Genomic DNA, 1,079,203 nt, shown 5'->3' with positions numbered 1-1,079,203 from the left:
AGATAATTGGGTTTCCAAGCAAGAATAGTTGCAGCAAAATGTTTAATTATTTTATGCGATTTCGTTAATTTTATTAAGTTTAGTTGAAAATGGTTTCGTTACTTTATTAAAATGAAGAAAAAGAGGTGGGCTAAAATCAACTATTTTCGATCTACTGAAGTCATTACATGTAAACCGTTTCGATGGGAAACTTCAATTTGAAAAACAAATACTATTGCGTTATAAACTTCAATTTGTTTTCCAATCACTTATCCCCCCTTTTGTTTATAAATACTCACATTTTTTACAATATAGCTAGCCCATGTTCTCGATGATAATGTAGCTTCTTCTCGATGATAATGTCCATAAACTTTCATCCCTCTTGTTCACCACCTTGAAAATTAAATTTACAAGAATCCTGTGCTCACTTTCAATGGCAAAGTAATCCACATCTTAATTTTAACGGTTTTATTTAATTAAATATTAAAAGAAAATAAACAATCATATGTATCAGCGGAAAGTATCAAAAAATTGCTCCGTAAATACTCTTTTCACGAATTTTCCGAAAATTTATCATCGATGTAATTTGGAAAAACATTCCAAGCAAGAAGTTCAGTTCCTTTTTGCTCTAAGACCAACCGTTTTCGATATATAGCCAATTTTCACATGTCACTTTTTCAAAACTAATTTCACCAAAAAAGCTCCGCGATCTTAGCACCTCATGTGCGGAATTTCGATTGACCAATTATACCATCTGAAAGGTCAGAAATTGGTCGTAAAAGGTCAGTTGGTCTCATTAATTGGTCAGCATCAGAAAATTTTTTATTAAAGATTGAAAAAACTCCACCTATGCGCGATCGGGAAGCATTCGCTGATTGGTCAGCTAATATAAATAATTGGCCAGTTTAATTTTTTTTATATTCAAAAAATAATATAATTTCGAAAAAATTTTCAATTTTTTCAACATTTGTACTAGGAGAACATAAGTGGGAATTAGTAGTTCCTGATAAGGACAAAGGTGAGTAAGTGTTTTCACCCCGAAAGTCTAAAATTTTATTTTGGCAGAAAGTTATTGGTCTGCCCACTAGAGGTCACACTCACCAAACACGGGTGTGCAGACCACTAACTTTCTGACTTACGAGGTGACAACAATTACCTTGCTATCAGGTACTACTTATTCCGTCCGTCCTTGATGTTCTCCTAGTAGAAATGTGAAAAAAATTGAAGTTTTTGAACGAAAAAAAACTAATTTTTTCATCATTTACTAGGCAAACATGCTGTGGTGGAAATTTGAAAAAAAATGAAAATAAAAATCAGATTTTGCTTAAAAGATTTAATGAACTTTTTTTTAATATATGTCCTCACCTAGTTTCGAACCAAGGGACTATTTATTCGAAGTCAGATACGCTAACCATTATACCATTAGGGCTCTGTTATTCGTATTAATAAATAATTATATTCATATTTTCGACTTTCTTAAATTATAACAAAAAGTAAAACTCATTTTCGGAAAATTTTGAGTAGTATTATTACAAAAAAAAATGGCAAACGAAGTTTGAAATACTTACCTATCGTGAAGTTCGAAATACTTACCTATTTTTAACTGAAATAATATTGTATAGCTACAGAGAGATGGGGAAAAATAAAATAAAAACAGGGTTTGAGTTTTCAACTTTATTTAAATGAAATCAAAATACATAAAAACTATTTACGAATTACTTGCACATAATTCCATATAATTAATTTCATCTTAAAAAAATTTTTTTGCATCAACTTTTTTTTTACAAACCAAATACCACACAAAAATAAAATGAAAATCCAAAAAGAATATTACGTATTTACAATCCAACTTCTTTATCTCACCTATATTTTATAAGAATTTGTTTGTACCTTTACAAAAAAAAAATTAATTAGTTAGACCAATTTCTGACCTTTCAGATGGTATAATAATTGGTCAATCGAAATTCCGCACATGAGGTGCTAAGATCGCGGAGCTCACCAAAAATTATGAAAAATTTTAACATTTGTATTAGGAGAATATAAGTTACAAGGGAAATAGTAGTACCTGATAGGGAAATGGCAAGTAAGTGTTTTCACCCTAAAAACCTTTTTCTTTTTTCTAGTATTTAATTATTATAAAACTTTTAACTATTTGTTCGTTTCGTTCCATTTACATAGCGAATTGTGCAAATAAAAAAGAAAGGATTGGAAAAATCAATGTGATAATTTGTAGTAAAGAAAACATAACATAGTAAAGCATGAATTTTAAAAATTTAAAAAATTTAAAAAGTGAAAAAGGATTACAAAAACAAAATACATATAAATGCCATCTATGGTAAACTTGTTGACTAACATTTATTTCGATGGTGGTGCCATCTATGGCAAACTTGTTGAACTAACACTTATTTCGATGATAGTGCCATCTATGATAAACTTGTTGAACTGCCATTTATTTCGATGATAGTGCCATCTATGGCAAACTTGTTGAACTAACACTTATTTCGATGGTGGTGCCATCTATGGTAAACTTGTTGAACTAGCATTAATTCGATGGTGGTGCCATCTATGGTAAACTTGTTGAACTAGGATTAATTTCGGTGGTGGTGCCACCTATGGTAAACTTGTTGAACTAGCATTAATTTCGATGGTGTGCCCTCTGCCGCTAATCAATGAAACTAACATTTACCTCGATTTATGGTTAAAAATTTTAAAAGCTTCAATTCAAAACAACGTTCATTGTTAACTAGGTATAGTATTTTTTTAAATTTATTCAAAAGATGGTTCCATTAGTTAATTTCTCAAAATTTTAAGTTGGTTTTTTTTCTGTTGCGCCTCAACAACCTTAATATTAAACTTAGTGAAAAATTGTTTGATGATAAATTACAGTATTACTTTATTCCCTACAACTTTCAAAAATTTATATCTTCAGGATATTAGTCGAAAAATTATAAACAGTAGAAAATTAACGATCCGTAATCTTTAATTTTCCGGCTATTTGAAAAGTGTCAAAGGACTTTTTATAGATTTTGTCATGAATTTACATTTTCTCTTGTGACGGCTTAAAGAGTCTTGAATGAATAATAATTTATATATGAATAATAATTGCAGCCGACATTCAAATCTGTTTCTTTTAAGAAATATCAAATAAGATAAATAGTTCATAAAAGCTGTGGGACGGCCCAGCATCCACACTACATGCAATGTTATAATAATTGTAGATATAGATTTACTAAATGATCTAACAACTCAATAATTCGTTGTTGCCTAGATTTAGCAACAAGTGACAAAATTACTATATTTATGCAATTTAATAATAACTAAATTAAATATGATCACTTTAATTTGAATGTTCTCTTATTTTATTTATTTATATTATTATTATGACTTCATTATTGACATGGCTACAGTTGAATTCTGAATTTATCATAGCATACAAAATGTATGATCCAAAAAATGGAATTTTTTTGCTTTATGACGACATCCAAAAAATTTAATTTTGCCCTATCACATCCAAATTTTATCCAATTTTGATAAACCAAGTTTTTAATCCTACGAAACTTGGGTCATAATTTTCAAATTTGTGATCAAAATTAACCTAGCACTATTGGGTTTCAAGAATGTGTAGTCCTGGTCCCGGAATTAAGCACATAAGTGATAGCTAGTGAGAAATTGACATCACAGCTTAAAAGAATGACTCAAAATTAGTGGGTTTTAAAAAAAATTTCAATAAGATCGGATTAAATTTGCCTGTGTTATCAAAAAAATAGAATTTTTTAACTTTATGACGTCATCAGAATCCAAAAAATTTAATTTTGCACTATCACATCCAAATTTTATTCAATTTTGATAAACCAAGTATGTAATCCTACTAAATTTGGGTCATACTTTTCAAATTTGTGATCAAAATGAACTTAGCTCTAATAGGTTTCAAGAATGTGGAGTTCTGGTCCCGACATTAAGCACATTAATGATAGCCAGCGAAAAATTGACATCACAGCTTAAAAGAATGACCCAAAATTAGTGGGTTTCAATAAGATCGTATCAAATTTGCCTGTATTATCTAAAAAAGGGTAATATAATTTCAAGGTCACACTTATATGATAACTAAATAGATTTTTTAACACCTGAAATTTTTAATTGAAACCCCTTGCTAAATAGTTGTCGAGCTAGGAAATAAATAGCAAACAGCTGGCACATTATGGCATCTAACCTTGGTGCCTAAAACATAGGTCACTACTTACAGTCTACTTAATTATAAAGTTGAAATTGAAACTCGAATGTAAAAAAATATTATATAATTATTATTTTGCAAAGAATAACCTGCACTTGTTCATGAAACTGATTTCTGAGATAATTATACAATAAAATTATGTTTATTAAAAAATTATAGAAATAATAAATTCTTAAGAATTTTATAATTAATTATTCATTTCCTTGTGGCAATAATCGGAAATTTATCAAATCTATGGTATTTGCAATGAAAAATGTAATGAAAAACAAGTTTATTCTGATAAATGACAATGATTAACTTTTATAATGAAAATTATTGACTTTGATTTTTATATTTTTTGAACCAATTAATTTTATTAAATTATTGTATCAATAATTCAATTTCTTTGTAATTGAAACACAATGAAACTACCAAAACCATTAACGAATGTATCTTAAACCACCGGCTTTTTTATAAGAATCATTAGATAACAACAGTAAGATACAGTTAGTATAAAAACCATAAGAAAAATGCATTACGTTTGTTTTTGGAAATCCCCGACAATTGCGATGTATTCCTTGTAAACCGATTTTTGGAAACTTAGCGATTAAATGTTCTCAATCAAGTCGATTCGACAGTTTAAGGGCTACGATGTCACTGATGGTCAATATCAAAGTGATGGTTAAGGACATCAGGTGAGATGAAAAGGATGCTTAGAGAGCTATCATTTTTTGGGACAAATTTTTGGAAATATTTTAATTGAAATTGAAATATTTGAGTTGATTTTGTTCTCTTGAATTATTGTTTTGAATTACCTAATTATTTTACCATTTCACTTTTCGAAATGAATTGAGCCAGATTGTGGAATTTTTTCTAGCATTTTCTAGAGCTAAATGAATATTTTGATTTTTAAACGATTACAGTTAAGGGTTAAATATATTTTCAAATTGATAGTCAACTAAGATAGATAAATCTGTATGGAACATTGAAATAATTAAAACGGTTGGTTTCATTGTCGCGTTGTGTACTTTATATAAAATATTATGATTGCCGTTTATTAGTGCGAATCAGGAAACAACGCCTATTTGTGCACATTCTTTAGTGGATATAGCATTACGTCATGACTTAACATAAGTCTATTGGGTAATTCATCTCCTCAAACATAAAACTAATTTTTATTTATTTATTTTTTTAATTAAAAGAATTGCTTCCGTAAAAGTTTATAATATTTGAGAGCAAAAATCCTTTACAAGGTCCCGCATTTGGCCATTTTAGTTCCCGATTAGGGCTATACAAAGAAAACTAATGGCTACAAGTCTGTGGTGTATTTTATGCGTTTGATAACAAACTGTTAGAAAATAGTTCTTAGAAGTTACAGTGTTGATTTTTCGCTAAATATTTATCCGTGATTTTTCTAAATTTGCTAGTGAATTTCAAAACCGTTACTTAGAAGTTTGAGACACCTAGGGCCTAAAGCCAATTGCATGACTTTTAACTAAAACACCTTAGTGTCGAAGCCAATCGAAAAATTTTTTGGACTTCATATTCGTAATCAACGACCTTCAAAACTTCCCGGAATGATTTTGAATGCATTTTATAGGAATGTAGCAACTTCTGAGTATCAAGGCTCTCCAGAGTTAAAATTTGGTCTATTTTTTGTCTTAAAATTTCTTCATAAAATTGTTCAGATTCTGCAGTTAAATAAATAAAATATGGTATAGGAACTAAAATTGAAATGAATGTTTTGTTTAGATACAAACAATTATTTATACCTATGTTATAAATAAATGATGAAGTAATTTGAGTCGACAAACAGAAAGAATTGAAAGTAATTTAAGAAGAGTAGCTTACCAGCAGCAATACTGCTTGCGATATACATGATCAATTACCTACCAAAGACAGGTGAGTAAGAGTTAGTTTTATTATATCAAGTAAATATTTATGTTTTATTGTAACTCTTAAATAGGCACAGTCACAATAAAACAATAACAACCATAAATCTCAAATATATCTAATCAAACAGACCAAGATGGCCTGCTCGAGTTCATAGTAATATCATATACGGAAATATATTTATTTCCGAAAGTTTTGTTTAATGTTTTTCGATGATAGAAAAACTTCGATATAAGGATGAAAGTTTAACCTGGCAACATCAAAAATTCGTATCCACTCCTTCAGCTAAAAGTGAATTTCTTATTTTTAAAAATTTTCCCATGAAATACTTCCTTGAAGTTGGCAAGACCATTTTAGCATACTAGAGTCTTAAACGAACGTAGTCCTTATCTCGAGATATTCCACTTTGGAACTGAAGTTAGCTCATGCCTTACGTTTTTGAATCTTTTTGAACAATTTCTCAGCCAATCAAATCGCTAAATAACATTATTAGCAACCCAATCACTGAAGAAGGATCGATCTTAAGAGGAACGTTTTTTATAATAATCGAAATAATTACAGAAAACCGTGAAGTCAGGATTACAAGCCAGGAGTGCAAATGCCATTCATTTCTTCAAATTCCTCAGAAAATATGTCTACTACAGATATGTAACAGAGCCGTAAGAATATTGGCCAAGATCCGTGGGTAGGTATGGATACGTATACGGGTATTCGGCACATCACTACTATCTGAATAGGATATTAAAATATTAGACTCTCCGCTTTATTAGATTGATATTTATTTGCGTGTTTCATGTAAGTAATAAAGATGTAATCGATACTTAATCAATACATTTATAACAAAAAGGTAAAATATATATTATATTCTGACTTTTTTCCTTGAAATCTTTAATAACCGTTAATTAATTTATCTGTTTGATTCTTTTGTATACTTATTGTCTTCAAGGTAAAGTTTTTCACATTAGATCTTCTATATTTTCGATTTTTACCCCAAGTTTCAAAGAAATTTACTTCGAAAGTAAACAAGTGAAGGGAAAAAGTGGGGTTTGGGGGTGTATTTCAAATTTTCGGGAGCTTGCGACGTATATCTTTAAATTTTTCGAAGTTTTGCTAATTTGATTTATTGATATTAAAGTAGATTATAGCCCTTATCATATTCTGTTATAACCTACAGGGTGCCCAGGAATAACAAACGTCCTTGTTATACCAGGTAGAAAAAATCTTCTAAGATAAGTTCTCTTACATGGGAGGGGAGGGGTAGTAAGAAACTGCATGAGTCAGGCACGAGAGCTTCAAAGTCACGCTGCCGTGCAAGTATGTATAAGTGTGAAAGTGTGTGAATGTGTAGGAAGAGGCGGTTGTAAGTGCATCGGATCAAAGAGTGCAAGTGGACTTTTCGTCTTAGATTTTATTTTCTACCTTATGCAACAAAAGCGGTTACGCCTGGGCATCCTGTATAAGACTTTGAATAATCAATCTTACTTACAACTTCAGAAATGAAAAGCATCAAAATTGGCTTAGGCGTGAAAACGTTACAAGCCGACAGGAAGGCAAACAGACAAACATAGTTACTTTCACATTTATAATATTATTTATAGGATGATATTATTAATTCATTATCATCAAAATTTGCAAGGATATCATGTTTTTTTATATTGCAGATAAAAAATATGGTACAAAACATTATGTACGGCTTCAAGCAATTTAAGTAGACTTCTTTTCAGTTTGTTTATTCTGGCTAACAAACATAAAATTATGCCTAAATATTGACAGATGATATCAAAAAAACGATAGATACAATTTCATATCAACAAAAAAATTCAAATATTGTTCAAGGTTTTTAGAGAATAAATAATTAAGACACTATTTGATTGTAATTTAATATCGCTTTGAAAATTCTTGTCAATCATTTTTGACAAACGATTATTTTATAATTAGCGTTATTTTGATTTTTTTTTTGTTCTGAACAATATTAGTTTCACAATTTGATTTTTAAGGTACAATCATCAATTTTGGTGATGCAATGATAAAAATAAATCATTTATTTAAACATAAATTTCGTTTAAATAAATCGAAAATTTTCTGTTAATATATTTTTAACATAAAATCGATTCATCTGTTTAGGCACTACGATGCCACAGACAGATAGACAGACTGGCAGAAAGACACAAACACTCAAAATTAACCTAGCACTAATTGGCTCCAAGAATGTGCAGTCCTGGTCGCAGAATTAAGCACATAAGTGATAGTTAGCGAAAAATTGACACCACAGCTGAAAAGAGTGAGTCAAAATTAGTGGGTTTTAAAAAAAATTCCAATAAGATCGGATCAAATTTGCCTTTGTTATCAAAAATTCGAATTTTTCAACTTTATGACGTCATCAGAATCCAAAAAATTGGATTTTGCTCTATCACATCCAAATTTTATCCAATTTTCATAAACCAAGTATGTAATCCTACTAAATTTGGGTCATACTTTTCAAATTTGTGGTCAGAATGAACCTTGTTCTAATAGGTTTCAAGAATATTGATTCCTGGTACCGGAATTAGGCACATAAGTGATAGCTGGCGAAAAATTGACATCACAGGTGTAAAGAATGATCTAAAATTAGTGGGTTTCAACAAAAAAGGGTCATACTTTTCAAATTTGTGACCAAAAGTAACATTTGTATAAATCATACTTTTTGTTTTGCGCCTCTATTTCTTATGCGCCGGTAGCGAGTGCCTCCATTGCCACGCCGTAGGTCCTGTCTATAGGTAGAATTTTCAAAATTACAAAAAAAAGGAACGGCTAATTTTAATCAGACATTAAAATCTTATTTTCTTTCATAAATCCAAATTTGTTTGTAAAATCTATAACGGGAGTTTTTGTGCAATTTTAATTGCAATATATACAAAGCGGTTAATTTATCAGCTGCAGTGTTAAGAATAAGATCTTAACATTTTAGTAGACTGAATTAATTAGGTACTGAATTAATACATTTTGATGAAATATTTTTGTACCAAATTTCAAATGGTATGTAATAATTATTTTTTAATTTGGAAAAACAACACACATTTTTGTAAATGTAATTTCCAAATAAAGTAACTTGGTGCTCATAAAAATTTGCATTTAAAATAATATATATAATTTCATAATATACATAAATTTATTTTCAAAATGCAAAAAAAAAAAGAAATTATATCATTTCTATAAATATTTAACGACAAATATATAGCCTACAATTTGAAAATGTTCTAAAATATGTTTTTCCGTTTAATTTATAGATATATAAATAATAGAATATTTAGCTACTCAAAACAGTATGTACTACAGTGAGCATACTGAGTATATTAAGTAATATGATGTTGAGTCATTTATTTATATTTAAAAGAAAACCATTTGTTTTATTTCTATTGTTTGTTTAGTATCTTAGAGCAACAGTAAAAGTCAATGTCAATTGACTTGTCACTTATCGTAATAAAACTGATTTCATTTTCATGACCCTGAAGGTTAAAGTTAAAAATAATACTATTCGATTTAGGAAGACCAAATATGTAGGAAATTTGGCCTTATTCTATATTCAAACAAGTGTAAATAAATAATTGACTGAAATAATTGTTGAAATACCCCGTATAGACAATGTTGAATATTAGTGCTTAGAAAATAAAATAGGAAAATTGAACCTATTTGTCCTAGTTTTAAGTATTTTCTAGAAAACTTTTGTTGTTATTTTTTCTAAAAACTTTATAAGACTCACTTGTTGTAGCTACAAAATTTCATCTCACTATCTTTTGTAGTTTTTAAGAAAATGGACACCAAGTTTTGACCTGATTTGTTTCTTTTAGCTTAATTAGAATTTAGAAAAGTTTTCTTTTTCCGAAAGTTGCTATTATTATAACTAGATATGAGTACAGTTATGTAGTTATGAAATTTTCAGTAATAAATATTTATAACAAAATTAATGTTATATTTTTTTAAATAATTAAAAATTTAAAGATAAAATTGAGAAAAAATATGTTAAAATTAATTATATTTAATCAACAATTATAATTTTTGTTTAAAAAATTTGTTTTTGATAAATATACGTCTGTGTTTGAATAGGGTTAGTAAATATTAAAAACAGTTGGCTCTTTTATTATTTTTCTTAAATCGTTAAAATATAAAAAAAAAAAACTTATTTTAAAAATGTGTTCCTAAAACTAATGGAAATTAAATAAATTGAGGGGGGAAATACAAAATATATTTAGTTAGAATTTGATTTTTTGTAATATTAATCATTTTTTAAATACCTTGAGGCCAATGTTACACTTTATATTGACTTATTTATTCATGATCTTAATTTCGTATTTTTTTTATGTAAAATTTTAGATTTTAAATGTTTTATAGTTCACTGAACTTATTTAAATAAATTTATATCAAATATTAGAACTGAAAAAAGTTTTTTCATAAATCTACTTATTCCAATTTTTATATTTCACGAGAAAAATAAATAGCCCAAAGAAAAATCGACATCAAAAATTCTGTAAATTAATGTTTCTCTAATTCGTCATTGTTTTATTATCTCTCGAATAATTTTATGATTTTTTTTTATTCGTAAAAGAAAACTGATGAGCACATAGCATAATTTCCTTTTAATCTAACGAAATAGCCAAATGAAACATTGAAATTTGAAAATTACAATCTGATTTATCATGAAAACTTAAAACATTTTTCTTTTTTTTTGGAAATAAATAAATAAAATTCGTACTATATATTTTAAATTTTGTTTTATTTTTAAATTTTGTACCTTATTTTTTTTCTTTCAGAACAAAATTATGAATTAATTAATTTTTAAGTCAAGGTAAGTATTAAAATAATTATAAGAGTATGTATAAGCCAGGTAGCAGTGTGGGTATAGTACTTGCCTAAGAAACCAAGGTATGAGGTTCGTATCCTGGTCTGGTTAACATTTTGCCTTTTAAATTAAATGAATTTTTCCTGATGTTAAAAATTTTCCACTCTTTTTATACTTTAGATTATCTATATAACCCGCCCTCTTGCTATAAATCACGTCAGTTATACATATGTCATAAATCAATATTCTGTCAGGGGGTGGGAATTTAAATAATCATAAATATATTTCACTCTTTAAAATTATGTTCTCCTCTTACAATATATTAAGAATATGAACAAAAATGCCTTGGTTATGCTAAAATATGAAACTTTTTAATAGGAGAACATGTCTTTAGCTTTTCTAACTCATATTCTCCTATTACAAAATATTAAAAAAATACTTATTTTCCTTGCTTTTTTGTTGTACATGCTAAAATTTATTCTTGTTAAATGAAATTTTATAAGATTTTGTAATAGGAGAACATGTCATATTACAAAAAAAAAAAAAACTTAAGTAAACCCCACTTTCCTACTTATGTCATAAATCACTCTTCTGTCAGGGGGTGGGAATTAAAATAACATAAAATATACCACCCTCTCTTACTTATTTGTCGCTTTTGGCTCTCATAACAATTATCTAAAAAAAAGACATTAGCTCTGCATAATAACTTATTTAATTAAAAATTAATCGGGATAATGCTAGATACGAACCGAAGTACTTTGTAGGCGGAGGCGACTAGGCTAGCCACTACTCCACCTTTGTTATAACATAGTCATCAATAATGTAATATACATACCTTTTGTAAAAAAGTAAAACTTAAAAAAAATTTTCAGTCATGAGCATATTTTTTTTATATCGTATTTGTAACACAATTCAAGGAAATTTTAAAATGCCTTTAGAAACAGCCTTTACCTTTAATGAATGGAAAATAAAATTCCAATAAATTTTACTCATAAAGGTGCATCAATTGTTTCTATTTGATGACTTTGGACTTTTTTTTTTGTTGGTAATTTTCCAAACATTTTCCAAACCTACCAAATTTTTCAAATGATTTCTCAAAATTTTTATAATTATTTTCAGCATGAATGAACTTTGTCATAGTTGAGTTTTTAAATTAATGGAAAAGTACTAACCGTTTTAATATAACATTTATGTCCACTGGCCGATGGTCTGATATCATTCCATTTATTTATAAAGTCACGGCAAATACAAACAGTATAGATAGGTAAATTTTAAGTGATCTTAATCCAAAAAATTCAAGAAAAAATATATTAACTAGCAAAACCTCCAAAAATAATCTCGGTACTATCTGTGGGTAGTAATTCGGGATGACATTTTTAACGTTCCAGATGAGTGTCATTATTCGAACGTTGGAACGTTGGTAAGGTTTAATTGTAGTTTATTGCGCATCCGATGGTATAAAGGGAGTTAAAATTGAGCTTTATTTAAAAAAAATTTTCGTGTGATTTAGGATGTTCCCAAAAATTCACGTTTTGTTAAGCAGAAATAGTACCTATTTTTTTTATAAGTGATTTTCTCTACATTTTTGCTCTAAATTTTACTATTAATTTTCGTCTAATTTTCTCAAGTTCTAACAGAATCCCATCCTCAAAATTTAAAACGTAAGTCTCAAATATTTGCATACACTTATTTTTTGGCAACATCCTTAAAACACTTTTTACAAATTAAACTTATTCAACAGACTAAAATTTTAGAAATGGAAAAAATTAGTACTATTTTTTTGAATAGCGGGCCATAAAAAAGGTGTTAAATTATAAAATGTGCTTGAAAAACTTTTGTAAAATAATTCGCAGCATTTTTTGCAACAGGTTTCATCTCTTCTTTTAAAAGTACCTAATATTATTATTGATTCATAAACAAATTACTACAACATTAAATTCTTGTAATAATAAAAAAAAGAGATTGTATCTTCTATGAAATTTGAATGATTTCATTGGATAATTTTTTTTTTATAATTAAGCACTTTTTATGACTGTGATGTATGAATGAATTAAACCATAACACCCTCTCTGTATAGTATTATTTTATAGTAATAGAATAGACATATAGACATAGTTTCTACCATGACCATGGATGGCATGACGCGGGAAATCCCTAATTAATGTACCTTAGAATTTACTCACCTGCAGTTTGTAGAATAATGTAGGTAATTATTTACATTGTAGAGCTATTGCGTTGCGTTTGTATTTTTTTGCGTCAACACAATAGAATATGAAATTTTATTAAGTTTTGTGTTATAAATTATATGTTTTAATATCATAATAAATAAAATTATTTATACAGAGAGTATTTTAACATTTGAAGGCGTTTTTAAAGCGTTCGCTACCTTAATATTAAGTGAACGAACCATTATCTTAAGAAATGGAAATCCGTTAATTATTCATACAATTTTTTATTTTTCGGCTCAATTATTTAAAAGAAACAAACGAAAAGTACCATAGGACTTCCGGTAGGAACTATGCTCCTTTCGTTACAATTATAAATTATGTATTGTTGAATAATAAGCACAATGAGTGAATGGTAATAAAATTGTATTTAATAAGTTTTGTTTAAGTTTTCGTGTATCAAGTAATGAAAATAGACATTTTCTTATTAATTATTATTATAAAAATACAAAGAAATCAATTTTATGATCATGTTTTGACAATTTTGTATTAAAACACCATCTATGAGCATAATTTTGGACATTTAGAGACACTTTTTGCTTAAACTCATTTCATTTAAGTTTTTTATTATTCTTTATTTCATTTGAATTCTCTCATATAAGTTCTTTCCACCCAATTTTCTCTCGTTATTTTACAGACTGCCATTACAATCAATATGGCTGGTATAAATGTTTACCTAGAAAAAATCAGGTATTTTTTTTTATCAACTAACAAAATTAATTATTGGTTAGCTGTTTGCAATAAATATTTTGAATACTCAAAACATGCAATTTTGTACATAAAAAAATTTGGATAAATTTTAGTTTAAAGAAATATTATAAAAAGAAATATATTAAAGAAATATTTCTGGGCAAGGTTGGATTTTGGTTAAATTGCCTCCTTGTCCTAGGTGCGTTCGAAATAAAGGTGAACAGTTTTTGTAGACCACCCAAACTAATTCATTGAAAATAATTAAAAAGTGTAAAAAAAACGGATTTCTACTTGTTTGATTATTTACAGAAGTGTATCTGCATGATGAATCCGTCATCGCGTTACACCGCTATCACTGAAGAGATTACCTTCTATTTCACTACCTACAATTTTATTAACACCTGAATTATTTTGTGTGCAACAAGTACCTGTCAAAAACACCATAACTAGTTCGTAACCATACACCAGATATGTTTTAATGATTCGTTCACGTGAGTCAAATGTGTACAGAAAGTATCGTTTCCGTGTTATCTTTCAAAAAAGATATCTAAAAAGGCTCGCTTTTCATGCAAGTTACTTTTTTTTAAGTAAAATAAAAGGGTATCGTGTGAACTCACAGCTAGACTTTACCAGCCCATTTTCTCAAAATTTACTTAACAATAAAAGTAGAAATTTCATACTTATATAGAATCAGGTGGCCTAACCACGAACTTATAGTATAAACAATTGAGTTCTGATTTTGGGATTAAGTTTTGGATAGTGGAAAAATCAAATCCGCGGATTCCGTAATAAAAATTAATCAATAAATACTTTGGTATTTATTGTATTTTATTCGTTGGGAATTGCCCATTATGGTGGGCTCTAGACATCAGTTACGAGTATGCCAAGACTTTTTTTAACCTTCGTTAATCTACTGTCTGTCCCTTTTATTAGCACCTTCATCAAAAAACCTTTTTTACAATGTATTTTCGGGAACCAATGGCGCTGCGCGGGGCCTGTAGCATTTGCTACCCTTGTTGTATGGCTATTCCCCCACTGGTTTTGATAGAGAAGCAGGAGAAAGTTTATCACGTGACATGGCATACATTAAAGGGTTTTCATTATGAGAAATAAAAATTTATATTATCCAAAATCTACAGCTTGGAAAATTTTGAAGAAATCAAAAAGAAAAAGGTACGGCTGGTGGTGATGAGTTATTGACACTTCTTGGTCGGTTATTTTAAGTTATTTCTACTGAGGAGCTATGTGAAATTGAGTATCACTCTTTGTTTCCAACTCTACCAACTATTAGTTAGGTCTGCCAACTTTTATGTAAGTATCTTCGTAAAATCTACTACCTGGCAAGAAAAATCTACCAATTATGCCTTATATTCCTTATGCCTTAATGCCTCATGCCAATTTTATAATTATGCCTCATTATATTATGATTTTTTGTTTTTTATCGTCCTTTCTATTCCCTTCCATTAATTTAACACTTACCGAAGAACAATTCTAAGTTGTATAATCAATATTTTAGGTGAAGGGTCCAGTTTTGGTATAGGACGAACAAATGGACAAAAGGACACAGGACAAAGATTAGATCTACCAACTTTTAAGTAAGATTTGCTGAAAACTATCAGCTTTTTATATCATATCTACCACCTAGACAGAATTTGGGTTCATTAAGTGTGGATTCTATCACAGTAAGTGTGGATTCATTCGTAATAGTGAATCACATTTTGATTCACCATTGATCAAGGTCACTTTTCCTAGATGTTTTCTTAATTTCGTTTTTTCTTATATACAGGCCCGCCACACTGCTGTTTTTTAATATTAGCTTGTGAATAGACTGAAATTAAAAAACCAAAATAAATAAAGTAAAAACAACGAAATAAACAGTATGTCACTGTTGACCTGCTCTTACTTTCAAGGTTATCGTTTCCAGGAAATGTGTAGAGAACTGTGAACAGTATAGTTAATGTAGTTTTGCACAGAGAATTTTTAGTTGTAAAACATGATTCTGTTTGCTTGATTAATGAAAAGTTACAATAAAAAATTATTTTTATTTTGTTGTGTTTGTAGGTTTATTTATTGTATGTAATAGGCCTACGTATGTTTTTGTTTTACTTTCCTGTTTACACGCGTTTTTTGAAAAAATTATCTTCTGTCCGGATATTTTCAAAAATGAATTATTAATAATAATTTTTATTTATAAATTCTTTGTAATTTTATGGTGTGTTGGTATTAATTTTCTAAATCCTGTTAAATTTACAGGTTTTAGTATTTACTGAATTTGTTTGGTTTCCTGTAAAAATAATTTTGCTTTCATAGTTCAATAAAGAATGCCAGTAAGATCTCACGATGCTTAATAAGAAATATTCCTTTAATTATTTACGCTAAAATGAGCTTTTGACTAAGTAAGCAGTCATATCAGTCAGTCTTTCGCTAAGTTTGTCTAAGGGAAGTTTTTCATTGATAACGCTTTTTATCTACGAAATTAGCTACAATCCATGTCAGTTGTAATACAGATGGTTTAGTCAATTATTGGAATATTATATTTTGTTCTTAGCAAACTTTGAACCGCGAAAAAAGAATTCTCTCCTAACCCCCGCTCATATAAGGTTCTTCCGCTTAGTCTGCAACCCTACAACATCGAATTTCAGAACAGAAAACATGTAGACATTCTCAAAGCCCCCAAAAGAGTGTTCTAGGGATTATACAACAGTTTAAAACTTCACCCCAACCCTGACTTTTGATACAGTGATCTCGACTAAATAAAATTTTAATTTTCATATACTTATAGATATAAATTACATAAGAATTGTCGGTATATCCGTATCCAGTTTTTTTATCAATTCATATGCAAATTGCGGTTTTTGTTTTATTATAATCCCAAATTCATGAACTGTAATAAAATTATACTTTTAAATTCAAATTAGGTACTTATTTTTAGACTTTTATACTCCAGTGGCAGTGTCATAAATATAAATGTAGACACTTTAATTACTTAGGTAGGTTTACAGAAAATTTTAAAGTGTAAGCTGTTTCACTCACATTTATACTAAAAATTAGAGCCACAATCCATATACCGCCCTTATTTAGATATTTTTATTGTGGGCCCAGAAGGGACTTCATTTAAAATTTTTTATGTCTTTAAGTCTAGCAATTGAATCTACACGCCCTTGTCAGTGCCATTGTCAAGTATTAAAATCTACCTGTTTACTGGACTAAAATTAATACAAGTTGTTACTGTTTGTTGTAATTTATAATTCAAACCACGTTAAATTCTTAAATTTTATAAACCAGACCTAGACGGTATAAGTATTTACACTTTTATAATGAGTGAACAACCAGAATTCACACTGCGTCGTTTTCTGTCGAAATTATTTCTGTATGTATGCATCTTTAACTGTCATACCATATAGGCATATATGAACAAAAATTTTGTTTAATAGATTATTTCGTTTTTAATATTAGGTACATAATGAAATTGTTCTTATTACGACCATATAGATTTCGACCATATAGGTTTCGGCATCAGAAGTAAGCAATTAATGTATCCTAAACGGATGTTTAGGAAATTGAGCGTCATTAAAGCTTTTCGTTTCTTAAAACACGAATTTGTGGGAGCTTCATTTGTGTGTATAAGAAATTTTACTTTGTAGACACTGAGGTTGCCACCCCTGCAATGAAATATATAGATGAACTTTTAGCTACGGGTATGAATTTAGAGAAACATGATAATTTGTTAATAAAAACTGATATAAAAATCACATAACGCCTATATACAAACGGTAATCAGTATATAGAGGTTTTGTAGTTCTTAAAACCAATTTTTTTAATGATTCTGTTCATCGAATTACATAGTGATTAGAATAAATTACAACTTTAATATATATAATAAAGTTGGTATGTGTTAAGAATCCTTAATTAATGAGGATTGTAAATACTTTTATTATTTTGTAGGTAGGTAATAAATCATTACCAATTTAATAAAATACTATTAATACTCACATAGGAAATCAGAAATAATACATAAATTTTAATATAATATTTGAATTTATATTAGGTTTTTGGTAGTACATACTATATTATAATAAATAATTAAAATAATTTTATTATTAGTGTATGACTACAAGTTTTTTTATTTGATCTCAAAAATTTTCGAGCTTGCGTTCATCATCAAGAGATTCAATCTAATTTATACAAAATTTATTTATAATAAATGTAACAAAATAAATATCATGGTTTTATAAAATTTTTTGACGTTAGTGTGATTATCTATCTGAATCTGAAATGAAAATTTAAAGTAAATTATTTGAAATTTAGACTCAAAATAGGAGTTCTTACAACTTCATTACCAAATGTTTCTTCATTACCAAATTTATATTCAAAAATTTCCTAAATATAAAACAAAAATAATGAAAGAAATGATACTTTATCCATAACTGACAGACAATTTCGTTGCGTACTTATTTTGAAAATTTACTTAAACAAAGAAATAAAAATTCTTAGGCAATCAATATATTATCTTCAAAATGATTCATTTGCTCTAGAAAAAATACTATAATTTTTGTTGTTTATGAAAATATTTCTTCATCGAAAAATTTTCAACATATTGATCTAATTCATATAAAAACAAGTGAAAACAAACAATTGACTGAGTAAATTGTTGAAATACCATGTATACACATATACCTATACATGTCACACATACATAACTGATAGTCCCATATTAATACATACTTTAAAACTTGCATCTAATGTGTGCCCTCATGACCTATGTTGCTCATTTACGAACTCGATCTCACTTTTTACGCTCTGAGTGCGCTGTAATTTCAGCTTGATATCTCTTTTCGTTTTTGAGTTATCGTCCTTACGGACAGACGGGCGGACAGATAACCGGAAATGGACTAATGAGATGATTCTATGAATAATTATACCCAAATTTTTTTCGTAGCATCAATATTTTTAAGCGTTACAAACTTGGGACTAAACTTAATATACTATGTATATTTCATATATACATGGTATACAAATTTTAGATTAAAATGAAAAGCAAAAAATCCCACATTTGATTACAATCCAAAACATGATGACTGTTTGTGTACTTGCGTGGTATGACAAATGATTGCCTGGTATTCAAATTTGAGTTCATTAATAAAAACTAAATTACCCGACCCAAACATATTAAAACATAATTTAGCATATTATATTTATCATTTAATACCTTGCTATAGTATTAGTAGTTATATGTAAACACTATTAAATATTATACATCTGTTTTTCAAACACTTGTTACTTGAAACTTGCGTACTAGAATCAATTGTAATATAACTTGTTTACTTCAAAACAAATTGAAAGCAAGTTAAACTTACTGACTGCGACTTCATCACAACAAACAGTTAACAATCGTTGCGCTATCATCTCAACTCAATTCAATATCAACCGTTGCGTTGAGCAAAGCTTTTCGTTTATACGATTTGATTTGTCTTTTTGTATTCAAATAGTGCTGTATTTTCTTTTAAATTGTGCTTTTTAAAATTTATTCAGTGGTTTTAAGTGTGATTTTTGTGTGATTTTTTCACGATAATTATTTATTTGGTAAGTTTTTTTTTAATTTTTTACGGATTTTCGATTTGTATGAAATCTGAAAATTAATTTATGTTCGAATTTTAAGAATTTTTAATTTGTGTTTATGATTTGAAACAATTCTTTGAGTAAATTAAAGTTTCAAGAAACTTAAAATTTAACAATTTCATGTTTTATGAAACCGATTTCTTCTCCTTTGATGTACATCGCACATTATTTGTAGAAAATTGATAGGTAAATAAAATTTCTGCAATTAAAATTCAAAATTTACGTTCAATTTTTTTTTTTTTAATCTGGAAATATTAAATAAATGGTAATTATTTTCTACTTTTTAGTTCAGCTAGCTAAATCAAAAGCGTGTTTTTTAGTTTTTTAAATTATTATTTATTAATATTATGGAATATTATCTGCGCTCCCACCAGAATTATAAGAATTATTTATATTATAAAATCGTTAATCCTGATGATTCTGACAAAGATAATTGAACAAACTTATTAAATTATTGTATTTTTATTGGTCCATGATAAGTGTACGAAGCTTTCAATTCAATCCGAGGTTTTGCAGTGGGTAAAAATCCCGTTCAAAGATTCCGTTAGATAGATACATACAAGCTAATAAAAGCTTGTCACAAAAGATACCTACGTTTAAATTCCAAAGAATTTATTACAAAATTTATTTTGAGAAAGGCAAAAAAGCTTAATTATTTAATTAAAGAGAGAATTGAAAAAAATACACTCGAACCAGGACTCGAACCCGGACTTCGTGGATTCATGTCAAGCGCTCTACCAATTAGGCTTAATTATTTAATTTTAAAGCTTTTTTCGTAAGGCAAACTCGTCCTGAAAATGTGATAAATAGGTATAAATTTTAAACAATTTTCTGTCATATACATGCTAGAAAAATGGGATTTTCACCAATCGACTCGAAATTAAGTTAAATTAAGAGAAAAGTTCAAAAAATTGCATTTTCCACAACGCCACTTCACGGAAAATGCAAATTTAATTAGTTAATTTAAGTTAATTTAACTTTATTTCGAATCGATTGGTAAAAATTCGATCTTTATAACATGTATGAAACAGAAAAAATCTTAAAAATCAAACACTTTAAATGTAATTAGGCCAAAAATTGCGGGATGTTGTTTAGTAAGCTTTACGCTATACCTAAAAAGTTTATACATATTAAAAATCTGATTTTCTTTAATAGACTTTTTGTGGGATGAAAATCGTTTAGAGAAAAATATCTAATTAACATTTTTTTTTGTTAATTTGTACCCCAATCATATAATAAAATATTTTCCGAAACGATTCGTTCAATAATATTTATTTAAAAAAAAAAAATAGTTTAAACAACCGGGTCTCCCCGGGTCTCCCACCGGGTCTCCCACCGGCAACCTACACTTTTATGTTCAGAAACATGTTTTAAACGTGATTCTGCAAAAATTTTCTTTTTTTTAAATAAAAACTTAATGACCTATTAAGTTTAAAAAAATGAGTAATTTTTCAAAATTGTAACCTTGATTTTAATAACGCAAGTAAAATTTAATTTATTAAATTTTTAAAATGTCAATTATAGTAATCATAAATTACCATTTTATAAGCCAAAAAAAAATTATTTAACATACATTTATCGCATATTTATGATATATGTAATCCTAGTGTTAATAAACTAATCTGCCAAGAAAAAAAGATTTATTTAAACTACTGCTTCCGTAAAATTTTTTATTCACACAGTAAATCATAACTGTGAATATTAATCCAAATACTGATAAAATTTAAAAATATTTTAAATAACGTAATTACAGTAAAATAATATTTTTTCTCTGAATTTCTAAATTTAAATAAAATTTTTTTCGTTTTTGAAAATTTGGCAAAAATTATGAAAATGAAAATTTCTTAACGCTGTGAATTTTAAATAATTATAAAAATTTTAAATTGAATTATGTGCGTAGTATATAGAATAGCGCCAATTTATTTGTTTTGTTTTCGTAGTATGAAACAAACTGGGGAAATAGTTTTTGGCGCGAAAAACAATTTATATTCGCTTTTGTAAAATGATTCATATCCTAATTTAGCCTACATGTTTTGCATAATTTTCAATTAAACAAATATTTTTAAGAAAAAATTTTATGAAAAATTAAAGGAGTTTTAAATAGTTGAATAATTTTCCAAAAAAAATTGTTCTGCCTTTCTGAATGTCGTTCCACAATTTTTAATATTATTTTAATAAATTTGGACTCTTTACCTAACGGGAAATCACGGATAGATTGACACGACGCAGTTTTACGATTGTTAGGTGAAATTAATTTAGAACCCTGTCAAAGATATTTTTTGATCTAAATAATATCTGTAACAATTTATAAAATGTACATTTTATATTTTATATTTTCATTCGGCCTATTTTTCATTTTACGTGATTGTAAACCTGTAGTATTGTAAAAAAAATTTTGGTTTACTGCACGGTACATACACATAAACCAAATACATGCTTTGTAGTCAAATAATGTGTAATTTTTAGCATTACAATACCACGCAACTACAAAAATATAAAATATATAGTGTGAAAGTGCTGCTTATAAATTTGATAATATATATATCGCTCTTCAATCATCAATATTCTAACTAAAGTCCCCTCTGTTCATCAAATGATGGATCTTCGATGAACTCATAATTAAATTAAAATTTTGTTTTTATATCATCAAAAACCTTATATTTTTATGGAATTATTACAAAATACAAGATTGTCTAAATTTTTTAGATAATTTTTCACAATCTCTAGATTTTTTGATATAGAAATATCCAATTGAAAACGTTAACCTATATGATTCATCATTTTTTCAGCCAACTTTGAACGATTAAGTAAAAATTAAAAACCCGGTGACCTAGGAATTTTTAGTGATTTTTGGAAAGTTTGTTCAAACGAATTTCCTACCCAAATTAGAAAGCTATAAGCTATTCTACAATAATAAAAATTTGGAATTAAAAAAAGAAGGTTTAAACGCACTAGTTACCAAGCATAATCACAATTTTGACTTGATTTCCTGAATTCCCCTGATGTCATACGTAGATAATTTTATTTCCTCTATAAAATCCTTTCATTTTCAAACAAAAGCTATAGCCACTGCTTCGTAATTATTGTAATAATTAATTTATTATTCATTCAAAATGTAAATATTATTTTTTTTAATTTTATTTTACAACTTTAATAAAACCATTTATGTTGTTGTAAGTTGTGACTGATAAGATAAATAAACATTTTATATTTAAAAAATTAATTTATTTGTAATGAAACATAGAGTTCAATCAAACCAAAGTGGCACCGAGCAAGAGAGAGTGTATGATGTATATGTATGTGCACTCGTATCTGTACTCTCTCTCTTGTTCAGTGCCACTTAGTTTTGATAGAACTCTACTCGTATTACTATATGTAAAATTAATTATAACAATATTTATTTATATTAATGATGATTGTTAAAACCATTTGTTAACAATTACACAGATTAATTATTACGAAAAATTATTATTTTTATACTTTTATTTTGTGACGAAATTATTTATCAACTTTAGACACTAATCACTTCTCATTTATTGAGCGTAAAAACTTATATGAGGAACTAAAAACCTGTATATGTACAAAAAATAATGACTTTTTTTGGCAAATTTTCTATACATTTTATCTAAAAATTTTTGAAAATAAAATACAGCCCATGTTACTCGTTGAGCCATGTTAATGTACCTGGCTTTCTCCAGGTGAAATAATTTTTAAAATCGGTTAAGTCTGTTTCAACCACGTTCTTGGAAAACTAATATTCATTTGTTAACAGCATGGCAAATATTTTCCTATAAAGAAAATTATAACAAGACTTAATTTTCCCTAAAATACATTTAAAGTGATGAAATTACTGGCATTTGTGTGTTTTTGCTTCTAAACAAATTTTCTCTAAATTTTTAGGCATCAATATTTCAAAAACTATGGTATTTTCGATAATTGTATTCATGATTTTCGTCTAATTTTCCAAATTCTTATAACATATTCCAACTTTTACGTTTGAAACGTAAGTTTACGATATTTTCACTCTTTTTTTTGGGAACGTCTTGAAGAATATACAATACAAACAAACATTCAAACATATAACAAATCAAAAAATCTTTTCTCTTTATAATATTAGTTTAGTTTATTGATTGATGTACTATAATATTAATCATTAATATTGATTTTTTTTACATTAATCAGGTTGATGTTATACCAACACCTATTTCAGATAATAAAATCATTGACCTTCTGCCCTAAATGTATAAATATAATCACGTTTATTATTTTGAATATAGTCCAATTACTTATAACTGAAACGAATCGAATAATTCACACTGATAGTGCCAAAATCAAAATCAAAGATTTTTAAGTATAATAAATATATGTCATGAAATAAAAGGGGTTATAAGTTTGACCCGAGTATGTGTTATGCCTAGGTTTGTTTATATCGTTCACAAACGGATTGACGTTAAAAGGACCCCGCATAATCAGATAGGAAAATGGCTTTCTGTAAAACTTTTTCAAACCGCTCCCAAAATGTTCTTCGTTCTGAAGATAAATTGTTCGTTCTGATTTATTTAATAAAGAAGGACTTTCTTATATAGATTATCCAGAAAGATGAGTTGAATATTCAACGATCTTGAAACCCAAAATCAAATTAAACCTTCTAGTAAGATGTCTCTCCAAGTATAACAATTTCTTATCTATGCTTTTAATCGGATCTCTTTTATCAAAAATTTGTTGTTGAAGAAATATTCAACTCTATAGGGAAATTAAAACTGAGCAGCCTGTATACAAGGGCTTTAAATCGATCTTTTATTTGGTACTGGACCTGAAAATTTATTAGTGAATAAAATAAATGAACGGACCAATATTTTGGGAGTACATACTTAAACTATGAGAACCTCTATGACTTTATAGGATGGACCTGTTATGTAATTTAATAATTTATTGATTAGCTTTTATTTAAAATTTTAAAAATAAATATAAACAAATAAATTAAAAACTTGATTAACTAGTTACATTTATAAATAATATGTCTACAACTTATTTTGCATCCTTTTAAAGTATTAAAATTTTTAAATAATTAATTAATGAATAAAAATAATTATAATTACATATTATTATTGTTGTTTGTATTTATTGATTTTGTTAAATATAAATAATAATAATTTTATTATTAATAATTGATTTAAAAATAAATAAATAGATTATTAATTCTATTATTTTTATAAGAAAAACTAGGTTTGCATATAGTTTATGATCTCAAATATTTATACAATATCGGAAATTTTATTAGAAGACTAATTTGTATAAGATTGTTTAATGTTTAATTAAATTTCTAAGAATATCCAAGCTTCCTCGAATGGGAATTTTATGGAAATGACATCCAAGTTGTTTTGTATTTTGTTAAATATTATACCATTTATATGAAATATATCAAGGTATACTAAGTTTAGTCCCTAACGCTTAAAAATATTGATGCCACGAACAAAATTTTGGTAGAGGTGTTCATAAAATCACCTAATTACCATTTCCGGTTGTCTGTCTGTCTGTACTCTGTCCGTTTGTCATCACGATAACTCAGGTATCAAGTTGAAATATTTACAGCTAAGGACATAAAAAGTGAGGTCGAGTTCGTAAATGAGCAACATAGGTTTAATTGGGTCTTGGGTTCGAAGGGCCCATCTTGTAAACCGTTAGAGATAGAACAAAAGTTTAAATGTAAAAAATGTTTCTTATAAAAAAAAATAAACAACTTTTGTTTGAAAGATTTTTTGTAAACATCACTGTTTACCCATGAATTCGCAACTAGATGCAAATGTTATAGTATGTATTATATGGGAATATCAGTTACGAATGTGTAGCTATCTAAAAGTGGATATCTTTCTTTACTTAAGCGTCGTCAAAAAACAAACGATTGCGTCATTAACACTGTCTATACATGGTATTTCAATAATTACCTCAGTCAATTGTTTGTTTTCACTTATTTCTTAAGAATTTAAACTTGAAACGCACGTACGAAACATGTGTGAATGCGGTGGTCTTTTTATAATAATATTTAATATAAATGTATCATTTAATACTTTTATTAAGGTCATAATAATATTTACAGTTGAATAATTTCCAATATTGTATAGATTGAGGTAATACAAAAACAGCGCCCACTTTACTATTTTACCCATGTTGTACATTTGTATCTACGACGACTATGAGTTAAGAAAAAAAATGATTTTCAAGTTTTCTATTTATATATAACAAGTGAAAACAAACAATTGACTGAGTTAATTGTTGAAATACCATGCATAGTCAGTGTTGATTTCTTTATCACATTACACATACAAACATGTGACACATACATAACTGATAATCAAGTATAGTACATATTATAAAATTTCCGCCTAATTGGCGCCCTCACGGGGAAACAGTGATGTTTACGAAAAAATGATTCAAACAAAAGTTGTTTAATTTTTGATAAGGAACATTTTTTACATTTAAACTTTTGTTCTATCTCTAACGGTTTACATGATGGGTCCTACGGACCCAAGACCCAGTTGACCTGTGATGCTCATTTACGAACTTGGCCTCACTTTTTACGTCCTGAGTACGCTGTAAAAATTTCAGCTCGATATCTTTTTTCGTTTTTGAGTTATCGTGTCCACAGACGGACGGACGGACGGACTAATTAGGTGATTTTAATTAGGAAATGGACTAATTAGGTGATTTTATGAACACCTATGACAAAATTTTTTTCCTAGCATCATTATTTTTAAGCGTTACAAACTTGGGACTAAACTTAATATACTATGTATATTTCATATATACATGGTATAAAAACCAAGCCTATTATTTACTATAAACGGTTTCTAACTCAACTCAACTATCATACAAAAACAAAACCAATATGTCTAAGAATGGCCTTCAATCACAGATCTATAGTTTTATAAGACGATCGCGCGACGTACAGTCTAGATAATAATAAAAACAATCATTGGTTATTATTTTATTAGTTCACTTTCTAGCAATAAATCATCTCAATTTCATAAACAAAAACAAGTACGAAATTTTCTCACCATAAACGATAAGCGAAACGAATAGACCTTTTCACTTTAAAATATTTTAAATTACGATAATTATTGTTTTTTTTTCTCAAAAGGTTATTCTTGTAAAAAAATATAAGAAAAATCTAGCGGATTTTGATTATGAATTCGATAACATTTTTCCAATGGCTAATTTTCTTTATAAAAGGTTTCTTGTGTTGTAATAAATTCAAAAAAGAAGTTCCGGTTCAGGAACGATTCGCGTGGCCTTCTGCACGCGGTTTTATCTCTTCATTGCTTTCTTTGGTGACGTTTTCTTGAATATCTCTGCTTTGATTGATCAGATTGAGACGAATAAAAAAAATAATTGTTTCCTAAGAATTTCTGCATCGACCTTGCTTTCAATTAAAAAAACTTAAATCCGATAATTTGCCTGACTTGTAAGAGCTATTGAAATTTTTCAGAAAAATTCGTTTTTCTCAAAATTGGAGTTTTGCATCAGGCTAAAATTTATCACCCATTTTTACGACCGTAAGTTACATGTTTTTCCAGTTTCCACAAAATTCCTTCATTTTTCGAAAATTTATCAGAAAGGGTTGAATATATGATAGGTTACATAGTTTTGATAGCTAGCAGTGATTTCGACAACAGGTGAAGAAATCCTAGGTAAAAGAATTACTTGCGATCGGTCAAACATTTCATTATAACTTACTCAAACTATCAGCGCTAAATATAATGTTTTTAAATTCTAATGTAACAAATGTTTATAACTCGAATTAAAATAATTATTATTTTAATTGTTCCGGTCCTAATTTGACTTTTGAAGCCCTCCTTACGCTTAATTTGTTTCCAGATAATAAAACCTCTTATTTTTAACAAGCTAATAGCTATTAATAATTATTTTTTTTCCTTATCTAAATAAAAATACTGACTAATTATAATTTACCGATAACATTCTTTAAAAAAAATAGAACATATATTGAGTACATTTTTTTTTAATGTAGCAATTAATTTATTATATTTATTATTACATAGTTTTAAAATTATAGATAAAAAAAATTTTGTATAACCTTTAATAATTAAAAAATTGACCTTTATTACTTAATTAATGAGCCCTCGTGTTGTTCGCCTCTGCATCTTAGGTACCTAATTTAAAAATTAAATAATATTTTTTATAAATTATCTTCTATTTTTATGAAATAAGAATAATTTTTTTTTGTGTATAAAACCTTGGCAATGATAGTCAAATTTAAATAGCTTTCGCCTTCAAATTCAAAAAATAAATATATAAATAAATTTTAAACTGTGCAGAATAGAAAGTGGGACATAATTTTAAATTCGAAATGAAAATCCATTTTTAAGTTTTTTTTAATACAAAATAAAACTTGACCTTTATTGCTTAATTAATGTGCCCTCGTGTTTTTCGCCTCTACGTCTTTGGTACCAAATTTAAAAATTAAAAAATATTTTTATAAATTATCTTCTGTTTTTATGAAATAAAAATAATTTTTTTTTGTGTATAAAACCTTGGCAATGATAGTCAAATTTAAATAGCTTTCGCCTTTAAATACAAAAAATAAATATAAATAAATTTTAAACTGTGCAGAACAGAAAGTGGGACATAAGTAAGTGTTTATAAACGTGTTGACATGAAATTGAACTGTCTTTAAATGATCAACTAAAATATCCACTGAAATCGAAATGAATCGTTTACCAAAGTGCGCTTAAATAGAGTGATCTACTCAGGTTTATTTAATTTAAAATGTCGTAACTTACCATCTGGAAGAATTAGCCATGAAAACATTTTACGATTAAAATTTTTAGTTTAAAACCTTGATCAACATCTTGGAAAAAACGAGCAATCAAATGGTTTTATTAAATATTTATTAATCATTACAATTGTTCAATAAAATTGGTACGTTGATTGAAAAGAATATAAATCAATCAAAAAAACTATATTTTATATAAAATAAATTTGCTAGTTTTTCCCGCAATAAAATTCAAATATGGTTTTTTTAAATAATTACATTAAGGTAGTACGAGTGCCAACGCAATTTTAGACTGATGATGAATTTTGATATAACTTAATGAATCTAGATGTTAAATAAGAATAAAATTTCTTCATATCTGCCTTGATTTTCGAAATATTGAAAGCTAAATAATTAAAATTTCCAGATATCGAAAAATTTCGTCATAATTCACCATCAAAATTGAAGATATATATTTTTTTAAAATTTGTGTCCCCGCTACCGTGCTCATACATCCTTAATTAACTGCACACAACGGGTGTTTTTTAGTTTTCAATAATTTATTAAGGCCTTAACTTTAATTTGAATAGTTGTTTTTTAATTTCCACCGACTAGTTTTGGAGGAATCTATGCAAACATATCATTCATCTACTTTTTTACTATAGACCAATGTTAAATATGCATACTTTTGAAGTCATTTATTTATTTAAATACTAGGAGAACCCCCTTTAAAATTTTCAGAATTGATTTTGAAAAATCAAGCCTTTTATCTAAAATTGCCCTGGCGCTCGTACATCCTTAATTATATAAAATTGAGTGTAATAAATATAATTTACAAAGAACTCTAAATGTGAGAACATTCATCCAAAGATTTTTTTAAAGAAACAAATTGGTTTGTTCTTTTAATAATATTGAAAAGAAACAGCAACAAAAAAATGATTTTTGACACGCACTGGATACGTTTTTTGGTAGTTGGTTGGATGGAAAAAAAAAAGTAATTTAAAAAACCTAACTGTTTTTATTTGTATACGTATTTTATATATATATTTTTTTTAAATTAAATTTCTTAGAAATAAATTTGAAATAATTCAGCTAAAACATTTAATAGTTCATACGTTGGTACTCTTCACATTACATACCTATGATGTTTTTATTTGATTTAAATGAGAATTTTTGAATATTTAGGTAAATTAAGGTTCAATATACAAAAAAACCGGCATCACGTTAAAATACCTATTACTAAAATATTGAAACTACTTAAAATCTAATCAAACATAGCATGGTACGGCCATTACATATGTAATCTCAAAATATCAAAAGACAAAATATGGGTTTGAGTATGGGTATGGAGGTTAGCGGGTCATGCTCGAGTATCGGGCCTCGAAGCAATGGTTCAGAGCACCTAGCCAAATAGACCCTTTTACTCTATCCCCGCTACGCTTTTCAGTGGCTATTATAACCAACTGATGTACTGAAACCTAGGATTTGCCTAGCGCTGAGTTTCCTAATTTCTTCTGGTTCGACTATGGCTGGACCAAAGCATTTCCTTCGCTGCTGTATGAGCGCCGGGCAGTAACAGAGAAAGTGGATCGATGTTTCTTCTGAATTTTCTCCGCATCTGTCACACGCGGGAGATTATCTTTTTCCAATCTGATTGTTCAGGTTATCATGCCCTGTGAGTAACTCTACGATGGAACTTGTTCAGGTTATCATGACCTGTGATTAACTCTACGATGACTCTAATAAGGCAAAATATACGATACAAAAAATTATTGATCCAGTGAAGGTCCGGACCTCTATGATCGAATTCAAAAACTACCAAAGACAAAGAGGCAATCCCACCCAAACACAAAAGTCAGAGCATGTTTTATAATTTGTGAATGTGAAATAATTTTAAAAAAACTTGTTAAAATAGTTAGAATTTTTTTATTATAAGCAGTTCATTTTCTTGCCAAAACGTTCAATTCATAATAAAAATGTAAATGGGCATATGTTTTAATAAAAAATAACGCATTAAAATGATAATATGACATATAGTTTTGTAACGGGCGTTATTTGGCAACTATATTCCTAACATAGCCCATCAAAACTTTTTTTTTCAGTTCTAGAATCACTTAAATATGACAAGTTGATAAAATCTGTGTTGCCAAAAAATGAGTAATTATTTAAGCGATTTAAAAAAAAGTTTTATTTAAGGAATCTACGGCGTTTTGAAGTTCAGTGGGCCTTACGAGGTTCCGGGACTATATATATAATGACAGAAATATTTAATGCCAAAATATCCATAAATTGAAAAAAAATATACGCGTGTAAGATATGTCATGTAAACATAAATAAGTCGAGTTGAATGTATCATCATCGTAAAATATAATTTTGGTAATTAATTTCAGTTGGCACAAAAACCTAGTCACCCCCGATAACTCTCTCTAGCACCTGCTCCTAAAATAACTATTATAAATATTTATTTGAATAATCAGGGGTGATTAGGTTTTTGTGCCAACTGAAATCTATCACTGGAATTATTTCTTATAATGATAAATTTAACTCGACTTATTTATGATCACATTAGATATTTTACACGCGCAAATTTTTGTCAATTAATGGATATTTTGGCATTAAACACTTCTGTCATTATATATTTTTGTATCGTATATTTTGACTTTTCATAATTTGATATTACATATTCAATGTCATTGCCATTTTGACTTACCTATCTACATGTATGCTATATTTGATTAAGTATTTAGTAGTTGAAAATTTTAGTAAGTTTCTGAACAAGAATCAATTGACAAAATGCAATTCTCGATTTTTGCACACTCAACTCCATCTAGCGCCTGCTCTATACGGATTGACCATGTATAATTGTGACAATATAACTCTAATAGAGTTGGGTCTGATAGCGTTAAATTTTCCATTACGTCCACTTTGTGACACATGAGTAAGCCATGCTTGTAATGGAGTTACCACGGGTTTTCGAGTTTTCGAGATAGATCCAGTATTTTATTAAAAAATGTTCAGAACCTTTTATTCTATTCAATAATTGATTCAAAACACTTAACTCGCTTCAAAGATAATATTTTGTGTATTAAAATAATATAATTATTTAGAGCTCCATAACAGCAATGAGATAGTAGCAATACCCTTCAATATACTAAAACGCTGATCCGAAGCAATGTAGGAATTTCTATAAACACATTGTATTTTTTATGATTGTATATACGATTTTTCAGTTAAGGTTTACTTTTAGTTTCAAGTTTTTCCAGATTCATTTTTCAGTCACTTAAGAAACCCGAAGAACTAGGCCAAATCTGATGTCTCCCATCATGCGGGGAAAATTTTACCTAGCGGTATATTGCTAACAAATTTAGTTTATATTTCAAATCTTCCTCTCTATAAAGATTTATCTATCCATATTCAGTTATAAAAAATACAACCTGAACAAGTTTGTACACATAGAATATTTTTTTTTATTAAATAATTATAGCAAGTAGGCCTTAATTTATGTAGGCGTGTATAAACTGTATATTTGTATATATTTACAAAGTGAATGTACTTAAAATTATACGAAAAAGCCTACATTATTATTTGATTATAAGCGGAAAGGAAAGAAGGGTTAATTAAAAAAATTGTATGGCATATAGATGAAAATCAAAATTTTATTATCTATATTTAACGCCCACGTTAAGTCATACGTCAATAAAATTATTAAGATTGATGGTAAAATATGTCAATCGGAAGTTATTCACTATTTTAATGCCACAGCCGCGTTCAGAATTTTCGTCTTCTGGTTCGAAAAACGTCTTCTGGTTGGCATAAAATATAAAAGAATGAAAATTTACGAATACTTTTAGTAGAATAAAATTTAAAAATTTAGTTGAAATTCCACCCGAACAAATATAGTTACATACATACATATTGCAAGTTGGAAAAGTAGGATAAATTTTCCCCAAGGAAGTCGAAGCATTTGTTGAACAAGTCATACATATTGAATAGTTTTTCTACCTGTAATAATTATTTATTTATAAAATTGGATAGTATATATTTTTTATCACAAAGATATGATACAGCTTCACAAAATTTATGGTTTCCATTTCTTATAAATTTTTAATGTTTTTAGAAATCAATATTGAGAAAATAGAAAATGGTACCTCATGCTTAGTTATTTCGCTCTTCGATGCCATATTTACATACATTAACGGCACAAATCACAAACTTTTTATAGTATATTTAGTTTTTTTTCCATACCAAAAGATTTTATAACGTTCCTAAAATAATCACATTTTCTTAGGATGTATCTGTTAAATCTTGTACATGCATTATGCATTCTCATTAACCTGTTATTAAGCTGTACGAGAGAACCCAAGCTCACATAAATAAAATTTTCATTTTTTAAGCTTTTAATTAATTTTACCTGCAAAGCTTGAGACGCTTGATATTGTAAATAGACCGCATCCATCTTTTACACATATTCATGTATGAGTGATAAGAAATATTTTTTTTTACTTTTTAATACAATAAAAACTTGTTCCAAAAAAAGTAATTTTTATAAAAAATTTTTTTTTAGGTCTTTAACGGTTTTGGCTTGTATTCACTCGACTCCATTTACGTTGGTATGTAAAAGGAGGTATAAAAATTAATTTTACAAGCAATGATATTAACTACGCGTCTATATGTGAAATATATTTTATCTGGTATCACACACAACGATGATAACATTGTAATAATTATTATTAACATTAACAATTTAACAAATGTTTTTAAGTAAAATGCTAAAATTATATACCGGTACCCTTATTATTGTTTAAAACGAAACTGGCATAATAAATATTGTTTAAAAAAGTATTTTTGCAAAACTAAATTTACAGTAAAATTCATTTATTAAATCATCTACAAGTATAACTTGTTTTGTAGTTAAACAACCAAAAAATAACTAAAACAAAAGTTGCAGCGCATGATAGGGGACATCATATTCTACCATCAAATTGGACCTAGTTTTCCATTGTTGTTTTAATAGTCAATTTAGATCCTAAAAAGTAAGAGATAGCATAACAATTTAAATTAGAAAGTTGATCCCTGATTCCTGATAGTGGACATACGTCTACGTCCATGGCTTTGACCTGAAATTCAAGTTTCAAAGTCATTTGACCTTGATCTTGAAATTAACTTAAAAATTTACCTGGACTTAAAAGTTAATAAAACAGGCGAATGACCTTTATTGTCCGTGATAACTTTTGTTTAAAAAATTTTTTCTAAAGCTAAGGTGTTTTCTTTCAAATAATTACAATAATGACATATTTTTAAGTCGCATATCCCTCTGAAAGCTAACGATTTTCAAAAAGATGTTTTGATACTGTTCTCTAAATTTTATTGTAACAAATAGATGTTGAAGACAGCGTTATGAGGACAAGATGGTATGTTGTACCATGATTCATACATCTTGTACCATGGTTCACACGTTTTTTATCGATAGTATAATATTTAACCAAAAATTCATAATGTCGAAGAATGACATTGGTGATATTTGAATGCAACGTTTAATAAAATACATTTTCATTCTAGGTAACTACATCTTTCCCTACATCCATACTAATATTATAAATGCGAAAGTAACTCTGTCTGTCTGTCTGTTACTCTTTCACGCCTAAACGGCTGAACGGATTTTGATGAAATTTGGTATGGTCATAGGCTATAAATAATCACGCCATCGTTCTTAGGGGGTAGGCAGTAGGCAGATAACTAAATTGAGTTAGTGATTTTAAGGTAATAGATGGTTACCTAAAAACGAATATAAGATCAAAATGATCACGTCATCGTACTTAGGGGGTAGGAAGTAGGCAGAAAACTGAACTGAGTTAATTAAGGCGGAACAAAGTTCGCCGGGTCAGCTAGTATTATATATTTTATCAATGTTATCAATTAATAATAGGTAAAACCTACGAAGCTAATATATTATCACCTCTAAGTATTCGCTCCGAGCGTGAATTTCGTTTCCATGACAACGATACACTACTTTAATTATAGAATTAATGGATGCATATATAATTGTGTGGATTGCATTGAAAACTTACATTTAAAATTTAATATTCTTGTTTCACAAATTTAAATAAATAATTACGATAATTAACATTTGAAAAATAATATTTGTACAATTTGATTTCTTATTTTCACAATTTTTAATGCATTAAGTTTAATTAATTAGTGTTTTTCAATCATTTTAATTTGACAGTTTCTATATCATTAACATGTAAAGAATTGCAAATTAGTCATAACAGCCCACTTTATCTCCAAAATTTTTCACTTAAAGCGCTGGCATCGATTTTATTATCCCTACCATGACTACGCACACAACGAATAATAAGAAATATTTAATAAAGCACACCTGACCATATTAACTATATTATATTATACTATAAAGCTTAAATTAGTACAAACAAAGATATATGATAATGTTGTCAGAGTTAGTTGTAAAGGTAAGCCATACCTTTGAATTATGGTCATATTATTTTCTTATTAAAGAAATACCAAAATTCTAAGTGTATGTTCTCAGCTTGAGAAAAATTGAGGAGCTGATAAATGAAATTATCAGCGGAAAGGTGGTAAAACACAAATATGATATCACAATGGGCACTATAGTCTAAGTGTTTCTCTCGAGGACAGCCAAATATAACCTAGCCTGAGTGCATAGCTTCAAAGATCGGACGAAAACGATTTTTATACATATCGCAAATTGATTAAACAGAGAACAAAAATGTAAAAAAAAATTCAAAAGATTGAAAAAGTTATTGAAGCTTGGCCGTTTGGATTCTTGTTTGTCCATTTTGACCCACAGCTAAGAAATAAAGAACTTAAAATTATTCAGATAAATACTATTAAAAATTTACCTCGCGGTTTGACCTAGATAACTGTCCCCTGTAAATAATTCAACGAAAATGTTGATGGTGTTCGTTATTTTATAGGGTGTGGCATTTAAAAAAGCTCTTAATTAAATTAAAAGCAACAAACATCTAATTTTATATATTAAATTAAATAATAATAATAATAATATATTATATCTATCAGGCAATGAAATGTGTGTAAAATTTATTAACATTTACTTACATTACCATTATTAAGTATCTATTATTGAAATAACATTACATTACTTACTATTATTAAAACCATTTGGATTATTATAGTTCGCGAGACAGCACCCTTTTTGTTAAATGATTAATACATACTTGAAAACTTTGTGAGTGGCTTCCTTTTGGCGAGTCTATAAAACTTTCTACATAAGACTTTTTTCGAATGTATTGCATTTTCAACATGTATGTAGTAATTATAGTATATATCCATGGTAATACCATTTCCAAAATATAAGCAATTAATATCATACAGTATGTCAACAAGTCTGTCAAGCCACTTACTATGACGTTACGTCCGTTTTAAAATTCGAATTTCCGTTTTAGAAATTTGAATATCTCTCACTGAATTTGTACTTTTATAATTTAAGGATGTATGAGCATGGTAGTGGGGGCACAAATTTAAAAATAGATATTTTCAATTTTGATGATAAATTTATATTATTACTTGACGATATAAGACGAAAAGTAAGAATAACATTTTTCGATATCTGGCTTAATTTTCAAAATATCGAAAATTGAGAATTTTGTTTAATTATTTAGCTTTCGATATTTCGAAAACCAAGACACATATCGAAAAATTTTATTCTTATTTTTCGTCTACATTCATGAAGTTATAACAAAATTCATCATCAAAGTTGAAAGTAAGATAAAAATAATTTCAACCCTTAATCTACCCTGCTCTTACATCCCTTATATGGACGGTGACACTTAGTTTTTTTCTTTTCTAATTCATTGCTAATATGTTTACTTTCTATTAAAAAATTTTTTTTAAATTTGTTTTTATTCATTCCAAATGAAAATTATCAAAAACTTCCAAAATATGTCGTTTTTTGAGATTCCTCCAGACTTTTTTCTTAAAAATTTGCACGGATACCTAAGCTGAAATTTTAACCACATATTCTTTGAGTAAAAGACTACCTACAAACAAATTTTGAGCCTTTAAATCAAACATTGTTGTCATGCTCATACATCCTTAAGTAATTAAAAAGATGGTTTAGTTGAAATGTCCAGATTCCCTATTGTTACTTTATTAACTTAATTAAGTATGTGATATCAATAAAAGAGTGTTTAAAACACTCTTCGGACCTTTATTGTTTGGGTCCATTGAAAAGAACCACTTTGTAAAGTTGTATATTTATTTAATAATACATACATTATTTACATTTAGGTATACTATCCTATAAAATTCATATATTCGTTAGTTAAATAGGTGATGATAATGTCCTTGGTAAATTAGACATTATATTTTAGTATGAAATAATAGACACTATAGCAGCAGCTATTAACACAAAATTAATATGTTATGTAAAAGGTCAGTCACGTGATACAATTTATTGAAAAATCATTTTCACTTGAAAGGAAATGAACAAGAAAACAATCAATGTACATAGAATCTCACCTTTATAATATATCAAGAAGATATATACACTGTGTAACAAAAGTAACAGGAATGAACCAGGAACTTTTCAGGAAGGAAGAGGTTCAAGAACAGAGTCTTGTGGAACTCCTATGGTATATCAACTCTAGCATAACTTTACCTATATTAGTTTTTATTAAAACCATAAAATTAGTATACTCGACTCATATGATATATATCAGTGGTTTTGCGACACATCATATTCCAACACGATCAAAATAACGAAAAATGTTTAATATCAAGTTTAAAATAATTTTTCTCAATTTGTTCAGTAATTTCCAAAAATAAATAACTCGCTAAATAAAAAGTCTTGTACGCCATCAGCAACAAACGTATTTTATATTTAAAAGAACGGTAAATTACACGTGATATTGTATACATATTGTTTAAAAGTACAATGTAAGATTTCTAAGAAACGTTTCAATACAAGATAGATCACTTTTAATTATTATTTTTAAAAAATCAAGCACATTAAACTACCTATCTACTCATACGTATTAAGAAGAGTAACTGCGTTACGCTAATGTTTTTTATACGTACAAAGCATTTATAAATAATTGAAGGAGAAATTGTTTCATGAAGAATTTTGTGATAAAAGAAAAATAAAGGAAATATTTTATTAAAACTATCATTTTATGCTATAAACTTAAAATACAATAATATCGATGAGGCAGGGTAGATATCGCTCTTATCTACCCTTATTTTTAGCTTTACAATATCACGCAACTACAAAAATATATAATATATTGTGTGAAAGTGCTGCTTATAAATTTGATAATATACATTTCGCTCTTCAATCATCAATACTCTAACTATAGTCGTCTCTGTTCATCAAATGATGGATCTTCGATGAACTCATACTTAAATTAAAATTTCGTTTTTATATCATCGGCAACCTTATATTTTTATGGTATTATTATTAACAACAAGATTGTCTAAATATTTTAGATAGTTTTTTATCACACTCTCTACATTTTTTGATATAGAAATATCCAATTGAATACGAAAACCTATATGATTCATCATTTTTTCAGCCAACTTTGAACTATAAAATAATAATAAAAAGCCCGATGATCTAGGAATTTTTGGTGACTTTTGGAAACTTTGTTAATCAAATAATGTATTTATAAAGTTTTATGGAAATCCCTAGTATTTTTCAATCCATTGCATATCTTCATAAGCTCTAGTTTCAAACGTTTAATTTATTTTCGATAAACTTCTCATATCTTACAGATTATTATGACTTGATACCTTCAATATTTTACAAACTACTTATAATTATCTTATAAATTTGTAATGATAAAAAAGAAATATTTTCTTATTACTTCTAACTACTACACAATATTATTATGATTGATATATCCGTACAACCAATCAGAGATCAGATCTTCACATGTCCAATCCAAAGATCTATTTAAAAAAAAAATTTATTTCTAACATCAGTCAGTCAGTCATGAGTCAAGTCACCAGTCAGATGAGGATTTGATGTCAAAGTCAATGACCTAGGTAATGTTACTATTATGTGATGTTTTGTTATGATGCCAAAATATATGTACACAATTAAATTCATAGATGAATTACTTTTAAGTAAAGTAAATTAGTTGTTAGGTTTATTATGCCAGAAGGTAAATTTAGTTTTCACAAACAAACAACTTATTAAAAAAAAACACCCATTAAAATAAAATGATGATCTGATTATCTTGTTCATAATTGGTTGTTTTTTTATTCGTTCGGTAATGTGTAAAGGATTTTTGATCCAAAATGCGTTACTTTAGGCTACTGTAACTACAAAATCACGCCTTTAAGCAGTTTTTATGCAGACGTATTATGTTTTTGACAAAAGACAATAAAAAGCAAAACAGCAAGAAACATTAATTGAGGGGAAAATAAGACTTTAATGACGGAGATCTGCTGATCACGAGTTTTTTGTAGGTCAGACGAAATTTTTTTTTTAAATTTAATTATTATTGACTGTGTAAAATTTGTATAAATAAAAGAATTTTTTTCAGAAAAAGAATTCGTTACGACTTCCACACTTTTATATTTATTGCAATCATAAATTAAAATAAATTGTATTTTATGCATTACCATTAAACACTTTATATCAGGCATGGGCGAGTTATTTTAAGTCGAAGTCAACGTTGTTATAACTTTATTGTGTGCCATAAACTTTATTGTGTGTCTTTTTATCACAGTCCGCATTGCTCATAGAGGAGGAGGCGAGACGGGTATACGACTCTTCTACCTATCTCAATTTCTCTAATAGTAATGAGATAGGTAGAAAAAAAAATGTTGTCTCTCTGTCTTACTCGTATTTTTGGTTCGTACTGGTTAGGTTATCGCTGTCTTACTCGTTATTAAGTTACAGAAGTCTGAGGGACTTCTCTGAGTCACATTTGCCCATGCCTGCATGCTTTATATTTCACTTTTTATTAGAATAAAAAATAATTAGCATAAAAAAATAAAATAAATTTTTAATATTTATATTTATTTATACAGGATGTACGCTTCAAATTCAACCTATTGTCGAATATAACTTAAATAAACTACTTTAATGTACATTATTTTACACATCCAGGCTTTAAAATATTAAATTGTTATCAACATTAAACTCACTAAACTGTAACAGTGTTTTTGTTCTGTTTTTTTTTATGTAGATTTTATTTTATTTTATGAAATTGTAGCAGAGAAAATATTATTTGTTGTGACCTCATTGATGATAAAATAATTGTTAACGGGTCTATCATAAATATGAAGCGACCTCTGAGCCACTCATACTTAACTAGTAAAAGTAAAAGTGAAAAATTATTTTTTACTTTTTAGTACAATAAAAGCTTCTTCCTTAAAAAGTGTTAAAAATAAGTTATAATTATATTCCTATAAAGAAAATTATGACAAATGGCACTCGTTTTCATTTAAAGTGAGACATTTGTGTTAATTTCTTCTATAAGTGATTTTCTCTAAATCTTTAGGCATCAATATTTCAAAAATTACGGTATATATCGAAAAATTTTACTCTTCATTTTCGTCTAATTTTCCCTGAAGTTCTGACAGAACTTTACCCTCAAATTTGATATGTAAGTCTCAAATATTTTCTTTTCTTTCTTTTGGGTAGTTTTTTCGAATTACAATCAATATTTACTTATCACTTTATTATAATTTATAATGCGACATGTTTCGGATATTACTGCCATATTCAACTGCCATCATTAATCATTACTGTCATCACTCTTAAATTTCAAAAAGACTACTTCGGGTTAATTTAAACAGGAATATAGTGAATGTCAAATAATTTCATAAATGATATTTTATGTATTTCCGGTTGACTTATATATACAATATGGAATAATGAATTTCAAACGTGATTTTATACCAAATAAATGGCTTTAGAAATGTGTAGGTATTATCAAAAAACAAGATCAAATATATGCTTTATATTATACCTATTATTATTACTAAATTTTACATGATCGTGTAACCGACAAAAAAAAACTAGGTATAATTTCAATGTCGGTCGGACGCGTCTATGTAGAGAATTTTTAAAATAATGATTCTTTATGGTCACACTTACATCACACAAAAATTACTAGTTACTGGTTTTTATTTTTATTTTTTCATATTTGTATTGTTTTTTAAATTACGTAATATTTTTGATAGAAAAAAAAAACTTTTAACAAAAAACAAAACCGATTTCAAAAAAGAACATATTCCAAAACAAATTAATATGGACTAAAAAGTAAAAAAATAATTCCGTATTCTTCTAAATAAGAAAGTAATCCAAGTAATGTAGTTACAATTATTGCTATTTTTGGAGTCGGTGTCATCCAAGGAAACAACTGTGACAGAACAGTTTGCTACATTAACTTGGCTGACACCGACTCCAAAAATAGCAATAATTAACAAGTTTTTCCTTAAAAAAAAACACTTTTTTCTTCATATTTTATCCAAAATGATTTGCATCCCTTACAGTTGCCTAGCACAAAAAGTAACAAAAGTATAGAAATGTGAGTAAGATAAATTAACAATGAAAAAGGCCATTTTTAAAGTAAACGAATTTCACAATCGTTAAAAGAAGGCGAGACGCATTATCGAAAACAATTATTAGTCTTTAGCATTATACACGGATTCGCAGCTTTCAAAGCTTTTTTATTGGAATCGTCCCAAACTTTTACTTCATTAATACATTTTTTGTTTTTTTTTTAAGTCGATTCAGTTTTTTTCTAAATATTTTTATGTTTATATTTTGAATGCCAGTAGTAACCCGAAATAGTTTTTGGTGAGTGCTGTAAGTGAGTGTAAGTGCAAAGGAATGTAATATATGTAATAGAGAAAGATCTTTTTTGGGAATTGATTTATTAATTATAAGGAAAGATTGTAGATCACGGTTGACGAAATAATAATAATATTTTTCAATGGGAACCACAAATATTAAATTATATGGCATAAGCTAGTCAAGTGAAACTTTAATAGTTCATTAAATGAGATTAGGTATTTTTACTCAAGCCAGCCGAGCAATTTTTTAAAAGTGTTACATTTACAGGGTGAATCATTTTAATCTATTATGGCTAATAGCTCATTTTGTACGTAAACAATCATGTTTTGACATTAGATTGGACCAAATTCTCCGGGGTGCTTTATTATTAATCAATTTAGATCCTAAAAGGTAAGAGATTGAATAACACTTTGCCTTGCCCTTCATGCCCAAACACATGAAGAAATCCATCAGAGATGCCGATTTTACAATTACAGTATTGATCAAAAACTACTACAAATACATTTTCCTATAACTAAAGTATTTGATATCAAAATTACATATTGGAAGAAATAAGTTGAATAAAGTTTTATAATTTATAAACTTGAACTTGTAATAATAAATTTAAAAAAAAGTTCAATATTCTTTTAAAAATAAGAGGATTTCCTGTATTGAATTTTTTAAAGATTATTTTCTGTAAAAATCAAATAAAAAAAAACGATATATTACATTACACAACAACTACAGTTGCTGCTATATGCTACCTACAGATACAATTCAGAATGTGCAATTGCAATCCAATGCAATGTAATGCAATAAATTCATTATACATTTTAGTTGTAAACAGAAAACAATTAACGTAACTAAATCAAGTTATACACATTAAATTATGTTCTTTAAATACAGAACGTATCTAAATAAACATATGTTATGTATTAGAATAATAACAAGTTAACAATCCTATGGATGTGATTTTAATAGAGGAAAAGTCAAAAGTCAGAAAGATATTAATAGGCTTTTGTCCTAAATTTCAAAAATTGGTTTAATACGTCTGGTTTACACCAAAAAGTATTATTTAAAACTACCTCTTCACCTCTTGATCGGGCCACGTGATTTACGGATCCTCCCTAACTACACATACACAAACATATCAGTGGTTAAATATTTAATATTTTGTTCTTTTTGTTTTAGGTAAGTTTAAATTTATCTAAGAGTACATTATTGATAAGGAAATATGAAAACCTGTATTTATTTAAGCCCGTTTAGCTCAATTTATAGAGTAAATACCCATAAAAATAGAATTTTAATGTTGATAAATAGATTGTAAAAAAATTTATGGCGGGACCAATTAAAACAAAATTATATGGCCCTCACCAACATGAATTGGAAATTTATAGAATTAAGAAGTAAATTCAAAGCTTTCTACCTTAGATTCGTATTACGAAAATTGACAGTCACTAATTGCGACAAAGACTATTCTGTCTTTTAAATTGCACCACAAAATACACGTCTACTAAATTTTATTGAAATCGGCGTGGTTTCGGATCTTAGTGTAAACGAACTTGGTGACACAGGATTTTTATATAATAAGATTTCGGCTCATATTTCTTTACTGGTGCATTTGAGGACTTATATTCCTATATCAATATTCTAATAAATGAAATCAAGCCTCTGTTACTTAACGATGAGCTGCGGTCAACCTCGCAGTGCCAACTTTTGTAGCTCTATAATTTAGAAGGTTTTTTTTTTTAAATCTTTTTTTACTCAGTTATAATTCAGTTTCAAGTGAATGTGGATACCTTGTATATTTTATTTTACGTTTAGTTCTATGAATTCTTTTGATTACGTATATTTTTTATATTTATTACATAACATTTTTATATAATGGCACACTTTGTATTTGATATGAAAAATAAAACTTGATTTAAAAATAAATAAATAAATAAATATTGTAGTTATTTTATGTAACTTGTTTTTACCATATTAAGCAGTTAATCATCATATATGTAATAAGTAAGATGCTTATTATTATTATTATATATCTATCTACGATCGCCACTGTTGTTTGATGATGGTTTATTATTATTATACCATCATCATCAGCATCAATGGTTCAACCAGAACTAGCTAGTTCTACGTAAGTTCTGTTATGGAGCGTGGTAAAGAAAATCAATGATTTCTAGTGTTATCAATTCCAAAATTCTTTAAAACCGGAGTCACCGAATGAACTGTGACTTTATTATTTACCATCGAAATAGTTTGTGATACGGTATAAGTTAAACTCATTTTTCCTAGACCTTTGCAACATTATATGCTTATTAGATTTTTCTTCCTTAAACAAAAGATATGAACTCCAGCCAAAAGTAATTCGGACCTTGAAGACCTTCCCACATACTTTGTAATGTTTTACTGTTCTTCTTTTTTTGCAATATTTCGCTAGCAGCAAATTTACATACAATTTTAGGTATCAATCAAAACAATACCATATTCTAATATAACTTATTATTTTTATTTCCGTGTGTAGAATTGAAGACTTTTGTCTACTTTACGTATATGATAAACAGTTTAATGGCTAATTTGCATGACACTTCAGTCCAAACATTTACTGTTATTACAAGTGAGTTTTATTTGTGGCTTCGCTGTGAAACACAAGGGACTACAGGTACATAATATTAATATATATTTTTTACACGTCAATAGACTTATTAGAACTATTGGTATACAGGAAGTTCTTTAATTTTTATATTCGAAAAGCACAGTATAAATAGAAAGATTATATAGAGACAAAATGTAGAAGGCATGCAGGGGTCTTTAGACCGGCCGCCATAGCCGTTAAATCCGCTGCTAACTGCACTTCTGTCACTATTGCGCTGTCTTCCAGGAAACTTTTTTCAATGAAGAAATCTGTAGTTCATCGCTTTTAAAACTGTTTTTAGGTTATCTGATTTTTGCGACTATCGTTTCTGTATATATCTTAATGTTGCCGAAGCTATTTTTGAACCTCTCAGAAGTCAATTCGATGAGCCATAAAATTCGTGCTGAATATTTTTACGTAGAAAACGGTAAACTCGACAACTAGATGAAAAGCTGAATTGCTGTACAGTTACCAGTGTCCCAACTGTTGAATATAAGTAAAATATAGGAGCACAAGCATAGATCTTTGAACGAACACTTCTTGACAGTCATAACTTGAAAACACAATCATTTTTGAATTTTTATATACTATAAGGGAAATATATATTAAGCTTACTTAAAACGTACCCACGATTACTTAAAACGTACCCAAGTCCTTTAAAAAAGTGAGTTCCTAACGAGCAATATAGGTTTATTGGGCCTTGGGTTCGTAGGACCTATTTCCTAAACTAGAAGAAATAGAACAAAAGTTTAAATATCTTTGTTTTCCCGCGAGAGTCCAAATTAGAGCAAAGCATGAAGGTAGCTTCAAATAGTAAGTTAGTTGGTTTTAATTTTTATTGTAAATTCATCCGATATTATTGAGGGAGTCAAAAGGGCTAATTTTTAAGTGGCGAAATTTAGCGAATATACTTAGATATTTTTAAATTAGTTATTTTGACTTTTTATATTTTTGATTCAATATTTTTCACAATTTGACGTGGCACGTTAGTATCTTAGATTATAACTGTTTCTCAGTATGCACGGTTGGGTAGCAAAAATAAATTTTTGTATTCCATTCCTGTCTACAGACTATTTGTAATTAAAATATTATAATAATTATATAATTAGTCTGGTCATTTTTTTTTTTGACAAAACAATTCAATAACTGTAAATAAAAATATCTTTATTATTTGATTTTCATTCAGCATCCTGTTTTAAAAAATACAGTGATTTGTATATATAAAAAAAAAAATTATATATGCAATTCACGACAAAAAAACAGAATGATATCAGCATTAGGAATCACATTTATAAACTTATAAAGGTATCCAACATGGATTAATAAAATGTACGAATAACAATAACATTCATAAAATTTACATAAATTAATTGATTGTAATATTTGACATACATAATAATACAAATGAAAACAAACAATTGACTGAGTTAATTGTTCAAATACCATGTATAGACAGTGCTGGATGACGTAATCATTTGTTTTTTTCACGTTACGTAAGTAAAGAAAGATATCCACTGTAAGATAGCCACATATTCACAACTGATATTCCCATATAATACATACTATAAAATATGCACCTTATTTGTGCCCTCGTGGGTAAACAGTGATGTTTACAAAAAAATGTTTCAAACAAAAGTTGTTAATTTTTTTATAAGGAACATTTTTTATATTTAAACTTTTGTTCTATCTTTAACGGTTTACAACACTTTTACTGTCCTAAATACGCTAGAAAAATTTCAGCTTGATTTCCTTTTTAAGATATCGTGTACACAGACTTATTTTAGAAAGACTTTATATTAGAAATGTACTCAGTAGATATTTAAATAACGAACCACCACTAAAAAAAACCAAATTTTCTTGAGAAGTACAACATTTCTATATAATTTTTTTAAAACTATTACCGACAATTAAAACAAAAAAAATTCTTCTTATCTTATCAGGATATAAACACAGGATATGTTATAGCAAAAAAAACATATAGATAAGTATCAAGAAATAAAAAATTTCCCGAATTTATGATTGAAGAAATATTTATAAAGGTTATCCTTCACCAAATTCCATTTGGATAATGATATTTGTATTGATTTTTGTATAAAAGATTGACATTTATGATTTATTTTTATAAATATGGTTTGTATTCAATTAGTTGATAATCAAGATTTATTTGATAAATAAATGATAAATAGATTTGCAAAATTTAATTTATTAGTTTATTTTTAATATCATCAAAGTACTGGGTAATACTTATATAGAGTGATTGTTAACCCGTTAGCACTCCCGTCAACTTTTCGATAATCTTTAGTCCTTAAAACACTCCTTCTTAAATCATTATCAAAGTGATGGTCAAGGACATCAGATGAGATGAAAAGGATACTTAGAGAGCTATCATTTTTTGGAACAAAGTTTTGGAAATATTTTAATTGAAATTGAAATATTTGAGTTGAGTTTGTTCATTTGAATTATTGTTTTAAATTACCTAATTATTTTACAATTTCATTTTTCGAAATGAATTGAACCAGATTTATTTGACCATTCATTTCCATAGTAATTATTCATATGTGTCTTGCCCTTTTCCAAACTGAATCGATTTTGAAGATCATCGCCAATTTTTTAGTTGTTTTCGAGAACGGAACTCTAAGCTGCCATAGCTAAGAAGACTCTCTATTAAATTAATTTTCAAATGAAACCAAAAAAATTAAAATCGGTTCATCCGTTTAGGCGCTACAATGCCACAGACAGACACACACACATAGCGATCAAACTTATAACACCCCTTTTTTTAATTCGTTGGTTAAAAATACGCTTAACCTATTTTAGGACTCATTTTAATTGTTTTATCAAAATAGTAATTTAAATTTAAATTAGGAAATCTCAAAATTAAATTTTTCAATAACTTATTTATATTTAAAAATAGCACAAAAATATATCAATGATATTTCTAAACCAAATATTTATTATATAATATAGTATAGATGAGAAAGTAAACAAAGAAAAACATGTGATATATTTATTAGCTATTGTGGTTGGTATAAAAGAAAAGTTTTGTCAATAATAAACGTAAACAAATAACATTATAACTATAAAGTAAGGAAAAATGTAAATTCATAATATTTCAGAAAAACATTATTATATTATTAGCTGCAGAGGTATAGTGAATGAAAAAATTAATTTGTAAAAAATCAAAATAGATTTAACCTACCATTGAAACTTGTACACGATGATATTATTAGCCTATACCTTTTAAAAACCTTTTTTTTATATTTTGTATTGTGTCACTCTAAGTTCATATTTCTTTAGTAAATAGTATAAAGTTTATTTTATACAAATATATTATGTAACAACTCTATAATCAATCGATCACCTAACTATTTCGAACAAATTTTCTACCTTTTTCATGTATCGAGAAACACACATACTTTTATACCCTGTATATTTGAAATATATATCAAGGTATACTTATTTTAGTCCCAAGTTTGTAAAGCTTAAAAATATTGATGCTAAAAACAAAATTTTGGTACAGATGTTCATAAAATAATCTAATTAGTTCATTTTTGTTTGTTCGTTTGGAAGCACGCTAACTCAAAAACGAAAAGAGATATCCAGCTGAAATTTTTATAACGTGCTCAAGATGTAAAAAGTGAGTAGGACCTATCTTATAAACCGTTAGAGACAGAACAAAAGTTTAAATGTAAAAAATGTTTCTTATGAAAAAATAAACAACTTTTGTTTGAAACATTTTTTCGTGCTCACTGTTTACTAGTAAATGAGACAATTAAGGCTTTGGTGGCCATTTTCTCTTAAACTAAAAAACATAGGCAGTTGAAAATTTTCAGGTAGCTTCAACTAGCGGTTTTGTGAAAGATTCTCGAAAAACAAATAGAAATTGTACAAAATATTTTCGGAAATCAAAACAAGTACTGAAGGCCACCATATTTGTTTATTAAAAATAATGCGATCACTGACATTCACCACTTTCTTTCAGTCGACTGTTTGTTTTCACTTTTTTGTATAACTTTACGGAAAATAGAGTGAAAATTTTAAAAGTTAAAAGGGTAAATTCTGATAACAAATTTTTCAATCAACAATGCTCTCTTTTGATTTTAAAGTGAATGCAAACAGACGGTTGTAAGGAAGAGACTCATTCCAATTGTTCCAAATCACAATTGATCCAATAACATCTTACCTACATGGCTTCTCGTATCAACGATTGCGACATTGTTTTTTTTAAACATGTAACACTTCTCTTAAGAGCTACGATAAAAAGCCATATCTTCAGCAAAAGACATGACAAAATGACAAACTACGTAACATTTTTGTACTCAACACAACCTGTACATAAATCTGAACCATATACTAAAATTATCAATATATTTTATTGTTGTCACGCATATTCTTATTTAACCCAAACACAAACGTTTTCAGGTATATTTGTGTGTGCATATTTTATTTTGATAGTGAAAAGCTAAATGATTTGTGCAAAGACCATCCCGTTCACCACTCCTTCATACAGTTATAGCTCCTTATAAGGCCTTTTTATTCCCATAGATGGAATACTAATATATTTAGCATGTATAATATCTATAAAAATATATTCATAATATTATTGATCTATTATTTTATTATATTCCTTTTTTTTTATAAATTAAATACATAATACATAATATTTATGTTGTGATGATCATTTATTTTAATTTACATAAAAATTTATTCATTCTTTTGTTTTCCTTTTTATATGTCAGTGTAAAACAAATGAATATTAAAACAAAAACAGTATGAAAACAAATGAGCATCTTAATTTTTATTTTTTAAATAGTTTTTTAATTATTTTTTTTGTTTTATTTTTTATACGCTAATTAAACTCCAGTTACAAAAATCTACTCATTGTATTTGTATAATTGAACCAAAAATGTATATCTGGCTGGGAAAATAAGGGAAAATCGAGATACTTCCGTTGACTTGTGTCTAGTACGAATCTAGACAGTAACGTAGTGACATATGTGGGTTCCTTATTTTATCGAAATATTCCTTTTCGCCATTTGAAACTTAAAGCGAATATTTTGTGAGTTTTAAAATATATCTTTCCTCAGGAAATAAGGTCTTTATCAACCCTAAAAGCTATCTTTATCAAAAATGAAAAATAAACCGGATTTTCTCATTCTAGACAAAACTAGTATAAATTTTAGTAAATTCCGAAGCGAAATCGTTCTGTTTGTAAAGGTTTATTTTCCGTCAGATAGGATTGCCAATTCCAAAATTCTTCAAAAACGATGTCTTCGGTTTAAAAACAAATTTTAGTCCCAAGATTTAATAATTTTCTATTTTCTATGATTTATTATTATAAAATTTTCACATCGAAAGATCTCCTATTAGATTCGGAAAAATTCGTCATTCAGCATGATTTTACCATATAACTGGGATCAAAGTTAACAAAAAAAATTCTTTGATATTTTTCTCTAAACTCTTCTAAAATTTGAAAAGACCACGATTTTTACGATTTTCAGCCCTCAAAATGCCTGAAAAAATTAGATTTTTAATATGTATAAAATTTTTTATTTGTAGTGTAAAGCTTACTCAACATCATCCCGCAACCAGTTATATTTGTTGCTCAAATCAAGAGAATGCATACCTTTGACCGGAAATCGTAGACAGGCTTCGAAAATCGTAGACTTTTTTAAGTTATTACAGGTAGCGAGTAAATAAATAATAATTATAAAACCGTTTAATTAACAACAAATTAATATTAACTTAACATTTTAATTATACATATTTCTCATTTTTTATTTTTATATTAAAATTTAAACAAAAGTTTTATAATATAATAAATTTAAACTGCAAAAAACAATGAATTGTATAAATTTTTTATTTAAATTAGCATAATTATTTAAATATAATTAATTCATTTGTATTTAATAAAAGTATTTAAAACAGTAAAATTATCATTTGTTAAATATTTTATTTGCAATATAAAAAAAAAAAAACTCAAGTGCAGCAGAGCCCTCCCAGCGGCAGTAAAAGGTTATATTTCTCCCCCCCTCATTTTCTAATGGAATGCGATTTTGATCTTTTCATGCTTTTAAACATATGAAATATTTAAATTAAAAGGCTGTAATAAAACCGGGGGCTCGACATTAACAAAAAGTATAACCTAGTAATATGAATAAATACTTCGATTTTCAACCTTCTTTCGGGTACTCAAAACGTAAATAAAATCGTTTATAAATCGTTCGCCTAGCCAAATTTGGAGGGGCTATAGATTACAGAATCCCATTCAGTGATTCGCACCACCTTCAAATTATCCAAAACCTGATAAAACTATCTGGGACGAGACCTTCCTATTCTTGTGGTATCGTATACTTTGGCATGCAGTACTTTCTTTGGTATCCTTCCTTCTTCCATTTTCTGTACATGCCCGAACCAACTTGGCAAGAAGGAGTTTTGGCAGGAAGGAAATCGTCTCGTGTAAAAGTAATTTACCTTAATAGCAATAAAACAATCTTCTAAAACAATATATTCGTGATATATTTTTTTTGTCAAGTGTTCCGGTATTCTGCTCACAAAAAGAAGTAATTTAAAAAAGAATAATTATAATAATTTTAAATAAAAAAAAATATCTTATGCTCAAAATTATTCAAGTCAAGGTCAAACTTGATTATTTCAAAGACATACATATTGACGACATTTATTATTTCTGTTTACAAATAACATCAAACGAAGCGATAATAAATTATTAAAATATTTGTCTAATAATATTTATTCTAAACAAATTCAGACGCCATATAGTGATACTCTATTACCATTGGTATTTTTCGTGTTAAAATTTTTTTTTAATATGGCCTAAATATAAATTAATATAAATTATATAATAATTAATTTGTTTGTCTTGCAATTATATGCAAAAAAATTGGGAATCAAGGTTTTTTCATAAATTCTTAAATATAAGTACAAATATAATTTTTATACATTTTAAATAGAAATTTATTGCATGTGTGGTAATTTTAAACATAATTAACACAACTAATTAAAAAGATGCATTTATAGATAATGAAATTGAGAAATTCTAAATCAAAATTATTAAAATAAAATTTTTTTTCACAATTTGTAAATTGGGCACAAATTAATTTGTTATTGTAGAAATCAGAAAAGCTATATATAAACTAGAAATGGATCCAAGGCTTAAAATAGGAATCAAATTCGATTTAAAAATTCGATTTTTTTGATGACAGAAGCAAATTTGATCCGATCTTATTGGAACAGCAAACAGCTGTGATGTTTGTTTTTCGCTAGCTATCACTAATGTGCTTAATTCCGGGACTAGGACTCCACATTTTTGAAATCTATTAGAGCTAGGTTAATTATGATGACAAATTTGGAAAGTATGACCCAAATTTAGTAGAATTACATACTTGGTTCATCAAAATTGGATAAAATTTGGATGTGATAGAGCATAATTAAATTTTTTGGATTCTGGTGACGTCATTAAATTAATAAATTCCATTTTATTGATAACATAGGCAAATTTGATCCGATCTTATTGGAATTTTTTTTGACACCCACTAATTTTGGGCCATTCTTTTCAACTGTGATGTAAATTTTTCGCTAGCTATCACTTATGTGCTTAATTCCGGGACCAGGACTGCAAATTCTTGAAATTTATTAGAGCTAGGTTAATTTTGATCACAAATTTGAAAAATATGGTCAAAATTTAGTAGGATTACATACTTGGTTTATCAAAATTGGATAAAATTTGGATGTAATAGAACAAAATTAAATTTTTTGAATTCTGATGGCGTAATTAAGTTCATATTCGCAAAGAATGTACCTACTGTAAAAAATCGAAATTTTATTTTTTTTTCAAACAGATACAGATATTTATTTCCATTTACATGAAAAAAAAACTCAATCAAAATGAATTCCAAACAAGTTGCTGCAGAGCATTTATTAATTATTAATATGTTTTGATACAAAAGCATGCAGTTATACCGGGATACAATAAATATTATTAATTGTGTTTGTTTACTGATAAAATAAATAAAAAATTGATTTATTCATTAAAAATATTGCAAAGAAAAACATTCCATCGCTATAAACAAACAGATACAAATAGTCACCGCTGAGCTGAGACTTGGCAAATCAAGTTTTTTTTATAACGGTACTACAAATGATAATGTATCGTGTAATAAATAATTGGTAAATGAAGTAATTTGCATTTATGAATTAAAGTTTGATATTTTATACAAGATGTACTGGGTTAACTAGGTACACATTACAGTTGGGTTGCCCAGGAAATAAAATTTTTTATCATTTAATAATATTAGCACAAGCAATAGGGAATTCAAATTTCTAAAACGGAAATTCAATCAAATTTTAAAACGGACGTAACGTCATAGTATGTGGCTTGTCAGCTTGTTGACATACTGTATGGTATTATTTACTTATATTTTGTATGGTATTACCATGGATATATACTATAATTACTACATACGTGGGTAATACCACTGTAGTAAACAGTACATTGAACTTTCACCAAATGACAGTTGACATATTAATACGTCATCAACAGAGAGCTTAATTACAGCATTTTGCGAGAGCTTAATTACAGCAACGGTGTAAACAATGAATTAAAAATATAAAAAAAAATACATTAATATTCCCTATTGTCTGACCAGTCTTTGATTACTTTTTCAGTGCAGCTTAGCGCCTGAAGCAAAAATCAAACAGATGATAAATTAAAAGAATTTTAATTTTAAAATAATTGATTAATTAAAATTTAAGCACAATTGAACTGAAACTTGCTGTATATTTGTAGTACATAGTTTATTTAAAAATAGAATAGCTTTAGAACATCCTTCTGACTAATAATAATAAATGATTGATAATCATATGGGTAATGTATTCAGTTAGTCGAGGTGCTCGTGGAGTTACCGTGGCCGCTTCAGTTCGCTGAACAATCACAACTTTTTCGATTAATTAAACGGAAAAAATGGTACACCTTAAGTTTTAAAATTCTTCTAAAACTTAAGGTGTCTAAGGCATTCTAGGTAAGATTGAAGAAGCTGTCCTGGGGTGGGACACACTTAGACATAGGATCTGTTGTGATACCGAAAAAGAATTGGCCTATCCCCGGCCACTACTCCATAAACAATCTGGGGCTGCTTGGGAACAGCAAGAGTGCTTTGACTTCAAGCTGGCCCAAGTGAGTCCACCTTCTGGCCGTGGCCAGAGCTGGGCAGTGACAGAGAAGATTAAACATAGTTTCTTCCTCCTCCTTATTCAGCGTGCGTGTGGAAACTCTAATTTAGGAGGAAAATATGCGGAGCAAAAAACCTGAGTGAATCCAGCGACCTCAATATGACACAGGTGCCAGGACTAAATTGTATGTTTGTAATTTGGTATGAATTTGATTGATATATTATTATTTATTTAGGTACTATTTTTAATTCAAGTGAAATTATTTTCAATTATTGAATTTAATAAATGATATTTTATTTGCACAAACATTTTAAATTTGACATAAACCATTCAACTACTTATTACAAATGTCTACATAATCTACCTCTAGTCCAAGGAAATTAGACATTTAGTTCGATAAACGCTGAAACAAGCAATGAAAAGCTGTAGGTTTTTAAGTTTTTAAAAGGATATCATGTATCTTAGTTCTATAGTTTGTTTTTCTATGGGTTCATGATTTATCCCCCATTTTAAACCTTATCCTGCTGGCTAATGACGAAAAATAGGCACACGTCGGATCGCACCGATTTGATTATTGAGGTATCATTTTATTCAATATGTAATTTGCATATCATATCTGTAATAAAATTGCCTATACACAATAAAAAGAAAAGAAAGCTACAGTTGAGGTCGCCATGACGAATATCATTTTTCCTAAATTTTTAAAGAATTAAATGCCATCACAAAAACGCATTTTTTGTCAAAACAATTTGGTGTGTACTGCGGAATTCCATACGGGTCGACTTTGAATTTTGATGTTTGTATCTATCTTAAATATCGAATATAAAAATGAAATTATGTAAAGAAAATTATTTCAAATATTGTGAACAAGATGCCAGTTAAACTCTCAACATATAGCACAACAACAACGATTTCCGATTTTTCGTTCGTCTATCTGTCTGTCTGTCTGTGGACACGATAACTCAAAAACGAAAAGAGATATACAATTGAAATTTATATAGCGTACTCAAGACGTAAAAAGAGATGTCGAGTTCAATTGGGTCTTGGATCCGTTAGACTAAAAATAAACAACTTTTGTTTGAAATATTTTTTCGTAAACATCACTGTTTACCCGTAAGGTCGCAAATAAGATTATTTTATGGTAATAGAACATTTTATGGTAGTTATGTGTTATATGACACCACAGTCGTGTTATATATACACGACTGTGGCTATCTAAGAGTGACTATCTTTCTTTAGTTACATGACTTAAAAAAAAAAAAGATTGCGTAATCAACACTGTCCATAGATGGTATTTCAACAATTAACTCAGTCAATCGTTTGTTTTCACTTACTTATCAGTAAATTGTATTTATTTTCAAAAAAAAAATTACTTTTTACAAACATCAAAAGATGTATATGCAAATAAATCTAAAAATAAATTTAAGTTATTATTTATTTTTACAATAATTAATTTTGATATATTAAGTTTTTTATACCATGTATATATGAAGTATACATAGTATATTAAGTTTAGCCCCAAGTTTGTAACGCTTAAAAATAATGATGCTAGGAAAAAAATTTTGTCATAGGTGTTCATAAAATCACCTAATTAGTCCATTTCCGGTTGTCCGTCCGTCCGTCCGTCTGTGGACACGATAACTCAAAAACGAAAAAAATATCGAGCTGAAATTTTTACAGAGTACTCAGGACGTAAAAAGTGAGCTCAAGTTCGTAAATGAGCATCATAGGTCATTGGGTCTTGGGTCCGTAGGACCCATCTTGTAAACCGTTAGAGATAGAACAAAAGTTTAAATGTAAAAAATGTTCCTTATCAAAAATTAAACAACTTTTGTCTGAAACATTTTTTCGTAAACATCACTGTTTACCCGTGAGTGCGCCAATTAGGCGGAAATTTTATAATATGTACTATACTTGATTATCAGTTATGTATGTGTCACATGTATGTATGTGTAATGTGATAAAGTAATCAACACTGACTATGCATGGTATTTCAACAATTAACTCAGTCAATTGTTTGTTTTCACTTGTTTATGTATTAATTTTGATTTGAATATAATTAATATTTAAAACATTTTTTTTAATATTTACTTACTCATAAACCAACACTCAACATCCTACGTACGCTTTGCTTTACTTTGTGTTATTTGTTAATTTATAATAATAGTTATTTAGAGTAGGTAATGATTTTCTAACATAAAAAAAAACCATTTTTGTTATCGCGATTATCTTTACACCATGCCACCATATGATGCGGTCATAAAAACGAAATTCTATTTTTAAAAATGTGCTGTATACGTTCAAAAGACTGTTTAAAAATAATTACATCATCTTTAATAAATCATTAATGGTTTTTTTTATTATATAATTTTATATCTAATGTGTGGTTTGATCATTATGATTTTTTAAATATTTTTTTATTTAATGAAATTTAATAGGTATCGCGATTTTTTTTATCTGAATAAAAGGTCGGTCATTATTAAAACTACTACAAATTTTTTCAGGGACATATCTATATGGTATTCAAAAAGTTTAAATCATAAAAACAAGCTTCGTTACGGAAACGTTTGATTATAACTTTTTTCATTTACAAAATAAGTTTAGGAGCCACTCATTAATTACGTAAGCATAATTTTGACAATTATTGACCACCCCCCTCCCCCTACGTAAGCCAACATAAGATTTTGGATGTAATAGAGTAAAATTAAATTTTTTGAAAATTAAATTAAATATAACACAGGCAAATTTGATCCGATCTACTTGGAATTTTTTTGAAACCCACTATTTTTGCTTCACTCTTTTCAGCTCTGATGCCAACTTTTCGCTAGTTATCACTTATGTGCTGAATTCCGAGACCAGGATTCCACATTCTGTAAACCTATCAGAGCTAGGTTAATTTTGATCACAAATTTGAAAAGTATGATCCAAATTTAGTAGGATTACATACTTGGTTTATCAAAATTGAATAAAATTCGAATGTGATAGAGCAAAATTAAATTTTTTGGATTTTGATGACGTCATAAAGTTAATAAATTCGATTTTTTTGATAACACAGGCAAATTGATTAGATCTAATTGGAATTTTTTTTTGACACCCACTAATTTTGGGTCATTCTTTTCAGCTGGGATGTCAATTTTTCGTTAGCTATCACTTTTGTGCTTAATTCCGGGACCAGGACTCCACATTCTTGAAACCTATTAAAGTAAGGTTAATTTTGATCACAAATTTAAAAAATATGACCCAAATTTAGTAGGATTACATACTTGGATTATCAAAATTGCCAATATGGTACTTTTTGATTCCTTATAATGAACAGCGATTATGGTCACTGCTGTCTTTGTAAATTATACCCTATGTGTTATTGTGATGTTTTATTTGTATTATTGTTGTAGAGTTTCATTCAAATTCATTCAGTAGTTTTTGCGTGAAACCATAACAAATCATCAAAATCATTTTCGCATTTTGTAATATATATAGCTATATTTTTTATCTCAATTATAAAAATAATGATTAATAAATAATATAATGAATATATTATATATTTAAACTTTGTATTACATGCAAATTAGTTTTACAAACACACTAAACCATGCATCCATGCATACCTTCATACATATAATCATTGTCAGTCTGTATTATATATTATTGGTATATTAATTATTATTTATGATCAATATTCTAATATTTAAAATCAATAATACAATATTATAACAAATATCTACAATAGAATACATATAATCAATCATTCTAACTGAATACAAGATGGATCCTCTAGAAATCCAAGCTAAATTTATTAAAAATCAGTCTAGCACTGAAATTTATTACAAAAATATTTTTTCTTCCCTCCGGGCGACGAAAAATTTCAACTTTCGTTTCTCTGTGCTAATCAAAGTTGCCGCTTTCCGCCTCCTTCGAACAGAAAAATAGTATACACGCCAAGGGAGCAACGTAAGAATGTCCCAGATCACATGTTTGTCATCGTCGACTTTGCCTTGGACTACAATGAATATGAGATCTGAGTCATGCCTTTTGCTCTCTAGATAAGGCTGCCACCTCCAAGTTCCGAGAGTTCGGGAGATAAACCAGAAAGTCAGGAGGAAACCTGTTGGAAATAAAAATCATTTATTCTAAATAGTCAAAAATTTATAGATGTACTTTTTTAGATTTTAAGACTTGACTCTGAGTTGCCATACCACCCTGTACATATCTTAAGCAAAAAATAAAATAAAATAAGCTAATGTTAGAAGCAAACATTATTATATAATTTTTTTTCTTTTTGTTACAGTGCAATTTTTTTTTCGAAAATATCCATTTTTACGTATCAGTAAGTAGCAGCCGAACAGTAAAATGGCGGGAAAATTAAAAGAAAGTTTGGGAATTAGTGAAGTTACATCTAAGAATAATAATTTATGGCGTGCCTTGGTTGCTGAATTCTTAGGCAATGTCATATTAAATTTCTTTGGTTGTGCGTCTGTTGTAAATATTGCTGCGAATACAGAAGATTCTTCACCAAATATTGTGTTAATTGCTTTAACATTTGGTTTAGCAATTTTCGCTATTGTTCATGTAAGTAGTTATTATATTATTTTATTTTTGACATACATATTTAGAGGGTATTTCTCGAACTTACTTGTATGCTTACGTGGCTAGCGCTTGAGGGACTATGCTCTCCACGCTAATTTTACGAACTGTAATTATGACGCTATGCCCATAAAATTCCCGAGACAATTGCCTTAAATTCAAAAGTTAAGTTGCTTTTCGAGTGAATTCTTTTCATTAACTAATAACTTTATATTTTATCCGTGTGAACAATGCGTTTAACAAACGTTCATAATTTAATTTTACCTTGCGTGATCTTTAATTAAATACCAACTAGAATTAAATTAAAACTCTCACGTGTTGTGACTTTTTGAATCCATGAAATTAGTTTTACAAGAAACAGCTTTAGAATGTTAACGATATAAAAAATAAACTATAGTTTAATTAATAAAGCAGTGAATTCCTCTAAAAACAAATATAAAACCCACGGAAATGGCACATTAAATGTAAATGGCTACATAATTTCTAATTATTAATCACTTACACCAATTAATTTTATAAAAAGAAAAATTAGTAAAAAAATTACAAATTCCATAAAAATTAGGAACAATAATTATTATTAACAATAGTTTATGACTTTTATGTTGTGAGATATATTTATTTAAACATTTTATTCATAATTAAGTAATTGACACGTTATGACTCCAGTTTGTTTTAAATACTTTCTTAATTATTTATTTCTGCTAATGTATGTCTTTTTTTTTTTGCAGACAATTGGACATGTGAGTGGCGGACATGTAAATCCAGCTGTAACAGTTGGCATGTTAGTAACAGGAAATATTAAAGTTGCAAAAGGAATTCTTTATATTATTGTACAATGCTTAGGAGCTTTAGCTGGTTCTGGACTATTAAAAGTAATTATCAATTTTTATTTATTTTATGTGTTTAGTAAGGGTCAGTCTCTTAGCTCTCTGCAAACCGAGAAAATGATTGGAAAAAACGCAAAAATTACCATTTTCAAAGATGAAAAACGAAGTTAAAAAATGGAACTTTCGAGATTTGCTTAGTTGAGACTCTTGTTCTATTCTTCGAGGGATAAGATTTATCAAATTTTCAAAAAGCCATTTTCTAAAACGATGGTGCGGAGTTCCAAGACAATCAGAACGCGTTTTGTTAACTCATTGAAAATAAGAAACTTTCAAAGCCTCAATCACTCATCTATTGGAGCTAAATGACCAAATATTTTATCATAGAATTGGAGAAATATGCAAAATAACTTGTATTTTATTAATTGCAGGCAATAACACCAGAGCAATATCAATTGAAACTCGGTAAAACGGGTCTTGGATTAGATGTTTCACCAGTACAAGGTATGGGAATGGAATTTTTCCTTGGTTTCATTTTAGTATTGGTTGTTTTTGGTGTATGTGATAAAAATCGCCCAGAAGCTAAATTCGCTGGCCCATTAGCAATTGGTTTAACTGTTACTTTGGGACATTTAGCTGCTGTTGATTATACTGGCTCTAGCATGAATCCAGCCCGTTCATTTGGATCAGCTGTTATCGTTGGTGAATTTGAAGATCATTGGGTAAGTTGAATGGTATAATACATATCTAGGGAGCAAAAGTTCATTGGCGTCCGAGACGAAGTCGAGATGCAAACATGCGATCTGAGATATTCTGTGCTTGCTCCCGTGGTTTGTATACTATTTTTCTGGTCAACGGAGCGAGAAGTTTTAAATAGAGAAATTTTATTACTAACTTTTTTTTCAGGTTTACTGGGTAGGTCCCTGTTTAGGAGGTATTGCTGCTGCACTCATCTACACCTACATTTTCTCTGCACCATCATCGAACATCGTAATCACCACAACAACAGTGGAACGGTACCAATCAGTACAAGCTGATGAGAAGGAGGTAAATAAAATAGTTTATTATTTCCCTTTATTTTATTTGATGCAGCAAGGAGATCTAGCAGAAAGTCTAAAACTAAAAGTTGCACAAAATGCTGATGACGAGCAATAATGAAACTCCATATAGTAAAGTTCGTTTACAATGACATCAAGCACAAAATGATATTTGAAATCAAACAACAATAAATACAGACCAGAGGTTTAAAACCACATTTTAATCAAATAAAATGATCAAAGTAACCGATATTACATTTCCTGGAAAAGATTCAATTTCTATTCAAAAAAGCATTTTTTTTTTCTAAAAGTTTTGAATAAAAAGTTCAAAAATATTTATTTTTTGGGTATTTTTAGTGCGATTTTGATAGGCTTTGTACAAGTCTACTTCGAAATATCAAAAAGAAACCTTCTTGTTTTTACCATTCAGCCATGTACAAGAAATCAAAGACAACATTTTTGTTGTTATAATATAAATTAAATACAAAAATGTATTTGCACTTAAAGTATACTTTTTGGTCTCAGTCGAGGCCCAGAATTAAAAAACCGGTTTTACGTGAGTCTGATTTATAACTGCGTCGAAAATCTAATCTGGACAATTCATAAAACTATAAATACAAGGCCATTATGTCATAATAAACGAATTTTCACTATAAGCGAATTCCTACTGTATAATTTATAAATTATTATGAATAATAAACTATACTAATATACATGTAACAACCAAATTCTATAATGCGACATTCTTTATCGATCATACAGTTTGGCAATCATCTCGTTAGCCATTTATATGAAGTAAATGAAGTAATATATGAAGTAAAAAGAGTTTTTATGAGCGTTCTTATGTATAAAACAAAGAGGGAATGTATTGCGTGTATTACTTGTATTCACTTGAAATTGTACACATACGATAGAGCGCGCATTACTTCATATATTTTAAATGGCTAACGAGATGGTTTCCAACTGGTATATATTTTATATCCTAATCTCTGTTGGAATTTTATGTAAATGTCTCAGGCGGATTGCCGAATCAGTTGTTTTACAGAACCGTTAATTGTTTTACAAAACAATTCCGTTTGAGTAACGTCTGGATTCGCAAATTGCGCTAGTTTAACAAAACTATACTACTACCCAAGTTTAAACGTAATGCAAAATGGCTTACCTGTAGTCACAATAAGATTTTGGTGTATGACGACCATGATGAGATAAAAAAAGGGTTAACAATTAATGTTAGTAACAAATCTATTGAACTATATATAATCCATGTTTATAAGCAACAAATATATTGAACTCGAAATTTAATCAACAGCTTATGACAATAGAAAACATAATTTTTTAGGATACAAAATAATTTTTAAAAATTATAATAAAATAAAAATAAAACTGATTGCTTGAACTATGGCTTTTTTAAGTTCTCGCACTGACTTTCCAAAAAGTCTGATAACTTTTTATTAAAATTTTCTTTGAATTCACTGCTTTCGTTTAAGTCACTGTTTTCATTTTTACTCATATTACTCGTATTTACTCATATTACTCATTAATTTTGACTAAATTTTTATCTGACATTTCATTTTATGTTGTTATTCATAACCTTTAATTTAACCTAATATAGATTTAAATGCGTTACATAACCTCCAATCGTTGACTCGCTGCATGGATAAATGCAGCACGTTTATGTAATTTTGCGTGTTAAAGTTCAGTTATTATGAAAAACCGTTTTAAGTCTTTCAGCTGTTTTGAATAATGGAACTGTTCGTTATAAAACTTATGGTTATGTAAAACAGTTGATTCGGCAATCTATCCGCGACATATATACATTAAGAATTCTGGTTGTTACGTCATAAGACTATACCAATGAAATTCCAAATATTAAATAAGTTTATTAGAGGGGCCAAAGATATGAAACTTTTCTTTTAAAATGTAGTATTAGTGCCATAAAATCTATTATATAATTTAGTCGTTAATTTTAAATTTAATTAAATGCAACTTACTATAACGCATGCAGCCTAAAAAAATTTGGAATTCATCAACGGACCTAAATGTAAGTTCAAATAAGCAAGTCTAACGATTTATTTTCGCAGAAAAAAATACGTCCACAAAACTAATACAATTTACACTATGAAATAAAAAAAATTTTCCAAACAAAATTCTTAGCTCAAAAAACTTACTTTCAATTACAGCGGTTAAAATATATTGATGAGCCATGAAAAGTTTTTCCATCAACTATAATATCTAATTGGCTGAGAGGTTGTAAAATTGTAAGTGATTTCAAAACGATTTGAGGGTTTGATAATAATTTACTGATTGGATTAATAACAATATGGCTTTTTTTTTATCCTGTAACCTAAAAAATTGGCTCTTAACACAAAATTTTTAAAATCAATTAAATCCACCTCTCGGTTTTTTCAAGCATGTTATTTTAAGTTTCATCAATATAATCCTATAAAATCGCATGAATGTCATCAATTTCAAATCAATCCGTCGATGTTTTCGAACTAAATAATACGAAAATTTGTGTTCGATCAAATCTTACTATGTTAAAAACCGCATCCTCAATAATTGTGTTAACTGAAAAATGTTTTAATTGAAATTATCCTGAAAAATTGCATGCTACATTGCTAAATATCCAAAAATGTTTTATATGGAATCAACATCTGTAGTTAGGTCTTTCTTTTTTAACACTCGTAACGATCTTGAATCTAAGTTGAAATCTGAAATCGTGAGCCATTTTAAAGTGCTAAATGGAGATGTTAGGTAAATCTTTTAAATTGAATATTTACTCAATTTACCAAGTCTTTAAGAATGTTAAAAGCATATTATTTTCTCAGTTTCTCTAGGACCAAACGAAGTGTAAGCCCATACAAATTATAAGCTGTTTTATTTATGTTACTTAATAGAGAATATTCATGGTTTTTTTTCCTTCAATAAAAGCTACATTCATTGAGGATTTCTTTGTATATCTTTCTAGATGACACCTAATCTGTCATCTATCTATCCTTGTCTATTGCGACTGACATTTCTTTTATCAACTAACTTCATGGTAATAAAAAATTGTAACTAACTTCAATATGTAGTTTTTGCGTCATCCTATGCGCGCGCATCATAAAAATTCACTGTCAGCATTCACAATGTCAACGCGTCTAAAGGAGTATAACTTCAAAATGAAAATTTTACCATATTTAGGTGCCACTTTTACTGTAAAAGTTACGAGAGTTGAATTGAAAAGACTTGACACTAAGTAGATTCTTGGATCATATATGTTTTTTGTTTTTTATTTCCCCTACAGTGTACAAAAATTATCATGATTGACATCAAGGACGTAAAAATCAATTATTAAAAATATTAATTTTCCTAATTTTCTGTTACAGCTTAAACGACTGGACGGAAGTGGCAGCAAAAACGACGTAAATTTGCCTTAAACGCATAACTAAACGATAATTTCGCCATTGCTTAACAAAAAAAAACTTTTCATTTTCTCACGTACAAAATTCAACAAAAAAAATCATTTTTAATTAAATGGCCGCCATTTGCAATATAAAAGTTATTGATTTTTTTATGAAAATCGTTTTAATAAAATATTCATTTTATAAATATATATATATTTATATTTAAAGCTTAATATTTTTTTTAATTTATAAGTAATTAATATATTGATTTTATTAGAATAATATTATATAATTAACTATTTTATATGAGATCACTTTTACGAAGTATAAACGACCTCTAGTCATTTCAATCAAAGTATAGCCAAAGCCAAGTCTATTATTAAATAATTAATCCATTCATTTTTCTTTGAATTAAAATCGGTTTAAGAAATAAATGAGTAAAAATTTGCTTTGTAAAACTCCTAAAAACCTATTGTACCTTTGGGTATGCGCAAGTATTTAATTGGCGATCAAAAATCGACTATCATTTATCGAACGGGAAACAGAGGCAGGAAGAGAGTACTTGTCCTGCAGGAGTAAAAAAGTATCTTTTTTTTTTAATAAAATTGGCTGTTCTAGATATTTTTAACCTTTGATTTAAATGACTTTAGAGAAGATCACGATATATTATTGTATCGTAAGTTTGGTTGGCTGTAATTGTACGAGCCATTTTTCGATTCTTTATTAAAATATTCATGACCTAATCGAATGTTTCTGTGGTGCTATTTTCTAAAAAAAAAGACTTAAACTCTTTTTATATATCACAGGAAAATAATAAATACATAATCAGTTTTAAGTCCCCTTTTTAATATATCCTGCTTGCCTGTTCATGAAAAACGGGAAGTTGAAGTAACACACGTAATATATCGTGGCAATCAACAAGTATCGTATGAAATTGAGTAAAATCCTAAAAGTATCTCATGTAATTTAGTATTTAAAAGCGTGTACTGCCGTCTATATATTTTTAAATCAACAAAGTTTAATAAGAGATTTTAAAGAAACATAAAAAAAAAACGAAATCAAATAAATTTTATTATTATAGACTTTTATTTATAATTTTATAAATGTATTATTAATTAATTATTGATGTATGCAATTACAATTAAAATATTATTAATAAATCATTATATTTGTAAAAAAAAAAATTGTCCCAATTTCTATTAAATATCCTTATCGTTTTCCCATAAGACCAATGTTAAATATGCCTACTTTTGGAGCCATTTATTTATTTAAATGATCGACAAACTCCCAAACATCAAAAATAATCGAATAGACCATGGTGTAAATATCGTATGCATAATTATAAGTAAACAACAACAATAAGTAATAAGGTAAATGAACTTAGCAAAGCATTAGATATGAATATAAATCCAAAGAAAACCTTAGGAATGGTTATATTAAAACCAAAGATGACAACACAGCCCTGATATCAAACGACGGAAGATTCAATAACGAAATAAAGAGACGAATTTCAATAGCCAAAGTTAGGTGCCCTGATATCAAACGACGGAAGATTCAATAACGAAATAAAGAGACGAATTTCAATAGCCAAAGTTAGGTGCCCTGATATTAAACGACGGAAGATTCAATAACGAAATAAAGAGACGAATTTAAATAGCCAAAGTAAGGTGCCCTGATATCAAACGACGGAAGATTCAATAACGAAATAAAGAGACGAATTTCAATAGCCAAAGTTAGGTGCCCTGATATCAAACGACGGAAGATTCAATAACGAAATAAAAAGACGAATTTCAATAGCCAAAGTTAGGTGCCCTGATATCAAACGACGGAAGATTCAATAACGAAATAAAGAGACGAATTTCAATAGGCAAAGTTAGGTGCCGTGATATCAAACGACAGAAGATTCAATAACGAAATAAAGAGACGAATTTCAATAGCCAAAGTTAGGTGCCTTGATATCAAACGACGGAAGATTCAATAACGAAATAAAGAGACGAATTTCAATAGCCAAAGTTAGGTGCCTTGATATCAAACGACGGAAGATTCAATAACGAAATAAAGAGACGAATTTCAATAGCCAAAGTTAATTTCAACAAGCTCAAGAAAATTCTATGCAATAAAAACATTAAAATCCAAACAAAACAGTTAGTGTTGAAAACATGTGTGTGATCAACTTTGGCATACGGTTGTGAAAGCTGGACTATTAACAAAAACTTAAAAAAATCTACTGAATCAAAAGTTTGGTGTTGGAGAAGAATTTTTAAAATAAAATGGAATGATTATGTGACAAATGAAAAGGTTCTTCGCAGGCAATTATCATTCGTAGGTCACATAATCAGAAAGAATGGTTTCGAGATGATATGTTTGACGGGAAAGTTTGAAGGAAAAAAAGCAAAGGGAAGAAAACGTTTAAGTAAAACATAAATATGGAACTACAACATTTCATTTCATGTCTAAATCTTTTGTTTGTTTGTTGTTTTTTTTTTGTAAAGTTTACCACCAAAAAGTTACATTTTAACCTAGTAGAGGCTTGCTTCGCTCGCCTGATTACAAATATCACATGGAAATTACTTTTCTCCATTATGAATACGTCTATGTTTAGCTAAATTACTTTGCTGATTGAATGTTTTATTACAAATATCACATAAAAATGGTTTTTCCCCACTATGAATCCGCTTATGTGTAACTAAATTATGTCGATAAGTAAATCGTTTATTACACACATCACATAAATATTGTTTTTCTCCACTATGAATCCGTTTATGCTTCACTAACGGACTCTGTTGAGTAAATGATTTATTACAAATGTCACATGAAAATGGTTTTTCACCACTATGGATACGTTTATGTTGAACTAAATGATGTTGATACGTAAATGATTTATTACAAAAATCACATGAAAATGATTTTTCTCCACTATGGATCAATTTATGTTTATTTAAATTACCTTGATGGCCAAATGTTTTCTTACAAATATCACATGAAAATTGTTTTTCACCACCATGTATTAGTTTATGTTTCACTAAAGAACTTTGTTGAGTAAATGTTTTAATACAAATATCACATGAAAATGGTTTTTCTCCGCTATGAATCCGTTTATGCTGAACTAGATGACTTTTCTGTATAAACCGTTTATTACAAATATCACATGAATATGATTTTTCTCCGCTATGAATCCGTTTGTGTTTCTTTAAATTCCTTTGATGGCTAAATGTTTTATTACAAATATCACACGAAAATGATTTTACTTCTAAAACAGTTTCATCTAATATTTCATCTTTAATAATTAGTTCGACTGTTTGTAATTCTTTTTCTAGTTTAATATTTTCGTAATTAATTGTACACAATTGTTGATCATTTTCATGAACAGATGATTCATGTTTTACACTTTCTAAACTATCAAATTCATTGCTGTCTTCTTCTGGTATTTCATTTTTAATGAGTACATGTTCTATTGTAACAACGTCATCTAATGTTTCATTTTCAACTTTAATATTTTCTTCTTTGATAAGCAAATGAAGATTTTCATCAACAAATGAACTATTTGCCATTTTTTTGAAATATTTATTATTGTCACTAAAACTTATATATTATCCAAGGTTCAAGAATCAATTCTATTTTTAATAATAGAATACGAGTTTTACGTTAGCCACAGCAAAACTCTTTTAAATTCACAGACGTCAGAAATAATGAGCGTTCTCGTCATAGATATTGTAATAGTGTTCCCGTTCATCTTGTGGCTGCCAACAAAATATACCAACTGTGATTTAATCAAATGTTATTAAATTAAAATTTAATATAATTTTATTTTATTTTAAATTTAATATTAATTAAATATATCCGTTTTCTGTAAGTGTAGTGTCCCATTTTTGACCGCAAGGGCTAAAAACTTCAGAACCCAACCAACTCCTTTATAGTCGACAAATCCAACCCAACCAACTCGTAATTACAACAATTCAGAGTTATCAAAAACTAAAATAAGAAATGTTCAAGACAACAAAAATGAAATAAACAAAAAAATCTAATAGAGTTACGTTAAATCCAATAGAGTTATGATAGTAAATTTTTTTTCTAAATCGAGACTGCTACTGGATTCGAACTAAGTAATCACCAAAATAACAATTACTTTTCCACACCTCTACTGACTGAGCTAGCTATACTTCAAAACTTAGCTGTAATATTACATAAATAATGCTAAAAAACATATAGTAGTAGGTTTTCAGACGTCAGCCACAAGATAATACTGTCGTGAGAAGATCTATCAGAAATATACTTAAGATAAAATAGTTTTTTTTTTAAAATGAGTGAAATGGTCTTTTAAACTATAAGGGTGATTCCATATGGAACTGACACTACATTTGACCCAAAATACGTTTTATATTGCGTCATATTATGAATGCTATTATATTAGTGGTTGTAGTTTAATTAAGTATAGATTTATGGTTGATTCTACAATTATTCCTCTGTAGTAAAAAATGTGCTCATAGAACTTGTCTCTTATGATATATGATTTATTTAACAAAATGCAAATGTGACTGACACTACATGCAAAAGAAAGTCGCTTTCGGGAATATTTTTAAACTTTGAATATCTTCCTTTATGCAGTATTTCTTATTTTAAAAATAATCTGGGGCCAAATTACATAGAACATAATTTGTTTGGAAATTTGGAAAATGGTAAAATAAAGAGCCTAAGTATATTAGAGTCAAATTTATTAGGAATATAAATCGTGGCTGACACTACAGAACAAAACGTGACTGACACTACCGCCACTTTGGTTTGAATAATAGTTGTATTTTGAGTTCTTTTTTTTTAAACTTTAGAAATTAATAATACAGGACACAAGATAGGAACTTCAAAATTATTTTAAAGGTATAAAAATGTACTAAAATGCTATTTTGAGTACAATTAATAAGAATTAAACTCACTAACAAAATTTAAAATAATTGAACTTTTAACTTTATAAACACAAAAAACGAAATTTTAACTTAAGCTTAACATTTACGAGGAAAAAATATTTCAAACATGGTATACTTCTAAACTTTTTCATGGAATCGCCCATAAGCGTAATTACGATTGGCTAATTTATATTGACATAACTACATGGTAGTCGAAATTTAATTGAAAATATTTTAAATATTCAAATCAAAATTCTACATCGATTGTTTTTTTAATATTTGTATTTTCTTTAATTCTTCCGTTAATTTGTTAATTTTTTCACGATGTGCATCTTTCACATTCTGTGATGCTTTTAAAATGTATCCTTCCTGTGTCGTGACCATAAGTAATTTTTCTAGTTCCTTCTTCAATTTGATTTCTTTCTTCGACGTTAAATCATTTGTCTCCTCTTTATTTGTTGTAAATGAATATATTGTACAATTTGATCCAACTGTATCCGATATAATCCTTATATTATTATCAATATGTGATTGATTATTATTGATTGAGGAAATTGAATCAACAATTTCACATTTTAAACCAACTAATGTTTCAATTATATTTAAATATTGTTTGTATAATGGATTCAATGTTTCGATGTAAACTAAATATTTTTCTTGATTTTGTTTCTTGTTCATAGAAGTTTCTGGTGGCGTTGGTGTTGTCATAATTTCAATGTTAATACTTTTCATTCGACGTATTGCAATTACCAATTCCATTAGGGTATTCACATCTTTCTCTAATTCGATATTACGCCATTGTTTGTATTGTTTAAAAACTGGAAAGTTAGCGTCATTAATGTTGGTAACTAGTGGTGATGTAGCATCTAATAATATTTGAGGGTATAAATGTTCGCTCATATACGGCATGAATGGTGCTAGGCAGCGTAACCCAACCTCAAGGCATGTAGACAGTGTAACGCAATGGCCATAAGCTATAAGAATTTTATCATTATTTTCTTTTTCTTCTTCGATATTCAATGATTCTTTTGCAATTTCTTGTTCTTTGAGTATCTTTAAACCAGGCTTTGTACACTCCAGATATATATCACAAAATTCTGTATAAAAGAAAGTCTTTAAAGCGCCGGTGGCAACATGAAGTTCAGCATCTTCTAGAGCTTTATTGACGATTTCAACCAGATATGTTAGTCGGCTCATAATCCATCGATCCATTAACGATATACTTTGACTACCATAAACGGTGCTGGTATATTTATCGTATATTTCTATTATTGGTTCAGAGTTATAATCAGCTGCTACTCTTGTTCTTGTTTGTTTCGTGAGAATTTTTTCTACAAGTGGTGATGGTATATTCTTATAATATTGTTGTATACAATCTATTGCATTTCGCGTATATTTTGTTGCTTGCCAAATTTTATTACAAAATAATCTATTTGTATTGCATTCGGCTACATTAAAATTGATGAAATGACTTTTAATATTATGTGAACATAATGTGAATCGCAATGCATCAGCTCCACCCGCTGGTATACCATTTGGAAACATTTTCGCTTGTCCATCCGTTGCCTTTTTAAATTCAGCTTCAGATAAAAGACCAGATTGATAATTCTTTCTAACTTGACCATTTAACTCCTTTAAAGAAATGCCATGAATAATATCATCTGGTGAAATAACATTCCCTAAGCTTTTAGACATCTTACGACCATCTGCATCACAAATAATACCATGCAGTAATATCTTAGTAAAAGGCAACTGTCCAGTTAACTCTGTACCCAACATCACCATACGTGCTACCCAAAAAAATAAAATGTCATGTCCCGTTTCAATCATACTTAACGGATAATATTCTTTCAAATCACTCGTCTGTTTTGGCCATCCAAATACGGAAAATGGCATTAAACCTGATGAAAACCATGTATCCAAGACGTCTTCGTCTTGAACAATTCGAATATTATTAGTTCCTAATATTTTAACAGCTTTCATCATAGCTGAATTCTCATTTTTTGCTGCAATCCATACTGATTTGTCTTCAGTTGAATCAATTTCGCTACAGTGAAATGCAGGAATACGATGCCCCCACCATAATTGTCGTGATATATTCCAATCTCTAATATTTGTTAACCAATCAAACCAATTGCGTTCAAATACTTTCGGTTCAATTATCAATTTTCCAGTTTGAACAGCTTCTATTGCGTTTTGCGCCATATTCTTACAATCGACAAACCATTGCGGTTTTAATAAATATTCAATTACATCATTGGATCGGCTACATATTGGTAATATCATTTTATGATCTTCTTGACCCCGTGCCAATGACATTTCATGTAAATTATCAATGATTATTTTACGTGCATCAAATCGTTTGACACCATTTAACAATGTACTCTCGTTAACATTTTTAATTAAGCCTTTTTCATCAATTATTTCTAATGAAGGTAAAGAATGTCGTTTAGCTACTTCATAATCGATACGATCATGACCAGGTGTGATTTTAACAGCTCCTGTTCCAAAACCACGATCAACAAAGTTATCGAATATTATTGGAATTGGTTCTTTACGAAATGGATGCCAAACATATTTCCCCCTCAAATGTGAATATCGATCATCGTCAGGATGTACAGCTACTGCCACATCACCAATCATTGTTTCTGGTCTTGTTGTACTAACAACTAACTCCTCATCAGAATTATGAATTTTATATGCAAATTTATGCAGAACACCGAATTGAATATGTTTTTTGTAACCAGGAACATAAATATTAGTTGGTCCTACTATATCAAGTTGATCGAGTTCTATGTCTGAAATAGCTGATTGTAAGGTGCACGACCAATTCACTAACGATTTCGAACGATATATTAAACCTTTATTAAATAATTGTATGAACGCTTCAGTTACAGCATCGGTTTGATGCGGATCCATTGTAAATACCATTCGATCCCAATTTAATGATGCACCTAATTGTCTTAATTGATGTTCAATCGTGGTTGCCTTCTTGTGTGTCCATTTCCATACCTTTTCAACAAATTTCCCACGACCTATATCGTGTCGTGATTGTTTTGTTTCATTTAATAACTTCTTTTCGACAATCACTTGGGTCGCAATACCAGCATGATCTAATCCTGGTATCCATAGTGTAGAATGATTCCGCATTCGATGCCATCTAACAATCGAATCTTCTATTGCTATAGTTAAAGCATGCCCTAAATGTAATGTTCCTGTTACATTTGGTGGTGGAAGAATAATACTAAATTTTTCTTTTGAGTTCGATTTCGGTGTGAAATAATTATTTTTCTCCCAATTTTTATATTTATTTTTTTCAACATCTTTTGGAACATATGCAGTTGCAAGTTTGTCTTGACATGATGGAGTGTTCTTCTTCCATGTAAATGTTGAATAAGTACGTTTTAATTTGTTAAAAATTTGATGTTTGCGTGTCACTTGAAGTAAATGAACTTTAATTAAAATTTTCATTTTTGAATTATTATATTTAATTAAAACGAATTACAAAACGGTATAAAACGAACATTTTTATTCACGTTTCATCACATGGTTTATAATCATAACGATATACGATAGATTTAGGTGTACTTTAATTTATAAATTCTTAAACCTGCAGCTCTTAGAATCTTAGCAGAGACAAATCTAAAACTGGAAAAAAGTTCGCTATAAAGCTATTAAAAAGTAATAAAGAAAAAGTAATTCTTTCTCAAAACGTCATACTTAAACGCAGGCTTTAACAAAATAGTGTGGCAAAAAAAAGGTAAAAATTACTCGTTAGAGGACTGTCTATTTTGATCCCAAATTAATAATATATGGACTTATTTGTTGTGGTATTAAGGTAGCAATATATCCGTTGGGTGTGTAGTGATGGTAGGTAGAAACGATATTACATAAAAATATTTTTTTACCATAGTTCAATTAAGGTATTAAGTTTAGTCCCAAGTTTGTAACGTTAAAAAATATTGATGCTACGAACAATTATTTAGTATAAGAGTTCATGAAAACGCCTAATTAGTACATTTTCGGTTGTCCGCCCGTCTGTCTCTCAACAGGATAGCTCAGAAACGAAGAAATATATCCAGTTGAAATTTTTATAGCGTGTTCAGAAATTAAAAAGTGAGGCCGAATTCGTAAATGAGCAACATAGGTCAATTGGGTCTTGTAAATCGTTAGAGATAGTTTAAAAGTAAAAAATGTTCCTTAAAAAATGAACAGCTTTTGTTTGAGACATTTTTTCGCAAGACATCACTGTTTACCCGTGAGGGCTCAAATTGTATAGTCTGTATTATATGGGAAGTGAAGAACGTGCTTGTGGTACTACAAGACAGATATGGTCTGAGTACAATCGTAGGTGTTCCGAAGTTCTCATATCACTTCCAAGGGCCTCTGTTCGCAAAGTTGTTACGACTATCACAGGACACTGGCTGGGCATGAGGAGATGGACTTACTTGAGCCAGCCTCTCTTTGACGACCTCTCCGACCTAAAGTCAGTAGACGTCAAAGCCCTCCTTCCGTTCTTAAACAGCTTCAAATGGTTCATGGAGTAGTGGCCGGGGATGGACCAACTCATTTACGCGGTATCACAACGGACCCTATGGTTTAAGTGTGTCCCACCCCAGAACAATCACTCTAACCTAACCACACACACATAACTGATATTATGGGAATATCAGTTATGTGTGTGTGGCTTTCTTTACTTACATGAAGAACAAACGATTGCTTTATTAACACGGTCTTTCCATGGAATTTAGGCAAATAGGGAAAACAAAGATAAAGAATAGTTATTAATTTTATTACCATACATGTATTCATATATTTTTATAAACGTTTTTACAAATTATATTAATGTGAATTGCAATTAAAAATCAAAATATTGACCATAACATTTATTAAATAATAATCATAATTAAATCATTTATTTAAAAAAAATTGTATTGTAATAATTATAAACATTGTAAATATTTTAATAATATTTATTATAAGGGATCAAATCTGGCACATATAAGGCATCAAAATAAATCAAAGGATTTAAATAACATTTAATAATTCAATACAGGCCATGTACAAGATGTGAAAAAATGACTTCCCCAAATTTTTATTCGTGATAAATCAAAATGAAAGTTATAGTTTACACCAAAACAACGGAGTTATAGGCTTTAACATTTTGCGCATCATTTTGTACTAGTGGTAAATCCATTGGGTTATCGAAAACACGTTATTTCGAACAAAAATAGCACTAGCACGCTCCAATTGATCATCTACTCACTATCTCCTCTTAATAACATCATTGCCAGTCTAGTTTTATCTTTCCGATATATTTTTATGTTTTTGGTCAACGGTGGGCAACCTTCAGTCTGCGAAAAGTTTGTATCCGGTTCGTTAGATGTTTATTAAGTAATTATGTAACTCTTTGTATCTTTTATTTGAAAGAGTTAAGAAAAAGTATTGATTGAGTCATTTTTGTATACTCATCCGAGTAGTTCCGAGTATCATTCTCCAATTTTAGACATTTTTCACATTTTAAAATTTAGAGTAGTAATTTCGAACACCCTGTACAGTATAAACTAACGAATATTAATAAATTGTGCTTTTTTCGAACCGTCTATTCGAGAAACGAACATTTTTATTCGAATTGAGAGCGTAGCTCTTGTGAGTTGTAACTTTCATAATTTAATTCAAAAATACTCTTGGAATCAATACTCCGCCAATTTTTGTACACAACTCTTTACTGATCAGAAGGCATTAACGCTACGTTTAATGACTTATATAAACAAAATAAAATTACAAATTTTGTAAAATTACTTTACATTTATCTGGGATGTATCTTCCGGTACATCTGCCGTTGTCTTCTCACCAGTTTCTTCTGATACTGCCTGTAGTTGTTCCTCTTTTATTTTGACTGGGGTAGTAGTACTAACTTTTTTCGTACCATAAGTACGAACTGATTTTTTTATTTCGTTACTTTCTATTGACGGAGTAGATTTCTTTGGTGTCGTTTCATTCTCGTCTTTCTTATTTGCAGTGATATTTTTCTTAATTTTCGGTAATGGCGTAGATGCTGCTATCGGTGACTTTAATTTTGTGCCATCGATTGCCGATTTCTTTATCGGTTGTTTTAATAACATAGCTCCACCTTTCATCTTAATTTTACCCTGTCGAGCCATTTCTTCAACTTCGGCTTTTGACATCAAAACTTTTTGAACTTTCACAATTTTCTCACCAATTTTCATCTCCATAATTTCACCTTTTGTCCATTTTTCTTGAGGTAAATCAATACTTACCGAAGGAGTTGGAGCTGCAGTTGGTTGAGGTGTTTCAGTTGGTTTGACTATGGTTGCACTAGCAGTTTGTTTCTTTTGGCCTTTGCTGGCATAAGTTTTCGTACCATCAGGTTTTATTATTGGTTTAATCGTGTCTTCAACTTTTTTAGGTACTTTCTTCTGTTGAGTATTTTCATCTTCTTCATATAAATCATCGTTTTCCGCGTTGCTATCATGTTCGGATTCCGAGCCAAGTTCATCTTTGATAAATTGAGCATAGTCTTTGATTTTTGTAGGTCGTGAAGAACGTCGCACTGAATTATCTTGCTCAGATGTATTCATTTTAGCTTCATCTGCTTCAGATTTACCATCTTGCGTATTATCTTCTTCATCATTGATCGAATTTTCTGGATCAGTAAAAATGTTTATGGAATCATTATTCGCATTAGTCGCTTCAAATAGCTCAAATTCTTCTTCTTCCTTATCTAAATTACCAACACATTGATTTTGTTCGTGATCTTCTAGATGTTTAGCGGTAATAAAAAGGTAATTACATTTTTCACACGGATAAATGTTACCGTACATATGGGATTTTACATGTTCCCGAACTAATTTTAAATCGTCGAATTGTTTAAAACAAAATATACATTTAAGGGAAACCATTGAATGAATTGTGGAGTGTCCAATAAGACCATCTTTTCGTTTATATTGCATCGTGCATTCACTGCATTTGTAATTATACTGGGGTTTACTAGATGTTTGCTGTGGATTTGCGTAATGTCCCCGTAAATGTCTCGTTAAATGATGGCTTAATAAAAATGTACGGTGACAATATTTACATGGATAAGGACGTATACCCGCGTGTGTGGTAACATGCCGAGCTAATTTTGCTGGTGTATCAAAACTTTCTGTACAATAATTACATTTGTGTGGTTTATCCGTGCGATGTGTTTCTTGATGTCGTTCTAAACCTTGTTTGAATGCGAAACTTTTATCACATTTGTCACAACTGTAGGGTCTCGCCTTTTTATGGATTTGTTCATGACGTTCAAGCTCTTCTAATGCTAAAAATGTTCGGTCACATGTTGTACATAAATATTTGGGGATTTCAACATGAATTTTTTCATGACGATGTAACAATGTTGGACGAGCGAATGTTTTCAAGCATGCCACACATTGGTATGGCTTTTCTCCGGTATGCACAGCTGTATGTTTAGCCAAATCGTATTTCGAAAAGAATAGTTTATTACAACGACGGCAACTAAATTTTCGTTCACGTCCATGATTCCGCATATGAATTTCTAATAGCTGTTGTAATGGAAATGATCGATCACATTTTGTGCAGGCATATACGCTTAAATTTGGAGTGATATTTGTAACTTCTCCTCTGGAATCCACCGATTCTTCCACGGTACCTTCAAATTCATAATTTTCGTTTTCTTCATCTTGCAAGTCTTCCAATTCTTCAACGTCTTCCATTTTCGTAGCATTTTCATTACTGTAATCTTCCTGATAAATTTCCCCTTCTTCCATTTGAATTTCTTCTTGAATTGATTTTTCTCGTTGAGTTGCTTGATGTCTTTCAACATTTTCAGATTTTTGTGTTGTTGAAGAATTTGGTTTGGCTCGTTTTGCTGGGGGACCTTGAGGTTTTGGCGATTCTTCTGTTAATTTCAATGGATCTTCGGGTTCTTCTTCATCAAGCTAAATTTAGTTAATAAAGTTAATCTATTAAAAAAATTATAGTATATACATATAATAAAAAATAGTTTTCTATCGAATAAAAATAATTCTTCTAGAATTCTTAATTAATAGTCATGAAAAGGATTCTTCGAACACCTCTTAATGTACAAATAAATTCTCCTAGAGCACATTTTCTAACAAAAAATTGTTTCTCTTGAATAATATACAGTGTGTCCCCGGATAGAGATAACTATACTTCATGTAGGAATATATAAAATTAGTTTTTCTTAAATGAGAGACATCTATTATCAGAATAAGAGATACCAGAATGTGTTTATAAAATAAACGTTAGTAAAATGGTACAACATCCTAAATTAGAGAAATTACATTTTTAGGTTTATTTCAGTTTTCAGAAAGTATTTTGAAGCATTGAGAACCAATTCCTGAGCAATAAATTAACTTTTAAAAGTAGATTTATGCAGTAAATCAGAAAAAAGCGACATCTGTCGTTAAATGTAAAAAAAAATTGACTTTTCACTTTTCTTTTTTGGATCAAAAGTCGGTATTAATATAAAAATAGAAATTTGGGGCTAAATAGATTTAAACAAAAAAAAAAAGACTTTTACCTCTAGAACTTCCTTGATAGTTAGATTTGGTTTCTTAAAATTTCCAGTAGCAAGGAAGAGTTTTAAAGCATCATCAGATTGTTTGCAGTGAGTCTTGAATTTATACGATCTACTAGTTTGTAATCGGCATATTTTGCATATTAATTGAGGCATACCATCACTTTGAAATACCTAAAAAAAATTGAAAAATATATTTTGGGTGTTCAAGAGTTTACAAGTTCATTAAATAGGTGGCATAGTAAGTTGAAACGAAAAGCACAAAAATGTCATCGCCATTAAAATATCAATTTTCATATTGAAATATCCTTATTAAAGCTTTGAATAATATCCTAAATTACAATTAAGAATTGTTATGAATAAAAAAAATGTATTGAAAATTTTTAATTAATATTGATATCATGAGTACAAACCTCAATTGATACACACGCCATTATTTGAAGCGGTAATGGAATTAAATTTTTGGAACGAACATCTTTCTCATAAATACTCGTTAATGGTTCCTGATCTGTCAAGCAAAAACGACATATTCGCATGGATTTTAAAATTACTTTACGATCCACTTGTGACATTTTCGTTAAATCATGAAAATTTTCTTTCGGAAATGTTACACAAATTTGCGTCAAAGACGCCAACAACAAGCACACACAAGTACACAATAATGGTGGTCAGCTAAGATTTGGGTTCAACTGAACTCATTTAAGTAGCTGAAAGTGGTGAACAAATGAACTAATGTAAGCCGTCATTGCATAGAAGTTCACTCGTTTGTGTATAGATGGCATTATCATTTTCCCTTAAAATATTTAAAATTATACTTTAAAAGTTTTAACAAATGTTATATTTGATATATGAAAAACTAAAATGTTTATTGAAAACATTGCTAGAAAAAATGAAAATGAATTTTTTTAATTTTAATGAAGTTTCTCTTACAAAATTAGTAACTAAAAATTATTTAGTTCAAGTTGAATTTACACTTACTCTAAGTCGAGTACACGTATTCTTATTTTATCATATAGAGGGAGCCAATTTCTTTAAATAATATTTTTAATTATATAAGAATGCATAAATAAAACACCAAAATAAAGACTACGTTTTTATCAAAATACTGGCGCTTTAATCACAGATTATAAATTATTACATAAATAGATAGGCAACTCTACTGTACATAAAATGTTGTCCAAAAAGCCCCCTGGAGTAAGGCACTTACAGTGAACTAAATTTCGATTTTTGCCCCAATTTCCTAGATCAGTTTTTTGTATTTTATAAATACGTATTTCGACTACCAAGTAGTTATCATCAGTAAGAATTAGCTAGTCATTGTTACTCTTATTATGAATGTTACTCTTTGCTAATTTTGTGTGCAGTCCGCCACCAAATTAGCAAAGAGTTCCTTAAGTGTGTACAAAATTTCATGCCTGTTGATCCGGCAGTGGTTTCAGCAATGCGTTGATCGATCAGTTTCTTCTTTTATATATATATAGGATTTATAATTTTCTTTATACTTAGAAAATGGACATGCGGATCGCCAAAACGGACGGACATAACGCAGACGTAACTTTATAATAATGGATAATATGAATGGAAGAGAAAACTTTTTTGAGGTTGATAAGTTACCGTTTATTATTTTAAATATTATTTACATATACGTAACTTCCAATGTAAATTGTTTGTGTCCAATTCTTACAAAAAACTCAATTAGTCAAAAGGTGTTTTAGAAATAAATGCAAGACATTCATACAAATTTTTTGTTTTAAATAAAACTAATTTACAATTAAAAAAATGCTCTAACTACAATTCCCTTAGCAATTTATTTACGAAAACAATAGCCAAGGACGGCACTTGAAACATAACGAGATCAATCGCCATTTTATCATGCACCGCCATGGATAAAAAAATCACTCATACAATTACAAATAAATAAAAAAAACTCCTAAAATATTTATAATTCCGTGTGAACAGTATGTGATAATTCAGGCTCAGGTGCATGTAAAAATAATCCTTCAGCTGCTTTCCAATAAACAGATCCTCGTAAACTGGACACTCCAGCAATCTCAATTTGTCCACTAATAGGTCGGCCAAATGCTCGTCCTGTCGCACACAAATATTTATCAGTCTCAACATGTTTTAACATGACACTCTCATCTCGTAGCCATTTATCACCAGAACAAACTAGTTCCCAGTGGTCTCCAGAATCACCTTCTCCGTCACCGCTACCGTAACAAGATATTTCTTGACCCCCCGATAAAGGCGACTCAAATCGATGTGAATGTAAATTTTTATGTGTAGCTAAATGTTCTAAGCGGATAATTGAACCGCATTTAATTGGTTCACCACGATTACATAATTTACCAGTGCCTGCTTTTACTAACCAATGACTGTTTACATCCTCTGTCAATTCAGTACCTGTTACCGATTGTTGACCACTACCAGTCCCATATTTTACATCGTGTGAATGTAAACGTACTTGCAGATCGGAATTCATTAATTTTAGAACAGTGCCGCATGTTACATATCGTTGTTTTGCAGCTGTAAAATATAATTAACATTTAATTTGAGGTTAGGAAAAACGTATAAAAATATCAATCAAATAAAAATCGTCGTTATTAAACATATTATTCGAATCTATGATATATTATTCAAGATTAGTGTTTAGTTCTTCCCAGAACGATTTTTTTCTAATTAATACCGCCCCCCGACGAAAATTTATCGTATAGTACCCTAAAAGGTCATAAACGATACATTATACTTAGGTTTCAAATAATGTTTTTTTAACCATATTATCGAATAAAAGATTCTGTAAAAATTTATTGGAATATTATAACGCAAGAATAAAAATTTAAAAAGGAATCGTGGACCAATCGCGTGTCATCTAGTGTTCATTATAATGTGAATTTAAAAAGAATAACTTGAAATTACTAACTTACCATTAACATTTGTGCTCCAGCAATTGATATTTAAGAAAAAAATTAATAAGACGCTATTTCTTAACAAACTATTATTTATATTAATCATTTTTAATTTATAAAATTAATTTTTTACTTAGATTAAACTAATGTATACGTCTAATCATCAAAATTTGTTTCGCTACGCTATCTAGCTTTTAAATTTGAATTACCAATTTGACAGCTTGAAAGTAAGTGCTGTCAACTAGTATCAAATTATATAAGTATTCTTTAATTTAAAAAAAAAAAATTATTAGTTTTTCATAAAAATTTAGAAAAATGAATATTAATGAAGGTAATAAGATTACTATTTTATATTATCCGTTTATTTGAATCAAAAACTTTGTGATCATTTCTTTACAAAAAACTACAAAAACTTTGTGAAAGATAAGAGAAAGCCATATAAAATCATTTTCTATTTTAATTGATGGTTAAAATATGTTAAGTAGTTTAATTAATTAACTATACATCAGGTAAAACTGGAATACAGGAATTTTATACTGGAATATAATGATATAACAGAACTTGTAAATAACATCGGGGATGTAGCTCAGTGGTAGAGCGTTCGCTTTGCATGTGAAAGGCCCGGGGTTCGATCCCCCGCATCTCCAAATTTTTTTCATATTTTTTTTTATAAAGCAGATATTATTGTTTCAATATTAACATTACCAACAATTGGTTTAAATAGCATTTCATTTAAGTGAACTCGATTGCTTTGTAAAAATAATACGGATATTAGTAATAGTAAACTGTTTAATCTTGTTTTTGAGTATATAAATTTTTGATTGTAATTTAATAAAGTTGTATCTTGAATAGTTTGAAAGTGTTTATCTTCAGTTGGAGTTTCTGCCAATTCTGAAATTAAAAAATATTATTAGTGTAATATTGTTTAATCGTTATTTGATAAACTTATAGAATTTACTTTGTTTCATAATGTGACTAATTCAGCAATAAATCACGAAATAACGGACGAATACCTTCTTGAATAGGGAAAATACTGAACTTTTCTAAACGCCGTAAATGCTTCAAAACAAAGGTTTAAGCGCGGTTACGGAGTCTTTCTTTTGGGTGACACAATACATCTCTGGACTTCGAATGAGAATCGGCCATAGATATAGCGACATAGAGAATGATCAAAAGTCATGGCCATAAAGATTCAAAAACATTTTTTTTTTATATTTCGGTCAAATTTTATCGTATTTGAATGAATTTTTCCTTTCTTATCAGATGCTTACGATGTCACACAGAGAACACACCTTCCAAGTTGCGGATCTCTATGATCAGCGGTTTTGGCTGCTGTGCGTTGATCCGTCAGTTCGTCACTCAGCCAGTCATTCAGGACAAAGCATTTTATGTGTATAATATAGATAGATTGATTGATTTATATACGAACTTTAACAAAACCTTTTAAAAAACGATTTCTGCATGCTATCTCATAGGAACCGTGAATTTTTCCGGGATAAAAATTAGCCTATGTCATTTTCTGACCCCTAAACTACCACGACCTATGCAAAAAATCATGCCGAATTTTTGTTCTATGAAAAATTAAAACAAATTATCACACGTGAACCATTTATTTTACTCGGATATAGCCTATGTGCTATTCAAAACTATAATCTATCTCTGTGCCAAATTTCATCCAGACCCGTTAAGCCGTTCTGGCGTGATTGAGTAACAAACATTCATCCAACCATTCATCCAAACTTTCACGATTATAATCAGATTTTAAATAAAATATGTAAATATCTTACCTCTACGACACAGAATCAATGTTTCCAATAATAAAATTTCAGTAGTGTTTAAATGTAATTTTTGACATATTTCAATCGATTTCCTGATATGTTGATATTGAATATCATGCACTATTACAGCGGAGTACAATATTTCAGAAACGTTTAATGGCCAATATGCTGCATGTAATATAAACAATGCTGGCCAAACATTAGCTAAAATTATATCTTGACGTGTTTTACAAACTCCGTTGAATAGGTGATTTTGTCTGGCCTGTTTAATCGTAATTAATAAAATTTGTGCAGCCAATTCATATTGAATTCCATCTGAAATGCCATGAATGTTTGAAATAAGTTTAAACTATCTTAAAGGAATGTAAAAAAATTTGGAGATGCGGGGGATCGAACCCCGGGCCTTTCACATGCAAAGCGAACGCTCTACCACTGAGCTACATCCCCTTGATATTTCAATTGGTGAAGCTTATTGTTGATCGTTCATCTAAGCAATGTTTGAAATAATTTTAAAATATCTTAAAAGAATGTAAAAATATTTGGAGATGCGGGGGATCGAACCCCGGGCCTTTCACATGCAAAGCGAACGCTCTACCACTGAGCTACATCCCCTTGTTATATCAATTGGTGAAGCTTATTGTTGATCACTCATTTAACGAACGTTTAAAATAATTTAAAAATATCTTAGAAGAAAGTAAAAAGTATTTGGAGATGCGGGGGATCGAACCCCGGGCCTTTCACATGCAAAGCGAACGCTCTACCACTGAGCTACATCCCCTTGATATTAGTCATCACTTCAATGTAATTCCTGATCACTTATATTACGAATTTTTGAAATTTGTTTTGATTTTTCTTTTGCCCGAACTCATTGCTGATTTTACTCGAACTCAATGATGACGAAAAAGATTTGGAAATTGAAATTTTAAATGAATTAGATATAATAAAACTACTAAAACTTACCATTTAAATGTAACTGTTCCGTGGAGTTAGATCCAAGTATATTACTTATTTGACTAAAGTTTGGATTATAAATATCACTGTGATTATAAGTAGCGTTGGAAATTAACGATGTAGTTTTTGTTTTTCTTGGACCTCGTTCTTGTTGAACAGCTTAAACAATTTTTTTTTGAGTTTAATATTAAATGTCCTATTAAATTTTGTAGTTATTTTTGAATACCTGCTGCATTCATTCGTACTTGAAAACATCGTTTTAAACGACAATATGGACACCAATTTCGACGTGCTTTATCAATTATACAATTTCCTTTACCAGCTACGAAATACAGAAAACATGGCTTAATTCTCTTTAGGTATACATTTAAAATTTCGAGAATGTAAAGCTATAAAATGTATTGAAGTGTTGCGACAACCCTCCTAGTTTCTACATGCTAACCAAGGAACTTGGCCTTGGAAATTTAACGAAAAAAATATTGCTTCTTGCTTGGATAAGGGGGGGGGAGTGTAAAATTCATTGAATCTAATTATTTTACCTATACATGTATAAATAATATTTTTTCGAACACTCCGTTTGAAAAAACACGAACAACCATCACAACAATAAATTCCATAATGTTTCCCAAATGATTTATCACCACATACACGACACGGAACTGGAACAGGCAAAGTTCGACCTGCAGATATTCACATTTAAAAATATATTTTTAGAAATATTTTCAATTCATTTCTTACCCATTTATATACAGTTTTGAAAAGAAAATTAATCTAAATTGAAAGATAACGAATAATGAAATGACGATAATCTTAGAAAATTCACAGCTTTTATATGAAAATCATAATCAACGTATTTTCATTTTCTTTCTTTAAAATATTTTGTAATATCATTGTTATTTCAACGCTCGTTAACTTGTAACTGTGAATTATCAAGTTGTTATAGTTAGGGTGCCTCGGATTTTTAACATGTTTTGCAATCAACATTAGTTAAAACTCGCCTAATGTAAATTTTATTTGATTTTGTTGAAAATTTAAAGAAAAACGAGAAAGTTTAAGGATTTATTATTATAGGGGTAGTTGTTGTCGCTTGAACATATTCCTGTAATTTCAACACTTACTTACCTTTGATATTCGATTTTAAGGGATCTCTCTAGTTTTTTTAAAGAAAAAATCATCGCTTTATAGCCTCCACCTCTCTTGATCTCACTTATCCCCCTTCCATAACACTTGAAGGGATTGTTTTACGCAGCTAAAAGACATGCACAGTTTTCAAATTTTTAAATTGTAAAATAGTCATAATTCATTGAGTATTAAAGAAAAGGTAGCCATGAATTGTTTGACATTTACTGTTTTAAATTTTTACAGAAATCTCTAATTTCTGGTTCAAAATGATGATCATTCTGCTCCATCTGTGATCATTATTTTGAACCATAAATTAAAGATTTCTGTAAAAATTTAAAATAGTAAATGCCAGATTAAATTTAATGTTTTTTAAATAATATCTATATCTTCATAATTTATAGCTCATGTGTTATTCTGATGTATGAGCTATATTGCTGTACAATTTCATTAAAAAACATTCGCTAGTTTTTGCGTGAAAGCGTAACAAACAAACAAACAAACATCCTTACTTTCACATTTATAATATATAGGGATAGGGATAGGGATAATATTCAGTTAACAACATTGTAAATTGGTAATTAAAAAGAATTGAAAAAAATACTCAAAAATAGTAGGTGAAAAAAATAGTAGGTTTTAAAGTTTTGTCAACCCTAATAATTTGAAGGGTGGAAAACTTATTGTTTGTACAGTATAAGTACATAGGTATAGCGTATTATTATTTTTTGAAGTGGTCAACGTTTGATCAACGTCGTGTCGTGTTGATCATGTTATGTTTATGATAATAAGTGGTTAGTTTGTATTGTGAACTGATTGACATGGCTGTGTGACCTGTCAACTTTTCACATAACCATTGAAATATAAACATATCATTCTGTTTTTTTACTGTTCTGCCATCAATAAAATCAATTTATTATTTATAGGTAAACGTTTCGTTAAAGGTAACAAAGATTTTGATTTAATAGAGGAGTTTAGTTTTGAACTACAATAGATCGACTGCAAATCGAATCCACCGATGTCCCGCAAACCCTCCATCCTGGTTATATGACCAGTCCAAAACCACTTTAGTTATTTAATTGTAACATTGACATCAGTAACGTTTGATTTTTCTCTGATCTTGGAGCCTTTAATTTTATGAATCTTTTTAATTTTTAATAAACTCCGTTCCATTACTCTCTGACAGGACCTCAATTTTTGATGGTGTTCCCGACTTAATGCTTAAGTCCAACTTTCCGATAACTTTGAACTGACTTATTTTTTCTCTTAAATGCATATTTTTCAAGTAAATTGCAAAAAATTGTGGAAAATCGTCTTGTTTTTTGTGAGTATGAAAATTCTATATTTTATTATATTCTATAGGTACTAAAATTAGCATTGCGGTACCCGAATCTTTCCCCTTGACTTGATGGGAATAATTATTTACTACATGTATAGCCACCGTAAGAGTAAAATTTAACACTTGAATGTCCTTCAAATAAGCTAACAACAGATTATTTACAAGAGTTTAGGGTGAAAATTATAAATTATAATATGGAAAAACTGAATGTAGTTTTTACCAAAATTAATTTCCATGCTATTTAATATTTAACGACTATTTTCTATTAGGTACGTACAATTAAGTTACTCTTGGAAAAATGTAAATATTAGTTTTGTATTCGTTGTGTGTGTAGTCATGGTAGGGACAATAAAATCGATGCCAGCGCTTCCAGTGAAAAATTTTGGCGATAAAGGAGGCTGTTATGACTAATTTGCAATAGGCCTTTTCATCATGTCATAAGCGCAAGTGCAGAGTTTATTTTTTCGTACTGACAGCAATAAGTAGGACTAAGATAGAAGGTATTTGTTATTCATTTTATCACATTGGTTATAAATCATTTAGTACGAAACAAATGTGAATCATGATTTGAAAATGAAAAGCCCTATTCTTTACATGTTAATCTTATAGAAACTGTCAAACTAAAATTATTGAAAAACACTAATTAATTAAACTTAATGGATTCAAAATTGTGAAAATAAGAAATCAAATTTCACAAATATTATTTTCAAATATAAATTATCATAATTATTTATTTAAATTTGTGAGACAATAATATTAAATTTTCAATGTAAGTGATAAATGTAATCCATACAATTATATATGCATCCATACAATTCTATAATTAAAGTAGTGTATCGTTACCATGGAAACGCCTTCAATAAAACTCACACATGGTGCGAATAGCGGTCAGCTAAGTCTGTAAACTCTAACCTTACCTTATTTGTTGGCCTAAGTTGCTGAGTAATCATTAATCAAATACAAGATGATTTTTAAAGGTTTACATCTTTGAGTTGGTATAATAAATTGAATAAGGAAATGACTTAGAGAGAGGGAATTAAATAAATGATTGCAATAATTTTACATTGAAAGTGATTTATTTATTTAAAAATTTGATAAATTGTGATTGTTTTTTTAATAATTATAATAAGATAATTAATTAATAATTAATATTTACAAAAAAAAAAAAAGATCTAAAAAACAGTACATAATAATATTGAAAAAATCAATATATTTTACAATTTTTATTTTAAAGAAAAAATTTGTTTTTCTAATACATGAATTACATTTACAATGATTACTAAAACTAAAATTATTTACAAAAAATGTAGTGTTGAGTATAAAGCCACCGCGTACATCATTTGTACGCTACAAGTTCGTTATTTATAAATTAAAATTCAACCAAAAATGTGTCGTTAGTCATATACCTAACGCGATCAGTTTAATCTTCTCTCTACTGAGGATTACGACTTAACGAGGTACGAGTTATCGAGGTTCCACTGTAATTATATATACAGAGGAATTACTTTAACAGAGTCCAAAATTAGAAAAATTTTGAACGGTAAGCGATACAGAAAATCATTAATAAAAAAAAGAAGATATGAATTAATCAATTTTAAGCCGGTGTTTCATTTAACAAATCCGATTTTCTTGATAGCGCTCCTGCTTGGTTTGTTTTTTGGGCAACGTTAGGACTATGACTGCCAAAATTTTCATTTTGTTGCAAATTATAAAAAAAAAAATGTTTGCTGGCTTTAATTAAAGGTGGAGTAGTTATTTACATGTTTCTTTTTTGTGGGCAATGATTTTACAACGCATGATAATTTATTCTATTTGAAATATATTGTTTAAAATTGTTTATTGTAAAATTGTTTACATGAATAGTACGTAATATAATATTTTAATGGAGATTCGTTTGATCCAATTCAAAGGAGGGAACAAAAGCCATTTAGCTTTTTAAAGAAAGATCCGGGGTTCGATCCCCCGTATTTTCATTTTGTTATATTTACGAAACAAAAGTGCCTTATATTATGTACAATTTAAATTTTGAGAAAGCCAATCAATTCAGTTTTGATCAAGCTGGCTGCGTGAATTTTGTGACTATTTTATGGCTAATTTTTTGATTGATTGTGGCAGATTTTCTTGTTCATTTGTATATTTTGGGCTTTTAGTGACGGAACCGATATTTATATTGCACTTCGATAAAATTGATAAATTTGTTTCTTATGTTCAATTTTGTTCATTTATGTTGAGAAAGAGGGTTCGTTTTTTGTTCAAATTAGGACGACGCCATTAACTTTGCAGCAGCTGTTACATGATGTTGATGATGATAGGCCATTTCAGGGGTCGTAGTTGCACCACCTGCATTTGAACCTGAAACAAAAAGGATCCTTTTAAACGTTTATAAACCAACAGTCTTTTTTTATTTTAATTTGTAGTATTTTTTTTGGCTTCATTAATTTTTGATTTGGCTTTCCAAAATAAATCGTACCCAGAAGGTCTAAGTCGATATGCACCGGGTGCTAAGTCATTTTAGCAAATCATTTTTCTTGTTAAATATGGACAACTTTTGTAATTTTACAGTACCCAACAGAGACGTTCAATGGTCCTAACTTTTTTTTAAAGCTGTATGTCGTTTAAAACTACCCCTATGGAATTTAACGTGCAAAACTACTTTTAATCGCATTGCGTTAGAAATACCTTAAAAACAAGACAATATAATTTAGAAAAAATGGCAAAAAATTTTACCCGTAAATCCAGCAAATACTTGCTGATGATGGTACATCGAATGAGTATACGGTTGTCCTTGTAAACAATTATATTGGGCTGCAGCCGATGATGTTGCTACCGCACTTGGTGAATGATGATGGTGATGGTGATGATGCCCGTGGTGCGCATGTCCGTGTGGCGTTGTGTCATGTGGATGATAAATTGATGGTTCAGTTTTAATATGTGACGTTGTTAAGGGATTTGGTGATAAGAGCGATGTGTGTCCTAAATATGGACGATCTGTATTCACTTTTGATAGCATGGCTAATGTTAACGGTGATTCAGATGACGCATGATGTGACGACGAGGAATTTGGTGTGTTATTGTTATCATTGTGGGATGACGAATGATGCTTTGAATCTGAAATATAAAACAAATGTATTTCAGTAAGATGTGTAGTTGGAATGTATGAGATTTTAACGCTAAGATGTCAGCGCCACGAGTTCCAGCTATGGGGATTTCTCACTTATCCAGGTCCCACTTAATCAAGTTTTACTGTATAAACTTTGCAGTTTGTACTTAAGTCGCGATTTACATTTTTGAAGAATTGCTCATTATAAATAAAAGAAAAAGTGACCCAAATAAAAATAAAAATTTAAATTTTTGTTGTTGAACAATATTGTAAACAACATTTCCGTTGAATATTATATATCTATGTGAGCTAACACCAGTAATTTTTTTTTCTATCGCTAGATAGAATTCTATCTTAGCATTAAAATCTTATAACAGAGAGTCACATACCATTTACAGGCGTTGACGAAGCATCATCTCGATCAGTTCCAACGCTCCCTGTACCATTCGATTGCTGTTGCGTTGAATTACCGCCACTTCCACCGCTCGATGATTTTTTTGGTTTACGTTTACGTGTTTGTATACCATCTTTTCGCATTGCTAATGGTCGATTTACACCATGTAATTTAAAATATAATCCACAGGCATTACAAACAGGTTCACCATCATTATTTCGACGCCATAATGTTGTTGTTCGAGTGCCGCAATTTGTACAGCATAGTCCTAAACGTCTAGTAGCTGTCTAGAACAAAACAATTTTTCTTTGGTTAGAACTATGGGGAAAATCAAAAAGTTTATGAGTTCGATTCAAATCAAATTTCATTATTATTAATCTAATTAGGTATATTACGATCTAAGCTAGAGATTGGCATGGTTTCTATGGGTATTAAGAGAATCTTTCTAGACATTGGCATGGTTTCTTTGGGTATTAAGAGAATGTTTCGGATCAGTGTTGTTTTCATTTTTAAACGTGTTCTTTGGTGAATTTTTTTAACTGGGTCGATTTTGATGATTCTTGAAAGTGTCATTGAAGACATGGCGGTAATAAAAATTCACTATGGCGACCACCAGACGCTATATTGGGAAAAAGAAAAAAAAAGGTAGGTGGAGAACTATATTAATGGGGATATCATTGAATAGCTATTAAATAGACAAATCGATTGATGTAAGATTCTTTTAAATCGATCCCTAGAGCTCCACAAAGGACCTCTTACTTACATACATAGGCTAAAAGTAAAAGTCGACAAATTATACCTAGAGGTCAAACGCGTGAACAAACTTCTCAGAGAACTTGCTCGTATTTATTGTAAAAAAATCTGCATTTATTTTTAATTATTATACTGTAGTTTCGGAACTTAGCGGTAACTTGAAGTTATCAATTCGGTGACTCGCTGATCATGCCTTGGGTTACCAATTTCTGATCATTTTGTTATCTTTATGTAATTTCGAATAGAAATTTTTTTAAAGAGATTTTAAGATTAATGATAGGTAATGTTAAAAATTTACACCAACCAGTCTTTTAGATGGTTTAATCAATGGCCGATTCATACCATTCATTTTATGATATAGACCACATGCATTACATAAATAATGGCCAGTTCCATCACGACGCCATAATGGTGTGGATATTGCACCACAATTAACACATTCACGACCTTCACCAAATTGAAATTCCATTGCACTATCTGTAAAAAAACAAAAACAAAATATTAATTTTTAAGTTAACGACATCTTTTTCAATTCTTTATAAATCTGTTTTGTTTTGTTTTAGTTTTTTTTTAGATAGTGAACAACATTATAAAAAAATGCGTAAAATTTTGATAACAATAATAGTAAAAAAGAAAAAAAAAGGAAGAAATGGAATTTTTTACTAAAACGATAAGAAATTGTTAAGTTGTTTTTACGATAAGAAATTAATTGAAAAAAAAAAAATTGTTCCCCAGAGTTGTTGTTCGAAAATATGAGACTGTTAACCTTTTCGCTCAATTTTTCACAGGTATTATGGAGATTCCTACAAAGTTAATGTATTACCACCGGCAGTCATTGTCTGGCATTAAGGATGTTCCCAAAAAAAAAATGAGTGTATAAAAATATCTGAGACTAATGTTTCTCATTTTGAGGGTGGATTCTGGTAATCTTGGGGAAAATAGACAAAAATTAAAGTAAAATTTTGAATATATGGAATTTTATGGAAAAACTAGGGCCGCTTGTTATAATTTTCTTCATAGGAAAACATTTGTCATGCTTTTAATTAACGAATATTAGTTTTCCAAATTAATCTTAAGAAAATTAGCTTTGTTACATAATAAAACATACCTTTAAAAACACTCAATATGGGATTTGATTTAATTTAACACCGTAAGGGATATTAAAAAATTTACCTGCTTATAAAAGGCATTAATGAGAATCCAAATACACGTTTAGGATGATCCGGAGAAAACATGTTTTTTTGAGAGCGTCCTTAAGTAATATTTTATCATTTATTTTGCACTTATCATTATCATTGCTTAAGGTAGTCAATCCGCTAACTTAGTATTAAGCTAGCTGACCTGCCCGATTTTTAAGAAAAGGATGAAGGAGATAATTTCAGTATTTCCCAATATAGACAAGATCTGTGTGTACGCCAAAATCCAAGATGCAACGCTTTTTTATTTTTTATTTTTACAATAATTTATTTAAATAATTTGATTGTACTAATGGTTATCCATCTTTTAATAAATAATATCTGGCTTTAATATTTCGATTGAAGTTTGACTTATTATCTCATTATTCATCTTAAGTGCATCAAAACAGTATTATTTAAAAGCTAAAAGTAGTTTTTACTCATTTATTTAACTAATATTTTATAAATTGAACATTTTTAAATATATTATTCAGACTAATTGATGGAGATCTGTTTCAATGAAATTATGTATCATGAAAGAAGTATATTTTAAGGTAACATTCACCTCTAGACACTCTAAAATTAAGTGATTTTAACACGTTAGCCCTCGCGTCATCCGTTCGATAGTCTTTAAACTCGTGAAGTGAGATTTGTAAATTTATATTTAAAAAGGTATAACGACATCTATGAATATTGAACGAGACTATTATCAAAGTTATGATCCAATACATGTCACCTATGAATACTAAGAAAAAATGTATATGATAATGAAAATGTTTACGTACCGTAAGGTGAATTTCTTTGAAATCCACTGGCATCATACGCTGCACGACCCCAAGATGACATCATCATTGCATTTTGTGCATAAAATTGACTGGTTAACGCTGATGGTGAGGCTCCTGCACCACCGGTTGCAGTAGTTAATGCATGATGTCCAGCCGCTGTTGGTACATACGCATCTGGTGTTGCCCATGCTGCAGCCGCTGTTTGTGGTGTCGTACCACTAAAATGATGGGCGTGTGGATGTTGTGGATGATGTCCGGAATATTGTGATAGGGTGGCACGTGTTGATGGTACATAGACGGGAGTTTGTTGTTGATGATGATGTTGATATGAGTTTGTCGTACTTCCAGCCATATCGTAATTATTTGCGGTGCCATTTGTATGGAACATTGTATGGATGACTTTATCGGCGCATACGAATGTTTGTTACCGTAACGAACCTGTAACAAGATTTTTTTTTTGGATTATTTAAAATTTCGATTTTGCTTACTAAATTAATTTGTAGGAGTACAATAAGAGATAAAAGAACTAACAGCAGGGCCATAACGAGGGTGCAAAGCACCGGGGGCAAGTATTAAGGTTATGCCTCCTATATATCGGGATCGACTCTAATGATTTTGATGAAAATTCGTATACTGATAGTATTTAACATGAGAGTAAAGGCAAAATGGGGGAGAGTTGCCATAATCGTGTCATTTTACCTTAAAGAGTCTGTACATTTAATTGATAAACATTTTAAATTTATTCAAATAGTAGAGTATCAAATTATAGTATTGATTTCTCTCTTCGTTTCCAATTTTGATAAACCAAGTATGTAATCCTACTAATTTTGCTCTATCACATCCAAATTTTATACAATTTTGATAAACCAAGTATGTAATCCTACTAATTTTGGGTCATACTTTTCAAATTTGTGATCAAAATTAACCTGGCTCTAATAGGTTTCAAGAATGTAGAGTCCTGGTCCCGGAATTATGCATATAAGTGATAGCTAGCAAAAAATTGACATCACAGCTGAAAAGCATGACCCAAAATTAGTGGGTTTCAAAAAAAATTCCAATAAGATCGGATCAAATTTGCCTGTGTTATCAAAAAAACGAATTTTTTAACTTGATGACGTCATCAGAATCCAAAAAATTTAATTTTGCTCTATCACATTCAAATTTTATCCAATTTTGATAAACTAAGTATGCAATCCTACTAAATTTGGGTCATACTTTTCATATTTGTGATCAAAATTAACATGGCCCTAACAGGTTTCAAGAATGTGGAGTCCTGGTTCCGGAATTATGCATATAAGTGATAGCTAGCAAAAAATTGACATCACAGCTGAAAAGCATGACCCAAAATTAGTGGGTTTCAAAAAAAATTCCAATAAGATCGGATCAAATTTGCCTGTGTTATCAAAAAAATCGAATTTTTTAACTTGATGACGTCATCAGAATCCAAAAAATTTAATTTTGCTCTATCACATTCAAATTTTATCCAATTTTGATAAACCAAGTATGCAATCCTACTAAATTTGCCTCATAATTTTCAAATTTGTGATCAAAATTAACCTAGCTCTAATAGATTTCCAGAATAAGGAGTCCTGGTCCCGGAATGAAGCACATTAGTGATAGCTAGCGAAAAATTAACATCGCAGCTGAAATGCTTGACCCAAAATTAATGAGTTTCAAAAAAAATTCCAATAAGATCGGATCAAATTTGCTTGTGTTATCAAAAAAATTGAATTTTTAACTTAATGACGTCATCAGAATTAAGCACTATTAAGTCGATTTATCGAGTTACAAGCATATATGAACTTAAAAAAGGACACCCTGTATAAATAATTAACATAGAAATAATAATACCGCACACGATATAGATAATGTTAAAATATCTTGCAATTAACAATTATTTCAATAAAATTGTTATTTTAAGTAGTTTATTATATTATTTATATTTGTGAATCTAATTATTTACGTTGTTACATTGATAACAATAAAAAATTACTAACCATGTTAACTAAAATGTTTAGTTAAAGGTTTTTTTTTAATGATAACTTTTTTTACCACAATCAATTTACCTTCAGATAAATGTGCGGGTTATATACAGAGGTGTATGGACTTAACAATTGTGATGTATCTACGATGTTAGCTTTTCAATTATGAATTATCATTTGAACTTTTGATAGACATTAAGAAAAAATTTAGACATTCAGAAAAAATCTACCTGCTTGCGAAGATTAGATAAAAAAATGAAATGTTGGAGACAGTAATTTACTTAGAATTTCTGCATCAACCTAATCTGGATTTTTTCGAGTTTTTACCTGTTTGTTTTGTAATTTTTCAGCTCATAATTAAGTTTTGAAAGAAAATCGTTCGTACTATTCGATTTCCCTGAACTATACAAGCTGTTAAAATTTTTCAGAAAAATTCGTTTTTCCCAAAATTGACGTTATAAACCTATAGTGCTAATATTTGTCACCCTTTTCTATGATCATAAGTTACATCTTTTTTAAGGATTTCATATTGTTTTTTCAGAACTCAATTCCATCATTTTTCGGAAAGTTATCAGGAAATTGTGAAGCCGACGAGCTTGCCAGAAATGGCACAATGCTGCCGGGCACAATCATCAATAAATACCCGGGAGTTCCATTTGCGAACTGCAAGTTACTCCTGAAAGAGCATATCCTGAAAAAGGCCAAGATGGAGGGAAGAACGTACTTGTGGTATTACAAGACAGATATGGTCTGAGTACAATCGCAGGCGTTCCGAGGCTCTCATATCACTTCCATTTATAAAGATAAAGTGAATTGGCGTTTTGAATTCGCAAAATTTGTTTGGACGAGATATAATGTATTATTTAAAATAATTATACATATAATATTTTAAAAAGAAATAACTTTTATGAAAAATAAAATTAAATTTTGATAATAATTTACAAAAAAAATTATGATAATGATAATGGTAAGCGGGCGGACCTGGATATTTTTGTGATTATAATATTATTTATCATCACAGTTAAAAGTTTTAAAAATAAAATAATAATTTTATCAACATGACTTCTAAACATAATTATTACTATATTTTTGTATTGTAAAACTATAGTAATATAGTACGGGGCCTCCATTTGTTTTAAATATATATTAACTTACATGTACATATTGTTTTTATTTCTGTTATCGCTTATATACGGGACACAACTGATAAGGATATAATAGTGATAACAATTAAATGCATGTGTTTTATAAAAATACATGATAAAACCATTTAACGATAATATATAAAATTTAGAAAAAAAAAATACTACTTATTTATTTACTTATTTATTTTTAGTTTTAGAATAAAATAATTAAAGATAAATAAATAAATTTAATTGAAATTACATTAAGTAATTAATTAATTAGTGATCTCAATTAAATAATAATTAATGATGTACTTTATACAAGGAATTCTAAAACTATTGGATAAGTTATTTTTATTGAGCATTGATTTGAGAGAAAATTTCATTAATTAATTAAAACCTTGATGCTGTTTATTAAAAATAAATTTGTTTTGTGGCTTTTGTTTTGAAATGTCTTTTCTAACTTCTAATTCAAATGTAAAAAAATTCATGACGTAATATCTGGAAAAATGAATCATCATTTCATTAAGAGTAAGTAATCTCCGAAAATTGCAAAAAAGCCAAAAAAGAAAGACCTTCTTTTCAAGCATCAATAAATCACACGTTATAATAGAGTTGTGGAAATTCCAATAAAATATAACAACATTTTATCGATCAAAAAAAATAATTTACATCTAATAATAATTTGTAAAAACAGTCATGACACTCAAGATATACTCGCAATGTTTTACAAGAGCTTTCGAAATATTTCGTTACATTAAAACGCAAGAGCTTTAACCTTTTTTCTCTAGATTTTAAGGCAGAAAATATTTTTTTTTTATTGAAGTTAATCTTGCGCGTTCTTTATTTTTCGATGTATTGTATGGCTAAATTACTGAGTCTACTTTGTTTCATTGAGCTACACAAAAAGTTATTGATGAACTTTAATTTAGAGAAAATCCGTTCAGCTTTCACGGTAGTGACAGAGATACCAGGGAATATCAGAAGTGCTGAGTACACATCCGGATAACTGGACGACAATAACGAATTCTGAATGATCAAAAAGGCATACACAATTCATAAAAAAAATTGATAAGTCTGTAAAAGATAACTTTAAAATTAGTTCTAATTAAATTTTACTGCTAAAACGTAATAAATTTTTGAAACGGTTTGCGGTCGTATAATTCCTAATAATATGTAATTTGTAAAGAATTATAATTATTAGAATTTCATTTAACAAGAGTGATTTATTCTAAAGAAAGGATTCAACAAATTGTTATAATAGTTCAGTAATTCGTATAATACCTACTTAGTTGTTGATATACGTTTTTTTTCATGTCCACACGAGATCATCCTTATTTCTTTATCAAATTCCATGATGAACCCATCATTTTAAAGCTTATCGTTTTGACTAATTAGGAAAATTAGACTCATTGTCTAATGTGAAAAAATAGGTTAGATAATTAATGTTAAGATATACTTTTGTTCATTATGTAATTTTTATATCTTTTCTGTAATAAAATTGCCTATAAATTAATTAAAAGTAAATTACTATTGATATTTATTGAATCCCGCACTGTAGAATTCTCCCCGAATCGAGCTAGCTACTTAGCTAAAAAAATCTATATAAGCTGCTTGGAGTTTATAGTGTGAAATATTCATTGCTGCATTTCAGTAAGTAATACTGAAATTATTTATTACAAGTGAAAACAAACAATTGACTGAGTTAATTGTAGAAATACCATGCATAGTCAGTGTTGATTTCTTTATCACATTACACATACAAACATGTGACACATACATAACTGATAATCAAGTATAGTACATATTATAAAATTTCCGCCTAATTGGCGTCCTCACGGGTAAACAGTGAAGTTTACGAAAAAATGTTTCAAACAAAAGTTGTTTAATTTTTGATAAGGAAGATTTTTTATATTTAAACTTTTGTTCTATCTCTAACGGTTTACAAGATGGATCCTACGGACCCAAGACCCAATTGACCTATGATGCTCATTTACGAACTTGACCTCACTTTTTACGTCCTGAGTACGCTGTAAAAATTTCATCTCGATATCTTCTTTCGTTTTTGAGTTATCGTGTCCACAGACGGACGGACAACCGGAAATGGACTAATTAGGTGATTTCATGAACACCTATGACAAAATTTTTTTCGTAGCATTATTATTTTTAAGCGTTACAAACTTGGGACTAAACTTAATATATTATGTATATTTCATATATACATGGTATAACAAGCGTCGTGATCGGGTCATACAGAGTATTAGATCAAGTAGGTAATTGAAGTAAATATAATTTAATGTAATATAATATAAAAATCGTAGGACATCAACCTTAAATATATAGTTCGAGGTATGATATAGATTGGTAACATCTCTTTTCCATTAAATATATTTCAAAAAGACACATCACATGCTATATGTATTATATTATTTTATACACTATATCACATTAAAACCTGTTGTTAGATCTGAACCAGTGTATTAATGTGGCTGCCATGGCGCGGTTTTTTTATACTTTATTATGTTTATTACAATCGATCCTAGCTATATTTATTATAAAGCTGCAATTTATACTTTCAAGGTAAACTTAACAAAAATAATGTATTGATTATTATCTTATATATATATATTATATTATTTTTGCTAGCCTGTTTTTTCCCGAGTACGCGAGGTCTTCCTTATACCTATAATAATCAAATTCCATAATTTATCGTGCTAGCTAATGATAAAAAATAGATTTGCGGTCCAAAAACGAAAACAGGGGCTAGAGAAATAATATTAAGATTTAATTTTGTTCATTATGTAATTTGTAGATCATATCTGTAGTAAAATTGCCTATAAGTAAAAAGATAGTAAATTACTATTGATATCTTTTTACTGCAAACTTATTATTTATTTAAAAAATGATAATCTTGGTTATAATCCTTTTTTAATAGTGATAAATTGACATCGTCTCTTTATAAGATAAAAAAAGTTAATTCAATATGATGATTTATTTCAAAGCGATTATGGTTTGAGTATTCCAATTAATAAAACTGAATCTCAATGTTTAGCTCATAAAAGAATATTTCATATTAACAACATTCCAAATTTAATAGCTAATAATAAATGCTTATATATTAGCAATCCAAAGATTTTTTTAATTATATTTAATATATCCATAATTATGGCATTACATGTAGTAAACATTATGATCTTTTAAAATTTTATTTATAACAAATTATTAACATTTTTTCAATTTTAGTTCTCAATTTTATAGTTTTTTTATGATATCTAAAGTAAATTTTTAATGTTTAGTATCGTTTAAAATAGCAGTAAGGTCCTGGTGTTTTTTAAACAATATTATTACCATATTTTTGGATTAAAAAATATGAATATTCCAAAATACATAGTTCTATTAATGGCAATAATGCAGAATTAAGTTTATAGGTTTCTCGACATTTCAAATTGCGTTAAAATAACTGGAAATAAGTAAGGATCATTTTAATGTTTACAAAGGAGATCATTTTGCCCATAACGACATATTTGAATATCGTCATAAAAACTGACCTTAAAATTTATTATATGTCTATCAAAATGTGTTATAATATAATTGAAAGTCAACAAAAGCCATGAGAAAAACAACCAGCCGGTGAAAACTCACACAAAAAGAGAAATACGTTGAAATTTGTTTAACCGTAGATCATAAGCAGTAAAATTAATATTTTTGCTACGAAACACAAAATAGATTATACGATAAATGTACTAGATGGCTTTAGTGGTTCACTTAAGACAACGAGGATCCTTTTACCCTGAAGGACTATTATAGAGCATTTTCCCGTACTATAGCTACAGTTTTCAATTGTGGGTCCTGAAGGGGGTATATTTTAACAAAATGCATAATACATCCCACAGAAATGCTCATCTTGATTTGAATAATATTTTTCAATGAATTTTTTATGAGGTATTGACTTCTCAACAGCTAATAAAATTAGACATTTTACTAATTGTTTTCCGTTGTATTTTTATTTTGAAAATATATCAAGGAAAACAATAAAATAACATCAAATAGAAAAAGATACATATAATACTTTAAATATGTTATCAATCATTTATCGCAAAAATATTCAAACATTTATGATATCAGTTATAGTTACTTGTTATGTTTATATTTATGTGTAATGTATGGTTGGTGTACAGTTAGTCATCATTTTTATCACTAACAAATTACTAACCAACAGATAGATAATAATTAACTAAATATTATCAACAGTCAAATAACGCAACATAAAATACAAGACTAATGATAAGTCGTCATGCGTGAATTTTCACCAGCATTCCGTATAAAAATATCAATGAAATAAACGGTCAACACAATAATTTTATTTTGAAATATTGAATGAAAATTTAAGATTTGAAGGTGCTAACTCCAGGTAGAAAAAGCTGAAGCTATCAATTTAACAAATGTGCAATGAAGTCGATTTCATTGGGATCGTTGTTATTTATATTTGATGAAAATCTGTATAATATATAAATTAATAACTTTTTTTTATAGAAATTAATAACTTTTTTTTATAGTAGATCTTCATATTGGTGGAAGCGCAAGGCAATATATTCAATATATTGTATTTTCAACCTATCCTAATTTTCTTCCAGCCAGTGCACAATTTACTTCTCCCAAACGAAACGACCTCCTAAACAAAGTTTAAAAAAATTTATTTGGTTAAATATCTACTCGAAGCGATGCGGAGGCTAGTTCGAACGTGCTAAATCCATAGTTATCTATAAATATATAGGAGACTTTCTATAGATATAGATAGTCACTCATCACGATATCTCTGGAACTATAAGACCTAGAGACTTGAAATTTGGCAGGAATATTCCTTTTGCCAAGTAGAGGTCAGTTAAGAACGGATTTTACGAAATTCCACCCACAAGAAGGGGTTGCGGGGGTGTTCATGAATAAAAAATTCATATTTTTCAATTATGGCTTTTAATAGTTCAAAACTTGGTCAGAATGTTTTAAATTACATTTAGAAATTTTTTTAACCTTCGGAGGGTAGAAAGGTGTAGCGAGAAAGTGGGAAGGAAATGTTATCAAAACTGTTATCCAACGCAAGGAAATGTGGAGGGAGGGGCGCAAGTGGGGATGTTGCCCAGCAAAGCGGGTAGTTCCCAGCTAGTACAATATATGACTACAACACATTGTTTGAATATCGAGATTTTAAAATATAAAAGTAATCAATTTATGAAATTAAATATTTATTAAAAAAGAAAACAATAATAGAGCATAGCTTTAAAAAAAATATTTTTTAACTTTTTTTTTTCGCGGAACAATAAAAAAACAAGCAGTCGAACACGGAATCTCCCCTTTTTTGAAATTTATTAAAAATAAATGTATTGCAATTAGAAAATGTATGGTAATTGTCTGTGTGTGATTATGTTACGGTTACATAACTTTATACCCTGTTTTATATGATATATGAAATATATATCAAGGTATACTAATTTTAGTCTCAAATTTGTATAGATTAGAAATAATGATGCTATTAACAAAATTTTGATTATTGGTATTCATAAAATTACCTAATTAGTTCATTTCCATTTGTCCGTTCGTGAGCCTATCTGTGAACACGATAACAAGAAAAACGAAAATAAATCAGCTCGTGGTTTTGTAAAAGTTTTTCTAAAAATGAAAATTATATAACATACCTTCGAAAATTTACGAAAACCAAAACAAATGGCGACAGCAAGGCCGCTATAAGTACTGACATTTAACACTTTCTATACATACAGGGTATTTCAACAATTAATACAGTTAATTGTTTGTTTTCACTTGTTGTTTATTTATGTTAAAAGCATACTTACGTGTAACTTGTAAGTACATTGACATCTTATCACTTTTTTTTATAATTACATTTGATCATAATATAAGTAAATTAATTGATACTAACAACACACGTTCGTTATTATTGTACCTATCTTCGGTACTAATTAGCTTTCATTATTTTTAAATATTAGTCCAGGCAAATTAAGAATTTGGTTCCTTAAATTATGAAATGGGCAGTTTGTGTACGTAGAGTTAGGTAGCAGACCGTGGGACAGAAAGTGTACTTTGTAAAATGATTATTACATACTTGAAACTTTGTGAATGGCTTCATTTTGGTGAGTCTAACACCAAACTTCTCTCAACGATTTTTTTCGAAAAGGCTATGTTCTCAAATAAGCACGATAAGTCAGATTTAAGCAATCGGTCTGAAAAAAAACGCTGCAGATAATTTGTCGGACACTATGATCACTTGATAACATTAATAATTATTAAACAAGAAATATTTTGTTCGACACAAAAATACTGCTCCAATGAGCTTGTCTACCATCTCGAACATGCGTACTCTAATATTTTTGCCTTTCAATATATACAGAGTTCATTTTTGTTGAATTGTTTAATAATTAATTATTAATGTTATCAAGTTATTGTGTCCGACAATTATATTCAGATTTAATTTTGTTCATTGCGTAATTTGTTTATCATATCTGCAATAAAATTGCCTACTGTTGATATTTATCACTATTTTTAAGCCACGGGTACTGCACTGCGGAATTCCGTACAAATAAATCTAGTGTATTTGCTTTTCTAATTTAAGTTGGTTTCTGGTTTTAGAAATACGCGTAATATTGAAAATGAATCTTATTATTTAAGGTAGAAGAATTATTTTCATGATTCTCATCAGTCTGTAATATTGAAATGTAAAAAGAATTCGAAGAAACATTTGTTACATTCAAAGCATGTAGTTGTATGAAGCAATGTGATGTAATATTGTATGTCGTCATAATGAGAGGGTGAGTTATTACACTGCAGACTTAGACAACGGTGTCGAATAGATGATAAATTATTATTTATTTATTTTTAGAGTTAAATGCCCATATTTTTATTATAACTTACACACTAATACAACTGTAAAACATTCTTTCAAAACAAACTTAATTATTATTCATTAATAAGCATGCATACCTTTATAATGTACAGTATGTTCCAGGGAAGTTCTTCGACACCCATTAAAGAAAACTGTTCGTATCAAAGTTATCTTGACTTTAAAGGTTAATTAAAGGTATACTCCTTTTCGTCAGTGGTTAGTAATAGAAGAAAGCACGAATTGAATGAAATAATTTGTTTATAATTGAAAATGTCTTGGACTTTTTTAACTCTAATTTAGAACCAAAAAATAAATTGTTTTAGTGGATTTTTACAAAAAAAATAACGAAATATTTGTGTTTTTACAAGAAACAATTTTCTAGTTTAAAGTTTTCTATTTCTAATCTGTAACGAAAATACTCATTTTATTGGTCTATAGTTAAAATTTTAACTAATGCATTCATCTTTAATACAATTTTAAATATATTTTTAGACTCCTAAACTTCAATAAAACGGAACACGATAATCTTGGAGTAGATTTCAATCGTTTGGTGTTATTATTCAGATCTCTAGAATGAATTCAATAAAATTTTTTCTTGCGTTTCGAGATCTTTAAAATAAAATGCGAAATTTTTTTCTTTTTGTAGTTTTTCTCTAATGTATAGTTTCTCAGTTACACTGCGTGAATTCTTTTCATTATTTTACTATCCCACCAAAAACATAAATGTCGTAGTTGTCTGAATGCTAATCAACTCCAACCCAAAATGTAGGTCAACCTAAAAAAATTGTGAAATAACGTAGAAAGAAAATTGTTTATTCAGTAAGTTTTCCGTAAGGAAGCAATTAAGTATTACGTTAGCAAATTTTCGATGAATTTGGACCTTTTCCTCCTTTCCTCAAATGATTAGACGTAAGAATTTTGCTAAAACTTTTATCAAACATCAAAATTTAAAAAAAATTCAAACTATTTTTAAGGTTTAAGTAAGCAGCTTCGTAATAAAGGTCAAATTTCTTTGACTAAAGTACGAAAATGATTGGTATAAATTTCTTGTGTAAGTTTCTCCTTAGTACGTATTTATTTAATATTTAAGTTTTCGGAGTAATAGTAAAAACGACCCAAAAATCGAATACTAATAGTTCGTACAAACGAATTTACTTCATTGAAATTAATTTTAACCCAAAAATTCTTATCTCATGTACTCATTTTTTAACAGTTATTCAAGAATGATTCTAATTCATGCATCATTTAATTTTAAAGGGGTTAATAAATAATGCGGCTTACTTTATGTAGGTCTGCTACAAAAACAAAAATAAAACAGAAGTCACTTGTTAAAAAACAAATGTTTGAGGTATGTGAGTATGATTTTTTTTTACATAACAAGTACCACAAAACTGTAACTCAATGATTAGAGTTTTAGAAATGTGAGAGCGGCATCAACACGGCACGTGTTTGAAAATAAATATGTAAAATATATCCAAAAACTACTTTATTTTCTTTAAGGTATCTCTCATATTCAAACTAAATATCTCATCTTTTATAAAACCCAAATAGTTCTTATCTTATCTTTTTTTTTTTTGTATTTTTTTTTTAAAACATAAGACCGTATTTAATTTAAGTATATATAGTTTTATATTTAAGGCGGTTTGTTATTAATATTGATAGGTAAGGTATATTGCGGTTAAATTTACTGTTTATAAACCGCAGAAATAATTTAATTTATAGTATTTAATTTTCTATGAAATAGTTGAGATATCTAGTTTGTGCAAGCTGTCAGTTTCAAAAACGTTGGAAAATTACCCTTCCATGGGATAGAACCAAAATTATGAAGAAACAAAATTGACTTAGAGAGACACCCGTTACATTTTTGTATAGTAATTGTTTGAGTCTGTCAAATTTCTCCTTTTCTTTAGGGACCATGATTTTTGGTCCCCCTTGGTCTTCCTAAAAAAGCGATAACTTGCAAGCGAAGCGAATCTCAGAGGGTAAAAACCGAAGTCAGATGGTAGAATTTCTTGACTTATCCTTTAGTTCTCTATTTAGTGAACTTTAATCTGAAAACTTTAGTTTGCCATATTGTAAAGGCTAGGCTTTCAAGTTCTCTTTAAGTGTGTCAGAATTTGTATTGTTAATGCCATACATATTAAGAGGACAGCGAGCTGCAAATACGAAGGTGTCTTTAATCCCTTCTTCCTTATTTAATCTTTAGACATGCTTGTAGAGAAATTGCGGGAAATCCATATCAGAATTAACAACTGGGCCAATAGGAATTCAAGCGATCATTCATAGGTAGCACATTAAGTTTCGGCTCACTTTTTGCCGCCAGATATTGGCCTCAACGCCTTTGGTCAAGCCTTAGACAAGCATTAAATTGCCAAGCCTTGGTCAAAGTTATTAAATCAATTCTTGGTTTACCAGCATTTGCCCAAAGATTTTCAAACCAAAGCTTGCTTGATTTCTTAGCCTCGATCTTAGGCTTCACCAAACACTGCTAGTCAAATACTTGATTAGCTGGTCTCGGTCAAAGTATGGGCAAAATCTGGCAAACCAACGTTTAGTAAACCAGTGCTGGTACAACCACAATGACAATTTTAGCAATGGAAGATCCTATTAAAGAAAGCGTGTTCTTTTGGCAGCCCCTCTTGGATGCTATGGAAAGGATTCATACGATAATCAAGACGACAAAGGAGAATATTTTGCGGTCGTATCCTAATAATTATATAAATGTGAAAGTTTGTATGTTTGGATATTTGTTACTCAATCATGCAAGTTCGACTATGTATTGGACAATCCAATGGATCAGATTTGGATCAAATTTGGCACCCATATAATTTATTAATTGGATTCAAAAAAGGAATGAACTTGAAATTTGGTATTTTATGGTATGTTTATAGAGTAATAATTGTTTAGCAAAGTTAACGGACAATGAGTAATATCTAGCGTATATGAGATAAAATGATGCAGGTAATGTGAGTAATTCAAATTTAAATAGACTCTCATAAAATGTAATTAATGAATAAACAGTAGCATTGGCTAATAATATAATCTTTTAATGTTTTGCCGATACGTAATTGATTTTTATACATATACAATACCTACACACATACTATATACCGGGTGTGAATTCATTGTTCCTAGCCTTATTCTGTTCCTAGACTTTAATTAAAATAGAAATTTCATTCTGGAGCTGCAGCTAATCAAAACACATTTGTTGCAATAAACAACTGATATCGACTATGGTCCCAAAATGATCCCAAGATGCTTCTTTCAAATAGGAATCTTTCATTTTTGCACAGGAATTGCATGAACAACCGTATATAGTTTTCTTTCCAAAAAGAAATTCTGGAGCAATTTTTTGCCAAGTACCTGATTGATATTTGGGTAAGATATAAGCAACTTTTGATATGTAGCCTCTACGGTATAGTTGAAAGTTATGACGTCACAACGTGCTATATTGCTTTCTTTTCTATTTGTACATTTCAATCCTTCATATTTTCGTAGTTTTTGATGTTATCCAAAAATTGATGCCACTCGATAAAGATCGTCGATTGGGGCAATAAAAAAATTTCAGAACACAGGTCAATAAAAAGAAATTTATAATAAAAAATGTGTGAATTCTGGTAAAAATGTTTTTTTTTGTAGTGACCCCTACAAAAAAATTGGTAGGGCTCCATTTGAAATAAGCAAGTTCGGGTTATTTTTGGGAAAATTATAATCGATATTCAGTTGTTTCTTTATTAAAACAAATGCGTTTTTATTAATTTCAGCTTCAATATGAAAATGAAAGATTGAAAAACTCTTTTAATTATTAACATGGACAATGAATAAAAAACACCCGGTATAGTTACATTAGTTACCAACCTATTATAACCATTTACATAAATATACATATTTAAAATGTTTGAGTGTTTCTGGTTTTTATCAACATCATTTTTTTTTACGTCGCACAAAGAGGCAGGTGAATTTTTTTTTTCTTTTAAAATGAATTAATTGGTAAATTGTTTTTATTGATTAAGTTATTAAGACTTTTTTTTTAGGGTCGGAATATTAGGAAAGTCGGAAAGTTAGATCTTTTTTTTTTTAATTATGGGCGTTATCTGATATTTAGTTTTAAATTTGAAGGGCCATACGTCTTCATTTTGTTTTTGTGGTTAGTTTTTTTTAATACATATGCGTTTAATATATGTGCTATGAAAAATTTAAAGTACTATAATGAGGTCGCAAAATTCCTTAAGAAAATTGAGGCTTAAATTGTGCTTTGATTGCAGAGTTTTTTGATTTTCACATGGTTTTTGACAATTATTTTGCCTGTTGACTATGTTAAAAAAAGTTTAACATATTTAGTTTTGATCCTTTTGACATGTTGCAAACAGTTTTCTCATGTCCATAACCTAATCTAATTTCCAAAAAAACGAGCCAAAATAAGAAAATATTCAGTTTTCTTTATTGTCAAGGTTACCTTAATCATTCTCGAAAAGGCACACAAAAATAATCATGAAAATTTAGCTTCATATTGAAAAATCTTAGATGTTAGAATTATACAGCATTACTTAGAAATGCTCTGACAAACTTGGGGGATATACTCAGGCCACTGAATCTAATTGCGATACGGTCAATGGAATGAAGGGATCTGATATATAATTATAAGTCAGCGTTCGTTATTTACAGCGTATTTAAAAATATTGGGAACAGTCGAACAACTCAAAAAAAGTCCTTTGTTTTGAATTTAAAAAAAAACATATTTTCAATATTAAAAAAAAATTTATCTAATGAAATCAAACTACTTCCCTGGGCTGGGGAAGGTAAGTAAGATCTTAAATGAAAACCTTCATTTTTGTTACGGATTCAGATTTTCCATGTTAATACAAGATTTAAAATTTTTACTCGAAAAGTAGAAAAGTAGTATAGAAAAGTAAGATTTGACCATTTCCATGGTTTTCCCATACTTCTTCGATTGTATCCATGCCATGCATATTTTTGCGGTAGCTTAAAATCTAAACTAAACTTTTATTGTTTGCTTCATGAGTGTTGGTGGAAGCGCAAGTCAAACTATCGCACTAATATCGAGTACTTGCATTAATTTTTTCCCCACAAATTCATATATTAATGAAATAAATTTGAATAAATAAAACGGCTTATGATTGGTTGTGACGTCTTGATATCCGTTGAGGCTAGGAGCTTATCAGAATCACATGCTGTTTCCATGTAAAATTATGATGTTATAATATAGTGAAAGCAAGCCGAGAGACAAATCATTTATCATCCTGAATGTTATTTTATCAAACCATTTCTTGATGTCAATGACGTTTGAATTAACAGTTTAGAAAAATCATTTTAAATGTAATATTACATGAAAAATTAAAGTTTTCTAAGAAATTTTTGATAAACTTCGAAAAAAATAAAATTAAAAAACAGGCAATTTCTCTATTCTATAGGTTGCTTAAACACATATTTCCAATCAATATTCGTGCTGTGAGTATATTGAACCCTTCAAATATAAAATCAATTCATATCGTTGCTACCTGACTATGAATTAAAATGATTACACCGTGTGTGATGCGAGCGAGCGGTATGGTGCGGTACATGAGTACATGTACGCTGCATGGATTGGGTGATAGTGTATGGCCAGTCCAAGAGTTGATATCATCTTCATAAAGGCGGAGTTTTATTATAATCAATCCCCCTCTAATTTCACTGTTGTGCTTGTATATATAAATATAAAATGTTTTTCATCCATTTATCTACGCTGCGCTGCTTTATATTATACATATATAATATAATATAAATGATAATTTAATCGTGGTCCATGATGACGTCATACATGATTTCAATATGGCTGCCAACTTTCATATGTAATGTACTATGTATGTATTATATTTATTATTTATATATGAAAAGAAAAACACGTTGAAAAATTAACGATTTTCTAGTAAAAATAATTAATTCGTTGTTTGCGTAGTCATGGTAGGGACAATAAAATCGATGCCAGCGCTTCCAGTGAAAAATTTTGGCGATAAAGGAGGCTGTTATGACTAATTTGCAATTCTTTACATGTTAATGTTATAGAAAATATGTCAAATTAAAATTATTGAAAAACACTAATTAATTAAACTTAATGTATTAAAAAATGTGAAAATAAGAAATCAAATTGCACAAATATTATTTTTCAAATGTAAATTATCATAATTATTTATTTAAATTTATGAGACAATAATATTAATTTTCAATGTAAGTCATAAATGCAATCCATACACTTATATGCATCCATACAATTCTATAATTAAAGTAGTGTATCGTTACCATGGAAACGCCACCCATAAAACTCATGCACTGTGCGAATAACTATGTGTTGCGATTAAAGTGAATAAGAGATTGGGATTGGGAATAATTACATTGTTTTCGTGCCCAAGATTTCCATTTTAAGAAAATGATCTTGGATGTTTATGGCTCTGTCATCTTCTTAGGAATAGTATACAAGTGAAGTGAACAGTATGTCCATGGTGGTCCATTGATGATTGGTTTTTTATGAAAATGGTGGAAGCGATGGGAAATCAAGAAATATTAGTTTTTTACAAAAATACTTTGAATTACTACAAGTTTTCATACAAAAAAAGGATTTTAATGGTTAAGAGTCGGGTATACAATGACATTGTTTTTTTGTACATTAAACATACAATATAATTATATATGTATATAAGATTAAAGTAATGATTTATCTGAAAATTGTATTTAGTTAAATATGATTATATATTTATTTATTTATTTATTTTTAATTTGTTGTTAGAGATACGTAAATGACTTTTACTTTTTTGTATGCGAATAAATCCGAATATAAACGATTATATTATTAAGTATTAAGGTATATATTTATAATAGTTTTATTATTTGAATATTAATTAGTAGTTACATTTATCTAAAACATGTGAGTAAATTAGCAATTAACGAGATAATAAGAGTATTTTAGATAATTATTTTTTTTTTACAAATGTCTTAAATCATTTTTCATATATTATTATTACTTATTTGTGCTGTTTTTGACAATTGTAGTTTTTTAAATATAATTATTTAAATAATTACTACAAAATTTTTGAAACTATAATGTACCACCATTATTTTTTTAAATTGTATTTTGACTTGAGGTGATATTGGTAAATATGCTTTGGACTTGAGGTGATATTGGTAAATATGCATATCATTTTCTCCTAAGAGTGCTATTTACTCCGTTCTCTACATCAAATCAGGACGATGTTTTGATCAAGGACCATTGACGATTGATACAGTATGTTATTATACCATGTATGTATGAAATATACATAGTATATTAAGTTTAGTCCCAAGTTTGTAACGCTTAAAAATAATGATGCTAGGAAAAAAATTTTGTCATTGGAATAGGTAAATCGATCCGAAATATCGTTTTTTTTTTGAAAATTACTCGGCCAATCGCAAAATAAACTCTATTTTTGAATTTTTTGGGTCAAAATTACCTTATAAACTGAGTTTCATCAAATTCCGAAACAATTAATTTGTTACGATTTTTTCGAATTTTTCTAAGGGGTACCACTTGAAAAAATTGCAAAAAATCGATACAAATTTACCGTCTCTAATTTCGATAAAACTCTGTTTATAAGGTAATTTTGACCCAAAAAATACAAAAATCGGTTTCATTTAACGATTGGGCGAATAATTCTCGAGATAATACCGGAAATCGATCCGAAATATCGTTTTTTTCGAAAATTACTCGGCCAATCGCCAAATAAACTCGATATTTGAATTTCTTGGGTCAAAATTACCTTATAAACTGAGTTTCATCAAATTCCAAAACAAATAATTTTTTACGATTTTTTCGAATTTTTCTAAGGGGTACCCCTTGAAAAAATTGCAAAAAATCGATACAAATTTACTGTCTCTAATTTCGATAAAACTCTGTTTATAAGGTAATTTTGACCCAAAAAATACAAAAATCGGTTTCATTTAACGATTGGGCGAATAATTCTCGAGATAATACCGGAAATTGATCCGAAATATCGTTTTTTTTCGAAAATTACTCGGCCAATCGCCAAATAAACTCGATTTTTGAATTTCTTGGGTCAAAATTACCTTATAAACTGAGTTTCATCAAATTCCGAAACAAATAATTTTTTACAACTTTTTCGAATTTTTCAAAGGGGTACGTACCCCTTGAAAAAATTGCGAAAAATCGATACAAATTTATCGTCTCCAATTTCGATAAAACTCTGTATATAATGAATTTCCAATTCATCAATCAAAATTTGCGAATTCCTTAATCATAAAAACACATCTATTATAATTTTCGATAGCATAATTTACGATCTTATTTATATGTCAACTTTACCTATACTTTACAAAAACAATATATCAACAGAGAATTGCATAAAAGTATATTTTTTGAGGGTTTGTATTCCAAGTAGATGAATTCAACATATGTTTTCAGAAGGGCGTAATGACATTTGGACCCAATGTTGTCTAATTAATAAATATTCAACAATAATATATCAACATATGTAATTGTTACATAGTTTAAATTTCACGACAATATATTTATTACCTATAATACATTTGTACCCTTGTTTTAATTTCGATTCCCCTTCTATTTTGGGTAAAATTAAGTTAAAATTTTGTATATATCTTATTTACAGTGTAAGGATAATTAACTATAACCGATAATGAGCTTGTTTGATGATTGACAATAAATTGCTTTTGTTTATATAACAGATTTAAGAAGAAAATTTAGCTTTATACTATTTTGGCTATATGCGGTTACATTATAGACCATGATTTTCTATTAAGTGGATTAACAGAGATAAGTTTTTGGTAATAAAGAAAATGAAATTATGTTAAAAAAAATTGGTTTTAACATTTTAGTTTTGAACACTTGACATTTACCGCCCTCAAAGTGTCACAAACAATCAATATTGTTTTACACTGATCTTAAAAAGTTCTATACTTAAAAAATATCGTTGGTATTTTTTTAACTATTAATTAACCGAATTAGATTAAATATTTTTCTCATGAAAATCCATGAAATACATGGTTGAAACGCAAATAAATTTTATATTACATTACATCTTACTATTCAAATGTATTTATTTGCGCTCCCACCATATTTATATAGAATTCTGAATAGGTATTTGAATAGTATTGAAGTATTATTTATTATTATTCAACTAGCGGTGAACTACTCGCTTCACTTGGCTACTTCAATTTTAAATACCAAGATTATTGTGTTATAAGCTTCATTTCATATGCAATTTTTTTTGAAACCCACTAATTTTGGGTCATGTCGGTTTTTCGCTAGCTATCATTTATGTGCTGGATTCCGGGTCCAGGAGTCCACATTCTTAAAACCTATTAGAGTCAGGTTAATTTTGATCACAAATTTGAAAAGTATGACCCAAATTTAGTAGAATTACATACTTGCTTTATCAAAATGAGATAAAATTTGGCTGTGATAGAGCAAAGTTAAATTTTTTGGATTCTGATGACGTCATAAAGATAAAAAATTCGATTTTTTTGACAACACAGGCAAATTTGATCCGATCTTATTGGAATTTTTTTTGTAACCCACTAATTTTGGGTCATTCTTTTCAGCCGTAATGTCTAGTTTTTGCTAGCTATCACTAATGAGCTTAATTCCGAGACCAGGACTCCACATTCTTGAAACCTATTGAAGCTAGATTAATTTTGATCACAAATTTGAAAAGTATGACCCAAATTTAGTAGAATTACATACCTGCTTTATTAAAATTGGATAAAATTTGGATGTAATAGAGCAAAATTAAATTGTTGGATTCTGATGACGTCATAAAGATAAAAATTCGATTTTTTTGATAATACAGGCAAATTAGATGCGATCTTATTGTAATTTTTTTTGCAATCCAATAATTTTATCACTTATATGCACTTATTTACGAGTTTCTCATGATTTCATAAAAACTATTTGACCTATTGATTTAAATCTTTGTTCAACTTGTTGAAAATAACACAAATCATTCCCCAAATGTCCAAAATCTGTCCATGTATCCTTACAGAAACTAATCAATAATCATGAAACACTCAGTTAAAATATCATGTATTCTGATTAAAGTACCTAAGTGTTTGAATATTTTTTAAGTACTATATCAGAAGAATAACTGTATGTATAGTATTCCATATAAACTCTAAAGGGTCTCTTTCTAAACCGACAAACATCTTCAAACAGTTCTCATATTACACAGTTCAAAAAAAAACCATCAACATTTTTTTGTTAACAAATTGACTGGCATAACATAGCTTTTTATTTTTTAATTTTTTTTATTTTTTTATCATATAATAATTATAATTGCTTTGAATGTTCCATGTTCGATACTTTCGTTAATCTCAAAGCTGTTTTAGAACGTGTTTATAGGACTCCAAGGAACCATTCAAACATCTTAACTTCGGGTCGAGTTAGCATCCCAAATTTTTTTGAAATGCTCATTTTGGCTTAAAATTATTATCTAGGAGGTATTTTTGGTCGCCGATTAACAATCTGATGTCAGATTAACGGATTTTGCACCGTTGTATTCCGAAAATCGTGCCATTTTTGCCAGGAATTTCATTTTTTGGCACAATTAAGTATTTATCATCGGTTGCGGTTGTATTCAGAAAATCACACCATTCTTGGTCAAGAAAACCTTTTTTTGGTATAAAAACGGCAAGATAAGTGATTTTCGGAAGACATCATAGAATCCGTGTAATCGGAAATCGGATTCGTAATAACAGCGGCCAAAATTACCTCCTATGCTTTGTCTTCCTCACAAAAATAAGAAATCCCAGATTATTTCTTGATATTCTAATGAAAAAATTAGCTGACTGAACTCTTTAAAAAACTACTGTGATGATCATTCATGTACCTGTTATCGAATCGAAGATTCATTAGAAAAGAATTAGAGCTTTCTAAATTATATTAAATATTTATTTACCATAACTTTAATTTAAAAATCGTTAATTTAATCGTTAACGGGTTTTCCAGCTTCTTTTCAAATAATAATTTTGAATGTGTAATGTTGTTTAAACACAAACAATAAATTTTACATATTCGTGAAACATCTAAATGTATTATAATATATTTATTTAATTGGATGATTGCCAGCCAACAACGTCTAAATCTAAATCATATGAACTACAACAAAAAAAGTAAAAAAAAGTTATTTTAATTGAATAAAATTAATTATTTATTTTGATATATATTTATTGTAAAAATGTTTGTTTGAACTATAAATTTTATTTTGACTCTTTATTTGAACCGCATCAAGTGTGGTCAAATTACAGAAAGAAAGAAAACTTATGTGTTAATTATTTACAAATTTATTATCTTTATACTTTTTGTACAATGTTCCTATAATTTTCCTATGCATCAAGATTTAAGAATTTTGACTGAAATGGTAGCCATACGTGACAGGCTTCGAGATAGGGACTGTGCTCCTTCACCCCGGTAGACCGATTTTGATGAAATTTTGTGTGTATGTTCAAGTGGATCCGATGATGGTGAAGATTTACCACTACAAATGTTTTTGAGGATACCGCACCAAAAAAATTAAATTTCATTAAATGGTGGGAGCGCATATAAATCATATATCATATACATTATTATTACAACATACCATGAAATATGTATTTTTAATAGTATTGGGGTAGTACTTATTATTATTCAGGTATTGAGGTATTTATTAGAGCTATATGCGAGTGCATCGAGTTAAGCTGTCGAAGGCTCCAGCCAGGCTGAAGGACAAACCAAAGACCGAAGGTCAGGCCATGGAAGAAAAGGGCAAAGGTCAGGATGGTACGGGGTTTAGCAGGATGGCTTAGTCGAGATGGATTTAACGGAATAGGTTTAGCGAGCAGATTAAGCATAGTATAGGTATTAATGAATTGGTGTTACGTTTCCACAGGATACGTCTCTCAGGTCCGCTAGTATCGATATAATTTCGCTAGTATTGATATAATTAACAAGAATGGTAATGGCAATGCTAAATCAAGCCTGTTATAGTCCATTGAAAAATAGCACTAATTCTATTTTACAATGTTGCGCCGTACCGCGTTCTTCATCTTGCTGGCTTGCTGGCTTAAATAAATAAACCAAGGCATTTTTTATCGAAGATAGCTTTACTTACTAGTTGGCTTGCTTATTGTGTTGTCTTGAAATATTGGCCTAGCGTAGACAGAGATTGCGATGCACGATGTTTTAGTGCCTTTTTGCTTGCTGGTCACTAAGATTTACTGTCTTACTGGCTTGCTGGCTTAAAATTTTCACCTCGTGAGCATAGGAAATTAGTTGAAGGGGAGCTATTACACATAGCTTTATAACATAATAATAATAAAATAACAAAATAAATCATTTAGTTACTGAACCATAGATAGGGAGGTATAATTATATTAAAACTATTCCAACCATAAAAATTATCATAGTTAGTATTTAGGCTTCTTTAAATTTTATGATTTTAATTATTATTGTTGTTATAAACATTTTTTGTTTTTTGTTTAATTTAAATTTAATTTAATTTTATTTAAAGGGAATTAAAATAGTTTTACAAAGTAAAGCATCAACCTTTTTTCTTTCTTACATTATCAAATCTTTATGTATAGTACATATCTATAATATTTTAAAATGGTAACTTATTTTTGCTTTGTGCGTACAACAACGGAAATTGAAATTTTTTAATTTTCTAACCAGCTTGATACTCGCCCTCTTCACTGGGCTAAAAAGTAAAAATCACCGTTTTATAGCCTTCACTTCTCTTGTTCTCACTTATCCTCTTTCTATAATACTTGAAGAGATTGTTTTACACAACTAAAAGATATGCACAGTTTTAAATTATTTAAATTGTAAAGTAGTCATAATTCATTGGGTATATCAAAAAGGTGGCCATGAATTGTTTAAAAGTCCAAAAATAAGGACCAAAGTTTGTTTATTGGGCATTTTTGTATTTTTATGTATATGCTCTTATTGTATCTGTTTGAGTTTTTATTCTTTTAAGTTGTATAAAATGGCATTATAACTAACTGTAGGTCAAAAGCGATAAGCCTTTTCTCTAAGACCTCTACTCGATGCTGGGGCAGAGACTGTAGGTAATAAAATTTCAATGTCCTGATTCTGCACTGTATAAAGACGTATTTATTTTGTATACTATATAAAGATGTAATCATTTTCAGTGTAGGTAACCTAATCGTATTTACTCTTATAAATAGCGTATACTACTCGTTGCCAATTTGGTTCCGACCGGCACCATCATTTCATTTATTATCTTTGATAATACTTTTATAGTGTCCAGAAAATACTTTTATAGTTTCTCTATTGGAATTCACATGTGAAGTCACGAGCATCAGCTAGTATTATATGATCATATAATTTTATAATTATTATTAGTGTTAATCACTACCGGTTTTCGAATTATATAAAATTCTTTTTAAATGCAACACAGTTTATTGTTTTATATGTTAATTATTATAATTTAATTATTATTACAATATTCTTTTAAGAAATGAACAGAAGCGACTGTGACTGGCGTCTAAATTAATTCACGGTCATCGAATAAACTAAAACGTCAATTTCTTTCTGTGAAACTTTTTCAAACCACCAACAAAATTTTCTTCGGATCGTTCTGATCAAAAGCTAACACGGCCAGAAAATTTTTAACGGGTAGTTTTCGAGCTACGGGAGGTATCACTAAAATGTGTATGTGTAAAACTACCCGTTAAAAAAGTTTATAGCCGTGAGAGGCACAAAGAAAATTTTGTTGGCGGTTTGAAAAAGTTTCACAGCCATCATATAGGTACTATAAATATAATATATCTGTGTCTTTGATCATCCGTATCTCGAAAACTACTCGTTAAAAATTTTTGTCGCGGTTGGAGATTTTAATTAAAACGATCTGAAGAATATTTTGGAGGTGGTTCGCCGTGAGAGCCACAAATTATCAGAATGATCCCAAGAACATTTTAGGGTAGGCTAGAAAAACTTTCAGAGAAAGCCATTTTCCTCTCTAATGTTGCTGGGTCCTTTAATAAATGTTCACGTATGGTCGGAGAAATCATTCGGATAGTGAAATGACTTTGTTTTCAATGAAAAAAAGGCCCAACAATCCATTTAAGCTCAAGGAAACTTTCTTCTTCTGTCTTTTTTTTAACAGTTGAACCCTTAAATGGTCGCAGATAAAATAATTTGATCCATCTACTTACTTATTTTTTAACGAATTGTGGGAAAATGTCACAATTGCTTGGTTTTCATTGCACAAAGGGTGATAAAAAATTGAATTATTGATATATTTAATGGAAAATTTATTAAGTTAATATCATTTTTATTAGTTGCTAACATGAAATTCCTCCCTAATTGAGAATGTGTTTTATTGGTTAATAGCATTTTATATAATTTCATTGCATTCTTTGTTTAAGTCTCCTTTTTATATTTACGATTTCCAGTTCTCATTTTGAAAAATATTTTAATTTGTGTAATAAAATTTTTTATATTATAATATTATATTGTTATTAATTTAATGGTATTGTATGTAATAGTCTGGTCAAGGAACAAAGCTTTAAATAATATAACAGCAAATATTATTATTTAATGCAATGTTAATTTATACTTGGTCGGTTATAGCACGCATCACGATAGCACAGCGTATCGAATGGTTAAGTCACGTCGAGACAATGGAAGTTTTAGATATTACCTAGAAAATTTTTGCACGGCACGCCAGATTGTGAAAACGGGAAGACTCCTGTAACTATGGTGTAAGGTTATTGAAAAAGAAGTCCAAGGTCCACTCCGGGTTTTAATTGGATTGCTATTTGAAGTTCCAAATTTGATCTTGAAATTATAAATTACTTAAGAACAGTTACTCTTCTCGGGGTAGTTAAGAGCTCAGACCTTCTTAGACGGTATTTCATTAAATTATTACTTTATTCGCGAATTTCTTCTTCAAGGCCAATAGGCTATTAGATTTGTATTTAAGTAAATCATAATTTGTGATTCGTTATATATAAACATCAAGACTACTGGTAAGAAATGTATGACGTTTACTTCAATGCTGGTATGGTATAGAGTCAGATACTATAGTATCTACGTTAGCATAAGTAATATTACTGTGATATCTCCAACCAGTATGGGCCTGACAACCATATTGCATTGACTCGCCCGCCACTATTGCTAATGTGGACTATTCCCTTATTGGTCAAATCAGTATGGCGTTCACACTGATATTGAGATAGTGATATTCACAAGAAATATTTTATTGTGTACCTTTTTTGTTAAATAATCAATACATACTTGAAACTTCGTGAATGGCATCCTTTTGGTGAGTTTACCAAACTTTCTCACCACGATTGTTTTTGAAAGTGGTAAGTTTTAAAATGAATACGCTAACGTCACATTTAAGATACCGATCTGAAAAAACGCAACAGGGAATTCGTCGACACTGAAGACATCAGTTAAAGATCCACTTAAATAGCCAAAAAAAATTTCGTTTATCTAACAAAATTTAATGTTTCTAGTTGTGATAAATTTATCCAATGTATTTAATTATATCTGTACAAAAAAAACCCAATGTGTATCCTTATTATTAAAAAATTTCCACACGTGATTCCGTTTCCGATGAACAAATTACAAACTACACCCACGCAAACTCATATAAAATGTGTGAAGAATTAATAAAAATATTTCAATTAGTAATGATTTATGATGTTTCATTAAAAATGTAAAAACAACTAAAAAAATAAATTTACAATTTCCATAAACCATAAATTATTATGAAATTATGTTTGTACAAATATTTATGTGTCCGAAATCAATAATAAATTTTGAGAAAACATTACAAAAAAAACAAGTTTCTATTCTAAAATCAATTTAAATTTTGTGAAACACAAATAGAAAATAAAAAATTCTTGGAATTTTTGTCCATCCAAGGAAAAATCTTTGTAATTTGAGAAAAATTTTAAAACTTAAATATTAAACTGTTTTCAACAGAGGATGTTTTTTAGAAAAATGGCAGTTATAGTAGGTACAACATAGGATAGCTCAAGACCAGCACATTAGAAGAGCATTTGTAGGTAATGTAACAAAAACCTATTTCAAAATTTCAACTTTAGTTCTGTCGATAGCCCCGTAACAATTCAAGGGCTTAAGGAGGCTTTACCCCCTTACGCGTTTGCAGGGTCCACATATCATAGATACGAAATTAATTTTTTTTTTAAATAATTGCACTTTGCGATTTTTTAATGCATTAAATCATGCAAGAACCGTGTTTAAGTGTAAAGAATCAAGAAGCTTTTGCTCAAATGCCAAGAACGATAAATTATTTAACTTATAACTCGACATGCTTGTACGTTGAAGTCGCATGAGTCGTGTCAAGATCAAAAAGGATGATTCGTATACTGTTATTCCGGATGGAATAACAGAATTTAAAAGAAACCGTAAAATTTACAACATTTTCTTTGCCCCTATACGCAAAACATAATTGCTACGGCACTGTCCGACGAGCTCCCAAGCGAAACAACTTGGAACTATGACAGGTTAAGCTAAATCGACTTATTTTGAGCTGTATTATATTTGATAGATAATTATAATATTACTGATTACATTAATTGTTTTTACTTATTGAATTAAGTAATTAACATTATTTTTTTTTTTCAACTATGTTAATTACACTTTGTTTTTAAAGTACTTTATTCTTTATAGTATTAAAATAATAGTAATTATAATAAAAATTAATTTTGTTCAAAAATAAAGAAAAATAATTATTTTGTTTTATACTTTTACATCTTAATATTGGAATTTTTATTATATTGATTAGATGTTTTAAAGTTTATTTCTGAGATTTTAATTAATATAAATTTGATCTAACCACAATAAATACTTGCTATAATTTTAATGGCTAACGAATTCTTAATGTAAATAGAAGAAACTTCATCGACATTGTCGAGTTGATCTGTTTGACCTGTATTATCTTTTAATTTAATAAAATAATTTTTGTTTCTTGGATAACTAATAATTAATGTTTGATTTTACATGCGTAAAATATTTCAAATTTTCGGAAAAATCGTTAGTAAATCTCACCTGACTTGATGGGACTAAAATGTATGTATACTCAGTTTCACAAAAAATACACGGATTACATATAGTACTAAATGTAATCTGTGCATTTTTTTGTGACACTGAGATATCAATTTATTGATTTTAATAAAATAAATTCCCACCTACTGACTATGTATATCTAAATGCACCTAGAAATCAAAACAAGATACAATAATTGCTTCTATAAACAAATAATAATTGTTTAAATAAATGAAGTAGGTAACAATAAAACCATTACATATTTCTAAATTTTAACAGTTATTATGGTTACTAATAGAATTATATTAATAATAATATCAATAACAATCAATTTTTATTGAATATATAAATAAAAATTAAATTTAAAATTGTTAATTATATATTTGAAATAAAAATAACTTATACAAGAGAAAACATATAGTGTTAATAAATAACAAAGAAATCAATTTTTAAGAGGTATAATTTGGCAAATATCATCACAATAACGTTTTTATACCATGTAAATATGAATTATATCAATATATAAAGTTTAGTTACAAAATTTTGGTACAAATTTTTTCGATTCCGATAAAACTCTATCTATAGAGGTAATTTTGACCCATAAAATACAAAAATCGGGTATATGTATCGTTTGAATGCATAGTTTCTGAGAAAATTGCTCTTTGTGTCCAATTTTGGGTTATATCTCAAAAACTAAGCATCCAATCAATAAATAAACCCTATTTTTGGATTTTTTGGGTCCAAATTATCTTATAAAATGAATTTTGTCAATATCGAAGGCAAAAAAAAAATTTTCGATTTTTTGCAATTTTCTTAAGCGGTACCCCTTAGAAAAAAATCGAAAAAATCGGGAAAAAGTTTTTGTTACCGATTTCGATAAAATTCTGTATATAAGGTAATTTTAACCCAAAAAATACAAAAATCGGGTTTATGTATCGATTTTATGCATAGTTTCTGAGAAAATCGCTCTTTGTGTCCAATTTTGGGTTATATCTCAAAACTTAAGCATCCAATCAATAAATAAACCCTATTTTTGGATTTCTTGGGTCAAAATTATCTAATGAAATGAATTTTGTCGATATCGAAGGCAAAAAAAATTTTTCGATTTTTTTAAATTTTCTTAACCCTTATTTACTTAACCCTTTGGAAAAATCGGGATAAACTTTTGTTTCCAATTGCAATAAAACTCTGTATAAAAGGTAATATTGACATAAAATTACAAAAATGGGGTTTATGTATCGATTAGATGCATTTCATTTCATTTAGAGCTTCATGTATCACTTCCAAAAAACTTCAAATTTCTAACCACTAAAAATTTGTCAATTAACCAACCATAGACTTATTATTAAAAATTACTAATTAAAATTAATGCTTATTTGCTACATATTTTTGCAAAATCTTTGGATGTGTTCTTTGCCTTTGCTTTAATTCAAATATTTTTGGGTGTTTTCCTCGTTTGGAAATTCATTGAATTTACGAATCAAAATAATCTCTTATACCTCTTGAACATTCGATCAATGGACATATTTTAATGTTATATGTTCTTGTACATTTGGTGGATGGACAGTGGGCACACTATTTTTTTGTGGTTAATATATTTTTTTAAGTGCATATAAATCTTGTGATGGCTCTCTATTAGCGCCACATACGACAACAACAAGACATTAGGCAGACGACCGACTTGACTGACTGGTCAATAGTAGTCAATGGACTGACTGACTGGCCTGTGTGGCGCCCTCAACATACAAAAACACAGAAACCCTTTTTCGTTCAATAATAATAATATTAATTTCATTGTACGCTCAATATCGTTATAATATAAAGTAGTTTTTTTTTTTGTGTGTTTGATGTCAGCGTAACGTCATAATTTTTATTCTTAAAACTTTAGTGAAGGGTTTTCACTTGATTCCATTTTTATACCATGTATATATGAAATATACATAGTATATATATTAAGTTTAGTCCCAAGTTTGTAACGCTTAAAAATAATGATGCTAGGAAAAAAATTTTGTCATAGGTGTTCATAAAATCACCTAATTAGTCCATTTCCGGTTGTCCGTCCGTCCGTCCGTCTGTGGACACGATAAGTCAAAAACGAAAAAAGATATCGAGCTGAAATTTTTACAGCGTACTCAGGACGTAAAAAGTGAGGTCGAGTTCGTAAATGAGCATCATAGGTCAATTGGGTCTTGGGTTTTTTATAACCCATCTTGTAAACCGTTAGAGATAGAACAAAAGTTTAAATGTAAAAAATGTTCCTTATCAAAAATTAAACAACTTTGTTTATTTTTTCGTAAACATCACTGTTTACCCGTGGGGGCGCCAATTAGGCGGAAATTTTATAATATAAAATACTATACTTGATTATCAGTTATGTATGTGTCACATGTTTGTATGTGTAATGTGATAAAGAAATCAACACTGACTATGCATGGTATTTCAACAATTAACTCAGTCAATTGTTTGTTTTCGCTTGTTATTGTTAAAACTTTAGTGAAGGGTTTTCACTTGAAAAAATTTTTAAAACAGTAAAACTGGATTTTAACTACTATTTTGAAAAAATTAAAACTAAACTGCTGGAAATTTTTGTTTGCATGTCCCAAGCCAAGTTAAAGGGTTATAAAATTTGGCCAACAGATAAACATCTCTAACAAAATTTTGTTTGATGCTAGTTTTTTCAAAAAAGTAGTAAAATTTTTATTTTTATTGCCGAAGACTTTAAGCTTGATTTAGGAGGTGATATTTATTCTGATAATTGATGTAACAGCATTATCCGTAAATCTATTAAGTTTTAAACTGCAACTCTACAGGTAACGATATCGATAGTGGTCGTTAAATAGTTACAGAATAAGGCTAATGAAAAGTCAATTCAGTTGTTTGTGAAGGTTGAAGTAGTATATTTCACATCTAAGGAGCAAAAGTCAAGGATGTTTCATTGTCGCCCGAGGCAAATATGCCAATGAAAATGTTTTTTTTTTTAACTTTAAAAAAGTATCAAATTGGGGAAAAGCTATAAAGTTGCTTCCTAAAGGCGGTTTTTAAAATAACACAAAGATTTCTCTGAATGGAGAACGAATTACTCATTATTTGTTAAGACAGCCTTTTAATAATGATACCCAACAGTCAAATATTCCATCATAAGAAAGTCCGTAAAAATCCCATCATAAGTAAGTTTATTTAAAAGTCCGTAAAATGTCTGGCAAGGAGCTAAACCTCGAAGACCAGATGAGCCAGTAAACAAAATATTTATAAACTGCATTAACTTTTGCAATGCGTTTGCAGAAAAATTGGTCTCCGGTTTTCTTCAATGTGCAAGAATAAACTGGGTAATTCTGTTTGAATAGCTTTAGAATACCACCTTTAGAATATCGAAGAAGCATCTCTGAAAATAATACGTGGAATGCGTATTATTTTTTTAGCCAGAAATTTCAACACCTGTTCGAAGTTTCTATCGCAAGTTAAAAAATTTCCGAAAGACGGTTAGACTAAACAAAATGTAACATTTAACCACTACGAAACTTTTTTAAATCAAAAATTTTTGGTGACCGCAACGTAAAATTTCAAATCTATTAGGTGAAAGGTGTGTACAAAACCGCATATACTTTTTATTAATTCAAGAGGTAGGAATGCCGGTAAAAATGATTTACCATAAAATTACCATAGAAAATAGATAGCGATACGTGTATTTGTAAGAATTGAAAGGGAATTCCACGATTTTCATGAATAATTAAGTACATTATTAAAGTAAAAAAATCAGCATTCGAAATAGAAAAAAGTCTAACAAGTTTAGTTACTTTGATGAGAAAATGAATCTATCGCGTTCTATGAATATTAACGATATATATGATGTTATATTAGCGCTAAAGCAAGAAATAAAGGAGTAAAGGACAGTTTGGAGACACTTCCATTAGCGGTATGGTTGTTATATTTTATTTTATAACCAACCAAAGGTATAATGCAGGCCGTTAACTTGATTAGTAACAAGAATACTGAATAGCATCTGTATGTTATATCTGAATGTTTTATTTGTGTTACATGCTACATGGCGCCAATGTCATATCCCAATTGTTCTAATTAATTTGTGTCCTTTTTATATTCAATTACAATTCTATATATGAAAGCTTTTTTATTCTTAAAAGAAAGGCTAGAAATAATATAATTAAATTCCCACGCGACTAATTAAGTCTAATAGTTTAGATTTCCCAGTTACAAGCTTTCTCATTCGTTCTAACAAGAGTCATATTATTCACAAAAGTAGATTTTTCCAACAAATCACCAATGTTGTTAGCCCTTGGGAATTGTAAGATGCTCTTGAATAAGAAAATCTTTCAAGAAAGCCAATCTTAAATGGAGAGACGAATCGCACTTGTGGTACTGCAAGAAGTACAATCGTAGGTGTTCCGAAGATCTTTTCCCACTTTAAAGATTTTCTATAAGCAAAATCGTTGCATCTATTACATGACACTGGCCCGACGATTTGTAATTTTACAAAAATACAGGGTGATTTTAACGATGAAATACTTAATACACACGAGAATCATATTTACTGTGATTACTTTTTGAGTTTATTATTATACTAGTCTACAACTGTTTTGTTTCTATCTATTTGTGTATTTGCTCGAGCATCACATAAAAACTATTGAACTGATTGTGATAAAATTGAATTATTTTCACAGCTCTTAGGTTTTACTAAATAACTAGTTTATATTTTATCTCGCTACATTGGCGAGTCGAAGATATAATCGTGAAAAATCTAAAATTTTCTGACAATTCATACTTATTATTAACCATATTATACAGTAGAATCTCAATGATCGGGTCTCAATAAAAATAGGATTACTGGATTTGTTCGGATTATTGGGATTACAATAATAGTTAAAATAAACGTAAAATCTTATGATATGTATGCATTAAGTTAGGAACGTCAGATTTGGCTTCTGTAACAGAGCTTTTATGAAATATTGGTAAAACTAAAATATCAGCTCATATTTGCGCATCAATCGCCAGGTGATCAAAGAGTTAACGCAGCACAAATCAGCATCTGGATCAAGGGGTCCTCTGTGCTCTCTTTGAGAACAATCTGTCACTCGAAGGCGAGCAGTGTTCGAGTGAGAGATGCTAATCAGATGAAGCTATAAGATTCAGTCAAGTCCAGACGCCACAAAGAAAGCCCACAGCTTCTTCGTTGGGATCTCTCCCAGATTTGGATCCATTAATGGATGCAAGGATTCGAACCCGAATATTCTGAATATGACGCACTGTTGTGCATATAGACCCTACAAGTGGGATCATCAGAGATCCCCATGTTATAAAGGCGATAGTTGAATCGACAGTGTCCCACCAAGAGTCCCACAACCTTCCCAATTGTGCTCTAGTAGTGGATGAAAAAACAATAAGCTTGCTACAGATATCGTAGAAAGTTTCTCGTTATTTTCCGTTATATTTTCCAAAATTCGTAATGCACAATCAAAAAAGAGTCAGTATAAAATCACTATAGATGGTTACTTTAAGTTTTTTTATTATTTTATTGAGATATCACAGAATCATTGAAATAAAATTGTATGTTTTTTTTTTGTTTTGTGAATCAATAATTTTAAAGTTTGTTGTCGGGACAGAAGGCCAGACCAGACCACATAAAACAGGGATAGAGAGACTGCTACAAAAAAGAGTTAAGAACTCAATTTGATTTCAATGTTTTTTTTTTATTTATTTAATATTCCATCTTTGTTTATTATGTTGATGATCGACTTATCTAATGGACAGCGTATGGCTTGTTTGTGACACTACTAATTGTGAAGCCTTGTTCGAATCTATATAAAAGATATGCCGCACATCCAACACACATCAACAAAATAACAAGTTTTATACTTACTTAACTTAAGTAAGAACTCTTAAGAATGGGATACTCATTTAAATTCACTCTTAAAACTGTTTTAAATATACCATTAGATACCAGTAAAAGTGAGTTCGAACAAATATAACAATTTCAAGGAGTTTTCAATAGGAGATAAGACTGATGCCGAATTGGCCATATTACCCATAAAAATGTAAAACTATACTTGCTACCATGGAAAAATTTGAAAGTGAAATTAAAATTGATTAAAAAACGAAGAAGTTATAAGATTGCATTCAAAGCAAACATTGCATTCAAAGGTTGCCTATCACGTTTTAGCAAAACAAAGTCTTATATGTAACCTCTATGGCGATAATCACGTAGGTATGACTTCGCTAGTGGATGGCTTCCTCTTTGCTCAGTTAGGAATTTAAAATGTTTATATCTTGCATACTAGTAAAGATTTTTAAAAACCAACTTCACTTTTCTATTCATGAAGTGAGAATTCTTCATCTGAAGTGATAAACAAATCTTTTTTTTTATCTCCAATTTCGATAAAACTCAGTTTATAAGGTAATTTTGACCCAAAAAGTACAAAAAACGGGTGCATTTGATGACTGGTCGAATAGTTTTTGAGATACGGGAAAAAATCTTTCCAAATTTTGCGATATCTCAGAAACTCTGCATTCAATCATTAAATTAACCTGATTTTTGAACTTTTTGGATCAAAATAACCCCATCCACCGAGTTTCATCAAATTCTAAAATAAAATATTTTTCTAGACCCAGTGGTTTCAGTTGTGCGTTGATCGATCAGTCAGCTTCCTTTTTTATATACATATATAAGATTTTAACATAAAATAAAGTATAATATTACTCGAACATACCATAAAGAATATGTATAATAGCTTTCAGTAAGTGAAGTGAGTATTTTCTATCAAGTAAATTCCATTTACCTTTCTATAAGATATAAATTCTTGTTGGTATGATTTAAATAATAATCCGATGATCTATCTATAATTAGTTTTTATTGATTCATGATCGATCATTTTATAATATTATTGTAAATCATTATCTGATTTATTTTATTTACAAACCATATTTAGCTACTGTATAAGTTTTTTAAAATTAATTTTTTAAAATTATTATTTTTAATAACTGACAAATATTAATTAATAATTTAGTATTGAAATATGTTGATTTGATCATTTTTATGTATTTTGATTTTTAATTGGCTTCTGTATGACAGACGCCTCTATATTAACACGTAACTAATACATACCTTTATCATCCCTTCTGGTTATTTAATACAAGAGATAATTATTCTGTCAGATGCACGTAGAAACTTGAATCTACGCTTTTCAGTCCATGGTATCTTCATTTCAATTGAATATCTCCTATTTTTTTAAATGGTTGTATCAGAAAAAATGATAAATATTCCAGGGATTCATAGAGTATGACAAAACAAGAATTTTGGTATGATAAACAAGTGTCCAGAAAAAGCCAACTTCGAAGATACAGACCTCAAATTCACAAAAGCTATTGGCTTTTTCATTTGAAACATTTTTTGTAATTAATCTCTCACTCGAAGACTTCTCGCCTTCGAGTTTTGCTTTATCTCTAATCGTTTGTTAAAGATAACAAATTTTTTCTCTAAATCTTACATTTTTTAAGTTATGGCAAATTATTGGAGATAAAGCAAAACTTAAGCTTACAATTTTTTTCGTGATAGGACATCAATAATTAAAAATATTGATGAATGTTACTTTGCTATTACGCTGTATCTTTCTTATACACATTGCTTAATGTACACATATGTACATACTCTCTCACCCTCGTAGGCTGCAGTATGCGAAAGTGTGAATCAAACGCCAGAGAAAATACCATCAAAGAGATGCCAGCAGCATGGTGCCGTTATTAACTTTATTTCGAATTAAAAAGTGTGTAAGCAGTTTTAACTTCCGTTGGACATAAACTTTTAATTACGAATATTTAACACCCAAGAGCAACGCACGAAATTTCACTGGACTAACAATTATTTCTTCCGTTCTAAATTTCATATAAATAATACAATAAAAATTATTTGATATGGATCGATTACGCTTGATAAAATTGGACTTTTGATAAAATTTGACATAACAATGTAAAACGAAGCAAATAAATAGTATTTTTTTATGACATTTCAGAGGAAAAGACACTTTTTTGTTTTTCGTTCCCAAGAGTACAATTAACTATGAAAATAAAATTTTATATTTATTAAAAAAGATAACAACAATAATTATTAATATAACAAGCTTATTCACACGTTAGCTGAATTTAATATTTAATGTTTAAGTATTTCACGTGACAAGCTTAGTTAAAAAGTAAAATGAACCTATTCGCACCGTGTGTGAGTTTTATTGGTGTCGTTTTCATGGTAACGATACACTACTTTAATTATAGAATTATATGGATGCATATATAATTGAATGGATTACATTGAAAATTTAATATTATTGTCTCACAAATTTAAATCAATAATTATGATAATTGACATTTGAAAAATAATATTTGTGCAATTTGATTTCTTATTTTCACAATTTTTTATGCATTAAGTTTCATTAATTATTGTTTTTTAATAATTTTAATTTGACATTCACCATAACATGTAAAGAATTGGAAATTAGTCATAACAGCCTCGTTTAACGCCAAAATTTTTCACTGGAAGCGCTGACATCGATTTTATTGTCGCTACCACTTTATATATCTGGTACCTACAGTAAAAAAAAAACCATCCAGCGATATTCGAATATCAATGCGCGTTAAGTGAAGGCATGTTAATGCCTTCCACTGCATCGAATCAATAATTTCTAATATAAAATGAGCAATATCAAACACACATTTATCTATGTTAGCGCCACAATATTTCAAGTTTATTATCCATTAGGCTCAGTAATTGAAATAAAACAAGTGAAAACAAACAATTGACTGAGTTAATTGTTGAAATACCATGCATAGTCAGTGTTGATTTCTTTATCACATTACACATACAAACATGTGACACATACATAACTGATAATCAAGTATATTATAAAATTTCCGCTTAATTGGCGCCCTCACGGGTAAACAAAAGTTGTTTCATTTTTGATAAGGAACATTTTTTACATTTAAACTTTTGTTCTATCTCTAACGGTTTACAAGATGGGTCCTACGGACCCAAGACCCGATTGACCTATGATGCTCATTTACGAACTAGACCTCATTTTTTACGTCTTGAATTTCAGCTCGATATCTTTTTTCGTTTTTGAGTTATCGTGTCCACAGACGGACGGACGGACGGACGGGCGGAAATGGACTAATTAGGTGATTTTATGAACACCTATGACAAAATTTTTTTCGCTAGCATCATTATTTTTAAGCGTTACAAACTTGGGACTAAACTTAATATACTATGTATATTTCATATATACATGGTATAAAAAAACATTTTATCCAAAAATATTAACATGAATATCAAATAAAAATTTTGTAAAACATACGCTAAAACATTGATAAAAACAAACATTACAAACATGATTAACAAATGTTATAATTTTTATTTAAAAAAAATATAAATTCATAATTTATGTTGGTAAAATATTATAGAAATGTCAAAACAAAAACACAAAAGAAAAACAATATGGCTGACGAACAATTTATAATATTAAAATGTGAATTAAAACGAAGAATAATGGCTGCTCAAATATAAAATTTGTGATATAATCGACGGTATATATAAAGTAATAGTGTAGTAGAGTTCTATCAAAACTAAGTGACACTGAACAAGAGAGAGTATAGATACGAGTGCACATACATATACATCATACACTCTCTCTTGCTCGGTGCCACTTTGGTTTAATTGAACTCTACCAAGTATATGGTCATTTATAAAAAGGGGATGTTTATATTATTATAAGGATACAATGGTACTTCCCCTTGTGTGTTTTCAAAAGTAAATTATTATTATTAGCAAATATCGTGTTAGATCATAGTTATGATATTTTATAGCGCATTATATATTTTTTTATATAATCACGCACATAATACGGCCATCAGGCTATAATATACAATTTTGATATATATGTTATATAACATTATTATAGTTACTTATACAGGGTGGTAACTGTTAAAAGACAAAACTTAAATGACACAAACTTATTTATGAGAGTAAGGTTTTGAACGAAATTTTTTTCTTATTACTTAAACATGCATGGTAGTCAGTGGCGTAGCTAGACGGACAAGATCCCTGGTGCATAAAACAACGATAATCATCTATGATATATATTTATTGTGTTCAAGTCTTTGTAATTGAACTCCTCTTTAACCGATGGACCGATTTTGATTAAATTTTATGTGTATGTCCAAGTAAATGCGAGGATGGGTTAGATTCCATTTGGTTAACTACAACAGTTTTTGAAGATTCCGCACCAAAAAAATTAAAATTTCATTAAATGGTAGGAGCGCATAGAAATCATATATTACATTATATTACAACATATATTACATTATTTAATTTATAAATATACTACAAATAATGAATGAATGAATATGCTAAGGTTATCATGGATACTTCAAAAAGAGAAATTAATTAGGATTAATTAAGAGGATCCAATTAACATAGTTAAAAAAAGTTTTCCCGAAGGCCTGATACTGAAAATTTAGCAGTATTAGTTGATCAAGTTGTACTCAAGTGCAAATAACTTTTTTAAATTTTTAAATTAATTACAAATTATTAAAATACTGTTTAGAAATAAGTAAAAATATATTTTTAATGGATTAGGTTTCGAAAGCGACGTTTTTTTTAATGGCACTCAAGCAGCGCTTTCGCTGGTGCACCAGGCATGTTGAATTTAGATTGAATTTTTAGTGTTTAGTTTTGAATGGTAGCGAGCTTGAGACGATCATGCAAGCTCAGTGAGCTTTTGTGGCGTGCTTTTAGTTATTTTTGATTTACATGAACAATGTTAGACATATTCGGCTCGTTATACGATAAAAGCTTGTATTTCACAATTTTCCTTAATATGTATAATCGAACACACTGTACCGCATGTAAACTTTGTAGGGACTACTTAAAACAATGTATGGATGAACTAATAACATATATTTAATTAGATAAATATTTAGTTTAATTTAGTTTATTTAATATCATTTGTTTTTAATTGTATTGTTTGATAATAACAATTGTATTAAAGTATATTAATACGTTTCTTTATACTGCATACAAGAATATCATGGTTAAAAAACGAATTTAATAAGGTGTGGTCATGATTAATAACCAAAAATAAATAAATAGCTTTAACTTAACGAACCTTATTTTTAAAATGTTTTATTTGAGAATATAAATTGTCTATTTTGGTATTAATAGTTTGATCATGCTTGTGTTAATTACACAATTCAATGCGATTTGAGCATTGAGTGGCTCATGAAATTGATGGATTTTTTGTTCGTGTAAATAAAGCCAAAATACGATTAAGATATAAGCATTCCAAAAATACAATCAGAGAGATAAAATGAATATTAATGAAGACAAATTGTGTTTAATGAGCAGAAGTATATTCTGCTCTTTAATCCAATTCTTTATATGCAGAAAGTTTATAGACCTCTATGAAAATATTATAAATAACTTCTATGAAAATTGTTGGATTTGAGATGGAACATATGGTAGAAATTGTCTCTATCTCATAACGGATATATGTTTTCGACTACCGTCGACATTTCGATAGGGAAGTCTTTAATATAAAAATGAATTGCATGAAAGTTGCTTACATAAATATATATATAAATTTTAACGATGGTCATTTTTGACATCTGGTAGGTAGGATCGATGAACATTTGAAGAAATTTTCCTAAAATTTCACCATCAGTACAAAATCAATAACTCCATTTCCTTCAGCAATTTGCTAATTTTTTGAACAATTATTACGCCTTAAAATTAAATGATAATGACCTCTGAAATGAAAGCCAATAAAATGCACCCATAGAGATTTATTTTAACTGATGACTGTATAATCAATTTCATATAAAAAGATTTATTAAAATCTGATACACAAAAACAGAAGCAACTTGTTTTTTGATTATAAAATAATTTTGATTAAAATGAATTGTTCCATTTACAAAAAGTGTCACTCTAATATAAGTTGATCTCAGACAAGCAAAGTTTAGATTTATATTAATAATTATAATATTCTAATAAAATTGATTATGACAGTAATCTGCTACTGTTGTGGAAGTTGTGTTTTAATTTTTTTTTTTATTTCTTGTTGATTGTTGATAGGTATAATATTGATGATAAAAAGTAACAAGTTTATTTAATCAACTTTTTTATAAATGTGTGAACTATAATTATAGTTTACGGTGGGAAAATCGTTTTAAAAGTTCCATTATTTCAAATACTTATAAACACATGCATCATACAACATTTGAAATCTAATCTGAACCAATAAAAGTGTGGTATTTTTATCTTTGCAATTCTTTTACTGTCTTATTTTACACGGTTTATCTATTATTAACAGACATTTAGCTGGTTTATCACTTCCAACAAATTAATTTTATATTAAGTAAGCAAAAACTAATGAAAAAACTGTTAGAGACTTGTCTATTTCTAATACAATACAATATTCTTACAACCACAAAACTCTTTTCGACAAAACTATTTCAAAATCTGCAGAATGAAGCTTTGAGTGTCAAAGTGCATCACTAAATATTATAAAACAAAGTCGCTTTTTCTGTCCCTATGTCCCTATGCCCCTATGTCCCTTTGTACGCTTAAATCTTTGAAACTACGCAACGGATTTTGATGCGGTTTTTCCGAAAACCGTCCAAGAGGAAGGTTTTTATGTATAATACATCCATATTATAGTAGAGTAAGGGGTTGAAATAGGGGTTGAAAGAGATATGCTTCAAAAACTAAAAAAGTTGTGCATCGATTAAGCTCAAATATTGACACGATATACAACCAGCTTCAAAGATCTATTGTTTTTATCTACTTTCAACCTTCGGAGGGTAGAAAGGTGTAGCGAGAAAGTGGGAAGGAATTATCGAATATTTACAAATATACCTAAGTGGGGTATCAAATAAAAGAGCATGACGTGTACATTACAAAACTGTTATCCCATGCAAGGAAATGTGGAGGGAGGGGTGCAAGTGAGGATGTTGCCCAGCAAAGCGGGTAGTTCACAGCTAGTATATACATATGAATCTATACGTTTATGTGCCTGTAAACTCTCTAGCGATCGCTATTTAAGTCCGATTTGAATAAAATTTAGTATCAAGAAGGGTTTTGGTATTTGAAGGGTCTTGGTATCAAGAAGTAAATTAAAGAATATTTGACACATGTCCAGGACGCGTGAGCCAATATCACATCAATTCGTTTGGGACTAATGATTACGGAACGATTGAAGTACTTATAGATTAATTTGTTGGTAATTATAGTAAAATAATTGGATTTATTTGATCTTCGAGTTGTATGTGCGAAAATTAAATAAATATTTTCTGACTATCCTAACTATAAGACGACCCTACCAAAGAGAAAAATTTATTTTTCAATAAAAACTTATACTTTAAAGTACTTTTAAATATTACTAAAACAGATTTGAAAATATGGTTGGTAGAAAACATTCTTGTTCAATTTTGTAGAATACTTGTAAGGGTAAGAAAAGAAAATTAACAAATTTTTGTTCAACTTTATTGATCAATATACCAAATATGATGTCAAAAATCTAGACTACATAAAGTTGAAAGACTACATAAAGTATTTTTTTTCAGAGCTACCATAATTTATTGACCCTATTTTTAATTGAATAAAAATAATACTGTTTAGAGTTTAATTCAAAATAACAACTCAATTAGTCAGATGTCACCAAACAAGTTTAGATTTTTATATTTAGGTACCTGGATATTAAAAAAAAATATTTATTTTGAAATTATATAATCACGTGAACAAGATTGCTACTAACACACGAATTAGATATATCTAATGAAGCGTAAGAAATTAAAAACATGTAATTTGGAGTAATTACCTAAAATTTGTAGTAGGTACTTTTCTCAATGTTGAAAAATGACGTTTTAATGATTTTTATATCCTGATATATGAAATATATAAAGGTATACTTATCTTAGCCTAGAGTTTGTAATGCTTAGAAATATAAATCGCCTAATTAGTACAATTCCGTCCGTCAGTCCGTCCATCTGTCTGTTCATCCGTCCTCACGAGAACTCAAAACCGAAAAGAGGGCGTCAAAAGTGTCTTTGAGCTCGTAAATGAGCAATAAAGGTCAATTTTGGATCTTGGGTGCGTAGGGTACATCGTACATCGTACATCGTACATCGTACATCGTTAGAGATAAAACAAAAGTGCAAGGGCGTAATGTAGGATGAAACTTGGGTCCATTTTCTCCAAAACTTTATAAGATACCGAGTTGAAGATTTGCAGATTGCTTTAACTAATCGTTTTGTGAAAGTTCAAAAAAGTTTTCAGTTCAAAGTTTACGGGAGATTTAGTAAACGAAGAAGACCTATGGAAACTCATTATGCAGATCACGATTTGCATTTGGCCGGTAAATTTAGTATTTTTTTTAAATGCATGAAATAAAAGCCATTAGCAATTTAAATAAATTTACAACTAATCCATTAAAATATTTTATAATCGGCTGCCAACTGTGTCTTGAATTCACCGAAGCAAAACAGATTATAACACATAAGGGTATAAAATTTAACACTTAAAGGATTTTTTCCGCATTTTTAAATTTTAAAGATTAAAACAAAAAAAATAAAATTTTCACTTTTTTCTTAAAAATTAATTGTATTCCAATACAATCATTGTCTTGAAAAAGAATTGGTATAAGATACTGGTCGCACATACCGACTAGTCAAAAATTGTTTACCGTTTTAATGTGACTGTTTACCTTGAAAGTATTAACAAAAATTCAAATATTTTTTGTTAGTTTTAAACAATTTATGAATATTTTCCATTTAAATAAATTAATTTTAAGTAAATTGAAAAATAATAAATTTTATTTTGAAATAACAGTAAAAGAGTTCGGAGACCTTAAAATAACAATTTGTTATACCATGTATATATGAAATATACATAGTATATTAAGTTTAGTCCCAAGTTTGTAACGCTTAAAAATAATGATGCTAGGAAAAAAGGACTCAGGACGTAAAAAGTGAGGTCAAGTTCGTAAATGAGCATCATAGGTCAATTGGGTCTTGGGTCCGTAGGACCCATCTTGTAAACCGTTAGAGATAGAAGAAAAGTTTAAATATAAAAAAGGTTCCTTATCAAAAATTAAACAACTTTTGTTTGAAACATTTTTTCGTAAACGTCACTGTTTACCCGTGAGGGCGCCAATTAGGCGGAAATTTTATAATATGTACTATATACTTGATTAACAGTTATGTATGTGTCACATGTTTGTATGTGTAATGTGATAAAGAAATCAACACTGACTATGCATGGTATTTCAACAATTAACTCAGTCAATTGTTTGTTTTCACTTGTTATTCTAATAAATTTAGTAAAAGATCTTAAAACGGTCAAATGCAGTTTAAAATACATAATTATTATTGTAATTTTTTTTGCTATTTAACTATTTTTATGGCTTTTGAAGGGGCTTGGACCAGAAAGGGGAAGTATGGGCTGCCAGCAGCCAAAAACAAAATTTTCAAATTCATAATGGCTCGGAAAGAATGCATAATAACCACTAAGTAAATAAACATATTTTAAGATAGCAAAGGAAAGTTAAAATTTTCAATTGGAACAACCTTGATAGCGTACATACCTAGACAACTTCCTCCATATATATTATAGGTAGTGGTCGCCAAAAAAACTGGATAATCCACATAGTTGACATACTTTATATAGAAAAAAATTACTAAATCAATATCATCAATTATGTATACGTGATGTGTGTACGTAAATGTGTGTACGTGTGTTACTGGCATTTTTAAGCCATATCAAGTATATCAAAATATACGACGCCCTGGCCAAGATTTCGTACAGTTCACTCACAAAAATTTCAATAGTAAATGTCCGTTTGTTTACGCATCACAGTGTCAGATTTAGACTCTAAGCTACTGAACCAATTTTGATAAAATTTTTACAGCTTCAAATAAAATTATTTTCTTAATTCAAGCTTTCATTTTTGTTACTGAACCAATTTTGATAACATTTTAACAACTTCAAATCAAATTAGACGTCAGTATACATTTTACATTAAAAAATTATGTTTAAGTTCTTTTCTTAATTCAAGCTTTCGTTTTTTTCGCGAAAGCGTTAATAATACCATCGATTTCCAGATATTTCGGAAAGCAAGCCCATAAATATTTCCTGTCCCATTTGGGCACGCAACCAAGATGATAAGATGTAACCCGTGAAGTGTAGAAAACGATCTCTCTGCGGTAGATACGCTGGCCAGAAGAATTACGCTACAAATCTTGGCCGCACGCTACCGTCTCTGGTACGGCGGAATTATTTTCACATTCTATTTTCCATTTCACCATCTAGAGTCGTTATTCTTTTATAATAGTAGAATCAATATCATTAATGATTCGCCGGTACATCTGGATCACTTTTTCCACTGCCTAGATATCGATATTTAAGTACTTGACATCAACATTTGGTTCATTGATAACTCAATCTTATATAGGGGTATGTAAATTGATTTTCAAAAGTACTCTTCTACTGATTTTGCTGGGATTTTTTTACGATTTTTGGAATCTACATGCTTTTGAAACGAATTTTTAAACAAACAAAAAAAGTTTCCCCCAAAAATTATCAGATGGGAGTTTCAATTTTATTAAATCGTAAATCTATTTAGGTGAAAGGCATGCCATATCATGCCCATATGGGTGGATCCGCCACTGATGAAGCGTTTTCTCTTCCAGGGTCCATTTTTTACACATTGAGAGTTCAGCAATTAATACTGTTTCTACACATCTTACATTACACTCAAAGCATAAAAAGGCGAAAGATAATTCCGAAATGAAAACAAACATTACATGTTTGTGGGCGAACCAGTCTTTATTATACTTTATAGTAAACGTAACAATCTAACCAAGACGGCGTTTTTTTTTACTTCAATAAACGTATAAGAATGTATGTCTAGTGTTGTACTTACTTTAAATGTCGTAAATTATTATAATGCATACTTTACAACGATATTGATAAATAAACAGAAAAATAAAACAAAATTATTGTTTTAACAATAATAAAAAAATATGAAAATAAATTATTTTTATTATGTGAGTAAATTGAAATGTTATTTTATTGTTTGAAAATACAGAAAAATATTTAATAAATAATAATTTTATAAATATATTATATAGTACGTTCACTTCTTGTCAATAATTCAATGGACTTATTCAGCCGAAATCTGCTGTTAACTAAATTGAGTTCGTCTTTTGCGACCTAGGCATGCACTCGACAATAATTCTTTAGCCTAAGAGAAACCTTAAGTATTTACACCCGCGGAGGCTGCGAGCCAATTGTAATTACACTAAATTTACATTTTTCAGTTTGTTTCTATAGAAATTTACGTTTAATTAGATAAACCATTTATCATTCTGCATGTTATTTTATCATTTCTACGTGCGATGGCGTTGTTAAAACGATGTGGTGACGTCACTGGAGTTTAAATTTATAGTTTAGAAAAACCATTTTCATTTGTAAATTTTTTTAGTAATTTTTCTTAAGTAAAAATTTGAAATTTTTTTTTGTGGAAATATTTGCTATTTTGAAAAGGTTTCATCACCAAGTTGAAGCTTGAAAATATCTCCCACATTCCTTACCGCTCTTAACATATTTATTTATATTTCGAAAAACCCTAGTATTGAATTTTCGAGACAAATGATTTTTGGAAATATCGCAAAAGACAGCTTGAAACTAGTTCCGAATTCCTGTTTAGTTTGTTTTGATTATCAGCATTGGCTACGTTTACGGCTAGCCAACGCTGCAAGAAATGTTTTCCCTTTTTCTCCCGCTTATCTTTTGAGTTTTAAAACAGTTCAAAATCACTATCTGACAGCTCGAAATTATGGTATATATCACTTTTCCATTTTCCGGCACCGACTAGCTTAGTTTGCTGACCTGTCTCTAGTTTAGCTGGAACTTAATTTTTAGAAAATTAAATAATTTCATACATCCCATGAAAATGTGACAAAATACTACATCCATATAGAGAAGTGCTTCTAAAACATCTAAAACTTTTTTAAATATGTCTAAAAAACACATACCTACTTCAATTAAAACCATAGTTTCACAGGAATGATTTCTATTCTGACATCTGCATAGTTCTTACAAACTTCTGTATTCATGCTAATATTATAAATGCGAAAGTAACTCTGTCTGTCTGTCTGTCTGTTACTCTTTCACGCCTAAACGGCTGAACGGATTTTGATGAAATTTGGTATGGTGATAGATGATAACCTAGAAATGGTCATAGGATAATCACGCCATCGTTCTTAGGGGGTAGGCAGTAGGCAGATAACTAAATTGAGTTAGTGATTTTTAGTCGTTTTTGTTGGGACTTTTGCTCTTTCACGTCTAAACGGCTGAACAGATTTTGATGAAATTTAGTAAGGTAATAGATGGTTACCTAAAAACGGATATAAGATCAAAATGATCACGTCATCGTACTTAGGGAGTAGCAAGTAGGCAGAAAACTGAATTGAGTTAGTGATTTTTTATGGTTTTTGCTGGGAGTTTTGCTCTATCATGCCTAAACGGCTGAACGGATTTTGATGAAATTTAGTTAGGTGATAGATAGTAACCTAGGGGAGGAGTGAAAGTGTTAATGTTGCCCAGCAAAGCGGGTAGTTCACAGCTAGTGTATTATAATAAAGGCGTCATTCTTGATATGGGAATTTATGATTATAATATTATTATGATCCGGTTCTGTAGGTGAAGTTAAATATTCAAATAAATTAATAATAAATATTTATTTATTTATATTTATTATTATTATTATTAATTATGTTTAAAGAATTATTAGTTACCCATTTAAAATTATTACTTAACATGCATGTCTAATTGTTTTATTAACAAGCTACTTTATTTTGTAATTATTTATTTATTTATTTGTTTGTTCATAAAAATTATTATTTTATATGTTAATAGATATAAGAATAATTATTATTTTTGCAGTTTCGTAAATAAGTTATTCGATTAATAAATACATCAGTGTTAATGAAACAATTATTTTATTAAGTTTCTTTTTTTAATCCCCGAGCAAAAAAAAAAGTCAAATGAAATATTTCCAAAAATTTGGTCCCAAAAAATGATAGCTCTCTAAGTATCCTTTTCATCTCATCTGATGTCCTTGACCATCAGTTTGATATTGTTTTAAGAAGGAGTGTTATAAGTTTAAAGTGTTTATCTGTGCGTGTGTGTGTTTTTCCGTGGCATCGTAGCCCTTAAACGGTCGAACGGACTCGATTGAGAACTTTTTATAGCAAAGTCTCCAAAAATCGGTTTACAAGGAATAAATCGCATTTGTTGGGGGTTTTATAAAGTTTGTAAATTTCACTTTTTCTCTTTTTTTACTTAGAGTGTATGCGAAATAATAGTATTGGAACTCTATAGGATAGGATAAGAATAGGCTTTTAATTATCTATGTCCATCGAGTCAAAAGTTTTGAGTCAAAGGTTTTGTCCATCGAGATGGGTAATTGAGAGATGGATTATACATTTTTATCCAGATTATAATAAATTCTTTGTCTTTTGAATAAAAAGAAAACTTGTCTGGTTGATTTTTCAACGGGCTAAATCTATAAGTAGACAAACAAATTGGTGTAAGTACTATTAATTCATCGTTTATTCATATAAAGCTAATAAATGAAACCGCAACCAAAAATTTTTCTTTAATAAATTTTAAAGTATACTAATTAAAGCTCAAAAACAAATTGTCATATGGAATGTCCATAATGTAGATATATCGTTATATAACATGTCAAAATAATGGATTCTTTTAAAAATATCTTAACATTTGATCAGATAACATACATAATATATATTATGTATATATATAAAAATACACACCCTCTTTACTCTCCATCTGTTGTTCTTAGGTACTGTGTCTTAGTGTCTAGTTAGAGGTGAGATGTATACTTCATGCTATGCTCATGACGGCACGCGCTTAACATTCATCTCATATAGATGCATACAGTTTAAAAAAAAATGTTGCATCTTCATCTGTGTCATCTGAAAATGTATCAGATTACACTTTCAAATATTATTCAAACGTAGACACACATACACACAAACACACACATACACACACACCTGATCTGAATTTGTAGATAAGAAATCTTTTTTTACAACCTTTAAAATTATTGCCTGGCAATCATTAAAACTATGCTGCTGTTTCTAAATGCATGTTATGTGTGATATCGTCACAATATGTGTCATCAAAATACATCTATACAGTATACATTGATGACATCATATCGAAATGCCCTCACACGGAATATACATCTAGAAACACAAGCTAAAAATTATAATGTGCAGTGAAGTAATATTATCACCACTACAGATTTCGTATGGAGGGTCCGAAAAAATTAAGTTTTCACCGGGCTCCAGACAGTAACAAACCTTTTGACCTCTCTCCCTCCTCACAAAATGCGACCTAGTTTATGGATAGCATATAGTTCATTGATTTTTACCCACTGAAATTGAGCAACATATCCAAAAAAAATTCGATTCCGACAGAGTTTCTTGCAGAACTTATTTTGAAAAATAAAAATTCGAGGATTTCAGGGAATGTTGATACGTCGCAGAAATTAAAATGAATGAAACCTCGCAGTTATAGAAAGTGTCAGTTGACCATTTTATATCTGCACAGATTAATGATACCTAAAAAACTTGTGATAACATATCGGGAAAAGAGTAGATGAAACCGAAAACACGCTCGAAAAAGCCTCAAGAATAAGAAACATAGCGTTTCAAAGACAAAAAAAAGGACTTTTTTTGAAAGAAAGTAAACTGACATTTCAAGAGTTAGTATCATATTCAATTTCAGGGGTTTGTATAATCCCTACTAATTAATCGAATTTCCAATTTTTATGACATGATAGAAGAAAATGGATATTACTTTTGAATTCAGCTCCCTAATAAACAACTCGTACAGCTGAAAGAAATTTTTTTGCAGACCTGTGTTTAACATTTCCATTTAAATTAAAGGTGGTCCCATTGGCAAACCACCAAACTGATGTACACTATCTCAACTATAATAATTTCATCAAAACTAAAACCGATAAGAAGCAATTTGATACTCGATCTCACCATTATCATATAGGTAGCCCAAAATTTAAAAAAAAAAAAAAACTAAAACAAAAGAACATCTTAAGTAAATATTGTGTCACCAACACATAGATTGTTATCTTATAACTATACCATGTGTGTTTGTACCATCTAGGCATATAGATATCTGTAGTATGACAGAATACATCCGTTTAGTAATGCATCTAAGCGAGAGGTATTATATACATGTGTTGTAAGACTACAGATACGATACGACAGATCCTCTGTTGTATGCATGCAGAGAGTGGGAGTTTTGTTACATACATACTAAAAAACTCCTACTTTCCAAGCGTCTTCCAACTAATGTTCAATACATGTATATAATACCTCTCGCTTAGATGCATAACTAAACGGATGTATTCTGTCATACTACAGATATGTATATGCCTAGATGGTTCAAACACACATGGTATAGTGATACACTTTTATTAGTATCAATTTATCCGTTAAATTTCAGGTAAGAGAAAAATACGTATCGTTTTAGTCACTAATATATTTTTTTTTTTTTCATTGTAATTTATTGACTTAATGTACCTTTTCAACTAATTTGTTTGTTAGACCTATTAAATTATTCTGTCAAATGTGGCGCCTTCATTTATTGGTGTTGATGATACTTCCGGTACCTACCACTATAGTTTTTTTACAAATTTTTATTTATATTTAAGGGTTCATTTAACTATGACAACAATGATGTAGTCTTAAATATTTTTATTAAGTCTGGTCAAAGTGAAATATTTTAATGACATTTTTTTTTTTTCACTTTGTGTGAGGTTTATTGTTATGCTATTTTTTGGAGAGGAGAAAAGAGGTATAAATAATTTGGGTGAAAGTTTTTTGCAATTGGCAGGAAGTGTGCCTTATCTCTTGTTATTTGAAGATATCTTCTTTATTGTTTAATTAATTCAGTCAGTAGTTTTACACCAGTAGATTACTGATGATGACAACGCGGTAATCGAATTACGTATTTTTATAATAGAAAATTGATCTAGAAAATTGGGGAAAAGTAGCTATTTAAGGATGTACGAGCGCCATGGCAATTTTGGATAATAGGCTTGATTTTTTTTTATATGAAGTTGGACTTAAGCTTAAGCAACTCTGAAAATTTTAGAGGGGGGTTGCCCGATTATTTAAATATATAAATAAATTTAAAAATAGGCATATTTAACATTAGTATTATGGGGAAACGACAGATGGATGATATGTTTTCATAGATTTCTCCAAAACTAGTCGGTGGAAATTAAAAGTAAACTATTTAAATTGAAGTAAAATTATTAATTATTGAAAACAAAAAAAAAACCCGTTGTGCTCGACTAATAAAGGATGTATGACCACCATAGTAGGGACACTTTAAAGAAATACATATTTTCAATTTTTATAACGAATTTTTAAGACGAAAAGTCAGAATACAATTTTTCGATATTTGAAGTAATTTTAACATGTCAAAAATCTTTTATATTTAAACTTTTTTACTATTTATAACGGTTTTACAAGATGGGTTCTACAGATCCAAGATTCAATTGATCTATGTTGCCCATTTACGAACTCAAACTAACTTTTTACGTCCTAATTTCAGCTCGATATCTCTTTTCGTTTTTGAATTTTCGATATAACGGACAGTCGGAAATGGACTAATGAGGTAATTTTTTTGAACATGTTACCAAAATTTTGTTCGGATTGTCAATATTTTTAAGCGTTACAAACTTGGGACTAAAATTGGTATACCTTGGTATATATTTCATATTTATAGGGTCTATAACAACAAATTAATCGTTTGTATCTTTCGAAAATCAATGGACTTAATCTTAAAAAAAGAATAACAAAAAACAGTCCATTTAAAAGTATGTTATATATTTTTTTTTTTTTTTGAAAGAAATGACTACAGTTAAGGTCATTTACAATAAAAACTAACATAAAACCTAGCGCCAGTAAGCCCATTCAGAGTCAAATTATTATACTTACCTTTTGTACCTATATATGTATAAGAACAGTATATTAGTATCAGTATCTAGCTAGGTATTTAAGACTTGAATGAAATCGTTGCTGGTTTGGGTTCCAGTCGAAGTACCATTAAAATAACTTACTATATCACTTTGAGTGCCTTTCTTTGTCATTATTAAAAGTAAACAACAACAAAAAACTATATCAACTTTTTATATTTATTTATTTTTAATACCTTGTATGTCGCGTCATCAACATTCAACTTTAAAGATGTGTCTTTTAACAGAGATACTTTAGAATAAAACGAAACTTATTTGGATGGACGTTAATTTTATCCATACAGGACTGTAACTAGGGTTTTCACATTTCTGGAGTTTTTTCATCCCAGGGTATCGGGAATATTTAGCAAAATACCATAATTTCTTTATTTTATGTTTATGAGTTACACATTTATATAAAATTAACAAAAAATTTGCTCTGTTAAAAAATAATTCACAAAAGTTGACTGATTCTCGTCTTGTTAGAATATACTTAAACTCTTTACATTATTAACTAGCTGACCCGGAAGACATTGTCCTGTCTTAACTCTGAATATCTTGAATTCGAATTGGTATAATCAAACAATTGATTGAATTAATTGTTGAAATACCATGTAAAGGCAGTTTTTAGGGGTTAAATTTAACCCTTCAATGTCCTTCAAGTAAACCAACAATAATTATTGCTTGGCATTCAATACTTATTGCTTGGCATTCAATAAGAGTATAAATGAAAATAAAAATTAAAATTATGCCAATAAATCGAATAAATTTTATTAAAAAAAAAAAAAATTTAAATATATAAATTAAACGTAATAAAATTATAAAATAATAATAAATGAATTAAATATTTAATGAATGTGGGAATTTATGTAATAAATAGATATAAGCATGTACTATAACTATATAATGAATTCAAATAAATATATTAATGAGTAGATAATGGCTAATTAAATTTAGAATAATTGAATAAAAATATATAATATAATATTCAAAAATATTAAAATTAGATAAAATAATTCAATAATTTTTAGATAATAACTTGATATCTTATTATTGATATCGTATTAGAAAAAAACCGACATCAATATTGAATCTCTATGATATGATATTAATATATATCAAGAGAAGAGAGTATTAATTTCTCTAGAGATGGGAATAATGAAGCTGTAAAGATACTTTGATTGCAAACATATAAAAATCATTTATACCTAGTGTTATGATTTCTTGCTTTGGAAGAGTGAAAGAATAGTAGGTAATTTTTTAGCTCTTCCACGTTGACTTGCTTTGCTAGTTCTAAACAGATGCAATGATGATTTATCTTAGAAAGACTGATTTTTCAGCTATGGTTTATGACAGTGCGGTCGTTTTAGAGGCTTTCTGGAAATGTTTACAACCCATCACCATCTTCTTGGAAGCAAAAACTAGAAGAACAACCTTGCTTACTATCGATTGCTTTATCATTTCGCTTATAAGTACGCGTTTTCTTTTGGTAGGATTTCGGTTTGTAAAAGCGCTTTAAGCGTTCTTTAGCCTGTATGACTATTGGATGTCGAACGCTTCTGAATATTGCTTGCTGCAGTTCCCGATAAAGTAATTGAACTGTATTTCTGCCAGTGAGCAAGAATGCTCACTATTTTTATATAGGGAGCCAATAAATCTATAATTTATATTACTTTAAGAACCTTTCATTGTTAGTTTGTCTCCAAAGGCCTGAGTGACAGAGCCACCGAGGCTTTTAGGAAGATATATCTCCAAAACAAGTAGTGTATTTTCAAATTCGAGATCGCTGGCAATTCTGGCTAGATTCGGTGAAAATAAAGAAAACTGAGACCATGAAAATAATCATAAACACTTTTAAAATATTTCAAATAATTTTACAGAAAAGAAAATATTCCTTATAGCTATTGTTGCGTTGTAATAAATTCGGCATTTAGTTAAAACAATGATTACAAAATTATGATGACTATAAAAACAAATATTTGTTAAAATAATAAATTCCAAACAATTTTACAGTACCAATTCGATTTCTAGACAAAGGTACATGTATATACTAGAACTAGTCATAATATAAAAACCACAAGACAAACAAACATACAAAACGAAAATGACCACAAGCGAAATTCTAAAATACATAAATACAATACTAATAAAAATGTTTTATTTTAAAATAAAATAATTAATTAAAAAACACTGTAAATCATTTACACAAGAGTTTAATATTATATCCATGTAGGGTTAGTCTAATCAAGAGTTAAGATTTTTAGTTTGAAAATTGATTAAAGATAAAATTAGTTTACGTTCTGGGAAATAGAGATCGATGAGTACTCTTTAAACCACCCCTTTTAATTCTAGATAGATTATCAAACTAAACCATCAATTAAATCTATTAAAATATAAGTAAATAATTTGCCATCTGCCGTTGAATCAATTTTCAATATTTTATGATCCTTGTGCACCTTATCGTTATGATTTGTTTGTAAAGCCAAAAAATTTTTAACAAAAAGAATGACATCAATGAATTTTGAGAAGACTCAATTGTATTTTTCGTCAAAATTTCATGTTTTTTCATTTGAAAAAATTAGTTGTGAAAGTGAGTTATCAGAAGATAAAGATAATAGAGATAATTTAAATTAAGTACAAGGAAATTGTGTGTTATGTCATAATAAATATCCTGATCAAACCAAATTTAGGTGTTGTACACATATTTTGAGTTGACTTCTAAATCCATAGTCAACCCAAGTTTTAAAGTGATATTGAAATTAATTAATATAATAAAATGAAATTTTTTTAAAGAATAAAACAAATATTTGACTTCTAAAATAAATACCTTAAATTTTCAGAAAAATATCTTCAATGTACGAAGATATTTATAATGTAAGAAGGTACGAAAGGATCATAGTCTCTACAGAAATGTCCCACGAACAAGTGGGACATTTTTTTTTCAAGTTGTGTGAAAATTTCAAATTTGAGTGCGGAAACTAATTTCCAACTGATTACAATGGTTTATTATTATATTTTTAACAATTAATAATAAATAAATTAAAACTGAACAACAACTTTTAAAAAAGTATTAAAAAAGACCTTAAACTCTGTTGTATGAATAGACAGTCAGATAATGACACACAAAGTTGTTATACAGGTGTCAAATAAAGAAAAAATAAAAATAAAATTGTTTTTAGGCCTAATTAGTATTTTGTTTTTGTCTTATAGTTTTAGAGATGCTTAAGATGCGCATCTTGATAAAGATCTACATTTAATTTAAGTATTAATTTGTGTTGGTTTTTTTAAACACTTTTTTAAATCGATAAATATTAAATTTATTCTGGATACTTATTGGTATATATAGAAAATTTACATTGATAAATATGGGCCAAGCTTTATTAAGCACAATCAATGGGATGATATTTGCAATGAAATTGGAAATGATATAATTTCTCCTGTTAATATTTCATTTCCATAATATCATAAATTTTGTCATCAAAGTTGTTAATCCAAAATTTATGCTTCATTTTACACGTACACCTGCAGGTTACGCAGTATTTAAAAAAAATAATTATGTTATTCTACAGGTGTTTATTATATTCAAATATTTTTATTTAGCAAAACAATTATATTTTAAATGCAAATTTAAAGACATATTTCCTACAAATTTATGAACCAAGTCGTGATAGCTTTGGTCTTTGGGGAACTCCACTAACTTACTGGCTAAATAAATTATTATATTCAGAGATTAATTCAAGTAAAATATGTTATTCTTTTTTGTAATTTTGATTATTATAGAAATTTTTGAATCAAGATGAGGGAACAAAAATTTTGTATCTTAAATGAATAGTGTCTGTTAGCCCGTTCAAATGAGCATGATATCGTCATATTTATGCTATTATGTCTGTCTGAAAATCGCATTTGTCGGACACTATGATTAATAATTATGAAACATTTCAGCAAAAGTGTTATATGTATGTATTAAAAAACTAAAGTAATGTTCGAGGTGGTAGGCAAGCTCATCAGTGCAGTATTACTGTTATCAAGTGGTTTTTGGATCCGACAAACTAGAGAGAAAGTCGCCAAGAGGAAGTCACTCTTGAAATTTCAAGTATGTATTAATTTGTAAACTGTAGTAAATTTTATTTTTTATTCTGTTGATTATTAAAATTTAAACTCTACTAATAATTTTCTTCGAGTCCCATCAGGTTAACGCCTTGCTACTTTCAAACTCTGTTCCAATGAGGCTCAATATTTTGCGAAAACCGATGGCTTAAATACAAATACAGACTTAAAGCAAATGGATGTTAACAAACCATAGTAATTTACAACAAGATTGTAAAATGTATGACTAGCCTATACTCTTTTAATGATCTAGTCGTTCCATAGACCACTCGAAACAAAAATAATAAATTCTAATTATTAATAATTAACAATTTGAATTAATCAGTAATAAATTGTTTAATTAAGTACTCATCCGTAAATGGTCGTGCGGCCAATGTTCGAACTCAAGTTGTTGGTGGTCGTAATTAACCGTACAAATCCATTATAATAAAAAAAAGAAGAATTTTTTTTATAAGAATTTAATTTTTGTATAATTTGTTTTGAAAATATAACCACAAATTCAAATGCAGGAAGTTATTAGAAAGTAATTAAAATATTTAATCAATTTGTATTTTAATTTTATAAATACCTATGAAGATGTGATTTGATTATCTCAATCAATAATAATTATTTACAATCAAAAAGTAAACAAACCACTAAAATTTAATTGCTTCGAAACGGAATTGAAGCATTTGGTTTGTGACCTTATTTTAACGAACCTACTTAAGTAGAAAATACCAAGCCTGACGATAAAATCGACGTTGGGTCAATATTGGATAACAAAGTTGAGAGTGCCTAGAAGTTCTTTAATTAATTAAGTATGCAAAGAATGACAGTCCGTTGAAATTGATACTCGTTCAGTTATTCAAATGTATGACAGTTTAATTCTAATAATTTCTGCAGAAAAGGAAATTTTAAGAAAAGTGACCAGCAAGCGTAGGAAATCATAATAGTTAAGGAATTTGAAATACAAAAAGGATATGGAAGAGGAAGCTAACAGCAGATGAATCGGGGAAAGTTATTACTTTTTCATTCAGGGAAACATTCTAGTTTTCATTCAGAGTGACAATATGTCTAGTTTTTATAGACATGCTTGAGTTTGAACTCCAACAGCGGAAAGAAGTGATCAAATTGAACACCGAAGAAGCTTAAAATAGAGCAAGTATGTTAGTAACGAAATATTCTGTCCGAAATATTCACCAAAATTTTTATTTAACAAGGCTAGCTCGGGCCGGAGAACTGCTCGAACAACTATAGTGATTTTTCAGGTTCTAAGAAATAAAGAACTTTAAAACTATAGAACTAAAAAATAAGGTACAGTACAGCTAATTGTCGAAAAAAATCAACAGACTTTTTTTCAAACAGTGGTTGAAATTTCATGAAATTATTGTTTTTTAAATCATGTATGACAAACTAAAACGCTTATCGAACGCTAATAAATAAACCAAATTAATTTAAAATTTTATCTGAAATATGAATTTCACCTGCTTTTAATTATATATTGTGTTAGATAAAATAAATACTTTTAATTTTTCAATGATATATTAAAATAATAAAATAATAATAAATATAAAAATTGTAAATATTATTATTAAAATTTTAAAATATGTTATATAATATATTAATCTGAATACCTATTCCTTTATATATATATATATTTATTTATTTATTTAATGAAGTAAATTAAAATAGCTAACTATTTATTTAACTATTTCATTTATCAATAATTTTATTATATAATTATTATTTATTATATTTATTTACCTATCTATTATTTAAACTATAATTTAACATTAATTGTATTAAAAAAAAAGCAAAAAACAATCATGGGGACTGTCGACGGAAGTGAGAACTTAAAACTTAAGAATAACTGGCCTTTGACGTGATCTGCGGCTTTTGGCATGGCCTTCAGCCTTTAGCCTGGCTGGAGCCCTCCAGCCTAATAAATATCTATTCACAATACCTGAATAATTATAAATAACAACTCAGTAGTATTCAAATTGCTGGTCATTATTCTAGATAAATATGGTGGAAGCGCAAATAAATACATTTGTATAGTAAGATGTAATGTAAAATATAATTTATATGCGTTTCCACCATTTATTTCTTGGGTTTTAATATTTTCAATTACAAAAACGCGATCACTCCAGTTTCATGATTTTGTTCACTTAAAAAGTGCTCAACGCGCCAAAAGAAGTTTTCTATAAAGTCTTCGACATTGAACCTTTTTTCTTTTTAAAAATAGCTTCGAATATCCGATTGCCATGACAGCACTTCGAATTTTAAGATTATATTGAATTCTTAGATTTATTGAGTAAACTTAGAAATCTACTAGAGTTTACTCGAGTATGTTTGGAGAGGGAATTTTTTACTCATAAAATAAGCCCAACAAAACGAAGGATCACAAAGTTACAAGTCTAAACATAGTGTATTTTTGTACATTTTTATTTTTGCGAGGTATATATAATATAATAAATTATTTCTGTAACCTGTTTTTCTTTCACATCGCGTGATCTTTCTTATTCCTGAATCAATTTCCTTGATTTATCCCTCATTTTACCCCTGATTTACTAATCAAGTTTACCAAGCCGATGAAAAATAGAATCACTGTCTAAAAATGTACCGCTTAGGAAAAAACAAGCTAAAGAATAATATTAAGATTTAATTTGGTTCAGTATGTAATTTGTATATCATATCTGTAATAAAATTGCCTATACTGATATTATGTATATTATTTCTCTACTTACATATTGCAGGTTAAAAAAAAGATTTGAATCAATAACTTCAGTAACATAGTTATTAATTCTAACCAAGCACAATTTTTGTGATATTTAAACAAAGTAAAATTTTGCTCATCAAAAAATATTTTCGCATATTTTCCAGTTTCGCAGGTTTAATTATGTATAGAAAATGTTAAAGGTTTTGAAACACCCGGAATATCTTTTTCAAAAAAAGGATCAAAAACTACACGGTTTTTGGTGACTCGGAAAGGACTATGGTGCATATATTCAAAGTATAATGTATTCAAAGAATTAAAACACATTTGGCAAAATTTTTAGCAACGTCCACCTCATTTTGACCACAGTATAACTGATACACTATCAGAATATTTACAAATTTGTTACAATTTGGTTTTGGAGGTTATTATTTTTAAATAAATTTATCAAAATATAACCACATATTTCCTATGTGGCAAATGTGTGGCTAAACACATAATTATCTCTTAAAAATATCCATATCAGTAACTAATTAAATTACTTATATAATTTGCATAAATTTTTAATCTCAAATTACTTAAAATAATAAAAACAGGAAAATTGTGATTAAAATTTGCGTTGAAAATATCAGAACTGATAACAGTATTTTCATCCAAACAAAAGTAACAGATTTAAATTTCATATATAAATGAGTTCTTCTCTTAATCAGGAACTTAGGGCTTCCAATATACGGTGTCAGAAAACAATTTTCAATTGTTAACCCAGCAGATTTAAGTTATTACAAAAATATTTAGATAAAGTCTGGTGTGTTTGTGCATTTAATTAATCAATTGAATTGAGAATTCAGTGACTTTTTGGATGATAAGCTTTTTAAGGTCTTACGCGCGCCAAGCCAAGCTTAGACTGGTCGAAATTATTTGTTTCTTATTTTCAACTATGATGATGACTTTTGTTATAACTTCATAAATGTAGACGCAAAATCAAAATAAAATTTTTCAATACTTGCCTTGATTTTCGAAATATCGAAAGCTAAAAAATTAAACAAAATTTTTCAGCATCACGGTCTACGGAATGCTAAGACCATTAAAAAAGTAAAAATTTTTAAAAAGAGTATTGATTTTTCATTTTAACACTACTACTGTAAATTACCACGGTTTCTTAATATAAATTTATCTATTTATTCTTTGTCTACTGAAACTTACTTTAAGCATGATATTTTTTGTCGCATAACACAATGAATTTTCCAATAAATTACTCTTTTAAAGAGAAAGAAAAGTACCCAAAGATTTCAAAAACAAGAGTCCATTGAAAATTTTGATCAAAATATTAAGAAATATGTTTTTAGAAAATGTTAAATATATTGCGGTAAAATTAACCTGGTTATAGAAAAATTCCAGAAAAACTTTCTTTGCCATAGGTTTTTATAAAAATTACTTACTTAGAGAAATAGAACCCAAAATGTGGTCAATGGCCAAATTAATGCTGAATCTACTGAAATATTTGGATTTCGACACTTTTTCGGTGATTATTTGTCATTTCTAAAATCTCAAAATTATCCAACATTTTCTGATTTTCAAGATCTTTTAGGTCGATTGCTACAAGAATTCCTGACATAATTAAAATAATAATAATTCCTTACCTTTACAAAAAACACAATCAACGGCAATTGAATCCAAAATAAAAATAAAATAAAGCACTTTTTTCGTGAAAAAAAAAAGTTTCACACAAATTAAAAATCCTGAACTAAAAATATTTTCACATTAATTATTTTCCAAATTCACTGAATTGTTTATTTATTACAGGATAATTAAAAAATGCACAAAATTATTAAAATAATCACAAACTTTTAATAATTAGTACAATTAAAACTGTATGTAATGTATTTAAAAATAATCGACGGTAGTAATAAAAAAAGTAACATGCGCACAACTGTAGCTGTAGCGTCGGAACAGCGTCGGTCGGTCGCTTATTCAAATAAAAAAAACCTCCAAAACAAAACAAATGAATGTTTATTTAACAGTTGAACCCGTTGCACTAACTACGAGGATTATTATTTACTTAGGCTAGGTGTGCAGTGGCCAGACTTAGGCGGTGTTGTTTATTCATTTAAAGTTTTGGAGGCGTTACATTTTCATATCACACACACACACACACATAAATAAACTTAACTACTTAAAATCCCCCACTATCTGTTTTCATTTTTAATTTATTACCATCGTATTTAAGTATATTATATTTACTATACGTTCTCAGTTGTTCAGTACATTACTTTTTACCAAAACTAGTTATCCCGGACTTGCTTGCAGTTCTTACTATATCCCCACCAGAGTCGTTTAACGATGTATTGTTATAATTAATTTGGCGTTAATTAGAAAGGTTTTGGAAAAATGTATTTTTGGTCAAATTTATTTTGTAATCAAAACATGTATTTTCTTTTATCTCATGAAATTCAGTATCTTAAGTTTCCAAGTGATTGTTTTTTGTCATACTTGGTAAAAAGTTTTAATTTTTAATAGTATAAAACAGACCATAGGACATAAAAGGATGCTTTAAAAAATGATTAATACACACTTGAAACATCCTGAGTGATTTCCCTTTGACGAGTCTACCAAACTCTCTGCGGCTTTTTTCGAAAGCTATATTTAAGCTATCGACGCGGCAGAGAATTTGTCGGATACTATGACCACTTGATGGCATTATTAATTATTAAACTAAATAATATTTTACTCAACAAAAATACTGCACCGATGATTTAAAATTCGATGTATATATTTTAAAAACGTTCTTAAGGTAGTTCCTCCGCGACAGTCCAGTCAAAAAGTTTTGGACTAATACTATCATTCAGTGCATTAACTGTGCTATGACTATTATACATATACCATATATTATTTTCACAAGACTGTAGTTACACACTAATTTATCTCCTATACGTATACAGACACACACTATGATATATACGTTTACCATTAGTTTCTATATCCTCTCCACTAAAAATCATCGCTAAAACGAGTTATTTATTTAAGTTTTTTATCGAAACTATATGGTAAATAATTTTTATTTTTTTTTATATATTTTCTAAATATAGTATTCTACATTATATTAGTTTTTCATAGAGATGGTGAACGTCATTCATTGATAAATAAATATAATATTTGTAAATTTGTGTATTTTTATACGCTTCTCCCATGTACACGTACAAATTGCGTCACTTTTAATTACTAATATCTCATGTATGGCATGGTAAATCATCTTCTAATTTTAACAGCATGTGTATTATGAATTAAATATTTTATATTCTGAGTTTTGAGAAATTCTTGAAATATCACTTTCGTGTAGGTACTACCTTAAGGGTAACCTTTCTATCTAGAATACTGCGTTTCTATGTCAGTTTGTTGCAAAACTACATTTCGTTATGTGTTTTTTCAATTTTTGTGTCCTTTTAGTCACTTAGTGACGAGGTTTATACCACAAATTGAAATGATTGGTTAGGAATATTTTCCGAAAGCGTCTATAGTGGAATGCATTTTTTAACTATACGAAACAATGCATCCAAGCTTTCGAAATAGATTGTTCAATTTCCTTGCAATTATTTTCTCTGAAAGCTGAAATCTAAGTTTAATTTAAGTTTAATCGTTTTTTTTTTTCATGTGCAAACATTTGATAAACAAGCCGCGATTGAAGCCACTATTTTCTTTACTAATAAAGGAAATAGTGGCTTCAATCGTGACGTAAAAGGAAGCAAGATTATGCCACTGTTTTCAATATTAGTAAACTTTTTTTCAAAGAGGAATTATCGAATTTTTCACTGTGGGATTACGGTATACGTAACCATATTGGTGATTATTTATTCTGAACTTTACATCAACCATTTTTTTATAGTGGTGGAAGCGCATGTAAGCCCTGTTAACATATCTGTTTATAACGAAATTAGGAGTAACCTGCGCCTACACCAGAAATACTAATATCGCTTAAGATATATTCATGAGACTGATATGTATATTGTAAAATAATAAAAATTAAGAAAATATAAAAGTTTAAATGATTTTGAATGATTTAAGAAAGAATAAATCAATTTTAAGTTTAAAATGTGACAAAAAGCAAGGTATAACAATGGAATAAATGAATAATATAAATCGATATTTCTCAAAAATAAAATCATGATTACTTGAAACTTGTACCAGCTAATAAGTATTTAAACTTTTAACAGAATTTCAAAAAATATTTCACTATTTTCAACTACTTTAAAATTATTTAAAATTTACATACTGTTTCCCTATGAACGCAAATAGCAAAACAGGTTGATGGATGAATGTCCTTAATATAAAGTTTTGACTTTGTGAACGAATCACTGAAAAAGGCTAAAGGAAATCAAAATAAAGATGAGATTTTTTTCTTTGTATGAATTCACATATCAATTAAATATAGGATTACGGGATTTAAAGGAAATTTAAGTTTTTTAGACCTAATTAGTGTTTGCTTGTGTTTATGAGTTATTCATAATGAAAGGGATGTAGATAAGGAATGACAAATCTAGATGCCTCTTTCCACCAAACTTCGACATCTGTCTTGTAAGGGAGGCGAAATGTTTCCTTCAAAGTTCTTCGCAGTCAGGTGGACGCCATTAATTTCAAAGAGATAAATTGTGTGACGAAAAATCCACCTTGGAATTATTTCATTTTTGGAGATTTTTATCTTCGCCCGAATTGAGGCGGGTAATTATGACTAATATTAAAAGGTTCACTAAATGATCTCGCATGCATTTTTCCCATCTATACAAGTTTTATAACTGTTTTAAAAAAAATATATATTTCATAATAATTTGAAAGTTACATACAGTTTTCAAAAACTTTTCAAAAGAGACACAAAAAGGTTCGAAGAAAAAATTTGCACTTGTGTCATAATAATTTTAATAATGTATGTAGTATATATTTATTCATAGTCTTTTGTACTCTTGTAAAATTTTTACGTCTTTTTAATTAGCTTATATTTAATTAAACATCAGCTTTTAAAAAAGTTTTCTTGGCAAAATTCAATATTATTCATGATAAAGAGTTGAAACATACTTCTTCTCCAAATAGGTGTTAATGCCTTAACCTGACCATGAAACGTAAAGAATTGAAATAATATACAAAATATTGATAACTAGCAACCCGCCCGGCTTTGCACGGGTGCAATGCTGATACTAAATACACTACAGAAAAACTATGAACGTTGTATATAAAAACATAGCGGCCCGCTCTGGCTTCGCACGGGTATAAAATATATAGCTTATGTGATTAAAATCCAGTAGTTTTGATTTATTTATTACTGCCCGTGGCCCGCATGCGTTAAATTTAAAGTAAAACAATCCCCCTTTCCCTATACCATGAAGATTTCCTGCTATCTTTGGAATATCTAAATTCATACACTACATTTTTATTTATTTACTTTTTACATTTTTAACTATTAACCTCAAAAATAGCAGTACTTCTCCACTATTAATGGATGTTATTATACATATAAACCTTCCTCTTGAATCACTCTATCTATTAAAAAAAACCGCATCAAAATCCGTTACGTAGTTTCAAAGATTTAAGCATACAAAGGGACATAGGGACATAGGGACAGAGAAAGCGACTTTGTTTTATACCATGTAGTGATTATTTTTTATTCAACAATCCAATTCTGATGGTTGAGGTTTACCATTTGAAAAGAAGTTTTCTTGGTAGAGTGATAGATATATGGTAGAGTAAATGGTGCAATTATACTTTTGTATAAAAAATTACACTTATACCCTACTCATAAGTACATTATAGATTTCATTATAAGGTAACATACTGTAGGTATCTATCTCACCTGAAAGATTTATCTTAAAAATAAATCTCTGAAATACCTGCCCATTTTTCCATGATATGTAATTTAATTGGTGTTTTATATTTCATATTAAAACACAGAGGCACGCCTTACATATATACCATGTACAAAAGCTATACTTAGTATAAGATCGTTATTTAACATTACAAAAAGACGTTTTGTGTTGTGTCAGCCAACATTTTAAAAATCGTCGTTAAAATATCGTTGAAAATATAATACACTTTTTATACTTAAGTCATACCTGTTTTTCATTCTTATCGTCTTATTTATTCTGATTCGTTTAGGTTTATTGCACTTAAAAATGCATTCAATTCTATTTATAGCACGGTTACTTATCGTTCTATAACAATGTCATTCAAATAGTAAACGCACACAAAAAAGCTCTGGGAAAATATTTTATAGAGGAACAAAGCTCACACGCAGAAGACATGAAAGAAAACATATAATCGGTCAGCTCCTGACAGAGAAACATAATAAATTGTTTGCCAATGGTAGAAGACATGTATACAAGTACAGGCAACAGAAAAGTGAAAAAATTACATTCATAACGAACTTCTGGTGCGACCGTTGATGTTCACACAAATAACTTTCCCCTGATATCTGAAAGCTTATTTAAAACTAATCGTTTTTGTCTACCGTGCTTGCTTAAAAATTTGATCAACACGAGACTATTTTCTTTATTAGTAAACTTATCTTCGAAAGGTAGATAAAATGAATCAAGATTAAAGCCACTATTGTCAACATTAGTAAACTTATTTCCAAAAGACAGAAGAGGAATTAAACAATTTTCGATTTACTGTGGGCTTACGGTATATAAACAACCATTGATGATTATTTATATTTTTTTTAAATATCGGTGGAAGCGCATGTTAACCCAGTTTAGATATCCATTTATACCAAAATTAAGTACTTATCTGCGCCTACACCAGAATTAATAATATCCCTATATTAGAATATATAAATTGCAGAATAATATTTTAGACCTTCATAATAATTGAATCAAATAGAAATTAGTTTCATTTAATTCTGAAAACATTTCGGTTGAATTATTTCAAATATCGGTTCGAAAAACACTATCTTTGTGTTATCTTTGATATTTCATAACATTTCATAATTGTAAATAAAGCATTTGTTAGTGTCTCTTGATACTTTCAAGAAGTTAGGATAAAACATTTATATTTAATTACTCTACAGTTTTATTTTAGACCAATTTACAGATATAAATACTGTTAAAAATCTAACTACATTCTAGATGAAGACTTAGAACAACACTTGGTGTACAAGATCATGAACAATACTAAATCTTTTAAACAAATAGACTAACGAGAAAAAATTTCACATTTGCAGCGAATCGCATCTGGATTTTTAAGAGTAACTTACATCACCTAAGTACCCAACCTAACCCATATAAAGTACACGAAATTTTGAAACAATTGTACGTTTGATTTTTTAATTAAATAGTATAATACCTAGCCCGGGACGAAAATTAAGACCGGAACCCAAACAAATCGTGTAAATAAAACAAACTTGCTTCATTTTCTCAGAAAGTTCCATTCTTTCTCTCAGATTTAGCTGAATTGCCAGCTAAGGAATTGTACTAAAAATATATTATGTATATAATGTACAGAATATAAATGTATATGCTTATACAGTGATTTTGATATTAATTGAATTATCAAGTTAGTTGCGAAGGAGCGATAAATTTGTTAAACTTAAATTCAAAATGTCTTCGACCACTATGTTTGTTGTTGGAAGAAAACTATAGCACAAAAAATACTTTATGATGTTGCGACTAAATGGAAAACTTGGTTTATTAAGCTTATTTTAAATGAGGTTGATTAGTTGGCGAGAGCACCCCAAATATCGGATGTATTTCTTATATCGAAAGATCAAATGTTTGAGTGATCATCATCTCATATATTTCAATAACCATCAATGACATCTATTTTGTAATAAACGTACTTAAAGCTAAACGCCAGTAATGCCACAGCATCAAAAAAATTACGGAACCTCAAAATACGTTTAAATTAGCTCTCCGTGTGAAAAATTTTTTATTATGGAAAAAGGTTTGTTTTTGGAGAGATAAGCTAAAAAAATTATTTTGATGTGATTTTTATTAAGTTGTAGCTATGTTTCTGTTCGAAAATAACTAAAAATTTAAAGTAAATTGCCATGTGATTGTTGTTTTTGTCAACACTTGGGATATCCTAATACCGGATACCTACAAAGCCTAATACTGGAGAACCGTAATACATAATCCCAGTAATTTTGAGTCATCATTTTCAAATATTTTGTTAAATTTAACGTATCTTTAATACATTTCGAAAATCTAGTAGCGTGGTTTCCATATTTGGTATAAGGGCTAATATAAACGATCAATAACCTCCTTTATCAATATATCTTTATCTTTTTTTTTTACCTTTACCTTTTTATATACCTTTTATCAATATTCCTCAAGTTTTAAGCTTTGAAATCATTACAAAATTAAGAACTGAACGCATAAAACTGAAAAACTTTTTTTGGTAAAAACACTGAACTTGATAGTTAATTTCTCCTAAACCGTACAGCGAATCGATATGAATTTGTCACAAAAGACGTATAGAAGGATGATTAATTGATAAATAAAATTTCAAATTTCTGGTATCATTTTCAATTTTACGGTATCGAAATACCTTAAAGAAAATATTTGAAATATTATAATCATCCTCTTATACGTCTTTTGTGAAAAATTCATATCGATTCTCTGTACTTTGTACGGATTATGAGAAATGTGTACTTTTTTTTGGTAAAAAACTGACTTTGATAGTTAATTTCTCATAAACCGTTCATAAAATCAATATGAATTTTTCTCAAAAGGCATATGAAAAAAGAATGATTAATTGATAAAAAAAAGTTCAAATTTTTTGAACCATTTCATTTTTGTTGGTATCGAAATACCTTAAGTTTACCACCATTTCTAAAAACGATAATCTTGAATTTGTTATAGGTAGTTCATAATTTAATCATTATCTGATAAACTTTCTCTTCCTTGGTTTTTCCTGTCCACCTGAGATTCCGTACTCCTTCATCGAAACCCATGATTTACCGACCTTAGAAAGAAACCGAATAAAAAAATAATATTAAGACGACTTAAATAATATGAAAAATGCAATATTCGATTCTAAGAAAAATGTGTTATATTTTCAATCTCTGAGGGAATTCGCTTAGCTAACGCATCTCCTACGCTACGAATATGTTATTTCAGTAATTTATTTAGAAAATAGGACACTGACCGAAATATAAATACTCAATCCAATTATACTTACCACATTAAAATAAAAACTTCCCCACTTCAAAATCAAAATATCTAGTTCTTCTATCTCATTTAAAATGTAATTTAAATGATTAATTATCCAAAAATAGATATTTTTAACTAATTCGTAGAAATTAGATTTTAAAAAGTTGTTTTTAAACTTTAAATAATAACTTAACTCTTTCAAAGTCTTCTGACTTTGAATCAAAAATTATAATCAATAAAGAAATGAAATTTGTCGATTAGTTAATTTAACGTACACCCATAATATTATAATATAAAAAAATAAAGATAACGATTGTATATCAATACAAGTTAATAAAAGATAGAAAACTAATAGTATTCATATAACAAGTGAAAACAAACAATTAGCTGAGTTAATTATTGAAAAACCATGTATAGACAGTGTTGATTACTCTGTCACATTACACATACATACATGTCACACACATATAACTGATATACCTATATAATACATACTATACAATTTGCACATAATTTACGCTCTCACGGGTAAATAGTGATGTTTACGAAAAAATGTTTGAAACAAAAGTTGTTAATTTTTTTATAAAAAACATTTTTTATATTTAAACTATTGTTCTATCTCTAACGGTTTACTAGATGGGTCCTACGGACTCAAGACTTAATTGACCTATGTTGCTCATTTACGAACTCGACCTCACTTTTTACGTCCATAGCAGGCTATAAAAATGTCTTTTCGTTTTTGAGTAATCGTGATGTCAGACGGACAGACAACAGGAAATAAACTAATTAGGTGATTTTATACCTATTGGCACCGTGTGTGAGTTTTATTGGAGGCGTTTCCTTGGTAACGATACACTACTTTAATTATAGAATTGTATGGATGCATATAAGTAAGTCTATGGATTGCATTTATGACAATGAAAATTTAATAATATTGTCTCACAAATTTAAATAAATAATTATGATAATTAACATTTGAAAAATAATATTTGTACAATTTGATTTCTTATTTTCACAATTTTTAATGCATTAAGTTTAATTAATTAGTGTTTTTAAATAATTTTAATTTGACATTTCTATAACATTAACATGTAAAGAATTGAAAATTAGTCATAACAGCCTCCTTTATCGCCAAAATTGTTCATTTGAAGCGCTGGCATCGATTTTATTGTCCCTACCATGACTACGCACACAACGAATACCAAAATTTAGTTCATAGCGTCCATATTTTTAAGGATTACAAACTTGGGACTAAACGTAGTATACCTTCATATATTTCATATACATGGTATAACAAGTGAACACACATACTATGTGATATATAAAGCGCTGTGACTGTAGTAATACTGTAGTCCATGGCGCCGTGTTTGTGTTGTAGATGTGGATGGCGCCATTGTGATTAGCCACTACAAGACGGTGCACTTAATTCAACATATGTATTAAAATATAAGTGTGTAAGTGTGTGTAAGAGTATATTATAAAAATTTTAACCCTTATAAATTCTGTGCATTTCAAATTTGATAAGAATTCATCTAATTGTTTTTACCTCTGAGTACACAGTGTACGAAAATGAATTACTTACATATGGTCCAAGAGGTTCACTGCAAAATTTCCAGGGTATCTGTTATATTGATGAAAACCATCAGGAAATAATGGTTTTTATGTTAGTAAAGAATGTGTGGGGTGATTGCCTGGATCCTGCTAAACCCCAAGAGACGGACAAGAAAATTTTTATCCTAAAATTCAGGAACTTACTTAATTACTGTGGAAATAAAGTATTTGACCAAGGAATTGACACCTTGTCAGTAGATTTATATGGGAGCCGGAAATGTTTGTCGGAGTGTACTTAACAAAGTCATATACATGCAAACTTTTGCTTTTTTTATTTACCCCCAACAAGGGTGAGAGAGAAGTACCCTACTTCTGGACACCACAGTCTCTTTACATTTGAAGAAACTCATGTATTTTATATTATGAACAATTCCCAACATTTTTTTTTCTGGACATTTTTTACCTAGCTTCATCGTTTTCGAGATAAGCATTTGAAAAAATAAAATGCGGATTTTCAACGAAAATTCGATATTGAGGAAAATAAAGATTATTTTGTGGTTCTAGTCAAAATATTTAATTTGAAAGTAATTAGATATTTTAGAAGAAAAACTAAAATTTTCAAATTATTTTCCAAAAAATCTGTTCAAAATCAAATACACATCAAATACAAATGAGTAATGTTCAGGAAGGCGCATAGATCAAAATCCCCAAATCCGCATCTAACTTGGTGCCTCTAGAAAGCTTTGCTTTTGCTATTTGGCAAAGAAGTTAATTATTAGAATCCATAAACAAACATTTTTTCAGCATATTTCAGAATTTATTCTGTAAATATTCAGAAAAATGGGCAAGAAAAGTTCACCCGGAGGTTTTATCAATTTCTGATCACGACTCCGAAGTCAGAATTCAGATATGCTACCGTCTCCTGGGATAATTCTTCCCCTGCTGCACAACAGTGCACCCTGTTGGTCCAAACATGTAAATATTCAAAAAAAAAGACCAAAAACGTTAATTTGATGGTTTCTGGGGTCTTAGATCATAATTTCTATATACTTTCCCCCGCCTGGGATAGATTATCATCTGCTGATCCAAAACAGCAGAGGATAATTAAATATTCAATAAAATGTACCAAATAAGTATACTCAGGAGTTCTTAGGCCAAGTTAGATGTGGATTTTAATCTATGCACCTTCCTGAAAATTATAAAAATATTGATCTGATAGATCGAGGTACAAAAAATTAGTTTTGAAATGTTAAAACAATGAAAATTGACAAAATTATAAACTAAAACTGAATTTCAATTTTAATTAATATTTAAAATAATTTTAATATTTACAAAAGAGTTTTACAATTTTTAAATGTAATATTTTTAAGTACGTATAAGTATATTTTTAAGTTTATTCTTAAAATTAAATTTAAAAAAAAATGTCAATAGATAAAATTTTAATTTACTGAAAGTTTCACAAAATAATATAGTTTTTCTTTGGTTTTTTAATTTGATCGTGGAGGTAAATCTCGTTCAGAATTTATTGCTGCGGTTGATGTAATTACGCTACTAGATGACATCATTTCCGTTGGGGGTCGACTTGTTACCGGCTCTAATGGTGGAACACTAAAAAAAAAACAATTTAATATAAAAAGTCAACCAGATGAAAAATTTATAGTGATTTCTCAAAAACCAATTCCACTTTTCTGCCCGTGCAGTGAGATTCTTCACCTGAAGTTTCATCTCTAACATTTGCCAGAAATTTTCGATTTAAAAATGCTCCATGGCTATCAGCTTTTAAAATTTTTTTGATACACTCTTGGACTTAATTTCAATCTTATTAATATAATAATATACCCTTATATATTCTATTCAACTAAAAGAAATGTTTTAATTAATTTCGATAACATACTTTGAAATGTGTCGATTTAGCATTGCACTAGTTGGTAACATAAGTTGTGGCTGACCAGAAGATGATAAATATTGTTCTGTATTAATTATTTGATGTGTTCCTGAATTTCCAGTTAAATCATCAGACTGTAGATGTGTTGGATACATTGGTGGTAAAACTGAAAATTTTAAAAATATAACATTAAAGTATCATTTAGAATAAGACATGGTCTAAGAGACGGTAATAATAAGTTATTAAGATAAGCTCGATCTTCAAGCGTCTGATAATCAAACCAGATATTTTTTATGAAATTTGATTTATAAAGACGCTTATTATAGTTTTTCTATCCAAAAGTTTTAATGGGTATTTTCAATTAAATTAATTTCAATTAATTAATAATACTATACCATTATTTTCGTTATTAAATTATCTTTCTTCTGATACAAAGTTTTTCTTAAGAAAATAAGATACAAAATGGGAATAGAGTGATTTGTAGAATGAATAGTAGTTTATTTTTATATCATGTATATATGTAAAATATATGAAGGTATATTAAATTTAGTATCAAGTTTATAAAAAGTTATAAGCTTAAAAGCAGTGATGTTATACGAAAAAAATTTGGGTATTCGTCTGTCTGTCCGTCTGTCTAAGTCAAAAACGATATCAAGCTGAAATTTATAGCGTGCTCAGGATGTAAAAAGCGAGGTTGAGTTCGTAAATGAGCAACATAGGGCAAGCTCTTGGTTCCGTTGGACCCATCTTGTAAACCATTAGAGATACAACAAAATTTTAAGTGTAAAAACTCTTTCTTATAGAAAAATAAACAAATTTTATTTCAAACTATTTTTTTTAAACGTCAGTGTTTACTCATGAGAGTGCAAAGTAAGGCAAAGCTTTTCTGTCCATTTTCTCCTAAACTATAAAAGATAGATTGTTGAAAATTTTCAGGTGGCTTCAATTAGTGGTCTTGTGAAACATTCTCAAAAAAATAAAAAAAATTCTAGAAATACTTTCGAAAATTTTTGACATTCATTTCAACTTTCTATACAGGGTATTTCAACAATTAATATTAGTTTATTAAATTAGTATTACTTGTTAATATTAGAAATAGATATTTTAAAATCAAATAAATAAGAATAAAGTTTTATGGTATTGATCGTTAAAGTTAAATAAATCATAAATGTATTTATAAAAAATGATGATTGATGTTATTTGAACGGATATAACTCTAAGCATATTATTACTTAGTTACAGATAGATACTTTTAGTACTACATATACCTATTATTATTTATTTATTTAAGGTGTGGTTTAATATTAAATAAAGTGTACCTTTTTATTTAGGTGATTGAATTCATACAGCCATCATTTATAATGCAAATAAATAAACACCTTGTATACATATATTATTATACTAGCTTTTTCTCGTGGCTTCGCTCGCGATAATGATTCACTTAGTGATAAGTTACGGTGAAAATTTGACCATAAGTTTTATGAAATTTCATCTGTCTAGTACAAGGATGGCATACCTTTATGTATGATCGTGTAATTTTTTTCCTAAAGAAATTTTTAATGAGACTATTGCCAAATAGCTTTGACTCTGTGATTATGGGGAAAATAGTAATAATACTATCCACTCAAAACTCTTTATTTACTATCAAAAATAACATTTTAAATAAAAAATACTTTTTTATAGAAAGGACTAGCATTTATTGTACTAAAAATTTATATGAGTCGTCACTCATGGATGACTATTTTTAAGAGCTAGAGGCACGCAACTAAAAATGTGTGTTATGTATGAGTAACACATAAAAATAATTTTTTACTTTTTAGTACAATAAAAGCTTGTCCTTTAAAAAAGTATTTTATTTAAATTTTTAATTTAAAACTAAAAATAGATATGTATATCAAATATGGTGGAAGCGATGTGCAAATCATGTTTACCATAAAAATGTATTGGCATTCAAACTAAAAGGGTATACAAAATTTTGCAATGTTTCAGTTTAATGTTCCAGTGTTGGTAATTCAAATTAAAGTGACATTAGTATGACCTCTGTTGTTGCATATTAGATGGCAAATAACTTATAAAAGAGCTGAACTGGTATGGAGTCATCTGAAAGGGTTAATAATTCGATCACTTGAGCTCGTTCGTAATATAATACTTCATAGTAAACTTTATGATCGGAGGCGTGCCCAAAATATTGTATCCCGTGCCATTACTTTACAAACCGAACTCTTAGGTAGTCTTGTGGATGCTTGTTCCTTTTTCGGAAGGTTTCAAAGTATATCTTCAAAAGTTGTTTTGTTATTTTGACCATTATTCTAACGTGAAAAAGTTTTAGGGTTTTTTTTCCTATTTTTGGGGAGTTATGATTTATATATTAAAATATATTATAGCCTATGTCCCATTCTAAAGCTAAAATACTGTAGATAACTTTCAAGTTTTATTTCCGCGATAAAAAGTACCCTATCTCCTTTTTTTCAATGTCCCATCAATCTCTAAACATGAAATCATCAAAATGGGTTCAGTGGTTTAGACGTGAGAACCAAACAAACAAACAGACTAACAGAGTTACTTTTACATTTATAATATTAGTTAGGATTAAATAGAGTACCTCAGTATTAAGTGTGTCTACGTGACTAAAAGTACTATGTTTAAAGTACAAGTGCTTTTTTTTATTAATGCTTAATAATAATTATATTATTGTTTGTTTTGTTCAATTTATAAAAAATGTTATAATTTACTTGTTAAAAAATAAATAAATTGTTTAGTTATTAGTCAAGCCTTTTACCTAGAAATTTCAGAGAAATTTACAATTACAGGGTGCCTCGAAAAAGTACAGATAAACGAGAATCAACATGTCTACATTGAATTTAGAAATTTAAGTATAAGGTATTTCGAGAATGAAAGCACAGATAGAGAATAATATTACCTGTGAGATTCTGAATTTTTGGTCGTACAAAAGCATGAAAAAAGTTTTTAAAAGGACTGTTTTTAGAAAAAAAGCACCACGTTGTTTTGTTTCGGAACTTTGGAAACTAATAGTAAGCTCTACTAAAAAAAATCAGTGAAAAAATTTCGTTAAATTCTATCGAAAAGTGGGTTTTACCATATTTTTAGCATTGAAAATGCAAATACCATGCTGGAAATACCTTAAATGAGAAGGGTTGTTTTAGATTTCTAAATTATTTTTCTTAGTTGCAGCCCATTTTTAGTTCAATAGAGTAAAAAAACAGGACAAAAAAAATTATGTTCAAAAGAAATCACCTTGTTTAAGGCTTTTATAAACTATAAAAAGCCATTATCTATTAATTACTTAAAAGTCATTTGCCCCTTCTCATTTATTGACAATATATCAAAGAAAAATATCTCATCTGAATGAATATTTTCCCAAATAAATCGTTCCTTAAAAAATTTCATTTTTGATATATTGGTTATCCTATCAATACCTTGAGAAAACCTAAAAAAATCTCAAGGTGATATGTCGCTTAAAAATTTAGTATAATCCTTAAAAGAATTGAGTTTAAAAAAAATCCATCTTTATCGATTATAAGTCGCGACATCAAACAATGGAAAAATTAAAATCAATATTTTTATTAGAATTTTGAATACCTATTATGTCAATAAAACACCTTGCGATCTAAATTTGAATAATCATTTTTTATTATTTCTTATCAATTTATTTTTTTTTCAATTATGATTATGATTAATAAATAGTAATATTAACAAGTGTCTTAACACTAATACTTTGGCCTCAACAAAAAAATATTTGATTATAGATATTTTGCGTATTTCAAAATTTTATTGATAATATAAAAATTTTGATCTTATAGTATAAAAGCTGGTCAACGTCAAGGAAAAGTTGATTTCATAAAGGATGAATTTTAGATATTTCTGCGATTTTTGTGTTGCAACTAATGAGCATTCCCGATAAAAGCTATTTGAGAAATTCTTGATTGTAAAATAAATTTAAGAAAATTTTTAATAAATTATGGTCCCATAAAAGTTTAAATTATTTTGAATGATTTTAGAAAAGAAAATATAATGTTATCGAATTAATTTCGTTGAATTTTAAGTTTAAAAAGTGGAAGAAAGCAAAGTTTAACATGGGACATTTATTTTTTATTAAAACTGAATGTATCTTACCAGGATTATGTCTAATTAAATTACCAGATGGTCCAGCTAACACTTGCATGCTTCCTAAGCTATTTGGATTCTTTGGCTTACGTTTCCTTGTTTGAATACCTTCTTTTTTCATACTTAATGGACGGTTAACCTAAAACACCACAAATCAGTATTAATTATAATATTTAGTAAAATTAGCAACAAATTGGAAAACAAGATATTTAAAATTTGAAATAAATAAGATATATCTAATGTATTCGGTCTCAGGCGCTAATCTAGAGTTTAGTTTGGGGGGGGGGGGCAGAGACACTGAAGTCTGTGCTACATTTGAAGTGCTAGAACCGTTGACTTTTTTTTTAAGTCTTCGTGAATCTACCTGTGGCTCTTCGTCGAATGGGAGCCTTTGACCAGAAATTTAAATACATCCTTAACTTCTCCTAATTTACCCCATTTTTGGCATTACAATGCATGTCGGGCTCAGCAACTAAAGTATAATTGTTGGTTATAATTTTTTTATTTAACAACCCAATATTGTTCCTAAAAGAATGAATATAACAGATACTTATCAATTTTTAGCTTACATGCAATCAAAAATTACCTATACGGTTCCATTGAATCGATCTAACATAGGCAAACGACCTAGCTAAGATGGAAAAGTATCTGCTGAAAAGGTTTGCTTAAATTCGAAACAAATTGTGCGGAAAAAAAACAGAAAATTTTATATTCATGCATCTCGTTTGAAAACTTTATTATCTCCCTTCTGAAACAGAAGAGTACGAAATCGTCCAATACAAAAAAAGTACTGAAGGAAGCGAAATTTTCTTTATTTGATTGTATACCATATTAAGAACATTCCCAAAAAAATGAGTATATGAAAATATTTGAGACTTAGAATACAAATTTTGAGAGTGGATTCTGTTAAGTTCGGAAAGTTAGAGGAAAATTAAGAGTACAGTTTTTCGTTTTATACCATAGCTTTTGAAATATTGATTCCTAAAGATTTAGAGAAATTCACTTTTAGAAGAAATAATACACAAATGCTATTCATTTCATCACTTTAAATATAATTTATGGAAAAACGAGTGCCGCTTGTAATAATTTTCTTTATAGGCAAATATTTTCATGCTCTTAACTTATGAATATTAGTTTTCCAAATTAATTTAAAGAAAATTAACCTTGTTATATAATAAAGCATACCTTTAAAAACACTTCAATATAGGTTTTATATGTTAAAAACGCAAAATTTAACAGCTCAAATTGAAAAATTTAACTCCTTAAGGTGTATTAAAAAATTAACCTGCTTATAAAAGGCATTAATGAAAATGTATATATATGATTTAAAGATAATTCAGGAAAACGCGATGTGTTGGTAACGTTTTTAAGAACACTTTTTCTCGTAGGTGGTAGATTTTATTTTAAAATGTTAAACATTTAAATAGGTGATTGACTTTTTGAATTTATAATATACCTAAAACTAGTGGTCTATCAGTTTTGAACACAAAAATAAAGTGTAATTATAAAATTTTTTTGTAAATATGTATTTTGATCATTTTTAAATTTATCGAAATTACATAATAGATTGTAATTAAAATTATTTTGTTAAATAAAAAGTCAGCTATCTTTATTATTAAAATGATGATTAGATGTATGCATGTGATGGGTCATAAAATTAAAATTTCATGGTTTTTATAATCAAATCGTAACAAATAAAATAATAAATATTATAAGTGATATCTTAACGCAATGAAAGATTAAAAAAAATATCTATATCAGTACAGATACAGAGATACAATATATAAACTAAAAATATCATTTAGCTATCAGCTATCTATACGTATGTAAAGGGAATTCCCTGATATGAAATCTTTTAGGTTATCTGACAGGTTATATTTATTAAATTAATTATCATAATCATTACAATTTTATTTTTTAATTATTATTATTTATATCTTTTGTTTGCTAATTAAATATTATTTTGTTCCTTCCGATCATTTTCAAAATTAATACAATTTTCTTATCTCTCGAATTAAATTTTATTTCATTTTCACTAAAGTAAATTTAAGTGTTTTTTTCTGTTTCATCAGCAAATAAAAAAGTAACGCTTATGCGATGACTTTTGTGTCTGTCTATACTTGTCTGGTACATTCTGTTAACTCCTAATCTATAAGATCAAAAAAGATATACGAAGGGTATTACTCGAGCCAAGGCGAAACAAGATTAGATCAGTGTTTGTCTTGGTATCGAACTGAAAATTTAAGTCTCAAATTGATTTTGAAAATCGGTCAATACATTATATCGTCTTATATTGTCTTGTCTTGGACTTGGCTCACTTTGAATTTTTCAAGAATGAAATCGAAATAGTATACAAAATTATGTTTTTTAATATTTGAATTGAACAGCTTTTCTATTCGCACCGTGTGTGAGTTTTATTGGAGGCGTTTCCGTGGTAACGATACACTACTTGAATTATAGAATTGTATGGATGCATATATAATTGTATGGATTGCATTTATGACTTACAGTGAAAATTTAATATTATTGTCTCACAAATTTAAATAAATAATTATGATAATTTATATTTGAAAAATAATATTTGTGCATATTGATTTCTTATTTTCACAATTTTTAATGCATTAAGTTTAATTAATTAGTGTTTTTCAATAATTTTACTATGACATTTTTTATAACATGAACATGTAAAGAATTGCAAATAAGTCATAACAGCCTCTTTTAACGCCAAAATTTTTCACTGGAAGCGCTGGCATCGATTTTATTGTCCCTACCATGACTACGCACACAACGAATATATATGATTTATAGAGTCTTGTACATATTATTTTATGAGAAAAAAAGTTACATTTTAAATAAAAAAAAATTCAATAAAATTCAAAATAAATATACTTTTTTCAATATTTGTATTTACGTCTGTGTAATTGTAGGTAAGTCTCATTCTAAATAATATCGAATAAATGTAAGAAATGAAGAAACAAACTTTAAGTAAGTATGTAAATATATCTGAATAAAATATTTAAGTAAATATAATTCTTGTATTTTTATTTATTTTTGTTAATATTTTAGTATTGTAAAGTGATTTTTAGTTAAAGAATGTTTTTATAAAGTCTTATCAAATCAATATATTAAACATATAATTTATTATTTATGATTGCATAAACCTATACAGGTAAAGTATACCAATATAGGTATAATAATAGTACATATTATATTTATCGTTTAACTACTTCAAATATCAATATAATAATTTGATAAAATCAATATTTATTATTTAATTGACATATCAATTTTATTTTCCGCTTATTTTTTATATTTATGTTTCCAAGTCAATTTTTATTACAAATTCGTAGATCATGCGATTTTTTATAATTTTAAGGTTTTGCAATCATTTACTGCAATACCTTTTCAGTTGATTTTGAAGGTACAGAAATTGTCACTATTTATTTTAACGAGCTTTCGAGCGAATTATATATCCTTTAAATGAAAATAACGCTTAGAAGTATTGATATTAATGCTACAAACGCAATTTTGGTCCATCTGTCTGTCATCTCGATAACTTAAAAATAGCAAGTAAAAACAAACAATTGACTGAGTTACATGTTGAAATACCATGCATAGTCAGTGTTGATTTCTTTACCACATTACACATACAAAAATGTGACACATACATAACTGATAATCAAGTATAGTACATATTATAAAATTTCCGCCTAATTGGCGCCCTCACGGGTAAACAGTGATGTTTACGAAAAAATGTTTCAAACAAAAGTTGTCTAATTTTTGATAAGAAACATTTTTTACATGTAAACTTTTGTTCTATCTCTAACGGTTTACAAGATGGGCCCTACGGACCCAAGACCCAATTGACCTATGATGCTCATTTACGAACTTGACCTCACTTTTTACGTCCTGAGTACGCTGTAAAAATTTCATCTTGATATCTTTTTTTGTTTTGAGTTATCCTGCCCACAGACGGACGGACGGACGGACAACCGGAAATGGACTAATTAGGTGATTTTATGAACACCTATGACAAATTTTTTTTTCCTAGCATCATTATTTTTAAGCGTTACAAACTTGGGACTAAACTTAATATACTATGTATATTTCATATATACATGGTATAAATATTAAATGCAATAAATGGTGGAAACGCAGATAAATCAAACATTATATTAACTTTACGATATACTTATGTACTTATTTGCGCTTCCACCATATTTCTCTAAAATTGTGAATCTAGGTATTTGAATAATATTGAGGTATTATTTAACATTTTTGTGAATAGATTATTATTTATGTCGGAGGCGAAGGGGTTGCCTTGCAGGTGGGTTTAACGGACTCGGCGGGTGAATTAGGTATAGTATAGATTTAATGAATTGGAGCTGCAGGTTATTTAAGATTAATAATCGCTGATCAATAGTAATAATTAAATAAATTGTAGGTAAACGAAGTTCATTGGGTCATCTAGCAGAGTATATAAAATTAAATGTGCGTTTTTTATGGCATAGAATATACATAATACCAAGATACATGCAAAACATAAACTTATTTCAAAATGATTACTCATATTTATAATCTATAAGATAAGATAACACTTACTATAACAGTTTAAGTATAAAGCCATCGTATTTCTTTGAAATCATTTATATAATAAAATTTGTTGCTTGCATGCAGCTTTAGGTGGCACCCGATAAGTATTTCTACAACGAAACTGACTATAACCTGATGGACATGCTCTTACTATTTTAAGCGTTAAAATACCGTTAAAGCATTAAAATACCGTTGCAAACAAAAATTGATTTTTTGAGACGAAAAATTAGAATCTGCTTAAAAAAAATAAGTAGTTCTTAAGTAAAAATAAGTAGCTACAAAAAAATAAGTAACAGTTAAAAAGCAAATTGGACCATCATTTGAGCTAAATGATCTAAACAATCCCGAAAACCGGGAACACTTTTTGCGCTCCCCCCGAAAATAAGAAGGACCGTAAATTATGGTTTTTTTATATTCCAATCCGTTAAATTGGCTGGAACTTTTAAAAAATCACTTTGTATGTAGTATTTATTATACTAGATGTGTTAGTTAAGTCTTATGAATTTAGCTGCGTAACTTAAGAGTGTTAACTTAAGAGGAAAACTTTTATGGTCACCAGAAGCGAATCGGATAATATACAATAAATGTTTCACAACGATATTTTTTGTCAATTATAAAATTTTTGAATGAAATTGGTTTTTTTTAGGTAACCGATCCTCCGACTGTTAACTTATTTGTGTACTCATTTATAACATTTAGTTTACAACCATAGATCATGTAATTATGCAATATGAATGTTCACTTATTATATTTTTATTATATTAAAATATTTTTCACCTTTTTATTTTATTTTTAATTTGTTTAAATAAATATTTAATAAAGTAAATTATTATATATATGCGATGACTTAAATAATATAAGTACAACTGGTCAAGTGCGAGTTTAACTCGCATGGAAAGGGTTCCGCCATGAATCATCTCATAGGTCTTGTGAATCTAAACTAAATAAGTTTGTGTTGGTAAAAAAGTATGTATCCTACTAGGCTACACTCCAATTGAATAGAAAATTTTTTTGTATGATGTGTCTTTTTGAATTCTGTCTTTGGTATTTTGATATTCGAAAATTTAATTTATTTTTTGAATATTTGTTACATATTTGTATTTTTTAATATAGTTGTACGACAAATTTTCCGTTTCTCGTAGTTTTAAGGACTAAGGATTTAATTTGTCATGTTTGAGTAAGACCCCATATTATATATTATTCCCAAAATTTTAACTAAGTAATTTCGAAATGTGACAGGGAGATGTATGTCTTTAATTAGGTATGTCACACCATATACTTGGGATAAGTTTTTTTTAACTTATACTATACATCCGTGACTGGGTAATCAAACTCCACATATCCCTTTATTAATAAATATTACAGTTTTAGTAATAAATATTTTTCAATTTTACTAATAAATAATCTATTTTCTTACAGTAATAAAACTAAACTTTGCTCGAAAGGTACTTTCATATTTCTAAAAGTTGTAAATGTAAAGAATTTTACGATATGAAAAATCAATAAGTGGTACAAATTAAATGAAGGTACAATATAACCAACTCTAGTCTATATTAATTGTAAGAATCAAAATAATTACTTACACCATGTAATTTGAAGTATAATCCGCATGCATTACAAACTGGTTCACCGCCATTATTTCGACGCCATAAAGTTGTATTTGTTGTGTTACAATTCGCACATGAAACGCCCGTTCTTCGATTGCCTTGCTGAAAAATTCACAAAAATACTTAGAAACGTAGCGAAATGAATTTACCAAAATGAATTTTTTTTTTTTTTTGTGAAATATAAATAAATAAAATAATCTATGGTCCAAGCTCCCGTATCAGTAAAAATTACAGTATGATTAAAATGATATATGCTTGAAATTTCGAAGATTAAATAAAAAAATTAACCCACGCCACGCGACGAGTTAAAAATATTACTTCTATGAAAATGTACAGATTTTTTTAAATAAACGTTTGAATTTCAGCAAAATAAATATTTCTACCCTCAATTATTATCGAAATCGGTGTAGAATTGTATTATTTTATCTTTTCCAAAACCCAAAGTAGGGATACTGATTCGAATTCCATTTTTTTAAAAACTAGTCGTTCTCTTTTTTATTTTTTGATGTGCTTTTTTTCATTTATATTTGGACGTAATTTTTAAAACTGAAATTGCAACACTTCCCTTTTAAATTTTGTGATGTGAACAGTGATCGAAAATGTACTAAGCCTCCGTTGTTTTGTTCAACAACTTTAAGTTATTTCAAAAAGGTGAATAATAAGTGAATGTAAAAGCTTATTACATTATCATAATTTAAGAAAAAACTAATATTCAAAATAATTTTTGATTCTTGAATACAGACAGCGATATTAATGTGGATTAGCATTTGTTTTTTGGAACAGATTTGTTCATAAAAATTTTTAGTAGTTTCTGATAATTTTAAGTAAATAATTACGCATTTGAATGACATGACGTAATAATTACTAATCTATTTTTTCATGTCAATTGTAACACACCTTTTTTAAAGGACCTTACATGGGAATTCCATTTAATTTCGTTCCATTTTTCTAGAATTATTTCGGTACTATTGACTTTTAATCATTGGTTTTGTAACAACGTATGTTTGTCATTATGTCGAACTCCACCCACGTCGCTTGACGTATTTTATGACTAATTTGCATTTTCATTAAAAACAATGTCAATAATAAAAATAAATAAAACTAAATATTTGGTTTCGTTAAAAAATAAACTGTAACACTTACCGCTGGTGGTTTTTTATTTGTTCGAACTGGTGGTCGATTCACACCATTAATTTTATTATATAGACCACATGCATTACATAAGTAATGACCAGTACCATCACGTCGCCATAATGGTGTAATACTGGCACCACAATTGACACATTCTTTTACCACAATATCACCTAACGCACCTGAATAAGTTGCCAAAAAATAAATAGTTAAACATACGTTTGAAATTAATTGATATTATTAGGGCTCAAAGATTTACGATGCTGTTCAAAAATTCACTTGATCAAATTTTTTTTTTCAAAAGTAACTTCAAAGTCTTGAAGGGGAAAAATTATTATTTCTTTATCAATTTCCATGACCCCCCCCCATTTTAAAGCTTATCGTGCTGACTTATGATGGAAACTAGACGTTTTAAAATGTAAGCTTTAGGAAAAATACTAGAGAAAAAATTTTAAGTTTTAGACTCACGATCTAAAAATGTGTCACTTAGGAAAAATCAGGATAAATAATACGAAGATTTAATTTTGTCCATTATGTGATTTGTATATAATATCTGTAATAAAATTGCCTATAAATAAAAAGAAAGTAAATAACTATTGCTATATTGTATTACTTATAAATTATTTCTTTAGCTTGTGCTTAGCCACGGCTACCGAACTGCGAAATTCGGTAATGTAGTAAATTAATTTGACAATTATCGCTCAATCAACGCACCCCCCCCTCCAAGACAGTAATCAAGACAATAAACTAGCAGACTAATCTTAAAGGCAACTTAAAAATAAAGGAAAAAAATTATTTCTTACTTGTTTCAAAATGTGAGTCATCCGGTGCCCACGCAATTGATCCGCCATTGGGATTCACTGAATATGTCGAATAGCTTAATGCTACCGAACCATCACTTTGTATTCCAATTGGCGTACTGGAACTATTTGGATATGAATATTCCAACGAAGTAGGCGAACCATTCGACCAATACTGTGCTTCAGCAGTAATTTTCGCATTAGCTGCACTCGTTGGCACATATTGATACGATCCATTATTTTGATTATATAGCGTCAATGTTTGTTGAGTAGGTGATCCTGGATTTTGAGTTTCAAATAAGGGACCCCCTTGTCCATGGTAATTATTTGAACTGTACATGGATTTTGGTACCACTGAAGAGGTTAATGTGGGATCACTTTTGTATAGCACTGAATTCGGTGGACTATTATCGTCATTATTTCGGGGGAAAAGGATGTGAGCTGTATAGGATGCAGGTAAAGTTTGGTATTGACTACCACCAGGACTTTCACTGTACACATGGTTATAAACCGTTGTTTGAGGTGTTTGCGATTGTTGTTGATTTGCCATAGATGAAACTGAATCTAAATTTGTGTATACCGTTGATTTTGTATCTACTTCCGTTTCATATTTAATACTTGCAACATTTTCGTAATGATTTAATCCCTCCGAAGATGTGGGTACGTTTGGAGTACTTGTCACAACAATATGTTGTGAATACTCTACTGATGGTGTAGAGGAATGTTGTTGATGATAATCTTGAGGTTCACCATTGTTTGGTGGTGTATTTCGCGATGTGTAACGATTACTGGGAACAATTCTAGCGATATGTGATTGTTGTTGGATGTATCGCTCGGATGTTGAGTCATTTGGTTCAGTGAAACGTATTATCTGTCCATTTGGAGTTGATACACGTAAGGGATCGTTATTATTCGATGGCTGATATTCGTGTTGTTCGTTGACTATTTCCACATTGGCTACGGATATGAGTGTAGACGATTCTTGGTATCTGTAAGAGGTTCAAAATATCTCATATTTCTAGAAAATTTCTAATAGACAACACCGGTATATTACATGGTCGCTGATAAAAGTGTATTTGGGAATTCTTATGCGCCCTTATTTTGCTTGATCTAATTACTTATGCCTCCTCTACGAAAGCACCCGTAAATAAAACACCTCTTTTTCACGGGATTCCAGATATAAATTATTGAAAACTTCAAATTACTCGTTTGGAACAAAACTAAAAAAGGTAAAATTGGTTTGTCCATTAGGGTACCTATATTGGGGTAAGCTCATTTTCCAGTAACAGTATAAAATCTCTGTAAATCTTCGTAAACACGCCCCACAAAAGTATTTTATTCTAGTTAAATAAGATAATCTAGAAGGCTGTATTAAATTCGTACCCGACGCGAGGTGAAGGAAAGAAAAATTTTTTGGAATAATAAATTTCAATATAATTTACCGATTTGAATCAACGTTTTGTAAATATCTTGCATGTTCTTGTTCTTTCGCTGACTGTTGTTCGTCATAGGTAACAATATGCCTCGCTTCTCGATGATGCGATGAGGGTGCAGGTGTACTATATCTAGTGGGTTGTCCAATTTCTTTGTTATTGTTATTATTGTTCGATTCTTGATCATTTGTATTTTCTTCACAATTTGATTTTGGTGAACTACTTTGACTGTGGCCTGGATACTCTGTTTCTTGGATATGTCCTGTAGTAGTTATCGTTCGTATATGACGATTTGTTTGTGTGATAACTGATTGTGATGTTGGCGACGTCGTTGTACCCCGTTGTTTCATTAAATCTAAGGTGTGGTTATTTTCATCATTTGTACTTAAGTTTTCTGTTGTTTCATTTTTTATTTCTAGTTTTTCTGTAATTTTTTCTGATGAATTTTCACTTTCCATTGTCATTACCAATTATATTTTCTAGAAAAAAATAAATAAAAACATATTTGTATTTTTCAAAAGATGGCAAAATATTTTCGATTTAACAATTTTATTTATTTTCGAATTATGAATTTTTCATATTTTTTCAAGCTACCTACAGTTTTTAAAATAAATTTTTTCCAAGTTCTGAAGAAAATTGTGAGAATTTCTCTCAACACGAAAGGTAAAAGCAAAAAAATATTAACTTCGACAATTTTCGAGCCTGCTCGTGTACTTTTCTTCTTTTAATATAAATCACACTCAGTAAATTACAAAATTTGTGATAGAAATATGATTATATTAAGTAAATTAAATTAAATTATTTAGATTATTTCTTTGCTCCAATATTTTCAGTCCCAAACATCATTCAATAATCACTTAATCAAACTATTTTTAATTAGCTTATGATTTGAAAAGTTAAAGAATATTTAAGTTGCGGAATATTTGATACATGCGCAGAACGCGTGTGCAAATTTCTCATGAAGCAACTAAAGATTACCGAACAGTTAACGCCAGTACTGATGAGTTAATATTTTACGAGGGTGCGCTTTAATGGATTAACACACAGTACAGTACGTATTTTTATTTGAACGAATAGAATCAAGCGAAAAAGTTCATATAGATGCCGGAAAACGAAACCAGGTCCTCTAGATACCCAGTCTAACAACAAATTCCATCACTCCGGTTCTATGTTATTGACTCAAATTATATACAAGCTCTTCGTGTCTTTATTCCATTTCTATGTTTGTGAATTTAGCACAGACAATTACTGATCGAGATATTAAATCTACTTCGATACAATTTTTTATTTTTAAAAGTTGAATATTCAAAATAAGCGATTTACTTTGAAACCAATCAAGCAAAAATTTCAATACTTGATAATCAAGGACCTATCTAATTGAAAAAGAAATTTCAAAATTTCATATGCTCATTCCAAATTCATTGGTTGGGCAAATTATATTTGTATTTGATATCCAATCTTCATGAAGGACTGCATCAACATAAATTTTAGACTAATAAATCACTTACTCTAAAATTGTTTATGTAAATATTAATAATTCTATGCAGATATCCGTTAATAGTTTGAATTCCAAAAGACATTTCGTCTCTTAAAGAAAGTATTCTAACCGTCTTATTGAAGTAAAAAAAAATGGAAGGAAGTGTTTTGTTTGAGAGTAAATATTTTTTTTTTAAATTTCAATACTAAATAATCGTGTTTAAAAATATTCTGTTGTTTTAGTTAGGTTTGACGGTCAGGCCGGCACACGACTATTTGTCATTAAGTCAATATTAAAATATAAAATTACTTATAGGTGCCTATAATACCTATAAAAGTTATTATATGTATAGATATATATTTTTATCAATTCTAACAGATGGAAAATTTATTATAAAAAAAAATATTTGAAATTATTAAAAATCTAGTTTACAAACATCTGTCATCTGTCAATTAGCTAGCAATTCCAAAACTAAATGTTTTTATTCAAAAAATTTTTTAAAATTGTATACATAAAAATATTTAATCAACACGGAAGCTGTATGATAAAAAACTCTTGATACCCGTCCAATTAACTGGGCATAAAAGTAAAAAACCACCGCTTTATAGCCTCCATTCTTGATCTTACTTATTCTCCTTCCATAATACTCGAAGGATTTGGTTTACAAAGCTAAAAAGTATTTGCACAATTTTTAATTTTTTAAAGTGTAAAATAGTCATAATTCATTGAGTATATCAGAAAAGAAGGCCATGAATCAAATCTTTGATTTATGGTTTAAAATGATTATCATAGAGGTTGCAGTAAAATATCAGAATAAATTTTCTTTATTAATTATAGCTCATGTGTTATTCTGATGTATGAGCTATATTGCTGTACAGTTTCATTCAAATCTATTTTCTAGTTTTTGCGTGAAAGCGTAACAAACAAACAAACATCCTTACTTTCACATTTATAATATATAGGGATATTCTTCTCCACAGGTATATGTATCTACTCAATGATACTTTATTCCTCAAACCGACAAACCAACAAGATCCCGCCATGTTGCTTTTTTTTTGTTTAATAAAAATAAACTATACAAATATATCTAATTAATCTCCGCCATTAATTAACATATCATGTTCGAAATAATTTTCGTTGAAAGTGTTAAATCGAGTCCTACTAACTACACTTTTTTCATGTTTCCATATCGTAAGGCTTAATATTACGGGGCACAAATTTTTGAGCAGAAAAGTTATTAGAAACATTTAATTCTTCTTTGAAAGAGCAATAAATGGTACCAATTAAAATTGAACTACAAATGGCATAGGTTATATGGTTATATGCCACAGACAGAAAGACAAAATTATAAAGGTTCAGTTTTACTACCTTTGATGACGGGATCCTAAAAAAGGCTGGTACTAATTTAGTATTTGTAGTAATCTGATTGGATCGGTTTGTTCGATCCGAATAGATTGTTTATTAACAAACAGAAACATTTGCGCCACTAACTCATGCGTTACTAATGATATTTGACACCTAAGAAACACATTTCTTGAGGTTTTAGCAAAATGTGAGCGTTTTCTTTCATTTTATGTTCTTAGCTTATTTTTGCAGCATCTTTTACTGTACTGCATGGAGATAATTCTAATAACTGTACGAACAGAAAGCTACCGCAGCAGCTGTGGTTACTTCGATGTCGGCTATAGTAATGAGATACTTGTGAAGTTAGATGATATTGTGGTTACTTCGTGGTACGAAGTGTTTCACTTTCGCCTAACTTTGGTGAGTAGGTATACTCGGTGAAGAAACTCTGCGAATATGCAGGGTCGTTTGTTTCAAATCGTATGGTACCTATGAGGTAATTTTTTTTTTGAATTATTGTAGGTGTACTTCAAATAAAAAAGACAACACAGGATATAAATAATAAGTACATACGAACCGGACGGATATGTTGAATAAAAAAATGACGCGTTTGACACTGACTTAAAAAACCAACATGTTAATTTTAGTATATTGGAATTGTAGCGGATTTTATTTATTGATGTTAAAAGAATGTCACACCCATTATTTCATTCATAAACTTCTTCGTATCTTTATTCAAAATTTTCTATTCATTTATAGTTCTAACACTTAATTTTAACTGTATCTTAAAAATAAGACATATATTAGATTCACCATAAAGGAAAAATAAAGATAAATTAGCACGGCTTTTATTTTCCTTCGAATCTGGTCGCTATATTATCAAATACCGATATTTTGCACTCTAAAATTGAATATTACCTATGCAAACTTTTTGTATCAAAGTTTCATTTTTTCTTAATAAATTCTTGCGACCAAGATAAATAATTTTTATTTCGTGATTATTAGATTTTGCAATTAATTCTTCCTCAATGATGTTTACTACGGAATATGGAACAAAAACAGCTAAACGTGCAGATTTAGTGAAATCTGTGCTTTCATCAAGACATAGCGATATAAAAGGAACGGAGTTAAAGTCAATTTTTTGTTGATCTGTTACATTTCCTGACAGTTTCAAGATTCTTGCTTTTATTATATTTTTAGAAAGAGGAGTATCTTTGATGCGCTGAAGTTGAAGCTGATGTTCAGTTGGATCTATCAAAATATTTTAGCATCAGATCCTGGATCTCAATTTGATAGATTTACGGGATCTGAGTCTCATATAATACATACCCCGAGTCTCAATTTGACGAGATCCTGACAATTTTTAAATAAAATTTGTTTTAAAACCTCGATGAGATCAGACTTTCAACAAAAATTAAGTAGAAATCTAAGTCTTCGTGTATGTAATTTACATATCAAAACGGTAAAATAGCTGAAATATGTTCCCACAATTCTGTAAACTCGACTAAATACGAGGTGCCGAGGTAAAGATAAGTGGTATTCCCTGCTCTTTCGTCGGTATAGTTGATGCAACAGATATACATGGTCACTCAGCATATTGGATATTGAATGTTCCCTTTTTTTTACATAAAACATTATCCTGATATATAACCCCAGGAAAAAACTCTTCAAGGAAAGGATATCTTATTATTTTTGAGAAAATAAGATGATAATATATCTCCCAGGCAAGAAAAAACTTCATTAGTTTAGTTTCATTTATGTTCTTAATGCTGTGGTAAAAGAATCACATTACATTTTTGAGTAGATGATCTTCGTGGGACACGACAGAAAATAATTTTACATCTTAATTGTCGTTAAGGACTAACTAAAAATAGGAAAAAATAACAATGATATGCTAGACCGAGGAAAACCGCGGGTTTTTTGATAAATACATACTTGAAACTTCGTGAGTATAATGGCTCCCTTTTGACGAGTCTACCAATTGACGTGTCTATTAACCTTTACTCTACTCTTTTTTCGAAAAGGTGAATTTTGAGTTATCGTTCTGAAAAAACGCAGTAGAAAATTGGTCGGAAACTATGACCACTTGATAACATTAATAATTATTAAATTTGTCCGACAAAAATACTGCACCTAAGAGCTTGTATATCACCTCGAGTATTTTTGCTTTTCAATACATACATAGTTCACTTTTGCTGAATTGTTTAGTAATTATGAATGTTATCAAGTGGTCATAGTGTCCGACAAATTCCCTGCTGCGCGCTTTTACAAAAATGAGCCTCTTGGAAAAAAAATCGAAGAGGAAAATTTGATAGACTCGTCAAATCGAAGCCACTCACGAAAAAATCGTGGTGTGCCACGGACTATGCAAATAAATTAGATGGTAATACATTTTCCATGAGATTTTAGATGAACCGTCGAATATTCCTTCGTTTTTACTGACTATCTGACCATTGAAATTCAAATCGAATCGAATCGGCCTTGTATACAATGATGATACATTTTCATAAAAAGGACGCGACGCTTCTTTAACATATCACAACTTAAATATACAAAATATAATAATATTTAACATACCTGATAAAAAATCATAAACACCGTCTGATAAAGTTATAGTTTCAAACAAAAAAAATATATATATTTATTATTAAAATCAACACATAACACACATTTAGAGGGTAATAAAGATTAATAAATTTATCTGTTTCAAAAAAAAAAAGTAATCAGGAATCAACAACAAAACATTTTATTAATTCCCTTCATCACATAAACACTAAATTTTTAGATTAGGAAAAAAACCAGTCACCTCACAAACTCTAATCGTACGCGAGATATGCGAAAACTCTCAAAGTGTATAATCAGTGCAACAGATAGTTTAGGAACAAAACTCTGAAGTGATTAATGTGGTTGATAACTTGATGAGCGCGATAGAACAGAATGAGACTGGGTGGTGAATTGTGTGACTTGTGAGGTGATAATAATAGGATTGTGATGAGTGCCCGGATCGCGCTTTGACTAAAGTATGTAACTTTATTGTGGTAAGTGATATATTGTATTCATATTCAAACTCATATAGATGCGTTATCAGTTTGTAGGTATGAAGTATGTGTTTTTTTTGTGTGTGTGTTATTATTAAAGGTGTCAAATCTGTGTCTACAACGTTTTATAAAAATGATATAGGTAGTACCTATACCTTACCTATAATAATTTTATTTGATTGGTTGAAAATCATCAATATTGTACAATGGTTTTGATACTATCTGTGATTGGTTTGCCTTCAAGCTATTTATTATGATATTTATTTATTTATTGAAAATTATGATTATTGGAGTAACTACTAACTTTAATTCATTACTTAACTAATTTTTCCCGTAACTTCTCTCAAACAAAAGTTTAATTTCGATCGATAAGTTTTAGTTTTTATATATCGATAAGTTTTAATTTTAGAAAAAAGATTATCAACAAAACTTCTATGTAGGCTTCGATATTCTTTGTAGACGATATTTTCTACCAATCTATTAGTTGATGAAAAAACTTGGTCATTTTTGAAATTTCAAAATTGATGAAATTCATATGACTAACATCTCGACAAACCTGGAAAATACCTCGTTTTCTTCCTTGAAGGGAACACGTGTTTCTATACACTGAGATGGAAGTTAAAAAATGATATCTAGAGAATTTCAGGTTTTTCATTCCATCACCCCCATCCACCCCAACTTTTTGGTGGATAGCTCTATTCATTTCTGTAATATCACTCATCATCACTTAACAAAAATACTATAGTACAGTAGAATCTCGATAAGTTAAAGTCCAAGGGAAACACAAAATATTTTAAGTTATAGAGGTTTTAAGTTATCAAGTGTCTATGTTAGGTAAAGGTTAATATAGAGGTATGTACATGTTTCTATGTACCCTAGTTAATATAGAGGTATGTACATGTTTCTATATAGTTACTGAGGGCCTATACAGAGATTATTTATTTAAGTTATAGAGGTTGCGTATTTTAAGTTATAGAGGTTTTGGGCTCTGATGGGAAGGGAACATAGTATTTTTTGAAGTAACAGAGGTTTTTATGTTACCGAGGTTTAAGTTATCGAGATTCTACTGTATATGCCTTTACCATACCAGTATTGTAGTATTGTAGTAAACGAAATGCATTTCTTACCTTGAAATTATCATCTAACGGGCTTAGATAAACTAATTTTTGGCTCCATTAAAGATACCCTTTAATGAATAGTTTGTTTACGGTTATTACCCTTAAATTAATGCCTGAATTTGCATATATTCATATGATGAATTAACATTGATAAACGAAACTCAGTTTTTTGGCTATTTTAAGGACTGTAAGTCCCAAACGAATTGATCTAAAGGTTTCCGCTAATTCTACTTTTGAACTGGATTACAATATCGTCCTTTATCTAAAGTTCAATTTTAACCAAAAGCGATTTCCAGTGTTAATTATTCTTTGATTGAGAGTAAAATAATGGCTTGATAAAAGGTATTAATTATTATTTAGAAATTATTAAAAAAATTGAATTAATTAATTAAAAGCATTCAACGATACAATGATTTGAATTTCATACATTCTTAGAAATTTGTTTCTAGATATTTTCAGCTTTTAAAGCCATTCTTACTAACACATTTGCAAATTTAAAAATGTATACTTAAAATTTTAACAACGTGAGTCACTAATAAACATGTTTAAACAATTATTATTGATTAATTATGATTAATAAGGTTTCTTATTTTACCTTGTTTTAATCAGTCATTGAGATTACTTTATCAATAATTTTAAGTACCGTCAAATTCTGATAAATAAATCAATTTACGTTCATTGTAAATGATAAGATGGAAAATTTTCTTAAAAAATTGATTTATTTTTATATTTTGACTAAATACTAAGCAGAGTTATAAGTAGGTTTAAATTTTGTTTTAGAAATTTTTTCATTATTCTAGTATTATAAAAATTATTATATATTATACCAAATTTTTAGATTTTCTCAAAACCCACCCCAAAAAGTCTGTTGTCTTCTTAATTTGAATTATCTTTTTCGTTTGCATTTTTTTGTTTATAGATATTCGAAAGATACGGAATGGGGAAACAAAGAGAGTATTGGAGTCGCCTAAGGCTTTACCCACCTTTTGGAATGATATGTATTGCTTATATTATGATTTTTTTTATCATTTCTATATTTCGATTCTTATTTTTCTTCATGCACTGTTTAGGGTTTATAGATTTTACAAGGCTTAAAAACGACGCGAAGACCACAAGGTACTTCTCAAGTTTCCAAATTCAAACTGCCCTTTTTCGCTTCTTTTTTTTTGAGTTTGAGAAGAGAACTACAAATCTTTCAAAAGAACTTTAACAAATATATTTAGTAATATTTTTCATAGCAGTGACAACACTATTAAAATTTTCTTTAAATTGTATACACCTATCCTTATACTTTTGATCTAGGAAGTGCTTTAAAATGTTTCCTTAATCCTACTTTGAGAAGGATACAACCATTGTATCCCTCTATAATATAAATATATTTCTTAGATTATCAAGGCCGGATTATCTATAAAGCTAGAAAGGCTATGACCTTAGACCCTTGAAAATTTTCGGCCCTCGATTATGATCATGAATTTTGACGTGGATTTAAGAATTTATTTGAACTTAGTGGTGACTAATTGTTCAGGTGAAAGATCGTTTTCATTATTAAAAAGAGTGAAAAGTGTCTTGTACGATCTAATTTATCACAAGATAATCTTACTGCTTTATCGGTACTTGCTATAAACAGTGAACTAGCTGAAAAATTTAAATCGAAGAGATAATTCACGATTTGACTAGTATTAAGAGCAGAAAAAACTATTTAATTATTATTGTTAAATTATTTAGTTAGTCTAAGGTCTACTAATGTTTAATTCACTCTTGTAGATTAAGTTTTTTTTCAAAGAGTTAGAAAATAGTTGAACTTTGGTACACTTTGGTCCAGAAAGCAAGAAAAGCGCCTCTCTAATGAGAACGAGTTTGATTGTGAATGATAATAAATTAATTAATATTTTATTATTTTAATAAGGATCGAATTAAACAGTTGAAGCCAAATATTTTGTTCCCTTTACTTACAATCAACACCTGGAAGCATAAATTCATTTCAAAATTTTGATAACTTTGTTCCTCATAAAATAAACATATTATTTTTGTGTCATATTACCTAGGGTTTTTCTGTGAATCGGCGGTAGGGGCCCGAACTTATTCATCCTTATGGCCCGGATTTTCTATTGGTGGTTCTGATTCAATGAGTCTTTTAGTAAGTTTCCTTAAAAACACAAATAAATAACAGATACTTTGTATTCAGTCAGATACGTAACAAAATATATCTAATTTCTTGACATGATATGAATATAATCTAAAGACTATATACAACACACATTTTTATACTAAACTGTATGTATTTAAGGTCGTATACGTATCAAAGTATACATACCTACTACCTACTAAATAAAATCTAAATACTGATGAGATATTAGGGCCCAAATATCATTTACACAAAATGATAATACGGATAAGAAAAAATGATAAAATTGATAATACATTTATATTACCTACTATACATATAAAATAAAAAAAAATATATATATAATGAAAATAAGATAAAATTATTTTATCAAAAAATTTTTCTAGACCAGGTATATCTACCATAATATAATGAATATCACATTTTTGAACTGCCGTAGTTCGTGGCCACATTCGTTACCGTTTCAATTTCATCCAATAATTTAATATTTTGTCAAGTCAAAACCGAAAAACTAACATCAAAGTAACTACAAATTCTATTCATATATAGTTCCGAAAAGTGTGTTAAAAAGAAATTAAAAAACTTTAGAGCTTTATGCTTTGTGATGTTTTTTTAGGCTTGTGATTATGTGTTGTGTTAATTATAAAGTTTATTACAAAAAATTGATAGATTATTTGAATCGAACTGAAGGATTTAAGTGATTAATCATCAAAATAATATACATGGATTTGAAAATTTTCCATTTAAAATTAAAACAATAATGATTTTGTTTTTGTCTAATGTAGATCGCATGTGATTATAACGTAACAAAATGGCTGAAATAAAGTTTATTTTAATAAAAAGAAAAAAAGTTTTTTTATAATTGTAATAATAAATAATACTACATATAAAGTTAGGCTGAATGTCGCCATAATTTGTTTAATTTAATTTATAAAAATATACGTTTTTATTGAAATTTATAACACTTACGTAAAAAAATATATACATATATAAATTTGTATGTATTTTATTATTTATATATTACCTACACCAGTGGCGTACAAAAAATCTAAACTTTTCTAGAAAGGTTTTGTTACCTTGTGGAAGTTAGGCCAGAGAAGTGTGCGATTTTGAAAACGCTGTAACATCAAATTCCATGAATTTTCCCAAATTGTCTTTTTACCACTTTAAACTACATAAAAAGGTAACAAGTACTGAAGGAAATAAGCTTTGTGTTTTAATAAAAAAAGTATTGTAATTTTAATTCAATTTGTTATCTAATACAGGGTGGCTCATTTCAATCTATAATAGATAAGAGCTCGTTATATAGTTAACCAATCAAAAAATAACTTAGCCAAAAGTTGCGGAGTTTGATGGGGGACATCAGATTGGTTCTATTTCTTCGGGTTTCTTTAATAGCCAATTTAAAATTGTTAGTTTTGTCGTGTTCGCACCAGGCGGAAAAGCCAAAAATATCTTTACCAAAAAGCACTTCAATAAACAGAATATACACAAAAGAAACACTCTTTTGCAACGCATGTGCGAGTACAGCTACTTTTTTTTTATAAATATTGAACTTCAGTGGAATCTGGTTAAATGAGACATGAAGGGACCCGCAAATGTGTCTCACTTTATTACCCAGTGTCTGAGATATCCAGGTATAAATAAATATATGTCTCATTTACAGAGGGTTCCATTAATAGAGGTCAGAATACAGGTTATTTCAGTTACAGAGGTGCGATTAATAAATAAAATAACGTATTATCAATATCATTGCTGCTATAAAAACTATGAATACCGAACCTTCTCGCGAAATCTTGTGTCTTTTCTTTAATCATCGGTCCATTTACCGGAACGTTTTTGTTGCGAAGGTTCTTAACCCATGTTAGCAAACACTGTTCAAGTTCAGGATATTCTGATAAACGTACAGGTTTTAGTTTTCCTTCTACTTCAGAAAATTGTGATTAAATTTTATATTTATCCTGAATTAATCTACAAAAAGTAGATTTTGACACATTAAATTAGACACAGACTTCATCGCGTGTAATCTCACTTTCAAAAACGGATATCAATTGAACATTTGTATGCTAATAAAGCAAAACTAAAACTTGAGGCTCAAAATTAGTTAAGTGTGGAATATACGGGAAGAATAAGTAAGTGAACAAACAAACAAAACGATGTTATTTCAGTTATAGAGGTTTAAGTTATTAAAATTCACTCGCTGTCTCAGTTATAGAGGTAACTATGACAGATATAGAGGTTTACATCGTCCCACTAATCGAGTTAATTCACTGCCAAAGCGTTGGGACCCCAGCATGAGTTTTAGTTATGGAGGTTTCTCACTTATCCAGGTCCCACTTATCCAAGATCCACTCAATATGATTTTTATCATCTAAACTAACTGAGTAGAACTCCATAGTAATATAACAACAAATCCCCGTAATGGTTCCAAAACCTCCCCCGTAAAAATAATGATATTTTTTTTTTAAATATTTTAAATTTTTAAATAATTAAAAATGGTCTGTTTTTTAATTTGTTCAACATTACCTTAGATTGTTCTTGGTTTCAGTATCAAAGTACATTTTAAATGTAGCTATACATATAATTAAAGTATAAAGAATAAAATTATTAGTTTACATTATGTTGTAAAATGTGCTCATATAATACTTTTTTTTATAAATTAATTTATTGCTCTTGTATATTTTACCATATTTTTTATTTTTTATATACAATATAGGTAGGTTTTTATTTGTTTGTATTGCGTGGCAACTTCTAATAATATACATATTTTAATTCACTTTAATTTTAGCTATGCAATAATAGGGATTAAGACATAATATAGCGTTGAAACTGGTTAAGGAGTTTCGAGACCTAACTGCAGCATTTTATAACATTATGTCAATTAATGATTGCTTAATAATACATCTTCTGGCTAAGTGGCCGAACGAGTAAAAACGTCATTATCTTTATATGTTTGACAACTTAGACTGGGAGGTTGTCGGTTCGAATCCAGGCAGTGGCAGTCTGATCAATTATAATTAATGGGCGGTAAATTGATCACACTGTCTGTCATCGCTTGGATAAGAACGAAGTAACCGACTCCACCCGACTATCATAAATATATAGTATATATTCGATGTATTTTAAATAAATAAAGATAAACAAAAATAATGATGTGGGTGGTATCTAATATAGGTGTATGTATCTTCGGAACGGAGGTTAAGCCCCATGAATATAATACGTCTTCCCTTAAAATTTTAAAACAATTCTCTGAATACTTTTTTAGGGTCCTGTATGATTCGCACATAAGCAAAATATATTTTCTGCTTTAAGTTCAATAAAAGCTTGGTTTAAAAAGATAATTTTTTAGAGATAAGTATTTTTTTATATTTCAGCTCAATCGGAAGCCAGAAACTGGATCAAAATTTGATTACACTTAAGTAAGATTTGATGACAAACAAAGGAACAGGTGAAATTAAATTAAAACTTGTAAAATAAGTCTTTTTCATGTTAGTATATGGAGGAATGATAATAAATGTTTTAAACCAATTAGCGCATTTAGAAACGTTACCACTTGCATGAATAATTTTTTTTCCTTTTTATACCATGTATATATGAAATATACATAGTATATTAAGTTTAGTCCAAAGTTTGTAACGCTTAAAAATAATGAAGCTAGGAAAAAAATTTTGTCATAGGTGTTCATAAAATCACCTAATTAGTCCATTTCCGGTTGTCCGTCCGTCCGTCCGTCCGTCTGTGGACACGATAACTCAAAAACGAAAAAAGATATCGAGCTGAAATTTTTACAGCGTACTCAGGACGTAAAAAGTGAGGTCAAGTTCGTAAATGAGCATCATAGGTCAATTGGGTCTTGTAATTCCGTTATCTTGTAAGCCGTTAGAGATAGAACAAAAGTTTAAATGTAAAAAATGTTCCTTATCAAAAATTAAACAACTTTTGTTTGAAACATTTTTTCGTAAACATTGTTTACTCGTGAGGGCGCCAATTAGGCGGAAATTTTATAATATGTACTATACTTGATTATCAGTTATGTATGTGTCACATGTTTGTATGTGTAATGTGATAAAGAAATCAACACTGACTATGCATGGTATTTCAACAATTAACTCAGTCAATTGTTTGTTTTCACTTGTTATATTCTTCATTTTATCCTCATGATAGCCATTTAAACCTTTTTATTTTCATCATTTTATAATTTGTCTATTAACATTAATTACTTTGAAAGTGTCGAAATTAATGACGTTGGTGTATTTCATCGGTATAAGTGATTTTCTCTAAACCTTTAGGCATCAATATTTCAAAAACTGTTTGAAAAAAATTGATGCTACAAATTATCTCAAAACTTGTGTGAGTTTAGAAAAAGCTCCTGGAACAATAAATGTCCAAATGAATTGTTAGGTTTCTTTAAAAATTTTGCTTTGATCGACAACGTTTCTGAATATATTTTCCACGTATTTCAATTTATATAATTATTAATTTTCAATAAAAGTTGCATTTTAAACTTAAATTTATAAAAAGCTAAATGTTTTATTGACTTTTCTGGTGTGAAGTAGTTTTATCTAGACAACAATATTTTATTTTTTTTATATTAAACAAACAATAAAAAGTTCGATATTAAAACAAATACAAACAAAAGTGGATATTTTGATATAACAATATATAAATCGATATTTTTGATAACAAATAATAATTGATAAAACAAGGTGTGCTTGCTATTATATTAACTTTATTAAATAGGTGCCTAATACTAATTAGTGTCGTGTGCAATATTAGTATATTACCAAGATGAGTACAATAGTACATTCATCTTGGATTTTCAACTCTTACTTTCTGCAAAAATGGTAAAATTTTGGTGCCATATAGTTAGGGTTTCTGTTTGAAAATTTTCGCCTCGAAAAATCTCGAGAAATTTACCTTTAGTCGAGACGGAAAAAATCGTGATGAGAGAAACTCTCACAATTTCTGAAGCACTTGAAAAAAGGAAACTTCAAAAGATATGTTAAAAAATCATAATTCGAAAAAAGATAAAAATCTATGAAGATAGAAACCCCTGAACATATTTAATAGAGAGCCGTAACGATTTATAAATTGTAATCCAGGGTCAGTCAATGAATCTTCATAAAAACTGTCCGACTGCATTGTTTAAAGCTTTCAAAAATTTGTGCGATTTTGGGTCTTATCCGATGATCAATTTTGAACATTTCATTAATTGTGAAGATTTCCTGATTAGCAGAAAATTTAACAATATTTTTTTATTTGATTATCACGTGTAAGTTTCATGTACCTATCTTATAATCAGATAAGCAACAAAACAATCGTAGACTTTACCTTGATATGAAATCCTAAAAGCAACAACATGTTTATGTCTAATTATAAAATTAATTATGTTAGTAAAACAAAGTTTAAAATTACAAAATTCAGTTACTACATTAAAGTATACTATATTAATCGTTCAGTTTACAACTAGCATAACGCGTATCGAATCTTCATTTCAACACATCTCTATATCTATAACACATCTTTCTTAAATACATTACTTAACGCATGTATTCTGTCATGCTCGTGGTAAGCCTATGCCTAGATGTAAACTGAACACTAGGTATACATTTTTATAATTTGAAAAATTAAACCTCTCACAAGTGACACGTTGTGTTTAAATACTATATATACTTGGTAATTATGGTATAACATCATGGTTAGGCTGAAGATACTTGGGACTTCTCGTACATGGCTCATGTATTATAATTAACCATGGTGTCAACTTTGTCTAACCTTTTTGATCTAATATATTCTTTTCTCTGTTAAAGGATATTTGAAGGAAGATGTTTGAGTATAATATATTATAGACGTGAAAGATATAATAACAATTAAAATCGTTTTTTTTTTCGGACAAGACTGATCCAAATGAGGTTTTTAAATACTATGTCTTGTGGAATATATCAAGGTATACTAAGTTTAGTCCCAAGTTTGTAACATTTAAAAATTTTGATGTTACGAACCAAATTCTTATATAAGTCTGTTGTTTATTAGGGTGTAAGCACTGCTTTTTAGGAGGTTTTAATCAGTTTGACCATGTCAAACAGTACTGATATTTTTTATTTTCACAAGGTTAAAAGACGGGGAATATGGAAAATTAAAATGAGGGAACTGAATGTCTGCAGGAACTGAATCACATTCACTGTATGCATATGACAGTAAAGTACACATAGTTTTGTTATCAGTTAATATGGTCACACATCATCAACACAAAAAAAAAGTTTGTACGATGCTATACGTTACGATGTTTAGAAAAAATGATAAGAGAGTAAATAAATCCCTCACCTGGATATGATGACATCAGTAACCAACCATAGGTTATCGTTGTTATAATATTTAATATCTAGTTTTTATGTGAAAAAATAACGTTTTCTAGGGATCATCTTTTAATCGTATATACAGAATGTTCGATTTACATTTAGGCATATAAATATCACGAGTATGACAGAGTACATGCGTTAAGCTCATATACATTCTCATTAATGCCATTTATAGCTAAATTTTTTAATACGCCTGCAATCTATTACAATACGGTGTTACGATACCGAAAAGAGCAATCATTATTTAACAAAAATCATAATTTTTGCTATTTTATCCTGTAAATTTATTAAAAGAACAAAAATATTCCTAGCAAATTCATGGCTGTGTTATTTGCCATTAAAAATCTTTTCAATTGTTTTATATCTGACCCAAGGCAAAAATTAGATAATAAATAATTTTAAAAAAAACATATTTATTTAAAAAAAGTATATATTTCATTTAATATCATAAACATTATAATAATTAAACATAATAATTAATATTTTTACTATTTACAAAAAAAAAGAATTATTAATATAAGACAATAAAAAACCTACTCTAATAACAAAAGATAAATTTGAATTACTGAATAAAGGTTACAAGTTGAAAGAAAAAATTTTATATTTTCGATTTTACTCAATTTATTTGGTCAACTACGGGAATTTGCTCATAATTAAGCATAATTAAGCTACGAGTGTAATAAGTTGCTCAATTACCCACCAGAGTATAAAAATATGTCACATGATGCTCATATATTCTGTTTGTGCACTACTATTCAGTAGGAAATTGGACCAAAAAATTATCTGTCACACACAAATGGTAATTTGTTCGTGACAAGGTAATTTTTGAGGCTTGCATGGGCACACTTCAGCCATTTATTGCACTAAACATTATAAGAATACTTATCCCGCAAGCAAAATAAACGATTATTTTATTTACAAACCATTTTAAAAAAACATCATCGAAATTCTTTACAAAATTGTACAGAAATTAAAAATTATCTAATTTTAAAGTTTTTATAAGGCACTTATACAAAAAGCACTTTTGTTAGGAGAAGAAATGGCCAAATTTTCGGTCACAATTTCTAAAACTATGAACTCTGTTAGTTTTAAATGAATCAATCAAAAATCCCACGGGCATAGTAAATGATATCTGGAGTCTATGGCGATCACTGTTAAGTTTTTCGACCTTTACGAGGACAAATATTAAGTTTGGCTACTTTGCGAGGGTGGCTATTAACTATTAAGTTTGTAAACCTCAGTCGGTAGAGGCGCTGAAACTGGTATACTACGATTTTACCTTAGCTGTTTGTGTATGAGCTGCTTCTCCTCTACGGGCTGGTAATTTAAACTTAAGTATGCGTATCAAACTTCAAACAAAGACAGTAAGACGCACCTAGTTTATCTCTGGCTTAATATTTGCCTGAAGAAAAAAAAAGCGTTGGACCGATCTTTAAAAATACATTTATTTTAGAAGAAGTCGTATGATCATCGAGAACAATCTAATAAGTAAATTAAATATACTATTCCTTCATATGAATGAATGTATTTTCATAAGTAAACATATATATCCTAAATACACATTGTAAAGAGAAGTTTGAAATTTCGCTACTGCCGCTTGCACAATAGGGGTGAGATTTTCTCTCATTACTAGTTATATTCGATCAGCTTATATTTCAAACACCGCATTTTCAAAAACTTTGTACCTATGCAAATTTTTGATGAATTCAAATACCACTACAAGTCATAGTTTTAGAATGTAGAGTCAAAGCCAGTGGAAACATGATTGTTTATTTGTATCACAATTTTCTTATTGTACCTTAAGAGTTTTTGATAGAATAATAACGAAAGATTTAAAGAGAGAAAGAAAATAATCGATTTATAAATTTTGTACAAAGAATAAAAACTTTTATTTCAACTAAAAAAAATGATTTAAAGAATGCACACAATAATTTATTTAAATTACAATAATTTTTTTGTATTATGCAATAAAAATATTTAATTAATAATATAAATTCATACGTAATTTTCTTAGCTACAAAGTAAAATAATTAATTATTTTTTTTATTAAATTTATTTTTTCTTTACAAAATAGAAAACATTTATATCACAAATTTGAAGTTACTGTGTGTTTGTGCTTTTTTTTATGGAATTATAATAATATTTTATACTAAAATTAAAATATTTTTTACTCACGTAAGGTATTTTTTGAGGTAGGTATACCTAACGAGATTATATAATATAACTTAAACGATATAAGAAAACTTCAGCTACGTATTCGAGTAAAAAAAAATACGTCTTTTTTTTACCTCTCTTGTTTTAAAAAAAATAAAATGACATGGCTGCCTTTTTCATAATTTGTCTGTTTTCTTTTTGTTTTATTGAAAGACCAGAAGTTACTCTCATCCCTTAAAATTAAATAAATGTTTGTTCACAAATTTCAAAAGTAAATTAAAAGAGATTTTTTTATTAAATTTGTATATACAAGAGAAAATTTTATGCTTTTAAAAAACTATTATATGTACATAAAAATTTATACTTTAATGTTGTGGGATAATGGTGTGGAAATTTGAATTATTTAATTTAGTAATTAATTCGCGTATAACTGGGTACATAACCTGTTGTGTAAGCCTTGATCTCTCATATTGAATTAAATTAAAAATAAAATAATTTATTTTACAGTGAATATTTTTTTAAATTCAAATTTCTACACCATTTTCTAACATGAAGAATAGGAATGTATTCAAAAATAATGAATATATTCAAAAATATCAGACTTGAAGCAAACTTTTTCAAAACTTATGATAATTCAAAAGAAAAATCAAAAAGAATCAGATCAATTTCGTTCTATTATTAGGAAAATTACTCGTAACGTTAAGAAGTCAATATGACAGTCATAAGCAGGCATTGGAAAAACAATTTATTTTACGTCTACTGAAACCCGGTTAAGACACCGGTTGTTGCATGGCAAAATGACTTTCCTATTAGGCTCGCGTTTAAAAAATTGGGTTTTTTTTTGTTTTCAATATATTATTAAGGTTTAAAATGTCACCGACTAGTTTTGGAGAAATCTATGAAAACATATCATCCTTCTACCGTTTTGCCATAAAACCAATGATGCAACTTTTTAAGTCATTTATTTATTTGATTACTCGGGCAACCCCCTCCCCTTAATAAATAAAACTAAAACCTGTTAATATCATATGAAGTTAAGTTCTGATTTAAAAGTCATCATTTCCTAACGATTTGTTCCTTTTTTTAAATTGCACTCATTTGATAGACCCCTATTATATCAGGCGAGTTATTTTAAGTCGAAGTCACCATTGTTATAGCTTTATTGTGTGTCATAAACTTTATTGTGTGTCTCTTTATCTAAGTCCTTATTGCTCATAGAGGAGGAAGTGAGACGAGTATACGACTCTTCTACCTATCTCAGTTTCTCTAATAGTAATGAGATAGGTAGAAAAAAAGTGTTGTCTCTCTGTCTTACTCGTATTTTTGGTTGTCACTGTCTTACTCGTATTTGAGTCACAGAAGTCTGACGCACTTCTCTAAGTCACGTTTGCCCATGCTTGCCCTATGTGCATTCGGCTATTAAAAATATTATCAAAATTGAATACTTTTTGAGCGTTTCTTTTAATTTTTGAATACATTCGAGTTAACTTAGCTTAAAATTACAATAATAATCATAACATAATATATATTTAAAAATAATATTTTTTTAAAAATTATTACAATAATATCAAAATATAATATTTATTTTATAAATATAAGCACAAAATTTTAAAGAAGAAGAAAAAAATGGTGCAAACGTTTGAAATTAAAGAGCATGATAAAATTAAATTATTGGTAACTTATTAATTACATTTTTTTTGGAAAAAAATAATTATTATAAAATTAATTAGAGAAAAAAACCTTTTGTAAGGATATTAATATTCTTTTAACAACTTACATAATTTTTCATTCACTCGACCTTACATAGATACGTCATTTTGTTTTTTAAATAAATTTTTAGAGATTCATTTTCCTCTCAAACTATACAATAGCCACAAATGAATATTTAACGGAAGTATTTTCACTTTTCGTGTCAGTTTTGTGGGAATTTGTTCAAAAACAATCATTGGTCTTAATTAAATACCAGGTAAGATCAACAAAATCAATACACAAAACGATCGAATGTCCTTGAAAAAATTTATTGAGTATTTATCTTTAATTATCATTAAAATTATAAGATTTAGAGCATAAGGTCATAAAATCGTCGACATTTTAGATCTTTTTGTGCATTGAGAAAATCACAAAATAAAACTCACTAATAAAACTATAATTTGATCAAATTCTCAAAGAGGAATTGAAGATAACATTATTCTGAGGGTGAAATTTGAAATATTTCGAAAACGGTTTGATTTTTTGTAATGACATTAGAATTTTACGTTTAAAAAAAAAATTTTGACCAATGATTATTTTTGAGCAATAGTATTAATGAATGCAGAAAACGTTCAAAAGTTCTGAAACATAAAAGTTGAATGAAATCTTTTGCTTCATTTTTGAACTAACCGAAACTCTGTTTTCAGATTTTGAGGATTCTCTTTATTTATAACGAGGACTTATTTGTCTTGCTGAGTTTTTTTTCTGAGTAATTATTAAAAATTTTAGGAGATAACTGATTCCCAATCCTATGAGTAAAATGGAAAATTAAAAATGAAAAGTCTTAAAATTTCGTCCTATGACAAAAGTTTTCCAAACAGAAGTTCTTTAAAATTACGACTGAAATACCGAACAAGTAACTTAATAAGTCGGCTAACATCGTTTTATGCCATTTTACTTTGCAAAAATTATGAATAACAAAAATAGTTTATAATTTACATACTTTTTACTTCTAGAATAGAAAGCTCCGTCATTCGCCACTTTGCCAGTTACTTTCGAACCTCCAAAGATAAAAAATTTAAAGTCAATATAAGTTAGGTTAGATAAGGCTAGAGTGATTGTCTTCTTGAATCATTTGGAGCTGTTTAAGAACAGCAAAAGTGTCTTCACGTCAAAGGACTTAAGGTTAGAGAATTATCAAGGAAAAAGTGGCTAAAGTGAGTCTATCTCCTCACAGAAACAAAGTAGATGAGACATCTTCTCTCGCTCATACCCACTGTGACATCTACTGCAAGTGATACACTGTCAAGCTCAGGCGTTCAGCGTGCCAGCGGCCTAGTCAGTGTCCTGTAGTAGCCGTCACAATTTTAGAGGCCCTTTGAAGATCATATGTATCTTCTAGTACCACAATTGCGATCCTTCCTCCATCTAAGACTGGAATTCTTTTAGGATATCCTCATTCATGAGCTGCTTGCATTTCACAAACAGAACTGCCGGATGGCCATTGATGCTCCAGTCAGGCAATTTATGCTATTTCTAGCAAATCCGGCGGCTTCACAATTCCTCGAGGCCCCCAAATTTCGGATTAGTATTTTTTTTATTGCACTAAAATGAAGCTAATACAAAAGGTTTCATTCAACTCGAGAGATCTAAAATGTTAATTTTTTCTATTATTAAAGATTGAATCTATCTGTTTTATGTTGACAAAGATACTACTGTAGGTCGATCTTGTAAATTTAAAGGTGGTGATTGTGTCTCATCCCGTTTAATAATCACTTTATTACTTGAATTCACAATATTATTATTGTTCATGGTTGTATGTGCACTCACAATATGTGATTCTTGTAAGTGATATGGTGACTCTTGATGTATGTGACTATCATTGTCACCTGGTGAATGTGAACCCACACTCTGATGATGATGCTGATGTAGACTGTTCACTGGTGATGGTGAACGATCATCTTGTTCAATCTTTGGTGATTGTAATGGTAGAGCCGATTGATGTAATTGTTGATAATCATATGCTGTTTGCTGTTGTACTCCATCGTAAACAGATAGACCACCTTCTGGGGTGCTATGCATTGATGGTAGATTCATTTGATGGGCTGGGGATGATCCGCTAGGTGAACTTTGTGTTTGATGTGCAGAATATTGCGGTGATTGATTCTGTTGGTATGTTGTTAAACGTTCATTGTACACTTGATGATGTTGATGTAAATTTAAGGATTGATGTAAATTTGATTGGTAGATGTTAGACATGTTTCCATATGGGGTTGTTGATGTTGGTGACGTTGTCGTTAACATATTGTTAGAGTGATGCATTTGATACGAATCTGTAAACAAACAATTATAATTCAAATGTTTGCAACAAATAAAACGTCCAACCGGGGAAATGAACTCTCAATCTCTGGCTTTCTAAACCAGCAATATAACCGATTGAGATAAAAGGGTGTCCCTTCCTGTTCGTTTACTATTTTCCATACGTTATCACAGGACCATAGCCAGGAGTATACTAGGACTGGCTTAGATTACCCTGAAAAGTCAGCAGCCTGTCCTAGCCGATAGCTAGATATTGCTAACTATTTTGGTATTTAGAGTAAATAATTAAAAAAATAATTTGTTCGACTGTGATGTCAGTTTTTCGCTAGCTATCACTTATTTGCTTAATTTCGGGACCAGTAGACCACATTCTTGAAACCTATAAGAGCTAAGGTAATTTTGATCTAAAATTTGAAAAGTATGGCCCAAATTTAGTAGGATTACATACTCGGTTTATCAAAATTGGATAAAATTTGAATGTGATAGAGCAAAATTAATTTTTTTGGATTCTGATGACGTCATAAAGTTCAAAAATTTGATTTTTTTGATAACACAGGCAAATTTGATCCTATCTTATTGGAATTTTTTTTGAAACCCACTAATTTTGGGTCATTCTTTTCATTTGTGATGTCAGTTTTTCGCTAGCTAGTACTTATTTGCTTAATTCCGGGACCGCGACATCACATTCTTGAAACCTATTAGAGATAGGTTAATTTTGATCTCAAATTTGAAAAGTATGGCCCAAATTTAGTAGGATTACATACTTGGTTTATCAAAATTGGATAAAATTTGGATGTGATAGAGCAAAATTAATTTTTTTGGATTCTGATGACGTCATAAAGTTCAAAAATTTGATTTTTTTGATAACACAGGCAAATTTGATCCAACCTTATTGGAATTTTTTTGAAACCCACTAATTTTGGGTCATTCTTTTCAGCTGTGATGTCAGTTTTTCGCTAGCTAGTACTTATTTGCTTAATTCCGGGACCGCGACATCACAATCTTGAAACCTATTAGAGCGAGGTTAATTTTGATCTCAAATTTGAAAAGTATGGCCCAAATTTAGTAGGATTACATACTTGGTTTATCGAAATTGTAAAAAATTTGTATGTGATAGAGCAAAATTAATTTTTTTGGATTCTGATGACGTCATAAAGTTCAAAAATTTGATTTTTTTGATAACACCGGCAAATTTGATCCGATCTTACTGGAATTTTTTTTGAAATCCACTAATTTTGGGTCATTCTTTTCAGCTGTGATGTCAGTTTTTCGCTAGCTATCACTTGTTTGCTTAATTCCGTGACCGCGACATCACAATCTTGAAACCTATTAGAGCTAGGTTAATTTTGATCTCAAATTTGAAAAGTATGGCCCAAATTTAGTAGGATTACATACTTGGTTTATCGAAATTGTATAAAATTTGTATGTGATAGAGCAAAATTAATTTTTTTGGATTCTAATGACGTCATAAAGTTCAAAAATTTGATTTTTTGATAACACCAGCAAATTTGATCCGATCTTACTGGAATTTTATTTGAAATCCACTAATGTTGGGTCATTCTTTTCGGCTTTGATGTCAGTTTTTTGCTAGCTATCACTTATTTGCTTAATTCCGGGACCATGACACCACATATTTTAAACCGTTTAGAGCTAGGTTAATTTTGATCACAAATTTGAAAAGTATGGACCAAATTTAGTAAGATTACATACTTTGTTTATCAAAATTGGATAAAATTTGGATGTGACAGAGCAACTGTCAATGTGGTACTTTTTGATACATTTTAATGTTCAGCGAATATATTAATAATAACTACAAAGATTTATTCTGCCCTGATTAGATAGCCGACATGTTGCCAAATTATTTCAAGCTTTAATTAAAAGTCCTTAATAATTTTGAAGAAATAGATATACATATCATGTTTATTTTAAATTAAATGTAATTTTGAAAATAAAATATTTCATGATAACAAAAATGATAAAAAATTTCAAAGGATATGCAATGTTTACAACAACTACGTATTAAATAATGCATAGAAATATATATTTACCTATAGTATATTTACTAGTAGGAATTGGATCTTCTTTTTTAATTTTTTTACTTGTTGGACCTTCTGATTTTGTACTGCCTTTTGGTTTTCGCTTTCGGGTCTAAAAATTTAAAATAACAGAAAATTTAATAATAATATATCATGAAGTTTTTTTAATTTAAAATTTTGGTATAAAATTTTTACCTGTATGGTATCTTTTCTCATTGCTGGTGGACGATTAATACCATGTAATTTGTAATATAATCCACAAGCGTTACAGACGGATTCACCATTAGAATTACGACGCCATAATGAAGTATCTTTTGTTTGACAGTTGGTACATAATAATCCTTGTCGTCGAGATGCTGACTGTTGGTAGCACAAAAAACAAATTAGTTTCATAATTCTATAAATATTTTTAAAAGAAATTTCATGATTAAAATTTCGAGCGAGAGATCTGTGTTTGAAATTAAATTGGCACTTGAATATTTAGTGCCCCTTTACTATCGAATATAGTCATATAGAAGATAAAAATTATAAATAGAAAGCTTCTTTGCATTTATTAGATTTAAGGATAACTCTCGATTTTAATTTGGCCAGTTTCTGTATTAGAGAAAACAAGTGAAAACATTTTAATTGACTAAGTTTTGTTGAAGTACTTTTTTTTTTTAAATAAATTAGAACAGTTAAAAAACCAATACAATTATGGCGATCTTTTGGCCACCATTTGTTCTGGTTTTCGAAAATTTTCGAAAGGACTTTATAGGATTTTCACAAGATTACTAGTTAAAGCTATACCAGCAATGGACAAGTTTGTCCATTTGTCTTCACGTGTAAACAGTGATGTATACGACAAAATGTTTCAAACAAAAGTTGTTTATTTTTTTTATAAGGAAAATTTTTGACATATAAACTTTTGTTCTATCTTGTGTCGACGGACGGACAAACGGAAATGGACTAATTAGGTGATTTTATGTACACCTCTACCAAAATTCTGTTAGTATCATCAATATTTCTAAGCGTTACAAACTTGGGACTAAAATTGGTATATCTTGACATGTATTTCATATATGCAGGGTATAAAAATGGTAAGAAGATAAATTACAGTAAATTTTATTATCTAAGACTTTGCTAATTATAAAAATTTCAATTTAACCATTGTTTATCGAAAAATTTAAAAACGATAGGTAATTAACTCTGAGTCTTTTTTTTTTATGGTTCATTATATCAAAAAATGCAAGGGAACTCTCATATTATAATTAAAATTCTCGAAATTGTTTCACTTTTAAGCAACAAGAAATAGGCCAGTCAATGATTTATTTAAAATTCATGGAAGTTTCAAAAAAAATAGAATTTAATTCCGATAGATTTAATATAATATTTAATGAACGGATCATTTAAACAAAATAAAGGAAACATGTTTTTATTAAACTTGAAAGAACTCTACTAAGTGTCTAACTCTAATTCCTTGAATAGTTATTTTAAACTATATTTATCATGCAAAAATTATATAATATTATTTTACTATCTACGACTAAAAAACAGCTTTTAGGGAAAACCTTGAATATTAGTCAAGTTAAATAAAGAAAACTTCGAAAAAAGCGCCCATTATTGTTTAAAATCATATATTATGATGATAAGATTCCGTACCAATATTGTGCTTTGACCATAACCAGATTTGAAATGCTGAAACACATTTTTATTAATAAAAAAATTCAAACAAAAAATAAAAATAATAATAATAATAAATAAAAATTCAAAAAAAAATAGAAAAATAATCTGGATAGTCAAAATAAAACAAAAATTAGTACGAAAACTCACCACTTACATATAATTTTAAGATTATTGTACCTATAAAATAGACTTTGGGTATAGTGGAGGCCGCTTCAATTTTCCAAAACAAAACAATTTTAAACTACTTGTGTGTTAGCTAATTTCGCTCGCTCTCCAGTTTAAAAAAAGCATTTATGACAAAAGTTAGTATGAAAAAAAATGGTATAAAAATTTAGTTTTAATGCCAAAAAACTACTTTTAAAGAGAAAAAAGCAAAACAAAAAAAGAATGGTGCGATTAAAAAAAAAACAAAATGGAAAATTTATGTGAAAAATATAGAATTAAAATTAAAATAAAATAGACACAAATGGAATTATTGACAAAAACCTACCAATCTCCGACTTGTTTTTTCTTCTGGAGTGTGTAATGAGGAAGTTGGTCGCGGGACCCCATTATACCCATAGCTAAAGCCTTTGTAGAAATTGTCAGTACTTGATGGTCCCGAATCCGATGCAACTGAAACGCAAATTAGCTAATGTAAACATCATAGACTGACTAACGCAAAAATAAATTTTGTTTAAAAAAAAAATTAGGAATAAATTATCCGCTTGTTTGCTCGCTCCATATTTTGTGTATTCTGGCCATCAAATAAGGATTTCTACAATGTTTTTTGGTTTCAGTGTTATCGATAAATAAGTTCTACCAACATGCAAATATTAATAACGCGTTTGTTTTATATTATTTTTAAATTAATAAACAAGAAAATATTAAATAATTTGACTACAGTTGAACAGCGTACCAAACGCCTAGGCTGCTTCACCAATGGTCTATTCATTCCATTCATCTTGTGATATAGACCACACGCATTACATAAATAATGGCCAGTTCCATCACGACGCCATAATGGTGTGGATATTGCACCACAATTTACACATTCACGACCTTCTGTATAAAATTCGGCGCTATCAACTATATTTAGAAAAGTTTACAAATAAATACCAAAATAAAGCTATTTGTTTAAAAAAAAAAAAGTATAAATTATATACTAAGTTATCTCGAAATTAAAATATTTGTTGAGAAAAGCTTTTTACATCATCATTATTTATAATCATATTTATAAAAATATTTCCAAAAATTAATTTACTTAAAACAAGTGATAAGAATTGTGTTTTAATTAACAAAAATAATTTAATTTCCGTTTTCATATCTACTTTAAAATTAATATTTCTAAGAATTAGATGAGATTCATTTTTTGTTTGTTCTAATTTATTTGCAATTCTAATTTAATTTCGAAATAAGTCAGTTTTTTCAGAATCGTGTACAACATCTTTCAAAATAAAACACTATTTTCAAATTCTCTTTAATTAAGATTACTAGACAAGATATTTGTGAATATGTAGTTTACGCTGTATGTATCATATTAAAAACATCAATTATAATCTAAAAACCATGATGTAAATAAATATCGTATACATGATTAAAAGTAAACAAAAACAAATAGTAATAATACTATTTATATATTTGTATGCTCGCAAAGCCTTTCATATGGCCTGACGTAGTACCTTCAATGTACATCTGATTGATGTTTACTGTCACGTGATATGTATAATTTTAAAAGATTAATTTTAAAAAAATAATAATAATCCTTATATTTTATAAAACATTAAATTTTGTGTTTTGTAATCTAAATATCATGATTAATCATTAGAAATTTTTATCCAATCGATTTATTCTTAGTGGACAAAAGTTTTGGACTTTTCTCGACAAATGTGACACACTGTACATTATCTAATTTGCATTATTTCTCATATGTAAATTAGAATGTTAAATAACATTAGAAAATTAATAATAATAACTCATATATGTATTTTTTTTTTTTTTTTGTAAATAGGGGTCAGCATACTTTCAATTAAAATCGTATATAAAATATACATTTAAGCGTACTTTCAGTATAGTACACAGGTGTTATCAGAGTCAATACTTTACGTATTTACTGCTGTACAAATACCCACCAAAAAAAAAATAGACACCATATAAATATTCACATAATGTTACTCATTATTAATGTGTGCATAAGTTTATGAAATTAATTATTATAATAGTACAGCAGCTAGCCCAGAAAATGGTCTTCGCATGCTATTTTGACAGTCACCATTAAAAAGTCGTGTAGGGCAATATTGTCAGCCTCATGATCACTTTTTAACATTTTGGTACTAAAAAAGCCTCAGCAATTTTAATATAAGCTTTTGCTTGTTTTCATTTTTAACCGATTGCAAATTTTTTGGCTGACAAAAAAACAATTGCATATTATTCCTCGTGAAAAAGTTAGTCCAGTGTTTGCCGACCAAAATGTATGCTACAGCGAAGAGTGACCACCGCTCACATTTGCATGAAGTACGCATGATATTTTACATCACTTAGTGGTTGGTATATAGCATGACAAGATCCTTTTGAACGTTAAGCTGCTGTACTATAATAAATGTATTGTACAATACCTGTATAATTTATTTTTACATACATTGGTAAATGTACCATCTAATTGACAAATTAAATATGGAGTATTGAGAGGACCACAAACATGTTGTATAATTATTAGATATATTAACAATTACCAGCCTTTGAGGACTTATTAGGCTAAGGATTTATTACCCTGACTAGTGGCTCGTACAGAGTCACTCAAGTCAGTCAGTTGTAAAACTTTCACCAAATTCAATGTTGTAGTGTACGCTCGCGGAAAAACTTAGTTTCATTATACTTATACTATTAAGTATCCGAGCCAACACAACAAAAAGAAAAATTTGAAAAATAAAAACACAAATTTTCTGATCCCAACCTTAGCAATAACCTAAATGTTTAATGTTTTGAGGAGGGAGACACTCAATATCTTATTTTTAACTCAATGGTTTTGTCAGCGATGAATACTGACTGAATACCATATGAAAATGTTATCATTAAAATATAATTGCCTATATACTAGTATATACTAGTACTATACTTGCTGTTTAAAACAAAACAAAACAAAATGTAGCTGGGGCAATGTCAATTATTTTCACGCAACACTGATTAAACAATTTAAAAAAAAAACACACCATGCTATAGGTATTAGGTTATTGGATGGGTAAAAAACATAATAAACTAGGCATAAGGAACATGGATCATATTCATATAATGTGAAAAAAAATAATTTTCGTTCCTAGATAGTTAAAAGAATAATCGCGAAGGGTGTACCATTATCTTAGAACAAATAATTAAACCGCATAAGAAGAAAATTTCTACTAAATGACACACATATTTACACCAATTTCAACCGCCATTAAAGTGCCATCTATAGTTTCTAGGAATTGCGAATATTGAGTTAGAAAATAATTTACATTTTTTCTAAACACATTTTACCTGCATTTGAAACTATAGCAACTTGTAAAAATTGTGAAAAATATTTATGCAAAATGAATACAAATTAGAATGACATTAAAATGACAGATAAATCTTAATATCGAAATTTTCCAATTAAAAAAAGTTTCCAAATGTTTCAAATAATGATAATAATAAATAAGAATGTTTAAATCAGTTCACGAATTATGTAGCGTTGTATCACATTTAATTTATTGTCATGACGACAGGACATACTTATTAAAAATAGGATCACAATCAACAAATTATGAGTTACCATCTATAAAGAGTCCATCCACATCATCATGGTATTCAAATTCAAATAAAGATTTACAAGATATCTTTGGAACGAAATGTGTAATACCAAAAAAACATACATTACGGATTTATAAAACATGGATACCGGATCGAAACGATTTAAATGAATATTTTACATTATTTCATGTAGTTTATGGTATACGGTTAGTAATAGAATAATTAGAAACTTTATCTGTACCTACCACTTATATCTGAGGTGTTCTAGTTCTACAGCCATAACTATTAGACTGTCAGATACTGGTCGAAAGAAATAAACGTTTCTTTACAGTCTTCAAAACGTATGGAAGCTTAATGGTATTCCGAAAAAATCACTTAGTATACTTTGCTTTCGACGAAAAGGTAGGGCGCTTGAAATGAATGCAAGAAGTCCGGGTTCGAGTCCTAGTTTCAGTGTATTTTTTTTCAATTCTCTTTAATTAAGAAAAAGTTAAGCTTTACTCCTTCCAGAGGTACAAATAAAGCTACAAAATTTCTAGAAACAATTTTTGCGATGTAAAATAAAAAATTTTTATATACTTGTATGTATTAGGTGTCAAGCTGACTTAAAACGAAACCATAAGAATAATAATTCGTCCAATAAATATCGAAATACATTAAAATGGTTATCAGCAGAGGATATTGTACGAATCTACCAACAAAAGGATTTAATTAGCCCGGAAATTATTGATTTAATATTGATATTCCAAGAAGCAATGGAAGCGAACAGAGGAAGTCTGCGTAATGGAGCATTACCGTGCAAAGCACTTTTACAATTAAATGATTCTGTCAAAACTTTACCAAATGAATTTTGTGTGAACGGGAATTTAGTTGAAATCACTGAGAACGAAGTGATAATTTTACGAAGTGGTAACAACTATTCAAACGCTCAATTACAAATAATCGAAGCTGCACAATTTAAATTAAATTTCCAATACTTATTATATAGAGAATTTCTTTTATATTGTTTTCCATATTATTTCATGAGTATTAACACATTTGTAAAATTTATTTCCGAATTAGGTTGGCCACGAGAAGAGATTCCATTTCTATTTTATGCAGCCGATGTACATGATCGATTTGGACTCTCATTTCGTGAATTTATGGTAGTACTAGCGGCAATTGATCCGCATACAAATCATGGTGGGGCTCCAGCTGAGATTCGATGTCGTTTTATGTTTCGTTACTACGATCGTGATCATGATGGTAAATTAAATTATGCTGAATTTAAAACATGCGTACAACATGTTCGCAAATCTCGAAAAGAAAGCACAGAATTGTTAGCAGTTAGTGTTGAGGCAGATAATTCGTTGAAAGATATGGGTTTGAGTAGTAGTCGATGTGAAATTATACTTAGTGAGTTCCTACAAGCTGTTGGTTCGTTAAAATTTCGAGGAACATCGTTGTTATTTCGATCAACAGTGAGTGTTGTAACATTAATATTTGACATTCAGGAGCGAGAACGATTAGCTGAACAGAAATCGGTACGATTAAAAAAATCTAGTAACGATAAAAGTTTTACGTATTTATCATCTGCTAGTCAAAATTCGAGTGGAAGTCGATTGAGACAATTATCTAGTGACGATGATTATGATGTTGCCGTACACACTATTCGCTTACAAAAGAGTGGAACGTTAATTAATATCGACGATATTTTTGCATTAGACGATGCAGTTAGTCATCCAAACTTACTCCAGGCGCAAATCAATCCAGCTAAACGAATATTATCCCTTGATACATTTAACGAGAAATCATTACCAAATGAAGTATTAAAAGGTTTACGATATCTCGTACAACTGAACAAGGTAACAAGTAATATGCCAAAATTTAATCAATCAAGACCCCCACATTGGGGACAATTGGATTCATCAATGTATTGTCGAAGTTTCATTCAATTATGTAGTCTGGTTAAAAATCAATTACAAAATGAAAAACGTTTAATCGAAATCAATTCACCGGTGTTTGTCTTAGGTGATATCCACGGTAATCTATCAGATTTATTATATTTTGAGAAGGTTTTATGGCATTTTGGACCAAGTTTATCACCAGTAAAAATGCTTTTTCTTGGCGATTACGTTGATCGTGGTATTTATAGTTCTGAGGTAATATCTTACTTATTTGCGTATAAAATACAGTGCCCTCATAAATTATTTTTATTGCGTGGAAATCATGAAATACGTAGTATCCAAAAATTATTTACATTCGAATCGGAATGTTGTAGAAAATACGGGGATAGTTTGGGTCGAGAATTATGGGAGGCAGTAAATAGTGCGTTTGATGCAATGCCAGTGGCTGCGGTTATTGATTCAAAAATATTTTGTTGTCATGGTGGTATTCCACCACCATGGTTGTGTCCTGTGGCTACGGCTATTAATTCTATACCAACATCTATAAGTGAACCAGACCAACAATGTCCTTTAGCTTGGGAGTTAATGTGGAATGATCCAGTTCGTGAAGATCTATTAACTGAAACTGCAATGATTGAGCTAATTGCAAATGAAGGCTTTGGAAATAATACTCGACGTGGTACGGCACATGTGTTTAGTGTGGAAGCGTTGGAACGCTTTTTAACAATAAATGGATATTCGCATGTGATACGGGCACATGAAGTAGCACAAACTGGTTTTAATGTTCAACAAAATGGTAAATTATTAACTGTTTTCTCTTCGTCAAATTATTGCGGTGGTGTGAATGAAGCCGCATGTGTCGTTGTGGATCAAAATAAATTACGAATGTTGCGATTACAACCAGATTAGTAAATCGCTGAAATTTTTGTATCAAAAATTTTTTTTTTTATATTTATTTTTTATTTTTGAAAAATAAAATTTGTTATGTTTTGTTTTTAACTTTTGATCCCTCTTGTATGAGTTTTATTTCAGGGAATTACCATAGTAACGATATACTACTTTATTCATACAATTGTATGGATGGACATATAAGTCTATGGATTTGAAATACAGGTTGGGTCATTTTAATTAATTTAATAGCAGCCCCCGAAAGCGGACAATGGTCGACAAAATTTGTAAGTAAAAAACTTTTGTAAAATTCAGAAAATTTAGGTAAAAATTATTTATTGATTTCAAGGACAGTTATCGAAGTTATTTTTGATAATTATCGATTTATCTTGTCGTTTTAATCCCATGTTTATCCTTGTTTTTGTCACTTTTAAAACCTCAAATTCAACGAAATTATTTCGATAACAGAACATTTTTTCTTTCTTAAATCATTCCAAAATCATTTAAACTATTTTATAATCATAATTTTTTATATTTTTCTACTAATATCGTTGACGCATGAACGTCCTTAAACCAAAATAAATGTAGCTAAGTAATTAAAAATAAAAATAAAATAATTTTTTTATTTTCTTATCACTATAATTTATATTTTTACTCATAATTATTTAATTGTGATGTGTATGTATTTATGTATGTGATTATTGGGGTAATTTTAAAAATAAACAAATGTTTTTTTTTTACACTACATGACGTATTAAACTAACTTAACTGTACAATGGAAACACAGGAAATATGCAAGAAACCGATAACAGGGTTTGTGTTTTATTTTGTTACATATTTAGCATTTTACATTACTGACAATTTACTTCCAGTTAAAATAAACAATATATTACATACAAACCGGACGGACAAATAATCGCCTCCACATATAAATATTTCTATTTTAATTTTCAAACGAAGGAAAATTAATTGAAACTAATAAAATTTGAAATATTTTTTATTTTCATTTTTCATAAAATAAAATAAAATCGAAAAATTTTTGTTATCTCCAATTTCGATAAAACTCAGTTTATAAGGTAATTTTGACCCAAAAATTACAAAAATCGTGTGTATTTGTTGACTGGTCGAATAGTTTTTGAGATACGGACTAAAATCGATCGAAATGGTGCGATATCTCAGAAATTATGCATCCAATCATTAAATTAACCCGATTTTTATAATTTTTGGATCAAAATTGCCCCATCCACTGAGTTTCATCAATTTCCAAAACAAAAATTTTTTTTCCGATTTTCTCGATTTTTTCAAAGGGGTACCCCTTAAAAAAATTGCAAAAAATCGAAAAATTTTTGCTATCTCCAAATCCGATAAAACTCAGTTTATAAGGTAATTTTGACCCAAAAATTAGAAAAATCGAATGCATTTGTTGGCTGGTCGAATAGTTTTTGACATACGGACTAAAATCGATCCAAATATTGCGATATCTCAGAAACTATGCATCCAATCATTAAACTAACCCGATTATTATACTAATCCGATTTGATTTCTTATCAAACTCTGTAATTATAAAATCAGTGTTCAAAAATTCTATAACTTCGGTAAGACAATTCAATGTTGTGTTTACTACAGGTGTAATACCCACGTATATGTAGTAATTATAGTATATATCCATGGTAATACCATACAAAATATAAATAATTAATAATATACAGTATATTAACAAGTCTGACACTGAATTTCTAGTTTTATTAATTAATTTTAAGTAATTAAAAAGATATTAATTACTAAAATAATGGTTTAGTTTTCAAATTTCCAGCCAATAAAGCTACGGACTAAAACTATTTGAATCAAATTTAAATTTCATGAATATTCCATATTATCGCCCATTCCTTCTTATTTGCGACATATTCACCGTTAAGTAATATGGCTGGTATACCCGAGCATAATAAGATTTCAAGAATAACCAGCAACTAAGTCCATACTAAGAATTAAAAGAGGATGTTTGTGAATTTAAAATTGAAATTGTTTTTATAATATGACAATTAAAATAAATAATTAATTATTATTGTTCTCTGGTAATTATTATTTTGTATTTTGTATTTGTATAGACTTTTGAACTTTAATGCTATGCATTTTTATTTTTATTTGTTCGTTTTACTGTGTATAGTCGTAGTCGTACTTGAAGGTCTGTCTGTTTATTGCACACATAAATTATGATTTGTAATAATTTGTTTATTTAATTAAACAAAATAAATAATAATATAAAATGAACTGTTTCATTTATATTAAATGTGGGTAGCAGCAGTAGCAGGTATTATAATAGCTACTAAGGTGGATGTTTTATTAATATTATTTATTATACAAGCGATTTTATTATACCACTAGCAATTTCCCATCCGATTCGCTAGGAAATTTCAACTTTAAAAACAAAGAATACCACGATTATATCTTTTAATTGTATTCCCCTAAATCATTCTATCTATTTTAAAAATACTTATCAAAATCCGTTTCGTAGTTTTAAAGATCTAAGCATAAATAGGGACAGACAGTTTAGTGACTTTGTTTTATACTATGTAGTGAAGAGTTTATATTGGCTGTCCACGAAGGACACACTTAGGCTATAGAGCCCATTGTGATACCATATATGTGTTTTACCACCTTTCCGCTGATAATTTCATTTATCAGCTCCTCAATTTCAGAGGCTGAGTGCATCTCCTTCATGCATATACAATGCACTACACCAGCCCATCACAACTATTTATTAAATTAATTTTGTTGCGACGGCGGGAATCGAACCCGCTACCCTAAGCATACCGCGGACGGTAGTGAAGAGAAGGATGATACTCTACAAATTTGGTTTTTGCGCTCTTCACTGGTCTGGTATTCGATTCCCGGTGATTGAAAATCACCGACGAAATACCTTATAACAATTGTTAAAATTTATTTAGTCTTTGTTTTAAATAAAAATGACAATAACAAATCAAATCAAATGAGTATTGTTTTAAACAAATAAATTAGTAGGTAGGTATGTAAGTATGAAATCATTTGCTTTTACGTTGCTTCACATCTTAGTATTTTTATTTAATTATTTATTCATCATTTATTAGGATATTCTTAGAATTATTTATTTATACAGGATGGTTAAAAATAATGCGAACAATATAAAAATGGCAAATAGATAGAGAAGTTGGAATTAGAAAATGAATTTAAAAAAAATTTAACTTTCATAACTTTGGATGAAATTTCTCTGTAAATATTAAACTAAATATATAATTTAATGCACGCCTATGGTTTTCAATTTTTTTACAACAAAGTTTTGAGAACAAACAAAAAGAAGTCGTGTTCGTAAATGAGCAACTTAGATCAATTGGGTCTTGCATTCGTAGGACACATCTTGTAAACCGTTAGTTTAACAAAAATTTACGCGAAAAAAATGTTCCTTATAAAAAAATTAACAACTTTTGTTTGAAGCATTTTTTCATAAACATAACGGTTTACCCTTGAATGCGCAAATTCTATACAAATATGTATTATATAGGAATTACAGTTCTGTGTGGATTCTTAGCCACATGACGTAAAGAAACAAACGATTCCGTAATCAACACTGTCTATACATGGTATTTCAACAAATAATTCAGTCAATTGTTTGTTATCACTTGTCTAAAAGTAAATTAAGATTTTTGAAATCAACAAGAAATTTAAAACAAATGAAAAACGATTTTACAAGAGGCGCCAAAATTTAAATATATTAAATACTTTGACTGCTCTTTAATGTGATTGATCACGCAATTTATTTGTTCAAATTTCCAATAATATTTGTTGTGCGTAGATTTTAAATAGAATAATTGATTAATGATTGAGAATAAGAATGATATATTATATATCTGTGTCAATAATAATACTTTAATGGTTCTGATGTCAATTTTTAAGAAATAATTCCATGTCATTTTATTGAAACCCGAGAAAAATTAATTGCAAGCCTATCTTTGCGCCTCTCTTAAAATACCCAAATGTGTAAATCAATATTACAAAATTAATTATTATTTATTTATAAAAAATTTAGTATAAATATGATGGGAGCGCAAGTAAATGTATATTATACTCAGATAAGGAAATCTTTATTCCTGAGAATCCTGATTTGGATAATCAAATAAACTTATTAAATCGCTGTATTGTCTTCGGTACTTAATAAGAATCTAAAAATCGAGCTCAACCACCGTTTCAAGGGAGTCAAAATCATGTTCAAAGTTACCGTTACATACAAACTAACATACGTATGCAACTAATAACAGCGTGTTAAAATAGGATAAATTGTAGCAAGAACTTTTCTAGAAAAATAAAATTTTACAGGTACAATGGTACATCTTAGGCGTTTAAGTAAATAGTAGTTTTTGGAGATTGAATAGGGAATTTGGAATAGGGAATTAATCTCTTTTATAAAAACATTTAGATACAAAACCCTTATAGAATTTGAAATGAAAAATGAATTTTAAAAGCAAAATATACCGTGAGGAATGAACCAACCAGATGTTCTGAGTCACTGGCAGTGAGTGGCCGTGCAATGTATACTTCACTTTTCAAATCAAGGAAAACATGAATATCAAACCAAAATATACAAAACAGATACCAAAACAAAACCAGAACATAACGTTTCATTTACTCACTTGGGTGTCGTAAATAACGTTTTAAAGTTTCTATATTCTCTTTTTTTGATTCACAGACCGCTGTACTGTCAGTGTTATAGCGCCTTTTACAAATATACAACGTTGTTCGTATATACTTGCTATTGTGTTTTTATATTATCATTTAGGTATGTTTTCGGAAAATTTTTCGTTTAAGGGTGTAAAATAAGAGACCAAAATTTTTATTGGAAAAACATGATTCTTGGAATAAGACACTTTGAAATTTGTGTTTGAAAATGAAATTATGCTTTTTACAAAGAAACTCAACAGTTGAGAAGCGATTTTCTCTAAGAAATCCCATCAAGCACATGTCTTATACACGGTAAGAAATGAATGACGTTTACTACAGTGCTGGTATGGTATAGAGACGGATACTATAGTATTTATGTTCGCATCAGTAATATAACAATATTGAATAGGGCTATTCACCAGAAATATTGTGAGTATTGTCAGCCAGTAAGGGCCTGATCCCCATACTGCATTGTCTCGTCCGCCATAACTATTGCTAATTTAACTATTCCCTCAGTGGTCAAACCAGTATGCCGTTCACACCGATACTGACATAGTGATATCCACAAAAATTAATATTAATTAATTAATAATAATTTTGAGTTAGATTACATAACAGTTTGCATTTTTAATAGCTTTGTACTGCAATAAACATATTACCAAAGAAATTTGAATTCATGCTTCCACTTATGTATACAAATTTATGACTACAAATAAATTGTTTTACAAAAAAATTAATTTATAATACACCAAAAACCATTATTTCTGAATAAAAGAACGTCTTTCTATTCTCTTTCCAAAAGAAATTTAAAACGATTGAATGAATGCACTTAAAGCCAAATATTTTACATATAGTAGGGGTATTATTATAAATAAAATTTCCAAATTCTCGAAAAAGTCAAATATTTTCTTATAAAGAAAATTACACTCGTTTTTCTTTAAAATACATTTAAAGTGATTAAATGAGTGGCATTTTTGTGTTATTTCTTCTATAAGTGATTCTCTCGAAATCTTTAGCCATTAATATTTCAAAAACTAGGTATATATCGCAAAATTGTACAACCAATTTTCCAAAGTTCTAACAGAATCCACTCTCAAATTATAAAACCTGAGTCTCAAATATTTGCATACACTCATATTTTTTTTGGGAACGTTCTTAAACCAAACATACTGTATACAATATACATAGGGTACACAACAGTATACCAATAACTTTTTAAAACCATCTATAAGTGTCTCCATAAATTACTTAATTTTTTTTTGAAATATATAAATTTGTAAAACATAATTCAAATTTTTAGGGATTAAAAAACATATCACCGTGTTCATCAACTCCATAAATGTATCATATTACTAGGTCTATAACACACACAAAAAAATAAGATTTTTAAGCGCCAATATCACATGCTTATATATGGCACACTTAAAAGGCGTAACTAAAACCCATCAAAAACAAAAAAAAAAAATATTTTTATATTTGTTTTTTTTTTCAGCTATCCTGGATTTGAATATTATTGATAAAATGATAAATATCAAAATAAAAATATTATTGAAAAAGAATTTGAACTTCCTTTCCTGCAAGTAAAATCTATGTTTCAAATAGATAAAGTAAGTATCGTTATTGTTAAATATTGTTTATTTATAAATGATATTCTATGAAGTTTTATCTATATTTCCTTATTTATTATAAAAATAAATAAATAAATAAATAAGTACATAGTTATGATCATGTGTGTCTTATCTATGATTGTATTGTAACCACCAAAATATTGATAATCTTACAAAAATAGTAAATAAAATATGACTAGAAATTCTGGCTACCTTATAATGTGGTTAACACTTCAATTTATTGTGATAAGGATCAATGTCATTGAATACATTGTCCTTTGTTTAGAAACCAGTAAACATACGGAAGGAAAAGTCGATTCAGTTTTGCCAACTTTCAATTTTCAAGCCCACTAAACAGACGAAAGAAAACCTCTAAAAACCATTAGCAGTGGATATTTTTCGACAGATTAAATAGAGATATTAAATTATTTGCACACTAAAGGAACTGTAAAACCATCAGTTTTAGTGGTAAAACAACTGAGTTTGTTATGTACTGGCACAAATAGTTTTCCAATACAATGAGCAACTAATTATTTTGATATTGGGAATTTTAAATATTTTGCCCTCTTGGTTAAAATTTGTTTTTTCTACAAAAAACTGAAATAATCGACTTTTTACGATTTAAGACTTGCAAAGAAGTTTTTATTGAGAAAATATTTTTCATTAGGCAAGATCAAATCAAGATTTATAAATTATTAGAATTAATTATCGAATCATTTACGACTTTTTTTACCCTTTTTTTTCGCCTAATTGGCGCCCTCACGTGTAAACAGTGATGTTTACGAAGAAATGTTTCAAGCAAAAGTTGTTTATTTTTTGATAAGGAACATTTTTTACATTTAAATTTTTGTTCTATCTCTAACGGTTTACAAGATGGATCCTACGGACCCAAGACCCAATTGACCTATGATGCTCATTAACGAACTCGATCTCACTTTTTACGTTCTGAGTACGCTGGAAAAATTTCAGCTCGATATCTTTTTTTGTTTTTGAGTTATCGCGTCCACAGACGGCCGGACGGATGGACGGACAACCGGAAATGGACTAATTAGGTGATTCTATGAACACCTATAGCAAAATTTTGTGCGTGGCATCAATATTTTTAAGCGTTAAAAACTTGGGACTAAACTTAGTATACCTTGCATATTACATATATGCATGGTATAAAATTTCTTAACTTAAAAGAATTGAAAAAAAACATATACACCAGGAATCGAACCCGGGTCAATTGGATTCATGCCAAGCGCCCAAAAAAACCAACTGCTCCATTTATGCAATTTTTCATCTCTAGACATAATGTGCAATTTTCGAATGTACGCTCTTAAATAAGTTACGTTATTTTTAAATAAAATATAATTTTTGTTAAAAAAATTTGCTCTAAAATTCTTGTGAGTGAATAAAAATAAAATATTGAATGTGGTGACCACCACAAAAATAATATCAGAATCAGACTAGACTTTTTAAATTGAAGACTAGACAAACAAAAACTAAAAAAAAAAATAAGAAAACATCAAAAATGTTGATCAGAGCAGACAACACAAAACAATTAACAAACATTAAAATTCTATTACTATTACTATATTAAATATATTTTTTAAGTTACTTTTTAAGTCAATTTAACTTAAAAAGTAAAAAAAAAAAAGAAAATATACTTATTTAGTATAAAGTGCCTATTTAAGAACAAGATACAAGAACTGATTAACAAAACACAGGTTAAATACAACACATTTATAACATGCATATTTTTAAAATTAGTGTTTTTGGAAAGTTTCTTTTTTATTTTGGGGCTAAAATATTTTTATTCTAGGCTTCAATTTTTTGAGATTTTTTTTTTGTGTGTATGAAAACGAACAAATCCAGTATTTTGTATTATTTTTTTGAATTTTAGCTTTAGAATCTTGCAAAATGACGAGAAATTTCGTTTGGACGAGAAAAGATTGCACAAAATTTTTTTTTTATTTAATTCTATTCATCAAACACCATAAATATCGAAACCTTTCGACTTGTTTCTATTTCTCAGAGATGGAAAGCCAAAATTGTAGTAGTACAATACATATAAAATATTATAAACTATTGAATAACAAGTTTAACCTTCAAAAAATTGTTTAAAAATTATCAACAGTTTTGATCTGTTACTTTCATAGTTTAATATTTATATTTAACACGATACCCGCCCGCCTCTCTGGGCTTAAAAGTAAAACACCACCGTTTTATAGCCTCCACCTATCTTGATCTCACTTATCCCCCTTCCATAACACTTGAAGGGATTGTTTTACGTAGCTAAAAGATATGCAAAGTTTTTAATTTTTTAAATTGTAAAATAGTCATAATTGATTGAGTATATCAGAAAAGGTGGCCATGATTTCTTTGACATTTACTGTTTTAAATTTGATTATTTTGCTCCATCTGTGATCATTATTTTGAACCATAAATTAAAGATTTCAGTAAAAAATTAAAATAGTAAATGCCAGATTAAATTTAATGTTTTTAAATAATATCTATATATTCATAATTTATAGCTCATGTGTCATTCTGATGTATGAGCTGTTTTTCTGTACAGTTTCATTGAAAAGCATTCGCTAGTTTTGGTGTGAAAGCGTAACAAACAAACATCCTTACTTTCACATTTATAATATATAGGGATAAGGATAGGGATTATATTCAACTTGGTACAGTTTGGGTTGAGACCCCTAATGTTGTCTAAAATTTAATTTTGAAATTTTCTTGAAAAATAATCCTTGGTATACCTCAGAAAAAACTGTCCCGCAATTAATAAATAAATTCTATGAAATTGTTCAAACAAAAATTATAAATTTTAATTTAGATTCTTAACATAAATTTTCAAATAAATTATTAGCAATGGTTATAAAAAAAAATAAAAATACATGCATATTTTGAAAAAAATCATGTTTATGTCCAGAACATATTAAAAACAATAATTTATAAAAATAGAAATGATATTTTTAATTTTTTTTTTATGTGTGCGAACTGACATAATACATATCATATGTAATCAATACGCCCATTTCAAACATATATTATTTGTTACATATTAGAGACCTTTTTTTCACTTTTACAAATGTGTGATTTGTGAATTATTTAAAAAAACTACACACTAAAACTTAAACATTAAATAGGTAACCGTAGTCCTCTTAAAAGGATTTTGGAGTTTTTAACGTTTCAAAGCACATAGATTTAGAGAATGCAAATAAAATTGAGTAGTAGTTCTGAATTATTGGTTTATTGATCTAATTTCACCCGAATTTAAATGAGATTTGTAACGAGAAACGCTTATTTCCACGCTTTTGGATCAAGTTTTTTTTAAGAATAAAGCGTTTTTATAATCAAATAGGATTGTATGGAGTTTTAAGAAGCTTTTATCATACGTATGTTAATATGCAACAGAAACTTTGAATATGATTTTGAGCCCCTTCAAAATATCGGATTAACTCGAAATTTGCATACTTATCTGGACTGATATCAATACAACAATTTAATAAGTTTACTTGATTATCTTGACCAGGATTTCTAGGAATAACGATTTCCTTATCTGAAAATATATGTATTTATTTGCGCTCCCACCATATTTATACTGAATTTTCGATAAATAAATATAATAGTCTAATAATCCAATGGTTTTAGAAAACTAAAAAAGACGCTTTTGTAACTAGCTGAATTAAAATGTCGAAAATTATTCTTTAAATTCAAAAAATCATTTTATCGTAAAAAAGTGTGGGGTGCTTTTTAAGATATTTTATAATAAATTTATTTTTACCAATATCTGTCTATAAAATATTTAAAATAATTGAAAAAAAGTTCTTTTAGAGTTACAAAAACGTGTTTTTTTAGACTATTTTTTTAAAAAGTTTTTGGTAAAAAGCTATAGAAACCTCGAAAATTTTGGAAAAGAAAAAATTTTGAGTAGAAATTTGAAAGTAAAATAATATTTTTCCAAAACAAAGAATAGCAAATTAATTTTTATCAATTTCCACAATCATACAAAAACAAAAATCAAGAATTTATCGAATTCAAATATAATCTATGATTTATTTATTTTATAGATTTTGTTAAAAACTAAATAGGGGCGTTACATATTCTATCTCCTGGGAAATAAGTAATTTTAATATGTGTAATATTGATCCGTATATTATTAATGCTGTCAAAATATGAATGTTTTATTTTTAAAAATTGTTGTTTTTATGTGACCATAAATTAAATATTTCATATAATATATTTATATGTTTATTTGTTAATTTATTAAGAATATTATTAATGACTTTTTTATATAACTATTAACACATCGTTAATTTTATTTTATTATTATGCTTTTGTAAAGCATTCAAAGATTTTAAATTTCACGGGAAGGCTCATAAACTGGCAAGGTGATTACATCCCAAGAGACACATTTCCTTACTTTCGCCCTTGAAAGGGTCGAGTGTGATAGTGTCTTCCAGCTAAGAGATGTTTTCCAGATGAGATGTCTAGAGTTTTAAATAAGTAAACACAAATCGACGAAAAATAAAAAAGGACGTTTTGATTTGTCGAATATTAGAAAACAATAGGAGAAGGTGTCCTATAGTTATCCCCCTAAGATAAAAATTAATTTATAGTCGAAATACTTTTGGTGTCTCTATTCAAATGTTGCAATATTGGCATGCCAATTTCTTTTAATTTGTTCAAATTTTTTGAGCTATTCAATATTTCTCAAAAAGGATCGTTTTACTGACCTCGTAAGAATAGCTAAGTAAAATGATCTCATTGAATTTTTTACCAAACAGTTCTCAGAAAATATTAATTTTTTTTTTTTACATTCGATCAACGCTTAGTATGAAAATGAAACAAAAATCACTGGTAAAATCATATAAATCAACATATTCAAGACCCGTCTCATGATGGAGGATCATTTTACCTATTATAATTTACACACAAAATAGGGATCATTTTAACGTATATAAAGGGGATCATTTTACCCGTATAATTGAATAAAGTCATAAAAACTGGCCTAATCATTTATTATATGCCTATCAAAATGTGTTTATAATAGTATTAAGAGTCAACGGAAGCCAAGAGTTAAAAAACCAGCCTTACTTGGCCAGACGCACAAAATTTTGTGAACAAAAAACAGCTGCTATTGCATGATGGTTGATATTTTTGACATGATGGTGCTAGTATCTTAATTGAAAAATCCAATATAAAAATTTCCCTAGAATAAGCGAAATATTTCAAGAAGATATAAGTCTTGAGAGTGGAAAAAGGGTTGAGATAAGAGTTTGATTATCTAAGGAGGAATGATAATTTTGGCGTTATAAAATTGTTTTACCAATTAAAAGTATTAGGTTTAGATTTGTTATTGGCCAAATAAGATATACCGAACTAATTTTGTATTCACTCATAAACTTATGATTTTGTCAACACTGCAGCGAAATGGTGTAAAACAATACAATAAAAACAGGTCTAAATTTTGATGTGATCAAATCAGAAAGGATCAGACCTCACAGAAATCATCGTAAAACCCTTAAATATTTTTCAAAAACATATTCATTCACTTAAAACACTTTGATAAATCATATATTAGTCTTAACCATATGTGTTGTATGGATATGTAACTACTACAGTCCATCTCACCCAACATCCAGAATTATGACTAAAACCGTACTCTATCAAGTGATGTTACATTTTTGTATATACGCACAATGGATTCCGTGTGTGGCATGAGTCAAAAACTAGAGTAACACTATCGGCATTTCATGTCTGGTTTACTAATGGTGTCTACTGCCTTTCAACTAAATGAGTTTTATATACTGATAATAATTAACAAAAATATTGTTAGCTTAGAAGTAAGCGAACTAGTTAGCAGTTTTTAGTTTATAAGAAAAGGTATGTTTTATTTAATATTTATTGTGTAAGTATAATGACTTAGGTCATGGCTGGCTGAGATGCTCTTATCAATAAATAGAAATAATAATAAAAGTAGACATTTTGACTAATTTTCCCTAGTTTACCCGAAAAATTCTTGTTGTTAACAAAAAAGTTATATGCATAAATACATGCGCTCTGATTGGTGTTTGAGGTCACATGGTTATCGATATCAATTATAGTTAAATCGATTATATTTCATTTCGAATAAGACTTATTAAACACTTTCAGTTTTGTAATGATGTAAAAGAGGCTCACAATCAAGGAATCAATCATTTTAGTCGTAAGCTTCGACCGATTTTTCGGGCTAGTAGAACTTTTTTTGATTCATTTTTGATTTGATTCATTTATGAAAACACAACTCAGAAATTTCTTAAAAAATTGTTGCTGATAATGTTTTTGATAGAATCAATATTTATACTCTAAATTACTAAAGTTAAAAATAATTACGAAAGAAAAAACTGATATTCTATTTCACAATATTTCATTTTCTTGAAAATGAAAATTAACTTTGCAGTGCTCACGATTAAACATAAATATTGTTTTTTTTTAATAAAAAACCATGTACAGTCATGTAAATTGTTTAATTAACATTCAAAATTATTAATATGAAAAGAACGTGAGTGTACATTCAACATTTGAAAAACACATTTATAATAATATACAATGCAAATTATATACAAAGTGTCTAAAAAAAGTAAAGAAAAGTAAAAGAAAAAATATCAGTATAGAAAATCCGTGAAAAATATTAACACGTTTGGCAACCGATAAAACTACTGTTTCCTTGTGAAGGTCTGTTCATACCATATGAAAAGGTATGTTAATATAGGTAACTACACCGATCTGAAATACCCAATCAAATTTGGTATCGAAAGAAAGATAATTTTATTACGAAAATAATGGCATCCAATGACAATGAATAATGGCTGATTATCAGATGGTTGACGGTCGACCTTATAGCGTCTCTTAGACGAATTATACAAATATGCAGAACATAAAAATATTTATATGAGTTATTTTTGTATGATTTTATGCTCCACTGGCAACATTTTTATGGGCCACTCTGTATATTTATAACAATGTATATAGTAAGTGTTAAACGTGCCTTTTATTACAGATAATTATTTTATCATCCATGAAAAAATATGTGATCAAATACCTTAAACAAATCAGCAACGCTAATTCTATTATTTTTAATACTATTTCATTTTAAAACTGTACTTAAAGATTTTCACTAGCATTGAAAAAATTATGGCTAAGTTTAATATCGATTTGAGGAATCTAATTAGTTATTACTTTTATCAACTTTATTGTAAGTAATTTAAGCCTTGGTAGTCGAATCAATAGATGGAATATTTGGATTTAAAGTCAAAGTCATTCCAACTGTTTATTCAAATGAAACAGTTTAAACCGAGTTGCGGTCTAGGCGTCGGTTCGGTTAGAATTCCTCTTTTAAAGTTTGCTGTGATTGTCTATCGTCTTATCTATGCATATTTATGAAAAATTATAATTTTCTTTTTAATTAGAGGTAGTTAACAAATATTAATTAAATTTTGTTATCATTCGTTTACTGCATGCATGTCCTTAAAATGACACCACTTAAAACATTCTAAGTTTTATTACCTTGTGCGCTTTCAACGATAAAAGAATTGTCTTGGTCAGTTTTTATTGTTTGTATCATTTCATCGGAATGATTGCTGGATATGTTTGACCAAATCCGTTCAGTCGTATAATAACTTATTCAAATCATTTTGCTTAAAACTAAGACTGCATTTAATAAGATGATGTATTATGGGTAAAGTTTAGGCTAGGCACTATAGATTCTAAGACGTGTTGTGTTACCACTTTGTAAATTGACGATAATAATAAATAATTTTGAGTTAAAAAAAAGTTCAAAAATAATTTACCAGGCAGCCACTTGCCAAGTTTTCAGCGTATAGTGGCCTGCTTAGTTCTGATTCCCATCAGCGTATATTCGAAAACCGTTTTGCTGGACTCTCTTTGTCTTGGTATCAAGACAAAATCGATAATCGACATCGACTTTTCGAGCCGCGTGAAAGAGAACACTCAAGAATTAAATTGTTTCTGATATGAATTATTTGAATAAACCAAATAGCAGATATAACAAAGTAAAATAATTATTACTGAAAAATGTCAACATGCATTTTACGTCAATAAAAATGATTCAAATAACTTTCTTGTAAATAAACAATTATAATTTCCTATTTAATTAATGATAGTTAGCAAATAATTAAATGTTTTTATCGTATGTTCATAATAAGCGGTGAAAAAAAATTGTCTTGGTCAGTAATTTTAAAAAAGTTTTTTAAAGAAGCACAATTTCATCAATCTTTGGTAATATTTTTAAATTAAATTTGGCACATCAAAATCGCTCCAATCGTTTAGGAGGAGTTCAATGACAAACATACGTAGAGAAGGATTATATATATAAAAGCAAAATGCCTTTTTCTATCATCATCAATGGCGACCAGCCCTGGATCAATAGAGGAACAAACCGGATAACTTCCTCTGGCAATCACAAAATAATGTGTTTGAAAAAGAAAGATTAAGATCGTGGGACCCTCGTTAGGAAAGAAGTTCCTTATGAAGCTGTTCCTTAAGAAACAAATATAATCGTTAAATCTATACATATAGGTAATCTGTTCAATCTGGAGTGTCGAGTAGGCAGGGTTCCAAGACGCACAAAATTATAGTACCTACACGAATTTTGAAATTTTTGTAATATTTACATTCCATACCTTTGAAGTGATGAAATGAATGGAACTTGTGTGTCATGTCTTCTATGAGTGATTTTTTCTAAATCATAAGGCGTCAATTTTTTAAAAACTATGGTATATATTGTAAAAAGTTACTATTAATTTTCGTCTAATTTTTCCAAATTCTAGCCTAACTAATCGACTCTCAAAATTTGAAACGTAAGTCGCAAATATTTTCACACTTATTTTTTTGGGAACGTTCTTAAACTCTATTGTATGCTTATTAAAAAAATATCTAAAACCTTTTGTAATAAGGATAATTTGATGTTGTACAACGACCTTTATAAAATTAAAACAATAAATTGATAGCAGATTTTAGATTTTAAAAGATTTTTTCTATCAGCCGACTATTAAGTCTTTAATCTAATAAATCTTTTAGAATCTAAATCAGCCTTTAAAAAATTATAAAATAATTACTTACTTGCACTTAAAGCTGTAGTTGCATTTAAAGATGACGTATTTGATCGACCAATGGTAAGACATGCCCTATTCCCATCCAATATTTGATTGTCATATTCTTCAGCTGTTACCCATGTACGTCGCGTTGAACCCACTATATTGCTACTATTTGCACTTGCATCTGTTAATTGTGGTGTAATTGCACAACTATACTCATTTGTTGGATATATGTGATTTGTATAACGTGATGTAGCAAATATATTAGTCGAGCCACGGCGATGTGTACGTGAAAATGATGGTAATGTGGTTGTTGATGTTTTCACAACTGTCGAATAGTCATCACCATTACCACTTGATGAGGTATTATTTAAAGGTAAAGTGCTTTGTGAAAGGAACTCTGTGAAAAAAATGAAAATTCATTCATTAACTGGAACCTTTAATGAACTTTCTCAAGCTGTACGGACTTCCGCAGTGTGATATCCGAGGTTAAAAACAGGTTAGACCCTGATATAATATCAATAGTAATATTTTTATTTATAGGCAACTTTATTACAGATATAACATACAAATTACATAGTCTGCTTTTTTTCTAATCGGTACATTGTGAGGCTGTGAATCTATTTTATGTCAGTACCTAGCACGATAAGCTTGGAACCGAGGGATAAATCATGGAATTTGATAAAATAATAAGGAAGATATTGCATGGAACTAAAGAAATAGTATGAGGTGTGATGCATTAAAGATGAAGACATCCTCATATTTTTGTTATTTACAGGAGCATCAATTTGAAATTGTGCACAGTCATACAGAGTGGAAATATTAAAACCGAAATCAGTATTCTGAGCAACCTTTTCGTATAATTATTATCGATAACTCTAACCATCTCTAACGCTAGGAAAAATATTAAGAATTGGCTCTACTTGTCAATTTGTAGTAGGCTGATTTTAAAGTTCAGATTTCGGTAAAGTATCTTTAAAAAAAGTGCCCTATCACCTTGTGTGACTGTGCAAGAAGACACGCCGAACAAGGTTAGAAGAAACACCACAAGTATCACCTCCACATTATCCCAACATTGCCGTAATCAGTTCCTCGCCGAATCGGTGTACAAATATCTAAAATATTAGCAAGCTTACAAATTTTTTTAAAGTCATTTGGAGGGCGAATTGACTATGAAGCCAAAAGGATTTTTCTAAACAAATTATCAAACCATAGTAATTATTTGGATAATAAAAGTAATTTTCTATGCGTTGTTCTATTTACAAAGACAACATTGTCTCAATTTGTTTTAAACAAAAGAATTAAATGTTTTTTCTATAGAATTTTTTTTTTAATATTTTTAAAATCAGCAAAAATTGATGAAAAATAATAATTAAATGAAAATTTATTTGTGATTCATTATATTTTTATTTTTTTGTTTAATACAAATTTTTTAATTTATGAATCATTAAACCAATATTTTTTTTGTAACCAAGTAAGTCTATTGATTACAAATAAAAAGTAATACTTCAAAAAATTTAAAGTGAATAATGATCAAAAAATTAGGATTATTAAAATTGTTTTGTTTGTTTTTGTACTTACGTGGTGTTGTCCATATATGCGAATTATTTTGGGATCCTAATTCAGGCGTTGGTGATCCTGTATAGTATCCAGTCATGTTGTTGTAATTACTACTGGATTGAGAATACAAAGGACTGCAAAATAAAACAAAGAAAACAAATTAAAAATTTAATAAATGGTACCTACTGATATATTTTTTATTTGCTAGTAATAGCTTAAGAGATAACTGTATAAAAAGCACATTATTTCATTCCAGTTCAAGTTTTTAAACGGAGCAAAAATTCTAAACTAGCCAACTTTCTGGTAGTAAGGTTTCCTAGGATAGCGACCGTAATTTGGAGATGAAGGTGCGATCTATATAAGTATGTTACTTTGTAAAATAGAATTAATATACTAGAGTTATTTTACCGTGGCCAAATTTGAGATCTTCAAAGCATGTTTTCGAGCCTAATAGTACAATTTTATTGATTCGAGTTTATATTTTTGCAAAATATAAGTTATTTTAAAGCAGAAATAAAATACTGAACTACTTAGAATAAACTGTGTAGTTTAAAAGTTTTGTACTTTGTTTTTTTCAAAGTTGGTCCCGGAAAAATGATTCAAGTGTAGGTGCAAAATATAGGTTTTCTGATAAGATGTCATGTACAATACTAAACACGGTGTTTTTAAAAGGTCGAATGTTTCTAAAAGTTTTATCTTTTGTAATCTTTTATTTTCTTTGCAGGAACTATGCAGGAAAGTATATTTTGCGCTCCTCTCGTTAGAACCTCAACAGAAAAGTAAATGCGTCTTAAAATATTCAAATTAGACGTAGATGGAAGGCACAGCGAAGTAGTACTAATAAAGTTTTCACCAAAATAGACTTTTTCTTTAGGAACTTTGAATTATTTTCAAAGTTATATTATATCTAATTCTTAAGTACTGTATAGATTATGCTATCTTTTCAAGACATGCCATAATGACCATATTCGTACAATTTAGTGCTAAGCAGAGTCAATAAATTTTAAAGTAGGGTAGCTATTGGATGTTTTCGTTTTTTTAACCATTATCGAGATAAAGTTTGGTTAGTTAAAGTATTTATTTTTCCAAATTTCTCAAATCATATTAGAGCAAATTTGAAATAGTTTTACTTAATTGTATTGAAACTAACCATTTAGAGAATATATAAGACCATTTATTCTCTAAAAAATTCTATTTGCCTTGATTTTCGAAATATCGAAAGCTGAATATTTAAAGAAAATTTCCAATTTTCCAAATTTTGGAAAATACGCCAGAAATGGAAAAATTTTATTTTTACTTTTCGTCTTATATCATCAAGTCATCCCATCTAATAATTGAAATTTACTTTTTTTTTTTAAATCTGTAGCTTTTCCTGAGAGTTACTATCCTGTTTCTACATCCTTATTATATAATAATTTTTAAACATTTCTTATAATCAAATTTTGCAATTCTCGATAAATTATGTTAATCAAAATCAGGAAAAAAGATCTACAAACTGTGTATTTTAAAGAGAATTTTAAACTAACTTTAAAAAACAATCCCCCCGAAAAAAAAGAAAATAAAAAAATTAAATCCAAATAAAAAGCTTTAACCTTTTTTCCATGTTGAATAATAATCACAAAACTATAATCACACAAAAAAAAATTCGATAAAAAATATTCACATAATCACTTCAAAAAATTATAAATAAATAAATAAATAATAACAAAAAAATTTTTTCAAACACAAACAAAAGCAATTTAAAAATGTATATAAATGAAAGAACGAACAAATAATGTTCGCTCCAAAAAGAAGTTAATAGTCCATCGCGCTATAATTATCACACTAATGAATGAACTAATTGTTTTTTGAAATACATACACCTAATAATTTTATTATTCATTCAAGAGCTGTTTGTAAAAACTGTCTCTTAATAAAAGTCTTAAAGCCAGTGCTTATATTATTAAATCACAATCACTTAACTTTTAAGTTGATGACTTAACGCATTGACCAACAGTAACGAATTAAAAGTCCACCCAACTGTTTTATTGTTTTAAATATCATGAAATGATTTAAAGTAATAATTTAATTTTAAATAAAAAAAAAACTAAAACACTTGTTAGAGGTGTTTAGGTACGTCCTTGAAGATGGCCGTAGTTGTTGTACAAGCCACGTGATTTACAATTAGGATCGTGCTTAAATAATGCAACAATATTCTTATTGTTTATATATTATTATTTTTTTAAATTTATACAAATGTATTAATTTTTATGAAATTTAAAAGTGTACAATGTACTTTCTTTCAACAAATTTTAGTATACGTAGTAGTGTAGTTACACACACCCAGATGCTTGTATTTTATTGTTTTTAAACAGGAAATTTTTCAAAAACAAGTTGGAAAAACTTTTTTGATGTCAATAAACGGTAGAATCACAAGTTTATTGAACTTGTTTATGTTTTCAATTGAGCAATAACTTTTGTATATAATTTTCAAAAATTTATTTTCTTCTACTCTTGCAGGTTTTCAATCGGGTATTCCTTTGAAATGCAAGCTTCTTTGTTAATCGGCTCTTTTGCTTAAAAATGAGTGAAAACAAACAATTAACTGAGTTAATTGTTGAAATATCCTGTACAGAAAATTTTGAATGTCCCCATGTATATGAAATGTACATAGTATATTAAGTTTAGTCCCAAGTTTGTAATTTTTGGTATAGGTGTTCATAAAATCACCTAATTAGTCCATTTTCGGTTGTCCGTCAGTCCGTCCATCCGTCTGTGAAAACAATAATTCAAAAACGAAAAAAGATATCAAGCTGATGAAAGTTGTTTATTTTTTTTAACGGAGCTAAGACCAAATTGTTCTATGTTCCTCATTTACGAACTCATACTCACTGTTTACATTCTGAGCACACTATAAAAATTTCATTCCGATATATCTCTATTTTCGTTTTCGAGTTATCGTGAGTTTTTAAAAAATGGCAGAGCTCTTTTTAAGAAATTGGTAATACATAAAATACCCCAAAGTTGGTCATTGTTTGACCCGGAAAGTATCCTCGAAAAGTAAAACAAGACACATTTTTAATTAATTAAATAAATTAACCTAAATATTTGTATTCAAGTTCCTACAGGGGATATATTTTACCAAAATGGATAAAACAGCTTACAGAAATGCTCATCTTAATTGATATTATCCTGTATACCTACTGTTGTTTCTTGAATTTCGATTTTTGAGATACAAAAGGCTCAAAATTTGTGTGTAGGTAGTCTGTTACTCAAAGAATATGTGGTTAAAATTTCAGCTTAGGTAACCGTGCAAATTTTTAAGAAAAAAGTCATTAAAAATCGATATAAAATACATTGGCTCTTATGAAGGAATCTCAAAAAACGACATATTTTGGAAGTTTTTGATAATTTTCATTTGGAATGAATGAAAACAAATTAAAAAAAAACTTTTTAATACAAAGTAAACATATTAGCAATGAATTAGAAAAGAAAAAAACTAAGTGTCACCGTCCATATAAGGGATGTAAGAGCAGGGTAGATTAAGGGTTGAAATTATTTTTATCTTATTTTCAACTTTGATGATGAATTTTGTTATAACTTCATGAATGTAGACGAAAAATAAGAATAAAATTTTTCGATATGTGTCTTGGTTTTCGAAATATCGAAAGCTAAATAATTAAACAAGATTTTCAATTTTCGATATTTTGAAAATTAAGCCAGATATCGAAAAATTTTATTCTTACTTTTCGTCTTATATCGTCGAGTAATAATATAAATTTATCATCAAAATTGAAAATATCTATTTTTAAATTTGTGCCCCCACTACCATGCTCATACATCCTTAATATACTATCAGAAAATTAAGTCTAAAATTAATTATAAAATTGTATTTTTGAATGATTTAGCTAGACATCAATTGACTGGTTAATAAAATTGAAAATATCTAAAATTATAATATATTCTATTCATTTATTTAAATATTCCATTGTAAACACAGACAAACAGATACACGCTGATGCATGAGGGGATGCGTGTGTGTGTGTGCGTATTAAGACGTTACGCACGCATCGCATAGTACCTACGTACAATCCAGCATCATTCATAAAAATAATTAAATTATTATGTCTTTTTAACATAAAACAAATCTAATCAATTTGAATTATATTCTTATTCAAATGTTTATAAACATTTTTAAAATATTGTTTTATGAATTTATTTATACACCATAGATGTTTATATCCAGGTTAGATCGCTTAAAATCCTTTTCAGTAATAGAATGTATCATTACATTATTTATTACATTATTATTGACTTATGGTCAAACTATTAACTTCCCAGAGGAAGTTAATGTATTGGGGCCGATTTTGAAAATCTCCAATTTTACATATTTCCGCGATTTTAAGGCCGCAATATCCGAATCAAACCCCTTCAATGTGATGTCTATATGTGCGTATGTTCGTATATTAATTCGGATTATTTCGCCTTGATTATCTCGCGAACCAGTTATGACATTACCATATGACTGGGGTTATTCGACGCGTCATCGCGTATTTCAGAACTGAAAGAGCTTTCAGTAGAATTAGTTAAGCCGCGTTTTAATGGTAATAAAAAAACTGGAAAAAAACTGAATAAACAGAATCTGAATAGTGGATAAAACGCATCATTTATCTATGGAGATAATGATCGTTCCAGAATAAGCTGTAGAATTATGCGAGATCGATTATTTTAAAAATAAAAATAGCCGAGACTTGTCGAATCTCTAACGATCGAGTTCGAGATCGAGATCTTTAACAAAATAGTAAAGCAATCTAGTTTTATTTAATAGATCGATGGTACCATACGTATAAACTCTGAGTAATTAATAAATTATGAATAATCAGATTTTTTTATCAATTTATTATTACCTAACATAATGAAAATTTATTTTAATAATTTTTTAAATAAAAGTATTTTATTATTTATTTTATTAAAATTTATAATTTTTAAATAAAACAGAGGAATCATACATTCTTTAAATTGGTTATTTATGATTTGTTTAAAAAAAAATATTAAAAATTATTATTATTATTATTATAAAAATTATATTTTATATATGGGGATGCTTTATTTATAAAGTTATATTGTTTATATTAGGTAATTTTTATTCCTTTGATTCTGATTTTTCATTTATAATTATGTTAATTTCAGATCTTTTTATACCATGCATATATGAAATATACATAGTATATTAAGTTTAGTCCCAAGTTTGTAACGCTTAAAAATAATGGTGCTAGGAAAAAAATTTTGTCATAGATGTTCATAAAATCACCTAATTAGTCCATTTCCGATTGTCCGTCCGTCCGTCCGTCCGTCTGTGGACACGATAACTCAAAAACGAAAAAAGATATCAAGCTGAAATTTTTACAGCGTACTCAGAACGTAAAAAGTGAGGTCAAGTTCGTAAATGAGCTTCATAGGTCAATTGGGTCTTGAGTCCGTAGGACCCATCTTGTAAACCGTTAGAGATAGAACAAAAGTATAAATGCAAAAAATGTTTCTTATCAAAAATTAAACAACTTTTGTTTGAAACAATTTTTCGTAAACATCACTGTTTACCCGTGAGGGCGCCAATTAGGCGGAAATTTTATAATATGTACTATACTTTATTATCAGTTATGTATGTGTCACATGTTTGTATGTGTTATGTGATAAAGAAATCAACACTGGCTATGCATGGTATTTCAACAATTAACTCAGTCAATTGTTTGTTTTCACTTGTTCATATTAGGTACCGCTTGGAGGAAAGAAAAAACATGAATTTTTCAATTTTCCACCCAATATATTCAATTATTTTTCGTCTCCCAAATCTATTTGTTTACTCAATAGATGGCAGAAGTGCTTCATATCAACATGTTCTTGAATTATTTATTATATGAATGAATTAATAAACGATGCTGATTAAGATATTTTAGTTATTAATAATGCAAGTCATGCATTTCTATGTCTAATTATGAATGATTGTGTTGAATATTCAAAACAATGCATCTTAAATCTAGTTCAATCTCATTTAGTTTTATTTAGTAGCTGAGCTCAACAGATTCATATTTCGTTTAGTTTTAGTTATAAAGTTATATCTAGTATTCGATTATTATACCATGTGTATGAAATATATACAAGGTATATTAAGTTTAGTCCCAAGTTTGTAACTCTTAAAAATATTGATGCTACCAACAAAATTTTGATACAGGTGTTCATAAAATCACCTAATTAGTCTGTTTTCGGTTGTCTGTCCGTCTGTCTATCAATACGATAACTCAAAACCGAAACAAGTTGAAATTAGAGTGCTTAGGATGTAAAAAGTAAGATTGAGTTCGTAAATGTTAAACTTAGCTGTATAACTATGCTACTACATAGTTATACTATAACTACGTCGTCTAATCCTAAGTCTTGGAAATAAAACAGGAGCAAACGCCGTGAGACTTAACACGGATTGGATTGAAATTATTCTAACGCGGCTTAGATTAAGTTGTCCACGCACTCGGGTCCGACATACCAAACACAATATCTTGCCCACAAAAAAAACATTACCACGTGTGTTAATTTATGTTGATACAAATCATAATATGATTTAGTCTGGTAATGATGGAATGTTTTGTCTAATAAGTGTATTCAATTAAAATAAAAATTTAATTTTCTTTATAGTCTGAAAAATGAATTTATTTAAATGAATATTCTACTGCTGCAATCCAATTTTTATATAGAAAATACATAAGTCGAAAGAAAAATATTTTCAAAACGCGAAGGTTACGTTAGGTTAGGTTGTATTGGCTGTCCACGAAGGATACACTTATAGCCCATTGTGATACCATATATGTGTTTTGCACACCTTTTCGCTGATAATTTCATTTATCAACTCCTCAATTTCAGAAGCTGAGTGCACCTACTTCACGCATATACCATGCACTACACCAGCCCATCACAACTATTTATTAAATTAATTTTGTTGCGACGGCGGGAACTGAACCCGCTACCCTAAGCATACCGCGGACGGAATTGGAAATGGACTACTTGTGATTTTATGAACACCTATACCAAAATTTGCTTAACTTGGAACAAAGTACCTATACTTTGGTATATAGTACATATATACAGGGTATTATAATTAAAGGAAAAAAAGTGCAATTGAAAAGCAAATATTTCAATGGAAAATTGAAATAAATAAATATAAGATATTATATATAATAAATGATAAATCCCACGACAGGCAGTTATTAAGAAAAATAAGTAGCTAATAGAATTTAATGATATTAATAATATAAACATTCATTTCACTTATCAACTAAAGAAATAATTTTTGCTAATTTAACAGCAGTCACTGAGTCTAAGTCAGCCAACTTATACAGCATAATAATCAAATAATAAATATGTAATTAGTTTTATTATAGTTTTATCTACTAATTTCATTCATAAAAAGATTTAAATATAAGTTTGAATGAAATATTAACAATATTTAGTAATTATAATTATAGATATTAAAACATAATAAATTTACCTTTTATCTAATAAATATAAATTTAATATGGCAAATTCGACATTAGGCAACTACCGTATTGGGCTTCAGGGGGGAAATCATCTAAATTTCTAGTATATTGTAGTTTTCATCACTTTAAACAAAAGTCTTCATGGCAACGAAGATTCATTTTCAATAGTTTTTTTTCCATAGAGCACCGAAGTCCTCTAAGTCTATCAGAAGCTACAATACTTTTATATTTTTATCGCATGTTTATAACATGTCTTGTATCTGACTTCAAATTGTAGACAAACTCTATTTAGTGTTTTTAATAAAATCCCACAACATTTTCATGGAATCATATATTTCTTTTAATTTTCTAAATATTTGTCAAAAGCGTTTAAGTATGAAACAAGTGAAACTTACAAAATTTAAAAAACCCCCGACAAATTTTCGATTACGGAAGCCTAAACTTGCAGTTGAAACATATCTAAATAAATTATTATTTTACTTTATCGCTATGATAAGCATAATATTAAAATTAAAATTATTGATTTGTCCAATCAATCAATAATATTAATTTATAATATTAATAATATTAATATTTAATAATAAATGAAATCAAATTTAAATACAAAACGCATCGATTTTAATCTAAACAATAACATTAACATTTATAAATGTAGATATCTAATCTAATTTATTATTTCATATTTCAATATTATCATTGTTTATTTATCGTGGGTGTGAATATGTATAAATAATATCCTTGTTTTGTCCTTAAGGTGTTAACCACTCGTTTTTCTAGAAAACTTGCAATTTTTCAAGTTCTGTGGTATAAAAAGTATCATTTTTCGTATTATATAGACCTTAATTTTGACTTTCTTTCTACTTGAAGTAGATTAAACACGAATCAAGCGATAAATCAAGTATGCGTATCCATACCCGCGGATCTTGATTCAAATGATCCTTTCCCGTTTCCACGGATCTACAATTTTTTTCCGATTCGACACAAAACTAGTATACTTACCATAGCTTTAAGTAAGTACATATAAGTACTAGGTGACTAGGTTGAACGAACCATTTATAATTAAAAATAACACGTATGCAAATTTATTATTTTTATAATAAAAAAATAAATTAATTTAAATTTTAAAAAAACATAAACACGTGTATCATCTATTTTATTATTATTATTATCATTCTAATTGTCATTAATCGTGTGTTTCATTTAATTTTTATTAAATTATTAAACATTAAACATGTATATGTCACCGAGTTTTTGTAAGAATCGTTTAAGTTTATAATAAATCTAATCAGATTGTAAGCTGTCGATAGATTGTGGACAAACTGAACTGAAATGATTTAAGGACATATGCAAGGATTAAATAATGCTAGGGATTGCAATAAAACTTTATATAAATACATTTTTTGATTAACAAAGTTTCCAAAAATGACAAAAAATTCTTAGGTCATCGAGCTTTTTATTATTATTTTATTGTTCAAAGTTGGCTGAAAAAATGATGAATCATATAAGTTATTCTTTTCAATTGGATATTTCTATATCAAAAAATCTAGAAAATGTTGTAAAAAACTATCTAAAATATTTAGACATTCTTGTAGTTTATAATAATTACATAAAAATATAAGGTTGTCGATGATATAAAAACAACATTTTAATTTAATTATGAGTTCATCGAAGATCCATCATTTGATGAACAGAGACGACTGTAGTTAGAGTATTGATGATTAAAGAGCGATATCTATATTATCAAATTTATAAGTATCACTTGCCCACAATATATTATACCTACATTTTTGTAGTTGCGTGGTTTGTAAAGCTAAAAATAACACATTGTTTGACTACAAAGAATGTATTTGTACCGTGCAATAAACCAAATCTTTTTTACAATACTGTAAGGAAACAAACACCTTAAGATTAGTTAGATTATGAATTAGCAATGGCCAGCTGCCAGTTTATATGATAACGATTTTATATCGCGATGTGTACACTAAGAAGGGATTTTGGAAGTTTGTCCCCTAAGAGGTTAAAATGAAAGTTGAAAATTTTCATTAAATTTGATCAGTTTTGAAGTTGATAAACATTGTTAGTTTATAATCTAATGAAAACATCGTTAGGTTGTTAATCTTATTGAGCGTTCACAATTTATAACCATTTTAATATAAACTTACGATTCTTACAATTAAACGGTGACAAATACATTTAAATCGTACGTACTTTCAACTTTAAAAAAAAATCAAATCACGTGAAAGAATACGTAATAAGAATGAGTAAGCCTTGCTGTAATTAGCATGAACGAATTTAAAACAAAAAGTGACTATATTGAAGTGTTTTTAAAGCTAAGCTTTATTATGTAACAAAGCTGATTAATTTCTTAAACTAATATTCATTAGTTAAAAGCATGACAAATATTTTCCTACAAAGAAAATTATTATAACAAGAGGTACTCGTCTTTCTATAAAATACATTTCAAGTGATAACATGAATGACATTTGTGTTAAGGAAATAAGTATTTCTTTATTATAAGTGATTTTCTCTAAATCATTAGGTATTAATCTTTTAAAAACTATGAGATATATCGAAAAATATTACTTTTAATTTTCGTCGAAATTCTAACAGAATTCAAGCTCAAAATTTGAAACGTAAGTCTCAAATATTTTCATATACTCAATTTTTTGGGAGCGTCCTTAAGCCAACCTAATAAACATTTACATATTTTTTAGCGTCTAGAATACTTTATAGAAAATAAAAATATATTTTGTTTGTTTATTTGTAGAACTAACAATTATTTTTAAAAACAGTTACAATGTTTCAAGAAATAAAACACCTGAAGAATTTACTTTAAAATGTTCTTTTTTTTTAAATGCTCGTATATAAATTATACCTAACCAACAGAAACATAGAAAACTAGTGCTAATTGAAGCAGAAATAAATATAGTACACAATTAAAGTTAAAGTTTATATTGATGTACTTAAAACGCGTGTCCAAAACATAGCACATACTTTAAGTTAAACACGCGTGTTTTGTGTCATTATTTATACATATTAAAACAAGAAGCTATAAGTTAAGGTCGTTCATTCGTCAACGACATAAATAGTGAAAAAAAAAATATAAAACGAAAGTGATGCTTATAAATTTGATAATATAGATATCGCTCTTCAATCATCAATACTCTAACTATAATCGCCTCTGTTCATCAAATGATGGATCTTCGATGAACTCATAATTAAATTAAAATTTTGTTTTTATATCATCAACAACCTTATATTTTTATGGTATTATTATAATCTACAAGATTGTCTAAATATTTTAGATAGTTTTTTTATCACACTCTCTAGATTTTTTGATATAGAAATATCCAATTGAAAAGGATAACCTATATGATTCATTATTTTTTCAGCCAACTTTGAACGATAAAATAATGAACCACATGGGAAGAAATAGGCTAGATAAATAATATTATGATTTAATTTTGTTCAATATGTAATTTGTATATCATATCTGTACTAAAATTGCCTATAAATAAAAAAAAGTAAATTACGATTGATATTTATCACTAATATATTATTTTTTATAGCCTAAACAATATTATTGGTGGCGCATGAACGTCCTTAAGTATAAGAAGTTAAGCGTGTAGATATGTGCTGAGCATAAACACTTGTATATATTTTCGTACTTATTGTACGTTTGTATAAAACCACGTGTAATGAAAAATTATTGATGCATCATAAATATTCACAAATTGTATGAAAAAGAATTTTTAAGGTATGTTTAAGAACAAAACACCTGGATTACGCTGTGTTTGTATGTGTATAATATACAGTATGTACCCGTTAAAACTAAGCGATTCTTTCAAGAGAAATATCTCGTAAGGTATCTATCTGAGATATAGGAAAATTTTCTAAGAAAAAATTGCTGATGATTTTGACATTTTTAATCCCCGAACTAAAACAGAGGAGTGTTATAAGTTTGACTGCTATGTGTGTGTGTCTGTGTGTTTCTCTGTCTGTGGCATCGTAGCGCCTAAACGGATGAACCGATTTTAACTTTTTCGCTTTCATTTGAAAGGTAATTTAACAGAGAGTGTTCTTAGTTTCATGTGCGATCTTAGAGTTTTGTACCCGAAAAAACTAAAAAAATTGGCGATGATCTTCAAAATTAATTTAGTTTGGACAAAGTATGACATATAATTTAATCATAAAAATAATTACTATGGAAATGAATGGTCAAATAAACCTGGCTCAATTCATTTCGAAAAGTGAAATGGTAAACTAATTAGATAATTCAAAACAGTAATTCAGAAGAACAAAGTCAACTCAAATATTTCAATTTTAATTAAAATATTTCCAAAAATTGGTCCCAAAAAATGATAGCTCTCTAAGCATCCCTTTTCATCTCATCTGATGGCCTTGACCATCACTTTGATATTGATTTAAGAAGGAGTGTTATAATTTTAAAGTGTTTATCAACACGCGAATGCTGGCGTGTTAAAATTATTTTCAAAACCGATGGGATAAATTTTTCGTAGTATTAATTTTTTTTAATTTTAACTTATAAGAGTTAAATATTCGAAAGTTCATATAAACATATTTAACCAATGACTCATTTTTACTTAAGCAAGCAATAAATTTAAAACAATAAAAACCATGAATGAAGCAAAAAAAAAAGAAAGAAATTTTTAAACAACAAAAAACATTATACTTCCGGACCATTTGACGTTGATGCCCACTTAAGCACACTCTAAATGACAAAGAAAAGAACCCCATTCATCACCTTTACAAAAGGATTTACGCACATTAACATTACATACCTTTGTATACCTACTCAATTCAGACAGGTAAGCCACACTAAAAAAAATATAATGTCTATGTTATGCAGGTACCAATACCTCTTAATTTAAGAGGCGCGTGCTAAAACGACTATTCTTGTTTGTATTTACACGCACAAGAACACAATATTAGACATACTTTTTTCATTTCCGTTGCTATTAACTAAAACATTCTTTTTTTTTTGTTTTTTACAAACCAATTATGGTAATTAACTGCATTACTGCTAAATAACTTAACAAAAAAAAAATACGTACTATTAATCTTTGCACTTAAGAAGTATGTGACTTGAACAAATTCTACTTAATATTAAAAAAATAACTTTCTTTGATTTCAGCTATTTAGAGTTATTATCATAACTGTTACTTCAATTATTTGATTGAATTTTGTAGTTATTTATTGAAAAAATTGCGTAAGTAACGCGTGCTAATTGCTTGGAAAGTTAACTCGTTAACAACTGTCTGTCGTACTCGTGTCATGTCGTCTGTTGATAATGCTTAGAATTATTTTATTAGTCTTTAGAATTCAATTTTTTTTTATTGGAAATAATAATTAAAAATTTTGAGCAATCGCACATTATCTGAGTAAAAAACCATGATAAGACTGTCGAGAACGGGTTAATGAATAGTGATAACGAATTGTCAACGAGTCTTTACATTTTAAGGTCTACCTTATTCAAAACATGATCCCAAATGGAGTCAAATTCAAAATGATCTTGGTAGTTGTTCGTAAACTGCAAAAAGTATCTGTTTGAAATGTAGATTATAGTCCGGGAGATGCAAAAGGAAAAATTTTCTGTCGTATTGCATCAAAGTGCGAAGCCCCAATCAGAGGACATATATAAACTCCCAAAATTGAAATAATTCCAAGATAGATAGTTATTGATCATCACCTTTACTACTTTGTTCCAAATTTCGTTCACCTACTTTCATTTAGAGATTCATTTCTTTTAGAAGCCCCTCGAGTTTTTCCCTAAAAATTATGTAGGTTATTGGACGAAATTTGGTCCAAGGCAACTGATTGATCTTTCTCCCATTATCTTCTCCCTATCTGATAATGTTTCAGGATGCAACTATCTCTACCTAGAATAATTTCAAGTTTCGGTTTATTTCAATCTATCTTTCCCCGTGATTGGGGATACGAGATCGACTCTTGGAGCTCTATGGCAGACAGGGCGATATCAATATTGTATTCATGACGAATGGCATTAAATATTCACGCATCTATTCATCTCCCAAAGATTTTCCCCAGGAATTTATTGTAATGAGTTCTGAATAAATTTAGCTACTGACACTGATTTCCTTTGTAAATGAACTATCGATATTTAGCGAAATGTAAGTCTATTGTAGATAATTTTCAATTATACTTTTTAAATAAAATTTCTTAATATACATTTTGATTTCGAGTATCGGGGTATTTAACGTATTAACGATGTGTCTATTGTTTAGGAGAATACAAAAAAAACTTGGTCAGTTGGACATTTGTTCCATCAAAATGAATACCCAAAAAAATTATTTTGTTTTTGTTTCCTTGTTGAAAGTTTGCACTTATTAAAAAAAAGGTCAAAAAAGGTCTCCAATTAACATAGGTGTTTAAAACAATTATCAACATTCAGACCTTTATATTTGAGAAGGTACTCAAATCTAACATATTCTTTATAAAACATTCAAATTAAATATTTACTTTTGTTAACGATGTAATTTGACAACCATTTATTATGAACTTTTAAAAGGTGATTTTTTTTATATAGGTATATGTTTTTATAAAATAAGGCTTTTTTCTGTAGTTGTTTGCGTAAATATTTAGCAAAAACATCTTATGTGTGTACAATGTACATAATAATAAGGCCTTTTTTTAAGGATGTTTATCAATGAATAAAGTAAATAGTTAAACATTATTATTATGGAATAGTATATACCTAAACTTGGTCACATGTTGAAGATTACTTTTCGAAGATTACTCAAAAAATTGTTATACACTTGGCCGGCGTATTTCAGGAAAAACTTTTTCAAACGATAAACTTTACAAAAATTTATAACTGTTTCCGATTGGTTTTCGGAATATCTCATAAATCGAAGAAAACTAATGCCATATGTATTAGAATTAAAGATCTATAAAAATTTTTGACAATTATCTAGGTATAAAAGGTAAAATAATGCAGCATAGTCCGTTTGAAGTTCCTTTATAACGTACAGCCATTTTAAGAAAGTCTTTAATTGACATAGTAATAATGCACTAGCTCTCTGATATTCTAACGAAATGCGAAATAGATATTTAATGGTGGAGGCGCAAGGAAGACTCATATATATATACTTGATTTGTTTTATCAAGACCAACTCTTTGAGCTTTAAAGTGTCTTTTCGAGCTTAATAGTTGAATTTAATTAAATCGAATTTATATTCTTGCTAAATATAAGTAATTTTTAATCAGAATTAAGAGATCGAACTACTAAAATGAAACTGTTTGCTTTAAACATGTACTTTGTTTTTTTAAATGTTGATCTCGATTAAACAACTCAAGTATAGTTGACTTGAGTGTGAGTTAAATTAAAAATATTCTTTTAAAAACTGAGAAAACTGCGTTTTATTTGGACTAAAAAGTACAAAATTATTTTCATTTTTATGTAAAATTGAATGTTAAAATGTGTGGTTATAATGTATATGATATCAATGGTGATATTTTAAGAAGTTTCCATGCTTTTATTTCGAAAATGGAATGAAAAATCAAAATACCCCGTTAACACATATATCGAATCTTTTTTAAGAGGAAATGAAAAGCATTTTGTATATTTAAACTTTTGTTCTATCTCTAACGGTTTACAAGATGATGAGACCCAATTGAGCCATGTTGCTCATTTACGAACTCAACTTTACTCATTACGTTCTGAGCACTCTATAAAAATTTTAGCATGATATTTCTTTTGGTTTTTGAGTTATCGTGATTAAATGGACTAATTAGGTGATTTTATGAACACCTATACCAAAATTTTGTTTGTTGCATCAATATTTTTAAGCGTTACAAACTTGGGACTAAACTTAGTATACCTTGATATATATTACATATATACATGGTATAATTATAAGCAAGTTCTTCATAAAAATAGAATACGTTTGCAAACTAAAGGTAAAGAACTTTTGAAGGTGGCGTTTATAATAATTTTTTTTTGTATGGTTTGCATTTATTAATTTGATGAGTTTTGCACATATTTCTTTCTTCTGCTTATAATAATTTTTTTGTATCGTATCCCATTATAATTATATATATATATATGCATATTCAATAAGATCACAGACGATGCATTGTCTCGTGGGAAATAATAACACTGATATTTAATTTGTGTAATGCATATCTTTTGTGTCGCTTTCTTTCCCATCAATTTCAAAAAAAAAAAAAAAAACATTTCCTTTGCTGAAAATGAAATGTATTCGAACCGTGCCTGAGTTTTATTTTAGGTGTTTCCATGATAATGACACACTACTTTATTAATATGGATTAAGAGCCAGGTCAAAAAGAAATTCGCTGAATTAATAAAGCTGATAATTTGAGGATTGGTTATAGTCGTTATGTACTCACCATACTGCGGTGAGTCAAGCGAACGATAGAACAGGGATCAGATATATGCTATCGAAAAGGTTTTTTACGTGGTAAAAGTTTTACGTGGTACTAAAATGAATTTAATAAAGCTGAAAATTGTTATATAGATTGTATATTGCATATAAATAACGGTTATGATAGTCAGTCAGTTAGGTGTTAGAACAGAACTGGTCAGTCAGCCTTTATTTATGAACAATAAATACATCAGATCCATTTTTAATTTCCATTGTATTTAAATGAATTTATTAAAGCTGAAAATTGTTATACAGCTTGTATATTGCATATAGATAACAGTTATGATAATCAGTCAGTTAAACGTTAGAACAGGGCTAATAAGTCAGCCCTTATTTATGAACAATAAATAAATAGGATTCACTTATGATTTCCGTGGTATTTAAATGAATTTATTAAAGCTGAAAATTGTTATAAAGCTTGTATATTGCTATAATTTTGTTTTAAAATTTATAGATAATTAGTTTTGCAAATCGATACAACCAACATACGTTACAAATATAGAACTAATAACAAAGAAGAAATGTTTTTTATAACTGTATATCCACTTACGCCCCACTCTGTATAGAGGATATAAAGACTATATAACTAAGCCTATATTCAGGTATTATATTTCAAAATAAACAATTACTTCTTTAAAAAATTTTTGCTGTTGAATATAAAAAAAATAAATAGTTATATGAAGGTATTTAAAGAATGTTTTAATTATAAAAATGCATTTAGAAAATTTAGATGTAAAAGTAAGTCATTATTACTATTTTATTTTGTGTTCTATGAATTGTATTTATGAAGGCGCAGAAAATTATAGAAAATATTGCAAGCTAATATCATATTATGTTTTTGTGTAACAGCAAGAGCCTACGTGCGTATAATATGATGGCGACACAATTATTATAAATAAAATGAAATTAAATATCACATTGTATGTCAAGTTAGCAAACAATTTTTCCCGATCATAATAAGTCGTTAATTAAGAAGGTTAACCGGGGTACCAAAGTTTTCTACTTTTTCGTTAACAAAAAAAAAGTAATTGAATTGAACATGAATAATATTTTTTATGATAGTTGATAAATTCGTCGCTATCACTGGTAGACAATAACAAGTGAAATTTATAAAATTTAAAAAACCTCAGACAAATTTTTCAAGTACGGAACCCTAAGCTCACATTTGAAATATATCTGAGAACACTATCCATTAAATTGCCTTTTCCTTAAAGCTTTTGGAAACTGAGCAGATTTGGACGATCTTCGCCAATATTTAGTTTTTTCCGGTACAAAACCCTAAAGTCGCACTTGAAACATAGCTAAGGACACTCTCCATTAAATTATCTTTCAAACAAAATCAAAAAATCAAAATCGGTGCATCCGTTTAGGCACTACGATGCCACAGTCAGACAGACAGACATACAGACACACATACATAGCGGTCAAACTTATAATACCTCTTTTTTTAGTTCGGGGGCTAAAATTTACGGTTCATGTGAAATATTTTTGCTGGCTACAGAAGATAAGCGTATTCGCGCGTCCTTCATTGTATCGTAATAAATTTTTATGGTAGATAAATGATACTGCTAGAATAAAAACGAATCGGAGCAAAAACGGTGTAAGGAAACATACGCCTTTAATTCATCCGACATTTGAAGACCACAGTGCAAAAATTGCAAAAATTATAATTAGAAAAGTTGTATAAAAACAGAATCTAGTAAAATTTATTATCTTGGCGATAATTTATTGACTTTTAAAAACTTTTTCAAAAAATTGAAAATATTTGAGACTTACTTATCAAATTTGGAGAAGTATTTTGTTAGAACTTGGGCAATTTAGACTAAAATTAAGCGTATTTTTCGATATATACCATAGTTTTTGAAATATTGATACCCAACTAAACACACAAATGCCATTCATTTCATCACTTTGAATGTTTTTTATGGAAAAACGAGAGCCGCTTGTTATAATTTTTTTTATAAGAAAAAATTTGTCATGCTTTTAACTAATAAATATTAGATTTACAAATTAATCTTAAGAAAATTAACCTTGTTACAACGATAATTAAATAAGCCCTATCTCTCTTAATGTCACGTCGAATGAAAAAACTATAATGGTACTTTTTTCTTAAATTCTATTTTAAAACCGAACAAAACAAAAAAAACTGTATTTATTATAAACATTTGTACAATTTTGCCGGGTTCTATACAATTTCCGAAAAAAAAATTATCAAAAATTAGTAGAATGTTAGAAAATGTACACATACCTGAGATTAAAAATTGTCTCAAATCAATAAAACAGATTCACTTAAATTAAAACAAATCGTGTAATTATTTATTGACGCGAAATATTTTAAAACTAATAAAAAAAAAATTGAAGACAAAAATATCAAAAAACCGATACCACGATGAACTTTCATCAACTATTGGTAAGAACAAGTTCAAATAATTTTTTTTGTTAAAATTAAATCAATATGTGATTGATCAATGTATATTTGTTGATGATGAATCGCACCAAGTGATCGAGTACTCTTGAGATGATTTTTTGCGTTAAGCAACAAAACTGTGTAAACAGTTTACACACATCTGGACAGTCCAGTCGCAGTTCGTATAAAACTATAAAATGACAAATACTTGGGATGATTTTGATTTGATGAACTTTTTTTTTAAATATTTTTTGTTTAGTCGATATCAATTACATAAAAATAAAGATAGAGTTGTTTTACTGATTACAGATAACTATTTCATTTATATGGGGTGTTCCGTGTAACTAAGCGCATGGACAGTACAGATGGATGAAATTCCAAGAAAAAAGTTTACTTTGAAATTTTGGAGGCGATGTATCATTAAGAAGGTAAGGATTCGTTAATTATCATTTTAAATTCTGAGAGTTTGTTAATCTATTGCTTTTTATTTATTTTTAGCAATTTTTATTTCGAAAATTATTAAGCAGGCTTTAATCTTAAAAAAATCAGCAATGGTATATATGGTATATGTATTACACTATTAATATCCCAATTAATGCAACATATACCTAGGTTATCCTTTTCAATTGGATATTTCTATATCAAAAAATCTAGAGATTGTGATAAAAAACTATTTAAAATATTTAGACAATCTTGTAGTTTATAATAATACCATAAAAATATAAGGTTGTCGATGATATAAAAACAAAATTTTAATTTAATCATGAGTTCATCGAAGATCCATCAATTTATGAACAGAGACGACTATAGTTAGAGTATTGATGATTGAAGAGAGATATCTATATTATCAAAGTTATAAGCAGCACTGCCACACAATATATTATATATTTTTTTAGTTGCGTGTTATTGTAAAGTTAAAAATAACGTAAATATATGTATGTACCGTGCAATAAACCAAATCTTTTTTACAATACTGTAGGCTTACAATCTATATGTTTTCTCAATTGAAACTTGATACGAAGAATATTTTAATGGATCACCCTGTATTAAGTATATAATGGGTATTGAAATATATAAGTATATAAAATGCGAACCAATAAAAATACGCATAATAATATAATTAAAGATAATCTAAAAATGACCTGTTAAAAAAATATTTTTTAATTCTTCATGTTACCTCAATGTTGGTACTATACTTTATAAACTCCTCAAATACTCTTACTCCATTAGGGCCATAGCGTATGATCTTTTAATAATCTTTTTATTGTATCGATTATACCCAGATACATTATTGGCCGACCAAACTCTATACCAGGGGCCAATCAAACTCAAAATTATATCCTTGGATATTAATTTCATGTCATTTCATCCTTACAAATTGATTTCCGGGATTTCCAAGAGTAGTGTTTCGCTCATCAAAAAAATTCATTATAAAATACGCTTGAGTTCAAAGAGACTCAAGCGTCAAGTTTCATACAAAACCTCCAAATGGTATATATGGAAGTGGAAATGATTTAAAAGTTTTGAATAATCTATAATATTAAATTAATTAATTTATTATCATCTTTGATTATAATTCACAATAAATAATCGTTCAAAATTAAAACGATTATAATAAAAATGAACGTTTAACGCTACAATCAGGGTTTCTGGAAAGTCTCGTAGGTCCAGGAATGTTCTCTTCTCCTAGCTCACAACCCTTTACGTTTTGTTAGTGAATTATTTTATTCCGTAAAAGTTTAACTCGTGGAATCAATAATATTTCGAAGTTACAAAAAACTATCGAATCAATCAGACAGCGCTTAAAACGAAAAAGATGGTGTAATTCGTAAAAGTATCCTTTGCGATCGGTTCTTTTCTGTAAGGTAACTATGTACGATCTGCCTTATCGATATCATATAGCACAGCAGTGCGTTAACGAAGGATTATATTATATATCAATGAAGGCAAAAGTCCAGCAATTGAAACAAAATTCGCAACTCTGTATTTCTGTGTGGCATGTAAATTAAATTTTTTAAAAAATATTTGATAAGTTTTATTAAATTTACTTTACGAACTATTGTCATAGATTTATTAATAGACCAATAATTTTGCAACGTGTTGTAATTTAGGATGTTGTATTTCCGTCATACAATATTGAGTTCATCCTACAGTTTGTGGTTTTTGTGGCTACCAAACCACACAATTTTACACACGCACGTAACAAATCTGAATTATGGTTGAACTCTGAAAAATATTTTTAATTTATTATTGACTCGCCTAATCGCTAAGTACAAATGTAATCATTAAAATGATCCGATCGCAACGGGAAAAAATCTTCTCTTGATACCCAAAAATAATCAAATGAAAACAGGTGTCTTTTGAAATATTTGTTCGTATATCATTGTTTTTCCCGAAGGGAGACTAAGCCTTTTTTAACCGGCTTCAAAAAAGGAAGATCGATCTCAAATAGGTAGTTTGTTTATGTTTTACTTCAAAATTCCTGTTTTGTTGAAAAAGGAATATCTTCAAGAGAATCCCATATGAGTTTTATTGGCATTGGATCTTAAATTTCGAAGATGTAACCGAAAAACTCCTGAAAATATATTTTTATTAATAGGTGTTTTCTACATGGTACTTTGACTTTTATTTATAGAAGGTACTTGGGACTTATATTGAACACTATCTATACAGGGTATTTCACCAATTTACTCAATCAATTGTTAATTTTCACATATGTAGTTGGAAAAATAAAACAAAAAAACTTTTTAACATTAATAATAATAATTGATAGTGAAATCATAAACAAATTTTCAATATAAACAAATTATCAATTTTGAATTAATAAATTGTAAATTGCATATATTTTAAAGTCTATACAACCACACAGAAGAAGGGTCAATAAAGTCATTATATATTTATATTATTTTGAAAAAAATTATTGTAAACAATCCAAATACTTATTATGTACACTATGTACAGTATGTAACAGAAATGTACACGTCAATCTTACAGAAATGTTTTAATAAGAACTTATATTGCCTTTTAATCGGATCCGAAAGTCTGATATAATTAAATGATTTTATATAAAATTTGATGTTAAAAAGCGTGGGATGTTGGATATGTGAACCTGGTAGACTGACTATCAAAATGCATATACTACACCTCATTTTATAACAGTTTTTTAACATTTAATTTATACTTAAGGATGTTGGAGCAAAGTAGAAAGTTTTAATAAAGTCATCGAATTAAAAAAATATTATATGCCTACTTTTGAAGTCATTTATTTATTTATAAAAAATCGGACAACCCCTCCCCCTAAAATATGCGGAATTGATTTAAATTTATACTAGAAAATCAAGCCATTTATCCAAAATTACCCTGACGTTCGTACATCCTTAATAGTGAACGCAAAATATTTTCAATGTTAGGGTCACATTGACAACTTCTATTTTTTATTTTTGAAAGTGACTATTTTTTGAAAATAAATTCGATTTTTTTTTTTTTAAATATAATTTTAAATCCATTATTTTTTTTATCAAAATTAATTATTTTTTTCTGAATAATAAAATTTATTATTTATAGTATTTCAAATTTATGGATGATAAAAAAATGCACATAAGAGAGATAATATAATTAAAATGCTCTCTCTAATCGTGGCCAATCGGCTGCAGATTTTTTTTTTTTTTGTAATTTCAAAGTTTGTTGTAATTTTATTTTTAAAATGATAAAAATTATTATTGTTTGAAATTTGACCATTGCAGACTATAGGTCAGTTATTTTAATTTATATTTTTAATTTAATGATTTTTTTTAAAAAATATTTTTCACTTCAGATATATGTATAAATTAATATCGAATAATTTTGAGGAAGTTTTTATGAAAAATATCTGAATGTTTCGAAAATTATTTAGCTATCAAATATTCTTTTTTGACGTATTCCAATCAAAAACTCGATTGTAGACTGAGAGATGACTCTTAAAATTTTGGGGAAACTTTATCATGTAAGGTGAATAAACTATATCAGAAGTTATTCCAAGTTCATTTGCAAAATAATGTTTTTTTCCAATATTTATCTGTCTTGAAAAATGATGTATTTTTCTATAAATAAAGTTTTTTTATCAGAAGCATTTCACCAGACTTTTCTACCGAATTCAAAGAAATTCTATGTTTGACACGAACTATTTATGTCACTACGTCGGCACAAACTATATCTCGCAATCGAATTTTAATCAAATTTTTTAGAAGCTTACAATAAATTCCTGCGCCTAAGATAGCCCAATTTCGCGCTCATGTGCGGTTAGTGCCATAGATAAAACTGAAAGTTCATATTATAGGCATGGAGTCGCCACCTTTGCATGATTTATTTCCTCAAATGCGCAAACTTTTTATAGACAAATCACTTTAGCATAAAAATGGGATCAACCTCGGGAAAATGAGAGATAATAAGCTAAATTTTCGTATATATCTTCATTTTGTGCGTTCCAAAAGTTTTTTTTCGGTTTTTTGCGATTATCTCGGTTTCCATTGCTCCAGCCATTTTCGAGATAGGAGACGATGAGGCAGACCTATACAATTTCTAAGAGACATCTAGGTATGCTAGAGAAATACGCTTTCCTTTTTTGATGCGGAATTGCAAAAAACGTTCGGGAAAATCGAAAAACATAAATTTTTTCATTTAAACCTATAGTATTGTAAAAAAGTTTTGGTTTATTACACGGTACATACATATAAACCAAATACATGTTTTACAGTTAAGTAATGAATTATTTTTGGCTTTACAATACCACGCAACTACAAAAATATATAATATATTGTGTGCAAGTGCTGCTTATAAATTTCATAATATAAATATCGCTCTTCAATCATCAATACTCTAACTATAGTCGTTTCTGTTCATCAAATGATGGATCTTCGATGAACTCATAATTAAATTAAAATTTTGTTTTTATATCATCGACAACTTTATATTTTTATGGTATTATTATAAACTACAAGATTATCTAAATATTTTAGATAGTTTTTTTATCACAGTCTCTAGATTTAATAAGAAATATCCAATTGAAAACTATAATCTATATGACTCATCATTTTTTCAGCCAAGTTTGAACGATAAAATAATAATAAAAAGCTCGATGACTTAGGAATTTTTTGGTGATTTTTGGAAACTTTGTTAATCAAAAAATCTATTTAGAAAGTTTTATTGAAATCCCTAGTATTATTCAATCCTTGCATATCTCCTAAAATTGACATCTATTTTTATTGACGCAATAAAAATTGTACCAAAGTGTACATGCCATGTATTTTGTATTGATTATTTGAATATTAATTTTTTTGATTAACAAAGCATTTAAAATTAATCAGTTTTTATTTTTTCAAGTTCAGCAAAAATAAGTACACTTGCAGTAGCTCAATAATTATATTCATAACATTTTGTATTGTCTAAGGTTAGTTCATAATTATAATTATAATTTTATATCAAAAATACAAACAATATTTATTGTTTTAACATTAAAAAAACTTGTTAATTATCTTTAAATTCAAGATACGTTGGTTTTTTTATTTAACATATAAGTAAAGTATTAATTAATTAATTAATTAAAATGTATGAATATCTGAATTGAATTAATATTCCAAATTTATCTTTTAACATGATTACTGCGCATAATTATATTTGAAACTAGCTGCCCCGACAGACTTTCTTCTGTCTCTCATGGTTTACAAGGTGGGTGGGTCCTACGGACTCAATACCCAATTAACCTATATTGCTCATTTACGAACTAGACCTCAATTTTATGTCGCTATAAAAGCTCGCTATAAAAATTTCAGTTTGATATCTTTTTTCGTTTTTGAGTTATTGTGTTGTCAGACGGACAGATAGTTGGACAGACAGACGAAAGGCCAACCGGATGTGGATTTTATGAACATCTATACCAAAATTTTGCTCGTAGAATCAATATTTTTAAGAGTTAAAAACTTGGAACTATACTTAGTATACCTTGATATATTTCATATATACATGGTATAATCTATAATACAAAAATTAATCGCTGAATGTGTTGCCCTGTATTTCCATAACGAATGCAGCAGCTTTTCAAGGATTTTTTAATTTGCCCTTCAATTTTGCACAAATTAATTAAAATATATTAAAAAAATTTTCCAAACATATTTCAAAAGCAATTTCATTATATTGTTATAAAAAATAAATTGTTATTTATTTCAAAGTAATAAATAAAATTGGAAAAATTATAAGAATTTGACCGTGAATTTAATAAAAATAAAATTTATAAACTTAAGGTCGTTAACAAGATATTAATTTGAAAGTTTAGAGAGTCACAATTTCATCAATAAAGAGAAGAAAAAAAATTATCATATTTAATTTATGACCTGTTGGACGGATTGACCTTTTTGATTGATCTCATCATCTTCAAAATTTATTGAAATATTTTATTTTGCAAGAATTTTTTTAATCACTTTTTTTTGTCAGATATTTTGACTAATATTTTGATCTTTTAATTTTTTTTTTTTTAACATAAACATGCGATTTTATATTTTAAGAGATGAATTTATGATTTATAACGATCAGTTTTTTACCCGCTTAGTAACAAACACACATATTTTTTTTTTATGCAACATTTTGGAAAAAACATTTTTAAAATTCTATTAAAGATTTTTTTTGTTTGAAATTTAAATAAGCTAACAAATTTTTTAATATCATTTATATATCCAAAAACTTTTCGTAGATTCGTAAATAATACAATAAGAAAAAAAATTCTAAGAAAAAGTATTTTTGCATTTTTTTAGTTGGAACAGAGCATAACTTAAAAATATCGGAAAAGTCTGAAAAACGGTTTTTCGCAAAAAAAAGATAAAGGAGAAAGTTGTGTTGAATGAAAAAACCTATTGAATGGTAACCCGACAAAATTGGGAAACCTTGAAAATCGTCGTTTTTTTTTATTAGAATTATTTGTAATTTACACAAACAAAATGTTACTGTCGAATAGAAAATCAGTATTTTTGAAAAATTTTAAATCTAATTTGCATTTTGGTCAAGGTTTTTCAAATTTTGGCAAATGATAGTTTAAGTCATTCTAAATCAAAGCTCCCCTGATCACAGGTCATGAAAATGTCAGGATTTCATGTTAGAGCTAAATTTAAGTTGGAAAATGTACTTATTTGTATAATATATGCCTATGTGTGTATAGGCAAATACATATACAGATATGTATGACTACATGCATACGTGTGTTTTTTAATGTAAGGTTGTTGTTTTTTAATTCTTGTTTTTTTGAAGAATATGTTACGAAATTCAAAGAAGAAGCCGTGTTAAATGTTCAGTGAATCAATAATATGAATTTTTAAGATCAATATTTGCAGCTACTTATGATTACATGATTTTTGGCAATTAAATTACAATAATTTTTTTTTTTATATGTATAAATGAATACATTTTCCAATTTTAATTTAGCGATAACTTGAAATCCTGTCATTTTCATGACTTTTAACCATGGAAACTTTTATTCAGAATGACTTAAACTATCATTCCCCAAAATTTGAAAAAATTTGACCGGAATGCAGATTACATATAAGTGCGAGGTAGGTATAGGAGTTTAAATAGGCCATTGCCTAGGATTGGCATGTCCTAAAGAAACGTTTTGGGCATTCAATTCTTTGTAAAGGATTCTATTATCATGTGGACAAAGTAGAAATGTTTTTGATCATTTTATAACCTCAAGTAAAACGAAAAAAAATCATTCAGAATCATTCTTTCTCAGAATTTTTCTATATGACCAAATTTTTTGCTTCTTGATACATGGATGGATAATGGAGTACCTATATTAGTGAGTTCATAATTTCATGAATGCAAAATAACACAAGCAAAATGACTTGAACAAACAAATTTAACGCAAGTTCTCATGAAATTCTAAAATTTCCGGGAAAAAAAATGTTCACTGAATAATTTAACAATTTTATTTCGTAAATGCTTGGTTCCCATTACAATTTAAAGAAGAAATTATTAAGAAAACATAAAATTTCAAAGCAATATCAATCAATCAAAAATTATCCGCACAAAAATATTTTTTCTCATCAACAAAAATACAAGTTTTTGTGATAAAATGTCATTATTCTCAATATTTTAGATAATTTAAAATAAATCAAATAAAAATTAGCTAGGTCTCAGTGTCGTAAAACTTAACACACCTAAGTAAGGTATACAGGGTGTTTTTTAATTAGATATTTTTTTTACTCGAAAAATAGTTTTATCGAGAAAAATGCTTCAAGTCAAAAATGTGGGGTTCATTGGCGCACATTATATTCGATATGGGCTTTTTGGTTCAATGAAAGCTCACTCTGCTTCATAACAAATAAGGGGTAGAAAAAACTCTTCAACTAGAAAGTTATTCCTTTTTTAAATTTTAAGATAGAATTTAATTAATTAATTTTAAGACAGAAACTGACGTACCCAAAATGCTAATTTTATACACAAAATTACCTCTTATTTTTTTTTCCAAAAATTGCATTAAAAAATTTAAAAAGCGTAAAATTTTTTTGATAGAAATTAAATTTGACTAAATTATCTAGTTTGCCTTTTAATAAAGAATAACTTTCTAATTTAAAATATTTTTCTTCTATTTCTTATCAATATTGAAGCAACATGAGCCTTAATATTGACCCAGAAAGACGAGGTCGAATTCAATGTCTGCGTAAAATGTGCGCCCATAAACTCAACTTTTAGTTTCAAAAAGTTAAAAAAAAATAACACCCCGTATATGTAATAAATATAATCAATATCGATATTATTTGATAAAAAACAAATAAAATAAATCAATGATAACACGTCAAAATTACGTCAAAAATCAATAATAACAATCAATTCATTTGGTAAGATACCAAATATTGAAATGTGAAAACACACACCAAAACATTTCGAGTGATAAGATAAGAAATACAAATACAATAATGATAACACAAAAACACTAACCTGGTTACATTCGTTGGTGAATGAATTGATACCGGTCCAGCACCATTATCCAGCTGATAATTGACCGCGCCGCCAGCATTTTGATGTTCATGCTGCTGTAACGTTTGTAAATCGTACATATCTCTGGCTTCGACAACAGGAACCACTTGTACACCACCGCCACCACCACTAGGTTGTAAAGTCTCCAAATGTGTTAAATCACCTAAACCAGGTGAGGTTGATGCACGTCTCTGATGGATTACAGCACCGCCACCAGACGATGTTGAACCCGCTGATGGTGAATGTGCCACAACACTACCACCTTCTAATGTTAAATATTGTGGGGTCGTTACAACCCCCGTTTGCCCCGATTGTTCGTGGTGTTCTTGTTGATGATAACTATTGTAACCGCTACTGTCGTGCTCATGTAAACTATATTCATGTTTTAAATGATATTGTGGTGGTGAATATCCTTCATGATAATCACCAGCACTATGTAGATGATGTGCGGTAATCCCCCCACTACCACCACCACCACCACCATTCGGCGATGATGACGGATTTTGTTGTGTTGTGGTTGTTAAAAAGTAATATTCATTTGCTGTATGCAAATTAGTATTCCGACTATCGGGCCGCATTACAGTATAGATATTTGTACGATGTAAATTCTCAATATTGTCTTCAACTGAAACACTTGGACAACTTAATACACTGCCAACGACATCAACATACGAGATGTGGTGTTGCTGTTGCTGTTGTTGTTGTTGTTGTTGAGGTGATACAGATACAGATGACGAGGATTGTTGTTGTTGCTGTAAATGTTGTTGGTGCTGGTGCTGCCCACTTAAAGGCGTTCCCATAGGCGGTTCATCAACGATCCCACTTGTTTTTGTTAGACTACCAATGATGTTACTGTTGTTACTAGCTGTTGATGTGTTACTACTTGTAGCTGCTGGTGGTGGGGATTCTTGTTGTTGATCTGTTACCACCACTGTAGCTGTTGTTGTTGTTGTTTGGTCTGTAACATCAGATGTGTTATTATTGTCTGCTGAGTTATTGTGTTGTTGTTGATGATGTTGATGATTTGATGATGAATAACGATGATAATCATCTGTCTCTGTTACTATTGTTGTTGCTCTTGTTGTTGTTAATGATGCTATTGTACCATCCCCTTGTATTACAGCTACCACTACCGATGATCCTTCTGGTATATCATCACTTTGTTCCACTTCTGTAACATAGAAATTGTTATTGTTGATTAATTTGTAACAATTTCATTATATTTAATTTATAAGTAGATTGTGACTATTAGTGGGGGGAACCTGGATGTACCTTTGATCGATATTAACTTTTTTCATCGATATTTTTAAATATAGCTTGCTTATGCTTATTCTAAACGGTTTTTCAAATTAAATAAACTATTTTCATCTTCAAATACTGATCTCCATTCGTCATATTTAACTGTTTAAAAACACAGCAGCGAGTGGTCAAAGTTACAATATCATGTTACACCTTTGATCGGCGAGTAATTTACCTTTGCTCACTTGAATCTAATGATTATAAAATTAAAGAAAATGCATTAAAAAAATTAAAAATTATTCATTCAACATTTTCTTGGTAACCTGTGCCTCAAATATTCGAATACTAGAAATTATTGAGCTTATCTCCAATGCGAATGTTAACTTTCTAATAAAGCGTTTGCAAATTCGGAACACCTCTGGTTTCTTATTGAATATAAGAAATTATTGGTCATTAATTAAAATAGTGTTGGCGCAGTTAAAAGTAAAATTATTAAGAGAAATGCATTGGATATGGCATATCTGCGCTTCCACCATTTAAATTTTCAGAATGAAATTAAATTTTTGCCTGTTTGTCTTTAAATTAATCCTCTTTGACCCTGTAAGTTGAATACGATCAGCATGTCAGGCTCATATTCAAAGGGAGGGGGGGGCGTCAAACTTTAGTTCATCATGTTAAGTCATAAAAACAAAAAAAGATACTCTTTTTTCGAGTAAGAGAACGTTTTTTAAATGAAAGTGTAATATTGAGCCAAATTTTCAATATTGTGCGAGGTACAGAAAAAAAAATGTTTCCAAAATTCTGTGCGTAGCGGCCTCAACACCACGATGTATATTGAGCGAGACTAACCGGCTTAACCAATCTTCAAACATTATCGATCAAAGGTAAGTTTGGGTCAACGCAAAGTTGAAAAGACCGTTCATTCATCAATTTTTAGAACTGCAGGCAAAAAAATTGTTAACTGGGCAAACTAGAAATAGAACTGCAAAATTTGTGGAGAACTGCATAAATTACTTCATTATAGGTTGGTTTATTGTGTTTTCGCTTTTAAATTTTACGTTACCAAAAAAGAGCCCGTATTTGAATGGCATTGAAGCGTGAATTATTTCTGTCGAATACATGAATTAAAATAGATTAAGCCCACATAAAAGTGTTAGAATGTAAGTGAACACATTTTTTTAAGTACTTGTATATGTTAAAACTCACTTTTTACTAAATTCACACGTGCGACTAAACTAATTATTTTGAAGTACCGACTCAATAATTTCCTAGTGAACAAATACTCTTTGATGTCAACTTTGAACGATAAAATAATAATAAAAAGCCCGATGACCTAGGCATTTTTTGTGGTTTTTGGAAACTTTGTTAATCAAAAAATGTATTTATAAAGTTTTATTGAACTCCTTAGTATTATTCAATCCTTGCATATCTCCTTAAGTATGGAAAATGAACGGAGAGCCGGAAATAGACGAATTAAGTGATTTTATGAACACCTATATCAAAATTTTGTTCGTATCATCAATACTTTTAAGCGTTACAAACTTATATATAGGGTATAAAAAATTTTTCCTTTCTTCTAAAATTTTATGTAGAAATTCGAAGTAGGTACGATTTTTTACGATAAAATGATTTTTTTTGGAACTTATAGACATTATTTTGTATTTTTTAGTTCATCTAGTTAAAAAAGTATGTATTTTTTTGTTTTTTTAAATTATTATTGTAGTAAGTAATAAATACAGCTGGCCAAACTGGGAACCACCATGGCTCCCACTCAAGAAAAGCATGCGAGGATGCCATACCAAGAAGGTCTTAACAGATTAGGAGATAATATGAAAAAACCAACAATTAAAGGCATTTACCAGCTACGAGGGAGGGCGAATCGCCAAAAGCCTGTTGGGTGAAGGAAACTCGCTCGGTAACAGACTCGAGGAGATCTTGAAACTAAACAGAGCTGATATTAGAGTCATCGTAGAGTTACTCACAGGTGATGATAACCTGAACAAGTTCCAACATCAGATTGGAAAAAGACAATCTCCCGCGTGTGACAGATGCGGAGAATATTCAGAAGAAAAATCGATCCACTTTCTCTGTCACTGCCCGGCGTTCATACAGCAGCGAAGGAAATGGTTTGGTCCGGCCATAGTCGAACCAGAAAAAATTAGGAAACTCAGCGCTAGGCAAATCCTGGGTTTCAGTACATCAGTTGGTTATAATAGCCACTGAAAAGTGTATCGGAGATAGAGTACAAGGGTCTATTTGACTACCATACCATACCAAGTAATAAATACAAAATATTAAAATATTTTTAGTGATAATAGCACCACTATTTTTGATCTAATTAACAGAGTAGAAAAGAAGTACAAAATATTAAAATATTTTTAATATTAATAATAATAATAATAAGTCGCGTATGTAATAACAATAGTAACAGTAACAATAACGTATATATCGTATAACGTATATTATTTAACCACCGTTAAGTATATACAATATAATACGTATATACCACTGACTGATAACATAAAAACATTGTTGTTATTATATTTACTGATAAGAAAAACTTAACTATATTTATTATTATATAAATATTATTGATAACGGTCATATATTATTTTTACCTATTACTTTTAATATTGTTTTAGATAAATATGTATAAGGTAAGATGTAGTACCTTGAACGAAAAATTTATCTTGAATCATTCTATGAACTTAACAGCATTTATATTAAAATAAATTTACCAAGTAGTCATCATCAGTAAGAATTAGCTAGTCGTGATTACTCTTATTATGAATGTTACTCTTTGCTAATTTGGTGGAGGACGTGCAGCCCCCCCGAAAAATGCGATTTATTCCTTGTAAACCGATTTTTGGAAACTTTGCTATAAAATGTTCTCAATCGAGTAGGTTCAACCGTTTAGGGGCTACGATGCCACTGAGAAACATAAAAACGCACAGATAAACACTTTAAACTGTTAACACTCCTTCTTAAATCAATTTCAAAGTGATGGTCAAGGATATCAGATGAGATGAAAAGGATACTTAGAGAGCTATCATTTTTTGGGATAAATTTTTGGAAATATTTTAATTCTAGGTATTACACCCTCTCTTATAGTTTAACATACATTTTACATAATAATTTTTGTACTTATTTGTGTATGTATGTTTATAATTTTACTTAACACATAAAATATTATATAATTATTTAATTAGCATGTGTACCAATTAAAACATACGCATTAACTCATTTGTATACCATAAACGAAACATCTTCAAGCGTTATTTTTAATGATTGTGAATCAAAAACTAAATCGATCTCAATTACAAAATCCTAAAAAGGAAGATAATCAGTCATGGGGACTGTCATTCCGTGACGATCACGCTATTTTATCGCCTTTTTACCATTCCAAATTTCCAACGCATCTGAAGAAATTTTCACTTTAAAATCCCCTAACAGATGACCCCACAGTATTAGATAGGAAAATGGCTTTCTGTGAAACTTTTTCTAACCCACCGTTTCTATATCGGGGACCTTTTAAAAAATTAACCCAACGTACATAACAAATTGTAGGCAAATAATAGCGATTCTAATAAAAGGCTCTAAGTGTAAGGGTAAGCTCTTCTGTAAAATAAACCGTTTTTAAGTGTGATGTATTAGTAATCAAATTAAATTTTCATTGAGGTCCCAAATGAATGAATAGATAAGTAGGTATGTGACAAGTAGATATAAATTGCATAATAAGAGTGGGAATTAGGTACTTATATTTATACATATAAAATAGATAAAATTTTAATAGAATTGAACTTTTCGTAGCATATTATTAAATATTATCATAGATTTACTTACATACCTATGTACTGATACTGATATAAACTGATAAAAAAAACAATCTGCTCATAACATTGAAAAAAAATAACCCACAACAACTGACTGATAAAATAAATAATAAAATATTTATTATACCATGTATATACATGTAGTATATAGCAAGGTATCCTAAGTTTTATTCCAAGTTTGTAACGCTTAAAAATATTGATACTATGAAGAAATAAAGAAAATTTTGGTATAGGTGTTCATAAATCACCTAATTAGTCCATTTACGGTTGTCTGTCTGGCCGTTTGTCATCACGATTACTCAAAAACGAAAAGAGATATCAAGCTGAAATTTTTATAGCGTGCTTAGGACGTAAAAAGTTAGGTCGAGTTCGTAAATGAGCAAATAGGTCAATTGGGTTTTGGGTCCGTAGGACGCATCTTGTAAATCGTAAATCGGCTTTTTACAAAGAATAATTTTTTTTCTTAAATCTTATAATACAAAAGTTTTACATATGTAAGCAAATGATCTAGACTCCCTTTATAAGTTAAAGGAGTCGACTGGTTACTACACCTTTCCTAATTATTTAACTATGTTGTCTTAATTAGTTTATTAATAACATAAAACAATTTATTATTATATGTAAACTATTCATATTGGTATTCATTTCCGCGTATTTTATTTTATATTCATTTATATTAGATTCTATGATTTAATGTTTTTTGTAATTATAGTACAAGAGACGGTATAATGTAAAAGTGAAATTTACAAAATTTAAAAAACCCCCGGCAAATGCGATTTTTTCCTTGTAAACCGATTTTTGGAAACTAAGCTATAAAATATTCTCAATCAAGTCGGTTCCATCTTTAAGGGGCTATGATGTCAATGAGAAACACACAGACGCACAGAAAAACATTTTAAACTCATAACACTTCTTCTTAAGCCAATATCAAAGTGTTGATCAAGGACATCAGATGAAATGAAAAGGATACTTAGAGAGCTATCATTTAATAAATTTTAAGCCCAGGTGAATTTTCAAGATCATTTGCAGGTCCAAGTCAAATGGCCTTGAAAATGGCCTCTATTGCTGTTGTTGACAACTTTTGGCTAAATCATGACATATGCTTAAGTCCAACCTCTCATTCCGAGGATGACCCCATTTGGCTGAGGATGATCCAAGTGGCTGTATCAACAAAATTATATTATGATGCCTGCTATAATTTTCGTATGGATATCAACTCTGCCCTTGCTACGTGGCTTATCGGCCACTGATGACTTAAAAACTGGTGAGTTTAGTCACCAGTTTTTAACCAAATGGCAAAGCTTAACATACTCACTTTTAGCTTTATTGTAGCCTTATATTAACTATCGCAAATGTGATTGTGTAAACACTGTAAAATTAAACAAAAAGGGGATGTCTTCGGATTAATATAAGGTGAAAGTATGGTTCAAACTTCAAAATAACAAAATTAAACTAATTAAACAATAATTATTGTTCGTATAACTACAGTTTATATGGGTGCAGGTCCATTCATCCTTAAACATAGAGTTTAGAAAAACAAAGTAATTAAACATTGGACTTTGAAAAAAACAAAGTAATAAATGTAAAATATTAAATGTATGTCCTTTTAAAGGATCCTTATTATAAAATATTGATGATTCATATGTTATTGACAAATAACAAATAATAAACACATTGAAGAAGGGGTCTCTTGGGTCTTTTCACAAATAATGTCTTTAATTTCAAAAATGTTTAAATCCATATATTGTAAAAAAATAATAATTTTATTTTTTTCTAAATTTATTTACAAAAACAACAAGGGATTAAATCTTTATAATCCCTTTACTTAATGTAAGGTTCGAAGAGGATTGTCATCTTATAACATTATATTGAAATTAAATTATGCATTTTTATTTATTTGAAATTTTATTTCATACTTATTTTATATTAAAAACAAGCAATTGACTGAGTTAATTATTAAAATATTCTGTATAGGAAATGTTGAATGTCAGTCATGCTTGTATTATGTAAATTCGAAAAGTTTAAACAACCAACACAATTATAATTAGCCCCTAAAATGTATGAAATGAATAAATTTTGATAATCAATTTTTTGTTTTTGGATTGGTTTTTAAAAATAATAATTTTATCTATAATCAATCAAAACTTACATTATAGCAAAAATATTTGTAATCCCCACAAAATTTAATCAAAAATGCTGAAGTATTATATACACAAAACATAAATAATACTTTAAATTGAACAATATTAATAATTTTATTATATTAATCATTTTATTAAATTAAAACTGATACCAAATTAAATAATTATTCATTAATAAAATGATTATAGATATTAAAATGATATGCATATGATTACGAAACACTTTCAAATCAAATTTTAATCGTCAATAATTGATTTTAAAACGTTCGTAAGTACCGCTTATTGTGTATCTATGCCTAAATGAAAATACCAACCAATATAAAGCTATGGGTACACGAATATCATCAGCTATCCATCTATATACTACGGTGGGCCACTTTACTCTATCCATTTAAATATATCCCCAGGAAAGCTCTCGATAAAATATTTTTATTTTTAAAGTCAATGTGGATAGACTAAAATGGAAAACTCGGGGCGCAGGTAGCATATACAGTCAAACCTGGATAAGCGAAAGTTCAAGGGAGCGCAATCTCATTCTCGCTTATAGAAGTTTCTCACTAGCCCGAGTTTCTCGCTAATGCAGGTACATGGGTAGCGTTTCTCTCTTATAGAGATACGCACCAATAATAAGTCACAGCAAGTACGAATGTAGTAAATTGTAGCTATGGTTCCTCCTAAATAATATAAATAAATAAAGCTCGACTGTCCCTTATAGAGGTATAGATAAGTAGCAGTCTCACTTACGAAGGTTCATGAAGGAAAAACGACTTTCTCTTACAGAGGTTTCTGTTTCTCGCTAATAGAGGTTTTGGGAGCTTAAAGTGACGGGTCGTAGCTATTATTCTCACTTATAGAGTTTTCTCACTTATCCAGTTCTCACTTACCCAGGTTTGACTGTATTGCAAACGCGGAGCAACCACCTTAAGACTGGGCCGGCCTTAATTTCCAAGATCAATTCTCGACTATTTCTAAGAAGGAAAGGGAATATTTTTGAAGATTTCATTGCTTTAATAAAAGCTGATTCATGTGGCAAACATAAGGGAAAAATTACTTTTCGAATAACTTTAGAGACAACAGCCATCAGGACTCTTTCTAGCAAAACAGAATTTAGCATGGATTTATTACGGCAAACATAGTATATGACGTCGAAATTTTTGTCATTTACTTTACGGTATTGGCCCGATTCATTCCCTATGGGAACCTAATTTTAATTTTGTGTATTCGAACCTATAAATATTAATAATTAATTAATAATTATTCTAATTATAATAGTTTGCACAAATTAGTTAAATGATACATATTATGAATTAAATAGTAATAATATACAGCTAATACATATATTTTATATATGCATATTTTTATGAATTAATAATAATAATTAATATGTAATATAAATGTATGCAATATTTTGTATATAGGATGTCTTTTTTAAGTTGACATAATCCTGAAACTCGATAAATAAATTTAATCGTGGAAAATTCTTCAAACGAAAAATGTAAGTTTCAAAATCACGCATCTTTTACCGACATCGAATTCGATCTAAGGTTTAAGGTTCAATGAAAACCTAACTCATAACTGACAAACATTAGATGGACGTTTTAAATTAGACAGTTTTTCTTTATAAATACTCAAGAAAAATTTTCTTGAAACAATTTTCTCTAAACCCATAAGTTTAGACAGTAATTGATAACAAAAATCTAGCTTTTCGTGTGCGCCTATACACTCCACATTTTTGATAGAAACATTTTATCGATAAAACTGAAAATTTGGTTATGGACAGTTGAGAGATTTCAAATAAGATATATTGTACCTGTGGCCAGAGAAATATTAAATAATTGTTATTTATCAACAGTATATTACTTAATTTTTATTTACAGGCAATTTTATTACAGATATGATATACAAATTACATACTGAACAAAATTAAATCTTAATATTATTTCTCTAACCTTTTTTTTTTTTACTACACAGTACATTTTTAGACCGTGAGTATATTTTTCGTACGATTAGCCAGCTTTACGCTTTAAAATGAAGGGTAAATCATGGAAATTGATAAAAGAATATGAAAGATCAGTGTCAGTCAATTTTCATGCTAGAAGGTCGAATAAAAAATGAAAGAGTGTAGAATTACATCAGCTATAACTTCAAAATTTAACTTTTTTCAGTTAACGTATAACTTTTAAATTGTTGGAAGAAAACTGTTTCATTAATTTTCCCTTTTCCCAAAAACTAGGTTAAGTGTTCATTGAGTTTCTAAATCTGTTCTCTTTGATAGGTCAGAGTTAAGTAATTTCTCTACTGCTTGAGCTATTATTTATATATGTATTAATTATTGGTATATGAATTACTATTATCATTGAAGTTATTAAAATATTAATTACTGATTCATTACAAATATATGTTTAATAAATAACATTAAATAATAATGTGGTATAATGTTATTTATTTAATATTAATTATATAGGTTGGAATTTTAATAAAGGTTCTATTTAATTTTAAATAATCAGTGATTCATTTAGAGATACTTTTAAAAAAAATAAAAATAAATCAATAAATAATAGTTAAAAAAATAAAAAAACACGCTTTTGTAACTAAGGGTGCTTTATTTCAATTATTGTAAATATTTTATTGAAAGATATTGGTAAAATTAAAATCATTATAAAACACCTCACGAATTTTTACGATAAAATGATTTTTTTCTTAATCACTCTATATATTTTTAACTTATAGAAATTATTTTCAACTTTTAAGTTCAGCAAATTACAAAAGGGGTTTTTTTAAACTATTATTTATTAATATATTATGGAATGTTATATGCGCTTCCACCAGAATTATACCAAAAAACGATGACTTTCTTATATATTATTTCTGTAGTCTGCTTTTTCCATGGAACGTGATATTTTCCGTAGTGCTTTTTCAAACTCCATGATTTACCACTCATTTTAAAGTTTGTCATGCTGGCTAATGATAAAAAACTGGGATGAAACAGAATTATGATGATGAAACGAAATTTTAATATTTTGATTACATTTTGGGTCAAGCCACAGTACTAGCAATTCAATGTGTTTAAAAGCGGGTCGTGGAGACTAAGAGGTTGGAGTAGGTCGGATAACATTTTTGAAATTAGAAATTTTAAACCTTTTAAACTAAAATAAATGCGCTTAAGAAGTCAGATAATAAACCAATCATCAAGTAATTAAAAAAGTCTTCCTACATCAACTTTTTTTTTCTAAATGTTAGAATTCTTAAAAAATTAATTCAATAAATCAAACTTTTTTTTTTTCAAATAAATTATTTCTCTCATAAATTCTCTCATTAATTACACTTTACTGTATTTCTCATATAAATAAAGTATACTAATATGACAGTTAGTAATTTATACCCCTAAAAAGGGTATTGAAAATATATTTCAAATTTGTTTTGACCTAAACTTTCAAACTTAAAGTTAGCAGGTCAAATTTACAATTCCTTATCAATACTAAAAAATGAACTACAATTTCTGTTGTATTATTATTTAAGAAAAATATAATTTCTTTCGTTTCATATCAACCCAATAGTACTTTTTTTTTTTGTTTAATGACATGAAATAAATTATGAATTATAATTTGTAAAAATTAATAATCATATTACGAAATTTTATACTTACAATAAGCTAGTATAACACGGATATTGCGGCCTTGACACCGCAAATATGTAAGACTGGAAATTTTCAAAATCAGCCCCATTACATTAACTTCCTCTGGAAAGTTAATAAGATCGGTAATTGAGCCTGACTCTAATAAATATTAGAAAACTTATAACTGTGATTTGTAGTTTAACTAATCCAAAAAAAAAAATGGGCCGTGAATTAAAACAAAATTCTTAAACAGTTTTGTTGTAAATTACTATGGTTTCTATACATTCATCTCTTTATTCAGCGCGTTCTCAAAATCAATTAAAGCCTATTATCGTAGTTCTATTTTAATGTACGGTTGTCGCATGGAGAATTGGTTTTCTCAAGATAAGTCACGCGTTGTGAGGTGTAAAAAGTACTTTAAAAACAAGAAAATTTATGAAAATTTGCTATTTTTGCATAGCTTAGCGTAACTTGGCTTCTTATTGTAAACCCGCGTTTTTCTAAGCATGATTTTCTTAGCATACAAATGGAAATTTTTCGAATAAGAAATTAATGAAACTGTGTTATAATTTAGATGGAATTGTATCATTTTGAATGTTTACAAAGGATATGTTTAATATTTACTGAACATTATACATATATGCTTAATATAAAACAAAGTAAGTTTCTTGAATCTGAATCAACTTAGTTCGTAAATAATCGTTACAGATACGCATGCCATGGTTTTAATCGATTACAGTATATAATATTACTATATTGTCAAATATTATATTTATTGAACAGTAATAAATTCCGTTTAAAATTTAAATAACCACCGTAGCAATATTATTTTTTTATAAATTAATTCATTGTAAAACGGTACTCGTATCCTATAATCGATTTCACTTATTCTATCAGATGTATATTCCGGGTAATATTTTCTTGCCTACACTTTTACTCTCGTGATGAAAGAAATTCTTTTCTGAAGGATTTAAAAAGATTTTTTTTTTTAAACTGTAGATAGGTTAAAAAAATCTGTTAAAGTTAAAGTTAGGAAAAGTTTCAACCACACATACCATTTGAAAAATAAAATTAATTTATGTTTTAAATCAAGCGTGAGTAAAATGCCCATAACGTGAGTTCTGACGAGTTAATCAAGTCAAAAATTGCTTGAAAGAAGTGCATTTATAATAAATGCTTCCTACAAAATGTTTGTCATTTGGATGAGAAACTATAATCTCGATAGATAGCAGAAACTAGTACATTTTCTCCTCTCTCGCCTGCTGTTCGAACGCGATAGTTATGGTACACCTACATAGAATTGATTAAAATATACCTCCAATAAATTTTGAGAAAAAGGCGGCAAAATGCTGTTTACTTCCTGTTTATGAAATAACTTAATTAATTGCCGTGAAAAAACAAAAATTAGCCACTCAGACATGATAAAAATTTACAAAAGACCCATCTTTTCAAAACCACAACGACCTTTATCATATATTCCATTGTACTTAGAAAATTTTAACTAATTTCCTTTTTAAAAAAAGAATAATCCTATCATAAATTATTAAAACAAAAAAAAATAAAACACGCTTTTGTCTAAATATTGCACATCCGTTTCCTTTGCTCATCAAGTCCTCATCCTGTTGTATATACAGTACCCGAGTTAGTAGTATACTATGTGATATAGTTTTAACTAGCTACTAATTTTCTAAGAAACAATATATATATTTTTTAAAGAACATGACCAAATATAAAAAAAAGTCAACTGACAAAAAAATACCTAGCCCGAAAAATTTATACTATTTATTTCATCCTACGTCATATTTGAAAAGAAAAAAACGTCATCACCTATGTCCACATTGTAAATATAAAATATTATTTTTTTATACAATTCTGAAATTTTATGTTGGAATATTATTGTTCAACAATTTTAGAAGGAATTTACACTACCCTATTATCAATTTTTATAATCGTATACAATATTAGCATGAGAGAGCAGACAAGCTGGCCAAACTGGGAACCGCCATGGCTCCCACTCAAGAAAAGCTTGCATGGATGCCATACCAAGAAGGTCTGAGATAATCTGAAAAACCAACAATTAAAGACATGGACCAGCTACGAGAGAGTGCGAATCGCCAAAAGCCTGTTGGGTGAAGGAAACTCGCTTGGTAACAGAGCCGAGGAGATCTTGAAACTAAACAGAGCTGATATTAGAGTCATCGTAGAGTTACTCACAGGGCATGATAACCTGAACAAGTTCCAACATCAGATTGGAAAAAGACAATCTCCCACATGTGACAGATGCGGAGAAAATTCAGAAGAAACATCGATCCACTTTCTCTGTTACTACCTGGCGCTCATACAGCAGCGAAGGAAATGGTTTGGTCCGGCCATAGTCGAACCAGAAGAAATTAGGAAACTCATCGCTAGGCAAATCCTGGGTTTCAGTACATCAGTTGGTTATAATAGCCACTGAAAAGCGTAGCAGGGATAGAGTACAAGGGTCTATTTGACTAGGTGCTCTGAACCATTGCTTCGAGGCCCGATGCTTGAGCATGGCCCGCTAACCTCCATACCCATACCCAACATTAAGACAAGAAAAAATTTCCAGTTTTGACTTATATTTCATATCCGACTGAAGTTGTTGACCAATAATAATATAAAAACTTGAAAAGGTATTGTACCTCCATGTACAGAGTGTCTATTTAGGTTCAGTACTTTTGATCTTGAATTTTTTTTTGCACACATGATTTTGCAGTGGTCTTTTCTTACATCCAAATTAAAGTTATTCCGGGGAACAAATTTCACTTGGATTTTTTAAGCAGATCGACTTTTTTATTGTTTTTTCTGGGCTAATAGATATTTGGTGAGAGTTAACGTATACTTAATGTGACTCGTACATAGATGTTGTATGGCGTTCACCATTCTTTTTTTTTGTTGTAAACTTTTATACTATTTATATGAATATTTTTCAAACAATATAACATTATAAAATAAAAAAAGTAAACATAAAGAATACAGTCTTATATAATATTCATATTATATTAACCATATAACCATTACCAATAAAACTAAATAAATATTGATATTATAAATAATATTATAACTTTTTTTATTGTATATCGTTTGTAATATACTAACGCAACGTATAAATACCACGTAAATAAATATTTAAAAAAAATTATTATTATGTTTATTTATTACAATTTATTATCAAGAATATCAAGATTATTCTTTCTTTTTTTTTTTAGTTTTTGCTCTTAATCATTTATGTAAAAAAATAGCGTTCTTATTTCCAGAAAGAATTTTTTAAATTATATCGAATTAAATGTAACACCTTAAATGAAATAGATGGAGTTACAGTAATTCTGTGTCTAAGAGAACATCAATCAAATACGAAAATTTATATTTACCATAAAAACGATTGGATTCTGTGAATTCTTTTTTTAAATTTTGTTCATTTCAAATTGATTACTTAATAATTTGTTTGTTTTCTTTTTCTATGAAATTTTCACGACTACATCTATTTGATGAGTTCAAATTATGGTAGTGCAATAAAGACACTACAAACAAATAGTGCTTTTGAAACAATTGACTTAAACCTAAGCAATAATAATTTTTTTTTAAAGTATAACAATTTTTATGAGTATTATAGCCTGTAATTTAATATTTAATTTTTTTTTTTCAAACAAATAGCTTAGTTTATAAACTTAACTTAGGTATATGTAAGTATACAATGATCTATTACACTTGATTAATTTAATTTTACTGCTAATAATAATTGCAACATTTTTAACCCATAAATGAAACTTAATATAATAATAATAATAATGGGGCTTAACCTCCGTTTCTCTGACATATACGCCTCTAACAGATGCCACCCACACCATTATTTGTTAATCTTTATTTATTTACAAACATATTTACAATTACAATTTGATGTGGGTGGATTCGGTTACTTCGTTCTTATCCAAGCAACGACAATGTGATCAATTCTACCGCCTTCATTAATCATAATTGTTCACACTGCCGCTGCCTGGATTCGAACCCGGAACCTATGTCTAAATGGACAAACAGTCAAAAACAAACCCCTTAGACCGCTCGGCCATTTAGGCTCTAACTAATATGTGTTGATTGTATAATAGGAAATAATCCTAATGTCGAATTGGCCATATTATCCGTAAAAATGTAAAACTTGATTTGATATCATGCCATTTGAAAGTGAAATTAAAATCAATTGGAAAACGAAGAAGTTATAAGCAATCAAAGATTGATTTCAAAGGTTTTCCATCTCCTTTTAGCAAAACAAATTTGTTTATGTAATCTCTATGGCGATATACCCACGTATGACGTCACTAGTGGACTTCTTCTTTGTGTCAGGAATTTTTAAACGTTCATATTTTGCATACTAGTAAAGATGTTTAAAAACCAACTTCACTTTTCTACACGTGTAGAGAGAATTCTTCACCTGAAGTGATAAAAAAATTTAGTCCGATTCCCTATTAACCCCATTACAGTGAACCAATGGGGTTCCCATCTGGCAACCCTGAGAGTATGTTGTATTCATTAGCTACTGTATAATATCCGTCATAAATAACTGTACATATTATTTTATTTGTTCTTATTACAAATATACTTACTGAGTTACGTATAAATCGATCAATAAATGTAACGATCGATCAATTGAGAGCATTGACATTCATTTTATTATTACCTACTCTTATTATTATTATTATTGATCGTAATAATATAATATACCCATAACATAACCTATCCACTACATAAACTCTTGTAACCTAAAGTCACTAGCCTTCTGTATACAAGTAGCTGAATACGAGTAGCATTGTTTTCTCTAAAACTATGGAACATAGGCAGTTGAGAATTTGCAGGTAGTCCCAACTAGTGAAGTACTCTTCAAAAAAATCTACAAAATACTTTCGAAATTTTCGGAAAACCAAATGGTGGAAAAAAGGTTGTTTTTTAAGTTTTTTGTTTTTCAAGTACAGACATTCAGGACTGTCTATACAGGATATTTCGAAAATTAATCATCATCTTACAGATACAGCCCAATTTTTTATTTTCAGATGGATTACAATATATTTCTTTGTAGATTTTAAAAGTATTTGAGCTTCCGTAAGCAACAACAAGAAATTCCTTCTTTGAAAACATGTTCTTTTTTCGAAAGTACCTCACTTTAATGCCAAGAGCCTTATGATCCGGACTCATGTAATTCATTTTTGGTTAAAATTATTTTCATCAAAAGTATAATTCGTACCATTTCGTAAAAGATATCTAAACAATTTACTATGTTAGTTGTTTATAATATTATGTTAAGTTATTTATAACTTTAAATATGTAGTTTCAAGGGTACACAGTGGTATATTTTTATAGTGACAAAAAATATATAATGAATATTTTCTTATCTTATCAGTATGACACTGGTTATATGTATTTCCCAATTATATGAATTCTAGTCCGAGATGGGACTGCCTTTAAATAACTTGATTATTGTTTTGAGAACTAGTATTACTATTTCGCGCCGAAAATTGCCATTTTGTCCTTTTTTTCAAACACATATCTAACGAGACTTGGGTTTTTAAGACGAATATAAGGCTACTTTAACTGTCGATATCTATCTGTTTGAAAGATACGAAGTAATAAAGATAGAGATTTACAAACAGATATACATACATACATGCATACTACGCGCGAAAAACATAACCACTCCTTGACAGTCGGGTATAATGACAATTAATTTTTTTCGGTACCTAATGTTTAATACCTACTTTTTTTTGGTTTAAGGTAGTCGAAAGATAATTTGGAAAAAATTATTGGATTTCAGCGTTTTCAAAATAGCTTACCACGCACTATGGATATAAATATGGTAGAAGAGTTGCGAAGCAACAGTAAGTTTGTTTTGCAGCCACCATCGGATCGAACTATCATAGAGACAGAAGGCTAAAAACTAAGTAATTAAAAACTGGTAAAAAATACCTTACACCTTTGTGAAATATTCTGTAAGAAAAACGTCTTTCGCATCTGTCAGGTGTCACTTTCTTAAATAATGCATACCTACCTATTCGTTGCAGAACTTTTAGAGTGGACTCCCTAACTACGTTCAGAAAGTCCAATTTAAAAACATAATGGCATTATAGTTGTGCTAAATAAAATTTGTTTGTGTTATTTGTATATTCGTAAAAATCTACTCGATAAAAAAGCTTCGTGAATTCATTACAAATTTCAAATTTCTTAGTGCAAATCTCAATAAACATTTCTATTTAGAGAAATAAGGAATTCCCCCACAAATATATTATTTATATTTAAACGGAAATATAATCAGAAGATAAGAAAGAGTAACTTAAAAAATATGAGTACGGGGGGTTTGCAGAAAAATGAGTATAGAATTGCTTACTTAAAATTACATCTACCACTTTATATTTGTTTCAAATCAATTTTATGCCATGAAAGTTATAGGCCGGATCATATTGAGATCTGTCCCCCACTGCCTTAAAGCACTATTGTATTATTGCTATTCTACTAATTGAAGACGTAGCTCTTTGAAGAGTATCTGGGTCGTCTCCTTTGGATGAATCTGTGGCCATAGTAAACCAAAGATGAGCAAATTAAAAATCTTATAACCATAACCATAACGAGACGACTTAAATGCTTTTTAGAGAGCTATACGGCTTCAATTACTAGAAAAGCAGTAATGTGAAGCAGCGGGGTGGTATTTCGAACTAAAACTTAAAACAAAGTGAAAGCAGTACAAAAATTTTTAATTTAATAAACTATCAAACAACTTTATTGAACAATATCTTTATATGAATTGTTAAATTTATTAGTGCATATTATTTCTTAACTATTGGGTATTGGACAAAAGTATATATAAGGCACTTTCGACTTCGAAAATTGTCGAAAAACAACTATCAATCGAATCAAGTCGACGCTCTGTATATGTAAAATAATCGTTGATGAATCAGACTCCATCCAGTCCAGTATAGCAGTTATGATAATTATTTAATAAAATAATATATTAATTATAATATTATAATATAATAATAATTTTCATTCTGCTTATCAACTATTATAATAATGTATGTTATAATAGCACAGGCAATAGAGATAAATATTTACTTGAAAAAAATGAAAATTTGGTCAAATTTAGTTTATAGGTGGTTAAATAATGATCTTTTGCTACTTTTTACTACTTTTTACAACAAGAACATGTCATTTTAACAGTTGGTTGTATTAAACCCAAATTTATAACAGTTTTAAGCAGTAACAGAGATTCGATTGCTTTTTCGAGTTATCCGGAAAAAAATCTGGATAAAAAATTATTGTTTCGCACATATCACAGCTTATTACATGTTTACATAAAAAAGCACACATTGTAAAAAACCGTATCTCAGCCAATTTTGATGCATGGAAGTCGAATAAAAAATGGAAATATACAGAATTACTTCATCTACAACTTTTATATGAATATTTTTAATCGACTTCAAACAAAAAAGAAGGAGGTTATCAATTCGACTGTATTTTTTTTACCTTAGAACTTTCGGCTGGGTGAACCGATTTTGATAATTCTTTAACTATATGAAAGCCCGAGCTTGCCGTGTACTCCCAATTTATTTTGGTCCAGTTATGACAACGGAATCCATGAGAAAACCATAAAAGTAGCACGCAATTTTAACCTAAATGTGAATATTTGTCTTTATTGCCTCTACTAACACAAATATGTAACAATTTTATTTTGATTCGTCATAGAATCAAGTATTTTAATTTATTGAATGGTAACTAAACTAAATATTTTACTTAACTTTATGTTTCCTTGTTTTAGTGAGTAAAAATCTATAAGACCTGTGTAAAGCTCCGCGATCTTAGCACCTCATGTGCGGAATTTCGATTGACCAATTATACCATCTGAAAGGTCAGAAATTGGTCATAAAAGGTCAGTTGGTCTCATTAATTGGTCAGCATCAGAAAATTTTTTATTAAAGATTAAAGTTTTTCAAGGTCAATTAATAAGTTTAGCACCTCATTCGCAGAAAAAATAAAAAACTCCACCTATGCGCGATCGGGAAGCATTCGCTGATAATTGGTCAGCTAATATAAATAATTGGTCAGTTTAATTTAATATTAAAAAAAATTAAAAAAGTTGTCTCTGTCGTAACGCGCATGCTTTGAGCCGGATGGTTTTATCAGGGCAGTGAGTACTTACGCACAGCTCTTCACTATAAACCAGACAGAGTAGGGGAAATATTTTTTTTATAATTTTTTTTTTTGATATGTAGTACATATCAAAAAAAAAAATGGATAAAATTTTTACTTTTAAAAAAATGAATTTTTCCTTTTATTTAAATTTTTCACTCTTTTTATACCATGTATATATGAAATATACATAGTATATTAAGTTTAGTCCCAAGTTTGTAACGCTTAAAAATAATGATGTTAGTATAAAAATTTTGTCATAGGTGTTCATAAAATCACCTAATTAGTCCATTTCCGGTTGTCCGTCCGTCCATCCGTCCGTCTGTGGACACGATAACTCAAAAACGAAAAAAGATATCGAGCTGAAATTTTTACAGCGTACTCAGGACGTAAAAAGTGAGGTCAAGTTCGTAAATGAGCATCATAGGTGAATTGGGTTTTGGGTCCGTAGGACCCATCTTGTAAACCGTTAGAGATAGAACAAAAGTTTAAATGTAAAATTTTTTTTCATAAACATCACTGTTTACTCGTGAGGGCGCCAATTAGGCGGAAATTTTATAATAGGTACTATACTTGATTATCAGTTATGTATGTGTCACATGTTTGTATGTGTAATGTGATAAATAAATCAACACTGACTATGCATGGTATTTCAACAATTAACTCAGTCAATTGTTTGTTTTCACTTGTATTATATATATTTGTACATATGTCACCTATAAAAAATTTGAATGAATAATAATAATGGTTATTTTATATAGTAAAAAATCAATTTTCGGGATAACGTTTTCAAATTAATATAAATAAATAAATATCGTTATATATTTTAAATTTTGTTTTATTTTATTCTATCCCATTTTTCCTTTCAGAACAAAATTATTAATTAACTAATTAATTTTTTTTTAGTAAAGGTACAAACAAATTCTTATAAAATATAGGTGAGATAAAGAAGTTGGATTGTAAATACGTAATATTCTTTTTGGATTTTCATTTTATTTTTGTGTGGTATTTGGTTTGTAAAAAAAAAGTTGATGCAAAAAAATTTTTTTAAGATGAAATTAATTATATGGAATTATGTGCAAGTAATTCGTAAATAGTTTTTATGTATTTTGATTTTATTTAAATGAAGTTGAAAACTCAAACCCTGTTTTTATTTTATTTTTCCCCATCTCTCTGTAGCTATACAATATTATTTCAGTTAAAAATAGGTGAGTATTTCGAACTTCACGATAGGTAAGTATTTCAAACTTCGTTTGCCATTTTTTTTTGTAATAATACTACTCAAAATTTTCCGAAAATGAGTTTTACTTTTTTTTATAATTTAAGAAAGTCGAAAATATGAATATAATTATTTATTAATACGAATAACAGAGCCCTAATGGTATAATGGTTAGCGTATCTGACTTCGAATAAATAGTCACTTGGTTCGAAACTAGGTGAGGACATATATTAAAAAAAAGTTCATTAAATCTTTTAAGCAAAATCTGTTTTTATTTTCATTTTTTTTCAAATTTCCACTACAGCATGTTTGCCTAGTAAATGATGAAAAAATTAGTTTTTTTTCGTTCAAAAACTTCAATTTTTTTCACATTTCTACTAGGAGAACATCAAGGACGGGCGGAATAAGTAGTACCTGATAGCAAGGTAATTGTTGTCACCTCGTAAGTCAGAAAGTTAGTGGTCTGCACACCCGTGTTTGGTGAGTGTGACCTCTAGTGGGCAGACCAATAACTTTCTGCCAAAATAAAATTTTAGACTTTCGGAGTGAAAACACTTACTCACCTTTCTCCTTATCAGGAACTACTAATTCCCACTTATGTTCTCCTAGTACAAATGTTGAAAAAATTGAAAATTTTTTCGAAATTATATTATTTTTTGAATATAAAATTAAACTGACCAATTATTTATATTAGCTGACCAATTAATTATCAGCGAATGCTTCCCGATCGCGCATAGGTGGAGTTTTTTCAATCTTTAATAAAAAATTTTCTGATGCTGACCAATTAATGAGACCAACTGACCTTTTATGACCAATTTCTGACCTTTCAGATGGTATAATTGGTCAATCGAAATTCCGCACATGAGGTGCTAAGATCGCGGAGCTCCTGTGTAATTTTATGCATTTCCTATACATAAATGATCTCATTCAAGAACCATCTTAATGATATAATCAAACCAATACCAATAATATTTAGAAAAAAGGTTTGATAAAATAAAACAACAATAATAATTAATATTGTCGATTAATATGATTAATTTTTATTATTTTATTGTTTAAAATTAATAAATGTAAATATTTTGAATTTCAAATAAATAATAATAAAACACTACATATATCTTGATTTGTTAATTTAAGTAGGTATACTTGTATGAATATAAAATATTAATTTTCTATAAAAATTATGTTTTATGATGGTGGAAGAGCAGGGAAACTTAAAATAGATAAGTTGCATTGATTTCTTTTTGCCACAAATTCATATATAAATGAAAGAATAATTCATCAAGTAATTTTTTTTAAATTAATAATTCCATTTTTTTTTATCAATTATTAATAAAAAAAAATAGTTATATTTTTGAATAAATAAAACGGTAGTGATGTTTTAACCTCCGTTGAGACTGTGAGCCAATCGGTTTCTATGGAAATATGCGTTATAATATAGTGAAAGCTGAGAGACAAACCTTTTATCATTCAAAAGATATGTTGAAAACTTCCATTTCTATTTTTGGACCAAAAACCACGATTTTTTTACGGTGAGTTAATATCCTTTTTCTTACGAAATACCCCTCTTTATAATTCAAAGACTAGATCTTATACCGAAAAACTGAAAGCATCAAAATTTCACAGAGCAATCTCATCACTACATAGTATAAAACAAAGTCGCTTTTTCTGTCCCTATGTCCCTATGTCCCTTTGTACGCTTAAATCTTTGAAACTACGCAACGGATTTTGATGCGGTTAATAGATAGAGTGATTCAAGAGGAAGGTTTTTATGTATAATACATCCATATTATAGTAGATTAAGGGGTTGAAATAGGGGTTGAAAGGGATATGCTTCAAAAACTAAAAAAGTTGTGCATCGATTAAGCTCAAATATTGACACGATATACAACCAGCTTCAAAGATCTATTGTTTTTATCTACTTTTAACCTTCGGAGGGTAGAAAGGTGTAGCGAGAAAGTGGGAAGGAATTATCGAATATTTACAAATATACCTAAGTGGGGTATCAAATAAAAGAGCATGACGTGTACATTACAAAACTGTTATCCCACGCAAGGAAATGTGGGCGGAGGGGTGCAAGTGGGGATGTTGCCCAGCAAAGCGGGTAATTCACAGCTAGTTTATAATATTTCATGCCAAAAGACATGCTAGTGTGTGGTGTACAGTTTGAAGGAGCTATCATAAATTGTTATATATTACACTTTGTGCCTTCTTTTTTGCGTTATCGTGCTTACGGGCAGACAGACGGACTGACAACCGCAAATAGACTAATTTTGTTGATTTTATGAACACCTATACCAAAATTTTGTTGGTACCATAAATATTTTTAAGCGTTGCAAACTTGGGATTAAACTAAATATACTATGATATATTTCATATATACATGGTTATAATAAAATAAAGTATTTAGTCTTACAAAAAGCAAATTAAAAAATAAATAAATAATCATTTAACTAAAACAATTAAGTACTATAATATTTAACTATATAACTCTTTACTTAATAAAGAATTTATTATGACTGTTAATTGTAAAGAATGACTCTTTATCAGAAGCGAACAACTTTGATAATCAGGCTATAATATGAATTTGCTATCGCTTTTAATAATAATAATAATAATAATATATAAATTCAAATGCAAGGCCCCTCCTTTTTCGTGATAATGTAATCTCTAAATTGTTAATAATATTTTTAACAAGTTCAGTGTTAAATATTATATTTTAAAACCAAGGTGTAAAACCAATTTGTCTCATTTTTAATTAATCATTTTCAATTATTAACTTTATTTTTATTTGTGGCACTTTTAATTCAAAAATATGAAAAAAAATTCCAGTTCGTGTTTAAAGTGTGTACTATAATAGTTTCATTTGAAATTTACGTAAACTGATTGTGCGTGGAAACAAAATTTACTTTACAAGAAAGTAGGTAAATAAAAATATTAATTATTTTTTATTTATTCTATTGCGTTTATTTATGTTATGATGAACTTTGCCATTTTAAATAAAAATATTTAATTTTGAAATATTGAAAAATATATAAAAAGATTTTTATCAAATAAATTTTTTTCTTTAAATATGAACATTGCCATCTATTGAAATATATGTGAACTGTGGTTATTTCTAAAATGGTTTGTTTATCGACTTAATTTCTTATCAGTAAAATTATAAGCAAGAAATAATTTATTTTTCCTTATAATTTAATTGAATCGATTTCGTTTTGAAGAAATAACAGAACGTGTTAGCAGAGAAATATTTATTGAATTGCTGATTAAGGATGTATGAGCATGACAACAATGTTTGATTTAAAGGCTCAAAATTTGTTTGTAGGTAGTCTTTTACTCAAAGAATATGTGGTTAAAATATCAGCTTAGGTATCCGTGCAAATTTTTAAGAAAAAAGTCATTAAAAATCGATATAAAATACATTGGCTCTTATGGAGAAATCTCAAAAAACGACATATTTTGGAAGTTTTTGATAATTTTCATTTGGAATGAATGAAAACAAATTTAAAAAAAACTTTTTAATAGAAAGTAAACATATTAGCAATGAATTAGAAAAGAAAAAAACTAAGTGTCACCGTCCATATAAGGGATGTAAGAGCAGGGTAGATTAAGGGTTGAAATTATTTTTGTCTTATTTTCAACTTTGATGATGAATTTTGTTATAACTTCATGAATGTAGACCAAAAATAAGAATAAAATTTTTCGATATGTGTCTTGGTTTTCGAAATATCGAAAGCTAAATAATTAAACAAAATTTTCAATTTTCAATATTTTGAAAATTAAGCCAGATATCGAAAAATTTTATTCTTACTTTTCGTCTTATATCGTCAAGTAATAATATAAATTTATCATCAAAATTGAAAATATCTATTTTTAAATTTGTGCCCCCACTATCATGCTCATACATCCTTAAGTAAGATTTAATGCTCAACTAATGATTATATCTCTACCAACGGAGGTGGGTGGCTAGCTTTTACTGACACTCTCAATAGCTTTTACCAAAGAGCGTGTATATATAACAAAGAGGCTTAAAAGCATAGGATAAGTAAAATATAGGAATTTCCAATAATGCAATTTTGAAAGAGTAGCATTCTAAATTAAATATATCAGGGTCCAAATATTAAAAAAACGCTTGAAAATTTTGTATATTAAAATTTATGAATTATGTGCAGCAGGTACCTACACTGCATTTTTATAAAATAAGGCGTTATATTTATATGTAGTTTTGGCCTTGGATATTTAATAATTGTTTAACTTTATACATTCACAATAAAAATAATACTTTTATGACCAATTTTCAATAAAATAATAGTAATAATAAGTAAATCGGTCGATTCATTTTTATATTTCTAACAAATTTTTGATAAACATTTTATTTTAAAAATATGCCAAGCCGATTTCAAACCATAAGCAGTAAAATGTTATTATGTCTCTAGCCTGTTTTAGCTACGAATTTCGCACGAGTCGAGCTAGTAATTTATATTATAATTAACATTTATGTATGTATTTGATGTATTTTACTTTTTTGTATGTATTTTGTAATTAATATTAGAATAATAACCTTGATCCATAAATTGGATATTTTAATGGAACAATTATTATTTTCTAAAGTAATATAAGTATTCAATAAATTATACACGGTAAGAAATTTTGTGTGAACACCATACTGATTTGACATCGAGGGAATAGTACCATTGGCAATAGTTAAGGCGGATGAGCCAATGCAGTATGGGCGTCAAGCTCATACTGGTTGACGATACGCACAATACATATAGACACTCATAATACAATGATAGTGTCCTCTATAGCATACCAACATTGTAGTAAATGCTATGCATTTCTTACCGTGTAGTACCAAAGAGAGAGTGTAGAACCAGCCTATAGTTCTTTACTGGATTGCATTTTTATTGTGGATGTACTTTATAAAAATGCAGGTAGGCTAAATAATGGTTGTCAGAGAATTTTTTTAAAAATAGCTATTTGTCTATTTACCATTACATTTTATTTTATAAATCTTACTTAAGGTATTTCGATATCAATTTATACTTCATATCATTAAAAATGCACAAGTTAAATTATTCTTAGTGTTATTACTATAACATTACATGTGATTCACGTCTCCTAGAATAATGTGTAGGCTTAAATGGACGCCATCTTACTGGAAGTTATTCTCAAGGACATTAAGTTAATTTTCGTGATTTTTTTTTAATGTAATTTCTACTTTAATTAAAATACAATTATTATTATGATTTTCTTTTTTACATGTTTTACAATAATTATATTGAACATAAGCGGCAGATATTGGATAACTGTACTAATATTATTAATGTTAGATAATATTAATAATAATTAAAATGTGTAATATTAAACCATTCATATATATGTAAAACTAAAAATGTAATGTAACCCATTTACAAAATACAAGGTTACATTAAAATAAAATCCAAAACAAATATACAAATATAAATTTTTACATTCTCGATATTTGATGGAAAGTCTTCCAGTTAATCTAATGAAATAAGCTTTGGCTTGCCAGTCCTTGATCAAGCCATGCTCAAGGCTAATAAACTATGGCTGAATTTGCCAGTTCTTGCTCAAAAATCAGGACATGTTTTGACATGATCATTAATCTGAGCCTGCGCTTGCCCAAGCCTTGTCTTAAGTGAATCAATCAAGTTTTTTGTTATTTCATCTTCAACGTTTTTTTGCAGTTATGGTAGCAGAGAGAATAACCGTAAAAGTGAAGAACGCCGAAAGTCGAAAGTGATATGAAGAGTAGACCAATCTTTTTTACCCAGCTTGTACAAATGCGCTCTCCTCCTAGAGGCTTGAATTCCCAAATCAATACACTTTTTACATTGAAAGATTGAAATACGATCGAACTAATTATGCATTGAAGAGAATTTTGGATAATTTTTCAAAATATTTTCACAAATTAATGTCTCTATAAAAGTAACATTTCTAGGTAGTAACATGATTTATGTTTCTAAATAATTTTAATGTAATAAAAAACTAATAAATACTTATTAATAATTAGTTTTCAATTAACAAATAATTATAATATAAAATTCTTATTTACTTTATACAAATAAAAGAATTAAAATTTCTTGAATGACTCAAAATATAATTAAACTATGGACATAATAATTATTTTGAAAAACAATGATTAATTTGAACCATGGCAGTCAGTCATCAGTTGCTTTAATAAATAATATGTCTATTTCATTATTTATATTATAAAAATAAATAATAAATTTTTTTGTTTTCTGTAAATATTCATCAATATTTTTATAAATCTTTTGTTTTCTTATGAATCATCTATAGCCATATAGTTCAAGACATATTTTTAATTTTATAGAAAAAGCATTTGTTTATTTGTGTATTATTATTTGTGCTCGATTTGCCTGTAATTTTTTAATTTTTATACTCTTTACCAATCGGTCTAGATCGGTCAACCAAAATTCTTTTTTCAATTTCAATACATTATTATGTTAATTAACTTTTAGGAAGTGTATAACTATTTGTTTAAAATATCTGTGTTTGAGAGGTCAAACTAGAGGGGTATACGTAAATCGATGATAACAAAGTCTGCCTAAGCATCGCAATTTCAAACATTTCAAATCGCTGACATTTGGTTTTCATATTCGTTGGATTAAATAAAGAAAATTCTCAATTTTCTGATTTGATTTGGTGATATAGGAACTATTTTGAGTTGTGAGAGCTGAAAAGGTTAGACAGAATAATAAATCAAAAAAAATATCCTTATTTTTATACCATGTATATACGTAATATACAAGGTATACTAAGTTTAGTCCCAAGCTTGTAACGCTTAAAAAAATTGATGCAACGAACAAAATTTTGGTATAGGCGTTCATAAAATCAATTAATTAGTCCATTTTCGGTTGTCCGTCCGTCCGTTCGTCTATCAACTCGATAACTCAAAGAAGAAAAAATGATTTCTAGAAAAATGATATCAATAAACTTCCAATACATCCTCCCCAAATTAAGCTAGACGGTTAAAAATTGATAAATAGGTTAAATAAGTGGCAAGGATTCTCTTAAATAAGTAGCAAGGACTACCTTTCTTTTCTTAATCCCATTTCATTAAAAAACATCTTTTAATAAGAAATAAATGATGAAGTGAAAATATGACTTTAGCTATGGGACTCTAATGCTCACGAAATTTTTTTTTTATATATACCTGCATTATGTATATAAGTTATTATTTGTTCTATATTACGTGCTCAAAACAATAACATTAAACAGGTATAATGTTTGATGTTGTTGTTTTGAGCATAATACCTGTTTAAGGATGTATGAGCATGACAACAATGTTTGATTTAAAGGCTCAAAATTTGTTTATAGGTAGACTTTTACTCAAAGAATATGTGGTTAAAATTTCAGCTTAGGTATCGATGCAAATTTTTAAGAAAAAAGTCATTGAAAATCGATATAAAATACATTGGCTCTTATGGAGGAATCTCAAAAAACGACATATTTTGGAAGTTTTTGATAATTTTCATTTGGAATGAATGAAAACAAATTTAAAAAAAACTTTTTAATAGAAAGTAAACATATTAGCAATGACATAGAAAAGAAAAAAACTAAGTGTCTCCGTCCATATAAGGGATGTAAGAGCAGGGTAGATTTAGGGTTGAAATTATTTTCATCTTATTTTCAACTTTGATGATGAATTTTGTTATAACTTCATGAATGTAGACGAAAAATAAGAATAAAATTTTTCGATATGTGCCTTGGTTTTCGAAATATCGAAAGCTGAATAATTAAACAAAATTTTCAATTTTCGATATTTTGAAAATTGCGCCAGATATTGAAAAACTGTATTCTTACTTTTCGTCTTATATCGTCAAGTTATAATATAATTTATCATCAAAATTGAAAATATATATTTTTTAAATTTGTACCCCCACTACCGTGCTCATACATCCTTAAGGTATTATGTAAACTATGAAATACACAATTTCGGTTTTCGGACAAAATAAGTATGTATGACAATATTTTCCATTCTCCCAAATAGCCTATCGCTCACCGAAAAATAGTATTGACCACCCAACAATGAATAAATAAGCAGGTGTCACATTAAAATTGCAAATACATATTTATAAAAATCTCATATTTCATAAATACATAAAAGATATACAAATTGTTGAAGGCATTATTTAAAGTACTCATAGCTTTAATTTAACGTTTTTTACAACTATACTTAAGCTATTTATTATAGTTACATATCTGATATTGTTTTTTAACCCGTCAGCACTCACATTATGAGCATTTTCATCCCTTCACCCACAACCCACTCCCATCCATTCCAACTTTGCAAATACAAATTATTACCAAACTTATCTTTATCAATCTTTAAAAAGGCATACAAAAACAATCATGATAGTTTCGCTTTTTTATGAGCTCACGCGTCTATTTGGTAATAGATATATCTGTAACGATTTTCTGAATGATAAATAACAATTTTGATTATCACATTCTGATTCAAATTATTTTAAGAAGGTAATGGATTCTGCTAATGACGTCAATTAAATTTTGTGTTTAGTCAAATTATTTTATTAACTTGGCCTTTGTGTAAAGCACTGATAAGAAATTTAATATATACATTGTATATATTATAATATTTTCACCAAAAACATAGACTTATGCACTGTATTGAAGGTCAACAGGAGGAATGGGGTCAGCTATGTATTGTTATTATGACACTCAGAGTACAATTTATACACCCAAAAAATATATGGGTACACTGTTTTCATGCCTGACAGAAATAAAAAAAATTTCCTAAGCGATTATTAATTCTTTTGGACGAATAAACGCCAGTGTATACATTTTTTTTGGACACTCCGTATATATGAATATCTTTTTCGAATGAGCTGAAATTCAGTATGAGAAGTTGTCTACTAGGCGGATCGATTCACAAAGGGAAACCGACTTTTTTATGTCTTTTAGATTCAGTACAACCTCGACAAATTGCGCTAAAGGTTTGAAAATCGGGCTGGAGTTTTTATTACTGTCAAAGAGGTGCTTTTTGGGTTGAAATGTTATTTTTCGCAATTTTTACTGCTTTAAAAAAAAGAGGTATGTAGCTAGTTTTGAGCTCTTCTTGCCGCTCTTTTTTGTAGATATTGCTTTTTCAATAAAAAGTATCTCTTAGTATGAATGATGTAATGAGGGGGAAATATATCTTTAGTGATGCAGCTCTGCTGCTCACATGGTTTTTTTCTTCTTTCAAATAAATCATTTTCTTTAATATTTTTGTTTTCCTACAAAATTTCCAACAGTAATTTGAAATACTTTTATAAACATTTCTTAAATATTGGCCTATTTGACCTGCCTGAGCAGCTTCTACAATTCTTCTTTAACTTCGACTTAATTTCTTACTTTTAAAACACTTTATCATCACTTACTCTTAATCCCGACTAGAAATTGTAGTGAGACACGCCAAAGCATCAATTTGGGACAAATTTATCTTGCTTGACATTATTAGTTATAGGTAGAGTATAGGGTTGCTCATGGATAGAACTCATTTGTCATAACTGCGTCGGAATGGGCCTTATTATATCGTATTTTCCCTTAAATTCGAACTTGACTTGGAAGGATATGAGTGCAGAGGTGGTGGTAAGTTGATCCTGGGCACTAATTTGAATTAATTATGCTTATTAAGGATATTAGAATACAAATAACATCAAATTTTAAAGTCGATTGACCCCCTTAAAACTCGGAATAAACTTGATTTAAATTCGTATAATTAACTCGAAGGGTTTTGGATTTTTAGTTTGGCTTCATAATAAAAAGTAAAATAAAAAAAAGTTAACGGAAAAAAGTGACGGTAATGTTTGCTTTTAAAATGCAAATTGTCTAGCAAAGCGGGCGGATAACTGCTAGTAATTTCCATACAAAAAATATTAACGATTAAAAGATCTTATAAAGTTTGATCAAAGAAATATGAAATTTTTAAATATATTCTTCGAATAAAAATAATATTCAAATAACTTTTATGGTAGTTAAAAGGTTATCGATAATAAGTGACCTGTAACGTTTGTCTGTTATTACTGTATTTATATACAGTTCAAATAGTTTAACATGGATACAAATACGTTTAACATTGTATGTTGATCCTTCTTTCACATCCAAAAGAAACATGGAAACGACGTAACATTTGATACATAAATAGTTAGAACTCTAGAAAACGTGAGAGATTAAATTTTGTGTCGATACTTCAGATAAAGTCTTTATATTTAAATAAATTCGATTTTAACATCAGCAATAGAAGAAGCGTTGGGAATAAACTATGTATTTTACAATCATAATATTTCTTTTAATTTCATGGCGCCTACACCATTATACATCTATGCTCAAGGAACTTTTTAAATGTTAAATCTCATAAATTCTTCCTGATAAAACTAAATCATGATTGACTCGAAAAAAAAATATTGTTCAAATTTTCAAAATTTCAAAAAATGTAAAACTTATTCAGTAAGATTAAAAAAAGGTAGTCCAATACATACAGGCAAGTAGTTACATTTTAATGAGCAACTCCGTATTATTCTCTCGAGTTCTTCAATGCAATGCATAATTTTGCACGAATTCAGACTTCAGACACTTTGTATCGAACCCAAGTTTTTGGTCTCGTTTGATAATAAATTTGATAAATTTGATGAATTGAATTGAATGAATTGAATCTATTAAATACCTGAGTCCGGAATAGGAACCACAGTTTGAAAAAATAAACTGAATTTTAATTTCTGAAATATTAAACAAGTTTTGAAGGTACTTTCTCAAACAAAGCTGTATCCCTGGTTCTATTATAGGATATCACAGAAAACGCATTAGACAATCAAGCTTTTTCTAAAACATTACCTTCTTTAAAATATCCGAATAGTACCTACCATATAGTTCTTAGATACATATTTCAAATATAATATTTTAATATTGTCTGATGATGAATCTTAATGATATAGAAAACAAATTATATTCTTATCAATGTTCTCTTACTTCTATTCTGTTTAAATATTTAGAATTAAAAAGAAGATTATGAAATTATAAATATTATTTATAAATTAAACAAATCTTTATATTCAAATCATTTTATCTTATTTAATGATCTTTCAAATATATTTGAATTAATTCAACAACACAAAGAAAAAATTTTATTTGAATTATTTTTGTATACTTAAAAATATTTTGGAAACGTCAAAAATATATGAAAATGGTTTTCACGCCTTAATATGCAGGGTTGGTTATTCACGTTATTCGACATGAAAGATTAAGGATAAACTGTTCGATTTTAAGAAACTTTTGTTTCTGGGATAGAATGAGGCTAATTGCCTGTACATTTTAAATTATATAGAAGGTTTTCATTATATACAGGATGTCCAGAAAACAAAAAACGTATTTTTTTCATTGAATCACACCGTATAGTATTTTATTTTCAGATTCTACGATCAAAATACACCTCCGAGAGTTTCATTAAGGTTTACCTTACTTTAATTTCACGGTTTTCGATCTATTCTGTACTTTCTGTACTAAAAAATGACAAATTCTCCATATGGAAAAGTTGGAAAATTGGATAAGTGGTCTGCTAACTTAATATAAATTGTTTAGAAGTATAAATACGTTTACGTTATATATTTAATAGCTGCAGTAATGCAAACGTTTACAAAACATTTTATAATTTATATAAATAGCTGTTATTTTTTACGACTTGTTTGCATAAATTTATTGTTGTAGGTGGTTTAGTTATTATAGCAAAGACCACTGACCACTATCGAGTTAGTGACTATATGTATACAAACCATTATACCATTTTAGACAAGACCAAAACTTCATCATTCTTATAACATTTTCCCATTAGGTTTTTCTATTGTATCACATTCAGTTATGACCGACCGGTGACTTATGTTAACTTGACAATATATAAGATGAAAAGTGAGAATAAAATTTTCCGAAATCTGGAGTAATTTTCAAAATATCGAAAATGGGAAATTTATGTTAAATTATTTAGCTGTCGATATTTCGAAAATCAAAACAGATATCGAAAAATTTTGTTCTTATTTTTCGTCAATATTAAGTTATAACAAAATTAACCATAAAAGTTAAAAATAAGATACAAATAGTTTAAATCACAAGTCTAAACATGCCTTGCCTAAAAATAAAAAAAATTTTTACTGAAAATTACAATTAATCTTTAGGAAAAACTTAAAGATAAAATCGTAATTTTTATTAATTTCCATGAGAACTAATGTTAATTTATTTTTCTGTAGCTTCTAATCTTGCCATCTTTCTAACGAACTTTTGAACTTTAAGACAAGGATAAAGTATTTCACGTAAATACACAAAAATAAAAATTTTGTCGTAATAATGTGAAGTTTTCGTCTCGTCTAATTACCATTTTATAAGCTCATATTCAAATACTCGACTATAATTTTTTATTATTTCTTCATTTATAGTTGCAAAGTGTAAAACTAATTCTAATGTAAGTTCTTATACGTGAGTGTATTTTGTATTTACAATCGTTTCAAGAATATTACCCAACTTTCTTGATGAATATTCGGTCTGCCATTAAGTGTGTATAAATATGTCATACAAGACTAGCCGTTTTTGCTGGGTGTCGAATGAAATAATTCTTTATTCAATCGAGTAATTGAACAAAATTTTTTTTTAATCCGAAAATGAAATCATACGTAAGTTTTATAACAAAACTGATGCTATTTTTAATTTTTTTTCATAATCATTTGAATGTTACAAACAGTTTTTAAAACTTTTTCAAAACCTAAACGAAAAACAGAAGTTTTTAAAAATTAAGCTTGTCATAGATTAACCCTCCCCCCCCCCCCAAAAAATCTCATAACTAAGGAGGTTTTTTCAAAGGACTTCTAAAAGGCCGATGAATATCTAATGAAGACAATAATCAAATAAGAAAGCATATCAATAAAAATTGCAAAAATAATTTTATTCAATCCTTGAAAGAATAGAATATTTCGTTGCCCAACAGGTTTGATATTTTTTTATTCAAACTTTGATGATGAATTTTATTATAACTTGGTGAGTTTTGAAATACCGATTATAACTTTTGAAATACCGAAAACTGAATAATTAAATCGAAATTTTCCATCGTCGGTATATCGTCAGAAACTATGCTAGATATCGAAAAATTATATTCTTTCTTTTCGTATACTTTCGTGATGTGATATCACAATTAATCATCAAAATGATTTACTTTTTATTCACATATCTTATTATTGTATTAATTTTAGGTTTATTGTATTAAAAAAAAAAATTTCGTAGGAACAAATTCTAACGACGGTCTAAACAATAGACTCTCGAAACTTAATAAACAGATTTATACTCAATCCTGGTCCTGGATCTGTACAATTTAATTGGAACTCAACTGTTCTTTTTTTGCACATATACATTTAATAACATTTCTAAGGTTAGTAACCAAGTTAAATACTAGAAGCGCAAATAATTGTAACATATTATGATTTATATTTGTATAGTGTTTTTGAAGTTTTATTTTATTTTTTATTTCTAATATGCAAGCAGTAGCAGTATAATATAAAACTATAACAAATATAATAACGTAGGCTTTTTAAATCCATTCCAACAGTTCATACGTAATATCCGGGATCGATAAGAAACTATTATACATACACAATCAAATGAATTATGAAAAATATAATAAAAAATATATTTTACTACTGGTCGCTTGTTTTTTATAAACTTACCTACTACCAAGCAGTTCAATTTTATTAAACTTTAGTTTAGATTGACCTCTCAAAGTCGTTTTATCTTTCATTCAGTACAATAGTTACTTCAGAGTCATAATATTTCTAAACATTCAAATTGGATCAGAGGGTCTTGTCATAATTGATTCGAGGATAATTGTTTTGAACACAGTCTTAAGAAATTAAGCAAGATATGATTTCAATTGTATTTAAATTTCAATTATATTTTTTTGAAGGAATAAAGGAAAGCAAAATTATCGAAAAGCTTAACAAAGCTTCGAAAATCAAATAAATAAAGTTTTGTTTGACCAACATACGTTAAGTTACAACATTTACACAGAATTTTATATACAAAGTATACTCGTTTGATGATTATAACTGTTTATAACAATGGTAGGATAAACTTTCTAATTTAAAGTGTTATTCTATCTCTTACCATTTAGGAGCTAAATTGGCTATTCAAGAAGCCTAAAGTTCTAGGTCTAATCTGATGTCTCCTATTAAATTCTGTAATTTTTTTTACTTATTATTGTTGTTTACATTTAATCATGCACACGATATTTACATCATGGTCTATTCGACTATATTTTGATGTAATATATTACATACAGGCGTAAACTAAATATTGACAAATATCTTGTCTAGTAATCTTAATTAAAGAGAATTGAAAAAAATACACTCGAACCATGACTCGAACCCGGACTTCTTGGATTCATGTCAAGGGTCCTACCAATTAGGCTATTCGAGTTCTAAATTCATTGAATTTTTTCAACTCAATGAATTTTTTTTTTAAATTTGTTTATCCACTTTTTTATTATTATTACTTATTGTTGTTGTTTACATTTTTTTTTCAATTCTCTTTAATTATGCAAAATGAGAATTTTAAGTGTATTCATTAAAGTGACTCACCCTGTATATACATATAAGCATACATACAAAACTTAAAGCCTGTAAGTTAAATAAAAGCTTGTAATAAAATGTTCCAGCCTATATAGTTATGGTTATATATATATGTGTACGTATAAGTTACCTATAACTAATTATAATTGTTATTAAATTAATAATTTTTATTATATTATTGACTTAGATGTAATGTAATGAACTACTTGTTGAGTTCAACCACTGACTACTGTACTTACTGTATAGAGTTCAAAACTCCTTCAGGTACTTAACTTTACATTACTTTACTTCTTATTATTCTTCCAACATAAATAAAACAATAAATAATATTCTTACCTTCTAGTTTGTTTGCATGTGTACTATATAAAAATATTTATAATATTTTTTTTACTACTATTATTACTTACCTATAATATAAAATGAAAATATATAAAAGCAATAACTCAACAAAAATCTTATAGATATTATATATTGATATAATTATGAAGACGCTTCAAATTATAGATAAATTGTTAACGATATATCAATTATTAATTGAAAGTAGGTGTATAAGGTATTTTCAGCCTAACATTTACACTTCTTATGCTAAAACTACGGTAAAATTATTTTTAAAGAAATTTAACTTTTCAAATCTTAAAAATATTTAGACCAAAAAAATCATGAATATTTCACTTCAATATGGATTCACAGTCTAAATTTGATCTCGCATTGGCTACAAAAACGGTGCATCTGCCTGCGCGAACACCAATAATAGATAATATTTCTGCAAACCACCTCACCTTAAACACGTAAGACTGAATATGTAAGCAAATTAACCAGCCAGAGTCAAGAATGCATCCTACTGTGAAGAGTGAACTCTTCTTAAATGCTGGACCGATTTTGATTACATTTTGTGTTCGATCCAATACAAAATATTTTTGAGAGTTCCGCATCATAAAATTAAAACCATTAAATAAATGGTGGAAACGCAGATAAATGATGCATTATATCACATTCTACTATGTACTATCTATTTATTTGCGCTCCCACCATATTTATCTAGAAATGTGTACAAGTATTAGGATAGTATTGAGATATTATTTATTATTATTATTCAGGTATTATGAATAGGTATTAGGGCTATATACGAGCGTAGCGCTAAGAGGAAGGTTTCTATGTATAAATACATGCATAATATAGTAAGAGAAACACTGATAGTTTAGAGATTATACGAAATTGAGATCAAAAGGAGAGTAAGTGACGGCATTTGAAATGAAGGTAATAACACAATAATCTGTTTTTAAAATTGAAGTTGTCCAGGAAAGCGGGTAGTTCACAGCTAGTTTTAGCATAAGATTTCGTGCAGGCTAAGCTTCTTTTATTATACCACGTATATATGAAATATACATAGCATATTAAGTTTAGTCCCAAGTTTGTAACGCTTAAAAATAATGATGCTAGGAAAAAAATTTTGTCATAGGTGTTCATAAAATCACCTAATTAGTCCATTTCCGGTTGTCCGTCCGTCCGTCTGTGGACACGATAACTCAAAAACGAAAAAAGGTATCGAGCTGAAATTTTTACAGCGTACTCAGGACGTAAAAAGTGAGGTCAAGTTCGTAAATGAGCATCATGATCAATTGGGTCTTGGGTCCGTAGGACCCATCTTGTAAACCGTTAGAGATAGAACAAAAGTTTAAATGTAAAAAATGTTCCTTATCAAAAATTAAACAACTTTTGTTTGAAACATTTTTTCGTAAACATCACTGTTTACCCGTGAGGGCGCCAATTAGGCGGAAATTTTATAATATGTACTATACTTGATTATCAGTTATGTATGTGTCACATATTTGTATGTGTTATGTGATAAAGAAATCAACACTCACTATGCATGGTATTTCAACAATTAACTCAGCCAATTGTTTGCTTTCACTTGTCTTTTATATGTCTTTGAACCCGATAACCTAAAAGTATATTCAAAAGAAAAACAAAAAAAAACGATACCATACGAGCACAATATTTGGTGGCATTAAGCCGGAAAGATTTTTAATACGAGTATGCCATCTGGACTTGCTCTAATTCGGCCGTATTCGAATAATATTTACATAACTCCTAACAATATGGTATTGTATTTAGTAAAAATAAAAAATTATTATTTTATCTACGATATGCATCAAGAAATAAATATTGAGGCTAATGAATAAAAGCCTGAATGCATCATAAAAATTTTTCAAAATAACTTCAACTTAAGCATGTTACAAGTACTATACGTTGTGTTTTATTGTTCTCTATTGGTTAATTTATTCTTTCTCCATCTTCAAGTATGCTAAAATTTATGAAATAATTGATAAATGTTTTTCGATTTGAATAACTTGCCTCTTACATTGCTTATACTTAGTTATATGAAACGAAGTTGCCACGAAAATCATTAAAATATGCATATAATTGTTTGTACAATAAACTTATAACGTAGGCGATATTTTTATGTTAAATCAAGATGGGAGCGAGATCTATTGTTCTGTTTTCAAAAACTGTATTTTATTTTGTTATAATTTATAATTATGATACATAAATTTTATTACGTTTTAAAAAATATTAAGAGAAATAATATCCTTTAAAACACTATAATAAAAGACTTTTTTTTTAAATAAAAAAATTATTATAAATTTTATTTAATTTAAAAATTGAAAATTTATATGAATTTTTACTTTCGACCTTCTAAAACCTGGTTCAACAGTCACTTTATATACGCCTAAGAAATCATCCACAAGAAAATTTTGAACAAAAGATTTTTTTCAAAACAAATCTATATATCTATATAAATATTATCAAAGATAATAAAATAAATAAGATCAAGGATATTTCGAAATACTTATCGATTTTTGCCCCAATTTTCTCGATCAATTTTTGTATTATATAAATAAGTATTTCGACTATAAATTAGTCATCATCAGGATGAATTAGCTAATCGTAATTATCTTATTGTGTATGTTACTCGTTCCTAATTTGGTTGCGGGTTGTATAATCAAATCTATATCTGAGAAAAAAATAGATATTCCATTTAAAAAAATTGAATTTTGATTGAAATTTCCCCTTCCGATACGAGCAGAGGCTAGATATTTATGCGCAATCGATAGAGTATACGAAATTCCATATAAGGTGAACCCGGTTTGTGAAAAAAAAGGTCTTTAAAAACCTTTTTAAGCGGTGGAACGTTTTAAATTACCCTGTCTGTAAAATTTATTAATATTAGATATTAAAAAAAGTATTTTTTTTTTGTTTCAGATATTCTATCGAGTCAAGTCCTACACCAGCATCAAGAATGAAGATTTGACATAAATGACATTAAAAATATTATAATTATTAAATACATATATGAACCGATTATTTGACCCCAAACTGTATTATAACTGTCAACTTGTAACAAAATAACAAAAATATTATACAAATTATCATATTTACAATAATTTATGTACACTACAATTCAAAAATAATGTTCTAATACTGTACACATACACACCATTATTTGAGTGAGTTAAGTTTATAATATGGTGAAGTTGATAGTTGGTGACGATTTTTGTTTTCTCTATGCTCGACTGGTAAATTCGGTGTTTTCGAAATATGTGGCTGCTTAAAGTAGTTAAATTGAAAATTTTTTTGTCTATTGTCCTAAGCGGGTGTTATCGAGTACCAAATAAACCAATAGCTGTCTTTTCTTTAGTATTAGTTTTAACAAGTTTTTTTTTTTTTGTACAAGATTTAGAAAGTCAGAAAAATAATTTTCAATGAAACTCCTTCCAGTAGCCCAAATAAGAAGATGTCGAAAAAGTTGATTTTCCCCGGCCTAATGTCGAGAAAACAAAAGTCTTTGTTGTCCTATGACCGACTATCAACGTATCAATCATCAAAAAGCTCTAGTAATTTTATATACAGTGTGTCGCATTTAAGATAAAGACGACCATCATATTTTTTGTTTTTTTATAGGAATCTGAATTTAAATTAATAAATTGCTGATTTTTCTTAGAAAAATTCTGTTGCAACTGGAGCTAAGCCTAATCGAATTTTATCGAATATAACTGTACCTATTTGTACACAAATTTAATATAATATTTTAAATATTAATAAAAATGAGTAAAAAAATTATTTTATTTTATGATTTACCAGTATTATGGCTGACTGGTTAACAAGCTAACTGGTTGACTGGCTAGTATGGCTGCTATAATTGAATGTTTTGTAAATGCAAACATCTCTATATTCATGTTAATATTTATAAAAATAGGATGTATTTTTCAAAACTGATAAGAAAATCATATAATTTTTTTAAAATAAATACATTACATACAAATAATACTAAAACCAGTTGAGTGGATATGGCTTTTAGCGGACCACACCAATAGCTTCCGCATAAATCTTCTTAATGGCTGTTCATCAATAAGCGATTTTTAGTGTCATTCTTATTATTTATTACACTCCTATGCCAAACTTTTAGCCGTAAGTTGATTAGTGGGTCTAGACAAAGCTTTTGTCAGTTTGGGTGTCAGCCCCATACTGACTCATGATATCTCCAATACTTCTGGCGAATTGTACTATTTAACACTGTAATGTTACTTGAGTTGAGACTAATAAAATGACGAGCAGTGTGACAACAAACATAGAGTTTAAACCTATACTGAATAGAATCGTAGTTCAATAATGCGTATTGAAAAACGCGCCAAAAATAATAGCTAGAAAAACAAGTAGCACTGTCGAGTTGAACTTGCTATTTACTAATTTAAATGGCGCCAAAGTAAATAACACCACAGTTTTGGATTCTACGGCAATATTATACAGAGTAGAGTATTATCAGATACTTTTTGAGTATCTGTCCCTTTATCATACTAGCACTGTAATAAACGTCATGCATTTCTTACCGTAAATCTATGAAAATTGAAAAAAAATTTTGTTTCAGACTTTTTTCGGGATGATTTATTTATCGGGGTGAAAACAATGAGTTCTTATCATGACATATTAGTAATTACATGTATATAGAACAAACATTATAGTTGAGTTGTCAACATTTCAAATAGCAACAACAGAAACTCTAACAAGCAAAAAGTAATATTCTAATCTAAAACAACCCTCAACAAATTATATTATTTGATTTTGATAAGAAATTATTTGTAAGTTATTTTTAAAGAATAAATCAAATTTTATAATTCTTAAATGATCTTTTTTTTTTTGTTATCTGACCAATTTCTTTTCCAATTTCGATGTTTGTAAATGATAATAATTTAAGTTTTTTTTTTTTTTCAGTAATTATTAAGCTACTGATTTTTAAGATGACAAGCAAAATTGTTAGATAAAAATTAGTTTATGAGATTTTTTTTATGAATAAAAAAATAATACTTTATTTATTATCAGTCAATAAATTAATGTAAAATATGAAGAAATAAGTAGCTAGTATTTTTTTATTTTTAGATAAGATGTTTAACGTAGGTATATATTTTTTTGTCATTCTAAGTCAGTATTTTCGAGTAGTGCCTAAAATAATTTGGGTAAATTTCCTTGAAAAACTATATTGAACTTTGGCCGTGCAAACGAAATTAGGACAATGTGGTGAGATCTTAAGCATGATTTTGAAAATTTTATGTAGAATTTAACCCATTTTTGCATACAAAGAGGCATGCGTGTTTCCAAGTCTGTGTTTCTTTTTCTAGCCAATATCTTACTTTTGCATTTTATAAGCGTTGGTAATAAAAATATTAAAACTTATTTTAAAACTACAATAGAGTCTCAGTTATCAGAAGACTCAGCAGTCTTACTCCAACACGTACCCAGTAATCCGCACATTATCATCCGTTTTGTCGGAGTTAGATAGAACTTTAAACTTAAAGAACTTTTTCTATGATATATCATGAAAATTTTTTATTTGAAAGTAAATTGTAAAAAAAACTCACAGGTTCAACGCATTGGATTTGTTTGTGGTTTTGCGGTTAAATTTCAAAAATAGAATTTAAATATTCAACAAATTGAGACAAAGAAAAACTTCCTAACATTCATCTACTGATTATTTAAACTGAAACTGATGAACCTTGAAAAAAACCTGGTAGTTTTTTATTTCGTAAATTATTTCCAAATCAAGTTTGAATTTAAAAAATAATTTCAAAATTTATTGCAATAAGCCAAATATATGCTTTGTAGTCAAGTAATGAGTTAATTTTGGCTTCACAAATTAATTCAGGTACAATATAGATATCGCTCTTCAATCATCAATACTATAACCGTCTCTGTTCATCAAATAATATATCTTCGATGAATTCATAATTAATTTAAAATTTTGTTTTTATATCATCGACAACCTTATATTTTTATGGTATTTTATAAACTACAAGATTATCTAAATATTTTAGATAGTTTTTTATCACACTCTCTAGATTTTTTGATATAGAAATATCCAATTGAAAAGGATAACCAATATGATTAATCATTTTTTCAACCAACTTTGAACGATAAAATAATAATAAAAAGCCCGATGACCTAGGAATTTTTTGTGATTTTTAATCAAAAAATGTATTTATAAAGTTTTATTGAAATCCCTAGTATTATCCAATCCTTGCAAATCTCTTCAACTACATAAATGCAAACTCATAATCAGTTTTCAGTTCAGTTTTTCTGCATGTCCTTGGTATTTCGACAATTGACAATAATTTGGTATGTAAGTACCTACTTGAATTAAATTTTAATATAATTTCTTTTCTGATAACACAATAATAATTTCTTTATTATCTTTTGGTCAAATATTTTTAATAATAATAAAAATCACAAGTGCAATGAACTATTATCTGAAATAACACAGGTGTCTGATTATTTTATCAGCGAAATGTTACCTAACACTAGTAGTAAAACTATTTCACGTCAGTTCATTTGCTTGCCAGTGGCTGATGCTATCAATTTTTTTTTTCTTTTAATGAAGGATATCAAGATTCATCTGATATCACATGTTTTTTGTGATAACAGTAATCTTATCAAAAACAATAATAAGTAGTAAAAAAATATATAAATACTTTTAATTCATTTACTACAATACTAGACCGGCGGCTACTTACAGGATATGGATGTATGTTCAACCACGTATATTCACGATTTTTGCTATCCCTTTCCATAGTTTTTTTACGTTTTTGGACTAAAGAACTTCAGCTGACAATGCCAGTACAATAAATGAAGCTAAAACGATAAGTCTAGTACGATAAATGAAACTAATTTCAGAAAATTATCCTAAAAAAAGTCTATATGGCTTAAAGCAGGACTTTTTAATAATAACTTTCATAAAATAACTTTGAAAAGATTTTAAAAATGCCAAAATGCTAAAGTTATACGAAATTTAAAAAATCTGAATTCAAGATTCCTAAAAATGGCTAATAGTATAATGAAAAAATTGATTAAAATTAATTTAATTAAAAATAGCCATAAACACTTTTCGATAGTTATAAAGTTATAATAGGAGTAGATAAATCAATTAAATTTCATAAAAACTATGTCTCATCTGAGTGGGTGAAGACTCTTAGACCGTCTCTTAGACTATGAGATGTTTTGCATCTAGTTTTTTTTTTTAATTTAAGAGATTATTTTACTTGAAACCATTTATAAATTAAAATTAATTAAATTTATAAGAACCCAAAATCGCAATTTTCAATATCAAACATTTTTACAAAGATTCAAAATTTTATATTTAGGAATCAATCGACTTAACTTTTGATGTTTTATATAATAAATAATAAACGATTGAATATAATTAAACAAACCCAATTATAAGTTTTGAAACACCAAATTTCTTTAGCAAACCAATATATTTTAAAACACAAAAATTTTCTCAATAAAAATAATATTTTTTCTGATGAAAAAAACATATTTTTTTAAATTATTTTCACGCTTTTAAAAATATAATGGAAAAATCAAGCATAATCAACTTTTCAAAATAGAATGTACCTACTCTTAGTAACATAACTCTATATAGAGGCTCCATAAAGGAAATTTTTCATACACAAATTTTTCTTTTCAAAGTCCTTACAAATTTTTTAGAGGACACCAAACAAAAATTATTTATTTAAAGAAAAAATTATCAATTATTAAACATGACCTCAGAATTTGAACTTTTTGAATTTTTTTTTTTTTAAATCACTGTTGTTATACACACTTTAATTCAAAACAAAATGGCTGATGATGATCACAAAAAATAAAATAAAACATAATTAATATTTTTGAAGCTTTCACTGAAACTTAAATTATGAAATCACTACAAATAAGGTATAACATATAGCTCTCTCTGATGGGTAGATATTAAATCAATTGTTGTGAATTAGAAAAATTAAACTGGAGGATTGAGATATATTTAAAATAATTTTTATTAAATAAGTTAGGTCTGGACTTCTCTCTGCGTAGTCTGTACGATCGTAAGGTGTAGGTACAATTACTAATTTATCAGAAGCAAATAAACGCGCTACGGTTATCATAAAAAATATAAAGATAGATTAGATTATAACAAGAAATTTATTATCAAATATATAATAAGTTTAGTTTGAAAAAATTCAGAACAAAATGGTTGATTGTTATAGAAAAAAACTTACCAAATGCACTAGTTGTGCTTTGATAATCAACTTTATCGTCCATTATAATTATAGTTGCAGCTGGTTTAGCTGTATCAGTTAGTTATATGCTATATATGCTCACTTATACACTTATCGCAATACGCTATCACTGAATTTCTCTTATCACTAAAAATAATACAACAAACTCAACGTGTATATGAAATAATAAAAACTCACACTTCACAAACTGAACTTTTATTAAAAATAGTGTTTGTTTGAGAGTCGTATTTGTGGTGTGCGTAAATGTAACAACACTCTCTACAACTTGGAGCTCAACTTAACTTTAAGACGTATATACATAATAAGCTTAAGCATAATAATATTACTTATATTAGCTTTTAACTACAGAAGTTATAACTCTAAGCTATTATATTGTTGTTAAGAAGAAAACATGATTTATATTTTAAAAAAAATAGTTTTATTTGAGTATAAAATGAAAAATATAGGAAACTTTGTGATGTGTTTTTAAAAATTAAAATTGATGATCAATGTTGAGCAAACAGTTTGCCGTTTGTTCTGGTTTTAGTAATACCAAGTTTGCCGGTTTAAATGTCATATTAAGTATTTGATTCGTCCATTGCATTTGGAAGTAGGAGGGACTAACTAACAACATATTGCTCAGAGAGTTTAATAAATAGACTTAACTTACTGCATTGCAATGTATTATACATATACATATATACGTTCAATAATCCATTTTTCATGAATATTATAAACTTACTAAAGGTCCGATTCATATGCAATATACATCATTTACCATATTTAACACGCTTTTTTATTAGCTGCATATGTCTGTTAGTATGTTAGTATGAAACAGAAACTTGGAACATGTCGACCCCCTTCAAAACGTCGAATCAACTCGAAATTTGGCATACTTATCAAAGACCGATGACAATACAATCAATTAATAAGTTTATTTGATTATCCTGATCAGGATTTTTGCAGGAATAACGATTTCCATATCTTAAAATATATACATTTATTTGCGCTACCACCATATTTATACTGAATTTTCGATAAATAAATATGATAGTCTAAATAAATAATAGTTTTAAAAAACTAAACAACACGCTTTTGTAAAAAGCGTGGGGTGCTTTATAAGATATTTTATAATGAGTTTACTTTTGCCAATATATCTGTCTATAAAATATCTACAATAATTGAAATTTAGCACGCATGATTTTTTTAAAGTTATTTTCTACGTTTTAGTTCAACTACTTACAAAATTTATTGTAAAACAATCTCAAAGGAAATACTAAAATCAAATATATTTTTGATCGTACTTAAAATCAAATGTTCTGTAAAAATCCATATCGGATGAATCTTAGCAGATATGATCCATATCTGATGAATCTTAGCAGAGATACATCAGTTGGCATTACGAAAAAGTTTGAAAAATCAGAAAATGTAACCACTCCAAATATTTCTAATATATTATATTATGTCGAGTTTCAAAAATAACGGGGCAATCTAAGAACTTTGCAAAGAAATATTTCTTGGAAAATGTTTCAAAAAAAAGTTTCAAGGGCTTAAAAATTCGATTTCGTGAGAATATAATTGTCACCAGAGGCGTAGCTCGCCTTGGAGGGGCATTGTATCAAAATTAGTTATGGGGCCTAAATGATGGGTAAAGATTTCCCACAAAAGAAACCAAAATGCATTAAATTAAAATAAATATTTATTGATTATTACTTCCCCTAGAAATTAAATATACACTTTTCTAGCCTTTTTTCGGCAAAATTAATTTATTAAATCATCTATAGCTGTAAACTTCAGTTTTTAAAAAATTTCTGCCCCTATAGACAATTGTGACAAGTCTGATAGCATTTTTCCAATTTTTGCTTACATACGTTAAACGCCTCTGTAGCCCGGGGGCCCCGTATCATTGATACGGCTTATGCTGCGGTAGCTACGCCCCTGAGTGTGACCTTGAAATGACCATGAACGTTCAACTTAAAAATTTCAAATGGAATCCTTCATTTTTTATCGACCATTCGTACAAAAAAGCATATTTTATCCGAAACACGAACAGTAAATGGTCTATTATACATATTTTGTTAACTTTTCGTCACTTCCACCAAACTAAACATTGACAAAATTAAATAGGATTGTGTACAAATCGATACAGGATATATAATCCGATCTTTATTGATTACGGAAAGACATGAGAATGTAATATTTTTTTTGAGGGGATTTGTGGGGTAATATAATATGTGTATGTATAATTCTTTTGAGTCAAGAGGACAATATTTATTGTATGTTTTATACATGGTATGTATGTACAGGGGATTGAGAGGTGTTGAGGGGATCTATAATAGGCTTTGTATAACACCATCACTGATAAGAAATGACCGCCACGGATAAGAAATAAGTACAGTAGCTATATAATAATGTATGTATAAGTGTACATGTATTTATTTGTATATGTAATATATGTTTTGGAAAAGTGGGGAATGCTTTTTAAATTATACAGTTTTAAAATACCGTCATTATTTTTATTTTATTTGGAATTACTCTTAAAATATTCGTTTCATGTTTTTTCCTCGGAAGGATTTGAACTCGCAAAAGTTTTTTTCCACGAACCCAAATTTAGAAGGATAACATACTTGGTTTATCGAAATTGGACAAAATTTGGATGTGATAGAGCAAAATAAAATTTTTTGGATTCTGACATAATAAAGTAAAAAAATTCTATTTTTTGGATAACACAGGCAAATTTGATCCGATCTTAATGGAATTTTTTTTGAAACCCACTAATTTTGGGCTTAATTCCGGGACCAGGACTCCACATTCTTAAAACCTATTAGAGCTAGGTTAATTTTGATCACAAATTTGAAAAGTATGACCCAAAATTAGTAGAATTACATACTTGGTTTATCAAAATTGGATAAAATTTGAATGTGATAGAGCAAAATTAAATTTTTTAGATTCTGATGACGTCATAAAGTTAAAAAATTCGATTTTTTTGATACCACAGGCAAATTTGATCCGATCTCAATGGAATTTTTTTTGAAACCCACTAATTTTGGGTCATTACTTTCTGCTGTAATGTCTATTTTTCGCTAGCTATCACTTATGTGCTTAATTCCGGGACCAGGACTCCACATTCTTAAAACCTATTAGAGCTAGGTTAATTTTGATCCCAAATTTGAAAAGTATGACCCAAAATTAGTAGAATTACATACTTGGTTTATCAAAATTGGACAAAATTTGGATGTGATAGAGCAAAATTAAATTTTTTGGATTCTGATGACGTCATAAAGTTAAAAAATTCGATTTTTTTGATACCACAGGCAAATTTGGTCCGATTTTATTGAAATTTTTTTTTTATCCCACTAGTTTTGGGTCATTCTTTTCAACTGCGATGTCAGTTTTTCGGTAGCTATCACTTATATGCATAAACATTTAGAAAAAAAACACTTATAGAAGAAATAACACAAAAATACCATTCATTTCATCACCTTAAATATATTTTATGGAAAAACAAGTACCTCGTGCTTGTCATAATTTTCTTTACAGGGAAATATTTGTCATGCTTTTAACTAATGAATATTAGTTTTCCAAATTAATCTTAAGAAAGTTAGCCTTGTTACATAATAAAGCTTACCTTCTAAAGCAACTCTTCAATATAGGATATATATGTTAAAAACTTCAATTTTTAACAGTCAAATCTAACAATTTAAAGGTGATCAACACGATTTAAAGGTGATCCTAAGAAAACGTTAACGCCCTTAATAGAAAAGGTATAAACATATACTTAGAAATTAGACTATACCTACTGTGCTAACTGAACTGTAACTGTGAGTTTAACATTATAGTAAATAAAACAAACATATGTGAATGATAATTTTGATAAGCGTTTCATTTATTTAAGTCACCTTATCAATAATATAATTAAATGATTTACACATAAAGTTAATAAAACTATTATTATCTTTCAAAGTCAATGACTAAATCATAAAATTTAATCAAATACACCACATTATTACGTACTTATTACGTATAAGTGTATGATAAATGTCATATAACACGGTGTTACAAGTGATACGAGAAATGGTGTAGGTCTGGTCGAAAACAACAGGAAATTTCTTACAAGTGGAGTTATTGCCCAATAACTGTTTTTTGCCAACATTTTTTTGCGTAATGGAATCTAGATAATTCACGCAATGGTATCTAGAATCGGGAGTACTTATGAGTGATCCAGCCTACATAATTAGGTCTTTGGTAGACCTAATAGAGAGGGTTTTATATATTGAAATTCTCAAAATTTACATAGTGGGTTCTAAAGTGGATAATTTTATGATCAGATTCGAATTCAGCAACCCTAAAAGGCCCCAGATTGACATTTTTATCTTCATTTATTATTTTTAATACGTTTCGGGAATTCTGGGGTATTAAAGTCGAATTTTCGAAAAAGGCAGAGAAGAGTCAAACACTAATTAAAAGACCTATTTCTAGTCGTAATTACGAACAAAATGAGATGTTAAACATTAAAATCGGTACATTATCAAAAAAATTTGTTAATCGACCCTGATTTTTTGTTGTGTAACAAAAGCTAACAATTTATTTCTCTAGTTATAACATAGTATTTGACGCCCCCTAAATTGAAATATTATATTTTAACGCCTATTATAAACAACATTAATTTAAATGTTTTATAAAAACTTTAAATTCATCGGATTAATGCTATCACCATAAACATATGAAAGCACTTCTACACAGTGCAAAAAATATCAAAAAGTTGCTCTCTAAATGCTCTTCCAGATTCCACATTTGCTCCAATTATTCAATCAAATATTAGAGAGTATAGGGTAGAGAAGAAGCTGGAATATAATTTTAAGTGACATCTGGAGTCTGTGGCGATCAACTGTTAAGTTTGTCGGGCTTTGCGGGTATGACTATTAGTTTGAATACTTTTCGGGGGCGCCTATTATCTATTAAGTTTAAAAGCCCTACTCGGTAGAGGCACTGAAACTCGTATACTTCGATTTTACATAAGGTCATATGGGCTGCCTCCTCTATCATATCCTCTTTGATTTTAACTAGTTACCGACAAAAATTTCTGGTAACTTCTTTAATTCACTCATAGATGGCGAGACTAGAGTTAGCGATTTACTCATGAATATTATACATAGAAAACGTGAGGGATATGAGCTCCGTATACTTAGCAGATAAAATTGTTATTTTTCACTCAAACTATTTCCATTCATTTGGGAATCGTTTGGGAGGATTTGGGAATATAATTTTAGAATTTGGGAATTATTAGTTTTCCTGTAATTAATGATTCTTTTTTCAGCGTATAGTTAGCAGGTAGGAAATTAAATCCACTTAATTTTTATGTTAATCGAAAGGAAATCATTTGGGAATTACGATAAACACGGTTTCAGAGTTTGGGAATGTATAATTAATTAATTACACCTATTTTTTAGTTGATGGATAGGTTATGTTAATTAACCGTACACCTGAACCATTAATTGTTATATAGCAGTATGGCGCCAATATTCAAATATTACTGAATAATTTATTTTATAATTTATGTAAATGTTAAGTTTTATTTTGCCTTAAAACTGTTCTTATTCAATTGGAAATCGTTTGGGAAGATTTAGGAATATATTTTTATTATTTAGGACTGATTAGTTTTCATTTAATTAATTAGTTCTTCAAAGCGTATACTTAGAAGGTAAAAAATTAAATTTTCACCATTTTTACGTTATTTGATAATAATTTACATGGAGACTAATCTAATTAATTTGGGAATCACATTAAACACGGTTTCATCATTTGGGACACTAAAATTATTTAATTAATTACATTTATTTTTAGTAAATTTTTTGTGGTTATATTAATGGCGGCAATATTCAAATGTTACATCATTGACAATAATGTTGTAACTAATGGTTCAGATAATTTATCACAAATTTATTAATTATTTTATAAGATACAATTTATTTCAAATTATTTTTATTTTGTTTCATTTATGAATCTATTTCAGAATTTTTTGTGAAGGCGATATAATTTCGCCTGTGTGTGAAATTTTTCATTTTTTCTAAATCAATATAAATAAATAAAAATCGTTATAAATTTTAAATTTTGTTTTTATTTTTTAAATTTTCTATCCTATTTTTTATTTCAGAACAAAATTATCAATTAATAAATAATTTAGTAAAGGTAAGTATTAAGATAATTATATGATTATACAAAAGCCAGCTAGCTGTGTGGGTATAGCACTTGTCTGTGAAACCAGGGTACCATGGTAAGTATCCTGGTGTAGACAATAATTTTACTTTTAAATAATTGAATTTTTCCTGTTGTTTAAATTTTCCACTCTTTTTATAATTAAACCCGCCCTCTTGTCATAAATCATGTCAATTATACATATGTCATAAATCACTATTCTTTCAGAGGGTAGGAACTTAAATAATCATATATATTCTTTAAAATCATAAATCATTTTTGAATAGGAAAACATGTAATAAGGTTTATCTCACTCATATTCTCCTATTACAATATATTAAAATTGTAGTACTAAAATTAAAAAATAGCTTGGTTACGCTAAAATTTATACTTTTTAATAGGATAACTTCAATTTTTTTCTCATTTCTACTAGGAGAACATCATGAACGGACGGAATAAGTAGTACCTGATAGCAAGGTAATTGTTGTCACCTCGTAAGTCAGAAAGTTAGTGGTCTACATACCCGTGTTTGGTGAGTGTGACCTTTAGTGGGCAGACCAATAACTTTCTGCCAAAATAAAATTTTAGACTTTCGGGGTGAAAACACTTACTAACCTTTCTCCTTATCAGGAACTACAAATTCCCACTTATGTTCTCCTAGTATAAATGTTGAAAAAATTGAAGATTTTGTAATATTAGAACATGTTATTTCACAAAAACAAAAAAATTAATTATGTTAGTAAAATTGATTTCTCCGACATTATAATTAAAAATTAATCGGGACAATGCTAAATTCGAACCGATGGACTCTGTATCCCAATGCGAGTGATCTAACCACTAGTCCAACTTTGACATGTTAAATATATAAATAATGTAATATACTTACCTTTTACTCACCTATTTTAAGTAAACTTGTTTTCTTAAACTTAGTTTTTATTTTCTTTTACTAACCTTTTTTATTAAACTTATCCATTCCGTATTTCTTTTTACTTATCTTTTTCCAATAAACTTACCTATAAATGAATACTTGTAGTAACATTTTGTTAAATCTTAGGTTCTGTTTGATATTTTGAAATCGATGTAAAGGATAAAAAGGTAGGTATAATATTGAATAATATTATAGAAAAATTGATAAAAACGATATTTTATTTGATATATATGTACAAATTTCACCTGAAATAAATATGAATGAATAATAATGGTTATTTTATACAGTTTAAAATTAATTTTTGGGATAACGTTTTCATTTTTTCTAAATTAATATAAATAAATAAAAATCGTTATAAATTTTAAATTTTGTGTTTATTTTTTAAATTTTCTTTCCTATTTTTTTTTTCAGAACAAAATTATCAATTAATAAATAATTTAGTAAAAGTAAGTATTAAGATAATTATATGATTATCCACCATCCAAATTAATAATTACTTCAACAAGTTTGCCATAGATGGCACCACAGTCGAAACAAATAGTTAGTTCAACCAGTTTACAATAGAGGACACCACAGTCGAAATTAATAGTTAGTTCAACCAGTTTACAATAGATGGCAATGCCATCGAAATTAATAGTTAGTTCAACAAGTTTGTCATAGTCGAAATTAATAATTAGTTCAACAATTTTGTCATAGATGGCACCACCATCGAAATTAATCATTAGTTCAACAAGTTTAACAAAGGTGGCATTTGGATGTCTTTCTTTTGTTTTGTTTTTTGTGTTAGTCAAGGTTGCTTTTAACAACTAGCGACCGCAGATTATACATTATTATATTTTGTTTTTGTTATCCAATTTGCACTGCAATATATAATTAAAATTCATACTTATTCAAAATACATCTTAATGCCCTCTATGGTAAACTTGTTGAACTAACTATTAATTTCGACTGTGGTGTCATCTATGGGAAACTTGTTGAACTAACTATTTGTTTCGACGGTGGTGTCATCTATTTTAAACTGGTTGAACTAACTATTTATTTCGACTGTGGTGGCATCTATTGCCATCTATTTTAAACTGGTTGAACTAACTATTTATTTCGACTGTGGTGCCATCTTTGGTAAACTTGTTAAACTAACGTTAATTTCGATGGCATTGCCTTCTATTTTAAACTGGTTGAACTAACTATTTATTTCAACTTTGGTGCCATCTATGGCAAACTTCTTGAACTAACTTTTTAATTTTAATTTCGATGGTAGTGCCATCTATGGTAATTTTGGTGAACTTTTTCGATGGTGGTGCTACCTATGAATAACCTGTTGAACTAACGTTAATTTAAAATATTATAAATGAATATTAATTTATTCATTTATAATATTTGAAATTTAATTTATTATTAACAAAATAAATATATTCATTTTATTTGGTTTTCTTTTTTTTTTTCTTTTTTTTTTTTTTGCAATAAAACCAACCTGATAGGGTCATCTATGGGAAACTTGTTGAACTAACTATTTGTTTCGACGGTGGTGTCATCTATTTTAAACTGGTTGAACTAACTATTTATTTCGACTGTGGTGGCATCTATGGTAAACTTGTTGAACTAACGTTAATTTCGATGGCATTGCCATCTATTTTAAACTGGTTGAACTAACTATTTATTTCGACTGTGGTGCCATCTTTGGTAAACTTGTTAAACTAACGTTAATTTCGATGGCATTGCCTTCTATTTTAAACTGGTTGAACTAACTATTTATTTCAACTGTGGTGCCATCTATGGCAAACTTCTTGAACTAACTATTAATTTCGATGGTAGTGCCATCTATGGTAATTTTGGTGAACTTTTTCGATGGTGGTGCTACCTATGAATAACCTGTTGAACTAACGTTAATTTCAAATATTATAAATGAATATTAATTTATTCATTTATAATATTTGAAATTTAATTTATTATTAACAAAATAAATATATTCATTTTATTTGGTTTTCTTTTTTTTTTTTTTGCAATAAAACCAACCTGATAGGGAAATGATAAGTAAGTGTTTTCACCCTAAAAACGTAAATGTAAATCTTTTGCTGTAAATCTAAGTGTACTCACCTATCATGATGTTCTCCTAATACAAATATTAGAAAATTGAAATAATTTTGGCCAATAAACACAATAAAAAGAAAACTTTTAACAAAAAGAAAACCGACTTCAAAAGAAAAACTTTTCCAAAACAAATTAATATGCACTAAAAAGTAAAAAAATAACGATAATATAATGCAGTTAAAATCATTGTTATTTTTGGAGTCGGTGTCAGCCAGGGAAACAACTCTGACAGAACAGTGTGCTACATTAACTTGACTGACAGAGACTTCAAAAATAACAATAATTTAATTTTAATCAATTCTTTAACAGATCGGTGTAGTTACCTGTAACAACCTCCCCCTTTCTCCTAAAACTGCTTTCTTGTGAGAAACCACAAAATGTTTCAGAATACTTTAGGACACAGTCACTATCTGAGTTCACATAATAATGTACAAGAAGATTGGAGGAACATCATATAAAGGTTTTGAGCGGATCAATGATATTGACGAAGATCCAAAGTGAATATTCAAACAATTAGGTAACTTATATCATTTTCAAAAACTTAAACGTTCTACGTTATTTATACCATTCATGAACAACGCTTAAAAGATGTAACCTCATGATGGCACTTGATGTAGGGTTCCACCTAGTTAAAAAAAAAATAGAGTTATATTTATTTACTGTTCTAGTAATAAAGTTCAAAATATGTATTTTTGTGAAAAATAAAACAACATAAAAAATGGTTTTATTTGTATTTTATTTAGATTTTTTTTTATTTGTTTTGTTTTTGAATTATTTGTTTGAGAGATGTATATGAATAATGAAATAATTATGATATGTGTGTTAATAACACTGAAATAACTACTTCAAATGCATTTTATCTACATTAATAAGCAGCATTTTTTAAGACTTACAAAACGTACACGTATTAAGTGGTACGCGCGTACGCTACAATTCAATCAATATCTTTAATTAATACAATCAATTAATCAAAACAGTAACATAATCAATAAATCATTTTATTTTTCAATAATACCACACACTGGCACTGGCTATTGAAAAACTAACAAAGAAAAAAAAATGTTTTGCTGCTGTTTTTTTTTTTTTTTTTTATTATCTTTGCTCATTTGCAATACTGCGATCATTCAAAAACGAGTTGAGAGAGAGTAAAAGTAATTATACAAAAAGGTAATTGTATTTTTTAATTTGGTTTTTTTCGGATGTAGAAAAATAATAGATTGTAAATATTGTTTTTTTTATATAAATGACATTTATTTGTACATTAATAATCTATCATTTTTCTATGAAATTCATTTGTTTTTTAACCATTCAGAACGGTTGCGTAAAAAGATCCCTCACGCTTATTTTAAAACTTTTTTTTTTCAAAACGGAATGACCACTTGAAAATTTTTTCCCTTCGCAAAATTTCATGCTCCACCGGATAATTAGTCAAATTTTCTTTTAACTCAAAATATAAAGCAAAAAGAATTAATTATTAACAACTGTGAGAGTTTTTCTCATCACTTCAGTAAAATCGGTAAATAAAAACCGCAATTCGGATGGTTTCATTATACTTCAGCTATCTCCGTAGAAACACTAGAATATACTATTATTTCATATGAATTAACGTATTTTCACACGTAAACGTATGTATGAAATTTGCTTTTGGTGCTTGCGCAATAGCGTGAGAGTTTCTATCGACACAAGAGTAATGATTGTGGTACGAAACACATCCAGTCTGAAGGGTTAATATTCACAATTATTTAAATAAAAAATAAAGACTTTCTAAGAATTTCTTTTGTTTTAAAATAATTATTACTTATTGCAATATTATGGCAAAATAAAAACTATTATAAATAAATAGGTATATATTTTTTTTTAAACAATAACTTGTTATAACTAATCAATGTGATTTAAAATTATTGTTGTAAATGGGGTTAAGTAACAATCGAAGAAAGAATGACTCCCAAAAAAAAAATTTTAATTGGTAGTTTTTGAAATTCAAATATCGACAGTTACAAAAATATTGTTTCTAAAAGCACTGTTACAGTTCAAATTTCATTATGGTTTAAGATGTCACATTAGAAAAATATTTCCTCTTCTGGTAATTGACGAAAATAGCATTAAATTGATTACAATATAATCAATTATTTTATAGAACATATAACAGGCGGCGCTGTTGATTACTGCTACGGTTACCTGCAGCCAGATGTAAGCAGGTAAGTAAGACTGAAAATAACCGTAGCAGTCCATTATGTAATTTTCGGGAATTTCAATTTATAACAGCAATATTTTGATTTTATTAATGCCCACAATGGGTGATCCATGGTACAAGAAAAGGAGGTACCCAACACGGCAGCCGAATATAGCTTGGATCATCCCTCTCCAAATTGACAGCTCTTTCTTCAATAAACAGCGTTGTTTGTCTATTATGTTGTTCTAAAATTTTGAATTTATTCCAAAACAAAATTAACATCCCAAAATTAATTTAAATCACATTGTGTTCGAGGAGATTATGTTATTGAAATAATAGAATAAGTAATGATATTTTTTTTTTTTTTCGTTTGTAAGCATACTTTAAAAACAAAATGTACACAGGTATGATCATTTGAACTTGAAAAAGTAAAATTTGGATTTTAAATCTGGTTGGATCTTTAAAATTAATTCCAAAGAACGGTTCTTTGCTCAGAGATAAAATTATAGATTAAGAATATTTTCATATGATTAATAAGTCGTACATGTTCATTCATTAGATCAATTTTTACAAAAGGAAAAAATAACATTGAACTAATAAAGCAAAGAGTTCCAAAAAAAAATACTGTCATCAATCAATTCAATTCATTGTTCTTGCTAGTATGGTGTTGTCGTAATTTTGGCAAATGTTTATCAGTATAATGCAATCATAATTATGCAAAAAAGAGGATTTTATTGCACGTTCAAATATTAAAATTTTTCAATTAAACGCCCAAAAATATTTTTTTCACAAATTTAATCAAATTTGTTTTAAATAGATGGGTTTCGACGAAAACAAGTGGTTGTAGGTGCTCTGATAATGGACCTGAATCTGACCTGAAAGTTTTATATGTATCTCTATGGTGATATCGGATAATGACCTATCACTAACCTATATCTTCGTCTTTGTTTAATTAAGAATATTAAACGTTCATATTTTACGTACTTCTAAAGATTTTCAAATATCCAACTTCACTTTTCTGCCCGTAAAGCCAACATTCTTCACTTGAAGTGATAAAAAAAATTTATCAAACATGCCTTAGTACCAAAATGAAAAGTGTTCTGAGTACTGAGCCTGTGCATTACAACACAACACCATACATACCGCTACACAATGTCTTTAATTGTATAAATGAAATAAAATGAAAAATAATTGACAAAAAATAAAATAAAATGAATCAATAATGAATAAAACTAACAAATAACGCACAAATAGTTAATACAATAATAATTAATATATTACAAAACTAATTTGGTATAACGATAAGGCCTCGTTGGCTACAAATTATTTACTTTTTTTACTTTAGTTGTGTTTATGTTTACTTCGTTTACCAAGTAAATCGACCAAATATATTTTTGATGCATGTGTTTTTACATAGTTTTTGGATTCTCTTTTGTTATTTATAAAAAAACGTTTTTGAGCACCATTTTCTCATTCTGTTTTGTATTTTGTTGTTTTTTATCAAATCATGTTTATTCTAAAAGAAGTGAAAATAGTAATTTTCATAAAATATTATATCAATTCTAAAGGTATTTTTGAAATTTGATTTTTTAAAAATTATACAAAATTTGTACGGAGAATGAAATAAAGTTTATGATTGTAGAGTAAACTTAAGATGATTTTTCCTGTGAATGAATAATAATAGACCTTTTTCACATTTTTTTAATTTTTTTTTAAATGAAAGTAAATGTCTTGATAAATGGGCACATTTTTTTTAAATTTTTTTTTAAATGAAAGTAAATGTCTTGATAAATGGGCTAATTTTTTTCTCCAATTTTTTTGGAGCCATATGACCGAGAAAACAGACAATGAAAATGCCTCATTGTATATAGAGATAAAAAAAGGTATTACGCTAACGGAATTGTTGTTATGAATTATTACAATGTACGACTTTTTCTGGACGTTCAATATAAACACATCCTTCCTTTTCAAGATATTATTTTGTGCCAGAAATATTCTGATAGGGAACCTCTCTATCGTGTTGTAAAAAATTCAGGTAGAAAAATCATCTTAATATAGAATCTACTATAAAATGAATAGAGAAAAAAAAATAAAATAAAATTTAATAAACTTTCATAATAACTATGTCATAATTCACACCTGTCTTTATCAATATGTGTTATCTTAAAAACATAAATTCGAACGGTCGATATTTTGTTTTTCCTCTTTTTCACACTTAAAAATTAATTCAAATATTTTTAAATAACCGATTATAATTTTTTTAACGTACAATAAATTTTACATTATATTACATGTTTTTGAAAACCTCTGGCTATTTTATACACATTTTCAAATAAAAATAATAAAAGAAAAAACATTATTAAAACTTGATGGTGTGTAAGAGGTAAGGTACCAAAAATTTGAATAACTCATTATTAACTTCTAATTAGACTTCAGTTGAGAAGGGTGATGCGACTCTTCACAGGAAACTGTCGATTGAACTACCACCTTTATAAAATGGGGATCTCTGATGATTCCATTTGTAGGAGGCCGATAAAAAACTTCCATAGATGTTAATTGCACCTATAAGGCGCCAGGTTTAGAATATTTGGGTCCGAAACCTTGGATGCATCAATCCTGGGAGCAATTCCAGCGGAGAAACTGTGGGCTTTCTGCGTGACGGTTGGATTCAATCAAATCTTATAGTCCTTATAATCCTTCTTGTGACAGGTTGTTCTCAAGAAGGGCACAGGAGTGTAAGTTGGTTTTTTATGAAAATTTCTATTTTACTGATAGGTATCTCTGTAAATATGTCGCAAAAAGGATAAGAAGACTTATGGTAGTAAATTTTACTTTCTACAATTTAGCTTATTATGCAAATTTTAACTTTACTGATAGAGACATACTAATATCAATAGGAATTTTGAAAAAACATTATTAATCAAACTTCAAATTAACAACTGCTTGGTTCCCTCCTCAAAACACACCATCAGTTAAGAAAAAAAAGAAATATTCACGAATTAATTAATATAATTAACGAGGGGGTGGGGCGGGGAATTATAATTAACAATATTTGTTAAAATAATAATATAATAATAATTATTTTGCTTTTTTATAAATCCGAGAATAATAAATCTTTTTTATATAAACGAAATTAATAATAATTAATAATATATAAAATAAAAAATAACTATCAAAATTAAAATATTGTGTTTTTTAATTTGTTTAAAAATAAAATCATTCATTTTGTTAGCTAATGGATAATATCAAGTGTAAATCTCATCTGTTTGGAGCGAATTCACTTGAGAAATTTTGATGAAATATTAATAGTTTAATAGAAAAACTTAGAATTGAAAAAACATATATATTTTTGTATAAAAGATGCAAATAATTTTGAGCACATCCTAAAAGTGTATGAGATGTTTTAAAATTGAAAAAAATTAAAATTAATTCTAAATTTTTCGAAATTATTTGAATTTAATAAAATTGTACTTAGAAAAAATTTACATACAAATATTTTTTTGTTTTTTTTGTTTATATATAATACTTTGTAAACAGAACGAATGATTTTCAAATAAAATTAATGTCTTGATGAAATTCTTAATTCAAAAGGGGCACTACTTTACACAACATTCATTTGCGTATAAAATCGTTCATCGTCTCGGTATTTTTTTTTTTTTAATTGATAAATAACGGATTAAAATGTCTTATAAGCTTTCGTCACTCCCTCTGATTTCGCTAAAAACGATAAAATTAATAAAAACTTTTTTATCTAAAAAGTTTTTTAACAAAAATTTGTTCTAAGAAGATATGTGCGCTATTATGTCCCCAAAGAAAATAGTCTGGTCTTAAAATAGTCTTAATCTGGTATGCCATGTAATTATTTTGCCATACTTTACGGTTACGGTGACATTTTATTGTTTATGTTTGTGTTTTTTATTATTTAAGTTGTAATTTTAAGATTAAAATAAAGTTTAAAATGAAGGTAAAAAGTAAAAAATTGAACCGATTTTATCGAAATGTAATAATATTGTTCGAAAATAAACCAGACCTCCTATTTAGAATTGATTCAAATTAAATCTATAGAGTAAAAATGAGACTGAAGTTATAAGACATTTAAAACCATTAAACGTTTTCTAAAACGAAAAGTGATTTTATTATTATTTTTGTATTTTTTTGTTTTTACTAGCTACGTGTGATTTTTAAATATAAATAATAATTAGTATATACAAAAATGAATAAATCATTTATATGCCATAATGGCACTGTTTTTGTTTTTGTTTTTAATTATTTTTAATAGTCTTATCTAAAAAATTGAATGTACACTTTGTTTGTGATCAATTAATTATAATTAAATGTTTTACATAAACTGTCTTTGTCCATTTTGAGTCTCCTTATTTTCAAATTATATAATGAAGTTTCTCGTTCATTTTTTATTTATTTATATGATGTAAAATTTACCAATTTTACAATTCAAAATTTACCAGATACATAAATTGTTGTAATGAGGTCCAAAGCATTGCAAGTCTACGAACAATTTCTAAAAAATGGAAACCAAACCGATCTTTTTTAAAATGTTTCGAAAATATCCAATTTTGGTGCTCCGATCTTTATTTACCAATAAAACATTTCCTCCAACTCACTACATATATGTTTACATAACTCGATAATAATGATTACATTAGAGAATTACGTTCAGGATAAGTATCTTCAAGAGAATTATCTTCAGGACTGTGTACCCTCTTTGATTCCTTTAAAATCATCCCTGATTCAAGTTTTCTTTTATTAATCAAGGTAATTTTTCAGTTAATTTTAATAATTTTGTAAAAACAATTGATAAATATTACATCATACAAATAATCTTAAATGCATGCGCAGAATCCTCATCTATTTGATTTTGTGTAAAATAAAAAATAAAAAATGATACAATTATTTAAAAAAATGTACACTCACATGTTTTGTTGAATGATGAGAAACACATTTTTATATTTAATTATAAAAAAATATAAGAACAAAAAAAAAAAGAGAATTTTTTTTTATATAGGCACCTATGGTTCGCTGGTGTTATCCTGATGAACGTTTTTTCTCTCCATTTTCTTCTTTCTTCAAGCGTTTTATGTTTTATTATTTCATTTTTGAAATTTTTTTTCTATATTAATATTGAGTACATTTCTTACAAAAAAAAAAATTTAGGTATGTGCGTTTTTAAAAATTTGGTTACGAATAATAAAGATCAAAATTTTTTCGGTTTGCATGCATTTGGTTTTATTATAATTTTGACACAAACTTTTAACAAAATAATAAAGGCACTATTTAAAATATAAGATTACATAATTTTTTTTTATTAATTTACGCTCTTATCTAAGATGAGGGAAAAAGCTGGTATGAATTTTTTGTCCAATCGATACTTTTTGATTTTGGTGAAAATTATAACGAAATAATTTATGAATAATTCAATATATGATCATTTTTCACAGAAATAATTAGAAATTTGCCACACATAAACTTTATAAAAATTCATGCAACAATTAATTGGCATTAAATAATTAAAACAATCAATGTTTAGTGGTTCCTTATATTATTTTAGCTAGATAAGGGATTTTAACGCCAAGATGTCAACGCCACATATTTGTTAGACTCAGATGATTATTTCATTGAATGGAAAGAGAAAAGATATTCTATATTATTTCTCTAGCCTAGTCTTTCCTTTCCGCGATAGATCTACCTTATTCCTTTATCAAATTCCATGATTTATTCCTCATTTTAAAGCTTATCATGCTGGCTATTAAAAAAAACAGGCTAGAGAAATACTATAAAGATTTAATTTTGTTTATTTATGTGATTTGTATATCATATCTGTAATAAAATTGCTTATAAATAAAAAGAAAGTAAATTACTCACTTAGATACTATTTATATATTATCAATTTTTAGCCACGGGGACCGCACTGTAAACAACGTTCTTATTTCTAACGTTAGATAGAGTCTTTCTTAGCATTAAAGTCCCATATCACTTCTGAATTTCAAGCGTAGGATAATTCAAACATCTTCACAAGAATATTTCATATTTTTTTCTAAAATATCTACTGTAGACATGAATAATTATCCAGCTAAATTCTACCAACGAATTCCACTCGTGTGGCAATTCTGAACATATCTCCAATCATTAATTTTCAAAAACAATAATTTTGTATTTATTTTAAGAGATACTGTTTAATATAATATGGCCAGCCATTTTTTATACATACAACATATATAAAATTGTCTATATGAAATTCTCGATTCACTCAATTGGCCATAAAAAAAAAAAACAAATGTATGGAATTAATTTTCAATCACTTTTTATAAGCATGCAACAATTAAAAAAGAAATACATAAAAAAATGAAAGAATATATTCTTTTCTTTAAAATTATAAATTAAAATATCGAGAAAAACAGAAAACATTCACAATTAAATGTTAAGTCAAGCGTACACAATGCAACATGAATCCAAAATCTTATTGGTGATATCGATTTTATGCAGATTTGTGTGCGCTGGCCTTAAGGTACAAAAACATTTTTTATCGATAACAAAAACGAAAAGTTTCATTCGAAAAAAAAACTTCGATTGTTCGTTCACTATATAGTCGTGTTATCAAATGGGGACAGAAAATTTTATATTGACGCTAACATATTTGCTTTCATTTTAAATTACACACAATTTTAGGGATTTATATTTTACAATTTGAAGGTAATTCATGGAGCATCTCGATTGATTTTTTTTTAATTTAGAAAGTCAAAAGTACCGGGTCAAAGGGAGACGACCTTGTACAAATAATTAATAGGGTATTACGAAATGCTGCATAAATTAAGACTAAGTATTTCATGTTAGGTACAATTTAAAATGAAAGCTGATTTTGGACATTGATGATTTTTGTTTTATTAAAAATATCGCTTCAAAATTCGAAGTAATATCGAGTTGAAGACCGAACTTGATTCATGCACGCAATGATACTTCTAAGAAATAAATAACAATCGAAAATAATTCAACTTATGAAATTAAGGTACACATTTTAAAGTCAATCTACCAAGAAATTTGTTGGAGGTTGCACATACGACAACCGCTTTATTCGTAGAAATCAGGGGGATGAAACTCAGATGGACAGTGGGCCTCTTAAATGACAGGACCTAAATTAAATACTAATTGTCTAAAATGAGATGAATGTAATAAAAAAGTGGCATTTTAAAATTTCAAAATTATTTATTTTAAGCAAATAAAGTTATCGAGTTTACCTATCACGTCAGTGAAGAAATTGTATATTTATGCTATAATGTTGGCATTCAATAAGTACTTCTGGCCAAAAGAGACCAACCCCATTGAGTTTCAATCCCCTGGTAGAAATGGTTAAAGGAATAATGAACAATGATTGAAAAAGACAATTTTAAAAATAAACACGAGCTTTTAAAAACAAATTTAGTAACGTTTGAATATCCAAAATTAACACATATACAGTGAAACTTCTCACGGATTTTCAACCATAGCCTTGTGGTATGTGGGTTCTATCTCTTACACTGTATTCAAATTTCTCCGTAATAAAAGAAACATGAAGAAATATAAATCCAACGAAATCTATAAATAAATTTTTTGTATTACTAAAAAAAAAGACAAAGACATTTCTTCAAAAAATTTTTATGGAGGTCTAAGAAATCGAATCACCACGACACATTATTTAACAACAAACTTAAAAATATTATATATAAAAATTCATTAACATTTTTGTTTTTTCAAGATTAAAATCAAAATAAAAATCTCGTTTAAAAATCGAAACGAAAAAAGGAGATCAGTTTCTTTTTTTTTTTTTTAGATCGAATTAATAAAAAATTTCTTTGAATACAATAAATTTTCTACTGACAACAATTTTATGATAATATGCGCATCTGATATAGCTGGACAAATCAGTTCAATAAACTTTTCTCTTCGAGAACTTCTTATCAGCATGCATACAAAGTTAATCATTGGCAATAGTTTTCAAGTAATAATTGACGACCGCTAGCTCGCTCAATCGTATTTTGTTTTTTTGTTTTTTGTACAGGTACTTATTTGTTTTGGAATACTTTTAAAATTAAGTGTTTTAAGCTCAAGTTTTAATAAGGTTATTTATTAAATGAAAACGGTTGAGGCATTCTAAAATAACTTTTCCGTTTAATAAATAACCGTTTCGTTCGAACAAAGACACAAAGTAAGTGGAATTATCAGACATTTGTGCGTATTTTTAATATAAAAATTTTCTTCAAATTTAAATGTGTTATGAATTTTACTTCTTTCACCTCTTATCAGTTATGAAGCAGAGTGCATTTTTCATTGACCCTGAAAGTCGAGGTTGAATTTAATGCCTGCATAAATACTTTCTTGTATCGTTTTTACATATTCTGTGGCAAAACACGCCCAATAGACTAATTTTCGCCAGGTTACCAAGTTTTGTCTCTCATACTAAATCCTTAAGATCTCTTATCACTTGACCAAATTCAGCCACAAATTTCTCAAAAACACTTTTTACTCAAATATCAAGTTTGAGGAAAGTGAACACGTTTTTATAAGATTCGAAGCCAATCTAGGATCATAGGATGGCCATGCTGCGATACATAGACGATGTTCGGCTAGGATCTACTAAACTAACTACATCCAGGGACGGGAAAGCCAAATGACAGCAGAGAAGCCTGAAAACTATTTTAAGTAAAACCAAGGATCTACCTGTCTAGCAGGTTTTCGAAAAATATTGTATTTATGTTTAGTTGGTTTTTAAGTCCTTTTCAGAGGATGTTCTTCTTTCTCAGATAGTCACCAGTTAACCAACATCACCCAAGATATTAAATGATTGCCAATCGTTTTAATATTTGCATCGACAAACATTATTAATATAATAATGTCCAATAAGAATGAACTCGCATTGGAATCGAAGATTTCTTTCAGTGGAATGGATTTAATTCAGTTTTCAGTACACTCAGTATAAATTATTAAATTTGATGACTGAAATACATAACACTTTTAAATTTGATACATTCAGTAATTGAATTGAATACATAATAATTATAGTAATTAAACTTACTCAAAACTTTTTTTTTTGTACATTTTTGATCAGTCAGCATTATTTTATGAATATTTTCGTATTGCATATGAAGCGGAAAAAGAAATTGATTTAAGTCATTGACATATTTATTTATTTTACCTGTTCGTGTGAGCAATAATTTTTTTTTATTGTGTATGTGTATGTGGGGGAATTGAATTATTTTTTTTGAATTTTCCTTGAAGGAAATGCACTCAATATAAGTATATATAAAAAAATATATATATATTTTATGTAAATGATGACAGCACACTTAGCATGCTGTGTGCTGTAATTTCAATAGTTTTACGTATCAAACGATAGATCGAATAAATCATGTAATCCTTCACCATTCTCTAAACTGAAGTTGTAGTCGTTTTCTGATAATGGTGGTTCTAATGCAAGGAATGGATCTAAATCACAACTACTGTAACCTGAAACACAAAGAAAAACACAAATTAATTGTAAAGTTTTACTATTTACTTAAGACTAAGATTTTTTAAAATTAAATTTCATTTCCTTTCCTAAAACTTTTCATTTCACGATTGACATAATAATACGGGGAGGCTAATGGAAAATCCATGAAAGATGGCTGCGTCGGGGTTTTAATGAGGTCTATTTTCAGTTTTGTAAAACATGATCCCCTACATCCAGAGTGGGAAGAAGATGTTTAGAAGCTTCTACAACACCTAACCAAGGGTAATAATATTTGCCCTACTATTATATTCGATCCCTTTTCCCCTGTTAATCTTCTCTTAAAACAATATCGCGGCCGAATCAACTGTAAGTCTATTTTTCCTTAATGTTAAGGCGTTGAAATTGATTTTTATGTTTTATTGAATGCGAGGTAATATTAAATTATTAAGCAAATGGTGTTACACTAGTGCGGCAACTGACTTATCACAAATACAATTATTACAAACAGGAGAACATTAATGATAAGTTTAAATTTTTTTAAGTCCAGAAATAAATTAATATTATTAAGTCACAAATGTGACTCGTTTGTCACAGTACAAGTTTATTTCGAAAAAGAATTGAAAAAAAAAAAAAAAAAAAAAGAATTATTTTATATTCAACAACTCAATGGTAATTGTAAAGTATATACAAATTTTATAACTTACAACTATTAAAAAATAAATATTAGACAATGGTAAATAAAGCGTAGCAGGTTAGATGAGAGCCACAATGAGCTGAATCCCATGGTGCTACAAAATAAAATGTGGCACGCACAGGATCCAACGCACTGGAGTATCCCAAAGCATAAAAAGCTCATTATATTATTAAGTGTTATTTCTTATGTATTTTGGATTTTAGAGATCATAGATATATATATAACATATAGATATAGAATTGATATAGACCATGAATTGAAATTGGTCTGAATTTGAAGTTGAATTTGTGATATATTTAAAATATATACTAGCGACACCAAATGGCTGACCAGGACATATAACACATGGGTTGAATGTTTTAATTAGTTCCTAGTCACCTACACTGAGGCGCTGTTTTACGCCATATAGATCCTATATCTATATGTTATATATCTATGTTAGAGTTTATAAAAGCATTTCTAGGATATCTAAGAATATTAATACAAAGTGGTTACATATTCTAGTGTCTATTTTGTTTTGTCGACGAATAAATCGGTCTTAGAAGAAGAATATTTTAACAAGATACAAGGTAGTAAATTTTGAATCGGAGAATTAATCAAAAATATCTGACTTTATTCCACTTTTTTGTATCAAAATTCAAGAATCGTTGATGAATTAAATTTTGTATCACTTTGTATTAATATTTCAAAATTTATTATAATAATTAATAAGAATTTAATTAATTATTATTAATTCAATGTATATTTTTTTCACAAAAAAAATTATACACTAAAATAGAGTTAGAGCAAAGGAAGAGTAGCGGAAAGGTTGTTTTACTACCCTTAAATCAAGGGAAAAATGCTTTGCGATGAATTTAGGGAATGCAATCAAATGAGGGATATTTGGAAAAAAAGTGAACTCCATTTGAAAGTACAACTCCAAAAAACGGTACGTGATGTTAAAACTGAACTAAATATATGTAGCATAGCGCTTTTAACATTCTGATCGTGGGCTGTGTATACTATTTATGATAATCCTTTAGCCGCCAGTACAGCCTTCCCGGTGTTATTTAACTCTGAGAACTTTCGTAACTTGCTAGAGTGTATCTATGCTAATGAGCCATAAACATACAAATCGTATTTTCGGCTAGGAATTTAAAAAAATTCTAAAATAAAAACATGAAATAAAAAGCCTTTAAAAAGTATTAGAATCGTTATAGGTACGAAGTAAAATGTTGGAACTGATTATAAAAATAATAAAAATTTTATAAACAAAATTGAGATCAGTAAACCAAAAAAATTAAACAATATATAGGTATATGTCAGCTATCGATATCGAAGTAGGTTATCACTGATAAAAAATAAAACGCATACGTTAACAATTTTGTATTTGAAAGTAATGAACCTAATTTTAAATTGTAAACGTAACCAAGTAAGTGTACATTTGCATTTGAAGATTATTAAAAGCAAGAAAATATAATACATAAACCAGGGAATACTTTTATTCCTGAGAAGCAGGGCTGGGTTAATCATTATGGGCTCTAAGCGTACACAGAAGCAATTGAAAATATTTCATAGAGAGAATATTTCATTGAAAAATTTGGATCCTCGATGACAATAGGCATTACAGTTCAATCTCACAAATCCGACACGAACTTCAATGGACCAATACATCCAATAATCCGACAAACAAATTTTGCTAGATATTCCGTCAGAAGAGCTTTAAAAACTTTTACTGAAATCTCGAAACAAAAAAGTAAAAATGCCCTACACCTTTTCACCACAGTTTTTCAAAATCATTAATATTCGTGACTCCAAATTACTGAGCTGACCTCTACTGATATAAATATGAAATGTTGAGTAGGATGTAAATATTTTTTTTGAACATATAATTCAATGACATAAAAAGGAAATTTATACTAATTGATTTACGAACTAGACCTGTCAATGATCAAACCTAGAGTGGAGAGGGTAGCAGGAAAAAAAAAAGCGAAAGTCTGGACTGGTTGGTCGTTGCGTACTTTATACTGTGCATCAGGCTGTCTTTCGTTTTTGATTTTTTGTCTTTTGCTTTCAATCAATTGAACCATTTAAATTGTTTTCAATCGCTTAGCCTGATGCTTAGTACACAATACGCAACGTACGATGACTAGACACCGCTAGATAGGCGCCTTAAATTCAGCTACGGGCGCTTATACCTCAACATAGGAGATTTCATGTCCTTAATATATATGTTCTTGGTTAATACACTCTTTAACCACCATTTAAGTGCCACCTACAGTTTCTTGGAGTCGCGAATACATTTTGAAAATAATTACAACTTTGGCATTCTTTTAGTGTTCGTTAAGATGCAGAAGAACATGGATATTATGAAGCATGAATATTAAATATAAATTTTTCACTTACCCCCAATCTTATATTACAGACGAAACGTGTGAATGTTTTCGCTAGAACTCTGCCTGTGATGTGATACTGAAAACTACACAATCACAAGACAAAGTCCCAGAGATACCACCAACAAAATTAAAATATCCCAGGAGAATATTTCATTTTACAAAAGCAAATAAAATAAAAAGCTGTTTATGCATACAATAGTTATTTAAGAAAATGAAAGTTAAATTTAATTTTTTTCTAATTAATTACAAACCGTTCTCAAAGTTTTCATTTTATGTTAGGCTTAAACATCTAAGCAAATAATTTTGTCTCTAGTGGAGTGTAATTCCTCTTGCCGTTACTTTACACGAAAACTACCCTTATTATAGCACGGAGTTCAATTACTAAAGATAACTCACAGCTAGTTTTTTACCTTCATTGACTAAGCGTTAACGAATGGCTAATTTAATCTTAAAATAAGTCCAAAATATGAGAAAGTATCCAAATTTAATAACAGGTCTACGAACAAACGTATTTTTAGTGAGTCATTTCAGAAAAGCTGAAAATTTCGTAGTTGTTGAAACCATTACGTCTTCATTCGTATGTCTCTTCCGCGTTCTAAAAGCGGGGAGCTCTGTGCTCAATAGAATGCGAAAGATGTAAAATTGAAACAGGCGCTACATCTTTGGCACTCTATTGAGGCCAAAGCACTATATTGACTTACGATTGAGCGATGTTGGCTAGCACCTTTGAAATTTCCAGCCTTTCTGAATTGACTCACTTTTTATATTAAAATTGTGCAATCCAAATTATATGTTTGGATTCTTAGTTTTAGAGTTTTATCTACAGATTTCATTTAGCATCCCGAAAAACGTAAATAATTTTTTCGAGATTATTATTTGTCTCCATTAATAAATACAATGACGTAATGCATTCGTGTTTGTAAGCGCTTCCGGATACTGTTCAAGTAAAACATTTTCCGATAGATAATAAAAACAAGAATGGAGTACTTACTTGAACAATGTTGGTCCTCTCCTTTAAGAGAAAAACTTCCTATTGATTGGAATACATCATCAGATTCGGATAACAATGCATTTCTTATTCTACGATGTGCTTCTTCCCGTCGCCCTCCATGCAATGGTTCACCTTTCACCAACGATATATCATTTAATAAACTAGGTCCATCATTAAATGGTGACAAATCAACTTTATCTAAACTAATCTCTGGTAATGGTGTCAATTCAATGTCGTCTGTAATGTGAGATGACATTTGTGACACACAACTACTTGTACTCGCTGTATAATCATCTTGTATTGATGATAACAAAGATTTTGTAATTATTGTACTACTGGTGGATTCATCTGCTTCATATTTAATTGTTGGCTGTTGATGTTTTAAACGTGACGATGACGATGAATGATGCTGTGACGTACTTTGATCTGACAAAAACGGTGAAGTTGTGAATGTCGATTCGAACGGTACAGAATGTTTTAAAAGTCCTGGTTCTGTTTTTATATTTTGTTGTATTGTATTACTAATTGCGTTCGCATGACTGATGGGCGTTGCAAATATATTTGACTGTGGTGTACAATTTTTAAATATTAAATTACGACGCACACGACTTGGCGTTAATATTGGACGTAATGGATTAAGAACGGAATTATTTTCTGGACCCGACAATAATTGTGGATCACATATTGGTATATGACTTGGTATTTGTTTACTGCTATGATGATCATTATTGTTATTGGAACATAAAAATACTTCAATTTCACCATTTTCTGAACGTAAAGTTATTTGATACTTATTTTTATTTGTTGGTTGAGGTACCTAGAACAAAATAAACATAGTCTCAATCAAATTTCATCCAATTTTAGAACTCTATTCCTATTTTTCGACAAAAAAATTATATATAATTAAAAATTATTGCATTCGAATCAAGGGGAATAAATTTTAACCACTTCTTAAAAAATTTGGAATTTTGCGTTTTCAATCATTTCGAAAATGCAGGTTCTTTCCAAAACTAAAGAAGACACATTATTATGAATAGGCTTTTTGAATTAGGCCAATGAGGAGTAAAAGTGATTCGTGTTTTTTTGGTAAATTTGTAAATTTTTACAGATGACCGTGGGCGTTGAATAACGGAGCAAGAAAGGGCAATTCATTCTAGGAAAACTCCCTCTCTTTCAATTTATTTTAAAAATAAAGTGGAGCTTTGGAATATTTGAATAATAAAGGATAGAGAAAATTTGATAAATTATTATTGCAATAAATAAACAGTATCATTTATAAAAAATACATTTTTATAAACAAGTAACAGAGGCAAATTAAATCATTTTGTAAACAATGACAAACCTTTATTAATCGACTTCAAAAACTGTAATTCATTATTCGATTTATGCAAATATTATGAATAACCTGACTAATGGCGACTTTGAAGATTTTGCTTTTGAATTAAAATACCTAGACGATAAATATCTGATGGCGGGAAAGGACCCCGCAATATTAGGTAGGAAAATAGCTTTCTGTGTAACATTTTCTAATTTCAGTAAACTGTAGATTTCTAACATGTCTGAAAAATTTTCGGTTTCTGCCAAAACTGAGATAAATTCCGAAGATTCACTTTCGATAGAAATTTCTGTTTCGGACTGATGCTATTTATTATCATCAAGTAAAATTTGTTTACTCTAACTAATTGAATTTGAAGAGAAGAGAAAATGGTTTTGAGTATTTTGGATTTTATGTCATTTCGATGCCCTACCATTTCTTTTTCATTGGTTTAATTTAAGCTTTTAGTAAAAAGTTTTTCTTCGATGCATAAAAAAATACTAATATTACGAAATTAATATGAACTAGATAAATAATATATGAATGTTTACATAAGATTAACTATAAATATAAAATTAATATTATTATACATTTTTGGTTATTAAAAGTATTATATTATGGTTGTCGTTGTCGTTGTCGACTTCAGGCATGCATTGCAATTTGATAAGATTATTTAACTTAAAACAGTTAATAACGAATATAAACAAAGATTACTTTTATATGTAATATAACACTTACGTAACCTAACATTGATTTTATTGAAAAAAATTTTATCAATTCACAGATACTTTAATAGAAAAATTCGTGAGCAGCAGAGCTCTCTCATTAAGTCACATCATATTTTCACCTCATTGTAGTGTAGTGTAGAAAGCTTCGAAAATAGCGAAAATGCTTGACATTTTGACATCAAAAACGGGAAAAGAGAACTGGGAAGTTGGAACCCACAAAAGAGTCTTGAAAACAGAAAAACCAGTATAACTCAGGAAAAAACTCCGAGCCGGTAAATTTTTATGAATGGGAATGCCCTGAATAAAATCATATTCATCCGAATTTATGCCCATACGGTTGGACAGAAGTTTCCTGCTTTTGTTTTTCCTGCTTTTTTCGACGTTCCTTCTAAATATCTTGAAGTGCCCTTTAACCCTCTAAGCGAACTCTATTTTGCAGATTATAAAATGGATTAATAAACCACCCTCGCCATTTCCCGTTGACCTTTGATACCGTGCATAAGTTTACATTTTTAGAGAAATATAGGATTAAATAATTATTATATCCATATCCTATTAGTATGCAACTTACACTTAAATTTTATGTATGCCTAAAAGGCTATAATTGGTCAACACGAAAATGGTTACTCCAGGACAAATAAGTACAATTATTATTTGACATTTAAAGGATTGGTGCGTGAACCAAAACATGTAAGATTGTAACATATTTTCTATTTATATTTTGAGTTTAACAAAATAATTATATGACTCAAATTAATCAAATAGTATATTTTTTGTTGACGATAACAACATAAATAGTTGAAATCAAATTAAAATTATACAGATATCATGTACATACATACAAAACTCAAAATGTAGCAGCTGCGTAAGCTTAGCAAACTTCCTTCAGCAAAATGCAAAACTACATTTTTCATTATAATAGAATGTTTTTGATTCTGCTGCATGTTTTTTTTGTCCTTAAAACATATTTATGCAACTAGTACGTAAAAATGACAGAAGCGCTAGTTGTGTAACAAAACGAAAGCAAAATTCCTAAGGCTAAAAATTAATTTAAAAAATTTCCTCGTTCTTCAAATTTCTTATTTCCTCGTTAGTTTTTCTTCGAATACCTTGGGCCATAGATATTTAATTTTAATTAGATCGGCCAAAAATTACTATCAAAAAGCAAACAGAAATGTTTCTAAAATTTCTCTATAGATACAAAGCCAATAGCTACATACTGTAATAGAAAGTTTGCTAAAAATAATTTTTACATAATACTCACATAACCTCTGTATGTTAAAACCTCGAATAATAGAACTCACGCTATCACACAACAACGAACAAAGGTAAGTATCAAACAGGTAAATAACATGGCAAAATATTCATATTCATGACGAACTCTTTTATTATAACATGATATATTAGGGAAAAGTTTTATTTTTTAATTACCCCTCGAAACTCCCGCGGAGTAACATAATTTTGTGATTATCGCTACATGTCCGTGATATTGGATTACAAATTCTACATATGTACCAAGTATCAACTTTTTTCCTCAAGTAGACTCGGAGAAAATAGGCTGTGACAGACAGACAGCACAAGATTAATTCGTAAGTTCCTTATAATTAGATTATAGAACCCTATAGACACTTTTATAACTTGAAAGAACTTTCTAAGTGCTTTCTAAGAGTAAGCTTTTATTTCGATATAAAAAACACCTTATATACTTTCTTTAAACTTTCACGATAAAATTCGAATCATTTGGAATAAGCCATTTTTATTATTTTGTGTTACAGCAGCAATAGTAATAGATACTCAAGACGGAATTTTGGCTGTCTAACTATTGCGGTTAATGAGATACAGTCCTTTGACAGGCAGTGGAGTATTAGTAATAGGATGCCTAAGTACGGAACCCTAAAAACAACTCATGAGCAGCAGAAAGGACATTGAAAATTTTATTAAAAAGTTATTTACCCTGAGATGGTAAAAAAAGCAGTACGAACTACCCGCCCACTTCGAAAAGAAATTTATGGAAAAATTCTATGTTTTAAGACATAGGATTACATTACTGTAAAGATTACATGTGGACATCGTCTTCAGGTAAAATTGGTGGAGGTACGTCTTCGAAAGTTAGGTTGTGATTATTGGAGCATTATGGTCTTGTACCATAGATCACATTTTAATAATAAAATATAAATACATATAGTTTCATCAAAAGCTGTTTAATATTTAAATTTTCAGAAAAATGCATGGCGTGTCGGAGTAATATTGCTTTAAAAAACATACAAAAGCAAATTGTGATCTAAGAAGAGGCACTCTCTTTAGTTTCTGATTAAGCCAGCGCGGGGGCTGTAGGAAATTCTATCAAGGGGTGTGTTTTTGTTCTTTTGTATGTTTTTTTTCTTCATAAATCTATCTGGGGACCTTTTAGTCAAAAATTTGCCTACTTCGTTACCTCCACTTTTGAGTCTTCGTAAATCTACCTTCGCTAAATTTATATCCAAATCATAGAAGATGCAATCTTTTTTTACAATTATCAGTGAACAATCCGCGGGGTCTGTACCTGTCTCTTTTATATTTCATAATTTGATTCAAAAGGTTTCAGATAAATTCACCGATGCTCCTTATGTAACATGATTAATTACCATTTGAATTAAACGATTGATAATTGATAAATGGATTGACGATATGGCATAATAAAAAAGTATATCGTTTATATTTGAATATGATTATTTATGCACATGAAATAAATATATTAATTCATAAGTCATTTTAAAATTTGCAACAAGCAACCAAATAAAAAGTACTACATATTATTATATGTATTTGTGACCTTTTTCCCTTACTTAAACAATATACAATTCTACAAAAGAATGTTCCGTTTCCCTTCTGAGTGATACAAGGTAAATAAGTCAGTCCAAACTGTATGAAATAATAAAGGTGAATTTTTTGACCTGAAGTTAATTTATATGATACCATTATTTGGTAACGTAACGAAAAGATTTATCGGTATAACAAATACTGCAGTTTTTGAAAATATACAGTTTCTATTTAAGGCTCAGTATCTTAGTAGTAGAAAAAGATAGTGTTATTTAGTGTATTCTAATATTATCCTTTTCTACTTACAACCAAATTGTACCTTATAATATTTTTTTATTTTTGTTATGTTGATGCAAATATTTTTAAAATGATATAACTTAACTTGTGGTTCTAAATTAAGACGATTAATCAAATCAAATATTTTAAATATATATCCTTTTATGGTTCAAATTATCTTATTATATTTTCAAGCAGTTAACAGTTATTTTTCTTTGCTTAAGATTACATGTCGTGAAAATTTGAATCAAAAATTACGTTTTTATCTACAGTGTGTCGCATTTAAGATAAAGACACCCTCACACTTTCGTCATTTATAGGAATATCGATTTGAAAAGTTTCACAGTAATATAGGGGAGTGGGTTAAGATTGTTAACAGAAACCTGAACCTTAAACTTAGCCGAGTACAAATTGACAAATAGGGCAAATACTTAAAATTGTGCCTAGCGCCCGAGATGGTTAGAGCAATCGAAAAAAATTCATCTCAAAACCGAGGATATTTTTGGTGAAATTACCCACTTGGGGGTGGTTTTTGCTTGAAGAATTTTTCGTATTATGGAAGCTAAGCATCGTTAAATGAACAAAACTGCTTCTAGCTAATATGTGTAGAAGTAAAGGCGGTATTATTGGCAGTTCTGTTTAGTAAGAATACGTTTTAAAAGGTTTCACATAAAAATTCACGGTCTTTTAAACTATTATTTATCCAATGTTTTTTTGTTACATCTTAAACTAGACTAAGTTGTTTTTATATCACCATAAACCATTCTAATTTGAAATTTGATACTGTTCTTCAAGGAATATTTGATTGCGTTCATTAAATATTTTTGCATATAGACGTACGTACGTACGATCGTATATGGTATGCACTAGTGATGGGGCGAATGTTATACTTCGTACATTTGGGAGAGCAAAAGTTTATTATCTCCAATATTCCCGAACGCGCATTACCCGAATTGCGTAAGGTTAATACCGGGATAGTTCCTAACGGAGTCAGTCATAGCTGCATACCTCCCCCTTCCTTTCAATTTTTCCCTATACCCTTTTATGACATGTTCTGTACAATGTTTGTATTGTTTAAAAATTTGCTGAGATAATCCACTTTTAACGATAAGCATCGACAGTTTTACGACATATCTCAGTCAATTTTGATACTAGAAAGTTGAATAAAAACGAAAATGTACAAAATTACATCATCTTTTGTGTGAAAATTTTTAATTAATAAAACATTAAACTATTTTACTCAACAATTTCTTTACTTTATTGGTTAAATTTAAGAGGACACTCTTACGCTATGACCACTGAGTTTGGGACACACTGTAAATTTGTATATAATTTCTTTTGTTTGTCAAAGCATTCGCACTGTTTCTTGAAAAAATATGCGAATATTCGTCACACCACTAGTATGCACCTATATTTACTTATACTTCATAAATACAATGTCAATGGCTTCATTTAGCTTCATATCAATCCATTTTACTTAAAAATTTCTCATAATTAGTATGTTTTAGTTACTACCATAATATCCCCACTCATTATACCATGTATATATGAAATACACCAAGGTATTTTTAGTTTAGTCCCAAGTTTGTAACGCTTGAAAATATTGATGCTACGAAAAAAATTTGGTATAGGTGTTCATAGAATCATCTAATTAGCCCATTTTCGGTTGTCTGTCTGTCGTCTGTCCTTCTGTCATCACAATTACTCAAAAACGAAAAGAGATATCAAGCTGAAATTTTATAGCGTGCTTAGGGCGTTTAAAGTGAGGTCGAGTTCGTAAATGAGCAACATAGGTCAATGGGGTCTTGGGTCCGTAGGATCCATCTTATAAACCGTTAAACTTTTAAAGTTAAACTTTTGTTTGAAACATTTTTTCGTAAACGTCAGTTTACCCGTGAGAGCGCAAATTATGCGCAAATTGCATAGTATGTATTGTATAGGAATATCAGTTATATATATGTGACATGTATGTATGTGTAATGTGACAGAGTAATCAACACTGTCTGGTATCATCAGAGTAATCAGAGAGAGAGTAATCAACGACAGAGATCAGAGACAGAGTAATCAACACTGTCTGTAATCATGGTATTTCAACAATTAACTCAATCGATTGTTTGTTTTCACTTGTTTTCTTTTCAGTTTACATTTAACTTGTGTCGGGTTTTTTTGAAAAATAAACCCAATTACCAAAATTCAACTTTTCTGCTCATCTTTAAATTCCACCCTATAAGTAATAGGTATTAACTGTCTGTAAGCAAAATACTTTTTCAATACGCACACAGACACAAATAATAACATAAGCAATTGATATTTAAGGTCAACTAATTGAAAAAAAAAAAAAACGAAACGAAACGAAGACATAAATTAAATATTGCATGTCAATATTATAAAAAAAAAATACCCTTAACAATACACACAGTGTTATGTAAGAAGTACAAAAAAATAACGTTCGAATTGACACAATAGAATTAATACTTATACAACATAACACACAGATGCTTTACAAAAAAAAATAACACAAACGACCCAATACGACGACTACGACCCACCAATGTAACGTTTTAATAAACATACCTAGTATTAGTGTTATAACGAACAAATAATAATAATACCCCTCTGCTTCGTCAGCTACTCATTTCTTGCTAAACGTAAACGTCTTTAGACTTACGAGAGGTAGCTGGTAGAGAAACGTAAATACTATGTCGTTAATGAGATACGGAAATAAACAGCTGGCGAAAAAAAAACTTACAAACAACTAAGGGTTAATAATCTATTGTTATAAAATTGTGCGATGGTAATAACGTTGGAATTTATGATCTAGAAACGTATTTTGTTGTTGTATTCATAATAGATAGTTAACCATATATTTCTTTTCAAATAAGTTTTTGGTGGAATTTATCCCGGAACAGAATTGAATTTGTTATAATTTTGATAATAATATGTAAATATGGACTTTTGTTATTTTATGTTTATGCTACAAATGTCGTTGGATTCAAATGGTTCAGTTTTGATGTTGAGTACAATATTATCAATTGTCTAGGAGATGGATTCTTGGGATAGATTTGAATTTATAGATAGGAAAATTATTTATTGGATTGTTTAATAAAACGATTTAATTACCTGCCTCTCATAAAAGTATTCTACTTTGATAGCGTAGAATCTTTTTTGGATCATTGATTTCAATCACCCTTAATGTAGTTCGGTCGTCACATAACTAGTCAAGTTAGCAGCCAATTTATATTCATTGAATTTAAATCTAAGTTATGAATAAAAATAATATTTGTATCACGTAAATGTTTTTTAATTCTTTAAAAATGTCGTAAAAGATAAAATTTTTACGTCAATTTGACTAGTTTTTGACGTTTAAAAGTCAAAAACCTATAGAGATAATAGCATAGAGGTGTAAAGACAAAAGAAACGCAATAAGAGAATTCTTGACCTGCAGAGAACGAGGCATGACTGATAGGTGTTTATGCGTTAATATTTTTGTATATATTAGTCTTATCTCTACCTCTATCTTATCGAAGACACACGCTTATCTGAACTGGTCTCTCTCACACACGTCTATCTGAACTGGCCTCTCTACTGCGTTTAGGCGGTGATTTTTGCGGCTCCATTGTTTTACCTTATGATAAATTCCAACTGCCTTATGGTTGACAGGTTGACAGTTGATAATAAGATTTTAGTTTCCTCTATTAGTCTGTTGGAAGACGCTATATTAAAAATGATTGTATTGCCTTCTGACTGAGTGTTGTCGAGTTCTAAATGAATCCAAATTAATCATACGGTCAGATAAAGTATTAAAAGATGCTGGAAGGAGTTTTGTTTGATTGCCTGATTATATCGACAATCATTTGTTACTCAATACCCAGTTAAGAGTAAGGTAAGTGTAGAAGAATCAAAAGACTTTCACTAACTATCAACCTATCAACTATCAATGAAAATTTTTATATAAAAATACATCTCAGCTGCTTTGACCTGCTCAGGCGCCAGGTCAAAGGCATCTTCGCCCCACCTTTAGTGATGTGTAACTAAGTATCAATAGTATCCTGTACGCGCAGCTATCATTGATGCCAAAGACCAAAGTTGGGTCTGAGACACCAAAATACATTTTAAATAAGTTTTATATTAACAACATATCTTGTAAAAATTATGAATCATAATTATTACAGAGTAAAAGCATCCACAGATGTATTTTAAAGATTCCAGGAAAATTATTGTAAAAATAATCCATTAATCACAACTACCCAGGAAATGTGGAATTATTTAAAAACATATTGCGATCAACTGATCAGAGATCAAGGGTCTTTCCTTAAGTTGTATTGAATACGACCAAATGTAAAAGGACACCTTAAAACAACATTTTGAAGATTTCCAGGTAAATTAAAATGAGCATGTTTTCAAGACTCAAAACTGTAACCTTTATTCTGGTATAGCACTCCCTTTTCTATCAAACAAGACTTGACAATTTGTATATATCCTATGTATAGAAATTAGTTGCGCTCCGCGGCGTTAAAAAGTCGATTTCACAAACTTTTACAAAGTCAAAACCCTTAATAAAAGACGGTTCCTGTATGCTATCCCATGGGAATCGTGCATTTTTTCTGGGAGAAAAATTAGCCTGTTATTTTCTGACACCTAATCTACTACTACCTATGCAAAAAATTATGACGATCCTTTGCCCTATGAAAAAATAAAACAAATCTATTCCACGGAAACCATAGATTTTACCGGGAAGTAGCCTATGTGCTATTCCAGACTATAATCTATCTCTATTAATTATAGTCCATAATATACTAGCTTGATACCCGCCCGCTTCACTGAGCTTAAAAGTAAAAACCACCACTTTATAGCCTCCACTTATTCTTGATCTCACTTATCCCCCTTCTAGGGGATAAGTGAGTATGTCAGAAAAGATTACCATAAATTGTTTTACATTTACTGAGCTATATTGTAGTATAGTTTCATTCAAATCCATTCGGTAGTTTTTGAGTGAAAGCACAACAAACAAACATCCTTACTGTCACATTTTTAATATATAGGGATGCCAGATATACATCAAGGTATACTAATTTTACTCCGAAAACCAAAATGATAAAAAATTAAATAACTTTTGTTTGAAACATTTTCTTGTAAACATCACTGTTTACCCAAGAGGGCGCAAATTAGGCTGCCATAATTGTGTTGGTTTTTTAAACTTTCCTAATTTATTAAAAATAATGCAAGCACTGACTGGAGGTCATTTGCTTTTCAGCTACTTATGATTGTGTCAACTTAAAATCCGTAAACATCCAAAGCTCGCATTCTTTTCTAACCCTCGACACAAAAAGAGGGTTAATATTTTAACATTCATTTCAAAATAATAAAATAAATATTATTTAATTTCGTAAAATCTTTCAAGTTATTTTCCAAATATCAAAATATGGATCTTATACCTAAAGAAATTATTGGCAAATGGATAATTCCGCATTAAGGCCAGATAAAGCATTTTGAAAACAGAATACAATTGTATTGACGGACAACTTTCTCTTTAGATCTTTAGTGCAACAAAATTAAACATTTTTTTTTTTTTTTAGATAAGTGAGTCGTTAACCTCAACAGCCATTTAACGGTTAATTAAATGATGTAAAGACCCCACTAGGTGATGACGTAATCTAATTTTGTTACTGTCACCAATTTGTACTATTTCTAAACAAATTGTAACCTTTAACGTACATCTTTTTAAAAAAACAAAACATTTTAGCTTTTTAAATATCTTTAAAAAACAAAATTGCAGAATCAATTACAAAGAATTTTCAAAAAAGAGTAAAAAAATTCTTAATTACTGGGCAATTATGAGTGTGCTCATAATGGCGTAAAAAGACACACATTAAAAAGAAACATTTAAAAAAAAAATCATACTTTAAAAATAAATTTAAAATCGACCATTGAAAAATATAATAAAACACATAAAATTGTTAACAGATGGCAGTGACCTTCCTACATGAGTTAATAAATTATGAAATATATGATGGTTCTTTAAACTTATAAATAAATAAAAATAAAAGAATGTTTACCTCTAGTTTTGCTTCTGGTGGTGCTTTAATTGCCATAACAGTGCGTCCCTGGAACCCGGGGATACACCTGAGATCCTGATACGTAATATATGCAAGTTTACGATCTTCACTTAATTGCCGAAGACCCACCTCACAGTCCGATATCAATGATTTAAGCGTATTTTCTTTTTCATCTAGATCAGCAATCTCTTGCTGTAATTGCTGGGCACTTGGTCCGTCATGTCGCATCTGGCCACACTTCCATTGGATATTATTTTTCGATTTCTTTTCTAATATTCCAATGCCTTCTAATACATTCGTTATGTCATAAATTCTACGTTTTTGTACCTCTAATTGCACTGATGCCCTATTCAAATCAACTACACCATTTTGAGATTGTTGTAAAAGTAAAACAAATTTTTTAGTTAATAAACCTAACGATGTATCGTAACGAGTCCGTTCCTGAGGTCTTTTTATCATCACCTTCGTTTTCTTTTGTTTTGGGGGTGGTGTTTTAAATTCATCTCTGATATCTGATTCTAGGTTAAGCCTCCGTTTAACTGCCTCCGTAGGCTTCGATGGTAACATTGGTATGTCCCGCATAATCTGATGTTGAGGTGTTGTACCATAATCTTGCTCTGTTGTAATATACATTGGACTCGATGTTGTTAATATTGTACCCGAATTTGGTGTATTTAATGGCAATTTTGTGACAGACATGTCTGGAGTCGATGCTAAGGTTAGGTGTCGTATCTGACGAGGACTTGACACTGCCTCAGAATTGTTTGTGCCTAAATAGGCAGCTCGTCTTACGCCACGCGGCATTTTGTTTTGAAATTTATTTTTTAAGTATTAATCAAAAAAATTAAAAATTCTAACATGTGAACTTATGTTATTTAAATACAAAATGAAGGTTAAAAATTTCGATTGAACAACACGATCGAATCTTTTTAATCGAAATTTGAATAAAAATTAAAATTTATTCAATATCTAAAATAGCTAACTCATTATTTTGCAAAATCTAACAAAACATGGGGATTTGCAAGAAATCTTCATAACTTCCTGTAAAGAAAAACCATTTTCAACATCAATAAACGTCAAATACAAATAAATTTTTTAAGAAAAACATAAAATTTCATTAAAACAATTGAAAGAAAAACAATTGAAAACTATCACATGAAAAATTATTTGAGAAAATTACAATGAAAATTGTTTGTAAATTATAATTAAAAAATTTCATATGTTTAATTGTAATGTTATTAAAATATTAAATTGTAATTGAATTATTAAATAATTTTAATAAATAAATAATTAAAACCACCAGCAAAGAATATTAAAATTAAGGAGTAACGCTAGTCAGAAAAATAATGCCAACTGCATTGACCACGTAATCTTCGAAATGAAAATTAGGCAAAATATGTAGAATAAAATAAATAAAACTTACATTGATAAAATTTCATCAAATATAAACATTTATATATTTGAAATATGATTACACTAAAATCACAATTACTTTCACAAAAATGCTACATAACTAAAAAGGATGCAAAGAAAATGTCTGACCAAGCAATAGCTAGCTTTTGTCTTACGGGGGCAACTTGCAATTTAATGTATTAATGAATGAATGGATTATTATAAAAACCACTAAATTCAAATCAATAATATACAATTAAATAAATGTAGCCCGTAAAATGGGCTTTAATCTAATACACATATCATTATAAAAATATTTCACACATATTTCTATCACTAAAAAGCCTTTAATATTGAGTTAACGGTTGAGAACTGTTTTGTATGTCTCCTGTAAAACATCTGCCATCTGCGGCCGGCAGCTTGGCGCGAATCACTAACGCATGCGTATTATAAAAACAACCCCCTAGAAACCCTACAATTATTTTTATTTATACAATATTTTCATTAATTTTCCGATAAACATCACTTATTAATTTTATTATTTCGAATGGTCATAACCAATTTATTATATTTGCACTTGTAATTTATTAATCATCTGTTTTTTGAATAACCTAACCTGTTTGACACAAATTAAAGAGTGAGACAGACAATATGTAAACAAACGTGTTTTGCAGCTGATTTTCCATACGCGACAGCTTTTTAATAACCATGGACTTTATACTCACATCCATTAAAGGTCATTTTCGTAACTCATATACTTTTTATTTTGATTCATGAAAATTCATTCTTTACTTAATGATATTATAGGAAAAATAAAAAAAAACATTCAGTAATTTGTCAATTTTTATTCAATAAAATATGTAAACATAATAATTATTATTTTATTTAATATTTGATAAAAATGTAATTTAATACTTACTTGAGAGATAGCAGTCCTATTTTGAGCCATTATTATACTGAAAAAAAATATACTATCGATTCAAGAATAAATCGATACTTTTTTTTATTATTATAAACAATAATGATTACCCTAATATCTAGAATTGAAATTATGTTTAGCCTAAGAATATGGTCTATATAAACATTTTAAGAATATACCTATGCAAATTTAAAGATGGAAGTAAAATGACCCTAAAGTATAAATTCTAATTTAATAAAATGACAAACACGCGTCATTTTATTGTTGGATTTGCGTCGTTCAATAATATTTGTTGTAAATACCTAGTTTCATTTTTCATCAAAATTTTTAAGGCCGAAACATTGGAAGTATGAGACAGTGGAATATATAATTTGAAATGCGCGGAGTGAATTTATGTATTCTTAGGTTTTTAAGTCACCAAAACGAAATTTCTAAATTACGGTCCAGAAATACGATTGAATTTTGTAACTTATTTTTAAATATTCGACTGAGTCGAAAAGTTACTATAAGTCGTTTATTATATTTTTAAAAACCTATCCAAGAATATACCAAAAATGATGTGCTTGTTCAAATGAAAGGCAATTATAAAAACCTTCGGCTGCTTATGTTAAAATATTTGAATTTAGGAATGGAAATTTGTTTCGAACATACCATTATGTGCGGCATTAAAAGTAAATTAAAGTCTTCAGATAACTCTTCTCTTCGGGCGAATATTTTATCAGATATAAGTTACAAATTTAATTCTGGATTTCAAATTCCCGTGGAATTGAAAAATCAGATTGGTTTATAAATTTGATTGGTAACGTGGGATCTAATATTGCTCTTGTTTTTATCCTGAAATACCATTTCTTGGGACTAGACATTTTGAAAAGAGGAAAAACACATTTTTTCTAAAATTAATACGGTTCATACGACGTCCTAAAATTCTTTTTCTCCCGAATTTCTTTCTAAATTCCCTACCGGAATTAACAAAACATCTAATGAAGAGATTTTATATCCACATAAATATCAAAATATTTGATATTTAAATTTCACGGCGCTCCCACCATTATATAAAGATAATGGATGATTTTCTTAAAAAAATTTCATTGTTTTAAATAATGAATTGTTTCCATTTTTATAAGAACTTATTGTAGAGCCTTTTACGTTTTTTAAATCGATTTTCTATAATTGTTTTCCTTCCGAAAAAGTAAACTTATGCGCTTATCGTATTTGGAAAAGATTATCAGGAGAAAAATTGGTTTTTAAGGCTTTGTGCACCTATACATCTCCTCCAAATTGAGACGATTCAAAATTTGTATTAAGTTAAACGCTAGAGAAGTGTCTTTTTTAAATGTCAAGTCCCCAGCATCTTCCCTTCTTTTAGCTTAGATATTTTATTATGTAGCGATTATTTAGGCTTTGTATTTCGATTGTTCTAATGATAAAGAGCACCTAATGAGTGGAAAATGTTAGCTTAGTATTGGAGCTCTCCTGCAAACGAATTTTTATTTATTTTTTATCTATAACTTGAAAAATTAAAATTTACTTGCAATTTTATTTATTTCGATATGTCAATATGTCAATGTTTATCGCGTTGCAGTCGTTTGAAAATTGTTTTCAATTTTCTATTCATTTTCGAGTATGAATTTCAGACTAATATGCTGGATGAAAGAATTCATAGAACTACCGCATCTATTTCCCGTACAATTCGAATTAAGTTTGGAAAGTAACTTATTTTGATTATAAAATAGTATAATTACATATCTAGGGAACAAAAGTAAAGAATGTCTTAGATCTCATGTTCATTGACCGAGGCGAAGCCGAGGGTGACAAACATAAAATTTGAGACATTCTTTACTTGCTTCCGTGGTATGTATAGTATTTTACACACTACTCGGTGGAGGAGGAATGCGTCAACTTCTTTTAGCACAGCGGGACGATAGTTGACATTTTCCGCCCAAAGGAAAGAAAAATGTTTTCTCATGGGAGCAAGTAAAGAATGTCTCAGATCTCATGTTTGTCACCCGTTTGTCATACGTTGTTCATTCGACAATGAACATGAGATCTGAAACATTTCTTACTTTTGCTCACTAGATGTGTAATATACTATTGTGCTATTTCTCATGAAATTGATGGAATGAATAAATTAGACAACTGTAAAAATATCGTCTTTCGATATTAATAAACTTTTCTATCGCTCATTTTTACAATTTTGACACAGACGCTTGACGCCGGACATAACTCGATTATTTTCAACTAGATGGAACCCTAAATTTGACGCTAAAAGCCAGCGTCGAGCGTCATCATAACGTTACATCTTTACTGTCATTGTTTTTGTAGTAGGATTATCGTATCGTATCGTATGAAACAACACAGTAACATAATAATTTTATTATTACAGAAATGTTTTATTATGTATAATATGTATTAAGTTACAAACATTATGTTTATATTGTAATACATTATCATTATTTTATATTAATTAATATGCTCATTATATTAATTAATATGAACCACAAATTTTATTTTTATTTATTATATCAATCATAATATTCATTTGTACAGCTATCATTAATAATTCATATTTTTTATTTTTTTTACTCATAATTTATACAACTTACGGGTGTTTTTATTAATCAATCTAAATTTAATATATTTATAAGTTTTTTTTTTTAATCAAGAGTTAAATTCATCTTCTATTTTTATTTTTTGAACTAAATCATTTTCTTTTGTTTTATAAGAGTTCTTTTACTACAAATTTGATTGTTGCAATATTGTTTTTTATATAATTTTTTTATTTAAAACATTTGTACAAAAAATGTTTTAATTCTTACAAGAAACGTAAAAAATTTCAAATTAGTTTTATGAAAAAATCTTTTTTGATTGTTTTCTTTATCTCCTATTTTTTATAAAAAATTTTGTCCTAGAAAAAACTGTGATTGAGCGTGTAGAAGGATTTTATTTTTTGAATTTAATTTTTTGAATTTTTTTCATATTCTAAAGTATGGAAATATTAAACATGCTTTAATATAAAACTTTTAGAAAATCATTCTTTTTCGTTTATAGAAATAAACTTTCATTTACAGATTTAAAACCAAATAAAATTTGGTATCAATTCAAATCCCGCTGGAAGTCTCTTCTCATGTAAGGTTTATGGACTGTCCCAAATATCGTTAAAAGAGTAATAAAAAATAAGATTTTGAAGCTATTTGATCCGAGATATATTAACACGATAAAGCTTCATTAATTATCGTTTATAATTTTGAGAATTTCTCGATTAATTAAATTAAACTGTTTACAATGTGAAAAGTTGTAGAAAACAAAATTTACCTTTCGAACATTTTTCTTACAAATTTAATTTTGACATAATTATTTATGTCTTTGGTTGCAAAACACGAAGTTTAATTTTTTTTTTTCGAAAAAATAAAAATTTTGTGTTTTAATACTATTATCAGGATAAGAGGTATTTTGGAGCAAAGAAATAAGAACCAATCAGCAAACCTTCAATTGCAACGTTTCGCTATTTGATTTATAAGTTCTTCAGGCTCTAAATTAAATACCGAAACATTGCAAATATTGGTTTTCTGATTGGAGCTTATTTCTTTAATCTAGAATACCTCTTATACTGATATAATCGAGAACTTATCAAAATGACAAACGATAATTAACGAAGCTTCATTTCATTGAGGGTACAAGAGGTCCAAAAACTGTAAAAGAATCTTTTTCTAAAAATTTCATTTCTCTGCATGACTATGCTCTTGTAATGCGATAGCTTTGAGCCACCCTATTAATAAACTATGAACTTGAACTATTAGACACAAAATTTTTTAAATAACATTGAAAATCCAAAATTTTAAATTCCAAAAACAATAATCACAAATGATTTTTGAACAAGGGAAAAAGAGTGGTGTCTCTGTGTGAGTGTTAATAAATACTTATTTGAATTATTTTTAAGTGCAAGTGTTTTATGTGCTAAAAAATGGATAATTCGAAATATTTGGTGATATTTATATTTTGTATAAAGTTTTTTTTTTTTTTCGTTATTTAAAAATGTGTAGTAGAGTAGTTAGTTTAAAGTTAAGATAATCATCGAGGGAAACATGCCAGCCAGCAATCTAATCAACTATCATCCAATAAATGGATTGTTATTGTTGTATGGAAAAGTGGCGGCCACAATTTTACTAAAAAAGTGCTAATCACAAAAATTCTAAATTCCAATGTTTTTTTTTTTTTTTTTGGTTTTATTTACTTGTAAGAGGGTGGTTCATGGTTCATGGTTGAGTGTAAAGTATTAGTTAACAATTTACAAATACAGATGTTTCATCATTGCGTCTGATTTCTATTTAAAAACCCCGACTATAAAATCTAACTATATTTATAATAATTGGATAAGACTCAATAATAATAATTGTTTCAACAATCTACCGAAGAGGGGAGTTGAAGCACAACTATCACTAAAATGTCTTATATTGCCAATTTTATTTTATTTTTGAGTAAAACGGTTACCGGTCAAAATCTCGGAAACGAAACAAATGTGACCGAATGATTTCTATTGAAAACTATTTCGAAAGTAACGGATTTTTTTGTACACAAATGAATATTTAAATATATTTATATATGTCGATTAATTAAATGAAATTATATTAAATACATACATTATTATAGTCAAAGATCTGGCTGTCAAAAAGAAAATGAAGAATTGTTTGTAATTTTTAATACATTTTATTCATTACGGATTTACGATATGGATGGATTTGGAGAACGTATGATCGTTTTTTAATTTCAAGACATAAGGGATCTCAATTTGATTTTCTGTGGCAAGTCAGTCATCTTTTGGTGGCCAAGGATTCAAAAATTGTAGTTATAAGCCTGCTGTGAATCGATGTCGCAAAAATAGATGTGCTTGTTTTAAAAACAAAGTTCTTTGCCAATCCAAATGCCATGGAAGTTATTAAATTGCGTTAAAAAATAATATATAGAAATATTTTTCAATCTAATCCGATAGAAATTTCTCTTCTTCAGACAACCAGTTCTTAGTCTATTATATACAAACCGTTTTGAAAAGTATCAAAACATTCTGTATATATTCTTAAAACAAAAATGATTGCAAAAGCTACTCTAAATAAACGCTAAAATACTAATCTCCCTTTAATATGCAAATCAATTCTTATGTTTTAAATAATAGCATATTAAAATTCGAAATAGCAAAAACTGTGCAACGAAAAAAAAACTTAAATAAGTGAACTTTAAAAATAATTAAAAAAATAATCACAAATTCAGCTGTTTAAATAGCTTTTTAATTCAGTATGAAAAAACGATTGGCAAATAATAAATGATAAGTCGACGCAAAATAAAAATAAAACGAGGCTTGATCCTTAACGTGATTAACCTAATAATGCTCTTAAATAGCGCGTAAACGAGCGAAATATTATTTAAAAAAAATACTTGGAGAAAACTTAACTTAGAGAGCAAAAAAAACCAAACAATTGATGTCTGTGATTTGCGCGGTGGCGGTGAAGTGGTAGGTGGTGGTGTACGTGGTGTGTTTTAAAATGTTTTATGTGTGTTTTATTCGTTTGTTTTTTTTTTCTTTATGTAAAAAAGGTCCCCCTCCCAGCTAATCTAAAAGCTACTATACAAGTAACAGTATAACACAACGTCACAAACAACGAAGTGCGGCCTATCTATTTTCATATATGTATATATTTATATATATAGGGTGAGATAATAAATACACGACGACAAACGTTATGTGTTTGACGATCATCTACAAAATTTGATCTAGATATTTCTGCCAGAGCAACAATCATTATTAATTATTTTCTGTTATTTTTTTAACCATTTTTTTCTACTAATAAAAGTAGGTTTTAAAATTCATGCTTATACTTTTTTTTTATCAGCCTGCTTGTTTTTTATCTACTTTTAAATTCCTGCGTTAAATTCTTTGAAATACTATAAACCGAATTTTTTTTTTGCCCCGAATGGAAATTAAAATATAATCAAATTTATTTTTGAAATGATTAAAAATTTGAATTTAAGCATCTTGAGTGTATTTCTAAAGTGAATCTCAAAAATTCAATTTGTTCTTCAATAAATTGTTTTCAATATATTAATCATTATGTAATCTGTGCCATTCATTATGACAAACAGAACATCAAATTAAATGAAAATTTTTTTTCATTTTGCATTTTTTTCTAATGTTATTAAATTGTTGTCATTTTGTCACATGATAAATAAAGAATTCTTCTCTTCTTACACTGTTTTCCGTGCGAAAAGTACCTAATTATTCTTTGTTTGTGCCGAAATCACTTGTCGCAAGCAAATACGAGGTAGGAAACTTGTCACACGAATTCGTGTTCAAAGAGAGAACTAATCCTTCATTCATAAAAAAATTAAAGTGTCTTACTAGTGAAGATTTGTACATTATACCCACTCGAGCGGTAAAAGAATATCCTTTGTTCGTATTTCTAACTCCGCTCTCGTGTGTAATTGGCAATTCAATACTCTTTGCACAAAATCGTCAACATAGTACTTTCGAGCATTATTTTTAATCTAAAGTGAGTCCCAATTTTGTTGAGACCTGTCAATAATATGTAAATTATGACGAATTACAACAAAATTAATGGATGGACAGCACTCTTTAATTTTGTACGGTAAAGGTTCGTAAATTCAGAATAAAACCATACAAAACCTTTTTTGTATTTTTAGTATTAAATTTTGGCTTCCAATAAAAATGAGGGAATTTGATGTTATTTGAGGTTTTTGAGTTAAAATGCATTTGGTTGAAATTTTTTCTACAGAAAAGAGAACTTTTTTCAAAATAAATGGCGCATATGGATATAGTGAGACAAATCAAGACAGATATAGTAGACGCGTGTAAATTCTTCGTCTCTCTTATGCGTTTCTCTTATACACATATTTCTATCTCTTTCTAACTTCCTCACTAGGGTGTCAAAATTCACTTATTGCGTTTCCTATGTCTATACAGCTCTATGGTTTTTATTCTCTACAATCAACTTTCAACATTGTCATAGAAGAAAAAGCTTTATTCTCATATGTTCTGACATTTGTTATATTAGTCCAAAAAAAACCAGGAATTGCAAATTTAAAAATCAATCAACTTGGTTGAAATCGCTTTGTCTCATTCTGACAGAGGTCCGATTTTATCTCCTGTATTATGTAATTTTTAGCTCAAACATTTTGAAAACAATTCCTTTCTATAATCGATGTTTCTTTCGACTAAAATAAAAGTTTTATATTTGAACATCAAATTGAATTTTAAGATTCTCATGTTTCAAAAATTGACCGTATTGAAGGAAAAAAACAAAAATACCACGTTTATAGTTTATATAATTTTTTCCAGCAAAAGAAAAAAACCTTTATTGATAAAAAAAAAAATTCAGGCATAATATTTCAAAAAAAGAATTGAACATTGTAATTATTTTTGCTCTACAAATTAATATCAATTTGTTGTATAAAATACAAAGTCAAGTCTACAAATATATTCAGAGAAGTATACACTTTATTTAAATTTGTTTTTTTTTATTAAATATATACGATATATTTATTAAATGAAAAAAATCATTAATTAAACAATAATTGTTATAAATTACAAAAAAAAGAATTTGTTTTTTTTGACCCTCGGAACTAAAGTAAAGTGTTTGTTACATCTTTTTTTTATTTTAATAATTAAATATTTATATAATATGAATTCACAATATTTAAATTAATTGAAATTTTAAATTTATTACATAATATTTTGTCATCTTTTTAAATCTTTTTTTTTTTGTTCAAATTTACATATGTACTTGGGTTTTTATTCATTTTTACATTTGATTTTTTTAATTTTTTAAATATAAACACAAACCAAAATCGTCGTTGGCGTTTGGCGGAATTTTACACTTTACACGAGGAAATTACATTATAAATAATAATATTATAAAAAAAAAATATGGCGTTTAATTTTCATTTTTTTTCAATTTTAATCATAGAATTTTATAGGATTGCGTTTTTCCCGAAAGTGGACCGGAATTTCTCAAAAAAAAAAAACACCCAGTACATTAATTTAGTTGAGTGTAAGAAATAAAATGTTAATTGCAGGTATACTTGCATGTATTTTTAACTTCTTCTTTAAGGTCAAGCTTAGTTTTAATGAATCATTTCAGAGAGGCTGAAAACTTCATAGGTGTTAGCCAGCCAGCATCGTGTACTCAATCGTAAGCCTCCTCCGCGTTCTCAAAGCGGAGGGTGTTTACCTCCAATCGTGTGTTTTCTACTAACAACGAACTATTTTCCTGAATAGAAAGCGCTTTGACTAACTAAAACTACGCTTGACCGCAAACAAATTAGATTGAGAGCCGAAGTAGGCGAAAAATATTATTTATTAAAAGAACTTTCAGGATAAATGGTACTTATTGATTACTAGAGCTTACTATAATTGCTCTAGCATAAGAGTGAAAAGTAGATCCCTTTATAGAAAGTGTTCAATACCGATATGAAAAAAAATTTGCTTATTTTTCTAAGCTTTTGATTCAAATTGTTACTGATTCAACTTTACTGAGTTACTACATAAAAATTCAAACTTATTTCATTCGTATTACGCTAGTTCCAACTTTTACAAGGAAGACCATCTACGCCGAGAATTTAAAAATTCAATTCGAATTGTGAAACAGTCACCGGATTAGCTACAAAAACATTTCTCAGAAGACTATCTACAATTGGCTAATTTATACTGATAATACGAAAAAAATTGATCAAGGCATTGGGGCGAATATGCAATTTAAAAAATCAAGATATTAAAGAAGTCCTATTTAGTTAAAATCGTACATTGGATCGAAACATCGAAAAGAAATTATCTTCTTGAATTCTATCCTCTGTACCACCTTGTTATTCGATTCAGCTCTACTCAGTTGTTAATGAAGTTTTATTACATCTACAATCTACGAGTAAATTCGTATGTTATATATTTAAAAAAAAAAAAAAAAAAAAATGAAATTAATAGACGCCATATTAAAATAGAAATACTTATTAAAAATTGGGATTCCACTACTAAAAACAAATGATTACTTTTAATTTACATCAGTCGTGTGAGGCCTGTAATTATTAAACGTTCACACTAACAACTACAGGACACTACAAAACAACCAGTATTCGAAGCTTTTTTTTTTAAAGTGGCAGCTAATTTATTCTTTTTTATAAATATTATTGGCTAAATGAAAAAAATAACAATTTAGCGCGAAAGAGATCATTTTTTTTATTTAAATGTAAAATATTAAAGTGAATTTTAATGTTTTATTAAAATTTTTCCTTAATATTTCTTTTGAAAAATAAACTGGCACACTAGCTGCGCATGCGTTTTATACTTCATGAATACAAGTCGCGATTTTTTTTTAATATTTTAAATATGAAAATTATAAATTAAATGTACAAAAAAAATTGTTTTTTCTTATGTTAGCAGATCTTTAGAAAATACTTAGCGCAAAAAAATTAAAATGATTAGCCTAAAAAAAAATTGATGTAATATACAAACGAATTAAAATTATTCCAAATATACATGAAAAAATTAATACTTGTTCAGTTCTATATGAATAAAAGACAAAATGAATGATGTTCGATATATTTATATACTTTGTTTGTGAGAACACCCTATAGTTTTAGTTTAGTTTACTTATAATTACATTTCTAATATTGACTATTCTCAAAAAATGTCTGAACAAGTATTTCCAACTGTGTTCTTTTATTTTTTATATATATTTTTTTTTCCACTAAAAAATTAAAAGATATAATTTTTTATTTTTATTTTTATTTTTTTGATGAATTAAAAATTCTGTACAAGTTTACAAGATAATTTTTTTTTACAATTTGCAAATTACAGTGCACATTTTTTTTTTATTATAAAAAATTATTTTTTCAAGTTTTTTCTTAATTACGTCGGGTGGTTAAATTAATTCAAATGTGTGAGATTTTTAAGATCTAATTATTTTATCTAATTAAACAATTTAATTATTAAGAATTCATCCAAAAAGTGCAGAGTAGTACAGCAATAAGCTTAGCAAATTTAAATTTTTTTATCAAAATTAACCAATACATTTGTTTTTCTCCGCCATAAAAAAAAATTCACGGAATGTAAAAAAAAAGTAAACTGTCAAATTTTATAAAATTGTAATAAATTTTGATGCGGGAAAAATGAAAATGTACTGGAATTTATTGAATATACAAAAAAAAGCTTAATTTACTTTAAAATCCTAAAAAAAAGTTTTACATTCTAAAAAAAATATTTTGAATTTTTGTGTGGGCTTTTTGAAAGGGTTGTTGTATGTGCTTTTATTTCTATAACAATTTGAAAGTTACGTTTACAACGCGCAAACGTAACTTTGTACATTTTTATATATTTGTCTTACTTGTACATGAAAAAACTTAAATGAGCTTACAAAAAACTTAAATAAATTGCAAGTATGAATAAAAAAAAATTAATAAAATGAATAAGTGTTGTGTAGTTTGTTTTAAAAAATTTTATATAAAACACAAAACACGTGATTTTTTTACACACCCGCTAGTATTTTTGTTAGGACATGAGAATCCTTACAGTATTTTTATAAGGCAAACGGTGTAATACACGAAGTTTGTTGCCTTTTACAAAAAATTGAAACGATGGTTTAAGTAGATTTATGAAAAACGACGACACATGCGTTTTTATGAAAAACATTTAAATATTCGTGTTTGTTTTTTAAATTTTTAAAATTACCTGAGGGCGGTATCACATGAATTATATTATACTGCTAGCAGTTTATATTTTTTTTTTAAATGGGGATGACAATATTTTCTAACACAGTTTTGTACAAAATTTGTCTCAACTTCAATCAAAGTGGGCACTCCCACCAATTAATAAAAAAAAAAAGAAAAAAACAAAATAAATGAAAAATAAAGCTTTTTACAGTTTTCATATATGAATATACACACGTTGTTTTCTTTTTTTAAACAAACAAAGAATTTTTATAAATTATGTACGAATTTACACAAAAAATCTTAGCAACTAGGGGTAATTTTTAAAAAATGAAATGTTTTCAAATAAAAAAATAGAGTTTTTCAAAATGTACAGGTTTAAAAAAACATATGCGCTCAAGTTTTTAACATAATTTTGTACAAAAAAAATTTAACAAAACGAGCTTTAGATTTTTAATTTTACAACGTACGGAATGTTTTTACTTTTTCTAAATAAAGTGTGATAATACTTGAACCATTTTGTTTATTAGAATTAGTAGATTTAATAATGATGTCCGTCACAGAAACATATTTAAGGTATTTGAATAATATTTGGATATTTTAAACATGGAAATATATTCAATTTTAGTATATTACAATTTGATCCAAAAAGCTACTGATCCAGTTAATATTGAATCGAGTTTCACTTGGTATTAATTTATCTGTATTTTGAATGCTACTCAAATTGAATTGTATTTTCTTGTTTAATAATCACGATAAAAATTAGCAGAATTTTACGGTGCAAATTTATAAAATAATCGCAATCACTTGTTTTTCATCGCACTCAATTGTGCTTACAATGGACATTTTGCAGTCAGAAAACAATCAAATTAACAATTCTTCGTTTATTGTAACGATTTTACAATTTGTGGTTATTTTAATACGTCCCTCAGTTGAAATTTCTGCATACTTTATCATTATTGGTTATTTCATTGTCTTATATTTCAATTTGTTACCTAACAAGAGAACGTAATCGAAAAATCAAACAACTTCTACATCAAATGAATCTCGTAGGATTGTGTATGTATAATTTGGACCTAGACTCGAATACGGAGGGAGCCACTTTTAAATCCATAATTCTAGATTTGTTAAGTACTACCCCCTACTCATTTTAGTGTTAAAACGAAATAGACGGCAGTAAATAAATATTATAAACAAAATGAAAAAAAATGAGTGTTGTTTTTAATTTGTATATGTCACAGCCAATTAGCTTAATTAACCATTTAATTAACAAGTTAGCTTTCTTACTAAATAGCGCCGTTCAACTAGCGGTCTGAATGATATTAAATTTAGTTCAAGCCGCTAGTCTAACGGCTCCGTTTGGTAACAAGGCTGTGTTGTTAACTGAACGGCTAATTAAGCAAATTGACGGTGACATTTATATGTGTGTGTACGATTATACAATGATTTAGAAGGATTCGTTACTTTTTTTTTTTGAGAAACGTAAAATTAACTACTAACAACACATTACTCACATGATTTGAGAGAAAAATTACAAAAAATTGTTTACAGATTACAAATATTTTTGATCGGTGTGTGAGATTTGATAATTTTTTTTGTAAATTTTAAAATTTTTTTTCAATTGTCTTGTTGTGGTGATACATTTAAACACGCTGAATATAATTACATTTATTTTACATGAAATACAGAATATATATTTTGAATATATTTGTTTTTTTTTTTTTCTTTTTTATAAAGTATTTATATTATTTATATAAACGATTGATTATTAATGTTACATATTATTTTATTAATTATGTTTATTATATAGTTATAGTGCACAATAAAGGCCCTAAAATTAAATTTAATAATATACAAAGAGATAAATTGTTTACAACCACACTAGTAATAGTAAATAATAACTAAACTTTAGGTAACAATTCTCTACCATTTGTAATTCGAGAAATATATTCAAATTTATTTATCAACAAAAAAATCTAACTAACCCACAAAATTATGTAAAAAAAAAACTAGTTTAAGAACTTTCCTTGTTACCGGCTGTACTTTTTCTATCTACACGAAGAAAAACATCTACTTCTGGATTTTAGAAATAATAGTTTTTTATTTTAATATCTCCAGTATGAGGAGTATAATATTTAGATGTTTAATTTTTAAATACTAGCTGCAAATTCTAAAACGAAGCTAATTGCATAACGATAAGAATTATTTATTATTTCCAATTTTTTCCTCTAACGTGGGGAAAAAAATCGAACATAAGCAGGAAAACATCTAGAAGTTAACGATTTTTATTTGTATGTTCCTGGACTTGTGTATCAATTTATTTAGATTATATGGAGGGTATAATATAAGGAGTACAACCTCTATATAACAAAAATGACCTCCAAATAGTCTTAAATTATGGTTCCAGAGAACCATACATACATTTACATACATATAAATACAGTTCAGTTCAGATCATACACTCCGCTACATTAGCGTCATTCTAGCCACTTTAATGATATTTTGTGGACACTTTTTGAGTCAAATAGCCATGTGAGATTGTACTCTTTGTACTCTACCGTCCATATGTAACGAAATTCAATATAAAAACATTAGAGTGGAGTTAGTTTGCCCATGGGCGCCCATGAATGTTTTTCATTATATTTTCTTAAAATCCTGAATAATTATATTAAATGCATTTTTCTCAGATTTAAACTAATCATCTGACTTGGCAGATATTTGCCTTGTTAGACGTCTTTTTATCAAATTTTATTTAAATTCCGCACGTTTTCATAAACATCTGTTTTAAAATAGGAGAAGGAACTTCAAAGAGTTAATAATTTTTCTATCTTACCAAAATTTTGAATAAAACGATTAAAAATTTTCTTAGATGTTTAGATTAGATGTATCATTAATGAGATGATAAATCATCGTTATTTATAGTGCTTTTGAGAATTATATTCCTTTAAAATTAGTAAAATTTGTGATAAACAAAAATGTAAAGAATAAAATTTACTACAACTTATTATCTTTTTCGAGAACATTAAAAATTTATTTCAAAACATTGAACATAATTTCTGTCGATATCAATTGTAGAAAAATTCCCCCGATATCAATTGTAGGTACTTGAATAAACGATGGGTTATTTCCGTAATTTTATGCATGTCGAATCGAAATTTAGAAAAGAACGCAGTTCTTACGAGACATATTTTATATAATTAAAATAATTTATATTTGCTTCTCTCAAATTTGAATAAAATTTCTTGAAAAGATGTGTACGAACTTACGGTACATTGAAAGGAAAAACTTTAAAAAAATAAATAAATAAAAATACTAAACTGAATGAAACAAACCTAACTTGAATACATGACTAAAAACTACAAAGTGAGAATTGTTACGAATGTAAATATTAAATTAAAACTAAAATCACTAAATTTAATTAATAGGAAACGAAATGAAAAAAAGTATGTATAACTACAAAAAAAATAATGAAATGAGTCTGCGTAAATTGAATTGAACAGCAGAACATGTTTTGTTTGCAATACTTGGATGGTATTATACACTTACTTAAGTCAAATATTTAAAAACAACTAGGATAAGTTTTTATTTACTTAATTGTCTTATCTCTTATCTTGCGCATGCTTAATACCTGTACCCTAACCCTATTCATTTAAGAATCAGTAATCAGTAATCAGTCCTATGTTTATGTATAACTTATCCCATGCATATATGTTTTTTTTTTTTGATTTTAAGTGATCAAAATTCACGCTAACTAATTTTAAAAGCGGAATTTTTATTATTAAAAATTGGAATCAAGAACCCAATAAATGCGGTTCGAAATTTATGTTTTTATTTTTATTTTTTGGAATGAATCCGTAGTTCATCCATCGTTTGGAAAAACATATTTTCGCTTTAATAAATTATTGTATGAAATGTTAAAAAATGTTATTTTACATGTAGTATTTATTATATTACAAACATTTGTGAAACTCGAAACGTTTCACAAACAACTTTTCTTAAAATTTTTTTTTTGGATTATGTTTTTTTTTTCTTAGTGAATTGAAAAAGTTTTCCAAACGGTAATATAGCTAATAGTCGGCGATTTGAATCGAAATTGATTTTGTTGATGGTATGTTTCGTAGATTGTTGATGTTAGTTGTGTGAGAATTTTAAATTACTCCATTACTTGGTGGACCGATTGGTCCTAGATCATTACCAATAGCGCCCATTGCACTTGCGGTTTTCATAAAGAATTTTTCAAGTTTGGCAATTATATGCTTACCATACGTGTATTTACGTAATGAATTCAAATGTGGGCGTATTTTATGCATTAAAATTTTTCGTTGGGTCGGCTCCGAGACGTCAATCATTTTTTGGACCACATAGTTGGCATACTGATCTTTCATCATTACGTGCAAAAAGCTATTAAAAAAATTGAAATTTATTAATATAACTGATATATTTTTAAACTTCGAGTCTTTTCACACGATAAGTCATAGATTCCTATAAAGTTTTCCAATTTTGCGGGGGGAGAATTTACAGGCTTTAAAAAAGTTTTTAAAAAAACAGATCCATGGAGTAACTTTAGCGTGTCAGATATTGAAACTTCCACGTATCTCAGGGCGGCAAATATTCAGGGTCGGCAAAATTCTGAGAGTGATATATGATTTTTCGATGATAATTTCGTGTGAAAGACTCTGATTCTATTTCAATAAAAAAAGATAAAGTTTGAAAACTTACTTGTCGTTAAATCCACAAACTTCATCAATAAGTAAAGCACGTTCTGCACGAGTTGCATGAGTTACACATTTTTCAACGACATTACTTGCAAATTTATGCTGTGAGAGTTGCAATACTTTTCCACGAACACCAGCAATCAGTTGTGCTTTATCTTCAGGTTTTCCATGCTCTGAAAATATAATAAACATTAAATTTATTTATTTAGGAAGTGATTATTCGTGGTACTTTTAATTTATAAAAACTTACCCAAAACATGTTGTATCACATAATTTCCAAATTGGTCTTGAATCAATTGATCGGTATGCGCATGTAATTCGGCCAACAAGGGTGCAGTCTGTTCTGGTGTGCAGTGTTCTAGAACGCGTTGTATAACTCGACAACCATAAGGATGCGTACTCAACGCAAATACTTGACCGCTGAATGATTTGATGATAAATTGTAATGCTGCTGGTTCAACGCATTCGATACATTTTTGAACAACATGGTTACCATTTTGATCTTTCACACATTTTAAAACATGTCCATCTAACTCTCTTACAATTTCTTGTTGATGTTCTGGTGGGATTGATTCTAGTGCTTTTTGAATGACACGGCAACCGTACATTTGTAAAGCTAACGGCAATACATTCCCTTTCACTTTCTGTGCCAAAGTTGTCTTTTGTTCGGGTGTTCCAAATTCAAAGAATTTTTGAATGACATAATTACCAAACACATCTGTCATTAAACTGTATGCGGCAGACAATATTTCATTGAACACCAATTGTTTTTCAGCTACGGTAGCACGCTCTAACTTTTGTTGAATAAATCTTGAACCGTGTTGATCTTGTGAAAACTCAACAATATGATTAGCCAAATCACGTAATTGCAAATTTGGGAAACGATTATTTCGAAAATCTTCGAGTAAACGTGATCGTCCAGCTGGTTTATCCAAATTTGTAGAATTCACTGCAGTTAAATTGGGTCGTGTTGAATTTAATTTGAACAATGAATTTGTTGAACCGAACATTGTATTGGTTGATAAACCAGCAGCTACAGAATTTGCACGATATTTAGCTTCGGCTCCTGGTGCTGCAGATATAACACGTGAATTCATCAAACCTCCCAATTGCAAAGGAGCAGTTGGTGGAGGTGTTAAACTGTTTGTTAATGGACTTGGGCTACTGCCTAGACCATAACTTGCTGGCCATTTGTGACGATATTCAAGTGATGGAGAAAATGCTGATGTATTACGATCGAATGAATCTCGACGTCCTGTTGTTGATCCAGTACTTAATCCCAAACCTATACAAAAATATTTATTAAAATCTTTATCCAGAGATTTACCAACCTTACTAAATCTAACTTATGAAAATTATAAATAAAGCTGGCTAAAAATAGTAGAATTGTAACATACCAGTTAATTGTGTAGCCGGAGTTGGAGATCCAAGAGTGCCAGAAAGTGATGTAGATGCAAATGGTCCAGGCGGTGCTGAACCTTGAGGTGGACCCGGAGCAGTCGCTTGTGGCGGCGCATGAAGAGTAGGGAATAGGGTAGCAGAAGTTTGTGTTACCCCTAAATAGCCCAAAAGGAAATAGGCGCGTAAAGCAAGCAAAGAGCGAGTGTTAGTTACAAACCACCAATTTTTTTTTACAAAATAAATTTTATATACAAATATACATACAATTTTTAGGGTTCCGTAACTGAAGAGGGCAAGTAAATTTGAAATCTATTAGAAAATTCTGTGATTCTTTTACCTGCCATTTGGATAATTATTTTTAAAAAAGTTTGGCAATAAAGAGAGTTAAGGTTTTTCATCGATTTTTATATAGGCCATTTATATTAGGGGTAGCCTCGAAAAAGTTGGAAAATCGTTAAAAAAATTATCAATTCCAAAAATTTTACGAATAAATAAAAGATAGCCGAAACACGAATATGGGAAAAAAGATTTTCGAAAATTCGACATTGAAGGTACGATCAAAACCTTAAATTTTTTATTACCATACACTTTCGTCAAACGATAGTCCAAAACGCAGGTTAAAAGAGTCATAAAACTGTTGCTTCATTTTGTGTTCACGATGTCTATGTCCGTCAAGTCAGTCTGTAAGAGGTTTATTTACAAAACTGGAATTTTTTCTTGAATGCTTGCAAATTGATTTAATTCCAATTTGTTATATACATAAAAAAGTAAATAACATATGTACAATAGATTTACCAAGGTGATTTTTAATGAAAACCCTTGATTATCATTCTTTAAGTATATATATTTGCATAAAATAAATATGTTTAAAATTAATGAAAACAAAGAATACATACCTCCTAGGGTGCCTCCATTTACTGCCGAAGTATTTACGTTGGACCCATAAAGTGATTGTGTAGGTGCTGAATAGAGACTCGCTGTAGCGGGTGCCTGTCTAGATGCTTGTTGTTGTACTAATACAGGCGCTGGACTCACTAAACGCATTGGTGCACCATTTCGCATGGTTGCCGTACCCTGGGCCATTAATAGTTGACCATTTTGATCGTAGTATGGTACAATATATCCGGATTGTATGGCAGTCGATGCTGCAGCTGCGGCAGCCGCTGCTGATTCCTGTGCTGAGGATGGGGAAAGTGGTCGTCTTGGTGCTCCATTTCCACTTTGAGGTATGATGTTTGCCGGGTATACTCCCCATGGAGCTACTCCGTAATACTGTGGTACCTGAAAAACGCAAATTATTCAATAAGTTCTGAATGTAAACATATTCAATGGCCCAACTAAAAAGGGTAGTAATTACAATATACTAAACGCAAATTATTTATTTTCCTGCGAAATATATGAGTTCCAGCATATTGAGTATGTGTAAGGTCTTTTCTGACTATCGAATCATTAAAAAAATATTGGCGTTTTAAAAACGTATTTGTTATTAAAAATTACTTACTCCAGGTGTAATAAGCGCTGGAACATAAGGAGTCGCTGCTGCAGTGGCTGCATCCGCACTATGTTGTGCTGGATTCAAAACATAAGGTGGTTGCGCAAATGCGGCTGCTGGTGGTGGCGCAGCTGCTTGCTGTGCTGCAGCCGCTGCTAAGTATTGTTGTTGCTGTAATAATTGCAACTGCGCAGCTGTCGGTTGCGATAATGTCTGCGCTTGTGCATTTTGCTGCTGAGATCGAAATAGTTGCTGTAACAAAAAAAATAAACCATAGTTAGAAATATTTAAAAATATAAATAATTCTAATTGACAAGTTGTCAATCATTTAAACAAGCATTGAAAAATATGTAGATTAAAGAACAGATTGTCTATTGGGATGACATTTATCAATTAACTTCATGGAGTTAAAAAAATGTAGCTAACTTCAACATGTAGTTTTCTAGTCATCCTGTGCGCGCGCATCATAAAACTATTCGCTTCTTAAGAAAAGTAGCTTAGCATTTTGATTATTAATTACTAAAGTTCCATGGAAATGTGAATTCAGCGTGATTATTAATTACTAAAGTTCCATGGAAATGTGAATTCAGCGATAAAATTATTTACCTAAATATTTTTTGGATACATTGTATTTATTGGCACTAGTTATTTGTTATACATAAAAAAGTAATTAATTTACATTTTTTAAACGTAATATTGGCATCACATATTTGAAAATGAGTTATCTATCACATTGATATAAATTTTTGTTATTGGATTCATTTTTTATTGGAGTTTGAAATATATATGGGTCAACGTTTGTATTATGACTGAGGTTTGAGACAGTGAGGCTGATGTATATCAAAATAATAGTAACAGATAATAAATATTTCGCTGGTAAGTTGTAATATGCCAAGTTAGTTTTTTTTGTACGATTGTTATTTTAGTAATAATATTGGCCTTATTGTTGATAATGATAATATTGTAAAAGTTAACCGTTATTTTTTAACAAAAGAATATATATTTCTATATAAATTGCATTTATAATAAACATGCATGTCTAATGTCTGTGTATGCAGTTTACTACAGTTTACAGTTTATGCTGAATAAAGTGGAGCAAACTAGATACAATTTTAAATAATTATTATATTTATTATGAAGAACTAAGTTAACACAAATATTTTTAATAAATAATAATAAGCGCGGGTTGCTTTTGTACTGTACCGGCTGTATCATTCAGACTAGTCATTTAGTACAGCCAAAGATGTAATAGATATCCAAAAAAGATTAAAGTTGCTAAGAATATTTTTTTATACCTATATATCGATTTTTATACCATGTATATATGTAATATATATCAAGGTATACTAAGTTTAGTTCCAAGTTTATAACGCTTAAAAATATTGATGCTACGAACAAAATTTGGGTATAGGTGTCCTTAAAATCAAATAAAGAGTCCATTTCCGGTTGTCTGCCTGTCCGACTGTCAGCAAGATAACTCAAAAACGAAAAGAGATATCAAGCTGAAATTTTTATACTGTGCTTAGGGCGTAAAAGTGAGGCTAAGTTCGTAAAGGAGCAACATAGGTTAATTGGATCTTGTAAACCGTTAGAGATAAAATAAAAGTTTAAATGTAGAGAATATGCCTTATTAAAAATAAACAACTTTTGTTTGAATTATTTCTTCATAACAGTCACAATTTCCCCTTAACGCGTAAATTAGGACAAAACTTTTTTGATAGGGAACAAATTTTATCATGAAAACTTGACTTAATTTTATTTTCATACTTGCAATTTATTGTTATCGAATGCATTCATGTTTGTTTTTCTTTAAAATTTCCACCTTATGAGGACAAAAAACATTTAATACTACTCAATTTTATTTTGCGAATTAGTACAATCATCCTAAATTTTTAAATCGCATTTTCGCCAATTTTTAAATCGGATGGTCAAAGAAAAGATTAAATTTGAAAAGACCTTCTTGTTTTAAAGGGGTTTGTTTGTTTTTTGCAATAACTGATACACTTTTGATTTTAAAATTCAATATCAAACTTTTTTGTAATCGAGCAAATATGATTCAATATACAGATAATGCATTTTCGGAAAATGTGTTATAAACCATGGTTAACTCATTAAGTTTACAATAATAAAAACGTGTTTCGAATAAACATTTATTATTCCAAATTTATATATAACATGTACCAATTGTGTATTCAGTAATTAGACATTAAGTGTAAATAATTAAGTACAATAAAAATTTGAAATGCGTTTTTATTGTACCTCATGAAAAATTACACACTCTGTAAGAAAAAAATATGCGTATATATTTATATAAAATGCGTTCGTTGTTCTACTTTAATGCTTTCCCATAAATGGAATTAAAAAAATGAGTACTGAATATTAAATTTGTCATTAAATCTTTATTTGTAAAAGTAGCCTCGCACGATGCGAACTAATGTACGCTATTTGTAACGATTTTATTAAAAACAAGTGAAAACAAATGAGAAGAATTTAAAAAAGGTAGCCTTCGAAAATTTTAAGTATTTTCTAGGGTTGTTTTTCGTTTTTCGCAAATGTTTCACAAGACCATTAGTTGAAGCTACCTGCAGAATTTTCAACTCCCTATGTTTTATATTTTGGAGAAATCGGACATCAAAATTTTAACCTAAGTGTTTCAAACAAAAGTTGTTTATTTTTTTTATTAGGAACATTTTTTACATTTAAACTTTTGTTCTATCTCGACTTAAAAGATCGGACCTACGGACTCAAAACTCAATTTACATAAGTGCTCATTAACGAATTCAAACTCACTTTTTACGTCCTGAGCACGCTATAAAAATTTCAGCTTGATATCCCTTTTTATTTTTGAATGATCGTGGTCACGCACGGACAAATTATGAACACCTATAACCAAAATTTTGTTCGTGTTGTCAATATATTTAAGCGTTAAAAACTTGGTACTAAAATTATTATACCTTGATATATATTTAACTAGCTGGGAACTACCCGCTTTGCTGGGCAACATCCCCACTTGCACCCCTCCCTCCACATTTCCTTGCGTTGGATAACAGTTTTGTAATGTACACGCCATGCTCTTTTATTTGATACCCCACTTAGGTATATTTGTAAATATTCGATATTTCCTTCCCACTTTCTCGCTACACCTTTCTACCCTCCGAAGGTTAAAAAAATTTCTAAATGTAATTTAAAACATTCTGAGCAAGTTTTGAACTATTAAAAGCCATAATTGAAAAATATGAATTTTTTATTCATGAACACCCCCGCAACCCCCCTTGTGGGTGGAATTTCGTAAAATCCGTTCTTAGCTGACCTCTACTTGGCAAAAGGAATATTCCTGCCAAATTTCAATTCTCTAGGTCTTATAGTTTCAGAGATATCGTGATGAGTGACTATCTATCTATATCTATAGAAAGTCTCCTATATATATAAGATATATACAGAGTATAAAAATTACACTAACAAAAATTTTAAGCATCAAAATTAGACAACAGCTTTTTAATTATAAATCGATAGAAATGACACTTCTGACTTCTTAGTAATCAACGCGCTCTGGGAATTATAAAATTAACAACAGGTGTTTGATTAACAAGAATGATTTATATATTTGCCACTTTGAGATCAAGTTGAGATCATTTTTGGAATGTCTTTAACTCTTCCTTGGCCAACTCTATGAAAAAGAAGAGTTTAAAACTTCCTAGTTTAAAACTAGGAAGGAATAATGTATGCTCCTGTCCAGGAGTAGACAATTAAAAACAAATTAACGTTTCCCGTTTTTAATAAAAAAATTATTTTTCAGGGATGATAAGCTACAGCTAATAAATTTGCATAATGACATTTTAATTATATTATATTTACGTCGAATGAAAATGACCATTTTTATTTAATGATAATAAGTGTTGTCTGATAATGTCATATTGAAAATCAATCTAATAAATTTTCCTGGTGATTGCACTTAACGTAATCAAATCGAACACATTGTGTCTTCTTTTATTTATTACTGTTATATAATATAAAGTAAAAAGACACAGACACTACTCGATAGTAAATAAATGTCTTAGATGTTTGGAGAATGTCTGTTCTGTTAAATGTTTCGTTTATCTTTGGAGATGGTTCTCATGTAAGTACATATTCTTTTCAACAAGTCTCCACCACTATCCAACGGTCAACGCTATATATCTATGTGTATATATATGTATTTGTGAATTCACCGTTCAGTGTAACGGTATTTGACCCAGAATCTTTTAACGAACCGGTCCCATAGTGTATATTATATTTGATTTTTTTTTTTGCTATTTTGTTCAAAGACGTAATATGTATTATGAAATATAATTTTATTGTGTTATTTCCTGAATGGATACGTAAACAGTTATTGTCTTTTAATTTGATATTTCTTTGTTCTAGAATTTGTTCTTATTGGTGATGTAACTTCTTTTGAAAAGCTACGCTTTTTGTAGATTCCACTTAAGATTTTTCTATTTAGTGGAGCTTTATAAAGCATGTCAAAAACAGTAACAAATGATAATACATATATCTGTATAGATATAATTCTTATCATAATAAATAATTCTAGTAAATAAATATAGTACTGTTTAAGTGTCCTGTATTCCTGTAAGTGCATCTTGCTGGTTACGGTTGTGCTCGAAAAACCGGACAAAAGCTCTTTAACTCCCCGGTACAAAACATAATTGGCACACAATTTTACCATAACAACTTATTGTGAAGTTTTTACAAAATATTTATTACAGAAGTTTAAGCAATTTTAAAATGAGAGGTATAAGGTCGAACATCACCGATCTGATAACCAGATGAGACATATATTTTATGTAATTTTATTGATTTATAAAAACTTCTATCATAGCTTTTCTATCGAAAAGTGTTCATGGCTATTTTTAATTCAATTAATTTTAATTTTTTCCCATGAACGGTTTTTTTCAGGCAAGTCTCCCATTATTTTTGTAATTAAATTATCTTTCTTCTGATACCTGTTTCGACTAGTTATCAGATCGTTTTAGACTGTTAACCAATCGGAATTAGTATCAGAAGAACGAATACATTAAATTAGCCAAAAGTTAGATGTTTTTGAAATGGTTTACTATTAACCTTTATAAAATATACAAGATTTGTTTTTTGAAGTAAAGTTAAGTTCAAAACTGGTTCTAATTTGCATACTAAAGCTGTTAAAAACAATTAAACAACCAATAAAAATAAATGAACAAAGGAATATTTTAACATATTATCTTTCATGTAATGATAATTTTAATAACATTGTTTTTAGTTTTAAAAAAAATATATAAAATGAACATGAAAAATTAAAATTAATATCTATATAGGTAAGGTAAAATTCAACACCTACTATTTAAAAAATAATTGATGTAGGCACTAGGTACCCTTTTTTAAATAAATAAAAAAGTATGGAACTGTAATTACTATTGCAAAAAAGTACATTCATTTCTATGGGTGTATATTAAAAATAAAAGTTTTTTACAGTTCATTATACAGAAAAGTTTTTTTTATTTCAAAATTGTATTTGAATATATCGCAAGGGAGGAGTTTTTTTTGTTAATATAGTCATTTACAAATAAAAATAATCTAAGGAAAACGCTTCAAAGAACTGAGTACACTACATGTATTGAAAACTTTTCATTTTTCCAAAATTATTGTAATTAAAGAGTTTTAGTGGTACAAACTAATAGAGAAAACACATGGAATTCAGTGATTGATGATGATTTTTACAAAAACATTTAATGTACAGGGTGTTAAAAACATTTAGTCCTAGGACTAACGGACGCCCTTGTTGTATCAGGTAGAAAATAAAATTTTAAGATGAAAGTTCTCCTTCCATTTTTTGATCCGATGCACTTACATCCATCCCTTTCTACACATTCTTCCACTTGTTCTTACACTCGCTCGCAGTTTCTTAATATTTCCTCTCTCCCCCACTGTTTTGCCGCTATAGCGCTTCTGATTGGCTGCCTATTTTCATTAATAGCTAATTATCCTTGCATCGAATCAAAAAATGGAAGGCTTTTCGCTTTAGAATTTTATTTTCTACCTGTTGTAACAAGGGCGCCCGTTACTTCTAGGACACACTGTATAGTAAGGATAAATTAATCTATAAGTTTTTATTTAATTACTAGGTATTTTTGAAAACAGCGTTGAGAAACCTTGTGAAATTCTATGGCTACTATGACGTAGACAATCTCACAAGTAAAAATAGTATTTTTGAAATATTTTAAAAACTAATTGAGAGCTAAATACAGTTAGTGATCATTTTTTAAACCTAAACTTTGACATAAAACAAATCATGCGTCTTCCTTAGTACGATTGCTTTCTTTTTTTGAGGTTTTTAAACTGTTCATTTTAGTTGAAAAATACTGTAGTTGGATGGTATGCCTGGCCTGGACAGTAAACCTAACTATGAATGTAATTAACATTAATTTTTAGTATCTGTATATGAGAATGATAATGGGAAATTTTTACTTGTTTTCATATTTTTTAAAACCACACTAATCTTTATAGTCATATGTGGTTCCCGTAATTTTTGATTATAATTGGCAATGTGTTCCTACATTTAATTGGAAATAGAAGGTTCTTTATTAGCAATTTTGCCAGGAAATAAGAAGTTTTATATATTTGAAACTTTATGAATATTATAAATTTTGTAATTCGAGTAATTTGACCATCATTTCCATCCATTTCATTGCTGTAATGCGCGGCGTTGCCCGTGTAACTTTCTACTTAAATTATTATATCACTACATAGTATAAAACAAAGTCGGTTTTTTTTAATAGATAGAGTGATTCAAGAGGAAGGTTTTTATGTATAATACATCCATATTATAGTAGAGTAAGGGGTTGAAATAGGGGTTGAAAGGATATGCCTCAAAAAGTAAAAAAGTTGTGCATCGATTAAGCTCAAATATTGACACGATATACAACCAGCTTCAAAGATATATTGTTTTTATCTAATTTTAACCTTCGGAGGGTAGAAAGGTGTAGCGAGAAAGTGGGAAGGAATTATCGAATATTTACAAATATACCTAAGTGGGGTATCAAATAAAAGAGCATGACGTGTACATTACAAAACTGTTATACCACGCAAGGAAATGTGGAGGGAGGGGTGCAAGTGGGGATGTTGCCCAGCAAAGCGGGTAGTTCACAGCTAGTTTATTTGTATTATGTACTTGTTTGAATATTGAAAATGTCTACAGAGACGTGAAATTTTCTAATAGAAGTTCAATCTAATATATCTGGACTTAAACTTTGAGAAATTGTTAACGTAAGTTTCAAGACACCTTGAGCTTGATCTGAAAAATTTAGTATCTAAAAGAAGAGTGCCTAGATTTTGCAGAAACAATTTTAATAAATAACAATTTTGAGTAAAACTTTTCAGTCCGTTTTTGCCTCAACGGTACCGGTTTTCGGAAAAATGTTTAAAACAAAAAATGTTACTTTCTTAATCAATAACAACTTTCTAATTTAAAGTGTTCATCTATCGATTACCAGTTATGGAGTACAGTGAGCTTTTCCACAACATTTTTCGTTTGAAGCATTTTTATCGATAAAATTTATTTTTCGAATTTCAAGCGTATGTCAACTTAAAAAAGCACCCTGTATATTATTATAAGCGTAACGAATGAACTCAAAACAAGCTAGAATACGTTTGTATGTGTGTATGTTATCAGTGTTCGTCGTTAATAAACTAAACACGACAACAACATATCAATGTATTTTTGATTTGAATATATGAAATTTATTTATGAATAACTATCATATTTGCTTGGTTCATAATCATATTCATATATAGTAAAGCGTACCCTCGCCCTTCACTCATATGTCATCACACTTGGTGTACTGTACGTCTGTCTATCTGTCTGTCTATCCATCTGTGTTCTGCTTCAATCTATGATATATTATGCCATTCATGATGTGTACTGAATTATCACATCAAAATGATATTTCATCCAACTTAATTATATTTTATCATATACCACCTTTTTACAGGATGATATATTAGCTGTGTCCATCTACTTGGTAGGGATTCAAGCCTGATACACATTGAAACAGCTTTTCTAAGGAAAAAACGAGGGATCAAAGGTCTTGTGGAATCATTCAGAGCGATTTTTGAAACTATGTTCCTTATCGCACGTAAAATCAAAAAAAGTGTAACAAAAAACAGACACCAAAAAACGACCATTTTCAGAGTATTAACAAAAATGAATAGTATAAAAAAATATTTGGACAATTTTTATAAAAAAAAAAAATTACTTATTAATTAAAACCTAAAATGAGATCAAACATAAAATACGTTGTGTTTAAAAAAAAACATAGTGCGAAAAAAAAAAATTACTTTGTTAAGTTCATGAATTCCGCATACTAAAAAATATACTAATTATATAATACGGTACGCGTTTCTATTATAAACAGAAATACCTGTACGGCAAGCAATTCATTATACAACACAACACAACAAAACATACATATTATTAGCCACAAACATATACATATGCTAACTAAGCTAGTCAACATATCATACATGCTGAATGTTGCTTATACTTATACCGGGCGTTCATTTAATTTTAAAGGTACCTTTTAAGAATTCATTTACAAAACTAAAATTAAGTATCTTTTCGATCAAGAGAACAATTAGTAATATACGTTTTTATACCATGTATATATGAAATATACATAGTATATTAAGTTTAGTCCCAAGTTTGTAAGGCTTAAAAATATTGATGCTACGCTAAAAATTTTGGTATTGGTGTTCATAGTCATATCTAATTAGTCTATTTTCGCTTGTCCGTCCGTCCGTCTGTGAACGCGAGAACTCAAAAAAAAGATATCAAGCTGAAATTTTTACAGCGTACTCAGGGCGTAAAAAATAAGGCCGAGTTCGTAAAAATAAACAACTTTTGTTTGAAACCTCCTAAAATTTTCACGATTGATTTAGTCCAACTACATATACAAAAAAATTAAGCCTTTTTCCAACATTGCCCTGGCGCTAAGATCATAGCTTTGTAAACACATGGGATAAGCCTTTTTTCCAAAATTTTATAAGTAATTTAAAATCCCATTTCTCTCCACTATCTCAAAATATTATTTAAGAGTACTTTTACAGATTTCGAAGTTCAATTTTTTTAATTTAAGACTTGGTTATTGTTTTACTTCTCAGAAAAAAAACCTACCTCATTTTGTAAGTACTTTTTACAATACTTTAATATTGGTTGACAAATATTAGGATAATTTCTAGGATAAATTCGGAAAATAATTGGATCGATCTTGAATATATTTGAAACGTTGTGTACTTTAAGGTATACATATTACATACACAACACATACATTTAACCGATGTAAGGTATAGGAATAGTAAGTATACTAAGTATTATAATACTATGTTGTTGTACATATTGTACAGAATTGTATAGTATAGTAATACTGTGGGTTGTTGAACTTATTTACCGTGTATGAAACGGCCACTCGGTCAAATTATTCAAATTGTTACGTTGCACGTAATAAGTAATGTGTACTTAAATTTGAAATGAAATATATAATACAATGTTGCTACTTCTTTACAATCAAACAACGTGCTATTTCTTTTATTCTTTTCTATTTATCGATTCTCTAGAATAAGGTGTACCTACTGCTTAACTATAGTTATTTATCCGTTTGTTCAATTAATAATTCAATTTTATGATTATATACTCAACTATCAACCAAGGCAAATTAATATTATGCCTTTTTCACAAGAATACTTTTTTACAGAAATTCATTGCGCCTTTGCTGTTGTAAAATTATTCAAACTTTTGTTTCGATAAATGCGATTGGAATTTATATTTGTGCTATGTATGCATAGTGTATGGAGGGGGCAATGAATTCGTCGCACATTGTCTGTCTTCTGCAATTTTCAATAAATCATTTCTTTTATTTAAAATATATGATAACTCTTCAATTGTTTACATGTAATTTGTATACTAAATGTAAAATAAGAATCCAAGGTAAAATATTTATCGTAAAGTTCCTACTTGCATCATGATACAAAAGAATTCGTGATAAATCCGTGCCAATTCGTGCGGTAGATAAATAACTTTGCGTGTGCTAAAATGAATTCCTTAAGGGAAATCAATCACTTGGCTTTGTTTTGTATCAAGGTGTGACTTGCAAGCAATCAAGTTTGTTTTTTAATTAAGCGTAGAATATTATGCAAAAAAAATAGTCTGATTAGAACAAACGATATTTACATAAAATAAATTGATAGTACGTGAATTGGCTACGGGGAATGCGTGTAATTGTTAGTTAAAGCATAAAGATATTATAATAATTAATAAATATGTTATATATTTTTTTTATATAATAATTAGATATATAATTATTATTCATGATTTAATAAATAATTTTAATTAAATAATATGCATAAAATAAAAAGAGTGAATATCATAATTAGTTTTAAATACATACTAGAACTTAAAACAGAATTACACAAAATTTACATTATAAATTTGATTGAATTGGATTATTAATTATTAATTATTAATGAAGTAATTATGATAATGATTATTCATAATTATATAATTTGTGCAACGTTTGCACAGTAGAACTTCAAAACGTGCTGAAATCTTTTTTTACAAACCAAGAAAGTCTTGATTTATTTATACGTAAATATTTTTATAATAAAAAAGGAGCAAACAGTACTTAGATACAAAAATCGTGGGGTGCCCCAGTACCCTTTTAAAGCATTAACGTAGGTATATTAAGATTAAAGCTGTATGCTTTTTGTTAATTTTCAGCGAATTTTTTCAATATGAATATTGATGATAATTTGGATTAGAAAAGCCAAAAGTTAAGTTAATCTTGAAATTTTTGTTAAATATTTTCCCAGGAATGAAACGAAGTTTGCAAAGAATGAAAATCCGTCAAGCTTATATATTGTTTCTTTCGTTTGCTTCTCTGTAACTTCGCGAGATCCTTTTTCTTTTGTCAATTTCCATGATTTACTCCTCATTTTAAAATTTATCGTGCTAGCTAATGACGAAAAATAGGTCTAAAAATTTACCGCTTAGGAAAAAACCAGGCTAGAGAAATATTACTAAGATTTGATTTTGTTCAGTATACAATTTGCATATCATATCTGTAATAAAATTGCCTATAAATAAAAAGAAAGTAAATGACTGTTGATATTTATCACTTATATATTACTTCTCTAGCCTATTTTTCGCCACGGGTGCCTCGGAATTCCAACCGGGTCGAGTTAGTTTTTATAAAAAAATTTATTTAAGATATTCAAAAGTTAACTAACATATGTTAGTGATTATATCTAACGGCTTTAAAATAGCGTTCAAGAGAAAGGGGCGTCATTAGTTATTTTTTGGATGATTAACTTCAAAATTAACCACAAAATGATTTCTAATTCGATTCTTGTTTATTAAAAAATAAATGATGACTTTCTATAACCATTAATAAAATTTAAAAAAGTTTAAATTGATCATTTTCATTACATTACATAGATGTTAGATGTTGTTTGCAAAGAGAGCACATTAGTAATATTAAATAGTGACAATTTAATTATACTTAATATAATGGATCATAATAAGCACCTTTCATAGATCATTAAACCTAATGGTATTGGATACTGGTACAAGAACCGTCTATTCAATTTGTTTAATGTGTTAAGAAGAGCCTTCTATCAACGAACTAACACCGGAACTAGTTTAATTTAACTTTGCATGTTCAACTTGACACTGAATTCAAATTACTTATGACTTAATAATACTTGTATATAATATTATAAATATCATAATCATAATAAACTTGCTTTGGACTTTTTTATCAGGTCAATACTCCACATTTTAATAATTGCTACCATAATTATTTAAAAAAAAATATAATTTAGAATGTTTAGATTTTATGATTTGTTATAATTTTATTTTAATAATAAAAACAGATGTTACTTTAAAATTGAATGTTAATTACGTTATCTGACTTGCAAAAATTTATTTGCGAATTTATCATCCATGCTTCAGATATCATTAAACTTATTGAGTCATCTACACTAATTTTCTTTTTTTTTGTGTCCATTTTTCAAATGTGTTATTATAAATATTATAAGATTAACAGAGCATCGTTATTAATTATGGAAAACAAAATGCCTGAAAATCCTAACTTTAAAATGATTTATGTTAATAATAGAATACGCATTTACACATATAAAAAACGAAGGCATTGACATCTTAAGGGATATACAAGGATTGAATAATACTAGGGATTTCAATAAAACTTTATAAATACATTTTTTGATGAACCAAGTTTCTAAATTCTTAGGTCATCGGGCTTTTTATTATTATTTTATCCTTCAAATTTGGCTGAAAAAATGATGAATCATATATAGGTTATCCTTTTCAATTGGATATTTCTATATCAATAAATCTAGAGAGTGTGATAAAAAACTATCTAAAATATTTAGACAATCTTGTAGTTTATAATAATACCATAAAAATATAAGGTTGTCGATGATATAACAACAAAATTTTAATTTAATTATGAGTTCATGGAAGATCCATCATTTGATGAACAGAGACGACTATAGTTAGAGTATTGATGATTGAAGAGAGATATCTATATTATCAAATTTATAAGCATCACTTGCACACAATTTATTATATATTTTTGTAGTTGCGAGGTATTGTAAAGCAAAAAATAACTTATTACTTGACTACAAAGCATGTATTTGGATTATATGTATGTACCGTGCAATAAACCAAAACTGTTTTACAATACTGTAGGTTTACAATCACCTTAAATTTATCATAAAGTTTTAAGAGGACATTTTTTACTTCTGAGGGATAAATGCAGTATCAACCATAAAACTAAAGCCGTTAACATAATACTATTCATAATATAACGCAAAATAAAAACGCACTTTAAGTCAAATATAGATAGCGTCAGTCACATATGCAAACCACGAACCACGGAATCACCCAGTACATTTATTTGCAAATGTGTCAGTGGATAAAAAAAGTAAAAATTAAAGAACGTAATAGGAAAAAGGACTATAAATGAATTTTATCTAAAGACCAATAAATCATTTAATTTTCGTTTTTGAATATTACCCTAAACAGTTGCATTGCATTACATACATGAAAGTTAAAATAGAATTTGTTATATTTTTATTTTGTGTAACAAAAAACAAACCAACGATAGTCCCCGTCCAACCAAGCTTGTTTATGGTAGAATGCTATGAATATAAAACATATAAATTGTAAAATAGTACCAACAACAAAATAAAAAAACAACAAAATAACTAAAAACCATTCTTTACGGTTCGCTAAATCATGAAACACCTAGTCACGAACTGATTTCATACTACTATAATAGTTCTATGTTCTACGACTACATAGCTATAGTTGTACATCTACATGCCTAGGTAAGTGTATACTTTATTTATACTACATTCTTCATACCTATACATACTACGATCTTAACTTATCGAAGATGCTCGCTCTGTTATTTTATATAAAAAACAAATGAAAACAAACAATTGACTGAGTTAATTGTTGAAATACCATGTATAGACAGTGTTGATTGCTCTATTTATAACTGATATCCCCATATAACATTTACTAAACAATTTACGCTTAATTTGCGCCCTCACGGGTAAACAGTGATGCTTACGAAAAAATGTTTCAAACAAAAGTTGGTAATTTTTTTATAAAGAATATTTTTTACATTTAAACTTTTGTTCTATCTCTAACGGTTTACAAGATGGGTCCTACGAACTCAAGACCCAATTGACCTATGTTGCTCATTTACGAAATCGACCTCACTTTTTACGTCCCGAATACGCTGTAGAATTTCAGCTTGATATCTTTTTTCGTTGTTGAGTTATCGTGTTGACAAACAGACGTACAGACAACCGAAAATGGACTAATTATGTGATTTTATAAATACCTATACCAAAATTTTGTTCATAGCATCAATATTTTTAAGCGTTACAAACTTGGGACTAAACTTAGTATACCTTGTATATTACATATATACATGGTATAAAAACTGTCAAGACATGAAGAAAATCAACTTTATTGCAAAAAATCTACTGAGAAAAACAATGAAAACTAATTGCTTAAATGGTAACTAATACTGTCTGGATGGTATTTCTAAGCCATCTACTCAAGGGAATATCAAAAACAATTATTATGGTTTTTGAAAATTGTCATAGTAAATGTAAAATATTCGTTCCCGAGGGATAAATAAACAGCCGTATACACGGCTCTATTGGGAATTACAAAATGTAACTCGTTACTTAAAGAATATTCTACATTCGAATATCATAAATTTTCGGTTATTAAAAATGTATGATGGAAAAAAAATACATTTTGTATGGAAAGTATTCGAAATGTTTCTTTTATCAAAAATTTATTGTGTTATCTTGATCAAAAATTTTTATCAATATGGAAAAAAAAACATGAATTAAGGAATATATGATTTTCTTGGAAAATTTGATTTTTCCCAAAGATATTATTGTATCTGGGTAGCTTTTCCGGATAAAACTGGATTACTCTAAAGAAGGGTGATTGTCACATATGTACAGATAAGACGGTATACACTTCCTTGAATAAGGTATCAGTGACAAGGTCGGATTTACTTAAGGGCTTGTTGGGATGTAACCCATGGTCCTGTGCTTATAAAAGGGCTCCAACCTCCATTGAAAATAATAAATATTGATAGACATCTATTTGACAAAATGGCAATTAGTTGAATAATAAGGCAGGTACAACTTTTAATTATCACAATGTATTCTTTGAGATGGTCGATCACAGGACTTGAACCTAAAGATTCGTGTGGAATTTGGCTACGGATTCTTGAATGTTATATGTTATTGTTAGTACTCATTCTGGTTGATATTAAAATCATAAAACATAAAAAGCTAGTGCACAGTGCTTACTAATGTAAGCAGAGCAATAAGCATCAAACCATACGCCAAGTTGTACACTACATTACACATCAAATATTACAATAATTTTTATACGCTGACTGGCTGCGCTCTAACTAAACAAGCTCTATGTCTACGTACTACATAGTTATATTACGTAGCACACGTTATGTAGCTAAAAGATACACTCACTTGTTCGTCTTACTATCAAAAGATTGTCATAATACCTTCTTTTACGATGATACTACTTCACAATCAATCTCAGCTCAACTCACTATAGTCCAGTCATTTTGCTGAACTACTTCTCACAATTTTAGCACAGAAATATTTTTTATTTGATTTTAGGAAAGACCTATTACAATAAACAAAAGGGGGGGGCAAGTTTGTTAGAGATCACGATCTTTTTTTTTTAAATGAGTTCTCTACTACTAGTTTGCTCGAACCTTTATTTTGATGGTACAAATGTTTTCACAAAAATCACATATAGAGAGGTTTCAGCAACCTTAGATATTCAAGGGCAAAGGTCACAGTTTTTTGAGAATATCTTCTTTCTTTTCCTTCAATTGTATTTACATTTATTATAAAAGTTGTATAGGATAAAATTCTATTTTCAAATTTGGTTTGAAACCTTTTTTATACGTTGAACGGTTTGTGAAATAGAGAACGCAGAAGTTGAGCGGTCAGCTATAAATATCTTCGTGAATTCCAGTCTATTATTTTAGTGTCGTTTTCGGTTTGGAAACCTTTCTTATTGGAGACGGTACTGGCTTTAAATAATTGCTGTAGCAGTTATTATAAACTAGTTATTATAATCAAGTATTCTAATGCTCGTAGTATATGCAATCTTTCACTGAAAAGTACTCCGAAAATATCGTTTCGTTCTTTGCTCTATTTAAAAAACAGTTTAACATATAAAAAAGGTCTCCTCTATTCTCTCTCTCTCTCTCAAAGAATTTTATCCTCTATAGGTTTTAAATACATTTGAAGCCAAAGAAAACGAGATATTATCGAAAAACCGATTTTTGCAACCCTTGACCTTGGATATTTAAGGACGCTGACACGTGAACATTTGTACTATCAAAATAAAAGTTTGTACAAATATTCTGCTTATTCCGTAAGATTCCGAGGTTAACTCCTTTTTTTGACTACGATGAGTGGATTATGTCTAATATCTAATATCTACGTATTATCTCTTTTTATTATTTTAATAACTGATATAAATCTATTCTTTTTATGAATAATTTCGCATAAAAAAATTTAATGCTCATAACTTTTATTTCTTTTTAATTAAAAAATTATAAAGAACGAACGAGAATCAAAGCAACGTAACTAACGATTGTAGCCAAGCATTGCATTATATTACTTACATTACAAGTAGGAGTATAAGTAATAATAATAATAATATCGTTAACATCATCTTTAAAGCGCAATACAAATCGTGAATGTCTATTTTTTTTATTATTTAATCTTTATTACGTATTAAAAATATGAATTGCATAATAGTTTTTATAAGAATACATTTCTTTATAATAATAATCAAATCGTCTACAAAAATTGATCAAGCGGGAATTTGATTAATGTGTTCAAGGCTCGATAGTTGATACTTAGATAGATCTTTTAAGCGATTGTAAATTTAAAAATATTTTATGGAACAAGCTTTTATTGAACTTAGAGAAAATAAAAAAGTTTTCCTCCGAGTTTTATATAACTATAAGTAAAAGCACTCAACATTGAATGCGCCTTTGTTATGCAATTATCATCTTATTAATAGTTCAGAAGCTAGCGTACATTTTCTGGAATTATTTTTTATAGCTAAAAATTTGTCTAGGCGAAGTTATAAGGTAGTCCAACATCACTGAACTTAAGATATTTCCAACGATATGAGACTAAAAGTAATTTTGAACGAAATTGTGCAAAGAGGTAGTTTTTAACGACATAAACTTGTAGAAGCATTGACCGTCTTAGAAATCCAAATTATTTATAAAACATTGAATCCAGAAGTGAATTATGCAAATGGCAACTTTGTTTCATCATCACCGTCATCGCGTGTGTTTGTAATTGAACTCCCCCTAAACGAATGGACTGATTTTGATGAAATTGTCTGTGTGTCTTCAAGTGGATGCAAGGAGAGTTTAAATTCACAATTCGGTCCATTACAAAATGTTTTTGAGGGTTCCGAATCAAAAAATTTAAACCCATGAAATAAATGGTGGAAACGCATATAAATTATATTTTACATGACATCTTGCTATTCAAATGTATTTATTTGCGCTCCCACCATATTTATCTAGATTTGTGAACATTTGAATAGTATTGAGATAATATCGATAATTATTTCAAATAAAAAATATTTCAGGCTTTTAAGAAAAGAAGTAAATAATTTGTTAAAATCGGAATTACTTTTAAGGTATTTGTTTCCTTTTTCTTAAAGACTTTTAAAGTAAATCAAAGAGAGTAATTTTTACACTTGTAAGATTTTTACCATTCAACTGAAATTTTGATATTTGAGAATTGAATCAGTAACTGTATTACTAGAATTTACAGAATTTTTATTGAGAAAAATGTAGTTTTACGCATTTGTATAGACATCATACTTTTGTTGTTATATAAAATAATTTTAAATGGTTACAAACTTGATGAGAAACAGATGGCCATTATTGGAAAAATAAAAGTAGTTTTTAAATCGTCAACCAAACTTAGTGTGATAGCTCTATATAAAACTAGTTAAGTTTTTTAAAACAGGAAATCTTAAATGTGTAGGTTTTACTACTCTTTAAATATTCTATCATAACATGGCACAACGACCATAGACAGAAACTATTATTATGGAGTTTCTTCTTTATGGTTCTCTAAAATGTTACCCTTACCGAGTTCCATACAAACTACTTAAAGTATAATCTCGAAAAATATTGTATGTATTAAGAGAATTAAATATGAACTTTATTCCATTTAAACATTTACTTTTTAATACTACAACAAAAAGGGAATTACTGATAAAGGCTACTTAGAAAATGATATGCAACTAACTTTAGTATGAAAATCAAGTAAATTTATCATAATTTTCCGATTCAATACATCAATCTGATTAGATTTGACCTATATTTAACTTTATTATATTCTAATTGCATAATAATTTGCCCTAATAGATTTATATCAAATTTGCTTATACATCAAAAGAATCAATTTCAATTTTTGTGGGAAAAATAAATTATTTTTATTGCAATAATAAAAATTGATTACAACCTTCAATAAAAAAAAAAAATAAAAAATACAAACAAAAACAAAACATTCTTTCAAATTAGGTCACAAAAATTATTTTTTATCTGAAATCAAGTTTTTTGTTTCTCTTCTCTGATGATCAATCAATTGATTACAAACTAAACTAATGTAAAGCATTCAGCATGTATTGAATGTATAATAAATATTACGTAATAATTTATATATTTGTTATTTAATTTGGTTGGGTTCTTCACCTCACCGGCAGTCAGCAAGCAAGCACCTCGTGACACATTGCATTGGGGCATTCATAAAACATAAAACATCACATTTAAAAACAACTGTACATTTTTTATGTTATTCACTTCCTGCTAGGAAGTTACGGTTTTTAATCCGAAAAACAAAATCAAAAATTTTATATCTTAATGTTTTTATTTTAAATAATGAATTAACCCGCCAGCACTCGTGTTATGATCATTTTCCTCACGCTAAATTTAAAACATAAATAACATATTATAATTTTATTTATTTTCGTGAATTTTTCAGTTTTTCAACCTATTTACAGTTTTTAACCTATTTAAAGTTTCGTAGCACTCCAAGGTGATCACGTCACATTTTTTTCCGATTCACTCTCCTGTATTTCTGAGTGATGCCCGTAAAGAAGTTTCACTTCAAATACAATAAAATAAATACAATAATTCGATTTATCAGAAAGTTATTGACCTGGCACAAGAAAGTCATCTTTATTATAATTTGTTTTATGTTGTATTTGGTTTGTATGGTTTGAGTTGAGTCTGATGAGAGTTGTTAATTAAAGTATTGATGTCCCGTTAACTCTTGATGGCCAAAGGCGACTATAAACTTTATTCCGTTGCCGTTCACAACAAGTTTCAATTTAAAATTCACCGTTGTGTTTTTCTGTTGAATTGTCGTTGTTTATTCAAATTTATTTATATTTTTTTCTCTCACTCTAGTAATCTAATTTTTACTGTGATTTTTTGCCTTTAATGGTATGAGTTTTGATTATATAATCAGTTATGTAACTGTAAGAAACTTTTTTTTTTATATTTATGTATAATAAAAAGAATTTTACGCATAATAAAATTAGTTAATATGACGTGAGATGGATTTTAATCAGGCCCATAAAATTTTATTTAGATTTCTTTTTTGTACCATCTCCTTGCAGAACAGTGGAAAATTTCTATTTAATATAATAATTCGGTGTTGGTTGCAGAGATTTCTTTCTTTGTTTAAACTGTTTAAAGGATAGTTTTCTTAAATGGTTTTTGCTTTAGAAATAATAACTGTTAAATTTGAACCGAAGGATATCAGTTTTATTATCAAATAGTAGGAAATAAAATTGGGATATAATCGTGACTAGACGACCGATCTATGGAAATCGAGTTTTTGCTATTGTAAAGATTGTTTTAGGAAGCCTGTAATGAATTGAAAACTGATTTTGTTCGCAATATCAATCCATTTTTTCAATTGTTTATTTTTTCATTTGTCAATAGTTTTAACTTTTTATTATATGCAACAATAACAAAAATAAAATGTCGAAAAATATGAAACTGAAATATGTCATATTCATAAATTCGATCCTTGAAACACGGTTAAATCCTCAATTTTCGACGATAACGAAATCTTATCTTTATTATTCGTTCAAAATGCAGGCAAAACGAATTATAGAATTTCATAGTCTACTGTTTTCAAGGATTTTCTAAGGAAAAAATGTATAAATTTTTAAAGCAATTTTTTTTTGCTTTTTAAATTGAAAACTAAATTAAATTGAATCAGTATAAAATAGAAGAAAATTTTAAATGAAAATTACTTATTCATAATATAATTAATACAGAGGGTTCTGTTTGAACAGTGAAAACTAATGAATGAAGAAAATATATAAAATAATATATAAGTAATTCATAATTGAAAATTCTAATAAAATTATAATCAAATCAAAATTGATTAACTACGATTTTCACAATTATTTTATGAAGAAAATTTATTAAATTAATAAAATTAGTATATGGAACATAACTAAATACTTTTTACTCAAATAACTGATTTAGATACCTTTTTCAACGATAAAATATTTCTATTCGTTGTGTACAACCGAATTCAGCGACATTAGCGGAAACATTTATGACTTCTACTAGAGTGATACCCACAGGCTTCGCTGGGCTTAAAAGTAAAGATTGATCAAGATTTCTCTCGCTTAATCCCTTTCTATAACACTCAAAATAATGGTAAGGATTGTTTTACACAGGTAAAATATATGTATGGTTTTCTACTCTTTTAAATGCATAATAATCGTAATTATTCATTGAGTATATCAGAATAGATGGCCGTGGAATATTTTATATTGACTATTTTTACAGAAATCTGTAATTTATGGTAATGCCAAATTAAATTAAATTTTAATTTTTTTTGAAATCAAATTAAAAAGAAACGGTATACAAGTGGTAAGTATTAACGCGAGGAGCGTTAAAAGCGGTTCTGTACTTAGCGAATAATAATTTTTAATTCTTAGTTCTTAAATAAAGTGAAAAACATTGAAATTGATTGATGTTCAACAGTTTTGAATTAAAACAGTTTCGTATTTTATTACTTTCCCCATCAAATGTCACCCTTAAACAACTTGCTTCAGGTTGTTTATCGCGTGTTGAAAAAAAAGTTTATTTACAAAAAAACTACCCTAATAAAATTCATTAAATTTAATTAACTTTGAAGTTTTTTTAATTTTAAATTATAAAAAAAAAAAGTAAGGGACATTTTTTTTATATACTGACAAATAAATGTATTCAACACAAATTTAGTCTTTTAATTAATAATTAAAGAAAGTTTCTTTTTTTTATTTCTATCTAAAAGGAGAGGTAGATTTTTTTTTATATACAGAAAACAAAAATAAGACAATAAAATACACAACTATGTATACCATTTTCTTAAAATGGCTTAAATGAGACAGCAACAATAAATGTTTATTTTCGTTCTTAAGGTGGTTCGTTTCTCGAGTATTTATATTTCGAGACAGTTTTTATTTGGAGGGATCAATGTCACATAGATTTGAATCAATTTGGTATCGACAATCAATATCTCGTTATTATTCCTACACTACAAATTAAAAACCGAGATCCGAGGTTTCTTCAATCCAATTTTTGATGTATTTTTAACCCCCGAATGAAAAAAAAGGGTGTTATAAGTTTGACCGCTATGTGCGTATCTGTCTATCTGTCTGTGGCATCATAGCGCCTAAACGGATAAACCGGTTTCGTAATTTAACGGAGAGTGTTCTTAGTTATGTTTCAAGTGCGAGTTTAGGATTCCGTACACGTAAAATTTGTCGGGGGTTTTTAAATTTCTTAAATTTCACTTATATTATATTTCGCATTCAGTTTTGATTAATTAATTTTGTAATACTTTAATTAATTTTGTAATACTATCTTCAATCATAAGATAAGTTTTTTTATTATTCCATAACTAGGTAGTTACTATTTTTTGACATCAGCATACAGAGTATCGGGGTTTAAAATACTGTAGGCAGTAAATTTTACAAAAAACATAAAATCTCAAAAGCGAATAAGAATAAAATGTTATTTCTAAACTAAATAACAGATACCGATTGTAAAATAACTGCAAAATTCAAATATTTAGGTCAAACACATAATTTTTTTTAAATAATGTGAAAACTTTATACATTTAAGAATGTTTTTTGTAATACGCATAAACCATACCCAACCACCTTAACTCGAATGTTTACTTTCAATAGACGTAGAAGTGTAACAGTAGTAGTGGGAGTGGGAGTGAGAATAGACACCAACATTTTCTTTAGTTTATTATTAGGGTTATAAAATGAATAAAAAAAAAGCAAAATGGAACAAACAAAATGTAATATTCTAGTATTATTTTTGCGTGTACATTCGAGATATAAGTCTGTTGCCGACTTGTTTTCTATAAAAAGAAAAGCCTTTAATATTTTGTTTCGACGAAATTTATTTCGCTTTATTTATTTATATATTTCAATAGGCTTATAATACAAGAGAAATGAAGCTTTTTTTTGTTCGTTTCTTGTGAATTTATGTTAGGAGGTAAGAAGTCAGTTGTACACTTAATAAAAATTTATTCATTCGTTTTCTATGTACTGGTGTGTGTGTGTCTTTGACATAAGAAGGTTTCCAATTTCCGTTTAGCTGATTATCATAATTCACATAAAAGAAAACTCCTTCACATAATTTTCCTTTCGTAAAGCAAAACAATTTTTTGTATCGTTCTTAATGTTTTCATGATAAAAAACAATAGATAAATTTGTAAGATATTTTATTTGATTTAAGAGTATTTTTAACAAAAAGTCGAAATGGAATTTAATAAATTTTTCACAAGAAAATTGATATACAATATTTATTCAATTTTTTTTATCATTTATCAGACTTATTTTTTTTAATTCTTCAAATTTTCTTTAATCTTATATAGTTTTTTTGTTATTTTTTCGTTATCAAGGTAAAAAAAACTTGCTGATTAACCAGCTTAACGTCGATTAGTAAAATATTGTAAATCAAAGATCGCAAAGGCGTCAGTTACGTTATCTAGAAAAAAAACTGTCCGATTTTTCATAATAGTGTTTATTGATGTGTTTTCTGAGCTGGGTTAGGTTAGGTTATTAAGGCTGTCCACAAAGGACACACTTTTTTTATCACAATGGGCTATAGAGCCCATTGTGATACCATATATGTGTTTTACCACCTTTTCGCTGAAATGTCATTTATCAGCTCCTCAATTTCAGAGGCTGGGTGCACCTCCTTCATGCATATACCATGCACTACACCAGCCCATCACAACTATTAATTAAATTAATTTTGTTGCGACGGCGGGAATCGAACCCGCTACCCTATGCATACCGCGGACGGAATTGGTTACGCCCTAACCAACTGAATTAATGTTTTGTAGTGAACTTTTGTATGTATTGTCAGTCACATTTGCATTTTTTTAAATAAATCATATATCAAAAAATTTATGAGCACAGTTTTTTTACTACAGAGGGATGAATGTGGAACCAAATGTCAAATATAGTGTCAAAAACACATGGAATCACCCATATTGAGGCAAGAAAACAGCCTAAACATTTTAGGTCAAAACAAACGAAAATACTTTTGTGCAATTATTAAACGATGTACCATTAATTAAGTAGAAACAATAAATAATAAACGAAACAACCTAAGAAGCTAAAGTGCATAGTTATAAAAAATGTGCTACATTATTTATTTAACATGTAAAATTTAAAAGAAACACATGTTTGTTTAGTTTGAAATGTTTAAGATTGGACTTGGACGGACACCTACAGATAATAAATTACAACATTTAATAATTAATTGTTATAATTATTTAAATCTAAAACACAATAAAACAAATATTTTTTAATTAATATTATTATTTGTTATTTATTTTTGAAAAAAAATAATATAAATATGTTATTAGTATTTCTACATAACCTATTTTTGTAAAGTCCTTGAAAATTTTTTTATGTAGGTGTTTAGTCCAAGAGCGATTAGTCAAAGAAAATAGAGCTTATAATTTTCAGGATATAAGTATCCAGTTTTCATTACGATTATTATTATTTCCGAACTTTTTTTTTAAACAAAATTTGACTTTTTGAGTATATTTTAATCCAAGGGAATAAAAAACACTTTAAGAAAGTTGTTATACTGAAAGAGAAGCTTTTTTACAAAAGTTGTATGACTTAAAGAAACATTACAAAATTGGTCTTTATTAAAAGTGAATCATTAACCCCCGAGCTTAAAGATAGGGGTGTTATAAATTTGACCGCTATGTGTGTGTGTCTGTTTGCCTGTTTGTGGCATCGTGGCGCCTAAACGGATGAATCGATTATTTATTTGGTTTCGTTTGAAAGCTAATTAACGGAGGGTGTTCTTAGCTATGTTTCGAGTGCGAGTTTAGGGTTTCGAATCCGAAAAATTTATCGGGGATTTTTTAAATTTTGTAAATTTCACTTGTTATAGAATGCAAAGAAAACAGTAGATAGAATTTTCTATTCAATCTCTGTCAAATTTAATATATTTAAAAAAGATAAATGTACCCTTATCTCCATCGCCTTCAAACATGTGTAGATTTTTAAACTGTTCCGAAGATTAAGACCAAAATTTATGTCTCTTTAAATAATGCTTCGCTATATGTTATTTGCTCATTTCTCTAAATTAGTTCATTTGAAACCAGTACTATAATATGAAAAAGCACAGCCAATAGATCCTGGACTATAAATGTTTTATAATAGCTAATCAAGATTGGCTCTTAAATCATTCAAAATTTTCTTAATTTATTATTAGAATTTTACAGTCGCGTGGTTTGTAAACATTTTCTTACAAACAAACTGCATTTTAAATTTAGACATTCGTGTATTTGGGTACCTTTACACTTTTTTTAAATATAAATTTGAACGTGTTGAATAGATTACGCTCATGTATGAATATATAGGTATGAAATACGCTACGCTCCTGATGTTTTCTTAACAATTCTTTTAATCTTTCGCTTGAATATATTTTATGTATATTAGCAAACATCAAAACCAAACAAACAATTATCATGTTTAGTTTTTGGCTACAGTCCCAAAGCCAATCATAAAACATTTAAAATGTACTAAATTAATGAATCATCAAAATACTAAATCAATTTTGATATAATCTGTGCAATTAATGTGTGCATGCTAATTTGTTATTTGAAACTATTTTAAGCTTCAACATTTAATAATTTTATTCAAATACTTGAAATGTTCATGTATTGAGAGTTATGCAAGAAATTATTTGAAAATCAAGAGTATAGTTGCTGAAAATTATGTTACACATATAAACACAGAAGTCTAGCAAAAAGGTTGAATGGATTTTTTATACCTTACATCAGGCATGGGCGGGTTATTTTAAGTCGAAGTCATCATATTTATAACTTTATTGTGTGTCTCTTTATCCAAGTCCGCATTGCTCATAGAGGAGTAAGCGAGACAGGTATACGACTGGTCTACCTATCTCAGTTTCTCTTATAGTAATGAGATAGGTAAAAAAAAATGTTGCCTCTCTGTGTATTTTTGGTTGTCACTGTCTTACTCGTATTTTAGATACAGAAGTATGCGTATCCTCTCTAAGCCAAGTTTGCCCATGCCTGCCCGACATACATGATGCTTTTTTAACTTGACATACTTGAAAAATAAATTTAATTGGGGAACATGTTTCAAACGAAAAATGTTAATTTCAAAGGCACACATCTTATTCTGTTTCCTTCTATACAACACCTTTAGAATAGTCAAAGTTACAATTTTTTTTTTTTAATTTGGAGAAAATTATAATCCGACCAAAATGCGTGTTAGTTATAAATTGATTCAATTTATGCTTATTTAAAGGTTCCACGGTCGAAACCCCCAAACATGGGAATATTTTGAAAATGATTACTTATAGTTTTCATAAAAAAAGCCAGTATAAAACATTTAAATTATCTGTTACCTTACATATTTTTCATATACTTATATTAAAGACGACAGGAAGTATTAAATTTTCCTTGGAAACTTACCTAAAACAAAAAAGAAAAATATTATTAAAAAAAACTTATATCGTTAAAAGTTTACAAAAATTTTAATTATGTCAAATTGATGTTTTTTTCTTAAGTATGCTTTTGATAATGATAATAGCAAGTGTTGTCAATCATTTGTTTTGATTTTAAAATGTCTCCTGAATCACACGTGCCTACTTCAACACCTACAGGCTACCTGTTCAATCAATGATTATGTAAAGAAAGTTTCGTTTATTATTATCGTAGTTATTAAACTTTTACTTAAAAATTTCTTTTATAATCTTTGTTTTTTAAATGAAATCTTTGCTCTAATAATTTTTATCAACAAAAATTAAAAATGGAAAGTCGTGTAAGTAATAAAGTATATCAAATAAAATTAACACTTTTTTTTTTATTATATTGTTCACGTTAAATTTACTGAAAAAAAGGTCCCACCAATCAAACATAAGACATTTCATTTCATTTTATATTATTTAATAAATTTACGTCACTTTAGAAAAAAAAGTTATTTAGTGTAGGTGCTGGCAGAGATTAGATTTACATAGATTATATTAAAATTTGTACTTGTAATCTGTTAGTTTTTACATATAGTAATAATGGCGTTAAACTTCTGTTTTTCGGACGGAGGCCACCCATATCATTCTTTAATCTTTATTTTAAACATCATCCAATATTCAATTAAATTTTTATGATGTAGGTGGAATCGGTTACTTTATTCTTATTGAAGCGACAGTGAAATCAAGTTTAACACCCCATTAATTATAATTGCTCACACTGTACTACCGCTGCCTGGATTCGAACCCGCGGTTCGTTTTTTTCGTCGGTTAGTTTTTATGACAAGAGTTTCCATAATTTCAAAAAGTTACTAGATACTTAATAGTCATTATCTTATACACCTGCAAATTTGTGCATCGAACGGATGAATGTTTTTGCAATCGCAAAAAAAGCTTTGGGGAATGAACTAAACAACCGGTCGCGTTTGATACCATAAAAATCAATTTTATGTAAAAAAATATTGAAAAATATATCGAAGAAATTCTTTTAGGGTCTACAGAACGTCTGTTAGCGCCTAGAGTAATATGATACTTAAAAAAGTTATTAACTTTTTTATGATACAATAATTTCTAATCAACTACTGGTAATAATATTGATTAAGCTGTTTGTATTGTATTTAAATTATAATAATTAGTTTTTTTTAAATATTAAGAAATTTTTGTTAATTATTAATTTACTTTTTCCTAATTTATAATTTATAAAATATTATGAAGAAATGTTTGAAAACAATATATGTATGATTACTGTTAATTTATTATGAAGGTTGTATTCATTTGTAAAATTAATTAAAAGAAATCAAAACATTTTCTGAATACACAGTTTTTTATTAAAGTAGTGGATATCTCAAATATTTATGTTTTGAAATTGTTTTACGTAATTTAAAAAAGTATTGCTTATAGTTTTAAAGTTATTTAGTGTTTGTTTCATTTCTTTCAACTCACCTTATTTGTTTAATTAATTCATAGAATTACTGAACTTCACCCTGATTAAACTACCACTGGAAATGTGTCTTATTATAAATTTATATAATTTTATAAAAATACTAGAGTGATACCCACCCACTTCGCTGGGTTTAAAAGTAAAGATTGATGAAGATTACTCTCGCTTATCCCCTTTCAATAACAATCGAAATAATGGTAAGGATTGTTTTACACAGGTAAAATATATGTATGGTTTTCTATTTTTTTTAAATGTATAATAGTCGTAATCATTCATTGAGTATATCAGAAAAGATGACCGTGAAATATTTTATATTGACTATTTTTACAGAAATCTGTAATTTATGGTTATGTCAAATGACTACTTTTACAGAAATCTTTATGGTAATGTCAAATTAAATTAATATTTCAATTTTTTTATTTTTTTTTTTTGATGTATCATTATAAATTATATCTCATGTGTTATATTGCTGTGCAGTTTTATTAAAAACCATTCACTAGTTTTAGCGTGAAAGCGTAACAAACAAACAAACAAACAAACATGCTTACTTTCGCATTTATACTATATACAAATAGAGATAGAGCTAATGACAAAAGCCTTCTTCGTATGTGTGAGCATGTTACTTGATGATAATGTAGCTTTATATTGGCGAAAGAAATTTTAAACTCGGTTCAGAAGTTTTTAAGTTTATGTATTGCAAACAAACAAACAAAAATCAAATTTACTCTTTATAATATTATAATAGAATCAAATAAATAAACGTTTAATGAGAAAGAAAACTTCCCTGAAAATAGAAATTAATTTACAAATCCTACGAAAATACATAATTATTGAGAGAGAGGTGTGCCATGTTGAAAGAATTTAGAAGTAGGTAGCAGAAAGTTAATGATGAAGATGTGATGTTTATGATGATAGCATTCGAATTTATTCATTAATCATTTTTACATATTCGTAATAAAATGATTGACAGATTGAGGATTGAATTTACATAGAATAATAAAATTTTGACAACGATATTCTCATAATTCAATATTATGCTAAATTTTTACTATCATTTTTAATATTTTTATGATACAGTAGTACAATGTTTCAATTAATCATAGTAAAAGTGTTTACGCAATTCTTTGTTTTTTTTTTTATTAATAATTTCATAAAAATTACGAATATTATCAGAACAGCATTTAAATTGATATCTTCACAAAACATGTCATTGTTTCGTATCTAAAATTAAATAATTTTAGAATTCAAACAAATTGTTTAATCAAATGACACGAAATCACTCTGGCTAATTTTTTCTTATCAAATAAATTAATAAGAATTTAAAAAAAAATTGTTAATGTTTAAATTCATAAATTTTAAAAAACTTTGCCTACTGCTATAAATACTTAGTTATAACTAATTACTTAAAATTAACCTTAGTTTAATGGAAATAAGAACGCGATGTTTTTGTTTCAAATGAATTACTTTAAAAATCATATTAATAATAATCAACGTTTTAAATATCATTGAGTGTTTTGGAAAAGTGTAAATCCGAAACAAAGCAATGGAATAACTAACACCCTATCACCCTAAAGTCTATAAAATCTTAATTTATGCGTTGCCCCTCCCCCCCCCACACACACAAATAATTAAGCCTAAAGGTAATACATAAACCGTTTAAAGTAAACATGTAATTATTACAACAAAACCTTGTTACATTTATATTTCGGAAATAATTAAAGGTAATCTACAAAAATATGAATTCATATATAATTTCGGTGAATATCCGACATTTCACTGTCCTCTGGATAAAAACAAAATTGTGTTAGATTTATTCATAATTTTTTTTGCAACTCAGTGCACCGTAATTGTTTTTAGGAAAATCATTTTTCATTTAAAGGACAAAAACTATGTAAAATAACGTAATTGTTTTTCTGACGACGCCTATATTTGTAGTGTTGATATTTCAACGGGTTTGCGTCTCGTAATTATGTAAAATTAATATTTATGTAAACCTATTTGTTGAGTGAATTACTGTTGGATGGTTGCATGCACATAATTCTTAGAATTAAAACAAATAAAACGATGTTTTTAGAAGAAGAATTAGAAAAAAAGTTATATTTTTAAAAGTACACTTCCGTTTATCTCAATTAAAAATCGTTTTAAACAAGTGTGCTGTGTTATGTTGGGTTAATGCTGTTATATTTATTACGTAAGTTGGTATAATATTTTTAAGGAAAGTCCCATTATATTGTGAAATAACACAATGGAATGGAATGGTTATTTAATTCCAAATACAGAAATGATTTGTTTTTTATGTTTAAATAATACAAAGTAATAATTATTTGAATCTAAATATTATTATTTGAAGAAAAAAAACTATGTAATAACGGTGCCATTGTAGTTATTAAATAAATCTATTGGAGCAATAATAATTATTAACAACTTATTGGAAATTTAGTTTTTAAAATATATTTATATATTGATTTTCTACTTTCATCATTTCCAGTAGTTATGCTATGATTTCTAAAATTACTGCCGGATCAAATTTGCCTGCGTTCTAAAAAAAAATCGAATTTTTTAACTTTATGACGTCATCAGAATCCAAAAAATTTAATTTTGCTCTATCACATCTAAATTTTATCCAATTTTGATAAACCAAGTGTGTAATCCTACTTAATTTGGGTCGTATTTTTCAAATTTGTGATCAAAATTAACCTAGCTCTAATAGGTTTCTAGAATGTGGAGTCTTGGTACCGGAATTAAGCACAATAGTCATAGTTAGGGAAAAACTGACATCATCATTGAAAAGAATGACCCAAAAATGGTGGGTTTCAAAAAAAATTCCAATAAGATCGGATCAAATTTGACTGTGTTATTAAAAAAATGAATTTTTCAACTTTATGACGTCATCAGAATCCAAAAAATTTAATTTTGCTCTATCACATCTAAATTTTATCCAACTTTGATAAACCAAGTGTGTAATCCTGCTTAATTTGGGTCGTACTTTTCAAATTTGTGGTCAAAATTGAGCTAGCTCTAATAGGTTTCCAGAATGTAGAGCCCTGGTATCGGAGTTAAGCACAACAGAGATAGTTAGCGAAAAACTGACATCACAGTTGAAAAGAATGACCCAAAATTAGTGGGTTTCAAAAAAAATTCCAATAAGATCGGATAAAATTTGACTGTTTTATCAAAAAAATGAATTTTTCAACTTTATGACGTCATCAGAATCCAAAAAATTTAATTTTGCTCTATCACATCCAAATTTTATCCAATTTTGATAAACCAAGTATGTAATCCTACTTAATTTGGGTCGTACTTTTCAAATTTGTGATCAAAATTAACCTAGCTCTAATAGGTTTCCAGAATGTAGAGCCCTGGTATCGGAGTTAAGCACAACAGAGATAGTTAGCGAAAAACTGACATAATAGTTGAAAAGAATGACCCAAAATTAGTGGGTTTCAAAAAAAATTCCAATAAGATCGGATCAAATTTGCTTGTGTTATAAAAAAAATCGAATTTTTCAACTTTATGACGTCATCAGAATCCAAAAAAATTTGATATTGCTCTATCACATCCAAATTTAATCCAACTTTAATAAACCAAGTGTGTAATCCTACTTAATTTGGGTCGTTCTTTTCAAATTTGTGATCAAAATTAAGCTAGCTCATATAGGTTTCAAGAATGCGGAGCCATGATAGGGTAAAAAGGACATCGCAGCTGAAAAGAATGACCCAAAATTAGTGGATTAGTGGATTAATAAAATACTTTTTTATTTATAAATCATTGAACCTTTTAGCTCTAACGTGTCTCGCGTATTATTAACAGGAGTTACATATGATGAATTGCCAGTTATCATATTTTAAATAAAAATAAACAAATACAACAATTCTCACGGTATAATTAGTTTAAAACTTTTTATAAATAGTATGGAATTTAAAACGTTATAAAAGACTATCAACTAATCAATAAAAGAATCAATTACTTTTTAGAAGTGAAGTGATTATTGTATTAATCAATAAGTTTACTTGCTATTCATTTTCTTACAAACAAGAATAAAAAAAAACATTATTTGACTTTAAACCGTAATAAAATCATAAGAGAGGTAACTATAACTGTAATAGTATAACTAAAAGGTTCAAAAAAATGTACCGTAAACTATCAAAAATCATTACCGTTATATTCACACAGGTGTACGATTCAAAAATAAAAATATTAAAATTAATTATTTCGTGTGTAAATTTATTAGTCATGAACAGATTATTTTTATACCATGTACATATGAAATATACATAGTATATTAAGTTTAGTACCAAGTTTGTAACGCTTAAAAATAATGATGCTAGGAAAAAAATTTTGTCATAGGTGTTCATAAAATCACCTAATTAGTCCATTTCCAGTTGTCCGTCCGTCTGTGGACACGATAACTCAAAAACGAAAAAAGATATCGGGCTGAAATTTTTACAGCGGACTCAGGACGTAAAAAGTGAGGTCAAATTCGTAAATGAGCATTATAGGTCAATTGGGTCTTGGGTCCGTAGTACCCATCTTGTAAACCGTTAGAGATAGAACAAAAGTTTAAATGTAAAAAATGTTCCTTATCAAAAATTAAACAACTTTTGTTTTAAACATTTTTTCGTAAACATCATTGTTTACCCGTGAGGGCGCCAACTAGGCGGAAATTTTATAATATGTACTGTACTTGATTATCAGTTATGTATGTGTCACATGTTTGTATGTGTTATGTGATAAAGAAATCAACACTGACTATGCATGGTATTTCAACAATGAACTCAGTCAATTGTTTGTTTTCACTTGTTTTAAATAGTTTTTATCTCTTCTTTCAAATAATACAAAAAACAAACTATAAAGTACCGTATTACAAAAATTATTATTTAAATTTTGTTGTTTATTCTAATTTAGTGTATTAAAAGTATAACTGTATCGAATCGAATCATCTGAATGCTTCTGAATTTTTAAATTTAATTGACAGATTCAATAAACATCTTTTACACAATTTTATTCACTAATTATTTAGTCAATTGATTTTGTAATTTTATATGAACCGTTAAGATTTTGATGACTTTTTAAATCACTCCGAAAATTAGTCATTGAAATGATGACTGATCATTTTACAACTACGCCTGCTTTAAAAATGTTCACGGCTTATTTTCAGGAAAAAGTAATGTTTTTTGTGCATACTTGAATATTATAAACAACATAAAGCTGTAAAATTTCAGTTTCAATTTAAGTTCGTGTCTTTGCTATAGAAAATAAATTTGCAAATACAAATAAAAAACATTGAAATATCTTTAAAGTAGTTTTGAAGTTCCTTACTTGTGCCCTGTAATAATAATTTCGAAAGTCTTTTAATTAACTATTTTGCACTCCAAAGTGACGGAGGTGTCAGTCACGAATTACTTTTCTAACAAATTTAATTATTAAATACAGCAGAACCTCGATAACTTAAACCTCGGTAACATAAAAACCTCTGTTACTTCAAAAAATACTATGTTCCCTTCCCATCAGAGCCCAAAACCTCTATAACTTAAAATACGCAACCTCTATAACTTAAATAAATAATCTCTGTATAGGCCCTCAGTAACTACATAGAAACATGTACATACCTCTATATTAACTAGGGTACATAGAAACATGTACATACCTCTATATTAGCCTTTACCTAACATAGACCCTTGATAACTTAAAACCTCTATAACTTAAAATATTTTGTGTTTCCCTTGGACTTTAACTTATCGAGGTTCTACTGTACTAAGATTGTTTATTTTATCATTTTCTAATTCTAATAATTTGTTTTATGTAATTTGACCCCAGATACAATTTAAAATCATAAATATTGCAGAGAGGAAGATATTCGAAGTTTAAAAACACTCTCGAACGCGATTTTTGCATGTAGTGTCAGTCACATTAGTATTAGTTTCAATAAATCATATTTCATAAAGATTTAAGAGCATATTTTTACTACAGAGGGATAAATGTAGAATCAACCATAAAAACTGTACTTCGGCCTTTATCTTGATGAAGAATTGTCCTTGAAAAGACGATTGCAATGACAATGTACTATTTTTTTAAAGAACTAAATTGTAATAAAATAATTTTCATGGTAATTAAGGTTAAGTATCGCATTTGTTGTAAAATATTTTTTGGGCGATCTCGATGTAAGTGGGTGTACAAAATTAATTAAACTGTAAAAAAAAACATGAACAGAAGCAGCCACAAGTAACTTAAGGTTGTTAAATAAACATGTCAGATAAAATTTTCAAGGTAATTAAATAACCAAGTGACTTCAGAATACACACACACACACGCGCCACGAAACTAAACTAAACTAAGCAACGAACCATAGATGATTTAAATAAAAACAAAAGAAAAACTGATCCATTTATCTAAAAGTTGAAAACCGGAATAATTAGCATATAGTCTAAATTTCCATATAGGATTTGTGTTCATTTGAATATGATTAGTATGAGTTCCTGAGCTACCAACATACAAAAAATAAATATGTATATCCTTTCTTATGTAAACAACAAGAAATGTTTGTTTTATCTTTAAAAAAATTATTTTGTAAATTTCATAAGTTCATTTATTTATTCTCTTTACTAGAAATCGATCAAAATCGAATTATTGCTTTTGCTCCGTCGGTATGTAATATACTCTTAATTCCTTATATCTTTTATGTTTGTCAATCGATTTGAATCATTTTTTTTATGTTGATCAATTGTTTATCAAGCTTTGCTTTTGCTCCCTCGGTATGTAATATACTATTAATTGCTTATATCTTTTATGTTTATCAATCGATATGAATTTTCATTTAAGATTTTGTCATCTATTCTAGCGCATTTTCAAATTTTAACGTAATATTGAAATTGACATCAAAACAAAGGTCTTCATTTTATGACCAATTATTTACAATTCTTCTACTATGGTTGTTTCTGTTACAACCACAACATTCTACTATAGTTATCGTATTCTTTTAACATGGTTTGTAGTGTGTATTTAATTACTTGTTTTACAACTTTTGTAAATGTCTTAATCGCAGAGCAACTACCTTAAATTTTAAAACCAAAGTAATGGTAAGTTAAAACAGACCTTTTTTTGAATAATACATATGCAAAAATAATAAATATGTAATATTTTGTGGTGTGTAGGCTTTTTAGTGACACAATTATATAAATAAATAATCTATTATAATAATTATATAGGTGGTTATTATTTCAAGGTTATTTATTAGTTCTTAATCATATTTAATGTTTTACTTAAATCATGTTTAATGTTTTACCAGTAATCAACCACTAAGTACACTTTAAAAACATTTTACGTTCATTTACCTACATACAATCCAAGGTATATAAGTTTTATGGTTTATATTTTATGTAGAGATTTACATTTTACTGAGATGAACAGCGAAGGGTCAACTGTGATAACAAGTGTTAATCGTGTACTTAATTATCACACGTAATTAGTACATCTTCAGTTTTAAAGCATATTTATAAAATATAAGGGTAATGTTTTATTTAACGCAATTCATTTTCAAGAACTAAAAATTAGCATCTATGGATAACTTTGAATTCATGTCGGTGTAATAGAATTGCAACTGTTAGCAGCAGTTAGAGAAAAATAGTAATTACATTAATTAAATTAATGACAACCTCCCTCATCTCAAAGTTGGCCGTTTCATATTGAAATAAAGTAAAAATACTATCAAACAATTTCCTAATAATTTGGATAAAGTACAGCTAAATATTTGTATTTACAATAGAATGAGATTGAATTTAAAATATAAATTCATTGATACAAAATTACTGAAGTTAAATAAACAAAATCATTACTTTTATGAAAGAAATTGATTTTAGTTTAAAGTCAAGAATAAAATTGTACTTAGTTGGAATATATAATCGTGTAAATAAAGCGAATCGTCGAATTAAAAGAACATTTCGTAGAACCAATTAAAAAAAAGATTGTTTAAAACTATGTTGTATTTCAATACAACAATATTTGAAATGTGTTAGTATATTATACTTTCATACAAACAACTCATGCGGTTGTGTCAACTTTATCACATTCGTGGTACCATTTGTCATATTTGCTCTCGCGACGAGGTTGACACAACCTCATATCGGTTGATATTAAGGCGCGTTTACAACTAAACCGATCTGCAAAGTGTTCACCTGTAAAAAACGCTTTCAACTTCTAATATTTGGACGTAGCCTAATCGTATCGCAGCTTAAAGTTAAACTATTGCTCCTTCTACATAAACATACCCTTTTTTTAAATAATCAATACACCGTCCACTATAATTCAAGAAAAATGAATAAGTTTTCAATCAATAATTTCTTCAAGCAGTGTTGGTAAAGGTAAATAATATAATTAAGCTGTCGACAAAAGTCTCGATTTCAATATAACAAGAGGGCGTTTTATGTAACATTTACCAACTGACATACAAAAACTAGTTAGAAATAATAATAAAAAAAAAACTAAACTCCTCAAGTGAATACATTAAAATACTCATTAGATAGGTATTGTAATAACTCTTCACAATTGTTAAGCTATTTTGCAATACAAACTGTTGTCTTGTTTTATCATAACATAATAATAAGATGTTTGTGTGAGTGTATTTTATATTTAATATTATTCACACATAATAATCGTGGGCACCATATTCAGGTGTGGCTGGCAGTGGCTTGGTTATAGCTTATACTAACTAGATACTCAATAATAGATCATGAGCCCATAATCCAACGAAACTGCTATCAATCTTATTGCAAGTCTTTTGGAGGACTGATAGTTAAGTTTGATTATAAACAGAAATTCGTTTTTAAATGTGGCTGTAAATACATTTTATGGAAATCAAGTTTTTCGAATTTGAATGATTTTTTTGAACATTGAACTCAACTTACCTTTTTACAGTTGCGAAGTCATGTCATTTATAAAGCTGATTGGTAGAAATCGTCACGTAACAGTGTGAGGTATGCTGTGACTGTGTGTGTGTGTGTATGTGTGTGTGTGTGTGTGATACAAGAGCCACAATTAAAAAGTATTTTCCTATATTATCAAAATTACTATTTTTTATCGATCCCTTTAATAGATATATAAGAATCATAAAAATTACACTTCATTATAGGCTCACGGTCTAAAATGGTTAGAAACTGTCAATGCAATGTATATTTTCAAAACATGATTATGTATTTTATTTACTTTACGATAAAATATAATAAATATTACTTATTTATTAAAAGGTTTTCTATAAATATATTTATGTCACTTCCGTTTCCATCAATTTATAATATTATTGATTTTTAACGTGTGTTTGTTTGTTAAAAGAATTGAAGGGAGGGGGATAAGAAGTAATACATCAAACTAACCAAAATTTTATTTAAAATTCATAAATAATATGTGTGTGTTTTATTTGAAAAGCATCCAAAAAATGTATAAATTTTCGAGTGCATTTGCATTTGAAAATAGATCGTTGTTGAAGTGTCAAAATTTTCCATGTCAAGTTGTAATGTATTATTCAAATTGAATATTGGCCAATAAAATTAAGGTGATTACAATAATTTTTTGATAGGATTTAATTGAAAATTTATGAGAATTGTGTTGATAATTGCATCAAGTACTTAACAATGTATCAAGAAAAACATTTTCATTTGTAGTACAATCAAATTGTAAGATTATAAATTAATAAATTGGATGTGTATCAATACTTAAATCGAGAAAATGAGTATTTGCCTGCTTAAGATTTATCTTGCATCTTGAAGGAAGTAATTGCTACGATTTTAAGAACATATCTTTTTGAAACTAGTACATTTTATTCAGTGTAACGTATTATAACGTAATTTGTTATTCGTTGGGTGCGTAGTCATGGTAGAGACAATCGAACCAACGCAAGCTCTCTCAGTGGATATCTTTGGCTTTAAACGGGGCTGTTATGACTAATTTTTAATTGTTTACACCTAGGTAAATGGTATAGTAAATGTCAAATTAAAATTATCGAAAAATAAAAATAAATTAAAACTTGTGCATTAGAAAATAGTATTCATTTTCAATGTAAACCATATATACAAATATGCCCATCCATACAATTAAATTAATAAAGTCGTGTGCCGTTACTATGGTAAGTCCTTAAAATAAAAATCATGCACGGAGCAAACAAACAATCATGCTACCACTTTTAGTTTAATCGGTTTAAAAGTTCTAAGGAAACTCTTATCAGGAGGCTTATCAGGGTACTCCAAATAAGGAGCAATACTTGGCCTAAATGCGTCAATCAAGAATGTGTTAAAATTATTTAAAAGTGTAATTAAAAAAAATATTTCATTAAAAAAATACGTGGTGATAATTGAATAAAATTTGACAAATTCAAACCATAAAAAAAATAATAAAGTGACGAAAAATCAAGTGAGACGATTTAAAAACGAAAATAAGACATAAAAAACAATAAAACACTCTAATTAAAAAAATTAAAATTGAAAAAAATTTCGCATATATTTTTTTGGTGTTGGTAAAGAATAAAAAAACTGGGTTGTGTTGTCGTTGTAACAACGCTTTAAGCTTTTCAATAATAGTAATCATAATATTAACAGAACGAACAGCTTTGACAAAGAAGGATGAACAACGAACGCTTGAATGAGAAACAAACGTTTTCACATAATAAAAAACTTAAATGAATGAATAATACACAAGACATAATACAATGAAAACGTAACACAGAAGCTTTCGACAAGAGAGCTTATGATATTCAATAACAATATTTTGTACTACTTATAGCAAAGAAAATCTTTGTTAGGTATATTTTTCACCAATGTTATTTTAAGTTACCGTAGATTAAACTGAGAACCCAACTTTTAAGTTTTAAGTGTAACTTTTAATATCAGCTTTTTATACGGAGAGGAATTTATTGAAATAATATTGAATTGTTGTGTTCTGATGTTGCATCTTGGATGCAAAGAGTATTTTATCCCACTCTTGAGACAAACCTTTCTCAAATTCCGATCTACAGGTCTCATCTTCGTCACCTTATCTCTGCCATGCAGAAGGCTGTTATAATAGGCAACCTTCATACATTGAGATCGCATCAGACTACTGTCTTCAAGTAAAAGCTCTTGAAGTTTCTTTTTTTCTTTTCTTTCTTAATAGGTTCCACATCGCTGCGGTGCGGGGACGGAACATGCTCGACCAGGACACTAGGAAGACTTACGTATCCCCGACTCGGAAAACAGACGGACCAACGGACGTCGCGTGGACTGACGAACGTACAGACTACACGGCCACAAGTCAGTGAACTTTCTTCAAAAGAAGTAGCTGCCTTGTGAAGATTTATGTTTCCCAAGGAGATGAGTGGCTCTGAGGTGCAAATCCTGTATCCTCGACCCCTCCCCCCCCCTTTGCAAACATGATAGTAATTATTATAATACGATAAATAATTGCAACGATAAAGACATCCTTCTATTTTTAAATGCTCTGTCATTGGATAGATTTATTAATTTTTTTTATTAAACGATTGGGATAATTATCTCGGAATTAGGCCTCAGATCGAAATTTGATAAAGATCTTTTTCGTTCGTAAAGAGCTTGAAAATTACGTAACCTTGTAGATTGTGATATATTCACATACTTTGTACATATATTTTCATTTATTAATAAATAAAATATTACCTACCCAAAATAAAAACAAAAAAATGCAAGTGATATAGAAAACATCTTGAAATTAATTGAATTTTTCGGTTTGCTTTTATATAGGAGTAAGTTTATGATATTTTTATATTCCTTGGAGATAAAAATAAGATAATGGAAAATTATTAGCATTCAGTTTGTTGGAAAAAAATATATACCTCGACTGTAGTTAGATGTTATGTTTTTCTTTTAGTCAGGGTGGAAGGATTGAAGACTATGTTTTATGTACACAAATCTTATTTATTGTGACATTAAATGTCAATAAATTTTCCACAAGTCTATTCTTTTCGTTAACAATAAATTTATTAGGATTCAATTGGAAAGTAAAAAATAATTTATCCTTTATAGAATCCTACAAAAAAATAATCGGGATTAGATAAAAAGAATGAGATAGATTCTTTTTTAATAGAGTATGTAATATTAGTATGTTAAATTTCGTCTAAAATTTGTAACGCTTAGAAATATAAATGGTAGAAACAAAATTTTGGTAAAAGTGGTAAGTGCTGAAAATAGGTATTTGCGCTGAAATTTGTCTAGCTAGGTCTCAAAATGAGCTTTAGATTCGTAAACCAGTAAAACTAGTCTATTAAGGAATGGGTCTAAAAATCCATCTTTTAAATTGTAAATAATGTACGAAAATTTCAGCTCAAGATTAGTCTCATGACAGTGCAGATACAATTTCTTGATGAAAACAGAATATCATCTAATTAATTCAATTAATAATAATTGCAATTATTGAATAGCAAATGAAATATCATAATTATTATAGTCCGCAGGACAACACCCTTTTTGTTAAATGATGAATACATACTTGAATCTTCGTGAGTGATCTCCTTTGGACGAGTATACCAAACTTTCTCTCTACGATTTTTTTCTAAAGTGCTGCGTTTTGGAATGAGCATGATAACATCATATTTAAGCCATCGGTCTAAAAAGAAACAGCAGGGAATTTGTCGGACACTATGACCATTTGATAACATTAATATTTATTAAACAATTCAGCGAAATTGAATTATGTATGTATTGAAAAACAGAAATGCCTAAGATTGCAAGTCGTAGAAAATAATTTAACAAAAAGGATGCTGTCCCGCGAACTATTATTTTTGAGATTTCGTTAATAAGTAATGCCATATAAATTCATTAGGTAGAGATACAGCTTCAATGGCGCGTTAATTGCTATATATATAACATTAAATTCAAGAAGAATATCCAATTTAAAGTATTTCATATCTCTCTAATACTCCAAAGATCCCTTATTATCTTCACAATACTGCAATATTACATTATGTATGATTTATTACGTAGAAAGGTATGTTTTTATTTAGAACAAAAAGTCACTTTGTTATCTTAAATAACATATATTACCCCTCTGTGTTTATTTTATAAGGTGAAAATTACTATTTAACACAATATTAATGGCTTTTTAAATTTGTGCAGCTGGCTCCATACACTAAGGGTCAGTCCCTTAGGATGGGAAGAATAAAGCTCCATACAGTAAGAAAAAAAAGTAGGCAAGAACGCATAAGATATTACAATGAGAGTGACTATCATAATGAATTTTATACACACTGGCCGACATAATTTTTTTCAGAGAAATATGAATCTAAATAGGTTTCGAAAGGTTTTAATTGGATGAATCCGAATTTGGTCTTAAAATTACTCGAAAAATTTACGTCATCAGAAAAACCATTTTGAATTTTTCCAATATTCTTGCTATTCTAAGGTCTAATAAAGAAAAGCTTTCAATTTTCATATGGGAAAAAATCAAATTTTGTCGATCACGGAAAAGCTCTGAGTTCTAAACTACTGAGCTCTGACCTCAAATCTTTCAATTATCTAAAAATAATTCCTGGATTAAATAATTGCTAGTTGAGCCATTTCAAAGAGTGTTTTCGAAATTTATTTAATGACAAACCCGAAGCCATTTAATACGATAATATGAATTAAACTCCTTATTGCTTGGGGTAAAACAGACCAGTGGAATATTTGATTAGGATTATTAATATCATAATACCATAGCAAATCCTTTTCTTAAATGTTCCCTGTTCCAGCGCCAAGACAAGTTTAGACTTGTGGCTGAAATTATTTTCAACTTTGATCATTAATTTGTTATAACTAAATGAATGTAAAAATTTTCGATATCGCCCTGGTTTTCGAAATATTGAAAGCTAAATAATTAACCAAAATTTTCAATTTTCGATATTTTGAAAATTACTCCAGATATCGAAAAATTTTATTCTTACTTTTCTTCTTATATATGAAAACATATCATCAATGTTAAATACGCCTACTTTTGAAATCATTTATTTATTTAAATAATCGGACAACCCCCGACCCCGCCCCCTAAAATTTTTAGAATTGATTTAGACTTAGTTCAATTTAATATAAAAAAAAATCATGTCTTTTATCCAAAATTGACCTGGCGCTCGTATATCCTTAACTGTAAACTGTTTGCAATAAAAGCAAAACAATTGACTGAGTTAATTGTTGAAATACCATGTATAGACAGTGTTGATTACTCTATCACATTACACATACATACATCAGTTATCAGTTATTTATGTTACACATAAATAACTGATATCCCCATATAATACATACTTACTTTGCAATTTACGCCTAATTTGCGCCCTCACGGGTGATCTTTAAGACAAAATGTTTCAAACAAAAGTTGGTTATTTTTTTCTAAGGAATATTTTTACATTTAAACTTTTGTTCTATCTCAAACAGTTTACAAGATGGATCCTACGGATCTAAGACCCAATTGACCTATGTTACTCATTTACGAACTTGACCTCACTTTTTACGTTCTCAGCACGCTATAAAAATTTCAGCTTGATATCTCTTTGTTTTTGAGTAAACGTGATGACAGACGGTTAGACGACAGACAGACAATCGGAAATAGGCTAATTAGGTGATTCAATGAACACCTATAACAAAATTTTGATTGTAGCATCAATATTTTTAATAGTTACAAACTTGGGACTAAACTTAATATATCTTGCATATTACATATATGCATGGTATAAAAATAGTGAACTAATTTTTCAACGAGTCACAACTAATATGATATTAGTATAGTTTGCTTTGTGTAATATGCATTCATCCACGCTCGTACAATCATGCAGCCGTACACATACAGTAACAATATTCTAATGTAAATATTTATTGTAATTTGTATGCTAAATAGCTTTGCACATATTTTGTAATTGTTATTAAAATTATTATTATGAAATGCTAATGAATAACGTTTCTATTCCGTGTTCAGTTCGGATAAATAACAACAACAACAACAACAACATCAACACATTATATTCGTTCGATAAAATTATGTAAAGTATGTTATGCTATCTATGGTTTTTACGAGTTGTTATTTGAATCTGATCTGATACATCATACACACCAAGTAAGATTTTATAAATCCTTACACGCGATCACTTCAATCTAAATGTTCCGCTATTCACTATAAATTTCCTTTCAATAAAATAATTATGTACTAATATTTCCGATTAATAATAACAGAGAAAATTTTAAATTTATTTTAAACTAGCAGCCAAACCCGGCGTTGCTCGGGTTAAAATACATCTCATGAATAATATTTAAGGGTCCATTTTTTAATGTAAATATTATAGATTCAATCTTAGATATTGAAAGACTTATTCGACGTCAAAATCGCTTGAATTTTGTTTCATTACTGTTCACTCTTAATTTCAATTAAACTTCTCTCGACTGTAAACACGATCAGACTGACGAAAAGGCACTGAATTTTGGTTTATATATCGTCGAATTTCGAAATTTCTAGTACCAGAACACTCTAGAATTTTTAGTAAGTAAGAAACATTAAAAACAAATTAATTCAATTTATATGCTTTCTATTTATTCTCGTTTTCTTTTTAGATCCGAACTCTGTGGATTCTCAAGAAAGACTGACTCAAGTCGCCGAGAGAGCCTCCTTTTATATCCTGAGGTTATTCTAGAGGCTTCTGGTTAAAAGAATGTACGAGAAAAGGGATTTATTCTATTCTATAAGCTTCTATTATCCTTTTTCTTTAAATTTAAATTCAGATCCAAAATTATAACGTCCAATAAAAACCGATTGCAATATTTTCTTCCGTAAAAATGTGATAAAAACTTTCTTTTAAATGCAGAGTAAATCATAAGTCACGTTGAACCCCTGGAGAATGAATGTAACTCAAAATAGGTAAAGTTCTCAGAAATTTTACGATTATATGTAATATCAAGCTAGCTTCGTTTTTAGTTTTAATAATTATTTGATTAATACAAGGGAAAACGCAGTCTATGTAATAAGCCAAGTTAAAGAAAACAAATTGTACTATAATTTATCATTGAAATCTTTTTACCTCACAGTTGGACATTTACAAATTGAATTGATTCAAAAGATTTCTAGTTTTGAATTTTAAAGCTTTGAATGGAAATGCCTCTCCTAGTAAAGAACCAAGATAAAGAAACGAAGTCGAAAATATTTTCCGGTTCATAACACATCAAAGATTTATTTTGAATAATAATAAAAATTCACCAGGGATTCGGCGTCTCAATCATATATTTGTATACGTTTGATATTAATCGAAGAAAGTACATTTTCTTTAATACATCAGTATATATATTTTCATTTGATAACTCTATCCAAATAAAAGCTTTCTACGTAAGCTAAGGTGGGTTCAACTATTCTTTCTACCTGAGTGTAATTAAAATGTATGTTTACCCCTAGAAACAAAAAATATATTATATCGTTTAGTATGAAAACTCGGTTAAAACAAAAATGAAAAAAAAAAACTAGTTATTCATTAAATGTTTTAAATAATATTTTATGCTTGAAGGTAGGGGAGGAGATAAGGTTCCACCAACATGCTACACAAAAAACATTTTTCAAGTAAACAAGTATATATAATTTTCCCAATTCCCATTCCACAAATCCTTTTCAAACCGAGACTCACACAATAGCGTCTCGAACGTATAAAACTTGGGTTCTTCATATAATTCCTCTCTACAGTATGTATCAAACGATATACAGAATCCTTGTTATGTCTATTACTTTATCTCCTGGAAAGAGTTGACATTATCCCACCGAACAAGAATTTGGGTAATCAATTGAATTTTAATACACTTTTTGATCCAACATTGCAAAGCAAAGAGAGATTGTATCTTGTCTTGTACAAATTTTAAACGTTCCTTGATTGGCGTGAAACTTAATAACTATTTTAAGAGTCTCTTAAATATTTATTGGTGGGAAAAAATTTATAAAGAAAAGCGGTTTTCCAGATAAGAATGGTTAAAGTTCCAATCGAACATCAAGCATTGTGATTATACTCTTTACTGCATCGATTTGTTTGAATATGTTATAAGTATTTCTATTTGCTCTCGGTATTTGCATTTTGTGAAAATCCTGCTAATTTTCCAATCAGGTACAGTGTAATAAGATTAAGATAAATTTCCCAGGGCAGACAAAAATATCCTCCCATGAAAATGGTGTAAGCTGAGTACTCCTCAAACGAAAGACAATTTTGCAACTTTTCTTTCACCACTTTTATGGTATGATATTTTTACTTGCCCTGGAATTATAGAAATTTTTCTTATTCCACTGTGCCTCCTGGGTGTCAAAAATGAAAACTGGGAAAATTAACAAGATTTTCGAAAAATGTTACTATGTTGATATTTATAGATGCGTTTCTGGTTTTATGAAATCTTTATTTTGTATAAAATGCTCTGTCTATCCCGAGTCTCGATACCATTTTTGTAAAAGTTGACTAATGTAAAATAATATTGACTTACCGTTAGCTTTAGTACATTCTGTAACTATATTCGAGAAGAAGAAATGTTGAATATGTGTATTATATACAGTTTATACGTAGATGTGAAAGATTAAATGAAACGTAACGCACAAAATCGATAAAAGTGTCTAGACGTCTAATTATTAACAAGAAATATTATTATTATTATTATGATTGTGGCAAGTGTAATTCCAAATGTCAATTTACAAAACTACACACAAACACAACTCAAATAAACACACCATGAAGTGATTTCATTGTGTACATATTTATTAATGAAACAGGTGGGTAAGAGTTCGACCATAATATGAAATATATTATGTTGGGGGGTAAGTTTTACATAATCCGATTACCAACTGGTATAGAATTTTTTTTAATACTCCAGACAGGTTAATTGGTGTTAAATTATTGAAGGGTATGTTTTCAAGTTCTTTTTTGTTGATTTTTAAGGATTAAAATTTTTATGATCAGGTTTCACTGAAGCAAAAAATTTGATTAAATAAAAAAAAATATATATTTTCAATTAAAATGTTATGTTTAAGTCTCTCACCTCTACTTCTATTATTGGCAAATTATGAACAAGTTAAAAATTTTAATCTAAAGTTTTTCTTATTTTCTTAAGAAAGTTTTCAAATATTTACCTATGCTATATTTTACGAATATGGTAACATGTTTTTTCAGATATTTTTCTAAGAAATTGTATAATGATGGAAAAAAAACATGCTCAAATATTTGGTACAAATTTTGTATTTTTAAATTAAGATATTTGCCTTTGAGCTGAAAAACTGAATTGCTTTTCTCTAACCATCATATTTTGATACACATTACGCGCGTGCCCTTTTTATTACGCCGCGAATTTTCCGAATTCTCTCCCTAATAAGATAAATTAATTATATTATAAGTTGCTCATGTTGAGGGGGATGCAGGGCTTGTTTGGGTCATAAGACTAATCACAAAAAATTTTAAACTTTATAGTTTTCTAATTTTTAGCTATTAATGTTTGGAAAAGAAATTTTTGAACCCTAAACTCGCACTTAAAACATATCTATGAATACTTTATATTAAATTACGTTTTTCCTTAGAGCCTTCTCTAAACTGAACCGATTTTGAGGATAATCGCCCATTTTTTAGGTTTGAATGGTTGAATTCTATAATATTTCAGTCTATATAATTCAATTTGTACGTTTATAATTAACTAAAAATCGTTCATAAATTACCAAAATAACACTTTAGAATAGGTGTGGCAGAATTGGTCACGCCCTAATTTTTTCGCATCTTTCTATTTGTTGAAATGAAAATATTGAATGACCGTTTTTCATTGAAGACTACAGTTTCATCCTCATATGTTAAGTGGTATAATGTGTTGAGATAGAAAAAGCTATTAAAAGTATCATGCATGAGGGACTTTGACTTGTATATATAAACTACACAAACATTCTACAATTTTTCAGAAAATAAATTTTAATTAAAAATAATAAAAACTTTTGACAAAATACGAAATTCAATGATGAAAAACTTTAATAAATATTTAAAATAAATATTTATTAAAATAATATTTCACACCTTGACGAATCGAAAACTATTTTATTTCAAAACATATTTTCTTTGTAGAATAATTAAATGAAAATAAATAATAAAATTTTCAAAACTCGTGCTGTGTGTTTGATGAAAAGTAAATATGTGACGGTGGTCGATTGTAGAGGTATGTAAAGCTGACCTATAGAGGCCAACATACAATTCATTTAATTGATGAAATTTATGTAAATTAGTAATTATGAAAAGTAATTAAATAGCTCAAATATAAAACATTTCTATGTATTTATTCTATTACCATTTTAGAGGATAAAGTGTTACAGATAGACATAGTCGATAATATAAGTAGGAGAGTAAATTCAATCGATTTGATTGTTATTTAGTTAGTAAATATTTGTTTTGGCTTTCTATAAACTTGTGATTCAGTTTATTTTCACAAGCAGTTTGAATAATTTTTCTTTTTAGATATTTTTTGGATAGATTTTCAATCCATTAGGTGATTTTATTTACTATTTTTTCTTTGTTTGTGTATTATCTTTATTTTTTTCTAACACTCAAGTGTACAGAATGATTTTTAGAATTACACTCACTCGAGGTAGTCGAAATTTTTACAAAATACATTGAATGGCGAAAATGATTTGTTATTTTATAAAATAATCACATTTCACAAGATTATGATTAAGAAACAGATATTGAACGAGATATAAGATTAAGAACTATGAACCGTGTTATAGGGTTGCGTTCGAAAGAGTTTTTATTGCTTCAATCGACGTTTGTTATCGAGCCAAAACATCGTGTCAAACACAAACAATGGGAGAAAAATTGCTCATGGTGACGTCATAACTTGCGACCGCCATAGATATTACAAATAAAAAATAGTTTCATATGAACAAATGTTGAAAACTGAAAAAGTATTTCAAAGAAAAATTTTATACAAAATAGAAAATTTTCTTAGAAGATTATTATTTTTTATTTATGGAATTTTTTTTCCACTTAATGATGTTCGAAAAATATTTTATGTTCGACGAGTAGCAAATATTGTTTTAATCATCTATGTCAAGAGAAAATTACTTTTCTAATTAATCTCAGAAAGATCTATCTATCATCTATATTTATAGAAACGTATAAATATTTTTTCCAAGAGGAAAAATAACATGTTCGGAGCGGCTAAATGTATTAATTTTCTTACGAAGATAGAGTGAAAGAAAATTGAAGTATTTTTATAATAATATATTCTGAATTCTATGTAGAAAAAAAATTAATGATAACGTTATATGTCACTTATATTAATTAGAAATTTCTAGGATGCGTACAGTGAATATAAATTAAAATATTTCCAACATTTATTAAATAGATTTTTTTAATTATATATTTTATAGAGGTTATTCGATTTAAAAGAGTTAGAAATTTTCATGATGTTTTCGAAAACTCACTTTTTAATGCAGATTAATAAATATTTCAATAAAAATAAAGTTTCAAAACTAAAACCCGACTAGTACAAAAACCATGCTGAAAAATTAAGTCATTGCAGTTGGGGGACCGCCGTTCTGGTGAACACTTTATGATTTAAGACGTTCTCCGACTGCAATGAGGATTTTATTTCTTATTCCATACTTTTTAGAGTGGGATTTTCTGGTAGTCGGATTTTAGTTTTAATTTTTCTTTTTATTAAATTATTTTGGGGTTATATATCAATATGAAGTGGAGAACTGTACTGAACGAATTCTATTCGAAAGAGTATAACTTTGTTTGCATTCAATCTTTTTTTCAGTAGTTTGCGGACAAGAAAATTGTCGAAATATTTCAACGAATATACAAGAACTTATCAAAATAGTAAATCCAACTTTCTAAAAAAACTTGTAAACCAAATGAAGTCAACTTGTAGTAGACGAACAGAAAATTTATAAAATATGAACACAAGACATTGAAAATTTCCACAAAAAATTATGTTCAATCAGATAAAATGAAAAAACAAAAAACACTAAAGAATAAATAATGAAAACGATGCCATGGTAAAAGAAAATCAGTGAAAAACAGTTATAAACAATATTTATATGACAATTCATCCTATAATATTTGTTGTGTTTGTGAAAAACATTTCAGTTTCATATATGAAAATTCTGTATCAGAAAATATATAAAATAATTTATTATTTTATATATAAAGAATATTTATAAATTGAAAATAAATAAGACCGAAGAATACACAGGCTGTGACTGAGTCATCATATCGTACAAAATTTTCAAAACATACATATTATATTGAAAATGTAATATTTTATAATCAAGATAGATGACTCTTCACTCTTTTTTCTTTCTACCTTTATTTCTTTACAATTTCTAGTCATTTTATATCCATTTTTCTAATACCGAGTGTAAAATTTAAAGCATTTGTTTATGAGTAAGTACAGTAGTACATATTGGGCGCTGTGAGGCATACGCTTTCATGTGTACACTCAATAAAACTCCTGGTTCTCAAGACGCACGTTTGAAAGTACCCAACTAGTTCTTATTTCTAGACACGAATGCAGGGGAGTATCGAGATACTTTGTTAAAAACATAAATGTCAAACACGATCTGTGTTAAGCATGCGTCTGTAATCCGACATATATTACTCATAAAACTGTAAAATTAAAATTGATTAAAAACGATTAATTGATTAAGAAGTTATAATCAATTAAAAATTGCATTCAATGGTTGCCTATCTCAGTAAAACAATGTATCTAGTATCTTTCTTTTTATTTAATTAGGGATTTTAAACATTCACATCTTGCATACTAGTAAAGATTTTTAAAACTGGCATTTCTATTCATAAGGTGGGAATTCCTCATCTGAGGTGATAAAAAAGATTTAGTCCGATCCCCTATTGAGGTAATTAATTTTGGAAGAGGAAGTATTTAAAATGGAATACGTTTGTTTTTTAACGGCCTTCTTAAAAATATATTTTTAACAATAAGTATAAACATTTCCTTTCAGTTATTTCTAAATAATATTGCCCAAAATTATATCATTTCCGAATGCAATGTTTTTTTTGGCAAATAATAAGCTGTTTATAGATAAAAAGTATCGTTATTTTATTAACATCCTGTATATTTAATTCCTGTGCTTTTTTCACAAGTCTTGCGTCTATTTCTATATGGTCGTAAAGGAACAACGATGTTATATATTTATTTATAGAGATGTGAATCGTTCTAGTTATGAGTTCCGTTTACCGTTTCACAACTTACTAGTTCAGAATACAGTTCCATACATACCATCCATGAAATGATATGCGATAAGCATCTTCATCTATGACGTTAACGTGAACGTGTTAGTGTCAGTTAAGTTTTTACCTCTATGTAAGTAGTAATATAGAAGAACATAATGCCAATCCAAAAATTCCATTATGAGTTTTCAACAGATGGTTCCATTTTCAAATAAATTGCACCCAAATGAAAATCATTTAAAATTTGCATAATAGTATACATACTAAGCCTGTCAGTACAACCGTTCGGTAATCATTAATCCCGTGATGCACATGCGTCAAAGTTTTTGCGCGTTAAATACTCTTTAATTTACTGAGTACGAATTTAAATAAGTGAATAATTTTAGAACAAAAATCAAAATAATCATAATCATATTCACTAATTATACTGTAAATATTAATTGAATTAATTCTTTGCATATTAAAAATGACAATTTTGTATAGAAAATAATTAAAGGTTTGTACCAGTAAGAATGCTTTCAATAAAAATTATAATATAATAAATCATACAAAAAGTTACGCACAACAACGTTATCTGAATGACATTACACTTTTATGACAAGTAAATTTCAACGACTTACGTAAAGAGTCGAATATCCGTAAACTAACGAAAGTAAACGACCAGGACCGAAAACTTCAGAAAGTAATATATGCTTATACGTTTACTCTTCTTTTTGCAAAACTGCAGATAAGATAAAAAATCTGAACAATTCATAATTCGAAAATAGATAAAATTATATGAACGAAAATATGTTGACGGGTTAAAAACGATTCTAACAATAACGGTCTTAATTTGCAATTTTTCTTATTTTTTCTAGAAATTCTATTTTTTGTGTCGGAGTTTGAGTTGAACCAATTTAGTTTTTAACTTTTTTTTTTAATTCGAAATATTTTTTGGTAAGTGGATTGTATTGTAGTTATATTTACTTGGAGGTTGTGCGGAGTTCGCAGCAAATTTTTTAGCATGTAGTTGAATCGTGATCGTTATTATATGATCGCATTCAAAACATTTTATTGTTGTCTTAACTGTTGTGTGAATGATAGCAGAACTATTTAATGGTGTATTATTTTATTTATATTGTGTGGTATGCTATATTCTATTTTGTAGCGGTAGGTGCTGTGTCACTGTATGTGACTGTGTGAGTATACCACTATATTATAAACCTAATAAAAGACGATGCTACCCTATCACCCCCATCGTTCACATAACCCCTTCGAAAGCTTTCTTACATATTTACAAATAATTCACATTTCGAATTCTTTATCGAATACGCGTTAGTCATTTTGTTTTCTGTCATAGAAATATGACAGTCATGGCTATCCATTTCTTCGAAATAATATGTTTAAGGATATAAGAATAAGGAATGTTTAAGGATTCATCTAAAACAGAAATCTGTAAATTTAAAGTTTTTCTAACTTGTAAAATACAGATCTGTAAATCTGAAATACAAGAAGATTCTCTTTATGCTATTTCTGTCAAAATAAACGTATTGAAAGTTTTTTAAGTAAACCTTCGTTCAATTAAATGTTTTTAACCCCCGAACTAAAAAAAAATGGGTGTTATAAGTTTGACCGCTATGTGTGTGTGTCTGTCTGTCTGTGACAGCGTAGCGCCTAAACGGTTGAACCGATTTTGATTTTTTTGGTTTTGTTTGAAAGGTAATTTAATGGAGAGTGTTATATTTTATGGTTTTTATAAACTATTATTTATTAAATGTACTACTAACGCGGTTTCAGACTACTTCTTTAGAGATGTTTTCGATTTGTGCAGTCATAGCGGAATAATAAAATTTATTCAAATAATCTTTTTTAAACGTACATCATGATAAAATTTATTTTTATAAACAAAAGAATATAATAATTGATTTATCAAGAATTGAATTATTTAAATTTATTTGTAATTTTATATAGCTTTGTCTAGGTTTTGAATATTATTGATTAGCTAAACATAATTAAATAAAATATTTTTATATAAAAATAACATGTATATTGTTAAATTTATGTAAAATATCTTATCTGTATTATTAAAAATTACACTGTATTAATGAAATAATTAATTTAATTTGCTGATTTTGAATAAATATGTTTTAGTATCTATTTTAATTATTATTCATATCAGCTAGATATTAGGTATATATTAACTTACTTAAGTATTTGTGTCTAATAAATGGATTTCAATACAAATTTAATTAAAATATTTTGTTATTATGTTCTGTTTTTAATATTCAAATGCTTTATTATTATATTTATCCTACCTCCCTTTCTAATGAATTGCCAGTTAAAATCATATTCAGAACGGCTTTCCAGATTATTTCATTCAAAAGCGATAGTTTACATTACTATTACAGCCTATTAAATGAATAACTATGACATCTTGTCAGACTTACGAATTACTAATTTTTAATTATGCAAAATGAAAATTAAACAAATAAAGACAAATTTACTTAGGATGTCTCCACAAGAATGCAAGTTTTGATTCTTTAAAATCAATTTTACCATTCGAAATGAAATTAATCCGAAAAATCTTGGAACCAACCGGTTGCAAAATAGTTTGCCAATCTGTAACGTGAATGAGTATTTTCTAGTCTGTGCCGGATCAAGAGTAGAGCAAGTGGAGCGGGCGCTCCAGGCCCCAGGTTGTAAGGGGCGCCAAAATGAAAAATCCGAAAAACAATTTCGCATTTTAAGATTTTAAGTGTTGATTATTGAAATACAAGTTAATGTTTCTCTCTCTATCTTGATTTGGAGGTAGAGCCGGTGTTGTATGTAGTATACAGAATTCATATATGGAGAGATTTAAAACCTCAACGAATTAGAAGAACGATAAAAAGACAATAGGCTAAAACTCTTAGGATAATGTTGCTTTGCGGTTTTTCGAATCTGATTTACCATTAATGAGATAGAAGTGCTTCGTTATCTTTAATAGTTATCTTTAATAGATAAGAAAAATATAATATGAATTAAATTAAGGCTTGCAACAATAATTATTGCTACAATGCTTGCAGAATTAAACTGCACTAATACAACTACTATTAGGGGGCTGTGTTTTCTTTCTTTCTACGATATTCCGTTCCCTCTTACTCCGATCGAAATACCTTAATGCATCCCCCCCCCCCTTTGTAAATACATAATTAGTTTGAAAGCGACTTAGTATGAAAAACATATCGATCACTTTTTCAAGGTTTAATTAGAAAAATATGATTCGAAAATTTAAAAATTCGAATAATTATATTCATTAAAATTGTCGAATGACAAATGACTACATGTATATTTTTACAAGCCTTTTAAAATAATTAAAAAAAGGTATTATCTATATCATATCAAAAACTAAGTCAATTAATTTATGAATAATTTGACAAGGAGTATATTAAGGATAATAGTATCTATATACATTTATATTATTTAGGGACCAAGCCTCTATTTTTCCATTTATAATGATAATGTTATTAGTAATTATTAATTTTATTAGTGGGGTGTGTCTTCTGCATGTCACACGCAAAGGGTGTGAAATCACATAAGGGGTGCAGTAATAAAAAGTATATCCTCATGTCCCATCTTCAAACCACCGTAGTTCAGTTCATTAGATAATATAAAACAATAATCAACATGAAACAGCTATTTAGTAAATAAATTTTAGTATATATACAGGGTGATCTAAGTCATAACAACAAGATTTGCTGACAGCTGGCAGTTTAGGGTTTATTCAAAAATGATAAAGTTTTTTTATAAACTTTCAACCCTTATTTTACCCCCTTGAAGAATGAATTTTTCGAAAATAGTTAATTTCTTAGGGGATGAATTTCCAAAAATTCTTTCTTAGTGTTTTTTACGTCATTTAAGGAACGTTTGTGTAAAATTTAGTGATTGTAGACTCAGCGGTTTTAGCTGTGCGTTGACCGATCAGGCAGTCAATTTCTTCTTTTATATATATTAAAAAACTGTGTTTACTATCAAAATTCTTCCTGCGTTAATTTTTGGATACCTTTTAAAGTGTAAGTGTTGCCAGAGATTCTTGTTTCGAAACGGGGTAATGTCACATCTCATATCTCTACTGCTCATTTTCAACTCATACTGTCAACTGTTCACAAAAATATCATTTTTCCTAAAAAGTTTTCATAACCTGTATCTAGAAAAGGACATCTTTCCAAATATAAATGTATTGAAAAATTGTCATTGTTTAAAAGCTATCTACATTTTTTTTTTAAATTTTGACCACCTTGTAGATAATATAAGACAGCAGAACGAACAGTAGCTTTAATAACAAAAATATAGTGAATTTCAGGTGTGTTTATGTGATAACATTGAAAGGATACACAACATTATGTAAAAGGAAATTCTCCTTAAAAACCTTTTAGTATGATTACCTTTTATATGGATATATATTTACTTTTTTTGTGTTTATGTTATGTGTACACTGTACATTCAGACTGAACCTGTCTACGATAATGAATACAAACAAATAATAATTATCGTTAAAATGTATCAGTAACTTTAATATTAATATACACGGTGTTCTGTTATTGACTGCAGATCGGTGGCCTACAGAATAAGCTCATAAAGACGATGGAAAAAGTTATTTACCAATTTTGGATCTGAGGCCTAATTTGGGCGCTACGGGTATGACAAAAATTGATAAATTTGTTCATTGAGTGAATATCATTCGGTAACCAGCAGCCAATGATAATCAGTAGATATTAGTATCTACCATTTAATAATATTCAACTTAAGAAGGGATATATATCAACTGATTTCATTCGATTATATTATTTTGAAAAACATAAAAAAAAATCAGTTGATATCCCTTCTTAAGTTGAATATTATTAAATGATAGATACTAATATCTACTGATTCTCATTGGCTGCTAGTTATCGAATGATATTCACTGAATGAACAAATTTATCAATTTTTGTCATACCTGTAGCGCTCAAATTAGGGCTCATATCCAAAATTGGTAAATAACTTTTTCCATCGTCTTTATGAGCTTATTCTGTACGCCCACGATCTGCAGTCAATAACAGAACACCGTGTATATACATGGGATCGAACTGGACTATACGTTGATGATAAGTTATCAATCTGCACGTCTGTCAATCACTATACATATTTGAACATGTTTAATTATTTTAACGTATATTTAAACGTATTTGCATTTATTTTACTGTGAAAATATACTCAACAGGAAAATTTTTAATTATTGATTTATGGACGATATTAAAGAATGTACAAGCGCCAGGGCAATTTTGGATAAAAGGCTTGATTTTTTTTTATATGTAGTTGGACTAAGTCTAAATCAATTCTGGAAATTAAGTGAGGATTGCCCGGTTATTTAAATAAATAAATGATCTAATTTTATATTTAATCAGAGGTTGCATCATTTATAAACATTTGAAAACCAAAACATTTGAATATAATTTGTTACCTTACTTATTTCAGAAACTTATTCAAGTTGACAAAACTGTATTAAATGAGGTCTTCATGAAAACTTACCTAAAACAAAATAGAAAAACATTATTAAAAAAATGAAATCATCGTTAAAACACACAATTTTCATCAAATAAGAAAAGTTTATTTTGTTTCACGAACATTGTTTACAGAAGAAAGTATAATAGAAAACTTTAAATTATAATATATTTGCTTTACCTATATTGAACGGTAAATTTGTTTATTATATAAAAAATCATTTTTTTCCAATAATAGCTTTTTATCTATATAAAATAAGAACGGAAGCTGACTGATTGATCAACGTACAGTTGAAACCGCTGGGTCTAGAAGCCTGAAATTTTGGACACACGTTTTTTAAATAACCTAAGTGGGCACAAAGAAAGGATTTTTGGAAATTCGATTTTTGTACTTTTTGGGTCAAAATTCCCTTATATACTGAGTTTTATCAAAATTGGAGATAAAAAAATTTTTCGATTTTTTGCAATTTTTTTAAGGGGTACGTTCCCTTTTGAAAAAATCGAGAAAAACGCAAAAAAAAAAATTGTTTTGGAATTTGATGAAACTCTGTGGATGGGGTAATTTTGACCCAAAAAGTATAAAAATCAGGTAAATTTAACGATTGGATGCAGAGTTTCTGAGATATCGCAATATTTGCATCGATTTTAGTCCGTATCTCAAAAATTATTCGGCCAATCAACAAATGAACCCGATTTTTGAACTTTTTGGGTCAGAATTACCTTATATACTGAGTTTTATCGACATTAGGGATATCAAAATTTTTTCGATTTTTTGAAATATTTTTAAGGGGTACCCCTTTGAAAAAATCGAGAAAAATGGAAAAAAAATTTTGTTTTAGAATTTGATGAAACTTGGTGGATGGGGTAATTTTAATCCAAAAATTATAAAAATCAGGTTAATTCTATGATTGGACCTATAGAAACTTCATTTTCAAAAAAAGTTCTCCACCGATATTTAAAATCCATAAAATTGTGAACAAAAAAGAGGATAAGTGAGGGCTATAACGTGATAGTCTTTTTTTTAAAAAAGAGAATTTACCCAGCAAAGCGAGCGGGTTCTCTGCTAGTTATCTGCTAGTTATTATATATATTTATATTTTTTATCTTTTAAGCAACAAGTTCATATATTAAGTTTAAAAAAAAAAAGTTTTTATGAAACATCTCACGTATTCGTGTAAGAATAATAATCATCACAATACACAATGTTCAATTATAATGAAAGAGGGTTAAGTTGGGTTTGGTTACATTACGTAATACTTCGTTTTTTTTATATTCTATACAAAAAAAACCTGCTGCCTTTTTCTTTTAGCATAATAATTCTACTTTTTTTGCACATATTTCTTCTTTTAAATATTTTAATACGGTTTAATTTTGCCAAGTGTTAAGAATTCAATACTTCCATGTTTCAGATAAGTTGTATTATCTTTGAACTGGCTCAAAAGTTTGTATATTTTCATATCTTTGAGCTCCGATTTTAACAAGTTTGATATTTATTTCTGAACTAGCTTGATATCCGCCCGCTTCACTGGGCTACAAAAGTAAAACTCCACCTCTCTTGATCTCACTTATTCCTTTTCCATAACACTCGAAGGGATTGTTTTACACAACTAAAATATTTTCAATTTTTTTAAGTGTAAAATAGTCATAATTCATTGAGTATATCAGAAAAGAAGGCCATGAATTGTTTGACAATTTACTATTATAAATTTTTACAGAAATATTTAATTTACAGGTACATATTTCTAAGAAAAAAATCATACCAATAATACCAATAAAAGATTAAAATAATGCCTTGAGTAAAATGTAAAAAATAATTCATAATATCATAAATTGTTGAAATCAAAGTGGAACCATCTTTGTGAAGGAACATTTCAAATAATTCATATTTTCATCCTTTGGGCATAATAGAAAACTTTTTCGTTTTTTCATACTTGTATACAATAAAGTACTCTCGAAATATTTTATTTGACTTTTAAAATAATTTTAATTTCATTTTTTATGTTCAAACAAATACTTATAACTTATTATTAATTTATTAATTATTTTTATTCATTAATTCTTTTGAAAAAAGTTCTTTTAGAAATGTGTAATTGTGAAAATTCTTTATTAAAAAATTTGTTTACTATTAAGAAAAAATTATTTTCACTAAATTATTTATGTTATTTAACCCAAAAATTAGTTATCAATTCTGAACTTAGTGATTGTTAACAAAATAAGGAGGGTGACTCGCCAGTAATAGAAAAAAATATATTAGTAGATAATGATCCGAATTTTTAGTATGTTATAGTTCACGAAATATATTATTGTATAAAACAAAAATTTGGGTATCTTACCGTTCAATTAAGAGAGTTTTTATTAATTAAAAATACACTAAATAACATAACCATCCTCATAACAGGTTATGTTATTTAGTTTTTTTTTAATTAATAAAAACTCTCTTTATTGAACGGTAAGATACCCAAATTTTTGTTTTATACAATAATATATTTCGTGAACTATAACATACTAAAAATTCGGATCCTTATCTACTAATATTTTTTCTATTATTGCAGAGGGACCTTCCTTAAATACAATCGAAAATTTGAAAAAACTTAAAAAAATATAAAGAGTTTAAAGAGTTAAGAAGCGTTTTTTTTTATTCTTTCGACATTTTAATGTGACGTTGCAAGACCTATCAAATTTAAATTCCTGACTGGGAGTATTACAAGTGTATGTTAATTTTTAAAATAAGTGAAGAAAAGTTATGCTAATTTTTTGATATTTTATATAGTTTTAATAAAATTATATCATACTTAATTTTTACAACAGATTCGAAGGTGTTAGATAAAAATATGTTATTTCTTTTATTTGTTTCGAATATAAATTTTATTACAACAGGTCAAAACATATTATAGCTTGCATTAAATAAAAATACCTAGAATAGTTGAGTTGCATGTACATATGCCAGCCAGTAACAAAACGAATACCAGCTACATAAAAAAATATATATAAATATAAAAATAACAAATATAAAATATTTGAATTAAATTGTAATTACCTTTTTACGTGTATTTTAATAATTAACTGTAAATTATTTTAACTGTACATTTAATTTTAACTTACGTTGCGTTGCAATGCAATGCGTTCTTTTATTTTTATGTATATTATTTATTAGCTAGCAAGTTAAAAAACAATTAAAGGCGTAACAAAAATATTTATTATTAACTTTTTATACCATATATAATGTATCAAGGTATACTAATTTTAGTCCCAAGTTTGAAACGCTTAGAAATGTTGATGATACGAACAAAACTTTTGAATGTAGAATAAACTTCCGTTTAACGTGGAACTGGTTCTCAAGGAACGATATCCTTCGCAAGTATTATAATTTCTAATTTTAAATCCTAATAAAGTTCATAATATATAATTTAAATATTTAATTAACTTTATAAATGAATCATATGAAAGCTGAATCTCAAAAAATCTTTCTGACTTTTTTTTGTGAAATAAAATATAAAGAAGCAACATCGTGCTATTATAGTATCTTGTACATGTGTATATAATCCGTCTTTAAAATGCAATAAAAAGTTTCAAATCAGCTTTTCTCTTCAGATAAATATGTCACGAAGAATTTTATTGGAAACCAATTTCTTTTTAACCGACTTCAAACGAAAAAGGAGGTTCTCAATTCGACTGTATTTTTTTTTAATGTTTGTTACCTCAGAACTTTCGATTGGGTGAACCGATTTTGATGATTCTTTATTTATTTAAAAGCTGGTGCTTCTCGTGTGGTTCTATTTCATTTTGGTCCAGTTCTGACAAAGGCATCAATTCAAATCAAAACCATAAAGGCATCCATGAGAAAACCATAAACCATTTTTGTTACTTTTTAGTGCATATTAATTTGTTTTGGAAAAGTTTTTCTTCTTTTTTATATTCTGAATGTTTTTTAACTACTAATTGTTTCCAATTTCAATTATAATACAAATTAAACTTTTATGTTAGAAAAAAAAAGTTTTCAAAGGTTTTTTCTTTTAGTTTTGGATAAATTACATCAAATATCCGTTCGCATTCAATTCAAATCATTCACTAATCAACAACCTATTTATCTATCCCATTACAAAAAGATAAAAAAAAACATGTTAACTACAACACGTATATCAACGGAGTATAATTACATCATTCATACAGATGTAATAAAGTGACGTCAAGTTATTCGCCACCAAAACGTACGTATAGCGTAGCTATTGTCGATATGAACAAGTTCATTCTTGTCGAATTGATTCGATATAATAATACCTTATATAATATAATATACCGATATGTATGTAGAAATGTAGGTATAGAAATGGATATTTCTATGGTATAGGTACGCGAACATTCTATTCTATATAGTTGTTAGAAGAGCGGTCGGTGAACGAGACTGCAAATATATCAATAACATAAAATACATTTTCATAGTTTTATTTTATACAGGGGTATTCAATTGATCAACTTTATATTTTGAAAACTGAAGTGCCTTTGTGGCTGTTAAAGATGAAAAACATTTAAGAAAAATAAGCCTAAAAGAACACACAATTTACACAAAGAAAATTCTGCAGAATTCCGTTAAACCCTCAAATGATAACTTGTATTTAAATTTCAAATATTTCACATAGATATGCCTCCATGAGTAATTTGTAGTTTTAGACTAAATAATTTTCTTTACGAATACACAAATTTCGAACAGACTTTTTGTAAAATTAAAAAAAAATCTATTGCAAACAAGTGAAGATAATAATAACTAACTCAGTTAATTGTTTAAATACTCCATTTAAGCTTTGATATCAATGTTTATCTATTAAGGAAGTTCCCTCACCCGTAATAGAAAAAAATAAATTAGTAGAAAATGATCCAAATTTTTAGTATGTTGTAGTTAACGATACATATTATTAAATAAAAAAAAATTTGGGTATCTTATCGATTAATTAAGAGAGTAATTAATTAATTAAAAATACACTAAATAATATAGCATGATATGAGGATGATTATGTTATTTAGTGTATTTTTAATTAATAAAAACTCTCTTAATTGATCGATAAGATACCCAAATTTTTTTTTTGATTTAATAATATGTATCGTTAACTACAACATACCTAAAATTTGGATCATTTTCTACTAATTTATTTTTTTCTAATACTGGTGAGGGACCCTCCTTAAAATTATTTAATTGCACAAAGCCCCTTCGGATTGATCTGTCTTTTTCAATATTGACTTAAAATGGTCATTTGAAAACTCTGTGTGAATTTCAGCTTTTATACTTTAACGTGAGAGAGCTCGGGTACTGCGCCCCTGATTACCTGCTACCTACCGAAGGAACCGTTAGTCAAGGTTTGTAGCACCCAAAGATTGGTCCCTACACCAGTGAGAATAAGCAAAAAAAATTTCAGCTTTTATACTTTAACGTATGTCTGGCAGGCGCTGGCTCTTACTCTATAACAAGATATTTGATTTTTGCTCTTTTTATGAAGTAAGTAATGAAGTTATAATATGCATATATTTATCTCAATTCTGTTCCACTTTATACAAAAGAGGATATTTTAATAAACTAGGAAAAAGAGGATATTTTAATAAACTAGGAAATTATCTACGTCATATATATAGAATAAATATCCTGTATATATAAATAAATATAATATAATATAATATGAAGTATGTTCGAAATACGAGAAGCGTAAACTGCTAAACGACATTTTATAATGATGAAATATTTGAGTAATGTCGCCTCGCATTAACAAGGGTTTTCATATATACGCTATACAGCAACAGTGCAATGCGCGGCGTACCGTTCGCATCGCATATCCATATCGAACGAATGAATGGTGTAAATACCCTCAATCCTCCCTCGATCGTATTCTATCCTAGTCCTAATAATATGAAGCTTCAGTTCATAGTATATTCATCTTCTTTCTAAATGTCATCTATTATTTTATTTCTATGTAAAATAGCTTGGAAAATGACAATCGATTTCTCTTCAAGAGCCTAATACCACTAAATTGGTAGTTATCTTTGTGAAAAATTTATTCATTATGCATTATCAAAATAATTTTCTTTCATTCTTTCAACATGGAATTTTATTGAAATTGGCTACATTCACAATGGACCAAGCATAAAATGCATTGTTTTCTAACTTTAGTTAAATTGTTTTGAAAAGGTGATTTTTTTATATTTTCATGAGAGATTTTTATGAAAAAAAAATTATGCTCTAGACCCCTGATAGTAATACAATAATTATGTTAATCTATCTTTTAAACTTGTATAATAAAAATAATATGTATAAAGATATATGAATTATATCAACAGTATAATAAGTCCAAAGTTTGTAACGCTTAGAAATATTGATGGTACTAACACCATTTTGGTATAGATGTTCAAAAAATATAATTAGTCCATCCATTTCCGCCTGTCTGTCACCATGATAATTTAAAATCGAACTGGAATCGTTTATTGCATGTTCAGGAAGTATAAAGTGATTTTGAATTAAACGGAATCATATTTTAAGCTGTTTTTGTCTTTTTCTAATTAAAGCAAAACTTTTCATTGTTTCCAAAACTATACAAGATTTGTAAAACTGTAAACAGTAAGCCACAGTGATTCTTCGAAAATTTTCGAAAACAAACTAGCGACCAAGAGACATGATACTCATTTCTGTCGGATACTCAATGATTGTGATACTGACACACAGTTGATACTCAACACCGGCGTCAGGGTATTTCAACACTTGACTCAATTAATTGTTTACTATCACTCATTTGATTTTTTCTTTCTTTTTGTTATCTGTCTACATACCTTTTCGTTACAAAGGCTTTATTTAAATTCAAGATTCTTGTCGATGAGATAGAAAAGTAGTAGAAATACGTACAACGGACTCCCATCACTTCCACGAATTCCATATTTCACACTTTTACGCATTCGCGAATCTGTAAGTTCTTTTTAAGGTGATAAGATTCATCAAAATATACATACACTCAAGTGTTTTAAAGAAAATCACCATAAAATGACAAACTATTTTGTTTTCCGTGACAAAAAATAATTTTCTAAAATTTTATAATTGACTCCTTTACATAATATATCACTTCTGTTGTAGAGCCATTGTTCAGTTGCATTTGCATTGTTAATACCATAGTTCGTAACATTATTACTATTGCCTTGTTGCCTTTGATTGAATATCTTTTGAAATGTGGGTCATTTCAGTTGTATAAATATGGTTATTGTGGTCAATTTGAAACGCAATAATATTACCAAGTAACTACAAACTACATACTAAATGTTAAGTACTTCAACTCACCTCTATACTATCATACAAAGCAAATACACTTTTAAAGTAAATAATGAATTCTTGTAAAAAAAAAATTACACATTAATAGAATTTGTTTTTATATTTTATAAAAGAAATGAGTGCAATTTCAAAATTTTATACACACGTACAAAATAAAAATAAATATATGATTTATTAATGCACACAGATGCCAGTTTTTTTAGGTGGATCTAATTGGGTTGTTAATTTGAGAAAATTTAATTTTTTTTTTCAATTATATTAAAATTTTTAGAAAGCTAAAATTTAACGAGTTGTTTTGAATAAATATGTGTTATTGAAAATAACTCATTTTTAGCTTAAAATTTGAATAATTATCTCAAATAAACTAAACGTCCAGCCAGTGCTGAAAGTGTTAAATCAGCAGAATGTTTACGATATTATAGATGGGCAGAATCGGAGGATACTCGCAAAAAAATCGAAAGAATTTTCAATATTCGCTAATTTGTCACATTAAACAACAGGGTGTAAACCGAATTATACCGTGTATCTTTCATTTCACACAGTTGTGATAAAAAAAGGAGCTAGGACTTTCGCGTTCAAAGCGGCGTTTTACGTTGACGCATACAAGAAATTTTGTTTTTTCGAGATTAATGTTTAATAACTGATATCATTGAGGAAATTGTAGATAAAAAACAATTCGAATAATACTCTGATACCCAAATCTTACCTATAGTTAACCAATTTTAACCATTTTTAAGTTCATGATAAATTTTGGATTTACGTCAAAAAATAAATTTGGATATATTATATTTTTTATTTTCCGAGCGAAATATCTATTTTGGATAAATTTATCAAAAGGTCAACTTTGTAGAAAACTGGGAAAAACTTTTTATTGTGGATCATCGTTATCTGTATTTTCAAAAATTCAAGGGATTTGTTGATTTATTAGCTCTTACACGCCAAAACGACACTTCATTTTAAAATCCGCTTTGAATGCGTTGGACTACCGCCGCAGTTATAGACGGATAGAAACGGAAAGGCTATAAACATGCCTTTAAAATAACTTCTTTTCCTTGACTATATGGAATGTATTTTAAAAATAATATAATTTTTACATTTTAATGAATTAAAAACATTATTTTGGATTAGGTAATGACAAAAACTATTAAAAATACTTGATAGACAAGTTTTTTTCAATTTAAATTCTAGACTTCATTTGTTTTGAAAAAAAAAATTACATTTTTAAATAAAAAGTAAAAAAACTAGTCTAAATTTAGAATGGAAATTAAAAAATTCATAAATTTTGGTAATTTGATACAACTTCTGTGTGAAAAAAAGTGGGTAGTTAGGAAAACAAAAAAATGCTTCAAAATAAAATTGTTGCAGGAAGAATTTTTTTAATTTTTATAGTAAATAGTAGGCCAAGTAATTAAAAAATTCAATATTTGGCGAGTTTGAAATCAATGGCCAAAGACTCGAGGTACTAATTTTAACATTTTTGTCTAAAAAAGTCCATCAGGATTTCTAAAAGAAATCAGCTATATACTAAAATATTTTATATGCATGGAAAGTATGAATGACTTATTCCCGGTAATAATTAAACAAGATACACTTAAATAAACTTTAAAAATTTTCTTCAAGAGTAACATTTTCTTTATAATGTTGTTTAAAATATCATAAAAGAAAAACTAGTTTTAATGATATATATAAAAGAGTGGAAATGTATTAATTAAAATTTATACTCCTATTTAATAAAAAGCTTGTAAATTGAATATGACGCCTTGAAAATAATAATGAAAATAAAATTAACAACTAAAAAGCTTTAACTGCAAAATGCAGAGGGTTAGCGTTAGATATGTTTCGTGTTTGGTGCTCTGATGTAGGCTGTTGTCAACATCAACACACACACACATCTACACACGTAGTGAAAACCACAGCTATTCAACCAACCAGGTGCCAGGTGGGTTAGAAGCCTTTTCTCACATAATTTTATGAATATAATTTAATTTAACAACACTTCAATTTTTTAAAATTACTTTTAACTACCTTTTTTTACCTATATATGTAGACCTCAATTACGTACTAGAAATTAGTGGAGCGTTTCAAATATTTAGAGCTGATGTTGATTTTTAAATTGAGGCAATTTGAAACTAAAGTAAATAGATTTAAATATTTTGTGCTTAATAGATTTTGTCAGATCACTAGGGCTTTACATGAGATCAATATTTGGCCCGATTTTCAGTATCCTCCCGATCTTGTCTCGTATGAAACCAGATCAAAAATTCGGATACAAAAGTAAGTGAGACTAGGCTGAAACTATATCAACCGAGACGAAATATCCCTACATTTTAGCCCCTCCAAATAACCATAAAAAACCATTCATTAGTTTTGCATGAAGTAACTCTTTGTGGATTTATTTATTTTTAATATTTGTTTGTTACGTAAGGCAAAAACCAAAACAAAGAAAGCTTTAAAATTAGATATAAAGCGTTTTGAATTGCTAGGGCAGAATAGAAATTGTTACTTGAGTGGTTTACACCACATTAATGTTCCTATAAATAAAATTTTAAGTGTTAACATAATGTTAAAGATATTAATTTGCTGCTTCTGAGTAATTTACCCCTTTAATTGTTACATAATTTTCTTTGATGAATATTATAATTGAAGTGATGTTAAAATACTATTTATTGGATGTTACATAATTGTTATTAAATTTAAAATCAACATGTTCATAGTCCTCAAGACAGCGTGTATTTTATGGAATTATTTTATTATAGTTAAAATTTTATCGAGTTGAAGATATTAGATAGACCATCCATCAAAACTGGGTAATGCTCACAGCTCCCATAAGGCTAGCTGTTGCACTTGAAGTTATGAACTTGGCAAGAAAAAGGAAATACAAAGCAATTTTAAGGACAATACCAAGCTTTTAGTTTTGAAATGTACGCTGGCTCTATTACTATGAGCCCTCTTCCATATGTTTAAGAGGATAAAACTCTCATAATATTATGGTAACGAGAGAGGGGATAAATGATGATGTTTTCTAATTAAACTAAAGTTGAAGTAATAGTGAAATTGTTTATAATTTAATTAAGTAACGTTTATGTGTGTAAAATCTTTAATAGTTATATATTTATATGAAGTTCAAGTTCTTTTCGTTTTTCATCAAGTGTATACATAAAAAAATACAAAATTGACATTTCGCTAAGTCCAAATATGTCTAGAATTTCCTTAAGAAACATTATAGAGGACCATACAAAAAAGTTAAACTTTTCTGAAAATTAGTGAAGTTTTTGAAGAGAACAAAGTACTCAAATAGCTACTAGGCGTAAAGTTCTTACTTTTCAAGATATTTTACATAAAAGTTGAAAGTTTCATCATATGTTTTTTGAAATTTCGCACTTTTCACCTATAGATTTCCCAATTGGACATGAAATTCAAACAGGAGTGCTTTTCTTTAAAAATTTGGTGGAATTTTTTCTACATGTCAAAGTAAATTCGATCTTTAAAGGCAAATCAAAGAAGGTTTTAAAACAAATGATTTTTTTTTAAACTAGAGAAACAAAGATATGAAATTTAATGATTCAATGAACAAGTAAAACAAACAGCAATTGAATAAATTCCAGAACGTCTACAAAATTATGATTGACTTCAAAGAAAACTACATAAATGTCGCATAAAGATAAATCAAAATTGATCATAATGATAAATTTCAAAGAAATGATTATTATAGAAGAATTATTACTGAATGCAGATGCGCACAAGTTCATATCACTAACTATCTAAGTACAGTATGTACAGAATTACAGACACAGACAGACGGACATCAAGCAAATGATACTGATTACTGGTACAAGAAGAAGAACAACCAACAACGACAACAGTGTTTGTGTGTGGTTATTTAACTATTGCTAGCGTTGCGGTTAATGACACCAACTACAAGGGACACATCCGGTTGGTTATTTTATTATTAACCAGAGCATAATCACTCATAAGAAAAAATATACATATTTTTCTTTTAAACAAATCTTTTATTTATTTCATTTATTCAAATGTACTATTTCTTTACTACAATTATAATAATTGCACCCCCCCTCCCCAAAACAATTGGGCTATAGTTCACGGCGTTCTGAAAAAATTACTTTTTATACCATGTATATATGAAATATACATAGTATATTAAGTTTAGTCCCAAGTTTGTAACGCTTAAAAATAATGATGCTAGGAAAAAAATTTTGTCATAGGTGTTCATAAAATCACCTAATTAGTCCATTTCCGGTTGTCCGTCCGTCCGTCTGTGGACGCGATAACTCAAAAACGAAAAAAGATATCGAGCTGAAATTCTTACAGCGTACTCAGAACGTAAAAAGTGAGGTCAAGTTCGTAAATGAGCATCATAGGTCAATTAGGTCTTGGGTCCGTAGGACCCATCTTGTAAACCGTTAGAGATAGAAGAAAAGTTAAAATGTAAAAAATGTTTCTTATCAAAAATTAAACAACTTTTGTTTGAAACATTTTTTCCTGTTCCTGAAAATGAATTCTGTCCTTAGGACATCTAGTTTAAAAAAATATTAATTGTTAAGTCCATAAATAAAACAAATATTTCATCAGATTTAGATACTAATAAAAAAGACATCAATCTGTGATTATTTAAACTTTTTAACTAATCAATTAAAAATTGATGAATTGAATATAAAAAGAAGACGATTGATATGGTTGATACATAAGCACAAGGACATTAAAATAAGGATGCTTTTAATTTAAAATATCAAACCAATACTGTTATTTATTTTATTGTTAATAAAATCATCATCTATTTGTATTTTATTTTATTTTATAATAAAATTACTTCTAGATGTTATGCTATGGAAATAAAGACATCAACTTACAGAGATCACAAAAGATGTGTCAAATGAATATGTGGGATTCTAAATTGTGAGAGAAGAAGAACTTAAAGCAAGCTGACACTGACTACATAATAACTGTAAGAAGGGTAAAGGCAGAAGATATGATGGAATGAATGCAAAGATCTGTTTTATGTATCTCATATTCGTTATCGAATAAAATAGATGAATGTATAACATATGTTTCTAATCAAACTTCATGAAGATGAGATCACAATATATATAATACTGCGTACATGAAATATTCAAAATTCATACCGAGTGGTTACAATTCAAGTAAAAAATCACATCATTTGAAATATTTTTTCATAATTTCGTACACTGAAAAAAAAAGCCTTAATATCAACCGATATGAGGTTATCTCAACCTCATCGCGAGATCAAATATGGCAAATGGGGCCACGAATGTGATACAAATAACGTACGGGGTTGAGTGGTGAAGTTGACACAAGCGCGTGAGTTGTTTGTATGAAAGTATATTACTGTCTAACAAATTTCAAAAATTGTTGTTTTGAAATGTAACATAGTCTTAAACAATCTTTTTTTGATTGGATCTACCTACTTATTGTCATGTGATTGTCACAGCCACATGAGCATAAGTATGCTATTTATTATAAAAATTATCAATAAGTTTATTTCAAACTGTCAGTAAATTAGTAGCAACCATTTTCATGTCGTGGACTCAATTCCACAATGGCTAGACACAACAGGTATGTGTTCGTTATAACCAAATCCTATATTTAAAGCAAACTTAGAGATATGTTCTCTCCAAATGAGTTTTAGACAAGATGATTTTCCATCGTTGTAAACTTTTTGTGGTTCGATTTATTTCATGTGTTCAACAAATTCAACTTGAAAGTTTCATACCATCATACAGTTAAGTTATTTAAAAGCAGATGACTGATTTAAAATAAAATATTATTAATATGTTGATAAATAAATAATTTGTAGATTAATATTAATATGTGAACTGGTCTGGTATGGTATAATGTATCTTATATTTATTATAAAATTCACACACTTATTTAAAAATAAAATTAACACTTGAATATGTCAATTATTTTATAAACATTAACATCACATGTGTGTGTTAGTGTTGTGTGTATAGTTTACAGTACGCAATTAAATTTATTTTATATTATTTATTTATTTATATATAATACTAATCTATAGTTCAAAATTTAATCATTCAATTTTATTTATTAATTATTATAAATAATTTTAATTATTTGTTTATTCATTTCAAATACAATCAAATTATTTCTTTTAATTTATACATGCAATTTAATTTTGAGTTTATTGAAAATGCGTTTTTATATTAAATTTGAAATATAAATAATTTGATATTTATAATATTTAGTTTTCATTTAAAACTGTTTTTTTTACATTTTTAACTCTTTAGTGATATTAGGAAAAACAAAGAATGAGGTTATAATTCAGTGAATATTATGAATTCGATGAATCTTAATTAATATAATACGAAAAGTATCTCTTTCAAAGCTCTGGAATATATACAAAAATTATTAAAAAATGTCCGGGTTCCAAAACCTCGCCCGCACAAAAGACTGATTTTTATAATTTTTCCTTTCAACAGTAGGAATCCAGTTTCTTGGCCTTGGAAGAAAACAAAGTCGCTACCCGCTGTCTGTCCCTATGTCTCTATGTATGCTTAAATCTTTAAAACTACGCAACGGATTTTTATTCTGTATTGAACGAATAGAGTGAGTGATTCAAGAGGAAGATTTTTATATATGCATAATATAGAAATACTGATAATTTTAGACGTTAATCTCGACGAAATTGTGAACAAAAAGAGGGTAAGTGACGGCATATGAATTGAAGATTCTTTGTATTTAAAATTGAAGTTGCCCACCAGAGCGGGTAATTCTCAGCTAGTTAATAATATAATTGTATGACTGGACATATAAGCCGTGTTTGGTTTGTATTTATGCTTTACATTGAAAATTCAATACTATTTTCTAACAAATATAAATAATAATTTCCATTTAAAAATTTTATTTATGCGATTTATGCGTCTCTTATTTTCACAATTTCTAATGCAACAAGTATATTTAATACATTTACTATACCATTTACATGAAAACCATTGAAAATTATTTATTCTAGCCCATTTTAACGCCAAAGTTATAAACTAGGAGCGGTGGCATCCGTTTAATTGCCATCTACCATGACTACGCACCCAACAACTACAGTAAAAATTGGCATCATTCAATTTATTGAATATATTTAAGTTTTCATAGTTTTTCTGACTCATCCGTATTATCTCCATTAGCACCAGTTCAGTAGTTCAATACAAAATATAAATATTTTCTGGCAAATAAACGGAACTACAGAATTACAATAATAATAATTATGAATCATATTTGCACATATGAAAAATGGGACTTCAGTTTGTATTCGTTCATATAGGTAATCGGTACGTATGTGAAAATGTGATTGTGTGATTTATTTGTGAAAATAGAAAATACCAAGTTTATATTTATAAAATAAAATATACACAAGTCATTTTTTATATTTACGTACCAAACGAAATGAATTATAAATATTTAAAAATACACCTGATTTGACCTCATTCCTTCATAACTCAATTCTAACGACAACACACGGACACACCGACCCGACACACGGTCGACATCACCACATTAACATTAGTACAAATAACAAATCATAATATAATGATGTATAATGTACGGTGTTTTTTTTTACACAAAACACGTAAAACTTACAAAAAGAATAAAAATTTTAAATGGCAAAGTTCATCACAAAATTATTTTTATAACTAATAGAAAAATCTTATAAATTTAAAAACAAATAAAAACAAACAATTGCCTGAATTAATTGTTGAAATACCATCCCATATAGAAAGTGTTGAATGCTAGTGCTTGCATAATTTTTAATTAGAAAAGTTTAAAAAACCAACACAATTATGTTTTGAATTAGAAAATTCAATTTGTTTTGTGTAAAACTGTTGATGTTACCTACAAATTTTCAACCTCTTATATTTTATAGTTTTGTAGGAATTTGACACCAAAGCTTTGTCCTTATTTGCGCTCTCCCGGAAAAACAATGATATTTACGAAAAAATGTTTCAAAGAAAAGTTGTTAATTTTTTTTATATGGGACTTTGTTTTCTCTCTTACGGTTTCCAAGATGGGTCCGACAAATCCAAGACTTAAATAACCTATTTACGAATTAAAACTCACTTTTTACGTCCTGAACACGCTATAAAAATTTCAGCTCCATATCTTTTTTCGTTCTTATGAACACCTATCCCAAAATTTTCCTCGTTTCGTCATTATTTCTAAGCTTTGAAAACTTGGTTAATATTGAAAACTCTGAATAAACAACGAGTTCTACAGGAAAATACCAAAATAAGTCGTGAAAATAAATCATTTACTTATAGAACACTGGGTATACGAATAATATATATTTTATCAAAGAAAGCTTTTAACATTTTTGAAACATTTCTAAATATTTCATTTCCTGTTATTTTTATTAGAAAATTAATGACGATTACTCTTTCTAAAAATGATACCAATCTTTATAAAAAATTTTACAAAGAAAACTAACAATTTTATGAGATATGATTGCTAAAAATAAAAAACACATCATATAACCAAAAAATATTTATAGTACTGATATGAAAATTGGAAAACTTAAGGAGATCCTCAAAAAATCACGTTTTCTTATAGGATCATCTTTAAATCGTGTATAATAACTTCTACATTGAAGTGTTTTTAAAGGTATGCTTTGTTATGTACAAAAGCTAATTTTCTTAAAATGTGGAAAACTAAAATTCATTAGTTAAAAGCATCGCAAATATTTTCCTATCAAGAAAATTATAAGTGATGAAATAAATGGCATTTGTGTGTTATTTATTAGTGATTTTCTCTAAATTTTTTGTCATCTTGATATTTCAAAAAATATGGCATTATTTATTCTTAATTTTCGTTTAATTTTCTTAAGTTCTAGCAAAATCCACCCTCAAAATTTGAAACATATGTCTTAAATATTTCCATACACTCATTTTTTGTGGGAACGTCCCTCAGTTAAAATACTCGTCCGGTCAGTACTGTTAATAAGGAATTACGTAGTAAAACAATTTGAAAACGATCCCTATCAAACATTTAGAAAAAACCAATCCAGATGTCATTGAATATAAAACTGTGATGGCCCTGTCTCTTCATTACATTAATAACTTAAAAACTTGTTTTAGAAATCCGTATCAAAAACGCACAAAACAAAACAGAATTTATAATAAAACAAACCAATGGAACCCTTCATCAAATCAACCAGGCCGCGCTTCAGTATTTGTTTAAAAATACTAATGAGTTCAAATATCTATGAGAAGGTTGGAGTTACCTTGAATTTCAAAAAAAGCATTATTTTTATATGTCAAAAAAAAAGTTTTATTATGTTTATGTTTCGAAATAAAGTAAATTTTTCTCCCTACACGCCTCCTCAGTTCATATGTAATGTTTTTTTTTTTTTTAACATAGAATATATCTATTTTCGTGTTAATACTACTGAGAAAATCAATACATTGTGAGTAGTAAACTTCGAAGCAATATATTTCAAAGGTTCGTAATAATATGGAGAACTACATAAACAACGGGGGGAAAGTCAATTTAAATACGTATTTGTCGATATATATAAAAAAAAAACCATTTGAATTGCTTTTTATTTTATTTTTCTAGAATCGAATTTTACTATCAGCAAAGTAGATACAAAATATATTCAAAAAATCATAAAATTACTAAAAATACTTTTTTCGATAAGTCATTCTTTTTTTTTTTTGAATATCTTAAACCTGTTAGATTTGTATTGTTTTGACATTTTAAAGTGAATCTGGTATAAGAACTTGTAGGTAATTGTATGAAGATGGCGTCGCACATCGAAACAATTGTATACCTCATATTTGGCAATGAACAAAAATTTGTTTTAGTCATATTCGTGTTCAAATTCAATTTAATAAAATTTCCACAAAATTGGGAACTTGTTTTATAACTTCATATGAAAAATTCTCACTTCTCGGACAGAAAATTGAAATGTGTTTTAGAAAATTTTTGGAAGTATGCAAAATATGAACGTTTAAATAACTAAAGAAATCGGAAGATATAGAATAGTGACGTCATTGCAAGAAGGTTTCGCCGAAGAGATCTCTATATATTAATGTGGAAGTAAAGATGTTTGTTTGTTTGTTTGTCTGTTATTTGTTTGTTATTAACTACAGCTCATACATCAGAATAACACATGAGCTATAAATTAAAAAGATACAGACACTAACAAAAATTTTTACCACTCTAAATTTTTACAGGAATCTTTAATTTATGGTTAAGATGGAGCAGAGTTATGATCGTCATTTTGAACCATAAATTAAAGATTTCTGTAAAAATTTAAAATAGTAAATGTCACAATTCATGGATACCTTTTCTGATATACTCAATGAATTATTTCTACTTTAAAATTTAAAAGATTGAAAACTGTGCATATCTTTTAGTTGCGTAAAACAATCCCTTCAAGTGTTATGGAACGTTGATAAGTGAGATCAACAAGGGCGGAGGCTATAAAGCGATGGTTTTTACTTTTAAGCACAGTGAAGCGGGTGGGTATCAAGCTAGTTACATATAAAACTCTGTTTTGCAAGAAAGAGACGCACAACAATCTGTGAATGCTTATAACTTCTTGGTTTTTTATTCAATTTAAATGACTTTCAAATTTTGCAATACAGAAAAAAGTTTTAGTTAATCTAAGCATAATAAAACTTCACAAGAAATACTAGAAGTGTATTAATTAATCAACTAAACTAAATAAAAGCTCGCTGAAATAACTGGAAATAAACATACACTCCTTTCTTTAGGCCACGTGATAAGATTCAAGTACTTTCGTGATGTATAACCTTTGCAAAGATTTCAATAATAAAAACAAAACTATAAAATCAGTAGTTGATCAACGACTTCTTCAATGATTATTTAGGAAAAATTCCAGACTTAAGACAAAGAAGTTAAAAAAAAAAGTAGTATCATAGATAAAAAACACATGTTATTGAAAATGTATAATAATAATTAATAATAAAATCGGTTAATAGGTAACTGAAGTGTAAATATCTTGATGACTGATGATTTAAATAAATTCCAATACATATGTAATAATTAATGAAAAAGTAGTTTGGCAGGGTCTCTGATGCTAACTGCTCGTCATCTTTAGCTTATAGTGTTATTTAACCTTCAAATTTTTTTTTTACTTTTAAATATGATATTTATTTTAAAAATGTTTATGGAGGTCTAGCTATAATAATAGTTTAAGTTGGTTATTAAAATTTTTTTACATTTGATGTTTTTTAAATAAAATCCTTATCGCAAGAAAAAATTATTATTAGAAATTTTTTGAATACGTGGTTATTGGTATGATAAAATATTTTTGGTTAATTTATGAATGAATATTTTAAATTTTTTTAAATTTTTCTATTAGATTACAACAAAATTATCAAGAGTAAACTAGCTGACCCGACGAACTTCGTACCGCCTAATAGTCGATTTTTTTCGGGATACCGGGTCAGCTAGTAGCTTTTAGATTTAGTAATTTTATATAAGCACAGCAAAGACACGTTTACATTTCAATTGACATTTTCGATTTTTTCTTAACCATAGTTCATCTGAGATTTTAAGGACGTCGATAATAGTTCTACAGACGTTGGAATTCAAAAAAGAACAATTAATACAGAACCGATTGAAAAATAATTTTGCCAATCTTGTATAAAAATTTTAATGAGAAGGAATATTTCGATAATATTTTTAATTAATCGACATAAAATATTTTTATTCGATAATATTTATCGAAGTGTATGTTAATTACACATTTTATGAAATGTGTGTGAAAATTTATGTAAAAAAAATATATTTATGATAATATTAAGCTGTTTTGTTAATGATTTCAGCATTTTTTATGTGTGCAATAGAAATAGTACGAATGTTTACTAGAACTGGAAAAAGGCTTGACTTATTGCTGCCAGTTATTTGTTGGTTAAACAGGTATATAATAAAAAAAGGTAGTGAATAAACATTACAACATATTGCTGGAAAAACTTTTAATAAATGTATGTAAGCTTTTATTCATCAAAAATTAACCTACTTTAATTGGAAAACAACAACTGATCTTGTCATTTTGTATATATAATATTTAAATTTAAAAGTGGGACACCCCTTCAGAACTCTTTTCGAATTCCAAAAAGCCAATTAATTTTTTAAGTTCATTAGTTACAAGAATTTAAATGGTAGTAAAGTTAATTGATTAGATTTATTGTTTTTAAATGATCAATATGCTTATTTCAAACTCTTTGTTTACTAACAACAATCTTCATGAAGTTGGCTCAATCACAAATGAACTAAACATGGTAGATATGCGATCATACCAACCAAATACTCTATTTTTGAAAATGTAATAGTTGAGGTTGATTCAATAATTGTAATTTGAGTGTACATTTATATAGGTATGTTTTTAATAGTTAGCATCATAAAATATATGAATGAAGTACAGCCAGAGCTATATGAAGGTAAGGTTTATATTGTAATAATAATATAGCTCACATTAAAAATAAAACTAGAGATAATTATGAAAATCTAGGTTAATAATGTTATTCTATGAATTCACTCTAATCCTTCTAAGTATCTTTTCATGTTTATTACTCATGTGTGTTGTGTACGTATATAAAACTATATCTATATATCATTATGTTACTGCAAAATCAAATCAAAGAGACGTGAAAATTTATATATCTAAAAACATACCTATATACGCTACAGTCTACACCTACCTATCTAAATCTACCTACCACCATAATATTCAAGACACAAGCAATATATCTATCAGCAGACTGGATTAGATGAAACCTATTACATCTTTTATTGACTTCTATATGCACCTCCAACCGATATTTGTCTCACAAAACGGTTCCGTAAAACAAATAAGATGAAAAACGTTAAGCGGGTTTTCAAACGTGAACTTTAACATTATGAGGAATTATAAAACAAGATAAGATACTAATATCATACTTAACTTGTTCTTATATGAAATGACATTACTGTAAACTTACAGTATTGTAAAAAAGTTTTGGTTTATTGCACGGTATATACATATAAACCAAATATATGCTTTGTAATCAAATAATGTGTTATTTTTAGCTTTACAATATACAAAAATATATAATACATTGTGTGCAAGTGATGCTTATAAATTTGATAACATAGATATCGCTCTTCAATCATCAATACTCTAACTATAGTCGTTTCTGTTCATTAAATGATGGATTTTCGATGAACTCATTAAAATTTTGTTGTTATATTATCGGCAACCTTATGTTTTTATGGTATTATTATAAACTACAAGATTTTCTTAATATTTTAGATAGTTTTTTTTATCAAACTCTCTAATTTTTTTGATATAGAAATATCCAATTGAAAAGGATAACCTATTGTTGAAATATTTAGATTTTGTGAAAGTTTTTTGAATAATTGGTAATATTTACTTACAAAACGAAGCAGAATTTATCATCGGTACATTATTAAAATTTTTGAATGATTTCGAACTTACCTAAAACAAAAAAAATGAAATCAATTAATATTAAAAATTAATACATATTCAATAGTTGTAGAACAGAATTAACCAGCACTAAAGGTTTACCAGAACAATTTTATCAACTTCAGGCTCAAATCATTACTCTTACTATTAAGTTGCCAATGAAGATAATAGAATCAGAACTATTACAGACAAAAACTAAGAATTTCGTAGTTATAACGGAAGTAGAAAAATAAAATTTTATCACAAATTAGTAAAATCTATGTTTGCTATTTTTTTCAATATCAGCTAAAACCCTATTAAACGGTATCAAGATAATAAAAAAATTTATTACATAATATCAAATAATAATTCGTATATTTATCGATATCGAACAAATCCTTTCATTATTAGTAAAACTTATTTTTATCTATGTAACAACACACACAAACCCTCAATATCATAAAAAATTGAACTACTTAAAAACAAAAAGTTTCTATTAATAAATAAAACCTTTTAAATAAGTAGATAAGTATTTTTAAGCATGCAAAAGGAAAATAACCATGCATACAAAAATCAAATAATGGAGAAAACTTTTTACAGAACAAAACTTTATTATTAAATGAAGATAATTAGTTCAATAATAAAAAAGTAAAAAGTATGGTTTCATTAGGTTTATTAGCTATTAGCTACTGTAATTAGTAATCAATACAGGAGGTACTAACGAATGTAAGCTTGTTAAGCTTTTTAAAACTCTTCCATTACAATAACTGTGTACTTTCGAACAAAACGGAGTAAGGTTATAAGGTTATTTAAATGTTAAAAGGTTAAGTATTTCACATAATTAAATTTTTTTTTTAAATATTTAATTTTATGATATGTAGTGTTTATTGTATATAAGAGAAAGCAGGTATATGTAATAAATCAAGACCAACCTATGTCCGTGATCTAAAAATTTTCATATCAAACTATAATTAAGTTAAATTTTCATGAAAACTTTGATAAATATCACAATGTTATGAGGGAAACATGCATAAAATAAATTTTATGAAACTTTGAAGACTAGATGACTATAAACATCAGATGAAAAATTTACTCTCCTTTAAGGTGAATCCTCTTTAAGGTAATTCAGGTGTAAATTAATTTTTCATGGTAAAAATGAAATAAAGTTTTTTGTAAATGAAAAGCACTGTGATATGGACGAAGAAAATTAAATTGTAAGAAAGTTCGAAATTTTTATGATACATCGAAAAATCGAAAATCATAACATAAAATCTTTGATTTCCGATTGTCAACTGTATTTCACTTCAAAAACACATTAAAATTGAAAATTTATTTTACAGGATTTTCCATAGTTAGTATTTTTCTATTAGCGTACTAATTTTGATAGGTTTTGAAGAAACTTTTTCAATAAAAATGTAAAATAATTTATGATTTTTCAATTTCCTAACCAAATATACGTCCTCTTAACCCACATTTTATGTATAAAGGAAAACTCGATGCAAGAGAAATGCGATTAATAAATGTTTGGCAAGAAAACCTTATTTACTGTTTGGTTGTGTGCAAAAGTTGCATTTATCCGTGGTTTTAAATCATAAATTTTTCATTCGTTCACAACAAAAAGTAACAAATTTAGTTTAAAAAGTCTGTGAAAAACAATTTTCATTTAAAATTCAAGTTAAATATAAATATAAAATAAAATACAATTTAGTGGATTGTGTTTATGTTGTATATTCAAAAAGAGGAAATGCTGATGGCATTTATCGATTATCCGTTATTGGTGTATTTATTTGTTATCGAAACTAACTATCGCTTCAAATATATACAATATTGTCAAACAGGTTCATATAGTGAGTGAATCTGCACGTACGTAACACGTATTGATATCGATTGTAAATTTCTTCTTGACTTCCAACTCGTAGTAGAAATTTTTAGTTTAACCTAAACCAAAGGATTTAGACCGAGCGCAAATTAAAATGAAGGTCAGTTTCAAAATTGGAGAAACAGCACCGATTTTAATGAAATTTTTTGTAACGTGTTTATAGGACCTCAAGGAACATTCAACCAACTTAAATTAGTCATAAGGGAGCCTAGCGTACCAGCGGGGGGCATATGTAGTCCAAAGTTTTTTGAAATGCTTAGCTGATAATTGTCATTTAGTTGGTATTTTTGGTCGCTAAATACGAATCCGATGTCAAATTACACGAATTCTGTCACGTATTCGAAAAACCGTGACATTTGGACCCGAAATTCTTCTCTTTGGCACAACATTAAGTTTTTATCGTCCAAACTGTTATCTAGGAGGTATTTTTTGTCGCTGATTACGAATCTGATATCAGATTAACGGGTTATGTCACGTATTACATCCCATTTTTGGCCAGGAATATCACTTTTTTGGCACCAAAACGGCAAATTTAGTATTTATTGACTAAACTTTGGCCGCTGATTACGAATGCGATGTTCTATTACACTGTTTTCGGGGAAAAAATTACAATTAATGCCCGTACAATGAATGCTAAGCATAGAGAGCATGCGAAGATGAAATGTGACTGTTTACGAACAAATTCCACAATAAATGGAAAAAAATTTAATGGCAGAACTTCAAGCATTCAATTTCCCTTTATTAGTTGTTAGATTTGAGCTAGAGTTCTTGGTCCGACTTTGAAGAAATCTTTGATTTTCCTACAAACTTCCCATTTTCCGAGATAATTCACGAAGGCGTCACGAAACGTTACGAATGAAACAGTAAAAAGAAAGTTACATTATTTGTAAATGTGTGTCATGACTAGGCATGAATACATTTGATAGACTTACAACTATTGACGACAAATAGTTCACACCATCTCTCAACCTCTTCTCATATTTATTCGTGGTATGTTTCTTGTAGGTACTATATGATTATACTGTTGAATGTCACGTAAAGAACAAGTAACTATCCTCCACCTCATCCCCTAGAATTTATTCCTCTCTAGCCCGCTCCTGCACCTAGTTGTCTTACCACACCACAGCCAAGTATAATGTTTGTGCAAACATCCGTTAAATGTGAAAGATACGATGAACAGAATAGAATTGGTAAGACATACTACTATTATATAGAATAGAAGACAAGACGTTTGTTTTATGCTTCTTACATTATTATTGTCATTATTGTTATTACTTAGTGAACATTTATCGTGAAGCGAAATCATTAATTATTATTAACGTGTACTTAACGTGTAACAAACAACACTTAACGTGAATGTTATAAGGCTTTACTTTAATTTATTTTATTACTACATTCATTCATTTTATATCATTATCGATTGATTGTTTTATTCACTAAATCCACTATTTATTTAAAAAACGTTAAGGTAAAAGGTTTTAAATTTCGACTGCGCGCCGCCACCAAATTAGCAAAGAGTAACATTCATAATAAGAGTAATCACTAGCTAATTCTTACTGATGATGACTACTTGGTAGTCGAAAATACGTATTTTAAAAATACAAAAAACTGATCTAGAAAATTGGGGCAAAAATCGAAATTTATTTCTTCGATAATATTTATAGTAAAAGGATTTGTTTAAGATAAACACTGGCTGGGAATTAGTCACAGTTTCGCAGTATTAGTCTTAGTCTTGCAAATTTTATCCCTATCTATATGCTCAAAACCAAGATCCAATTCTGCAAGACTTTATAATTTTAAGTTCCATGTTTGTCAGTTATGAAACGGAGTGAGTTTTTAGATGAACCCAAAAACTTGCATAGAATTAAATACTTGTAAGAAATATGTGCCTTAGAAAGTAGCATTTTTTGTTGGAAAAATTTTCTTCGATTTAACTTATTCTTCGAGTATCACGTATAGGTTAAGTTCAAAAAACACTCTGTATATGTAGGTATGTGATTATTTTTGTTATGATTATTAAAAGTAAGACTCCAAAAATTCTGAAATAATACAATAAGACTCAATCGAAACTTGACCAACTCGATTGACCAAAACCAAGACTGAGATTATTTTTACAAGGCCCATACTCCAACTCTGCAACACCAAGACTTCGTTCTGAAGGATTAAAACTAATAACGTAAGATGAATAGCGAGATACAATTATATCCAGACCAACTATCTATGGCCTTGATCTCATTCATCCCTATATAATCAAGTCCAGTTTACACCCCCCGTTACATTTTTACATTTCATATTTTTTATTCAAATTAATAGAGGTAGCTCAGTATTTTGGGTTCGGGAATATAGATATCCATAAAAATTTAAAAACTTCTACCTATCTCGATAATTCCTTCAAGTCCTTTTTTTCTTTCTCCCATGGTACTATAATTTACAATGGAGAGAAATTTCGTTGAAAATGTTAAATAATATAAATACTCATTTCTCAAGTAAATTTACAAGACCTTTCAAAATTGTTGGTAAAGATATAAATTTTATAAATTATATTAGAGAATGGAATTTTATCTAAATATGCAAGAAAATATTTTAATATTATAAAATATTTAATTTATCTGTAAATTTATTATCAAATTATTATTCGATTTAAAATGTGAATAATTATGATTATTATTATGTTGGTAAACCTATTTCAAGACAGAATGTCACAAATAGACAAGTCGATGATATTCCAATAGAAAATGACAGAAGCGTGAATTAATTTTGAAGTTAAGTGCTTCTTTTGTCAATCTCTTAAATACTCCAACAATAAGTATAAACATTTTATTTTTTTACTTACTCATGTAGTTGTGACAATCACATCACTATTTTGTTATAATATTTATAAGTGGTAGAACCAATCAAAAAAATATTGTTTAAAGCAATGTTCAAAACATTTCATGCATTTCAAAACAACAATATTTGAAATTTTTTAGACAGTATATTACTTTCATATAAACAATTCATGCGTTTGTGTCGACTTCATCACTCAACCCCGTACGGTATCACATTCGTGGCACCATTCCACCGTATTTGATCTCGCGATTAGGTTAAGACAACCTCATATCTGTTGGTATTGAGATTTTTTTTTCAGTGTATAAATGAAAAAGGTACCGGTGTAGTACTATTTTAAATGGCATTGATTAAAAAACATTGAGCAGCATGTTGGTACACTCTGTAGGTTATAATTATATATATTTTGGTAAAACCACTTGTATAAACTGATTGTGGTTTGTTATCCATTATCAAAACATTAATAATTTACGCAAATGCGTGTATGTATGTATAACAGATTCAAATTTATAATTGAATTTTGAGGTAAAAACTAAATTTGAAAATGAATTAATTTATTCGATTAATAATTTCATAAAAAATATTAAAAAAAAATTAGCTAAATTTTAACAAAGCATAACAACTAACACAGATTTATATTTTAATTTTCTCTATTTAAATTTAAACCTATTCAATTCAATGAATTCACACAACAGTTGTTTATTTTAAAAAAGAATTATTTTTTTTCCTAGACTTTAAAAAGTGAGTGATAATTTTAATTATAATGTGAAATTTAAAGCGTGGGGTGCTCTCTACATTTACAATGTCGTACAATGAATATCACAAAAATGACGTTAAAAAGATGTCTGCTAAAAAACAAATTATTTTTTTGTTCATAAAAAATTAAATAACCTTAAAGAATAAATAGATAAGGGTATTTTACTGATTTTTAACAACAAAATCATTTAAAACTTATTTATTAAATGTTCAATAAAAATGCAATTTTAAAATAACATAATCGTGATCATGACATGTAGTTTATTTGAATGTAAAATATGATAAAAAATTGGTTTTTTATATGAAACAACAAAAGATTAACCTTCAAAAATTTAAGTTCGGTTAAATCAGATTCTTTTATATCAGTGTGTTTTAAAATGTTTAATTGTAGACTCAGCTGATATTTTCATTGAATGAAAAGGCTAAAGGTAGCTACTTCATTATACACTTGAACGTACTGTGCCACATTTGTTTCCCTAGTCTTTTATAGTTACAATAATTTTCCTTTCTACTTTTTTCCTACTTACGTATTTAGATACGGAATCCTAAACTAAAACTTAGGTAAATCTTTGAAATTCTTGTCAGAATTTTATTTTATAAATTTTTTTTAAAATAAAATCATTAAATCAATTCCAATAGCCTTGCATTAGGAAAGCAAACTTCTGATTACCAAAAACATTTGTTTTCAATAAAAAAACAAAATGGACATCAGCAAAAAAAATTCTGGATAGAGCCCAAAATGACAAATATTTTTTTGTTTGTTCTAATATTTTTTCTACGTTGACAATCTAATTAAGTATGGTATGTCACGTGGCACATGTAATCAAGTTTGATGTTTCCAACATTTATAAAAATTTTGGCAAGTAGGAAAAATATCTAATTACAAATAAACAACATTAAAACATGCTTCTTAAATGCAAGAGGCGGTGGTATCTCATCTCCTTGTATAATTGTGAACGCTGATGATTGACTGACATCTGAATATTTGATGCTTAGAAACGAAAAGTACTATTTATTTTAAATTCCTTCTAAATATAATATTTTATAATTTATTACATGTCGCTAATTTCGCAACGTTTAGTTTTTTAGAAATTTTTTTTTATTCATGTACTTTTTAAATTGGCATTTGCAAATTATTATTATATATGAAATATACATAGTATAGTAAGTTTAGTCCCAAGTTTGTAACGCTTAAAAATAATGATCCCAGGAAAAAAATTTTGTCATAGGTGTTCATAAAATCACCTAATTAGTCCATTTCCGGTTGTCTGCCCGTCCGTCCGTCCGTCTGTGGACACGATAACTCAAAAACGAAAAAAGATATCGAGCTGAAAAATCAAACTAGCTTTGTTTCATTCTTAGATAACGTCTTTTTATCTGTGTTTTCAGGAAAAACTGAAACATAAACGGCAAAAGAAGACTTTTCCAGACGTCTATTGGCGAGTATATACTTTGTACATAGTTTCTTTCGTATGTATTGTATAGTGTGCGTTCCGTGAGGCTATGTCAGTTTTGGTTGATCGAAGCTGGTGTGATATACGTATATTCTAGTTAACGAAATAAAGTACATTACCGGGACATTCAATTTGGTTTTTGTGGCGTGGAGACATTTTAAACGGTTTTTATATAAGTGATAAAATTTGTGTGATATTTTTAACTAAAAAAAAATCGGATGACTGAGGTAATGATTATTATAAACAGTAAAACCTATTCTTATTTATAAATTTCGCAAAAGTTACGTAGATCATCATTCAGAGATTGAAAAAAATAAAACAATTTTTTTCATTAGCTAACATAATTGGAAGAACATGATAGGGAAGTAGTAAAAGCCATTAGCGTTGATAGTGTTGAAGAAATAAGAAATAATGATGAATAACTAGACTTGAGTAGTAAGTAATAAGTAGTAAGGTAGTAACTACACTAGAACTAGTATTAGTATACTTATAGATGGATGGAGTTCATTACTAAACTATCAAGTAAGTAATAGAAACTTGTTCAAGTAATATAGTTTTTTATTTTTTATGTTATGAAGTGAACTAGTTATTTAAAATAACCACATATCCATGATACATATAATACTCAAACTATAGAGTACACCTTTATTTAATATATACCTATCGTACTACAAGCATAAAGTACTGCCAACATTGAAATTGAAATATTGATTTGATTGAATCAAGCAGATATAGTAAAAAAGTAACTAATAATCCACTCATCTTAGGAATCCTACCTCGGAATCTAATCAGAATAACCTCTAATATTTGTACAAACCTTTATTTTGATAATACAAATGTTGTCTCAGTCAATCGGTTCATGGTTCAAAATTTGTAAAGAATTTCATCCTCTACAGCTTTTATATCACTACATAGTATAAAACAGAGTCGCTTTTTCTGTCCCTATGTCCATTTGTACGCTTAAATCTTTGAAACTACGCAACGGATTTTGATGCGGTTTTTTTAAATAGATAGAGTGATTCAAGAGGAAGGTTTTTATGTATAATACATCCATATTATAGTAGAGTAAGGGGTTGAAAGGGATATGCTTCAAAAACTAAAAAAGTTGTGCATCGATTAAGCTCAAATATTGACACGATATACAACCAGCATCAAAGATTTATTGTTTTTATCTACTTTTAACCTTCGGAGGGTAGAAAGGTGTAGCGAGAAAGTGGGAAGGAATTATCGAATATTTACAAATATACCTAAGTGGGGTACCAAATAAAAGAGCATGACGTGTACATTACAAAACTGTTATCCCACGCAAGGAAATGTGGAGGGAGGGGTGCAAGCGGTTGTTGCCCAGCAAAGCGGTTAGTTCACAGCTAGTTAAATATAAATATAAAGGCTATGGAAGCCTAATATTTTCAAAAAACTGATTTTTACGACCATTGACTTTGAATATCTAAGGACGCTCACAGTCACAGTCACACGTGATAACATTACTTTTGAGATAACATCTGTACTATTAAAATAAAGGTTTGTATAAGCATTCAGCTTATTTCGTTAGATTCCGAAATAAAATTCTAAGATGATTGGACTATAAGCTGTTCCTACTAACTATTATGTATTAAAGTTTATAGTATTTGAAGGAATATAAACTAGCAGCAGGCAATTTCTCAAACTAATAAATATTATTCACGCTAAATAGTTGTTGTTAGTTCAATACCAATACTGTACATGTAATTTCAAGTTGCATTCAAATCAATTTCAATATAAAATCAAAGATAATTACAATTGAATAACTAGAAAATCTTTTTCTAGGTTAATTCTACTTTTCGATATAGATAGTTCATCGTTTCAATCAAATATTTCATTCTTATAAAAATGTAAAATATAAAGTCGAATTTTACGTTAAATCGAAGCCTGTAGAAATCTTTTCTCAGTATTTTGAGTTCAAACAGTCATTTAACAAACTAACGAAGTTTTAAACATTCAAAAGTACTCGCACGATTAGACAGAAAAATGGCTTTTTGTGAAATGGTTATTTTATTATTTCATATTGCAACGAATATTAAACACTAGCTTTATACCCGCCCGCTTCACTGGACTTAAAAGCAAAAATCACCACTTCATATTCTCCATGATCGTACTTATCCCCCTTCCATAACACTCGAAAGTATTGCTTTACACAACTAAAATATATGCATAGTTTTCAATTATTTTAAGTGTGAAATAGTCATAAATTCATTGACTATATCAGATAAGATGGACATTAATTTTTTGACATTTACTATTTTAAATTTGTACAGAACTCTGTAATTCATGGTTTAAAATTATGATCATAAATGGAGCATAATTTTCATGAATTTTGCACGCATATTAAAATTTTTCAAAAACAATACTACTTATTATTTAAATAAATTAACTGATAACAAAAATTTGAATATTCATGTTGAAATAATTAAGTCAAAGATTCGTTTTAGAAAAGAAAAAATTAAATGATAAGAATTCAAAAATAATATGGAAACGAATGACATTTTATATAAAGAAAAATGCAAATATAATAACAGAGGGAGAAAGGCGTTGATGTTAATTAAAATCATTATAAAAATTAAACAAAGAAATTCAATCAGTAATGGTTTCTTTCAAAATGAAAAGAGGGTTTTTTTAAAACATCAAATATTTGCATTGACAATTAAAATTAAATGAGGGTGATTAATTAAAAATCGTGCGTTGAAATAAAATTAATAACCATATTTTTTTGTTAAATCTTCAACAACAAACATTGGTAATTAAAGTAGCTACTTTAATTATCAATGAGATGTCATCCAGACGTCTCCAAGTCTGGATCAATGAAATAAAACCTTTTGTATTGGCTTCATTTTTGGTCGAATATAATCATCAAAGTCGTCGTAATTTAATAGGGACCCAAGCAGTTTCCCGCGAATCAATCGTCAACCTGCTATAATCTGGTGACCTCTCTTATCTTTTAACTTGTTTCTCAAAATTTTAGGATAATATGGAAATCGGGACTCTTAACGGGAAAGAGGTGCTTGCAAGGATTTCAATTTAAAGCCATTCTTTTCATAACTAAACGAAATGAAAATAGGTATATACCACCATTGTTATAACTTTATTGTGTGTCATAAACTTTATTGTGTCAACTTTATTAAAGTCTGCATTGCTCATAGAGGAGGAAGCGAGACGGGTATACAATTCTTCCAGCTATCTCAGTTTCTCTAATAGTAAAAAAGTAGGCAAGTCCGAGGGAGTCCCGTTTACCCATGCCTGATATAAACTTTTAAAGAACTTGTGGCCTTAGGCTACATTCATTTCCATTACTTTTCAAAAATGACACCATGTCAAACTTTGATCTTAAATATCGAAGTGATAGAAATACGTTAATACCTCCAGTTAACGCGATTCTTTAAATTCTGTATCCTATAGGAATATTTTAGAAAAGAGGGCTTTGTGTTATATAATTTCATGTCAAGCTCAAACAGAATTTCAAGTCAACCACGTTTTATTTTGAAGGGATTTTGTTCATTTTAACACGCCACTCCTTTGTAACATTAAAATATTCTGATCGATTCTAGAAAAAAATTTATGAAAAATTGTGCAACATTTATTTTCTGAACACGGGTTTTTTAAATGTAAAGACTGTCATTACAAAGTGGCGTATAAAAGCAGGAATGATTTAACAAACGATATCGATCAATATTCGTGAATATTCGATGGTAATAGCACAAGGTTTATTACCATTATAGTTTATAGAAAGCGATGGGGAGAAGCTTTTCTGTATATTTTATTTATTTTATTTAGCATACACAAAATACATGGTTGATTGATTGAAAATTTCATCTTGTTTATTTAAAATTGTTCGAAGAGAGTTTGAGAGCTTTATACGTACTTCTTTCTATGTTGTGTAACAATAACGTTTTACGTTAAATAAAAACTCACATTTAAAAAATATATGTATATATTATAAATGCGAAAGTAAGCATGTTTGTTTGTTACGCTAAAATTAGCTAATGGCTTTTAATGAAACTGTACAGCAATATAGCTCATATATCAGAATAACACATTAAATATAATTTATAAACATATATTAATAAAAAATAAATAAAAAATTTAAAAATTAATTTAGTTTGACATTACCATAAATTACAGATTTCTGTAAAAAAAGTCAATATAAAATATTTCAAGGCCATTTTCTCTGATATACTCTATGAATAATTACTATTATACATTTAAAAAAATAGAAAACCATACATATATTTTATCTGCGTAAAACAATCCTTACCATTATTTCGAGTGTTATAGAAATGGGATAAGCGAGAGCAATCTTTATCACAGCGAAGCAGGTGGGTATCACTTTAGTATAAAATAAATTGTATTTACTTTTTTTACTGTAAATAATTTTTTATGTCTCTTAAAACATAATTTTTATAAAAAACAATACTCTTTGTGTGAATTTTTGAGTGGATAGAAAATATTTTGGAAGTAGATACTTAGGAACACTTCATATGGTGTGTTTGTGTTAATTCTTTGGGCATTACTTTTGAACAAAGGGATCGTTTTGTTTTTGTTGTATGTTCCTTATCATTTTTATTTTTTTATTTATCACGAGGGATGTTTTTATTTTACACTAGAGGCTGTCTGTTTCTATTTATTTTGTAATAAAAAATCTTCACACTTTTTTTTCATGGAACTGATAAAATTCATAAATTTTGTTTTATATTCTTTTAAATATCTTCAGTAACAATCATAGTTTTATTGAGAATTACTTACTTCACTTTTCTAAGAGAGTAATTTTTGTAATAAAGTGTCATTTTTAATTGAATTTTTTGATTTATAATGACAAAGATATTGTCTTAGTTAAATTCTTAAATTATTGTTCCAGCAATGTATTTATGTACAACAAAATTAAATAAAAACTCAAGATCATAAAGAAAAAAGGTCTTGCATCTTTGAAATTTGCTACAGATTTTTATGATTTTGTAAAAAACTTCGTATCAAAATAGCAACCTCTCAGGAGGGAGGGGTCTAGCTTCCAAATTGACCGAAATATACCAATTTTAAAATGGTACCTTTTTGTCATTCATTGAAATGAAAAAGGGCACATCTTGTAAACCGTTAGAGGCAGAGCATAAGTTATAAAAGTGATTCCTTATAAATAAACAAACAACTTTTGTTGGTAACATTTTTTCACAAACTTCAATGTTTACCCTTGCAAACTAGGAAAAAGTTTTGGTGTTCATTTTCTCAAAAAAGATGAAAAAAGGCAGTTGAAAATTTGAAAGACTTTTGGATTAGCACATTTTTATTTATTTTGAAAGGTGGGTAGTAACGAAAAAAGTTGGAATTTTTTTTATTGAACAGAATGAGCTCACTCTCGTCCAAATTCGTTCTTCCAGTTCAATGACAAAAAACTATAATATCCAATATACTAGCTTAATATGTGATAAGCTAAAATTTACGGGTGTATATTATAACGACAGTACCTAACGACAAATCAAAAATAACATTAAAATAAGTGTCTCATTATTTGTTCTGTGAATTTTAATAACAAATATTTAAAAAATACTACTGGCATAAGTTGCATGTGCTGCATATGTGAATATTTACATATAAATTACTTATTTAAAACTTTTTAATTTCCAATTTTTTTTCAGAGAATGAAATTTGTTTTCCTTCACCCAGAACATTATTAAAACTATACGAACATAGCCCTTTTTTTATTTATCCAATTTTCAACATTATTAAACACAAATCCTTCGTAACAATAAAATAAATTGATTTTATTTAACAGTTAATACCAAATAAATAGCTTTCTTTATATTTTAAACAATTTATTAACAATGCGCGATGATATTTATGAAGATGGAATTATTCTATTTTCTAAATGGTATGAAATGCGGAAATTTATTATTTATTAAAAAACATAAAAACACAAATTAAATAATATTTGTGATAAAATTGATAAAATCTATTTTTTAATTGGTTTAGCCTTTCAAAAGCATTCTTTACAAAGTATGTTGCGTAATAGCATTTTTTTCACAGTAAAGATGACACAGACAAGTCAAATTATCATAATTAGACAAAGAATGATGTGGATTGATGAACAATATATAATTCATTTTTTTCAGAATGAAATGAATCAGAAATTAATTATTATTCTTAAAATAATTTCTATTACAGTAAAATATTTCGTGTTTTAAAAATCTAAAATTTCTTTTTCGTAGTTCAATAATGCGTATTGATGAACGAGTATGGGACTCAAGGCCATCATACTGTCGAGTTAATGTAAGTGGCGCCAAAGTTTTTATACCATACAGTCGTGTAAATAACGCCATAGTTAAGAATCTTACAGCAATATTATATAGAAGAATATTATCAGATATTTTTTAAGTACCTGTCCCTATATCATACCAGCATGGTAATAAACGCCATGCATTTCTAAAATGCCAAATTTTTTACCCAATTTGAATATCTATACCTGATAGAAGGTAGTTTTCCACTAGTGACCTAAATTTTTGTTGCCCAATGTATCAACAATTTGATACAGTGAGAATGGTATGAAATGGCAGAATGAAACAAGTGAAAACAAACAATTGACTGAGTTAATTGTTGAAATACCATGCACAGTCAGTGTTGATGCGCAATCGTTTGTTTTTTTGACGTCACGTAAATAACAAAAGATATTCACTTTTAAATAGACACACACACATCTGATATTCCTATATTAATACATACTATAAAATTTGCACATAATTAACGCCCTCGTGAGTAAACAGTGATGTTTACAAAAAAATGTTTCAAACAAAATTTTTTTATTTTTTTATAAGGAACATTTTTTACATTTAAACTTTTGTTCTATCTCTAACGGTTTACAAGATGGGCCCTACGGACCCAAGACCCAATTGACCTATGATGCTCATTTACGAACTTGACCTCACTTTTTACGTCCTGAGTACGCTGTAAAAATTTCAGCTCGATATCTTTTTTCGTTTTTGAGTTATCGTGTCCACAGACGGACGGACGGACGGACAACCGGAAATGGATTAATTAGGTGATTTTATGAACACTTATACCAAAATTTTTTTCGTAGCATCAATATTTTTAAGCGTTACAAACTTGGGACGAAACTTAATATACTATGTATATTTCATATATACATGGTATAATATCTTGGGCTTTGCTTATAATATTATATGTATTAAAATTGATAGCACGTAGTAATAAAATGAATTATTCAAAGGGTCTATGAAAAGGGTTGTGCTTTAATTTTATGTATACATAAAACAATTTGGTCGCATGATAAAACTCTCCTAGGGCAATATGAGTATATTAAACCTGTCGAATATTCAATCAAAAACATATACACACATTTGACTGTAATGACTCCTTGTATATGTAGTCTAGTTAGTTCTAGTACCCAAGAATTATTTATTATAATTGGTAAAACATGTAAATATAATATAACAAAGGTGAAAAATGAATGTAAATAAACTGTTGGTAAGAAGTGAGTGTGTAGTAAGTGTAGCACCTTTATTTAACATCACGTAAGTAATAAAAATATTTCATAAATTAAAAACAATATGAATCATACTTTTAAATTTTTCAAATAAATCATGTAATATATACACTGGCCGGTCAACAAAATGTGACAACAAGAAATAATAAATTACGATGATTATTGTTTTACTTATATAATATACAAATATGTAACACGGTTTAAAACAATTTACAAATTATCTTTAAAAAGAAGTATATAAAAAAATTTAAACAAATTAGTAACATTTACAAAAATTGTAATGGTGGTAAAAATATTTTTTGAATTTTAAGTGTATTACACAAGTAATTAACGAGTTGTAATTTTATAAATAGACACGGTAAAATCCGTCATCGAGGATTAATAGTTTTCTCATGGAAAATTTTTGCAAGATCCCGTTTAAAAACTACTCCTGAAGGTAAAAGTTGCCGGTGGGTAACCCGGTAGGATTATTGTATAACTAAGTTTTTTTTCAGCAAATAAATAATAGTACCTGAATGACCGAGTTCGTAATTTTTTTCGTTGGAGCTGTTTCGCTAGAGAGAATAAAATTTCCGAGATAAAACGACGTTTTCTAAAAACGAAACCTAGGTAGATCCATTTTTCGCCTGAAAAACCCCCTACATACTTAATTTCGGGAAAATCGTTGTAGCCGTTTCCGTTATAAAAGGGCGTTTTCTAAAAATAAAACCTGGCTAGATATTTTTCGCCCCCGAAACACCCTTCATTTCATGAAAATCGACCAATCAATTCGAAATAAAGTCAAATAAACAGAAAAGTTCGAAAAAACTTCATTCTTCAAACCACGCAACTCTCCATATTCGAAAAGCGGTTTTTCCGATTTTTGTGACCAATTTTTGATCTTAATCTACAATTTTTGATCTACAGTTTCGTCAATAAAAGTATGTACAATTCTTCAACCTGTAATTTTTTACTGATACAACATATCGTCATTTTTTATGTAGATATTTTGTTTACTGTACCGTTGATGAAAATAATTGGATCGTTAAAATTTAGTGTGCATGGTCTTGAAAAACTATATCAACAGTAACCAATTATTTATTTACATTTTTATTCAATCCATTTTATTGTTCGAACGAACAATTCATGTTAATCTTTTAATTTAATTTCTATTCTCATCTAAACCTAGCATCCAATTTTAAATATTAATGCAATTATTAAGAGATTAGAGCGATTAAATTTTATGTATCTATTAATTAGATCGGGGTATGAGCGAACAGGAAAAAATAGTTCTAACAGGTGTTTCTTATTAGAAAATAGAAATAACAAATTCCACACAAGATATCAGCCAATAAAATTATAATTAATTTTATTTAAGTCTATTTTAACGTTTCATAAAATACTTATGACAACATTTATAGTTCAAATACTACATTGTAATTACAAATTGAAAATACTTAAGGACGTTCATGCGTCAACGATATTAGTAGAGAAATTAAAAACAATATGATAAAGCGATAGTTTAAATGATTTTCTATGATTTAAAACAGGAAAAATATCCTGTTAACGAATTAATTTCATTAAATTTTAAGTTTAAAAAGTGACTAAAAGTAAGCTTTAACATGAGACTAAATGGAAAATATAAATCGATATTTTTCAAAAATTATATCGATAACCATACTTGAAACTTTTACCAGTTAATAATTATTTAAACTTTTAATAGAATTTCAAAAAAATTTTCTATTTTCTATTAATTTAAAATTCTTTAAAATTTACATACTGTTTCCCTATAAACGCACATAGCAAAACAGGTTGACGCATGAACGTCCTTAAATTCAATTTATGAATGTTTCAAATCAAATGATCGAGTAAGTTTGCAAGACATAATTGTAAATTAGATCCAAAAATCCATATGCACTCAGTGTTCCTCAACTTTCTACTAAACTAAAGAGTAAATTATCTGATATTTCAACAAACACTCTGTACATGATAAACTTATTTATAAAAATGTAATTTCATAAATGCGAAATTAAATTGAGCAAAGAGAAAATTTAAAAAAAAATATTGCTGTGAAAAATTATAATTGAAAAACATGGTATATTATTTTTTCCACTATTTACATAAAATAATTAAATAATTAAATTCACATAAAAAGCAAATAATTATTACACTTTTTCAATTAACGCATCGAGTAATAACTACTATTCATAAACAGTTTTTTTTCTCCATTATATCGAAATTATAATGTTTAGAAAGTATGAAAACTGATTGTTTGTTGTGTACGTTATACAAAAAAATTATTTTAACATAAATAAACATTTAAAAATATTATGTTTTTATACCATGTACATAAAATATACCAAGGTATACTAAGATTAGTTCCAAGTTTGAAACGCTTAAAAATATTGATACTATGAACAAAATTTTGGTATAGGTGTTCATAAAATCATCACCACGATTACTCAAAAACGAAAAAAGATATCAAACTGAAATTGAAAGATATCATGTCGAGTTTGTAAATGAGCAACATAGGTCAATTGGGTCTTGACCAATGGGTAGTCAATGAGCCATAGGACTCATCTTGTAAACCAAAACCCTTGTAAAAAGTTTAAATAAAAAAAATGTTCCTTATAAAAAAATAAACAACTATTGTTTGAAACAATTTTTCGTAAACATCACTGTTTAACCGTGAGAGCGCAAATTATTGCGTAAATTGTATATTATGTATTATATGGGAATATCAGTTATATATGTGTAACATGTAATGTATGTGTTATGTGACAGAGTAATCAACACTGTATATACATGGTATTTCAACAATTAACTCAGTCAATTTTTTGTTTTCACTTGTTTTTTTTTCTTTGAGTAATTAATGTCTGTAGAATACGATAATTTTTAATAAAACTTTCTCTAAATTGTATCATAATATTTTTGTTTAATATTGAACTTGATTTAATTTAAATAGAGTTTTAATTGAAATAATTATTTGGAATTAAAAAGTCTACTGAATAACATCAAGTTGACACAAAATTAATTCAAATGTAATTAGTCATTTCAATGATTTGGAAAGGAAAAATCATGGCTTTGATTTAAATAGATTTCATCTTACAGTTGAAATTACATTCAAATGTATTTATTAATATATGTTTAATGCTAATGCGTATGAACTGAAATGATATTTTAGTTGCCAAATATTTAGCGTGAACACAAAATGGAATTAAAACATATGATGTCTTGCATTCATCCATTTTAAACTTCATTTTATCTTAACATTTTTTTTTACAGTCATTAGGTAATTTAATTCGAAAATAATTTTTGTATAATCTGCACAGTCAACCCACGGTTACTATCCAAAATATTATCCAATCAATTATTCATTTCAACGAACGCTGAAGTTCGATTCTATATAAATATTATAACAAAATACTTATGTGACTGTGACAATCACATGATTTATTAGGTTTATTTTAAAAAAAAATCGAATTCTTCGAGTCGAATTTGAACTAGCGACCTTATCGTGTGACGTAATTAATGGATGATCCCATACTTCCTAATACGAGAAGAGAGCTTGATTAAGGCCACTCTTAATGATATGTTTTGTAAAATTAATATTCACAGGCTGTCTTGATTCATTTCTACATTGAACACCATGTATATATGTATTATAATGAAAAACCTATAAAAACAGATGAAAAACAATTTTCTTATTACGTAATATAAATACTAAAATAGTAAAAATATTTTAAATTACAATTCGTAGATGTTTTCTCATAAAACGAATATACAGACAAATTATTAAGATAAACGATAAAAAACAAATAAATTTTTCCCCGATATTTTTTTTTTTTTTAATAATATCAAATATCATTGTCTACAGATATCTCAATTTTCTACGACACAGGCAAAAAATCTCATTTCATGGTAATTTGAACTGTGACATTATTTGTGCGTTAAAATATGTGCCTGTACCAGATTGTACAGACATAAATGAATTAATTTAAATTAAAAAAAACATTGATTTAAGCACGTTTCGATTCTACTGGATAAACAACAAAAATTAAAATTATTAACTAGTTTTTGATGTAGAAGACTAACAGAAATGTTTATTTAATTTACTAAAAATGTAAATAAATATGTTTAGAAATAATAAATAATCAAGTAAAATTAATATAATCTATTTGTATTTAATATTACGTAAGAAAACAAGTTACTTGTATTTATAATCAATATACGAATAGTTTAATATGAATGTAAATGTTATAATAAATTCAACTGTTACCGTAAGAGAATCGTAATTCTGTACATTTATGATTATTCATTTATGCATGAACCTTAACAGGATTTTAAAATTTATGCTGTTCGACAGTCATAGGTATAAGTTAATAAATACAAGTGAAAACAATAAATTGACTGAGCTAATTGTTGAAATGCCATGTATAGAATGTGTTGATTACATTGTCACATTACACATACGTACATGCCACACATATATAACTGATAGCCATTACATACTATACAATTTGCGCTCTCACGGGTTTTACATTTATACTTTTGTTCTATTTCTAATGGTTTACAAGATGGGTCCTACAGACCCAAGACCTAATTCTAATTGACCTATGTTGCTCATTTACGAACCTGACCACACTTTTTACGTCCTCAGCACGCTATAAAAATTTATATATCAGATTGATATCTCTTTTCGTATTTGAGTAATCGTGATGACAGACGGACAGACAGACAACCGAAAATGGACTAATTAGGTGATTCTATGAACACCTATACAAAAATTATTTTCGTAACATCAATATTTTTAAGCGTTACAAATTTGGGACTAAACTTAATATACTATGTTTATTTCATATATACATGGTATAAAAATATATGAGGAATTAATCTGAATATGGATAGAAATATAAATAATTATTCTATAGCATAAAATTAAAAAATCTCTTGCCGAAGGAATTATTGCTCGCCACAAACAATTTTCTTTTTATTCCAAGAATTTTGTTTTTCTTTCTTTTGAATTCTTCTTTTAAGAAAAATATATTTGTTTCAAAGAAAAATTTCTTGCCTCAATAGATCATTTTTTCTTTGTGTAAGACACGAATTACAATACTTTTTTTATTTTGAATAAGGAATAGAAATTAAGACCTTAAAATGTTTATTTATCGAAAAATTTTCGTCGTCAAGTTATAACATAATTAACTATCAAAATTGAACATATTTTTATTTATTGGTTTAACTGAAATTACTTGATCATACGCGCTCGATACTCTTAATAAATTAATTTTATAATTTACTATTTGCTTAATTTATGGCATCGGTATCAATAAATCGTGTTTTTAGAGTAAATATAAAATGTATGAAAAGTTACCTTGTAAAAAAAAATTAATAAAATAAATCAAAAATTTACGTTAGTAGGTAGGTGTTAAAAATTCCATAAAATTGATGGAGAGTGAGGAGAGTTACATCAGGAGGATACATAAACATTAAAAAAGAAAAACATGAAAATAAGTTAATAGTAACACACCTCAAAGTCATTAAAAGTTGAAATCGAAACATAAAAAAACTATTTAAAAACAATCACATTAATCAGTTTAAAAATATCTATTTTTTACCCAAGTCAATAAAAATTTATACGATGATTACTTTTCCTTCAAATTTTATGTGTCTAGATATGACGAATTGAATTGCGTTACTTGTCTATATTGTACAGAGAGTTCTCAAAACATTGAGAATTGAATTTCTTAATTTTTTTTCAAATAAGTTTGATACAGAAAAATATTTTCTAAAGGTTTATTAATGATTTAAAACATTTTTTTCCTCTTTTTTTTTCGAAATCGGATTTCTAAAACAAAAATGTTTACATAAACATAGAGTACTTCATACATTTTATCCTCCTTTTCAAAACCTTAAGAGTTAGTTAAATTTTAAAAAATTCTTTGTTAGTGCTAACCTACAGTGTCAAAATAATCAGTTTCCAATTTTTTTTAAATGTTAGAAGTATGTCTGATAGCCTTGGTAGAACAGATGTCCATAAGTTGCATCTCTTTCATCCTGTTCTATGCAATGTTAAAAATAGCTCATGTGTTATTCTGATGTATGAGATATATTATTGTCAAGTTTCATTCAAATCCATTCGGGAGTTTTTGCGTGAAAGCGTAACAAACAAACAAACAAACATCCTTACTTTCACGTTTATATATATGAAAAGGAATTTCTCAGTTTTTGAGGTTATTAAGCAAACAAATTTAAATTATTACAAATAGTCCAATAATCTTAGGGTTCCATCTCGAAATCTATACTATCCTCGCGTGTCGGTGTCCGTAGATATTCGAGGTCAAAGGTAGTAAAAATCAGTAATTTGATATTTCAATATTTCGCTTTGCCTTCAATTGTATTTACATTTATTATAAAAGTTGTAGATTATTTGATGCGCTCTTTCTAAGCATGTAGTTCAAATGTTGAGTTATTAATAGTTGATCCTTGTATAAATATATACACGATATTAAGAATTATTAAGTAAATACTGTTAATATTTAATTAAATTTAAGGGTTCTTATTTCATCCACCCATCAACATCAACTCTTATCATTATCCACACCAAATTCATATCTATATGATACGATACGAGTATTGTACGTTGTTTGAATAACACCTAATGGGCTGAGTAGGACTCCGGTAGAGAATTAACCAAACGTAGCCATCACTGTTACATTATATTATTAAATGTAACACAATTTCATTACTAACAAGTGAAAACAAACAATTGACTGAGTTAATTGTTGAAATACCATGTATAGACAGTGCTGATTACTCTATCACATAACACAATACACCTATTCGTTGTGTGCGAAGTCATGGTAGGGACAATATCGATGCCAGAGCTTCCAGTGAAATTTGTCGATAAAGGAGGCTGTTATGACTATTTGTAATTCTTTACATGTTAATGTTAAACACTAATTAATGTTTTAAAAATTGTGAAAATAAGAAATCAAATTACACAAATATTATTTTTCAAACGTAAATTATCATTTAAATTTATTTAAATTTATGGGACAATAATATTAAACTTTCAATGTAGGTCATAAATGCAATCCATACAATTATATGTGCATCCATACAATTCTATAATTAAAGTAGTGTATCGTTATCATGGAAACGCCTCCAATAAAACTCACGCACGGAACGAATACATGTAATTTGCATCTCATGTTTCAAACAAAAGTTGTTTATTTTTTGATAAGAAACATTTTTTACATTTAAACTTTTGTTCTATCTCTAACGGATTACAAGTTGGGTCCACTTAATCTATGTTGCTGCTCATTTACGAACTCGACCTCACTTTTTAAATCCAGAGTGCGCTGTAAAAATTTCAGCTTGATATCTTTTTCGTTTTTGGGTTATCGTGTTCACAAACGGACGGACGGACTAATTAGATGATTCTATGAACACCTCTATACCAAAATTGTTCTCGTAGCATCAATATTTTCAAGCGTTACAAACTTGGGACTAAACTTAATATACTATGTATATTTCATGTATACATGGTATAAAAATCTTATTTAAAATTTAAGGGTATATTGTTTACGTTCTTAAGAATATTATGTTATACAACCTTGTTTAATTATTAAATTAAATTTTCTTCATGTTGTATCCTAATGTTATCAACGTTGGACAATGTAAGCTTAATCTAATATTTTTGAAGAAAACTTTTCTCTATCAATATTGAGTTAAAATTCGTGTAAAGTTAAAATTGTGAAGATTTTGTTATTCAGTTTCTAACATAATTTTCATGGAAAGTATGTCTTATGTAAGTTCTAAAATTTTAAATGAATGTTTATAGCAAGATTGAATTGCCAGGAGAGAAAACGTAAGAAAATTAGATCAGTCACTCTCGTGAGAAGAAAACAAAAAAATTAAAAAAGCCTGGCAAAAATTAGTACAGCCAATTTATATAATTTAATAGACCATTAAGGAACGGGACCGATCTTCGGTATTTTTTGAGTTAAAAATAAACAAATTTTAAAACCAATTTTCATGAAAATCGTTGTAGCCGTTTCTGAGATAGTAGGTTCGGATTTTTAAGGAAAACGAAATATTTTTAGCTGAAATTAGACCAGCGCATAGAGATAATACCATAGAGCTGCAAATTCGCCGCCAAACGATTTGATTGCAGTAGAGAGAGTAGAGTTGCAGTTCATGTACCTCTTATATTTCAGAAAATAAAAATTATAACGAAACAAGTTTCTACATTTTCAAAAATAATTATCGATTTATACCAATTAGATTCTCCTAAACACTTGAAAATGATTCATAATACGGAAACGGTTACTATTGAGTTAATTTTCAAACCATTATCGTACTTTGTAAACAATCATAAATTAAAAATAAACTTTTACCTTAGGTACCGATTAAAACTTGGAATTTTCATAAATTTCTTACAGGAAATGGAAAACTTACCTAAAACAAAAAGAAAAAAAATATTAAATTAACACAAAAATCATATCAAACCTTTTATTACGATATAAAATAATTTTAACTCATATCCTAAATAAAATTATGATGCCATTAAATTATCATAATATAGATAGTACACTAAACAAGCTACCTTTTATCCCCTCTCCCTTGCCACCTCTTGACTACAATATCCCCTTAAAATTGAAAACATTTATGTAACATATTTGAATGTTTATGTAAACTTCAAATTTTGACATATACTTCAAATGTTTAGGTATAAAATAATTTTAAAACAATACACACTACATAACATTTCCTTTTGTGCCCTTTAAAATTATCATTCCCTTATTTGTGTCATATGTTTACGATACCGAATACCGATACAACTAAATACGAACAACGTAAGGATAACGATGTTCCACGAATTTACTTACTCATAGAACCTATTTTAATATTACCTACCAAATATACACAAAACCATAATTAAATTAGACACAAAGGATATATATTTTCCAAGTGGGGTAGATTATTTTGGTACAAGTTAGGCGAGAATATAGTAACACAACAAACCTTTTACAAAACCTCATCACAAAATATACTTGTACGTCTTATGTTGAGTACAATAATATTGACGTAGCTTCAAGGATCTTTATAATTTCCAAATGAAATGTGAAAATTTATTGTGTATGAAATAAGCACGAAGGTGTTACTAATTATTTGACCTTCAAGATATTGTTGAAAGTTTTAGTTTGTCAATTACTTACTAAAACTATTAACCAATAAAAGTATTTTAAAGTTTTGTAACAAGGCTAGTTAAAAGCAGGACAAATATTTTTCTATTAGGAAAATTATAACAAGCGGCACTCGTTTTTCCAGAAAATACATTTAAAGTGATGAAATGAATGGAAATTTGTGTGTTATTTCTTCTATAAGTGATTTTCTCTAAATATTTAGGCATCAATATTTGAAGAACTGTGGTATATATCGAAAAATTTTACTGATAATTTTCGTCTAATTTTCCCAAGTTCTAACAGAATCAACAGTCAAAATTTGAAACGTAAATCTCAAATATTTTCATACACTCATTTTTTTGGGAACATCCTTAAAGTCACCTTGAATTTGACCTTAATTTTTAAATGGACTTGTCTTTCAAGGCCATTAATAAGACAGATTCCAATTTATAGTGATTATAAATTTTTGACGAGTTTCTAACGAACTTAAATTAGAATTAAATTCGATCCGATCCGATCGTAAAGTGTTTCCCCACAAGAAAAACAACTTTTATTAGGAGCTTCGTTTCCAAAACGCTTCATTGAAGAAAAAATAAGCTGATTCAATTCTGATATTTAGCATCTTACATAAATATTGAGAAAAAACTGCAATTAAATTTCCTGATAATTTCCAGCCGAATTATTATTTTTTAATTTTTGAAGGTTTTTGGGTACGTAGCAACTTGGTTGTACTTTAAGCATGTACAAATTCTATTTTGATTTAATTCAATGACTTTTAAAGTTTTTCTTCAATTTGTAAAATATAACTATTTTTATGCATCTAAATTAATAGTACATATTCTGTTCGGCATGTAATAATGTATGCAATTTTTATCGTAAAAGCTATAATCTCTAATAACTTAGTTTTGGTAATAATTTTATTGCATAATTTAAAATAATGAGAAGACCCAACGAAAAAAATGTCTTTCTCCAATCACAATCTTTCATACATAATTCTATTATCGCAAGGGATATTTTTCCAACACATAACGTGTAGAAAACTTAACACAAGACGGAAAAAACGCATTTCTTTATGGATTCACTGTAAATGCCCTCGTTATTTTATGAAAGTTATAAATTGAAATACCTCTGTTAGTATTTTTTTTATGTACACATAGTTCTCTTATAAATTGGACATAAAATTTATAACTTCGAAATTTAATAAGTAGAATAATATCACTAGAGAGCAATGAGTTACTTTGCACACAGAATACATAACTTTTCATATAGGGGCGATCTGTGTTATATGTCTTAAAAAATAAATAGACGGTACACATTTTATCGACCACCATATATGGTGTCATGTCGAAAATTCGATGTTGAAATCCGTAAAAAATTCATCAAATATAATCTTATAAAACCTGATGTTTTTGTTCACTTCATTCACACGTAACGAAATGAACATTGGAAATATGTCACTCAAAATTTAGAAGAAAACACAGAGGTGTATTAAGTATGATTAATGGATTGTATGTTAAATAAATGACAGTTTTTGTGTTGTTATTTCAAAATTGGTAAATAAAAAAGGTATTATCATAAAAGCTAAAAACCAGCGGCGTACATTTTCGAAATATTTATGGAAATGAACCATAATGCAAAAGGTATACCAACAATTATCAACTTTGTTTACAATGACATTTGGCTTTCAAAACTACTATTAGCATTGTTTATAATTATTTACAAGAATACCATTATTTGAAGACAATCACATATGGTTTAAAAAATTCTGGTTTTGTGCCAACATTGTAGTACTTGTAGCTTTCAATGTTTAAATTTCAATTATTTTAAATTTTATTGGTGACTTTTTGATTCTTATTAATTGTAAAACATCATTTTAGTACATTTTAATATCTTTGAAATGGTTTTGAAGATAGTTTAAAATAAAAACATTTTAAAACGCGACTTGCTTTTGACGACAACCGTTTTAATAAGGAAAATCAAACCAACAAATTTTTCAAATTTTCATAATCTAACCTTAGAGAAAAAATATATCTTTTTCCCTGAACGAGATAATTCCTTGTCATTTCCAGAATATCAAAATTCTCTAACACAAGCAAGTTTTCGAGCATTTTTAGCATCCGTATATTTCAACATTTATGGTAGAATTTCTTCAATTCTGAAATAATAAACTCCTGAAATTTAAATATTTCACTTAAAATAGCAGTAGTATTAGTCATGATAAGATGAGGATAAGTAATCAAGGTAAGGTTTTGACCTAAAAAAACACTCGCTTGAACTATAAATGAAACGCAATAATTTTATTTAAATAAAATTTAAAATTCAAAAGAAAGTAAGCATTCGTATACATAAAAAACATCTTTTGACGAATAAATAAAAAAAACGCTTCTTTAAAAGCACTTTATTTTTGAACAATTTACCTTAAATATGCTTCACATTTTTATTAAAATGAATATTTTTTACACCAATGAGACACACATTTGTCACAGGTGTGTTTTTCACTGTCACATGTACATTGTACACACATTCCCTTCTCTGTTAAATTCTGCATGAAAGTAATATCAAATTCAGTGAAATGATTATAAAAAAACACATTTTAGAAAAATAGACATTTTTATGTGTTTTTTTTAGAAGTTAGCGTAAAAAACGTTTACTGAATCACTGACTTTTGTAAAAGTAATTTGTTTATTTAGTTCAATAAATATTTAGAGCATAGATATATTAATATTAAATTAACTTGTAATAAAAACAATTTTATTTCAATTCAATTGTTATTTAAATTCTGGAAGTTTTTGGTACAGAAGTTAGGTATTACTTTTTTATTCATTTTATTTTATGGTGCACAGTGGAATGTTATACCAAATTTCCGGACAAAATATAATGAACGGATTTTAATGCTCAAAATTGATTCAAAAGACTATGTAGATGCAAAAGTACTTTTTACTTGGCAATAATAAAAAATCATCATATTCGTCTTCAAACCCAATTATTTGGCGGTGGGGGGCAAGGAGCTTGACGTAGCTCAAGAGACCTGTTTATGATGGAATGGTTATACTCTCATACTTCTGTATCTAAAATACGAGTATGACAGTGACAACCTAACCAATCATAGTCAAAAATACGAGTAAGACAGAGAGACAACATTTTTTTTCTCCCTATCTCATTACTATAAGAGAAACTGAGATAGGTAAAAGAGTCGTATATCCGTCTCGCTTCCACCTCTATGAGCAATGCTGACTTGGATAAAGAGACACACAATAAAGTTATAAGAATGGTGATTTCGACTCAAAATAACTCGCTCATGCCTGAATTATAAGTATACCAAAAAGCAACTTTCAATTTCGAGTTTTTTGATTTTTGTCCGGAAATTTGGTATCAACACTCCGCTGTGCGGTGTTGATTCAAACGAATAACAAATTTTAAATTAAAATCTATGTTTGATTAATTTTTAATATCTAAATTAAAATTAAATGTAATTATTTAAACATAACAATGAAACAGCTGTAGCGTTCGTATGACATAATTAAAACAGACATAATTGTATCCTCTGCGTATACTGTATGCCCCAAGCTAAACGCGTTAGAATATCGAAATGATTAAAACTATAAAGAATAAAAATTCTATGCCCAAAAACTAGAAAAGTTCCTCATAGTTTTTGGTTCCTGATAATTAAAATTTAATAATTTATAAATTGAAATTATTAACGTGTTTACAAAAAATAATTACAAATAATTAAAAAAGCAACCACAAAGTATTTTCAAACGGTCACCCATCCTACAACTAAAAGTGCTCAATGCCGCTTAACTTCAGTGATCGGTTGATCACTGAACTCAATAATCTTTATTCATAACAATAGCAATACATAATTATATTTGGGATGATAACCGTTGTTTCCAATGTGGTGGAGCGTGACGCAAGACGATAACGCAAATTTCATTGTTCACCCAAAAAAAGTACTTCACGCGTCTAAAACAGTTTTGACTTCAGAAATTCATAAATCGAGGTTATATTTAGGGATGGGTTTTTTGAAAAAAATAATGAGTTTACACTACTGTATAATAAATTTTATTAATTAACAAATAGATCTGTTTCCTTGGCTTATTAAAAATGTAAAATTATTTATAAATATGCTTAAAAAACAATGTCAAACAACATAATAAATTTGTTAAACTATTTGTCTCATCTGCATGTTTTTTTTTTAATACAAAATCAACAAAATCCACCCAAAAATTTACATATTCTTCTAAATTAAAAAATGACCATGAAAACGGTAGACATAACTTTACATAAATTACTGATGGTCCAATATTCGTGTTCGAATTAAAGAAAAAAATTTTTTTTAATTATTCGGCTGATAAATTTTTTTAACGCAATATTCAAGCAAATAACTCAAAAATTGGCTAACATATAAACTAAATTTTCTAAAGTTTACATATACGTTGTGTGCGTAGTCATGGTAGGGACAATAAAATCGACGCCAGCGCTTCTATTGAAAAATTTTCACGTTAAAGAAGGCTGTTATGACTAATTTGCAATTCTTTACATGTTAGTGTTATAGAAAATGTCAAATTAAATAAATAAACTTAATGCATTAAAAATTGTGAAAATAAGAAATCAAATTGCACTAATATTATTTTTCAAATGTAAATTATCATAATTATTTATTTAAATTTGTGAGACAATAATATTAAATTTTCAATGTAAGTGATAAATGCAACCCATACAATTATATATGCATTCATACAATTCTATAATTAAAGTAGTGTATCGTTACCATGGAAACGCCTTCAATAAAACTCACACACGGTGCGAATAGCTACTATACCTATTTATGTACCTAAGTAATTGAGTGTTCAGGATCTTAGAGAGAAGAAACTCTGGAATTGAAAGTATTTGAAATAATATTCAAAGTATGTATGTTCTGTGAGAGTCCTTTTTATAATGAAGGTGTCGCATTTGGTACGTATTATATTATAACAGCACCTCGTTCAAAACAATGAACAATGAACAAAATGAACTTGTTTTAAATCTGCTTACGCGATCTTTGTTTTATTTTATTATTTCATTTTCAAGAACAACACGTAAATTGAAAAGTTTACCATATGTCATAACCATAATTACTTTATTTAGTTGTCTTGTAGGTAATGTCTTAATAATAAACATTAAACATTTTTATATTTTCTTTTTCATAAATATAAATTTAAAAAAATTTCAAATTTCAGTTTTTGTCGATTTCATCAAAGGGGTAAAAAATTGTAAAAAATCGAAAAATTATTTTTGATTCCAATTTCGATAAAACTTAGTATATAAGGTAAATTTGACCCAAAAAGTACAAAAATCGGGTGCATTTGTTGACTGGTCGAATAGTTTTCGAGATACGAACGAAAATCGATCCAAATATTGCGATATCTCAGAAACTCTGCATCCAATCATAAAATTAACCCGATTTTTATACTTTTTGGATCAAAATTACTCTATAAACCGAGTTTCATCAAATTACGGCACAAAATTTTTTTTGTCGTTTTTCTCGATTTTTTCAAAGGGGTACCCCTTAAAAAAATTGCAAAAAATCGAAAAAATTTTTTTATCTCCTATTTCGATAAAACTCAGTATATAAGGTAATTTTGACCCAAAAATTACAAAAATCGGGTGTATATGTTGACTGGTCGAATAGTTTTCGAGATACGAACGAAAATCGATCCAAATATTGCGATATCTCAGAAACTCTGCATCCAATCATAAAATTAACCCGATTTTTATACTTTTTGGATCAAAATTACTCTATAAACCGAGTTTCATCAAATTACGGCACAAAATTTTTTTTGTCGTTTTTCTCGATTTTTTCAAAGGGGTACCCCTTAAAAAAATTGCAAAAAATCGAAAAAATTTTTTTATCTCCTATTTCGATAAAACTCAGTATATAAGGTAATTTTGACCCAAAAATTACAAAAATCGGGTGTATATGTTGACTGGTCGAATAGTTTTCGAGATAAGGACGAAAATCGATCCAAATATTGCGATATCTCAGAAACTTTGCATCCAATCATTAAATTAACCCGATTTTTATACTTTTTGGATCAAAATTACCCCATAAACCGAGTTTCTCAAATTCCGGCACAAAATTTTTTTTGTCGTTTTTCTCGATTTTTTCAAAGGGGTACCCCTTAAAAAAATTGCAAAAAATCGAAAAATTTTTTTTATCTCCTATTTCGATAAAAATCAGTATATAAGGTAATTTTGACCCAAAAATTACAAAAATCGGGTGCATATGTTGACTGGTCGAATAGTTTTTGAGATACGAACGAAAATCGATCCAAATATTGCGATATCTCAGAAACTCTGAACCCCGTCAAATACCTATTAACCTCGAAATCTCGATACCCTCCGATTAAATTCATTTTAGAAACGCCTATGGAAGCAAAAGCGTTAAAAACATATTATATGACATGTATATAAAATGAACTTGTTTTTCATTATCCACTCATAAATATTTTTAATAAAACAAGACTTTTCATCAAACAATATTCATTACACAATATAAATCTTCTGGGAAATCAATATTGGAAAAAATTTAATTTTTTGAAATATACAACCCACAAACATTTTTCATCAAATATCATTTACGAATAAATTAAAATGAAATACCATGGTATAGACAGTGTTGATTACTCACATTACACATACATACATGTCATACATACATAACTGATATTGCCATATAATACATACTATACAATTTACGCCTAATTTGCGCCCCCACGGGTAAACAGTGATGATTACGAAAAAATGTTCAAAACAAAAGTTGGTTATTTTTTTATAAGGAATCTTTTTTACTTTTAAACTTTTGTTCTATCACTAACGGTTTACAAGATAGATCCTACGGACTCAAGACTCAATTGGCCTAGGTTGTTCATTTACGAACACGACCTCACTTTTAACGTCCTAAGCACGCTTTAAAAATTACAGCTTGATATATTTTTTCGTTGAGTTATCGTGATGAAAGACGGACAGAAGACGAGAGACAGACGACAGACAGGCAGACAGACAACCGGCAATCGACTAATTAGGTGATTTTATGAAAATCTATACCAAAATTTTGTTCATAGTATCAATATTTTAAAGCGTTACAAACTTGGAACTAAACTTAGTATACCTTGGTTTATTTCATATACATGGTATAAAAATCATATTGAAACGAATACAGCTGAACACAACCTTTTATTAAAAAAGAAACCTTTAGAATATGAAAATGTCATTTTTTATAATAAAAAAAGATTCAAAACATTCAATATAAAAAATCCTTTTGGTTTTATCTACCATAACCCTTCGAATAATGAGGTGTAAAGAGGAATGAGGTGATATTTGTTAGTATACCTCCATCCAAAAATGTGTTTCTTATAAACCTCTCTCGTCCCTAATATAGTAGGTTAGTTACCTTCTACCTACCCGTTACTACCGTGGTACACAAAACAAAAGTGTAATTTGTTATATAAGAAATATCAGTAGAGGGATTTAATATAAATGTCATATAGTGACCTTATCTATTTTTCATATATTTAATGTTTATATAAAACAAGTGAGCTTACTTGTTAAGGGTTGAAATATTGTATGTACAGGTGATTCAATAAAAATGTATCACCTAATTATTGAAGAACACTATCCGCCCGCATTTACTACAACATCTGATTTTAGAAAACACTATAATGCATTTCTACTTGTATAAATATTATCAAAGATAATAAATGAGATCATTAGGATATTCCTTGATCAACTTTTGTTATATAAAAAAGTATTTCGACTACGAAGTAGTCATCATCAGTATGAAATTGCTAATCGTAATTACTCTTATTACTTTGTTACTTATCGGTAATTTTGGTTGTGCAGTCCGGCTCCAAATTAGCAACGACACGATTTAAACTGAAAAAATATCGATTTATGTTAGCCATTTTAGAGTCCCCTGTGTAACCTAGCATTTTGTCACTTTAGAAACTAAAATTTAAAGATATTCGTTTGGAAACAGTTTAATTTTTCTTCTAAAATGATTTGAAATTGTTTAAACTATTGTTTTTGATGACTTTTGATATATTTAAAACAACGCTAACTTCACTAGAATCTGCTTAATATCACAGCTTTAAATAAAGTAGTAATTTTTAAAGTTATGTATACTCTCAACTATCCAAACAAACCCCTAGCCATTGTTTAATTTACAGTAAAGACGTTATAAGGGCCAGCCAGTGTCCAGGATGGTAAAATTTCCGAGAACAACAAAATTTGGAATATGATTAAAAAATTCTTGGATTCACACTAAGAACACTATAGGGTCCAGAGCCCAGGATGGCGAAATTTCCGAGGGAGTAAAAAATGCTTTAGAAATTTCAGAGACTTAAGAACACAAGAGAATTGTTTCCAGAAAAAAAGGAAGTTGAGGAATCACGAGATGGAGAATAGTGAGTGAATATACGTTTAACCTCAACAGGTTGGATTCTAAAATACAAAAAAGATAAAATTCAAGAGAAGTGAAAGATCTGAACACTTAAGGAATGCTTATTTCTCAGACCCCCAGACTTCATTGAATAACGAATTCGTACACAGATTTTTTAAACGGGGAAAAAAACGTTTGTTAAATCTCCCGTTATCAATAAATCTAATTATATTTGCGAGGTTGATTGATTTAGGACATTTATACGATTTTTGAAAAAAAGTGGTACGAATTTTCTTTGAACACATTGTAGTTCTTTGTTTGAAGTTGAAGCGTTCTCTAGTTAGAACGAAATACTATGTTGATAAGCATCATTAAACAAATGAGGCACTATATACGTTGGTACTCCTTTAGTACTCTGTCATGTGATATTTACCTTAATGCAGCACCATAATACTATACCATAATTCTCATCCATCCCCTTCCCTAAAACTACAATTAAATGTTAGGGTGTAAGATAATAATCGTATATGGTGTGTATTAACCTTTAAGACTATAAAAAAATAACGCTTAAATGAATGTCATCATTATACTTTTATAGTTAGCAATAAAAAAATTTGTGTTTGTATCTACCCTTATTAAAATATGTTCAACTGGCTATTTAATAACTGTTTAATCATCCTTTTTAGGTGGAAAAGAACCTTTTAGATAAGATATCTAGATTATTAAATAATATTAATTGAATAAATAATGTTAATTATCCACTTTACAACTTTAAAAAAGTATTCAAACCTTTTATAATCAGCAATATAAAATCGTATTTTTATGTGTGATATAGAAAAATTTCCGTAGTTCAATTTTAGTATTTTTTAATCCTTGCAAGGATATTATATATTCTGGATATATTCCTTTTTCCACTTTTTCCCTACATCCTTTTTTTAATATACAGTGAAATGAATATACAGGGAACGCGTTTTAGTTTTCCTTATTCTTCAGAACATTGTGATTGAATTTTATCTTTATTCGGAATTATTCCACAAAGTGTAGATTTTGGCACATTAAATTCGACACAAACTTCATCGCGTGTCTTCCCACTTTCATAAACGGATATTAACTTCAGTTTTTCACGTACTGATAACGATTTGAACTTTTTTCAAATAAACACTCGTATGATAGGAAATGAAAATATGCTTCGGTAGCTACAATACCAAGGTATTTTTAAGAGGTCAAATCGTTATTTTGTAGTGACCATTCACTTTTTTCACCTCTTCAGAGAGTAGAAATTAAATTGAATACTCAAAACTGGGAAATTTGAAAGTTTAGTGAGCGGTTTGATATTTTGATTTGAATTCCACAAACTATTTTATGGTTCATATAATTAGTTGAATTTTTTAGAATATTTACTTCCTAGAAGTATTTAAAAACCATAATAACATCTTAATGACGTTATAAATATAAAATATGTCTAATTCTATGATTACAATTGACATACAAAATAATGTGTTTTTTCTGAATAAATAAATAAATATTTTTTTACTTACTTTGTACATGAATAGTAAAGTAAGTCTTAGTACTATAATTATTTGATAAATGATTATTATTTAAATATATTAACAATAAATAAATAATTTAAATAGTTGAAAATGTTTTAAAGAGTTAATAAATAATAATTAATAATATCTTACATAATGACACATTTAACATTTTCATAATGTGTTGAATAAAAAATATAAATAATATTTATCATTTTTTTTATTTTATTCAGAAGAACTTCATAAAAAGGTTAAAATGTTTCATCGAAGTTTGTTTAACAATTTCAAATAATTTGAACAAAAGTATAAATTAAAACCAAAAAGAAAAAAAAAACGAAATTTGAACTGTGTGTCAGCTTCAATTGTTCCAAATTGAGTTTATTTTCCAAATAGTAGTAGCAACTAGTGCCATAAACTCATAGTTTTTGAATTGAACTGCAAAAACTGAAAAAAGTCATTACGCCGACAGCACAATTTTTTTTTTGTTTTTATACTCACCGAAGGAATCCGAATAAGATATCAAAAATGAAGCTTTACTTCGCGTGATTTTAGCTGTTTTTTGTAAGATTTTACTGGCGTATTTGGTTCGTTTTACAAATTAAGTATTTTATGATTGCTAACATCAAATTTTACTATAGTTTTTAACCTTGTAGAAACAGGCAATATTTTCTTATGGTAACCCCTAGACTTCAATGACCATATCTCCAAAATTACAGGTTTCTATGTTGACTGACTGTTTTGCCCGTACATTGTTAGTCATTCACGGAACATTTCTATATGTAAAAATAGTCATATGTTCTATTTTGTACAACAGTTATTTATTCTATGCATGTATGTTTATTAAATGAATGCGGTAATATAGACCATCTGACCGCAAGTTTAAAATTAGTCACATAATTGATTTTAAATTATAAATAACTCTTCACATAACAATTGTTTTGATCCGATTGCCAATAAATTTGATAAATGTCCAGGCTATATCAAATGCTCTATACACAAAGCACTGTTGTATTATAAGGTGTTTTTATATATTTTTTTTGTAATTATTAAATAATTATAATGATTACTATACAATTAATTACCTCATTTCATTTCAATTACTAATATAAAGTATATTTAGAAAGCTTTTTTATTTTGGGTTTGCCAACTAACAATTTTTTGGGTGATATCATCTTAACAGTTAGTTAATTAATTTTATTAGTTTTATTGATTAAATAATTATTCAAAATCAATTATAAAAGTATGTTTATACTTAGTTATTAAGAATTAGAATCATTTGTGATTAAATTTTTCTTAAGTACATAAATTAATATTATTTTTTCTGATTAACAATTAATTTCATTGTTCGATACTTCTCAGGATGGATAACCTTTTTGGAGGTGAATGTGACCTACCTCCTTTCCGTTTGTAGAATGGTAATAAATAATAAAATTGAAAGTCTTCGAATCGAGAAAATGAATGCATAAAATGTAAAATTTTCGAGATACTTGTGAAAAGATCAATCAATCCATCCTTAGGATGAAAAATTAAGAAAAACTATTAATTATTAGTAAAATTGACTAATTTTGTGATGTTAAAAGTATCAAGTAGGCTTAAATACTTAAAATAAAAAAAAAAACAGCTATATTTTATTAGGCAGTGCATATATTTTCTTGTAAGGTTCAAACAGACCTTGCAGTCAATTATCAATAATCACACTTTATAAGAAAACACTTATAAATAAACAGTTAAAAATTTTTTTTTTTTTAAATTATCTGAATAAATTGCATTCACGATATTTTTATTATTCATTATTCAATAACAGTAAAATACGCGATTCTTATTCATCAATTATTATTACTACGTACCCACAGAAGCAATACAAAAAAAAAATCTCTATTTAATTGTTGGGTATTTATTATTAAAACAATAATCTTGTACTCAAAATGAAAAGACTTATTGTTTGTCAATGACTTCACTTAAAAAGTATCATTTTATTATTTATTTATGTATAATTTTTTTCAAATCAATTTTCACTTTTGAGTTTCTATTTTAACATCCATATACACAATCGATGTTAACTAATTGAATACTGAACCAAAACACATCTTTCCAAATGATTTTTAGTAATATTACAAAGCTTACACAATTTAAATGAAACTCCTTTAAGGAAATATGCAAGGATTAAATTTCAATAAAACTTTATAAATACATTTTTTATTAACAAAGTTTCGATTTAATCTATTTCAATGTAGAGGTGATTTGAGAGTTTCCGGTCAAATTTTTTTTATTATTGTAATCTGAATATGGTATAAGTTATGTGGGTGTAAGTTTCTTTTATTTAAACACAACGTCTAATAAGGCATTAAAATGACGTTTTTATTACACTTTTTTTTCGACTTATTTAATTTTGCTTTGTCATTGTGGAAATGAAAGAATTTCTTATGTAGACTAGTAAAATTGAAATTTCATAATTCAATTTTAGATAGTTCCTGCTTAGAACATAGTGATTTTTGATAATCCAATTGCTTGTGTAAGAACTGGCGTAGAAATCTGAATTTTAAAAACATGAAATTGTAACAAAACTGAACTGAACACTGATTTAAACAAACAAAAAATCCACTAAGAAAGAAGCTTTCAAGTTATCTTAAAAAAATATTTTCGTGTCTGGTTTTTTTATTGCTTATCCTTCTGATGAAAACTACTTTCACGACACAGTAAAAAGTATGACGATGACCCAAGGTGATAAATATAAGACAATGTTTTGCTTGAAGAGAAAAGCTAATAAAGCAATGATAGCATGCTGTTACAATAGATGATAATACATTAAGAAGAGGTTGTACCTATATTATGTTAATTATTATTAGATTTCTAAAGAAATACTTAAGTATTCTTAAGGTAGTTCACTCGTTATCGTCAACATGTTGCTATAGTCATTCACTATATTTGTGACAACATTGTACAAAACTAAACCAATGTATCACGTTTTTTAAAATTAAATACAGAATACTTTCATCAACCATTTCACGAGATAACTGCCTTAAGTTCAATAAAAACTTAATCCGAACAGGTAATTTCCGTTTAGTGTTTATAAAACTATCAATTAATAATCATGATGTGTTTCATATATTTAAATATCTATTGTAATTACACACAATTGCTACCTTGATTTTAAAGCAATGTCAATGGTTATTATTAGTTGCACTTAGATCATTTTATAAATAAAATTACATATCATTTGCAAATAAAAAAAATTTTATTTTTGATATTTAGTTATGCCAGATGGCAGAATGAAAGAACTGAAAACTTGAATGACAAATATAACAAAAACTTCAATTTAAAAAAAAAATCATTTCTTATAGAATGAATTTGTCTGTTTTCCTTTCTGTAACATTATTGGATTTTAGACATTAGCCAATATAATGCAGACGTGAAAAATTTCTTTATCACTATTAAAGGATCTGATCCAAGCGTGGTTAACTAAATTAATATAGTTCCAGGTTAACAACAAAGTAAAAAACTGTATACGACTTTTCAAAAAGAACATTAGGTTATGTTAGGTTAGTGTGTCCTGGGGTTCGACACACTCAGACCATAGAGCCCGTTGTGATACCGAAAAGGGGTTGGCTCATCCCCGGCCACTACTCCATGAACCATTTGGAGAAGAACATTACATATCTGGAATATTTTAAATACACGATTTTATAGTCAAAAAGTAACTTTTTTCATAACATTTAAAATAAAATATATATTTAGATACAAATATAAAAAAAGAAATGTCACTTGATGAACGGTAGAGAAGTTCAATGATTTTTAATAAAAAAATGACGTCATCATTTCCTGTAAAAGATAATTTAAATAAAAAGCGAAACAATAAAAGTTGTTGCACCTACAACAAATTATAATTTTAAGGTAATTAAAATACTGAGATTTAAAATACAAATTGGAATGGAGCAATTAAAATGAATTTAAAAAATATTTTTCTACCTAAATTTACGCGAAACGAGAAAATTATTCTCAAAAAAGTAACTATTTTGGTAGACAGTCCCAAATGATTCATGAAGTAGTGGTCGGAGAGGGACTAAACTTTAAGAATAGTAAATGTCAAACAATTCATAGCCACCTTTTCTGATATACTCAATGAATTGTGAGTATTTTACAATTTAAAAATTGAAAACTATTCATATCTTTTAGCTGCGTAAAACAATCCCTTCGAGTTTATGGAAGGGAGATAAGTGAGATCGAGAGAGATGAAGGCTATAAAGCGGTGGTTTTTACTTTTTAAGTCCAGTGAAGCGGGCGGGTATCAAGCTAATCTTACAATAAATTTGAGTTGATAATTATTTGATAATAAATATTTATAATTATGGAAGTAATAACTAATGATTTACGATTTTTGAATGCAATGAAAACAGGTTAAATACTAACACAATATATTCTGAATGTTATTTATCAAATAAATCAAGTTTTTGATGTTTCAACAAATTAATTTACAACCAAAATACACTGTCATCACAAATCACAAATTTGAACAACTCCAAAATAAACATTGGTGTTTGGTATGTCTATTACCATCCACAAAATATGTTCAATAAATATTTTGTAATTTTATTTTGACATATTTGAAATTTTCATTATTTAACAAAAAAAACATTTTATACTTTGAAAAATATTATTATAGGTAATATCAGAAAAAAAAGGTTATTTGACGCCAAAATATTCATATTATATTGTCTATTCCATGTTTTGTTTCAAAAACCTATTGACACACTAAAAATTATTTTAATTATGAATATTTCATCACTTTTTTTGAAAACTAAGCATTTTTGTTTTAACAATAATATTTTTTTGCAAAGTAAAAAATGTGTTTTACAAAATGTCCAAGACTGCTGGATTTTCAATTAGTCGCTTTATTTTTCGGAACAATTAAAATTATGGTTCGAGAAATGCATAGGGAAAGCGTTGAGAGATAGATGCGTCGTGATTTTAACCCGTTAGCACTGTCTTTCTCACGCGTTCTGCACATGCGTGAAATAGTTCGCGGGTTAAATATTCTTTAACATAGTAAATAATAATCTTTGCATAATTTTATATAAATTTATTTTTAAATGCTTTTTTAAAAAAGTTTGATTATTGAATGATGTTTGAGAGTAAAAATGCCAGAGCAAGCTTAAAAACAGTCAAATATAGGTACATTTCCGCTAGCCGTTTTCCAACTAGCTATCTATTTTAAATAGATAAATAAATAGCGATGGAACCATTTTCCACTTTACTCCAAAAGCCCAACTGCCTTCAATCTGAAAGAAGACATACGCCTCCCAAGTTTTCTAAAAATCCTGTTAGACTAAATTTTATTTGATGAGGCGAGTCTATCCATGCCGCACAAGGTCGCATAATTCAAAGAATAACGGTTTCTTTGATTTATGTTATTGCAGTAATGATACCCTTGAATTAGTTTATTTCTACCCAGCGTAAATGTATTTTCGGATATTTACGAATAATATTATTTTTCGAATAAACAATGAATATAGGTATATCTTTAAATCACAATAGGATTGTTTACCTTGCTTTTTAATAAATCCTAATTAATATTCATAATCATGCTTCCAATTAATTGAATTAAAAATAAAATATTCAAGAACGCCATTAAAAAATACTCGTAAAAACGCTATAAATTAGATAATGATTAACAAATGAGTTTTGTAATTATTACACAAACTAAATAATGATAAAAATTCATGTTCCCTTATCAATAAACTTGTATTTGAAAATAAAAATGTACCTTAAGTAAATTGTCGTTATCACTAACTCAGATTATATTTTTTACTGCAATCGATTCATTCGGTCGGTCGGTAAGAGTGCAAACACACGTGATTTAATTTTCTATTTTCCGTTTTAAAAAATATATCTAGAACTTGATTTAATTTATTTTTTATATTCAATTTATATTAAATATATCAGTCGTATGGGGATGGATAAAATGAAATTGGTATTTCCTTGTACGCAATCTACACTCACCACTTACTTTATTCATTTCAATTTCATAATAATTTATTTATATATATAGGATGAATTTTTTTATTAAAATTTTTTATAGCTAAAATTTCCTTTCAAATTGTTTTGAAAAATAAATTATGGTTTTAAAAAAAACACGCTGAACTAAAAAGTAGAAAATAATTTCTATAAGTTCAAAATAATATATAGAAACAGCTTTTGGTGCTTATCGTAAATATTTTATTGACAGATATTGGTAAAAATTGTCAATAATAAAACATCTTTAAAAACATTTTTACGAAAAAAGCGTGGGATGTTTACAAAAAAATGTTTCAAACAAAAGTTGTTTATTTTTTTATAAGGAACATTTAAATTTTTGTTATATCACTAAGGTTTACTAGATGGATCCCATAATTGACTTATGTTGCTCATTTTCTAACTTAGTCTCACTTTTAACGTCTGGTTGATATCTCTTTTTATTTTTGAGTTATCGTGTCACGGATGGACGGGCATTCAAACGGACAACCAGAAATGGATTTTATGAACACCTATATCAAAATTTTGCTCGTAGCATCAATATTTTTAAGCGTTACAAACTTAATGTTAAAAACCGAGGGGTGTTTAAAATACGTAGAGAACACGTCATGGTAAACAATTATTTTCTACATTTTAGTCTACTTATTAATAAAGCGTGTTTTCTTAATTTTTTTAAAACTGTGAATTTTTTTTAATAAAAGTAAATTTTTCATTTTATTTGAATAAATTTATTTTTTAGTACTCACTTGGATTTTATCAATAATTCATCGTATATCTTATTCTTTAAGTGAATTCAGATAAAATGAATAAAAAATTTGCATTGATACGATAAAAAAAAAACTTTTTCATACTACGATTAAAAAAGTTTTTTAATTTAATAAGCAGTTGTTTAAATAATCAATATTTGTTAACTGATATCAATTTTGAAATGCATTTAAGAGATTATGATAAAAAAGTAAGGTTACCAAACCCTTTTTAGTATATGATTGAAAATAAAATGATTTATTCTTCAAGAAAGTCAGGCATTAGCGTTATCACTCAAGTTTTGTATTTTAAAACATTAAGGATGTATGAGCGTGTATGTGTAATTGAAAATTTTCTTTAATTATCCAGCTTTCGATATTTCGAAAATCAAGGCAGATATCGAAAAATTTTATTCTTATTTTTCGTCTACATCCATGAAGTTATAATAAAATTTCAACCCTAAAATCTACCCTGCTCGTACATCCTTTGTACGAATCGAGGCACTTGGATTTTCCTTTCCTATGTAATTGCTAATATGTTTCAAGTTCATTCGTTTCAAGTGAAAATTATTTAAAAAAATTCAAAATATGTCGTTTTTTGAGTTATCCCCATAAGTTGTATAAAAGTAATAAAAATTTAAATATCACATTCTTTACTTTTGCTCCCTAGGGCCTAGATGTAATATTCTATTTTTTAAAGTCAACTTTCTGAAATATAACCATAACTAGAAATAAAAAGAGTACGATATATTAAAAAATAAACACTTACAAGTTGTGCTTTTAAGTCTTTGGCGCATATTGGTCCCAACCATTGATGTACATTTATGTAACGTTTTGGTATAATTTTAAGTCGTGTTGCAGTTTGTGAATACGATGATGTATCCAATGTATCCAAAAGTCCAACACCAGTTGCTAACGGTGACATGTCAACACTATCTAATACCACCATTTTATATTTAGATGTATATTTCTCAAATTAAATAATTTAAGTTCACTTTAAATATTATACTTTGTTTTATAATTTAATAAAATAAATAATTTTTATTAATATTCTTTGGTTTAGATTTTTTTTTTATTATACTTTGTACTATAAATTTATTTTGTTTTAAATATATAATAATTTTTGTTTAATAAATAAATATATGAATTTGTTTCATTTTTTAAATATATTAATATTATTTTTATTATTATTATAGATAAAGTCTATCATTTTTAAAAGGTATATAATAAATTAATAAATTCGTCAATAACATTCGTCAATAAAAGGCACTAAAACAAAAATAGAAAAGAAAAAACGAATAAATTTTTGGTTATAAATATTTCAATTAATAAAATTTTTCTTTTAATACCAAAATTTTTTGAAAAATTAAATTAAATTTACTAAATTGAAAATAGCAACTAAAAACGACTTGTTCTTTTTAACTTTTTAACTGATAACAAATTTTTGGATTTTAAGACATTTGGATTTTAGTCCAACATAAAATTAAGTTTACATTCTTGTTGCTATAAAATTAGTTTCAGCTAGTTTGAAGTAAATTAATAAAAGAATAGTACACATTCAAGCAATTTTATAATTATCTTTGCTAGTAGGATATCTAAAACTCCAAATGAAATTAGATTTGAAGGTATTTACAATAAATTTTGGTATTAGAAGTTAACGGTATGACGTCTCTTAAAACATTCGCTCACTTTCTTAAAACAACATAAACTCACAAACATATTTACATACACACATATCACTGGAATTAATTCATATAATGAAATTAACTAATTAATAAATATACATTCAAAACAGCACACCTATCTATTACACACTCAAAAGTACAGTTTATGTATTCAATCATTTGGTATACACAAAAATTTACAAAATACAACCTTGGAATCTAACGGAATAAGATAAATATTTGTATCAAACCTATTTTGATACTATAAATGTTGTCTCAACAGTCACATAGGGCCACGTGTGAGCGTCCTTAGATATTCAATTTCAAAAGTATCAAAATTTGTAGAGATTAAAAGTCTCTCCAAATTTTGTCTGAAACCTTTTGTTTTTTACAATGAACCATAATGAAAATAGAGGGCGCAAAAGACGTAAAATTTTTTAGTTGTTATGGCTGATTTGGGTTTTATATATAAAGAATTACTCTTTAAAGATAATTCTGCGGCTGTTGCCCGCGATATAAAGACTTTTTTATGACGCCTTCCATTTCAAAAACGGTTCAACGTATAAAAAAAGGGTTTCAAACAAAATTTGTAGACTTTTGTCCTCTACAATTTTTATAATAAATTTAAATATATTTGAAGGCAAAGGAAACGAGATATTCCCAAAAAAATTTTGCGACCTTTGACCTTGACTATCTTTGGACACCCACTCGTGACCATATGTGGAATTTAAGACAACCTTTGTACTATTAAAAAACATGTTTAGGTAAATTTTGGAGGTATAGTAGCTATTATTTCTTTCAAGCACTTATTTAAATTCCGTTTCGAAATTTGATACAATAACTTGATGTCCGGAAGTAGCAAAATTAGAAGCAATTACATTCTACATGGTCAAAGTAAGAAAAAATTTAAATTTATAATTTCCTTGATATTAGCATTGTAAGGTACAATAGGCAATAAGGCAAATCGATACATGAATCCGATTTGCACGTATATTGGCCAATGTTTGAATACACAAACAATATATAGAACAAAAAATGTATGTAATTGAAATAGAAAAAACATTTTTCTATTCTCAATAAAGTAGTAATTGTTTCAATTTTTTTAATTAAACTTTTAACCACATCTGTACATGGTTTGTGTTTAATTTTAATTCTATATTACAATCATTCACTCAAATCTATTATCTCTCTATGTTATAAAATAATAAATTGTACGCAAAAAAAAAATTACAAATATCATTAATTCACCACAAAGCTGGCTGGTACTAATAACTCCATATAGCATGTAGATTATTTATATTTATTACAACATATTTTCAAATTAATAACAGGAATTTGATTAATAAAAACAATAATAAATAAAAAATGTTATTGATTGCTTACAAATGTTCAATTATCTAATCATTAAAATTATTTAACTGTTATAGCACTTTCATTTCTTTTTTTAATGCTTTTATTACTATGAATGTGAAACTAATTACTTTTTGATTTGGAGCGTTGTTCTGGAACATTTTGATTATTGTTTTTTGTGAATTACGGTCATGCATTATGATTTTAATTAAAAGTCCTACTGGAAATTTTATCTAAACATGATTTATCAATGTTTGTATAAAAATTCGAAGCTGAAAATGTTTTGAAGATTTCAGTCAATTTTTACTTCGAATTGAAACGTTTTTTGTGTTTTTAAAACCGTATTTGGTAAAAATGGGTATGAAAGAAAGAAAACTCGAATGATTTCATCGATTTTAGGCAGTTCGTCTTGATTTGAATCATATTGTAAAACTTGATTCCAATTTAGTTTCGTAATTAACAACAGATAATAAGCATTAATAATAATATTTTAGTATTATTATTTTGTGATATTATTGCAAAATTTGTGATTATATTGAAAAATTATACTAATTTATCATTTATTATTTGATAGATAATGCAATTGTTGTCATTTTAATGTAGGTTTATTAATTTATTACTTACATACATGTCTATAGACATGTATGTCTACATTATGATTTATCATCTCATAATTATATGACAACAATTCATATTTAAATATTTTATTTACCTTCTAACATAGGCATGGGCAAATGTGACTCAGAGAAGTCCCAAACACTTCTGTAACTAAATAACGAGCAAGACAGCGACAACCTAACCACTATCAACCAATAATATGAGTAAGACAGAGAGACAACATTTTATATTTACCTATCTCATTACTATTAGAGAAAATGAGATAGGTAGAAGAGTCGTATACCCGTCTCGCTTCTTCCTCTATGAGCAATGCAGACTGTGATAAAGAGACACACAATATAAAGTTTATGGCACACAATAAAGTTATAACAATGGTGACTTTGACTTAAAATAACTCGCCCATGCCTGTTTTAACATACATCCAAGACAATCAACTGATTGTTATCTTGTTCACCGGAGTACACAGCTACAACTCCGTCTAACTTGAGTCTTTATTCGACTCGAAGGACCACTTATTTATATTGAAAAAAATACCCAACTATCTTTAAAATTTGAAGGTAGACACGCAATTGATCTCTGAAAAATTTATGTTTACATTAAAAAACAGTTACTATGGTACCTTGTTATTAGTTTAAATTTTGACAGGAATTGGGCTAATTTGATTGGTTGAAAATTCGTGTGGTAATTAAAATCGTGCAGTAATAAACTATTTATCCATCCAAATGAGTGGGATCAGTAGTTCTTATCTAACTGGCGTAGATAAATATTCTTTGAGTAGGTAATATAAGTAATGAAATGACAAGTTCTTTTTTTCTTTCCAAAATTTTTCGAAAACTATGAACACCTATAGGCAAAAACTTATGATGAATGACATTAAAGGTCAATTAATGAACATATAATTATTATTGTATAAAAAAAAAAAAAAACAGGCTATTAATAATTTTTTTTATGACTTCATAAACTTTTATTCAAAAATATTAGATATTTCATAATAAATTTATTTCTCTTCGTATTCGTAAGGTTTCCAAAAAAAAAAATATGAATAATAGGTAATGTACCTTAAAAGTGGGCCAACACCAGTATAAAAGTGTCCGTATATTTTATAAAAACCAAATGAAATTCAAATAAATTTACCTAAAAATTTTGTTGATAAAAATCTGTTTGTACGTGTAACACGATTCAACTTTTCAATTTTATCCAAATAAATTTCTAAAAATGCTTTAACAAATTGTATAATCGTTTTTTACGATCATTTGATAATTTTTCAATATTTACAGGACGGTCCCAATAATGAAGAATTTAAAAAGTATATAATATCTTTATATTTCTTAATTTTTGACTCGTTTTAGAATTCTAGAAATTTTTAACCTTTCCTCTTGTCAAAATAATTGAATTGTGTCGGCAATATTTTGCAATGCCACCGGCTCAGTGGTCAAGCGGTCTAAGGCGTTAGTCTTTGGCCGTTTGGCTACTGACTTTGAGGTTGCGGGTTCGAGTCCTAATGGGGGTGCAAAATTGATCACATTGTCGTCGCTTGGATAAGAACGAAGTAACCGAATCCACCCACATCAAAATGTAATTGTATATATGTATGTAGTTAAATAAATAAAGATTTACAAAGAATAATGTGGGTGGCCTCTGTTTTAAGGTGTATAAGTCAGAGAAACGGAGGTTAAACTCCCTTATTATTATTATTTTATTTAATATTTTGCAATAAACTATTTATGATTAATGTTACGATTTCATAAAACACAAAAAACGTTTCATATACATATAAATAAATTTTATTAACCGTGAAAAAAATTTGTATAATCTCAAATATATACAAATTTAATTACATTTTAATTATAAGTTTTATGGACATGTTAGAAATGAAAAAAAAAAAAAAAAGGGTTAAGCAAATACACTTTTATAAGACATAATTCACACGAAACACGTCATTTCTACAAATAAATATAACACATTGTAATAATATGTATTATGTTTTAATTGTTTTTTATTAAAAATGTAAAGCAAGGTAGGTCAATGTCATACAATCAGAACACTTTATACACACAATATTTCTCATTCATATTATACATGAAATAAGACTAAGAGATCAAACATAGTATACGTATTTACACACAACACATAATCAAACATCCGTACATGCATTCTGCATTCATACTTAAAAAATATTTTAATACAAGTTGTTTTTAAATTTATATATAAATCATAGACTTCTATAGCCATTATACTAGAACATAACCAATACTTCATTTTATTGAATACGTTTAACTAGTAAGTCCAAGCCTCAAACAATTTCTGACATCACTTCTGCCAATTGAGTAATTTTCTTACACTTATTTGTTTAAATCTAAAAAAAGAAAAATATAAACGAGTTTAACCAAGTTGAAATTGTTAAGTACCCCGTACGATTAGATAGGAAAATGGCTTTCTATCCGGCGCGTAATTTTTCAATCCACCCCCAAAATGTTCTTCGGTACGTTTTGACCAAAAGATCTCATATCCACATAATTTTTTAACGAGTAACTTTCGAGCTACGAGCGATTAAAGCGACACATACTAGTTGTTTTTAAATCTTTGCATATTACATCTCCTATAAGTATGAGAGAGTACGTATATATACATTAGGAAATGCGTAAAAGAAAGAGATGTTATAGGCATTTTTTCTTGATGTGTGTTGAATGTAGTTTCGATAGGCAGTTGTACACAGTACAAACAGCAGTAGAATCATCGTACAGCTTAAAGGGAACCGAAGTTAACACATTTGCAAGAAACATAACACCTATAGCACCTTTCTTCGACGCATTGCTTAACGCATGTACTCTGTCATACTCGTAGGAGATGCATTTACCAAGATATAAACTAAACATAGTGTATATTATAGTAGTATATTTAATTTCCTTCAACTTTGCTTATTATACAAATTTCTATTTTATTAATTAAACATAGTTATTAGCAAAACACAAGCTCTTCAAAGAAGACTTTAAGGATTCAAAAACTGCAAATGAATTTCTTTCTTAGAATTTCATGTGCTCTAATATCAATCATTTTCTCCTACGAATCCAATGTTTTTTTTTCTAGTATATATTCCATATAAGTCTATGATATTTTATTATATAAAAAGAATATATTAAATAATTACAACAGATAGGATTTTATTAACATTTTTTTAATATTAAAACAAGTACACACATAAGCACACATACAATAACGTAACTCAACCATTCAAACAAAAGAAAAAAAAAAATACATTTTTTTTTCTTAATCGCATGCCGTGTACAATTTCTTCTCACAAAAGTACGCGTGAATGATCGCACAGTTGTAATGGTTATTAATATAAAGACAAAAAACGAAATGGTCTGTACATAATTATTTTATTTACAAAGATGGAAAAAAATTGTAAAATTGTAAAATTAGGAAAATGCTTGTGTTATTTTTACTTGCTTCATTTTGAGTTGCTTATCTGGAATTTAAAGTCTAGTTAGAAATATTTCATGGTCCAATAATTAAAGAAAGAAAATACAGTATTGCTTGCGAAAATACGGAACTTGGGACAAATATGGATTTTTATGGAAAATTTACGCACCGATCTCGCAATGGTATTCATTAATATTTTCTAGAAACTACTTCTCCTTCCACAGCCCTCATGCCTTGTTGTTACGATAATTTGAGTTTTGTGCTGAGGGAGAGGCAGAAGACGGGAAATTCGATCTGAAAGTACCATAATCTGATGATCCACAAAAATTAATATTTTTCCCAAATTAAAATTTTGTTTTCTTTAATTATTTAACCACCAATAATTTCGAAAATTTACCATCTTATAGAAGAAAAATTGTTTAAATTTCCATGATTTTCAATATTTTCGTGTGTGGTTTTTCAAAAATTTTTATTTTTAATTTTCTAAAATTAGTATATTTCGAAGAAAAAAAAATTCAAGGTCAAGTAAAATGGCAAATGCCGAATATAAAGCTTTATCTCTTTTAGGACTGTCTCCAGTCAATGACTGGAGGCAATTGGCATATTAATAAGAAATTAATTATTTTGAAAAATCAAAAATAAATAAATAATAAAGATATTTTCTTTAGTTTTTAATTTTCTTAAGTAAATAAATATATGACTGTCATGTCTAATTAGAATCACGTGATTTGTTAGTTCACGTGATACACATTTCAAAAACAATTTTCAAATGTTTTTTGTATCTAAACAATACGATAGGTGAAAAAAATAATCAATTACCGTGTATCTTAAAATAAATGACCTACTCTACGAATGTTGAACATGCGGTGTATTTCAAAAATTTATTTTTACATAATTCATACAGACAGAAAGAAAAGTGTGTACTATGTTACATACTTCCGACAAGTACACGTATGATAGCAAGAGAAAAATATAATTCTAGGTATGTGAATTTTCATTGAAAGTATATATAATTTTTAATTCATTATTCTCAAATTGCGACACAGATTTTCACGTTATACGAAAATGATAAATGATTTGTTTTTAATACTATGTAACATATATATATATATTTTTTTCTAACGTTAATTTATTGCTTTTTTTCTCTCGAATGCCATAAATATAAATACACATAAATTTGTCTACGCATCTCCGAAAAAAAAATCACTAAAATAATATTTCAAAAATGAAAAAAAAAGTTTTACTCAATGAAATTTTCACTAATTACAAAATATTATAATAAATAGCATAAAACTGATTCACTGCTTCACTCTAAATGTGTTACTTTCGAGAAACCCTTACTTTTACAGCTTGATGCGTAGGCGTCACCACGAGGAGAGTGGGCTTGATGATTTAAAAAAAATCATAGTACAAAAATAGTATCCAGTGTCCGGTGCACCCTCAAAATACTCCCCCTTTGACCCAATTTCACTCAAGCGATGTCTATGGCTCATTATTATATTACAATAACACTGTTACTAATTCAAGCTTAAAAGCGCAGGCGCTGCTTAAAAATTTACAGGAAGGTATTACAATACTTATTTCTATTTATTTTTCAAGTAACTACAAATAAATATATATTCATAAAATTATAAAATGGCAATATTAATTTTAAACAAAAAAATATTATATATTTCATAGGTTGGATTATAAAAACCAAAAAAATATATAAACGGGAAAAAGATTAATGTTTAACCACATTTTGTCGATGTGAAAACAAACCACATTTAAATAAATTTTTTTTAAAACATATACTTTTTAGCAAATAAAAACAATCATAAATTGTTTTTTTTTTTGAAAGTTTAAATAATTTTTAATTAATTTTTTTTAAACATTTCTTTTAGATGATTTAAAAATTGTCATAAATTTAATTAAAAGTGTAAAAAATTACACTGTACAAAATATATTTGGTTCCCAGCAAACAAACGTCAAAAACAACAGATGTGTAAGGAAGCTTGCGGGTTGATATGAAAGCATTTCAAATCATTTACACGGTAATCGTTTTTTATACCAAGAGCCGGGTTTAGAAAATTTTGATTGGAAAACTTCTTGAATAATATAAAAGCACTATTTAAAATAATGTAAAGTAAATGTAAAAGTTAAAAGTTGAACTTAATTTTCAAAGGTTATGAATTTTGTTATTCGCTCCGTGCGAGAGTTTCGTTTCCATGGTAACGATACACTACTTTAATTAAAGAATTGTATGGATACATATATAATTGTATGGATTGCATTTAAGACTTACATTGAAAATTTAATATTATTGTCTCACAAATTTAAATAAATAATTATGATAATTTACATTTGAAAAATAATATTTGTGCAATTTGATTTCTTATTTTCACAATTTTTAATGCATTAAGTTTAATTAATTCGTGTTTTACAATAATTTTAATTTGACATTTCTATAACATTAGCATGTAAAGAACTGCAAATTAGTAATAACAGTCCCCTTTAACGCCAAAATTTTTCACTGGAAGCGCTGGCATCGATTTTATTGTCCCTACCATGACTACGCACACAACGAATAGACTGTCAGAGACTTCTTAACACGGAAAGGTTATGATTCAGAAGGCCACCGTCTATATTTAATTTCTAGCCCTTGGGGTAACTTGAAACTGTTTAGGATGTTTTCAAATGATGGAATAAACGTCTTTACAATAAGTAATAATTAATATAATACGAATTGGATGTAATTGAAACAATTTATAAACACAGAAGTTAGGCAAACTTTCAAAATATTGTTTGTTAGATGAAAGTTATTTTAGTTGAAGGTACTTGTTCAAAAACAAAGTGTAAACTTTTTGATAATTGTTGAAATAAATTTTAACTACAAAATAATTAATTAACTAATACTCATATATATTGAGTGTATTTTATTTTATAAATTAAATCACATCTGCAATTAGTCATTTTCAATTAGTTTATGTATATTTAAAAGCGTAATTCAAATATTTAGGTGGCGACCAGCACAACACCAGAATAGCTCAAATTGAAGTTTAAATTTAGTAAAACTAACTGCTACAATCTAAGTCATCACGTCAATTTAACTAACTAGGATGAAATGCAATGCATATATATGTAGATTTTATGTGGGGTATATATAATTGTTGACTTAATCCTCATTCATATATATATACGTTTAAGTTATGTAAACGGGTTCTGTTTCATGGAATATGTTCATTTACATGCATTCCATTTCAAAATGAACTAAACTCGAATATGTATCAAAATATCAGTTATTTGCGGAATGGTATTCCATATTATTAAATAATCAAATGCTGTTGGTTATAAAGCTGTGTACAAATATGAGAATTTTCCAGTAAATGTGATTGTGAAAATGTGCAATGCTTTGGTATTGCCTATTTTAACCTATGGAAGTGAAGTGTGGATCACAAATTGTAACAATTACAACAACCAATTTAAAAAAATTAATGTGGTCCTGCATAATTTCTATAAGGAATTACTATGTGTAGCCAAATCTACGCCAAACTCTGCAGTTAATCTAGAGCTTGGAGTTAGGAACGCTGAATATCTCTGTATTCAAAAAGCTATCAATTATCGTAATAGAATAATTAACTCTGATAAAAGGTTGCAAATAACATGTATAAATGACAGAACAATGAGTGTGCTGAATGAGTTATTGAACGAAAGAGGATTAAATGGTGTGATTGAAATGGATGACAAAGCATCTGTGAAACGAGTGGTAAACCAGATTGCTCTGACTGGAAATCTGGAAGATATCAGGAGCAAAGAGAGTCTGAGCATGTTTGCTATGCTAGACCACTACGTTCAAGGTGCCAAATATTTAAGTATATGTGAGAGGAATGAAAGATATGTGATTGCTAGTTTTCGAATGTATGGTTTTAGATGGAATAGCGTGAAAGTTAATGGAGTAAGAGTTTGCGTTTTGTGTAATGCAGCCGAGAGTGTGAAGCATTTGATAGAAGACTGTCCGGGGGTAGAAGGAAAAGAAAGGCAGGATATTAATAAGTTTAAAATGTACACTGCGGAAGATATACTAAACGTTTCTGAGCCTGAAAAAATTAAGCCGGTGGTCGCCTTTCTAAGGTTTATTTTAAATAAAAGAAACGCTTACCTCCATTGAAACCGCCCATGTTTTTATAAATTTTTATTAAAATTTTTTTATTCTATTATGTTTTTATTTTTTATTTTTTTTTATGGTTGTAATAATTAAGACTATTCTTATTTTTGTTTAATTTTTCAATCAACATGTATAGTCCTTTTTGATTTAATAATTTGTGCAATTTGTGTAGCTTATTTTGATTTATGTCAAATAAAGATATATATATATAATGTATCAAAATATCAGTTATTTGCGGAATGGTATTCCATATTATTAAATAATCAAATGCTGTTGGTTATAAAGCTAAATCCGAAACATTCATAGCAATAAAATCTCTATATATTACAAATGCGAAAGTAAGAATGTTTGTTTGTTTGTTTGTTAGGCTTTCACGCTAAAACTAGCAAATGGTTTTTAATGAACCTGTACAGCAATATAGCTCATACTTCAGAATAACACATGAGATATAATATGTTAATATAAAAAAATTAATCTGACATTTACTATTTTAAATTTTTACAGAAATCTGTAATTAATGATTCAAAATGATGATTATAGATGGAGTAGATCTATAATCATCATTTTGAACCATAAATTAAAGTAGCCAACTTTCTTGATATACTCAATGAATTTTGACTATTTTACATTTAACAAAATTGAAAACTGTGCACATCAAGAGAGGTGGAGGCTTATCATGAGGTGTTGTGTACTTTTAAGCCCAATCATTAATCCATTCGGGAGAGTCATTAATCTACATACGAGAGTCAAATTCTACATTAAAATCGCAAAACCCGATATAAAGATTTAAAAAAGTTATTTGTTTTCATTCACAATACGTGACCCTTAGTCCAGAAGAATAAATGAAACCTGGCACAAATATTGATCTTCACACACAGGCAATTCAAAACGAGATGGATCGACCAAATCGAGAAATAACAAATTTTTAATATTCTTTTGATTCTTTTAAGGAATAATTTTATATTATACTTAACGAATAATAATTAGGTTAGTATTTAAAAAGGGTTTGTAAGAAATTTGGGAATTATGTATGAATTGTGAGTTCAACAGTTATTTCTCTTCAACAACAAAAAATTTTTAACATTAAAACGGCCGATTATATTATTTTTTTTATCTCCGAACAAATACATCAATGATCAAATATTAATTTGAAAATTTTTAAGGGTTAGTTTTTCTTCTAGAATTAAAAAAGTGGTTAAAAACATAATGATCTCCGTGTTAATGATCGGAACTTAATAATTAAGTTTGCCTCGAGTTAGGGACGGTCAATCGACTACGAATTTTTAAGGTAAATGTACAAAAAGAAGTACATGTAAGCAGCATGGCTCGTGAAATATTGAAATGAACATGTAGCAAACAATAATTTATATAGCATCCATTCCATCAAAAGGTAGTGTAAACTAAACGTATACGTTAAACGTAGCAAATAGATTTTACGTCATTGCAAATAAATTACGGAGTAGTTGTAATCTAATCAAATATTAATTTAAAATGTGTTCGTTCTGTGCTCTGCAATACTAATTCGAATGCTAATTCAACACAACCAGAACCATCAAACTAATCAAATCCCCTTTTCACTATTCACTACCAGCGCCAGTACTAATACCAAAAATTATATTTGTAGCTCTAAGCGCGTTAAACATTTTATAAATTATATTTTAACTTTAATTGCGTATAATATTAACTTTAATTATGTATAAACAACATCACATTATAATTAAATTAAATGCCGATTTTCATAAACAAAATTAGTTGCATAAACAACGTTCTAATAGCTATGAAAAAAGTAAATTTTTTAAGACCAACTAACATAACAATTAAAACTGATAAATTAAAAAAAAATATTAGATCCACTTACAGGCTAGCATACATAGAGAACGCGAGGGATCTGCTAGCCTGTAAGTGGATGCGATATGATGAATGAGAGAGAAGACTGCCAGTGAGTTCTCCTGTGTCCTTGTCATAGTCATATGTCATAATCATATGATGCATCAAGATTTTGTGTCTCTCCAATAATGTATAAAATATGTAGCCAATGACATACATATTAGACAAGAGCCCGGGAGAACTCACTGGACGTCTTTTCTCTCATTTATCATATCGTAAGTTTTGGGCCATGGCGTTCTGTTTAATATTCTGTGGGTACCTTCAAGACAGGGGTGGGATAACTTTATGTATCAACGTGCCATACACCATAGACGTGCTGTCCAATAATTTCGACTTCGTGATCATTGTTTACCACTGTTTCAGAAAATAATATTATGTTATGCGTAAACAAACTATTTATCATTAGGAATTGTAGTCCACAATATAACTACAATAGCAAACGAGTGCACGTTTGCAGGATTACTCGCGTTTATTCGTAATATAATACTTCTTAGTAAACTTTGTAATCGGTGGCGTGCCCAAAATATTGTGTCGCGTGCACATATTCCTTGTTAATTCCTTGTTAACTACTCTCAAACTTTATTTTCACATAATTCAATAATCATGTAGATAATCAAACTATTTTTAATTATGCATTAAAATCGCGCCTAAAGATTTCCGAACGGTTAACAACAGCAAGCTTCTAGACTATAATATTTGTTCTAAGGTTAAAAAAAGTTTTCAAACAAAACAAAATTGATATCGAAACAAAATGATGTGTTCGAATAGAAAGAAGAATAGTAACATGAAGATGTTTTGAAAAAAAGCTTTTTATAAGATAAAAATAGTTTTGTATGGAAATCGTTTAAAACGAAAAACTCGTATAAAAGTTTATCATGCAAATAGGTTCAAATAAACATATCAAAAAACTAATATCGAGAAACAGAGTTGAATACAACGAAAAAAACAAGCATTTTTATTATATTTTCAGGTAACTTTGTTGTATTGCTATATTATCGATTAATGATAAGAATACAAAAAAAAATATATAAAACCACCCTCTTTTAGCCTACTTTTTATTATCAGTTTGGAAAGTTAACAAGTGAATGTTGTAACAGTATTTTTAGTGAAAATAATTTTTCACATGCAATACAAGTTATTGTTCTGAAATAATAATATTTACATTCAAAAATAAAATAGCACCTGTATTATGGCGTGGTGGTACGAGCCGAATATTATTACCAACCCTTTTTTTAAATATACTCCCAGTTTACACCTATACAATGGAATCGGTTAAGTATTTAATAATGAAGAGCAAATTTGGTAGGTATACGTAAAAAAAATATAGGTATAGTAATTAATTTTTTTACTAATTAAGATACTAATTCATGCAGTGTTCTTATTTATCAATTAATTATATTAAAAGATCAATATTTGTTATTTAAAAGTCAAATAATTCTCTAAAATTAGCCACAGTCTCAATTCACGCTTTTGGTTGGCAATTTTGTCTCTCACTGATAATGAAAAACTTTTTGCTAGCAATAACAGTGCATGAGTAGAAAAACAACAATACTTTTTTTTCATAAAAAGGTGGAAGCGATGGCAAGTTTAAATAGTTTATAGTACATTAACTTATGAAAGGATAGTTTGAATATGAAGTAGTATCCTTTCACGTTTTAATGATTCCAGTTGGAAGATAATACGGCTGGGAGGCGAAAATTTATGCAAAAACATTGATTTATTGTGAATAAATGTTGCAGAATAGTTTAGATTCACTATCTGACAGTATACCGATAGGTAGCGAGCATCCACGAGCATAAAATATTATTATGGAGTGTTTTTAAAGTTTCGAGAAATGATATTTCAAGACCGGCTCAAAAAGAGCAATTAATGAAGATTCAGGTCAAACGAATTTGAATTATTTTGAAAAACATAACAGAAGGGTTTAGAAAGTTTAGAACGATTAAAAGAGTCCTTTAATTTTCAAAATCATAACAAAAAGAATAGATAATCCAATATGAAAATTCTACTCAACAATCTTATGTGGATTAACTGCGTTGTTTTTGCTTAAAAAGTTTACAAACAAAATTCTTATTGTACGCAAAATTACAAGGTTTTTATTTGTGTGTTTGAAATATTTGAGACGGAATGCTAACTGAATAAGGAGTACTAAATTTACAATTGAATCACGTGACATGAATATACAAACATTTGAAGGTTTTAATTTAAAAACAAAACAAATAATGAATTGGTTGGTATCTCTGTTTTCCATATAGGTTATACATTATTGTGGAAATTGTATAGAAAATTGCATGAAAATAAGCCTTCTGTATGTACATTAATCAAAAACATTATTACTCTTTCACAGTAAGGTGTGGAATCGAATCAAGTGGTATGGTGCAAGTATATATACCGTCGTCGCGTCCTTATACACGCTATGTTTATAGTTTTTGTGTGAAAATACTAATATTTAGATTCTTTTCTAAGAATTCTATTCCCATTAGTTAAAAATGAGAATTTAATCAATAAGAAGAATAGAAATTGTTTAGTTTTTAACCGACATCAAACAAAAAAGGAGGAGGTTATCACAATTCGAATGTTTTGTTTTTTTTATGTTTGTTACCTCAGAACTTTCGACTGGGTGAACCGATTTTAATGATTCTTTTTACCTCAGAACTTTCGACTGGGTGAACCGATTTTAATGATTCTTTATCTATTTGAAAGCTGGTGCTTCCCGTGTGGTCCCATTTCATTTTGGTTCAGACAACAGTATCTATAAGAAAACCATAGAAGTCTTAAATTTGCATTAAGTATGCACGACAAGAGGACGAATAAGTCAATATCACGCCAACCGATTTCGATAATTCTTTTTTTAGTGACAAATTAGTTAGTGTACTTCAGATTCACTAAAAATCACAAAATAAATAAAAAAATTTTAACAAAAAGAAAACCGACTTCAAAAGAAAAACTTTTCCAAAACAAATTAAATATGCATTAAAAAGTAAAAAAAATAACGATAATACAATGTAGTTAAAACTATTGTTATTTTTGGAGTCGGTCTCAGCCAAGCTAATGTAGCAAAACTGTTCTGTCAGAGCTGTTTCCTTGGCTGACACCGACTTCAAACATTCAACAAATTTAACTACATTATATATTATCGTTATTTTTTTTACTTTTTAGAGCATTTTAATTTGTTTTGGAAAAGGTTTTCTATTGAAATCGGTTTTCTTTTTGTTTTTTTATCATAAGTAAAATGAATGTAATGAAAATATTACACGGTATACCCGAATTAATTTACCCCTAATATTCATTCAGTTGAGCCACGACTATGGTACGAATGGCGTTGAAAAAGTAATTAAATTTTATGAGAACAAGTTGTTAATAATTTTGTCATTCAGACGACAGACAATTTCTAAACAGAGAGGGCGGTAAAACTGAAAATTTGTATTTATTTTAATGATACTCATTTATTTTGAAATTACAAATTGTCATGCGCTTATACCAACATCAAAAATTAACAACTTTCGAGACAAACACATTGTATTATCATTTGCAAATTCTAGGGGAATTTATTTATTCAACGATTATGAATAACATATTCTATAAAAGGCGTTATTTATAGATAACAGGTTACAATAATTTGTTTATCGAGTATTATTATTGAATATATTAATTAATTATATAGGCAAGGAGAAAGTTTTTTTTTAAAATTATTTCCTTTATTTATTATTGGAGAGGATATTTAAAATATTCAGTGTACGGTTAATTAATTAACCCTTCCAATTCAACTAACATATTGTGTTAGTTAAGTTTATTATTGATTTCTAATTAAAAATATGACAATTTTCATTTTTATAAAAAACAGTAATTATGAAATATTGAACACGTTATTTTATTAGATGAGAAAAACAGATAATTTAGCTTTTAATTATACTGTTACATATTCAAAACAGTATTCAAAAAATAGCTCCCAATTATTTCACTAATTATCATTTATTAAAATCTATGGACCTACTACTACAGACATGACAAAATTTTTGTGTAATTTTTACTAGTAAATATTCATGAAGATAATGGGATAGTATTTAACCCGTTAGCACTCGCTATGAGGATTTTGCTCATGCTCGATTTAAAAATATTTTTCACTTTTCTAATCGTGGTTGAAATTTTTCTACTTTCATATACTTTTATCTATTTTCAAATTATGAATTTTTCAAATTTCTTCAATCTGTTCTTAAAAAAAAACTCTTTCAATTTCGAATGAGAATTTCCCTCATCACGAGAGTAAAGGTGTAAGCAATAAGTTTTAACTTTTTGGAAATTCGAGCCTGTTTGAGTACTTTCTTTTTTAATATAAGTCGTTTTCGGTAAATTAAGAAAACTTGTGATAGAAAAATCGTTAAATTAGTTAAAATGAATTTAATTGACTCTAAAACTTTATTTTCACATAATTCTTTAATCACGTAAGATAATCAAACTATTTTTAATAAGCTAGTGCATTAAAAACGCGACTAAAGATTTCCGAACGGTTCACACGAGTGCTGACGGGTTAAATAAAGAATATTAATTTACCTAATTGGCCCACTAAGCGAATGAAATATATTGGGATTTAGCAATTTCAGGCAGGAATGAAGGAAATTTTGTAATTCGCATCTAAAATATCGAATAATTTCTTTTGCTTTCGTTATTGTTTTTACGAATCGAATAAACAGCTAAAAAAACATTTTTAATTTGGAAATAAACACCTACTATTTAGGAAAAAAGACGTTTTCATCTGATAAAATAATACACATCATTATAAAATAAAGATTTCTTCCCTTGAATTACCCACGCTTTTCAAAACTTTATTTACTTATTCCTTAATCTATGGATAATATACACATCTAATTTGTTTGCGAGGGGGTCGCCGTGCAGGTAAACATTGAAGAAAACTTTTTTTGTGTCTTGTACAATTAATAACAAATTTAAATACGCGTATGAAGTTACTGTTATTTAAGAAGAAATAATCTCTTTCAAAGTAAACAAACTTTTTTAATAATAATATAAAATTTTAATGTAGAATAAATAACATTATTTTGACAATCTATCATGTCTTGAGAAAATTCATTAATATATTATGGCATGTTTTACGTGGGAAAGCAAAAAAATTGATTCTTAGAAAGTTTTGAGTAACTTTTTCTTCGGTACAAAATTTGACTACCAGCTGGATGAATCTTAAATATTCGAAAATTGTATTTAAGAACGATTCCAAAAATTGAGACTGTGAAAATATTTCAGACGTTTCAAATTTTGAGGGTAGATTCGTTAAGAAAAAGAAAATTTGAGTAAAATTATTCGATATATACCATATTTTTTCGAATATTGATGCCTAAAGGGGAAAATTTATGGAAAAGCGAGTGCAGGTTGTTTTTATTTTCTTTGTTGGAAAATATTTGTCAAGCTTTTAACTAATTAATATTAATTTTCCGAATTAATCTTAAGAAAATTAAACAGCTCCACTCTATAAATTTAAAATCGTAAGGGATATTTACAGATAAACCTGCTTATAAAGAGCATTAATGAAAATGCGTCAACACAATTTAATGATCTTAAGAAAACGTGATCATTTGGAAACGTCCTTAAATATTCGGAAAGAAAATTGTATTGAAGAAGAACGAAAGCCGAAAGCTAGCATTCCTAACTTTAAATTAAGAAGCATTGAATTTTTATTCGAATATGGCGAGAATTAACGTAAGAGATTTAAGTACGTTTAGCCAAAAATTATAATAAAAGTTAACAAGTCCGGAAATTAAAGAATCAAAGGTTTGAATTTTCCAATACCAAATTTGTATTCAGTATTTGTCAATTCTTTAGGGTAAAATTTTAGTCCTTATTATAAATGCCATTTAAAACACTTGACAAAAATAATTAAATGACTTGACCTTGAATTTTTATCAAACAAAAATTTCACAATATTAATTACTATGAATATCCAATATTGTTCAATTGTGTACAAATTTTAGGACAAAACAATTGAACCAATTCAAACAAAAAGATGACAATTAAACGTTTTCAAAATTAACCTCAGGGCGTGAGGACGATAATATTATTTTTTTCGATTTTCCTCATTTGAAAACATATTAGAATATTGATAATGACCTCTTAAGAAATATCCATTTCTATGAGTTCTATCACCTATTACAATTATGTATGTACATTTTGTATTTTGAGAAAACCACACACGTAAATAAGGTTACTTACTTATACAATTAAACTCTAATAAATGATACCAGTAAAAAATGAATTCTCGAACAAATAAATATGTACGATAATCAATAAAAAGATAAAACCAATTACATAAATTGATCGATTCTTTCACGTAGATAACTTAAGACTTTTTTTAATATCGCCACACACATCTCAAACACAATATAAGCACACAAATATAATGAACACTACATATCGATTGAAATTCACAATGAAATAAACAACTTTCTCTGAATATATTTTCTTCAAAGAAATCAAACTTTTCTGTTGCAATTTTTTTTAATATATTCCCAAAAAAATAGAAAAAATAATACCAACCACTGATTTTTGAATCAAAGAAAAACAAAATTTTCACACATCACAAAAATAAAAAAAAACAAAGAAGACAAAAAAAAACAATAAAAATCACAACAATAACAAACAAAAAATTTTCACTTAAAAATAATAATAAATTTTAATAAAATCGAATTTCATATTTCTTTTCGAATTAAAGTAACATAATTTTCCAAAAACAATAACAAACAAGTTTTGCACTGATTTTTTTCAGGGGCACAACATTTGAATAATAAAAGCTCCCGTACAAAAAAACACACACTAACACACTTTTCTTCTTTTTTTGGTAGAAAATTTGATAAAAATAATTGAAGTGTGCTGCGATATTTACTTGATAAGAGTCGCGGAAGAACTAACCTCTTATAACATACACAATGCATACAATAATGATATGTTATGATTCGTGTAGAGTCGTAGTGGTAATCGTGTACCGTGTATACCACACGATCATGATGTGAGTGTGTTATGTATGTGAGAAAAGCGCGATACTTCGTTGAAAATGATCCGTTCAACGAATACTGAACTAACTGAGTACTGAGTACACTACAACCTGGCTTTAGCTTTGGCTTTAGTGGTTCCTCGTGTGATGTGCATGCATACATACAACCATACATACAACATACCTAGGTACCTACCTAGTCGGAGTCGCCTGCTTATGCTGCCTCATACGAACTAAGTCGTGTGATATTTTATTCAAATGCGATTCATAATAACTTCTGTTGTACTTCTCAAACGGTACTTTTTTTTTATGTATAAGTGAATAAGATTATATCACGTTACGTAGTCAAGACAAAGATGATTGTAACATATATATATATGTATTCTCAATCAATTAATATAAATTTAATGTTTTTACCTTTTTATTTTTAATGAAACAAACATAATAAATGTTATTTCATCAATCTTTTAAGTTTGGTTTGTTTTATTAACGGTATTTTATTCGTGAACTTTAAACTTTTGTTAATGTTACATGATATTCATGCGTAATTATATAATGTTCTGTAATACAGGTCATATCATAATATTTGGTTAGTATTATATCGAATTACTTAATTTAATTGCCTAAAGAAATTCATTTGAATTGTATAATTGTGCTGGAGGGGGATCTTAAAACATAATAATCTCGCATTTAGGAAATCCTGTGACATCCGTATTTGGATAGTCCAGTAACTTTTAAGATTTATTATTAAAAGGAATGCGTACAGAAACTTATTTACGAAAAATGCGCTAAACTAGAAAGAACCCCGAACGATTGGATAGAAAAATGACGGCTTTCTGTGAAACCTTTTCTAACCATCCTCAAAATGTAATTCTGATTGTTCTGATCAAAAAGTTCTCATGGCCACAAAATTTTATGTGTATATTTGATCGTCAGTAGTTCGAAAATTACCCGTTATAAATTTTGTGGCCGTGAGAGCTTTTGATCAGAACGATCTGAACAACATTTTGGGAGTGGTTTAAAAAGTTTCACAGAAAGCCACTTTCTTGTAAAATCGTGGGGGATCCGTCCTGTGATTTGTCCAAAGATTTCAAATTTAATTTGCAATAACTTTGCTTAAAATATAATTTCAATAGTCTTCAAATTAATCGAGAAACTCTAAAATTAAATCGATAAATAAAGAAGGCTTATATCGTTAATGGTACGTTGGAATCATAAACTACAAAAAAACAGTTGCAAGAAATCTTGTAAATGCCATTAGGCGTGTAAAAAGTTGCTATCGATAAAACTGGTATAAAAAAATTTTCCCGAAAATTTATAAATTCGAAAAATATTTTTAATGGATAAAAATAAATCTGGTTGCTGAAAATTTGTGTAAGATATGAATGTATTTACGGCCTCATTAAATTGAATTATTCAAAATTTTTGTAAGAAGATTTTTTAGTGCATATCATAAAAACAAATAATTCAAAATTTTAATACATATTTCAATTTTTTAAAAGAGCAATGAACTCATATCAAAATAAAATCTCTAACCAAGAAAATTTCTTGACGGAAACAGATGAATAGATATATATGCTAAAAATTGTTCTTATTATCATATTATCGCGTCGTCAAATTTACAAGTCAACGTTTTTTTAAAATCACAAATTCAACAAAATTTTTCTTCATTATTTATTTAACAAAAAATATTTTTATCCTTAAATGATTTTCCAAAACCACAAAAAAATTAATCATTATTTTTTCCCAATAACTAAATGTTATAAACCTTTTCATAAACATATGTGACGACCTTTTCGTCCAGAAAAAAAAGTTAAACATTCTATTTAAAAAGCTATCCGTTGTCCCCAACAACGAAAAAATACATCCATTTTATTTATTATCGAAATGTATTTAACATTTATACAAATTGTAGTACCTTTTTTTCTAACTATTATTATTATATCGACTTTTATACAGAATTGTAGACTTTTATTCTTATTTTTGCAAAAAATTATATAATCGAAGAAGCTATTTTAATCGAGAAATTGAAAATTTGTTTAACTGCAAATTTTGAGGTTTAACGTTTACCTACTGTTGAATTCGAAAATTCAAAAATTATTGTCGGAGTAAAAATTTACCTAGAGATTGACTGACTGACGGATCAACGCACAGCTTAAAGCGTTGATCGTAGAGATCCGAAACTTGTAGAGTGTAGTTTTTGTATGACGTAGACATCCGATAAGAAAGAATTTTCCACTCTTAAAAGAGTGGAAAATTGAGGGCAAAGTTTGTATGGGACAACGTGATTTCTTGGTCCAATCTATTTCAAATTTTGCATAAACATTATTTAACAGAATTGAAGGGAGGCGTGTTTTGTATTTAGTTGACACTCATTGCCTAAAGGGGTTAAAAGGGCTAAAATATTTCAGTTATTGAAGTACAAAAAAGTGGGCAAAACCGCTGTAAAAAGCTTTAAAATATAATTGTCTGATATTATTGCAATTCGACTCGATGCCTTTCGGGATAGGAAAGCATGAATAATCCTCCAAAAACGAGACTAGTCAATAAAACGATCAACAAGTACTATATAGATTTTCATGCCCTCATCTATTAACATGCCCTTATTACAAATTAACGGGAAAATATGTTTTTTCCAACTTTGTCTAGGATTTTTTCTCGAAAATATAAGAGATGAAAATATGAAATTGATTCTATTTGCGTACCAACCCTGCCTGAAAATTTCTAAAAGTTTACATACAAATTTTTAACTAATAATTAAGAGAATAAAAATGTTTTAAGGGCTAAAAGCTTTTGTGGAATCATTATTAATGTTTTTTTATAAAAATTGGTGTACACACATTGAAACCTTAAGTAGACAGATTTTTCCTTTTCTTTATATTCGATTCAAAATGAATTTTATTTTATTCATGATTTCTACTCCATCTCCATCAGTTCCCAGCACCTCCACCATCCTCTTTCATACGCCACACAATGTTATGTATTGTGAAATCAAGTAGAATAAATGTTTCATTTATTTTTATTTTCAATGCTTTAAGTCTCATCATCAACTTACAGTACATATATTCTTTTAGTGAATGCACCAATACTCCTACGTTCGAGTTATTGTTATTCTTATGTTTCAGATTTTTCTTTTGCATTTTTGTTGTTTTTCATAAATTTTCTTCTGTAGTTTGCAAGAACGCCGAAAGGTGTTATTTCTTGTCTAGTAGTGGATGTGCATATAAAAATCGATTTATTCATTATAATTAGAAAACATCAAAGATAAATAAAGATACACTTTTTATTGCTTCAAGCATTTTCTCCATTGTTTACTTTTTTTAAGAAAAAAAATTATTTCTTATCACCGATATATTTTTTTATTTATTTTTCAAGAAATTGTAACAAATTCCAGGTTACAATACTCGGCGAACGAACAGCGGGCGAAGATTCATGTATATGAAATAGAAGGCCCTAGTTCCCCCTCGGGATCATAGGACATAAATATAAAAAAATATAATATATCAAGGTATACAAAGTTTAGTCCCAAGTGCGTAACGCCTAAAAATATTGATGCTGTGACCAAAATTTTGTTCATAAAATCACCTAATTAGTCCATTTCCGATTGTCTGTTTGTCTTTCGTCTGTCGTCTGTCTGTCCGTCTGTCATTACGATTACTCAAAAACGAAAACAGATATCAAGCTGAAATTTTTATAGCGTACTCAGGACGTAAAAAGTGAGGTCCAGTTCGTAAATGAGCAACATAGGTCAATTGGGTCTTGGGTCCGTGGGACCCATCTTGTAAACCATTTAAGATAAAACAAAAGTTGAAATATAAAAAATGTTCCTTTTAAAAATAAACAACTTTTGTTTGAACCTTTTTTTTTGTAAATATCACTGTTTACCCGTGAAAGCGCAAATTGTATAGTATGTATGTTATGGCTATATCAGTTATATATGTGTGACATGTATGTATGTGTAATGTGACAGAGTAATCAACACTGTCTATACATGGTATTTTAACAATTAACTCATATAACCTTAAGTTTCCAATTCAAATTAAATACCGAGCATTTTCATTTCATAATTTTGTTGCACTAATTGAAACAAATTCAATAATTTCATTTAAAAAGTGATTATTAAAACTTTTATAAAATATATGAACACTAATGGCTATTATCTATCTATGTTTAATGGTTATGTTTTTTTATTTTAATGACTATACATATGAAAATAAAAATTTTTTATATTATGTCTAACTATCAGAAAAATATGGCTGTTATCAAACGTAAAACCTGCAATATTTTAAATATTTGCATAGTAATTAATATGTTAACTCTATGCTTTTAAATTGTTAATAATTCTAATAAAACTGCATTTTTTTGTTTTTTTTTTTTAAAATTATATCGTTTAAATTTTTTAAACGATAAAAAATTTTTACGATAATTTCTTTTTAATTAAACTAAATTTACTTGCTTAACCAAATATTCTAAAAACTGATACTTTTTCAAATAAATCGAAATGTTAAAATTCACATTAATGTTGGGGGAATATAATTAAAAAGTAATAACAAAAAAACACAAGTGAAAACAAACAATTGACTGAGTTAATTGAAATACCATTTATAAAGTACAGTGTTGATTACTCTGTCACATTACACATACATACATGTCACACATATATAATTGATATACCAATATAATACATACTGTACAATTTGCGCATAATTAGCGCTTTCACGGGTAAACAGTGATGTTTACGAAAAAATTTTTAAAACAAAAGTTGTGTATTTTTTTATAAGAAACATTTTTTAAGTTTAAACTTTCGTTCTATATCTAACGGTTTACAAGATGGGTCCTACGAACACAAGACCCAAGACCCACGCTATACAAATTTCAGCTTGATATCTGTTTTCGTTTTTGAGTAATCGTGATGACAGACGGACAGACGACAGACGAAAGACAGACAGACAGACAGACAACCGGAAATGGACTAATTAGGTGATTTTATGAACACCTATCCCAAAATTTTGTTCCTAAAATCAATATTTTTAAGCGTTACAAACTTGGGACTAAACTTAGTATACCTTGATATATTTCATATACATGATATGAAAATTTATAAGGATGTTTTACTGTAAATGATGATAAAATAACGGCGTACTTTTAAATGAATTTTATCTAAAACTGACTCTGTAGGTCTATGTGACTGTAGTAATACATGTGAATGTATTATGTATTGATATATTCATTAGCTTCAGGCTTTATTTTTGATATTTATGTTTTCAAGTTAAGCTTATTACTTACTATCCATACGTTACACGTTACAATACAGCTTTTATTATTGTTGTATCTTTTATCACTAGCTTGTGCTTGTTCAATGCTGTTCACTCATATTATACAATTTTACGATTTTATGTTATGGGTGGGCTTGGGTTTATATTGATATTCGAGTTTTGTTTTTGTATTTACATACAAAATCCAATGACAGGATTACGAAAATCGGATATTACTTTCTGAATATTGGAATTTTAGAATAAATATTTTTAAAGTATATTGGAATCGATATTTATTTAGCTTTTCAAATTATTTTGAAATTTTACATAGGAATGTCCATCGATTCATAATAGGCTTCTTGACTGAATGTTTTTTATCACTCCTTTTATCAGTCCTTCAGAAATTGTGAGAATTTCTCTCATCACGAGTAAAGATTTAAGAAAAAAAGTGGGAAAATTAGAAGTCGGGCAATTTCGGGCCTGTCCATGTAATTTCGTTAATTTAATAAGTCGTACACAGTAAACTAAAAACTTGTTAGAAATATGGTGAAATTAATTAAAATGAATTGATTTATAATATTTCTCTGCTCTAATGTTTTACCTCTCAAACATCATTCATCACGTAATCCTACTTTTAATTAACTAGTGCATAAAAAATAAATTTACATAAAATTATGTAGAGGTTGTGATTTACAAAAGTAAAGAATGAGAGATGAGAAAATCTCTCATCACGCGACTAAATATTACCAAGTGGTTGACGCGAGTGTTGACGGGTTTAAAACTATTGCATATAAATATTTAAGCTTATCGGGTAAACTTATGCAAGTTTACTAAGCAAAATATGCGACACTTGTTTATAAAAAACTCTTGGAAGAAGTATATTAAAATTCTAATTAAAAAAATACAAATTACCGGATTTCTTTAACGTTATTGATCATCAAAGATAAAAAATTGAACATCGATACAAATCGATATATAAATAAAACGCTACGGATATATTATAATACGGAATAATAAAATCATTTTTATATATGTGTGTGTATATCCGATGATAAAACGACTAAAATTACAGTTACAAAGTTAATTAGTACCTGTTTTAATTTAAACACAACATTCTAATTATTTAAGATTTATATTTGAGAAAAGTATTTATAATTATAACCGGATATGTGTTTAAAATATATCAAAATCAGCAGAAATATTATAAAATGGGACTAACTCTTTAACCCACGGCAACCATCCATGTCATTAAATGTTAAACATATGTCATTTTAAAAGATAATAGTCACAACTTTATATAAATCATAGTGAACCATTTTTGACTCGATCATCTTAGTCAAAATAAGTGATCAATCTCGGAATCTAATGGAATAAGCTGAATTTTTGTACAAACCTTTATTTTGACAGTACAAATTGTTTCTCAAGTCACATATGATCGCGCATGTGCGTCGTTGGATATTCAAGGTCAAAGGTCTCGAAAATCAGTCTTTTGTGAATATCTCGTTTCTTTTGCCAATTGAATTATCATATGTCCGAAAATTTTATGACTTACTTAAACAAAAATAAGCATTATTTCTTACCCTCTTTAAAAATTTAGGGTAGCCCATCCCGGCCACACTTTGTTGAGGTTTTACTATGAAAAGTTTCGTGACTTTTGAAATAACCACCTAAAATTGGTCACTGGCTCTTGGTCTATAATGTATGTGATGAATTTTCCAGGTACTTCTTGAAATGAGTTTTAAATTTAAAATATTTAAATTATTATAATGAAAAACATTTTGTTGAGATAATTGTAAACTTAATAAGCTTTTAATTTAGAGAAACGCAAAGAGATTTATTTATCTTTTACAAGATTCATGTCTATTACACTATATTCACTTTCGTGTAACAATAATTTTTCCACATCGATGACTGCATTTTAGGTGTCACATGACGCGTGCTTTCAATTTAAATTAAATAAATAATTCACCGAAATATTAATAAATGATTATCCAGTAAAACATACCACATCAAGAGATTTCTAATAAAATCATCCTTACAAAATAATTAGATTTCTCAGTTATTTACTTCAGTTTAATCGTTTTTTTTTTATGGAAAAAATATGACATTTTTACTTTAAGTGGTTTTTATAATAATTTTTCTTTCAACATGACAGTTTTTTTCTCTCATTCTGAGAAATCAGATATATTTCAATTTATTTTAGAAAATTATTTTTTAAAAGCTTTTTCTAATTATGTTATGTGGGTGAAATATAATGTTTAAGTCATAAATATTTAATTCAATTTAATATCAAGTACTTTTCTTGGCTTTTAATAATTTTAAAATATTCGAGGTCTATCATGTCAACTCACTTGAATTTTTATCAAGAGACTTCACTTAAAAATGAATTTTAAATTTTAATTATATTAAGAAAGTAGTGTGTCATAACTATGATAATTCCATGAGATGGAACTCTTGCACGGAGCGAATAGACAATGCTTGTAACAAATATGTGTATTTTTCCCACTACTTTTGAACATCTTCAGCAGGCTTCTTTCAATTGAAATGAACAAATTGGTATGTAGGTTTGTTTATCAGGTCCGAAGGTGCTATAAAAGTGACTGTTGATTTCAACAATTGACAGGGGATTCCCAGGACTATCCTGATACCACGTGAATATGTAATACTGATTTATGATAAGCCCTAACACAGTTTTTGGTGAAACCATATATTTTTACATATTTTGTCATGCACATTTCGTCCAATATGAACTTAGATGGTTTTAGACAACCATTTGAAACATTTTTGTTAAAAAAGCATAAAAATTAAACCATATTTACAACATAAATGACGTAAAATGAAAAAACATTGCGGATACAAATGCGGAAAAGCCTACAAAAAAATGTATTGATATCGATAATAATAAACATAAAAAAACGTGAATAAACAATAAACATGAATGAATCGATAAATCTATTGTATTTGTATAAAATGTAATAATTGACGTGTAACTAGTAGCTAACTACCACATAGACATACTGCCAACATAATAGTTTTTAAATCATAATGTACTGATGTACTGGTACACATTAAATATCCAGTAGTACCACAATACAAGTGTATACAATATATATGTCACAGTCAAAATTCTAAGCAGGTCAAAACTACTTTTAATTGGAAAAAACAGGCAAAGCTATTTTTGCTTGAAAATCGTTGGTTAAATCACTTTTCGACTTTAAATTAGGGGTCATGACGCTTCCGGTCAAAACTAGTTTTAATCGCTAAAGGGGAACCGTCATGAATAAATCGATATTTAATAATTCTGGTCGAAACAATTCGGTCATGACAGCTCCGGTAAAAATAACTAGGTAGAAAAACAACTCGGTTCCAAAACAGCTCCGATCAAAACAACTCGGTACGAAAACAAATCGCGTATCCCTATAATGGGATCGAGTTAGCTTAGGTCTCCGGGTTTCTTGGCTTTCTGGTTAACCCTGTGATTGCTTTCATTCACTGATTTACTTTGACCGGTTAGGAGTATTGACTGTAACATATACAAGTAAATAATACACAGCACACTTCTACTAGCATGTAATTATCATGTTAATTTAACAACTGTTGTGTTGTTAGCCTGGTTGAGCGGTAACTAGCTCGCAGCATAGCTCACTGCGACTTTACAAGCTTGTACGCGTATTGTTAAAAATTGTTTTTTTGTATTAACTAACTGTTCATTCAGTTTTTAGTTCAAAAACCTTTTTATTTGATGTCAAAAACATTCAAAAATATTTATTATTTAAAATCTATGTAATTAGTTACAGATACATCGGTAATGATTTTGTATAAATTACAATTTTTTAGAGAGGATGTTCATTAATTAATTATTTATGAAAAGTTTTAATGTAAATTTAAATAAAAAAATATTTTAAAACCTCGTAGTACTAGCATAAACAACGTATAGGTGACAAATGTTATTGAAACAAATAATACAATCATGTTCTCATACTTACAAGCATTTATTTCGTTTTAAAGTAAAGTAAAATTTGCAAAGTTTTAAGGTGTTGAAATGAATGGCATTTGTGTGTTATTTCGTTGTTAAAACCATGGTATATATCGAAAAATTTTACTCTTAATTTTCATCTAATTTTCTAACAGAATCCATCCTCAGATTTCTCAAGTCTCAAATATTGCCATACACTCATTTTGTTGGGAATTTCTTTAATTAAAGGCTCATAATTTTACGGTCAGTTCTTAATCTATAAAGTTACAATAGGATACTGTAAAATATATTTACACAAAATGAAATAAAATAAAATCCTTTTCTACGATTATAAATATTTCCATAATCTGCATTATGTTATTTTCTATTCATTGAATATAGTATAGGAAGTATCGGGACTTAACGCGGAAAATCACCAAAATATATTTTTATGAAGCTCTTTTAAAGCCAAACTACATATACAAAAACATGTGATCATGTTTTTCGAAGCCGGTATACAAAGAATGGGCATGTACGAAAAAAGGTCTAAAATTTGACCTTGATTTTAGCGATAATTGTTCTATAACTTTTGCTCGAACCATTTTTTCAATAATTCGACAATTTTTGTTAAAAATTGATGTAAAACATTTTAGAGTTTAGGTAAAATTTTCGGCAATTATTCGCCGTCACATATTGGTCTAAAAAGAATTAAATCGAGATATATTGAATAGAAAGTATTTTATTTTACTTGAATGTTATTTTAGTATTAGGTTTGGTTGATAACCATTCGGGATAAAATAAATTTATTAAAATACTTTCTTGCGTATTCTCAAATATTACAATGTTGTAAAACATAATTTTAATTGAAAATTTACAAATGAATACATACGAAAGAAAATTAAAAAGAAAAAAAAAGTTAAATTTATCCTGAAGCCATTATTGTATGGAAAAAGATTTATTTGATTAATTAAAATTGTTTGAAATATTTCAAAGAGATTTGTTTAAAATAACGACCTTTTACCAATATCTTAATTAAAATTTTCAAATCAAAAGCATCAATTTTCATTAATCTTTATAATTATACCTATGAAACAAGTACACTGAGAGAAAAACTTTTTTGGAAACATGAAAGAAACAGAAAGTAATGCAAGTCAATAAATTCTTTAAGGATTTACGAGCATCAATGCAATTTAAATCAAAAGCTTGATTTTTTTTATATGAAGTCTAAATTAATTCTGAAAATTTTAGTGGACGTTGCTTGATTATTTAAATAAAAAAATGATTTCAAAAGTAGGCATATTTGACATTAGTTTTATGGTAAAACGGTAGATGGGTGATATGTTTTCAAAGATTTCTCCAAAACTCGGTGGAAATTAAAAAAAAAAAAAAAAAAAACTATTTAAAGTTAAAATGTTAATAAATTATTGAAAAAAACAAAAAAACGTTGTGCCCCCGACTAACTAAGGATGTATAAGCACGGTAGTGGGGACACAAATTTAAAAAATATATATTTTCAATGAAGATGAAAAGTAAGCATAAAATTTTCGATATCGGGAGTAATTTTCAAAATATCGAAAATGGAAAATTTTGATTTATTATTTACCTTTCGATACTTCGAAAACCAAGATAGATATCGAAAAATTTTATTAGTATTTTTCGTCTACATGCATGACGTTAAAACAAAATTCATAATCAAAGTTGAAAATAAGGTACAAATAATTTCAACCCTAAATCTAAAATTGCCTTGGTGTTCGTATTACCTTAAAAATGAAATGAAAATACCCATTGATCAAGTTTCAATGTTTTTCATAAAAAAACCTAATGCTGACTATGAGAAATTTTCAAATTTTCCACGAATTTACATTGTTTGCGAACCAAGTTACAAAAGTAAATATATCCGGTTAGTTAGTTGATTCGATTAAAAGTATTGTTGTTATGTAATGTTCAGAGAAAAACATAATACATTTGTTGTTATGTACTGTTCAGTGAAAAGCTTATACGTTATACGTGTACGATACGCAGACAAAAAACAAAAACTTTTTTTTAACAGATACGTAATTATCTCACAATTTTGTGAGGCGTGGGAATATGAACTGCAGGGATATTTTATTAAGTTTCATAAATGTTGTGTGTTCAGTTCATATAATAACAAATATTTGTAAATTTTCTTTCCTAAGTTTCCATTGTTTTCTTTAAGGTACATGTTGTAAAATGTGGAGATTATCTTTGTAAATTTATATCCAACGTAATATAACATCAGTATATTATGAGAAACTTCTGTAAACTTAAACCTCAGCTTCATTACATTTACGTTCAATTCACTTTAGTTTAACCCTCTATTAATGTTCGTTTTAATTTTATTTTCGGAAAATTGTATAGACGATGCGATGAATTACTTTAAAATAAATTTTCTTTTTATACTTGAATAAATCTTCCAAACTCCTCTTATAAGCTAATGGCTTGTTTTTATTCATTAACACATGTATTTGAAACTTTTCTCAACGTTTTCTTCACGGGACTCAATAGTGTTTTTCGATGACCGCAATAGTGTTTTTCGCTCTGCCCGATAAAATGGTTTCTGCGCTTCGGCAAACCTGAATAAACGCTATCACGTCTTCAGCGATCAATTTGAAATCATATTTTCAATCAAAAGATCGCATGTTGGCCAATTTACAGAAAAATGAAGATGAATAAATTTAAAGTTTGGATTTAATTTTATATAACCAAGTGGATTTTCAAAATCCATCACTTAATCCTTTTGTATAATATTGCATAATATTGGATTAATTTTATTGTTATTGTTATTGTATTAAAAATATTTTGGTGTTATTATGTATGCTTTGTATAATATATTTTATTACCTGTACTCATTTGTGACTGTTTGCTTAACTTATTTACCGTCTCCTGATGTTTAAGAAATCTCAAAAAATTCACGATATCATTGGTCACCATTTACGAGCATGTCTGTTAAATTTTAATTAGTATAATGTAAAAGAAATGATGATGATTTTTCACAAAATCAATCAATACTATTTCAAATTATACGCTTTTATTATAACATAAATCAAAGAGTTTTACAGAATATTCCAAGCAATGAAAAAAAAAACAATAAATGACGATTCTTTATCAAAGTAAGAAAATTTTTTTATTTTACTTTTGTATAACTTTTCATTGACTGTGACCTAGTTTTCACAAAGTATACATACAAACACAAATAAATAGTCTATGGTAAAGATTTACATTATACATACTCTTTTTATCTTTTAATATTAGTTAACCCCCCAGAGTGAAAATTTCCAATCTTTATTCCACTTCCTGTATTAAATATTATCCGAGACGGCGTAAACGCATTTGTAATTTATTTTTAAAACAATATATCTTTCAATAGTGTACACACAAAATATACTCACAGTCTGTAAACCCACAAGTTTAAAATTCGATAAAAAAAATTATATTATCTTTGATAGTTGAAATAAGGGTTGTTTTTTGAGTACGGATCAATAAAAAAATATAAATTGGAAAAAAACATTCATGACATATTATTTTCTCGATGATAATTTTAAGTTCGATCGTTCATCGTATAAATTGAATTTTTTCTCGAATGATAAAGGTGACCGATTGTTGTTCAAGTGTTTGAAGTGTGTAAGGATCGATTGTGAAGGGGTTAGAATAGAGGTAGTGTTGTTGTCAGCTGTTAAAGATTGTTTGTTCACATTTTTTCTAAAACATGTTTCTCATTCCTCAACGTCCCCGTCAATAAGTTTTACAAATTTTACCTCTGTATACAATAATTTTTAATCAAAATAGTTTAGAGTTTCTGACTAGAAAGTAAGTTTTTTTGTGAACTGTGAGAAAAGAGAGCAAAATTAAATTCGTTTTTACCCCGACGACGGCAAAAGTTGTCAGTTCATCTGTTCCCTCATAACTACTTATCATAAAATGACAAATGAGAAATAAATTTCGATTTTTACCTTAACTAGATCAATTTTTGTATTCTATAAATACGTATTTCGACTAACAGACTATTTTGAGTGTTATGAAAGGGGTAAGTGAGAGCAAGAGGTGTGGAGGCGATAACGCAGTGGGCTTTACTTTAAATCCCAACGAAGCGAGCGGGTATCAATTTCTATGAGAAAATCACTAGATAGATTCTAAATTATTTTTGTTCGGAAATCAATATTTATTTTTTAGAGATTGTAATACATGGAGGTCATGAGTTTATCAAATCAAATTTTTTTATATTGAAATTGTTTACTTTTTGTATCAGTTATAATAAATCCTATACGCCCTTCTATACTTGCTTATACACATTTGTATAGGCAACTATGTTGACAAGAATAGCTATAAATTTGGATAATGTAAATAAACATTCAAAATAATTGGTTCAGTGGAACAACAAAACAACGCACCTACATACTAACATTCAGGAGTTTCGAAATCTTGTTAAAGATTTTCGTTTTATTTTCCTCAATACGTGTACGTGACATATTCGACATGTAGGAATTATTTCAATGGAACACAATGGCCAGTATCCATCATTTTCAGTCAATCTTTAATTAAATTACTTACAAATTTGAAAGTAGAATAAAAATAACGATATACGTGACTTGTATTCTGTATCGGAAAATACACACCCTCTACTACACAAATCAAACCTATTATATTCAAACTTACATTTTATTGGAAAAATTGAGGTTTGTTTTAATCGCATCAATTTTTTATCACCTCCAGTAAAATAACACTTACTTAAACTTAAGCGCGTTATCGTGTAACGCATAAAGTAGTTATAAACCAGTATAAGCAGAAAAACTAAAGGTTAAGCAAAAAAAATCCCTTGCAATTTTTGAAAAAGTTACATACGATTTCAAAAAACTATTCACATTTCTACGTCACGCACATAGCACATTATGCCTAAATAACATTTGTAATCTGTGAATTCTTTTATATACAGGGTGCTTTTTTAAGTTGACATATGATTTAACAGATATTCAATTTTTAACATTGTTTATCAATTTTGAAAACGGTCATTTTTGTGAGTCCGAAAATGGTCAGCTTTACGAAAAATTTACAAATAGGTAAAAGGAGCTATGCATTCACAAATTAAAAAGCTTTATATGGATAAACAAAAAGCAAAATTTACATTTTGACAAAGAAAAAATTTAGTATAGAAAATTGGGACCAAATTAAAATTAATAATAATGGAATGGAAATGCTATAAAGGCAAGATAGACCTCGAAATGGTTATAACATAAAAGAAAACTTGTTTAAAAAACATGTACGAATTATTTGAACACACTAAATTGATATGACCTAACAAATTTGATTAACTTTCGACAAAATATAAACTCTGGCCTTTATACACAAAATTATAAAAAACACGATCATTAAAAAATTCATTATTTTCTCTCGAAACATAAAAACGAGCTCTACGAAATAATTAACATTAAATAAACACACATTTGAATGTAAAAATAAGGGCGGACTGGCTCCTAGCTTGTTATTATTAATGTTGACAAACAAATGAAAAATCAATAAGAGAGACACTAAAAACATATAAAACCACGATTTTTTTTAAAAAATATTAAAATAAGAGAAATATTTTTATGGAACGTAGCAGACACAAAAAAAAAAACTGTGAGCGTTGATGATATGTGAGGGAGAAGGTGGGAACAAACATGGAGGAAATGATAAAATATGATTTAATAAATTTCGTGTTAGTATAACTTTTTTTTAACATTATAAAATTGTATTTTCCCTTTGATATCTATCACAGCAAATATACCAAATATAAACTACCGTCAAGTCGTATTTCATTTATGTATTCGTTATACATACTGTTAGGGTTCCGTATAACTATTTAAAATCGGAGAAAACCACTTTTGAAGAAATGAATTAGCATGTCGTCAGTTAAACTGTTCCGCATTGCTATAGAAAAATTCAAAATATCTATAATGATCACAAATCTGTGAGCGATTATCAAGTTATTTTCAAAGAATGTTAAAATAAAAGTGCCTGGTTATTCCTTCTGAAGTTTGGCTGCTGATTTGTTTTGACAAATATTTGTTTTCAAAAATTATATTACATATTTTAGGTCTTTAAGGCTACTATTACGGCAAATTAATTACAAACGAAACAGTTTAAAACTAATTAAACAAAAATTAACTTGTTTTTCGTTTAAAAATTCATTAAAAATTTTTCGTTTTATTCTTGCAACGGAATCCTATAAATACTTTACAAAAACACATAATAAAAACATATGTACTACAAGTTAGATAATTTGTAACTTGGTAAACTTCTACACACATAATATAATCAATAATCTAAAAGCGTCCAACCGACCCGACTCACCCGATCCATACGCAGATAGATAGACATACACAAGACACACATTCGAACACTCCCTCCCTCCCTTTTCATAGAAATAATATAAATATTTTTATGTACAATTTAAAAACGAATTTTCATGAATCAAGAATTACTTTTAAATTGAATTTTTTGTAATTTAATGTGTTTTACCACTAATTTAACTTTGATTAAACTAGATGTAATTTGCGAAATGTGTATTTGGGTTTTTAACCCCCACTGATATTTAATTGAAAAAATCAGAGCGAATTGAGTAATTAGGTAAATTTGAATTATAATTTGATTCTAATAGAAACTGTGGTTACAGTTAACCTTCAGTAATCGTAAAGATGGTCTTTTTAAATTTCAGTGAATCATTTAGACTAACTAAATTATAAATTCAATAATAGAGTTGTAATTTTACAAAAGTTGTTATTTTACAAAACTATTACATGAGTGTCATGTAATTTTACTACATTAATTGTAATTTTACAAAAGTGTAGTGTGATTTTTATGATAAAATTTAACAAACTTGCTAGATGATCAAGGTTTACAGGATGTATCAAGCATGCCTTTGACGGGTAAATTTTTAAGTTTGCTTGTTAGCATGCACATTCAATACAACATACTTTATAAAGTTTCATCGATTTTCCACTCTTTGACAAAAAAAAAAAATCATACTGAGAAAAAACAATGAAGTAAAAGGATTTACCAAGCCATTAGAACCGAAAGAAAAAGTTTTTCTTGTGTATAAGAAACAATAGTTCAACGAAAAAAAATGAATAATGCTGTTAACTGAGCCATTTGATTTGAAAAGTGAAATTTGATAAAAAGTTAAGAAAGTAGCTTTTTCTTCACATATGTATATATTGAAAATATAAAAGAGATTTATCTAATAATTTTCCGATGTTTTCATGATATTTACACCTCATACCTACTTGCTACCCACTTCAACGGGCTGCGACGCAATATTCGAATACAAGGTAAAAATTTTTTTTGTCTGAAAATAAAAGTTTTTCTATGTACTAAGAAAATTATTATAATATATAAAGTAAAAATATTATGTCTATATGCCATTTATTCTATTTTTATATTTACCACACGGCTAAGAAAAAGGGGTCCTTAAATGAAAATTTAAATGGATGTATTTTGTTGTGAACCATTTGGTAATTTAAAACGTTGTGAATAAATTCGTGCGTGTTTATTCTTGTAAGAAAATAAATGAAAATGCAGGTGTTGTGTGATTGTGGTTATCGAATGTTAAATATAATATAAAAAATGTTTTTTCTAATACAAATTAAAAAATTGTTTGCATTTGTTTTTAGCTGTTGCCAATTGAAGCACATTAATTATTGTTTTTCAATCATTTATTAAAAGTTTCCATACCAAAAGTCATAAGTATTTAACTTTGGGAAAAATATAAAAATATCTTGTTGATAATTACAGTTTTTGAAATATTGACGCCTCACTTTATTAACACTTCAATATATAGTTTTAAAATTCTTTTCTCTAAATTAAATTGCACTTGTTTCATTCCATATTTCAGTCAAAGTTAAAATGAAAGTAGTGTTGCAATAACATAGGTCATTATCACTCAGTCTTCTGTCAAGTTGTTATCTCAACATAAAAATAAAAGCAGGTATTTTCATAAAAACTCTTTTAAAACACATTACAATTAGGTAAGCAGTAAACAAGAAAATATTGTAATCACTTTTTCCACACAAAATAATAAATTAAAAGAAAACACACAAACTAAGGAAGTTTAATTAAAAATTAAATTCTTAAGAGTTTTCTCATCTTAAGTGTTCCTTTATTTTTTGTACACAAATTAAAAATTCTTGAAGGGTAAATTTATTAGTGTCATTTCTATTATTTTACTTTTACTTATCCCCGCCTTCAGACATTATATCAACTATACTTGAAGCCTTTATTTTCTTTCTTACCATTTAAGTGAAAAATAAAAATTCTTTCGATGTACATTTTCCATGTCGGTAAATGATTGAGGATTATTTATCATTTTATTGTCAATTGAATAAAAAAGAATTTATTTTTGACTTTTCTTCATCGTTATATACGGTTAGAAAGAAATAATAGAGCTATTAATTATTTTCATTGTCGTCAATTCTCGAAAATATATTTGACATAAAATTTATGAACATTTTATTATCAAGATTTTGAAAGTTTTTCTAGTAATGACCTTAACAAATAGAATTGAACATACTAAGAATATATTATATTGCCTGATAGAAGCATTGAACTATTTTACTCAGCTTAATGGCAAATTCAATAGTGTCCATAGCTCCTTAACTATTAGGTTTTAGACAAAAGTAGAAGAGGCACTTTCGAATTAAAATTTTTAAATGAAAACGCTCTTAAACTTTGTCCATCGAGTCACTGGACACCCTGTATACTATACACCTGTAGTTAAATGCACCTCAATCGATTTGATCGAATATAATATCGCGAAGTATTTGTTCGTATATTTCGCGAAGTATTGGACTGTTGTATATTTTTTAGAGTAGCGAAATAAGAAAAATTCTAGTGAAAATCATTTTCGATTTTTTGGAGATATAAATTTACAACTGAATTAAATATTCCAACTTTCAAAGAATTATAAAATTTGAAAAGAGCTTTAAAACTTTTGTTAAATAGCTTACAATGGTAAATAAGCACATATGGTAAAACTACAATGTAAAATTAATTACACCGAAAATTATCTTGTAAACAAAGCTCTGTATGTTCTTGGACACAAAATGTCTATTGTTATATAATTAAGTAATAGTAATAAAACTAAGGCAAATTAAGTAAGAAGATAGAAGTTAGAGGTACTGAGTATGGTTTTCATAGACGTAAATGAAAAGACCAAGAGAAACAAAATATAATCGTATTTATGTAAAACAATAAGACATTATTTAATATAATATGAAACAGTATAATAAATAAAATTTAGTTACATAATACGTTCATACATAACATACACTCACTTTGAATTTGTACCAAAATATTACTAAATTTCAAATGACAGGCGTGTCTCTAAATTCAGCGAAACAGTTATTTCACTAGGCATAAACGTAAAAACTGTAAAACCATCTCTTTTAGACTAATTTTTGGCTTAGCTAAGGTTTTTTTTTCTTTTTGTCAAATTAGATAAATGTTAACAAATTTATTTCAAAAATAAATTGGATTTTTCCCTTAAGGAGATATGCAAGAATTGAAAAATACTAGAGATTTCCAAAAATCACAAAAAATTCCTAGGTCATCGGGCTTTTTATTATTATTTTATCGTTCAAAGTTGGCTGAAAAAAATGATGAATCATATAGGTTATCTTTTTCAATTGAAGCTTCGATATGCGTTGAGATAGTTGTACGACGCTTGGAGAGTGGGAGTTTCTAAGTTGAATAGATATTAACTACAATAGAAAAGTAACGATACAAGTCACTTTTGCAATTTCATATAACACCTATAATACCTCTTACTTAGATGTATTACTTAACGCATATATTCTGTCATACCCGTGATATTTATATGCCTAGATGTAAATCGAACATTCTGTATACTATATCGTATGTGTATTACACAGACATTGACAGTATGTAACATTAAATAATATTACCTAAATAAATTAGTTTATTTTATAAATAAATAAGCACTCAGACTCAGACAATGAATGCTTGTTGGTTCGTCCTTATTTGATGTAGATGTAAATGTAGACTTGAATGTACCCTTACTGGTATATTAACTGTACAGATAGACATTATAAAATAATGTTTGCTAATAAATTTTAAATATTAAAATTTATTATATTTATTATAGATAATATTGTGTTGGGGTACTTACTATTATACTATATGTGGTATATCAGCATTAATGGTGCACAACTTATTTTATTTGAATCGACTATGACACTGAATGACACATACCTGAAAATAAATGAAAATCAAATTAGAATTAAAATAAAATTATGTTTATCATCAGAAATATTGATTGTTATTTATTATCACAAATATAGCAACTAAAACTGTTTATTGCACTGAATTTAGTTTAAGAAACTATTGGGTAGGATACTAATGTACTGTTACTGTATGTACAAGATAAAACCTCGAATTTAGGGAGATGCAATATCAATTAATAATTGAAGTAATTAATAACTCGGAGGCCAAAGCTATTTAAGGCAGTCGAATAGTTAACAGGGAAGGATGAGTAATCGAATAAAAAACAAGTAAATCAAGTAGGTAAGATACAGGAAAATGCCTTCCAGCTAGGTGTAACCATACGTTATAGCATGTTTTCTAATCTAAACTTCAAAATACCATAAAATATTTACTTCTACACATGATATTAGTTCCATTAGTGTCCATTCATGAACTATATACAGTATGTTCATTTCAAAAGTATCCACCCTTAATAACTCTTGACCTAATTTGATTATGGTTTTGAGTGAAAACATGTCGATTTAGATATCAAGGACAAAGTTCAAAATCTAAATAATTGTAGGTTTCATTTTAAACTTAATCAATTTTAGTATGAACAGGATATTCAAAAAATTAATTATTTTAATATTCTCTCGTAAAATTATAAACATTTGAAATGAGTAATTGGATTAATTATTTCAAAGTGTTAAAAATCAGGTATAAAATTGTAAAATATTAATGATTTTACTTGGAAAATATCGAATAGAATTGTTATTCATTATTTAAAAAATATAAGTACCTTAGTTAATAGTTAGTTGAATGTAACATGTAACATGTTGATTTGACATAACGATAGCAATTATAAAACTCATTTGTATACGTTAAAAAAGTATCCACCCACTCAACATACCATCAACACCATCTTTATTGAAATAATTATTGTTTTTATTAACTAACCTACTTAATCAACTAAAAAAATTATGAATGAAAACGTTAAATAAAATGACGTTTATATTACTAATAATTATAATTCACAAATTACGAAAAATAATTTTGTAATTTTAAAAAAGATAATAATAAAATAATATAAATATAATAAAATAATAAAAAGATTATACGTTCAAAAACATATAAATTGGCGAAAAAAATTCGAAAGTCATGCCCATTTGGCCATTTTATTTTGATTTGTATACGGTAAGAAATTTTTGGCCGATATCACTATGTAAGTATAGGCGTAAACACAACACTATGGTTTTGATGATTATACCATTAAATGTATCAGAATATGAGCAACAGTTAGGGCGCATGAATTGATGTCAGTATGGGTGTCAGGCCCATACTGACTAGTGACATCCATAATACTTCTGGCGAATATTATTATTTAAGATTGATGCTACAAATGAAATACCAGCAAAATTTATTAAAATGACAAAATAGGTTAAGTTTAATAGAAGTTACTATTTACTAATGTAAGTTTACTAATGCCAAAGTTTTTATAATATACAGTAATGCAAATAAGGCCATAGTTATGGATCTTACACCGATATTATATAGAGCGTTATCAGATACTTTTTGAGTATTCGCCCCTATACCATACCAGAATTGTAATAAACGCCATGCATTTGTTAGACATCGAAATTAATGATAAACATTTATTATGATTTTTCAAAAGTAAAATTTGGAAACCCAAATTATGATTTCAATAAAAATTTCTATAGGCTACAATTAAAATATCACCAAGCCCATTTAATTACCAAACAAAATAAAAATTTTAAATAGGCACCATTTGTCACGTTTGATTGTATACTAACAATCGTTTTATAACTAAAAAAAACAATTGTTGTGAAAAAATGATACATAAATTTTGCATATAATTATTTTCCAAGGACACTTCTTATACAAAGACCAAGACGAGTGACGACTTACTTGACTTACTTGTTGAAGATTTGTTAACTATTAGATGTTGAACAGAACAATAAACAAAATGAAAGTAAACATACATATAATTACAAACAAATAATATTTAAACAAGTTGTTTTTTTACAATACCTTCACCGAAACTTTAATTTTCAAGTAATCAAGTTTTATGTACAGTAATACCTTGTCTCATGCTTCCACGATTTAGTCGAGCCCGGAGCTATGCAATTTCCAAATATTATAATATATATGATTTTATTAAACATTTTTTTACCCATATTTACGCGATTTCATCAAGCGGTTATCGTTCGGTCTCTCTTCTCTCTTAATTACGGGAAGCTACTTTAAAATAGCTGGGAGAACAATGAGTTTTACATGCTTTGGCCCTCGAAATTGTAAACTTTGCAGCTGAATCTCTCGCAAATCTGTCGTTAAGTGCTTTCATGCAGAAAATACCTTAACTTGATTTAACTTGTTCTTTTGCTTTTCTAATTTTTTCAAATTAAACTTTATGTATACCTAGATATTGCAAAAAATCATTTTTAACATATGAGCTATGGTAATAATACATTGGCACCCGCTTTACTGCTCTAAAATGAGTACTCGCATATTAGTACACTTGTAAAATAAGTTCCAGTTCAAGTATACTCAATCATATCATCTGAAAAACCAAACTTTGCACACTTGTTGTACAAACTCTGCATTATATACAAGGTAAATAATTGCGATCTTCAATTACAAATTATAATGCCAATATACCGACAACTATAGCAAAATATTAGGATGACGTCAATACAATTGTATGAAAGAAAACAGTTGTTTGTGTTATGGTCAATTAATAACTGGTACACTCCTTAAAGAGTCGTTTTTTATTATATTCTTCATTTCAAATGAGTCATTTGTATTAGTTCTATTTTTGGTAAAATTACTATTTGTTTTTTATTTTAGAATAAACTATGTATTGTGAATCTTGGTCAAGTAAGATATAAAAGTGTACACTCATATATATAAATAATTGAACCAAAATAACCAAAATAAAGTAAGGGGATAGTAGTAATATCATAGTATATATAATCTCTTTGAGTAATATCTTACCAAAGTGCAACGAAGAGATAAAAGGTTGCACTGAGGACACATTTAATGTGGAGCAACGAAATGATACTCCTATAGCCCTAGAATGCGCGTATTTATAGTATTTCAAGGAAGAAAGCGGTTATCATAAAATGCGGTTATCACATTTTTATGAAGGTATAAAAATACCTTCCAATTTTTAGAACAGAAAATGAGAGGAAGAGCACATTACATTGCTGCGTAACATTCTTCAGGAAAAGCTTGACAAAGACTAGTGCTCCTCTTGGAACTGAAGGTCAGTGCGTCTTGCAGGGATTCTAAAATCTTCGGGCTAGTGATGCAAGACTAATTTCATTATCTTATACACTTAAATTTGTACTTTTCCTCTTTCTCTTACACATTGGTTTTGGTACTTCTATAACTAACTGTGTCTTGCATACTTGTGTGTTGTCGACAAATTAGTTTTGCCAAACACCAAGACCAAGGAGTAAGACACAGATACTAAGGCCAGAGTAATTAATAAGTAGGATAAAAAATTTTCCAGAATATTTCTTGAAATAAAAAAAAGTAAACTTGAAATAAAGATTATCTTTTCATTTGTAAAAATAACAAGTGAAAACAAACAATTGACTGAGTTAATTGTTGAAATACCATGCATAGTCAGTGTTGATTTGTTTATCACATTATACATACAAACATGTGACACATACATAACTGATAATCAAATATAGTACATATAATAAAATTTCCGCATAATTGGCGCCCTCACGGGTAAACAGTGATGTTTACGAAAAAATGTTTCAAACAAAAGTTGTTTAATTTTTGATAAGGAACATTTTTTACATTTAAACTTTTGTTCTATCTTTAACGGTTTACAAGATGGGTTACCCAAGACCCAATTGACCTATAATGCTCATTTACGAACTTGACCTTACTTTTTACGTCCTGAGTACGCTGTAAAAATTTCAGCTCGATATTTTTTTTCGTTTTTGAGTTATCGTGTCCACAGACGGACGGACGGACGGATGGACAACCGGAAATGGACTAATTAGGTGATTATATGAACACCTATGACAAAACTTTTTTCCTAGCATCATTATTTTTAAGCGTTACAAACTTGGGACTAAACTTAATATACTATGTATATTTCATATATACATGGTATAAAAAGAGGATATTTAGATCCATTGTCCAAAAGCCCAGAGAAACAATCCAAGTATAAACGTAAGGTGGAAGAACCTCTACTCTACTAAAATATTTTTTACATTTTTAAATAAAATTGGGGTCATTTAAAATAGTATTGCAATTTTATAACGTTAATACATCATCCAAAAAATGATATATGAAAATATAAATGTTCAAACACGTATAATTAATATAAATTGGTTCAAAGTTATCTTCGAAAACATTTTACTGTTTTGTTTTTTCATAAATTTCATAAATGCGCCATCGTATCGTCCGTATCACGTTCGTAAAAATGTGTACATATACGTAATACAGAGTGTTTCTAAATAAGAACAAATCTTCCAATTCCCCTGTGTTTTGCACAATAAAAGTTTGAAAACAAGTTTTCGTTTGATATTATTTATGAACTTTAAAATCTTTCCTTCAAAAACTAAATAAGTTAAATGAGAAAAAGTATACTTGCTAAAAAATTGGGAAAACATCTTTATTACAAAAGTTATAATCGCATTTTGATTATTTTCAGTATAAGGTATGTAACTCGGGTAAGGGGATATTAAAGTAGAACATAAGCGAGGATTAATTAACCAATAAATTTAAAAGTAGATACACATTCCAAAAATCGATTAATTAGATAACTGCCAAGGAATGAAAAGTTGCATTGGAGAAAGTTTTTTAGTTTTTTCGATTTTTTTGATAACAAAGGCAAATTTGATCCGATTTTATTGGAATTTTTTTTGAAACCCACTAACTTTGGGTCATTCTTTTCAACTGTGATGTCAATTTTTCTCTAGCTATCACTTATGTGCTTAATTCCGAGACCAAGTCTCCACATTCTTTAAACTTATTAGAGCAAGGTTAATTTTGATCTAAAATTTGAAAAGTATGACCCAAATTTAGTAGAATTACATACTTTGTTTATGAAAATGGGATAAAATTTGGATGAGATAGAGCAAAATAAAATTTTTTGGATTCTGATGACGTCATCAAGTTAAAAAATTCGATTTTTTTGATAACACAGGCAAATTTGATCCGATCATATTAGAATTTTTTTTGAAACCTACTAATTTTGGGTCATTCTTTTCAACTGTGATGTCAATTTTTCTCTAGCTATCACTTATGTGCTTAATTCCGAGACCAAGACTCCACATTCTTGAAACCTATTTGAGCTAGGTTAATTTTGATCTGAAATTTGAAAAGTATGACCCAAATTTAGTAGGATTACATACTTTGTTTATGAAAATTGGATAAAATTTGGATGAGATACAGCAAAATTAAATTTTTTGGATTCTGATGACGTCATCAAGTTAAAAAATTCGATTTTTTTGATAACTCAGGCAAATTTGATCCGATCATATTGGAATTTTTTTTGAAACCTACTAATTTTGGGCCATTCTTTTCAGTTGTAATGTCAATTTTTCGCTAGCTATCACTTATGTGATTAATTCCGGGACCAGGACTCCAAATTCTTGAAACCTATTAGAGCTAGGTTAATTTTGATCTCAAATTTGAAAAATATGACCCAAATTTAGTAGGATTACATACTTTGTTTATGAAAATTGGATAAAATTTGGATAAGATAGACCAAAATAAATTTTTTTGGATTCTGATGACGTCATAAAGTTAAAAAATTCAATTTTTTTGATAACACAGACAAATTTGATCCGATTATATTAGAATTTTTTTTGAAACCTACTAATTTTGGGCCATTCTTTTCAGCTGTGATGTCAATTTTCCTCTAGCTATCACTTATGTGCTTAATTCGGAGACCAAGACTCCACATTTTTAAAATCTAATAGAGCAAGGTTAATTTTGATCACAAATTTGAAAAGTATGACCCTAATTTAGGATTACATATTTGGTTTATCAGAATTGCAAATATGGTACTTCTTGATACCTGAGAACGAGTAAATAGTATTGATTTCTTTTATTGAGTAAAATAATATTCTCTGTCATTTCACGAAGAAGACAGACAAATCATAGGAATGCCTCCCTGTGTAGTGTTGTATACCATATAGCTTTATATTCTACATATCTTTATATATTATTATTAATCATAAAATATATGAACATGTAGAGTACATCATCACATTTTACAGTGTACACTGTTCAGTATAGTATGATGGTACAGTAGTTGTTTCATAATTTGTTTAAATTAACAATTAAATTCAATATTTCCTCATTAACATCAAAGCTACACATACATACATCTCAACTAATGTTTGAACTCTATTCAATCATACTCAAATACAATTTACGTCATAAACATAACACAACTTACAAAAATATATTATTTAGGGCCAAGTGGCCCACTGAGTCCTACTTGCTTTCCGATGATTATTACTCAAATCATTGAGAATCTAAATAATATTTTTTCTTCTTAAATGTTAAGTTTCTCATTAAAATTTCATTAATTATGCTTATAGCATTAAAATTTCAATTATTTTAAACTTATTAGAGCCTATTTTGTTCAAAAACCAGAACCGATTTTGAAGATCATCGCCAATTTTTTTTCGGGTACGGGGCCCTGAATTTGCACTTAAAACATAGCTAACAATACTGTCCGTTAAATTATCTTTCAAATGAAACAAAAAAAATCAAAATCGGTTCATCCGTTTAGGTGCTACGGTGCCACAGACAGGCACACACACACACATAGCGGTCGAACTTACAACACCCCGTTTTTTAGTTCGAGGGTTAAAAAGGTTAAAAACTTTGTTGGTTAAAAAGTTAACGCTACTGAATTTTAAAAACTCGATCATGGTTTCATAGAATTAATTCATTGCACATTTCAGAAAGCCAAGGGGAAAAGAATAACTTTGCATCAAGAACTAAATAAGCAAAACGTAAAAAAATATCATAAAAATATGTATTGAATTAAACAGATAAATCTAATTTGAAACAAGGCCGTTACATCAATGAATGAACCTCTTTGATTTATTAGAAATTAAAATCTCGTAAAAGTTTGTTTGAAAACAAAATGGATTTAATATGAACCAAAAATAAATTTTGTAAATACATTAAGTGTTGTACCAAATGGATTAAAAAACTATATTTGAACAGAATATTTTACATATTGAATCCCAATCCATCATAGAAGGTTTAGTTAGTATTGTGTTTTATACACCTCCCTAAAACTAATAAATGAAAACAGATAGCATATACACAAACTAAATTATTAGTTAAGTCAACTAAATTTTCAGTTGATTCATTCAATTTAATAATGGTAGCTTGGTAGCAATGGTAGCAGCAACAGCAAGCAATCCCTAATGGAATTGATATTTTAATTGTGATAAAACAGATATTTAGTTTTTCGTTACCAAAACCGTACAGAATGCTTGGTATTATATTATATTGACTGCTATATGAGTTAAATAAAACCACATTGGAGGACCACAAAACTGAGAACGAAATACTTGCTGTATAAAAGGAGAAAACCTTCTCTTCATTCATTATATTGACACGAATTTGTATTTGTGTAATGAGTGCTACAGAGCAAGTCAACTTTGGTCAAAGCCCGTTTTTTTCAGAGTCGATATTTTAAGCTTTAACTAAATCTAATTAACAAAGTTTGTTGTTATTTCTTAAGGATATCATTTGTGGTTAATGGTACTGACAATAAAGACGTCCAAATAACATTAGATGATGAAGGTTCATTTCCAAATTTAGGTATACTTGTTTCCTCAAAATGTAACATTGAATAAAAGAAAAAATTTTACATTTTGTGAAAATTCTCAGTTGGGGGTGCTAATGAAAGTTATAATTGCCAACGAATTTAAAAGTTGATGCAGGACAAACAAAATTTTTGGGTGGACAAACCTGGAATCGTTGTCAAACGACGGATATCTGTATTTTATAAAAAATTAGCAACTGATGGTGCTGATGACATAAAAGTCTGCTATAACTTTTATGAGAGAGTAGACAAACAAATATTTTGAGTGGACAAATGTAGACGAATGATGGTCAAACGAAAGCAATCAGAATTTTATGAAAATTCGCACACAAGTTCTATTTTTTGGAGCTCAACCTCTTCACAGATTGAATCAATACTGATTCAGTTGGTATTTTTTATAAGGAGTGGTGGCATTCTTTTTAAAAGGTACATTTACTTAAATTTCTAAGTTTACATATTTTTCGTTGCCCGTTAATTCTTGAACTCTTTATATTTGTATACTGAAAGAGGTGAAGGGATTGTAGAAATGAATGGTTTTAAAGAAGGAACACTGATTTTAAATTAAATCAATATTAAACGAGTGATTTTACTCGACTGAAACATTGAACTAATCTTAAATTTTATTTGCAACATTTTATGTATGCTGATTCAATTTATATTACAAAATGGCTCTGTATTCAAAAAAGAACAATTTTCGGAGGCAATTTTATTATTTCCATTCTTTTCGATTTATTTTCTATCAAATATATCAGTCATAATTTTAAAACCTAATCAACAACGGCAACTTAAAACATGAATTAACTAAAAAGATATTGTGTACTTAATTCTTAAAAATATCGTTAAACTATAGAATAGAATAACACAAGAACTACAATTTATAAAGATATAAAAAAAGAAATATTTAATTTATGGTTCAAAATGATGATTATAGATGGAGCAGATCTATGATCGTCATTTTGATCCATAAATTAAAGGTTTCTGTAAAAATTTAAAATAGTAAATGTCATTTCAGAGCCACCTTTTCTAATATACTCAATGAATTATGATTATTTACAATTTAAAAAATTGAAAACTATGCATATCTTTTGGCTACGTAAAACAATCCCTTCAAGTGTTATGGAAGGGGGATAACTGAGATCAAGAGATGTGGAGGCTATAAAGCGGTTGTTTTTACTTTTAAGTCCAGTGAAGCGGGCGGGTATCAAGCTAGTGATAAATATATAAGAAAACGACTACATTAGAAAAAATTTCTTATAGAAAGTTAACATATTTACATTTATTTTGTGTTGAGTACTTTTTAAAAACTAAAGAAACAATTTTTTTTTAAATCAAAAGCTTTTAGAAGTTAAAAGGGATTTCATTTGAATGATCTTTCGTTAAAGACGTTTTCTAGCATCAAATGAAATCAAGCATCAAAATGCCCTTATGGCCTTGATTAATGACCTCTATATTTATCATGAAAATGAAAAATTTTCCGTAAATAATAGTTTTGATGTGTGACACACTATCTAACATCCAGGAAAAAGCTTTCCCACTTTTCGCAACACTTGATGATATAATATGTGCTAGATGTGGGTTCATTCAATATACATATTCACTACACAACTTCTATCCCCACCATAAGCAGCTCTGTCGTTTACTCTATCTTGATTCTATTTGGTATTAAAGTGTATACCTACATACACTTTAGTTACATCATTTTCTCAAGTATATGAAAATACGATATATCTGTAGATATCAGTTACAATGCCTTCAGCTAGTGATACGTTATTATCAACGTAGCTGTAGTGTACTAAGAACTAATATTCGCAATGCCTAGCTAAAGCTTTTAAGCTTCAATATACTAATATCCATGATATGTAGATATCAGTTTTACTACTTTTTAAAATTGAGGAAAATATTCCTTTGACTAGACATATAAAAAAGCATACATTATTAGGACTGCAAATGTTCAAGTTCTAGGAGGGAAATGAATTAGAAATCGCTTTAGCGTAATGATTGTCTAATTAAGGATGTATGAGCAAAGTAGCGGGGGAAGAAATTTAAAAAATATATATTTTCAATTTTGATTATCAATGATATTGTAACTTGAGGTTATAAGACGAAAAGTAAAAATAAAATTTTTCGGTATCTGGCGTAATTTTCAAAATATCGAAAATTGAAAATTTTCTTTAATTATTCAGCTTTCGATATTTCGAAAACGAAGGCACATATCGAAATAAAATAAAAATAATTTTAACCCTAAATCTACCCTGCTCTTACATCCCTTATATGGACGGACACACTTGGTTTTTTTCAAGTTCTTTTTAAAATTATTTTCATTCATTCTAAGTGAAAATTATCAAAAACTTTCTAAATATGTATGTCGTTTTTGAGATTCTTCCATAAGAGCCAATGTATTTTATATCGATTTTCAATTACTTTTTTTCTTAAAGATTTACACGGATACCTATGCTGAAATTTTAACCACATATTCTTTCGAGTAAAAGTCTGTCTATAAGAAAATTTTGAGCCTTTAAATCAAACATTGTTGTCATGCTCATACATTCTTATTACGAAAAAAATAAACAGAATTTACGAATTGAGATAAAGATAATTGAACACTTTAAATTAGAGAGTTGTTATTGATTGAGAAAAAATTGTCGGTTGGTTAGTAAAGAAATTTGCTTTAGGCTTACAATACAGACACAAACAGATAGAAATAAAATTCGTATTCATATTATTATCTCTGTCATAGTCAATACGATAAAGTTAAAGTTATCTGCTTCAATTGTTTAGAAGGTATAGTTTCACTGTAAGTGTAGGTGCTTTAAGAGATCAAGATGCCAATCTTGAATTTTACTACATTAGTTTAATTAGAATATATTTTGTGTTTTGAATCATAAATGATTCACATTTAATGAAAAGTACATTTCCTTATTCGATACCGTTTATTACTTACAATCAAAAATGACAATTACTGATTGTGAGCTTCGTTTCATATTGCTTTTATCATTTGATCTTCATTCAAATTCAAATGAATTTACTTGGATATTTTATTAACTAAATGCTTTTATTTAATTCAATTGTTTATTTAAATTTTTATTTACGATTTTTTGAGATAATCTGATTTGTGTGTCATTTGATCATATCGCTTTATACAGAAACGAAACAGTCATTTAAACTTTTATTTGAACATTTTTGCACATGTTTTTTGTAATTTGTAAAATACTAACATTTTTTAACCATCAAAATATGGGTTTAGCCATACTCTGAAAGGACGATTTTTCCATACGAAGTTTTACAATGTAATAAATAACTGTAGCACATTTCAAAGATGCAAGACATTTTTTTGTTACCATGATAGTGTTTATTAAAATTGACAAAAATAAGAAATTAAATTTTTATTCTCAAAGGTGAGTGAAGTAAGTTTGAGAAATGAATAATAAACATCGCAACAACTTAAAAATTTTAAAACCACCAACGAATAAGCGATAATGATTAAATATATTTGTAAATAAATATTTGTAAAATTATAAATATTCGCTCTAAGCCATCATTAATTACATGTCATTTCGTACAGTCAATAAACAAATGAGATCTAATGTTAAAACCTTTTTGTATTTTACAAAAAAGGTCATAAATTAAAAGATTAAATGCATGTTACGTTCAAACATAAACCACTTAAGATAAGTCGAAAATATTATGCAATAAATTCAAACAAAGAAGAGAAGTGAAGACCTGATGAGAAAACTACACGTCGTGTTTTAAAACTAACGGGTAACGGTACCGCAAATAATAAATACACAAAACACGATTGTAAAAGAGTCGCTCGATAAATTGTTGTATGTTTCAGAGACATCTGTTATTTATATATTCAAAACATGATTAGCATCACTAATGAATGATGAATAATGATGAATTTTAAGAAGACACATCTTTAATTCTTTTCATACGTTTCGTTGCGATGCGCTGCGCACTAGAAGATAGCAAATCAATTTATACTATAGGCGCCAGATCATTTTTCGAAGCCGACGAATCTCCAAGGTTATAATAAAGTATTTTTATCTTTCATCTTGATTTTTATTTTCGAAGGAGCGTAACTTTAACCAAGTGAAAATAAATAATTGCGTGAGTTAATTGTTGAAATACTCTCTATATGTACAGTGTTAAATTTCAGTGCTTTTAAACTTTTAAACCAACTTTTAAATTCAAAATTTCAACAAAGGCCAATTGAGTCTTGGATCCATATTACCAATCTTGTAAACCGTTAGAGATAGAAAAAAATTTCAAATAAACAAATTATAAAGAAATAAACGACTTTTGACTGAAACATTTATTCGTAAACAACACTGTTTACCCGTGAGCGCGGAAATTAGGTTAGAACAACTATTGTATGTATTGTATGTAAAATGTACAAAAAAAAAACATTTTCAAAAATCAATTTTATGTTTATTAAGAACAATTTTTGGGTAAGAAAACTTTGGTGCAGCCACGAACTTCCACTAGTTCCAAAAGGTTACTTGGCGCCTTCAATATTGTTACTTCACTGTAGTGCTTTATAATCTGTTAAGTAAATAATGAGATACGATTTAAATTAGTTTACTTTAGTCTAGTTATAAAAAACTGTTGTTATTTTAAGGAATAACAGTATATTTATCATTATTTCTTTTATTTAATGTATTAATTTTTTGAGATTGTTCTTTGTTTCTATTTGACTATACTGAAGATTTTCTAAAGATTACAGAAACATTTATGTTCAATAAAGTTTTGCTACTGGAAATAATAACCGATATAACCACAATTATCTTTATTTCTGTATTGTATTTGTATATAATTTTAATAATACAGGATACACGAAGAATGCAGTTTTAAATTTTTTAATCAAAAGTATTGTTGAATAGAAATGTGTGATAGACTATCATTGCGGATTTTGCACCAAAAAACCTAGGAAATAAAGTTCACATGGAAATCTCATTGCTAATATGTTTCCTTTCTATTAAAAAGTTTTTTTTATATGTTTTCATTCGTATCAAGTGATAGTTATTAAAAACTTTCATAATATGTAGTTTTTTGAGATTTCTCCATGAGCCTAAGTTGAAATTTTAACCACATAAAAATTTTAAGCCTTTATATCAAACACTGTTGAAAATCCTTAAAAAAAAGTTTCAATAACTTTGTTTTAATAATTCAATCAAAAGTATCCCAAGAAAAGAACAAAGTTGACTTGAAAATTATTTATTGGTTATGAAAGGTGTTAAGTCTAATGACACGTGAACTAGTTTTTATTTAATTTTTATTTGATTTTAAATTAAATTCAATAAAAACTAATATTAGAAACCAATGAAAATCAATTAGCATTTTTTTCTTTCCACAGTTAGTTTTAGGTTACAGATGTGCATTTCTAGTTTCTACATTCAATAGTTGATTTAATTTGTTCAATAAACCTTGAAATTATTGACCGCGTTTTTTATTTTTATTATTTGTTATATTTTCAATTATTGTTAATAATTTTGAGTGTACCACATAAAAAATAATCATTTTATTGCAACGAGACATATTCGTTTTAAACTTAATGTATTTGATAACCAAGTATAAAGTGAGAATTATATTTTCAGAGACCGTATGCTAGATACCAATTCCGTTCATAAAAAAAAATTGACATCTAAAATTTTGCTGTGGGGCTTAGTTGTCTTTATCCGAGTTTTAAAATTAAATATTGATTTCCCTTGAACAAATGTGTTAAGCTTCAAATATATCAATCAATCTAAAATCCAAGATAATAGGGGATAATCCCCATGCCGAATAAATCATATTAATAAAAATGTAAAACTAGACTTGATATCACGACAAAATTTGAAAGTGAAATTAAAATTGATGAAAAATCGAAGAAGTTATAAGCAATCAAAGATTGTATTCAAAGATAGCCCGTCTTCTTTTAGCAATACAAAGTTTTATATGTAATTTCTATGGCGATATCCACGTATGACGTCACTAGTGGGTATCTTCCTCTTTGTTTAATTAGGAATTTTAAACGTTCATATCTCGCATACTAGTAAAGATTTTTAAAAACCCAATTTCAGTTTTCTGCACGTCCAGTGAGATTTCTTTACCTGAAGTGATAAAAAAAATTTCTGTGTTGATGCATCGGTGGGATGCCTTCATATGGAACACATAATAATATTTTCAATATTGATTTATTTATTGTTCATTAAAATATGTCAACTGTAAAGAAATATAAAAAAACTCTTCTACCCCCTTGAATCGTCTAACATTTTTCAAACCTTTAAAGTTCCCCTCTCTCATCACCATGTTAACTAACAATAAACGCGATCATACATTCCTTATGGTAATACACACAACGCATATTTTAATTTTAATAAATATTCATATTCCATCATCACAACAAAATCATCCAAGTAATATAAGTCTGTCTTCAATTGTAAAATAAATATACACAATCTTCTTGAACTTGCACTGGTTCCTGTTCGATGTCCCTGCGTATTTTAAGAACGATACATTTAAGTGAGTTGAAATTTTAATTATCTATGTTATTTAAAGAAATTAATCCACAAATTTTTTAAAAATTTTTGTGTACATTTAACATAGGCGGTAGGATGCAATTTTTAATCAACTGCTTGACTGATCAATGATACCTGAGGCACAATAAAAAATCTATGTAGAATTTTATGATGATCGAAAAGTTAGTTTCATATTTGTAAACAATTTTTAGTTAAAGTATTAAATTATTATTTTTTAGAGTTTAGACTGAATCAACCACCACTAAGTTTCATCGTTTCAGTAACTAAATATTTATAAAAATAATATTTTATAATTATTAAAAAAAATATTTTGTTCTCTCGAAAATATGATATTTTTTTATATTGAAAATATACAGGGTGCACAATTTTGTAGTAACAATTGTACCGATAAAAAAATAACTTAAACAAAAGTTGCAGAGTTTGATGGGGGACACATCATGTTATGGCATCAGATAGGAGCTAGTTCGCCGGGATGCTTTGATAGTCACTTCAGGCACTAAAAGGTAAGAGAGAGAATAACACTTTAAATTTAAAACATGATAAAAAATAATATTTAATACATTTTTCATTAGCTTTCGGAGGAAATACGACTTAAAAATATGTCATTATTGCATTCAATCCACAAAAAAAAAACCCTAGCTTTAGAAAAAAGTTATCAAGGACATTAAGGGTCTGTGTTAATAGTTTTTAAACCTAGATAAATTTTCAAGATCATTTGAAAACCACGATGATAAAAAATAATTTTTTTTTATTAATCATTATTTTTCATTCTGTAAAACACCTAAGGTTGATTTTTCAATGAGTTTTCTTTGTCAAAAAATTAAGGAATGACGTATGAAATGCGCATGTGTACTATTAACAGTTTATTAATGTCATGAATAATTATCACTTAATAATTTATTATGAATTCATGATGTACGCAATTTATTATATTTGAATTACAAATCCACAATACATTAAAATTGTGATTATAAAGCTCATTTTACATAAAACAACTGTAACTTCATCATATAATCTATATTTAGATAAATGTTATGTTCGTTTGTGTATTGCTTATACACTCAAAAAATTCTGCATAGATTTAGTTCAAATTTTTACACAATATACAACGTGCTTCGAGGATGGCTTTTATATGGGGGGAGGGGTGAAAGTGGGGATGAATAATCGAATCTTTTCAAATATACTCAAGTCAAGTACCGAATAAAATGAAAATCAGTTCTGCCGTTTTAAAGTTGTGAACTCTCTTATCCGGGGTTTATCAAATTTCATAAAATTAACTAGATACTTCTCATCTGTTTCCATACAGCGAAGTGTGGCGGGGTACAGCTAGTATTCTAATATAAATGTAAGTATTATTAATTATTATTATTCGACAATGAGCATTCTAAATCACTGATTTAGAATATTCAATTATTACGTTGTTAATTTTTTATACGATGTTGAAGCCGGATTTCATTCTTCAGTTACTTCAGTTACTAATTATTTTTATGATTTTTAATTTTAGCACGAATTTATTTGCTTTGACTATATAATTTCTGTCCACAAATAAAAAAGCGTTTAAGAAAACATTGGTCCGCACTATCCGAGCATAAAATGATTGAAATTATGTTGATTAATATTAATTATGTTGATTAATATTAATTATGTTATTAATATAAATTATGTTGATTAATATTAATATTATTAATAATTTATTGAATCATTTTCTAGCATCATGTCGACGAACGAATGTCAACTAATTAAATACAGAATGTTCCGTAACTCGATGGGCAATTTTAATTCAAAAGTGCCTAATATACGCCGCGCTGTTAATCTATGTCTATCAAGTTAAGAGCACCCTGTAAATAAAGGATAGAAATAAATGAATACACGAAATTCACACAAATAGATGCAAATAGAAAAAAGCTTTTAATAAAATTGCAAACTATCTTAACCATGATCCATCCACACGATTATTAGACCGAAATAGATAGCAAAGCTTAAATTAAAAGTATAATGAAATAACAAAAAAGTTTTATTTAAAAAGTGAATCACTTTAAATATTTAAAATTACAAAAGCAAATGTGTATTTCAAAAAAGCTTTATATATTTAAAAAAAAATCTTTATGTATTATGCACATTGATAATTTCATTTGAAAAAGTAAAGTTTCTTGTTAGTGTAGGAGGAAAAAACTTTTCTTTCAAGTTATCATTTCATTGATATGATAAATAGGATGATTTTCTAAAACTTTCCATCATTATATTTTGAATACGAAATGTAATACCAAAAACTATAGATTCGTATCGGCTCATTTTTAAGATAAAGAGATTTTACGATAAAAAATAAGAACCTGTAAAAAAAGTCATTTTGAGAATCTGTTGGTTAAAGTTTTCTCGGTGAAAACTTTTATATTTGATAATACCTGAAATCAGATACCCAAAATTGAAGCCTATGGAAAAAATGTTTCAAACAAAAGTTATATTTTGTTAGGAAGAACAATAATCTGCTACTATAGAGGCTAAAATATTTTGTTTTCGTTTTCGAAATATAAGGGTGGATAGTTTTATTAAAATCACTTTGTAGTGAACTGAAGACAGTACACAAACAAGCCGATATCTATAACATAATGAATTATTAATATATTTTGCAACATAATCATGAAAAATACCAATGTTGCGTGTAATTTTGTAAAATATCCTTTCGACAAGTTCCTTACATTTCAACAGTTTCCGTTTTCCTAACTTTCAAAAATGTAAATTTGTTCTGTATTTCTTTGTTGTATTTATTATTTATAAAAAATTTATTTTTGAATGTGTTACTTTCGAGTGATAGATTTTCATTCAAGAAAAATTGATAACATTTAAAATATTTCTTTTCTTATACAGAGTGTCCCTTGACTCAGTGGTCATAGCTTGAGTGAATCTTTCTTGAGAAACCAAGTTCGGATTTAAAAAGAAACCAAAGAGAGAATTAATGGAAAGCATATTAATCAAATTAAATTTTTGAAAATGTTTCTAACTTCGAAAGTGTACAACTAAATATTCCGGAGTGTTCTGGTACTAGAAATTTCGATAATCGACGATGTATAAACCAAAATCCAGTGAATTTCCGTCAGTCTGATCATGCCATCGCATGTATAATGATCGGATATATGAAGTCTCTCAATATCTAAGATAGAAATCAATAATATTTACGTTAAAAAATGGATCCTTAAATATTATTTATACCATTAAACATGCGATGTATTTAAACCCGAGTTTGGCTGCTATCTACTACCACGCCGGGTTTGGCTGCTATCTACTATATAAAAATAAGTCGGGTTTTCCTTCCTGACGCTATAACTCCAGAACGAACGAACCGATTTCCATGGTTTTGCATTCGTTGGAAAAGTCTCGGGCTCCGTGAGGTTTATAGCAAAGAAAATTCAGGAAAAATTTCAACAGAAAAGCGGGAAAATCTTTTTTCACATACAGCGCCATATTAATGGTGGAAACGCATATAAATAATGCATTATATTAGATGTTACTATGTACTATGTATTTATTTGCGCTCCCACCATATTTATCAAGAATTATGAAAAGTTATTTTAAAAGGATTGAGGTATTATTTATAATTATTCAAGGTAAAGTTTGAGTTTAGCGGGCGAGCTAAGCACAAGACGGGCTTACGGGTTGCCTTAGCGGATGGACTGAGCATAGTATAGCTATTAATGAATTGGATCTGCAGATTAGTTAAAATTAATAATCGCTTATCAATAGTTACAATTAAATGAATTGTAGGTGAAACGAGGTTCCATGAGTCATCTAGAGGTATCGATATCGAATTCAATATTCATAGTTAAGAAAGAACAACGTCTGTCGAGTCAGCTAGTTCATATATAATATTAAGTAATAATATCTACGAAACCAAATCACATTAAGACAAGCAAGTGCATAATCTTTTTAATATAGGTATTTAAGTAATAATGTAATTAACCAAATACTTAAAAACCAATTATTGTTATACAACGCAGAGAAGGGGCCGAGAAATGACTTGAAATTACGAATAAAAATAAAAATATATTTATAAAAAAAATTTGATATGAATTACAAAATTTATTAATAAAGAAATTTATTCTTTTGAAATAGAAGTGAAGTGGAGGTACATCGTACATGGAACACGTTCAACCAAACAAAAGAAAATTGTTACGATAGAAACAAGAAGGAATCCAACTAAAAATATAATAGGAGAAAAATAAATGTTAAAAAGTAGGTACGATAGAGCTAAGGTAAATTATTCTGAAGAGTTTTCGAGAAATGTAAACAACAAAACATAACTTTAATAATATGTAACCTTTTGTCTATCTGTCTGTCTGTCTGTTACAACGTCTGTTTATCGCGTCCCCTCTTGCAGTACTTGAAAATGAAATACTTTTATAATGAATGCTTGGGTTGCTTGCTTGCTATTTATTTTACACTGCTACACACTACACTACTGGTGAAAAGTTTTTTCATTAATCAAAATGAAAATTTCTATATCTTTTAGTATATCTGATTTAATATGTCGAGCAAACATATTTGAACTATTGCCAAAAATTTCATTTTATATGTTTTTCAACAATTTATACACATTTTTATACTTAAGAGGTAATTCTTTCTGATTGCGGAGAAAGTTTTCTTCAGGATAAGCATATTAACATTTTCAAAATTCTTTCAATAAATTTAAATTATTTCTTCACATCAAAACAGTGAATTTTTTTCTAATGATGGAAGCGATGGCAAAGAAAGTGTATAATAAACTTACTGAAAATAGCCATTATCACTTTATAATTAGGCAGTAAAAATACTCGTCGATAGTATTCTATGAAATAAGAGAAAAGTTTTCTCTCATGTTGAAACACAGTCTTAAAGGCAAAACAAATTAAACAAAATAATGAAATATCTTTAAAAGATTTTGTGAATTTTCTGTTGAATTAATTTAGCGTCTATTTTTAGTTGAATTGTAAAGACAGCATGAGATAAAGATTTTAATCAAAAACTTTTCAGAGTGGTATTTTTTTAAGCTTTAGAACCGTCCCAAATTTCCAACTATTTTCTGATTCCTGGTAAAAAAGACTTTTTAAGATAATATTTATACCGACTTATGTTTCAAACATATTGGATATATTTTTCTACGTAAATCAATGCTATCAATTCAACATTAATCTATAAACTTCTCCGAACACCATAATTTCAGGCATTTGTACTACCTTAAAAGATTGCAGGCGTTGTGATATTTCAAAAAACGTCGTAAGAAATTAATAAGATATTAATAATAGATGTGTCTATTGAAAGATTTCCTTTGTGCTTTCCATAAATTTCCATTAAAATTTGTCCATGTGAAGTTATTATACACAGTAACACGAAGGGTTTTGCTACTTTGAAAATGTTTCATGTTGTTTTGAGGAGTAATTCAGTATGCACAAATAAAGAAATGTTTCGAGAATGAGTACGAGAAGAGCCCTTTTCGACAAATGTATAAATATAAACACAACTAACAATGTAGGTAGAATACCATGATAATACTTTGGTCTAAGTACTTCAACATGTCGAGATCTTCGTATGAGTGTTGTTATCTTCTAGATTCTATATTCTGAGAGAGGAGTGTGTATATAGAGTGTACCCATCCAAAGTACTACTGTTTAAAAAAAACAGAAATATTTATTTTTTCATCATTTGTACACTAATTTACTTTTATTTGGGGTTTCTTTTCAAATAATAACTTTTCAGCAAGGAAATAAAAGGGCGGAAAAGTTAATTAAAAGAACTAACGCGAATCTGGGATTAGTTGATTGAAGTTTATTCCTTAAGAATCGACCCGGTATGAAAAAAATTTGAGGAGTAAAATTTAGTCATCGAATGACCTCGTTACGTTTTTTGTGTGCAACCTATCGTGCACACCTTTCACTTTTTAACAATGCATGTGTATAACTTATGTGTTGTCCACAAAGCATCTATTGTTTGAAACTGACAATAATTTATAACACATAAGGAGTAAGCTTCAGTCGTGCGCCGGAGCATTCAGGAAGAAAATGTTGCATCTGTGAAACCAAAAATTGTTTGGGGGTAGGTACTTGGTGTTTACTTTCTTGAAAATTGACCGAGACATGCCAATTATAAAACTGTGTTTTTGACTGCCCAAGTTTCGCCAGATTGGCGAAGGGAAAGAAGCAGTAGAACACTCTGTATACAGTAAAATAGTATAACTTATCATCGATCCACTGTTTATTCATTGGCGTGTAGGTACACACAACAGCGCATTCTACAATGGTAAGCAAACATTGTACGAGAGTAATGAAGACAATTCAGGCATCAGGCTCTGGCATGAAGGTTAGTGTTTGTGAATAAGGGGACGTGTGTATTCATTGTTAACAATAGGATTACTTGTTAAATGAGACACAAAACGAAAGTACCAGGAATTATTAAATATTTTCTATGGAAGTTTTATTTTTCATTTTTCATATGTATGAATTAACATCTCCTGACGTCACTTTTGAGATATTAACAATGCGAATTCATGAACTGTCTAGGCATGTTAAAAATTTTTAATAGAAAAGTCATTTTCAAATAATGTTTGGAAATTTATAAAAAAAATGTGACAATATTACATGCCTTTAATAATAACATATCAAATTATTTTATCATACAAAGAAGGTGACGGAAAAGTTTTAAAGCGTTTGTTAAAAGCATCAGAAAAGGTTCTCAAGTTTTCCTAAATTTTTATTATAAATTTAGCCGACGTAAAAACGATAATATCTTAAGGACTGCAGAGGAATTAAAATCAAACAAATATATTCTTATTTCTAAGGGTATAAGATATTTTTTATATAATTTTAAGAAAAATCAACATTTAAGGAAATTACCGTTACTCCAGGTAGTGAGTCCTATATTTATAGGAAATTTAGATCCAATTCTCATAAACCAAGTATGTAATCCAACTAAATTTGGGTCATATTTTCCAAATGTTTGATCAAAATTAACCTAGCTCTAATAGGTTTCCGAAATATGGAATCCTGGTCCCAGAATTAAGCACATTAGTGAAAGCTAGCGGAAAATCGACATCACAATTGAAAAGAATGGCCAAAAATTAGTGGCTTTCAAAAAAAATTCCAATGAGATTAGATCAAATTTGCCTGTGTTATCAAAAAATCAAATTTTTAACTTGATGACGTCATCAGAATCCAAAAAATTTACTTTTGTTCTATCACATCCAAATTTTATCCAATTTTGATAAACCAAGTATGTAATCCTACTAAATTTGGGTCATATTTTCTCATTTTAATATAGCTCTAACAGGTTTCAAGAATGTGGAGTCCTGGTCCCGGACTGAAGCACATAAGTGATACCTAACGAAAAATTGACATCACAGCTGAAAAGATTGACCCAAAATTAGTGGGTTTCAAAAAAAATTTCAATAAGATCGGATCAAATTTGCCCGTGTTGTCAAAAAAATTGAATTTTTTTACTTTATGACGTCACCAGAATCCAAAAAATTTAATTTTGCTCAATCCAATCCAAATTTTATCCAATTTTTATAAACCAAGTATGTAATCTCACTATATTTGGGACATACTTTTCAAATTTGTGATCAAAATCAGCCTAGCTCTAATAGGTTTCAAGAATGTGGAATAGACTCATTTGAATAATTGTACAAATGTCAATATCAATAGACTGTAATTTTTTGCATATTTAATTTCACATTTTCTTCGATTGTTCGAACGATCAATCTAATCAGGTAGATTTTTATGTTTGTAATCAACCATCAAATATGAGTGGGTGGTCCTTTTTAAGGTTGGTAACAGTAGGTAATAAAAACGTCACACAATTAAATAATGAAAGTTTTATTGTTAATCCAGTTGATAAATATCTTAGTCGTTGATACCAAAATTATAAAACAATAAAACAGCTGATGACGCTCAACACTAGTAGAGAGTGTTAACATTTCAATTGTAGTCGTACAAAAAATGAACACAGTACATTGGCAACAATAATTAGTTTTTTATTTGTAATACTGCTATTATCAATTTAAAATATCACTTTAATAATTGTATTTATTGATTAATAATAAAGTAATTGATTTATTTTTATTGGAATATTTTAAAAGAAACAATTATTAATAACTTTCTGCAGCCATATTTGACTCTTATATTATTTTTACTATAAATAAAATCAAGTTATTTTGCCTAGAGAGTAGAGTGTAATGTTTATATCTATGCGGACAGTAGGGTAAACGACAGAGAAATATTTCCAGTTATTGAAATCGATATATTAATATTACTTTTAAATCAATTTTTTCCTTGAACGGTTTTTTCCAGGAAAGCTTATACCATTATTTTCGTAATTAAATTATTTTTTTGTTGTTTATCAATTATCTTGGTGGAAAATGTTTAACTTGAAAGTAGATGGTAAAAAATGGGAATAAAATTTGCAAATAGTTACCTCTTGCGGCAAAGAACAGGGGAAATATAAATTTAAATTCTTAAGTTTGAAATTTAAACCACTAATAAAGATTTCTAGATGTTACAGCTTCGTCGAAAATACTCTCGCTATCAGTTGAATATCAAAAATTAAAAGAGTCTTCATGTCGGAGATTATGTGTGGCATTGAACTGTACCATTATACATACGAAGCCTAGAGATCAGTGTCAATGATTTTATAAATAAATTTATGCAGCACGAGTAAAAGTTTTTTAACTTTGGTCATCTATTAACAAACAATTAAAATAGGAAACTGACGGTGATAGCAAAGTAATAAATATTTTGATACTGTTTAGAGAAAGTTCTTGTTTCTTTTTGAAATGCTAACACAAACAAACAACACAAATTTAACCTAAACATGTCAGTTTTAATAATTTATAATAGATGCACTGCAGATTTTAATTTTAATAAAGGCAAACAATTAAAAAATTGATTAATGAGATTTTTTTTAAAAGTATCTTAATAAAATATAGCTCATTAACTAATGAGTTACAATTGCATGAAGTCTGCCTCGTTGAATAGAAAGACAATCACTATATTAAAACTAGAAACTAAAATAAATCTTCAGTTAAATTAAGTCGGGTATAATAAACAGTAGTAAGAGATGATTTATAACATTCGCCGAGTATATGGGTTGTTATTAAAAGGTATTTTTGTTGGCGAAAACACTGAACATCGTTATATTACTTCGAAGAAATTTATCGCAATTATTTTACGAAGTAATAAGGTAATTCATAGATAATATGTGAACTACGCTATCAAGTTTTTGTTTAGAACAATTGAACAAATTAAAAATCTTGTAGTTTATAATAATACCATAAAAATATAAGGTTATCGATGATATAAAAACAAAATTTTAATTTAATTATGAGTTCATCGAAGATCCATCATTTGACGAACAAAGACGACTATAGTTAGAGTATTGATGATTGAAGAGCGATATGTATATTATCAAATTTATAAGCATCACTTGCACAAAATATATTATATATTTTTGTAGTTGCGTGGTATTGTAAAGACAAAATTAACTCATTAAGTACTTGACTACAAAACATTAATTTGGGATATATGTATGAACCGTGCAATAAACCAAAACTATTTTCCAATACTGTAGGATTACAATCATTTTAAGGATGTATGAGCATGACAACAATGTTTGATTTAAAGGCTTAAAATTTGTTTGTAGGTAGTTTTTTACTCAAAGAATATGTGGTTAAAATTTCAGCTTAGGTATCCGTGCAAATTTTTAAGAAAAAAGTCATTAAAAATCGATATACATAAAATACATTGGCTCTTATGGAGGAATCTCAAAAAACGACATATTTTGGAAGTTTTTGATAATTTTCATTTGGAATGAATGAAAACAAATTTAAAAAAAACTTTTTAATAGAAAGTAAACATATTAGCAATGAATTAGAAAAGAAAAAAACTAAGTGTCACCGTCCATATAACGGATGTAAGAGCAGGGTAGATTAAGGGTTGAAATTATTTTTATCTTATTTTCAACTTTGATGATGAATTTTGTTATAACTTCATGAATGTAGACGAAAAATAAGAATAAAATTTTTCGATATGTGTTTTGGTTTTCGAAATATCGAAAGCTAAATAATTAAACAAAATTTTCAATATTCGATATTTTGAAAATTAAGCCAGATATCGAAAAATTTTACTCTTACTTTTCGTCTTATATCGTCAAGTAATAATATAAATTTATCATCAAAATTGAAAATATCTATTTTTAAATTTGTGCCCCCACTACCATGCTCATACATCCTTAAGTATTTTTATCATCAAAAACAGTAACTTTTTTCCCATTCAAGGTACACTTTTTCATGGAATCATTTAACGAAACATTTGAAGTCACGGGAGTCTACCAAAAAGGAAATTTAATTTTAAAATATATAAAAAAAAGTCAGATCTAATTTGTGCTTAAGACTAAGAGTCAATTGTTTGGAACATATTTGTCTTGCTTTCTCTTTTAAAGGAATATGTAAGTTATTTGTTGCACATTGATAAGGTCAGTGCACAATATAATATAGAATCCATTCAAACGTAAATTCAATTAGACCTAATTCGATTAATCATTCCAATCGAAGTGTATTTAAGTAAAGAATCTTCTAAATATGAAATATGATGCATTCTAATAACAAAAAGAGGTTATCAAATAAAGATATATTGATTATGTAATGAGGTTGGTCGGTCGAACGGCTGTACTGCATTTTTTTATTATTATTCTACAAGTAACAAGTAATGAGAAATTTTTTTTTTTTTTGTATTAATGATTTCCTGTATTCTATAATAATTATTATAATAATTAATAACTAATTATTTAATATATTTAGATTTAATTATAATGATTCTTTTCTTTAACACAATAATAGCCGAACTCTTTTTTTTTGTTGTATTTTTAAATTTGTGTAGGTGCTTATGAAATTGTTATGTTTAAAATTACCATTTAATTAAATTTTATTAACATCTAAAGTGTATTTTTAGGTTAGCATATTTTTACGTCACTAAAGTATACATACATATATCCTACAATTTTTTAAAAATAACTATCATGATTAATTGTCTAAATACTCTGATTATATACAAAAGTAATAATGATTGATGTTTGTGTAATTCTATCAAATAACAAATTCGTTAGTATTACAACAAAGTAAAATATAAAATCAAACATTTGATTTTGTAAAAAATGCCAAAATGTTGTGATCATTAAGGCACTAGGCGTTATTCCTGGCTAATCAGATTTGAGTTGCCATACCATATGAGTAATTTTTTTACAAATTTTCTATTTACTAGTAGAATATATAGTAAAATTTTTACTTACTATTTTAATAAATAAATTTTTTAGAAGACTCTTTTGGACACCAAAATGAAACATACCTGAAAGTAAAAGAAAATAAAAGATTAGTTTTGAACTACCACACGAATTGTGTTAATTAGAAGGGTTTAGTTTTAAAATGTAGGTGATGCACGCGAATCAAAATGTCACAGATCTCATCCTTATACATACGTAGGTAATACGTTCAATACATAGAGGAAAGTCGTCTAGGCAGCCCAACAGACTGCCGGTTCTTGTAATTTTTTTGTTTTCGCAAGTTATTGTTGAAATAACTTGAATTGAAATTCGGTTCTTTATTTCACCAAATTAGCAAACGAGTAACATACAATATAAGAGTAATTACGATTAGCTAATTTATACTGATGATGACTACATGGTAATCGAAATAGGTATTTAGATAATACATAAATTAATCTAGAAAATCAAAGTCAATGTAATAAAGTATATACAAAGCATAATGTCCTTGTAATTTCCTTGTAAATTTGATAAACGTTATTGGGATGTTCAAAACCAGGGCAAAGTTGAACGACATAAATTATTTTGCGGTAATATTTGAGAAAGCTTTGTCGAAATATGAAGAATATCTACGTCTGCATGTTTTTTAATTTTTTGAAATTGTAATTTTTATACCATGTATATATGAAATATACATAGTATATTAAGTTTAGTCGCAAGTTTGTAACGCTTAAAAATAATGATGCTAGGAAAAAAATTTTGTCATAAAATCACCTAATTAGTCTATTTCCGGTTGTCCGTCCGTCCGTCTGTGGACACGATAACTCAAAAACGAAAAAAGATATCGAGCTGAAATTTTTACAGCGTACTCAGGACGTAAAAAGTGAGGTCAACTTCGTAAATGAGCATCATAAGTCAATTGGGTCTTGGGTCCGTAGGACTCATCTTGTAAACCGTTAGAGATAGAACAAAAGAAATTTTATAATATGTACTATACTTGATTATCAGTTATGTATATGTGTCACATGTTTGTATGTGTAATGTGATAAAGAAATCAACACTGACTATGCATGGTATTTCAACAATTAACTCAGTCAATTGTTTGCTTTCACTTGTTCATAATAAAGTGCAAAAATTAAGAATATTTGTCTTTACACTACTGGAAAAAAGCCAACTCAATTTGCAATCATTTTCACATACTTTGACGTTTGTCAACGATGTCCGCGATATTTATCAAACTCTTTCCTCCAATAACATGGCAATTGAATTTCCTAAATTTTTCTTAAAGAACTCGATGGAATCAAGGCAAAGACAAAGGTAACTTTGATGATCTTCCTATATACATATATAATTATTACACATATTTAAATGTTAAATATGAGACGTTTATCGTGATAGATCACTTGAACCCGTTTGGAATTGTACGGTGTACTTGACTTAATGTGTTTGTAACATGAACTTAAAAATTTTTGAACCAATTAACCAAAATAATTTATCATATTTATTTAAAAAATAAAGATCCGATAAATTTTTGTTAAATATTCATTAGGTACAATTACATTAAAATTCAAACGATTATTTATATACAATAGTTAAACGACCTTTCTTAACTAAAAATTGAATTTCATAACAATAATTAGCAGCACTTTATATTTACAAAACAATTAACTTTAAATTTTATTTTTATACTAAAATTTAAACATTTCTTACACTTTTCTTTAAACATAAAACGATGTGTTCCTTTGGGATCATAAATTTTTACAACTTCGAATGTTTACAGGTCCTTTTAAAAAGCTATAGCAGATTTTTTATTTTGTTTAATCTGATTTTGGTATTTGTTAAAATTTTTTTTTGCACAAAACTGTAGTGCATATTCATAGCACTAGTTTAAATTTTCATTGATTACTTGTAATGAAGTATTAGTTTGTTTTCATTAGTTATCTTTATATATAAGAATGGAAGCTGACTGATCGATCAAAGCACAGCTGAAACAGCTGGGTCTAGAAGCCTGAAATTTTGTACACACGTTCCTTAAGAAACGTAAGGGATTCTCGATTCTCTTTTTTATCCCCTAAGGGCTTCAACGGGGATGCGAATTTTGTATATGGGAACTGCATCCCTTTGAAAAAATCGAGAAAAACGCAAGATAAATTTTGTGCCGGAATTTGATGAAACTCGGTTCATGGGGTATTTTTGATCCAAAAAGTACAAAAATCATGTTAATTTAATGATTGGATGCAGAGTTTCGGAGATATTGCAATATTTGGATCGATTTTCGTCCGTATCTCCAAAACTATTCGACCAGTCATCAAATGCACCCGATTTTTGTATTTTTTGGGCCAAAATTACCTTATATACTGAGTTTTATCGAAATTGGAGGTAAAAAAATTTTTTCCAATTTTTTGCAATTTTTTTAAGGGGTACCCCTTTGAAAAAATCGAGAAAAACGCAAAAAATTATTTTGTGCCGGAATTTGATGAAACTCGGTTTATGGGGTAAATTTAATCCAAAAAGTACCAAAATCGTGTTAATTTAATGATTGGATACAGAGTTTCGGAGATATCGCAATATTTGGATCGATTTTCGTCCGTATCTCTAAAACTATTCGACCAGTCAACAAATGCACCCGATTTTTGTACTTTTAGGGTCAAAATTACCTTATATACTGAGTTTTATCGAAATTGGAGATGAAAAAAATTTTTCAATTTTTTGCATTTTTTTAAGGGGTACATGGAATGTGAAATTTTGCGCCAAAAACTGTACAGACACCTTTATCCGAACAAATTGATTACATTAAAAATCATAATGGTAATGTGCTTAACTACAACATAAAAACATAAAATTTGCACATTACAATTTACAGTCGAATAGACAGTTCATATGTCTGTTTTTATAAGTATAACTACCGCATGGTACGATGGCGTTACACTGTTTTTTACCCAGCCAAATGAATTAATTATTCGTTTTACAAACATTTTTTAATACGGATATCTACACTTAGGTAGCTACTTTTTTGCTGTATATTAATTAAATAATTTTTTTACACACTTAAGTATCTACACGCACTGGAGCAAAGAAATGAGACGCTTAGTCATTGTCGTTTACTTGTTGAGTTACTTTATTTGAAACCAGTTTTTGTAGATGTCATAACGTAATTATTTGATTCTGGGAAATGTGACAAGGAAAACAGTAATAAAAATTGTTTTATACCTATTTTGTGTGAAAAATATGAGCATTTACTTGTATGACCTTTTTGTAGAGTTCATAAGTAATTGGAACTACTTTTTTTAAATATTTAGTTTCAACAAAAATAATAACACAAACTTTGTCACAGAACAAAGTGTGAACTTTTTGAAAGGTTTTTTACTAGTTGAATACGAATTTGAGCGCAAAATTTCTTCAGCACGTCACGTTTTCGAGACATTTGCGCCTTAAAAAATTTGTTTTCCCCTAAATTCGAAGTCATGTTTCACTGGAATTTTTCCATAATATTTTCCAGGAGATAGAATAAATAGGTGGGTAGTATATAGAAAATTGCGACCAACTTTTCATGATTAAGTTTTATCTAATTTTTTTTTTGGGAATTCCAACCACTGTGCGAAATTATCTAGAAATTATAATTTTTGCTTCTAAAAGGACAAAAATGCTTGAATTCAAGACTATTGGATTTAAAATCATTTTTTTTATTCCCTGAAATAATCAAAATCCAGATGTCTTGAATTCAAGTGTGTTGGGGCGTTCTTTTTTAATATAGATTATTGTATGGTTAACTATAAAATTTAAACACACAAGCATTTCCGAACAGTGATGAAACTATCAACCAAAAATGATGACCAATTATTAAACAGTAATTGAGTGAAATAATTTGAGTGAAAATTGTATAATTAATTTGAATACAAACTTAACTATAAATAAATAGTTTTGATACAACATTATGTAAATTCATGAATACGTAATTTAAAGTTTATACATTGTTTTGTAGGTTTTCGTAAATTTAGTCAAAATCGGTTATAACGACATTGATGACACCAACAAATTTCGTCGTTAAGAAGCGCTTTATGTATCTTTTTATTAAATGTGAAAGAATGTGTATAGGTACACGGGTTAGTTGTATTTGCTGAGTTATTTTATTGACGATTGGTGGGGATAATCGATTTATGAATTAATAAGGCCTAAAATAAAGTTAATAATACTCAAAATAAAGTTTATAAGATTCAAAATAATATTACGATGTTTTGTTTAATTAAAAAAGTAGGTAAACATAACGAAAATATGTCGCTAGGTATAACCGCTAACATTCATGCGATTATGATTCAACTATGGCATCTTTCATTTACATCGTAAGCGTTTAATCGTTACAATCAATGTCGTTATAGCCGATTTTGACTGTAGTTTGGAATAGTAAATGAATAAGTACATTGCCCACACACCGTGAGCAATAACAAAAGTTCGTAAAATGTTGATAAAATTCTTATTTTAAAAAAAACCTGCTCGTTTTAATATATATCACCGCTAACAAAAGTCCTTTACCCCCCGAGAATGCAATCCCTAAATAAGATGCATGGATATTGTTGATATCAAAGACTAACAGGCAGGTTTGAATTTATAACTTTCCTGATGAAATAGTGACGCTGATTAAAAGTAGATGCACAACAATCACCTATTTTCTTCCGTATTTATTCGATTTCCGAAAAAATTTCTTTTGTAAGAATTGTATGTTTCTGATAAGAAATAACTTTTTAAAACCAAATATGGCTTTTATCACTATCAAAGAACTTCGCCTTCAATATGTTTCAAACTGTCAGTAATTCTGTTGTTTTTTGTAAGTTGTAAAAGCCACTCATTTGTTAATAAGAATTAATTGTTACAAAACACTAAATATGCTAATTATTTTATTCTTTTCTTCCTACATTAAATATATAAATAACTCTATCACTCTCTCTGAATTTAATTTCGGTCTATTGTTTTTATGTAGCGTACAAAAATAAATAATTTATTAAGCAAAATACTTAATATTACTTAAGTGGTTATTATAAACATATTTTGTAACTGAACCGTATAAAATACTAATAGTACAGTGCAACGACCAAGAAACGTTAAGTCGGAGAAAGAACAAAATCATTTTAATTTTTAACTTCATCCCATAAAAATTCGTAATAAAATATTGGATGCAGCTATAGGTTACCCATAGACTGCGAAGTGACTTCGCGCTCTGATAAGAAAAGATGAGCCATATACTTATCAATAAATTACATTTTATGAAAGAAATAACTTTTCCATTAAAAATTTATAAAAATTGGGTTAGAATTGTTTTGCATATAAAATATTATAATGTCATTTTGAAACACAAAAGTAAATAACATAATGATTTGTACTTAAAACTGAAGTGGCGTTGGGCATTGTAGTTTTTATTCTCTAAACAGAATCTAAAAGAAAAAATGAGGACACAAAAAAAATACAAGAAAACTTAACGATGAATACACAACCGAATAACAATAAAGGTTTTTCAGGTTGAGATAATAATAATAGAGTTGAGCTCTGTATGCCAGTCAGTCGGTAATCGGTACACCAACCAGTTTCGTCAGTGGAGCTAGTATAGAGATATTGCCGTCAAGAGTATAAATTATTTTAAAAATATATAAAAACAAAATATAAGTGCATCTTATGCAAAAAAAATATGGTGTGGAACACTCAAACGGCCTCTGTATTTTGGTAATAATAATGCAGAATTTTCATTTGGCTGGTTCGGCGAAATACTTCGCTATAATATAGTGTTTCATTATCCACTCAACCACAAGATGGTTTGTGGATATGTCCAATTTTTAATTTCTTCCAATTTATTTTAGCAACAGTTCACAATAAATAATAATTATTATACGAATACGTGAAAAGATCCAAAAAGATACAAAACTTGGATAAATGGGGTTTCTGAAAATATCCGGAATAAAAATCTGTAAGGTTTTCTGAGCAAGAACAAATTAATAAAATGCGCTCCTCACGTTCTGTAAATTCAAATAAATTATTTTAAAGCATTTTTGGTAGTAAATTTGCGTTTAAGTCACTCATGTATCTAATTGTAAGTGAATTAAATATATTTTGGATATATCTATCCAGTAATTAGATTTTATTGATTTTTTATTAACTGATTTGTTTAATTATCTCGGAAAGTATGCATCAGTCCGAAATTTAGTAAAAAGCTTTTTCATTCATCTCGATAAGCTTAATTGAGTGGTGTACTTTTTTACTTCCAATTAAAGAACACCCTAAATATAAAAATTTTTAGGACTACCAATAAGCGGGTGGTTAATTGATAGTTAGTAGATAGAGGTAAAAAAACGAAGGTATCACCCTTTACAAACTATCCATCGCAATCAACACACAATGTCTATTGTATCTCATCTCACTAGCTTACTATGAATTAGTAAATATCCTCTGTTGCTGCTGAATCATTATCTCAAATTTTCTATGGTAAAAGCTTTTTTTTCAAACAATACGACAAAAGAGCTCTTTGTGTAGATGATGACGAGAATGATGGATGCAGGACATGGTGGGAATGTGTGGGGGTGGTGGTTGTTATATATGTATATGATACACAACAGACTCATATAAATGCAACTCCAAGGTAGCAATGCTTGTCCATCATGAACAAGTAAACTAAACTAACTTCAGTTTACGTCGCAAACGTTGTGTCATTAAATAGTTGGGTTGGTAGAAGTGTGAGGGTGGATTTTTAGTATTTAATGATGGGAAAAGTGGACTACTGTGGGTATGAATTGTGGTAATTCAGAAAGATATACGCGCAAATGACTCGATGAAAAAGTTTAAACACTGTATACAGGTGGTTTAAAATTGCCTTTGCAAATTTTGGTCATGTATTTCTAACATCAAAAATAGAAAAAAAGTTCTTGAGAACATATGTTCAAAATTAACCTAGCTCTAATAGGTTTAAAAAATGTGGAGTCCTGGTCCCGGAATTAAGCACAACCAGTGAAAAATAGTGACCCAAAATTAGTGGCTTTCAAAAAAAATTCCAATAAAATCGGTTCAAAGTTGCCTGTGTTAAGAAAAATTCCAATTTTTAACTTTATGACGTCATCAGAATCCAAAAAAATTTATTTTGCTCTGTCACATCCAAATTTTGTCCAATTTTGATAAACCAAGTATGTAATCCTACAATATATGGATCATACTTTTCAAATTTGTGATCAAAATTAACCTAGCTCTAATAGTTTTTAAAAATGTGGAGTCCTGGCCACGGAATTAAGCACATGAGTGAAAGCTGGAGAAAAATTTACATCACAGCTGAAAAGAATGGCCCAAAATTAGTGGGTTTCAAAAAAAATTCCAATAAGATCGGATCAAATTTGCCTGTGTTATCAAAGAATCGAATTTTTTAACTTAATGACGTCATCAGAATCCAAAAAATTTATTTTTGCTCTATCACATCCAAATTTTATCCAATTTTGATAAACTAAGTATGTAATCCTACTAAATTTGGGTCATACTTTTCAAATTTGTAATCAAAATTAACCTAGCTCTAATAGATTTCACGAATGTGGAGTCCTGGTACCGGAATTAAGCACATAAGTGATAGCTAGCAAAAAATTGACATCATAACAAATGACCCAAAATTAGTGGGTTTCAAAAAAAATTCCAATAAGATCGGATCAAATTTGCCTGTGTTATCAAAAAAATCGAGTTTTTTAACTTTATGACTTATTTTATTAATTAAAAACATAACTTGAATTCAGCGTTAAAAGATACAACTATAGTGTTAGGTTTTAGATAATTTTACACACTAGGATGCCTTCCTTACCTAATTTAAAGAATATTTTAGACATTCATCTACATTGCAAAGAAACATTGTATTTGATGAGGCATAATGATAAATTAGTTCTTTTCTTGTTAGATAACTTATGCAAGTTACGTGACGCTTTTCGACAAACATTTTTTAATCTTTTCATAAAAGCTTATTAAGCGAATATAAGACCACCCTTGAATATTCATGAAATAATATTTTGATAACAATATTATAAAAACTTTGGTCGAATTTTTCATTTTTAATCTCTTCAAAACCGTACACAACATGTATTCGTTGTGTGCGTAGTCATGGTAGGGATAATAAAATCGATGCCAGCGCTTTAAGTGAAAAATTTTGGAGATAAAGTGGGCTGTTATGACTAATTTGCAATTCTTTACATGTTAATGATATAGAAACTGTCAAATTAAAATGATTGAAAAACACTAATTAATTAAACTTAATGCATTAAAAATTGTGAAAATAAGAAATCAAATTGTACAAATATTATTTTTCAAATGTTAATTATCGTAATTATTTATTTAAATTTGTGAAACAAGAATATTAAATTTTAAATGTAAGTTTTCAATGCAATCCACACAATTATATATGCATCCATTAATTCTATAATTAAAGTAGTGTATCGTTGTCATGGAAACGAAATTCACGCTCGGAGCGAATACTAAAACTAAAGTTAATTAACACACGCTAGAAATAAATTATTCCAGTCTAGACTTTAATTGGGTTATCATGTAGTTTTTTTATTTTTCTACGCCATTTTGTTTTTTTTGTCGAACGATACAAAAATTGTGAATTTTTACATACATGCATGTAATGAATGAACTTTCTTCTACATTTTAAGAAAATTTATATTTTATCGATGTAATATATTTTCGTAATAATGTAATAATATATTTGAAAATATGAAAAATGTTTTAAGATTGATGCAAATTTTTCTGCATTCAACTTGAAACATTTTAGCTCTTCATAAGAATTATTCATAGATAAATTTATTTGAAAACTTTAGTGATAAAGCAATTCGTTTTAACATAACTGCAGTCGTTTCAACATATATTCAGTGTCATTTTAAATTTTGTAGTTCATACTTTTTCGAATTTTATTTAGAAATTCTCTTAGAACTAAAAAAGGAAAATTAGAAGAAAATTAAGAGTAGGTGCAATTTTTCGAAATCAGCTTTTGAAATGTTGATGGCTAAAGATTTAAAGAAAATCACTTAAAAATTAAATTGGCAGTACATAGTCAGTGTGGTACTGAAGTCGTGTGAGTGCGACCCCTGTAGTTCACACGACTAACTTCCCAGAGGAGGAAAAACATTAAAAAAAGGCCTTGATAGCCTTCATATATTAGTCTTCGAACATGTACTGCAGCTTCTCTTAGAACGATCATTTTCTCCATAGATAAATGGTTTTATCCACTTTTCAGATTCTGTTTATTCAGTTTTTTCCAGTTTCGTTATTACCATTAAAAAACGACTGAACTAATTCTGCTGAAAACGATTCGACGATTACGCGTCGAATAAGCCCACCCACGTGTTAATGTCATAACTGGTTCGGCAGATAATCGAGGCGAAAAATTCCGAACGAACATACGGACATACATACACGCCACACACTCACACACACAGACATCACATTGAAAAGGTTTGATCCGGATATTGCGGCCTTAATTCGCAGAAATATGTAAAACTGGAGATTTTCAAAATCGGCCCCATTACATTAATTTCCTCTGGGAAATTAAAATCATTACATTTGAAGTTTTTTTTTTCAGCAGTCTGCTAAAAATATAATTTTCAATTAAGAACAAAAATAAAATCAATTTCACATAAACTTGATAAAAATCAAAAATGATTTTAAATAACAAATTATTTTCTATTGTAGAAAATTCGAGGTAAAAATATTCAAGTGGTTGGTTATTTCTTGTCATGTGTTAAAAATAAAATTTCCGCCTACGTAGTTAAAAATTATTATTGACAAGATAAGGGATTTACATAAAAAGTAAAACCCTGTCATTGTGATTGAATTGGTCGTTGTCTCTTTACCCCGTCATCATCATATCAGTAATGTGACTACTGACTATGACTACCATGTGCGACCAACCGTCTGTTCACTGTTAATGTTATTCAAACATCGTTATCGAATGAGACACAGAGAATGACAACGGTTAAAGAAATATTATTTTTTGTTATTGTTCTCCAGTCATAGATAAAAACAAACAGAGATACTTCACTCATTTTATAATAACGGGTATTGTGAGGAATGAAGGCGATGTTACTCGTACTAAATTCATTAATTATGATTCCAAAACTGACTCATTTTATGATTCTTTCGACTTGAATGTCGGATTCATTTCAAATCTAGATTTAATTGCTAACTTCTCAAAATATTTTACGTTTGAAGAAAGCCTATTGATTGTTTTGGAATTTGAGAAAGTGCGTGTGGACATTTTCCAAACACGATGTCTTGTAAACGCAGATTGAAGCCAATTATTGCGTAATAATGCGATGGAATGCTGAAAATACTTGAAGGAGACTAAAAGAATTATATAGGACATGCATTTTATAAATTTCATTCAAAATAATCGCTTAGAGTACGCTACGTCTTTTACAAATTTCATGGCCATAATGAATGAGTTTTGAATCAAGCTAGCTCAATTCAGTACGAAAATATGGCATTAGTTTGCCACAATTCTCTTGCTGTATAAATAAGAGCGTTATATAGATGAGCTTAGACGAGCCTTTATTATTATGATTCCTTTTTATTGATCTGTTTCGTGTTGATGTTGATATTATTATGACAAACAGAATAAATATAGATGACGTCTTCACGCGACGCATGTCTAAGTGCTATAATCATTTGAATTTTTATATATTTCGGATGCATACATAAATATTACGTTCATATGGGATAATAACAATACCTACTTTTTAGAGGAATCATAAAAAATTACTCACCTTCAACTCTTTAACAGGGTTGGGTTGAGCTTGAAGGTGGAAAAGTAATAAATTTTATTTTTATACATATATTTTTATTTTCAAAACTATACTTCAACAAGTTACGTAGTCTCTAAGAAATTTTGTGTATTTTTCAACGGTTTCAGAGATTTTTAACATTGGCCTATGCTGCTCATTTAAAAACTTAACCTCACTTTTTAGGTTCTGAGCAGGCTATAAAAATTTCAGCTTGATATCTCTTTTCGTTTTTAAGTTTTCAGACGAAAGAATAGTCGAACATGGAGTTTATGCACATCTTTATCAAATTTTTGTTAGTAGCATTAATATTTTTAAGCGTTACAAACTTGGGACTATACTTAGTATACCTTGATATATTTCATATACTATACTATACATGGTATAAAAAGGTAAATTGTTGGAGAGATCAGAATGGTCATTATCCCTGGAATTATTCATATGATAAAAAAAACAAAACTTTATTTCAAAATAAAGATAAAATTTGTTTTGGTTTTATAAAAATGCACTTAAAACATTCAATTTCGCACAAAGTATACAAATCATAATACTTACGACTTAGTATTACTCTCCTGTATCGTTCGTATAAGTACGTCGCGTCGCATTGTAACGAAACACATATAGTACGAAATAAATATCTATTTGAATAAAATATTATTTTAAAAAAGTTATTTGAATTTTTATGATGTAACCATATTTTTAATAAAATTTATTATTACATAACAATATTTACATAAATATTTTTACCTCAGCAATAAAAACCTGCTAGTGAGCTATTATATTTATATATGTGAGCTCCAGCTAAATATGTTAAACTAAAGCACCCAACTTTTTTAATATTCGCTATTCAACAGAAACACATAGATTCTACAGCCGCCAATACTAAATTTTATTTGTATGGAACATAAATATATAAAGGTCTTTGCTTATAGACGTTAACAGTAACGTGCAAAACCTTAACGGGCTGGACTTGGCGGATAAGCTCGGATAAGCTTTTAACTTGGTTACGTCTATGTTTTCGTTTTATCGAATTGGTTTATTTACCGAACAAGAGCATGTTCACTATCGCCATCTGTTGATGTATAAGTGAACGAAGTAGGTAGGTATGAGATCTTCTATATCGATAACTTTTTTAATCTGTTAACTTTTCTTGTCTCCGTTTTCATACGTACGACCTGCCCTACCTGTCGATTTGTTTCTGAACTATTATATAAAAGACTTTTTACACCTATAGTGCATGCTAGAGGGGCGTATTGCTAAATCATAAAGCTCGGGGATCGAGAAAGAGTTTTCAATGTTGGATTCGGAATTTTTTTTCTCTATCTTGCTTACTCTACAAAATAACAACTTCTCATTGAAAAATTTTAAAATAGGTAGTGACTTTTGAGACATCCCATATATGGCATATGTGTATGCATGTATACAATTTGTAATGCATCAATGTTTTATACGATTACATAAACAAACCATCATATACGAAGTTATGCAATACCTTCACCATTATTTCCCATGTGTACCGTGTGATTTCGTATATTTCTGATTAAAAATCAGATAAAACCACTTGAGTAAGGTTAAGCAGGACGTAACACTTTTCAAAATTTTAGAAAATATATGAGCATCTTTTTCGAAAATAATTTAGAAATATATTGAAGTGTTTGCAGCTGGAATAGATTATACAGAGGTCAGAGAAACTCGTTACTGATAAGAGATAGAATATCCCTTTAACTCTTTCCTACTTCTGTCTTCTATCTGGTAACTCTGTATGCCTGTTACGTTTTGACGCCTAAAGCTCCGAAATAGTTTTGATAAATTTAGGAATAGAAATATATGAACCCTGGAGAAGTACAAAAGAGAAAAAATAGAACTTGTAGAGTGTAAAAATTAGGATGGGGGAACTAGGTCATGACTCTTATAATAGTTTCGTTTAGGATTCATAGACGAAACACTTTATATCAAAGTAAATAAAAGTTTCGTTTTGTATTCATAGATGTCGTTACAAATGCAAATTAGAATATGATTTTGATTTATATTCAAAGATGATGTTCCATATACAAAATAATAGTTATTTTTAATATTCAACAACAGATACTTAAAATTTGTAATCAAAGAAGAAAATTATATGCATATATAATTACATAAATGTAAAGCAGGCGGGTGAAAGCTAGTACTTGAAAAATGCATTTTTGTGTACACATTGAACCACATGCTGTGATAAAAATAATATAATATGTAAATATGTATTATGAGAGAAAACAACTTGGAATGCTTTTTTTATTGAATAAAAAATAACACAATATTTTGGTTAGCTCTGCCACATAAACACACAAAATTATTACAGGCGAATCCTTGATAAATATAGATTTAGATTGATTGTTTTCAACAAAATTTTGTTGAAAACACGATTTTGGCTTGTAGCGATAGCACGATTATGTTTTTTGATTTTATAAAATAGTATACGTTTCAAAAACATTGTAACAAGGTTAGTTGATTTAACCTTAATATTAGGTATTATGAATATTATTGAAGTTATAGCAAAACACGCCTTTAATTTTGAAAGATGGCTACAGGTACATATAATCAAAAAATTATTAATTGCGAATTTTTAACTTAATCATTTCTTTACAAAATTTATCGCATTCGAGCTTGCAAGTGTTCCTTTGTTTATAAAACGACAAAAACAAAAATGGAAAGCAGGATTTTTGAAGCGGTACAGCGGTTCCTCTTAATACAGATAATAGACATGTTGACTAAATTTTCACTTCAGATGAAGAATTCTCACTGTTCGGGAAGAAAAGTGAAGTTGGTTTTTGAAAATCTTTAGAAGTACACAAAATATGAACGTTTAAAATTTCTAATTAAACAAAGAGAAAGATAAAGGTTAGTGATGTCATTTTCGATATATATCACTATAGAGATACACAAAAGGAGATGGGTAATCAATCTTTGAATACTTATAACACTTTCAAATTTTGTCATGGTGTCCGGTTTTGTTTTACATTTTTATGCGTAATATGGCAAACTCGAGGTCGGACAACTACCGTATTCTATATTAACTTTCTTCATATTGTACATCTTAGTGTAGAAACTTTCTAAGACAGAAAATAAAAATCTTCGCTTAGGAAGGTTCGACTTTTCTAAGGAAACGGTCTGGTGATTAGAAGAGAATAAATCATGCTGGGGAAAAAAACGCAAAGCACATTTTACCCTACTGGTACAACACAAAACTGTTTGGTTGAATTAACAATAAAATATTCAATGAAAACAAAAACATTTAAATTTTATTTTTAAAAAATATAACAAGCTGTTTTTCCCTCAACCCTGACTGCCTCTCTCTTTCAATCCATTATCGAAAATTAATAAAATTGCAATCAAACAATAAAACTGATAATAATCAAACTATTAAATCATCATTGTAATAAAAAAAAAACTAAAGGTTTCATGTTTAAATGCTTTTAAAATACAAATAATAACAAAAAAAAATAATAATAAAAGCTAGAAAAATTATTTGTTTATCGTTGGAAAACTGCGATGAGACCAAAGCTTAGATGACACACACACACAGACACACATGCACATCGACAATGTTCAAACAAATAATAAAAACCGTATGTTTCCATAACTATCCATTCATACAGATAAAAACAAACCTCCTTTGTCCTGTGTATTTGAATATAGCTAACTAGTTATTACATTTTACTAAAAAGCCTAGTGCCTAGTCATTCAAGTAATAATTTTCAGTGGTACTATCACTCATATCTTCTTCCCTTTTTATTTTTTTTATTTATCATACAGTATACGTTTAAATTATGTGTGTAGATTTTTTTGTATAGTCTATTTCAAATCGATTGAACTATATAGTAAAAAAAAGATTTGGGTTCAAACTCGGATTAACCTTCTTTATAACGATTTTTCCTATCCTATTAGCCTCATTTTCCTATTCTACCGATAAGTAGATCATATTATTTTTTTAACCCCCGAACTAAAAAAGTGGGTGTTCTAAGTTTGATCGCTATATGTGTGTGTCTGTCTGTGACATGGTAGCGCTTAAACGGATGAACAGATTTTGATTTTTTGGTTATGTGTGAAGGGTAATTTAATGGAGAGTGTTATTTACTATATTAGGGTTCAATATGATTATTATTATTTTTAATGTTGGATAAATTATGAAAACTGGCTATTTATTTAAAAAAAAAACAAAATTGGGTTCAATTTACATGAAACACATTGTATTTAAAATAAAAATAAAATGTCCATGTTTTTAAAATAACAGATATAAAATGCTGACAATTGAGGAACAACAACAAATAATCTAGGTAGAAAATGGGAACAGGAAACTAAATGGCAACATGTATACAACAAATTTATAGATTAAATAAGCAAAAATTAAAATACCAGGAACCAACCAAATTGAGGGTATTATAAAAAAAGATAATTTAATTTTCATTAAGAATTTTCGGACAAATTTTTGTGCAATTTCTCACCCCTCCGTGCTTTTCTGGTAAACTACTACTCCTTATGATTGAAAATAGTAGTTTCCCTAGTTTGAATAACTGTTAGTTATTCAAACTAGGTTATCCAAACTTTCGTAAATTCTAATTCTCTTTAGAATTAACGAAATTTAAATTATTTGTCAATTTGAGTTCAGTTTTAGGCGAATTCTTAATTCTTACATTGACGCTTTGACAAAAATAGTGGGAAAGAGTAGAGGTCTATAACTTTCCAATTCAATTTTTTTGCATTGGACGTCAATTTTTTTATATCGCATGAAAACCGTTATTTAGACTTTTGAAAACTTTTTAGGTTAACTTATTCATTATTTTTGGTTTTCTGATAGAAATTTTGTTATTTAATATTGGGCCTCCGTAGATGTAATTAGATTATCATAATAGGTTCACAAACCATAGTTTTTTTAAAAGCGATAAACACCTTTCTTAAAAACTCTCCTCTTGATCGAGAGAGTATGGTAGAACGGTTTTCGGGGCTTAATCTCTTCATCTAGACTTCTTCTATCACAATATTTAAGCAGCAAGTGAAATTTTTCAATATTTTGATGCCGAAATCGGGCCTGGAAAAAAGGATGCAGAAACACTCGATTTTAATGGGATCATAGTCGTCATTTCACGAAAGATAAAAATTGAAAATATTTTTTTAATTGTAAAGTAAGTATTTATTAGTAACGTGTGCAAGTTTTGTAGCTCTTCGAGTCTTACTTTTTACCGCATTGGAAGTCAATTTTTGTTTTTAATCGCAAGAAAACTGTTTATTTAAAACTTAGCTATTGATTAGCCATAAACATAAAACGCTATGTTTCTTGGCTTGGTTTCTTTTATGCCAACGTATTTTTTGTTTTCTGATAGCAATTTTGTCATCCTTTTCGCAGTTTAATTGGATTATGACATATGCTTGCAATTCATTTTGTTTATTTTCAATTTGCTCTAACGACTTGCAACAGCTTTTCTGTAAAATATAAACAAATGTGTAATAAAAAAATTCCTTACATTTGATTCAAAAAAGCCTATGAAATGTTGTTTTTTTTTAAATTCAAAACATATGCGCATATCACCGTAGACACAATAAAACATATTTCATCTCTTCTTATTTTTCCAGATGAATAATAAAAATTCCATTTTCGTAGCAATTTCCATACAAAAAAAGGTTGATAATACTCTGATACTGTGAAATGAGTAAAATGGAGAGGTTTATGAAAACTTGAGCGTCATTCATTGTGTGACATTTAAATTTAAGTTTCGTGCATTTCAAATTTATAACCCACATATGGTATGGTATGTATATTATGTATATGTATTATGTAATATGTATGGTGCTTTGTGGTCTGAGATACGACACAACGATGAGGTTTTTGTGAAAAGCTGTCTACGATACATGCTAGAGATAGATTGTTTTGTCTCTGCCTGTTCTTACACTGTTTGTACACTGTCTCACTTTAATGGATTCATTCAAGGTATGGTAAGGTAGGTATCATTATATGTTTATCACATTAGAAATGCCACCTTCCAATAGAAAATATTTACTCCTTCCAAAGTCCCATGTGTACCATTCTTATAATAATAACATAGTAGCGCCATTTATCCTACCATATTTTCTAATAAAACCTAACTCTGATTTTAAAGCTCAAAATTTATTTTCCAATGTTTCGAAGCTATTAATTAAATGCGCTTCTAAAATTTTATTCCTATTTAATGTGCACTTTTTACTAATATTTAATGAATAATAAAAATATATTACATAACAAAAAGATTTCTGCCACTTATTTTATATTATCCGTAAGAAATTTTTCAAATCTGTCATAATACTTGATTTCCGCAAATTAAAGGAGACACGGTTTACAAGGGCAAAGACTCAAAAAACTGACGGAAATATGCAAGTAAAGCACTCAAACCCGACTATTTGTAAAAGCTTGAACGTGCAGTGGTTAGGTTTTCATTGTTACATTCTGTGGTAAAAAATTTAATAATATTTGATCCATAATTTGCGCACATAAAAAGTTCAAGGTTTGTAAAAATTTTGCAGAATTAAAAATATATAAAATCTGAACAACAAAATCAAAACAAAGACAATACATACAAAATAAGTAATCCCAGAGGGCAATATAATCAAAATAATTGAATTTGTACTAATTACAAGTTCACATTTTATTCAGCTCACGTACAATGAACTAACAGCATTTTTACAAAAAAAAAAAAAAAAAAGTGATGGAAGTAGTAGTTTAAAAAAATTCGTACATTATGAAACGAACAAAACACATTTTTGTTACAAAATCTTATTACTACATCAAAATCACTAACAATACCGATCAAAGATGAGAACAAAAGCCGAGTTCAACTACTCTTAAAATGCTTCCCATTTGAATCATATTTATTATAATGTACAGTTTACAATGAACGTTCAGCGTTAATTGTCGCGTATCCAAATTTAATCTTTAGATTCTAATAACATCATTAACTCAATTCAAAAGATAAATTTTCCATTCTCTAACTTAATTTGAGGAGTTGTAAAAAGCCATAAAAATTGCGAAAATTCATGATTATTTGGTTTAAAAATGGAGAGTAGGGGCTGGTATCTTGATATCCACATACAAATTTGGAGAAATTATGGAGTGGAATTTCTACCTACTACCTCAATTTGGAGAGATTGTAGTCCAATTATCTGAGTTTCATCTCGGAATCTGAAGGAAATAAGCTGAATACTTGTACAAACCTATATTTTTAGTAATAGACCTTTATTATAAACCTTTATTAACAAATGTTGTCTCAAAAGTAACATATGATTGCGTGTCAATGTTCTTAGATTCAAGTTCAAATTTCGCAAAAAGCAGCCTTTTGAGTATATCTCCTTTACCTTCAATCGTATTTACATTTATTATATGAAAGTTGTAGAGGATAAAATTGTCTACAAATTTTGTCTGAAACCTTTTTATACTTTAAACCGTTTTCTTTTAACCGTATGTACAAATATTCAGATTATTAAGAAATATTTCAAAATGAGTGAATTACTTAACAATGTGCGACTTAAAAATCTAAAATCTCTAAATATGTAAGTTTTTAAGTTTTCTTTTTATTTTGCAATCATTGTAAACTTGGCTTTAAAATATAGATGTTTCTATCCGACGTTGTACGAATGCTTCCGGGAGAGAGGAAGGTACTTTATGAATTATGATTATGGAACAATAATAAAAAAATTTTTTTTTATGCGATCACGTTTGCACAATAATTTTTGCTCTATAAGTTTAAAACAAATACCAAATTACAAAGTCATTACACGAATAATAAAACAAAACAAAAAATATTCTGTATTTTTATTAAATTTGATATTTTTAATTAAATTAAAATTACATCCAATTTTAGAATAATTTGTAAAATCATTTGTCGTTTTTTATAGCTAACAAAACTTACTTTTTTCAGGTTCAATAATCACGGACAATCAATTAATTAATTATATTATAATCTAAACTCTTATAATTTTTTGAAACACCGAATTTTGCCTGAAACACGGACTCCAAGAATATACAATAATTGTAACTACATGATATAATCGTGATTTTTTTACTTTTTAGTGCGCATTAATTTGTTTTGGAATAGTTTTTTTTTATAAGTAGGTTTTTTGTTTGTTTAAAGCTTTTTTATTTTGTGATTTTTAGTGAATCTGAAGTGCGCTTACTAATTTGTCACTAAAAAAAGAATCATCGAAATCGGTTGGCATGATATTAAGTTATTCTATCATTTTTCGTGCAAATACTTAATGCAAATTTAAGACTTATATGGTTTTCTCATGGATGCCATTGTTAGAACTCGACTACACGGGAAGCACCAACTTTCAAATAAGAAAAGAGACATCAATATCGGTTCACCCATTCGAAAGTTTTGAGATAACAAACATAAAACAAACAAAAAATACAATCGAATTAAGAATCTTCATTTTTCCGTTTCAAGTTATTGTTTTTCCGTTTAAGGTTGACGTTTGAAAAACAATATTAAAAAACAAAAGTTTTGACTTTACACCAATGTTTTAAAATTCTCTTTGAAGAAGATTAATTACAAATTATTTCATTTTAATTTCATTTATAATGACAACTAAACCGCATAAAATACCACTAGATTTTCATGTATAATATTATATTTACACAAGAAAGCGATTGAAACTTGAATAATTCATTTCAAACACTTGCTGATGACGAAAAACAGTTCATACTTGATACTTGATATATATGAATTACAAGTTGCCTAATCCTATTAACAAAACTCACTTTATAAACAGGTATTTTTTATATCTCAAGTTAAGTTATTTGTTTATATCAGTATTACAATTTTAACATATTATACATAATGTATTCATCTATTATATTCTCTTAGCGTTTTTGTTGCAATGGACTCAGTAATTTTATAATAATTTATAATTCATTTGTTTTTAACAAGGTCGAATATGTAGCTCTACAGCCTTAAAGGATAATTTACTGTGTCCGTGTATATTTGCGGATATAGTGTAAATGCACTTGAAGAAAATAATCTGTCAAGAAAATAGAAAAAAATTTACAGGTGAGTCCTGTTTTAGCACTAAGTTTAATCCTGACAGAAGTATGACCCATTAAGAACTAAAAAAGGAGGGTTTTCAAGTAGAATTTTTTATAATAACATAATTCTACCGAAGCTATGAGAGGAACGACATTTTTCCGGATTTTTTGCGATTTCAATATAAAATCTTATACATCGTTAAATGTGCCTTTAAAAATATAATAAAAGTTTCAAATCACTTTTCTATTCAAATGAGCTTTTCACGAAATGCAAGTTGCATGCTGCCCAAATTGTCTATCAGATTAAAACGAATTTTTGTTGAAACTACATTTTTCGAGGTGGTTGACATGATATCTCAAGTTTTATTCGACCGATTTCTTTGAAATTTGGTGAAAATCTTCTTTATAATATATAAATCTTTCGACTAAATCTTCTCTGAATCTTAGATTTTAAAGAATTTAAATGTTAAGTACTTTTAAAAAATGTGCGAAAAAGTCAAAAATAGGGGGTAAATCTATTTAAAAAAATACTCGATTTGTCAATAAAAATATTGAGAACTCAACTGTAGGATAAACATGACATACAAGTGATATGTGTATTGTAACAATGATGAGTGTAATTTGAATAAAGGGCATAGAACTTTCATCATTCCTATACTAACCATACATAATATAAAATGTCTGTCTGCCAGTGTCTGTGTGTCTGCCTGTACTTTGTAATAATATTATGATGAATTCAATGTTACGTAGTACCGTGTCGTTCGTTGTTTGTATATTTTTACCCGTGTCATGTCGTATCGCCATGCTAGCCTAGCTATGCCATAATCATCATAATGTGCACTCATATGGAAGACGATTCAAGCGAGAAATTTGATTTAAACTTTACCTTTTAGTCGCCATGTTTGTATTACGTGTGTGTAATGTGTATAAAACACAATGTATTTTGAATTCACAGAATTCCTAAAAATTTCTATATTAGTTAAACGTTAATAATATAATATTTAAGGCGAGTATGAAATATGAAATTTTTAATATTTCACTAAAAAGGAAAAAATTTAGTCCTTTTCAAACATGACCATACACTGGCTTGTGTGTGCTAAAACAGAAATTCAAAATACTTTTTCCCTTAGAAAAATTTGTTGTCCAATACAAGTATAACGTATTTGTTGTCCAATAAAAAATAACGTAAAAACAAAACATTTTAATATTTATGTAGCTTTACCATAATTATAGCAATAACCTCAAAATGTCTTTGAACTTTTGCAAAATAAAAAACTTTATTAATGATCAATTGTTAATAATATTTTTAGAATTATATTGATCTAAATTGATCATAAAACTTTTTATTTATGACTATTACATAAATTCATTGTATTAACTGTTAATACGTAATAAAAAGTTAAGTATTTAACCCGATAACTTTGGGTTGATTTACTATTTCTCTTAAATGCATAGTTTTCGAGTAACTTGCAAAAATTGTGGAAAATCACCTTATTTTTTTCCTGCAAAAATAAAAATTTTTATTATACAGGTAAAAAAGCTAAAAATTGGCATAGGTAGGATACATTGCTGTATCCAAAGCTTCAGACTAAATTGATGAATTAACGAAGGAATGATAACCAACTCTAACTTCGACAAGGACTATAATAGAAAATACTTTTTCTGTATTTATGCATCATAACAAAATCAAAAACAGTATAGCACGAATATACAAACTATTTCAAAGTTACAACTAAGCATCGTCAGGAAATTCCAACCAATAAAACTTAACACAAAAATCATAATAATACACGAAGCAATAGAGGGTGAATAAACCAAATATAATTCTGAACAAAACAGAGTGGTCCACAAAAATAAATACTCATTATCCCTCGCTTTTTTTTTATAATAGTGATTTATACAGAATGCTCCTAAAACACCAATCAAACAAACTATCAAGTTCTTACATGATTTTATTATAATTGCAGGATATTTTTTCGATAAATTTAATTTTTATAGAGAATTGAATATTGAGAGATATTTATAGAAGGTAACATGCGTAGCAATGAGAAAATAAGCTAGATGGAAAAGTAAAACGAAAAATTCTTTCTTTAATTCCATTTCTTCAGCCTCAAAATTTTAAAACTGCTTTTTTAATTTAATTATTTATAAATATAAAATTGACATGTGTGACGTCACATCAGCAGGGAGGGAATTAATCAAATATGACAAAGAAGGGAGGAGTCAAAGAAGGGTGGAGTCACATTTAAGGTAATTTAGGAGAAAAAATGGAATATTGCATGAAAGCATTCCTTTAAGGAAGTCTCTCGTCAACTCTTGGCCTTTTGACAATAAAGATATAAATCATTTATACCTTATTCCTTCATGCAGAACAATTTGACTTGTCAAGGATTACAAGGATCATGCGCATACTACTTTTAAAATTAGGAAACCATTCAGTTGAGCACCTATAATTATAACATTTGTAAAAAATAGATTTCAAAATGCGCAAAACAAAGAAGTTCATTTGATTACGTTTAAGATTTAAGATTTTGGTAGGTATGTCCCAAAGCTTTAAATTCTCCTCCTCCACCTTGTCCCTGATCGCACAATGTCACATTTCGTTAACCCCCTCACCGCAATTTACGGATAATACAAAACAAAATTTCTCTAAACAGACAGAAATTTCTCTACAGTAAATTTTTTTTAAAGCCATTCTGTATTTACAGGATGTATAAAAGCATATGGCAAATAATCTAACAAAAACTTCCTGTATATGTTATTGACATTTCAAACATATGTCCTTGTGTTTTGTTTAATTCACCCTGTAAAGGTACCCAGTACTCTGTGTAAAGTCGAGGAACTCTTGAACGAATGGTTATTACAACATGAGTGCAGTGCAGATCTGCATGGTTAAGCTAACAATAAGTTAAGCGTTGCCATAGTAATACTAATGATATAGGTTAACACACACTAACACTACTGAGGTACTCATACTCTGATAGTATTATGATACTAAAGCGAGCAGACCCTACTAAGCTTACCTGTGCTAATGTTAGTAATAGTGTTATATAGACATGCTATTATAAACTTCACGATCATCGTAGGTCGTTACAGGTTATTCAACTTCGTTTGCGCATTATTAAAAAAAAAACACACATTTTGTTGAGAGACGTTTTGTGAACCTAAACAATTCAACAAGTTAATAATCGATGGTATTTATTCATTTCATCGCGATCGTTAGTTAATAGGTGTACTCTAATTAATACAGTCATCTGATTAGATTTATTTAACATAAAGCTATCGAAAACAATCGATCAAAAAAAGTGGCTAGTGGCTAGTTTTGATTGAATGTTTGTAAATAAGGATAAGGATTTCTCGTATGTTTTGTATAGCGACACCAAGTGAGGATCGCTACGCTTTTGGCGTACCCAAATTTTTTTATTTCGCTTTTGGCGTAACATCTAGTACAGGGTGCGCCAAGTTTTATGTCGACATGTGAACATTGAATAAATTTGGAAAAAGAACCAATTTCTGTATATGTGATATTTTTGTTCAATTTATTTCTTTTTAATTTATTTGTTTTTAAATTGAACTGAATTGACATTTCAAAAGCATGTCTAAGCAACTCAATCGGTTGACAAATATCAAAACTATGTACACTTTGTGTGACAAAAAATGCACGTGTTTTACCATTCTAAGTGATATAGCTATAACATTATATATAAATTATACATGTACTGTTATAGTAATATCACTTAGAATAGTTCAACTTTTGCGCTTATTTTGACTTAGAAGTACAACGTTGAAAAAAAATAAGGGATGTTTAGTATATCAATTTTCATTCTTGTTCAAAAATTTTGGATCCGTTCAATAGACAAGATTTTGATTTGTTGTTCGAAATTTTGTTTTAGGACCTTTACATCTACCAAAAATATCTTCATTCTAAGAAAATTTTGACGACTTACTTTTAAGGCATTTTCATTATTTTTATTGAGAAAGCCCTTAACTATGGAAATTCACACATGATACCCTCAACTTTATTGAATTATTAATAAAAATGAATACCATTCGAGTATTTTTAATTATAAAAAAATTTCTTTTTTGATTAGAGAGAAGAATAACAATAAAATTATGAAAAATATTTCTAAAAATATTTTCATATCATAATATTTTCCCATGTTGAATTATTAAAATATCGTAATGTTTAATTACTAATTTATACATATATAATTGATATAATTGATAATTTTAATAAATATAATTATTAATATAAATATAAACTTACTATTTAAATAATGATGATTTTTTTGTTGTTTGAAAATTAATTAAAATTTCTTTATTTACCTGAAACAAAAGAATAAATAATATTAATTAAACATTCAATTAAACATTTATTAACATTTTAAATAGAATTGTAGTAATAACTTGGTAGTAATATTACCAATGTAGCAGTGTATTTAATAATAAAATTTTTAATTTGTGTTTGTAGAAATAAAATACTATTCAAATTTTATTTATAATGAAAACAGCAACACTTGCATTTTATGAATATTTCGTATGCAAATCCTTTCAAAACGTGTAGATCTCACCACTAAGTAAGTTATAAATAAACAACTAAGTTGTCTAAGAACATTTTAATCGAAAATCGTTTTAAAATACATGTTTAGCTCAAATTCAACAGTAAAGAGCTGTTTGGAGTAATTAATTAAATTTAATAGGCGCCAGCGCTCATTGTGGAATATTTGTTCGTTAAAACTATGTATTTGGTGAAGTAAATATCAAATTAAAATTATTGAAAAACAAGTGAGAACAAACAATTGGCTGAGTTAATGGTTGAAATACCATGTATAGACAGTGTTGAATACGCAATCGTTTGTTTGTTTACGTCATATGAGTAAAGAGAGATAGACTTACATACATGTCACATTTAATCACTTGAAATCGATTTTGAAAATTGAAAAATTATTGTAAATATAAGGATAATATTATCATTTGTGAAGTATTTGCATCTTTCAAGAGGGGTTCTAGTACTTAAACAAATTTAACACGCAAGTAAAAACAATAATAAAAAATAAAAATAAAATAAAAATAAAATAAAATAAAAAAATAATAAAACACGAAATCAGCGGAAACTAGAACGTCTATATGGGTTTTACACATTTAATTTCTTTGGGAACTACATATTTAACTTCAAACAATAACAAATGATCATAAGAGGTTTTACTGTAATATATCTTAAAATAACAAAGAGGTTTCTTGTTGTAAACAAGAATAATATGGATTCCATTCTTGAGAAATATATTATATTGTGAAATTCTTGTATTTATTACATTAAAATTTATTGTATTAAAATATTTATTAAAAAATTTGTTATCGCTTAATCTGAATCAGCGTTAAACAATGTCACGATTTTGTCTTAAAACAAACAGTATTTTTATGAAAATGGCTTGAAGTGAAAGCGATTCTAACTCAGGAATTGTTTTTTATGCTTGAAATTTAGAAATTAATCAAGTTTATAAGACCAGAGCCAGCGATATTAAATAACCTTAAAAAACTGACCGGCAAAAATCCCCACGACTTTTTTTATTTTGGTCTAACATACTCTCCATGAATGACAGAGTGTTGAAAAAAATTACTAGTTCAGTTTTCAGAATTTTTCTCCGAAACTATGAAATACAGAAAGGTTACCAATTGGTATGTAGTTCCAAATTGTTGGTCTTTAGTGCCTAATTTCATTCCAACTACATCGAACAACATTAAGATAATGAAGAGAGATTTGGATACCACATTCATTTATTTCTTCAGTAATAAATTCTTGAAATTGATATCAAATTAAACAACGCAACGATTAAAATACAAATTTTATTTGAGTCATTCTGTACATATAATTCTAATAAATAGTGAAAGGCTGTTGGGGTTTTATCACATAATAGTTACATTTTAAACCAACAAACTAGAATCAATGTTACGTTCAATTTATTAAATAATTATCATAAAATAAACGAACCGAGAATATTCAATGTTAATGTCAATAAATTAAATGCAAGATGTTTTGTTTTATATCTAATATAATAGAATACAGTAGAGTCTTAGTAATCCAAACATTTGATAACCCGAAACAATGCTTCCACAACGCTAGTACTATAACTTAAAGATGATATGTACATACATAATATATAGATGCATTTTTCTATACAATCCCAGTAATTCGAGCCTCCTAGTTTTTATTGGCTCTGAATTACCGAGACCCAACTGTATGTATAAACTATACGTATATTATAAGCAGGCAATTCTAATATTTTATGAGTACTATAATGATGAATTAATAAGATGTTGAGGAGGCATTGATAATGATAATCATAATGATAACGATATAAGGTTAAGTGTTGTACCTTGGTGAAGATATACCTAAAGACCACCCTTCAGTTTTTTGAAATACATTACTATGTTACAACAATAATAACAGAAGATAACTATTAACTATATACTATTAACTCGAGATAAAATTACACGTCTAATAACTCGAGATAAACTTAAAGCTAAGAACACGCATAGAAGGAGTTGTGTTTTTACAAGTTTTATAATTATAAAATTGCAAGAAATTTTCAAAAAACTGTTTATTGATGCATTTTTTCCGATAATAAAAAAACATAAAAGGTCCGACTGCGTTAAATAAAATATGAAAAAAAAAAACAAGTCCAGTAGTTTACATAGGGACTTAAACATTCGGGGTCCATTATCGGAAAGATTTGAGTTGTTCTAGATTTTAATGGGCCCGGCAATTTAAAGTCGCTATGTAAACAACTGATTAGCCGTGTCCACTTTTTGAATATTATGTAATAACTAGCTGTGAACTACCCGCTTTGCTGGGCAACATCCCCACTTGCACCCCTCCCTCCACATTTCCTTGCGTGGGATAACAGTTTTGTAATGTACACGTCATGCTCTTTTATTTGATACCCCACTTAGGTATATTTGTAAATATTCGATAATTCCTTCCCTCTTTTTCGCTTCACCTTTCTACCCTCCGAAGGTTAAAAGTAGACAAAAACAATATATCTTTGAAGCTGGTTGTATATCGTGTCAATATTTGAGCTTAATCGATGCACAACTTTTTTAGTTTTTTGAAGCATATCCCTTTCAACCCCTATTTCAACCCCTTACTCTACTATAATATGGATGTATTATACATAAAAACCTTCCTCTTGAATCACTCTATCTATTAAAAAAATAGATAGTTTCAAAGATTGCGTAGTTTCAAAGATTTAAGCGTACATAGGGACATAGGGACAGAAAAAGCGACTTTGTTTTATAATATGTAGTGATATATGATTTCTTGTTGCCTAATAACACCCTGTATATTATGCAATTAGATAAGAGTAATTATTCAAGTTTGAATACCCTCATTTATATAATACCATCGTGTTAATTATAACATAACTTAATGTTAAAAATTGAGAGAGAAACACATTCAGACAGAAAAGCAGAGTAACAAAATATTGTAAAATTCTCAAGAGATCAAGTTGAATTTTATACATAAAGATGCAGCAGCATGAAGCATATGCTTTACAAAAGTTTTCTGCTAACTATGTAAAGAAAACTATACGAATGAATGTTGGAAAGTTGTGTTTGTATAAAAGATGTTTTTTATTTTAAGTTTTTTTTTGTTGTTGTAATTTTTATTATGTAGTGAGTAGTAAGTAGTCACAGTCAGTGAAGAACGAACAACTATATATCAGAATTCAAATGGTAAAGAGTGAGTGCATTATTATTAAAGATAGTGTGGTATGTATCGTATTTTATAAACTTTAAAAAGATAGATAGTTCATGTTCACCGTATCATGATGACACAGTCACACTCAAAAATTTATTGCATAATACTTAGACATAGACTAAGAAATGGGTCGAGCCTCCGATCCAGACGAAATTCACATCGATTTTTGGGAGTCCTTCAAGACATTTATAACCTACTGCGATAATTTTCATTCATATTTCCTTCCAAAATATAATGATTTCAATTTTTTATACTCTGTATATACGAAATATATACAGGTATATTATATTCAGTCTCAAAATTGTAACGCTTAGTAATAGTTATCAATCAAAATTTTGGTATAGGTGTTCATAAACTCACCTAATTACTATAACTGTGGTTCTATTAGCATCCGAAACTGAATCTCTTTCTCTCAATTATCTATTTTTGAAGAAAAAATTTTTTTTTAAATATTTGTAAAGGCAGTAAATGTCGAAATTTAATATTTTTGATAAAACAAATTTACTTATAATAAATAATTGAAAATTTGCATGTGTATAAAATATAGAAATAATATAACAAAATAATATGTATTCAAAAATAAGTGCCTAAATGATTGATATCTGCTTGATAAGAGGTTCTGATAAGCCCTCCTAACAAAATATATACAATTATTTATTATTTATTAAAATGTCAATATATAAGAAATAGTTTAAAATATGTAGGTATGTGTTTATTATTAGGCCATATACAAACCCCATTGACGATAGACGATACACTTTATTATATAATAAATAAAAACAATACCTAACGATTTAAGGTGGTTGTCTTTGTACAATATTGTAAAAATAGTGTACTACATCATACAGCAATGGTATGTACGTATAGATATGCTTAACACACTCAAATAAGTATTAATTTTAACATGCTTTTAACTCAACTGTTCATTTATCACGTATTCTGTATGATAATAGCATGATAATAAACATCTATAATTCTGTATATAATAGACATCTCTCTTAAACTACTTATACTCTAAATATAATTGTTTCTGTTATACAAAAAATTTAAATAACTTTCAGGGACTATATCTCAAGAATAAAGCGGTCAATAGTTTTGGTGTTTTTTAAACTTACATGCACAAATTCATGAATGTTTAGTTAGTTTTTTGAAAATATCTTAAATCTAATAATCTTAAATTCTAAAATTAAAAAACTTTGCACCACAAAGGCAACCTTTCCTATGCTCTCCATGTTAATTATCCGAACTTTAATTGTATTTAACTCGACTTAGAAACGGTCAATCGACTTCAACACAAATTTAGAATTTTCTTTTGATATGCCCATAGCAAGGCAACAACCTTAATACATTATTTTGCAATAAATGCAAATTTCCTTTCTGTAATCTAAAAATAAAATCATTTTTGACATTTCATTTAAATTAGATGGATTATAACTATTATAACTAGTTATTTTTAATCGAAAATTTACATGCGAATGTCTTTTACGATTTTAATAAAACGAATTATTAAAATTAAAGTGTATGTATATATATACTCTCTAGAACTAGACGATTACGAAATTTGATAAAATAATTTATTTTTTAAGATTTTATAATGAACACCTTTCTATATTCTATCTATTGTAACATCATTTGGGAAGCGTCAGTGGGAATTGAAAATACCTAAATTTCATTATTACGCCACAAAAACAAATTCCTAGAAGTCATTTTTCTGACATTTTGTTTAATATCTCAAAAATTACATATTTTAGGATGATGACCAAATAACCAGAAAAATCGAATATTCAACAAATTTAAGCTGAAGTTAAATTAAAAAGTTCCGGGCCCACATAAAGAAAGCTTATCGTTCAAAAATTTCAAAAATAAAGTGTTTCAGTTTTTGTTTTTTTAAACCATTAATTTTTAAAGTTCTTTATGGAAGAACAAAAATTCTTTAATAATTTTCCCACGTAAAATAATTACAATAGACCATTTTGACGATCTGCTTTTGTTTCGAGCAGTTGTCAAGAAATTATTCAAGCCATAATATGATGAGTATCTTCTATCTTCTCAAACAGCGCTGCTTACAAAAAATAGATGATGTAATGAATTAATAATGAGATTGTATTTGATTAAATAATAACATTTGCCCATTTATCTTTTGTAAATAATGAAATTAAAGATAATTTTTTATGAGAGATTTTACTGTATGTTATATTTAGAGCTTTTACTATACGTGAATCCATAGACAATTTTTTTGTCTCCTTTAAGCATAGGTTATTGGTTACAGTCAAGTATTGAATAAGTATAAATATTCTTAATGTACGAGAATAAATAATATTATTATTTTTAGTAAAAAAAAACATTCACTTTTATTCGAACCGATTCAACAAACTTCGAAACGAATGGAATGGGGTTCAAAGACTGTCTACTGATTATATAGCCAGTCAATTCAGCCGCCAATTCATAACGTTTATGTAAATATCCAATGATATTTTTTTTATTTCGTTTAATGTTTATATCTAGATTTCGAGTTTTCTTTTAAGAATTCCGTAGCAAAAAAAAAATTTCATTAAAAATAGTAATAAAAATTAAAAATAGAAATTAATGTCTTGGTTTTGATTTAATCGAAACAGTTTTTGTCCATTTTTTTTTTTTTGAATTTTGAATGCCAGACTGATTTATTTGAAAACATTGTTATTAGGATAAATCATATATGAAAGTATACGATGACATCACACGATCCATCTATGGCGTATGATAAATCAAGCTTGTATATTTTGTATGACGAATTGGCTTTTATATCGCAAACCTCAACAAATATATTAAAAATACACAAACAATCTTTCTCTTTTTAGTTCACATGCTTCTAAACTAGAAGAAAATCAATTCGAAGAACGTCTAAATATAAAAAGTTTTGTCTTTTTTTTCGGTGATACAAATAAATTCAGTTCTTTTACAAAATAATGAATCGCATTTTCACAAAACAATTTTTATAATACAAATCTAAAACTTTAAACTATTTCGATTTGTTTGTTTTCTAATGGTTTTAAAATGCCACATTTCATTATTTAATAAATGAAATGAACTTTTCCGGGCAGGTAATTACTGCTTGATGTAAATACAAGAAACAAATTGTTTTGCCGAAGTTTTATCATTAAGTTTTGAATTTGGTTATAAAAAAAAGATACATTTGTAAAAATGTATGTCAATAATATTTGATTCGTTCGAACTTTTTGTAAACTATCAATTGTTTGTTATTTACTCTGATAAAAATTAGTTTATTTTATTTCTAACCTTACGAAATTTTTTTGATCACGTAGACAAAACTTTAGCATGATGAAAAGAAGAATATTATTGAAAAGTTAACAAAAAATAATAATAAAAACATAATAAAATTTTATTCTTAGAACTGTTTAAGAAATCAGCAAAAAAAATAATAAAATCAAAATACTGATTAATGATAAAATGTGATTCTTGAGAACATAATTACTTTATTTAAACTGTATTGTATTTTATATTCCAAAGAAGAAGATTTGGGGTAATTTTTACTTAAAAAGTATAAAAATTTATTATTTTTATACTTTTAATTATTATGGGGTAATTTTAATGATTGGATGCAGAGTGTCTGAGATACCGCAATATTTGGATCGATTTTAGTCCGTATCTCAAAAACTATTCGAACAGTCATCAAATGAACCCGATTTTTGTACTTTTTGGGTCAAAATTACCTTATATACTGAGTTTTATCGAAATTGGAGGTAACAAAAATTTTTCGATTTTTTGCTATTTTTTTTAAGGGGTACCCTTTTGTAAAAATCGAGAAAATCGCAAAAATAAATTTTGTTTTGGAATTTGATGAAACTCGGTTTATGGGGTAATTTTGATCCAAAAATTATAAAAATCGGGTTTATTTGATGATTGGATGCAGAGTCTCTGAGATATCTCAATATTTGGATCGATTTTAGTCCGTATCTCAAAAATTATTCGACTAGTGATCAAATGAACCCGATTTTTGTACTTTTTGGGTCAAAATTACCTCATATACTGAGTTTTATCGAAATTGGAGGTTAAAAAAATTTTTCGAATTTTTGCAATTTTTTTAAGGTGTATCCCTTTGTAAAAATCGAGAAAAACGCAAAAATAAATTTTGTTTTAGAATTAGATGAAACTCGGTGTATGGGGTAATTTTGATCCAAAAAGTATAAAAATCAGATTAATTTAATGATTGGACCTATAGAAAGTTGCAATATCTGCGAGTTTCATAGGCAAAACTATTTTCGAAAAGAATGAATCGATGAGTGAGTTCATAATCCGACTTGCACTTGCCTGGTTTCCGGGTGATCACAACCTTTTTCAAGGGCTGGATTCGCGCCTGAAGCTCAATGAAATCATTTTTTATTGGGCACATGCAGTTTGATTAAAAATTTAATAAAGTAATTTTTACTGATTGCTCGAACAATTTCTCAACAATTTATGGTTAAAACATAAAATGTTTATTTATTGTCTTTAATAAAGGTAAAGTGTAAAACTGTATTATATATACTTCTTCTAATGATATTTGATAACATAAAAAATAGGTTGGCACTGACCTCTTACATAGGGGGTCACCACTACAGGGAATGGGGTAACAACTAAGTAATAGAACTAACAAGCGAAAACAGACAATTGATTAAGTTAATTGTTGAAATACCATGTATAGACAGTCATGTTAGTACCACATCATGAAAGTAAAGAGAGATAGCCAGCCATACATACATGTCACCTACACATGACTGATATTTTCATATAATACATACTATACAATATTCGAACCTAATTTGTTTTTTTATAAGGAACATTTCTTACATTTAAACTTTTCTTCTATCTCTAACGGTTAACATGATGGGTCCTACGGAACCAAGACCCAATTGACCTATGTTGCTCATTTACGAATTCCACCTCACTTTTTACGACCTGAGCACGCCGTACAAATTTCAAATTGATATCTCTTTTCGTATTTGAGTTATCGTGATGACAGACGGACGGACAACCGGATATGGGTTAATATTTTTAAGCGTTACAAACTTGGGACTAAACTTAGTATACCTTGGTATATTTCATATACATGGTATAAAAACATTCGAAGTCGTCGAGAGAAAGGTGATTCTAGGTGTGTGATGTATTGTTTTGTTACAAACACACTGCACACACCCTCACCCCACAGACTCATTCACATGCTAACACGCAACATTGCATGTCGAATAATACCTAGAAATGTGACTGGTGTGTTGTTTGTGCATCATACTTCACCACACAACCCCCAAAGTCTGTCTGCTCCTTCTGCCTGTGCGCTTTTGATCACATACAATGATAACACCACACTTACTTAATCTGAAGTTAATTTTCGGATTCATTTCGAGAACGTATTATTTATATCGAGTGGGAGGTACACACATATTCATATTATAGGTTATATTTATAGCGTAGCGAGGTTATTTTTGGAAAATTTTATTTTTCTATTTCGAATACCGTTGGGAGTATAAAACTTTCCAACCAATTTTATTATTTTTTACAACCGCTTTGTTCGTACTAATTTTCGGGTAGGTTGTTTTATTATTGTTACAATTCTTCCGCTTTGAGTTGATTTTTTGTTTTTAAATGTTATGAAAACTTTTTTTTTAATAAAAATCATTTTCTTGTTGTTATCAATAATTCAACTTTTATTCATTCTAAAAAATACATTTCTGGGATTTAACAGTAAGCCCTATAAAGTCCTCAAATTTAAATTCTTGTTAAATACTGTCGAAAAAAAATTTAACACCATTGCTTTAGGAACTGCAAATACCATGCTAGAAATACCCATAAGGTAGTTAGTTCCTGAAAAAGTGAATTAATGCTTAAAAATGTTCGCTGCCCAGCTCTTGCCATGAGATGGACTTACTTGAGCCAGCCTCTCTTTGATGACCTCTCTAACCTAAAGTCCGTCGACGTCAAAGATCTCCTGCTGTTCTTAAACAGCTCCAAATGATTCAAGGAGTAGTGGCCGAGAATGAGCCAACCCTTTTTCGATATCACAACAACCCTATGATCTAAGTGTGTCTCACCCCAGGACAGCCACTCTAACCTAACCTAACCTAGCCTAGCTGAACTTTAATTCTTCTTCGAGTTGTGTGAGAAAATTTACCAAAAACGTGCATTTTGAATATATAAACGACGCCTGACAATTAGTGGAGACGAAAGCACTTCATTTTACCTCACATAAAAATTTAGATAATTGAATTTATTCAAATTAATTTAATTGTATGCTCGAATAATTTGCATATCTCGCGTTGACTCATTAAAAAAATTCATTTACATTTACAGTAAATATAAACGTAAGTATTATACTATAACCAAGCAAACATAATATCAAATTGGTGTTAATATTTTATTATTAACACAAAGGATAAAAATTTATATCACAAACTATAAAGATTGTAAATTTATTTCTTTGAAAAGGTTACGACGACCTCCATAGAACTGAACTAACTGTATGGAGAAACGTAACTCTACACCAGGCATGGGCAAACATGGATTAGAGAAGTCCCTCATACTTCTATATTTAAAATACATAGTGTGAACCAAAAATACGAGTAAGACATAAAGACAACATCTCATTACTATAAGAGAAACTGAGATAGGTAGAAGACTCGTATACCCATCTCGCTTCCATCTCTTTGAGCAATGCGGATTTGGATAAACAAACACACAATAAAGTTTATGGGACACAATAAAGTTACATCAATGGTGACTTTGACTTAAAATAACTCGCCCATGCCTGGTCTACGTCAGTTTGTGTTCCATAAACTTTATTATTGTCTCTTTATACCAAGTCCGTATTGCTCATAGAAGAAAGAAACGAAACGGGTATAGGACTCTTCTATCTATCTCAAATTCTCTTAAAGAGGTCTGGTCCTGGAATTAGGCACATATGTGATAGCTAGCGAAAAACTGACATCACAGCTGAAAATAATGACCCAAAATTAGTTGGTTTCAAAAAAAATTCCAAGAAGATCGAATAACAATTGCCTGTGTTACCAAAAAAATCGAATTTTTGAACTTTATGACGTCATCAGAATCCAAAAAATTTAATTTTGTTCTATCACATCCAAATTTAATCCAATTTTGATAAACCAAGTATGTAATCCTACTAAATTTGGGCCATACTTTTCAAATTTATGATCAAAATTAACCTAAAAATTCCAATAAGATCGGATAAAAATTGCCTGTGTTATCAAAAAAATAGAATTTTTGAACTTTATGACGTCATCAGAATCCAAAAAATTTAATTTTGCTCTATCACATCCAAATTTTATCCAATTTTGATAAACCAAGTATGTAATCCTACTAAATTTGGGCCATACTTTTCAAATTTATGATCAAAATTAACCTAGCTCTATTAGGTTTCAAGATTGTGGAGGTCTGATGAGATAGGTAGAAAAAAAATGTTGCCTCTCTGTTTTACTCGTATATTTGGTTGTCACTGTCTTACTAGGATGTTAGATACAGAAGTTTGAGGGACTTCTCTGAGCTACATTTGCCCTGCTCTACACTCAACACTCTATTTAAAAGTAAGCATCACGTGAATACTTGTACTTTTTTATATTTTATAAATAAATAATTTTGTGACCGTTCTTTATATTTATACTTATTTTATGTGTAGCGTTCGTTATAAATATGACAAATAATATAATTTATTTTTTAAATTTATTTATTTCTTTTAGGGGTGTTGCTGTTTTTTATCAACGCGACACGCTTTTAGCAAAGCTTATCAGATGAGAAGCTGACTTTTATATTTCATTAGAGTAATGAATATTGTTTTAAAAATATATTTCTACATAATAGATGAAAAATCGATAACAGGAGTAGTAATGCATAATTTTCTTTGGAATCATGATATTATTTGCACCCCATAACTTTGTCCTCGTTCAAGTATAATACGGGGATCGGTGAAAAAGTATACAGAATGCTTAAAGAATATTTCTAAAATTTTTTTATTGATTTCAAATACAAAAAGTTTGTTTGGAAAAAAAACCACATGAAAAAATAAAATATTCATTTTAAGAACTTAGTAACAGTAACACAATAAAATTTGATGACGAATATGAATACAAATTGATATTTGTTAAATAACAAACAGTTCAATTTGTATACAAATACAAAATCATCATTAAAGCAAATTGAAAGAAAAATGTAAGTATAATAATTTTATTGAAAAATTCTACAGCAATATTATACACTAAGAGCCACTACCTACATTTTTCGTGTAGATCTTTAACAACCGAAATAGTTTACTCATTAAGAGTAAAAATCTGGTGATCGCTTTCACTTTTTAGTAAAACATGTTTATTGCTTGTATACTTGTGTGATACCGACAAAGCATCTATTGTTTGAAACTGACAATAACCTGACGCAGACAGTGTAGTTGTTACCCACCGATACAGAATGATTACATAGGTACTCGGCCAAGCAACGAACTACATCGTACGTCTTCTGTCCAACGTACGGTCAAAATTTTACAGGTTGGCTCTTGGTATATCATTGTCATGATCATTAAAAATCATTTTCTTTTAAATACAATTTTTTCTGAATAATGTTAGAATATTAATAAAATTTTATAGCATATTATTATTCTCTTTATTTCAAAAATGCTTTTTTGTTTTTCCTTTATTTATGTTATTTTAATGATTTCAGTAATGGAGCTGTGTTAGAACGAATAGCCATGAGTGTTACCTGGTGTTTTTTAAATATAATTAATATATCTAAAACTAATTCCACCCATTTTTTATTGTAAGACAACACAACCTTATGAATAGTGAATTTAAGATAAAAATATACATATTTCTTTGCGGATTATAATAGAGAAACATTTGTAATCCCTACATAATCTCATCATCTCGAACATACATAAGTTCGTCAGTTTCATTAAATGGTACAAATTTTTTAAAATCATCCATTTACATACCAAACTTGTATTATTTGCAAGAAGCTATGACGCGCCTTGCCTTTCGAACCAAAGCCAGTGTACCTATATTCAAAGTCCAACGGATAAAAATACCACTTCTTCTAGAATTGCTCCGGTACAATTTTAATTATATACTGCGGCTTATGTAATTGATACAATTCAACGGTTTAAAATGAAAAGGGAACAAAATTATAAAGGTTTAAGGTTAAAAAAGCATTATTAAAATATTTTTTACTCAAAAAATCGTTGATGTTATTTTTATTAGAATTCTAAAATTAAAAATAATCGGTAAATAATCTTTATGAATGAAATCATATTTCTAAAAAAAAAATTATTATACCGTGAAGATGACATTTTAAGATTGAACAATATCGTTGGCTAAAGCATTACATGTTTATCGTTTTATATACAATTTTTTTTAATTATACAGTCAGTGTCAGTCAGTCTTATACAAAATGTAATAAGTATTTTTAATTACCATAAATATTTAGATTTGTTTTAATTTTTTCATAGACGAGCACATATCAAGTTAAAATAAGAGTCCATTTTTATATTTACTTTTATATTTTTATTTGATGTGTGTTTTAATCATTTTTATGGCTTGCTGAATTTATTTTTTTTGCGAATTTAACTCACGAATCGTGGAATTAATATCTTTTGCAGTCGTCGGGGTTTTAGTTCTTGAACTTTATAATGTTCATTTTTCAAGTAGCTATTGTAGCTGCAACTAAATTAATTTGCTAGGGTGAGTGGGTGAGTTGTTATTACTTCATTAAATATTCAATAGACACGATTATAGGTACAGCGCAGTATAATTAGAATAAAAATATTGATTGACAGAAAAAGTTATTATTATTTTTACAATTATTAAGTGATAAGTTTTTATTTAAAACAAGGAGAAATAAAATCAATAAGACTGACCCAAATACTAACTAGTTATATTGTTTTTATAAATAACCGCCAATACCAATCCAATACGAATCCAAGAAAGATTTTAACTAGTTTCGAATTTGAAATTGAAAAATTATATGGTTTCAGATTTTTTGTTAAGTTTTCTCTGTTATTATTTATTTTTCAATTTGGATTTGAAGTTTTTATTTCATGTGTCAAAATCAAGTGATAACTTATCTAATTGGCCAAAGAGTATCTCGATCCACTCTCATTGGCCACAATTTGTCAGATACTTGAAAAGTATCAATTGTAGACACGCCAAAATATTCGAGTGATGTCACCAAATTATCAACGAATACCTTTGATTATTTATAGCTGACTTATACTGATGATGACTACTTAATAATCGAAATACATATTTATATAATACAAAAATTGATCTAGGAGTTCACTGAATGTATGTCACGTATTAAAATTCTTCAATTGAAATAACATAAACAGAAATTTTGATTGATTGATTGACAATGAATCAACTAAATAAATCTCTAATGGATGGATAATATGGGGTAGTTAGTTCAGTTCTCTCCGTAATCACATTGCCCACCTCCTATTTTCATTTACTATGACTTTGAGTGACACTAAATACATACACATACAAACATGTGTCTCTGTTTCGATGATGTTCCGCGTTCGAGCAAAACTAAACACAAGTCTACTATATTACTAGTAACGAGCTGTAGTTGTAGTTACTAAATAATGTACTCCTGGTTTATGTTTTACTAATCGATTGACAGATTCCAAGTGAAATATGATAGGTAAATATGTAATATGTCATTTACAACTTACATTAAATGTATATACACAATATATTATATCCTGCTCAGAGCTCATAGATTACAGAATGTTCTGCAAGGATAAGTAGACTATCGTAATTTCATACTTTCGAAAATCGGTTTCTTACATTCAAATTTTGGATTCTTTGAAACAAAGTTTTAATTCCCTTAATTGTGGTTTAAAAAACGCTGCTGAGTTGCTGTATCTCTAATGAATATGATGACGTCACCATACAGTAACTCGGCCATAGAGATATGAAGATAGAGAACGCTAGCCAGTATGTGGATGCGATATGAGAAACGAGAGAGAAGACTGCCAGTAAGTTCTCCTGTATCCTTGTCTAATACATAAACTTGTACTTACTCATAAAAAAACTAAAATTTCCTCCGAAACCTGACGATTTTCAAAAAAATGGTTTAGATGAAAAATTTAGTTTTAGTGTTATTAGAGCAGTTCGGAGAAGTAGGTCCCTAATCTGTTGTCAAAACAAGATGTACCCCATAAATTCTGTAACTTTTGTTCAATTTATTTTTTGATTGGTTATCTACAAAAAGGGCTATTAGCCATAATAGATTAAAATGAGCCACTCTGTATGATTCTATATCTATGATTAAACATAATACGTACTTTTATCAAATAATGGAAACATAAAAGTATATATAACATACTCTTATGTTTCACTCTGTACTACATTATTATGAATGTACATGCATTTTGTATTCTATTAAATCCATCCTGTAGCCACCATCTACATCATATACAAATGTACACAACGTGATTCCATACCCAAACCCCCACATTTACCATATTATGTCAATAAATGTGTGTACATGTTTCAGTTCAAATGGTGTAAATGTCAACACATTTGTTCAATTTGAAATGTTCAAATATCATTACATTTAATTTTTTATAATTAATTACAGGAAATTAAAATTTATAGACTGCTGATGAAATCAAATCACCTACCTAGCGGTGCTAAAATGAACTAAAGTATAACTTTTAATAAATTATCTTGATTATACATATCAATTATTTGGTAATAAATTCTAAAAATGTTCCTTTAATATTTTAAGTTATTAAGGGGAGCCCTTTGGCCTCCAACTTTGATAAACCAAGTATGTAATCCTACTAAATTTGAGTCATATTTTCCAAATTTGTAATCAAAATTAACCTAGCTCTAATAGGTTTCAAGAATGTGGAGTCTTGGTCCCGGAATTCAGCACATTAGTGATAACTAGCGAAAAACTGACATCACAGCTGAAAAGAATGATCCAAAATTAGAGGGATTCAAAAAAATTCCAATAAGATAGGAACAAATTTGCCGGTGTTATACAAAAAATCGAATTTTTTAACTTAATGACGTCATCAAAATCCAAAAAATTTAAATTTGCTCTATCACATCCAAATTTTATCCAATTTTGATAAACCAAGTATGTAATCCTACTAAATTTGGGTCATACTTTTCATATTTGTGATCAAAATTAACCTAGCTCTAATAGGTTTCAAAAATGTGGAGTCCTGGTACCGGAATTAAGGATATAAATGATAGCTAGCGAAAAATTGACATCACAGCTGAAAAGAATGACCCAAAATTTGTGGATTTAAAAAAAAATTCCAATGAGATCGGATCAAATTTGCCTGTGTTATAAAAAAACTTGAATTTTTTAACTTTATGACGTCATCAAAATCCAAAAATTTTAATTTGGCTCTATCACATCCAAATTTTATCCAATTTTGGTAAGTCAAGTATGTAATCCTACTAAATTTGGGTCATATTTTTCAAATTTGAGATCAAAATTAACCTAGCTCTAATAGGTTTCAAGAATGTGGAGTACTGGTGCCGGAATTAAGCATATAAGTGATAGCTAGTGAAAAATTGACATCACAACTGAAAAGAATGACCCAAAATTAGGGGGTTTCAAAAAAAATTCCAATGAGATCGGATCGAATTTGCCTGTGTTATAATAAAAATATTTTTTAACTTTATGACGTCATCAAAATCCAAAAATTTTAATTTTGCTCTATCACATGCGCAGGTGGGGGTGCCTCCTTTCACGCCCTGTTTACGGACCTGAATAATACGATGAAAAAAGTTTTTTCCCGTAAAAAGTATTTCTAGCTTAAAATTGTTTTTACAGACTTTATTTGGAGGAATTTCGAAATTATTACGATTGTAAATGTTTTGGACTTCTAATAATGCAGGTAATAATATACAATTTTCTTTCCTATGAGTGATCAATCATCAAAAAATATAACATTAATATTGTAAACAAATTTTTATAAATTACCCAAACAATTTCGTTAAATTTATTTTTTGTTCCAGAAAAAAATTTTATTTCAAAGAATGTGAATAATTGTGGCGACATATTTATTGTAGGTAAGGTTGTAAATTATTTGCAAACGAAACTGTTTGTGCGTTCGTTTTTTTTAGTAACTGTAATTATTTATCGAGTTTTTTAGTATGAATACGGGGGCGGTATATGTTAGTTAGTACGTACAAATGAAAACAGTTGAAGGTTGATTATTACGGGCCATTTATAAGACGATACACCTGTTCATAAATTAAAATTTATGTCACAATCCAACAATTTGATTTCAATCTTTATTTAATAATTTTTGAAAATTTTTGTGCCAGGTACATTTTAAAATAATATTTATTTGAACGAATTTTTTTGTTTTTTCTAAATTTGATGTTAAGATTTGTTATCGATTATCTCATATTGAACGGAAACGGGAAATATACTATATTTAACGCAATTAATTGAAAACAGATGAATTGTGAACTAAAAACGGATAGTTCTAAAGTCTGGTTTCCACTTGCAGTGATTTAAAAACCAAGAAAGTAATTCTCTGAAGTAGTTTTTAGACTCGCCGTGAATTAACGGATTAAAAAAAGACTGCCGTACATCTTCAACTTTTTTGACGTTTAATGTTGTCAATGTGTTTCTCTTAACATATACGACAGACAAAATTTCTGTTCATAGCACCCGGTCGATTAAAATTAGTTTTTTGTTTACGGATAATTGGCTTAATACTTTGTAACAGATTTACTCCTGGGTGGAGAATTCATGTAAATCATTATATAAAAAATGATTATGTCAAATCTAATTAAAAATATTAATAGTCGGAATAATTGCGAGAGTATAGTTTGATTTGAAAACTAAACTCAACTGTAGCTTCATAAAACAGGATTATTTTTTTAATCGGGAACGCGAATATATGTTTTTAAAATTAAACTAATAACTCTTTTTATAAAATGTTTTAAAACAATAGTATAATAAAATTAAAATAATAGTAAATATACAGCGTGTTTTATTTAAGCATGTAGAAAATAATTAAATAGATATCATATGAGTTCACGTAACTAATTTTTTTTATCAATCAAAAGGGCAGGTAGTCCGTGGGACAGGACTCTTTTTACTTAAAACATTGTGAGTGCTTTTTTTGAATCCCAAGCTTTCTCTGTAAGTTTTTTTTCGAAACTGCTGCGTTTGTAAATGAGCATGATAACGTCATATTTAAGCTATCGATCTGAAAAAACGCAGCAGAGAATTTATCGGACTCTATGACCACTTGATATCGTCGGTCATTATCAAGGTTATCGAGTAGTCAACGACTATAGTGCGCGACAAATTCCCTGTGGCATTTTCAGACCGATAACTTAAATATGACATTATCATGCCCATTTGAAAATGCAGCACTTTCGAAAAAAGTCGTACAGAATGTTTGGTAGATTCGCCAAAAGGAAGTCACTCACGAAGTTTCAAGTTGGTATTAATCATTTAAGAACAAGGGTGCTGTTCTGCAGACTAGTACATGTTCCATACATTTCATGACACACTCTGTAACAAATTCAAAACACACAAATTTGTGCAAAATTAAATTCAATTATGAATTAAAATGAAATGCAGTGATTTATTGAAATGAACGAATTTAATTATAATTATTGCTTTATAAACTACGAATAGATCCCAAACTAAACTACATTTATATAATAACTAAGTTAAAACGGGATCTGGTTAATCAAAATTTCATGATCTGATATAATTTATTACATTTGCATGCTACAAAATAGTATTATTAGCTCAACATTTTAAAAGTTTTCGTTTGAATAGAACAATTATTTTTATTTCGCTTTTCAAGATCAGTGCAACGACACAGTAATACATTGGTATGATAGAAAAAATTTTAGCGTATACAAATTTTTATTTTCGCGCCCTTCATTATATGAAACCTCTGTCGGTGACTTGAAACCTCTGGACCAGATTTAATGTTAGTAGCCTTAGCCTCAACCAGTAAATCAAATTACATAATAAAACCCATAGTTACAGATAATTTATATCGCTTTCGCCAGTTCCCGGAGTAGAAGTATGAGGATGTATTATATATAAAATATTTACCAAATGTGTATACATTGCGTGCAAAGTCTAATATAGTGCCGCGGAAATTTTGTAACTTCTATAGACCAAAATAGTTCTACGTTATCATGCTTGTCATTTCAGTTTCCTTTCCTTAAACTCGGAAACGGACAAACATAACTAGCATTTTACCCGCCTGCTTCGCTTGGGTTTTAAAGTTAAGAGCGCTTTCAATTTTTGTGTGAAAAATCATATTAATAATAATTATAGTGAAAGTATTTAGAAGTTATAAATTTTTCCGAGCTCGGCGGTACCTTCGGTTCTGCACGCAACGAACAGCATGCTTATCTATCTACATGTATTATATGTACTTTTATCTAACGGTGCGGCTAATTCGATGCGATGTATATACTACATACAATGCGTTTAGTTCTCACTTTCGCATGGTGTATCCCACGGATGTGGTACATACATATGCATATATTGAGCAATGCGTATAAGAAAGAAATACTCTTATAGGTATCTTTTCTTGCATGATAGTAGTCACACAGAATAGTATCCCTTTCTTAAACACATTGCTTAATGTATGCATATGTATGTATTCTCTCACACTCATGGGATGCACTCCATAAACGCCCCATATATTGTTACACAATAAACTAGATTATTGTTGCCATCTATCAACAATTCATCGAACTAAACAACCTGTATACACACAATTTAATTCGTATATTATTAGAGTTTAATTTGCTTATTTTTGTATTTAAATATATTATGTTACGTGAAAATGTAAACCAAAGCACTATAAATATTAAAGGAAATGGGATGACTAAAAACTTTTATTTAGAAATAATTTACGTAAAAGGGTTTTACTAACAAGACTATCCTTACTACTTCTCTTCTAAAGTTTTGAATATTTTAATGAAAATAAAGTGAGCTTTTAAAGGATAGTAGGTAATTTACGGACAAGATACCATTTAATACATTCCTGTACATTTTCTTTATAATACTTAAATAGTTAATTAAAATTTTCATTAATTATAAAATTCCGAATATCCAATCTATCTATTGTTAATTGTAAACAAAGCCTAACTAACGCGTTGTCACGATTATCAAATTGATATTTTTTAATTAATATTCTATCTAATATGCATTTCTTTGTATTTATTGAGACGTCATTCAAATTCTTTGATTAATGAATTTGTGTTTACCTTTATATTGTGTAACAGGATTTTGAGGCACTTACTCTCTAAGGCACGCAATCTATTTACCTCGTGATATAGTGTTAAATAATCATTATGTAACGTTTTGGAAAAATTAAGCATCTTTTTTCGGGGTTCTGGAACTAATAGAGATAGTTATTGCATATTTTATAAGTGTATCAATCAAGGGGTTGCAGCTTCTATCCGAATATCCGAAAAATGTATAGCACATCAGGTAAAATTTTAAGAATTTGATGACAAATAGAAGTTTTTGGAGGTATGTTCCTTATCGCACGTTAACGTTCTGATTTATTAGTGTGTTGAGAGAATTAAACGAAAAAATTTGTAAAAGTATGAAGAAAATGTAACCCTATAACCTAGGAAACAAAAAATCTTTTCAGTTAAAAAACGACACCTATGTAATAATAACTAAAACTGTACAATTAACTATTAACTAAGTGATTCTGATCTTTGGAAACTTCATATTACTGCTCATAGATGGCCTTTTGGGATTGAATTTTTAATTTGTATATTTTTATTCCTTGTTATTCAATAAAGCATAATTTGTAACGAAAAGAACATAGTTCCTACCGAGTCCTCACGTCACCTTTCGTTCTTTTTTGGTCGAAATTTTCCTCGACCACTATGCATAAATGAGAGGTCACAAACTTGTTGTCAGAAACCTCAGACTATGATAAACTCCATGGAAAAGAATCAAATAATATTAGACCTTATATTGAAGCTCAATCACTATTTCAATTCTGTAGTTGTTCTTTTTTCATGGAATCCCACATTTTAATAAAAACTCTACTACCAGCTGTCACACAGATTTTGCTTTTTCATTGTCAACGCTACACCACGTAAATGGGCAAACATTCAAATCCTGCGTTAATTTGGGCACACTCTTTATATTATCATTGTATATAATTTAAACAACGCAGTGGAAAGAATCGATTTTGATATATTTTCACAACTTTATAATTTCATCCAAAATTTAGAACCGATAAATTACGGAAATATTTGTTGCGGCCATTCTTTCCATTACACTAAGTAACATTTCATCAAATATATATGTAATTAATCATAAATTTGATAACCGATTTTAATTACTTCCTTCACTGTGGTATTATATTACACGACAATATATTGATTCTCCGTAGACTACAAAACCCTCACCAGTAAATAAAATATATGATTTTATTAAAATTTAACTTTAAATAACAGGAAGTTGTATGTCTGACCCTCCAAAGGCCGTATTCACCCCGGATTGCTTTGCAATTTTATTTAAACGATAATAGTTACCGTTTAAAGACAAAATGAAACAATTTTGCCAATCAATAAACGTGTTTTATTTTATTCTATGTAAAAACTAAAATTCAACAGCAATGCGTCAAATCTAATATAGTTTTTTTTCTTTTTAAATGGTTTTTCATTAGTTGTCAATTTCAATTTGGAGCGACCTATTGTCCCAAAGAATATGTTTTTTTCTTTTTTAAATCTTCAGTAAATTTTGTTTCCTTTAAAGATTACTATCGCTACACGAAGCCTATTTATAAGTGACAAGTGTATTTTTTCAACGAGAAATATAGCAGAAAAGAAAATATTGTTGAGAAATATATCACATAAAAATAGACAAAAAAGCTTAATTTTTTCTTATTCTTTTGTAGAAAAGATTGTCGTTTCGATTAAGAAGAAAATAATGTTATCCAAGAAAAAAGTAAATATTTCTAGTGCACAAAAAAAAAACATGATCAGAATTATACGATCAACGAATTATGATTTATATAAACCAATTTTTATCGGCTTCAAGTCAAGGATGTTATTTATAATCTAATGTTTAAAAGAAATCAAATTAAAAGCAGTTTGATTTTGAAGCTCGCCGTTTGGCGTAGTTTGTTTCATCCAAGCATTTATTAAAATTTTGAGTATTTTGATTAACAGAGTACCCTCTGCTTTCATCGGGGGTTAAAGAATTATGAATGTTAAAGAAGCTCCGTTTACACCAAGCATTTGAATAAAAACATTTAAAAAAATACATAGTGTCTTTGAACATAGTAAATTAGATAGTGAATAAAATTTTAATAAATTTCAAATAATTTATTATAATCCTTAGCATCACTTAAATAATCGTTATCGTTATCAGCCATCAGTTAACCATGCAACAACACAACATTTAACTGATACTGATAAAATACACGGTTAAATGATCATTTATGCAGAAGAGAGAAGCAAGAGATTGGTTTAGAGATCATATAAAATGATAGAGCAAATAACAAACACTGTCTATGGTCTATCTCTATTCAATTCAAGCACCAAACAACATAGAAGACTCGACTCGACTATTATTCATTAAATCACATAAATTTTGCAACGTTTGCTATTGTGAATTGGGTACTAGAAATGTTAAAATAATGTTTAATTTTAATACACAATTACTTTGTGTATATGGACGATACTATATAATAGTTATACAGGGTTTCTAAAAGGTCTTTTACAACGCGCTAACAGATATAATTAAACTCAACATGTATTCATACAAAGGCAAACTTATTTCGTTTGGGAGCTATATGACTTCAAAATTTAAATTTTTGTAAACTAGAACTTGATACTAGATCTTTAAATAAATATTCTCAGAAAATTTGAAGTCATTAAGAGCAAAAATTTCCGGGTTATAGACAATTTTTATCTTTATTATAAATCTATTTTTTATTCATGCCTTTCTCTATTTTATGCATGTATCAATTTTTATTAGCGTTCCTTCTCAATTTTCTCAAATTGTAGCAAAATATTCTTAGAGTAATGCTTAATAGTGCACAATAAGATATACAGTAGAACCGTGGTAATTCGACAAACGTTTTGCAAGGTAGTGTCGAGTTATCGAATTTGGCGGACTATAGAGTACTGCTACAAACCCCATGTAGTCCGAAACTTTTTGAAAAAGAATACCTTGTAATCCGACAAATTACATATCAATGTCATAAGATTTCAATCATTTTCTAATTTCAGCCATGAAGAATTCATGTATTTATAATACATCTCCTTTATAATTAACGTTATAGTTATGTCGGATTGCAAGGGGTGCCGAATTAGACAGGGGCTGGGATTACCGCGGGTCTTCTGTATTTATAAATAAATTACGCGGTTTTTTTTTGTATCTTTAAGCTTTGTTCCCCTTAATCATGATTTATTTTTCATATGGGTTTTGGAGTCTAGCAAATCAGTCATAATAACCATTTTATCAAAATCGGCCTATTTTAAGTTGCATGTTAAACTATGGCTAGTAGATCGTTGTACAGACAGACTTTTCAGAGACATTTGTAGTATATACTATATGTATATACTATGGTATGCATAGTGTGTGTATGTGTGTTTGGCACTGAGATAGCAATTCCATCATAACAATCTGTCATTTAAAACTGTATCACAATTCGTAAACTGATTCAATCTTTGAATTATTGCCATTATTTTAAGCATACGTGCTATCGTAAATATATATTGTATTAGGACTAACTGTACCAAATAAAATTGGTTTTTTAATTCATGATTTTATAACAGAAATAGAAGATACACTTTTCTTTAAGACAAAAAATATATTTATTCTTGATACACTTTTCAATCTAGTAGCTAATAATTTAATTTTCCGGCCACCATCTTGAATTTTCACATTTTTTTGGGTCAGATTGGAATTCAGCGACCCCAAAAGCCCCCAGAATACCATGAATATTTGAAATATATCAAGGTATACTAAATTTAGCCCCAAGTTTGTAACGCTTAAAAATATTGATGCTATGAACATAATTTTGGGCTAGTTGTTCATAAAATCACTTAATTAGTCCATTTCCGGTTGTCCGTCTATGATCACGATATGTCAAAAACGAAGAGATGTATCAAGCTGAAATTTTATTGCGTGCTCAGGACGTAAAAAGTGAAGTCAATTGGGTCTTATAAACCGTTAGAGATAGAACAAAAGTTTACATAAAAATAATGTTCTTCATTTAAAAAAATCTTTTGTTTGGAACGTCTTTTCGTTAACATCACTGTTTACCCGTTAGGGCGCAAATTAAACTCAAATTATTTAGTACGCGTTATATGAGAATATCAGTTATTTCTGTGCGACATATTTAAAAAGTGTAGCTATCTAAGAGTGGCCATATTTTTTTACAAGACAATACTGTCTGTACATGGTATTTCAACAATTAACTCAGTTAATTGTTTGTTTTTACTTGTTTTAAATATACGTTTCAGGAACTCGGGCGATTATCCTACACTATGCGTTTTTATGTGTAACTCACTGTTATTAAACATACAAAAAAAAAAAGTTATGAATGTTTTATTTATAAAAAAAAAAAAAGATATACTGTTGAAGTTATTACAATAATAGCTCATTAGTTGTGACAATATTAGCTTTATTAGCGTGAGTAGACACATTTTATATGTTTTACATAATCTGAATGACAAACATCTCACATGAAATAATCGGTCTCAATTTATTTTATTTGTAAACATTTTTTTTATATTTATATATAATTTATGTCAACATTAATTAATCCACAATTGAAAAAATTGTAAACGATTCAAAAAAATAAAATTTCAAATGACTAAAAAACTTTCGTCACAAAAAAATCATATAAAAATTTTTTCGCTGCTCTTACTTTCTTGAAATTGTAAACATTTTAATTTGAAATCCGTTAAAGACGTTCCCAAAAAATCATGTTTTAAACACCCCTTCTTACGATGTTAAATTTATAGATTTAAGCTGTTAAACTTTGCGTTATTAATATGTAAATCCTATATTAAAGTGTTTTCAAATATTTTCCTATAAAGAAAATTAAAACAAGCGGAATTAGTTTTTCCATCAAATACATTTAAAGTGATGAATTGAATGACATTGGTGGGTTATTTCTTCTGACAGAGATTTTCTCTGATATCATTGGGCATCAATATCTCAAAAAAATTATATATATCGAAAAATTTTACTCTTAATTTTCGTCTAATTTTCCTGAAGTTCTAACTGAATCCCCCCTGAAAATTTATATCAAATTAAAGTGAAGACGGGATTGAAACTAAAGGTTTAAAAAGTTGTTTAAAATTTAAAGTAAAGCTTGAAAATGCCAATTAAATTTTGTTTGTCAGTAAGTAGACCATATATTTTTATTTGAAAATAAATTTTTCCATTAAGGACGATCTTATTAAAGGGGGCGTGGTTATCCTATATGAGTGGGTGTAAATACCTTTACACCCACAAATTATATTACACATAATGAACCATTTTTATTTAATTGTAATATTGATATTAAATTACTAAATAATTTCTTGCCAAAATTAATTATACAATTCCTGTGAGATATTTTAATTTTACTATAAATTTTAGATCCAATTAATTATTTTATACTTGTTAATTAAAAATATGAATAGAAAACAAAATTAATCAATCGTTCGTGAATAACAAAACAAAAGAAATATACGCTTAATTTACTGAAAACTGTCAATTATTTTTTTTTTTTACAATGGTGATTTAAAATTTTTATTATGCATGAATTGATTCATTAATGGTTCGGAAAAATAAATGACCCGTTTTAGATATGAAAAACAATACATTTTCTGCTTGAGAATATACCAATACTTCTGTGGTTCTGTTAACTTAATTTCTAAACGGGCAGTTTTATGTAATACGGTAATTGTCTGATGTTGAATTTACGATATTACGCATAAAATGAAATTAAAATTAATTAAAAAACGAAGAAGTTATAAGCATTCAAAGATTGTTAACCATCTCCTTTTATCAAAACAAAGTTTTATATGTCTCTTATGGTGATATCGGACATTGCCGTCAGTAACCTACATCTTCTTTTTTGTATCAGAAATTTTATTTCTAAGGATTTTCAAAAACCAACTTCACTTTTCTGCCCGTGTAGTGAAAATTCTTCACCTGAAGTGATAAAAAAAATTTAATCAACACGCGCCTATTATTTATAGGCATGGAAACGTGAAATAAAACATATGAAAAAAGCTTCTTTATGATAGTATTACCATTATTAATTTTCAAATAAAAGGTAATAGAGCAAGAGCTCGCTGCAAAAAACCTGGCCTATCGAGTTACCGGATGAAGTATTTCTTAAATGATACTACTCACTGTAACTATTAAAAAAATCATTTAGTGCCAGGGCAAATATGGTGCATAACCTTGCTATATTTTTTCTAAGGTACATTTTTTGGACATAAACTGTACCAATCGAGTAACCGCTTGAAACTGATTTTAAAATGTAGTTTCGAGTGAGTAGAAAATAATTATGAACAACTGCCTCGGTCAATCTGGTGCTAACCCCATGGCACGACACATTTTTTAATTTTTTTCTGGTTGTGTTACCGTACCTATCGAGTAACCGCTTCAAACTGTAATTAAATTGAAGTTTAAACATTTCTTATTAAGAAAATATATTAGTGCCACTTCTATTTTGGTGACAAATGCCCGGCACGATACTTTATATTCCTTCAAGTCCCATACTATTGCTCATATAATCTATAACAGATACATTGGGGAATAAATGAATAAACATCTGATGGATAACAATTACAGTAATTTTTAAGTGATTTCTTACAATGAAAGTTCTCTCATATATTATACCATGTATATATGAAATATACATAGTATATTAAGTTTCGTCCCAAGTTTGTAACGCTTAAAAATATTGATGCTACGAAAAAAATTTTGGTATAGGTGTTCATAGAATCACCGTCCGTCTGTGGACACGATAACTCAAAAACGAAAAAAGATATCGAGCTGAAATTTTTACAGCGTACTCAGGACGTAAAAAGTGAGGTCAAGTTCGTAAATGAGCATCATAGGTCAATTGGGTCTTGGGTCCGTAGGACTCATCTTGTAAACCGTTAGAGATAGAACAAAAGTTTAAATGTAAAAAATGTTGCTTATAAAAAAATAAAAAACTTTTGATTGAAACATTTTTTTGTAAACATCACTGTTTACCCACGAGGGCGTTAATTAGGTGCAAATTTTATAGTATGTATTAATATAGGAATATCAGTTGAGTGTGTGTGTGTGTATTTAAAAGTGAATATCTTTTGTTATTTACGTGACGTCAAAAAAACAAACAATTGCGCATCAACACTATGTATTATAGTACCTATGTATTAGTATGAGATTATCAGTTATATATGTGTGACATGTATGTTTGTGTAATGTGACAGAGTAATCAACACTGTCTATACATGGTATTTCAACAATTAACTCAGTCAATTGTAAAAGACAATAAAATTGAACCGCTTTGGTTCGAAGGTGATCCAACACCTCTCTTAGTTGAAGACATTGTTATGGTAGAATTTGATGAAGTAGAGCTTGATGAAATTGATAATTGTGACGATGATAATGATGATTACAACAAAAAAAATGACAGTGACCATGACGATAATAACGATGATAATCATGAAAATAAAGGTGACCATGATGATAATTATGATAAAAGTGACGATGATCATGGCAGTAGTGACAATGATCATGACGATAGTGATGATGATGATCATGATGACATTTAATAATAATTCTATATATATAGTTCAATGTATATTTTTAGATATTTAAGTTTTTTAATTAATTTTATAGTAAAATATATGAGAGAACTTTCATTGTATTTTATGTTGATACTTTATAAAATACTCGTATAAATAAAAAAAATCACTTAAAAATTACTGTAATTGTTATCCATCAGATGTTTATTCATTTATTCCCCAATGTATCTGTTATAGATTATATGAGCAATAGTATGGGACTTGAAGGAATATAAAGTATCGTGCCGGGCATTTGTCACCAAAATAGAAGTGGCACTAATATATTTTCTTAATAAGAAATGTTTAAACTTCAATTTAATTACAGTTTGAAGCGGTTACTCGATAGGTACGGTAACACAACCAGAAAAAAATTAAAAAATGTGTCGTGCCATGGGGTTAGCACCAGATTGACCGAGGCAGTTGTTCATAATTATTTTCTACTCACTCGAAACTACATTTTAAAATCAGTTTCAAGCGGTTACTCGATTGGTACAGTTTATGTCCAAAAAATGTACCTTAGAAAAAATATAGCAAGGTTATGCACCATATTTGCCCTGGCACTAAATGATTTTTTTAATAGTTACAGTGAGTAGTATTATTTAAGAAATACTTCATCCGGTAACTCGATAGGCCAGGTTTTTTGCAGCGAGCTCTTGGACCATAAGAAAAGTCAATTTTTTTTCCAAAACTAAAATGATTTTTCCTTCTATATGTTAGATAACATGAAAGGTATCTTATTTCTTTATATATTTTCACATCTACAATAAATTGATTTTCACTGATAGACCCTCCAGCTCCAACTCATCATCGGGGTGGTGGTGTCATTTCATATACGTTATCTGTCCGTTTTTCTAGGACAAGATGAGTTGTATATGATGATGACATGATAGCCTCCTGGTGTTGTGTATATCACGATGTTGAGGACACGACAACTCAACTACTTTAATACATTATTATTATATCTCACTTGCTTCAATTTGGTGAAAGAAAATTGTATTTTCTAAGTCTTTACAATTTTTCTTTATTTTGTTAGTTGATTGAAACAATTTTTCACATGAATTTGTCATGATAGTTGGTTGGTCATTTTCATGTGACACAGTGACAACAATGCTATTATTGTTTAAAATCGATGGAAACAATTTAGCTAGTCATTTGTTTTAATCTAAATTCTCCCATTTGTTTATGGTTCGTGGTTATTTCAATTTGTATGAGGCTTGTACCAAAATTGATACTCCACTTATAAACAGCATCTATGATTAGACAATTGTACAATATGGTTATAATTAAATTGGATTCTATAACAGAGATATTTTACCGAGAATACACATGCTATTCAGTAGCATGAAATAAGATCATTTTTGAATACCTAAATAATAACTCAGACAAGTGAAATTGACAAAATTTAAAAATCCTCGAAGTTTTTCGAGTACGGAACAATAAACACGCATTTGAAACATATCTAAGAACACTGTTCATTTAATTATATTTTTCCTTAAAGCCTTTTCAAAACTGTACCGATTTTGAAGATTTCGTTTTGGTTACACACACATAGCAGTCAAACTTATACCACTCCTTTTTGAGGTCGAAGGCTAAAAAATAATATGAACTTAAAGGGCTGCAACTTGCGCCGATTTTTTGCTCTCCACAGTCAAGTTTTCGTCCATCTGATTGATAACCAGAAGAGACACTTTTTTATGAAATTTCATGGATTTTTAAACACGCCTATCATAGTTTTTCTATCGAAAAGTGTTCATAACTTTTTTAAGTTAAATTAATTTTAATCAATGAATCAATAAATAAATTATCTTCTAATACCGATCTCGATTGTATTCAGTATGAACAGATCCATTCCGATCTGTAAATCAATCGAAATTGATATCAGAAGAAAGAAAATTTAATTACGTTCATAGGGTGGATGTGCGTATTCATCCTAGTATATATGTATATGAATTCTTTATATTGTGTTTGATAGTAGTAGTCACACTATAAACTACCAGTGAAAAAATTTTGTTGTAGCCTACAGTTGTGTATATACGTATAGCATGGGTCAATAAGCCAATAATTTTTCTCTGCAGTGCTGAGAAAGAACTACCTTAAGTACAAATATATGAAAAACTTTCGAATTTTTCTATTTATTTCATCAATTTCAATGTAATTCGCTATACGTCAGACAGTACAAAGTAAAGGAAGTTCAGTGACAGACACAGATAAATTTGTCCATAGCAAATCAAAAACTTTTTAAAAAACATCATTGAAAAGAAAATTAATTTTGTAGACAAGTTTTTAGCATTATTGAACACATGACTGTGTTTCTACAAATAGACTACAAAGAGAAGTAACTGTCTTGAGGGTATCAGGAAAAACATATGAGAAAATATATATTACATGTATTTTCTTACAGGAATGAATAGTGCTGATGGAGACTTCCCTCCATCATCACATTGCATCGTTGAATCATTGTCTTCAATTGTCTACAACTACACAACTAACGGCCGCGTCGACCGACCAACACTGACATACAAAGAACTCATCATCATACTTATACTTTTCAATGAAAATTCTACAAAGAAAATTGACATGGAAATTCATTACATAATAAGATATGATGGTGTGATGTGAAGTGATATCATTGTCATGATTACAACATAACTATCTACATAAGATATAACAAATTATATACAGATATTTAAGTCTGTCCAGATTCGATAATATTCGAAATATGAAATCAGTTAATGCCTTACACTGTCTAGACATCATCTACGAATCAACAATGATTTTTATACCATGTATATATGAAATATATCTTATAGTATAATCAGTTTAGTCCCAAGTTTGCAACGCTTAAACATATTGATGCTAAGAATAAAGTTTTGATATAAGTGTTCATAAAACCACCTAATTAGACCATTTCCGGTTGTCTGTCTGTCCGTCTGTTAACGCGATAACTCAAAAACGAAAAGATATATCTAGCAAAAGTTTTTTTTAACGTGTCCAAGACGTAAAAAGTGAGGTCGAGTTCGTAAATTAGCAGCCTTGGTCAATTCCAATTCATTCCGATTGAATACCGATTCAATCCAATAGAACAAACCGGAAATTTCCAATTGGTTCCAACTCATGAATAGGATCATATTGGAAATTTGATTGCATCAAGATGATACTAGACACTTGAAAAAGAGGCTTATTTCCAATATTTACCGGCGATAAATAATTGTGTATCCATGTGTTTGTGTAGGAATTGTTAGCCAACTAAAAAGTGGTACGATGATAAAATCACTCAAGCGAATATTTAAGAGGTTTGAGAGTCGTTGAGAACAGAAGGCACATTATTATAATAAAGAACAGGACAGAATATATGCAAAGACGGACAGGCGAGGCGGACTACAAAGTAGATTAAATACTGACAAACGATTATAATCATTAAGAACAATACGAACACATACATAGCAGTATCGAAAAGTCGACAAAACAATCTGTCATATTCATTGAGACTTTTCATTTCTACATCTCATCTCATATGTTCTATGGGAAATCAATTATATAATATATCCGAAAATTTGATAGAATTATAACAAATTATTTTCTAATTGAAAGCATTTCAACTTATGTTTTCATTATGTGGGAATTTGTAAACTGGATAAAGTTGTATGTATTAAAGTTTTATATAAATCAGGGTTCTACCCTTTCTCCTGTTCTTTTTCCAACTGCCAAACCTTGTGAATGGATGGATGCTATGCAGAATATAAATTTATTTCAAAACTAAATGAAAATATCTCACACATAGCTCATACAAAACTTGTTTTCATTCATAAAATCGTTACATAACAAATTTATTTATAAATAATTTACAAAATATCATTGAAAACTCAACACGCCTAAGTCTCTTTAAAATTCTAAGTAGTTTTCATTGATTTGTTTTCTTTGTTTTGTATTTAGAATTTACGAGAGTTACCGAAAAATATTTTCTAAGTTTGTTTTTTATTAAAAATTGACATCACGTAATATATTTATATAAACTAGAAACTGAAAACAAAGTTTTATCAAAACGTCTTTTGTGACAAATTGCAATTAAAGTTAGAGAGCTAATCTTATAATTTAGGGGAATAGTAACAAAGATTGGTGAGAAAGTTTTCGTAAACAGTGATGTTTACGAAAAAATGTTTCAAGCAAAAATTGCTTGTACTACCTCTAATGGTTTACAAGACGGGTCCAATGGACCCAAGACCCAAATGAAGTATGTGGACCATTTACGAATTCAAACTCACTTTTTACGTCCTGAGCATGCTAAAAAATTTCAGCTTGATATCTCTTTTCTAATTTGAGTTATCGCAATGACGGGTGGACAGACAATCGGAAATGGACTAAATACCGAATACTGAAATTTTCTACGTAGAGCATCAATAGTTTTAGGACTTACAAATTTGGAACTAAACTTAGTATACCTTGATATATATAAGATACAAAAAGGAAATTATGAATTAAGGCTACATTTCATTGAATAAACAAAGTATTCGAAACGTACTTTAGGAGGTACTAATGGCTAAAAACTTTCCCGAAAAATAATATAAAAGTTAATAATTTACTTTATTTTTATATATAGGCAATTTTATCACAGATATGAAACACAAATTGCATAATGAGAAAAATTAAAGCTTCATATTAAATCTCTAGTCTGTTTTTTCTAAACAGTACATCTTTAGATCGAGAGCCAATGTTATCTCAGTAACCAGTACGATAACCTTGTTGAAAAAAGGGATACATCATCGAATTTGATAAAGCAAAAAGGAAGATCTCGCGAAGGTAGGAAATAATCGACAAAACAAATAACATGTAATAAAATTTGTATAAAATTCAATGTAGTATTCTTAGAAGTATTTGATAATTTAGCAAAATATAAAATGGATATGCATCGAGCCCAAACAATAAATATGTATTAATATTCAAAAATTAATTAAATAATGAATAGTTTTTGTTTAATATGCAAAAGTTGATAATTATAATTTGTACACATTATATTATTATTTTGGGGATGATGAGTGAAGTGAACCTTTTCAAATACGTACATCATACAACAACTAACAAATAACCCATCATACACTCCTCCTCCCCCCCCCCCCTCCCCCCGGTCCTCAACACCTACATACAGATACAAGAGCATAATAATAAAATATGTATTACAAATATAATATTATTATGTTACATATATTTTATACATGAAAATAATCAAATATTATATTCAAAAGGGTTTAATGTTGATAAAATTACTTATTGAATTTCTATACAATTATTATTATTATTATTATTATTAATATTATTATAGTTATCCATCAAAAGCTAAAAATCTAATCAATATACGTCAATAATGTTTTTAGAGAACGTTGTAACTTGTAACCTATTATATTTACATTATAATGGCAGTTATTTGATAGGGTTGCCAAATATTATTTAAATTATATTTTTATAATAAGATATGAGGGTTTCTATTTTTTTTAATGAGATATTTGAGACACTTCTGTGTTCTACATATCAAATCTCAGGAATAATTTTTTATTTTCAATAAAATTTTCATCTTTTCTTAACCAAATAGCCAGGGGCGTATTTTAATATTTTTCAGCGGTACTAATTTGAGACTAAACTTAATATACTTTGATATATATTACAATATAGGTTACATTACAAATCCGCAGATCCGTACAAACTTGATCCCATTAAAGGTATCTGTCTTTTTTTCTAATTCTATTTTATTAAGGTAGTACTATCGGTAATAGACTTTGCATTCAGAATTTAATGAAACTTGGCATAGTTGTCCATTATTATACCATAATTAACCAGTTAAATTTTTAGGGACCTTCAGAGAACTGAAAATCTGAACGTCCAGTTTTGTGAAATAAAATAAACTCTGGGATTTCCCATAAGGACCAGTGTTAAAATATCTCTAAATATCTTTTTTTCAGTTCTCTGAATGCCCCTAAAAATTTAACTGGTTAATTATGATGTAATAATGGACAACTATCCCAAGTTTCATTAAATTCTGAATGCAAAGTCTATTACCGATAGTATTACCTTAAGAGTCTACGTATCCCAATACTATTTGTTATTAGATCCATTTTTTCCAAGTCAATTTTCTATTTCTATTTTTCCCGGTCTATTATTTCCGTTTACCCTGTATGGTGTGTCACGATATGAAATGAATAAATTATGCATCCATATTCAAATATCTAATTAAACTAAAGTAAACTCATGTTTGAATAAACTTTCTCAAACTCAATTACAATGTTAGCTTGTAAGGTTTTATTTTACATATTACGCAACATTTTATTTATTATTTAATGAAAATAACTTCTAATATGCTTTTCATTGAGAATTATATAAAATGCCATTGCTACCTCTTTATAAGAGGTAGCTGTAGCACAGTGATGAAGCGGGCACAAAATAGGCTTCGATGATTAATTATCATTTATAATTTCGATAGCTTTTCAGAAAAAAACTCAAATGGACTTACCTGTACATCGAAGTTATGTTGTTGCAACACCGTTGCATTTGCATCCTGTTGTTGAGCTTGTGGTGGAGCTTGACTGTAAACCGCTTCGTACGGATTTACACCACTTTGTACACCAGAAACCTAAAATACAAAATCAAATATTAATGAAACTTTTTCGATATATTTCTAATACATTGCAATCAAACAGCAATTTTTACAGTAAATTTTTGTTTTTAAACAATTTGATCGATTTGAAAACTGAAGAAGTTCGAAATAGAGACAGTAAGTTAGTAACGATATATTCTGGTGATTTAGAAAAGTGATGTTCTTATTTAGCATTATTTGCTTCACTTGAAAAGCTCTATTTTTAGCTCTTTCATTGGTTACCAATTTCCTGCTTTCTTTACTTATTGTATTGTCAATGATGTTCTTTAACGACGAATTGCTTTTACGATGTCGAAAACCCGAAAAATAAGAAAGACAGTCAAAGTAAATTTACGTTTTGTCATTTTCATGCATTTATTTTTAGATTACAGTAACTAGTTTGTATTAACGGAGGAATAATGCTCCAAAAAGTCGAGCCTTTAAAAATAAGATGTCTGCTAATATATTTAAAAGGTCGTTTGAACCTAGTGTGGATATATTCAACTGATTTTATGTATAAAAGCTTAAAGTTGCGACTCATTCGCTAATAAAGTTACAAAACTTCTGGGATAAGAATTCGTTATTTGTTTAAAAAAAATAATACAAACCTGATCCAAAGATAATACATCAAAATGTTGATTGACACTATCAGCGAGTGTTAAACCCGGATGTTGCGATTGATGTGCATTTAATGCGGCATGATGGGCAGCAGCTGCAGCATGTGCATGCAACGTGCTTGGAAATGCAGCCAACGCATTCTGATGATTCTGTTGGGCATTTAATTGATGTTCATGATCAACATTCTGTTTTAATATAACAACTTGTGAATTTTGTAAATTCTTTGATATCTCTTCTTCAGCTGGTGAAGGTTGACGACTTCCTGGTGTTCGGCTAAAACAACAAAATAAACAAACATATTATTATATGATCCATCTATGAATAGATTTATAAACTAACAAACTTAAACGTTTAGTAAAGTTTCAAACCAAATCTACTTGATATTTGAATCGTACACAGAGTGGCGCTAGCAGTATTATAAATATATTTAAACGAAGTATAACGATGTAATACGATTCATACATCGTGTTTGTATATAATACCGGCTTATTGAATGTTCGTTTGGCAACAACGCATGTGGAGGTGCTGCTGTCACCTTGACAGATGAGGCGCGGAACGAGCACGTGTCATTGACTTAGCCGACCGACCGAACCTTCATGATGTTCTCCACCCCACCGCAAACAGTCTGTCATCTCACTATACAGCTTTGTATACATGTGTTGTATGTGTATTGTATATGTATTATGTATAATACAAATATGGTGTCTCCCGCGAAATAAATTCATATATTGTGCAATTGAGCACTTGTATGTGTGATTTTGTTGTTTTAATCACTTATTATTTCAATATTTTCAACCAACAACATTTATTGTTTTATTCAAATTTAATTGATAATAAATTCTCATTTTTAAAATATTATTTATATTCAATATTTTTTATTTAATTTCCCACTGTTTATTCATGTTTCAAGTGTATCGATCCGCGGTTTAGCTGTACCTAACCGAACGCAATCGAGACTATCAATTTTCATTCCCTTTAATGCTTTAATGTAAAGTATTAAAAAAAACAGAATTCGATATATATTTGGAAACTACAATCTAATACCGGTTTTCCACTACACGGGCATTTTCTTGAGAAACTAAAATGGCTATTACATTGCCAGTCTTATAAAAGTTTGTAAAAATTTGCAGTTTTGTTTTCGACACGAGTTTCTGTTCTGCTTTTGTTTGCCCGTTTAGTGGAAAACAGCATAAAAAAAATAATATATCTGCAATTTTTTAACTTTTCGCATCATGTATGTAAGCTTTATCAAATTTCCACTTCTATCAACTAAGTTATGTTTTTCAATTTAAAAAAAAAGAATGGTCTCTAGTCCGAAAAACGGAACAGGTCATCGAAACTCATGCCACTTACATCAATTATTAGCAACGTTCTTCAAAAAATATTTCTTATTTGCTCCGACAATTCTCATTGATGTTCACATCGAAAAAATACGATTTATTTTATAGCGAAAATTGGATTGGGAGATAAAAAATTGAAATTAAAAACAAACAAATTGCAAATTGTGACCCAAGGTAAAACTCCTATTCGCTGATAGTTTATGAGAAATTTTGAAGTGTGCAAAACTATAATTTGTGATAATTAATTAGTTATAGAAATTTTAAAAGAAGAATCGTTTTAATAGGGTATAATTCTGATGTCGAATTGGCCATATTACCCATAAAAATGTAAAACTGGACTTGATACCATGACAAAATTTGAAAGTAAAATTAAAATTGATTAAAAACGGAAGAAGTTATAAGAATTCAAAGAGATTGTTGCCCATTTCCTTTTAGGAAAATTAAGTTTTATATGTAATCTCTATGGCGATACCCACGTATGACGTCACTCGTGGGTATCTTCCTGTTTGTTTAATTTGGAATTTCAAACATTCATATCTTGCATACTAGTAAAGATTTTATAAAACCAACTTCACTTTTCTACAGGTCCAGTGAGAATTCTTCAGATGAAGTGATAAAAAAAAATTTAGTCCGATTCCCTATTCCATCGAATATAAAAGCTCCGAGCTCCGAGGCGTTTGTTCTCTTTGTACATTTATTTATTAATATTTTAAGATTTTTTTTCGTATGAAAAAAAATAATTTTCAGATATAATTTTTCCATTTTAAGGGTTTTTTAAAAGCTGTCTAACCCATACGTATTTTTCGCAAGAATTACATTCTATTGTTAAGCGACAAATAAGAATTTTTATATTGTGTGCTGACTACACAAATAAATTTCTTTAACCACCTTCAGGTTTCTTATTGTAAGGTATATTCGAGAACAGAAAAGTTATGTAATAGAAAAAAAAAAGTGAAAATAATAAAAAATAAGGAAATCTTTGAAATAAATTATTTGTTAAGGTCGTCCGCCATGATCATTGATACTGGTGGTGTATTGAGTATTGAGTTTGATTGGACAATATAAAACAGTGTTGTGCAAGTCAGGTAATCAGGAAATGATAAAATTGTGTTTGGCGATAATAAATTAACAGTATAAGAGTTGACATTCAATTCATATACATATAAACTAACTAATACTAATAACACTAATACACACATTTAACACTCACTCTCATAAAAAAACATTGAATTCAGAGACCTCTATACACATTTGTTACCATTACTATTACTACTTCAAGTATATTATACAAGGTGCTTCAAAAGTCATCCACCCATTCTAAATGTTTACTCTTAATTGTTTTTTAGCTTATTTCAGACTAGCTGTGAACTACCCGCTTTGCTGAGCAACATTCCCACTTTCACCCCTCCCTCATATTCCATATCCTTTTCTAGGTTACTATCTATCACCTAACTAAATTTCATCAAAATCCGTTCAACCGTTTAGGCATGATAGAGCAAAACTCCCAGCAAAAACCATCAAAAAATCACTAACTCAATTCAGTTTTCTGCCTACTTCCTACCTCTTAAGTACGATGACGTGATCATTTTGATTTTATATCCGTTTTTAGGTAACCATCTATTACCTTACTAAATTTCATCAAAATCCGTTCAGCCGTTTAGGCGTGAAAGAGTAACAGACAGACAGACAGACAGACAGAGTTACTTTCGCATTTATAATATTAATAGTATGGATAACAAAATCCTTGAAGATTCATTTGGTGCCCATCTTTAGTTTGTGTCAATTTTCATTCTTGTTATTCCGTTTTTTTATACTCTGCATAAATGTAGTATGAGCAGCGCCGTATTTAACGTTTTGGTGTCACAGCCTTTTAGAGCAAATGTTTTTATTTTGGTTTTTTATTTCAAATAAGATAGTTACAAATTTTTCGGTATACTTTAGTGGCTGAAATACTGTTTTTTTGATTTTTTTTCTTCATCAAAAATTACGTTTTCCATAATAAAACATAATTTTTGATCAGAAGTTTTATAACCGAAGCCCTTTCCGCATTGATGCCCTAGGCCAGTGCCTTGTTGGCCTTATTATAAATTCATCACTGTGTATGATTTTTTGGTGATAAAAACAAAGGTACATATAATAAAATCACTTAATTAGTCTATTTCCGGAATAATTCTAACACCCTGCTCATTTAATACATATTATGTTATATTCTTTAACGGAAACAAAGACAGATTTCCCTTGAACATTTTCTCATGGTACATTGCAACCACCCCCTCCTCGACACTGTAACAAATGGTCACGTTTTGCGAAATCTCCCCCCTTAAGGCGTGACATCGTTTATGGACAATAACTTAGTGGAAAATAAATTTTAGTACAATTTTTTCTCTTAGCATGTCTTTTATCAAAGTTTGTTATTTACAGAAACTTACGTTTAGTGTTTTACTTGTGGAACGATTTGTATTATGTTTTGTAGTGGTGAATATAGAGCCTTGCTACTATCGACTAGCATAGAGTGCTAGTATTAGTAATAGTCCTCTATTAAACTACCCACACTTATATTGGATTGGACATTGTGACTCATAAAGAATACAAAACACGGCTTATTTTATTTCAAACAAATATAGATTACAATTGTGGTTGGAAAAAAATCAATCAGAAGGCTATTCCAAATTTATCAAATTAGAAATTTTTTCAAATTAGAAAATGGGCCAAAGTGGGATCAAAACTCACCTCTTAAAATGAATCACTACTCCCTGTGATTTTACAGATCAAAATTACCCGAAAATAATATATATTTCAAAATTTTAAGCCAAGGAAATGATTTATGGAATCAAAAAAGAGACAATACATTTTAAATTCAGTGAAAATTTTGACATATAATTGGCAAACGAAAAGACACCGTAAAAAAGGAAATTCCAAATTTTAAACCAGAAACTACCCAGACAACTGTCCTAGAAAAACAAAATTAGATAGTCTATTTTTTACTGCTTTTTGAAATTCGAGTTACAAAGTATCTTTTAGCTGCGTAAACAATTCCTTCAAGTGTTATAGAAAGGTGGATAAGTGAGCTCAAGAGATATGGAGGCTATAAAGCGGTGGTTTATACTTTTACGCCCAGTGAAGCGGGCGGGTATCAAGCTAGTTTACAATAAAAGCTGGTGTAGAAAACTAAAAGAATAAATTATGCCAAATAAAAAAATAAATTTGCAAAAAGAGATTAAAGGTAATTGACTTTAAAAACTTGCGATCATAACTCATTCTCAACTAAAAGAAATAAACAAACTCGTGTCTCAGAAAACAGTAATCAAAATAAATATAACGTTTCGTAAATTACATTTCAAACTTTAATAATAATAAAAAATAAAATTGCTTGCTCTTTTTTTTTAAACATTTTTTTATGATTATTTTTTTCCTCTAAAAAAGTAGAAAAAATAATCTTGAACATATAACGTGACGTAAATGAAGGGAAATTGAAGAAAGAGAGAATTAACTCACTCTTCTAACATCAGAGTTACCGTGCGCTGTGATCCATGTGTATGTATATTGTGTAACAACATTGTATCCGTACAAACGCGTATGTTCTGTTGTTGCTCCCCTAACTACCACAGCACGTCAAACACTTCTTTCTATATTTAGTAGGAAATGAAGGTGCCGCGAAGCGGAATGACTTGCTATGACTGGCTAACCTTGAGACAGAACTATGATCTTTCGATAATATTTAAAATAGTTTTAACTCTACAAAAAAAAAAATTCTTACAAGCTTCTTCATTTTAACAAACTAATACCGGATGTCCTGTAAATTTTATGATATCCTGCTAAACCTACTTTTTTTAAAATTATTTTGGAAGGTATTTATGATGAAATTAATCTAATTTATGATTTTTTTTTATGAAAGTGTCAGTCAATTTACAACAAAGTTGTCTTAATTGGAAGTGACACTAAAAGTTTCCAAAATTTTAGGCACAGTCATACGAAGGGACACATTTAGATGAACAGGATAGTGAAATTAACAGCGTAAAGGTAAAGAACCCAAACGAATTGTCAATCAAAACAAGAGTTAAAGTCTGCTTAGATGTAGAAAGGGTGTACAGGAAATTGTACTGTCGGGATTGGCCTCAAAAATGCGTTGCAAGTGATTTGAAAAACTTTTCAACATTTTCTCCATTTTACTTTATAGACTATCAGCTCGTAACAGAAAAACATAACTTTTATAGTCTACCAATGATAGAGGACGTATATACAGCCACAAGCAATCGAAAAATGTTTGTAAAATAGAGAGTAAAACTTTTTAAAGTCTGCCATTCATTTGAATGAAGACTGTTCACAATACACTAAAAATTGATTGGCAGACTTTTATATAAGAAACCGTCATGACACGAGAAAATAATTTTTTGGTATATTAAGAAGCGTATATTGAGAACAGCCTTTTATTCAAATAAATGGCAGACTATAAAAAGTTTTTCTCTGTGTTTTACTAACAAAATTAATTTTTAACTAAAATTATTTCATTAATGTCCTAGCGCATTATAGCAATTGAAAATTTGGCCCTTGGAAAAATATTTGAGGAAAATCACTTCCGAGAAAACATTCAATATTCCATTGAGAAAAAGTCATCGAAAACCAAATATGTAACAAAATGTGAATGAAATACTATCAGTTTGATAAATGTCTATCTGCATGTTTACGTTCTTTTAAAGCAAAGGAATTTTCTTTTTCAGGGATCTCTACTCTCGGTAACATAATTTTTTCAGTATTTCTGGCATAAAACTTGAGAGTAAGTAACTCTATCTTGATTCATAAAAAATAAGATGATGTTTGAAATAAAGATTTGTTGTAGCTAACTTATGTGACACGCTGTATAATAATTTAAATACATAAATAATATATTAATATAATCATAATGCTAAATAAAAGTTCTATTATAAAAATAATTACAATTCATAAAAACTTCGTTAATTCTGAGAAAAATACTTTATGTTCTCCATTATCGTAATCATTTTTTATTTTATTTCTCAAGTCAATAATAACAAACATTGAAGTTATACGTACGAGTAGTTTAATTGTGTGGTAGTGGTAACATTGAGCTCTGTGAGCGACCAGCAAGCACTCAGAAGAGAGGAAGGATGGACAAAAAACATGACAAAAGTCTTTTATTGTTTTCAATTTATGTTGCTGATTCAACAATTTGATGCTTTTGTTTTAACTTCAATAAAAATCATATTTTTATAGCTGAGATGCAAAACAAATTTTGAAATAAGAAGTGAAAAAAATACTGTTTTTGGGATTTTTGCATTTGTATCAATTTTTTTAGCTATCTTTTTATCATTTTTATTCAATTGTGCTATACAGGTTTTTCCAAAAGTAGCGGATATCCTTGTATCAGATACAAATAAAATTCTTCGACGAAAAGACCTTTTTCTTTTTTCCAATACACCCGCCCCTTTCTACACATTCACCTAGTTCCACACGTATACATATGTACACGCTAGCGTAACGATGAAGATGTCACATCTCACTGTCGCAGTTTCTGACAACCCCCGGCTGCCTTGCTACTGTAGCCCCCTTCTGATTGGCTGCCTATTATAGTTATAAGTTAATTATCCCTGCATTGGATCAAAAAATGGAAGAGGATTTTTTGTCTTAGAATATTATTTTCTACCTGATGCAAACAAAGGCGTCTGTTTCTCCTGTAACACTCTGTATAATTGCCATTGCCTAAATGGCCGAGCGGTCTAAGGCACTAGTTTTAGAACGTTGGACTATTTAGACTAAGGTTGCGTTGGTTCGAATCCAGGCAGCGGCAGTGTGAACAATTTATAATTAATGGAAGTGCAGAATTGATCACATTGTCGTCGCTTGGAAAAGAACGAAGTAACCGACTCCACCCACATTAAAAATGTAATTGTAAATATGTTTGTAATGGAATAAATAAAGATTAACAAATAATGATGTGGGTGGCCTCTGTGATTAGGCATGCGTCAGAAAAAACGGAGGTTAAACCCCCATTATTATTATTATTATTGCTATTGTACGTATGACCTCATTCTTTGGTACTTTTGCTAATTCTAGCGCCAAATAGAACGTTTTTTGAATGAATTTTTGTATTGGAAAAATTTACCGTAATATCGGACCCAGTTAAAATGTTTGAGATCAAAGCAAAAGTGTTACCAAAAAACTAAAATTTTGTGTGTCAATAATGAGTATTTAAAACGCTTTCTGTATAAATTTCAAGTCGATTCTCTGTAGGGTTTATGAGAAATTATATATGAAAAAAAAACCCTTTATGAAGAAACTCGTTATAAATGTTGGATTTTTAGTCAATAAGTGCTTTTAAAAATGTTTTACATTTACATAAAAAGTCTTTTATCAATATTTCTCAACTCTTCAGAGAATCAATATGAATTTTTCACAAAAGACGTATGAAAAAGATTATTAATTGATAAATAATTTCTAATTTTTTTGATCATTTTCATTTTCATGGTATCGAAATACATTTTTAAAAAATTTTCCTGAATTGTTATGGAAATTTGTTTGAATGATTTTGAAATGTAAAAATAAGAAACCATAAAATAAACAAAAACAATTACATTTTACTATCAAGTAATATCGATTAATTGTGCAACGACCTAGAAAGACGACATTTTAACGATTATTTACGAAAGATAATGTACAAAGACAGTTGATGGAAATGGAGAACATCGAACCATTCACCAATGTGTGTTTATATATTTATTCTAAGAAAGCACACAAAATTTGTAGATAAACATGAAGAGCTCTAATTAAAAATAGTGGAAATATGTTTGTTTTGGTATACTTACTTAAAACCTTTATCTTCATCTAACACTTGTACAACGCCAACCCCATTCTGTAATGGACCGCCACCATTTTGTAAAACAACACCGTTCTCTTCATTTTTACGTAAACTATCTTTTGTATCAAATGGGCTAGGTGCTTTATCTTTATCTTTATCGTTGCCATTATCATTTAAACCAAGACCACGCATACGTGGCTCTAACGAGCTTAATGGATCTTTTGATGTGGGTGATGTACCTAATACATATTCAACCATTTTAACACCAAGACCACCAGTTGAGTCACTGCCACGTGGTGATAATATACTTGATGAATCAACACCGCCAGCTGGAAACGATCCAGTTCGACGGGTAACCATCGCAATCGGTTGGGACACTGCATGATCTGGAACAAATAAAAAAAATCAAAATTAGTCTTTATTTTAATTTGAAGTTCTTTTAATACAAGGTCAAGTAAAAAATATTTAAAAAATGGAATGCATATTTAAATTTTGGCCATCATTCAAAAACAACTAATTTGAGAGACCTTGATCATTCTATTCCACAATTAAAAGATTGATGAACTTTCAAAAGCATCGCATTAAGAAAAAAAATAGTGTTACCAACATGAATGAATTAATATGTTATGTACGTCATTTATATAAAAACAAAACTCTAATTTGGAGGTTACCTTTTTAACTTCAACTAAGTAGTTTTTTTCAAAATATTGACAAACTGCTAAACTCAAAAAGGAATGGAAAAAAGAACGGATTACACTTTGTACTCCAAAACTAATTAAAAGTATAGTCATTGAGCTAACTCCGGCAAATAAAACTGACATTTCTATGTCATGGTTGTTGTTGTCTTTATCGTTGCATTAAAATATCAAATTATCTATCTCACTCTTTTAATAATAATATAAAGACATTCTTCTATCTCTAAGTGCTCTCTGTCATTAAATAAAATTAATTGATTTGAATAATTATCTCGGAAATTAGGTCTCAGATCGAAATTTGGTAAAGAGCTTTTTCGTTCGCCTTTATATGCTTATTTAGGAAGTTAAAAGTACTGTGGTCAATTATAGAACACCTTGTATATAGGTAATAAAATTTAAGAAGTAGTAAAAAAGAGTGAGTATTCGAAATATAACCTCATTTCGAAATTAGAAAAGCGAAATGTCCAGGCATTAGCCCTTACATAGATACACGTCCAACCTTACTTCTATAACATTTGGGTAGAGTGTTTACTTTAAAGAGAAATGATAATGGAACAACTTAAAGTTATCAAAAATGATTCTCAAATTGAATTAAATTCTATGTACAGTGAAAAAAAAAACCACTTAAGAAGAAAAAAATCGTACATAAAATTAGCTGTGTTCGACGTAGAAGAACGTCTTTATATTCTCGAAACGTAACATGAAGAATTATTACAATGACTAAACTCTATTTCGTAGTTGGTGGTAAAAAACATACACTCTTGACTAATACATAATATTCACCACATTCAATGTACAGTCAGTAAAAAAGATAAGATTTTTATATTGTGTGTCAAATGATAAGTGAGCTGTCACAAGCCGTTATTATATATTTTTTTCGATACATTTACTAAACACAAAAGCAGTTCTTGTGATATCAACTATTAAACTAACACACATTATTTAAAGTAAATAAATAATAAAAATCTATTATTTATAAATAAACAAAATATATTTTATATATTGATTCATTTATCACGTCATTATTACTTCCATTATATACTTATTATTTTTCAAAGGTCCACTGTTTTACCAACACTCAGACTTCATAGATCACTGTTATATAAAGACATTTTTTTTGTATTTTTCGAAAAAAAATTTTTGCATTTAAGTCGCAATATTTCAAAAAACAATTTGTCTGAAACTGCTAGAACTTCTTGAGCCTGTTGCCAGTACTTAACATGTTTCAATGACACTTTTTGCTTAGAATTGATTTCTATATCGATTCCCGATGTTATTTTCAGCATAAACTTTTCCACACCCGGGCTGAGGTAGCTCCCACCCCCTAGACAAGATCGCACAAATTTTTGCTTTTAAGTAAGCTTTAAACAATGCAGTCCCAATCTCTTTATAAAGATTCAATGACTGTTCTTGGATTCCGAGGTATAAATCTTTCGGCTCTCCACTTTGGATATTTAAAACAATTTAGGTTGTCAATTTCTAATAATACAATTTTAACTAGAAGAAAAACAAATTAATATCGACTACAAAAGAATCGATGCATCATCATTTTAAACTAAATAGTAAATAAGTACAAGGTTTTAAAAATAAATTTTATTTTTCCAAAATGAAAACAATTTCTTTCATAGTAAACAAAATCAATTGTTAAATAAAAATTCAATACAAAAACAAAAACACGTGAATCAATCATTGCTTAATGACAACAAAAACCCATCCATTCTACATTGAAACACACGGAAAACGATTGAAAAACACGTTTCAACTTCATTTGAAACACACGGAAGTTAAAAAAAAAAAAACTATAAAAAATAAATCACACAAGATAAATAAATATTGTTTCACAGAATAGGTTCATTTCTTCCATCTGTATCGATTAAAATATAATCAAACGGCTTATTTAATCCAATCATTAGTCATTAAACGATTAGTAAATATATAAGTAGACTGAATTGCTTATTTTGCATTCCTAATATTTTTGGACATGTAATAGACCGACAAAATTGGGAAGTCGAAATTTCTGAAACAATCAGTTTCACAAGGAAAAGTTGTAGATTTTTAATACAAAACACAAAGAAAAAACTTCGGAATCCGTACTAACACAGCACCAATTTCTTTTTAGGCTTTTGATGTTAACATCTTAAATATCGAATACATAAAAGAAATTATAGAAAGAAAAATAATATATGTACCTAGTTCAAAAAAAATAAACCAATATAAGCTGTAATAAGGGCTTAAAAAATCTGTTGAAGGTTTAACTGGCATTTTGAGGTAAAAATTATACTTGAGCTACGTATATTTTTGTCATTCTCTTTCCATAATCTCGTATTTTGTATTGGTGTTGTCAATACATAGTATAAAACAAAGTCGCTTTCTCTGTACCTATGTCCCTTTGTACGCTTAAATCTTTGAAACTACGCAACGGATTTTGATGCGGTTTTTTTTAATAGATAGAGTGATTCAAGAGGAAGGTTTTTATGTATAATACATCCATATTATAGTAGAGTAAGGGGTTGAAATAGGGGTTGAAAGGGATATGCTTCAAAAACTAAAAAAGTTGTGCATCGATTAAGCTCAAATATTGACACGATATACAACCAGCTTCAAAGATCTAGTAGTTTTTATCTACTTTTAACCTTCGGAGGATAGAAAGGTGTAGCGAGAAAGTGGGAAGGAATTATCGAATATTTACAAATATACCTAAGTGGGGTATCAAATAAAAGAGCATGACGTGTACATTACAAAACTGTTATCCCACGCAAGGAAATGTGGAGGGAGGGGTGCAAGTGGGGATGTTGCCCAGCAAAGCGGGTAGTTCACAGCTAGTATACTTATATATCATACAAAAATGAAATAATGGGAAGAAATAATACAAATATATAGTTCAAATTTTTTATTTTAACCTCAAAATGTCAGTAAAACCCTCAACAAGGTTATTTAAGCCGTTATTGTTATTCTTATCTAAGCCCTTAATTTGTCAGGTGTTGTGAGAGTATTGATCTCGGGAATTGGAAACTAAAAACCTACAATTTACAATTGCTAAATGTTAAGAAACTACTCGTTTTAATATTTAGCAAAAATCACATGACATAAATAACCGTGATATCGAAAAATTTATCGTTATTTTTCGTCTACATTCATGAAGTTATAACAAAATTTATCACCAAAGTTGAAAATAAGGTATAAAATCTTCAAGAACAAGTCTAAACCTTCCTTGGCGCTTTAATACGATTATTGTTTTTCTATAATTTTGTAGGTTAGGTTTTACGAACAATTTTTTTAAAGAAATCGAAAAATTTATCGGTATTTTTCGTCTACATCCATGAAGTTATAACAAAATTTATCACTAAAGAAAATTTATTTACCAAAGTTGAAAATAAGGTATAAATAACTTCAAGCACAAGTCTAAACACCTTAATTTACGTTATTTTCCAGTTTTTTATACAATCATGGTTTTTCTATAATTTTGTACGTTAAGTTTTACGAACATTTTTTTTAAAGAAATTTTGTATGTTATTTGTTTTAGTAACCTAACCTAAGCAAAGTTGTTTTACCTCGAAGCTGAATGAAATAGGGCATTTTTAAACAAATATGACAGACATTGCATTTTAAAAATCGGTTAAAACTTACTTAAAACATACAAGATTTGGTTCATTTTGTGTATATTTCAGACATTTAATCCATAAATAGTGGTTTGAAATTATTTTTTTTATAACATTTTTAAAGTACACGTCGAGTCACGTCGTTTTTCTTTTTATTTTTGGTACTATGTAGTTTATACTTTATGACAGAATGTCATGTATTTTAAAACTGAATATTTTAAACAACACACAAACACAACAAGGATTATTTACATGTACATGTACACTATCACTGCGAACACATTCACCGAGTACCGGTAACTAAACAGGTCATATACAGGTCCTATCTACCTACCATAGAGATCCTTCTTATTCGCTTTACTTTCTTTCAATATTCGAATGGATAAGGGTTGTCTTACAACTAATCAAGGGATACTTTTACTATGAAATGTAGTAATTGAGGGGTAAAAACTTTAAAGACGAATCATAATTTAGTTGAGAAGGGATAAAAATAGCCGTTAAAAGTCAAAAACAGACGATTGAAAAAAAAAGGAACTAGTTTTAAGGATTTATTCAGAATTGATTCACTTATCAAAAGATTTCCCCTCTTAATTGTTCGACCATATTAGAAGAAGCATGTAATATTTAGGATATAATAATGGTCAATATAAAAATCGAAATTTTCATTTTAAGGATGCATGAGCGTGTTTGAAGTAATTTCAGGTAAACAAATAAAAAATATACATTTTTTTTAATTTTGATGCAAACTTAAAACTTTTCAAATAATTTAAAGGTTCTTCAATTGAAAAAAATTAATTTTAAGTACCTGTTGGTCCACACATAGACGTAGAAGGGCGAAGGAAAGGGATTATATGGAAGAGTATACTTGGGTATGGGTATGGAGGTTATCGGGCCATGCTCGAGCATCGCGCCTCGAAGCAATGGTTCAGAGCACCTAGTCAAATAGACCCTTGTACTCTATTCCCGCTACGCTTTTCATTGGCTATTATAACCAACTGATGTACTGAAACCCAGGATCTGCCTAGCGCTGAGTTTCCTAATTTCTTCTGGTTCGACTATGGCCGGACCAAACCATTTCCTTCGCTGCTGTATGAGCGCCGGGCAGTAACAGAGAAAGTGGATCGATCTTTCTTCTGAATTTTCTCCGCATCTGTCAGACGCGGGAGATTGTCTTTTTCAGGTTATCATGCCCTGTGAGTTAGTAATTCATCATCTACGATGACTCTAATATCAGCTCTGTTTAGTTTCAAGATATCCTCGGCTCTGTTACCGAGCGAGTTTCCTTCACCCAACAGGCTTTTGGCGATTCGCCCTCCCTCGTATCTGGTCCATGCCTTTAATTGTTGGTTTTTCAGATTATCTCCTAATCTGTTAATACCTTCTTGGTATGGCATCCTCGCAAGCTTTTCTTGAGTGGGAGCCATGGTGGTTCCCAGTTTGGCCAGCTTGTCTGCTCTCTCATTACCGTTCCAACCAGAGTCGATTTTCATTGATTTTAGAATCATACTATGTACTTTATAAAAAGGAATGATTTTTAACAAATAGTTTTGCATTACAATGTTTTTGTTAAAATATGAAAAAAAAGATACGAAGGAAGTTATTGAAATACTCCTCAGCTAAGGACCTCTCCCTCTTGCTATAAAAGAGTAAACAAACATATCGTTTATATATTGCGTTACAAAATATAGTCCTTGTATTTATTATATATTTGTATATATAGTTCAAGGAATATAAGTTTACTTTCTCGTAAATTGAATAAATATATCTCTTACTTATATTATTCCTTCGAAAAATCCGAAAATTTTCAAGAAACTTAACGGTCAAGTATGAATCGAACATCATTCGGTCACAGTGTGGTTTTTAAACACCCCTATCGTTATAAATTCCGTTTTTTGTCCCAATTTCCTAGATCAATTTTTTTCTATTATATAAATACGTATTTCGACTACAAAGTAGTCATCATCAGTATGAATTAGATAATCGTAATTACTCTTATTGTGTATGTTACTCGTTGCTAATTTGATGGCGGGCTGCACATTGATATTTTCATACACCTACAATTGATACTGTTCTAATCTTTCTAAAATACTTAGGAACGTGTATACAAAATTCCATGCTTGTACTTCCAGCAGTTTCAGCTGTGCGTTGATCGATGAGTCAGTAATTATCAAGGAATACATTTTGTAGCGAAATTTCCAAATGAAAATATTAAAACTAATTTCAAAACAAAATGAATTACAAAATGAAAATACTGACTTATCAGCAACGAGCCATTAATTTGAAAATTACCCAGAATACAATTCTTTTGGACATATCAAGAATTGCAGTTTATACATCCAAATGGTGACTTCATTGTGTTGTTTTTATGTTTGTTTGTGTTCAAACGAACAACAACAACATAAGATAAGGTTTGTGATTGCGAACGAATGTTAAATATGTATACGATGTGAGCAAACATATCATACCACAATTTACTTATTCCTCTCATCTTCGGTAGGTATTCACTATTCATATTATACTTTAGTTAGCAGTGGTACTGCACTAAAGTAAGCATAGCTACAGTGAGCAGAAAAGTAATGATCATGATGATAGCGGTTGGGTATTGTATTTATGTTATGTTATAAAAGAAGACAATATTACACTTTGGTGTGTATGTGTGGGTGTGTGTGTTAACAAAACAACATAATTAATACAGGTTGTATTTTTTAGAACCGTTTATTATGGAAGTTAGACAAATTTTACCTAGTATTAGTTGTACGGGGTGATTCAAGTTGCATCAAAATCCGTTACGTAGTTTTAAACATCTAAGCATACACAAGGGCATAGGGACAGATAGCAGGAATCGATTTTGTTTTATACTATATATTGATAATAATAAGATGAGGTTTTAACTGAATCTAGACTTCTTGCGCCTTCTTACTGTCCAAAATATCTAAATAGCTTTAAATTTTATAAATTCAAGTTAAATAATTAGTAATACAAGTGTGGCAAGAAAAATATTTATGAAATAGTTCATAAATAATGATTATAACAAAAATTATTTTGATGTGAGGTTAAATTTAATTGATTTACCTTATTCCCTCCCCTTAAATATTTTCACGCTATGCATTAGTCATTCTCTTTTTCCCAGTAGCATATGCGTTACATATTAAGTTACTAAATGACGCAATGAAAGATTTACAACAAGGATAAACTAGCGTGGCCTCTGTTGCAAAATAATTTTCTCACTTTTTATTTCACCAAAAAAAATTATTACCCAAGCAATTTCCCCAACAAAATTATTCCAAAAAACAAAAACTTTATTTCCTGTATGGAATTATGAATGGCTCACTGTCAATTTATGAGAAAGTAGCGCTACACTAGTTTATTTTTTAAATGTGTACTACCCACAAGCAGTGTTGCCAACTTTCAACTCTAAGGCCCACTAAACAGGCGATAGAAAACCACTAAAAAACAACTAGAGAGCAATAATATTGCCAGAAATGATATTAAAATATTAAATTATTTAAATTATTTTCCCACTAAAGGTAGAAAAATAGTAGAAAAAAACCACTAGTTTTAGTGGTAAAACTACTAAGTTGACAACACTGCCCACAAGTATAAAACCAACAGCTTTAAAAAAGCCACTGGTTTACTTTCGACAAGTGTACTTGTGACTGATGGTATTATGGAAACGAACCTTTTTGAAGATGTCAGTCGGTGATTATCCTTTTAATTAGATAGTACCGAAACCGTCTGGAATTATTAATAATTATATGTCCGGATTTAATAATCAGATGATAATGTTTATAATTTGTCGTATGTAGTTAGTTCAAAATTTTCTTTATTATTATTTAAAAAATGAATACTTTTGTTGAAATTTAAAAATCTTTGATATCCCTACGTACAATAGGGATGGTGCACAACAATATCCTACACACCCACGTCAGTAATACTGGTATAGACCGAAATTAGTGAACTTTTGTTGATAATTAAAAAAAAAAAGTTCGGGAAAATAGAAAAGTTACATTGGCAGAGAGAATGACGAATAAAGAAGTACGCATCATTGAAAATCACGTATAATGCGAATATAAAAATCATATGAAGTTATAAAAATTTTTGTAAAGAATCATGTCATTTTTTGTGTCTTAATGCCATAAAAAAAAGTTCGGCATCATTATTATTAAATAATGAAAAATGGACAATGAAAAAATAATAAAAAGAATTTTATTTCAAACAAACATGAATGTTACAGAAAAACTGTATTATTATAATCAAGAAAACAACAAAAAATTGTTTTACAAAAAAAAAAAAAAAAAAATTAACAATGAAATGTAGTCTAGCCATGAACTGAGCGAACGAACAAGCAGCGAGCGAGTCGAGTCAGCCGATGAACAAACATCACACACGATATATGTGATTCACCATGAATTTAGTAGTTTCGTTACGTTTCGACTCTACTAAAACTATTATTAACGTATAATTTTTCCTCATTTCAAAATATAATTTTTATAGTCACGCAAACCACTTTATTTCAACTTGATATACTACAAGGTATCATAAAAAAAGTTATAAAATGGTAACTATAGAGAAACAAAAATAGGCTTATGCGCCAATGTATTTCTTATAATACGCTTTTTAATTAGCTCATTCATACATCCGCTAAAGTCCTTTTACAACAAGCAAAAACTGTTGGTCGAGTACTGAGAGCAAAGAACATGCTGATCTCACATGCTAAGTGAGATTAGCATGTTCTTTCTCTCAGCAGAATGAATCGCATAGCAACCCAGCCGTTTTTATCCTCGCAAGTGTGTCTTGGTCCAAATTTCACTAAGTTAAACAACGCTAATGAAGAAATGAGTATATGAAAATGGATGATTGTCCGTTTTATCATAGATGCGAAGATCCTCTGACAAAATTAACGACGAACGTAAAGTTTTATGATTGAAAGCGAACGAGTCATTGAGTATGAGCGGCAGTCTCATGCTGGTTGGTGATATCGCAATACTTCTGGTGGATAGCCCTGTTCAATACTTACAACTAATGCAATATGTAATATTACTATTACTTAACATAGATACTATTCGCTCCGTGCGTGAGTTTCGTTTCCATCGTAACGATACACTACTTTATAGAATTGTGTGGATGCATATATAATTGTATAGATTGCATTTAAGACTTACATTGAAAATTTTTGTCTCACATTGAGACAAAAATCATTGTCTCACAAATTTAAATAAATTATTATAATAATTTACATTTGAAAAATAATATTTGTGCAGTTTGATTTTTTAATTTCACAATTTTTAATGCATTGAGTTTAATTAATTCGTGTATTTCAATAATTTTAATTTGACATTTCTATAACATTAACATGTAAAGAACTGCAAATTAGTCATAACAGCCTCCTTTAACGCCAAAATTTTTCACTGGAAGCGCTGGCATCGATTTTATTGTCCCTACCACGACTACGCACACAACGAATAGCCTTTGTCTCTATATCATACCAGCATTGTAGTAAAAATGATACATTTTTTACCGTGTACAAACTTTTTAAATAATGTGTATAACTAAAGTTCAGCATATCTCTCTTTTAATTCCACTCAAGCGTCAGTTAGTTAGACAAAGTACTAATATATTATATAATTTATGTACAAGAGTGAAATAAAGATATTTTCAAAAAGAAATATAAATTTATTACGCGCAATGACTTCAAGAACTACACCCATTTTACGCGAAAAATTATTATATCAATATATTTTATATTTTCATGCGAACTAAACATTTTAATTAATTATTAATTTACTGACTGGTTTTAGGATCGTTTATGTTCTATGAGTGTCAAAAGTTTGACATGTTTAATAAATTTTGTATGAACATGTGTTCAATTTACTAGAAAAGCACTATACAATTTTATTAAATACTTTTACCCAAAATTCTTATTTTCATACCATATGTTATTATTACAAGTTATTTAAGCGTACTATGTTATGAAAGTACTAACAAGCTCCCAAAAATACTTCTTTTCTATTCATTCTACCGTCTTACATCGAAAATATGTTGTTTGTGAAATGAGGATTAACATCGAAAAAAAAAAATGTAAGCGAGATATTACTTTTATTTATACATAGTCGAAATAAGGTTTGTTTATACGCATATTCTAGAAACCATGTTGATTCGCATTTCTTATCTTATTTCGAAAACTTAAATGATTTTTTTGTAAATTACGAAATATATTTACAAGATAAATGAAAAATATAATTCGATAAGAATAAATTGTAATCATATTTTAAGGATGTATGAGCATGACAACATGTTTGATTTAAAGGTTCAAAATTTGTTTGTAGGTAGTCTTTTACTCAAAGAATATGTGGTTAAAATTTCAGCATAGGTAACCGGGCAAATTTTTAAGAAAAAAGTCATTAAAAATCGATACAAAATACATTGGCTCTTATGGAGGAATCTCAAAAAACGACATATTTTGGAAGTTTTTGATAATTTTCTTTTGGAATGAATGAAAACAAATTTAAAAAAACCTTTTTAATAGAAAGTAAACATATTAGCAATGAATTAGAAAAGAAAAAAACTAAGTGTCACCGTCCATATAAGGGATGTAAGAGCAGGGTAGATTAAGGGTTGAAATTATTTTTATCTTATTTTCAACTTTGATGATGAATTTTGTTATAACTTCATGAATGTAGACGAAAAATAAGAATAAAATTTTTCGATATGTGTCTTGGTTTTCGAAATATCGTAAGCTAAAATAATTAAACAAAATTTTCAATTTTCGATATTTTGAAAATTAAGCCAGCCAGATATCGAAAAATTGTATTCTTACTTTTCGTCTTATATCGTCAAGTAATAATATAAATTTATCATCAAAATTGAAAATATCTATTTTTAAATTTTTACCCCCACGCCCTCGCTCATACATCCTTAAATATCCGATTATTATTCTTCGAACAAATAAAGATAGTTTTTATACCTTGTATAATATGTAATATATATCAAGGTATACCAAGTTTAGTCCCAAGTTTGTAACGACTAAAAATATTGATTCTACGAGCAAAATTTTGGTATCATAAGTGTTCATAAAATCACCTAATTTGCCCATTTCCGGTTGTCCGTTTTCAAACACGATAATGCAAAAAATAAAATAGTTATGTAGACATGTGTTTATATTATTAAAAATTATATTTAATTAAAAACAAAGGAATTATTAAAATATCAATTTATGTTACAAAAAATGCTGTAATGTCAATAATTGTTCAATACAAAATTCATTTGGCTACTTAGTTTAGTTGAAAACAGTTTAATTGTAATTGGAATAACAAAATATAGAGCTTTATATGGAATGGAAACGACACAAAATGAAACGAGAATACATACAGTTCATACATAACACAGAACAGATATCGAAATATAGAAATGACCTTTGTTCAAATAATAATTTGTACAAACTCTCTATTGTCCTACAATGATTAACAATGGCTTTAATTCAAATGACAATGATAGCCATGCCATCCATGTTAATGCAGACACAGAGTGTTCTCAAAAACATATGTCGAAAAGTCAATATTTTCCGAGTTATTAACGATTGAGTTCGTAGTATTTAACGTCAAATAATAGAAAAATTTGACGTTTTTTGAAAAAAATATATCGTACACTTTTTAAAATAATATAAAAATCATGAAAATTACCATATTTCAAAAAATATTTGTTCGAAACTGCTAGAACTTCTTGAGCCTGTTGCCAGTATCTAAATAAAGTTAATTGGAAAGTAGCAAGCATTAATTTTAGATTTCGTGGTAAATTTATCAGTATTTGTTCTGAATCAAACATAAAAAGAAACGTCCGATAAACTTTGTTTTCATTATAACTCCATTAATTTTTATGCAAATGACGTGAAACTTTCTTCATTGTCATGACTTTTTATAGTACTTTAAAAAGTGTACGATATACTTTTTTCAAAAAATGTCAAATTTTTCTATTCTTTGACGTTAAATACTCCGAATTTCAATCGATAATAACTCTGAAATAGGTTTCAATGAAACTTTTTTGCTTCCTATATTCATTCCTATATCTATTGCCGTTGTCATTTTCAACTTAAGTTTTTCCACCCCCGAGAAAGGGTGGCTCCCACCCCCTAGACAAGATCGCACAAATTTTTGTTTTTAACTTCTTTAAGGATGTATGAGCATGACAACAATGTTTGATTTAAAGGCTCAAAATTTGTTTGTAGGTAGTCTTTTACTCAAAGAATATGTGGTTAAAATTTCAGCTTAGGTATCCGTGCAAATTTTTAAGAAAAAAGTCATTAAAAATCGATATAAAATACATTGGCTCATATGGAGGAATCTCAAAAAACGACATATTTTGGAAGTTTTTGATAATTTTCATTTGGAATGAATGAAAACAAATTAAAAAAAAACTTTTTAATAGAAAATAAACATATTAGCAATGAATTAGAAAAGAAAAAACTAAGTGTCACCGTCCATATAAGGGATGTAAGAGCAGGGTAGATTAAGGGTTGAAATTATTTTTATCTTATTTTCAACTTTGATGATGAATTTTGTTATAACTTCATGAATGTAGACGAAAAATAAGAATAAAATTTTTCGATATGTGTCTTGGTTTTCGAAATATCGAAAGCTAAATAATTAAACAAAATTTTCAATTTTCGATATTTTGAAAATTAAGCCAGATATCGAAAAATTTTATTCTTACTTTTCGTCTTATATCGTCAAGTAATAATATAAATTTATCATCAAAATTGAAAATATCTATTTTTAAATTTGTGCCCCCACTACCATGCTCATACATCCTTAAGTAGGTTAGCTTTAAACAATGGAGTCGCACAGTTTTTAAAAGACTCATTGACTTTCCCTAGATTCCGAAATTTTAAGATATTTATTACTGCTCGACTCTGTTAAATATCCATATTTATTTCAAATTTTCATGAATAAGAGTTTCAGTTTTATTACTCGTGAATATAATGCGGATACACTACATCAACATGAATTATATTACAAAAAGTAATAACTTTTATATAATATAAAGTAGCCAATTAAAATAAAAACATAATTTATGAATAACCATCAAATATTCTTAAACTTTTTTTTCTCGTTGGGTTTCAAATAAAAAAGGGCTTTTATAACAACAAAAATATGTAAACAGTAATTTGTCTAAAATTGTTGATAATATATGTATGTATATCCTAATTATTTAATTATATAAGTAAATTAAATAATAAAAAGTTTGTTTTGAAAGCATCATCTGTAGGTAGCTGGTAGTGTGAGTGGAAGCTGCTAGCTAGGCTGGCGGTGTTTATGTATGTGAGTATGTGCAGAGGATCGCTTCCAATTTGAAAACAGAACCATCACATCATGTATTCCCTAGTTGATACTAATACTACAATACAGAAGCAAAGGGGGTATATATTTTGTATGTTATACTGTGATATTGTCAAGTAGCTGACTGGTATACTATTCGTTGTGTGCGTAGTCATGGTAGGGATAATAAAATCGATGCCAGCGCTTTAAGTGAAAAATTTTGGAGATAAAGTGGGCTGTTATGACTAATTTGCAATTATTTACATGTTAATGATATAGAAACTGTCAAATTAAAATGATTGAAAAACACTAATTAATTAAACTTAATGCATTAAAAATTGTGAAAATAAGAAATCAAATTGTACAAATATTATTTTTCAAATGTTAATTATCGTAATTATTTATTTAAATTTGTGAAACAAGAATATTAAATTTTAAATGTAAGTTTTCAATGCAATCCACACAATTATATATGCATCCATTAATTCTATAATTAAAGTAGTGTATCGTTGTCATGGAAACGAAATTCACGCTCGGAGCGAATACTCAACTCATATAAAATATACAAAGCGTATGTTATATATCGTAGGTATAAAGTTTGCTTATTAAGAGTGAAGTTGCGGATCAAAAAATGTACAGGGTTATTTCCTATACACATTGTTTCCACCCTAAATTTTACTCATTAGATGTTCGTTTCAATATTGTAAAAGTAATATAATGTGTAATTTTATCTGTAGTTTATTTGAAGTAGTAACGTTATGAGCTTTTGAAATTAGTTAGATTTAAGTTTTTATACCATGTATATATGTATTATACAAGGTATACTATGTTTAGTCCCAAGTTTGTAACGCTTAAAAATAATGTATAAATAATTTATATTCAAATTATAAATTTCCAATGAATAAAACAAAATACTAATTTTATAAAATAACATTTTTTAATTTTATAAAATTATCTGTCAAAACATATTTTAATTTTAACACTTCAATGGTCGTAATGTAATACAATAATGAATTTAAATATTTTGATAATAAAATGTAAATAAAAGGTTGTTATCGTATTATGATTGTTAGTTTTTTATTTAATATTTGTTAATATTTCTTTCAGATGCAATCAATTTGGTAATAAATGTTATAATTATCTATAATTATATATATATAAGAATTGAAGCTACTGATCTATCATAGCACACCTGAAACCACTGGGTCGAAAAATTTTTCTATTTTTTGAAATTTTTTTAAGGCAAAAAAAAATTTGTTTTGGAATTTGATGAAACTCGGTGTATGGGGTAATTTTGATCCAAAAATTATAAAAATCGGGTTAGTTTAATTATTGGATGCAGAGTTTCTGAGATATCGTAATATTTGGATCGATTTTGGTCCATATCTCAAAAATTATTCGACCAGTGATCAAATGAACCCGATTTTTGTACTTTTTGGGTACCCCTTTGTAAAAATCGAGAAAAACGCAAAAAAAAATTTTGTTTTGGAATTTGATGAAACTCGGTTTATGGGGTAATTTTGATCCAAAAATTATAAAAATCGGGTTAATTTACTGATTGGATGCAAAGTTTCTGAGATATCGCAATATTTGGATCGATTTTGGTCCATATTTCAAAAATTATTCGACCAGTGATGAAATGAACCCGATTTTAGTACTTTTTGGGTCAAAATTACCTTATATACTGAGTTTTATCGAAATTGGAGGTTAAAATTTTTTTCGATTTTTTGAAATTTTTTTAAGGGGTACCCCTTTGTAAAAATCGAGAAAAACGCAAAAATAAATTTTGTTTTGGAATTTGATGAAACTCGGTGTATGGGGTAATTTTGATCCAAAAATTATAAAAATCGGGTTAATTTACTGATTGGATGCAAAGTTTCTGAGATATCGCAATATTTGGATCGATTTTGGTTCATATCTCAAAAATTATTCGACCAGTGATCAAATGAACCCGATTTTTGTACTTTTTGGGTCAAAATTACCTTATATACTGAGTTTTATCGAAATTGGAGGTAAACAATTTTTTTCGATTTTTTGCAATTTTTTTAAGGGGTACCCCTTCGAAAAAATCGAGAAAAACGGAAAAAAAAATTTTGTACCGGAATTTGATAAAACTCGGTGGATGGGGTAATTTTGATCCAAAAATTATAAAAATCGGGTAATTTAATGATTGGATGCTGAGTTTTTGAGATATCGCAATATTTGGATCGATTTTAATCTAAAATTACGCCGCTCTAGATGCGAAAATTCAGTACTGACTACGCTACATTTTATTAATAAAAACGAATGATCCTGTAAAAAGGTGTAGTAAATATGAACAAACACCCTTAATTAAATTTAGTTGAACATGCCTAGAGTCTACAGTCTATATATACTATGTACGGTTATTTGAGATGCTGTTAGTTATTTATTAATGATGCTATTTATTTACAAACATTGTGAGGAACAAAACTTAACGCAAACAATAAGTTAACTATGTCACTGTCACTAAAACCATATACCTACTATCTACCTACCTAACTACCTACCTACCTACAATAAAAGTACTACTGACTTCACAAGTTACTATTAAAACTATACCTTTGATAACATACACCTATTAGAGCAGGCGCTGGAGTGTGCAAAATATGAGTAGAGCATTTTGTCAATTGATTCTGGTTTAGAAAAGCTTATAGATGAATATTGTGAATCTTGCCAGAAATTCTATTGGTCCAATTACTGCATATTCCCTCCCTCCACAGAAACAGTTAAATGACATTTGTGTGAATCAAGTAAAAGTTACTTTTGATTCTATGGGTTATTTAACGTCAAAAAGGTTCTTTGTGATTTTTTCGTAAAGGCTTCTTCGTTTTCGAGATATTAACAGTTTAATGTTTGGAAAAACTCCAAAATGGCCATTTTAAAAGCTGAAAAACGGGTCTTATAATTATTAATTATTGAGAGAAATTGCAGATTCTTTAATTCTAGAGACTCAACTTAATTCTTTAAAGATGTTATAATTCTTATTAATAACAGTGTGTAAGACTGAAATATTAAGTATCTATGTTTTACTCATTGTTAATAATAGGAATTAAACAGCTTTGTAAGGAGCTTAAGGAGCTTAAGGTTTGATTTGTCAATTTTGTGGTCGTTTTCGATAACGTTATCGAAAACGACCACAAAATTGACAAATCAAACCTTAAGCTCCTGAAATCAGTACCCAATTCTTGCGAATTAGACGCTTATAAAAGCATCTACATTCAAAAGCTGGGTAATGAAACAATGAACTTCGACAAAGGACCTATTCCAAATTCGGATTGAATAAAAATTGCAAAATCGAGGTTGAATTCTAAAATTGGTAATACGTTGTAAAAATAAATAATTATTTATTTTCATGATTTATTTATAGTTTGTAATTTAAGTTTGGTTTGTAATTTATTATTTTAAACGTCAAAAAACACTCGAATAGGCTTGCGCACTAGCATCATGTCCATTGGCCTAGCACTGGTCAGTTGATGGAAGTCAGTTGATATACAATTTGACAGATACTGTGAACAGTTATAAATTGTAAGTATCAGTGTGCAGTCCGCCACCAAATTAGCAAAGGGTAACATTCATAATAAGAGTAATCACGACTAGCTAATTCTTACTGATGATGACTACTTGTTAGTCGAAATACGTATTTATAAAATACAAAAAACTGATCTAGGAAATTGGGGCAAAAATCGAAATTTACCTTTCACTTGGTTTAAAAAAATGTCATTTAATTGTTACTGTGGAGGAAGGAGATATGCGAAAATTGGATCTATAGAGTTTCTGGTAAGATCCAGAATATTAATCTATAAGCTTTTCTGATCCAGAATCAATATTGAATGCGGTTCTCATATTTTGTACACTCAACTCCATCCAGCGCCTGCTCTATATCTATATAATATGTTATGTTATTACTAGCAGAGATATTATGATTCGTATCGTATCTCTTACCTTTAGTTTGTGAAACTAGTCTCACAATCAGTCTCCTACTAGTGCTACCAATTCAAGTAAATCTCAGATCTCAGTTTTGTTGTTATGAATAGCCCTATTACGCACTTACATACGAACATAATATGTACAATATAGATACACTTAGTCACTTACAGTGACAACTACAAGCGTGCGTCGCGTCAACTTTATAGGACTAATATTGTGTTCATAAAATATATAAACCTTGACTGCTCCTTAAAATGTGTAGTAAGTACTTGAATCTTTGTTTTTAGGTAATGTATTAAAATGTTTCTAACCTTTCATGTTTGTTGTGTATCTACTACCTTCTACCTTATTAAATATAACAAACGTGTGCTATAATAATTAAGTATGTTTGTTTAAAATATATTTATTTTAAAATATATGATATGATAAGTTTTATTAATTAATTTATGCATGTTGTACTATTCGCTCCGAGCATGATTTTTATTCCAGGAAGTTATCATATTAACGACAAACAACTTTAATTGGATAGATGGACATAAACTGCGTCAATTTATAAAGGATACATGCAAGGATTGAATAATACTAGATATTTCAATAAAACTTTATTAAGTACATTTTTTGATTAGCAAAGTTTCCAAAAATCACAAAAAATTCCTAGGTCATCGGGCTTTTTATTATTATTTTATCGTTCAAAGTTGGCTGAAAAAATGATGAATCTTTAGGCTATCCTTTTCAATCGGATATTTATAAAAGACAGTGTGAGAGAGAAATATTTAGACAATCTTGTAATTTATAATAATACCATAAAAACAGAAGATTGTCGATGATATAAAAACAAAATTTTAATTTAATTATCAGTTCATCGAAGATCCATCATTTGATGAACAGAGACGCCTATAGTTAGAGTATTGACGATTGAAGAGCGATATCTATATTATCAAATTTATAAGCAGCATTTGCACACAATATATTATATATTTTTGTAGTTGAATGGTATTGTAAAGCTAAAAATAACACATTATTTGACCACAAATCATGTAATTGGTTTATATGTATGTACCGTGCAATAAACCAAAACTCTTTTACAATACTGTAGGGAAGCAAACACCAGGGAACAAAATTGTTACTCGACTAGAATGCATGTTATTGGTTTATTTGTATGTACCGTGCAATAAACCAAAATAATTTTACGATACTGTAGGGAAACAAACCACCAGGGAACAAAATTGTTACGCAATTTGGAAACTTGTACTTTAGCATCTAAATTATTGTTATCATCTCTTGCCGCGTAGGTAAAGGAAAAATGATAAAATTAAATTTAAGGATCTAAAAGGATCCACCCTGTATATAAATATTCAAAAATTTTCACTTTTGTCAATGTTAAAATATTTCAATAACAGAAAAAACCAAATTAGCAAGAATTGAAAAGAAAAAAAAACAAGATCATTTGAAATAAAGACACACATTAAAACAAACAAAAAAATAATGGTAATAATAAAGTAAAAACTATCTTCAATTAAAAATAATGAACGAAATGAATCATTGAAAAAAGCCAACTAATTATCCATCGTTTTAAAAAGAGAACAAATACTTAAAAAAAGCCACAAATTGAATGAAAACTACATGAAGAAAAAATTGCAGATGAAGCTAATTTATCTATAATCTGAAACATAAGTGTTATTCTAAAAATAACTCGTCTTGAAGAAAATGATTATTTGTTAGTAACGATGAAATATTATAAATTTTAATGTAGACGAAGAAACGAAGGAATCAAATTCGAAAAATTTGAGCAGTTAATCGGATTCGAATGCGATCTTCGGCATTCGATTCGTTAGAGCGTCAGTCAAATTCACAGTTCGGTTAATAGTGATGGAAATTATTTCAAACTTGTAACAAGGGGGTTTTTGGGATCCCTGAACATGATTATTTTGACAGAATTGGTCTCAGAGGTATCTGATGCTCAGGGTAAACGATTTCTCGTCGTCTAGTGGAGTTTTCGAGAAATTTGTAATCGGTTCAAACTCGTTACGCGAGGATTTTTGGTGTCGCTGAACACGATTATCGTGACAGAAATGGTCTCAGAGATACCTGGCCCAACGGTGTCGCTTCCTGGAGTTTTGGTTTTTCGATAATCGTGTTCAGCGACCCCAAAAACCCCACGTTACGAGTTTGGATTGATTATATGACAAATTTTACGAAAAACTTCAGGAGGAGACGGGAATACCAATGCACCAGATATCTCTGAAACCATTTCCGTCACAAAATTCTTGTTCAGCGACCCCAAAAATCCTCGAGCAATGAATTTGGACCGATTATATAACATTTTGCCCGAAAATTCGACTAGACGACGAGAAACCGTTTACCCTGAGCACCAGATACCTCTGAGAAAAATTATTCAAAAATATTCGTGTTCAGCGATCCCAAAAACCCGGGTTTAAAATCATTTTTTCATCACTATTAACCGAATTGTGAATTTAATATTAACGGTAAATTTAAAATGCAATTATAAAATGCATATTATGTTAATGTCGTATTTTTAATTTCTTATAAATCAGACAAGGTCGAAAATTTCCTGCCGCTCTAACGAATCAAATGCCGAAGACCGCATTCAAATCCGACTGCTCAAATTTTTCGAACTTTGATCATTTTTTGTGCTTCGTTTCTTCGTCCAATAATTAACGGGTTGGCTTCACTAACAACTGCAACAGTCCTAAAGACAGACGGACAATACTTACATAGAGGATAATAATAATTATTATTGTGATGTAAAAATCTCTTAGCAAGTTTACTTGCATCGCAAGAGTGCTGAAACTGAAATTTATGTGTAGTGTACTGTCTGGTTATTCCATATCCGTGTAGATAATAAATATATTTACGATAGAGCTATCATGGTATTATGATAGCGTTTACGGCACTGTGAATAAACCTAAACGAAATACCTAAATAACATTTTTTATTTTGACTAAGTTAACGTAATCAACCAAATTCTGTCTAAATAGTAAAAAAACAAGTGAAAACAAACAATTGACTGAATTAATTGTTGAAATACCATGTATAGTCAGTGTTGATTTCTTTATCACATAACACATACATAAATGTGACACATACATAACTGATATTCAAGTATGGTACATAGTATAAAATTTCCGCCTAATTGGCGTCCTCACGAGTAAACAGTGATGTTTACGAAAGAATGTTTCAAGCAAAAGTTGTTCATTTTTTGATAAGGAACATTTTTTACATTTAAAGTTTTGTTCTATCTCTAACGGTTTACAAGATGGATCCTACGGACCCAAGATTCAATTGACTTATGATGCTCATTTACGAACTCGACCTCACTTTTTACGTCCTGAGTACGCTGTAAAAATTTCAGCTCGATATCTTTTTTCGTTTTTGAGTTATCGTGTCCACAGACGGACAACCGGAAATGGATTAATTAGGTGATTCTATGAACATATACTTATAGCAAAATTTTGTGCGTGGCATCAGTATTTTTAAGCGTTACAAACTTTGGACTAAACTTAGTATACCTTGCATATTACATATATACATGGTATAAAAATGGAGATAGTTAAAACGCCCAACGTAATGCCAAGAAAGTCACTGAGCAGCTGGTAGAGAGCATAGTAGGTAGATTGGACAGCTAAATCGATCGCAGCGCTATTAATTTATAAAATTTACAATAAATCATGCTTTTTTGATTAATTTTCAATTTTTTTACATGTAAATGGTATGGGAAATGTCAAATTAAAATTATTGAAAAACAACAAACTAGAAACATTATCGAATGATTTGTAGACGATTTCGATAAAATAATTATTGTTGGAAATAAAAGTGTATGAAATTTCGCAAATATTTGAATTTATTTAAAACAGGCGTATTTTTTTATGGTGAGTGTAGTATAGTACCGAATACAAAATAAAAGTATAATGTCGTTAGGCCACGTGACAACATCCACCAAATGTTTCAAATCCAACGACATTAACTATTTATAAAACCATTGCATTTTGTCTGCATCAAAATTCAAGTGAAGAACTACTACAGTATACCATACATATATAATAATACAGTGCAACCTCGATATAACAAATCTGAAGGGAATCAGTAAATATTCGTTATATCAAGTAATTCATTAAACTGAGGTTCGCAATATTGAGGTTAAGTTGGTCTAAAATTCGTTATAAAGAGGAAAAAAGTGTCGGAACCTCTCGCGACATGAATTACATACTATGCAGTCTAGAGCATACTAACTGTCATATATTGGTGGGACTTTATACGTTATATAAAGGTTTTGAATTGACGAATTTCGTTATTTAGAGGTATTTAAATTTTTTATTATAGTTGAAATTCGTTATAAAGAGACTGTTCGCAAAAAATATTCGTAATGTAGAGGTATATTTTATATTGACTCTTATGGACAATTCAAGGGGATTGCGAAAAATTTGTTAAATCGAGGAATTCGTTATATTGAGGTTCGTTATATTAAGGTTGCACTGTACTATGTATGTACGTATACGGTATACGGTGTTTAGACTATACTACAAAAGAGCTGACTGAAACCGCTATTACGTACAATTTCGAAATGCTGCAGTCCGTACACAATTCTACTCTATACTTTTTACCGCCAATACATAGTGGATTCAAAAAATTGTTCATAATTCTAAACGGGAATAATTATTTTAACATTTCGTAAGAAAACAGTAATGTTGGGTTTATTCTCAAAAATGGGGTATCGTTAACGATAATTACTACAGAGCCTAAATGGCCGAGCGGTCTAAGGCGTTTGTCTCTGACTGTTTGTCCATTTAGACTTAGGTTGCGGATTCCAATCCAGGCAGCCGCAGTGTGAACAATTTATTATTTATGGGAGTGCAGAATTGATCGCATTGTCGTCGCTTGGATAAGAACGAAGTAACCGACTCCACCCACATCAAAATGTAATTGTTAATATGTTTGTAATTAAAATAAATAAAGATTAACAAATAATGATGTGGGTGGCCCCTGTTATAGACGTATATGTCAGAGAAACGGAGGGTAAACCCCAATATTATTATTATTAATTACTGCAGAGAATACAAAAACAGAGTAGACATGATGGATCACCTGCTTAGCATTAGCACAATGCCTACGTTTCAAAATTTTGGAAAAAGGTGCTTGGCATAGACAAGAAGAGTATAAAAATTTCTGTCGTTTTTTTCTGCAAGTTGTTAGGAAATGTTCAGTTCAAAAGGTGTATGAAAATGCTTAAAATTATCACAGTTTTGGGTGATGTTTACGAAATTAACATGACAATTAGACTGTTTGAGAATAGGTCTTTGTCCTTATATCGATTTCAATGTATCTTTTGTTAAAATTTGAAAAAGGAAAGTACCTATCGACTAGTGACGTCATACGTGGGTATCGCCATGAAGGGTGGGTATCGCTCTCGAAATATGCAATTTTAACGAGGAGCATTTACGGGTTAATGTTAAAGCCCGTGATCGAAATCAAATCACGTCTATACAGTAATTTACTAGTCATAAACCGTAATTATTATTTTTCAATTTATAATACATTCGAGCATCATGAGCCCGGACACTATATCACAGTAAGAAATATATGGCATTTACTACTATGCTGGTATGGTATAGAGACAGACACTATGGCATCAATTTTAGAATAAATAATATTACAGTATTGAATAGGGCTATAAACCAGAAGTATTATGATATCGTCAACCATTATGAACCTGACGCCCAAGCTGCATTGACTTGCCCGCCATAACTAATGCTAATGTTACCATTCCCTCAAATATCAAATAACTATGGCGTTCACACATAATGATATCCACAAACAATTTCCCACCGTGTCGGAAAGGAAACAATTTCTATTATAATTTACGCAAATTTTGGCGAATGTTTAACAGTTAACATGTTAGTAATATATAAAATAAATTTAAAGTTGAACCATTTACTCAAGATCTTAAAAGTTTTCTAATTAAACATATAGTAATCTTGGGAATACGCAGCAAATGCCAATAAAGTTTTGTTGTGTAATATCTACCCACGTGTGATAGACAATGTGATAGTCAGTATTATTGTTTTAGCTGCATCACATCGCATGGGTACATTTTTATTTAGCCACACTTATTATTATACATATATATCAACTCTTATAAATTCTAGCTAGTGCTATTGCTAGTGCTAGCACAGTGTAGAATACGCTACGCTAGTGTTCCAGTTTTATCATCTCCATGAGCTACAGCGACTAGATATAGATACAACACTACTATATTATATCTACGTGTATGTGTTATATTATATGTTTATATTTCTATCTCTATCTCTGTTCACTGTAGGTGGTTCACTGCCCTATATCAAAATATATATAACGCTGAACCGCATTTAATATACACTACTATTTAATTATTAACTAGTATTTTATAGAAAACAAAACGCCCTACCTACCTACCTACCTACCTACCCAACAATATTGTATTACTGTACGTGGTAACACATTCGTTGATGTTATATAAAGTCGACAGACCATCGGCTAGCGCCAGTCCTGCCCTCACGTAACATTACTGATAATGACGGTTACCTTGGTGTAACGACCAACGACCAAATATAATAATAATGTCTCTTGTCTCTATGAAAATGCAAATTACATTCGATTTAAGGATGTATGAGCATGACAACAATGTTTGATTTAAAGGCTCAAAATTTGTTTGTAGGTAGTCTTTTACTCAAAGAATATGCGGTTAAAATTTCAGCTTAGGTACCCGTGCAAATTTTTAAGAAAAAAGTCATTAAAAATCGATATAAAATACATTGGCTCTTATGGAGGAATCTCAAAAAACTACATATTTTGGAAATTTTTGATAATTTTCATTTGGAATGAATGAAAACAAATTAAAAAAAAACTTTTTAATAGAAAGTACATATTAGCAATGAATTAGAAAAGAAAAAACTAAGTGTCACCGTCCATATAAGGGATGTAGGAACAGGGTAGATTAAGGGTTGCAATTATTTTTATCTTATTTTCAACTTTGATGATGAATTTTGTTATAACTTCATGAATGTAGACGAAAAATAGGAATAAAATTTTTCGATATGTGTCTTGGTTTTCGAAATATCGAAAGCTAAATAATTAAACAAAATTTTCAATTTTCGATATTTTGAAAATTAAGCCAGATATCGAAAAATTTTATTCTTACTTTTCGTCTTATATCGTCAAGTAATAATATAAATTTATCATCAAAATTGAAAATATCTATTTTTAAAATTGTGCCCCCACTAGCATGCTCATACACCCTTAACAGACTTGTCTATATAAATATAATAGTGACCCTTAATAAAAGTAAATATGAGTATATTTTTCTCGATAATTATTAAACGTATCAAACTAAAGGTCTTTTTTATTGCATCCAAAGACTTATTAAAATTAGATTTTCTAAATTTTAACATTTTTGAAGTGAAAACTTCTATTAAACAATTTTTGTAGAGTAAAAGCTTATGGATACACGTCAGAAATGCTACGTCGATGCTAATGCATCATCGTCAGCAGCATGCTCTGAATATCCAAATAATTTAAGCTGTACAATTAACCATTAACTAACTGATTCTGGTTGTTGATACCTTCTGAATACTGTGCATAGATGGTGATATTTATGATTTGTTTAAAACTAAATCATAATCATTTGTGTGATAAAAAACTATCTAAAATATTTAGACAATCTTGTAGTTTATAATAATACCATAAAAATTAAGGTTGTCGATGGTATAAAAACAAAATTTTTATTTAATTATGAGTTCATCGAAGATTCATCATTTGATGAACAGAGACGACTATAGTTAGAATATTGATGATCGAAGAGAGATATCTATATTATCGAATTTATAAGTCGCACTTGCACACAATATATTATATATTTTTGTATTTGCGTGGTATTCTTAAGCCAAAAATAACCGTATTACAAACCAAAACTTTTTAGAATACTGTAGGGAAACAAACACTAAGTAAACTGATTTAACAGTGTAATTTAGGCAAATTTATTAATTTTAATTACGAAAGGGTTTCAGATAGATTTACGAAGACTGGTAAAAAAACGTATAATCTCTGGATTTAATAGAAAGATTTCCAGATTTTCTGAAATTTTGATTATACCTTAATTATTAATTGTAATGTTGGTTTATTTCTTCAAGTTTATTTTGTCAGCTCTTCTGCGGAAATATCTATTTTACGTATCGCTTAAATTCTTTAAAAGTATTTCAGCCTGTATTTCGATTGGCAAAGACAATAATAAAAGGATTTACAAACATTATTTAGAAGATATTTATGAGAATTACCCAATTAAAAATGAGGCTTTATGACAAATGGATTCAAGTTTTTATTTTCTTCTAGTAAAAACAAATTTAGATAATAAAATGACAAAAAAAAGAACTAAATTACCATTTTACAAAAAAAAAGAAAATATCATTATTTAAATAAATGAAAGTAAACTAAGTACATCTGGGTACCCTGTCCTGTACTCCTGTATCATCATCAGTATGTGTGTATCGTCTGCGTCTGTAACAAATAATCTCTAACCAAGCAGTGGCACACATAACACACATACACCGAACACGTTTCAGGTGTTGGTGTACCTTATTCCTGTTTCAAGAGAAGGTACTTTTATCTCGATAATACGTACTTTATTCGCCAACGCTATACACATACAACAGTATACATTCATGTGTGTGCTGTTCTATACTTTTATTTTTTATAACGTGTATAGAAAACAAAATGAAATGGAAAAATAATTAACAATATGGGAAAAATACAGTTGAAAAATAATATACTTTATATATTATATCAAAAGTTTGTTTCCTAATGTGTTTGCTTTGGTACACATCAGTTAAAAAACTTTTCATTTCATTTCCGAAGTATTTTAACTTTGAAAATAGTTACAATTAAAAAACGTATAAAACTTTGTAAATTTATCTTTAAAGGGCAGTTTATAACTCCATTAAATTTGCCTTTTTTCTTTGAGCCTTCTCCGAACTGAACCGATTTTGAAGAATAATATAGCTTATTTTTTAGTTGTTCCGGCTACGGAACCTTAAACTCGCACTTGAAACATAGCTAAGAACACTCTCCATTAAATTATCTTTCAAACAAAACAAAAGATTCCAAATCGGTTCATCCATTTTTTAGCTACATCACAGCCCAACAGTGTCAGCCCCCAAAACTGGACATTGACTGTGTTGTAGATCAGATTAGAATTACTTTTCTATGTAGCTTCCAATCCTTTAGGTGTGTTCGAAAAATGCATGACCTATACGAGCTGCCAAAAATCTGAGACAAGTATGGGTTTATAGATTAACCCAGAACCACACTTTTCTACATAGAACAACCAATCCTCCCGGTGAAACTGGAAGGTCACTGTACTCTGCTGAAGTTGTACGGGTTTTACGTCGCTATACCTCCAATACAACTAAGAGGATTGAAAATTATCCGAAAAAGTGCGGTTCTGAATTAGTCTACAAAGCCACCCTGGTCTCAGATTCTTGCGAGCTCGTTAAGACCCAGACCCATCAACTGGCAGAGAGGAGAGGATTGAGACCCACAGTGTCAGGCGTGGGATTGAAATCATCTGGAAAAGTGTGGTTTTGGTTTTAAAACATATGTGAATGTCGGTTTTTTTTTTGATAACTGACGACATTCAGGTGTTACTAGCCCACAGGTTACAATAGTTATTGAATTTCAATTCTCTTCTATCGACACAAATCTTAAAGTTATACAAACCCAGTGAGGTCTGCAAATATCGAACTTATTTATGGTATTGTAGTAGCAAATGCGTGTGTTTTGACGCACATAGTATACACTGTCGAAAGATTACGAGAGTAATGTGATTAACCACAATGATATTTTAAGATTAAAAGTTAAGTTTGAACCTTAACTTAGTAAAATGGATCATATTAATGTTCAATATTTTCGAGTAAGTGTGTACAAAAATAATGCGCTTATTTCACTGGTAGCGGAAAAGGTGTCCTTTATATTTTGGGATGAAAAACTATTCTTAAATTTATTTACATAAATAATTAATTAAAATGCGGGAAAATTTTGTTTATTATTTGTTTGTGCATATATATGTGAGGTACATATTTTTCTCACACTACATTTTCTCGATTTCCATTATCTTTTTGTGTGTTATGTGGAAATGTGTAGTTTATGTTTGTTCATATTATTATTGAGTATGGAATGAAAATACCTAATATAATTTCCATGTTCTATATTTTCCGGTATAAAAAACATTGAGAAATATTAATCAAGTGTGAAACAAGATTATTTTATTAATTCTCTGTTCTCTTTTTATACGCTAAAATTTGGAATCGTCAATTTCACAAGTTAGAGAGAATTAATGTAACTTTGAATTATAGTTTTATGGGCACATTTGTTACTACAGAAGGCCAAATTCAGAATCAATAGTATTCATGATATGACGTAACATTAAACACATTTTGGATCAAATGTAGTGTCAATCACCACAGGAATCATCCTATTGAAAGTTTACAATTGTCGAAGAAAACAAAGTAATTTAAGTTTTAATCGTGTTTGAGACTACGTCAAGTTTTTAGTTTTCGTGATACAAAAGAATCTTATTGACAACACAATTCGTAAAAAGAAAAGCCACCACTTAAAACCACCATTAAAACTTCGTTTAAATCTTTCGTTGCTAATATGATTAAAGTTTTTCCGAATCAATGAACCTTTTCCTCGGTATTGAACAGTTATATTTGAGTTAGTTTTGCAACAGACTCCTTTTCGTACATTTCAAAAATACATTTGATGATTTTAAAACGAATAATCAAAATAAAATAATATTCCTCGAATGAGAATGATCTCTTGCTGGTTTTACTAAAATAATAACAATAAAATCTCTTATTGGTCGTAAAAAAAATACATCAACACAAGATATATACTTTCAGTTTATCGATACATTATTTAAAAGTTCATTATTGAAAGGATTTCCGTTGAAACGAGTCAGACATCTTTCTATTTTATATTTTCGTTATTATTTATTGATTGCTTAATCAACTGAACTAATAAATATGTCTACGTAAGATTTTCTCATAAAATTCTATAAAAATATTAAATCGGTTTTAGATTATGGTTCCTTGTTTGTCCAGTCACGTGATTAATTGTATTAGTGTGTTTTATCCTTCAAATAATTCAGAGTCTACACAGTCTACAGACAACCTTTATTTACTGTTAAAAACGAATTTATGAAGTCAGAATAAATTTTATTTTGCTATTGTTATACCTTTATAAAAGCACATGCTATCATGTTAATATTACCTCACCGGAAATGTTTGGCTTATTATTTTATTTTGGCTTCATTATTATTACAGTTTGGCAACCATCCCTTTAGGTTAGGTTAAATTGGCTGATAATTTCATTAATCAGCTCCTCAATTATTTTCATGGGCTGACCGTTAGGCATTTATAATATGAAGAATGAAGAGTTCTTATGGACGTTCCTATGTATAAAACAAAGAAAGAGAACACATTGAAGGAATTTTTATTATAACCAAGCAGTGTTGTAACAACTGGACGTATACACAGCAAATGGTATTATTCCACGCATCACACACACTACATACCTGTCTCTTTTTCTTTATTTTATATATAAGAACGCCCATAAGAACTCCTCTTACTTCATATATTATAAATCCCTAACAAGATGGTTGCCAAACTGTATAATATTTAAAGATATATTGGAAAATTACGTTAAATCAATAATTGTAACACAAGTTACTAAATAAATGTTTAAAAATCATCAACAATTTCCAATTTTAAATAAAGCCATAATGTTGATGTTGGTATTGTTTGAATTCAAGTTCGTCGACAATCAATCAATCAATTGCAGTGCAGTGGTGTATTTATTAATATTACTTTTCAACTTGTATGGGTGCATTATTATTGAATAACAAAAATAAAAATAAATTTATGAACCGACCATCATCAGCACCACATCGACAATCGACCGGTTTGACAACATTTACATCCGTCGTCAACTCTATTATACATATAATGATGTATTCCAATACGATGTTTGATCAAATATATCAAGAGAAAAAGATTTTAAAGCCAGATTCTTGAGATTTTAAATCCAGTCATTATTTTAAAAATTAATAAAATAAATACAATTACCTCACATTATTCAGGAAAAATAAATTACTTTAGGTATAAAAAATGTTCTTACCTGTAACAAACAAAAATAAAAATTAGAATATAACAAGTGAAAATAAACAATTGATTGAGTTGATTTATAGAAAATTTTATTCGTTTATAGAAAATTTTTCTAGAATTTTTCATTTCGCTTTTCAAATTTTTCATTTCGCTTTTCAAATTTTTTATATTTAAACTTTTGTTCTATCTCTTACGGTTCATAAGATGGGTCTTACGGCCCCAAGATTCAATTAACCTATATTGCTCATTTACAAAATCTAAATTCACTTTTTACGTCCTATAAAATTTCAGCTCAATTCACTTCGTTTTGTTGTATCGAACTGATTATCAAACGGGCACACGGAAATGGATTAATTAAGTAAATTTATGGATAACTATACCAAAAATGAATTGTAGCATTAATATTTCTAAGCATTACAAACTTGGGACTAAATTTAATATACCTTGATATATTTTAAATATAGGGTATAAAAAGCTACTTATCGCTATGAAAATTTTATCATAAAAAGTTATTTTCCTAAAAGAAAAAGTTAAGGTAGGGTAAAAAACTGAAATTGGAATGTTTCCAATATAAAATCATTGAAACTACAATAAATCAGTATCGGCATTGAATAAGTGCATCGCATCAGATTGAATAAAATGTGGGGATCAAATGCTATAATTATAGGGATATTTTACATTCAATTTATTAGATAACATCATGGAACTTCCATGGATAATATTACATATAACACAGTGTTAGTATAGGAATGAGGTCTCAGTATTGGAAAGATCCTGATACTGAATACCAACAAATAATAGTAATGGTAAATGATATGATCGCATACACACGGTGGTACTTTGTATGTGTTCAGTGCTATACCATGTGTGTTTGTACCATCTAAGCATATACATATCTGTAGTATGACAGAATACATCCGTTTAGTATTGCATCTAAGCGAGAGGTATTATATACATGTATTGAAAATTAGTTGGAAGACGCTTGGAGAGTGGGAGTTTTCAAATCAATTAATAATATTTGTATGCAACAAAATTCTCATTCTCTGCATTCACACAACAGAAGATCTGTCGTATCGTATCTGTAGTCTTACAATACATGTATATAATACCTCTCGCTTAGATGCATTACTAAACGGATGTATTCTGTCATACTACAGATATGCATATGCCTAGATGGTACAAACACACATGGTATGTATGTATATTATTCATCAAATCAGTGAGATGATGTAAGAACTCCTAAATCTGCCAATGCCTATTAAGTCTAGAGCAAGTACATCGACAAAACGCATTTTTTTTTCTTGAAATTACATTTTTCGAGGTGGTTGACATGATATATCAAGTTCTACTCGACCGAATACTTTGTCTTTCTATCAATTTGAACCTTGGATTTTATAAAATTTTAATTTTGATTCTTTGAAAAACTTTAAAAAGCTCAAAAAAGCAGTAAAAAAAATTTTCTTTTCATTTTGACGCCATTTCGTGAATTTTAAAATTAATTTTTTTTGGCTCCAATATGATAGCGACATTTTTACTAATTAAGAATTTTTCAAATTTTTTCGGATCACTACAAGGGCTGAAATAGTATCAACCAGAGTGTCGTGCTTTTTTCGTAGCCTGTAATTCTAAGGATTTTTAATTTTTTTCAAAAAATATTATGGCTACAAAAATGTTTTTCATTTTTTTTAAATCTTAGATTGAAAAATGGCCTACAATTTAGGCTTCTAGACCAGAGTGCCCCCTTTAGTTAGACAGTATTTAGTTAGTAGAATTTGAATTTATTGGTGATATAAACAAATAAATTTACAACCACAAATTCCAAATAATAAAATCACAACACATGGCTGACTATACTGGATAGATTATAATATAATGAATGCAACCAATATAGTATATATTGTACACTATTGTATAGTTATTGAGTGTTCCAAAATTTATCCAATTGCTGTAATTCTACCATTTCAAAATTTTTTTTAAATTAAAATAAAACAAGTGAAAACAAACAACCGGCTGAGTTAATTGTTGAAATACCATGTAAAGACAGTATTGATTACGCAATCGTTTGTTTTTTCACGTCATGTAAGCAAAGAAAGATAGCCATTCTTATATAGTCAACATAAATGATATTTAACATATAAACGTACTATATAATTTTCGCTCTCACGGGTAAAATGTGAGGTTTACAAAAAAACAATTTCAAACAAAAGATGTTTATTTTTTTATAAGGAATATTTCTTATATTTAAACTTTTGGTCTGTCTCAAACGGTTTACAAGACCCAGGTGACGTAGGTTTCAGAATGGAACAAATGCGATTTTATATTTATAGATGATGTGAATAATTGGCGCGTCATTTTTGAGACACCTGGGTATAATACAGTGAGTGCAATACACTTCATGTCACATAAATAATTATATTTAGATGTGCATAGAGGTGTATATGAAAATGAATGCATGTATATTGTATATGCAGTAGGTATATAGCTATATAGCAGATAGGTATACTCTATGATATAAAATCGCACAAGTTAAAACATTATGCGTTATTACGATAACATTACATATGACGAGAACATACAGATTTTTTTAATTGGTGCGATCTAAATGGCATAGAGATACGTACGACAAGAAAAAACTTAGGGGTAGGTACCACAGAAAATATAATTGAAATCGTATTCGAAATAAATTCAACCAATCGAGCGATACAGATCTGATGAATGAAGTATGTAAGGAAGAATTCGTCGTGAAAAAATTTCATCACGACGAATGCTTCCTTAATTAAGGGTTGTAAATTTGTCATCATACCTCGAAAAGGAGAAATTGTTCTATTTTTTTCGAGAGTCTAAGCATTATTTAACTCAAGCAAACGAGTAATACGATAATTTGTAATCAATTTTATTAGCCTTATATTAATTTTAAGAGCCTAAATGGCCGAGCGGTCTAAGGCGTTTGCCTTGACAGTTTGTCCATTTAGACTTAGGTTGCGGGTTCGAATCCAGGCAGCGGCAGTGTAAATTGATCACATTGTCGTCGCTTGGATAAGAACGAAGAAACCGACTCCACCCACATCAAAATATGATTGTAAATATGTTTGTAATTAAATAAAACAAATAATGAAGTGGGTAGCCTCTGTTATAGGCGTATATGTCAGAGAAACGGAGGTTAAACCCCATTATTATTATAATTATTATTATTATCAATTTTATATTTAAAAAAAAACTATGATAAATTTGAAAAGTTTTGAAATATGAATCCAACATTTGTTTATTTACTTTGAGAAGAATATATCTAGACATTTCACACTTTCTTTTGAAATTTATTTAGTTTTTAAAAGCTAAATAAATTTATGGGGAAATATTAAGAAAAAAATTATATAATAAATTTAAAAAAAAAAAAATTGCTGATTTGACTAGAGTGAGTGATGAGACTATCGAATAATAAAATTTTAATTTAAAACATACAAATGCAGACGTGTTGAAACTTGTAAGTTGTAACATATACATACCATCTATTTGGTATTTATTTCATTTATGATTTGAAATATTGTACAACTTAAATTAAAATGGAACATAAACCCTTGTTAATTAACAATCTTATTCCTGTTCTATATCTAGTTATGTAACGTTTAAGTAAATTCAGCTACGTACCGACGCAACGTTAATTTACGTAGAACATAAAAAGGATACACAGAGTGGTCCAAGTTCTAACAGCAGGACGTTATTAAATAGAAAAGCGTCGGGAAAGCGTCTATTATTAATCGGGTTATTTCACAAACAAGGTGTCGAAAAAAAATTAAGTGAAAACAAACAATTGACTAAGTTGATTGTGGGACTATCATGTATAGACAGTGCTGATTACGCAATTGTTTTTTTATCGTCATGTAAGTAAAGAACGATAGTCACTCTAAGTCACAGTCGTGTATATAATACATACTACATCAAGATAGGTCTTACGGATCCAAGGCCCCAAGACCTATTTTGCTGCTTTACGAATTTAACATCACTTTTTACATCCGAGCTATAAATTCAGCTTGATATCCTTTTTCATTTTTGAGTAATCGTGATCACAAACGGACAACCGGAAATGGATTCTTAAGGTGATTTTATGAACACCTTTACCTAAATTTTGTTCGTAGCATCAATATTTTTAAGCGTTTAAAATTTGGAACGGAATATACCATGATATATTTCATATATACATGGTAAAAAAGGTATTATTGAGAATATAGCCAAAAAAGGTTTCTTAAGTGATACACCTGGTATCTCCCATTATGGTTTTCGTAATTTATCAGTATAAGCTTAAAATCATGACGGATCCTTGGCTCGTACAGTCAAAGCTATAATTTTTCTAAACAGGCATTTTGGCAATATTCACAAAAATCTTCTTTCTGGCCTTATAAGTCTATTAAAAAATTGACAATTGATTTAAAACTTATTTTCTACTTTATGAAGTACTACTGTCATAACTTGGACCAACTTGTATAATAATTTACATAAAGCATAGCTCTTATGAACTTTATCCTAATTAAGTTATATTTCATAACCAATTAATAAATACCTCCTACAGGTTAACAAGAATTTTCAACAATTTCAAAGAAAAATCATTAAATTACTCAAATAATTTGAGAAACTATGTGTGTTGATAAATATAGAAATTATTTTTGACATAGTTGAAATTTGTATTGTTGATTGAAACACTTCATCAACCTATAGATATCGTTAAGAATTCAATTTGTTAAGAGGACTTTTGAAAACTAAACCTAGGGCAACTAGAATATAATACCTATAACATATCCAAATTTCAATTCGATAGAGGAAAGGGAATAATCGCAGTGCTTGAAATTCAATTGTAACTCTAATCATTCATAGCGGAAAACCGCTTTTCTTTCAAGAAATCACTTTTTCCACCATGAACATTTAAGAGTATTCGTTAAAAAAATTATATAGTTTCACGAAAATCAAAGAATGTTTAAAATTTGTACATAACAGTCTTAAAATATGAATTTTGGTACATAGAAGTTTGTGAAATAGCTTTAATGAACCGTATTTTTGATATCACGGGATAGAACATGCATTTTTATATTTATACTATGTATATATGAAGTTTTCACTTGTTTTTTACTATTTTTATGAAATTTTATTTTTATGGAGCATGCCTATTCTTTTCAAGGCGAAATTTTGAATCAGCATTTCCTAAATACTTTTTTCTATATAAAGCCAACTTGCAACCAAAGTGGTCAAAATATCACCAGATATAAATGATTTGTGATATTCAACTTTTCATATAAATTACTGTCTCCACGAAGGTATGAAAATATGATTCGACTTTAAAGTGTTTTGAAATACAAAACCCTTAAAAATACATTCATGTTAGTAATAAAAATGTAATACAGTAAATGTAATCTAGTTAGTTTCAGGCAACTAATTTCAAGTTTGTGTGTGATAAATGTATTGTATATTTGTGTTAGTCACAATAACAAATTTTTAATATGAAATTATAATTGGATTTTTGGATAATCTAAACTTGTCAGCATTAATTATATATCAGATAATGTCATCAAATGATCAAATTTCATTTATCACATAAAACAATACATCAAATTTTCACATTAAATTGTAGATAGATATACGCTTGTGAGTTGTATGTGTATTCACGACCGTCATATACCTCGTTAACCAATTTAAAACATTAAAAAATTCGTAGCGCAGGAGCTGCGTTAGCTTAGCGAGATTGAAAAAATAACACATTTTCCTTAAAAAACAGTTCTGGAGAAAAGATCACAAGATGCGAGTGCGGACAGGTTAAGAAATGTCACATTTTAAAATAAATAAAAGTAGGATAAAATTGATTTTCCACCAAGACAGATTAGCTAATTGTTTCTTAATGATTGTATAACAAAAATAAAAAACATAAACCAAGATGTCACAAATTAGTTCCTTCTCTAATTAATCGAGAAATAATTATGCATAATTTACATAATTGGTACAATTAAAATAAAAAAAAAAGTAATCACATGATCAATGATCTTGTGAAAAACGTTAGTTATTGCATGGTAATTTATTTTAGGTTATAATGATTATCGTAATAACGGACAGACGGACGGACAACCGGAAATAGACTAATTAGGTGATTTTATGAACACTTATACCAAAACATTGTTCGTATCATCAATATTTTTAAGCGGAACAAACTGGGGACTAAAATTAGTATACCTTGATATATATTCATATATATAGGGTATAAAAACTACATAATTAATGCTTTGGCTAGCTTAACAGAACAGGTACATTCAAGTTGATGAATATTAAAATTAAGTCTTGATATGTATGTGTTTATTGATTGAGTGATGACTCACTAAGTCATTTATTTTATATGATTATTATATAAGTTAGCTGTAAGCCTATTATTTAACCAAAGATTACAATTTTGATAGTGAAATGAAATTAAAAACAAAATGTATGTGAGTGTGATGAGTTTGTTGGTAAAACTACAGTTCTTTTGATACTTTTATCAATTTTAAGAGTTTATGTTTAATTTGTTTTTGTCAGTTAATGTCAATTACAATTCTTTCAAAGTTAAAAAAAAAAACTTTGATGTTTGTTTCTGAAGTTAATGTTAACATTTACTTTGGTATGTGAAAGTAGTTTTCTAATCGTTAACATCCAACTTTAATTCTTCTGTGATATTTTTTTATCAGAGATTATATGCATATTGCATCAAATCACGAAGGTGGATAATTTTGATTCGAAGAATTGTTTATCGATTTACTTATTTTTAAATAATAAAATGATGTGTCCAATAATATTTTTTGGAATTAATTCACGAAATATACATTTTTTTATTGAAATGCTATTGAAACGCCATTCCAGAAATGCGCCCCAAAGTACTAGCCCATGCAGTTTTAGTCTAGGAATTTTTCAAGAACATGATCAATATAGTACCACTTCTACCAGACCAACATCAAGACCTATTTATATAAATTAAGATCAAGACTAAGAAGACCCAACACTGGAAGACCAAGACTCTTTCGAGCAGGACAAGACTACTAACAATACTTTTACCAAACATATTGTTGAAAATAATTATTGAATCCCCAGGAGAATTTTTCAATGTGCATTTTTATTATACCTGATTAAATTTTTCTTCCTCATTTTAAGTAACAACAAATGCACACAAGCAATTGACTTAGTTAATTGTGTACACAGTGTTGATTACGCAATCGTTTTTTTTTTACGTCATGTAAATAAAGAAAGCCACGATTACACACAAAGTAATAAGAGTGTCTTTCTTCACACGTCCTCAGTGGATATAGTATATAGTTTGGTATAATAAACAAACACATACATAATATATGTTAAGAATAAATTTAAAAAATATTCTTAAATAATACAATAAGACTGAATAGAAACTTAAAAGATTGATGCAAGATCACAAACTCGATTGAAGATCAAGATTGAGATTATTTTTGCAAGACCATTACCAAGATTCAAACGTCAAGATTAAGAGAACTATAGTCTTGTTCTTTCATGCTTTGATTAACACCACGAAAAAGTGTTAAAATCACATTTTCACCTAATGATGTCAATCATATGGATACGAAGAGAAGTTACTATTATCAATAGATAGGTTAATGTAATAAAAACCCACATAAATTTTACTATCACAGAACACATGTAGTGTGAAAAGACTTGTGAATAAATATTATCAAAATAAAAAGTTTTTTAATAAATTTGGATGTGAAACACATTAAATGGAAAATATTTTCTATTAAGATGAAAAAGACGACGGTGACACAACATAAGCATAAGCCATCTCTGTCACACTTTCAGTTTAGTTCTCATTTATATACAAATAATTATTATCGGGTACGTGGTACGTGTGTAAATCTTTCTTCAATCAGTGTATGAAATTAGATTTTCATCTAGTAAAGGTTCAACTGAAGCTGAAAATGATCATCATACTTCAGAGATGACGATCGAGCAGGTATATACACACACTATACAGAGACTAGAGAGGTAGGTATCGACTACTATGTAGTCGGTACGGTACGTTCTTATCTTTTAGTTGGAACTTTTATTACATATACACAAACCGACATAAAGTAAATACGAAAATACTTTAAATGTCTAAAATTACATCAATTCATCAACACCGGCGCTTCAAATAAGAGTAACTTAAAATTTTGGGTCTTTTACAAATTAAATTACCAAAAAAAATAGAAAGAACAAATTTTTTTCCTGTGCTAAAGCTATGGTAAAATTTTTTTCGACAAATAATAGACGTAAGACTTATATCTCGGATCCAGGGCCAGTTAAAGAATCTTTATAAAAACTGATCGACTGCATTGTTAAAACATAAAGAAGTTAAAAACAAAACTTTGTTCGATCTTTCCCAGGGGATGGGAGACACCCCTTCTCGAGGGTGGAAAAATTTATGCTGAAAATGACAACGGGAATCATATTTCGTCATTTTCATTGAAACATATTTCGAAAAGTTAATACTTTCCGAGTTATTGGCGATTGAAATTCGGAGTATTTAACGTCAAATAATTGAAAAATTTGACGTTCTTTGTATTGTACACTTTTTTAAGTACTATAAAAAACTCGGGAAATGAAAAAAGTTCCAAGTCACTTGCAAGAAAATTGACAAAGTTTCTCGTACCTTAAAATTAATGCTTGCCGAGTTCCAATTGTCTTTATTTAGGTACTGTCGATATACTCAAAACAATCTAGCAGTTACGGAATTAAGTGTGGCTTTTCGAAAATCAAATTTAAATAGAATTTTGCCAATTTTCCTGAAAAACTATTTTATATAGGAATATTTAAAATTGAGTGACATGATTCAAAGATAATTCACTGATGATCGCAAGTCAAGGAGGTGAATTAAGTTCGTTATTAGCATCTAGCCATTATATTCGTTATCATAATTCGATTTTATCTCTAGCAAACAACATACATACGCTAGGAACTACTCACTCTCGACTACGAACGTTATCATCGGCTTTACTATCGACAATAACAAATTCAAAACTAAGCGTTACTCTACCATAATCATATAAAGTTACCCTTTATCGTTAGCCGTGTTTCAATTCAAGTGTTAATGTTAGGTGCGCCGCGCCGTTGTGCTCAAACAGACTGTAACCATAGCAACTAGAGACGCCGGGCTGGCTACAATCAACATAACATAACATAACATACACCAACGCTGACTGATATGATTCTGTGTGCCTAGAGAAGCACTCTCTACAAACAACACATCCTGCTGCTTGCCTGCCTTGCTTGCACAACTAGAAAAACACATACATTCTGTGTACCGGCTGGCCGGCGTCTGTTGCCCGGGAAACGACCTCAATAGCGTCATTTGTACCAATCTGATGGCGTCGTTCAAATAACTTTGTAATAAAAACAAAAACAAATTGATACTGAATGGGATAACTGAATTATCCAAAACAACAACAAAAATATTACTATTCAATATATTTTAGTCCCATCTGGGAGTAAGTTGAAAACAAAAAAACTTGTCAAATGTGTGCCAAGTTATACAACATAAACACATCTGTATATATGAAAGAATAAATAATTCGCTGTCTTCGTTTACAAAATCGTACGTTTAATCTGTTTGGAGGATCGGTTTCATTGAGTAGACAGCTGCCTAGGGCACCACCAAGAATTAGTGGGTAACAAATTTTAGCGAAAACATTGAAAACAGGTTGGGAAAATAGCAGAGATTTTAAAAAATAAAATTTAAAATAGTGTAGTAAAAATTTCAGAAAAAAGAAATTTATTGAAATAGACCACAAAAGCTCATGCTGAAATTTTTTGGGTGAAACGAAACAACACTTACTTTTACATATAGAAGCATCTTTTTCAACATGATTCCTGGTGGGTAGTTTCATCCGAAAAATTTCAGCAAAGCCCCAATATCAAATTTGTGTAATAAAGGTAAATATTTTTTCCGAAGATTAGTGGCAAACAAAAATTTTTAAACTGCCTAAGACTTTATTAATCAATTTTATACCTTAACAAATGAAAACAAACAATTGACTGAGTTAATTGTTGAAATACCATGCATAGTCAGTGTTGATTTCTTTATCACATAACACATACAAACATGTGACACATACATAACTGATAATCAAGTATAGTACATATCATAAAATTTCCGCCTACTTGGCGCCCTAACGGTAAACAATGATGTTTACGAAAAAATGTTTCAAACAAAAGTTGTTTAATTTTTGATAAGGAACATTTTTTACATTTAAACTTTTGTTCTATCTCTAACGGTTTACAAGATGGGTCTTGCGGACCCAAGACCCAATTGACCTATGATGCTCATTTAGGAACTCGACCTCACTTTTTACGTCCTGAGTACGCTGTAAAAATTTCAGCTCGATATCTTTTTTCGTTTTTGAGTTATCGTGTCCATTGACGGACGGACGGACGGACAACCGGAAATGGACTAATTAAGTGATTTTATGAACACCTATGACAAAATTTTTGTCCTAGCATCATTATTTTTAAGCGTTACAAACTTGGGACTAAACTTAATATACTATGTATATTTCATATATACATGGTATAAAAAGGGGCAAAAGAATGATCGAATTTAAATGAGGTTAAAAACTTTTTTCCATGAAAAAAGCTATGACTTTCTGTGTAAATTAAATTGATTGCAAAACATTTTTCGAAATCTGCGAATTTATTAGGCTCATGAAACGTACAAATCTTTTTATCATGAATCTCAAAATGTGTCCATTTGAAATAAAATACGACAGTATTTTATACTGACACGAGCTGTGAACAGGTACGTTAAAAAAAAAACAGCGGAAAGGGGAGTTATTTACATTCTAAACAGTAAATAAACGTACATTTAAAATACGAATTCTAAATTAAATGATGCAAATACACATTTGTGATTGACAATAAATTGTTTTGCGGTAGGCCGCCAACAAATTTTTTTTTAACATAAATCTCATTATGTCGGTTTTCCACTAAACGAACAAATAAAAACAAAACAGAAATCCGACTAGAAATTTTTTCGCGATCCTTAGAAGGACCGGACTAGCCCAGATAAGGTGTGTAACGCAGATGATGTGCCTGGACTCGATCAGGAAAACGTTATCAAGACCCGATCAGTAAAACCTTATCGGGACCCGATCATGAAAACTTTATCGGGACTAGATTCGGAATTCCTAATCAGGAACTCGAAAAAAACAACCAGCAACTTTTTACACATATTTTAAGACTGGCAATGGAATAGCTTTTAAAGTTTCATCTTTGTTTCGTTTTTGTTTTTCAACAAAAACTCGACTGTCCGTTTAGTGGAAATCTGCATTACTTTCATTTCAAATTTCAAAAAATGAAAATTTTCGATTTACCACAGGATGATAACAGAATGTGATTTGTCTTCGTGAAATCAAACTACAAAAAGTCCATTATATTTGGTGTCAGATCTGACAAATTTTCAACATTTGCTGGTGTCAAAACAAATTAAAATTATTGAAAATTAATAATTAAACTTATTTTTTTAGAAATTGTGAAATAAAGACACGAAATTGCATAAATAATATTTTTTAAATGTAAATTATCTTATTACTTTTGTTAGAAAATAGTATTATATTTTCATTGTAAAACATATATATATAATCCATAGACTTATATGTCCATCGATACAATTATATTAATAAAGAAGAATGCCGTTAATATAATAACTCCCTGAAATAAAAATCATGCTCGAAGCAAATACTAGACGAGACTAGGCAGTCAGTAAGAGTACGTCTAATGGTTCCTGCAAAGAATTAAATCCTTGAATCGTTGATTGAATCGTTCAAGAATTTAAACTAGCTCGAAGATTCCATCTCTATCCTTGGTTTATATGAACTGACAGTGTATGGAATTATAAGTTGCTCATTATTTCCCTTACGTTCAAAAACAAATTGTGTTGGATTTACAACTTAAGAATGATTTAGTAGTGTTAATGTTTCTGTAAGGATCGATTAGGTAATAGTTACCCAATTTTTATTAGAGCAAATGATATTAAATTCAAAACACAAAAATGTTTAAAACAGTATTGGTTGAAAAATAACGCTTGATACATTTCCGAATGTGTGGTATGTAATGCCATGTAGCTCCCATTTACGATCATGATTATCAAAACATTACACGTAAAACAAAATGCAATAATAATTCAGGCAATCCTATTATTTTCATTACAATTCCAAACTAGAAATACCAATAACTGAACTGAAGCAATAATTGAACATATCCAATAAAATACTGACGGAATATAGAGTATAGAGTAGAGAGTAAAGAGACGTTCAACTCTCAGTGATATTCTCATATGGAACAAACATATTTCCATTTTAATGATTAGTTGGTACAATTTCAAAGTGATTTTTCCTGGATCATATACACAAATAATAATACATATTTGTTTACATACAGGATACACATATGAACTAGAATCTAATATTACCATCGTAATCAAAGGCTTTACTACATCAAAACTTATTGATTTGGAATTTTTTTATGCTATCAGATACAGTAGAATGTCGATAACTGAAACATCGATAGAGTAAAAACCTTTATAAATTTAGTTATAGAAATTATACTTTATAAATTTGCTACCCTCCCCGCAGAGCCAAAAATCTCTGTTACTTAGAAGACAAAACCTCTATAACTTAAAGGAATAATTTGGGCATTGGACATCTCAGGAACTTCAAGTAATGTGTATATATACTTTTATTCATAATTTAACATTCTTAAGTTTATTATGAATAATACTACATACTGTTTGTAAACCATATCCTTAGCCATTTATATTACATGAAGTAAGAAGAGTTCTTACGGACGTAAAATAAAGAGAGATTGTATACGTGTATACATGAACAAAGCCGGTCTGAAGTTGTACACATACAATATCAATCTCATACCACAGCACTCAGTACATATTCCCTCTTTGTTTTATACATAAGAATATCCATAAAACTTTACTTCATATATTTTATATGGCCAACTAGATAGTTTACAATCGGTATACATAGTACGTATAATAAATAAAAAGGAACATCATCAAGTAAAAACCCGTAATCTCAAAACCTATTTCAATTTTTGGATTACTAAGTAATCATGCCACAAAAACAAAGAAATCAGAGTTGTATGACATCCAATTAAAAAAAAAAGTTAAAATTGAGTAGAATTCCAAAAACCGTAAGCTAATTTTGCTAACCTTTTATTGATATGTGAATGATGTAATTGTAAATCATTTCGTGGTAAAGCATTCGTTAGTCGATGAAAAATTACCGGCCCAGATTTTTGTCAATAATTTTTTAATGCTATAATAGCAAAAGCTATCACCTTTTAGTCCCTCAGGTGTATAGGCATATTCAGGTTATCGAAGCATGTTTTATTAAAATTATATATTAATGCGAAACTTTTTGAATAAAGTACAAGCCAATTAATAATATCATTTAATTTTTCTATACCATTAATTAATAAAATAAAATTGAATTTCAAAAAAACCAGTTATAAACTTCCGCCGACTGCATTTATGTCAATGTCATATTATGAAGCATCGTTTAAAAAAAGATGTCGAAATAAAAAAGTGATATAACAAGATTTATTATTATTTTTAATTGTTAAGCAAACATGTATTGACTAAAAACTATTTCTCTTGCAAACATGTATTGACTAAAAATTCATTGAGTTGAAAAAATTGCATTCGTGCCTAGAACTCGAATAGCCTAATTGGTAGGGCGCTTGACATGAATCCAAGAAGTCCGGGTTCGAGTCCTGGTTCGAGTGTATTTTTTTCAATTCTCTTTAATTAAGATTACTAGACAAGAATTTGTCAAATTAGTTTACGATTGAATGTAACATATTATATATCAAAATTAGTCAAACAGACCATGATGTAAATATTGTGTGCATAATTAAATGTGAACAACAATAATAAGTAATAATAATAAATAAAGTGGATAACAAAGTAAAAAAATTCATTGAGTTGAAAAAATTGCATTCGTGCCTAGAACTCGAATAGCCTAATTGGTAGGGCGCTTGACATGAATCCAAGAAGTCCGGGTTCGAGTCCTGGTTCGAGTGTATTTTTTTCAATTCTCTTTAATTAAGATTACTAGACAAGAATTTGTCAAATTAGTTTACGATTGAATGTAACATATTATATATCAAAATTAGTCAAACAGACCATGATGTAAATATTGTGTGCATAATTAAATGTGAACAACAATAATAAGTAATACTATTTCTCTTGTTTAAGGTGATTGTAAACCTACAGTATTGCAAAAGAGTTTTGGTTTATTGCACGGTACATACATATAAACCAAATACATGCTTTGTAGTCAAGTAATGAGTTATTTTTAGCTTTACAATACCACACAACTACAAAAATATTAGAATATATTGTGTGCAAGTGATGCTTATAAATTTGATAATATAGATATCGCTCTTCAATCATCAATACTCTAACTACAGCCGTCTCTGATGAACTTATAATCAAAATAAAATTTTGTTTTGATATCATCGACAACCTTATATTTTTATGATATTATTATAAACTACAAGATCGTCTAAATATTTTAGATAGTTTTTTAACACACTCATTCGATTTTTGGATATAGAAATATCCAATTGAAAACGATAACCTATATGATTAGGAATTTTTTTGCGATTTTTGGAAACTTTGTTAAACAAAAAATGTATTTATAGTTTTATTGAAATCCCTAGTATTATTCAATCCTTGCATATCTCGTTAACCTCGTATGATACCAACAAGAAGGACAATAGTTAGATAAGTATAAACGCATCTTTAGAAACGAACAGTGTACTGATCAAATAAAGTAGGTAAAAGTTACAATAAATTACGGAACCATGAAATAATTATAAATATATAATGTATAAAACAAAATGAAAACAGTATAGGATGAAGTTACACGTTTACGAAAAGCTAGAATAGTGAGTGTAGTTAGTCGATACAAAAAAAGGGACGACAACGACAGAAGGACGGACAGACATATTCGACGGTAGAGTAGATACAGGGAAACAGACACAATAGTGAAATGTTGTGGCGACATTTAGACGACACATTTTTTTTTTTCTATTTATTTAATAGTGTGTTTATTTATAATTAAAAAATATTAGTTTTAATTTGAATAAATTATACGGTTTTTTTCTTTTATTTATTTATGAAAAAAAATATTTTAAATGAAACTATCATAAATAATAATTTAAAATTGTAATTCTTTTATTATTTTACTTCCATGTTTAAGCAGGAGCTACACATAAGTCATGAGAGTAAAATTTAAAAACAAATATATTCAGAATAGAAAAATATTTTTTATAATAAATTTAGAAGCTGTGCTTTGAAGTGCAGAGACATAAGTTGGTTATGGGTACAAAATTTATGGAATATTCAGCTGATTAAAACTGGATTATAACTTTAATTTCGATTCGATTACGTTAGATTTATGGATCTAGCTTTGTACGAGGTTTTTTTTAGTTTATATTATATTTCATATTTTTGATGGATTTTATGCTAATTAATATTTTTTAAGAAAATAAACCTTCTTTTTATACCTTGCATATATGTAATATGCAAGGTATACTAAGTTTAGTCCCAAGTTTGTAACGCTTAAAAATATTGATGCTACGAACAAAATTTTGATGTAGATGTTCATAAAATCACCTAATTAGTCCATTTCCGGTTGTCCGCCCGTCTGTGGGAACGATAACTCAAAAACGAAAAAAGATATCAAGCTGACAGCGTACTCAGGACGTAAAAAGTGAGGTCGAGTTCGGAAATGAGCAACATAGGTCAATTGGTTCTTGACCTATAGGTCCGTAGGACCCATCTTGTAAGCTGTTGGAGATAAAACAAAAGTTTAAATGTAGAAAATATTCCTTATCAAAAAATAAACAACTTTTGTTTGAAACAATTTTTCGTAAACATCACTGTTTACCCGTGAGGGCGCAAATTGTATAGTATTATATAAATTGTATATGTATGTGCAATGTGATAAAGTAATCCACATTATTTATGCATGGTATTTCAACAATTAACTGAGTCAATTGTTTGTTTTCACTTACTTACTTACTTACTTTACACGTTACTCAAAAAAATGTGATATAATTAGGTTAATCCTCGACGTTTTCGGTAAAAATTGATTTGAATCGTGTCTAATCTAAATAAATTTGATTTGAAACAAATTTTATTAGGTACACGGAGGTTATGCGTGCGGTCACACCAATTTTTCTGCTTAATTTTTTTTAATTATAAATTTGCAATTTCCGTATATTTTAGTAGCTACACGTATGTTACCATGTTACGTACAATATACACCTTTCTGATGTTTAAATGGTTTAATAGACTCATAAAATAAAATATACTTTTTTTTTTGGTACAAGAAATGATAGAGGTTAAATAGACTCTGTAACAAGTTTTTAATTGTGTTTTCGCACGTCCATTTTTGATGAGAGTTTTTGATTTAATTTTTATTTTTTTTGTCTACTAATTTTTTAATTATAAAAATTTTGAAATTAACAGAAGAGTGAACATAATCGTAAGAGAACAATTTTTTTAATTAAATACAGAATGTCTTTTTTAACTTAACCAAAAAAAATTTATTTTCGTATACATGCTCTACATTCTATTACATTTGGGTAATTATTTTATGAGGAACAAGTTCGAAAAAAATATAAAATTTTAAATTTGATAGTTCTTTAATGTATTAAGCGCCATCATCATTTTGAAGTAGCTCTTAAGTCATAATAATAAATAGTACTTGTGTTTCAACTTTCGACATCATTTTATGATACATCAGTTTATATCATGTTTTAATAGTCATTCAAAATTAGTTCTAATTAGTACCATGGTATTCGTTGTGTGCATAGTCATATGGTAGGGACAATAAAATCAATGCCAGCGCTTCCAGTAAAACATTTTGGCGATAAAGGAAGCTGTTATGACTAATTTGCAATTCTTTACATGTTAATGCTATAAGAAATGTCAAATTAAATTGATGGAAAAACACTAATTAATTAAACTTAATGCATTAAAAATTGTGAAAATAAGAAATCAAATTACACAAATATTATTTTTTAAATGAAAATTATCATAATTATTTATTTAAATTTGTGAGACAATAATTAAATTTTCAAGTCATAAATGCAATCCATACAATTATATATGCATCTATACAATTCTATAATTAAAGTAGTGTATCGTTACCATGGAAACGCCTCCAAGAAAACTCACGCACGGTGCGAATAAAACTACTGTCAAGCTATGGGGCAATTAAAAATAAATGTATGAAAAATATAAATTACAAAATACAACAGAAAATGAAAAAAAAAAAATTGTGTACAAAACAATAGTTGTTTTCCTCGCATACACATTGATTTTGATTTCTACATAATAATATTTTTTATAATAAACATGTATAAATAATATATGTGTTTATGTGACGTCATAACATTATATGAAAACCCATGAATTATAGATGTTTGAAAATATTGTATTCTATCGATGTGTTAACAGAAAAATGTTTTACAATATTAATTAACAATCATTGGAAAATATTTAGATTTCTTTTAAATATTTATTGTACTTTGTAATACATATTGACAATCACGTTCAAGAAAATCAAGCTAATAACTCAAAAATAATTATGCAATTAGTTGTTTAAATACCGTGCAACTTTGGGAACAAGTTCTCGTTAAAGATCCCCTACAGGAAGGATTCAGATGAGAACTTGGTTAAGCCAAAGGGCGTGATATTTAATACCGATGGATCTAAGTTGGACGGGAGGGTAGGCTATGGGTTTTTCTCTGAAAATTTAGATTCCGGCTGAAAAACAGAGTTATGTATGTTATCTCTAAGACGATACTCAACAATGATGCCATTTTTAAGATTGTATATTGCATATAAATAACAGTTATGATTGTCAGTCAGATGAGTGTTACGACAGGGCTGGTCAGTCAGCCCTTATTTATGAACACTAAATAAATAAGATTCATTTATGATTTAAAGAATCTTCTTCTTTGTTTAACATATTTTCAAAAATCAACTTCACTTTTCTGTCTGTACAGTGAAAATTGAAATGAAAAAATATAATCATCATCCGAATTAAAAACGCTAGTTGACAATTGTTGTAGCAATGATTTATGAATACTGCTGTACATAAGTTATTTCTCAAAAATTTTCTCACAGTTAATCTTATTCTTACAACAGTATTTACATATTTAATAAATAAAACGAAAATCAAATAACCTAAAAAATATTTCAATAAGGAAGAGAAAATACGAAATATTATTTATTTGATTTATTATATATTGTAAGGAACAAAACAGGATAATAAAAGGTAGAAAATACGAAAAACATTACATACATACAGGGTGTAAAGAAAAACTTAGAAGAAACATTCATATCACAAACAAGTTGATTGCATTTAGTCCAGGTTTTATATACACAGTGTTCTGTTATTGACTGCAGATCGTCGGCCTACAGAATAAGTTCATAAAGATGATGGAAAAAGTAATTTACCAATTTTGGATCTGAGCCCCAATTTAGGCGCTACAGGTATGTCAAAAATTGATAAATTTGTTAGTTCACTGAATATCATTCGATAACCCGTAGCCAATGTTAATCAATAGATATTAGTAAACTCCATTTAATAAAATTCAACTTAAGAAGGGATAAGAACTGATTTCATTCGATTATATTATTTTGAAAAACATTTAAAAAAATTATTTCATTGGTTTTTGTCAAATCTCTGCTTTTCATATTTTTATTATATTTTTGCAAGAAAACATTAAATTATTAGTAAAAAACAAATTACGTCATAAAAGGCGTGTCTTTAATTTAACGTAGCCGTGTAGCAGTGGTTCAGAGTAGTATTAGTTATTAATTAAAGACACATTAAAGAGAATTTTTAAGGAAAAATTACCGCAAATAGTAGATATCTGAATACATATTTTTCCATAGATTTATGAAACATTCTGTACATACATATACAAATACGGAAAGAAAGAACTTTCGGTCTTATTATGATTATATTGACTTCGTATGATGTTATTCTGTTTAGCAATATGTCAAATACTGCCTCTTTACCTTCAAAAAATTGTATTCTACTTCAATCCAAAAATATTATTCTGTTAGAAAAAGTTTTTTTTAATAACTTATAAACACAAAAATATTTTGTTTATTTTTAAGAGAAAAAAATAACTTGCACCTTTCACTTTCAAACAGGCTTGTGAGTTTTCTTTTAGAATAAATATGGTGAATTTAATCGGAAATGTTTTCCTTTTCATTTCTTTGAGTTTTTTTTCGTAGTTATTTTCAATAAACTTATCATTTGAATGACTTTATAGAATATAATGGTGTAATCGAAAGTATTTATAAAAATAAAACCATTTCGAACTTTTATTACTACTTTTCTCAACATCTTGTTGTTATCAAGAAAAAAACTAAAATTAGTAAAAATCGTGGTTTAAAATAATCACTCACCAGCTGTGGACCATGTAGGATCACGCCATACTTGTTCATGATGATGTAAATGGTGTAATGTGAGACCTTTACCACCGGTTACATCTTTTACACCACCACCTTCAAGGCCCCATAATTTTTTTGCTGACGGAGCTATCTGTAATACAAAATGAAGAAAATTAATTCAATCTTTTCTATATTATAAAGGTGAAAGTAAGTATATTTGTTTGTTTGTTACGCTTTCACGCAAAAACTAGCTTATGGATTTGAATGAAACTGAACAATAATATAGCTAATACATCAGAATAACACATGAGCTATAATTTATAAAAGTATATTTAAAAATTTAATTTAATCTGACATTTTACTATTTTTTTATTTTCAATAAAATCTCTTACAAAGAACGAAATTATTTTCGATATTATCTAAAAATAACCTTTGCCTCTCAGGGTTGCATTCTTTCTTTAAACATATAAACTTCCTCTCTTTTTTTTATTAATGTAGATTATTAGATTCACATGAAAGTAAAACAAAATATAGAAATTCTTGAAATATTTTATACACATTTATTAGTTAAAATCACGAGAAATAACATAATTACGTTGAATTATTTTATAATAAACAACCCTGTCCCCTATCATGCTTGATCAAATAAAAATACAGAGGGGTATAAAAATATTTTTTCAATATTAAAAATACTAAACTTTTTTATTTTGAAAATTATCGCAAATTTTTTAGTTTTTTCGGGTACAGAAACCTTTGGTTGCACTTGACGTACACTTTCAGTTAAATTACCTTTCAAATGAAACAAAAAAAATCGGTTAATCCGTTCAGGCGCTACGATGCCACAGACAGACACACACACACAAAGAGGTCAAACTTATAACACACCTTTTTTTTAGTTCGGGGGTTAAAAACAAAGTAGGCTAGATAAGATATACCAAAATTGAAGTAGGCTCTCGTAGAGACTTGTTGGCAACTATTTTATCACTTGTAGAATAAACACTAGAAAGTGAACTTTATAACAAATCCTGGTAAAATAAAATGATGGTAATTTGAAAGAAGTAATTATCGAGGTATACTTGTATTAAAATATGTAATTTAAAATATAATGAATAGATTAAAAAACATTTATGAACAGTGTTGGTGTGGGGTGTGGGTGTACTGGACTTGTTGTTGTTTTATTGGTACCAACAAATATGAATATTAAATAATGTAGGTATACAAAACAATAATTTATTGATGGTATATCACACAAAACACTCAAAATATCACTTCAAACTCAAGTGAATGACATTTTGATACATATTATTACTAAATCTGTACTCTGTGCACTATGTACTACTTATTAAACCTATGTGATGTGATGATCGTTGTTATAAATGTGAAATCATAAATTCGAGGATATCTAACAGTGCTTTAAATTAAATTATTTCAAATTATATTAAGGGGTGTTACATGTTTCATCATCAAAAATGAATAACTTTAAGGGCGTTCCCAAAAAATCACGTTTTCTTAAAATAATTTTTAAATCGTGTTTATGCATTCTCATTAATAGTCTTTATATGTAGATACATTTTTTAATTGCGGGTGTTAAATTTATTAAGCTGTTAGTGCATGCGTTTTAAATATATGTTTTATTATGTAACAAGGATAATTTTCTTAAAATTAATTTGAAAAACTAATATTCATTAGTTAAAAGCATGAAAATTATAACATGCGGCATTCGTCTTTCCATAAAAAACATTTAAAATTCATTTGCATTTGTGTTTTTATTTATTTCTGTTCTATAAGTTTCTCTAAATCTTTAGGCATCAAAATTTTTAAAAAAAATATGGTATACATCGAAAAATTTTACTGTTAATTTTCGTCTAATTTTCCCATCTTCTAACGGAATCCACCCACAAAAGTTGACACGTAAGTCTCAACTATTTTCATAAACTCATTTTTGTGGGAACGTCCTTAAGTAATATGCTAACAATATCGAAGTCATTTGACTACTGGAAAGCAGTAACAACTTTCGTCAAATTCTTAAGATGGTCAACCTGGTAAATATAACCAAAATACCAAATGTGTGAAAGCGATATATTTCAAAAAAATTCAAATTATTTTCAATAAAACAAATATAAAATAATCAACATTCAAAATACACTAGCTCGATCCGGGAGGAATTCCGCTCCCGTAGTTATCGTAACCCTTGGCTACCCGGTACCCGTGGCTAAAAACAACTAATTTCGTAGAAAATGGTGAAAAAATCAAAAGTAATAACATATAAGATTTTGCAATGGTAAGTATGCCGCAAATACTAAAGAATGGGCGATACAGTGGAACCGTGATAATCCGACAAACGTTTAGCAAGCCGGTATCGAATTATCGAATTTGTCGGTCGTTATGAAAATGTTTAAGTTAGAGATTGTAATCAAATACGTTTTAAATTTACAATAGTAAATGTTATCAGGGACTAGAGATACTTCAGATAATTGCAGAATATTTTGTTTCATTGGAATTGGAATAATAAATTTTAATTGCCAAAAGTTTAATTTTCTATATCCGAATTGAATTCGATCTATCGATGATTTAGTTTATCGTTGAACAACATATAATATGACGTTATAATAAAATAGTAAGTTGAACTATATGCATGTATTGGTAACATGAGAGAGGTCATCACTCGATCTAGTATACTGACTGACTGGGTAACTGCATACCTCTACATACACTTTACTAGTCACTACACAAGTACAATTGGTACGTACGGACTATAAACTCCGTAACCGTACCCATGACTCTTACCGCACTATTCTTACTTAAATAAGTAGGTATCTCTGTACTACAACAACTAGTACAGCTCTGGAACCACCTTCTAAAACTACCTACCACTACTAGTATCAAAACCAACCTACCCTGGTATATAGTTAGTCTGTCAACCAAAGTGTATGACACATAACTTCATTTTCTAACGTTCGATACAAATAAAACACTTGAAATAAATTATTCTCTTTTGCAATACCATTTGTATTCAATTTAAAATATGTTGTCGAATATTTGCTGCTTTTGCAGTGAACTCATGCAACAACTTTTTAGTTCCTAAAGGTATGTTTTTTTTAAATATAGTTCAAACTGGGAATATGAATGTAATATGAATTGAACTATTGCAGTAAATGTATGTTTACCAGGACAATTACTATTTTAAATTTTAAGTTTAAAAAGTGATAAAAAAGCAAGGTTATCAGAGAACTAGATAAGAGATAATATAAATCGATTTTTCTCAAAAATAACTTCGATAACTAACACTCTGTCAAGTTTTAAAAAAACATCTCAGAAAAGGATTTCCCGTTGTGTTCACTTTTGAAGCTTATTTCAAAAATTTTCGTAAATAATAAACACTGACATTTTATTTCTAAATAAAATTGCTTGAAAAAGAATGCCTTCGTACTCAAGTTTGATGTCGATTCATACATAATGGAAGCTGTTCTACAAATCATATCCTATGGGACATAATTATTTACTATTGTTAAAAATGACCTCTAGAAAGTATGAATGCAGAAAAATTTCTTATAATTAAATACCAAAAAAGAAGAGAACAAGTGGCCGAGCGAGTCAAGGTGCAATTGACTTTAATCGTTTGCGGATTCGAATTCAGACAACGGCAGTCTGATCATTTTTAATTAATTGGGCGGTTAATTGATCACACTGTCATAAAAATAATGATTTGAGTGATCTCTGTTATAGATGTATATGTCTGAGGAACGGAGGTTAAACCCCCTTATTATTATAAATAACAGGGATTTTTAAATTTACTGATTTTTTGGAGAGTTCTATTTACCTTTTAAAACAACCATTTCTTGAGATAATTGGAACCGTGCAGATATAAATCACAATGGCGGAAAATAATTATAAAAAATAGGAAATCAAAATAATTTTCCCATGACTTTGTAAAACTGAGCGCGCTCAATTTAAAAGTTTTACAAATAATCATGTATCAGTGACTCATTAAAACAATTATTTTCTACTTTTTAGTGGAATAAAAGCTTGTCACTAAAAACAGTTTTCTAGTAAAATTAATAGACATTTTCCTTCTAATAAAAGAAAATTGAATCGAATTGATGGTGTATACTGTATGTGTGTACACAGTAACACGATATTATTATGGCCGTCTACTAATTAAAACAAATTAATTGAAAAAGGGAGATTGAAGTAGAGGGTTTTAAGGATGTTGACTGTGAATAAATAATCAATCTAATTTGACTAGGCAAGCACAACCAATTAGTCTTGCAATTAACTAATTATTTATAAATTTTCTAATACCTTAATTGATTATAGAAAGTTATTTCATATTCAAGAAGAAAAAAATTTTCCAACATTTTAAGTTTAGCAGACGAGACACAATTTAATTTTACTAAAGGGCTTGGTTCACTCTTTAATAGATTCTCAACTAATTAAACCTTCTAGCGTTCAATGATTTGACATTTTAGGTGAGTTTTCTGCAATCAATTAACTGAATTTGATTACTTCAACACTGTATCTTTAGAATTAAATAAAATTATTATATTAAGTTTAGTCAAATATTTGTAATGATTAGAAAAATTAACTTCATGTGTTCATAAAAAATGATCCAAGTGGATTTAGATAAAATTACAAATTTTGTGACAGAGGGGGGGGGGGGGGGTGCGTCAAAAAAATGAGCCACGTAGAGGCTCTATTATTCTTCGTAAATCATAATATGATTGTTTTCACTCGTGAATCTACTTAAAAATCCCAAAATTTAAAATGGAAAGAAAAAAGTTGCGTAGTTTTTATCAAACAAAACGTGTTAATCGTGGGTGCTATTAGATAAATATAATACTCATCGTTAATAGGGTATTATCGTTAGTCAAAAATAAATTATGAAATTTGAAAAAAGTTTAAATTTATGTAAAAATATACTTAAATATTCTGATTTAGAGTTCATAAAAGCACATTTTTCTTTTATAATTTTAAAATTAAAAATCGTAATTTTTAAACTGTAAATCGTGTGACCTAAAACACGAGCAAGCCCTGGTGTGACGTAATATCGGTATGAGTCATAGAACATCAGTTAGTTCAGTGTAGACAGCTGAGTATAATATATCCATAGATAATAAGTATTTATATTTATTATAATCAGATGTCTATGGATATATCTGTCAAACTTATTTGTATTATTTCGTATAATGATACCGATATTACGTCATCAAATTAGATGCCCGCGTTTTTGACAGTTTAAAAAAGGTTTAAAATTTAATTTAAGTTTTTGGCAAGAAAGTGAGTGTATTTTTCCGAAATAAATTTTTTGTGGCTTTTTATTAGCAAAATCAACATTTTGAAGTACTTTTTCAAAAATAGTAGAATACTCTATTCTTGTTAAACAGAAGTCGGCATATAACGAAAATTCATAGTTAATAACAATTGAATAGGTGGTTACATAAAAATGAAACACTTTGTACTTGTAAAACAAGCTCTCATTCACAAATTGAAAACATAAATTATCGCAATAAAAAAAGAAACATTAAAATCGAAAATAAATGAACTCAGACGATATTAGAAAGGAAGGTAATTAAAGTTAATAATCGTGTGATTACGTATAATTATTGAAGATCTAGTGTGCGGTCTAATCTACAGAAGGTCCAGCTGATAAGGATGCTATTATCTACCAACAAAATCATTCAGCAGTAAGCAGCAGGCGGTGAGCTAGATAGCTCTAATTGAACCTTAGATGATAGTTAACGCAGAGAAAGTACACACCACATATGCAGACCATTATTACGAACAACATCCACTTTGACTACATCCATAGAGCGTACATGGAACCAACCTCTTAACTATATGTGTGTTCATTTCACAAGGCTGCTACATATATTTCGAAGTTTGTTCACGATTATCGATTTGTCTGTACTATATATAACTACTAGCAGGATGTATATAATCAGAGTACGTATGTATATATGGCAAGCATCATCATCAAGAGAGCGTTGTTAGTGGTCTTCTTTTCATACTTTTCTACACGGAGAAAATTTTCAGTTTGGGTACCATTTTTGTTTCTGAGATATCGCAATATTTGGATCAATTTCAGTCTATATCTCAAAAACTGTTCGATCAGTCAACAAATGCACCCGATTTTTGTACTTTTTGGGTCTAAATTACCTCATATACTGAATTTTATCAAAATTGGAAATAAAGAAAATTTTTTGATTTTTTTAAAGGGGTACCCCTTCGAACAAATCGATGGATGGGATAATTTTGATCCAAAAAGTATAAAACTCAAGTTAATTGAATGATTGGATGCAGCATAATACTCATATTGACATCGACTCATGGGGTTTAAAGTGTAAAATTTTATAGCAATTCAAAATCTAACCCGTACAGTATTGCGTTCACGCCTATAGTCATATCGGTAAATTCTATTTTCGGACGATTCGTTTGAAAGTTAAAATTCGCATTCGCATGCAACATCCGTCAAGTCACATATTCCTTACAACTGATCGGGGCCCGATACGACCGTTCCATTTACACTGCAGATATTAATCTCTCGCGAGCGAAAAAAATCTCCATGTAAAATTAATTTTCTACGTAGATGTGACACCAAACATCGAATCAAAATATAGTGTAACATATTCTATTCTTGAATGTATTGTTCTCGAAATATATTCATTACAATATTTTAGTTTCAATTAACCCGATCGTGTTTAAATTACTCTTGGCGATTTTCTTCCTACCCTCCTTCACATTTTTCCATCCCCATCAGAGACTTTTATATTTTTATAAATTTTAAGTATCATATTTTAATGTGTTTTTTATTTAAATTTATTTTGTTTTTTAATTCTTAAGGGAAATATTATATAATTGAAAAATGAAGACAAGACTAATGCTACATTTATAAAATATATAAATAGCTTTTACAACCTCTTATAAAATCTATATTTTTGTAAGCGAAACTCTTTAGTTCAAAAAATAATAATAAGCAGTTATCCATTCAGTTCGTTGCTTAGCTCCAAATTTCAAATAAAAGATTATTGCAATTAAGGAGATATGAAAGGATTGAAAAATACTAAGAATTTCAATAAAACTTTATAAATACATTGTTTGATTCCAAAACAAAGTTTCCAAAAAATACAAAAAATTTCTAGGTCACAAGGTTTTTTATTATTATTTTATCAATCAAAGTTGGCAGAATAAATGATGAATCATATAGCTTATCCTTTTCAATTGGATATTTCTATATCAAAAAATCTAGAGATTGTGATAAAAAAACTATCTAAAATATTTAGACAATCTTGTAGTTTATAATACCATCAAAAGGTTTATATTAAAACAAAATTTTAATTTAACTTTCAGTTCATCGAAGATCCATCATTTGATGAACAGAGACGACTATAGCAAGTGTACTGTTGATTGAAGAGCGATATCTATATTATCAAATTTATAAGCATCACTTGCACACAATTTATTATATATTTTTGTAGTTGCATGGTATTGTAAAGCTAAAAATAACACATTATTTGACTACAAAGCATGTATTGGGTTTATATGTATGTACCGTACAATAAATCAAAACTTTTTTACAATAATGTAGGTTTACAATCACCTTAAGCCTTCACTTTCTTTGACTTCACTCATCCCTCTTTAGTTCACAATTGCGTGTGTTTTAATTTTTTGATTCAGAAATCAAATTGTTTTTGTAAAATAAAAGTAGTCTAAGTTGTTCTTTATTATTTCTGAATAATGTTTCATAAATAACAAATTAAAAATATCAATTTTTGTTTGGGCACTATGTTTTTGTAGGGCTGTATAAAGAAAATTCTTTTAAAATGGTTTCAAATACTATTGCATTAGAAAAAACAAGTAACAACTTGGATTATATATTTTCGTGCCTCGTGCTGCATAAATACCTACTTTTATAATATGATCAAAAAATTATTGGAATGTTAATTCGTGTAATATCGAAATAAATAACATACTGCGTTTTCTAGAACTTATTTCTAGAAAGAAAATTCAATAGAAAATTTTAACTTATTTAATAACTGCAATAAACAATTTTTTTGCAACATACTTATAAACATTTTTTCTATATTGCTGATAGAATGTTTCAAAAATGGAAAACAAATTATTGATGATACGAAAATTTAAAAAATGAAGAAATCCTTGAAGTAAACATTCCTGAATATTTTCCTAAATATCGAAATACTACTTTCACTTATTTAAACCAAATTTCCATGTACTACAGTGAAATTCTTCTTAATATATTTCCCAAGAAAATCATTTTAATGTACGTACGTATTTATATTTTCATTTAATAGTATTTGCTATTATGGTTATTTTGGTGGTGAGAGAGAGGTGGTGACACCTCTGAATCCGTCGTTGTGATTTCGAAAAGGGTTGGTCCATCCCCGGCCATTACTCCATGAACCATTTTGAGCTGTTTAAAAACAGTAGGAGTGTTTTGACGTCAACGGACTTCAGGTCAAAGAGGTCGTCAAACAAAGCCTGCCTCAAAAACCTCCATATCCTCATGGCGAGAGCTGGGCAATGACAGAGAAGATGAAGCATCGCTTCTTCCTCCACTCCATTGTGACAGCTCTTGCAATAGTTATGAGACACTGTCAGGATCAAGTATTCAGCGTGCCTGCTGAATGGCCAGTGTTCTGTAGTGGAAGCAACAATTTTGCTAGTAGAGGCCTTTGGAAGCGATATTTTACCTTCGGAACACCTTCGACTGTGCTCAGACCATATCTGTCTTGTAGTAACACAAGTACCTACGTTCCTCCCTCAAGATTTGCCTTTTTTAAGATATCCTCTTTGAAGAGCAACTTCCAGTTCCCAAACGGAACGGGTATCTATTGATGTTTGATCTTGCAGCATTGTGCCATTTCGCTTACCGCATTTACTATTCTTTTACGAACATACTGTTCCTTTTGAAAAAGTGCTCTCATTTCGGAATGTATAAAATGAGGTAAATAATAAACTTTTTGCACGCATTCAAAAATGTTCCAAGATAGTTTAGTGTTTTTATTAATTTTATACTAAACAACTAACAAATTCAAATAACTATTTTAAATACATAAATTGATATTTAAATATTTTGCTGAAAAACTTTTTGTTAAAACAGAAAATTAAATTGATTATTTGTTCGTAATAATTTCTAATTGGATTGCATGTAACCACAATTTTCAGACTAATCAATACTATACAAGAATATGTATTTCATTTTCTAAAAAGGTTCTATGAATTTTAATCGTAGCGTGTGAAACCGATTTTAGTGCCCCATGTGAAAATATATGTAGCTTTTATATCTTCTCACTATATTATTCATTTGACGATGGTAGAACCATAGTGATCCAAGTAAAATTTAAAAAAAAATAAAGATTACGTGTAGATACAAAGAAAAACCTAATTATATAGTATACTAATTGTATACTTTTTATAGTTTAGTTCCAGGTTTGTAATGCTTAAAAATATTGATGCTACGAAGAAAATTTTAGTATAAGTGTTCAAAGTGTTCAAATCACTGAATTAGTCAATTTCCGGTTGTCTGCCCGTCCATTGACACTGCCCGTGATCAGGATGTAAAAAGTGAGTATCGTTCGTGTACCGCACACGGTAAGCTATAACACACGGTATGCGTTTATATTGGGATTATTAAGTCGTGAATGGTTCTGTACCTCACACGGTAAGCTATAACACACGGTATGCGTTTATACAGAGATTTTCAAGCCGTGCGAGGTTTTTAACCGCACACGGCATGTCATAATAGACTGTATACGTCTAGATAGAACTTGTAAGACTTGAAATGGCTTTATACTGCACGCAGTGAGCTATATCTCACGGTACATCTATATATTTAACTTGTGGAGCCTTGTATGCTTTTATACTAATTAATTTGAATAAAGTAAGTAAGGAGCTTCGAATTGATAATAAAAATTGAATAATCTTCCACAAAAAAAACTACATCCTCGTAGATGAATAAAGTACAACATAATGTACAACTGATACAAGTCACAGTATTTTACTATGACTTGTGGAGTGGAGCACAAGTCACAGTATTTTACTATGACTTGTGGAATGGAGCACAAGTCACAGTATTTTACTATGACTTGTGGAGTGGAGCACAAGTCACAGTACGGTATTGTGCGGATAGCCACTTCCTAACAATTAACTGAGTCAATTTTCACGTGTTTTCTTAATAATATAATGATTAGAAGATAAAGAAGTTATCGGTTCTGCACGCAACGAATACTATATGTATATATTTATGTGTATGATGTTGATATGTTTATGAAACTATTTCATCCATAAATACCACAAAACTTATTATTATTATTGTTCATTTTCCATATTTTCCCATAATATACCTAACCTAGTACCTATCTATAACACAGTAACTACTATAAAGCATGGAATACCATTTTTTTTATATAAATTTATTACTTTTAGATACTTTTGAAATAGATATCGTGCGTTACGGTAAGTTATTATCACAGGCATAGAGAATGGATCAAGCAATATCCTCGAGAAATTGTCCACTCTCTAGAAAGCAAGAAAGCGATCGTGTGTCCAATAAATGTCTTTTTTCTATACGCCTGTGGCATAGACATGTAGAAATATCAAATGGTCGCACGATAGCTTTGTCTTTTTTAGAAACTTCAATCTCTTAGAACGTTGAGTCCATTCTCTATGTCTGTGGTTATTAAGTACCAAGAGTATACGTTCTAAGTTATACCTTATCCCTTATACTTTCTGAGCTTGATAAACGGAAATGATTTTTTTTAATATCAATATTTGCTGACATGATTCTCACTGACATTGTAACTTTCTATAGGTCCAATCATTAAATTAACCCGATTTTTATACTTTTTGGATCAAAAATACCCCATCTATCAAGTTTCATCAAATTCCAAAAAAAAATTTTTTCGCGATTTTCTCGATTTTTTCAAAGGGGTACCCCTTAAAAAATTTGCAAAAATTCGAAAAATTTTTTTTATCTCCAATTTCGATAAAACTCAGTATATAAGGTAATTTTGACCCAAAAAGTACAAAAATCGGGTTCATTTGTTGACTGGTCGAATAGTTTTTGATATACGGACTAAAATCGATCCAAATATTGCGATATCTCAGAAACTCTGCATCCAATCATTAAATTAACCCGATTTTTATACTTTTTGGATCAAAATTGCCCCATCCACCGAGTTTCATCAAATTCCGACACAAAATTTTTTTTGCGTTTTTCTCGATTTTTTCAAAGGGGTACCCCTTAAAAAAATTGCAAAAAATCGAAAATTTTTTTAAATCTCCAATTTCGATAAAACTCAGCATATAAGGTAATTTTGACCCAAAAATTACAAAAATCGGGTACATTTGTTGACTGGTCGAATAGTTTTTGAGATACGGACTAAAATAGAACCAAATATTGCGATATCACAGAAACTCTGCATCCAATCATTAAATTAACCCGATTTGTATACTTTTTGGATCAAAATTACCCTATCCACCGAGTTTCATCAAATTCCAAAACAAAATTTTTTTTTCGATTTTCTCGATTTTTTCAAAGGGACCCCTTAAAAAATTGCAAAAAAGCACAAATTTCCTTATGATTTGAAAAGTAATTTAGTCAGCTAATCAATAACTTACAGCAAATTGCATCATTATACTATTTACTTTGATACATATACTTTGCATATTCATAGTTACTTCGACATGAAATGATCCCTTTATGCAGGCAGTGAGTACACCGACAAAGTTTTAATGTGTATATTTAATATACAACAGTTGACAAGTATCGCGGTCAAGCTTTATGGTGTCAATAATCTAGAAAATTTCGTCCAATGTTTTTCGATAAATAAAATGCTATCTTTAATAAGTCAATACTCGTATTCTTATCATCTGGAAGGGAAATTATAGAAGGTTCAATTATATGAAATTTACTCTACATACACACATTGTGCCGAAAACAAAAGCAATAATATCCATTGAATGAATGCTAGTACAAATGTACAAATATGAAAGTTTGTTTTAATGAAAACATTATTTGTTTTAATTGCACTCACACAGCATATTCAACCCTGTACAATAAATATAAACCCCTATTGTGTGTATCATATTATAATTTATTAATAGTTGCACATATAGATAGCAAAAGAGTAGAATAACGGGGAAGAAAGATTGGGGTGGTGGATGATGAAAACATACACTGGTAAAAAAATTAAAATAATGACAACATCATCTCGAAGTTGGCCGTTGCATATTGAAATAAAGTAGAAATAATTTCAAACAATTGCCTAACACGATTGGAATAAATACAGTTAAATATTTGTATTTAGTATAGAATAGGATTGAATTTAAAATATGAATTCATTGATACAAAACCATTGAAGTTAAATAAACAAAATCATAACTGCTATGAAATAGATTGATTTTAGTTTAAAGTCAAGCATTTTATTCATGGAAAATAAAATTGTACTTAGTTGGAATATATAATAGTGTAAATAAAGAAAATCGATGAATTAAAATAAAATTTATTTGCAAGTCTAGGCTATATGTGATTGTGTCAACTACATGAAGATTGTTGTTACTAACTTACAGAAAGTTTGAAATAAACTTATTGATCATTTTTATAATAACAAGCATCGGTTGTGCAGTTGGTTAAGCGGTAGACTTAAGACATTAAAATCAATAGTAATCCATATGTCACACATTCAAATCCGACTCGAAGAAATCTATTTTTTTTTAAATAAACCTAATAAACTTGCTCATGTAGTTGTAACAATCACATATAAGTTGGTTAGAACCAATGGTGCACTTCAAAACAACAATATTTGAATTTTGTTAGACAGTGTATTAATTTCATAAAAACAACTCATGCGTTTGTGTCAACTTCATCATTCAACCTCGTACGGTAAATGTATCACACTCTCGCGATGAGGTTGAGACAATCTCATATCGGTTGGTATTAAAAATTCTTTTTTCAGTGTAAAACTGTACTGTACTGTAGTTAAGTGTACTAGAATGTACTACACTTACTACACAATACAGTACAGATGAAATAAATAATATTGATTAAATTATGTAAGATGTTAACAGAGAATGGAAAAGTTATATGGTTGAAACAACATAACAAACCCATATACATACTTGTGCATGTTGTCGTTTTGTTTTAATAAAACCGACTTTAATAACAACGTATAAAAACGAAGTAGAAAAAAACCATGTAAATGATTCCACAAGAGCTTCAAATACTCACTTAGCATGTTTTGAAATAAAGCTTTATGGTGTCCACACATGATCAATGTGTTGTAAACTGAACCGAGTTTGCCCGAGATGAATATAATGTTAGTTACAAATGATAATAACGCATATACAACGCGTCGCATTTAAGGATGTATGAGCATGGTAGTGAGGGCACAAATTTAAAAATAGATATTTTCAATTTTGATGATAAATTTATATTATTACTTGACGATATAAGACGAAAAGTAAGAATAAAATTTTTCGATATCTGGCTTAATTTTCAAAATATCGAAAATTGAAAATTTTGTTTAATTATTTAGCTTTCGATATTTCGAAAACCAAGACACATATCGAAAAATTTTATTCTTATTTTTCGTCTACATTCATGAAGTTATAACAAAATTCATCATCAAAGTTGAAAATAAGATAAAAATAATTTCAACCCTTAATCTACCCTGCTCTTACATCCCTTATATGGATGGTGACACTTAGTTTTTTTCTTTTCTAATTCATTGCTAATATGTTTACGTTCTATTAAAAAGTTTTTTTAAATTTGTTTTCATTCATTCCAAATGAAAATTATCAAAAACTTCCAAAATATGTAGTTTTTTTGAGATTCCTCCATAAGAGCCAATGTATTTTATATCGATTTTCAATGACCTTTTTCTTAAAAATTTGCACGGATACCTAAGCTGAAATTTTAACCACATATTCTTTGAGTAAAAGACTACCTACAAATTAATTTTGAGCCTTTAAATCAAACATTGTTGTTATGCTCATACATCCTTAATAACAACGTATAAAAACGAAGAGAAAAAAAGCATGTAAATTATTCCACAAGAGCTTCAAATACTCACTTAGCATGTTTTGAAATAAAGCTTTATGGTGTCCACACATGATCAATGTGTTGTAAACTGAGCCGAGTTTGCCCGAGATGAATGTAATGTTAGTTACAAATGACAATAACGCATATACAATGTGTCGCATTTAAGATGAAGACATTTTTCGTTATTTATAAGAAGATCAATTTGAAATTTTGCATGGCACACTGTGATGAATCACGTTTTTAAGATACTTATCCGAAACTTGAACTTTAAACTCAGAATAATACAAATTAACAAATAGGGGCTGATTCTTAATATTTTGCCTAGCGTGGTTGGAGATATTTTATTTATATTTGTCAGTGGTGGTTGGAGATATTAAAAAAACTCATCAGTTATAGAATTTGGAAAAAAAAGCATTTGTTTGACTGATTTACAATAAATTTTTAATAATAATTTTTTTATTTTTTAAAGAGAAATAAAAGTTTAAGTGAAGAACTTCAAAAGATTGATGCCATATTTTATATTATCCATCATATTCTCCACACACAACCCTTCATATTCTCTAATATTCTGTTATGCTATTTAACGTAATTATTGTACATATATATATATTGAGAAAAATATATTTTCTTTTCTTTTAAAACATTGTTTTCTCGTTAATTTGATGAAAATAGAATTGCTCGTTCATGGCATATTTTAATTGAACATTTTTTCATTCGTGTGGAAAATGAAGACGATCATTTTCATTCATATTTAATTTTAACCCTTTGTATTCCAAAACTTTAGTAGCTTATTTGGTTAAAGCATATCTAATTTCGTACGCGGTATGACTAGGGTAGAGGGTTCGAAAAAATTTAAAAAAAGCAGACAATAAGTATTTACGTTTTGTTATAATTTCGACACAAATTTTATTTATTTTTTCGCATTCAACTTTCTAGAACAATTATTTTACAAATATTTAATTTAACTAAAAGTATTTCATTCGTTTATTTATTCTATAAAATAAATTATTAAACTTTAATGTCTTCATATTGATATTATTATGTTTCTTAACAACAGAATTGAAATTAACTTTAATTTTAGAATAATAAAACCTAATTTGATATAATAAATGAGTATTAAATAGTAATTAGACAAATATTATTTACATAATTATACACGCCTACTTAAATTTATATACATTAACTATGTACTGAGAACGGCGTTGGGAACTGGATGAATTTTTTAGGATACCGCATCATTTTATAGCCAGAAATTCTTAATACCAACCGATATGAGGTTGTCTCAACCTCATCGCGAGATCAAATATGACGAATGGTGCCACGAGTGTGATATTACTACTGTACGGGGTTGAGTGGTGAAGTGAATTCGAATTGTTAAAATTGTTAAAGTGGAATTCGCACGTTTATGTAAAAACTTTATTTGATATCTACATACAACAGAAATGTGTCCATATATTTTGGACACGAATATATCAAAACATTAACCTTAAAATAACCTTATTTAAAAAAAAAGATGTGTTAATTATTTTAACACCACAAATGTAAATTAGTAGTCTTGAAACCTTTTTGATATAATAACTAACACTGCGATAATATTAAGGTGCGTTCACACTAAACAAACGGAAATGGGATGGTAAACGTGAGGTTGGTTCACTATTAATAATATATTATGTGGTTGACCATAGTGGTCGATTTTGTGTGTATAGAATACAGGGGTGTATTTGGGTTGTGGATGACATGGTTTGTTTGAGATACGTACAATACGTGAGAGAGCAAGGTGAGGGAAGGATTGTTATGTCTTCTTCCGTACAAGCTGTGCACTTTTGTACAGGTTGTCCATTCAAAATGCTACGTTTGTTTCTTTTTCCATTGACCTCATGCATTATTTTTACTGATTGAATGGAAAACAGAGGAAGGTAGACATCTTTAATAAAACAATATACAATAACAATGTTTTCGCAATAAAATAATTAACATCGAATAAGAAAAAAGTTAGGGCTATTAGTTCAAAAATATTTTTAAAATTATACCATTGTAGATTAAACCTCCCTTATTTCAAATAATAGTTAAGGATAGGAACACTTTTTACCTTATATTTCTCACGAAAATTAAATTATTGTAGATTTGAAAATTGTTCTTACCTGCAACAAACAAAAATAAAAGTTAAAATTTATTTTAAATTAATTAATATAATAATAATAATAATAATGGAGTTTTACCTCCGTTTCTCTGACATATACGCCTATAACAGAGGCCACCCACATCATTATTTGTTAATCTTTATTTATTTAATTACAAACATATTTATAATTACATTTTGATGTGGGTGGAGTCAGTTACTTCGTTCTTATCCAAGCGACGACAATGTGATCAATTCTGCACTGCCATTAATTATAAATTTTTCACACTGCCGCTGTCTGGATTCGAACCCGCAAGCTATGTCTAAATGGACAAACCGACAAAGACAAACGCCTTAGACCGCTCGGCCCTATGGGCTCTTAAATTTATTAATATCTAACAAATAATTATTTGTAGGGCCATATAGTAAGGAGACGCTTCCATAAGTACTAAATAAATCGTTTTCATGTACAAAAAACTATCATTTCCTTATTTTTACAAGGAAAATCTTGGATTTCGGTCTAATACATGCTTTTGACTTATTGGACTTGGATCTGCAAACTGTTTGTAGTTATGAAAATTTTCTGTTTTCCGCGGAAAACATTCAAAATTTTTATCAATCCGGATTTGAATATGTTGAATTGCATAACATGTTTGATAAGAGAGGGGGACAACCCGTGTATAATATGTGGAATAGAAACACATACTCATTCGCTTCTTTTCACATCAATAATCTGTACACTTGTAGGTTTGACTTTAAAAATAAAGGTCGACATTTTGATAAATTTCAAAACATTTATCGTTCTACATTTATTATTGTCCGTTTTAATGGCCACTGTCCTTATTTTTCGTTCAAAAATAATACATACGAAATCCCATATATAAATGATTTATGTTACGAACAAAGAAATTATGTTGACAAATTTTATTTATATATCGAAAAAAACTTGTTCGTTTCACATAATATGTTCTTTACGACTATCCCAATACTTGTTCTTATGGTTTTATAGTTTCTCAATTTTTGGATATATCCAGAACAGATGACATCAAAATAGATACTTTCTAGTCAATTTTTTCCTTTTTATACCCTATATACAGGGTGGAAATGTTCCTACATCTATCAGATTGGACTTAGTTCTCCGGGTTGCTTTAATAGTAAAGTTAGATCCTAAAAAAGGAAAAATATAAAAGCATTTTAAATTAGGAAGTTGATCCTCATAAAAAGATATTTTTGAAGAAGTTATAAGCATTCAAAAATTGTCGCCAACCTCTTTTTAGCAAAACAAAGTCTCTATCTCTAAGCGCTATCAAACTGTACAGTGTCATCGCGACTCGTCAAGGAGACTAGAACAGTCTAAACAACCTGGCGAGGCACAATAAAGTCAATATTACCTGGATCCCCGGACACTCTGGTTGGAACGGTAATGAGAGAGCAGACAAGCTGGCCAAACTGGGAATCACCATGGCTCCCACTCAAGAAAAGCTTGTGAGAATGCCATATCAAGAAGTGCTTAACAGATTAGGAGATAATGTGAAAAACCAACAATTAAAGGCATGGACCAGCTACGAGGGAGGGCGAATCGCCAAAAGCCTGTTGGGTGAAGGAAACTCACTCGGTAACAGAGCCGAGGTTATCTTGAAACTAAGTCATTGTAGAATTACTCACAGGGCATGATAACCTGAACAAGTTTCAACATCAGATTGAAAACAATCTATCGCGTGTGACAGATGCGGAGAAAATTAAGAAGAAACATCGATCCACTTTACTGTTACTGCCCGGCGCTCATACAGCAGCGAAGGAAATGGTTTGGTCCGGCCATAGTCGAACCAGAAGAAATTAGGAAACTCTGCGCTAGGCAAATCCTGGGTTTCAGTACATAAGTTGGTTATAATAGCTACTGAAAAGCGTAGCGAGAATAGAGTACAAGGGTCTATTTGGCTAAGTGCTCTGAACCATTTCTTCGAGGCGCGATGCTCGAGCATGGCCCGTTAACCTCCATACCATACCATAAGTCGCTAACCTATACCTTCCTCTTTGTTGAATTAGGAATTTTAAACGTTCATATTTTACGTAGTTCTAAAGATTTTCAAAAACCAACTTCACTTTTCTATTCGTGAAGTGAGAATTCTTCATCTCAAGTGATAACAAAAATTTAGAAGATCATCATAAATTTTGATAAATCATCAATAAATTTCAATCATTATTAAATGTATCGAAAGAGTTGGCTACTTTTTTATTATTTTTATTACATATTAGTAGCCTTGAACTTTCGTAATTGAATGACCTTGAACAATAAACGAACATAATGCATGTATAATAGAATGGTAATAAAAGGTATTGATGGCAACAGATAAATGATAATAGTTGACGGTTTATAGCATACACTGACTGACCAAGTCAAGTAATGAAGCAACTAAAACCATACCATCATAAGAAGGCATCGTGTACCCGCGCTATGCCGTAGTCATCAGGTAGGATGGTAGAGAAGCGCCGAATGAATTTTAATTTCGGTAAGTAAACAGATTATAATAATTAGTAATTTAATAAAACTTTACTTTAAACCCTCTTTTATATAATTATATAAAAATGTTGTTTCAAGGTCATAAAATTGTTCGCTTCGTTCGTTTTAGTTTAGTAAGTGAATTACTTATTTCACTTTTTATTTTTTTTAATCATACTCAATTTTTAATTTATTTTAATGGAACCATTAATTTCATTTCATTTTCAATTGTGAGAACTATTTATAGTTTCAAACATATAAAGAAGTTATGTGAAATACTAACAAGTCACTACAAAATAAATGTATACTCTGTGTCACAAAAAATGCACAGATTACATAGCTAACGTAAAGAACGTCGTCATGAATCAAGGTGTACCATTACTGTGCGTACGACGTTTTTCGATGAACTCATACACTACTGTCGCTTTTCTGGCAAAGGTATCGAGTTCTAGGTTGTGACTAAAGATTATAGATGTTCACTAGTGTATCAGACAAGTTATGTGGCAAGAACTGTCTCGATCGGATCTATACCGAAAGAATAATTCGCTACGCATTGCAAATAAGACCGGCGTTTCACCGACTATGGATGGCACTATATTTTTGCAAGTATGCAGTCTACACGCTATAAAAATTTCAGCTTTATTTCTCTTTTCGTTTTTGAGTTATCGTGTTGACAACAGACGGATAGAAAGGTGGACAGCCGGAAATGGACTAATTAGGTGATTTTACGAATACCTTTACCAAAATTTTGTTGGTAGAATCAATATTTTTAAGAGTTAAAAACTTGAGACTAAACTTAGTATACCTTGATATATTTATTTCATATATACAATGTATAATAATAAATTCGTAGTCATTTTTTTGTCATGGGAGAATATATCCATATTCTATATATTAGGAGATATTGGGACAGAACTTCCAAATCATTTGTTATTTACATTTTGTAATTATTGAAAGAAAAATGTTGTTCACAATACAATAGTTTTGTAATAACGCACCGATGACCACCGCTATGAGCATTTTTTGTAATAAGGGGGTATAAAATAATAGCGATCTTCTTGCAGTAAGGTTTTACTGGCATCATTAATTACAATAAACACAAATGGCAAAAAAAACATAACTACTGACTAATTTTAGTTTTTCTTAATTTTAAAGATCGATACCTTAAAAAAAAATGTATCGGCATTGATCATGTAAAAATAAATAAGTGATAAAGATGGCCTTTTAGATAATGTTTAAAAAATATTTCATATGCATACACAAATACTTAACAAAATTATAATAACAATAATAATGATATTATAACAATTATCCACCAATTCAATAAAAATAAATTTGCATATAAATACCAAGAATAGTGCAAACAAACACAACAACAGTATAGCAGTGCACTGCAATGAAGTGCAATGTAGTTCAATGTAATGCAATCATATATAACAAAATAAATGTAGACAATATTGTATTGTACTTAAAAGTTCCAACTAACATAATAAAATTGTTTGCTTGTAAACTAGAATGTTCACGTACCAAATATACAATGAACGTGCTACAGGACAATTCAGAAAAGGATTTTTGTAATACACAACTTTTTTGTAATACACAACTTTTTTTAATACAACTAGCATAGAGCATGAAATATAGTATGGAAGGTCAATTGAAGAAAAGTAAGTTTGTTAAAAAAAGAAATTTAGAATACAAAATTAAGCTGTTATGGTTTTTCTACCATCTATAGGAAATATACCAAGGTATACAAAGTTTAGTCCCAAGTTTGTAACGCTTAAAAATGTGAGGTCGAGTTCGTAAATGAGCATGAGCATGTGTAACATGCATTTATATGTGTAATCAGATTAATCAACACTGTCTATACATTAACTCAGTCAACTGTTTGTTTACACTTGTTTTTAAGAAAATTTTAAAATTGCATGTATACTTACAGACAAAAAAATGCGACGTCGTTATATATCAGATATATTTGATGATTGAAAAACACAAATTTTTAATATGTTTGTGCCACCAAATATATCCGATGTAAATAAGTGTTTCATTTTATTGACCGCAAGAAGTACACAAAAGATTTTAAGAACAAGTGAAAACAATCAATTGACTGAGTTAATTGTTGAAATACCATGCATAGTCAGTGTTGATTTCTTTATCACATTACACATACAAACATGTGATACATACATAACTGATAATCAAGTATAGTACATATTATAAAATTTCCGCCTAATTGGCGCCCTCACGGGTAAACAGTGATGTTTACGCAAAAATGTTTCAAACAAAAGTTGTTTAATTTTTGATAAGGAACATTTTTTACATTTAAACTTTTGTTCTATCTCTAACGGTTTACAAGATGGGTCCTATGGACCCAAGACCCAATTGACCTATGATGCTCATTTACTCACTTTTTACGTCCTGCGTACGCTGTAAAAATTTCAGCTCGATATCTTTTTTCGTTTTTGAGTTATCGCGCCCACAGACGGACGGAGTTTAAGCGTTACAAACTTGGGACTAAACTTAATATACTATGTATATTTCATATATGCATGGTATAAAAATGAGTTATTTTTTCACTCGTTCATCACTGGAAGAATTCTCTAAGCTAACGCAGCTCCTGCGCTACTAATTTTTTGTTCTTGTGCCTGCATACTATTGTTTACTTAACATTTACACAAACAAGACAGGCAAACCGTCCGCACACAACATTTTTAATTTACATATATGATTCAAGTACGTATTTTCTTAATAGATAATAAAGAGTATTCTTTTTATTAAATTATCTTGAAATAATTATAAAAATAACTATTCTTTCGTTAAGTGAATCACTTTTTACTCCATAACATTAAAAACATTCCAAAGAAAATATTTTGTAAAAGAGAGTTCTAGGTATTTGGTTTGTATGTAATAATATGCATGTAACTATGTAGATGTAGCTTAGGGTATATGACTAGCCAGTCAGCCACAGCCAGCCTGAGTCAGCATACATAGTTCATTGAGTTCACAATGTTTTCAAGAAGACACATAGAATAACTATAATATGATTATAACATAACCAAACAGCAAAGACTTGTACATAACGACATTAGCACATAGCACATAGTTGCACTCAACTCCATAGTCCATGCTCCTCTAGCTCCATGTTTTACCTTTACTCCTAGTAAAAAGGAACAAGTATCCAAGTAAAGTATAGGTGTACAGTAACTTGTGTGAGTGTGTGTAAAGTAAAACATTTCCTTCCTGAACAAATCACATCTGTTTATATTTATTGTCTAACATTATTTTACATATAAATGTGAACGTATACATTTTATTGTAATTGTAATTGTAATGTGCATTACAATTATTTAAATATCATTTTCCTACTACAATAATTATACATTCATTTCATTTAACAGAGTGTAGGTTCGACATTGATGTTGTTCCATTTCAAAACCGCTCTAAGATTTCAAAAGAGTCTGTTTGTCCATTTAGACTTAGGTTGCGGGTTCGAATCCAGGCAGCGGTAGTGAGAACAATTTATAATTAATGGGAGTGCAGAATTGGTCACATTGTCGTCGCTTGGATAAGAAAGAAGTAACCGACTCCACGCACATCAAAATGTAATTGTAAATATGTTTGTAATTAAAAAAATAAAGATTAACATATATTGATGTGAGTGGCCTTTGTTATAGGCGTATATGTCAGAGAAACGGAGGTTAAACTCCATTATTATTATTATTTTTTAATTAATATTTTTGTACAATAAATATTTTATAATGAAAACTTGAACCGATTAAAATTAACAACTTAAGAACAAGTGAAATTTGCAAAACTAAACTCGCACTCGAAACAAATATGAGAACACTCTCCATTACATTACCGTTTTTAGTTGTTCCAGGTACGGAACTCTAAACTTGCACTTGAAACAAAGCTAAGAATACTCTCCATTAAATTATCTTTCAAGCGACACAAAAAGAAAGTCAAATTCGATTCATAGGTCAAACTTATAATACCCCTTTCTTTGGTTCGAGGGTTAATAATACTTCAAAATAAAAACAAAAGACACCAACGTGTTTCCGTTCGTAAAAATCGTAAAACTGGATAGTACACACTAATGTTTAATATAAAAACGCTTAACATTGTCAAAGATTCAGCGTCCTTTAAAGCCCAATTCAAAAATTATGATGGATCAAAGTCCTATTATTTTATGGTTAAAGAAATTCAAATTAAGTACTATAACTAATCGATTATATGCAAATTGTAATTTTTCTTTTATTTTAATGAAATATACTAAACCAGAAAAGTTTTGAGCCAAATGTTACCTATATCATCATGGAAACTCGTGTTGTAGCAAGTTATTCCCAAAACTTATGTAACAACAATCAAACTTATAGTTTTTATATTTAAAAAAAATGTTAATGTGAAAACTTTGTTATGGAATGTTAAAATTTTTGGAATAGTATGAATATAAATTATATACTACATTTCAACATGGTACTAGTATTATACTTAGTGTCACACAAACACAACTTGTTTGTATAATTAAAATTTACTTATGAGTTTGTTTTGTGTCGTAAATTATCATCAAAGTCATTTTGAGCAGTTTGTTTGTAATGATGCAGTGCGGTGAGGTGCGGTGCAATGCGGTGATAGAATAAAAAAATACCACACATCCGACAACAACAGATCTTATAGTTAATTAAGATAATAACAGATTTAACATTAATTTTAATAATTTACGAGAAAAGCTGTAAATAATTTTAAGAAGCTTATTTCAATTTTTGTATATTGTATCTCGATTTTTAATCTGGCGCAAAAAATATTCAATTTTCATGAAACGTGGTGAAGGTGTTTCATTTGTTTTACAGAATAAGCATGAATTTTTATGAAACTGGAAAATAACTTTTTATTAGAGATTTTCAAATTTTCCCTTAAAATTGACCATTTTCCAACGAAAAACTTTATTGATGTTTTTTGTTTTGAATTGATAAATGATAAAATTACATGATTTTCCATTTGAAAATCCAAAAAATAATAATTTCACTTACAGTAAATATTAATTTATTCATTCATATATAGTGAGATTTATCACTCAAAATTTTTCATTAGGTATGTACAATTTAGTCATCGATAATGACTGATTAAATTTTATTATCATACATCAAACCGTATGGTACAGTGTATAGCGAGTCCGACTTGTAATATAGAGGTCTTGAGTTCGAAACCCGGGTGGGTAAAATTTTTATTTTTCTTTATATATCATGTTACGATTTATTGGTAACGTTGCCAAGAAATATATATATTAAGTATATTACATATCATACAATTATTCGAAAGTCGACATTTTCTGTTTTACCATCGACTAATCGAATTTGCCTTCTAGATGTTTCTTTAGTGCACCCTTAAGGATAATATTATGTGAAATTTTCGGATTTCAAAGCAAAATTACATAATTTTTTTTTAAATACTTTATTAAGTACACGGATAATTTTTTAATCCAAATAGTTGTATGGAATTGTGCGATCAACCATGCCAAGCAACTTGAATTAAATTGCCATTGTTATTCACAATCAAAGATTTTTGTATAACAAATCATGAGAATATTTGTAGGCGGTTGGTTTAAACTCCTACAATTTTAAATTGGTTTTGTACGCAATTTGTTTTATAAGCAATAATTTTATGATTACATGATACCAGGGATGTTTTAACAAATTTAATGTTGAAGAATATTTTACGATCATATAGAAAGGTTTTTACTAGATAAAAACTTAGAAAGGGTTTTAACAATCTTTGTTATAAAAGAGTAATTTTTGCAAAAAAAGAAATCTCCGTTTTTGAATTATTGCTCATCAAAGTTTGAGAAAAAAGTATTTTTTCAAAAGCATCAATAAAATAATGTAAAGGCATTTCAATTATATCGACATTTCAATTATAATGGCAAATGTTTAAATTATTTATTAGCACCTGGTTTAATCAAACATCAGATGATGTACGTACTAGTAAATCATTATAAATAGTAGATACCTAACAGATGGATAAAGTCATTACACTTCATTTGCATATACAAGAGTTTAAAAGTTTTTAAAAGTATTTATGACAATTCTGTTTTATGTAGATTCGCATTCGTAGATGACCAGTATTTTTTCGTGTAAATATCAATTAAATAAAGTTTAATACTACTATAGACGCACAAAAACATTACCTATCATATAATGTGTACGAAATAGTATCAGAAACCATTTAAAACAAAAATAAGTTTTGACGAAAGATTAAACAATAAGATTTATAAGAATTTCTTTTATTCTTAGAAATTCCATATCATGCGCAGTTTTCTATTACACTCGCGCGTTAATCCATGGGATTTGTAACTTACTGCGACAGAATTGCATCGAAAATATATTTATTACTGCGACAGAATTGACAAAAGCCTTTTGTTACATAGAATTTAATGTACAAAAGGTACACATCAAATAAATTAATCACTAATTATAATTAATACCTTGAACTTAGTGCCGATTATTAATGTAACTAACACACCAATATCGCAGATAATATCTATAATTCATGAGTTCTAATTAGTTCACTTAGTTAATTAGATATTATTAGTTAATATTACTTTCTTAAGTATATTAAATTCGGATTATGTTTTAAATGATTTGATATAATTATGAGAGATCATATTGTATAACCAATAAATTTTTCAATAAAAGAAATTACAAAATTATTCATCAAAAGACCTCGCACAAAATAGATGTAACCTGCATTTCGGTCAAACTTTTTCAAATTTTGGGACACGATAGTTTAAGTCATTCTAAAGAAGTACCCATGGTCACAAGTCATGAAAATGACAGGATTTTATGTTATAGCTAAATTAAAGTTGGAAAATGTACTCATTTATATAATATATGTTTTGATGTAAGGGTGTTGTTTTTTAATTCTTGTTTATTTTTTAAGAGTATGTAAATGTTCATTGGATCAATAATATGAAGTGGATTGGATCAATATTTTCAACCACATATATACGTACATGATTTTTGACAATTAAATTATTTTTTTTATACAAATGAGTACATTTTCCAACTTTAATTTAGCGATTACTTGAAATCCTGTGATTTTCATGATTTGTGGCCATGGGAACTTTTATTCAGAATGACTTAAACTATCGTTTTCTAAAATTTGAAAAAGTTTGACCGAATGCAGATTACATCTAATTTGTGCGAAATCTTTTGGGGCCCACACTGTACACTATATAGTTCAGCAACACTCATTTATCTAACCAATTGAAAAAATCTTCCAACATTGAAAAGTAAATTCAATGTTAGTTGTTCACTAACAACAACAAATGAAGCAGCCATCATTATAATCATAGTAAAGATAGCTATACGCTACAGCTATGATACGATGTGATGCGATGAACAGTTCAATTCGTTCACTAGAATATTATTAAAAAATAAAATAAGAATAAGCCCACGCCATGCCAACAACAGTAGGTAAGTATGAGTTGCGTCCCATGTTCCATGTTCCATGTGAGTGAGTTCAATGGCACACCATAACACAACACTTGGTTTACAATAACTCTTTGTAATTGTATTATATAAATACTTATACAACAGTTTATACTTATACATATATTCACTTACTTGTTCTTGCTGGTACTCGGGTAGGTACTATTACCCAGCACATATCTATCTATCTTCATAATATTAACTCATTTTATTAAATGCCTTTTCATTACTTCCTCACGTATTATTAGATTATAAGATGTCTGTCTTATTGTTGTTGTTGCTCATGATGATTTTCAAAGCATAACAATCATTTTTTAACCGACTTCAAACGAAAACGGAGGAGGTTATCAATTCGACTGTATTTTTTTTTATGTTTGTTACCTCAGAACTTTTGACTGGGTGAACCGATTTTGATGATTCTTTATCTGTTTGAAAGCTTCCCGTTTGGTCCCATTTTATTTTGGTACCGTTCTGACAACGGCATCCATGAGAAAACCATAAAAGTCTTAAATTTGCAGTAAGTATGCACGATAAAAGGACGAATAACTCAATATCACGCCAACCGATTTCGATGATTCTGCTTTTAGTGACAAGTTAGTGAGTGTACTTCAGATTCACTAAAAATCACAAAATAAAAAAAACTTTTAACAAAAAGAAAACCGACTTCAAAAGGACAACTTTTCCAAAATATATTAAAATGCATTAAAAAGTAAAAAAATAACGATAATATAACAGGTTGGCTGATAAGTCCCCGGTCTGACACATAGATGGCGTCGCTAGTATTAAATGCATATTATTTTTATATAGTACCAACCTTCAAATGATTCGTGTCAAAATTTGACGTCTGTAAGTCAATTAGTTTGTGAGATAGAGCGTCTTTTGTGAAGCAACTTTTGTTATTGTGAAAAAAATGGAAAAAATGGAATTTCGTGTTTTGATAAAATACTGTTTTCTGAAGGGAAAAAATACAGAGTCCGGAAACTCATTATCAAGCCAAGTTTTTGCTTCCACTGTATTTTTTCCCTTCAGAAAACAGTATTTTATCAAAACACGAAATTCCTTTTTTTCCATTTTTTTCACAATAACAAAAGTTGCTTCACAAAAGACGCTCTATCTCACAAACTAATTGACTTACAGACGTCAAATTTTGACACGAATCATTTGAAGGTTGGTACTATATAAAAATAATATGCATTTAATACTAGCGACGCCATCTATGTGTCAGACCGGGGACTTATCAGCCAACCTATTAATATAACTCTTGTTATTTTTGGAGTCAGTGTCAGCCAAGGAAACAACCCTGACAGAACAGTTTTCTACATTAGCTTGACTGACACCGACTCCAAAAATAACAAGAGTTTAACTACATTATATTATCGTTATTTTTTTACTTTTTAGGGCATTTTAATATATTTTGGTAAAGTTTTCCTTTTGAAGTCGGTTTTCTTTTTGTTAAAAGTTTTTTTTTTCGAATATAAATACCCGTGCAATAAAAATTTTTCTATTTTTTTACTGTAGAAAACGAATAATATAAAAAAAATTATAGTTTCAAATTTTTGTGCCAAACAGCAGATGCGGTGCTGTAAAAATTAACACATGCTCAGAAATGTTAAAATTTTGAGTTTTGCTTATGTTAAACCGTTAGAGATAGAACAAAAGTTTAAATGTAAAAAATGTTCCTTAAAAAATAACTCTTGTTTGAAACAACTTTCCAAAACATTGTTGTTTTTTCGTGTGGGAGCACAATAAGGCTAAAATTTTGGTGTCTATTTTCTCCAAAAATATAAGAGATGAAAATTTGTAGGGAGCTTCAAATTTAGCTAGTGAGCCTTATGAAAAATGTTTGAAAAAAAAATTACCTAGATAATACATTTTAAATAATTTTTGTAACTGATAAAAAAGGCGACCTTTGAAGGGTTTCGGGGTTCTTTTATAACTATTTACTAGAAGTACTTTTTATTTTGTATTCCCTAATATTTTGAAAATAATTTACTTTCAGAAAATATGAAAGTGTAAAACTAAAAGTAAAGCTTGTTGTAGTCCTTATATTTTCACATAAAGAAAAAGATTTTCTAAATAAAATATCTCAAGTTTCTTTTAAAAAATCTCTGTATACCATGCATGAATTCTTCAAATCCTTAACGATGAGGACGAAATCAAGTTCGAAGAAAACAAACATTATACTATGATCAAAAATTTCAATCAATTTTAAATATTTGGATAAAAATGAAACACACAGGCAAACATTTCAATGTTATGACAAGGGATTTAGTGTATATGATAGTGATATTGTAAGGTAAAATCTATTATATTATAAACAACAAAGACCCATCACATCATGATTTGAAAAAGGTTTCTTCTACGTTCCTTACCAGTACCGTGTACCATCAAAACACAACACACCGCTATCAGGATCAATAACAATACACTTTCATTTATACAGGGATGATTTCTGTATTCAAAAAGGAATTTCGAATATTTATTTAATTATTTATTAATTTTAAGCAGGGGTCGAAACAAAATATTTGAATTGACGAGAACCATTTATTGATATTTTTTCACGCTTGATAATCGATATTATATATAGAATTGAACAAAATTCTTACAATTTCAGTTTAAATATTAGTTAGTAATCAACCGTCAAAATAAGTTATTATTTATATAAAGAATATCAATTTTGTATATTACAAATATTATGATTGATTATAATTACTTGTCAATTTGTTCCCGTCTTGTCTCTAGATTCGATATCGCCAGAAGCTAGTAATTAAGTTTTCAGCTGTTAATTATGGCAATTAATTAGGGACAACAAAGCTACTCACTGTTAGTTTCTAATTAACTATACTCAATATAAAACAGTGAACTACCGTTAATTAATAAACAAATAAAATGAAAAAAAGCTTCTATTTAGATTAAAACTTTTGGAAATTTCCCTTGGAAATTCTTTAAACGAAGAAAAACCTTTATTCAAACTTTATTTATTTATACATATACAAGATGATTTTTTAAAAAGTTTCCATCCCTGTATTAGACATTTGTAAAGGGGAATAAAACACTATCTAATGTGTTAAGCGGGAAGTTTTGCAGGATCAAAGAGGGGCCAATTTTCTTTTTTTTTTAAATTAAACTAGGTAAATCTACAGCGAATTATTGTGTTATGCAGCAATAAAAAAAAACTTGGTACAAAAACTTTTGTCCTCAGACCACAATTTTCGCCTTTTCGGTATCTGATTTTACGGTTTTAAACTGTTAGAATAGTGCAGGAAAACAAAGAAAGAAATTCTGTCTGCATCGAAAGCTATGGTCGATCATGTGGTGTGCTCTCTACGAATAGGAAACAAAATTTTTAAATAAAGAATATAAGAAAGATATTTTTCAAATTCATACAGTTCCATCTGAAAAAACAAAATTAACTACTATTTGACTATAAAAATATCTATATTTTTGTTCCCCTTAAAATGAGAAAACCTGAGTTTTTCCGTTTCATGATTTTCTATTCCGTTTTCAAAATATAATGAAGGTAACATTTAAAAAAAATCATCCTGTATAGGCTCTTGTGTTTCTAATATACACTAAAGAATAATATTTCAAATGTTTTTCTCTCATAAAAATAAATGAAAAATGCAGTTTTGCGGAAAACTGTGAAGTTTGTTTCGAGTAGTCAGAATGTAAGTAATAACTATTATGTGATACATGCATAATATATCATATAAAATAATATCTATCGATATTAGTCGAGTACCTGGATAAAATACGTTCACTATGACTGTTACTGTTCACTATAGACATACACGTGGTATATAAACTTATGTATCTATATTCTATAATATATGTATTCCGTCGTAAAATGTATAAAATAATAAATTTTCTTAACGTCTGTTTGTCATGAAAATAATACCTTGCCACAAAATATAATACATGAAGTTATCATACTAACTTTACGATGTATGATGGATTATAAACTATACCTACGTGTAAGATCTTTTGTAAATTATATTTACAGCATTTGTTATTAAGTAAAACTTCTCTAAGATCTTTACTTCTGTTTTGGATCTTTTATCTATGTATCTTTTGCTGTTTTCCTGAGGCTCAGTCAAATTTTTGATACGACCAAATTGATATTTATGCTATGGCTGTAATACTACTGCAATTAATAATATACTGCTTGTAAACCATACCGTTAGGCATTTATATTACAAGAAGTAAGAAGAATTCTTATGGACGTTCTTAAGTATAAAGCAAAGAGAAACTGTATATGAGTATACTTATACATGAACAGAGCCGGTCAGAATCATCACTGAAACAGTCAGAAAGAGCGTTGCACAGAACCCAAAGTGTCAGCATTTTGGCGTCGGTGTAGCTATGATATAATTCAGGTTCTTCCAAGGTATGTTCGATGGAGGACGAGTTTTGGTCCAATTCGTACACGTACTCAGTTGACGATATCTTAACTTGTTTCCGCTTCCCAATTCAAATGTTGTTAAAAACGTGAATACGTTTGTGTGAACAATCCTTGATTTTAGTAATGAAAAAATCGTTCGGGTTGCAATTTTTTATAAGACAATTCGATATTGCAAATATGTAAACAAAACATTGACCAACTTGACAGAAAATGATTCGAATTTATTTCCATATATATTAACACAAAGAATATTGCTAGCAGGCCGTCCACGACGTTCAAGGCAAAAGCATGCGCGCCGAAATCATTACTACAACGCCGAAGATGTAATGGAAAACGCAGCAAAATGAGCACATTTTGTTTTATTTTTCTTATTGATTAATTTTTTTTTCTTTCGGCATCTCTAGAAGCAGTAACCAAAGATGCATATAACAAAACTAGCTACTTAGCATCGTTAACTAAACAAAAGTCTTAATACGTATGCAATTAAACGATAGGATTTCATAAAACAGAAGTAGAATATTTACATATTAGTTTTGTTAGTTAAATTTAAATAGTCAGGTGTTGCACAAGTAGACGGTGTCTCAAAATTAGCACAAGTAATTTTGATATCTTCTTTGTTCAATTTTTTTCTCGTACATTTCGTTTCGGTTCCAAGAATCGGTTTACAAAAAATGAATCGCATTTTGTAAATTTCGCTTGCTAACTTCTCGTTTACACGATGTATCTACAAATGTCGTAAATTCAAATCCCGTTAGCGTTAATTTTGAGACACTTTTATAACTACAATTGTGTACATTACTTACAAACAAACGTTGCGGTACAATGGACTTAAGTCTACAAGGCTTAAGGTATGATGATGCAGTTTTAATAAACGGAATTAAAATTAAAATCCTTTTAACCTAATTTATATTCTGTAACATGTGAAGTGAAGTGAAGTAGTGGTATTCTAATTCTAAAACTAATACTAATCTTAGAATAATAACATGATAGTTTTAGATTTAAACATTAATGTTGTGTATTTGTATTCGACTGCCTTATGTAATACACGGCTCATGTCTTCATGCATATGTTCGTTTCATTCAATTCACTTTACTTCATTTCAGTATTTGTCCATGTGCTTCAATCATTACACTCTTTATGTAGATTTTAACTTATTCAAAAACAAATATAAGCCGTGCGCGATTTGAACTTGAGTGGCCGGACCAAAAGCTTTCTGATAGTCTGATTTAAGACGATTCCAAAAAATCACGTTTGCTTGGAACCATCTTTAAACTGTGTTTTTTCTTTGCTCTTTATAGAAAGGTAAATGTTTTAATACGCATTACGGTTTTAAATTGGTATATTTGACCTGTCAAGTTTGCTTTTTATACCATGTATATATGAAATATACATAGTATATTAAGTTTAGTCCCAAGTTTGTAACACTTAAAAATATTGATGCTACGAAAAAAATTTTGATATAGGTGTTCATAGAATCACTTAATTAGTCCATTTCCGGTTGTCTGTCTGTCTGTCGTCTGTCCGTCTGTCATCATGATTACTCAAAAAAGAAAAGAGATTAGGTCGTAAATAGTGAGGTCTAGTTCGTAAATGAGCAACAGATCAATTGGGTCTTGGGTCTGTAGGACTCATCTTGTAAACCGTTAGAGATAGAATCAAAGTTCAAATGTAAAAAATGTTCCTTATATAAAATAAACAATTTTTGTTTGATACATTTTTTCGTTAACATCACTGTTTACCCGTGAGAGCGCCAATTGTATAGTATGTATGTTGTGGCTATTTCAGTTATATATGGGTGACATGTATGTATGTGTTATGTGACAGAGTATTGAACACTGTCAACACATGGTATTTCAATAATTAACTCAGTCAATTGTTTGTTTTCACTTGTTTAACATGTAAATCCTATATTGGAGTATTTTTTAAGGTATGCTTTAATATGTAACAAAGTTAATTTTCTTAAGATTAATTTGGACTCGTTTTTTCATAAAATGTATTTTATGAAATATATGATGGCACTAGCTTGATACCCGCCTTCTTCGCATAGCTTAAAAGTATTAAAATTAGAATCAAATTGTTGTATCCAAAAATCTAATAAAATTTTTTATTTCATTGTGAGGGGTGAAAGCAGCAACTTTCTATCAGAAACTGAATAATACACAGTATAATCTTTAGATTTCAATAAATAATATACAGAAGGGGTAATGTGAGTAGAGTTTTCCCAAAAGAGCTTTCAACTATTACGTAAACATAAACTATACGAAGAGAAAGAAATTAATAGGAGGTAACTATTGCCATTTATACGAACTGTTACGAAATAACATTTCATATTTTTCACCATACAATATTATAAAGATACAACGAATCAAACGAGAAAAGGGTTCGTGTTCATAAAAAACTATTGATTCGAACGTAAATGCAGTCGTTTTTAGAACGCATTGAATATAATGCATCGAAATTTTTTTAAATAGAATTAGATACTTAATTTTATATAACTACTAATAAGAAAAAATTCCAAGGTCATAATATAGGGGCAGAGCAATCGCCTAGAATATAACAGCTACAATTCATTTAAATATCTACATTTGGAACACCTCAAAATTGGGGAAAAAACCCTTTAAAATTCTAAAAACCCTTTAATTCACTTCTATTCACGCTAGAACAACCCCACTGTTCTAGCGTGAATAGAAGTAAAAACAGGATATTTTAAAGGGGTTTTTTCTTTCATTTCCAATTCATTTTAATATCTACACTGGAAAACCCCAAAAATTGGGAAAAAAAACCCTTTAAAATATCCTGTTTTCACTTCTATTCACGCTAGAACAACCCCACTGTTCTAGCGTGAATAGAAGTGAAAACAGAATATTTTAAAGGGGTTTTTTCCTCCATTTCCAATTCATTTTAATATCTACATTGGAACACGCCAAAAATTGGGGAAAAAACCCTTTAAAATATCCTGTTTTCACTTCTATTCACGCTAGAACAACCCCACTGTTCTAGCGTGAATAGAAGTGAAAACAGGATATTTTAAAGGGTTTTTTTCCTCCATTTCCAATTCATTTTAATATCTACATTGGAACACGCCAAAAATTGGGAAAAAAACCCCTTTAAATTATCCTGTTTTCACTTCTATTCACGTAAGAACAGTGGGGTTATTTCTCTATTAATTCCATAACTATGGCATAAATATAACATAATAGCTACTTAACATAAAAAGGTACATTAGGTATATTAAATATTTGATGAGACAGCACAGCAGACCATACTTAGAGAAGCGCATAAGTACGCAAACATCGGGAAAAAATTTTGGATTCAACTTTTTCGCATATTCACGTTTGAAAGGTGTCGAGTTGATCAAAAATCGTGACGCATTTATTTTTTATTAATTTTCCAATTTTTTTAACAGAAATCCCTATTTGAATTTTTTCAAAAGTTGGTCGTTTTCGAGTTGTTATAAACTATTTAGACTGTTTAGAAAAACTTAGGAATAATTTTCAAGACCAAAAACAATATTAAAATTTTTGAGCATTACAAAATCTTCAAATATTCTAAGTTATCTTCGTAAACAAAAAAGCATGAATTTTTCCGGCGTTTACGCCGTTATGTGCTCCTCTAATTGTATGTAAATATTTATTTCTTTTTATTAAATATTTAAAAACAAAAACACTTAATGTTATGTAATCATATATAACAATTCTTATAGTGACATTGAATTTGATAAAATAATATTTTTAATAAAATCAATAAATTTAATGTATTTTATTTATATAAATAAAACATGTAGAGCTACTAGGCTAGTTGAATGTTGATAACTTATTATAGTCTAAGATCCCAATTAGGATCGACCTTCACCCATCTGTTTACCGAATGAAAGTTATTTTTTATGAAATATAAAATGTTAACAAATATCCCTGCAATGGGTTGCCTAAAAAAATGTGGTCCAGACTACTTTTAGTGAAAATATCAAGAGTAAAATTTTTAGAAATTTTTCACTGACTTGCATATCTTACGAATTTTGATCTACTCGAAAGTAAAAGCCATAAAGAATATGTAGCAGCTATGTTGTCTGCCTTTTTTCGTTCACTATTATCGCATTTATACAAGTTGAAAATAGTAATTACGTGCATCTGTTAATTCATTGACTCGCATATCTAAATAAAGATAATTTTGTTACAATTACGGTGGCATATGATTGGCCACAAAATATTGGTCAAAAATAATGTTTACAAGCTTTCCAAGTTTTGATATTTATATTAAAAATGGTCTGGACCATATTTTTTAAGGCAACCCGTCACAGGAATATTTGTTAATATTTTACATTTCATAAAAAATAACTTTCATTCGGTAAACAGATGGGTGAAGGTCGACCCTAATTCGGATCTTGTACTATTAATTCACTTTCTTTTTAAAGAATTTTCTAACAAAGTCCAAATAACAGCTAACAGATTTTATTGTTTAAATATCCTGTATATGCTGATAATGCTGTAAATTTGTTTTTACACATTTTGTAAGAAAAGAAGACTTATAGACAGATTAACGATGTTCCAGCATGGTATTTGCAGTTTCTATGTTAAAGCAATGGTACAATTTTTTTTTCGACGGAATTTAACGAAAAATTAAATTTAAGAATTTAATAATGCTTACTATTAATTCCCAAAGTTTCAGAAATTTTGACCGTTTAAAATGGGAAATAATTATGCCAACGTCCCAATTTCGATCAATTTACGTCAAAATTAATATCTCGAAAGTGAAAATTAATTTCTAAATTTTTTTTTTAGAATTGTATTGTATAAACATTTTTTTCTACTTTTTCTTCAATATATAATAATATCATAAAAAATAGTTGGAGAGACCGGACATTTTACATGCTTTAAATGGGACATGACCCTCAAAATCGCGAACTTTGTCTTTAAATATCTCGCGATCTAAACGGTCAAAAATTATGAAATTTTAGGAATTCATAAATAAAGCTATTATAAACCCGAGAAAAAAAATTCGGCCAAATCTGTCGAAAAGTGATTTCATGCTGGTACTACCTTAATTTGCAGTAGAGAAGCAAGTTTTATCAATGTAATAAAGAGTAAAGGTCCTAGTAGGCCCACGCCTCCTTCAAAATCCATCTATTTTTTTAATTTAAAAATCATTATATATTGAGAAGCGTTGATTTCAGGGTCATGGGTCAACTTTGATTCATCCACTAATTCACATATGTCTGAACTGTACGAGATACTGAAATTTTTCAGAAAAATTCTTTTTGCACAAAATTGAGGTTATGTATCGGGCAAAATTACCACACTTTTTATGATCATAAGTTTTCAGAATTTCAACTCAATTATTTCAATTTCGAAAAGTTATCATAGAAAGTTGAAAATATGATGTTACTGCGATTTTCTTGATATTTTGAGGTTATATATATATATATATAACCAAAATAAACATATTCAATAAAACAATGTTAATGTTCCAAAACCGCGAACAGAAGGTCGTGCGGAACGTTTCGAAATCGGAAAAATCTTTTTCTCTGTTTCTTACAACGAAATAAATCTATTAATAAATTAGGCTTCACCCAAAATTTTTCGAATTCATTATCCAAATCCGATAGATTTACCCCACTATTTTAAAAAATTTATTAAATCTTAAAATGTTTTTGTTATGTTCTTTACATCCTATATTAAAGCCGTTTTATGAAGGAGGGTAAAAAACACACAATATTATACAAGGTTATTCATTATCATCGACTCAAGTGTTTTTTCTTCTAAGGGATAATTTTTTTTTAAATCTTTCTACGAAAGTTATGTCAAATAAGAGTGACCGAAGGTTTTTGCTGGAAATAAAACAATTTCTCTTAAACAAAAAAAAAATGGATTACCGTGTCAAATATGGAACTGAACTTTGAACAGACCTTACAACTTATAAATATCTGATATCAGAAATGTATTTCGCCTGCCAAAAGACACAAGTTTTAATATGAAACATTTCAAAAAAAAGACAGAAATGGGGAACTCAATTGTGATGAATCACCAGGTATATATTATGTAACAAATATTATTATATAAATAAATATATGACATACACATGTGACGTAACTTACTGTTCTCTAGTGGATGAAAAAAAAAATAGAACAAAGAAACCTAGATTAGAAATTCAATTTTATATCAATTTTGCTTTATAAAAAATTCTTTTATCAAATCAATAATTGTTTTTCGACGTTGTGCCTTTGATATTTCCTATTAAAACTAATACACACAAAAATAAATATTTTTAATCCTTTACGAAAAAAGAGGAGTTTAGCACGTGAATCAGTGCGTCTCCCAAGAGCATGAAAATTGAAAATCTATAAAAAAAAATATGGTTTCCGATTTCGAAAAAACTCAGTTTATAAAGTAATTTTGACCCAAAAATTACAAAAATCGGGTTAATTTCCCGACTAGGCGAATACTTTCCGAGATATTCAACATTCACCACATATTTCTGGCCATATTTCAATAACTACTTATCCTATCGTTAAATAAACCCGATTTTTGCATTTTTTTGGGTCATATTTACCTTATAAACAAAGTTTTACCCGATTCTGAAACCCAAAATTATTCTCGAATTTTTCGATTTTTTCTAAGGGGTACCCCTTAATAAAATTGCAAAAAATCGAGAAAAAAAATTTGGTTTCCGATTTCGATAAAACTCAGTTTATAAAGTAATTTTGACCCAAAAATTACAAAAATTGGTTTAATTTCCCGATTAGGCGAATACTTTCCGCGATATTCAAAATTCGCCACATATTTCAGGCCATATTTCAATAACTACCTATCCAATCGTTAAATGTACCCGATTTTTGCATTTTTTGGGTCAATTTTACCTTATAAACAGAGTTCTATCTGATTCCGAAACGCAAAATTATTTTCGAATTTTTCGATTTTTTCCAAGGGGTACCCCTTAAAAAAAATTTCACAAAATCGAAAAAAAAAAAATATCGTTTCCGATTTCGATTAAACTCAGTTTATAAAGTAATTTTGATCCGTTTACGTATAGAATGGGTAATAAGCCAATAATATTATTCTGTATTGTAGGGAAAGAACTATCTTAAATAGGAACGACAATAATCGTAAAATAACCAGGTAAAGGCATCCTGTGAAAATGTATCAAAAAAACTAAGTTAATTTTCAAAATTCATTATTTTGGCCGTTTTTGCTAGTAAAATGAATTTTAAATCTACAATCGATCAACTATTAATTAAGATTTCACAATTTTAGTAGTTAGCCTGTTAGTTTGCTTGTGGTAATGAATAAATAAATGTTGATATATTAAATATTTCCACACACAAGATACACCTCTTCACTAGTCAATCACCTTGGCTTGGTGTTTCATGTATGTGTTGTGTTGTGTTGTAAGTATGTTCGTATAAATCCTTATTTATACATTATATTTCATTTAAAACACACCCAAATGAATATCAAATTATTAAATTCAAACATTCATACAACCTCAAACAAATACGTACTTTTATAACTAAATATACGCTCGCTCAAACCATACAGCTGAGAATATAATTGCTTCATAAATCCAGCCTTACTGAATGGCTAATAAGCTGAATTTTTGTACAAATCTTTATTTTGACAGTATAAATATTGCCTCAAAAGTCACATATGGCCACGCATGCTCGTCCTAAAATATTTAAGATCAAAGGTCTCGAAAATCAGTTTTTGGTGAAGTATCTCGATTCTTTTGTCTTCATTCGTATTAACATCACTACATATTATAAAACAAAGTCGCTTTTTCTGTCCCTATGTCCCTTTGTACGCTTAAATCTTTGAAACTACGCAACGGATTTTGATGCGGTTTTTTTATTAGATAGAGTGATTCAAGAGGAAGGTTTTTATGTATAATACATCCATATTATAGTAGAGTAAGGGGTTGAAATAGGGGTTGAAAGGGATATGCTTCAAAAACTAAGAAAGTTGTGCATCGATTAAGCTCAAATATTGACACGATATACAACCAGCTTAAAAGATCTATTGTTTTTATCTACTTTTAACCTTCGGAGGGTAGAAAGGTGTAGCCAGAAAGTGGGAAGGAATTATCGAATATTTACAAATATACCTAAGTGGGGTATCAAATAAAAGAGCATGACGTGTACATTACAAAACTGTTATCCCACGCAAGGAAATGTGGAGGGAGGGGTGCAAGTGGGGATGTTGCCCAGCAAAGCGGGTAGTTCACAGCTAGTTTATTATATAAATTATTTATTATAAAAATTATAAAGAAACCCTAAGATGATTGAAGTACTAAAGATTATATCTAATCCAATGCATTAAACACAAAAAAATATAAATCTGGGATAGATGAATACCCGTGCTGAGAGTGAATGATAACGCTCTATAAATCGGACTGATAAACTTCTCAATGGAACATTAAACAAGCAGTTTTGTAATGCTGATAAATAGCATGTGTATAAGCAGTTTTAATTTTAGTTAATTACAAATTACTGATTGATACGTTTCTATTCTATTCTACTGAATATTAATAACGTAATCACTTTTAATTGATATTATATTTTATTGTCTTTGAGTATAATTAATATGAATACTACCTCCCACTACCCATATATAAATACTACCAATACCATGTCAAGTATGTTTGCGTGCATTTATTAATTTACAATTAATTATGTACTGATGATCTCATATAACGCGCTATTCATCAATTCAAAAGCCTTTTAATTAGTATTTTACGATATTTTAATGAGAAACAATAGGGTATTAGAACGAAAAAGTTGGCCAGAATTATTTTTAGATTAAAGATACGTTAACATTATTCCTATTCCAAAACCAAGTTTTCCAAAAAAACATAAAAAACTTTGGGGGACCTCTATTTTAGATAAAAGCGTGCGTTAAGACTAATTTTTTTTATTATGAAAAAAAAAATTATTTCACCGAATAAAATTTCAGCCAATACTTTTACGTTGAAATAAAATAAAAATTTATTTTAAGAATTAGAGAATATTTTTATAAAAGAAGTTTCAAAATAAAACAATTTAAATTACATACACACACACACACATTATTTAGACACACAAAAAGAATACAAAAACATAGACAAGAACATGGGGGCCTTGACCATGATTGAAGATGACGATGAGTGAACAATTTCTACCAGTTACTATGTTGTTCTAAGTATGTGTGAATATGTGTGAGTGTTCAGTGGAGTCAGTGTAATGTGCCTCTCAATATTAAGTGAGTATATTTAAGTGTGTGGCTTTTATTTTAGTCGATTTAAATCAGAGTGACTTGAATATTTTGTTTTTGTAAAAGGAGTTTGTCAAAAATTGATATTTACAACAAACACAAACATATCAGCTCCTATAACTGTTTCTTTAATCCATTTAAATAAGATAAAATCAATTGAGTTTTCTTTTTTTCAAAAATGTGAAAGATCGCAAATAAGTTTTAAGACCAACTGTTTTTATTTTTTTATAATAATTTGAAAGTTACATGCAGTTTTAAAAAATCTTTTCAAAAGACAAAAAAAATGATTTTGAACAGAACGATCCAAATAATATTTTGGGAGGTATAGAAATGTTTCACAGAGAGCCATTTTCCAAGTCATATAGGTACTATAATTATAATATATGTAGCCTTGATAGCTCAAGCCCGTAGCTCAAAAACTATTCGTTAAAAAAGTTTCTGGTCGTGAGAGTTTTTGAACAGAACGATCTGAAGAACACTTTGGGGGCGGTTTGAAAAAGTTTCACAGAAAGCCTGCCTGTCATATACTAAAACTGTCATAAACTACTCGTTAAAAATTTTTGTGGGCGTGAAATAATTTTTGTGGGCGTTTTGATCTGAATGATCCAATCAGCATTTTAGGGTGGGTTAGAAAACTTTTCACTGGAATTCACTTTCCTTTCTAATATTAATGGGGTCCTTTAAGCTGTTAAGATTTTTTTTGATAGATTTTGCTCCAGTCTTGTAGGCACAACTGTCAAGTTACAAAGCTGGCGAATTCAAAACATCAATTTATATAAGTTTTCTACGGATTTTCAAAACAAATTTTCCTATTCCAGAAACAAATATTTGTATAAAGCAAATGATTTTAGTCGGGCGTCTTATACCCCCGCATAATCAGCCAAATATAACAAAAAAACATAAATAAACAATGAAAGTTTTCAATTTAATATAAAAATAAAATTAAACGTTCAATATTTGACAAACACAGCGTAATATTGTGTTATATTCGAAGATTCTAAAATGTATATTTCTATGTAAATAAAACTAAGTTTTCGGTTTGTTTTTGTTATTCTTGTTAAATCAATTTGAAGAACTTTCAAATTTTATTTTATTTTTTATGCATTTTTTTAATGTAATAATTTTTGTTTGTTTTTTTCATGAGAAATTTTAGGTAAGTAAAAGGGTTTGTTTATGCACGACTCTATTAAAATCATGACATGTGGTGTTTATGGGGTGTGGCATTACTAACACTGGTGCTATTTAAATTGTAACCTAGGAAAGTCGAAAATTTTAGTTACTTGTCATGTTTAGTCATGTGTATCAAAAAAGTGCATGTGAGAAATAGGCTGAGAAATATTAAAAGTACTTTAGATTGTACCTTAGATCAGTCATTCCAAAAAGAGGTCCATATCGACCCCTTAAGGGCCAGTTCCAAGACGAAAGAGATCATTGATTTAGAGCCATAGCAAACGATCTCATATCGAAATTAAGGTCAATATAAATTTCTATATTAAGTCCTCTCAAAGGCCTGAAAAATTGAATTATCTGAAACTTTTTTTAGTTTTAATAAGTACTTAGACGGTTGCTGTTTTGGTAACTAATAACCTTCTAGACTTCTACTATCACTTATGAATAATTAATTACATTAACTGGTCTTTAATAAATAAATGTTTAATCCAATAATAATTACTCAATAAGTAAATTACGACAAAATGGCAACAATTACTAAACAAATGTTTCATACAATAATTACATGATTTTGAAGTAAAATTATTATTTTTTTAAATGTCAAACCATGCGATTGGCGTATTCAAGTACCGTAAATAAATTCGAATTGTTAGAATTATTCGGGGACCTTGAAAACATGATTTTTCGGGGACGTTCTTAAGAAAAACTCATTTCTAAGATTTCGATTTATTTAACTATCGATATCATTACAAGTCAGAATATAATTTTTATGCAAAATTCTAAAATAGATTTATAACCTTAAAAATAGAACTTCTGTTGTGCAAAAATAAGAATCAAATCAAAAACAAAGGTATTACAAACACAGTTTTTGTTGGCAACAGTGTATTTCTATTTCCTACGTAAAGAAAGAAGTCTAGTAATGTTTTTAAAGGACTGGTCTCTGCGCGATACGGAGCGGTGTTGTATACAAACCAAGAACTTACAGTATGTTAAGTTTCTTGAACGTATTAACAATCGTGACATACTACATAGAGGGAACATAACGATAACGATATATGCATGGATGGATGGATCACTCGCGTACATACGTTATTATTGTACGATACCAAAACAAAGTTCAAACCATAATATTTACCACATAAATTAAAATGAGACAACGATAATAATAACAACATGTGAAGGCATGAACAAACAAAAAAACCTACAAATCATTTCACAAGGCCTTCATTCAGTTATTTTTTTGTTATTCTCACCATGAATGCACTTGTCGTCAGACTGGGCCTATTTTTTCACAGGCTCCGAATAAGGCTAGCTGTGCGATCTCAAAGTTGCAGATTTTTTGTTTGTATATATCGCGAGATAATCAGCTGCAAAGTTCACGATTTCCCTGTTTAAAGCATGTAAAACTCACTGATCTCTCAGCTATTTTTTTCGATATTAAAAAAGTATCGAAAAGGGTCGAATTGACTTAAAAAACTTGAAGAGAATTGACAGGAATGATTTTAGAAAAAGTTTAAAAAAAAAAAACTTTAGATACTAATTTTCGTTTTCGAGATATAAATTTTGACGTAAATTGGTTAAAATTGGGAATGTGACAGGGTTCGAAAGTTTACTACGATATTAGCTACTATTTTTATACCATGTATATATGAAATATACATAGTATATTAAGTTTAGTCCCAAGTTTGTAACGCTTAAAAATAATGATGCTAGGAAAAAAATTTTGTCATAGGTGTTCATAAAATCACCTAATTAGTCCATTTCCGGTTGTCCGTCCGTCTGTGGACACGATAACTCAAAAACGAAAAAGGATATCAAGCTGAAATTTTTACAGCGTACTCAGGACGTAAAAAGACGTTCGTAAATGAGCATCATAGGTCAATTGGGTCTTGGGTCCGTAGGACCCATCTTGTAAACCGTTAGAGGTAGAACAAAAGTTTAAATGAAAAAAAATGTTCCTTATCAAAAACTAAACAACTTTTGTTTGAAACATTTTTTCGTAAACATCACTGTTTACCCGTGAGGGCGCCAATTAGGCGGAAATTTTATAATATGTACTAACAGGTTGGCTGATAAGTCCCCGGTCTGACACATAGATGGCGTCGCTAGTATTAAATGCATATTATTTTTATATAGTACCAACCTTCAAATGATTCGTGTCAAAATTTGACGTCTGTAAGTCAATTAGTTTGTGAGATAGAGCGTCTTTTGTGAAGCAACTTTTGTTATTGTGAAAAAAATGGAAAAAATGGAATTTCGTGTTTTGATAAAATACTGTTTTCTGAAGGGAAAAAATACAGTGGAAGCAAAAACTTGGCTTGATAATGAGTTTCCGGACTCTGTATTTTTTCCCTTCAGAAAACAGTATTTTATCAAAACACGAAATTCCATTTTTTCCATTTTTTTCACAATAACAAAAGTTGCTTCACAAAAGACGCTCTATCTCACAAACTAATTGACTTACAGACGTCAAATTTTGACACGAATCATTTGAAGGTTGGTACTATATAAAAATAATATGCATTTAATACTAGCGACGCCATCTATGTGTCAGACCGGGGACTTATCAGCCAACCTATTATACTTGATTATCAGTTATGTATGTGTCACATGTTTGTATGTGTAATGTGATAAAGAAATCAACACTGACTATGCAAGGTATTTCAACAATTAACTCAATCAATTGTTTGTTTTCACTTGTTATTATGAAACTTAATTTTTACATTTATTTCAAATTTTTGTGTATTTTATTCAAGTCAAAATCCCTCTTATATGATACTTTAAATATCTTTTGCTATCTAAACACATTATAACACTTCAATAGAAAACGCTCATGACGTATTTTCTTTTTAAACAAATAGAAAGAAACAAAAAAATGAACATGAGATTTAAAACAGTCTTACTTTTTCTTCCAGATTTTCAATAGAGCATTCCTCTCAATCGATTACAACAGCTTCTCTCCTACTATTTTTCTCGCAAATGAGAATAAAAGTTAATTTACACACACTCAAACATTAACATTGTATTTTGCCTCTTATTAAAAAAACTTGGTGAGTAACGTTTTTTTTTAAAGTTTTCTTATTGTGACGTAGTTTACCTCCATTTATGACACATATTAGGCTTTGTAAAATAGGAGTAGGAGAAATAAATAACAATTTTTTTTGTTATTTACACTTGAAAACTAATTTATTATCGATTTGTTTGTTTATAGCTAAGATTATAAAAATAAAATTGAGTTCCAATGAACTTGGCATCGATACTTTATTTTATTTTTTATAAAAATATAAAAAAAAACCCACTCGTTATCATTATGAATTTTATTAAGTGTTTTCACTGTTGTAAAGCCATTGATTGATACAAAACAAATGTTTAATTGAATAAATTTTTGGATACTTCGCGAAGTAACGAATTATTAAAAATATAATAATCTGGGCATGAGTCCTAGACTGATCTAACACCAATATTTCCTAGTAAGTCTATAGCCAGGCTAAGTATTTGACAATCATTTCAAATTGGCCGGCAATTTGAGTCTACGAAATTTATTCTCCCACGGAAACTCTCATAGTCGAAGGTTTCTGTTTCAGTGAGGCTGAAAATTTTATTTATTGTCCAGCAAAATTAAAATTGATGTAAATTCAATGAGATAAAAAATAATTTGTGTTCGGTGGCTGAAACCTTCAAAACCAGAAAATACTTTTTTCGAAATTTTCGTATTTAAGTATTTTTAATTTAAGTACTCTTTCAATCAAATGAAAACTATCTTGTAAATCGTTATAGGTAGAAAAGTTTCAATAGTTATTTCTTATAAAAAAAATAGACAACTTTTGTTTGAAATATTTTTTTCTAAACATCCTTTTTTATCCTTGAAGGCGTCTCTAAGATACTTTCAAGAAGTATAGTTGAAAATGGGGCATTTCGAAGTAGGAAGAAAGAGAAATTTTAGTAATTAAATTCTGTGTATCTCGAACTTTTACTTATTAAGTTGAAAACTTGCTAACTCGAATTTTTTTGCAATTCCCTTGACGTTCGAGTAATTGAAGTTCCCACTGTACTTCATAATTTAATGCTTATGTAAAGAAATTTTTGAAAGAAAATTGAATATCATGTTAAAATTATCATCTAAGAAAAGACAATTTATTAAAAACAGTTTAGCTCGATTTTTGAAATCGATGAATTTTTTAGCCAATGGTAAAGATACTACCCAACAAATGTGAACATAATCCATGACACTGGTATGTCGATAATTATGTTATTTTCCCAATTTTCAACGATTTCTCAAAAAATCATTCGAAATTATTTTATGGGACGTATAACGGAAAGAACATCGATCCACTTTCTCTGTTACTGTCCGGCGCTCATACAGCAGTGAAGGAAATGGTTTGGTCCGGCCATAGTCGAACCAGAAAAAATTAGGAAACTCAGCGCTAGTCAGATCCTGGGTTTCAGTACATCAGTTGGTTATAATAGCCACTGAGAAGCGTAGCGGGGATAGAGTATAAGGGTTTGTTTGGCTAAGTGCTCTGAACCATTGCTTCGAGGCCCGATGCTCGAGCATGGCCCGCTAACCTCCATACTCATGCTCATACTCATAACGGAAAAAAATTTTGCGCTTGGAAACGAAAATTCAGAGTATAAAAATTATGACAACATAAAGCAAAATGGAAAATTCCACAAAAAAGATGTATTATGAATATTAACTGATATGCAAAACCACGCAAAGATAAATTTACGAACAGCGCAACAAGGTAAATTTATATTCTCTAAATATGGCTACCACTTTTATGGCTACGGCTGGATGATTTTATATAAACAAATATTATTAATAACTTGTTGCAAACTACTTTAAAAAACAACAGAAGTCTTTAAACATGTAGTAATTCATCAAGAAAATGGTTTCAAATTGAAAATAAATCACAAATTAAACAAAATAAAACAATGTAAATTATAAAATTGGTCGCTATGGCAACAAACCAGAACAGTATACATGGGATAGGATAAGAGAGCAAGAGAAGCAGTTGCTAGTTAGTTAACAACATAGCAGACATGAGAATGACGGATCACAGGACGGGGACGGCTGACGAACGTTATAGCAGGGCATGACTGTGTGTATACCGGTGAATGGGGGGAGTCAGGAGTAACACAAGAGTTTGATGACATTTCAAAATACAAACATGTCAAGAAAAATTTAATTACCATATCAGTGCCCATATCCTTCATAGTACGTCCAGGAAATATGAACTCATTGAGCGGTTTCATGAACATAAACTTGTTTCACTCACACTAAACAAATTTCACTCAAATATTTAATTAATTCACTTAATAAGAAATCACTGTACAAACAAAATCACTTCTTTTTTCTTGTGGTAACAACAAACAAGCACTAAAACAAAATTTTTTTTACCGGCACAAAACTCGAATAATGAACATTTTTTGCTATGATTGTAGTAGTAAACACAACAACAACAAAATATTTTTCAACACACTCTGTTGTTTATAATATTTGAGCAGTACACTAGTGTGGTAGCCCTGCGCCTCTGTACACCAACCTAGTCTCAATGCTTGACAAGGTGCAACTGTCCGTTGTTGAACAAAGGAGGCTGCGGACTTTCAGCACTTGCGCATAACATAAACTAGCATATGAACAACATATAATTCACATACACACGGCATACGTATTACGTAGCCTGTGTGTATCAGTGTATGATGATATGTATGTAGTATATTCATATTTACCTACAATACAATAATATAGAAATGTTTCAAACGATTCCACAAGAATTTCGTTCCCAAAGCGCCTATTACTCCAATCATCTTAAGGTTTCACCTCCGAATAAGCTGAATTTTTGTACAAACCCTTATTTTGATATTACAAATGTTGTCTCAAAAGTCACATATGGTAATGCGTGCGCATCCTTAGATATTTCAGTTTTTTTTTTGTGAATATCTCGTTTCCTTTGAGATAAGAGTTGTAGAGGTTACGATTTTGTTTTGATCTACAAATTTTGTCTGAAATGTTTCTATGTACTTTGAACTGTTTTTGAAAAAAAGGGTACAGAAGATAGAGCGCGCTCAGCTTAACGTTATTCAATGCTGGGTCAATATTTGATAATAGACTGGAATCGTGAAATTCAACCTATTATGCGGTTTTTGTTTCCTTAATTATTCATTAAATACGACTAAAATAATTATTTAATACCTTATGTTTATAAATATTGACCTAGCACTCACGTACATTGAGCTGAGCGCTTCATTTCTGAACCTCTATTTCGAAAACAGTTCAATGTACAAAAAAAAAGTTTCAGGCGAAATTAGTAAAAAAGTTTATCCTTTACAGCTTATATATTAAATGTTAATACGATTGAAGGCTAGAGAAACGAGGTATTCTCAAAAAACTCATTTTCACTTGAATATCAAAGGACACGCACGACCATATGTGCCTTTTGCGACAACATTTGTACTATCAAAAGAAAGGTTTGTACAAAAATTCAGATTATTCCGTTTGATTCCGAAGTTGACCACAAAAGCTACATTGGCAAGAGCTTCAACGTTACGCTGCCATGTACGCAGGCATAAATGATGCAAGTGTCTGAATGGTGCGAATGTGTAGAAAGGAGCGGGTTTACGTTCATCGGATCAAAAAATGAAAGAGGACTTTTCTTCTTAGAATTTTATTTTCTACTTGTTACAACAAGTGCGTCTGTTTCTCCTGGGACACTTTGTATACAAATTTAAGAATGATGTGACATGTTTAGATTTCTTTTTAAATTTTATGCTCAGAGCATTTTTGTACATAAAAAAATTAAAATTTCACTTCCTTATATAAAGCTGTGCAAAAATTTCCCCCCAAACTGGAAATTTTAATTCATACAGAAGCCGGAGCTATAAAAATCAGGCGTATTATTTTTTACCTTTTCGAATTCTACAAACATAGAAAACTCAAATTTATGAAGATGGTTTAAATTTTCTATTCACATGATTTCATTACAATAATTTCTAACATTTTTTTACAAAATGGGAATAGAAGTTGAAAACATATCTGAATTGAATGAAATTCATATACAGCAAAAGAAATAATAATAATTATTTATTCAATTATTAATTTTAATATGTAATCAAGTAATCACAAAACTCATATTAAGAATTGTTTGTTTGTGTGGAATGGACTGGAGTGTTGAAGTTGGAGGGAGAAACAACGGAGTCAGAGTCAGAGTAGAGCTTCAACAACAAACTAATACATTATTATTATTATTATTGTATTGTGAATTTAATACTAACATAATAAATAAAATCTCATATCAGTTGCTGAGTTATAAAAACATTACAGTAAAAACTCACTCACATCATAAACGCGATTATAGTTCAAAGTTATTAAATTATCTGAAACCTGGGCAAATCGTTATTTGTGCCTATAAAGAATAAATAGGCAAAGAATATTTGAAAAGATAATTAGTCGTTTAATTATGGATTATTAGTTGGTAAAACATTTTTCAATGTTTAAAAATTCATTTTAATTATTGAACATCATTAAAAACCAATCAAAATTTTTATCAGATCAATTGTTCTACATATTATTAAGGTGTATTTTTTTTCAACAGTCTTCAAAGCATAATTTTCAATATTTTCAACTGATTCTAATTCATTCCATGCATTTTCAAATAAGGCAATCAGTTGAAATCGTGGAGGAAGTCGGTGTCTTCAGAATGGTACAACTTCCGTTCTAATAAAGATTATTGTTAAAATTATTCTCTCTTTTCAGTGTTTTCCAAAAAAATGTTTAAAAATGAGCCACCACACAGGGGAGAGTGGTGATCTTTAAATAAATGCCATTAGGCCAATTCTCTATTTAGTAATATATTCGATATTTCAGGTATATCGACCCAATTTTGTTTCAGATTTCGGATTGCAAATGTATTGGATTTTTGTATCTAAAAGTTTGGCTCTATTTCTAACAATTTTCGTACAGCTTGCTAATTTGTAACAGTTCTACTAACAATAATTATTAGAGAAGCAAAATAAATTGTTCAAAAACTGCTAGAGATAGATCAAAACTTTTAATTACAAAATTATTTCTCTTAATATAATCAACAACTATTGTCCTAAATATTTTATTTTTTTTTAAATCTACGGGTTTTAGCACACCGAAAGAGTACAAGAAATTTGTATTGTTTATAGCTTCAAAGATAATTTTCTGAACAATGCTTATAGGATAATTTTGTATAACAATTGTTTGATGTCAAAAATACCTTTTAAGAAATATCTGGTTTTGATTTTTGTAATGATAAAATATAATTTTAATATATTAAACATATTTAGAGTTTTAAAAAATAAGTGATTTCAAATCTTGCAGTTGAATAACCACATCATTTACACATCGTTGAATTCATGTTTAAATAAACGACCTTGAACATGTTTTCATAAGTCCTTAAGTTTACTTAGGATTGCCATAACAAAAATTAACAGTAATTTGTATTTAGAATAAATGCTTGAATAAATTAATATAAAATCAAATTTTTTTACAAAATTCAGTTCTTGTAGAACTTTTTAAACAAAACACTCCTTCACAAGAACTTTGTATACAAATATTTTAAATCAAGATTGAATAATTCGATTTCATGAAAATTAAAATATAATAAAACTCTTTGGGGAAAAGCATTTATTCAATTACAAAAAAAATCATGAAACAAGTGATATTAAAGTCAATTATAAAACTGAAGAGGTTTAATTGTATTTTTTTCACACAGTGTTTTGTCTTTGTTTAAACATTCAATTTTTTAATAAACACCTACGGATCTACCATTTTGAAATTAGTTAATAAATAATTCGAAAATTCAATTTAACAGGTTGGCAATTTTTATTATCACCAGTTTATTGACAATACTAATTAATTCATTTGTGTAGCATCTCGATGTGAGATGATTGGTGACCTGACAACTCGTAATTTTCTAGTATAATAAAATTAAAATACGAAAAAAAAACCTGTATTTTAGTAGCTAGAGGATGAATGTTAATGAACCTTAATTGGAATAGAACAAAAAAAATTTTTGAACTATATTTAAAATTAGTTAATTAGTTAGGTAGATCCTAGATAAAATAGCCACTAGAACAAAAACAACTCAAGATCATTTTGAATAAATTTTTGCCATTAGAATACAGAAGATTATAACATAATAAATTATTTCCCACTTACCAAATCGATTATAAAAAATTAAAAATTTTTTCTTAAATGAATGTTAGACATACCTGTAACAAAAAAAAAAGTATTATTAGTCTCAATTATTATTTATAAAAGCACTAAAACTCATGAAATATACTCAAGGTAGTAGCACTTCACATTTACTTAAGGTAGTATAGCAGTATCGAGATTACAGTTAACTATCTTTTTTAAATTTTTATAGTTTGATGCGTGAACCGATTTTAATGATTGCTTTTTCACAATATGGCGTCTGGTGGTTGCCATATTGAATTTTCATTACTGTCTTATCTTCAGTAGTATTCTCAAGATTAAGCTAAATCGATTGACGTCAGAATCATTAATATCGACCGACGCGTTGGGTTCTAGTGTGTCACATAGGAACACACATACATTATTTTTCACAATATGGCGTGTGGTGGTCGCCACAATGAGTTATCATTACTGCCATATCTTTAGTAGCACTCTTAAGGTATAGACAAATCGATCGACGTCAAAATCATCAAAATTGGCCTACACGTTTGATCTCTATTGTGCCATATAGGGTATGGCACACTATAGCATGTGTGTTTGTATCATCTAGGCTTATACATATCTGTAGTATGACAGAATACATCCGTTTAGTAATGCATCTAGCGAGAGGTATTATATACATGTGTTGTAAGACTACAGATACGTTACGACAGATCTTCTGTTGTATGCATGCAAAGAGTGGGAGTTTTGTTGCATACTTACTAGTTATCTGTAACTAAAAAACTCCCACTCTCCAAGCGTCTTCCAACTAATGTTCAATACATGTATATAATACCTCTCGCTTAGATGCATTACTAAACGGATGTATTCTGTCATACTACAGATATGTATATGCCTAGATGATACAAACACACATGGTATATAGTAAACATCAAGGATAAAAACATGTGAATTTCATTAGGATCAAAAAGGATTTCAACCTTTTTAAACTTCTCACAAATATACATTTAGCAAGAAGAAGAAATAAGTAATTTTAGAACACATTTGAAGTAAAGTTATCAAGGTAATTACTTGACTTGTATGAATCTTTAATTAAAGGACTCGCTAACACATCCGTTACCTATTTAACTGCAATATTCTCAATTCATGTAGCCATCAACGCAACAGACAGAGATATTCGATACAGTCATGTATATTTTTGTTTTGTTTTTTATGCAAAGGGTTAATTAACATCTGTTTAACATAAAAAGTAATTAAAAGTTTGTCCGTTAACTCAATTATAAATGTAACACCAAAATTTTCTATTCTGGTTTGTGTCATTTATACAGAAAATTCATTCGAAAAAATTTTTAATAAATATTTTAAGCATAGAAAACATCAAATAACTTCCATGATTACAACGAAAGAAAGAATACAATGAAGATATAGAGCAAAAAGGCTGTTGTCTCTCTTGTATAGAGCAAAAGGGCATATAAGTAGATTGATCGTCTCTCATTCTTGCTTTCCGTTAAAATTTATTGAAATCTATGAATTAAGATAGTTTTTATCATACTGATCAAAAGTTCTTATGGGCATAACCCTCAAGAACTCTTCCCTTCCGAGCTACGGACCTTCAAAGGTTATACCTTAATGAGATATTCACTTTTGATTCTGGATAAAATTTTTTGAAACTTTGGATTAAGGTAGTTTTGATTATGCTGAACCAAACTTCTTACGGACTGAATCCTCAAAAACTCTTTCCTTCCGAGCCCTTCATGTAGGCATAACCTTGAAAGTGCCGTAGAAGGGTTTGTGAGTCTATAAGAACTTTTGATCAGCATGACCAAACAAACTTAATCCAGTTTTCAAAAAATTTTAACCGAAACTAAAAATTAATATCTCACGTAGGCGTAACCTTTGAAGGGCTGTAGCTCGGAAAGGAATGGACGGAACTAAAGTTTTCAAATAATTTTAACCGAACCCAAAAATCAATGTATTGTGTCCGAGGTCCTTTACAATTTTTTTTTTTAATGTAAATATTCCTAATCCAGTTCTGCATTCTGTCTAAATATTAATTACAGTTGCATCATATTCATTTAAACAGTTTTTTTGTAGAGCATTATATAACCATGATTTTATTTTTAAGTACATCATCATATTTAATAATAATTTTGTGTGTTGTCAGGCTTGACGTAAAATAAGTCATAATTCGTTTAAATTTAAGTTTGAAACGATTATATAAACACATTGTGACATCTTTCATAACGAATGACTCAAACGTAATTTATCCGAAAACAGAATTTTATATAACAAAAAAAAAAGTAAGCAAAGAATGTATAAAAATAAAGTCTTACGTGAGACACACTCACGTACACGTACACTTTCATTATTGACATAACATTACAATCTCGTTACTAAAAATAATATAAACATTAGATAACTACAGATAGTACCGTGAAAGATGTTACAAATAAAAGAAAATGAAAGAAACCGCTCACATTTTGCTAATACCTCATGGAATATATTTCTTAGATGTCAAATATCATTAGTAACGCATGAGTTAGTGCCGCAAATTTTTCTATTTGTTAATTAACAATAAATTGCTAATTCAATGAAACGATCAATGTTAAAGCTGATATACAAAATTAATAAACAGGCAACTTGAATTACGTATACGTTATACATGTATAATAAATAGTTTTTGATTATTTGACAAACACTTAACAGTTACGTAATACAAGTTGCCTTCTTACTAATTTTTTCAATAAACTGTAACATTGATGGTTTCATTGAATTTAAAATTTATTGTTTATTAACAAATAGAAACATTTGGGCAACTAACTCATGCGTTACTAATGATATTTGACACCTAAAAAAAACATTTCATGAAGCTTAATCAAAATGAGAGAAGTTTCTTTCATTTTTCTTTAGTGGCTGTTTTTTGTAACATCTTTTACTGTACTAAGAGTACAGGAGAATACTGCAGTAAAAGGAATTTCGGTTACATTCTTTATATATTTCCTTCTGTCTTGTTCGACTTTTTCTCTTATTTATTTAAATAAAAAAAACATTACCAATAATGTCACAAAAGTTTGTCATTGACTTTTTAAAACTAACAAACCCATTTTCTCTTGCCATACATGTTAAGATATTTCGATACCAAAAATGAAAATGGTTCAAAAAATTTGAAATTTTCTTTATCGTTTAAATCATCTTTTTATACGTCTCTGTGAAAAATTCGATTCTCTGAACAGTTTAGGAGAAATAAACTATCAAACTCAAAAAAAAAAAACCCAAAAACAGGACACATTTCTAATAAATCGGACAGAGAATCGACATAAATTTTTCACAAAAGTCCTATACAAAGATGATTGATTGATAAATAAAATTTTAAATTTTTGATATCATTTTTATTTCAACTCTCTCTTCAAGTATTTCGATGCTGTAAATTGAAAATGCTGTCAGAGATTTGAAATTTGATTTATCAATTAATTATCCAATTACAGTCAAACCTGGGTAAGTGAGAACTGGATAAGTGAGAAAACTCTAAAAGTGAAGCCAGGACCCGTCATTTTAGGCTCCCAAAAATTCTCTAGGGGAGAAACCTTTGTAAGAGAGAGTCCTTTTTCCCTCATGGACCTCCGTAAGTGAGACTGCTACTTATCTATACCTCTATAAGCGACATATTACGTATTTACTACATTCGTACTTGCTGTGACTTGTTATTGCTGCATACCTAATACAAGAGAGAAACGCTACCCATGTACCTGCATTAGCGAGAAACTCGGGTTGGTGAGAAACCTCTATAAGCGAGAATGAGATTGTGCCCTCTTGAACTCTCTTATCCAGGTTTGACTGTATACGTCTTTTATAAAAAATTCATATCGATTCTCTGTACAGGTTAGGAGAGATTACCTCGATCGTCAGTGTTTTTACCAAAAAGAATTTTTAATTTTATGCACAGTTCTTAATTTTCGTATGATTTTAAAGCTTAAAACTTGAGGAATATTGATAAAAGTTTTTATATAAATGGTAAAGTCTTTTTAAAAGCACTTATTGCCCAAAAACCCAGCAATTATTACGACTTCTTCATATACCACCGTGGAATGTTTATAACATACATAACGGTCAAATTTATAAAACCCTTCTATTTGTGTCGGGGGTTTAAAACACTTTTTATTACAATGCCTTTAATTACTGATTGAACGTTTGACAAAAAAAAACGAACACACCTAATTTAAATTGAAATTAGTAACACATAAAAAAAAATACGCACGATTTCCTCAGGGAGATCTCTAGCCCACGGTTAGGGAATATTCATGTCATTTATATTGAAAACGAAAATTGTTAATTACAATAAAATTTAAACATACAAACAGAGAAAATAGAAACAAAAATGTATGGAATGGATTTATTCAAAATGAAAATGAAAATTAAAACACCAATAAAGAGAGAAATTTTAAATAAATATTTTTTAATTAAACAATTTCTTATATTTTATTTGAACATTTTCAATTTAAAACTCATGCAAGAACGTCAGGGAACTAAATTACGGAAGATGGTCTGGCTTGGTCATACGTCCTCCACACCAAACATATATATATACACCTATCTTTATCTGTATTGTGTTCTGGTTTATTTCTTATTTCAGTTATATATTCTTGTATATTTTCATCTCGGCTTTTTTTTTGTACAGAGAGGTCGTAAAACAGTGAATATGATTGGTTTAAGATATGGAAATTTTTCGGGTGAAATGATCAACCAGGAATTATATTGTAAAGATACTCCTATATGTAAAAGTAACTTTAAACACCATGGAATTAAGTTTGCGGAGTAGAGGTGAGAATGTCACACCCCTTGATGGTTCATCTCTCAGGCCAGCAAATATGCACGGCGTTGGTGGATTAAAAACTGATTCGGAGATATTCCGAAAGGATATTCAATACCAAATTGAAGTGGAGAGAGAGTGTAAAACACAGGGAATTGATTCTGAGTTTAATTTTGAAGGAACTCACGGTATATATTTGTATTTGTCATTACACGTGTTTCATAGTTTCTACTTTGGTTTCGGTCATATTTTTTTCTAAAAATATGAACCTACGTACTATCAAGGTCAACGCAGGGAGCAGGAATGTGTTGTCAATTTTTTTCATGACCAGCAGAACACAATTTATGTATTTTGAAGATGCCTGAAGCCTGAAATAATTGGGTGAAATTGCCAGATACCGTCACTTTTAAGTTCTAAAACCTCTATAAATGAGAAACAGGTACTTCTATAAGTAGTCATTCCTCTTTTCTCTCGTGTAACCCTCTAACTGAGACTGACAACCGACCGTATTCAACATATTTATGACGCATTCTTCAATTTCGTAGAACTAACGAACAGACTAGAGCATTGAAAATTGATACGTAGGTTGGGATATTTTCAAGGAAATGTTTGAAAAGGGGTCTACTTTCCAGGGCTTTCTTTTCTTTGTTATACAAAAATTTTGGTAATTTTCAAGGGTTTACAAATCTCTATATACTTTCTAAATGAAAAAATTTCATTTTAAAAAGGGCTAACATATCATCTAATAATAAAATATTAAGATAAAATGAGGGGCAAATATGACTTTAGGGATGGAACTCTGCTGCTCATGAGTATTTTTTAATATAGAATTTACAAACACACATATGTTATAAACAAATTAAAAAAAAAAAAAAGAATGGTTTGAATTATACAAAACTTTTACCATTTTTATTTAACAATTTTTCACTGGATTTTATTTTGTAATTATACTTTTCAAGAGGTGTGTAGGCGACAAACATTAACCTTTTTGTACAAAATACCAGTTAATGCTTTTGGGTAAAAAATATGTCAACGTTACGGATAAAGTAAGTGAAATATATCACAAATAAGCTTAAAAAAATCCCTTACGTGTGTTAACTTGGGTACTCCAAGATATACTTACTGATACATGTGATTATAAAATAGCTAAATTTTTTCGTAGTCAACAAAGATTCCGAAGTATCAAGATATTGTCGCAAATTGCTTGAATGATGTTACCTTCTATACTTTTTGAGAATATAATTTTTTGTGTGCCCAACAAACCCGTAAAAGCCAGTCTACAATATAAAAATATATTGTAACAATAAAATGCGAATCGATTTCTACAAAAATGAATAGAACGCTTGAAAAAATTTCAACGCTACGATTTCTTTGCTAAAAACTGCATTATTGGTAATGATGTTAATAGGAACTTTGTCCAAAAAGAGGATGTGTTTACTTTACATCGAAGATTGGAGAAATATTAATGGTAGGTAGAAGTGCCCTTAGGAATATTTTGCAGAATTCAGTTACTTTGGAAAATATCGATTTAAAAGTAGTATAGTTTCAAAAAGTGGCCCTTGAAGACAGACAAAATTTACCTTCGGTCGTAAGCTCAAATAAGCAATCGTAGGCGAAAAACAGAAGTATAAGAAATTCTTATCGTTAATTCAAAAAACAGTTTTCATTATAAAACTACCATTTTGAAGCTCATGTAACTGTGAAAATTTTCAAAACTTGAGAAAAAACTTAATGTGTTTAAAATATTTTTAACTCAATAGTATTTCTTTTCTGAACATCTGAAGCTTCTTTTTTACGTAAAATAAATATTTGCCAAGAAAATTCAAGTGTTTATTTCTCCGGAGATAGATTTTGAGCGAAATTTGAGAAAGAATTTATCCCAGAAATGATACATCAGTTTTTAGAATCTATGTTAGTGATAATGTTCAGAGTAGTTAAAAGTTTTGACGTATAATTTTTTCTAAGTTAAGTGAAAATGGATTGAAAATGCTTTTAAGGATGATAATAGAACCAAATGTACCATAAACGGTGTCGTTTTACACATGATTAACGATTTTAATATACAGTTATATCAATTCATTATATCTTAATATTAAAACGTATGCAACTTGTAACACATTTATGTGGCTTGTGTTGACAACACTTTTTACATTTTTATTCACAAATAACATACTTTTTGCAAATAATGAGTTGCTAAGAAAAATATAAAATAAAATATTTTTATTAAACTGAAATATTATTTTAAAAAATATCCTTTTTTTTCAAGGAATTATTAATTAAAGTCGCGCGATTCTTAACGGAAATGTTTTTAAATTTTTATTCGTCACATGTATATAGAGTTAGAAATATAGATACCAGAAACAATTTTTTGATACACGTGCTTTTTAAATTATTCCATCTGGGTTTGTCTGCTGTTCAAAGCAATAAATTCGAAACGATAAAACAGAACTAATTTTTTAAACCGAAAAGGGAAGTTAAATAATAATGATGTGAAATTTTGAAAAAATAAGTTTATTTTAAACAAACAATTATTTTTGGTCCATCATCTTGGGAGGAAAAAATTTTTCAAAATGCCATGTTTTTCTTCAGTAAATGAATTTGTTCAAACTGAGCTACATTCACGGTTAGGTAAGTGTTTTGTCTGGAATCCCACACTCGATTTGTGGCAACACTTACGACGGTTTGATTAAGATTTAGAAAAAGTTATTCGTAGCTCGAAGTTGAACAGATTCTTTAAAAATATTCGGTAATTTTGGCATGAAACTGAGTTCGTTTGAATATTTATTTTCACATTTAAAAGTGTCAAATCATAAGGGATTTTCAAAAAAAAAATTCTTGTTTACGGGGATGGAATGTTAAAAATTCGTCGCCCGATATACTCGAAATACTTCGTATCCATTGGTTCAAACATTCGTTCATGATAATGAAGTGTTTAAGCAATTAATTCTGTCAGTTGTCATATTTAAGTATAGATTAAAAGCATAGTTTGAACATGAAAACATCGATGTCGAAACTAATGCAATTTTTTCATATTTTTTTTCGCATTTTTCAAACGAAAAGTTGAAATTGGAAAGCTCATAAAAGTTTGTCAGTCAAAACAAATGTCCGATCTTCTTTAAGTTGAGCTCGAACTAAGCAAAACTGTCATTGTTAAAAAACCATTGATTGTATTTGTTACTAATATTTTACCAATTTGTCCATATTGATTAAAAAAAATACCATTATATTTTAAAAATAATAAATTAAATAGTAGACAGAATATTTTCGAATAAAACACCTTGTTCGTTTAAGGTGTGGTTTTTATATTTAAATTAACAAAATTCGTAATTCATAATTTAAGACATTTTCCATGTTATCTCAAAAGCATAAAACTTTCATAAATCATAAAAAATATTACTTACTGTAAAGTTAAAAAAAAAATTTTTATCTACCTGACTGGGTGATGATGTCTGTCTGCCTCCTTCTCTCAAAAATAGCAACCAACGAATTATGTAAAGTTTACGCTAAGGTGAAGAGAAAAGAGCGGAAACAAGTAGTAAAATATTTTTGTAAAATTTGAGACAGTAAAAACATTTAAATTTGCTTCTTCTCTTTTTTCTTTTTTTTTATTCAGTCGGTGAAACATAAAATAAAAAGGCACGTTTTAGATTGTTTAATCTGAATAAAAAATATTATGTTTGCAGCAAACTAAAAGGCGTTGGGAGGTTGGTGCGTTAGAGGTAAGCATCAGAATTTTGGGGGTTCGCACTACGCCTATGATGTGGTTTGGAATTTAGAAATATTGTCTAACTACAGATTCATCGAAAAAGTTTATAATAAAAAGAAAATTTCATGTTATAAGATTCAAAAGTCTGTCGATCGTTTACGAAAAACTTGTCATCGTTTACTACATACCACAGTAACAAAAATTCGAATAACTCGAGAAGAATAACTGCAATCTTTTAAAAATTCCTTTGATTATCTGATTCTTTTGTAACACATATCGGATTGTTTAGCATAAGGGAAGATAATGATGGCGAATTATGTTATATCTTGACAATATAAGACGAAAAGTAAGAATAAAATTTTTCGATATCTTGAATAATTTTCAAAATATCGAAAATTGTTTAATTAGCTTTCGATATTACGAAAACCATTACAGATATCGAAAAATTTAATTCTTATATTTCGTCTTCATTCTTCATTGAAGTTTTAACAAAAGGTGATTGTAAACCTACAGTATTGTAAAAAAGTTTTGATTTATTGTACGGTACATACATATAAATCAAATACATGCTTTGTAGTCAAATAATGTGTTATTTTTAGCTTTACAATACCATGCAACTACAAAAATATATAATAAATTGTGTGCAAGTGATGCTTATAAATTTGATAATATAGATATCGCTCTTCAATCATCAATACTGTAACTATAGTCGTCTCTGTTCATCAAATGATGAATCTTCGATGAACTCATAATAAAATTTTGTTTTTATACCATCGACAACCTTATATTTTTATGGTATTATTATAAACTACAAGATCGTCTAAATATTTTAGATAGTTTTTTATCACACTCTCTAAATTTTTTTTATATAGAAATATTCAAATGAAAAGGATTACGTATATGACTCATCATTTTTTTAGTCAACTCTGAACGATAAAATAATAATAAAAAGCCCGATGTCCTAGGAATTTTTATATTCATAAACTTATAAATTTCAATTCAATCCTTGCATATCTCCTTAAATCATTTAAACTTTCATATTACTTAAGATAATTTTTTTTATTTGTCTAATAACAAGTCTCATGAATGTACGTCCTTAAGGATGTATGAGCATGACAACAATGTTTGATTTAAAGGCTCAAAATTTGTTTGTAGGTAGTCTTTTACTCAAAGAATATGTGGTTAAAATTTCAGCTTAGGTATCCGTGCAAATTTTTAAGAAAAAAGTCATTAAAAATCGATATAAAATACATTGACTCTTATGGAGGAATCTCAAAAAACGACATATTTTGGAAGTTTTTGATAATTTTCATTTGGAATGAATGAAAACAAATTAAAAAAAAACTTTTTAATAGAAAGTAAACATATTAGCAATAAATTAGAAAAGAAAAAAACTAAGTGTCACCGTCCATATAAGGGATGTAAGAGCAGGGTAGATTAAGGGTTGAAATTATTTTTATCTTATTTTCAACTTTGATGATGAATTTTGTTATAACTTCATGAATGTAGACGAAAAATAAGAATAAAATTTTTCGATATGTGTCTTGGTTTTCGAAATATCGAAAGCTAAATAATTAAACAAAATTTTCAATTTTCGATATTTTAATTAAGCCAGATATCGAAAAATTTTATTCTTACTTTTCGTCTTATATCGTCAAGTAATAATATAAATTTATCATCAAAATTGAAAATATCTATTTTTAAATTTGTGCCCCCACTACCATGCTCATACATCCTTAACTGCACAACTTGTAATATTATGTGATTGTGTCTAAGTGTATAAGTGAGTCTATAAATGTAATAAACAATTGAGTTTATAAATATAAAATAAAAGTGATAACAGAAATATGATTTTGATAAAACATTACAAAATAAAATGAACTAATAACGTAAATGACTAATAACCAAATTATAATATAATTATTATTATGAGTTAATGACTTGACCATAATAAACAGTATCAGTATTAGTAAAGCTAGCATACATAGAACACTGGTAAAGTGGAAGTGTAGTAGTATGGTACTGAAGTGGACAATAATAATGACAATGACCTTGTCATTGTATCGCTTATTCAACTTGACTTAATGACCTGATTTCAAAAAAAAAAAATAATTTAGATAAATTCATGTAAACTTAGATTTATTTCTATGCATAATAAATTAAAAATTAGGTAGTTGAATGTTGATTTGTGAAACAAATCTTTAAGATATGCGTTTTAAAAAACTTTCACTGATTCAACATTTTTTTATTTTTTAACGCCTATGGGATATTATTATTACAGAATCAATTATGCAATCAATAATATTTGATTATGTATTATAATAATTTTTTTTAACAAGTTAAAATAACAACTAACAAAATTAATTGTTTAAATTTTTCAACAACCTGATTATATGTAATAAATCAGGACTGTAACTGCCATTCTTGCTCAAAAAAATTAATCACTCTCCTAATTTTATACCATGTATATTTGTCATATATATAAAGGTACACTAAGTTTAGTCCCAAAGTTTGTAATGCTTAAAAATATTGATGCTACGAAAATAAATTTTGGTGTAGGTGTTCAATAAAATCGTCTAATTAGTCCATTTTCGGTTGTCTGTCTGTCTGTCTGTCCGGCTGACAACACGATAATTCGAAAAAAGATATCAAGCTGAAATTTTTAGTGAGGTCGAATTCTCGGGTAAATGATCAACATAAGTCAAGGTTTTGGGTCCGTTTTTTTTCGAGACGTTTAATAATTTCTATTTTATTCCGAGAATTGAATTTTGTTATTCATGTACTAAAATTCATTAGCAAATACTAGGAAGTACTACAATAAAAAATCTTTCCATTAATGAGTACCGCATGAAAGCAAGAATATTACGTTCGTATTAAATTGTTCTAAAACAATTGCTTTAATTAATTGGTAATGTCAAATGCATATCCTTTATCAGGTATATTATTTGTATACCGATACTGGTCTACAGAAAAACATACTGTTCAAGTCCATGTCACTACTATTTCATTTACTACACATCAAAACATCAAAAGCCTGTTCAATTCTTTTCACAATCTGTCGCTGAAATTCAAACCCCTTGGAAAAAATCGAAAAAATAAAAAAAAATTTTATGTTTCAGATTTTGATAAAACACAGTTTATAAGGCTAATTTGATCCAAAAAATTCAAAAATCGGGTGTATTTGATGATAGGGCGAGTAGTTTTTAAGATATCGGTCATTTCCGAGCGATTTCATGTGATATCTCCAAAACTACTCATTCAATCGTTAAATAAATACGATTTTTGTATTTTTTGGGTCAAAATTACCTTATAAACTTAGTTTCATCGAAATCGGTAACAATAAAATTTTCACGATTTTTTACAATTTTATTAAGGGGTACCCCTTAGAAAAAATCGAAAAAATCCAAAAAAATTTCAAGTTTCAGATATTGATAAAACTCAGTTTATAAGGCTAATTTGGTCCAAAAAATTCAAAAATCGGGTGTATTTGATGATAGGGCGAGTAGTTTTTAAGATATCGGTCATTTCAGAGCGATTTCATGCGATATCTCCAAAACTACTCATTCAATCGTTAAATAAACACGATTTTTGTGTTTCTTGGGTCAAAATTACCTTATAAACTAAGTTTTATCGAAATCGGTAACAATAAAATTTTCACGATTTTTTGCAATTTTCTGAAGGGGTACCCCTTAGAAAAAATCGAAAAAATCTAAAAAAATTTTATGTTTCAGATTTTGATAAAACACAGTTTATAGGGCTAATTTGACCCAAAAAATTCAAAAATCGGGTGTATTTCATCATAGGGCGAGTAGTTTTTAAGATATCGGTCATTTCAGAGCGATTTCATGCGATATCTCCAAAACTACTCATTCAATCGTTAAATAAACACGATTTTTGTGTTTCTTGGGTCAAAATTACCTTATAAACTAAGTTTTATCGAAATCGGTAACAATAAAATTTTCACGATTTTTTGCAATTTTCTGAAGGGGTACCCCTTAGAAAAAATCGAAAAAATCCAAAAAAATTTTATGTTTCAGATTTTGATAAAACACAGTTTATAGGGCTAATTTGACCCAAAAAATTCAAAAATCGGGTGTATTTCATCATAGGGCGAGTAGTTTTTAAGATATCGCTCATTTCAGAGCGATTTCATGCGATATCTCCAAAACTACCCACTCAATCGTTAAATTAATACGATTTTTGTATTTTTTGGATCAAAATTACCTTATAAACTAAGTTTTATCGAAATCGGTAACAATAAAATTTTCACGATTTTTTGCAATTTTCTCTTCTTTGAAGTGTTCTGATTACTTCTATTTGTGATTCTGTTACGTAAATCTTCAAGTGTGTATGGTTACTATAAGACTGGCTATAGTCGTATGTTAAAACGAGAAGAATAATTAGAGGAAGATTTTGATACCAGAGACATATATGAGCAGAAGAACGCCTATTGCAAGCAGATTATTTTTTTAAATTTTCACGTTGTAAACAACATAAACAGTTTTGTTATGTAATAATTCAATTGTAGACTTTCAACAAAACTAAAGAATGATAAAGATATGTTGGAATTCTTTCTTGGAGTTATTTATCTTGACACTAGACATACCCATACATATTGGTATTACTATTAGCCAAGTTGGCGAGGCTAGAGCTAATTTATTTATGTAAGTTTAGTAAAGTTGTATTTATTAACATAACCCACTCGACTCCGAACTAGTTCTAGTCTAGATAAACACACATAGATATTGTAATAAACAAAAACATCCTTCAGAAAAGTATTAGATAATTGCATTTCAAAAGTTAAAAAACTATTTCAAATATTCAAAACTATGAAGTAGAATCGATACGTTGCATTTTGGTATGTGCCGTAGAATATGATATAACAAACAAGTACATAAAGATCAAACCAAATAGTCCGTATGCCTACACCAGAAAAACTTACTGACTACATCACGTTGTTGAAACTGTATATGTGTAAATCAAATAAAAAAATGTTTAAAAGCTGGTTGTTCTACTTTTACACAATAGAAAATTTGAAGGCGTAATTAAAAATTAGGGGGGGGGGCGTAATTAAAAATTTTATGAGTTTATGTTGAAGAACGCCCAGTTTCTGAAAATTTTTCAATTCAAGACGCTGGTTGTGCAGAAGTACATATAGAACATGTATATACCTTAAGGACATATATGTCTTAACGGTGCAATGATTAGTAAGTTTTTATGGGCGATCTTGCGGACCAAAACTGTACCTACATTTTATTTATTTTACCATATAGTATATATTCACATAGATACATCTTTTATCACTTAGATATATCTCTACATGTCGGTATATAATGTACAAAAGGTTAGAGAGCCCCCTTTCTACTTAATTGTATAGATCGATCAAAAAAAACTGGTACCGAACAAGAGTGTAGATTTACTTCGGTGCCAGTTTGCCAATTATCTATTTCCAAACGGACATTGATTGTATAGTACAATTATCTGAAACTTTGGTAAAGCTCCTGCTAACTTAGCATGGTTACTAAAAATGTTAATAAACCCAAAGTTTAAAATGAAAATCTTTTGAGATATTTGGGGTCAAAATTTGTACATAAATAATAATTCACCTGAGGGGATCAAATTTAACGTAATACTGCCCGCTTCTGACGAACCTATTTTCAAACTGAACCGATTTTTTTAAAACATAGCCAAGAACACTGTCCATTAATTTATCTTTTCAAACAAACAAAAAATCAAACAAGCAGACACTCACACATAGCGAACAAATTAATTTTTTTTCAATTATGAACTAATATTCACTTGAATGTCAAAGAAAAAATAGTTGAAAACAAAACCTAAATCTCTTTTGTAGAGATAAAAACTTTTCAAGTTTACACGACTTGAAAGAAAACCTAACATCTAGATGAAAAATTACCAAGTTTAATTTATGACCATGTGTATGTGTACAATAATGTATACTTGCGCTCAATAAAAATGGAACATTATATATCAAAGATATTTCATGGTTGAAAATAAACACTTTTTAATACATGGAGGCAACAGGGTAGATGAAGTTGAAATTATCCAGCGAACACGACATTCATTGGCTGTTAGTCCGTGTGAAGTTCGTCGGATCAGCTAATTTTACTATAATCCTACAAATAAATAAAATAAGTAATCAAATCATAATTATGTTGACCTTCGTAACTGTCCGAAAATTTTAATGATCGAACATCTCGCCTAATTAATTTTTTTTTAGTGACACTGTCTAATAATTTTTATTTCCAGGTGTGGCCGTAGCAAAATTTAATAAGTAATGAATGGTTGATACTCAGAATGTTGCATATGAAATGAAATGCCTTAGGGATTTTTTGCATTCTTTTTATTCCCTCTTTCCAACTGACATACAAGAATAAATGTGAATGTGTGTATGTATAAAAGGCTGTAGAAGTCGATGTATCTACGTATATCCCTTTTGTATTCGTGTTTGAGAAATTTGATAGGAAGTAGCTTTAATCTTTAATTCATTTCCGTTTTAAGAAAGTATCTTGTGTTTTGATTATAATTACAACATTTTAAAATATAAAATTCAAATTATTTTATAATTTATAAAATAAACATTAAAAAGCTCAAATTAAATTAAGACATCTTAAAAAAGAAGTATAAAATGGTTGGTTTTTTTAAGGCCGTCACGTATTTGGATGAAAAAATTGACAAACAACGAATTGCGTAAAAGGATCGGTATTGGCGGATACAAAAATGTCTCTCGTAGTTTATTAAGAATAAAATAGCGCGAAAGTGTATTAAAAAATGATCATACATTCTTCACCGTTTTAAGAATATTTATTACTAGCGACCCGCCCCGGCTTTGCACGGGTGCAATGCTGATACTAAATACACTACAGAAAAACTGTGAACGTTGTATATAAAAACATAGCGGCCCGCTCTGGCTTCGCACGGGTATAAAATATATAGCCTATGTGATTAAAATCGATCCAGTAGTTTTGATTTATTCATTACTGCCCGTGGCCCGCACGCGTTAAATTTGGAGTAAAACAATCCCCCTATACCATGAAGATTTCCTGCTATCTTTGGAATATCTAAATTCATACACTACATTTTTACTTATTTACTTTTTAAATTTTTAACTATTTACCTCAAAAATAGCAGTACTTCTCCACTATTTAATGGATGTTATTATACATATAAACCTTCCTCTTGAATCACTCTATCTATTAAAAAAACCGCATCAAAATCCGTTACGTAGTTTCAAAGATTTAAGCATACAAAGGGACATAGGGACAGAGAAAGCGACTTTGTTTTATACTATGTAGTGATTCGGTCTTCGTTAAAGAGCCACTATCACTTTTCTAGATAGAAAAAGAGAAGTTTTCAATAAAGAAACGTTTCATAATCTATTTTTTTCAAGATTGAATGATACCATTTTCGTGTAGCTATTTAGCGTACAGAAAACATAGTGCGAAAACGTAGTACTTATCTTGCATAAGTAATGAAAAATAAATTTGATTCACTTGAATTGAATTGATATTAAAATGTTTAGTAATAGAAGTAAAGCACTCTTTAAGAAAAGACATTCATGATCACACCAGGATACCATTTCTAATTAAAAATTAATTTTCCGTAGTTAACATGGTGTTAGGCTATATGGTTACGTAGAAGATTTACACTTAATCGTGTACATGCATGGCGGCATAGTTTCTGTTTATATTATTGGTTGACAAATTTTGGAGTAATGCTGCACTACTGCTCCAAGCTCCCAGTTCCATCCACCACACACAAACACAAAGAAAGCATTAATTTCAATAAAAGTAAGTATACTTTAAGTAAAATATATTAAAAGTGGAGTATGGTATATGTAACACGTATGTATAAAGTTATGAGAGTGTATAGAATGGCATCATCTTCATGTCGCATGTCGCCGTTCGCGTCACATTCTGCTTGGTCTGTTAATGTGAATTGAGCTTCTTCTTACCTTCTTTCATACAAAGTATACACATACTCACATTAGTAGATAGATACATTAATATACCAACTGGTTTTAATAAAAGGTCTTCGAAGTTTAGCTTATCAGTGTTAATTAAACCGAAAATAAGCTGTATCAAAATTTGCCATTTTAATATATTAAAATTAAACAATTTACCTTTGACCTCTCTCAGAAACTACACAAACGCACGTAAATTAGTATAAATATACGATCCTAAAAAAATTTCAAGTCTTATTTTTCCAGAATTTTTGAACTTTGTCGAAAAATCGTTACTACATAAGCCTGAGATACCCGTCTAAAATCTTATTAGCTCTTTAAAGTGAAACGGAACTTTTGATTCACTTGTATAATTATACCATGCATATATGTAATGTACAAGGTATACGAAGTTTAGTCCCAAGTTTGTAACGCTTAAAAATATTGATGCTACGAACAAAATTTTGGTATGGATGTTCATAAAATCATCTAATTAGTCCATTTCCGGTTGTCCGTCCGTCCGTTCGTCTGTCTGTGGGCACGATAAGTCAAAAACGAAAAAAGATATCAAGCTGAAATTTTTACAGCGTACTCAGGACGTAAAAAGTGAGGTCGAGTTCGTAAATGAGTAACATACGTCAATTGGGTCGTGGCCTATGGGTCCGTAGGACCCATCTTGTAAGCCGTTATAGATAGAACAAGTTTAAATGTAAAAAATTTTCCTTATCAAAAAATAAACAACTTTTGTTTGAAATATTTTTTCGTAAACATCACTGTTTACCCGTAAGGGCGCCAATTAGGCGGAAATTTTATAATATGTACTATACTTGATTATCAGTTATGTATGTGTCACATGTTTGTATGTGTAATGTGATAAAGAAAAACACTGACTATGTATGCATGGTATTTCAACAATTAACTCAGTCAATTGTTTGTTTTTTCTAAAATCTTCACTTTTTCCACAACATTAGTGAATTTATCAAAGGAACTACACCCCCTTACATACATTTATATATAGATGTCAAAATGGAGTTAGTTCCGGTTTTAATTTTACTATCATTTTTTGCATCTACTCTTCGACTATAATACGTGTAAGTATGGTGAATGTTATATTTATCATGAGACATATAAAAATAAAATACGGGACACTAGCGTTGATGTCGAAACTCAAGGGATGCAGTTAGTCACTCACCAGTCACAAGTCACTACTACCACCATGTAAATAAAGCCACCAAAGTGGGGTAGTAGCACCATCCCAACAACAAGCAGCTAACTAAACCACTATCATACATAGTACTTTACAAGATGGTGTCACTAACTGACAGTCACGTTCCAATAGCGTAGTCCTAGTTTTTTGTTTTTTTTGTTGAACAGATGTTTTTAACTCTTAGTTTTTAAAATTTATAAATAAATAAAAATAAATTTAAAAATTATTAATGTCACATACATGGTTGATTATTATTTATTAGGATTTTCATAATTTAGGTCATACAAATTTTGTGTTCGTGGTATGAGGGGGTACTTTTTTCTCTAAATAAATCTACCCACTTTTTATACCATGTATATATGATATATATCATAGTATATAAAGTTTAGTCCCAAGTTTGTAACGCTTGAAAAAAACGAACAAGTTATAAGCAAAGTTCAAAGATTGTTGCCCGCCTTTTTCTTGCTACTGCGATACTCAGCAAAGCGACGTCACTTTTAAAGTATCTTCAGCTTTGTTTAAGGATGTTCCCTCGCCAGTAATAGAAAAAAATAAATTAGTAGATAAGGATCCGAATTTTTAGTATGTTGTAGTTAACGATACATATTATTAAATCAAAAAAAAATTTGGGTATCTTATCGATCAATTAAGAGAGTTTTTATGAATTAAAAATACACTAAATAACATACCATCCTCATATCATGCTATGTTATTTAGTGTATTTTTAATTAATTAATTACTCTCTTAATAGATCGATAAGATACCCAATTTTTTTTTTTATTTAATAATATGTATCGTTAACTACAACGTACTAAAAATTTGGATCATTTTCTACTAATTTATTTTTTTCTATTACTGGTGAGGGAACTTCCTTAATGAGTTTTAAACTATCATATTTTGCGTACTTTTTAATATTTTCAAAAATCAATTTCACTTTTCCTTCTGTGCAGTGCGAATTCTTCACCTAAAGTGATAAAAAAAATGTAGTCATCATATCCATTCTAAACAGGTTTGGCGATTTTAATTACACTTTAGAAAGATATGCTTTTCTAGATCGCAATAAATAAAAGTTTAGTTTCGTTTTGAACACATGGTACCAAGGAGGGTCTAATATTTTTTAGGACGGAGTGTATATTAAAATACTGAAAAAAGTAATAAACATTGTCTTAATTTTTACCTGTAACACGTAAACAAAAGTATTTGCGAAATGGTCTTAAATATAGCAATAATTGAAAAGAATTTAATAAAAGCAAAAAATGTTGGAAATTGACCAATACTTAGAGTCGAAGAAGGCATTATAATCGTTCCCTGTAGACAAATAAATTAATTAAATGTAGACACTTAATAAAACCACAAGAATAATACACCTCTAATAAATTAGACAAACCATTTAATTCTCATTAAAAACAATTTTACATGTCCAGTAGAGTTTGCGAAAATGTGTTCGGTATGGTACCACATGTACAAGGAGGAGTGGATTCTGATTCACGAATCTTTTATTTATTTCATTGAACTTTTATTACAAGCTTTTCTATTAGATCACATTCTTTCCTTGTCTGTTACTCTGTTCAAGTCAAATCTTCCAACTAAAAATTATAATACTCCATTCAAGATGGTCAGTATATTTAAGGTGTCAGACAACCGGTGTCTCGTTTTTTCGAGCCTCGGCAGAGTAGTAAAAGTAAACTAACTAACTACTAAGGGTAGAAAGTTTAAATATTCTTTTGAATTTGCCAGCCGTGGACATCGTAGCTCGCAGTTCCTGTTGCTGTGGTGTATACTATTTCCTTTCAATATCAGATCAAAATTACGTCAATTCAGAATCAATTTTATACGCACTTCGAACAAAGTACAAAAAATAATTTAGACATTTTATATTCAATTACCTACTTATAATTAACCAATTTTAAGTTAAGGGCTCCTAGAAAGAAAAAGCTCCTGGCAAATTCATTAAATAGAATTTTCTTTAACTGAAATTAAGTACTGACTAGAAGGTTTTACACATAATGCCACAATGAATAACTTTTAAAAAAATGTAACTTGAATGACAACTTGAAAATATTGCAAAATGTTTATAAAATTCTCTTAGGTGTCAAAAATATTCATTTCCGTTGCAAAAATTCAATTTCTGTAAATATCATAATGTATTCTATGTTTTGTATATATGCAGGTAAAAAAAGATGATATTTGAAATAAGACAGATGATTTGATAACATTTTTATATATGTTACCGGATTTTTGTAAGAATCGTTAGTTTATAATAAATCTAGTAATATTGTTAACTGTCGATAGATTGACAACAAACTAAAAAATTTACAATCTAACGAGTTTATTTCCTTAGGTCAAGTGTAATGTCTGCGTAAGAAGTATACCTACACAGCTAACCTTTTCCGCTTAAAGCACTTTTATCGATTCAAGTTATTTTTTGAGCTTCAAGCATATGTCAACTTAAAAAGGGACCCTGTATACTATTTACAAACTAAAACAAGTGAAAACAATTGACTGAGTTAATTGTTGAAATACCATGCATAGTCAGTGTTGATTTCTTTATCACATAACACATACAAACATGTGACACATACATAACTGATAATCAAGTATAGTACATATTATAAAATTTCCGCCTAATTAGGACCTTCACGGGTAAACAGTGATGTTTACGAAAAAATGTTTCAAACAAAAGTTGTTTAATTTTTGATAAGGAACATTTTTTACTTTTAAACTTTTGTTCTATCTCTAACGGTTTACAAGATGGGTCTTACGGACCCAAGGCCCAATTGACCTATGATGCTCATTTACAAACTTGACCTCACTTTTACGTCCTGAGTACGCTGTTATCGAGTCCACAGACGGACGGACGGACGGACAACCGGAAATGGACTAATTAAGTGATGTTATGAACACCTATGACAAAATTTTTTTCCTAGCATCATTATTTTTAAGCGTTACAAACTTGGGACTAAACTTAATATACTATGTATATTTCATATATACATGGTATAATAAAACAATAGAGTACCTACACAAGATCAGTTTCTAAATTTTGTTATTATAGAATAACAACTGCTTCAACCAATCAGCGTGCACATAGCAACTTATAAAGCTCATAATTACAATTTGACTGGTAAACATTGCTAGTTTATAATCTAACGAAAACAAAACCTTAGTTTTTAAATCTTATTGTGCGTTCAAAATTTAATGACAGTTTTCAATCTGACTTGATTTATTAAAAACTAACGATTCTTACAATAAAACGGTGACATATACACATATAAAAGGTATATTGATATGACTGTTAGTGCACAAACATTTCAAATAGGTTAATTTTGTTTCGTATGCATCAATTTTATGTACTAATCTTTCTAATATCTAATAGTTAAACTATAAAATGTTTCAATTGAAAAGTTTTAAAATATTCATACTTCATTCGTCACATTATGTAATTCCCAAATAAATCAGACCTAAAAATAGTCTCCAGAAAATACTGAATAGATACCGTTTAAGAAATACCTAATCTAGCATCAACAAACGGACATTCAATTTGGTTTACAACTTTTTTTGAAATTTCATTAGATAGATAGCTGCTCTTGGAACTAATAACTTATATATTCTACTAGACATCGGTTGTAACATGGTTGTTAGGTTACATATACTAAGTGCTCAAAAATACCGCATAATAATAATTTCCTTGGTAGTTTTTGAACCCGGCGCTCCCTTAAAGAGATTTAGCTTCATTATATCTCAATTAATATTGTATTACACTCATCAAAAATATTTACAAAAATGCTCATATCTTGAAAACAAAATCACAACGGAATTAAGTATAAACCAAATTCAAGAAAAAAAAAAAGCTTTCTTATGGATATAATTCAGGTCATTTTAGATTTCTTGCAACAGAAAAATTTACTGTTGAATTTTACATGCCATAATATAAAAATGTTAGCAATTAATGACATTCCCAAAAAATCACCTGTTCGGGCAAACAAAAACAAAACTCAAACAATAAGTTAAATTTTCACATATTCTTGATGACTTGCGTGTTTGACGATAGTTGGATAATAATAATAATAATCAATTATGGGTTTTTCAACTGTCGCAAAACACGCCAGTTTTCAAGAAGTTTGAGTTTTGTTTTCGATTGTCCGTTTACTGGAAAACCAACTTTAGGATCAACTTGATATTGTATATATGTATTTTCATTAACACCCTTTATTAGGCTTAAGATTTATTTGGAAAACTAATATTAATTAGTTAAAAGAATGACGAATATTTTCCTACAAGGAAAATTAACAAGCGAAACTCGTTTTTCCATAAAACACATTTAAAGTGATGAAATGAATTGCATTTGTGTTAATTTGTTCGAGTAATAAAAATTTTCCCGAGTTCTAACAGAATTCACCCTCCTCAAAATTTGTAACATTAGTCTCAAATTTTTTCATACACACATTTTTTTGGAAACGTCCTTAACTAAATAATTTTTTTTAAATTGTAATTCGACAAATCTTCATCGATATTTTCTGTATCTCGTTAATGATAACGTCGGATACAAAATTTGTATCTCTATATCACCCTGTTCGTCCAATGCGGTAGTTTTGGGACGCTCTATATACGTGATGGTTGGTAGTAGTGTAAGTATTCTGCTGCATTGTAACTGTACCAAAGCATATCCATGCAATGATTGAAAATTCTCTTTTTCATTCATATTTCAATGAAATTTCATTTTATAACACGTTTTGTCGACACTGCACTGGTATGCTTACTGGCTGTGTTCGTTCGATGTTGGTTGTACGTTGCTCTCGTTCCTTCACTCAAATCAAATTGACTTTTTAATCAACGCAACGTAGGTCGCTTTTTTTTTTGTAAATATGTTTACGACAAAAATATTACGTTTTATATCAATTTTCTAGTCAATTACAAATTCATGTATGGAAAATAATTAAAATAAATTGAATTGAAAATTCAAAATTAAAAATACCAATTTCAATAATATTTTTTTAACTCATTGTTCCTCAATTTTGTTTTATGTTACGAATTTTAAAATACTTCTATTATACATATACAACGTGTTCTGTGATTGACTGCTGAAACCTAGCTTCCGAAAATAATCTCATCAAGAGCAACAAAATAACTCTTTTTCAAAATTTGGATCTGAGGCCTAGTTTGGGAAATACGGGTATGACAAAAATTGATATTTGTTCATTCGATAACTAGTAGCCAATGTCTCTGCAATCAATAACAGAACACGTTGTATAATAATTTCACATTTTTAAGCCCTGTATATATGAAATATTGTATCAAGGTATACTTATTTAAATCCCAAGTTTGTAAAGCTTAGAAATAAATATTGATGATACGAACAAATTTTTTTGTATACGTGTTCAAAAAATCATTAAATTAGTCAATTTTCAATTTTTTGAACGCCTGTCATCACGAACGAAAGAAAACAAAAGAGATTTTTATATCGTCTTCAAGATGTAAAAAGTGGGATCGAGTTTGGATTCGCAGGACTCACCTTTTAAAGCGTTCGAGACAGAACAAAAGTTGAAATATAAAAAATGTTCTTTGTAAACAAATACAACTTTTGTATGACACATTTTTTTCGTATACATCATTGTTTACCCGTGATTGCGAAAATTAGGACAAAACTTAATTATACGCTCAAAGCACTTATGAAAAAAAATTATGGTCAAGTAATTACAATTTTTAATAACACGTAAATGATATTCGAAATCAATATGCGTAATGAGTAAGAGGAAAACAAAAATTGAATCCAGATAAAAATTTCTCACACTCAGGCGAAATATCAAAAACTCATATTTTACGTATTTACAAACAAAATAAAAGCACAAAATATTTGTTTTACTATCAAAATACATATTTAATGTGCTTTTTTAAATTAGTAAAAAACACATATAGCATGAGTAAAAGCACTAACGTTATTTATGATACACAAGCGAAAATAACCATATACACACTCAATCATTTTGTTGGGTGTGTTGAAAACTGATTTTACGTTCTGTTTGTACCTCTATATACAGTATATATATGAAAGCTAATACAACTTTTTATATATCCATCGATGTTCAGGTTAAAAGCCAATATTAACCCGCCAGCACTCGTATTACGTATTCGCACCATGTGTGAGTTTTAATGGAGGCGTTTCCATGGTAACGATACACTATTTTAATTATAGAATTGTATGGATGCATATATAATTGTATGGATTGCATTTATGACTTACATTGAAAATTTAATATTATTGTCTCACAAATTTAAAAAAATAATTATGATAATTTATATTTGAAAAATAATATTTGTGCAATTTGACTTCTTATTTTCACAATTTTTAATGCATTAAGTTTAATTAATTCGTGTTTTACAATAATTTTAATTTGACATTTCTATAACATTAACATGTAAAGAACTGCAAATTAGTAATAACAGCCCCCTTTAACGCCAAAATTTTTCACTGGAAGCGCTGGCATCGATTTCATTGTCCCTACCATGACTACGCACACAACGAATAACTTTGAGGCGTTTGCTTGAGTGATTTTTTTCTGTAATGTGCTTTTAGTCTACAATCTTCAAGTCATGTATTCTAATTTGTGCATATAGGTCACGTGTTCTGTTCACACCAGATTTTTTTTCACATTATTTATTTTCATAGGTATTTTCACACCTAAAGCGTATTTGATGTAAGAGTTATGCTACCATACCTACACCATAGATAGGTAATGTGCTTATCTGCTGTACACCGGGATTCACATTTATGATATGGTGTGCTGGTTCTGTCCAAAATTTATGAATTCACTGGATTCATAAACAATAATTAAATTATTGGAGTTTTTTGTTTTGTATCTCTACCAATAGAGTGTAATAAATTTTAACAAGTTGTTACACATGCATCGCGTATATGTTCAATTCAACCACAAATGGAGGGGTTATGTTAATTTTTGGCTTGAAAGAATTTTTATTCGAATAATTCGAATTAAATATGTTAATAAATTTGTATTTTTACGGGAATAATTAATTCATAATTTAATTTTATTATATGTCAAATGATTTTATGTATTTTTGCTGGTTATTTATTTCGGTTCGTGGGGTGGTGATAATCCAAGGGAATGTTGTTAACACATTTATTTGTGTTTTCATAAGGTCCCGTATCCAAAATACATAATAGCCAATTGTGCAAACTAGACGGGTTGCATCCGCAATCACATTTTAACACCTAGGTTAGGTTAGGTTACGTTAAAGTGACTGCTATGAGGTTGGGACACATTTAGATCATAGGGTCCGTTGTCATACCGAAGAAGGCTTGGCCCATCTCCGACCATTACTCCATGAACCATTAGAAGCTGTTTAAGAACAGCAGGAGTGCTTTGACCCTGCCGGACTTTAGGTCGGAGAGGTAGTCAAAGAGAGGTAGTTACTGCGTAACTAAGACGATACAGAGTTATCAAAAAATAAAATGTGAAACGTTCAATACAATAAAAATAAAATAAATTAAAAAATTTTTAAAATTACTTAAGATAAAATAAATTGAAAAAAAAAAATGTTGACTGCTGCTGGATTCGAACTCGGAACTAGTATTCACTAAAATAATATTAAAATTACAGACATAATAAAATTCTTATAAAATTTAGTATTATGACCTGTACATTTAGACTGCGCAGTACTAAACGCAACCACTTCCGGCAACCAGATGGCTCAAGCTCTAACAGAAAGAGCAAGGGGAACAACATATCATAAAATCAGCAATAATAAAATTCTCTCTCGACAACGTTGCGAGCTCCTATACTTTACTGACAGTATTCTAATTTGAAACAGTTGCAAACATGAGAAATTAAAATTGGATCATCCTTTATGTATTATCAATGAATAACTGACTTTTACATTTTCCATTTCAAAAAAGACTCAAATGGTTTTTCTTAAAATTTTAATTAAACAAGAAAAGAAAACCTTCTGTTTGTTGTCTTATATATTACTTTCATAAAATTTATATGAAGGCAAAAAAGTTTTTATTTTCCTCTGTCAAATGACTTTATTTGTTACAGTAACAGTTAGAATACAAGAAGTATTCCCAGAAGGCATATTTGTGTATATTCTAACACTTTTCGCAAATTCATGTTAATATTAAATACAACAAAACAATAATAATAATAATCTTAAGAACAGAGAATTTTACAAGCAAAATACATACAAACAAGGCTCTAACTGATTCATCATACATCATTGTAAACGACTATGTTTTTAGCTCAAATATTTTGTTACATTGCTTTCTACCTCTGTCCCTCCCATCTCATACTCCATCCTTGCCATATCTTCTTTCGTCTCTTTTATGTCATACTTTTTCAAGATATTACAAGCCTCTATGTTTTTACACTTTCTTGTTCCCACAAATTATGTTCAATTTCAAAGAAAAGTTTTTTCATAATATTTTAGTTTTACATGACTCTTATTGGAAATAAATTACTGATCCAATTTCAACAAAACCGATAAGACATCAAGAAAAGTTTGGAAGAAAACTAGTAAAATTATACAAAAATCGAATTAAAATAATTTTGCATTCATTCAAATTCCTCTTGCCATGAGGAGATGGGCTTACTTGAGCCAGCCTCTCTACGACGACAGCCCCAAATAATTCATGGAATAGTGGCCGGGGATAGACCAACCATCTTTCGGTATCACAACGGATCCTAAGGTCTAAGTGTATCCCACCCCAGTACAGCCACTTTAACCTAACCTAACTTTACCTAGGGGTTAAAATATGGTTGCGGATGCAACCCGTCTAATTTGCCCAATTGGCTACTATTGGCGTCTAATTTGCACAATTAATACTATTTTGTATACGGGACTTTATGAAAACACAAATAAAAATAGTCTAAACAATGTTCTAGCTGTAGCCAAAGTGCAAAAAAGAAATTTGAGAACGTCCTTAAGGTGTTTGTTTCCCTAAAATATCGTAAAAAAGTTTTGGATTATAGCACGGTACAACCATATAAACCAAATATATGCTTTGTAGTCAAATAATGTATTATTTTTAGCATTACAATACCACGCAACTACAAAAATATATAATATATTGTGTGCAAATGTTGCTTATAAATTTAATAATATAGATATCTCTCTTCAATCATCAATATTCTAACTATACTCGTCTCTGTTCATCAAATGATTGATGAACTCACAATTAAATTAAAATTTTCTTTATATATCATCGACAACCTTATATTTTTATGGTATTATCTATATATATATATATAGGAGACTTTCTATAGATCTATATAGATAGTCACTCATCACGATATCTCTGGAACTATAAGACCTAGAGACTTGAAATTTGGTAGGAATATTCCTTTTGCCAAGTAGAGGTCAGCTAAGAACGGATTTTACGAAATTCCACCCACAAGGGGGGTTTCGGGGGTGTTCATGAATAAAAAATTCATATTTTTCAATTATGGCTTTTAATAGTTCAAAACTTGGTCAGAATGTTTTAAATTACATTTAGAAATTTTTTTAACCTTCGGAGGGTAGAAAGGTGTAGCGAGAAAGTGGGAAGGAAATATCGAATATTTACAAATATACCTAAGTGGGGTATCAAATAAAAGAGCATGACGTGTACATTACAAAACTGTTATCCAACGCAAGGAAATGTGGAGGGAGGGGTGCAAGTGGGGATGTTGCCCAGCAAAGCGGGTAGTTCCCAGCTAGTAAACTATAAGATTGTTTAATTAGATAGTTTTTTATCACACTCTCTAGATTTTTTGGTATAGAAAAATCCAATTGAAAAGGATAACCTAAATGATTCATTATTTTTTCAGCCAAGTTTGAACGATAAAATAATGATAAAAAGCTCGATGACCAAGGAATTTTTTGTGATTTTTGGAAACTTTGTTAATCAAAAATTTTTTCCCTTTTAATAAATTAGATTAAAAACGATTATATACGTTTATTATTTTATTTTTTTAATTTCGCACGCAAATAAAAAAAAAGGGTGTGTGGCGTTAAAAAACAAGTCTTCCTGTATAAAATATTTATATTTAGCTATTTATGACTCCACGGTAAGTATAACTAGCATGATTTGCTACCCTGCTATAAATAAATATATACAGTAGAATCTCGATAAGTTAAACCTCGGTAACATAAAAACCTTAGTTACTTCAAAAAATACTACGTTCCCTTCCCATCAGAGCCCAAAACCTCTATAGCTTAAAATACGCAACCTCTATAACTTAAATAAATAATTTCTGTTAGGCCCTCAGTAACTAAAAGAAATGTTTCCACAACCTCTATAACATAAAATTGTGTGAATGAGTCATTTTGAAAGAGTGTCAAAACAAATGGTTTCGATATTTATTGCTTGCTTTATTGCTTATATCATTTATAGAGCAGTGTAGCAACATAGAAGATAATGTATTCTCCTCTCTATTTGTCATTGAAAATCAAATCGATTTAGAAACAGTGAATTTTTTAAAACAAAAGAAAATCACAGATTTTTATAAGTAGACTAAACCTTTAGTTGTTGTTTTATTTTTATGTAATGTAAGTAATGTGAATAAATATGATTACATATGTATTTAATTTTCAGTATTTTATTGAACCCATCCTTCTGATGCATTCAATAACATAGACCCTTGATAACTAAAAACCTCTATAACTTAAAATATTTTTTGTTTCCCTTGGACTTTAACTTATCGAGATTCTACTGTACAACTGCAATATACTAACAGCGTAGTATGTATTTCTCGCTATTACTCGACTTTAGTTTCACAGCAATGAAAGTTTCATGGTTACATTAAAAACTTTTTCGAATACATTTTAGTTAGAAAACTTGTTATATAATTTATATGTCAATATATATATTATTATTATATATATATGAATATTATTATTATTAATTAATTTTATAAATAGTATGGGAGCCAACCATCAATTTTGGTCAGATAAAATCATGATTTGAACAGCAAAAACAATCGTTTAAAAAAAAGTGCGAGCTTTAAACTAAGTATGACAGCAGTGTTCGATTTTTTAACAAAAAGAAAATCGACTTCAAAAGAAAAACTTTTCCAAAACAAATTAATATGCACTAAAAAGTAAAAAATAACGATAATATAATGTAGTTAAAATTATTGTTATTTTTGGAGTCGGTGTCAGCCAAGGAAACAACTGACAGAACAGTTTGCTACATTAGCTTGGCTGACACCGACTCCAAAAATAACAATAATTTTAACTACATTATGTTATCGTTATTTTTTACTTTTTAGTGCATTTTAATTTGTTTTGGAAAAGTTTTTCTTTTGAAGTCGGTTTTCTTTTTGTTAAAAGTTTTTTTTATTTTGTGATTTTTAGTGAAACTGAAGTGCTCTAACTAATTTGTCACTAAAAAAAGAATCATCGAAGTGATATTGAGTTATTCGTCCTCTTGTCGTGCATGCTTAATGCAAATTTAAGACTTTTATGATTTTCTCATGGATACCGTTATCAGAACTCGACCAAAATGCAATGGGACCACACGGGAAGCACTAGCTTTCAAATGGATAAATATGTCAAAATCGGTTCACCCAGTCGAAAGTTCTGAGGTAACAAACATAAAAAAAAAAAAAATACAGTCGAATTGATAACCTCCTCCTTCTTTGTTTGAAGTCGGTTAAAAATTTCAAAAAACGACATATTTTGATATTTTTCGATAATTTTCACTTAGAATGAAAATAAATTTGAAAAAGACTTTAATAGAAAGTAAACATATTAGCAATGACAAAGAAAAATAAAAAAGACTAAGTGTCTCCATCCATAAAAGGAATGTAAGAGCAGGGTAGATTCAGGGTTAAAATTATTTTTATCTTATTTTCAACTATATTATTATTTTCAACTTATTCATTTTGGTTATCTCAAATAGACTAGAAATAAGTTGCTGGCTCCTGAGATATATTTTAAAATTTTTGTGTACTGTCTAATTAAAGTTTGTTTTAATTAGCATCAATTTAGCAGCGTTTTTAGAATTGTTGAGGGATATAATATTTTACAGGTTGAACATTAATTTATTGTGAGAAAGATATTAGTTACGTTTAGTAAAATAAAATTTATTTTAATTGGTATTTTCTGTACAATAAAATTTAAATTACAATAAGTATGCAGTTTTGTATCCCAACGGTTTCGTAAATAAAAATTATAAAAGAATGTTACTAAAACAAAAACTTTTTTAGTGAATAATTTTCGAAATACGTTTCCTTTTATAATTTATACGTTTTTAAGTTTAACCGCATGCACAAAACCAACATGCTTTTTGGCATAATTTACCGTATGCGGCATTTCAAGAAAATAGGTAATATTAATAATTTTTTTAATCACAAATTTAGGTCAGTTATTTGGACGAAATATAGTGATCGATCTGTGCTTGTAATGTCCTTTTTACCTACTTGGCAAACAACGAAAATCGGCGATAGATAACAAGATTCAAAGAACATATGGGCCATTTAAAATATGGAAGAATTGAAAAATCATGTGTAGCCGCTCACGTTATCGAAAACGACCACAAAATTGGCAGATCAAACCTTAAGCTCCTGAAATTAGTACCCAATCCTTGCGAATTAGACGCTTATGAAAGCATCTTCATTCAAAAGCTGGGTAATGAAACAATGAACTTGGACAAAGGACTTATTCCAAATTCGGATTTAATAAAAATTGCAAAATGTTGTAATAATAAAGGATTATATTTTTTTCATGATTTATTTATAGTTTTTTAATTTAGGTTTGATTTGTAATTTATTATTTTAAACGTCAAAAAATACTCGAATAGGCTTGCGCACAAGTATCAAGTTCATTGGCCAAGCACTAGTCAACTGATGGAAGTTGATTGGCTAGCGCCACTGATACTACAATTTGACAGATACTGTGATATAAATTGTAGACACACGAAAGTATCATTGTGCAGTCCGCCACCAAATTAGCAAAGAGTAACATTCATAATAAGGGTAATCACTAGCTAATTTTTACTGATGATGACTACTTGGTAGTCGAAAATACGTATTTTAAAAATACAAAAAACTGATCTAGGAAATTGGGGCAAAAATCGAAATTTATTTCGATATGTCCTAGAGTTCTCATTTATTATCTTCGATAATATTTATAACAAACGTTAATCGAGTTTTCTAGGCAAGAAACTTTCCGACATTACAGCTAGTTATTTCATAAAATAATTTAACTGAAATTAAATAGACAAGTGTTGGGAAAGAGAATCTCATTTAATATCTAAATCAGCCTTTAGCTTATAGTTATTTGTTTTGCATGTTCAGTGAGTATTTGATGTAAGCAACACACAAAGTAATAATTTTGAAATATATATTCCCATCCAATAGTAATAGTAATAGAAATAGTAATAGTAATATGGTAACTTGAACCACATACAGTTCAGATGGATTCCACACATTTAGTATTTGAATTTGAATCAAGAGTGAGTTGTTGAGTTTGTAGTTCGTTTGTAATGCAAGTGTTTAACTAATTTGCAATATTAATTTGCATAAGCGTAGTGTATCGTAAACGTTTAGTAATCAAAATAGTATATTCTTGTGTTTGAACATACAAAACACACCACACTAATATTAATTTCGTTTCATTTATAATCAAGATCTCATAGACTAAGAGCCCATACCGAAAAAAGGCGTTCCATCGTAGCCTCAAAATTATAAAGAGAAAGTGATCTGAAAATTTTTAACTAAGTTTCTTAACTAATTTATTGCAGAGGCTTTTATTCAAACTAGTGTCGTTTAAATCTGAGAAAAGTATATCATTATTATAATATTTGATTAAAAAGACTAGTTTTCCAGCCTTTTATCCCAGCCGGTTTCCTAATTTGGTCTGAACAAATCCAAAGGTAGAAAACACTCTTTCCACAGCAGCTTGCATACACAAAAATGATTGTATGTCAAATCGTGATGTCATTCAAGACGTCATGACACTCTTTTACACGTTTTCGAACATACAAAAGGGAAATCAACGCTCTGTGTGCGCGTAAAAATATAGTTAAATTAAATAATAAAATAAAAAAATCATGATTTTTTCCAACCCTGTTTTTCACTAATATCATAAAAATATTAAAACAATCCTGACCTGCATATGCTGTTGTTGCTGTTGCTGCTGCTGTTGTTGTTGCTGCTGCTGTTGTTGCTGTTGCTGTTGTTGTTGTTGCTGTTGCTGTTGTTGCTGTTGTTGCAACTGTTGTAAATAATGCTGCTGAGCAGCCGCAGCCAATTGATGCTGTTGTAATCCAACAGCACTCATTGGTAATCCATGATGTGGTGTTAAGTGGTAAACAAGTTGTTGTTGTTCCGCACTTGTATTACCTTGTTGTTGGCCACCGATGCCAAGATTCTGTTGTGCTTGCGCTTGTTGATGCTGTTGTTGTTGTTTGAGTGCACCCAAACCAGCACCTACACCCACACCAACAGCTTGTTGCAATGCTGCTGTTGCATTTAAATCGTATGTCATTGTGTTACTGTGATGCGCAGGTAGGTGTCCAGTGGCTGAGCCATGATGCCCTAAGCCAGACATACCTAACATTGCGGCAGCCGTATCATTTGTCATTTTTGAGGGTATGGAAAATTTCCATTTATCGTGATTCTGTAAATGAAAACAAATTATTAGTTTTATATCATTAACCATAAATATACGCATGCGCATAAGATAGAGTGCAGTATAGTAAAAATGATCGGAAAAAAATCTCAGTTTGCGTTGAATCAAAGTTCGGGGTAATTTTAATGGAGAGGACATGCCCTCAGAACAATTGCAATTATACCGGTAAAATAAGCTTTTACGTGAAAGGTAGTCGTAGCAAAACGTGTTCAGAACAATATTTCTGAAAACTTTTGTTTGAAGCTTTTCTCAAATTTCAAATATTCAACCCCCTTTTAATCAGTTTTTTATAAATTTAAAAAAATGTTAATCAACAAAGCACTCAAAGGAGTTTGAGATGATCCCGATAAGACCATTTTTCTCGGAGATATAGATAATTAAATTTTGTTAAAAGGGGTCATTTTTTTGATGTCGCGTGCATTAATTAATTAATAAAATAAATACAGACATACATATAATTGTTAGTAGGTGTGTGTAAGAAATTATTAAATTATTATCAGTATAAAATGAGGAAATCAATAATTTGTATTGATTATTCACAGAGCCAACCTACGTATTTATAATTAAGTATTTTATGAATATGAATATGACTGTGAAAATTATTAATAATACGTCACGCAAAACATTAAATTGGTTACCGATTCTGATACCGATACCGATACCGAATTTATATTTATTTTACTAGAAACGTTACTATAAATAACAACTACATACTTAACTTTATCTGAAATGCGATAACAAGTAATCTATTTGCGCCGTGCATGAGTTTTATTTCAAGGAGTTACCATAATTACGACACACTATTTTATGAATATAATTGAACGAATGTACATGTCTGTGGGTTGTGTATAACATTGTAAGAAAATTGTAATGTGAGGTATATCTGGGCACCAACTTTTTTTGCTTCAAATTATCTTAAATTTTTAATTTCTTGATCAAACTGTAGCATAACGAAAGCAATGCTATGTTAAACGCGGATGCAAAATATAGTTTAAGCAGAATATGTATGTTTTTCGTTACCGAATCCTATCTTATTTACATACAAAAGCGAATCACTTTAAAAGCTAAACAAGGATAAACAATTTTATAAAAGAAAAACAAACAATTTTCAACAAACAAAAAACACAATCTCATTTTCATAAAACAACATAACGTTTTTTTTTTTATTTATCAGCCACCTTGAGATTCGTTTTTCCCGTACGATGCAGAAAATGGGTAATTTAATATCGATTGGTGTTAAATTTAAATAAATAAATATCTATATAAAAAAAATAAGTGGAAAATTAATATTTTAAAATAATTTATATATCAAATGTTATTAATTACAGTTTGTTTAATTAAATATGCTCTGTTTGGTATTGGTATAACTATTTTAATAATTCATTTATTCAAAAATCAATTAAATTGCATTCACCAAACAAAATAGTATTTTTTATCGCTTATCGATTTTTATTAACCTTTAACTGCTGACGTAGGAACATTCAAGTTTAACGAAAGTAATAACTATTTTTGAAAAAGTACCTCAAAATGTTGATTTTGCTAATAAAAAGCCACAACAAATTTATCTCAGAAAAACACACGCTTTCTTACCAAAAACTTAAATTAAATTTATACCTTTTTTAAAAACTGTCAAAAACGCGGGCATCCAATGTGATGACGTAATATCGGTATCATTAATACGAAATAACACAAATAAGTTTGACAGATATATTCATAGACATCTGATTATAATAAATATAAATACTTATTACCTATGTATATATTATACTCAGCTGTCTACACTGAACTAAATGGTCTATGGCTCATAGCGATATGACATCACAGCAGGGTTTGCCCGCGTTTTAGGTCACGTGATATACAGTTTAAAAATTACGATTTTTAATTTTAATATTTTAAAAGAAAAATGTGCTTTTATGACTCGAAATCAGAATATTTAAGTATATTTTTACATAAATTTTAACTTTTTTCAAATTATGATGCTTCCAGTAGCTGCGTATTTGGTCACTTATAAGCAGTGCGTGATGGTGTGTGTGTCGCCACGCCACCATCATCACCAAATTTTTGTAGGCCTCTCCCACCCCACTTTTTTTTTGAAAACTTATTATCATTCATAGTATATACCGAAATCGCTCGTGCCTACACGTACATCATCACTTACGATCTCTTAGGGGGTAAACTCGAAGCTACTAGAAGTACCGTATTATGCGGTCGCCTACCTGATAAAAAAACTTCTCTAAATCTTTAGGCATCGACATATCAAGATTGTGGAACATAAAATTCATTGTTTCTCATTTATGACATCTGCAAATTAGTTTTGATAAACATTTGAGGCCATCAGTAAATGCTCAATGGTTGAATATTGTTTCAGAAAAACTCACAGATACAGAACACTAACACACCGATAATAACAGTGAAAAGTGAACAGACAATATTAAATCAATAACTAACAATAAAATTAAATTGAAGGCAATAATATTATTATTATGTATATGTATACATACATTGTATGTATGTATCTGTGTAGAAACAAAACCACTTGTATGGTTTTATTTTTGAAGCTTCAATACTTAGTGTTTAGTTTTAGTTATATACTATTCTGTCTATTAACACAACTATTATAGGTCTACCATTGCATTCTACATAGCTGTGACTATATTCACTCAACTATTATTACTCCACTCAAAATAATTACAAATCAGTGTTGGCCTTGTGCGGGTAAATACCCGTTTTTCATATAATTTGAGTACTGCAGGGTAGTTAAATATTACCGGGTAAAATTTAAGAAGTTTTGAAAATTTTCATGAAGTATTAACATCTTTGCTTGCATTGTAACAGATTTGCATACATTCTTGATATATGTGATCTTTCTGCTCGGTTATTTTAGGTATATTTTCATATATTTGATTTCATTTATATTTAAATACAACATCTTATGTGTGTTTGTGTGACAACTTGACGAGAAAGAGAAATAGAGAATGCTAACGCAATATACAGTATGTTCGATTTATATCTAGGCATATAAATATCACCAGTATGAAAGAGTACATGCGTTAAGCAATGCATCTAAGTAACAGGTATTATAGGTGTTATATGAAATTGCAAAAGTGATTTGTATCGTGGCATATCTGTTGTAATTCATCTATTCAACTAAAAAACTCTCACTACCCAAGCGTCTTACAAGTATGTCAACGCATATCGAAGCTTCAACACATGTATATAATACATCTCACTTAGATGCTTTGCTTAACGCTTGTATTCTGTCATACTCGTGATATTTATATGCCTAGATGTAAATCGAACTTTCCGTCTGTTGTGTCTTGAGTCTTGAGGTATACACTATACACAACACCAGGCAATCATAGCTTACTGCACTAGCGCTCGCGCGCACCAAAGCAACTAACAGTTCAGTTAAGCAACGAACCTAAGTCACTTTACTGAACTGCATTGCTGAGTATCCAACATACTGTCAATATAATTTAAAAAATTTCATTATTATTAAAAAAAGCTTCTTTGATTAAAAAAAAACTAGCTAATTAATAACACGGGTAATTTTTCTGACAAAGTTCATCATTCTTAAATTCCTGTCGCTGTCAATATAATATTTTTCATACTGATTAAAGTTTCTTCGATAAAAAAGAAAAAAAAAACTTATTAATTACACGAGTAATTTTGTTTTTCTCAACTATTTCTCATTTTTTAACATTTACCAAGCTAATTACGTTTTGACTTAGCATATATTTCATCTCAATTTCATAGTAAGATAACATATCAGATGTTATGATACATATCATATGCGACTACTGCAAGGCTCGTTCGTTTTATGCATGTTGCAACGGCGAAAATATGCTAGTCAGAAGGAAAAATCTAAATATACAAATTGGTGGGGATTTTTATGCTCAACAACATTGAAGTAGTTTTTTTTTTACAATTTTAAAAAGCAGTCTAAATGAGGAAAATTGTATTTAATTCTCTCTAGTCTGAATAATTTTTGGTTTATGCAGATTTTTTCTCTTGAATGTAAATTTTTTTAGATAAACTTCAAAAAATTGTTACTTATTATGAAACTTGACATGAGACATTGTTGCTATTCTTACTTCTAAAAATCAGTGATATTTCATCTATTTTGAGTGGAGTATATTGTTTTTACAGACAGCACATCACTACATAACAGTCTCCATAGATTAGGATACAAATCTAGTCCTGGTATTTCCGCTTTGACTTAATGTCCCCTTCATTGTTTTGTTTTTATAACTTTAATCAATTTGGTGCGTTTAAAATACTAGGTGTACCATTTTCAGACATCATTTTAAACAATGCTGTTGAAAATTCATAAAATTTGTGCACTATGTGCATTATTGGAAATGGGAAGAAAGTCTTATTACTTTGTGTGTAAGAGCGGCTGTCTTTTTTTACTTGCATGACGTAAAAAACAAACGATTGTCTAATCAACACTGTTTATGCATGGTATTTCAATAATTAACTAAGTCAATTGTTTTTTATTTCAGTTGTTTCTTTCCTACATCATTCAAACTTTTACATTATGTTATAATTTTTTTTTCTAGTGGCCTTCAGGGTCAAACTTAAGGTCAAATCCAAGGTCATCATAAGATTTTACGATCAAAATCCTTCAACATTTGTCTTGGTAATTTTTTTCTAAAATTCAGGGGTATCTCGAGCTTTTAGAGCACCCCGTATACAAGAATCATAATTTAATAAAATCTGTTAGTGTGCATGTGAAAAAAAAAATGGATACATTAATTATATTATAAAATGAATGTTATTATATAACAATCATAAATCAGAATGTCTAGGATACCCCATACATTTGAATCACAAGATAGTAAATCCTTGACCAGTATCTGGTAGTAGTATAGCAAGCAATAAAAATGGGATACATAGAAAATGAAAACCTTGGAGTTACTTTATAAAAATAATTTTTAAACATGAAAAACATTTCAAACAGTGGTCCCAAAAGTACTAACGTAAGACATATAAGGCAAGGCAAGCATATTATATACAATGATCATAAAAACTACCAACTACATGAACAAGAAGGAATAAAAGCTTATTCAATAATAACAAGTTCTGTTTTGTTTTGTTTTCTTTTTTTTTTTTTATTATTATGGTCGTTTTGTATGAAAAATACAATATTTTTATACAAAATCAATGCAATACAATAATAGTGTATGGGCAGCAACATGCATGAGTTTTATTTCAGGCTGTATCCATAGTAACCATAATTGTATGGATAGATATATAAGTTTATATGGTTGAAATATATGGATTACATTGAAAATTTAATATTATTTTGTAACAAATTTAAATAAGTAGTTATGTTAATTTACATTTAAAAAATATTATTTATGCAACTTCGTTTCTTATTTTCACAAGTTCTAATTGTTATTATACCATGTAATATGCAAGGTATACTAAGTTTATTCCCAAGTTTGTAACGCTTAAAAATATTGATGCTACGAACAAAATTTTGGTATAGGTGTTCATAGAATCACCCAATTAGTCCATTTCCGGTTGACCATCCGTCCGTCTGTGGACACGATAAGTCAAAAACGAAATAAGATATCAAGCTGAAATTTTTACAGCGAACTTAGTACGTAAAAAGTTAGGTCGAGTTCGTAAATGAGCATCATAGGTCAATTGGGTCTTGGGTCCGTAGGACCCATCTTGTAAACCGTTAGAGGTAGAAAAAATTTGAATATAAAAAAATTTCCTTATCAAAAAATAAACAACTTTTGTTTGAAACATTTTTTCGTAAACATCAGTGTTCACTGTAAATTGTATAGTATGTATTATATGGGAATATCAGTTATGTGTATGTGTGACATGTATGTATGTAAAATGTGTTAGAGTAATCAACACTGTCTATACATGGTATTTCAACAATTAACTCAGTCAATTGTTTGTTTTCACTTGTTTTTCAATATTTTCAAATTGACATTTACTAATCCATTTACATATAAACAATTGAAAGATAGTCATGTCTTAAATAAAACGCATGATTTAATGCAAATTTTATAAGATAATATCGCTACGATCGATTTAGCTGTCCCACCAACAGTGCTCCCTGCCAATATATTGTAAATTTTACCTTTTGGCAAACAAATCAATAACCTCTTCGTAAATCTAATAAGTGTATCCATTACAAAACATTATAGCATTGTAGGCATTGCAAAACCTAAAGCCATCATAAAACATTTGATTTCTATTTACAGAGAAAAAATAATAATTTTCTATTACATTAATTTTGGAAACACAATTTAAAAAAATCAACGGAATAAATTTTTTTAGTTTCCCTCTAAAATGCAAATATCTCGGTTAATATTAAATTAACTTTAAAAACAAGTAAAAACAAACAATGGACTGAGTTAATTGTTGAAATACTCTTTACAGAAACTGATGAATGTCGTTGATTGCATTATTTTTAACCTCTAATGAAAATAATGAAATTTCGAATTGATTTTCTACTGCAGGTGCCATTTTAGAAGGGATTTTTCGAAAATCATCCCCTAAGATGAAATAGGGTAACAGAGCGAATAAGTACTTTGGACAAATGACTCAGCGACTAGACTATAACATGTTATTGTTCAAAATATTTAAATTTGAACATATAAAACAATAATAAACAAACCAAAAAACGTTTTATTACACCTAAAATGTGCATGAACATGAATACATTTTGTTGATAATGCTGTTGTGTTTAGACTGGTGAGTGCCAGAGTGGTGAGTACAGAGCAGTGAGCTACCTACCAGCTAACATACATAAACCATCATCATAAAACTGTAATCATTAAAAACCATGTTTTTTTTTTGTGTTATTCGCATTAATCAGGTTTTTTTTTGTTGTCTCCAATTTATTGTACTACAATTAAAATTATTATCTTTTTTAATTATACCACAAAATCAAAAACATTGCCTATTAAGGACATTCCCAAAAAAATTGAAATACGTATGAAAATATTTGAGTTTTACGTTTTAAATTTTGAGATTTAATTCTGTTAGAACTCTAAAAGAAAATTAGACAAAAATTAAGAGTACAATTTTTCGATATACTTCAGTTTTTGAAATATTGATGCCTAAAAGAAAATCATAGAATAAATAACACAAAAATGCTTTATGCAGTCGGGGTCGATTAATATTCGTTGTGTGCGTAGTCATGATAGGGACAATAAAAACGATGCCAGCGCTTCCAGTGAAAAATTTTGGCGTTAAAGGAATGTCAAATTAAAATTATTTAAAAACACTAATAAATTAAACTTGCATTAAAAATTGTGAAAACAAGAAATCAAATTGCACAAATATTATTTTTCAAATGTAATTTATCATAATTATTTATTTAAATTTGTTAGACAATAATATTAAATTTTCAATGTAAATGATAAATGCAATCCATACAATTATATATTTACTATATAATTCTATAATTAAAGTAGAGTATCGTTACCATGGAAACGCCTCCAATAAAACTCACACACGGGGCGAATACAGACCGACTCAAATATTCTTAAGTCGCTATGCAAACTACTGGACTTGTTTTTTTTCTTTTCAGATTTTATTTAACGCAGTCGGGTTATTAATTTATTTTTGACTTTGTCGGTTTGAAAAAATTCGGCGAGTATATAAAAACACATTTGATTGTCAAAAATCAAAAACTTTCAATAAGCGAATTTAATTAAAGTACTTATTATTACGATACACTACTGCCAAACAAACAAAAATAATAAACCGTTGTGCAATTATCTGTAACGTTTATAAGTTTTACGTACAACTGAATATGACGCACAAAATAAAGTTATTTTCAATTATATAAAATAATTAAGTTTTTTAATTATTTTTTTTGTTGGTATTATCAACCAATTTAATTAAAAATAATTCGTTAAATTTTTTTTCTAATTAATTTACATATTAGAATAAAAACCGGGACAAAGGCCTATTCAAGTAGCAGATTCTGGAGAAGAATAAAAAGTTACAAAAAACGGTCACCCTCCAAATTTTAAACTATGGAATACAAAATTATTGCGAACCAGATACGTTAATTAAAGGTAGAAGCGTAACTAAGTACGACTTTGAGTACGATCTTTTTACCGTAATTATCTGCATCAAAAGACAATTTTCCTGTTTCAGCTTGCTAAGGAACCTATTTCTCTCACATAAAATTCCTCATAAAGGTACCAAAATTTCTGTTTCATTGAGCGTTGAGCACTTTTGGTATAAAACAAGGCTCGAAAAAACTTCAACAATGGATACATGCATACTTCTATGTCAAATATTATGAAAACTTAGTACCAATTATTAGAAAAATATGTGCATTCATCACTAGTAAAATTATTTTTTAATAAAAATAAAAAATCCTCCCAATTATTCACGAAACTCAATATTTTGAGCATCACCAGACATTAACTCATCAAAAGAAAATGACACCATTTTGGTGATATAACTATAATTTTATATGTAAATCACTCGAAATGTTATAGTAATAACACTTAGAATGGTTTAAGTTTTGCTTTTAGAAAAAAATGACGGACTCATCTCGTTAATAATAAATTCCAAATTTCTCTAAGAATGAGGTACAAATATTGAGGTTGTTGTGAAAGAAGGACCTATGTAGTGAAAACTATTTTTCTAATAATATAACAATCAGTGTTTTTCCAAATTGTATCCTATTTTTCAATCTTTTAAATAATTCCAGTGGGTATCTTTTTATTTTGGAACAAATCTACTCTAAATAATCCATAAGCAAACATCTTCTTTTAAGTAAAATTGATTTTCGTTTTGCATTATACATAGAGAAATATAAGAGCAATAATATATATAGATATCAAAACAGATAAGCCAACACAAAAACAAAGCGAATTATTTCCGTTGTTCTAATATTTTCATGTATTATTGACATTAAATTAATGTGAAAATCGTAACATATTTGGATGAAGCTCTTTTCCCATCTCCACGAACCCATTCTTACTTATTATTAAAGTTTGAAGCGTCTGAGAAGTTTTATCAATAAATAAAATAATAAGTTGATACGGAATCCCTAACGAATAATATGTTGAAAAATTGCATTGAAACTACTGACTGTAGCTAATAAACACATACAACATATAACAGAATATATAAGGTATCGTATCAGACACGAAAATCTGTGAAAACATTTTTATTTTTAAAATCAAACAAAGGATATTCATTTGTCTGACTATTTTTATACCCTGTATATATGAAATATATATCAAGGTATACTAATTTTAGTTACAAATTTGTAACGCTTAGATATATTGATAATACGAACAAAATTTTGATATTAGTCCTTTTCTGGTTTTCTTCACGTCTGTTATCACACGTAACTCAAAAACGAAAAGAGATATAAGGACGTAAAAAGTAAGTTTCAGTTCGTAAATGAGCAACATAGCTCTTTGATTCTTGAATTTGTAGGTCCCATCTTGTAAAACCGTTCGAGATAGAACAGTTTAAATGAAAAAATGTTCTTTTAAAAAAATTAACAACTTTTGTTTGAAACATTTTTTCATAAACATTACTATTTACCCATCAGAGCCCAAATTAAGAAAACCAAATACAGTCAAACCTGAGTAAGTGAGAACTGGATAAGTGAGAAAACTCTATAAGTGAGTATAATAGTCAGGACCCGTCATTTTAAGCTCCCAGAACCTCTATTAGCGAGAAACAGAAACCTCTGTAAGAGAGAGTCGTTTTTCCCTCATGAACCTCCGTAAATGAGATTGCTATTTATCTATACTTCTATAAACCACAGTCGAGCTTTATTTATTTTTTTTATTTTGGAGGAACTTATTGTTATTGCAGCGTACCTCTATAAGACAGAAACGATGCCCATGTACCTGCATTAGCGAGAAACTCGGGATAGTGAGAAACCTCTATAAGCGAGAATTAGATTGTGCTAACTAACTCTCTCGCTTATCCACGATTGACTGTAAATGGTTTTAAATTCTTCTAAATTATTAAAAATAAAGCAAGCCCTGACATTCAAAACATTCTATACAGGGTATTTCTACACTTAACTCAGTCAATTGCTTATGACTGAGATATATCTCTTATGACTACAACCATAAAGGCATATTTTGGAAACTGTTAATTAATAAATGCAGAAAGGACCCCGAACAACTTTAAATGGAAAATGACTTTCGGTCAAATGTCCCCAAAATTGTTTTCCATTTTGAAACTTCTGGTTCTGAGATATGGCAACCGCAAGTGTCCAAAAATGCAATTGTTCTCTGCTAATGGTTTACGTTTAGAGATTTTATGAAATCTTTTTGCAATTGAAAAAAAAATGTTATTTTGAATTTTTCAGTTTAAAAAAAATTTAATTATTATTGTCTGCTCGATAAGATAAAAATAAAAAATACCAAACAGCAAACAAAGTTCATTTCATCAATCAGTTGTCAGTTCAACAAGAAATGCATCATTTTTTATTTTATCAGGTTCTGTTTTTCAAAAAGGTGTATAAAAAGTTTGTCAATTTTTTTATCTGTTGTCACCTGGGTGAAAATGTGTGCGCTCATTTCAGTGATTGGGCCCAAATTTTTTTTACCAACATTACAAAGCATTATTGAATTGTCAAGGAACCTATACCAGATCGGCAATATCAATGGCAATTCTACCTTCTTTTTATGGGTCGTTAAACGTCCATTTTTCTTAAGGTAATTCCTCAAAGAGTGAATGTATGATCATACTTAAGATTTTCATTTCGAATTTTATTTATAAATTCTGTTAGAAATTAAGAATAAAATTTTTCGGCATATACCACAGAGAACTATAGTTTTCGACAAGAAAAATTGCCAACAAAAAAGTTACCATTTTAGTAAGGAACAATTAGCTAATATAAAGTGGTCATTTATCGCTTCTCAGTTACGATACTATATTGTCTCTGGAAATCAAGTACATATTTCAGATCCTCAAAAAATGCGGTATTAAGGATTTAACAGTTTTTATTTGAGGCATTTTTCGAGTTATTGAGACCGAATCATTAAAATAAAAACGAAATTTTTCTAAAATTTTACTCAGAATCCTTCCCAATCCTATTTTATTTAATATTAGAGTAAAACAAATTGGATTTTCCTTTTTTATCTTAAAAAAATATCATTTGTTTAGGGTTGAATAAAGATAGTTTAAAAAAAAACAAGTATTGTCTTTGTATACACTTGATGGATATTTTACAATTTACTTGCACATAAATAAACAAAAACTTTCAAAATCAAAATATTAATGTTGATAATTTTATGAATATAATGTAAGTCAAAAAATCTCCAACGAATACAAGGTCACTTAACTAAAAAATTAATAACGGTCACTAAACTTATCCTTAATAAGAGAAAATAATTGAATACAAAAATCAGCCATGCATAATACACAAAGCACTCACTAAATTATAGCGAGCCACGGAACTACTTACTAAAAGCAGGTGTGAAATAATAAAACTTTATCAAAACGAACTAAGCATTTTTTTTTTAATAAATAAATAAAATAATAAAATGAAACCTACATCAATAATTGTATCATCTCCTAGGGCCCATCTAGCTTGTTTAGGCCCATAAGGAGAGAATTCTGGATCTGGAGGTCGTTGAAATACATAACCGACCGCAGCGTCGTCTTGTGAACGCTGTTGAGCCGCCCCATTGTCCATTGGAGCATCAGACACAACTCCAACCCCCCCGGCAACCATACCAGTGCCCCCGCCGCAAGGCCACTTCATCGGTGACACTGCATCAATATAACAACAAATCATTAGTAATATGATTTTAATTTAATTTCGTCTCAAAAAAACTACAAATTCATGTCAAAAAATCATCCCACGCGTACTTTGCTATGACAATGTAATTTATTCAGTTGATTGTCATTCATAATTGAATGCTATTAAAAAATATAAATAAACTGCTTATAAACATTGCAGTTATGAATACTCCAAAAATGTTTGGAAATTACAAATATTACGACTTCAAACACTTCAAAAGGGCTTGGATATGTTATTTTATGGAAAAAAATACAAAATTTTATTAACATGACATTTCAGAACTTACAAAGTGGCGGCATGAAAACAAATGGCAAACAACTTCTAAATGACAGACTGTTTACACAAAGAAACTGGTATGAAATTTGAGTAAGTACACAAAATTTCAATAAAAACCGTATGCAAATATATACCTGCAATGATTTTATGGGCGTATGAACCATTAACAAGACGTACTGTCGTAAATAATTGACGTAAAATACGTCGGCGTCGGCTTAACAAAAATTATATTCACTAAAAAAACACACAAGCACAAATATTCACGAAATCACAAAATAAACACGAATAAAACATGAAAATATTATCACTAACTATACAAGAAACTATTTACAATGTACAATTTGAACAATAAACACTATTTACGCCATTTATTTTGCTTGATATTTGCAGATTTTAAAATGTCTATAAGCGATGAGCGTATATGCTCGCCATTTTGTATCAATGCGCACGCAACATTAACACTAGACTGCAGTGGAATCAGAATAGTTGATAAAAAAAACACGAACCGCGCTACATTCAATAATTCGCTATTATTTTTAATATTTAATAATTATTCATATTTAAGTAAACTTTTTGAAAATTATTTTAAAATTATTTCTTTAATTTAAATCAGACTTTTATTTATAATTTAATTCAAACCATAAATTTTATTATCTGTTAAATTTATCACAAACAACTTATTATATGAATAAATACAGATTTGGTTTGTACCTTCACTAAAAAAATTCAATTTCTTCAACTATTAATTATTATACTACCTACTTTTATGTTGTTTATAAAATATTCGTAATAATTAATTAAATTTCATAAATTTAATTCAAAATTACTCATTTTTAAAACTTTAAATTTTAAAAATATACTTTCAAAAGTTGTGTATACATTTTATAAACAAGTGATCCTAACCATACAATTTTATCTCAGTCCGATTGTATACAGTTCATATTAGATTCCGAAGATGGCACTACCAACTTTATCATAAATTTTATATCGACATATCAAGAACATTTATGGATTCAACCCCCTATGCATCTAACTTAATCAAATTCAATAACAGACAACCTCTTAGAAAGTTAGAAAACGTTCATTCTCTTTACTCCAGCCTTCAAAAACTTTGTTTATAAATATATTGACATTTTATAAATCGAATTGTCTCCCTAATAAAAATTTTCCAATAATTTTATATATTATAGCTCGAAGCCATTACACTGTTATTTTGTTGCCTTAATCAAAAGGTGTTTCAATCAAGGCGTCGGTTTTAGCATTAAAAAAATGATGTAAAACATTTATATCAAAACTGATTTTAATGTTTACGTCTATTCAGGCTGTTATATAATATATAAAATTATCGTGTCACAGTGAATGATACAATACTCCTCCGAAAGGGCTTGAACGATTTTTATGAAATTTTATATGTATATTCGGTAGGTCTGAGAACCGGTCGTAATCCAATTTTCATACCCTTAAGTTATAAGTATGGTTCATCCCCAATTGATGTAGCATTGAAAAATACATACAACCCTAAATTTCACCCTTCTATCACCAACCCCTATTTTTATACCATGTATATATGAAATATATCAAGGTATACTAAGTTCAGTCCGAAGTTCTTAAACGCTTCAAAATATTGATGCAAAGAATAAAATTTTGGAATAGGTATTCGTAAAATCACCGTCTGTATGTCGACACGGTGACTCAAAAACGAAAAAACGTGCTCAGGACGTAAAAAGTGAAATCGAGTTCGTAAATGAGCATCTTGGGTCAATTGGGTTTTAGATCCATACAGAGATACCATAGAATACAATACATTCAGTCGATAAAATAGCTAATTGCCCTTTCGGACCCGAGTTCCCAATTACCTAGGCTGCTCATTTAAGAATTCAACCTCACTTTTTACATTGTATCAGCTTGATATCTCTTCTCTTTAAATTTTTATACCAAAATTTTGTTTGTAGCATCAATATTTTTTTAAGCGTTACAAACTTGGGACTAAACTTAGTATACCTATACCTTGATATATTTTATATATACATGGTATAAAAATAATATTTCAGCTTATCTCTCCAAAAACAGTTGTTTTTTTTTTCGGAAAATTTTTCACACAGAAAAGTTTTGATGCTGGCAAGAAGTGACATTCGCGGCAGCGAAATCTGACGCTTAGCTTTTAAAACGTTAATCAGACAATTGATGTCACTGCAGCATCATGATGAATTTATTGAGATGTATGATCTTCCGATATTAGACAACTATCCGATATGTTGGTGCTCTCTCCTACTAAACCTGCAACAAATTATGTGATGATAGATAACTTCTTATATTATTTATGCAGAAATTGCCAGACAGATTGACCAATATTACATTAAAAAATAATTTGATGAAAAAAATAATTGAAATACAAAATAAATTTTGATGCTACGTACATCTATCTACATAGCAAATAAAATTTTTTGAATTTCAATAAAAATTAATTACATTTTTCTTTCCGTTATAATAAAATAATTAAAATTTAGCAAACTTCATTTATTGTACGAAAAATGAAAAAAAAAAATTAACAATACAATGTTTAAAATATTTTCATTTTATTTACAAGAAATTCTTTCGTTAAGAAAAAAAAGTTCTTAGAAGAATGAAAAATATAATTTTGTAGCATATACAGAATGTTCCAAAATGTTTGTATCATAATTGAAACTGAAAACTTTTCTTTTTTATTCTACAGCTACAAGAAAATGTATATTTTCATGTGTTCATTATTGTATTTTTGCATTTAACATGTTTTACCAGCGAAAGTCAAAATTCATTTTTTTTTATTCAATTACCTAATCTCATCTACGTCTGTTTGAGTGTCACTGTTTGTCCCTCCTTACCTCCGTTCCCCTGCGAAATAAACTTTCCACATTTGTTATAGAATATATGAAAACGTCGTCAAGTTTCGGCCACATTTTTCTATTTTATCCATGTTTCCATTTAAGAAAGAATTTGAATAATCTAAGCAAAAAATCGGGCAAGGAATGGTTAAAAGTACCAGCTTTTTCCCAAAAATGATGTAGTAAAATATGCGATAATACAAAGAAAAATGAAAAATATTCTCAGATAATTTATGAGTTAGACATTTCGTTTGGCTAAGGCGTAATCCATTCCGTTCGCGGTATGCCTAGGGGTAGCGGGTTCGATTCCCGCTACCCCTAGAGAAAAATTTCGTAGTAATATGCGGTTATACTAAGAAAAATAAAAACGGCAATTTTGCCAGAAAATTTACCTGATTGAATTTTTTTTCGTAGTTTAGTACCTAATACTTATCCAATTTGCTAATTAGGTTTTTAAGGGTAAATCCATCTCAGGCCAGTGTATTGATTAAACTTTGTACATCCTGTACATATCCATATTAAGTTCAGAAAGGTTATTGTCCTTACTAGGTAAAATACACCATAATCACATCACACCATAACCATAGCATAGTCAGTTACTATACTTTACTATACATATAGTTATAATAATTATTATCAGAGTAATAAACGAATAACTGAGCTCTGTGAAATAACACCCCTAAATGCAAATTTCCATATAAATGCTGATTGAATTCGTTTTTCCATCATTTGTCCAAATTTGTCTTAAAGTTTTCGTAAAAAAACTTATGAGAGATGAACGAATACTTCAAATTAGAATGTTGTTATATCCGAAAGTTATTCCTTATAAAAAAATTGCCATTTTTTTTACGTTTTTTCCGAAAATGTAAGTGCCAATCATTTGTCCATGTTTTTCAACCCAAAATTGGTATGTGCCTATTCGTTAAAATAAAACTATGACAAAATAAGGTTTTACTTTAGGATTCCCAATTGTAAATTTTTCTTAAATGGTATTGACTTAAATTTAACATCTATTCAAAAAACTGTCAAGTACCACCCGGGTTTAATTATGGAGGGTTCCATACAAAGTATAACACTGTATTTTTATACCATGCATATATGTAATATGCAAGGTATACTAGTTATTGAAATAAATACCACGATACTCGAAATAAAATCTCCTTTTCATTTTATTTCGAGTATCGTGGTATTTATTTCAATAACTATGTCTCAACTCGAAGTCAACAAGAATTCATCCTTATAAGGTATACTACGTTTAGTCTCAAGTCACCTATTTAGTCCATTTCCGGTTGTCCGTCCGTCCGTCCGTCTGTGGAGACGATAACTCAAAAACGAAAAAAGATATCGAGCTGAAATTTTTACAGCGTACTCAGGACGTAAAAAGTGAGGTCGAGTTCGTAAATGAGCATCATAGGTCAGTTGGATCTTGGGTCCGTATGATCCATCTTGTAAACCGTTAGAGATAGAACAAAAGTTTAAATGTAAAAAATGTTCCTTATAAAAAAATAAACAACTTTTGCTTGAAACATTTTTTCGTAAACATCACTGTTTACCCGTGAGGGCGCCAATTAGGCGAAAATTTCATAGAATGTACCATACTTGAATATCAGTTCATATGTGTCACATGTATGCATGTGTTATGTGATAAAGAAATCAACACTGACTATTCATGGTATTTCAACAATTAATTCAGTCAATTGTTTGTTTTCACTTGTTATTAAAAGCTTTTGTACAAGAAAAAAGTACGTAACTCTCCGTACGAAAATATTCAATCTGTCAAAATTTAAGCTATCGTATACGGTTTATCAGATACAGTCCGCTGACGACCGGGCTGCGTAATCTTATTGATAGGGTTCTGTTCATTACCATTCATGTACGGAACCCTAAAAACTAAAACATTGAATATATGAGCTTCATATGGCTTTTATTAATTCATAATGGACCCATAAATCAGGTACATAGGGACTGCATAGAAATATGGCAAAAAGGATGATAATCAGAAATAATTTTGGGTGGACAAACCGTTCCCAAATGAATGATAATTTCATGAAAATTCGCATTTGAGGGTGTTATTTTCATGGAGAAGAATAACTGAGATATATAATCAAACAATGGAAACGTATTCGAATTGTTAATATGGGTATCACTGTAAGTGTATGTAGTAATATCGTATAACATCACTATTGACTAAAGTGATTTAAGAGACCACTATTGTTGTATTTGTTTGAATTCGATGTTATTAAGGTTTGACTTTGTTTGTATCAATTATCTACAGAAGATACTTGCACTTAATTACAATAAATGTAGCTTTTCTTTGAGGGCGCAAATTAGGCGAAAATTGTATAGTATGTATTATAAAATTTATCATTTACCTTCAGTGAAATTGAAGTAGTTATTTAACAATTAAAATCTACATGGTCTAGGAAAAATTTCCAAGAATATTAGCGATTCTTGAAGATATTTACGATAAGCAAAGTCTTAAGATTTGAGTATGGGAAGTTTTATGTCGTCCACAGTTATTAGTCACGCACGTGATTATTTAAATCTGATAGGATTTTAAACTATAATTGTTGTAATGAACTTTGTGTTCCATTAAAATACTTAAAACTCCATACTTTAAAACATTTTTACAACAAATTTTTTTTTAACTAAATTTTTTGCAATTATAACAAAATTTTTTAAAGAAAAATGACTCATCTTAATAAAAAAAGATAAATCGAAATTATTAAGCGTGGCGCAAATAATTATCATACTAACTTATACAAATTCAATGTATTGTGCTTATTATTATGGTCAGTTTGCTATAGCTATGAGCAATGTTAAAATTTCCTTCAAAATATCAATGTAATGGAATTTTACACATTAATTTATTAAAGGCACCAGTGCATGAGACTTGTACCCAAATAAAAAACTAATAATAATATAATAAAAGATAATTATTTTCGGAAAATCGACAAAAATTTCATTATTTAAAGTTTTAAGCTAAGGGTAATTTAGTGGGTTTCAAAAAAAATTCCAATAAGATCGGATCAAATTTGCCGGTGTTATCAAAAAAATCGAATTTTTGAACTTTAAGACGTCATCAGAATCCAAAAAATTTGTATTTTGCTCTATCACATCCAAATTTTATCCAATTTTGATAAACCAAATATGTAATCCTACTAAATTTGCGTCATATTTTTCAAATTTGTGATCAAAATTAACCTAGCTCTAATAGGTTTCAAGTTGTGAAGTCCTGGTCCCGGAATCAAGCACAAAAATGATAGCTAGGGAAAAACTGACATCACAGCTGAAAAGAATGACCCAAAATTAGTGGGTTTCAAAAAAATTTCAATAAGATCGGATCAAATTTGCCGGTGTTATCAAAAAAATCGAATTTTTGAACTCTATGACGTCATCAGAATCCAAAAAATTTAATTTTGCTCTATCACATCCAAATTTTATCCAATTTTGATAAACCAAGTATGTAATCCTACTAAATTTGGGTCATATTTTTCAAATTTGTGATCAAAATTAACCTAGCTCTAATAGGTTTCAAGAATTCGTGGTCCTAGTCCCGCAGTCATGCACATAAATAATAGCTAGCGAAAAATTGATATAGCAAACAAAGTTTTTTGATACCTGTTAACAATAATGAGATAGTTTTTAACATTATTTTAATAAGAGTAACAAACATGTAGTGTTGGTCGTCTATGTTGGTGATGTTTATTTTATTTATTTAGTTGGTTTGTTTAAAATCAACAACAAACGATGTGTTGATTCCAAACGGAGATGATCTTATTCATCAGTTGATAGCAATCTATCTCTTGTTCTTGTACGACAAACTTGACACAAAGCTTCGAAGCCCATAAATACAACCGATCGATATAATTAACTAATTTCATCGAACGTAGAAATCGAATATTTTTTTTAGTTTTGTGGTGATATTTTTTATTGTTTTTAAATATAAATTTTATTTTGTTTTTAAAAAAAAACCCAATAAATAAAATGTGTAAACGTTTTATTTTATCGTTGTTTGTGATTTTTTTATGTACGGTGGTTAATGCACGATATTTTGTTATTAACGGTTGGAATAATGGTGCTGTTGTAGATCCTCGAACGCCTGCAGATATTATGGTTGATGTTACTAATAATATTGGACTACAAGTTTTGGAGGTTTGTTGTTTTATTATTTGTACGGATTTTTGTAATATAAAAATAGAAAAAATGGCTGATTTTATGAAACTTAAAAGGGCATAATGAAATAATAGCAATCAAATCCGTCTTACTGTTCAAATTTTTCGAACTTCGTTTCCGCGACTATATGCCTGTAAATATTTTGTAAGACTAAGCCTGGCGGATGATATAACTGTAGTAACTGATTAATAACAATATATGACACCGGGAGTCCGTCAAGTCGTAGTCTGATGGTCAAGTTATCTATTAAGAATGTTAAATTGGTTTCAAAATATGCAAAATGAGAATCAAATCGAAAGCTCTGATGGAAGTATTTGCTGAGATATTATTAATTATTAGTAAAGTAACTAATCTGATCATATTCAATAATAAAAATAATTTATCAAATATAATAAAATTAAAGAATTATCAAGATTATAAAAGAGAAAAAAATGAAATAAAAAAAGGAAAGAAAATACATTTTAAACCATACAAATATTTTAAGAGTGAAAAACTTAATAGTAAATGTTTCGTGCAAGTTAATTATCAACACTTTTTACAAGCAATTAAATTAACAAGGTATAATGAATAATTAATTATTTATTAAAACTTATTTGAGTAAATAGTCATATTTAAAAATATTATATAAAACAAATTATTAATGATATTGAAAATGAGAAATGAAATGAGAAACTTTAAAGGATTGAAACTTAAATTGAATGATTAAAATCAATCAATATTTCTATTACATGTCAATAACAGAGCTCTAGTAATATCATCTCAGATTCTTCAATCGAATTTTTGGGGGGAAGTCTGATTTTTTTATTACGATTGGGATAGTCAAAGATAAGTTTAATTTTGAAAAGGCGGGATGTTACCCCATGAAAAAGTGACGTCAGAATTTTTGTTTGTTTGACCATTGTAACCGTAACCAAAAAGTCGGACTTCCCTCCAAAAATGCAATTTACTATATAGAATTTCGGCTAGGATTACTGTAATACTCCTCATTTATTTGCTGAACGATGATTTTTTCAGCTTTGATGGTGTATTTTATTTTATAATGAAAAACTACACAGGTCGATAATGAATTTAGTGCTTTCTTTTCAAAAACTGTAACTAAAAAGCAGAAAAAACGCGCGTTCTCGTTGTAACCGCTGTATTTTCTCATATTGATTAAAATGCTTCATTCTGTAAACGATTTGGGTTCTTGCAGAAAAATATATTGAAATAAGATTTTTTTTAAAAGTGATTGCTTAAGTGGGCCTCCATCAAAAATTCGCCTACGGGTCACAACAGTTGTAAATATGACACTGTCTGCTTTGATAGCCAATTAACGATAAGTTTATCAACAATAATAAATAGAGACACGCTAGAAGTTAATGATATAATTTTATACAAGTATCCTCTACACCACTTTGATTCTCAATGATTAGAGAGCTGGTTCACTGTTAGAGGATTTGGGTTCGATCGATTTTACACTTTTATGTCAATAATGTTATACAGGGTGTCCCTGGCGTAACGGACGCATTTTACGGACGTCAAAATTTTATCGTAAAAAAACATGGGGTACTTTTTAAGATATTTTATAATGACTTTTACCAATATTTGTCTGTCATAAAATATTTATAATTGAAATCTAGCACCCTACGTTTTTTTACGATAAAATAAATTTTAATCACTCAATTTTTTGTTTTTTCGTGAACTTATACAAATTATTTTCTACTTTTTAGTTCAGCTAGTTACAAAAGGGTATTTTTTTAAATTATTTTTTATTTTACAATGATTAAATATTAAAATTATATTTACTGTTTTCATCTTTTATATTATTGACCTCAAAATTAAAATTTACGTTTTCAAATAACATAGTAAATCTATTAGCTACCAATTAGCTACAAATACTCAAATTTCCTCTATGTACAGTTTATTAGAATCAAAAATATTCAAAGTTTGAATACTTTAATTAAACACATTGTATAATTTGAGTTTGCCTCTTAACCTCTGCTTATACTTTTGTTTATATATGTCAACGTAATATTGTAATTTCCGTCAGATTATAAACGGGTTAAAAAAAAATCAAGGCGTTGAAAATTTCGAGTAGTACGAGTCCGCAGAAGCGCTAAGAGCACGGTTGTAAAAAGTTTCAATACCTACATAGGTATCTTATTATACCATTTATATATGAAATATACATAGTATATTAAGTTTAGTCCAAAGTTTGTAACGCTTAAAAATAATGATGCTAGGAAACAAATTTTGTCATAGGTGTTCATAAAATCACCTAATTAGTCCATTTCCGGTTGTCCGTCCGTCCGGCCGTCCGTCTGTGGACACGATAACTCAAAAACGAAAAAAGATATCGAGCTGAAATTTTTACAGCGTACTCAGGACGTAAAAAGTGAGGTCGAGTTCGTAAATGAGCATCATAGGTCAATTGGGTCATGGGTCCGTAGGACCCATCTTGTAAACCGTTAGAGATAGAACAAAAGTTTAAATGTAAAAAATGTTCCTTATCAAAAATTAAACAACTTTTGTTTGAAACATTTTTTCGTAAACATCACTGTTTACCCGTGAGGGCGCCAATTAGGCGGAAATTTTATAATATGTACTATACTTGATTATCAGTTATGTATGTGTCACATGTTTGTATGTGTAATGTGATAAAGAAATCAACACTGACTATGCATGGTATTTCAACAATTAACTCAGTCAATTGTTTGTTTTCACTTGTTAGTTTATATTTTCTATCCCTACTAATGGCTAAAGATGCTATGTTATACAGAGGTTAATTAACGTGCAGTCATCAATTTTTCATAATAGATAATAAATAGATGCATATAAAATGGTAAAATCTGTACATGGCATGGGCATGGACACGGACATACACAGACATGGATAAAATAGATAATTACGATGATTATAATTATAGCAAGGTTAAAACCAAAATTACTTGCAATTTATTATCAATTATATAATTTTATTTTTTATTTTTATATTAGTTTGAATTTTATTTATTTATATTATTTATTTATACAGTTTGACAATCATCTCATTAGTCATTTATAATATTTACAGTAAGAATAATAATAAATATATATGAAGTCAGACGTTCTTATGCATAAAACAAAGAAAACAAGACAGAAGTGTTGTATATAAAATTAACAACCATATAGCAAGGCAGATTTGGTGTGTCTATTGACAGCAATCAAACCACATAAAAGGCATTGCCTTAAAATAAAACATGATCGCTGTGAATAAACACACCAAACCTACCTGGCTGTGATTGCTATACAACACTGCTGAGTTGTTTTCTTTTTTTTATACATAAGAACGTCTTACTTCATATATTATACTCTTCTTACTTCATATGCTACAAATGCCTAACGAGATGGTTGTCAAACTGTATATACATAAATATTAAAAATTATTTATTTATTGATATTTATATGATGAGTCAAATGACCAATCCATGTGAATTTTAATAATATAATAATCATTATTCAAGCAATTATAGTCTACCACAGTCGTGTTATATACACGAGTGTGGCTATCTAAGAGTGATGTATCTTTCTTTACTCACATAACTTTGAAAAATTAACGCTAGCGTAATCAACACTGTCTTTAATACATAGATATTATTCATTTTCGGGGACCTCAATCGACCACGAAAATTCGCTCAGCGGCCTTACTAATCAATTCAAAATCTCTTTAACACACTAAGTCGTTTCCTTTATATCTTTTAAAATTGTTCACGTAAATTTAAAGACAACCCCTATTAAAGCTATAGCAAAGATTTCAGATCGCTTGAACTTTTTTTTTATAGGTGCACAACAGCGATTAAAATTAATTACTCTCTGAAGGTTACCCACATTTTTTCATGTCTCCAATATTGTAAGAATAAGATTATACGAATCTGACAACGAATGAATGCCGTAGTAGATGTATTCTTAAAAAAGCAGACCAATAACTTTATAATTATACTCGGTGGATCATTTTAATTGATAAGTCTATCGAAAAATGTTTAGATCAAAGTGGAAGGAGGTCGTTATGAATTTTATCTTGAGGTTTATCTAAAATTGAAAATTTCGTTATCGGTTAATTTTTTCATAAATTACTGGAGTCGTAATTAAAAGGCTACATTGATCATTTGGTTGTAAATAAAATCCATTAAGAGTCCAGTTACCCGACCAGCTCCCAAATAATATTAAAACAAAGTCCTAAAATTGTCAGTAGAACCTACTTGGAGCTCACATGTCCGCCTAGAGTACTACCACCATAGGCTCTATGTCGTCTTATATTTCGAATCAGATCGACTCGAATATATGGCAGACATACGCATTTCTTAAGCGTTATTTTCGCTCACCTCGAAACAATGAAATCTTTCATCATTTTTGTGTTACTGGCAGAAAACAATAATATTTTTAGCAGTTGAATTAAAACAATTAATAAATATATAACATAATTATGATACTTATTTAATATATTATATTAATAATTAAATAATTATGATACTTAATTCTTATAAATTAATTTTTTTGTTGATATTTTCAGTGTCATAACATCAATAATCATAACAACATTGCATTCTCACCGTATGGTTTAACAAGTGTATTGATTGCACTACAAGAAGGTGTAACCGGGGAAGCGGCCTTACAAATTCATCGAACCGCTCGTTTCCCATTCGATCGAGATGTAATACGTGTTGGATTTCGTGATATACATCGTTTATTACGGGTAAGTGTAATTCGATTTATTTACATATATTAAATTAAAAAAATTCTGTAATACAGGAGATGCGTCAACTAAGCGAATCACATTTCATATTTAAAAAAATTATATTCAATTGGGGATTTTGGTCTGTTCATTACCATATCAATAAACGACACTACTCTGTACGCATACACCGTTCGTACGTACATTTACTAAAGTTGACCCCACACAAATCGGAATCGGGGATCTTAGCATCATAATCAAGAGTCAATGGCCACAAATGCAAATGCAAATATTTCTAAACTATGGGCTTTGGAATGCCAATAATCGCTATGTGAAGATATATGCGTTTTTCAAAAATAGTTTCCAAAAATAATATTTTTTTACACAAAGATAACTGACATTTGAATACCCATAACTCAAAAACGTTCGCATTTGGATTGTCGTGTACATTGAGACTCTTGATAAAGATACTAAGATCTACAAAATCTTGCATTATAAGTGAATTTGATTGAACCCCAATTTTTATCGGATTTGGGCGGGATCTTTTATCAACTATAAGTAAAAAGAAATTCGTGAACATTCATTGACTTTTTTTTTTTGGTATAAAATAAGGAAAATTGAGCTAGAAAACTAACAGCCCTTAAAGTCAATTCCTTGAAACTAAAACTTAAATAATATACGAATTATTATCAATTCTCTAACTCAACTAGGTAGGGCTGCTCAAATTTTTTTTCTAACTAAAATTTTTGGAATCTATATGCGTTGAAACGAATTTTGGCATGTTAATATTTTAGTCGAAAAGATTATTTGTTGTTGAAGTATCAAGACATAAGTATTTTTTTTTTTGTTGAAAATAGTGATTTATTTAATAAAAGAAATTATATCGTAAAAATAAAGAATACATTATTTTCCAGAAAATCACACTAATATGTGAAATAACTTTTCGACACACCATATGGGTATAAAAGAGTTAAATAATTTTTCACACATTAATACGAAATTCAATGACTCATTTTTGCTAAACATTCTTTCTGATGATAGTTACTGAAAGTATATTAAAACTTATTTGTTTTTTTGCAAATAAATTTCATAAAGGTTTTTGACATTGATGAATAATATAAATTAATCTTGAATTAACGGTATCTTGTTTTTTATCTTAATATGAGTATATATCCGTTTAAAATTGGATAATTTATTTATTTTTTTTTCACTAATTATGAAATATTTTATTTTAGAGAGTTTCCTCTTCAAGGAAAATGAGCTAATGATTTTGGATTAATGTAGGAATTTTGCAAAAACTTCATTTTAAATTCCCACTAATCCTAGAATTCTAGATATCTAGTGCCGTTCAGAATGATGGGACCCGCTAAGAATAACTCGATCTCTAATAAGTTCGGTCAAAACAACTCGGTCATTACAACTTCTGAAAAAATAACTCGGTATAAAAATGACTGGGTGCCAAAACAACTCCGATTAAAACAGCTTGCATTAACCCCGCGATTACGTTCACTCACTGCTGTATGGGTTTAATAGAATCGAGCTAGCATAGGGCTATGGATTTTTTGACCCATGCAGTAACCTTGTGATTGCGTTCATTCACTGATCCATATGGGTTGACCATGCTGTTAAATAGTGTCTGCTTGGTTCTTTAGAGCTTTTGACTCGCGTTAATCCTGTGATGTAAATACCTAGGCGGTCTAGAAGTATCACTTTTTAAGAATTATAAAAAGCTGTATTTAGTTTTTTAATTAAAGATTTTTTTGTATTTATTACGTCTCGAGTTTTGCGAATATCGAAAAGTTGAGAACACATGTGAATCGGAAAAGTATGATATCTCTAATTTGTTGTAAAAATTTAAAACTTTATCATATAACATTTTTTTTTTTATGACAATAAAAGCTACCCATAAAATGATTTGCAATGAGTTTACTTATCATTAAAATCTTTAAATAAAACAAAAATTATTGTATTTTAATTATAGTATGTACAGCTACAATAATAAATAGTAAAAAATAAAATATAAACATTAGCTAGTTACACATTATGTAATATTAACTCTTCTTTCTTGCTATTAATTAAATATGTTATAATTGGTTGTCGAATCCATTTATTTTTAATTTAAAACATTCAACATGATATCGCAGATTTTGTAAATTAATTATATCATAAAGAGGAAAATATTTACATTGAATACTATTTAATTATCTTGTCCAATCAAAATAGAAAACAGAACATGTGAAGATAATAGCTGACAAAATTAATTGTTTTAACACCCCGCATATGCTTAAGATATTAAATTGATTATATGGGTCAAAATTCATTAGAGGACTCGTCCGCCAGAGTCCGATCGAACTCGTCTACGTTATTATCAATAGACGAGTTCGACACTGATGTACGTTGATGTACTCAGATGTACACAGATGAATTTCTGTACATCAATTATGATGTAAGTGGATCTAAATCTTTAAAAATACACTACACTTTGAAAATACACTTAAAAATATATGATCTAAGATCTACATAAACAGACAAGTGTACATTTACTAAGATATAACTAGATCTATTATGATATCAGTTTTACTATTTTTTTGATCAAAACAAATCATCGGAAATATCCTGATACATAATCCAGTTTTTCCCGGAACTCTTCAATCAACATCGCTGTCCTTCTTTATATTCTATATATGAGTCGCAATAAATATGGTTTCTTGATCTACAAGTAGGTTCTACTCTCACGTGTAGTTTGACCACGATCACTTACTTCCACCAACGCTCGCTTTTAATGGTAGAGAGGCCTTAGTCTCCCTCAAATAATATTAAAGTTTGGCCATCGTTTGTGGAATGAGTATTCTAATATTCTCTAACACATATTCCCGTTCGCTGCAGTGTCTGGAACGGATTTCACTTAAGATACATTTTCGGTTATAGGCATCATAAATTGAATTTAATAGTTATTAAATATTATTAAATAACTTTTCCCGAATTGCCTTGATGTCTATAACCAGTAGTAACAATATTAAATATTACGAAGCATTACAATAAAGCCTTGAATTCATATAAATTATGTAATTATGTAGGAAATAAAAAATAATGATAGATGAACTACTCAGATAACGATAAAACTTTATTTTTGTTTAAATTTACCGGTACTCGCGGTACAATCATATAATCTAGATGCGTAAAATAAATAAAAATTTTGTTAAAGTTGATTAAGAAATTTAATGAATTTAATTCACCTTGAACGGTTCAAGGTTCAATAAAAATCAATTAAAAATACTAATTGAGATGTACGATTTGAAAGATTCATTAAAAATTGTCGTAAATAATAATAATAACAAATAAATAAATACTTACAATATGTGAACTATATTTGGTTCCGCATTACGCTTTTCAAGAATATTAATTAAGTTGCATTCAACTATTCATAATTACATATTATATATGTATACTTTAACAATACTACAAATAATTCCACAAAATATTTTTACTAGTTTTTGCCCGAGAAAATCAACAAAATGATTCACTTAGTGAATCATTAATTCATTTAAAGAATCAAAAAATTTCCGACCTTTGCTATCAAAATATTTCTGAGATAAAATTTGGAAGAGAGAACTTATTGTGGAACGTTAAACTATAAAAATATAAAAATAAAGTTTTATGGAATCACTAGCGATCCGCTGTGGCTTCGCACGGGTGCAGTGCTGATACTAAATATACTACAGAATGGCTTTATATACACAAATGTGTTTATTTACGACATCACATTAGAAACCTCTAAAATTATCAGTGTTTCTCTACTATATTATGCATTTATTATACATATAAACCCTCCTCTTGAATCATTCTAACTATTAAAAAATTCACATCAAAATCCGTTGTGTAGTTTTAAAGATCTAAGCATACATAGGGTCGGGCAACGAGAAGCGACTTTGATTTATACTATGAAGTGGTAGTGATTTACCTACATGATTTTTCCAAAACGATTTTCGATATTAACTTTACAACAAAGTCAACGGAAATAATATATAAAAACGTTTTCATGGGCGAATAGTATTGCAGGGTCACAAACAATATACAACCCTGACGGCCTAACGTTACGCTTTATTATAATATTAAGTATTAATTTGAATTTGAATATGAAATGAAACGGTTCAATTCAATACTAATTTATTTATAAATCTGTAATTAATTTATTACATTTGTTATTAATTTGCTATATTATTTTATCCATAAATATTCATATATTTAATATCCTCATCAAAGTTTTATTAAAATTGGTAAAGTATCACTATCATAGGGTAGAGTGTAATACCAGTGACCAAAATATATATTTATTTGTTTTTTAAAGTCATGCATGCGTTAAAATTACTCTGTAATAGTCTCTTTTTTATGTATGCATATTTGTTTGTAAATTTCTTTATTACCTCGTATCTTCCACACGGCTCAATGGATTTTAAGATTTAAGGTATCATTATATTTGTCTCAAAAGCTCAGGTGTTCTTTGATGAGTGTTTGAAAAAATTAAAAAAAAACTTACGAGTAGGGTATCAAAATAAAGAAAATTAAATGAGGATTACAATTATTTTAATTATTTATTGTAATATAGTATGTACTACCAAAAACCTAATATAAATTCAATTAGTAAATTAAATTTTGTGAAATTTCCATTTTCTATTTTTTGCTGCCGTTTTGCTGTTTTATAGTTGACATATATTTTATTTGACAATATTTCTTAGGATATTTTTCCGAGGGTAATTCTGATTTTAAAAGATTATGGACTAATTGATTATATTTTTATAAACTTACATCTACAAAATACGGATATTGCGTAATTTACAGTCGGTATGTGCTACTATATGTATTATTAACATTACAAACAAACAAACAAACATTATATTGAATTCCATGCCAATATTAATAATTCAATATTATATATATTATATTTAGATTGTGTATTAAATTCAATAACTTCCATAACTTCCATTATCAAGTCTACGGTTTAACTGCAAACTTTCAGAGTTTAGTAAAAATTGGAAAATGAACATTCTAATCTATATGATATTTCTTATGGCTAAAATAACTAACATAAAAATAAGAATTGTTGACGTATAAATGGTATAGTAAATATTAAATTAAAATTATTGAAAAATAACAATTAATTAAGCTTGTTGCATTAAAAAACAGAGTGACTAAAAACCTAAAAGAGGTATGAAACTGAAATTTTTATAGCTGAGGGCGTAAAAATTGAGTCCGTAACTGAGCAACATAGGTCAATTTGGTCTTGGGTCTGTAGAACCCATCTAATAAACCGTTAGAGATAAAACAAAAATTTAAATGTAAAAAATGTTCCGTACAAAATTAAAAACTTTTGTTTGTTTAGTGTCCCATTTCTTCCAAAACTATAAAATATAGGGAATTGATGACTGAGAGAGAGAGAGCCGCCAGCTCTTATGGGAGTAATCACTATAACATTATATACTTACCAATAAATATATAATGATTATTATTCTCAAATAAATAATAAATATTGATATACATCACTGTATCATTTGTAACTACAGCAATGCAACTGATAGATAACAATGATAGATAGATAACTAACTATATTCACAAAAGCATCTGTATATTGTGTATGTATTAGTGCTGCAACGAATATTCGTATTGGCATTCGTGAATATCGCTGTTTTTTTATATTCGCAAGAAATTATGAAAATGATATACTCAAGTAAATATATTTATGAAACGCTTGCACGGACTAGTTAGCTGTACAAGCTACGTTTCGAAATTTATTGATTTTTGATCTTGAGACTGCTGACCATGAATATTCGTTTTTGCTTGCCTCTTCCCCTGCAAGAAAATAAAATTTTGATTGAAGAATCTTGCGCTCAACTTTTTTTTCCATACGCTCAATTTTTCACGATGATTTCCGTGACATCTGAGTCAATGAGTTAAACTCTGGGCAAAAACGTATTTCCGCACAGGACGTCAAACAACTCGAAATACTATTTATTTCCAATGAAATGCTTATCCAATTGCTTACCAAATTCTTCGCGTTCTGGTATTTTATCTGTGACAATAGCAAAAGGGAACATCGAACGTAGACATGTATCAAACAGTAGAATATCACAAAATGAGTGCATTGTATCTATTTTGCAAACAAAGCCTATGGTCTAAGTGCATCCTACCCCAGAGAAGCCACTCTAACCTAACCTAACCTAACCTATCCATTTTGCGATGTTATATACTGTTTGGTACTTTCCTATGTTCAACGTCTTTTGATGTATGTGACTAAGGTTGCATGTTAAGTTAGGATAGGTTAGAGTGGCTGTTCTGGGGACAAAGCCATAGTTTCCGTTATAATATCGTATAGAAGGTTGAATCGTATCCAACAACTACTCCATGAACTATTTTGAAGCTGTTTCAGAACATCAAGAGTGCTTTGACGCCAACATACTAACATACTTTAAGTCGGAGTGGTCGTCAAAAATACCTGACTCAAGGCCCAACCATTTAAGCGCCTAGCCAATGTCCTGTAATAGCCGCAACGTTTTTTCTTATACAGACCCTTTGAAGCGACTTAAGTTCTTCGGAACACTTACGATTGTACTCCGACCATATTCGTCTTGCATCACCACAAGTGCGTTCCCCCCATATTCAGGAGCAGCTTGCAGTTAGCAAAAGGGAACTCCTGGATACCTATTAATGCTTATTATAAATTGCTTTGTGCCGTTTTTAGCAAGCTCGCCAGCTTTACACTACCCTTGAATGTCCCTGTGTCCCGGTATCCATATCAGGTTTACATTCATCTGGCAATAAAAAGATCTACAACTTTTGTTTTTAACATTTTTCTACATAACCGCAAATTTTTAGCCTTACATGAATACCGGTTACCTGGAGCGTTCTCTACCTTCTAGTCTAATACTAATTAAATGATTATAAAAACACTAATTCATAGATATAATAAAAATAATATCACAATTGTGATATTAAATTCATGTAGATTGTAGAGATATTGTATTTATATTGATTTTTTTAACAAAATAGTGAAGTTATTTCGATATTCATTGATTGCATTTCTACTCATTTCCCTGTGTGTTAATTGTATTATTTTTATAACGTACAATACACCTAAATTATACAATAGTGATTGGGAGCTATAATTAAGTGATATTTTTATTCACATTTTTTTTTAGGTAAATTGCAATTTTTTTTTATTATTGTATAAGGTCAATTAATTATATTTCGTAAAAAATAAATTATTTATTTTTAAATAATAATATTATCCTAGTCGAATGAATAATTAATCTATCAAACGGTGATTTTATTGGAAGATAAATTATTCGGAAATACATTATTTAAATTTTATTGCAAAATTTTTATGAATTTGGAAATTGAATAATTTGGATAAAATGAATTTGAAACATTTTTATTAATTAGGCACCTAATAATAATCATGAACATATTAGTACACTGAGTGACAAGATTTTAGTACCCAAAAATAATATAAGCTATTTGCCCTCGCTTTGACAAGTCGAGCTTAACATAGGCCGTTCCAAATAACTGAAAATAAGCGATTTCGTGAACTTATTCAAAGGCAAAACTTAAAAAAGCTAAGACAATACTAACGCGCAGTCTCAGGAGTGTTGGAGTTGCGATAATTAACGCTATGTATACATAAAAAAACGATTTTTTATGTATTGGAACACTTTTTTCGAAGTATACATAAAAAAACTATTTTTGGATAATAATTTGGCTGAGCCCCAAAATTTTATGGAAAAACCGAACCACTTTTATTAGATTTATTGGATAATTTTTTTCGAAAAGGGCCTTGATTTCGCAGGAGCAATTATACGAAATAACAATTTTGATGCGATAAAACAATTTTGGGTAAAACTTGTTAGTTCGTTTTTGCCTAAACTGTACGATTTGCGGAAAAATATTTCGGATGGGCGCAGAGGCAAAGAGATCTGAAAGTGATACCACTGATGAAATTTTCATTTCATTTACTGTTGCATTGCTTTATCACATTTTTAATTTTGTTCAATTTTATAAAACGAGTACCTATATTATTACACCAGCAACAACCTTAGCTTGTACGATATTTGTTAAAATTATAGTTTTACTACGTTGAATACAAATAAATTGTCAACAAAATATTATTAAATGCACACGGAAATATGGTTTATTTAAAAGTTACAATACTTTTTTTTTTAATAACATGGCAGTTTGTGCTACTCACACTTTTTGAAAAGAAAAATATAACTGTAATATTATTCCCCGAAAAAAATACTATAAAAATATGTTTTAGTTACATAATCTAACATGCAATTAATCAAACGCAATTAACTGCATAATTTCTCTTTGTTGCAGAGCTATTTTGTGCCAAAAGAAGGCTTTCTGGCAGGATTATCTTTGAACAATGATAATATAACCTTAACTCCTGGTTATAAAGCGGTCTTACAATTTTTTGGCTATGATCTACAAACAAATATGACCACGAGTACATCTTTACCTCCGGAAACTACGACCGTTATGACTACCGTACTATCTCAAACTGAGAAACCTACCAGTACCTCACCTGAAATGCCGTCAACTTCATTTACAACGGAAACAACGGAAGTAATGACAACAATGTTAAGTGAAACCCCTGAAACAACTACAATGAAAATTAGCTCAGAAACTACGACTGTAGCAGAAAATGCAATGGAGACTAGTGAAAGTGCGGCTACAACAATGATGTCAGTAATGTCAACAATGAGTGCAATGACTTCCGGTGAAACAACCATTATGGAGGACACTACACCAATCATGACATCCCCACCAACAACTGAAGCAGTTGAGATAATGACAACTTCAAAATCAGAGTCAGAAACTACAACGACTGAAAAAGCAGAACCAGAAACCACCACACTTCCAAAGTCGGACACAGAAACTACAACGGCTCAAAATTCAGAACCAGAAACTACGATGGCTGAAGAGCCAAAACCAGATACAGAAACGACAACGCCGAAGTCAGAACCAGAGACAACAATGGCTGAAGAGCCAAAATCCGAAACAACAACTGTATCAGAAACTCCGACTGAGCCTACAACAATAACAACAGAAACTTCTGCTCCAGAAATGACACCAGAAATAACTACTGTGTCAACAACTATTCCAGAAACCACTAGTTCCGAAACAGTCACAATGACAAAAGAAGATGAAACCACAATGGCAATGGCTGTGACACCAGAAACACCCGCAGAAAATTCCGAAGAACCTCCTGAAGAGCCAGAAATCGAAAATAATTCACCAGAAACATTGGAGTCAGTAGATACAAATACCGATGAAACAGCTTCCGCGTCTGTGAGTAGCGAAAGTAGCAATGAGATTGAAACATTAAGTATCGAAGAAATGACAACTATGGGAAAATCTACAACTAGTAGTGAAGAACTTACCACAAATAGTTTGGAAACCATGACGATGGAAACAGAATCACCAAGACGTAAACGATCACTCGCTGACTATTTAATAGCAAGACATTATGATGGACAAAATTATTTTACATTCCAAGAACCAATTGTGACAAGCATACCACCAATACAAAGTCGACAATATCCATTCTTAGTGAATGGAATCAAGGAACAGTATAATGTAAATTATACGGAATATGATACAGTGTTACCATTTACGTATTTACCGTTATTACGCTCACTTGCACTAAAATTCCCACTAGACAGTGATAAATATTATTTGTTAATTGTGTTACCATTAAACCCACAAGGTGTGAATACATTAATTTGTGATATTAGAAAATATGACACTTTAAGAAACATTATTCGAAATTTAAAAGACACTTATGTACGTGCCATTATTCCTAGTTTCATGTTAAAAGGTTTTGTATTTTTAACAAACACTTTGCAAAGGGTAAGTTGTTTTTTTTACTTTAGGTCCCGGATGACCTAATCTCCTTCTTTATAATCCGTTTATTCCATAACCCATTACGTCGCTTATCGGAAGTTCGAAATAGCTTAGGTAACAGTAATACATAACAGTTAAATTATGTTCATACTTTCAGCTTGGAATTCACAATATATTTGAACCAGGTCATGCTGATTTCAGTTTGATGACAGAAGATGAGAATATTTACGTGACGAATATAGAACAAGCAGTAACAGTTACAATAAGAAATTATATGGAATCAAGCATTAAAAAAAGTAAGTATTTAATTTGTCAACCTATCGAATTTAGTAACTCAATTTAAACCAAAGCTACCGTCGCCTTTTCCGGATGTTCTAATATCCGGCCGATTGATATCCTTGCCGAGAATGGTTTTCTCGAAAAATTTTATCAAAGAGGCAAAAAAATTAAATTTTGGGATAAAATGAACAGCATCAATGTATTGTTAACACATGACGTTAAAACGGGCAAAACTTTTGAAACAACCTAATATATTGATTACACCATAATATGATTTTGCAAAATTTGTCAAATAAAATAATATTCTGTTTTTTTAAACAATATAACTACATAGACAAGTATTTTGTTAGTTCTAGTTTAATTCACAAACTGAAATGACAATCATGTTCATGATGACAAAACAGTGACTTACAAATGTTTATTTTAATACATGATGGGCACCTAACCCAAGTATTTATTTTATAATATTCAATTATCAACATGTAAAATTGTTAAATAAAAATTTTCAAGTAGTTATGCACCGATAAGTGTTATAAAAATATTAAAAGGTTTTAACAATACCATCAATATGAATATACCTACATACATACTGTATACAGTTTGGTAACCATCTCGTTAGCCATTTATAAGATATGAAGTAAAACGTTCTTATGCGTAAAACAAAGAAAACAACACAGCAGAATTGTATAGCAATCACATAGTCAGGCAGGTTTGGTGTGTCTACTGACAGCGGTCATGCTTCTATGTGGTATGAAATGTAGAGGTAAGGAATACAATCTCATATGGCTGTTTGAATCAATAAGTGTCCACCAAATAGCATTAAACAAAGGAGCTATAATGGCGCTAATGTAGCAAAGAATATGTATATCATGGACAAAGGAAAATAAGAGGTAATTGTGTCAGAGAGTGAGAGAGCATTTCTGTGTAGCAAACATGTGCATACTTGGTACACGTTGGACATATCTAGTAATAGTTTTTTTCTTTGTTTCATGCATAAGAACGTCTTACTTCATATATTATACTCTTCTTACTTCATATCTTATAAATGGCTAACGAAATGGTTGTCAAATTGTACAATAATATAATATGCATAATTCTACTTTACTTCAGCATACCGATCCATTGTTACCATCTTTTATTTTTTTAACTTACATAATTCAATAAATAATGAATTAAAAAAATTATGTAATTTTTTTAAATAAATAAATTTTAAAAAACAGTTTTATTACATCAGCGCGAAAATAAACAAAATTTCGGCCTTAGGACTATATCTTTATACGGATGAGTTAAGGGCCGAAGATAAATCTGGTGCGGGTGTTTATGAACCTAGAATAAAGGAATTGATTCCTCTTGGTCAAAATGCGACGGTTTTTCAATCAGAAATCTTCGCCATGATAAGAGATTACAGTGGGACACGTATCAGCATCTACTCAGATAGTCAGGCCATCCTTCGGGCCCTTGAGGCGTCAAAGTTAAAATCGAAGATAGTCTGGCACTGAACAATACAGTCAGACTGATCTGGGACCGGGCCACTCTGGCTTTAAAGGGAATGAAGCAGCGGACTCGTTGGCACGAAGGGGGTCATCTCAAACGCCCCTTTCATCTGAGCCTGTCGTTTCTATAGCAAGATGCTCCGTAATTTACCAAATAAAATAATGGCTCTTGTAAATCCACCATGGCTATAACAAGTTGTTCTCAAGGAGGACACAGAGGACACTATGTAAGAACACTTGGGTTTTTGAGACAAATATCACTAGGTAAAATGTTGAAATCCATTGAGCCACATTAAATTCACAAATAAATATACGTACTTACATACAAGATACGCGCAAAAAAACCTATAACCACTCCTTGATAGTCGGGTAATAAAGAAATCCTTGATTTAGTAAATCAAATTGTTAACTGGTTGGCATGCCATCGTAAATAAATAATCTAGCAAGAAACTAATAGTAAAATTGCATAATTTTTTTTATAATAATAATAACAAACAATAAATACATAAGCTAACCATAGATAAGTACTTACTTAAATAGTACAACAAATGCCAATTTGTAAAAGTTAGCGTATACACAACATATTGAAGAGGATGAATTCTAGTAAAATAATAAAAAGACAGCAGTAATTTAACGCTAATTTGATTTGAACAATGTTTGTATAATTTACTTGCCCACAACTCTGTGACAAGACACATGTTTTGTTACCACTGCGGCATACCATGCCATGCTAATACACTAATACGCATTGTAGGTATTGTTTAGTGTTTAGTTAGTGTTAATATTTTTATATTAACAAATATAATTTGTTGTAATTACTGTGTTAATTTATTATTACCATCCCTTCGTTCTGCTAGTTCAATTTTTATACACGAAAAGAAATGTCCTGCCAACATTACTTAATCGACATCATGGCCAAAAGATTTAAGTTACTTCTTTCAGGAAATTATACTTATAGTAAAATAAAGATTTCATCAGTTGCATTTTTTATTGCTCAAGTAAATGCAAATGCACTCCCTCCGCATGAAATTCTTTCGGGGCTCATGTCAACTGTACGAATCACTTTTATCAATAGCGCTTACCTAGTGAACATTTCAGGAAAATGGTGTGTACGCCTTTTGTTTTTGTCACATTAAAAGCAAATCCAAACTACTTAAAAGAAACATTTTCTAACAGGATATTTTTCTTTTCAGGGCATTACTACAATTATCGACCAGTTGAATTCAAAGTCACGCATCCCTTTATCTATTTCATCATGGATTCAACATTGGATGTAACTTTAATGACCGGAAAAGTTGTGAATCCACTAAACTCAAGAATACAATGATAAGATATGAAAAGTCTCAATTCTAGAAACATTTATTTTATTTCGAATCGAAATGTACGAATTTGAAATCAATGTATAATTGATTTAGTTTTAATACGTTAAGGAAAGCCATAAATGAATTAGTTAAAAGTTTTCCAATAATTGACAATAATTTTTACAATTTTAAACTCATGACAAACGGATGCAGTAAAAAACCATAGAGATAATATCATAAAGGTGCAAAGTCACTGGCCCAACGGTTGATCGCAGTAGAGAGAGACATATGAATATAAAGTAGGCGCGTATAGCTGTCTCTTTCTCTTTCACTGCGGGCAAGAATTTACGTAATGCGTTTCCTATATCTATACAGCTCTATGGTATCTCTATGAAAAAAACTTATGTACTTTATTAATTAATTATCATGGCTCTGAGGTAAAGTCCATAAGAGTCATAATAGTCAAAATACAGTTATTTTCTATAAATTGATAATAATTAGTACTATCCTGATTACCAAACAACTAATAACGATTTAATGTGATAAACAATCAGGGCCAGATTAATCATGTCGGGGGCACAGGCAATGCATTCTTTGGAGTTCCTTTTCAACCTTTTGAAGATCATCGACTGTTTTTAAATTGTTGAAGGGATGTGAGGAAACGCAGTTATTTTAATTTTAGTTTTATTCTTGTTGTATAAAATGTAATAACCGAAATAAAATAGTTTTGACGAGATTATTTTAATTTAAACTTTATTTAACGTTATACCTATTGTAACTGACATATCCTAATTTTCCAATTGAATTTTGTCTCTGAATATAATCAATTGTTTTTGCCCCTAATCAGCTGCTTATTCTACCTAATGGTTAATCCGGTCCTGTAAACAATAGTTTTGCAAATGACCAATTTATGATATATTTGATAAAACAAAGCTATTAATGAGCAAATAGATGATAATAATACTCATATAGCTACCTAATAATTACATTTTCACAACAGACAAACAATAATTGACAATAATTTTGACATAAAATAGGTCGCTACAACTATTTTTTTTTTTATAAATAAATTATTTATAAAAATTGATAGGTGGATAGATAGGTATTCTCGATCATTAAATCAAATTAATAATTTCCTGTAAAGTGTAATAGTAATGTATTATTATTGACAAGTATTAATAAAATTTATGTTACGTAATTTATTAAATTTGATTTTTATTTATTTGATTATTTATTTTTTAGATCTTTATCTGACCAAATTAAAAATGTTGAAACTCAAAAATTTATGTTTTTTATTCAGTTTATTATTACCATAGATGTTTATACTAACCTTCGATCACTAAACAATCCATGAATACTACAAACAATTTTATGATCGAGACAGTCGGTCAATGCAACATACTAACGTCGGTCAATGTAAACTAAAACGAGAATTGAAAGTAAAAAACTACACCCTTCTTACATGTTTGCTTCTAACATGCTTAGAAGTAAAGAGGTGTTGTCGTTAAATGACGAAATCCACAAGTTATCAAAAAATCTTGCAAGTCCTTTTTAGATTTCCTTTAGATTGGCGAGGAATTACTATGACATTCTTAAGTCTAACACAAGCGCTTCAATATTCTTTTGACAAATATCAACACTTTTAATAAAGTAACCAAGGGACTCGCTCAAGTGCCTCTCTGATATTTTTACCTACTGTTTTACGAATCATTTTTTAACAATGAAGTTGTTTTGATATTGATGCTATCAGTTTTGGATTATTCGACCCCAACATTCATAACTAGAGAGCCAATATATTAATAAAACATCTGGACACCAAATCGAAAACCACTTGATAGTAATAAAAAAGGAAAGGACAGATGGATAAATGTTAAATATTAAAAATAGATAAATTTAGGAATAGCAGTTTATACAAAAATTAAAAGGCAATTCGAATAGATTAACAATAATTTAAATAAACGCACATTGTGAATGGAGTAAAAATTTATTTACACCACATTTCATATACAAATCTTAACTTTACTTAGCTTTCTTAGATTTTATCTTTCTCATGTAGAATTCAAGTTCTTTACCCTCCAAAACATAACCATCAGCACGGCCACATTGTCCTGGTCGTGATGCTAAACAAGCTGTAATCAAAAACAAAATATAATTAAAATTTTGTTTAAAAGTTTTTTGATAATTAATAAAATAATTTATTATCCCCCCTTTTCTGTAGATTCAACTATGATTACAGGACAAAATAAAAGTTTGTGTACAAACAATTAAAAGAAATTAATTGGTTTGTTACAAAATTAAATCAGAGTAACTATGACAAGCAGATCACTATTCATGAGAGCGTTGTTCAAAACGAACTCAGCTCAAAAATATGAATTCGCTTTACGTTTTTCATCATTTAATAATTTTCATGTGGTAATTAAGTTCTGGATATAAAGTATTCAATAATGATTAATTTGAAGGGTTACATTGAACTCAATTTCATCCTTGAGACTTTGTAGCGTTTTCCACGGAACCTGTTTTTTGATTGCTTCTTTAAGCTTCAAATTGATGGATCCAATTAATATGTTATTTTAATCATCGAATAATAAATGGGATAATGATTTTGTCCGACATACAAAAGACAGGGTGTATTTGATGATTTTGTTAGTGTCACAATAACGAAAAATAAATGCGGATATTCATTCAAGTTGAAGCTTGTGGACGCAATCAAAAATTTCCTCAAGACAAACTCTTGATAAAACTCAAGACAAAATACATTTACATACCTAAAAGTCGTCCAGTTGAGAATTGTTCTTCAATAGCTTGTTCAACTTTAGCCGTCCTTTGTCTGGTTGCGTATTTCTTCGCTATTTTTTTACTTAATTTCTTATTAAACATAGCTTCTTCGGTTTCTGTCAATTTTGCACCACGTTTACGGCCCAATGGAAGTATATAGTATGATTCATACCATTGTCGGAATGGTGTAGCATCAATAACAACAATTGCATTCTTGACTAATGTTTTTGTACGAACTAATTCATTGTTACTTGCATTGTATACGACATCAATAATACGTGTTTTACGTGCACATCCTTCTGAACCCCATGCAAAATTGCCTGTGTCTAATCGAAGTGCACGATATTTTGTGTTACCACCACGTGTTCGGACATGATGAATACGTTGTGGTCCAAGCTACCAACAAAATAAAACAAAAATTGATTTAATCTCAAATACGATTTTTCTACAATGAAAATTAATGCTTTTCTAAATACATCAGAACGCTGTGGAATGAATTTTGTCGTCAAAACCTTTCAGAGTAGGTAAGGAAAATCATCATATAAAATTTCTTTTAAAACTTAGTATGGTTCTTTATTTCAATTCAGCCTAAATGGCCGAGCGGTCTAAGGCGTTTGTCTGACTGTTTGTTGAGTTAGGCTTAGGTTGCTGGTTCGAATCCAGGCAGCGGCAGTGTGAACAATTATGAATAATGAGGGCGATAGAATTGATCACATTGTAATCGCTTAGATAAGAAGGAAGTAACCGACTCCACCCACATCAAAATGTAATTATAAATATGTTCGTAAATAAAGATTAACAAATAATAATGTGGGTGGATTCTGTTATAGGCATATTTGTAAGAAAAAAGGAGGTTAAACCCCATTATTATTTCAATTCAGCTTATTCAAGAAAAAACGTAAATCTAACGAACGCAATCATAGGTAAGTTATTTATTTTCGCCAGCTCCAGCAATGAATTCGTAATCCACGTGAAAATCACTTGAGTTTTTTACCTAACGTTCTATGAGCTTTTCAAGTCGCTAAAAATTGCGTAAATCTCTAGCGTGAAGCATAAAATTAGAAAACTAAGCCCAACTTTAACTACAATAAACTGGCAAATTCAAATTTATTTTCTCTTGAATTTGTTCACCCTGTAAACTGGATATTTACAAAAACGATTCATTCAGGTAAGTTTGATTTGAACACGTTTATAAAATAATTGTAAGTTTATGTCAAGTTTCACGCTTTCTTGATAGTATTAATTAAAAAACCATACTAAGTAAATAAGTTATAAGTTATGAATACTGAGAAATGAACTTACTTTTGTGTTGGCGGCTGGGCGACCTAATTCGAATTTCCTCTTCTTACGAAGTGGTTTACGTTTACCTCCGGTGGCCCGCCGTTTATGCCAATGATCGCGGCTAATACCTAAAACACAAGAACATCACTAATGAAAATACATGTTCATAAAATCACACTATTTGATATTCAAAAGTTAGGTTATGATACAGCTTTCTACAATTTAACGACAAAATAAACGCAAAGAGGATATTTATTATCAAATTTAGAGACAAATGCGGATAAACCTTAAAATACATGACATCTTTAGCAAATAAATATGATATACCGACCATTATTTTAGACATGTTGTTGGCACTTTATGTTTATATAAAAATTTACAATTACACTGTATTTTCACATTTTGAAAGAAAAATATATTCAAGACATTTTAATTTAATACTTAAACAGGACAAATAGATATTTTATCCATGAATTTATTCAGATATTTAATAGATGAACACTGATTAAGAATATATAATTTTATACACATGTACTTACCCATTTTGCAGTTCAACTAAAAGAACGGAAACATACGAGATAGAACTAGTAGTAAGTTCGTGTTGCATTATGGGTGATATAGCTCACTTCATATGTGCGCAAAGTACAAATTTATGAAAATAATGTATTGTTTGTATACGTTTTTAGGCGGTAAATTTAAAATAAAATAATAAATTCACAATAAAAAGAAATTTGAATTGAATTTTTTAATATTTAAATTGTTTATAGATATATTTAATTTTTTATATAATAAACCTATCTTTGTTATGTACCAGATAATACTTCGGTTTAAAATAAACTTATGCACTAAGAAATTGAATCAGCCACTAATTTTAGTTTTGGATTAACTTTATTCAACTGTATATTTGTAAAATAAAAATTTTAAGATGATAAATATTTTGATGTTTAGCTTTTTTGCTTATAGTTTAGTGCTTGCACTTTTCTTTGATATCTTCTTATTTTTTTAGCATTTGCATTAAATTAGATGTAATAACAATTGAGGTGAAATTTATTTTCTTTATTACTTATCATAAAATAAACATGTAAAATAAGCTATTGAAAAGGGCGTGCGATTAAAATTCAAAATTGATTGATTAGACCGATATCTTACTCCACTTGTAAAAAGTTTTTAGGACTTGAACAATTAAATTAACATTGTTGGGACTGACGTTGGCTTCGTTAAATAACGATATATGTACAAATGAAACAAAATTTATAAATCAATTTTATTTAAAGTTCTATAAATATCAGATTCTAGAATCTAGATCCTTTTAAAAATTCGTTACAATCTTAATCCATATCCTCAAATGATCATCCAAATCCAAAGTGGCTCTAGTACTTTCACCTTTGTTTTGGTATAAACAGCGATGGCAATCAGCGATTTAAAAAAATTCACATTGTTACATATCAAAAAAAAGAATGGAAATTATCATTACACAGCTAGATTTATCCAACAATTTACATTAGTTGTGAGGAGATGGGAGTTGTGCCCAGCTTTAAGCTAAATCCTTTCTATTTTTACGACATTTTCGAATCATACTTTACAGGACTTAAATTTCATTTTTAATAAAATTTTTTATAAAGATATTATACTCTTATTTAATAAATGAACCAAAGATTGCTAAGAAATATAATAAAACCTGATTGATTATAATTTCATATTTCAAGTTTAACTAACATGAAGTTAACTGCTCTTTACTCTTTGTAAAGTTAGTCTTGTATTCAGATTGAATCGTTCAAAAATGACGCTTTACTAAGTACAAGTACATTATCGACATTTGAATCCACGGAGAGAAATGGCTGAAGATTCCGGTAACGAAGACAATTGGTTGTATGGAGATTCAAATGCAGAACCAACCGAAGAAAATACACCTGGTATTGAAGACACCCAAGAACCGCAAGGTCAAGAAGAAGAAGAAGAACCACCACCAGAAAATACTGTAAGTACATTTTTCTAACCTCTAATTTAAACAGACGCCGCTGTGGGTCTTATGTATAAATATATTTTAATTTTAAAGGAACCACCGGAACATGAAGAAAATATTCTACCAGAAGTAAATGAGGGTACTGAGGATAATCCTCCTCCAGCTGATACAAACGGTGAACAAGAAAATGACGCTGAAGATAAATTAGATTCAGAGGACGATGATAGTGATGACGATATTAATGTTGTTATTGGGGATATCAAAACTAGTCCTGCATATCCTAGTTTAAATATCAAACGGGGTAATTTAATTCAAGCGACCTCAGGGGGTGATAAATCAAAATCACAACCTGGAAAGTTTTCAATCGATGAATTTGAAAGTGTTGGAGCTATCAACGGTGTACCCGCTCAAGAATTTAATTTAGATTCATTAGAGGATAAACCATGGCGAAAACCTGGTGCGGATATAACCGATTACTTTAATTATGGATTTAACGAAGATACATGGAGAGCGTATTGTGAGCGACAAAAAAGAATGCGAGTACATGAATCTGGAGCTGGTTTGTTACCAATGAATCCAGGTGGCTTAATAAGATCTGCAACAAGTATTACAAATGATAATAGTAAATATTCCGGTAATTATACCGGTCCACGGAAAGCTGGACCACCACCAGGTCGTAGAATGATGGGATCAATCGATGTCATTGGTGGTAATTCTGGGCTTGCAAGTCGACGTGTTATTGAAACAGTTAAAACTGTATCGCCTAAAGTAAATGTCATACAAGTTATGACTGCTGATCGAAGAGAATATAATCGAAAACCCGCACAGTTTCCAGATGTTTCGGTACCTCCTCCCGGTGGTAATAATTTCGATCCATCATTCAATAACTATCCCGGTGACTTTTATTCAGGGGAAGCTGATCCGTATTATCAAAGCTATGAGCCCACACAAGAACAACAATGGGGTAAGTTAATTTTTAAAAGACAACACACAAACTTGCGTTGTTTTTAACCGACTTCAAACCAAAAAAAAGAGGTTTAACAAAATTTTGGAAACGACGAAACTAAGTGTTTATTTTTTTTTTAGGTAATGATCCAACATGGACACCAAATGATATTAAACAGTTGACACCAGGCCCATCTATGTTAACACCAGTGAATACGATCAATAATCAAGGAATGATTCCACCAGGACCCATGAACATGAATATGGGTCCAACACCAACCATGGTACCACCACCTAGAATGTCTGGTCCTTCACAGCATGAACAGGGCAATTCAGAATCACCGCTAGTTGAATCACACTCACAAGTAAGTATTGAGTTTTAAACAAGAGAAATGTTATTGAAGGTATATAGAAATATCTTTCATTGGCCGGATGGAGAGACCCGTTTTAATCTCCCTAGTAATTCTCCTGGAAAAAATTACTCGCGTAAAAGTTGTTCTACTTAAATACAGTTTTAATTCACCTTTTGTTTGAAATTTGTTTGCAGGATAGTTTTAAAAGAGAACGAGAAAGTAAAGAAAGATCCCCAATACGAGAACGTGATCGTGATCGAGAGAGTCGATCACGTTTTGAAAAAAATGATAGACATAGAGAAAGGTTTGTATTTTGTGTTCCAAAAAACTTTAATAAAAAATTTAATAAATTTTTTATTTTATAGATCACATAGACGTGAACGATCACGAAGTCGATCAAGGCGACATAAAAGTAGATCACGTTCGCCTTCACATCGATCTCAACACAAGAAGAAGAAGTCTAAACGTCATGACAAAAGTGATAGTGATTAAAGGGAGATTTAAGTGATTTTTTTCTTTTTTTTTATGCTTAAGGTTTCTTTTTTTAAATGTTTGTAAATATTATTAACGAAATACATAAACTGTAGTAAAATATTTAATTCAATTTGTTTAATTTAGTGGAAGTACTTTTCGAAATTTGTGTTGGATCGATATAGTCTATCTAGCCTGTCTACATTCTTCAGGCCAAAGCCAATATACAGCAAATCAAGACATATAAAAAATCGGAGATTTTCCATAGAATTAAATGCATTATTTTTTTATAAACTGGCATTAGGGGCTCTTATAGAAAATGGGGGCCATATTTGGTGAGAAACGGTTTATTTAAAAAAATGCTTTGAATTGATCTAGCTTAGCCTGGTGCCAAAAAATTGTTTAATTATTTATTTTGTATCTCTTCGAAATAGATATTTTTTAAATGAAACTTCTAACCCTTAATAAACTTAAGAAGAGCGTTTTAAGGATGTACGAGGCCCAGGGTAACGTTGGATAAAAGGCTTGATTTTACCATGTAGTTGGACTAAATCAAAATCAATTCTGAAAATTTTAGGGGGGTTGACAACATATCCATGACGGAACCTTATCCAAGCGAGTCCAACTTGCTATCAATCGATTTTATTTAGGCCATTGATGCTTTTACTTGAAACGTTTTTGATAAAAACGCTTTTCTGGAAAGTAATTTTTGTGATAAGGTAGGTATTATAAAATAAGAAGACATAATTTTTAAAATAGAATGTTAATTTTTTTATTGCTTGATGTAAACTCTTGTCATTTGAAAATATTTTTTAAAATAATTACTGTATCTTCTAACAAAAATATTCTTTCAATATTAAAATAAGTATATAAATAAATAGAAACAAAGCTAAATATAGGGTGTTCCTGAATAAATGGTCAATAATGAAGGGCTGATAGGATACGTTAAAAAGCATTTTGGTATAAGAAATATGTTTCTGGAAACGCATCTCTAAGTCGTCCGAAACTTTACATACTGTGCATCGAACAAAGTTATTGGCATTTGCATGAGAAACATTTTTCGTATTTAAAGTTTTGCTATTTATGCAAAGATATAATAACCTTGTGATGATACTTAAGCGTCAAATTAGCGAATGAGCGAAGAAAGTATATGAATATAGAAAGTCTTATAAATGGTAATGATAAATAAATAGGTTTGGTATGCAAAGTTTCCGTAGCTTGTAGTTCTGAAAAGGACTTGTTTCGACGCATGCTATCCACCCTTTGATTATTGACTACTTGTTCAGAAAGACCCTGTATATTTAATTCTTGTATTCATTTTGTCGTCAATTTATTTACATTAATCAATTTATTTTAAATTCATTCTTAATTGATCAACAAAAAATATATTTATTAACTACTTTTAATATTTTTAATGTTTGATTACGTACTTAAACAGACATTTTACTTATAATATCTTATTTTATTTACTAAATATTAATTACCTAATGCTTGTTAAAAACAATTATTGATAAAATTACTTTTAACTGGTTGTAAGTTACTTCACCAATAATCTATAAGAATCAAGTAATAAGGATTTCCATAAGGGAACAGTCGGACCAAGGGTAGGTATTTTATGTCGTCAGATACCTTATGTAAATATTCACGATTTTTATTATTTTTTTTAATTAGTTTAAAGCTTCAAATCACTACAAACTCCGTTCATCAGCTTCGCTTAAATTCGCTGATTGAAGTCAAAACGATTTTTATTAAAATATTTAGTTTTTAAGAAAACTAATTCATATGTTTTTCCATTTTATAGGATATTCCAGAATAACATTTCGTAATTATAAAGAGTGATAAATAATTAATTTAAATTAAACCACTTTTACTTGTCTTGTGTTTCCGAGATACACATTTTCAATATTTATTTTTGTTCGACTATGGACATTGATTTATAGCAATGGTTTGTAGATCTTTGGAATTTATCAATTTCTGAATGAGTGTGTAAAGAATGCTGACTAATAAGAGGGGGTGATTGCACGAGGACTCGAATAAGTCCAAAAACCGCCCTTGTAGGCCTATTTTCTTCGCTATAAGAATCACATTAAAGTACAAGATGTCCCAAGAATAATGGACGCTCTTGTTGCATCAGTAGAAATTAAATTCTAGGACGAAAAGATCTCTTTCATTTTTTTATCGAATGAACTTAAACTCGCTCCTCCCTACACATTCACACACTTGCACAAGTGTGCATATGTACACGACAGCATAACGTTAAAGCTTTCGTGTATCCCTCTCACAGCTTCTTAGTACCCCTCTCCACTGCTAATAGCTAATTATCCGTGTATCGGATCAAAAATGGAAGAAGACTTTTCGCCCTAGAATTTTATTTTCTCACAATTTGTTTTTGAGCTATCGTATTGACGGATAGACAGACGAGCCAGATAGAAAGACTAAGAGACAAACGGAAATTGTTGTTCCTATTATCAATATTTCTAATCCTTAAAAACTTTCGACTAAATTAATGAACACTTATACCAAATTTTTCTACCATCAATATTTCTAAGCCTTACAATCTTTAAATTTAATATATTCCAATAAAAAAGCATAATCATTTCTGATAATTAATTAGGAATGCTTAAAATAGGAAATCCTTAAAGAGGATTTTCATAAATCAATAACAATTACATATTGGACCCATTACACATAAATCCCGGACGTTTTAACTTACGGACAGTTTCATAAAATTTCGTTAATATTTGACTTCGGAGTTCGAGAAAAATAGAAGAGGAAAGTTTCTAATCTACTAATAAATATCTAACGAGACCTTCATGCGTAAACAAATCATGAACGGAGTCTATAAATTCGCCGATGTGTCGTATATTTGTGCGTCAATTTTTTTTTAAATAAATTTTTTTGATATTATTTTACATGAGGTCTCCAACATTGAATATAATTTTTTTTTTACTTATTAAGAACTTTTACGATTGTCCTACTTTTTCTGTTTTAGTTTTTATAAACTATTTTGACTGAATTTCCGAAAACATGACACCTCCGATTTGCCTTATATCAGAGACTTTTTGGAAATTATTTCTTAATCTCTTAAACTTTTTGAAGAAATCTTGAGCTAAAAAATATGTAAACGAATGGCATTTTTACTAAAATGCTTGTTGTAGTAATAGATATTTTCGAAATCGGATGTTGAACGTTTTCCAAACTCCAACCACTATTTTTTATGAACATTTAAAACATAAATTATTTTTTTAGAAATTTTTCTCGTTTTATTTTATAAATTTTATATCAATAGAACATCCAAAATGTTTTAAGATAGAAAAATTTCGAGTATCTACAGTTTTAAATTTACAAGAAATGTACAGTCAATATAGAATAATTATTTAAAAGGTTTTAAATTTTTATTTAAAAATAAGCGTTTTTTTTACTGGAAAATGGATAAAAAATGTTTTTTTTTGGGGTTTGAGTACTCCTTTTTGGAAGAGACATGTATTTACTTAATGGAAATACAAAATAGTAATAATTTAATGGGATAGAGGGAGATCCTAAAAGGGCGTAATATCATTTTGAAATTTTATTTCGTTGTGTGGTGTCGAAGCCCGTGCGCATGAATCATCCAAGGAGAGGAGAGATTCAAACTTTTGTTCATCATGTTAGGTCATAAAGTCAATAAAAACAAGAAAGTCTTTTTTCGAGTAAGAGAACATATGACGTCAACATTTAATATTCAGTCAATATTTTTCAAAAGTTTTTTAAATTTTTCCAAAACTCTTTGCGCATTGACCTCTACCGCGATTTATATTGAACGAGACTAAACCGTTTACCCGTTCTTCAGACATTGTCGAACTAAGTTATGTTTTGAGACAACGCGAAATTTAAAAAGAGCGTTCATTCGTCACTATTGTCACAGGTAAAACTACCAAAATGCGAAGCGTTTCGTAGAAAATTTTAAGCGGATCTCCAATGCAAATATCGAATTCTTCGAGTGAATTGTTGTCGTCCAGTCCATCAAGGCGCTGTAGTCAAAGTTAAACTTCATCGACACAGATGTCACGGCAATCATCGTGCAAAATTAAAGAGTGAGTATGGCTCAAAAAGTTGAGAGAGTGTTCATCAAAATTATCATTTTATTGGGAAAGAGATATACGAAATTTAATATAATCTTGCGATGATTCTCAATGGGGTAGAGATTGTCTTTCTCCTCTAATGCGTACGGGTGTGTGTAACGTGTTGTGTGATGTTTTTTCATGTTTCTGCGGCTTAAGGATGGGATAAGTATGGATAGGGGTATTATTGGGAAATTCATTAATGACGCCCTTGTGGAAATAAAACTTTTCTGGAACTCAGAATACTTAGTTTGAAATTCAGAAAATAATTAAGTAAAACCATCTCTGAAAAAGTCAGAAAAATTCTGAAAACATTAAGTAAATTAACAGACAATCATTTATAATGACAGAAAATGGTAATAGATTGAGACTCTTTCAGAAGAAATATTCTGAGTTAATAAAAACTATGACTTTTTCAGAGATAGTTTTGCTTCACATATTCTTTATCTGAATTTCAAACTAAGTATTCTGAGTTCCAGAGCAAATTTATTTCCACAAGGGCGTCAAGCAGTCCATATGGCAATCATATAAGAAGGCTTAAATCTTACAAAACACAACAGTGACCTAAGGAATGACTACTCCATTAAGAGAGTGGGCTATTTTTATAAGATACGTCATTCATAGATTTGAGACACATTCGGTTAAGAGGGTAAGGATGTTAAAAAGGGTTTCACCCTAAAGGTTAGTATGGGCATCTCCAAATATGAAATTACAGCCTTCATTTTACTCTTGCTAAATATAACTTAAATTTAACAAATAATTAAAGCTTATGTCTAGAAACTAAAACGTTTTTTAAAAATTTATATAAATTATTATATTAATAATATTCCTGTAATGCATTAAAGCTATTGAAATTAAGTTTCCGATTCCATATTTATCACCATAACTGAAAATATTAAACTGTATAAAATTTGTATTATGTTCTTATAGTGCTCTCATAGTCACCTTACTTCAATGAATCGGTGTTGCCAGAAAAAAAGAAATGTGTCCTAGATTTTCCACAAAGTTATCTGAAATCCACTGAATTTATGGGAACCCCCCCCCCCAACCTGGCAACACTGATAAAATTATACGGTCATGTAACTTTATAAACAATTCATCATTCAAAACTAAACCATCGAACAATTTTAACTGTAGGGGTAAAATAGTTGAAAGATGTTTATGTCATCGTTTTTTACTATTATTGTTTAAAAATATGAAGTAATCAAGTGAAAAAGACAGATGCCTATGAGCTGGTATTCTACAATGATCACTTGTACGCGCTTGCCAATGTGAAGTATATTATGGTACAATTATACAAGATACGTTCTTGCGCAGGATTCACTCTCTCACTCTTGGTTGATGTTTCTGGCGTTCCTCTCACCAGCCTCTGCCATATTGGTTGAATTTGTTTATTTACATCTGTCAGTTCACATTTTACTTTTCTTAATTGGTTGTATTTTCCCAACATGACGTTGGCTGGTGAGGTTCACGAACTGTACTCCTACTTGACTAATGAAGTATACAATTTAATATCTGCTAATTTTTTTTGCGAGACTTTGTTTAATAATTATAGTAGCAAAAAAATTACATGGTCTAGATTCCAACCGTTTAGCCGCCATGCTTAAAAATGGCGACCAACAGAGGTGATAAAATAAAGGGTTTTTTCCTTTGTAACATTAATTTTTGAAAATCAAAAACTTAAATATTAAGAGCATATGACCAATGTTTTTGTACTACCATGGGCTAGCGCCTAGACCATTAAACAAATTTAAAATTTCTATCCATAAGAATAATTTGTTAACAAGGTCTTAGAGATAAAATTTATTGAAGCGATAGAGAATCTACAGAAACAGACATGGAGCAATGAAACGGTGGTGTCAATTCTGATGCATGCCGGTAATGATGACATGGTGACGCATGTGACTTTCCAATTGGTATTTCTTCAATTCGCTCTAAATCATGCGCAGCACCAGCTGAATTTTGTTTCGATAATCTTGGTGTTGGTTTTGAGTGTGTATCATTACTTTCTCTAGAATCGTCTCCACGATCTAAACTAAATTGTCTTTTCAAAAATCGACCACTTCGGTCTGCGTTTGAGTTTGAGCCTAATGTTATACGCGCATCGTTCGGTGACAAACATCGATAATGATTATAAGCTGAACTTAAATCATCTTCATCTATAACATTTACACGTCTTGGAGGGCCTGTTCGAAATTTCGATGCTATATTACATAAAGATGAAGATGAAGCACCTAACATAGCAGCTGCAACTTCGGACGCGGAAACAGGAGTTCCCAACGTTGACATTGGGGTATCAGTTGAAGTACTTTTCATTACATGCGATAAAATTTGATCGTGCGTTTTCGATGCTATCAATTGTAAAGTATCGAAATTTCTTAAATCTGATTGATCGAATGTATTATTTTTCGATGACGCCGAAGATGATAATTTCGATTGATCAATTCTATTTTCCATTGATTTAATGGATTTTTCCTCATGAACAGCTGCACATACTTTTATCACGCTTTTTGGAGCTAAGTTTGTTTGATCGGAATCCGATTGCGGAGGGCAAGGAGATCCACCTTGTCCGGTAGGTACCCCAAATGACGAACTACAGTCTCCCGAAGAATTATCTTCCGATCGGTTAGCATTTAAACTAGGTGTATGTGATATTTCTTTTCCATGTATGACTAAACACTCATCCAGCCTGAAATCAAACAAAACTTTGTATTTTTAGATCAATTTTAATAAGTGTGTTGTTACCTACCCATGACTTTCTCTGTTTGCATGCCAAAAAGAGAAATTTATGAAAAAAGACAAATTTAAGAACTCAGTCACTTCGAAAATTACTTACCCAACAGGAGGAGGCACAGGTAATGGCTTATCAAACCCTGTTTTCCCAAGTAACCAATAAGTATTCATAAACCCTTTGCCTTTGATTTCAGTTGAACCTCGAAATTCAATTTGATATCCGCCAGCCTGTTCTAGTTTATCTTTTGTCGCCTGCGATAAATGAATTCTCCAAGCTGATCCTGTAATGTTATCCATATTTATTATATAATTATTTTCAAGAATTTTTTGATTATTTTGGTCAACACTCATACTTATTACAAGTTTACTGAAATATTTGATAAATATTTCGGGTCGAGTTAGTATGTAATAAACTGATATCTAAAGTAAGAAAGTACCTGTAGATTCCATTCGTGATGCTGTATTTACAGTGTCTCCAAACAAACAATATCTAGGCATTGTAAGACCCACTACGCCCGCGCAGCATGGTCCTGAACATAATACAAAACATTGATTAACAATCTTCTTTAAATTTCAAGTCCCTTTTTGTAAAACTTGAAGAACTTACCTGTATGTAAGCCAATTCGTAATCTTAACGGTGTTCGTGGTAAATGTCTGATCTTAAATTTACCACTTTGATGTAATAAATCTAGTGCCATCGTTGCAATCTGTTCTGCGTGGTCTGGAATTCGTACCGGTAAACCACCCACGACCATATAAGCATCACCAATTGTTTCTACTTTATATACATTATAAGCGTTAATTGTTGCATCGAAGCATGTATATAAATCGTTTAATAAGTCCACCACTTGAAATGGTGTTGAATATGCTGATATTGTTGTAAAACCAACAATATCAGAAAAATATATTGTTACTTCGCGAAATTCTTCGGGATCAACTGGCATTCCCAATTTTAATTTTTCTGCGACCGAACTATAAAATAAAAAAGAGTTGCACAATTTGCTGCATTTCAGGATGTACGAGTACCAAGGCAATTTTGAATAAAAAGCTTGATTTATTTTTTGTATGAAGTTGAACTAAGTCTAAATCAATTCTGGAAATTTTAGGGGGAGTTGCGGAACATCACTAAATATAATTAAGTACATGTATCAATAAAAATTCAGAACGTCAGATTAAGAAAAGTTTTGTCAGGTTAAGGTACAGTACAACCCTACCCCTCAAACCATCAGATCAATATATTTCCGTTATCAGAGATAAGAGGGAGTTTTACAGTTTTAATATCTGACGCGCTTGAGTTACTCCATGGGTCTGTTTTTTATACTCTTTGAGGACTGTAAAACCTCTAAATTAACCCACCGCTAAAAAAAATGTATTAGGCCTTTTGTCTTTAAAATCATCTAAGCTACAAAATTCAATAGGTCTCGACGACTGTACATTTAGTATCTTGAGCACCCCTCGCCTATTCTCGAATAACTCTTAACAGATGTACCTTGGTAGCATTCGATTTAACAACTGTTCAGTCTTTTTCTTCTCCATATCCAGTTGTTCTGTTCGTTCACGTATTAATTCTTCCAGATTGTTTGAATATTTTTCTAACATTTGGAACATTGTATCCACAAAATTGACTTTTCTAATAAATATAAAAAGAAATGGATTTTTATTTCTTGTTGGCACTTATGTAAATATTTTTTTTAGTAATATTTACCTTCCATGATTTAATTTTTTAAATAAATCGTGTACAGCATTAAAATCAGGACGCATTTCAGCTTGCTCAGCCCAACATTGACGCATAATATTAATTGCCTCAGGTGGTGCTGCACCTTTACTCACTGATGGTCGTATTAACGGTGGTGGACGTTTTACTTTTTCAATTATTTCTGTGTACAAATCAGTTTTATGTAAAATATAAAGCGGAAATTTGTTTTTCACTGATAAAAAATATTCTACAAAAAAATGTAGATATTATATTCAATTTATAATTTTTAAATTGATAAGTAATACCGATTAAAAGATTTATTCTTTAGGGTTCGGGATAAATCAATACATAGTATAAAACAAAGTCGCTTTCTCTGTCCCTATGTCCCTATGTCCCTTTGTATGCTTAAATCTTTGAAACTACGCAACGAATTTTGATGCGGTTTTTTTAATAGATAGAGTGATTCAAGAGGAAGGTTTTTATGTATAATACATCCATATTATAGTAGAGTAAGGGGTTGAAATAGGGGTTGAAAGGGATATGCTTCAAAAACTAAAAAAGTTGTGCATCGATTAAGCTCAAATATTGACACGATATACAACCAGCTTCAAAGATCTATTGTTTTTATTTACTTTTAACCTTCGGAGGGTAGAAAGGTGTAGCGAGAAAGTGGGAAGGAATTATCGAATATTTACAAATATACCTAAGTGGGGTATCAAATAAAAGAGCATGACGTGTACATTACAAAACTGTTATCCCACGCAAGGAAATGTGGAGGCAGGGGTGCAAGTGGGGATGTTGCCCAGCAAAGCGGGTAGTTCACAGCTAGTACATAATAATAGAGATTTAATATTTTAAAATTAATTTGTGTTTTTTTTATGCTTCTAGCGTCCCACTATAACTAAAATTCCAATCCTTTAAGTGGAAAAATGTGGTAGAGTAAACTGAACCACAGAAAAATTTTTCAAATAAAATTATGTTGGTATCTTTTAGATCACCTTAAATTAGACTTTAACTTTCAGAATAGGCTAAAATTTATCATGGGCTCGTACCTGTACCCTTTGGATCAAAAATGGTAATAACTGACTTCTCAACCATCTGTATTAGACGGGTAATGCTTTTATAAGTGATTTTTGTTTTCATACTAATCGTTGATGCAATGTAAAAGAACAATTTAATATTTTACGTGGGCAGTTTGGTAAAAAATACAATGCGAGCATTATACCCACCTAATTATTCTTACAAGGTCAGTAAAACGATCCCTTTTGAGAAATATTGAATAGTTCTAAAAATTTGAACAAATTAAAAGAACTAGGGTATGCCAATATTACAATACTTGAATAAAAAAACAAAAAATATTTCGACGTTATACATACATATCTCGAATATGTTTGGCTATAAATTACATTTTTTCTTAGGGGGTTCAATATAGGAAACCTTCTCTTATTTTCCTTGTTAGTATATGAACGGAATCCTAACGGAAGAATTATGATCTTCCGAATTGAATAGGATGATATATGAAAACCAATTTGTTTCTAATTTTAAACAAAAACAAGATAAATTGAATCAGGAAATTGATTTGAATCAATTATCAATTATCAAATAAATTATTACCAACTACAGGTATTCGGTTGTACGTTTGCATTTTCGCAACCAAGTATAGATATATACATTTACAGTTTGAAACTTATCAAATCAAATCGGTACACACTTATTTTCTCATTTTTTTAAAGCTTTTATAGGATTTATTGCAAATAAAATATAAATAACTAGTTAAAAGTGCTGTAATGGTGAAATCAGTAGATATACGGCGAAAGAATCGCAAAAACAATTTTTAAGAAAATTTGTCATGAAATTCTAGATTTCTTCTCATATTTTAAGCAATATTTTTCGAGTTTTTACGGCAAATATTTACAAAGTTTGAAAATTTGGTTTTTTTTTCGAAATTTTCTTTTAGATTGATTTTGCAGATATACCTACGTTTATTAACGTATTATTTAGAGAACTGAAAAGGAAATAATCCTTAAATAAACCTGAACTAAATCTGTAATAAACCTGAACTAAACTTGAACTAAGCCTACACTAAGCCCAAACTAAAGCTAAACTCAACCTTAAAAAACCTGAAGTAATTATGAATTAAAAAGCCTGAACTAGTCCTGGATTTAGCCTGGATAATTCTGAATTTATCTGGAATTGACTTTGCGTTGTCTAGAAATAACTAATTTTTTATGTATACGAAGACTAAAAAAAAGAAAAGGGGCCCCGCGAATTTCATTGTGGATATCTTTGTGGGTGATTTAATTAGTTTCGTATTGGTATAAATAATTTCGTTCTTGCATTGCAAATTATTCCACCTTACAGGTAAGCAAGAATATGTACAAAAATAAATCATTACCTATATTTCTCTGGATTGGTGACATTGCTTTCATTTATATACAACGTACACAAATAGATAATTGTAGCTTTCAGAAGAATGTTTATAAAACGATTAACTGACGAGAAAATAAAAGCAATCATTATTCAATAAGTTCATTTCCGTCAGCTCTGACAGCAAATATACTTATGAACCATTGAACGTGCATTAAAATGATTATTATTACTATTTATATTTATTTATATGTTTATAAATATAAATTAGAAAGGAAATAATGGGTCATTGGTTATCCTATAAAGATAGCGATTCTATTTCGCATTATTCTATAATATAAAAATGAATCGCTCAATGTGTTGCTAAGCGCAAATCTCGAGAGAAGCTGAATCGATTTAGCTTATTTTTTTTTTAAATAATATTCCTTGAAGTACGAGGATATGATCACTCGTCCCGTATTTTGTGTAACCCTGCAAACATACCCATGAATAGAAGAAAAAGAGCGGAAGCTGCTTTTACGATACAAAGAGCTTATTCTCCGAATTGCATAAGCTTATTTTTTAGTTTTATAAATTTAAAATAAATTTTATTTACTCAATTTAAAAAGAATTATACCTTCAGGAGTTAATGCCAACATACAGAATGGTTCTCCACGAACAACTACTTCTTGCATAATGATTCCAAAAGAATAAACATCTCCAGTTTGTGTGCCCCGTTTTCGGAGACCACAGTGCCGTAATAATTCAGGTGCTGTCCATAACAAATCTAGAAAGAAAAAAAAAATTTTTTTAATTCAACATAGATAATAAACCTTATTTTATTTAATTCTAGTACGTCGTATATGTTAGACGCAATCGAAATAGCTGAAAAAACTTAATTAAACGAACGGTGACATTATCTCACATTGAACTACTTCTGTTACGATTTCAGAAAATTGATGTTACGATCTTATTTGAATAAAAGCTGATTTTGTATGTCTCTTTTGCCCACTTCAGGACACTTCGTAACTTCTTAGAAAGAGTATCCCAGATCTAAGTCAAATAGTTTCCATTGAAATTGTCCATGTCCAACTAGTTTAAAGCATCTGTATACTTTTCTTAGCAACTTTTTTTCTAGATAGCTTTGGGAGGCCGCATTCTTTATTAGTATATTTTTACTTGTAAGATCAATTAATGTGGAATGAAGCTTCCACAGTTTAATCAGCTGATTTTAGCTCTTCATTTACAAAATAATAGCATGTTTATAGAATTATCCGGCCTAAATAATATAATAAGCTATTATTTTATATCGATTGTATGGATAGGTTGTATGGAAAATATGAAAATATAAAATAAACAGAAACGTACAGGGTACGTTGGTCTTATAAAAATTTAAAAAAACATCACTTGATAGTATAAACAATATTAAACATTAAATATTTATATAAAGAAACACGTTTTAAATAAAATGTTTTCATAACAGATATATCTAGTAAGTAAGTAGTCACTTCTAGTCGACTCTTCTAGGTTACTTTACTCTATCATACAATAATCCAGTCATTTAGTCGGAAAAAAACGGGACAGATAAGCATATGAATCTAACAAGCCAAATTTTGATATTACGTGGAAGAGGCCTATAAAAGCTTAATTGTCCTCCGAATTGTCGATCGAAATTTCCTTTTGGATTTTCTTTCCACCTGTCCTTTTCCACATTTTTGACCTATCACCCATCGTTATTGAGACATCGATCGAAAACACTTCAAATTCATTTGAAATTTTTTTGATCAATATCTCAAGAACGATGGACGATAGGTCAAAAATGTAAAGGACCTTAATTGTAGATCGTAAGAAAAGCTACAAGAAAGTATTGTTTAAAAATTTTCGTATCTCAACGTACAACCGAATTATTATGAAAAAACTGAATTAAATCCTTTTTTCAAGATAGCGGAAAATCCATAAGGAAATTTCGGTCGACAATTGGAAGGCTTTTCTGGGCCTCCTCCACGTTATATCATATCCAAATGTATATAATGACTGGACTATAAGTCACATTCTACACACCTACCTACCTACGTTACGTTAGCTACGAAGGTCATAATCACATTGAGAAAACATAAACAACAACAAATTTATGCAACAAATATTGAGTAGAAAAACAAACACTTGTTTTTGTATTGTGTTAAGTTGTGTTGTTTTCACCACTCAAGCACTCACAACATTTTATTCACTTGTTTTTATAAATTAGCTTAACATTGTGGGTCGTGGTACCACTAGTAGCTAGTGGCTGGTAACAAATACGGAGTGTCCCAAATAAATGTATACACACTTTAATAAATCATTTTTACTAATTTTTTATTTTTTTGCTGGGTATAACCCATTCAAAATAATGGCTAATATTAGACTAGACTTTGAAAAACGTAAATTTATATTGAAGTGCTACCATAAGTGTGAGAACGTTAAGAAAGAGCAAAGAGCCTGTTGGGTGAAAGAAACTCGCTCGGTAACAGAGCCGAGGAGATCTTGAAACTAAACAGAGCTGATATTAGAGTCATCGTAGAGTTACTAACAGGGCATGATAACCTGAACAAATTCCAACATCAGATTGGAAAAAGACAATCTCCCGCGTGTGACAGATGCGGAAATTCAGAAGAAACATCGATCCACTTTCTCTGTTACTGCCCGGCGCTCATACAGCAGCGAAAGAAATGGTTTGGTCCGGCCATAGTCGAACCAGAAGAAATTAGGAAACTCAGCGCTAGGCAGATCCTGGGTTTCAGTACATCAGTTGGTTATAATAGCCACTGAAAAGCGTAGCAGGGATACAGTACAAGGGTCTATTTGGCTAAGTGCTCTGAACCATTGCTTCGAGGCCCGATGCTCGAGCATGGCCCGCTAACCTCCATACTCATACTCATACTCATAAGTGTGAGAACGTTAAGAAAGAGCAAAGACGGTTTAGAACATCATTTAAATTTACCAGAAGTTACAGTGTGGTGTGAATTGTCAGCGCAGCGTTTCATTGGAACATTCTTTTTTGATAACCCTGTAACTGGTGCTGTTTATTTGAATTTGTTTGACGACTATTATTTTCAGCAAGATGGAGCACCTCTCCACTATCTTCGTAATGTGAGACCTTGTCACAATGAAAAACTGCCGAGATGGATTCCATTGCTTCGCGTTATCAGCAATGTTTGGATCAAAAGGGGCATCAATTTGAATATTTGCGACTAATTAAATTCTACATCTGTCTTCTTTAATATGTTTTTTTTAATCTGTAATCCATCAAAATATATACTGTTTTTATAATCACGCAAAATGTGAATATATATTTTTTTGGGCACTAAGTATTTATAGGTATATTGTAGTAAAATTAGATTAAAACTTTTCACGTGTAGTTTGGGATAGATGGAAAAAGGTGATAGACTTCCAGACCACAAAAAGTTTGTACGCTTTCTAAAAACAATTTAGGTATTTCTTTCTCAGCACTACAGTCAAAAATTATTGGCTTATTACCTATGCTATACGCATATACATAACTAGAGGTTACAACGAAGTTTTTTTTACAGCTTATTATAGTGTTACTACTATTAATGAATACAATACAAGTAAGAAATATACATATATACATTTTAAACCTCGTAAAAGGGATCGATAAATTCTGAAACTTGACTGCATTTTTTGTATATACTATCGACAAACTCTTGGTTAAACAACTTTTGTGACTTTATGCACATAACCGAGTTTTTGAAATATCAATTTGACCATCACAAAACTATTTTGACGCTGTTCAAAAAGCACACTAAAACTATGACCAAAAGGTTTGTGTGATTGACATTTGTAGGGAAAATGACAAAAAAACTACAAAGACAGCAATTAATACAAATATCAGCTTATTAATAATAATTAATTAGTTCAAATAGTTTTTCTTTCAAAGCAAAAACTGTTATTCGCCATCTTTCGGAAACTACAAAATTTTTCGGTTTAGTTTGCATCTGGATCTGGTTGAAGGTTGAAACCTAATTCCCTTACTCTCTAACTAGTAACAGAATGTGTAAAATATTGTTTACGATGGTATTATTATTATTTTTATCCTTCTTCGTATCATGTGCACTATAAAATATTTTTAGATTATGTATATGGAATATGCATTAAAAATCTTATATCGGGTGAACCAAAACTTTATAGGCTATAATGCTCAGTTTTAAAAATTAGCGGCCCCAGTCATAAAAATCTCAACACGGGCTGTACAATGGTAAAGACATTCTTTTCTGAGATTTTTTCCATTTTTCAATCCATGAATTAAAAAAAGTAATAATAATTTAACGGAGAGTGTTGTTAGCTATGTTTCAAGTGCGAGCTTAGATTTCCGTTCTCGAAAAAACTAAAAACTTGGCGATGATCTTCAAAACCGATTCAGTTTGGAAAAGGCATATATCGTATAATTTTAAAATATAAATAATTACTATGGATTTCAATTTTAATTAAAAAATTTGCAAAAATTGGTCCCAAAAAATGATAGCTCTATAAATATCCTTTTCATCTCATCTGATGTCCTTGACCATCACTTTGATATTGATTTAAGAAGCATCCATCAGACTTTTGTTTTAAATCGAGCATATTTTACTTTCAACCGGCCATTATGATAATTGAGCAATTCGCGGTTTAGAAGTTTCGGCACAATTGAATGTATGAGGCTGGACATTAAACATATGGTTTATCCGCAAATTTCTTTTAATTTAAGTGGAGATTTAAAGATTATTCAGCATTTGAATGAGACACTTGCTAGTTTAATTACATGAAATCAAAATTCTCTTAATCATTTTTTTGTATTTTCACACAATAATTAAATAAAAATAAAACGAGCAACGACCGTGTTTAGATTATGTATTATATAAACCGCATAGAATGAATGGTTGACTAGACACAAAATGAACAAAAACTTTTACAAATAAAAACAAATTAACTAAAAATACTTTCTTCATTTTCTTATATTAAATTCAAAATGAATAATTCAACGATTAAAACGAAATCAATAAAACTATATAAAATAAAAACGAAATGAATTGTATTTTTCGATCACCCGTAGCATTATCCACTTTCATATTCATTTCGTAGCATCGTAGCTCTAGTCATGTTAATGAAAAGTATTACATTTTATAGTAAATAATTTTTTGTGTTTATTTTGTATTCAAGTCGTATATTACATTCTTTATATAAGGATTTGATGTCATTAGTAACTAATGAACTATTATAGAACTTGTTTACTATTGAACTACAATTAATGTCATGTCACAAAAACGTATTCCAGAAAATTCTGTAAGCATTTACATTAATAATATTACCAAGTATTAAGGATTGGAAAACTTTTGGTTGATTCTAGAAAGTTTCGTGTATTATATACAGGTGGACAATTTTAATCTATTCTCGCTAAGTACTCGTTTTGTAATTAACCAATCAAAAAATAACTTGAATAAAAGTTGCAGAGTTTGATGGGAAAGATCACCTAGATTGTACCTGACTATTGAAGCAATCTCCGGGTTGCTTCGATATAGTCAATTTAGATTCTTAAAGGTAAGAGGTAGAATAACACTTTTAATTTAGAAGTTGATCCTCAGATAAAAGTAACATTTTTTATTTAATCGAAATTTAATTTATTGTCATTATTGCATTTAGTCGAAAGAAAATATGCTTAAAGTTTATCGATAACTGTAGGTTAAAGTCATGGACACAGCCTTGACAACATTTGGCTAAAGCATTTTTCTGTAGCTAGCGTGTTTTCTTTCGAGTAAATGTCAGAACATGATGCCCCCCCCCTCATAATACTCTGCAACTTTTGGTAAAGTTATTTTTTGATTGATTAACTACACAACTAGGCGATTTAAGCTATTTTGGGGCGTGATTCATGCTACATTATGGCTTAGAACCATGGATAACATAGTATAAAAACGTGAATAATCTATTCTGGCTAACAATAAGTGCTCGTTTTGTAATTAACCAATCAACAAATAACTTGAACAAAAGTTGCAGAGTTTGATGGGGGACATCAATTAGATTGAACCTAGAATATTGAAGCTATCTCCGGGTTGCAATAAAATGGGCAAATTATCGAATTGTTAATGTTTGGTCCAAATTCTGTACCTTTGAAGTACTGTTTTTGGAATTTTAAAAAATGAAAATGCAGGGATAGAAAGTTTCTTCAAAACGCTTTTCAATATGTTAATCACATAAGTATGAAAAATGAAACATGTCTCCTTTAGAAAATTTTAAGGATTACAAGTTAAAGAGAGTGGCCACAATCGTAAAAGGCGATTTAAGCTACTTTTGGGCGTGATTTCTAGTATATTATGGCCTTGAACCGTGGATTACCTAGTATAAAAACGTAAATACAGTTTAAGACTTAAATTCTCAAAAAACTACTCATTGTATATAAAAATTTAACAGTTTAAAAATATTGTCTCTTTTCTTTACAAAGACAGGAAACGGAACAAAATCATTATTATGTATACAACTAACCTCTTGCACTTTTTGCTGGTGGTGTGATATTTTGTGCTTCATAGAATGCAGGAAGTCCGTAATCAGTTATTTTCAACACCCATCTAGCATCAATGACACAGTTTCTTGATGTTAAATAACCATGTACACGAATCGGAGTTGAATGTAAGTAACGCATACCCTAGAAAGAAAAAAATACAACAATCAACCACAAATTATTGATAAATACTTCCTTTCAATTCTTATTTTATCTTAAGGTTATTCTCAATTTTGAATAAAAAAAGTACTTAAACTAAATTTAATTAATGAAAATTCCCAAAATTAATTATTTTCATTTATTTTTTTAAAAAAGAAATTTAGATATATTTGCTTCACTTATTTCTAACCAAGAATAAAAAAGAATGATTCGACCTAGTGAGTGCAAGCCCTAGTACCTTTAGTAATTCTATACCCGGTATGTCAAAGGTATTGGATTCGATTTCTGTCGTGATAAAATTAATTTAATTAATAGTTGGGGTGGGATAGTTGTATGCGTGGCATATGCAATAAGAAGAGGTACTCAGCCTCTCAAAATAATGGAGTTGGTAAAGTAATAAGCAAAAAGAGGTATCATATCGTGGACATCTCAATATAAACTAACCCAGGGTTACTTAAAGTGGGGGTACTTGATCTCTTAGGGGCTCGCCATTTAAGAATAAATTTGTAAATTGTACCGTTAACGGTAAAATGAAAGGCATTTTCAGGTATTGAAGGCTGGAGATGAAATCCATTCATGTTCACGTACTCAAAATTGCTAAAAATTACTCCTAAAATCGATTAAATTGGCGACAATAAATAAGCCCATTCGCTGCATTAATGCCTCCAACATATTTGTTTTTGACACTGGATTTGTTAACTTCTATTAAAATAACTTCAACAGGTTCTCTGACAACTTCAACAGGCGTACTCTAACTTGAAGACAGTAGCGATTCATTCTCTATGTTTTTTGCTAGATGGTAAAGACTTGAAAAAGGTGATAAAAACCAAGATAAGAAATCAAAGAAGGCCAATTTTTACAAAAATTAATTGCTGTTTGATGCACCTCTCTGAATGTTATCCTGGCGGGGCTCATGATACTGCGTAATTTTTATCTACTAATAATTTCTGGTAATTAAATAAAATAAAAAAAATTAAATTCTTATATTTCAAAGCCTTTGATATATCAGTATATTTAACTTGCTGTACCTTTTATTATAATGATAAAATTATAATTTTATTTGAGAAAATCTTTTTGATATTATTTTCAAATCATAATAAACCTGTAGTAACGTACCTACATAGAGAAAGTATTCCCAACGGTCCTCTTAAATTCTCTTTGTTGTCAACAACATATTATAAAAGTATATAATATTTTGTACACGTAAATATTGACTTTATTACCTTTTATTAAAATTTTTTTTTTCTCAATATTTAAAGACTATGTGGTATTTCTTTACACTTCAATACATATCCATCGAACTAAACTAGAAATATCGTAGGTGGAACATTAAAGCTCACATGGGAGTAAACGGAAATGTATATACTACATATATTGTATCGAATATTTTATCAAAAGGTTACAAGATATTTAAAACATGTGTATTAAAAATACCTGCAGCATACAATGAATTCCCATCAATTTTTATCATGTCCATGCAGTGTGTTCAATTCATCATTCTACTTTACTATCTACCATTAAATTTATTGTTATCAAAGTTACATTTTGATTCACAATCATGAGATCTTCCCTCCAAAAGCAATATATTTTTAAATGGGCTTAGAAATTGTCAATCAGGAATAGGTTCAGTTTTTCAACTCGTGTTTCGATTAAAAGGCGAATATGAAACGTTTTGTTATTCTATTTTAAACTCTAATTTTACTGTATAATTAATAGAAGAAATAAAGCAATGGCTTGTCGATTTTGTGAGCAGTAAGATGCGGTTTCTTGCATTTGATTCGTGAAGGCGTCTTCAAACTTTACGAACAGAAGTGTTGAGAGAGAAATGAAAATTTGAAAAAGCTGGAAAAAGTAAATATCGAAGGAAATGAGTTTAATTTTGTTACTCGCGGGTTTTTTGGACCGCCGAACTTGAATATAACAATGAAAATGGCCACCGATATACGTGGTATCAGGGCGTACCAGGTATATCGGTACATACACCTCGTCTCTTGAAGTTTTACAAGAATATCTAACATATTTTTTCGAAAGTGGTTACTCGGTGGTTTTCAGGGCCGCTGAAGACGAATATCACTACCAAAATAATCCTCAAGGTACCTGGTGCCCACGGCAGGCTGTATATACTTATTTTCTTGGATTTTTACGAGAATATCTAACATATTTCGTACTTGGGGGTCCCTTTAGTCTCCCTTGGACACCAGGTACCTCGAGGGCCATTTTCGTAGTGATAGTCTTTTTTAGCGTCTCCAAAAACTCTCGAGTAGAGAGTTTCAGCGAAATATGTTACATATTCTCGTAAAACTTCAAAAAGCAAGGTGTATTCTGCCCAGGCAGAGTACCAGGTACCTTGGGGGGCGTTTTCTTTGTGATATTTGAGTTCAGCTGCCCCAAAAACCGCCGAGTATCAAATTAAACTCGTTATCCAACCCTTTTTTAAGTTTAATAATTAATGCCTTGGTTTTTCTTTGATTTGTCCAAATTTTACACCAAATTTGGTGTGATTTCACATATCAAGTGTAGGCTTTGCCAGCCATTTCTTTATTTTCACTTAGGCTTCAACGAAGATGAGGTACTGAAGATTTGGATCAAGATATTATACCCAAAATTGGGCGTAGGCCGGCTATCCATTCATGAATCAATATTATTTTACATACTAGGTACAATATTATCGTTCGGTTCAATGTAATATCGGGCCAAGATCTACATCCGTGTTTAAGAAAAAGGGATCAAACGGATCAATCAACAATCACCTTTGAAACTGCATTGGCTTAGTTGTTATTTCCAATATAGAAAGCTTTCTTGATGATCGAATTTTAAGAGGAAGTAAGAAATCGCCTAAGAAAGTGTGCAAAGCAACATATTGCAAGTGTTGCCTGAAAATTAGCAGTTTTTTCGCCTTCAAGCACCGGCTCATGTTCCAAGCTGAGGTGGTTTTAAAGTTCTAGGATATATAGATTCAATAATTTGTAGTTACAAAAATTTTTTATTTAGCTACTTTTAAGGTACCACCACGTAAATTTCCGAATTAAATGACATCTCTGTATAAATGATATGACATAACAATACTTTTTTTTTTTGTAAATCTGCAGCGATTATAAATGATTACCAATCCGAATAGTAGATCGCTGATATATACAACAATTCATTCGAAATAACCATTGAAGCGTGATTAATAATATACCTTTTTTTATATTTTATATAAAAAAAGTTTATACCTTTTAATATAGAAAAAATATGGCTATAATACACATTTTTTAAACAGATATTTACGAATGGAAGAACAACGACAAAGTTTGATAAAAAGTTACCGCTTTTTTCGAAATCGATCGATAGCATTTCTTCTCATAGATTACATTTATTTTATAGAAGTTTTTGTTTACTTTAGAAGAAATTGATTAATTTTTTTTCTTGTATTTTCGCCGTTTTCTTTTATGAATAAGATATTTTTCAATTTTGTTTATTTAATATTTATGTTTTACTTTGAGAGAGTCTGCTGAGAGTATAAAATATTTATTTAAATTTTAAATCATGTTTTTTTTCAAGCATGTAATATTTATTTTGTAAATTTCAAAATGTTAGAATATTATGATTATTATAAAAATGAAATGTTTTTTATTGCATAAGAATATTCTTAATTTGGTGTGTCTGCTCCATATTTCGGAGATATCGACCATTCGATCATAATTTTACGCCATGTCTCAAAAACTACTCATATAATCATTTTATAAACGTGATTTTGGAATTTTTTGGGTTGAAATTACCCTATATACCGAGTTTGATCGAATTCTAAAACAAAAAATTTTGTTCGAAATTCTCGATTTTTTTCAAAGGGGTACCCCTTAAAAAATTTGCAAAAAATCGAGAAAATTTGTTTGTCTTCGATTTACATAAAAATCATTTTCTAGGGCAATTTTAACCCAAAAAATTCAAAAATCGCATCGGTTTAACGATTAGGCGAATATTTTCTGAGATATCGACCATTCGATCATAATTTTACGCCATATCTCAAAAACTACTCGTTTAATCATTTTATAAACGTGATTTTTGAATTTTTTGGGTTGAAATTACCCTATAAACCGAGTTTCATTAAATTCTAAAACAAAAAATTTTTCTCGAAATTTTCGATTTTTTTCAAAGGGGTACCCCTTAAAAAATTTGCAAAAAATCGAGAAAATTTGTTTGTCTTCGATTTACATAAAAATCATTTTCTAGGGCAATTTTAACCCAAAAAATTCAAAAATCGCATCGGTTTAACGATTAGGCGAATATTTTCTGAGATATCGACCATTCGATCATAATTTTACGCCATATCTCAAAAACTACTCGTTTAATCATTTTATAAACGTGATTTTTGAATTTTTTGGGTTGAAATTACCCTATATACCGAGTTTCATTAAATTCTAAAACAAAAAATTTTTCTCGAAATTTTCGATTTTTTTCAAAGGGGTACGTACCCCTTAAAAAATTTGCAAATAATCGAGAAAATTTGTTTATCTTCGATTTACATAAAAATCATTTTCTAGGGCAATTTTAACCCAAAAAATTCAAAAATCGCATCGTTTTAGTGATTAGATGAATGTTTTCTTAGATATCGACATAATTTTACGCCATATCTCAAAAATTTGTATACCGATTTTAATCCTATATACCGAGTTTTATCGAATTCTAAAACAAAAAATTACAACTTACCCGTACTAAATCTGTAAGTAAAGACAATCTGAATGACCAATCCAATTTAATATCATCCATAATGAGTACATCCTCTAATGATCCCCGTGTACACCATTCAGATACAAGACCCGGCCGTGTTGGTTCTGTAAGACATCCAATGAATGGATTTAAATTTTCATGTCTTAAGCCATGAATTAAAATTAATAAATCCATTGCTTTACTCTTCAATTCAAATGTGCCTTGGTTTGATGGTAGTTCCTTTAACTGCACCAAATCACCCTGTAATTATAAAGAAAATCTTATCTTATATTATTTATTGGCAACTGTTTGACTAAATTACTTTATTTAATTCGAGAACCTTAAAATTTTTTATCTACACCGGCTAATTTTAGACTCTGATCTTGTGCTTTATTGATAGTCATCGCAAAGCAACATTTTACTGGAAACTGCAAACGCTTAAATTCAAAATGATAGTCCGATGGAATCAGAGGGATTCTCGGAATGAATACACTTTCATCCTCATACTTTCCTGTAAAAATTATTGCTTCGATAACGTTTCTTTGCATGGTTTTTACTCGTAGTCTGGTGTCATTACACAATTTTGGGGGATTTAAATTACGCAACAACATTATTGGTGCACCAATTTTTATATGAAGAATATAAGGTGGTATTCCCGGAGTGTTGAGTATGTGTAGAAACTCGACAGGATATAGTGAACAGTATCTTCTAACTCTATGACTGTATCTAGACTTATAAGCTACAGAAAATTCGTTGGGATAGGAATACCATAAAATCCGTTCTTAGTGGACGTCTATGTCACGAAAGAGGTAAGTATGCGAAATTTGAAGTTAATCGGACCGATAGTTTCGGAGATTTCGTGATGAGTCAGTCAGTGGTAAATCGTTTATATATACCATGTGTGTTTGTACCATCTAGGCATATACATATCTGTAGTATGACAGAATACATTCGTTTACTAATGCATCTAAGCGAGAGGTATTATATACATGTATTGAACATTAGTTGGAAGACGCTTGGAGAGTGGGAGTTTTTTAGTTACAGATAACTAGTAAGTTCATCAAAACTCCCACTGTCTGCATGCATACAACAGAAGATCTGTCGTATCGTATCGGTACTCTTACAACACAAGTATATAATACCTCTCGCTTAGATGCATTACTTGTCATACTACAGATATGTATATGCCTAGATGTTACAAACACACATGGTATATAGAGAAGATATATGCAATTAAGAACTAACCTCCATATTTAATACACATAAAAAGGCAATGATATAAGTAATAAACAACTCATAAATTTTAATTTGAAAGTAATAAGACACAAAAAAACAACACATAAATTTCTATTAAAAGCCATAATCCTCTGTTACAAATTTATAACTTTTGTTTCTCATTGTTTACAATTATTGTTTAAATAAAGTGCTGTTTTTTTATTTTCATAAAAATAACAAAGTATAATAAAAAAAAAACAACAACTTCTAGAAAGGTAAAAATATACGTAAGTACTCTTAGGGAAAAAAAGGGTGGTATAATTGGTATTTGAATTCACACCTTTACTCGCATTCATTCAAAAACTTTTTATGGTTTTGTTTTTGTTCATGAACATTTTAATTTAATTTATTTTCAGTGAATAGTCATAAAAATATTTATCGTTTGCTGTGTAATATTAATTTTTTATAGATTAATGGATTAATGCTATTTTTAACCGACTTCAAACAAAAACGGAGGAGGTTATCAATTCGACTGTATTTTTTTTATATTTTTTTTTATGTTTTTTACCTCAGAACTTTCGACTGGGTGAACCAATTTTGATGATTCTTTATCCATTTGAAAGCTCATGCTTCCCGTGTGGTCCCATTACATTTGGTCCAGTTCTGACAACGGCATTCATGAGAAAATCATAAAAATCTTAAATTTGCATTAAGTATGCACGACAGGAAGACGAATAACTCAATATCACGCCAATCGATTTCGATGATTCTTTTTTTAGTGACAAATTAGTTAGTGTACTTCAGATTCACTAAAAATCACTAAATAAAAAAAACTTTTAACTAAAAGAAAATCGACTTCAAAAGAAAAACTTTTCCAAAGGAAATTAATATGCACTAAAAAGTAAAAAAATAATTTATTATTAGTTAAAATTATTATTATTTTTGGAGTCGGTGTCAGCCAAGGAAACAACTCTGACAGAACAGTTTGCTACATTAGCTTGGCTGAAACCGACTCCAAAAATAACAATAATTTTAACTACATTTATTATAAATTATTTTTTTACTTTTTAGTGCATATTAATTTGTTTTGGAAAAGTTTTTCTTTTGAAGTCGGTTTTCTTTTTGTTAAAAGTTTTTTCAATATTATTACCTAGATTGTAGGTAAGAATGCAAAATCGCTCATAAAAACATCGATGACAAAAAAAAAGACAAAACATTCAGGCGATGCTTTTCAGTGAGTGCCCAAGCCTCACACCCATACGTTATGCAAAGAAGAACACACGTGTCAAATGTTTTTCCTTTAATTCTACGGCTTAGTCTTTTGCTCTTCGTTATTTCCTTTAGTGACCAGAACTTTCTCAAGCCATTTGCTATTCGTTTGTCGACTTCCTTGGACATCATGTCAGTGGGAGCAATTATTTGTCCTAGATAAGTATACTCCTGAACATATTCAAAACTAATATCATCTTTTTTTATGTCTACCATTGTGGAGTTAGCCATGAATTTTGTTTTACTAGGCTTCATTTCTAGGCCAACCTCTCTACTTTTCATATCTAGTAATTGAATCATTTCTACTCTAGTTTCTTGGGATCTTCTTCCATTAATATTATATCGTCAGCGAACCTCAAGTGACTCAGACGTCTGCTATTGATATTAATGCCATAATAATACCAGTCAAGTTTCCTGAAGATACTTTCTAGTACAGAATTGAACACTAACACAGCGTACAGCCTACTTCTAAAGATTTTCAAAAACCAAGCTCAATTTTCTGCCCGTGCAGTGAGAATTCTCCGCCCGAAATGATAAAAAAAATTTAGTCTACGCTATTGGAATGATTGTAATACGTCAATCATATTGCGTTATTTTGTAATAAAATCATTACAATTTTTTCGATTTAAATCCTACTGGAATTATTAATAATTTTGTACACAAATCATAATGCACCAATTTTGTAGTTTTTTACACATATGTGTCACGTTTCAACTTTTTAAACAGTTTCCACGATATAACTTATCATTTTTATTGTAAACTATACTGACTGGCTGACCAGATGACATGATCCAAAAAGCTTAAACACTAACATTTAAACAAGTCATGGTGAATATGAAGTTTAAGAACCAGACCAATAACTTTTTACTTAAGTAAATATTTTCATTTATTGATACATTACAGTCAAGTTTATTTTATACAATATTATGATAAATATTTGTCTTATTATATACGTCTCTACATATGGATTAAATTCACGGCGATAAAAACTATCATCTCGATAAGTTAGACGAATTTGCAGGTCCCTTTGATGTCTCATTTAACCAGGTTCCACTGTAGTTTTTAGTAGAGTGGCTATTATATACACGTCAAAATCTAGAGTCCGTTCAAATTGAAATGAGACCAACCGAGAAAGAGTGTGCATATTTGAGAACATATATTAGCACTTTCTTCGGAGTATAGACCTACGTATTCACACTTTCTTCGTTGGCATCATTTCAGTTTGAAAAGTTCTATCATATAACTCTTCGTTTCAAATTCTGGAGTGAAAACGTCAACTTTCTACCAGAAAGTTAAAAAAATTCCATATTACTTAAAACAATTTTATGGTTATTATTTTATACAATCACATTTGGCAACTATCCAATAGCGTATTAAAATATGTATTTATATCAAATATAAATTATGAAGTTGTAGTTTTTTTGTCAAAAATTTTTTGTTAACATATTTATGTGTTAAGTTGCATAAAGTTTATGGAGAAACACAAATATTAAATGAATACCATAATTCAAATTTTCCATTGTTTTCACAGTGGGAAAAATTATGGTGTTAAAGATTTACTGGTGTTAAATTAAATAAATTCATACTGGTGATAAATTGGATCACACGGCGGGGATCACATTTATTTTCTAACTTTAAATATGTAGATAATATTTTTAAATTTAAAAAAATATTAGGTATTTATGTAATTTTGTCACTTATTTTCACAATTTCTAATGCAACAAGTTTAATTAATTGTTATTATACCATGCATATATGTAATATGCAAGGTATACTAAGTTTAGTCCCAAGTTTGTAACGCTTAAAAATATTAATTTTAGGAACAAAATTTTGGTATAGGTGTTTATAAAATCACCTAATTAGTCCATTTTCGGTTGTCTGTCCGCCTGTCCGCCTGTCTGTCAACACGATAACTCAAAAACGAAAAAAGATATCAAGCTACATTTGCATTTCAACACAAAAGAGCATCGTTAGTTCAGTGGTAGAATGCTCGCCTGCCACGCGGGCGGTCCGGATTCGATTCCCGGACGATGCATATAATTTTTTTTCAAATGGATTTCCAATCTTTGGGAAAATTTCAAGCATCGTAACCAGCAAGGTAGGCGGAATCATTTTATCTATGGGCGGAATTTAAAATAATAATGGGTATGTTCTTCAATAGAGAGAAGGATTGACTTGTTTAATCATAGGACGTTCCCATCTCTTGACTATCCAGCCCGGTTTTCAGAATCAGATGGCGTAATTTATCTTCGTCTGTAATATTATTTAAGTTGGAATATTCTATTTCCACGTTAACATTATTTGGCGAGAGTGCGCAACTTTTTATACCATGCATATATGTAATATACAAGGTATACTAAGTTTAGTCCCAAGTTTGTAACGCTTAAAAATATTGATGCTATGAAAAAAATTTTGGTTTAGGTGTTCATAAAATTACCTAATTAGTCCATTTCCGGTTGTCCATCCGTCCGTCTGTGGGCACGACAACTCAAAAACGAAAAAAGATATCAAGCTGAAATTTTTACAGCGTACTCAGGACGTAAAAATTGAGGTCAAGTTCGTAAATGAGCAACATAAGTCAATTGGGTCTTGACCTATGGGTCCGTAGGATCCATCTTGTAAACCGTTATAGATAGAACAAAAGTTTAAATGTAAAAATGTCTTCCTTATCAAAAAATAAACAACTTTTGCTTAAAATATTTTTTCGTAAAAATCATTGTTAACCCGTGAGGGCGCAAATTAGGCGTAAATTGTATAGAATGTATTATTATATGGGGATATCAGTAATGTGGTAGAGTAATCAACATTATCTATGCATGATATTTCAACAATTAAGTCAGTCAATTGTTTGTTTTCACTTGTTTTTCAATAATTTCAATTTGACATTTACTATACCATTTACATGTGAATATTTGAAAATTAGTCACATTTTAAATAAAACTCATGATTTATTATAACACTGCTACAATCGATTTAGCTGTCCTCTCTACAAACTATGCTTCCTTGTTAATACGATACTATAGGATATGCTATATACTATGAATGTTATAATTTTGAGTTCAATATGAATTTTAATGTACCTACATGAGATAGATTGCTATTGTTAATACCCTTGAGACAATATTAGTCCGGTTTGGTTTGTACGTACAAATTAAATTCGATATGCATATTTTAATGTAGCTTATGGTATGAAAATATTCTTCCCACAAAACGAATCTAACATAAATCTAACAGGTCTCATGGGTTGATTTCATTTTACTAATTTAACAAATCGTTATGTTAATTATCAAATTTTTATTTACTTAATTTACTTTCTTTTTTTTTGTAAATTTTTTTAATGATTGAAACGTATGAACTTATTCGTTATTTACAGCTCCCTATTTTAATGGTCTGGGACATACAGCCTTCTTTTAAAGCTTTTAGCCTGCCTATGACTGCTGTATTGACTGCAGCTATAAGTTATCATTCATTTTTCCAACAGCGATGGACATCGATTGGGAAATAGATGTGGATTTTTTCGAGAAAATAATATCAATCATATTGATATCTTACACCGTTTTGTTCTTATTCCAATTTAAAAATGTAAAAATTTTATTTGATTTATCATCACTTTTATTTCAACCACTCTTTATTTTTATACCATGTATAAGTTTAGTCCGCTTAGTGTGTAACGCTTAAAAATATTGATGCTACCAACAAAATTTGGGTAGAGGTGTTCATAAAATCACCTAATAACCCCATTTCCGTCTGCCTATCTGTCGTCTGTCATCACGATAACTCAAAAACGAAAATATATATCAATTTGAAATTTTTATGGCGTGCTAAGGACGTAAAAAGTGAGGTCGACTTTGTAAATGAACTAAAACAAAAGGTAAGACTTGATTGATAAGCTTGATAATCTTAATTTACTGGTATCATTTTCTGCTATCAATAAGGGAACATCGTGTATACTATTTTTTGAGTTACTGTATAGTTTGGACAAGCATCGTATATGACTTCACAAAGAAATAAATTGAAAGGTTTTGATTGATATTGTGGGTTAGTTTTTCATTAAAAATTTGGTAAACAATAAAAAACTGCAACATATGTATTGAAAACATAATAAATATTATAGTTCGAAGCTATGCTCGCTCATACGACTTGGATATCGATATATAACACAGAGAATATAGAAAATTGAACGTGTTATATACATTTTCTGGTTATTTATCAAATTGGATTTGTTTTGAACTTAACTCTGTACTGCTATAAAAAAAGGAAACTGACACCACATAAAGGATTCATGTTTTAAATCGATTCGATGAAAATTTTATGTTCATTTTATAAAAAAAAAGAGTCGTTGTAATTGAGATAAATGATATTTTTATCGCTGTTGATAGATCTTCATTAAAAATTATCTAAGAAAAACTAGACAAAAAAAGCACTCTGATTAGAAAAAAAAAGACGCGAATAAATAAATTAGGGGAAAAAAAGTTACACTGTAGTAAACAGATAAAGTTTAAAAATGATACTGTTTTGGAGGCTAGATAATGGTCTAAGAGACGGTATAAGGTCGATCTTCACCCATTTGATAACCAGATGAGACTTATTTTTTATGAAATATTATTGATTTATAAACACACTTAAAGTTTTACTATGGAAAAATGTACATGACTATTTTTAAATTTTATCAATTTTTTCCACGAACAGTTTTTTGCAGGCAAGCCTATTCCATTATGTTCGTCATTAAATTTTCTTTCTTCTGATGTCAATTTCGATTGGTTAACAAATCGATGCAGATCTGTTCCTACCATACCAAAATGTAAGTCAATATAGGTAGCTACACCGATCTCTTAACCAATCGAAATTGGTATCAAAAGAAAGATAATTTAATGACGAAAATAATAGGATAAGCTTGCCTGCAAAAAACTGTTCATGGAAAAAATTGAAAAATAGCCATGAACACTTTTCAAAAGAAAAACTGAATGAACACTTTGCAAAAGACTGAGTGAATAAATCAGTGGTAACTTAAAACACATGAAGATAGATTATCGCGTAGTTCTTAAAAAAGCATCAAATGTTTATTATAGTCATTATATTGTATGGAACTGTATCGGTTATCGATTCTATTTGATAGATGTGTCATATTTTCTTTTTTAATTTTCATGTCTAGACCATGTGAAAAAATATTGAAAGTATTTAATCATTTTGTCACGTTCAAATTTTGTGAAATATTCATGTCACAATCAGATTTGTAATTACTTTTATAATATATTAAAAACATATTTTAAGAATGTAAACAAATCACGTTATACCGGGTGTAATCAAAATATTATTAATTTTCAAATGTTCTTTTTGAGTTATCATTTTCGATTGATAAAAACACGCTTTTTTTTCGTAAAATTTAAATTATTTCTTGTAATCCAGATCAATTCAGGATACAGAGAGTGCAAACTATTAAATCTAAAAATAAAATCAATCTATTGATGAAACTTAACCTTATTCGGGATTCCCAAGCGAAAATATTGACAAGTGGTTGTGAAGACCAACAAATAGACAGAGTCATATAATAAATAATGATTGATGTGCAATAATTAATCGGGTATAAAAAGTATAATCCGAACAAGACACAATACTATTCAGAGAAGACATTTATTAAGAATACTGAAGAGTAAGTACTGAGACTAAGGGTGTTTAACGACTTAGAACAGGATTGCTGAAATAGGAATATTATAATATTATAATGATCTACTCCTCAAATGATTAACAATAAGGTCGTAACCGTTACTTACATTGTAACGAACTCTTGGATCAACAAGTAATGTTCGTGCTAAACTGCTTGTACTGCCACTGGCACCTTTGGTCTGGGAAGTTGTAGTATGTCCTTTCAATGATGCTACTGATCCTTTTAATAGGTCTGGTTTATCAACCTCAGGTCCACCAAATTCTTGTAATTGTTGGAGCCAACAGCATAGCATAGCTTCAATGCCTTCATCAACCTAGAAATAAACAAAGCATAGAATTAAAAAATTGTAAAATAATAATTAATTTTAATTGTTATTTGGCGTGGTATAGTATATTACACTACATGGATAGAAAGTTGGCGAAGCCGAGGGAATCGTGGCAGTTCAGAGCTCTCAAACTTTCTGCCCGTGTGATGTATAATATTTTGCTTTATTTTCGGCCGAAAGTACGTACTTGCTGCGTCTGTTTGAAGGCCGAAAATCCCACTTTTTGATGATTATAACGTCTTAAGCTTGCGAAGGTCACTGAACATATGGCAGAAATGAAAATTCAATATGGCTACCACCAGACTTCTGCAAATTGAGCGGGTTGCAATCGCCATGTATGTTGAATTGTTAACGGACACGAATAAGCGGGTCAAAAGGTAGTAATTAAATAAAATGAAAAATTAAATTGAATTTTTCGGGTGATAAATACATAGATTTAAAAATAAATTTTAAAACAAATGCAATCAATAAGATAATTGTGCAACGTAGTACAAAGTAATTGTAGAATAGTTTGTAGAAAAGGAAAATTTTATTGCATTTAGTGATAGTCGAATAATTTCCAATATACTCTTCGTGTAATATAATACTATTTGTCATTATATACACTACTATAAATCTGTATTGAGATACTTTAATATCGGATGTAACAAAAGTCAACATTTACCAATTGTTTGTGTGGTTGTCCAGGTGGCAGCTAACTGCAAGTTTCCGAATATGAGTACATTTTTGAAAAAGCTTTTCACGATTTTAATATTAGTGCCTGAATGATCGAGCTTTACTCGGTATTTTTATAGTTAAAAATACACAAATTTTATCACTAATATAAGAACTATTTAAAATGTCTTCACACAAAAATAGCAAATTGAATGTCACATGACAAGAATTGCTGATTTTTATCGAAAAAACTTATTTTTTGAGTTCAAGCGTATGTCAATTTAATAAAACCACCCGTTATATAAAATACGATCATCGGTACAAAAGCAATAGCGAGAGAGACATGAGATAAACCATTTCTATACCAGAAACTGGAAAACAATTTTGTCTTCATTCTGTTATTTTATATTCCACTAAATATAATTTGATTCAAGTTGATATTTTTCCTTCATTTACCAGGAAAACTTTGTGAGACACATTACCAACAATAAAATGATAACAGCAAAAGATTTAGGTTTAGTAATCAAATAGTGTGGAGTACTATTTACTGTATAATTCAGTGAACATACAATCTCATTTATAAATAACATGTGAGTTAAATGATATTAACAAACCAACCGACACGATCGCGGCAGGGAAGTATTATATATGTATAGCGTAATATTAATTCAAGTATCATGTGTTTGTATTTTGGGAAAAATTTCTAAAAGCTATTCTAAAGTGGAAAATTTTATTTTCAAAATTCGAATTTTTGATAACACAGGCAAATTTGATCCGATCTTATCGCAATTTTTTTTGAAACTCGCTAATTTTGGGCCATTCTTTTCATCTGTCATGCCCATTTTCCGTTAGCTATCACTAATGTGCTTAATTCAGGGACCAGGTCTTCACATTCTTGAAATCTATTAGAGCTAGGTTAATTTTGATCACAAATTTGAAAAGTATGGCCCAAATTTAGTAGGATTACATACTTGGTTTATCAAAATTGGATAAAATTTGGATGTGATGGAGGAAAATTAAATTTTTTGGATTCTGATGACGTCATTAAGTTAAAAAAATCGATTTTTTTGATAGCACAGGCAAATTTGATCCGATCTTATTGGAATTTTTTTTGAAACCCACTAATTTTGGGCCATTCTTTTCAGCTGTGATGTCAATTTTTCGCTAGCTATCACTAATGTGCTTAATTCAGGGACCCGGTCTCCACATTCTTCGAATCTATTAGAGCTAGGTTAATTTTGAACACAAATTTGAAAAGTATGACCCAAATTTAGTAGGATTACATACTTGGTTTATCAAAATTGGATAAAATTTGGATGTGATAGAGCAAAATTAAATTTTTTGGATTCTGATGACGTCATTAAGTTAAAAAAATCGATTTTTTGATAGCACAGGCAAATTTGATCCGATCTTATTGGAATTTTTTTTGAAACCCACTAATTTTGGGTCATTCTTTTCAGCTGTGATGTCAATTTTTCGCTAGCTATCACTAATGTGCTTAATTCAGGGACCAGGTCTCCACATTTTTGGAATCTATTAGAGCTAGGTTAATTTTGATCACAAATTTGAAAAGTATGGCCCAAATTTAGTAGAATTACACACTTGGTTTATCAAAATTGGATAAAATTTGAATGTGATATAGCAAAAATAAATTTTTTGGATTCTGATGACGTCATTAAGTTAAAAAAATCGATTTTTTGATAGCACAGGCAATGTACTCTCGTTTCGACTCTGTGAGTACTGACGGGTTAACAATTTCGAAACAACAATATTTTTATTACAGTGTTGTATTACTTGTAATTGCTTGCTCCGGTCCTGCCATATATTGGATATGAAACGACCATATCACACAAACTCTCACATGGGAGTGAAAATGAGTTTCCATGCTACATTTAATAAAATAGTTATGTAAATAGAACTTACCCGACGTGAATCTGTAACCGATGGAAATACAAAATCTGTAGCCGTTAATAATATTTTGTATGGTCCTTTTCCTAACCGTTTTTTTACCACATGATATCTGTAAAAAAAGAAAGTGAAATTATATTATATTTTACCAAAAAGACTATTTTGTATCAGTTTGTACATTAAATGTTTGATACGTAGGGATTTAGCGATGACCGATATACTTTCTATTAGATTAACTGACCTGTAAAATCCTTATAAACAAGGATTTTGTTATAAAATAAAATAATTTAATAGATATGATATGTCTACGAATAGACGTAAATTCGTTATTTTGGATTACAATATTTTCTAAAAACTAGCTTAATACCCGCCTGCTTCACTGGGCTAAAAAGTAAAAAGCACCACTGTATAGCCTCCACCTCTCTTAATCTCACTTATTTCCTTCTATAATACTCGAAGGGATTGTTTTACACAGCTAAAATATATGTACAGTTAACATTTTTTTTTTATATGAAAAAAGTTCGTACCCGGTTCGTACCCGAAATACCCTTGGCACCAGGCATCTCGGATATCAATTCTGTCGCGACATTTGAGACCTCGGAGATTAATTCTGACGTAAAATTTGTGTTAAGCGATCCCAGAAACCCCCAGGTAACAAGTTTGGAATCATTTTCATCACTATAAACCGGTTTGTGAATTTTGTCTTTTTACGGTTAATTTAAAATGAAAATTGCATATTTTAAATTCTTTATCAATCAATTTAGGTCACAAAATTTCGTGACACTCTAATGAATCGAATGCCGACAACCGTATTCAAATCCAACTAACTGTACAAATTTTTCGAACTTTGAACGTTTTTAGTGTTTTGTTTCTGCGACTACGAATAAAATTCATTTTTTTAAATTAGTAAAAGCAAACAAATAATGCTAATATTTATCATTCCACAAAATGTTTTTGTTCTATAAATGGTTCCATGTTTTAATACCTTTAACGTATATTTTCCATTTTCAATCATATTTAGGTATGAGATGGCATTTATTATGTTTGCATTGTAGTATTAAACCACGCTTGTATAATAGAAAAATGAAAATAAACAAGCAAATAAACAAATAAATACGTACAAAGCATGTACGAGTATTCGTATATATTGGAAATTATACAAACATATAACTAGAAATATGTATTACACATGTTTATAATACCAGAAAAGATCAATTCAAATCGGTTTCGAATGAAACAAGTGAAAACAAACAATTGTCTGAGTTAACTGTTGAAATACCATGTAGAGGCAGTGTTGATTACTCTATCACATTACTCATACATACATGTCACACAAATATAACTGATATTCCCATATAATACATACTATACAATTTGCGCTCTCACGGGTAAACAGTGATGTTTACGAAAAAATTGTTTCATACTGGTTGTTAATTTTTGTATAAGGAACATTTTTTACATTTAAATTTTCGTTCTATCTGTAACGGTTTACAAGATGATTCCTCCGGACCCAAGACCCAATAGACCTATGTTGCTCATTTACGAACTTGACCTCACTTGATATCTCTTTACATTTTTGTGTTATCGTGATATCAGACGGACAGACAGACGATAAACAGACAGACGACAGACAGACAGAAAACCGGAAATGGGCTATTTAGGTGATTTTATGAATACCTATAAAATTTTTAAGTTAAGCGTTACAAACTCCAAGTGAAAATTATTAAACTACTTTCAAAATATGTCGTTTTATTGAGATTTCTCCACAAGAGCAATGTATTTTATTTATATCGATTTTCAATGATATTTTTCTTATAATATATTTATACTTTTATATTTTCTTTGAGTAAAAGTCTACATATATAAAAATTTTGAGCCTTTAAATCAATTATTGTTGCATGCTCATATCCTTAATATATCAGATTCGTTTCGTTCTAAACAAATTCGTATATATTACTAGACTACAAAAATACATTATTTTGTTAAAATACCATGAATAAATTTTTGATACAATTTAAACATGAAAATTCAATTTAAAGCAGAAAATAAAATACCTACACTATCAATGTACGTATAGCTCCATATGGATTCTAGTAATAAATGTTCATTGAACAAACGCAGGGCTGTATTAGGGCTGTCTGACTGTACTCTCGTTGCTTCTTGATTCTTTGATATATATTCATCATTATCTATCTATTGTCTACTCACATTCATTGTGTACATATTGATATCTACCCTTTCTATTATTTCCATGTTGGCGTTTGAAAAGGATAAATATAATATTTATATATATTAATATTTCTCAAAGTCAGTTTGTTGATTTCTTTGTTTACGCCAAAAAGGAACCTTAGAAGTAATCTATGTAATTTTATACATAGATGCATATCGATATCTGAAAGCTCGGTGAGAAATATACAGTGTGACGCATTTAAGATGAAGACACCCTCATATTTTCGTTAATTATAGGAATATCGATTTGAAAATTTCCACAGTCATACAGGGAAATGGGTCACATTTTTTAAGATATTTAACCGAAACCTGAACCTTAACCTCAGCCTACTACAAACTGACAAATAAGGCAAATTCATAAAATTTTGCCTAGTACCAGAGATGGTTAGAGATATCGAAAAAAATTATTAGAAAAAGTTGCTTAGAATGTTTTTTATGCCCATAAACCGATCATGCTAGTAACCGCAACCATATCCGCTAGTAAACGTAAAATTCGTCCAACTGGATGGTTTTTCCTGATCATTTTTAGTTTTGGTCTTATACCAAAATAAACTTATATTAAAACTTCTACGTTCTCAGCGATGAAAACGATTAGCTGTATATTGTTCAATTTTTGGATTTACGACTATTGTAATATTTAGGTGTGTATCTATTCGTGTTTATTTCCATTTACGATAAAATATCGAAAATGTTCAATTAAGTTTTTCTGTACTTGTAGAAGTAAATTTCTGTACCAGTATAAGTAAATTTAAACTTTGAATGTGGATCACTCTGTACTCTAATGTTTGATTAATCAAGCAATACTGCAGCAACTATACATTCAGATAGTGGGTTAAATTTCATATTTTACTCCAGGAAAATTGGACGTTTGTTGACGTAATGATATGGATTTTTATTATTTAAATTTTTTGGAATCGTATTTTATTAACCACGAAATGCAAGTAAAACAATCAAGAGAGTTTTTAAGCCCTTATTGCAACTTATATTTTGCCTATAAAAAATGTGTTAAAACTTATAGGCCTTGTTGAGGATTTTGTTTAGTATGTAATTTCTATGTTATATTTCTAATAAAATTGCTATACACAATAAAAAGAAAGTTAATTACATTATATACAGGTTGTTCTATAATTGACTGCAGACGTCTTCAATTTCTGAATTAGCTAAAAAAAAAAAGAAAAAAAAAAGCTCTCGGCCAAATTTCGGTTTGTGGCCTAATTTGGGAGATAAAAGTAGGGCAAAATTGATAAATATGTTTTATTTTTTTCTAATAACCCATAAAAACAACCAAAGTTTTGGTTTTATCTCATTCTAGCAAATCAGAATATAGCATGAAGTAGCTATGGTATACCATATGTAGCTATGCCATAGCTTATAACTGATAGACACACTGACCTCATTGTTCTTATCGGATCTCTCTGTTTAATACCTGCCTTTTTCTTGGTTTTCATGCAAATACCCAATTTAAATCTTTTTTGCTTGGACTATTTGAACATTATAGATAACTACACTGTTTGCTGAATATAAATGTATAGTCATAAGCATATAATACGTATAATGTATATTATGGTAATAATAATATGATGGATGCTATGGCCTAGTGTATTAAATTAAAATATCAGTTTTAATGTTCGTTTTTAAATACTCTATTGAGTGATTCATCTCATTCAATTTTTAAAGTGTAAAGTATTTATATTTTTAATTATAATGTTATGTAATTTGTTACCGTAGGTCCTCGCAATAAAAATAGTTAAGCTCACAGCTTATAGTTTTTATTTTAAAACAGACCTGCAACTCCCTGAAAATTTTTTACTATTTTAGTTCTTTGATGGTGCCTTACTCCAGGTGGTTCTACACGTTACTTTTGCCTGAAAACCTAGGTCAAGTTTAATGTCTGCGTAAGATGTGAGCCTATAGAACAAACATTTTTTGATTTGACCAAGCGTTTTTATCGATGAAACTTATTTTTTTGTGTTTCATCCATATGTCAACTTAAAGAGGATTCCCTGTATAAGTCTATGGATTGTATATATGGTTTACATTGTATTATTACTACTTAATACTTATTATTATTATTATTACTTTTAAAAACCATTAGTGTCGTCTTTTTATCATAATTTCTATTGCAACTAAGTAATTGTAATTTTTCAATTATTTGTATTTGACATTTACTATACCAATTACATGTAAACAATTCAGAAAAGTAAGATTTTAAATAAAACGAATGATTAATTGCAAATTTTATAAGAGAACAGCGTTGCGATCGATTTAGTTGTACGATGCAACTATGCACACAGCGAATATCAAAGTAGATATGGTTATACAAGAGCTCATAGACTATAAATACAAGCGAGGAAGATGGGGAAATGGTAGATGGGGAGCTTACGGGAAAATGAGGAATGCCTGATGCAGATACATTTAAAGAAAATTGTTTGCTTTGTCTTCAAAAGTTTGGTATTCAAATTATCTGATGTTAAATACCCATCTATTTAATACTAAAGCTACTTTCTATTCGATTAGAAAGCATTATCAAAGTTAATATATTTTATATTCTCTTGAACCGATTCGCTTATTTATTAATTGTTTGATCATTACATAAAAGATTTTAATAACTCTCTATCCGATAAAGTTTAGCTTAAAATAAAATAAGCCGGTAAAACTATTTTTCTTTTCTAAAATAAAATTGTAATACAAAAAATGAATTATATCTAAATTTTTCCACTTTTTCCTTGCGTACCTTGGTCGTTAAGACCTTTCAGAGCATCCTTTATATAACCTTTCGGAGACACGCTGAATTTAACTTATTTTTGAAAAACTAAAAATTTATTTGTAAATATTAGTTCAACCTGCATTTTGGTAGTCTCGGTACTTCACATATAAGATATTTTTATATGATTAATATTTTATTTCCTTAGTTAATATTTGAACAGATATTTATATGCAAATGAAATCGGATATTTAGTTTTTTTTTCTTGGGTTATGTTTGTCTTTAGTAAATGGGGTTAAACGAATAAAATATAAGTTTACTTCGTGATGTAAATTGTCATTAAATTATTACAAATAGTAATTTCATATTTTGGTATTACGCGTCTACATAGAATTCCTACATTGAATTTCAAAGATACATTATTAAAATCTATACATAGGCTTTTTTAAGTTAACATGTGCTTGAAACTCGAAAAATAAGTTTAATCGATAAAAATGCTTCAAGCAAAAAACGGTGTGTACGTGCACATCTTACGCAGGTATTAAACTTGACTTAGGTTTTCAAGTTGAATGAAAAGCTCACTCCTTTTTCATAACTGGTAATCGATAGATGAACACTTTAAATTTGAAAGTGTTGTTGTTGATGAAAAAAGTAACTTTTTTGTTCGAATCATTTTTATGCAAATAAATGGTGGAAACGCAATAAATAATGCATTATATTCCATATTACTATGTATTATATATTTATTTGCGCTCCCACCATATTTATATGGAATTTGAATAGTATTTAGAGATTATTTATTATAATTCAGATATTGAGAATAGGTTTATTACATTTATATGAGAGTGTCAGGTCGAAGAACTGTTCAAGCGATTGAAGTTAAATTTGTGTTTAACGGGCGGGCTAGCGGCTGGCTTTGACGAGCTTAGTGGGCAGGCTATGCATAGTATAGCTATTAATGAATTGATGCTACAAGTTAATTAAGATGAATAACCGCTGATCAATAGTTATAATTAACTAAATTGTAGGTAGAATGAAGTTCATCGAGTCATCTAGTTATTCTTCTTGTCATAATGAAGAGTGTAACTCGACTCAATAAATTAAAGTACACAACGCGTGATCAAATCATTCATCACGGGACTAACGATTACCGAACGGTTGACACGAAAGTACTGGCGGGTTAAAAAACCAAAATGAATAAAATCTTACCTTGTGATAAATCCCGATATAATTAAAATAATTGCAAACAATATCGAACATGCAATGATCAATAAGATATGCGCTGTAGTCATTGGTAAATCCAAAACAATATTACACGTTGAGGGATTATCACCATCACTATTATCACCATTTTCATCACATGAATCTAAATAACTTTTCAATTGTACTTTTCGCCATTTCCATTCATTATAATTACTTAAAATTTTCTCAACAAAAAATGTTGAATTATTTTTTGAAAAATATCCAACTTGATCGGATGTATCATTATATGTAATTTCAAAAATCGGCCGCCATGTTGTGTTCACATAATCTAATAATAAAAATTGGAATATTTTCTCTTGTATTGGATTCCCTTTTATATAATTTTCATAAATTAAGTAAATACTTTCATTTAGATAATCAGTTATAAAATTCTGATCGATTGTATTATTTGTCATTGAAAATAATTGTGTAATATTTTCATTAATATCTGTTGCCGTATAAATTAATAAATTTCTCTGAGATGAAACCGTTAATTTTTCAACAAAGTTTTGTGTATATATTAACGGTTTTAATGAGTGGCTACCACTACCAGCGTGGTGCTCTTGATAATGTCGATGTGGGACATCTGCTGTTGAATCAGATGATGAGGTTCTGGAAGACAAAGGAGATGTTGAAGAAGAAATATGTTGTGATTGTTGATGATGATGTGAACTTAATTTATTATTATTATTATATTTATTTGTAAAATTATTGTTTAATTTATGTAATAATTGTGATTGATGTAATCTTAAAGTATTTTTTGATGATATGGAAGACAATATATTTATATCGAATGTTCTAGAAGATTGTTGCTGTGGGCTTGGTGTTGTTGTTGTTGTTGTTTGTTGTTCTAAATATGGTTGTATTGATGTAATATCCACTAATATTACAAATGTACCAAAACGATGGACAATACGCATGTTATCAATTGTTGATAATATTGAATGTCCTAATGGATGTAATGATGCACAGATGATTATCACTGTAACAAAACAGAACAACACATTATTCAATTTATATACAATTAACATCGAAAATAATAGCAATCAACTGAAAGGTCTATATATAGAGTGGAACTTAAACAGTGGCGGATTTAGGCTGTATCATATATTATAGTTTTTAATTTATAACAGATCTACAACTCCTTGCAAAATTTTTACTATTTTAGTTCTCTGAAGATGCTTTACTCCAGGTGGCTCTACATGTTATAATCGTGTAGGATCATCTATCAGTTTGGATAATAATTTACCTATTTCAATGGTTTTTGCATGTCGTTAAAATTCGTTAAGTTTCTTTGTATGTATTCTCAATTGATTGCGTTTATTAACATTTTATGGACCATTTGTGCAGTGACTTTATTTAAGTGTTTAGGCCGTTTTAATTGTGCCCCTGTTCATTAACTAATTGGTATAATTTATTTTACTTCATTTAAGATGTGTTTAAATTATTTTCTGATATTTTTATGGTATGTACTGAGATTTAGGTCTTGTAAATCTTGTGGTTGTTTGATATGCCATCCTTTTTGCTTTGTGAGGGAGTGATTACATTTTTATTTGAAGCTACTAACGTATACCTCTGATAACAAATAATACTATATGAAATCCGTGCCTTTTTTTATGACACAGCGTATATACCTAATTTTAAATGATTTTTATTAGCGGAATATTAAAATTTTCATTCCAATAATTATAAAAGGATAAAATGTTCTTTCATCTCTAAGGCCCAATATAAATCGAGTTTTTTCAGGCGAACTGTATAATGTTTGAATGCATATACAAATAAAATAATTTAATTATACTTTAAATGTCTATTTGCTCCATAATATGCTTGAATGAACCCAATATGCACCATACATGAGTTGCAAAAACTATTTATTAGTTGTATTCGCTACGTGCATAAGTTTTATTTAAGGCTATGTCAAAGTTAAAATAGTAACTATGTATTGATGGAAATAACCAAATAAATTCCTTTAAGAATTCAGGATTGGTTCTTTCTTTCTGCACCTTGTAAGGAGAAATATCCAAAGTAACATGATGTGGTCAGAAATACAATTACACCAGTCAAATTCTACAATTTTGACCGTAAAATTACAGTCAAAAGCATCATTAACCAATCATTTTCGGGTAAAACTACTATTGAGCAACCTTTGTACTCAAAAGTATACTTTTGAATGTTTATTTCATTTAAAAATACTTTTGACTGTGACATATACATCAAATATAGCATCGAAAAAAAATCTTGTTTGCCTATATATCGAAATTTGCCCATAATTTAATCACCCATACATATTCAAAATATTGAGAGGTGTAGATATCGTTTGTTTATTCCGTAAATAGTGATTCAATATTCTAGCAACGATACAAATTTAACCAATTTGTATTCCTGTCTCGATATTCATTCGTTTATTGAATGCCATTCTACCTAACAAATAACAACGGTTAAGTTATAGTTATTTAATAACTCCTACTTGGATTTTAATAGTACTCTACACTTATTGGTACTAAACTTACATTAGTTATGGGTCGATTGTTAAAAATATTTGTACCTTAGCTTATTATTCTCTATTTACTATAAGTGTGAGTAGAAAAGGATAATTTTATTTACATCGTGATAATATTATAGGTTTCTATTCAGTGAACTAGTCAAAAAGTTCTGTTACGCCAGCGACACAAAATAAGGAAATCGCATTTAAAAATACCAAATTTAGGTACTTTTAGAAGAGCCGTTATCGCCATCTCTCGACCACCAGTTGAACTATCAAGCCAGAACCGGACATGAACTGTCTGGGCTTTTTTCCGAAATTTAAATATTTTAATTTCAACCAAGTTTGGAGTTTTTTCAAGTGTTTTATTGTTAAAAGTAGGTTAATTATATTAAAATATTCTGCCTGGATATAAATTTTATTATATTGAACGATTTTCTAACTAGAAAAAGGACAATAGATAGCCAATAGAATATAATAAAACCCTTCTCTCGAACATTCTTTTAACGAGAAGCATCTAGAACAATCTCAGGTTATAAAAGGAAGCTCTCTGGGCGGCGAAAGCGAGAATAAATGGAAAGCATATTAATTTAATTCAATTTTTGAAAGGTATACAACTAAATATTCTAGAGGGTTCTATTACTAGAAATTTCGATATTCTATGATAAATAAACCAAAATCCAGTGACTTTCGAGAGTCGAGAGGTGATTTTATCTAAGACAGAACTCTAACTAAGACAGAACTAATATTTACGTTAAAAAATGGACCCTGAAATATTATTTATATCATTAAACATGCGATGTATTTTAACCCGAGCAACGCCAGGTTTAATTGCTAGTAAATTTTATTTAAAAATTTGTTGAATTTGTTGTATTTGTAGCGAAAAAGACAGTAAGTAATAACTGACCGTTTAAAAACAGAATTATTATTATTATTTTGTTTTTATCAATTCACTTGTACATAATGAGCTACAAAATGATAATAGAAATATTATTGTCAGTTTTGTTCAAGCTTAAACATAGCACAGCGAAGTGTAGCATACAACTATTTCATTGAATTCATAGAACCGAAATAAATTAACATTTCTGTTATTTGAATTCACTAAAATGGTATGGTATGAGAGTTGTTTATACTAAGTGTATTTGTACGGGTGTTCACATCACCTGTGTAATCGTTCTAAACTTTAAAACATTTTGTTGAATGTGAAAATTAAAAATTTTTTGAGAAAAACAACAATGTCGGATCAATCAGATATGCTTTCAGCTTTCGATTTTATTCAGATTCGTACTTCATAGCATGAAACAATTTTCTAGAGCCATTCTCCAGAATTATAAGGGTCGGAAGATAAAATCCGGAATTATAGGTCCTGATTACACACATCTGATAATATTGAGGGAGTAAAATGGATTTAATATTACCCGGAGAGATAAAATTAGAAATAAGGAGATACGTTTATTAAAAATAAAAATAAAGTTTATTGCTAAAAAAACTAAAGTGGGCCCGGACAGAACACATTTTACGATCAAAAATCCACCGATGGACAAAGCGAATTAAATTCTGGACATCAAGAATGAACCGTAGAAATTGTGGGAGACAACGTAAAAGATGCTCGGATGAGTTTAGAAACTTCGGTGGAAATATATGGTCCAGAATTGCTACTAATTGTTATTAGATTCGCAAATTGGTGTATTAGACCGCACAACTTCGCAATCCCCTACAATTATTCTTATTTCTTTACTTTTTTATTTTGTGAAAGTAGAGGTCGTTGTCCATTTATTTTAATCGAGGCTTATTATTATTACCTCTTCTTTAACGGATTTGAATAAGACATCTCCTATCAACGGCGGAAGATGGTACCGTGTCCAATACATTACATATTGTCGATTTACTATTAGAAAGAAATTTTCGAGGAAGAATGTCGAGATTTGGTCTGATACAACCGGTATAGCTGACAATTGTATGAAATTAACATTTGTGTAACTAAATTCAAATGCAAAGTTTATTTTATCCTATCATGAACAGAGTACATGTTGTATAATTAACTATTGTTTGTAGTATTAAGTGTGTATAATATAATATGATTTTGCACAAATTTAATTTCGCCAGCGATCTATTTAAAACATTTTTAACACTTCCAGCCTTTTCCGGTAGTGAATAAATAAACGTGTTTGATCATAATAATTAAAAAAGTTTAAATATACAATCGCTACGATAAAATATCTGTTTTAATCACAATAGTCTCTGAGTTAATGAAATTTCGTTATCAAACTTAAGCAATTATTAAAATGATTCTTTTTTGTTTCGGACTGTTTTCAATCAAGTAAAGAATGACATGAGACAAATTTCAGTACAACGATTATTTCGGAAGGATTTTAAATCCAGAAGAGTCCATTTTGCATGTAAAGGGAACATCTGGGTCCGAAAAGCTCGTTAGTGAACTTTTTAAAGCTCATTTTCAAGGAAAATAAAATTTTTAGTTGTTTTAGCAGAGTTATTTTCAATTTTTTGCGCTTCTAATCTTTATAAACAATTTCAGTATAACATTTTCAGAAATTTTGGTAAATTTTTGTGCTAATATACCTTTTACAAAGTATATTAAACAAATTATGGTTAAAGCCTGTTTATGGCAGTTTAATTTGAATTTGACCGTGTATAATAACTCATGACATGCTTCTAATACGATAATTGCAACAAATAATTGTGTCAGTGTAGAAATTTGTTTACAGTGTTTCAAAAGTATCCACCCTCAATAACTCTTGACCTAATTGCCTTTAAATTCTATGCCCTTCCATTAGTCATTTTAAAATTCAAAGATGAGGTGACTGAGGATGAAGGAATGAAACCTAAAATTTTTAAAATTTTCTAGGTATTATTTTTTATTTTCTCCCTCGATATCTAAATCGACATGTTTTCACTCAAAATATTTGTACACTCGTTTCGAAATACAAATTTAGATTTATCCAGCAGTTATTGTTCTGACTTGTCTTTACAATGCCACTGCAAATGAATCTGTGTTATGGTTTTTGGTTTTCCCACTGGGCTTAGTAAAAGCCGGTAATTAACATGATTCGATGTTCCGTTGGTAAACCTTAAATGAATGATTTTGCATTTTATGTAACCGTGTTGCAGCCACAAATCATTTGTGAATTCAAATTCAAAAGAGTTTAATAATTAATTTATTAAAATTATTATTTACTGTCGTGTGGGTGTATGGATGTAACCGCCATGTCATGAGGCTGAACTGATGCTATTCTAATATGAGTTATTACATTTAATAATGCATAATATTAAATGTCTATTATTTATGTGTTTATAATTAAAACTATTTTAATTATAACGTTATAACTGTGGTTTTTCATTCAAATATCGTGTACATGTTAACTGCTTTAGAAATTATTGGATTCATATTACATCTATATTCCTATTCTAGTTTTATCACGTGAATTTTAGTTTTTAATGATTCTATTTCTATATTTTTCCCAAAATAGAAGTTCTACTATAATATACAGTTGGAACCTGCTTAAGTGAGACATCAAGGGACCTGCAAATTTGTCTCACTTATAGAGTTGTTTCATTTATCCAGTGTCTCATATATTACTATATATATTTCAAATGTGAAAGTAAGGATGTTTGTTTGTTTGTTACGCTTTGACGCAAATACAAATGAATGGATTTGAATGAAACTGAACAATAATGTAGACTGAACAGTAATGCCAGGACTCACCTTCTAGGGTGTAAGTTTTATCGGGTAGACACTTATAAAATAAAACCCGCTTCATCGACCGAATTCATCGACCTTCAGAAGAAACAATATAGAAACAAAACCTTGAAAACTAAATTAAATGACTATGTTTTTATATTTTACTACTGTTAGTCAATTTGCAAAAAAAAATATGACTATTAGGTAAGTTGAATTATATTTGACTGTTAGGAAAATAATAATAATACGATAGCGACACGCAAAAAAACTATTTGTGAATGTGCGAATATTCATTATTTTCTCGTTTATCCTTTCCAAAAAAAAAGACACAAAACAATAACACACTAAAATCGATACACAAACACAAAAATTACGACAAGTATGCGTCAAAATACGCATAATATATAGGGTTCCGCAGTCGATATCTCTTCTTGAAAAAGTCGAAATTGGAGATTAAAAAAACGTCTCGATTTTTTGCAATTTTTTTAAGGTACCTCTCAGTGGATGGGGTAATTTTGTTCCAAAAAGTATAAAAATCACGTTAATTTAATGATTGGATGCAGACTTTCTGAGATATCGCAATATTTGGATCGATTTTGGTCCGTATGCCAAAAACTATTCGACCAGTCAACAAATGCACTCGATTTTTGTACTTTTTGGGTCAAAATTACCTTATATACTGGGTTTTATGGAAATTGGAGACCAAAAAAATGTCTCGATTTTTTGCATTTTTTTTAAGTGGTACCCCCTTTGAAAAAATCGAGAAAAACGCAAAAAACCTATTTGCTTATTTGCTAGAATAGGTGAGGGCTATAACGTGATAGGCTTTCTTTTTTTTTTTTAAGGAGAAATTGCCCAGCAAAACGGGCGGATATCTCTTAGTATATTATAAAATTCGTAAGAATTATATTCAACATTGTATAAAGTTCATAAAAATTCTGTGAACTACCTAATTTAACATTTGAAAATAGAAGTTTGGCAAATTAAAATAGCCCACATATGGTCCATAGACAGTGTTGGATAAGACATTAAGTTATAACTACTAAAATTTAAAAAAAACTAATGTGTGGTATTAAAGTTGTCAACTTGGTTTATATGTGTGTGACAGACAATTTCAATTTGGTTGTTAACTATGTTGTCAACCAAGTTGAATGTGTATGGGACGCCACGTACACATTCAACTTGGTTGACAACATATTTTTTACGGAACCCCAATACTCTACAAATAACAAAGCCGTATAGTGTTTGGATAACTTTCTGTCCGTAGAGATATATGTCAAAAAAAAGATACCAACACAAAAAATACCCAACGAAAACAACACTAAATGTTTATAAGTGTTTACATAAAATACATTTCTATTGACATAACACTTGGTTGACTGATTTTGTATAGTACAATAAAACATTATTGGGTTCAAGTTCCAGTTAACTGGACTATGATCAAAACCACTATACTAGATTACTAGTACTAATAGTAGGTACCTACCTCTACTTGGCATATTGTTGAGTGGCAACAGTTTGGCGATTCGTTCATGATTGGTAGCCTCTTGTGGTACAGTGATAAATAATTTTGCAACGACACCAGTATGTGTACGTAACGATAAATCAAGCGTGTGTGCTAAACTACCCCACCATCCTTCATCTGTAACAGAAAATAAACAAAATAACAATAAAATAACATGATGGGAAACATTACTATATTATATCTATGTGTGTAGGCTTAAAGCTTATAAAGAATATCTATAAAAACACAAGATCAGTTTTAGTAATTAATGCAACGTTCAAAATGTTGCGTATGTGAATAGATCAGGAACTTTTAGACGAAGAAACAAAGGAATAAAGTTCGAAAAATTTGAGCAGTAAGTCGAATTTAAATGTGGTTTTCGGCATTCAAATTACCAATATCTCAAAATAATGATATGCTATTAAACATACAATTTAGGAGATAATCTGAAAAACCAACAATTAAAGGCATGGACCAGCTACGAGGGAGGGCGAATCGCCAAAAGCCTGTTGGGTGAAGGAAACTCGCTCGGTAACAGAGCCGAGAAGATCTTGAAACTAAACAGAGCTGATATTAGAGTCATCGTAGAGTTACTCACAGGGCATGATAACCTGAACAAGTTCCAACATCAGATTGGAAAAAGACAATCTCCCGCGTGTGACAGATGCGGAGAAAATTCAGAAGAAACATCGATCCACTTTCTCTGTTACTGCCCGGTGCTCATACAGCAGCGAAGGAAATGGTTTGGTCCGGCCATAGTCGAACCAGAAGAAATTAGGAAACACAGCGCTAGGCAAATCCTGGGTTTCAGTACATCAGTTGGTTATAATAGCCACTGAAAAACTAAGCGGGGATATAGTACAAGGGTCTATTTGGCTAGGTGCTCTGAACCATTGCTTCGAGGCGCGATGCTCGAGCATGGCCCGCTAACCTCTATACCATACCATACCATACCAAACATACAATTTTTGATTACATTTTTTTGATTAAAAAAAAAAAAAAACAATATAGGTCAGTGATCTAGTTTTTATGTTATATTTTTGTACATTATCCAAAAAAATTATTTTATCTTTTGTGGTAGAATTAAACATTTTTATCGTTCATAAAAATTAGTAACAAAAAAGCACAAGGGGATTTACTAATAATATGTAGGTCATTTGGATTTGCTTCTGATGATCTCTTTTTAATAGCTTTGAATGCATTTATTATTAGTTTATTCCATGCAATTCGTCAGTTTGTGTCTTGGTCATTGCTTAAAATAATGTTAGTCCAGTTAACAAGTTCAAATTGGTGAAATATAGAAATAATAGTCGTTAAAATACGTGTGATAACTCGTAGGATTTGGAATGATATCTAGAAAAAATTTCCAAAGGCATTTAAAATATTAATATTTAAAAAAAAAATTTTTATAGAGAAGGAAATTTCCAATACAAAATTCCCAATCTTGGAAGTCAACAGGATAGGTCCTACGGACTCAAGATCAAATTGACCTATGGTGCTCATTTCCGAACTCAACCTCAATTTTTACTTCTTATGCACGCTATAAATTTCAGCTTGATATCTCTTTTCGTTCTTGAGTTTTCGTGCTTACGGACCGACACCCGAAAATAGACTAATTAGGTGATTCTATGAACACATATACCAAAATTTTGTTGGTAGCATCAATATTTTCAAGCGTTACAAACTTGGGACTATACTTAATATACTATGATGTATATATTTACTATTATACATGGTATAAAAATAGCGCAAAAAGACCTATTTTAAACCAATTTATAAATAATAGAGATAGACTTCCGGGAGTTTTTTATTGGAAATTATTTCTATATTTCACCAATTTGAACTTGTTGACTAGACTACGTATCCGATGATGGATAATTTGCCCACATAATTTACTGCCTTCAACATTTCTGAGACGAAGCGAGCAGGTAGGTCATATCTAGTTTAATCATGAGAATTCAATCTAGTATTATTTATTTATAAATAAAATAGTTTCTAACTATTATTATTTATACGTTTTATTGTATATTTATTGTTTAATAAAATAAAAACAATAATATGTTTAGTAGATAATATTCTACACTTGATGATGCCGATGTTCAATTTAGTGCGGACGCTGAAGGTACTTGAGTTTGAAAAATGTAATGAATTAATTCTTGTTCGAAAAGCTTATAGATTCATATTCCTGATGTTGCCAGAAATATTATTGATCCAAATTTTTGATACCCCTCAACGAGTTAAAAAGGATACTTCAAAAACAACCCCTTCAGAGTTATAATCGCCAAAATCTGTAAATCCGAAATTTTCACGGACTTTTCGATTTTTGACAGGACTGCGCTCGACGTTCGAGGTCACAAACTTTGATTATTCATTGGAAAAACATCATAAACAAGTATACCGGATTTGACGTTAGCTCTGATGTATATAGTTAAGTCGATAAATTTTGAAAGGCTTTATCTCGGAAAGTATTGGGTCCGTTCTCGTCGTATATTGAAGCAAATTTTGGCTATTTTAAAAACGTTCTGAAAAGGTTTTATCAAGAAACTAGTCTTTAAGGACAGAACTAACGGATTTGATGCATACTGTAATGTATAAAGTTACTGTAATACTATAAGCTTTTCTAAACAAGAATCGATTAACAAACATTTTGCCAACTCAAATAAGTCTCTCGAGCGGCTGAACTAATTATAAACTGTTCATTACAAAACTTTTAAACTATACAAGACAATACTAAAATCCAAGAATGATATACGGCTAGTGCTAGTAACTAGTAAGTTATTTGTATCATTTTATTATTATTTTAGTGTTTTTATTCATAAAAGTTTATTATGAGATTGTATACAAAACTTGTAAGTTGTAAGCAACGCCAACTAAACAAACTCTGTGTATGTAGTTCTTGTTTTATTTCTTAAAAGTATACGATTATTGTTATAGAATCTTTACAGTGATTGCAAATAGTTTAAACAGTTTATTCTACAAACCATTTTATACCATGTGTATGAAATATATCAAGGTATATTAAATTTTGTTTCAAGTTTGTAACGCTTGGAAATATTGATGCTAAAAACAAAATTTTAGTACAGGTGTTTATAAAATCACCTAATTAGTCCATTTTCGATTGCATGTCCATGTATCTGTCCGTCTGTCTGCCAACACGATAACTCAAAAACGAAAAGAGATATTAAAGTTAAAATTTTTATAGCGTGCTCAAGACGTAAAAAGTAAGGTTGAGTTCGTAAATGAACAACAACAACATACAATGGGTCTTGTAAACCGTTAGAGATAAAACAAAAGGTTAAGTATAAAAAATGTTCCTCATAAAACATCACTGTTTAACGGCGAGGGAGCAAATTAGAAGCATTTTTTAGTATGTATCAATTATATGGGAATAATAGTTACATGTGTGTGACTACCTAAGAGTGGATATCTTTCTTTATTGCAAACATGACGTAAAAAAACAAACGATTGGGTCATCGACACTGTCTATACATGGTATTTCAACAATTAACTCAGGTAATTGTTTGTTTTCACTTGTTTTTCTGTAATATAAGTTTCATGGGGACTGAGATATTTTAGAACATAAATTTTAATACAAAATGTGGTTATAAAGGGCTACCCTCTCAGGGGTGGATCTATGTAAAGGCTTTTTTAGCTGAAGCCCAAGGCCCCATGGATTTAGAACACCTGCAGCTTGAACACTTTGAGCTTTATAAAGCCTAAAAATGTTATAAAAAATAGCCAAAATAAAGTTTGCAGAAATTGCGAATCCCTTTAAATTGGGCGTCTGAGGCATTTGCTTTATTAATAGCATGGTTTGTAGCATGGAGAAATTCAAATGTAGAGCTGAAGGTCACTCCCAAATAACTATATAATCAATCATTTGAACCCAAAACATACTATGCCATTTTAGAATTTGAATTTATTTTACTGAATTTGTACTTTTATTAATTAATTTTAAGTAATTAAAAAGATAATGATTACTAAAATAATGTTTAGTTCAAATGTCCAGCCAATAAAGATTTTAAAAAAAATTTTGAACCAAATGTAAATTTCATGAATATTCCCTATTAGAGCACAGTTATAAATTAACAGTAATAATAGGATTAGTAAATCCATTAAATTTTAATACGTATATGTCAACATTTAATGTAAAATTATCGTTTAAAATTCAATTCTGTACTCTGGAGGCATGCTATATCAAGTCACATTTTCAATATTTTATACAAAAGGAAATTGAAATTTTTTTAGTTTATTTTGTGTCATAAATAAATCTCTTTTGTTTCAGTTTGTACATGTATTATTCCTACTTCCACTCAAAAAGTGTATATTTTATTAACAGCCTCGACTTTTTTCACAACAACTTTTTTAACAGCCATTCAATTACATTACGTTTAACTATTTGCCTAGCCCAGTCATTTAAATTTAGTGTACTGGTTCACTAGTTCACCAGTTCCAGTTGTGCTTCCCGATGGTCAAAGTGTGTAATTGAGTGCAGTATCGAAATAATAAAAATTTAGCTGTGAATGACTGGAAAAATTTAAATTTTAGAAGAAAATTTTGATCAAAAATTTGTTTAATATGACTTTGATGCCAGAAAGTATGTTTGTTTTATTTTTATAAGCGAAATTATTTGAAATATTCCCACCGACATATTAATTATGTATTCTTTTAATTATAGTTTTTGCTATTTTACTCGACAAATGTCGAACAAATTAAGACTTTTTAGTAAAAAAAAAAATTATATATTTAATACCTATATGCAAATTTTATGTACGTAATTTATGTAAATTTTTGAAGAAAAAAAATGAACTTGTATACCTGCAGGGTACTTGTTGTTAAAATTTTTTAATTAAAAAAATAATAATTTGTTTGGAAATCATTATTTTTATTATTAATGTTCGGATAATTTTTATACGCTACCAATGTTATAAAACTAATAACGAATGCCTTACGGTCGAATATGCTACCTAAACCATAAAATTACGAATATTATTTTATTCGCATTTTAATAAAAAGTTATTTTATTCGTAGCGATCATCGAAATTCAATTTATTTTTTTAAATAGTTACGTTTTGAGATGTCTAAAATACTACAATACTTTTAAAAATATCGGTTCTTGTCCCCTTAAAATTGATTTTATCAAAAATTTTTCATAAGGCCACTAGTTGAAGTTCCTACAAATTTTCATCTCTTTATCGTTTATATTTTTGAATAAAAAGACACCAAAGTTTTGTAAAATTTGCCACGTCACGAGAAAACAATGATGTTCACGAAAAATTGTTTCAAATAAAAGTTCTTCATTTCTTATGAGTTTTATATTTAAACCTTTGTTCTATCTCTACAGTTTAACATAAGCAAAACTTAAAATTTTAACATTTCTGGAAGCATGTAAATTTTTCAAGCATCATATCTCAAAAATTATTGAACATACGGAGCTGTGGGTTAGCTTTAATTGGGTCTAATTTAATTTACTTTGTATAAAAATATAATAGCAACTAATGTCGAAAGCTGTTTTTGAACTGAACTTCAAAAACTGAAAAAAGTCCGAAAATTTTCCAAAATGATATAGCAACACAGCAGCTTTTCATCGCGTTTTGTGATTTTTAGCCCCCGAACTAAAAAAAAGGGGTGTTACATGTTTGACCGCTATGTGTCTGGCTACTGTTTTTGTCTGGCTGTCTGTCTGTGCAATCGACGCGCCTAAACGGATGGATCGATTTTGATTTTTTTGGTTTTGTTTGAAAGGCAATTTAATTGAGAGTGAAGTAAAAATTGACGATGATCTTCTAAATCAGCTTAATTTGGAAAACGCTTTAAGGAAAAAGCCAATTTAATGGAGAGTGTTCTTATATATGTTTCAAATGCGAGTTTAGGGTTCCGCAACAGAAAAATTTGTCGGTTTTTTAAAATTTTTGTAATTTTATTTTTAGTTGTTTCTTTGTAAAATTTCATGTAAACTATTCAAAGTTTTATTGATGACAAGTATTAATAAAATATAATCGTAATCGTAAACTATGTTTTTTGGTATTTTATGACACATGCTACTTGATATGACTCTATCCTTTTTTACTTACACTCACTGTAAATAGTTTAAACATTAGCATGTACAAAAAGAACATAGTAAGATTGTATTGTCTTTTACAAGAATTTTCTCCAAAACACATATGTTTTATATCTTATATGCGGGCTTTCTGCATATTATAAAACCACAGAAGTGTTTTGTGTATGTATTTGTGTTGTATGTGTGATATACAGGCCCATAAAAGCACCAGAAACACATAAATGATGTTATCAAATGTTCTCCGTTTTGCACTGTTTTATATAATACGATATACATAGTTGGAATGTTATGAATTCAACAACAATAAATCAAAGACTGTTTCGATAAAATGTTCTTCAGATTAAAGAACACACACACCCACACACACACACACACACACATATATTTATTGAAAACAAAACATTCAACTATAAGTTCCATAAAATTTGCTAATTTGAATTTGGTGATAATTGAGAGCTTTTTAGATGCAATTAAGGAAAGTAAGCGAAAAATTAAGAGCACAAACGATTTTCCAACAATTGTAGTACAATCCCTTTCAGGGGAGCTATCGGATTACCAAATATCTTGTTTACTACTATGTATATATAAATAAAATAAGAGAATCTAATAATTTAAAAAAACTTGAGAAAATATAAAAATTAATTCTTTTTTCGAGTAGAAAACTTCGTAAATTTCTTACATTGGAATAGTTTGACGATGGAGCATTCACTTAAAGTCAACAAGAACTTATGTAGCCATTCATTTCTAAAAAGAAGATAATAGTGTCCGAATAAAATCAATTTTCCGAAGAAGGAAATAATGAAGTAGTAAACATTCGAAATTTTTTTTTCCGATATTCTCGATTTTTCAAGGGGATAGGACCCCTTACAAAATTTGCAAAAAAATCGAGAAATTTTTTTATCTCCAATTTCGATAAAACTCAGTATATAAGGTAATTTTGACCTAAAAAGTACAAAAATCGGGTGCATTTGATGACTGGTCGAATAGTTTTTGAGATACGGACTAAAATGGATCCAAATATTGCGATATCTCAGAAACTTTGCATCGAATCATTAAATAAACCTGATTTTTATAATTTTTGGATCAAAATTACCCCATCCACCAAGTTTCATCAAATTCCAAAACAAAATTTTTTTTTCGTATTTCTCGATTTTTTCAAAGGGGTACCCCTTAAAAAAATTGCAAAAAATCCAAAAATTTTTTTTTTCTCCAATTTCGATAAAACTCAGAATATAAGGTAATTTTGACCCAAAAAGTATAAAAATCGGGTGCATTTGTTGACTGATCGAATAGTTTTTGAGTTACGGACTAAAATCGATCCAAATATTGCGATATTTAAAATTACTATACAATTTTGTTTTGGACTAAATGATAACAAATATATTCTTTCTTAGTCCAGCTTATTACTGTCAGTATGAAAAAAAAACAAGGAATTTTAATTGAAATGAAAAGGCCAATATTGGATTTTGATTTCCTTATAATTGATTTTACTAACCATATACTGTTCGAATATACAAGATTTTATTAAAAAGTTGATGTATGAATGAAAAATTTGTATATTATTTTGTTTTTTGTTTTTAACAAACTGTATAAAGTTTGTTTTTAAAGCATTACTTATATCCACCTACATATTAAAACTTATATTAAAAACTTGATTCAAAGATGTTAGTTAAATGATGCTGTTGGAATTCTGATTTCTGACATTAACCGTGTATGCATACAACCTTGACTTGATGAAAATAGTATATTAGTGTATTCGTATAACGTTCAAAAACATAAATAATAAATTTAGTGATAATGACTATGGGTATGGGTATGGGTATGAAGGTTAGTCGGCCATGCTCGAGGATCGCGCCTCGAAGCAATGATTCAGAGCACCTAGCCAAGTAGACCCTTGTACTCTATCCCCGCTACGCTTTTCAGTGGCTATAATAACCAACTGATGTACTGAAACTTCAGGATTTGCCTAGCCCTGAGTTTCCTTATTTCTTCTGGTTCGACTATGGCCGGACCAAACCATTTCCTTCGCTGCTGTATAAGCGCCGGGCAGTAACAGAGAAAGTGGATCGATGGTCACACGCGGGAAGTGGTCACACGCAGGAGATTGTCTTTTTCAATCTGATGTTGGAACTTTTTCAGGTTATCATGCCCTGTGAGTAACTCTACGATGACTCTAATATCAGCTCTGTTTAGTTTCAAGATCTCCTCGGCTCTGTTACCGAGCGAGTTTCCTTCACCCAACAGGCTTTTGGTGATTGGCCCTCCCTCGTAGCTGGTCCATGCCTTTTATTGTTGGTTTTTCAGATTATCTCCTAATCTGTTAAGACCTTCTTGGTATGGCATCCTCGCAAGCTTTTCTTGAGTGGGAGCCATGGTGATAATGACTAACTGTTTGTTCAAAATTAAATTATTTGAACCTCTGGCTTCCCTTACTGCAAAACGGAAGTTAGCGATAAATCACCATAGACGAAGAAACGAAGGAATAAAGTTCGAAAAATTTGACCAGTTGGATTAGAATGCATTATACATTTTATAGTTGCATTTTAAATCGACCGCAAACTTTTCGTTTTTAGCCAGCACGATAAGCTATAAAAGAGGGGAGGGGTTAATCATGGAATTTGATAAAGGAATAAGGAAAATCTTGCGTAGTCCCAGAAAAACAAGTTAGGGAAATAATATATGAGATATACTCAAACATAAAAAGAAGGTAGATACCTATCTATTTTTTCTTTCTACCTTTGATAAAATATGACAATCATAAATCCTTAAAGTATCAGAAAGAAATGACTTAATGATATTTGAGAGAATATTTATTATTTATTATGAAAAATATGACATAAACGAAAAATAAGAAGAAAAATGCACTACCATTTTTTTTTTAAAATGACATTTACGGGAAGATGAATCGATATTATTGACGAAAAATATAACCATAATAAAAGTGTTAAAAAAAGTTGGACAAGTAGATTTATGAAGATAAAAATATTGGCGAAAATTTGTTATTTTAAAACTAGTCCTATTTTTACCATTAATTTACGTAACACATTCGTGGGTCTACAGTTACATTTTCCGGGGCCACAGACACTGGAGTCAGGATACATAGTGGTGGAACCCGTGTACGTTCTTATACCCTGCATATATAAATATAATATATATCATGGTACACAAAGTTTAGTCCCAAGTTTGTATCACTTAATAGATATAAAATATTTGTTCATAAAATCACGGAAGTTATCCATTTCCGGCTGTCTGTCCGCCTGCCAACACAAAATTTTTATATCGTGGTCAGATAATTTTTATAGTAGGACCGATCATGTAAATCATTAAAGATAGAACAAAAGTTGAAATATAAAAAATGTTGCTTATAAAAAAATTAACAACTTTTGTTTGAAACATTTTTTCGTAAACATCACTGTTTACTCGTGAGGGTAAATTCACATGGACCACCTGTATGCTGTAGGTAGTCGTGGACCCTTGGGGCATGCATATGTACTTTACTTTGGTATTTACTGATCTAGACGAACCTTATTTTACAAATGAAATCAATGTTATATTGATATGGGCAAGTAACTGACATATTTTAATATTATACCTCACTTCAGTTACATACTATTATTTATATAAAGTACACGGTGTCTAAGCTAAGTTGGCTTCATATGAAAAACTTTGTATTACAAGGTTTACGAAAAAAAATGTATACTTTATAAAAAAGCTCTGCTTTCAAAAATATTAACATTCATCTTTTCACTTTTGACATCGAATATACAAGTGTCCACAAATTGAGAAATTTCGATGAGAATATTAATGGTCGTTTAGAAATGTAGACTAGACTCCTACACATCTCGGGAGTGATTTCTTAAACCGTTTCCCATATTATCTGTTCAAAATGATCTACATTTCTAAACGACAATTAACATTCCTATCGAACTTTCTCAATTTGTGGACACCCTGTAAATTCGAAGTAAAAAATGAATAGCTGAATTATAATATTTTTGAAAGCAGAGCTTTTTTATAAAGAATACATTTTTTTCGTAAACTTTATAAATATTTTCCATATGTAACCAACTTAGCTCTAGACATCCTGTATACAGTGTAAAGAAAATTCGATGAAAGCTGTCAAAAAATTCTATTGGTATAATATTGTAGCTGTCATATTGAAGCGTATTCTACGCATACCTATATATATAAAACGAACATAGATCTGTATAATATTAATTTAAGTTCATTGTCAGTGATTTGTTAAAAATGATTATATAAAGATTGTGAGAAAATATTTTTTATTCTTTGAAAGGCAGAAAGTTCGTATAAACTTTACGTTTCATATACGTTTACTTTCTTTTTTTTTTGTTATTATTTTATTATTGTATTTGGTTATAAATGCGTGTCAGGGTGGATAATATTAATCATTTCACATTTTTATTCACTCTACTTATTTTTAACGAAAATGTCTAACGGTTTATTTACATGTAAACTCGTCTGTACCAAATCTAGACAACCACAAACTAAAAAATGCACTCTGTTATTGAAAAAACGCATTCATATTTTAGCATCCTCAATATTCATTAGGATGAAAGTTTTTTGAAAACAAGTGAAAAAAAACAATTGACTGAGTTAATTGTTGAAATACCATGCATAGTCAGTGTTGATTTCTTTATTACATAACACATACATACATGGGACACATACATAACTGATATTCAAGTATAGTACATACTATAAAATTTCCGTCTAATTGGCCCCCTCACGGGTAAATAGTGATGTTTACGAAAAAATGTTTCATACAAAAGTTGTTTATGTTTTGATAAGGAACATTTTTTACATTTAAACTTTTGTTCTATCTCTAACGGTTTACAAGATGGGTCCTACGTACCCAAGACCCAATTGACCTATGATGCTCATTTACGAACTCGACCTCACTTTTAACGTCCTGAGTACGCTGTAAAAATTTCAGCTCGATATCTTTTTTCGTTTTTGAGTTATCCTGCCCACAGACGGACGGACGAACGGACGGACAACCAGAAATGGAAAATGTCCTTAGCACACATACAGTTTTTTGAAAATGTCTTAAATCTAGTTTTTTTTTTCTAGAATTTAAAAACTTGTTAAAAATACAACAAAACACAACTTTTCTATGCTCGCGTTAATCTTGGTCAATCGCCTTCAAATTCTTATGGTAAATGAATTATTATATTCTTTATAAGTATACCTACACTTAATTAGAATTTTCTGATCGAATAGAGAGACTTTAAGGCTACATCTTTAATTTTCACGTGTAAAATTAAACGAAATAATATTCCCGTTGTACCATGTAAATAGAAAGAGCACAACAAAGCCTTTTTTTTTAATGATAGGTACGTGCATTATTATTTTTAGTGATTATGTTCATTTTATTGTTAAAAGTATAATGGAATTTTTATTTTATGTGCTAATCGCGTTGACATTTTAAAAGAATGTACATAGAAACGTATTCTTGATTAAGGATTATTATTTTCCTTAAAAGCGGTACTTTAATCACTTTTATATAATAAAAAAAAAGATCAACATTTTTAATCCAATATTTCCGAACAATCGCTAGTCGAATTTATACGAAAAAGAAAAAATTTAGTTCCAAGTTTTCTGATTCCTACGATCAATTTATTATGAACTGAAAGTAATTTGAGTAATATAAGGTTAAAACGAAAGTAATTAAAATTTTCGTAGCATCAATATTTTTAAACGTTACAAACTTGAGACTAAATTTAGTATACCTTGATTTATTTCATATATACATGGTATAAAAAACATAGTTTCTACCGGGTTACCACAAATCCTCTTGTATTTATCTTATTTAAGAGCTAAATATTTTTTAAAAGCTTATTACCTGAAGTGATGATAATTATAGATTTCCATCGAAGCTCGCGTATAACAGCTGCCAAACTGGAAGCTACTACACTCACAGGTGCTATAAGACTTCTACTCACAACACGTTCGTATCCATCAATTGACCAATCATCTGTTGGAGAATCCATTTTTTCTTCGTTTATTGATGATGGTAATAACGGTTTATTTTCAATATTGTCCTGAAAATAATAATATGGAATAAATTGAAAATGCATAGAGTTGATAATATAGTTCAGTTAATTTATAGAAATAGTTTAAGAATAAAATTATTCCCTTGGGAGTAATAATAAAATGATTGATGATGTAAATGGATTTAAATAATTTAATGAGATAAGAGGGTATAGTTAAATATTTTATTTAAAACGTATTTTATTATATAGTATGCTTAATATTTCACGCGCAAAATTAATAGGCCATAATTATTTTCCATATCTTTGTTGACATCAATGCTGAAATTCACATTTATATTAGCTAACTAGCTGTTCCGATAGATTTCTTTCTGTTAAAAGTTATTGGTCTGTCGCATCATAATAAGAAATAATAAATGAAAAAAATAGAAGTAAAAAGATTTTGGCCCGTCTGTGGTTCGTACACTAGTTTTCTGATTGGAAATCCACTATTATTATCACTGAACCACGATCCATCTGGCAAAGATTCTTTTTACATTTAGTGTTAGTTCATATACATTGGGAAAAGAAAAGTGTCGTTTTCCTCGCTAAAAACCTTCCTTGTGCCTTATCGAAAATATGAAAACAAAACTGGCCAAACTATATTCTCGAGTTTTGCCCTTTTTTAGACATTTGGCGAATCATGTAGAAGATAAATCATATAATAATAATAATGACTTTAACCCGAGCTTTTCAGACATCCATCTATAACAGAGGCTACCCGCATCATTATGTATTTTAAACTACATTCGAATATAAAATCAACTTTATGATGTGGGTGGAATCGGTTACGTCATTTTTATCCATGCGACTGGATAAACACTGGCAGACTGCCGCTGCCTGGATTCGACATATTCGATACAAAGGGATAAACAAAGAGGCGAATTTTTTTTTTTAATAAAAAAATATTTTTGTATTTTTTTATCAGTTTTAGGCAAAAAAGTACTCTTGGGATTTTTTCCCTAGACGCTTAGATTTCGAAATAAACATTCTTGAAAAATTAAAAATGCAATATTCGATTTTTAAAAAAATGTGTTATTTTTTTAAGGGAATTCGCTTAGCTAACACAGCTCCTGCGTTACGAATTTTTTTTTCTTTTTTTTGTTAAATTACGATAAAAAGTTTTAAGAGCATAGAATCATCACATTCATAATTTACATATAAATATCTATTTGGTGAGTTTGGTGAAAAAAAAACCGAATAAAATTTACAATTTATTCAAATGATGTTTGTCAACATGATTTCCAAACCAAACAGAAAGCACTAAGCTCAACCAAAAACGAAGATAGATATTTATTTTTGGTATTTATATTATGTGAGTGTCTGTATCTGTAGGTAAATGTTATAAATCTGAAAATGTTTTTTTATTATTTATATTTTTATAAACACCACTTTACTTTCTCCACCTCATTTCTCTCTCGTCTAAAACATTTTCATTGCACGTTGGTGGAGATAGTAAAAACGTAAGTACCTACGAAAGTTATGGAAAAAGTTGTTTATGGAAATTAAAAAGTGAATTTTATGAATAATCAGTGTTTTTATTATTTAATTTAAATAATTTATATTTTATTTATTTTATACAACTTTTTTTTTTTTAATGTGGTAAAGTTTATGCGAATACAAATATTTGTGAATTCACTAAATAAGCTTATTTTTTGGAATATAAAGTTTGTAAATACTTTATTCTATTTATTATTCAGCTGTTACGGAACGTCAGTCATTCTACTCTATATTAAGAAATACTATCTTTTTGATTGAGAATTGCAGTCAGATTGACGAATGTTTTCTAAATGAATAGAATCGTTTTAGAATAATTTTGTAAATGACTGCAGATATGAAAAACGTCGGTAGTCGGAAAAAATAACCCTGGGAAAACTAGCGACGGATAACTGTATTGTTCTAAACTACGAGCTGATTGGGTTGTGTTTGTCGACTGTAGAAGAGCTGGTTCGGTTCTGAATTTTGCATTCAAAAATGGTCGCTATTTTTTCTGGGTCTATTCTTTCCTTCGATATTTTTCCGGGGCTAACAACTAATGTCATAGTTTTTTATGTTACCCCTTCCATCAACTTCCATAATTTCGCCTCCACTTCTTGCTTCCTTCAGTATCCCACCTACATCTGATAAGATTTTTCTGAATCTAGGAAAAAATAGCTCTTGAAAAACAACGAAGGAAAAACCAGACCCGGAAAACCATTTTTTATCACAAGGGTTAAAAAGTTCACAACCCAAACATCTTTTCTACAGTCGACAAACTCAATCTAACCAACTTGAAAATTATAACAATACAATTATAATGACATGGGCATCAATGTATGCGGACGTACAATTTCAAATTGGATCTTTTAGATACGAAAACCCACTGAAACCGCGATAACCATTGAATTAATTTATTTTAAAATCCTTATCATTATAAATATTTCACTAAAACACAGAATTCTGCTATTAAAAAGTTTTCAATTGACGAAATAATATGGGAAGAATTTCGAGCAATGCGCCATCGAACCCAAAGGCATTCTTATAGGTATACAAGGTGCTCCATTTAAATATGTTATGCCTTAGTGCTCGTTTTGTAATTAACCAATCAAAAAATAACTTAAACCATAGTTGCAAAGTATGATGGGGGACATCATGTTCTGATTTCAGATTCTACCTAGTTTTTCGAGTTGCTTTTATAGTCAATTTAGTTCCTAAAAGGTCAGTGATAGAATAACATTTTAAATTAGAAAGTTGATCCTCATTAAAAAAAACTAACATTATTTGTCTAAAACATTTTTACGAAAAACATTAGTTTTTGCAGAAAATACGACTTAAAAATATATCATTATTGCATTTAATCGAAAAAATGTGTTGATAATGTTTAAGCCCAGGAAAATTTTCAAGATCATTTAAAGCAGAAGGCCAAATGACCGTGAAACTAGAATATCAGGTTAAAGTCACGGACCTCATTCAATTAAATGCAATAATAACATATTTTTCCAAAAGCTAACGAATTTAGAAAGGAGGATTTAAATAAACAATATCAGTAACGAACCAGGGGAACTAAGTCGAATCTGATGTCAGAACATAATGCCTCTCATTAAACTCTTCAACATTTTTTTAAGTGATTTTTTGATTAGTTACCTACAAACAAGCCATTAGCCATAATATATTAAAATGGTCCACTCTATATGTATATAATATAACAACTATGTAAATAAATATCAACATAAACTTAAAATAAATCAAACGTTTTTTGTTGGAATACGATCGTTTTTCGATTTTATACAACCATCGTATCGTTCATAGGTACTGAGAGCATGGAGAAACATAATAAATTATATATTTATGCAGCTCTACATACACTATTGAGAAAAATAAAACAACAGATTATATGCGGCTTATTTTTATATTATATGCACAGTCAAACATAAGAAATTATATTTTTTAATTTTGGGTTGCGCGTCAATTTGAAGCGCGGGGCCTGACGTTAAATACTGAGGCCATCAGTCGAGATAGTTTTCCTCTCAAAAAAAGTAATAAAATCAACTCTTTTTAACCATGGCTCCCACTAAAGAAAAGCTTGCGGGGATGCCATACCAAGAAGGTCTTAACAGATTAGGAGATAATCTGAAAAACCAACAATTAAAGGCATGGACCAGCTACGAGGGAGGGCGAATCGTCAAAAGCCTGTTGGGTGAAGGAAACTCGTTCGGTAACAGAGCCGAGGAGATCTTGAAACTAAACAGAACTGTATTAGAGTCATCGTAGAGTTACTCACAGGGCATGATAACCTGAACAAGTTCCAACATCAGATTGGAAAGACATTCTCCCGCGTGTGACAGATGCGGGGAAAATTCAGAAGAAACATCGATCCACTTTCTCTGTTACTGCCCGGCGCTCATACAGCAGCGAAAGAAATGGTTTTGTCCGGCCATAGTCGAACCAGAAGAAATTAGGAAACTCAGCGCTAGGTAAATCCTATTTTTCAGTACATCAGTTGGTTATAATAGCCACTGAAAAGCGTAGCGGGGATAGAGTACAAGGGTCTATTTAGCTAGGTGCTCTGAACCATTCCTTCGAGGCACGATGCTCGAGCATGGCCCGCTAACCTCCATAACTATACCCCCCATACCCAACTCTTTTTAACACACTTTTATTAGCTTCATTAGATTAATTATTTGACAAATATGTTAAATCAATTTAATGATTTAATAGCGTATATTTCTTATAATTCAGTCAAATCAAGTGTTATGGTTTCTATCAGAACCATTTGTGGTTTCTATCAATTTACTTCAGTGTCGATAAGAAAAGTAAATTAAAAAAAAATTAAGTCATGAGTTTCGGTCAAGGTTTTGATTGGAAATTCATTTAAATAAAAATTTTTCTCTCCACGAAATTTGTATAAAACCGTGTATTTCTTCTTTCACAAAGTCCGAAAATTTTTCATTTCGTCGAGTGTTCAGTACTTATATATTTTAAAAATAAGTTTGTTGTGCTTTGAATATTTAATATTTTCAATTTTTTTATGATTGGATACTTACAATGTGGTATTATTTATTATTTGTATGAAAAATATTCAATTCAATTTGTACTTCAGACTACAGAGAATTTGTTTCTGCATTAAATTACAGGAGTTATTTTATTATTAAAATAGGTTCAGTATCACGTAATGAATGTAAATGCACAAAATCCTTACAAAAATAGGCGGGGGAAGTGCCTCCATTTTAAGGAAAATCGTTTAATGTTGCATTACAGCAATAGATAATTGATAATGTTTTCTTGCACTAATTTACAGGAGTTTTTTTCTAAAAATTGTTTTATTATAACGTACTGAATGAAAATACACTAAATTCTTACAAATTTGTGGGGGGGGGGGGGTAGTGCTACCTGTATTATACTCGCAGTTTTTCACATTTAGGTAGGTATAGTAGATATCTACATAAAATACAAACTTGTTTCAAATTTGTAAGCAAACAAACAAAAAATATTATCAATGCTTGAACAAACATACAAAATTTAATTTAAAATGCATTTAAAATGATAAAAAGTTTTGTTTTCTTTTTTCTTTCGTAAGCTTACACTCGATGGATTTCAGTGATTATTATATATGTTGTAAGTAGAAAAGGGAAGTACTATCTAGTGTAATATGACACCTGTGACTAGTAACAGGCTAGCGAAATAATATATAAGTGATATATTTCGTTACTTAATCCCATTTAGTGGGTAAAACAAATTTCTAAAGTTAGTAATAACCGAGATACAGCCAATCAAAGTTAGACAAGTTTCTCAAAATGTAAAAAAGAAGTCGAAAACTGAAGATTTTGGCCCTATAATTATTTAGAAAGAAAAAAACTACTCAAAACGATCAAAAAGTTTAATACTAAAGGATATATTTTATTCTACTCTTGTGATTTTTCCACCGGGTTTTATTCAATGTATATGAAATCGAATGTTTTTTAATTCAAAGCAAATATGTATCATAATAATATCATTGATAGAGAAAATAAATATCTATCTATAATAAAAAGAAAAAAAATTGCAGTTAGTATACTTTTAGTATTATACCTAGCCCAAGAATTCATTTTACTATAAAAAGTATTTTATGTCTTTGAGCTATTTCTTTTAAAATAAAGGTTATATTGTTGTTGCTAGAAAGAATGTTTTTTTTTATACTGAAGTTACCAATAACAATTTCATGTTAAAAGCTATGATGAAACTAACTTTTTTATACTTGAAGTATTAACTATTAGGTTTATTATAAATAAATACAATTTTGTGTCATCCACGTTTTTATCCATCATTGATGTACCTTTGTATGTTCATTTCTCTTTTGAGAAAACTTTTTTTTTGTATGTCAATTCAATTTCAATCGATTTTCTTTTCATCATGCTATTGATGTGTGTACCAAATAAAAGTGCTTATAAACGAGAAGTGCCGTATATCAAATCAAACTGTTCTATAAAAGTTTATTCGTGGTAATACATAAAAAAATTTATATAAGCGATTGGAAGCTGCGAAGTTGACAGTCAAAAATAATTCCTCCTTGACACAATTGACTTACTGATTCCTAATTCTCTTTTTTTAGCTCGGTATAGTGAAATAAAAAATGCGGTTTTATTACACTGTAATCTTTTTCTACTTACCTTTAATGTATACTTACACCGAGCTAAAAAACGATAAACTAATAAACTAACAAAATAATAAGTACTTTTACAATAATATATTATAGTGTAGACTTATAAGAGCTTGTGTTTGGAATAGCAGTTAAAATTAGGACAAGTACTTTTATATGGTACTTACATATTTGATTGTATATATAATGTAAATATTTCATTACGTATAAAAAATTTTGTTGAATATACTCTGTAACCACTATTGTTGCACAGTCCTACACTCTCAAATATTATAAGAGCCTAAATGGCCGAGCGGTCTAAGGCGTTTACCTTCGACTGTTTGTCCATTTGAACTTAAGTTGCGGGTTCGAATCCAGGCAGCGGCAGTGTGAACAATTTATAAATAATGGGAGTGCAGAATTGATCACATTGTCGTTGCTTGGATAAGAACGGAGTAACCGACTCCTCCCACATTAAATTGTTATTGTAAATATGTTTGTAATTAAAATAAATAAAGATTAACAAATAATGATGTGGATGGCCTCTGCTATAGGCGTATATGTCAGAGAAACGGAGGTTAAACCCCATTATTATTATTATTATAAGTTGTTATGCTTACTTTTTACATTTTGCTATATTTTAAATCTAAGAAGATTAGGTGTTTAGAAGAATCTACAATATTCCAGGATTGGACGGATTTTTCCTGATCATTTATTGAATTTCTTAAGCCAGTTTTGAGTATTAAAATTAAAATGGATATTTTTAAACAAAAAATACAAATTTATTGAAATAATGTATGCTGTTGTATATTTTTAATGCCTTGCTAATAGAATAATCTTATATGCACATACATAAACCAAGGTAAAACATTCACTAAGTCATTCATTATACTTGAAACTTTTACAAGTTATTAATTATTATTTAACTTTTTAGAATTTCTAGAATTTGTTTCAATTTTTTATTTAATTAAAATTTATATACTGTTAGTTTCACTATTATATAGTTGGCACATGAGTTAGTTAATAAATATTATGGTGGGAGCGCAAATAAATGTGTATAACACAGGAAGAATGGATATATAATATAATTTATTTGCACTTCCACCATCAATATAAAAAGATATCAAACAGACTTAAGTATCATTCATTCATTAAGATGAGTTCTCGTATAATTTTTTGATGTAATATATTTTGGTATCGAGTTTATTCGATAACTGAACCTATAATAATCACAAAGAATATTTTTATAGAAAATATTAATTTCAAGAAAAAAACAAAAAAATGACTGATGAGTTAATTGTGAAAATACCCTGTATAGAAAGTGTTGAATTTCGGTGCTTGCGTTATTATTTTATAAATTAGAAAAGTTTACAAAAATCACCACAATTATGGCGACTTTTCGGTAAAATACGACTAATAGACTCGAATGATTTTTTCGCTCAAAGAGGATGATTTTTTGATCGTCTTTAGTATTGAAGAGAAACAAGTAAATAGGGGAAAACTTTTGTTAAGAAAAATTATCCCTTATTAAATACCCATGATAGTTATTACTCGAGAATAACACACATATAGAACTCAGCAAAAAAAAAAAACTATCGCGTGGCGAAAGTAAGTTTAGTATATATCTATAAAAGAAATTTATTTATGGCGCTGAAACGTTAAATATGAAAGTGCTGAGTTTTCAAATAATGTTTTGTTCAAGCTATCAATCTGAAAAAACGCAGCATGAAACTTGCCGGACACGATGACCACTTGATAACATTAATAATTATTAAGCAATTCAGTAGAAGTGATCCATATATGTATTGAAAAACAAAAATATTTAAGTACGGCATGTTCGAGGAGGATCGAAGCTCATCGGTGCAATATTTTTGTCGGAAAAAATATTTTATTGTTTAATAATTATTAATGTTATTAAGTGATCATAAGGTCTGACAAATACCTGCTGCATTTGTCAGACTGATAGCTTAAATATCACGTTATCATGCTCATTTGAAAACGCAACACTTTCGTAAAGAGAAAGTTTGAAAGACTCGACAAAAGAGAAGGCGCATTTAAACATGTTGTATGTATATTGTCTCAACAAATAGAATAGGACCCTCCAATTTTTAAGTTTTTCGGATTGCCAAAACGATTTTAACGAAAATTTTTCTCTTACTTAAACCAAATTTTTCAATCAAAACAATGATATAAGCTTGAATGCACTATAATCAAACCTTTTTTAAATTTGATATATCCTAAATATAGTTTTTCAGAAACACAATGTCGTTTCAAAGATTCTTAAAACCTACACATCAATTAACTTTTTTTAAATTTGATTTTTGAAAAAAAAGTACTTATGATAAAATTTATTTGTAAACCCCAAAGTGCCTCCCTTGTACTTGTATAGTAAAGCGAAATAAACGAATAATATTTAAAAAAAAAATGATCAAAATGAATTTTCTAGTATATTTTATCAAATAATTGAAATATTTATGATGTTCTGTCTGTTTTTCTGAAATGAATATGTCATGTTGAATTTTTATCATTTTATGAATTGGATGTATAATAACTCAGGTGCGTATTTATCACTTTATTCATTCGATATATGTACCTAGGTAGAAACTAAATATTGACTCAGTATACCAGAAATCGTAGAGAATAATCAGAAATATTAAAATTGTTGGGGCATAAACTATTAGTAAAATAGAATGTAATAATTTGGGTACATTTGCATGAATAGTAAATTTTTATAAAAATTAAGCAATGAATATAATAATAATAATAATGGGGTTTAAGCTCCGTTTCTCTGACATATACGCCTATAACAGAGGCAACCCACGTCATTATTTGTTAACCTTAATCTTTATTTATTTAATTACAAACATATTTACAATTACATTTTTATGTGTGTGGAGTCGGTTACTTCATTCTTATTCAAGCGAAGACAATGTGATCAACTCTGCACTCCCATTAACTATAAACTGTTCACACTGCCGCTGCCTGGATTCGAACCCGCAACCTAAGTCTAAATGGACAAACAGTCAAAGGCAAACGCCTTAGACCGCTCGGCCACTTAGGTCTGTGAATGAATATAGAATAAGGATTTCGGCTACTACAGAGACTCCTTTTGGATTCGTGCCTGTAACGCGCTTGTAAAACGATTCTATATTTTATTATTTCATTTTTATAATTTTCTTTTCAATGTATGTATGTTTTATAATATTTTTTTGATGTAATTGAAATTATGCTGTTTGATATGTTTTATTATTATTTCTTTACAATTTTGTACAAAAATAAATTCTCATTCACCTAAAAAAAATAAAAATTCAAATAAATTTGATTGTAGATTGAATTATACCCATTTACGAATTCTTCAGCTCAGTGTAACGATAACGATAAAATACATAGCGATAAAATCTCGAATTACAAATTTGTTAAAGGGGACAGGTGGTTAATTGAAATTGTCATTGAAATCGTACAGTTTTACAATAAATATAATTGAGTAAAAAAGATAAATTATACCATTCTGGCGTGCAAGTGTAAAGAATCGGAAAAATAAAATAAATTCAGAAAAAAATCGCAGTCGTTAATTACTAGAAACCAATGCCAAATTAAAAAATTATATTGTTGGTTTTCGTTGAGTTCTAGAAAATTCTCAATTTAATTGCAATGACTTTTGTCAAAAAATAATAATATGGGGTACAGAATTTTCATGCTGTACCTTCAGAGTCAGATCAAATGCGTCTGATGGAAGATTCTATCCTGCTGAAGATCTAAATCTATCCTGCTCTTACAACCCTTATATGGACGGAGACACTTGGTTTTTTACTATGTCATTGCTTATATGTTTACTTTCTAAGTGAAAATTATCAAATCTTTCAAAATATGTCGTTTTTTGAGATTCCTCCATAAGAGTCAATGTATTTTATATCGATTTTTAATAACTTTTTTCTTAAAAATATGCATGGATACCTGAACTGAAATTTTAACCACATATTTTTTGAGTAAAAGTCTGCCTATAAGCAAGTTTTGAGCACAAATCAAACATTGTTGTCATGCTCATACATCCTTAAAGTGTTTAATTCTAGGCAATGATAATAATAACAAGTACCTATCTTTGTTTGCACGAAATAAAGGATAAAATATAGATTGTGTGTATATGCAGTGTACAAATGTTAAATGAATATATCATATATAACCACAGCCTCAATCAGACCTCATCAAGTACAAGAGTTTAATTAATAACAAGTTGAACTGAAACTGAATGTAATTAGCTGGAAAGAAATATTCACTCAAATATTTATTTTAAAAACCACTTTCATGTGTACAGAGACATACATATGTGAAGTGATTTAAATATTATAAAAGTTGTAAATTCTAACACAAGTGAAATTTACAAAATTTTAAAAACCGCCGACAAATGCTTCAGATTTATAACCCTAAACTCGCACTTGAAACATATCTAAGAACACTCCCTCATTAAAAAAACTTTTTCTTTATAGCCTTCTTCAAATTGAACCGATTTTGAAGACCATCGCCTCTTTTTTAGTTTTTTCGGTCACGGAAAAGTTTCATCCCTAAGAATAGTCTTCACTCCATTCAATTACCTTTCAAACAAAATAAAAAAAATTAAAATCGGTTTTTCCTGGCGGACAGACAGACACACATAGCGGTCAAACTTATTACCAGTTTCGTTTTGGTTTGGGGAAAAATTAATTTTTACATAATTTTCTGTTTAATTTCATCGTGTAAGCCATTAAATTAGCAAAGAGAAGCATTCATAATAAGAGTAATCACGACTAGCTAATTCTTACTGATGATGACTACTTGGCAGTCGAAATACGTATTTATAAAATACAAAAAACTGATCCAGGAAATTGAGGCAAAAATCTAAATTTATTTCAAAATATCCTAGAGTTCTCATTTATTATCTTCGATAATATTTATAGAGAAAATATTGTTTTTATCCTTCATAAAGTTGCTTGCATATTAAATAACGGCTTTAAATTTCCTTGGTACATAGTGCGTACCAGGCAGAATTAGTAACAGCAACAGCAGAATTAGTTGAGCTGTTTTTTAATGGTAATAAAAAAACTGGAAAAAACTGTATAAACAGAATCAGAAAAATGGATAAAACACATCATTTATTTATGGAGATAATGATCGTTCCAGGATAATCTGCAGTACATGTTCGAAGAATAATTTATGAAGGCTAACAAGACCTTTTTTTAATGTTTTTTCCTTTTCTGGGAAGTTAGTCGTGTGGACTACAGGGGTCGCACTCACACGACTTCAATACCACACCGACTATGTACTACCAATTTATTTATTTAAATAGAATTTCTTAATATACAATTTTATTTCGAGTATCGTGGTATTTCTTTCAATAACCAACAATAATGTTTTATGCCGAAGGCTTAGGACGCTTAATTTAACAATTTCGTTTCGAAACCGGTACAAATTTGTTCCACAACGTCTATATACAAACGAATTAATGTATTTACTAAAAGGAATATACATACATACAAGATAATTGATTGTAATTTAAAATAGCTTCAAACTAAATTAGCTTGCATATTTGAACATAAACCATTTCAATTGAAAACTAGTCAACTAGATAATTACAATTATTATTATTATTATTATAGAATATGGTTGCATTCAGGTGTAATTAGTGTATTTAAATACATTTTGTATACAGGTAGCTACGGTATAAAGCGTAAAACTAAAGCCGTAAGATGTATACCTTAGAATTCAACAATAGTCAATGAATCTTTATATAAACTATGCGACTGCATTGTTTAAAGTTTACTTAAAGAAGTTAAAAACAAAAATTTATGCGATCTTGTCCAGGGAGTGGAAACAAAATTTATGCTGTAAATGAAAACGGGAATCGCTATAGGATTGAATTCTTAGCAAAAACATTCCCCAATAAATTTTAGTGGAGTTTAATGAAATGGCCCAGATAGCTTATATTGTGAAAAACGCTTTATAGTTTTTGGGATTTTCTTTCCCGGGCTATTTCTGAAAGAAGTTATGAAATTTGAATAATTAATCTTATTTCAACTAAATATTTTTGTTTACCGTGAAAAAAAAAAACGCGTTAAGTCGAAACTAACTGTATGTGTTATTCCTATTACATTAATGGCATTTACACATATATGCAGATATAGTTTAAATATTGTTCTAGTGGCTTCCTTTAGCTAACAACTTTGTTTTCCATACTTGCGAGTATAATTGAAACTCACAATTACTCAAGCATTATTGACATAAACCTAATAACGAAAATACTTTAATGGGATAGATTATTATTTAAGAAAATTATTATTTACAATACAATAATGGAGTTTAAACTCCGTTCCTGAGACATATACGTCCATAACAGAGGTCAGCCACATCACCATTTTTTAAAGTAGTATGGGTCGTCACACAGGCTATCTTTTTTTCAAAATTTTAAATATCGTACAAAATTTAATACACACATTGCCATAATTTATCATAATAACTAAACTGATTTTATAACAATTAATAATACATAAAATTCTATTACAAAAAAATAAAAAGTATTTTGACCAATCATTTGATTAGTTATGGTAGTTATAATTACTATATTATCGACATATTATACTCTAGAATTGTTCTGTACCATAATGAAAATAATAGATTTGGCAACGTTACAAAGATTTAAAGCGCCGAGTTATGGTTCTTTAAAATTTTCGGAGTCAATTGTCTATTTTATAAAAACAATTTTTTGTGACATATTAATTAAACATGTATTTTTGCCAAAATCGGATTTATAAACATCAAAAAGGGATGACTATGTTCCATATTAATTGGTTAGCGATCTTAGATTTTAGGATACAATTTTTTAACACTCTAAGATTACATAATTTAAAAATTAACGAGTTTTACTAAAAGGTAAAAGTGTTTGAAAGGCATGCAATGCAAGGAGCTTAAGAACGTCACCTGAAATGTTTATAAGGCAGTATTGCTTAAGAAAGCCATTCAACCTAATCTAACGTACACTTTGTATTTTTCTCAACTACAATATTTTTCAAAAGAACAAAATAAAAGGGTTAATTTTTTTTTATATTTTTTAATACACTTAGAAAACAATAAAAACTGTTAGAAAGACTATGAAAGAGAATGAAAACTAGAATCCTTACAAAGTTTTTTTCTGCAATGATGAAAATAGAAAAAAACTTTTATATTTGATATAAAATCCATTTAGAGAATTAAATTGGTTTATAAAACATTGCATAAAAGATGATATTATGAGAAAGAGAGAATCAATGTTTTGATAGAGTCTTGAATTATAAAGTGATACCGCACCATAACGAAACGTTGCATATTCAAACAAAATTCTGTTTTCATATTGAATGAAATGGCATTTTACATTTTGGTATTTATTATTGATAAGAATGGAAAATCATGTTTTACCAACGACTTCACGAAACAAATAATGAATTTTATTCTTCCGGAAAGAAATTACATGGACGAGAAATGGTTATAATCGGATATTCATTCGAATATAAATTTAATCAAAATTTAATAATAACAATTGTGAAAACAAACAATTGACAGAGTTATATGTTGAAATATCATGTATAGACAGTGTTGATTACGCAATAGTTTGGTTTTTTAACGTAATGTAAGTAAAGAAAGATAGTCACTCTTACACACAAAGTAATAAGAGTATCTCTCCTCTCACTTCTTTAGTGAATATAGTTCAAACAAACAAACACATACACAATGTATGTAACGTATAAATATTCAATAGGTATCTGTATTCCTATTATATAATGTCTCTAACTTTATTTTTTCTGAGTTTTTACGGGTAAACAATTATGTTTACGGAAGAATGTTTCCAACAAAAGTTGTTTATTTTTTTTATAAGGAACATTTTTTGCTCTCAAACCTTTGTTCTAGGTCATACGGCTTACAAAATGGCTCCTACGGATCCAAGACCTACTTTACCTATGTTGATCATTTACGAACTCGACTTCACATGTTAGGTTAGGAACACCCCATAAAAATAGACAGACAGACAACCGAAAATGGACAAATTAGGTGATTTTATGAACACCTATACCAAAATTTTGAACGTAGCATCAATATTTTTAAGCGTTACAAACTTGGGACTAAACTTAGTATATCTTGATATATTAGGCTGCAAGCCCATGTTTAAATTTTGAAATATTTAGTTGCTTATGTTAAAGCGGGCATTTTTGAGGGTTTTTATTGCCATCATCGTGATTGATGCGTGACTTACTTTAGGAATACAAATTTTGTCCAAACTAATTAATTTTTATAACCACTTTTTTCTTTTTTTTCTTTTTTAAATCCTGCATTGAGAAATATGTTTTAAGTGAATGGAATATAACAAAACATCAGATAGTTAATTAATTTCATATCATGAATAATAAAGACTAATTATTAAAGTTTTCACAATTCACTGAAAGCTTTGAAACGTTACTATGTTCTTACTGCTTCTCTTGTTCGTATGCGATATCGATCTTAGTCGGTAATACCTAACTAACTGAAGCACTGAACTTGTTAAATATTATGAGTGATGTAGTGAACGACTTCTCTTTACAGGAAATAATATCAATTATTAATAATTTTAAATTTTTAAGCTTGTAAAAATGTTAAATCACATAAAGAAATCATAAGTAAGAACTGAGAAATCACCCCAGTCAGAGTTTCTGAGATATCTCCATATTTGGATCGATTTTTGTCCGTATCTCAAAAACTATTCGATCAGTCATCAAATGCACCCGATTTTTGTATTTTTTGGGTCAAAATTACCTTATATACTGAGTTTTATCGAAATTGGAGATAACAAAAATTTTTCGATTTTTTGCAATTTTTTTAAGGGGTACCCCTTTGAAAAAATCGAGAAATCGGGAAAATAATTTTTGTTTTGGAATTTGATGAAACTTGGTGGATGGGGTAATTTTGATCCAAAAATTATAAAAATCAGGTTTATTTAATGATTGGATGCAAAGTTTCTGAGATGTCGCGATATTTGGATCGATTTTAGCCCGTATCTCAAAAACTATTCGCCCAGTCATCAAATGCACCCGATTTTTTTACTTTTTAGGTCAAAATTACCTTATATACTGAGTTGTATCGAAATTGGAGATAAAAAAAATTTTTCGATTTTTTGCAATACTTTTAAGGGGTACCCTTTTGAAAAAATCGAGAAAATAATTTTTGTTTTGGAATTTGATGAAACTCGGTGGATGGGGTAATTTTGATCCAAAAATTATAAAAATAAAGTTTATTTAATGATTGGACTTTTAGAAATTATCATGGGCAACTTCTCTTTCAAAAAAGTTAAAAAATTTAAAATCTCAGCAAAGCGGGTGGATATCTGTTATTACTTTATAAAATTTTTATTTTAATATTTCTGTGACGGTTTTTATAAAGCACAGAACAGTGTAATAATTAAAATATTATCAATTAAAATAATCATGTTATCATGGATAAATAGCATTTAAAATTTGTATAAATTGAATAATAATAATAATAATAATGTTACAAAGCTAGTCGTATCTAGCTAATTAAAGCTATTTAATTGTGGTTGTACGGATATATTAGTCAAAGAGAGAGAGAGATACTTTTGTTTATGTAATACTATACTTATATAAATCTAATTACAATGATAATTGTTTTAAAAGAAATAATCATGCTAAAACCATAAATTTAGCCTGACAACACCAATAACTTTCTTATCGAGTAAATTATTATATTAAACAAGTGAAATCAAACAATTGACTGAGTTAATTGTTGAAATACCATGTATAGACAGTGTTGATTACTCTGTCACATTACACATACATACATGTCACACATACATAACTGATATTCCTATATAATACATACTATTCAATTTGCGCATAATTTGCGCTTTCATGGGTAAACAGTGATGTTTATGAAAAAATGTTTCAAACAAAAGCTGTTTATTTTTTTATAAGGAACATTTTTTATATTTAAATTTTTGTTCTATCTCTAACGGTTTACAAGATGGATCCTACGGACCCAAGACAAAATTGATCTATGTTGCTCATTTACGAATTCGGCCTCTCTTTTTACGTCCTGAGTACGCTGTAAACGTACTGTGAACGCTTTTTGAGTTATCGTGATGATAGAAGGACAGACAGGCGACAGACAGCTGATATATGAAAACTCACGTTGTCAATTTGAACAGTTTTCGAACTACCAAAATTAATCAGAAAATGTTTTTGACTGAAAGTATTCTGACTCGTAGGATTAACTTAAATTACGTACCAAAAAGCGATATGATAATCTGACTATGTTTCAAAGTTTTTTATATAATTTATTGACCTTTTAAGTAAATACGAATGACAAATATTGGCAAACATTTTTCCAACCCCATGCGCTGATACATTCTATACTAAATGGTCTGGACTATTATTACTTTTTCTATTCTAACTCACTATTACTTTTTCTATTAAAATAGTGCACAAAAAAAAAAAACACAACCATTTATCTGATATTTTTAATTCAGATAAAAAATATAACTAAAAAATATAGTATTGTGTTAAATCCTTGCTCATTTTATTTGCACAATTTAATTAAATAAATGTGTGTCTTTTATTAAATTATTACCTAAATGAAAAAAAAAAAAAAAAAAATGTTTAAAAACAGTCATAATATTCATTTATTTAATTAATTAAATTTAAGGTATTTTTTACGTTGCTAATAATGATTATTATATCTTTTACTAGCTGACCTGGCGAACTTCGTACCGCCTAACAGTCGATCTTTATTTATTTATTTTTTAAATACTTTTCATATTTCTTTTCTGTGAAAGGAAAAAGTATATGGGCTATAGTAGTTATGATTAATAAACATACAAATGCAAATACTATTACAAACCTTAAAAGTTATGGTATGAAATTTTCCCGAACTACTTTTGTTGCTCCAAATGAAGTCATTTGAAAGCATTCGTTCTATTGTTTTGCTTTCCCGGAACCCGCCTACTAACACTTAAACTTTATGGTATATAAAGTTCAAATTGACCTTTAATTATTATTGTGAATCTTTTGTATGGGAAAATAGAAAAGTGTTGTTTTTAGACTTTTTCAGTCAATTTTTAAAATTTTTCTCTCTGTAAGAACCATCCTCGTACTTCAAGGAATATTATAAAAAAAAGAATTAGCGAAATCGCTTCAACTGCTCTCGAGATATGTGCTTAGCAACACATTCAACGATTCATTTTTATGTTATAGAATATATAAAATATATATCAGGCATACTTATTTTAGTCCCAAATTTGTAACGCTTAGAAATATTGATGATACTTATCTGTACTCATTTCCGCTTATCTGTCCTTAAACACGATAGCTCAAAAACGAAAAGACATAACAAGCTGAAATTATTATAGTGCCCAAAACCTGAGTGAGTTTGAGTTCGTAAATGAACAGCATAAGTCAATTGGATCTTGGATTCTTAGGACCCATTTTATATGAACCATAAGAGATAGACCTAAAGCTATTTTAAACAGGTGAAAACAAACAATTGACTGAATTAATTGTTGAAATACCCTGTATAGAAAGAGTTGAATATCAGAGCTTAAAACTTTTTTTTTTATTAATTAGAAGAGTTTAAAAAACCAACACAATTATGGCGGCTGGTGAACTCAAAAATGAAGGTTTGTATATATTTTCATCTCTTTAATGAATGCATTTCGAAAAATCACTCCTTAAATGACTCCTACAATATAAACTCAATATTTTCTCGAAACTTCTATCATAAGGGATTTAAGCTGGACGTCGATCTATCAGTTGGGACACTGTGTTTCCCCCCTCCAGATTATTTTCCCCTTTGAGATGTTTCTGATTTTTAATGATATACAAAAAGAAACATTTTTTCTTAAATCATCAAAATCGGAGCTGTTTTTGAGGACTCCTGAGTAAGAACATTCATTGATGCGACTACTTATGAGTAATGTGGCAAATTCGATATCAATGATCTATCCCATTGTCCCGAATAAATACTGTTTTGGGTTCGCCATTACTTGAATTGAATTTTAAAAAGGATAGCATATACAAATATAAACACACAAACAATAAACACCAAATAAAATTTACCTTTTCCGTATGAAAATGATTATGCCTTGTTGTACCCACTGATGATGTACTATTTGTTGTGACTGTTGCCATTGAAGAAGGCACATCACCACCATCCTTGCTTGCATTAGACGTGGAGAAGATGGTTGTTGTGTTATCATTAACTTGATTTTTTGTTGATGATAGCGTGGTAGCATGATGCGGACATGTCCATGTGACTAAATTTTTATGCCAAACACGTGCCAAATGTACAATTGTTTCACAATGAGCAGGAGCTGGTGATCCTACCATACCAATTACATTCACATGGCTTAAGGCAGTCACTAAGTGAGCTAACTGTTGTTGTTTTTTTCCGTCATTCATGTTAAAGTTATTCTTGTTACCACCACGACTATCATCTGTAGTGTCTGATGAAGTGCTTGTATCACCGTCATCATCAGCAGCAGCCGTTGAAGATATCGTGCATGTATCTGGAAAAAAGAAAAATAAATATTAAGGAGACTTGTCACATTCATAAAAATGTATTCATTAAAATATCAAAAATATATTTCTTAAGGATGTATGAACATGACAACAATGTTTGATTTAAAGGTTCAAAATATTTTTATAGGCAGACTTTTACTTAAAGAATATGTGGAGAATATGTCCAGTTTGATCCGATCAATAAGATTGGATCGAAATTGGATTGTGATGTCAATTTTTCGCTAGCTATCACTTATGGGCTTAATTTAGGGACCAGGACTCCACATTCATGAAATCTATTAGAGCTAGGTTAATTTTGATCACAAATTTGAAAAGTATGATCCAAATTTAGTAGGATTACATACTTGGTTTATCAAAATTGGATAAAATTTGGATGTGATAGATCAAAATTAAAATTTTTGGATTCTGATGACGTCATAAAGTTAAAGAATGCGATATCATTTTTGATAACACATTCAAATTTGATCCGTTCTTATTGAAATTGTTTTTGAAACCCATTAATTTTGGGCCATTAAGTAAGCTTTTTGTATAAAGATAAAATTCTGATTTTTGTATATTTGTTTTGATGGATGGACTCAAAAACTACCTAACCGATTCTAAAATCGTTCGTTCACCTAGAGAAAGTCACAGTATCAAGGAGTACCATTGGCTATATTTTATTTTCAAAAAGATTAGGGTTCCATATCAATAAATTTAAAACCATGTAATTATAAACAAAGGAGGGGGCATAATTGAGAGAAAAATAAGTAAAGGCTATAATGCGATAGTCTTTATTTTTATAGTTTAAATTTCCCAGCGAAGTATTTGGATAACTGCTGGTACAGGCATAAACAGCGGGTTTGAAACCTGACACCTCCTTTTCAACAGGCTTTTTGTTTCGTACACTCTACCTACATATAAATAATATATCGTTGTTATCAATGAAAAGTCAAAAGAGGGAAAGGGTAGAGAGAAAGGACGAGATGGCGAAAGAAAGATTGTTGAATACCATAGTGTAGTAGAACATGATGATGTTGTATGATGACAACAAAATAACAAAAGCATATGAACCTTATTTTGTACGTGATACTGCAAGTATTATTTTATATTTGATATAATGCTGAAGAAAATAGGACAAAAGCTATGTTAATTATAAACAATGTATATATATATATATATCATTAGATGTACTGCTCTGCTCTGGGAATATCGAATACTAGACTGACCTTCGAATTTACTTCTGAGACTTGAATGTACTTAATTAGTCGTTCTTGTTATATGTATAGAGTAAATGCAAACACGAGTGTGCATTATATTTCAAAGTTGAAATACACTTCCTCGTGTAAGTGGATGAAACAATAAGACCCTTAATTGTTTTATTTATCCTAAAACATTTTTAATTCAAACGATCAATGTTAAAGTTCACTTAAAAAACTAGTAAACAGGCAACTTGTATCACGTAAATGCTAAGTGCTTGTCAAATAATAATAATTCAAGTTGCCTATTTATTAATTTTGTAAATCAACTTTAACATGAACCATTTCATTGAATTATCAATTTATTGTTTATTAACAAATAAAAAAATTTACGCCACTAATTCATGCGTTACTAATCATATTTGACACCCAAGAAATAGATTCCAAGAGGTTTTAAGAAAATGCGAGCGGTTTCTTTCATTTTCCATTATTTGTAACATCTCTAACTGTACTAGTAATATTATTTCAAACTATAACAATAACTAAATTGGCATGTATTCAATCCCAATGTATACAAATAAATAAAATAAAGTAATTTGTTATCTGGCACACAATAACCATCCATAATTATCAAAGTGAAATAGTAAAAGAATAGATTTAAATCGTTTTCATATCAATTTTTATTTTATTTACTGTAAATTTAATTGAATGAAATGCGATCAATATCTCTTTTTTACAATGCCTAGTTGTGTTGTGTCGAATCGTTTTGAGGATATATAGTAAAATTACATCACGATTTTAAAACTCATGTACGAGTAAGGCTCAATGATGCATAGTATTACATGTTTCTACCTATTTTAAATTTTTATATACAACGATATCCTTTTAAAGGACATCGCAATATTAGATAGGTGAAATGGCTTTCTGTGAAATTTTTTCTAACCCACCCTAAAATGTTCTTCGGATCTCCCTCATCAAAAGCTTTCACGTCCACGAGTGATCAAAAAGCAACACATTCATTATAGAATTATATTCACAGAATCGGGGTTTCAGAAAAATAAACGATTTTCCACAATTTTAAAAAATTTACTCAAAAATTATGCTTTTTAGAGAAAAAATAGACCAGTTAAAAGTTTTAATTTTTTTTTAGAAACTGTGTATTTTAGGAAAAAGATCCTTCTGATAAAAGTTGTTAAGCATTACATTTCCTACCGATATGTATATTTCGGGATTTTGTTCCAAATCTTTTCGGAAATATCGATATTAGCATAGGAACTTAACATAAAATGTATTTCGCGATTATAATGTACAAAAAATGCCGAGCCAAAACACTTCATTTTCGTCCTTAGGGACCTTTTATTAATTATGTAAACATAATTTTGAGGATTTTTGACCTCCCGTTTACCTCCACGTACGCATGCATAGGATTTCTCGAACCCCTCCCTTTCTTACGCAAGATTCAATCTTGTTTTGCCGAATAATAAAACGTTGTTAGAAAAGGGTCAGTTACACTAAAACTCACAGTTTGACGTAAATGTACTTTTAAGTTTCAACCCTTAAAATCTTACGTAAGAATGGGTTTAACTCCCCGTACCTCCACGTAAGCACATGAATATATTTTTGAAACCACCCCCCCCCCGACCAAGTGCTTACGTTATTAATGAATACCTGCTTAGTTTGTAGAACAAACCATAAACAATTTAAACATTCGAAAAAATTAAATAGCTAAATTTGGTTTTACACTTAAGGATGTATGAGCATGACAACAATGTTTGATTTAAAGGCTCAAAATTTGTTTGTCAGTAGTCTTTTACTCAAAGAATATGTGGTTAAAATTTCAGCTTAGGTAACCCTGCAAATTTTTAAGAAAAAAGTCATTAAAAATCGATATAAAATACATTGGCTCTTATGGAGGAATCTCAAAAAACGACATATTTTGGAAGTTTTTGATAAATTTTCATTTGGAATGAATGAAAACAAATTTAAAAAAAAACTTTTTAATAGAAAATTAATATAATGGCAATGAATTAGAAAAGAAAAAAACTAAGTGTCACCGTCCATATAAGGGATGTAAGAGCAGGGTAGATTAAGGGTTGAAATTATTTTTATCTTATTTTCAACTTTGATGATGAATTTTGTTATAACTTTATGAATGTAGACGAAAAATAAGAATAAAATTTTTCGATATGTGTCTTGGTTTTCGAAATATCGAAAGCTAAATAATTAAACAAAATTTTCAATTTTCGATATTTTGAAAATTAAGCCAGATATCGAAAAATTTTATTCTTACTTTTCGTCTTATATCGTCAAGTAATAATATAAATTTATCATCAAAATTGAAAATATCTATTTTTAAATTTGTGCCTCCACTACCATGCTCATACATCCTTAACATATATTATGTAAAACATTGAAATTGAAACATAGCTGTAGTTACACACTCTGAATTATGTTATCCGAATTCATATAACATTCGTACGCTTCTCACATATTGCTTGGCACGTGCCAAGCTTTTACGTCATCAAAAGATAATAGTAGGTTATGTGAGAGGAAGTATCAAAGAGAAAACCTTTCCACTATCTTTATTCTTAATAAATTACTTCGACTGTGACACACATTTATTAAATAATATACCGAGTGCTCTTGATTACTCAAACATCTCTTCTTAAATCCAAAAATATTTCGTCGAATGTACACTTGAATTTTCTTACTAGTAAATCAGCTATACCAGCATTTAGGAAGCGAAAGTTCTACAGTCAATTGTAGAACACTCTGTATATGAAATATATCAAGATATACTAAGTTAAGTCCAAGTTTACAACGCTTAAAAATATTGCTACGAAAATTTTAGCATAAGTAAAACTCAAAAACGAACAAAATTTTGGTATAGGTGCTCATAAAATCACCTAATTAGTTCATTTTCGGTTTTCTATCCTTCTGTTCGGCTAAAAAACAAAAGGAGATATCAAGCTGAAATTTTAATTCAGAACGTAAAAAATGAGGTGAAGCTCGTAAATCAGTAACATAGGTCAAGTGGGTCTTGGGTCCGTAAGACTCTTCTTACAAGCCGTTAAAGATATACCAAAATTTTAAATATAAAAAATGCCCCTTACAAAAAAATTAACATTTTTCTTCGAATTATTTGTTAGGCGAAAATATATTTTAAATTTATACGTTACATGTATTATGTATGTGTTTGTTTGTTTATTACTATATCCACTGAGGAAGAAAGACAAATGATACTCTTATTACTTTGTGAATAAGAGTGGCTATCTTTCGTTACTTATATGTCGTAAAAACACACGAGTGCGTAATCAACAGTGTCCATACATGGTATTTCAACAATTAAATCAGCCAATTGTTTGTTTTCACTTGTTTTAATTGTAAGAAATTAATCTACCCTGAGGTGATAATAAAACATGGAATATTGCTTAATTAACAAATATAATTTTTTTTTTTTTAATTATCTTCATTATTTACTGAACTATTTTACTCAAATTTTAAATACATTTTTTTAAGTATTTACTTTTTTGTAAATCAAACAATATTTTTCGATTTTATAATTTAAAAAAAAAAAATATCAATCTATGATGAAACTATACCAACATAATTAGGCCAAAAGCAATATTTAATTAATATTACCGCACACATTAAACTAAATTATTCAAACCAATTTTATTTTCGTCAGATAGAAAAGTATGAAATCATTAACAAGGAAAATTTTCATTCGAAAAGAAAACTTTGACTTTACTTAAAAACATAACATTAAAATGTTTACAGTACATATTATCATAAAAAGGAACTTGAACTCAAACAGCTAAATGAGAAACAAACCCAGCGTATACTATTACAATCATTTCTTTTTATATTACAAAAAAAATTCTAAGAAAAGTCAAAGACATTAAAATAATAATTATATATTTTCTGTATTGGATCGTTGCATGATACATAACATTTAAGCCAAGGTAGAAATAACCTCTACTAGGTAATGTCATCACAACATGATAACATCCTTTCAATATTGTACCTTTTTCTGAAAAAAAAAGAAGATATTACAAATATTCGACTTCCGTACATCAAGTATTATTTACACAAAAGAAGGGTAAATATGATTCTTAGAACCAATGAATTCTATATATGGTGGGCCATTTTCGTATAAAAACCTATGGTTAAACACTTTTGTTTCCGATATTTATGATGATTAAGTTTCCAACAAAAAATTCATGCTATTTTCAAGCGATTCGAGATTGAAATCATTTCTAACAAATTTGATCACAAATCGCTTTTTTATTCATATTTATTGCCAAATAACTAGTCACCACCTAAACCCTTTTTAGAATTAGAAATAATGGGATTTTATCTCCGTTTTTCTGATATATACGTCTATAACGGAGGCCACCTACATCATTATTTTTTAATCTTTGTTTATTAAACTAAATACATATATACAATTAAATTTATGATGTGAGTGGAGTCGGTTACTTCGTTCTTATCCAAGCAACGACAATGTGATCAATCCTACCGCCCCATTAATTATAATACTTTACACTACCGCCGCGCTGCCTGGATTCAAACCCGCAACCTTAATCTAAGTAGGCTAACGATTAAAGTCGATAACGCTTTTAACCGCACGGCTGTTGATTAGGAAGATATTTAAAAACAAGGGGAAACAAACAATTGACTGAGTTAATTATTGAAATACCATGTATAGACAGTGTTGATTACACTGTCAAATTAAACATACATACATGTCTCACATACATAACTGATATTCCCATATAATACATACTATACAATTTGCGCCCTAACGGTTAAACAGTGATGTTTATGATAAAATGTTTCAAACAAAAGTTGTTTATTAAAAGAAATTTTTTCTATATTTAAACTTTTGTTCTATCTCTAACGATTTACAAAATGGATCCTACAGACCGAAGACAAAATTGACCTATGTTGCTCGTTGAACTCGACCTCACTTTTTTTATGCAGTGTTGTTGTGCCAGCTTGAAAGGTGGTTGAGAAGCCTTTAGCCTTTTGGGCCTTTGATTACCTAGGTACGCCTCTGGCATTACAATAAATGTAAGTTTATCAATTTAAGATGTTTGTATCCCTGGGTAATGGTTTACAATATAAAATGTCAGCGACATGTCAAAAAATGTTGCTTAAATTATGGGAGTAAAGTTATTACAAGGAATATCGTTAACATTTTCATCAAGAATTCAATTACATAATAATTGAATATTTTACCGGATGTCTCATGAGAATTAATATTATATAACATTAAATGAAGTGATACAGAGGTTGTTACTATCATCATCTTTGAAGTCTTGTATCTCTATATACCTATATATGTATGATTATTATTAAATATTAAAATATGTTGCTAGGTGGATATCTACCGACTCTCTACATATGAATATTAGGAATATACGCTCGTAGGAATATCCATATACGTCTATTACATTACCTTATTTTACGTGGAAAAGTATATTCCATTGGGGGTACAAATAATGAGATTAGAACGTATTAGTTTTTTTTTTTTTTATTATGTAGTTATTTTTAAGAGTTTTAGAATAGAAGTAATCCATTTTATCTAGGCATTAGAATGGGTTAAATATTTGTAACGTCGACATCAATTTTTGATCGAGAAAAATTATCATTACATACCCAATATTTAATGTCTCCGATTTCACAAGTAACGGACTTATCATGCTCGTTATCAATATGAGTTTGGAGACAAAATTTTTAATTATTCTTAAGCTATTCGCGACCCCAAAATATCGAGCTGACTTTCTGATTTAAATATGAAATTGAGAGTGCCACATAGTTTCTTGGAGTTTCTTAGCCCGCTCACTTGCGGGCTCGAAAATAGCTCTAATAAATACCAATTCACAATACATGAATAATAACACTGGTCAACACAAATTTTGTCACAGAAGCATGACTTTACTTTTTGAAAAGTTTTTGACGTGCTGAATATGAATCTGATTGCAAAATTGCTTCAGCACGTCACGTTATCGAGAAACTCGTCCCTTAACATGAAAAAATCTTGTTTTTCTTCTTAATTCGAGGTCATATTTCACCAGTGAATATTTTTTCCTCACGAAAACATTAACGTCATCAGAAAATACCATTAATTCCCCCTCAAAAACCATTTTGCAAAATCTTTTTCCAAGAAATAGAATAGGTAATATATAAATATATAAGTATACAATTAATTAATTATACATAAATATTTATATTAGTAGTAATACAATGTATAGGTATTTTAACTATAATAAATGTGATATGATTTCTCGAAGAGCAAAATGGATATCGGAATGATTTAAAAAGTATTTTAAAGGAAGAGGGAAAGAAAAGGAAGTCTTTCAAATTTTTATATGAAAAAAGAAATATATAGTGGTGTTACGGAATTCAATATAACAAAAAAATGAATTTTTTCCTCTTTTAGCTAAAAATATTTTGAAAACCTTACGTATTAGAGAATTCTGAATTTGAATTCGCATTCAGCATCCTCAAAAACTATAAAAAATGTCTCTCGCATCAATGTGACAAAAAAAAAACAAATTTTGTTGACCAGTGTAATTAAATGATATATAAAATTCTACTAATTGACTTACGAACTATAGTTTCTTGAAGTTTCTTAGCCCGCTCACTTGCGGGCTCGCAAATAGCTCTAATAAATACCTATTCACAATACATGAATAATAATAATAAACAATAATCCAATACTATTCAAATACCTGTTTACAATTTTTAGATAAAATATGGTGGGAGCGCATATAAATGCATAGTACATAGTAGTTTATGATATAACGCATTGTTTATTTGCGTTTCCACCACTTATTTTTTTAATGGATCGAATTGTGAATCTAAACCATTTTCGATTTTTTTTTGGTAAACTACCCATCCTTTTTATAGGTTAACAAAATGTTACTAAGAAAAGTTGCTCGGAATTAAAAGTTATGACTCAAGATTCAAATTCATGACTGAATTTCAAGCAGATATTTCCAACTTTGACAATTCCATTCTTAGTGAATGTTTATCCGAGAAAATAAGTTTTCTTTTTAAATTTCTAACTTAGCCCTCACAAAAAAATACACTCTCGAATAGTACATGTAAATTGATTTATTATTATTTTCTTTCTTACGTTTTTTTTTTTGTAATTACAACTTTTGTTCAAAAAAAAAATGATGCTGGAAGTAAACGGATCTTCTTGATATTTTGTATAGAGTCATAATTGTTAATTAACTTTTAAAAGGAAGGGTAGTTTAACAAAATGAAAAATAATGAAGTTTTTTTATAAAGAATGGCTTTTTTTTCTTAAAATTAAAAAGCCTTTATCCGGGGACACGCAATATAACGTTCTAGTAGAAATTTGTCTCTATTTCTTACAAAAAGGCACATTTGTATCTGTTCTTGTAGTTATTTTTAATTTAAAAATTACAGATTCTAATATTTTTAAATTGTAAAGCTTATAATAAAGAGCTTCTCCATGCCATAATGTGATACTAGTAGCTTTACTAAATGCGTTTTCACATATTACATATTACATAATTATAAAAAGAAGTATCATAATATTACCTACTACTATTTAAATATTTATGTACAGATAAATGCCTAACATCCAACAAGTGGCTCTTTTATATTTTATTTTGAAATAAAAATATTACAGTAGTCATTAAATTGAAATGTTATTGCAATAAAAAAAGCCTTTTCACATTTCATATGAGTATCTATTTGTCATAGAAAATATAAACATATGGTATTTAAGGTTTATTGGATATATTGTAACGGGCTGATGATTCTTATTTCTTATTGATCGTATGCAACTTCAATGAGATCCATGGTTATCTTCTCGTATACAAATCGTTGAGTTTACATCTAGGCAATGCATTCAAGTAAGAGGTATTATAGATGTTATATGAAATTGCAAAAGTATATCTTACAACTGACTCAACGCGAATCAAAGCTGCAACACATGTATATAATATCTCTTTCTTAGATGCATTGATTTACGCATGTATTCTGTCATAATCGTAGTAGGCCTATGCCTAGAAGTAAACTAAACACTAAGTATATTACTTTGGTTACACAAACAACCAATTGCTCTCAGAAAGTGGATTTAAAGACTTCAATTAGTCGTTGTTATTTCTTCTGTATATTTCAGCATCAAAATGTATGAGCAACCTCATACAATATCTGGACAAATATTTTTAAACGCATCTTTAAATCGTGGACTATACTCCAATCGGATAAAACATCATCTCGTGGGAAAAAATACGATTTTAATGACCGAGATCTATTTGCCTTGTGGAAAACAGTGGGTGATTATCTTCTATCTGACGTAGAATAGGGAAAGATTCATCATTCAATTTCTAACTGAATGTGTAGTTTTTGGAACTATTTTCTCTACCTCACATTATCGTCCTGATTTGTTTGTTGGTTGGGAGATAAAACCAAAAAAAGTGCAACAAAAAACCACAGCAAATATCGACCATTTTCACCTAGGCCACCTGGGAAACTAAAACTTTTTTAAGCGATCCAGTTTGCCATGAACTTTGGGAATATGCAAAAATATTTTTATAATTTGGCAATTTGTATTTTTTATCATAATTTTATGTTTTTCATTTGAAAAAAAAATGTGAGAGTGAGTTCAGTGAGAATCAGTCAGTTATTACTGGAAGTGGGAAAAAAATATCTTGTAAATAAAAAGGTAAGCGCTACATTTATAATACACGAAAATGCGATGGGAGCATAGTTCCTACCGGGTGTTCCACGATACCTATCGTTTAAAAATTATATTTCAATTAAATAGAATTTTATTGTCTAAAGAGTAAACAAAAAGAGTGTCTCAATGGTTTAGACAATAAACACAATTTTTAGTAAATTCATACATTATTTTAAATATAAAATAATGTTTTCTGTCAAACTTTGTATCGTAATTGATGTAATTATTTTATATTATTGTTGTATATGTAACAATATAACAACGTAGGTATTACAATTGTAAGTATATAGAATTATTCATATATTAAAACCATTATGTAACATTGTTGGCCTACATATTATATATTTTCTAAGTTGAATGCGCATACATTGAGCCCTGAATCCATATATACTACTCATATGAGTTGTTTCAAGTGGGATATATTCACGTTTGAATTTAAAGTAGGACTGTTTACATGTTCCTGATGTCTTATATCAGTTCAGTAAAATTTTGAAGAAATAAAGTTTGAAAAGGTAACACCGTCATTTACCTAGGATCAAACAGCGAACTGTACCACCGATCAATTATTTCAAGTAGGAACTCACTTTAAATTTTTAATTTTTTTTTATTATTCTTTTTATATATTGTTTAAAATCAGAAACCTTTCGGTTGGGGGGGGGGATTAATCAAGAGGGAGCAAAGGCAATGTCCCGATGAATATATCAACGCTAGGCAATTTGCTGAACTGAAGAATATAAGCATCTATAAAATGTAAAAATAAAAAAATTAGAGCAATCATTCCTAATATTTACAATTCTGTCCATTTACGCATTCGTGGTCCAAGAGACGGTATAAGGTGGATGTTCACCCATTTGATCAAAAGATGAGACATATTTTTAATGAAATTTTATTGATTTATAAACACGTCTATCATAGTTTTTCCATCGAAAAGTGTTCATGGCTATTTTTAATTTAATAGAATCACTATTTTTGTAATTAAATTATCTTTCTTCTGAAACCAAGTTCGATTAGTTAACAGATCGGTGTAGTTACCTATATTGACTTACCTGTTCATATGGTATTAACAGATCTGCACAGATCTGTTAATCAATCCAAATTGGTATCAGAAGAAAGGTAAGTTTATGGAAAAAATTGATTAAAATTAATTTAATTAAATATAGCCATGAACACTTTTTAATAGAAAAACTATGACAGGCGTGTTTATAAATCAATAAAGTATGAAAAGACCCACCGTCATTTACCTATGAATGAAAACTATGTCTCATCTGGTAATCAGATGGGTGAAGATCGACCTTATACCGTCTCTTGTACTATCAGCTGTTTAGTAAATAGTAAACCTTATACGTTTGCAAATAAAAAAAGTAATAATTTTTTTTTTTCACTCTGGTAAATTGCATGCTACGTTTTATTAACTGCTATTTAAATAAACAAAATGTATCCAAACAAATAAAAAAACAGCACATAAACCCCTGATGTATACATTTTTTAAACAATACATGCTTGTGCGTCTTAAATTTTGTATTCTATGCTGCGTTGAGCATACAAACTCGCTCGAATTTATTGTCAGTAATAATATTTTCAACATGTTATTACTACGACAGTGCCTGGCATGTTTTTGGCACTTAGCATAATATTACCAATTTGTATCATATTTAACCCGCTGAATACAAAAATGGCAACCAAATTTTTTTATTGCGTCACGTTCAGGCTATGAAAAAAATTTCATGTATATTACTGCAGACTACAGAGAATTTACTTCTGCATTAAGTGTCAATTTCGCGAATTCGGATGGCTGTGGCGAAAAAAAATTCATTCATTTTTTCGATCATTGGAAATATACCAGTCGGTTTTTTCATACTCCAAGTCGATTGAACGAATGGTGTCTGCTCGTACAATGGCTTTTATTCATATTTTTTAATCAAATGTTTTTTCAACTAAATTTATTTATTTAATCTGTTTCAATTGCATTGGTATGGAATCCAGAATTGAACAAAAAAATTTATTTTTAGAATCAGATAAATGTTATATGCATTACTAAATATACGTGACATAATAATGCTTTTTGTTACAGAACGTGTCAGATTTATCTGTTTCTTATAGCTGATAGTCCAGTGGCGTATTTACCGCCTGAAACCTAGTCAAAAAATAATAATTCACAAAATGGCGTCGAGCTATTTTGTTTTAACTCCTTTGAGCTTTTCAAATTTTTTAAAAATACAAAAAATTGGAATTTTTAAAATCCAAAATTCAGTGATAAAGAGATTTATAAAGAAGATTCCCACCAAATTTCAAAGGAATCGGTCGAATGGAGGTTGAGCTCTCATGCCAACCACCTCGAAAAATGTAGTTTCAAGAGAAACGCGTTGTAAGTCTGAGAGACAATTCGTGCAGAGTAACTCGAATAATGATATTTAAGACTCACTTTGAATTAATCGACGATCCAAGATTTGAACTTTTGTCTACTTCATATGCAATGTCTTGCAAAGTTATTTCTACTAACCGAGCTGGTTTGCCTTCTTTGGAAGCTCGTAGTACAAAGCGATAAATTCGATCTTCGTTACCAGCTAATCCGCTCTATCTCCGAAAATAGTTCGAATTTTGAAAAATCCGTTTAAGGACCTATTCTTAAGGGTCTAACCAAAAAAATATGTAAAAAATTCATTCTTTAAAATTTCTAGACCAGAATACTGCCTTAATACAAATACTATGCAATAAATAGCAATATCAATAAATAATATCAATTAAATACAGGATGTATAAATAGCAATTATCTACAGGATGATTCAAGGCAATGTAGACTCTAAATATTAGCTCTTACACTACATGTTAGTATACAAATGGTATAAGTAATGACTATTGTGTGTAACAACTATTGTACGTTGGTTACTAACTGGAGTAAAACAATCTTCACTGCATTCGTGCTTTATTTACATCGTTCGAATGATATTTCACAACTCAAACTTTTTGAAAAATGTCTTGACTGTAGGTTAAGCATTTTGTTTGTGATATTTACAATTGTAAAGAAAACTTTCTGCTTTCTATTCAAAAATAAATTTATCCTAAAATTATTTTTGAATAAAGCTTTGAAAAATTTGTACAATAAATTACACAATAAATAAATTGTGGTCAAATTCATTAACAGAGGATAGTCGTACATTATAATTGTTAAAAAACTTGACTACAAAAAAGAAACTTTGTCGTTTTACTTCATTTATATTTGTTAGTGAGTAACTTCATCGTTATTCAGACATTTGGGTAATGTTTTCTTTATACTTGAGTGTGTGTTCTCTGTAAGACATTTTAATTATGTTTGAGTATTTTAGTACAAAAATAGAGAAATTACAAAAGTGTCAACTTCAGATTCAGTACTTAATTCTTTTTTTATACATTCATAAATATGTTCTTTACATGACATTCGTTGTACATTGTACGTTTTAAAACAATCAAGTTTTAGAAAACATAGAAGTTTTCGGTTAAAACTGAAAACCGAGATAAAATGGAAAAAAAACCAGTTGGTATTTTATTGTCAACTCCCAGGATATAACTTACATCCAAATTACATATCAGTATGAACATTTGAACTATTAGTACAGTTACAGATGTTACAAATAAAGGAAAATGAAATAAACTGCTCGCATTTTGCTAAAACCTCATGGGATGTGTTTCGTAGGTGTCAAATGTCATTAGTAAAATGCATGAGTTATTGTCGGAAATAAATGTGTTAATACAATGGAGCGGTTAAGGTTGACTTACGAAATTAATAAATAGGCAACTTGAATTACATATATGTTATCAATGCATAATAAAACACTTAACATTTACGTCATACAAGTTGCCTATTTACTAGTTTTTTAAGTGAACTTTAACATTGATCGTTTGAATTAAAAATTTATTGTTTATTAACAAAAAGAAACATTTTCACCACTAACTCATGCCTTACATTCCATAAGGTTTTAGTAAAATGCAAGCAGTTTCTTTCATTTTCCTTTATTAGTCGATTTTTGTAACATCTTTTACTGTTATCAATATGTGCGTATTATATTAATTATAATAATAATAGTTATTAGTAATAGACAATAGTGATTAGGTTATCTACTTATATACCTACAGAATGTTCAACAGATGATTTTCCGATTTTCGGGGAAGAGGGTGTTGGAAGGTTCTGCAATGAAAATATATTTTAATCTTAGAACATTAATGGATTTCTTTGTACTCTTATATCGGAAAACCGATGTTAGGTTGAAACCTAATATCGGATAGCCGATATTCGTTTATACCTATACCAAATGTAGAATCTACGATACTGTATTTTCACAATTTATTGACGATACATTAAATTTGAGCCAATATTTGAAAAGTATGACCCAAAATTAGTGAGATTACATAAATTTGTGTGTGATGAAGCGAAATCAAATATTTTTGAATTTTATGACGTCATAAAGTTCAAAAAATCAATTTCTTATATATTTTGGCTAAGTTTTATCGTACGTGAATGAATTTTTTTAAACCCCCTTTAATTTGGGTGATATTTTTTATTTTTCTTGTATATATTAGCCATTATACCAATACTGTATTTCGAAATTTATTGAAGATACGTTATATTTAAGCAAAATCAAGAATTTTTTCGAAGAGTTGACATTTTTATTAAAAATAGTTTTGACAATTATTTTTTAGGAGGCTCATTGCAGGAATATTTGTTAACATTTTACATTTCATAGAAAATTAACTTTCATTCGGTAAGCATATGGGTGAAGGTCGACCCTTCACCCATATGCTAATGCTTCAGATCTTATACTAATTACACATAATCTCATATACAAAGGTTTGATTTCCTCTTACTGATATACACTTTGTATAGGTACTATTAAATATTATAATTAATGATTACCATATTGATTATAACCACATAATTCAACCTTCTACTAATCATTTTAATTGTTTACAAAATCAAGCCACTGGCTAATTTTATAACTAATCATTTTATTGAACTCTCGGGATTGGAAATTTATTTGGTATTTTCTTTTTAGTAATAGCTAGTGTAACTATTAAGCCGCGCAAGTTAATTGTAATAAGTATGTGAAACTCGGGACTAAACTTAGTATATACAAGTGAAAAGATACAATTGAATGAGCTAATTGTTGAAATACCATGCATAGACAGTGTTGATTACTCACATACATACATACATGTCACACATGCATATCTGATATTCCCATATAATACACACTATACAATTTGGGCCTTCACGGGTAAACAGTCATGTTTACGAAAAAATGTTTCATACAAAAGTTGTTTATTTTTTTATAAGAAACATTTTTTATGTTTAAATTTTTGTTCTATCTCTAACGGTTTACAAGATGGGTACTACGGACCCAAAACCCAATTGATCTATGTTGCTCATTCACGAACTTGACCTCACTTTTTACGTCCTGAGTGCGCTGTAAAAATTTCAGCTTGATATCTTTTTTCGTTTTTGAGTTATCGTGTTCACATACGGGCGGACGGACGGACGGACAACCGAAAATGGACTAATTAAGTGATTTTATGAACACCTATACCAAAATTTGATTCGTAGCATCAATCAAGCGTTACAAACTTGGGCTTAAACTAAGTATACTTTGATATATATTACATGGTATAAAAATATCAATTCTAATATATTTTGTGTAGGCTCACGACTGATTGAAAAAGGTCTAAAATTGAATTAATTAAAATAAAAAATAGTACCAACTTAATAAGATACATTTGTTGTTTTTATTTATTCGATAAAAATACTATCACCAAACGAAACTAATTCATCTCTGTAGCCGTACACCGTACACACACACACACACACTCACAAAATGAATTTATTTCATTGGATCAGTTAAGAGATTAACTGAGTAAAAGTTAGTTGGTGAGAAATTATCTGATATAAAGTTTTGTTAGAGTGTATTAAGGTTTAAAAACATTTTCTCCTATATATAGTGGAAAAAGGTTTCAGCTTATCCAACCATGTATTTTACTTTTCATATACTACGTAGCCATTCAGTTCATTCATACGAATGTCCATGGATGTTGGTTGTTATTCTATCTATCTTTGTCTATTTGTCCATTTTCTTTTACATCTCCTCAGTCATTTATCTGTCGTTCAGTACTACTTTTTATTCTACATAAAATACTAGGATCATTTTGGCATTAAACTTCTTAAAAAAGTAATGAATGCGGGAAAACAGTAATAAAATACTAAGAATTGGGGTGCTGAGAAGGTCTAAGCTTCTATATAGGTAAGCGGCAAATCTCATGAAAAACTAAAATGACTGACCAAATACTGAAAATGTGAATGCGACTAAACATGTGCGTACTTTTCGTAAACTGTGGACCAAAAGGAGTCAATTGATAGCACAGCTGAAAAAAATGACCCAAAATTAGTGGGTTTCAAAAAAAATTCCAATACAATCGGATCAAATTTGCCTGTGTTATCAAAAAAATCGAAATTTTTAACTTTATGACGTCATCAGAATCCAAAAAATTTAATTTTGCTCTATCACATCCAAAATTTATCCAATTTTGATAAACCAAGTATGTAATCCTACTAAATTTGGGTCATACTTTTCAAATTTGTGATCAAAATTAACCTAGCTTTAAAAGATTTCACGAATGTGCAGTCCTGGTCCCGGAATTAAACACATAAATGTTACCTAGCGAAAAATTGACATCACAACTTAAAAGTATGATCCAAACTTAGTGGATTTCAAAACAAAATCCCATTAGATCGGATCAAATTTGCATGTGTTATCAAAAAAATCGAATTTTTAAACTTTATGACGTCATCAGAATCCCAAAGAGAATAAGTTTTTGTTGTGTGTCCTCCTATCTTTAAGTTTTCTTTTGTAAAGTTCGTGTTCAAAATTGCTGTGGTAAATAGGTAAGTTTAATATAAATGTTGACATACATATACAAAGTTTCATCTATACGATATTTTCCAACAAATTTTATTTATAACGAAAGGTAAATATATATTTGAAGGGGTTAGAACGAAAGGTTATGTAGAAAATGATTTGTTTTGATTTGAAAAAGTATAGGAAAGCTGCATTCAAGCGTACTATATGGCCATTGTTCTTATAAACAATAGATATATGCAAATATGTCTAGTTTAAACTAGTTTAAAAACGGACTCTTGTTTGTGATTCTAGCTTTTTAATGACTGACTGAAATTTATTTGAAAACATTTCATTTTTTTCAAAAGCATGAAAATACACAAAATTCCATTTCAATAAAAAGCAACGTAGTTTCACACTACACACGAAGTTATACGAATGGCGCTGTGACGTCAGTTCGTCAGTTAACTTTTATTAATTATCATAAATATACGAATTGCGATTGAAATAACGCATAAAAGTAAATCGAGCGTGTTTTGTACCTCTGTGATCAAATACTACTTAAAAACCGCCAGAAAAACTTTATTTTTCCGTTTACAATGGTTATGGCTATTAGAAAAAAAAGTGATTTGATCGTGCTCATCGCAAGTTGAAAAATCTAATTATTATTGTTGCGTAGATCATTTATTAATAAGTACAGCACTAATATTATCATTGTCATGATGAACATTTTTTTTTACCAAAATTCAATATGCTACAAGAGTCCCCATAGATCTCCCTCGAAGACCCAACAATTTTTTTATGAAATTTTATTAATCATATTTTTTTTCTAGAATGTTACGCATTTTGGCTTTTTTAAAATTAATACTCACAAAGTTGCTTGTACTTCACTAACTTCGGGTGCATTGAACCTGTCATCTTGCACTAAAACTCCCATACCATAAAAATAGTTATTTCCGGTAGATTTCCTTGATCTGCCTTTGATGATATAATATAGACAATTCCCCTTTAAAGTTGATATTAACGATATATTAATACGATTTTTGACACTGTTTTATTTTCATTGCTTGTCGAATTGACGTCATAGATCACGTGTGTGGTGGAGCATAAAAAAACGTTTTAAATCATTTCAAATATTGTGACTTTTTTACAATTTTTTGCATAGTCTTTTTATTGTTGAAAATGCGTAATTTTCGAGTTAAATGCTCTACTCGAACTATATTTTCATAAAAAATTAACAAAAAGCATTTCTGTTTTTCATGAAAAAGATCTATTTGACATAAATTTCATATCTCATGTAGTAGATCAGCTTGTATAGTCACTATAATATGCTTTTACTAACACTAATTTGAAATCTTTTGTATGAGAAAACCTGAATATGTATACAAATCCTTTTAATAACATAGTCTAATCCTTTCAATATATGTAACATAAAAATAACATTTTCTAAATAAGTCGAGTTTCACCAAATAATACTCTCTGGGTAATCTACAAGGTATACAACTATACACATACACATATAAAATTATTATTATATTCTAAGTTCAAGTAATTTTTGGTTGAAGTGGTTTTATTATCAAATAGTAAAATAATTTGTGGTTTGAGTTTTGTTGAAAATTCGAAATTGTATTCATAAAACGAAAGCATAGCATACCATACCAACTGGGCTAATTTTCATTAGTAATATTGCTTATAACAGACAATCGTAAGGTATAAGTATCTTAAAATTTCGGAATCCAGGGAAAGTCAATGAATCTTTATAAAAAAAACTGTGCGACTGTATTGTTTAAAGCTTACTTAAAGAAGTTAAAAACAAAAATTTGTGCGATCTTGCCCATAGGAGGTGGGAGCCACCACTTCCCGGAGGTGGAAAAATTGGTTAGGCGATAAAAAACTTTTTAGTGGAACTATTTTTATGATAACGTGCATGGTAAAAAATAAATTTGCTTTTCAATATTTTAAAATAAGACATTTCAAGCTTGAAATAAGCTTTGTTTGTTATTTTTGATTCTTCACAAAGTTGAGCTTTTTAAAAATTGCAAAAAGATGATTATCTCGAATTGAACTGCACGTCTCCGCGTTAATATGAACTTTCATGAAGTAGGGTATGTTACGTAATAAAGAACAATCCAGATGGCAAACAATACTACATTTCTAAATTTTTAGAAAGCGGCGTGATCACCATTTCTCGGTGATTTTCATCGGTACGTGGGCTTTTTCTTATTAATGTCCTACCTTTCGTGCAATGCAATTTGAAATTTTTCGAGCTGCATGAGCAGTTTCTATATGAGTAATACATACCCAATGTCTATAATTGTAATTAAATCTATCTAATATTATCTACCTATTAACCGACTTCAAACAAAAACGGAGGAGGTTATCAATTCGACTGTATTTTTTTTTTCATGTTTGTTACCGCATAACTTTTGACTGGGTAAACCAATTTTGATGATTTTATCTGTTTGAAAGCTGGTGCTTCCCGTGTGGTCCCATTTCATTTTCGTCCAGTTCTGACAACGTCATCCGTGAGAAAATCATAAAAATCTTAAATTTGCATTAAGTATGCACGACAAGAGGACGAATAACTCAATATCAAGCCAACCGATTTCGATGATTCTTTTTTTAGTGACAAATTAGTTAGTGTACTTCAGATTCACAACAAATCAGAAAATAAAAAAACTTTTAACAAAAAGAAAACCTACTTCATAAGAAAAACTTTTCCAAAACAAATTCAAATGCACTAAAAAGTAAAAAAAATAACGATAATATAATGTAGTTAAAATTATTGTTATTTTTGGAGTCGGTGTCAGCCAAGGAAACAACTCTGACAGAACAGTTTGCAACATTAGCTTGGCTGACACCGACCCCAAAAATAACAATAATTTTAACTACATTATATTATAAATTACTTTTTTACTTTTTAGTGCATATTAATTTGTTTTGGAAAATTTTTTCTTTTGAAGTCGGTTTTCTTTTTGTTAAAAGTTTTTTTTATTTACATAGCAAGACCCTGTATAGTTTTCAATCTACATTGTTTGTGTTTGAACGTGATCGGAACTATATTCAACAGATTTACAGTTAAAATATATATCTCCATTCATTTGAATTTTTTGCATCATCAGGATATACGGTGGATGGCGTTGAGAGGGTGGGAAACACTAGGGATGAATGCGTAATAGGTACTTTATGTATAGAATGTATGAACATTATCAGAAAAATTCTAGGAAATCTTTAAAAAATATATTCAATTCAATTTACATTATAGTTAATATAAAGATAGGTCGCTATGTTTTTATTTTTCAGTAGCAGTGTCTTTGTTACTTTTATTTTTCAAATTTTTCGAATTATGCATTTTTTTCAGGTTATTTCAACCTATTTACAGTTTTTTTTAAAATTTTTTTTTTCAAGTTCTTAGGAAATTGTAAGGATTTCTCTCAGCACAATTTGTACAAATGGTGTAAATGTTTCGGGGTAATTTTGATCCAAAAATTATAAAAATCAGATTAATTTAATGATTGGATGCAGAGTTTCTGAGATATCGCAATATTTGGATCGATTTTTGTCCGTATCTCAAAAACTATTAGACCAGTCATCAAACGACGCACCCGATTTTTGTACTTTTTGGGTCAGAATTACCTTATATACTGACTTTTATCGAAATTGAAGATAACAAAAATTTCTCGATTTTTTGCTATTTTTTTAAGGGGTACCCCTTTGAAAAAATCCAGAAAATCGGGAAAAAAATTTTGTTTCGGAATTTGATGAAACTTGGGGGATGGGGTAATTTTGATCCAAAAATTATAAAAATCAGGTTTATTTAATGATTGGATGCAAAGTTTCTGAGATATCGCAATATTTGGATTGATTTTTCTCCGTATCTCAAAAACCATTCGACCAGTCATCAAATGCACCAGATTTTTGTACTTTTTGGGTCAAAATTACCTTATATACTGAGTTTTATCGAAATTGGAGCTAAAAAAATTTCTCGATTTTTTTCTAATTTTGAAAAAAACTACGATTACTCACCTTTTCGATCCATTAAAACAATATTCAATTGTTGATATTGTTGCATATTGATTTCCAAATATTGTTCAACTGTTGAAATATTAAAATCATAATCATAGCATTGTTCACGTATGTAGACCAAGATTGTATTAGCTGGATACTGAATATCTTTTGGCGGTGTTTGGCGCTTATTCCTTGTAATAATGGTTTCATTTAATATTTCCGGTGGTGGTGGTGGTGCCGCTGCATAGATTGTCATTATGTCACTAATTATAATAATGCCAACAATCATGTATACAAAAACAACACATATCCCACTAAATAATGTTACATTCGTCGGATGGTGTTGTTGATGTATTGAATGACGTTGGTGGTGACAGTTGATTACCGCGGCCATAGGTCACAAAAAACGTTGACGATTTCGTTTTTTCGTTTGTGTGATGGCCTGCTATTGTTTTTTGAATTTCAACGGGTATCATTTATTTTAAATGGTAACTTTTTGGTCATTATGATTGTATTCAATTCTTTGCGTTTCTTCATAATGAATGGACCAATATTGGTTTTTTTAAATTTCGATTTGAGTTTTCGTATTTCTTGAAATGTTTCTTTGTGGATTGTGAATTTGAATCTGTAACAAAAATAAAATATATTATTAGTAGTTCGTTCCAAAATTTATTTTTTTTTGTAGAATCTTATCTAGTATTGTGTTTTTAAATAAGTTTTAAGTCCGAGCATCATTATAAGCCCCCCTCCCAATCCACAACTAGAGAACGGATAAAGATACAATCTTGGCTCAAAATACTTATTTTGGAATAATCTTCAACTTTCTCATATAATGTTATCAGCAAAAATCAATAGTTTTCCCTAAATACGCAAAAATCCGTCTTTGCTTATAAAATTATTCATTAAACCCGCCAAAAAAAATCTTTCCGGGGCTAATTTTTGTACAAATTTTTTTGATTTTTGTTTTTGATCACATTACGAACCCATCCCTTATGGTCACGAAGTGTGTACCTCAAAAAAGTTGGCCTCCAAATTGAGGGTCTGAAAAGAGTACAATGATTACTAAATAACATAATGAATAGATATTGAAATAATATCTAAATATTGTCGTGAAACGGTGCTAAATTTGCTTCTGTACACCATGAATTCTAGCAAGCTAACTAACTAACGAACAAATAAACTAAGCTAGGTAAATAAAAAAAATGGAATGATAACAATTTTTTTAATTAAAATAATGGTGAAATTTGCATCAATTTTAATCTAATTAAGAATAACTGTTTAAAACTATTACTTCAAAATATTTTTAATTAAATCTCTTTACAAAAAAACAAAAACAAAAAAAAATACAGAAATAATTTATTTATATTTATTTTCTTAAATGAATTCAAATCCATTGTTTATTTATTTAGTGGTCTGCAAATATTTATGGAATGGGAAATTATATGGCCATTGAATGCATGAATATTGTTGAGTCGAAATGAAAATGATAAAAAACTTTTTGTATTAGTCTGCGGGACGGCACCCTTTTTGTTAAATATAATTAATACATACTTGAAAAAAATGAGCATGATAACATATCACTACAAAGTATAACACTATGTATGCTTAGACCTTTAAAACTACGCGATGGATTTTGATGCGGTTTTTTAAAAATCGCCAGGAGCAAAAATCAAGTAATATGACTTTTATCTTATTACACCCGCGAAAAAAGTACTGTGGATTGTAATTGTAATGTGTTTGAAATACTAAATTTTTGGAAAGGTAGGAGAACAGAAGACTAATTTTAGACCAACCTATGTTTTTTTTCTAGGATTAACGCGAATAAATAATAATTTCCTTATCAGCAACCCAAAAACTGTAACTTCATACAGTTTTATAAGACTCAATCGATAAAATATTTTCGAACATGAATCATAACAAATAAATCATTAGAAAAAAGTAATAAAAAATAATAATAAATACTTTTAAAAAAACAATGGCAAATAACCATATGTTGTTTTTTTCCCAAAGGTTTTCGTATTTTTGTATGAATGGCAAAAAATATGTTTGTATTTCACACGAAAAAAAGAAGTAAATATGTAAGTGAAAACATGATGTTGATAAACATTTATACATAACAAAGACGCAAGTTTCGTTTTTATCATTTTTTATCGATGCAAGGAAATATCTTGATGGTATCTATAAACATAAATATATAAAGAGAATATCTATTTTATGTAAATTTAGATACGAAAATATTCTTGATCAACATTTTCTGATCTTTAGAAAATATCAGAAAAATTTACACTAGTAAAAAAATTAGCTTTCCGCGTAGAAAGTCAGCAACTTTTTAAATTAAGTATGTCTTTACAGCTCTATGGTATTATCTCTAAGGCACAAACATAAGTATAATAATGTTAGCAAAAAAATTAAGCGAATAACGATTTCTCAATCCTTGGAACTTGAAAATTTGATGATTTTCTTGGGAATGTATCACACAAATAAAGTGTATTTAAAGTGTAAAGTGTATTCGACCTCAATTACTTCTTTTTCAAGGCTCTATTGTATATAAAAGAATTTTAAAGCATTTATAGCCTTCAATAGAAATATTTTGCACACTCTTTGGTCAATAAATTGTGGAAATGTGGAAAGTCGTTTATTTTTCTGGAATCATACTTTGCGTCACACATCCCCCCTACTACTTTAAGAAATGCGAACAAGGTGGTGACAAAAAAAATTCTTTTCAATTCAGTTATTAACAAGGGAATTGCATTTAGGTGTAAAAGCTAATAGTGACTATACGAACTTAGAATATATAGGAACATATTGTTTACCTGTATGTTTAAAACGTATAGTAAGTAGATGGATGTTTGTGTATAAACCCGTGACACATTCATTTAGTCACTTGAGACATGACTGAGATTTTATATATAAGGTAATGTGACGAAAATACATTTACATCAGCTTTAACTATTATCTATAAAAATGAATAGAAGAACGTGCCATGAGCACTATGAATTACCTGTGTTAAAAAGAATGTTACTTTTGTGTTTTCTTCAAATTTCAATAAATTTAACATACTTTCTTTTACTGTAGGAAATGAAGCATTTAAAGTTGCAATTCTATGGAACAATATGAGTTTATATGGGATCCGATTCAAAACGTTCGTAGGAGTGTGAAGAACAAAGTCATATGGATTAGAAAGTCTGTTTTTACAATGCACACACACGTACGAACGCGCTTAGAAGTTCGGCCATGTTTATTCTGATGATAAATCATGAAATTTGAGAAAACAGTAATTAAATCTTATATTTTGGATTATTCTAAGCATTTTTTATTTCGTGGCAATTTTTTTTGAAACTCACCGTTTTTGAGATACAAGTGATTGAAAAAAAAAAAACAAAACCTAATTTTGAAAAAAATTTGATATTGTCGAAATTAACGATTATAATGTGGTTTCAATCAAATATTTGACTTGAAACTTGTTGTATCTCATATTTTAGAAGATTTTAAACAATTTTTGACTCTTGAATCTTTTAAATTTTCCTCACTGCTTTTGAGATATAAGCGTTAACTTTGCGCAACTTCTGGTTCGAGTCCATTTATTTTCAATTATCTTTAATTATTATTTAAATACAATATAGATTAAATATTTTAGCCTCATCAAAAGAAACACACGAAAAAAAACACATACCTTTTACTGCAATAAACTATTTTCCCACTTTCCCACTTCCCACAGAAGTAACGGACATCTTGTATCAGGTAGGAAATAAAGTTCAAAGACGAAAAGTCCTGATAATTAGCTATTAATTAAAATAGGCAGCCAAATAGAAGCGCTTTACAGCGAACGACAGAGGGGGGATGAGAGCAATAGTAATAAATTGTGATAATGAGACAACGCGAAAGCTTCAACGTTACGCTGCCCTGTATGTATGAACGAGTGAAGTGCATCAGAAAAATGGAAGACTTTGTTATAAGAAGTTTATTTTTTACCTGATAGACCAAGGGTGTCCGTTCCTCCTGGGACACCCTATATAGCAGTAAATTCTTTATCACAAATCAAAATGAAATAAAAATTCTAAAATAAAATTTCTTCATTGCTTTATTTATTTGTTTTTTCATTCTATCAAAATACAAAAACACTATTTTGTTTGTTTTTTTTGTGTACAAAACTGATAACAACTACCTACCAAAAAAAAAAAAAATTACCCCAACGTTCGAGACAACAAAACTACTTAAACGTTAAAAGTTTTTCTATATTCCCTTCACTGAAATTAGTAAAAGTTTTTTCTGTACGACAATATAGACGTTGATCAAACATTAAGAATTTAGTGTAAAATAAATAAATAAAAAGTTTTTTTGTTTTCTCTTTTAAAACTGAGCTTTTCTTTTTTCCACAACTCTCAATAAACTTATTAAAAGTGATAAAAAATTTCAATTTATTAGGATTTTTTTAACATTACGTAAAATACCACTTGAAAAAAATCATTATTTTTTGTAATAAGAACATTTTATTATAAACTTGCAGAAATCTTGATTCTATCTAAAAGAAAGTTTGAAACTTGGAATGCGGTAATACTGTTGAAAGGGCTTCGTCTGATTCTCTCACCCGACGCCCAATATGGTTAAGACGGTCCTGACATAGAACTATGAACTATGCGATACTTAACATATTACAGTACAACTAGGAAACATCTGGGGAATTTATTTTCCAAATAAATTATAATTAGGAAGTATACATTATACACATAATGTATATTATATCTTATATGATCTATATAGAAATGATTTTTCAAACAGTTTTCATCTTATCATTTCAAAAACCGAATGGAGACTAAGTGAAACGATAAAATACGTATCTTCTTTTTTTTTTATTGGAATGAAATTATGCTGTTTTTTAGACGAGGAATTTTAAAACAAAAAAGGTCAAAAAACCGCGAACAATTTCTAAAGTCAGATGGATCGAGATGCAGTTTTCTGCATTAGATTCTAGAAGATATTTATAAACTTTGTGAACATTGCAAATTATGGGAAAATAATTTTTCTCGTTTATGCATTTTTCGTTGCTTCGAGGTGCCATGCTCGAGCATCGCACCTCGAAGCAATGGTTCAAAGCACCTAGCCAAATAGACCCTTGTACTCTATCCCCGCTACACTTTTCAGTGGCTATTATAACCAACTGATGTACTGAAACCCAGGATTTGCCTAGCGCTGAGTTTTCTAATTTCTTCTGGTTCGACTATGGCCTGACCAAACCATTTCCTTCGCTGCTGTATGAGCGCCGGGCATTAACAGAGAAAGTGGATCGATGTTTCTTCTGAATTTTCTCCGCATCTGTCACACGTGGGAGATTGTCTTTTTCCAATCTGATGTTGGAACTTGTTCAGGTTATCATGCCCTGTGAGTAACTCTACGATGACTCTAATATCAGCTCTGTTTAGTTTCAAGATCTCCTCGGCTCTGTTACCGAGTGAGTTTCTCAATATTCGATATTGAAATATTAAACCAGAAACTTGTTTAAAAATCACCTATACAAACACTACTTTGTTTTCCCTACAATTATTTATGACACTTAAAGTACGTTCGGATAATAACTGCACACAACATACATCGAATAACATGAAAATGTTTCAAATAACTTTAATTGGTATGAATCGTTCATTAAAAAGTTTTCTACATATACTAGAATGCATACAAAAGTGAAACAATTCTGAAATAGTTTAAGATGAGAACGCTGAGGTCTTATTAATAAATCGGATCCCGTTTTAAAAGTAACGGGATGGTCCAAAATTATGAAAAATATTAAAAATGTCTGAAACAAAGTGTAACGTAAACGGTTCTTATGTTCGTTCAAGAGTGTATGCTTAGAGTTTTTGAAAATTTCAATTGACTCATAAACATTCATTTTGAGGCAATTTATTTATGATTAACAGGAAACATAATTCATAGTTCTTAATTTATAACGCACGTTTGGCAAACTGGCAGAGAAATGTGTCTTTCTAAAATTAATTTAGAAGAACCGGTTTTGCGAATAAGAATGCTCCGCAGACAGGAAACAAATTTTGGATTATTGCATGGTCTATACATATAATCCAAATACATGCTTTGTAGTCAAATAATGTATTATTTTTAGTTTTACAATACCACGCGACTACAAAAATATATAATATATTGTGTGCAAGTGATGCTTATAAATTTGATAATATAGATACCTTTCTTCAATCATCAATACTCTAACTATAATCGTCTCTGTTCATCAAATGATGGATCTTTGATGAACTCATAATTAAATTTTGTTTTTATATCATCGACAACCTTATATTTTTATGGTATGATTATAAACAACAAGATTATCTAAATTTTTTTAGATAGTTTTTTATCACAATTTGATTTAGAAATATCCAATTGAAAAGGATAACCAATATGATTCATCATTTTTTCAGTCAACTTTGAACGATAAAATAATAATAAAAAGCCCGATGATTTAAGAATTTTTTGTGATTTTTGGAAACTATGTTAATCAAAAAATGTATTTATAAAGTTTTATTGAAATCCCTAGTAGATTCAATCCTTGCATATCTCCTTAATTTTTATATCTCTCATCTAAATTTGCACTTTATACAAAGTGCACAATTATTTTGCTATGTTGTCTCACACTTATATAAAAAAAAAAGAAATCATTGATTTTTGTTCACATTTTCTTTTTTATTAAGAACAAATGTACAAGCAATCTGTATGGATAAATATGACTCGGTAGAGTTGTTTCAATAATGGAAAGCTATATACAAGCACAATAATACATATACAGAATGTTCGATTTACATCTAGGCATATAAATATCACAAGTATGACAGAATACATGCGTTAAGCAATGTATCTAAGTGAGAGGTATTATATACATGTGTTGAAGCTTCGATATGCGTTGAGATAGTTGTAAGACGCTTGAAAAATGAGAGTTTCTTAGTTGAATAGATGAACTACAACAGATAAGCCACGATACAAGTCACTTTTACAATTTCATATAACACCTATAATACCGCTCTTACTTAGATGCATTGCTTAACGCATGTATTCTGTTATACTCGTGATATTTATATGCCTAGATGTCAATCGAACATTCCGTATATAACATATATATATATATGCTTACATTTCAGCATAATATTTTAAGCTGCTTTATGTCTTTCACTTGAGAATAGAAAATCCTCGTTTTCATCCATTTTGTGCTGTTGTTGACATCATCATCATTTACAGCAGCAGCAAACAGAATTGTTACATTATTTTTGTGTATAAGGTACCTATGAAGTCGGTAAAACAATTTGTTTTACAATACAACATACTTCATCATCGTCAAAGAACAGAGTATGACATAATTGTTCTGTTATACCTACAAGTTGCTCTCCGCTATAAAACTACATATATGCAAAAGATTTCTTTTAAAACCCTACTACAAAAAAATCAAACTCAGTAGTAAACAATTAAAAATAAACAATTGACTGAGTTAATTGTTGAAATACCATGTATATAAAGTGTTGAATGTTAATGCCTTGCATTACTTTTAATTAATCAGAAGAGTTTAAAGCAATTATAGCTACCTTTCGCCCTCCATTTATTTGGTTTTCGAAAATCTCAAAATTAATTAATTTGCGTCCTCACAGGTAAACAGTGATGTTTCACGGATAAGAAAAGTTTCAAATAAAAGTATGTTTTTTTTTTAACTCAATCTCACTTGTTTTTGTCCTGAATACGCTATACAAATTTCAGCTTGATATCTCCTTTAGTTTTTGGGTTATCGTGTTCACAGAGACGGACAGACGGACAATGGAATAATTAGGTGATTTTATGAACACCTCTTTGCCAAAAGTTTGTTGATAGCATCAATATTTAAGAACATCTAGAAAAGAGGACATAAACATCATGTACAAAAAGCTAACTGATGCTAACATAGATACATAATGCCATATTACATATATGGTATCTGTTTCTATACCATACCATCTTTGTAGGAAACTCCATTCATTTCTTACCGTGTATTGGTATTCGAGTTATAAGCGCACGAAAGCAGAAATAGATACAAATTGTTCTTTACAATATGTAATGAATTGAGCAAAGTGAAATTTCCTCACTTTTTTACAAAAAAAAAGGTCTAAATAAAATATAAAAACGTTACACAGTTAAACATTTTTAAAAAAAACAAATTTTCGTAGAAAATATTACAACATGTTATATTAAAAGTGTTTTTTTGCATTTCCTAGAATCTTTCTATATATTTTTATTCGTGAATTATACCGCAATACAGTTTTTCTATTTTTTTATACTTTATACTTAATATTTTTAATATCCATTCTTTGTAGAAAAGTTCGAAAGTCAAACAATACAAGTACGAATAAATGCATGTTTTTTATTTGTTTCATGTAATCTTGTACAGTTTTATTATATGTATATACTTTGTTTTTACCTTTTTATATGCTGTACCATAGAGTTAATGTTTCCCACCAGAAAATTAGGTTTCCTGATACCAAAAATTCATTTCATCTTTCTGAAAAAAAGTTATTGATTTGTGGCAAATAGTCTTATTAGCTCAGTTGGTTAAGGTGTAACCAATTCCGTTCGCGGTATGCATAGGGTAGCGGGTTCGATTCCCGCCGTCGCAACAAAATTAATTTAATTAATAGTTGTGAAGAGCTGGTGTAGTGCATGGTATATGTATGAAGGAGGTGCATTCAGCCTCTGAAATCGAGGAGCTGATAAATGAAATTATCTGCGGAAAGGTGATAAAATACATATATGATATCACAATGGGCTCTATAGCCTAAGTGTGTCTTTCGTGGACAGCCAATATAACCTAACCTAACCTAGCAAATAGTATCTTTGTACATACTTGAAGTTTAAATGAGGAATGGATCCCAGAGAATTGGAGAGTTGCAGTGGGGCTAAATGTGTGAACTATCAGTCTAATAAAAATACCTATATTTAAGTTGGCTATAATAAATTTCTCAGTCGGTAGAAGTGTGGATATAAAATTAGTCACTATAGTCATTATTTAGTTCAAATCCAGCAGGAGTATCCAACCTTTTTTTTTAAATTTCTTAACATATGAAACTCTATTGGCTTTTTATACCCTGTATACAGGGTCCGTCACCATATGTGGTACATTGAGTATTTTAAGGCGGTATCAATTTAATTTAATTTAGTATTTCATTGGATATATATATAAATATAGATAGATATGGACACACACAAAATATTTTTTATTTTTAAGTAGTGGGAGATTTTGGTACATAACAAAAAATAAAAACTATTATATATATAGTATGTGTATATAGTGTGTGTCCATATCTATCTATATACATATATATATATCCAATGAAATACTAGTTTTTATTTTTTGTTATGTACCAAAATCTCCCACTACTTAAAAATAAAAAATATTATGTGTGTGTCCATATCTATCTATATATATATATATATCCAATGAAATACTAAATTAAATTAAATTGATACCGCCTTAAAATACTCAATGTACCACATATGGTGACGGACCCTGTATATGAAATCAAGGTATACTAAGTTTGTAACGCTTAAAAATAGTATTAGGTATTCATAAAAACACTTAATTAGTCTACTTTCGGCTGTCTGTTTGTCCATCTAACTATTCGTTTGTGGACACGATAACTCAAAAACAAAAAGAGATATCAATCTGAAATTTGTATAGCGTGCTTAGGACGAAAAAAGTGAGGTCAAATTCCTAAATGAGCAACATAGGTCAATTGGGTCTTAGACCCGTAGGACCTATCTTTGTACACCGTTAGATTTAGAACAAAAGTTTAATAAACAATTTTAGTTTGAAAATTTTTTTCGTAAACATCACTGTTTACTTGTAAGGGCGCAAATTAAGTTGGAACATTATAATGTTTGCGTAGTCAACACTGTCTATACATGGTATTTCAACAAATAACTTAGTCAGTTGTTTGTTTTACTAGTTTTATATATTTCATTTTTGTTGTCTTGAACATTTCTTATTTTATTTTTGAAAACTCTCTCTTCTTATTATTACCAGATGCTTGGGTTGAGTTTGTCGACTTCAGAGGAGTTAGATGGATTCTGAAATTTTTAGACCTTTTGCGTTCAAAAATGGGACACTATTACAGAAAACGGAGACATTATCGTAAACGATATCCACTCGATATTTTGTCTGTGAAAATGTGCAGTAAAATTTAATAATTTTAAAATGAAATCTTGTAACATTTGATCATGTCACAGTTAGCATGCTTTCGGCAGTCAAGTTTATACTGCCGCGAGACTTACTTTGGGAGCCATTTATTAATAGTTATACTTTCTACGTCCCTCCAACAATAATCCTACACCATACATAATATTAAATTTTATACATTTATATTATACAAAACAAATAATAAATATTTTATGAACGAAACTAAAGCTTTTATGAAGAAATATTGTGAATGATATTGTGGCATATAAAAAGCCTTGACACTGTTCTGTTCTTCTGTTCTTCAACATCTCTTGCAAAACATTAATCTTTTTTTTATATTTTATTTTGTGCTTCCATTTATATATGTGTAATATCTATTTGTATCCTTTTTTTTTACCCTTGTGGTTTTTATTTATTTAGGTGAATGCATCTGTGTGTGTCTGTGTGTGTGTGTGTGGTTTGAACTTGTATATATAATTTTTTGCACATTTTCTATCTTTGAGGATTTTCTGGAATACAAAGTCATTCAGGTAAATGTTTATATTATCAACCCACATGTTGTTATTCCAAAAAAAAAAAAAAATAGTTCTACTAGTCTACTAGTTGCTCGCATAGAAAAATATAAACTGATTATATAGTATAGCTTTCTCTCTACAACAGGCATGGGCAAACGTGGATTAGAGAAGTCCCTCAGAGAACTGTATCTAAAATACGAGTTAGACAGTGACAACCACAAATACGAGTGAGAAACTGAGATAGGTAGAAGAGTCAATGCGGACTTGAATAAAGAGACACACAATAAAGTTTATGGCACACAATAAAGTTATAACAATGGTGACTTCAACTTAAAATAACTCGCCCATGCCTACTCTACAATCATTTTATATTCGAAATCAGTATTTAATGTTCCTTTAGGGAGTCATGAAATCAAGCTTTAAAACGGAGGCCCCGCTGATCGATCCCAGATTATCTCCCTAATTTTTATTTCAATTCAAGTAAACGCGAGGTTGGTTTAATAAATGGTGGAAACGCATATAAATAATATATTACATTACATCTTACTATTCAAATGTATTTATTTGCGCTCCCACCATATTTATCTAGAATTGTGAACCGATATTTGAATAGTATTGAGGTATTATATATTATTATTCAGGAATTGGGAATAGATATTTATTAGAGCTATATGCGAGCGCAGCGAACTAAACTGTCGAAGGCTCCAACCAGGCCAAAGACCAGTTATTCCAAAGTTTTCACTTCCGCCGACAATCTCTATGACTGACTGTCTTTGTTTTCATATTTTAGGCGTTATTTTTCCTGCCCGCCTATGTACCTTTATTTATGGATGGTTATGGTAGACACTGACAACCTACCCTATATTTTTGCTCTATAACATATTAAACAGTTATATACACACTCTTATGCCTTTTACCTATTTATTTTGAAGGGTTATCAAAATATTATTACATATGACATATTTTACTTGGAAATATCATAATATTTTATCAGATATTGAACAACAAGCACGCACAAAAAATAAGCTTTAGAGTATGTATGTATTGAGAGTAATATCACTTATTTTAAATAGATTAGCTATCGTATAAAAAATTTATATTCAATTCAATTTGGATCTTGAATAAATATTCTTATTATTGGTAGAATTATTGTTAAAGAATGAATGCAGAGCTTTCTAACTTTTATAAGAATAGCTCGAAAGCTCACCGTTTTTACTTTGAATTTCGGAATACCGTAACGAAACTTGGTACAGAGCTACTAGGCTAATCAAATTAAACTTTAAACGTTGCATCGAATCGGGTATCTTTTGTTTTTTGTTTTTGATATGTTGTTTTCAATGTAGTTAAATCCCAGTTTTCGATCACGGCAGACGACCGAATCATGCCGAAAAACAAAACAAACCTCGAAAAATTTGACGTTACCTAAAATTTTTACAGTTTTTGCCGATTTTGAACTGGAAGCACTGGTTGGCAAAAATTGTAGGTACTATTTAGTTTTAAAAGAGAATAAATTTTCAACAATTTGAGATTTGAGAAGTTTTAATCATCTGTATATATAAAAATAAATTGCTGTGCGTTAGTCTCGCTAAAACTCAAAAACGGCTGTAGTTCAGGGATGGTTTAGAAAAAAAAATTGATTTCCTTTTGTTTCGGACAGTTTCTTAAAAAACTAATGTAATAAAATGAATAAAAAATATCTTGGGTCTGTGTCCAACTTATTACTGTGTGTCCGAAACAGTAATGAATCGTAATTGAAATGAAAAGGACAATTTTGGAATAATTAGATTCAATGCGGAATAATTTCAGAGACTGAACGGAATAAAAATGTTGGCTCTACAGTCAGATTCATAAAATATCTCGAAAATTACTCATTTAATGGTCAAATAAACACGATTTTTGTAATTTTCGGGTCAAAATTACCTTATAAACTTAGTTTTATCGAAATCGGAAATAAAAACTTTTTTTACACTTTTTGCAATTTGTAAAAATCGAAAAAATCATAAAAAATTCAAAAAAACACAATTTTTGTAATTTTTGGTTGGATTGGGTTGGGTTGGGTTAGGTTGGGTTAGGTTGGGTTGGGTTGGGTTGAGTATGGGTGTGGGTGGGGCGTGGGTGTGGGTGTGGGTGTGGGTGTGGGTGTGGGTGTTGGTGTGGGTGTGTGTGTGGGTGTGGGTGTGTGTGTGGGTGTGGGTGTTGGTGTTGGTGTGGGTGTGGGTGTGGGTGTGGGTGTGGGTGTGGGTGTGGGTGTGGGTGTGGGTGTGGGTGTGGGTGTGGGTGTGGGTGTGGGTGTGGGTGTGGGTTTTTTTTGATCGGCCATAGTCGAACCAGAAGAAATTAAGAAACTCAGCGCTAGGCAAATCCTGGGTTTCAGTACATCAGTTGGTTTATAATAGCCACTGAAAAGCGTAGCGGGGATAGAGTGCAAGGGTCTATTTGGCGATGCTAGAGCATGGTCCGCTAACTTCTATACCCATACCCCATAGATGGAATTTGCCAATCACATTATTTTTCATAAACATTGGTTTGGCTGTTGATTTAGGGGCTTGCTCCAGGACTGCCAGATGGAATAATTGGATACAAAAAGGAAATAATTTTGTAATTCTCTGTATTCAGCTAATAAAAGAATAAAGATACGAGTGTCTTTAAAACTGAATTTCAGAAAAAGGCAACTGATTCATAGCGGTTCCATGAAAAATACGAAAATTTCGGATCTCTATAATTCTTTTTCGGGCATGTATGTGATCTAAATTTTCTGGGCAGAAAGGATCCTCTTTGTTGAACTAACAAGAACCTCAAATGAAAGGTGTAGTTGGTCAAATACCAAAGAGCCCCAAACCTAGGCCAATCTAATAAGCAGCTAAAGAAAGTGTGTGCACTTGCTAGCTTGAATGTCAGGTGACCTATAGTAGCAGGCCTGAATTTTATCATGATGTTCATGATACCATTTCAAGATCCTTTATAAACAGCCAATTTAGAAGGGGCAAACACCCACTCAGAAACGACTTTCCACTGATAGTGAGAAAGTGTTATTGTATCATAATGAAAATTTTCATTTTCCAAGGCAATAAACAAAAATTATTTTTCTACCAAGCAATCAGTAGAACCATTTAGGAGTTATACTTTAGACACACTTCATAATTGAAAAATATTTTGTAGCTAACGAGTTCCGAAGTATGTACAACGTAGAGTCGAGTTTAAACTTTTCATTTTTAATTTAAAATCGTATGAACTTTATTACATGATTAAATATACCGTTTTCATTTCATTCCAAATAATATAAGTTTTAATTAACAAAATTATGAATTAATTTAATATTTTAATTACAAGTACTATTTCTGAGCTATCTGCCCCCGTATTCATGTTTAAAAATAAAAATTTTGTCTTTATATTGTTTTAAAATTTATATTGTATTTTGTTTAAACATTGTTTTTTTCGTGTTTCATTATATTTATTAAAAGAGATTTCTTGGCAATTGTACCAGACACACCTAAATAGTTAGGGAGTCAGATTATTTTAATTTTTATACAATTGTTTAATAAAATTTTTATACCATTATGTATCATCACTACATAGTATAAAACAAAGTCGCTTTTTCTGTCCCTATGTCCCTATGTCCCTTTGTACGCTTAAATCTTTGAAACTACGCAACGGATTTTGATGCGGTTTTAATAGATAGAGTGATTCAAGAGGAAGGTTTTTATGTATAATACATCCATATTATAGTAGAGTAAGGGGTTGAAATAGGGGTTGAAAGGGATATGCTTCAAAAAATAAAAAAGTTGTGCATCGATTAAGCTCAAATATTGACACGATATACAACCAGCTTCAAAGATCTATTGTTTTTATCTACTTTTAACCTTCGGAGGGTAGAAAGGTGTAGCGAGAAAGTGGGAAGGAATTATCGAATATTTACAAATATACCTAAGTGGGGTATCAAATAAAAGAGCATGACGTGTACATTACAAAACTGTTATCCCACGCAAGGAAATGTGGAGGGAGGGGTGCAAGTGGGGATGTTACCCAGCAAAGCGGGTAATTTACAGCTAGTATGAAATATACCAAGGTATACTAAGTTTGGTCCCAAGTTTGTAACGCTTAAAAATATTGATGGTATGAACAAAATTTTGGTATAGGTGATCATAAAATCACCTAATTAGTCCATTTCCGATTGTCTGTCTTTCGTCTGTCGTCTGTCGTCTATCGTCTCCTTCTGTCCGTCTGTCATCATGATTACTCAAAAACGAAAATAGATATCAAGCTGAAATTTTTTGTGTGCTGAGGACGTAAAAAGTAAGGTTAAGTTAGTAAATGAGCAATATGGGTCATATGGGTCTTGGATCCGTAGGATCCATCTTGTAAACACATCACAAACATCACTGTTTACCCGTGAGAGCGCAAATTTTGCGCAAATTGTATAGTATGTATTATATGGGTATATCGGTTATATGTGTGTGAAATGTATATATGTGTAATGTGATAGAGTAATCAACACTGTCTGTACATGGTATTTCAACAATTAACTCAGTCAATTGTGTGTTTTCACTTGTTTTTGTCAAAATTATGATATTCTTTTATATATGTATGGCTTACAATTTTGTAATCAACATTTCCGTTAAATATTATATATCTATACGAGCTAACCACCTATATAGTGCTTTTTTCTATCTCTATAGATAGTCTTTCTTAGTATTAAAATCCAATATTCACTGCTACTATTTTAATTTTCTATTAATTTAAAATGATTTAAAATTTACATACTGTTTCCCTTTGAACGCACATAGCATAACAGATTGGTAACACAAGGCGAGATTTGTCAACAAATTAAAACCGAGACCCAGAAAACAATGAAATAAAAAATGTTATCGAACCGTATGACGGCAACAGTAGAATAGAAAGCAACTGTACTGAATGAGGAAATATTTAGAAAATGTATAAATATTTAAAGTACAGAAAATATTTAAATATATTCGAATCATATATTGCTCTATCTACATTTAATTAATTAGCATTCTATAATTGTATTCATAACCATTACCATCGTCATGCCTCGGGTTTTAACATTCCAGCTAATACCTACTCGTTCGTATAAAAAAATAAACAAAACGTTTATGAGAAAGTTTTTTTAATTCATTTATTTTAGTTTATCCTCCTGCGATTTGAAATTTCTGATAGAATGTTATTATTTTCATAATTAAAGAGAATTGAAAATATGCACTGATCTCTTAGATTCATGTCAAGCGCCTTCAACAACCGGGCTTTTGTGCCTCTATAATTCTTAAAAATTCTGTAATTAACTTAATGAATTTTATTTTATCAACTTATTTATTTATTTATTTTATGTTTGTTCACTAAATTTTGTATACAAATTTGAACATCAAAATCTTTCGATAATTATTATGTTTTTTTTTTTTTTTTTTAATGATAAAATGCGTATAAACTAGACAATTCAATCCTCTTTAATTAATATTATTAACTTAACAAGTTATTTTTCTTTATAAATTACGCAATTGTATCATTAAAAAAAAACACTAATAATCGAAAGACTTTGATATGAATACGTATATTTGTATACAAAATTTAAAAATTTAGCTGAGTTTATCCCTATCCCTATATACCTATATCCCTATATTCCTGTATCTCTATATCACTATATCTCTATATATATTATAAATGTCAAAGTAAGGATGTTTGTTTGTTTGTTACGCTTTCACGGAGAAACTAATGAATGGATTTGAATAAAACTGAACAATAATGTAGCTCATACATCAGAATAACACATGAGCTATTATTTTTAAAGATATATTTAAAAAAAATTATTTTAATTTGACATAAATTACAGATTTCTGAAAAATAGTTAAAATAAAACATACCATGGCCATCTGATATACTCAATAAATTATTGACTATTTTACATTTAAAAAAGTAGAAAACCGTACATATATATTACTTATGTAAAACAATTCCTACCATTATTTTGAGTGTTATAGAAAGGGGATAAATGAGCGCAAGAGAGGTGAAGGCTATAACACGGTGATCTTTATCAATCTTTACTTTTAAACCCAGCAAAGCGGATGGGTATCACGCTAGTTTACATATAAGTTTTGTTATCTTGTTAAATATGTTAACATTAAAATAAAAGCAGTTTAAAAGATCAATTAATGTTAATGAATAAATGCTTGGGATGCCATTCAATGTACAGTAATTTAACTAAGTACTGTCTATCTGAACGTCACTAGCAGTAACACGCCTGCTTCGTCGGACAATCTCACTTATCCATCCATATATATTACACTCGAAATATATGTTACTTTTTTTATGAAACGAAATTATTTTGCTTTGAAAAACGAAATCGTCCAGGGATGCTGGTTGTTAACTGCTATCTTTATAAATTATAGCCTATGCTTTATTCTGACGTATGGGCTAAATTATTGTAATTATTATTAACACATGATGTTATTTATATAGCCTATAACATTCCTCGGCAAATGCGGGCTATCCAACACTAAAATAATTTTCGATTCTAAAATAATTCGAGCCAATAGTTCCTGTGATTAGAATAATTATTATATTATTTTAGTGTTGACTATTTAATTTATTATTCAATGTTTCAATTTAAACTGTCAAACTGTTGATTGGCGAGCTGATAGAACATTTGAAATCGAATTTTTTCGGACAGGATAAATCGAGATGCGTTTTTTTTTTGCATACGATTCAGGAAATCAATTATAAAATTTATGAATTATTCTGATTCTATAATCGAAATATTTTTGAGTGCAAAAATTTTTTGCTTGGTAAATAATTAACGAAATTGTCCAAATTTTGGACGAAAATTTTTTTTATTCCAAATACACATAATGGCCAGAACGATCTGGTTGTATCATCTTCGGGATTATCTCTAAATTGTTATAAAATGCATCCGAAGTAATTCTCGGGGTTTTTTGAGATCGCTAGCCACAAATATGATGTCTAAAATACTCTTCGGTGTACCTAGAAACCAAGATACTCTGGTTTTAAAGCTCATTTCCAGAATTTTTCTCAAAATTTTCAACGAAATACATCCAAAATCGGTACTCAATGTGTTTTTGAGGTCGCTGATCGCAAATATGATAAGTTAAAGTTGTTTAACTTTTACTTGGGTCATTATTACAATAAACGCTTTGTTGCAGAAAAATTTTGCTGGGTAGATTAAAATGGGGTACGCATTATAATTTTTAAAACATTTTTTTTAAGTAACGAAAGACAAATAGAAATTTCCAGAAAGCATGAATCAGTTATATCTAGGCACGAGCTTTGTTTACAACAGATTCATGGATTCCCTAAATAAAGAGGTTATAAAAACTCCCAAGGCTCATTGAAATTTTATTATAATATTTTCATGTTTCCTTTAATATACCGTAAATTTTTAACGCATACAGATTTTGACAATAATTCAAATCTGCTCAAAATGAAGAATTTATAATAAGTAAGAACGTCGACATTGGACCCTTTTACTTTTCTTCTATTATCATAAAAAAGGTAGACTAGAATTTTTTCCTAAATTTGAAAATAGAAAACGAAAAACAATTCAAAGAACCGCTACATACATTCATATTTTTGAAACAAATTTACCTGGTGCGCTAATTCCGACCCCGAAAATTTAAAAATCCATTTGAAACATTTTTTATAGGGATTCACTTAAATGGTCTAAACAATGTATCGAAAAATCGCGCGCGTTTTTCAACACAGCACACACAACAATCAAATTCGAAAAGTAATGTATATATTCGTTGAACGTAAATAACACATATACCATATTTAAAGCAATGAGTTTTAGTAAAGCGGCCGCGATATACGTTTAGCTACATATATTCCACGTTACGTTAAGTAACACACATATAATAATACTGGCATTGAGAGAGAAAATTTATGAAATAATAGTCGCCAACGAGATGTCGTTTTACATTCATCCAGCATCAGCTTGATGCGTCCCTGGACCCCAAAAAGCTACACGTATTGCCACCGTCCATATCGTTAGTATTTTGTGTTATTGGTGCGATTGCGTGATTCATAATACCCCAGCTTCGTTGAAGGAGCCCACAGCTGACGTTGTGTCAAACACACAACGCTTACTTGGTTGTTATGTAACAAGCAAGACAGCTATATAATATTTTGTAACCAGAACAAACAGCTCATTACACAAACATATTATCATCATATAAAATTGATTTTATATAATTCGGTTTCATTTTTTTTTTCTATTTTCTATTTATAGTCAAACTGTAGAATACTTTGTTTTAATTATAACGGCAATATAATTCGTTTAAAAATAACACTTTCTTCAAATTCTTATGATATTTGCTTGGATAAAGCTTTTTCCTAGAGAACTACCTGTTAATCTAAATCCAATTATAGTCCATCGACTAGTAACACTTTACCATCGATAACGGTTGCTAAGTCTCACATAAGTATAGGTGAAAGAAATAGCTGCAAAATATTTTAAAACTAACATCTTTTATCATTTAGATTCTTTTTTCACATATACCCCCTTCTTTCCTGGTCCTGGAATTAAGTACATTAGTGATAGCTATCGAAAAATATCAAAAAAACACCAGAGCTGCAAAGAATGACCCAAAATTAGTGGGTTTCAAAAAAAATTTTAATAAGATCAGATCAAATTTGCCTGTGTTATCAAAAAAATGGAATTTTTTAACTTGATGACGTCATCAAAACCCAAAAAATTTAATTTTGCTCTATCACATCGAAATTTTAACCAATTTTGATAAACCAAGTATGTAATCCTACTAAATTTGGGCCACACTTTTCAAATTTGCTGTCAAATTTAGCCTAGCTCTAATAGGTTTCAAGAATATGGAGTCCTGGTCCCGGAATTAGGCACATAAGTGACAGCTAGCGAAAAAGTAATATCACAGCTGAACAGAATGACCCAAAATTAGTGGGTTTCAAAAAAAATTCTAATAAGATCGAATCAAATTTGCCTGTGTTATCAAAAAAATAAAATTTTTTAACTTGATGACGTCATCAAAATCCAAAAAATTTAATTTTGCTCTATCACATCCAAATTTTAACCAATTTTGATAAACCAAGTATGTAATCCTACTAAATTTGGGCCACACTTTTCAAATTTGCTGTCAAGTTTAGCCTAGCTCTAATAGGTTTCAAGAATATGGAGTCCTGGTCCTGGAATTAGGCACATAAGTGACAGCTAGCGAAAAAGTAATATCACAGCTGAACAGAATGACCCAAAATTAGTGGGTTTCAAAAAAAATTCTAATAAGATCGAATCAAATTTGCCTGTGTTATCAAAAAAATAAAATTTTTTAACTTGATGACGTCATCAAAATCCAAAAAATTTAATTTTGCTCTATCACATCCAAATTTTAACCAATTTTGATAAACCAAGTATGTAATCCTACTAAATTTGGGCCACACTTTTCAAATTTGCTGTCAAGTTTAGCCTAGCTCTAATAGGTTTCAAGAATATGGAGTCCTGGTCCTGGAATTAGGCACATAAGTGATAGCTAGCGAAAAAGTAATATCACAGCTGAAAAGAATGACCCGAAATTAGTGGGTTTCAAAAAAAATTCTAATAAGATCGAATCAAATTTGCCTGTGTTATCAAAAATATTGAATTTTTTAACTTGATGACGTCATCAAAATCCAAAAAATTTAATTTTTTTTCTATCACATCCAAATTTTAACCAATTTTGATAAACCAAGTATGTAATCCTACTAAATTGGGGCCATACTTTTCAAATTTGTGGTCAAAATTAAACTAGCTCTAATAGGTGTAAAAAATATGTAGTCCTGGTACCGGAATTTGGCACATAAGTTATAGCTAGCGAAAAATTAACATCGCAGCCTTTGTTATTGTTTAAAATTAATTATTTTGGTGTTTCTAATTATTTTTGATTAAAATAAAAAACTCCCCCATTTACGTACTATCCCGTAATAATTTATGGTTAGGTATATACATAAATACATATCACGTAATTATGCCTGATGGTTCAGATTAAAGTGTTAATGGGTTAATTATTTGATAATTAGTTTAAACGAAAGTTATTATCAATAGAAATAAAAGTGAATGGTTTTTGTTAAATACTGCGGATTAGAAATAATTGGTATTAAGATGGACGTTATATGCATGTTTGGAGTTACAGTTGGTGGAAATAAAAGCACCATATCGAAACTTTCTCCGGGGTCACGAATTAAATATGGCTTTGTGTTGATTAATATACTTTGCCACTTTCCTGTCACGCAATAAGGAAATGAAACATAATATAATTTTCTTGATTTTCGTTATAAAATTTAAGGTCAAAAATATTTATATGTTTTTAAAATTACCATATATTTGAATTAAAATCTGCAATTTCCTCATTTTCCTGCCATTTTGTTGGTAGAATAACGACTTAGTACTTAAATCTGATAGAATATTTTATTGGTTTATCATTCTCAGTATTTCCAAATTCGAATAAAGGGTAGGGATTTGGTAATTTTTAGGGAAAATTAACATTACGTAACAATAAAAAAAAATGTTAAAATCTTATGAAATTCGAAAAAAATTAAATCGAATTTGTTTACTCGACATTTTAGCCGATTATCAAATATTGAACCAAATATGCCTGATTAATTGTAAGTTTTGCCCGACACTGTATGAAACAGCAAGTAGACAAAATGAAAATTAAAATTTTTTAATTGACGGACATCACAAAAAATGGATATTTTTTTATTGCATGCTCATGAAAGAGAGCATCTAATTTAAGAAGTAGTGTCCTGGACCAAAATTGTCAGGCTTTCGCTATTTCTTCGAATATTAGCTGGCTGGTATAAGTCAGCTAGGTAATACACCGAAGTAAACCGTCACCTGGTGCAGTAAAAAGTGTGACCCAGAACATCAGGCCACTACTGAAGTAAATAGAATCACTGCGGAAAAAAATTGAAATTGGTTAATAATGTAAATTGTTTAATAATGTCCTCTGGGTGCAAACTACATAATTGAAATATCAAAAATTCTCAAATAGTCAGTTGCATAACTATTGAAATTTTTGAATTTGCCGAGTCGAAATTCTTAAAGGCCCTCTATTAGAAATAAAAGTGAATGTAAAAGAGAGACTTTGATTTTATCATCATGTCAACTTCAGGCATGCATTTATATATATTTATTTCAACTTTTCATATCAGTGTTCACTAGTCATTCAATAGATGGACTAGATATTTTTAAAAAATAATAAAAAAAAACGCTTTTTTTATTAGCTGGACTAAAAAGTAGAAAATAATTTCTACAAGTTCAAAAAATAAAGTGATTAAGAAAAAAATCAATTTATCGTAAAAAAGTGTGGGGTGCTTTTTAAGATATTTTAAAATGACTTTACTTTTACCAATAATATCTGTCAATATTATATTTACAATAATTGAAATCTAGCATCCCACCAGCTGCAAAAGCGTGTTTTTTTAGGATTTTTAAATTAATTTATTTTCGAGGTCCATTTCGGAATAAAAATTAATTTCATTGCTGATTCAAAATAAAATGAATAGGTTGCCAGATAACTAGGTTGCCAGACAGATAACTACAATTCATATTTTTCCAATTAAATTTAATGGTAGGAGACTTTAGTTCAGCAGAATTATGTTATAAAAATTCTATGTGTACGCCCAAAAATGCTGCCATCTTGTTTTTAATTGACCCGCAGTACTTCTATTTTTCTATCAAGTTCATAATGCTGACGGAAATCCTTTTATAAGTCTCACACGTACTTGGCCCATTTTTGAGTTTTTCCATTTCTCAATTTTCCAAAAGCTCTACTAGACAGAAACTTTGAAATGTTATTTTCCCTTCCAATGTATTAGGCCAAAACGAGACACTAAAAAAGGAGTCTCCAGTGTCTTTTCTCTGAAATTTTTGAGATTATAGTTATTTCTCAATTGCTTCTTCTATATGCTAATGTTAGTTTTTCGATATTAACGGATATTTTTAAAGATACTCTTGCCGTAAAATAAAAATCATCGTTTGATCTCTTGTTACATCCATCGGTTTATATATAGGTACACATCTTCATGACGCTTTGTTGTTGGATCATTTAAATCAACAGTGAAATGGAAAATATTTGAAGGTGATTCATTACTTGAACTACGTACTCGGAGAAAACTTTAGAATTAATTTTTTTAAACATGTTCTGAAGGCCGATATTTTATGCATTTATTGCAATTATTTAAGTTAGCTTAAAATCGATTGAGAAACAAATAAAAAAAATTGTATCTACAATTTTTGTCCCAAATAAATTATTCGTTTCAATTTTAATTCATAGGTAGAACTTTATAGAAGCAAATTGCAGAATTTCTTGGTTATTTTGGTAAAATATTTTAATAAGCAAAGTCGTAAAAATTCAATTTCTAATAATTTATCGCCCAATCATTTTTCGTTTTAGTTTACGTCATAAAAGTTATTAAAATGTCTAAATTGCACTTGATTCTGTTTACATATATTGAACTATAAAACATTGATAACAGAATGGAAAAATATTCCCTCGATAAAAAATTATGATAGTTTTAAAAAACGAAAAAATTCTTTATATTTTTTTCAATAACTCTTATCAATTGTTATCTCGAAAACAAAATTTTTAAAAGAGTTAGTGGTTATACCCTGTATATATAAAATATATAAGAGTAAATTAAGTTCCAACTTTGTAACGCTTAGAAATATCAATACAACAAACAAATTTTTAAAAAAAAGGATTATATAATCATCTAATGAGTTCATTTTCGATTGTCCGTACGGTTGTCGGCACGATAACGCAAAAACGAAAACATCGATGACGCAAATTAGGGCAAAAGGTTGGTTTCTAAAATCTCCAAAATTATAAAAGATGAGATAATTAGCTTTAACTAGTGAATCCTGTTATTTCAATTTCATACCAAATCAACCAACCATTCTATTAGAACTTGCAAAAAATTAGACTAAAATTTTAGAGTAAAATTTTTCGGTTTATAAAAATGCAAAATTTAACAGCTCAAATCTATAAATTTAGCACTTCTAGGTATATTATAAAATTTACTAGCTTAAAAAGGACATTAATGAGATGCATATACTCGATTTAAAGATGATCCAAAGATAAAGAAGAAAACGGGAACGTCCGTAATTATTATTAAAATATTATCAAACATTCAATTGATTTTGAACCAACTCTAAATAGTTTTATCACATTTGCTTGTGTAATATAATAAATTATTATTACAACTATTGGAAAAACGCATAATAATTAAATATATATTACTTTTATATAACATGCATTAGTTTATTGTTGTATAGGAAATAGAAATAAATGATTAAAATCTGAACACAATGTCAACAATAACAAGTTTATTATCTTTAGATAATCCTGTATTTACTGCATATGTTTTTTATGCATGTGTATTGGTTTTAAAAACTTTGTTTATGGTAGCATTAATTGGACGTTATCGATGGACGAAACTAGTTTGTATTTAGTTTAGAAAAAATTATAATATTTTTGTATTTTTGTTATTTTAATTTAATTTGTAGATATTTATTAGTCCAGAAGATGCAAAATTCACGACAAATGCAACGTGTGCAAATGATGATCCGGATATAGAGCGATGTCGTAGGTAAGTTTAAATTAGTTTAAAATTGGTACCCAGAGATACATAATTCCTCCAAAATTCCGGCATTTCGATACCAAAATGATAATGTTACCAAAAATCTTGAATTTTGTCTGTCATTTAAATTGTATTTAAGGATGTTTCCAAAAGATCACGTTTTCTATCATCTTTAAATCGTGTATACTACTCTAACTATAAAGTGAAAAATAAAATTCTCAATCGACCCAAAGTTCTATACACCTGCCACACAAAAGTTTCCATGAACTCAAACCTCTAAATACTATTAAAAATAAAAATATACTTCTTATCCAACTTTACCGGATTTGTATTGCAGTCAGAAACAGATCTGAAATTTTTTTGAATAATTAAACGGAACTTTTCTGAAAATATTTATAAGATACAGAATATTTTACCTTTTTTTTACTGTATTCCTTTTTTAATCAAACAATTTCTGTTTTAAACATTTTTTTGTAACATTTATGGAAAAAATGTTTTCTGCAAAATTTTGAATTAAAAGATGACTAGATGATATATACCATAGAGATATTATAAGAATAGAGTGCCTGAGTGCCTATGTTAGCTTTAAGTGATAGTGTCTACAGGTAAGAGAGAGACCGCTGCCGAGAAACCGTATATCTATGTATGATTAATACATATAACAAAGACGCTACAATCCGGTTTTCTGTCCCTAATCCCTATGTATGCTTCGATCTTTAAAGCTACGCAATGCATTTTGATGAGATTTGTTCAAATAGATTCAGGAGAAAGATTTTTCTGTATAATGTAGTAGAGTAAGCAGTTGAAACAGGGATTGAAAAGGATGTGTTTCAAAAACTTATAAAGTTGTGCATCGATTTAGCTCATATATTATACAACCAGCTTCAAGGATTGTTCATATCTATTTTTAAGTGTGAAGGAATAATCGAAGAATTTCAAACATACCCAAGTGAGGTATCAAGTAAAAGAGCATGACGTATACATTACAAAACTGTAATCCCTACAGAAGGGGATATGAGGGAGGGTGAAAGTGGGAATATTGCCCAGCAAAGCGGTAATATTCTGTCTCTGCAGACACTATCATTGCATTATCACACATTCTAGTCTATTGTTATAATATCTCTATGGTAAACACTTACTTAGGAATCTTGTTTTTCAGTGAATTGAATTATATTTTCTTTCTTATAGTAATGTTAGTGTTCACCTGCGGTTTAGAAAGATATTTTCAAGGTGACTTCAGAATATTATTGATTGTAATGTGTTTCATTACGATTATTTATCTTGCTTGTACGGGGAATTACAAAACTGGAGAAACGGGTATTCAAAAAAGTAAAAATATTTTTTCATAAATCGAGAGGCCTCTAATGGTGTTATTTCACTACTCTCAAGTAATTTCAATTGATAGATATAAAGCCAGTATTAGTTAGGAAAATCATGAAAATAATTGACCTGAATTTTTATAAATACGACTAAAAGACGCTCAATCAAGTCAATAAAATAATTTTTAAATAATATAAATTTTGTTTATTTTGTTTCAGAGCTCATTTAAATGATTTGGAAAACATTCCTGCATTTTTATTCGTAGCATTATTCTACGTTTTAACTGATCCAAAAGATTTTATCGCTTTAAATTTATTTCGTTTGTTTACATTAGCACGATTTATTCATACATTTGTGTACGCTGTAATTGTTGTGCCACAGCCAGCAAGAGTTATATCTTGGGCGATTGGATTTATAATTACTATTTATATTTCAGTTGCAACTGCAATATACTTTTTCTAAGCAGAAAAAAAAACAGCATTTTATGATTTATTAAGCTAGTTTAAAGTTGTTTCTTGATTGTGCCTAACAGGAACGATGACGAGAGACTGCGAAATACCCTTCACTGGTAGAATAAATCATTTCTAATCATAGAAATTCATTATAATTGTAAATTTAAGAAGTTATTATAAAATTTTTTTTAATAAAATAAAACGATAAAAGGAGTTGTATGGGAAAAATTATCCAGCAAACCGTTTCATTACTAATTGTAATTTTTTCAGGCTCTACTGTGTAAAACACACAATATAAAATGCTGTTACATAGTTGAAAAAATAAATTATAAAATAAGTTTTATACCATATTAATTTTCTGGCGTAATTTTACACATTTTTGACTTTCTAGCGTCAAAATTGGCTGAGACATACCACATTTTATAATGAGTTTTCAATCACAAAAAATGTGATGTGAAATTGTCAACATGCAAAAGCCTAACTAAAATGTTATTATTTTTTTAAAATTAACAATAATTTAAATCGATTTTTTGATATGAGTGAATTTAAATTATAGTTAATTCTTAAAAAATTCATTAGTAACAGAAATTTATACAAATTTGTGGTTACATATTCACACAATTAGCAAACAAAACAAAATTAATTCCAATTAGGTAAGTATAATTATTATTTATAAATTTCAATATTTTTGGTAAAATTATCATTAATTAGCTCGAACCGTGCGGAATTCCACAGTACTTGTAGCTAAAAACAGGCTAAAGAAAAAATATAATATCAATAGTAATTTACTTTATTTCTATTTATAGGCAATTTATTACATATATGATATACAAATTGCATAACAAAATTAAATTTTAAAATTATGTATATCCTGTTTTTAGCTGCAATTACCTTTGCATGCAGACAACTATACTAAAAATACACTTTCACTTAAAGAAGTTGGTTCCACCTCTTTGAATCAAAAAATATTTAAATATAATTACTTAATAAAAATGAGGGGAAGGGTTTAATTACTTACTGTTTTATTTATGCTAAAAATTATTTAATATTTTTAGTATTCAAATAATATTTTATATTTTTGTGTGTTGTTTTAACATCAAAAAAATATGGCTTCAACTTCAAGCAATATAACAATTATAGAATTATTATCTTACGAAAATCCTGTGTTACGCGCATATATATTTTATACTTGTTTGTTGGTGCTTAAAATTTTGGCAATGTTATTTTTAATAGTTCCAAAACGTTTCCAAAAAAAAGTTCGTATTAAAATTATAAAGTATTTAATTATAAAGTTCATGGGTTGTATACTCGTAGAATAGACTAATAAGCTTGGATCCTAAATTAAATAAGTTATATCATTAGATTAAAGATACCTTTAAAAAAAAATTGTATTTTAGTGTTTTATGCTATTTTGTGGTCAAATAACAACAACAGCTTCAGTGGGATTTATTTTCAGTTGGCTCATATCTTGAATATGAATCGATTTTTCATCGTTTGGATTATGGCATCGTAAGAAATTGTAAATCAGCTGGCTTAGTAAATAATAAGACAACAAGCAAAACTCGTTGTATTTTTCGCATATAAGTTATGGCGTCATGAATTTTTTAACGCAAAAATTCCTCTTTGTTTCTTTCCATTCGAAATTCATTGTATCATTTCCAAATTGGTATATTTATAAATATTAATTTTTTTTGCAGATTTTTATTAGTCCTGAAGATACAGTTTTGCGAAAAGGGAGTGTAGCAGATACAACGGATCCCGATATAGAACGATGTCGACGGTGAGTAATTTTAAGAAAGTAAATTGTATTAAATTTATTTAATGAAAGTAATATTTTCCAAACACTACCTGTGTAGTCCATATTTAAGGTAAGAGCTTTCACTCGTTATCTTAGCATTTGGAAGCGAAAAATATATTGTTTAATAATTGTTCTGTCGATAAGTTTACACATGGAGGAAAAGATTGACCAACAGTTTCAGAAAATAGATAATATTTAAAAAAATCGTGAATGTTAAGTTTTAAAATAAAAAACCAATAAAACGGGATTTTCGATCAAAAATAGCGATTCCTGTATTATATAATAAACTCAATAATTTCTCTACTTACGATTCTTCCTGTTTCTATAATAAGTAACATTTTTTACCTCACTAATATTGCTTTTTCTTTGTTTCAGAGCTCATTTAAATGATTTAGAAAGTATTCCAGCATTTTTATTCGTAGCATTTTTTTATGTTTTAACAAATCCAATGGAATTTCTTGCGATAAACTTATTTCGTTTGTTCACATTGGCACGATTCATTCATACATTTGTTTACGCTGTAATTGTTATTCCACAGCCGACAAGGGCTATAGTTTGGGGGATTGGATATATAATTACGATTTATATAGCAGTTGCAACAGCTATTCATTTTATATAATAAATTTTATTTGAAACAATTTCGTTACAATTAATTTTCCAATTTGTTCCATGTAAGGACAGAGGAGAGAACGATACTAGACTTTTTGTATGGCTAAAATTTTGTACCAGATAGAAAATTTGTTCCGTTTTTCGTAACAAAATTTGCTTTTCGTTTAGGCATAAGATATGTTTGCAAATATTATGCAAAAAGAATGCAATGATTTGCAAAATCTAATGATAAATAAATAATCTAAGAGTTCTAAATAAAACTCTTTTAAATCTACAAAATAAGTTTTTTACTTTTTCAATAAAGTTTTGATATTATTTTATTTTTTTGAATTATTTAATTTTATCCCAACCCTGAAGAACCAAGTTAATCGCGTCTGGTGTGATTTGTACAAATAAGTAAGTGTTCGCGAACGACAAATCTACTCTATCCATTCACTGTACGAATCGATACAAATCCATCAGACTTATTTAAACTGTTATTATTCTCTTTACGATCTAAATTGACTATTAAAGCAACTCCGAGAACTAATTGTAAGTCCACCCTGTATATTACGCAATAAATCATATATAATTAGTCATAAATTTATTTAACAATTGTGCGTGTTGTTAAACAGCGTGATTAACTATTATTACAAAGATAACAATTAAATTTATCAACTTCATTAACATAATTAATTGGCAATTAGTTATGATGAGATATGATCGAAAAAATTGTTATTTTTTAATGATTTCTAAAATAAACTACGTTTTCAATTGATAATAATTTTTTTTTCGAGTAGGTTTAATAATTAAAACATGTTTGATATCCTTCCACCTTCATTGCATGAACCAATGAAAATAGGGAGTCCATATTCCCTGTAGTCATAAGTAGGCTTAATTTTAATGCCAAGGACGCCAAGGGAAACAGGAGGGAAAAATTTTTATCAGTGTTAGTGGTATAATGTGTTGAGATAGAAAAGACTATTAAAAGTACCATGTCTGAGGGACTTTAACTTATATAAAATACACAAAAAATTGAAACAAATGTAAAAGTTTGGTTTCATATTCTGTAAATATTAAACAAAATGGACCAAAAAAGTATAATCAGAGGTTTTTGTTGTCACTGATCACGATTCTGAAGTTAGAATGAGGATATACTCCCCCATGGGGAATTAGAATAAGGATTCGTCTAATCACCTTGTTTAACATCCTTTGAAATGGGAAATCTTCCTAGAGTTTCTAGTTTAACGTGTCATGAGCTAGAGTCTAATAAATGTTCTAATTAAATGAATTTTAGAAAACTATTAAAGGTAAATTTTTCGTCCATAAATCATAACACCTAATTATTACAAAATAATGTTAATTAATGTATAGTTGATAAATGTAATTGTTATCTATGCAATAGTAAATCATAGTGTTAAACATACAATAACAATGGTGTTAAACAACACAATATAATATTTTTTTTAAATTATCTCGATGCGTAAACTAAGCGAATTTCACAATATACATTATTAAGAGCGGTTTTCGTATTATGGTAAGTACCTGTAAAATGTCTCCACACAAATTTCAATTTGAATCTCGCGATAATGTACTTTATTTCGTTAACTACGATATACGTATATCACATCAGCTATCTATCAACCAAAACTGACATAACCACACGGGAAGCAGACTATACAATACATACAAAACGAGACACTTACAAAGTACATACTTACCAATAGATGTCAGGAATAGTCATATTTTGCAGTTTATGTTTCAGTTTTTCCTGAAAAAACGGATAAATCGACGTTTTCCAAAAATGAAACCTAGCTTGATCGATTTTCCCCCCTGCATACTAAATTTCGTGAAAATCGTTGGAGCCGTTTCCGAAATTCCAAATAGATTTTGTTTCTCACAAGTAGGTATTTCTATAATATAATATAATTGTCGTAAATTTAAATAAAATTTGCTTTTGACGGAAATTTGAAAAAAATTTTTCATCACTACAAAAAACAATAGCTCATTTTTCTTGAAGAGGAAATCCACTAAAATGCAATAATGAATTATTTATGATTCTAATGTGTATTCCATTGCGTTTGTCCCTATAAAAAGTAGGTAATAGAATATGACTGTCAATTTGTATCTTTGAAATTGTTAGTAGAATCAAAACGCATTGCCTTATTGAAAGTTATTATAAAATGGATAATTTAATATTTTTTTGTTTATTTAGTTGTGCATATGTGCAGGTGAAAATATAAAATTTTTCGGTTGACGGTTTGGATGTAATTAGTACGGCTCAGCAAATACAAAGCGAACAACCCGTATTTACTGAACCTTTTTACTTCAGATTGTTTCATTAGTATTCCATTAGATACCATTTGTCGTGGTATCAAGTCTAGTTTTTCATTTTTATAGATAAATTGGCCAATTCGACATCAGGTTTACCCCTATTTTTGTTTGAAACGTTTTTTCGTAAACGTCACTGTCATCACAAAATTTTGGAGTTTTTCTCCAAAACTATAATAGATAGGCAGTTAAAAATTTGCTGCGGTTTGCTTCAATAAACGGTCTTGTGAAAGGTTCTCGAAAAGCGAAAAATAATTCTAGAAAATACCCGAACTTTTCGAAAACCAAAACAAATGGTGGCCAAAATTGTGTTGCTTTTTTAAACTTTTCTAATTTCTTAAAAATAATGAATGAACTGACATTCAACACTTTCTACACAGGGTATTTCAACAATTAACTCAGTCAATTGTTTGTATTTAATAATTTATTCTTCTATTAGGCGTACGAATTTGAGTGGCAGAATGTACGATCTCCAATAAATATTGATAGTACGATCAATGAAGAATTAGGTTCGTTTCATTCACAAAAAAGTCACCATGGACGTGTTGTTGGGGGTAATGAGGTAATACCTCACAAATATCCATATCAAGTAAGTAGGTAATGATATTAGAATAGGCGGTAAATGAACACCTTTGTCAAAAATTAAACGTTAATTTGATATTAGGCAGGAATTTTACTAAAACTTGGTGAGCGAACAGGTTTTTGTGGAGGTTCTCTTATTTCAAAACGCTGTGTTTTAACTGCTGCTCATTGTGCTCAAGGGTAATAGTCATAACTTTAAGGTTGTTCGATTACATTGAAAAAACTTTGTGTAGCTGTGGACATTCATTGGCTGCGGAATTTGTAGCATGACTCCTAGAGTAATATCCAAAAACAACGGATTTTTTTGTTTTACTTTCCCCAAAAAAATGTAACATGCATATCATCAAAAATCTGGGTCATTTCATCGGATAACCAAATCAGACAAATGTCTAGGGCTCGTTTTTTAAGGATCCGGTCATAGCCATAACTTTTCCGTCGAACTGAAGAAGATCCGGTAAGAAGAGCTTGGGTGAAGCCCCAAAATGTGATAATCCGTACCAGAGTGCGATCGAACAATCTTTAAATAGTTTCATATCCATTGTATTTTTTTTATCAATTTGCTTACTTTTACTAAATATTATTCTAGAGTTTCAAATTTTACTGTAATTCTTGGTGCACATAACATTGAGAAAAACGAACCGACTCAACAAATTTTTTATACAACGGAAAAAATTGTTCATCCTAAATGGTTGAACAATGGAAAACAATTTAAGATGACTAATGATATTGCTTTAATTTTTTTACCAAAAGATGCCGAACTAAACGGTAATTAATTAAATAATTATTAAAATTAATAATTGTAGTTCTCTTTGATCTTCGGCTGTTACAAGACCTTCAAGGTTGCAGTTCGTTTGCACTTAATTGTAAAAAAAATCTTTTATAACATCTTTTAAATTGATTTCAGAAAATGTACAAGTTATTCGATTACCAGCTAGATCACAAGTGAATGAAAAATTCGTTTCAGTTGAAGCCACAGTTACTGGATGGGGAAAGAGCACAGATGGTATTTTCTTTTCGTTTCTTAATTCAGAACAGTTAAATCGAGCCAAATATTTACCTAATGAACCATTTGATCAATAAGTTTTGAGAAACTATGTTTAAAAATTGAGAAGTTTGAGATTCGAAGCTAAGAATTTTTCAAATCACTGTTATTTTATCGAAGGCACATCGGGGGAATTTAACCATGACTTTCGATTAAGTTCAAGATGATTTTATTCTAAAAAATTTGCTCGTCACAAATGGGCTGCCTTCTAGTTTTTGTTTGCTGGCGAATATTTTTATGAGCCTAAAATTAACGTAATATTTTAGCTACCACGAATCCAGTGACCCCAGTATTAAGAGAAACTTCCAATGAAATTATTTCAAATGAAAGGTGTAACGGACCCATGTTAGGAGTAATTGAAGACAGTCAACTATGCTTATCGGGAAAAAATGGTCGTGGATCTTGCATGGTACGTAATATTATTCAGTTTTAATACAGAATATATACTCGTATAAAAAATTACTCTGGTCAACAAACCTACAATATCCACGCAATCTGCAGAGTAGAGAATTAACGATCGACGAAAATTTGACAGGTCTCTTTCTTGGTGTGTAAATTGAATATGTTTATGTAATTTCAGGGAGATAGTGGTGGACCATTGGTAATAACCGAAGATGATGGTAACTTTACACAGATTGGAGTGATTTCATTTGGTATGAGTATTGGTTGTGAAAAAAATTTACCTACAGCATATACAAGACTTACATCGTTCTTAGATTTTATTAGAAACAATAGCGATGTAGAGATTAGAGACAAGTAAATAAAGAAATCTATATATATAAAAAGAGAGTGTTTGTTTGTATGTCCCCGATTTTCTCTAAAACTAACCATTGACCTTCGGTAGGGGATTATGTCATTGGGTAGCCCTTAGGCTCCCATTGTGAATAAGGGAGTTTGGTGGGGGTGGAATTAAAAATGATCTAGGAATTCATAGAAAATAGATTAAAAAAATAGTTCTAATAGTACAATAGGCCCCACTGTCAATAGTACAATTTTCACTAGATGGCGCTACTGGCGCAAATGTCTTTCGATTTTTCTCGAAAATTCTGGAATGTTCCATGGATTTCTATCGAATTTTCTAGAATTTTCTCGAACATTCTGGAATGTTCTATGGATTTCTATCGAATTTTCTAGAACTTTCTCGAATATTCTCGAATGTTGTATGGATTTTTATTGAATTTTATCAAACTTTCTCGAACAATCTGGAATGTTCCATGGGTTTCTGTCGAATTTTCTAGAATTTTCTCGAACATTCTGGAATGTTCTGTGGATTTCTATCTAATTTTCTAGAACTTTCTCGAATATTCTGGAATGTTCCATGGGTTTCTATCGATCTTTCCCTTACTTTTCCGTACACACAGAGAGTGTAGACATAATATTGGGATCGGCCAAAAAAATCTTACTGTTCCGTACACACAGAGAGAATTAAAAAAAAAGTCTTTCATTTAACAATTTTGATATTTAAATGTGCAAAAACAACCCAGCGAAGCGGGTTTAACAGCTAGTATATGATAAACTGAAACATATTATTTAGTTCAGTGAATAAATTTTTAGTTCTATTATAAAAGGGTTTTTTTTTTTAGTCTTTTGAAACTATTATTTATTTACGAATTTGCAATTTTGATGAGAATTAATAACGAAACTTTACTATTTGAAGATTTAAATGTATTCTTAAATGACCCCTCTTTTTTTATCCTTGAACAACAAACTGTATTCCCTACTAAAATACTGTATATAGTGGAGCACATAAAGGTGCATCCGTTGGAGAAAACTTTCGGATTCAATTTTTGTTACCTGGGTATTCCCTTTCTTAAGATATTGTAATAAAAATCAAGAGTTTGCCAGGCAAGCATCAAATTCCAGAGTCGTAACGAGGGTACATAGCGCCGGTTTCAAGTATTTAGGTTGCGCTTTATATATATATCGGGATCGGCTCTAACGATTTTGATGAAAATTCGTATACTGATATAATTTAACATAAGAGCAAAATGGGGGAGAGTTGCCATAATTGTGTCTTTTGACCTTAAAGAGTCTGTACATTTAATTGATAAACTTTTTTTTAATTTATTCAAATGATAGAGTACGTTTCCGAGCAAAACAAGGAACTCAGTACTCTCCTAAATGATACTGGGGTATTTTGCATAAGGAACTGATTAACCTCCAAAAAAAATTCCAATAAGATCTTATCAAATTTGCCTGTGTTATAAAAGAAATCGAATTTTTTAACTTTATGACGTCATCTGTATCCATAAAATTTAATTTTGCTCTATCACATCCAAATTTTATCCAGTTTTTTTATAAAATAAGTATGTAATCCTACTAAATTTGGGTCATACTTTTCAAATTTGTGGTCAAATTTAACCTAGCTCTGATAAAAGATACCCACACATGAAATGATTTTCCAAATCCGAAAGTTTTCTCCAACTGAGACAGCGTTATGTACTCCACTAAGTAAGTTATGATTAAACTCCATTATATAAAGATGTTAAATAAAAAACACTGATAATAAATTAATTTAATAACAATTTAAATTCGTTACAACTTCCAAATGATTCCTTTTAAAAGACTTGTTAAATAATAACTTGATAAAAAATAGTCAACATCCAAAAATGGATACAAAATTATTCGAAAATCCAATATTTCGAGCATACATTTTTTATGGATGCTTGTTGACATTAAAAACAATAGGAATGGTATTTTTAATTGCAAAATATCGTTTTAAAAAACAGGTTAAAACTATTATAAAATTATAAAATGGTGAATTTTTTTAATTTTTGCTTGTTCTTACGTATATTTAGATATTTATTAGTCCAGAAGATACAAAAATGTTTCTTGTGAAGGAAAATGCAACTGTGACTTATGATGATCCAGATATTGAACGATGTCGAAGGTATAATATTTATAATGTTAAACTGAAAATGTACACTGCTTGTTAAAATAAATTCAGGTCGTAAGGAAAACTGTCCGAAATAAAATGCAAAAATCTAATTACTAACTAGTACTGAGAGTTGAAAGGGTGAGAAATGTTTTCCATAAATTTTGTATGAAGTTTAGAAGAGTACAAAACTTTTAAAATTAATTTTTTACAAATCTGCTAAAATCATTCGAAAGTTTGTTTATTTTTCTTGAAAATGAGCTTCAAAAATGGTCCGTTCGAGGTCTTTGAACCTAAATACTTTCTTTCCAAGCAAATTTCTTCATGATTATTTTGCTCATTTTCAATAAAAATAAACAAATATATATTGTATACATAAATTATGGTACGCTCCTTAACTTTATTTAGTGGTTCGACTGTCACAACTATTCAGTTAGGCAATTTGTATCACGTAAATGTAAAAAAAATGGTCTACAAATGTTTTTTACATTTATTTACGTCATACAAATTGCCTAACTGAATAGTTGAATAGTCATGTGACAGCCGAACCACTAAATAAAGTTAAGGAGCATACCATAATTATAATTTAAAATTATATATATATATATAATATTTTGTGATCTTAGCAGATTAGTTGCAAAACAATTTTAAATTATGGTACGCTCCTTAACTTTTTTTAGTTTAGTGGTTCGGCTGTCACATGACTATTCAACTATTCAGTTAGGCAATTTGTATGACGTAAATGTAAAAAAAATGATCTACAAATGTTTTTTACATTTATTTACGTCATACAAATTGCCTAACTATTCAACTAACGAATAGTTGAATAGTCATGTGACAGCCGAACCACTAAACTAAAAAAAGTTAAGGAGCGTACCATAATTTAAAATTGTTTTGCAACTAATCTGCTAAGATCACAAAATATTATATATATATATATAATTTTAAATTATAATTATGGTATTCTCCTTAACTTTATTTAGTGGTTCGGCTGTCACATGACTATTCAACTATTCAGTTAGGCAATTTGTATGACGTAAATGTAAAAGAAATGGTGTAAAAATAAAATCAGATTTTGATGTGGAACTTTAAAACCTTTTGATTCTATATCATAAATTTTAAAATTAGATTTTTCTTTTTTTTCTAGGGCTCATTTAAACGATTTAGAAAATATTCCGTTCTTTATGTTCGTATCATTCTTTTATGTTTTAACTGATCCGAATCCAATTATCGCAATAAACTTATTTCGTATTTATACCACAGTACGTTTTATTTACACGTTTGTATATGCCGTTATTGTTGTACCGCAACCTGCACGCTCGATTAGCTGGACAATAGGATTTTGGATAACTATGTATATTACCATTTCAACTGCCATACATTTTTGGTGAACGTGGATGATAAGACTCAACAAATTCTTTCTAAACAAACTAATTTTCGCATAGCTCAAATTTTCATTGAATTCCTCTGTAATAAACTAATAATCAATACGATAAGCTACCAAGGCGATAGTGTTATCAAAATGAAACATACAAACCTTGTAAAAAATTATTATTATTTCCGCGAAGCCAGGTTAGACTCGGTTCTGCACTCAACAAATACAGATTAATAAATCAATTAAACAAAAATCCTAAAATTTATTTCAAATCAGTGTATATTGCAACTGATAAAACTATTATGAATTTATTTTTTATTATAAAATGTGTTATCACAAGAGTGTTAAATAATAAAGTACTCGTTTCGAGTAATAGGGCTCCATCACTAAAGTCATATTTCCAGTGCTGTAATTGAGGATTTATCGCAGTATACGACGGATTCCCACCGTGCATGATATTTATTTCAGGGGTATCAATGGTAACGATACAAATTCATATAATTTTATATATAGACATATAAGTCTATGGTTTGTATACATGGTTTGCATTGAAAATTTAATACAATTTTTTAACAAATTTTAATAAGTAATTATGTTAATTTACATTTAAAAATATTATTCGTGCAATATCTTATATATTATTACTCTAGCAAGTTTTTTTCTGCCCTATCCATATCCTTATTCCTTTATCAAATTCCATGACTCACCCTTCATTTCAAGTTAAGATAATTATGTCTAGGTGCAGGACGAAAAATAAACTACATGTAAAAAATTAAAATTAGTCTTATTTTAAACAAAACAATGGCACCAATGACATTTATAACATTGATTCGCCGAAAGTGGATTTATAAAACATTCCATTTGTCACTGATGACCTTCGATACACTGCATAAGTCTATGTTTTCAGGGGAAATATATCTATAATGAGGCTGATCTTTCTTCTGATCTTGAACCAGAACTAATAATATTAATAAATTGTTTGTTTTCCTAATTATAGCAACGATGCGATTAAATTTTTTTAAATCATTTGTTAATTCATAATTTTCAAAATATTTTTTAATTTCTGAATATAGTTATCAATATGAATCTTACTCATCTCTATATATTATAAATGCGAAAGTAAGCATGTTTGTTTGTATGTTTTTTTGTTACGCTTTCACGCTAAAACTAGCAAATGGTTTTTAATGAAACTGTACAGCAATATAGCTCATACTTCAGAATAACATATGAGATATAATTTATAAAGATATATTAATAAAAAAAAATTTTAAAATTAATTTAATTTGACATTACCATAAATTACAGATTTCTGTAAAAGTAGTCATTTGACATTACCATAAATTACAGATTTCTGTAAAAGTAGTCATTTGACATTACCATAAAATACAGATTTCTGTAAAAATAGTCAATATAAAATATATCACGGCATCTTTTCTGATATACTCTATGAATAATTACGAATATTCTATTATTAAAAAAATAGAAAATCATACATATATTTTACCTCAATAAAACAATCCTTACCATTATTTCGAGTGTTATAGAAAAGAGATAATCAGAGAACAATCTTTATCAATTTTTACTTTTAAACCCAGCGAAGCGGGTGGGTATCACTCTAGTTAGTTAACATTTTCAATGCTAATCAATATTTAACTAATTCAGTGATAATTTGCTGCTAGGCTGGCGGTTGGTAAGTATATTTTTAAAAATTTGAGAGTTGAATTTTATTTTCAAGTAAACAGAGAAATTAGAAGTTGTGTGCATAATTTAACTAAATGAGCGTTATAAATCAGAATTTGTTGTAACTGACTATAGTAGGTACTATAGTAAGTAAGCTTTATAGTATTTTTCTAATCAAAATTTCTGATAGCACTATCAGAAAAGTAATAAACTGATAACAAAGCAATATTTCCAGTAAGAATTACAGAAATTGTACCGTAGCGTTATTGGTTAAACTACTTATTAGTTTTTGCTTACTCAAAAACGGTTAGTTTCTGTTTCTAAATTTAAAATATGAACTAGAGAAATGTTGTAAAACGCAGGTGCATGCCTCACATATGATTAGTTAAAAACCGACCACGCTAGTAAATAAACATTATACCACGAGGTATTTGAAATTTTTTAAAAATATTTTAAAAAAAGAAAAATTATGGAAAATTTTATTCGACCTGATTTACCATCAAAATGCACCTGGCATGTAGGCGCTAAATATGGAGACAGTCCACATATTCAAAGAACTTTGTAAGTATAAATAAATCAAAAAAACATATTATAATTTGAATTAGAAGTACTTGAAATTTTTCAAGAAAACCACGTCCAAAAATTTTACCAAATATTCTACATGCAATTGGACATACACCGCTGGTTAAATTGAACAAAATTCCACAATCTTATGGAATCAAATGCGACATGTGTAAGTTTATCAATGAAAATTATACTTTTTATATTTTATTTTAATGAATACTATTTATGTTTAGATGCAAAATGTGAATTTTTAAATCCCGGTGGATCTGTAAAAGATCGTATTGGTTATCGAATGGTAGAAGATTGTGAAGAAAAAGGTTTAATTAAACCTGGTTCTACACTTATTGAACCTACTTCAGGAAATACAGGCATTGGTATTGCAGTAGCTTGTGCTGTTAAAGGTAAAATGTAGATTTTTTTCATTATTCTATTTAAATATTTTGTAAATTTTCTCATAAAATTTTCAAACTTTAGGATACAGATGTATAATTGTTATGCCAGAGAAAATGTCAAACGAGAAAGTTGTTGTGTTGAAAGCATTAGGTGCAGAAATAATTCGTACACCTACACATGCTGGTTTTGAGGATCCTGAAGGATTAATTGCTGTATCACAAAGATTAAACAAAGAAATACCAAATTCGTATATTTTAGATCAGGTAAACTGATTCATTCGCCTCGTAGATTAGATTAATTAATCTTATCCGATAATATTTTCACTTTTTTTTTTATACAAAAGCGTATTTTCGTTTATATTTTGAATAAAGTAAGAGATAGAAGAAAATTGACCTAAATTCCGCAGAAATCGTACAAATTCGTTTTATTTTCAAATTTAAAGTGTTTTTCTATCCTTTACGAGTGGTGGGACTCCTGACAGAATACTGTCGATTGAACTATCACCTTCATAACATGAGGATCTCTGATGATCCAACTTATAGGGCTTGTATGGAGGACAATGAAACCTCCATACATGTTCAGGCACCTGTAGAAATTTGCAGGACATCAGATTCAGAATATTCGGGTCCGAAATCTTGGATCCATCAATCATGAAAGAAATCTCGGCAGAGAAGCTGTGGGCTATCTGTGTGGTGTTTGAATCTTATAGCTTTATCTGATTTTAATTGCATCTCTTCGCCTCGTCTTCGGGTGACAGGTGGTTCTTAAGGAGAGCACAGAGGATTCTTTGGTCTAGGTGCTAGAAACCTACTCGCGGTACCCCTCTTATATTTTGTTATTATCATTATCCCTTACTAGTTATGAATCAGAATAAGGTTTTAGTTGAACCTATAAATGTCAAAATTATTTTTTGATTTTCGAGGATATGCGAACTTAAAAAGCATTCTGTATTTTTTTTTATATCTTTCTAGTATCGTAATGCGGGAAATCCTTTAGCTCATTATGAAACAACATGTGCAGAAATTTTAAAAGATTTAGATGGACACGTGGATATGATAGTAAGTTTTTTTTTTTTTTTTAATTTAAACCCCGTGTTCAAATCAAATGAAATATATCTTACGTATTAGGTAGCTGGTACTGGAACTGGAGGTACCATTTGTGGTATTGGACGTATGATGGCTGAGAAATGTCCAGATTGTGTGGTAGTTGGTGCAGATCCTGAAGGGTCTATATTAGCTGTGCCCGAATCATTGAATGAAACTGATACCACATTTTATGAAGTTGAAGGTATCGGTTATGATTTTATTCCAACAGTATTAGATCGTTCTGTAGTGCATACATGGATTAAAACAAATGATGCCGAATCATTACCATTAGCTAGGCGTTTAATTAGGGAAGAAGGATTTTTATGCGGTAAGTCATTCAATAAACATTTTTGAAAAGCTTGAAATCTTTTTTATGATTGTCGCTTAAAACAATTTTTCCATTTATTATTGGATGATATTCCTATTAAAATAACAAAAAAGGCATGTTTAGCTAAGGCATATTTCAATTTGCTGTTGTTAGTTAGCTAAAACCGATAACCGATCATGATGTTCTAGTGAAGAGACTTCAAATAGTATTCCAAAGAATTCCATTGAAAATTTCTTAATAAGTTTAACTGTTATTTTTGTAGGAGCAAGTAGTGGTTCAAATTTGAGTGCAGCATTAAAAGCCGCAAAGGATTTAAAAGAAGGGCAAAAGTGTGTAGTGATTTTACCAGATAATATTCGAAATTATTTAACAAAATTTGTGAATGATTCGTGGATGGCTGCAAGAAATTTTATCGATGATAAAAATGATTCAATTTGGTAATTGCAAATTAATGCAACTTTTATTTTTTCTATGCAATTATATTGCTTATTTGTTAACGGCTCTCTCTGGTCATAAAAATTGTCCAGAAAACATTGGTCATAAAAATTCTCCAGCTACTGAGATAACAGAGACGGAGAAGCGAAATATATAGGTACTGAGATAACAGAGACGGAGAAGCGAAGTATTGTGTTTAATACACCCTGGTTAATTTACGTCGTGTTAAGGAAGTGCCTTTTGAGGGATGTCAACTTCCAAGCTACCCTAAACTTTATTATATCGAAATCTCATGTTTTTTGAAGGTTTAAGACTTTAAATATTTCCACAGCCCTATCAAAATAGACTAGAGAGTTGAAAATTTGTTTTCTCAAGGTTTTTAAGGCCTTACACACCTTTTCCAAAATCATGTTCTAGTGATTATCAAATGTATTTTCATTCTTTTCTAAAGTAATAAAGTCTGAAACTTTAAAATCAAATATCATACATTTTTTTTAGGTGGTGGAATTTGAAAGCTTCCGTATTAAATATATCCAAACCAGTAACAATTTCACCAAATATAACGTGTCAAGAAGCTATTGACATTATGAAAACTAATGGTTTCGATCAATTACCGGTAGTTGATGATCAAAAGTAAGTATTGAACAAACATGCGGTAAAAATTTTAAATTAAATTTTAATTTTTGAAATTATTTTTATAGAAATATAAAAGGAGTAGTTACTCAAGTGAATATTATGAGTAAAATAGTAAATACAAATTTGAAACTAACTGATCTAATTAGCAAAGCATTAATTCATCAAAATGTTAAAGTTCATTTAGATACAAGTTTAGGTCGAATATCTAGAATATTAGAGAAGGAAACTTATGTTTTACTAACAAAACAATCAAATGAATGTAAGTATTTAAAACAAAATATTTTTTTATTGTCCCACAACTAATACAATGTAGGATTTTAATGCTAAGAAAGACTCTATAGTTACCTCTAAGTATAGTTACCTCTATCCGGTGACACACTATATGTTAGCTCACATAGAAATCCGTTTTAGTCTACAAAACCATGCTGAAATTTTTCCAGTGAAATGACCCACCAGGAATCATGTTGAAAATATGGTCCTATATGTAAAAAGTAAGTTTAAGCATCATGGCGTTAATTTTGCGCGGTACCAAATCGTTGCGCCATCAAATATGTACGGCGTTGCTGAATACTAACTCGAAGTATTCGCAGCGAATTACCTAAATTCCGTACAGAAATGAAACACGTCTGCCTTTGGTAATTAACGGGAGATTAAGAAGTTTTTTGACTTGTGTACCGAAGTTTCCGGATATATTTCTGTACGGCATTCATGTAATTCGCTTCGAATCCTTATGTTGAGTTAGTATCCCCCATCGACGTACATATTTGTTGGTGTAGGGGTGAGGTACCAAGGGATATGACATTGATATTTTCACCTGTACCGCGCAAAACTGACGCCGTAGTTCTTAAACTGACTTTTATTCTTGGTGGGTCATTTCATCCATAAAATTACAGAATGGGCTTTTAGTCTATTTCTCTTATCACTGTAAATAGAATTCACGACGGAAACTGTTACTAACCTTGTTTTCCGACTCAAATTTTTGGATTCATCTTCGTTCATATACTTTTACTTACTTTTTTGTTAACAAAATTCTCCATCCTCGTAATTTTCTGAAGGCCAGATTCATTCGGGCGATCAAATTTTATAAAGTTACGTTATTTAGACAGATTTTGTTACTTTTTTCCCAAATGTAGTTTTAATTGACATTTTTAATTTTCAGTAAATAATGAAGAGCTGATTGGTATTATCACTTCAATTGACATTTTAAATTTTGTTTCAAAGGAAAAACAATAAATTTCCATATTAAAGAATTTTATTACATGCAAGTATTTATGGATTGTGAATTTTTAACGTACTATTACCATATTTTTGATATTTGGGTATTTAAGTACTGAGAAAATATAGGGTGGACCAAAATCCCTTTCCTATTTAAAAAGTTACTAATTAAGTTAAAAATCCAGACGTCTTCAGCTTCAGCTTCAGAGAAATCAGCTTTATTTCGTGACGTTATTATTTCTTATACTATAAATCGGAAGGGACGTTAAGCCAACCCTATAAACCGGATCATAATTTATATTTATATTTTCGAATTTTCCATGTTTTCAATTTTACAGTTTAGGAATTAATCATGACATAATTTGTTCATAAGTGGTCAAACTGTTTTATCTAAATAAAATTTTAATGAAACTTGAATTGTTTAATTTTTAATTTTCAAATACCATTTCATGAAATCAAGGAGGAAAAGTAAAATATTTCTAAGCAAGATCTTCATGGTGTCAGGTCTGGATTTACCATGCAGGCTGAATAGACACACGTGCCTAAGGCGGCAAATTTTGGTGGAATCTTTGAAAATTTGTTGTATTCATGGGAATTGAATTTCTGGTTTATTTCGTTGGCATGCGTACCAACATTATAAGCAGGGCGTCTATCGAATTTTTGAAAGTAAAATTTAAAGACACCATATTTGTTTACAGAGTCCGAAGACTATTAACAGCAACAGATACATGATCGGATAAAAGAGATTTCTTTACGATGCTTCCAACATACTCGTTTTTAGTACAATAATACGCATTTTTAAGTACAAAAAGGACATTTCCAGGACAAATTAAGTATTTTTCCAGGTTTACAAGGACCGCTAGACATACTATTTAAGTGGAAAATGCCTGAATCGAAGCAATGATCGATTTATTAATTGAATATTTGATAAGTTTCTACATCGAAAATCCTCAATCTCAGGAAGATGCAATTTTATTGATTGAAAAACTTTTCGTCCCAAATTTATTAAACTATTGAAGAAGTTTTTAGAAGAGACGGGAATTTTTGCAACTTCCTATAGTTGGAAAATTTTTAAACCCAGACCTGCTTTCAATAAATCGATTTAGCCAAAGTTGCTTGGTTGAAATGATTTGAAAGTCGTTTTTTAATTAAATTTAAAAAGGATTGCTTATTTTTCTCAAAAATTAGGTTGTTAACATTATTTTATGGGAGGCAAATAAATCAATACAAATATTATGATTAGCCCAATAGATCCACTGACCACTGTCGTAGAATGTAAGGAATTTGGAGACAAAGGTTAAAAAAAAGAAGTTATATAAACGTTTACTTTATTTATAAATAAAAAATAACGAATCAATTTTTAAATAAAATTTATGATCTGTGAATTTGAATATGAAATTTACATGAAGGCATTGTTTCAACTCCAGCCGTAACAATACTAGAATAACCTAAATTTGCTAGAACACCACGAATTATTCCACAAGTAAATGCAACATACTGGAAAATATAAAATAAATCAGATAAGTTTTTTACCGTTTTTTGAGGGCCAAAGTGATCAATTTCATATATCATAATGTAGATACAAGTAGAGCAAAGAAACTAGCACGATTCTAAGAATTAAGTTTCATCATTTTTCCGGCCCATTATTAATTTATAAGTCGATAGCGAGCCCTTAGCGAAAGAAAATCCCACATATTTATATTGCGAATTTGTTCTAGTTTAGGAATCTTTTTGTAGACACTCAGCGCCTTCACTATTCCATTTGAGCTGTCAAAATTGGTCAATGTTTTGTTTACATATTAAAAATTGAAAAAATCTGAGGCGGTAAAAGTTCATTAATCATTAATTATTTATTAATTGTCAGGAACTATTTTTCACACAAACGTATTCATGTTTTTACAACATTTGAATCAGGAAGCGGGAAAAAGCTAAAATAGCGTCGACTGGGTACATGCACCTACTGAACCAAAACTCGTCCTACATCAACTCTTTTGTTATTGTAGTTCCATTTTGGTTGCCTGTGATATATGAAATTGAGCACAAATCGAATATAAATTAGATACAAATATTTACCTTTGGTGCCATTTCTAAATACTGTTTACCAGTGGACATTTTATTTAAGAATCGGAATGAATTATCATGTAAAATATAAACCCCACAATAATTTGTTCGCAACGTATCCATTTGTTTTTTATAAATTGACGACCAAAAATCAGTGCAAATAAATTTTATAACATCCAATTCTTCTTCAAATCGACGTCGTTCCCTCACTAATCTGTAAATGTACCATTTTTATTATTTTGGGACAAAAATTTGTAAATTACAAGACAAGTAGAGCTATTTAATTTCAGTTTCCGTTTCCTGAAGCGAACCTATTTACAATAGGGAACATTCATGTATTTTATTAATTTTTTTAATTCATTGTTTACACCGTTATAATAAAGTAAAAAATATAAATACTACTTAAAAATGCTGTATTTAGGTGTAAAAAAATATTTAAAATACATTATAATTTTGAGATATTTAAACGCAGTTTTTTGACGCTCTCTGTTGATGACGTATAAGTACGTGATCTGTCAATTTTTGACAGTTCAATGTATAATTAAAAAAATGAATTTACAACACAGAATTTACACTCGTTATTATTAAGTTTTCTAATAAAAAGCCGTAGAATAGTATCATTTAGTGAAATACCATATAAAATGTACAGTACGTCAAAAATTTGACAAGCCCGTACTATGATGTCACCAAATTTAAATTTCATGAATATTCCCTATTGAGGAAGTAAATATAAGTATGAAATTGGTTTCTTGTGATCCACAGAATCTAACAAGAATGCATTTAATTGTTTCATAATTCGATAAATAAATTTCATACCTTTCAATTAATCGAAATCCCATTGAAAAACCCATATATTCTAATTTCGATAAATCACCATCCTTAAAAAAAATTAATATATTTTTTAATTAATTTACATTGTAATCAATTTCATGACATTTAATGTACAAACTTTTTTATCATTTTCATCTTTATTTACAACAAAATTTACAATTTCGGAATGTAAAAATTCAAATATACATTCATCAGCCATTTTTTATGGCACATTTGACAGCTGTCAAATTTAACCTAAAAATGTTAGGGGCTCCCTCACACTAATTTATAAATATCCCAAATTTTGAATATAAATTTAAATCTAATCTGAAATTTGGCATAAATTCTACTCTAGTTAGAAAAATGATTTATTAGAAACGCTATTCCATTGTACTAGAAATATATAAACCAGTTTATCTAAACCTGGAAAGTTTTATAAGGATTAATCTACAAAAGGGAACAAGGCTTAAGTAAATAAGAAGGACTTTATTTCATGGATATTTTGTTAAATAATACACAATTATATTTAAATTGTAAGAAAAACGTAAATATTTAAGACGTAGTTCCTATTTTTTATATAACAAAAATAAGAACGACGCATTAAACGCATGCGCATCAGATAAAGTGAGATAGTAATTACGGAAGCCTAAATGTGTCAGTAGCTTTTTTTTTAAAGTGTCTACCCACAAATTTCCTATATTTGTATTTCCTGCTATCTATCGGATCTTTTTTTAATCTTCTGAAGAAAAAGGCTAATTAAAGCATTATATTTTTTTAATAATATTAATAAAAATTTTTAACTAACTACGTAAGACAAATTATAAACATTATCATTAAATTTAATTATTATCATTAAATCCGGACATACAATAATTAATAATTCTAGACAGTTTCGGTCATGAAGGTTATAAGAAGGAGAACGATCGCTATAGAAAACATTGTCCCCGAAATATGGATAAAATAAGTGAGGCGCTGCGACCACTAAGTAGTTTCAATAAAAGCGGGCTGTTGTGCGCTAATTTGAAATGATATATCAATTTGTACATTATGCAACTAACTAACTTCGCAGATACTACTTCTTGATGACAGCGCGGCTGGTGGCTGAAAAATGAACTATAAATTCTACAAATTTTCAGGGACAGACACGCTAATGCTTTAACACGTAGCGATCGTTCTCCTTCTTTATAACCTTCATGGTTTCGGTACTGGCTAATTAAAGAATAGTCATTACCGACTGACATTTTCAAAAAGGTTTGTTTCCATAATGCCCCAAAAGTCACAAGTGCACTTGTTCAAAGTGAAATAGTTGGTTTCATATTTGTGGGTGGACACTTTTAAAAAAAAGTTATTGAGACATTCAGGCTTCCGTATAATTATGTTAAATGCGTTAAATGAAAGAAGTAATGTCAAATATTTCTGGCCTTCACAACTTCGCAACTAAAAACGTTCGAAACATTTGAAAATGAATTCAGTCTTTGAATGTGCTGTATGTAGAATAGGTGGCCAAATATTACGGTGTGCCCGTTGTCAAAAAGAATATTATTGTTCCAAAGAACATCAACGACTTGATTGGAAACGACATAAACCGAATTGTCGTCAAACTCAAAAGCAGCATGGTCTGACAAATACAGATACGACAATAACATACGAGGGCTCATCCGAAAATGAAATATTGAACACACAAACACAAGTGTTATCACCGAATTTAGATTATCGAGCAAATAAAACGGAAACCACAATGCCTACAAATGTTTTGGGAATCGATGATAATACGGTCCAAGAAAATATAGTGCAAACTTCAATACGACGTGAAGAACGGAACACGGATCATTGGATTGAAGATATCTGTCAAAATGTGATCCATGATTTAGAAACATTTGGTGTATGTGTTGTGGATAATTTTTTAGGGGCCGAACGTGGTCAATTGGTATTAAATGAGGTATTTGGTATGTACAAAAGTGGTGTATTTAAAGATGGACAATTGGTATCAAGTACTGGAATTAGTGATCATAAAACAATACGAGGCGATCAAATTACATGGATTGATGGAAACGAGCGTGATTGTGTCAATATTGGACGGTTGATACGTGAAGTTGATGCTGTTGTCAAACGAGCGAATAAAATGTCCACGGGTGCTTTATCCAAATATACGATTAATGATCGAACAAAGGTACCGTAAATTTTTTTATTATTTTTATTCATTTTGATTTCCACGAGGCGATAAACTTGTTACAACTTGTTTAATTTTACGTAACATTCTTGAGTGTTGTTTTGAACCGATTTTAACATAAATCTTTGTTAATACATGTATAAACCGGTATTTATTTCGGTTTTAAAGGATGAGGTAACTTAATTACCTAATATGGATACCATTTTTTGAATTTTTTGGGGAGTAATTTAAGTTTTGGTCATGAGTAATTCAAATACAGAAAAAATGTTATGCATTAATTCACATATTATGCTTAGATAAGCCTTTTGAAGACTGATAAAATATTCAGAAATGACGAAAAATAAAATAGATTTGAAAATAATTTAACAAAACTTTTTTGTTCGTCGAAATTTCCCTAGGTCAGTATTTTGCTTTTTAAGTATTTGTAGTGCAGTCCGCCACCAAAATAGCAAAGAGTAACATTCATAATAAGAGTAATCACGACTAGCTAAATCTTACTGATGATGACTACTTGGTAGTCGAAAATACGTATTTTAAAAATACAAAAAACTGATCTAGGAAATTGGGGGAAAAATCGAAATTTATTTCGATATATCCTAGAGTTCTTATTTATTATCTTCGATAATATTTATAAATAAAAATGAAATAAAAAAGGTAAAATTGTTCTCAATTGACTAATATTTTTTGTAATAGAGCTTTGTTAGGATTAATGAGCTTTTATTTTAACGATATATTATTGATTTTGATTGAATTTCATATAAATTAATCACTTTTAAAGAAAAATTATAATTTAAGAAAAAATATTTTTCCCGCCATTTTTTTAATTTAAACATATGTAGGTATGAAATTATCATAAATATTAGAGGTGATTATTTTAGGGTGATTTTAGAATTTAAATTAGAAAATGAATATGTATTCGGATTTTAATAGAAAATGTTACAAAATTAGTAAATATTTCTTTAATTATTTCTATTAAGGATGTATGAGCTTAACAACAATATTTGATTTAAAGGCTCAAAATTTTTTATTACGTATACTTGCGTTAATCAGTGCTCGATCTAATATTTGCCGCCTTTACACTCATACCATATAAAATTTGAAAAATATGACCCAAATTTAGTAGGATTATATACTTGGTTTATCAAAATTGGATAAAATTTGGATGTGATAGAGCAAAATTAAATTTTTTGGATTCTGATGACGTCATTAAGTAAAAAAATTCGGTTTTGATAATACAGGCAAATTTGATCCGATCTTATAGGAATTTCTTTTGAAACCCACTAATTTTGGGTCATTCATTTTAGCTATGATGTCAATTTTTTGCTAGCTATCACTAATGTGCTCAATTCCAGTACCGGGTCTCCACAGTCTTGAGAAATATTAAAGCTAGGTTTATTTTGATCACAAATTTGAAAAGTATGACCCAAATTTAGTAGGATTACATACTTGGTTTATCAAAATTGGATAAAATTTGAATGTGATAGAGCAAAATTAATTTTTTTGGATTCTGATGACGTCATAAAGTTAAAAAATTCAATTTTTTTGATAACACAGTCAAACTTGAACCGATCTTATTGAAATTTTTTTTTGAAACCCACTAATTTTGGGTCATTCATTTTAGCTGTGATGTCAATTTTTTTCTAACTATCACTAATGTGCTCAATTCCAGTACCGGGTCTCCACAGTCTTGAGAAATATTAAAGCTAGGCTTATTTTTATCACAAATTTGAAAAGTATGACCCAAATTTAGTAGGATTTCATACTTGGTTTATCAAAATCGGATAAAATTTGCATATGATAAAGCAAAATTAAATTTTTTGGATTCTGATGACGTCATAAAGTTAAAAAATTCTATTTTTTTAAAAACACAAGCAAATTTCATCCGATCTTATTGGAATTTTTTTTGAAACCCACTAATTTTGGGTCATTCATTTTAGCTGTGGTGTCAATTTTTCGCTAGCTATCACTTATGTGCTTAATTCCGAAACCAAGACTCCACACCCTTAAAACCTATTAGATCTGGGATAATTTTGATCACATATTGAAAATTATGATCCAAATTTATTAGGAGTAAATTCTTAGTTTATCAAAATTGGATAAATTTTGGATGTGATAAAGCAAAGTTAAATTTTTTGGATTCTGATGACGATTAAAGTTACTCTGTATATAGATAAATATGTAATTTAACAGACAGAATGAATTAGAATATCAAAAATGTATATGCATTATTTACGTCGAATAATGTTAGAATTGTTTATCAATAATAATAATTGTTGTTGTTAATTACTTATTGGTGAGAAGTCGATAACAAAATTTATGCTTTCTTATTAATATTATCAACATTACTGCGCCTTTAATCTAGGTATACAAATTAGTAAGACCGCACCGGACAAATGAGTTTTTTTTCTAGATTTCTTGATTCTGATACTCTCATGTTTTCCCTAATTACGAACTTTAAGAATGGCTTCTCCAAAAGTAATAACCTTATAGTTTTCCTATGAGTGACCATCATTGAAAAATGGTTAAACCCATCAAGTTGAAGATTTTCTTTCTATGGTATTTCTACCGGAGTGAGAGAGGACGAATTATTTTAGAAAAAGATAAAATGTACTTCTCTAGATAGTAGTTGTATTAGTGCATTAAATCTGCCAGTGCTTCAACGCACACTCTCTAATATTGCCTATCTGTGCACATAGGAATTGCAAGCAGTAAATTGTGCAATTTACTTCTGGATTATACTATTCTTGGTTGGGCGGCAGGCATGTTGAACGCCTGGGCCTGCCAGTGTATCACGCCTTCTGCAGGAGCTGTCACGGTGGTGAGAAGGGGGAGACAATGTCTTATCTTTTCTGTCACTGCTCAGCCCTTGTCATGAGGAAATGGACTTACTTGAGCCAGCCTCTCTTTGACGACCTCTCCAACCTGTAGTCCGTCGACGTCAAAGCTCTCCTACTGTTCTTAAACAGCTGCAAATGTTTCATGGAGTAGTGGCCGGGGATGGAGCAACCCCTTTTCGGTATCACAACGGATCCTTTGGTCTAAGTGTGTCCTACTCCAGGACTGCCACTCTAACCTAACCTAACCTAGACTATTCTTCATAAAGTAATCTTTGTTTATGTTCAAAGCATCTTTAATTTGTTTGTTTTGATATATCTAGGCAAACAAACGCGCGTCCTAATTATGTTGGTTTTTAAAAATTTTCTAATTTATTAAAAATAACACAAGCACTGCCATTCAACACTTTCTATACATGGTATTTCAACAATCAATTCAGTTAATTGTTTGTTTTCACTTGTTTTAAATGAAATTACTTTCTGAGTTTAAAAGAAACTGAAACAATTGAAATTATGTTGTTTTAAGATCTGGGAAAACCTATACTATGTATTTGTGGTTTAGTTAATAGCTTGGTTTTTCATTTTCAAAATATTACATCAGCATTATTATTTAAAATAAATTATAAAATAATTTATAATTATTATTTAAAAATATATACATTTACAGGTATTCAAAATTTAAAACAAATTTGGTAATAATTTATAAATATTATTATAAATTTAAATTCATTTAATAATCATTTAATGAATTCCATTTTTATACCCTGGATAAACGGAATATATATCAAGGTATACTAAGTTTAGTCCTAAATTTATAACGCTTAAAAATATTGATACGAAAAACTTTTGGTACAGATATTCATAAAATCACCATTTCCGGTTTTCCGTTTGTCTGCCGTCGACAAGATAATTTAAAAACTGCAATCCGAACTCTTATTTTATTCCCTTGAATGAATTTTCATAAAAAAATGATACAGTAGAGCTCTTACATTATTTTTTACATTTCTGACTTAATTCAAACTTTTAACCCATCATTTTAACCCCTTAGAGGATGAATTTCCAAAAAACCCTTTTTTAGTGCCCATATACGTTATTTAAGGAAGGTTTGTGCAAAATTGCATGCTTCTAGATCGAGCGCCTTCAGCTGTACGTTGATCAATCAGTCAGTCAGTCAGTTTCTTCTTTTATATATCTAGACTAGCTTGATATCCACCCGCTTCACTGGACTTAAAAGTAAAAACCATCGCCATATAACCTCCACCTCTCTTGATTTTACTTATCCCCCTTCCATAACACTTGAAGGGATTATTTTACGCAGATCAAAGATATGCACAGTTTTCAAATTTTTAAATTGTAAAATAGTCATAATTCATTGAGTATATCAGAAAAGGTGGCCATGAAAGTGACATTTACTATTTTAAATTTTTACAGAAATTTTTAATTTATGGTTCAAAATGATGATCATTCTGCTCCATTTGTCATCACCATTTTGAACCATAATATAAAGATGTCTGTAAAAATTTAAAATAGTAAATGTCAGATTAATTTATTTTGTTTTTTTTTTAAATATCTATAACTTTATAATTTATAGCTCATGTGTTATTCTGATGTATGAGCTATATTGCTGTACAATTTCATTAAAAACCATTCGCTATTTTTTGCGTGAAAGCGTAACAAACAAACACACGCATCCTTACTTTCACATTTATAATATATAGGGATGTACAAATATCCTAGTTTCGTTCAATTGATAATTTCGTAATATCATATTTGAATAAAGTAATGTGATGAATGGCGATGATATATATGTTATTAATACTAATTTTATTAATTAATTTATAGCTTGACATTTTTTTATTTAATAAGATCAAGACTATAAAAATGTAGTTCAAATATGAATTAAGATGTCAACAATATTAATTGCATTATTTTACACCACACGTTCGTAAATATTATTATAAATAATTATAATATTATTTATAGTATCGTATGTTTGGAGGAGAAAAATTGGCCCAAGAAATTTAATCTATAAGATATTGAGTTCTTTTGAAATTTGAAATGAATCTAGTTCATAATTTAATCTATCGAATTTTTATACTAAAATATTTTTCTAGCAAGTTACAATGCAGTTTCTGAGATATCGCAATATTTTGATCGATTTTAGCCCGTATCTCAAAAACTATTCGACCAGTCATCAAATGCACCCGATTTTTGTACTTTTTGGGTCAAAACTACCTTATATACTGAGTTTTATCGAAATTGGAGATTAAAAAAAATTTTCGATTTTTTGCAAATTTTTTAAGGGGTACCCCTTTGAAAAAATCGACACAAACGCAAAAAAAATTTTGTTTTGGAATTTGATGAAACTCGGTGGATGGGGTAATTTTGATCCAAAAAGTATAAAAATCAGGTTAATTTTATGTTTGGTTGCAGAGTTTCTGAAATATCACAATATTTGGATCGATTTTAGCTCGTATCTCAAAAACTATTCGACCAGTCAACAAATGTACCCGATTTTTGTACTTTTTGGGTCAAAATTACCTTATATACTGAGTTTTATCGAAATTGGAGATGAAAAAATTTTTTCGATTTTTTGCAATTTTTTTAAGGGTCCCTTTGAAAAAATCGGGAAAATCAAGAACAAAATTTTTGTTTTGGGAATTTTATGAAACTTAGTGGACGGGGTAATTTTGATCCACAAAGTATAAAAATCAGGCTAATTTAATGATTTGACCTATAGAAAGTTACAATGTCATCGAGTATCATGGGCAAAACTTAAATCCATAAAATTGTGAACAAAAGAGAGGATAAGTGAGGTCTATAACGTAATAGTCTTTGTTTTTAAAAGGAGAAATTTCCCAAGGGGCGGATATCTGCTAGTATTTCATGTATATAGAGGGTATAATAAAAATAATATTCAATAAACCTGCAAAAAATAATTTTAAATACCAAAAATATTATTATATTCTACAGAAAAGTAGATTCACGGACGTACTACCTTAACTTTAGTTTTAATTTGTATATTACTACGCTAGCGTGTGCCTATATAATTACGGTAGACGTGAGAAGAAGTATATGCTATTATTTATATATGAAGGTCGCGTGAGAATTTATTTAAAAATAGACCAATACATTTTTTATCAAAAAATTGTAAAAAAAAAATTAAGAGATAACTAAAAATTTATTAAACAATTTAATAGAATTCGCAACAAAAAAGAAATACTTTTTTTTTTCTTTCAAAATAAAATAATCTAATCTAAAAAAACATAATATTTATATTTTTAATCATTTACCATAAAAAAGTTGTTAAATAATAAATAATAGACATTCTTACAATATGTTTATATCACGTACTCATTGATGTAGGAATAAGTTGATCTTTGTTGTATTAATAACATTACAAGTGAAAACAAACAATTGACTGAGTTAATAGTTGAAATACCATGTATAGACAGTTTTGATGACGCAATCGTTTGTTTTTTGACGCCACGTAAATAAAGAAAGATTTCCACTCTTAAATAGCCACACACACATAACTGATATTCCCATATTAATACATACTACAAAATGTTCACCTATAAATTAGCGCCCTCGTGGGTAAACAGTGATGTTTCAAAAAAAAATTTGTTTATTTTTTCATAAGGGACATTTTTTACATTTGTTCTATCTCTAACGGTTTACAAGATGGGTCCTACGAACCCAAGACCCAATTGACCTATGTTACTCATTTACGAACTCGACCTCACTTTTTACGTCTTAAGCACACTATAAAAATTTCAGCTTGATATCTCATTTCGTTTTTGAGAAATCGTGATGACAGACGGACAGCCGACAGACAGACAGACAGACATACGGAAATGGACTAATTAGGTGATTTTATGAACACGTAAACCAAAAATTTTTCCTAGCATCAATATTTTTAAGCGTTACAAACTTGGGACTAAACTTAATATACTATGTATAATATTTCATATACATGGTATAATGATATTAACTGGTGTGTAATATTAATAGTAGTCATAATTGTACAACAGTTTTGCACAATTGAGTATATGATGTGTGATATATCCTATTTGACACATTATCCAGAGGTCATGCAAGCAGTCACGTACGCAAAAATCAAATATTTTAACTAAATATTTACCTTCTTTTTTTTTTATTTTATAGTGTTTTGAATGAAATTTTTTTATTAGCAAGAGTTTATTATTGTTTTTAACCGACTTTAAACAAAAAAGGAGGATGCTATTGATTCCACTATATTTATTTTATGTTTGTTAACTCAGAAATTTCGTCTGGGTGAACCAATTTTGATGATTCTTTATCTATTTGGAAGCTAGTGCTTTCCGTGTGGTCCCATTTCATTTTGATCCAGTTCTGACAACGATATCCATGAGAAAATCATAAAAGTCTTAAATTTGCAATAAGTATGCACGGCAAGAGAACGAATAACTCAATATCACGCCAACCGATTTCCATGATTCTTTTTTTACTGGCAAATTAGTTAGTGTACTTCAGATTCACTAAAAATCACAAAATAAATAAAAAACTTTTAATAAAAAGAAAAACTTTTCCAAAACAAATTAATATGCACTAAAAAGTAAAAAAATAACGATAATATAATGTAGTTAAAATTATTGTTATTTTTGAAGTCGGTGTCAGCCAAGCTAATGTAGCAAATTTTTCTGTCAGAGTTGTTTCCTTTGCTGACACCGACTCCAAAAATAACAATAATTTTAACTACATTATATTATCGTTATTTTTTAGTGCATTTTAATTTGTTTTGGAAAAGTTTTTGAGAGAGAAAAGGCTCAGACAAGAAAAGCTCAAGTTATTCGAAAAATGTTTTTGCATTTTGTTCACGCCATTTTCATCTAAAAATAAAACATACAAATTAATTTACCATAGATATTTATCCTAGTAAATTACAAGGCCATTGACCGAATAATTAAGTGTTGTATAATAAAAATAAACATAAGAAAATATTTATTGCCATTGCCCAGATTGGAAAGTAATAATTCAAGTTGTATATTTTCATTTTTTTTTGTAAAAAATTTAATCCTCTTATCAGTTAAAAATATTTAATCGTGAAAAAATGAGTCAAATGCTAAAATGTTTATCAAAGAAATTTTAAAACTATTTATTTAATCCATGCGAAAATTTCTCTGATTTAGCTTGCCATATGTATTCACTTTTCTCGTGAAAAGATTCGCCGTTTTAATCCCAAACTAGTTTGAGGTCTTTGCTCTCGAGACCCTAGTGCTTTAATAAGGAACCCCATTTATTTTTACTGGATGGACTAGTAACTGTTACTATCAACATCTTCGAATTTATAAATCCTAAAGAAAAACAATTGACTAAGTTAATTGTTGAAATTTTAAATCGAACCGTGACTACTCCCTTAAAACGCCTTGTATAAAATAGTATAGCATACGTTGTTATTCGTTGCTTATGTAGGACGTTGTACGTGGGTCGTTCCGACTCACTTTCGTATAACACTATCCGGAATAACTATAAAATAGGCGATAATTCTCAAAATCGGTTCAGTTTGGATAAGGCTCTAAGTAAGGCAAAAGGTACTTTAATGGAAAGTGAAAGATACGCTCAAGTGCGAGTTTAAGGTTCCATATCCGAAAAATTTATCGGGGGTTTTTTAAATTTTGTAAATTCACTTGTAATTGCAATTATCTCATATTAGGCGTGGCAAAATATCTTTAAATTTTAACAGCGTTTCCATTAGGCTTTTAATTAGTTATATTTAAAGTTTTATAGATTTCTTAATATTTTGCTTGCGTGATCCAACCACCTTAATACATTATTCAAATTAAGATGAGCATTTCTGTGGGCTGTATTATGCATTTTGTTAAAATATATCCCCTTAAGGACCCACAACCTTAATACAATTTGATGGAGGGTGATTGTAGAAAGAATATTGAACCTTTTTAAATTATTATTTAAATGTTTACAAACAAGTTTTTGCAATAAGTACTTAATTGAAACATTTCATGCATATTTTATTTTCATTAAGACGTTGAAATTTTATGAATGATCAATAAAATACGTGACTCAACTTGGGTGGCCTTCTTTTGATCACTTCTATCACAAAAGTAATTACTTATACCGGGTGCTCTACCGGGTTAATATTCAAAATATAAATTTCATTTTGCGTAATATAGAGTGTACCCAGAGTTAATTTCGATAAATGTGGAGAAGTTTAGTTAGAACACTTACCGCTCTAGATAGAATTCCCTAAAGATCTTGCTCTAGAGCAATAGATCAACCTTATCTACAATGTATATGTACCTTTAAGGGTAGAATGTACGTTCATTTTTTTAACAGCTTTTGATTAAAATTATTTTTATAAACTCAGTGAAATTCAGTTCATATAGAGTATTTAAACAACTTATTTTATAGTTAGTTATTATATCTTTTGTTTTAACTGAAAATTATTAAATTTTCGTAAAACATTGCCAAATATAATATCCTTTCGTTCACAATCATTTTTTTATTGTTGCAGGCAATGGTAGCATGTTACCCAGGTTCTGGAGCACACTACGTTAAACACATAGATAATCCAAATGAAGATGGTAGATGTGTGACAGCTATTTATTATCTAAATAAGGATTGGGATGCGGATCGATATGGCGGCATCCTTCGCATCTTTCCTGTAGATAGTGATAAAGTAAGTTAAAAATTATTTTTTAAGTAATTAGTAGCGCTCCAAATTGGCTCACATAGTATATACATGTACACTATTCAAATAAATTTTCCGTTTCAACTTTAACGTTTTAAGCAGTATATTGAAAATCTATCTTGTCAATCTAAAAAATGGCTAATTCAATTACAGTACTTTTAAAGGAGTTGGTTACATTCAGAAAGCGAAATTGACTGACTCATTTCGCGATATAGACGCTCACTGAGAACGTAATTTCTGGAAATTTAACTCCTTAGGTGGTGAAAAAAAGAGATAATCTCAACTGATTGCAAATCACCGGAAATAAATCTTTTTTTTAAATTCATTTAACCACTTAGTGTATTAAAAATAAAATAATATTAAACTACGATAATATTTTACAGGTAGCAAATATAGAACCAATATTCGATCGGCTGTTGTTTTTCTGGTCAGATCGTAGAAACCCGCATGAAGTACGACCTGCGTTTAAAACTAGATATGCAATCACATTATGGTATTTTGATGCACACGAACGAGAAAAAGCATTTTCAAAAAGACGTCAAAATAGTATAAGTAAGTATCGTATTACTTAGTTCTTTAATTAAGGTAGTTCCTTCCCAGCTCTACATGCAAAAATTATTGGCACATTACCCATGCTATACGTTACAACTAAGTTTTAACCAGGTTGAAACTAAGTTTTTTTGCTGCTTACTGTAGAATGACTACTACAATCAAATAAAATACAATTAAGAAATATCCAGTGGTTTTATTTGTGCGTTGTTCGATCAGTCATTGTCATACATTTGATACCCGCCCGTTTCGCTGAGTTTAAAAGAAAAGAGTGGTAAAGACCACCGTGCTATAGCTTTCTCCTCCTTTGCTCTTACTTATCTACCTTTCATATCATTCGAAATAGGGATAGAGATTGTTTTACACAGATAATTTACCATTTTTATTTCTTAAATTTATTGTTCAAAGGGTTACTCATAGATGGCACAGTTAAATGTCAAACTAAATTTAATTTTTTTAATTATTTTTTTAGAAATATATTTTTATAAATTATAGCTCATGTTTAATCCTGATGTATGAGCTATATTATTGTTAAGTTTCATACAATTCCATTCATTAGTTTTTGCGTGAAAACGTAACAATCACACAAACAAGCATCCTTACTTTCACATTTATAATATGTAGGAATAGATATTTCCCAGTAGTATTTGAAAAGCTAATAATTTTTCGTATTTATTTTCAGGTAATAATAAAACAGTCAAGGAGAAGGAGAAATGACAATTTAGTAATTTTTTATTTTAACATATAATTTAGTTCTTTTTTTTGAAAATTGTTTCATAGTCGCAAACTTTTTAAACAATTTTTATTTTAAAACAAAACAGAAAAAACAATGAATAATTAAGATTGAATTCGATAAAATTTACATTTTATATGCCACAAAAAATTATTTTGAAATGTAAATCTTGTCTTAATCATTTTAGACGGGCAGATTTGAGATTTTGTAAAATTTGGTAATAATGTTTACCTTATAACTAACCTCTAGGTGTAGGGTAAACGTTAACAGAAATTGAGCGTACTATTTACATTTCTCGTAAACTGAAGTGTAAATAATATCCAAAGAAAGTAAATATTGAAATTCAATAATTTTTAAAAATACTTTTAGTCACAATTTTTTTTTTCGCGAATTGTTCCAAATTTTTTCGAACAATTCTCTTAATTTTTTTTTATTATTATGTGTGTATATTAAATCAGGATAGTTTGAGAACGATAATAAATGGCAATGCCATAGAAATTGTATATTTATCAAAATTTTGAAACGTTTTTTATGTGTATTTTTGTAAATAGGAAAAAAAAAATATATTTTCACATAAATTCAAAGTTCTGCACAGCTATCAAAATAAACCTTCAAAAGTTTAATTTTAAGAAAATATATATACTCACTTCATAACGATTTTCAAATCTTTTATAGAAAAAAGATATTTCAAATAGGATGTTTGCTTGAGATACAAAAATAAAAGTGTGAATTAAAAAATTTGATGCCAATATTTTTTAAAAATATTTTGTTTGATAATGCGCAATATAGAAGTAAAACTTTTAACAAATCGTATATTAGCAATAACGTGAAGGATACTGGTTTCTAAATCGTCAATTTCCTTTAGTTTTTTATACCTGAAGTTATTATGTGGTGTAATAACTCCACGTGTCCCCACAATAATTCCAGACTAGTGTAAAGTTAGAGGTAGTATTAATTTTGACACATGCTCTGTCGTATATCTCGCCATTTTATTGCTGAATGAAAAAGTTATTAATCTAGGGATGGGCGATTATTTCAAAAGAATCGATTCTTGGACCGATCTCTCATTATTTAGATCGTCCATCTTTACATTAATCATTCTCATGCAATTCTTCGAACAATAACATCTTAATATTAGTTTGTCGATTGGATAAAAAATTAAACTTCCAAATTGCGTTCTATTCAATTCTATTCGTATGCCCAAAAATCATTTTAATACTTTTGGTTATCGCAAGTAAAAATTTTGGCAATTTAAAAAAATCGAACCCGTAAAAAAACATCCATTGCTTTAAGTTTTTTTTTTCGAACAAAGACTGAATTGAGGAATGTATGTAAAAATAAAATAGAAAATTCGTACGTTTTCAATTATTTCAAAATTATTGACGATTTTTTATCTTTTCAGTAAAAAGAATTAAATATTTTGTTTTGAAAATTTAAATTTTAAACAAATTCAGTGCAGAGTTTTTGTTTTTAGGTCAAAATATTCATTAGTTGATCACAAATTTTTTGAAATTCATTCGTATTTACAGTTTATAGTATTATTTAAAAAAAATTTTATTAGTTTTTAAATTTTGAATTTATTTGTTTTGTAGAGGCGTTTTTCACGGGGGACAGCCAACTGATTGTTGCCGCACTAAAAAATTAATTACACATTAAACAAGGTAAAATCTCCGTCACTGTCGTAAGATTTTATTCATATAGTGCTTTTTTATCACCAAGTGTAATTACTAGTTTGTACCGAATCAAATTTACTATCTACTGCTGCGAGAAAACTATTATGGACACTCATGTCACTACTGGTCAATTTTCGGTTTATTGTTATTCTATAATCGAAAAATATATATAAATTTGGACGAAACCAAATTACAGAAAATAAAACATCATTTTTCTTCAAACATATCAAAAGCTAGGGTCTCTATTCTTAAATATTTAGAGTTTAATATTTCTCATTTTTTAAATTCAAAAGCATTATTAAACTCGTTCGAAAAGACAAGACCTGGATTAAACTTCCTTTGACTCTAGTAACAGCAAGCAGATGCATATTTAACGCTAATCATTAATTATCTGCTCGTTTATTTTCGTTTTTCTATTGGAACACGATGTCAACAACCAATTGTCCTCTGTGGAAAACTTGCGCTGTATGAGTAATCTACCTTAGTCTCAACAACGCTTTATAAAATCTTAAAATGGAGAAAATTTGATATCGAATTCAAATAAATATGTTTTTTAAACGAATTAAATTAAGGAAATACAGCCAATATCTATATTAATTTGAATTCGACGTATTCAAAAATTATAGGATCTCCAAAAATTTTGTGATTGAAAAAAAAAAAAAACTCAATTATTCAACAAATACAAAATTGTTTTTTGTTAGTCTTGTATTATACTTTGTAAATTTTTGTTCACATTTATTATTTTGTGTACATAATTTAGAAAACTATTTAATTAATTTAAGTTTAATTATTTAATAAAAACAAATTTCAAATTATTTGCTGAAACAAGAAAAAATAAAAACATCAATATTGTATCAGCAGCCAGTGTCAAAAAAATAATTATTTAAAATAAATTTAAGGATGCTTGGGAGGGATATTCTTAAATTTATTTTATTTATTTACATTTTTTGAGAATTAAAAATAATAATAATGTCGAAAATTTATTAAAAATAATAATATTGAAAAATGGTGTGTTTGTAAAGAATTTTTTTGTTTTTGGTAGCCATTTTTCATAAACTGAATAATAAAAAATAAGGAGAGAATTACTAATTGCTCTAACATTTTGTAAAATAAATAAGTTTAATATTAATTTTGAATTTTTCTTTTAAATTAATTTTCCTTTCAAACTTTGTCAAAGGTAGCACAGAACTGCCGTACGTCCTTAAATGAGCTGGCGGAACAAATGAATGTAAACCTGATATGGGTACCGGGACACAAGGACATTCCAGCATATTGTGAAGCCGATGAACTCGCCAGAAATGGCACAATGCTGCCGAACACAAGCATCAATAAATACCCGGGAGTTCCATTTGCGAACTGCAAGTTACTCCTGAAAGAGGATATCCTGAAAAAGGCCAATCTTAGATGGAGGGAAGAACGTACTTGTGGTACTACAAGACAGATATGGTCTGAGTACCATCGCAGGCGTTCCGAAGTTCTCATATCACTTCCGAGGGCCTCTGTTCGAAAAGTTGTTGCGGCTATCATAGAACACTGGCTGGGCGGCAAGCATGCTGAACGCTTAGGCCTGGCAATATATCACGACTACTGCAGGAGCTGTCACAGTGGTGATGAGGAGAATACAATGTCTCATCTTCTCTGTCACTGCCCAGCTCTTGTCATGAGGAGATGGAGATGGACTCTTTGACGACCTCTCCGACCTAAATTCAATCGACGTCAAAGCCCATCTGCTGTTCTTAAACAGCTCCAAATGGTTCATGGAGTAGTGGCCGGGGATGGGCCAACCCATTAACGGTATCACAACGGGCCCTATGGTCTAAGTGTGTTCCACCCTAGGACAGCCACTCTAACCTAACCTCCTTTCAAACTTCTATAAATATAACCAATGATCGAATTTTATTCGATTTAAACTATTCGATATCCATTGATTTGGGGCTTTGCTAAATATTAAAGGTCAAATTTTATGAAAAAATTTCAGAATTAAGGACAGGATTGTCTAGCCTAACATGTAAAAGGTTTTTCTCTAGTATGAATTAATTGATGCCTAATAAAACTATGTTTAAACGTAAACGTTTTACCACAAGCTTTACAAGAATAAGGTTTTTCTCCACTATGGGTTTGTTTATGTTTAATTAGAGCATGACTAAAAGAAAATGTTTGATTACAAATTTCACATGAAAATGGTTTTTCTTCTATATGAGTTCGTTTATGTAAATCTAAATTGGTTTTCCTAGTAAATGCTTTATTACAAACTTCACATGTAAACGGTTTTTCTCCGGTATGAATTCTTTTATGCAAATTTAAATAAGATTGCTGACTAAATGTTTTATTACAAGCTTCACAAGAATAAGGTTTTTCTCCGCTATGAGTTTTTTTATGTTTAATTAACGCATGTTTAAAAGAACATGTTTTATTACATATTTCACATGAAAATGGTTTTTCTTCTATATGAGTTCGTTTATGTAAATCTAAATTGGTTTTCCTAGTAAATGCTTTATTACAAACTTCACATGTAAACGGTTTTTCTCCGGTATGAATTCTTTTATGCAAATTTAAATAAGATTGCTGACTAAATGTTTTATTACAAGCTTCACAAGAATAAGGTTTTTCTCCGCTATGAGTTTTTTTATGTTTAATTAACGCATGTTTAAAAGAACATGTTTTATTACATATTTCACATGAAAATGGTTTTTCTCCTGTATGTGTTCGTTTATGTAAATCTAAATTACTTTTCCTTGTAAATGCTTTATTACAAATTTCACATGTAAACGGTTTTTCTCCGGTATGAGTTAGTTTATGTAAATTTAAACTACATTTCTGACTAAATGTGTTATTACAAATTTCACATGAAAATGGTTTTTCTCCTGTATGTGTTCGTTGATGTTTAACTAAATCATTTTTCTGTGTAAATGTTTTATTACAAATTTTACACCAGAATCGTTTCTCTCCGGTATGAATTCGTTGATGAATATTTAAATTACTTCGTTGTGTAAACGTTTTATTACAAATTTCACATGAAAATGGTTTTTCTCCACTATGAATTACTTGATGTCGAATTAAACTCTGTTTAAAGGTAAACGTTTTATCACAAGCGTCACATGAAAAATGTTTTTCTCCCGTATGCGTTTGTTTATGCTGAATTAAAACACTTTTCCTGCTAAATGTTTTGGTACACTCGTCACATGAAAATTGTTTATCTTCGTTATAAGTTGATTGATGTTCGTAAACTTGTTCATTATCAAATATTTCTTCTTTAATTATAAATTCAGTGTTGAATTGTTCACTTTTAATATTTTCATATTTATCCATTACAAACTCTTCTTTTATAAATATTTTTTCATGTTTGATTCTTTGATTTTCTTCTAGTATTTCGTTTTTAATTGTTTCATGTTCCGTTGTTGAATTTCCTTCTTCAATGTGTTCACATTCCATTGAATCTGCACTTTCGTTAAATATTTCTTTTTTAATAATAATTTCTGTATTTAATTTTTGTTCGACTTTAATATTTTCTTCGTTGATTAATACACGATTATTTACATTATGAACTGAATTCTTAGCCATTTTTTCTATGTTCAAAGATTTTTAAAGTCACTATGGAGGGTAGAGCTAAGGAGAAATCTCCGTGTATGAAAAAGTGTACGTCCGAGTTTGTCAAACTAATGGTGCCCGTCACGTGAGGATTATGACATATTAAGACAATAATTTTGTCAAGTAGTAAGTAATTTAGAAATATTGGTGTCGATACACGATTAAAAGCAATACTGCAATATTAATGGTAAAATATATGTCATAGCCGACAGCTATAAGTTCATCCTGTCGTGAGAAGAAAAATAGCCTCAAGTTGGCTGGGCTAAAATTAATTTTATCAACTTTCTTTGCTAATTCTTCAGTAAAAGAAAAATAAATATTAAGTTTAAGAAAACAAGTTAATTGAAAAAAAAATAGTAAAAGGTATATATATTAATTACATTATTGATAGTATAATATGTCGAAGGTGGAGTAGTGGATAGCCTAGTAGCCTCAAGTTACAGAGGACCTCGGTTCGTATCTAACATTGCTCCATTGATTAATTTTAAAGTAACTTAATTATTATGCCGAGATAAAGTCAATTTTTTAGATAATTGTTATGAGAACCAAAAGCGACAGATAAGTAAGAGAGCGAGGTATATTTTATGTTAATTTAATTCCCGCCCCCTGACAGAAGAGTGATTTATGACACAGGTAGGAAAGTGGGAGTAAGATAATTAATTTTTTCTTTTTGTGAAATAACATGTTCTCCTATTAAAAAATCTTATAAAATTTCATTTAACATGAATAAATTTTAGCATGTACAACAAAACAACAAGCAAAACTAAGCTCCGCGATCTTAGCACCTCATGTGCGGAATTTCGATTGACCAATTATACCATCTGAAAGGTCAGAAATTGGTCATAAAAGGTCAGTTGGTCTCATTAATTGGTCAGCATCAGAAAATTTTTTATTAAAGATTACAGTTTTTCAAGGTCAATTAATAAGTTTAGCACCTCATTCGCAGAAAAAATAAAAAACTCCACCTATGCGCGATCGGGAAGCATTCGCTGATAATTGGTCAGCTAATATAAATAATTGGTCAGTCATTTTTTAATAAAATTTGAATGAATAATAATGGTTATTTTATATAGTAAAAAATCAATTTTCGGGATAACGTTTTCAAATTAATATAAATAAATAAATATCGTTATATATTTTAAATTTTGTTTTATTTTATTCTATCCCATTTTTCCTTTCAGAACAAAATTATTAATTAACTAATTAATTTTTTTTTAGTAAAGGTACAAACAAATTCTTATAAAATATAGGTGAGATAAAGAAGTTGGATTCTAAATACGTAATATTCTTTTTGGATTTTCATTTTATTTTTGTGTGGTATTTGGTTTGTAAAAAAAAAGTTGATGCAAAAAAATTTTTTTAAGATGAAATTAATTATATGGAATTATGTGCAAGTAATTCGTAAATAGTTTTTATGTATTTTGATTTTATTTAAATAAAGTTGAAAACTCAAACCCTGTTTTTATTTTATTTTTCCCCATCTCTCTGTAGCTATACAATATTATTTCAGTTAAAAATAGGTGAGTATTTCGAACTTCACGATAGGTAAGTATTTCAAACTTCGTTTGCCATTTTGTTTTTGTAATAATACTACTCAAAATTTTCCGAAAATGAGTTTTACTTTTTGTTATAATTTAAGAAAGTCGAAAATATGAATATAATTATTTATTAATACGAATAACAGAGCCCTAATGGTATAATGGTTAGCGTATCTGGCTTCGAATAAATAGTTCCTTGGTTCGAAACTAGGAGGGGACATATATTAAAAAAAATTTTATTTTCATTTTTTTTCAAATTTCCACCACAGCATGTTTGCCTAGTAAATGATGAAAAAATTAGTTTTTTTTCGTTCAAAAACTTCAATTTTTTTCACATTTCTACTAGGAGAACATCAAGGACGGACAGAATAAGTAGTACCTGATAGGAAGGTAATTGTTGTCACCTCGTAAGTCAGAAAGTTAGTGGTCTGCACACTCGTGTTTGGTGAGTGTGACCTCTAGTGGGCAGACCAATAACTTTCTGCCAAAATAAAATTTTAGACTTTCGGGGTGAAAACACTTACTCAACTTTTTCCTTATCAGGAACTACTAATTCCCACTTATGTTCTCCTAGTACAAATGTTGAAAAAATTGAAAATTTTTTCGAAATTATATTATTTTTTGAATATAAACTTAAACTGACCAATTATTTATATTAGCTGACCAATTATCAGCGAATGCTTCCCGATCGCGCATAGGTGGAGTTTTTTCAATCTTTAATAAAAAATTTTCTGATGCTGACCAATTAATGAGACCAACTGACTTTTTATGACCAATTTCTGACCTTTCAGATAGCATAATTGGTCAATCGAAATTCCGCACATGAGGTGCTAAGATCGCGGAGCTGCAAAAATAAGTATTTTTTTTTAATATTTTGTAATTGGCGAATATGTTATAAAATGGAAAAAAAACATATAACATGTTCTCCTGTTACAAAATTTCATATTTTAGTCTTAACGTGTGATTTTTTAATTTTATAAATAAAAATTTTAATATTTTGTAATAGGAAAATATGAGTGAGGTAAACTATATGACATGTTCTCCCATTAAAAAGTTTTATATTTTAGCATAATCAAGCCATTTTGTACACATTTTTAATATTTTGTAATAAGAAAACATGATTTTAAAGAGGGAGATATATTTATGATTATTTAAATTCCCACCCCCTGACAGTATAGTAATTTATGACATATGTATACCTCGCCCTCTTGCTATAAATAACGCGAGTTATACATATGTCATAAATTACTATACTGTCAGGGGGTGGGAATTTAAATAATCATAAATATATCTCCCTCTTTAAAATCATGTTTTCTTATTACAAAATATTAAAAATGTGTACAAAATGGCTTGATTATGATAATTTAAACTATAAAAAAAGTGGAAAATTTTTAACACCAGGAATAATTTAAAAGTAAAAATGTTAACCCCATCAGGATACGACCCAGTGTACCTGAGTTTCAGAGGCAAGTGTTATATCCACACAGACACCCAGGTAATTGCTAAGTGTATAATTAACTTAATACTTACCTTATATAATACTTACTTATGTATAAAAAAGCTTTTTCATGTCTTGATAAGCTTAATTTAGTAGTATACTCTTCTACTATCAATTATAGAATAACCTGTATAATATTTAGACTCATTGAATAAATAAAACAAATGATAAAAAATATTTAAATGGTATTTATTTGAAATATATTTAAACATTACAATATTTACCAGCTTAACAAATATAATTAATGAATTATATTGAATTTAATTTTACAAACATCCATCATTCAAATTAACTAATAATAAATTGATAGATAATAAAAATTAATTCATAGATAAATTCATTCAAGTATAATATGAAGATATTACTTAATACAATCATACATTTTTTTAAATTATAATATTATATAAATATATACAAATATAAATTTTTATTTAAAACAAAATATATATAATCATAATTACAACCTATTATATAACTATATATATATATATAATATATATACTGGCTATTATATAACAAACTTAATTAGCCATCATACATTTAATAAATTCATATTATGTAAAATAAAAAAAAAAGGTTTTACTAATTAAGTTTTTTATATTTATTTACAAAAACACTACGATCTCAATTTCAACAAAATACAAATCCCATAAGAATTTCATACGATACGAACACAATAGTTAATAATTATTCTAATAAAAATTATATAACAAACACCTGTAAAAAATTTTTATTTAACTTTGGGTAAAAATTTAAGAGCTATAAACTAGTCAATTTTATTAAAAAAAAGGAAAACGTGATTCTAATTATTTTTTTTAAATATAGCTTAAGTATAGTTTTGGTGAGAAAAAAACGAAATAATTATGTTTTGTTTAAAGCCAATTGCGAAAGGGTTAAATTTTATGAAAATTTGGTTAAAGATCTTTCTTAACATACTGATCTAAAAGTTCAACAATTTTGATCAGTATATTAAGGTGAATCTTTTACCAGCTTTCCGAAAATTTGAAAGACCTTCTACATTTTATTTGTGCTTTTAAAAAAATAAGGCGGTGTCTTTTTATATCACGCAGGTTAAATTAAAGTTGAAACACAGTTTATCACCATTCTCATTCATGGATTCTTAGAAACTATAATAATAAATGGAAATAGTGATCAACTATATCTGAACGTTCGCTTTAGCTGCGTTCAGTTGATTTAACCTGCGTTGCTACTGAATCATTGACCTCCATATATAACAATAGCGTCACCTCATCAAGCAACGTCTCAATTTTTTGCTCTGCCTTAATAACGAAAATCATTTGTCCATAGCGAATTTTAATTGAGAGATTCAAAAAATATTTTTGAATTGTATGAACAAAATTTCGATTCACCATTTCGCATAGTAGATACTTCAGTATCAAGTAATAATTACTGTATCCAACACAAAATCCCCAATCTTTCTTATACACCTTGCTTAATGTATACATATGTATGTACTATCTCACACTCACTGACTGTACTATGCGAAAGGGGAATCGAACGAGCAGTATAAGAATTTTGTAATCATAAAAATCAAGTTTAACAAAAACATTACAAAATTTACCAATAACAAGAATAATATGTATTAATTTTATACTTGCTACACTAAATCGAATAAAAAAAGGCTATTGACAACATTAACTAAACTCTGTTTTAATGACTCTTGTGTCTTTCGATTTGTATGAGTTCGTATAATCATGGTAAAAGTGTTGTAAATTAAATCTTGCCAATAATTAACAGATTAAAAATTTTTAAATTGCACATATTATCTGGCCTAGCTTCTATCGGTTACTAACAAACTAGTTAGTACCTTAGTTGCAATTGTTACTTCTACAAATAAATTGATAGCATGAGATAGCATGGTTTTGGTTTATCGTTTAATTAAATTTGATTGAAGATAAAAAAAAAACCAGGCATACAACAAATTTACTTGAATGTACTACTGTCAAAAATTTGGTTTAGGCCTAATATCACTACAACTAAAATTCTTTTTATAGAAAGATATTAGAAAAGGAAGAAATGAGGCATAAATCAAAATTTCAAAACAAGTATGATTTATACGATGTGATTATATAAAATAATCGACAATGATTATTATTCCTTTTCTTTTCCTTTTTTATTTCCTTAAAAATAACTTAAATAGGTAAGCTGCCTGAAGTGAGAGAGATGGAACAAAGCAACGTTGATAATCAAATCGTTGCCAATGTAACTAAATGCATTAATTAACCCATAAAACTATCCCTTTTTAAAATTTTGAAAAATTAGCTATCAGTTAAAATCTATCTTGGTTATAAATAATTCTACAGTGAGAAAATGGAGATCGTAAAATGAATTCGATCGTAAAAGGCATTTTATTGATCCATTTTAATTTATCCAAACTTTTCAAGAAGAACAAATTTTAAATTTCTCATCTTGTTGCTTGAAATTGCAAATCAATAAATTTAAAAAATTTATTAATTTTTCTTCCTCAGAAAGTTTTTTGAAATGCCTAAATCAAAATGGAATATATTATTGTCATTATATAAAATTATGCTAGGGAATTAAATTATTTATAACCAAACTAAAAGGTAATTTTCATAAAATTTAAAATGAGATGAAATTTATGTTAATTTAACACAGCTATAAATTTCCCATTGTTACATTTTTTGTAAAAATTAACACAAGATAAACAAAATTTTATCAAGATGATTTGTTATTTAAAAATTTGTCAAAAATTAAAATCTAATTCTGTTAAATCAATTTAATTTTGCTTAAAGCTCTGGAAATAATGGTGTTCACGATCCCACTTCCTTAATTATTGATCTTTTGTTGATAAACATTGTGTAAATGAATAGTAGGTACATTTTGTTAAGTTTCTTCGCGAAAATGATGAAATTTTTTTGTAACTACATTAAATTGGCATAGAAATGACTCCGTAAACGAATTTTGTACAATTTTACATATCATAAGATTCACTCTTAATCATAAATGGTACATTTTTGGTATGAATCTTTTGATGTTTTCGTAATCGATCCGTATCTAAAAAGGCTTTATCACAAATATTACACTTAAAACATTTATCCCTGGTATGTATACGTGAATGTACTTTCAAATGGCTACGACTCGTAAAACGTTTATCACAAACATTACATTTAAATGGTTTCTCCCCCGTGTGCGTACGCTCATGTTGTATTAAGTTACCATGCTGTATAAATGTTTTACCACAAGTAGCACACTTATACGCTCGTTCACCCGTATGAATCTTTTTATGACGATGTAAACTATCCGGTCGTGTAAATGTTTTATCACATGTTCCACACTTATACGGTCGTTCCCCGGTGTGATTACGCATATGTTGTGTTAAACTATCCAAACGAGCAAATGTTTGGAAGCATACATCACAACGGAATGGTCTTTCTCCGGTATGTGTACGTACATGTTGTGTTAAATTACTTTGGCGTGGGAAAGCTTGATGACAATATTTACATTTAAACGGACTCTCCCCCGTATGGATACGTGAATGTTCCGTTAAATTATTTTGCTGTGTAAATGCTTTTTCACAAATATTACATTTATACGGTTTCTCCCCACTGTGTGTACGTTTATGTTTGGTTAAACCACTTGAATCGATAAATGTTTTCTCACATATATCACATGTGTATGGACGTTCTCCTGTATGAGTACGTGCATGACGACTTAAGTTACTACGTAACGCAAAGTGTTGATCACATTCGTTACATTTATACGGTTTTTCACCCGTATGAACTCGGATATGTTTTGTTAAGCTACTTGCATCGATAAATGTTTTACCACAAATTGTACATGTGAATGGTTTCTCCCCCGTATGGATACGCTTATGTTTGGTTAACGTTGATAATTGAGTGAATGTTTTGTTACATAAATCACATGCATGAGGTTTTTCACCGAAATGCGTACTAGTATGTGTATTAAGATTACTTTGCGTGCGAAATGCTTTCTCACATATTTCACATTTATAGGGTCGATCCCCTGTGTGAATACGTTCATGTCGTTTTAAATGACTTTGTACTATAAACGATTTACCGCAAATTGAACATTTATACGGCCGTTCCCCTGTATGTATACGGACATGTTTGGTTAAACTGTCTGAATCCTTAAAAGGTTTACCACAAACTTCACAAGTATATGGTTTTTCACCCGTATGAATTCGATTATGTTTCGTTAAATTATTCTGTTGTGTGAATGTTTTCCCACAAATATTACATTGATACGGTCGTTCGCCCGTATGTGTTTTTTTATGTCGTTTTAAGCGTGATAAATTTTTAAATATTTTATTACAAGTCTCACATTTATGCGGTCGTCGTCCATTATGCGGTAATTTTTCATGTCGTTTTAAAACATTCTGTTTTTTGAATCCTTTACCACAAATCTTACATTTATACGGCTTCGTTGGATCATCCGGATATTTTTCTATTTCGAATTTTTCCTCTTCTTCACTAAATGCATTATCGTTATCGTTATTATCGTTGTTATCCATAAATGTATCATTTGAATGATTTGATTGTTGATCATCTTCATCCTGACTACCTTGTTCACCACACGTAGCGCAAAGTAATCCATTATCATTTTTCGAATAATTCTTTTCGTCCCCATCGCATAATTTATTGCATAGGACACATCTTGGCTTTACATCATGTTCTTTTTTGACAATATCTTCAACTTGATTGTTAAAAATATCCTCGTTTGTACCCTCTTCTTTGATTTCCGTTTGAACAACATCCTTCGGTTCAATTTGATGATTTATTTTCATATCCGAAGAATTATGTTCATTCTGTTCTTCATACATCTTATTATCAGGCATTTCTGATTTATAGATTTCATTCGTGTATGTAGGAATTTTCATTCCTGACATATCTCCCCAAAGATTATTATACGGATTCGGATCAATTAACTGTGTACTTGGAGGATAATTATAACCCATATTCATAGGATTTAAATTACGTTGATAAACTGGATCAGGCATACTCTGGTGTGACGAACTTTCTGGTGTATGTGTATAAGAAGGTCTTCCCATGGAATCGTGAAGATCAACTCTCGGAGCCGGTGGCATTAAGATATTCTGTTGAGGATATGCTGGAATCGTTTCAAACAGTGGTGGTTGGATAACCGGTTCAACATTATGATTTCTCATATGTTTCGATAATCCAGCTTGATCAATGAATTTCTTGTTACAAACATTACACGAATATGGTTTCTCACCGAAATGTGTGTTCGAATGTGAATTTAAGTTAAATTGTGTTGTAAATGTTTTTTCGCAGATAATACATTTATAAGGTCGTAAACCGGTATGTAATTGTTCATGCCGTTTTAAATGACTATGAACCTTAAATGTTTTCTCACAAATATTACACTTATACGGTCGTTCTCCCGTGTGAACACGCATATGACGTGTTAAACTATCCCCATCCTTAAATTTCTTGTTACATATTTCACAAGTGTATGGTTTTTCCCCTGAATGTATACGCTCATGAATTGTTAAACTACTTTGTTGTGTAAATGTTTTCCCACAAAAATTACATTGATACGGTTTTTCTCCAGTGTGTGTACGACTATGTCGTACAAAATCGATTCGCGATTTAAATTCTTTTTCGCATACATCACATTTATACGATTGCATTTTCGCATGAGTTTTCCGATGCTTTTTTAATTCGGACTGTTTCTTAAATTGTTCGTTACAAACATTACACTTAAATAATTCTTGCCCACCCCAGAATGAATCATCTGAATCATTCCCACCCGATTCACTCTCAGAAGTGGCGTTTTTACGTCGTTTCTTCTTTTTATGCACTTTTTTATGTGTGTTCAAATTACTTTGCGTCCGGAATGCTTTCGGACAATGATCACATTTATAAGGTCGATCCCCAGTGTGAATTTTTTCATGCCGTTTTAAATGACTTTGTACGATAAATGTTTTATCGCAAATATCACACTTGTAAGGACGTTCGCCGGTATGAATTCGAACATGTCGTGTTTTTCCACTTGAATCGATAAATGTTTTCTCACAAAACTCACATTTATACGGTCTATCTCCGGTGTGTGTTTTCTCATGCCGTTTTAAATGACACTGAACTATAAAGGTTTGTTCACAAATGTTACATCGATAAGGTCGTTCCCCCGTATGTGTTCGTATATGAATCGTTAAGGTACTTTGATTTAAAAATGTTTGGTCACAATACTCACAAACGTACGTTTTCTCACTTAAATGTGTTCGAGAATGTCGTACTAAATTACTGTAATGATTAAATGCTTGATCACAATCAGGACATTTATGTGGTTTTTCACCAGGTGGTATTGGTTTCTCACCCGGTGCTAATGGTGGACCTGGAACAATTGGTGTTGGATTTACTTTAACAGTTTCGGTGTCAGTTGTTTCCGGTAACATATGATTTGTTAAATGGGTGTACGTTGGCATATAAGTTTCTGGAGCTGGTGTATTGTACATACCCGTTGAAGATGATGATGAATGATTGTTATAATGACGATCTCCGGTATGTGTTTGCATGTGTGTGTTCAGATTACTTTGCGATGTGAATGTTTTCTCACAAATAATACACTTAAATGGTCGATCTCCCGAATGAATTTTTTCATGCCGTTTTAAATGACTTTGCGTCGTGTAGGTTTTCTCACAAATATTACACTTATAACGTCGTTCACCCGTATGTGTTCGTTCATGACGCGTTAAACTATCACCATCGATAAAGGTCTTATCACAATATTCACATGCATAAGGTCTTTCACCCGTATGTATCCGTTCATGTATCGTTAAACTACTTTGTTGCGTAAACGTTTTTCCACAAGCGATACACTGATATGATTTTTCACCGGTATGAATTTTAATATGCCGTTTTAAATGACTATGTGCGGTAAAAATTTTCTCACATGTGTCACATTTCCACGTTCGTTTCTCACCACTTTTTAATTTTTTACGTTTATCTAAAGTTCGTGTATAGTTTTTAAGGGAATTATTTAAATCGGGAAGTTCAGAATCACTAGCTGATGAATTTGTACCTTGTGCTCGACACTCAGAACATTTACCATCAGGAGAACCACTTTCACACATTTTATTACACACTCTACACTGTTTTTCACTTCCATCACCTTTATTTTCATCGTTTTCGAGTTCTTCTTTAATTTCTTGTTTAATTAAAAACCCCGCACTATTTTGTTCAAGATTGATGTGTTCTATTTTTACATCATCATCATTATCGTCTGGTTGCGGTGGTGAACTTATATGAATTGGAACAGGTACAGGTTCAAAGTTTAAATATCTTGTAGGTATTGCATTTGGTGTGAGTTCTTCAATTGGTTCACATCCAGGTGCAATTAAATAATCTGTCATCTTAAAACAATCGTTTGTAAAGTGTATAGCACAGACATGTCCTACAAACAAAAAACAACATTAATTCCGTTAAATCGAAATTGTTTTCGATTAAAAACAAACAAACAACAAATCTTACCACTTTGGAGGTTACTGAAATTATCAACATTACATGCCTCTAACCATTTTTGTGCAATTATTGGATCTTGTGGGAATGGATAATATTGTATTGTTTTGTCATTTGTATTTTCATCCCAATTTTTACAATATCGTACAGCACATCCGGACATTTTTGTAACATAAACACAAAAATTTTATATTAGGGTCAATCACCACAACAATTTTCAATATGGCTGCGTTTTTGATAGACGATGATGCGACGCCATAGCCCAGAGACGAAAGTAAGTTTCTTATCTATGAACATAATGCTTTCCATTTGTGTATTTATTTTGATTATTTGATACAATTAATTCATTTCAAAAGAAAAACTTTTTCATTTAACATTTTTATTTTCATAACAAATGTTAGTTTTTGTTGAAAAATTTCTATAAAGTAAAAAAATGATAAATTATAGTAAAATTTTACCTTATTTCCTACAGCTTTTTTCTTAATTATCAAGAAAATCTTAAAATTAACAAGTTAAAACAAACAATTGACTGAGTTAACTGTTGAAATACCATGTATAGACAGTTTTGATGATGCAATCGTTTGTTTTTTGATGTCACGTAAATAAAGAAAGATTTCCACTCTTAAATTGTTTGTTTACAAGAAAATGTCTCAAACAAAAGTTGTTTATTTTTGTCATTTAAACATTTGTTCTATCTCTAACGGTTTACAAGATGGGCCCTACGGATCCAAGACCAAATTGAACTATGTTGCTCATTTACGAACTCGACCTCCGTTTTTACGTCTTAAGCACTCTATAAAAATTTCAGGTTGATATCTCTTTTCGCTTTTAAGTAATCGTGATGACAGACGGACAGACGACAGACAGACAACCGGAAATGGACTAATTAGGTGATTCTATGAACACCTAAACCAAAATTTTTTTCATAGCATCAATATTTATAAGCGTTACAAACTTGGGACTAAACTTAATATACTATGTATATTTCATATACATGGTATAAAAAAGCTTTTTCATATGTCTTGATAAGCTTTACTGAAATCTATTTTTACTGAAAAACAGTGTTTATATTAAGTTGAGAATATTGAAGAATTTTCATAAATGGAAAGCAGAGTGAAATGGAAGATTTACACGTAAGCAGGTTTTTTGTATATAATTTTTTTTTTTTTTTTTTCGTTGGAATTATATTACAAAAACAATAAACGAAATGAATAAACTCCTCGTCCCCCGTGCTGCATGTAAACTATGATTATGATTTTTTTATTCATTACGAATCGATGACAAAATCAAGAACCTTTAAATTTGATTACATTTTTCAATGTTAAATATTTGCTTAACACTCTTTGAAGACTCTAAAATTTCTCTTATTATCCAGTCAAATTACAATTTGAAGGTTACAAAAATTCCCATAGAGCTAAAAATTGATATGAATGTTCAGAATACTATTATAAATGAATTGTGAAAAGTCCCCACCCCATCAATCCGGCCCTTATGTAGTGACACTTTTGGTAGAGAATCGGATTATCTATAATTTTTGTCTGAACTATTTTTGCTGTAAAACTCATCGTTGTGCTGAAAAACGCGAAAAGCCTATTTTTACAAATTTCCCCCCTCAATAAAATTTTTTGCACAAGGGCCGGATTGATGGGGACTTTTCACAATTCATTTATAATAGTATTCTGAACATTCATACCAATTTTTAGCTCTATGGAAATTTTTGTAACCTTACTTATATTTTATGGACTAATTTGACTGGATAATTAATACAATTATCCAGTACTGGATAATTATAACAAAAAAATTTTTTCAAAAATATACAATACCTTACTATTGTCTTACACCATTGTACATTGTAATAAATATGCTTTCGAACCACAAAAGTATCGTTTTGATACACACTTAACTGTTATCTTGTATTTTTATATATTTTTTAATCAATAAATTTGTTTTATTTTTATTGGAGACCATGGGAGTGTGACTAAATAGCACCTCCTTTACATAATAAGTGGGGATAAAAATACCGTCGACAGGTCCATAGATTACATTTCCTTTTTTTTTTCCAGCTAGAGCATTTTCCAGCTTATGTTATTATTGTGAGGTAGTCAACTCATTCTATGATTAATTTTTTTGTACTTTTTTTTTTCTACCTCTCTCTGCTATCTGATATTTTCTTCTATTATTTAGTGTTGCTTTCTTTCCGTACATAACGTTAATTATTCTACAGCTAGTTTCTAGAACTCTGCATAAAAAAAATGTAATATTTAATTAAATATATAAATCAATATTTGCATTTATATTTCTTGCCTTGTTTTCATGATTAAAAAATTTCCTGTTTTGAAACAAAATTTTAGTCTAAACACATAAGCAAGTAATTGTTTAGTTATGTGCGGTTAGTTATAATTTTGGTTATATTATTTAGTTGATCCTTTTTATTATAATCAAGCGTTGATTAGAGCTTTATACGCGCAGGATTCAGTTATCTAGAATATTAGCAATATCTAATTATATCAATTTCGATATAATTCTTTAAGTTGAATTTCGATTACTTTTGGAAAATTTTATATAGAAATTTCGCTTGTTGCTCAATTACTATTTGTAGAAACCATTTATTGAATCAGTGTTAGGTATTTGTTGCACTGATAGGTATTGCTTGGAAGGTTTTCCTCTCATTTGCAATTTCTGATATGCAATTAAGAATGCGAACAGTCGCAGCCAATCAAAAGCAGGCATATTACTTAAGGCAATCTAAAACCATGGATATAGAAATATTAAAATCTAAAACACACGAAATATTATCGTTCTATTTCTATTTTCCGCAAATGAGAGCCATAGCCAATTAGAAGTACACCCCTTCGTATAAAGTAAGACTTTATACTACATTTCCCTACTATAATTACTAGATCCATGCATCAAACACACTCATTATCTCAAATCTTATATACTTTGTTGCCCGAGGCAAGATAGATTCACACAGTGTTGGACTGTAACTTAATTATGGTTCTATATATTTGTGTGTAAGATAGTTCACCATGCTTACATCAAGATTTACTTGACGAGTTGACGTTTTTATGGTAATGTCAAAGATCATTTCATGATGATGTCAACTTAACATTATTTGAATGTTGACAGCTTTCGCCCGGAGGGTAGAAAACATATATGTGTCCATAACGTCATATCGTGAAGGCGTCATGATGCTAATAGTAAAGGAACGCACCCAAATCGTAAAAAACACTTTGTTGGGACTTAAAAAGCATTCTAAATTAAATTAAATGTGTCTGAATTAGTATTCAACAAACAATTTGTATTTAATTTGAATTTAAAAAAAATTCAATAAAAGTCGCGTATGATAAAATAAATACTTTCACCAATATTTTGAAATTGGAAACATATTTACCGGGCTTTGATGCCGTTTCAAAAGTGGCGCCTCTATGTTTATATCCATCATAAGTCAATACACATATTTGTCAAACTGACATTTAAAAAAAATGTATTGACAAAACTCAACAAAAAAAAATGTCAGTTGAACATTTTTGCCGTCTTTGTGCTACAAAATTTCCTCTATCATCGTTAAAAGATCTTGAAGAGTTACGAAATGAGCAATTAGACGCACTTATCTTACAATATTTACAAATAAAAATTGCCGAACGTGATGGATATCCAAACACAGCTTGTAAACTATGTTGCAAAACACTCTCTAATTTTCATGAATTCTTAATTAAAGTGAAAATTGCTCAGCATAAATTACGTGGTACCATTGCACATGGAGATTATAATTCTGATATTAAAATTGAAAAAGAATTTAACGATTCCGGTCAACCGAAAATTGAAACAAAATTGGATGAAACAGATAAAAATACAAGTTTATTTCTTCCGGATTATCATACAACTAAATCCGATAATGTTAAAACCGAAGTAGATTATGGTATGTCAAATATAATAAGATTTTGAGATAATAGTTTTAAATGAATCTTATGTTTTTTAGGGAACGATTATGACGATACGATTGATAACTTTTTAAATGATTTTACAAATGAGGCATACGATTCAGAACCAATTTTGGATAAAACTGATACTAAATCTGGTAATTATATATTTTTACGGCTTCTAAATTGACTTAGAGGGATGAAAATGTGCATACAGGTTGAGGAAGTGTTGTTTGGAGAGTGTCAACTTCTCAGCCCAATTTTCTCTTTTTTATATCGAAATAGCAGGTTTTTTTACGGTTTTAAGGCTATTCGCAGCGAATCTTAATCTGTTAAGAATGCGTTTTATAGTACAAGCTGAAAATTTTCATATTACAAAAAATTAACCCGCCCAGTTTTCAACTATCCAGCCCGGTCAACTAGCCAATCCTCTCTCAAACTCTTTCATGATATTTACTATTTCAAAAACATTTTTTTCTCTTTATTTTGCCAGCGAGTTGAATAGGGAATGTTCATGAAATTTAAATTTGATTCAAACATTTTTCTTCCGTAACTTTAATGACTGGACATTTCAACTAAATAATTATTTTAGTAATTAATATCTTTTTAATTACTTAAAATTAATTAATAAAAGTACAAATTCAGTGAGGACATTTAAAAAATTCTAAAACGGAAATTCAAATTTTTATACGGACGTGACATGAAAGTACGGGCTTGTCAAATTTGTTGACATACTGTATGATATTAATTACTTACATTTAATATGATATTTCATTAAATTATACTATTCTACGGCTTTTTATTAGAATACTTAATAATAACGAGTGTAAATTCTGTGTTGTAAATTCATTTTTTTAAAGTGTAAATTATACATTGAACTGTCACCAATTGACAGATCACGTACTTATACGTCATCAACAGAGAGTGCCAAAAAACTGCGTTTAAATATCTCAAAATTATAATGTATTTCAAATATTTTTTTCCACTTAAATACAGCATTTTGAAGCAGTATTTATATTTTTATTTTGTTATAACGGTGTAACCAATGAATTGAAAATATATTTAAAAAAAAATACATGAATATTCCCTAAACCTACAGTATATTGTAGGTTTTTTACCTTATAAGATCCAGGATCTGTTCTCCTTTCTACCTTATTATAACACATTTCATGAATATTAACATTAAATTTACAGAACAAGACGACCAGAACATAAACGATACGAATAAAGATAATATTACTACAAATGATCAATTAAATACAACAGTAAATGATGATAAAGAATCAATAATTATAAAATGGAAATGTTATAAATGTGAGGCACGTGTACGTACTGCCAAATGTTTACAAAAACATTTCGATAAACATCATAAATGTAAAGCGGAATATGTGTGCGTGGAATGTAATGCATTGTTTGATAATGTACCAGAATTTGAAACGCATTATTATGGACATGAGAAATTAAAACAAAATACGTATTATCGTAAGAAGTATTCGTGTGATGTATGTGGAAAACAATTTTCACATGCTTCAAATTATAAAGCACATCGTAATAGTCATTTAGGTATTATTTTATTTTTACTTTGCTTGCACAGAGCTGACCGTTAAAAATTGCTAAAAATTAAAAGTTTAATTAAAACTGCTAAATTAAAAGTTTAAAAGACGTGTCAGCAACTTTCAAAACTTTCAAAAAACATAAATTTTTTAGATACAAAACAATTCGCTTGTGAACATTGTGGAAGAAAGTTTAAACTCAAACAGCAAAAGGAAGTTCATCGTTTAACTGTTTGCCTTAAAGCTGCCAATACTAAACCTGTTTCGAACAGTGATGACTCTAATGATGATGGTAAGTCTTGAAAAAAATTTAAAATATACTAGTTTTCAAAAAAAATATTTAAATTTTTCCGAAATTATCGGATTATAATAAATATAAATACTTATTATCTATGGATATATTATACCCAGCTGTCTGCACTGAACTAATTGATGGTCTATGACTCATACCGCTATGACATTACAGCAGAACTTACCCTCGTTTTAAGTCCCGTGATACACAGTTTAAAAAGTACGATTTTTAATTTTAATATTTTAAAAGAAAAACGTGCTTTTATGACTCGAAATCAGAATATTTAAGTATATTTTTATATAAATTTTAACTTTTTTCAAATTGCATCATTTATTTTTGACTAACGATAATATTAACTATTGTAAATTATTCCAGATACCGATTTAAAATCGTTAAGTAATTTAGATGAACAAAATCAATCAGAATTAAATGATACAAATAACATTGAATTAAAAACTAAATGGAAATGTAAAAAATGTAAACAATATTTCCATAGTGCATACATTTTACAAAAACATTGTAAAGCTATACATGGTATCAAAAATATTGGTCAAGTGTGTACCGTATGCGATGAAATGTTTGATGATAATGACACGTATGAGGATCATTTTAAAACGGTTCATGGTATATCGAGTAAGAAAACTGGTCCATTTTATAAATGTGAAGAATGTTCGAAACAATTTAATCATAAATCGAATTATTTAGTACATACATTAATTCATTCCGGTATGTGTTGTTCGTACATGTGATTTACCTTCAATATTTTACAAACTCTCTTTATTTTATACAATTTTTTATAATATTTTTTTTTTTTTTTTTTTTTTTAGGAATAAAACCATTTGCATGTAAGGATTGCGGTAAAAAATTCCATTTAAAACAAAATTTAGTTGGACATTCACTTACTCATTTAGAATCACGTAAAGAACTTAAATGTACACATTGCGATAAAGTGTAAGTAATACAAAAACCACAGATTATATTTTATTACATAAATAGATAGGCATTCTACTGTACATGAAATTACGTCCCTTAATATTTACAGGTGTAAAACTCAATACATATTAGACAGACATTTGAAAACTCATATTCCAGAGTATGAACGATATAAATACAAATGCGAAGTTTGTAGCCGTAAATTTGTTGCTTTGGAAAATTTAGAAATACATTTTGAAATATCTCACAAAAGTATGTAATTTTTTTTCTATTAAAAAATTTAACTTTTTTACTAAATTAATTTTTGATTGTTTTCAGATATCGATTATATTTGTGATCAATGCGGAAAAGTGTTTAAGACAAAAAGTTTATTATCAGCTCACTCAAATATACATAAAAATTTAAGTTTTAAATGTCCATTGTGTCCTAAAGTGTAAGAAATGTTATTATAACTAACACAATTTTCCAACAGGTAACCAAAATTTTATTAAAATATTGTTTTGTTTTCAACAGTTTTAAAAGTACAACAGCGTTAAATTCGCACAAATTAACGCATGTTGAAAAAGCGTATGCTTGTGAAGAATGTGGCAAAAAATTTAGTCAAAGAAGACAGTTAACAGTACATTCGACAGTACATACAAAAATATTACCTCATGAATGCAGCTATTGTAAAAAACGTTTTAGAAGAAAATATTGTTTAACGGTATTGTTCATATGAAATTTAAATTCTAGTCATTTCTAGTTAGTGTTTCATGATAGTTTTTAACTTACTATATTGGTATTAAATAAAGCTTCGCGGACACAAAGGTCCTAGATGTAGCCGGTAGTACAGGGAAGGTAAAGGTCAAATGCCTTTTTTAATTAAAAAAAGGTAACAGCTGCCTGACCCACTGTTTTCTAACGAAAATTGTCGTCAAAAAGCATAATTTTTAACAAGGAAACCATGATTTTATAATTTTTTTTTTTTGTTGCTATCATATTTAGCGCATTTTTTTTATATAAACATAATCAATAAGCTGGCCTTTTCAATTTTCTGACGGAAAAAAAGTTTATCCGACCCGCCTAAAGAGTTTTGGATCCTTATACTGTACCATCAATATTCCCGTCATAACGTTAATAAATCCCGAAACGGTCATTTTATCGAAAGCAATTCGTAATTAAAATTTAAGTGAGAAAAAAAACTATCACGATACCGTGTTGGTAGATTCATGATTTTAATGAGATATTTCCATAGAGATAATACCATAGAGCTGTATAGGCATAAAAAAATGTATTAAGTGAACTCTTGATGCAGTGAGAGAGGTAGAAAGAGATAGAAATTGTAGGCGTATAACAGAGACTTATAAGACAGATGAAGACAGCAATACGATCCTACTTGATCTATTTTTTTCTACTGCGATAAATCGTTTGGCGGCGACTTAGCAGCTCTATGGTATTACTTCTATGGACATTTCAGATTAATAACTCCTAAAATTTCTAATTTATAGGTGCATGTTCGTCAGCACACGGGTGAACGACCATACTCGTGTACGGAATGTAATCATCATTTTGCAAACGATTCAAATTTTATAAAACATTTAAAGGGTCGTCATGGCTTACAGAATGTTTCAATTGCGAATAAACATCGTTATCCGTTTGATGATTAAAATACGCTTTAATATTTTATTGAAAATATTTTTTTTTAATAAGACTTGATTTTGTATGTTTTTAAAAAAATAATTTATTAAATAATATTTAAATTAATACAAATAAAATTGTATTCTTAAAATGCGTAAAATATCTAGAAGTAAATACTCAGTAAAAGAATGATGGGTTTTTTTGATTAAATAAATTCTGTTTTTTTTTTTTAGTAGCAACAATTTTTTTAGATTAAAAATATATCAATAAAAAAATGTTGTCTAATAATTATTGACGTTGTTGTGTATTTCATTTATTACCTTTTAATCCAGAAAGTTTTTTTGAAATTAGTCATGTTTAATTAATATTTGAAAAATTTCAGCTTGATATCTCTTTTCGTTTTTGAGTTATCGTGACAGACGGACAGTGGAAATGGACTAATTAGGTGATTTTACAAACACCTCTACCAAAAATTTGTTGGTAGCATCAATATTTTTAAGCGTTACAAACTTAGGACTAAACTTAGTATACCTTCATATATTTCATATATACATGGTAAAATAGTCTTTAGTAAATTTTTGTCTATTTGACATTAGCCACAAAATGGCGAACGATCCTACCCAAATATATAGAGCTCTAGTGTTATTTATTGGTAATATCTTTACTTGATCTTTACAATCAATTATGTTAAATTTAATTGTATGGTCTTTATCTCGATAAATAAGCCTTTAGCTATTATATATATAAGCCATTAGACCCTCATATACAGAACTAACCGTATTCTATATTTGTAAGCCATAATTTATGTTCATATATTTAACATTGTGTAGTTAAATCTCCTTTTATTTAACGTTCATGTAAGGTTCATTGACATCTGAAATGAGAAGCGTACTCTATAAACAAACAAATTTGAAACGGAACCCTAAATTTAACAAAGCATACATTTGACATTCGACTTACATGTCGAATGTCGGATTCGGAAACACTTATAAAATATTGACAATCAAAATGCAGTCGGGTTGAATAAATTAATACATTCAAGACTAAAATTTTAAATCAAAAACATTAAAAAGATGTCTAACGAAAGTGTTTGCCGTTTATGTGTATCAAAATATCCGGAATATTTATTAAAAACTAATGAACAATTAAAAAATGAACGTTTAGATTTACTAATCTTACAATATTTACAAATAAATATGACAAATGAAGATAATTTACCGAGCTCAGCTTGTAATGTTTGTTGTAAAACTTTGTACGAATTCGATCAATTTTTAATTCGAATTAAATCGGCACAGAAGAAATTACTTGAAGTTAATCCATCTGAATTGGTTAATATTAAGTTAGAAAATGAAGACGATTCATTTTCGAATCATAGTGTTTGTAAATCGGAGAAATCTGATTTTGATGATACATTTGATACCAATGCTGATTCTAAAACTGATACAAATGTGGATTCTAAATCTGAAACAATTAAAGTTAAATCTGAAGAACCTTTTGGTAAGTTTATATTACACATTTCTCTTGGATTCTTTATGATATCGAACTCCACCCTAAAAACGAAATTAAGGAAGTTAGTTTTATGTTGTTCGTTCTTTTTAGACATTAATAACTATGTTGATATACACGAACTAATATTTTTTTTTGAAAATGTAAAATATCATATGCATCGAAGGATCTGCGTTGGAGTTCCAAAAGCGATCTAACTTTGATTAGTCTCATAAATTTATTCTTTGTCAATTCGATCGATTGTATTTTCCCTAAAAAGACTCTACTTATATTTGGATATATCTAACGCCGAACTTATTAGGTTTTAAATGCATCGAAGGATCTGCGTTGGAGTTCCAAAAGCGACCTAACTTTGATTTGTCTCATAAATTTATTCTTTGTCAATTCGATCGATTTTATTTTCCCTTAAAAAGCTCTACTTATATTTGGATATATCTAGCGCCGAACTTATTAGGTTTTAATTAAAAATTCCCAAATTTTTGTTATTGAATTACTTTCTAATTTAAAAACTTCGTATATCTCTTATTATTTATCAAATAAGAGTATCTTTCGAGTTTGTAAGATACTCCCTCGCACTAGAACAAATTTTAGTGATCATCACTTAGTGGCGGGGGTTGAAGCTCCCCACCTTGTAGGGATTATTAATATGTCCTTCAATATAATTGAACTTCAAAATAAATGATAAAACATTTAAAAAATTTGAAAAAAAAAAGAAACATAATAGAATATACCCTTCTCCCCTGGACGAAATCTTAGATCCGCGCCTGGCCACCCTATATTTAAGTAATTGCGTTGGGAATCCTTAAAATTGATGAATATTCGTTGAGGATGATATTTGAATAAAAAGGTAACTATTAGTTGGCTGAAAACGTTATCAGAAAGAGGCTCGCAATTTTCAGGCGTTCTGAAATGATCAGACGCCCTGCTCTAGACCTAAAAGCGTTAAAATAATGCAAATGATTTTTCATCATTTCAATTATTCATCTGGTACATCTGGTAATGATGTCTATCGGTTACCGCTGCTTGTGTGAATTCTCGAAACCAGAAATCATTTAGAAGCAGCATCGATAAAATCTATTCAACTTCCATATTTTGGCGTAAAATTAGAAAGCAATTATTGATATGATAATCACCTGGCGTCTTTTCAAATTTTTTAAATGTCATTATTATTACTTTTTACATATCTTTTAGTATTTTCGGAAGAGTAAATGAGAAAAGCGTCACTATGACCAAGTTCATAATAAAACTTACTCTTTTATTTTTAACTTTCAGACAACGAAGATAACAATTCTAATCATTCAGCTGATGATTACGGGAATGCAGACTCTCCACCGCCTGTTAAATCTGAATCAAAACGAAAAACAAAAAAATCGAAAAAAGTACGAAAAGCAAAAGAACTCAAAAATAGAACAATCGACTTCCATGAAATATGTACAACTTCTATCGATAATTTACTAAAAAGTATGCGAGTATTACCATTCAAATGTTTTCAATGTAATTTGGAATTGCCATCCGATAGACAATTACAAGATCATTGGAAGTCACAACATGAGGATATGAAATTGGAATATGTTTGTGCTGAATGTAATGCATTGTTTGATACTGTCGCCGAATATGAAGTACATTATAATGAGCATGATGTCGTCAAAAATCCAAAAAAATATCGATATATTTGCCGATATTGTGGAAAGAAATTTATCTATAAAAAAGATTTTACTCAACATGAGGATGCACATTTAGGTAGGTTTATTTTTATTTGTTTAAAAAATATATATAAATTTAATAAATAAAGATTAATTAAAATAATTTTGTCATTTTAGGTATAAAACGACATTGCTGTACAGAATGCGACCGTCAATTTCGTGAAAAGAAAAGTCTGGTTACACATTTACGTGTAGTTCACAATAAAGAACAAGTAGAAGAATTGAAATGTAATCAGTGTGATAAAGTGTAAGTATTGCTATACTCATTTTGGTTATTTTGTAAATAATTTACAGGAAATTTTTGAAACGAAATTAAATTTTGTTATAGATGTCAAAATAAAGCACTGTTAAAAAGACATTTACGTACTCACATACCGATGGAGGAAAAACAACAATTTCAATGTGATATATGTCAACGGAAATTTGTATCGGAAGAGAATTTAAACGCACATCAAAAGTTAATACACAGCGTTGTTGAGGAAGAATTAATATGTGAACAATGTGGAAAAATTTGTAAAAATAAACATCGTTTAGCAGAACATTTGAATACACATAATGCACGCATATTTAACTGTGATGAATGTGCAAAATGGTAAGTAAATGGTAATTTTTAAATCAATAGAGAATATTCATGAAATTTCAATTTGGTTGATATATTTTTCTTCCGTAACTTTAATGACTGGACATTTCAACTAAACCATTATTTTAGTAATTAATATCTTTTTAATTATTTAAAATTAATTAATAAAAGTACAAAAAAATACATGAATATTCCCTATTCTTACCATAGAGCTACAAAATCGCCGCTACAACTCTATGAAAGCAACTTGACACTTTTAAGCAGGTTAAAGATGTTGTTCAATGCAAACCATTACTTCATGTATTTCACTGAAATTATGCTTCTATTTGAAAACAGTGGCGTTGTTTTTCTTCCGCCAAATGCTCGCCAAATGGCTTTTATGTCCTTAGCTTCTACGTATAGTCAGGTCTCTGACTGGCCTCCCTTCTAGCTTAGAACCATTCTTAAAGCATATAAAGAAAGTTTTGTGAGCCATCAATCGGAACATCAGGAAAAAAACATTTCCAAAAATGGGAAGAAAAGTGCAAAGAGAAAATATTAAGAATTCGGGCAAAATAAATATCTCTCTCTTTCAAAAAAAAAGATATTTTTTTAATGCAGTAGATCCTGAACTAATAACTAAGTTTAATTAATTAATTAATTTAAAATTGTACAGTTTTAAAAGTATGCAAGTATTAAAAATTCACAAATTAACACATTCTGGTATCAAAATGTTTGAATGTGATGTTTGTGGCAAGAAGTTTAGTCGACGTGGACAATTAACAACTCATTCAACAATTCATACTGGAAATTTACCATATGAATGCAGTTATTGTAAAAAACAATTTCGACAAAAATATTATCTCAAGGTAAATACTTATTTTATTAAAAGAAACCTCTCAAAAATTATGATCAACTATTTAAATTTTTCACCAACCATCAATTTTCAGTCGTTATTGAAAAGCGACAATCATAAGAGTGCATGTAATTTTACATAATTTTAATTAATTATATCTCTTAAACGATAAATGTATTTTTTTTCTCCTAGGTAAGGAAACTATGATCTTTTAAATAAATTTTAAACAAATAGTAATTAACTGTGAGGCTTGATACTACTATACTACCCACAGATTATAATTTATTAGATAAATAGATAGGCAACTCTACTGTACATGAGATGTTGTCCAAAAAGCCCCCTGGAGAAAGACACTTACAATAAAAAATGGAGGGAAGTAGGTGCTGTTCGAAATATTTCTACACGAATATAACGTGTAGAGCCACCTGGAGAAAGGCATCTTCAGAGAACGAAAATAGTAAAAATTTTACAGGGAGTTGCAGATCTGTTTTAAATTAAAAACTATAATCTGTGATACTACCTTAAATATTTTGACTTGTTTAAATTTTAATTTAATTTATGTTATATTGTTTGTTTTTAAGGTACATTTACGTCAACATACCGGAGAACGTCCATACTCATGTACAGAATGTAATCATTTCTTTGCAAATGATGCAAATTTTATAAAACATTTAAAAGGAAAGCATGGCTTAACTAAATTTTCAATTGTAAATAAACGTCGTTATCCATTTGATGAAAATTAATTATTAAATTAAAGCATTATAAATAATATAAAATGTGTATATAATTTTAGCAAAAAAATGTTCCATATTAGAAATTATGGAATTTTATTATTAATTTAGAAAATTATAAAGAGTAAGAGATTTATTTAATGACTTTTTTATTTTTCCTACATTTAGAAATAATCCAATCAATGGAAATGTAAAAATAGATTTATCTTGCAAAAGATATAAGAGATGTTTGTTTGGCATTTTTAACTTGATATTGTGGAGGAATCGCTATAAATAATATTAGGTGTTCTGATCAGAGCACATTTATTAAGCTAAATATTTGGTCTATATGATAATAAAAATTGAATTTTTAACCCTTAAAGACTGCTGACAACATCGCAAACTCGTTTCACATATTTTGTTACAAAAGAAGCCAAAACCATTTCAAGAGCGTGTCCTTATAAAAGTATGAAATCTAATTCTGATAAAGGAGGCGTTCAAATCTTTGTTAGTAAAATCCGTTTACATTTTTTCCCTTTTTTTGCGCATCCGACCCTTCTATCCCGGTGGACCGCTTACCGCCAGTACGTTCCTGAAGAAAAAGTATGGTATACGTTCCCACGGTTCTTCAAATACCTATTCTATCATCTCTCCTATAATGCGAGGTATAAAACAAAATCCGTGATAATTCAATTTAATTAAAATTGACTTTAATTACTGAGTGTGCCTGGCCTCTGGATATATAGATAGATGTCTGAAAAACGGAGGTTAAACTCCATTCTTTTATTAATTTTTTTTATTATCTAATGGTCACCCAAATATATGAGTGGCCTAAGCATCAGCCAGCCAGTTCATTAAATGTTGTATTAGACGCTACGATTGAATATCGTTCAAGTCGTTTATTAAACGGCTAATGAAGGTAATTGGCTGCGACATACACATAGCTTCTATATCTTTTGCATTGTAAAAATACACATAAATGGGCTTATAACACAACAACAGTAAATTTACACCATTTTCTTAAATTTTAATGTCCGTCAAGTTAAGAATAAGAAATTGGTATTTCATAAACTATTGAATCGATAAAATATAAAATAAAAAGATGATATGTAATCATTTTAAAATTTATATTCTGTAATGAAAATAAAAAAATTTCAATAAAGTTGTATTTTTTCTGTGAGTTTAGTTTAGTTACATTTTTCTTCTTTATCATAGCAGATGACAATATTTGAGCAGGCTTTTGTAGTTCGTAAACGATCTAGGTTACATTAGGAATACATTATACGAAGAAAGGCGGATGTACTAATGGGTTTGTGATTGGTCGGGAATGAGTCCAAGCCCTTTGTGGGTGCAACATTCGTCCAAATTGGAACATTATAAGCATGGGTCGGACCCTGAGATGTACAATCTTATCGAGAAATACAACGGAGCATATTAGTCATTCCATCATCACGAGCCTTCCTACACTTAAATGTTGTTTTTGTTTATAAGGTGATACGTATTTGATTGGGTCAATGACGGAAGAGTAAATATTCCCAAGATTCGGACACTATTTGTTGCCATTGGTGAAACTGTACACCTTTATAGAGAAGGGTCAGAGCAAGAAACCACTTATTCCACATTTTATCTCTAGATTTCTGCTGACATTCGGGGGCTTATGAAAAGACTAGCGGTCCATACACTAGGAAGTCAATGATAATCAACTATAATCAAAGCTCGAACATGGGTAGTTTTTCATATGTGAGGGTAACTTTATAATTAACCGGCTTCAAACAAAAACGGAGGATGTTATTAATTCGACTGTATTTTTTTTTTATGTTTGTTACCTCAGAACTTTCAACTGGGTGAATCAATTTTGATAATTCTTTATCTATTTGATAAAGATTTTTATCTATTTATTTACTTTATCTATTTGATAAAGAAATTTGATTGAGATAATAATAGATATAGTTTCCTACGACTACCGCTTTGGGTTTGTTTTGACGCTTACTCTTACAAACTTTCAACGCAAATATCAAAGAAAGGTAAAGAAAACCAATTTTCTCAACAAATTTTTAGGTTAGAGATAAAAAAAAAAAAAAAAAAAAACAAACAAACAAATGAATATTCAATTCATTTATTTTGTATTGGAAAAAAATTAATATTTTTCATGAGAGCGATAATAATAAGTAGTTTAAGGGTCCGAAACTAATACCGCCAAAGTGTACTTCGCTTGTCAGTTAATTTCATTTAAAAATGAAAATGCAATTAGAGAAAAACTTTTCTCTTAGTTTAATTTCATATTATCATAATAAAAGAATAATCGTAGGTATATTATTGATCGAAATGAATGTTCTCACGTAAATTTTCAAATTTTGTAAGTCTATGAACTTCTTCATATATACTTGGATGAGTGAATGAACTAAGCTGTAAACGAAATCAATATGCATTATCGGTAAATAAATATATATACAAGAAACTAATTTGTGAATAATTCAAAAATGTATACAGAAAAATATTGTCGGTTGTGTGCATTAAAATTTCCTGTAACAGGTTTAAGAAATGTCGAAGAATTAAAAAAAGAAAAACAGTTAACATCATCAGTTTTACAATATTTACAAGTAAAACTCACCGACAATGATCGATTACCACTTACCTTTTGTTTACATTGTTGTCAAACATTGGCTGATTTAAATCGATTTCGAAATAATGTAATAGATGCTCAGAAAAAGTTAGAAAATTTAATTTATTATACAGACGATCAATACGATAATGATACCAAACCTTCGAAGCTAGATTTGAATACTTTCAGTCATGATATACCAGATAATGAGAGCACTGGTGGAAACGATTACGGTACATTTATATTCGTGGTTTACATGAAATTGTTATTTAATTTTATATTATTATATATTTTTAGTAAATGATCTAGATACAATTGATCAGTTAATCAACGATTTTAAAAGTGAAAGTGGACAAGATTGTGATGATGTAGCTTCAGATCGAGAAAGTTTACCTCAGGATGATAAAAAACCAGGTACAGTTGTGTTTCTTGTATAATCAATTTTTGTTTTTATCTACGGATAACAAAATTATCATAATAGCGAAAAAGAAACTTTTGAACATCATAAAATCGATTAAATGTTATTTTTACTTCGTTATAGTACAGTGTGTTTAAGTGGGAAAGGATAGTGATGTTACAGTTACATGCTTTGACACACTGTTCATACTATAGTCCTTCCAAAACTTTAAGGATTTTTATACAATGTATTAGAGCAAGAGCCCGCTTCGGCCAGACGCACATCATTTCATAAAACCCTAAAGTTTATCTGCGTACGTCACCAACACAGGTAAGAACGATGAGCGACTATGTAGTTTAGGTAGTGGTTACCTTGGCAGGTAACAGGTAACAAAGGTGTAAAAAACAGCACCTCAAGTACATTAAGACATAAAGCTCTATTTTTTTACATTTTCTTCAGAATAATATTTAAAATGACGTCATCCATTGCCAGACACTTAGTATAGTTTCAACCCCCTGCCGGACACCCCCAAACTCTAAAAAATTGTGATTACACTTACATTATAGTATAAAAGCTGAATTTTATATATGTTTCTTGGGGGGCTATGAAAAGAAGTTACCCCAGTAGCCGGACAGTTTTCAAGGTTTTTTCCACCTTGCCAGACGCCTTGAGAGTCCGCCGTCGGTGTAGCAGCACCTCAAGTACATTAGGATATAAAGCTCTATTTTTTTACATTTTCTTCAGAATAATATTTAAAATGACGTTAGCCATTGCCAGACACTTAGTATAGTTTCAACCCCCTGCCGGACACCCCCAAACTCTAAAAAATTGTGATTACACTTACATTATAGTATAAAAGCTGAATTTTATATATGTTTCTTGGGGGGCTATGAAAAGAAGTTACCCCAATAGCCGGACAGTTTTCAAGGTTTTTTTCATCTTGCTAGAGGCCTTGAGAGTGGCCACAACGATGAAAATTCTGAGCATTACTAAATCATTTTTTGTATACAATAATATTTTTTTTAACTCTGTAATAATTATAAGAATATTTTTTACTTTCTATAATATGGCTATGAATATAATAAAAATATTTGTTCATTGGATTTCATACGATAAACAATATTATTATCTCACACAGTCAAAACTTGAATTTCTCAAAAATTTTAACAAAACTCGAAAAATTTATGGATTACTTTTTATACCATGTATGAAATATACATAGTATATTAAGTTTAGTCCCAAGTTTGTAACGCTTAAAAATAATGATGTTAGGAAAAAAATTTTGTCATAGGTATTCATAAAATCACCTTATTAGTCCATTTCCGGTTGTCCGTCCGTCCGTCCGTCCGTCTGTGGACACGATAACTCAAAAATGAAAAAAGATATCGAGTTGAAATTTTTACTCAGGACGTAAAAAGTGAGGTCAAGTTCGTAAATGAGCATCATAGGTCAATTGGGTCTTGGGTCCGTAGGACCCATCTTGTAAACCGTTAGAGATAGAACAAAAATTTAAATGTAAAAAATGTTCCTTATCAAAAATTAAACAACTTTTGTTTGAAACATTTTTTCGTAAACATCACTGTTTACCCGTGAGGGCGCCAATTATGCGGAAATTTTATAATATGTACTATAGTTGATTATCAGTTATGTATGTGTCACATGTTTGTATGTGTAATGTGATAAAGAAATCAACACTGACTATGCATGGTATTTCAACAATTAACTCAGTCAATTGTTTGTTTTCACTTGTTTAGATTTGTTTTTTTATTTTTTTATTAAACTCACCATCTCACTTAAACCCGCCTGAATATATATTGCCTCGCGCTCGCACCGGCGGCGGACTCTCAAGGCCTCTGGCAAGATGGAAAAAACCTTGAAAACTGTCCGGCTACTGGGGTAACTTCTTTTCATAGCCCCCCAAGAAACATATATAAAATTCAGCTTTTATACTATAATGTAAGTGTAATCACAATTTTTTAGAGTTTGGGGGTGTCCGGCAGGGGGTTGAAACTATACTAAGTGTCTGGCAATGGATGACGTCATTTTAAATATTATTCTGAAGAAAATGTAAAAAAATAGAGCTTTATATCTTAATGTACTTGAGGTGCTGCTACACCGACGGCGGACTCTCAAGGCGTCTGGCAAGATGGAAAAAACCTTGAAAACTGTCCGGCTACTGGGGTAACTTCTTTTCATAGCCCCCCAAGAAACATATATAAAATTCAGCTTTTATACTATAATGTAAGTGTAATCACAATTTTTTAGAGTTTGGGGGTGTCCGGCAGGGGGTTGAAACTATACTAAGTGTCTGGCAATGGATGACGTCATTTTAAATATTATTCTGAAGAAAATGTAAAAAAATAGAGCTTTATGTCTTAATGTACTTGAGGTGCTGTTTTTTACACCTTTGTTACCTGTTACCTGCCAAAGTAACCACTACCTAAACTACATAGTCGCTCATCGTTCTTACCTGTGTTGGTGACGTGCGCAGATAAACTTTAGGGTTTTATGAAATGATGTGCGTCTGGCCGAAGCGGGCTCTTGGACTATATATGAAATATACAAACCGTTAGAGATAGAACAAATGTTTAAATGTAAAAAATGTTCCTTATAAAAAAATAAACAACTTTTGTTTGAAACATTTTCTTGTAAACATCACTGTTTACGCACGAGGGCGCTAATTAGGTGAAAATTGTGTAGTATATATTAATATGGGAATATGGCCAAGCGGTTTAAGGCGTTCGTCTTTGACTGTTTGTCTATTTAGACTAAGGTTGCGGGCTCGAATCCAGGCAGCGGCAGTGTGAACAATTATGATTAATGAGGGCGGTAAAATTGATCACACTGTCGTCGCTTGGATAAGAACGAAGTAACCGATTCCACCCACATCAAAATGTAATTGTAAATATGTTTGTAATTAAATAAATAATTTGGAATTTGTTAATTTTAGAAAATTTGGAAGTATTTTGGCAAGATACATTAAAACCAGATAAAGAAGATCCAGAACCTCCTATTAGTATCAACGAGAATATTTTAAATAACGCTCTTACAATATTAAAAAATCTTCGATTTAAATGCTACAAATGCAGTAATTGGATGAAAACTGAAACCTGCTTACAAGATCATTTTGATACCGAGCATGATGCTAAAATGAAATATATTTGTCCAAAATGTAAATCACTATTTATTAGTTTAAATGATTTTAAAAAACATTTGTATAGCCATTATTTACAGAAAATAGATAAAAAATTACGTTTTACCTGTGAAATTTGTGGCAAAAAGTTTGAAAGTGAATCGATATTAAATGCACATAAAGATCAATTCCATTTAGGTATGTTATCACACGAATATTATAATAATTTCAGTTTTTATTTCTCACAAAATGTATATCACAGTCCTTATTTAGCCGTTCAATTAATAGCCTAGCCGTTGTACTAAATGGCGCTGTTCAACTAGTGGCCTGAACCATATTCCACCATTCAATCAAACAATTGGGCAAATGGGTTGGATCGATAACGTTTAACTACTTGCCTAGTCTGGTCATTTAAATTTAGTCCTATTAATCTGGTCATTTAAATATGGCATCGGTAAGCAACAATATTGTTTATTGTTTCTCACAGTTTGGTGGTGTTTACGCAAAATATCCCCTGTTTGGTTGCACATGCTAGGCCAAATAAATAAATGGTATACCCAGGTCTGGAGGGAGGTGACAGATATCCTCAATTGCCTTGAGTTTTATTTTTTAGTATGAAATTTTTGTTGATTGAATTTAATTATAAATATTTCAATTATTTTAGATCAAAATGCCTTTTCTTGCAATGAATGTGGAAGAAAATTCCGATCAAAAGAAAAATTAACAGAGCACGAATTTATTCATAAAGAAAATAAAGATCATGCATATTCAAATGAGAAATTATTCAGTTGTCATCAATGTGGCAAATCGTAAGTAAATTAATCCATAAAATTTCAACTCAAGATTATTTTGTGGTTGTGGTCAAAAATTTGTTTTGATATTTTGTATAGAGTCATAATTGTTAATTGCGAGTTACTTTTCTTAGTAACATTTCGCCAACTTATAAAAAAGAAGGGTAGTTTACCAAAAATAAAAATAGTAATTCCAAATTTTTGGCTACCCTGTACATTATTAAGAAGTTTTAAATATTCCCACATACTTTTCAGAATAAGCAAAACTTCTTATAAAGAATGACTTTTTTTCTTAAAATGCAAAATAAGGAAATTTACAAGTATAGTCTCTATCCGCGGACACACACACATTTTTGATAATAAAATCGAAATGCACCAGAGATATTTTTGTCTAAATTAAGCCGTTAACGAAATATCGAATCCTGAAATTTAAAAAAAATCTGTTTTGCTTGTTAATTCTCAGCAGCACAGAGTTTGGAATAAGATGATACTACTTTTAAAAATCTTTGTATTGAGATGATACTATTTGACATCTTCTTATTCGTATTACTTCCAGATAATCAGTTTTGAAGATCAAAATAAATGGTTTTTTGTTATAGGTGTATAAACGAATATATATTAAAAAGGCACTTATTAACTCATGTACCGAAAGAACTCAAAAATAATTTCCAGTGCGATCAATGTGATCGGAAATTCCTAAATGCAATTAATTTGAAAAATCATCAAGTTTTACATAGAAGTAGTAACAGTTAAGTTTCTTTAAATTTTCTTTATATTTTCTTTTTTTAAATTTTCTTTATATTTTCTTTAGACGATAAACATATTTGCGATGAATGTGGAAGAGTATTTAAGAGTAAAGTAAATATGCTTGAGCATAAAGTAACGCACACGAATGAACGGCCCTACAAATGCGATGAATGTTCTAAAACGTAAGTATCAATCATCGTAAGTCACATTATATAGGCTGTCTCAAAAGTCATGAATATAGCAGAAAATAAGCAAGGTTATGAAATTAATCTTATTATACCACCGAAAAAACTGCTCAGGATTGTCGAATTTATCTGAATTTCAAACAAATATTAAAATAATAGCTTTTTTTACTGAACACAGGAGAATTTAAGTTGATATCGGGAGTGGTGACAACCGTAAATACAGGTCTTCCAATCATTTTTCTCCTGAGTCGAATATTACGGTAGATATAAGGTCCCGTTGGCGTTACTTTTACGTCAAATATCTCAAAAATTTTCCATTGAAATACTTAAGGGACACCTCAGCATTTTAAGAACGACCTTTTATAAAATTTTGAGTCAAATTGACCGAAAAACCTCTTTTAAGAAAATATTTTAAAGTTTTTCAAAACTTTGTTCTTCGACTTGCGTTGGGGTATATTTAGAGTTAGTGGGAAGTATTTAAACATAAGTTGGAAAAAGGCACAGCGGAAACTAGAAAAATACTGTACGTGTTTAGTTTTTCGATATATCTCGAAAGTTTAAGTCAAATTCGTCATTTTAGATAAAATCGAGGTATTGATTCGGCTAGTACGAAAATAAGATGATACGAAACAAATTGTACATGACTAATTTTGTTGGTAAATTACAGAGTGGGCCAAAAACGATCGATAGTGTTCTTTTGGCTTTCACTGTATTTAATATTTCTTTTTAGTTTCAAAAGTGATCGAGTATTATTAAGACATAAATTAACTCATAACGATGAAAAATTATTTGCCTGTGAAATTTGTGGCAAAAAATTTAGTAATAAGCTTCGATTAAATGATCATGGAAAAGTACACAGCGACGAACTACCATTTGAATGTGAATTCTGTAAAAAATTATTTAAACGAAAATCATATCTTAAGGTATTCTACATATTATAAGGTGTGAGATAATTATTGAATGTTGCAACACCATTTAATATGGTATCACTTTATGTATTTTAAGAACATAATATAAGCAATAGACCTTTTTCACATTTTCTTCTTTTTTTTTAAATGAAAGTAAATGTCTTGATAAATGGGCTAATTTTTTTCCCCAATTTTTTTTGGAGAATATGACTGAAAAAACAGACAATGAAAATCATTAAAATTCAAATTGGCGAAAACGATCCGGAAACACACGATGTTACACGAAGGTTGGTTTGACGTCATTTAAAGTTGATAATAATGATATATTAATACAACTGTTGACTCTGTTTTATTGCCATTGCTTGTCGGATTGACATCACAGATCACGTGTGCGGCGGAACAAAAAAAAATCCTTTTATGTTATTTCAAATATTGTGAATTTTTTACAATTTTTTCCATAGTGTTTTTATTGTTAAAAATGCGTAATTTTTGAGTTACAGGCTTTACTCGACCTATATTTTCATAAAAAATTATCAAAAAGTATTTCTGTTTTTCATGAAAAGGGTCTATTTTATATTAATATCTACTGTGATCAAGTGTTCTCTACTGTGACTTTGCAGCTCTATGGTATTATCTCTATGGGTTCTTCAAAATTTTCCAAGTTGTCGGCCATTTTGAGCATCGTTTATTATAGTATTTAGTATTTAATTTATTTTAATAATATTTTTTCTTGTGATGAAGCAACATTCAATCATATTCTCGCTCACTTTTTTCTTTTTAAATATACGTATTTTTTGGTATATAAGTAACATTTTTTTCATAAATTTTAAGATACATTTGCGTCAACATACTGGTGAACGACCGTACTCATGTAACGAATGCAATCTTCATTTTACAAATAATGCTAATTATGGTAAACATTTAAAACGAAAACATGGTTTACGTAAATTTTCCATTTCCAACAGACCAGTTTATCCATTTGATTTAAGTAATTAATTTATTTTAGCAATAATAATACTTTTTATGATATTTTTTATACAATAACGATTCAATCTGATCTGATAAATAAAATTTTAACTAAGTAGAAGAATGTGTATTTTAATTAACTAATTTTCCAAACCCTAATTTCTCACCACCAAGACTATTGATAATTATTAGGTTATTTTATATAGTAAAAAATCAATTTTCGGGATAACGTTTTCAAATTAATATAAATAAATAAATATCGTTATATATTTTAAATTTTGTTTTATTTTATTCTATCCCATTTTTCCTTTCAGAACAAAATTATTAATTAACTAATTAATTTTTTTTTAGTAAAGGTACAAACAAATTCTTATAAAATATAGGTGAGATAAAGAAGTTGGATTCTAAATACGTAATATTCTTTTTGGATTTTCATTTTATTTTTGTGTGGTATTTGGTTTGTAAAAAAAAATTGATGCAAAAAAATTTTTTTAAGATGAAATTAATTATATGGAATTATGTGCAAGTAATTCGTAAATAGTTTTTATGTATTTTGATTTCATTTAAATAAAATTGAAAACTCAAACCCTGTTTTTATTTTATTTTTCCCCATCTCTCTGTAGCTATACAATATTATTTCAGTTAAAAATAGGTAAGTATTTCGAACTTCACGATAGGTAAGTATTTCAAACTTCGTTTGCCATTTTTTTTTGTAATAATACTACTCAAAATTTTCCGAAAATGAGTTTTACTTTTTGTTATAATTTAAGAAAGTCGAAAATATGAATATAATTATTTATTAATACGAATAACAGAGCCCTAATGGTATAATGGTTAGCGTATCTGACTTCGAATAAATAGTCCCTTGGTTCGAAACTAGGTGAGGACATATATTAAAAAAAAGTTCATTAAATCTTTTAAGCAAAATCTGATTTTTATTTTCATTTTTTTTCAAATTTCCACCACAGCATGTTTGCCTAGTAAATGATGAAAAAATTAGTTTTTTTTCGTTCAAAAACTTCAATTTTTTTCACATTTCTACTAGGAGAACATCAAGGACGGACGGAATAAGTAGTACCTGATAGCAAGGTAATTGTTGTCATCTCGTAAGTCAGAAAGTTAGTGGTCTGCACACCCGTGTTTGGTGAGTGTGACCTCTAGTGGGCAGACCAATAACTTTCTGCCAAAATAAAATTTTAGACTTTCGGGGTGAAAACACTTACTCACCTTTCTCTTTATCAGGAACTACTAATTCCCACTTATGTTCTCCTAGTACAAATGTTGAAAAAATTGAAAATTTTTTCGAAATTATATTATTTTTTGAATATAAAAAAAATTAAACTGACCAATTATTTATATTGTTAGCTGACCAATTATCAGCGAATGCTTCCCGATCGCGCATAAGTGGAGTTTTTTCAATCTTTAATAAAAATTTTCTGATGCTGACCAATTAATGAGACCAACTGACCTTTTATGACCAATTTCTGACCTTTCAGATGGTATAATTGGTCAATCGAAATTCCGCACATGAGGTGCTAAAATCGCGGAGCTTTTTGTTTGCGTTTTTGTTTGTACATGCTAAAATTTATTCTTGTTAAATGAAATTTTTTATAAGATTTTGTAATAGGAGAATGTTATTTCGCAAAAAAAAAAATTAATTATGTTAGTCCGTCTCACTTTCCTACTTATGCCATAAATCACTCTTCTGTCAGGGGGTGGGAATTAAAATAACATAAAGTACCTCCCTCTTTTACTTATTTGTCGCTTTTGGTTTTGATAACAATGATATAAAAAATGGCATGCTCTCAGCATAATAACTTATATAATTAAAAATTTAATGTGACAATGCTAGATACGAACCATGGATCTTTCTAACCGAAGGCGACTGTGCTAGCCACTACTCTGCCTTTGACATACTATTAGTATCAATAATGTAATATACTTTTACTCAACTTTTTTAATAAATGTAGTAATATTTTGTTACAAATGTAGGTTTTGTTTGATATTCCTGAAATCGATGTAAAGGATAAAAGATAAAGGTATATTATTGGATATAAATAATTTAACCAGAAAAATTGATAAAAACGATATTTTATTGTATAAATTTGTACACATTTCACCTAAAATAAATATGAATGAATAATGGTTATTTTATACAGTATAAAATCATTTATCGGGATAACGTTTTAATTTTTTCTAAATTTTCAACAATTTTACCATTAATTTTTCTTTATCAGTTATTTGTTAAGTTTTATTTTGGATATTATTGAATATATTTTCTTAATACATACATACAAAAAAAATTCATGGATATAAAGCGAACGTAATTTCGATGAATGTGGTATTGTATGAAAATGGTATTTATCCTATTTGCACGACATTAGCAAACTTATAATCTTTAATTAACTTTGAAAAATTATTTATAAAATTCAATTTTAAAAAGTACATACAACTTAATTATTATAATTTAATTTTATAAATAAGTTTTCAAAGTTAATTAAATTGTATAAGTTTTCTTACGTGATGCAATTTTTATGCAAGACAATAATTTTACCATACAAGATGAGAACCTTATTATATAAGATAATAACGAGATCTTTTTAGCTGATTATACTAGTTTAGTTTGCGGGGATATTCATAGATGGCATTAATTTCATGCGATAAAAATTAGCATTGACTTTCGCTTCTTTACAGATATATTCTCTGACTTTAATAAATTCTATATTTTATAATGATGCATAAGAAATTAAAAATTCCGAGTTACAGATCAATCTCAAAATGTAAATATAAATAAGCATTTTGTATGTGTATTCAAATTTCCATCCCAAGTTTTTAGTTATATTTTGGTAATCTATTTTAAATTTTACTTGATAGGTGTGTGGATGAGTAAGTAATTTAACAACAAATCCTCCTTTGAATTGTCAATAATGTCATAAACAAGAAAAAAATAAAGTTAATTACTTTTGAAAATGTATACTGAAAAATATTGCCGATTATGTGCATTAAAATTTCCAACAACAGCTTTAAGAAACGTAAACGAATTAAAACAGAATAAAGAATTAAATCCACCAATTTTACAATATTTACAATTAAAAATCACCGACAATGATCGGTTACCGCATACAGCATGTTTATATTGTTGTAAAACACTTTCGGATTTAGATCGATTTCGAAATAATGTAATAGATGCTCAACGAAAGCTAGAAGGTGTATTTGGTTACTCTGATAATAAATACGAACAAGCTGATGTCAAACCCTTAATTCACGATTTACCTCCTTTTATACAAGATCTACATGGAAATCAGAGTAGCACCGTAGCTCATGATTATGGTATTTTCAATTTAATTCTAAGGAAAAAAAGAATTGTGTACATAAATATTACGTTTATTATATCTTTTAGCGAATGATTTGGAGACAATTGATCATTTCCTTCATGATTTCACAAATGATGTTAGCCAAGATTGTGATGGTAATTTTTCGGAAGGCGACGAATCTCTTGATAAAAAACCAGGTATGTTTGATTTTTCTTCTCTTCTAACTTTTTTGGATTCTTAAGTTAATCAGATCACGTACAAAATTTATCTTACAAACTATTTGCTGTAGTATAACGTCTCGTTAATAGGTCGAATTAGTCCGGCATTCCCATCACAGATTATAATTTATTACATAAATAGATAGGCAACTCTACTGTACATGAAATGTTGTCCATAAAGCCCCCTGGAGTAAGGCACTTACATTAAACTATTTTTTTTTAAATGGCGGGTATTAGGTACATTTCGAAATATTTCTTTTCAGTTTATCATTTTTTATTAAATTTTGTTGTATTAATTTGTCTTCTAATTAAATAAAGTGAAGTTTTTTTAAATAAAATAACAAATATTAGTAAAATAATAATTTATTACAATATTTGAAATAAAATAGCATATTTATTTTAATATGAACATTATTAATAGCAATTAATTATTAGTTTGATGTAAGTTAAATGCAATGTAAAACCATTTTATTTCGTTAATAGCCAATTATAATCACAATTAAACACTACCTAAATGTAATCAACACGATTAACAAGACCTAAGCGCTAAAATAAACTCAGTACATACCATAAAAAAAATCGGAAAATAATATAAACACACCTAAAACGACTAAATTACACTAATTAGTTAATGAACAGGGGCACAATGAAAACGACCAAAATACTTAAATAATGCCACTATTCAAATATCCACAAAATGTTAATAAAAACAATCAATTGAGAATACACACAAAGAAATTTAACGAATTTTAATGACAAGCGAACGAATTTTGAAAGACGTATTGTTTATTTATTTAAAAATATATAAAATATTGTTTCCCCAACAACCATTGAAATGAATAAATTATTATCAAAACTAATAGATGGCCCTACACGAATATAACGTGTAGAGCCACCTGGAGAAAGGCGCCTTCAGAGAACGACAATAGTAAAAATTTTACAGGGAGTTGCAGATCTGCTTTAAATTAAAAACTATAATCTGTGATTCCCGTTTTTTTTATGAAAACATTATATAATAACAGCTTTTTATGAATTTTAGAAAATGTGGATTTACTTTGCCAGGACTTATTAAAAAATGACCAAAAAGTATCGAAGACAGAAACAAATCATAAAAATAATGGCCATTCGTTGGTAAAAAAATTACGTTTTAAGTGTTATAAGTGCAATACTTGGCTTCAAACTGAATTCAGTTTACAAGATCACTTTGATTCACACCATGATGTTAAAATGAAATATTCATGTCCAAAATGTAAATCACTTTACAGTGATTTAAATGAATTTAAAAATCATTTATATAATCATTATTTACAAAAATTATCCAAAAAATTACGTTTTCCATGTGACATTTGTGGTAAGAAATTTCAAAGTGAATCGGTACTTATTGCTCATCAAGATTCACATTTAGGTATGCTTTGAAAGCTTTTTAAATTTAGTGTGAGATTCGTTTATTTTGATTTCATAAATAACACAGGTCTGCAAAAAAAATTTTTTTGTCAGCTGCATGAGATATTTTTACTAAATTATATGTTTTAGAATGCGCTGATTTCAGGAGTGATGCCCATTTTTTTCTATCTCGTAAGGTTTTTTTGCAAATTCAAACACAAAAAATTGGTAAAAGCACTCGTTTATTAAAAATTACACAGTAGCCTGTAAGCATAGTGACATCCCGTCTCTATAGTTGGTACCGTCTCTCGATATCGCCGACATCTTGGTGAAACCGCTACACCTGTTCTTCACTGTAAGCTTCCAGGTTTTCAGAAAAATATTCTATGTGGGAGTGTAAAAAATAGACCTTCAGGCTTATTTTGCAACCTTGAGCTTCCTATGCTGCTAGTTGAACAATGGTTTTGTTTTTTTTACTCTTTTGGACCAAGTCTGCAGATTAACTTCCCAGATACTGATCATTAAACGAATTTCACTGTATTTTTAAAATAAAATTTAATTTTCTTTTCCTTTTTTAATTTATGTTAAAATTTTTGAAATTACTTTTGTAGATGAAAATGCCTTCTCTTGTGATGAATGTGGACGAAAATTTCGTTTACAACAACAATTAACTGAACATAAATTTATCCATAGAAAAACACGAATTGATGATAATATGGAGGTTAAATGTGAACAATGTGATAAAATGTACGTAAATTGTTTATTGAAATCAAATTTTGATGAAGAAAAGAAATATTTTTGATTTGATATTTGAGGTTCTGTGTTTTGTTGCAGATGTAGAAATCATGCAACGTATCAAAGACATTTATTAAGTCATATACCGTCAGAAGTTAAACAGAAATTTGATTGTGAACTATGTGATCGAAAATTTGTATCGGCAATTAATTTACAAAATCATCTTATTTTACATAAAAGTAATTATATTTTATCTTGTTTAGAAACTATTTTGTCTGTTGATTGTTACAACTACATTTACAGTTGGTAAATGAATTTTAAGACATGCAAACATTCAAATGAAAGTCCCCCAGACACTTCAAAAGGTTCGATGTGAACGTCTTTATTAAAAAACTTTTCCTTTATCCAACTTTTGTTTACCCCCCCCCCCCCCCCCTTCAACGAACATATCAATTCTTGATTTGGGATTGAGATAAAATGGGTGTATATGTCGCCGCCAACTACCTTAATAAGCCCTTCAATTAACAGTCCAGTCTTTTTACCAAACAACACGGTTCAACTAGCTATCTGAAAAATATTCAGGAATTCAATGAAACAGCTAGGCAAATGGGTTGGATCGATAACGTTTAACTACTTGCCTAGTCTAGTCATTTAAATTTAGTTCCACTTTCTATCACCTGGCGCCGAATCCCGCACACTGACAATATGGCGTTGCAAGGATGTATATGGCTGGGACATATACATTAATTTTTTTTTTGATATTCATGCAACTTTTAGCTTCTAAAAGCTGTTTATTAGCTTGAAGTTTAAAACGTTTAAAACGGGACATTGGTATTAATAAAAATTTTTTTTTTCTTTGTAATTAGCTGAAAAGGAAAGGGAACATATTTGTGATGAATGTGGTAAAGTATTTAAAAATAAGCAAAATCTACTTGAGCACAAAATAACACATTCAGACGAGCGGCCATACAAGTGCGATGAATGTTCAAAAGCGTAAGTATTTATAATTTAAATCTGTAAATTACTGAGTGCTGATGTTCTCTGGGATTGAACATTTTGAAGATCTCATTCTTCGCCGATCGTCGATTTAATTATAAAACGAACTTTTATTCATTCTCTTTAAAAGTAATTTATTTTATAGTTTTAAAAAAGATACATATTTGACGAACCACAAACTGCTAATACATACTGATGAAAAACGATTCGGTTGTGAAATATGCGAAAAACGATTTAGAAGTAAACGCGGTCTACTTGAACACATGCAAGTACATACAGACGATCGATCTTTTCCATGTACATTCTGTGATAAACGGTTTAAAAGAAAAAATGATTTGAAGGTAAATCAATTTTTTAAAACATTTCGGGATCCTGTTTCACGAAATTACAATAACTATCCGATTAAAATTCGGTGCATAATTTACTAAATCGTAATTAATATACGGATAGCCGCCTCTCCGGATTATAGGCTGACCGGATAATCTGCACTCAATATCCGGCAAAAAAGCTAAGCTTGGATAAATCTGAAATTTCGAAAGTCGTTCTTGTCTCATAGAAGTTAACTTTTAATTTGAAATTTAAAGATTCGAAAATATTAATTAACCCGCAGGAAACAATTACACTGAATTATAAATTTTTTTATGTTTCAGTTTTAAAACTGATCGAATTTTACAAAGACATAAACTTGTTCATTCTGATGAAAAACGATTTGGTTGTGAAGTATGTGGAAAACGGTTTAGAGAGAGATCCGGATTAAATGTACATATTAAAATACATAGCGAAGAACGGCCAGATGAATGTAATTATTGTAGTAAACGTTTTAAAAGAAAACGTGATTTAGAGGTAAATAAGAAATTTACGCTGATGCTGGCAGTATTGTTTTTTTTTACTTTTTTTTTTTTGTCCAATATAACGGTAATTGCACGAGCAAAAAATTCAAGTAACCGATTTCCCTGCGGTTCTTTTTATTTTCCAGGGAGCCGAATAGGGAATATTCATGAAATTTAAATTTAGTTCAAATATTTTTCTTTCGTAACTTTAATGACTGGACATTTCAACTAAACCATTATTTTAGTAATTAATATCTTTTTAATTATTTAAAATTAATTAATAAAAGTACAAATTCAGTGAGGGCATTTAAAAATTTCTTAAACGGAAATTCAAATTTGTATACGGACGTGACATCATAGTACGGGCTTGTCAAATTTGTTGACATACTGTATGATATTTATTACTTACATTTTATATGGTATTTCATTAAATTATACTATTCTACGGCTTTTTATTAGAAAACTTTATAATAACGAGTGTAAATTCTGTGTTGTAAATTCATTTTTTTAAAGTGTAAATTATACATTGAACTGTCAAAAATTGACAGATCACGAACTTATACGTCATCAACAGAGAGCGCCAAAAAACTGCGTTTAAATATCTCAAATTTATTATGTATTTTAAATATTTTTTTACACTTAAATACAGCATTTTTAAGCAGTATTTATTTATATTTTTTACTTTGTTATAACGGTGTAAACAATGAATTAAAAATATAAAAAAAATACATGAAAATTCCCTATTGAGCACCTTAAAAATAAGGAATCTTAGAGAAGTGTGTAAAATTTTTTGAAATAAATAGTCTTTTCAATTTTTATCGAAAACAGCAGTAATAATTTGTTTAAACTTTTTATCAGCTCATTCGATATGTCTTTTAAACCAATTATTGTGAAATATATAGCTGTTCTTTTGAATTAGGGAAGATGAAAAATTAGAAATATTGGCGCTGACTTTGCTTCTCAAACATCTGTATTTATGAATTCTATGAAATTGTAATTTATGATCGTGAAACAGTATCCTAAAGAAAAACCAAAAAAAAATAGTACAAAAATAGTCCATGATGATTCAGTGATCGATAAGAAGAATAAATAAGAAAATATTAAAAAAAAAATTTATTTTGCAGGTTCATTTACGACAACATACGGGTGAACGGCCATTCGCGTGTTTGGAATGTAATCATTATTTTTCAAATAATTCAAATTTTATAAAACATTTGAAAGGTAAACATAAATTAAAAAATGTTTCAATTGCAAATCAACGATCGTATCCATTTATTAATTAAATATAAAAATTATTTTAATCAAAAAAAAAAAAAAAAAATCTAAAATCACTACGTGCACAAAAATATTACGTGTAAATTTTTTGTTAAAATGTTTTATTTGATCATTCTGAACATAAACTGGACCAGCGTACCTCACGTTAATAAATATACAATTTCTAAAATGCCTATCTATGCCAAGGAAATCTAGTCCACCTTTCCTAGACCATGTACTTTATACATCAAGTTGACAGTTGCTGTCAGCTAAAGAAATCCAATTTCGAAATTAACTACTACTTCTACTTTAGCTATAAAGACGATTCAAACTACGATAGGAGTTTATTAGACCCCAGTCCAAAAGTTTAAATGGAAGGGCTAAAGTATATTGAAATAGTTAGGGGAAAATAAATTTTCTTCGATTAATATTCGAATATTCAGCGTTTCACAAATAATTGAATGATAAAACATTTATACAAAAAAATTGAAGTTGGGCGTAGTCTTTGTGCGTGTGACGCTTATTAACTGGTATAATTGTTCCAATTTAAAAATCTATAATGTATTAATTAAGCGATTTATTTTGTACACTGTTTAATTAATAAATAATGATTGAATATTTAATTTACAATTTATTTATACTTTATATGTTCACCTAATTCACTTTCCTTGCTTCTACCAGAATTTACATCAACATACAATACAGTTCGATCCATAACCAACATAGCATAGATGTACTAATTCATAGTGATCTTCTTTGCCGATGTTTTATTATTTATGGTAGGTAAGTAAGGCAATCAATTGAAAGTGATTGAAAACAATTTTAATAGGGTATTCCACTATTTTTGAAAAAGTACTTCAAAATGTTGATTTTGCTAATAAAAAGCCACCAAAAATTTTTTTCGAAAAAATACACACGCTTTCTTGCCAAAAACTTAAATTAAATTGTAAACCTTTTTTAAACTGTCAAAAACGCGGGCATCCAATTTGATGACGTAATATGGGTATCATTATACGAAATAACACAAATAAGTTTGACAAATATATTCATAGACATCTGATTATAATAAATATAAATACTTATCTATGTATATATTATACACAATTGTCTACACTGAACTAACTGATGGTCTATGACTCATACCGCTATGACAGCAGGACTTACCCGCGTTTAAGGTCACGTGATATACTTTTTAAAAATTACGATTTTTAATTTTAATATTTTAAAAGAAAAATGTGCTTTTATGACTCGAAATCAAAATATTTAAGTATATTTTTACATAAATGTTAACTTTTTTCAAATTTCATAATTTATTTTTGACTAACGATAATACCCTATTATTTCAATAACTTTAACAGCCTGAGGTGCAGTACGAACTACGCAACAATCGATGACAAGACTCCTCAGGCTGCGTAAATTCAGCCATGGGCGGTTATAGCTCATAGGAGTTTTACGCCCTTTAACAATTTAAAAAAAAAATGTTTTAAATAAAAAATTTTATCTTTTTATGAGGATCAACTTTCTAAATTAAAGTGTTATTTTAACTCTTACCTTTTAGAATCTAAAGGTATTTTAAGCTGTACCATAATTGATAGAGCGTTGAGATTATTAACAGCAGCACCATGCATATGAAAAAAACTAAACAAACAACATAAACTAGTAAATAAATTTCATTTCTTTACTTTTATTTGAAAATGACAAAATTAATAAATCGATACAAAAACATTACTTTTTGGGTGTATCCGGAAATTTATTCAGTAAACGGATATTGATGTTTATTATTTGCTAGTGAGACATTATTTAACCTATGTTTCCCTTTTAAATGTTTCATAAAATTTGATGAATTTATAAAATGATGATTGCATTCTAAACAAAAATATGGATATTCGCCTGTATGTTGTCGCATATGCACCTAAAAAAATATATATTGAAAAAATATTGAATAAAATTTTTTATTCTAAAGCATACTTCCAAACATCGTTTTCTTTTGAATCTTTTTGGACAAAATTCACATCCGAAAGGTAATTGATCGGTATGTACAGCATAATGTCTAGTCACGTCATCTTTTCGGCGAAATTTCCTTCCACATTCCATACATTCAAATGGTTTTACATCACTGTGTATCACTACATGCTTTTGTAATGTACGTTGTGTTTTGAAGCTAAAATTTTATTTTTTTATCAGAGTAAGTCTTTATAGACAATCGTCTAAAACAATGGCGGTGAATCAATGGCACGCGACACAATATTTTGGGCACCCCATCGATCACAAAGTTCACTATGAAGTATTTTATTACAAAAGAACGCGAGTTATCTTACGAACACTCGCTCGTTTGTTATTGTAGTTCTTACTTTCCATTTTCACTTTTTCACTATACTTTGGGAATTTTTGAAAGCTTAAACGGAGATTTGTAGCTTTTTGATAAACATTTTTTATATGCAGAGATGATTCTCCTTACTTTTAGGGAATGAATTTCTTTTTTAAATGACACTTGCAGTATAAAACCAAAATACTCTCGAAATTTCAAATTATATCATAAGAGATTTAGGTTGGGTGTCAATGTATCAGTAAAGACATTGCTTTTCCCCCCTCTTAAAGTTTTCTGATTTTAAATAATATACAAAAAGAAATATTTACAAAAACCATCAAAATCGGAGCTGCTATTGAGGACTTCTTAAGAATGGCTATTTTATGTATTCCTTGATGCGACTATTAAAAATGACTTCTGATTTGACTAAACTGTTTCCCGTCACTAGCTCGCTGTTTCGAGTAAAACAAAATGTAAAAAATTTAAAGAAAATAAATACTTAAGGATTTTTTCTTTTTCACTCACAGTTTATGTGATCCAAATTTTTGCCCAGCTAAAGTATAACTTCTGACAAGGACTCGAATTACAAAAGATACTTACGTTTTGGGACATTTATCACATTTATATGGCCTGGCGTTCGTGTGCGTCATTTTATGCTCCAGCATATTAACTTTTAACTTAAATTCTTTTCCACATACATCACAAATATGTTTGTTGTCTAAAATAAATATGAGGACGCAAATTAGGCGTAAATTTTATAGTATGTATTATATGGGGATATCAGTTTTGTATGTGTGACATGTATGTATGTATAAAGTGATAGAGTAATCAACACTGTCTATGCATGGTATTTCAACAATTAACTCAGTCAATTGTTTGTTTTCATTTGTTATATTAAGGATAAAGTGAAAAATGAGAAATTAAAGTGTGGATATTAATGAAACTTAACTGTTACTACTTCTATGTAGAGCTTGATGATTTGCCAAATTAATGGCATTTAGAAATTTCCGATCACATTGATCACACTGGAAATTATTTCTGAGTTCTTTCGGAACATGAGTTGGTAAATGCCGTTTTAACATATATTCGCTAATACATCTATAACAAAAAAAATTATATTTACCCGCAGTTCAAAAAAAAAATAATGATCCAAACATCGAAGAAGCATTTGAAAAACAATGCCCATACGATCGTATAGCCATTTTAAGGAATATGGATTGTACAATAGGGAATATTCATGTATTTTTTTTTTATATTTTTAATTCATTGTTTACACCGTTATAACAAAATAAAAAATATAAATACTGCTTATAAATCTGTATTTAAGTGTAAAAAAAATATTTAAAATACATTATAATTTTGAGATATTTAAACGCAGTTTTTTTGCGGTCTCTGTTGATGACGTATAAGTACGTGATCTGTCAATTGGTGACAGTTCAATGTATAATTTACACTTTTGATGTCACGTCTGTATAAAAAGTTGAATTTGCGTTTTAGAAATTTTTAAATACCCTCACTGAATTTGTACTTATTAATTAATTTTAAGTAATAAAAATTAAATGTCCAGTCAATAAAGTTACGGAAGAAAAATATTTGAACCAAATTTAAATTTCATGAATATTCCCTGTAGTGAGACATTTGAATACTTAATTTGGCTCCCGAGAAGATTTCAAAACGAGTGTAATTTTGCCAGAGTAAAACCTATAGTTTGAAGAGCAAATTTTATAATTTACTCACGATTTCCCACATTGATGGCAATTGAATAATTTCTCCTTTGGATACGTATGATTTGTATTTTCTTTATGAATAAATTCATGCTCTGTTAATTTTTCTATTGATTGGAATTTTTTTCCACATTCATTGCAAGAAAAGGCATTTTGATCTGCAAACAAAAATTTACAATTTATCCTTAATTTATGTTAGTTACTTCACAAATCGTTCTAAAATATTCAAGCCAATTATATTATTATTATTTAATATTCATTAAATCCTGGAAAAGATGAATACAGAATTTTTTATTAAATTCTATTATCACATTGTCACATGGCACATCTTTATCATTTTCATAAGATACCCCTCATTTTAAAGCTTATCGTGGTGGCTAATGACGAGAAATAGGCTCATGGTCTAAAAATGCCCCCCTTTAAGAAAAAATAGGCTAGAAAAATAATATTAAGAATTAATTTTGTTTAGTATGTAATTTGTATATCGTGTTTGTAATAAAATTGCCTATAAACAAAAAGAAAGTAAATTACTGTTTATATTTATCACTACTTATACAATGTTACACATTTAAGATAGGCGTTGCTATAGCAAAAGTGTAAGTTTTAAATAAAGTGCTCAAAGTAATAAGATGAAAGATTAAGATCTAAACAACTTGTTAGAGAAGGATAAAGAAGTTCACATCAAACACCTTTTGTTACACAAATGACATTCTGGTCAATTTTAGAACTGTTATTTGCTGTTTTCAGTTTGAACATCTTTTGTCTTTGCATTTAATGAAAAAAATCAGCCGAATTTACCAAATATGCTTTTCTTTGAGATATTATTGACTTGGATATTTCAAATACAAGTGATAACATACCTAAATGGAATTGATCTTTATGTGCATTTAATATCGATTCACTTTCAAACTTTTTGCTACAAATTTCACAAGTAAGACGGAATTTTTTATCGATTTTCTGTAAATAATGGCTATACAAATGTTTTTTAAAATCATTTAAACTAATAAACAGTGATTTACATTTTGGACAAATATATTTCATTTTAGCATCATGTTCGGTATCAAAATGATCTTGTAAATCTGTTTCAGTTTCCATCCAATTACTGCATTTGTAACATTTAAAACGAAGATTTTTTAATATTCTAAGGCCGATATTTAAAATATTTTCATCGATATTAGTACATGTTTCTAGCTTCTCGTTATCAATTTCTAATGAATTTGGCCAGGTTATTTCCAAATTTTCTAAAATTAACAAGTTCACAAAATAAAATGAATTTTTGTATTTTTGCCAGTTATTTGGACGCCATGCATATTTATATTAAACTGAATTGGTGTTATTCGGGTTTATTATTTAACGCAGTCGGATTTTTTGTTCTTTAGATTTATTTTAATTTAGTTTGACATTTACTATGCCATTTACATGTAAATAATTGAAAATTAGTCATATTTTAAATAAAAACGAATGATTTATTGCAAATTTTATAAGATAACAGCGCTGCAGACGATTTAGCTGTCTCCTCCACCCACAATGCTTCCTGTCATTATGATCAACCATAAAATTTAATTAAAGGAGTAGTACTATAGAAATGCAATAAATGAAACTCGTGCACTGTACCACAGATTAAAGTTTTTAATTTAAAACAGATCTGCAACTCCCTGTAAAATTTTTACTATTTTCGTTCTCTGAAGGTGCCTTCTTCCAGGTGGCTCTACACGTTATATTCGTATAGGGCCATCTATTAGTTTTGATAATAATTTAGTAGTGTTTATTTGTAATTATAATTGACTATTAATGAAATAAAATGGTTTTACATTGCATTTAACTTACATCAAACTAATAATTAATTGTTATTAATAATGTTAATATTAAAATAAATGCTATTTTATTTCAAATATTGCAATAAATTATTATTTTATTAATATTTGTTGTATTATTTAAAAAACTTCACTACTTTCAAGTAAAAATTTCATTACTAACTCCAGGGGGCTTTTTGGACAACATTTCATGTACAGTAGAGTTGCCTATCTATGTAACAGTTGAAGAAACTTTGTTATTAAATTCTCTGCAATTTTATATAACTACCTGGTTTCTTATCATCCTCAGAAACACTTCCCCGATCTGAAGCTACTTCATCATAATTTTGTCCATTTTCACTTTTGAAATCATTGATTAATTGCAGATCAAACATATGTACGCTATTTACTAAAAATATATAACAATATACTAAAAAATGATGAAAATTTTCAATTAAACTGGGGAAAATGTACCGTAATCGTTTCCACCAGAGCTCTCATTATCTAGTATATCCTGATTGAAAGTAGTCAACTTCGAAGGTTTAATATCATTTTCGTATTGACTATTCGTGTAATAAATTAAATTTTCTAACTTTTTCTGGGCATTTATTACATTATTTCGAAATTCATTTAAATCAGCCAGTGTTTGACAGCAATGTAAACAAAAGGTTAGGGGTAACCTATCATTGTCGATGAGTTTCACTTGTAAATATTGTAAAACCGACGAGGTTAATTGTTTTTCTTTTATTAATTCTTCGACATTTCTTAAACCTGTTATAGAATATTTGTATGCACATAATCGACAATAATTTTCTGTAGACATTTTTGAATTATTCACGAATTTGTTTTATTTGCCGATTAGGCATGTTTATTTCGCTACATTCACTCATCCAATCATATGTCAAAAGGATCATAGACTTACAAAACGTGAAATTAATATTAATAAAAACAAGTGAAAACAAACAATTGACTGAGTTAACTGTTGAAATACCATTATATAGACAGTTTTGTTGACGCAATCGTTTGTTTTTTGACGTCGCGTAAATAAAGAAATATTTCCACTCTTAAATAGCCACACATAACTGATATTCCCATATTAATACATACTACAAAATTTTCACCTAATTAGCGCCCTCGTGGGTAAACAGTAATGTTTACAAGAAAATGTTTCAAACAAAAGTTGTTTATTTTTTTATAAGGAACATTTTTTTACATTTAAACATTTGTTATATCTCTAACGGGTTACAAAATGGGCCCTACGGACCCAATTGACCTATGTTGCTCATTTACGAACTCGACCTCACTTTTTACGTCTTAAGCACACTATAAAAATTTCAGCTTGATATCTCTTTCCGTTTTTGAGTAATCGTGATGACAGACGGAAAGACAGACAGACAACCGGAAATGGGGTAATTAGGTGATTTTATGAACACCTATACCAAAATTTTGTTCATATTATCAATATTTTTAAGCGTTACAAACTTGGGACTAAACTTAGTATACCTTGGTATATTTCATGTACATGGTATAATAATTAAAATTGGCGACAATTTTCAAGATACAGGGGTCAACCGAATTGGAGTTAAATTAATTTAGATTTTTTTAAATTGTTTATAAAGACCTTTTCTATTAAATATTAATTTAAATTGTGTTGCTCATTTACGAACTCGACCTCACTTTTTACATCTTAAGCACACTATAAAAATTTCAGCTTGATATCTCTTTTCGTTTTTGAGTAATCGTGATATATATTAACCTATCTATACAGAGTATTTCAACAATTAACTTAATTGTTTGTTTTCACTTGTTTTTATTTATTAAAAAAAAAACTTTTTAGGTGAGAAGTTTATAAATTTCCACTTTTTATAAAGATGAAGGAAAAATTTAAATTTAAAAAAAAAAAAAATAATTGCATTAGTTAAAATTTATTTAAATAAATTAACATAATAATAAATAGTATTTTTTTTCTACCAAACCCTTAAAAAGCAAATTTTACAAAATTAAAAATCCCTATTACAATAAAATAAATAAATACTAAAAATATCTTTGAAAATCTGTTATGGTTGTTAGGAAGTAAATCTTATGTAATTCACATAATATGGAAAGTCTAGCTAAAATATGAAATCATTCCTGTTCTTGGTTTTCGTGAAAATTATTAGTTTGAGACGGATTAATAATGTTTTGTAGGGAAACGACGGTAAACACACTAAAGATTCATAACTCGAGGCCCAGAAATGACAGCTTTACAAAAAAAGGCTTATAAATAACTGTATCCATTTGAAAAGCATTCTTGTTTTTGGTTTTTGATACAATTAACAAAAATTATTATACAAAATGTATAAAATTTAATATAATTATATTGGGATCTGACAAAAGGAGGCATGAAACCTGGTTGTCAAAGTAGAAACTAATTTCAAGTTACAGCTTTTAGTGTTGAGCATTGAAAGTTTGGAGTTGATTACTTTTTGCAAGTTATAATTACAATAATAATAAATAATTGATAAAAAAAATTAAATTATTTCGTCTGGAAAGTATTTACCTCAATTTAAAAGCACGAGAAAAGTAAAGTGCTGTGTGAAAAATTGCCAAAGTCGTTCCAATACGAATCAGGTCTGAGTTTTCATAATTTGCCTCAAGCAGGCAAATATTACATGAAAGTTGAAAATTATTTTGGTAACTTTGGGAAAATTGATGTCTTAAAATTATGGCAGAAAACACTGCAATTAAAAAATATCTTATAAGTCAAAAAGTGTGCTCACTTCATTTAAAAAAAAATGATTATGTCTTATCAACTAATATGTTTAAATCCAAAAAGATTACTGTGTTTTGACATCAAGAATACTTGAAGAAATATTTATCTATATCGATTTGATGAAGCTTTTATTTTAAATTAGTTGTTTGTAAACAGTATGACGTTAAACTGAGCACATTCTCCTCACTTTCGACTTGATTTTTTCCACATTTAATCACATGACCTGCTTTTTAAAGTCTTTCACCTTCAATAAAATTACGATTACTCGATTTTGTTTACCCCCAACAACAAATTTCATTAATATTAATCATTCTCTTCTTGGAAAATTGCACAAAGGGTTACTATGTTATTTTTAAAATTTGTCACTTTTTGTCAGCCATGTTTTTTTAGCCCCGCCCATATGTCAGATCCCAATATATTTTCATCAAGTTGGTAGCAGATACTTTGTTTCATGCATTTTGCAGGAGACAGAGTGAGAAGGATAATGAGAGTCCCTTTCCATTTTCATAACAACCTTAATCTGTATTATCTAAAATGACACGGTAAATAAATTTATACATAAGTATTACTTTTTTGGTTTTGGTGTAATGAGAAACTTATTCATTAAAGGGATATTGGTATTTATTGGAAATAGAAACATTTTTTAGTCCATGTTTACCCTTTAAATGCTTCAAGAAATTTGATACATTTGTGAAATGATGATTGCATTCTGTACAAGAATATGGACGTTCACCTGTATGTTGTCGCAGATGTACCTACAAACAAATGTTAAATGAATTCTCCAGAAGTTATTTAGTAAATACATTACTTTAAAAACATACTTGCAAACAGGGTTTTCTTTTGAATCCCTTATGACAATATTCACATTCGAATGGAAATTCTTCTGTATGCACAGCATAATGTCGATTTAGGTTTCCTTTTGCACGGAATTTCTTTCCACATACTTCACATCCATACGGTTTTACATCAATGTGAATTACTGAATGTTTTTGTAATGTACGTTCTGTTTTGAAGCTAAAATTTGTATTTTTTTTTTTGTTAAAGCAAATTACTAATTAGAGCCTTAGTACTTAACGAGTGTCTTTGAGCCACGATCGTATATGTTTAGATGTGTCTTATCAGAATTATGACTTAAGCATTAATTGTATTCTTAGGTTTTTTCTTTAAATTATTGTTGTTTGTTTGAAAGATAATTTAATGGTGAGTGTTCTTCCAGAGAACATAGTCGCAGAGAAAATTTGGTAGACTCACCAAAAGAAAGCCACTCGCGAAGTTTCAAATATGTATTAATCACTTAACAACAAGGGTGCTGTCCCGCGGACTATAAATAATTGTTTTCTCTTGCCAAGCAAACATTTTGAATCATATTTAATAAATTATGCTAGAACCTAACACAGGAAAACAATAAGGATCTGATTTTCTAAGGAAATATTAAAAATTTTCAACAATGATTGGAGGAGAAGAGATATTTCTTGTATTAAAGTATTAATTTTTACCTTTTAGTACATTGATCACATTTAAAAGGTCTTTCAGTTGTATGACTTGCTTTATGCGCAATGAAATTTTGTTTATTTTTAAATGATCTTCCGCATTGATCACACATGTGATCTTTTTCATTTTCATCTGCAAAAAAAGTATTAAAAAAGTATATGGAAAAGAGTACAATAAAATTATTTTAAAAAATCATGATAATTTTTTTCAAATAAAAGTTGTAGCTAAAATAATTTTTAAAAGTTTTTTTTAACATAAAATAAAAAAGAAATGTACATTACATTGATGTAAAACTTGATGATTATTGTAATTTTCAACAGAAACAAATTTTCTTTCGCATTTCTCACATTTCCATTTGTATTTCTCTTCATTCGGTATATGAGTTCTCATGTGTCGTTCCAGTAAATGTGGACTGTTACATCTGAAATACAATAAAATAGACCTTTTTCATGAAAAACAGAAATGATTTTGATAATTTTTTATGAAAATATAGGTCGAGTAGAGCCTGTAACTCGAAAATTACGTATTTTTAACAATAAATACACTATAAAAAAAAATTGTTAAAAAGTCACAATATTTGAAATATTTTAAAACGATTTTTTTGGCTCCACCGCACACGTGATCTGTGATGTCAATCCGACAAGCAATGACAATAAAACAGTGTCAACAGTTGATAATATATCATTATTATCAAATTTAAACAACGTCAAACCAACCTTCGTGTAACATCGTGTCTTTCCGGATCGTTTTCGCCAATTTGAATTTTAATGATTTTCATTGTGTTTTCTCGGTCATATGGCTCCAAAAAAATTAACCCATTTATCAAGAAAAAAAAATGTGAAAAAGGTCTATTGAGAGCTAATTGACACTACCGAAAATTTTCTTTTGTACAAGTTAGTTCAACAAAAAAAAAAAAAAAAAAACTAATTTAAGAGATTTTTTGGTCGTCGGCTTACGGTCTACAATGTAAAAGATGTTTACTTTAAATCACAAATACTTACATTTTATCGCATTGATTACATTTAACTTTATAATCTTTGTTTCGCAATTTTCTATGTTTAAATTCATGAACTCTTAAATGTTGTTTTAATCGAAATTTTTTTCCGCATTCGTTGCAAGAGAAACGTTTTATTCCTAAAACAATAGGGTATTATCGTTAGTCAAAAATAAATCATGAAATTTGAAAAAAGTTAAAATTTATGTAAAAATATACTTAAATATTCTTATTTCGAGTAAATAAATAAAAACAACCATTGGAATGGATAAATTATTATCAAAACTAATAGATGGCCCTTCACGAATATAACGTGTAGAGCCACCTGGAGAAAGGCACCTTCAGAGAACGAAAATAGTACAAATTTTACAAGGAGTTGCAGATCTGTTTTAAATTAAAAACTATAATCTGTGGTCCACCCTATATGATCGTTTTAATTCAGCACGAAACGTTGCGTAAAATATAAATTATTTACTCAATTATTTTGTGATTTAAGCCTCAATCACTTTAGCTCCAATTTAATTAATAATTTTTAATTATAATTTTGATTGACTTACCTAAATGATAATCTTCGTGTGCCGTAAAAACAGTTTTATTACTAAATTTTTTCCCACAAATTGTACATGTATATCGTAATTTTTTATATCGTAAATAATGTTCGTACAAATGTTGTTCGAATGCTTTCAGTTCATCGAATAGTGCATTACATTTTGTACAAACATATTCTGTTTTACAAAAATGTTCGGTTGTAAAATGATTTTGTAAATCCTCAGCGGTTTGTACCATTAATTCACATTTATAGCATTTAAATTCAACTTTACGTACTTTATGTAAACCGTTTAGTTTTCGTTCTTTTAAATTATTACTTTTTGTACTGTGGTTATTCACTTTTTCGTCACTTTGATCTTCTTTAGATTCTTTTGATTTTTCTGGACTCTCTATAAAATTAATGCAAAAAGTGATTGAAATAAATGAGTTCACTTTCGTCATGCAGATCGTCAAGTAACGCTTAAGTTCATGCAGAGACAGATTATTCATAAGGCAAAGTAGATACGAGCCTACAGGTGAGAGGTAACAAAGGGGTACGCTCGTAGAAGTTTTTAAACATTCACAATTCTACAAATTCATATAATTTCTGCAGAAAGAGAAATTTTTAATAAAAAATGAACAGAAAACCTTGAAACTCTCCCTAGTCAAAGAATATGAAAAGGACACAAAGAGGATATGGAGGAAAGAGCTCACAGCAGATGATCCTGCCGAAGATATAATTTTTTCATTATCTGGTCGGGAAACATTCAGAGTGACACTAAATCTAGTAATTATAGACAGTTTTTAACTAATGCTTAGTTGATAAGTTACAGAAGTGATTAAGATAAGTGAGTTCACTTTTGTCATGCAGGTCGTTAAGTATAGCTTTAGTTCAGGCAGAGGCAGATTATTCATAAGGCAAAGTAGGCACGTGCCTACAGACGCGAGGTTACAAAGTAAGAGCACAACTCTACGAGGTACAGAAAAAAACTTTTCCAAAACTATGTGTGCATCGACCTCTATACCGCGATGTATAGACTTTGCTGTCCACCAAATATATCTGATATACAGCTTTGTTACAATTTTATTGCCCGCAAATATACATTGAGCGAGGCTAAACCGTTTAGCCGATCTTCAGACATTGTCCATTTAAAATATGTTTTGAGACGACGCAAAGTTAAAAAAGAGCGTTCATTCCTTGCTGTTGGAACAGCTAAAACTGCCAGAACGCGAAGCATTGAGTAGACAATTGGAAACGCATCTTCATTGCAAATATCGAGTACTTCGGGTGCGGTAATAAAGTACAAAAATTTACAAGAAAATTTGTTTTTAACCCAGGGAATGATCGCAAAAACAGATCAGATAATGAAATCATCGATTTTTCTTCTTCTCATAGAACAATTTACAATACAAAAGCAAAATTTTTGCTAATTAATCTGAGTTTAAAATAAAACTTAGAATGGTTAATTTTTTCGTAATATTTGCAAGAGGATTCGTTAAACTTGACGAAGCTCACCCTTCGTTGAATCAGAGGAAGACTAAATGATCCTAATATTGTTAGACTAATACCGCACAGTATTGGTTAGAAAATTTTTTTACCCCATGTTTAACTTTGAAAAAACAACAAATTTACAAAATTTGTTTCTTCTTTCTTTTCAAGATTTCCCAACTAGATATTTCAAGCTTCAAAAAGCTTGATACAACGAAGTTATTTTCTCGATACAACCAATATTAACGAAGTTACAGCTTATTAGATAGACTTAGTCCCTGGTTAGTAGAGTATAATAACATTATAAAATTATACCTGACTTTATCTTCTCAGATTCTTCTTCTGCTAAGGAGACTTCAACATTATCCGAAAAATGATAGTCATTGTCTAAAAACATAAAATTATATTGTAGACAATGAAAGTAATTTTAACAATTTAGTTTATAAATACATACCAGAATCAGCTTCTTCCTTAACATCTTTAACCTCATTTTCGTATTCGCTTTCGGTTTTTAATTGTTCATCAGTATCTTGTTCTAATTTAATGCTTACATTATTATATGAGAATATATCTTGTAATTTTTGTTGAGCATTTTTTACTTTTGTAAGAAATTGATTCACTTTGGATATATTTTTCTGACATGTTTTACAAAGTGTTTTCGGTAATTCGGTATTCTCATTTAGTTTAATATGTAAATATTCTAGGATAAATAAAGGTAGCTTATTTTCTTTAACATTCTCTAAATTTTTCATAGACGTTAATGGAAATTTTAAAGCACAAAAACGACAATACGTTTCAGATGACATTTTTTTTTATACAAATGTCTAATAAACTGTCAATTTATTGACATACATTTGTTATGTTTTCTTTACAAACCTGTATTAAATATAGACTGACAAAAGTCATAGAGAAATATTATTAGAATAGAGTGCACGTTTTTCGTTTTTGAGTTCTCATGTTGACAGACGGATCGGACGGACAGACAACTGAAAATGGACTAATTAGGTGATTTTATGAACGCCTATACCAAAATTTTGTTGTTAGAATCAATATTTTTGAGCGTTACAAACTTTGGACTAAACTTAGTATACCTTGTATATTATATATATACATGGTATGAAAATAGGTTGTTATAATATTATAATAATATTGCAAGAATCGAAACAATTTATTTGCGAACAGTCTTTGTAGAAGTACTTACGCATATATGCACTTCGAGAACTAAAAACAACAAGATTTTGGTTCTCTTGTTGCACCGCGTTCTTTAGCAAAAATATGAAACCGTAAGGAAATGAATTTCTCCAAAACTTTATCGCGTATTTTGTGACATCCAGGAAAAATAAGTGAGAGTTTAAGAGTTTCCTGAATACTTCTTGTTAAAAGCTCATGAACATTCTGGAGATGCAATAATGATTTTCCAAAGCTAGTGAAAACTTCGTCAGCTTTTGATATACTGCCTCACCAGGATGTTTTAAATGAGCACGGTTTATTGCATCTGGGCAGTCAGAGATTGCATTTGATAAACATACAGTCCGTATTTTTGAATTTCTGTCGCTAATTAATTATAAAAAAGTAAATTTATTATTATGGGAGTTGGCATGGAAGTACTTTAGTTCACAGTCAGTTAGTATGCTGGACACACTTGTGGCGGCGCAACCGCATGATTGATTAGTATACTTGTTATACCATGCATATATGTAATATGCAAGGTATACTAAGTTTAGTCCCAAGTTTGTAACGCTAAAATATTGTTCTACGAAAATAATTTTGGTATAGGTGTTCATAGAAAGACCTAATAAGTCCATTTCCGGTTGTCTGTCCGTCTGTCTGCCAACACGATAACTCAAAAACAAAAGAGATATCAAGATGAAATTTTTACAGCGTACTCAGGACGTAAAAAGTGAGGTGAGTGTAAATGAGCAACATAGGTTAATTGGGTCTTGGGTCCGCAGGACCCATCTTGTAAACCGTTAGAGATATAACAAAAGTTTAAATGTAAAAAATGTTCCTAATAAAAAACAAAACAACTTTTGTTTGAAACATTTTTTCGTAAACATCACAGTTTACCCGTGAGGTCGCCAATTAGGCGTAAATTGTTAAGTATGTATTATATATGGGAATATCAGTTATATTAGTTATATGTGTGTGACATGTATGCATGTGTAATGTGATAGAGTAATTAACACTGTTTATGCATGGTATTTCAACAATTAACTCAGTCAATTGTTCGTTCACTTGTCTTTATATTATCTTAGACACGTGAAGTGCAATATGAACACGAAGAGTGTAGATGGACCTTTACACGCAGAAATATGACTTCGCGCATGTCTGATATATGCGTGTAGCGACTTGTTTTCCTTTGGATAAATATTTATTTAGGTGATTATCTTATTTTCAAGAAATTAGTTTTTATTTTATAAAAAAAATAAGTATTTTTTAATAAGTTATATTTTCATTTTTTTTTTTTTGTTTTATTTTATTTTGTTAGAGATAATAGTTCTTTAAGATGGCATTAACAGTTAAAAGTTCGATAATTAAATCATCAGACAGCATGAAAAAATATTTTGGGTATCTGTGTAACAATGAAGAATTATCCGACATTTATTTTGTTCTTAAAAATGATAATAAGGATGAAAAACAACATCGAATTCCCGGCCACAAACTTGTTTTAAGTGTTCGTAGTGATGTATTTAAAAGTATGTTTTTTGGCAGTTTAGCCACAAACACTGCCGAAATTGAGATACCAGACGTTGATCCGACAGCATTTATGGTACTACTTAATTTTTTATATTGCAATGATATATTAATTAGTTCAGAAACAGTGATGAATATTTTATACGTTGCAAAGAAATATATTGTACCTGAATTAGAAAATCATTGTGTTGAGTTTTTAGAAAAAGAATTAGCTGTCGATAATGCTTTTTTTATATTAAATGCAGCTCGTTTATATGATGAACCAAAGTTAGCAGCTTTATGTTTAGATATGATTGATAAAAATACAACAGAAATATTGGATAGTGATGGTTTTACAGATATTGATTTGAAAACTTTAATTTCGGTATTGGAACGAGACACATTACAAGCTTTTGAATCGAAATTATTTCAAGCAATTATATTGTGGTCAGAAGCAGAATGTGGTAGAAAACAACTGACTGTAACACCAGATAATCAACGTCATGTGCTAGGCCGAGCACTTACTTTAATACATTTTTCATTTATGACAATGAAAGAATTTGAAAAAGGACCAATTCAAAGTGGATTATTAGATGATAGTTACATTAAACGAGTTTTGATGGATATTGGATCAATTACAAATTCGACGGAGAGACCAAGATGTAGTAAGGATCCTCTTGAGGTATATTTAAAATTCTATCATGGTGAAACGAAAACTATACCAGTATTGCTAGGAGCTAAAACTTCTCCGAGATGGTTTCAATTTTTTAAGCCAGTTTTTATTGTTGGTTTTGTTGTACTGAATATTTCAAAAAATGAATCTAACGTGGAATTGGCATTGGCATTATATAATCCATTTAACATTATAAAACAGAATATTAAGTCATCTTCATCTTCAGATCAACTGGTTTTCATGTTAAACAAACCTATTATGCTAACTGGAAATGAAAACTGCTGGTGTTGTGTTAATATTACTTGTAATGAGTTTGCTGATGTAAGTATAATTTTAAATGTAATTAGAGGTGTACGAATAATGATCGAATAGAAGCATTCGAATCAATTTTTCTCAAATAATTTGAATGTTTCACATTTATTTGAATATTTTTATACCATGCATATATGTAATATGCAAGGTATACTAAGTTTAGTATATTAATGCTATGAACAAAATTTTGGTATAGTTGTTTATAAAATCACTTAATTAGTCCATTTTGTCTGTCCGTCTGGCTGCCAACACAATAACTCAAAAACGAAAAAAGATAGCAAGCTAAAATTTTTACAGAGTACTCAGTACTCAAGTTCGTAAATGAGAAACATAGGTCAATTGGGTCTTGACCTATGGGTCCGTAGGATCCAACTTGTAAATCGTTAAAGATAGAACAAAAAGTTACAATGTAAAAAATCTTCCTTATCAAAAAATAAACAACTTTTGTTTGAAACATTTTTTCGTAAACATCACTGTTTACCCATGAGGGCGCAAATTAGGCGTAAATTGTATATAGTATGTATTACATGGGGATACCAGTTACGCATGTGTGACATGTCTGTATGAGTAATGTGATAGAGTAATCAACACTGTCTATGAATGGTATTTCAACAATTAACTCAATCAATTGTTTGTTTTCACTTGTTTGAATTATTATGAAATAGTCTACATTTTGGTTTTCGGGATTCCAACCATTTTCAGTCAACTTGAGGGTAAATACCTCGTTTATTTTCAATTTTACACGAAAAATGGTTATTACCAAAGTAATTTTGCGATGTTTCCGCCTACCTCGGTAGCCGCGGAACAACATACACACAGGACGCACCTGCAGGTGCAAATGTGGATGGTGTATGTAGCCGATGCTACGGATTGGGAATGGAAGAATACTAATCCTGGTATAGAACCTATCACTACAATGGCCGATCCAGCACCAGAATTTTTGCTGAATACGTGTTTCGTGCAAATGCAAAACGGAGTTGCGGAATGATCACAAAGCGGTACTTAAAATTTCTGTTTCTGTAGAATGAGCTACTACCGGGGCGGTGTAGAATGAGCTTCTGGACAAAGTTATCTATAGTAATGATGAAGACTTAAATGACCCAAACTTGACCAGGCCAGCAACTAAACGTTCCAAACGAACATAATTAAAATCTTGAAGGTTTTTCAAGAGTACTGAAAAAAAAATTTACATCTTTTTTATTGCAAAAGTTATTTTATTTACACCCCTCTTTCCCTTTACCGTAAGCGTACGTCCCAAAAATATGAACTTTATAACAATAGCTCGGCATCAAAGTTATTGCAATCTCAATTTTCAACAGATTAGTGTATCATTGTTTATACGAAAAAAAATCAATAATCAACCATCAAAATCAATAATAAAATATTTAGGTTTATACCCACTTCTTTTTGTAAAACTGAAAATAAACGAGAATTTCAATTTACAAAAATTCACCCTCAAGTTCAAGATGGCGGATGACGCTATAGGGTTGCAATCCCGAAAGCCGAAATGTAGACTGCCAGTGAGCATCTACAACCATTTTCGCAGGAAAATTACAGCCATTAATTTTTCCTACGTCAGCTCTTCTTTTGATCTAAGGGGCCATTCATTAATTACGTAAGCATAATTTTGACGATTTTTGATTTCTCCCTCCCCTCCATGTAAGCATGCATAAGATTTGTCGAACACCCTTCCCCCATCTTACGTAAGATTCAATTTCGTTTTGCCGAATAATAAAACGTTCTTGGAAAAAGAATAGTTACACTATAACTCATAGTTTGACGTAATTTAAAAATTTTTATTCTTTAGCACAGAGACTTTAATTCGTACGTAATGTATTTATATACATTATTTATAAAATAAATTTCAACTCATAAAATCTTACGTAAGAATGGATTTAGCCCCCCGGCTCCCCCACATAAGAACATTAATAGATTTTTTAACTCGCCCCCGATTGTTAACGATTAATTTAATGAAAAATTAAATATCAGTGGTTGCTAAATAATTTGAATCTTATACCTTATGATTTTTATTATTTAGCGAATGCCGAATTTGAGACCAACAGCAGATGGTGTTATTGAAAAACGTGGACAATGGATAAAGAAGATGGATGATTATTTTAGATGGGTTCCAAATGATAAAAATGAAAATTTTATTCGTGAAATTATATTTTACGAATAAAAATATTGTTAGATTTATGTAAAAATAAATTTTTACACCAGTCTATTCTGACTTTATTAATTTTTTTTCATCGATGAGTTCAATTTTAGTTAAATATTATATATTTAAGAAATCTTTCTTTTGGGAGATAGAGAGAGAAAGAGGGGGGAGTTCAATATTCGATTTCCACCTTAACATAGTTTGTTTAGAGACGATTCACTGGATCTTATTGAAATAAATGAATGTTAAAAATACGGATTCAATCCTTAACAATTTGTACGTTAATCTCGACGAGAGATTAGTTTTTACTTACTTTGTTTTACAGCAGTTTTCGGGACTTTTCCCACGCTTGATTTCAAATTACCGATATACTGCCTGTCTTGGTGGCTGCCACTATTTTTCCATAAAAGTACATGTTGTAACAAGAAAATCGCACTTGAGTTTATCCTGTTAGGGTCCACTTTTTTTCCGGTTTACTTCAATTCTACCCCCTTTCGAAACAGGCATTAAGTTTTGTTTGCCACTATTTTTCCTGGTTTATAAAAATGGATGTTCTTGCCGTTGCTTCCAGATGGTTAGAATCTGCTTTTTTCTCAGATTTTTACACTCCTCTCATCTCGAAAATGGCCGATCTGTCTTGTATGGCGAAAATGGCCGAATTGTCGTAATACGATATTTCAACTTGTAATTTAGGCTTCGATTAGGCTTTAAATGGGTAATGCTTTTTGGTCAGTATAGTTAAGTGATGGTCTATATTAAATTACTGTCCCAATGTGAGAGTCAAACTAAGTATACTTAAATATTTTGCGGATTGTAATTATTTTTAACAATCAATATATCACATTTTATAGCTTTCGTATACGTTGGAATGTTTCGTTAAATATGATGGAATCTGTTTACGAATATGTTTGATTTAATAAAACCCCATTAACTTTTAAAGAAGAAAGTTAAATGCCATCATATTATCTTTAACTACGTGATATCATTTTTTTTATTAAATTTTTTTGTGGGTTATTTTCATTGTTATTAAACGTGACCTAGATTTTTGATGCTGATTATTATATTTTAACAATAAAAAATAAAATCTTGATAAATAATAATCCAATGCTACATCTGCCTATAGTTTTAACGCACACTTAACTTTAACTACAATAGCATTAAGATTTAACAAATGTTTAATTAAATGTTTATTACAAAATTATAGAGTTTCGAGATTCTACTGTAATTTTATTCAGTGTGCAATTTGTATATCATATCTGTAATAAAATTGCCTATACAAAATAAAAAAAAAGTAAATTACTGTTGATGTTTTGTCACGGCTCGATTAGACGAATGTCTTTTCTATACTCCCTAAACTCAACCCTTCTTTGCTCCAAATATCATAAAAATCATTAAAAGAAAATTATGAAACTCGTGGTTGTGAGTCTATTTATCAGGGTCAATGGACCTTTTTGGCTCGGGTAGTACGTAAAAAATTTCGATTATTTATTATATTTTTAATACATTTAATTTAATATTGTAATGAAAAAGTTTTTCTTTAAAATTTGTAATATAAATAATCAACTATTTTTATACTCTGTATATATGAAATATATTTCAAGGTATACTAATTTTAATCCCAAGTTTGTAATGCTTAAAAATATTGATGCAACGAACAAAATTTTGATATAGATGCTTATAAAATCACCTAATTACTACATTTCGTTTATCCGCCCGTATTTTAGCATGATAATTTAAAAACGAAAAGAGATATCGAGCTGAAATTTCTATGGTGTGCTCAGGACGTAAAAAGTAAGTTTGAGTTCGTAAATGAATAACATAGGTCAATTAGGTCTTGGATCAGTACAAACTTTTTTTTGAAACATTTCTTCGTAAACATCTTTGTTTATCCGTGAGAGTGAAAATTAAGCTAGAACATAACTTTCCATTTTCTCCAAAACTATACAACATAGATGGTTGAAAATTTGTAGATAGTTTCCAAATTGATTCTAATTTTGTGTCAAACTCGTCGGATAATGTAAAGGGGGCAAAAACAAACTTGTGTGCGAAGCTCCGGCTTCACACGAGTTCAATGCTGATACAAAATATACTACACAATATGCTTATATAGAAAAATGTGTTTACTTACGACATCACATTAGAAACTTCTAAAATTATCAGTGTTTCTCTGCTATATTATGCGCGTATTATACATATAAACGTTCCTCTTGAATCACTCTATCTATTAAAAAAAAATCATCTTATCAAAATCCGTTGCGTAGTTTTGAACATTTGAGCATACATGGGGACAGACAATGGGAAATGGCTTTGTTTAATACTACGTAGTGATAAATGTTTTTGTTTTTTTAAACTTATCTAATTTATTAAAAATAATGCAAGCACTGACATTCAACTTTCTATACACGGTATTTAAACAATTAACTCAGTCAGTTGTTTATTTTCATTTGGTTTATTAATAAATATCCTCTTTTGTAAATATCCACACATGAGTAATTGATTTACGCATCGTTAATAAATAGTGTTAATTTAACCATTCAAACGATTGAAATATTTGTTGTATAGGTTAATGGTCTATTGGCTGAGTATTATATGAAGTCTGTAAATCCTATAATGGCTGTAATGCATTATTTAACAAAATAATTTTAATTACAATATTGAATTATTTTTTTCAGTTAAGACTAATGACCCGAGAGACAGAAGGGAAAATCTGATCTGTAGGAAAATTTCAGATGGCTACTTTGAGCTATTATTACCAGCTAGGGATATCATCCAATCTACCGCAATCAGAAGAAGATATAAGTAATCACCAAAACAGAAAAATTTTGGGGTATATTTTCTCTCCGATTGAAGGTGAGTTAAAGAAATTTGGTGCAAAGTAGCAGATATCTCGCTACCTATTTTTCCATGTTATACGCTGCAATTATATCGAAAAAGCCTCCAAGGAATTAATTTAAATTTGGTGTTTCAATATCTGTCCTCACATTCGGGTTACGTGATGCAAGAGCATGAGATAGGTCTGAGGTAGGTCTATAATTTTACTGATGTAAAATAAACATTTTAGGAACAGTTAACAAATACTTTACTAAAATATTAAATAAATAGAAGTACTGTTACCATTTGTCAATACTAAACAATTATGATAAAAGTAAATACTACAATTTTATGATTTTTAGACCCAAACTTTCTGCTCTTAACAAGTAAAAATAAATAACTGAGTTAATTAATGAAATATTCTATATACACAGTGTTGAATATCAATTCTTGTCTTTTTTCTTTAACACGATAAGTTTTAAGGTACTGGAACCATTAACAAAATAATTTTAACTATTTTAGCTATTTTTCTTTAATTATATTTCACATATGAAGTTATAAAATATGCACTCACTTTGTTATGTCACTGAAAACAAAAACTCAACGTTAAAACGGTGGCATATTTGTGTCTAGGTGTGATTGCCTTTTTGCCTATGATAGTTTTCTCCGCATGACCACGGAATGAATTAGTCATTGAATACTTTTTTTTTTAATGTGGGCATGATAGGATCTCAATTAAAAGTCACAATATTATTTTATTGCAAATTACTTGTCTGCTATTTGACATCCACAATTATCTGTTAGTTCCAAACGAATCTAACAGATGGTATCTGTTGACTGGATTGAGTAAGTATTCAATAGATGGCGCTATCTTAAAAATACAAACGTTTCATATAAGCTAAAATTTAATAGCATAACATAATAACTTTTTTACCAGGTCTATAGGTTTACATCTTCGTTCGTAAATAATAATTTCATTGTATTAAGGGGTAGCGGTAGTAGAAAATAAGTCATAGAGGTTGCCATGTTTTTTTTTTTACAAATGGCATCTATGTAAAAAAGCATGGTGGCCTTCATGACTGATGTCCTCCTACTGTTTTCCTTGAATATGTAATATAGCAAGAACCTTAGCCTCAGCAACGCGTGGCTGGGTCTGATAGTATCCAATAAAATTGCATGTAACTAAAAATTCGCTGTCACATCGGCAAGTTTATCACATGTATGTTATATAATTTACATAATCATTTGAACCAAAGATTCAAACACGAATTGCATTGTTTTATCAAAATAATCAAATAAAATCGGTTTGTGGGTAAGAATGCAGGTTATAAAATAATAAATATAATTACCTAGAAATATGTAAATTAAAAAATATTATTATTAATTTATTAATAACAATAATAATAATAAAAAAAAAAAAAACTAGAAGCTAATATTTTAATAAAACAAATAAATAAATAAAAAGAATTTTTAAATAATAAATAGATATAAATCTCAAGAGTTCATTAAAAATCAGAAAGTTGAGTTGCATTGATATTTTCTGTCTTTGATGATATAAAAATATGTATAAATTATTTACTTTCATATAATGTATGTTATAAAGTGTATAGAGGTTTTATAATCGATTCACAGGCCAGCGCAAATTTTTTTTAGCTACATGTGATATTTTTGGAAAGTTATTAGAGTGTGTTGAATCCAAAAATAATATCCATTTTCTTTTATCACGTCAGTTTTTCATGCAAAATCCATTTAAAAGAGCAAAAAAATCAAACATCTATCCAAGGACACTTGAGTTATAAAGACGGATTTAACGATACCTTACTCCTTGACAGTCGGGTAAAAGTTTGAAATTTGGATACTCGTTTGAACATCAGAAATTGAATTGCTCGATAATGGAGATGATACGAGCCCCTGAATTGTCAGTTTTCCTTCTTAGTTTTCGAAATATTTTCTCCTTTTTCTTCTTGATGCTCCTCCAAGCACAACATCGCTTTTACGATCGCGAGGTTCTCTCTTGAGTCATCATTCTCCTTCCTTTTTCTCTGAAATCCTCGAAGTTTCTATTTTTGAAAAGAGTTTTGTCAGAAGTTTTATGGCTTATCCAGTTTCAGTAAGTATATTTATAAGAAGCAATTAGAAAATCTTGTGCAGTTTTTTAGTTGCGGACCTGTCTTATGTTTTTATACTTAATTAACAGCTGAGTCTTCTAGGTCTTTGCATTGTCTTACTCATGGCGCTGACATCTTATGAAGGTAACGTTTGGAGTATTTTGTATTAAAATACATAAGAAAAAAGAATTTCATATGTTTATTTAACACATTACAAATTTTCATTAGCTTTCCCATGCATGTAAATACTTACTTCTTCAAACGTAAATATACGAATAGTCAAGTAGTATTTGCGTTATTAAGCCAGTATGAAATGGTAATGGCTTACTGTCCAAGTAATGAATGTCAAGGTTGACGATGGAATCGAGGTCGGAACAGCAGTAATTTGCCAAGCCTTGACCAAGGTTAATGAACCAAGTTTTTGAGTAAAGATATTTAGGTAACTTACAGCAAATTGAGTAAAAAATTTGGGCGAACAAGATATCCGAATAGAAATTAAGATAAATCACTTGTTTTTAATCGAAAATCCGTGATGTATGGTGATTCTTAACCCGTAACATTTTTTATGTTAATTTCAAATGGTAATATTAATTAAAGCAAGTGAAAATAAACAATTGACTGAGTTAATTGTTTAAATAACCTGTATATACAATATTGGGTTCATCAGTGTTTGCATTATTTTTAATAAATTATAAAATTTTAAAAAACCAACTCATTTATAGCGGCCGAAAAACCGCCATTTGTTATAATTTTCGAAAATTTGTCGATAAATTTTCTAAAATTTGTTTCTTTTTTTGTAAATTTTTTAAAAGACTTAGTACTAGTTGAAGTTATCTACAAATTTTTAACTCCTGTATAGTTTTGGAGAAAGTGGACCCCAAAGTTTTTTCCCAATTTGCACCAACACGGGAGGACAATCAGTTGTTTTCAAACAACAGTTGTTTATTTCTTGTCCTATTGACCTATGTTGCTCATTTACGAATTTAAGCTCCCTTTTTACGCTCTGAGCATCCTATAAACATTTCAACTCGATATCTCTTTTCGTTTTTGAGTTCATGCTGACAGATGGACAGACGGACTAATACGGATAGACATTTCGGACGCAAATGGACAAATTACGTAATTTAAAGAACACCTATACCAAATTTTTTTTTCGTACCATCAATATTTCTAAGCGTTACCAACTTGGGACTAAAATTAGTATAACCCATATGAGATATTTGACAAAAACGACAAAAACAGACAAAAAAGATGACTGGAAAATTACGCGAAAGCACTATTGTTTATAACTTTTAGTATGTTGTCCCCGACATGGTCGGAGATGTTTTCTCAAAAGTTATTGCTCCCCAAATTTTTTCATATAACAAAACATTTTCGATTGTATACTCGTTGTCTTATGCCAGATTAAAGCTCAGGTATTATAAATAATATTATGATTTTATTTGGCCGGCGCGGCATCAGCATGCGAAACAATATAAAGAATAAAAAGAACGTAATCACTATAAGTGTGGTGTAAATGACCTCTCTTTATCGCATAAATAAAATGTATCTATTACTCCAATCAAATTAGATGAAATTTCATGATTTACTACCAAGTTTTAACTTTTTACCTGTAGAATACAAATTACATATGCGCAAAAAAAGGTTACATTCGGAAAATTCAACAATTTTCCACCTTTTTTCTACAATTTTTTTTTAATTTACTCGAAAACTACGTATTTTAAAGATAATAGATCAGATCAGTCCGAAGTTATCGGGCGTAAAATTTTCAATGGATTTGTATTCATAAACTTTATCGAATCTTTCATATTTCCTGAAAAATCTACATCAATGTAAAATTTTCCGTTTATTTAATATTATTTTTATTGGAAATTTTAATACCCTGTATATATGTTATATATATATCAAAGTATACTAAGTTTAGTCCTAAGTTTGTAACGCTTAGAAATATTGATGCTACGACAAAAATTTTGGTAAAGGTGGCCATAAAATCACCAATCATCAATTAGTCCATTTTCGGTTGTCTATCTGTTCGTCTGTCCGTCAGACAGCATAATAACTCAAAAACGAAAAGAGATATCAAGCTGAAATTTTTACAGCGTATTAAGGACGTAAAAAGTGAGGACGTGAAAATTTTTATTCTACAGGTAAAAAGAAAAATTTGGCATGGGTGGCATTGCTATACCCAAAATTTAAAAGTAAATATCAACGAATTTGATGGGAGTATATCTATACCTATTATATCTGATTTTATACAGTATCTATAAATCTACATAATCATGATCTAATACCACTTATTATATTTTTATTAATTATTTTAAATACTTTAATCGTCATCTTCAAACATTTTTTGTCTATATTTTTAACTGTAAATTTTCTCATTGAAAAACACGTTTAATATTTTTTTTTTGATTTATTTGATAACAGTCGTTACGCGTCCGCTTTACTGGACGATTCCATCTTTCTTCAAAAATTATTTTTAATCAATGTAGATTAGGTTAGATTAGAGTGGCTGTCTCCGGCCAGTATTCCGTGAACCATTTGAAGCTGTTTAGGAATAGTAGGAGTGTTTTGACGTCAACGTACGTCAGGCCGGGGAGATTTTCAAAGAAAGGCTGTCTCAAATGAGTCTACCTTCTCGTGGCAAGAGCTAGGAAGTGACAGAGAGTGAGTCATCTTCCTCACTGTGACAGCTCCTGCTTGGGTCTGACAGTCATGATACACTGTCAGGCCCAAGTGTTCATACTCAGACCATATTTGTCTTGTAGTACCACAAATACATTCTTCCCTCCATCTATGATTGGTCATTTTTAAGGTATCCTGTTTGAGGAGCAACTTGCAGTTCGCAAATGAAACTCTCGGATATCTATTGATGCTTGTGTCCGGCAGCATTGTGCCATTTCTTGCAAGCTTGTCAACTTCACAATTTCCCAGAATGTTATTGTGTCCAAATATCCATACCAGGTTTACATTTGTTCCGCCAGCTCGTTTAAGGACATTCACTAATTCAGTGCTACCTTTGAGACTAAGTAGACTGAGTTGAAAGATTTTAGCGCTGCTTGCCTGTCGACGAATATAGTAATGTAATTGCACATGGAAGGGATGTTTGAGACGACCCCTTTTATGCCACGAAGTCCGCTACTTCAACTCCAGAGTGGCCTGGTAACCAGATCAGCTTGACTGTGTTATTCAGTTTCAGGCGATTCAGTTTCTCTCACTTGTAAATTTAAAGTTTTCTTTCCAAACCCTCTATTTGCAGGAAAAAACGTATACTTTTTTGAGTCACATTCCTATTTCTATTTAGTGGACAGGTCTAGTGGTTATAATAATATTTTCGTATATAATTTAATAATTATATTCACCGATTCGCAAAGGTATACAATACTTGGTACTTGTTACACCTGTAGTTGAGTTGACTCTTTTTACAAAAAGTCATTAGTTATTACTAAAGTATATAAAATTGAAAATTATTATTATTATTAATTCATGGTCAACACAAAATAAAAACCAGTTCTATATGGAATTTGGAATATGAATTTTGACTTCCATACATTTTTTGTTGTTGAGATATGTAATTAATTATAAAAATATGTCTATAAAGAAGATTTAAATCATGAAAGTCTATTCTAACAGTTTATACAAAATTATAAAAAATAAAAATTGTATTCTAAAATTTTGACACAAAACAGTAGTGAAAAATTACCGACATCTCAAAATTATATTCGAAAAATAGTTTTTAGACAAAATGATTTGTAACAAAAGATGGAGGGTTAAAAAAATTTTGAAAAGTGATGAACTTGCGAAATTGACCTTGAAGTTATTCAAATAGAAATATCCATTTTTAATTTTCATTTCATTTTTTTTATCAAACAAAATGTTATTATAATTTTCTAATAGGAAAAACGAAAAAATTATACAGTGGCCGGGAATCGAAATTGGGTCCTCTAGATATTCGGTTTCTATATTTTCGCATCTTATTCTACTGGTATTCTAACTGATAAACAAGAAATTTACCTTGAAGTCGATTGTTTAACTATTTTGCAGCAAACTTATCAACGTCTTTTTTTGACAATTTTCTTTTTGGTAAATTTTTTAAAAGTATGTGTACATATATCCCGGGGTAAAATTGAGTCTAAAGATCATGAATAGCTAAGAAGTTGGACTTCGTTCAAGTCTGATTCCTTCCAGGCTTATCCTTGGGCAGCAACTCTCCTTCAAAATTGTAACATTCTAAAAGTATAACCAAAATTGAAAAATGCAAATCTAAGATCTGGCATTCTTTGAAAATTGGTCGAAAACCACCCCTCACGTTCAAGCCTAACTCTCTGGAGATTTATACTTTTAGAAATTGAACGTAGATGACAGCTTTCGATCAATCTTCAGCCTGAAATCAAAGCCTCCCAACTTTTATATTTGCATCTCTAGGTTTTGGTAATGCCAGTGGAAATCTTCAAATTTGGGGGGAGGGGGATTTGCGACCAAAGGATAAGCATACGTGAACATAGGAGACAACCTTTCGATTTAGTTCCTATAGCGGAATTTTACAATTTTGCAAGGAATTGTCGATCAAAGAAAATCGTTGTGAGAGTTCGACTTAAACGATGGGGGTAGTTTTTGACCAATCTCCAAATTCCTCTAGGTCATTCGGTTAAATATGTCGAATTTTACAAGGTGAAGGGGCGGGATGATATTGTGGTTAGAAGAAAAATTTTCAACATGTTAGTTATAGACGGTTTTATGTTATCCAAAAAATATGTGTTGTTGCATCTTAATGTTGAGCGGTGCTGAAACGCGCCTGGCGTTCTAATCATGATCTGAACGATTGAAACGGTGTCCCTTGATTGAATAGTTATTGAACCCTTGATAAGAAATTAATTTAACACCCATGAGCTAATCGAAAAAACACTTAGTTCTGAACACTTGCCCACGAACGACATCTGAATAATGAAGTGTCACTCGCATTCAATCTTTTTTTTTTTTTGGTTGTTTTGCAATCACTAAACCGAACACTCGATAAAAATGTCTATATATATTTATTTAAAAAAAAAAAAATTGTGAAATTTCTATTCGTTGAAAAATCTGATGTTAATTTGACACAATTTTAAAAATCTAAATATGGAAGTGTTTTATTTTCCAAATTAGATATTTAAAAAAAAAATAAAATTATTTTCTTACTTTCTGATTTAATATCTACCTACAAAACTTTATTATTGAAAAAATTAAATTAATAGATACAGTTCCATATTCAATTTTATTTGGGTAGGTATTCAAAAGAATTTGAAAGTAATTCTTTATTTTAGTTACACACATGTGTTTTTTTGTAATTCGATGAAAATTAATTGATTAACAAGTGAAAACAAACAATTGACTTAGTTAATTGTTGAAATACCATGCATAAATACCATGTGTTGATTACTCATTGCACATACATATACAATTTATATAATACATACTATACAATTTACGTCTAATTTACGCCCTCACGGGTAAACAGTGATGTTTACGAAAAAACGTTTCAAACAAAAGTTGTTTATTTTTTTATAAGGAACATTTTTTACATTTAAACTTTTGTTCTATCTCAAACGGTTTACAAGATGGGTTCTACGAATCCATAGGTCATGACCCAATTGAGCTATGTTGCTCATTTACGAACTCGACCTCACTTTTTAGGTCCTGAGTACGCTGTAAAAATTTCAGCTTGATATCTTTTTTCGTTTTTGAGTTATCGTGTCCACAGGCGGACGGACGGACGGACAACCGGAAATGGGCTAATTAGGTAAGCGTTACAAACTTGGGACTAAACTTAGTATACCTTGCATATTACATATATGCATGGTATAAAAACTTGGGACTAAACTTAGTATACCTTGCATATTACATATATGCATGGTATAAATATCATTTAAGTAGCGCGTTTAACCTCTTCTATGAGGTTAAAGGCTATAACACTTTTTAGTTTATTAATTCTTCGTGAACTTCATACTTAAATATTTTAAAAACAGAAATACAGGTTTATAATATTTCTCAATATTTATTGACTTGACTTGCTTTTTGACGAAATGTTGTTTTTGTAAATAAAAATTTGTCAAGTGTAATAATTTGATTAATGTGAAATCTTTACGGTTTAGTTTTTTTTTTATGTTCTTTTTATAACCTATCAGAAACACTATTTATGCTAAGTGTAAATAAAAAATGATGGTATTATAATACTGTAATAGCGCTGTTCCCTACTTCTACAGACAGTTTACTACTCCGAATCAAAAAGAACAAGCGATTGTCACATATTATCTATCTCAATACTGATGCTGTGGTATTTTTTTGGTATTCCACCTCTCTTTGTGCAGAATAATAACAAAACAAAACAAGCCATGATGGACAAAGTCCTCTGGCTTCAAATCAATAACTTTCCGATTGCATTGATTGATCTATTATTGATAAATGGTAAGTAACCTGGTAGTCTAAATTGGAACTACTGAAAAAGCGGTCCACTTCCTGTTTTAATTAATACGAATTTTTATCGCCAGTTGGCGGGATTTAACTGATTTGAATTTGAATATTTGAATTGACCTTTAAAAATGACAAGTACAACTATTGCCATCTGGTAGTTCAAATTCTAACTACTGATAACGGGTCCATTTCCCGGGTTGGATGGTTGCAACTCCCAGTTATCAATAGTAATAGGTCTGGCGACAAGACAATTCATTTGATCAAAGATAGAAATTTCAGAGGCTGTAGCTTAGACTTTTATGAAAATTGTTAATGGATGACAAGCCCTTTAACATTTCTTGTCAATTATCTTCTTATTTGCATGTCTTGCTCGATAGATATTCATCAATTTTAAGCTTGGCATGCAATATCAAAGTCTACGGATGTCCTTAAGATGAAGTGCCCGAGAATGAGAAATTTGAAATTTATTTTATGCAAGATATTATATTTCTTTTAAACACTTAAACACCAAAGTGCGAATTTATATCACAGTACGAAACAAAATTACCTGTGAAATCATCTGTATTATTTGTGTTTACACAGAAGATAATCACCAAAAAAAATAATCACTACTGTGCCTGGACTAAAACTTATAAAACTGAAAGTCATTGAGGCTCAAAATTAGTTAAGTGCGGAATTTGCGGGTAGAATAAGAATAAGTAATTAAACAAACAAAACGATAACGTCTACTTGAGTTAGTGAAGAGAATTATCGATTTCCATTTTCGGAATAAAAACAATAACTTTCAATCAGAAAATAAAAAATATATCATCGATCAAAATAATTTATTCGAGACATTTTTGATTTTTACTATCTCTCTATGGATAATATTTTCACATTTAATATATCAAAACAATAGGATATTATATTAATAATAATGAACTTGAGAGATTTGTAGATGAATATGTAATAAAAATTTATATAAACGAGAAAATAAAGAATATTTTTTATGTGAAATATTCAATTTACTCCCATAGAGAATAATAATAAGAACTGGCTAAAAAAAAATTAAAAATTCTTTTCAAGAAATCTTTACTTACTTATCTTTCCTTGAAAATTAAAATAAAAATTTAATTTCTCTTTTTAACTAAAATTTATTAGTAAGCCGAACAGTGATTTTCAGACGAATATCTCTGATTCTTTTTTCTCAGGGCCGTAATGAGGGTACATAACGCCGGTGACAAGTATTAAGATTGCGCCTTATATATATCGGGATCGGCTCTAATGATTTTGATGAAAATTCGTATACTGATAGTATTTAACATAAAAGTAAAGGCAAAATGGGGGGAGAGTTGCTCTAATCGTGGCATTTTACCTTAATTAACCTACCTTTTTATCAAAATTAACCAAGCTTTAATAGATTTCAAGAATGTGGAGTCCTAGTCTCGGAATTAAGCACATAAGTGATAGCTAGCAAAAAATTGCTGAAAAGAATGATCCAAAATTAGTGGGTTTCAAAAAAAATTCGAATAAGATCGGATAAAATTTGCCTGTGTTATCAAAAAAATCGAATTTTTTGACCTAATGACGTAATTAGAATCCAAAAAATTTTATTTTGCTCTATCACATTAAAATTTTATCCAATTTTGATAAACCAAGTATGTAATCCTACTAAATTTGTGTCATTATTTTTAAATTTGAGATCAAAATTAACCTAGCTCTAATAAATTTCAAGAATGTGGAGTCCTGGTCCCGAAATTAAGCACATAAGTGATAGCTAGCGAAAAATTGACATCACAAGTGAAAAGAATTACCCAAAATTAGTGGTTAATATATTTTTTAAACTTTAGATAGGTTGAAAAATCTGAAAAATTCATAATTCGAAAATAGATGAAATTATATGAAGATAGAAAAAGTTTCGACCACATATGTTCATAACGCGAGCACTAATGGGTTAAAATAATATTTTGATGGAAGTAAAAATTTATTTATTTGATAAAATTCTATTTGTTTTTAAAAAGATTTCTGAATGTATACCAAACATACCTATATATTAATTTCATAAAAAAAGCGAACTATAACATAATCCTAATAAAACTTACTACATATTTCATTATCCAAAAAACTAAATGAAATGTTGTCGGCCTTCAGTAATACAATTAATTCACTTCTCTTCATATTTTATTTAATTGAAGTATAATTGTTTATTATTTTATCTTTCAATCAGAAATATTGATTTTTACATTCATTTTTAAGTAGTTAATACGTAAAAATTATTTTATCACATTACTATCATTTTAATAACATTACAATTTAAGGTGATTGTAAACCTACAGTATTTTAAAAAAAGTTTTGATTTATTGCACGGTACATACATGCTTTGTAGTCAAGTAATGAGTTATTTTTAGCTTTACAATAACACGCAACTACAAAAATATATAATATATTGTGTGCCAGTGTTGATTATAAATTTGATTATATAGATATCTCACTTCAACCATCAGTACTCTACCGATAGTCGTCTCTGTTCATCAAATGATGAACAACTCATAATTAAATTAAAATTTTGTTTTTATATCATTGACAACCTTATATTTCTATGGTATTATTAAAAACTACAATTATTATTTTAGATAGTTTTTTATCACACTCTCTACAATTTTCGATATAGAAATATCCAATTGAAAAGGATAAATTATATGATTCTTCATTTTTCCAGCCAACTTTGAACGATAAAACAATAATAAAAAGCCCGATGACCTAGGAATTTGTTGTGATTTTTTGAAACTTTGTTAATCAAAAAATGTATTTATAAAGTTTTATTGAAATCCTTAGTATTATTCAATCCTTGCATATCTCCTTAATGTAATTGATACAACTGATGGAACTGATGGAATTTTCACCGACCAACCAATAAAATTTTGATATAGGTAACCATAAACAGTGTAGCAGCTTTTAGCTTATGTTCATATCTTGGTCAAGGAAAAATTTGGGAAAGCCAAGTACGTTGTTATAGATGCCTGGGGAGAAAGAATATTTTACTATACAGGGTGTTCGATAAATGATAGTAGAAAAGTACACTACTGTATTAAATTTATAAAAGCGAATGAAAAAGCTTCTTATCAAATTTTCCTCTGATGCATACTTTCCGAGATAATTAAATCAATGAATAAAAAAATTAATAAATTTATCCAAATATTAGCTGGATGGATAATTTAAAAGTCTGGACTGAAATGTCATTGGAAGAAATGTCCTGGAAAAACGGAAAATATGGAATAATTGAGTTTCTAACAACCCTTAAAGGGATATGTTCTAACTTTCTCTTGTAAAAACCTAAAAACGAGAATAAATGTTAAAATAGGAACATCAATTGTCATCATTACGCTCTCATGAGTAATAAATAAATCTTAGTTCGTGCTTGTAACTCCGATTTCGTGGACAATTCACAACTTCCGCACCCATTGATTACACAATACACCTTTTATTTCATGAATCTTAATGAATTCTTATGAATTATGTAATTTTTATTAGGTACACAACATGTTTTAATAAAAATACATTCTCCCAATGCATGTAGATTGTTGTATAGGTAATAGACGTTTGTTTCATGCATATAAGATACTTCTTTTGCTTACCTCTTGAGACAAGAAATTCTTAACTTAATAATAAAATAAATCTGCACTATGTATGTTTGTTAGCATTCTCTTAGCTCTTTACCTTTGTTGTTTATATATTTGTGATTTAGCGGTGTTTTCTTACCAATACAAGAACCAGCTAGCAGCCCCACTTCAAAAAAATTTACCTTTAAGTGTATTTTAACTGTAATATTATAACTTTAACTTTACTTTTATTTCAATTAAATGAATATAATATTTTTACAATGTAATAATTGATTTAAGTAAATGTGTATGTTTATTGTTATATCTACACCGGTTTTATTAGTTTTTTTTACTAATTAATTTACGAATTTAGCAGCGATTTATTTAATTGTTGTTGTAAAACTTCTTGTGTTGAGTGCAAAAATGTTTTTTTTTGAGATAATAAAATATGGTTTTTTATAAAAAAATTGTATATTGTTGTTGCTATTATTGGATCATATTTTTTGTGAAGTGATTGTATATATAATTTTGATTTAAAAAGTAGTGCCCTACTAAAACGAAAAAAAATAATTTTTTTTTTAGTGTACAAGAAAGTGTAACTAGTCAATTTTGATTTGTTTATAGATTTTTTTTTTTTGGATTTACGTTATATCTTTGAATATTTTTTCGAAATTTGGATTAATCTTTGTTAAGGAAATTTATTTTTGGCTATAATCATGGTAAGTTGTGTTTTTATATAAAATTATTTTACCTTTTGTGCCGGATTAATACTAGACAATGTAATTTTTCTTAGATCCTACTCGATGTAGAAATCTGACGGCGGTGTTTTTCTCATAACAATTTCGCTCTTCTTATAGTTTTCGTAAATCAACTTGGCACTCACTTGTGTGCGATTTTCCCAAAAAAATTTTCGTAAATCAACTTGAAACCCCATTGTAGCGCCATTCTCTTACATATTTGTCATTTTTATCTTTTGACCTTTTACAATTCTATATTTAAAATTTTCCGAGAACCAGTGTTAAGTATATAAATACAAAAGACGTGTTCAAAAAGTGAAGATTAAGAAGTATTAAAGGAAACAAAAAAGTAAAAAATTTTAATTTAAAAAGTGAAAAACTAAATTTAAAACTAAATTATTGGATTGCAAAAATTTAAACCTCCTGGTTTCTTGTTTCCCCAAGTTTTTAATAAATGGCCATGAAAAACGACTCATTGCAAACTAGTTTCCAACTGGTATGCAAACTATAAAATATAATCGTGTCTGTAGGGCCCTAGTGCTTGAAAACTTGAAAGATTCGAGAAATTTTTAATGGCATATTTCTTACCAAAAAAAAATTGCTATCCTTTTGAAATATTCCTTTTGTTTGAACTAATTGGGACTCATTTTGTCCTTGTTACTATCTCCAAACTAAACCGATTTTCTTCCGTTAAGGAGCTATGATGCCACAGACAAACAAACAGACACATACACACACACATAGCAGTAAAAGCGGTAATTATAGTTTCAACCCCCTTCCCTTCGAATTTCGTGCCCCAATCTCTAATTTTTATCGAAAGTATAGGTAAGTTTGAAAAATTAATGCGTAGAAAATATTTTAAATCAATTTATTGAGCACTGACCGTAAGTACGCTCCATTCGTTTTTATACCAAGTATATTCACTTTGTTTTTTCATCATCTGGGGGGGGGGGGGGGTTGAAGAAAATAAGTTATACTTAAATGGATTCGAAATCGGTCTATTTGCCCATGTATCTTTCAAATCAGCCCATGTTCCTTTACAAATTTGAGGATATTAAAAAAGTAAAACATTTTATATATATACGTATAACTTAAATTTGATCACTTTCCCATAACAATTTTAAATATAATTTACTTTTAACTTAACTCATTTAAAATCAATATGAGGGATATTATGATGTCACGTTTCAATAATCTAATAATAAATACTATATTACCTATATAATATTATTCTAATATTCAATATATATTATTTTATAAGGTATTACGAATTTGACCTTTTCATTTTAGGAATTACCACATTTAAATAAAATGTTTAGAAAAAAATATAATTATATAAAATTTTTAAGGTTATAACTTCTATTTTTTTTTTTAAACATTTGTATATACAGATTAAAAATTAATTAAATTATGCAACAATTATGGGAAACACTTGTCCATACTATATACGATTTCAATTAGTGAAATAATTATGGCAATTAGTTTTAATTTGAGGGATAATAAAAAATAAATTATAAAACAATAACAAGTTAAATTTACAAAATTTAAAAAACTCCCGACAAATGCGATTTAATCCTTGTAAACCAGTTTTTGGAAACTTTGCTATAAAATGTTCTCAATCAAATCGGTTCGACCGTTTATAGGGGCTATGATGTCACTGAGAAACACACAGACGCACAGATAAACACTTTATAAACTTATAACAATCCTTAAATCAATATCTTAAGTCATATCTAAGAACACTCTTTGTTAAATTAACTTTTAAATGAAACCAAAAAAATGCCACAGACAGACAAACACAGGCACACACATAGCGGTCAAACTTATAACACCCCTTTTTTAACCGACTTCAAACAAAAAAGGAGGAGATTATCAATTCGACTGTATTTTTTTTGTTTTTTTTTTTATGTTTGTTACCTAAGAACTTTCGACTGGGTAAACCGATTTTGATGATTCTTTATCTGTTTGAAAGCTGATGCTTCCCGTGTGGTCCCATTTCATTCCAGTTCTGACAACGGCATCCATGAGAAAACCATAAAAGTCTTAAATTTGCATTAAGTATATGCACAACAAGAGGACGGAATAACACAATATCACTCCAACCGATTTCGATTATTCTTATTAGTGAAAAATTAGTTATTGTACTTCAAATTCACTAAAAATCGCAAAATAAAAAAAAACTTCAAAACAAAAAGAAAACCGACTTCAAAAGAAAAACTTTCCCAAAACAAATTAATATGCACTAAAAAGTACAAAAAAAAAAAACGATAATATAATGTAGTTAAAATTATTGTTATTTTTGGAGTCGGTGTCAGCCAAGGAAACAACTTTGGCAGAACAGTTTGCTACACTAGCTTGGCTGACACCGACTCCAAAAATAACAATAATTCTAATTACATTATATTATCGTCATTTTTTTACTTTTTAGTGCATATTGTTTTGGAAAAGTGTTTTTCTTTTGAAGCCGGTTTTCTTTTTGTTAAAAGTTTTTTTTATTTAGTTCGGGGGTTAAAAAAAGTAATCCATTGAATATAGGAATTTTGATTATTTAAAATGAATTGGTGTGAATTAGTTCAATATAATAAGTAAAATTATGCGAATTTGACAATAGGCTATATTTATTTATTTATATTCATAATATTTTATAATCATTGTTACGCCATAAACTATGATTCGTTCGCTCAATTCATCCATACTTATTACTTATATAGTCTCACTATACTCACAATCAGTCATAATCAGATGAAGTCACGCAAATAAAACTTTACCACAATCACTTATTAACTGAATAAATATATTATATACTCTGTGATATTTTGTTAAGCAAGATTGCGTGCTTTGATAATATCTTAAACTGAATGCCTTATAGTGTTCGTGGGTGCAAATTAGCATAATGTGTTTATGAAAAAGAAATTGTTTGACTAATTTTTTTAAAATTTTTTGTACATATTATCTTTAAGGCAATTTTTAACCGACTTCAAGCAAGGATAAGGTTCTTAATTTGACTGTATTTATACCATGTATATATGAAATATACATAGTATATTAAGTTTAGTCCAAAGTTTGTAACACTTAAAAATAATAAAGCTAGGAAAAAAATTTTGTCATAGGTGTTCATAAAATCACCTAATTAGTCCATTTCCGGTTGTCCGTCCGTCCGTCCGTCTGTGGACACGATAACTCAAAAACGAAAAAAGATATCGAGCTGAAATTTTTACAGCGTACTAGGACGTAAAAAGTGAGGTCAAGTTCGTAAATGAGCAACGTAGGTCAATTGGGTCTTGGGTCCGTAGAACCCATCTTGTAAACCGTTAGAGATAGAACAAAAGTTTAAATGTAAAAATGTTCCTTATCAAAAATTAAACAACTTTTGTTTGAAACATTTTTTCGTAAACATCACTGTTTACCCGTGAGGGCGCCAATTAGGCGGAAATTTTATAATATGTACTATACTTGATTATCAGTTATGTATGTGTCACATGTTTGTATGTGTAATGTGATAAAAAAATCAACACTGACTATGCATGGTATTTCAACAATTAACTCAGTCAATTGTTTATTTTCACTTGTTTTATAAATAAAATAAAATTATAGATAAAAATAAGGTTATTAAATAATAATAATTCGGTAAATTAAATTTCTATTATTATATATTTATTATATTTTGTATTAATTGATTTTGGACGTTCTAAATTTCAATGTCAAAATAAAATTTGATCAATTTATTATTTATTTCTTAAATATAGATATTTTTTAAATGGATACTTAAATAATAAATCTAATCTAAATAAATAAAAATAACTGTTTTAAATTTAGGAGAAAAAGAAGATTGATTAGAAGGTATTAAAAAAAATTGTTACCTAAATTTATTGATGAAATATATTTTTGTAACTCTTTTTTAATGGCGAAAAACGAATAATGAAATTTTATAGCTTTTATAATTTTTTATGTTCTGAAAAATGGTTCTAGTACATTTTTCTAGACTTCATTTCTAATCGAACGAGCTATCACACGTATATTTTTACAACCAATATTTCTATATTTCACCAATAGGGAATATTCATGTATTTTTTTATATTTTTAATTCATTGTTTACACCGTTATAACAAAGTAAAAAATATAAATACTACTTAAAAATGCTATATTTAAGTGTAAAAAAATATTTAAAATACATTATAATTTTGAGATATTTAAACGCAGTTTTTTGGCGCTCTCTGTTGATGACGAATAAGTACGTGATCTGTCAATTGGTGACAGTTCAATGTATAATTTACACTTCAAAAAAAATGAATTTACAATACAGAATTTACACTCGTTATTATTAAGTTTTCTAATAAAAAGCCGTAGAATAGTATAATTTAATGAAATACCATATAAAATGTAAGTAATTAATATCATACAGTATGTCAACAAATTTGACAAGCCCGTACTATGATGTCACGTCCGTGTAAAAATTTGAATTTTCGTTTTAGAAATTTTTAAATGTCCTCACTGAATTTGTACTTTTATTAATTAATTTTAAGTAATTAAAAAGATATTAATTACTAAAATAATGGTTTAGTTGAAATGTCCAGTCAATAAAGTTACGGAATGAACTTATTTGAACTTGTTGCTTAGACAAATGTAGTTATTGTAATCTAAAACTCTGACAATCTTTGAGAAGTTAATCTCTTTCAGTCTATTTAACGAGTGAACTATCAATCATTTAATAAGCAATATTGGTGAAACTTGTGGTTAAACCTTCAACTATAAATACCTACAGATTTAATACTTTTTTTATTAATTAGAAATTAAGAAGAAATTCTACTTTTTTATTTTTATTTTTTAAAATCAAAATATATTGGCCATATAAATTTGTCGTTTGATTTGAATTAATTAAGATTAGACGAATATAAATTAGCTATAAAATTAATATGATAATCTTTTAAATTGTATCAAATTTCAATGGTTTTTTTGAAAATAAATTTCAAAAAATTGATTTCCGTTTATAATTAAATAAATTTGACGTGTTTTAAAACAATAAAAATAAGCACCTCCCTAATCTCTAAACAGGTTTTAATTGCTTTTTGTTTGATTGATTTTTTATGTAAATAAAAAGTGGGTTTGTTTGTCAAAAATTCTTTAATTTCATTTCCTCAATTTTGTCAATTGCGTTTCAGTTGAATCAACAATTTTATTATATGTATTGCCTTGCCCTTGTGGTTTTGAAAATCTTAGCTAACGGCGTCCAGGGCCGTAACAGGGGTACATAGCGCCGGTGACAAGTATTAAGATTGCGTCTTGTATATATCGGGTCGTATACTGATAGTATTTAACATAAGAGTAAAGGCAAAATGAGGGAAATTTGCCATAATTGTGGCATTTTACCTAAAGAGTCTGTAAATTTGGAAGAATGTGGATTCCTGATATCGGAATTAAGCACATAAGTGATAGCTAGCGAAACATTGACATCACAGCTGATAAAAATGACCCAAAATGAGTGGCTTTCAAAAAAAATTCCAATAAGATCGGATCAAATTTACCTTTGTTATCAAAAAATCGAATTTTTTAACTTAATGACGTCATCAGAATCCAAAATATTTTATTTTGCTCTATCACACCCAAATTTTATCCAATTTTGATAAACCAAGTATGTAATTCTACTAAATTTGGGTCATACTATTCAAATTTATGATCAAAATTAACAGAGCTCTAATAGATTTCAAGAATGTGGAGTCCTGATCCCGAAATTAAACACATAAGTGATAGCTTGCGAAACATTGACATCACAGCTGAAAATAATGATCCAAAATTAGTGGATTAACCCGTGAATACCTAGATATAATTGCAATAAAAATAAATTTCTAAATTTTATAATTCTACATATAATTTCTGTTTGGGTAAATCTCCAGAATTTCATCTTATAGTGTAAATACAATAAAATTGTTTATTTATAGTGTTAATTACTAGTTCATTTCATTAAAAAAAAATAATAAACATAAAACCATGTACCATAACTTTTGCTTTGTTTTTTTTTTTTTTGTTGTTTTCAAAGAATTGTTTTATATACTTTTATATAAAATACAAAGTTGATTGGTTTCTTATTGTTTCAGTAGTTGTTTGAAAGCAAGGTCAAATAATAGGTCAAAGCTATTAACTACCACTACCGGAGATCCAAGACAAGACAAAAATCAAAATATTTTTGTTTTACGATCCTATTGTATTCATTATTAATTAACGTTCTGATAAAAATTTATCAGAATTTATAAAAATATCACAAATATCAATTTAAAAAATCTACGCACATTTAAAATTGAATTTGATTTTTGGTTAAAATTTCTTGAAACTATAAAGAATGATTTATTTGAAGGTATTTTTTGCAAAACTAATTGAAAATTATATGTTCTTAGATAATCATCACACTGAAATTTTTCTAACATCTTTCGAAAACTTCTTTCTTTTAAGGAGATATGCAAAAAGATATGAGATTAAGGAGATATGAGTTTTTCAATTGGATATTTCTATATAAAAAAATCTAGAGAGTGTGATAAAAAACTATCTGAAATAATTAGAAAATTTTGTAGTTTATAAATAATACCATAAAAATATAAGGTTGTCGATGATATACAAACCAACTTTTAATTTTATTATGAGTTCATCGGAGATCCATCATTTGATGAACAGAGACGGCTATGGTTAGAGTATTGATGATTGAAGAGCGATATCTATATTATCAAATTTATAGGCATCAAACTTTAAGTTTAAGTTTATGATCCTAATAAAACGGTATTTTTCTGGGATAGTCCTTAAGCAGAAAACTATTGGTGTGATCTCTAAGAGTCATATCAGCGATGGCTTGTTAATAATACAATTAAATTACTATACTTTTACATATCTATCTGTTAAATTAACCTTGTAATCAATTTCTTTTTGAGATCCAGTTATTATTCATTATTAATATGAAATATTTTTGTACTGAAGTATGCTGCACCCACCTTGCAAATATTATTGATTGCAAATTACCTGTCATTTTTTTCTACGCATGTCTTTGTTTTTACTTCAAGTGAAATTTACAAAATTTAAAAAATCCCCGGCATATTTTTCGGGCACGGAACCCTAAACTCGCACTTGAAACTATGCTAAGAACACTTTTCATTAAGTTACCTTTCAAACGAAACCAAAAAAATAAAAATCGGTTCATTCGTTTGGGCACTACGATACCATAGAGAGACACACACACATAGCGGTCAAACTTATAACACCTCTTTTTTTTAATTCGGGAGTTAAAGTAAGTAATCACTGCTATTTACTTAAGTAACCCGGCCATCTTAGTCAAAAAAAGTGGTCAACCTGGGAATCCACCAGATTCCAACTTTTATAATAAATGTAAATACGATTGATGGCAAAAGAAACGAGATATTCTCAAAAAACTGATTTTCGCATTGACTTTGAAAATCTAAGGACGCGCACACATGACCATATGTGACTCGACACGACAATTTTACTATCAAAATAAAGGTTTGTTTTAAAATTCAGGCTTATTCCGTTAGATTTCGAGATTTGACAGAATTGAGTACTCGTTCTAAAAATTTTCGGATACACTTTTGTTTTCTGAAAAAGACTGAGCAAAATTTTTTGATTTCGATTTTTCATTAATTTAAAGATTAAATTTAATTAGATGCTGATCTCCGTGGTTCGTAACCCGATATTTATAATTTTTTTAATATTTAAAAAAAAACGTAATAATAACCTGACAGGTTCAATGATATCCATTTTCGAAGTAAGAAAATGAAAATTGATATAGTATGTAAATTTTAGATAGTACCCCTATGTAAGCGTAAACTAAATTTCCTTACTATTTAAAGTATGATCGCATCTCCTGTTGTTATTTGAAATGAATTTTAAGTCTATTATTACACAATTTACATAACTTAAATATACTGTTACATAACTTTAAATATTTAAGTGATGTTATTTCATGAGAATTTTTATGAGAGAAGTTGATTTTTAATGCCATAAAGTTTCATTTAAGTACAGTGTTTGATTTGATTTTAAAACAAGTGAAAATAAACAATTGATTGAGTTAATTGTTGAAATACCATGCATAGTCAGTGTTGATTACTCTATCACATTACACATACATACATGTCACACATATACATATAACTGGTATACCCATATAATATTATACAATTTGCGCTCTCACGGCTAAACAGTGACGTTTACGAAAAAATGTTTCAAACAAAAGTTGTTTATTTTTTTATAAGGAACATTTTTTACATTTTTTAAAACAAATTTTTGTTCTATCTCTAATGGTTTACAAAACCCAATTGACCTATGATGCTCATTTACGAACTTGACCTCACCTTTTACGTCCTCATCACGCTATAAAAATTTCAGCTTGATATCTCTATTAGTTTTTGAGTAATCGTGATGACAGACGGCAGACAGACGACAGACAGACAACCGGAAATGGGCTAATTAGGTGATCTTATGAACACCTATACCAAAATTTTGTTCATAGCATCAGTATTTTTAAGCGTTACAAACTTGGGACTAAACTTAATATACCTTTGTATATTTCATATACATGGTATAAACATATTTTAACGATTCATGTCTGTAAACTTATAAAATAGTAATTTGTAAACAACATAAACATTCATTCAATTTTAAACGTTTAGTATTATTAGTTCCTCATTTACATATATCAAAATAATGTAACTATTTTATAGAATAGATTTCTGTTGTAAATGTACTTCATTTTAAGGAAATATGCAAGGATTGAATAATACTAGGAATTTCAATAAAACTTTATAAATTCATTTTTTTGATTAACAAAGTTCCCAAAAATCACAAAAAATTCCTAGGACATCGGGTTTTTTATTAATATTTTATCGTTCCAAGTTGACTGAAAAAATGATGAATCATATAGGTTATCCTTTTTAATTGGATATTCCTATATCAACAAATCTAGAGAGTGTGATAAAAAATTATCTAAAATATTTAGACAATCATGTTGTTTATAATAATACCATAAAAATATAAGGTTGTCGATGATATAAAATAAAAAAATTTTAATTTAATTATGAGTTCATCGAAGATCCATCATTGGATGAACAAAGACGACTATAGTTAAAGTATTGATGATTGAAGAGCGATATCTATATTATCAAATTTATAAGCATCACTTTCACACAATAAATTATATATTATTGTAGTTGGGTGGTATAGTAAAGCCAAAAATAACTCATTAGTTTACTACAAAGCATGTATTTGGTTTATATGTATGTACCGTGCAATAAATAAAAACTTTTTTACAATACTGTATAGGGAAACAAACACTTTAATCAAAGACTTTTGCCTTTTTAAGACTAAGAACTAATATTTATTTATTTTATTAAACGCTAAGTGACTAAAGGAGGGCAAAATGACATATCAACTATAATCTCTTCAAAAAACCACAAATCAAAATAATAAAACAAACAAAACGAATGTCATAATCAGATTTACCACCATATTTACCAAAATATGTACCAAATTTATAATAATTTAATCATTCTGTTGCCTCTTTACCTCCGTGTATCAAAGCAACGCTCCGATTTAATAAGAAGTACTCTTAGTTTCAATTTAATCCGACTTTTGAAGTGAATCAAGTCGTAACTACTCGTAAGAGAAAAGCATAAGCTTTTCATGCAGAAAACAGATGTCTATCTTATTTAAATATCAAGCCCTAATACCAATAGTAAAATAAGTTTTTTTTTGTGACTTAACAGATACGTGAAACTCCAAAAATAAGTTTAATCGTGGAAAATGCTTCAAATGAAAAATATTAGAAGCATCTTATACCGGAATTCGAACTAAGTTTTCAGATTCAATTAGAATCTCACTCTGATTCGTAAGTCCGATTTGAATAAAATTTAGTATCAAGAAAGGTTTTGGTATTTGAATGGTCAAGTTCTTTCATGAGAGAAATCGACAGATAAACAAGGAGTGGAGGGGAGGGAGGGGGTGCGTAGTTTTAAGCAAAATAGTACTATTGTGATTTTTTTCTCTAGACGCTTGGTTTTCGAAATACAAATTCTTGGAAAACTAAAAATTCAATATTCGATTTTAAGAAAAATGTGTTATTTTTTCAAACTCTGAGCCACGAAAACTTATTTGCATCGTGAGTGAGTTTTATTGGAGGCGTTTTCATGGTAACGATACATTACTTTAATTATAGAATTGTATGGATTCATATATAATTATATGGATTGCATTTATGACTTACATTGAAAATTTAATATTATTGTCTCACAAATTAAAATAAAATGATAATTTACATTTGAAAAATAATATTTGTGCAATTTGATTTCTTATTTTCACAATTTTTAATGCATTAAGTTTAATTAATTAGTGTTTTTCAATAATTTTAATTTAACATTTTCTATAACATTAACATGTAAAGAATTGCAAATTAGTTATAACAGCCTCCTTTACGCCAAAATTTTTCACTGGAAGTACTGGCATCGATTTTATTGTCCATACCATGACTACACACACAACGAATAACAGCAGTTTATTCACATGCTAGAGTAAAATTTCCAGATACGATATTTGTTTATGATATTTGTATATGGAGGATTTGTGAATAATTCATAGTACAGATATTTTACTATGTGAAATAAATAAACAAAAAAAATTGAATGAATTTGACATCTAAAAAATAGCTTACAAAATATTTTAAGCTTATTTTTGAGATAGAATAGAAACATAAAGAAGAATCTTACATAATTTTTTTTTATGTAAAATTAAAAGTTTATTGACTGGAAGACTCATATCATAAATATTGATTATTTCAATTAACTTCTATAACGATAATTATTACGATACTAAATTATCAACTCTATTATTAACGTATGAGTAATACTAAGAATATTTACCTGTACGCAGTGTACAAAGCGTCATTCATCTCTAGCATAATTTAATAAATATTTGAATTTTATGACTAAAATAATGTCATTCAACCTATTTGATCCCTTGAAGATCCCCTTTGGAGGTGCATTTGCGTCTACATTAAAGTGGGAAAATACAATCAACGTTTTAAAATATCGATGCTATGAACAAAATTTAGGTATAGGTGCTCATAAAATCACCTAATTAGTCCATTTCCAGTTGGTTCCACGAGGTCAAGTTCGTAAATGAGCAACATAGGTAAATTGGGTCTTGGGTCCGTTGTACCCATCTTGTAAACCGTTAGAGATCGAACAAAAGTTTAAATGTAAAAATTAAACAACTTTTGTTTAAAACATTTTTTCGTAAACATCATTGTTTACCCGTGAGAGCGCAAATAATTCGCAAATTGTATACTATGTATTATATGGGAATATCAGTTATATATGTGTAACATGTATGTATGTGTAATATGACAGAGTAATCAACACAGTCTTTACATGGTATTTAAACAATTAACTCAGTCAATTGTTTGTTTTCACTTGTTAAAACTGACTTTTCGCAAGTTTGTAAAAAAACTGGTCATTTATAAAAAGTGATTAAAATAATTTTTTGCGTATAGGTACACGTAAGTGGTTAAAAGGGATTAGATTAGAAGGTGAGGAGGGACAAACTGTAAATAGTGTAAGTTAATTCATAAATGTAATTTATTCAGAAAATAACTTGAAAGAGAATTACATAAAATAAAAAAGTACACATGACATGTGTAATAAAAAGATGTTTTTATTTTAAAACGATAGAATATATTGTTATTGGTTGATCTGTTTGGTTTGATCAAAAATACGTTTATCTTGTTAAAGTATGAATGAAAAATCATTGTATATAGAAAGTGATGGTTCCTTATTTCCAATTTTTCCATTCTCGCGGGTTGACTTGCCGAAATATTATAAGACAAGACACATTTTAAAATATATACCCATAGATTTGTCTAAGGATAACGCTACAAAAGTAGTACTTTTAAAAGAAAAACCTTAAAAAATTCCAAGGGGGAAACTTGACGACTCCAGAAAAGCGTCCGGCTCTACCACATTGTCCATCCCTTATATCGGACCCTATCAATATATCTCAAAAAGTTGCATAGACAATTAACCCTGTATAGACAATGTTGAATATCGCTTGCATTATTTTTAATAAATTAGAAAAGTTAAAAAAACCGACAAATTTATGGCGACCTTCGGGCTGTCATTTGTTCTACGAAAACTAGATATGATAAACGTAGATACACGTTTTAATTTTCCTTGTTCTTCTGAATTATTCTGTAAAAAGTAGATTAAATTCGACACAGACTTCACCGTGTCTTCCCACTTTCATAAACGGATACTAACTTCAGTTTTTCATGTACTGATAATGATTTGAGCCTTCGTTTCGGCATTTTTCAAATAAACATCCGTATGATAGTAAAGTAAAACTAAAACTGAAGGTCAATGAAGCTCAAAATTATGAAAGTGAGGTATTTGTGGGTAGAATAAGAATAAGTAAGTAAACAAAACAAAACGATGTTATCTCAGTTCTCAGTTACAGAGGTTAATGCATATAAAATTCACTCGCTGTCTCAGTTATAGGGGTAACTATGACGATAAAATGGAAAGAACGAATCCCAGAGATATGGAGGTTTGCTTCGTCCCACTAACAGAGGTAATTCAGTGCCAAAGTGTTGGGATCTCAACATGAGTTCCAGTATGGATGTTTCTTATTTATCCAGGCACAACTTAACCAAATTATACTGTATATTATTAATTCTTTAACCTGTTTATTCTTATCCACGCCAGATCTTCCTTTTTCCTTTATGAAGTTCCATGATTTATCCATAATTTTCAAGCTTACCATTCTGGCTTCTAACGAAAAATAGACTCACGGTTTAAAAATACACCTCTTAGGAAAAAGAGGCAAGCGAAATAGTTTTAAGAATTAATTTTGTCCATCGTATAATTTCCATATCATATTTGTAGGAATTAATAAAATTGCCTATAAACAAAAAGAAATTTTTTTATAGAAGTCGAATTAAAGCCGACTTAGTCGTATATATACTAAGCTAATAAAAGCGTGTTAAAAATCATTTCTTTCTAAAAAAAAAAATCCCTTTCCATTATAAAGCAATGACGAAGCTTATCAAGTACAAAACAATTCTTTATAAATCCCCCGAAAGGAAAATAAAAAGAATCAAAGAATTTTAGCTTCAACAAAATAAATGCTGGCTTCTAATTCAGTAACACAGGCTTTAATCGCTACATGCCGTGGTCGTCTCAATACAGTATTGAAGAAATTAACCGATGGCGCGCTATTTGATATATTTTTTCTCAAGCCTGTTTTCTTTCTGTCCACGCAATAGCTTCCTTATTCCTTTATCAAATTCCATGAATTTCCCTTCATTGTTAATTCTATCGTGCTGGCTACTGACATAAAATAGGCATAAAGCCCTAAAAATATACCACTTATGAAAAACTTGTGTAGAGAAACAATTTTAACATTTAATTTTGTTCATTATGTAATTTGTATATCATATCTGTAATAAAATTGCCTATAAATAAACAGAAAGTAAATTATTATTTTTTTACAATGTTTTTAGCCACGTGTACCGCACTGTAGAACTCCACGCGAGACGAACTAGTATTCATTATTCTACATATAGTTAAAATCACTGTGTATCATACACTTTAACATTGTGTCATGTATTTCAGAAACGCAAACGTACAAGATAAAGGTGCGTTCTTCGTTCAATTGGTTTTTTTTTTTCACTACCTATACATGTTTTTTATAAAAGGATTTATCAAGGAAGTTTTTAAAGTGAGGGTAAAACGGTAAAATTGACAACAACATTATTGCGGAGTCGCGTTCTTGATCCGTTCATACACATACATACATTGGTATGATATGTAGTGAATGTTTTTATAATAATAGTTGTTTTCATAGCCGCAAGTGATTTTTTAAAGTTGCTTCTTTGAGTGGACTTGGTCACTGACATTTCTTCGTCTTTTTTTTTTTTTGCATTACAACTATTAGATAAATGTATACACACATATATGATTGCCTAATGCTATTTACCGTTTAATTTTATTATTTACGATAAAATATTGTCTGTTTATACAATTTATTACAGGTCTTTTTTATCTCAATGATAATGGCACACGCTGTAATAATGTTTAGAGTCCCGATACGTGGTCATATTTCCTATCGGAAGTATATGGTTACGCACGCTCACATCAAGTTCATATGAAATTCAAAGAAGCTATAAAGCTACGTAGCACCGGCAAGTTTTTCTTATTTAATTTTTGGTTATCAATGCTCGTTTTCTAAACAATGATGCAAAGAAAAATGTTACCGAAATGCAGAATTTTCATTCTAAACAAAGTTTTCTATCTGAGTAAATAATAGTCTAAAAACACTAAACAACACGCTTTTCTAACTAAGTAAACTAAAAAGTAGATTATATCTATTAATTATAAAAAAAAAATAGAGAAACAAAATCATCTTAAAAAGCACCCCACCCTTTTTTATGATAAATGACTTTTTTCTTATTCAGTTGGTTTTTTTCCTATTCAATTTTAACATTTAATTTTGTTCATTCTGTAATTTGTATATCATATCTGTAATAAAATTGTCTATAAATAAAAAAAAAGTAAATTACTATTGATATTTTGTGTCATTAGCCACAGGTACTGCTTAATTCACCGTACTGCTTAATTCCGCACGAATCGAGCTAGTTTACGCATATTATTTAAAATTCCAAAGTAAATGCATATCCCTTCCAGTTAGTTATTTCGTTGACCGGAACTAAATAATCATTTTAAGAGTGAACATAAATTACGGGAAAGTTTTTTTCATATTAAAAAAGACGATAAAATTAAATAAATGACCAAAAACTAAAAAAAAAATGTAACCCGGATAATAAAATTGAAAATAATTATAATAAATATCCATCTATTTATCATTATTATTATTATTGACATAAATACTATTTGTATATTAATTAGAAAATAATTAATAATTTTTATCCAAAAAAATATTTGCACCAAAAATTTTGTTGACAGTTGGCTCTTCTCAAATGAAAAAGATGGAATGTGTAATTTGTAATTTTTAATTAAATAATTTTTAATACACCTTTAGAATTTTTAATAAATATTTTTAAAGAAAAAAAAAATCACATATGACGCTTTATTATATCCTATATGAATGAAAAGAATTTTTTTGTAAACAAATGTACAGAAGATCCTCTCATAACGCGATAATTCATTATAAGGTTACTCAAAGCTCTACGGTTTATAATTAGCATCGTGCGTAAGTTTTATAGGAGGCGTTTCCATGGTAACGATACACTACTTTAATTATGGATGCATATATAATTGTATGGATTGCATTTATGACTTACATTGAAAATTTAATATTATTGTTTCACAAATTTAAATAAATAATTATGAAAATTTACATTTGAAAAATAATATTTGTGCAATTTGATTTCTTATTTTCACAATTTTTAATGCATTAAGTTTTCCATTAATTTTAATTTGAAATTTTCTATAACATTAACATGTTAAGAATTTCAAATTAGTCATAACAGCCTCCTTTAACGCCAAAATTTTTCACTGGAAGCGCTTGCATCGATTTTATTGTCCCTACCATGACTACGCACACAACGAATACCAGCTTTTCATTTACTTATACATGAAACTCTTTGGCCCTAACTCCCAGCATAGTTATCTGCGCGAACCCGCAAAAATGTAATATGTAAATATTCTACTAGTAAAAATTTTGGCAAGCAGCAGAAATTGTGGACACTCAAAGTAAAAATAACAGTATTTTGTCGATCTAAAAATTTCGATAACCACTCAATCATTTTCTTTTCTTATATTCTTATACGGGTAACAAGTTACTTATATGCTTAGATTTAGATACATATTTGACTTTTATCGATTGAAGAGAAGTTTTAAGTAATTGATACAGCAAACGTTACGGGCGCTAAATTTAAATTTAATCAACAGTATCGACAGTAAATAATTTTGAGCGCCAAAATCAAAAATTTTTAATTGTAGCCCTGGGAAGAAACTTTTCTATGTAGAAACTGTATCAGATCCTAAACCCTTTTGCTACAACCTTTATGGCTTTTGTAAACCTAGATTTTAGAATTAATAAATTTGAAATTTTTGAAAAATGTAAACCTAATTTTTCGATTTATGAACCAATTAAAACCGCAGTATAGAAAATTTAGTTGTGTTAAACTCGCGTTAAGTGAGCATTTCCTTTACATAAACACATGAATTCATTAATATAGTATTTTTGTCTAATATTGCTTTGTTCTGAGAGCTCTGAGACACGACGGACAAAATGAATGTTGTCTGTCTGTAGAGATATTATATGTATCTTTTTTTTTTGTAATAACGGTTTATCCGGAATGTTGTCATCATTCCTCAGCAGATGAAGTTAAAAAAAAAACAAACGCGGATGGATGGATTCTCTCCTTTATTTATCTTGCTGTACACATATTTTAAAAATTTTTTAAAACTGATTGTATTTTAAGATATTTCCAGCAAGAAAGCACTTGAACCATTTTATCACAGACTCAAAATAATATTAGCTGTAAGATCCTGAAGTTGCAAAAATTTTGGAGCACCCGGACCCTAACCAGCAAGCCTCGTATAGAACTAGCTAAAAATTCTCCCACCTTCGGAAAGTAAATAAAAAAGGTTGCAACTCGACTCTAATCAGGACAATTCATTTAAAAGTATACAGGAGAACTCCCAAGTAGTTTCGACTTTTGTGAGGAACATACTATGCAATTTACGCATAATTTGCGCTCTCGCGGATAAACAGTGATGTTTACGAAGACTCAATTGACCTATGTTGCTCATTTACGATCTCGACCTCACTTTACCTCCTAAGCATGCTATAAGTAAGTATAATGACAGACGGGCAGACAGACGACAGACAGACAGACAACCGGAAATTAGGTGATGACTTATTAGGTGATTTTATGAACACCTAGGTATACCAAAATTTTGTTCATAGTATCAATACTTTTCATAGTATCAATTACCTGGATCCCCGGACACTCTGGCTGGAACGGTAATGAGAGAGCAGACAAGCTGGCCAAACTGGGAACCACCATGGCTCCCACTCAAGAAAAGCTTGCGAGGATGCCATACCAAGAAGGTCTTAACAGATTAGAAGATATTTTGAAAAACCAACAATTAAAGGCATGGACTAGCTACGAGGGAGGGCGAATCGCCAAAAGCCTGTTGGGTGAAGGAAACTCGCTCGGTAACAGAGCCGAGGAGACCTTGAAACTAAACAGAGCTGATATTAGAGTCATCGTAGAGGTACTCACAGGGCATGATAACCTGAACAAGTTCCAACATCAGATCCGAAAAAGACAATCTCCCGCGTGTGACAGATGCGGAATTTCAGAAGAAACATCGATCCATTTTCTCTGTTACTGCCCGGCGCTCACACAGCAGCGAAGGAAATGGTTTGGTCCGTCCATAGTCGAACCAGAAGAAATTAGGAAACTCAGCGCTAGGCAAATCCTGGGTTTCAGTACATCAGTTGGTTATAATAGCCACTGAAAAGCGTAGCGGGGATAGAGTACAAGGGTCTATTTGGCTAAGTGCTCTGAACCATTACTTCGAGGCCCGCTAACCTCTATACTCATACTCATACTCATCAATACTTTTAAGCGTTACAAACTTGGGACTAAACTTAGTACACCTTGGTATATTTCATATACATGGTATAAAAATCTTAAAAAAAAACATCGCCTGTAACACTTGTGAAATGTATAAGAAATATTTTAAAAATAGTTTAATCAAAATTCATCAAGTTGATTTTAAGTTAAATCTATTCAAACATTCATCAACAATTTTATTATGTTTATCTTTATGATACTGTGCATTTAAAAATTCGATTACTAACTTTTGAAATCATGTGTATTTTTACTTATAAGAAGATTGCTAAATTGATCAAACATAAATACATACACATACATTGTATGTATACATATACATACACATGCTTAATAAATATATATAAACTTTTCATTTTGATTCACTAATGTTGTAGTTCTTGTTGAATTATTATTAAAAGAAAAAAACATGCAGGTCACAAGGTAAAACCAACCAATAACAAGTCATTGAGAATAAGACCTTTGGAGGCAGAACTATTAACTTTCTGATTCAATCAATTTATGTAATCATGGATTAATTATACGACAATGTATTCCATATATATACTACCAAAAAAAAAACACAAAATTAACTGAATTAGTTGTTGAAATATCCTGTAAATAAAAAAAATTTAAAGCAAATTAGAAAAGTTACATTTTCGAAAATATTTCCTAGATTTTTTTTCGAAAATCTTTCACAAGACTACTTGTTGACACGAAAGTTTTGTTCTAATTTGCGCCCTTGCGGGTAAACAGTGATGTTTATGAAAAAATGTTTCAAATAAAAGTTGTATATTTTTTTATAAATTTTATAAGTTTATTTTTATATACAGGATGGTTATTTAAGTTGACATATGCTTTAAGGATGTATGAGCATGACAACCATGTTTGATTTAAAGGCTCAAAATTTGTTTGTAGGTAGTCTTTTACTCAAAGAATATGTGGTTAAAATTTCAGCTTAGGTACCCGTGCAAATTTTTAAGAAAAAGTCATTAAAAATCGATATAAAATACATTGGCTCTTATGGAGGAATCTCAAAAAACGACATATTTTGGAAGTTTTTGATAATTTTCATTTGGAATGAATGAAAACAAATTTAAAAAAAACTTTTTAATAGAAAGTAAACATATTAGCAATGAATTAGAAAAGAAAAAAACTAAGTGTCACCGTCCATATAAGGGATGTAAGAGCAGGGTAGATTAAGGTTTGAAATTATTTTTATCTTATTTTCAACTTTGATGATGAATTTTGTTATAACTTCATGAATGTAGACGAAAAATAAGAATACAATTTTTCGATATGTGCCTTGGTTTTCGAAATATCGAAAGCTAAATAATTAAACAAAATTTTCAATTTTCGATATTTTGAAAATTAAGCCAGATATCGAAAAATTTTATTCTTACTTTTCGTCTTATATCGTCAAGTAATAATATAAATTTATCATCAAAATTGAAAATATCTATTTTTAAATTTGTGCCATGCTCATACATCCTTAAACTCGATAAATTTTAATGGAGGAAAATGCTACAATCTTAATGCTGGCATCAAATTCGATGTAAGTTTTCAGATTCAATTAAAACCTCAATGGGATTCATATGTGACTAACATTAGATGAACGCTTTCAATTAGGAAGTTGTTCTTTATAAATACGCAAACGTTTTTTATTTGAAACATTTTTTTGTAAACCGAATAGCTTAGACATTAAATAATAGCAAAAATTTCGCTTTTTCTGCGCTTGTTTATTCAATTTAAACAAAAATGGTCTTTACAGAAAAAACAAACCACTTTTATTAGATTTATTGGAAAATTTATTCCAAAGAGTGCCTAGATTTCGCAGAAACAACTATACGAAAAAACAATTTTGGGTAAAACTTGCCAGTCGATTACCAATTATGGAGTAGAGTGAGCTTTTCAAGCATTATGGAGTAGAGTTTCTGTCCTGGAAGAGGGAGGGGGCTTCTAAAACCATTGAAAGTTGGCTTACGTAATATTCGAATGACCCCATTATACAATTTTGAATTCTGGAGAAAAAGCCAATAACTTTCTATCAGACTTTTTAAATAATGATTTCTTCAGTATTCAGTGACTTCAATGAGAACCAAGAACTAAGAGTATATAGGTAGTAAGTCATTATTCAATATCACTGTTGAAGAAGATAATATTTCATATTATGATTATAATGTGATACGAAGAAGTTCCAAATTTGTAATAAATTGCTAGGAGGCAAATATTATTTAGAATAAATAAATAAAAAAAACTTTAAAAATTATTATTACATATTAAAATATGTGTTATAAATTTCTTTCATTGGTGAGTGTGTATATGTGCAGTCACCTACATAAATTAGGGAAAAAATTATTTTAATTTGGTACCTAGGTAGGATTCCGTGCCTAAATTCTGCAGAGAAAATATATTGAATTAGAATGATTTAGAACTGCACACATTGCATGAATTTAATGCTGTTTTAATAGGGGAAAATGATCCCTCAAAGTGAAATGATCCCTCGTTGTTTTAAGTGAACCATTAAAGGCATATATTATATTAATCGATAGATGGCTTTCACGTGATCAAATTAATCGTTGAACAAAGACTTGTGGCGATGTTATAGAAAAAATATTAATTTTACAGCTTTTGATCGGTAGTAAGACAAATTTCAACGTAAAATTTCTTTTTTTGTGTTAGTTTTTATCGGCTGATTGTTTTACTCATAGTTTCTGTTGACTTTTTGTAATATAAAACATTTTGATAAACGTATAATGAATTTTAAGGTCAGTTTTTATGACGATATTCAAATATGTCGTTACAGGAGTTAAATGATCCCATTTATATTGGTTAAAATGATACCTATTTTGTGTGCAAAATTATAATAGATAAAATGATTCCCCATTATGTGGCGGGTCTTGAATGTGTTGATTTAGATTATTTTAGAATCGTTGATGCAATGTAAAATGCAATGAAATCATTTTACGCACTATTCTTACAAGGTCAAAAGGATCCCTTTTGAGAAATATTGTATAAAGAAACCAAAAATATTTCGACGTTATACATATCCCTAATATTTTGACAATAAATTACATTTTTTCTTCGGGGGGTGGTTTTGGGCAAACACTTTCTCAAAAACTGAAAATTTTAAAGAGTTCTACACTGTAAAAACTTCTGTAGAATGAATGAAGTCCCGATTTTATGAGTCTAAGAACCATCATTAATCTACGCCAAATGACTCGATAATTGATAAACACCAAGATCGAAACAAGATTAAATTTACAATCTAAGATCCGTAATTCGGCTTTTTCATTACTTTAATTTATAAGACAAGGATGCAAAACTCACAAGATACGATGTTTTAAACAAAGATATTCAAAAAGAATCTTACTTTTCTGATATCTGGATTTTCTCTGATTCAAATATTTCCAAAAAAATTGATGAAAATTTTGGTCTTATAAGACTAAATAGAACCTCTTGGATCTGAAGTCATCATGCTTAACGAACTGTTTATTTTAAACAATTATTTTTGATGTTCAGATAACTGTATACAAATGTTCTTTTAAAGAAAAAAATTATTATTTGTAATTATTAAATATTTTTCTAGTTTAAATTTGTTCACTCAGTTAGTGATAAAAAAAATGTATTTAAAAAAAAAAAAACTAAAACAAAATGATCTCATTTTAACTAAATACCTTATTTGTTATTATATCTTGTAAAATCCGGGTTAATTTGATCTTTATTTATTTGAATACCTTTTAAAAAAATATTTTGTTAATTCGATGAATCTACCTAATTTACGTTAAGTGAATTGTAAACAGAAAGTTTGATTTCGTAAATCGTTATTCTTCAATTTCAGTTTCGTTTTTTATGTCAATCAGTATATTCATGGGTTAGGTTAGGTTAGAGTGGCTGTCCTGGGGTAGGAAACACTTAGACCGTAGGGTCTGTTGTGATATCGTAAATGGGTTGGCCCATCCCCGACCACTACTCCATGAACCATTTGGAGTTGTTTAAGAACAGCAGGAGGGCTTTGACGTCGACGGACTTTAGGTCGCAGAGGTCGTCAAAGAGAGGTTGACTCAAGTAAGTCCATCTCCTCATGACAAGAGCTGGGCAGTGACAGAGAAGATGAGACATTGTCTCCTCCTCCGCACCACTATGGCAACTTCAACAGTAGTCGTGATACACTGCCAGGCCCGTTCAGCATGCCTGCCACCCAATCAGTGTCCTGTAATAGCCGCAACCACTTTGCGAACAGAGGCCCTTGGAAGTGATATAAGATCTTCGGAACGCCTGCGATTGCACTCAGACCATATCTGTCTTGTATTACCACAAGTGCGTTCCTCTCTCCATCCAAGATTGGCATTTTTTACGATATCCTCTTTGAGGAGCAACATGCAGTTCGCAAATTGAACTCCCGTATATTTATTGATGCTTGTGTCCGGCAGCATTGTGCCATTACTAGCAAGCTCGTCGCCTTCCCAATTTCCTGAAATATCCCTGTGTCCCGGTACCCCTGCCAGGTTTACATTCATTTGTTCCGCCAGTTCATTTAAGGACGTACGGCAGTCCTGTGCTACCTTTGACGTTAGATATAGACTGAGCTGAAGGATTTAAGAGCTGCTTGGCTGTCGGTGAAGATTGTAATCTCCCTGCACCTAAAGGTGTTCAATCTTTTACATATAGCCATAACTTGATACACGCTACAGTGATCTGGCAGCCGAAATGATAGACGCAGATCGAGATCTTCAGAGAAGATCCCACAACCCACACTCTTCTCTAACTTAGATTCGTCAGTGTAAAAAACGACGCCCTTTGGCTTAACCAGGTTCTCATCCCAATCCTGTCTAGAGGGCATCTCAGTTTATTCATAATATAATAATAAAATAATTATTTCATTCATGATTTTTCCTAATTAATAACAGATAACAGATAATAACAAATATTTACATAATCATAGAAGTAATTATAATTAAATACGGGTACGAATAATTAAAAAGAAAGTGTTAAATAAATTTTACATAACATTTTTATCCTTAAGAGGAAAGATTGCATTTTTATTGCATAAATATGAAAATTTCTAATTGATTCGATACTTATTAACTATAAATAACATGCTTTTTTTTTTATTAATTACTAATGATAAAAATAGTAGCACACTGCAGACCTGCAGTTAATCATTAACGATGATTATGAAATTATAAACATTTTCACTTCTAAAAATAATATAATACAATATTTATTGTACTTCATAAGTGATGTTTTGTTTGTTTGAAGTGAAAACCAAACCACACACACACGACAAACAACCAACGATCAATCATATTTATTATATTTTTCATTAATATTACCTTATACATGGTGTAATAGTGCAGCGGCATGCAAGAGCATATGAGGGCAAATTTTTATATTTTTTTTACAGGTGTTCAATTAAGAAGATATGCAAGGATTGAATAATACTAGCGATTTCAGTAAAACTTTATAAATACATTTTTATGATTAACAAAGTTTCCAAAAATCACAAAAAATTCCGGGCTTTTTATTATTATTTTATCTTTCAAAGTTGGCTGAAAAAATGATAAATCATATTGGTTATTCTTTTCAATTGAATATTTCTGTATCAAAAACTCTAGAAAGTGTGATAAAAAACTATCTAAAACATTTAGACAATCTTGTAGTTTATAATAATACCATAAAAATATAAGGTTGCCAATGATATAACAACAAAATTTTAATTTAATTATGAGTTCATCGAAGATCCATCATTTAATGAACAGAGACGACTATAGTTAGAGTATTGATGATTGAAGAGCGATATCTATATTATCAAATTTATGAGCATCACTTGCACACAATATATTATATATTTTTGAAGTTGCGTGGTATTGTAAAGCCATAAAAAAGTCATTTATGACTGCAAAGCATATATTTAGTTATGTGTCGTGCAATAAAACAAAACTTTTTTACAAGAAATAAAGCAAGAGACTAGACTTTTCTAATTAGATTACTGAAACTGTTTTCGTATTATAATAATACAATATAGGAATAGACAGACAGACTATGGTAGGAAGTATAACTACTCATCTTAATATCAAACATGCATTACACCATTTGTTAATGAAATTGACTTTTATGTAAAATAGGGAAAAGATGAAAGTTATCAATACATATTTACATATTTAATTAATTTTATGTAAATGCTAATAAAATAAAATAATAAAGATTTTAAGATGAAATTTCATTTTCAAATATTTTTATTATCAAAAATCTGTTGTGCATTTTTAGCTGGAGTAATGCTTAACTTCTAAATTTACTACAGAATTGATATATTGTTGTATACGTATTTTAGTTTTATTGACTAATTATTAGTTTGATAAATGTCAAATATTATGAGTAAACCATGAGTTGGTGGTGCAAATGTTTCTATTTGTTAATGAACAATAAATTAATAATTCAATGAAACGATCAATGTTAAAGTTGACTGACAAAATTAGTGATTAGGCAACTTGTATGACGTAAATGTTAAGTGTTTGTCATATAATCGAAAACTATTATACATGTATGACGTATACGTAATTCAAGTTCCCTATTTATTAATTTTGTAAGACAACTTTAACATTAACCGTTTTATTTAACTAACAATTTATTGTTTATTATAAAATAGAAACATTTGCACCACCAACTCATGCCTTACTAATGACATTTAACATTTAAGAAACACATTCCATGAGGTTTTAGCACAAAATGCGTGCATGCACTTGCAGTTTCTTTCATTTTTCTTCTAAACCAAAAGGCCCTGTCGTTGTGGACAACATGTGGATTTACGAAAGCTAAAATAAACACGACCGAAGATAGAATTTGTGACAGGCACCACACTTTGTGTTAATCTGGCCTTATGTGTAAAACATGCCAACCAAAAACTTTTTTAGTTCAAACAATTTATACCTACCACGAACACCTAGTTTTGTAATATAAGATTACATATTTATGATAAGTAATTAGACTTAAAAATTTATAATTATATTTGTTTTCTATTGTAAACTGTAATTAATAATTATTTCAACAAAACCATAATTAATAGTTTTTACTTTTGTGATTATACCAGCAGCATTTTTTTTTTTTTACTTAAGTGTTTTGTAAAAATTAATTCTTTTAAATATTTACTACGATTGAGAATTATGTTTTTATGTTTCTAAAGGCCGGTATTTTGATAGCAAAACAAGTGAAAACAAACAATTGACTGATTTAATTGTTAAAATACCATGTATAGACAGTGTTGATTACTCTGTCATATTACACATACATACATGTCACACATATATAACTGATATAGCCATAACATACATACTATACAATTAATATTAACCTTTTCCATTAAATATTAATTTAAAATTGTATTTTTTGTTTCAGATAAAACAACAGATATTTTTAATAATTTTATTAAATTTTGGAATATATTTTGGACAATCACAAAATATTGAAGGTAGATGGTTACCTTGCATAGAAATTTCACGTGATTTACGAATACCATGCCAATGTTTTCTTCAGCAAACGAATTCAACAGCAATCGAATTGAACTGTGATCGGGTAGTATTTATTGGTGGTGATATTACGTCAATTCCATATGGCGCGCCAATCACTTCAATCAGTCAACGATGGTCAGGTCGACAAAATCTTCCGACACGTGTAAGTTGTAAATAATTCACAGTTCAAAAGTTTGAATCATAATACCATAATCATTTAAAACACTCCGTTAAAGAAACTTATCGAAAAGTAAAAACAAGTTGAAAGTAGTTAGAACATATTTATATGCTTAATTCCGGGACCAGGACTCAACATTCTTGAAACCTATTAGCTAGGTTAATTTTGATCACAAATTTGGAAAGTTTGACCCAAATTAAGTAGGGTTATATACTTTGTTTATCAAAATTGGATAAAATTTCGATGTGATAGAGCAAAATTAAATTTTTTGGATTCTGATGACGTCATTAAGTTAAAAAATTCGATTTTTTTGATAACAAAGGCAAATTTGATCCGATCTTATTGGAATTTTTTTTAAAACCCACTAATTTTGGGTCATTCTTTTCAGCTAAGATGTCAATTTTTTGCTAGTTATCACTTATGTGCTTCATTCCGGGACCAGAACTCCACATTCTTGAAATCTATTAGAGCTAGGTTAATTTTGATCACAAATTTGAAAGGTATGACCCAAATTAAGTAGGATTACATACTTGATTTATCAAAATTGGATAAAATTTAGATGTGATAAAGCAAAATTAAATTTTTTTGATTCTGATGACGTCATTAAGTTAAAAAATTCGATTTTTTGATATCACAGGTAAATTTGATCCGATCTTATTGGAATTTTTTTTAAAACCCACTAATTTTGGGTCATTCTTTTCAGCTGTGATGTCAATTTTTTGCTAGCTATCACTTATGTGCTTAATTCCGGGACCAGTACTCCACATTCTTGAAATCTATTAGAGCTAGGTTAATTTTGATCACAAATTTGTAAAGTATGACCCAAATTTAGTAGGATTACATACTTGGTTTATCAAAATTCGCCCCAACCCCTTAAATTTTCAGAATTGATTTATAAGTCGTTTTCGAACTTCGTATTAAAAAAAAGTTAAGCTTTTTATTTAAAATTACCTTGGTGCTCGTACATCCATAAATAATCAATATACTAATTAATAACTTTTCCATTTGTATTCACAGGCATTTTCATCATTGGGTCTTCCATTGGCGAAAGTGGATTTTTCTAGTAATTCGTTACGACGTCTTACTGAAAGATTATTGTACAGTTTACACAACACTCTCACAGGTAAAAAATACTCATATACTCACGAGTATTGCACATTTGTATATCATCATATTTATACAAACTTTTATGTTTAGAATTACGATTAGCGGATAATTTATTGGGTGATTCATTAAACCCGATATTTTCCACAACCGAATTACATGGTTTGAATTTGTTACGATTGTTAGACTTAAGTGGTAATCATATTAAAGGTATCGAAGAAGGAATATTTAAAGGATGTGAAAATTTAGAAGAATTATTTTTGGATCGAAATAGTTTAATCACAATACCAAGTGAATCCTTAAATGGTCCAAAAGGATTAAAAAAGTTATCTTTAAAAAATAATCGAATTGGTAAGAGGCTATTTCTATTAATTTTGTTCGTTTCTTTTGCATGTTATAAAATATTTTATTTTATTTCAGAAATGCTTAATACGAACGCATTTCATGCTCAACAGAATTTGGAAATAATCGATTTATCGAGTAATTTAATAACGATGATTGAAAATGGTGCATTATTTGGATTGAATCGATTACGTGACTTACGATTACGTGATAATCGTTTAACAACATTTAATAGTGATATTTTTCAAGGAGCAGTGAATTTACAAAAATTAGATTTATCGCAAAATTTTATTGAAGAATTTCCAAGTGTGGCTTTAAAGATGTTTGTGGCGTTGAAACATTTAAATTTATCTTCAAATATCATTAAGGTAAGATATCTTTAATTTTAGTTCAATAATTAGGCATTCAGAGTTCTCCATTCTGCCACTCTAATTTCCTCGAACTCATAACTACTTTCTTGTCCTTTAGATTAACGTACTTTGAGCCCAATTACCTCTTCGTTTAGTACCTCTGCTACTTTCTTTGGTTCGTAAAAAAAACCAAACCATAGCAGAAATTTCATCGCCTATTCCGCTTTGTTGCATTCCTTGCATTACAATTTTAATTTCTGCATCCTTTTGATTGACAGATCTATCTATTTGTGCGACTCAAAAGATCTTCCTTTAATTTTCGACAAAACTAAATAATTTTAAACAATCTAAATTTTTAGAATTTGGACAACACAAATTTAGTAGCTTTGGAAAAATTGGAGTCATTGGTTCTAAGTAGAAATAATATTGCAAATATAGCTCCAGGTACATTTTTGGGTCTACGTAAATTAAAACACTTGGATATTAGTGTGAATTCATTACGAGCAGTAAGTAAAGACTTTTACAACATCCTTATGAATCGAATAATAACAACAAATTTAATATTTTTAGATCGAAGATGATGCATTCGAAGGTCTAGATTCATTACGATCATTACATCTCGATGACAACAACATCCTCTTAATCCCAGCTTCAGCAATTGGACGTTTACCCCATTTAAACGCATTATCACTTGCTTATAATCGAATTACAGCCGTATCCAGTGAAATTCTTCAATCATTAACCGCTCATATCAAGGATTTGGTACTCTCGCAAAATGTCATACGAGAATTACCAACATCCGCATTTAAATATTTCAAAAGTCTTGAAAACTTAGACTTATCACGGAACTTAATATCGTTACTCAATTCGGATGCTTATCATGGTATCGAAAAAAGTGTGAAAAAATTACTTTTATCACAAAATCGTATTTCCTCGCTATCCGGACCACCACTAAGCTTGGAAAAGCTAACCCATTTTGATATTTCATACAATCGATTGTCAGAATTACCTGCTGATTTTATACAAAAATTACCATCGTTAAAATATTTTAACATATCACGTAACACTCAAATGTATACCGTTCCTCAGACCTTATTACATAATGCTGATAATTTGAATGTTATCGATTTAAGTTACATCGGATTACAAACGATTCCATCATTTTTCTTTAGTAAAAGTCGAAGTTTAACTCATATTTATTTAACGAATAACGTAATCACCGAAATTAGTGAAGGAACCTTTGTAAACTTACATAATCTAACAGTCTTGGATTTGTCATATAATCGTATTACAAATATCCGATTATCCGCATTTGTAAATGTCATGAATATTCAACAGTTACATTTACGGGGTAACCTTTTAAACGCATTTAAAGGGGAATACTTTAACACTGGAACAAGTCTACGAATCTTAGACTTATCGGACAATCAACTTAGCTACATTTTCCCTTCTTCATTCCGTATTCACCCTCGATTACAAACCATAAACGCAGCACGTAATAAATTTAACTTTTTCCCAGCTGAATTAATCGCATCGTTACAATATCTAGAATTAGTCGATTTATCTGGAAACGAACTAAAAGCAATCGATGAATTAGACTTTGCACGATTACCACGATTACGAGTATTAAAATTAGCGGATAATGAAATTGAGTATATTAGTGAAATGGCTTTCCATAATTCAACACAATTACAAATTTTGGATTTACGTTCAAATAAATTGGAACGTTTAGCTGAACGAACATTCGAAGGATTAGCACGACTGGAATGTTTAGATTTAGAAAATAATCTATTTACGGAATTACCAGATACAATTTTTGATCGAAGTCGTTTACATATGTTAGAAAATATTAAATTAAAATCGAATCTATTTGAAGTACCACCGTTGAAGGCATTACAACGTCAATACTTTTTCCTGACCTCTGTTGATCTGTCCCATAATCAGTTGGTTAATATTCCACCAGATGACAGTATTATGGTTAATATTAAGGAACTCGATTTATCATTTAATCCATTATCATCCGAATCGATTAAAAATATTTTAAATGAACCAAAAACAGTACGAAAATTAAATTTAGCTGGAACTGGAATTGAAAAATTAACCCAACTGGAAACACCATTTTTAATGCATTTAAATATTTCGTTTAATAATATTACGAATTTACCCGATGCTGTATTCGAACGTACAACTTTACTTGAAGAGCTCGATATATCGAATAATCAATTACGTCAAATTTTCCCAAATGCATGGTCTACGCTTAAGAATATTCAATTATTAAATATCTCATCAAATCCTATCAAATCAATCACTCAAACTGATTTTAACGGTTTACACATGTTAAAAACGTTAAATATGCATAATTTACCCGAATGTATTCGATTAGAGAAAAATGCTTTTATGCCACTTCGTAATCTCAAACAATTAGTTGCTTACGATTTCCCTAAATTGGGTTATTTGGATATGCAAGGTATATTACAACATTTACCATACTTAATTCGAGTAAATATAGAAATTAAGGATCCTGCAGTTGGAAGTGATCAATTAGGAACTATATTACATCCACGATTAAAACTACTTGGAGTTCATGGATCCCGATTACATAGTATCGCATCGGGAACACTATCTGGTTTGAAAACACCAAAAATTATAATTGAATTGAAAAATACATCATTAACTTCACTTCCACCCACATTTTTCTTCTCAATTCCACGATCGACGAAGATTATTTTGGATATTACAGGGTCTCAATTAACTTCGTTATCTTCACAATTATTACTCGCTTTAGATGATCGTCGAAATGATATTAATCTAATTGGATTGGAATCGAATCCAATTGTTTGTGATTGTAGTGCAAGAGCTTTAAAACGTTGGTTACCTGGACATATGAAAAGTGTACGATGTACAAAGCCTGAACATTTGGTGAATCGTTTACTCGTTGAGTTAACTGACGATGATTTAACATGCGATTCGCGAAAAGTTCTGCAGACAAGCACAACACAACAAATAAATAACTATGTGAAAACGCAACGTCCAACTGTACAGTATACACAATCTACTGAACCAGAAATTATATGGTCAGTAGCTCCAACGACTACACCCAAAATTATTAAGCCGATTATTTCAAGCCCAGTGAATACACCAACAGTTATTAGTAATGATGACACACTTATAATTGGTAAGTTGTTATTTTGTTAAAAAATTTATATTATTATTAATTAATTAGTTCATAAATTTTTAAGTACTATTCAACTATTTTTCATATTAAATAGTGCATTTTAATTTGTTTGTATTAATTAATTTTTTTTTTTTGTTCAAATTTTAAAAATTAAAAAACTTATATCAAAGAGTTTTCATAAACTGGTCATTTAAGGGGTAACGATATTTCTTGTTCATATGGGCACGGCCATGTTTTTTTCCTATTGCTGACATCTGGCATCGAGAAGAAAACATTTATATAAAGCAACCTATATTTTGACATTATGGAAACGAACCGTTTTGAAAGTATTTTGTGCAAAATGAAAAATTTTATCCCGCCTAATATGCCCCGCATGTTACAGTCGCTATGTGTACTGCTGGACTTGTTTTTTAATTAAATTAATAAATATTTAGCTTAATTAATAACAAATATGAAATTAATTACATTCTTGTTTTTTCTAGGTATTGTCGGTGGTGTGGTCGCTTTTATAATGATTTTAATCATTGTCATCTGTATAATACGTTTACGTATGTCAAGTAGCACCGAGTATCGTGGTGGACCCATGGCAAATGGAGTCATGCCCACACTAAGTGCTGCAGGAGGCGGAGGAAATGGTAGTTGTAATTGTAGTGTTGTAAAAACTCCCGGTGGTAGTATGCATGCTTTGTATACAGTGCCACCGCAATCAATTTACGCTGCATCAACATTACCACATCGGCCAGTTAGTGGAATGAGAAATGTTGATACAATGCGTCCAGTTTATGCAACTTTAGCTAGTAGTCACGGATCACCTGCGTACCTTCAACAAGGTGTACCACCTTCATCATATTTTATGATGCCACCACAAGATGAAAAAATTTATAGATAATTATTTAATTTTATATTTAATTTAAGTGATTTATGCTCAAATTGTTACACCTTACAGTCCCTTGTTCAGTGTTTAATTATTGAAACTTTGATTCATATGTAAGGTACATCGAACAAATTAGAAATTAAGAAAAACTTAATAAGCTTCTTCAAAACGATCATTAAGAATGGGAAAATACGAATATTTAATTCAAAATACCCCCAGAAAGTTGGAATGAATCAGGAAAATAATTTTTAATTTCCTATTCATTTCGAAAGCAACCCATTCGAAATTATGTAAAACAATAATTATAACTTTCTATTCATTCTGATTCTTTATTCAATTCGATAAAAAATTTGAAATGAGTTTAAATTAGATTTAATTTTACACGAATTTTCGTTTATCAGTCTCTATTTAATGTAAGCCTATGATTTTATTCAAACTCTAAATATTTTAACAGAATCTATATTTTAAAATCTCAATCATCTAAGCCGTATGTGTGAAATAAAGTTTCAAAATCATAAAGATGTCATGAACTACCTACAGAGAAAATTTTTGCTGTTAGTGATGGCACAAGGGCGGCTAGACCTAGGTTGAGTCGATTAATGCTTTCGCACCAGGCGCCCACATAAAAAGGCGCTTAAAACCTGTCGGATTTTCCAATTTTTTATAAATAAGGAGTTTCCACATGGAAGGTTAACCCCTTATCATCGTATTTGGAAAGGGACATTAACTCCTTGGGGACCTCTGCAAATTTAGATAGTATACAGTATTTTAAGGAAGATTCTTCGTACAAAGAGGGGTGCGTCGCGAAAAAGTCTTGCTAATTTAATTAGTAGGTGACAAACAAGAGATGTGAGACATTCTTTATTTGCTCCCGTGGTGTGTATACTATTTTCGTACCTCCGGGTGCAGAATGTTAACTTTCGTCCCGCTGTGCTAAACGAAATTCCCACTTTCCGCCTACATCGAGCAGAAAAAAGTATACACATCACTTCGTTTAGCACAGTGAGACGAAAGTTGACACTTTCCGTCCGGAGGGGATTCTACATTTTTGCTCCCTAGATATGCAATATACTATTTATGGGCATGCTTTTTGTACCTTCTTCAATGTTTTTTTTTGTTATATGCAACCGTTTTAACGAATGTGATATTAAAGTTGTCCAAGCATGTACTTTTATGTATTAAGGTTATTCGATTAATGTGAAACACTTCGAGTAAAAATTTGTTAAAAAGATGATTGCTCAAAAATTTTTCATTTCTTTAAGCAAAGATAACTGAAAAATGATTTTAATGATTTACAAAACTACACGATCCAAAGTATACAATACTTGATTTAAAATTATATTTTTCTTGTATGTGTCAGCGATTGAATAATATTAATAGACCTAATTTTCATTATCACAAAAAAGTACATTTTACGTATTTTTAGTTGACATTTAACTCAAAATTTAATGATCCATTTGTTTGAACTTTCGATTAACTGCGACAGACTTATTTGCAACGTAAATTGATCCGTAATTAAAAATAAACAATCAATCACTTTCTTTCTTTCGAAAAAGTTACTTATAGTTTCTTATAAAATATTATATAAAGTCAATTAATATTAAATATTCGTCCCAATTGTTTCCGAACTGATAAAATAGAATTGACCTTTTGTGAATATACAAATATTTTTATTATGTTAAACAATTTTAATTCTTGATTAGGAAGTGAAATTTTAATTAGTAATGGTGCAATCATAATTTATGGCTATCAAAATTTAAAACGTATATTAAATCCACCACAATGACATGATTTTGCATTGATGCATTTATGTTTGAAAGATTAAAATAAATCATGTTCTTCGCTAATGAAATGATCACATAAAAGTCAGACGTAAATTCAGTAAATTTTTTATGAAAATATAGGTCGAGTAGAGCCTGTAACTCGGAAATTAATCAATTAATTAATCAATCCGACAAGCAATGACAATAAAACAGTGTCAACATTTGTATTAATATATCATTACTATCAACTTTAAATTACGTCATACCAACCTTCGTGTAACTTCGTGTGTTTCCGGATCGTTTTCGCCAATTTAAATTTTAATGATTTTCATTGTCTGTTTTCTCGGTCAAATGGTTCCAAAAAAAAAAATGGGAAAAAAAAGCCAATTTATCAAGACATTTACTTTCATTTAAAAAAATAAAAAAAAATGTGAAAAAGGTCTATTTAGAAATGAAATGTCATACTTCTGCCCATATTTTAGAAACAGTAGCTCGTTTCTAATCGCATGGCGCTCGTCACCTATCGCTTTTTTGATTTCACCGTTAGCCTCCGTAAGAATTTTTCTTTTGTTTTTTTTTTCTAGAAAAACAATTCCCAATAAAGGATGTTAAGAAGGTTCAAAATTTAAAAAAGAAACAGTTAAGGATGTAAATTTGTTTTAATTTTAAAAAAAAATTGTATTGTACATAGATAAAATTGATACATTAAAGCACAATTTACATTTTATAAATTATAGATAGTAATTTTTGTATTTGTTAAGTTTTTAAAAATAAGAAAAAAGGAAAAATTATAATACGAGATGATAAAGTCTGTAAATATTAACAAACATTTATTTTAATTTTAATAATATAAAAAAAAATTTTATAATATATATAAATTTCTTAAATAGATATCAATAATATATATTTGTTATAAAATATAACCCAATTTTTTATTATAAATATTTATTTTCAAATTATTTTTGTAAAAATTATTATAAATATATTGAAAAACACAAATTTTTTTGTTTTAATTTTTTTTTTTTTTTTTCATAAAATTTTCACACTTTAATTTTTTTTAAACATTTTATTTTTTATAAGGTTGGGAACAACGATGTTGGACAAGAGTTTACGCGCTTTTATTTTTTAAAACTGTGGTTAATAATGCGTCACGCATTCGTGATACTAAACGATCTAATTCTTTCACTTGTGCTGTTAAACGAATATTTTGTCGTTCTAATTCGTTTGCTTCTTTTTCCATATTTGCTTCACGTACTTTACGATTGATTCTTGAACGTCGAGATGCTTCATTATTTTTATCACGTAGTTCTCGATATTTTGAACTATCGGTGTCTTCGGATGAGATGGAATTTGTTCGTGATTTTGGCGGTCGACCACGTCTTGCTACAGGTACAGTTGTGTTTTCGTATGATGTTGAAGTTTTTGATTTTTTTTGTACTGGCATAGAATCACTGGAATCGTTACTATTTGTACTTATTGGGGTATAGGGTCGTTTCTGTGGTTTATTTGATAAGATTGTTGACGTGATTTCTTTTTTGATTACTTCTGGAACATCTGTAGATATGACTGTGTCGACGGTGTCCTGCAAATAAAATTTATCTTATTAGTCACCAATTCTTTCGATTTTGTTTAAGAAAACTTAAGCGAATTTCTATTTCTGGAAATTGTATAACGAAATATAATTGATGAATACGGCACTAAAATAAAAATTGATCTATATTTTATGGTAAATGATTTACGAGTTGCGAGGGCACTACAACTTACTAAATTAATTTTTTCCATCTAGCTGTTGAGAACCAAATTATCTTTATGAGAAACAAAACAAAAAAAAAGATAAAGGTTACTTATATTCTATGTATGTAGTTATATTCTATTGCGCTAAAAATTTCAATGAGCAAATTTGCTGAGTAACGCGTCGTAAACGCAATATTCAAAGATCGCATCGGCGCGGTAGAAATATTGGGAAAGGCTTATGATTAATCGTTTTTACAAAAAAAAATAGGGGCTGGTAAGTGTTATAAGCGTTCAAGTATATACGAAAAAGCAAGGAAGGCAGTCATCATTTCAGAAGTGATAAAAAAATGAAGAGAATTGTTAGAGATAATCATCATTCTAGTTTAAGAAAAATAGCAATGCTATCCTCGAGCTATTACGGAACTTTATGTTCGATTTTCTTGAATAAATTTGTACGATGAGAATGCACTATCGCATTGAGTAGAACTTGTGCCAAAAAAGTGTCTAAATCGCAGCAGATATCATTGAACTTTCACCATATTCAATAGAAATTGAAAGAATTCCTAAACATATTTACAAAAGCTGGAGGATTACCGAAAAGTATCTATAAAACGTTTCTAAAAATGGAAAAAATGAAAAGAAGATTCTGTTTGACCAAAAAAAAACGATAGTTTTTTGACGGAACATATGATTAACTGAAATAGTACTTTTTGCCGTGCAATTCTTTTATATCAAAAAGTTTTCTTTGATAAGGAAAAAAGTAAAATTGGGTTTTTTCTAAAAAATAAACTTTTTGATGACGTGGTTACAAGATTATTTGTAATATTTTTACAAAATATTCTTAAAATTTGGCCATTTTAAATCATAATAGGACGAAAAGAAACTACACGACAGTATATATCTTCAACCTTCTACAATTCCATAAAATTGGTCTAGATAAGATTTCGTTCTAACTTTAAGACTGATCCATAATTTTATGAAATTCATTTCTCATAAAGATAGAAATTCGTAAGTTTGTAGAAATGGATTTGTTCTGAAAATAATTTATACTTACATCATTAATGTAGGCCATTAAATCAAATTCATCTGCTCTACATGCCAAAATCGTATTGATAACATCCGGAGTATCGATAATTTCTTTCTGTGATAATGTCTGTGGAATTAAATCCAATTGTAAAGTTGATAATTTATTATGTGAAGCCATTATGTTTTTCGTAGGAAGTATGACATTGCTCAATGGTGTTAGAACCGTTGCCGTTGTTGATGTTGTAGGCAAGGATGGCGAGGAAGCTGTGGAAGAAGAAGACGACGATGAACACATAGTGTTCATGTAAACATTTTTGGACGTTGACGTTTGATTGAAGAGTGGGGATGGTGTTGGTGTTGGTGTATGTTGTAAGTGTGGTGGGGAGAACATAACATTATTGTTATCTGATTTCAATCCAACCTTATTCCAATCTAAATGACTATTATTATTATATTCTAGACTTGTTTCACTTATATCTTCATAAATATGATCTAAACTCTTAGAATAATTAGACGAATTAATCCCTTTCACCAGTAATATATTATTATCATTATTTATGATACTTAGTTCATTTTCTAATAAATCGTCACTTTTATTTGTAGTGGTGTAAATATTTTGCTGTGTAATGATGTTTTCAAAAACTGGTGGTGAACCTCCGATGGTGTATGTATCAGATGGCCACATCATTCCATCATCAAAATTTTGTTCCTCATGTATCGACGATAAAATCGTTGATGTGTTGCTCATTGGACGTTGAACAACAGACTCATTACTATTGATTTGAGTCTCATCTTCAACGAGTAATTCATCTACACCACCGAATAGAATGTCCTGTGTGACTGGTTGCTCCACCATGATGCTTTCTTGGGCCATGCTTGTGACCCATTCGTCCAAATTTTGAAAATCCTCCCATTCCATTCTCAAAGATGGCTGTGGCGAGGTCTTCGTTTTTATGATGTTTGAACCACTTATGGAAGTGGTGATGATGTTTTCCTTTCTTGAAAATTGCTGGGAATTCTTCCCCTTGGTTGTGATGCTTGGACCACTTTTTAAAATGATGGCTGTGTCGCCCGTGCTTATGTGATTTTCTGATAGCTGATTCGAGTATAATAATTGCTTTTGGCAAATGCTTTGACTTGGAAAGACGCTCTTTTGAGTGATGTCTCTTTTTCTCGCAAGATTTCGAGTGATGCCGCTTGTGTTTATGACCATGCGATTTTCGCTCGAATTTTCGTCCTAAAAATAATTGTTATAATTAATTTAGTGTTCTATTTCAGATATTTTTAATTAAACTTACCTCTTGGACTTGGAGATTCTTCTCGTTGAGTACCTGATAATTCTTCGTTGTCACCAGATTGCGATGAGCTTGAAGATGAGTTTGTGGATTCGTTATCTGATTGCGATTCTTGTGTAAGATCAATCCTGGCAAATCCGCGCATACATTTACCTTTACGTTCAAATCGTTTGGAGAATAACGGATTGACGATCGGGTGTTGATGCTCGGTTCGCCCGGATCGTGAAACTTCACGCCATGAGCCATTTGAGGCATTTTCTGAGATGTTGCTAAGGGCCATCTTGACTGTGTCTGAAATTCATTCATAAAAAAACGTTACCACTTTGTTTCAATACAATTCGAACAAATTTTAGCTCGAATTGATTATAACACACTTACAGATAATTGTTCGAAGTTCTCAAATAATGAAATGTTGGTTGTTAGAGATTCGTGTGTTGACAAAGTGCTGAGCGTCTTTTAAATTCCCAACCTACAAGAAAAAGAAAAATTCTATTAGTAACATCTATTAAAAAAATTTGGAATTTTAGTAGGAAAAAATTATTCAAATAAATTTGAAATTTCCTAAATTCAATTTAAATTAAGTATTGAAGGCGATGCATGACTGGTAATTACGCCTACAGATTACATCTTTTGCAATTACATTAATACAGGATGCACAAAATGGTTGAATTCACATTTTCGAATTCTATTTCAGATATTATATATAATTCTATATACTATAATTCTATTTCCCAATATATACTATATTACCAATATTATATATAATATACTATAATTCTATTCCCCAAACATTCGATGTACATTTGTTCGATGTTTTATTGGGATTTTAATAGTAAGGGCTCTATCTAGCAATAGAAAAAGGGACTATAGTTTGTAACGCCAATAGATTCATAATATTTAACGGAAATGTTTATTTACAATCTTGTAAACCCTACCCATGAGTACAGCCCATTAAAATGTATAATTAAATAGGCATCTTTTGCCTTTTGATTCAATGAAAAAATCAAATAAGTTGTTTAAGAATGGTTTACTTTTTTTTTACTTGTGGCACTGACATCTTAGCATTAAAATCAAATACATACAAAATATTTGCAAATATAATTTAAGTGGGGCCGGTGTTTGGCATTTAACGAATATTTGTCTTATATCAAATACCAAACAACTCATTTACACATGCGTTTTATACCGAACTTTGGATCATGTAAATGTATTTGATGCTACATAATTTTTGATTGTAAATGTGGCTGGACTAGTAAAATTATCTCGAGTGTTGAACCTAAATTGATTTTTTATTTTTTCGCTCTTCTTTCGTGACGCTTTGCAACCGTACAAGTCGCATATACTTAAAACTGAACTAAAAGAACTTAAGAACTAAAACTTTTCTATTCTTGTTTAACAGTGGGGAGTAAGAACTTCGTATTATCTATACTTTTGATTGCATATCTTATCATGTTTAGAATCCGAAAATGTAAGAGTGTCATCCACTTAAACGAACTTTTTCGATTCACCCTTGCTTAACCATGCAAAATATTTTGAAATGGTTCAAAGAAATTTCAAACTTATAACCATTTAAGATCCGTAGGAATAATATTTAACCGAACTCAAATAAATGTTCATTTTAAATCCTAATTTTAACATGAACAATAATTGAAATACGATGGTATGTTTGTTTGATCTACGGACCCTAAAACTGGGGAATTACAAACTACTAAAAATAATAATAATATTTATAATGATGTTAGCTTACAGCAAATCCATAATGAGAATATTAAGACACAAAAAAATAATTCTTAGAATTCAGTTTGTCAATCAAATTAAAATTCGATAAAAATATTAATAATATCCGCCACGTTCTTGTTATCAGCTTTTGAAATGTTCAAAGTTCAAGTATTTGTTAAAAAAAAGAAGTTAGTTTAGTTTTTTCTAAGAATTGTGTCTCCTTTTCAGTTGGGTGGTGTGTAGTAAAAATGAAGAGTGCAGGAACTTTTTATAACAAAGGCAAAAACGTTACTGGAAAAAATAGAGATACAACAATTGGTTTTAAAATGCTTAGCGCCTATTTCATAAAAATTAATTTGTAAAATCTTTTGAACTTAAACTCTAATAAAAATTACAAGCCTTATCATCATATAAATGTTCTAAGGAACAATTGGAATAAGCCTTATCATCATATAAATGTTCTAAGAAACAATTGGAATAAGCCAAGTTAATTTCGGATATACTGAAAAATTTCCAAAAATATCTCTAATAATGAACTTAATTTAAAATTATCGAACTCAATTGAATAATTATAAATAATTAAGTAGGTAATTATGAAAATTTATTTTTCTCTAATTAAAAAATAGCAAAAGTTTCCACTTGAAAATATTCCAACTATATGTATTGAATTTTCATTCAACTCGTGACTATGACGTAAATAAAAATAAAAAAACAAATTATCTTTGAATTTTATCTATTCCAAGTGAAAAATAAAAACTATTTTCAACAAGGTTATCAAAAAAACTCCTGATAACGATTCAAACTACGAAATTGTCTCAGAAAACTCTTACTATTCAAAAATTTTAAAGGAAAATTAAATTTAAAAAAAAAAATGGAAAACTCACACTTAAGTTAAGCCGCTTTCTTTTTTACGTTTTGTTTGATTTCACTGAGCGCACAAAAAAAAAGTTCGAAAACCGAACAACAATTCACCCGGAAAAATAAACAATTTCCCGGTGTCCGCTTTTTATTATACTGTTTTCACTTGAATAATTAACACTAAAATGAAAACGTCTTGTTGACGATCCTCCAATATAAAACACAAAATCTATAATATTTTTGAAGTGATTCTCGATTCTCGAGTGTAGGTCTTCTCAATGCAAAGTTTTATAATATTGTGCAATCGCAATTCCCATAATTTCTTTTTATATGAAACATTTTACTAGTTTTAACAACAAAGATAGCTGTATATAGTTTCCTATTTAAAAAATTTTTCTCCTTTTTTAACATGTAGTATGTTTTCTAAAAGTTGTGAGTCATAATGAATACACCAATGATATGAGTTGAATACATATTATTGACGTCATGTTGCACCAATCAGAATCGTAGTTGATGTGGTTTTTTTAACGTGGAGTAGATGATTTTACCTTTAATATAATTATTATAAAAGTTAATGGGATATATACAAAATAATTATTTGATCACATGACCATTGTGTTTATTATTATTAAAAAAAGCCGTGTATATTTTTTTCCAATTCTAAATAATTTTGATAAAATATTATCAAGAGAAATCAATATATGTACGCCTTTACATGTTATATAGAAAACATATGACGTAATAGGCACCCCGCTTCATTTAAATTCAAACAACAAAGATGCAACGACCGATTTTAAACTTTTATTGGCCAACTAAATTGAAAGAATTTTTAAGCAAGTTGTAACTTGTTTGAATTTGATATGTAGGTAAAATTAATGAGATTTTAATTTTGTAATCTAAATAAATATAATTACTTTTAATTCATGTTGGTAAATTCAATATAATATGTTTTCGTAAAATTAAAAATAGGTACTTGAAATAATTTAGATAATGAAAATTAGCGAATTTTTATTGTTTTATTTTATTTTTGATTTTATGATTCATAATTTTTAATTCGTCTTTTTAAAGCATAATATTTTCAATTATTTCATCAGCCATTCTGTTAACATCAACTAGTCGTTGACCTGAAATATATTTTGATTCGACAGACGGACAATTGTCTGCTGAAAATCTGCTGCATTTTGTAATCTTTGGAATTAACACAAGAGAATACACTTTTAATCCTTTATTTTTATTGCAACCATAATTCAATACTGCAACCGTAATCCCAGCGACTGTATGGTCTTATACCCGTCATACTTGAATCGGGGAGACCGTTTTTACTCTGTGTATATTAAATATGTATCAAGGTATACTAGTTTTAGTCCCAAGTTTGGAACGCTTTGAAATATTGATGATACGAAACAAATTTTTAGCATATCTATTCATAAAATCACCTAATTAGTCTATTTCCGTTTGTCCACCTGTCCGTACTTCAACACGATATCTAAAACGAAAAGAGATATCAAGCTGAAATTTTTATTGCATGCTCAAGGCAAAAAACAAGTGAGTTTGATTTATAAATTAGCAACATGGACCAATTGAGTGTAAAAAATGTTCCTTATAAAAAAAATAAACAACTTTTGGTGAAATATTTTTCGTAAACATATTTGTTTACCCATAAGAGTGCAAATTGGGACAAAACTTTGGCGTCCATTTTCTCCAAAACCATAGAAGATAGGGAGTTGAAAATTAGTAGGTAGCTTCAACTAGTGGTCTGTTGGAACATTCTCGAAATGTTGGAACACCACATAACCGGCGACCGAAAAACCGCCATAATTGTGTTGGTTTTTTAAACTCTTCTAATTTATAAAAAATAATGCAAGCACAGACATTCAACATTGTCGATACATGGTATTTCAACAATTAACTCAGTCAATTGTTTGTTTTTACTTGTTTTCGTCCAAAAATTTTATTTTTAACAAATCAATTTTATTAAATAATTTATTTTCATTAACAAGGAAATCAAATTTTCACAAAACTACAGTGAAAAGTTTATAAATGAAATTTTATTGAACATAATTTTAGAATTAGAAGAAAAACAAGTAGGAAACTGGGAAAACTGGTATGAGAAATTATAATACAATATTTATACTATGACTCATTCGAGTTTCATCATAGTCGGGTGAATGTATCTAAAGCTCTGTGAACATAGCACCCCCCAAATGTAAATTGTCAAATTGTTGCTGATGTCATATTTAAAATCTTGATTGAATAAACTAGACAAACCGTGGCTAAAAGGATGGCAATTGCGTTTTGTGAAAACTTACATTTGAGGGGACTGCCGTAAATTTTAATTTTCTCTAAATTTTAAAGTGAAAGGTGAACAAACCAAAATTTTAGGTTGGCAAACGTGAACAAACCGTTACCAAAGGAATGGCATTTATATTTTGTGAAAATACGAATTTGTTGGTGCGAATGTCATACTTTATAAATGTGTCATAGCTTTTTATAAGGGGGCGGGCAAATGAAAATTATGTCTGGAAAAATGCGGTCAAATGATGACCTTACAAACTATAATGTTACGAAAATTCATATTTGTGAGTGCTAACTTCACGAAGCTTGTATCAAATGGGTGGGCTCGAAATTAGAAGATAAGGATATTACCCATATCCCAATAGTAGGTATACACTAACAGAGTGAAAATATTGACTTCGCAAAACAAAAATTTTCACATAGACCAAACAAAATCATCTGCTTAATTTAAATGAAAATTCGGAGAATCATTATTAACAAAAAATGTTTGTTTGTTTGCCCTTGAATAAAATCACCTTGACTTGTTCAGTTCATTATGGTTTATTATCGTATTTTTTATAACAAATTTTTAATAATAAACTTTTAGAACCAAACCAGAAGAAAAATTTTAACGCTCATTAAAATTTGATGCTTTAATTTTCTTCCAAAAAATAACCCGCTTAAAAAAAGACAAGAAAAACATTTAAGGAATTTGATTACGGACAAAAATTGGACTAAGTATGTAATCCTACTAAATTTGGGTCATACTTATCAAATTTGTTTGAAAGATTGACATCACAAAAGCTGAAAAGAATGACCCAAAATTAGTGGGTTTCAAAATAAATTCCAATAAGATCGGATCAAATTTGCCTGTGTTATCAAAAAAATCAAATTATTTAACTTAATGACGTCATCAGAATCCAAAAAATTTAATTTTGCTCCATCACATCCAAATTTTATCCAATTTTGACAAACCAAGTATGCAATTCTACTAAATTTGGGTCATTCTTTTCAAATTTGTGATCAAAATTAACCTAGCTCTAATAGATTTCAAAAATGTGGAGTCCTGGTCCTGGAATGAAGCACATAAGTGACAGCTAGCGTAAAATTGACATCATAGCTAAAAAGAATGACCCAAAATTAGTGAAGAGAGAAAATTAGAGAATATCAGATATCATCATTTACTTGATAAACTTTTGTGTAACTCATTTACATCGTTTTTTTTGTTATACAAAATTATTTGACAAAATCTTCAAAAAGTTCATATCCCTTTTATTAAATAAAAAAAGTCAAAAATAAATCAAAATTCCCCTGACATGATTTTTTATTGTCCTTGAAATAAAGTTTTTTTTTTTCAATTTACAAGTACAATGTTATGAATAATAATTTATATGCACGCAAATAAAAAAAACAATATTTTACAAAACCTAAAACGATATGATTAGCGACTGATAACACATTTTAAAATTGATAACGTGATTGTATCAATTGTTTTAATCACATTGTAAACTCGTGCAATTATGGTTTTTTACAAATTTTCATGTATAAGCGGTGCTGATTTATAACCTTACAAATCATGGAAAGATTTGGAAACCGGAAAATATTTTATCGGATTGAGTATCGGCAAGTTTAGACTTGTGGTTGAAATTGTTTGATGATGAATTTTGTTATGACTTCATGAATGTAGACGAAAAGTAAGAATAATCGATATCTGCCTTGGTCTTCGAAATATTAAAAGCTTAATAATTAAACAAAATTTTCAATTTACGATATCGAAAAATTTGATTCTTGCTTTTCGTCTTATATTGTCAAGTTGTAAAATAAGTCACAATCAAAATTGAAAATATATTTTTTTTAAATTTGTGTCCCCACTATCGTGCTTATACATCCGTAATTAGTTTGGCACAACAAGTTTTTTTTTGCTGTTTTCAATAATTTATTTAGGTTTGAACTTTAATTTAAATAGTTTTTTTTTTAATTTCTTCCGATTAGTTTTGGAGAAATCTATGAAAACATCCATTTACCGTTTTCTCAAAAAAGACCAATGTTGAATGTGCCTACTTTTGAAGTCATTTATTTATTTGAACAATTGGGCAATCCCCCTAAAAATTTTCGACTTAGAATTGATTTACACTTAGCCCAACTTCATATAAAAAAAATCAAACCTTTTATCCAAAATTGCCCTGGCGTTCGTACATAATTAATCACTACGAATTTAACTCAAAAAGCTTCACCGGATGTAAAAGATCTACTTCTATCTGCTGTTTTCTACCCCGGACGCTTTTATTCTAGCTATGATCCTGAAAAAAAATATATGTTTGTTTAAATTGATTACTCTATATAGCGGTAGCAAGATTGTGGAGCGTTGTGTAGAAATTAGGGAAAAAATATTATAAATATTATGGTAAAGTTATAACTTGTATATTATTTTGAACAATCTGTTTTATTGTGCATAAAATCATTAGTGACGAATTCGTGGAAATCCAGCAAATATTAACACAAATACATAATTAAGTTTAGAAAGGTTAAAACGGGTAATGATTAGACAAAAAAATAGTGAGAGTATATAGATAATTTTTAGAGATACTCTAGATAAGATTTAGACAAGATCTTCGCTCAAGAAAGAGATTCCTAGTTAGAGAAGTTGGTAAGGAAAATATAGTTGATGATATTTGAAAATTAACTCAGTCATTAAATAAAATGTATAAAGGATTGTTCACACTACACGACGCGAAAAATTATGGTTAGGTCCGTACCTAGGGCGTGGCAAAGGAAGCATCCGCCACCGGTGCATAATAAATAGAGGCGCAAAACAAAAAGTATGTTTTATAAGCAAAACAAAAAGTTAGTAAAGAATCATGTAAAAGTCGCTCATTAATACAAAACAACGTCATAAAATTAAAAAAACGAGTTAGGTTAATTTTGATCACAAATTTGAAATGTATGGCCCAAATTTAGTAGGATTACCAGGGCCGGATTTAAATTTCTGCCGCCCTGGGGCACTTTAGAAAATGCCGCCCTATGACTGAAATTTTATTTTAATAGTTTTGATATCTTATTTAAAAAAAATTAGAATAACTAATTAATTGCAGAAAATTTATTATGTATTACATATTATTATTACTGTTCTTTTAAATTATAATTAATTAGTATTATTTGATAATTCTCCAATTTTAGGAAAATTCATTGATCAATTACAGTTTCTGTTATCAAAAAGACATACATAATTTGAAAATATTTTTAATTCTTCAAAAAAACTATATTAATTTATCAATTCCAGAAAATAAAAATATCAAATTTTATTTTTGCAAACCTTTATGGAAATAAATTAATTAAACTATTTTAATAGTTTTCACTTAAATTTCCTATATTATAATAAACAAAATTTTGATTTGATACATAATGCATAAATTATATTTCTTGAAAAATAAAATGCTTATTTAAAAGAATTAGTTAATTATATATTGTATAGAAAATATTTTCTCACATTCCAAATTTTGCCGCCCTAGAAAATTTGCCGCCCTGGGCACTAGCCCCGACTGCCCCTAGTGTAAATCCACCACTGAGGATTACATACTTGGTTTATCAAAATTGGATAAAATTTGGATGCGATAGAGAAAAATTACATTTTTTAGATTCTGATGACGTCATAAAGTTAAATAAATTCTTTTTTTTGATAACACAGGCAAATTTAATCCGATCTTATTGATCCGAATTTATTATTTATTAAAAACAATTGTTTAATTTTCAAGAATTAATATTTCCTACAAAAAATTGTTGTTTATATTTTGGAATCTAAATGCTTTGAAACAAATTTTGAGCCAAATTAATATTGCCATGAACAGTATGAAATGGACTAATGAGATTCACAGAATGCTTTTTATGGGTGATTCGTCGGTTTCTATACGCACCGACTCATTGACTTTTGCATACTGAACATCGGTTAGCTTCCACTATCCTATATTAATAATACTTTTTTTAGTTGTACAACAGATTGAATTCGCGGAATTCCCATACGTACACAGTCAAACACTCAAACCAAACATTTCACTGTTATATTGATAAACATAATACCACGACCACTGCCTGCCTGTATCAACTTGTTTCAAATATTTATTTATTTTCAAAGAACTTGGGAATCTTTTAATCAAATTGTACGAAATGTATTAAAATTCATTTACAAGGAAATATATTTTTTAAATATAGTAAATTTTTAGAAAGTTTTTTATTATAATCAAAATTACCAGACATTTTATTCAATTCATAAGAAAATAAGATGAATGGCAAAATAAAAAAGAACATCTTCCTTTTATGTTATATGTCTATTGGTACTATTTTATAAGGGTGATAATAAGGGCTAAAATAAGTAAAGGGTTTATTTAAACAATTTATACTAGTAAATACAGGGTAAACTATAATAAATCTAAAAAATCATAACATAATTCAATCAATTGTTTGCTTTCACTTGTGTTTTAATATGAATTTTAAAAATATGAAAATTACAATTTTTTCTTTTCACAAATACCACTTATTATTATAAGCTATTTATAACAGGTGATGTAATCGATAATTCGTGATATGAATCGGTAGTCATGATAAGTTCTTTAATTTAACTAAAACCTAAAAGTAAGACTTAAGCCTATAACAGACGTAACAAGAATCTGGAATCATGTCTTACGGCTTACAACAGACCTAGCACCCACTTGACAAATGTTGCTCATTTAAAAACTGAATCTCACTTTTTACGTCCTGATTATGCTGTAAGAATTTCCCTTCTATATATTATTTTGTTTTTGAATTATCGTCTGACGGGCAGACAGACAAACGGAAATGAACCAATTATTTGATTTTATGAACACCAATTCTTTTTTGTACTAAATTATATTTTAGTAAACATAATATGTAATACACCTATTTAAGTAAATATAAAGAATTTAAGAATAGAGAACAATAAACTATCGTTTATAATTCTATGAATTCGCGAACGATCTAATATAAATAGAAGAATATTCGACCTTGATATTCATAAGTAAACATTGATGTGTTAGAGTGATGTAAACATATTATTAATCGTGACTACAAATTTTATTTATAATAAAAATATACCACTTATATTAGACACTTAACATTTTATACTACTATTATTTAATTTGTAGATTTTGCACAGTCATTGTCATAACTTGCCATTTATTCAACTACAAAAAGATGATTTCTTGTTCTAAGAAATAAAACCTGTACACGTACGGACTTTGATCCAATAAAATACAATATGAATGGACAATAAGTGGTAGTTCTTCTAAAAAGAGTATCTGAAAACATTTTGTTCATTTGACATTAGCATAAAGATGGTGAACGAGCTTACCCACATATATAGAGCTCTACTTTAAAATAGAATTTAAGTTTTATAAATTAGTCATTTTTATTTTGAATATCTTTCTGGTTTAATCAATATATCATCGCTATACAAAAATTGATGAATTTTATAGCAAATATCAATGAGGATTTTCGATAATTTTCGACTTCAGATGTCAATACATTAACTTCTGGCCTAAACAACTCATTATGTGGTATCTTACCATAATACCATTTAAGTAAAGTAAATTAACATAATTATATAAATTTGTTACAAAATAATATTAAATTTTCAATTTAATGCATTTATACAAACCACAAACTTATGGTTCATCCAGACAATTATATTAATAAAGTAGTTTATGGCTACTATAGTAACAGCCTGAAATAAAACTCATGCATGATGTCAATACACTACTCAAAGTATATTTCTGACGTTTGTAGTTCAAGTTTTAGAAATAATATTAAATGTTAAAAAAATGGCAAACAATTCATTTGTTGATACAAATAATCATTTATTTATCAATGAAGGAAATATTAAACATGAAAAAGAATTATATCCAGAAATTATTTTTATTAAAAATGAAATACCAGAAGAAGGCAGTAGCAATGATAGTGATAGTGTTGTAAGTGTAAAACATGAACCTGTTCAGGAAAATGATAAACAATTGTGCACAACTAATTACGAAAATATTAAACTTGAAAAAGAATTACATACAGAAATAACTATTAAAAGTGAAATATTAGATGAAAATGTTTTCGGAGAAAAATCATATTCGTGTGATACTTGTAATAAAAGTTATCTTCAGAAAAGTTCTTTAGTTCAACATAAACGAATTCATAGTGGCGAAAAACCATTCGCATGTGATTTTTGTAATAAAACATTTACTTTTCAACATAGTTTAGTTTTACATAAACGGATTCATAGCGGTGAAAAACCATTTTCATGTGATGTGTGTAATAAAACATTTAGTCAACATAGTAATTTAAATCAACATAAACGGATTCATAGCGGCGAAAAACGATTTTCATGTGATATTTGTAATAAAACATTTTGTCATCAAAGTTCTTTAATGAAACATAAACCGATTCATAGTAGAGAAAACCGATTTTCATGTGATATCTGTAATAAAAGATTTAGTCAGGAAAGTTCTTTGATTCAACATAAACGGGTTCATAGTGGAGAAAAACCATTTTCATGTGATATTTGTAATAAAACATATAGTCACCAAAATTCTTTCGTTCAACATAAACGGATTCATCTTAGCGGAGAAAATCCATTTTCATGTGAGATTTGTAATAAAAAATTTAGTCGACATAGTAATTTAATTCAACATAAATGGATTCATAGCGGAGAAAACCCATTTTCATGTGAAATTTGTAAGAAAACATTTAGTCAACTTAATAACTTAAATCAACATAAACGGATTCATAGCGGCGAAAAACCATTTTCATGTGATATTTGTAATAAAGCATTTACTCAAAATAGTAATTTAAATCAACATAAAAAACGGATTCATAGCGGAGAAAAACCATTTTAATGTGATATATTTTAATAATTTATTTAGCGACTGTTAGAAATAATAAACTCAACCATTACTCGCTCATTCGCTCGCTTTGCACAGTGTGCACAGTGTGCTCAGTGTATTTGTGTGCACTGTTGTGTAAACTAGAAGCACCCTTATAGCAACATCATGTATAGTGGGTATAGTGGGTAGTTTATAATTTAAAACAAATGTAACTATATAAATAAAAAGAAATTACGTCTAATAAAAATTTTCTTATTTTTGTATTCCTAAACGAATCTTCTCACATTCTAACTTGGTCAGGTTATATAACAGTAATATTCCCTCATTTTTCGTATTTAAGGGAGTCCTAAAATTATTCCATATAAAACCAATATAAAAAACAAGTCGCCATAAAAAATTGATTGAGTTAATTATTGAAACACTCTGTATAGTGTTGAATATCAGCAGATTCATCTACCTAATAATAGATAAATGGTAAGTAACTTGGTATTCTAAACTGAAACTATTCAAAATGGGTCAGCTTCCTGTTTTAATTAGTATGTATTACTATCGCCAGATGGCGGGGTTACCGCCCTCAGCTATCCGCAATTATCAATTTTATTATTTTTATTGGCCTTTAACATTCAGCTATCTGATAAATGGTAAGCACAGGTATTGTCATCTGGTAGTCTAAATTGGTACTACTAAAAAGGCTCAGAAAATTTGTGAATGGCTACAAACCAGACAGAGATAGAAATACATCCGCCTTTTGAAGGCGGTGAATAATAAATAGTATAAAATTTTAAATGAAAAATATCATTCCCTTCCATTGAACCCCTTAAATACACGGTATCTCAAATTATTTAGACTTTATAACTCGAACAAAATGTTATTTCCCTGCGAGGTATTTATAGTACATATTCTGTAATTCAACAGTACCAAAGACTTTTTTATGTAAGAAATCACTATTGTCTTTGACATTTATATATTTTTATATAACGTAGCAACTGGTCAGGAGATACGTTTTGCTTAGCAACGTGGTAATATGACAATTGCTTAGTAACGCTAAACAATATTTAAATGATTTAATTAAAATTCTTTAAACAATAAAGTTAATTATTTACTTCAGAATTAATTGTACTCGTAAATTTCTCCCTTAAAAGTGATATAGGACTCTTAATACAGTTACTTAATCATAAAAAATTATTATTGTAAAGAGCTAGTCAATTGTAATGAAATTTTTAACAAACAAATTTCACTTGGTACTGTTTATAATTATTGTTAATTTAGAAATTTTACATTCCAAACTTATTTCATTATTTACTATTACTCCGTGAAATAGATTCTTAATTAAATATTTTTAGTTATTTTTTTTTAAGTTCTTTAAAAAAGTGAGTCAATTTACTTGAAATATACCATATAAACGTATGTTACTTATAGTCTATTTTTGCCGTTAAATTGTAGTGGGGAATTATTCTCTATAATCAATTTAAAAATTGAACAAGTTTACGTTAGAATAAATTTTTTAACAAAATGTCAAAAATAAGAACTCCAAAAAGTTATAGTAGTTCAAAAAGTAGTAATAATAAAGAAAATATTGATAATGATCCATATTTAGAAAAACATTTTCGTGGACATTCAGATACAGTGACAGGCTTAGATTTTAGTCCTGTGGGTGATCAGTTATTAAGTTGTAGTGATGACAATTCGTTAATTATTTGGTGTATTCGTCAATCAGTACGATGTTATAAATTTATTGGACATACGGATTCCATACTGTGTGCTCGATATGCTCCAGATGGTAATTTAATCGCAACAGGATCGAAGGATAGAACAGTTCGGTTATGGACACCGAGAGTTAAAGGTAGCTGTAATGAGTTTAAAGCTCATACTTCTAGTGTTAGATCTTTAGATTTCTCTCCTGATGGGACAAAAGTAAGTTTTAATTACTGTAAATTTAACAAAATTTGCTTAGTTTTACGGTTAGGACCAATACCAATACAATAAATTTAAATTTTTTTCAGCTTGTAACGTCTTCTGATGATAAAATAATAAAATTATGGCAAGTTTCTCGATCAAAATTCATCACATCATTTGTGGGACATACAAATTGGGTCCGTTGTGTAAGATTTTCACCCACTGAACAGCAAATAATTTCATGTTCAGAAGATCGTTCAACCCGGCTTACTGATTTAGTTAGCGGCGAAACTATTCACACTTTCCATGAACTAAAAGGTAAAATATTAAGCCAGTTAAGAACCCAAATTTTATGATCTATTGTTGGCTTATGAATCTAGTAAAAGTTTTCATGAAATAATAAAACAAATTTTCTAAATTTAGGTCATGGAGTTCATGTAGAATTTCATCCAAATGCTTGCGTTTTCGCTGTAGCTTTAAGTAATGGTAACGTAAAACTATACGATACACGAACACGTAAATTACAACAACATTATCAAATTCATGATGAAACACTTTCTCAAATTGCTTTTCATAAAACAGGAAATTATCTTTTGACTGCATCACTTGATTCTACCATGAAGGTAAATAGTTATCTGAATGGAGGCTGTAGAATTCTTATAGGAATTGCTTGCGGTTAAATAGCACAATTTTTTGTAGAATGTAGCTCTTAACTTGCTGATCAAAAATTACGATGGATCGAAAGTCTTTATTATCAACAGTTTTCGAGATAGTTGGGGGTCAAAGATCACTTTTTTCGTATGTGTTAACTCCAGCAAAAAATATTGATTAAGAAACTAATAGCATAGGATCTTTACTGTACGAAGAATTAAACCGTGAAAATTGAAAATACTTGATTATAGTTCACGCGAAGATAGAGATCTTTTGACCTTAAATGTCTCGAAAACTGTTTACTAAAAAACTTTAAGCTTATTGATACATTTGATCAGTAAGTTTAAAAGCTACATTCTATAAAATTTTCTGTAAATTTAGCCGACAGCCATTTCTCATATGAATTATGCCCCCTTTGAGAAAATATTATCTAATTAGTAAGTTTAGATTTTAGATTTATTGGAAGGAAGACCAATTTACACGTTACAAGGACATAAAGGATCAATAAATTCAGTGGCATTTTCAAAAAATGGAGAATATTTCGCTTCTGGTGGGTCAGATAATAATGTTTTGGTAAGTTTATAACATGGCAAAATATTCGAGAAGGACCTAATGAAGGTTCAAGAAAGATCGCTTACAAATTTTTTTCCATGCCAATACCGCTTGGTATCAAATTTCTCATCACGCGACTAAAGATTACCGAATGGTTGACGCGAGTACTGACGAGTTAACATTCTGTCATGTTAGAAAAATTATTCAAAATATTTTCTTTTTTTTAGGTATGGAAATCATGTTTCGAAATGAATTACAATTTTAAATCATCAACTAAAACGATAAAATCCAATGAAGATCCATTAAGTGATAAAAATACTGAATCGAGTAATGAAAATTGTACAAAACTACAAATTAAACCACCTAAAAACATTGGTTATAACAATGAAAAATATCAAGATTCGCCCAATAAACCAACCGAATATCATAGCCATGAAGAAGTTATTAATGACATGTTACCAGATTTAGAATCTTTATCTGTTGAACGTGAACCACAATCATCTGGTCAGTTTCCAGTAGAAGCCTTTAGCATGTTATTAAAAGATTTATCAAATAAAATCACTGATATGTCTAGAACGATCGTCGATATGAATAATCGTTTAGTAAACCTTGAAGAAAAGGTTGATAACAAACGAATATAGGTTTTTAATTTTAAAATAAGTATTTGTATTTATTATTTTTTTACCTTGTGACAAATAAATTAAGTATTTACCAAAAAATGGTACATTTTCATTTATAATTCACACATTCTTAAAATCTATTAGAGTTATGTTAATTTTGACCACAAATTTGAAAAGTATGGCCCAAATTTAGTAGGATTACATACTTGGTTTGTCAAAATTGGATAAAATTTGGATGTGATAAAGCAAAATTAAATTTTTTTGATTCTGATGACGTCATTAAGTTAAAAAATTCGATTTTTTTGATAACACAGGCAAATTTGACCCGATCTTATTGGAATTTTTTTTGAAACCCACTTATATTGGGCCATTCTTTTCAGCTGTGATGCCAATTTTTCGCTAGCTATCACTTATGTGCTTAATTCCGGGACCAGGTCTCTACATTCTTAAAATCTATTACAGCTAGGTTAATTTTGATCACAAATTTGAAAAGTATGACCCAAATTTAGTAGGATTACATACTTGGTTTGTCAAAATTGGATAAAATTTGGATGTGATAAAGCAAAATTAAATTTTTTTGATTCTGATGACGTCATTAAGTTAAAAAATTCGATTTTTTTGATAACACAGGCAAATTTGACCCGATCTTATTGGAATTTTTTTTGAAACCCACTTATATTGGGCCATTCTTTTCAGCTGTGATGCCAATTTTTCGCTAGCTATCACTTATGTGCTTAATTCCGGGACCAGGTCTCTACATTCTTAAAATCTATTACAGCTAGGTTAATTTTGATCACAAATTTGAAAAGTATGACCCAAATTTAGTAGAATTACATACTTGGTTTGTTAAAATTGGATAAAATTTGGATGTGATAGAGCAAAATTAAATTTTTTGGATTCTGATGACGTCATTGAGTTAAAAAATTTGATTTTTTTGATAACACAGGCAAATTTTATCCGATCTTATTGGAATTTTTTTTGAAACCCACTAATTTTGGGCCATTCTTTTCAGCTGTGATGCCAATTTTTCGCTAGCTATCACTTATGTGCTTAATTTCGGGACCAGCTCTCTACATTCTTAAAATCTATTAGAGTTAGGTTAATTTTGATCACAAATTTGAAAAGTATGACCCAAATTTAGTAGAATTACATACTTGGTTTGTCAAAATTGGATAAAATTTAGATGTGATAGAGCAAAATTAAATTTTTTGGATTCTGATGACGTCATTGAGTTAAAAAATTTGATTTTTTTGATAACACAGGCAAATTTTATCCGATCTTATTGGAATTTTTTTTGAAACCCACTAATTTTGGGCCATTCTTTTCAGCTGTGATGCCAATTTTTCGCTAGCTATCACTTATGTGCTTAATTTCGGGACCAGCTCTCTACATTCTTAAAATCTATTAGAGTTAGGTTAATTTTGATCACAAATTTGAAAAGTATGACCCAAATTTAGTAGAATTACATACTTGGTTTGTCAAAATTGGATAAAATTTGGATGTGATAGAGCAAAATTAAATTTTTTGGATTCTGATGACGTCATTGAGTTAAAAAATTTGATTTTTTTGATAACACAGGCAAATTTTATCCGATCTTATTGGAATTTTTTTTGAAACCCACTAATTTTGGGCTATTCTTTTCAGCTGTGATGCCAATTTTTCGCTAGCTATCACTTATGTGCTTAATTTCGGGACCAGCTCTCTACATTCTTAAAATCTATTACAGCTAGGTTAATTTTGATCACAAATTTGAAAAGTATGACCCAAATTTAGTAGAATTACATACTTGGTTTGTTAAAATTGGATAAAATTTGGATGTGATAGAGCAAAATTAAATTTTTTGGATTTTGATGACGTCATTGAGTTAAAAAATTTGATTTTTTTGATAACACAGGCAAATTTTATCCGATCTTATTGGAATTTTTTTTGAAACCCACTAATTTTGGGCCATTCTTTTCAGCTGTGATGCCAATTTTTCGCTAGCTATCACTTATGTGCTTAATTTCGGGACCAGCTCTCTACATTCTTAAAATCTATTAGAGTTAGGTTAATTTTGATCACAAATTTGAAAAGTATGACCCAAATTTAGTAGAATTACATACTTGGTTTGTCAAAATTGGATAAAATTTAGATGTGATAGAGCAAAATTAAATTTTTTGGATTCTGATGACGTCATTGAGTTAAAAAATTTGATTTTTTTGATAACACAGGCAAATTTTATCCGATCTTATTGGAATTTTTTTTGAAACCCACTAATTTTGGGCCATTCTTTTCAGCTGTGATGCCAATTTTTTGCTAGCTATCACTTATGTGCTTAATTTCGGGACCAGCTCTCTACATTCTTAAAATCTATTAGAGTTAGGTTAATTTTGATCACAAATTTGAAAAGTATGACCCAAATTTAGTAGAATTACATACTTGGTTTGTCAAAATTGGATAAAATTTAGATGTGATAGAGCAAAATTAAATTTTTTGGATTCTGATGACGTCATTGAGTTAAAAAATTTGATTTTTTTGATAACACAGGCAAATTTTATCCGATCTTATTGGAATTTTTTTTGAAACCCACTAATTTTGGGCCATTCTTTTCAGCTGTGATGCCAATTTTTCGCTAGCTATCACTTATGTGCTTAATTTCGGGACCAGCTCTCTACATTCTTAAAATCTATTACAGCTAGGTTAATTTTGATCACAAATTTGAAAAGTATGACCCAAATTTAGTAGGATTACATACTTGGTTTGTCAAAATTGGATAAAATTTGGATGTGATAAAGCAAAATTAAATTTTTTTGATTCTGATGACGTCATTAAGTTAAAAAATTCGATTTTTTTGATAACACAGGCAAATTTGACCCGATCTTATTGGAATTTTTTTTGAAACCCACTTATATTGGGCCATTCTTTTCAGCTGTGATGCCAATTTTTCGCTAGCTATCACTTATGTGCTTAATTCCGGGACCAGGTCTCTACATTCTTAAAATCTATTACAGCTAGGTTAATTTTGATCACAAATTTGAAAAGTATGACCCAAATTTAGTAGAATTACATACTTGGTTTGTTAAAATTGGATAAAATTTGGATGTGATAGAGCAAAATTAAATTTTTTGGATTCTGATGACGTCATTGAGTTAAAAAATTTGATTTTTTTGATAACACAGGCAAATTTTATCCGATCTTATTGGAATTTTTTTTGAAACCCACTAATTTTGGGCCATTCTTTTCAGCTGTGATGCCAATTTTTCGCTAGCTATCACTTATGTGCTTAATTTCGGGACCAGCTCTCTACATTCTTAAAATCTATTAGAGTTAGGTTAATTTTGATCACAAATTTGAAAAGTATGACCCAAATTTAGTAGAATTACATACTTGGTTTGTCAAAATTGGATAAAATTTAGATGTGATAGAGCAAAATTAAATTTTTTGGATTCTGATGACGTCATTGAGTTAAAAAATTTGATTTTTTTGATAACACAGGCAAATTTTATCCGATCTTATTGGAATTTTTTTTGAAACCCACTAATTTTGGGCCATTCTTTTCAGCTGTGATGCCAATTTTTCGCTAGCTATCACTTATGTGCTTAATTTCGGGACCAGCTCTCTACATTCTTAAAATCTATTAGAGTTAGGTTAATTTTGATCACAAATTTGAAAAGTATGACCCAAATTTAGTAGAATTACATACTTGGTTTGTCAAAATTGGATAAAATTTGGATGTGATAGAGCAAAATTAAATTTTTTGGATTCTGATGACGTCATTGAGTTAAAAAATTTGATTTTTTTGATAACACAGGCAAATTTTATCCGATCTTATTGGAATTTTTTTTGAAACCCACTAATTTTGGGCCATTCTTTTCAGCTGTGATGCCAATTTTTCGCTAGCTATCACTTATGTGCTTAATTTCGGGACCAGCTCTCTACATTCTTAAAATCTATTAGAGTTAGGTTAATTTTGATCACAAATTTGAAAAGTATGACCCAAATTTAGTAGAATTACATACTTGGTTTGTCAAAATTGGATAAAATTTGGATGTGATAGAGCAAAATTAAATTTTTTGGATTCTGATGACGTCATTGAGTTAAAAAATTTGATTTTTTTGATAACACAGGCAAATTTTATCCGATCTTATTGGAATTTTTTTTGAAACCCACTAATTTTGGGCCATTCTTTTCAGCTGTGATGCCAATTTTTCGCTAGCTATCACTTATGTGCTTAATTTCGGGACCAGCTCTCTACATTCTTAAAATCTATTAGAGTTAGGTTAATTTTGATCACAAATTTGAAAAGAACGACCCAAATTTAGTAGGATTGAATGTTTGGTTTATCAAAATTGAATAAAATTTGGATGTGATAGAGCAAAATTAGTAGGATTACATACATGGTTTATCAAAATTTCCAATATAGTACTTTTTGATACCTTTTAATGAACAGCGACTATATTAATAATAATTAAAATTTTAATCCAATTTTGTTTGTATTATTTTATTTATTATCAACAAAATTTTGATTGTGGAGGTTCCTTCTGCAAAATACCCCAGTATCATTTAGGAGAGTAATGAGACTTACTACAGTGCGATGGGGCTTGCGACTTTTTACTTTCATAGTTGATTCTATTTTACAATCCCAGCCAAATATAAACCCGTAATTTGTTATTCAGGAGAGAATGCATTCGCCTTAAAAATCAACAAAACTTCGCGGTATTTTTTTAAATAAGCCATCTAGTAGTAATCAATGCAAACACTTTGTAATAAGTCACACGTACGTCTGTCAAATACAGTTGTCCTTCAAAAAAAAAAAAAAAAAACTGCAAAATAAACCATATACATCTGAAATAAAAATTTAGTTGAAATATATTTTTGACTATGTATAAACGTAATTTATTCCCAAGAAAAATTCAAAAATCACTTCAATAAAAAAATGATTTGATAATTTTAAGAAACCCCTGTGAAAAAGTTTGTAAATATTTGTTTTTGTTTTGTAAAAAAGTATGTAGAAGTGTATATTTTTGTTGTTGAGTGTGTGATAAACCTAGTTTTTGACATAAAAATATTTATTATCCTATTTTGTTAAATATATTTTCTTATCAATTATCAAATAGACATGTCATTGATTGACGGTGTAGGTGATGAAGTGACCGAATTTTTTTTAATTGTAACTATTATATTAATTGGTAAGTTTGCAATAACTATTCTCATTTGAAAATTATCTTTTTTCTTATTAGATCTTTTAAAGTTACATGAGATAAATTGTATTTGAGTTTTTTTCAGAAATAAAAAATCTCCAGTTAAGTCATATTTGGTTTATGTAACATATTTTACAACTTTTATACGTTTCTTATTTATTTTTAGTTTATTATGATTCAATATTTATTTAAGTTGTAATACTACCGGGTTCAGTTTTTAATTTTATTTCTAAAAAACATAATTAGTGAGAAATTTTCTAAATAAATTTTCTTTTCTGTAATCCTTTCAGATGATTATTCGGTAATATCCCCGGCTAAATCGAACTATAAACATAAACAGTTATTAAGAGCAATATCGTAATGCTTTTGGAGGTTTTTGACTATTTTAAATTAGTGTAATAAAATTTCAAAGCTTTAAAATAGATTGAATATGGGTTTACGAGTGAAATTGATCCATAAATTCTACATGTCTGATTTATAATCCAGTTTTCTTGGCACCTGGTAGTTTTAGTAAGATATTATTGACTTTTATTGAATATACTCAAATAGAAAATCAATTAGAATACAACTTCTCGACTTCTAATAATCTGGCAGTCCAATAACCATACCCTCCAAAAAGCAGAGGAGGTGATATCATCCTAACTGATATAAATCGACCCAAACCTAATCAGCATCACCAAATCAAACTGCAACACCATCCAGCAGTATCATTTTGAATTATCAAAAATTCGAAGTGATCGGCAGGAGTTTTCCGTCCGCTCAATTGGAATATGCTTCTAGTTATTACTTCTAGCAAAATAAGCGGGTTTTTCCAAATATTTTTTAAAATTATTTTTAGTTAATAAACTTTCAATATTTAAATAGGTAATAAATTTGTTAGTGTTCAACAATGTCTACAACAAGGTTCTTGACCGGGATTCTTATGCTAATTACGTAAATGATGTATTTTATTTTATTTTATTTTTTTCAATTTCGTGGGTAATATATTTCAAGTACAACGACTTTCGTCTTTATATAGTGAACGGAAGCTTACCCTTCTTTATTTATAATATAAAGTTTTAAAAAGGTTCATCATTTCAAGTTTCTAAAGTAGTGCAAATCCTTTTTATAGCGACTCTAAGGGATATTTGATTCTGGGTCGAAAAACCATCTTAATGGTCTTGGTGTCCCTGACGGTTTTGATTTTATTTGTTTAATTATATTGTAAAGAAAGTTTTCTGAGCATATCAAGTTTTTAAAGTGATGAAATCCCATTTTTCGGGCCTCTCAAAAATTTTCTTTTCATCCTGAAAAATTGAATTTATATGTCTAAGAAAGCTTTTGCTGAAAATCAGCTTTGGATGGATTTTTTTGACCTTCGTTTGTTGGTGGTATTATGAATGTGATTGCATTTCATGGCTATTTTATAAAAATGTTTAGCATTGAATTATTTATTAAAACTTGTTTATTTTTATTTTTTTAAATTAATCTCTATATATTATAAATGTGAAAGTAAGGATGCTTGTTTGTTTGTTACGCTTTCACGCAAAAACTAATGAATGGATTTGAATGAAACTCAAGAATGATATAGTTCATACATCAGAATAACACATGAGCTATAATTTATAAAGATTTAATTGGACATTACCATAAATTATAGATTTCTGTAAAAATAGTTAATGTAAAACATTTCATGGCCATCTTTTCTGACAAAGTAAAATAATAAAAAATAATACAAATTTTGACTATTTAAATAAAGGTCAATATTTTTTTAATACACTCGTTGTAATTTATTAAAATACAATCCTTGATTTACTTCTTTTAACCTATTAGTCTAAGCGCTGCAGCTGCTAGACCTAAAGTATACATTATCTTCTGACTTTTATTCAAAAACTTGAAATGTAAATGAACAACATAGGTAAATAAGATTTAGTCCGTAGGATCCATCTTGTAAACCGTTAGAGATAGAACAAAGGTTTAAATATAAAAAAATTAAAATTCCTTATAAAAAAATAAACAACTTCTGTTTGAAACATTTTTTCGTTAACCCAAATGAAGGCAGAAGATTAGAATGTTATAGTATGTATTATATGGGAATATCAGTTGTGTATGTGTGATTCCACAGTTGTGTTATATATACACGACTGACTGAAGCTACCTAAGAGTGACTATCTTTCTTTACTTATATGATGTAAAAAACATTCCGTTATCAACACTGTCTATACATGGTATTTCAACAATTAACTCAGTCAATTGTTTGTTTTAACATCAAAGAAAATGAGAAAAAACATTTTAAGATTAAATATAGTTCTAGAAGCGTCTAGACTATGTATTATAACCGCGATAAGGTGAATGTGAGTGTTAAGATTCAATATTTTAATTTTTTACTTAATAATTATTATGTAATTTTAATCTAAACAAGGTTATTGTCAATATTTTATTTATTTATTAGTTTTTTATGCATGTGTTGGTAATAGTTTGGAAAATAACATGTATGGGTTAATTATATTAAAAATTAATCATATATTTTGGGAGTCTACTATAATTAGATTCAATACCGTATAGTACTGCTTACAAGGTGATTTGAAATGTCTATGCAAATCTTTATTAAACATTGAGAGTTAACATGGTCTGTAAATGTTCCAAATATGTTTTTAAAACTATGTCTTGTTACACTCGTACACTCTGTGTCAAAAATCGGGTACATTTGATGACTGGTCAAATAGTTTTTGAGATACGCACTAAAATTGATCCAAATATTGCGATATCTCAGAAACTCTGCATCCAATCATAAAATTAACCTGATTTTTATACTTTTTGGGTCAAAATTACCCCCTCTACCGAGTTTCATCAAATTCCAAAACAAATTTTTTTTTCCGATTTTCTCGATTTTTTCAAAGGGGTACCCCTTAAAAAAATTGCAAAAAATCGAAAAATTTTTTTTATCTCCAATTTCGATAAAACTCAGTATATAAGGTAATTTTGACCCAAAAATTACAAAAATCGGGTGCATTTGTTGACTGGTCGAATAGTTTTTGAGATACGCACTAAAATCTATCCAAATATTGCGATATCTCAGAAACTCTGCATCCAATCATTAAATTAACCCGATTTTTATACTTTTTGGACCAAAATTACCCCCTCTACCGAGTTTCATCAAATTCCAAAACAAAAATTATTTTTGCGTTTTTCTCGATTTTTTCAAAGGGGTACTCCTTAAAAAAATTGCAAAAAATCGATAAAACTCAATATATATATATAAGTTTTGTATTTTCCCCTTTTGAGCCACTTAAGAGATGAATTTTCAAAAATCCCTCATTAGTGCTCACTTCCGCTACTTAAGGAACGTGTTTACAAAATTTCAGGCATCTAGACCCAGCGGTTTCAGCTGTGCGTTGATCGATCAGTCAGCTTCCATTCTTATATACATATATAGATAATAATTAAATTGTTTATTTCATGTAACTTTTTAAAAAATTATTCGTGACATGCATAACTGATAACTCAGCTTCCAAATAATTTTTTACAATTAACATTTTTATTTTTGTTATCAGGTGTAGGTGCTTGGTGGTCAACAGCAATAAATCATCGATTTAGAATTCGAACGGTTCTTATACTAGAACACAGACGTAATTCAGTCTCAACAAATGTTAATAATCAATCGTTATCAGTGTCTACCACATCTAGGAATACAAATTCATCAACAGAACGATTACGTGTAAGTACGACAACGACGGAACGGATATCTGAAACATACACAGAAGGTGCAGCAACAAATCGTGAAATTATAACGACAGATCATCAACAAACCGACGAAGAAATTGAACAGAATAATATTGTTCAAACAATGGATGCTGATACGAATACGTTAAGGAAACGACGGCTTGCTTATTTCCAAGAAAGTAGGTGCAGTCTTTATATTTATTCTTATTCCTGTTTAACCTAGATTTCAGTATTATTTGAAAAGATCAGAGCCGAAGAAATTACAATACTATTATCAGGTTAAGAGATATTCCAGATCAAAGAAATACGCATCAATTGGCAAAGCTAAGTTCTAACCTATGTCTTAAAGAGCCTGAAGAAGCTATAAATTAAATAGCGAAACGTTGCAATTAAAAGTTTGATGTTTATTTATTTGATCCAGAATACCTCTTATCCCCTTGGCTATGTAGACAACTTTGAGTTCTTATGGTTTAGTAGTCTCTTTGTCCTACTGGTATCAAAGCCGTAAAATTTTCCCAACTCCGATGTGGAAATTACCAACTTAATAACTAATTTCAAGTTTATTTTATTGTAATCTTCTATTTATTTTTTCAGATGCAAGTGGCGCAACATCATCAGACTTAGCAGGAGGTGAACCACAAGTCACAATCACAGAAGATAGTGAAAATAATAGAAATGATAATTTAACAGAAGCACAGGCAACCACTTCCTCTAGTGGTAACAATGTCGAACAAGATCGGCATAATGTAGAGGAAATTTTAAAATCAACAGACGGTGAATTAATTCGTATTAAATTAAAATATTTAAATGATGACATTAAATCAGTTGAAGGAAAATTATTAGAGAAACTTGGTGATTTTAAAAGGTATGCAAACTTGAAATGCCTAAAAACACATAGTTATGGAAGGGTAAACGAACATATAAACTAAATAAGGTCGCTATAAAAAACTTTGTTCGAGATTAGTAAACTTTTATCTTCTTGAGAGGTATTTTCAGGATAATGCAAATTATACCAATGATCCAAAATTTTAGTAATTTTCTTAAGGGTGATATTTTCATGTAGCCAGAAAAAGATATCTCGAAAACGAGATATTTAAAATTTATAAAAAGAATCTTAAAGAGTGGAAATTTTCTAAATCCTCTCCGGAATTAATTAATTTAATTCATTAAATGGAAAAAAATAGAATTTTCGATCGAAGTTCAAGCAAATTGACGCTTATTTAGTTTTGTGTGATGGCTTAGACACGGATTTCCATCTTTTTTAAATTGTTATAATTTAATGGTCGGAGCTTCCAAAACATTTGTTGTTTTTTTGCAGGAGACATTTTGAAGTAGAATTAGCAGCATGTAAAATAATACGTCTTATCTTTAATGGACAAGTATTGCAAAAAGATGGGGAAACATTAAAAGGTATGCTTTTTCAAATTTAACACATGACAAAAAATTTACAATTTCCTTGATACGATTGACCTGAATGAGACACATGGCGTAAATATTATGGGACCCTGCTATTTACTTATCGAAATTGACCAGCTAGTTTAGAAGGCACTGATCAAAATTGTAAAATAATTTTGAATTGTGATTAGACAGATATTTCATGCATATTTGATTCGCTTTTGATCTTCTGTTTCACGCATGACACTTAGTATCTACCCTATATAAAAATCAAAATTACTGAGGTTTTCTTTGATTCCCCGAGTCACAGTGATTTTGGTAGAAGCCACTATTCGACTTGTAAATAAATGAACATTAAGAACAAAATTGTTTAATTTTTGCACTAACAATTTGTATTTCTATTTTACTTGTAAACAAAAGCATATGGGCAATCATTCTCTCGATTGTTTACCTTCTAGTAAGTAAGCTAAAAACTACTTCGGATCATTCTTACTTCTTCAAAGCTATCAATTATTGTTTTCAAGTATCTATCAGACAGAAACTTTATGAAGCTAAAAGTTTCTTTCTCATATATATTCACTTATAGCTTTGGAGGAGTAAGAATGATCCAAGGTTCAAACGATCCGAGGTAACCGATATTCTGTGTACTCTGACAGATAACAAGCATTTTCGCAAGTAGTAATTAATTTAACGAATCTAATATTTTTCAGATTGTGGTCTTTTTGATAACTGTGTTGTCCATTGTTTGGTTCATCAACGACCAGCAGGCAGTCAACAATCCAATATGTCATCAAATCGTGACGATTTGTCATCATCGTCATCATCAAGGTCACCATACAATTCAAATATTTTTGGAACAGATAATGGCTCGTCGTATTTAGGTGGTGGTGGTTTAAATGGTACTGGCTCAAATGTTAATGGTGATCACCGTGATAATGCTACTTTACCATGGGATCTAGGCAATGTTTTATTAGCATTAATTACACTTATATTAGCCGTGGCTTGGTATTTCAGGTACGTTATTTGTATTAAACAAGTGAATCATTTTTTATGAAAATGGTCGTTTTGCAACAATAAAGGATCTCACAAAATATATTTTGCCTACGTCAAATTTAGCTCTTGCCCCTAAAATGAGTTTGATCGTTAAAAGCGCTTCCTTGGCCTATTCATGTCTATTGCCCTATTTAAGTTTTTGCTACATATTTTTACTTTTAAAATTATATTTTGTCAACTAACTTTGAAAATTTCGACTTAATTACAGATTTGAATATGCACAGTTATTTACAGTAACTGCAACCGTATTTTTAATGTGTTTAACTGGTATCTTTACATTATTACTAATTGGACTCTTGTATCCAGACCCATCATCTGTTCAGCAACAAGCAGGTGCAACAAACACAACAAACAATAATACACAAAGTCAACCTGTATCATAATAATAGTCTGTTTTTATGTTTTGTGTATATTTGTTTTTTCCTCCATCCTTATCTCTCTCTCTCTCTCCCTCTCTTTATCCAGTAATAAATGAATTAACTGTGTCCAATCCACACATGTGTCCACAAAAATGATCCGTGCCGCCATAATAAGTTCTAATATATTTGTTATTAAAAGTAAAAAATACCTTTTGTAAAAAAAATTTAAATAAATAAATTTTAAAAATAAAATAAGTTTTATCCAAATATTATTAAATTAATCAGAGAATTATAATTTGTAATTGTTTTATTATTTTGTTTTTGTTTTTTTTTTTTTTTTTTATTGGAAATTCAATTATAATCTGAAGAAAAAATAAATTTATATTTATAATTCATATTTTATTAAAAAAAATCCAACATTTAAGGACGTTTCCAAAAAATCACGTTCTCTTAAGATCATTTTTAAATCGTCTAGAATGTATATGTATTCTTATTAAAGTACTTTATAAGCAGGCCTAAATAGACAAACAGACAATGACAAACGCCTTAGACCGCTCGGCCATTTAGGCGAATTACAAGGTACTTTTTTATAAAAATATCTGCACTGCCCTGTAAAACGTTTGCCGGATTACCGGCGATCCATTTTATATATACCCAACATCCAATAGTTTCGTGAAAAAATGACTAAATACTACAAGAATATTAAAAAATACTTGCTTATAAGTTAAAGTACTTGGACTGGAAGCTGTGGGAGTATGTTCTTTATGAGTCAACTTCGCATTCCATGTATGAATTGAATGGAATACTACACGATGCATTTTTTTTTAAAGTTATTGTTCTAGAAAATCAATCAATAGTAAATAAAAGTGGGTGCATTTTTAAGACGTGGGTACACTTAAAATAATTAATCATACACAATGAAAAATACTCGCACGAACTCTAT

At 28.9% G+C, this 1,079,203-nt stretch overlaps 35 protein-coding genes and 4 non-coding genes across 52 annotated transcripts; 18 read left to right on the top strand and 21 right to left on the bottom strand.

The window, feature by feature from the left end:
- Window positions 1-57,108: 57,108 nt before the first annotated feature.
- On the top strand, window positions 57,109-62,691 carry LOC123294075 (aquaporin AQPAn.G). Of its 2 annotated transcripts, XR_006535072.1 has the most exons (6): window positions 57,109-57,382; window positions 58,126-58,269; window positions 58,653-58,943; window positions 59,128-59,268; window positions 61,439-61,516; window positions 62,627-62,691. XR_006535072.1 is itself a non-coding variant. In XM_044875148.1 (5 exons), the coding sequence occupies exons 1-5, from the start codon at window positions 57,164-57,166 to the stop codon at window positions 62,675-62,677; spliced, it is 846 nt and encodes a 281-aa protein (XP_044731083.1). In that variant the 5' UTR covers window positions 57,110-57,163; the 3' UTR covers window positions 62,678-62,691. The 2 variants fall into 2 exon arrangements, 1 of the variants encoding a protein (XP_044731083.1); XM_044875148.1 differs by lacking the exon at window positions 61,439-61,516 and having other exon boundaries at window positions 57,110-57,382.
- A 2,266-nt stretch (window positions 62,692-64,957) lies between these two features.
- Window positions 64,958-66,195, bottom strand: LOC123291480 (putative zinc finger protein 702). Its single transcript, XM_044871784.1, has 2 exons — window positions 65,988-66,195; window positions 64,958-65,498 (listed from the first exon to the last, which is right to left on the bottom strand). Exons 1-2 carry the CDS (start codon window positions 66,193-66,195, stop codon window positions 65,212-65,214), a joined length of 495 nt encoding a protein of 164 aa, XP_044727719.1. The 3' UTR covers window positions 64,958-65,211.
- A 1,499-nt stretch (window positions 66,196-67,694) lies between these two features.
- On the bottom strand, window positions 67,695-71,022 carry LOC123291501 (valine--tRNA ligase-like). Its single transcript, XM_044871808.1, has one exon. It carries the CDS (start codon window positions 71,011-71,013, stop codon window positions 67,798-67,800), a length of 3,216 nt encoding a protein of 1,071 aa, XP_044727743.1. The 5' UTR covers window positions 71,014-71,022; the 3' UTR covers window positions 67,695-67,797.
- Window positions 71,023-72,529: 1,507 nt separating this feature from the next.
- LOC123293185 (protein suppressor of hairy wing-like) lies at window positions 72,530-76,810 on the bottom strand. Its single transcript, XM_044873917.1, has 3 exons — window positions 76,522-76,810; window positions 76,112-76,282; window positions 72,530-75,506 (listed from the first exon to the last, which is right to left on the bottom strand). Exons 1-3 carry the CDS (start codon window positions 76,678-76,680, stop codon window positions 73,341-73,343), a joined length of 2,496 nt encoding a protein of 831 aa, XP_044729852.1. The 5' UTR covers window positions 76,681-76,810; the 3' UTR covers window positions 72,530-73,340.
- Window positions 76,811-77,743: 933 nt separating this feature from the next.
- Window positions 77,744-79,176, bottom strand: LOC123293213 (stromal cell-derived factor 2). Its single transcript, XM_044873956.1, has 2 exons — window positions 79,033-79,176; window positions 77,744-78,634 (listed from the first exon to the last, which is right to left on the bottom strand). The coding sequence occupies exons 1-2, from the start codon at window positions 79,118-79,120 to the stop codon at window positions 78,048-78,050; spliced, it is 675 nt and encodes a 224-aa protein (XP_044729891.1). The 5' UTR covers window positions 79,121-79,176; the 3' UTR covers window positions 77,744-78,047.
- Window positions 79,177-79,589: 413 nt separating this feature from the next.
- Trnaa-ugc lies at window positions 79,590-79,661 on the top strand. Its single transcript has one exon. It is a non-coding gene; the product is annotated as a tRNA-Ala (tRNA).
- Window positions 79,662-79,681: 20 nt separating this feature from the next.
- Window positions 79,682-82,485, bottom strand: LOC123291479 (nuclear receptor subfamily 2 group E member 1). The gene is made up of 8 exons (XM_044871783.1): window positions 82,482-82,485; window positions 82,283-82,423; window positions 81,970-82,065; window positions 81,753-81,902; window positions 81,399-81,403; window positions 80,930-81,141; window positions 79,973-79,989; window positions 79,682-79,905 (listed from the first exon to the last, which is right to left on the bottom strand). The coding sequence occupies exons 1-8, from the start codon at window positions 82,483-82,485 to the stop codon at window positions 79,682-79,684; spliced, it is 849 nt and encodes a 282-aa protein (XP_044727718.1).
- On the bottom strand, window positions 81,168-81,239 carry Trnaa-ugc. The gene has a single exon. It is a non-coding gene; the product is annotated as a tRNA-Ala (tRNA).
- Window positions 81,333-81,404, bottom strand: Trnaa-ugc. The gene has a single exon. It is a non-coding gene; the product is annotated as a tRNA-Ala (tRNA).
- Trnaa-ugc lies at window positions 81,499-81,570 on the bottom strand. The gene has a single exon. It is a non-coding gene; the product is annotated as a tRNA-Ala (tRNA).
- A 3,025-nt stretch (window positions 82,486-85,510) lies between the features above and the next one.
- On the bottom strand, window positions 85,511-149,093 carry LOC123291848 (GATA-binding factor A-like). Of its 2 annotated transcripts, XM_044872278.1 has the most exons (6): window positions 149,049-149,093; window positions 90,406-90,843; window positions 88,750-88,922; window positions 87,688-87,979; window positions 86,926-87,306; window positions 85,511-86,550 (listed from the first exon to the last, which is right to left on the bottom strand). In XM_044872278.1, exons 2-6 carry the CDS (start codon window positions 90,791-90,793, stop codon window positions 86,456-86,458), a joined length of 1,329 nt encoding a protein of 442 aa, XP_044728213.1. In that variant the 5' UTR covers window positions 90,794-90,843; window positions 149,049-149,093; the 3' UTR covers window positions 85,511-86,455. The 2 variants fall into 2 exon arrangements, with proteins under 2 accessions (XP_044728213.1, XP_044728214.1); XM_044872279.1 differs by lacking the exon at window positions 88,750-88,922 and having other exon boundaries at window positions 87,688-87,975.
- Window positions 149,094-159,531: 10,438 nt separating this feature from the next.
- Window positions 159,532-179,511, bottom strand: LOC123291811 (nitrogen regulatory protein areA-like). 2 transcript variants are annotated; one of them, XM_044872230.1, is made up of 8 exons: window positions 179,063-179,511; window positions 173,674-174,143; window positions 172,235-173,220; window positions 171,444-171,613; window positions 170,277-170,402; window positions 164,110-164,239; window positions 159,985-160,141; window positions 159,532-159,698 (listed from the first exon to the last, which is right to left on the bottom strand). In XM_044872230.1, exons 2-8 carry the CDS (start codon window positions 174,126-174,128, stop codon window positions 159,578-159,580), a joined length of 2,145 nt encoding a protein of 714 aa, XP_044728165.1. In that variant the 5' UTR covers window positions 174,129-174,143; window positions 179,063-179,511; the 3' UTR covers window positions 159,532-159,577. The 2 variants fall into 2 exon arrangements, with proteins under 2 accessions (XP_044728165.1, XP_044728166.1); XM_044872231.1 differs by lacking the exon at window positions 179,063-179,511 and having other exon boundaries at window positions 173,674-174,159.
- A 14,845-nt stretch (window positions 179,512-194,356) lies between these two features.
- Window positions 194,357-293,371, bottom strand: LOC123291956 (box A-binding factor-like). Of its 2 annotated transcripts, none has more exons than XM_044872434.1 (8): window positions 293,252-293,371; window positions 249,748-250,957; window positions 222,473-222,585; window positions 220,917-221,291; window positions 199,887-200,056; window positions 197,519-197,683; window positions 197,336-197,435; window positions 194,357-195,301 (listed from the first exon to the last, which is right to left on the bottom strand). In XM_044872434.1, the coding sequence occupies exons 1-8, from the start codon at window positions 293,292-293,294 to the stop codon at window positions 194,664-194,666; spliced, it is 2,814 nt and encodes a 937-aa protein (XP_044728369.1). In that variant the 5' UTR covers window positions 293,295-293,371; the 3' UTR covers window positions 194,357-194,663. The 2 variants fall into 2 exon arrangements, with proteins under 2 accessions (XP_044728369.1, XP_044728370.1); XM_044872435.1 differs by lacking the exon at window positions 199,887-200,056 and adding an exon at window positions 199,479-199,603.
- A 19,158-nt stretch (window positions 293,372-312,529) lies between these two features.
- Window positions 312,530-330,230, bottom strand: LOC123293296 (transcription factor E2F2). 2 transcript variants are annotated; one of them, XM_044874070.1, is made up of 3 exons: window positions 329,348-330,230; window positions 318,359-318,990; window positions 312,530-312,997 (listed from the first exon to the last, which is right to left on the bottom strand). In XM_044874070.1, exons 1-3 carry the CDS (start codon window positions 330,149-330,151, stop codon window positions 312,952-312,954), a joined length of 1,482 nt encoding a protein of 493 aa, XP_044730005.1. In that variant the 5' UTR covers window positions 330,152-330,230; the 3' UTR covers window positions 312,530-312,951. The 2 variants fall into 2 exon arrangements, with proteins under 2 accessions (XP_044730005.1, XP_044730004.1); XM_044874069.1 differs by lacking the exon at window positions 312,530-312,997 and adding an exon at window positions 313,841-314,130 and having other exon boundaries at window positions 318,174-318,990.
- A 15,593-nt stretch (window positions 330,231-345,823) lies between these two features.
- Window positions 345,824-742,081, bottom strand: LOC123294168 (pumilio homolog 2-like). 4 transcript variants are annotated; one of them, XM_044875272.1, is made up of 13 exons: window positions 741,778-742,081; window positions 741,119-741,336; window positions 729,073-729,582; window positions 647,166-647,301; window positions 597,892-598,270; window positions 589,724-590,006; window positions 588,993-589,112; window positions 349,980-350,222; window positions 349,375-349,759; window positions 348,475-348,633; window positions 347,328-348,362; window positions 347,082-347,250; window positions 345,825-346,763 (listed from the first exon to the last, which is right to left on the bottom strand). In XM_044875272.1, exons 2-13 carry the CDS (start codon window positions 741,326-741,328, stop codon window positions 346,511-346,513), a joined length of 3,882 nt encoding a protein of 1,293 aa, XP_044731207.1. In that variant the 5' UTR covers window positions 741,329-741,336; window positions 741,778-742,081; the 3' UTR covers window positions 345,825-346,510. The 4 variants fall into 4 exon arrangements, with proteins under 4 accessions (XP_044731209.1, XP_044731207.1, XP_044731206.1 ...); XM_044875271.1 differs by having other exon boundaries at window positions 741,821-742,081; XM_044875274.1 differs by lacking the exon at window positions 348,475-348,633 and having other exon boundaries at window positions 345,824-346,763; window positions 741,821-742,081.
- Window positions 742,082-748,377: 6,296 nt separating this feature from the next.
- LOC123292203 (mucin-3A) lies at window positions 748,378-767,053 on the top strand. Its single transcript, XM_044872768.1, has 5 exons — window positions 748,378-748,659; window positions 753,208-753,390; window positions 761,740-763,275; window positions 763,427-763,565; window positions 766,235-767,053. Exons 1-5 carry the CDS (start codon window positions 748,492-748,494, stop codon window positions 766,366-766,368), a joined length of 2,160 nt encoding a protein of 719 aa, XP_044728703.1. The 5' UTR covers window positions 748,378-748,491; the 3' UTR covers window positions 766,369-767,053.
- Window positions 767,054-768,307: 1,254 nt separating this feature from the next.
- On the bottom strand, window positions 768,308-771,034 carry LOC123291836 (40S ribosomal protein S8). Its single transcript, XM_044872263.1, has 4 exons — window positions 770,938-771,034; window positions 770,420-770,526; window positions 769,108-769,513; window positions 768,308-768,471 (listed from the first exon to the last, which is right to left on the bottom strand). The coding sequence occupies exons 1-4, from the start codon at window positions 770,939-770,941 to the stop codon at window positions 768,362-768,364; spliced, it is 627 nt and encodes a 208-aa protein (XP_044728198.1). The 5' UTR covers window positions 770,942-771,034; the 3' UTR covers window positions 768,308-768,361.
- A 1,133-nt stretch (window positions 771,035-772,167) lies between these two features.
- Window positions 772,168-774,202, top strand: LOC123291835 (pre-mRNA 3'-end-processing factor FIP1). Its single transcript, XM_044872262.1, has 5 exons — window positions 772,168-772,376; window positions 772,455-773,325; window positions 773,448-773,671; window positions 773,854-773,963; window positions 774,025-774,202. Exons 1-5 carry the CDS (start codon window positions 772,233-772,235, stop codon window positions 774,149-774,151), a joined length of 1,476 nt encoding a protein of 491 aa, XP_044728197.1. The 5' UTR covers window positions 772,168-772,232; the 3' UTR covers window positions 774,152-774,202.
- A 5,750-nt stretch (window positions 774,203-779,952) lies between these two features.
- On the bottom strand, window positions 779,953-873,071 carry LOC123291477. Its single transcript, XM_044871780.1, has 19 exons — window positions 872,834-873,071; window positions 851,583-852,031; window positions 833,201-833,399; window positions 821,262-821,417; window positions 814,371-814,575; window positions 813,821-814,265; window positions 813,561-813,778; window positions 807,434-807,530; window positions 804,638-804,844; window positions 796,383-796,643; window positions 791,519-791,678; window positions 785,643-785,792; window positions 782,669-782,840; window positions 782,453-782,593; window positions 781,571-781,935; window positions 781,401-781,493; window positions 781,067-781,244; window positions 780,980-780,991; window positions 779,953-780,919 (listed from the first exon to the last, which is right to left on the bottom strand). The coding sequence occupies exons 1-19, from the start codon at window positions 873,069-873,071 to the stop codon at window positions 780,034-780,036; spliced, it is 4,632 nt and encodes a 1,543-aa protein (XP_044727715.1). The 3' UTR covers window positions 779,953-780,033.
- Window positions 873,072-896,787: 23,716 nt separating this feature from the next.
- On the top strand, window positions 896,788-899,202 carry LOC123291556 (microsomal glutathione S-transferase 1-like). 2 transcript variants are annotated; one of them, XM_044871878.1, is made up of 4 exons: window positions 896,788-896,993; window positions 897,060-897,142; window positions 898,672-898,936; window positions 898,982-899,202. In XM_044871878.1, the coding sequence occupies exons 1-3, from the start codon at window positions 896,862-896,864 to the stop codon at window positions 898,913-898,915; spliced, it is 459 nt and encodes a 152-aa protein (XP_044727813.1). In that variant the 5' UTR covers window positions 896,788-896,861; the 3' UTR covers window positions 898,916-898,936; window positions 898,982-899,202. The 2 variants fall into 2 exon arrangements, with proteins under 2 accessions (XP_044727813.1, XP_044727812.1); XM_044871877.1 differs by having other exon boundaries at window positions 898,672-899,202.
- An 809-nt stretch (window positions 899,203-900,011) lies between these two features.
- On the top strand, window positions 900,012-901,322 carry LOC123291474 (microsomal glutathione S-transferase 1-like). The gene is made up of 3 exons (XM_044871776.1): window positions 900,012-900,161; window positions 900,603-900,685; window positions 901,079-901,322. Exons 1-3 carry the CDS (start codon window positions 900,012-900,014, stop codon window positions 901,320-901,322), a joined length of 477 nt encoding a protein of 158 aa, XP_044727711.1.
- Window positions 901,323-902,577: 1,255 nt separating this feature from the next.
- On the top strand, window positions 902,578-906,006 carry LOC123291471 (brachyurin-like). The gene is made up of 7 exons (XM_044871774.1): window positions 902,578-902,601; window positions 904,062-904,211; window positions 904,287-904,384; window positions 904,791-904,969; window positions 905,109-905,207; window positions 905,513-905,655; window positions 905,827-906,006. Exons 1-7 carry the CDS (start codon window positions 902,578-902,580, stop codon window positions 906,004-906,006), a joined length of 873 nt encoding a protein of 290 aa, XP_044727709.1.
- A 1,842-nt stretch (window positions 906,007-907,848) lies between these two features.
- On the top strand, window positions 907,849-909,738 carry LOC123293680 (microsomal glutathione S-transferase 1-like). The gene is made up of 3 exons (XM_044874566.1): window positions 907,849-907,975; window positions 908,045-908,136; window positions 909,269-909,738. The coding sequence occupies exons 1-3, from the start codon at window positions 907,856-907,858 to the stop codon at window positions 909,510-909,512; spliced, it is 456 nt and encodes a 151-aa protein (XP_044730501.1). The 5' UTR covers window positions 907,849-907,855; the 3' UTR covers window positions 909,513-909,738.
- Window positions 909,739-911,429: 1,691 nt separating this feature from the next.
- Window positions 911,430-916,249, top strand: LOC123291537 (cystathionine beta-synthase). The gene is made up of 10 exons (XM_044871852.1): window positions 911,430-911,737; window positions 911,803-911,909; window positions 911,974-912,141; window positions 912,215-912,396; window positions 913,105-913,191; window positions 913,261-913,546; window positions 913,809-913,983; window positions 914,480-914,614; window positions 914,683-914,876; window positions 915,777-916,249. Exons 1-10 carry the CDS (start codon window positions 911,646-911,648, stop codon window positions 915,848-915,850), a joined length of 1,500 nt encoding a protein of 499 aa, XP_044727787.1. The 5' UTR covers window positions 911,430-911,645; the 3' UTR covers window positions 915,851-916,249.
- A 937-nt stretch (window positions 916,250-917,186) lies between these two features.
- On the bottom strand, window positions 917,187-918,973 carry LOC123293690 (trafficking protein particle complex subunit 6b). The gene is made up of 4 exons (XM_044874578.1): window positions 918,843-918,973; window positions 918,710-918,771; window positions 917,906-918,107; window positions 917,187-917,329 (listed from the first exon to the last, which is right to left on the bottom strand). Exons 1-4 carry the CDS (start codon window positions 918,921-918,923, stop codon window positions 917,204-917,206), a joined length of 471 nt encoding a protein of 156 aa, XP_044730513.1. The 5' UTR covers window positions 918,924-918,973; the 3' UTR covers window positions 917,187-917,203.
- A 1,073-nt stretch (window positions 918,974-920,046) lies between these two features.
- LOC123292422 (prolyl hydroxylase EGLN3) lies at window positions 920,047-932,070 on the top strand. Its single transcript, XM_044873071.1, has 4 exons — window positions 920,047-920,873; window positions 930,222-930,386; window positions 930,782-930,950; window positions 931,630-932,070. The coding sequence occupies exons 1-4, from the start codon at window positions 920,166-920,168 to the stop codon at window positions 931,662-931,664; spliced, it is 1,077 nt and encodes a 358-aa protein (XP_044729006.1). The 5' UTR covers window positions 920,047-920,165; the 3' UTR covers window positions 931,665-932,070.
- Window positions 932,071-935,263: 3,193 nt separating this feature from the next.
- Window positions 935,264-936,785, bottom strand: LOC123291470 (histone-lysine N-methyltransferase PRDM9-like). Its single transcript, XM_044871773.1, has 2 exons — window positions 936,399-936,785; window positions 935,264-935,293 (listed from the first exon to the last, which is right to left on the bottom strand). Exons 1-2 carry the CDS (start codon window positions 936,783-936,785, stop codon window positions 935,264-935,266), a joined length of 417 nt encoding a protein of 138 aa, XP_044727708.1.
- A 5,976-nt stretch (window positions 936,786-942,761) lies between these two features.
- Window positions 942,762-947,619, bottom strand: LOC123291950 (zinc finger protein 850-like). Its single transcript, XM_044872417.1, has 2 exons — window positions 947,471-947,619; window positions 942,762-947,393 (listed from the first exon to the last, which is right to left on the bottom strand). The coding sequence occupies exon 2, from the start codon at window positions 947,350-947,352 to the stop codon at window positions 942,931-942,933; it is 4,422 nt and encodes a 1,473-aa protein (XP_044728352.1). The 5' UTR covers window positions 947,353-947,393; window positions 947,471-947,619; the 3' UTR covers window positions 942,762-942,930.
- Window positions 947,620-950,939: 3,320 nt separating this feature from the next.
- Window positions 950,940-955,833, top strand: LOC123293075 (zinc finger protein 58-like). Its single transcript, XM_044873791.1, has 10 exons — window positions 950,940-951,380; window positions 951,441-951,539; window positions 952,576-952,944; window positions 953,089-953,226; window positions 953,602-953,952; window positions 954,054-954,177; window positions 954,269-954,411; window positions 954,478-954,592; window positions 954,673-954,862; window positions 955,647-955,833. Exons 1-10 carry the CDS (start codon window positions 950,972-950,974, stop codon window positions 955,803-955,805), a joined length of 2,097 nt encoding a protein of 698 aa, XP_044729726.1. The 5' UTR covers window positions 950,940-950,971; the 3' UTR covers window positions 955,806-955,833.
- A 1,016-nt stretch (window positions 955,834-956,849) lies between these two features.
- Window positions 956,850-961,143, top strand: LOC123291469 (zinc finger protein 260-like). The gene is made up of 6 exons (XM_044871772.1): window positions 956,850-957,273; window positions 958,555-959,022; window positions 959,103-959,232; window positions 959,314-959,577; window positions 960,221-960,413; window positions 960,982-961,143. The coding sequence occupies exons 1-6, from the start codon at window positions 956,850-956,852 to the stop codon at window positions 961,141-961,143; spliced, it is 1,641 nt and encodes a 546-aa protein (XP_044727707.1).
- A 2,422-nt stretch (window positions 961,144-963,565) lies between these two features.
- Window positions 963,566-970,869, top strand: LOC123291468 (zinc finger protein OZF-like). Its single transcript, XM_044871771.1, has 8 exons — window positions 963,566-963,945; window positions 964,010-964,126; window positions 967,060-967,440; window positions 967,907-968,051; window positions 968,633-968,781; window positions 968,845-968,962; window positions 969,696-969,888; window positions 970,705-970,869. Exons 1-8 carry the CDS (start codon window positions 963,591-963,593, stop codon window positions 970,867-970,869), a joined length of 1,623 nt encoding a protein of 540 aa, XP_044727706.1. The 5' UTR covers window positions 963,566-963,590.
- Window positions 970,870-973,268: 2,399 nt separating this feature from the next.
- Window positions 973,269-979,598, top strand: LOC123291462 (zinc finger protein OZF-like). Its single transcript, XM_044871762.1, has 9 exons — window positions 973,269-973,281; window positions 973,714-974,169; window positions 974,237-974,350; window positions 975,411-975,776; window positions 976,366-976,501; window positions 976,589-976,728; window positions 977,356-977,482; window positions 978,136-978,328; window positions 979,440-979,598. The coding sequence occupies exons 2-9, from the start codon at window positions 973,809-973,811 to the stop codon at window positions 979,596-979,598; spliced, it is 1,596 nt and encodes a 531-aa protein (XP_044727697.1). The 5' UTR covers window positions 973,269-973,281; window positions 973,714-973,808.
- Window positions 979,599-981,286: 1,688 nt separating this feature from the next.
- LOC123293524 (zinc finger protein OZF-like) lies at window positions 981,287-986,280 on the bottom strand. The gene is made up of 8 exons (XM_044874375.1): window positions 985,869-986,280; window positions 985,684-985,803; window positions 984,462-984,842; window positions 983,615-983,759; window positions 982,827-982,975; window positions 982,478-982,595; window positions 981,538-981,730; window positions 981,287-981,481 (listed from the first exon to the last, which is right to left on the bottom strand). Exons 1-8 carry the CDS (start codon window positions 986,215-986,217, stop codon window positions 981,320-981,322), a joined length of 1,617 nt encoding a protein of 538 aa, XP_044730310.1. The 5' UTR covers window positions 986,218-986,280; the 3' UTR covers window positions 981,287-981,319.
- Window positions 986,281-987,461: 1,181 nt separating this feature from the next.
- Window positions 987,462-993,454, bottom strand: LOC123291458 (zinc finger protein OZF-like). Its single transcript, XM_044871757.1, has 8 exons — window positions 993,103-993,454; window positions 992,964-993,035; window positions 991,189-991,569; window positions 990,639-990,771; window positions 989,919-990,058; window positions 989,643-989,769; window positions 988,968-989,160; window positions 987,462-988,901 (listed from the first exon to the last, which is right to left on the bottom strand). The coding sequence occupies exons 1-8, from the start codon at window positions 993,452-993,454 to the stop codon at window positions 988,743-988,745; spliced, it is 1,557 nt and encodes a 518-aa protein (XP_044727692.1). The 3' UTR covers window positions 987,462-988,742.
- A 1,569-nt stretch (window positions 993,455-995,023) lies between these two features.
- LOC123292272 (BTB/POZ domain-containing protein 2-like) lies at window positions 995,024-998,520 on the top strand. 4 transcript variants are annotated; one of them, XR_006534997.1, is made up of 3 exons: window positions 995,024-996,315; window positions 997,853-997,921; window positions 998,345-998,442. XR_006534997.1 is itself a non-coding variant. In XM_044872856.1 (2 exons), exons 1-2 carry the CDS (start codon window positions 995,155-995,157, stop codon window positions 998,483-998,485), a joined length of 1,302 nt encoding a protein of 433 aa, XP_044728791.1. In that variant the 5' UTR covers window positions 995,024-995,154; the 3' UTR covers window positions 998,486-998,520. The 4 variants fall into 4 exon arrangements, 3 of the variants coding, with proteins under 3 accessions (XP_044728791.1, XP_044728793.1, XP_044728794.1); XM_044872856.1 differs by lacking the exon at window positions 997,853-997,921 and having other exon boundaries at window positions 998,345-998,520; XM_044872858.1 differs by lacking the exons at window positions 997,853-997,921; window positions 998,345-998,442 and adding an exon at window positions 997,104-997,370.
- Window positions 998,521-1,033,282: 34,762 nt separating this feature from the next.
- On the top strand, window positions 1,033,283-1,045,507 carry LOC123291457 (protein artichoke). The gene is made up of 8 exons (XM_044871756.1): window positions 1,033,283-1,033,326; window positions 1,039,187-1,039,442; window positions 1,040,475-1,040,580; window positions 1,040,655-1,040,912; window positions 1,040,982-1,041,271; window positions 1,041,613-1,041,759; window positions 1,041,824-1,044,428; window positions 1,044,911-1,045,507. The coding sequence occupies exons 1-8, from the start codon at window positions 1,033,283-1,033,285 to the stop codon at window positions 1,045,315-1,045,317; spliced, it is 4,113 nt and encodes a 1,370-aa protein (XP_044727691.1). The 3' UTR covers window positions 1,045,318-1,045,507.
- Window positions 1,045,508-1,048,129: 2,622 nt separating this feature from the next.
- Window positions 1,048,130-1,053,994, bottom strand: LOC123291412 (uncharacterized protein DDB_G0288805-like). 2 transcript variants are annotated; one of them, XM_044871688.1, is made up of 6 exons: window positions 1,053,724-1,053,994; window positions 1,052,868-1,053,130; window positions 1,051,499-1,051,589; window positions 1,051,124-1,051,411; window positions 1,049,854-1,051,062; window positions 1,048,130-1,048,647 (listed from the first exon to the last, which is right to left on the bottom strand). In XM_044871688.1, exons 4-6 carry the CDS (start codon window positions 1,051,373-1,051,375, stop codon window positions 1,048,174-1,048,176), a joined length of 1,935 nt encoding a protein of 644 aa, XP_044727623.1. In that variant the 5' UTR covers window positions 1,051,376-1,051,411; window positions 1,051,499-1,051,589; window positions 1,052,868-1,053,130; window positions 1,053,724-1,053,994; the 3' UTR covers window positions 1,048,130-1,048,173. The 2 variants fall into 2 exon arrangements, with proteins under 2 accessions (XP_044727623.1, XP_044727622.1); XM_044871687.1 differs by lacking the exon at window positions 1,052,868-1,053,130.
- A 10,347-nt stretch (window positions 1,053,995-1,064,341) lies between these two features.
- Window positions 1,064,342-1,066,638, top strand: LOC123293349 (POC1 centriolar protein homolog A-like). The gene is made up of 5 exons (XM_044874137.1): window positions 1,064,342-1,064,766; window positions 1,064,856-1,065,066; window positions 1,065,172-1,065,371; window positions 1,065,847-1,065,972; window positions 1,066,179-1,066,638. Exons 1-5 carry the CDS (start codon window positions 1,064,365-1,064,367, stop codon window positions 1,066,590-1,066,592), a joined length of 1,353 nt encoding a protein of 450 aa, XP_044730072.1. The 5' UTR covers window positions 1,064,342-1,064,364; the 3' UTR covers window positions 1,066,593-1,066,638.
- Window positions 1,066,639-1,071,589: 4,951 nt separating this feature from the next.
- Window positions 1,071,590-1,078,300, top strand: LOC123292124 (transmembrane and ubiquitin-like domain-containing protein 1). The gene is made up of 6 exons (XM_044872679.1): window positions 1,071,590-1,071,739; window positions 1,075,285-1,075,632; window positions 1,076,048-1,076,318; window positions 1,076,772-1,076,863; window positions 1,077,559-1,077,862; window positions 1,078,110-1,078,300. The coding sequence occupies exons 1-6, from the start codon at window positions 1,071,670-1,071,672 to the stop codon at window positions 1,078,282-1,078,284; spliced, it is 1,260 nt and encodes a 419-aa protein (XP_044728614.1). The 5' UTR covers window positions 1,071,590-1,071,669; the 3' UTR covers window positions 1,078,285-1,078,300.
- The last annotated feature ends 903 nt before the right edge of the window (window positions 1,078,301-1,079,203 follow it).

This window comes from Chrysoperla carnea, chromosome 2, assembly GCF_905475395.1.
Source record: "Chrysoperla carnea chromosome 2, inChrCarn1.1, whole genome shotgun sequence".
Classification (NCBI taxonomy): Eukaryota; Metazoa; Arthropoda; class Insecta; order Neuroptera; family Chrysopidae; genus Chrysoperla; species Chrysoperla carnea.
This window is presented reverse-complemented; position numbering and strand designations above follow the sequence as displayed.

Coding starts and splice junctions, on each gene's coding strand:
- LOC123291848 (XM_044872278.1), bottom strand. CDS start 90,793: ATGTTCCATACAAATGGCACCGCAAATAATTACGATATGGCTGGAAGT. Junction 87,307..87,687: donor TTCGTCAACGCCTGTAAATG/GTATGTGACTCT, acceptor TTTATATTTCAG/ATTCAAAGCATCATTCGTCA. Junction 86,551..86,925: donor AGTATTTGCTGGATTTACGG/GTAAAATTTTTT, acceptor TTTTTGTTTCAG/GTTCAAATGCAGGTGGTGCA.
- LOC123291537 (XM_044871852.1), top strand. CDS start 911,646: ATGGAAAATTTTATTCGACCTGATTTACCATCAAAATGCACCTGGCAT. Junction 912,397..913,104: donor ATTCGTATATTTTAGATCAG/GTAAACTGATTC, acceptor ATATCTTTCTAG/TATCGTAATGCGGGAAATCC. Junction 913,547..913,808: donor GGAAGAAGGATTTTTATGCG/GTAAGTCATTCA, acceptor TTATTTTTGTAG/GAGCAAGTAGTGGTTCAAAT.
- LOC123291501 (XM_044871808.1), bottom strand. CDS start 71,013: ATGAAAATTTTAATTAAAGTTCATTTACTTCAAGTGACACGCAAACAT.
- LOC123291811 (XM_044872230.1), bottom strand. CDS start 174,128: ATGACAATGGAAAGTGAAAATTCATCAGAAAAAATTACAGAAAAACTA. Junction 173,221..173,673: donor CAAAACGTTGATTCAAATCG/GTAAATTATATT, acceptor AACCTCTTACAG/ATACCAAGAATCGTCTACAC. Junction 160,142..164,109: donor TTTAATTAGACATAATCCTG/GTAAGATACATT, acceptor TAAAATTTTCAG/TTTTACCACCAATGTATCCA.
- LOC123291471 (XM_044871774.1), top strand. CDS start 902,578: ATGAATTTTAGAAAACTATTAAAG. Junction 902,602..904,061: donor ATTTTAGAAAACTATTAAAG/GTAAATTTTTCG, acceptor TTCTTCTATTAG/GCGTACGAATTTGAGTGGCA. Junction 904,212..904,286: donor CTCACAAATATCCATATCAA/GTAAGTAGGTAA, acceptor ATTTGATATTAG/GCAGGAATTTTACTAAAACT.
- LOC123294075 (XM_044875148.1), top strand. CDS start 57,164: ATGGCGGGAAAATTAAAAGAAAGTTTGGGAATTAGTGAAGTTACATCT. Junction 57,383..58,125: donor CAATTTTCGCTATTGTTCAT/GTAAGTAGTTAT, acceptor TTTTTTTTGCAG/ACAATTGGACATGTGAGTGG. Junction 59,269..62,626: donor TACAAGCTGATGAGAAGGAG/GTAAATAAAATA, acceptor TTTCTGTTACAG/CTTAAACGACTGGACGGAAG.
- LOC123293690 (XM_044874578.1), bottom strand. CDS start 918,923: ATGGCTGATGAATGTATATTTGAATTTTTACATTCCGAAATTGTAAAT. Junction 918,108..918,709: donor GGATTTCGATTAATTGAAAG/GTATGAAATTTA, acceptor GTACATTTACAG/ATTAGTGAGGGAACGACGTC. Junction 917,330..917,905: donor ATTTAGAAATGGCACCAAAG/GTAAATATTTGT, acceptor TATATTTTCCAG/TATGTTGCATTTACTTGTGG.
- LOC123293349 (XM_044874137.1), top strand. CDS start 1,064,365: ATGTCAAAAATAAGAACTCCAAAAAGTTATAGTAGTTCAAAAAGTAGT. Junction 1,065,067..1,065,171: donor CACTTTCCATGAACTAAAAG/GTAAAATATTAA, acceptor TTCTAAATTTAG/GTCATGGAGTTCATGTAGAA. Junction 1,065,973..1,066,178: donor GGTCAGATAATAATGTTTTG/GTAAGTTTATAA, acceptor TCTTTTTTTTAG/GTATGGAAATCATGTTTCGA.
- LOC123292124 (XM_044872679.1), top strand. CDS start 1,071,670: ATGTCATTGATTGACGGTGTAGGTGATGAAGTGACCGAATTTTTTTTA. Junction 1,071,740..1,075,284: donor TGTAACTATTATATTAATTG/GTAAGTTTGCAA, acceptor TTTTGTTATCAG/GTGTAGGTGCTTGGTGGTCA. Junction 1,076,319..1,076,771: donor AAACTTGGTGATTTTAAAAG/GTATGCAAACTT, acceptor GTTTTTTTGCAG/GAGACATTTTGAAGTAGAAT.
- LOC123293524 (XM_044874375.1), bottom strand. CDS start 986,217: ATGTCTACAGAAAATTATTGTCGATTATGTGCATACAAATATTCTATA. Junction 982,976..983,614: donor TGCCATCAATGTGGGAAATC/GTGAGTAAATTA, acceptor TTTTTGTTATAG/ATGTATTAGCGAATATATGT. Junction 981,482..981,537: donor AAAGAAAACGATGTTTGGAA/GTATGCTTTAGA, acceptor ATATTTTTTTAG/GTGCATATGCGACAACATAC.
- LOC123292422 (XM_044873071.1), top strand. CDS start 920,166: ATGAATTCAGTCTTTGAATGTGCTGTATGTAGAATAGGTGGCCAAATA. Junction 930,387..930,781: donor TTCCTGTAGATAGTGATAAA/GTAAGTTAAAAA, acceptor AATATTTTACAG/GTAGCAAATATAGAACCAAT. Junction 930,951..931,629: donor AAGACGTCAAAATAGTATAA/GTAAGTATCGTA, acceptor ATTTATTTTCAG/GTAATAATAAAACAGTCAAG.
- LOC123294168 (XM_044875271.1), bottom strand. Junction 349,760..349,979: donor CAGCGCTTATTACACCTGGA/GTAAGTAATTTT, acceptor TGCGTTTTTCAG/GTACCACAGTATTACGGAGT. Junction 348,363..348,474: donor TCCGGCTACACAATTAACTG/GTATGTTACAAT, acceptor ATTTTTGTATAG/GTTTGGGATTAAGTACTGGA.
- LOC123291556 (XM_044871878.1), top strand. CDS start 896,862: ATGTCAACAATAACAAGTTTATTATCTTTAGATAATCCTGTATTTACT. Junction 896,994..897,059: donor GTTATCGATGGACGAAACTA/GTTTGTATTTAG, acceptor TTTAATTTGTAG/ATATTTATTAGTCCAGAAGA. Junction 897,143..898,671: donor GATATAGAGCGATGTCGTAG/GTAAGTTTAAAT, acceptor ATTTTGTTTCAG/AGCTCATTTAAATGATTTGG.
- LOC123291469 (XM_044871772.1), top strand. CDS start 956,850: ATGTCTAACGAAAGTGTTTGCCGTTTATGTGTATCAAAATATCCGGAA. Junction 959,578..960,220: donor TGTGATGAATGTGCAAAATG/GTAAGTAAATGG, acceptor AAAATTGTACAG/TTTTAAAAGTATGCAAGTAT. Junction 960,414..960,981: donor GACAAAAATATTATCTCAAG/GTAAATACTTAT, acceptor TTTGTTTTTAAG/GTACATTTACGTCAACATAC.
- LOC123291468 (XM_044871771.1), top strand. CDS start 963,591: ATGTATACAGAAAAATATTGTCGGTTGTGTGCATTAAAATTTCCTGTA. Junction 963,946..964,009: donor CACTGGTGGAAACGATTACG/GTACATTTATAT, acceptor ATATATTTTTAG/TAAATGATCTAGATACAATT. Junction 964,127..967,059: donor TCAGGATGATAAAAAACCAG/GTACAGTTGTGT, acceptor TGTTAATTTTAG/AAAATTTGGAAGTATTTTGG.
- LOC123291462 (XM_044871762.1), top strand. CDS start 973,809: ATGTATACTGAAAAATATTGCCGATTATGTGCATTAAAATTTCCAACA. Junction 977,483..978,135: donor TGCGATGAATGTTCAAAAGC/GTAAGTATTTAT, acceptor TTTATGTTTCAG/TTTTAAAACTGATCGAATTT. Junction 978,329..979,439: donor AAAGAAAACGTGATTTAGAG/GTAAATAAGAAA, acceptor TTTATTTTGCAG/GTTCATTTACGACAACATAC.
- LOC123291474 (XM_044871776.1), top strand. CDS start 900,012: ATGGCTTCAACTTCAAGCAATATAACAATTATAGAATTATTATCTTAC. Junction 900,162..900,602: donor CAAAACGTTTCCAAAAAAAA/GTTCGTATTAAA, acceptor TTTTTTTTGCAG/ATTTTTATTAGTCCTGAAGA. Junction 900,686..901,078: donor GATATAGAACGATGTCGACG/GTGAGTAATTTT, acceptor TCTTTGTTTCAG/AGCTCATTTAAATGATTTAG.
- LOC123291458 (XM_044871757.1), bottom strand. CDS start 993,454: ATGTCATCTGAAACGTATTGTCGTTTTTGTGCTTTAAAATTTCCATTA. Junction 991,570..992,963: donor ATCTGAGAAGATAAAGTCAG/GTATAATTTTAT, acceptor TTAATTTTATAG/AGAGTCCAGAAAAATCAAAA. Junction 988,902..988,967: donor AAAGAAAACCCTGTTTGCAA/GTATGTTTTTAA, acceptor ATTTGTTTGTAG/GTACATCTGCGACAACATAC.
- LOC123292272 (XM_044872856.1), top strand. CDS start 995,155: ATGGCATTAACAGTTAAAAGTTCGATAATTAAATCATCAGACAGCATG. Junction 996,316..998,344: donor CTTGTAATGAGTTTGCTGAT/GTAAGTATAATT, acceptor TTTATTATTTAG/CGAATGCCGAATTTGAGACC.
- LOC123291470 (XM_044871773.1), bottom strand. CDS start 936,785: ATGGAATGTGAACACATTGAAGAAGGAAATTCAACAACGGAACATGAA. Junction 935,294..936,398: donor AGAGTTTAATTCGACATCAA/GTAATTCATAGT, acceptor TTTAATATTTAG/CAAAGCCCCAAATCAATGGA.
- LOC123293075 (XM_044873791.1), top strand. CDS start 950,972: ATGTCAGTTGAACATTTTTGCCGTCTTTGTGCTACAAAATTTCCTCTA. Junction 953,227..953,601: donor TGATGACTCTAATGATGATG/GTAAGTCTTGAA, acceptor AAATTATTCCAG/ATACCGATTTAAAATCGTTA. Junction 954,178..954,268: donor TGTACACATTGCGATAAAGT/GTAAGTAATACA, acceptor TAATATTTACAG/GTGTAAAACTCAATACATAT.
- LOC123293185 (XM_044873917.1), bottom strand. CDS start 76,680: ATGTCACAAGTGGATCGTAAAGTAATTTTAAAATCCATGCGAATATGT. Junction 76,283..76,521: donor TGGCGTGTGTATCAATTGAG/GTTTGTACTCAT, acceptor AATTTTTTTTAG/GTATTTCAAAGTGATGGTAT. Junction 75,507..76,111: donor CTATCAAGGAAGTTCTAGAG/GTAAAAGTCTTT, acceptor AACTAAATTTAG/CTTGATGAAGAAGAACCCGA.
- LOC123291950 (XM_044872417.1), bottom strand. CDS start 947,352: ATGACAGATTATTTAATTGCACCTGGATGTGAACCAATTGAAGAACTC.
- LOC123292203 (XM_044872768.1), top strand. CDS start 748,492: ATGTGTAAACGTTTTATTTTATCGTTGTTTGTGATTTTTTTATGTACG. Junction 763,276..763,426: donor TAACAAACACTTTGCAAAGG/GTAAGTTGTTTT, acceptor TCATACTTTCAG/CTTGGAATTCACAATATATT. Junction 763,566..766,234: donor GGAATCAAGCATTAAAAAAA/GTAAGTATTTAA, acceptor TTTTCTTTTCAG/GGCATTACTACAATTATCGA.
- LOC123291836 (XM_044872263.1), bottom strand. Junction 769,514..770,419: donor GCCCAGCCGCCAACACAAAA/GTAAGTTCATTT, acceptor TTTTGTTGGTAG/CTTGGACCACAACGTATTCA. Junction 768,472..769,107: donor CTCAACTGGACGACTTTTAG/GTATGTAAATGT, acceptor TTTTGATTACAG/CTTGTTTAGCATCACGACCA.
- LOC123291479 (XM_044871783.1), bottom strand. Junction 82,066..82,282: donor TATTATTTATACATGTATAG/GTAAAATAATTA, acceptor TGTATTTCGTAG/CTGGTAAAGGAAATTGTATA. Junction 81,903..81,969: donor AGTACGAATGAATGCAGCAG/GTATTCAAAAAT, acceptor AAATTGTTTAAG/CTGTTCAACAAGAACGAGGT.
- LOC123291412 (XM_044871688.1), bottom strand. CDS start 1,051,375: ATGCCTCAAATGGCTCATGGCGTGAAGTTTCACGATCCGGGCGAACCG. Junction 1,051,063..1,051,123: donor AGAATCTCCAAGTCCAAGAG/GTAAGTTTAATT, acceptor AATTATTTTTAG/GACGAAAATTCGAGCGAAAA. Junction 1,048,648..1,049,853: donor TAATGGCCTACATTAATGAT/GTAAGTATAAAT, acceptor TTTTATTTGCAG/GACACCGTCGACACAGTCAT.
- LOC123293680 (XM_044874566.1), top strand. CDS start 907,856: ATGGATACAAAATTATTCGAAAATCCAATATTTCGAGCATACATTTTT. Junction 907,976..908,044: donor AATATCGTTTTAAAAAACAG/GTTAAAACTATT, acceptor ACGTATATTTAG/ATATTTATTAGTCCAGAAGA. Junction 908,137..909,268: donor GATATTGAACGATGTCGAAG/GTATAATATTTA, acceptor TTTTTTTTCTAG/GGCTCATTTAAACGATTTAG.
- LOC123291956 (XM_044872434.1), bottom strand. CDS start 293,294: ATGGACGATAAAGTTGATTATCAAAGCACAACTAGTGCATTTG. Junction 200,057..220,916: donor AACTACAGCTTTAAGTGCAA/GTAAGTAATTAT, acceptor TTCTAAATATAG/TTGATAGCGCCGAATTTTAT. Junction 195,302..197,335: donor TACTAGTAAATATACTATAG/GTAAATATATAT, acceptor GTTTGTTTACAG/ATTCGTATCAAATGCATCAC.
- LOC123293213 (XM_044873956.1), bottom strand. CDS start 79,120: ATGATTAATATAAATAATAGTTTGTTAAGAAATAGCGTCTTATTAATT. Junction 78,635..79,032: donor CTGGAGCACAAATGTTAATG/GTAAGTTAGTAA, acceptor TATATTTTACAG/CTGCAAAACAACGATATGTA.
- LOC123291457 (XM_044871756.1), top strand. CDS start 1,033,283: ATGGAGGAAAATGCTACAATCTTAATGCTGGCATCAAATTCGAT. Junction 1,040,581..1,040,654: donor TTTACACAACACTCTCACAG/GTAAAAAATACT, acceptor TTTTATGTTTAG/AATTACGATTAGCGGATAAT. Junction 1,041,760..1,041,823: donor GTGTGAATTCATTACGAGCA/GTAAGTAAAGAC, acceptor TAATATTTTTAG/ATCGAAGATGATGCATTCGA.
- LOC123293296 (XM_044874069.1), bottom strand. CDS start 330,151: ATGCCGCGTGGCGTAAGACGAGCTGCCTATTTAGGCACAAACAATTCT. Junction 318,991..329,347: donor CACCAGAAGCAAAACTAGAG/GTAAACATTCTT, acceptor ATTTTGTTCTAG/GTACCTCAACCAACAAATAA. Junction 314,131..318,173: donor AGAGGACCAACATTGTTCAA/GTAAGTACTCCA, acceptor TTTGTGTTTCAG/GTTACAGTAGTTGTGATTTA.
- LOC123291835 (XM_044872262.1), top strand. CDS start 772,233: ATGGCTGAAGATTCCGGTAACGAAGACAATTGGTTGTATGGAGATTCA. Junction 773,326..773,447: donor CACACAAGAACAACAATGGG/GTAAGTTAATTT, acceptor TTTTTTTTTTAG/GTAATGATCCAACATGGACA. Junction 773,672..773,853: donor TAGTTGAATCACACTCACAA/GTAAGTATTGAG, acceptor ATTTGTTTGCAG/GATAGTTTTAAAAGAGAACG.
- LOC123291480 (XM_044871784.1), bottom strand. CDS start 66,195: ATGGCAAATAGTTCATTTGTTGATGAAAATCTTCATTTGCTTATCAAA. Junction 65,499..65,987: donor TGAAAATGATCAACAATTGT/GTACAATTAATT, acceptor AACATCATTTAG/TTCAACATAAACGTATCCAT.
- LOC123291477 (XM_044871780.1), bottom strand. CDS start 873,071: ATGACAATCTATGCAGCGGCACCACCACCACCACCGGAAATATTAAAT. Junction 782,841..785,642: donor GTTGGCATTAACTCCTGAAG/GTATAATTCTTT, acceptor ATTTGTACACAG/AAATAATTGAAAAAGTAAAA. Junction 781,494..781,570: donor ACGAATTGGCTTACATACAG/GTAAGTTCTTCA, acceptor TATTATGTTCAG/GACCATGCTGCGCGGGCGTA.